The sequence below is a fragment of the Chiloscyllium plagiosum genome, unplaced genomic scaffold (assembly GCF_037043375.1).
Source record: "Chiloscyllium plagiosum isolate Xiang-an unplaced genomic scaffold, Cpla_swu_hap1 HiC_scaffold_12, whole genome shotgun sequence".
Classification (NCBI taxonomy): Eukaryota; Metazoa; Chordata; class Chondrichthyes; order Orectolobiformes; family Hemiscylliidae; genus Chiloscyllium; species Chiloscyllium plagiosum.
In genome coordinates this window covers 52,210,367-53,268,377 of record NW_028270150.1, presented here as the reverse complement: position 1 = coordinate 53,268,377, position 1,058,011 = coordinate 52,210,367, and the positions used below count along the sequence as shown (strand labels likewise).

General features: G+C 42.4%; 5 protein-coding genes, 2 long non-coding RNA genes and 2 pseudogenes across 13 annotated transcripts in view; 3 read left to right on the top strand and 6 right to left on the bottom strand.

Moving 5' to 3' along the window:
• Positions 1-45,557, bottom strand: part of maoa (monoamine oxidase a) — a 170,711-nt gene extending 125,154 nt beyond the window's left edge. The window contains exon 1 of the mRNA XM_043700856.2: positions 45,435-45,557. Within this exon, the coding sequence (XP_043556791.1) occupies positions 45,435-45,483 (49 nt within the window). The 5' untranslated portion in view covers positions 45,484-45,557. The remainder of the gene's footprint in view (positions 1-45,434) is intronic.
• Positions 45,558-94,981: 49,424 nt separating this feature from the next.
• efhc2 (EF-hand domain (C-terminal) containing 2) lies at positions 94,982-216,109 on the bottom strand. The gene is made up of 15 exons (XM_043700858.2): positions 216,062-216,109; positions 208,478-208,666; positions 205,622-205,772; positions 179,521-179,744; positions 175,571-175,819; positions 168,930-169,037; positions 168,683-168,821; positions 131,167-131,332; positions 127,936-128,078; positions 124,582-124,778; positions 116,777-116,910; positions 112,778-112,975; positions 103,061-103,153; positions 102,504-102,606; positions 94,982-95,333 (listed from the first exon to the last, which is right to left on the bottom strand). The coding sequence occupies exons 1-15, from the start codon at positions 216,101-216,103 to the stop codon at positions 95,238-95,240; spliced, it is 2,232 nt and encodes a 743-aa protein (XP_043556793.2). The 5' UTR covers positions 216,104-216,109; the 3' UTR covers positions 94,982-95,237.
• LOC122555466 (microphthalmia-associated transcription factor pseudogene) lies at positions 180,054-188,208 on the top strand (annotated as a pseudogene).
• An 88-nt stretch (positions 216,110-216,197) lies between the features above and the next one.
• On the top strand, positions 216,198-239,025 carry LOC122555147 (uncharacterized). Its single transcript, XR_015758898.1, has 3 exons — positions 216,198-216,235; positions 218,242-218,438; positions 238,888-239,025. It is a non-coding gene; the product is annotated as an uncharacterized LOC122555147 (long non-coding RNA).
• fundc1 (FUN14 domain containing 1) lies at positions 221,480-248,013 on the bottom strand. Of its 3 annotated transcripts, none has more exons than XM_043700862.2 (5): positions 247,870-248,013; positions 236,792-236,948; positions 233,413-233,488; positions 223,453-223,581; positions 221,480-222,096 (listed from the first exon to the last, which is right to left on the bottom strand). In XM_043700862.2, exons 1-5 carry the CDS (start codon positions 247,883-247,885, stop codon positions 222,019-222,021), a joined length of 456 nt encoding a protein of 151 aa, XP_043556797.1. In that variant the 5' UTR covers positions 247,886-248,013; the 3' UTR covers positions 221,480-222,018. The 3 variants fall into 3 exon arrangements, with proteins under 3 accessions (XP_043556797.1, XP_087848941.1, XP_043556796.1); XM_087992815.1 differs by lacking the exon at positions 247,870-248,013 and adding an exon at positions 240,253-240,313; XM_043700861.2 differs by lacking the exon at positions 247,870-248,013 and having other exon boundaries at positions 236,792-237,481.
• An 11,461-nt stretch (positions 248,014-259,474) lies between these two features.
• kdm6a (lysine (K)-specific demethylase 6A) lies at positions 259,475-502,587 on the top strand. Of its 5 annotated transcripts, XR_015758897.1 has the most exons (31): positions 259,491-259,869; positions 259,979-260,042; positions 294,616-294,724; positions 295,890-295,939; positions 325,143-325,201; positions 350,464-350,584; positions 366,316-366,370; positions 393,927-393,961; positions 399,538-399,631; positions 421,402-421,528; positions 425,317-425,415; positions 425,537-425,756; positions 429,479-429,613; positions 430,193-430,342; positions 431,526-431,621; positions 433,767-433,874; positions 435,392-435,802; positions 441,538-442,325; positions 450,327-450,456; positions 450,775-450,880; positions 453,138-453,343; positions 454,399-454,466; positions 454,551-454,625; positions 460,522-460,670; positions 477,544-477,658; positions 486,226-486,413; positions 486,662-486,803; positions 487,785-487,911; positions 495,712-495,882; positions 495,980-496,166; positions 498,201-502,587. XR_015758897.1 is itself a non-coding variant. In XM_043700863.2 (30 exons), the coding sequence occupies exons 1-30, from the start codon at positions 259,742-259,744 to the stop codon at positions 498,228-498,230; spliced, it is 4,356 nt and encodes a 1,451-aa protein (XP_043556798.1). In that variant the 5' UTR covers positions 259,475-259,741; the 3' UTR covers positions 498,231-502,587. The 5 variants fall into 5 exon arrangements, 4 of the variants coding, with proteins under 4 accessions (XP_043556798.1, XP_043556800.1, XP_087848940.1 ...); XM_043700863.2 differs by lacking the exon at positions 495,980-496,166 and having other exon boundaries at positions 259,475-259,869; XM_087992814.1 differs by lacking the exons at positions 495,980-496,166; positions 498,201-502,587 and adding an exon at positions 490,302-490,444 and having other exon boundaries at positions 259,489-259,869; positions 495,712-495,843.
• A 20,833-nt stretch (positions 502,588-523,420) lies between these two features.
• dipk2b (divergent protein kinase domain 2B) lies at positions 523,421-563,586 on the bottom strand. Its single transcript, XM_043700866.2, has 5 exons — positions 563,246-563,586; positions 548,430-548,694; positions 544,714-544,887; positions 541,900-542,188; positions 523,421-523,902 (listed from the first exon to the last, which is right to left on the bottom strand). Exons 1-5 carry the CDS (start codon positions 563,560-563,562, stop codon positions 523,556-523,558), a joined length of 1,392 nt encoding a protein of 463 aa, XP_043556801.2. The 5' UTR covers positions 563,563-563,586; the 3' UTR covers positions 523,421-523,555.
• On the bottom strand, positions 527,026-530,391 carry LOC148148539 (uncharacterized; annotated as a pseudogene).
• Positions 563,587-663,898: 100,312 nt separating the features above from the next.
• LOC122555151 (uncharacterized) lies at positions 663,899-691,058 on the bottom strand. The gene is made up of 3 exons (XR_006313189.2): positions 690,507-691,058; positions 674,793-674,863; positions 663,899-667,836 (listed from the first exon to the last, which is right to left on the bottom strand). It is a non-coding gene; the product is annotated as an uncharacterized LOC122555151 (long non-coding RNA).
• Between the last annotated feature and the right edge of the window lie 366,953 nt (positions 691,059-1,058,011).

The following is a 1,058,011-nucleotide window of genomic DNA, read 5'->3' as shown; positions in this document are numbered from 1 at the left end:
CTTCCGGTGGCTGGGAAATCATCCTCACCAGTGACACGTGCGCCTGTGTCGACATGTAGGGAAAGGGCAGGTGGAAACACTGGTCCCAGCTTAAACCCTACCCTTAAGCCCCGACAGGACAGACTCTCTCCCTTCCCCCCCCCCCCCCCCCCCCCCCCCCCCCCCCCCCCCCACCTTTTGACTTGACTCTAACCGCCCCTCTTTCTCCTTACAGTGCAATGGGTGGACTGGTCCCAGAGAGATCTGCTCCTACACACACTAACCCTACACCTTTGGTAAGGGTGCCTCTCTCCCTCTATTCCCACAGATCATGCTTCACCGGTGCACCGCTCCCCTCTTCGCCCTACGACTAGTGCCTTCCTTCCCAGAAGGATATGGCAACTTCTACCTCCACGGTGTTGCCTTCAACGCGTCCGACGCCATCTGTATTCCTGCAACGGACAAACCCGATGTGATCGATGCGTTCTACAACGCCTGGCTGGAAGTTCTCCCGGGCGTACAGACACTGTTTATTCTGCACATTGGAGTGCTGAGGCGATGAACTTGGGGTGTTGCATGTTCGGGACAACCGGTCTTTGATGCCTTTACTGTACGGGATCTGTCTGTTTGCGGATATTACGAGCCTACTAATGCCGCGGTAGTCTCTTTGTATTTGTGCTTTCCACCACACCGCCCCCGACCACGACTCCCGAGATATTGCCATGCCCCTCTCTGGGACCGGGGGCCCGCGGGGGGACTGGTATTGTGGGATGAGGGAGAGACCCTTTATGACAACGTCCGACACGAGGTCGTGCCTGTGCTGGTCAATATATCGGGCATCCGGGTACCGGACTATTGCACAGCACAGGTACGCAACGAATACGCCATGATGGGGAAGGAGATTATAGAGAGGGCCTTAGGGGGCAACCCACTACCGAAATGACATACATAACACGCACACACAACGACACAGACGGGACATGGTCAATGATGCTCTCACAGGACTCAACAAGGGGACATCCGTAGTAAACTCCCTAGACATCCAGGGCCTTAACGAAAAGGTCAAGCAACTAAAAGGGGTAATGAGGGACCTGCTACAGAGGTCTCTCACAAATTAGGCAGACCAGGCATGCCTGGGGGAAGAGGGAGCGTACACCCAGCTCGACGGCATTGCAGTCCTGGAGACACACGCCCACACCATTAACCGCCTTATAGACCGGGAAAGAGAAAACACGGCCCATATCCACGAGGGGCAGCTGTGCCATGCGTATGGGCTGTGGATGGTAGCCCAGATCCGGCATAATCTTGACCAGGTCCAAAGGGGGGAGGTGCCCGACTGGATTGACAGTGCCAAACTGGCCTCACTCGTGGGGCGCTCCGGGCCGCTCGACAGCCGGACTCTGAAGGGTATGACCAGAGTATACCCAGTGGTTCCCGACTGAGGTCAGTGAGGCGACAGGAGTTGGGATTGTCCTCCTGATCCCAGTGGTCACCCCAGAGTCGGGGCCATTTCCCCTGTTTCACATTGAGAACATCGGAGGCATACAGGAAAACGCCTCCGTCAAATATCGATTAGCTAACCACACAGCCATATCTCGAAATGGCACTGTGTACGGGGTGCCGCTTACAGGCTGCAAGCAGCGGGGGGGCAATTACCATCTGCCCTCACCCCTTACGAAGGAGTGAAACAGCGGACTGCGGGTTCAACCGGACACAGGGCTGCACCCTTGAAATCGAACCCACGGGCCCCCACTTCACTAGGGCGGGGTATGGTGGGGGGGACGATACTGTGTCTCCACTCTTGAAACCTCATTTTGGTATAATGGACTGCAGTGTCCGATTCCCCAGCAAGAGTTCTGCTTCGCCCCCAGGCGCCCAGTCATGGTTGGGCAAGCTCACATCTCAGGGAGGTCCGACGACGGAACCCAGAGTCCATACAAACTACTGATAAATTCAGGGACACCTTCAGGGAATATCAGGAGCCTGAACAAGCCCCCATCCCACATTTGGCTGAGGTCTTACAGGAGCTTAGGACCCGGGTAGGACACTCAGGTGAAATTGTACCACCAGTTGCAGTCGCATGTAAAGGACCTAGAGGAGGACACAGACAGTTCTGCAGTCCCGGGGTGGGCGCAGAGGTTGTGGGATTGGGGCCTGAACGTAAACATCCATCCCTGGATCCGAATCATCTCGCACACCATTGTATGCATACAGTTACTGCTGGCTCTGGCCTGGCTCCTGCTGGCATGTCATTCATGCCGCCAGCACAAAAAACGAAAGGCCAGGAAGACCATGCTCCACGCCATTGACTCCTGGCGGGTGATCAGGCACTGTGAGCTCACAGGGCTCAAGTTAATGTGACCTTCTCCCGGGACTATCCAAAGGCCCCATGACTGCAGCATGACGGCCGGCATAATGTACAGGGCGAGGAGCCGACTTTTAAAATATTGGCATCGGGGGTGTGGACGTGTCCAACCCCTTGCCGAAAGGGGGGACTGCAAGCGGGCATCAGAGCCGCCCTGCTTTTGCCACGGGACTATGCCTACATCAGGAAACTATAAGAATTCATTTTGTGTTTTAAACAGCAGTCGCAGCTTTAAACCCACAGAACTCAGCAGCTGCCGGTCCGCCCACGTGACCGGGAGATAGGAGACAGAGGACAGATCAAATCCACTAGACCAACACTACCCATGACTCATAGACCAAAACTCTGGAATTAATTAATATGGAAACCCATCTCCTAATCACATTAAGAGACTGACTGAAACACACCCATACCCATCGATACGGAACCACCCTGACAGAAAGGACAGGCATCCACCAGACAGGAACGAACAGACTAATACACACCAACACCCCAAGGGAACAAAGGGGGGTGCTAGCCCCTGCCCTCACAGAGAGAGACAAGCAGATAATACCCGGACCAGTTTTACATAAACCAATTTGCACCCTATTGTGCGTGCCCTGCAACTCTCCTGGGAGGGCAGGAAACATACTATTTGCACCTACTCCAGTGATGATGGGGAACTATCATCCCATTCATCCTCAAATTCCACACATCCTGACAACTAAAAGTATATAATATGTAACAGCGCGCGGGAACAGGGGAGAGCAGCCGAGATTCGGACCTCGGTTGGTCTCCGCCGGCGTTACTGTAGCAATAAATGTTACCGATTGTTGAACCGCACTCTGGGCTCGGACTGATATCATTTCATCCGCGCTAATGGAAAGGATAGGAATATTTTAGCACAAGAGGCAATGGTGCCCAACAGTAGACTGGACAACCCTCAGGATGAAACGTGGTGACCATCTGCCCATTCACCATGACAGTCAGTCAATGTGGAAAAAGGGCAAGTAGTTAATGAGGCAAGGAGTCTTGCTAGACCTCACATCGAAAAACCCTCCAAAAATTCTGACACCAGTGGAACTTAGCAAAAACAAAATAAATTGGAGGTGTAGTGGACAGCGAAGAAGGTTACCTCAGATTACAATGCAATCTTGATCAGGTGGGCCAATGGGCCAAGAAGTGGCAGATGGAGTTTAATTTAGATAAATGCGAGGTGCTGCATTTTGGGAAAGCAAATTTTAGCAGGACTTATACACTTAATGGTAAGGTCCTAGGGACTGCTGCTGAACAAAGAGACCTTTGGAGTGCAGGTTTATAGTTCCTTGAAAATGGAGTCACAGGTAGATAGTGAAGGTGGCGTTTGGTATGCTTTCCTTTATTGGTCAGAGTATTGAGTACAGGAATTAGGAGGTCATGTTGCGGCTGTAGGCATTGGTTAGGCCACTGTTGGCATGTGGTGTGCAATTCTGGTCTCCTTCCTATCGGAAAGATGTTGTGAAACTTGAAAGGGTTTAAAAAAGATTTACAAGGATGTTGCCAGGGTTGGAAGATTTGAGCTATAGGGAGAGGCTGAACAGACTGGAACTGTTTTCCCTGGAACGTTGGAGGCTGAGGGGTGACCTTATCGAGATTTACAAAATTATGAGGGACATGGATAGGGTAAATAGATAAAGTCTTTTCCCTAGGGTCGGGGAGTCTAGAACTAGAGGGCATAGGTTTAGGGTGAGAGGGGAAAAATAAAAGAGACCTATCGGGCAGCCTTTTCATGCAGAGGGTGGTACGTGTATGGGATGAGCTGCCAGAAGAAGTGATGGAGGCTGGTACAATTGCAACATTTAAAAGGCATCGGGATGGGTATATGAACAGGAAGGATTTGGAGGGATAAGGGCCAGGTGCTTGTAGGTGGGACTAGATTGGATTGGGATATCTGGTTGGCATGTAGAGTTGGACCGAAGGGTCTGTTTTCATGTTGTACATCTCTATAACTCAGAGTTCAGCTTTTGACTTTCTTGATGCTTTGAATAATAAGGAGGATTTTTAAAATCCAAAAACATTCAGGTCATAATTATGAATCCCACTGAGGTAGTCAATAAAGCTCAAGAACATCCATCTAATTGGGGAATTTTCAAAGCCCCTGAATAATGACGAGTTAGTTTGGAAAATATGACAAGTACTTCTGTCTTGCCTTTTAATGTAAACACAAGTCAGGCAGCTTGATGTGTTTATCAGCAGTGATCAGTCAAGGGGAAAGATTCTGTCTGGGTCAGTGCTCTGTCCTGGACTGAAAAGAATGCGCAACAGTACAGCAAGGTCAATGATTTTCTATGCTGTACCACTGCCATCTTCTCTCTGCTATTTCACACCCACAGGGTCAGCACTCATGCAGCACCACTGATCCAGAGTTAGTAAGAGTACAGCAATTCAGACAGCATCCAACGAGCAGCAAAATCGACGTTTCGGGCAAAAATCCTTCATCAGGAATAAAGGCAGTGAGCCTGAGGCGTGGAGAGATAAGCTAGAGGAGGGTGGGAGTGGGGAGAAAGTAGCATAGAGTACAATAGGTGAGTGGGGGAGGGGATGAAGGTGATAGGTCAGGGAGGAGAGGGTGGAGTGGATAGGTGGAAAAGGAGATAGGCAGGTCGGACAAGTCCGGACAGGTCAAGGGGACAGTGCGGGCTGGAAGTTTGAAACTAGGATGAGGTGGGGGAAGGGGAAGTGAGGAAGCTGTTGAAGTCCACATTGATGCCCTGGGGTTGAAGTGTTCCGAGGCAGAAGATGAGGTGTTCTTCCTCCAGGCGTCTGGTGGTGAGGGAACGGCAGTGAAGGAGGCCCAAGACCTCCATGTCCTCGGCAGAGTGGGAGGGGGAGTTGAAATGTTGGCACCACTCATACTAACTGTCACTGCATGCACTTCTCATCACAGCTCATGGTCCACACCTCATTATTGCATGCAGGATATCTACTCAACAGGTCTCAGCCACCATGTGTTCCCAAACTACCATCCCTTCCCGCTTACTCTCTGGAGACGTGTTGATCATAGGAATCCCTAGTGTGGAAACAGCCCTTCAGTCCAACAAGTCCACACCGACCCTCTGAAGAGTAAACCACCCAGACCCATTCCCCTATATTTACCCCTAACTGTCAGCATGGTGGCACAGTGGTTAGCACTGCTGCCTCACAGCACAGAGACCTGGGTTCAATTCCTGCCTCAGGCAACTGTCTATGTGGAGTTTGCACATTCTCCCAGTGTCTGCGTGGGTTTCCTCCAGGTGCTCCGGTTTCCTCCCACAGTCCAAAGATGTGCAGATTAGGTGAATAGGCCATGCGAAACTGCTCGTAGTGTTAGGTGAAGGGGTAAATGTAGGGGAATGCACATGGATGGGTTACTAGAGGGTCGGCATGGACTTGTTGGGCCTGTTTCCACACTAAGTAATCTAGTCTAATCTAAATCTAATTTACCTAACACTGAGCAATTTAGCATGGCCAATTCATCCAATACACACTTCTTTGGATTGTGGGAGGAAACTGGAGCATCCGGAGGAAACCCATGCAGACCCTGGGAGAATGTGCAAACTCCACACAGTTGCTGGAGGCAGGAATTGAACCCAGGTCTCTGGCACTGTGAGGCAGCAGTGCTAACCACTGTGCCACCGTGTTGCCATCTCACCATCTCTCCTGCTTGTGCCTCACTGTTAACCACTTTATCTACTTAATCCTTCCTTTGTCTCATTGCAGTAAATGCCTCCAGTCTGATACCTTCACAATCTTCTGAACAACAAACACTTAATCCCTGGCCTGGTTCCACTTGATCCGCAGCACTGACCATGGAGCTCCTGGTTCTGGAAGGACGAGACAGACCATGGCCAATTCCATGGAGAGGAATCAGTTGAGCTCCTTGACTGGCTGTTTGGCACCCCCAGACTGACTGCAGACCCCCTTCACCCCACTTAGGACTGGACCTTCAGTCATAGTCATTTAGTTGAAGAACATGCTGTGTTTTCTGCATAAGCCCCTGCCACTTGTTCCAGATGTAATGTGAACGTATCACAGTGCTGTTGAGTAACAGGTACATTCCCTTTGCTGTTCAGTGCCCCCATCATAACAAGCCCCTACTTTTCCCTTGGTACTGAAAAGAAATGCAAGCTACAGAGCTGGCAGCCAGAATCTGAGCACTGAAGACCTTGTTTGTTAAAGAGCAAAACACCATACAAAGGCTGACTGCTCCAAGTCAGGACATAGTGACTGAAAGAGAAGAAAGTACCAGGAGATGCATTCTCTGTATGAGATCCATCTATGATCCTGTGCTCAAGCAACCTGATAGAAGCATGCACTTAGGAATTGTCTGAGCTCCAAAGCTGAAGGGCTGAAGCAGCGTCTGAGTTGGTCAGAGAGCAGGTATGATATTGTGCAGTTGGTGGTTTGCTAATGCTGACTTGTGTGGACAAAGGATCAAAACAGATAGTGTCCATGAAACTGCCAGGAAGATAGCACTGAAGACACTGCTGAATGAAGGTCCAAACGAGCAGTTGGTCAACTGCAGGTCCATGTTCTAATTTAGATGTTGGGAATTTGCACTCTCTCGTTTCTCAGGGAAGGAGACAATTGGAAGTGGTTCATAAATAAGGCAAGTTAGGGTTTTAATGAAACAGAAAATGCAGCAAAAAGATTGGCTATTTGGACCTTCAAGCCTGCTTCATCATTCATTATGATCATGGCTGACCATCCATTTCAGTACCCTGTGCCTGATCTTTCACTACCTATCGTTCCCTTTATCTCCAACAACTATAGCTACAACCGACCCTGTCCTGGAAGCATTCAGGAAGTACGGTGGTCGTTGCCACGTAGCAAGACGTCCATGGGGCATGCATAGGGGTCTATACGCACAGTACAGGGCACACACACACACACAGCCATATTGACCTTTTTAAGAGGGTGTGTGTATGTGTGGAACTACAGGAGATGGGCGAGATACTAAACTAATATTTCGTGTCAGTATTTACAGTAGAGAAGGGAATGTAAGCTACGGAACTTGGAGAAATTAATAGTGCTGTCTTGAAAAGAGTTCACATCACAGAAGAGGAGGTGCTCGAGATCTTAAAATGTATCAAGGTAGATAAATTCCCAAGACCTGATCAGATGTTTCCCAGAGTTTTTGGGAGGCTATGGAAGAGATTGCTGGGGCCCTTGCTGAGATCTTTGTAACATTGACAGCCACGAGTGAGGTGCCAGAAGACTCAAGGGTGGCTAATGTGGTGCTGTTATTCTAAAAAAGGCTGTAAGGAAAAACCAGGGAACTATAGGCAAGTGAGCTTTATGCAAGTTGTTGGAGGAGGTTCTGGGGGATAGGAATTACATGCATTTGGAAAGGCAAGGACATCTTATGCACAAAGCCATATTGACTATGCTTGAGAAATTGTATTTCACTAATGTGATTGAGATTTTAGAAGGAGATGATAAGCAAAATTGATGAAGGCAGAGCAGAGTTGTCTGTAAGGAATTTAGCAAGGCGGTTGACAGAGTTCCTCATGGTAGGCTGGTAAGCAAGGTTAGATCACGTGGGATGCAGAGGAAGCTGGCCAATTGGATACAAACTTGGCTTGATGAAGGAGACGGTGTGGGGGTATTTTCAGAATCGAGGCCTGTGACCAGTGGTGTGTTACAAGATTCGGTGCTGGGTCCACTGCTTTTTGACATTTATATTAATGATTTGAACGTGAATACGGAGGCACGCTTAGTAAGTTTACAGGTGAGACCAAAATAGGGGGTGTAATGGACAGCAAAGATTACCTCAGAGTACAAGGAATTTAATTTAGTTAAATGTGAGGTGGTTTTGGCAAGACATTTCAGGCAGAATTTATACAGTTCATGGTAGCACCCTGGGGATTGTTGCCGAACAAAGAGACTGAGGGGTGAAGGTGCGTAGTTTCTTGAAAGTGGAGTTGCAGGTCGACAGGGTGGTGAAGGCGGCATTTGGCACGCTCGTCTTCATTGGTCAGAACATTATTGGAATTGGGATGTCATGTTGCAGCTGTATAGGTCATTGGTTAGGCCACTTTTAGAATACTGCACACAATTCTGGTTACTCTTCTACAGGAAGGATATTGTTAAACTTGCGAGGATTCAGAAAAGATTTACAAGGATGTTATAGAGTCAGATGTACAGCATGGAAACAGACCGTTCGGTCCAACCCGTCCACGCTGACCAGATATCCTAACCCAATCTAGTCCCACCTGCCAGCACCCGGCCCATATCCCTCCAAACCCTTCCTATTCATATACCCAGCCAAATGCCTTTTAAATGTTGCAATTGTACCAGCCTCCACCACTTCCTGTGGCAACTCATTCCATACATGTACCACCCTCTGCGTGAAAAAGTTGCCCCTTAGGTCTCTTTTATATCTTTCCCCTCTCACCCTAAACCTATGCCCTATAGTTCTGGACTCCCCAACCCCAGGGAAAAGACTTTGACTATTTATCCTATCCATTCCCCTCAATTTGGAAAACCTCCAAGGTCACCCCTCAGCCTCCGACGCTCCAGGGAAAACAGCCCCAGCTTGTTCAGCCTCTCCCTATAGCTCAGATCCTCCAACCCTGGCAACATCTTTGTAAATCTTTTCTGAACCCTTTCAAGTTTCACAACATTTTTCCGATAGGAAGGAGACCAGGAATGCATGCAATATTCCAACAGTAGCCATACCAATGTCCTGTACAGCCGCAGCATGACCTCCCAACTCCTATACTCAATACTCTGACCAATAAAGGATATCATACCAAACACCTTCTTCACTATCCTATCTACCGGTGACTCCACTTTCAAGGAGCTATGAACCTGCACTCCAAGGTCTCTTTGTTCAGCAACACTCCCTAGGACCTTACCATTAAGTGTATAAGCCCTGCTAAGATCTGCTTTCCAAAATGCAGAACCTCAATTTTATCTGAATTAAACTCCATCTGCCACTTCAGCCCATTGGCCCATCTGGTCCAGGTCCTGTTGTAATCGGAGGTATCCCTCTTCGCTGTCCACTACACCTCCAATTTTGGTGTCATCTGCAAACTTACTAACTGTACCTCTTATGTTTGCATCCAAATCATTTAAGTAAGTGACAAAAGGTAGAGGGCCCAGCACCGATCCTTGTGGCACTCCACTGGTCACAGGCCTCCAGTCTGAAAACCAACCCTCCACCACCCTCTGTCTTCTACCTTTGAGCCAATGCCAGGACTGGATGGTTTGAGCTATAGGGAGAGGCTGTATAGGCTGGGACTATGTTCCCTGGGGCATCTGGGGGGAGGGGTTTATAAAATTATGAAGGACATGGACAGAGTGAATAGCCAAGTTCTTTTTCCTTGGGTGGGGGTAGTCCAAACTAGAGGGCAGGGTGAGGGGAAAGATTTACAAAGGCCATGAGGGGTAACTTTTTCATGCAGAGAGTGGTGAGTGTATGGAATGATCTGCCAGAGGAAGTGGTGGAGGCTGGTACAATTACAACATTTGAAAAGGATCTGGATAGGTATATGAAAAGGAAGGGTTTAGAGGGATAGGAGCCAAATGCTGGCAAATAGAACTAGATCAAATTGGAATGTCTGGGAGGCATGGATGAGTTAGACTGAAGGGTCTTTTTCGGTGAGGTGTGACCTGGAGATATTTAAAACTAAAGGGGAAGTTAGAAAAATATTTATCATCAAGAAACTGAATTTTTTCATTCTCCCAATATTTCGCACCTTTCTTGCCATTGTGCAGTCATCAGGGTGGGGATAATTTCACCCACTGTCTAATACAATCAAATGCTATGACATGACGTGAAGGTGCTGGTATTGGACTGCAGCGCACAAAGTCAGAAGTCACACGACACCATGTTATAGTCCAACAGGTTTATTTGAAATCACAAGCTTTCAGAGCACTGCTCCTTTGTCAGGCGAAGGGCCTGTACTGTGCTGTACTGTACTGTACTGTGCTTTGACAATCACTCATTTGCTTTTATTTTAAACACTGTTCTGGGGCCTGGCTGGCGCTGACTGATCCAGCATTTTGTCTGTCCCTACTTGCCCCTGAGAAGGTAGTGGAGAGCTGCCTTTTTGAACCACTGCAATCCATGTGCTGCAGACAGACCCACAATTCCATTAAGGAAGAATTTCCAGGATTTTGACCCACTGACAGTGAAGGAACAGTGATATATTTTCTAAGTCAGGATGGTGAGTGATTTGGAGGGGGAACTTGCAGGTGGTGGTTTTCCCATGTATTTGTTGCTCTTGTCCTTCTTGATAGAAGTGGTTATAGGTACGGAAGGTGCTTTTTGAGGATCTTTTGATTAGGTTACTTAGTGTGGAAACAGGTCCTTCGGCCCAACAAGTCCACACCGCCCTGCCGAAGCGCAACCCACCCCTACCCCTACATTTACCCCTTACCTAACACTACGGGCAATTTAGCAAGGCCAATTCACCTGACCTGCACATCTTTGGACTGTGGGAGGAAACTGGAGCACCCGGAGGAAACCCACGCAGACACGGGGAGAACGTGCAAACTCCACACAGTCAGTTGCCTGAGGCGGGAATTAAACCCAGGTCTCTGGTGCTGTGAGGCAGCAGTGCTAACCACTGTGCCACCATGCCGCCCACTATCTCTGGTGAATTTCTGCAGTACATAGTGGATAGCATGCACTGCTGCTACTAAGCATCAGTGGTGAAGGGAATGAATGCCTGTGGATGTAGTGCCAATCCAGCAGATTGCTTTGTCCTGGATGCTGCCAAACTTCTGGAGTTTTGTTGGAGCTGCACCCATCCAGATGAGTGGGGAGTATTCCACCACATTCCTGACTTGTGCTTTGTGGATGGTGGACAGCCTTTGTGGAGTCAAGAGTTACTTGCTGCAGTATTCTTAGCCTCTGACCTGCTCTTGTGGCCAGTGTTTATGTGTTTAGACCAGTTTCTATCCAACTGTAACCCCCCCAGGATGTGGATAGTGGGAGTTCAGTGATACTAATGTTAAGTGGCAGTGATTAGTTTGTCTCTTACTCAAAAAATTGATTTTGTTTTGTCAGAAAGCTCTCCCATTGTATATTACACTGTTGGAAATAACAGGTCTTTTGATCTGTAGTTTTGTTGAAGATCAGTACACAGATCATGATATAGGACGGCATTTAAACAAAAACCATTTAAATCAGAGGTCACAAATGTACTGGGTCCAGCTGTGGCACTGTTGCATTCTTCATGTGCATTGGAATCTGGGACCCTTTTAAAATTCTATTTCAACAACAGTTTTAAAAAACACTCAAAAGAATATCAAGCCAGATACAAATTTGCTGCATAGTCATTCAGCATTACACATGTTTATATAAACAGTTCCAATTATCAATAATATCGATACCTGAAATGACCAAAGAAAAGAAAAATGCCAAGATGACAAGAAAGACAAAGGCGGAGGACAGGAATGGTAGATGTCAGATTTTTTTTAAAAATGTCATAGAATAATACAGTTTCATCCAGAATGGGCCGAAAAAGCAGAGGGATCAGAGGGTGGTGTGGTGGCTCATTGATTAGCACTGCTGCCTCAGCGCCAGGCACCCAGGTTCGATTCTAGTCTCTGGCGACTGTGTGGAGTTTGCACATTCTCCGTGTCTGCGTGAGTTTCCTCCAGGTGCTCTGGTTTCCTCCCACAATCCAAAGATGTGCAGGTCAGGTGCATTGGCCATGCTAAATTGCCCGTAGTGTTAGGTGCATTAGTCAGGCGTAAATACAGGGTAGGGGAATGGGTCTAGGTGGTTTTCTCTTCGGAGGGTTGGTGTGGACTTGTTGGGCTGACGGGCCTGTTTCCACGGTAGGGAATCTAATCTAACATGTCCACTTTTCATGCAGACATCTAGGTCAGGTTGTGAAAGTGCTTAGTACCCCATATAGACATCCAAGGTTTTTGAAACAAGAAATAATGTTCCGTAGCAAGGGATTTACACTGAGCTTTTATAAGACATTGGTTAAACCTCAACTACAGTATTGTGCACAATTCTGGGTCCATGGAGTGAAGGTGGCAGTAACTGCACAGAATTAACTAAGGGGTGGAAAATAAGAGGTGGCCTTTTCCCAATCCCTGAATGATGTGGTAATGTTGGGAAAATATGATGAAAGTAGAAAAACAAGACTCTGTTTTAAGAAAGGACCAATTCTCCACCCGAGGTGTTAATGGCAAGATAAGGATCTCACTCATGAGCAGCAAGATGTCTAATTGCAAGGAGCTATTTTCCCAGGCAGTAGAGAGAAAGTAGACAACAACAATTCTGACATTAGGTCTGAACAGTTACCTGGCTGTTGCAACTGGTCAGTGGTTTCTTTGGGCCTTCACCTTTGCCAGAATTCCCCAACATTTCAGAGCATGACTCAACGGCAGAGATTACCTGACACTACCCCACCTCCCACTCTCCAGTCTGGTTTGTTGTGCCTGACTGTACACGGCTCTAACATGAGGAAGGGGATGTTCCTCCATCTTTATCCTTGAAGACTGTTGACAATCTCCCCTCCTTGCCAGCTCTGGTTGTCCACAGCACACAAGGGTTATGCAGCACAGACTGGACTGGACTGGACTGTAAGGTCCCACAACAAACAAGACAGGACTTGAATGACCCCACTTCCACCTGACTAATTAACTGTAGTTGTAGTTGCAGGTACAAAACCGAAGAAACAGAGGCCAGTCACCCGTAGCAACACTTCTTTCTCTAATACCCATTGTGGCATACTATTTTGTCACTGCTGAATGTGGGAGAATCGTATGTTGTAAAGCTTTAAATTTGAGCTTCTATTTCCAAAGATGTATGGTAAAGGTGGTGTGTGAAGTTGCAACAGCTTCTGAGTTGCAAGCTTTTCTTGTGGATTTCATGATTGTTATACAGCAAAAGCAGAAAGATTTAACTTTAAATCATTGTGGAACTTTTATAGTCCAAACAAAATGGAAAGAAAAAACCGTGAAGGATGAGAGTTTTTTTTCCCCAAGATGGAGTTTGTGGGAGACGCCTCTGTGTTTGTCGAGTATTGATCTGGAGAGAGATTTTCTTTTTCTGTTTGAGAAGTTTATAGCTTCAAAAACAAACATGAAAACAAAATTTTAAAACTGTGAAGGAGAGAAAGCTTTACACATGGAGACTGTTGGAGAGGTCTGTCCAAATGTTTGTTCGATGACTCTGGAGAGAGATTTTGTCTTCTGCTTATTCAAGATTCGAAAGCTGTCTGATTGAGGACTTGAGAAGGAGGCTATTTTTCAGTTGTTGAGACTTTCAGTTAAGTCCTTAAAATTTTATTTTAAAATTTTAAGTGCTTATTTTTTCTCTTTTGCATGTTTAAGATAAAAATCTATGGGTAAGGAAGAGTAGTTTTTTTTATATACACACGGTGTTTTAAAAAGCTTTTCAGACTTCATGTCACTGACAGCATTCAAGAGACTGTGTGAAGGATAGTAGATTTGGAGAGGTGGTTACACAGCTGGACCTGTCACATGGATGGCTGACTATCAGGAGTGGAAAAGTACACTGTTCTCCGTAACATGCATTTCTTCAACGCAAATTGGCTATAACGCAATTGAAGAATTTCGACCATTATTTGTAAAATGCAAATTTTCCTTAGGTGTACTGGCTATAATGTGATTCTGGTTCCGTTAGTTTAAATGGGGCAGGTATTACATGGTTTTTTATAACGCAAGATTGTGTGGGCATGGAACGATCATGTTATATCAGAACAGAATGGAGTTCAGAAAGCTCCTGTGGCTGTACCTCTCTCAAACAGATTGAGACTTGGGTGCTGTTGAAGGCGATATTCTCAGGAAAATGGGAGTGTCAGTCAGATCTTGGGCACCAAGAATGAATCTTATGTTAAGTGAGGTTTGTCAAGATTTAAAAGAAGAATTGTCAAAGGGGTCTCTCCTGTTATGGACACAGACATGAGATTCTGCAGCAATGAGCGTGAATCTAGGATAATAGGTTGCCTTCCTGGTGCTACGGTCAAGGACATCTCTAAATGGTTGACGATTATTGTCAAAGGGGAGAGTGAGAAGCTAGAGGTTAGAGTACACAATAGCAAGAACAATATAGGTAAGGAAAGGGCTAAGGCTTTGCAGAGTGACTACAGGAGGTTAGGTTAAAAAAAAAAGGACCTCAAAAAAAAAAGGTAGTACTCTGATTTACTCCCAGTGTCACAGTCTAATGAAAGTAGGAATAAAAAAAAAAATAGATAAATTAATGGCTAAAGGATGGTGCAATGTGCAATGATTCAGATTTTTGGATCATTGGGATCTCGTCTGGGCAGAAAAGACCTGTTCAAAAGAGAAGGAAGGATTTCAGGTGAACCTGCAAGGGACCAATATTCTGGCAAAAAAAAAAACTTTTACAAATTCTATTTTGGGATCCTTTAAAAATAGTTTGAGGGGGTGGAGTTTCCTAAGCAGCAGTAAAAATAGAAAAGCAGTTGAGGATGGTTCTGAATCAGAGAAGAACATGTTAATTAGAAAAGGCAGGCAAGAGCAAGTCAGAGAATGAGGTAAATCTGAAGAATTAAGCTGCATTTATTTCAAAGCAAAGCAAAGAGTCTCACAGGTAAGGCTGATGAACTCAGGACATTTATGGAAACATGGGATTGGGATGTCATAATTGTTACAGAAACTTGGCTGAGGGAAGGACAGAACTGGCAGGTCAATATTCTGATTTTAGATACTATAGGAAGAATAGAAAGGAAGGCAAGAGAGAAGAGGGAGTGATTAAGTGTTACTACAGCAATTAGAGGATATTTCTGAGGGATCATTCAATGAAAATATATGGGTAGAAGTTAGAAAGAAGGATGATCACATTAATGGGATTCTATTATAGGCCCCCCAACAGTCAGAGGGAAATTGAGGAGCAAATATGTAGAGATCTCAGATAAGTGTAAGAATAATAGGATTGCAACAGTAGGGGCTTTCATTTTCCAAACATTGACTGGGACTGCCATCGGATGGTGAGGAATTTGTTAAATGCGTTCAATAATTTTTTAAAAATCAATATGTAAAAGTACCTACTAGAGAAGGAACAAAACCTGACCTCTTGGGAAATAAGGCAGGGCAAGTGACTGAAGTGTTAGTAGGAGAACACTTTGGGACAAGTGATTATAATTCTACTAGTTTTAAAATAGTTAGTTATGGAAAAGGATAAGTTTTCCATAAAAGTTAAAGTTCTTAAATTGGAGTAAGGCAAATTGTAAGGGTATGAAATAAGAAATTTCAAAAGTCGATTGGAGTAGATTATTCACAGATAAAAGGATTTCTGACAAGTGGGAGGCTTTCAAAAATGTGATGAGAGTTTGGAGGCATGATGTTAGAGTGAAGGGTAAGACAAGGGTCAGCAACAATGGGCGAATAAAGATAGAGATTCTAGTCAAGAATAAAAAAAACTATATTGATATAGACAACTGGGATCAAATGAATTTCTTGAACAGTATAAAAAGAGTGTAGGGGCATTCGTTTGAGGGAAGTCAGGAGGGCAAAAATGGGAATATGCGATTGGATTGTTCTTAACCTTATCTGCCAAGACAAAGAGATTCAACAAGTGCTTTAAAAGCAAAGCAGCAACTAGAGAGAATATGCTCCCTAAACATCACCTTCGTGTGTTGAACCTCAGGTGATGGGTGAGATAGCAAATGAACATGGTCAGTTTTTACTGTGGAGAAAGAAAATGGAGGCAACAGGAGATAAATACCGATAAATTTGAAAACAGCTCATATTACAGTAGCAGTAGTGCTGGAGATATTAGAAAACAGAAGGTGGATAAATCTCTGGGATACGATCAAGTGTATCTGAGGACATTATGTGAAGCCAGGGAAGAAATTGAAAGGCCCCTAGCAGGTATATTTATATCATCAATAACCACGAATGAGGTGCCAGAGGACTGTTGGGGGGCTAACGTTGTGCCTTTATTTAAGAAAGGCTGGAAGAAGGAACCCGGGAATAAAAGACTTTTGAGCCTGACATCGGTAGTGGGCAAGTTGTTGGTAATTATTCTGAAAGATAGATTTATATGCATTTGAATAGGGCGAGCAATGATTCGGGATAGTCACCGATGATATTGAGCATTGGAGGCATGGTTAGCAAGTTTGCAGATGACACCAAAATTGGTGGTAGAGTGGATGGTGAATCTTTAATCTTCCTTCAAAGAACTCTTGATCAACTGGGTAAATGCAGTGAGGAGTGGCAGATGGAGTTTAATTTGGATAATACAAAGCATTGCATTTTTGGTTAAACAAACAAGGGCAGGACTAATACAATTAATTGTAGGGCCTTGGGTAGTATTGTAGAACAAAGATCTACGGGTTCAGGGATATAATTCTTTGAAATGTGAGTCACAGGTGGACATGGAGGTTAAGAAAAATTGAAAGAACTACAGATGCTGCAAATTGAAAACAAAGACAGAAGTTGCTGGAAAAGCTCAGCAGGTCTGGCAGCGTTCTGAGGAAGGGTCATCAGGCACAAAACATGAACTCGGATTTCCCTTCACAGATGCTGCAAGACCTGCTGAGCTTTTGCAGCAACTTCTGTTTTTGTGATGGCGATTAAAAAGGCAGTTAGCACACTTGCCTTCATTGCTCAAACCTTTGAGTGTAGGAGTTGGGATGTAATGTGGAGGTTGTACAGGACATTGGCGAGGCCGCTTCTGGAGTCCTGTGTACAGTTCTGGTCGCTCTGCTACATAGAGGATATGGTTAAATCGGAGAAAGGTTCAGAAAAGATTTGAGAATATTGCAGGAATGGATGGTTTGATTAATGAAACTAGCTAGATAGGCTGGGACTGTTCTCACTGGAGCGTAGGAGGTTGAGGGACCTTAATGAGGTGCATAAATCATGAATGACATGGTTAAGGTGAATAGTAAGGGTCTTTTCCCCCAGGGTGGGGGAGTTCAAAACTTGGGAGCATATTTTTAAGGTGAGAGGAGAAGGTTTCATAAAGGACATGAGGGGCAACATTTTTACACAAAGAATGCTTCATTTGTGGAATAAGCTGCCAGAGGAAGTTGTGGATGCAGGTACAGTTACAACATTTAAGACATTTGGTGAAGTACATGATAGAAAACATTTTGCAGGGATATGGGCCAAATGCAGGCAAGTGGAACTAGTTTAGTTTGGGAACATGGTCGGCATGGACTATTTGGACTGAAGGGTCTGTGTTTGTGGCTCCTGTATGCTTGAAGATTTTCTTTTTCATTTTCATTCCACAACCTCTGTCTGCCAGGGGTCCAGCTATTCTTTAAACATGCTGTTGGCAATGGGAAACACAGGATCCCTGAAACTGTAAGCAATTCACCACTGGTAAGAGAAAGATATCACAAGAGCAGTGCTACGGTGGGGTGGTGCATACATAATGAGGTGAACGCAGAAAATTGTGTGACATAACTCACTAGAGCTTACAGAGAGAAACCCTCCATGAACCTCCCCAAAACAGTCGTTCAGCTGATTTTGGGGAAAATACAGCCCAGATTTGTGGGAAATGGCTGTTATTTTGGACCGGGAGAAACCAAGTAAAATTTCCCAATCTTCACTTACAGGACCATTGCTATTTTTGAGATTATTCATCGATTTAGTGTGATTGGGCAGCATGCAGACAAGTGGAAATTTGAGGTGAGGACTTAAATGGGAATTGAATTGAAAAGGTATTTGCATTTGCTTATCGTTCCGAGCTTTTCAATGCTGTTTTCAAATTCAGCATATCTTGACTGACTGTTGATTTTTTTTTAAATCTTACTTTTCTCTTCCAAAACTTTGTTGATTCCAGCATAGTGTACAATTTTATGACTGCTGGATAAAATATCAAGATATTGTGCAAGCAAACAGCTCAAAGCCAAGATCTTGAGCAAACAACAGATTACATTTTAGAATTGCATCACTAACAAATTACATTCAGAGTCAGAGTCACGCAGCAAAGAGGACCTTTGGAAGAGTCTACACTAGTCCCACTTTCTAGCACTTAGCCCATAGCCCTGAATGTTGACAATTTAAGAGCTCATTTACATAGTTTTTGAAAGGTTTCCCACCTCAACTGCCCTTCTATGCAGTTCATTCCAGATTCCTATCCTCAAATCCACTCAAATGTCTTGCCCTTCACCTTAGAATTACACCTTTCATTATTGACCTTTCAACTAAGAACAGCTGCTTCCTATCCACACCATCCATGTCCCTCAGCCTTTTCCACCTCAATCAGAATTCCCCCCTTGCTCTAAAGAGAGGATAAGCCTCTCCAGCATCCCTCCATGCTAGACAACATCCTGGTAAATCTCCTCTCCATCCCTCCAACACAATCTATCAATCATTCTCCCTCAGGCCAGTGACCAAAACTGCACAGTGCTCCAGCTGTGCCCTAATGAAAGTCTTGGAGAGTTCCAAAATAACCTCCCTGCTCTTATAACCTGTGCCACAATTGATAAAGGCAAGTGTCCCATATGCCTTCTCCACCATCCTATTAACGGGTTCTGCTACCTTCAGGGATCTGTAAACAAGCACCCCATCATCCCTCTGTTCCTCAGTTTCCAGTAGTCCTGCCATTCATTGTATACTCTCTTGTCTTTTTACTTCTTGCAAAAGTGCATCAACTCACTTTTCAGGTTAAATTCCATCTGACCAATCCATCTAGATTTCCCTGTAACCCAAACTTTTCTTTGAATATTAATCACCCAGCCAATCTTTATGTCAGCCACAAACATACTTACCATTCCCCCATGCGTTCTCATCTACAATGTTTGTGAATATATATAAACGATAACAAACCCAACACTGCACACTGGGGCTCCAGTCACACAAAAACAAAGTCTTCTACCACTAAGTCAGTTTTGGATCCAACTTGCCAAGTTACCCTGGAACCCATGTTCTTTCATTTTCTACATCAGTCTCCCATGTGGAACCTTGTCAAAGACCTTTGTGAAGTCCATATAAACCACATCAACTGCACCATCACCTGCACATCTAGTTACCTTCTTGGAAAAATTCCAAGAAATTTGTTCGGCATGAACTCCCTCTGACAAAACCATACTGACCATCCCTGATCAAACCTAGTCTTTCCACGTGGAAATTAATTCTATCCTTTAGAATTTTCTCTAGTAGTTTCCCTATCACTGATGTGAGACTCATTGGTCCATAATTCACTAGTTTATCTCTGCCACTCTTCTTAAAAAGTGGAACTACGTTAGTGGTCCACCAGTCCTCTGGTACATTCCCTGTGGCCAGACAGGAATTAAAAAATTAGGTCAGAGCTCTTGCCATTTCCTCCTTCGCCTCTCACAGTATCCTTGGACCCAACCCATCCAGACCTGGGGATTTGTCCACTTTTAAGCCTACCATAATCTCCAATACCTCATCGCTCCCTGTGTCAATCTGCCCAAGGACAGTCCTCCCCCCAAATTCTGTACCTACATTCTACTTTGACTGAATATAAAATGGAAGTACTCGTTTAACACCTCACCAATGTTTGGTTCCACAAACAGATTGCGCTTTGGTTACTAATGGGCCCTACTCCTACCCTGGCTATCCTCTCCCTTTTAATATACTTACAGACTCTTGGGATTCTCCCTAACACTATCTGCCAGTGTATTTTTTTAAATTCCCTCTATGATTGCCCCCAAAGCACCCAATTTGCTTTCTTAAGTTCCTTCCTGCACTTTCTATATAATCCTCTAGGACCTCCATTAATTTGCTCCCCTTGTACCTGCTAAAAGCCCGTTTTCCTTCTTATCCAGTCCTAGACATCCAGGAGTCTCTGGGCTTGATGCTCCTATATTCCACCCTAAAAAGGGAACATGTTGGATCTGTCTCTCCCCATTTCCTTTTTGAATGCTCTTCACTGTTGTGCTATAGAATTTGTTTCTACTGAATGTAATAAAATGCCCCACATATTTCACAGATGTATTAACAAACAAACTCTGAACCAAAAGGAGGATACATTCAGAGAGAAGGTCAAACGTTTTGACAAAGATATGAATTATGTAAGACATTGGAGGAAGTGAACAGCCAGAAGTGGATAAGGAGCAAACTTCAGAGTTTCAATGTCTGAAGGCACACAGTTAAGGGAAGGAAGTAGGAATGCTCAAGAGGCCAAAGTAGGAGAAACAAATAGAGAGAGATTGGAGATCTAAGTGCTGGAGGGAATTACAGAGATCAACCCTAATAAGACAGTTTTCTTCAGAAAAGGCACAGGAGTACAAAAGCAACATTGTACCTGCATCTGAAGAACTGTCCGCGAGACGTCACAGCCCAATAATGGGAGAGGAATAAGACTACAGCATTTTTGAACTCAAAATTCAAGACCAATCTCAGGGATAACAGCCTATTGCTGACTTACAACTCCTCTCTGCAAAATGTGGGAACTGAAAACCCACCAGAAGTCAAAACTACAACTTGGAGAGTTTCTGAAGAGGGTTTTCTTGGAATCTACCCCTTTATCTGAAATAAAAGGGATTTCAAACACATACAAGTGTTCCAGTAAGAGACCCCAGTACCAGCAGCTTGTAGGTGCACAAAGTGACTTTTCCATTTGTGATAAATGGAAAAAAAAAAGCTTAACTATTACTGAGCAAAAGTACTTTAAAGTTAACACTGCAGAGAGTTTACAATTTTTTTTTACATCTCCCCAGATTTGTGCGCACATGCTCTTGTGTTTCGGTTTGTGCCAATAACTATAACATCTTGGATTAAGTTTGTTTTGCGAAAACAATTTTTTGTTGAGTAAATACACCTGACAGATTCTTCATACTGAAGCTCTCACATTCGGAGATCTCTGGTCTATAGAACTGTGTTCTGACGAAGGGTCATTGGACTTGAAATATAAACACTGTTTTCTCTCCACAGATGCTACCTGACTTGAGTTTCTCCAGCAATTTCTGTATGTGTTGGATCTCCAGCATCCATAGTTCTTTGTTTTAATTTAGCCCTCTTTAAAAGTTTGCAAACATATTTTAAATATTTTTCAAATCAACTTGCTCAGTTATGTATACTTGGAAATGGAGTATGTGGGACTTCAATGCAGGTTTTCTGGCTCATGGTAAGGGCACCACCAATGCATTACAACAACCCCCATTCTGGGACCTATATTATAGGCCTTATCAACAACTGGTTAAAATGTAATCTTTGTTGTGACCAGTTGAGAGAATGGGACTTAGAAAAGGAAACCTCAGTCATAACAATGTCAAAAGTAAGAATTTAAATGTTGCAGAGAAAGTAAGGGAAGTGCAATGATATAAACCAGTACATGTTGAAACACATCGTATCTGGGCCATAAATCTCTGGTAGGAACTGACTGCAAAAATTGTACAAAACATTGATTAAACTACTGCGGAACGTGAACAAATGTCTGGTCGCCAAACTGTATAATAAAAACATTTTGAGGCATTGGAGAAATGAAGATTTAAAGTGAGTATAGCTATCAAGTGAGACTGAACAGGCTGGGTCATTTCTCTCTTGAAAAAGTAAAACTAAACAAATGATTTTATTTTATAATTATAAAAGATTTTGATAGAACTGACAGCAATATGGTTTCTACTTGTGGGGATGAGCAGAACCCGAGACTGTAAAATAGTCATCAAGAAATCAAATAAGCAATCTAGAAGTAGTCTGTGGAATTCATGAGCACAGGAAATGGCATAACTGAACTAAAAATATGGGAGGTTAGATAGCCATATGAAGGAGAAGGGAATAGAAAGTTATGTTGATGTAATTAAATGAAGAAAAACAAAGATAGGATGCAGCAAAGGGGATTTTAAATGAGTTGAAGTTTGAAGGGGCTGCAAAGGAGAGGGTAAATGTAGCCTATCATTGTGTGCTTGGCAGTGGTGGTGATAAGACTGAAACATGAGCAAGAATCAATGGCACACCCAAATGTGCTGCAAAATGCACTATAATTTATCTTATGGAGAGATAAGCTCGAACTCATACTAATGTGACTGGACAGCAGATCTGATGGGTTGAATAGCCTCTTTCTCTGTTCCTACATTTCATCAGCTCTTCATCTTACAGCAAATCAAAATTCAAGTATGTCTCCAACTTTAAACACATCAAAACCATGTTTCAATACATTTGCAAAATATTGGCATTTTTTCATTTAATCTCAGATTCCTGGGTATTTTGAGTCTGCAGTTTTTCTGAGACTGTCAAATCATGTCAAGTTCTTGAATAATTTCTATGTATCTGAACCATTCAGAAAGGAATGTGCTAATTTGATTCTTGGACACACTTACTGAGGTTGTCTCTAACACAAGCCGCAGAAAAGTGAGGATACCAAGATATATTGACATATACAGGATACTCTTCTCTCTCAATAGAGGATGTTCTACACACAGACCATAGTATTTGGTTGAAGACAATTTCACCATGTCTGGTAATAGTAATTACATTCATAAAAACATGTTCGATTGCAAGCTCGCTGTCATCAGAAGACTAACAGGGTACCCACATCTGTGATACAAGGATGCCTGGAGGCGAGACCTCAAACTGATAGGTTCAAAGTTGATGTTGGATTTCTTGATGATTGGAATGCATAAAATTGAGCATCAAGGAGGGTTTGGAAATGACATACAACAAAAGAAACCACCCACTGGCAGAAGAGGGAGCCTGGCGAATGGAAAAATAAAAATCAGTCAACACAGACCAACTCACCTGGGCTGGCTGCAGAAGGGTCTGCCACTCAAATCAACCTATACAGCCAAAACAAGCAATATTCAATCCACACCTGACAGCTACCTTGATCACAGGCCATTGCATTCTGGGTGGATGTCTACTCACAGCAGCTTTAAAGCCAAGATTTTCAAGAGAGACATCACCACAAAAGGTGTAAATGGTTTAAAACCAATTTAGAATTTCATTTTCGGCTGTATTTCCAAAAGGAACATTACAGCTTTCAACACATACTCCCATAGGAAAGAGATAAATCAATGCAAAAAAAGCTACAAAAATCAAACTGCGAGTTACAAAGCAGGATTGGGAACCTGATGTTGGAGGAGTTCCAGGTCTTGAACCCACATTTCATCTGCCTCAAATCATTTGATGCCAAATGTAAATTCTAATGCCTTCATTGAGCAAGAAGCTAGCTAACCACCCAACCTGAACCAAGAGGTGGGAGCTGGCTGCCTGGTGTCAAGGTAAAGCCAAGAGGCAGCCACGATGGGGCCTGTCAGTGCCTGACTGAAGAGAGCAGACAGATACCGTCATAGACATGTACAGCACGGAAACAGACCCTTCAGTCCAATTTATCCATGCCGACCAGATATCCTAACCTAATCGAGTCCCATTTGCCAGCATTTGGTCTACATTCCTCTTAACCCTTCCTATATACCCATCAAGATGCCTTTCAAAATGTTGTAATTGTACCAGCCTCCACCACTTCCTCTGGTAGCTCATTCCATACACACACCACCCCGGTGTTAAAAAGTCACCCCTTAGGTTCGTTTTATATCTTTCCCCTCTCACCCTAAACCTATGCCCTCTAGTTCTAGACTCCCCATCCCAGGGAAAAGACCTTGTTTATTTAACCTATCCATGCCCCTTATGATTTTATAAGCCTCAATAAAAAAGGTCACCCCTCAGTCTCCAAAGCTCCAGGGAAGACAGCCCCAGCCTATTCATCTTCTCCCTATAGCTCAAATCCTCCAATCCTGGCAGCATCCTTGTAAATCTTTTCTGAACCCTTTCGAGTTTCACAACATCAAGAAGGTGACCAGAACTGCACACAATATTCCAAAAGGTGGCCTAACCAATGTCCTGTACAGCCACAATATGACCATCCAAATCCTATACTCATTGCTCTGACCAATAAAGGAAAGCATACTAAACACCTCCTTCACTATCCTGTCTACCTGGGTCTCTACTTTCAAGGAGTTATAAACCTGCACTCCAAAGTCTCTATTCGGCAATACTCCCGAGGACCTTACAATTAAGTGTATAAGTCCTGACCCGATTTGCTTTTCCAAAATGCAGCTTCTTGCATTTATTTAACTCAAATTCCATTTGCCACTCCTCGGCCCATTGGCTCATCTGATCAAGATCCAGTTGTCCTCAGAGGTAACCTTCTTAGCTGTCCAGTACACCTCTACTTTTGGTGTCATCTGCAAACTTACTAACTATACCTCCTACGTACACATCCAAATCATTTATATAAATGAGGAAAAGAAGTGGACCCAGCACCGATCCTGGTGGTACTCCACTGGTCACAGGCCAGTCTGAAAAACAACCCTCTGTCTTCTACCTGTGAGCCGGTTCTGTATCCAAATGGCTAGTTCTCCCTGTATTCCATGTGATCTCACCTTGCTAACCATTCTGCCATGAGGAACCTTGAACGCCTTACTGATCCTCACTGATGGAAATGTGTTGCTGGAAAAGCGCAGCAGGTCAGGCAGCATCTAGGGAACAGGAGAATCGACGTTTCGGGCATTAGCCCTTCTTCAGGAAGGGCTAATGATCCTCACTGAACCAACAGCATTTTTTTTTGTTTTTGTTCAGTCATGGAATGTGGGCATTGCTGGCCAGGCCAGCATTTGTTGCCCCTCTAATTGCCCAGAGGGCAGTTAAAAGTCAAATGCATTGCTGAGAGTCTGCAGTCACCTGGAGGCCAAACAAGGACAGATATCTAAACCCAAAAAAGGACATGCCTAAACCAGGTGGGTTCAACAATGGCCATCATTCAACTTTTAATTCGAGACTTTTAATTAAATTCAAATTTCAATATCTGCCATGGTGGGATTAAAGCGCTTGTCTCATATTTATCTGGGGTTCCTCACTTCTGCACCCAGTGAAATTACAACCATGCCACCACTTCCCTGAATTCTAATGCCCAAAATAAAGACAATGCACATGTTCTAGCACAGAACAGCCAAAGGTTCAACAATTTTAAACAATTTGCTCTGAATTCCTTAACAATAAGCATTTCTGTAGCTTCTAATAAGAGGCTAATGGGCAATATTATCTTCTATCAATCTATTTCAAGTTTAGTGGCTTTTAGGCTGTTGCACTTAACATAGGAATTTAAAAATATCTTGACCACTCAGCATAGTATCCAGAAAAACAACTTAAATGGTGAATGAACTCCAGTTTATTGCCTTTTGGCCATCAGAAACGAACCTAGAAAAGTTCGGTAAACATGAAAATAAATGAAAACGGAAGATCTAAATTACAACGGAAACAGGACATCTGTTTATTGTGATAAATCTTTGCACTTAACAGAGAATTCATTTGGTTGAACTAGTTTTTAAAGCACTCAAATATAGAGATCAGCTGACGCATACCCCAGTAAACATACACTAAACATATAATACGTGCATCTTATAATCAGCATATCCATGAATTGTAGTACTTTGTGCTTGGAAATAATTCTTGTACCCTGAAGAACTTAATGGGTATTGGTATGGCATGAGCAATGGCAAGGAAAGATCAGAAAAAACGCAGTAAGAACAAAACAAAAGTCTGATGTTCAATGGTAGAAAAGGTTTTCCTGATTTTTCTCCTCGTGCCATAATTATTAAGCAGTGATTAAGTTATTGCATCTCAATAATGACCTTACTTACCACGTTAATAGGCTACTTCCAATTCTCCTTTCCTGCACCAAGAAATTAAATTGCAGAAATTCCTGACATGTTAATCAGAGCAGTACCAGAGGACTACAACTCACCAAATGCTGGTCCCAGCCATCATCCAACTGCTTCTTCAGAACAACATCTGTCTGCTCTGTGGACCTTCAACTCTCGTCCCATGCAAGTTGGCATTGTCAAATCACAAGGCTCATTGCATCATGGCTCCTGCTCTCAGATTCTCAAATATCACTTCAAGCTTCCAAGCCTTTACCTCAGCTCAGGGACACCTATGTCTTGTGTGCTTTTGCTGTGTCACTTTGAGCACAGTGACAGATACCTCTCATTTAGCTCACAAATGACAAATAATAAGCTCATTTGCTTTATCATTTACTTGAAGTTTGCCAGCCTCTGTGTATGTCACATTGCTTACTTAGCACACACTCACTGACTTCAGCACTAACTGCAAGCTGCTGGCCTCTGCATAGTTTGCATTATTTCTTAATGTACAGCCTGCGGTCAGTGGTCTGCACTGGTTTTGAGCAGACTGAGTGGTAGGCAGCTTGTTACAGTGGGGAACACTGAACGGTCAGTATAAAGGGGTGGTTAGACTTCTTGCTGTGCCACACCATGCTATGTCAATCTCACACCTGCAAACAGCAGGGGCTTCAAGCAAATAGCCATGTGAGAAAGGGAGAAAGTCAAAGAGGACCAGTCTTACTCAGGTGAAGGGGTGACAACTCCCAGGGTCACAAATGGGAGTATAAATACTCAGGGATATCAGACTATTCAGAGGGACAGAGAAAGGCAAGGGTGGTGGTGTAGCTCTGATATTCAAGGATGACATTAGGGCGGTATTGAGAGATTATATAGATTCTGTGGAGAATGAATTGAATCAAATTGGGCAGAAATTAGAAATTCTAAGAGAAAAGGTCATTGATAGGCATGGTCTATAGGCCACCCAAATAATATCACATTGGAGCAGACAATAAAGAAATAACTAATGCCTGTAAAAATGATACAGCAATCATGGGGGATTTTAATCTACATGTAGATTGGTTGAACCAGCTCAGTCAGGATAGCCTCAAGGGGTTTGTTGAGTGTATCTGCAATAGTGTTCTTGAACAGCATTTAATGGAACAGACAAGGGAGCAAGCTATCCTAGATCTGGGCCTGTGTAATGGGGCAGGAATAACTAATGACCTCATAGTTAAGGATCCTCTCGGAAGGAGGGATCACAGTATGGTTAAATTTAGAATACAGATGGTGTGTGTGAAAATAGAATCCAATACCAGGGTCCTGTGCTTAAACAAGGGAGACTACAATAGAATGAGGGAGGACTCGGCTAAAGTAGACTGGAAATAAAAATTTTATGGTGAGATAGTTGACAAGCAGTGGAGGACTTTGAAAAATTTCTTTGAAAGTGCTCAGCAAAAGTATATTCCAGTGAAAAGGGGTAATCTGCCTTTGGTGTCAAAGAAAATAAGGGAGGCTATCAAATTGAAAGAGAAGGCAGACAAAATGGCCAAGAACAGCAGGAAACTAGAAGATTGGGAAAACTTTAAAAGGTCAACAGAAAGCCACAAAGAGCTATAAACAAAAAGAAAGATAGAATGAGGAAAAAAAAACGAGCACAGAATATAAAGACAGATAGCAAAAAGTGTCTATAAATATATAAAATTAAGAGGAGAGAATAAATTAAACATTGGTCCTTTTGAGGATAAGGGGCATTTAGTTATGGGATAGGGTGAAATGACCGAGGCATTGAGCAGGTATTTAGTATCAGTCTTCAGTGGACGACACTAATAACAAGCGAGTAATTGACAAAGAGACAAAGGTGGAAATCAAATGAGCAAAAGGGAGGACTGCAGATGCTGGAGACCAGGAGTTTAGATCAGAGTGGTGCTGGAAAAACGCAGGTCAGGCAGCATCCGAGGAGCAGGAAAAAAAAAAACAACATTTCGGGTAAAAGCCCTTCATCAGGAAAAAGTTTTTCCTGATGAAGGGCTTTGCCCAAATGTTGATTTTCCTGCTCCTCAGATGCTGCCTGACCTGCTGTGCTTTACCAGCACCACTCTTGATCTAAACAAAAAAAAAGAGACAAAAGGTGGGTGAGGACCTGGTAACAATCACTTAGTTAATGGAGCTAAGGATAGATAAGTCTCCTGGCCCAGATGGAATGCATCCCAGGGTACTATAAGAGATGACGGGAGAAATAGCAGGTGCACTTGTGGTAATTTTCCAAAATTTACTAGACTCTAGGGCAGTCCCAGCAGATTGGAAAATAGTAAACGTGTTAACCACTGTTTAAAAAGAGAGGTTGACAAAAGAGGGGGGAATTATGGACCTGTTAGCTTAATCTCTAGAGGGGATGATACTGGTGTATATAATTAAGGAAGAAATAGCAAGGCATCTTGATAGAAATTGTCCCGTTGGGCAGACCGCATGGATTCATGAAGTCTGTGTCATGCTTAACCAATCTTTTGGAACTTTATGAAGACATTACAAGGAAGGTGGTCAACGGGAACCCAGTGAATGTGGTGTACCTAGATTTCCAAAAGACCTTCGACAAGGTGCTGTACAAGAGACTGCTGCAAAAGATAAAGATGCATGCCGTAACAGGTAAAATTTTAGCATGGATAGAGAACTGGTTGACTAACAGGAAGCAAAGAGTGGAGATAAATGAGTGCTATTCTGGTTGGCAAAAAGTAACTAGTGGTGTGCATCAGAGATCAGTGTTGGGACCGCAATTGTGTACAGTTTATATGATTTGGAGTTGGGGACCACGTGCAGTGTGTCAAAGTTTGCAGATGACACTAAGATGAGTGGCGGAGCAAAGTATGCAGAGGACTGAAACTTTGCAGAGGAACATAAATACTTTGAGTGAGTGGGCAAAGGTTTGGCAGATGGAATACAATGTTAATAAGTATGAAGTCATCCATTTTGGGAGGAGTAACAGTCAAAATTATTATTGCTTGAATGGTAAAAAATTGCAGCATGCTGCTATGGGGAGGGACCTGGGTGTCCTTGTGCATGAAACAGAGGATTGATCTGCAGGTACAATAGACAATTAGGAAGGCAAATGGAATTTTGTCCTTCATTGCTAAAGGGATTGAGTTTAAGAGCAGGGAGGTTATGTTGCAGCTGTACAAGGTGCTGGCGAGGCCACACCTGGAGCACTGTGTGCAGATTTGGTCTCCTTACTTGAGAAAGGATGTACTGTCACTGGAGGTTCTGTGCACCCTCTGGTTGATTCCAGAGGGGGGGGGGGGGGGGGGGGGGGGGGGGGAGTTGGCTTATGAGGACAGACTGAGTAGACTGGAATTATATTCATTGGAATTCAGAAGAACGAGGGGGGAATCTTACAGAAAGAAAATTATGAAGGGACTAGAGAAGTAGCGAGGATGCTTCCACTGGTGGGTGAAATTAGGTCAAGAGGGCACAGCCTCAAGATTAAAGGGAGCAGATTTAGGACTGAATTGAGAAGGAACCTCTTCACCTAGAGGGTTGTTAATCTATGGGATTCCTTGTCCAGTGAAGTAGTTGACGCTACCTCAGTAAAACATTTTAAAGCGAAGATAGATTTTTTCAAACAATAAAAGGTATTGAGGGTTATGGTGAGAGTGGGGATAAGTGGAGCTGAGGCCATGAATAGGTCAGTCATGATCTTACTGAATGGTGCAGCAGGCTTGAAGGACCAGATAGCCTACTCCTGTTCCTAGTTCTTCTATTCTTATGACAATAGTGAGTTAGGGGTTAGCCACACAGTTAGTCAGTCAGGCAGGCAATCTGTGCTACCAAGATCCAAGGATTCATGTCCTTGCAGTCCATGAACTGGGCCATAGTCAGCTCAAATGCAATGCAATCAGTTCAGGGATTACTGTTCAGTCAGCTGGGCTACAATGGAGAATCTGTCCAGCCTCTGAGCCAATTTGTCCACCAATGAGACAAAAGGGAAAGACTCAGCATGATGGAAGAGCAATTAGTGATAATTGCAGGCAAGGTGGCGAGGTGTCTTCAGTGAGTGAGCAAGAAGTGTACAAGGTAGGACAGGCTAATAGTTTGGGAGGATGAAGTGGGAAGGGAACTGTTGAATAGATATGATGTATGCAATAATAAGAGTTATGATGAAAGAGTCTGTGAAATAAGTGTGCAGTGACAGTTAGAATGAATACTGGCCTGGAGAGTGTGAAGTAGCGGGGAAAAGATGGTGGTACTTACTCTTGCAACAGCTTCAGAACTAGGGAACAACACTGCAATGATATCATGGAGTACAAGTAACAGTGTAGGCAGAATTAGACCACTTAAGATGAGACTGTACATGGGGAGGAGTCGGGAACTCCAGACCAAAAACGAGAATCTTGAACATGAAAAGCACAAAGACGACAAACTGTAACTAGAAGTCAATGCTGGTATATCCACGATTACCACATATGTCAATACATAGCATCAATATTTCATAAGTCACATTACTCTGAAGTCAAAGCCTGATGATCATTCTTGACTGCCTTCTCCTGAACCAACCTGTAAATAGCCCAAACTCAATCGCACAATGAAACAAAAAGGATGTCTGTGTGTCAAGGGCAGTCAGTCTCACCCACACCTCTGGAGTTCAGCTCTTTGTCCATGATTGGGACAAGGTTACAATGAGTGGCCCTTGTGGACCCATATTGTACATCAAAGAGCAGATTATAGCTGACAGGTGTCACTCAACACCAATCAATGACTTCCTTCCATCACTTTGCTGATGACCGAGAGTAGACAGATGGGGCAGTAGCTGACCATGTTGAATTTGTTTTGTGAACAGGAGATACCTGGGTAAGTTTCCACATTTCCAAGTCAGGCAGATGCTGGTCTTGTAGCTGTACTACAGCAACGTGTCCAGGGACATGGTTACTTCTGCAGAACAAGTCTTCAGTACATTTGCAGATGTTGTCAGAGCTCATACCTTGGCAGTATCCAATGCCTTCAGCCACTCTTCATATCACCCAGAGAATCAAATTGGTTAAAGATTGACATCTACAATGCTGGGTATCTCAGGGAGAGGCTGAAAATAGTTGCAAATGTGTCAGACTTTTCTTTTGCATTGATGTGCTAGACTTCCCCAAAAATGGAGGGTGGGGATATTTATGGAGTCTCCTCCTCTAGTTAATTGTTTAATTGTCCATTATCATTCATGACTTGATATAGCAAAACTGCAGAGCTTAGATCTGATCAAACGGTTGTGGGATTGCTTAGCATCTATTTCAGGGTGCTTCCTTCCACTGTTTCACATGCAGGTGTATTGTAGCCAATGCTGTAGCTTAATCAATTCATTTTTAGGTATACTGCTCCTGGCATGCCCACCTATACTCCTCACTGTACAGAGCTGACACCCTGGCTTCATGATCACGGTGGAGAAGGGAAATGCCGGTCCATGAGGTTACAGGTTGTGGTTAAGCATATTTTTATTGCTGATGTCCAGTTTTGAGCTACTACATCATTTAGAAATCCAATTTAGTATGGTGGTAGTCATCATTGAGGTTCTTCCCCTCCCCACCATGTGAAAATAAGGCTTAATTTCCACAACTGTGCAGTGGTCACTCTTACCAACTCCATCATGTGGCTCTGTATTCATCTGCAACAGGTAATTCATAGAGAATGAGGTCATTAGGATTTTATCTTTTGTTGGCTTCCTCACCATTTGCTGTAGACCAAGTCTAGCTTCTAAGTCTTGGACCAATTTTCATCATTTTAGGAATTAAAATCCCTAACCTCAAGAACATTCTTTGAATCTTCTAAGTGGTGTTCATCATGTCGTAATACTCATTCATCAGCTTGTTTTGGAGTGTGGTTAGGTAAGATGGTAATCAGCAGCAAGTTTTCTTGCCCACGTTTAACCTCATACCATCAGACATCATGAGTCTGTCAGTCAATGCTGGGGACTCCCAGCATACTACAGTGCTGACGACTCCGATAGGTCTGTCCTACCGAGGGAAAGAGTACAGATGGTGGCATCTGGGTAATAGTTTGAAAAGTATGATTCATTCAGTTGGCACACCCAAGTCACATTATTACCTGACTAATCTGTGGGACAGCTCTCCCAAACTTGGCACAACCACTGCACCCCGCCCCCCACCTCCTCCAACCGATGTTACTAAGGAGGAACTAGCAATGCAAGAGGGCTGGGTCTGCTGATGTCATTTCCAGTGTCTAGGTGACCAACAGTGGCCAATTGGGTTTAATTCTTTTAAACTTTGTGGTTGATCAGATACAACAGAATGGCATGCCCATTTCTGAGGGCATTTAAGAGTCAGATTGCTGTGGGTTATGAATCAGGTGTAAGTAAGGATGTCAGATTTCCTTTCTTGAAGGACCAGATAGGTTTCCATGACAATCGACAAGCTCATGGCTGCCATTGAGCTCATTTTTAACCCCAGATTTATTAACTAAATTTAAAATTCCACCAGTTGTCATGGCAAAAATCACTTAAACATACCATAATGCAACCCATCTCTTCCGAAGTATGAGATTTGTTGGTCTGTAATTTCCTAGATTATTCCCATGCCCCCTTTCAAAAACAAAAGTAAGAGCTCCTTTTGAACTCTTAGCACTGCCCAATTTCTAAACATCCCAAAAAATATATTGGACAAAATAGGTTTAATTTCATAAGAATTCTTGTCTAAAGTTCTGATTATTCTGCCTTCATTTATCTTGACCAGTAACTGTCTGAAATTTCCATTCTGCATTGTTCATCCGATCCCAGAAGTCTCAGCTTTTGGTGGTGCAGTGGTAGTCTGGCGCACTGATCTCTACATCGCTGAAGCCAAACGTCAACGCGAGGACACCTCTTCCTACTGCCCCCTTGACCATGACCCCACCCCCCCCCCCCCCATCACCAAACCATCATCTCCCAGGCCATACAGAACCTCATCACCTCAGGAGATCTCCCATCCACAGCTTCCAACCTCATAGTCCGGGAACCCCGCACTGCCCTGTTCTACCTCCTTCCCAAAATCCACAAGCCTGACCACCCTGGCCGACCCATTGTCTCAGCATGCTCCTGCCCCACTGAACTCATCTCTACCTACCTCGACACTGTCCTATCCCCTCTAGTCCAGGAACTCCCCATAAACGTTCCAGACACCACCCACGTCCTCCACCTCCAAGACTTCCATTTCCCCAGCCCCCAATGCCTCATCTTCACCATGGATATCCAATCCCTCTACACCTCCATCCGCCATGACCAGGGCCTCCAAGCCCTCAGTTTTTTCCTCTCCAGACGTTCCCAACAGTACCCCTCCACTGACACTCATTTGTTTGGCAGAACTGGTCCTCACCCTTAACAATTTCTCCTTTGAATCCTCCCACTTCCTCCAGACCAAAGGGGTAGCCATGGACACACGTATGGGCCCCAGCTATGCCGGTCTCTTTGTTGGCTACGTAGAACAGTTGATCTTCCGTAATTACACCGGCACCACTCCCCACCTCTTCCTCCGCGACATTGATGACTGCATTGGCGCCACCTCGTGCTCCCGCGAGGAGGTGGAGCAATTCATCAACTTCACCAACACATTCCACCCTGACCTTATATTTACCTGGACCATCTCTGACACCTCCCTCCCCTTCCTGGACCTCTCCATCTCCATCAGTGACGACCGACTTGACACTGACATTTTCTACAAACCCACCGACTCTCACAGCTACCTGGATTACACCTCTTCCCACCCTATGTCTTGCAAAAATGCCATCCCGTATTCCCAATTCCTCCGCCTCTGCCATATCTGCTCCCAGGAGGACCAGTTCCACCATAGAACACACCAGATGGCCTCTTCTTTAGAGACCGCAATTTCCCTTCCCACATGGTTAAAGATGCCCTCCAACGCATCTCGTCCACATCCCGCACCTCCACCCTCAGACCCAACCGCAACAAGGACAGTACGCCCCTGGTGCTCACCTTCCACCCTTCGCATAAACCAAATCATCCGCCGACATTTCCGCCACCTCCAAACAGATCCCACCACCAGGGATATATTTCCCTCCCCACCCCTCTCCACCTTCCGCAAAGACTGCTCCCTCCGTGACTACCTGGTCAGGTCCACGCCCCCCTACGACCCACCCTCCCATCCTGGCACTTTCCCCTGCCACCGCAGGAACTGTAAAACCTGCGTGCACACCTCCTCCCTCACCCCTATCCAAGGCCCTAAAGGAGCCTTCCACATCCATCAAAGTTTTACCTGCACATCCACTAATCTCATTTATTGTATCCGTTGCTCCCGATGCGGTCTCCTCGACATCGGGGAGACTGGGCGCCTCCTAGCAGAGCACTTCAGGGAACATCTCCGAGACACCCGCACCAATCAATCAAACCGCCCCGTGGCCCAACATTTCAACTCCCCCTCCCACTCTGCCGAGGATAAGGAGGTGCTGGGCCTCCTCCACCGCTGCTCCCTCACCACCAGACGCCTGGAGGAAGAACGCCTCATCTTCCGCCTTGGAAGACTTCAGCCCCAGGGCATCAATGTGGACTTCAACAGCTTCCTCATTTCCCCTTCCCCCACCTCATCCTAGTTTCTAACCTCCAGCTCAACACTGTCTCCTTGACTTGTTCGACCTGCCTAGCTCCTTTTCCACCTATCCACTCCACCCTCTCTTCCCTGACCTATCACCTTCATCTCCTCCCCCACGGATCTATTGTACTCTATGCTACTCTCTCCCCACCCCCACCCTCCTCTAGCTTATCTCTCCACGCTTCAGGCTCTCTGCCTTTATTCCTGAAGAAGGGCTTTTGCCCGAAACGTCAAATTTTGCCTGTCCTCGGATGCTGCCTGTCGTCGGAAGCTGCCTGAACTGCTGTGCTCTTCCAGCACCACTGATTGCCTGATACCATGTCACCTCTAGAATCTGTAATGGCTCCACCATTTTGTAAACATTAATGCTGTAAATATATTATTTACTGAAATGTTTGATTTTGTCCACTATCCTAATATTGCTTGTTTTTTATTTTAGTTCCTTACCAATTTCTTGGCCTGCTTCTTGTCTTTTTTTTTTAAATTTATCTTAGATCTTTGTGTTGCCTCTAGCTTCATACTTCATGAATAATCACTTTTCACCCTTACTTCCCACATCATGTCCATTGTTGCTCTCCTAATTCATGCATAATTTAAAGGAATGACCTAAAGGACCTCACTTCTGGCTTGGCAGCATATGCATTCTCCCAAGGATACTGTACTGTATCCACATGCACCTTGCTTTTAAGTCTGCTCCTCACATCTAAAGAACTCATTTGGCAGATTACCAATATCAGAGGAATGGAAAATGACCATGAATGGCTTTAAGTGATACCCAGCTGCAGCAGCAACTTGTCAAGCTGTCAATTGTAGTATTTTCTAGCACAGATCTGCTTTATGCAAGTACAGTTTGTATGCCATGTCAGTGACCCATGTCATAATATTTACATTTACGCAGATTAAAATTCATCACTATCCAGCCAAATTTCTCAGGGTTTGGAAACTCACCCGTAAACTGAATCATTGAATAGAATAGAATGCCCACAATGCAAAAAGAGGCTATTCTGCCCACCAAGTTTGCACGGACCATCTGAAGAGCATCCCACCCAAATCCAGGCCCTCACCTTTTTTTTTGAGATTAGATTAGATTAGTGTGGAAACAGGCCCTTCGGCCCAACAAGTCCACACCGACCCGCCAAAGTGAAACCCACCCATACCCCTACATTTACCCCTTACCTAACACTACAGGCAATTTAGTATGGCCAATTCACCTGACCCTGCACATCTTTGGATGGTGGGAGGAAACCAGAGCACCCGGAGGAAACCCACGCAGACACTGGGAGAACGTGCAAACTCCACACAGTCAGTTGCCTGAGGCGGGAATTGAACCCGGGTCTCTGACGCTGTGAGGCAGCAGTGCTAACCACTGTGCCACCGTGCCGCCCACTATCCCTGTAACCCCATATTTCCCATGACTAATCCACCCAATGTGCACATCCCTGGACACTACAGGGGAATTTAGCATGGTCAATCCATCTAACCTCCACATCTTTGGACTGTAGGAGGAAACCAGAGTAAATGGAGGAAACTTACACACAGTCACAGGGAGAATGTGTAATCTCCACAAGGGCAATTGCCCAAGGCTGGAATCAAATCTGGGTCTCTGGCACTGTGAGCCACCATGGTGCCCAAACTGAAGATGGGAGCTATTAGATTGTGCAGTCCAGTGCTTTTTGTAGCAAAGCTCCTGACTCAGTTGGAGAAGGAAATGTTTACAACAATCCTCAAACAGCTTCTGCTGTCATGACTTCTTGCTGTCATGAAGAAGTCCTCCCAACCCACATCATTTGCCACATCAGGTAATAGAGGTCAAAGAATGGAAACTATATAGTCAAGAGGCCAGGAGGTCACAGGAAAGACAAGTTTGGCAGGCATGAAGGAAGATTACAGAAAATTTCAGAAGAAAAAAGTCAGGGTCAGAATTAAGGACTGTCTTGGAGATAAGCTAAGGGTGACAAAAGTTCCATTGTTTGATTTTTCTGGGTATTTGCTCCAAAGACAGTTTAGTTGCAGAATGGACTCTGGCAGTCTGCAGCTCACAGAAGTTGGCCAAAGCTGATTGGTGTTCCTCTAGTCAGTAGTAGCACAGCGAAAATGCTAGCTTCATTATTCCACATGGAAAGCACATGGGGGCTTGATTCTAAACTGGATTTTGGAATGAAATGGGAGAGTTATGCTAGTTCTTAGCTCGTGAAAGAAATTACAGTTTTCACAGAGCTGTGTAGCAGAGAATGCAATCAGCAAAACAAACAAAACAGCAGTCAGTCAGAGCAAGGAACTAAGGCATCCAGAGTCAAGAGAGAGATTAAACTGAAGTCCATGTTCAAATGCAGCAAAACTTGGACAATATTCAAGTTTGAGATGACAAGTGGCAAGTATATCTATGCCATATAAGTGCTGAGCAATGACCATCTTCAACAAAACAGAATTAAACCATCACATTCCACCATCACCAAATCCCTCATATCAATATGCTTGGGGTTACCAGAAACTGAATTGGACTCGCTGAAAATGTGTTGCTGGAAAAGGGCAGCAGGTCAGACAGCATCCAGGGAACAGGAGAACCGACGTTTCGGGCATAAGCCCTTCTTCAGGAATGAGGAAAGTTTGTCCAGCAGGCAAAGATAAAAGGTAGGAGGAGGGACTAGGGGGAGGGGCGTCGGAAATGCGATAGGTGGAAAGAGGTCAAGGTGAGGGTGATAGGTCAGACTGGGGTGGGGGCGGAGAGGTCAGAAAGAAGATTGCAGGTTAGGAAGGCAGTGCTGAGTTCGATGGATTTGACTGAGACAAGGTGGGGGGAGGGGAAATGAGGAAACTGGTGAAATCCGAGTTCATCACTTGTGGTTGGAGGGTTCTGAGGCGGAAGATGAGGCGCTCTTCCTCCAACTGTCGTGTTGTGGTCTGGCGATGGAGGAGTCCAAAGACTTGCATATCCTTGGTGGAGTGGGAGGGGGAGTTGAAGTGTTGAGCCACAGGGTGGTTGGGTTGGTTGGTCTGGGTGTCCCAGAGGTGTTCTCTGAAACGCTCTGCAAGTAGGTGGCCTGTCTCCCCAATATAGAGGAGGCCACATCGGGTGCAGAGGATGCAATAGATGATGTGTGTGGAGGTGCAGGTGAATCTGTGGCGGATATGGAAGTTTCCTTTGGGGTCTTGGAGGGAGGTGAGGGGGGGGATATGAAAGTTTCCCTCCAAGGCCCCAAAGGAAACTTTCATATCCGCCACAGATTCACCTGCACCTCCACACACATCATCTATTGCATCCTCTGCACCCAATGTGGCCTCCTCTATATTGGGGAGACAGGCCGCCTACTTGCAGAGCGTTTCAGAGAACACCTCTGTGACACCCAGACCAACCAACCCAACCACCCTGTGGCTCAACATTCAACTCCCCCTCCCACTCCACCAAGGATATGCACGTCTTTGGACTCCTCCATCGCCAGACCACAACAACACGACAGTTGGAGGAAGAGCGCCTCATCTTCCGCCTCGGGCGGCACGGTGGCACAGTGGTTAGCACTGCTGCCTCACAGCGCCAGAGACCCGGGTTCAATTCCCGCCTCAGGCGACTGACTGTGTGGAGTTTGCACATTCTCCCAGTGTCTGTGTGGGCTTCCTCTGGGTGCTCCGGTTTCCTCCCACAGTCCAAAGATGTGCAGGTCAGGTGAATTGGCCATGCTAAATTATCCGTAGTGTTAGGTAAGGGGTAAGTGTAGGGGTATGGGTGGGTTGCGATTCGGCAGGTCGGTGTGGACTTGTTGGGCCGAAGGGCCTGTTTCCACACTGTAAAGTAATCTAATTTAAAACCCTCCAACCACATGGGATGAACTCGGATTTCACCAGTTTCCTCATTTCCCCTCCCCCCACCTTGTCTCAGTCAAATCCATCAAACTCAGCACCGCCTTCCTAACCTGCAATCTTCTTCCTGACCTCTCCGCCCCCACCCCAGTCTGACCTATCACCCTCACCTTGACCTCTTTCCACCTATTGGATTTTCGACGTCCCTCCTCCCTACCTTTTATCTTAGCCTGCTGGACAAACTTTCCTCATTCCTGAAGGGCTTATGTCGATTCTCCTGTTCCTTGGATGCTGCCTGACCTGCTGTGCTTTTCCAGCAACACATTTTCAGCTCTGATCTCCAGCATCTGAAGACCTCACTTTCTCCTCACTGAATTGGACTCGCCTTGTAATCACAATGAGTAACATGAACAGGTTAGAGACGAGGAATACTGCATCAAGTAACTTATCTCCTGACTCCCCAAAGTCATCCAACATCTAACATGCATGACACAGGAACACACTCCACTTGTCTGGATGAGTACAGCTCCAACACTCAAGAAGCCTGACACCATCCAGTAGAGCACAGCCCACTTGATGGTTTGTGAATGTAGTGCTATTCAGTTTCTCCACTGTTGATGCTCAGTAGCAGTGTACATTATGCATAAGATGCATTGCAGAAATTCACCAAGCCTCCTTAGACAGCACCTTCCAAACCTGCATGAGTATCATTGAGAAGAACACCACCACTACCTGCAAGCTCCCTCCAAGCCACTCACCATCTTGACTTGAAAATATATTGCCGTTCCTTCAATATTGCTTGGTTAAAATCCAGGAATTCTCTCCCAACTGGCATTGACTGGGGGCTACCTACAGCAAGTGGACTATCAGGTTGTTTGTAACCAACTAATGTATTGTTGCAATAGTAATCCTGCTCAGTAGGAGTGGAACCGCTGATTCAGAAACTTGGAATATGTGCTTGGTAGAGGACCCAATGGTGCAAAGCTACTATCTCTGGGATTATGACTGAACACCCCTAAATCAGAATCCCCTTAAACTTAAAGCTGTTTAAGAAAGCAGCTCATCACCACCTTCTCACAGCAACTGGGAATAGGCGGTAAATGCTGTCCCAGTCAGCGGTACTCCATCCCACTATTTTCTTTCTAAACGAAGCAGCTTATCATGGAGAGAACTAAATTCCTGAAGAATGTGGGATACTTTTGGGTGGTCCAAACATAAGTAAATTACACAAAAGTTGAACTGTTTTTCTTAGCAGGGGCTAGGTATAAGTAAAAGTAAGAAGAAAAATCAAAGAGTCATAACAGTTTAATTTCTTTGGGTTTTTTTTTAAATTAAGAGAAGAGAAACAAGCTGCATGACCAAAGCAGAACACATTAACACAAAGTAAAATGCTGCAGTTGCTGAGAATCTCAAATGAAAACTGAAAATAATGGGAATACAGTACTCAGCAAGTCTGACAGCATGTGTGGAGAGGGAAACTTCATTCAGTTCTGAAAACTAAATCCTTGACCTGAAACTTCAACATTGTTTTTCCTCTCTCCATGGTTGATGTCAGACCTGCTGGTATTTCCAGAGGTGAGTGTACATTACTATTTTTGCCCCAACTTGCTAGCGTGTCTGTTAAAAGTATAGCGGAAAAGCACCAGCACAGATTTCAATGGAACTCAGTACACAGATCAGCATTGCCCAAGGAAGAATGGATTGGTTTCTGGTGAAAAAAACAGATCCAGATCCTGTATCTGCATGTGCTTTTTATTTTAAAAAAGTTTGAATCAATATGAACCTCCTCAGTGAGATGGAAGCTCTTAATAGAATTTTTTTCAGATTTGTAGTTACACAACATTAAACAAACAAGGAAAACAGAGGAAGGAGTCATGCAATTGTAATTGCATTGAGTTAGCATAGCATTGCAATGTATTGGACCAAGTGTCCTAACCACTTGTTTTTGTATTATAATACATTACAGTTCAGGTTATGGGCTAGTCAATCTTCCTGTCATTCTGCTCGCCTTGTCGTCTTGGGCTCCAGCCACTGTGCAAATGGGAACAGCCCAGGAGGTTCTTCATGCAACACCTGTCCTGTCCTTACCTCAACTGGCTCTCTTGAAACTCAGGTTATGCAAATTACAAACTTTCCAAATCTTTATCTAGTATAAAACAGAGTGGTCTGGGATAGTCTATGAATATTAAAAAAGGATCAGACAAGACTGAATCCATGAACATCATTGTGATCAAGATATTCTCCTGTGACACATTAAAAAACATTCTGGGTTAATTTTTATTAATGAAATACTTGTTCTCACTGTACATGCCCTGAAATGTTCCTCCCTCCTAGACCACTGCACAGAAATTCAATCTGGAATAGTCTTAAATTACTCTAAAATAGCACAAATCCTATGGTCACTTGACTAGAGATGGATTCTCAGATACCATCACGACATTGCGCCACAAGGCATTGACCTGTCAGTCCAACTATTCCATGTGGAACATATTTCCAAACAAAACTAGTCCCACCTGCTTGTGTTTGGCTCACATCTCTAAACTTTTTTTATTCGTGCACTTAAAGTGTCTTTTAAATGTTATAGCTGTGCCTGCATCCACCGCTTCCTCTGGCAGTACATTCCACACACTCTGTAAAAAGTGTCTTTTTAAAATCTTTCTCCTCTAACCTTAAAATATGCCGCCTAGTTTTGAATTCACACACCCAAGGGCAAAGATCCTTGCTAATCCACTTATCTACGGTCTTCAAGATTTTATACACCTCTGTCAGGTCACCCCTCAACCTCCTATGCTCCAGTGAAAAAAGTCCCAGCCTATTCTTATAACTCAAATCCTTTATTCCTGGCAACATCCTGGTAATTTTTTTTCTGCACCCTCTCTAATTTAGTTATATTCTTCCTATAACAGAGGGACCAGAACTGCACAAAGTATGCCAGAGGAGGTGTCAACAACATCCTGTACAATCTCAACATGTCCCAACTCCTATACTCAAAGGAACGAGCAATGAAGGCAAGCATGCTTGATGCCTTCTTAACCACCCTGACAGAACTAAATTTTACATGTTTAATCTCCTCCACAAATATTCCAAGAATGCAAACAGTTTACTGGATCAAAACGAATTTACTTAACACAATAAATTGCCTTTTATTCTGCAGCTATTCTATTATTACTTATTGAAGTTCTCTTTGGTCCAGCCCAGTTCCTCATGCAGATTCATGTATCTTGATACCAACTTCTCCTGGTTTTGGGCTGGTCAACTTTCCTGTCATTCTGTCTGGCCTTATGACCTTCGGCTCTAGCCACCATGCAAAGGGAGGATGTTCCTCATGCATTGTCGGTTTCTCACTTCAACTGGCTCTCTTGAAACTCTAAGTGCAAAAAACTTGAAACTTGTCAAATCATTACACAGAGTATAAAGTAGACCCTTTCCATAGGTAAACTGGGTAAAAGTTTCCACAGTAACAATTCCACTTACTAAATGTATTTGTAGATGGAGTTTACATAATGGAATAGATTCATATATCCCATAATAACACTATTAATGAAGTTTCTTTCATCGGATCACATGGAGCATAGGTATTGTGTGATCAACCACCACCATGACTCAACATTCCCAGGGGCGCTCTCAATATTACTTGGATTATTTGCTGTGTTGGGAGTGTAAGGGAATACATCTCCCTTGGAGACAAAATCTTGATGTCCTCCAAGACTCTGACCAAATCTAACAGTATCATCAAGAAATAATTCCCTTAACTGTCATGAGGTGCAGTGCCAATCTGGTAGTTCTGAGAAAACACTTTGCAATTATGCTATTACTACTGTTTCTTCACATTGACACTGCCTTTTCCAAAAAAAATTGCTAGGTGCCCCTATGACTGCCACCCAATCAGCTTTGAACAATTTGGTTTTACATGTCCCTTCTACAGCAAGTAAGACATATGGTTGGTTTCCATCACTGTTTTTCTCTGTACTATAATTTCTAAATGACTGAAACATATTTTCTTAAATCATGCCACCTGTTCATACTGCTTCCCCCCCGCCCCCCCCACCCCACCCCCGAGTCGTTCTTTCCTCCTTCTCTGCTGATGTCATGTTCAAGCATTAATATTTCTTTGTTTAAGAGACTTTTATTTCTTTCTGTTCTTCTAATTCAAGTAATTTCATTTCTTTTCCATTTCAAGCTGCTTCCCTAGCAACCGCATTCTAGCCAAATCAACAAAATTCCTATCTGAACTAATATTTCCATCTCCCAATTCCAACTACTGTGCTATTACCTCAAGTAAAATCAGCTCTCTTAGCCACTACATTTAATTCTAACTCCAAATTTTCTGCTAATGCTATTAGCTTAGCCTTGGTTAATTATTGCAAATTTTTCATGGCTAAATCTTTGCTTTCTTGAAAGTAAACTAACAGCTATTCTTCTTTTTAAGAAGTACAGGAAATTTACTGTAATTTTGCTGTTTTAAGTATACAAGGTTTGGATTTCCAGACACTTTCTAATGAATAAGGCCCCAAGGTTCCATGGTTTTGAACAAACCAAATAAATTTTACTACACAAGTTTATAAAACTAAAACAATTCACAACATGCATTTGAATGTTCAGAATTAACATGACATAGATATGGGTAAACAGACAAGTGTTATTGAATACCCAATAGACTACACCTTAAAATGGTTGTTGCAAGAAAGACAATCCCACATCTTTCTCAGCAGCCCACCTAGATAAGATCACATTCAGTCATACTTTTAAAAATCCTATTTCAGAAATCCAGAAACTGACCCTTCGGTCTAACTTGTCCATGCGAAGCAAGTTTCCCAAACTAAACTAGTCACAACTGCCTGCATTTGGCCCATATCCCTCTAAACCTTTTCTATTCATGTACCTATCAAAATGTCTTCCAGATGTTGTAACTGTGTCTATATTCACCACTTCCTCTGGCAATTCACCCTTTATGTGAAAAAGCTGCCCCTCAGATCCATTTAAATCTTTCACTTCTCATCTTAAAACTATGCCCCCTAGTTTTGAACTCCCCCATCCTACAGAAAGGACCTTTGCTATTCACCTTATACATGTCCCTCATGATTTTATACACCTCTATAAAGTCACCCCTCAACATCTGACCTCCAGTGAAAAAAGTCCAGCCTATCCAAGAACAAAAACAGAAATAAGCTGGAAAAGCTCAGCAGGTCTGGCAGCATCCGAGAAGAAAAATCAGAGTTCACATTTTGGGTCCAGTGACCCTTCCTTCTGACCTGAACAGTTAATTCAGATTTTTCTTCACAGATGCTGCCAGACCTGCAGAGCTTTTCCAGCAATTTCTGTTTTTGCTCCCGATCTTCAGCGTCCATAGTTCTTTCAGTTTTTATCCAGCCTATCCTTATAACTCAAACTTCCCAGTCCTGGTAACATCCTTGTAGATCTTTTCTGTCCCCTCTCCAATTTAATAGTATCCTTCCTATAGCAGGGCAACCATAATTGTACCTAGTAATCCAATGAGGAATATTAAATATTTAATTTCAAAACTGAATTTCCCCAAAAGCTGTTCCAATTCAGACTGTCTCAACAACTATTTGCTTCCTAGTAATTCAGTCAGTTCCCTGAGACGGTGTTCCACTGGATTACTGAAGTTGAAGCTCATTGGTACAAATCTCGCTCATTTGCAGCTGGTAATGGCCACAGGCTCCTGAGCTCCACCAAGCAAATATTGCTTCCTTAAGCTCCACTGTCAGCTACAACAAACAGCCTGATCCCTGAAACTCAGTAGCAAGGAGCTCCAACTACACAGCTATCAACTGGCTTCAAAGACCTCAACAAACCCCAGTTCCTTTGAGCTAATGGCAGCACTTGCAGCTGCGTGGACCACCTTCTCTGACTCACTTTCTCTCATTTATTAGAACAGACCAATCTTGAACTGTTTTGAGTTACTCAATAAAAGCTTGGCAATAAGGCCCACCATTATCTCTTGACTGGATGAAAAGTCACCAGCATTGGAACATCTTGCCTAAAATGTCACAATCTGCCATCTTAGACCAGTCAACTGTGCTTTATCACAATTATCAGAGAGTAGTTACACATCCAGACTAAGCTTGGAAGCTACATTAGTTTGTGCTGTTGAGGGGAGGTCAGGTTGATGTGGTATAATGCCAGTGTCCCTATCTCCAAGCCAGGAAGCTGGAGTTCAAATTCCACTTGCTCCAGAGGCGTGTTATAACTTGGGTTCGTGTGGAACAACGGCAGTGTCTCTACCTCAGGCTCAAGTTCAAATCCTACACCAAATAATTGTGATAAGCCACCTGAACAGGTTGATTAGAAAGCATCTAGTTTATGTGGTTTCGATATCGGGAACTAAACTGCAGGGCAACGGTTCCTTGCTATATTTAAGGCACTCCCACAACTGAAGAGCTTATACTGCTGTGTTTTCACACAACCTGTTGATTGAGAGAGTTGCCTCCAAGTCGCCAGTGAACTCAACATAAACTAGATTAAAAAAATGTAACTCAGCAATCAGCCTATTCGTCCCTATCCGCTCCCTCCTGTGAATACTTATAAAAAAATCAATTCGACAAGGTTAAAACGAAAGAAATTGAATATCGACAGATTATGTTGTGGAATTAAATCTAATCTTGGTCTTACGATTCAGCACAAACCAAATATATAAACTGGCAAACTATAACATATTACTGCACATCTGCTATCCTAAGGCCCGCATTATAAAGGCCAGAGCTAATAAAAATACAAAGCAAATCGGAAATTATAAGGACGAGGTAAGTGAATTCAGAAATGGCTATAGGCGGTATATCACTCACAAGCAAACGTTTGCTTATAACAATGTAATCAGTTTGAATGTTGATTGTTCAGTACATAAAAACACTGGAGTCGGCGAGACCATATTGGTTGGAAAGATTAAAAACAAAACCTGAAATATAAAAGCTGTCCATAGTGATGCAGGAAAACACCGGAGGCGAGGACTGGGGGGTTCTCGGCAAATTTTTACACTTTCCGGCCAAGGCTTTCAGGATGAATATCCATAGCTCAGCACTGACCTTAATCTCAGTGTCCACAGTAAACCCGCAAGAATAGAAAGTCAGTACTGACAATGATTAAAAGGTGAATTAAGGACCATTGCAAACCACTTCATTTCAAATTCATTTTTCATTTCATTTCACAGAGCTCAACTGCATCTATCATTTTTTTCCATCTAATTGTTTTTATACCGAACTTGAGACTGACCTGAGATGCCACCGCCGATAATAATCACATCATAGTTCTCGCTGCTCATGTTGTCGCTCCTGCTGAAGCTCACTCCCCGACTGTCAACACTCACCGAGTAGCTGCGGTCGGGGCTGCGCACGGCTATAAGTGATCCCATTGGTGGAGCTCCACCCCGGGTGGTCATTGGGACGTCAGGATGGAGCTCCGCCTCTGGGCGGGTTCATTGGGTGCGCCTCAGGAGGGAGCTCCGCCTCTGGGTCAGTGACTCCCAGCGTGCAGCTCCTCCCCCTGGACCTTAAGCTGCACTATAAATGTTTACCCCCACCGTCTTGAGTGTGCCATCTTCCTGCAGTCGAGTCCGATACCTCGTTCGGGCCCTCGGCTCTCTTTGATTCTTTCCGAATGCACTTGGTTTTCAGGTGGATCCTCTTTGAAGAGGATTTCTACGCAGAAATCAAAGTTTCCTCACATGTATTTATTGACGGATATTGCAGACCCTGGTTTCCCAGTGTCCAGCTTTTAAATGTCCTGAGGTGTGAGATTCTCCTCCGTATCTTCCATCTGTACTCTACGCCATCCTAACCCTTTTATTTGCAATGGCTGTAACAAAGTACCAATATCAACTCTAACTCTCATTCCTTTCTGGGCACGTTATATTGTATTATGCTTAATCCCCTAACCATTTCATTTGTTCCTCACATTGTCTCTTATGATATCTAACTTTGAATGCTGTTTTTGTGGTGATGCTTTGGAAAGATGGAACTGATTGTGCATCTTCAGAAGGATTGTTCTTCCTTCATTTGTGCAGTTTAAATTCCACAATCCAAGATGCATTCAAGCAGCTGATTGGCAATACAGTCACTGGTTTGTTCATGGGATTTGGGCATCACTGGCTATGCTAGCATTTCTTGCCTTTTCTTCATGAGTTACATGTTGGCCAGACCAGGTAAGAGTGGCAGATTTCAATCTCTAAAGGACATTAGCTAACCAAATGGGGTTTCAGAACATTCAACGGTAGTTGTCTGATCAGAACGAGCGTATCTTTTAGTTCCAGATTTTATTGAATTCAAATTTCTCAATTTTCCTTGTAGGATTCAAACTCACGTCCCCAGCAGATTAGTCCAATGATATTACCAGAATGTGACCATCTCCCACTGTGGGAATAAAAAGCATCAAGTGACAAGAGAATTAGAATGTAAAATACTCAAAATACTACTTCGAACACTGCATGTCCTCCTTGTAGAAATGATGTTAATGTAGTGTTCTTCAGTGAATCAAAGCTCACAATGTTGCTGAACCTTCTATTGAGATCTGCTTCAATTATGCGCTTGTTTCTTGTATACAAAGCCTGCTCTGGGTTGGTATGTGCCCTGTTGAATGGTGTGAAGATCTGTTTGGCACCCTACCACTGAGACTGGACTCCAGAGAGAATTATAAGACCATAAGACCATAAGACATAGGAATGGAAGTAAGGCCATTCGGCCCATCGAGTCCACTCTGCCATTCAATCATGGCTGATGCGCATTTCAGCTCCACTTACCAGCGTTCTCCCCGTAGCCCTTAATTCCTCTAGACAACAAGAATCTATCAATCTCGGCCTTGAAGACATTTAGCGTCCCGGCTTCCACTGCACTCCGTGGCAATGAATTCCACAGGCCCACCACTCTCTGGCTGAAGAAATGTCTCCGCATTTCTGTTCTGAAATGACCCCCTCTAATTCTAAGGCTGTGTCCACGGGTCCTAGTCTCCTCGTTTAACTGAAACAATTTCCTAGCATCCACCTTTTCCAAGCCATGTATTATTTTGTACGTCTCTATTAAGTCTCCCCTTAATCTTCTAAACTCCAACGAATACAATCCCAGTATCCTCAGCCGTTCCTCATATGTTAGACCTGTCATTCCAGGGATCATCCGTGTGAATCTCCGCTGGACACGTTCCAGTGCCAGTATGTCCTTCCTGAGGTGTGGGGACCAAAACTGGACACAGTACTCCAAATGGGGCCTAACCAGAGCTTTATAAAGTCTTAGTAGTACATCTCTGCTTTTATATTCCAACCCTCTTGAGATAAGAGACAACATTGCATTCGCTTTCTTAATCATGGACTCAACCTGCATGTTTACCTTTAGAGAATCCTCGACTAGCACTCCCAGATCCCTTTGTGCTTTGGCTTTATTAATTTTCTCACCATTTAGAAAGTAGTCTATGCTTTTATTCTTTTTGCCAAAGTGCAAGACCTCGCACTTGCTCACGTTAAATTCCATCAGCCATTTCCTGGACCACTCTCCCAACCTGTCGAGATCCTTCTGTAGCCTCCCCACTCCCTCAGTACTACCTGCCTGTCCACCTAACTTCGTATCATCGGCAAACTTCGCTAGAATGCCCCCGGTTCCCTCATCCAAATCATTAATATATAATGCGAACAGCTGTGGCCCCAGCACCGAACCCTGCGGGACATCGCTCGTCACCGGCTGCCATTCTGAAAAAGAACCTTTTATCCCAACTCTCTGCCTTCTGTTAGACAGCCAATCCTCAATCCATCTCAGCAGCTCACCTCGAACACCATGGGCCCTCACCTTGCTCAGCAGCCTCCCGTGTGGCACCTTATCAAAGGCCTTTTGAAAGTCTAGATAGACCACATCCACTGGGTTTCCCTGGTCTAACCTACTTGTTACCTCTTCAAAAAATTCCAACAGGTTTGTCAGGCATGACCTCCCTTTACTAAATCCATGTTGACTTGTTCTAATCAGACTCTGCTCTTCCAGGAATTTAGAAACCTCATCCTTAATGATGGATTCTAGAATTTTACCAACAACCGAGGTTAAGCTGATTGGCCTATAATTTTCCATCTTTTGCCTTGATCCTTTCTTGAACAAGGGGGTTACAACAGCCATCTTCCAATCATCCGGGATCTTTCCTGACTCCAGTGACTCTTGAAAGATCTCAACCAATGCCTCTGCTATTTCCTCAGCCACCTCTCTCAGAACTCTAGGGTGTATCCCATCGGGGCCAGGAGATTTATCAATTTTAAGACTTTTTAACTTTTCTAGCACTATCTCTTTCGTAATGGCAACCATACTCAACTCAGCCCCGTGACACCCTTTAATTTTTGGGATATTACTCATGTCTTCCACTGTGAAGACTGACGCAAATTGGGTGAGCTCATGCAACAAAGGAAGGGAAGAAGGATGGCAAATGGCATGTTTTGGTCTTCATTCCAAGGGAACCTGGTGTACAAGATAAAGGAAGTCTTGCAACAATTGTATGAAGCTTTGGCGAGACTACATCTGGAGTACTGTGTAAAATTTGTTCTCCATATCTAATGAAGGATATTCTTGTCTTGGAGATATTACAGTGAAGATCATTAGATTAGAGTGGTGCTGGAAAAGCACAGCAGTTCAGGCAGCATCCGAGGAGCATAGAATCGACATTTCGGGCAAAAGGCCTTCATCAGGAATACAGGCAGAGTGCCTGAAGGGTGGAAAGATAAATGAGAGGAGGGTGGAGGTGGGGAGAAAGTAGCATAGAGTACAATAGGTGAGTGGGGGATCATTAGATTGGTTGTTAGCATGAAAGGTTGTTTCCTGATGAGAAGCTAAGCTATGCTCTCATTCATAAGAATGAGAGATGATCTCATAGAAACATACGACATAATGAAGGGGATTGACAGGATAGATACAGAGAGATTGTTTCTTTCACGAGATGATCTAGAACAAGAGAACACAGTCACAGGTTAGAGGCTGATCATTTTGAACTGTGATGAGAAATTTCTTCATTCAATCTTTTGAATCTTTGAAATTCTCTACCCCACACAGTCACAGATGCTCCATTGCTGAGTATATTGAAGGTTGAGATAGATAGATTTTAAATTTCTCAGGGATTTGAGGGATCTGAGAAGCAAGTAGAAAAATAGTATTGAGACAGAAGATCAGCTAAAATTTGATTCGTGATGGGGCAGGGTTGATAGATCATTATGTGTTTTGCTTCTATTTATTATATTCATATAGTGTAGTGCTGAGGAGACAGTTCATGTGAAGGTGGTACAGAAAGCTGTCAAATGTAAATTTGGCTGCTTTCAGAAACCTGTTACTGTCATCCAACTACTCCATGAGGACAAGCAAGCCTCACGAATGGAACCACCACAGACACTGTCACACTTAAGTCTAAGGTCAAAGAAGAGGATGTGGTCACACTATCTTCCTCACTCTAACACTATAACTTTTCCAGAAAACTACCCATAGGCATGGAGGTAAATTACATGACAGTAGTGAAATTGGTCAACCTATGCCATCTTCAATTCAAAACCAAAGTCATTCTAACCCCAGTCATTGAGCTGCAGTGTACAGATGGTGTTCATGTGTGCATTCACTCAGAAACAGAAGCTTCGCTTCATTGTTAGCTCCTTCTCTAAAGTTAGCTCCTTCACTAAACACCTAGAAAATAAGGTCTTCTTCCAACTAGCTCCTTTAGTGTAACACGTTTCTCCATTGATTAAAATGAATGGTGAGATCCTGGAAGGTGTGCATGGTTAAAGATATCTTTTGTGCCTCCCCTCAACAAGGGTATAGATATATAATGATGTCCATTATCGCCTGCAGCCTTCAGCTGACTGAGAGAAAAAGGGTAAGGATTCAAACCCAAGACTAGACCTCATCATTTACAAGACAGCAGTGATCTCCATGCTCCCATTTGTTTCAGTGAATTGGACAACACACCAGGCACCCCAAAGCATTGGAGGGATTCCCCCAGTGGTGCATTCACAAGGTCATCCAAAACCAGTGAGAAGCAATGTCTTCTCCTGGGCCAGGTTGCCCAGCCTTGAAGCAATAATCACTCAACACCAGCTCGACTGAGCAGGAACCATCGTTCATATACCAAACACCAGACTCCAGAGCCAATTGTTGTGCTCGGAATATAGATGTGGCAGGACACTGCCAGGAGGACAGCAGAAATGCTTTAGGGATGTTGGGCAGAGCTGCAGATGTGGTCTCTATGGACTTCAGTAAGGCGTTCAATAGACAATAGGTGCAGGAGTGCATTCTGCCCTTCGAGCCTGCACCCCATGGGAGACTGGTTAGCAAGGTTAGATCTCATGGAATACAGGGAGAACTAGCCATTTGGATACAGAACTGGCTCAAAGGTAGAAGACAGAGGGTGGTGGTGGAGGGTTTTTCAGACTGGAGGCCTGTGACCAGTGGCGTGCCACAAGGATCGGTGCTGGGCCCTCTATGTTTTGTCATTTACATAAGTGATTTGGATGCGAGCATAAGAGGTACAGTTAGTAAGTTTGCAAATGACACCAAAATTGGAGGTGTAGTGGACAGCGAAGAGGGTTACCTCAGATTACAACAGGATCTGGACCAGATGGGCCAATGGGCTGAGAAGTGGCAGATGGAGTTTAATTCAGATAAATGCGAGGTGCTGCATTTTGGGAAAGCAAATTTTAGCAGGACTTATACACTTAATGATAAGGTCCTAGAGAGTTTTGCTGAACAAAGAGACCTTGGAGTGCAGGTTCATAGCTCCTTGAAAGTGGAGTCGCAGGTAGATAGGATAGTGAAGAAGGCGTTTGGTATGCTTTCCTTTATTGGTCAGAGTATTGAGTATAGGAGTTGGGAGGTCATGTTGCGGCTGTACAGGACATTGGTTAGGCCACTGTTGAATTATTGCTTGCAATTCTGGTCTCCTTCCTATCGGAAAGATGTTGTGAAACTTGAAAGGGTTCAGAAAAGATTTACAAGGATGTTGCCAGGGTTGGAGGATCTGAGCTACATGGAGAGGCTGAACAGGCTGGAATTGTTTTCCCTGGAGCATCGGAGGCTGAGGAGTGACCTTATAGAAGTTTACAAAATTATGAGGGGCATGAATAGGATAAATAGTCAAAGTCTTTTCTCTGGGGTCAGGGAGACCACAACTAGGGGGTATAGGTTTAGGGTGAGAGGGGAAAGATATAAAAGAGACCTAAGGGGCAACATTTTCATGCAGAGGGTGGTACGTGTATGGAATGAGCTGCCAGAGGAAGTGGTGGAGGCTGGTACAATTACAACATTTAAGAGACATTTGGATGGGTATATGAATAGGAAGGGTTTGGAGGGATATGGGCCAGGTGCTGGCAGGAGGGACTAGATTGGGTTGGGATATCTGGTCGGCATGGACAGGTTGGACTGAAGGGTGTTTCCATGCTGTACATCTCTATGACTCTAAGTCAGACATCACTGCCAACTCTTGTGTGTTTCTGGCTTGTAACTCCAATGCATTTGGAAAGGCACCGAACATATTGAGAGACCTCATCAGGAATGCACAGATGTGTGTAGGGGAATGTGTTCATTAGACTTGTCAGCCATTTCAGAAACCATGTAACTGGAGTAGAAGCAACACACCTTCAACCCTGAGAACTTGCTTAATAAGAAGGTAGAAGGGAATCTTGAGACTAAGTGATAGTAATTGAACTCTTTGTTATTTAAGAAGAAGCTTGTGGAATATCACAAATGATAGAATGGAGACAGGCAATTACAAAGCTGTATCTATTGTTAGTTATTAATTTAGTTATTAAATTTTCTTTCTGCACTACAGCCATGTCCTGGAAATTATGTTTTGTTAAAATTTATTCACAAGTTGTGGGCATCACCCTTCAAGACCAGCATTTATTTCCCAATCCTATGTATAATAATTGATTTGTTTTTGTCAATTCAAACGGCAGTTAAGAGCCAATCACAATGCAGTGAGTCTGATGTCACAATTAGGCGAAACGGGATTTCGATGATGGATTTCCTTCATTCAGAGAAAACAGTGGATGTGATTGATTTTCATGACAATCCAGTAGTTTCATTGTTACCATCATTAATAAGAGCCTTTTCTTCCAGATGTATTTATGAAGTGATGAACATTCTCAACAGTCATGGTAAAGTTTGGAATTGTGTCTCTGACATGCCGGGGATGGGACATTAGATAGAGAGGAGTTTAAACAGACCAGGGATTCCAAAACATTTTGGGCAATTAAAGTTAAAAATCACACAACACCAGGTTATAGTCCAACAGGTTTAATTGGAAGCACTAGCTTTCAGAGCGCCGCTCCTTCATCAGGTGGTTTGAAGGGGCAGTGCTCAGAAAGCTAGTGCTTCCAATTAACCCTGTTGGACTATAACCTGGTGTTGTGTGACTTTTAACTTTATACACCCCAGTCCAACACCGGCATCTCCAAATTGTGGGCAATTAAAGGCTGGGTAAAGGAAAGTGAGCAAATTAGTCATAGGAGAAATGAAATAAAATGATGTTAGACTCTCTTCCCAGTCAACAGAGGAGGGGAAGAAGCAGAAACGGAGTGTTCTAACTTTGGTATATTGTTTAATTGTTTATATTTCAGCACTTGTGTGTTTCATAATTTTAGCATCTGGTCAACTAATTTAAAAGTTGGAGAACCAGAAGATAAAGTGTCCAAGTAGAGTGACTTAAGCCGATGGCAGTATAAGAGGAGTTATTTTCTAGCATCTTCCACAATATGCCCACCTTGTTTCCTCTGCATGGTTTCTGATTAAAGCTTGATCCCTCTAAAAATAACCTTTAAAGTTTGGTTTGCTTTTGTTTAAATAAAAAGAAAAGGCCTCATAATTCATCAAATTATACTCCTGAATTCCCTTTGTTCCTGTAGCTCATTTAGATTTCTATTTCATTTTAAATATGCAACCTCCATGTTTTTTCTGCAACCTCTATTTTTTTTCTTAGTAAAATGTAAACTTCACAGTTAACAATGTCAAAAACCATTTGTTAATCATAGAAAATCATAGAATTTTCACAGCATTGAAAGAGTCTCTTCAGCCCATCATGTCTATGCCAGTCATTGTCGTGAAGAAAATGTAGAGAATCACCAGGAGACGCAGAGAGTTCTTCAAGAGGTAGGTCTTCTATTTGCAAACAAAAACCGTGACACCGAGAAAGTAAATTCTTGAACAGAACCTCAGCATCTGTCGTTTTTTATGTCTTTTTTTATCATGTTTCTGTTAGCTTATCGGCATGTCCAACCAAATTAATCAAAGTACCTCACTCTAGCTACACAATAAACCAGTGATTTTTTTTCCCATTATCTCTTTAGTTGTACATTCTACTTAATGTTATTCTAATGTCACGGTTAGATATTTAGAGCTAACTTTTGCAACAATGATCTTTCATTTCAGACCCTACTTAATATTTTCCTAATGTCATGATTAGATATTTATTATCACCTTTGCTACAGTGATCTTCCATTCCAGACTAACCTGCCATGATTAGATATTTAACTTATCCATCTATTACATTAGTCCCTGTCTCAAGCTGACTCTCCTAACTATTAATTAGATATTTAATGTCATGTCCCAAGTATTTATGGTCCCAATCTTATCATAATGACACTTAACAGGGAAACTACCTCTACCAACTGTTATCTCATCTCGCCATAGTGACCTTTCAGCCTTAACCTTACTCTGCTAATTGGGGTAAGAGCATTCCACTATTCTTATCCCATCCTGCCTTCCATAGACCGAGATTGCCAGTGACCTTCATGCTTTAACCCTTCCCATGCTTTCATGCTCTTTATTTTCCATATCATCAAACATCCATCTAATCTAGTCCCATTTTCCTGGACTTGGCCCGGAACCTTGCATACTATGGCTAATCATTCTGCAAATTTATTACTATCTTTTTGTAACATGGTGCAGTCAACCACAGTATTGTCAACATTTCCCTGATACACCAACTTAATTTCATACACAAATTTAGAGATTATGTTTGATTCCAAATTCTAAGCCATTAAAGTAAATTATGAACAGGACTGATCCTTGTGGGAAAACCACCTACAACCACTCTGAATGACTATTCTGTCCACTACTCCCTGCATACTGTCTTGCAGCTAGCTAGCTTTTCATTGTGTTCTGAGGAAGGGTTACTCCACTTGAATTGTTTACTCTGATTTTCCTACACAGATGCTGTCAAACCTGCTGAGCTTTTCCAGCAATTTCTAATTTTGTCTCTGATTTACAGCTTCGGCAGTTTTTCGGTTTTTAGCTAGTTATCCATTTTGCTACTTGTCCCCAGCAGTGCCTTCTCTGACTTGATTGTGATGTCATACCTTACCAACAGCTATTTGATAACCTTGGTAACTTACTAATTTAACCTTGTCAATCAAGTAAACCAAATATAATTTGGCATCAATAAGTTATGGTAGTTTTCATTTATTTACTTATTTGTTTATTTATTTCACTCTGAAAGTCTGCATACGACATGTCAACAGTGTTACCCTCATTTAATTCTTTCTGTTATATTTTCAAAAGATACCAGCAAGTTATTTAAATTTCATCTTTAGAACTCCATGTTTACTCTTAATTCTATTAGATTTAAAATAGTGATGGAAAAGGATAGACCAGATCTAAAAGTTGAAGTTCTAAATTGGAGAAAGGCCAATTTTGATGGTATCAGGCAAGAACTTTCAAAAGCTGATTGGGGGGCAGATGTTCGCAGCTGGAAAATGGGAAGCCTTCAGAAATGAGATAACGAGAATCCAGAGAAAGTATATTCTTGTTAGGGTGAAAGGAAAGGCTGGTAGGTATCGGGAATGTTGGATGACTAAAGAATTTGAGGGTTTGGTGAAGGTAAAGAAGCATATGTAAGGTATACACAGGATAGATCGAGTGAATTCTTAGAAGAGTATAAAGGCAGTAGGAATATACTTAGAGGAGAAATCAGGAGGGCAAAAAGGGAACATGAAATAGCTTTGGCAAATAGAGTTAAGGAGAATCCAAAGGGCTTTTACAAATACGTTAAGGACAAAAGGGTAACTAGGGAGAGAATAGGGCCCCTCAAAGATCAGCAAGGCGGCCTTTGTATGGAGCCGCAGAAAATGTGAGAGATTCTAAACGAGTATTTTGCATCAGTATTTACTGTGGAAAAGGATATGGAAGATATAGAAAGAAGCAAAATAGATGTTGACACCTTGTAAAATGTCCATATAACAGAGGAGTAAATGCTGGATGTCTTGAAATGCATGAAGGTGGATACATCCCTAGGACCTGATCAGTTGTACCCTAGAACTCTATGGGAAGCTAGAGAAGTGATTGCTGTGCCTTTTGCTAAGATATTTGTAGTCACAGGTGAGGTTCCGGAAGACTGTAGGTTGGCTAACGTGGTGCCACTCTTTAAGAAGGGCGGTAAGGACAAGCCAGGGAACTATAGACCAGTGAGCCTGACCTCGGTGGTGGGCAAGTTGTTGGATCCACTACTGGTGCTGGGTCCACTACTTTTTGTCATTTACATAAATGATTTGGATGTGAGCATAAGAGATACAGTTAGTAAGTTTGCAGATGACACCAAAATTGAAGGTGTAGTGGACAGCAAAGAAGATTACCCCAGATTACAACAGGATCTGGACCAGATGGGCCAATGGGCTGAGAAGTGGCAGATGGAGTTTAATTCAGGTAAATGCGAGGTGATGCATTTTGGGAAAGCAAATCTTAGCAGGACTTATACACTTAATGGTAAGGTCCTAGAGAATGTTGCTGAACAAAGAGACTTTGGAGTGCAGGTTCATAGCTCCTTGAAAGTGGAGTCGCAGGTAAATAGGAACGTGAAAAAGGTGTTTGAAATGTTTTCTTTTATTGGTCAGAGTATTGAGTACTGGAGTTGGAAGGTTATGTTGTGGCTATACAGGACATTGGTCTGGCCACTGTTGGAATATTGCATGCAATTCTGGTCTCCTTACTATCGGAAAGATGTTGTGAAACTTGAAAGGGTTCAGAAAAGATTTACAAGGATGTTGCCAGGGTTGGAAGATTTGAGCTATAGAGAGAGCTGAACAGGCTGGGGCTGTTTTCCCCGGAATGTCGGAGGCTGAGGGGTGACCTTATAGAGGTTTACAAAATTATGAGCGGCATGAATACGATAAATGGACAAAGTCTTTTCCCTGGGGTCGGGGAGTCCAGAACTAGAGGGCTAAGGTTTAGGGTGAGAGGGGAAAGATATAAAAGAGATCTAAGGGGCAACTTTTTCACACAGAGGGTGGTACATGTATGGAATGAGTTGCCACAGGAAGTGGTGGAGGCTGGTACAATTGCAACATTTAAGAGGTATTTGGATGGGTATATGAATAGGAAGGGTTTGGAGGGATATGGGCCGGGTGCTGGCAGGTGGGACTAGAGTAGAATGGGATATCTGGTCAGCATGGATGGGTTGGACCAAAGGGTCTGTTTCCATGCTGTACATCTCTATGACTCTATTACTCTATCCACCTTTTTCCATGTGATTACTAAATCTTTCCTGAATAATTGTTTTTAGAGGTTTCTCAACCACTGAAGTTAAATTAACTATTCTCTAATAGCTGGGATTATTCTTACAAACACTCTTGAACAAGGCCATAATGTTTGCAGTTCTTCCGTCTTCTGGCATCTCCAGTGGGGTCCAGGGAAGACTAAAAGATTATGGCCAGTGCCCGTATAATTTCAATCTACACTTCCTTCAAAATCCTTGGATACATCTCATCCAGTCTCAGTGTCTTGATCACCTTTAAGTAGCAACAGTCTATCCAAGATTTCTTCCTTATTAATTTTCAACCCTTCTAGTGAGAAGGTTTTCTCCTCTGTCACCATGGTCATGGTACCATCCTCCTCTTTTATAAAGACAGATACAAAATATTTGTTTAACCTTTCAGCCATGCCCCCGCCTTCATGTGTAAATCCCTTTTTTGTCCCTGTTTGGCCTTCCGCCTCTTTTAACCACTCATTTACTATTTATACAGCCACAGAATATGTTAGCTGCTAATCTTTTCACGTTAGCTGCTAATCTTTTCTTACACTTCCTCTTTGCTTCTCTTATTTGCTTTTCTACCTCTCCCTAAATCTTCCATATCCATTTGATTCTCGGTTCCATTTTCTACCTTACATCTGTTATCAGCACATCTTTTTCTTTCTAATATTAACTTCTACTTTGTTTATCATCCATGAAGAAAGGTCACTGGGCTGGAAACATTAACTACTTTCTCTTCACAGATGCTGCCTATCCAATGAGTTTCTCAACAATCTGTTTGAATTTGTACTGGATTTATTTGTACCACCTTTTCTATTAGAAGGACTATACTTTGACTGTACTGAAGCCATCTGCTCTTTGAAAGTTGTTCAATTACTGTTTGTCCCATCAACCTCTTATTCTAGTCACTCCTGTTCAGCTCTGTTCTTGCCCAATCAAAGTCAGCTCTCCGCCAATTGATTTAGAACATAGAACATAGAAAGGTACAGCACAGAACAGGCCCTTTGGCCTACGATATTGTGCCAAGATTTAATCCTAATGTAAAATGTAATTTTTTTCTCTTACTCTGGATTGTTGCATCTCATTCTATAATACCATCCTGAACCTTATGATATAATGATCACTGTCTCCTAAATGTTCCCCCACTGTCACTTGATCTACTTAGCCATGTCACTTCCAGTTCCAACGGTGTATTGTTTTGTTATTGGACTGGCCACATGCTGCTGTAAGAAACTCTCCTGAACACAGTCCAGGAACATTTTTCCCTTGCTGTCCCTTACATTACCAGCACCTCAGTCGATATTTAGATAGCTGAAGTCTGCATTGAAACTACTCCATAATGCTGGCATTTCTCTGTAATTTCCCTGCAAATTTGTTCCTCTGCATCTCTCAGATAATTCTCTTTAAAAGCTCCTCCAGAATGCCCCCTATCCCTCCACTACTCCCCTTTGCAACTATCCACTCCTCGAAACATTACATCTGATAAGGACTGGAAGATGTGAGGATCTGTTACTACATCCAAATTTCCCTCAGCAACCTTGAATGTATCCCATCAGACCAAATAATACATCTGTTCTTTGAGTGCTGCTGATTTTTTTTTATACAGCACATGTTTTTAGTTTTTCCTTCTTGCTATAATTTTCAATTTTCTTCAATTACCGTGCGATGGCCAGTATTCCCTTTAGTGATGTTTAGGGGTCTGAGCCATGTTGGTTATGGAAAGATTTCTGATACAATCAGATGAGAAGTCCAGTGAGGCCCATCTCTATGCATCTCACTGTAATCTTTATGCTTTTGCCTATGGCATGTTGGGGTTCGCTCCAGACAACACCGACGTGTCAATTAAAGGGGATTAGAGTCTGTTAACCACCTTATTAATGCCTCATTAATATTCAGTTTCTTATCTTACCAAATTAGCTGAACAAACAAGATATTTAAAATTCTTGGCATTCAAACTGGACCACTATCAAATTCAGCTCTATGCTGGCTGCTCGGCCTGATCCACCAGCCACACACAACCCCTGAGGAGAAAGTGAGGTCTGCAGATGCTGGAGATCAGAGCTGAAAATATGTTGCTGGAAAAGCGCAGCAGGTCAGGCAGCATCCAGGGAACAGGAGAATCGACGTTTCGGGCATAAGCCCTTCTTCAGGAATGAGGAAAGTTTGTCCAGCAGGCTAAGATAAAAGGTAGGGAGGAGGGACTTGGGGGAGGGGCGTCGGAAATGCGATAGGTGGAAAGAAGTCAAGGTGAGGGTGATAGGTCAGACTGGGGTGGGGACGGAGAGGTCAGGAAGAAGATTGCAGGTTAGGGAGGCGGTGCTGAGTTCGATGGATTTGACTGAGACAAGGTAGGGGGAGGGGAAATGAGGAAACTGGTGAAATCCGAGTTCATCCCTTGTGGTTGGAGGGTTCCCAGGCAGAAGATGAGGCGCTCTTCCTCCAACCGTCGTGTTGTTGTGGTCTGGCGATGGAGGAGTCCAAAGACCTGTCTCCCCAATATAGAGGAGACCACATCGGGTACCCCCCACCAACCCAACCTCCACTCCCGGCACCTTCCCCTGCAACCGCAGGAGGTGCAAGACTTGCGCCCACACCTCCCCCCTCACCTCCCTCCAAAGCCCCAAAGGAAACTTCCATATCCGACACAAATTCACCTGCACCTCCACACACATCATCTATTGCATCCTCTGCACCCGATGTGGCCTCCTCTATATTGGGGAGACAGGCCGCCTACTTGCAGAGCGTTTCAGAGAACACCTCTGGGACACTCGGACCAACCAACCCAACCACCCTGTGGCACAACACTTCAACTCCCCCTCCCACTCCACCAAGGATATGCAGGTCTTTGGACTCCTCCATCGCCAGACCACAACAACACGACGGTTGGAGGAAGAGCGCCTCATCTTCCGCCTAGGAACCCTCCAACCACAAGGGATGAACTCGGATTTCACCAGTTTCCTCATTTCCCCTCCCCCCACCTTGTCTCAGTCAAATCCATCAAACTCAGCACCGCCTTCCTAACCTGCAATCTTCTTCCTGACCTCTCCGCCCCCACCCCAGTCTGTCCTATCACCCTCACCTTGACCTCTTTCCACCTATCGCATTTCCGACGCCCCTCCCCCAAGTCCCTCCTCCCTACCTTTTATCTTAGCCTGCTGGACAAACTTTCCTCATTCCTGAAGAAGGGCTTATGCCCGAAATGTCGATTCTCCTGTTTCCTGGATGCTGCCTGACCTGCTGCGCTCTTCCAGCAACACATTTTCAACACACAACCCCTGTCCATGGACAGTGCTGTCCATTACAGGCACCCAGCTCATGGATTGGACCATTGCATTTCAGTGCTCATTATCTGTACTTTTATTGCTCCCTCACTTAGTGCCCACCTCCAGGTTCACACATCCATGTCTTGCCTTGCTGTGTCAGTTGGGGCTGTTACATAACCAGGCAGCACACTTGCTGGTCAAGAGCCCTCAGTCAAGGGGCTGTACATCTTGCTGTACGTCAGTGTACTAGGTCAATCTCACACCGGCACCATGTACCAGAAACTTTAGAAGCAAACACACTGCATTACAGCAAGCAAGCAGCCATGTTTCATAGTGTGGGGGGAATAGTCCTCACCAAAGACCATTGCACCCATCAGTCAGGGGTCCCAACACAGTAAGTCAAGGACAGCATCCATGCCAGTCCAGGGGTTTGGCCATGGTTGGCGTATCCTCAGTCAATGAATCGATGCCTCTCCAGAGCTGGAAGTGGTTCACAATTAATACTGTGGCTCCATAGTCCAGGGAATACAGCTAATGTGGTCAGGCATCAGTCACTTCCCATTCAAGGCTGTCTGGTTAGGGTGGGCCACAGTCAGATCATAAGGCCATCCACAGAAATGTAAGGGAAAGAGGGTTTGGGAGAAGTAAACGATCCCACTGCTGCAGAAAGGAGATTCAGGACTCTATTCTGGTAGGGATAGTAGGGAAGGCATAGGGAGTTAAATTAGCAGTTCAATATTTGAGAGGGTAGCAGAAAGAAATCTTGCATTGCAATTTAATTAAAAGTAGAGATTGTGTAAGAAAATAAATCGCACCAGGTATGATATCTTCTATCTCCCTGGATTTGAATGTTCCTAATCTATTCATTTTGTTCTTTATTCTATATTTTTATTACAGCAAGTGAATTATGAAATATTTCTTAGTGCTCATGCCTTGTGTTATGAGATGATTTAACAGCATTTCACTGTCAGTAATATAGTTTGCTGTGCTAATCCACCATGCTGGTACTGAATTTGTATGTTGTAACTTCCCATCAATTCCATTCTGGACAGCTACGTAATAATATTATTAGCAAGTAATTGTCTGTCTTTTCTATTTGCAGAATGCAATGGCTTTGATGTTTTGGGTTTAAAACATTCAAACCCAAACATTTTAAACCATTAAAACAAAATTGAATGGTTGTATCAGGATTGCACTCAATGAAATAAGGAGAAGGTAATTTTTAAAAATTCTTATAATATCAATGACCTTTAGTTCACAATTGATCTTTGCTGTTTAACCTTTGCACTATTTCCAGAGTTAAACTTAAACTCAAGCAGCAGAAATGACCATGATCAATGCCAGGAATGTTAGAGAAGAGTGACACTTATTCGCACTGCAATATTGCTTTGCCACCAGGTAGCATACATTCCCTGCTTTGTGCTAAGTAACTCAAATGAACCTAAACAAAATAGCAGCCCTGAAGAAAAAAATGGCCTTAAAGTGTGGCACAACCCCCAGGACTAGATGATTTTTTGTTTGAAGTTTTGACTAAAGTAATGAATGGAGGATCATTTATGGATGTTATTTGAATGGACTTCCCGAGAGTATTTTCCTGAGAGTAAAGTCCCTCAAGTTAATTACTGTTGAAACTTATGACATTGATGGCCTGATTAAGAAATTGACTGAAAGTGGGGAGAAATGGACAGCTTATTTAATTTACAAAATGAGATCAGTGGTCATAGTCATAGTGATGTCCCACACAGATTGGTACTATGGACTTAAACAGTTCTCCATATCTCTCATATCAGATCTAATGAGATAGAAAGTCATATAACCAAATTTGCCAATGCAACAAAGATAGGTAAGCAGTATAGATGGGAAGCACAACTTTCCAAAACAGATATTGATAGATTGAGTGAATATGTAAAATTGTGGCAAGTGAATTTTATTATATCCAAATATGAAATCATCCACTCTGCATCAAAAAAGGATAGAGCAGGGTGTAGTCTAAATTTAAAAATTCAAAATAGTGGAGGCCTGAAGAGTGTTCATGAAAATATCATGAAAATAGTCAAAAAGACTAATGAAAGTCTGATCTTTACGTCTAGAGGAATACAATACAAGGTGGTAGAAGCTGTGTTTTAGCTATATAAAGCCCTAGTTAGAACATGCCTGGAGTTAGTGCAAAGAGTCTTGGCCACTGCATCTATCTATTTGCCTTGGACAGTGGGCAATTAATTTATCTAATGAGAGGGGAAAGATTTATAAAGGATCCGAGGAGTAACTTTTTTAATGCAGAGGGTGTTGCGTGTATGGAATCAGCTGCGAGAGGCTGGTACAATTACAACATTTAAAAAGGCATCTGGATGAGTACGTGCATAGGAAGGGTTTAGAGGGATATAAGCCAAATGTTGGCAAATGGGACTAGGTCAGATTGACATGCCTGGTTGGAACGGCCGAGTTGGACTGAAGGGTCTGTTTCTGTACTGTATGACCCTATGATTCTACGAGTTCAGTTCTTGAAGTATGACCACTATTCTTCATACTGGGTAAAAAGCACCATCTGAAGGATATTTATTGACCAGAGTGTACCTCACTGCCTGTCTTCAAATCCCATTGTTTGAGACTCCTTTAATTCTCTGGATTGTTACAATTCCACTAAAAATCACTAAATTTATATGTAACGTTCAGATTATGGACCTGTAACTTTTTAATTCATTTAAAAGTTGGTCAAGGTTTGAGATCTCAGTGACTTACTAAGAATAAAGGCACAAGATTCGATGTTTTTAAACAACAAATAAAACAATTTACTGTATATTTATATAAAAACGTTAAGCTGTAATACTTAAAATTAACAGAATTAATGGGGTAAATAGAAATTAAGAGACACCCCACAGAGCACCTCTAATTAAAGATGTGGTCCAGACAGATTCTATGAATTTCTCTGCAATCCGTCCCAGGTGACATTATAGTCACCAAATCTCATTAAATTATGCCTCCAATATGATGGATTTCAGTTCTTCACATTTGACAGTCTAGCCTTGGAACTCCCTCAAACGTGATACATTTCAGACTGCCTCACAAATGCTCACTCCCCAGCAGTTCAGTTGCTTCTCCTGAGACTATTTATTTTAACTCATGGGACCTGTATGTCACTGACTGGGCCAACATTCATTTTCCTCTTTATAAGGTGAGGTGCTGAGTTATTTTCTTGAACAGTGCAGTCTATTTGGTATAAGTAGATCCACAATAATATTAGGGAAGGAATTCTGGGATTTTAATCCTATGACAGTGAAAGAAAAGCAGTATATTTTCAAGTTCGGATGGTAATTTGCTTGGAGGGGAATTTGCACTTGGCGGTGTTTCCATGTATTTGCTATCCTTGTTGAATGAACAGGTGGAAGTGGTTGTAGGTTTGGAAGATGTTATCTAAGGAACTTTGGTGAATGTCTGCAGTGCATCTTGTAGATGGTACATATGGCTGCTACTGAGCGTCAATGGTGGTTGGATGTGATGTCAAACAAGCTGACGGGTGTCAAACGTCTGGAGCTTTTGGAGCTGCACTCAACCAGGCAGGTCAGGAATATTGCATCCCACACCTGAGTTGTGTCTTGCACATGGTGGACAAGCTCTGGTGAGACAGGTGGTGAGCTACTGTCCGCAGTATTTCTCGACTCTGACTTGTTCCTGTCATTACAATATTTATTTTTGCCAGTCTAGTGTAGTTTCTGGTCAGTGGTATCTCCGGGATATTGGTAGTGTATTCAGCAATGGTAATGCCATTGAATGTTAAGGAACGATGGTTAGATTGTCTCTTGTTGGAAGTGGTTGTTGCCTGGCCTGTGTGAATGTTACTTGCCACTTGTCAGCCCAGACCTGGATGTTATCCAAGTCTTGCTGCATTTGGACATGGATTGCTTCAGTATCTGAGGTGCCATAAATAATGCTGACCACTTAGAAGCCTCAACTAGCAGAAAGGTGGGAAAAGTTATGCCTTCCCGCATGGCCTTAACTCAAATGGAGGCGGGAAGGCAGTAGGGCTCTGGGATGCCACCATGTAATGAAATCGAGTTTCTGCCTCCAGGTGTGGTACCTCTGGGACTGGAAGATACCTTCTGCCTCCCCAACATGTAAATTCATCCAACTAATCCAATCATGTAACAGCATCCAACATATCAGAGTTCCTATGCATCAGGGTCTCTGCCAGCAGTACAGCTTCACAAAATATGCCCATTGAGGCTTTTGTTGTAGTGTCAGACAAGAAGCAAATGCAGAAAATTCTCCAAAGATCACAATTTCTTTCACAATTCTCAGCCTTTCTTTCTCATTATTGCTTGATCCAATGATAGCAAATCAACTGCCAACATTTTTGTGATGCTAGTTTTTATTTTCCATTGACTTGGAAAATATTGCCAAGATTTTTAAGATTGAAAGAAGTAAAAATGACAAAGGTGACTAGTGGGAACTATTATTGTATAAACTTCAGTGGAAAGGAGATCCGATGTGGTGAAAAAGTGGCTGCTGATTCTCTGTAAACACTGGTTGCAAAAGCTGGTATAAACCAATCCTTATGATTGCAATGTTCCATGCTCTTTCAGACATTTGGGTCAATTTTCCTCTCCATGGGGATAGTCACAGTCACAGAGATAACCAAGACCTCCAGGTGCCAGTCAACAATATAAGGTGCCAACTTCCCCTTATTGACCACATCTGGGGCAAATGTCACAAACCGTACAGGACAACTCCATATGGACAGTGCTAGTATAAATGACAATAGCTTTTTAAAGATGAAGCACACACTGGAGGTGCTGGTCAATTCCAGGATAACTCAGCTGTGGCAAGTTCTTCCAGGTAAAGTGAGTGGTTAACTCAGGCTAGCATCAGACAAGAGGGTCACCATAAGGATAGGATAGTGGTTAATAAGGCTAGCTTGGACCAATAGTGCCATGCTTCGTGGAGAGAGACCTTCTGTGAAACTTGACAAAATTGACACTCAGTAAAAAAGAATATAAGATATTGCCCTCACGTTTTTTTGAGTAAATGTTTCAATTAAAACTTTAGCCTGAATGAAATGGTATGACAGTGTAATGTTTACCAACTTGTGAATGGAGTATCAGCCATGGAAGAAATGGATCACAATCTCTGCTGCAAAATACTACAATGTAAATGATCATTATTAGCCATATAACACATTGTCCAGACATATCACACACAAGGTATTAAGTTTAATTTGTAGAGGATTCTTTGAAAATGGCTTGTATGGGAGATATGCCTTACAGTGGGTATATCATGTTTATGTTATTACAAACAGAGCAATTCCTTAATACAAGTAAGGAGCGTCCACCTATAATGTTGAGTTGATAAAATTAGAATAGTGTGTGGGAGATGACAATGTAACAAGTATATGATTTGAGCACGGTGGGAATACTAAGGCAAATTGCAACATTCTAATATTAAAGTTGGACCTTTGTCAAATCAGATAATTCAGAATTGAACAATGGTAAAACCTGAGTTCTTCCTGCTTCATATGGCTTGGTTATATATTGATACACAAAGTATTTTTCAGCAAACCATTAAAAGCAAAAGGTTTTCATGCATATTGCCAACAAATAATTTAAGATGCAAGAGTCAAAGTCAAATGACAGGCTTTTTTTTACTTGAACAAATACAATCTTTTTTAAACTTACTATAATGTTATGGTTTTTTGTAAATGATGTTTTGTCAAAGTAGCATTTTTGGGCAGGATTCTTCCAGGTTAATGGAATATAAAATACACTGGGCTCCTCTATTGTATGGCTTGCAGTTAAAACAACAAAATTGTTTATCTTTTTATTGTGTTTAATGAATAGGGCTGAGAACACAGTTTTGTAGTACGTTGAACCAAGCTATTTATCTTGTTTCATTTAATATTATATTAAAGAGCTGCAATATCAACGATGAAGTGAGAGTGTGTTAGCATATTGGTTACGTTACTAGATTAGAAATCCAGAGGCCTGGACTAGTGATTGAATATATAAAAGTAAGTCTTACCATAGTAATTGAGAAATTTAAGATCAATTAATAAAATAGATCTGGAAAAGATGATTACTATCAGCAATGGTGACGATGAAACTAACTGATAGTTGTTCCAAAGTGCCCATTTGATTTTTAATAATAAATGTGCAGAGGAATTTAGATGTTCTTGTGCATGAATTACAAAAACGTTAATACACAGGTATAGCATGTAATTAAGAAGGTTACTGGGAATCTATCTTTTATTGAATGAGAAACTGAACATAAAACTATGGATGATATACTTCAGTTATACAGAGTATTGGTTAGCCTTATTTCAATATTAAGGAGTGGCATGGTGATTCAGTGATTAGCACTGCTGCCTCACAGTGCCAGCGACCTGGGTTCAATTCCAGCCTTGGGCAACTGTCTGTGTGGAATTTGCACATTCTACCTGTGACTATGTGGGTTTCCTCCCATTGTCCAAAGATGGTAATTGATTATTTTAAGTTTCTAAGCCAATGTTATATTTTAAAAATATAGAAGAATATAAAATTAACTATTTCAAATCTCTAAGACAATGTTATATTTTAAAATAATAGAAGAGTATATTTCCTGGCTGAAGGACAGAGATGGTGAGGAGAGTTGCGTTGGTACTGCACCCCAGTGTATTTCTGCCTGTGGAGGACTATCCCAGGGATGGACTGGGAATAAGTTTAGCTGCCCACATTATGGAGGTAGCCAGCCAATGAAGACTTCATTTTGTATTAGTGCCAGTATTGAACTGACATCAGAAAGGGCCCTCTATTTTATGCAGAAATTACAAGTTCAATTGTGGCACCCCCATAGCAGCGTAGCCCAAGAGGAGAGAAGACACCAGTCTCAAACAAGAGATAGATCTTACATGCTACACGAGAAACCTGTACTTGTTAACCCTTAAATATTAAGGGTTACGCATTACACGAGGAGTGGAAGAGCCTTACTTAGAGAGATCAGGTGCTGGATGTCACATGTTCCCCTTTTGGAAGTGTTTTTCAGTGGGAGGGCTTGTAAAATAGGTCAAGTAGCCAGCCCAGTACCTAACAACCTAACCCCCAGCTCATCCCTATAGTATGAGAATTGGATAGACACTGAAATCAGCAGTCTGTCCACCATATGTAAGTAATTAATGAAGGGTGAATTCAGTTTGTTAAATACTCAATTGATTAATATTGTCCTGCCCATATCACAATATTATTTGTCTGGACAGCAGATTTTTGAAATAATTTCTAAATGGTAAATAGGAAAGAGGCGACTTTCAGGGAGTACATTTTTCCTGTGGGGGTACCCTCTGAGATGGCAATACAGGCTGTACTTTTGTAATTCACCTCAGGACTGGGTTTTGCCATCCAGAGAATTTGCAGGACCATTGGGTGTCACTTGTTAGGGTTTGTACATGAGATTTCAGATTCATTTGTAAAGTGCAGTGAAGCCTGTTGCTCACAAACCTTCTGCATTTTATTATTATGTTCAACACAATGTCGTTGCAGTAAACCATATTTTGAAACAATAAATGTTCCTCAATATGGAAATACAGAACCTGGATAAGGATAAAGTTGTATAAGCACCAACAGCATCCCAGGCATTTCTCATGTGAGGTCGAAGCATTTAATTGTTTATGATTTGGTGTTGGACTGGGGTGTACAAAGTTAAAAATCACACAACACCAGGTTATAGTCCAACAGGTTAATTTGGAAGCACTATCTTTCGGAGCAACGCTCCTTCATCAGGTAGTTGTGGAGTATAAGATCGTAGGACACAGAATTTATAGCAAAAGTTTACAGTGTGATGCAATTGAAAATATAAATTGAAAATGACCTGGATTGTTTGTTAAGTCTCTCGTGTTTTAGAATGATGATGTTGGTCAGAACTGAAACCAACATGGTCATTCTAAAAGATGAGAGACTTAACAACGAATCCAGGTCGTTTTCAATGTATAATTTCAGTTGCATCATACTGTAAATGTTTGCTATAAATTCTGTGTCTTATAATTTTATACTTCACAACTACCTGATGAAGGAGCAGCGCACCGAAAGTTAGTGCTTCCAAATAAATCTGTCGGACTATAATCTGGTGTTGTGTGATTTTTAGCTTTAATTGTTCATGCCTCCTACAACCAGCTGTGAGCAACAAAATAGATCTTTATTACCAAAGGATTCAACAAGTACAACCTGAATTATTTCAGACAGAGAATAAACACTTCACTAAAATTAATGCAAATGCAGACTAGGCATTGGTACACTGTGAGCGCAACCTTGTGACCTAAACTTTAAATAAAGTTTCTGTAGGTGTTTCTGTATTTGATTATGAACTTTGATAAGCAAAACTAGAACCATACGACTAGTAAGCGTGAGGTGCTGCAGTTTGGGAGATCAAATGTTAAAGAAAAGTATACAGTTAATGCCAGGAATCTGTACAATGCTGATATACAGAAGGATCTTGGAGTTCAAGTCCATAGCTCCCTAAAAGTGGTCATGCAAGTAGATAGGGTGATAAAGAAGGTGTCTGGCATGTTTGCCTTTATTGGTTGGGGGATGAGTACAAGAGTCAGGATGTCATGTTGCAGCTTTGTAAGACTTTGGTTAGGTCACACTTAGAATATTGTGTTCAGTTCTAGTCACCAGGAAGGAAGTGGAGGCTTTGGAGAGGGTGCGGAAGAGGTTTACCAGGATGCCGGCTAGATTAGAGTGTATAAGCTGTAAGGAAAGGCTAGAAAAACTCCAGTAATTTTCTTCTGAGTGACAGACGCTGAGGGGAGACTTGATAGAAGTTCAAACAATTATGAGCTGCACAGGTAGGATTGACAGTAAGAATCGTTTTCCTGCAGTTGAAATGTCTAACACTAGGGGGCATGCATTTAAAGGTGAGAGGCGTAAAATTAAAAGGAGATGTGAAGGGCAGGTCTTCTCCACAGAGAGTGGTAGGAGTCTGGAATGCACTGCCATGGGGTGGTAGAGGCAGATACGATAGAGGCATTTCAGAGACTTTTAGATAAGCATGTGAATATGCAAAGAATGGAGGGATGTGGAGAAGGCAGAAGGGATCAGTTTTACTTGATGTCATGTTCAGCACAACATTGTGGGCCGAAGGGTCCCTCCCTGTGCTGTACAGCTCTATGTCCTAGGTTACAGATTCATATTGTAGGCGTTGGACCTGAGAAGTTGCTGAACCAGAGACTGCCAGATTAGGGGGTACAACTGGTACCTCCTTTCTTTCTATTGATACATCAAGGTGGAAAAACAGTCTCTATCCAAAGGCCCTGATTTGTTTGGATCTAGGTCTCATTCGGACTTCTTTTCTGGGTGGTAGATCAACCCGTGACAATGTAAACTTAAGAACTTTTTAAAAATTCATTCACAGGATGTAGTCATCATTAGCCAGACCAGCATTCATTTCCCATCCGGAATTGGCCAAAGAGCAGTTGAGAGTGAACCACATTGCTGTGGATCTGCAGTCACATGTAGGCCAGACCAGATAAGGTTGGCAGTTTCCTTCCTTAAAGTACATAAGTGAACTTTGACAACTTAATGGATTGAAAGAATCAGCAAAAACTCTTTCTGGAATAAACTGTTTCCTGAGGTGAAAAGGATTAGGACAGACTGCTATAAAGGAATTGAAAGCAACTAACCATCACTGGGGAAAAGGGATCAAAAGTGACATAAACATAAAAGTGATAACTTGCTGCCTTGTGATGAACATAGAAGCTAGGTTGAGAGCAGATGGCTTTCACTCCTGGTTAAGAAAGCAAGCTTTTCCTGCTCCTCGGATGCTGCCTGACCTGCTGTGCTTTTCCAGCACCACTCTAATCTAGACCCTGACTTCCAGCATCTGCAGTCCTCACTTTTGCCTAAGAAAGCAAGCTACAGACTTGATGACTCCAAAGTGTAATCAATGTTCTGGATGAACAGATCGAAAGATTTATCAATAACGTCACACCACACACTTAACAAAACAGAAAATCCTTTCAGAATTTAACTTGGTGATTTTTCAGAACTCTAGCAAACCACACTGCACAAGAATCGAACCCTGGACACTCAGGCAGTTGCTGTTGGTTGGAATTGTAGCTAAATTGAATCATGAATCACCTAATAGTCAAGTTGGGTTGTTAGGCTTAGTTTGCTTACTTGAGGGTCTTATTTTGGTTTGTTCAGGCAATAAAGTTTATGTCGTTGTTTCTGCATTTGATTGCCTGTGCGATTTCTTAACAGGTAGTCAAATTAAAGGTAGATTGTGGTGATTTACACACAACATATCTGTGGCTCCAGAGGGTGGAACTGAAGGGGTGGGGTGAGGCAGGGGAGGTGGGCTGGTGTTGGTGGAAATCCTCCTCTACACCAATTTAGCCCTCCGCTGCCATTTTATGGCCTGTTTTCCATCTCTTGGCATGCTGCTGACTTTGCTTCAGGACAGGGAGAGGTTTAAGAGCCGGGGTGAAGTTACCTGACTGCTGCACTCCAGCTCCAAAACATCGAGCAGCAGGAGCGAGCAGCAGGCAGGCAGACTCAAGGACAACATGCCAACACACCCACAGTGTAGTGAGTCAGTGTGTAGGCTGAGAAGGATTGACTTCAAAGCAGAAGATAAAGTACAGAAGCAGCATGGAAAACTACTCCACAGCCAGGGCCTGAAGTTAAAACAGAGTCCAAAAGACACACTTGTAAAGGGAAGACTCTGAAGGCATGTCAAGACCCAAAATCATCTGAGTCTTCTTCTTATCCTACTTTTCCCTTGATGGCAGGGAAAAGACCTGATAGACTTCAATTACAGTGCTACACAAAAATCCCAGAGTGCTGAAAAAAAACAGGAACAGACAAGGTGGGGGTGGGGTGTTGTTGGGTCTATATCTGCAGCTGGTCTATTTGAGGGAGTGTGAAGTAAGTATTGGGTCTTTTTAACAGTTACTCAGGATTTAGACTGTGTATTTACTTGTTTAATATTTCCCAAGTAACTATTTTATATAATTTCATTGGTACCATCCAAGATCTTCAATTGCTATGGAGACTTGGAGAGTTCCAAGTGCAATTTCCTGGGCAGTCCCTTGAGCATCTGCCATGATGGGGAGTCTGCATGAATGTTGGAATAAGGACTGTCTGACCAGCTGAAACCGTGCCTTTCTGTATATTGGATATACTGGATATTGACTCCCCGTGCGCTGTAAACCACCCTGGCTCAAACACTGCTGACCACTTCATTCACATCAACGCCCTTGTACATAGAGGCCAGGGAAAACCCACAGGGGGCAATGCTGTCAGCGTTACCCTGTACTCACCTTGTTCATCTTTCTTCCTTATGCTGCAGCAGGTTGTCAACATAGAGATCATTCAATGGTAGAGCCACTGTGAATGTGAAGTTAGGCAAGATACTGGCACAATTAATCCAGTCAGAGACTGAAACAAACGTATGTTTGCAAAGCCACCAAAATTTATGTAAATGTGCTACTATATATACAATGCTCTGTCACCTTTGCCATTAGATTCTAAGCTATTCTGCACACAAATCGATATGACACCATCATTGTGTGTGCAGCTTATGGCACTCTTCAATATTAACCCTTTCAGACTCATACACAAATAACTTTAAATGTGGGTAAATCCACAGGTCCAGGTGAAATGCATTGAGGGAGGCAAGGGAGGAGATATCAAGGACCATGGCACACAGGTTAGGAGCGAGAGAACCAGAGGACTGCTAACATTGTCCCACTCATAAAATAAGGGAGGATGGAATGGATCAAGAAATTACAGGCCAGTAGGTTTTAACTTGGTGGGGAAGTTATGAGAAAATTCTGAGAGACAGAATATATCCGCAGGTAGAGAGACACTGGTTGTGCTTTTTAGCCTAGATACAAGAGCATGAAGTGCTGTAACTGTATAAAACACTGGTTATGCCACAACAGCAGGATTGTGCACAGTTCTGGTCACCATATTAAAGGAAGGATATGATTATACTTGAGGGAGCTTACCAGAAAGCTTCCCGAGCTCGAGGGTCTGACCCTTAAGGAAAGATTGCACAAGCTGGGGTTGTTCTTCCCGGAACTGGATGAGAGACTGGATCTACTATCTGAAAGGTTGATTGAATCAGAACCTCTTGTAATGTTTAAGCAATTTTTAGAACAACAATTACACTGCCATAGATTCCAGAGCTATGTGGAAAGTGGAACAAGTATAGTCAGATTTTGGTGGACCAACAGAAACAATGGACAGACTGACCTCATTTTGTGCTGGAAGTTTCTGTGAGTCTGTAAACAGGTCCTAATGCAGCAAGTTATATTCATTTTACATTTGAGTTACATTTGTTTGATGGAGGCCGATAGTCTCCAAAGAATGGTGCCTCATGCGCTGCTGGAGATCAGCGATCATTATTGCTTCACTGCTTTCTTTACAACTTGTGTTTCAAACTGCTATCAGCAGAGGGAGCATTAGCAGCCAAACAATTAATTGGAGCTTCCTTACAAAGCTGGCATTTCTCATTGTCTCCATGGGAATGAAAAGGTGCTCTAAAAGCAGGCCAGCACTTGCTAGTATGAACCAGAAACAAATTCAAATAGCAGTTGTTAAAAAAACATTTAACATTTAATATTTTTAATTCCTTTTTAAAGCTGTACAGAATATAATGAGGAAAAAGTGTAAAATTGAATTCCCAAAAGAGATGCATTATTTTCTGAATGGGCAGCATTTGATTGAATTTTACAGCGTTGTGTGTAGAGAGGGGAAACCTGTACTTCTCTAGGATTTCATAGAGCAACAGAACATGAATTTAGGTTAGTATCACTTTATTCACTTATATTTATTCATCTGTTCAGAGCATATTTATCATATTTAAATTGTTCTTATGCTTTTTGAATGTCCTCAGTAAATGTGGGCATTGCTGATATTTTATAGTAATCACGATCAAATGTATGCAATAATGAGTGACAGATTGTCAGCTTTTGATGAAGACTAGTGTTGCACAGTAATAAAATTCAGCTGCATTATTTCAGAATCATTGGAACTCATGTTATCAGTGATTGAAAATGGGGTTTGAAATCTTCGCCTGATTACAATAGAATTCTTAACAGATTAACAGAAAAGAATCATAGGAAAAAGAGCATTTGTAGGCCATTTCCCCATCGAGTCTGCTTCACCATTTACAGAGATCCTGCCTGATCTGATAATCCTCAATTCCACCTTCCTCCCTTTCTCCTGTAATCTTTGATTCCTTTACTGATTAAAAACCTGTTTCAGCCTTGATTGTAGTTAAAAGAAAACAGTCTTGTCAGCTCTGTGCAGTAAAGAATTCCACAGATTCACCATCCCCTGAGAGAAGAAATCCTTCCTCATCTTTGTCTTAGATGTGCAAACCTTTATTCTGAGATTATGCCATCTACCCTGTCAAGCCCCCTAAGAATGGTATATATTTCAACAAGATTGCCATTATTGTTCTAAACCCAATAAGTACAGGCCCAACCTACTCAACCTCTCCTTTTAAGAAAATCTTTCCATACCCAGGATCAACCTGCTGAAACTTCTCAGGACTGCCTCTAATGCCAGTTTACCTTTCCTTAGATAACAGTATCACTGTGGTGGAACTAATGCCTTCTATAGTTTTCATAAGACTTGCCTATTTTTATATTCCATATTCCATTAACTTTGAAATAAAGGTCAATATTCCAATTCCCTTGCTGCTACCTGCTGAACTTGCATGCTGGTTTATTATGATTTATGCATGAGGATACCCAATCCCCTTGTGCTGCAGCTTTCTGCAGTCTTTCTCCATATGGCCCTGTATTCCTCCTACCAAAGCGTATAACCTCAAATCTTCCCACGTTCTGTTCCATCTGCCAGGTGATTGCTGATTCACTGTGTCTCTCTAGATTCTATGGTATTCCACTTATTTTTGTATCATCTGCAAATAAGGTGATAGTGCATTCATGTCCCTCATCAAAGTCATTAATGTATATTTGAAAATAATTGTGACCTCAGCACCAATCCCTGTGGAACTCCACCACTGATATATATTGCCAAAAGATTTTGAAGTTTGTAGTCACATGACACGCTGTTTCCACCACTTCTCGACATGAGCTGAGTAATTAACCTTACAGCCTTGTTTAACTTAGCAGGCAGGGTAGACAGATCAATACAAAGAAAAGAAAGCTCAGAATAAAAACTAAGTTTGGGGCAGCTGAGGTTTTTCTCCTAATATTTAATGAAACTGTCCGTAAATGACACAGCTTCACGAGTAAAAAGTTAGTTGGCTTAAGTGTTCAAATTTTTGTCTATTTGTCAGTGAATTACAAGACGTTAGGATGTCTGAAAACTGAAAAAGTAATCCCCATCATTTTAGATTACAGCCCTCCATCAAAAGCAGCACCTGGTGTTCTGACACAGGATTACATCAACATGATAGCTGGGTTATTTTAGATTCTGTTAGGATTTTGTTTTTAATTAAATCATGGGATGTGGGTTTTGACTAAGGTAGCAGTTATTACCCACCTGTAATTGGCCTTGAAAAAGTAACAGTGAGCTGTCATCTTGAACTACTGCAGTTCACATGCTGTGGGTATACCACAATGCCATTACAGAGGGAGGTTTTGACCAAGTTGTACTGAAGGAACAGCAACATATTTCCAAGTAAGGATGTTGACTGGCTTAGAGGTGAACTTCAAGGTGCTGTGGTCCTATGTTTGCTCTCTTTACCTTCTACATAGTAGTAATTGTAGTTTGGAAGGTGCTGTCGAAGGAGTACTGAAGATATCTTGCTGATAATACATACTGTGTTGCTCCTGCATGTCAGTGATGGAGGGAATGATTGTATGCAGATTGCTTTATCCAGGATGGCATCAAGCTTCATGAATGTTGTTGGTGCTGCATTCATCCAGGCAAGTAGGGAATATTCCATCACACTCCTGACTTGTGCCTTGTAAATGAGGAACAGGCTTTGAGGAGTCAGAGGTGCTGCAGGATTCTTGGCTCTGACTTGCTCTTACAGCCACTGTATTTATATTGCTAGTCCAGTTCAGTTTCTGGTCAATGGTAATCGCAGAATATTAATAGTGGCAAATTTAGTGATGGTGATACCATTGACTAACAAAGGGTGATGTTTGGTTTCTCTATCATTGGAGTTAATCATCGCCTGGCATTTGTATGGCACACAGTTACATGTTGCATTTGGATATTGTCCAGTATGTTTTAGATTAGATTTCCCACAGTGTGTAAATAGGCCATTTGGCCCAACAAGTCCACACCGACCCTCTGAAGAGTAACCCACCCAAACCCATTCCACTACATTTACCCCTGACTAATGCACCAAACACTATGGGCAATTTAGCATGGTCAATTCGTCTGACCTGCACATCTTTGGACTGTGGGAGGAAACCAGAGCACCTGGAGGAACCCAGGCAGACACAGGGAGAATATGCAAACTCCATACAGACAGTCACCCAAGGCGGGAGTTGAACCTAAGTCCCTGGTGCAGTGAGGCAGCAGTGCTAACCGCTGAGCAACTGTGCTGCCCCTGTTGCTTCAGTATCTGAGGAGTTGTGCATGTTGCTGAACATTGTGCAATCATTGGCGAATGTTCTCACTTCTCACCTTATGATGGAGAGAAGGCCATTTTAGATGGTTGGGTCTAAGACACTACCCTGAAGAACTCCTGCAAAGATATCCTGGAGTTGAGATGGCTGACCTCAACAACTACAACCATCTTTTGCTGATGCCAGGTATAATTGCAATGAGTGGAGAGTTTTCCCCATTGACTAGCATTGCTCACTTGACGTCAGAGGTAGTCACGCTCACCTCTGGAATTCCGTTCTTTTGTCTCTGCTTGAACCAAAGCTGTAATAAGATCAGGAGTTGATTGGCCCTGAAAGAAACCAAACTGTACATCAGTGAGCAGGGTTATTGTGATCCTTGATAGCACTATTGATGACCCCTACCATCGCTTTACTGATGATCAAGAGTAGACTGATGGAACAGTAGTTGGGTGTGTGGATTTTGTCTGCTTTTTGTGTACAGGACATAACTGTACACAGGTAACGTTGCATACTCTGGAGTAGATGCCAGTGTTGCATATTGGAACAGCCTGACTAAGAGAGTGGAACACACTTTCTTTACTCAGAGAATAGTAGGGGAGTGGAACACTCTGCCTGCAATAGTAGTAGACTTGCCACATTTAAGGGCATTTAATGGTCCTTGGGTAGTTATATGGATGAGAATGGGAAAGTGTAGGTTAGATGGGCTTCAGATTGGTTTCACAGGTCAGCGCGACATTGAGGACCGAAGGGCCTGGACTGTGCTGTCATGTTCTATGTTCTATGTTCTAGTGGCAAGTTCTGGAACCTTCAGTACAGTTACTGGAATGTTGTTATTCAGATCTGGAATGCACTACCTGGAAATGTATTAGATGCAGGTTCAATTGAGGTATTTGAGTGGGTGTTGGATGATTATTTAAATAGAAGTACAGTGCAAGGATATGGGGAAAAGATAGGGGAATGACCCTGATTAATGAAGCCTATTTGGAAAGCAATACAGATGGACTGAATAGTCTCCTAATGCACAACAACACCTCTGTGATTCTATGAAATCCTTACTGAGGAGTGGAACTAAGTCACAACTAGACTACTCTTTGAAAGAACCAGCACAGGTTTGCTCAGCCATGATGTCCCCTTCTGTGCTGTACTTTCCTGATTCTATGTATATCTTTATTTTCTCCTCCTTTTACTCATCCTTTGTGGATTCTAAAATATATAAATCTGATATAGGGGTAAGGATTTTGCATCAAGATTAGATTCTTCTCCAACCTGCCATCAACAAAAATTAAGTAGGTGTGAGGGCTGTCCCTGAGATGTTCCATTCATCATTCTCTCCAGCAAATTCAAAGCACATCAGTGGTCAGATGGTTCACTTCGGGTGAACCAGCTCAGCTTACAGGTATTACAAACTGACTCAGTTGTTTCATCCAGTAAAATACAAGGACCAAAATCTGTCCAAGCAAGCCCCATTGAGCACTACTACTGTAATTTTAGCCTGTTGTTCAATACTAAGCTTTCCACACCATTGGTTGTAAATGCAGCTAACCAGTGTCTGCCCTCATCCTGTGCTAGGTTTACTCCCACCAGCCACTTTAATTGGAGCAAACTACAGACAACTGCTTTGTCTACTGGGGGTGAGGAATATTGATTACTGGTTGAACTAGAGGAGGCTTTTGTTTTGAAGAAATAGTAATTTATTGTATTTTAGTAGATAGTTATTAGATTAAATTCGATTCCCTACAGTGTGGAAGCAGGCCCTTCGCCCAACAAGTCCACACCGACCTTCCGAAAAGCAACCCACCCAGACCCATTCCCCTACATTCACTAATGCACCTAACACTACGGCAATTTAGCATGGCCAATTCACCTAACCTGCACATCTTTGGACTGTGGGAAGAAACCGGAGCACCCGGAGGAAACCCACGCAGACACGGGGAGAATGTACAAACTCCAGAAAGACAGTTGCCCGAGGCAGGAATTGAACCCGGGTCCCTGACACTATGAGGCAGCAGTGCTAACCACTGATCCACCGTGCCACTCCTAATTATGGACTACATTGAATGGCAGGCATTGTGACAGAGTCTTTGTGGAGGACCTGGCTGTCTGGGCTTCTCCTCCAAGATCTAAGCTGTTCTGTCCATGTGTCGATATGACATCATTGTAATGGGTGGTACCATTTCTACTCCTCAGAATAACCCTGCCAGTCTATTTTAATCCCATATACCTCCCTCCTCCCCCAAGCATTGTTAATATTGTAATTATATATACAAATGTATCACAGCCCACACTGTCACCAAGTTTCTGGCTTTACAAATTCATCCAACTGGACGTTTTAAATTCTACTGAAATGCATTCTTCTCACTCAGTAGTTTCCTGATAGAAGACCATTGTCAGTAAGAGAATCAAAGACAATTTGAGGTCAGTGGGTCTCTTTAAACTGGAGGGCCTTTAATCTCTTGGATTTCTTTTGCGGAGGATGTCTTCCTTGCAGAAGCAGGTAATTGATTCTTTGCAGTATCTTGAAGTTCTGAACGGCAATTTGTTCCTTGCAGGACTTTGAATTATTGATCATCTCTCCTCAATGATGGCTCACGTGGCATTATCTGTACGATATGTTCAATATATATCAGCAGGTTTTATTCTCAGTCTGACTATAGATTTGTGCTGATCCAGGTAGACTCTTTACTTCAACTTGTTGATTAGTTGACACACTCATTCACCCTTTGCAATTACATGACTGGTGAAACAAATAATTTCTTTTCCCCAGTCCTGCTGTTTAAGGGTTGCTTCTGGTTTGGCAGGGTCGCTGTTTTCTTGAACTTGTCTTTTTCTGAATACAAGACTGATGTTCTCATGTAAAAGGGTTGCATTGTCTGCAGTTTGTTCAAGCACAATATTACATAACCCGAGTGATGCAAATCACTTCCTTAGGTTGCATCTTTCCAGACAGAGAGAAAAGTTTGTCTTAAACTTTTCAGAAGGTGGCAGTATTCTTTAACCAACAGCAGTTTCCAGAGCACTGCCAAACTGTGGGCAGCATGGTAGCTCAGTGGTAGGCACTGCTACCTTACAGCACCAAGGACCAAGGGTTGTTTCCAGCGTTGGGTGACTGACTGCGTAGAGTTTGCATGTGTTCCCCATCTCCTGTATGGGTTTCCTCTGGGTGTTCCGGTTTCCTCTCTCGGTCCAAAGGTGTGCAGGTTAGCTGGATTGGTCATACTAAATTGCCCTTAATGTCCAGGAATCTGCATGCTGGATGGATTAGCCATGGTAAATGCAGATGGGATGCTCTTCAGAGGGTTGGTGCAGACTCGATGGGCCAAATGGCCTCTTTCTAAACTGTTAAGATTCTACATGTGGCTTACATCCTCTGGCATAATTTATCATCATCAATGACCTGAATGACTGTCCTCCTTACTTTTCTCCTCTCATTTGAAAACTAACAAATCACTGTTTAATAGTTCATGACCTTATGCTGGAATTTGGATGTGGGATTTTCCACTCTCTCAGGTGGTGAGAATAATGCCAGGTTTGTTGAGTTACTCGTGTGTGAGTCCAAATATCAGATTCTCACTGTCAACATAAACTTTCACAATTAGATTCTTCCTCAGATGCAGTGATCACTTTCTCACCATCAGATGACTTGGAATGAACTTCCCTTTCCCATTTAACTTCCGTTGAAACAAAATATTTGACACTTCAGAAACTTGAGCGCATGAACGAAGCATGTACCCGATAACTTTGCTTTTTGACTTCCAGTCCAGGTGAATACATTGCTTTGACTGTTTTTACTGAAAGCTGGTTCTCACTTTCACAAAATGTTTACAGCAACTGTCTCCATGGGGTCTAACGCAGGATCTTGTTATGACTTGCCTTGGCTCCGATTCTGGTACACTCCACTATCCTACCTGACCTCGTCCTACAATTTTTGATGGTGACCATTCCCCTGGCCACTACAATTAAACCAATTCCCACACTTGAGATGCCCACAGCCTCAAGGACGTCATATACTAACCCTAAAACTCCACCCCCACCCAGCCACATTATCTGGGCTCTACCTGAGACTGACCATGGCTCATCCCTGGACAGACTTTGCAATGACACTCCCAACAGTACGCAGCCATCCCCCAGACAGAATTTGCCAAGCTATCCCAACTAGCAGGACTTTGCTTGATTTCCAGGACTGACCCTGGGCTGCAATAGTGTTGATCCTTGGATTTGTGTTGAACCAACTGTGTCACTGACCATGATGTGGAGGTGCCAGTGTTGGACTGGAGTAGACAAGGTCAGAAGTTACGTGACACCAGGTTATAGTCCGACAGGTTTGTTCAAAATCACAAGCTTTCAGAGCGCAGCCCCTTCATCAGATGAAGTCTCACTAGTCTTGGCTAACCATCCAGACCTTAATTGACTGACTTGAGTCCACCTTTGCCCATGATGCATGCCTCCCCTTTCTCTTTCATGCATCATCATGCGGTATGTTTGCCATGTAAACTGTGGCACATGCAACACTCCGACAGTGATTCAGCGCCATGCAGCAATGTATACTCCCTCTTCGACATTGATGCTTCACTGTTTCCTACACTAATACGCTGCCTGCCTTGCTTTCAGTACTGATGTGCTGTTCTGTCAGAAATGTGTGGGGGGGTGGGAGTGTGTGTTGAGAGTCGGTGGGTCATGTCAAGCTAGAGATATGGGGGAGGGTGATGTGGAGGTGAGTGGGGAGAGGGGTGGGGGGGTGTAATTTGGGTGGTGAGGGTGGTACGGAGGTGCAGTTATGAGGAAGTGGTGTGGGTGTGGTAGGGTTGGGGACTTCTTTGGGAGATTCTGAGGCAGGGACCCTCTCACTGCGTCACTGGGTTCAACACAAGTCTGAGAATCATACCAAGGTCACATTGACTCCAGAATAACTCAGGAGGATGTTCCAGCAGAGTGTAATGAAGATTTACCAGACTGATTCGTGTGTTGGCAGGATTGACGAATGTAGGGAGACTGGATTGATTAAAACTATATTCACTGGAGCCTAGAAGAATGATGGAGGGTCTCATAGAAACCCATAAAATTCTTACAAGAACTAGACAGGGTAAATGTAGAAAGGATGTTCTCGATGACTGGGAGTCCAGAACCAGGAGTTTCAGTCAAAAGATAGGATAGGCCATATAGGACTGACATGAGGAAAAATTTCTTCATCCAGAGAGTGGTGAGCCTATGGAATTTTCTGTCACAGAAAGCAGTTGTAGCCAAAATATTGAATGTTTTCGAGGAGGAGTTAAATATAGTTCTTAGGACTAAAGTGAAGAGAGGATGTGGGGGAGAAAGTGGGAACAGGGTATGAGCTGGATGATTAGCGAGGACCATTAAGACTAGTTGAGCAGGCTCGAAGGACTGAATGGCCTACTGCTGCTCCTGGTTTCTACTTTTCTATGACTGTTTGTTGGACCATCTTACATGAAGTCAAGATGACTCATATCAAAAGGTGTATTGACAGACTCAGCGGTAATCCAGCTACATTAGATCCCTTCATGCACCTGTGATGTTGGTTCACCCTCTCTAGACCAACAGCAATTCAGAATTAGATAGAGCGCGTACAGCATGGGGCACTGGCCAAGTAGAGTCTCATCGCTGTAAGATCATCATCTGAAGCTTCATGGGGAAGGTGTCAGGAATAAAGAGGTCAGACCGTGGACTTGCAGTTACTATTCTTACAGATCGCTGAAGGCAAGAAACAGCATGGCAGAGATAAGTCTTATGATTCTCTTGCGATCGATCATGGTACAGTGAATGAACTCCTGCAGGACAACAATGACAACTGCAGCAACAGCAGCTGCCAGAGGGCGGGAGATGGAGCTGGCCAACAACCACTGTATCAAAGGAGAGTTTTCACCTGAAACCAACACCTGGAATGGACAGTTTCTTTTATGAGGAATGATTGAACAGGTTAGGCTTGTATCCACTGAGGTTTTGAAGGCTATGAAGTTATTTTATTGAACAGGTAAGATCTGAGGGGTCTAAATAGAGTTCCTTCAATTTCTCCCTCTCATGTGTTCCCCAGAATTTTCCCTGTTTCTGATTGTGAGGGATTTGTTTTCATTAATCCTTTTTTCTCTTTGTATACCTTTAGAATCCTTTATGATTAGTTTGTATGTTCCCCGCAAGCTTACTCTTATACTCTATTTTTCCTTCTTATTGAATCCTTTGGTGCTCTTGTGCTGAAATCTAAATTGCTCCCAGTCTTCAGGTCTGCTGGTATTTTTAGATAATTTGAAACCTTCTTCCTTGGATCCAGTACTATCCTTAATGTCCCTTGTTAGCCATGACAGGGCCATCTTTTCCATTTTATTTTATGCCAAACATGAATGAACAGCAGTTCCAGTTCCTCCAAGGGCTTGTTAAATGTTTATTATCCCTTTAAGTTATGTTTCCCAATTTATTGTAGCCTGCTTGTGCCTCATACCATCATATTTTCTTTATTTAGATTTTGGCCCCTAGTCTCAGAATCAACTCTGTCACTCTCCATCTTTATGAAGGGGCCTCAAACAGATAGACTATCAATTATTCTCTTCTCATTACACAATTAACAGTTTGAAATGAAACTTGCCATAGTCCCAGAAGACCTAGGACTGCTCTCTCAATTGAGAGAGAGAGAGAGAGAGAGTTAAAAATCACACAACACCAGGTTATAGTTCAACAGGTTTATTTAAAAGCACAAGCTTTTGGAGTGTTTCTCTTTTGTCATGTAGCTGTGGAGCAGGACCATAAGACACACATGTAACAAAGAGGATTGATGAGGGCTGGTGGATGTGATCTATATGGACTTCAGTAAGGCATTCAACAAGGTTCCTCATGGTAGACTAGTTAGCAAGGTTAAATCTCATGGAATACTGAGAGAACTAGCCATTTGGATACAGAACTGGCTCAAAGGTAGAAGACGGAGAGTGATAGTGGAAGATTGCCTTTCAGACTGGAGGCCTGTGACCAGTGGTGTCCCACAAGGATCGGTGCTGGTTCCACTGTTTTTCATCATTCATATATATGATTTGCAGATGACACCAAATTTGGAGATGTAGTGAATAGTGAAGGTTACCTCAGAGTACAATGGGACCTTGATCAGATGGGTCATTGGGACGAGGACTGGCAGATGAAGTGCTGCATTTTGGAAAGGCAAATCAGAGCAGGACTTATACACTTAATGGTAAGGCCCTGTGGAGTGTTGCTGAATAAAGCAACCTTTGAGTGCAGTTTCATAGTTCCTTGAAAGCGAAGTCGCAGGTAGATAGGATAGTAAAGAAGGTGTATGTTATGCTTGTTTTTATTGTTCAGAGCATCGAGTATAGAAGTTGGGAGGTCATGTTGCGGCTGTACAGGACATTGGTTAGGTCACTTTTGGAATATTGTGTGCAATTCTGGTCTCCTTCCTATTGGAAGGATGTTGTGAAACTTGAAAAGTTTCAGAAAAGATTTACAAAAATGTTGCCAGGGCTGGAGAGCTTGAGCTATAGAGAGATGCTGAACAGGCTGGGGCTGTTTTCACTGGAATATTGGAGGATGAGGGGTGACCTTATAGAGGTTTATAAAATCATAAAGGGCATGGATAGGGTAAATAGATAAGGTATTTTTCCTTGGGTGGGGGAGTCCAGATCGAGAGGTTTAGGTGAGAGGTGAAAAATTTAAAAGGGACCTCAGGGGCAACTTTTTCACGCAAAGGCTGGTGTGTGTATGGAATGAGCTGCCAGAGGAAGTGGTGGAGGCTAGTATAATCACAACATTTAAAAGGCATCTGGATGTCTAGAAACTGATGAAACTGAACCTGGAGCATTGATAGCAAATTTAGTGCCTTGCCTAAGGAAAGGTATGCATGCCAGAGAGTGTATGCAGCAGAGATTCAGCAGGTGGGGCTGTCCTATGAGGAGACATTAAGGAGACTGGAACTGTATTGTCTAGCATTTAGAAGAATGAGAGGCAATTTCATAGAAGCTTGGAAAATTCTTGAAGGGATACATAGATTAGAGGCAGAAAGGAGGTTTCATTTGATTGTGTGATTTAGAATCAGGAGACAATCGCAGAATTTTGGAATAACATATGGAAGAACTTCTTTACTTAGCAGGGTGATAAGTCTTTGGAATCCAACAGCCAAAGGCTGTGGAATCTGAGTCATTAAATAAGTTTAAAGGGAGAAATTAATGGATTTCTAGTTATCAATAACATCAAAAGATATGGGGATATCATAGCAGATAATCAGTCATTACCCAAAATGACAGAACAGACATGAGGGACTGGATGGCCGAAACATGTTCCTGCTCATATGCTGCGAAGAGAGTACCTATGGCCAAGTCTTTTATTTGGAGAAAGTGGATTCAAAAGTAGGTAAACATTATTCAAAACTGACCTCCTGTGCCTGTATTCACCATACTACTGCACAACAAGGAATATTGGTAAGCAGAAGCCAAATCCAAAGGACTATGAAATAATTAATGATTCTTTCCATTTCTGTGACTTTTTGTACATAGGATTGTAAATATTTTCATTGCAGAAACCTCTAATGTAAAAGGGAGATATATCATGTATGTTGGACTGTTACTTTAAGACGTGACATGATGATAACATAATCAATCACTTTAGAGAGAAGCTGCTCAGTCTAGCTTGCTGCCCTGTAAAGTGAACATCTCATATAATAAAGCTCCAGTTATTGTTAAACACTTTGGCCTTCAACCCTTCTTGAAACCAAACATGAACCTTCTCTGGACTGGCAGTAATGCCAAAATATATGCCCTTAGGTCAGAGGCCCAAAAGTGTTCACAATATTCCAGCTGTGGTTTGACTATGCCTTGTATAGATTTAGTGAAACCTGCCTACCTTTATACTTTCTTTTCTTTTGAATTAAAGAACAACATTCCATTTGCCTCCCCATTACCTCCTGAACTTGGATGCTAGTATTTTTTTGTGATTCACGCACAAGGACTTTTAAATCCATAGATGTGATAGGAAAGTGAACACTCTCTGGTGTTTGAGTATTGCAATGTGATGTTGTCAAGTTAGATGGGATTGTATTTTTATTTATATTTTTAATCTCCCCTCCTACCCTCCAAACCTCCCCTGATCTTCTTTTCTGATCGTTCAATTTATACAGGAGTGTTAAATAGAAAAAACTTGGCTATTCTATTTCATCCTCTTTTCTTTCACACAATAATCTTCTGCTTTATTGTGAAAACCAAATCTGCAACATTGTGTGCTTGAGTTTCAGTGTCAGAACACCTTGTTAAATAAAGAAAAAAGTACAACACAGAAATAAAATAGGAGTGAAACATGGGTAATAGTGATCCACACGCATTACACACACTGCCAGAATTGACCTTAAAGAATTTTGAGTATTGCTGAACTAAGACACTGTTTGTCAAAGCTTTTCATCTTGCACTCATCAGGACAATTCACAGAAATACCAAAGTAAAGGGAAAATAACATTTGTACTGGATGAGAGAAAAGTTCTTATTGGTTGGAAAATGAACTCTGACTGGCAAAAGCTATTAATACATTTCTGTTCTTGTGTCTTAGGTTTTGTAACTTGCCTCTTATGTGGTATATTAAACTTGTGGACGCAAGAATCTCCATTTATTCATAATGATGAAATTAATATTACATTAATTCTGCACTACTCAAAGTCTCTTAAACAAATCCCAGTTTACAGAAGTATTGTAGACATAGCAGTATAAATTAGATTACTTACAGTGTGGAAACAGGTCCTTCGGCCCAACAAGTCCACACCGCCCCACCGAAGCACAACCCACCCATACTCCTACATTTACCTCTTACCTAACACTACGGGCAATTTAGCATGGCCAATTCACCTGACCTGCACATCTTCGGATTGTGAGAGGAAACTGGAGCACCCGGAGGAAACCCACGCAGACAACGTGCAAACTCCACACAGTCAGTCGCCCGAGGCGGGAATTGAACCCGGGTCTCTGGCGCTGTGAGGCAGCAGTGCTAACCACTGTGCCACCGTGCCACCCATACTAGAACCTTTCTTTTGTTTGAATAGTTTGAGTTTAGAATGAAAGTATTTTCAGTTATAAATCTGTTAATTATGTGGCAGAATTGGGTGTTCTCTTGGCAATGGGTTTGCAGATGTTGCAAAGTCAGAGGACAGCCTATAAAATGTCTGAGGACTCAACATTCAGATGTGTTATGTCGAACCACTGGGACATTATCATTGCACCTCAAGTGCCCTTTGGTGGGATGGCAAGGCCTAGACCCCAGTTGGGCCCCTAAAGCTATTTCATGAATATCTTTAGAGTGGTTTCCAGCTTCAGCTGCCCTCCTTTCTATTATAGAGTCGTAGAGTTTTACAGCACGGAAACAAATCCTTTCGCCCAAGTCGTCAATGCTAACCAGATACCCTAAATTGATCTCGTCCCATTTGCCAGCATTCGGCACAAATCCCTCTTAAGCCTTCCAATTCATGTACTCAAACAGATACCTTTTAAATGTCGTAATTGTACTAGCCTCGACCAATTCCGCTGGCAGCTCATTCCATATGCGCACCGCTCTCTGCGTGGAAAGGTTGCCTCTCAGGTCCCTTTTAAATCTTTCCCCTCTCACTTTTATCCTATGTCGTCTAGTTTTTGTTGTAAAGTACATTGTCCAAGATCTTGCTCAGTAATTGAATGTTGTAAGTGAAGGCAAAGCCCTGTAGGGAGTCTCCCAACCAAAACCCAGAGATGGACTGACATTTGACAGTATTGTTGCCATCCTTAGGCCATTCATTCCTTTCCTTGACTGACTGTCCATCACCAACCCCAGGCTCCCTTGCCTTTGCTACTTCACTCGTTCACACCAAATGTTGCGCATCACCTTTAACAGGTGCCACAAGATTTCTGCACATCTCTGATTTTATGTTAAAGGTGGAACATAATTAAAATAAGACCAATGTGAATGAGTATCCATGGCATGCAAATGCAATTCAAACAAAACCCACTACAGGACAGCATGAAGCCCAGCACACTGCAAACATGTTGCTAACTCAATCTCTGCATTTAAACTTGGTATTACGAAATACAAATTTTGAATCTCAGTTTTAATTCAGTGACCTGACATGTTACATTTCCCTCTCCAAAAGCTCCATAAAATCCCTCTATTTATTTGGTACTATATAAAATCACAAAGGAAACCATTGTAAGGCAGCAGCATCAATTGGACTATCAGTTAAATCAAAATGAATTTTGGTACCTCTTGGAAGAATTTCATGACACAACACTACTCATGTATATCCACATATTTGAGTACCCAAATAGAAATGTTTATAGTTAAAATCAAAGGTAATTTATTTAAATCAGAATTAGTGTAATGGCAATAATATTGCTCAGTATGCTGTCAGTTGATGTTGTACAGAATTATAGGATAAAGGCAACATACCGAGGATGCAAATTATAGAAGAAGAGTTTATACTGATCTTTTTTTCAAAGAATGGGGTCCTGATCTCAGTTGTATGAATGCAAAGAATATATGAGTTTTTTCATTTTTCTCTACTAATTTTCTCCTCATCTAAAGCTCTCTCAGCATCTCCTTCCCTGGGAAGTGTCTTCCTTGCTAGGCTACAGTTTCATGCGCAATGATCACTCAAGAGTACCTCACACAAGTAACTATTATTCATGAGTGAGCCTTCACTTTGGAAAACAGCATGTCATTGTAATTTTCATGAGTACAAGCCCTTTGCAATTTCCTTTGCTAAACCAGGGACATTGTCGTGCTGCACTTCTCTAACTCAGATTCCCTAACTTTGCAAACTTCCCTAATTTGAGAATCTCATTTAACTTCACCTTCACCAATTGGCCTGTCAAAGGTGCAATGTGTTTACGTCAGTAATGGGAGCAGTGATCACTAAACTATCTTTTTAGAGATGAAGTCCTGTGTTCACACTGATGTTATTCTCCACTATATTATGTGATATTACTAAATGAGATATATTCAGAACAGATACAGTATATACAAACCTGGCATCCATGAGCTGGTGTGGCCAACAGGATTGCATTTGCCCACAATGTAAACCATGGCTCTCATAATCTCGTAACTGGCACATCCCTAATTTATTTGGCAATTTATCATTGCCATCAAGCCAGCGGTTTAACTTAGTTCAATAGAGAGTGTGGGAGAGCATGATAGGCTCAATACCAGACATATCTAAAAATCAGTTGCCAATCTGGTGAATCTACAATAGACTACATTCATGCTAAGGAGTGAAAGCAATGTGTGATATTTAAATGAATCCAACAACTAATAGATCAAATCATTGCTTTATAATTCTGTAAGATTCAGTTATAAATGTTGGGAGACAGTTAAATAAGCAAGTGGAGGGGAAGAAGGCAAAAACTCAATAAACATCCCACTCTCAGTAATGTGGGAGCCCAGCTTTCAGTTCAAAGGGTAATAAAAAATTACACAGCCTCAGCACCAAAGCTGGAACATACTTGATATTTATGGCTTGTATTTATATTTATTTAACACAAGATGCGTAAATGGGTGTAAGGGAGATATGACTTTTCCAATAAACTACCGGGATCTCTGCCTGCGTCAATCTAGTGTGCCTTCTGAAAGTTAACAAAACAGGGTTAGCAGAGACTTAAGACAGTGCGCATTCTTCCTAGTTTGGACTGAAGGAAAGCTGTACAGCTAGGAGGGTTATGAAGAAAAAAATGCTACAGAAGAATTGATTCAAAAGGGTACAAAAACAATAAATTTAAAGAAATGTGGAAGTCAGGGGAGGGGCACATTTCCATCAGGGATTTTTCCAACTTATTGCTCTCACATTGACAGAAGCCATTGTGAAATGGAATCAATGGATTTCTCTGTGGGATCTCAGATGATTTATGATAACAATTCCAGCTGAATGCATTAAATTTATACATCCTGGTGATATATGTCCTTTGTTGATCACAGTCTCCACAAATGTCAGATACTTTAAAAGCCAGTCAAGTCTGGAACGCCAAGTCAGACCATCAGTTTGGAACAGAATTGTCTGCTATTATAGCCATCATCTTTAATGGAAACTTGTATGTCGCTATTTAACACTATTATGTTGCTATTACGACTCTATAATAGAAAGGAGGGCAGCTGAAGCTGGAAACCACTCTAAAGATATTTATGAAACAGCTTTAGGGGCCCAACTGGGGTCTAGGCCTTGCCATCCCACCAAAGGGCACTTGTGGTGCAGCGATAGTGTCCCAGCAGTTTGACATCACACATCTGAATGTTGAGTCCTCAGACATTTTATAAGCTGTGCTCCAACATGGCAACATCTGCAAACCCATTGCCAAGGGAACACCCAATTCTGCCACATAATTAACAGATTTATAACTGAAAATACTTTTCATTCTAAACTCAAACTATTCAAACAAAAGAAAGGTTCTAGTTTATACTGCTATGTCTACAATACTTCTGTAAACTGGGATTTGTTTAAGAGACTTTGAATAGTGCAGAATTAATGTAATATTAATTTCATCATTATAAATAAATGGAGATTCTTGCGTCCACAAGTTTAATATACCACATAAGAGGCAAGTTACAAAACCTAAGACACAGGAACAGAAATGTATTAATAACCTTTGCCAGTCAGAGTTCACTTTCCAACCAATCAGCACTTTTCTCTCATACAGTATACTGTAAATGTTATTTTCCCTTTTTGGTATTTCTGTGAATTGTCCTGAAGAGTGCAAGATGAAAAGCTTGATAACAATGTCTTAGTTCAGCAATACTTAAATTTCTTTTAAGTTCAATTCTGGCAGCATGTGTAATGAGTGTGCATCACTATTACCCATATTTCACTCCTATTTTATTTTTTACTTTTTTCTTTATTTAACAAAAATAATGAGAATTTAATGAGAATTCTTTCTATCTATATCATTCAAAGTAGATTTGGATGGTTATTTGAAAAAAGATTCTTCAAATGGAATAGAACAGATACAGCAACAGCTTAGAGTGGACTGTACCAGTTGGAGAGTTAGCTTTGGCAGAGGAATGGTTGCACAGTAAATTTCCATAATTCCGAGTAACATCCTTTGCCTATGTTTTCTCTGAAACAAGGAATACATTCAGAGCCCCTTTGTGCAACCAACAGCTGTGTTACAACTCCAAAAGCTGTGATCTGCTCTCAGTTTAAAAAGAATCAAGTTCATAATGCCTGTCAATTAAATAACTAATTGTGACAATAATAGGAAGTGAAGAACTGTGGATGCTAGAGATATGAAACAATATGAAGAGTCACCAGGCTTGAAACATTAAATCTGCTTTCTTCCCACAGATGCTACAAGGCCTGCTGAGTTTCTCCATTAATTTTGACAAATTGAAGGAATGAGAAAAAGATGCAAGGTCAATTATGGTTCTATATTTCCATCTTATTAGCTTGAAAATGAAAATATATTTAACTTGTGGATCTGAAAACCATTTGCTTTTGGCAATTTCTTTATCAATAGAAATCAATAGATTTCTGTAACTTTAGAGACTGATGTGGATACTCATGCAAAAAAACTTACAACTCTATTTATATGTTGCACTTCTCCGTATTTCTTTCATGTCCAAGTTTTTGAGAACATTTCTGAGATGAAAGCAAACAGACCATAATGGTTTTCCTGCTGTCTTTGACTCCTCTCTAGTAAGGTTAAAAAAAATGACATGTCCTTAACAAAATGCCTGGAGCTGTTCCCCAACTGTGAGTGAAATATAGTTTTTGGATCATCAGTTGTTTTCTATCTTTGAAATATTGCATTTATTTTTAATCAATCTGTTCAGATGAGTTATGACACATTGCTCAAGTAGGTGAGTCTTGAACCTAAGGACTGCTGGGCAATAACAGGTTTTTGAAAATTTTAAAGCAGATTATTGATCAGTTTCTTGTATTTTATACATTTAGTTTGAAAAGCACTTTGGCCACAATTATTCTGCAGCCAAGGTCATTTCAGCAGGACAGAAGATAGGTGATCTTGCTACGAATGACAAAATGCCAAAATTTCTGTGGTTATGCTTTAGAATTCCAATCAGTATAGTACAATGCAGCAGATTGCACCTACACAGGATATATGACAATAACATTGAACTAAAACCAGCATAATTGGTTAAGTATATTTGACAATCCTGTGAGAGACAATTGTCAGGGATGAGAGAGAGGAATCTAAACTAGTTGTAAAACTTCAGAAAAGTAAGTTCAATAGACAAACATAATGAGTAGAAAATCATGAACTGAGTTTGTGAATCATTGAAGTTTGTAATTTTGAACAAAATGTGAAACCTGGTGCTTAACCCAAGAAAAGTTAATTTTTTAAAAATTAATGCTAATGCTAATCATTTATGCCTATGATATGACATATAAGCTTGACCAACCAGTAAAGCAATATTTTAGATTTTATCTCTGTAATGTTACACTGTCTCAAGAATAAATTTCCTGAACGAGTGAAGAAGAATGCACAGTGATGATTTTCATGCCAGGCTGCAGGGGAAGAGTATAAATGAATAATAGGAGAATGTAGATACTGAACAAAATAATAACTGATTGCTTAGATCATCCTCTGAACATCTCCATTTACTTGTTAGTAAGCTACGTAGAATGCAGATGTTGCAGAAGTGTGCAAGCTTGGGAGCATTTTCATGTCCCTTTCATGTGACATTCTTATGATCATCAAAAAGCTGCAACTGCTGAATACCATGACCTCAATGAACACTGGTTCAGTTAACATTATTTCTCATCCCACGTGTGGAGACGCAGGTCTTCAAATCAGGAAGTAAAATAAGAAGCAGCAAGATCACAAGTGAGTTATGGTTGACCACATTACGGAAGGCAGTTATCATGTGATTTTTGCCAGTTATGGCATTTTATTTAAATACTAATAGTAATTTAATTAATTTAATCTTATCCTGAGGCAAATTGTTCAATTACCTTTTAAATGGATGATGTTGGCTGCACCTTTTAGCTGCCTGCATTTAATTCTAACTTCCCTGGAAAAGAGTGGCTAACATTGTGAAAATTTCTGTAAATGAAGATTTAAAATAGTAGCCCTCAAACTTTCAAAATCGTCCTCTTCCCTGTTTGTCTTGATGATCTCTTTATATGTGACGTGGCATTATCTGCATAGTCTTGTCTTCCTGGACTCCTTTCCAGTGACTGAGCAGTGTCTCCAGGTCTTATTGTAAAGTAAGCTTTCTCCTTTCTCCTTACATTCCTATCAGTCAGTCATTGGTTTCAATTAGTAAAAACTTAAAAACTATAGTATAGCAGAGAGGCAGATTATTTACAAGATATTCCATTCTTCCAAATACAGCCTTGCCTTGTAGCCTATTTGCAAAGACTTGCCGTTACATAGTACCTACTAAGACCACAGGACATTCAAAAGTACTTTTCAGCCAATCAAATACTTTTGAAGTCGAATCATAGTTGTGCAAAATGTGGTAGCCAAGCAGCACAAAGCAAGCTCCCACAAACAGCAATGTGATAATGATCAGTTAATATGCTTCTGTGACATTGATTGAGGGATAAATATTGGCCCTGAGATTCCCTCAGCTGGAACAAGGTATGGATACGTTCCACAGGTTCACCATCCTCTGGCTGAAGAAATTCTTCATTACCTTAGTTCTGAAGGGTCATCCTTTCACTCGAAGGCTGTGCCCTTAGTCCTAGTCCCTCCTGCTAATGGAAACATTTTCTCCACATCCACCTCTATCCAGGCCTCTCAGTATTCTGTAAGTTTCAATCAGATACCCTACCCGTCTCATCCTTCTAAACTCCATTGAGTACAGAGCCAGAGTCCTCAACCACTCCTTGTGGGACAAGCCCTTGTGATCATTCATGTGACAATCCTCTGGGACCTCTCCAAGGCCAGCACATCCTTCCTGAGATACAGATCCCAAAACACACAATATTTTAAATACGGTTTCGCCAGACCTTTATACAGTCTAAGCAGTACATCTCTGCTTTTATATTTTCGTCCTCTTGAAATGAATGATGTCATTGCATTTGCCTTCCTAACTGCCATTTGAACCTGCATGTTTAACCTTAAGAGAACCCTTAAAAAGGATACTGAAGTCCCTTTGTGCTTCAGATTTCCAAAGCCTTTCCCCGTTTAGAAAATATTCCATGTATCTTCTTCCCACCAAAGTGCATAACCTCACGTTTTCACCCTTTGTATTCTATCTGCCACTTCCTTGCCTGCTGTCCTATTCTGTCCAAGTCCTTCTGCAGCCTCCCAGCTTTCTCAACATTACTTGTCCCTCCACCTATCTTGTGTCATCTGTAAATGTAGCAATAGTGCCCTCAGTTTCTTTGTCCAGATCATTAATGTATAATGTGAATAGTTGCAGTCCCAACATGGGCCCCTGCGGAATTCCAGTAGTCACTGGCTGCTTCTTGCACCCCAGCCAGCTCAGATACAGACAATGTTACTGTTGGAAAGTATGGGAGCACAATTTCTGAGCTCCTGTCTGCGACAGTTCTGCAGCTGGCTGAGGAAGATCAGGTCAGGTCACTGACACTCAGAGAAGGGTGAAGATGCGGCACTTGCTCAGCCCAACACAGCAGTGGACCCTGTGGTGTTAATAATCAGAGAGTTCACCCATGTGCACAGGAAGGAAGAGGAGCTGCAGGCAAGGATGTGGGACACAATCGTTCACATGTGCTTCAGCCATCAAGACACAAATGCCCCAGGTAACCTGACCAAACTTCCAGGTGACAGTGCACCATTAAGAAAAGATAATGTTTGTATAATTTTAATCGTTTTGTTCCAATCTGTTTGTTTGAGTCTCTGTGTAGCCTTGGATGCAATTATGCCAGCATGATGCCTATCTTCATAACCATACAGGATGTACCATGGACCAATGTCTATGTTGAGAGCCTGTTGCAACTTGCGGAAGCAAGAGTAAGAGACCAATGAGTCCTGCTGACACCACTGCCCTTCATCTTGTTACTTCACTGGCCTCTTGTTCAAAAGTGTCTGTGTGAATGAAATGGTCAGAGATGCCTGGTGTAGACAGCTATGCAGCATGGAGCCAATGGTGGAGATTAGGGACAGCACAGGTCTGGGTCCTGTCCAGTGCACTGATTGAGTCACTCACCCTTCCCACTCCAGCTGTGCACATAGCCATTTCTTCCTTATTGCGTATCTTTAATTTCCAGAATGGTGGAAGATGAATGTGAGTGTTTCTCAACTGGTGGCTTCCAACCTCTGCCTTTTACATGTTGGTGAAGTCCTGATCATCCAGGTGCTTTTCCTGTGTGCTTTACCCTTCCTGCTAGCCCTTCCATTCTCATGTCCTTACCCAATCCACCTACATGAGCTTGCATCTGCACACCTTTGCCCCAGCTCCTGGCATATGAGCTGATCATGCCTGATTGGTCATACCCTCCTTTCTTTGAAGCCAGACCATGAATGAACCTCCCACCTGCATGACGTCCTTCCCTACCATACTTACAAATAGTGTTGGCCCCCCTTCACAATTGTTATCTCAAATCTAACAATACTGCCCTCCTTATTTTCAACCGCAGTCCATCTTAAAGAACTGTTCTGCCAGGTTAAGCAAACATAATTACAACAATGATAACAAGCTATGAATGTGATCTATCTACATGATGAGATTTAGATGGAGCCTTAAATCAGAGTCATGCTCACTTCCAAAGACATATCATGAGCTCAGAGCTATCTGTTACTGTTTTCAGCAATCCACTGGGAATGTGGTGAAAGATGTCCTTTAGCAAACATGACTTCAGTCTCCTGCTTAATGTTGGCATGAATTGCAAACTGATGCTGCTGATATTTGGAAAAAGTAGAGGCAAAGCTATCCAGGACTATATACTGATTTTGCCATTGCCTCATTGGCCATGGCAACTTCATAGACCCAATTGCATGAGGCAGCATAGGTACAAAGGGGGCCTCCTCCTGAGCTCCTTATGTATAGTTGCTCTGAGAATTGCACGTTTCTCTGAATCTACTATCATATGAAGGAGGATAAGGATTTCCACAATCTGGTGTCAAATTGTCCTTATGCTTGTTGCGGATGCTCCTCCCCTTTACATTAGAATAATTGATCAAAAATGGTTCTCTTAAAAGAGAACTGCCAGTGCTTGTTCTTCACTTTAAACTTCCTGAATTTTGTCTTCTCAATGAAAACAAAGAAAACCCAGCAATTTTGAATCATAATCCAATTGAGAAATATCAGGAAATTACCTTGACAAATATTGTGGAGATATAAATTAAGGTATGTTACACTGTCATTTTAATTGAGAATGCATGAACCAATTACACCACAGGACCCTAATGTAAATATATCGACCAGCCCCCTACCTGTTTCAGCAGGAAGGTTGATCACCAACTTATTGCTGGAGGCCTGCCCCTTGTTCAGGTATTGAATTATGCAAAGTTTCTTTCAGCTGACTCTCACTGCTTGGAACATACCAAGGAAAAGGGAGAGAGAAATCTACCTGAGAGCTCAATCATTTCTCCACGTTATTGCTTTGGTGTGAAAAAAGGTCATCCAGAAAGCTATGTGGAGTTTTAAGTATGCTGATTTATTACCAGTTAATTATTTAATACATCCAAATTACACACAGAAATGCCAATCAGTAAAGCTATTTTAATTTCATCATTTTTAGGCCAATTTCTAACTGGAATTATATTACTAAGCTGCTGAAGGGTATTAATAATTTCTTATCAATGCTAAAATTCTATAATAAAACAACTGCCTTAGTAGAACTTTCAAAAATTTGTTTCTATATATTTTTTTAAAAAGTAAGACCTATACTACGTCACTTCACTCCTGCTTGCCAAATAAATCTTCAATGAAGGCTATATAGTTGATGCTCGTCACTTTCTTAACTGGGAACTCTCCACTCCCAGCTTTGTTAACCTGAAACAGCAAACAGCAGGAAGAAAATATCAGTTCAGATTCTACACAAATATCCAGAAATACAGCCGGAACTTATGCAATCTGTTCTCACCTATCCTGATTTGACTTCTACATTAAATCCTACCAACTTGCTTTCAATTTTAGATATTGGATTTGGATGAATCCACCAAGTCAGTGCAATTGTAGCAGTCTCGAACTCCTCCTCAGTCAGTATGAAGGCTGCTGTAGGTCATCTTCATACCTCGCGGGGATGGTTATTGAAATAATTGGGGCAGGGTGCTCAAATTATCTTCCCTTTGTCTGAGAAACATGTCCATCTGAAGGGCCTCAACAGACAGCACACATGCCCTTAGCTGCTGAGAGTTCCATTAAGCTTTATAAAAGCATAGTGGATTCTTTGTAGCCTTGGAACTTGGACAGAGGGGAGTGGATAACAGACTCTCACTCTCCCTCCTTTCCCTGCTGAAATGTAGTACACACTTAACATTGGGCAAAATCCAGTACACATCAGGCAATCTGCTTACTGTGCACTGTAGAACTTGATAAGTTTGTTTCACAGTCAGTTTGGGGACTACTTTCTTTTGTACAAAGAGAAATGTTATGAGAGGATGTAAAACAAGGGTAATGTCAGTTAACTCACTTGTTTGGGCTACAAAAGTGGGAGTATTTTAAAAATCGTGAAGTGAGGATTCAGGGCCAGCATGTTCCTCTAAGAGTTAAGAGCACGGGGAGCAAATCCAGAGAACTCTGAATGTCAAGGGATATCGAGAGTTTGATGAAGGAAAAGAAGGAAGCATATGTAAGATGTAGCACATTAAAACAGAGGAGACGCTGCAAAAGCTTGAAAAGGAAATTTGGCAATTAGAGATGGGCCACCAAATACCTTTGGCAGATAGGATCGAGAAAAACCCCAAGGCTTTTTATAAGTATATTAAAAGTAAAACGATCACCATGGAAAGAGTGGGACTTATTAGAGACTAAAGGGGCAACTTGCGCATGGAACCAATGAATGTGGGTAACATCTTAAATGAACATTTTTCATCTGTATTCACAGAGGAGAATGACATGTAGCCGGGTATTTCATTTGGGATGGTGAGGTTTTAGAACATGCTAAGATTAATCAGGAGAAAGTATTAGATGTTTTACATGTGCTTATGATGGCACTTCAGATAGACCCTGTCTGCTCTGTTTATTTCTTTTCCATTTTTTTCTCTTTATGGGTCATTTGTGTTTTTTTTCTCTTCTTTCTTCTTGGTGACATCCTGAACGCCCGGGACACAAAGTCCTCCTTTCAGTGTGGACTTGGACTCATGGCTTTGCAAGGACTCAGCGAGGTGGCTTCTCAGCCTGATATGGTGGCATCCCGACCTGGTGTGGTGGTTTCTCAGCCTGGTGTGGTGGCATCCCGACCTGGCGTGGTTATTTCTCAGTCTGGTGTGGTGGCATCCCAACCTGGTGTGGTGGTTTCTCAGCCTGGTGTGACAGTCTCGCAGCCTGGTGTGGCTGTCTTCAGGCATAGCAGGTGCTGGCCTGGTGTGGTGATCCTCCTGCCCACTGTGGTGATCTCCCAGCCCACCATGGTGATCTCTCACTGGTGCAGTATGGCAGTTTCTCAGCGGCATGTGGTAGTCTCCTGGCAAAGCTTGGCGGTCTCTTGGTGGCCCGGAGTCATGGTCTTTTGGCAGCCCATGGCAATCCTTTGGCCTGGCATAACCTCAGCATGGACTTCCAGCCTTGATGTGATTTCAGAGGCCCCTCTCTGCCTTGAGAGCTGAGAGATGAAGCCCAGTGTGGGTTATAGTCAAGGCTCAGTGTGGGCCAGAGGCTAGGTGCCAGTTGGACTGAGTTGGAAGAATTGTTGTTCTTAACTTCTTATTCTTCTATTTTCTAATTTATTTCTACAATCTGTAATGCTAGACTTCTTATTTCTTTATTTTCTATTTTCTTTTCCAAAGAACTTGTACTGAAGAATTTGTACCTCGGTACCTTGTACTGAAGATGGCACCATAAGTGGTGACTTGTAAACTTCTCACTGTACTCAGGTGAGTACATGTGACAATTAAAATAATTAAATTCAATTCATTTCAATAAATCCCCAGGTCTGATGAGATATATCCCAGGTTGCTGCTGGGGCTTTGTGAACATATTGAATATTTCACTGGTTGCTGATGAAGTGCGAGATGACTAGATGATAGCTGATGTGGTTCCTTTGTTCAAGAAGGACCAGAGGTCCGAAGGGAAGGTGAATTTTAAAAGACTTACTTCAGGAGTTCAGCGTTCTTCACCTTTATTCGGCACCAGTTGGAGTGGGAGGAGCAACAGCGAGGACCAGAGGCCCGAAGGGAAGGTGAATTTTAAAAGATATAAAGGTTTACTTTGTGTATTGGCGGAGCGCACACTAAGCAGGAGTAGACACAGGGACTGCTGGGTAAGTGTGGCTTTATATTTGGATGGTTGCTTGACCCGAAACACTACTCGGGTAGTATCTCCCACCCGTCCTCCTCCTTTAACCAAAAGGGTTCTGTGCGCCAATTGGTAAGGTGACTGGTTTCTTTATTTTTTGTTTAGTTTTTCAGTAGTCTTGTTGGGAATTTAGAGTAGTGGGAATGGAGGTTAGGGCAGTTGAATGTTCGTCCTGTGGAATGTGGGAAGGGTCACCAGTAGTGTACCTGCTGACTGCATCTGTGGGAAGTGCACCCAACTCCAGTTCCTCGAAAACCGTGTTAGGGAACTGGATCTGGAACTGGAAGAACTTCGGATCATTTGGGAGGTGGAGGGGGTTATTGAGAGGAGTTACAGGGAGGTAGTCACACCTCAGGTTAAAGAAGAAGGTAGATGGGTTACTGTCAGGGGACGGAAAGGGAACCGGCAGGCAGTGCAGGGATCCCCTGTGGCTGTTCTGCTCAACAACAAGTATACCATTTTCGATACTGTTGGGGGTGACGACTTACCAGGGGTAAGCAATGGGGCACAGGTCTCTGGTACAGAGTCTGTCCCTGCTGCTTAGAATGGAAGGGGGGAAAAGGAGCAGAGCATTAATCATTGAGGACTCCATAGTTAGGAGGACAGATAGGAGGTTCTGTGGGAACGAGAGAGACTCACGATTGGTGTGTCGCCTCCCAGGTGCCAGGGTTCGTGATGTCTCTGATTGTGTTTTCAGGATTCTTGCTGGGGAGGGGGAGCAGCCCAAATCATGGTCCGCATAGGCACCAATGACATAGGTAGGATATGGGGATTTAAAGCAAACTCAGGGAGTGAGAGTGGAAACTTAGAGTTAGAACAAACAGAGTTGTTATCTCTGGTTTGTTGCCTGTGGCAAGTGCTAGCAAAGCGAGGAATAGGAGAAGGAGAGGAGTTGAACACCTGGCTACAGGCATGGTGCAGGAGGGAGGGTTTTGGATTCCTGGATAATTGGGGCTCTTTCTGCAGTAGGTGGGACCTCTACAAACAGGATGGTCTTCACCTGAACCAGAGGGGTACCAATAGCCTGGGGGGGAGGAAATTTGCTAAACTAACTCAGCAGAGGGATGGGAACCGAAATTGTAATTTGAGTATATGGGAGGTTGAGAGTAGTGAAGTCAGAACAAAGATTGCGAGAAGGCACCATCAGGAAGGATATGATTTGAAGTGTGTCTACTTCAACGCCAGGAGCATCCAGAATAAGGTGAGTGAACTTGCAGCATGGATTGGTACCTGGGATTTTTATGTTGTGGCCATTTCGGAGACATGGGTAGAGCAGGGCTAAGAATGGTTATTGCAGGATTTAGATGTTTCAGTAACAACAGAAAAAATGGTACAAGAGGGGCAGTGTGGCACTGTTAGTCAAGGACAGTATTATGGTTACAGAAAGGACATTTGAGGACTCCTCTACTGAGGTAGACTGGCCTGAGGTTAGAAAGAGGAGAAGTTACCCTGTTAGGAGTTTTCTATAGGCCTCTGAATAGTTCCAGAGATGTCGAGGACAGGATAGCAAAGATGATCCTCGATAGGAGCGAGAGTGACAGGGTAGTTGTTATGGGGGCCTTTAACTTTCCAAATAGTGACCAGAAATACTATAGTTCAAGTACTTGAGAGGGTCTGTTTTTGTCCAATGTGTGCAGGAGAATTTCCTGACACAATATGTAGACAGGTCAACAAGGTGCGAGGCCATATTAGATGTGGTGCTGGGTAATGAACCCGGCCAGGTGTTAGATTTGGAGGTAGTTGAGCACTTTGGTGATAATGACCACAATTCAGTTTTGTTTACTTTAGTGATGGAAAGGGATATGTATATACTGCAGGGCAACAGTTATAGCGGGGGGAAAGGCAATTATAATGCTATTAGCCAAGCTTTAGGATGCATAGGATGGGGAAGGAAACTACAGGGATGGGCACAATTGAAATGTGGAGCTTATTCAAGAAACAACCACTGCAGGTCCTTGATAAGTATGTACTTGTCAGGCAGGGACGAAGTTGTCGAGTGCGGGAGCCATGGTTTACTAAAGAAGTTGAATCTCTTGTCAAGAGGAACAAGAAGGCTTATGTTAGGATGAGATATGATGGCTCAGTTAGGATGCTTGAGAGTTGCAAGTTAGCCAGGAAAGACCTAAAGAGAGAGCTAAGAAGAGCCAGGAGGTGACATGAGAAGTCATTGATGGATAGGATCAAGGAAAACCCGTAGGATGTCTATATCAGGAATAAAAACATGACTAGAGTAAGATGAGGGCCAATAAAGTAGTGGGAAGTTGTGCATGGAGTCAGAGGAGATAAGGGAAACACTAAATGAATACTTTTCATCAGTATTCACACTAGAAAAAGACAATTTGTCGAGGAGAGTACTGAGATACAGGCTACTAGACTAGATGGGATTGAGGTGCATAAGGAGGAGGTGTTAGCAATCCTGGAAAGTGTAAAAATAGACCTTAGAATTCTCTGGGAAGCCAGGGAGGAGATTGCTGAGCCTTTGGCTTTGATCGTTATGTCGTCATTGTCTACAGGAATAGTGCCAGAAGACTGGAGGATAGCAAATGTTCCCTTGTTCAAGCAGGGGAGTAGAGACAACCCTGGAAATTATAGACCTGTGAGCCTTACTTTGGTTGTGGGTAAAGAGACATATGATAATCAGAGAGTTGGATAGGTTGGACAGTGAGAGCCTTTTTCCTCTGATGGCGATGGCTAGCATGAGGGGAAATAGCTTTAAATTGAGGGGTGATAGATATAGGACCGATGTCAGAGGTAGTTTCTTTACTCAGAGAGTAGTAGGGGTGGGAACACATTGCCTGCAACAATAGTAGATTTGCCAACTTTAAGGGCATTTAAATGGTCATTGGATAGGCATATGGATGAGAATGGAATAGTGTAGGTTAGATGGGTTTCAGACTGGTTCACAGGTCAGTGCAACATCGAGGACTAAAGGGCCTGTACTGCGCTGTAATGTTCTATGTTCTAAGAAGGGTAACAAGGATAAGCCAAATAATTATAGACCAGTTAGTCTAACATCGGTGTGAGGGAAATTATTGGAAAAACCTATGAAGGAAAATATTAAAAAATACTTGGAAAGGCAGCCATTTAATCAGAAATAGCGCAGATTTGTTAGAGGGAAATCTGACTAATTTAATGGAATTGTTTGAAAAGGTGACTAAATATATTGATGAGGGTAGTGTGGTTGACGTGGTTTACATGGACTTTCGCAAGACCTTTGACAAAGTCCCATGTGGAAGGCTTGTCCAAAATGTAAGAGTCCATGGGATCCAAGGCAAGTTGACAAACTGAATCTAAAATTGACTTGCAAATAAGAGGCAAAATATGGTGGCGGAGGGTTGTTTTTGTAATTGGAAGCTGTGATTTACCACAGGGATCAGTGCTGGGACCCTTGCTGTTTGTTATGTACATGAATGATTTGGATGTGAATGTAGAAGATATAATTAGTAAGTGTGCAGATGACATGAAAATTGGTGGTATTGTTGATAGTGAGGAGGATGGTCTTGGATGACAGTCTGATATTGATCAGCTCGTAAATTGGGCAGAGCAATGGCAAATGAATTTTAATTCTGATAAGTTGAAGGTGATGCATTTTCGGAGGTCTCATGAGGCAAGGATATACACAATGAATGGTAGTTCCCCAAGGAATACTGAGGAACAAAGGGACCTTGGTGTACAAATCCATAGATCCTGGAAGGTATCAGCACAGGTAGACAGGGTGGTGAAGCAGGTATAAGGGATGCTTGGCTTCATTAGCCAGGGTGCAGAATATAGAGCAAGGAAGTGTTGTTATAGTTTTATACAACATTGGTTAAGTCATGGATGGAAAGCTGTGTTGTCATACAATTGGAAGGACATGATTGCACTGGAGAGGGTGCAGAAAAGATTAACCAGGATTTTTCTGAGATTAAAAGTCTCAGGTGTGAGGAGACACTGGATGGGTTGAGTTTGTTTTTCTTGGAGCAGAGGGGTATCCTAATTGAGGTATACAAAATTGTGAGAGCAGATCATGAGAATCTCTTCCCCATAGCAGACATTTCTAAGACCAGAGGGCATATATTTAAGATGAGGAATAAGTGGTTTACAGAAGATCAGAATAATTTTTTTTAGCCCAGAAGGAAGTAGATATATGGAATGTGTTGCCTGAGAGGATGTTGGAGGCAAGTACTCTTGCAACATTTAAGAAGCATCTGGATGACTAATAAAATGCTAGGGTAGAGAAGGCTATGGACCAAGTGCAAATATATGGGAATTGAGTAGTTTGGCGTTTGTTAGTTGGCATGGATGTGCTGGGCTGAAGGATCTGTTTCTATAATGTATGACTCTGAGATTCTAATTTTGTTGGTAAACAAGAGATTCTTTTCTCTTTTTGGATATGATCATTGCCTGGAGCTTGTGTGGTGAAAATGTCACATATTATTTATCAGCCCAAGCCCAAATCCAAGTCTTGCTGCATGAGGACATGGATTGCTTCATTATCTGGGCAGTTAAGAATGGTACTGAATACTCTGTAATCATCTCAAACAACCCCAGTTCGAGTTTCACAAAAGCCTTGCATTAGTAGAATATGTATCCTGACATAATTTTTGAATTTTATTAACACTTAAATATGTATTTTCAAATAAAATTAAAACAGACTAACAATCCAGTAATAACACTGGGCTTCTGAAAAACAACTAAATATAGTATATGTTGTATTATGTGTCCTACCTCCAAAGGGTGTTTTATGTCTACATGGGGTACAGGGTTTTCGCGCCAGTTCATGCCTAAGATAAGGTTCCGGTAAGCCACTTGTCCATCAGCACCTAGAAAACTTTAAAATTGTTTTGAAATAATTGTGGTAAGACAATAAAAACAGTGTTGTATTCTTATAAATTGCTGAAGTAAACTCCCCGGCTTCACATAATCTATTTCCAACATTCTGAGTGACCTCAAAAAAAATCTTTCATTAAATAATGAATGTGAAAGCTGCTTCCAGATTCAGGCAACACTGCAAGGTATTTTCTCAAACCTGCAATGCCTATTATTATTTCTTTGGAAAGCTGTGTTCTAATTTTAATACAGAATTTAAATCATCCAGATGAGGAGCACTATTTCAGTTAGCCTGATTTCTTAATTTGAAGAGGATTAAAAGTTAACTGAACTCTGAGCCACTGACAAGACTCTATTGCTGGTTCTGTGACTGTGAATGCTAAATAAAATAAAATAAAATGAATAAGTACAGTGGATTGCACGTAATAGAATTTTGATTTGATTTATAAACCTACTTTGAAATCATTTCATCAAGAATATCATTTGGTATAGGTAGCTGGAAACCTTTCAGAATATTTCTACTTTCCTGGACTGGCAAAAATCCAGTTCTGTTTGAGAAAAAGAAAGAAAAACAGCATTATATTAAACAGCTCATAACTTACACACAATGGTGAGTATAATGGTTGTCTAGTAATAGTTCAGTTAAACAGAAAAAAATCCATCAAAACGTTTGATGCTGAATTTCCACATTTTCTTCAGAATTTATGTTATTGTGTAATATTTATATGAAAATATGCAATAAATCTGCAATTACTGATGAACACAATTTTCCATGATATTTTTAGCAATGCAAATCTTGCACCTGCCATATTCCCTCAGTGAGAAGCTGCATTGTTCAAGTACACAGGAGCTTCCAAGATTACTGACGCTCCAACAATCAGTGTAATTTTCAAGAAAGGAAATGGCCTAACAACCCCTCCTCTCAAGAATGGTACTTAACAGTGTATACTCTTCTGCTATCATTCCCAGTTCTGATTTTCTTACAAATTTAGGCCTTGCATTAGTAGAATATGTATCCTTTCCATCCTTTTTGAACTTTATTTACTGGTAAATATGTTACAAATGAAACTGAAATGTTACTGATCCGAAGAAAACATCAGCTTTTTAATATGTGTTTGCATCGATTTTATTAACTGACATTTGACTTCATTTTAACATAGAGCTTTCATCTCTCCCATAAATTTTGTTTTAATCATAGAGTCATGGAGCTTGTACAGCATGGAAACAGACCCTTCAGTCCAACTCGTCCATGCTGACCAGATATCCTAAACTAATAGAACATAGAACCTAGAACAGTACAACACAGTATAGGCCCTTCGGCCCTTGATGTTGCGCCAACCTTTAATCTAATCTAAGGTCAAACAGACCTACATACCCTTCATTGTAGTAACTTCCATGTACCTATCCAAGAGTCGCTTAGATGTCCCTAATATACCTGACTCTACTACCACTGCTGGCAGTGCTTTCCATGCACCCACCACTCTCTGTGGAAAGAACTGACCTCTGACCATCTCCCCTAAACCTTCCTCCAATCACCTTAAAATTATGCCCCTTCGTGATAGTCATTTCCACCCTGGGTAAAAGTCTCTGGCTATCCACTCTATCTATGCCTCTCATCATCTTGTATATCTCTATCAAGTCACCTCTCATCCTTCTTCACTCCAATGAGAAAAGCTCTAGCTCCCTCAACCTTTCTTCATAAGATATGCCCTCCACTCCAGGCAGCTTCCTGGTAAATCTCCCTCTGCATCCTCTCTAAGGCTTCCTCAGATGCTGCTTGACCTGGTGCTGTGAGTTTCAAGCATCACACACTTGATTATCAACTTGGAGATCTATGGATGTGAACCCCAAGATCCCTCTGTTCTTCTACACTGCCAAGAATCCTGCCTTTAACCCAGTTATCTGCATTCAAATTCGATCTCCCAAAATATATCACTTCATGGTTTTCCAGGTTGAACTCCATCCACCATTTCTCAGCCCAGTTCTCATCCTGACAATGTCTCAGTGCAACCACCAATAGCCCTCCACACTATTCACAACTCCACCAACCTTCATGTCATTGGCAAACTTACTAACCCACCCTTTCACTTCCTCATCCAAAGAGCACAGGTCCCAGAACAGATCCCTGCAGAACACCACTGGTCACTGAGCTCTAGGCTGAATACTTTCTATCTACTAACATCCTCTGTCTTCTATGGGCTAGCCAATTCTGTATCCAGACAGCCAAATTTCCCTGTATCACATGCCTCCTTACCTTCTGAATGAGCCTACCATGGGGAACCTTATCAAGTGTTTTGCTAAAATATACACCACATCCACTGCTCTACCTTCATCAATGTGTTTTTGTCACATCCTCAAAGAATGCAATAAGGCTTGTGAGGAATGACCTGCCTCTAACAAAGCCATGCTGATTATCTCTAATCAAACTCTGCTTTTCCAAATAATCATAAATCCCATCTCTCAGAATCCTCTCCAATAATTTGCCCACTACCTACATAAGACTGACTGATCTATAATTCCTAAGATTACCCCTATTCCCTTACGTGAACAAGGGAGTAACATTTGCCACCCTCCAATCATCTGGTACTACTCCAGTGGACAGTGAGAATATAAAGATCATCACTAAATGTGCAGCAATCTCTTGCCTTTTTCCCATAGTAACCTTAGGTATATTCCATCTGGCCCATGGGGCTTATCTATCCTCACATGTTTAAAACTTTCCAGTACATCCTCCTTCCTAACATCAACCTGTTTGAGCCGATCACATTGTCCTCAGAAATGTCAAGGTCCCTCTCAGTAATGAATATTGAAGCGAAGTATTCATTAAGGACCTTCCCTATCTCCTCCGACTCCAGGCACAAGTTCCCTCCACTATCCCTGATCAATCCTACCCTCACTCTGGCCATACTCACATAAGTGTAGAACGCCTTGGGGTTTTCCTTAATCCTTGCCATCAAGGCTTTATCATGCCACCTTCTAGCTCTCCTAAGTCCATTCTTCAGTTCCTTCCTGACTACTTTGTATTCCTCTAGAGCCTTGTCTGATCCTTGCCTTTTCAACCTTAAGTAAGCTCCCTTCTTCCTCTTGATTAGATGTTCCACATCTCTTGTCATCCAAGGTTCCTTCACCCTGCCATCCCTTCCTGCCTCAGTGGAATAAACCTATCCAGTACTTGCAGCAAGTGCTCCCTAAACAACCTCCACATTTCTGTTGTGCATTTCCCTGAGAATATCTGTTCCCAATTTATGCTCCACAGTTCTTGCCTAATAGCATTCTGATTTCTCTTAACCTAATTAAATAGTTTCTCATGCCATTTGCTCCTATCCCTCTCCATGACTATAGTAAAGTTCAGGGAGTTATGATCACTATCATCAAAATGTTTTCCCACCAAGAGATTTGACATTTGACCTGGTTCGTTGCCAAGCACCAAATCCCATATGCCTCCCCTCTAGTCAGCTTATCTGCATATTCCTGGACACACCTGACAAATTCTGCTCCATTAAAACTATTTGCACTAAGGAGGTTCCAATCAATATTAGGGAAGTTGAAGTCATCCATGACAACAACCCTGTTACTTCTGCACCTTTCCAAAATCTGCCTCCCAATCTGCTTGTCCGTGTCTCTGTTGGTATTGGAGGGTTTATAGAAAATTCCCAATAAAGTGACTGCTCCTTTCCTGTTTCTGACTTCCACCCATACTGACTCTGTAGACAAACCCCCCTCAATGACATCTCTTTCTGTAGGTGTGATACTATCCCTGATTAGCAATGCCACTCCCCACCTCTTTTACCTCCCTCCCAATTCCTTTTGAAAGATCTAAACCCTGGTACGTCCAACAACCAGTCTTGCCCCTGTGATATCCAAGTCTTCGTAATGGCCATAACATCATAGCTCCAAGTACTAATCCATGCTCTAAGTTTATCACTCTTATTCCTGACACTTCTTGCATTAAAATAGACACACTTCAACCCATCACACTGACTACAACTTTACTCTATCAACTAATCTAGTTCCATTTGCCAGCACTTGGCCCATATTCCTCTAAACTCTTCCTATTCAAATAACTATCTTGATGCCTTTTAAATATTGTAATTGTACCAGCCTCCACCACTTCCTCTGACAGCTCATTCCATACACATACCACCCTCTGTGTGAAAAAGTTGCCCCTTAGGTCCCTTTTAAATTTTTCCCCTCTCACCCTAAACCTATGCCCTCTAGTTCTGGACTTCCCAACCCAGGGAAAAAACCTTGTCTATTTACCCTATCCATGCCTCTCTTGATTTTATAAACCTCTATAAAGTCACCCCTCAGCCTCAGATGCTCCAGAGAAAACAGCCCCAGTCTATTCAGCCTCTCCTGAGAGCTCAAACCCTCCAACGCTGGCAAAACCTTTGTAAACTTTTTCTGAACCCTTTCAAGTTTCACAACGTCCTTCCAATAAGAGGGAGACCAGAATTGCACAGAATATTCCAGAAGTGGCCTAACCAATGTCCTGTACAGCTGCAACATGACCTCCTAACTCCTATACTTGATGTTCTGACCAATAAAGGAAAGCACACCAAATGCCTTCTTCGCTATCCTATTTACCTGTGACTCCACTTTCAAGGAACTATGAAACTGCACTTCAAGGTCTCTTTGTTCAGCAACACTCCCCAGGACCTTACCATTAAGTGTATAAGTTCTGCCCCGATCTGCCTCTTAATCAAAGCAAAATATGCACTCAAATCAAATTAAGATAAGGGAAAATCATACTATTTGATGCATTGTGATGGAGCAGGAGTTACAGCATAAACTAATTCTTCAAAGACCTAAGGAACTGTACATTAATAACAAAAATGATGGGAGTGGGCACTATTAACTTCATCACAAATATTTACACATTACTTTACTGCCTCAAACTGTTCTGCTTGTGCCAACTGAAGTGGCAACAGCACTGCATCCTTCTGGGTAACTAGCAGATGCTGAAAGAGTTTATGGCCTGTCTCCTCTTGTGTTGGGGAAGCTATAACTGGTAAGTTGTTGCCCCTTAGCCATGTCTCTTTCTTGGAATGCTGCTTGAACTTCTCTCCTTTATAATGGTGTCTGGAAAGGATTCCTCAGAATGACAGCAGAATACTGTTGCTGACTTGAAATACTATTTCAACAATATTGTATTTATGTCATATTTCAGATTTTCTTTATTAAATAGGATAGAATGGTTCTTAAATTGTAATGTCTTGAACAAACTAATGCCATAATTGTCAACTTCCATAATAATTTTAAGATGGTTACATAACTCTTGTATTACTGTTGAACCTTATAGCACCGCTGGGTTTAATATGCTTGCATGAATTAACCAACTGACATAGAACATTCATTAGAATGCCAGAAATAATACTTCAGAAGATAATATGCATAAAATTAATTTGTACTGACAATTGGGGTAAAGAGAACATAATTAGTGGAATGCCCATTTCCATTCAGATCAAGATAGCTTAGACACAAAATATACCTATTCACATAATTTACATGAATATTGTGAAAGTTTCTGGAGCTCCAGTGCTGGTCTCCTTTTCACAGTGTTTCTGGTAACTTAAGTACGTGACAGGAGACACCAGGGAGTGTTGGTAAATGCTGTACTGAAAACAACAAATTCTGGAGATCACAGTGGGTCATCCATGGAGAGACAGCAAGCTAATGTTTCAAATCTAGATGATCCTTCATTAGAGCTGGTGAAGTGTGGAGGGGGCAGCATTTATGCTCTTGCTGGAGAGGGATGTGGTGGGGTGTAGAGTGCTGGGGGAGGAAAAGATGTTGATAGTTCAGTTTAAGCGATGGGAATGAGAATGGCAGAACAATGGTGTGTCTAACTGCCAGACTGGAAAGATGCTTCATGCTACCATCAGGACCTTGAAAGATTTGTCCATTTTGCCTCCAATTTCCACCCATCTATAACTTTCACATCATCCCTTCCTTTCCTCGACCTCTCCATCTCCATTTAGGAGAATAAACTATCCACTGCCATCCACTACAAAGCCACTGATTCCCGTAGATACCTTCTTGACAGGTCTTCCTACCCCACATCATGCAAGAACTCTATCCCATTCTCCCAGTTCCTTTGCTTATCTCGTCTCTGTTGTGATGATGTCACCTTCCAAAACAGCGCTGCTAACATGGCTTCCTTCTTTCATAACCGTGGTTTCCTGCCCGCTGTGGTTGACATGGCCCTTAACCGCATTCAACCTATCACTCGTGCTTCCGCCCTTGCCCCTTTTCATCACTAACAACAGTGTGATTGGGTTCCACTTGCCCTCACTTTTCACCCCACCAGCCTCCACAGTCAAAGGACCATTTTCTGTCATTTCAGACAACTCCAGCAGAACGCCACAACCAAACACATCTTCCACAGGGATATGCCAGTCCATGATGTTGCAGATGGAGTTTGAGGATGATTCTGTTGCTGATGGCCCAAAGTGACTCATCAGTGCCCAGTCTTGAGTTTCATGATCTGCTTGAAGTCTATCGCATTTACCATGTGGTAGTTTCACACAACACAATGGAAGATATCCTCAATAAGAAGACAGGACTTTGTCTTCACAAACAGTGTGTGCTGGTCACTCCTACTGATACTGTCATGGACAAATGCATTTGCTGCAAACTGAAGGGTGAGCATGAAGTTATACATGTTTTTTCCACCTGTTGGTTCCTTCACCACCTGTCACAGGCCTGGTCTAGCAGTTATGCCCTTTAGGACTTGACCAGCTCAGTCAGTGACAGTTTTGCCAAGCCACTGTGATAAAGGAGATTGAAAACCCCAACTCAGGGTACATCCTCTGCCATTGCAGCCTCAGAGATGTCTAAGTGATGTTCAGTATTAAAGTGTATGGGGGTGGGATGGTACGTAGTAACCAGCAGGAGATTTCCATCTCCCTTTCTGACCTGATCCTTAAATAGTTCATGGGCCTGGAGTCAGCTAGTACACCTGTATCAATGAAGAATGCTACATGGTTTATATGGTGATATCTGTCTCCCAGGGACACATTGAAGACCTGTGTAATACCACTAAAAGGGAATGAATTACTCACCCAATATTTGTGTAAAATATTAGTTTCTAGTTTTACATTAAGGTTTGCGATTCCTGGAGCATTGGAGCCAGTTGTGCAAAAGGAGCGGCATGCATAAATTGGATGGGTTGCTGACTTCCATCTTGACAGAGCTGGGACAACATCCTTTGGGGGGTGGGGGGGGGGGTTTAAATAGGGTTGTGTGGGTGCGGCTGGGGGCTGGTGGAGGTTGTGGATGTGGTTTTTATTTTGTTTGAATGCAGGTTTGATTTTAAGTGCTAGATGTTTAATATGACTCAGAGCAATACATCTGGATGTTTCATAATTCTTAATAAGTATGCCATGGGGAAATCTATCTTTTGTCTGAAGTTGTTGTGTGTGTATGGTTTTAGGAAGTAGCAGAACGTTTGAGTTGAAAGAGTAAAAAAGCACTTCAGGAAATCAAGTGCAGCAGTTTAAAAGGAAGACAATAGATAAAACAAATTTTCTTGGTAGCATGTACTCAGTAGTTGGTACTTTCTTCAGCTCACAAATGTCTTACTAACATTGATAAAAATTACAGAGAAAACTGCTGACACATTTCTGTGGAGAAATGACAAATCATTTACAGAACAAGTATAACTTCAGGAAACTTCTATATACTTGAACAATGCAAAATTACAAATAATGTAACGATAAACTGGACCAGCCATAGAAAGTGGCCACAACAAGAGCAGGTCAGAGCTAGGAATTCTGTGGCAAGTAAATCACCTCTGCTTCCCCCAAGTTTGTCTAATACAAACAAGGCACAAATCAGGAATGTGATGGAATACTCCCCACTTCCCTGGAATGACTACCGCTCCGACAACACTCCAGAAGCTTGACACTATCCAGGACAAAGCAGCTTGTTTGATTTGCACTCCATTCAGCACCTGAAAGTTCACTCTCTGCACCGCCAATGCAGCAGTGAATATCATTTTCAAGTTACATTGCAGTAACTCATGCAGGTTTCTTTGACTAAATGTCCCAGATAGGCAAAGACTACTACATAGTAGGCCAAGGGCAGAAGTTGCAAGGGAACACCACCATATGCATCCGTCAAGGTACACACCATCCTGACTTTGCCACTGCTTTACTGTTGTCAGGTCAAAATCTTGGAACTCCCTTCTTAACAGTACTATGGATGTACCCACATTGATTCAACAATTTGTCTCACCATTACCTTCACAATGGCAAGTAGGGATTGACAATAAATGGTGGCCTAGCCAGTGATGTCCACATCACGTAAACAAACAAAGAAAAACCCTGACAGACATTGGCAGAAGTGAGATTTGTATCACGAAGAATTGATAGAATTTAAATTTAGCATGAAAGCAGCAAAAATATGTAAATTTCCTGAATCCTTTTAGCACCTTGATGATATAACAATGGTCTATGTACTAAATATAATGAGAAAATTCAGGACCCAATGTTAATAAAAATAAGCAAAACCATATGAATGTTTCTTCAAATTATAACGTTAAAGCTGATTACATATTTTAAATGAAACATTTAAACCATCGATTAATTTGAAAACTCGTGATTTTTAGTAAAGTTTCAACTCATCTGATATTTAAAAATTGTTACTTCAAATGATGTTGGAAATGAAAACCACAGAAAACTGAAAAAATATCTACTGTTGGGTAACCTCATCAACTCATTGATGGAGTGGAGCAGTTCCATGTAAAATGGACACAACTATGGGAAGAGCATATGGGTCACCCTGGATGATCCCTCCTGGGGACCAAACATCATTTTAATCGTAAACGTTTCCAATACAAAAATATTAGAGAAAGCAGAAATATCTGTAACAGTCAGTTCTTCTAAAAATCATGGTTCCGGAATTTTGCAACCCCACATTATAGAAAAATTGCGCTTCAGAAACAGTGCTTAAAATGTTGGCGCGTCTAATCCTGTTACAGCCAACACACATTTTAAAAGTTTGCATTGTAGAAACAGCATCCCCAATTTGTCAATTGTGGTCCAGTGAATTCGCATAAATGAAACACGCATTATAACAGAACAACCTGTATTTAGGTCTTAAGCTGGTCTGTGTTTTCCTAGGTAGCCTGCACATTGGTTTCCGTGGTGTTAGTCTACTAACTCACTTCGCTCTGTCGTACAAAACTGAAATACTACACAAAAGTGTAACAGAGGTATTCTACTGAATGCCCTTTTCACTTCATAATTACATGTCTTCGACTATGGCTAATGCTGGTAAAATTGCCTTTGTTGTCCACTCCTAGCAGCCCAGAGAAGGTGGAATTGGTGTCACAACTAAACTAGACTTGGTTGGCATTGCAAGCTCATTTTCCTAAAAGATCATCTGTGAACCAACTTTTATAGTTAGTTGTCATGTGCTTTGGTGAGGGACAGTAAAATCAGATGAATTTTCCCCTCCTGGTGCTACCCCTGCTCGAAGATACTTGTCTATGATTTGTCCTAATTGCTTTTAGCTGTGGTGCTGTTTATAATCAAACAGCCCAACATACTCATAGGCTAATGGACAAAGTATGGCCATTTGAGAAAAATACCAAATCAATTAGTGCTCATGTACTCTGGCATAGCAGAAGGAAAAAGGGGAAAATAATTGGCAAAATATTGTCCTATCCAGTGTATTTGTAAACGTATCTGAGGCAATAAATTCTCTTCCTTTTCATTTTTCACTGGTTCTGTTTAATTATATACTATTTTAGAATCATTAGTAAATTGTTGAGGAAGAGAAGAAAGATTAGATAATTGATAGATGAATTTCATCTAAAATTGTCTACATTAAAATTGTACTTTGATACCAAAGATCAGAAGCATGTATATGTTGATGCTTTAAGGAGCATTTTGGTATGAGGTGAAATCAAATACTAAAATTCTCATACACCTTCTCAGTTGTGGTTGCCTAAAGATCAATTTGAAAGAAAAACTTATTTCTAGGAATCTAATTAATTGATTTCAGAAACACAGATGTTTAGTGACCAGTATTTTAAAACTGCTGGGCAAAGAGTATAAATTGAAAAACATAGATAAAGTACATAAATACTACCACACAGAATCTCTGGAAGAATACCAGGAATTTACTATGATAACCACTCATAATAATGACATTATGTTTTTTACCTTTGTCGATCCTCATACATGAAAGCCTCAGATATTTTTGTAAAATCCTCAAAAGTGGCCTTTCTCAATGCCTCTTGGACAACATGCAGTATGAGACAAATGTCTGTTTTTTGCTGTTCACGAATGCTATAGTAGCGTCCAATTGTCATGATTTCATGTTCAGTGAGCAGTCCTTCTCCAATCTGAATCACAATATTCCTGTTTATAAACAAAAATTAAATAAATTCTTACAAGTAGTAATAATAATCAAAATTTAAAAATGAAACAAAATTCAAACTTCCAGAGACATTGTAGATGTAGCTGGTACTATTAATGTAATGCTACCTGATAAAAGAAGGCAATATTGTAAGTGTTGTTAATCTGAAATAAAACCACAAATACAGGAGAAACCCAACTCCCAAGAAAAGTCTTTGGACTTGAAATGTTAATTCTGTTTCTCTCTATACAAATGCTGCCAGATCTGCTGAGTTTCTCCAGCAGTTTCTGTTTTTATTTAGGTAAAATAGCAGAAACATTTTCCTTCAAGAAAAATTGCAAGACATAACCCTCAAGACAAGTGGAACCAAACATGGTGGGCGGCACGGTGGCACAGTGGTTAGCACTGCTGCCTCACAGCACCAGAGACCTGGGTTCAATTCCCGACTCAGGCGACTGTGTAGCGTTTGCACATTCTCCCCGTGTCTGCGTGGGTTTCCTCCAGGTGCTCTGGTTTCCTCCCACAGTCCAAAGATGCGCAGGTCAGGTGAATTGGCCATGCTAAATTGCCCGTAGTGTTAGGTAAGGGGTAAATGTAGGGGTATGGGTGTGTTGCGCTTCGGCGGGTCGGTGTGGACTTGTTGGGCTGAAGGGCCTGTTTCCACCCTGTAATGTAATCTAATCTAATCTAAAAAAAACTAATCTAATCTAATCAAACATCAAAATTGCAATTCATAATCAGAGTGTAAAAGAGATGAAATTTCAAAAATTTAAGCAATATCATTAAATGTCAAGAAATATTCACTTAATGTAAATTAGCAGGTAATCAGTCTCAGAATTTAATACGAAAACTTGATAAAAGACAGAGAAATTTTCAGGTGATGGGAATTCTCTTCATTGTGTACTATCACCCCTGCTTTTTGTTCAAAGTTTTTGTGGCTGTTCTGCTGGTTAGCTCAGAAAAATGGGAGAATCCCCAAGGGAACTATTTTCCAAGAATCTGTTTCCAAGAGCTATTTACTAAAAAATAAAACCACATCGCTCACAATTTAAACAAATGAATTATAGTCCACAAAAGAAAAACTAACAATTATACTCTCTTAAATAGTCAATACAATAAAAATGCAATGGACACAATTACTTACTTTAAATTGAATGTCTTAGCTCAATTTTCCTCGTACACCTATTACAGTTGCAGCTATAAATAGTCAAGACTCATCAAAAGTTGAAAGAGTAACCAGCTTGTCTGGTTATTATGTCAATTATTTGTATACAGCCAAAAATTTCTTGAGCCTCTGTTCACTTCCAGTAAGGATGCTTCTTCAAATCTCTTCTAAATATCATATGGTAGCAAACACCCCACAGAATATAGATATCTCCAGCAAGTTAAGCCTAGCCATCTCAAAACAAAACTCTTTTGCTTCTAACATTCTTTAACTATGGAGTTTTATATCTAAATCTCTCTCTCAATCTCTCTCTCTCTCGCTCAGTTTGTCCATATCAGAAACTCAACAACTGCTTGTGAAATCCTTCAATAATCAAGAGCTTAACTCTTTTAGCCAACTGAATTCTGCTGGCAGAAATGTTTCCTTTGCTCCACATGCTCCAGTACAATATCCACTACAAACCCACTGACTCGCACAGTTACCTTGACTATACATCCTCACACCCTATTTCCTGCAAAGACTCAATTCAATTTCTCCCAGTTTTTCCAGTTCCCTTGCATCTGTTCTGATGATATCAGTTTCTACAGGGAGGCCTCCGAAATGGGCACTTTCTTCCTCAACCAAGGATTCCCTACCACCTTGATTGACACAGCCCTCAGCCATGTCCGACCCAACTCCCGCACTTTTGCCCTCACCCATTCTCTTCCACAACACCATTAGGGTTTACCATCCCACCAGCATCCATATCCAAAGAATCACCAGCATCCTGCCACCACCAGCAGGTACATATTCCCCTCCTCTACCTTGTCAGCCTCCTGCAGGGACCATTCCCTCTGGAACACCTTGGTCCACTCCTCCTCCACTCCCAATGCCTTCCCAGACTCCCACAGAAACTTCCCATGCAATCACAAAAGGTGTAGCAGCTGAAATTTACTCTCTCTCCTCACCATCCAAGGCCCCAGACACACCTTCCAGATGAAGCAGCAATTTATGTGCATTTCACTCAATCTAGACAACAGTAGTCACTATTCACAATATGGTCTCTTCTAGATGAAACACGTATTGGGTGACTGCTTTGCAGAATACCTATGTTATGTCCACAGCACTGACCTTGAATTTCCTATTCCCTGCCACTTCAAAATACCACCCTATTTCCTGGCCAACATCTCTGACTCAGGTTTGCTGCCGTGCTCCAGTGAAGAGCTCAATGTTTGGGTGAAGATTTGTAGCTCGGGTGCTCGTTGTTGTGGTTCTGTTCGCCGAGCTGGAAATTTTTGTTGCAAACGTTTCGTCCCCTGTCTAGGTGACATCCTCAGTGCTTGGGAGCCTCCTGTGAAGCGCTTCTGTGGTGTTTCCTCCGGCATTTATAGTGGCCTGTCCCTGCCGCTTCCAGTTGTCAGTTTCAGCTGTCCGCTGTAGTGGCCGATATATTGGGTCCAGGTCGATGTGTTTGTTGATGGAGTTTGTGGATGAGTGCCATTCTTCTAGGAATTCCCTGGCTGTTCTTTGTTTGGCTTGCCCTATAATGGTAGTGTTGTCCCAGTCAAATTCATGTTGCTTGTCGTCTGCATGTGTGGCTACTAAGGACAGCTGGTCGTGGCGTTTCGTGGCTAGTTGATGTTCATGGATGCGGATCGTTAGCTGTCTTCCTGTTTGTCCTATATAGTGTTTTGTGCAGTCCTTGGATGGGATTTTGTACACTACATTAGTTTTGCTCATGCTGGGTATCGGGTCCTTCGTTCTGGTGAGTTGTTGTCTGAGGGTGGCTGTTGGTTTGTGTGCTGTTATAAGTCCTAGTGGTCGCAGTACTCTGGCTGTCAGTTCTGAAATGCTCCTGATGTATGGTAGTGTGGCTAGTCCTTTGGGTTTAATATCAAGTTCAATAATTTTAGGGCCTGAACACCTTCTTCCATGTCCTTCCACAACCCCACATACCAGGCCTTGTCTTCATATGGGCTGCTACCACAATCAACCCATCATCTGCTCCTGATTCTCCCAGGTGACCATTATCCATTCCTTTGTTTTCCCAACTGTTATTATCTCTCTCTGGGTCCCATCTCTACCTATCATTTACTCCTCCCCATCACCCCACCCTATTTTCAGCATATATACCAACCTTCTCCTGTTTATATTCTGCTGAAGGGTCGCTTGACCCGAAACGTTAACTCTGCTTTCTCTGCGCAGATGCTGCCAGGCCTTCTTCAGCAATTTCTGTTTTTGTTTGTAACTTTCAAATTAATTTGCTTGAATAGAAAACTATCATTGTGAACATATTCATTCCTAAAATGAATTTGTTGACCTTCTTTTCTACTGTTCTGCTCTCAGGCAATCTGGAAGGAGATTCCTGATCAAGGGCTCCCGCCCGAAACGTCGATGTTCCTGCTGCTCGGATGCTGCCTGACCTGCTGTGCATTTCTAGCACTACTCTAATCTTGACTCTCAGGCAATCTGGTCAGCTGATCATTTACTAGAACCCAGCTTTTCTTGTTAAATCAGAAATCAAATTCTGGCTATTAAGGATCGATCATCCCCAAGAAATGATACAGGTTTCTCCCCAAAAGCAGGGAGATCGTCACAATATATAAATGAATATTATGAGAAAGCATTATTAGTTAGCTGCGAAACATATCAAACTTACCTGAAATCATCATAATTAATTATACCAGTCCTTTGAGGATCATGTGCTGAAAGCATCCTTTTTATTTCAAGGGAATGTGTTTCACCAGTTGTTTTGAGCTTTGTCAGAATTGTGCAAATATTAGCCTTATGATACTAATACAAGAGATGTTGAATAAAAATAAAGTTGAGATTAGAACATAGACTGAAACAAAACATTAAAAATGCTTTAGACTGAAACAAAACAATAAAAATGCTTTAAACTGAACTGTTGTCAATAACAAAAAATTAAATACATTTTCTTCTGTCCATTAACACAACAAAGCAACAGCTAAAGTAATGATATATTTTATTATATAGTTCTCATTCTTTTTCACTTACTATCACTGTCAATAATTTTGAGACATATCAATATATCCTTGTCATTCCTAACTCCTGTGATTATTATATATACTGTGCAAAAGTCAAGTATCTGAGAAGCAATATTTAGCCAAAAGGGTTGATCAATACATGAATAATATTTTTGGAGGTTGAAATATACGAGGGTGGGTACATCTACCAGAAAATGGGTTCGATTCTGAATAATCACTTTGTATCAGTGTTCACTGAGGAGAGGGACATGATGAATGTTGAGATTAGAGACTGAAGTTTCATTACTCTGGATCACATTGACATAAGTAGGAAAGATGTGTTGGGTAGGCTAGAGGTTATTAAGGTGGACAAATCCCCAGGACCGGATGGGATCTATGCCAGGTTGCTGAGGGAGACAAGAGAGGAAACAGCTGGGGCCCTGACAGATATCTTTGTAGCATCCTTAAATACAGGTGAGGTGTCGGAGGACTGGAGGGGTGATCATGTTGCCCTCATACAAGAAGGGTGGTAGGGATATTCCAGGTAACTACAGACCAGTGAGCCTGATGTCAATGGTGGGAAAGTTGCTGGAGAAGGTACTGAGGGATAAAATCTATTCATATTTGGAAAAGAATGGGCTTATCAGTGATGGTTTTGTGTGGTGAAGATTGTGCCTTACCAACTTAATAGAATTCTTTCAGCAAGGGACCAAATTGATAGATGAAGGAAGGGCTGGAGATGTCATATTCATGGACTTTAGTAAGGCGTTTGATAAGGCTCCCCATGGTAAACTAATAGAGAAAGTGAAGTCACATGATGTTCTAGCTAGGTGGATAAAGAACTAGCTGAGCAACAGGAGACAGAGTAGTAGTTGAAGGGAGTTTATCTTGAAATGGAACAAGGTGACCAGTAGTGTTCCACAGGGATCAGTGCTGGGGCCACTGTTGTTTGTGATATACATAAATAATTCTGGAAGAGGCCTCTGTTGGTATGATTAGCAAGTTTGCAGATAATATGAAGATTGGTGGAGTAGCAGAAAGCATAGAGGACTGTCAAAGAATATAGATAGACTGGAGAGTTGGGCTGAGAAGTAGCAGATGGAGTTCAATCCAGGCAAATGTGAAGTTATGCATTTTGGGAAGTCTAATTCTAGAGTGAATGATACAGTAAAAGGAAGAGCCTTGGGAAAAGTTGATGAGCAGAGATATCTGGGAGTTCAGGTCCATTGTACCCTGAAGGTTGCTGCACAGGTGGATAGAGTGGTCAAGAAGGCATATGGTATGCTTGCCTTCTTCGGACAGGGTATTGAGTATAAGAGCTGGCAGGTCATATTAAAATTGTACAAGACATTGGTTCGGCTGCATTTAGAATACTGTGTACAGTTCTGGTCGCCACATTACCAAAAGGATGTGGACGCTTTGGAGAGGGTGCAGAGAAGGTTTACGAGGATGTTGTCTGGTATGGAAGGTGCTAGCTATGAAGAGAGGTTGAGTAGGTTAGGATTGTTTTCATTAGAAAAAAGGAGATTGAGGTCTACAAAATCATGAAGGGCATAGACAGGATGGATAGAGATAAGCTTTTTCCCAGGGTGAAGAATTCAATAACGAGAGGTCACGTTTTCAAGGTGAGAGGTGAAAAGTTTAAGGGGGATACACCCGGCAAGTATTTTTCACAGAGGGTGGTAGGTGCCTGGAACACGTTGCCAGCAGAGGTAGTAGAGGCAGGCACGGTAGATTCATTTAAGATGCGTCTGGACAAATTCATGAATAGATGGGGAGCAGAGGGATACAGATGCTTAGGAATTGGGCAACTGGTTGAGACAGTGGATTTGGATCGGCTCAGGCTTGGAGGGCCGAAAGGCCTGTTCCTGGGCTGTAAACTTTCTTTGTTCTTTGTTCAATCTCCCAATGTCATGCTTTGTTTGTATTTCAGTAGAATTACCAAGACAGAAAGGTTTTCTTCAAAGCAAGTGCAAAAGCAGCCAAAAAGTATTTTTGTTACTTAATTTTTTTCATAAAAGAAGAATCTCCATTTAATTTGTATACTGCTTGGTGACACTGTGAAATCTGGGCCTTCTATCATTGTACAAAAATTGTTTCTCTTCATAAACCTGGTACACCATCCGGTGTTGACTTTGAAATCTGCAATGACTAATTATTTTAAAGCAAAATACTGTTCATCCTGGAAGTCTGAAACAGTTGCAGAAAATGCTGAAGCAACTCAGCGGGTCTGTGTAGAAAGAAACAGATTTAACAGTGTGAGTCCAGTATGACTCTTCTTCTGAACTTCTGAATTTTTCTTCTGTCAATGTCATTTCATTATCCCAATACCTGGATATATCCAGGTTTAGACTGAAAAATGACAAGTAATATTTGCCCTACACAAATGCCATGCAGTGACCATCTCCAAGAAGAGAGAATCTGAGCACTACCCCTTGACATTCAATGACATTACCATCACTGAATACCCCACTACCAGCATCCTGGGGGGTTACTACTGACAAGAAAATAAACTGGACTAGCAAAATATAAATACAGTGGCTACAAAGCAGGTCAGAGATAAGGAATACTGAAGCAAGTAACTGACTTGCATATTCACCATCTACAAGGCACAAGTGATGGAATACTCCCCACTTGCCTGGATGGCGGCATCTCCAACAACGCTCAAGAAGCTTGACTCCAGCCAGGACACAACAGTCCACATGACTGGCACCACATCCTCAAACATCCACTTCTTCCACCACCAATGCTCAGTAGCAGCAGTGCGTACTATCTACAAGATGATACTTCAGAAATTCACCAAAAAGCTTGAGACAGCACCTTCCAAACCCATGACCAATTCCACCTCGAAGGATAAGGGGAGCAGATTCATGGGTACACCACGTTCTGCTAGTACCCCTCCAAGCCACTCGTCATCCTGACTTGGAGATATTTATTATCGCTCCTTCAGTGTCACTAGGCCAAAATCATGAGATTCCCTCCCTAATGCGATTGTGCATCTAACTTCAACACACAGACTGCTGTGGTTCAAGAAGGCAGCTCAATGCCACCTTCACAAGGAAAAATAGGGATAGGCAATAAATGCTGGCCCAGCCAGCGATACTCCCATGCCACGAGTAGAATTAAAAAAAACACTATGAGCTTGTATTTACTGTGATAACCTTAACAATGCCTTTTGAAAATCGAAGTAAAATACTGATTCCCCTTTATCCACAGTGCGTATTACTTCTACAACGAACTCAAATACAGGGTATATTGGTTAAACATGATTTCACTTTCACATGTTGACTCTGCCTGATTATCTTGCACTTATCTAAACACCCTGCTATAATGTATAATATCTTCCTTTTACTGACGTGTAGCTAACTTGCCTGTAGTTTCCTCATGTCTGATTCACTCCCTTTTTACTGAAGAAATTACATTCACTACTTTCCAATTTTGTTTTTAATTCATTCTGGGATGAGGGCATTGCTGGAACAAAACCAGGAACATTTATTGCCCATCCCTAATTTCTCAGAGGGCAATTAAAAGCCAACCACATTGCTGAAAGCCTAGAGTCACAAGCAGGTGAGGTAAGGATGGCAGCTTCCTTCCCTAAAGGAGATTAGTGAACTGAATGGCTTTTTCTGATAATCAACAATGGATTCATAATCATCATGAGATCCTTCATACCAGATTTTTATTGAATTCAAATTCCACTATCTGCTATGACCGGAGTTGGAACTGCCTCCCCAGAACATCACCTGGTCCTCTAGATTAAGAGTCCAGCAGTAATACCACTAGGTCATCACCTTCCCAATTTAATGGAACCTCACCAGAATCTCAGAAATTTAGGAAAATTAAAACCAACACATCAACTCTCCCACTAACCAATTCTTTTAAGTACCTAAGAATGAATGAATGAATGAAAGAAATAATGAATGATTTACTTATTGTCACATATACTAATGCAGATACAATGAAAATTATTCTGTCATCATAATCTGGCGCCATTTTGAGGTACTGAAGAAAAGAAAGAAAGTACTTAAATTGAGTTTGTGTTCTTTGGCAGGGGTCCCAAATATGTCTCCAGACCTTATGCAAGGTCTCTGCAAGGTCCCTTCTCCAGGCTAACTGCAGCCAGGGGTCCCCACTCCACCAGCACTACAACCGACTCCTCACCACCAATTCCAAGAGTCCATGCATAGGGCCTACAAAACCAGAAGTGCCCACTCCAGTTACCACTCCAACCTCCCTTGTTGGAGTGGGAACAGGAGTTGAAGTGTTTAGCCATGGGGTGGTGTCCCAGAGATGTTGTCTGAAACAATCTGCAAGTAGGCATCCTGTCTCCCCAATGTAGAGGAGACCACATCGGGTGCAATGGATACAGTAGATGACATTGATGGAGGTACAGGTAAATTTCTGTTGGACAGGGAAAGATCCTTTGGGTCCTTGGTGAGTGATGTCACAACTCCCCCTCCCACTCCATCAGGGACATGCAGGTCCTGGGCCTCCTCCATCACCAAACCCTTACCACCTGACGCCTGGGAGGAAGAACGCTTCATATTTCCACCTTGGGACCCTGCAATCACACAGGATCAATGTGGATTTCCCCAGTTTCCTCTGCCCACATTATCCCAGTCCCAAGCCTCTAACTCAGCACTGCCCTCCTGACCTGTCCATCACCTTTCCCATCTATCCGCTCTATCCTCCTCTCTGACCTATCACCTTCATCTACCTATTGCATTCTCAGCTACCTTCCCCCAAACCCCACCCCCCACTTCCGTTTATCTCTCAGGCCCCCCGGCCCACAAGCCTCATTCCTGAAGAAGGGCTTATGCCCAAAACATCAATTCTCCTGCTCCTCAGATGCTGCCTGACTTGCTGTGCTTTTTCAGCACCATACTCTTACCTTTGATTTGACAGTATGCCGTCAAGAAAGAACAGTAGGTATACAGCATTGCTCATGTTCAAGTTGTCAAGACTGCAAAGCAAACAAGTGATTGTATAAAGTCAGAATTCACACAATACCAGGTTATTGTGCTACGGGTTTATTTGAAATCACAAGCTTTCAGAGTGCTGTTCCTTTGTCAGGTGAAGTGGAAGGAAGCACATAGGCACATAATTTATAGGCAGAGAGATAATGGCAAGATATTCCAGGTAACTAAGAGCATCAAAAGATAAGTACAAATGGTGTGAGTGGAATGTCGACAGGCTGAATAACACATCTTTGCAGGTGATCAAAAGTGTTAAACAATGTGATTAAAGTGTCAACAGCTGAATAGCAAGTGAAAGGATGACCTATGATCTGATTTATGAAGGCAGAGAGATAATTACAAAAAAATCAAAAATTAGATGGTGCCAGAGTCAAACCTAATGGCTGGAATAACATGATAGGTATAAGAGTCACATGATGACGGTCCAACCAAGGTAACAAGTAATCCAAAACTGTACAAACTAATTAAGATAGAGAGATAATAAGTTATCCAGGTGATGGTGTCAAAACAGGATACTAAGGAAGATTTCACAAACACAGAAGTGTGGTGAGGTTACATGTAGCATGACATGAACCCAAATTCATGGTGCAGGCTGTCCTCATGTTTACAGAACTTGACTATCAGTTTCTGTTCAGCGATTCTGTGTTGCTGTGTACCTTAAAGGCCACCTTGGAGGGTACTTACCCAAAGATTGGAGGCTGAAGGTCCTTGATCATTGAAGTATTCCCTGACTGGGAGGGAACTCTCCTGCCTGGCGGCAGGGTGGCACAGTGGTTAGCACTGCTGCCTCACAGCGCCAGAGACCCGGGTTCAATTCCCGCCTCAGGCGACTGACTGTGTGGAGTTTGCACATTCTCCCCGTGTCTACGTGGGTTTCCTCCGGGTGCTCCGGTTTCCTCCCACAGTCCAAAAATGTGCAGATCAGGTGAATTGGCCATACTAAATTGCCTGTAGTGTTAGGTGCAGGGGTAAATGTAGGGGAATGGGTCTGGGTGGGTTGTGCTTCAGCGGGTCGGTGTGGACTTGTTGGGCCGAAGGGCCTGTTTCCACACTGTAAGTAATCTAATCTAATCTAATTGTTGTGTGCAGTCCGTTCATTTGTTGTTGAAGTAGAATCTGTGTGGTCTCACTGATATACCATGCTCAAGGCATCCTTTTCTGCAGGGTATGAGGTAGACAACATTGGCCGAGTCGCATGAGTACGTACCGTGTACGTGATGGGTAGTGTTCCTACTTGTGAGGGTGGTGTTCCCTCAGCACATCTGGACCAGTCGAATAGGAGCATTCCTTGTCACAATGGACATTTCCGCACTCTATGACAGCAGCCCTCACAACGATGGCATCCCTCCGACAGCATCAGTACTCAATACCAACAACTGCCAATTCCTGGATGTCATCTTACAACTCATCTGCTTCATCCTTGACCACAATGTCTCCCACCTTCAACAACCAGCTCTTCATCTAGACACACGGAACAGTGCGTCCACTTCTCCTGACAAAGGAGCCGGACTCTGAAAGCATGTGATTTCAAATAAACCCCTAGGAGTATAACCTGGTATCATGTGACTTCTGATTTTATACAATTACTTGTTTGTTTTGCAATCTTGACAACTTTAGTATGAACAATGCTGTATACCTGCTATCCTTTCTTGATGGTACACTGTCATTTCAGAGGGGAGAGTTGATGGGAATGCTGTACACACCAGTAAGGTAGTAACCTTGTTAGTTTGTGTTGACTTCACACTGACACAGGAACTCAATCTCGGATAGTCTACTATTCTATTATTCCGTCAGTGAATAAGTTTGTACCGAAAATAGGTAATAAGTAAATAGAGTTTGGATTTTAGAGTGAAAAATTGAGGGTAAAGTTATATGCATGATACATGAAAAATTAAAATGGTTCATAATTACAACTACTGGACCCTGGCAGAGTGTATCCACTGGTCACATCTCTGGATAACCCAATCAATATTCTGCCCCTAGGTGTTACAAGGCAGCGAGTTGTAGACTTAATATGCGTTGCTTACCTGAGAAAGAATGAGTGAGCTATATTTCCCGCATTAAGAATACCATTAAAGAAGTAGAAGATAAATATGTTTTTTCTCTCTAGGGCACAAGTGTTTAAATTACAAAATAAAAACCAAAAACACTGTGGATGCTGTAAATCGGAAGCAAGAACAGAAGTTGTTGGAAAAGCTCAGCACGTCTGGCAGCATCTGTGAAGAGAAATCAGAGCTAACGTTTCAATCCTTCCTCGGGAACATTAACTCTGATTTCTCTTCACAGATGCTGCCAGAGCTGTTGAACTTTTCCAGCAACTTCTGTTTTTGTTTCTGTTTAAATTACAAAATGTATAGATTTTAACCGTATTCTAAATGATCTGCTTAAACAATTGCACATTACAATATAATTACTTTTAATAAGTTATTTGTGGGCAACTCCATACTATAAAGGTAACAATAAGAAAATAAAAGAAAGAACCAAAATAAGGTATAACCTACTTCATTTGCATTCTTTTCCATGTAATTGAAAGTATACTCGTCAGCATCTACCAGACAAAAATAGTTCCCAAAGAGGCAGAGCCTCGCTCCAATGAACAGATCCTGTTGAGTATAGTACTTAGATGGTTCACTCTTAAAAAGTTCTTGGCCAGGTATTTTCATTTTCATTCTTTCTAAAAATTTACCACCAGGAATACCTGTAGGAATAATACATATATTTAGAACACCACGACTTCAAACATACACAAATTGGCCCAGATTTTCACCATGCTGAAGCCTCTTCTAAGTGACAAGTATTGCAGTGGGATTGGCGTCTGCAACTTGGAGTATAGAGATTAGGCCTACAAAGAAAAATAACATCTTAGTGCAATACCTATGGATAGCCCATCATCCATCTGGAGAGCTGAGGTGCCTCTGAAGCTATTGTTCCAAGACACCTCAGAATTGGGGTCAAAGATCACTTTGAGGAGCTGAAGGTGCTGTCTTTGATTATCAACAGTGGAGAAAATTGTTTATGAAAGCTGTATAACCTCCATTGGACTGTATAATTTGTGAAGATTGGTAACACCTGTCAATTTTGTCTTATGAATCAAGGTTCTTTTCTCAAGAAAGTCCAGTCTGCAGTGGAATCTTAGAATCCTAACAGTGAGGAAGCAGGCCATTTGGCCCATCGCATTCACAGTGACCGTCCGAACAGCATCCCACCCAGTGGGATGTAGAACCTCAAGTAATAAAAAATAATTTGTTCTCCTGTTAGCTTGGGTCCTTATGGATATTAGCTGAGTTGGAATCATAAGTGAAGGGGGATAGGGTGGTGCATGGAAGTAGGCACTGTCGGCATAGGGATTATTAGGGACCATTGAGGACGGGCTTTAGTTTACATGGATTAACATTGATGGAATTTGGGAGTGTGTGGAAGTGAGGGAGAATAAGGGAGCTGTTAGAGCTGAGGACTGGAGGAATATTTCATATTTTAGTATTTTATTTCAATTATTAGTCACAGTGCAGGAGTTCTGAGGCCAGCTTACTACACAGTCTGCCTCAGGAACTGGCAACGTCCTCAGCTCTTCCTGGGTCATTTGGCCTATCTTCCAATACAGCCCACCTCCCATGGACTGCAAATAGGAAGGACAGTGGCTAAGTTCGAGTTTGTGGAGCCAGGATTTCTCCCATCTCTGTATCTGATCCAGGAATGAAAATTGGGGCCAATGTGATAACCTTTTAAATATGTAATATAGATTTGTAATGAATAAATAATCAAGGGATATATTCATAGATATTGTGAACAAATAAATAGGGAATGAAACTGACCGACCACTTGGCGCCAGAAATGACAAAAGGAAATGTTGTCCAGTCGGCCCCGCAAAGTGCTCCTTACTAATGTAGAGTCATACACAGAAGAGGTTCTTTGGCCCATCAGATCTGTGCTGACCTATGAACATTGATCTCACTTTGCAGTACTTGGCCCATAGCCTTGAAAGTTACAGCATTCCAATTGTTCATCCATGTACTTTTTAGAGGTTTCATGCCTCAATTTCCCTCCCAGGGCAGTGCATTCCAGATTCCCATCATTCTCTTGGTGTTTTCACATCTTTCCTCAAATTTCCTCCTGCCTTTCATCCTAAAATTTTGCCCCTCATTATTGACCCTTCAACTAAGGGGAAGAGCTGCTTCCTATCCACCCTGTCTATGCCCCTCATAATTTTATACATCTCAATCAGGTCCTCCCTCAGCCGTAAAGAAAACAACCTGAGCCTATCCAGACCCTCTTCATAGCTAAAATACTCCAACCCACCCTGGTGAATCCCCTCTGCACTCAATCCCATCCCTCCTATAGTGTGGTGATCAGAACTGCACACAGTGCTCCTGCTGAAGCCTAACCAAAGCTTTGTACAGCTGGGGTCTCATGCCAAAATTAGGAAAGCTATCACACAGACTTGTCAAGCAACAATCTGACCATCATATACCCAGAATCATACCTTATTCACAACATCACAGACAATACCATTACCATTCCTGGATATGTCCTGTATGACCAGCAGAATAGAGGTAGCAGAGGTAGCACAACCATGATGTGCACTTAGAAGGTAGCTGCCCTAATAGGCCTCAACATTGACTCCAGAACCCATGAAGTCAGAAGACATCAGGCAAAACATGGGCGAAGAAATCTCTTACTAATTACCATATATCACACCCCTCACCCAGTACCCAAATCAGTACTCCTCCATGTTGAGAAACACTTGGAGGAAGCACTGAAGATGGCAACAGCACACACAATACTGTGGGTGAGGGACTTCAAGGTCCACCACCAAGAGTGGCTCGGTAGTAGCACCAATGAATGAGTTGGTCGAATCCTACAGAACATAGCTGTCAGACAGCACCTATGACAGGATGTGAGGCAACCAACAAGAGGGAAAAACACACTTGACCTCATCCTCACCAATCTGACAGCCACAGATCATCTGTTTATGACAATTTTGGTAAGAGTGACCACTGCCTAAACCTTGTAGAGACAAAGTCCTGCCTTCATTGTGTTATGTGACACTATCATCATGCTAAATGGGACAGACGTTGAAGGTATTTATCAATTCAAGACTGGGCATCCATGAGGCATTTTGGGCCATCAAAGCAGCAAAATTGTACCGCAATACAATCTGCAACTTCATGGGCACATATCCCCCACTCAACTATTACCATCAAGACAAGGAATCAATCCTGGTTCAGTGGTAGAGTGCAGGAAGGCAAGCCAGGAGCAGCACCAGGCATACCTAAAAATGAGATGTCAACCTTAATACAATGCAAATATACTGCATTATAGGAAGGATGGGCTTGCTCTGAAGGAGGTGCCGAGGAGACTCACCAAGATGTTGCCTGGGATGGAGCACTTTAGCCATGAAGAGGGGTTGGATAGACTTGGATTACTTTTTTTGGAGCAGTGAAAGTCGAGGGGGTATCTGGTAGAGGTGTATAATATTATGAGGAAAGAGTTAATAGAAACCAGAAAGGGAATGGGATCATGACTATCTCCAAATGCCTCTCTAACTCGTACACCATTCTTATTTGGAACTATATTGCCATCAATCATTGTCATTAGGTCAAAGTCCTGGAACTGCTCTCTTATAGCACGATGCGAGTATCTATACCACACAAATTGTGGTTATTCAAGAAGGCAGCTAACCACAAGGGAATCTAGTAAAGGACAATAAATGCTGGTCTTGCTAGCACTCTTTGCATTTCATGAATAATGAAGATCAAAGTACAGATAGAGGAAGCGACTCAGATCTGCAACAAGATTTACAGCACTTGAGTGGACTATACAGTCTGACTATAGAATCCTCTGTATTAAAAGTTTACCTGAATTTGGAACAGGAGGTTCAAAAACAGCAATGGTGTCATCACTCAGAAAATATGAAATCACAAATTTCCGTTCACTGTTGATTGGATCATCTGTAATCAGTCTGGCACTGAACCGGAGCACGTTGCTTTCCAATCCCTGTCTAAAAAAAGGAAATTCCCGATCAGACACTGAACGATTCATTATTGATGGTATTTTCTATAACATAAATTATGTTAGATATATAATACAATACACAAGTATTAGCATCAATAAGAATTAAGCAAAAAAAATGCTGGACCGTACATAAAAAAGAAAATTAGTAAAAGGAAACTGTAAAGGATAATTTTTTTTAAAAAAAGGATTGAAACATTTGTAATGAAGAGGGAAATCTATGGATGATGGAATACAACATAAATTTTAAAAACACCTTTGCTGCAGAGTGTGATAGTACAAATGGCAAAAGGAGAAGTGTATCAGTTCTGCAGAATAACTCTAGGTAAGAAAATACTTTGAAAAACTGGTGGAACACCAAGTAGAAAAGGCATTGGATCCTGCTAGCCTGCATCCTGGAACTCATTGGTGTCATAGCGGAATAACATGAAATGCAAAATTTTCTAAATATTTCGGGATATAGAAGTGGTGTAGGAATTAAACATTGTCTATGTAAATACCTCTCTTCAGAAAAAGACAAATCAGCTATCGATATACCACCAAACATAATGTCAGTTGTGAACAAGTTCTGGAAGACCATTACATAGGTTAAAACTAACATTCTCTGAAATAGACATATACTATTTGATGAGAGTCACAATAGGTTTGTCAAAAAGGGAAGTATTGTCTGATAACTTTAATAATTTTGAGGAAGTGAGAGAAGATATTAATTAAGAAAATGCAAAAATTAAGAATTTTTGAAAGTTGCTTGATAAGAAAATGAAACTGTTTTTGATAAAATTAAGGGACAGCACATCAAAGGAGATAGAAAGCTGGTTAATGAATACTAAAAAACAGACTAAGTTGGTGTTTCTGAGAGTAGATAAATATAAACAGATAGATATAGAAGCCTGCCTCATTGGCATAAAGTGGATATATAAGAGTGCAATATGGGGGTGTTTGGGCAAGGGGGCTGGTGGTGAAGGGCAGGCTGAATCTGGATCGTGTTTTTGGAAACTGTACTTTTCATATTGGTAAAGCTTACTCCATAATAATTCCATGTGTCTGCCTGAAACAGACTTACACAAATACAGGGCCTGATGACTATTTTGGATTTCCTTTGTAAATTTTGATTGTGCATAACATCAGCATGTGCTGGGCATCAACACGATGCCTGAAATTTGTCCAAATGTAGCACCTTAATTTTCACAATTAAGTTCATTTCCTAAACATTCTTACTTTTTTTATATACAACTCACATCAGTAATGAATATACAAGACCAGAAAGCAACTGCGGATGCATAAAGTCATTTAATTGGACAAATGCTTATTCCATTCACGTAGAAAACCCTGACAAACCTCCACCACTGCATAAGAAAAATTCAAATGATTCTGGATACTGACATAACTGAAACATAAATGGACCGTTGAAGTGTGCAATAAAATCCATAAAGAAGAACATTAAAAATAAGAAAAATGTGGGAGAAAATTTATTTGCATCAGGCTACTTTATTGATATCATTGAAGAACAGTTTGTGGGCTGTGCAAACAGTGCTCCATGTGCTTGCTGTAGAATTGCTTTGAATACATTTTTCTACCTTGATTTTTAAGATTTATATGATTATGTTGCCAGGGTTGGAACTATAGGGAGAAATTGAATAGGTTTGGGCTGTTTTCCTTGGAGCTTCAGAGGCTGAGGGGTGACCTTATAGAACATAGAACATAGAACAATCCAGCACAGAACAGGCCCTTCGGCCCACGATGTTGTGCCGAACATTTGTCCTAGCTTAAGCACCCATCCATGTACCTATCCAATTGCCACTTAAAGTTCGCCAATGATTCTGACTCTGCCACTCCCACAGGCAGCGCATTCCATGCCCCCACCACTCTCTGGGTAAAGAACCTACCCCTGACATCTCCCCTTATAGAGGTTATAGAGGTTTTAGAGGAATTATAGAGGTTTATAAAATCATGAGGGGAATGGATAGGGTAAATAGACAAGGTGAAAGTGAGGACTGCAGATGCTGGAGATTAGAGTCAAGATTAGAGTGGTGCTGGAAATGCACAGCAGGTGGGGCATCATCCGAAGAGCAGGAAAATCAACGTTTCGGGCAGGAGTCCTTCATCAGGAATGAAGGAATAAAGGAATAAATAGACAAGGTCTTTTCCCTGGTGTGGGGGAGTCCAGAACTAGAGGGCATAGGTTTAGGGTTAGAGGGGAAAGATATAAAAGAGAACTAAGGGGCAACTTTTTCAAGCAGAGGGTAATGCTTGTGTGGAATGGGCTGCCAGAGGAAGTGGTGGAGGCTGGTACAATTGCAACATTTAAATGGCATCTGGATAGGTATAAGAATAAAAAGGGTTTAGAGGGATATGCGCCAAGCGCTAACAGGTGGAACTACATTAGGTTGGGGTAACTTGTTTGGCATGGACGAGTTGAACCGAAGGGTCTGTTTCCGTGCTGTACATCTCTATGACTCTATGAGTTTAATCCATCATCCACAGGAACTCAATATTCTGAGATCTGCCACTATTTGTCTACTGTTCAATGACAGCAAATAAAATACATGTTTGCACAAGCATAAGTTAAAACTTCTCAATTTATTTCATAACAGAAATTAAAAGGATAGAAGCAACAAGCAGTAATTCGGTGTGAGCTCCAAATGATGAAAAAAAACATTTATTGTTCATAAAGTCATTCATTTAGGGGAGGTGATGACCTATTGGTATCATTGCTGGACTATTACTCCACAGACAAAAGTAAAGTTCTGGGGACCTGGGTTCAATAAAAATATGGAATGAAGAGTCTAATGATGACCATGAATCCACTGTTGATTGTTAGAAAAACCAATCTGATACATTTATGTCCTTTACAGAAGGAAACTGCCATCCTTACCTAGCCTGGCCTGCACATGAGTCCAGATCCACAGTAATGGTTGTTGACTCTTAACCTCCCTCTGGGCAATTAGCGATGGACAACAAATGCTGGCCTAGCCGGTGACGCCCTCATTCCATGAATGCATAACAAAGATTCTTCTGACAGACCAATGTACAAATGTCGTAGATCATGCAATTAGTTGTATAGCCTCTTATCTTACCTGTCCTTCTCCATGAATTTTATAATATTACGTTGTGGTGCTTTGGGTACCAGACCCAGGGTTGAATTGAATGAGTCCTCCTCTGATCCAAAGCCATTGTATGGAGGGATTTCTCTTTCAAATGTGGTGGTTGATTTTGACTTGTATTTAACTGGTGTGAAGTCCACTGTTAATTCATAAAACAAAAAAACAATTATTAGAAGTAAAATACTGCAAATGCTGAAAATCTGCAATTTTTCCAGTATTTTCTCTTTTCATTTCAGAAACCCTTGTCTGCCTGATTATTACAATCTGAAAAACAATGATGTAGTTCAGCTAATGATACTAAACATATAAAACCAATATTACGCATTCTTTCAGTAAAACAGATGGTTGAAATTTTATTTAAATTCATGGTATGGTTACTTAAAAAGTATATGGATGATTTATTGACGCTAAATTTTAATTTCCAACAAACTACAACAAACAATTGAGTCTATAGACAGTACATGAAAGGACAATTTCCTCCACATTCAGCTAAAGAATTCATATTGACTTTGAATGTGTCCATTTCTTATTCTTGTAACGTGTACTAATGGACATTACTGTCTTTCTACTGTATTTTTATTTTATCCACTCATGGGAGATGGGTATTGTTGATTGGCCAGCATTTATTATCCACTCTAGTTATCCTGGAAAAGTTGGTCATGAACTGCCTTCTTGAATTGCTGCATTGCATATGTTGCAAGCAGACGGTCAATACTATTAGCGAGGAATGCCAGAATTTTGACCCAGTGGCAGGGAAGGATTGGCAATATATTTTCCAATCAGGATAGTGAGGCGATTGGAGGGGTACTTGCATGTGGTGGTGTTCCAATGTATCTTCTGCCCTTTTCCTTCCAGGTGGAAGTGGCTGTGGGTTTGGAAGGTGCTGTCTAAGGATCTTTGGTGAATTTATGCAGTAGATAGTACACACTGGTGCTACTGAACTTTCATGGTGGAGAGAGTGGATATTTGTTGATATGATACTAACCAAGTGGACTGCTTTGTTCCGGATGGTGTCAAGCTTCTTGAGTGTTGTTGGAGATGCACTCCTCCAGGCAACTGTGGAGTATTCCATCACACTCCTGCCTTGTACCTTGTAAATGGTTTTGGGAAGTCATAAGGTGAGTTACTCACTGCAGTACCCCTAGCCTCTGACCTGATTTTGTAGCCACTGCATTTATATAGTGAGTGAGGCTGAGTTTCTGGTCAGTGGGAACCCCCCTGGGTGTTGGTAGTGGGGAATTCAGTGATGGTAATGCCATTGATAATGAAGGGGTGGAGGTCTGATTGTCTGTTCTTGGAGATGACCATTGGCAGGTATTTGTGTGGGGTGAATGTTACTTGCCACTTTTCAGCCCAAGCCTGGATATTGTCCAGATCTTGTTGCTTTTGAGCATGGACTGCATCAGTGTCTGACCAAAGTAACCAAAACAAAAATGCTGAGTTTTACAATCCAATATGTTTAAAACCATATTTAGCCCCAAATCCCCTGGATTCTGCATAATGGTTGGCTGTGCGATCTGGTATTGATCCCAGCAGTGTTTATGGAATCAGTAGGAGGAAATTCCACTTGAACACATGCATCTTTCAAACTGCTGAAAACTCCTGTATCTACTTGTGTAGGGGCAAGAAGAGGATTAGGAAAATTAATAGAGTGAAGTGAAAAAAGGGTTGTCTATTTGCTTTTCCTGCTCAATGATCGAATTTCCATAGCCCTTGTATGGGTGCATTCTTCAGAATATTGAGAACACCAGTATCTATTTACATAGGAAGAAGACATTAAGGAAGAGTGATCAACTGAGATGACAAAAATGTTGTCTATTTGTCCTTTCAAATGCACATAGAGTCTTATTAGACTCAATCAAGAGAAATCAATATGTCAATATTAAAAAATACTTTTAAAACATTCTTAGCTCTTTGGAAGTCCAGACTGATTGCCTGGCCTACATTTCATCAGTGTGATCCATAGGAACATAGAAAATCCAGTAGGCTATTCAGCCCATCAAGCCTGCTCCACCATTCTCAATAATGGCTAATCATCTTCTCAATGCCATTATCCCATACTATCTCCATATCTCTAATGTTATTAGTCTCCAGAAATCTATTGACTTCTGTTATGAACATGCTCAATGATTGGGTTTACGTAGCCCTATAGGATAGAGAATTCCAAAGATTCAACATTGCTGAGTGAAGAAATTCTTTCTTGTCTCAGTCTTAAATGGCCTACATCTGATCTTGAGATTACGACCCTCCTTGTATAAGCACCAATGAGGGGAAACATCCAATCTGTATCTACCTGATGTCAGACAAGGGGAAAGGGAGGTAAATTTAAATTATGATTGTCTTCCTATTCTTAAGCTTAAGGCAGTAAGATATCGTCTCAGTGGGCTGAGAAGTGTTCCCCAAATGTTTTTTGGAGTTTTTAATCTTAGAAATAAATCCATAGGAAAATCCCTTAAGGAGATATCAAAGATAGGATTTCTTTAATAAAACATTCAAAATACCACAGGATTTCTTTGCTACTTCGTTCACACACACACATGTTCACAAATGGAAGAACAACAGTTACAACTAATACATTTCTTTAAAAATCAGAGGTGTTGGTATTATTTATTTGAATCTAGTGAGCCAATGTCCAATTAGGAGTTTGTCATGTGGTGATCTTTCAGCAGTTCTCCTCCTCAGAGCAGAAATGCAGATGGATTGCATCAACGGTACAGTAATATTCCTTGTATTGAGAGAATTAGTCCAGTTTAGTGGGTCAAGTCCAAAACTCTTTCTACAGAGTAAACGTCTGAGAGGGGAAGAGAGATGGAGAGCAGGCATTCTGGTTGTTCAAGCTTGGAACTGCTCTTTTCAGAATGTTAAAACAACAATCAAGTGATAAGCTATAAATTATATTCTTTAACAATCCAACAAATGCAGGTGTGTCATGTGATCCCATCATTTCTGCTCAGCTATGTATACAGAAACAATGTACTTTGATTGCCCTTACCAATATGGCCATTTTAAGGTGAAGGCACCACCAATGCATCCATTATCTCTGGAGGTACTTTCTTCAACACTCTGGGATGAAGTTAATCTATAGAATTTCCTTAAATGTTAGTCATTGCCTGTGGACTGTCAAATCTTTTTTGTGTACTTTTCCAATCCAACCTGGTCAACTCACCTCGTAGTTTCTTTATGCATACCTAGCTTCAGAATGACCTATTTCACATTAAAATGTCAAGTAAAATTTGATCATATCATGAGCACAATTTCTCAAAGGCTCGTTTACAGCAAAGTTATTAATTAGCTCTTTCTTATTACATCGCACCAAATTCAAAATAGCACAAGCCTTAGCTGGATCCTCAACACACAGTTCCAGAACCCATCTCATACACACTAGTGGAGTTCATCTCAGCATTAATGTTGACTTGTTTAACCAAATCTGTATGCAAATTGAAGTTTTCCTTTATTACTGGATCACCCACATTAGATGAATCAGATTTCCTGGTTTGTAAGGTGGCCAACATTAATTCGACAACTTGGTGTTCAATAAACAATTCCCAACAACGCTTACTGTCCCTTTCTGTTTCTTAGTTTTACCCAAACTGACTCTGTACCATAATCCTTTAACTGAAGATTCTTTTCTTTCTAATGCATTGATGTCATCTCTTATTTAACTGCAACCACATTCCTTCCTTCCCACCCCCCACCCCCTTACTATTTGTCTATCCCTCCCAAATGTAATATACCCTTGGCTGTTCAGTTCCTAATCTCAGTAACCCTGGTGGCAATTAAATCATATCCATTTAACTCAATTCATTCATTCAAAGTCAACCTTTTTGCAAATACTACATCCAACCGTTAATTCAATCATTTTAACATTATTCTCCACTTTGATCCTATTTGACGCTTGTCATAGCTTCATGTGTCTTTGACATTTGCTGATTTCTTTTCAATTCCTTTTTCTTGTTTTGTTCCTCGTGAATCCAAGCTCCTTCTTAGTATTCTAAACCCTTGCCAATCTAGTTTAAAACCTTCCCAACTGCACTAGCAAATCTCCTTGTGGATATATTAGTTCTAATCCGACCAAGTTGTAAACGTCCTTCCTGTACAAGCTCTAACTGCCTCAGAACAAGTCCCACTACCTCAGAAATCTTATGTCCTCTCTCCTACACCAGTTATCCAGCTATGTTCTCAATCACTTAATTCTTCAGTTTCTCCACTCATAATCACATGAGATGAGGAGTAATCCTGAGATAAATGGGGAAAGGCTTTAGAAATTTGAAGTACAAAGGACTTAGGATCCTTTGTTCAGAATTCTCTTAAGGTTAACATGCAGGTTTAGTTATCGGTTGGAGAAGATTTTCAAACAGTAGGAGAGACTAGTTGTCAAGGACACAATTTCAGAGCGAAGGCACAACCCTTTATAACTGAGATGAGGAGAAATTTCTTCAGCCTGAGGATGGCGAATCTGTGGAGCTCATTAGTACAGAAGGCTATGGAGGCCAAGTCATTGAGTGTATTTCAAATGGAGACAGATAGGTTCTTGATTAATAAGGGGATCAGATATTACAGCAGAAGGCAGGAGAATGGAGTTGAGAAACACATCAGACATGATCGAGTGACAGAGGAGACTCAATGGGCCACATGGCCTACTTCGGCTCCTATATCTTATGGTTTTAAAACTACTTTGGGGATCCTCCTTTTCTGTCTGCTTCCAGCTCCCTGAAGTCTGTTTTCAGGACAGCATCCCCTTCCTATCTAAGTTATTCTTACCAACTCATTCCACAAATTGTTGGAATTGTTGAACCAGGAGATATCAACAATATTCTGTGACATGCACGATCTTGGCAGCATGGAGGCAACACTCCACAGTGGAGTCATGTTTATAATTGTAGAAATGCCTATCTGCTCCCCAAACTAAAGAATCCTCTATCATTACTGTTATTGCATTTTTCTTCTCCTTCTGTACAGATGACTAACTCAACGACCGTTGACTTGGATCTGACTGCACTCAGAGGCGCCATCACCATCATCAATACCAAAATCGAAAACTGATTTGCGAGCAATATTTTTTCAGGGGATCTCTGTTTTAGCTGCCTTTTTTCTCTTGAACTGTTTGGTGGTCACCCATCATTCTTTTCTGCCTCCACCTCCCTAAGCACACTATCCACATAGTCTTCTGCCTCGTGGAGACACAACATTGACCCCTTCAAACACACCACTTAAATTCTGAAGTGCGAGAGCTCAAGCTTGTGAGGATGGTGACACTTTCTGCCGTTGTGCTCATCTCAGCTACATGATCCATCTATGACTTCCGACATTTTATGGGCCATAGCCAAACTGCCCTGCTATATTTTGACTGTACTAACTGTCTATTACAAGTAGAATAGCTTACCAGTTATTGTGCAACAGTTCCTTTCACAGAACTAGAGTAAGAGTCAAATCTTGAAATAATAAGGAAAGAAAAACACACAAGTACCTTTGCCCTGCTTTACTTAACTTACCAATAACCGAACACATTTTGCATAAAATCTGCATTCCATCTGCAAGCTGCAAGGATATCTCTGTATTTATCCTCTTTGTAACTGTAGTGAAAGAATTAATCTGTACCAACTTGCTTAACTAAATAATCAGCTGATACAGAGGCAATGACCTGGTGGTATTCTTGCCAGATAGTTAATAGTCTGGGGATCCAGATTCAAATCCTGCCACGGTAGAATTTGAAATCAAAAGAAGTCTGGAATTAAGAGTCTAATGACCATGTGTTGACTGTTGGACAGAAACCCATCTGGTTCACTAATGTCCTTTAGGGATGGAAAGTGCCATCCTTACCTGGCCTACATGTGACTCCAGACACACGGCAATGTAGTTAATTGTTAGCTACATTGAGTTTTTAGGAAACAGAAAGTTATTTTAATCAACTGATTTTATTATACTATGATGCATATCCAGGTCAGGTGGTATTTGAACATGGATATTCTAGCCTGGCAATAGCAACATAATGCCAAAAGACCTTCATTTATACAGTCCAAGAACTAGACTGAATTGGGTTTACCTGAATAATCAGCTGTGCTCTATCAGACATTGATTACTCTGGGTAAGGCTGGGCAAATGGTTAGGTACTAGCTACAGACCCCACTTTTTGAAATATATTGACATATATTTCAAAATGTCACTACTCACCATACTCACTCCTAATTACACCTTGATTCTTCCCCTTAACTGTCATTTGTCTATTAATGGAAAGATATAAGTCCTAACAATTATATAGGTCCCCAAATCCATAGCAATCCCAACTTTCCAACCAACCCCTCCAAAACACGTACCTCTACTCACAGAGAATGGTCTTTAGTAGTATCCATGACTACCTATGCCACGACCCATCATCTTCTATAGCTCATGTCAGTTTAGTAGCAACTAATGAACCCCATTCATTTCCATGATCACACCAACTTTGAATCAACTCTTGTCAAACTATGTTCCCACGTATCCCATAGATGCTGATTTATGGCAATTCATACCAATCCAATCCCTGCCTACTACTCCCTGAACTTACACATTCCATGCCAACTTATGCAGTATCCAGACCATATACAGATCCAAGGAGCCATACTGGGATTAAGTAAAGTAGATTACTGCAGATTATATATGGACAAAAGTCCCATTCATGAAAGACCATTTTCAATGCAGTATAAACATGTCAAGTTGGGGGTCAGTTAGCTCAGTTGGGTGGATGCCTGATCTGTGATGCCGTGTGATACCAATAGCCTGAGTTCAATTTTCACACTAACTGAGGTTACCAAGAAGGACTCACCTTCTCAAGTTCTCTCCATTCCTGAGGTATGGTGACCCTCACATTTAAACCAGCAACAGCTGTCTCTCTCTCTCTCTCCCATCAGGGTGCAGCAATATGGTCTGGTAAGACTGTGGCAACATTTAAATGTGTCATTTGTATTCACAACCTCATATAAAATATCCTTTGAGAATCTCTTGAAGTTGTCAATAAAACTGTGAACTTAGAGCCCTTACTGTGAGAATGAAAAGTTGTGGAAAGCAATCAAGCAATAATAACCGTAATATTTATAGTAATATCAGCTGACATCTGTTGAACCTGCCAGAACACATTCTTTTAACTCTCATAAATACAGGAAAACAGTATTTTTTATTTTAAAAATAGGGGATTTAAATAACTTGACATTGCAACAGTTTTGTATAACTCGTCTGCCCTTCAAAGCCATCTCCACTACAAAGTTGCAGAACATACACTGGGTTTGAGACCATTCCTGGAGCAAAGATCTGGTCTACTTGTCTCAAGCACTGATACTATACCACCCAGCTAATTCATAATTTTCATCTGTGTGCTTTATGCAACACCGCATTTTCCTTACTGTTTAAAATGTATCTGCTAAAAATGGGAGCAAGACCTGCAAATCTGGGAACCATCTGTCATTATTAAAGGTCACTCTGCAAAAATCAGGCCAGCATTTCAGGTCTGTTAAGTTTCCTATTCCTTTGCATTTCCTATTCTTTCAGATTTCTACCATCTATAGTATTTTGCTTCTGTGTCACAATAACTACTGATCTATACTTTATCGTACTGTCTCTGGCCACTCAAAGCACTTAAGGAGCTTTCTGTGGTGTCAGCAAAAGCCTTGGCTGTATAATTAATCGTGCCTGCCAACCCACCTGTTACAGCTTGTCCCAACACTACAGTTATTGTTCAACATGGAGTGCCACTGTTGGAAAGTGAGCTCCCCTATTGGGTAGCTTTCAAAGATTTTATTGACATGAGCCTGATACAAAAGATATCAGGTGTACAGAAGCCTTATTGGAGTCATAATCTTGAACTTGCAGATTTATGACAATAGAAAAACTTCAAATATTGAAATCAGTAGGCAAAACAGACATTACCAGAAGAAACATTTAGCGTTAGTGAAAAGTAGGAATCAGTCAATGTTTCAAGGTTCTGATGGACTAGTAGGACACACTGGGCAGCACGGTGGCACAGTGGTTAGCACTGCTGCCTCAAAGCGCCAGAGACCCCGGTTGAATTCCCGACTCAGGCGACTGACTGTGTGGAGTTTGCACATTCTCCCCGTGTCTGCGTGGGTTTCCTCCGGGTGCTCCGGTTTCCTCCCACAGTCCAAAGATGTGCAGGCCAGGTGAATTGGCCATGCTAAATTGCCCATAGTGTTAGGTAAGGGGTAAATGTAGGGGTATGGGTGGTTTGCGCTTCGGCGGGTCGGTGTGGACTTGTTGGGCCGAAGGGCCTGTTTCCACACTGTAAAGTAATCTAATCTAATCTAAACTAATCTACCAGTGCTAGTCCTTGCACTCTCACAGCAAACGTTCAGAAAAGTGACCCTCTGTGGAACAATCCTGGAGATTATTTAAATAAAGCAAACTATTCAGGAAGTGTCATACAAACATTGGCCAAGTGGAGATTTGAATGCAGAAACTGTCAGAAAAAAAGCTCTCCTGGGAAAATTCACTGACTCTGATTAAACTGATGATTTGATTTCATTTATTGCTGTTACATGTACCTAGGCCCAGTGAAAAGTTTAGTTTGTGAACAGTACAGGCAGATCATAACAAACAAGGACATACAGATCATAGGGTGCTTAGATACAGCAAGGTTATAACTGCACAGGAGATGCACAAAAGCAAGGTCAGTATTAGATTTGAAATTAGAGAAGTCTAGTGCCAGCAGGGAAGAAGCTGTTCTTGAACCTGTTGGTGTGTATGTTCAAGTTTTTGCATCTTCTGCCTGACGGAAGAAGTAGGAAGAGATATTACCAGGGTGGGTGGGAGTCTTTGATGATGCTGGCAACCTTTCTACAGCAATGAGAGATGTAGATGCAGTCCATAGATGGGTGGTTGGCTTCCATGATGGTCTGCGCTGTGCACACAACTTTCTGTAGTCTCTTACGGTCCTGGGCAGAGCAGCTGCCGTACCAGGCTGTTATGTATTCAGATAGAATGCTTTCTATGGTGCATCTGTAGACGTTTGTGAGGGTCCTTATTTTCCTGAGCTACCTGAGGAAGCAGAGGCGTTGTTATGCCTTCTTGACTATCCCATCTATGTGGGAGGTCCAGATTGTTGCTTATCATCACTCATAGGAAATTGACACTCGCGACTCTTTCCACCTCAGCTTCCTTGATGTAGATAGGGGTGTGTCCTCCTCCTTTCTTCCTAAAGTCAATGAGTTATTTTGTTTTGCAGACATTGAGAGATTGTAATCATTGCACCACAATACCAAACACTCTATCTCCTTCCTGTATCGTGATTCATCATTGTTTGATACCCAGCCTACAACTGTGGTGTCATCAGCAAACTTGCAGATGGCATTCATATGAAATTTGGCTACATGGTCGCATGTGTACAGGGAGTACAGTAGAGAGCTGAGTACACATCCTTGCAGGGCACCGGTGGTGAGGATTATTGTGGAGAAGATGCTGTTATCTATCTTCACTGATTGTGGTCTTTGGGTCAGGAAGGTGAGGATCATATTGCAGAGGGTGGAGCCGAGACCCAGGTCTCAGAGTTTTGAGATTAGTTTTGTAGAGATTGTAGTGTTCAAAGCGAAGCTGTAGTCAGTGAGTTGGAGCCTGACAAGGGTGTCCTTGTTATGCAGTTGAGTGTAGAGCTAGGGAAATAGCATCTGCTGTGGACCTGTTTGCTAGTAGCCAAACTGCAGGGGATCAAGGCAGGCTGGGAGGCTCGGTTGAGTGGCCCATGACAAACCTCTCGAAGCACTTCATGATTATGGAGATCAGAGTCACCTATCAGTAGTCACTGAGGTACGTTGTGTGCGTTTCCTTTGGCACTTGAATGATGGTGGTTTTCTTGAAGCAGGTGGAGACTTCAGATTTTAGCAAGGAGAGATAAAAGATGGCAGCGAACACTTCCACCAGCTAGTCTGCACAGGATCTGCACAGCCAGGGATACATCTGGGGCAGTCGTTTTCCTCAGGTTTACTCTCAGGGAGGCTGTAGTGACAGAGGGAACAGGTGCATCCAGGGCTATCGGGGCAGGTGACACCACACCACTGGCATGCTGCTTGAGCTGAGCATAAAAGGCATTGAGCACATCAGAGAGGGATGTGTTTTTGTCCGTTATCTTGCTCTGCTTCATTTTGTATCCCGTTATGTTGTGTAGACCTTACCACAGGCAGAGGGTGTTCATGCTCGTCTAGGTTGTTCGCTGAATTCTTGAATATGGTCAAGTCCACTGATTCCACGCAGAAGAGCTCAGACTAGCACTATACTACTTCCTGTGAAGGGTCCTTTCTATTCAACTTCAGCTTGTAAGCTTGGAGGAGGATCACAGCATTGTGAACTGATGTTCCAAAGTGTGAATGGGGTATGGAAAGGTAGCTGTTTTTGGTAGTTGTGTAGCAGTGGTCAAGGATATTCAGTCCTCTGGTTGGGGAGGAGATGTGTTGGTGGTATTTTGGTACTTGAGGCCGGCTTGGTTAAAGTCGCCAGCCACAATGAATAAGGCCTCAGGGAAGTTTGTCTCCAGAGCATTTGTGACAGTGTAAGTTTCATCCAGAGCATCCTTGACTTCTGCTTGGGATGGTAATGTAGACTGCTGTAAGGATGGCAAAAGTGAACCTGCATTAGCAGGTGGTAGGGTCAGCATTTCACATTACCCATAAAAGTAAATTCCTTTCAACCTTATCCTAAATGTTATTCTAATATGTGAGAATCTTATTAGTAGAATTTCAAATTACTGACTTCCACATTAATTGTAATGTACACATTTTGTAGAAAAGAGAGCTCCTTTACCCTGAACCTTTAAATAAAATATGTGGTATGAGATCAGTCACATATTATACAGGCTACCTATGGAGTTTAGGCAAAAGTGAGGACTGCAGATGCTGGAAACCAGAGTTTAGATCAGAGTGGTGCTGGAAAAGCACAGCAGATCAGGCAGCATCCGAGGAGCAGGAAAATCGACGTTTCGGGCAAAAGCCCTTCATCAGGAATCTCAGTGAGTCTCTCTCTCACTGCAACCCCAAGGTCATCTCCTCTCCCTACGAAGTTTGCAGAGGATACAAAAATAGGTGGGAAGGCACAGAGGAGTTTAGGGTTCTTGTGCAAAAATCACTAAAAGCTAGCAAACAGGTTCAGCATGTAATAGGGAAACCAAATGGAATGTTCATCTTTAGTTCAAAGGGACTGGAATATAAAAATTGGGAAATCTTGCTAAAACTATTCAAAGCACTAGCTGACCACAGCTGGAATACTGTGAGCAGTTTTGGTCCCCTTGTCTAAGGAAAGATACACTGTCATTGAGAATAGAGTGCTGATTGGTGACTTGTCAGACTTCACTTGCCAACAGTTTAAATGTTGTTTTTCCCCTTAAATTGGTATTCTTACAAATTGTCCTGATGAATGCAAGTCTAAAAGCTTTGATGAAATGCATCTTTTTTTCCACCAATAATGTATTTTGTTGCACCAATTACGTTGACAAAAATAGCATAAGAATCTGAAGACTCAAAGAGTCTTTCTTGACTATTTTAAGTGATTTCATTTCATGTAATTTGTTCAAAAAATACAAGGCTACTCATCAACTTTCTATTCAAAGAATTGAGGTAAAACAGCCTAATATCACAGTGGAATGGCAGAATGTGCCCCTGTGCTCACTAACTTCTCTATAATTAGAGCATAATATCATTGAAATCAATGAAAAGTGTTGGGTACCAAGCACTTGGTTCAAATGGAAGGAGATAAATAAGATACCTTCTAATGGTTTGTGGTCGAAATTTGACAGCAGATCAGTTATCTATTTACAGTCTAAGTCAGACAGAAAAAGATGTAAAATAAATTACAGTGAGCAGAATAAACAGAATGAATCTAATGTAAGTTTTCATGTCTTGTTAGTCAAGGTTGTGTGGGGAATTACTTTCTATCAGAATTTTCAACAAGTATTCTCATTCCAAAAGGATGCTCTGTATGTTTCTTCAGTTATCTTTACTACATTCAGTATTATTTACTAATACAAAAGTTATGTTCATTCTGAACACTGGGAAGGTTATCCAACACTCAAATGACCTGCATCTGTCTGTTTCCTGTTCAAGGGGTCCTCTAAGATCAACAGCGCCACCAAGTGACCACATGAATTGGAAAATGTTAAAGATACAAAACTGTACAAACAGGCTTAATTTTGTTTCGATGGTATTATTGGATACCCCTCATCTGTCTACATAAGCTGTCTAGATTGTTTGAAGACAATGCTAATCCATTTCTTTTCAAACAAGTAATCAAATATGAGTTTGTACAAATGTGTGGCTGGGACTTAACCTTGAAGAGAAACAAACCATTTCATCCAATGTTGATCATAGACTCATAGAATAATATAGCGGTCATTCGGCCAGTCAGGACTGTACTGCCAAAACTACATTAAATCTACACTCACCACACTTTCCAGCATTTGGCCCACAACATTGAAATTTATGAAACTCAAAGTGTCCATCCAAGTACTTTTTAAAGGTTATAAGGTTGCATGCTTCTATCACTCTCATGGGTGGTGCATTCCAGACCCGCACTAGACGAAATAAATTTTCCTCAAATTCCCTCTATACCTCTTGTCTTTCACTTTCAAAGTGTGCCCCCTTGTTAAATGATCCTTCAACTAAGAGGAACAACTAAGGATAGAACTCCTTTCTATTTACCATGTCCATGCCCCTCAATCTTATGCACTTTGATCAGGTTCCTCAACAACCTTCTCCAATCCAAACAAAACAATGCAAGCTTATCCAGCCTCTCTTCACAGATAAAGTGCTCCATTCCAGGTAACATCCTTGTGAATTTCCTCTGCACCCCTCCAGTGCTATCTCATGCCACCTATAGAGTAGTGATCAGAAATGCACACAGTGCTCCAGCATTATGTGAATCAATGCCACTCCACCATTAGCTGCCCCTGTTGCAGCAGAGTTTATTTTTCCACTTTTGCTTCAGTAGCCATGACTGCTGCTGTCACACTGCATTGGAATACACCAGTCTCTCTTTGGATGGTGCAAGCAAACAACACAGTAACACAATTTGCTCCACTCACATGACTGGGAAAATAGAAAAATGCAATGCACTTTAACAATACATGGAGATTTTCATTCACCAATGCCAGTGAAATGTTGCTGTAGTTCTGGAGTCACATGTAGACCAGACCAGGCAGTAATAGCAGTTTCTTTAACTAAAGGACATTAGTGAACTAGAGGTTCTTCCTGACAATTAACAATTAATTCCAGAATTTTATTGGATTCAAATTCTACCACCTAACATGGCTGTATTTGAATCCAGGTCCCCAGAACATTACTTGGGTTTCTAGATTAATAGCCTAGCAATTATTCCACCGGGCCATTACCTTGCATTATACTGAAACTTGTTAGGAACATCAAAGCAGCACAATTCCACTGAGACTGGCACATCTGAAGTGCCAAAGAGAAAAAAATGGCAGCTCAAATGCTTGCCATTATTTCTGGTATCCCAGACTGAAAAGGCACAAACCCAGATGAGCCTTGTATGCACAGAAAATATGTAGTGACAGCTGCTATCACATATTTTGCAACTCGAGCCACTCAGGCTCAGTTAACATTCTCTCTTATACACCTCTTATGCCAGGCTTCAACCAAATCTAATCAACCAATGTCAAGTATTAACCGAAGGTACTGGATACTGCAAAGGTTATTTAGCCTGACATTATTCCAACAATAGTACTGAAGACTGGAGCTCCAGAACTAGTTGTGACCCCAGCCAAGCTTTCCAGTAAAACTCTAACATTGCCATCCACCCAGCAGTATGGAAAATTGCTCAGGTTAAATTCAACATGGCAAATCACTGTACCATAAGTCTGTTCTTGATCAGTAAAGTTTTGGGAGAGGTTATAAACAGCGTGATCAAGCAGCATCTGCTATGGAGTAACCCTACTCCTTTACACTTACTTTGGGTTCCATCAGGGTCCAATCAGCTCCTGACCCCATTATAGATTTGATTCAAACATGGACAATAGAGCTAAACTCCAGGGGTGAGGTGAGAGTGACTGCCCTTTCCATAAAGGCAGCGAAGAGCTCGAGCAAAACTAAAGTCATTGGGAATCATGGGAACATTCTTCACTGCATCCATCAAGTGACCAAAATTTCTTAAAGAACTCAACATAGCGCTTCCACAAGATTTGCAAGAACAAAAGCATCTGTAACTTGACAGGTTACCCCTGTGAGTAACATTTTGTGGGGATAAGGAGATTTTTTTTATTCATTACTGGAATGCAGACATCACTGGTTAAGCAAGCATTTATTGCCTATCCCTAATTTCTTCTGGGAAAGCAGTAGTGAGCTGCTTTCCTGAACCATTTTAGTCTATATGGTATAGATACACCACCAAAGCTGTTAGGAAGCAAGCTCCAGAACATTAACCTAGCAGCAGTGAAGGAACAGCAGTTTATTTCTAAGGCAGGATACTATGTACCTTGGATGGGAAATTGCAGTTGGTGGTGTTCCTCTGTGTCCTAAATGTTTGGGGATCCCCTCTTCAGAAGGCATCCATCATCTGTTGCAATCCCAGCCAAGATCGCTAAATTTATGAATGATCTTTTTAGGGATCAATAACATATTTCTGTTTGAAGTTGACAAAGTTTGAACCCCCAGAAAAAAAAGCTATGGGTTTTCATGACTTTGAACAAACAAAATAAACTGTACTATATAAAGTTAGAAAAGTAAAACTATCTAAATGTATATGCAACTTGTACGTTAACATCCAACTGGACTTCTCAAGGCTACATTCCAGCATCTAATAAGTGACACAGTTTCAGCTTTTTAGCTGCTTGGAGCAGAACCTTACTGCCCATAGGTCATCCTTTATCTCAACTAGATGGATCCAACAGCTCTTTAGCAACACAGAGAAATCTTCACTGACCCTCTCACTTATAAACTGAAATATTCCTGATTGTTGCTCATTGATCCTTGAATTGATCTGTGTGAACTATTAAAACCTTGCAACAAGCCCCATGTTGCATCTTGGCAGGCCTAAATCTAACCAGTATCGAACAGCTAGCATTTGAATGTTAAAGTATCCACAGGGCTGCAACACAAATGGATATTTAAAAATGTATTTTTGAAATCAAGCCATGCTCAGCTACTTGAATTCTGATACAAGGTCACAAAGCTTTAAATTTAACTCTAATTATGAAGCATTTCCAGTATTTTCAGCTCTCAGTTCAGATTTCCAATACTTGCAGCATTTTGCTTTTGTCATCACTTCCACTTCATGTAAACCCATCTGTAAAATCCAAATATTCCTTTTTCTCTGATGGATACTTAGATGGTTTAAAAATATTTTGATATTTCAGTTGCCAGTATGTGTGTGGGAGTTTACACATTAGTATAAATTAGATCGACATAATACACAAAGTGAAATAAAGATTGAGAAAGATCGGTGGATTTAAGAAAGGTTGCTGAAAGAGACTTAAAAAAAGAATTAAAATAGATTTAGGACTAATTAGTGTCTGTATGCATGAAACTCTATACTCATGTAAACACCAGTGTTTGTCATTTCCCACACAGTCATAAATATATTTACTTCTAAATACAGAATCCCTAACATTTTTTTAGGTGTCTTTAGCAAAGAACTATTGTGATCCAAGTATGGAATGTTTGTGCCATTTTAACTCAATGCCAAGTTTACTGGCGAGGACTGTTACAGTACACCTTGTACAGAAGCAGAGTACCTCTGATAGCAAGAGTTTAATTGTGCATGTGTAATTTTCAATTTACTCAGTCACAATGGTGAATGTTGCTAGCCTCACTGTTTCTTCTCTGCAATGTTTGACATGTGAAGCCTATATTAGTAAATTTGGGAGGAACAAAGCAGTATATAATTTATCCATAACAAGTATAAAAACGATTTAACTTCAGCTATGAGTGGTTTCAGTGAGTGACTGAGCAGTGAGCTAATGCTTTGAGCTAATTACGATCTTAGACTAAGTCTAAAGAGACTTCGTTCATCTCTTTAACAGTCTTTGAAAGGCTGGGATTAGTAAAACAGCAATTCAATATTAGAGTTTAACAATCTCTTCTAACATTAATGCATACTACGATGATAAGTTTGTGCTTAATTTTACAACTCCCCAGCCAACTGAAATCAGTTTGATTTATTGAATTTATACTAAATCCATTACAGTCTGACTTTTGTTCTTTAGTCTTTCCTTCAACTTAATGTAGTTTGTCAGAAGTAGGACTGCTGCACTGATTGCCAATTTTAGTCCACTTGACTATTTATTGTGTACAAAGACCTACTGACTTGACAATACAAGATAATCCTGGAATTTTATAAGCATACACCTATTAAAGGTTCAGTAATGTTTATAATGTATATGTTCACAAAACATTTCAAAATGAAATGAAGATAATATCCATATCCATGAATTACTTACACACCTAACAGTTCAAATAAAGCATAAGGTATATTGCTGACTAGTTCCAAATCCCTGATCTTTTACAATATAGTTGCTCTCCTATAGTTTTGCTCACAGAAAGAAATGTTCTTCAATGAAAGATATTTATGTTGTGCTTGGGTTCATTTAAATATTCCATCAAAATGCATCTTTATGGGAAAGGTAATATAAAGATAGGTATATGATTTTGTCACTCATGTTGCAAATGTCAAGAGTCAAACAGGGTCTTAAGTGAATTGCTGCAGTGCATCTTGTTGCTTCAGAACACCAGTAGTGGAGTGGATGCTTGTGGATGTGGTGCCAATCAAGTGGGCTGCTTTGTCCTGAACGATGTCATGCTTCTTGAAAGTTGTTACAGCTGCATTCACCCAGGTAAGTGAGAAGTATTCCATCTCAATCCTGACTTGTGCTTTGCATATGGTGAACAGGCTTTGGGGAGTCAGGAGGTGAGTTACTTGCTGCAGTACTCCTGCTTTTGTAGCTACTGAATTTGTAGTGCGTCCAGTTGAATTTTCAATTAATCATAATCCCTATGATATTGATAGTGGGGAATTCAGTGATGGCAATGCCATTGAATGTCAAAGAGTGGTTGGTAGATTGCATCTTAGTGGAGATTATTTGGTATTTGCATGGGACAAATGTTACTTGCCATTTGTCAGCCAAAGTCCAGATAATTGTCTAGGTCTTCTTTGTTTAAACATGGACTACATCAATATCTGAAGAGTCACGAATGATGCTGAACATTGTGCATTCTTCGGCTAACATTCCCACTTTTGACCATATGATGGAGGGCAAGGCATTGATGAAATAGCTGAAGATGGTTGGGCCTAGGTCACTATCCTGAGAAACTCCTGCAGAGATGTCCTGGAGGTGAGTTGGCTGACCTTCAACAACAAAAGCCATCTTCCTATGTGCCAGGTATGACTCCAAGCAGTGGAGAGTTTGCCCACTGATTCCAATTGATAGCTCTTTGATGCCACAATCAGTTGAATTTGGCCTTGATGTCAAGGGCTGTCACTCTTACCTCACCTCTGGAATTCAGCTCTATTGTCTATGTTTGAACAAACACTGTAATGAAGTCAGGAGCAGAGTGACCCAAACTTGGCATTCGTGAGCAGATTATTGCTGGTCAGTTGCTGCTTGATAGCACTGCTGATGACACCTTCGATCATTTAATAATGATTGAGAGTAGACTGATGAAGCAGTAATTGACTGGATTGGATTTGTCATGCCTTTTTTTGTACAGGACATATATGGGTAATCTTTCATTGTCAGGTGGATGCCAGTGTTCTATCTGTACTGGAAGAGCTTGTCTAGGAGTGTGGAAAGTTCTGGAGCACAAGTCTTTCGTACTATTCCTGAAATGTTGTCAGGGCCCGTGGCATTTGTAATATCCAGTGCCGCCAACTATTTCTTGATATCTCATGGAATCAACTGAATTGATTAAAAACTGGTATCGGTCATGTGGGGACCACTGGAGGAAGTCGAGATCAACTCGACACTTTTGGCTGAAGATTGCTGCGAAAACTTTCGCCTTGTCTTTTGCACTGATGTGTTGGGCTCTTCCATCATTGAGGATGGGCATATTTGTGTGGCATTCTCCTCCAGTGAGTTGCTTAATTGTTCACCACCATTCATGACTGGATGTGGCAGGACAGAAAGGCCCAATCTGTGGAATTGGTTGTGGAATTGTTGAGTTCTGTCTATCACTTGGTGCTTATGCTGTGTGGCATGCAAGTAGTTCTGTTTGGTGACTTCACCAGGTTGACACCTCATTATCAGGTATGCCTGGTGCTGCCCCTGGCATGCTCTGCTGAACTCTCCACTGAACCAAGTTTGAACTCCTTAGCGTAATGTTAATGGTTGAGTGGGGGATATACTAGGCTATAACATTCCAGATTGAGCTGGAGTACAATTCTTCTGCAGTTGATAGCCCACACTACCTCACGGATGCCCAGTTTTGAGTTGCTAGATTTGTTCAAAGCCTGTCCCAATTAGCACAGTAATAGTGCCATGCAACATGATGGAGGTTATTCTCAGTGTAAAGGCAGTATGTCATCTCCACAAGGGCTGTGCAGCAGTCACTCTTACTGATACTGTCATAGACACATGCATCTGCAGCTGGCAGATTCATGAGGATGAGGTTAAGTTTGTTTTACCCTCTTATTGGTTCCCTCACCACTTTCCACATACCTAGCCTAGCAGCTAAGTCCTTTAGGACCTAACCAATTTGATCAGTAGTGCTGCTACTGAGTCACTCTTGGTGGTGGATGTTGAAATCCTCCACCCAGAGTACATTTTGCACCCTTGCCACCCTCAGTACTTTCTCTAAGTACTGATTCATCAGCTGAGGGAGGATTGTATGTGGTAATCAGCAGGAGGTTTCCTTGCCCATATTTAACTTGATGCCATGAGACTTCATGGGATCCAGAGTCAAAGCTCAGGACTCCAAGGTAGCTCACTCCTGACTGTATACCACTATGCCACCATCTCTGCTGAGTCGGTCCTGTCAGTGAGACGGACATATCCAGAGATGGTGATGTTGGTGCCTGGATATTGCCTGCAAGGTATGATTCCATGATTATGGCTGTATCAAGCCGTTGCTTTAATAATCTATGAGACAGCTCTACAAATTTTGACATCAGCTCCATAAGACTTAGAGAAACTTTTCATCTCTGGTGCCTAAATTGATGCTGGGTGGCCCTTCTTGGTTCATTTCTTTGTTAAGGCTTTGTAGACATTGATACAAATGAATGGCTTGCTGGGCTATTTAGGGGGTGGTTGAGAATCAACTACATTGCTGTGGCGTTGATAGATTTCCTTCCCTGAAGGACAGTGGTGAACCAGATGGGTTTTTCCAACAATTGACAATGGTTTTATGGTCATTAGATTCTTAATTCTAGATTTCTTTTATATATGTTATTTGAATTCCACCATGTGCTGTGGTGGGATTCAAATCCATGTCCCCAGAATATTAGCTGGATTTCTGGATTAGAATGTCTAGCGATAATATCATTAGGCTATTACTTCCCAAAATCTTTTTTTTATACCTCTGTGAGTTTAGCTTTCAATATCGCATTTATTATGGGCAGAGTCTCTGATAACATTTTGACTGTTGCATCATAAGTGCAGGTATTGCAACACTGGATGACATAGATGTGTATTTTCCTACTTGTTTTCCATTTACTTAGTCTCTACTTAGTCAACTAAAGAGTACTCTGTACTCCTCCCACAATTTCTGTTGATTAGTTCACCAGCAAACTATGAGCAGGAAAAATTGGCAGAGGAAAGAGTATGAATATAAGACCATAACGCCATAAGACATAGGGCAGAAATCAGGCCATTCAGCCAATCAAGTCTGCTCTGGCATTCAATCATGCCTGATAAGATTCTCAATCTCATTCTCCTGCTTTCTCCCCATAACCCTTCATCCTCTCGATAATCAAGAACCTATCTAGCTCAGTCTTAAATATACACAATAACCTGGCCTTCATAGCCTTCTGTGGCAATGAATTCCATAGATTCACCACTCTCTGGCTAAAGACGTTTCTCCTTACCTACATTCTAAAAGACTGTGCTCTTGGGTCCTAGTCTCTCCTACCAAAGGAAACATCTTCCCAACATCCACTCTGTCTAGACCATTCAGTATTCTGTAAGTTTCAATTAGATCCCTCTTCATCCTCCTAAACTCCATTGAGTAGAGACCCAGAGTCCTCAAACATTGTTCATATATTAAACTTTTCATTCCTGGGATCATTCTCATGAACATCCTCTGAACAAGCTCCAGGGCCAGTCCATCCTTCCTGAGATATTGGGCCCAAAACTGCGCTCAATACTTCGAATGTGGTCTGACCAGAACTTTGTAGAGCCTCAGAAGTACATCCCAGCTTTTATATTCAAGCCCTGTCAAAATAAATGCCATCATTGCATTTGTCTTCCTTTATTCAACCTGTAAGTTTATCTTGACAGAATTCTGGACTGGAACTCCCAAGTCTCTTTGCACTTGAGACTTCTGAATTATCTTCCCATTTAGAAAATAGTCCATGCCTCTATTCTTCCTCCCAAAGAGCATGACCTCACACTTTCCCACCTGCGACTTCTTTGCCCACTCTCCTAACCTGTTCAAATCCTTCTGCAGCCTCCCTGCCTCCTCAGTGCTGCCTGTCCCTCTACCTATCTTTGTATTACCTGCAAACTTAGCCAGAATGCCCTCAGCTCCCTCATCTAGATCGTTAATGTATAAAGTGAAAATTTGTGGTCCCAAAAGTAAACGTTGCGGAACACCACTTGTTACCGGCTGCCATCCTGAGAAGGACCCTTTTATCCCCACTGTCTGCTTTCTGCCAGACAGCCAGGTTTCTATCCATGCTTGCATCTTGTCTTTGACACCGTGGACCTTTATCTTAATCATTAGCCTCCTGTGCGGCACCTTGTCAAAGGCCTTCTTGAAGTCCAGGTAGATAACATCCATTGGTTCTTCTTGGTCTAACCTGCTTGTTACTTCCTCAAAGAATTCTAGCAGATTTGTCAAGCATGATCTCCCCTTGTGAAACCATGCTGACTTTGCCTGTTTTACCATATACTTCCAAGTATTCAGAAACCTCATTGTTCTCAACGGATTCCAGAATCATACCCATGACTGAGGTTGGCTAATTGGTCTACAATTTTCCGTCTTTTGCCTTACTCCCTTTTTAAACAGGAGTGTCACATTAATGATTTCTAGTCCTCTGGGACCTTCCCTGATTGTAGTGATTCCTAAAAGATCACCACTAATGCCTCCACTATCTCTTCAGCTACCTCCTTTAGAACTCTGAGGTGTAGTGAAACTTAGTCTCAAGCCTGGACCCACAGCAGTGAGTCGCAGGATGAGGACTGGAAGGCTGCAGATCCCCCAAAATCTGGACACGTGTGATTTAAAGTGGCACATAGTGTACACAGTGCCAGCAAATGTAGCCCATAAGAAAATCTCCAGCTAATGCAAAACATAATCAATAAAAACATAATGAGGGTTAATTTATTACATGAGCTGCTGGTTTCATGCTTGAAAAATTAGCAGCATGTGGGCAAAAATCCAAGGTCTCAGTTGCTTTCTTGATGTCCAAAAACTTTCCTGATGCTATTTACAAGCGCGGCTGCACGTGAGTAAGCATGCGTGCTAGAAACCAACCTCACCACTATGACTGTTGTTATCTCCTTTCTCACTACTGAAGCGTTGTTCTCATCAGTAAAGAAAGGAAAAGACAAAGAAAGAAATAGAAAAATAATCAAATGCATTCAGGGAGCAAAAGAGCAAAGAAGATGCAGTGGAAGCAAAAGGGAGAAAAGCAGATGAGGAAGAAGTCAGAAATGAAGAAGCAGAACAGCACAGAGATAGAAACAATAATATAACAGAGATGTAATTCTGAATGACCATGCATAGCACTACAGGAGATCAATTAATGAGATTAAAAAGAATTCTGCATTTTGGTATTTAAATAAATATTATCTCTAGTAGCAGCAGCTTTTAAATTAAATTACCTTTGCATAATATGTAAAGGAAATCCTTGCCATTTCGTACTGATGTGGAAGTAATGCACTGTCAAATTTTGTCACCTTTGACAATTAATCACAAACACATAGATACAAACATTTCATTTCACTTCCTTCTGGAGTTTCAGTGAACCTTCTCTATTCTAATGACAATGATCCTAATTTTTCCAACCTTTTCAAAATGTTTCATTCCTGATAACATATTGGTGAACCTCCATTGTAATCTTTTGAAGGCAATTGCATCATTACTAAAGTGTGGTGCTGAAAATTGTGTAAAATATTCCAGCTGAGGCCTAATTGGTTAAGTTCAATCATGATTTCTTTGCTTTTATGTTCTATGCCTCTATTTCTAAACCTAAATAACCTTTTTTTAACTAACTCGCCCCAGAGTCCATCACTTCACATTTCTCTTCACTGAACATCAATTGCCATGCTTCTTCCCACTTTACCATCCCATATGTTATTGTGAAGTCTACAACAACCATCATCATGATCTAATATTTTGTTAACATATTTAATGCTGTTGCAGCCAGATCACAATGCAAACTGAAAAATGGCACTCAAAATGTATCTGGAAAACATTATGTGTGATATATATCTAATATAAGTCATAATAATTAAGTCATTAGTCTTTTTTCTGTCTGTTCATGGGATGAGAGCATTACTAATTAAGTCAGCATTTATTCCCCACCCTAATTGTCTGCGAGAAAATGATGCTGAGCTGCTTTCTTGAACCTGTAATCATTGGCATATAGTTCTACCCATAAAGGTGTTAGTGGCGGAGTTCCAGGATTTTGACCTACAATAGTGAGTGATGTAGTTCCAAGTCAAGGTGACATGTGACTTGGAGAGGAATTTGCAGGTGGTTATGTTCCCAGGCATCTTCTGCCCTTGAATGTCTTGTTGCCAAATCAAGCCTGGATGGTATTGATCGTCTTGAATATAGTTGGAGCTGCACACATCCAGGCAAGTGGAGAGTAGTACATTGCATTCCTGACTTATGTCTTGCAGATTCTGCATAGGCACTGGGGTGATAGGAAGAGAATTACTCACCACTGAATTCCTAACATCTGACCTGATCTTGTTGCCATAGTACTTATATGGTTGGTCAAACTCAGTTTCTGGTCAATGGTAACCTCTAGGACGTTATCATGTGGCCGTTGGCAATGGTACCAAGGAGCATCAAGGTAAATGGTTATAGTGACTCTCACACTCGGTACCAGAGGCAATAGCCTTGTGATATTATTGCTATATTGTTAATCCAGAGATCCAGGTAATGCTCTGGGGACCAGGGGTCCTGCCAAGGTAATTTGAAATCAATTAACTCTGGAAGTAAGAGTCTATTTAATGACTATGAATCCATAATCGATTGTTGGAAAAACCCGTCTGGTTCACTGATGCACTAAGGAATCTGTTATTTTTACCCGGTCTGGCCTGCATGTGACTCCAGCAATGTGGTTGACTCTTAACTACCCACTGGGCAATTAGGGATGGGCAATAAATGATGACCAACGATGTCCTCATCCTGGGAATGAATAAAAAAAAGTCATCCAGCAAGTAAGCCAGGCAAAAAGAATCAGACAACAAAAGTACTCCCCCATGAATCAGAGCAACCAAAACTCAATCAACCTGCAAAACTAAGGAGAGTGAAATTGATTGTTCAACTACCTACGTCAACACAAATGGTAACTGAAATAACTCTGCAGAGGCCAGCATCCCATCACCAATCACCCTTTATTTACGAAAACATAGCCTTTGACAATAGCACAGTCTCTCACTGAGTCAGGCATTCAGGAGCTCAATATCTCTGACATTCATCATTTCATGTCAGCTAGGTCTCCTTGATTGGATGAGATTAACAGCCCCAATAAGGAAACACATATTCTATGAGGTTCAGCTGGCTAACCTCGTTATAATCACTACAGTAAAATCCAGTGAAATGGCCACAATGTTCACATATTCTCTCTTCACTAACAAGGCAGAGTTTGATCCATATATCTTTTAAAAAAATCTTTTTGGACTCACCTCATTTCTAATCTGTACTCTGTGCTGTGATACTGATTCTTCTTGGATTTAGCCATTAATAAACTCACTCATTGTTAACAAAAGAAAGCCTAGTTAAGTTGGCATCTTTAAAACATATAGGTCTGGAATAATAATATTCACAAGGGAACGGTTTCATTTTTAAAATGACTTTGTTGCAACCAATCAAAGAGTCGGATGACTGAAGAAGGGGAGCCAGTTCATGCCTGCTCCTCTACAGGCTTAACAATTTAGATATCCTTCCTGGAATGATAAAAAATTGGAGAACCTTGCCCAGAGCCTGGGCTTAACAAAAAAGACCTGTAATTCTAGAATCCTCCTCAATAGGATACATCCTTTCCACATACATTCTGTCAAGATCTCTCAGAGTTAGATATATTTCAATCAAGTCACCTTTTATTAATCGAAGTTGCAGACAGGCTGAGTCAGTCCAATCTTTCTTCATAAGACATTCAGGTATTAGTCTTATTAAGTATCCTTAAACAAGTATCCCAATTATGATTAATGTCCCATATGGTTAAGCACAAATCCTCCAGTTTGTATTCAATCCCCTTGCAATAATTACTTAATTACCTGCATTACCAGTGGTAACTCATGGGATCAATGCTCATTTTGTTAATGCTTTTCTTTTCAAATTATCTATAGAAACTTTTACTACCTATGTTCATACATCTAGCTATCTTTCTCTCATAATCTAATTCTTTATTAATCTTATTGTCATCTTTTGCAGTTTTCTTATATTTCGCCCAATCTTCCAACTTGCTGCTATTAATTTGCTCAATTCTATGCTTTTTCTTTAAGTTTGAATCTATTTCTAACTTTTTAGTATACCACGGATGTTGAGTCCTCCCCTTAGTTGTGCTTACCTGAGGGTGCATTCACAGAGCTTGCACATCCCAGGACACTGTAGGGCAAGTTAGCAAGGTCATCTGACCTGCACACCTTTGGACTGTGGGAGGAAACCGGAGCAGCAGGTGGAAACCCATGCAAACATGGGGAGAATGTACAAACTCTACATAACTAATCACCTAAGGCTGGAATTGAACTTGACTCCTTGGCATTGTGAGGCAGCAGTGTTTACCACTGAGCCACCGCGCTGCCCTTATTATATCCTTTCCTGATCTGTGGTTACTGTTACGGATCATGTACGTTATTACCATATACCATACAGCTACTCAAACAACTCTAACATCCTGATCTCCTAAATTTAGGTCACCTTGCTCTATCGTCATTAATTATTAGACTGCCACATCTAGATTTCCATCCTTCCCAAATGTTTTATATCCTTCAGTATTCAGGTTCCAATCAATGTCATTCTGCAGGCATGTCTCTGTAAGGGCTACCTTATGGCATATATTATTTGTATTTGTGTTGTCAGTTCATCTGTTTTTCAAATGTTACATGTATTCAGATACAAAGTTAAAAATCACACAACACCAGGTTATAGTGCAGCAGGTTTATTTGGAAGCACTAGCTTTCAGAGCGCTGCTCCTTCATCAGATGGTTGTAGAGTATAAGATCGGAAGACACAGAATTTATAGCAAAAGTAAAAGAAAACAAAGTGGTACCCTATGAACAGCTTCTTCAGGAAAGAAGAAAGATTACAAAGCAGCAAAAACTAGATGCCTTTTTTTTTAAGCCAACCCCCAAGAAACAGTCTAAAGGCAATGAACTGCAGCCATCCACTTCTGGACGAAATATTTTCTTTCATCATAACCCTGCACCCAGAACAGCACCTGAAAGTGATACTGCTGATCAAGACCCTCGGCCCCATCTTAATACAGTATTGTAATTCAGCAAACTTGGAAACCCCTTTGTGTTAAATTTATTGTATTACTTAAAATCTATGGTTTTAACATTTATTTAGACTGTGCTATCGTTTGTGTTAGGCTATTATTTTTGCTTGGTGATTTGCCCGAACCCTGTTTTTCCCATAGGCCCCATTACTTCTATTGCATGACTTTCTATAATACAAGGTCGCACGAGAATGCAACTTCTGCATTACAGCACAACAGACTATATAAGTTTCTCTACTTCTCTAGTTGGAGTTTGCCCCAGCTAGGTGCAGGTTCAGACCGTCCCAACAGCACATTTCTCACTTTCCCCAGTACTGATTAGTTGCTCTGTAACAACTTGCATGTGCATCAGTTAATAGTCCAAAGATTATTATTTTTGAGGTTCTGCTTCTCAATTTGGTGCCCAGCATCTCACCCTGAACTCTGGAAAATCTTTTTCTTAAGTCTTGCCCTTGTCATTGGAACCTACATAGAGCAATGGCAGCTGGATCCTTCACCCCTGCTGTAAGATACTCTGCGCTGCTGAGCACTGGGCAGGCATCACAGACTTATTGATTCTCACCATTTCCTGCAGGCAGCATTATCAATCCCCCTCATTACACTATTCTCTACCACCTACCATTCCTTTTTCGTCCTCTCACTTGAGTGACTTCCTGTACCATGGTTCTATAATCAATTTGCTTACCTATCCTACAATCCTCATCCCTATCCAAATAATCACAAATTGGACAATTGCAAAGGCCAAGGTTCCTGTGCTCCTGCTCTCTGGGTCCACTTGTCGACCTCACTTGCAGTCACACCCTTCCTGAGGTAGGGCTTTAGTCTGAAACGTTGATTTTCCTGCTTCTCGGATGCTGTCTGGTCCGTTGTGCTTTTCCAGAACCAAACTCTGGCCTCTTATCGCCAGAACCTGCAGTCTTCTGTTTGCCTTGCCACTTGTCAGCCTAGCCTAGACATCGTACAGATATTGTTGCAGTTTAAAATCAGAAGCCCCTTTCCTATGATGTATGACATCATAAAATGTCCTGGTAACTTTTCAACTTCCTGTTGTGTTGTAGCATTTGCAGTTAGATCTTCAGCTCATAAGTTCTGAACTGAAGCTATTCAAGCTATGAACATGTATTGCAGATATACTTACAGGATCATACTGGCATCCAAGAGCTCCCACATACTACAACAGTTAAGAAGGGAGTTTCAGGATTTCAATTAAGCACGCATCATGGAATTGGGAAGTAATTTCTAATACAGGATGTTGTGTGATTTGGAGGAAACCATACAGGTAGATGGTGACGTTGCCACTGCCCTTGTTCTTCTGTTGATAAAGGTTAGGTCTTGGAAGATGCTGTCAGATTAGCCTTGATGAGGTGCTGGAATGCATCTTACATATGGTACAAACTTCTATCATTGTGCTTATTGTCAAAGGAGTCCATGCTTAAGGTGGTTGGTGACATGTAAATCAAAGGAGTTACTTTGTTCGATATGGGCTTGAGTTTCTTGAGTGTTGAGAGAGATTCTGTACTCCATAAGACCAAAGGACACAGGAGAACAAACAGACTATTCAGTCCATTGAGTCTGTTCCACCATTTGATCATATTTCTCACACCTACTCTTCTGTCACATCTCTGAGATGTTCACAACATCATAACTGCCTATTTCAATCTGTGCTACAAACTCTTTATCTTGTTTCATATACTCATTTAAATACAACATCCTCAGTCCTGTATTGACCATGCCCCTTTCTCAGAGATATCCCATCATCTGCCGTGCTTGAAGTTAGTTTCCTGATCCTTTCATATTCTCTGCCCTATTACTGGTTCTGGAAACTTTAAACCTCGCCTGAGCCCTTTCCCCATTTAACTAGTTTAAAGTCCTTATGGCCACCCTATTTACCCTACCTGCTCAGATCCTGGTCCAAGATCAGTTCAGGAGACCCGTCCCAACAGTTCCCCCTTGTCCATATACTGATGCTTGTGTCCCACGAAATGGAAAGCCTCTTTCCCACACCACTGCTTCAGCCACAAATTTACTTAATTAATCTTGTTATCGTTTTGCCAAGCAAGTAGACAATGTTCCAATACTCTCCAGAGTTGAGCTGCATAGATTTGGCAGGCTTTGAGGAATCGGGGGAAGAATTACATGACAAAGAATTTTCCACCTCTGGCGTGCTCTTATAGCCACATTATTTAAACAGCTGGTCCAGTTCAGTTTCTGGTCAATGGTAACCCTCTGATTATGGTCCTGGGAGATTCAGTGACATTAATAGCATTGGCAGCAATATTGCTATCTGGCCGTTTGTAGCACAAGTGTGAGTTGCTGTATATTGGCAAAGACTACTTCTTCATTATCTGAGAAGTCATGAATGGTACTGAGCACGGACGAACCTTCAGCAAATATCTCTTTTTATGTGAGTCTTATGCTGCATTTTGGGAAAGCAAATCTTGGCAGGACGTTTTTGGACTTACCCACCTGGGAAAAAGACATTAGCTACTCATCCCATATCCATGCCACTCGTAATTTTTATATACCTCTATAAATCACCCCTCAGAGTCTGACGCTCCAGGGAAAATAGCCACATCCTATTCAGGCTCTCCTTATAGCTCAAACCCTCCAACCCTGGAAACATCCTTGCAAATCTTTTCTTAACCCTTTCAAGTTTCACAAAATCCTTCCTATAGTAGGTAGACCAGAACTGAATGCAGTATTTCAAATGTGGCCTAACCACAGCCGCAACATGACCCTCCCAACTCCTATGCTCAATATACTGACCAATAAAGGCAAGCATACAAAATGCCTTCTTCACTATATTTTACTTTCAAGGAACTATGTACCTGCACTCCACTCTCTTTGTTCAGCAACATTCCCCAAGATCTTACCATTAAGTGCATAAGTCCTGCCATGATCTGCCTTTCCAAAATGCAACACCTCATATTTATCTAAATTAAGCTCTGTCTTCCATTCCTCGGTCAGATCAAAGTCCTATTGTACTCTGAGATAACCTTCTTGTTTGTACACTACATCACCAATTTTCATGTCATCTACAAACTTACGAACTATCTCCTATGTTCATATCCAAATGACTTATATGAATTAGACTGAACAAAGGAATCCCATACCAAATGATCAGATCAAAGCTGTGCATTCCTAATGCATCCAGTCATGAATCCTGCTGGGCAATGAAATAAATAACTTGAAGTGAAGATTCTGGAAATATCCTCCTATTCAATGATGGGGAAGTTAGCAAATCATTGCGAAGACATGGTTGAAGAATTTGCAATAATCTTCATCCAGAAATGTAAAATGGATGATCCATCTTGATCTCTTCCTGAATTACCTGCTATCACAGATGCCAGTCTTCAGCTTATTCAATTTACTCTACATATAATCAAAAAATGGCTGAAGGCACTAGATACAGCATGGAATATAGATCCTGACAACATCCTGGCAATAGATCTGTCCTCCTAATTAGCTTGGCCCTGTATTCCATGAGATCTAACCTTGCTAATCAGTGTCCCATGGGGAACCTTGTCAAACGCCTTACTGAAGTCCATATAGATCACATCTACCACTCTGACCTCATCAATCCTCTTTGTTACTTCTTCAAAACACTCAATCAAGTTTGTGAGACATGATTTCCCATGCACAAAGCCAAGATGACTATCCCTAATCAGTCCTTGTCTTTCCAAATACATGTACATCCTGTCCCTCAGGATTCCCTCCAACAACTTGCCCACCACCGAGGTCAGGCTCACCGGTCAACAGTTCCCTGGCTTGTCTTTACCGCCCTTCTTAAACAGTGGCACCAAGTTAGCCAACCTCCAGTCTTCCGGAACCTCATCTATGACTATCGATGATACAAATATCTCAGCAAGTGGCCCAGCAATCACTTCTCTTTGGGAAAGTAAATCTTGGCAGGACTTATATACTTAATGGCAAGGTCCTAGGGAGTGTTGCTGAACAAAGAGACCTTGGAGTGCAGGTTCATAGCTCCTTGAAAGTGGAGTTGCAGGTAGCTGAGATAGTGAAGGCGGCGTTTGGTATGCTTTCCTTTATTGGTCAGAGTATTGAGTACAGGAGTTGGGAGGTCATGTTGCGGCTGTACAGGACATTGGTTAGGCCACTGTTGGAATATTGCGTGCAATTCTGGTCTCCTTCCTATCGGAAAGATGGTGTGAAACTTGAAACGGTTCAGAAAAGAATTACAAGGATGTTGCCAGGGTTGGAGGATTTGAGCTATAGGGAGAGGCTGAACAGGCTGGGGCTGTTTTCCCTGGAGCATCGGAGGCTGAGGGGTGATCTTATAGAGGTTTACAAAATTATGATAGGGTAAATAGGCAAAATCTTTTCCCTGGGGTTGGGGAGTCCAGAACTAGAGGGCATAGGTTTAGGGTGAGAAGGGAAAGATATAAAAGAGACCTAAGGGGCAACGTTTTCACGCGGAGGGAGGTATGTGTATGGAATGAGCTGCCAGAGGAAGTGGTGAAGGCTGGTACAATTGCAACATTTAATAGGCATTTGGATGGGTATATGAATAGGATGGGTTTGGAGGGATATGGACCGGGTGCTGGCAGGTGGGATTAGATTGGGTTGGGATATCTGGTTGGCATGGACAGGTTGGACCGAAGGGTCTGTTTCCATGCTGTACATCTCTATGACTCTAAGTCCAAAACTACAGGGCATAGGTTTAAGGTGAGATGGGAAAAATGTAAAAGGGACTTAAAGGACAACTTTTTCACACAGAGAAAGATGTGTGTGTACAGAATGAGCTGCCAGAGGAAGTGGTGGAGGCTGGGACAATTACAACATTTAAAAGGCATCAGGATGGTTATATGAATAGGAAGGGTTTAGAGGGATATAGGCCAAATGCTGACAAATGGGACGAGATTAATTTAGGATATCTGGTCGGCATGGACGAGTTGGATCAAAGGATCTGTTGCCATATTGTATAGCTCTATGACTTTATGATCTTATGGTGTTTAACATATGTTCAGCTTCAAAATGTTGGCACCTAATTTCCAGGTCCCACCCATCATGTTTTCCTGCACTCTGTATCAAAGAAGGATTGATCATTTATCTTTCCCTTAGCTTGGTGAAATTAAAAACTTATGGGTGACTCGGCAAGATGGCAGCAATTCTGTAGAACTGCCATGGACAGCTCTGCCTAACAGCCAAAGCATACTGGTGTTTTTTGCCATCCCTGGCCAGCTTATGTGGAGGAATTATTAGTTTAAAACCTTACAGAACACATATTTTTAATATTTGGGAGTGAGAAGAATGCCAAAGGGAAAGGGAGCAAGCAAACAGCAGCAGGGAGGACATTCCCCTGCAGCACCAGGCATACCAGAGACTGCAGCAGCCTCTCCTGAATCCTCTGGGGACCTCCCAGGCTCACAAGAATTGGTTGCGGCGATGGAGAGACTTACCATGATGGTTAGGGCTGCGATTGAGGAGATCTGTGAAGAGATTCGTGTCCAGGTCCAACCCATCACGTCCATGCTGCTGAAGCATGAGCGGGAGATCCAGGGCCTCGGGGAAAGGCTGGAGATGGAGGGTCGACCCCAGGCCTCGGAAGCAGCAATGGAGTCTTCATCCAGTTGGATCCAGGTGCTGGAGCGAGAGGTGCGGGCTTTGCGAGACCATATAGATGACCTCGAAAATCGAGGTCGGAGGACGAATCTTTGAATTGTCGGATTCCCAGAGGGTGACCAGCCAGCCAGCTTCTTTGAAAGCTGGCTGCCGGAGTTCCTGGGCCTTCAGATCGAATCCAAGAGGGTGCAGATTGAGTTACAGTGGACAGTTCAGGGCCGGTGCAGCGTCCCCGCCCGGTCCTAGTGCACTTCCATTCATATAAGAACAAGCAAAAAGTAATAGAAGCCTCCAGATTACTGGGAAAAGGTCTGTAGGCATTGCTGTACAAAGGATCAAAAATCATGTTTTTCCAGGATTTCTCGGCAGTTTTAATTCAAAAGAGGAAGTCCTTCGATGGAGTTAAAAAGAGGCTGAGGAACCTGGGTATCCAGTACTCCAAGAGGTACCCTGCAGTGCTCCGTTTCAGCCACGAGGACTCAGTTTATACATGTGACTCAGTGGATAAAGCTAAAAACTTTGTGGATACTTAAAAATAGACGGACTGGTCTGAAAACTACGGTTAACGTACGTCCACTTTCCCTTCTTTCCCCGTGTTTTCCCTTCCTCTTTTCCTTTCTCCCTAATAATTTTGTTCTTAAAAAAAGTCTTGGAATATATTGTTCCTTTTTTTTATAACTGGATTTTCTGATGGGAAATTTTGTGGATGTTCTTTGTTGTCTTCCCCTTTTTTTTGTTTGTTCTGAATCTCTTTTAGTCACAAGTAGGTGACATGAAGCCAGGGATGGGTGGAGTGCTCATCCTGACTTTGTCAAATTTTTGTTGATTTAAGGATCATCTCCTTGTTTTTTTTCTCACCTAAGGCTGGGGCACAGTCCGGGTTTGAAGGAGCTGTGAAGGAGGGGATGGGTAGGATGACTGCCCCCTATGGGCGGGGGGGGAGAGTCTTCCATTCAAGGTTTTATAGTTGGTTTTCTTTGTCGTTGTTTGGTAGTAATAGTTGTTTGTGGTTATGGTAGAGCATTTTTTGTATACACAATTCTTTGACTCTATGAATCTTTATTTACTTGTGCTCAGCACTTTGAAAACAGGGTTCTCCTTCCTAGGAGTTCAAGGGTCTCTGAAAGGGGATATGGCTAAGTGTCTTATTAAATGGTGCATCTGAAATATCAAGGGAGGTCATTCGCCTGTTAAAAGGAGAAAAGTGTTTTCTAGCCTTAAGAGGGAAAGGGTTGATATCGCTTTGTTGCAGGAAACCCATCTTGATGATGGGGAACACCTGAAGCTACAACAGAAAGGATATGACCGGGTATTCTTTTCATCCTTTACTACTAAAAGTAGGGGAGTGGCAGTACTTATCCAGAAAAATCTTCCATTCACATTATGAGAGCAGGTAAAAGATGAGCAGGGGCAGTTTGCGATACCTAAAGCCCTGATACATGGGGAGGAATATGGCATTTTAAGTGTCTACTGTCCTCCGGCGCATCCCCTCAAATTTTTGATTAGTACTTTCTCTAAGTTGAGTACCCTTTGAACACAGCACATTATCATGGGGGGGGGAATTTTAATTGTCTTTTGGATCCAACAGTGGACAGGATGCAGTGGATCCCCAACTATTTCTTCAAAAGCCAAGCAGGTGACTGACTTATGTGAGGAGTTGGGGCTGGTGTTATTTGGAGATGTCTTCACCCTATCGACAGGGACTTCACCTTTTTTTCAAACTCACATAAATGTCACACGAGGATTGATCTCTTTCTGGCTCCCTCGGCTCTTTTGGATTCTATTGCTGTTTGTAAAATTGGGAAAATAGCTATTTTGGATCACGTGGCGGTATATTTGGAGGTAAAGGCCAAGAGTGAGGGGCTAGGTTTGCGGCACTGACGTCTGGACCCTTTTCTCCTTAAGGATTCCAAATTTGTGGAATACTTTTTGAAGGAGTTTCAAGAATTCTTGACTATCAACTCAGGCACAGCTAGTAGTCGGTCCATGCTATGGGAGACTGCTAAGGCCTTTGCTAGGGATTAGCTATTTCCTATTCGCCAGCCGGAAACGACAGAATGGGGAACAGCAGCGCCTACTTGAGACGTGGTTAAAAGCCGCTGAGGCAGCACATTTTGTGCGGCCTTCAGTGACTAAGCTACAGTGGATCACGGCCCACCGGGCTGCCTTGAATTCAATATTTACACAAACCGTAAAGAAAGGACTTGCTTTTGCTAGACAAAGGTGTTCGAATATAGGGGTAGGCCAGGGAAGTATTTAGTGTACCTGACGAGGAAAAAGCGTGCTCCCTAATTCATTACTGCAGTTAGAGACAGAGCCGAGGTCCTTACGTACGATGCTAAAAAGATTAATGAGGTTTTTCGTAGTTTTTACTCTGAATTGTATCAGTCTGAAGGTTGCGAGGACAGGTGGGCTAAAATAGAAGCCTTTTTTAAGAACCTGGATCTCTCAGGAGTAACCTTGGAACAGGCCTCTCTCCTTAATGCCCCCTTGACAGTTCAGGAAATACAGGAGGCAACGAGGCAACTTCAGAGTGGAAAAGCGCCTGGCCCTGATGGTCTCCTGGGTGAGTTTTATAAGGAGTTCATCGGGATTCTGGCAGGGCCGATGTTGGAGATGTACAATCACTCTATATGCATGAATGCTTACCACCATCTTTGAGAGAAGCTAATATTTCCTTAATTCTTAAGAAGGGGAAGGATCCTGAGGAATGTGCCTCATACAGGCCCACCTCTCTATTAAATTCAGGTTTCAAGATTCTGTCTAAGATCCTGGCGCTGAGATTGGAAAAGGTGCTGCCCATATTGTTAAAGAGGACCAGGCAAGTTTTATAAGGGGCTGTAGGTCCTCTAATAATATTAGAAGGTTGCTGAATATGGTCCAAGTTTGTCGGCAACAATCAATTCAGGGTTGGTGATTTCCTTAGATGCAGAGAAAGCATTTGACTGGGTGGAATGGCTGTACCTTTTTTATGTCTTAGAGCGGTTTGGGTGGATGGGGTCTTTGCGAGGTGGGTGGAGGCTTTATATCACCACCCTCTGGCCGCGGTCATCACCAACGGGGTGAAGTCTGGGAACTTTAGGATTAGTAGGGGTCGTCATCAAGGCTGCCCCCTTACACCGTTGGTGTTAGAACCGCTGGCAGAGGCCATTCACAGAACATCCACATAACCACTCCAGAAGTGGGATCTAGGGCACACAAGATTACACTGTATGCAGATGATGACCTTCTGTTTTATTGAACTGATAACCTCCATTACCCCATCTGATACAATGTACCAATTCATTTGGAGCTATTTCAGGATATAAGATCTACTTTGCAAAATCGAGACTAGGCCCTTGGGAAACCTCAAGGATGTACCAGAGGTTGAAAGTGGCCCTCGGTTCCCTTTTAAGTGGTCACGGGTGGGGTTCCAATACCTAGGCATTTTTATTAACTCCAAGTTTGATTGATTATTTTGGACTAACTTTGCTCACTTGCTCGATAATATTAGGCGGGACCTCGAGATATGGGAGGCTCTTCCAATTTCATGGCTGGGCTGAATATCTCTCATTAAGATGAATGTTCTTCTTTGTTTACTTTATCCCATGTGTATGCTCCCTATAATGTGTCCCAGTTCAACGCTGCGAAGACTCATGGGTTGGTTTGATTCCTTTGTCTAGCATCTTGGGCGGCCCCTCATCAAACTTACTAAATTGCAGTTGCCTCAAGGAGGGGGAGGAGTTGATTTCCCAGACAGCAGGGGGTATCAATTGAGTTCCCTCCTGTCCTTTGTCTGTGATTGGGTAGATAACAATCCAAACTCAATATGGCTGGATATCGAGGCCTCCCAGGTAAAGTGCCTTCTTATTAACCTGTTGTTCATGGATAAGATGAGGACAGTTATGGACCACTGCTGGAACCCCATTGTCATTAATATGGTCAGAGTGTGGGTTGCTTATCCAAGACTCACCCCATAGTCGGTTTGCCAGAGTTCCAACCAGGGGTGATGGACTCAGGGTTCAAACTATGGGCAGTGAGAGGAGTTTCCAGTTTGGGAGACTTGTTTGAGGGGGAGGTTATGATGTCTTTCGAGCAACTGAGCTGCAAATACAGGTTGCCCAGCAGAGATCTTTTCCATTTTTTTCAGGTTAGGGATTTCATCCAGAAGAAGACTATGGTTCTCACTAAGCCCTGTAAGCCCGATACAGAGAGGTTGTTGCTACATTTCACAAGCACCCTCTCGGTTAGTGCCCTCTACTGCCTGCTGGGTGACAGGGCCTGGCAGGACATTAATCGGTTTTGTGAGGTTTAGGAGCAAGAGCTAGGAGTGGAGATCTCTTCTGAAACATGGGAGAACAAATGGGAGAACGTGCGAAAGATCTCAATCTGTAATAGGGAGTGTGCAAAGCAGTTAGAAGTTCTGCACAGGGTTCATTTGGCACCATACCGTCTGGCCAAGTTTAAAAAAGGGGCATCTTCAGTGTGCCCCAAATGTAAATTAAGTGTCAGTACTCTTGCCCATTGCTTCTGGACATGCCACAGGCTCAGTGTTTATTGGAACACTGTGATGGGAGAGATAGGGAGGGTATTGAGGACTGACGTTAAAGTAGACTCAATATCTCTCCTCTTCGGTCTACTGAATTTACCATCTTTAGACGGGCATGGGAAGAAACTATTTAATATTCTTACATACTGTGCACGGAAGAATATTCTAATGAACTGGGTGTTTGAGAACCCGCCAGGCTTACTGGGATGGCAGAAATTAATTATGGAGCACATTCCCTTGGATTTGTTTACATACATAGTGCACCACACAACAGACCATTTTTATAAGACATGGCAGCCCTACTTGAGTTATTTGGATATAGATTTGTCGGCTAGATAAACTAGGGCGTTGGTTTAACCAGGACGGTTCAGTTTGTCAAGCCCTGGGCCCTGGAGGGGGGGTCTCCTGAGTTAATACGGGTATATATACAACGCTCCCATTCTTTTGCTTGGGAGCTTTGTGCTGAGCATTGTTATTTTGTATTTTGTGTTTTCTTTTGCTTTTTTTTTTATCTATTAGTCATTTCTTATTTATTGGTGTTGTTTTGCACAGTGTTAGGGCTTGTTTTGTAATTATAGAGTAGGTTAGTAGTTAGTAGACAGTAGTTATATTGTAATTTGTGTTTTTCTTTTTTTCTCTTTCTTATACTAGTATTTGTTATTGGTTGTATTTTTCAATAACTTTATATGTTTGTAAAGTCAAAAAAAAATTTTGTTGCTAATAAATATAATTACAAAACAAAAGACCTCTGGGCTGGGCAGCCCACATGATCACGGAATGTGTTGAATATAATTCTGTTCATGCTGATGGCTCAAAGTACCTCTTGGATGCTCACCTTTGAACTGCTAAATCCTTTCTAAATCTGTCCCATTTAACACAGTGGTAAGGGCACACAACATGATCGTGAGTATTGTTAATGTGAATACAGAATTTTGTTTCCATATGATGGTCACTTTTACCAGTACTCTCCCAAACAATGCAACCACAACAGATAAATGTGAGGTAAATTCAAGTACAATTTTGAAATATTTAAATGCCTCAATAAAGTCTTTCCATGAGCAAGCAAAATTAAAATGTAAAGTGGCTTCAGGAAATATAGATCTGCATGTAAGAAAATTCTTGAAATTTAGAAATATAATAGGTTTAAGAAAAAAATGCTTCCAGATAAGCTGTATCTATTCCATGATTTTCAGGCCATCTTGAGATTTTCAGGTTATTTTCATTTTATTTTGAGCTAGATGTCAAGTGAGAAAATTTATTTCACTCAAAGTGATGAGCCGACTCATCACTTCTTACACCACAATTTTCTAATGTTAATTTTATTACAAACTAATTCTCTATTAAGAAAATCTACTTCACAACACATGGACTTGATAGACTCTTCTGTGCAGTAATGGCTTTCAGACCTTATAATTTCTAAAATCATTATTTTGTAGCTGTAATACATTCTAGATTATAAGACATAATATCATACAACTAGCCTAACTTCCTACCTGTGTCTTTGTAGCAGAAGTAGTACATGACACAGATAATAGAATGACAAACAAAAACAAAGTAAAATTGACTCACCAACGCCATATTTATTCCGGTAGTATTCTTTTGTGAACTCATCACAATCGCAGAGAACTATCTTTCGTCCCCAGGCATTTATCACTGTCCCAATCATTAGATCGCAATCCTTGTAGAACTCCTGGTACACACTTCCAGTCTAGAATATTGCACACTTATTTAATTATAATTGTGTAAATAATTTAGCAAGTCTTTTCAAAAACATATTAACGTGAGAAAGTTTTAAATGCTGATTTTGGTTATGTACCTTAAGGCTGTCAAAGACATAGCGGCTGTCATGCATTGATGGTGCAGTAGTGTTCAGTATTGTGCGATCTGTAATTTCACCAGGATGATATAACCGATCTGGAACATGCTTTCAACAAAAATAGAATATTCAGCAAAAGTTTGGGGAGTAATTATTTATCTTGCTTTCCAAAGTCATGGGCCATTCTAGGTTTTGCAAAAAGAAATGAACAAGAAATAAGGGATCATCTTGGGAACAGTGATCGTAATTTGATGAAATTTATTGTGATGTTTGGGTGGAAGGACAGTGAGTTGCAAAGCTTAAGTAAAGCTGATGAAGAAATGATACATAAACTGCACTACGTGGGGGTGAACTGTTAATAACTGTAAACCTACAAACAGTAAAAAGGTATTCAGAGTATTATTTGATACAAGACAAACATACTCAAAACAGGCAAGCGTTCCACTGGAGTAATTAGGCACCATAATTAACAAATGACTTAAGATATTGTGTAAAGCTAAAAGGCAATTCTTAAAACAAGATCAGGGAAAATCCAGCATGTTGATAAAATCAGAAATGAAATACAAAGAATATTTAAAATCTCCCAAAAGAAAAAAAGAGTAATAATTGCAACGATAATTAAAATTAATAGTGAACATTTTTGTCAAAATATTAAAAGAAAGAGAATGGCTCAGGAAAGCTTGAGCCAATTAAAGACAGTCACAATAGAGTAATCAACAATACGGAAATGGCAACTTATTAAATGAGTATTTTGCATTTGGTGGTACGAAAGTAACAAAAATAAATCCAATTAAGTCTTCATTTTGATTTAAGTAAAAAGGTGACATGGAGAAATTAATGAGACTTAAGATAAACAAATCTCCAAGACCTGATGCTTTCCACCTGACAGCATTAAAAGAAATGCAGAGGAAATTGTAGAAACATTAGTTACTGGCTGCATTTCACCAAATATTGGTTGGGTGTCAATTTGTAAGTTTCATGTAGTGTTTTACTTTGTGAGTTCGAGCAGGTTTTCTCATGCACCGCACCTCTCTGATGCCCTGCTCACACTATTACGTAACCACCAGTGGTATAAGTTTTCACCACGACTGGGACCTGCCCGAATGTCAGGCACAGGTGCTATATTTAAAGCCTAGCTGTGCTTCAGGGTCAGCGCTGTCTGATATACATAGACCTTCATATTAAACATCGTGGGAGGAAAACAAAAATAAAAAACTTCTGAGGGCACATATATGGTAGAGGTGGCACTTCACTGCAAATAGAAGCTCGTTTCCATGAATTCATTGCTATTTCACATCATCATCTGTCTAATCAAGTGTCCTCGAAACTGTAGTTACATTAATCAAGTTATACAGGCTACTGGCCTTAGAACCTTGTTTAAGAGAATACTACACTTTCCCTAACATCCAGCATAGTATAACATTTTGTCACTGTTCAATGTGGGACATGCCATTCACATCACATTCAAATTGTTGAAACATTTCACTTTCATTCAACCAAAACAAAAAAGTGAAGAAAAAGACAAACAAAGAAAACTTGTAATTAAATCTGGAACAAACTACTTCCCTTTTGACAACAACAAATTTACAGACAATGAATAATTACTGCACAGAGATCACATGTACATTTGGTTCTGATATAACACGATAATTCCATTCACGTGTGATTATAAATAAAAATCGCACAATAATCATGCCACTTAAACTAAGCAAAGTTTGTGCTCAACAAATATCAATCCAAATTCTTCAATTGCATTAAAAAGCCAATTCGTGTTGAAGAAACACATGTTATAGCAGAATCAACTGTATTGCAAGATGGTGTTTTTAATTAATTCCTGCTGGCTTGTTATGTCTGACATTGCAACGCTCCATCATGCTGAAAGTGACATTCTTCCTGCTCAATGTCCTTAGCTTCTGCCTTGGAACATTGCTCCTATGCTCCCAGCTCTTCAGGATCCATCACATCCCCTCATTGTCTGCCTCAGTTATGCAGACCACAGCATGTTAATACCTATGTGGCACATTCTCTCTGTAAAGTATTGCAAGACCCCTCCCCTCCCCACTCACCCTCCACCCCAATCCCCACTCCCCCAGACCAATCCAATCATCAGAACCTCATCTTCTGGACAACTATTGTCTGCTTCGCCACAGCTGTGGTGGAACAGTAGGTTACATTGTACCTGCACTTGAGGGTTTAGTCAGAGGGGTTGTATAAAAATATCATTACGAGAAAGTGAGGACTGCATATGCTGGGGATCAGAGCTTAAAAATGTGTTGCTGGAAAAGCGCAGCAGGTCAGACAGCATCAAAGGAGAAGGAGAATCGACGTTTAGGGCATAAGCCCTTCTTCAGAAGGGCTTATGCCTGAAACGTCGATTCTCCTCCTTTGATGCTGCCTGACCTGCTGTGCTTTTCCAGCAACACATTTTTAAGCTAAAAATATCATTAGTCTTGTCTCCCACTAACCATTCTTTGTAAGGCATTCAGCTGCAAAATGAAGCAGAAACATAAGAGTTCGCACAGATATTGGCTTCATGGCAACTCCCACGTTACCTGGTGCGGACTTCTAAGATGTGATCCCAATGATCTCAGATGACTTTATGTCGATGGAATGGAACCCCTTCCCGTTGATTGAGTCTGCTGTGTGATGATATAGTGCTCTCAACACAATGTGCATACAATCTGTCGTGCCTGCACCTGGAACAAACCAGCTGTGTTTACAAAACCTACTGCCCAAATTGCAGCATTCATCTCATTGCGAGGTCATGAGATCTGGTACAAATTGCATCATTAACATCCTTGATATATTCGTGGATTGAGGATCGAGAGATGTCACAAAGGTTCCCAATGGATCCTTGAAAGCAGCTGCTTAGATAAAAAAATTTGTGCAGAATCACCTTGACGGCCACTGGGATACAGTGGCTACCCACCTATGCTCTCTCTAATTTTTCTTGTGCCGTGCAGACCTCTGAAGTCATTGTACAGCAGTGACTTTTAGATCCTGAAGTCAATAGGTCTGCACACCAATTGGCATGTGCTGGCCCTCTGAGCCATGCCATTGCCACTCATCCCACACAGGTTGCAAGTTCTGCTCTAGCTGTTGGCATAGTTCTGTGATGATATCCAATGTAATTGGTAGCCTTTGGTGGTAATGTTCCTTGCTCATGGAGGAAATGGCATTGAGGATGATAGACTCTGGGCTTCTGCATTTCTTCCACATCCTGAAAGGACCCTCAGCTGCAAATTCTTCATGTGGATGCTGTTTAGCTCCCATTAGATGTTGGTGCAAGTCATGGGCTTGGTGACATATCTGTGCCTCAACAATTTCCTTGTGCCTTATGTTGTGATGTGACGATGTATCCAGTTATGACTAGATCCATTAGTTGCAGTTCAAATAATCCTGTGTGGGAAATATCAGAAACAGGTTGCTAGTGATGAAAGCAATCAGCATTCAGATGAAATAAAAATGATGGTTCAACGTGGTTCTCCATACAGTGGGATATGGAGGGCTCCAACAAGGAGGGCCATGGAATACTCGTACATGTACCTTTTACAAAGGGGATCTTATTCCAATGTGTGCAGCACAAGCTATGCTGTACAAATAGAGAGGAGATTGTAAGTGCGGTAAGATTGCTGAAATTTTATCTCACCCTCCCATAGTAACAACATCCAAGTAAGACAGCACTGCATATGAGAGTACATTGGCTAATACTTCCAGGTCAAGGTGAGAGGAAATCAACTTCATTCCCCTGTGCAACCTAGGAGACCTTATAAATTGTAGCCTGCAGGTGACACTTTTAAGATTACCTGTGATTACTTCTTCCTCACAGACATGGGTGATTGTAGGTGGCTTTAACCTTGCTTGTGTAAGTGCCTAATCAATGTAATCATTCACATCTTTCACACTTAGACCACAAGTACTCAGACAGAAAGTAGCTACATAGCTATGTAGATGGTCACTCTGATAGCGGGCACAACCATTTTCCATTTCCATGTGTATTTGTGATTCATACAAAAATAGAAGGCAACACAGGGTGCGCTTGACAAAGTGAGTTGCAGGCTCAGCCTTGTAATTGAAGGTCCTCTTAAAATCTTCATATTTCTTTCTTCCTTCCTGACCCCATCATTGCTGAGCTGCCACATTTTTCCATCTAAATCTTTCACTTAAGTTTTCATCTTGCAACATTACCCCCTTCCCCAGCCTGACAGATTATCCACATCAACCATCATATTGTATTGCCCTCACATCAAATTCAGAGTGGTCATGACTATCAATGACACTTCCCATCATGCAGTAACCCATGTTGTCCAATCCACCACCATATCCCACTCCAAGATGTTGAGTTGCCTCTGATCACTGATGACAACCACGGCAAGCTGCCATGGCACTAAATGGCAAGGCAACACAAAACTACTCAAGTAAGGCAAAATACTGCAGATGTTAGAAATCAGGAACAAACACAAACACAGAGAAACTCAGCAGGTCTGGCAGCATCTGTGGTGAAAGAAAAGATTCTGGCATGACTCTTCTGTACGAGGTATTTCTCCAGCATTCTCTGCACATCAAACACAGAGGTACTGAAAGCCTTTAAGCTCTGAAATAGGAGGCAAGGCAGTGCTAGGCAGAACTGCTGTTTGGATCCAAGTAAGTACAAAGAGAGGGAGTGCTAAGAAAGCAAGTGAAGCACACCAAAGCACATCCTGGTGTTTTACATGAGATGTGTGCTTGTCTCTGCTTGCAAAGAGGCCTGGTAGCAGCATTATAACACAAAGTGTCAGTGCACTCCAAAGGGCAAAAATGAAGTAAAGAAGTCTTCTAAAATGGGTTGCAAATATGCAATAATGATGTGGTGAAGCTGATGGGTGTCCAGCTGGCCTTGGAGCATGCTCCAAGATACTGGGAACTGCTGTCCAAAGCGGAGGCCCAGAGGAACAAGCAATGACATACAGCTGCCAAATAACTGCTCTGGCCTTCATGTCAGAAAATTATTGATGTCCAATTTCTCTCTAATATGTGGAAAAATTGGAAATTACATATCAATGTGTTGAGATTAAGGACTGATGAGATGTTAATGCATGCAAAATTAGCCTCTCACTGCTCATTGGCAAGGATTTGTATCTTGCTGTTCAAACTTTGCCAGGAAAATCAGAATTTTCTTTCTCAACATCGAGCATCCAACCTTTTTGATTTTGCAATATTTTTCCAACTGGCTCACCAGTGCCCATGTGGACAAGAGCAGATGCTGGAGCCAGGTAAGTAGTGGAGATTCTTCAGCGGAGACCATCGGAGATTTCAATCTCTACTGAACTGAACACAGATGCTGCTGTGAGCCATCAATAAATAGCATCTTTGCAGAATAACAGCAGAGAATATGTAACAAACAAAAACAGAAATTGCTGGAGAAACTCAGCAGGTATGGCAGCATCTGAGGAGAGAAAACAGAGTTAAAGTTTTGAATCCAGTGACCCTTCCTCAGAACTGATAGCATCTAGGAAAACATAGTATTTATGCTGAATTTATGCTGAACGTGGAGGAAGGGGATAGGGTTGATGCAGTATGTGAATGGGTGGAAAGAGAGAGAGAGAGAGAGAGAGAGAAGGAAGAAATGGTTGGCAGACAAACGGATTGTTGATGGTAAATCAAGGAAGAAAAGAAGCTAGATAGGTGGGGTCTATGAGTGGGTGAAAATTGGTTGGCTGTGCTGAAATCAGTCCATTTCTTCATAGAATCTGGAATGTTGGGGTGGGTAATAATTATGGAAGGAGCTGTTCACACTCTAAAATTATTAAAGTTGATACGGGGTTCCCTGGGCATGGCAGAATGGAATAGGCAATGGGGGAGGAATGATTGGGTCCGTGAGGAGGATCGCATCTGATCTCTTTCACCTCCTCACCTGATCTTTAAATGGTGAAAATATTTAAAACTATGTATTCAAAAATCTTCACTAATATAACTAAAGTCTGAAGGTGAATTCAAACCAAAATGCTGCAGACATTTGAAGCCTACATTGAAATTGGCACCAACTCTTTGGGCATCCAAAATGCAAAAGGAATTAAAGTATCAAGCCACAGAAAGGTCAGATCATGTTTGTGGTTCCAGCCTTTCTCACAATAGTAACTAGCCTAGTGACAAAGACGGGAAATAAATTCAATAAATTGCATTCTCTGGTGATGGTGTCTCATTAGAGCTGCCTTTTTAAAATTGATTCCTTCCACATTTTAAAATAGCTGCTACAGATCAGCAAATTGACTCTTGCCAGAAACTTCCAGCAATAGTGGAACAAAAGCAAACACACTATTGCCTGAATGTCACACCCTTCGCTATATTTAAGAATTTCAGCCAAGTCAACACAAAGGATTAGAAGCTGTGATGCTTATTCCAGTAACAGTTGAACAAGAAGACCTTTAGAAGCCATTATTGCTTGACTTGGTGCAAATAACTCCACAGTTATTAGGTACCAATGGTTTTGGATGATGGTACATCAAATCCACTTCATTAACTGAAAGTTTCAATCCAAAACCCCAGTCACATGACTAACTACTGATTTGTTGACACTTATTCCTTACATTTTATGTGATATAGTCCAGTGGAACATTTAAGGAAATTTAGAAATAACAATGAAAAATTACAAAAACTCATACCTTTGGTAGCTTGCCTCGATGGAGGAATACAACAGCATCTCTACCTGAATTTGGCTTAAGTACCTCCCTGATTTCAATAGTGTCATCTGCCAAGAAATAGTGCAAGATGAGTTCCCTGAATGCTCCAAACAGAGATTCTGAATCATCCCAGTAACAGTAAAATCGCAGCACATGTGTGTCATGCTCCAGAAACTGCTTAAGTTTGTCAATCTTCTCATAAGGACGAAGGGGCTGCATATTTTTTTCCATCTACAAAGAAATACAAAAGGTACATAAGGATGATGACCATCAAGAAAACCTACTGGTTACACTATAATGGCATTTCTTCCAAACATCCCTCCCTGTCCAAACTTAATATTTTCTAGCTTGCTCGATCAGAATATGGAATGTGAGGAAGATGCAAATGGCTTCAAGAAGATATAGACAAACTTAGAGAGTGGGAAAGTACATGGCAAATGAAATATAACGTGGAAAAATATAAGGTTATCCACTTTTGATAGGAAGCACAAATGTAAAAAGCATTTCTTAAATGGTTAGAGATTAGAAAGTGCAATTGCACAAAGGAACCTGGCTGCCCTTGACAATAAGTCACTGAAGGCTAACATGCAGGTGCAGCAGGCCAGTAGAGAAGCTAAATATCTATTTTAACCTTTACCAAAGGGAATTTGAATATAGAACAATTGAAATCTTACTTCAATTGTTTATGAGTTTGATTCAACATTAGGAAGGATATTATTACCACACAGGGAATGCAAAAGAGATTTACCAGAATTTTTCCTCGATGGCTGGGCCTGTCCTGTGAAGAGAGATTGGCAAATTGGGCCTGTAATCTCTATATTTTTTAAGATTGACAGGTGATCTCATTTTGAAACTTACAAACCACTTAAAGAGATTAGGCAGGATAGATGCAGGTAAGATGGTACTTTACAGAATCTTGAACCCTGGGACAAAATTTCAAAATAAGGCAGATGAAATGCAGAACTGGATTGGGAGAAATATCTTTACACAGATTATCAACCCCAGAGGGAAATGGAAACTTAGTTGTTGAGCATGCTTAAAGTGCAGATTGACAGATTTCTAAACACTAATGAAAATATGCGGGAATAGTTTGGAAAGTAGGCATTGAAGTAGGTGATCAGCCATCATCTGACTGCTCTGCAGTCCTGTCACAAATTGTTGTAAATGGTATTGGAGAATTAAACAACCGACAGCAGAAAGAGGCTCTAGGAGCATTCCCATTCACAAGAATTGGGCGGTCAGCATCTTTGTGCATAAGGTTGGATGCTGCCTGAATTGCTGTGCTCTTCCAGCACCACTGATCCAGAATCTTTGTGCATAAGACAGAGTTGAAGAATTTGCAACTGTTTCCAACCAGAAATGTGCAAACTACCTGGTAAGCTCAGGCATAGTAAATGAAAGATATCCATGATTGTTCCACAGTGAGGGAAAATGGGATTTTACAATAAAAGCAAATCCAAAAATTTGTGTCCTACACATTTGCATTTTCTGCCATTGAATATTTTAAACTCTCAAGTATGGGAAATTGAGTTCATTTTGCTTACAAAAATAATTAATGATAAACTGGATCAATAGCAACTATCCTATATTCTTGGTAATGCTTTTAAAATTAAGTATTAGAGGTTTGTCAATGCAAAATTTAATCCAGTTTCTTCCCTCTAGTTTAAATTCAGCAGTAAAAATTCAATTATTGAAGAGATTCAATGCATAGCATCGACTAAATAAAAGATTAATGCATTGAAAGGCAAAAGTTAATTCTTCGAAATAAAACAAGACAAATTTATTTCATTATAATCTGAAAATATATTTATAAACAGTTTATTTTAATAAGTAAAATTAATTTTCACTAGATTATTCAAAACTATTAATAAAATTATCTTGTTGATTAATACTATTTAATATATTAGTTTCTAAAATTGAGACAGAATTTTAATACAGTAAAGACATCCCTTGAGCACTCATTTTTAAAATAATTGTGTATTCATTTAAAAGTATGCATATATTAAAATCACAAATATAATCAGATTTATAGGAACAAATAATTTTATTTACATTTACTTTTGAACAATTTAAAAGGAATTAGATTGATTAAATATGTGCAAATGTGTTTGTAAAGATGCATAGTAGCCTAAATTTGTCTACATTAGGCATCAAATTTAATAGTAAATTTCATAATTAATTCTGTACATTATTATTTGACTAATTTAACCTTTCATAAATCATTGAAAATTAGGCATGGTTATGTGATGCCTATTACACAGAGGATGGGAAAAAAATTATATGCTCATGGATGATATTTAAGCTCCGACATTCCATAGAATTTCCATTGAACAGACTGGAGGGGAAAACAATCAAGCTTTGTTGGTCAACATAATTTTAATACACTGTGTTATGTAAAAGCAAAAAAGGTCTCATGTACAACATGTCTAACCACCAGAAGGTATCATTTGCATTGATTTCCATTTGCCATTGGTGTTTTTACCACACCAGGAAGCTTTGCTTGGATGGTGTAAATAATAGAGGAGAAAGTGAGGTCTGCAGATGCTGGAGATCAAAGTTGAAACTTTATTGCTGGAACAGCACAGCAGGTCAGGCAGCATCCAGGGAACAGGAGATTCGACGTTTCGGGCACAGGCCCTTCTTCAGAATTCCTGAAGAAGGGCCTGTGCCCGAAACGTCGAATCTCCTGTTCCCTGGATGCTGCCTGACCTGCTGTGCTGTTCCAGCAATAAAGTTTCAACTGGTGTAAATAATACCCATCTGTGGACCAATTCTCCATGACATAGTTCTGTTAGATGAAGTATTAAGTCATTCCATGCATTGTCTTGAAGCTAACCAATATTTCAGATGGTTCAAAGAATATTAGGAGTTTTTTAAATCACTGGCTTGAGTCACAAGAGCTGAAATTCAATTATTTATGCTTATAGTAAAGAGGTTAATTCCCCAAGAGCCATTCTGCACCCTCACCACCAATAAATTACATCTCATTGACTACGATGTCATTCAGAACAAAAAGAATTCGTATTTACATATATTTAACATAGAAAGTTGTTTCCAAGAAATTCATAGAGCTGTTTTCAATAAAAATGGGCTTCAAGTTAAAGAAAGAAAGATTATTTAATTGAAGCTTGATTGAAGAAGCAAGGTTTAAAGACAGTCTTAAATATAAAAAGAATGCTGAACACGCAGAGGAATTTCTGGAACAAGAATAAGTAAGGAAAGGATTGAATCTTAAAATTCGGCAACAGGTGAAACAAATGCAATATTGAAGTCTGGTTGAGATTGTTTGTTAAGTGGCTTTGACTACATAGTATGAGTATAATTTTAAAAGATCAGGCCATTTAACACAGCCATTGTACATAGGCTTTGTGCTATCCTGTATATCTTATTTGTTTAATTTATTTAAATGCACAGAGTTAGTTCAACATCCAAAGTGATATGGATGAGATGAAATGCAAGGATGAGCAGCTACCTTGGATTTCAAGAATCCAAAATATACAAGTTTTTGCATCGTGGATTGCAGTTTCTGTCATATGGAAGATGTACTATCCACTTACAGGAAAAAGGGGCAAGAAGAAAGTCTTCTCGAAATGTTTTAAAGTTGCATCATCCGCCGATGTCAAGTTATAAGAAATACATGTTCTATCACAGAAAGTCTGTTTCTAAATATATGTAAAAAATGAATTGTAAATGTTGTGAATGTAAAACAAAAGCAATCTATAAATCATTTTTATGCTGAAATTCTTGGGTACCTCGCTCACATCAAAACACATACAATAAAACATGAAATTTTTGGTAGCTTACAATACAAACCAGTGGCAATTTGCATTTTGATTTATATGTTTCAGATTAGTACAGAATTTTATTGACTTATCTACCCAGTTAATTTTTCACATATATTTTTCCTTTGAAATAAAAAGAGTCGTTCTTACTTCTTCCCGTTTTGAAGTGTAAGGATCTTCAGGAATGCAGCCAGGTGGGTTCAGTTTAACGCCCATTTTTTGCAGAAAATTTTTTGTAAACAGATCACAGTCTACAATCATAAATGTCTTGGAATAGAAAACAATCTCTTGACAAATGTTGAAGTGACCCACTGTGTAAAATTGATCATCATTTGGAGGCGGAAGTGGAATACGGTGACGATGAATAATAGTTCCTAAAATATAAACAGAAAACGTAGGTTTAAGCGTTTTGTTCTATTCCATGCTATTCCTTTTCAAGTGGCTATGTTTTGACTGTTTTCTATCCTATTTAGTCGACTTTACTTCAGATCCCTTACTTTTACATAAGGTCTAATTCCTGTAATTCAAAGCTAAGCTATCGGTAATGGATAACAATGAAACAAAACATAAATAGGAGTTATCTCTGTCCACATGAAGGGAACAGGACGAGCAATCAATACTGCTGCATTTCTGCTGACAGCATTCAAACCACACAGTCTCTTTTTAGGCATAGGAGGGGTCTCATGAATACATACAAATCAGTGGGTTACCATATATGATTAGGATTCTTCTGCCATTTTAATTCAAAATACATAAGTCTGCTTGCGCTCTCCTTCCTTGAAGTCCTAGCAAGATCGTCTCTGAGTGTCACTGATGTGGTAAAGTAGACTAATATGAAGGAGTAATTACACACAGAAAGTTGTGCACATTGTGTTTTGTGGAGCACAAGAAAAGTTTCCAGCTTCCTCATTTTCTTTCTCACTTTTCTTTTACTATACCTGGGTGCTGTATAGGCAGTTCTTTGTGGACAGAGGTTCGGTTGGAGGAAATAAAAGAACAAAAGCCTTGACATTTATCACTGCCCGGTGAAAGGTTTGCAGCAGAACTGCTCAAAAGAAATAAATTTTTTTTTTTCTCTTTCACTCTCTCTTCACAGAAAGAGCGGGAGCACCAGGGGGAAGTGACGACGACCAGAGGGGCAGCCGGGAAGGAAAGCGGTGAGTATTTATACTCACCCTTCGAAGCCGTCGGTTATTTCCAGTGCGAGCAGCAGCGAAGGTAAGACCGTTTGGTTTTAAAAGTACTTACCGGTAGCGGGCAGCGGTGTTTTTTTTTCTCTTTCACTCTCTCTTCACAGAAAGAGCGGGAGCACCAGGGGGAAGTGACGACGACCAGAGGGGCAGCCGGGAAGGAAAGCGGTGAGTATTTATACTCACCCTTCGAAGCCGTCGGTCATTTCCAGTGCGAGCAGCAGCGAAGGTAAGACCATTTGGTTTTAAAAGTACTTACCGGTAGTGGGCAGCGGTGTTTTTTTTTCTCTTTCACTCTCTCTTCACAGAAAGAGCGGGAGCACCAGGGGGAAGTGACAACGACCAGAGGGGCAGCCGGGAAGGAAAGCGGTGAGTATTTATACTCACCCTTCAAAGCCGTCGGTCATTTCCAGTGCGAGCAGCAGCGAAGGTAAGACCGTTTGGTTTTAAAAGTACTTACCGGTAGCGGGCAGCGGTGTTTTTTTTTCTCTTTCACTCTCTCTTCACAGAAAGAGCGGGAGCACCAGGGGGAAGTGACGACCACCAAAGTGGCAGCCGAGACCCGGAAGCAGTTAGTGTAAGCTTACCTGGGTAGGTTTTTTCCCCCTTTAAAAGCGCGAAGGAGAGGAACCCGAGGCACTACACGGGTAGTGCCTCCCACCCGCCCTCCTCCTCTAACCTAATAATAACATCTGTTGTGGTAAGTAGGTAAGTGCTGAATTTTGCTTGTTGTATTCTTTAGACCCAGTTTTTTCTTAAATAAAAGTTAGCTTTAGAGGGATGGCAGTGAAGGCAGTGCAATGTTCCTCCTGCAACATGTATGAGGTGAGGGATGCCATCGACGTCCCTGCCGATTACACTTGCAGGAAGTGCACCCATCTCCAGCTCCTCCAAGACCGTGTTAGGGAACTGGAGCTGGAGTTGGATGAACTTCGGATCATTCGAGAGGCAGAGGGGGTCATAGATCAGAGTTATAGGGAAGTAGTAACTCCAAAGATGGCAGATAGATGGGTGACAGTGAGGGGGACTGGGAGGAAGTAGCCAGTGCAGGGACCCCCTGCGGCCGTTCCCCTGAAGAACAAGTATACCGTTTTGGATACTTGTGGGGGGGATGACTTACCAGGGGTAAGTAACGGGGCTCAGGTCTCTGGCACGGAGCCTGTCCCCATTACTCAGAAGGGAAGGGTGAAGAAGAGCAGAGCAGTAATAATTGGGGACTCGATAGTTCGGGGCACAGATAGGCGGTTTTGTGGGAACGAGAGAGACTCACATTTGGTATGTTGCCTCCCAGGTGCAAGGGTACGTGATGTCTCTGATCGTGTTTTCCGGGTCCTGGAGGGGGAGGGGGAGCAGCCCGAAGTCGTGGTCCATATTGGCACCAACGACATAGGTAGGAGGAGTGCCGAGGATGTTAGACAGGCTTTCAGGGAGCTAGGTTGGAAGCTCAGAGTTAGAACGAACAGAGTTGTTGTCTCTGGTTTGTTACCCGTGCCACATGAGAGAGATTCGAGGAATAGGGAAAGAGAACACTTAAATGCGTGGCTACAGGGATGGTGCAGGAGGGAGGGATTCCGGTTTTTGGATAACTGGGGTTCTTTCTGGGGACGGTGGGACCTCTATAAACAGGATGGTCTACACCTGAACCTGAGGGGCACCAGTATCCTTGGGGGGAGGTTTGCTAGTGCTCTTGGGGGGGGTTTAAACTAACTCTGCAGGGGCATGGGAACCCAGATTGTAGCTTCAGGGTGCAGGGCCTGGAGTGTAGGGAGGTTAGGAACATGGCATCAATTTCAAAGGAGGGTGCCTGTAAACAGGAAAGTGGCTTGAAGTGTGTATACTTCAATGCAAGAAGTATACGAAATAAGGTAGGTGAACTTGCAGCATGGGTTGGTACCTGGGACTTCGATGTTGTGGCTATTACGGAGACATGGCTAGAACAGGGACAGGATTGGCTGTTGCAGGTTCCAGGATTTAAATGTTTTAGTAGGGTCAGAGGTGGCGGGTAAAAGAGGGGGAGGTGTGGCATTGCTTGTCAAAGATAGTATTACAGTGGTGGAAAGGACGATGGATGAGGACTTGCCATCTGAGGTAGTTTGGGCTGAGGTTAGGAATAGGAAAGGTGAGGTCACCCTGTTAGGAGTCTTTTACAGGCCTCCTAATAGTCCTAGAATCATTGAAGAAAGGATAGGGAAGGTGATTCAGGAGATGAGTGACAGTAATAGGGTGGTTATTATGGGGGACTTTAACTTTCCTGATATTGATTGGGAAAGCTATAGCTCAAGTTCGTTAGATGGGTCAGTGTTTGTTCAATGTGTGCAGGAGAGTTTCCTGACACAATATGTAGATAGGCCAACAAGAGGTGAGGCCATACTGGATTTGGTTCTGGGTAACGAACCAGGCCAGGTGTTAGAATTAGAGGTAGGTGAGCACCATAATTCGGTGATTTTTACTCTCGTGATGGAGAGGGATAAGTGTGTACTACAGGGCAAGGGTTATAGCTGGGGTCAGGGAAATTATGATGCGGTGAGGCATGACTTAGGATGTGTGGCTTGGAAAAGTAGACTCCAAGGCAAGAGTGTAAATGATATGTGGAGCTTGTTCAAGGAGCAACTATTGAGTGTCCTTGATAATTATGTACCTGTCAGGCAGGGAGGAAAGGGTCGTGCGAGGGAGCCGTGGTTTAATAAGGAATTGGAATCCCTTGTTAAATGGAAGAGGGCGGTCTATCTCAAGATGAGACGTGAAGGTTCAATTGGGGCGATTGAGAGTTATAGGGTAGCCAGGAAGGACCTGAAGAGAGAGCTAAGAGCAGCAAGGAGAGGACATGAAAGGTCCTTAGTCAGTAGGATTAGGGAAAACCCTAAGGCTTGCTATAGGTATGTTAGGAATAAAAGAATGACTAGGGTAGGAATAGGTCCAGTCAAGGATAGTAGTGGGAAGTTGCGTGTGGAGGCGGAAGAGATTGGGGAGACACTGAATGAATACTTTTCTTCAGTATTTACTCAGGAACAGGGCATTGTCGTCGATGTGAATACTGAGTCACAAATAAGTAGAATGGATGGCTTTGAGGTATGTAGAGGTGTTGGAAATCCTGGAAAAGGTGAAAATAGATAAGTCCCCTGGGCCTGATGGCATTTATCCTAGGATTCTCTGGGAAGCAAGGGAGGAGATTGCAGAGCCATTGGCCTTGATTTTTATGTCCTCTTTGTCTACAGGAGTAGTGCCAGAAGACTGGAGGATAGCAAATGTGGTTCCCTTGTTCAAAAAGGGGAGTAGGGATAACCCTAGTAACTATAGGCCGGTGAGTCTCACTTCTGTTGTGGGCAAAGTCTTAGAGAGAATTGTAAGGGATAGGATTTATGCACATCTGGATAGGAATAATGTGATCAAGGATAGTCAGCATGGTTTTGTGAAGGGCAGGTCGTGCCTCACAAACCTTATTGAATTCTTTGAAAAGGTGACGAAGGAGGTTGATGAGGGGAAAGCGGTAGATGTGGTATATATGGATTTTAGTAAGGCGTTTGATAAGGTTCCCCATGGTAGGCTACTGCAGAAAATACGGAGATATGGCATTGAGGGTGAGTTGGAGGTTTGGATTAGGAATTGGCTGGATGGAAGAAGACAGAGGGTAGTAGTTGATGGCAAAGTTTCTTCATGGAGTGCCGTCACTAGCGGTGTTCCACAAGGATCTGTTTTGGGACCATTGCTGTTTGTCATTTTTATAAATGACCTGGAAGAGGGGTTAGAAGGTTGGGTGAGCAAGTTTGCGGATGATACGAAAGTCGGAGGAGTTGTTGACAGTGAGGAAGGATGTGGCAGGTTACAGCAGGATATAGAGAAGCTGCAGAGCTGGGCAGAAAGGTGGCAAATGGAATTCAATGTAGCTAAGTGTGAGGTGATTCACTTTGGGAAGAATAACAAAAAGATGGGGTACTGGGCTAATGGTCGGATACTTGGCAGTGTGGATGAGCAGAGGGATCTTGGTGTCCATGTACACAGATCTCTGAAAGTTGCCACCCAGGTAAATAGTGCGGTGAGGAAGGCATATGGCGTACTGGCTTTTATTGGTAGAGGAATTGAGTTCCGGAGTCCTGAGGTCATGATGCAGTTGTATAAGACTCTGGTGCGGCCGCATCTGGAATATTGTGTGCAGTTTTGGTCGCCATACTATAGGAAGGATGTGGAGGCACTGGAACGGGTGCAGAGGAGGTTTACCAGGATGTTGCCTGGTATGGAAGGAAGATCGTATGAGGAAAGACTGAGACACTTGGGGCTGTTTTCATTAGAGAAAAGAAGGTTTAGGGGTGACTTGATTGAGGTGTACAAGATGATTAGGGGGTTAGATAGGGTTGACAGTGTGAACCTTTTCCCGCGTATGGAGTCGGGTATTACAAGGGGGCATAGCTTTAAATTAAGGGGGAGTAGATATAGGACTGAAGTTAGGGGTAGGTTCTTCACTCAGCGAGTCGTAAGTTCATGGAATGCCCTGCCAGTAGCAGTGGTGGACTCTCCCTCTTTATGGGCATTTAAGCGGGCATTGGATAGGTATATGGAGGATAGTGGGTTAGTATAGGTTAGGTGGGCTTGGATCGGCGCAACATCGAGGGCCAAAGGGCCTGTACTGCGCTGTATTCTTCTATGTTCTAAAATTCATTACAATATGTATTAGCCATGAGTTGTTTTTTTGGATTCACCTGAGCAATAGTGAATCAGGAGACTACTCTTCTCCAAACAGGATTCTGCAGACCTCTGTAGTATCCTGCAAAGTGACCAATTGTAGCAATTGTAACAAGGTCAGCCAGGTGGACCCCAAAGAATTCATGTTCCCTGATTGGGGCTGTAAACTTAGTCCAATCAGGGGAGCCCTGGCTAATAGATAAAAACAGGATTGGAGGGAGTGGAGTGCATCATTTCTCCCTCCAATTCTATTTTGATTTAGTCCCTACCCTCCCCTTCACTGTTTTGATCACACAGCACTGCCCTTTGATGTTTAGATTAGATTACTTACAGTGTGGAAACAGGCCCTTCGGCCCAACAAGTCCACACCGATCCGCCGAAGCGCAACCCACTCATACCCCTACATTTACCCCTTACCTAACACTACGGGTAATTTAGCATGGCCAATTCACCTGACCTGCACATCTTTGGACTGTGGGAGGAAACCGGAGCACCCGGAGGAAACCCACGCAGACACGGGGAGAACGTGCAAACTCCACACAGTCAGTCGCCCCAGGCGGGAATTGAACCCGGATCTCTGGCGCTGTGAGGCAGCAGTGCTAACCACTGTGCCACCGTGCCGCCCCCAAATGTGAAGGGCAGTGTTTGTCACTGGCCACCCGGGTGTTTTCCTATCTTCCTGGTGGTGGAAATTGAATAAAGATTGGTGCACTTTGTGTCTTTCACTGTGTCTTACACCTGCACACACACACCATGGGAAAGAAAAAAATAAAAATAAAAACAGGATTGGAGGGAGTGGAGTGCATCATTTCTCCCTCCAACTTTATTTGATTTAGTCCCTACCCTCCCCCCCACTGTTTTGATCACACAGCATTGCCCTTTGATGTGAAGGGCAGTGTTTGTCACTGGCCACCCGGGTGTTTTCCTGTCTTCCTGGTGGTGGAAGTTGAATAAAGATTGGTGCACTTTGTGTCTTTCACTGTGTCTCACACCTGCGCGCACACACCATGGGTGCTGGGGATAAAATAAGCACTACCGCACTTAGGTGGTAGTGTGGGGGTTAAAAGAAAAAAAAGAAAAAGAAAAAAAAAATAACCATATAGTGGTTGCACTTCAGAAAAAAAAATAAAAACAGGATTGTTGGTGGTGGAAATTGAATAAAGATTCGTGCACTTTGTGTCTTCCACTGTGTCTCACACCTGCACACACACACACCATGGGTGCTGGGGGAAAAAAAATAAGCACTACCGCACCTAGGTGGTAGTGTGGGGGTTAAAAAAAGAAAGAAGAGAAGAAAAGAAAAAAAAGAAAAAAAGGGGTGTGTTGCATAGAAGAAAAAAATAAAAAAAAATAAACAGTGCACTGCCTGCCCCTCTTCCGCGGTTACGTTAGAGCCCGGGTGTCCTTGGAGAAGGAGCACGCGGTGTCGACCAACACCCTGGAGTTGTTCAGGGAGAGGTGGGCGCCGCAGGGAGTGGAGTGCATCATTTCTCCCTCCAACTCTATTTTGATTTAGTCCCTACCCTCCCCCTCACTGTTTTTGATCACACAGCACTGTCCTTTGATGTGAAGGGCAGTGTTTGTCACTGGCCACCCGGGTGTTTTCCTATCTTCCTGGTGGTGGAATTTGAATAAAGATTGGTGCACTTTGTGTCTTTCACTGTGTCTCACACCTGCACACACACACCATGGGTGCTGGGGGAAAAAATAAGCACTACCGCACTTAGGTGGTAGTGTGGGGGGTAAATAAAAAAAGAAAGAAAAAAGAAAAAAAGAAAAAAACAACAACAAAAAAAAAACAGGATTGTTACAATAATCCAGGAATGGCAGCTCCTGCCATTACCATCAGCAATTCTTGTCCTGCGAACCTACCGAATATTAAAAGGGAACTAACAGAATCAATGGTTGCAGGCATGGAACTCCATTTTAAAAGTCCCTCTATGAAAATGCATCGTGCTCTTTTACCAGAAGCTGAAGCCAGAGCACTAGCCAAGGAAAGGCAGAAGAAGGACAATCATAACTTGATTGAAAGGAGGAGGAGGTTCAACATTAATGATCGTATAAAGGAATTGGGTACGTTAATCCCAAAGTCCAATGACCCGGACATGCGTTGGAACAAAGGCACTATTCTAAAGGCATCTGTGGATTATATTCGAAAACTTCAAAAAGAGCAACACAGAGCAAAAGACTTTGAAACATGACAGAAGAAACTGGAACATGCCAACAGACACTTAATACTGAGGATACAGGAACTTGAAATGCAAGCCCATGCACATGGATTACCACTGGTTAACCCTTCTGGCCTCTGCTCACTTGATATTACTGGACGGAATATTAAATTAGAGCCAGTAACTGATGAGTGCCACAGCGATAGCTTACAACACCACTCAGGCCTTTCTCGCACTACTGCTGCTACTACGCTGAATCTGTCTGATGGAACTCTCACCTTCAATGATAACCTTGGACATGCTGGCACCTACAGTGCTCCCACAAAAATGGGTTCCAAGCTAGATGATATTCTGATGGACGATACTCTGTCACCTGGGGAAGCAACTGACCCACTCCTCTCATCTGTATCACCTGGTGCTTCAAAGACAAGCAGTCGGCGAAGTAGCATGAGCGTGGAAGATAGTGAAAATGGGTGTTAGCGCGCAAAGTGTTTTTTTAACTCTTCATCTGATACTTCATTTTTCCTTAAAGTTCTCTTTGTGTTTTTTTTAAATTTAGCTTAAAAAGATCTTGTGTTGCAACTGTAGACCGATTTATCAATCCAATAAAGTCAGCAGAGTTAGTAGAAATAAATGGAAGCATTGGAAAAACAAAAACAAAAAAAACAGGATTGTATTTGAGGTTTGTCCTCATCTCCCTGTAAACTGGTTGAACGGTAAGGTTTGGGGCCTAGCTTTGTCGCTCCTCTCCCTTGTAAAATTGCTGTTGTATACACCTGTAAATGTGAACTGTTTTTTGTAAACTGTTTTGGAATTTGTTTAATAAAATATTATAAACAGGAAAAAAAAATAAACGGGGATTCGGGACTTGAGGTTTGTCCTCATCTCTGTGTAAACTGGTTGAACGGTAGGGCTCGGGGTCTGGCTTTGCTGCTCCTCTCCCTTGTAAAATTTCTGTTGAAAAAAAATAAAAACAGGATCGTTCCAACTCTATTTTGATTTAATCCCTGCACTGTTTGATCACACAGTATTCCCCTTTGATGTGAAGGGCACTGCTTGTCACTGGCCACTCAGGTGTTTCCTTTCTTCCTGGTGGTGGAAATTTGAATAAAGATTTGTGCACCTCGTGACTTCCACTGTGTCTCACACCTGCACACACACAGCATGGGTGCTGGGGAAAAAATACGCACTACTGCAGTTGGAAGTAGTGTGGGGGTAGAAAAAAAAATGAATAGGAGTGTCAGAGGTTCTGCTCACTGTGAGAGCTGGCTTGGAGGGAGCTGGGTCAGAAAAAATATTTAAAAAACAGGATCGTTCCAACCCTATTTTGATTTAATCCCTGCACTGTTTGATCACACAGTATTGCCCTTTAATGTGAAGGGCACTGCTTGTCACTGGCCACTCAGGTGTTTCCTTTCTTCCTGGTGGTGGAAATTTGAATAAAGATTCGTGCACCTTGTGTCTCTCACTGTGTGTCACACCTGCACACACACACCATGGGCGCTGGGGAAAAAATAAGCACTACCGCAGTTAGGCGGTAGTGTGGGGGTAATAAAAAAGAAAAAAAAATTTAAAATAAAAACAAGATTGTTCCAACTCTATTTTGATTTAATTCCTTCACTGTTTGATCATGCAGCATTGCACTTTGATGTGAAGGGCACTGCTGGTCACTGGCCTCTCGGGTGTTTTCTTTCTTCCTGGTGGTGGGAATTGAATAAAGATTTGTACACCTTGTGCCTTTCACTGTGTCTCACACCTACGCACACACAACATGGGTGCTGGGGAAAGTATAAGCACTACTGCAGTTAGGTGGTAGTGTGGGGGGAAAATAACTAGAAAAGTCAGAAGTTCTGTAAAAAAAACAGGAGTGTCAGAGGTGCTGTTCACTCTAAGAGCTGCCTCTGAGGGAGCTGGAATCAGTGTGGAGTGAAGAACTCTGCTCTTTTCCCTGTGTTACAATAGGAGAGGAGACTGATTCTGTGTCTTCGCATTAAGGAGGAGTTTATTTTGAAGTTCTTTGTTTTTTCTTTATTGTTTATTACGAGATTGTTTTTTCTGGCTTTTCTTCTCATTTTTACTTATTTGAAACTGTGCTCAGCTGCACAGGCAGCTTATAATATATCACTGTTGCTGCTGCTACAACTTGGGCCTGCTCCCACTATTGGACCCTGAACCTTGCCTGCACCGCTGAAAAAAAATAAAAATAAAAACAGGATTGTCAGACATCCTCACACTCTGAGAGCTGGCTCTGAGGGAGCTGGATCAGTGTCAAGGACTGTCCACATGCAAATAAAGGGTGACTTGCTGATTGGAATGCTGATTCTGTGGATTTATTTCAGTGGCAACAACAGAAAAGCATGCTCCTGAAGAAATTTGTTTCCAACAGTTGTCTTTGAGTTGGGACAAGTATTTCTGGCATCATGCTGTTATTTGGGAAGTTTGACACATTTGATCCTATTATTGAAGACTGGCCGAGTATATGGAAAGAATTCATGATTTTTTTCTGAGAAAAACTATTGGTTTTTCTCAGCAAGTTAAGAACCAGAGGAATCCATATTGGGATTTTTGACTAGGTTACAATGACTGGCAGAGGCATGTGACTCTGCTTAAACTGTTAATGAGATGCTGATTTGTGGGATTCATGATATAACCATGCAAATGTGCCTTTTGGCTGAAGCCCAACTGGACTTCAAACAGGCACTACAACTAGCTTTATCATTAGAAAAATGTGGCAAGTGGAGCACACCGTGTAAAGAAGGTTTGAGTTATAAACATAGGCTGGGACACTTTTCACGGGAGCATAGCAAGTTGTGAAGTGACCTTATAGAAATTTATTAGATAATAAGAGGTATAGATAAAGTCAACAGTAGTTGAATTTTCCCTAGAATGTGGGTTTTCAAGTCTGGGAGCACATTTTTAAGGTGAGAGGAAAGATATTTTAAAAGACATGAGCAGCAATTTTTTTTAGAAGGTGGTTCGTGTGTGGACCGAACTTCCTGAGGAAGTGGTACAATTACAATGTTGAAAAGACATTTGGATAAGTACATGAATAGGAAATGTTTGGAGGGATATGGACTAGGAGCAGGCAGGTAGGACTAGTTTAGCTTGGGAATACATTTGGCATGGACTGGATGGACCAAAGAGTCTGTGTCAGTGCTGTGTGATTCCATGACTCTGAGTTTGCAGGGTGGACACCCTTGCCAGTCTGACTGAACTTTCCTGAACAGACGGACTCTCGGTCAGGGCACAGCAAAACCCTAAAACAAAGCCAAGCCTCAGTCAAATGGTTAAAATGTTCTTCATGATCCAGGCTGACAAGGTGTAGAAGATAGCAACAGTCTCACTAGACATAAATTGAGTAAAATAACTCATAGGCTGGTATCCAGGACAATGCATATCTTGGAACATCTACCCACATGTAGTTTGGAACAGTTAAATTGCTTAGCAAAATCCAATTCATAACCAATCAGAATAAACATCTGGATAAATGGTCACTTGGTTTTAATGGCTAGGCTGTTTCAGTGATTGCTGAACTGGGGGTGCAATTGTTAAATTTATGCAAGACCTCGGCTAGACTGAAAACTATACCAGGGAAACTTTACAGTTTAAGGGTACAAATTCAGTACTAGTCTCTTATGAGAAGCATTTGGTTCAGTAAACTGATTGTAGTAACAGGCTTGGGCCCAAGCTTGCTGGGGTGAAATTGGTTAAAAAATTCACCTGGATTAGATCAACATTTTCAATTAGAAAATGGCTGCCTGAGTGAAGTCCTAAATGAATGTCTGGAAGTTTTTCCAAGAAGGTCTAAGATCTATCAAAGGAGCCAAGGCTACCTTGCATGTTGACCAGGAAGCAATTCCATGATTCTGCAAGGCCCACCCAGTGCAATTAACCTTATGGGCAAAAGTAGAAATCAGAAGGTGATAAAGTGAAGGAATCATTAAATCAGGCCAGTTTGCAGAATGGGCAACACCAATTGTATCGATTGTGAAGCTGGATGGGTTGGTTCGTCTTTGTGGGGATTTTAAACTAATGGTAAACATCTTTTTGCAGCTGGATAAATACTTAATCTGTCACATAAAGAGTACAGAATCTGGCAGAAAAGAACAGTCCAAATTTTTAAGGAGGCTTAAGAAAAGAACCTACACCAGCCTCACTAGATACTAAACTGTCTCGGTTCCTATTTGATTATAGGACGACCTTTCATACAATACCAGGAAAGCTCCTTTAGAGTTAATAATGGAAAGAAGACTCTACACCAGATTAATCTGATCTTCCCAGAACTGGGGGGAGAAGCTAAAATGGCATCAAGAACACCAATGCTGAAGGGAAGACTCTGCTAAATCAGACAGACAGTTTTCCTCAAGGAATTAAGTTTGGTATAGGAACCACGAGAATGGCCCTGCATGGGTAAGAGGCATTGTCGACACGAGGTCAGGTCCAGTGACATATTAAGTTTGGGTAGGAGAACCGGTCTGAATAAGCATATGGACCATATGAAAGCTGCAAACTCACAAGCGGTGCAGGAGCAAAATATACTTGGCTCCTTGGAACAGTTGGAAATGCTGGCAGAACCCATGGGTTCTCCCTCTCCGTCAAGCTTTAAAGAGATCTTGGAATCTGGGATAGACACCTCATCACATTTGCCACCTGAAGAAGAAAATAAATTTCTGCCAAGGTGCTCCAGGAGAAAGAGGCAAGCTACCTTGTCTTACACGCTGCCTATCCTTGGTCTCTTGGACCCCGCCCGGACTTACCTCAGCTGTTGTTGCTTGGGGCCTGCCTCACTGCTGCTGCCTGAGAATTGCCTTGGGGCCCCTCTCAGGACCTCCACCACTGCTGCTGTTACTAGAGGCCCACCTCCACGGCTGCTGCCTGGGACTCAATTTTGGGGCTTCCTGGGACTTGCCTTGGGGACCCTCCCCAACAGGTCTGCCCCCCACCGCTGCGACCGAGGACCTACCTGGGACTCGCCCGAGGCCTGCCTCCAACGCTACTGCTGCTCGAGGCCCACTTCCACCACCGCTGCCTGGGACTCGCCTTGGGGCCCCTCCACCACGACTGCTGCCTGGGACTCAATTTTGGGGCTGCCTGGGACTTGCCTTGGAGACCCTCCCCAACAGGTCTGCCCCCACCGCTGTGACCGAGGGCCTACCTGGGACTCGCCCGAGGCCTGCTTCCACCGCTGCTGTTACCTGAGGCCGGTCTCCACTGTTGCTGACTGGGACTCGCCTTGGGCAACTCCCAGGACTTCTGCTGCTGCCAGAGGCCCACCTCCACCGCTGCTGCCTGGGGCCTACCAATATCCAGCAGCAGAGTATGGCGAGCCCGGATGTCGCGTGGCCCAGCCGCACCTACGCCGGGGTAGCCGCTGCCTTAAGCTTGGCTGTTCCAACCCCGGCCGCAACCGCAACCCCCTTCAGGCACCTGACTAAACGCCTGGGGGTAAAGGCCTATCCCCACCCCAACATGTCCATTGAGGCCTGCAGCAAGGCCATATCTAGTGTAGTCGGCCCACTGGCCATCGTCGCTGCGGCCCAGATGTACGGGAAGTCCGTCTTTTTCCTTAAGACTGAGCAGGCGGTCCACCTGGCCGTGGAGAGGGGGCTCACTGTGGGCGGGACACATTTGCCCGTAGACCCTCTGGAGGTTATGGCCCAGAGGGTCGTGATCTCCAACGTCCCACCCTTCTTTGCCGGTGAGCTCCTTCTCCCCGACCTCACCACCTTGGGGGAGATCCGGTCAGGAGTCCAACCGCTCCTGCTCGGTCTTAAGGACCCCGCCCTCCGACACATCTACTCCTTCCGATGCCAGGTGTTCATTTGCCTGGCCCGGGAGGCGGTCACCGAGGGCTCATTCACCCTCCTCCATGAGGGCGCGGCCTACCGCGCCTTCTGGATGACGGACGGCGTGCCGTGCCACCTGTGCCGCGAGGTGAGGCACGTTAGAAAAAACTGCCCCACCCAGAAGGCTGCCCAGCCCGTGACAACAGCTGATGGTGGTGCCGCCGCACCCACTCCCCCTCCCCCGAAGTCAACACCACAAGCCCCGGCACCGGAGACTTCCGATGCTCCAGCCTCTGGCAGGGAGAGGGGTGAGCATCTGGCTGGCCAGAAGGCGCTGAAGAAGACGCGACACGTCAGGCCCGCCCACGGGGAGACCACCGTTCCCTGACACCTAGCCCACGACCTGCCCCGCCCTGGCACGACAATGCCCCTGCGGCCGTGCCAGCGTCGCCCCGGCGCGGGAACCCTGACCCCCAAACCCCCAAAACCGTACCTGATCCTGGTCCCACTGACCCCACATCCACTTCCTGCCCTGCCCCTGGTTTATCAGGTGAGGGCGGGCAGGGCAGTGGCCAGGTTCCCTCTCCGGGGCCCAGAGACACAGTCGCTGCAGGAGGTGGGACAGCGGTGGTTCCCCCCAGGTTAGTGCCAGGGTGTGGCTGGGTGGGGCGGGCTCGTGCTCAGGGTCCCCCAGGCCAGATGTTGCAGCGCCAGGGGCAGGCGTTGAAGCCCCAGGGGTTTCTCTATCGGGGTGGGGAGTGGATGTGGGGTCACGGCTGACCCTCCCCACCCTGGCCACGCCCCCTGTCTTCCCCCAGCCAATCGTATTCCGGGAAAGGCTGGGGGGAGGGACCTCGGGCCCCATGACCACCAAGGCGAGCGGGGAGGGGAAGGCCCATAAATTCCCCCCTGTCTCTCTTGGAGGGGAGAGACACTCCAGCAGCGCGCCGGCGGCGCTGCCCCTCTCCTGGGGATGAGCCATTGGTGCCTCTTGATTGTCCCGCACCGCGGCCCGACCTACCCAAACCCCCAGGGGCTTCTGCTGCCTCAACTCCTCCGGCCCCTGGGGAGGACTTTAACAACCACGATGGCCGTGGTGCGGGCGACAACGGAGGACTCTCTGCTGGGTCGTCGAGCGGTGGAGGGGAGGAAGGTGTTATCCTCGCTCCTCCCTCCCAGACTGTCTTGTCGGGGGCCTTGGCCCTGGGGGAGGACCATTTCCCCGAGGAGCCGGGCGTCCCAGTGTCGGGAGAGGAGCGGGGCCCCGAGCCTCTGCCGCCCGACGACCCGAACTCGGGGCGTTCCGGGAAGGGGTGCGCTGAGGAAGGTACCGCCGGTGACCCTGGGGGTGGGGTTGCCGGGGGTTTGAGGCCAGTTGGCGGCACCGGACCAGCCCCCATCCTCTCGGTGGGGGAGGGGTCGGTGACCGAGGGCGACCTCACGGAGGAGGGTTCGGGATCGGTGGCGGACACCGGGGACGACGCAGACTCTGTCTGCAGCGATGTTTTCGAATCCCAGGTGCCCCCCACCGATCTCCCCCTCATCCCCCTCGAGGAACTCCGGGAATTTGTCGAGGAAACTCGGAGTCGCTGGGATAGAGCCCAACTGGCACTCGACCGTTGGAGCTCCTTTGAAAGAGTTTACTGGTCGGCCCACGCTGCTCGCCAGGCGCCTGGGTTCGACGTAAATGAGCGAAAGCGAGTCAGGAACTTCCTGGGGGCACTCCTGGTGAGGGCGAGGGACTTCTGTGCCCCTCCCTCGTCCTCCCTGTAAATGTGTATATAGGTTTTTAACTGTACAGGTGGTGGTTGCACAACGCTTCCGACATGGAGACAACTATAGCCAGCCTCAACATCAACGGCAGCAGGGAGTCACAGCGCAGATTCCAGACCCTCTCGGTCCTTCGGGACGGGAGGTATGCGGTGTGTTTCTTGCAAGAGACCCACACTACCCCGGGAGATGAAGCCACTTGGCTCCTGGAGTGGCGAGGGGGGGGGTCTACATGAGTCACCTCACTCGCAGATCTGGCGGGGTGGCTATCCTGTTGGCCCCGCATTTTCAGCCAGGATCTTGGGGGTCAGGGAGCCAGTGCCAGGCCGTTTGCTTCACCTGACGGTTCGGCTGGGGGGCGCGGTGCTTCACTTGGTGAACGTCTACGCTCCCCTGGCCGGGCTGAGACAAGCGAGCTTCTTTGAAGAAGTGTCCACTCATCAAGCTTCCATCGACGAGAATCAGTGCGTTGTCCTCGGGGGAGATTTTAACTGTGTCCTCGAGGGCAGGGACCACGGCGGTGCCCGCGCTGGCTGGGCGTCGGGGAGGAGGTTGGGGGACTTGGTCAAATCCTTTGACCCGGTGGACGTCTGGTGGAATCTCCATCCCGACTCCGTCGCCTTCACCTTCATGAGGCCTGGGGTCGGAGTGTCTAGAATCGACCGCCTGTACGTTTCGCAGGCGTACGCCTCCTGTTTTCCGAAGGCCTCCACGCAGCAGGTGTCGTGCACGGACCATCACCTGGTGTGGGCGGAACTCCTTCCGTTCGGCGCCAGGCTCGGCTCCGCGTACTGGCACTTTAACAACCTGCCGCTGGAGGACGAGTGGTTCTGGGACTCGTTTCGTCGTTTCTGGGCCGGCTGGAGAAGGAAGCGGGGAAGCTTCCCCTCCCTGAGGCTATGGTGGGACGTGGGCAGGGCTCACGTCTGCGTCTTCTGTCAGGAGTACGCGAGGGGGTCGACGAAGAGGCGGAAATCCAGGATCGGGGAGTTGGAGAGGGAGATGCTCAACCTGGAGTCACGCCTCGGTCAGCCTGACGCGGACCCAGCCCTGCGCGGGGTGTACGAAGAGAAGAAGGCCACGCTCCGGGACCTGCAGCTCGTCAGGGCTCTGGGCGCATAAGTGAGGTCGCGGATCCAGCTCCTCCAGGACCTGGACCGCGGCTCCCCCTTCTTCTACTCGCTGGAAAAAAGGCGTGGCACCTGTCAGCAGCTCCTTGTGCTGCTGGCCGACGACGGGTCCCTCGTCTCGGATCGGGAGGGGATTAGGGCCCACATCCGAAACTATTACACGGCTCTGTTCTCTCCGGATCCGTCCAGCAAGGATGCTCGCAGAGTTCTGTGGGAGGACCTGCCGCAGCTCAGCCCGGAGGACGCCGGAAGGCTCGATGCTCCCGTCACTTTAGAGGAGCTGACCGGCGCCCTCGACCGGCTCTCACCTGGGAGAGGACGGGCTGACTGTGGAGTTCTTCAGGGTGTTCTGGGACGTCCTGGGGAGCGACTACGCACAGGTCCTGGGGGAGTGTATAAATGCCGGAGAGCTGCCACTTTCTTGGCGCAGGGCAGTCATCGTCCTGCTGCCAAAGAAGGGGGACCTTCGTTCCTTAAAGAACTGGCGTCCGGTCTCCCTCCTCAGCACGGACTACAAAATCTTCGCCAGGGTGTTGTCTTCTCGCCTGGCTTCCGTGCTGGCCCACATGATTCACCCGGACCAGTCCTACACAGTCCCGGGCCGGAGGATACACGACAATGTTCCACCTGGTCCGGGACCTGATCCATTTCTGTCGACGGGCTGGTCTGCCGAGTGCCTTCCTGTCTCTCAACCAGGAGAAGGCGTTCGACAGGGTCGATCACGAGTACCTGCTCAGGACTCTGCGGGCATTCAGGTTCGGGACGCAGTTCGTCGCCTGGATCCGACTTTTGTACGCCGCCGCAGAGTGTCTGGTTAAAGTTAACGCGCCCCTTCGCTTCGGGAGAGGAGTGCGTCAAGGCTGTCCCGCCCGGCCAGCTGTATTCCCTGTACGTGGAGCCTTTCCTGCGCCTCTTGCAGAGGAGGTTGTCGGGGCTAGTTCTGCGCGGCGCGGGCACAAGGGTGGTCCTCTCGGCCTACGCCGACGTCGTGCTCCTCACTTTCACCGACCCGGCTGACCTGGGGAGGATGCGCGAGTGCCAGGCCGTGTACTCAGCAGCGTCTTCCGTCAGGATCAACTGGGCCAAATGTTCCAGACTACTGGTCGGTCGTGGCGGGTGGACTCTCTGCCGGAGGAGTTATGGGGTTTCAGCTGGAGTACCACCCATCTCTTCTACCTGGGGGTCTACCTCAGCCCGGCTGAGGAATCCTGGCCGGCCAACTGGCAGGAGCTGGAGGCCAAAGACTCGGCTCGCCCAGGCTGCTGGACAGGACTGCTCCGAGTGCTATCTTACAGGAGTCGAGTGCTTGTCATAAACCAGCTGGTGGCCGCCATGCTGTGGTACCGGCTGGTCACTTTGGTCCCTCCTCCTGGCTTTGTCGCTGACATCCAGAGAATGTTGGTCGACTTCTTCTGGGACAAAAAGATGCACTCGGTCGCTGCACAGGTTCTGAGTCTCCCTATTGAGGAGGGCGGTCAGTCGCTGGTGTGCGTCCGCACCCAGGTCGCGACGTTCCGCCTTCAGACCTTGCGGCGATACCTTTACGTCGAGCCTCCTCCTCGGTGGTGTGCCCTGGTGACGTATTTTGTCCACCAGGTGTGTAACCTCAACTACGACACGCAGCTCCTGTTCGTCGACCGTGACGGTTTGGAGGTCGCCCTCAAGACGCTGCCTGTCTTTTACCAGGACCTGATCACTGTCTGGAACATGGTCGAATCGCGCCGCGCCTACCCTCCGGCTGGAGTAGCGGCTGTCATCAGGGAGCCGTTGCTCAGGAATCCGCACCTCCGTACTCGCGGGTTCGAGTGGCTGTCGGAGGGGAGGGCTGTGGCGGCGAGGGTGACCAGGGTCGGGGACGTGCTGGGTGCCGGGGGCCTGGGCTGGACGCTGCCGCAGGACATAGCGAGCAGGGCAGCGGTAGATGTCCGGTACGTGACCACCGCCATCCGGCGCCTTAAAACGGCGGTGCTCGGACCCGACGTAGTGTACCAGTTGGAGGACGCTCAGGTGTGGGGTGGGATCCCGTCCGCGCTCACCCCAGCCTGGACGGAATTTCACATTGGCCCCAAGGTCCCGTACTTCCCGCGGGAGCCTGTGCCCCACAACCTGAGCCGCCTCTGGAATTTTAATTTTGTTCCCTTCCAGGGGTGTAAAAAGGCGGGCCCTATATAGACTGCTGCTGCACACTGTCCACCTCTTCTCCCTCATCCACCGTCTGGACACGCCTTGGCGTGCCCATTTGCCACCGGGCGGTGGGGATCCCCAGTGGAGGGCTCTCTACGCGGGAGTCCTCCACCTTCTCTCGGGGATCTGGGGTGGAGGGTGCTGCACGCGGCAGTCCCCTGCAACCGCAGATTGTGGTGGTTCACGGACTCCCAGCCCAACTGCTTGTTCTGTGGCGCTGTGGAGTCCGTGGACCACGTGTATATTGGGTGTGGGCGTTTGCACTCCCTTTTTGATTTTCTTAAAAACCTCCTCTGCTTTTGGTCGCACTTCAGTCCCATGCTCCTGATCTTCGGGCACCCGGTACGGAGGAGGGAGGGCAGGTCTGAAGACCTCCTTGTGGATCTGCTCCTGGGCCTGGCCAAACTGGCCATCAACAGGTCGAGGCAGCGGGCCGTGGAGGGGGTCGTTAGGGCCGACTGCCTGCCCCTCTTCCGCGGTTATGTTAGGGCCCGGGTGTCCTTGGAGAAGGAGCACGCGGTGTCGACCAACACCCTGGAGTTGTTCAGGGAGAGGTGGGCACCGCAGGGAGTGGAGTGCGTTATTTCCCCCTCCAACTCTATTTTGATTTAGTCACTACCCCCCCCTTCACTGTTTTGATCACACAGCACTGCCCTTTGATGTGAAGGGCAGTGCTTGACACTGGCCACTCGGTTGTTTTCCTGTCTTCCTGGTGGTGGAAATTGAATAAAGATTCGTGCACTTTGTGTCTCTCACTGTGTCTCACACCTGCACACACACACACCATGGGTGCTGGAGAAAAAAATAAGCACTACCGCAGTTAGGTGTTGGTGGAGAAAAAAAACAGAATTGTTCCTGGGTGTCCTTGGAGAAGGAGCACGCGGTGTCCACCAACACCCTGGAGTAGTTCAGGGAGAGGTGGGCACCGCAGGGAGTGGAGTGCATTATTTCCCCCTCCAATTCTATTTTGATTTAATCCCTGCCCTCCCCTTCACTGTTCGATCACATAGCATTGCTCTTTTGTGAAGGGCACTGCTTGTCACTGGCCACTCGGGTGTTTTCCTTTCTTCCTGGTAGTGGAAATTGGATAAAGATTCGTGCACCTTGTGTCTCTCACTGTGTCTCACACCTGCACACACACCCCATGGGTGCTGGGGAAAAAGTAAGCACTACCGCAGTTAGGCGGGAGTGTGGGGGACAAAAAAAGGAACAGGAGTGTCAGAGGTTCTGCTCACTCTGAGAAAAAAAAACAGGATTGTCTCAATGCTCTCACTCCGGGCAGGCTGCCCCAGAGGTGGTCGAAAGGTTCTGAGGGTGGTTAGTGAAGCTGGAAGCTGGGTAGGCCGTCCTGACCGCTGTCACTCCGGGCGGGTACCAGGGCGGGCTGTCCTACAGGTGGTCGAAAGGAGTGTCAGGGTGGACCGAGAACTGGAAGGGGCATGGGGTGGACTGAGAGCCGGAAGGTACGTAGAGGCGGGCTGCCTTCGGGTGGCTGGACGGGGACTTGCTGGATCTGTATTGTATGCACTGGTTTTTATGTAATTGGATTGTCTTTTTATGTATAAATGTCATTGTTGCTGTCTTGTCATGTTTGAATCTGGGATTTGAGGTTTGTCCTCATTTCCCTGTAAACTGGTTAAACGGTAGGGTTTGAGGGCCTGGCTTTGCTGCTCCTTTCCCTTGCAAAATTGCTGTTTCTTTGTATACAGCTGTTAGTGTTAAATGTTTTTTGTAAACTGTTTTGGAATTGTTTAATAAAATTAAAAAAAAAGAATTGTCCTGCACACACACAACACGGGTGCTGGGGAAAAAATAAGCACTACCGCAGTTAGGCGGTATTGTGGGGGAAAAAAAAATTTACAAATGTAAAAAAAAACAGGATTGTGCTGGCCAAACTGGCCATAAACAGGTCCAGGCAGCGGGCTGTGGAGGGGGTTGTTAGGGCTGATTGCCTGCCCCTCTTCTGGGGTTACGTTAGAGCCCGGGTGTCTTTGGAGAAGGAGCATGCGGTGTCCATCAACACCCTTGAGTTGTTCAGGGAGAGGTGGGTACTGCAGGGAGTAGACTGCATTATTTCCCCCACCAACTCTATTTTTATTTAATCCCTGCCCTGCCCTCCCCTTCACTGTTCAGTCATACAGCATTGCCCTTTGATGTGAGGGGCATTGCTTGTCACTGGCCACTTGGGTGTTTCTTTTCTTCCTGGTGGTGGAAATTGAATAAAGATTCGTGCACCTTGTGTCTTTCACTAAACAGAAAAAAGAAAGAATAAAAAAAAACAAAAATAGGATTGTCCTGCACACACACATGAGTGCTGGGGAAAAAATAAGCTGTTAGGCGGTAGTGTGGGGAAAAAAAATGAAATAAAACAGGAGTGCCAGGGGAAAAAACAAAACCAGGATTTGCCTGGCCAAACTGGCCATAAACAGGTCCAGACAGCGGGCCATGGAGGGGGTCGTTAGGGCCGACTGCCTGCCCCTCTTCCGCAGTTACTTTAGAGCCCGGGTGTCTCTGGAGAAGGAGCACACGGTGTCCACCAACACCCTGGAGTTGTTCAGGGAGCGGTGGGCACCGCAGTGAGTGGAGTGCATCATTTCCCCATCCAATTCTATTTTGATTTAATCCCTGCCTTCCCCTTCAATGTTTGATCACACAGCATTGCCCTTTGATGTGAAGGGCACTGCTTGTCACTGGCCACTTGGGGGTTTCCTTTTTTCCTGGTGGTGGAAATTGGATAAAGATTTGTACACCTTGTGTCTTTCACTGTGTCTCACACCTGCACACACACAACATGGGTACGGGGGAAAAATAAGCACTACCGCAGTTAGGCAGTAGTGTGGGAAAAAGAAAGAAAAAAAAACAGGATTGTCAGACATCCTTGCACTCTGAGGGCTGGCTCTGAGGGAGCTGGATCAGTGTTAAGGACTCTCGACATGTAAATAATGGGTGACTTGGTAACAGGATACCAGCCTCTTGTGGAATTATTTCACCAATGGTCTTTCAAATCAGGGTTCCGTACTTTACGAGTTACACTCAAAAGTCAGCACAGACCTTAACACCTTTACCATTGACCCCTTCTTGTATTGTGCAGGAGACATATCAATATTACCCTAAAGTGAACTCTTGCATTATGTGGTCACTTAATGCTTAATTTTCCCATGATTTGGAGATGCCGGTGTTGGACTGGGGTGTACAAAGTTAAAACTCACAACACCAGGTTATAGTCCAGCAGGTTTAATTGGAAGCACACTAGCTTTCGGAGCGTTGCTCCTTCATCAGGTGATAGTGGAGGGCTCAATTCTAACACTGAATTTATAGCAAAAATTTACAGTGTGATGTAACTGAAATTATACATTGAAAAATTGATTGTTAAGTCTTTCATCTGTTCGAATACCATGATAGTTTCACTTCTTTCATATATAAATCACAAATCCTTTTTATAAAAGTTGAATTCTCAGGTTAGCTGTTAACAATGGGTGATAGCTAGACAATATGTTTTCTGTATCCCATGATGTTTAGATTGATTCTAATCTAAAAAGTGAGATAACAGAGTTTTGCATGAATTCATGCAGTTTTTCAGCAAAGTACAATGTAACCCTACAAGTACAAATTCACCCCACAAAATATATGTGTGCATGTGGGTCTTTGTCTGTCAGTCTGTGTGTGTGTGTGTCTGTGTCTGTCTGGGTTGGGAGTTGTGAGTGTGAGAAAGTGTGTGTGTGTGTGTAGTGAGTGTAGAGTGTCTTCAGTATTCAACATATTGTTAGGATTGAGCCCTCCCGCTATCACCTGATGAAGGAGCGATGCTCCAAAAGCTAGTGTGCTTCCAATTAAACCTGTTGGACTATAACCTGGTGTTGTGTGATTTTTAACTTAATTTCCCCAGGCTAACATCACCATTCCCATTGGCCAGACCATCAATTTGCAGCTGTAGCTGGTATCTCTTAAGTCAAAGCACAAAAGCAGAACTGTGCAAGTCTGTAAGGTGTATGGGAGGTTGTAAGAATTAATTTATTCTTTTACCCTCAAGCATCTGTCCAGTATTCACCTCTTCCATTAATGTGATAAGATGGATGCTGGGTGACAAGAGACATTTATACCCACCTGAACCATAACTCTGTTTTGCAGTCCTACTGTACCTGAGTAACATGAGTTTAATCCACAACCAACAGCAGCATTACTAAACAAAGCACAAAGCTGGTGAAACATAAGTTTAGGTATCTGCATACCTCAAGTGAAGGAGCTCTACCGTGTTTACTAGTGTAGCCTCTACACTGACTCTGACCCATGGTAATGTGTTTGAATCTAAACTTCCCTCTGGACAACTATGGATAAATGCTGACCTAGCCTGTGACGATTGCAACCCGTGAAAGTTTTTTTTAATAAAAGAGCAAGAGAGCAACACTAGATTTGTAATTGTTATGGACTAGACCAGAACCCCTCAAAATATTTTAAGAGGGTAGCCTAGACCCTAATTTTTTCTTATTTTAAAGGTACATGTGAAGTGCATGGTCCAGATGGGTGATATGACTGGTCAAATGACTTTAATCAAAACACAATTTATTTAAACACCATAGTTAGAATGCAAACAAAAGAAAGAAGAATTTAGAATAACTTAACTATTGGAAAACTTAACCAAATAATAGATACAGTACTTATTACTAATTAACTGTTCCAATATGATAACATCTCATAAACACAGCCCTTGGCAAAAGGAGAATTCTTACATGCTGTACTTCTATCCAGGAGGAAATAACATCAAGTGAGATATTTTAGAGGAAGTAGCAGCTCGGAACCCTTTACTGAAGCTCCAACCTTTCTAGGACCCAAATAGCTTCTGACTGCCACAGTTTAAAAAAAAATAGAAAGCCTAATCTGTGAGAACTGGCCACTCCCCTTCCAATGTTACAACTGTTTTTTGCAAAACCTAAAGGTCTCCTAAATTGTTGACTTAGGCAGTCTCCAGTAGCCACTTTGGTATCTCTGCCTTTACAACCTCTCCAAAAAATCCAGAACAAAATAACCTTTTTAAATGACAGCATTGTCACAGTCATAAAGAAACACCATCATTTAATCTTACATTTATAGCCATCTGGTCAGATACTGATCCTGCACATGTCTTACAGGGTAACACGGAGTTAAGATGTGCATTTGATGAGTCGTTGGGCATGAATGGGCAACATCTAAGAAAGCACTTGAATGGTGAGGTCACAGATGAGCTTTTCTGCACAGGAATTAGAGGAGGACTTCAATTGAGACAGCATGAAGAACAAATCTAATGGTCATCCAGACCAAGATGCCTGCCATATTGCTATACTGCTATCATTCTTTGTCATTCTCAAAGAACATGGTGGAATTCGCTCCAATTTGGCATAGGACAATTATCAGAGCTTGGAGCCTATCCCTTCCTCCATGGTAATGATTTCCAATGCCAGGACAGCAGTTGTGGATCCTCTTTTGTGATGCAACACAGTGTCTGGACCTCGATTACAGCACAGGCAAAAGTGAGCCAAATGTCTCAGTGCTGCAGTGGAGACTCACTGAAGTATTGAGACTCATATTCTTGTTACGCTTGCTCAGAATGCTACCATCATGGCTTTGGAAACCAGTAGTCTGGGGCATTCATGCTTTCACAATGGTAATTCAATATGTTCTTCAACAGGTTACTAAATGACTGCTGGGGCATCATGCAGGGGAAAGGCCGTAACCACAATTGGCATATTTCTACAATCTGTCTTTCTTAGCCTGACAGCTTTGTTCTCCCATTAATGACATTCTACATTTGTTGCTGTTTCAGACAGCCATCCCACATTGCACCCAAGGTGGCACCGTAGAAGCCCAGCCCTCAGGCACAGAGATCATCCTATAAAACCTGTTTGCAATCTTATCCATTGAAAGTCCTTTACCTTTCACCAGCATAATATTGCCTTTTGAGTAACACTGTGAAGGACCTCTCAGCCAGGTAATGACACTTGCAATGCAGGAACTCAGGAAAGGCACAAGGGTGAATGATTCACTTTTTTATGTCAGTGAATGTACTGTTGGATAAAGTTGTGGATAGTTCTTTTTTTTCCATTACTTATTTTGGGATTTTGTAAATAGAACACTAGGATGGATGTAGCAAATAGATTGAAAAGTCAGGAATTTTTAGTCAACGGTGATGACGGGGTGACATCTTAGATGAAGTGGAGACTTTTCCTGATCTCTTAGTCTCTGTAAATCTGGTGGCCACGGTGTCATACTCATGGTGGTGAGATTGTGGAGATATACCAAATAACCACAAACTTAGACATCTGTTCTCGTGAATATATGAAGTCACTCCCCTGGCCATACAGCCATGAACCAGCGCTTCATGATGCCAATGGTTTAACCCATGATATGCTTGTTGGTTGCAAAGCTCTCGTTGTGGGGCAACTGTGATTTTGGGGTGGCATATTAAAGGAATCTGAATTTTCAAACATGACCAACTTATCCAGAGCAAAGAGGTCCTGGCTAATTCCTCCTTGGCCATCTTTTTTTTTTAACCTTATTATTTTAAGGTAAGTGGATATTGCTGGCCAAGATTTGTTGCCCATCTCTAACTGGCCTTAAATTTAATGGCTTACCATGTCTTTTCAGAGGATAGTTAAATGTCAACTTAATTACAGTAAAAATGGAGTCAGGCCAAACCAGACAAGGATGGCAGATTTGCTTCCCTCAAGGATTAGTGAAGAGGATGTTTGATTACAACAATCAATGATTGTTTCATGATCACCATTAGTGATAAGAGCTTTCAATTCTTGATTTTATTAACTGAATTTAAATTTCACCATCTGCCATGTTGGCATATGCAATACTTCTTTTCTTTGCTGCCTGTATTCCATTTCATACTTGGACTATAGCCCAAAAAGAAACTCTAACTATAGGTCCCATTACTGTAGCATACAGGCTAACCAACTCTTCTAACCTCCTTATCAAGATTCAGCACCATTCTCTGAAAAATTCAAAATCTTTGCAAACATCCTACAATTTCAATCAGGACTGTACTTCCATTAACTCTGCATTAGCAAATGTAAGTCAAAAGCATCTCACTTCAAAATCCAAGAAATGGCTCAATTGCAGGACCAAATTATCAATTTCTGACAATTGGAATACATTACATAAAGTTGATTTTCTGTACATGCACTCGACTTGAATGCTCCACATTTAGGGGAATGTAAAATAAATTCAGTCCAAAGTCTTTCCACCAATCAGATATGCTAAGCCTATTAAAAAAGACTATTGGAATAATAGAATAGTCTAATAATTAGCACAGTAATACAGTAAAAGTAATGATGTGAGCTTTAATTTCTTAACCACTTTTATACCTTGTGTGATGCCACTGTTTTTTACTTCTGGTTCAACAACCTGTATTGTATCATCTTCCAGGTAAAAGTAAATCTTGCACTTTCTTACTCGGTACTGTTCATCTCTTCTTTCTTGAACACTTTCTTGAAAGTAGGCTTTAAAGCAAAGCACCTGTTGGACAATACATATATGTGGGAAGTCTTCTGAATGTAAAACTTCAAAATCACACTTTGGACTACAAAGTAATGTACAAATGTAAATATGTTTTAGTCAGATCCCATTTGAGTATTAAATATAATACTGGGCACCACACCTCAAAGGTTTTAATTATAAATGATAGGTTGTATAAATATGGAATAAAACTGAAAATGTTTTCAGATAAATCATGATCTAATTAAGGGAGGCTGATTAGCCTACTCTTGTATCTATGTTGAGCAAAGAGTTGGGTTTTAAGACGATTGAAGGAATTATAGTCCCATGGAGTTGGCTATAAATCAAATATGTAACTGTCTTGAAGGTTACACCAAGGTCAGGGAACATAAGGAAGAAAATGCATGCCATGACCATTGCACAGTCTGGGTGGAATAAAAACATAATTGAAGGTAATCAAAGAGGATGCATTTGGGTTGGAGTTCTATTATTGTTGGAAATCCTTCAGCATTTTAAACTGAGATGAAAAATGTTAGAATGTGTAATACAGAGCAAGAGAGGACAAACGGGCAACTAGAGAGAGAATAGGGCCCCTCAAAGATTAGCAAGGCAGCCTTTGTGTGGAGCTGCAGAAAATGGGGGAGATACTAAACAAGTATTTTGCATTAGTATTTACTGTGGAAAAGGATATGGAAGATATAGACTATAGGGAAATAGATGGTGACATCTTGCAAAATGTGCATATTACAGAGGAGGAAGTGCTGGATGTTTTGAAACACGTAAAGGTGGATAAATCCCCAGGACCTGATCAGGTGTAGCCTAGAGCTCTGTGGGAAGCTAGAGAAGTGATTACTGGGCCTCTTGCTGAGATATTTGTATCATCAATAGTCACAGGGGAGGTGCCAGAAGACTGGAGGTTGGCTAACGTGGTGCCACTATTTAAGAAGGGTGGTAAGGACAAGCCAGGGAACTATAGACCAGTGAGCTTGACGTCGGTGGTAGGCAAGTTGTTGGAGGGAATCCCAAAGGACAGGATGTACGTGTATTTGGAAAGGCAAGGACTGATTAAGGATAGTCAACATGGCTTTGTGCATGGGAAATCATGTCTCACAAACTTGATTGAATTTTTTGAAGTAACAAAGAGGATTGATGAGGGCAGAGCAGAAGATGTGATCTATATGGACCTCAGTAAGGCATTCGACAAGGTTCCACATGGGAGACTGGTTAGCAAGGTTAGATCTCATGAAATAAAGGGAGAACTAGCCATTTGGATACAGAACTGGTTCAAAGATAGAAGACAGAGGGTGATGGTGGAGGGTTGTTTTTCAGACTGGAGGCCTGTGACCAGTGGAGTGCTACAAGGATCGGTACTGGGTTCTCTACTTTTTGTCATTTACATAAATGATTTGGATGTGAGCATAAGAGGCACAGTTAGTAAGTTTGCAGATGACACCAAAATTGGAGGTGTAGTGGACAGCAAAGAGGGTTACCTCAGATTACAACAGGATCTTGATCAGATGGGCCAATGGGCTGAGAAGTGGCAGATGGAGTTTAATTCAGATAAATGTGAGGTGCTGTGTTTTGGGAAAGCAAATCTTAGCAGGACTTATACACTTAATATTAGGGTCCTAGGGAGTGTTGCTGAACAAAGGGACCTTGGAGTGCAGGTTCATAGCTCCTTGAAAGTGGAGTTGCAGGTAGATAGGATAGTGAAAAAGGTGTTTGATATGTTTTCTTTTATTGGTCAGAGTATTGAGTACAGTAGTTGAGAGATCATGTTGCGGCTGTACAGGACGTTGGTTAGGCCACTGTTGGAATATTGCATGCAATTCTGGTCTCCTTTCTATTGGAAAGAAGTTGTGAAACTTGAAAGGGTTCAGAAAAGATTTACAAGGACGCTGCCAGGGTTGGAAGATTTGAGCTATAGGGAGAGGCTGAACAGGCTGGGGCTGTTTTCCCTGGAGCGTCGAAGGCTGAGGGGTGATCTTATAGAGGTTTACAAAATTATGAGGGGCATGGATAGGGTAAATAAACAAAGTCTTTTCCCTGGAGTCAGGGAATCCAGAACTGGAGGTTTAGGGAGAGAGGGGAAAGATATAAAAGGGACCTAAGGGGCAGCTTTTTCACACAGAGGGTGATATGAGTATGGAATGAGCTGCCAGAGGAAGTGGTGGAGGCTGGTACAATTGCAACATTTAAGAGGCATTTGGATGGGCCTATGAATAGGAAGGGTTTGGAGGGATATGGGCCCGGTGCTGGCAGCTGGGGCTAGATTGGGTTGGGATATCTGGTCGGCATGGACGGGTTGAACTGAAGGGTCTGTTTCCATGCTGTACATCTCTATGACTCTATGACTAAATAATGACTAAATAAACCTGTTGGAATATTCCTGGTGTGGGCAAAAGAGTTGAACAAGCTTTTAAAAATGAGAATACCAAGGCAGCAAGATTTAGGGAAAATAGTTTAATGATATAATGGAGTCGAGTTGAAGACTAATCATTCATGCTGAAATACAGTCCAGTGAGAACTAAAGTTAACTGTAGCAAGAACAGACGGTGAATGTTATTATTGATGAATGGAGAAAATTAATGAATCTCGAAAAGATTTCACAGGTTGAGCTTTGTAATTAAATTTTCTGCTCATTGAAAGTCCACACAAGCATAGTTTCAGCAAGAATCAGTTCATTACAAATGTTTCAAATGGAACAAACATACACAAAAGCATACCTGCTTGTCAAAGACAACCCATGCTGGTGCATCACTGCCATGTCCCTTTGGAAAGATACTGAATTTAGGTTTCAGCTTTTGACCAAGCAATGGTTCACCACCAATGCCAGACTTCTCCTCTCCCACCATTGTTGGGACATCATTTGGAAAGTCAAAATGATGAGATTTATGAAATTTTTCCTTTCCTAACTATTGTGAAGGAAACAAACAACTATTAGCTCAGAAATACATTAGAAAGTAACCTTCACTTACTGGATGGTTTTAATTTTAGAATAAACACTATGGATGAAATGTTAACTCACTGAAAACACACTCAATCAGGAACATATGCAATGATTTTACTGTAAAAATAATGTAGATCCTGGTGCTCATTGTTCTTATAGAAAGAATTGTGCAATCAAAGCTTGTGTATTTTAAATATTGCTCTACATGGACATAATAAATTGTTATAATAAGATATTTTCATAGACTGTTCTTCCCCATCCCACTTAAGTAATAGAATGGTACAAAAATGTAATTTTCGAGCACTATCATTTAAAGTTTGAATTATCCAAGTTATCCACTACGCACACAACTATTATGTGGAGATGTTGGTGTTGGTCTAGGGTTGACAAGGTCAGAAGCCACAAGTTTATAGTTCAAGGGTTTATTTGAAATCAGAGGCTTTCAGAATGGACTTCATCTGACTAAGGAGCAGCAATCTGAAAGCTTGTGATTTCAAATAAACCTGATGGAATATTCCTGGTGTGGTGTGACTTCTGACTTTATCACACGACTGTTCTCATGCATTAGCAGTTTGTTATTCTCATCAGTCTCTGCACATGCATTGCACACAAATTATTTAAATCCACTGCTTTTGTAATGATAGGCACGTGTCTTTGCTGTCTGGCTAAGAGATGTTTATTCCCTGGGGAATGTTGTTCCTGAGTTACATGTTGTTGTTGCAATGCCTGTTGCTGTTCATTTTCCATGGACATCTGAGACTAATAACTGATCTGGTCTGCGCAGATGGAGAGTTCATGCTATCTTGATCGGCAGCCTGCAGCTGAGCAACAGCTTCTCCAGTTGTGTGAATGTAATGTGTCTGCTGTATATCCGGTCATTCACTTCCACTATGTATGATCAAGGTGACAACAGCTCCATACAGAACCATGTGGCGATGCGAACTGATCTTTGTTGAGTGTTGAAGATTTGTACTCTGATTAGCTCTTCAATACCCAACTCTGGCAATGGCTTTGCAATCTTGCTAAAATGAAATGATGCTCTTTTTGTCATTTCAACTTGCTTTTGTCACTCACATGTACTATTACAACTATTACAGGCATTTCTGTGATTGGAAGAGTAGTTTAGATTTGGCATAACAATGAGAAGACTCTTCTGACAGCGTGGATGTGTGCATCCTTAAGGATCTCATAGCATGCAGTGATAATAACCCTACCCCTGATCCAGGAGTCCTGGGTTCAAATCTCACCAGAGGTGTATAATAATATCTCTGAATGGGTTGAATGGAAAATATTTAGACGTTTGTATCCTGATTGACTCTCCAATGCACAAGGCTGGCAATAATTCAGCAGTTTTATCAAAATAAACTTTGACTTTCTGCTGTTTCATCTTGATTTTATCTTTCACATCTTTTACTATTGCCAGCTTCAGTAGCCTTCTTGCTTTTGGAAGAATAGTCTTGATGCAGCATGACCTTTTTTTTCACTGGACTACTTTCTATTCCATTACTAAATGTGCTTCTCAACTTGAGGTTTCTATGCTCCTGTGCTGGATTTGCTCAGTTTCTTTCTGATTATGTTGATGATTTTCACCACGGGGTTCTAGCTGACTGAAAATGATGTGGATATGATACATGGGGTTGAAGTCCCTAATCTTTTATGAACTGGCAGGATGCTTCACTTGTGAACAGAGGGCTAGCATCACTCACCAGAATGTTGAAAATGCCATAAAGGCTGAAGTGTGCTTTCAGGCATTCTACAATCTCAATAGTACTCGTGCATTGTCAGGGATTTCATATGTCATCAGCAGTGCTCAGCTTCATACTCATTACAATCTGCACTGGCTGAGGTGGTCCTTGATTTCATTGCTCATGTTTGGCCAATAAAGCAAATCACTTGCCTTTCTCAGACTTCACTTAATTCCTTGGTGACTTGCATCAGTGTATTTTAGCATCTCTCCTCACAAATCCATAGGGGCAATGACTATTTCCTAAACAGTTGTGACTGCAGGGATGTATCTAATGTATTCTGCTCATCACTGCTTCTTGCAACACTCTGAGCGTTGCAGCTTATTGGGGTGTTTGCTTGATTGAGCTTATTATTTTTATTCGTTCATGAGATGTGGGGATCATTGGCTAGGCTAGCATTTATTGACCATCCCCAAGCTCTGAAAAGCATAATAGTCAGCTACCACCTGAAGCCACTGCAATTCTTGGTGAGTAGGTATACTCACAGTACTGCACGAAGTTAGTTCCAGAATTTTATTCCAGTGACAGTAAAGGAAAAGCAATATGGTTCCAAGTCCAGATGATGTATGGCTTAGAGAGGAACTTGCAGGTGATGGTGTGCCATGCATCATCTACCACCCTTGTCCATTTAAGTGGTACATGTTGTGAGTTTAGAAGGCCTCTCAAGGAATCTTAATGAATTACTACAGTGCATCTTATAAATGGTAGTCATTGAGGCTACTGTACATTTGGTGCTCCAACCACCAACTTTCATGCCTTGCACGACCAATCAAGTGGGTTGCTGTGCTCTGAATAAGTGTCAAGTTTCTTGAATGATGGTGGAACTACATTGATCCAAACAAATGGTGGATATTCCATCACAATCCTAAGCAATTCCTTGACATTGGCAGTAAGGTATTGTGAAACAGAAAGTGAATTACCCACCATAGAATTCTTAGCCTCTGACTTGTTCTTGTTGCCACAGTATTTGTATGGCTGGCCCAGTTCAATTTCTGTTCAATGGTAACCCTCAGATGTTGGTAGTGGGGGATTAAGCAATGATGTCATTTAGCCGTCTGGGACTGATATTATTGGAGATGGTCATTGCCTATCACTCGTGAAGCACAAATGCTACTTGTCACTCATGCAGGTCTTGCTGCACTTGGACATGGACTGCTTCAGTATCTGGTGTGTCCCAAACAGTGTTAAACATTGTGCAATCATCAGCAAGTATCCCCACTTCTAACCTTTTGAAAGAGATAAGGTTATTGATAAAATGGTATTAGATGGTTGGACCTCGGATACTATCCTGAGACTCCTGTCCTAGAACTCAGTTGACTAATCTCCAACAACCACAACCATCTTTATGCCAGGTATAACTCCAAGTAACAGTGAGTTTTTCCCTTGGCTCCAGCTTTGCTGGGGCTTCTGAATGCCATACTTGGTCAAATCCTGCCTTGACATCAGGCAGTCACTCACTTTACCAATGGAGTTGAGTTCTTTGGTCCATGTTTACACTAAGGCTGGAATGAGGTCAGGAGCTAAGTGGTCCTGGCAGAACTCAAACTGAACATCAATGAGCAGGTAGTTGCCAAGCAAGTGTCACAAAGTTGCCAAACAAGTGTCACTGGATAATACTGCCACTGAATCCTCCATTATTTTACTGATATGGAGAGTAGACTGCTAGGGCAGTAATTGGCTGGATTGGATTCTTCCTGCTTTTTGGGCATAAGATATAACTGGGCAATGTTCCATATTTCTGGGTAGATGGCAGTGTTGTTGTTGTACTATTCTGTCACTTCACCAGGTTGAAACGTTATTTTTAGATATGCTTGTTGTGGTAGAGTAGAGGTTACGCCAGGCCATGAGATTACAGATTGTGGTTAATTACAATTCCACTCACTCATGGTGGCCCTGGTTTGAGTTGCTCGATCCTGTTCAAATCCATCCCATTTAACACTGTTAGTGCCTAACAACACAATGGAGGGTACCCTCAATGTGAAGATGGGACTTCGTCCACATGACTTCCTTTTAACTCAATTGAAAATTCTTCTCACTGCTTTGACATGTGCCTTGATGGGCCCATCAGAGTATGCCCAGAGGGGTATGGAGGGAAACTGTAGGCTTATCGTAAAGGGAGACAAGACTGGGATAACAGGTGGAAGATTCTAATTAGATTACATTACAGTGTGGAAACAGGCCCTTCGGCCCAACAAGTCCACACCGACCCGCCGAAGCGAAACCCACCCATACCCCTACATTTACCCCTTACCTAACACTACGGGCAATTTAACATGGCCAATTCACCTGACCCTGCACATCTTTTGGACTGTGGGAGAAAACCGGAGCACCCGGAGGAAACCCACGCAGACACGGGGAGAACGTGCAAACTCCACACAGTCAGTCACCTGAGGCGGGAATTGAACCCAGGTCTCAGGCGCTGTGAGGCAGCAGTGCTAACCACTGTGCCACCGTGCCGCCCATTCCTTATGTGTTGGGTAGTGATTTGGGAAGGCAGATGGCCTGAGAGAGGAAATGAGCAGAGGCATGATAACATAAAAGAAGCATCTAGGAGAAGTAAAGAGAAAAGATATAGGGAGAGGGGGGGAAACAGAAGCAGTTCTGAATCAGCAGCTGAAGTTTTGTAGTCATTTAAAAGTCTTTAAAGTGCTCAATTCCATAGTAGTTAATTCTTCTACAAGCTGTTAAGGCACCACTTTGAAATCACTGAACAAGAATACTAAAGAAACTCCTTCTAAAGATAGGACAAGTATAAGCCTTCAAAGAGAGTGTTTGAATCTAAACTAAAATGCAGTCCAGCAATTTAAACCCAAAATCATCTTCAAATCGGCTCCATATAATTTTGTATATCACTATCAAGTCTACCACAGTATCACCTTTTATACCTCTTTTTTTTCCCCTTTATAATCAAAATACCACTAAGTAAAATTTTAACATTGATGAACTGAAATAATTGGAGGGTGTTAGACATTTGCAGGAAGGCAGTATGAGAGGGTTTTTATCTGAAATTCTACCCTGTCATTCAGATACACCTTTATTAACATAAATTGGTGATTCTTGGACATTGAGACATCAAGGAAAATTTGAATGGGTCAATTAGGAAAAGAACATCAAAAGTTGTTGCACTTTTTTTCTGTTGCTTTAGAAAATTATTTTTACTCAATTCATTCCTAGGGTAAAAGTACCTATAGTATCTCAAGTCACATTTTTAAATCTGTAAGTAATCTGCATTATAAAGGACAGTGCTCTGAAAGTTAGTGCTTCCAAATAAACCTGTTGGACTATGACCTGGTGTTGTGTGATTTTTAACTTTGTGCATTATAAGCGTGAATTTGACCCTTTTTTTTCAAAAACAGATGCAGTTTATGGAGTGTGAGCTAGCAAGGCCAGCATTTGTTGCTCATCCTAGATGCTTTCGTGAAGGTGTTGGTGATCCATATTTTAAACTGCTGAAATCTATCTTGTCTGTACTCACAGTATTGTTAGGAAGGGAGTTCCAAGATTTTGATTCAGTGACAGTGGAGGGGTAGTCATACAGTTCCAAGTCAGACAGGTTTTGGTACAAATGTAAGATTTTAGATTTGTCTTAAACCATCTCTACCAATTTACCTTATATTATAATGCACTGTGTTATGTATTGTGTTTGATAACAAGCCTATGCAGTAACCAGAGGGACAGGATTGCACATGTTAAGACTTACTAAGAGCAAGGTGCAAAATGTTTACACCTAAAAATAAAGGCAGAAGCAACTGGGATAACTGTGGTAAAACTTTCAGTCTCCAAGTTTGAGCTCAAAGAAAAACAGATGTTTCGCAGAGATGTTGCAGTCAGTATGGTCTGCAGAGTAAAGGCTGTGCAAAGCATTAGACAGAAGGGAGGGAGGACTATCCTGAATGCAAGGGAAAAATTTCACAGCAGTCTACGATTAAGTTTAGCACTTCTTAGGCTAGGAGCAGGAATTTCTGCCTTATTGCTGGTGGTCAGTTTTGGGAATTCCCTGTAAAATCTTGGAAGCATCTTTTAACAGTCATTCAATGTTATAACTCAGCAAAACAGGCAGACATGAACCCATTGGAAGTGGGAACTCCAGTGGATGACATATCTTTTGACACAGGTTTTCATGTGTCAAACAGAACACCTAGCCACTCTAGTCTTTCTTCTACTGGGTTTCACGGTGGTTCAACGGTTAGCATTACTACTTCACAGCATTAGGGACCAGGGTTCAATTCACCACCTTGGGTGACTCTGTGTGTGGGTTTCCTTCCACAATCCAATTTGGATGGGTATATGAATAGGAAGGATTTGAAGGGATATGGGCTGGGTGCTGTCAGGTGGGACTAGATTTGGTGGGGATATCTGGTGAGCATGGACAGGTTGGACTGAAGGGTCTGTTTCCATGCTGTACATCTCTATGACTATGTGCAGGCCAGGTGAATTGGCTATGCTAAATTGCCCATGGTGTTAGGTGCATTAGTCAGAGGGAAATGGGTGTGGGTGGGATACTCTTTGGAGGATTAGTGTGGACTTGTTAGGCCAAATGGCCTGTTTCTATTTTTTTTTCTTTCTCTTTTTTATATAATTTAACCCCCAAACTACCACCTAAGTGTGGTAGTGCTTATTTTTTCCCCAGCACCCATGGTGTGTGTGTGCAGGTGTGAGACAGTGAAAGACACAAAGTGCACAAATCTTTATTCAAATTCCACCACCAGGAAGATAGGAAAACACCCGGGTGGCCAGTGACAAACACTGCCCTTCACATCAAAGGGCAGTGCTGTGTGATCAAAAAACAGTGAAGGGGAGGGTAGGGACTAAATCAAAATAGAGTTGGAGAGAGAAATGATGCACTCCACTCCCTGCAGCGCCCACCTCTCTCTGAACAACTCCAGGGTGTTGGTCGACACCGCGTGCTCCTTCTCCAAGGACAAACGGGCTCTAACGTAACCGCGGAAGAGGGGCAGGCAGTCAGCCCTAACGACCCCCTCCACGGCCCGCTGCCTGGACCTGTTGATGGCCAGTTTGGCCAGGCCCAGGAGCAGACCCACGAGGAGATCTTCAGACCTGCCCTCCTTCCTCCATACCGGGTGCCCAAAGATCAGGAGCGTGGGACTGATGTGCAACCAAAAGCAGAGGAGGAGGTTTTTAAGAAAATCAAAGAGGGAGGTGGCCTGTTTCTATACTGGAGGGAATCTAATCTAATCATTATTTCTGCAAGCAGCTAGATAGCTGGGTGTGACAATCATCTAATAAAGAAATCAGTGCAGGTGCAGCACTAAGAAAATTCACTGGAGTATTTTCAAACATTTTCTGTGGAGTGCTTCCCTCTAAATACTAAGGCACTCCTGTGACCAGCCTGACACAACTTCAGACAGTGTTGTACCAACTAGCCAAAACCCTATTAGTAAGCATTTACTATTTGTGCACAGAAAGCAGGAAATAACACTGTAGAATGCTAGCAGTACAGAGACATTTAAAAAATGAGTTACAAACAACCACAAATTTAACCACTGGGATTTCCTCAAAAGTTGGTGTTAAAGTCCATTTTGAAAGTTAAAACAGTTTCTTAAATGTCACGAGTTTTGTTACTTGGAGAGAAGTGGTATGGGTTTATTACTCACATTCCTGTTGAATGTGTTCCCAGGTAAGAGTGGTAAAGTCATGCTGCCTCTATTCCAAGCTCTCCTCGATGGAGCAACTTGTTTGAGTCCCCGTTGCCTCGGTAACAGTAACGTCATCACAGCGGGCCGAACATTTCGCCATTAAAAGGGCTTCAAAAATGATCTTCTTTGTTGGTAGGTTCTTGCGTGGTGAACCCCCTCCGTCCCAATTTCACATTTTTGATTGCACCAACTCCCATGCAGTTCTTTTTGTTTGTTTTTGTTTCATTCGAATGTGTTCTGCGTTCGACAAACACGACGGAAATGGTTCGCCATCTTGAGAAGGTCTTGACGTCTCACTTTATTGTACTCTCCCTCCCCATCAATTGTCGGTAGCTGCATCCTCTTCCAAATTATCCGACTCCTGCTCACAACTCCAGATTCCGCTTTTACTTGACTTGCTGCTGAGGCAGGCAACACATTGCTCCTGTAGTCCCGCCAGCAGCTGTGATTAAAATAAATAAGTGTGGAACAGCAATTAACATTTATATAGCACCTCCAAACCTCAAAAATTGGCCCAAGACTCTAATGTTCATGAAGAATTTCCAGCCAGGAAAGAGAATAGAAGAGATTGAAGGGTGGTTGTTAATAAGGATTTAGGAGGAAGGTGGAAGCATAACAACGTGGGTGTGCTGTATATCTACTAACAAAAACAGAAATTGTTGGTGAAACTCAGCAGGTCTGGCAGCATCTGTGGGGTGGGAGAGTAGAGTTAATGTTTAGAGTCCGTTAATTCTTAATCCGTTCAATACTGGCCACAGTTCTGATGGAGTCACTTGGTGAGTTTCACCAGCAATTTCTGTTTTTGTTTCAGATCTCTACCATTTGCAGCTCTTTGTTTTAGTATTTATATGTTAACACACAGGAGACACAATTTGGATGCAGTTGCTAGAATGCAGAGTTATTGATGGTATGGAAGTGTATCTCTAGTTATAGAACTGGAGAAAGGTGTTGAAGATATTTAAACATGAAGGTGAGAATTTTAAATTAAACACAGAGGACAAAAGTCCAGTGTGTGTTATCAAGAACAGAGTGACTTGTGAGTTGGAACAGTTGTGGGATAGGATATCTGTAACACAGTTTTGAATGAGCCCAATTTCTGGAGGGTGGGAGACTTGCTCGGACAGTAATTGAATGTATTTTAAAGGTACGGTTGAAATGTTTAAACAGCAAAGAAATGAAGACAGGACAAAGGTGGCCAGTATTGAATGTTGCTTAATGCCACATTCAGTTTGTGAAGAAATGTTTATTGATTAGGAATTCTGTTGGGAATTGAATAATATGCAGAAAGTTGCAAACAATGACCTTAGACAATTGTAGAGATGAGAAACATCAGCGGTGAGGTTATAGAGTTGTGACAAAATACATTGGCTTTGGCCTGTCAGATATTCAACTGATGTTTAATTCGACAAGAATAATAGGTATTCAATTCCACAAACCTATTCTGCATTTCTGATGGGTCAAGCTGATGTGTATCAATGTTCCATTTATCTTTCCTCCATATTCCTTGATAGCCTGACCTAAAGATAACTAACTCATCATCGTTTGTGCAAAAAACAAAATCATAAGTGCCAAAATATAAAAGGAGAAAAAAGATATTTTAAAAATGAGTATTTATGTATCATCCTTCATGATCACTAATGCAATGAAAAATAGAAAATAGGAGCAGGATTCAGTATGATCATGGCTGATCATCCACTCAGTACCCAGTTCACACTTTCTCCCCATACTGTTTTGATCGCTTTAGCCCTAAGAACTATATCTAAAACTTTCTTGAAAACATTCAATGTCTTGGCCTCCATAGAATGGTTATTCTCTGGTTGAAGAAATTTCTCCTCATCTCAATCCTATATGGCCTACCCCATACCCTTAGACTGTGACCCTCTGACTCTGGATACCCATCATAGGGAACATCCTTCCTATCTTTGTCTTGTTGGAATGTTAGCGGTTTCTATGAAATTGCCCCTCTTCTTTACTCGAATGAATATATTACAAAGGAAATCTTACCCTAGGAAAGACTATTGAAGTTTAATCATCTTTGTATTGAGGGTAATGTGGCAGCTAACTTGCATGCAGCGAAGTCCCACAAATGATGTTATAGTGACCTGATTAATTGTTTTATCCAATTGCTCCTCCAACAGCACTCAAAAGCTTAATACACATCCAGGACAAAACTTTCTGCTATCAAGAGAGGATCTAACCATCTATGTTTGACATTCAATGACATCACCATCACAAGATTTCCAATATTAACATCCTACCTTTGAGCAGAAACTGACCTGACCAGCCATTTAACTGCTGAGGCTGGAAGAGCGGGTCAGAGGCTAGGAATTCTGTGGCAAGTAAACTCCTATCTTTTCAAAAACCGTCCATTGTCTTTAAGGCTCAAGTCAGAAATGCGATTGAAATTTCTCTACTTGTCTAATATCTAAGACTCAAAAAACCTCAAGCCCATTTCATGATAAAGAAGTCTTCTTGATTGACGTGCTATTCACCACCTTCAACAACTACTGCATTGATCATTGAGGCACAGTGGCAGTAGCTTATGTAATCTAGAAAGTGCAGGCAGCACTCATCCGGGTTAATTTGACAGTACCTACCAAACCACAGTAGAAGTGGGCAATAAATGCTGGCCTTGCCAGTAATACCATAGCATGCAATGATCTTTTTAAAAAAAAACCCTCACCATCACAACCCTGCAATTCTGATTTAGCAGATTTTAAAGGAAATAATTGTAAAATAACATTTCTGCTTTAAAACCTATAACTTGAAAATAAAACTTCTAAGTTAGATTTTAAACAGTCCTTTTAAGGTAGAAGTCAACAAAACCAATCAAATGTTACATTGAGCTGGTTAAAAGATTATTATGTTATTTCAGCATCAGTCACAATGTGAGGCATTCAGAATTGAGTTGGTCCTTAATCAACACAATAGGCCCTCCTATAAAGCAAGTTCAAAGCATTTTGGAGGACAGCAGGTGGAAAGGGACCTCTTGTTATTAACCTCTTTGGCTTATTTGAAATAAACTTAGCTAACATTTTGCTTTAGGGTTACGATAAAGAATGGTACTGGGGAAGAAAGAAAAAATTCGCCCCAAAGTTCAAAGTCAGGAAGCTGTATGACTTGGTGGGGAACTTGCAGGTAATGATGTTCCCATGTGTCTGCTCCCCATGGTTTTTCAGACGCTAAATGTTGGTTCGAAAGATGCAAAGGAACATTAATGAATTGCTACATTTCGTCTTGCTTATAATATACATTTCTGCCACTATGCACAGTAATGGAGGAAATGACTATTTAATACAGTTGTTATGATTCAAACTGATAATACTGGATAGGTCAGATCCCAGAATGAAACCTATTTTGCTGGATCGAAAGTTTAATTTCTGCAGTTGATTACCAAGGTAGTTAGTCACTGAACATATTCACACAAAGCTGCTAATAAAAGAATGCAACTTTATTGCACAAAAGAGAAAAACAAATAAAACCAAATATGACTATTTAGAAAGATCATAATATCAACAGCAAAGCAAAATTTAAAACTTTTTCCCAACAAGTTCCATTACTCAATCCCAGTTAAGTGTCACTCATATTTCAATGCTTTAACTTCTTAACTAATCTTTCCACTTTTGATGACTGAGGGGCTAATTTCCAGTTGCATACAATCAAACAAGGAACAAGAGTAGATCACTCAGTCCTTCTAGTCTGCTCCACCATTTAAGAGATAATTGATCTGATTTTAACCTCATGTACATTCCTGCATACTCCTGATAATATTTAACCTCTGTGGTAATCGAGAATCTATCAGCCTCTGCCTTAAAATATCTAATGTTCTGCTCTTTTGTTCTGATAGTTTGAAAACTTGCAACACAAACAGTCTTATTTTGGAGCCTTTACATAGTAAACCCCTTCTGCTAGGATGAAACTGTTCTGAACTGGAAATTCTGTCTTTCATTTACTTTTTGAAGACTTTTTAACCACTTTTCAAAAAAAACTTCACAGAATTGAAACCACATATCTATTTTATCTGTTCATTAAAATCCAAATTCCCAAATGTTATTATACATCTTTATCAAATGGTGGATAAGGGCAATCTAGTCTACTGCTTTATCCTGGATGTTTTTGGAACAGCACTCAACCAAAAAAGTGGAAAGTGCAGCATCACACTCCTGACGTGTGCCTTGTAAATAGTAGGCAGGCTTTTAGGAATAACAAAAAGTGAGTAATTGCTGTAGAATACCCAGTCTGTTTTTCTAGTCACCATATTTACATGGCATATCCAGTTAGATTTCTGGTCAATGGGAACACCTAGGATGTGATGGATGGGGAATTTGTGGTTATATTTACCTTGTCATTGCTGGCGCTAGAGTGGCATGAACATTACTTACCATTTCACAGCCCAAAGTGTAAACTTTGTCAATACTTGCTAAATGTAGACATGAATTGCTTAATTATTTGAATTGAGGGTTGTAGTGTACATTGCGATCATCATTGAACATTCTCACTAGCATATAAAATATAACAAATTTTATGCATTTCACTGATTAAAGTTTAAAATTATCTTACTGGATAGGAAATGATTTGAAAATTCCTGAGCTTCTGAAATGACTAGTAAAATGCAAGTTGTTTTCTTTCTTCCCTGAAGGACATTAGTAAACGTGGAGTTTTGACAGCAATTTGGTAGCTTCTGTTGGTTCATTTTCTTGTATGAGTCCACAAATTGATCAAGTTGATGCAATTTAGATGTGAAAGTTGAGGAAGCTGGTGGCATAGTGGTAATGTAACTGGACTAATGGTGAGAATCCCAACCTAATGTTCTAGGAACATAGATTTGAATCCCACCTTGGCTAGTAAGTTTTTAAAAAATCTGGAATTTAAAGTAATGGTGACTATGCAACCATTATCCATTGTTGTAAAAATGCATCTGATTTGCCTGTGTCCTTCATGATGGAAATCTGCTATCCTTATGAGGTCTGGCCTACAAGTGACTCCAATCTTACAGCAATGCTGGTGACTGAGCTGCCCCCAGGTAATAAATGCTAGTCTAGCCAGCGATGCCCACATCACATTGCGGGGAGAAAAGATTACTTGGTTGTTATGGCACCCATTACAATAAGGTTTCATTAAGTCATTGATCTGAAATGTTAGATATTTCTGTCTCTACAGATACTGTTTTTATTTTAGAATTTTCAGCATCGCAATATTTTGCTTTTGCCCAAAATGTTATAATTGAACACTAACCAGTTTGTAATATGACAATTGTTAATGAAATTGCTGGTTAGCAACAAAACTCAGCTAGAACTATTCTTTACTTAATGATTTTTCTCAAGTTGGTCTCCCAAGGCATTTATAGTTAATAAATAGAAAGGAAACAAGTGTAAATAAATTACCAAAATTATACCTTTAATTTAAGATCAATGTTCTCTGCTTCAAATTTCATAGTCTTTAATTAATATTCAATCAACTAAATGAATTGCCCAAATGTATATGATTGAGTTTCGGTCCCAAATACAGCTAAACAATACTAACTTCTTTGTACATTAATACATTTTAAATAGTTTGTTTAATAAGTCTGTACAACAGAAAATACAGCATTTACGTGTCTCGCTCTACAATTAAGAGATTTACAGCATAAGTATGAATATAGCAAGAGTAACTTTACAAAACTGTAAAACTGAGGAAATTAGCCTTCCTTGACAATATAAGTTATAATATAAATCGATTCAATGAATCAGTACATGATAAATAGTTGTTTGTTTGTGTCCTTTTAATATTTAAATGGAGCCTTGAACACTCTGATGGGACTCTTAGTGGGTTGTTGATACTGATGTTCTAGTTTTATTCACCGCTTTGGATTTTCAGGACCAAACTGTAGCTTTGTCTTCATGGTTGTCATTGTGTCAGTACGTTGTCAGGAACTTTTAAGAAGCCAGTCCCAATAAAAAGCCTCCAACAAAGCCACTGGCCAGCACGATATTCTTCTTCACAAATTCAGCTGACTGTGAGAAAAAACAGTCACCAGTCAAGTGTTAGTACTTAAAACCTGGATATTTGCTTATAAGTACATATCATTCACAATTTTATGACTTCAAACATATGAACAAGGAACAAGAGTAAACCACTTGAGTCTGTTTCACCATTCATTAAGATTGGGCTGATCTGATTTTAACCTCAAGTCTACATTTCTACGTATCCCTGAGAATCTTTTATCCCTTGGCAATCAAGAATCTAAATATAAAATATTTTGAGGGAGGGAATTCCCTTGCAGAAAAATTGTTTTCTTATCACTGTTCTCAATGTAGCTCAGTTTATAACTGCAAAAGACAAAATACTTTGGTGTGTGTGTAAGAGAAACAGGATATGGATTTACAGTGTTTGAATGGAAAATTTCTAATACACAATTGTGGTAGCTTTCTGCTCGGAGTCTTGTTCAAAATTAAATCAACAATTTCTTTTAAGTGCAATTTTTAGAAAGGGGGTTACCAAGGACTCCTGAATGATTCTGCAGTTTGGTACTAAACCTTACAATTCAAGAAAATACCAGATTTGATTCTTGGTCTGTGTCGAGTTTCAATGAGGAAACTTATATGGGAACTACACTTGGGTTAAGTTATGGGTTCAACCTCATGTCTTTTAAAGTTGGCTTTTCTAATTTCAGAACATACCGAATGAGGGTTGGAGGAACAAATAAACTAGTAAAGTTTACCACTTCTTTCCACTGAAATATTGGTTTGGACCCAGCTGAAATCCTCCCCATGTCAGTGCAGTAGTCCAGCAGCACTAAATACAGTAGCGCCTCGACATATGAACAACCCTGTTCACGAACAAATCGGTTTACGAACAGGATTGTACGTAAAATTTTGCTTCAACGTACGTATGAAATTCAAGGTACGAACGAAGGTACAAACGCAAAAAGCCTGTGCACGACCACGTGGTTTCATTGTTCTGCTTTGCTACGCGCTTGTTGAATGCAAAAGTCTTGGGCCCCGCATGATCTCATTCAGTTCGTCTTTGGCGCGTGCGCTGTGAACAGCGTTCGTTGCTACGTCCAAGCATTCTTATGTCATCCGAAAAATGGATTCAGTTTACGAACTTCTCGTTTCGCGAACTGGGTCCCGGAACGGATTAAGTTCGTAAGTCGAGGCGCTACTGTAGTTGCAGCCAAAGTAGCCTTAGTATGCAGAATGAACGTTAGGACAAGATACTAGAAGGCTGCCAACAACTGTGAAAGTGTACCTTACAGAAGTCTGGAAATTATGAGAAGGTTGGAAGAAAATTCTGTGGGGAAATACTGCTAATCTGTACATAAAATACCACACTTAAAACAGAGAAGATTTTGAGTGCAGTTTTCTCACCTCTTCAATAAAGGTGTTGATTTCAGGAGCAGCTTTATTTGCTTTCTTTCTCAATTGTCGTTTTGCTTTATTCACATCTTTTTCAACTCTTTTCCAATCCACTTTAATATAGCCACTGTGATTTGCAACCTGAGAGAAAAATATGCCTTAATGAGTTGTTCTGCTTTAATGTGCATTTCATTAACACAAATTCGCTACAGCATGATTGACAATTTGGGGACACTGTTTATAAAGCATGAAGTTTTAAAGCATGTATTGGTTATAACTCAATTTCAGCCCCATTAGTTTAAATTATGTTGCTATTACGCGATTTTCTTAACACGGGATTGCACAAGAATGGAACTGTACTATAGCAGAACTGACTGTATGAGATATTCTTTGCAGTATATTGTACTTGTAAGTAAGTTCCACAAATTTTTTCAATTAACACAGACAAATGATTCCCTCAATAGCAATTTCACACCTATGGAACGAGTGAGATATTGAAGCAGCAAATCATACTGTACAAGGAAAATATACAAAACTAGAGAACTTTTATCGAACTTTGGATAATTCAAATTTATCAGCTTCAAATTATACAAAAGTTATGCAGTTGGGACTTGCAAAACAGTTTATTCATAAATGCTTTAGTTTCTAAATAAGTGAAACAAGACACTAAATTTGTGAAACAATTCATGCAATCAATAGTTTTGTTTGTTTAAATGTGACAATAGACAATAGACAATAGGTGCAGGAGTAGGCCATTCAGTCCTTTGAGCCTGCACCGCCATTCAATATGATCATTGCTGATCATTCCTAATCAGTATCCTGTTCCTGCCTTATCTCCATAACCCTTGATTCCACTATCTTTGAGAGCTCTATCCAACTCCTTCTTAAATGAATCCAGAGTGTGGGCCTCCACTGCCCATGTGGTGCTTGTTTGCAGTCCCTTTGACCAACTGGACTACAGAATCAAATCAAGACTTGTCCGCTAACCATATCCGATAATAAATATGGAATTGAGATATAGAAATAAGAGCTCTGACTTTAACACTAAGCTCATTCGTATTCTTTACTGTCTATAGCCTGTTTACTACCAAGATGTATGTTTGGGCTCAGATGTTTCACATTGATATTGCCACCATATGTGACACTTGATGTGCAAGGGAATGCCAGCGCAAGGAACAAGGTAATGGATACCTTCATCTGGAAAGGTAAATGAGAAGAAGTGTCTCCTCCACAGACTTTGTCATTAAAAATTATCTATTTAGCCATCTCGGATACGTCACGTGGGATAAACAAATGACTCGTGCTTGCCCAGAACCAGTAAGCTACAGCATGTCTATTCCAACACTGTTAAAAATCACACAACACCAGGTTATAGTCCAACAGGTTTAATTGGAAGCACACTAGCTTTCGGAGCGACGCTCCTTCATCAGGTGATTGTGGAGGGCTCGATCGTAACAGAATTTATAGCAAACATTTGCAGTGTGATGTAACTGAAATTATACATTGAAGAATTGATTGTCTGTTAAGCCTTTCATCTGTTAGAATACAGTGATAGTTTCACTTCTTTCATGTGTAAATCACAAAACCCTTTTTTTAAAGTTGCATTCTCGGGTTAGCTGTTAACAATGGTGATAGCTAGACAATATGTTGAAGGTGTTAGTCCCCTGTGTTCTCTGTCTATGACCTGATGTTTAGAATCAATTAGCTCCGAAAGCTAATGTGCTTCCAATTAAACCTGTTGGACTATAACCTGGTGTTGTGTGATTTTTAACTTTGTACACCCCAGTCCAACACCGGCATCTCCGAATTATTCCAATACTGGATGCTACAGATGATTCCAAAGAACAATTTTGTGCCAATCTCAAACACACCCTTGCCTGAGTCCCAAAAGGTGACAATCTGATTCTTCTGGGTGACTTCAACACCAGAGTTGGAATGCACGCAGACCACTGGGAAGATGTACCTGGCAAAGAGGGGTTAGGGAAATCCAACAGCCACAAAACCCTGCTCCCGATCAAGTGCTTTATCATAATCAAAATAACATTCTGCCAAAGGTCTTATTGCAACACCCTCACTCCAAGCACTACCATTTACTCGACTACATCATCTGAGTGAGGGACTATAAGAATGTTGTTTTGCCTGCACCATAACAGGTGCCAACAACTGCTGGACAGACCACTGCCTAATTTTCTCTGTCAGCAAAATTAATGTAGCCCCAATGCATTTACAGCAAAAAAGTGCAATGCCTCATGTTTATGCACTAAAAGACCCTGATAAAAGAGTCCAAATCAGCCACCACTTCATTGTCAAACTGACAACTCCCGGTGATGTAAAGATATTGTGTCCACAGTCTGCCTTCAAGGCCTCCATAATCAATATCTGGAAAGAGGTTTTCAGTTTCTCGACCAGGAAAACCAGGAGTTGACAGGCCACAAGTGCAAGGCACTTCTGAATGCAAAATAGCAATCAACTTAAGAACAGGAAACTAGTTGAAGACTGAGATCCTGGAAAAAAACTGGCAACCTAAAGAACAGATGGTGGATAGAGAATGTGTAAGAGATTCAGTGATTAGCCAACAATCATGATATATAAGATTTCTTTAGCACAATCAAGACTAAGGTTCATGCACCCAAGATCCTACTCCAGGATTTGCCAAGGCATGGGGACAGTCTGCACTTACTGGATTGAGCATTTCAATGACTTCCTTAAGAGTCCATCCTCAAAATGAGTATCTAAAGCATGCTACCTAATGCCATCTCAGCACAATCTCAAACTGGTATGAGGTAGAAAAGGCCATTTGTCAGCTAAAGAAACAATGTTAGGAGCAATGGGAATTCTGCTGAAACACTGAAATATGATGGACAATCACTAATGACATTAAGAGATATCAGATTTGACATAATTGTAACTATCTTCATGAAAGATAGTAGGCCTAACTGTAGGGATTATAGAGGAACTTGCTGGCTGTTGGCCACAAGCAAAGTTTTTTATTGCAAGAATTTTCAATTGCCTTCTGCTTGTGGCTGAAGAGCTCTTTCCAGAGTCGCAATGCAAAATCTGCCTTCTGAAGGACACGATGTATGTGAATCACCACTGTCCAGCAACTACAAGAGAAATATAGAGAACAGCACCTTCTACTCTCACTAAGGCTTTTGACACTATCAATCATGAGATATTATGAAGCATCGTCCACTGTGTTGGCTGTTCTCAAAAGTCTGTCACCATCCTCTACTTGTTCCACGAAGACATGGAAGCTGTGATTCTAAGCAACAGATCCACCACAGATCCAAACACTGTCGGACTAGGAACAAGCAATTATCACACTTCTGCTTTTCTCGACTTTGCTTGCTGCAATACTTCATCTTGTCCTCAGCAAGCTCCCTGCAGAACCGGAGCTAATCCACAGAATAAACTCCGCTACCCATACAATCTTTGTGGTAGCACAAACTTAGAGGCTGAGCACCAAGCCATTGAAAATACTCTCACTAAGGCATATGAAAATTGACACCTTATACTGACTATTTGTAAGACAAAGGTCCTCTCCAAACATCCCTTGAAAAATGTAGACCACGTCTCTATCTTTGAAGCCTGCAGTCAACATTGGTAGCTGTTGTTGATAGGGTTCAGCACTGTCTTCAGTGGGTCAGCTCAGCCTTTGCTTGCTTGTGTGTGTGTGTTTTGGAAGTCCAGGATCTCAAACCTGGCAATAAAGCTCATTGTGATATCTACCATCTAATTGGCTCAGAGGTGGACAATGTACAGCAAGCACCTCAAGACTCTGGAGAAGTACCATCAGTACTGCATCAGTAAGATAAAGCTAATCCATTAGCAGGATAGGTGCATGACGATCACTGTTTTTGCTCAGACTGGCATCTGCAACACCAATGCACTAACCACACTCAATCTGCTTCACCATATCATCTTGAAATGTTTTAAGGACACCCTCAAAGTCTACTTGAAAAGTGTAAAATACCCATTTGATATCTGGAAAACCATGGTCAAAAGACTGCTTGAAATGAAAGGGAAACATTTAGGCAGGCTCTGTACACTTTTAGTCAAACCATTGATGGGAAGCTGATGTTAAGTATTGACAGAGAAAGGAGCAGGATCCTGACATCCACCTTCCTATTGATCCAACCACCATCTGCCCTATCTGGAATAGAAATGACAGATCATGCGCTGGGCTCTTCAGTCACCTGAAAATATATTTTTAATGTGGAAACAAGTTACCTCCATCATTAACGACAGAAAAGAGTGAAGGAGGAGGAGATGAAGATGAAGCAATGTAAACTAACAATTGTTATATAAGCAGGCCTATGTAACTTGAAATAAGAACAGAAAATGCTAAAATTACAAAAGTCAAGCAGGATTTATAGAAATAAAATTCATTAATATTTCAAGATAATTACTTTAGAATGAAAACAAATAAAATTTGTGACAGTTTTAAACTTCCCCATGCCTTGGCAAATCTTGGGGAGGAGATGAAAGAAAGAATGAAGTGAAAAGTTTATAATAGAGCGGAAGGAAGAAGAGAACGGACATGGTCAGGAGCCCTGTCAGGTGCAATAGGGTTGGTTGATGAATCCTTGATGGATAGAAGAGGAATCCATGGAATAACTCATGGGAAGAACAGAGAACATTCACAAATTTTTTTGCATTTACTTCAGATTTCTAACATCTGCACCTTTTGCTGAATAAGACTTTCGGCCACGTTTGTATGCAGTTCTGGTTGCCACATTATAGGAAGAATGTGGAGGCTTTGGAGAGGTTGCAAAAGAGATTAATCAGGATGTTGCCTGGACCTTTACCTTTAAGAATGTTGAAAGCTAGCAAGGACTTAAGAGAAGCACAGAAAATCTGGAACAAGGTAACAATGTAACCTTTGGTTGAAACAACTAGCTAAGAGCTGTGTTGCCTGGATACAAAAATAAATTCAAATTCGGCTAATCAGTTTAAATTATGCCCCAAGATACTAAACTCCAGTCAAATTTGAATTTAGTATTTTGACAATATTAAAACCAATGAAATAATCCAACGTTTTGGGTATAAATATCAGATATTTTGAACAGTTACCCCGAGCGGCAAAGAGCACCAACAAAAAACAATATAGAATGCCCACAGAACTGCTCTCTTAAAAGGTACTTTTATCTATCAAAGATCTGTGAAGCAGAATCTCTAAGAAGAAGTAAATAAATTACCTATAAGGAGAGGTTGGACAAACTTGGATTGTTTTCACTAGAACAGAGGCTGAGAGACAACTTGATAGAAGTAGTCAAAATTATGACAGGCAGGGATAGGGTGGATAATTGGAGTCCTTTTTGCAGGGTGGAAATCTTAAATAGAAAGGGGCATAGGTTTAAAGTGATAGGGGACAAGTTTAAAGGAGATGTGTGAGGCAAGTGCCTGGAACATGCTGCCAGGGGAGGTGGTAAGAAGTAGATACGATAGCAAAATTTAAGAAGCATTTAGAGACAAATGAACAGGCAGGGATTGGGGGATTTGGACCATGTACTGACAGATGAGATTAGTTTAGAATGGCATCAAGGCACAGACCTGGTGAGCTGAAATGTCTGTTTTGTGTTATATGGTTCTGTGTTCCATTTTATGTAGGTTACTTGAGTAGGTTACAGACTGAAATCCATCATTCCTATTTCTAATTTTCCTCTTACCCGTTGTCATCATGCCTTTTCAGTTCTTGGCTCAGGTAGTTTGCCTTGGCAAGATAATTCCCCAACTTCTTGGCACTCCTCAACTTTACTACTTTACTGGCATCTTCCTGGGCTCAACTCTTGAAAAGAGATGGACATTTTCTTTCTGTGCCTCCCTAGGCAAGCTCTGAAATGCTCAACAAAGCACTCCTTAGGAGCATAACCTTATCTTAATCTGGCAGTGATCTTCCTATCTTGTGTGCCTGTTGAGGGGGTAATCTTGCCAAATTTTTAAAAATTTACTCATGGGAGTCGGGTGTTGTGCACAATACAGCATTTATTGCCCTTGAGAATGTAGTGATCAAATACCTTCTTGAACTGCTACAGTCCATATGCTGTACATAGATCCACAGTGCCCTTAGGAAGGGAATTCCAGGATATTGATCCAATGATGTTGAAGGAATGGTATTGTTTCCAAATCAGAAAGATGAGTGGCTTGGAAGGGAACGTTTAAGAGGTGGTGTTCTGTTGCATTTGTTCTTCTAGATGGTAGGACGTGTGTGAGGCAAGAGTTATAGGTGCCTAGAACACACTGCCAGTGCAGGTACCTCCTTCGGAGCATGCCTCCTATGGATATTTGGATGATCTTCTCCTTAAACGTGCTCCTCCCGGTGCTGACTCTATTGACTTTGCCAATTAATCAATCATCACTACTTTACATCTCCCTTCAAAATATCATGCCCTTGACTTCCGAGTGCTCCCTGTTGTTATGAAGTTGTTGGTATACTGTACCTTTAAGAGTGTTGAAAGCTAGCAAGGAGTTAAGAGAAGCACAGAAAATCTGGAACAAGATAACAATGTAACCTTTGGTTGAAACAACTAGCGAAGAGCTGTGTTGCCTGGATACAAAAATAAATTCAAATTCGGCCAATCAGTTTAAATTATGCCCCAAAATACCAAACTCCAGTCAAGTTTGAATTTAGTATTTTGACAATATTAAAACCAATGAAATAATTCAATGTTTTGGGTATAAATATCAGATATTTTGAATAGTTACCCAGAGTGGCAAAGAGCACCAACAAAAACAGAACAATACAGGCTGCCCACAGAACTGCTCTCTTAAAAGGTACTTTTATCTATCAAAGATCTGTGAAGCAGAATCTCTAAGAAGAAAAGAAGACAGAGGAAAATCTAGAGGAGGCACTCGGCTAAGCTGCTGGTTTTGAAATGTGATTTTATCTTTGTAAATAGTAATTGGGATTTTTAATCGGACCAGTAGTCTAGAGGGGAAGGTAAAAGATAGGTTTAGAAAAAGGAGTGTAAATAGTTGTTAGTTGATTATTCTCTGTTAGACTTAAAACAAAAGTTGTTAATTTTTACCTTACATAGTGACTTTTGGGATAGTTCTTTGCCTCTTGAATTTTAACAGATTACAGGATGGGGTGAATCTTTTCTGTGTTGCTGGTTTAAATTAGCAGAAGGGTTTACCCTGTGCCATAACACTGTGGATACTTTTTATCAACATCTTGCTTTGAAGGAATCCCTAAATGAAGATGCCCTTGTGACTATGTGTTCCATCACTTAGCATTCCCTGCCCAGACAGTTGGAATGGTGGTGTGGCTTGTAATATCAAATTACATAATCTTGATCAGATTCCTTCTTCTCTGGAACATACTTCTTGTCAGCATCTCATTTTATTCTGCCCTACTGCCACACAGAAAATCCTTATTTGCAATGTTAACTCCGGTACCATTAAAATGTTTCTCACTGAGATATAGTAAAATGTTTTTCCACAAGGTTCTGTATTAAAAAATGGCTTATCCACAGTAATTCAACCTCATTGATCATGCTCTCACTTTTTTAGCTAACTGCCCTCTTATCCTTCTTCAATCACCACCCATCACCACCCCCCATGAACTCCCCAGCTCATATTCAGAGCCTTCATCTTGCCATCGCATGTAGCCATATTATCAATTACAAGACCATCTCTGACTTCCCAGTATCTCTCATGTCCACATCTGCATCTCAACATTACTTCCTTCTGAACCAGTGCCTGGGAATAAACCACTCTCCCAACTCATTTTTAGACTCTCCATTTGTCACAATAATTTTGCAGTTATCGATCTCAATCATATTCTTGATGCCATCATTCACATTAAAATGGTTACTTTCTCAATCCTGGCCATTCTGATACTACAGTTCTCACCTCTGGGAAATGCAGTCTTGAATGTATACGGTGGGCAAAATAATCTTCTCTGGCTAACCTCTCTTCAAGAATGAGGAGCTCAAGCTCACCACTATTACCCACAGACGGCGACAACACTACAACGACTTACCATCTTATTTGCACATTTACAGTTGTTCAAATTACAACTAGACTTGAAAAAAGGCATCTAAATAATTGTATATGGAATCAAAGCAAAATTCTATCCGTAGGATTCCAAAAAGTACAAATTATTTGCTGTTCAGCTCAAATTATATCGGAATATGACAACAGTAGAGTACAGTGAAAAGTAAGAAGTCCAAATAAATATTAATTTGGTCAGTCAAAAAAGATTGTTTTCAAGTGATTAATATCTATATTTTGCATTTGCCTGTGTACTGTGTTTATTACAATATTTAAGCAATTGTTGACATCATCAAGAAATGATTATAAAATTGTGCGGTTGAGGGATGCTATGGTGGAGTGATAGAGTCCCCATGTCTGAGCAAGGAGGCTGAGGTTCAAGCCTCACTTGCTCCAGAGGGGTAGAACAATATTTCTGAACAGATCAATTAGAAAATATCTAAAGCTGTGGGGTTAGAAAAAAGCAAATGCGTCTGAAGTCTGTCTCTTTATGATGCAATTTAATGTTGTTACTACTATTTTGTCAGCATAGGGGCAATTTTGATTCAATTGATGTTACGATACTGGCTGTGTGTCTACTCTTTTCTAAAGATTTGCTTCCTATGTGTGAGTCAACATATTGCTCAATCCCTTCTGAGTTAAGAAGGACCTCTCATTATTTCTTGAACTTACATAAATTGTGCAACACCACTAGTGAAACATATCTCTTGCTTGAGCTGTTGTGTAGTTATATTTCATTGACAAGGCAGTCTACACCACTAAGCTCACAAAGCTGCAACAATATGGACAAAATTACCAATTTACATCAAACCAAAATCACATGAATAAAATAAACCTTTTCAAGTTAACAGTAGCATTTGGAAACATATGACAGACATTTTGTTTTCATTAATGGAATGTGGCCATCACCGGGACAGCCTTTATTACCTATCCCTCGTTACTCACAGAACAATTAGGATTCAACCACATTGCTGTGGATCTGGAGTCAAACCAGTTTCAAGTGTGTTTTTATGACAATCAACAGTGACTACATGGTCACCATTGGCTAGCTTTTAAGTCCAGGTTTTTATTAAATTCAAATTTCACCATGTATCATTGTGGGACTTGAAACCATGTCCACAGAACATTAACCAAGGATTCTGGATTACTAGTCCAGTGACATTATCACTACACCAATGCCTCCAGGTGCAGTGAAGTCTTGCTTCACTTTAAATATATTAGAGCCAGCATGATTCACAGTATTGTGCAAAGTTCAAAAAAAGTTTAGTCTTGTTATAATTTCTTGTAAGGAAGAATTTTGCTTCTACCTAAATTACTGCTGGGAGGTGCAAAGCTTGTTTGTCTCCTTTGTGACTTATTTTTGTCACATACCTAAAGAAATAAGAAACTCGATGTGCATGGAATTTTTTTCTTATTCTTTCAAGGGATGTTGGTGTTGCTGATGAAGCCAGCACTTACTGCCCACCTCTAATTGCCTTTGCAAGTGGTGGTGAGCTGCCTTCATGAGATGCTGCAAACCATGTGGTATAGAGGATCCAGCAATAGTGAAGGAACAGTGATATAGTTTCAGGTCAGGATGCTGTGTGGCTTGGAAAGAAACTTGCAAATGGTGGTATTCCCATATATCAGCTACCTTTGTCCTCCTAGGCAGGACATGTTGCAGGATTGGAATGTATTGTGAAATAGGTTTTGATAAGTTTCCCCATGGGGCTGATTGCTTAAAACTGCAATGACAACTCTGAGTGAAGAAATTTCTTGTCACCTTTTAGAATTTTCTACTCAGCTCCATCACTGATTCCATCTAAAGTTAAGAAAGACAGATATTTTGGTCTCTCATATACTGCTGGCTTTGAGGCTCTTGCACAATTTATTTCATTTTAAATAACACTGCACCCTACTACTGTGAAACCTTTTTGTCAATATTTTTAAAAATTAAAATGTTGACTACTAGAAATATTTAAATTAACATTTATTTACCTGCATCAAAAGGAACCCACCACCAATAGCTGTAGCAGCCAGCTTGCCAATCTTCTGAAACACAAAACCTGCACACCTAAAAATGATGAAAACAGAGTTTATTTTGGTTTTAGTTCAGGTTACTCTTCAAAAGTACTTATTTGGATAAGCAATGTTGCCAATGTTGGGTTTTCTGGTCTCTTTTCATATTCCCAGACCAATAGTAAAATTACATTATTTGTTCAATAATCTGTCAAGCTCACTTTGAGCCAAATGCCAACTTACTTTCATTACCAACAAGAAAGATAGATTGCTAGTTGCAATTGGAATCATACATCTTTTTAAAAGTTTTGCTATTGCGGACTTAAACCAAATATTCACAAAATTAATTAAAACTTTCAGCTCAGAAAGTTTGTTTCATGCCCTTATCTTAAGAAACATAGAAAAGAATAAAAACTTTACTCTTCAGCTTCAAAACCTGGATATAAAAATACATATATGGAATGAGAACCTCCTCTTTGTTGGCTATTAGAAAGTTGAGTATGAGTTTATCTTTTGATTGTATTTTTGATTAACAGTTTATAGAAATCAGAAATATCAATAGAGCACGCTTTTAGACGATTGGATTGGAGATGTATTTGTGGTACAATTAATAGGGAGTTTAAATCTGTATACCAACTTTGAGGGAGTATCTTAGTCAAAAATAAAGCAAGAAAATATTAAATATGCCAAATGGACATCTTTTAGTTTGAGTAAATAATGTATATATTTATAACAAGTGGAAAATTGGAGATTTTAAACATTATCAAAAACAGATCATAAATATATAATACCAGAGCATTAGTTAAGGATTCCCTTAGGCTACTTTGTGATAATGACATTTACAATGAAACAAAGTTTAAAAGTCCCCCTTCCATAGTTATACTGGCACCATCCCTCACTTTTTCCTCCGCTACATTGACTGTATTGGTGCTGCCTCTTGCTCCCACGAAGAGTTTGAACACTTCACTAACTTCACCCACATCTTTGACCCTGACCTCAAATTCGCCTGGAACATCTCTGTTTTCATCTCCGTTAATTGACTGAGCACTGACATCCATTTCAAACCCACCAACTCCCACAGCTACCTCGACTACATCTCCTCTCATCCGCCCTCCTGCAAAAATGTGATCCCATAATCCCAATTCCTCCGCCTCCACCGCATCTGCTCCCAGGATGACAGATTCCACTCCAGGACACACCAAATGTCTTTCTACATCAAGGACTGTAATTTCCCCTCTCTGTGATTAATAATGCCCTCCTCCATTTCCCGCAGCTCTGCCCTTAAACTCCCTTCCCCCAATTACAATAAGTTAGAGTTCCCCTGGTCCTCACATTCCACCCCACCAATCTCCAAATCCAATGTATAATCCTCCGCCATTTTCACCACCTGCAGTCAGACCCCACCACCAAAAAGATATTTCCTTCCCCACCCCTATTTGCCTTCTGTAGGGACTGTTCACTCTGCAACTCCCTTGTCAGTTCCAAATTCCCCACCAACCTCTCCTCCACATCTGGCACCTTACCCTACAGCTGCAGAAAGTGCAACACTTGCCCCCACACCTCCCTTCTCACCTCCGTCCAAGGCCCAAAAACAATCATTCCTAATCTGGCAGAGATTCACCTGTATTTTTTCTAACCTGGTCTACTGCATCTGTTGCTCCCGCTGTGGTCTCCTCTACACCCGAGAGACCAAGCGCAGACTTGGGGACTGGTCCATGGAGCATCTGCGCTCTGTATACTCCAACCTTCTGGTTGCCAGACATTTCAACCCCCCTCCCACTCCCCTGGCAACATATCCATCCTGGGCCTCCTCCACTGTCAAAATGAGGCGACACACAAACTGGAGGAACACCATCTTATATTCCACCTCGGGAGCTTACAGCCCAGTGGCCTCAACATAGAGTTCACCAGCTTCAAACTCTCCCCACCCTTAACCTCATCCCATGTCCAGCCCTCCCTTCACTCTTCACCTCCTTGAAGTGACCTAACTTGTCCATCTTCCCTCTCACCTATCCACTCCACCCTTCCCACTGATCAATCATAGTAACCCCCAACCAGCATCCACTTATCAACATCCCACCTACTGCCCTCTATATATTTCTGTGCTCCCTTCCCCCTCCCCAGTCCTGATGTCAATAATTGACTTTCCTGCTCCTCTGGTGTTGTCTGCCCGTTGTGCCTTTCCACCTCCACATTTTATTGACTTTAAAACTAGGTAACCAGTATGGTACACATAACTAAACTAATGACACAAACCTGGCTCTAATATTCAGAACAGCAGTATGCATTAATGCATTCCACCAATAAGTTAGTGCATTTTTCCATTATCTGTTTTTGAAGCAAAATTGAAAACTAGAAGGTATCAGAACCAGCACTCCTAAAATTGGACACCAAGTTGAACCAGTAATTTTTATTGTGGAATTAGAATAAATTTTAAAAGTAATCACGACTGGTAACACTAATGAAATGATTGCATAAACCTTGCAGAACAATTTTGCCTGTGTTCAGATGCACAAATCAGAACTAATACTATTGAGACAAAGCAAGAAGAAATGTTACTTGAATCAGCCAATATAAATATGAAAATGTACTCCATACTGCACCACTTTATCTTTTTTCTCGACCTGTACCACCAATCAAGTAATCTCAATTGAGGGGACACTTGACTGCAAATTGATACTGAAGTAGAGGTAGTTTTGTGCTCTGTTCCCAGAAACCAAGTTCATATTATCCAAACAAAAACAGAAATTGCTGGGAAAACTCAGCAAGTCTGGCAGCATGTGTGGAGAGAAAACAAAGTTAACGTTTCAGGTCCAGTGCCCCTTCTTCAGGGCCTTCTCCAGTTCTGAGCAAGGGTCCCTGCACCCGAATGTTACCTTTATTTTCTCTCCATAAATGCTGCTAGATCTGCTGAGTTTTCCCAGCAATTTCAGATTTGGTTTCTGATTTACAGTTTCCACAGTTCTTTGGATTTTTTTTGTTTAATATTAGAGAAACTCGTTTCAAGTAGAACCTTAAAACACAGCAGTTTCAGGAGATTTTTATCCTATCAGTCTGGAATTATGTAGCTAAAAGGACAAGAGCATTGATCTACTAGGCAACCTAAGATTCAATAAAATATAACATTTTATTAAAAGTTACATGCCGAGAATGTTTGCATAGTTCGACTATGTTTAATATTTTAAAATCCATGTGATTTTTGACTACATTAAGAAAATGCACTTTAGTCAATTTATATACTCCAAAGTTTTAGAAAGTTCTTAGCTCTTTCTAAATGTGTATAAGTGTTGATGGAAAGAAAGAATAATTGTAAAAGTATATCTAACGTTGACAACATACAATAGACTACAACACTCACCAGCCAGTCACACCACCCATCATTAATTGAGTAGCAACTGAATATTTCTCTGCAACTGGTCCTGAACTCTGTCCAAAAATACGACCCCACCACTCCTGTCGTCCTGAATACTCCAACAGATCTACAAGTTCATAGGAATCATCATCATGGTTTTGCCCTAAGGAAAGTGAACAGTACAAACAATGATTTATTTTTCTAATGTACAACATAAACATTCTTGTGAGAAGTAAGAAGTGTAACAAAGAAGTGTTAAAGGTAGGAATATAATATTTAAGTCAGGTTGATTTGCTCCTTTTACTCAAAATCAAGTTGTGAGATTTCCAGATGGTTAAGTGAATTCACAATGGTTTAATCCTTGTGTATGTTAACTAATCTTAAAAAAAGTGCAAAGATTTATACAGCTAGTCTGTGTTTTTGATTAGTGAAAGTAAGTTTTCAGATTCCTGTTTCTAAAACAATCCATATATATTGTTGATCATGTGCACTAGGAAATGGATCAAGAACACATTCAGATCCGGTAATGTTCCCTAAAGCTGTGATGTTTTCTTCAAACAAGGAGTTAGCACCTTTAAAGAGAAACATAAAATAAAATTAAAAAGAAGATTGGTAAAAACAAGATTAAGCTCGAAAATGTTTTCCATAATCAAACAATCTTCCAACATTCACCATCAATATATAAATAATAGCCAAGTGGACAACATGGTGATGGGCACTAAACATTTACGTAAATATACATTGCAATCAATTCTGGAGTGGGCTAAAAATTGAACAGAATATTTAAAAATATTACGTCCCATACATTTTAGAATTTATTAAGCCAGGCAGGAAGATTAAATCATCTTGTTTATATTGGAAATCATAGTATGTCATAGTTTACAATATATGAATGTACAAGAGAAGTGCAACAAACAAATTAATAACTATCTTTACTTCACTCTGAAAATGACAGACTACACAAGATGATGTGAAAGTAAACACAAAGTGCTAAAGGAACTGAACAGATTTGATACCATCCACAGAGAGACTAAAACAGTTAATATTTTGAGTCCATTTTGACTTCTTCAGCGAGATAATGACTTCTTCTCTGACTTGCTATCAACAATCCCTTTGCCATTCCTTTCTCTCTGTCTCGGCTCCATCTCCACCTATCCGCTCACACTCACCAACACCCTCCCCCCTCCCCCACACACATATCAACATCAATCCCATCTTTTCCTAGCTGAAAAGTTAGGTTAGAACATTTCAGTTCTGAAGGTTCACTAGACTTGAAATGTTAAATCTGTTTTCTTTCCATAGATGCTGCCAGAGTTGCTGACTTGTTTCAGACCTCCAGCATCTGCAGTTCTTTTGTTTTTTATATGTTAAAGTCCTTGGGGATTTTCTTGAGATGTCAAAATTTAGCCTGAGACTGCAGTTGGCTACGGATGTCCTGGATCAATGGCAGCTATGAATAAAACCGATCTCTTTGAGCTCTTAGTGTGTTAAGAATGTTTCTCTACAGTTTGTGTCATCATCAGTATTTCATCTTTCTAAAGACTGAGTGACACAGATTTCTTAAGTTTGTTCCAGTCACAAATCCTCCTCTATTCCAAAGTCTAAATCCCTTGTTTTCAAGCTGGACAATCACAGGCGATTTTTTTTTTAATATCTCCAACATTTGAATTCGACATAGAGGTGCAAATCAAATGGGAGATAGGTCTGTTTGACAGGTTTAAGTCTTGTTTGATAAAATGTTAGTTTTAAGAGTCAGCCATGTTTCTTTGGCTCTGGAGTCACATATAGGTCAGACGAAGTAAGGATGGCAGTTTACTTCTCTAAAGATCAAGAGTTGCTTTTCCTTTTTATAAACCAATTCAGTCCATGGAAATCCCCAGAATTAAACTCAGATGTTGAAAACCAAAAACTGACAGTCTATATTTTACAACTATGACTATCTGATTTTACAGATATTCAACTTTATAAAGCTTTTCCCAGACTGATAAGTTTTGATTTATTTAAATAGTTAATGAAATAATAATTAGAAACCTTGTATTTAAATCAGTAACACTGTAATAAAGATATTAATCTGACTGCAAATATTTTGCTGGTCTCTGCAGGTATACAGCTAACGATGCACTACCTTGATATCACCATTCATCCAAAGGGTTCTGGGAATTAAACTTAGCTCCAATCACAAGTGGGATGTATACGATCTGTAATAAGAAATATTACTGCGCTATTCATAAAGGCTACATAACAAAAAGAATGTTGTCAGTTTCACTTCATTATTGAAGTAAGTCATTTCTTGCATTACAGGTTGTTCTGCGATAACATGCATTTCATTAATGCAAATTCACTATAACATGATTGATGAATTGGGGATACTGCATTTCTAAAGCACGAACTTTTAAAACGCGTATTGGTTATAACGTGATTCTGGTCCTATTAGTTTTGTTATAACACAGGGTTGCATAAAAACAGAACTCCTGCGTTATAGCAGAACTGACTGTATCTGTTGTACATTCCACTAGGCAATGGAGCCTAACTGTACACCTGCATGGCTTTAAACAGTGTGGGTAAGGATCAAGGATCTGATGTTGGTACTGCCTGATCTTTCCAGCTTACCTTTGTCCTTGGGTCACAATAGTCATTGCTGTTCTAAAGAAACAATGACATGAGCGTGCTCTCCACGTAGTTCGTTCTTCTGCATTTTAAGGAATGGGTAGCGGTCCAGAGGTAATGTCAGTTATTAATAATCCGGAGCTCTATATAAATGCTTTGGGAATACAGGTTTGAATTCCATCATGGTAGATATTGAAATTTGAATTATTTTTAAAAATCTGAAATTAAAAACTAGTTTAATGGCAACTGTCATTGTAAAAGCCCAAATGACTTCATAATGTCCTTTCGAGAAGGAAAGCTGCCATCCTTACTTGGTCTGGCCTATATGTAACAACACACCCACAGAAATGTTGCTGACTCTTAACTGCCCTTTGAAATTGGCTTTATGGACAATCGGATGGGCAAAAACTGCTGGACTTGTAGTAACACCCACATTTCATGCAATAAATAGAGAAAGGAAGTGCTACGTTTCCTGAGCTTCAACTTCAAGGAGACTTTGAACACTTTGCGGGTAGTACCCAAGTTTAAGTTGTGTATACAGTTTCAGAATTGTTACAGCAAATAAGAATACCATTTAACTCCATGTCTGCACCAGCTCTTCAAATAAGCATTTCAATCAGCAGCATTCTTCTGTTTTCTCCCTGTAACCCAGTACCTTTCCTCTTTTCAAACAACACTAATTCCTTTTTTGGTGCCTCAATTAACTCTGTTCAACCATATGATGGTACATGCCAGACTCTAAAAGCTCACTGTGTGAAAATATTTTTTTCATAGCAACATAGAAAATAGGAAGAGTAGGCTATTTGCCCTCTGAGCCTCCTCTGCAATTCAATATGATCATTGCTGATCATTCAACTCACTACTTTGTTCTTGTTTCTTCCCATATCCTTTGATCCCTTTAGCCATAAGAAACTTGTCCAACTAAAATAAAGCAAAGAACTGATGCTGAAGATCTGAGACAAAAGCAGAAATTGCTGGAGAAATTCAGGTCTGGCAGCATCTGCAGAGAAAAAGCAGAATTAATATTGCAGGGTTTCTTTGCCAATTACTTTAAATCTATACCCTCTCCTCGATCCTTTCATGAATGATACCAGTTTCTTGCTGTCTATTCTACCCAGATAACTCATGATTTTGAATACCACTATCAGATCTGCTCCAGCCTTCTCTTTGCAAAGGAATACAGTACTTCAACTCATTTTCATACCTGAAATTCTTGATCCCGGAAGCAAATTGTGAAATAACTCCAAGGAGGCTGGTATCCCATCAGAGAGTCACCCTTTATTTACACATGAAAAGTCCTTGACTCTAGCATTGCCTCTTCAGAATCAGCTCTCAGAGTACCAGAATCTCTCACACAATCCACCTTTTATCTGTCAGCCAGTGGTTTGGACAATCAGGGAATTCATATTCTACCAGGTCCAGATTAGAGTGGTGCTGGAAATGCACAGCAGGTCAGGCAGCATCAGAGGAGCAGGAAAATTCCTGATGAAGGGCTCCTGCCCGAAACGTCGATTTTCCTGCTACTTGGCTGCCTGACCTGCTGTGCATTTCCAGCACCACTCTAATCTTGACCCTAATCTCCAGCATCTGCAGTACCCACTTTCTTCTATGAGGTCCAGCTGACCTTCTTACAATAACTACATTTGTCTCTCTCTCTGTGTCCTAGGACAAAGGCTTGGAGAGCTTCCTGGGACATTTTAGCATCAGCTGTGGTTCCTCTGACTCTGCGTCTAATACTGGCGGTGTATAATGTGCAGGAGCTCACTTCTTGTACTATAAGCACCTCAGTGAAATTTCACTTTCTTCTTCAGGCAGTATCTGTCATGTCATCTCTGATTCAGAAGATTCGTTATTGCGTGATGTAAAGGGTGAACTCATGGGTTCAGGCAGCCTTTCCGATTCTTCCAAGGGGCAGGGCACATTTTCTCCTCCACTCTTTACAAATTTGTGGCTTTCATATGGTCTATGTGCTTGCTCAGGACCATTGCACCTACCCGAACTTTATAACTCACTGCTCCTGACCTTATGTCGTCCATGCATGCTACCCATACAGGGCCATTTTTGTGGTTCTTACACCAGACAGACATTGTCCCTGTAACAAACTGTTTCTCTCTTTTTGCAGAGTCTTGGGTCCATCATTTGAGTCTCTGAAGCCAATTCACTCCCTGCTTCAAGAAAACCAGGTTTAACCTGGTGCAGAGTCTTCTATCCATTACCAACTCTGCCGGCGCTATTCCTGTTGTTTCATGTGGGGTGATCCTGTAATCGAATAAGAATTGTAACAGCTTGATATGTAGCAAGGCTGTAGGCTGTTTCTTCAAGCCAGTCTTCAAAGTTTGGACTGTTCATTCTGCCAGGCCTTATATGTCAAATCCCATTCGATTTTAGGAATTACCTAATTTCCTTGCTGATAAACGATGGCCTGTTATCTGTGACCAACACTTCTGGGACTCCGTGAATTGAAAAAATGCACACAATTTTTCTATTGTCATCCTAGTGTTTGACAAATTTATGCACATCCAGTGGGTGTCTACAATGACTAAGAACATTGAGCCCATAAAAGGACCTGCATACTTGATGTTCAATCAGTCCCAGGTTTACCTGGCCATTCCCACGGATGTGGGAGTTGCTTCTGGCAGTAATTTCTGTCCCTATTGGGACTCTGCGCACTGCCTCACCAATGCAGCTAAGTCTGGATCTAAGCCTGGCCACCAGACAATCTCTCACCAATACCTTTATTTTGGAGACCCCTGGTGGGGTTCAGCTAGTATTTGGAAACCACCTTTGCTCAGGACAATCACTCTTGCTCCCCATAACAATATGCCATCCTCTACTGTGAGCTGGTCTCTCCAGGTCCAGAAAGGTTTAAATTCTAGCTGTGATGGCCCTTTCATTTTCCCCATCCTCACCAGTTGTTTCAGTTTTGCCAGGATTGGATCTTTCTGCATCCAAAGTCTGATATTTTCAACTGTCACTGGAAGAGAGTCCAGAAAATTTAATTCCATTACACATTGTTTGGAGTACCACCAGTGGTGTATCTGCCAGCAGGAGGCAGCTAATGCATCCCCATTCGCTGCTTGTCTACCAGACCGTGTTCTAACTTGTAATTCTAAGCACTTGGTATTATAGTCCACTGTTGAATGCTGCCTAAAGCTGTGGGTGGCACTGCCTTGTTCTCTTTAAGCAGAGTAAGGAAGGGTTTTTGGTCCGTTATTATCACATATTTTTCATCTATAAAGGTTTTGGTGGAACTTCCTGATTCCAAATATGACTGCCAATCCTTAGACCTTCTTGGAAGTCTTCTGGGTATTTCATTAGGACTTTACTCAGGCAGCCATTTTCTCTTTGAAAATGTTGAGTCAATCTTGGTGAATCTTTCGCAACCAATTTCGCCCCATCAAGCTTGGCCCATCTTTTACTACAATTGCTGGTAACTGAACCAGCTGCTTTTCATAAGAGACCGGAACCGAAGTTGTACCCTTAATCTGTATAGTTTCCCAGGTATAGGATCTCAGCCTAGCCAAGTCTTGCACACCTTCAAGAGCTGGGGTCCGGAGTGAATACCGGCTGTGCCGGTATTGACCACCATTAGAATCGGATGACCATTTAACCAGATGTTTATTTTGATTGGTTCTGATTTGGATGTTGCTCAGCAATTTACCTGTTTCAAACCAGATTTAGAGGATTTTCCAGGGAAGCGGGATGCACCTCAGCCAGTGAGAATCGAACCTGCACCTTTGGTGTTGCTCTGAACCACATAATTATCCACTACCACGCAGAAAGGCCTGAACAGATGAACAGCTTTTTATTTTAACAAATTCCTTCATAGAATGTAGATGTCATTGGCAAAGCTAATATTAGTTGCCTAGATCCAAAGGTAGTGGTGACCCACCATCTTGAACTGATTACATGGTTGAGGAGAACAAATAAAAAGAAAATGAACATCTTTCACAATTCATTTTTATCCCTTCTAGTTTTTTTGTATATCTGTTACTGACAAACCAGTATTAAGGCCTCAACCAGGAAGACTAGGGCAACTTGGCTTTGTCAGAGAAAGGAATTCTAGACACCACCTTCTAGACACCTAAATTTCTAAATGAGGGGCACGGTGGCTCAGCGGTTAGCACTGCAGCTAGGGACCCAGGTTCAATTCCTGCCTCGGGCAACTGTCTGTGTGGAGTTTGCACATTGTCCCCATGTCTGCGTGGGTTTCCTCCGCGTGCTCCAGTTTCCTCCCCCAGACCAGAGATGTGTAGGTCAGGTGAATTGGCCATGCCAAATTACCCATAGTATTAGGCACATTAGTCAGAGGGAAATGGATCTGGGTGGGTTACTCTTCAGAGGGTTGGTGTGGATTTGTTGGACCAAAGAGCCTGTTTCCACATTATCGGTAATTTAATCATTGTCTGGTGATTATTACATCTGTGCGAGTTTGTTATACACATTTCTTACATTAGAACAGCGACAGCAATTCAAAAGGATTTCACTGATTTCTTTTGGGACTTCCAGTGTTCATGAAAGGTGCTGCAGGAATGAAAAAATATAGAATCTGTGCAAGGAAATATGCAGTGAGGAGGTAGTCTAGTCCCATTTGCCAACATTTGGTTCGTATCTCTCTAAACCCTTTCTATTCACATACCCATCCAGATGCCTTTTAAATGTTATAATTGTACCGGCTTTCACCACTTCCTCTGACAACTCATTCCATACATGCACCACCCTCCTTGTGAAAAAGTTGCTCCTTAGAACTCTTTAAATCTTTCCCCCTCACACTAAACCTATGCCCTCTAGTTCTGGACTTCCCCACCCCAGGAAAAAGACCTTGTCCAATTACCCTATCCCTGCCCCTCATGATTTTATGTACCTCTAAATGGTATATAAAAGGTCTCTGATGCTCCAGGGAAAACAGCCCTAGTTTACTCAGCCTCTCCCTACAACCCAAACCCTCCAATCCTAGCAATACCCTTGTAAATCTTTTCTGAACCCTTTCAAGTTTCACAACGCCCTTCCAATAGGAAGAAGACCAGAATTGCATGCAATATTTCAAAATTGGCCTAACCAATGTTCTGTACAGCTGTTGCATGACTTCTGAACACCTATACTCGATGCTCTAACACAAGCCCAATGACAGGTTCATCCAGCATCAAATGTTTCATGGAACGTAATCAGGAGTAAGAGTTGCGCTCGATTTTTCTTCCTTATCCAACCCAGAAGCAGGATTAATAAACTGTAGCATTTTGGGCAGTGCAGGAATTTTGCCTGAAATCTGTCCACATTTACTACACACACATTATGCTTACTCATCGAGGTAACAGGGTTAATGATCCCCCACTGATAAAAGATTGTCTGTTCTCTCAGCATCTTGGTGAAACATTCAGCACAAAAAGGAATATGAGTTGACTGTGCATGGGTCTAACTTCACACCTGAGGAAGACCATGAACCTCCCCTTAGCAACAATGCAAGTAGATTGTTAAGCACTATCACAATGCTGCATAAATACTGTCACATCAGCAGAATTCTTGAACCAGGTAGTGAAACAGCTTCAGGGACCCCAATGATGGACACAAGACTCCACAAAGAGAGAGAAACAGTTTGTTACAGGGACAATATCTGGTGTAAGAACCACGGAAATGGCCCTGCATGGGTAAGAGGCATGGGCAACATGAGGTCAGGAGCAGTGAGTTATAAAGTTCGGGTAGGTGCAATGGTCCTGAACAAGCACATAGACCATATGAATGCCACAAATTTGTAAAGAGTGCAGGAGAAAACATGGCCTGCCCCTTGGAAGAATCGGAAAGGCAGCCTGAACCCATGTGTTCACCCTTTACATCACACGATAACGAATCTCCTGAATCAGAGATGACACGACAGATACTACCTGAAGAAGAAAGTGAAATTCTACTGAGGTGCTTATGGTGCATGAAGTGAGCTCCTGCACATTATACACCGCCAGTATTAGACGCAGAATCAGAGGAACCAGAGCTGGTGCTAAAATGCCCCAGGAAGCTCTCCAAGCCTTTGTCCTAGGACACAGAGAGAGAGACAAATGTAGTTATTGTAATGAGGTCAGCTAGCTGGACCTCATAGAATATGAATGCTTTTGTGCTCTTCATTGAAAGATAAATATTAAGTCATGGCTGACATACTGTATCACTCCTTTTCTTTGCATAACAACAAGCAGCTATGCTTTCAACATTTGACCCCATCCTTTGGATTTTATCACCCCCAAATATGCCTTCAGGTACTCCCTTTAAAATTAATTTCTGACCAAGGCTTTCCCAGCTAATATCATCCCTTTTTGGTTAAAAATCACACAACACCAGGTTATAGTCCAATGGTTTAATTGGAAGCACTAGCTTTGGAGCGCTACTCCTTCATCAGGTGGTCCCCTGATGAAGGAGCGGCGCTCAGAAAGCTAGTGCTTCTAATTAAACCTGTTGGACTATAACCTGGTGTTTTGTGATTTTTAACTTTATACACCCCAATCCAACACCGACATCTCCAAATCATCCTTTTTTGGGTTAGTGTTAAATTTTATCAAATAATGTTTCCATGAACTGTCACAACTCACTGGGTAATGCACTAGAAATCAAGCCTACTGTTGTCACAAATGTGAAAAGATTTAGTCAAAGTGTCCAAAGTTCACAATTTACCTGCTTAATGAAACAGGGTTAAAAGAAAACACTCACCAGATTTTTGTACCTAGCAAGAAAATGATGGTTTATTACAAATAAATTGTCTTTAATCAATGGCACTTTAACAGGAATTGTGAACTTAGAAGTCTATAACCTAAACTGTATCCAGTGTTAAATTGAAACATGTGTTGCTGGAAAAGTGCAGCAGGTCAGGCAGCATCCAAGGAGCAGGAGAATCAATGTTTGGGCATAAGCCCTTCTTCAGGGCTGTGCTTTTCCAGCAACACATTTTTCAGCTCTGATCTCCAGCGTTAAATTCACCATTTCACAAACAGGCAGTCATATGAAAACATAGACATTAAGGGTGAGTAGAAATAGATCAGGGAGACTCATTTTGATAACATGGTCTTGGACCTCAGGATTCGATCAGTTGCTCTTTTTCTCTTCCTTTTTAATTATTTGCTATTAACATAAATTAATGTTGCTATCATATTCACTGATTTAGAATTCATCCTTTCACTGTAATTAAAGGGTATTTTATTCCTCCTTCAATAGAAAACTTGCAGAGAAAAGTGAGAAGACGACAAATAGCAGTTACTGGAGACTTTCCAGCACCTCGACGCGATAGCGAGATAGACATTTTTTCAATACTTTTGTTGCACTGGCCCCACACAAACAATGCTCACCTGGCCAGAAGCCAATCAGAACGTTGCTGTCAAGGGGATTTTTAAAAATTAAAACCTATCAGATCTGTGGTGTCTTTCGCATATATTACACCTCTCAATATGCTCCAGTAATCAAGATTTGTAAAACTGCAGTCGACTCTTTGGTTTAAAGCGGTGTCTTCCTGTTTTAGTTCTTAGTCCAAAAATTGAGGATATAATGCGTAGTCTTTACAATATTGCTTTGTGATATTTCATTTCAACAATGTTGTCATACTCATGTAACAATCACCAATTTGGCTTAATATAACCTCCGAAACCGCCTTAGAATACATCTCTATAAGTTTAAATGCTTGTAAATTGAGCCATTTATTTTCTTTTCTAAAGTTACTAAATGTCATTTGTTCACATCTATAAAGGATTGTATGACCTATGTGACTTTTTAAAGTTTGAGAATCAAAGATGAACAGCTGTGCAGCAGAAAGGGGAAAAATGACAATATGTTGGGTATCAGCGCATCCAAATTATAGGAAGAAACGACTAGCGTCTCACAGTTTTGGGATCCTGGAAAAACATTAGTTTCGGGGATTGAGAGATAAGTTTCGTGTCAACACGGAAATATATCTTCAGAAGAGAAAGATAAAGGTGTATGGCGTATTTATTAGCACTTGAAGCGAGATGAATTTGATTGCACAGGCTACTCATGCGACGTCCTTCCTTCATTGAACAAACGTCGCATTCTAGCAACAACTTTTGGTGCACCGGTTTTCTACGTCAGACTTATAACCCTCGGGATTTCATGATGGATCATGAATTCATAGCATGTTGAATTACTACCCATTTCTTGACTTTTGTTGCTGTAATACATATCAAATCGTTAGAAACTAGGTGATGTAATTTTACTGATTAATTCCGTGACAATTGAATGACGGGTTCCGAGATATATTTGTTGTACATGCAATGGAAATGTCTTCAGAAAGCATTAAACTGCATGTTTAACGCTTTCTAATTAAAATATCTAGGCAAAGATCAGACAATATTCCTCTAACCATCATAATTAGTCTGGTCAGATTCAGCACCTTCTCCACAAAACAATCCGACCTCGCGTAGCCACTTCACACGTAAACAAATGACTAAATTAAACGGACAGAGGAGCTCGCCACATCCAGACCACCTTACCTCCGCGGCCCGCCATACTGCAGCTGACTTTAATGTTGAGAGATTAATAACCTCAGCTCCTCACCCGGAAACACATCCTTCACGGGGTCAGAATGACGGACTCGGGCACCATGGTGATGGGGCCTGACACAAACCGTACACACTGGCGCCTGGAGCTCCTCAATTCGGATTCGCAAATGCAATCAAAAACTATCTTCCTGCTGGAATACGTGTATAAATGAATACTTCTCAGTCCTCGTTGAGCTACGTCGACACCTGGAGCCAGTGAACAAGTGCCATTTTCGCGTCACTCACTGACCAACTTTGGTTCCGGGTCTGGTAATGCCTCAATTGAAAATAAATGCGCCTTTGTTTTCAAATCGATGGTCCATCACTGCATCTCCACAATCCTCTACATCTCTCCAGTTCTTCACGCTAACCTGTAAATCCCAAATATTAATATCGAGACACCCTAAACCTCACCTCTCCCTAAGATGTTCCTAATAAAATCTAACTCTCTGTTTAATCTTTTGGCCATTTACCTGAATATCTTTATGTGGCCCGACGCCAGCTTTAGTTTGATAATATTCCTGTGATGCGCTATCTCTGGTATAATCTATTGCCTTTAATCATCAAAATTAAAAAAAATCACAGCACCAGGTGATAGTCCAACAGGTTTATTTGGAAGCACTAGCTTTCAGAGTGCTGCTCCTTTATCAGGTAGTTATGGAGAATAAGATTAAGACACAATTTATAGCAAAAGTTTGCAGTGTGATGTAACCGACATTACATTTTGAAAAAGACCTGGATTGTTTGTTAAGCCTCTCATCTACCCATTTCTCTCATTTACCCATCAAGTAATACACAAAAACATAGCTCTATCAATGCAATAGCTTTTCTTTATTTATTCTTTCGTTGGATGCTGACAACGCTAGCAAAGCTAGCATTTTTCTAATGCCCTTGAAACAAGTGGTTTTCAAGGCCATTTCAATAGGCCTAGGAATCTAACCACATTGCTGTGGGGCTGGAGTCAAACGTACACAAAACCAAATTATTATGTTTATGTGCATGTCTATATTTTGCCAGTTTTTAATAAAAATCTTAAAAGAACAAGTATCCACTATTCTATCCTTTCATACTACAATTTTCCATTTTTATGGGAGCAGAGAACTTCCATAGAAATTTCTGTTGAAAATTTTTAAAATGATTTTCTAATTCAAGTGGGTTGACAGTTTGTATGCCTTATCAAACCTTTTTTTTTGTTTTCTTCAATTCAGAATGGTCATGAAGTCAAAATCCCAGAACTCCCTACCTAATGACATCATGGGTTTATCTACAGTACATGGACTTCAGCATTCCAGAAAGCAGATACCACCTTCTTAAGGGAAGCTAGGGATGGGCAATAAATGCTGTCTCAGCCAGCAAAGCCCACGTCTCACGATTGAAGAAAAATTTATTTCTCTTTCAAACAACTGACCGTAATTGAACAAAATGAGAGCGTATCAGAGGATTTTCTGCTTGTAAGTCTTTAATTCTTGGAGATGGGGCTGCAATCAGTCTTGATCAAATCAACACAATGTGCACAGCAACTCAATTGTTTTGAAACTAGATCACAATGTCATTTTGAAAAAGGTTCCTGTTTTGGAGCCTAAATTTGTTTTGACACTACAAAATGAATTTGCACATCCCAGGATACCTAAAACTAGCTGCTAGTAACAATTCTGATAGAAATAAGGTTGATCTAAAATTAAGTTGATCCATAGCTAAGAATTTCCAATATTTCCTGCTTTTTCTAACAGTTTAAAAGTCAAATTCATATGAATTTACAAAATATTTAAGAGTGTAACTGGCTGCAATTCATGCAGAGCAACTCTGAACATGCTTATCTCTGAACCAGAAGCTTTTGGGTTAAAGTCCCACTTCAGAGACTTGACTGCATATTTGATACTTTAATGTAATCAAGGTTCATTTTCAGATGTTTCACCACCATACAGGGTAACATCATCAGTGAGCCTCTGGTGAAGCACTGGTGTTATGACCCACTTTCTATTTGTATGTTTTAAATAATTTATGCGAGCAAACCTACATCCAGAACCTCAACCTGAGCTACAAATCTTCTCCAAAATCGCTAACCAAGAAAGTGCTACCTTTCAAATGAGGCATTAAAAGGAGGCCTTGTTTTTCTTCTGAAATGGACACAAAAGACTCTACAGCCCTGTTTAGCGATTAGCAAGCAAGTTTTCCAATTCAGAGCAATGTTTATCCGAATAAAACTAATAATTTGTTCCAGTGTTGTTTGAAAGAGCTGTCTATGTGTAAATTGCCTAACATGTTTCTCTATATTAAAACAGTGAATACACTCAATTGGTTGTGAAGTGCTTTAGAATATCCTAAGGTCACAAAAAATCCAATATAAACTCAAATCTTTTAGAAATTTTAAATCAGTGAAATGTGGTGGCTTGAGCATCAATGATGCCAGGAACATCCAGAATAAGGTGGGTGAACTTGCAGCATGGGTTGATACCTGGGATTTCGATGTTGTGGCCATTTCGGAGATATGGATAGAGCAAGGACAAGAATGGTTGTTGCAGATTCCTGATTTAGATGTTCCAGTAAGAATAGAGAAAATGGTAAAAGAGGGAGTGGTTTGGCATTATTTGTCAAGTATTACTGCAGAAGGAAGGACATTTTAGGACTCGTCTCCTGAGGTAGTATGGGCTGAGGTTAAAAACAGTAGAGGTCACCCTGTTGTGAGTTTTCTATAGGCCTCTAAATAGTTCCAGAGATGTAGAGGAAAAGATAGCAAAGATTATTCTAGATAGAAGCAAGAGTAAGAGGGTAGTTGTTATGGGGGTCTTTAACTTTTCAAATATTGACTGGAAACACTATACTTTGAGTACTTTAGATAAGTCTGTTTTTGTCCAATGTGTGCAGGATGGTTGCCTGACACAGTATGTAGACAAGCCAACAAGAGGCGAGGCCACCTTGGATTTGGTACTGGGTAATGAACCAGGCCAGGTATTAGTATTGGTAAGCACTTTTGGTTATGTTTATAACCACAATTCGATTATGTTTACTTTAGCGATGGAAAGGGATTGGTATATAATGCAGGGCAAGAGTTATTGCTGGGGGAAAGGCAATTACGATGCCATTAGGCAAGATTTAGGATGAATAAGATGGGGAAGGAAATTGCAGGGGATGGGCACAATTGAAATGTGGAGCTTATTCAAGGTCCAACTAATGCGTGAGCTTGACAAGCATGTACCTGTCAGGCAGGGAGGAAGTGGTCAAGTGAGGGAACCATGGTTTTCTAAAGAAGTTGAATCTCTTGTCAAGAGGAAGAAGAAGGCTTATGTTAGGATGAGATGTGAAGGCTCATTTAGGGTGCTTGAGAGTTACTACTTAGCCAGGAAAGACCTAAAGAGAGAGCTAAGAGCCAGGAGGGGATATGAGAAGTCATTGGTGGATAGGATCAAGGAAAACCCTTAAACTTTCTATATGTATGTCAGAAATAAAACAATGACTAGAGAAAGATTAGGGCCAATCAGGGATATTGGTGGGAAGTTATGCATGGAGCCTGAGGAGATAGGGCAAGTGCTAAATGAATATTTTTCATCAGTATTCACACTGGAAAAAGACAATGTTGTCGAGGAGAATACTGAGATACAGGTTACTAGACTAAATGAGATTGATGTTAGCAAGGAGGAGGTGTTAGCAATTCTGGAAAGTGTAAAAGTAGATAAGTGCCTGGACTGGATGGGATTTATCCTAGGATTCTCTGGGAAGCCAGGGGAAGATTGCAGAGCCTTTGGCTTTGATCTTTATGTCGTCATTGTCTACAGTAATAGTGGCAGAAGTCTGGAGGATAGCAAATGTTGTCCCCTTGTTCAAGGGGAATAGAGATAACCCTGGTAATTATAAACCAGTCAGCCTTACTTCAGTGTGGGTAAAGTGTTCGAAAAGGTTATAAAAGATAGGATTTATAATCATCTAGAAAGGAATAAGCTGATTAAGATAGTCGACATGGTTTTGTGAAAGGCAGATCATGCCTCACAAACCTTATTGAGTTCTTTGAGGTGAACAAACGGGTGAATGAGGGTAAAGCGGTTAATATATATATGGTTTTCAGTAGGGCATTTGATAAGATTTCACACGGTAGGCTATTGCATAAAACACAGAGGCAGGAGATTGAAGGTGTTTTACTGGTTTGGATCAGATGTTGGCTTGCTTAAAGAAGACAGAGGGTGGTGGTTGATGGGAAACGTTCATCCTAGAGTTCAGTTACTAGTGGTCTACCACAAGGATCTATTTTGAGCCCACTGCTGTTTGTCATTTTTATAAATGACCTAGATGAGGGTGTAGAAGAATGGGTTAGTACATTTATGAATGGCACTAAGTTCGGTGGAGTTGTGGATATTGCTGAAGGATGTTGCAGGTTACAGGGGGACGTAGATAAGCTGCAGAACTGGGCTGAGAGGTGGCAAATGGAGTTCAATGCGGTAAAGTGTGAGGTGATTCACTTTGGAAGGTGCAACAGAAATAAAGAATACTGGGCTAATGGTAAGATTCTTGGTAGTGTAGATGAGTAGAAAGATCTTGGTGTCCATGTACATTGATCCCTGAAAGTTGTTAACCAGGTTGTTAGGGTTAAGAAGGCATATGGTGCGTTAGCTTTTATTGGTAGAGGGATTGAGTTTTAGAGCCACGAGATCATGCTGCAGCTGTACAAAACTCTGGTGCGGCCGCACTTTAAGTATTGCGTACAGTTCTGGTTACCGCACTATAGGAAAGACGTGGAAGTTCTGGAAAAGGTTCAGAGGAGATTTACCAGGATGTTACCTGGTATGGAGGGAAGATCTTATTAGGAAAGGCTGAGGGACTCTGTTTTCATTAGAGAGAAGGTTGAGAAGTGACTTAATTGAGACATACAAGATAATCAGATGGTCAGATAGGGTGAATAGTGACAGCCTTTTTCCTCAGATTGTGATGGCTAGCACGAGAGGCCAAAGCTTTAAACTGAGGGGTGATAGATATAGGACAGGTCAGGGGTAGTTTCTTAACTCAGATAGTAGGGGCATGGAATGCACTGCCTGTAACAGTAGTAGACTCGCCAGCTTTAAATAGTCATTGGAGAGACATATGGATGAAAATAGAACTGTTGGATAGATGGGCTTCAAATTGGTTTCACAGGTCAGCACAACATCGAGGGCTGAAGGGCCTGTACTGCACTGTAATGTTCTAAATCCAGAATAGATCTTGAATGTCTCAACTTTGTGTGCTGTTATATGCAACTTGTCTTTGTCACAGTACTGTTGTTTTTGGAGCACTAGTAAGCTACACCATTGCAATTGCAAAAAGATTTGGGGAACTTTTCTCAAATCTCTTGGTGAGAGGTGAAGGCCTAATGGTATTATCGCTGGACTGTTTATCCAGAGACACTTGGAATGTTTTGGGGATCCAAATTCAAATCTTGCCATGGTAGACAGTGGAATTTGAAATCAATAAACATCTGAATGACGAATCTATTGATGATATGAACCTATTGTCCATTATCAGGAAAAACCAATCTGGTTGACTAATGTCCTTCAGGGAAGGAAACTGCCATCCTCACTCGGTCTGGTTTACATGTGATTCCAGACCCAGAGCAAATTGGTTGACACTAAACTGCTTTCTGGGCAATTAGAGACGGACACTAAATGCCCTAATCCTATGAATGAATTAAAGAAAAGTTAGGTTGACCTTGGAAAATCAGAATAGATTTGGCTTGGTTGCATTTTGTTCAAGTGCCGTTGGCAAATGTTTATAAGTACATTTTGTACTAACTCTTGGTTAAACAGGTCCAACTTAAGACTCAAAAGAGAATCTAAACATCCTTAAAAACATTTGGCTTGGTTTTAACGTTGTCTACTTCCGAAACATTACAATTGCTTCATCTATTGTCCAAAAATGTATTCATTGCACCATATATTTTAGCTATCTAAAGCAATGTATTTTGCTGGTAAACCTACCATATTGCCTACTCATGTCACAATTGCACATATCTATAATGTATATAAATTTGATGTGAATAATCATTAAGTAATGTCATCAGGTCTTCAACTAAAATATTTGGTTACTTACTATAGAAATGATTGTACTACTTTTAGTTTTTGTTTCTAATTGGGAAGACAGTGAAGTAACACAAATTAGTGCACTATCAGAAAGATGTCTGATTTTCTTTTGTTCATTCATGGGATGTGGCCACCACTGACTCAACCAGAATTTATTATCCCTAATTGCCGAGAAGAGTCAACCATATTGCTGACAGTTTGGAGTCACATGTAGGCCAGACCAGGTTAAGGATAGCAGTTTCCTTCCCTACAGGGCATTAGTGAACCAGATATATTTGTCCAACAATCAACAATGTTTCATCAAGGATGTGATCAGCATGAGACTCTTAATTACAGATTTTGTTGAATTTAAATTCCACAATCTGCCATGGCTGGAATTGAACCCAGGTCCTCAGAACATTAGCTGGGTCTCTGCATTGGCAATCTAGTGATAATGCCAGTAGATCATTGCCTTCCCATCATACTGATTAGTAGACTCAGTGAGGTGGATAAAAGTTGATGAAAGCAAAAAGCTAAAAAAAATCCACTAATAACAAACAAGTACTACTGAAATTGGAGTGAAACTGGCTTTGACACAGATTATTACAGAAAAGCGGTGGAGAAAGGGCGAAGGTCTGTGAAACAAACAGTAACATTGGCCTAGAGTTGGCCAAAACATTACAAGAGATGTGAGGGAAATGTGTATCAATTATATCTGACAGTGCTCCTTGTTGTTTCTTGGGGTGTTTTACCTCATTAGAAGCCCTATCTAAATGCGAGTTAAAGTTGATCAGAGGGACAGGGTTGAATAATACTAAAGAGAATAAGAATTTAAAAAGGCAAATATTGACTGATTCCTGTGTCGAATAGTAAACATAAACCTGCTCTAGTAAATATATTATAAAGTAAACATTCGTAGTGTTCACATGAAGAATCGTACCAAGCACATAGAAACATGGTCATGGTTGTCAATCATCTCAGCTTCAGGATTTCTCTGCAGAAATTCCTCAAAGTTGTGTCAGGTCTAAGCATCTTTAGCTGCTCATCAATGACTTTCACTCCATTGAAAGGTCAGAAGTGGGGATGTTTGCCGATGATTGCACAATGCTCAGCACAGGTACTAAAGCAGTCCATGTTCAAATGTAACAAGATCTGGACAATATGTAGGCATGAGCTTAAAAGTTGCAAGTAAAATTCATGCCACACAAATGTCAGGCATATAACATCTCCAGTAATAGACAATCTAACCATCACCCCTTGAAATTCAATGATACCATCACTGATTCTCGGGTTAACATTGACCAGAAACTAGACTTCCCATATAGTCACAGAGAAATTGCCAGTGTATATGTTAGGTGGGTTAGCCATGGGAAATGCAGGGTTACATGGTTGGGGGGGGGGGGTTGGGTCTGAGTGGGATGCTCTTCAGGGAATCAATGTGGACTTGTTAGGCCAATGGCCTATTTCCACACGGTAGGTATTCTATGATTGTGCATACAATACGTAAACAGATCCTTTGGTCCAACTTGTCCAGGCTGAAGAGTTATCCTAAATAAATCTAACCCCATTTGCCAGCACTTAGCCCATATCCCTCTAAACCTTCCAAATTCATATACCCATCCAGATGCCTCTTAAATGTTGTAATTGGACCAGTCCTAACCACTTCCTCTGGCAGTTCGTTCCACACATGCATCACCCTCTGCATGAAAATATTGCCCCTTGGATTCTTTTAAATCTTTCCCCTCTCACATTAAACCTATGCCCTCTAGTTTTCGACACCCCCACTCCAGGGAAAAGACCTTGTCTATTTACATGATCCATGCCCCTCATGACTTTATAACCCTCCATGGTCACCCCTCAGCTCCAGGGAAAATAGCCCCAGTCCAAACGGCCTCGATCTATAGCTTAAACCCTCCAACCCTGGAAACATCTCTGTAAATATTTTCTGAACCCCTTTCAAGTTTCACAACATTCTTCCTATAGCAGGGAGACCAGAATTGCATGCAGTATTCCAATAGTGGCCTAACCGATGTCCTGTATAGTCGCAACATGACCTCCCAACTCCTATATACACGATGTCTACAAGAGCAGGTCAGAGGCTAGGAATATTACTACAATTAACTTACCTTTTGATTCTTCACTGCCTGTCCACCAACCTATAGGATTCAAGAAAGGAATGTGATGGAATACTCCCCACTTACCTGGATGAGTGCAGCTCCAACACCACAAGCTTGACACCATTCAGGACAAAACAGCCTGCTTGATTGACACCACATTTACAAGCCATCAAAGTTTTACTCGCACATCCACCAATATCATTTATTGTATCCGTTGCTCCCAATGCGGTTTCCCCTACATTGGGGAGACTGGACGCCTCCTAGCAGAGCGCTTTAGGGAACATCTCCAGGACACCCGCACCAATCAACCACACAGCCCTGTGGCCCCACATTTCAACTCCCCCTCCCACTCTGCCGAGGACATGGAGGTCCTGGGCCTCCTTCACCGCCGCTCCCTCACTACCAGATGCCTGGAGGAAGAACGCCTCATCTTCCGCCTCGGAACACTTCAACCCCAGGGAATCAATGTGGACTTCAATAGTTTAATTTCCCCTTCCCCCACCTCACCCCAGTTCCAAACTTCCAGTTCAGCACTATCCCCATTACTTGTCCTACCTGACTATCCTCTTTTCCAGCTATCCACTCCACCCTCCCCCCCAGACCTATCACCTTCATCCCCTCTCCCACTCACCTATTGTACTCTATGCTACTTTCTCCCCACCCCCACCCTCCTCTCACTTCTCTCTCCACCCTTCAGGCACTCTGCCTGTATTCCTGATGAAGGGCTTTTGCCTGAAACGTCAATTTTACTGCTCCTCGGATGCTGCCTGAACTGCTATGCTCTTCCAGCACCACTAATCCAGAACCACATTTACAAGCATCCACTCCCTCTACCAGCAATGCTCAGAAACATCAGTGTGTATTATCTGCAAGATGCACTGCAAAAATTCACAAAAGATACTTCGACAGTCCCTTCTTAACCCAAAACCACTTCCATATAGAAGGACAAGGGCTGCAGATACATGGGAACACTACCATGTACCACAAACAAATTAAATAAATACTTCACAGCATTCAAATGTTCCTGTTCAAACTATTTCTGATTTCCAAAATCCTGTCCTATCTTTAGCTCCAAACAAGTTCCAATTAAGTGAAACATTGTTCTCTTTTTGAAATACACTAACAAAACTTCAAAAATGAACAGCTAATCAAATTAAGGATTTTTAAATTCTTTTGTAGGATACAGGTACTAGCACTTATTATTCAGTCCCCAATTACCCATGAAAATGTGATGATAGCAGCTTTCAGTCAATGTGGTGTAGGTACATTTCCTGGGTGTTAGGAAAGAAAACCCAGGGTTCTATCCCAATTATAGCAAAAACTATATCCCTATGCCTGTACTAAGGGTGTTGCATGACTTTGAAGGAAATGTGCAGGTTAAACTGTTTCCATAAAACTACTGCTCTAATCCTTCTAGGTGATAGAGCTTGTAGATTTGAAATATGCTACTGAAGGGTGATAATGCACAACAGCTCCCAATTCTCATTGTTAGTGGAAGATCAAGCCTACTAGCAAAGAATCTCTCTCACTGGCAACATCCAAGCAAGATACAACCATATAGATGACAAACAAACCAAGTTAATAACTGCCTGAACCTGCTGATGTTTTAGCGGATGGCTATTGAGATACTTCTTGCCATCTATTACCATTGACTTTTATGTGCAATGATTTTCATATTCCCAGGTATTTAAGAAGGGTTATCTGACCCAATATGTCAAAATTGCTGTCTCTCCACAGATGTTACCAGCCCTTCTGAGTTTGTCCAGTTTGTGTTTTGGGTTTCAGATTTCCAGCACCTGCAGTTCTTTAAATTAGCGAAATAATTTTGAAGTGTTTTAATGAAAAGTGAACTCGAAATGCTGTTTCTTTCCATCATTGGAGGCTGCCTGATCTGAGGAATACTTCCAACCTTTAAAGTTGTTTGAACTACAATTACTATTGTAATGTAAAAAAAACAACTGCCAATACATGCACAAAGTCCTATAAACAGCAGAAGCTTGAATATTTTAGTGGCATGAACTAGTGATATCATCAAATTTCAAATACTGAGGTTTAATACCTTCTACCGAATATGGCCATAAATGTCCATATGCATTGTCGAGGCAATAAGAGTATTTGCACAACTTATCTGAAAAATGGCAGCTAAAACAGTCCACCAGCAACAGTACAGCTTTGCTAGGGTGGTGAGAGCTTTAGAACAGAGGCTTGTTTTGGGCTGTGCCAACTGACTCATTAGAGCACCAGCATACTTTACAAACAACTAAACCAATTAATACAGAACGTTCAAGATCTAGATGCACTTTATGGAGGTAAAGTATTCAAAGCCAGAAGCTTAAGCTTTGCATGATGAAGGTGGTACAAAATAAAAGCAAGAAAACAATAATTAAACTGTACTAATTCCTAACATTGTTAAAAATACAATGGCAAAAATGTTTAACGCCTTTCATGAATTTGCTTTTACATTGATTTGCACTTGAATAGAATGGAACATAAGGCTAAGGCCCATGAAAATAACAAAACAGCAAATCCATCGCGATCCTCCCACGTTAGGGACGAAAGAGGAAGGCAAAACGGCATAAAATTACAGCTTGAAATGTACGTTTGACTTTTCACTTTGCCTGAATTGAAGTTTTTTTTTCAGGTTTATGTAGGTCTTAATAGCAAGCGAGAGGATAACTTTAGCTCGGAATGGAAGACAATGTTTTACGTGAACATTGCCGATTCCCGGGTGCTCCACAGGCTGGGAGCGAAAGGAGGGCGTGGGGTGAGGAGAAACATCAGAAATTCTCCAATTCCACAAGGCGACTCCCCTTGCGGCGGATCCCATTTTGTACAGCACCATCTCTCATGGTTGGTTTAATGTAAACAGTTGAAAGTGCGAATAGTAGAAATTTTGAAAAGTCACCGAACTACACCATTGATTTACTTTTATAAAGCGGGGAAGGGCGGAATCAGATCGCGTCGCTTTTCGCGGCTGCAAATTACTTTGATACCTCGGGGGCCTCCTAAGTTATTGTCAGAAAATGGGAAACGTTTCTGGTACAGCTGCCACCATAATCAAAACAAAAACCTGGCTAACACACCCAAATTACCCACACACCGTACATCCTAACTTCCACCACCCACCTAAAATGGAGCAAAAATAAAGTTATGCGCAGCGCACATTCCTTTTATAGGGCGACGAGCCCGAACCTTGCTGACGTGTTCGGGGGTCTGGATGATTGACAGCTAAGGCTGTCCATTGGAAAGGCGGAGAACGCCGGCGCCCGCTCAAAAGCCGGCGAAGCGTTCGTGTCTGACGGCCAATGGCTGCTCGCGTCAGCCGGAAGGGGCTGATTCACGCGTCCGTTGATCCCGCAGCACGGGCTGACGTAAATCAACACAAAGGCACGTGGGGCGGATTGCCGCTGTCCATTGGTCGGGAGTGGGTTTGCTGTTTGTGCGCTTACGGCGTGGATTCGGTGTGACACAATTACAACTTTCTGCTTTGAAGTTTTTCTCTTTTTTTTCTAATATTATTTCAATGCTGTTTTAATTTTATCTCCCCCAAAAGAAGGACTCCAGTAGGTGCATGTTAGAAAGGAAGCAAGAGCTTGAAGGATGTGAAAAAATAAAAAGTCCACGGCAATAATAAAGAAAAGCAAAAATAAATTGCAAACATTTTTTTTCATCTCTGTCTATAAGCCCATGAAATCCTGTGGAGTATCATTCGGTGATGAGGAAAAGAAAATGGCGGCGGGAAAACCGAGTGAAATTGAGGATGACTTTCCAACTCTGACGCCCCAGGAGAAAGACTCTATTGCAACTCTCGATAGGTTAGAAAATTCTGCAAGTTTTGTCTTGTCTTTTTGATTAAGTTTTAGTGTTTATGCATAAATTAAAACATATTTTAACGTATGTCATCTGTCTGTCGCTATCGCACAGCCGAGTGTTTGGATTTCTGAAGGTTCATGAAGATGGCGCCAGAACGAAGGCCTTGTTAATAAAGGTAAGAGCTGAAAAAAGATCAGTGTGTTTGGTCTGTTCTGTTATGCATTTTAGTACCTTTTATAGTAATGAAGGAGTCATACATTATCTGTCCTCTAACAATAAAGCAAGATTTGTGGAAGCGTTCCGACTTCACGTAGGGTAGGCTTGTCTTAATGAGGTTTTTTTTCTCTATAATATGTGTATACTAACTTGAAAAGCAACGGTGCAAAGAAGTAGAGACACTTGTAAATTATTGATCGTGAAATGTAAAGCACATGTCTTTTCATTTTTGTATGTGGTTTACATTTTTCGCTTGCCCTCTGTGTGCCCAGCCTCACTCAGTAGCCTGCAGCCTCTGTACTGTGGGTTTTGTGTTGTGTATGGGTTGAAGTTTCGCTCCGCGTTAAAAATGGCTGCTTCTCTCCAAGATGGCGGGATAGGGAGGATAGAGAAAAAACAGTGAGTGACTGGTAGAAGGCAACGAAAAAAAAAGAAATTCGGGCCAATTTAGTCAGTAACAGATCTGTAATCAGCACTGTGCAATGTGAAGGAAATGAAGTCCAGAATAAAGGCTTGCTGACGGGGTTGATTATGCGTTTTTAAGAAAAATACACAGTGATTTCGCTCAACCTGTAGCATCAAGCAGTTAAATTTGAAACATTTATGGCTTGTATATCCAGAATTTGTGACATTGCAGTAAACATACATCTTTTAAGTCATATACACACTTATCTGTTTCAATTGCTGTGATGACGGGGACATACTGTATTTCAGAAAAACTTTGTGTATCTATGAATGGATATTTGCAGAAGTCTGATGATCTATACTGTAGGATACATGTCTTCAAAATTAACTTATCGGTTAGTTTTTTATGTACGTAGCGAATCTTAGCAAAGGTATTCAACATTAACATGTCTAGTCTCTCCAGTTTTTAATTGCATACTTGAAATGTTCTTCCCGTTTCGAATTCCGTGTCCGTGTTTTTAATCGGGTGGTCGAAATAAACCCGAGTTTACGTAAGAGTTGTAATACTGTCCAACGTGCTACTGTCGAGTTGTAATGGCTTCCATTAATTCAAATTTTACAGAAACTCTCGTTAATCGATTACGTTTTTGTAATGTCTTGATTTTACTTAGACGTTAGTCATTTATTATATACTTATTTAAAAAGTTGTGACTGGTTTTTCACACTCGAGATTGAGCTTTTGAGTGCCATTTTTAACTGCAACGTGGTATAATATAATTCGTAGCTTTTAGATAATTTTAATTATTCAACACAGTTACTGTTAATCTAAACAACAGTTACTTGCTAATGATAGCTGTAAGTCAAAGTTGGCAGGTTTGTAGATTGGACACCATTTAAGGTCTAGTTGAAAGTATTTGACTTTGAAAACAAATTCTGTTTGGTAGTTTTTTTTGGTTCATTATATTGCACCTACTATTGTCTGGTTTGTTTTCAAGAAGTTAAAGATCTTCCGGTGTGTTGGGATACAGAATTCCCCTAGTTTTGTGTTCTGAATTGGAAAACAGTAGTGACTGTTTGTGTAGTCCCAAATAATGCTCTAATTTTGATCTTGAATTTGTACTAAACATATTGATCATCATAGTTGAGGTGGTATTAGGGGTGTTATGCATATCTTTTAATGAATGATAAAAGTAGTCCTAAATCCAAACCGTCCAGTGACTCCACTTGAAAGTGTGTTCTTTTTAGATATCAGTTGAGGAATGGATAGAAGCTGTAACTGTAATGCTAGTTATGCAGTTGGCAAAGATGCTCCCCTTCAAATCATGTGCCACCTGACTTGGAAACATTCTGCTGTTCCTTCTTTTGTCACCGAGTTAATGTTCTGAAAGTCTTGTCAAAATTGTAGAAGTATCTTCCTTACATTGATTAATTGCAGTAATTCAAGATAATTTACCATGACTTTCTTGAGAATTTAGGAATAAGCAGTAAATGCTAGCTTTGATAGTTACACCTAAGCCTCATGGATGAGTTAAAACAAAATAGTTGCTCAGACTTGCATTTGAGGAATGGTGTCAAAATGATTCCTTGGAATTTCTCTCCCTGATGAGAGTCCATGTCTTAACAGTAGCTGTGAGGAATAATTATTTTAATAAAAAACATTGTTGGAAGTTTTACATAATAAACCTAGCTTCATGTTCAAAATAAATTTATTGCAATTAATAAACTGCTGTTTAGTGATTTCCAAAATGGACTTCTCCAGGTAGTCATCCATCATTAATGAATTGTCCAATATTTGGAACTTAATGATCAATGTGTAATTCTAATCTTTGTAAGTAGCCTCTTGTAACTAACTAACTTTATTATATGTCACTGTTGAGTAGAGCTCTTTAAAATATTGCAATATGCCCATAAGTTTGATTCAAACCATGTGTATACTCATAAGAGATTTTAAAGTTATCATTTTTAATTTTGCAGAGCAATTACACAGATTTCTGAAAAATATCTGGTATTACCATACATACTTTGTATTTTAATTTTGTAAATATTTCCAGTGCTTGTAAAAATTCCTCAATGTACAGTATCATACTGATAGCTTTAGAATATTTAGTGTTTACTCCAAGCAATTCTTTTGCATATTCCTATCTTTGCTTCATTTAAGTATCTCTTGGAATATTTCTATGTGCGTGTATTTCTGAAAAGATTCCTATTCTATTTGCATTTGTCCAAGGGCTTAGTGAGTATTCAACAGAAGCAACTGAAGAATGAAATCCAGTCATTTTAATAGAGATGAATGGAAACTTTTTCTATGTAGTATGTGTTTTTATTTGGAAGGAAACCCTCATAACTCAATACAAAAGCGTCTAGTTTAATTTATAATTTCTTTAACTAATAATCCTGATTTGAAATTCTGCAAGTGGCTAACAAGACTTAGATGATCATGCTCTTGTCTTTTAGATTAGAAGTTTGTGGGTTAATTTCTAGTTCAGTGACTGGAGCATGGAAATCTAAACTGTTGGTTGTTTAGTTGTAGGGGTCTTTTGAATAGTAAGCTGAGACAAAAGACCCATGGTAATGATTTGACCATTAGTATTTATTTCTTAATCAAACCTAAAAATAAAATACCACTCTTGCACAGCTAGTTTTGGGTCTTTAAAATTCTTTTGTGGTGTTGTGGTAGTCTCTACCTCTGAGCTAGGAGGCCTGAGTTCAAGTCCACCTGCTCTCGAGGTATGTCATAATATCCCTGAACAGGTTGATCTTAAAAAAAACACTAACTAGTTTTGTGTCCATGCTTAGTTCATAGTTATTATTACTGATTCCAGTTTTAACGAATCAACTAAATTTATGTGCTCAATTGATTAAATTTCAGTCTTGGGCCTGCTGTCGTGCTCCACCAAAGCTCAGCACAAGAAAAGAATCTTAACTAATCAGACCACTCAATCTTTACACAGGCGCAACAAGGGCAAACCCAATCTTGTCGATGTGGAGAAGTTCTCCTTGCTCACAGTGGAGGGCCTGTGCCAAAACTGGGAGAGCCATGACCTGATGTCTTATTTGCTGAATCAGACCTTACAGACAATGTCTCAGACACCAGCATCCCCTATCACCTGAGTTGGTGGGACACTGGTGTACAGTTGGGAGGGATCAGCCCAGGGAAGGATATATCATTAACTCCAGATTTCATATCTAATGGCATCAAATCAAACATTGGGAAGGAAAAATGCTATTGTTTATCACTCAGCCCCACCTCTGCTGCTAAATTCATACATCTCCATGTGAACACCAGTTGGGAAGAAGTCCTGAGAGTGGGAACCAACCTTTTTTCTAAACTGTGCAGCTGCCAGGCAATGCAACCGCTCCAAAGTTCTGTGCACAGGGATTGGTGTTAGCACGCCAGTTGTGGCATTGACTTCTGGTTCCGCATGTTGCTGCTGTGCACTAGACTCTGAAGCCCCCACTACCAGCTGGCAAGAAAGCTGGTAGTGGGGACTCAGAATGAACTTGCTGGCCAACTTCAATGTTCATCATGTGCCTTCGTAGAACCACTGTTGTCTGAGTTGGCCAAACCTAAAGGACGTAGCTGGTTGGAATTATACCCAGTGTAAAGAAAGATGAGTGTGGTTGTTTCACTCTCAGATGATCACCGCTCAGTACTTTCATAGAATGTTTCAGGCTCAAGCATCTTTAGTACCTTCGTCAGTGTTTCCTCCACCATTTAAAGTCAGAAATGGTGACATTCACTGATGATTGCTTAATGTTCGCCATTTATGCCGCCCCACATACAGAGGAACCTCGACTATCTGAACAAATTCGCAAGTTCCCAACGCTTGGCCACACAGTGTTATCCGGCATTCGATTATCCGAACAAAGTACTCCCTGCTGTGTTGTTCAGATAATCGAGGTTCCCTCTGTGTTGAGGCAGCATGTGCATGTATGCAGCAAGTACTGAACAACATTTTAGATTTGGGCTGATTGTGGCAAATAACATTCGTCACCCAAGTTTTTTTGTATTCACTTGTGGGACATAGGCTGACCAGCATTTATTGCCCGCCCCTAGTCGGCCTTGAAGTTGATGAGCTGTCGTCTTGAAATGCTGCAGTCCATAGTCAAGGGAATACCCATTTCCAACAAGGGCGAATCTGACCATGTCCACTTAACATTGAATAACACTAAATCCTTTGTTAGAACATCCCAGTGGTAGTCCTTGACCAATCATCTAAATACAGTAGATGAGAGGTGAGAGACTAGAAATTCTACAACTAGTCTGCACCACATGTCTGCCAACTGCCTGTCTACCATTTACAAGGTGTTAGTTAGGAATCTGATGGGATATTATGAAGAATTATCTGTTTGGATGTGCGTGCAGTTCCCAGAGCAATTGGAAATCTTTACATCATCCAGGACAAAGCAACTGCTCGATTTGGCAATCTGTTCACCAACTTGATCAATTTTCTTTGCAATGTCAGTAGTAGTGTGTTATCTTCTAGAAAACGCTTTGCAGCAGCTCAGCCAGGTTTGGGACTAGGGCTTTTGTAGATGAATGTCTAACCCTGAGTAACACAAATGTGTGTTGGTGACCGAAGAATGACAAAATTAGGGAACAAAACAGTATTTTGATAATTTAAAATCTCATTTTTTGATTGCAAAGTAACTCTTTAACATTAGGGAATGCATTTATGTGAGTTCTGAATACGGTGAATGTGTGCGAAGGTAAGAAGTAGATCCAGTTACCATGTGCATGTGCTATTTGGTGGGAGATGGTTATGTCTGATACTATCCTCCAAAAATAAGACTTAATTGAAACTTGCCTTTATCTGCATTACTTTCAATACATCAGATGTATAGTTGTACTTGACAAAGATTATTTAATATAGTGCCTGGAAATGCTTTGGGACTTCATGAAGAACTATTTAGGCCATAATATTAACTTCACAGTATACAAGTGATCTATAATGGGAGTTGCATACGTACTCTGGACAACTGATGTTTCTAAATTCCAGAATTCTGATTTGAGAGATTATAAAGGTACATTCTTTGTATCGTGGTTTATATGTTGATTTTTGAGATAGCATAAACCGTCAGACCTGATTTTTTTTTTTATTTTTTCAGAAGGATTTATTAATAGAAGATGTAAAGAAATCCCACAGCCTCATTGCAGGGGCATGTCAGGTCATTTTCCCCTTTCATGCTGTATGGAATGGATAGCTGTTCTAAACTTTTCCTTTCTCCTTTTCTTCAGATACTTCTCCTTCAAATTTTAGTCTTTTTGAATTTTAATTCTCACCCTTGCTCTTTCTTATTCAACTTTCTTCTTAAGAAGTTGGAAAAAAATAAGAGTTGTTTAGGTGTTAGATTTTCTGAAGTTACGTTGTAGAGGAGCAGAGAAGACATTTGAAATCGAGCCAAAGTTGTGAGCTGCATTAAGAAGTTGAAAATCAGCTGTTTTCAAAGATCCCTGTCTGTATTTTACTGATTCCATTTGTTGGGTAATACCTGATTCTGGAACATATACTTTTGTTCTTAAAATTGATTTAGATTACTTTCTCTGTACGCCATTTTGGTTGATAGTTGTATATTGACTTGATATAAGCCAAAAGCGAGAGTTATGTTACTCTGTAATTGAACTGGGACATTTGAGGAATCTTAGGTTGTGCACACGATCTTCATTTTGGAGATCTGACATGTTAAGTGTTGGTTTACTGTGGCATTGCTGCCCATTGATACTGGAGTAAATAATTGCCTTAGAGGTGGATTTATTGCTTGTGAAGTGAGGAGAGAATAGACTGGATATGTTTATGGGCACGGCAAATAATTATTAAAAGTTACTTGTTTTTAAAATTTTTTTGTGTATCTTTTGCAAATTTGGTGGCAAATGGCATGATGCTGCTGTAGACCATGGAAAGATAGATAAGTGTGATCACAAATCTGAAAAGGTTGCATAAATGGTTTGGCCCTGGTTCTAGAATGGGATAAATGTTTATGATTTGATTGAAGAATCATTTGTCATGATCCTGAATTTTGGTTGTAGTGTGCTCATTTTCTAATGTGTAGTGCCCAGTGTGTGCAGTACTTGTCGCTATTTTAAGCTGCTTTTGAATTTGTACCTGATTGAAATCCTTGCTGAGTCCCAGCAGTGATGCTAAGACCTGTTATCCTGTTCAGTACTTGGTCTTTTGCAGGATCTTTCCCTCAGTGCTCTCTTCCTGATTCAGGTCATGCTTCTGAGTTTTCTGGTTCTGCTTCCTGTCCAGGTGACCCACTGACAGACAGTGGCAGCAATGTGTGCCATCCAGAAGATGCCCTTCAGCAACCCACTTGATCCCATCTTCCAAATGATCTTCGCCACCCAGAAGCACAAAGGCAGCATATATATGCAAATGTCATCATCTGCAAGTTTCCTTCCAAGTTACATACCATCGTGACTTGGAACTATGTTACTGGGGACTCAAACTCCCTAGTGACGTTGGGTGTACTTGCGTACCATGGAATGCCCTGGTTCAGGCAGGTGGCCTGCCATTTCCTTCTTGGGTACAGTTAAGGATGGATATTAAATGTTGACCAGTGATATGCCATATGCCGTAAACAAAATATAAAGTGCTCTAGCTTGATGCTGGCCCCAAATCTTGATAATTTTGTCATTTTATTATCCACTGCTATAGTCCCCCTCGGTCATGGTCTACAATCTTATTTTCTCATGAAGGAAGGGGATCTAACCTGGAAAAATATTCTCAGAAACATTGTAAATAAGTTCTAAAATGTAGTACGGGCCCTAATTTACCCCTTCCATTACTTTAAATATTATTTTTGTGACTTTTCCAATTTGTTTCTTGGCTGCAGGTTTTACCGGACTCACTTTTTGAGAGAGTCCAATTCTGCAGGCGCTTCCCACCACCTGCTTTCCTTCCTCCCTCTGGGTTCTCTTTCTGCCCTGCCACTTCCACTTCTGATTGGGAACCTTTTATAATTCCCATGTGGGTACTTTATTTGGCTAAGCTTTGTTTGTTGCATTGTAGTTTCAATATCCAGAGTTCTGCATTTATTGAAACGTGTTGCAATGTGCCAATATTTCTGACAGAAACATTAGTTGACCTCGTCCACAAGCATGAGGTGGAGGAGCAGCACCGAGACAATGATAGTAAATATTATTGAATCTGAACCGTGAAACATTATTCTTGGTAGTTGAGTATCAATTTTCAAGTTCACTTCATGGTTCGTGAGAGAGGTGATTTGGTTGGTGGGTTGCATGCCTGTTAAGTGATATTCATTATGTAAGTTAGGAGTTGAGCCAGTCCAGAGATGGGTCGATAGAAAGAGCTGTGGAGGAGGCCAGTGATGGGATATCTTGTGGAACCCCTGATTGAAAATCCCAGTCTAGGTCTAACACACTGGGCAGTATTTGGTTTTTGCTCAATTTCCATGGGCAGTTTATGAGCCTAATCTATGTAGGTCAGAAATGCTCAAAATGATGTACATCAGTTCTGCTCTTTGCTGTTTATTGTTATTGCATCTTAAAACCTCAAACCTCTTACAAGTCCAATGTCAGAATGCTTTTGTGTTGTCTCCTTTAATAGTAATGCTATCAATTTGCTTAGCGTATGCGGACTGAGCAAATAACTACAGCCATCATAGACCATTGTTGTTACCACTGTTCTGAGTGTTGATAGTTTCCCCAACAGATGTGTCAAAGATGTGGGATGTGATTTATGTCACAATGGCCCCATAAATGAAAATTTGACTTGAAAATAGTTATGTGAAGTGTGCGACTACTTTGTGTTCAGGTAAATCCTTGGTTTGTTTAATTAAAGATTTATGATTTTGGAGGAGCACCTACTATCAAAAGAACACTGGAATGTTGATGACATTGGGTGTCTTTTTAAAAAAAAACAGGACTACTTGTGATATAGAATTAATTTTGATGCATACTCATGTATAGGGATACATTAATACAGTGAAAGATGTACAAAATTACTATTCTCTGGTCCCACCTTGGTTACAAAGCCAGAGCTGTTTTTAAAATAAAAAACAAAAGGTGAGAAAACATCCAAATCTTAAAGTCTGAAGTCTTATCTCTATTAGAGAATGGACACTATAATTGTCACAGACATTATTCACTATTGCTGTAACCATAAGTAAATACCAAGATGTAGAACAGCTACATTGTAAACATGCTTTGCTAAATACTTGCAGTGAATTGTGAACATAATTGTGAGATGAGTGGAAGATAGACATTTGTCAGAATTAGTCAGTTTGATTTAAGATTTTGACTTGCATAGCTGTTTTTGTTGATGATTTTTGAACCAAGTAAACAGGTTGACCATTGCAACAAATCTTTACCACTTGGGCTGCTAGTGAGTTCATGAATAACATTATACATATGCAAAATGGAGGCTGTGATCTTGGTTATGTCGAGTACAATCTATTCAAATGGAGTATTGACTAAAGTAGTAGTGCATTTTCCAGGGAGGGTAAATCACTGACTTGATTGATAAAAACTGTCATCACTGTTGAATTTTAGCCCTTGGTGGGGGGCATTCGTGCATAAGCCAAAAAGGAGTGCTAGAGTTTTTATATAGTATGTATGGCTAGCCATATGTACTCTTAAAATATTGCTCTTCAGTAGTAATTCAACCAAGGTAGTGGCACATTTTATTTTTAGCCTAATTCTCAATTTTCACCAGAAGACCAATATGGCAGATAGTACCAAACTTGAAATTGTTCTGAAAGCCATTTTCAGTGAATATGGTTAGAGTGAGTGCTTGGTCACAAATATTGTGTGCACATATGGGAAATCAGATAGGATTGGGCTCAACATGGCAGTGATTTCTGGATGTACGTAACCTATTGTGTGAGTCTCCAGTAGCAGAGGTTCAAAGCAGATGTCTGGTTTGTTAGTGACCCTCAATCTAAAATGTTTATTGTTAGAACAGGGGACAATCACTGAATCTATTTCTCTTGCCCTTTATTGATTTCCTGCCCCTCCAGCTACTCTTTCTGATTAACAAGAACAGCATGAGTGATCAAATATTGTTGCCAGTCTAATTCCCGGTCGTGACATTGATAGTGGATTCCATTTTAATCGATGCATTATTCATTGATTTGGGATTGGACTTTCCTATTCTAATATACTCTGCACAATCCCACAATAAACTAAGAAATTCATAGCGCGAATCTACAAACTGTGATCATGCTATATGATTTGTGTTAGACAAGCAGGAGGCTGGAAAAAACACAGCAAACCAGGCAACATCAGGATGTGGAGAAGTTGTGTTTCAGGTGTAACCCTTCTTCTGAAGTCAGGGTGGTGTCCAATGCACTATACTTGGACAGCTGCATATTGTGACTTTCTGTCACAAAACATGAAGTTGACTTGTGGTAATTTTGATTGGAGTGTCAGTCGAGGAACTGCATGTGAACTTATTGGTTCTAGCATAGGTTGGAGAAAAAGCAGCGAAGATTCCCTGCTCTTGATTGCAAACTGTTGCATTCATTCTTTCGTGGTTGTGCGAGGTGAGGCAGTTGTTTGGCTGGGCCTTCATATTTAGGTTCTATTCTTGATACATTTGGCCTTTTACTCCTCATGTGAATAGCTGCTTGAGTGATATTCAGGAGGCTTGTTAGCAACAGTGAATTTTCAATCTGCAAGAGGCTTGGAAGAAAATTCGTGAGGGCAATTCAGGCATATTAAATCTATTAGTGACTTCACTTAAATTATAATTACTTGATTCTAATTTTCAAGATATCTTTACTAACCAAAAGTTTTATGCTGTGCCGTAGATGGAGTACAGTTTGTTTGAGTTTCAGGTTTGATTAATTTATACTGAAATGCTGCTGAGAGCAGTCCTGGACAGTCCATGCACCATCTCCAAATGACCGCCCTCCCTTTTTTTTTTCCACACTTTCCCTGGAATTCTACACCGGCGTGTACCCTAAACACCCCTTTCCCAGATAATCTCTCCAACATTGTCCTGTACAGGGCAGAGGTGGAACCTGTCAAAAAGTTGCAGTAAAACATTGTGTGCGCGTGCGCTATTTGGAGACTCATTCCACAAAGGCAGCACCAACAGTCTTAACTGTTGGTGTACAGTCCGGCTGCCTGGTGGGGGGGCAGGGGGCAATCGGGGTGGGGACGGGGGCTCGCATGCAGTGTGCTGCTGCCTAGTCTCCTGAATGGGGAGCAGACCTCACAGAAAACTCCGAGCCCCAAAGGAAGTCAATTAACCAAACAAAATAGTGCCCGCCCAACTCGTTCAGATAATCAAGGTTCCTCTGTATACAGTTTAATCCCATCTTCCAGCTCTTGTTCAGACGCAACGTTTCCTTGAGGAATCTAGGCTAGCTTTTCTGTACCTCTCTAAATGATTTAAACTGTTACACAATGTTTTCCAATGATTTGCTCACTGCTGAGGTTAGAATGACAGGCGTGTAACTGCTCCCTTTTTAAACAATGGTGCAATGTTTGCAATTCTCTGGCATCATCTCTGAAGCTAGAGATGAGTTGGAAAATCATGATCTGATTTTTCACTGTCTCTTTCCTTGCTTCACTTAGCATCTTGGAACTGCTTTATGAAGCTTTAAAGCATTGAAATGTATGTATGTAATTTGATAGGAGGAACAAATGCTTCTAGAATAATTTATAGACTCCTGTTTCTATTGGAAAATCCTTGCGCATGTATATGAATTGCATTTATATTGTGCTTGCAACACAGACTCCCATCAGTGCTTTGTGAAGAAAATTATTGTGAATGAAAGAATTTGAGAGGTGACCAAAAGTTTGGTCAGACAATCTTAGTTTAGAGGCAGAATGATTTAGAGTGTGAATCCCATATATTGAGACAAAAGTATATGTGGGGCCACAATCAAACAGTACATGGTTGAAGGATAGGAAAATGCATAAAAGTTGACATCAGTGGCATAGAGTTTATGTGGATGGCGATCCAACTTCAAGCAGGGTCAATGAGGAACAGAAGCAGTAGTGTGACTCTTTTAATTTGAACACTGAGGAATTGGTGTGACAGTAAAATTTCGAGAGTGGGACATATGTGGGATTGGACATAGTTAATGGTTTTGGATGATTCTGGATGGGCAGTTGATCTAAAAGTTTAGTTGTGATGTAGCAAACAATTATTGAAGATTTCAGCGGCAGGTGGTAGAAGTAAAGATAGAGATGACTGATGTTACAGCGCAAATGCTGGTTGGTGAAGGATATAACTGGAGCTAATTGTTACACACTCTACACATTTTGTTTTAATACAGTTGCTGGTTACAACTCCTGCTCGCAACAGCTCCTAACCCCAATAACCACAGTTTTAGGCAGTGCTCATTCATCTAATTAAAACCTATTATTAAGATTCTTTATTCAATATATGTAATATACAATTAATTACATAACAATATGCATTTAACAAGTTAATATATAATTAACTTCGTAATTCCACCCCAAGCCTGCCCCCCCCATTAAATTAGAGTTCAGATATAACACCCTGCATGGCAGGTAGAACTTGAACCTGAATTTTCTGGCCTAGAAGTATGGGCACCACCAATATGACACAAGACTCTATATAATGTTTCTGCCTGGTTTCGAACTGGAGCCCTTGTTTAAACGACCACACTAGCTTTTACTCTGCAGCAGTATTGCGACAGGCATCATTTCAGAAATTAGTTTGAAAACATCTGTTAGGAATGTCACAAAGAATCTCATCATGTAATGCCTAACAGTTCTATTGTTAAATGTATTGCCTTCTGTAAATCAGACATTTGATAATTAACATTCGTGCATTTAATTTTAGAATTGCTTTCTCTCCTTTATTTGTTCGAAGCCACAAGGTAAGTCTATAGCCTCAACTGATTCTCACTTTTTGTATCATGTATGTTGTTCCACAATGATTGTTTGTTTATATAACATTCAGTGGATCTGCAAATTTCTGTGCTCATTGTACAGTTTCTTACTTAAAATATTTTAACATAATATGCCATAGGCAAGGTACTTTGGTTGCCTAGTAAGGTGGAGAATCCAATAAATCAAGGAGAGATGCATGTAAGGTGAATTTTTTTAAAGTCAAGGTTCGGATCAAATGCAGGAAGCTGAAACAAGACGAGAAAAATAGAGACTGAAGAGAACGTATGAGATGACTGGACTCGGGAGATTACAGCAATTAGAATTGAGAACATTAAGGGATGATCTGATCAAAGTCTTCAAAACTTTTTGATTTATTAAATATGAGTTTCTATACAAGATTAAATGAATATAAGTAAGACTTGCTTTAGGGCTGTAATTCAATGTTACAAATCTGGAGTAAGTCATTTTATAAGTAAAAATGCATTGTCTAGTCAGATATTTATACTGTTCAGAAGTGAAGGAAGCATAAATGAAACTTGACCTGTAGCAAGATCAGGAGGTTAGTTTTGGGAACTCAGTACATTGCAGTTTATCACATCAGGATATCACTATTCCCTGAATTAAACTTGTTTCTCAGTGTTAGGCAAGTCTTAATAAAGACTCAGAATTAAAAAAAAGTCTCAAGCTTCATAGAAAATCTGCCCATTCTACTTATCAAAAGTATCCAAAATATTCAGATGTGGCTGAAAAAGAACATTAGACTAACAGAAATTAGTCAGCATGGAATAGGTATCAAAGGTTCCAGTACATCCTACAATAAGCCTTCTGTTGTCATGTGACATTTTTAAGTCGTCATTGTTTCAAAGTGTATGGAATAAAGAAATATTTTAATTCTATATTTTGTACACCTGGCAACCAGATTTAGTGTTTTCAACTCAAGGATCATACTAAGAATCAAAATATTATGATAGAATCACAATGATTCTGATAGGGACTGGACATGGAAAATCAGCAAAATTTCTGATAATAGAAAGGAATTCAACAATTACAAGTTTGGACTATGAATGCCATGAGTACTGCAGTTGAAAATCCTTTCAGCGATGCTTGAAGTTGGAGATCGGATCCTGCGTCATTTTTAGCTGGTCAACCAGGCCGCAATTTGACAACTGCCTTGGTATGGACAGATCGTGCAAAGAATTCACTTCACATGGTTGAAGGGACAGGTGTGACTCAAACTATTATGCAATGAACTGCCAAGAAATGACAAGAAAACTGAAAAAGGAGGGCGAAGATAATTGAATTGAAAATAACTATATTTCTTAGTTATTATTCATTAGTCTATGGCCAGAATCTTAAATTAGTTTAGGTACTATGCAATACTATTATTATTCTAGAAAATGAGTTTAGTTTTCCTGCACATTTCATTGTGTAACGGCGCAGAAGGTTGCCATTTGTTCCATCATGCCTGCACTGGCTGGTCAAATGAGGTTATGACCTGGTACCAATTTCCTGCTTTTTCCCCTATTCCCTCTACTCTGTTTTTCTCCAAATAATCATCCAATACTCTCTTGAATGCCTGCATTGCTCCTGGCTCTATGAGGTTCTTTTTTTGGAGATTCTTACACACTTGGTGCAACTGTAACATGTCAACTTCATGAGTTACCAAACTTTTAGTAAGCAAGTACAAGCTTTGGAGATCGCTTAACACTCTTTGTAATGCCTGTGAAGCGTGTCAGGCAAAGCTCTCTGAACAAAAGAAACAGTCCTTCCTTTTATACAGTACAAGAGTTTCATACTACAGTCAGCAACACCCACAAGACAACCCTCAGCCATTTTCCCCACAGTCACATGCTACTCAAGACACATTGTAGTGATCACATACATTCCAGAGATAATGCGATTAAATCATCCCTTAATGGCCACATCTGCTGTATATCGTTTTTTTAAACTACAGGATGTGGTCAGAATTTTAATTGCGACATTTTTATTGATTCTGAATAGGGGATGGTGATGCAAATGGCTCTGAATGGTAAGGAATGACCATGTAAATTCTAGGAATAATTAGGAAATGGGCACGCAGATGGCAATGTAAATTCCTTACAATCTACCACTACAACAGAAACATACCACCCTAAGATGGAGGCATACTATCCTACCCCTGGGACATCCAATTTCCTGCAGGTCAGCAGAACAAATTAACCCTTTAATATCTCAGCCCCAACACACTTCCAGGTAGTGCATTCCATATCTAATTTCTAATATTGAAGATTTTTTTCTCACCTCTCATTTCTTCCTTTTACAAATCACATTAAGTCTGAACTCTCCGTTTCTCAATCCTGTACAGGGGGATTGTTTTCTTTCTATTTATTCTATTCATGCCCTTCATTCTGAAAACCTCGCGGATCTCTTCCTAGTTGCCTTCTCACCAAGGAAGATAGTCCCAACTATTTGAAGCTTTGCTCATAACTGACGTTTCTAATCCCTATTACCATTCTAGTAAATATCTTCTGGTCTCTCTCCAGGACATTCACATCCTTCCAATATTTCAGATGTCCTGCATCCGCAGTACTTTTTTTTATTTGCTCATTTATTTACTTAGTTTTATTTGGGCTTGTTAATCATGAAATATTTGTCAGAAGCTGCAGATTTTCCTGAACAAAACAGACATTATTCCACAAAAGGTTTTAAGACAACCTTTCTAAATATAATAGCAAGATTTACATGTATTTGGAAAGGCAAGGACTGATTCCGGATAGACAACATGGCTTTATGCGTGGGAAATCATGTCTCACAAACTTGATTGAGTTTTTTTGAAGAAGTAACAAAGAAGATTGAGAGCAGAGCAGTAGATGTGATCTATATGGACTTCAGTAAGGCGTTCAACAAGGTTCCCCATGGGAGATCGATTAGCAAGGTTAGATCTCATGGAATACAGGGCGAACTAGCCATTTGGATACAGAACTGGCTCAAAGATAGAAGACAGGGTGGTGGTGGAGGGTTGTTTTTCAGACTGGACGCCTGTGACCAGTGGAGTGCTACAAAGATCGGTGCTGGGCCCTCTACTTTTTGTCATTTACACAACTGATTTGGATGCGAGCATAAGAGGCACAGTTAGTAAATTAGCAGATGATACCAAAATTGGAGGTGTAGTGTACAGCGAAGAATGTTACGTCAAATTACAACAGGATCTGGACCAGATGGGCCAATGGGCTGAGAAGTGGCAGATGGAGTTTAATTCAGATAAATGCGAGATGCTGCATTTTGGGAAAGCAAATCTTAGCAGGAGTTATACACTTAATGGTAAGGTCCTAAGGAGTGTAGCTGAACAAAGAGACCTTGGAGTGCAGGTTCATAGCTCCTTGAAAGTAGAGTTGCAGGTAGATAGGATAGTGAAGAAGGCGTTTGGTATGATATCCTTTATTGGTCAGAGTATTGAGTACAGGAGTTGGGAGGTCATGTTGCGGCTGTACAGGACATTAGTTAGGCCACTGTTGGAATATTGCGTGCAATTCTGGTCTTTTTCCTATCAGAAAGATGTTGTGAAACTTGAAAGGGTTCAGAAAAGATTTACAAGGATGTTGCCAGGGTTGGAGGATCTGAGCTACAGGGAGAGGCTGAACAGGCTGGGGCTGTTTTTCCTGGAGCGTCGGAGGCTGAGGGGTGACCTTATAGAGGTTTACAAAATTGAGGGGCATGGATAGGATAAATAGACAAAGCCTTTTCCCTGGGGTTGGGGAGTCCAAAACTAGAGGGCATAGGTTTAGGGTGAGAGGGGAAAGATATAAAAGAGACTTCAGGGGCAACTTTTTCACGCAAGGGTGGTAAGTGTATAGAATAAGCTGCCAGAGGATGTGGTGGAGACTGGTACAATTGCAACATTTAAGAGGCATTTGGATGGGTATATGAATAGGAAGGGTTTGGAGGGATATGGGCCGGGTGCTGGCAGGTGGGACTAGATTGGGTTGGGATATCTGATCAGCGTGGACGGGTTGGACCAAAGGATCTGTTTCCATGCTTCACATCTCTATGACTCTATTTAAAACAATGTTTCAACTTCTTTCCTGACATTGTCTCTTAATGAGACTGAAATTTAGAAAAGTTACTCCCCAGACTCAACTGAGTTTCTACTTAATTGACTTGTTGTTTCTTCGTGGACATGGAGACAATGTGATGAGTCCTTGGAGGTTTTTAGCATGAAGTTTTCATATCCGAATACCAACCTGTATTCGCTGGAATTCAGAAGAATGAATTGAGATCTCATGTAAATGTATAGAATTCTGACAGGGCTGGACACAGTCATGGTGTTTCCCCTGACTGGGATTCCAGATCAAGTGGTTGTAGTGTCGGGATACATGGTCATTTCACACTGACATGAGAAATGTCTTCATTTGGAGATTGTTGAACCTGTGGAGTGCAAGTTACGAAAGCTATTTAAACTTTTCTCTAGGCTAAAAGTGTTGGAGTCTTGGGAGGAGCATGACACAGAGAATCCGCCATGGTCATATTGAATGGTGGAGTAGTCTTCCAGGGCCAAATGGCCTCCTACTTCTATTATGTTACCTCTATTCTGAAAACTAAATTCAAAATTGATAATCAATCAAAATTGATTAAAAAAAATCCCTTTTTCTTCAGAAATTCACCATGGTTCCTTAGCACTTTTCTAAACACAACTACTTCAGTCCACAAGGGCAGCAGGTACAATGTGCAATCTTTATGGACTACATTGGTACCAGAAAAAGCTGTGGGCACGTTTCCAAAGGCTTTATAGGTTTTTAAGAATGTAAGAACAGGAGTAGCCCATTCCAACGTTCAAATCTATCCTTCCATCACTAAGGCATGGCTGACCTAACCCTACATATCCACTTTGTCCCAATCACTAAATTTTGATACAATTTCATCAATCAGTCTCAAAATTTAGAATAGCTTTAATATCTAGCATTAATTTCTAGAACTTTGTGTACTGTTTACAGAAGTTCTAGAGTTCTACTACCCATTTTTGTGCAGAGATTTTCTAATTTTAATTCTGAAAGGCCTATTATTTTTACTGTTACTTAGGCCCAGACTTCTGAATCAGCAGAAATGGTTCTTCAATATTTACAATCAGTCCCCTGTGATAGCATAAACTTTGATCAAATCAAGACATTATCTCTTAGTAACTTAAATTTCAAGGAATATACTTTTATTTTTGGGTAATTCTTGCTTTCCAAGTGTTACTGCAGTAAATATTCTTTTTCTCTCTAAGATCATTATTCTTTCTATGGTGCAGTGCTCAGAATTGCCCACAGTGCTCAAGTGTGATCTAATCAGGCCTTCAGATTGTGGCAGCATGATTTCTACAACTTGTATTCTAATTTTCTTAATATAAAGGTTATTTAGCCTTCTGTTTTCTGCACTTAAGACATTTTAATGATCTACGTACATGTACCCTGCAAGTATCATTAGAATTCTAATTTTCCTTTTTAATATTCCTCTAATATTGTTTTTGACCAGCTGAAAAATATCCCATTTTGCTCTGAGGTCTAAATGATGACCTCACATTTATTTGCATTGAAATAAATTTACCACAGTTTTTTTTCCTATTAACTTGTCTATTAACATTCTTTGTAACTTTAAATGTCTATCTGCACTGCTGGACTATTGCCTATCTTTGAGGAGAAAGTGAGGTCTGCATATGCTGGAGATCAGAGCTGGAAATGTGTCGCTGGAAAAGCGCAGCAGGTCAGGCAGCATCCAGGGAACAGGAGAATCGACGTTTCGGGCATAAGCCCTTCAGGAATGGGGAAAGTTTGTCCAGCAGGCTAAGATAAAAGGTAGGGAGGAGGGACTGGGGGAGGGGCGTCGGAAATGTGATAGGTGGAAAGAGGTCAAGGTGAGGGTGATAGGTCAGACTGGGGTGGGGGCGGAGAGGTCGGGAAGAAGATCTCAGGTTAGGAAGGCGGTGCTGAATCTGATGGATTTGACTGAGACAGGGTGGGGGGAGGGGAAATGAGGAAACTGGTGAAATCCGAGTTCATCCCTTGTGGTTGGAGGGTTCCTAGGCGGAAGATGAGGCGTTCTTCCTCCAACCGTCATTTTGTTGTGGTCTGACGATGGAGGAGTCCAAAGACCTGCATATCCTTGGTGGAGTGGGAGGGGGAATTGAAATGTTGAGCTACAGGGTGGTTGGGCTGGTTGGTCCGGGTGTCCCAGAGGTATTCTCTGAAACGCTCCGCAAGTAGCCGGCCTGTCTCCCCAATATAGAGGAGGCCACATCGGGTGCAGAGGATGCAATAGATGATATGTGTGGAGGTGCAGGTGAATCTGTGGCGGATATGGAAGTTTCCTTTGGGGCCTTGGAGGGAGGTGAGGGGGGAGGTGTGGGCGCAAGTCTTGCACCTCCTGCGGTTGCAGGGGAAGGTGCCGGGAGTGGAGGTTGGGTTGGTGGGGGGTGTGGATCTGACGAGGGAGTCACGGAGGGAGTGGTCTTTACGGAATGCTGATAGGGGAGGGGAGGGAAATATATCCTTGGTGGTGGGGTCCGTTTGGAGGTAGCGGAAATGACGGCGGATGATGCGCTGTACATGGAGATTTGTGGGGTGGTAGGTGAGGACCAGTGGGGTTCTGTCCTGGTGGCGGTTGGAGGGACGGGGTTCAAGGGCGGAGGAGCGGGAAGTGGAAGAGATGCGGTGGAGGGCATCGTCGACCACGTCGGGGGGGAAATTGCGGTCCATGAAGAAGGAGGCCATCTGGGTTGTGTGTTTTTGGAACTGGTCCTCCTGGGAGCAGATGCGGCGGAGTCGAAAGAATTGGGAGAATGGGATGGCATTTTTACAGGGGGCAGGATGGGAGGAGGTGTAGTCCAGGTAGCTGTGGGAGTCGGTCGGTTTGTAGTAGATGTCCGTGTTGATTCGGTCGCCTGAGATGGAAATCCTAACCTGAGATCTTCTTCCCGACCTCTCCGCCCCCACCCCAGTCTGACCTATCACCCTCACCTTGACCTCTTTCCACCTATCACATTTCCGACGCCCCTCCCCCAAGTCCCTCCTCCCTACCTTTTATCTTAGCCTGCTGGACAAACTTTCCCCATTCCTGAAGGGCTTATGCCCGAAATGTCGATTCTCCTGTTCCCTGGATGCTGCCTGACCTGCTGCGCTTTTCCAGCAACACATTTCCAGCTATTGCCTATCTTTGTGTCATTGCCCAATCTAGATATGTGATTCTCTATTCCAACAGCAATATCATTAATAAATACCAACACTGGTAAAATTCAAGAAATGTCAATGAGCAAAAGCAGAAGAAAATATTCAGAAAAATAATCCATGATTACCTACATAGCCCTCAATATCTATGCATACTATGTTTTAAAAAAAGTCTTTTCATGCAATACGAGAATAAATTTCATTTTAAAAAAATTACAAAGACCTTTTCCATTTCACGTTTCCAGCATCTACAGTATTTTTCATTTTTATTTCATGAAGACATAATACAGGAGGCAAATTGCACAAATATGTTAACCTGTAAGCACTACAATATTGCAAGTACTTTAGAGGCCATGCACTAAACTTTACTGAAGTTTTTTTGACCCAACTTTTGTGAAAAATAGAATTTTCAGTCCTAAAGCTATGGATAGTTCTAGCGAATCATCAATGCTATCTGTGGTAACTTTGCATACATTCCCTGGGATATTGTTGTCGGTGGTGTCATGTGTACTAATGTTCCAAAAGAGATTGTGTGCTCCTTGCTCTTGTGCTGTCAGCAAACAGCTTTAAAGTTCTTTTAAGAAGAAAACACAAACACACTCTTTACTTTACTGTTCATTGCCCCAGTGTGCATTGGGCTTTGTGAAAAGAAGGAAAGGCCTTATATAAGGCTTTTTATATCTTCAAATATCACATTTCAAATTTTGCATGCCTGGTAACTAGTTCAGTTGTTTTTAAAAATTGCCACTGTTATGTAAATTACAGTTACTGTGTCATTTAGCTCAATAGTCGGCGTCATCGGGCTGCTATTCTCAAACTCCAGACTAATGTTTTGGTGGCATGGGTTTGAATCCCATCATAGAAGATGGTAAAATTAGAATTTAATAATAATTATTGTAAAAACTAATTTAGTTGACTGATTGCCTTTATGGAAGGAAATCTGCATATGAGTCTGGAGTCACAGCAATGAGATTGACATTTAACTGCCCTCTGGGCACTTAGTGATGAGCAAGAAATGCTAGACTACAAAAAAGCACATGAATTTTTTAAAAATGCACCTAATCCTGGTTTAGCCATGTCATATCAAAATGTGCTTGTCAAAACATTTGTGTAAAATTTCAAGCACTGTTTCACTCATGGGATGCTAGTAAATGCTAAATTCTTAAAACTGAAGTATTTTATTTTTGTGTGTTAGGTTTTGAGGTAGTGAAAATGCTAGGACAAGAATTGAGACTTTACAGTGATAGGAACTGAGTGCAGGATCTGGCTGTGAGATAAAGTGGTACTGGTATTGGTGCCCACACTTGGGTCTACTGAGGTGCCGTGAACGTTGAAAATGTTACAATCTCTGTACAATTAGTCAGTCATTGTCAAAAGTAGCAATGTCATTGGAAACATTTATACAAGATGTAAATTTTGAGCTGTGCTGAACTGTTCATTTTAAACTAGAATTCCATAATTTGAGCATTTCCAACCGAGATGGTAAAATATCAGTTTTAAAATGTAACCTAAAAATACTTTAGATATTGGATTTATATCTTCAAAGTATTGCTTTATGGTAAACTTAATTTATTTTGTAGAATTTGCATGTAGAAACTGGTATGGAACTTTCACTATGGAGAAGTTGCTTAAAGTGACTCATGAGTTCTATATCTTTAGGCGATTTAACAATTTTAATTGCTTCTGCTTTTGTTAGCACTTAAAGGTGACATGCTTTTCTTTCTATCCCGTTCAAATTCACTTTTGTACTTATTTCTCTCTTTCAATTTAATTTTATTGTTGTATTTCAGTCCACTTCGTTTTCCTTCAGAGCTCTTTAACTTGAACTGTAGCTGCTTCAAATGGTTCTTACTGGAAGCCTCCCCATTTATTGTACTTTCATTTAACTGAAATGAGCAAAGTATGAGAATTAATAGCTGAGCTCAGAGCTGTGTTGGATGGAGTAAAAAAGTAAGGAGCTGTTCTGGAGATATAATTTAGAAATGTAGCTGAATTCAAATTTCCTATAATATAAGGGAATAACAACCAGGCTGCTGGCTAGTGCTATTCCAATTCTCTCTTAGAAGTTATTCTCTTGAGGTTTTGTGGTGCATTTGTGATGGTGAATTTCGCAGCTCTAAGTCTGTGAAAACTGTGTGTGCTGGGATGAAGTTTCAATTTGTCTTTAGTGCCTTAGTTAATATTAGGATAATTCAGTAATGAATGAATATTAAAACTAGATCAGACTTAGCCCAGTGAAAAGCTGAGCACTGCATTTTGTTTGTTTTGGGTTGGAAGGAGTGACAAAATGGTGGGAAAAATGCTGTAACCAAGCTTGGCCCTGGCCCTTTATGATTCCAGCTAATGTTATTACTGTACTGTTATTACTGATTGAAATCTGACTAGATGGATCATATTGTTTTATTATTTAACAAGTGATCTTTCACTGAAACACAGATGATGTAATTTCAACAATAAAACAAGCTTATAATTGCCAAAAAGTAAAAATAGAATTAAACAAGCTATCTACATATAAGACAATTTGAAAGATTTCAAAACACAATAAAATACATCTATCCCAGAGGCAAACCTTTTACATTAGTCAAACACCGGAGAGAATTCCCTTCTCTGTCACTTCTATAGGCTTGATTAACAATTGTTGTCCATTCCTGGTCTTGAGTCTGAAAGCTTTTTCCATGAGTATTTATTCATACAACTATTCTTAGATTCTTCTCAGATTTGAATAACCTCTTTAGAATTTTAATGAAACCTCTTTAGAATTTTAATGGTCAGGAAGTTTGAAACTGAATCTTTATACTGCACTTATTTCTAATTTTTTTTCTGAACTAATTCAGTGTTCCAGGAGATTGGTGGTGTTCTTTTGACTTGTGTTCCCTAAAGCAAAACAAAATCAATTCCTGATCCTTCGAACTTGTGTCTACCCATAAACCTCCCCAATACAAACAAATTTCAGTTAGATTTCCAGGGACACTGTCATATTGGTTTTTAAAAAAAGCCCTTCAGAAACACAAACACGTTAATCATTCGACCTACTCATACTCTGACCAAAACCCTAGCAACTAGTTAAAAATCCAAACTCTCAAATAATTGATGTTAAAATGTATATATAAATCATTCACTCTATACATTGTTTGAATGTTGTTTTCATTTTAATTTAGATTCTGTTTAGAATTCCACAATCTGCAAGTGATTGCAGAGGAATTCTTGGGCATAATACTCTTCAATTAAGCTCCTCACATAGTAAGGCTGATGTCTTGCCATAAGTTTTTTTTTAATCTGCTCAGTTATGTTTTCTAACATGCTGTAAGTTATCTTTACTGGATTCTTTGACATAGATTTAATTTTTGCCATTACTTTATCGTTCCTCTTGATCACTCTTGCCATTTCCAATAGCACTGAAATAAGGAGAATGCAAAAATATTTGTGATGTTTTGTAGTGTGGCATGATATGTTTTAAATGAGTAAGACAAATTTATGGGGAGAAGAAAATGCAGGTTTCACAGAACTTTTAGTCAGTTCATCCAAGGCCATCATTCATGAAGATGCTAGGGGCTTCTTCATTGCCATTATTCCAATTGAAACTATCACAGTTGTATTACCTGTAGCTTGATGGCCAGCCAATATTTGGAATGGAGTGGCTCCTCAGTAAAAATACTGACTACTTTAACATGAAGTGAAATATGCAGGCCAGGCAGCATTTCTGGAGAGAGAAAGAGTTGATGTTTAAGATTGATGACCTTCTGTTGGAAGTGGGGAAAAATATAGAATAAACAAGTACAGAGTAATTGCAGGGAGAGCAAAAAAGCAAGAAATGTGAATGATTTGAATGACAAAAGGGACAAGGGTGCATGGCGAAAGAGTAATGAAAAAATAAACAGAATTTGATTCAGAGGATTTATAAATGACAACCAGAAGTTGTTAATACTTGCTGGCTGAGAGAAAGGGAGCAGTGAAAGTATTAAGCTCTAAATTTGAGGTAGCAGATTGAAAGTGGTGCATAAAAAAAATGAGGTACTGCTCTTTAGAATTTAATTACAGTGATGTTGCAGATTCAAATGTGGGAGTTGAATGGATGGCTAAAGCAGCAAAGGATTGAAAGCCAAGCTGTACTTGTGGATGAATGTAGGAAATAGCAGTAGTAGTCCATCTGGCCTTTTGAGTCTGCCGTACCATTTAAATGATCATGACTGATCATCCAATTCAGTATCCTGTTTCTACTTCCTCCCCTTACCCTTTGACCTCTTTAGCCTAAGAACTATATTAATTGCTTAACCAGATTCAGTGTCTTGTTCTGAACCATTTTCTGTGGCAGAGAATTTGATAGGCTGACTGGTGTCTAGATGAAGACATTTTTTCTCCTCCTGAAGAAGTGTTATTATTAAATCCACCCAATCTGTGTTTGGCCACATCTGTAAAGGAGCTTAGATGGTCTATAGTTAATCATTGTCATCAGTCCCTCAAAATATAGGATAAAATTTGTAAAGTTGGATGAATTGTGAGATGACTGAAACTCAATCTTGGGTCCTCAGGTTTTCCCGTAGTGGGGGACACATTTCATCAGATCAGATTCTATTTCTGTATGCAGAGTTTTCTAGACTTGAAATGTTAGCTTGTTCTCTGTCTCCGAATGCTGTGTGACCCACTGATCTCTAGCATTTGTTATTTTCTGCAGCCCTAAGTTGGTTTCCCTTTCTTTCCTCTGATGATGTTCCACCTTGTGGTTGATTCTCTAAACCTCAATATGTCTTGTACTTTGATGGATCAGGAGGCACCATACTTTATGGTTGAAATATTTCTCCTCCCAGCCAATGATGTCAATCCCTCCAAACTGTGGGGTGACATTAAGCTTGTACTTTTACGTTGGCCACCCTTTCAACATTGACCAAGAACTGGGGGAAGACTCTATTGTGAGAGGTGTGTTTTGGGCATCCTGATACAAAGACTGGTCCATTGGACTTGGCTCTTCAGGAGCAGAGCTTTGCTTATGTTGGTATGTTGTCCTTCCAGTTGATCCATGGGATTTGATGAAGGCACCACTGATGGAAGCTCTGAAGGACATTTGTGACATTGGTAGATTGTCCAGGTTTCATTGAAGTCAATACAATAGCCTTGTAGACCAGGACCATTGGCCTCCAGAAGTCCCTATTCTCAAAAAAAAATGTTCAGCTTGAAGGCACCATTGACATAGTTAAGCTGGTGCTGGACATCTTTATTGGTCGTCCCTTTACAGAAGTAGCAAGTACAGTATATTAAGGTGAAAGAAATGCATGTAACTTCTTTTCCTTTTTTTCTCTTCTCTGCCCCTACCAACTTTTGTACTTTGTCTTATAAAGTATTGAATCTATTACCTACTCTCCCATTTCACAGATGCTGCCTGACCTGCATGATATTTTTACTTTTTTCATTGTTCTTGCATGATTTCTCATATTTGCAATATTTGACTTGTGGTGCATGTTGGTTCCTTCCAAACGATCCTAAGTACTATTTGCTGTAGTGAATGTTCTGTAATACACATGAACAACTGTTTCCAAAGTTCTTATTTTTCTTTGATGTAGAGGTGCCGGTGTTAGACTGGGGTGGGCAAAGTTAAAAATCTCACAACACCAGGTTATAAATCCAACACGTTTCTTTGGAAGTACTAGCTTTCAGAGAGCTGCTCTTTGATCAGGTAGCTGAGGAGCAGGGTCATGCAACTGAAACAATATATTGTTTCAAACTTAGATTGCTGTGGAGGTGCTGGTGTTGGACTGGGCTCCTAGAACAATTGCACGACTCTGATCTTTTGCTATAAATTGTGTCTTATGGTCCTGCTCCACATCCACAGTTACCTGATGAAGGAGCAGCTCTCCGAAAACTAGTACTTTCAAACAAACCTGTTGGACTATAACCTGGTGTTGTGATTTTTAACTAAGACACCCTTTTTGTTTAAAAGGAAAACCAGGAGGTACCAACTGGCAGAATGCGAAGCTTTTCAGCAGGTGGCTAGTTCCCTTCTGTGTATGGAGTTGTTGGTACCGTTGCAGATGGCTGTCGTAGTTATGTCATTAAGTATAGTGAAGATCATGACAGGCAGATTTTCAGTCAATAAGGGAATCAAGGCTTGGGGGAAGAGGCAGAGAAATGGAGTTGAGTTATTCGATCATCCATGATCTCATTGGATGATAGAGCAGACTCAGTGGGCTGAATTACTTACTAGTTCTATATCTAATTGTGGGTGTTGGATTAATTTGTGACAATCCTGAATAGAAGATTCACACTTTCTTAATCTGTAAAGTGATATCACAAATATCATTGCGCATTTTGTAGCCAGTTTCTGTCAAATAGACCTTCTTCCATATTCTTGAAAGAGCTAGCAGCAGTAAAAGGAGTGCATTTTGTACCTTGCTGTAGTTGGCAAAATATCTTAGGTTGCATTTCTGCCTTAATCAGAACACATAAAAGTAAGTTAAAACAACTGTTTTTCAAAAGTGAAAATAATAAAACTGGGATTGACATTTCTGCAAGTATTGCTGTTAAATATGGAGAAGTTTATCACTGTCTCTTGCTTAATGATGACCTTATTAGGCTTGTGTTTCTGTACAGATAACCTGTGCACTTTCAGACCAACCTGAGAATGAATGACGAGTGAATCTTCAGTCTTTTTAAAATATTGCTTTAAGATGTCTACTAATTAAACCTTTATTGCTTTGAAGAGTTGTGGAAATTCTGAGATTTTTTTTTGCCTCAGCAGATGCTTTGTGATGTTTAAAAGTATGCAAATAAATTTATTCCAACAGCCCTAACATGTTTATCAATTATTGGAGTTGAATAAAATGTTGCCAACAACCATGTACTATTACACAGGTAAAATAGACACCATTCATTTCTTTCATTAAATTTTAATGCCTTGTTGATTGAAGTAAATCTTGAGATCCTATTTGATATTTTTGATTGATTTACTGTACTTGAAGTGTGTCCTCAATCATCCACATGACTGAAAATTTAAAGTTTTATTAGTGTGATGCTATGAAATTTTGTCAATTATTTGACCATTTCAGTGTGAGTGAGAAAGAGTGCTCTTGAATGAAAATACTTGTTTTACCCTTTCATTTTTCACTTTCTTTCCAGCTATAGCAATTTCTTGGCTTGGCCCTGACCCCATCTCTCTGCTGGCTTTTCTATTCTCTCTGCTTAATGCATCTTCAAAAAAAAATTGTTGGATTTTATTCCCATTAACCAATATCTATTTTTCTGAAGATGTTATCTTTAGTTCTTGCGTATGTAAATTGTTTCCTCCAAAGTAAAGGCGGCAGCTCGGTCTTTGTTCACGATTGCCATTTAATTCCTTGCGTCTCTGCCCCTCAAATGATTTTCCTATATTACTGTCCACCTCTATTCTCCTTCCTATCCCCAATCTCGTCTTCTGCCTCTCCCTAGGAAATAAATATTCCTAAAGACAAGCTCCTATCTATGTAACCCATCATTTGTCCATTTATCTCTACCTTTCTGAAGATATTGATTTGTCTCAAAATGTATCCCCGCTTCCTCTTTGAATGTCCTTTTCCCGATTACATTTCTGCAACTTTTGAGGGGGAGGGTCAGAGAAAGTCATGATTGGTTAGAGTCATATTTAGCACAAAGGAAGATGATTGTCATTGTGCAGGTGACCTGTCTTTCCCCTGGGATGTTGCTGCAAGAATTCAAGGTAGTACCTTCAACCCACGCATTTTCAACTCCTCCTCCGCATCCGTCATAAGTGGCGTTTTCACAGATTATGGTGTTCAGAGCCATTGACCACTCGTGCACTGAAATAGTCTATGCCCATGATTGCCAAGACTTTGGAGAACATTCGCATTGGCTGATGAGTTTGTTTTTTGTGTGTTTTTTATGGCACTCTGCCTGGCTATCATTGTTTCCAATAAAAGAGAATCGAACTATCACCTCATTATATTCAATGGCATCCCCATTGTTGAATCCTTCATCAACTTCATGGGATCACCATTGACCAGAAACTTAATTGGACTGGCCATATACATAGGAGAAAGTGAGGACTGCAGATGCTGGAGGTCAGAGCTGAAAATGTGTTGCTGGAAAAGCGCAGCAGGTCAGGCAGAAGAAGAGCTTATGTCCGAAACATCGATTCTCCTGCTCCTTGGATGCTGCCTGACCTGCGCTTTTCCAGCAACACATTTTCAGCTCTGGCCATATACATACTATGACTTCAAGAGCAGGGCAGAATCTGGGAATTCTTCAGTGAGTAATTCAACTCCTGAATCCCCAAAGCTTGTTCCTGGAAGGTGCATGCCCAGAGTGATGGAATACTGTTCACTTGCCTGAATGAATACTACTTCAACTGTACTTCGGAAGGTTAATACTATTCATGATAAAGCAACCTACTTGAATGGCACCCCATCTATTACCTTAAACATCCATTCCCTCCATCAACACACAGTTGCAGCAGTGCAGATCATCTCCAGTTGTGTGGTTGCAACTTAAGTCCTCTTTAACAGCACCTTCTAAATCTCCTCCTCTTAAAAGGTTGAGGCCTGGAGATGCAAAGAAGCACCGCCATCGCTATGTTCCCACTCAAGCCACACATCGTCTGTTTAAAATGTTATCTCACATTCCTTTGCTGTCAATGGGTCACAGTCGTAGAACTCCTTTTCCCAAGCATGTGTACCTATGCCATATGGCCTGTAGCAGTTGAATATTATTCAACAACACTTTCTCGGCCAATTCAGAACAGGCAGTCAAAATGACTTAACAAAATGAGAGAAGTGATGACCTAATGCTGTTATGACTAGACTATCAATACAGAAACTCTGGTAATGACCTGGGGATCCTGTATTGAATCCTGCCGTGGTGAGTGATGAAATTTGAATTCAGTAAAAATCTGGAATTGAGTCAAATGGTCACAGAAGCCACTATTGCTTATCAGAAAAACCTATCTGATGTCCAGCTGCATGTGATTACAGATGCATAGCAGCGCGATTGACTCTTAACTGCTATCTGGGCAATTTGGGATTGCTCTGGCCAGTGATGCACACACCTTGTAAATGAATTTTAATAAAAAAGCCATCCTGTCTAACTGACAAATTCTTCCTCATGTTACTTTCCAGCAACATCTTTGAACTCAGTAGACCTCCCTTGCCTGGTACCATTTTTTTTTTTCATTTTGACCATCATAACCAGAGAAACACCTGCAATGATGATTTCTAGAATCTTAACAAAAACCAAAAGGACTGCAGATGCTGTAAACCTGAATCAAAAATAGAAATTGCTGGAAAAGCTCAGCAGGTCTGGCAGCATCTGTGAAGAGAAATCGGAATTAACGTTTCGTGTTGAGTGACCCTTCCTTGGAACTGGAAGAATATTGCAACGATTATCCAATTTCTGACAGCTGAAAGTGCAGCCTCTGAGGATGGAGTAATTTTAAATTTGATGCAAAGGAAGTCAGAATTAAATGAATGCCAAGAACGCGAGGCTTTCAGTGCTGGTTGAGGTCATAAAGGGGTGGCAACAAGGCCAGATCATTGGTTCATTTAAAACGGGTATGCGAAACTTTCTTTATATTAAGCTTTTGGTGGGCTGGTCATTTGTATTATGAAGTGATGGATCCTTTTGCTTTACAATTATATGATGTAAATACAGCTTGTGATAATATGTTCTCCACTGCTTATCACTGGTCTGTTTGGGTCAGAGTAATTTCTGGTCAGTGTAAGCCAGAAATGTGCAAAAATTATTTTGGTGCAAGTAAAGGGTCTAAGTCCTTTTTAGTGGGATGGTATGAGCACAGACAAGTAATTTGTTAAAGTGTGCAAGTTACTGTACTTAGAGACATTAGTTGTGTGGAGTACGTTGGTAAGACACCAGGATTGTGTGTGATGTATCTAAGGACACTTGAGGCATGTGAAATGGAATTTACAGAGACCAGCTGTATTGATGTGATTAAATGAAGAAAGATTGAAGGTAACTTGCATAAAACATGGTACAAATTAAATTACTTTGAAGGAATAGCCTGTACCTGTGCAATGGAAGTACTATGAAGGATTAAAATCGTATAAGTGAGCTCTGCCAGAAACCATGGCAGCAGGCTGGCAAGTCACATTAAAGCAGTGTTTGGGTTAGCGGGTGTAAATTGGCGATTGCACTTCTGTTTTGAATTGTAGATTGAATTTACCTGTGTCTAGTTTTCTCCTAATGCTTCTGTTGAAATGACTAGTAAGACAAGTTATCACCACTTTTTTACATTTACTGCAATATTTCTTGTGGAAACAACTGAGTTTTGAATGATATTTGGGTTTAAGATTTAAAAATTGCAGTGCATGCTATCAGAAGAAGATTTAGGGCAGGTTTTCTGTTGTGTGGCATGTTGTATTTGAATAGCACACAATTACCAGATCTTTGCTGTGCCTTTACTCAATGTCTGAACTAATTTGGCATGTCTATTCCAAAAGGTGACTGGACCTGAAGTCTTGAGTCTGCTTTTTTTCCCACAGATGCTGCCAGACCTGAATTTCTCCAGTATTTTTTGTTGTCTTCAGAGTTCTTGTCAGCCAGATCATGGAGATGTCGCAAGTCTTCCTATAATGCATTGTGTGGAAGTGAGTTGCAGGAGCTTAGAGCTGTGGCAAGGCACACACTTGAATGCAGAGGTTTATGCTTAGAGTGGGCATGAACAAAGGGTTCAAGTGTGAAATTTTTAGGAAGGCAATTTTAAAAGGAAATTAGAGAAAGAACTGGTATTTACATCAGCCAGCAAGGAAGATTTTGATTGATAGCCAACTTTGTTAGAATAAAGTCAGGAGTGTTGACATTAATGTCAGTTGAAAACATCAATTGTGTGTGTTGACAAATTAACTTATTGTATGAGGGTGCATTTTGATGGCAGAATTGCATTACCACACCTTTTAGAAATTAAATCTCTAAGGGGTAGTAGAGGAGCAGGGGAAGCTAAGACCACAGCACAAATCACAAAAAACAAGTTATATATGTTCTGAATGTTTTTAAAGAAGTAACAAGTATTAGGTGTCTTTTCTTGACAGCTAGTCTTTAAAAAGCAGAGAAGCTATTTTCAATTTGTGCAAAGCCTTGACTAAAGCACAGGTGGAGTCCAATGAACAGTTCTGATCTCCATTTAATAAAACACAATATGAAGTATTGTAGATGTTATAAAATGGATTCATCAGAATGATACTACAAAGAGATTACAATGGGCAAAACTGAAAATGAGGTTTCCTTTTTTGAAAAGGGATGAGCGGACGGTCTTTAAGATTGTCAATAGGTTTGATAAGAGTAAATGTACGCAACTTGTATTTACATCGCACCATTTGACAACACTGCCCCTGTTTGACATTGGGCCATGTGTGAGATATTAAGACACATAATCAAAAGCTTGGTAATCAGACATAGGTTATGAAGTAGCATCTAAAGGGAGTAAAGAATCCGAAGAGGAGAAACTTGGGGTCTTGTCAGTTGAAGATATGGTCACTAGTGATGGAAGAATTAAAATTGTATTGCTCAGGATACCATCTTCACTTTTGTGGATCACTGGAACTTGGACTTGGGTAAAAGGCAGTGGGCTGAATCAGCTGATTTGGCTGTCAATTTTGTCGAGATGTTTGGAGCGTTTTTCGCAGTGAGTCCTAGTGAGGGCCATACTGTTAGGTTCTTTCCCCGAGGTTTCCTACACAAGATGCAATTCGCATACACCAACTTCTGCAAACAGTGAAAGTTTATTAAAGCTTGTACAAGCTAGGAGACCCCTTTGACCTTCCATGCAGGCGTGTGAAGTTAAATCAAAAGAGACCCCGAAGAAATAAATCACATCCCCTTTTGTACAGGTCAGTTTGGAAAGCTTACAGATACTCTGCCCCCCCCCCCATTCTCAGAGATAATGTAAGTGTAGATGCCCTAATCCTGAGGAATCGTTATGCAAACAATTTTCTGACTGATTCCCCCAAGACAATGTAGGTATGATATGTCCCACCTTCAGGTGATGGCTGTGAAAGCATTTTTGAATGGAAGGGACTGAATGAGAGTTTAATTTGATAATAGCAGGAGAGTAGCAGTAAATGGCTGGCCAAATGGTGTGTGTCATCAACATTCCTGCATGAATGTCTCCCCCACCCAAAGTGCAGTTTAACCCTTTAAAATTATGTTAATGTCCAGAAAGAGAGTACAATTTAATATTTTAACATTACAACTAAATTTGTCTTACTAACTATCTTCCCTGTCCCAGAAGCGCATCTGTGTTATGGACTAGATCAGACTTCCTCAAAATATATTTTAAAGGTAAATATAAAGGCGCTGCATTCCAGACAAGTCAATTGGTCAAACTACTTGATATGTAAAATGCAGTTTATTCATACACTCTGGTTAAAATACAACAAGGAAAGAAGTGGCTTAGCTATAACTCAATTGGAAAACTTAACAGAATAGTATATTAGTAGCTACTAAGTAGTAACTGTTCTAATATAGTAACATTCTATAGAGGCACCCTTGGCAAAAGGAAATTCAGAAAATAAATTGTCTCACGTGCAACCAAGCCGCCTAGGAGGAAAAACATAGAGAACTCGAGAGTAGCTGGGAGAGATGTACTGCAGCAACAGATCCATCCGCAGCTGCTACGACTGAGTATGAAAATTAAAATCCTAGTTCTGTGGGAGCTTGAACACACCCAGGCTGCTCCTATTTTTCCAACTTTGTAAAAACAAAAAGCCAAGGCCTCAACATTTGCCTTGTTTATTGGCTTTCCAGATAGACTCCCCTGTCTTAGAACTCTGCTGTCTTAAATTAAAACCCAGGACAAAATAACCTCATATAGTACGGTCACATTCATCCAAATTTCAGCCTCATCTTAGCAGGTTCCATTCCTGAAAGAACTCGTTACTACTGAGATATCCTGGAATTGATTGGATATAAAAGGTCGCTGTGCACCTTGACAAACATTAGTCTGGAGTTATCCATTTTAAATACTCTGACAATGTTAGAACATGGAAGTAGCTATCGCAAGGATGTTAATATTCACCCAATTTCCTTTATATGAATAAGAAAAAAAGGATAAGCTGTTGGTGTTGTATGAAAATGGTGAGTGTGCTTGTGTGGAATGTGATGACTGGGGTAGAGTTGTTGGGTTAAATGTCTTGTGTGGCTATAAATCTTCAACATGGGCTAAAAATACTTTTTTGTAGGTAGTATCCTCCTGGTAACATTCATTGTATCTGGGAGCTATGCTAATGATGTAGGCTATGGATGTACAAGAATCCCCAATTTGCAAAGGTTGAATTTACAAGCAGTGATTTACCCATGCGGTTCTAAATAGGGTTTAAATTTAAAGATCTGCCAAATGAATGTTTCTTATACTTAGAATTTACTATTTAATATTATCCTGTGCTTTGTCCCAACTTTATGTATGAATCGACTTGCAAGCCGTTTTAAGAACCTGTTTGCAACTCTGGGCCTACCTTTTATTTATTCTGTGGCCCTATCTTTGACTTCAGAAACTAAGTTGATATTTCAGACTGGCTTGGATGTTTATGTGGAGGCATCAGTCTGAAGGAGTCATTAGCTGATAATATAGAAATATTTTGTTGGCTCACAAATACCAATTTAGTTGGCATAGTTAGGGTGAATACCAAGGTTTTTTTTTAGAGGGTGAAGGAAGTCCATAACTAGAGGGCATAGGTTTAGGGTGAGAGGGGAAAGATTTAAAAAGAACCTAAGGGCTAACATTTTTATGCTGAGGGTTATGAGTGTGTGGACCAACTTGCCAGAGGAAGTGGGTATCTAAAAGGCATCTGATGCGTATAGGAATAGAAGGGGTTTAGAGAGAAATGGGGGTAGCTCTGATTGGGATGTCTGGACGGTATAGACGAGTTGGACCTAAAGGTCTCTTTCTCTGCTGTTATGCTGTGTAACTCAATGACTTTGACTCTATGATGCAAGTTAAAAGATCTGTTGGTATGGTGGTAGTGTCCCTGACTCTGGGCCAGAAGGTTTGGATTTAAGTCCCACCTGCTCCAGAGGTGTGCCATAACATAACTGAACAAGTTGATTAATGATATCTACTTTTATGCAGTACAACTGATTTGCAAATACTGATCTGGGCTTTCCTTTAAACTTGATCCTAATATGCCTGTACTTTGCAGCAGTGAAGTAACACCATGGCAATATCTAAAGCATTAGGTCATGAGAGGGAAGGGAGATGAACTCTCAATTGTAAATGAGGATATCTCCCAAAAGGTAGGAGACCTTAGTTCTCCTCTTGAAGCCATTTTGCATTGTCATTTTACAAATCTAGCAGCTATCACACATTATGATGGACCAAAAGGGAAGACATGATTTTTGCAATATTGAAACAAACTGTCATTTGCCAAAAGTAGATTGTGTATATACTGCATATTCTTGATTGATTAAAAATGTACTTTTACAGTATAGCCTCTAAATGTCTCACCTTTTTGTGTCGTGATTTTCTGTGAAGTATTTTCAATTTTGGCATCAACTTTAAACATACTGAACAAGGAATCTTTAAAAAAAAATGTAAAATAGGTAAAATTTCACTGTAACCCCGGTGCACCCCACCTCAGGGTTAGCACTCAATTCTTTTTTACATCGTTTCAATTACTTCAATATGTGAATAAATGTAGGATACAGTTAATTTATACTAGTACTGGCTATAACTCATGATTTTGTATGTCCTGGTAGGTCCAGTTCATTGTCTTATCATTTTGTGCCATTGATGTACAACTTATAAATAGTTTGCTTGCAAAACATACTTAAAAGAAAATCACAAAATTCTTTTAGACTTCCAGCAGAAACGATTGTAATGTAACATATGATTAGGAACTTCTCGACTGGGTAGACATAGACATACAATTAATGTAATTCCTATGAGGGGAAATGTGAGTTAATATCAGAGTATTTTAAATGCTCTATTTATTTGGTCATTAAACATTTTCCATCGTGAAGAGATCCTAAATTCTGGAATGGAATCATCCTCCATAGCTTCTGTACCAATATTAACATTTGTTCTTCACTGTTGACCCATACTCTCTGAAGGCAGAACTAATTCAGTGATGTAACTTAGTGTCTTTCTTAGTTTGCATTCTCATTTTCATTCTTGTTTTGTTTAGGCTATTCACTGCTTTGAATCAGTGATCAAGAAGTGTGAGGGAAAAGTTGACCATGACTTGTTTTGCCAGCTTGGTCATTTCAACCTCTTGTTGGAGGATTATCCAAAAGGTAAGTAGTGCTGTTTCCGCTATTTACATGTCTGCCCATTTATGAAAATAGGCAGTATTCCTTTGGGTTATACATGTTTCAGGATATTAAAGTTATTATAGTCTAAAGACATTGGATAAATTGCCAAATACCATGGTGTTAATGGTAATTTTGAAAATAATATTCACGTCATTGGGAATTTTCCAAAATAAACGGACAGAGGCTGTGTAGTAATTCCATAAATTAACCATTTCTGTCTCCACAGATGCTGCCATACTAGCTGAGATTTTTCCAGTGCTTTCTGTTATTAGTTCAGATCGCCAGCTGTGGTATTTTGGTTTTATTCAAAACTCCATATGTTATGTTTTTCTGTGTGCTTCAGGAACCTGGACAATAGTGAAGATGCATACAATACAATTAAAAGCCTTGAAAATGTAGGTGTTAAATTGCATGCTTAAAGACAGCTCTTCATTGGTCTTCTAGACTGTATGTATGTATCTAAAATTGCAAGAGCCAAAATAACTCCAGTGGCATTGAGAAAAGGAAATTAGATGTATTTTTGTCATTTTATCAGCTGTAATGCCATAGAGATCTCTGCTAGACAACAAAGTGGAGGGCAGTAGAAAGAACAATAGACCTAACTGGAATTCAATGGCAAATGTGATAGTGATTGCAGACAAGCCACAGTGGATGCTTGAGGATGGCAGAAGGCGTTTGGCACACCAAGATAGCTGATCTCCTAGCAGGAATTGCTACAAGCAATAGTAGTAGCATTCTATTTGCCTCTAGCTCACTGACTCTTCCGCAGGACAACTCTGTCCCACTCTCCCCTTTGATGCCTGACTCATTCTTGTTCTCCTTCCTCACTCCAACTGGCTGCTTCTCCAGCTGACAGACTTCCAACGAAGTAGCCTACTGTCCTGAAGTGTGTTAAATTTAAAATGTTGATCTTTGAAAAGATCTATTCCTGGGATATTTTGACATCTGTTGTTTTATTCATTCATGTGATATGGATGTTGCTGGTACTTGCAGCTCATTCCTAATTGCACTGGAGGTGATTTTGGTACAGTCTTGAACAACTGTTTTTCTTCAAGTTCTGTCTGATTTTGTTGAATTGCTTTGGATTGTGTTTTCTGCTATTTTGTTGCTTTGAAAATCCTATGAAAATATTTTTTTTGTCTTTCAGCATTATCTGCATACCAGAGGTACTACAGTGTACAGTCTGATTACTGGAAGGTTTGTACGATTTGAAAGATTTTTATTGAATTTAATCATTGACCTTTTATTCAGCAGTAACTTGTGTTCAGCATTGTCAGTAATAATGCTTATGGCATTTACTTGTTTTTACTTCATTTGTTAAATATAGGGAAATTGCAACATAGGGGACCCCATTTAAGTATTGGAGATTTCTGCGTTATCACCATAGCACATACTTGGCACTTCTGTCTCGTTTGTTATGTGTGGTGAATGCATATGCATTGTGTAAGCAGTTGTAGAATATTTTCTTAATTTTATGACTTGGTCAATAGACAAATGTTTTAGTTGCCAAACATCAAGCGTGTGAGTTAACACAGTCATTCTGCTTTTTAATATTTAGTTGAGACACCCAGTCCTCGTCTCAATCCTGATTAGCTCATAATCGTGAATGGTGTATAAATGTAATTGTTTTAATGACCTTGCTCCATTTTCAACTGTGGTATTGACTGTAGAACTAATCAAGATTACTTCAGTCGAAATAAATTGCTATAGAAGTAAAAACCCGCTGCCAGCTTAATCAAATTCATGAGCCATTCAAGTGGGGGGAGAAAAGAGAAATATCGTTTGTAACTGGGGGTAATCTGGTTAGAAGCATAGACACCATTCTCTCTGACCAGGAACGAGAGTCCCAAAGGGTGTGTTGCCTACCTGGTGCTCAGGTTTGGGAGATCTCATCTGGGCTGCAGAGGAACTTGGAGTGGGAGGGTCAAGATCCAGTAGTTGTGGTCCACATAGAAAACAACAACTTCGATATAACTAGGGCAGAGATTCTGCTAAGGGAGAACTGAAAAGGTGGTAATCTCTGGATTAGAACATAGAACAATATAGCACAGAACAGGCCCTTCGGCCCACGATGTTGTGCCGAACATATGTCCTAGCTTAAGCACCCATCCATGTACCTATCCAATTGCCGCTTAAAGGTCACCAAAGATTCTGACTCTACCACTCCCACAGACAGCGCATTCCATGCCCCCACCACTCTCTGGGTAAAGAACCCACCCCTGTCATCTCCCCTATACCTTCCACCCTTCACCTTAAATTTATGTCCCCTTGTAACACTCTGTTGTACCCGGGGAAAAAGTTTCTGACTGTCTACTCTATCTATTCCTCTGATCATCTTATAAACCTCTATCAAGTCACCCCTCATCCTTCGCCGTTCCAACGAGAAAAGGCCGAGCACTCTCAACCTATCCTCGTACGACCTATTCTCCATTCCAGGCAACATCCTGGTAAATCTTCTCTGCACCCTCTCCAAAGCTTCCACATCTTTCCTAAAGTGAGGCGACCAGAACTGCACACAGTACTCCAAATGTGGCCTAACCAAAGTCCTGTACAGTTGCAACATCACTTCACGACTCTTGAATTCAATCCCTCTGCTAATGAACGCTAATACACCATAGGCCTTCTTACAAGCTCTATCCACCTTAGTGGCAACTTTCAAAGATCTATGAACATAGACCCCAAGATCCCTCTGTTCCTCCACCTCACTAAGACCCCTACCGTTAACCCTGTATTCCACATTCTTATTTGTCTTTCCAAAATGGACAACCTCACACTTGGCAGGGTTGAACTCCATCTGTCACTCCTCAGCCCAGCTCTGCATCATATCTAAGTCCCTTTGCAGCCGACAGCAGCCCTCCTCACTATCCACAACTCCACCAATCTTTGTATCATCTGCAAATTTACTGACCCACCCTTCGACTCCCTCATCCAAGTCATTAATAAAAAATTACGAACAGCAGAGGACCCAGAACTGATCCCTGCGGAACTCCACTTGTAACTGGGCTCCAGGCTGAATATTTACCATCTACCACACTCTCTGACTTCGACCGGTTAGCCAGTTTTCTATCCAATTGGCCAAATTTCCCTCTATCCCATGCCTCCTGACTTTCCGCATAAGCCTACCATGGGGAACCTTATCAAATGCCTTACTAAAATCCATGTATACTACATCCACTGCTCTACCCTCATCCACATGCTTGGTCACCTCCTCAAAGAATTCAATCAGACTTGTAAGGCAAGACCTACCCTTCACAAATCCATGCTGGCTGTCCCTAATCAAGCAGTGTCTTTCCAGAAACTCATAAATCCTATCCCTCAGTACCCTTTCCATTACTTTACCTACCACCGAAGTAAGACTAACTGGCCTGTAATTCCCGGGGTTATCCCTATTCCCTTTTTTGAACAGGGCACAACATTCGCCACTCTCCAGTCCCCTGGTACTACCCCCGTTAACAGTGAAGATGAAAAGATCATTGCCAAAGGTACTGCAATTTCCTCTCTTGCTTCCCACATAATCCTAGGATATAACCCATCCCGGGGGACTTGTCTATCCTCAAGTTGTTCAAAATGTCCAACATATCTTCCTTTCTAACAAGTATCTCCTCTAGCTTACCAGTCCGTTTCATACTCTCCTCTTCAACAATACGGTCCCTCTCATTCGTAAATACTGAAGAAAAGTACTCATTCAAGACCTCTCCTATCTCTTCCGACTCAATACGCAGTCTCCCACTACTGTCCTTGATCGGACCTACCCTCGTTCTCGTCATTCTCATGTTTCTCACATACGCATAAAATGCCTTTGGGTTATCCTTGATCCTATCCGCCAAAGATTTTTCATGCCCTCTCTTAGCTCTCCTAATCCCTTTCTTCAGGTCCGTTCTGGCTATCCTGTATCCCTCCACTGCTCTGTCTGAACCCTGTTTCCTCAACCTTATGTAAGCCTCCTTCTTCCTCTTTACAAGACATTCAACCTCCCTCGTCAACCAAGGTTCCCTCACACGACCATTTCTTTCCTGCCTGACAGGTACATACATATCAAGGACACGTCATATCTGTTCCTTGAAAAAGTTCCACATTTCCACGACATCTTTCCCTGACAGCCTATGCTCCCAACTTATGCTCCTCAGATCCTGTCTTACAGCATTGTAATTACCCTTCCCCTAATTGTAAAACCTACCCTGTTGCACGCACCTATCTCTCTCCATAACCAAGGTGAAAGTCACAGAATTGTGGTCACCATCACCAAAATGTTCACCCACTAACAAGCCCATCACTTGTCCCGGTTCATTACCGAGTACCAAATCCAAAATGGCCTCCCCTCTTGTCGGACAATCTACATACTGAGGCAGAAAAGCTTCCTGGACACACTGCACAAACACCGCCCCATCCAATCTACTTGACCTAAAGAGCTTCCAATCAATACTTGGGAAGTTGAAATCGCCCATGACTACTACCCTGTGGCTTCTGCACCTTTCCAAAATCTGTTTCCCAATCTGTTTCTCCACATCTCTGCTGCTATTGGGGGGCCTATAGTAAACACCCAACAAGGTGACTCCACCTTTCCTATTTCTGACTCCAGCCCATACTACCTCTAAAGGCAGATTTCCCTCGAACTGCCTTTCTGCAGCCGTTATACCATTTCTAATTAGCAACGCCACCCCCCCTCCTTTTTTACCACCCTCCCTAATCCTACTGAAACATCTGTAACCAGGAACCTCGAACAACCGTTCCTGTCCCTCTTCTATCCACGTTTCCGTGATGGCCACAACATCGTATAACCTGATTTATGAGCTAATTGGCACAGGATCATCAAGATTAAGCAGGTAAATGTGTGGTTGAAAGATTAGTGTGGGAGAAATGGGTTTGAAATCATGGGTCGTTGGCACCAGTACTGGGGAAGAAGAGACCTATTCCGATGGGATAGTCTTCATCTGAATCGTACTAGGATTTAGCGAATCGCATAACTAGGGCTATAGACAGGGCATTGAATTAAGTGGGGGGGAAGGGAACAGTTAGAGCGGAAATTAGAAAACCCACATTTAAAGGAGGAGGTAAGAGTGCAGGTTAGCGATGTGGCAGATGGTTACCAGATAATAAAGGTGAGCGACAGAACAGTTGAGAATATTTATGCACCAAGGAATTGTATTAAAAAAAGTTGGGAAATTCACGAGTGGGAAAAATTTAAAAGCTTTGTATCTAAATGCATAAAGCATTTGAAATAAGATGGATGAACAAATCGTGCAGGTCGATGTAACCGGATATGAGAAAATTGGGATTTTGGCAGTAGGGTGACCAGGGATGGGAACTGAATGTCCTCGGGTATTCAGTATTTAGGAAGGACAGGCAAAAAGGAAAAGGTGGTGGAGTGGCATTACTGGTTAAAAAGGAAATTAACATAGTAGTGACAAGATGGAGTCTGCATGAGTTGAATTGAGAAACACCAAGGGGCAAAAAACATTAGTGGGTGTCATATATAGACCCTCCCAAACTGCAGTGCTGATGTTGGAAATGGCATTGACTAGGAAATAAGAGATGCATGTGATAAAGGAATATCAGTGTTCATGGGTGATTTTAATCTACACATAGATTAGGCAAATCAAATTAGTCGTGAGGAAAGTGTGTCCAGCAGGCTAAGATAAAAGGTAGGGAGGAGGGACTTGGGGGAGGGGCTTTGGAAATGCGATAGGTGAAGGGAGGTCAAGGTGAGGGTGATAGGCTGGAATGGGGTGGGGGTGGAGAGGTAAGGAAGAAGATTGCAGGTTAGGAAGGTGGTGCTGAGTTCGAGGGATTTGACTGAGACAAGGTGGGGGAGGGGAAATGAGGAAACTGAGAAATCCGAGTTCATCCCTTGTGGTTGGAGGGTTCCAAGGCAGAAGATGAGGCGCTCTTCCTCCAACCGTTGTGTTGCCATGGTCTGGCGATGGAGGAGTCCAAGGACCTGCATGTCCTTGGTGGAGTGGGAGGGGGAGTTAAAGTGTGGAACACTGCTCTTATTATCTGAATGGTGATAGATTGGGGAAAGGGAAGGCAATAACACTGAATATCCTTGTATATCAGTTACTGAAAGTAGGCATGCAGATGTAGCAGGTGGTGAAGAAAGCAAATGGTATGTTGGCTTTCATAGCAAGAAGATTTGAGTGTATGAGTAGGAATGTCTTGCTGCAAGTATATATGGATGAGACCACACTTGGGGTAATGTATCCAAGTTTTTCTATCCTTACCTGAGAGGAGATGATTTGGCTTTGGAGAGAGTGCAACTGAGGTTTGCCAGACTGATTCCTGAGTGGTGAAACTGATATGCAACTGGATTAGTTAGGGTTATACTCATTGACATTTAGAAGAATGAAGGGGCACTCTCAGGTTCTAACAGGACTGCACAGGGTAAATACAGGAAGATATTCCCAATGATTCTGGAGTTATAGTTTATGGATATGGATTAGGCTATTTAGGACTGAGATGAGAAATTTCTTCATCCAGAGTAGTGAGCCTGTGAAACAGTGCCATGGAAAGTGGTTGAGGCCAAAACATTGAATATTTTTTTAAAAAGTGGTTAGATATACTACTTAAAGCTGAAGGGATCAAAGAGTATGGGGAGAACGTAGCAGCAGATTAGAGTTGGGTGATCAACCATGATTATATTGAATGGCGGAGCAGGGCTGACTGGCTTACTCCTGCTTCTATTGTTTGTGTTTTCAAAGGATGCAAATCTAGTCTGTCTATCCATTTGTCAAATGACAATCCTGTCATGCCAGATCATTGAAAAATATAATTATCTTATTTGCCTCCTATACACTTACATCTTTTGAATAAATAAAAGCTGACCAGTATTATGCACAGTATTCCAGACGTGATTTCACCAGTACTCTGTATAACTGAATGATGACCTCTGTACTCCTTTACCCTCATTAAGAATAATATTCTTTTAGCTTTCTTTTGGCTTGCTGTAATGCATACTAGCCTTTCTTTATTCATGCAGAAGAACCATCTGCATAACAAAGCTTTGCAATCTTTCGTCATGTTGGCAGTTTCTTTTATTAATTTTCATACCAAAAATTTCTTCACATTTCTCCAAATTATACTCTATTTACTGGCTCTTTATCCACTCAGCTGACCTAAATCTTTTCTTAGCCTGCATCTGTCCCCTCGAGAATTTATTTTTCTACCTACCATTTGCAACAGATTTGGCAAACTTCCCACTTCAGTAAATTGTAAATAGTTGAGGTCCCAGCACTGATCCCTGTGGCATATCACTCGTTATATCTTACCAACCGAAAAAGACAATAGGTGCAGGAGTAGGCTATTCTGCCCTTCAAGCGTGCACCACCATTCAATATGAGCATGGCTGATCATCCTTAATCAGTATCCTGTTCCTGCCTTATCTCCATAACCCGTGATTCCACTATCCTTGAGAGCTCTATCCAACTCTTTCTTAAATGAATCCAGAGACTGGGCCTCCACTGCCCTCTGGGCAGAGCATTCCATACAGCCACCACTCTCTGGGTGAAGATTTTTCTCCTCATCTCTGTCCTAAATGGTCCACCCCGTATTTTTAAGCTGTGTCCTCTGGTTCGGCACTCACCCATCAACGGAAACATGTTTCCTGCCTCCAGAGTGTCCAACCCTTGAATAATCTTCTATGTCTCGATCAGATCCCCTCTGTCTTCTAAGCTCAAGGGTATACAAGCCCAGTCGCTCCAGTCTTTCAGTGTAAGGTAGTCCTGCCATTCCAGGAATTGACCTCGTGAACCTACGCTGCACTCCCTCAAAAGCCAGAATGTCTTTCCTCAAATTTGGAGACCAGAACTGCACACAGTACTCCAGGTGTGGTCTCACCAGGGCCCTGTACAGCTGCAGAAGCACCTCTTTGCTTCTATACTCAATCCCTCTTGTTATGAAGGCCAGCATGCTATTAGCCTTCTTCACTACCTGCTGTACCTGCATGCTTACCTTCATTGGTGTACAAAAACACCCAGATCTCTTTGTACTGCCCCTTTACCTAAATTGATTCCATTTAGGTAGTAATCTGCCTTCCTGTTCTTGCCACCAAAATGGATGAACAGACATGGGGTGAATGTATAAACTCCACACAGACAGTTGCCTGAGGTGGGAATTGAACCCGGGTCCCTGGCGCTGTGAGGCAGCAGTGCTAACCACTGAGCCATCGTGCTGCCCCAAAAGCTTGATCGAGCATTTCTGCACAAGTCAAATTAAGATACATGAGCTCATTGGGGCTTTGAACCGACGACCTCTCACGCGTCTGCAAAGTAAACGACCCAGAGTAGGAATCGTACGCCGAGACCAATCAGCCATATGCCGTGCGCCTATTTATGCTCACTCTTAGATTCACTGCCTAACAGGAAGACATTTATCCATGCCAATATGTTGCTATCAAACTGATGAGTTTTTATTTTCTGCAATAACGTTTTGATATGGCACCTCAAGTGCTTTCTGGAAGTCAATGTACAGTACATGCACAAGCTTTCCTTTTCATGCAATGAGCTACATCCCTAAAGAACATCAACAGGTTAGTCAGGCATGATTTCCCTTTGATAAAACTATAGCAATATTTCTGATTACCTTAAACTTAACCAAGTGTCCTATTAATAGTACTTTGATAGTAGCTTCTAATACTTTACCTTTGAGAGATGTTAAAAGCTTCTGTAGTTTCCTTTTTTCTGTACCTCACCTTTCTGAATAAGGGAGTTTCATTCACGATTTTCCAACCAATTGAAATAAAGCAAAGAATGTTTGATTAATTAAAACCAATGCAGCCACTACTTTTTTTTTACTTTTTGTAAATATATTTATTAGCAAAATTTTTTAACTTTACAAATATAAAATTATTGAAAAATACAACCAATAACAAATATCAGTATAAAAAAACACACAAATTACAATACAACTACTGTCTACTAACTACTAACCTACTCTATAATACAAAACAAACCCTAAATTGTGCAAAGCAACACCAATAAATAAGTAAATAACTAATAGATCAAAAAAGAAAGAAAAGCAAAAAAAACAAAAAAAAAACACAAAATACAGAACAGCTTTGCTCAGCACAAAGCTCCCAAACAAAGGAACAGGAGCATTGTATATATACCCTCTTTAACTCAGGAGACCCCCTCCAGGGCCCAGGGCTTGACAAACCTAACCATCCTGGTTAAACAAATGCCCTAGTTAAGATAACTGACAAATCTACATCCAAGTAACTAAAGTAGGGCTGCCATGTCTTATAAAAATGGTCTGTTGTGTGGTGCATCATGCTTGTAAAAAAAGTCCAAGGGAATGTGCTCCATAATTAATTTCTGCCATCCCAGCCAGCCTGGCGGGTTCTCAGACACCCAGCTCATCAGAATATGCTTCTGTGCACAGTATGCAAAAATATTAAATAGTTTCTTCCCATGCCCTTCTAAAATGGTAAATTTGGTAGACCTAAGAGGACAAATATCAGGTCTACTTTAACTTCAGTCCTCAATACCCTCCCTATCTCTACCGCCACAGCGCTCCAATAAACACGGAGCCTGTGACATGTCCAGAAGCAATGGGTAAGAGTACCTACACTTATTTTACATTTGGGGCACACTGAAGATGCCCCTTTTTTTAAATATAGATATTTTTATTAGAAATTTAACATTTTTACAAGTTTATAAAAATAAACAAAACTCTCAGATATAAACATTGATATACAATTAGTTCAAATATACAATAGCCAAAATTTAACAGAAAAAAAGAAAAAAAAACAAACAAAACTCAACTATCTACTAATCTAACCTACAACTAACCAGAGTGTATATTTAAGTCTCTTGCATGCTCGGGATGTGTTGGCATCAGATAAAATAAAACCCGTATTCGTGCGGGATTCCTCCCCCGAGGGGCCCCGGACCAGCCAGGTTTGTAATCTCAATTAAATAAAAGCCCTTGTTAGGATAGCTGAAATATCTGTATTTATGTAATTCAAGAAGGGCTGCCATATTTTATAAAATAATTCGGTCTTTCGGTGCACCATATTTGTAAGGAAGTCAAGGGGAATACATTCCATAATTAGTCTGTGCCAATTTGAAAGTCCAGGGGGGCCCTCAGCCGTCCAGTTCACCAAAATATTTTTCCTTGCACAGAAAGAAAGAATAGAAAATAGTCTCTTCCTGTACGTATCCAGGGAGGGAAAGTTCGAAAAGCCCAAGAGGAGAGATACAGGGTCCACTTTAATTTCCGTTCCTAAAATTTCTGTCAGGGTACATGCTACTTTAGTCCAATATCTATGGATCTTATGGCAGGTCCATAAGCAATGTACAAGAGTGCCCACCTCTATTTTGCATTTAGGACACATTGGAGATGCTCCTGCCTTAAATTTTGCCAATCGAACCGATGCGATATGGGCCCTATGAAGTATCTTCAGCTGGATAGCCTGGGTTCTGTTACAAATAGTAATTCTTCTATCATTTTCCCAAATATCATTCCACGTTTCTGTGGAGATTTCTAGTCCCAGATCCTGATCCCATGTTTTAAGCAGATTATCCATATCTCCCGATACTTCATCATGTAATAAATGATAAATAGTACTGACGGAAGATACCCCCACTGGTCGTAGGACACTACATTCTCTATCGGATTTATAAAAACTATCTAATAACGTAGTCTTCTTCTGTATATAATCTCGAATTTGGAAGTATCGAAAGAGGTCTCCATGAGGTAATCCGAATTTCTGACGCAGCTGTTCGAAAGACATCAGGACCCATCTTTAAATAGATCCCCTAGACATGAGATACCCCTGGATCTCCAGAGTTTAAAAGTGGCATCTGTTAACCCCGGTTGGAATCCCCATGCTCCCACTATCTGTGTATAGGGGAATGTTTTATGTGAATTGCCCTCATTTTGCCGCATTATATTCCAAGCCTTGATTGTATTTAGTATTATAGGGTTTTTATAGTGATCTGTAATGATTTTCCTCTTGTCTGAGAATAAAAGGTTAATAAGTGGGTATTTTACTTGAGAAGCCTCGATGTCCAACCAGATTGATTGTGGATCAGACAAGACCCAATCAGCTATGTAACTTAATAGGGAACTTAACTGATATTTCCTAAAGTCTGGGAAGTCCAATCCACCCCTTGCCTGTGGAAGCTGTAGCTTCTTCAGCTTAATGAGGGGCCGCCTATGATTCCAGACAAAGGAACCCAGCCAGCCATATAATTTACATAAGGCCGTCCTCGGCAGCATCACTGGAAGCATTCTCATAGGATATAGGAGACGGGGCAGGACATTCATTTTGATTAGTGCTATTCTACCCAACCAGGAAATTGGTAGGTCTCCCCAACGCTGGAGGTCCTGCCTTATCCTTTCCAATAAATACACAAAATTAGCCTTATACAACTGACCAAATACTGGAGTAATAAAAATGCCTAAATATAAGAAGCCCTCCAGGGACCAGCGAAAGGGAAAAAGGGATCCGTCCGCTAAGCGGGGTATCATAGCAAGGCCACCCATTGGCAGAGCCTCCGATTTTGAAAAATTAATTTTATAGCCTGAGAATGCACTAAATGTATTAATAACTTGGATTAAGCGAGGTATGGACATCAAAGGGTTACTGAGGAATAGAAGAACATCATCTGCATAAAGGGTAATTTTATGTTTACCTGTACCAATCCTCGGGGCTGTTATATTAGGATCAGCTCGTATAGCTTCTGCTAATGGTTTCAATTATTAGCATGAATAACAATGGCGAGAGGGGACATCCCTGACGGCAGCCCCTACCCACACTGAAGCTATCCGAACCTAATCCATTGGTAACCACAACTGCTTTGGGATCACTATACAATGTTGAGACCCATTTGGTAAACACCTGTCCAACGCCAAACCTTTCCAATGTGTAAAACAAATATGACCATTCGACCCTATCAAATGCCTTTTCCGCGTCTAATGAAACCACTACTCCTCGTATCTTTCCCTGATGACAAGCTTGAATCATATTCAGAGCCCTTCTAACATTATTGGATGATCTACGGCCCTTAATAAACCCCGTCTGATCCTCCTTTATAATATGTGGCAGTATCCTTTCTAGTCTCAGTGCTAACGTTTCAGAGAGGATTTTAAAATCTACATTTAGCAAGGATATTGGTCTATATGACGTACAATCTTCTGGATCCTTTCCTTTTTTAAGGATAAGAGAGATATTTGCCTCTTTCAGCGAAGGCGGGAGACAGCCCTGACTATATGCATAGTTATACATGTCCATAAGTGGACCAGCCAGTATTTCTGTAAATTCTTTATAGAATTCAGCTTGAAAACCATCTGGGCCCGGTGCCTTACCATTTTGAAGTTGCCTAATTGCATCAACTATTTCTTGGGGTGTAAGAGGAGCATTTAGGACCGATACTTGTTCCGGAGTTAGGCCTGGAAAAGTCAAATTTTTTAAAAATGACTGCATCCTCTTCGTCCTATCTTCACAATCCTGTGATTTATATAACTCAGAATAAAATTCTCTAAAGATCGCATTAATCTTTTTGTGATCATGAGTCAAAATACCCGTACTTTCCTTGATAGACGTAATAGTCTGAGGGGCCTTTTTTTTTCTTTGCAAGAAATGCTAAGTATCTACCCGGTTTGTCGCCATATTCATATAACCATTGCTTTGCAAATAATATTTCCCTCTTAGCCGTTTGAGTAAGTGTAGTGTTTAGAGCTGTCCTAAGAACTGTAATCCTTTGCAATTTAATAATAAAGGTCTATCAGTGTATGCTGTTTCAGCGACGCTGTTGTTCTCCCTTTAATTTCTTCTGGGTCGCTGAGTAGGAGATGATCAAGCCTCGCGTGTAAGCTTTGATGGTCTCCCACATCATTGACGGGTTGCTAGCTGTACCTGAATTAATTTCTAAAAAAGTTTTAAATTCTTGAGAGAAGTACTTTACAAATTTACTATCTTTCGTTAGGAAGGGGTCCATACGCCAATGCCGAGGGGATGTCCCATTGTTCCTCGCCTTAGTTTCCATATACACAGCAGCGTGGTCAGAAATTGCTATACTACCTATTTTACAGGATGATATGGAATTTAAAAAAATCGAGGGGGCAAAAAACATATCAATTCTGGTATGACATTTATGTGGATTAGAGTAGAAAGAAAAATCTCTACCCTGTGGATGAAGACATCTCCATACATCTACTAATCCTAATTCTTTGTTCAGATCCATCAATTGTCTAGATCTGGGAGATACTCCTGCAGTACTCTTGAGAATCCTATCTATTTCCGGATCCATAATACGATTAAAGTCTCCCCCTATACTTATATGACGGGCATCAAAAGCCATCAATTTTGAAAAGGCTTCCGTTATAAACTTAAGGGGGTGTGCTGGGGGGCAGTACAAATTTAAAATCCCATATTCCTCTCCATTTATGAGGGCTTTAATCAAGATATATCGTCCAGATTCGTCTTTTATCTGCTTTAGGATTTTGAAAGGGAAATTCTTCCGAACAAGAATAACAACTCCCCTGCTTTTTGAGCTAAAAGAAGAAAAAAAGGCCTAATCAAATCCGCCCTGTCGTAATTTCAAGTGTTCTTTATCTGACAGGTGTGTCTCCTGTAGGAGAGCTATATCAACTCTTTCCTTCTTAAGATTTGATAATATTTTCTTCCTTTTGACTGGCAAATTACTCCCCTTGACATTCCAGGTGCACCACTTAACCGACTGATCAACCATAATCCTCTGGGCCAATCCGAGATCCCTCGGGAGTGGGAACCCTATCCAGAACATCCCGGCGTAGAACATGTAAAATTTACAAAAATAAAGGCTCTTTAATACACCCACAACAATACAGTAAAAAACTATTTCTAAATTAAAAAAATATAAAACGTATCTAAGTGGAGACTTTCCCCCTTGTTCCCAGGGGGCGTCACTTCCTCTCCAAAAGTCCCTCATATCCTCTCCCAACCAATGCCCCACCCTTGACCCAGGCACTCAATAAAATGAGGAGAATTCAAATATAATACAAAGCTAGAGTTAACAGTGAGCACCCTACCCCCACCCATACCAACACCTGGGTATATTTGGTAATGTTAATACCATATATAAACATATAACTATAAAATTACCACCTCAACAAATAATTAAATATAATAATACAAAATAACAAGGGGAAAACAACCCCGCTCCTAGAGACAGAGGTAAAATTGAATAAGGTAACCACCTCCCCCCACCAACATTAACCAAACCCCCCAGCTTTTTTATATATACACACACACACACACACACACACACACACACATCCCTCATATATACATAAAATAATAATAGAAAACAACCCCGGGGGGGGGAGAAAATCAAATCCCTCTCCCCACCCCCCATGATATTATTAAACAGTAAGGTAAGAGAAAAAAAAAAGGGGGGGATATAAACCAAAGCGGAGGGGAAAGGCAGACCAGCATCCATTATGTCTTACAGTTTATCTAAGAGAGTCCAAGAATTCCTTAGCCTTTTCTGGTGATCCAAAGTTATATACGGATCCTTCATGGTTAAAGCGTAACTGAATATTTAAGTCCCTTAAACGCTTCTTCGCCTCGTCGAATGCCTTCCTCTTTCGAACCAGAGCCGGGGAAAAGTCCTGAAATAGCATGATCTTGGATCCTTTGTAGATCATAGCTTGGGAGTCTTTTCCGAGATTTCTAGAGGCTTCTAGGAGTATCTGCCTCTCCTTGTAGCTCTGCAGCCAGAACAGGACCCGGCGTGGGCGCTGGTTCGAGCCGGGCCCGCGTATTGCTACCCGGTAGGCCCATTCTACCCTTACCTGGCCTGATCCAGCTTGCAGATTTAAAAGCTGTGGCAGCCACTGCTCCAGGAATGCTGTAAGCTGGCCTTCCTCTTCCCGTTCGGGAAGGCCCAGCAAACGAATATTTTTTCGGTGACCTCGATTATCGAGGTCGTCAATATGATTTTCCAAGGTCCGGACTCGCTGCTCGAGAGTCCGGACCTGATCCACGGCCGATTGAGCGGTATTTTCGGAGGTCGCGGCCTTTAGCTCTGCCCCTCCGACTCGGCGTTCAATTTCTTGAATCTCTCGGTCGTGCTTCTGCAGCGCGGCCGAGAGTGAGTCCCAACGATTTCTGGATTCTGCAATAAAGGCATCGATCTTCGAGTCAAGCTTGGAAATCATTTCTGCAAAGCTTGTTACTGTTGGTAAGTCCCCCGGGGTGGCTGTGGATGCCTCTGCTGCAGCTGGAGAGGGTGGGGGAGGGGTTCCTGCTTGCTGAGAGCTGCGGGCTCCTTTCCCTTTAGTCATTTTAACTTAGGATTAAATTGTTTAAATGTAATATTACACAGCTAATTAAATTACACAACTATTATAAATGATTTGGTGAGCGTGGTAGGGGTGGGTGACCCACTGTACCCAAGTCTTGGGAGGAGCACTATGGACTCAGTCTTGCTGGGTCGCCGCCATCTTGGATCCCCCAGCCACTACTTTTAAAGCCTGAGGGTGAAGTCCATCAGGATCCAGGCATTTGTCAGCTCACATCTCCAATAATTTACTCAGTACTATTACTCTGGTCATTGTGGTTTTTCTCAGTTTCTTCCATCCTGTTTTGAGATTTATTGCTGCTTGTGGGATATTACTTGTGTCCAGTAAAATGAAGATATTATGTTTGCCTTTTCTTGCCATTTATTAATTCTCTAGTTTCTCTTTCTATAGGACAAGTACTCATTATTGATTTATTTTTTAAATTTTTATGCAAGTTAGAGTCATGGAGATGTCCAGCATGGAAACAGACGAATCTGTCCAACCCGTCCATGTTGACCAGATATCCCAACCCAATCTAGTCACATCTGCCAGCCAGGACCTGGCCCATATCCCTCCAAACTCTTCCTATTCATATACACATCCAGATGCCTTTTAATGTTGCAATTGTACCAGCCTCCCCCACTTCCTTTGGCAGCTCATTCCATACACGTACCACCCTCTGAATGAAAATGTTGCCCCTTGTGTGTCTCTCATATCTTTCCCCTCTCACCCTAAACCTATGCCCTCTAGTCTGGACTCCCCGACCCCAGGGAAAAGATTTTGCCTGTGTATCCTATCCATGCCCCTCATGATTTCATAAATCTCTATAATGTCACCCCTCCGCCTCCGATGCTCCAGGGAAAACAGCCCCAATCTGTTCAGCCTCTCCCTATAGCTCAAATCCTGCAACCCTGGCAACATCCTTGTAAATCTTTTCTGAACCCTTTCAAATTTCACAATAGTTCTTAGTATATTTTATCTCTGGCTGGCTTCTTGTACCTCTGTTACTTCTGTTGGCCACTGTTATTTTCTACATTTAGTCCACCTTCCTCCTTTTGTAAAATTTGTATTATTTTTCTTTTTAGCTTGATACTGTCTTTAAGATTTCTAGTGAAACATGGGTGATGGGTCTGTTCTTTGGATTTTTTCTTATCATTGAAGTGTACCTGTTATGTGTATTCCTTATGGCTTGCACAATGGTTCACAGGTGAGTACTGCTGCCTCAGCGCCAGGAACCCAGGTTCAATTCCACCCTTGGGTGACTGTCTTTCTAGAGTTTGTATGTTCTCCCCATGTCTGCATGGCTTTCCTCTAAGTGCTCCAGTTTCCTCCCACAGTCCAAACTTGTGCAGATTAGGTAGGTTGGCAATGCTAAATCGCCTCAGTGTTCAGGGATGTGCAGGCTAGGTGGATTAGCCATGGGAAATATAGGGTTGCAGTGAAAGGGTAGGGGTAGTGGGGTTGTGTGGGATGCTCTTTGGAGGGTTGGTATAGACTTGATGGATTGATTGGCCTGCTTCCATACTTAGTGATTCTATGATATTAGCCACAGATATTAGTTAGTAATTGCTTGTATTTAACAAATTGATGGCTTGGCTTTCAAAGGAATTGGATACATTTTAAGGGTAAAACATGCAACAATAACAGCAATGGCTCTTCTCACCTTATTCATAGATATGGCCAAGAAGGAAAATTTAAAGATAGAATTAGATCAAAAGATGAGACTCTAGTTGCAATTGTAAGAATAAGTCTGGGAAATATAAGACTTGAGGAAAAAGGGACCAAGAAATTGACTTCGGGATTGGGATATAAATATAAATTAGTAAGAAATGGAGCAGATTTTTAACAGCTTTATAGATATGTAGAAAGGAAAATATTATTAAAGACATGGGGTCATTATAGATAGAGTGTATTTATAATAGGAAGTTGAAAAGTTAAATGTTATGTCTGTCTTCACAGAGGGAGACTCTTTAAATCTTTCTGAAATAAATAAAGATTGAAACTGTCGTGTTACTGTGGAGCTGAAAGAAATTAGTGCAGGTATTGGTGAAAAGTGATTTGGAAAAACTAATGGGACTGAAAGTTGACAAATCCCTTGGACCTGATAACTTTCATCTTCGAGTTTGAAGTGATGGTAGATGCATTTGTGATCATATTTAAGAAAGAAAAGAAGCCGTGAAGTACGGACCAGTTGGCCTGATGTCGATAGCAAAGAAAATACTCTAGTATTATTAAGAATATAATTATTGGAAAATGTAGGGGATGATGGGCTGTCAGGGGAGTGTAGCACCAACCGCTACATTTCTGGTACTGAGACTGGTTCTGTTGTAACAAGGGGTACTTCAGGTTCCAAGTGATCGATTGTGATAGGGGCCTCTGGTCACAGGCACAGACAGATGTTTCTGCATCCACAGCGGGACATCAGAATTGTGTGTTGTCTCCTTGGTGCCAGGCTTAAGGATATCTCCAAGGGGTGTTTAATATTTTCTCAAAGGCAAGATGGACCAGCAGGAGACCTTTGTACACATTGGAACTAACAGCACAAGATGAGAAAAGGACCAAGTTCTGAGGAGAGAATAAATGGTAGGGCATTTTCACTTTCCAAACAGGTTGAGACTGCTATTGTGTTCAGGGTTTGGATGGAGAGGAATTTGTGTACAAGAAAATTTTATGATTCAATATCGAGATGTACCTATCTGAGAAGGAGCAAATCTTCACCTACTCTTGGGAAATAAGGCAGGGCAGGTGACTGAGGGTGTCAGTGGGGGAGCACTCTGGGGCCCATAATCATAATTCTGTTAGTTTCAATATAGTGATTGAAAGGGATAGACTGGATCTCAAAGTTGAAGTTCTAAATTGGAGGCAGGCCAATTTTGACAGTACTAGGCAAAAACTTTCAAAAGTCGATTGAGGGTAGATTTTCGCAGGTAAAGGGATGGCTGGGAAATGGGAAACTTTCAAAAATGAGATCTAGAATCCAAGACACTGTGTTCCTGTTAAGGTGATGGGCAAGGCTGGTAGGTGCAGGGAATGCTGATGACTGACTAGAGAAATTGTGATTTTGGTCAAGAAAAAGAAGGAAGTTTATGTCTGGTATAGACAGCAGGGATTAAGTGAATCCCAAGAAGAGGAGAAAGGCAATAGAAGTATACAGGAGAGGGAAATCAGGAGGGAAAGGGCACGTGAGATAGCTGTGGCTAGTGGGGTTAAGGAGAATCCAGAGTGATTTGAAAAAAAAGCCAAAAGGGTAACGAGGGAGAGAATAGGGCCCCTCAAAGATCAGCAAGGCAATCTTTGTGTGGAAGCACAGGAGATGAGGGAGATACTAAATGCATACAGGTAGTTCTTCTATAATGTAATAGTTGCATTCTTGTGCAATCCTGCATTATAGAAAAGTCACGCTTTAGAAACAACGCTTCGTATTGATATCATTTTACAGCCAACATGTTTTAAAAATTTGCGTTTTTAGAAAGTGTCCCCAATTCGTCAGTTGCATTGCAGCGAATTCTCATTAACAAAGCACATGTTACAGCAGAACGACTTTACGCCTCAGAAGGATATTGAAGCTAGAGAATTTGGAGAAATAAATAGTAACATCTTGAAAAATTTCCATATTACAGAGGAGGTGGTGCTGGGCATCTTAACGTGCAGAAAGGTGGATAACTCCCCTGGACCTGGTCAGGTGTATCCTACAAAGTTGTGGGAAGCTAGGGAAGTGATTGCTGGGCCCCTTGCTTGAGATATTTGTCATCCATAGCCACAGGTGAGGTATAAGAAGACTGGAAGTTGGCTGACATGGTTCCACTATTTAAGGTGGTAAGGAAAAGCCAGGGATCAATAAATTGGTGAGCCTGGCATCAGTGGTGGGCAAGTTGTTGGAGGGATTCCTGACAGACAGGATTTATGTGCATCTGGAAAGGCAAGAACTGATTAGGGATAGCCAGCGTGGCTTTGTGCATGGAAAATCATGTCTCATAAACTTCTGTTTTTTTGAAAAAGTAAGGTGGATGTGGTCTATATGGGCTTCAGTAAGGCATTCAACAAGATTCCGCATGGTTAGCAAGACTAGATCGCACGGCATACAGGGAGAACTAGTCATTTAGATACAGAATTCGCTCAAAGGTAGAAGACAGAGGGTGGTGGTGGAGGGTTGCTTTTCAGACTGGAGCCCTGTGACCAGTGGTGTGCCACAAGGATCTGTACTGGGTCTACTGCTTTTTGTCATTTATATAAATGATCTGGATGTGAACGTAGGAATGATTAGTAAGTTTGCAGATTGCACCAAAATTGGTGCAGTGGACAGCCAAGAGGATTTTCTGAGTCCAACGGGAACTTGATCAGATGGATCAGTGAACCAAGGAGTGGCACATGGAGTTTAATTTAGATAAATGTGAGGTGCTGTATTTTGGAAAGGCAAACGAGAGCAGGACTTATACACCTTTTAATAGTAAGGTCCTGGGGAATTTGCTGAACAAAGAACTTGTTGTGCAGGTTCATAGTTGCTTGAAAGTGGAATCGCAGGTAGATAGGATAGTGAAGAAGTTGTTTGGTATGCTTGCTTTTATTGGTCATTGCATTGAATATAGGAGTTGGGAGGTCATGTTGTGGCTGTACAAGACATTGGTTAGACTGCTTTTGGAATACTGCATGCAGTTCTGGTCTCCATGCTATAAGAAGCATGTTGTGAAACTTGAAAGGGTTCAGAAACGATTTACAAGGATGTTGCCAGAGTTGGAAGTTTGGGCGAGAGGAAAGGCTGAATAGGCTGGGGCTTATTTTCCCTGGAGCATCTGAGGCTGAGGAGTTACCTTATGGAGGTTTATAAAATCATGAAGGGCATGGATAAGGTAAATAGACAGGGTCTTTTCCTTGGGGTATGGAGACCAAAACTACAGGACATAGGTTTAAGGTGATGGGGGAAATATTTAAATGAAACCTAAGGGGCAATTCTTTCACAGATGGGAAATGTATGGAATGAGCTGCCAGAGGAAGCGGCGGAGGCTGGAACAATTACAACATTTTAAAAGGCAGTAGGATGGATGTATGAATCAGAAGGGTTCCAAAGAATATGGGCCAAATGCTGGCAAATAGAACTAGATTGGTTTGGGATATCTGGTTGGCATGGACGAGTTGGACGGAACAGTCTGTTTGCATGCTGTACAGCTCTGACTTTATGACTAATTATCTGATTGTACAGATTCAACATGGATTTATGAAGGAACAGTTGTGTTTCACAAACCTGAGTGTTTTTGAGAAAGTTACTAGTAGAGTTGATAAAGTTGATAGCATTGGATGTGGTGTATTTGTCCTTTTATGGGAAGGTTCTTAATTGGTCAAGTCCTATATAGGAAGATAGTAAACAAAACTACCAATGCATGAGATTGATGATAATACACGAGCATGGTCTGAAGATTGGCGAATAGGTTGAAAGTACAATGTAAGGTGGTTCTCCGATTTAGCTGGCATGTCACTAGAGGGGGATTACAAGGAGCAGTGCTTACAACCAGGTTGTTCACAATTTATGTCAATGACTTAGATGTAGGAGCTAAATGTCATCATGCTTGTAATTGTATTTTTCCACGTTTGCAGATTGACTTTTAAAAAAAATTTTGAACATTACAGTGCAGTACAGGGCCTTTGGCCCTCGATGAAAAGAAGCGAGTTGTGAGGAGGATACAAAAAGGCTTCTTTGTGATTTAGACAGGCTGAGCGAATGGACAAGAGCATGACAGTTGTGATAATGTGCATAAATGTGAGGCTATCTATTTTGGTAGGAGAAATTAAGATGCAGAATATTTATTCAATGATGAAAGGTTGGAAAGTATTGTTATCCAAGGAGAACTGAGTGGCCTCTCTCATGAGCTGCTGAAAGTCCGCATGCAGGTTTAGCAAGCAATTTGGAAGGCAGATGGTATGTTAGTCTTTGTCCTGAGGATTTGAATACAGGAGCAAAAAAATCTTGCTTCAGTCATATAGAATGCTGATGAGATGGAATCTGTAGTATTATGTGCAGTTCTATTCCCTTTGCTTACAGCAAGGATAAAACAATGAGGGGCAAGGCTAGGATAAATAGACCGTCTTTTCCCTGGGGTGGGGGAATCCAGAACTAGAGGGCATTGGTTTAGGGTGAGAGGGGAAAGATATAAAAGGGACCTAAAGGGCAGCTTTTTCATGCAGAGGGTGGTACCTGTATGGAAAGAGCTGCCAAAGGAGGCTTGTTCAATTACAACATTTAAAAGGCAGCTGGACGCGTATATGAAGACGAAGTGTTTAGATGGACATGGGCCAAGTGCTGGCAAATGACAATAGACAGTAGGTGCGGGAGTAGGCCATTCTGCCCTTCGAGCCTGCACCACCATTCAATATGATCATGGCTGATCATCCTTAATCAGTATCCTGTTCCTGCCTTATCTCCATTACCCTTTATTCCACTATCCTTGAGAGCTCTATCCAACTCTTTCTTAAATGAATCCAGAGACTGGGCCTTCACAGCCCTCTGGGGCAGAGCATTCCACACAGCCACCACTCTCTGGGTGAAGACTTTTCTCCTCATCTCTGTCCTAAATGATCCACCCCGTATTTTTAAGTTGTGTCCTCTGGTTCGGCACTCACCCATCAGCAGAAACATGTTTCCTGCCTCCAGAGTGTCCAACCCTTGAATAATCTTATATGTCTTAATCAGATCCCCTCTCAGTCTTCTAAACTCAAGGGTATACAAGCCCAGTCGCTCCAGTCTTTCAGTGTAAGGTAGTCCCGCCATTCCAGGAATTGACCTCGTGAACCTACGCTGCACTCCCTCAATAGCCAGAATGTCTTTCCTCAAATTTGGAGACCAGAACTGCACACAGTACTCCAGGTGTGGTCTCACCAGGGCACTGTACAGCTGCAGAAGCACCTCTTTGCTTCTATACTCAATTCCTCTTGTTATGAAGGCCAGCATGCTATTAGCCTTCTTCACTACCTGCTGTACCTGCATGCTTACCTTCATTGACTGGTGTACAAGAACACCCAGATCTTTTTGTATTGCCCCTTTACCTAAATTGATTCCATTTAGGTAATAATCTGCCTTCCTGTTCTTGCCACCAAAGTGGATAACCATACATTTATCCACATTAAACTGCATCTGCCATGCATCTGACCACTCACCTAACCTGTCCAGGTCACCCTGTAATCTCCTAACATCCTCCTCACATTTCACCCTGCCACCCAGCTTAATATCATTAGTATCATCAAATGGGACTGGATTAGGTTAGGACATTTGGTTGGCATGGACAAATTGGACCGAAGGGTCTGTTTCTGTGCTGTACATCTCTATGACTCTATATACTTAACATTTAGGAAGTTAATTGATTGAATCCTGTGATAGTGGGACTGTCCTCTGAGGAAAGAGCTAGATTGGGCCTGTAAACTCTAGCTTCGAGGAATGTGCAATGATCTTTGAAACTTAAAAATTCTTCATGGGGGACATAACATGGAATCTAGAATTCTGAGTTAGGGGACAGCCTCAGAATAGAAGACAGACTTTTTAGGACTGAGATGAGAAGGAACTTTTTCACTCCAAGTATTGTGGAATTTGGAATTATTTATGGCAGTAGGCTGTGGACGCTCCCTTTATTAAGAAGGTAAAGGGGTTGTTAAGTGGAGATGTTAGTAATGAGATAGAGTTCTGCGAGAGCATGAAATTTGGCATTTGAGTCAGATGATGACCTATGATCAACAATGTTAGACCAGGTTTGAGTTGAATAACCTGTTGTTCTCTTATTCCTGAACTTGATTAAACTTGATGCAAAACATTATTCTTCCACTTCGACCCCAAGCTCCCTAACAGTAATGTTTATTATGGACCTTTTACCACAATTGGCTGCAAAGCACTTTTCTGATGGTAAATCGTGGTTCTGAAAAGTGTCACATGAATACAAAGTCTTGCTTTGCTTTGTTGTTTTTAATTAATTTTCCCATGCCAAATTATAAACTTAAGTTGGCACAGAGTGACGAATTTCCCTGTTTATTTTCCAAACAGTTGCCAAAAAGAGCTGTTATTTCTTTTCTGCCATGTTTTGAAGACCGAACAAAGTCCCTAGTTAATCAACTTGTTCAAACCTGTTAGGACACCCTGTGGAGCTTGTGGAACTTGAACCCAGGCCTTCTGGAGGTACAGACACTATCACTGAGCTACAAGACCTTTTGCCATCACCATCTTAATGCCTTCATTTGATGCTTTCTAGATATTTAGAGATGCTACTATACACCTTTTGGAGCAGGTGGGACTTGAACCTGGTCCTCCTGGTCCACACTACTTCTGCACCACAAGGGCTCATAATCACCACCGCTACCACTTTTTTTTTAAAAAAAGAAACCTAATCTCATAACTAACCAAAGGACTTGAGGGAAACCAGCCCTGTTTTTTTTTTAAAATCCCATCAGTTAATTAACCAATCGCCCTGTTCAGATGTGATACACCTAATTCAAATGAGTATCATTTGTTTTCACGTCTCAAGTTTGACTGAAATTTACTTTTGTTCAGATGGTGAAATGTCTACAGAATAACTGTTGTGCACACTTAATACACGATTAAGAATCTTCCCTCAGTTTAGTTTGACAGAGATCTTTGTGTGACTGGAGAAGTAAAACACCAGATTTGGTTCTCTAATGTCCTTCACGGTAGGAAATAGGCCATCCTTAGCTGGTCTAGCCTAAATATGACTCCAGATCTATAGCAATGTGGTTGATTCTGATGTGGCCTAGCAAGCCACTCTGTATCAATCACTACAAAGCCTCAAAAAAGAAACAAAACTAGGAACTGAGAACAACAAGGGCAAAAACAGCCCTGTCAACCTGCAAACTCTTCCTCACTGACATCTGGTGCCAAAATTGGGAGAGTTGTCTTTCAGACTAGTCAGCCTGACATAGTCATACCCACAGAATCACAGCTTACAGACTTTGTCCCAAAAGCCACCACCATCCCTGGGAATGTCTTGTCCCACCGGCTGGACAAGCTCAGCCAATTTGGTATCACAGTGGTATACAGTCAGAAGTGAGTTGCCCTCAAATCTAAGCTCTGAGTCTTGCCATATCCAGTCATGAATGGTGGTGGGCAATCAAACCACATACTGGAGGAGGTGGCTCCACAAATAACTCCATCCTCAAAATGATGGGAGAGTACAGCACACCAGTGCAAAATATATGCCTGAATCATTTGCACAGACTTCATTCAGAAATACTGAATGGATGATCCATCTTAGTCTCCTCTAGTGAATCCCAGTGTCACAGTTGCAAATCTTAGCTAATTTGATACATTCCATGTGATATCAATAAATGATTGGAGGCACCAAATACTGTAAAGATGATAGGCCCTAACAACATTCCTGCAATGGTGCTGAAGACTTGTGCTCCAGAACTTCTGCCCTAGCCAAGCTTACTTAATCTCCTTGACAATGTGGCAAATTGTTCAGGTATATTTAAGGTAAAATCCAATCCAGACAATTACTGGCTCATCAGTCTATATTCAATCATCAGTAAATTGATGGATGGATGGTGTCATCGATATAGCAACCAACAGCATGTGCTTCACAATTACTTGTTTACTGACATTCAGTTTGGATTGGATCCTGCCAGGGCCTCAGCACCTCAAATTCAGCTCTTTTGTCCATGTTTGAGTCAATACTGAAATGAGGTGAGAAGAAGTGAGTGACAGCCCTTGACCGGAAGGCAACATTTGACAGAGTGGGATCATACAACCTCACAAAACTAGAGTCAATGGGAACTGGAAGGGAGAACTCTAATGATTGGAGTCATACGTGGCACATAGAAAGATGGTTGTGGTTATTGGAGGTCATCATTCAAGCTCCAGGGCATCTCTGCAGGTGTTCAGGGGGTTGGGTACTATTGCCAGAAATTGAACTGGACACTACCTGCAAGACCAGGTCAGAGGATAGGAATTCTGCAGGGTGTAACTCTTCACCTAACTCCCGAAGGCCTGATCACCATCTACAAGGCACAAGCCAGGAGTGTGATGGAATATTCCCCACTTGTCCGGATGAGTGCAGATCTAATAGCATTCAAGCTTTATTCCATCCAGGTTCACAAATGTTCACTCCCTCCACCACTGACATTCTGCAGAAGTATGTACTATCCACAAAATGTACTGCAGAAATTTGCCAAAGATACTTAAACAGCACCTTCTAAACCCATGGCCAATCCTGTCTAGAATGTCTGCTAACACATAAAAACACTGCCTCCGGCAAGTTTCTATCCAAGCCATTCTTCAGTCTGACTTGTAAAAATACATTGTTTCTTCATTGTTGCTTTTTTGTATGCCTTTGAAACCTAAGCAATAAATAAAGATCTGTACAAGAAAGCTGTGGGTTTAAAATTGTGTTTTCCAAGACAATTGTTAAATATTTCACATATAGACCATAGCATAAGTGAAGAGGTGATAATGAGTTCTTTCTGTTCTTGTTATTTCAAAATGATTGCAGTCCTTCTTCAAGAATCGCAATTTCCCCCCCGATGTGGTCGACGATGCCCTCCACCACATCTCTTCCACTTCCCGCTCCTCCGCCCTTGAGCCCCGCCCCTCCAACCGCCACCAGGACAGAACCCCACTGGTCCTCACCTACCACCCGACCAATCTCCACGTACAGCGCATCATCCGCCGTCATTTCCGCTACCTCCAAACGGACCCCACCACCAAGGATATATTTCCCTCCCTTCCCCTATCAGCATTCCGTAAAGACCACTCCCTCCGTGACTCCCTCGTCAGATCCACACCCCCCACCAACCCAACCTCCACTCCCGGCACCTTCCCCTGCAACCGCAGGAGGTGCAAGACTTGCGCCCACACCTCCCCCCTCACCTCCCTCCAAGGCCCCAAAGGAAACTTCCATATCCGCCACAGATTCACCTGCACCTCCACACACATCATCTATTGCATCCTCTGCACCCGATGTGGCCTCCTCTATATTGGGGAGACAGGCCGGCTACTTGCGGAGCGTTTCAGAGAACACCTCTGGGACACCCGGACCAACCAACCCAACCACCCTGTAGCTCAACATTTCAATTCCCCCTCCCACTCCACCAAGGATATGCAGGTCTTTGGACTCCTCCATCGTCAGACCACAACAAAACGACGGTTGGAGGAAGAACGCCTCATCTTCCGCCTAGGAACCCTCCAACCACAAGTGATGAACTCGGATTTCACCAGTTTCCTCATTTCCCCTCCCCCCACCCTGTCTCAGTCAAATCCATCAAATTCAGCACCGCCTTCCTAACCTTCTTCCCGACCTCTCCGCCCCCACCCCAGTCTGACCTATCACCCTCACCTTGACCTCTTTCCACCTATCACATTTCCGACGCCCCTCCCCCTAGTCCCTCCTCCCTACCTTTTATCTTAGCCTGCTGAACAAACTTTCCCCATTCCTGAAGAAGGGCTTATGCCCGAAACGTCGATTCTCCTGTTCCCTGGATGCTGCCTGACCTGCTGCGCTTTTCCAGCAACACATTTCCAGCTCTGATCTCCAGCATCTGCAGACCTCACTTTCTCCATTTCAAAATGATATCCAGAAAGGGAACCGTGTCAGTATCTTGGCTGATTGAATAGAGCTAAAGAGATTTTTTTTTTGTATATGGCAAAGTGGAAGGTGGCAGAAAGGGTTTGACCTCGGTAAAGTTGGATGACAGATATGACTGAGAGGGTACTAATGACCAACAATAGATCTGCAGAGATGATGCAAGACACAAGCATGGTATACAATCAAAGTGAATCTCCTGGTAAGAGTAGCTATTAGCAGCAACAGTCCTTTTGTGACCTTATTACAGTTAATAGTTTTTTCAGCACTCCCCTTGTATGTGCTGTATCATAAATCTATGACCCTCTTTCTACAACTGCATATTTGAGTCATTTCATTGAGTTTATATTATTTAACAAAAATTGACACTGGTACTTAATTTCATCATCTTGCCTGTCTGTGGTCTTGCTTATTATAAGACTGTTAATTTTCAGTTCAATCTGACCACTAAGTGAGCTCCTGACTCTCATAGAGTCATAGACATATCCAGCATGGGAACAGACTCTTCGGTCCAACCTGTCCATGCCGACCAGATAGCCCAACCCAATCTCGTCCCACCTGCCAGCACCCGGCTCATATCCCTCCAAACCCTTCCTATTCATATACTCATCCAAATGCCTCAAATGTTGCAATTGTACCAGCCTCCAGCACTTCCTCTGGAAGCTCATTCCATACACGTACCACCCTCTGCGTGAAAACGTTGCCCCTTAGGTCTCTCTCATATCTTTTCCCCTCTCACCCTAAACCTATGCCTTCTAGTTCTGGACTCCCCGACCCCAGGGAAAAGACTTTGCCTATTTATCCTATCATAATTTTGTAAACCTCTAAGGTCACCCCTCAGCCACCGACGCTCCAGGGAAAACAGCCCCAGCCTGTTCAGCCTCTCCCTATAGCTCAAATCCTCCAACCCTGGCAACATCCTTGTAAATCTTTTCTGAACCCTTTCAAGTTTCACAACATCTTTCTGATAGGAAGGAGACCAGAATTGCACGCAATATTCCAACAGTGGCCTGACCAATATCCTGTACAGCCGCAACATGACCTCTCAACTCCTGTACTCCATACTCTGACCAATAAAAGAGAGCATACCAAATGCCGTCTTCACTGTCCTATGTACCTGTGACTCCACTTTCAAGGAGCTATGAACCTGCACTCCAAGGTCTCTTTGTTCAGCAGCACTCCCTAGGACATTACCATTAAGTGTATACATCCTGCTAAGATTTGCTTTCCCAAAATGGAGCACCTCTCATTTATCTAAATTAAACTCCATCTGCCACTTCCCAGCTCATTGGCCCATCTGATCAAGATGCTGTTGTAATCTGAGGTAACCTTCTCTGTCCACTACACCTCCAGTTTTGGTGTCATCTGAAACTTACTCAGTGTACCTCTTATGCTCGCATCCGAATCATTTATGTAAATGACAAAAAGTAGAGAACCCAGCACTGATCCTTGTGGCACTCCACTGGTCACAGGCCTCCAGTCTGAAAAACAACCCTCCCACCACCACCACCCTCTGTCTTTTCCCTTTGAGCCCTTTCTGTGTGCAAATGGATAGTTCTCCCTTGTATTCCCTGAGATCTGATCTTGCTAACCAGTCTCCCATGGGGAACCTTGTCAAACGCCTCACTGAAGTCCATATAGATCACATCTACTGCTCTGCCCTCATCAATCCTCTTTGTTACTTCTTCAAAAAACTCAATCATGTTTGTGAGACTCTCAATGCTTTCTGCCAGATACTAGCTACGTTGAACTTGTATGCATGTTTCAGCCATCTACCATTAAATTCTCTTCTCTGTGGTTTTGTTGTCCTTCAAACTTGATTAGTCCACGTTCTGTGAAATTCATAGCCTAAATTGATCCCCAGGTTTATTCAAGAGCAAAAACACATTCCTGGAATAAGTCCAGCAGGTCTTTGGACCTGAAACATTAACTCTGGGTTCTTTCACAGATGTTGCCAGACCTGCTGAGTTTTTCCTGCAATTTACTTTTGTCTCTGATTTCCAGCATCGGCTGTGCGCTGTATTTCTATCATCGTGTTCCTCTCATCCATTGTGCGTATCCTGGTTGATGTTGGTTCTTGTTGTACAATTTAACTTTCTGATTTTGTATCAGCTTCTTTTTAGCTTCCTCTATGCAGTCTGCCTCTGCCTCTGAATTATTATTGTCATTCCCTCATTTAGAATCGCATTTTGTGTCTGCCTCATACCCACAACATGTTTTGATAGTTTGGCCAAACATCTTTTCCAAACACCTTCAATATCAGCATTCTGCAGCGATTGTTCCTTCTGTGTTACCCTGATCCACTCCTTTATCACTCCCAAAATTTCCCCATTTCCCCATGCCACCTTCCCATTGCCATCACAAAAGGTAATACTTGCCCATTCACCACCTGTCTCCTCACTGTCTAAAGCCCCAAACATACCCTCCAAGTGAAGTGGCATTCTGTTTCTGCTTTCAATCTTGCCTCCTGTATTCACTGCTCACAATACGGTCTCCTTTATGTCAGAGACCAGAAGGAGACTGGATGACTGCTTTGCAGAACACCTCTGCTCTCTCTGGAGGAATGACCACCATCTTCCAGTTGCTTGCTATTTCAATAAATTATACTTGCACTTGTACTAACATTTCTGTCCAACAAAGCACAATGCAAGCTTGAGAAACAATAACTCCTTTTCTGTTCAGACACCGTACAGTCTCTGGGACTTGATATTGAATTTCACAACATCAGAGCCCGACGAACCGGTTTTAAAAAAAACTACAGATGCTGGAAATCAAACAAAAGCAGAAATTGCTGGAAATTCTCAGCAGGTGTGGCAGCATGTGTGGAGAGAGAATCAGTTAACTTTTCAGGTCCAGTGACCCTTTTTCAGAACAAATTGATGTTCTGTCATTTTTTGCATTTTCTCCTCCTGTTCCCTCCCAAACCGCGTGCAAGCACACAACTTTATCTTATTTGAGTTTCATTGAGCTTGCTCACAGCAGAGAAAACTCATTCTCTCCCTTGCATTTTTTCTCTCTTTCACAATAGTCTCTTATAATTGGCCTCTACACCATTTACTATATTCCCTTTGCCCCTCCAAAGGTTATTTTAAAAATTCCAACTACTTTCAGTTCTGAAATAATTCACATTAATTCTGTTTCTCTCTCCACAGACGATACCACACCAGATGAGTTTCTCCAGCATTTTTTGTTTCTGTTCTCCATCTTTACCATCCTTGACGACCTTTCTTACTTTTTATTAAAGTCGTTTGTTTTTCTATTTCTTTTTCGTCTACTTTTTGTTTTTTGGGTAATTGTGACTGGGTGCAGCACATTATATAGCAGCATTTGTGCAAAAAATAATTTGCAGGTTGGTTTTGAATTTCCAAATGATCTAGTTCATGGTATTGTATCTCCAAGATGCTACGTTTGCGGTTAGTTTGAAATGTACTGATTACTATCTTTTGTAATAATTTTAGGCACCAATTCTACATTGAAGAATTCAGTAATTAAGTTAGTGAGTGTTTGTTCTAACAAAGTGTGTTGACTTTTTTATGTTATTGAATGTTTTAAATATTTTATCTCCACAGAATGCTGCCTTTTTATATGGCCTTGGTCTTGTCTACTTCCATTATAATGCATTTCAGTGGTAAGTAAATTATATATTAGTCTTTAATTGCAATAAGATGGCATCTTCAAATTAGTTAGTTTTACTTGTTTGGAGCAATGCATTTACCAGTTTGTCTTTTTCTGCTAGCCTAGGGTACATGGTTTGTAAAATTGTTTAACTGAAATCTCTTGTCTGTGTAATTCAGGCCGGGAAATGTGGAGTTATTATATTGCTTTTCATCTTTACTTACCCAATTCTGGTTAATTAGACACAGTGTCACTGCTGTAAGCCTGTTTTTAAAAAAAGGGAATCTATATTTGTTGCATCAAATTCCCCATCATCTCTCCGTGAGCCGATCATTACCCCCTTAAATAATAGAGTTAGAAAATCACTGAATTCGAGATGGAGATGGTTTCAAAAGCCCTCCATCTTCTGCCTGTGTGTTTTAGTTTCTTGCCACCATGTGTTCCTTTTCACAACCTCTATTCACATGCTTATTTCACACCTTTTTCTATCTCACCACCTTCTCCTCCTTCCAACATGGCCCACCTTCTAATTCAAATTGAAGTGAACCATGACTCTTTGTCTTGTGGGTGTAACTACAGGAATCAACTAAAAACAAAATAAAGGCTCTGTAATAATTTTTTCAGAATACTTGCTGATTGTGAAATTCAGTCCTTAAGGCAGCAAATATCCTAGGATACTATGAAATAAAAATTCATTTTCAACTAATCTGTCTTTGTAATCGGCTCTGACACAAATGACTTTTAACACAGCCTGTCCTCTAACAATGCTGAGACATGTTACTTTAATAAAAATCATGCAATCCAATTTAAATTGGACAAGTTTTAGGAATTTTATAATATTGCAGAACTTGAAATGATTTAAGATTTTACTCCACCAATTGTAATAGTCTATTCTTTATTGGCTAAAATAGTTGAAACAAGTCGGGTTGTTTGGGGAGGTGGTATTGCGTGGTAATGAAGTTGGAAAGTGATAAAGGACTTCTCATGTTTTGATGTGAAATGAGCTAAAATTTAGTTTCCTTTTAACATACTGCTGAATAAACCAAAGTGTGTTGTGATCATTAAACATGTTGGAAGGGTTAAACTTTTGTGTTGTATTCCGACATGAGGAAATGTCCAATAACAATTGACCACTGAATTACTGCAGCGATATCTCCGTTATCTGCTTTATTTGCAGGGTAACCCCACCACTGGTACATTTTGGACATTCTCAAATCATTGAGATTCTAGTCTGTATGGAATTATTCTTCTCCAACAACTCCTTTTGATGTTGTTCTGTGGGAAGTGAATGTTTTTTTGACATGCAGTGTTTAAAATTTAGCTTGCTACGTTTTACTGCAGACTCAGTTTTAGACTGACTCTTATGTTTTTTCCTTTTGTAAATGTAAATAAAATGTACTTTTCATTCCAAATCAGGAAAGTGCTTTAGTTTCTGTACTTGAGTCAAATTTTGACCGGTTTTAATACTTGTATAATTTACCAATGAGATATCACTTTTGTCAGCATGTAGGCAGTCCAGTAGAGTTTGTGATAAAATAAAATCTTTGCAGCTTCTTTGGGCTTAATTTTCCAGAACTGGTAAGGCTGTGGCATTGGTTTTATTTGGTGTTCTTTTGACGTGAAAGATTTATCATGCACCCAGTTAGTGCCTTTATTTCCATTTTTGTAGAAGGTTTGATCAATGCAGAGGCAGCAAGGACAAATAGAGTAACTAACAAAATTGTGGAGATTTGGACTTAGTTTTGAAAAGCTCCTTCATTTTTAGAAATGACCGCAGCTTAAATTTCTGTTTCAATTATTGACAAGTTGCTTTTTAGAAATTTGCTTGTTTGTATGCATTATAATATGGAATGTTGCAAGTCTTTTTTCCAGACTGGGGTTTTCACTGTAGCTCCATATAACCAGTTTTAGTTGCTATCTCACTAGTTGTAAAGTTAATCTCGATGGGTTATTAAAACAATTAGATGAAAGGTGGCATAGACATTACTTTGTATCAATCTTTGGGGAAGAAAAAGACTTACTGCACTTATTTCTTCTAGATATGCCATACTTGTGAATCTAAAATTTGAAGTGTGGATATTTCATGAGTAATTTGTTGTGTCTTTATTTGAAAACTTAAGCATGAGAAAATCTTTCGCAAATTTTGAGGGATGAGTTGTGATGAAATTATACAACTAATTATACGATTAAATTGTTTTGACAACTGTCAGCCTAAAATCATTTTAGAACCTTTTGGATGACTATTGTTAGTGCTGTGGACATAGCAGGGGTCAATCGAAGTAAACTAAACTTTTGGTTTGCACAATGTTTAAAGTTAAGCTCTTGACTTCTTTGAGAATTGCGTACTGAAGTGATAGATTCAGGAATTATCTCCCATCACTCTTATTTGGAGTCTACCAGATTTAATGACGTGAAAGGTGCTTTCCTTACAGATTCCAGTGGTCCTGCATGAAAAAACTTAAATGCTGCTTGTATTGTATTTTAACTGATCAATGCCACTCAGTCTCTTGTGTGAAACTGTTATTGATGGAGATACATGCCCAACTAATTTTTGTCAGACTTCTTATTGTGGTGACTCACCTGTTAGAGATAGTAGCCTGGATTTTGTTGTGGTTAAAAAAAGTTTTCACCGTTAATTTCTAAAACTGACAACTGAAGAATTCAAGTATGCACAGTTGAACATGGAAAGCTATTAGATTCTACACTATGTTGTGTGCTTTTGAAATGTCTCCAGGTGATAAACAATTCAAAATTGCTGAACTGATTGAAAACTTTCTCTTTATGTTGTAGCCATGATGTTATCTTCATCTGCAAGTGAGCAGGCAGGTTAATTACAGCTGGAATTTTATTATGTACTTAAAGTCATAATGCTGAAGAGCTTGCCAGGTCCTAGAAAACTTATTTTATATTTGCGTAATGTTATTCCTTTTTGTGATTTCATAGGTTTGTAATTTTTTAAAGCTTGCATTATATTTCAGCATCTAATGTGTATACTTCTACCTTTCCTTCCTCTATATAAAGATTTTTAAGAATGTTGTGGTTCTGTTCGCCGAGCTGGAAATTTTTGTTGCAAACGTTTCGTCCCCTGTCCAGGTGACATCCTCAGTGCTTGGGAGCCTCCTGTGAAGCGCTTCTGCGGTGTTTCCTCCGGCATTTATAGTGGCCTGTCCCTGCCGCTTCCGGTTGTCAGTTTCAGCTGTCTGCTGTAGTGGCCGGTATATTGGGTCCAGGTCAATGTGTTTGTTGATGGAGTTTGTGGATGAGTGCCATGCTTCTAGGAATTCCCTGGCTGTTCTTTGTTTGTCTTGCCCTATAATGGTAGTGTTGTCCCAGTCGAATTCATGTTGCTTGTCGTCTGCGTGTGTGGCTACTAAGGATAGCTGGTCGTGGCATTTCGTGGCTAGTTGATGTTCATGGATTCGGATCGTTAGCTGTCTTCGTGTTTGTCCTATATAGTGCGAAGGACTAGCCACACTACCATACACAGGAGCATTTCAGAACCGACAGCCAGACTACTGCGACCACTAGGACTTATAACAGCACACAAACCAACAGCCACCCTCAGACAACAACTCACCGAACGAAGGACCCGATACCCAGCATGAGCAAAGCTAATGTAGTGTAGAAAATCCCATGCAAGGACTGCACAAAACACTATATAGGACAAACAGGAAGACAGCTAACGATCCGCATCCATGAACATCAACTAGCCACGAAACGCCACGACCAGCTATCCTTCGTTGCCACACATGCAGACGACAAGCAACATGAATTTGACTGGGACAACACTACCATTATAGGGCAAGCCAAACAAAGAACAGCCAGGGAATTCCTAGAAGCATGGCACTCATCCACAAACTCCATCAACAAACACATCGACCTGGACCCAATATACCGGCCACTACAGCGGACAGCTGAAACTGACAACCGGAAGCGGCAGGGACAGGCCACTATAAATGCCGGAGGAAACACCACAGAAGCGCTTCACAGGAGGCTCCCAAGCACTGAGGATGTCACCTAGACAGGGGACGAAACGTTTGCAACAAAAATTTCCAGCTCGGCGAACAGAACCACAACAACGAGCACCCGAGCTACAAATCTTCACCCAAACTTTGATTTTTAAGAATATTCTTCAATGTATTTGACTGCTTAAATAGCTTTAGCACATTGCTCCTGGCCATTGGAGAGCACCTCAGAGACCACTATCTTTATGGACAGCATTCTGAGGTCTCTGGTGAAAGTTGTTGCTTTGCCACTCATATTGAAATTTAGCTTGATGGTTGTATCTATAAGCTTTCGTTCTGTTATACCTATATAGCTAGAACCATTAAATAATATAAACACCACCCTTTCAAGTATTTGGAAGTTGCTTATGTGCAGTTCAGCTTAATAGGGCATTGAAACTCATAGACCAGAGATAAGTAACTGCTCTGATTCCATTATGTTTAAAATTTGAAGAGTTTGGTTTTGAAGAATAAATTTCAATACCCTTCATAATGGGGGAAAAAAGTCTCCATTTATAATGAAGAGGAAAATAGCATGAGGTGGTGAGAGTCCAATTCGCCAGAACCTACTTTTCAATATTGCAAGCCACAATGATGATTTTTCAGTCACTGTCGTCTTTGGTTATGTGAGTGTGTTGCAAAAGATCAATTTTTGACTCAGACCAGGGAAACCATTGGAAGCAGCAAGATGAACGTGCTTTTTGCGTGCCTCTTTTTAAACATCTTTTTCTAATCTGAGCTTAGTTTATTCCTATGGAAAACTGACAACATGCCTACTAAGTGCTTTGAAATATTTTGTTATATAAACCCCATTAGCTTGAGGTGGTGTTGACAGTGTGTTGACATGCAGTTCCAGGATTCTCAAATCTGTGCAAATAGTTAGTTCAGCTGAATCTGACCAAAAAAAACTGCAGATGCTAAAAATCTGAAATGAAAACTGTTGGAGAAGCTTGGTTCTGATGAAGTTACTGGACTTGGAACATTAACTTTTTTTTTCTCCACAGATGCTGCTAGACCTGTTGAGTTTCTTTGTTATTTGGCCTTTCAAGTCTGTAGCAGAGAGCATTAACCATATTTCCCAATCCTGAAGTACACCCCTGAATTAATTAGATCATCAGCATCCCCATTACATGATCCCAATTAATCTAAACAGTCACTGTGGGAGAGTGTAGGGATTTGAAGATGTGTTTGGCTTCCCTCGCAGGTAGCAATTGTTGACTTATGGATGTGTCCATTAGGGCACTAGCAAAGCAGCATTTGACAGCACAAAAGGCTGCAAGGTGTCAGTGTTATCATTACACATTTATTCTATGACAATCTATCATCCTGAAAACAAAATTACTGGCCTCAAGAGCTCCAAACTGAATGAGCAGCAGTAGGAAAATTCCACAGATTCAAAAGGGCACAAGTGTATAAAGAGGGAGAAACCATGATGTTGTTGATAAATCCATTTGTGCTCCTGAATGGAAATTGGTAAGTTGGTTATTTCTAAGTAACATGAACATAGAATCGGAAGCTGTTATTAATTACATAGAAATTATACTCCCCCAACAAAGTGTTTTCTGACTAATGGTACACCATGTTGTTCATGCTTCATACACGTCTCCTTCCATCGACTTCACCTTCCCACAGTGGTACATCCTATTATAGTCACTGTCTCCACCACCACCACCGCTCAGCAGCAGTGTGTACCATCTACAAAGATGCACTGCACAAATATACTAAGTTGCCTTAGACAGCACCTTCCAAATTCATGGCCACTTCCATTTAGAAGGGCAAGGGCAGCAGATACATGGGAGCACCACCATCTTCAAGTTCCCTTCCAAGTCACCAACCATCCTGACTTTGGAATATATTGCCGTTCCTCCGGTGTCACTGGGTCAGAATCCTGGAGCTCCTTCTTAGAGTATTTAAATGTCACTATACCTCAAGATGGCAACAATTCAAGAAAAGCTGGTAATGAGTTGCCTTAAAGTACAATTAAGGATGGGCAATAAATGTTGGTCGAGCTAGCACTGGCAACATCACAAGAACAAATCAAAGTTTTGCTTCTCAGTGCATTCAGCTGGAATGACATAGACCTTTCAAATGTGAGGTTTTGAATGTATTGTTGGATTTAAGGGATGCAGTTTTAATAAACACATGGGACTTTGGCATTTTTCTAAAGTACAGCAACTTTCTACCCTTCCTCAAACCTGCAAACAACAGTATTATCAAACACCGTTTTCCACAGGCATGGACTAAGCTGTTAGCCAGGTGATGAAGCTTGACAAATAAGTTTTAAAGCGTTTATGATGGGTGGAAAGAATGTTGAGGAGGTGGAGTTTAATGCAGGAAATTCCAGAGCTAAGGACCTTGCCATCTGGCCATTGATAGTTGAGTGATTACAGTTGAGCTTGCCCAAGATTCCAGAATTGGAAGAGTACAGTTACCTAAGAGAGTTAGGTAATGTGGAACTGCAGGTTCATGGTGGGGAATTAAGAGTGGCATTGCTAATCAGGGATAGTTTCACAGCTGCAGAAAGGGAGTGCATGGAGGAGGGTCTGTCGACAGAGTCAGCATGGGTTGAAGTCAGAAACCGGAAAGGAGCACTCACTTTATTGGGAGTTTTCTATATGCCCCCCAGTAGCATCAGAGACACAGGAGCAGCTTGGGAGGCAGAATTTGGAAAGGTGCAGAAGTAACAGGATTGACTTCAACTTCCCTAATATTGATTGGAACCTCCTTAGTTCAAATAGTTTGGATGGAGCAATTTTTGTCAGGCGTGTCCAGAAAGTGTTCCTGATGGGCTAACTAGAGGGGATGCCATATTGGATTTGGTGCTTGGCAATGAACCATGCCACGTGTCAGATCTCCTGGTGGGAGAGCATTTCGGTGGTAGTGATCACAAATTCCTGATTTTTTGTTATAGTCATGGAGATGGATAGGAGCAGACGATATGGGAAAGTATTTAATTGAGGGAGGGGGAAATTACAATGCTATTAGGCACTAGCTGGGAACTGATGTTCTCAGGGAAATGCATGACTAAAATGTGGAGGTTGTTTAGGAAACACTAGCTGATAGTGCTGGAAAGGTTTGTCCCACTGAGGCAAGGAAGGGGTGATAGGTGACAGACCCTTGGGTGTCAAGGGATGTGGAACATCTAGTCAAGAGGAAGAAGGAAGCTGACTTAAGGTTGAGACAAGGATCAAAACATGGCTTGAGGGTTACAAGGTAGCCAGGAAGGAACTGAAGAATGGACTTTGAAAATATAGAAGGGGGCATGAAAAAGCTTTAGCAGGTGAGATTAAGGAAAATCCCAAGGCGTTCTACACTTATTTGAGGAACAAGAAGCTGACCAGAGTGAGGCTCGGGTCAATTAGGAGTAGTGGAGGGAACTTGTGCCTGGAGTTGGAGGAAGTAGGAAAAGCCCGTAATGAAAACTTTGTTTCAGTATTCACTACTGCGAGGCACTTTGACGTTTCTGGGGACAGCATGAAATAGGCTGCTATGCTAGAACTGGTTGGTGTTAGGAAAAAGGATGTGTTAAAAATTTTGAAGAACATTGGGATGGATAAAAACCTTGGGCCAGATGGGATATACCTAGGTTACTAAATGAAGCGAGGGAAGAGATTGCTGTGCCTTTGGTGATTATCTTTGCGTCTTTACTGGAGTAGTGCCAGATGATCGAAGGGTGGCAAATGCTGTTCCCTTATTCAAGAAAGGGAATAGGGTAATCCTAGGAATTACAGACTAGTCAGTCTTATGTCAGTAGTGGGTAATGTATTGGAGAGGATTCTGAGACAAGATTTATGATTACTTGTAAAACCATAGTTTGATTAATAGTCAGCATGGCTTAGAGAGGGCCAGGTCATGCCTCAGAATCCTTTATTGAATTCTTTTAGGATGTCACAAAACATGTTGATGAAGGTAGAGCAGAAGATGTGGTGGTACATGGATTTTAGCAATGTGTTTGGTAATGTTTCTCATGATAAACTTCTTCAGAAAGTAAGAACATGAACATAGAATAGGGAAATCTGGATGTCTGGTGGTAGTAGATGGAAAGTATTCAGCCTGAAGCTCGGTGACCAGTGGTGTTCAGCAGGGATCAATTTTGAGATCTCTGCTCTTTGTGATTTTTATCAATAACTTGGATAAAGAAGTGGAAGGGTGGGTTAGTAAGTTTGCCAATGGCACAAACATTCGTTGAGTTGTGGATAGTGTGGAAGACTGTTGGAGGTTACAATGGGACATTGCCAGTATGCAGAGATGAGCTGAGAAGTGGCAGATGGAGTTCAACCTTAAATTGTTAACGCCTTCATTTTTGAAGGCTGAATTTGAATGTAGATTGCAGAGTTAAAGGCAGGATTCCTGGCAGTGTGGAGGAGCAGAGGGATCTTGGGGTTCACGTCCATAGATTCCTCAAAGTTGCCACCCAAGTTGTTAAGAAGGTGTATGGTGTGTTGGCTTTCATTAGCAGGAGGATTGATTTTAAAGAGGTGCAAGGTTTTGCTGCAGCTCTATAAAGCCCTGGTTAAGCCGCACTTGGAATGTTGTGTTCAGTTCTGGTCATCTCTTGATAGGAAGGATTTGGCAATTTTAGATAGGGTGCAGAGGAGATTTATCAGGATGCTGCCTGGACTGGAGGGCATGTCTTCTGGCGAAAGATTGAGAAAAGCCATAGCTCCCTCGTTGGGGTGAAGAAACATGAGAGGTGACTCGATAGAGGTGTACAAGATGATGAGAGGCATAGGTAGAGTGAATAGTTTATCACAACTGGGCATAACTTTAAGGTGATTGGTGGAAAGTTTAGGGGAGATGTCAGAAGTAAGTTCTTTACATAGGTGCATGGAATGCACTGCCAGCAGTAGTGGTAGAGTCAGATACATTAGGGACATTTAAGTGACTCTTGGTTAGGCACATGGGTGATAGTAAAAGGAAGGGTATGTAGGTCAGTTTGAACTTTAGAATAGGATAAAAGGTCAGCACAACATAGAGGGCTCAAGGTCCTATACTGTTCTGTACCCTGCTATATGGAGGGGTGAAACACAGCCTTGTTGCTTAGCTGGGAACAGGTCAGCGTGTGTGATAATGGCCAAATGTGACTTGGGTAAGTTAGCATAAGGGTAGCTTTTGTTTTGGGTATGTTTGAATTAAGTTTGTTGCATTGTTTGCTTATCTGAATCCTGTTACATATTCCCTAACTCATAGAGTCATAGTGATGTACAGCATGGAAACAAACCCTTCGGTCCAACCCGTCCATGCTGACTAGATATCCCAACCCAATCTAGTCCCACCTGCCAGCACCCGGCCCATATCCTTCCAAACCCTTCCTATTCATTTACCCATCCAAATGTTGCAATTGTACCAGCCTCCACCACTTCTTCTGGCAGCTCATTCCATGCACGTACAACCCTCTGCGTGAAAAGGTTGCCCCTCAGGTCTCTTTTATATCTTTCCCCTCTCACCCTAAACCTATGCCCTCTAGTTCTGGACTCCCCGACCCCAGGGAAAAGGCTCTGTCTATTTATCCTATCCATGCCTCTCATAATTTTGTACACCTCTATAAGGTCACCCCTCAGCCTCCGATGCTCCAGGGGCAACAGCCCCTGCCTGTTCAGCCTCTCCCTGTAGCTCAGATCCTCCAACCCTGGCAACTCCTTTGCTCTTGAGGCATTAAGGTTAATTTGGTGTATGCAATATGTCATAAAAGTGGTGTGTTTGATTGCTTTATTTCACTCTACGTATTCTCAAAACCAAAGAGTTTCTTCCCTGTCACAACGTGGATTAATGTGATTTTAGAAAGTGTCCACCATTGCCCAATTAACAATAGTTAGAGATGGGCAGTGCACCATCTCCCGAGATCAAATCATTAAACACTGGATCTTGTGCTTGGTAATGAACCAGGCCAGGTGTTTGATTTAGTGGTAGGTGAGCACTTTGGAGAGAGTGACCATAATTCAGTTGATTTAGTTCAGTGATGGAAAGGGCTAGGTACATGCCACAGACTAAGAGTTATAGATGGGGGGAAGGGCAACTATATTGCGATTAGGCAAGACTTGGGAGGCACAGAATGGGGTAGCAAAATGCAGAGGATGGGTCAGTCGAAATATGGAGCTGGTTTAAAGAACAGATTTTGCGTGATCTTGATAGGTATGTGCCTGTCAAGCAGGGAGGAAGTGATAAGGAAGGGGAACCATGATTTACTAAAGAAATTGTATCTCTTGATAGATGGAAGAGGGAGGCTTATGTGATGTTGAGACGAGATGGTTCAGATGAGGCGATGGAGAGTTACAGATTAGCGAGGAAGAATTAAAAGAGAGTGTTAAGAGGAGCACGAAGGGGACATGAGCAATCTTTACTAGGTAGAATAAAGGAGCACCCTAAAGTTTTCTATAAGTATGTGAGGAATAAAAGGATGATTAGGGTAGGAATAGGGCCAGTCAAAGACAGCAGTGGGAAGTTGAGTGTGGACCCTGTGGAGATCAGAGAGGTGCTAAACAAATATTTCCTATCTATTTTCACTCAGGACAAGGAGAATATTGTAGAGGAGAAGACCGATATGGGCTATTGGACTAGAAAGGATTGTGGTTACCAAGGAGGAGGTGTTATCAATTCCTAGAAGGTGCAAAAGTAGATAAGTTCCCCTGGGTCAGATGGGATTTATCAGAGGATTCTTGGGAAGCTAGGGAGGAGATGGTGGAGTCTTTGGCCTTGATCTTTGAGTCGTCATTGTCTACAGGTTTAATACCAGATGACCAGAGGATTGCAAATGTTGTGCCCCTCTTCAAGACGGGCAGTAGAGATGACCCAGGTAATTATAGACCAATGAGCCTTACTTCTGTTATGGGAAGGGTTTTGGAAAGGATTATAAGAGATGGGATTTATAATCATCTCGCAAGCAACAATTTGATTGGAGATAGTCAACATGGTTTTGTCAAAAGCAGGTCGTGTCTCAGAAACCTCATTGAGTTTTTTGAGAAGGTGACCAAGCATGTGGATGAGGAGAAGGCAGTTGATGTGGTGTACATGGACTTCATTAAAGCCTTTGATAAAGTTCCCCATGGTTGGCTTTTGGAAAAAATGCGGAGGCATGGGGTTGAGGGTGATTTAGCAGTTTGGATTAGAAACTGGCTTTCTGAAAGAAAGCAGCGAGTGGTGGTTGATGGAAATATTCAGCCTGGAGTCCGGTTACTATTGGTGTTCCATAGGATCTGTTTTGGGACCACTGCCGTTTGTCATTTTTATAAATGACTTGGGTATAGGTGGATGGATTAGTAAATTTGCAGATGACACTAAAGTCAGTGGAGTGGTGGACAGTTTGGAGCAATGTTGCAGGTTGCAGGGGGATAAACTGCAGAATTGGGCTGAGAGGTAGCAAATGGAGTTCATTGCAGATAAACGTGAGGTGATTCACTTTGGGAAGAATAACAGGAAGGCAGAATGCTGGCTCAGTGGAAAGATTCTTGGTAGTGTGGATGTGCAGAGGGATCTTGGCGTTCATATGCATAGATTCCTGAAAGTTGCCACCAAGGTAGATAGTGCTGTTAAGAAGGCATGTGGTGTGTTAGGCTTTATTGGTAGAGAGAGTGAGTTCCGGAGCTGAGAGTCATCCTGCAACTGTACAAAACACTAATATGGCCTCACTTGAATATTGTGTACAGTTCTGGTCGCCCCATTACAGGAAGGGTGTGGAAGCATTGGAAAAGGTGCAGAGGAGATTTGCCTTGATGTTGCCTGGTCTGGAGGAAAGGTCTTATGAGGAAAGAGGGACTTGGGTCTGTTCTCATTAGTGAGAAGGCTAAGAGGGATTTAATAGAGACATACAAGATGATCAGAGGATTCGATAGGGTGGACAGAGTTTTTTTCCTAGGATGATGTTGGTTTGTACGAGGGAGCTTAGCTGCAAATTGAGGGGTGATAGATTTAAGACAGATGTAAGGCAGGTTCGTTACATGGTGAGATGTAAGGGTGTGGAATGCTCTGCCTGCCAATGTAGTTAACTCAGCCAGATTAGGAGCAATTAAACAGTCCATGGATAAGCATTTGGATGATGATGGGGTAGTGTAGGGGGATGGCCTTAGATTAGTTCACAGGTCGGTGCAACATAGAGAGCAGAAGGGCGTGCTCTGCGCTGTATTGTTCTATATTCAATGCTTTCCTTTTCAGTTGGTCTCATGGTTAAACCCTGGTTTGCTTTTATCTGCATAAATAGTGATTCAAAGCTCTCTCAATTGTTTAAGTGGTTAATTCAGCTATGACTTTGTAAAGCTATAGTACGCAGTTTGCTCCTGCAGGAGAAAGTGAGGACTGCAGATGCTGGGGATCAAAGCTTAAAAATGTGTCATTGGAAAAGCACAGCAGGTCAGGCAGCATCAAAGGAGAAGGAGAATCGACGTTTTGGGCATAAGTCCTGCAGTTGAAAGCAGCAACATCATGGGCGGCACGGTGGCGCAGTGGTTAGCACTGCTGCCTCAGTGCCAGAGACCCGGGTTCAATTCCTGCCTCAAGCAACTGTCTGCGTGGGTTTCCTTCGGGTGCTCCGGTTTCCTTCCACAGTCCAAAAATGTGCAGGTGAGGTGAATTGGCCATGCCAAATTACCTGTAGTGTTAGGTGAAGGGGTAAATGAAGGGGAATGGGTCTGGGTGGGTTGCTCTTCAGAGGGTTGGTGTGGACTTGTTGGGCCGAAGGGCCTGTTTCCACACTGTAAGTAATCTAATCTAATCTGGAACTGAAATAAATTGTATTGTAAGCTTTCGGTGACCCACAACTCGTCACACAACGGTAATTTTAGGCATGTTGCTTCAGATTGTTTTCAAAAGGTCCTGTTTTTTAGATTTAATTGTAAGCCAGAGTTGAATAATTCATATTTCTGCAGAACCAAATGTGCAGCTTTGTAAATATGTACTTCACAGCAACAGTAGTAGTTCTGATTGTAAATTGAATTGGTAACAGGATGGTGAGACCCAAGTTCTGGAATATTGGGCATTCGGCCATATCAACACAAAATACCTACAATGTAGAACTGGCTTTTCAGACTCCTTTCCTGACTTCAGTATACTTATATAGTGGCTTGGCTTCAAGAATCATTTTCAGAATGAAACAATGTCAGATAATTCTGGAAATGCGTAGATTAGTTAATATCTTTAAAGGAAAAGCACTGGCTATCATTTTCAATGTAAATTGTTGAACTAGTAATGGAAAAGATTTATAGTAGAGTTGATGGGGAAGGAACAGCAAATGTTTCAGTTAATGAGGAAATTGATGATCTGGATGGCTTGCAAAGTGCTCAAAGGAAACTTTATAGATGTATAACATTTTTAAAGACAGTAGAAAGTCATTAAATAAAAATTAGAGTGTGAAAATAGCTAATATGCATTTTTTTTAATGGATGCAAGTCCTCAAAGCTAACTGGTAGCTGTTTCCTTTACAGAATCACAGAGGACTACAGCACAGAAAAAGGCCTTCAGCCCATTGAGTCTGCACCAGTCAAAAACATCCATTTTAATCCCATTTTCCAGCATTTAACTGATAACCTTATGTCTTGGCATCACAAATGTGCAGCTAAATATTAAATACGATAATTAGTCTGTCGCATAATTTGTCGGGAGATCACTCCTCAGTAAGGTGCAGCATTGTTTATTATCATCTCAAGTGCACAAGGAGTTTATGCTGCAGCCCTAGCTGCTTAGGGGCCCTAGCTTATCCTATTCCTGTTTAACAAGGGCTACTCAATCTGGTAGTTTGTTGAAAAGCTGGGGTTTGTCACAGGTTGTGGAAAAATTCACAGAATAAAACATTATAAATTAGAGTAAGATCTGCAGATATAGAGGTCTAAAATGATAGTCTGTGAATACACAGCAAATGGTTTCAGTCTTGTCAAGATGAAATAATTGTTTTAGTAATGAATCTTAATAAGCCTCTGTCAAGGAGTTCTTGCATTTAAAAAACAATGATTCTAGTTTGTGTTTATGGGCTGCAGGAGTCTGTTTGGGAGAGCACTTGTGCATTGCACCTGCTGAGTGACACATTGACTAGGTGTGTATCAAAGGAACCCTTAATCTGGACTTTCCTTCCCTTTCTCCTTGAAAATCTAAGGAGTAAACATGACAATGATTAATTTTGTTGCAAAGTACTCAATGCTAGTGTTTCTTTTAAAATAATTTAAGATCATGTATTTAAGACAAATGTCCGTCTACTACATAGAGTCATAAATGTACAGCACAGAAACTGACCCTTCGGTCCAACTTGTCCATGCTGACCAGATATCCCAACCCAATCTAGTCCCACCTACCAGCACCTGACCCATATCCCTCCAAACCCTTCCTATTCATATACCCATACCGGTGCCTTTTAAATGTTGTAATTGTACCAGCCTCCACCACTTTCTCTGGCAGCCCACTCCACACACCCACCACCCTCTGTGTGGAAAAAGTGGCCCCTTCGGTCTCCTCTTTATCTTTCCCTTTCATCCTAAACCTATGCCCTCTAGTTCTGGACTCTCCCACCCCTCAGTCTACGCTCCAGGGAAAACAGCCCTAGCCAATTCAACCTCTCCCTATAGCTTGAATCCTCCAACCCTGGCAACATCCTTGTAAATGTTTTCTGAACCCTTTGGAAACCAGAACTGCATGCAATATTCCAAAAGTGGCCTAACCAATGTCCTGTAGGTCTCTGTGGTCAACAATTAATTGTACCATCTAATTGCAAGCTTTTACTTGATTAACAAAAGCGACTCAGCATTTTTGTCCCCCGAGTGTGAACATGTGATTTTGTCTAAAGAAGGGTGGCCATTTTTCTAAAATTAGTAAACTGCTTGAAATGGAGGGCAGCAACAGCGATTCTTCTTTACTGTTTCACAGAGATGTGCATGTTGCTAGTTCACCCAGCATTTTATTGTCCACACTTAACCACCTTGAAGTCAATGGTGAGTTACCACCTCTCATTCTGTAACTCCAGTGGTTGGGAACACAACATATTCTGGAGGCTTATTTTCTGAAGAAAGGTTGGCCGTGCTAAGCGAGCTGCCTCTGAAGTACTCTTTTAAAGGTAATTGAATATTCTGCATCCAGTGATTGCACTTCAGTATGGCTCATTAAAATGATTCAGGATGTGCTGAAAAAGATGCAAGATATATATGATAAACTTGGTCTGAGCGAGAACGAGTCCAGCTTTCTTTATTCCTTGTGCTGAGTTCAGCGGTTGTGTTGCTACATTAGTTCCTCCTGAGCTTGAACAGAATAAATGTATGTTATCCAAGCCTGTATTGTCAAATCACCTACTGAAAGTCTACATTTTGTTTTTGCAAAGCAAAAGTTGATCAAACCTAACCATTGGTGAATGCTATAGGATATAATCAGAAGTGACTGGTCTTGTTGTCGGCTTCTGAAACGCATTATTGACAATTGTGAGCCAGGAAACTAACTTTTTAGATCTTGTTTGTTTTTTTTTTACCCAGAATTGTATGTGCACAGAAATGAATCTCAGAATTGGCACTAGAATTATCAGCTGAGAAACGCTGACTTTGTTGGAAGCCCAATCCATGCTTTCCCAAAACACTTTGAGCTTGATTTGCAATAACCTCAGCAGATATAAATAGATGTTCAGAAAAAGTTCAGCAGTCTGGGCACAAATCTTTGTCAGTGTATTAGTGTACACATTTCTTTTTTTTAAAGAGGTTTCAGTTGGAAGCCTTCAGAACCTTTCAGTTGAGATAAGAAAACTGATGTGCTGAATGTATAGAATCCTTATAGGACCATCTACATGTTGACATAAAAAGCTCTTTTGTATGCAGTTTCAAGAAATCTGCTCCCTCTAAACCCTTTTTACTACAATTATCCCAATTAATTTTGGGGTAGTTGAAATCCCCAAGTATAATTCCATTTTTTATTATTAGTTTTAAACTCTTGTGAATTGACTACATATCTCTCACCATTTGCCTACTGTCTTTTTGGGCATGGGCTATAGTACATTTCTAACAATGTAACTGCTCCCTGTTTATTCCCAATGCCTACTCTCAACATTTTATCTGAATCGTTTCAAGATGTCATCCCTCCTTTTACAGTAATTCTCTAATAATGCAGCACCACCTCCACTTCTTTTGCACCCTCACCTGTTCTCTCTGAAGATCCTATACCTTTGAATGTTAAGTTGCCAGTCATGTCCCTCCCTTAACCACATCTGTGATGGCAACAATATCAGAGTTCCATGCCTCAATGTACACCCTTAACTCATCTGTCTTCCTCTAGTACTCCTGAAATTTAATGTTGGTCATCCGGTGTCACCTTATTCCTTTGAGACACCACTTGGTTGAACTTGCCCTGCCTTGGTTCCTTTTTAAGTTATGCCATGTTACTATGGAACTAACTCACTGACCCTTACCCATGCTAACTAAACTGGTTTAAAATTCTTTCATGTAGCATTAGCAAGCCCTCCTTCAAGGATATTAGCCTTATTCTAATTTAGGTGCAGACCATCCCAATTATAGAAGTCCCATCTTTCCTAGAAACAGCCTCAGTGATCTCAGAATCTAAAATCCCCTCTTCCTGCACCAATTCCTGAGCCATGCATTCACCTAATCTATTAGAATCATAGAATCCCTAAACTCTGGAAGCAGATTGTTCAGCCCTTCGAATCCATTGAGCATCCTGCCCAGATCCCCTTTCCTACCCTCTCCCTGTAACCCTACATTTCCCACCTAGCCTGCATATCCGTGGATGCCTGGCAATTTAGCACAGTCAAATCCACCTACCTTGCTCATCTTTGAACTGTGGGAGGAAACTGGAGCTCCCGGAGGAAACCCATGCAGACACTGGGAGAATGTGTAAACTCCCCACAGACACTCATCCAAGGGTGAAATCAAACTTGAGTCATTGTGAAGCAGCAGAGCTAACCACTTAGCCAAGATGTTGCCCTGATTAGTACATACCACTGGGAGTAATCTTCGATTACAACCTTTTGAGGTCCTGCTTCTTTAATCTACTGCCTAGCTCCCTGACTTCTTGATACAATACCTCGTCCTTTGTTTTACCTATGTAGTTGGTACCAATGTGTACCACTCCCTCTGACTTATCACCCACCCCCTTCAGGATGTCCAGTAGATGTTCAGTGAAATCCCTGACCCTGGCACTAGTGAGGCAACACAGCAGTCCTATATCTGTGGCTCCAGTGATGCCTATCTGTTCCCCTAACTAATGAACAAGTCCAACTCAGTACTGCACTCCTGACCTGTCCATCACCTTTCCCATCTATCCGCTCCACCCTCCTCTCTGGCCTATCACCTCCCTCACCTTCTTTCTATCGCATTCTCAGCTACCTCCAACCCCACCCCCTCCCATTTATCTCTCAGCCCCTTGGCCCATAAGCCTCATTCCTGATGAAGGGCATATGCCCAAAACGTCAATTCCCCTGCTCCTCGGATGCTGTCTGACTTGCTGTGCTATTCCTGATGAATCCTTACTGGGAATAAGAGCTGGAATTGTTACTTTGATTAACTGTCATCCTTTTTTCCTTGTGTTGTCTATGGTGTACTGTTGTGCACTGCTCAGGTAACCATTTGTTGATTGAGAAACGTTTGGAGTAGGTTATGCAATATGTTTATTTGCAATTTAGGATTTCAATCTGCAGTTGTAGTCCTAATCATGAAGCCATTTCTCTTTAAAGATCGAATGTATTTTAATTTCCTGAGGTGGGATAGATGTTTAAAGGAAAGAGTGATGCAAAAGATCTTAAACGTGAGTGAACTGACACAACTTTAAATTTTATTCATAAAACTAAATGTACAGTGGCTCAATCAAATTGAAAATTGCCTACAATTAAGCAACACATTCGTTTTGAATGTTCTTCAAGACTTTTTTAAATCTTAAAGCATTTGTTGAATAACTGCAAGTGTCTTCAAATGGATACAATGTTTTACTTAATTTATACTCTCTATAGTGCTTCCTAAACATTTTGCAAATGTGACGTACTAATTAGCTCCCTCCTTTCCCCATCCCACATCATCTTACCCAACTGTACTGTGCACAGTCTGTCTTTCTCTGAGTCACTGTAATCAGCTTCAACGTCTTTCCCCCCTGTTGGTGTGGTTGACAGATGTACCTGCAATTCCTAGTTTGTCCCCAGGGAAAGGAAACTGAGGAAACAGACAGGAAGGAACAATAAGTTTGAACAAAGTTTGAAGGAACCATTCACTGTCCAGGCTTAGCCATCTCATCACCTGGCACCAATTCAGTTGGTCCTAGGCTATTTTAATACCAGAAGTGATGCATTTGAGAATTGCAGAGACAACTGCAAACATTCATACCTTGCTTTTCTCGTTGCATGAGAGGCTGTGGTGTCCAAATACACAAGCATGACATTGTCTGGAACCAGGACAATGTTGACAATATGTATCAACCCCTTAAAACATGGAATGGTTGTTATTCCTGGTTCTGATGTCATATGCGATAATATTTGAACTGATTCATTGAAAACTGTTGCTAAATGAAGGTCTCCAGGCATTCTGTCATTTTCAATCTGCTTTTCAACTGGGGTTTTGAAAACACTGTATTTTAGAAGAACTATTGTATATTTGCAAGTAGGTAGAAGTAAGTGGATTGCTGTTTTTCCAGCTGTTTATAAGTATGCAGCCTTATTTTACAACAGTGTTGACTGTGATCATGGCTGAAAGAAACCTGCATAGGTAAGCATCTCATGTTTGAGAAAACTACATTATGGAACAGGGAATTAGTGTAACTTTTTGAAGTCCGAAAATTCTTTTACTGTACTATATGAAATTTGGATTGGATAATTTAATAGTTACCGATCTAGTGCTATTGCTTCTTTTATTTAGAGTCTCCAGTGGTTTTGTTGGAAATTTATTTTGTTTCTCTACTGTGAAGTTTTGACCACATGGTGTCACTAAATCACATGTTTTGTGTGTGTGAATTTGCACTAAAACAACAATATAAAATTAGTTATGTTGTAACCTTTTAAGGCAGTTTCATATTACAAAAAAAAGTGCAAGCTTTAGGCCATCAGCACAATTGATATATTTTGATCAAACAAAAAATATAGACTATAATAATATAAAATGCTCGAAATAACTTGCAAATCTGGAAACAAAAAACCCCCAAAGAACCATGGATGCTGGAAACCAAACAAGAGCAGAAATTGTTGGAAAATCTCAGCAGATCTGCTATGTGTGGGTGGAGAAAGCATTGATGTTTCAAGTTCAGTGACCCTTCAGAACAATCTGGAAACATCTGTGGGGAGAGAGAGTTAAAGTTTCAGGTTGTGACCTTTCATTAGTAATTGCATGAATTCTGATGAAAAGTCATAAATCGTAACATTTGCTATTCCAATTTTCCGAGATGCTGCCAGACTTGCTGAGTGTATATTTATGATTTTGGATCTTTGAATTTTTCCCCATTGTTAATCCCCTTCCAAATCAGAATAAAATTGTGCTTTTGAAAGTAGTTGAATTTGTGCAAAAGTGGGCTAATTGTTTTAAATCTCAAGTTTCGTTCTGCTCAGAGTTATCATACAAGATTCAATAATGTGATTACATAGCAGCAAAAGACATTGGAATAAATTATCTTGTTCGGAACAAAATTGCAATCTTCGGGTGCAGGAGCAGGAGATACATATTTGGCCAATTGATCATGGTTGATCTGTTCCTCAACTCCATTCTCAATTCAGGATGTTGTGTGCCTTGGAGGAGAATTTGCAAGTGCTGGTGTTCCCAAATGCGTGCTGCCCTTTGTCCTTCTATAAATAAGTTGTGGGTTTGGAAGGTGCTGTTGAAACATCTTAGCTAGTAGTTTCAGCATGTTTTGTGTAAGATTCTTTGGAGAAAGCATGTGTTCAAAATGGTGAGCAGCTTAAATAAGCTGCTTTATCAAGGATTGTTTTGAACTCCGAATATCATTGGAACTGCACTCCCTTCTTGATCTGGTGGGAGTATTTTATTTAACGTCTACTTTGTGCAAAAGCTTTGAAGGAGGCAGGTTGCTGAGCACAGCTTACTCACACTTGACCTGTGTTTTATAATCATGATATTTATTTAGCTGTACTAAAGTTCTGATTAGGTGGTGAACCCTAGGAACTTGTGTTTGGGATTCAGCAGTGATGGGTAGGTTTTACCTTGCAGGAGATTGGCTTATCAGACCAATCCTGAATGTTCTCCAGGTCTTACTGCTGGTCATGAATGCTTCAGTATCTGGACAGCAATTTCCTGGGACTGAGGTGATTCATCTCCAACAATAACATCCTCCTTTCTGTTAGCTTTGATCCTGATGAATGGAGAACTTCCCACTCAATCTTCAATGACTTGGATTTTCGATGCCACATTGTGTCAAATGTTGTTTATATACCTAGTGCAGTGTATTGAGCCCAGACTCTTCACACAGCATGCAGGCCTTCCCCAGGTTACGTTCTTGAGTTTGTCAGTTGATTTGGACAGAAGTCTGAATATAGTGCAGGACAATATAAAGTAACCGGTCTTTGTACAGAAAACGTTTGTATGTTGCATCTTTGTAACTACAGCCCTAATTTTGGGATTGTATTCAGAAGTATGAGTACTCGTAAGTTGGATGGTTATAAATGGGAGACTCTCTGTATTCACATTTATGGGGTTATTGATCACAGCTGCAGAAGGGTCGAGAAAATCTGCTGATTTCTAAGAAAATCTTACTGTGGTTGCAGCTTAGCATATACTGCATGACAGAGCAAGATCATTTGATGCATCACTTCATGCGATGATGTATATTGTGACACTTGCATGTCACACTCAGGTGTAACCTCTTAACATAGAGCAACGCAGCACAAACATTTCGGCCCTCGATGTTGTGCCGATCTTTTATCCTACTTTTAAAGTCAAAGTAACCTACATACCCTTTTTACTATCATCCATGTACCTATCCAATAGTTGCTCAAATGTCCCTAATGTATCTGACTCTGCTACCACTGCTGATAGTGTATTCCACGCACCCACCACTCTGAGTAAAGAACTGATCTCTGACATCTCCCCTAAACCTGCCTCCAGTCATCTTAAAATAATGCCCCCTAGTGATAGTCATTTCCGCCCTGGGAAGAAGTCTCTGGCTATCCACTTATCTATGCTTTGCATCATCATGTACATCTCTATCAAGTCACCTCTCATCCTCCTTCGCCCCAATGAGAATATCCCTACCTCCCTCAACCTTTCTTCATAAGACATGCCCTCCAGTCGAGACACCATCCTGGTAAATCTCCTCTGCACCCTCTCTAAAATTTCCACATCCTTCCTATCATGAGGTGACCAGAACTGAAAGCTATATTCCAAGTGTGGTCTAACCAGGGCTTTATAGAGCTGCAGCATAACCTTGTAGCTCTTTATATCAATCCCCCTGCTTATGAAAGCCAACACACCATATGGCTTCATAACAACCTTATCAACTTGGGTGGCAACTTTCAGGGATCTAGGGATGTGATCCCCAAGTTCCCTCTATTCCTCCACATTCCCAAGAATCCTGCCTTTAACCCTATAATCTGCATTCAAATTCAACCTACCACAATGAATCTCAACACTTTTCAAGGTTGAGCTCCATTTGCCACTTCTGAGCCCAGCTCAGCATCCTGTCAATGTCCCAGTTCAATCTACAACAGCACTTCACACTATCCACAACTCCACAAATGTTTGTGTCATTAGCACACCTACTGACCCACCCTTCCACTTCCTCATTCAAGTTATTGATAAAATCACAAAGAGCAGAGGTCCCTGAACTGATCCCTGCGGAACATGACTGGTCACTGAGCTCCATGCTGAATATTTTCCATCTACTACCACCCTCTATCTTCTATGGGTCAGCATATTCTGTATCCAGACAGCTAGATTTCCCTGTGCCTCCTTGCTTTCTGAATGAGCCTATCATGGGGAACCTTATCAAACACCTTGTTAAAATCCATATACACCACATCCACTGTTCTACTTCATCAATGTGTTTTATCACATCCTCAAAGAATTCAATAAGGCTTGAGAGGCTTGAACAACCTCTCTCAAAGCCATACTGACTGTCTCTAATCAAGTTATGCCTTTCTAAATCATAAATCCTGTCTCTCCGAATCCTCTCCAGTACTTGCCCACTACTGACGTAAGACTGACTAGTCTGTAATTCCCAGGTACTAATCCAGTGGACAGTGAAGACTCCAAGATCATCAGTCTCTTCCCTCACTTCTTGTGGTAACCTTGGGTATATCCTGTCTGGCCCAGAGGACCTATCAATCTTCATATTTTTCAAAATTTCCAGAATCCTCCTTCCTAACATCAACCTGTTCAAGCATATCAGCCTATTTCACACTCCTTACAAACAATATTTTTTTTTCGCTAATGAATACTGAAGCAAATTATTCATTAAGGATCTTTCCTATCTTCTCTGACTCAAGGCACAAGTTCCTTTCACCATCCCAGATCGGCCCTACTCTGTTTGGTCAGCCTCCTCTTCTTCACGGAAGTGTAGAACACCCTGGGGTTTTCCTTAATCCTACCCACCAAGGCTTTTTCATGTCCCCTTCTAGCTTTCCTAAGTCCATTCTTCAGTATCTACCTGGCTGCCTTGTAACCCTTAAGTAAGCTTCCTTTTTCATTTGACTAAATGTTCTGCATCTCTTGTCATCCAACGTTCCTTCACTCTGCCATCTGTTCCTTGCCTCAGTGGGACAAACTGATCCAAAACTCGCAGCAAGTTTCCTCCGGGTGCTCCGGTTTCCTCCCACAGTCCAAAGATGTGCGGGTCAGGTGAATTGGCCATGCTAAATTGCCCGTAGTGTTAGGTAAGGGGTAAATGTAGGGGTATGGGTGGGTTGCGCTTCGGCGGGTCGGTGTGGACTTGTTGGGCTGAAGGGCCTGTTTCCACACTGTAATGTAATCTAATCTAATGTAATCTAATCTAAAAAAAGTTCTCCCTAAACGACCTCCACATTTCTGTCGTGCATTTCCCAGCGAATACCTGTTCCCAATTTATGTTTCACATTTCCTGTCTAATAAGTTTGTAATTCCCCCTCTGCCAATTAAATATTTTCCCATACCGTCTGCTCCTATTCCTCTCCATGAGTATAGTAAAGGTCAGGGAGTTGTGATCACTATCACTGAAATGCTCTCTCACCGAGAGAACCTGACCTTGTTCATTCCCAAGCACCAATTCCAATATAGCCTCCCCCAGTCAGCCTACCTATATGTTGAGTCAGGAAGCTTTCCTGGACACCTGACAAAATCTGCTCCATCCACACTATTTGCACAAAGGAGTTTCGATCAATATTGAGGAAGTTGAAGTCACCCATGACAACAGCCCTGTTACTTCTGTAGCTTTCCAAAATCTGCTCCCCAATCTGCTGCTCCATGTCTCTGTGTTGCTATTGGAGGGTATATAGAAAATTCCCAATAAAGTGACTACTCCTTTCCTGTTTGACGTCAACCCAAACTGACTCAGAAGGCACCCTCCTCGACTACCTCCCTTTCTGCAGCTGTGATACTATCCCTGATTAGCAATGCCATTCCCCCACATAATTTACCTCCCTCCCTATTCCTTTTGAAACATCTAAACCATGGAACATCCAACAACCATTCCTGCCCCTGTGATATCCAAGTCTCCGTAGCGTGCACAAAATCTTAGCTCCAAGTACTGATACATGCTCTAAGTTCACTCTTATTCTTGACACTTCTTGCGTTAAAATATACACACTTCAACCCATCACACTGACTACAACTTTGCCTTATCAACAGTTTATCCTTCCTCATGGACTCTGCAAACTTATCTATTTGTTTACCAGCTACCCATCCCCTTATCGGTAGCTCTGGTTCCCATCTCCCTGCCAAACTGGCTTAAACCCTCCTGAAGAGCTCTAGAAAACCTCCCTCTCAGGATATTGGTACCCCTCCAGTTCATGTGCAACCTGTCCTCCTTGTACAGGTCCTGCCTTCCAGAGAAGGTATCTCAATGGTCCACATATCTGAAGCCCTCCTTCCCACACCAGCTCTGCAGCCACGTGTTCAGCTTGCCCTCTGTTCCTCGCTTTGCTATCCCGTGACACCAATCCTGAGATTACTACTCTGCATGTTCTGCCTTTTCTTTAGCTTCCAACCTAAATCCCTATATTCACTTTTCACGTCCTCATCCCTTTTCCTAGCTTTGTCATTGGTATGGATGTGCACCACAACTTCTGACTGTCTTCCTCTGTCTTCTCTCTTCTCTTCTTTCTTCCCCCCCCCCCCCCAAAAAAAAAACTAGTGTAGACTCTGGTGTCCCTGACTCTGGCACCTGGGAGACAACATACCATTTAGGAGTCTCATTCACAACCACAGAAACTATAGTTGGATTTCCGATTAAATAAAAGATAAAGCTTTTGGAGGGAAGAAATATTGGCTGGAGCTAGTGGTGAAGAAGTTGCATGTCAGTATCCAAAATTAAGTTTGGGAGCACTTCAATTTGCATAGTAAGGTGTCACTTTGGTATGTTAGCATATAGGTGAGAAACAAGATCTCTACTCCAAATTCTGCAACATTTAGTAAAGCAGATAAAGAAAGCTTAATGCGTGTGAACAGTCCCAATGACTTATACTGTCTACTACACTGGGCAAAAATGGCTAACCAATACTGCGGACGTTCAGTTGTTTAAATTATATTGACCACTATTTCATGCAATTTATATAGTTACTTCATGTCAAAATCTGCTGAAAGCGGAGCTATGCTTATCTGCTGTGGTGTTAAAGCTGACCAGAATGTTGCATATTTCATCCCTGTTGAGAATATGGTGCTGGAAAAGCACAGCAGGTCAGGCAGCATCGAGGAGCAGGAGAATAGATCTTTCGGGTATAAGCCCTTCATCAGGCATGGTCTTCCTGATCTGAAATTCGGATAATTGATGTTTGGATAATTGAGATTGTTCTGTAATTGCTTTTTGATTTACTGTGGCTGGGAGCAGGAGTATAAAAAAAAGTTTACATTTAATATTCACATATCAGCAAATGTTTGTTTGAGAGTGTCCTTCTAAATGATGTGGCACTGTACATCCAAATACATATTAGGGGTTATATATTAACAAATGCCATTTTAGATGACGACTGTTTCATTTTCAATGTTCAAAGTATTTTTCTGACTTTTTAGAAACACATATATGCTTTAATTAGCTTTAATTATTGTCATAGTGGAGGATATGATGGAGGGCAAAACAAGTCAGTATTTCTGCTTATTATTCATTTGAGTCAAGGCTATGATAAGTGTCTCCTTCAAATACATTTAAGACTAAGAATACTAAGTTACTTATGTTCTATTTTCAGGGCAATTAAAGCATTTCAAGAAGTGCTTTATATTGATCCCAGCTTCTCTCGGGCCAATGAGATTCACTTGCGTCTTGGGTTGATGTTTAAGGTGAACACGGACTATGAATCAAGTCTTAAAGTGAGTAAAGAATACAGAGTGATTACAGAATGTATTGGCAATTAAGGCATTTTTGTTTGCATATCAGAAAACTGAGATGCTGAATGTTATTGACTAAATCTTCAGCTTCCATGTCCCCCCCTCCCTGTTTTGTCAATTTATCATCGCTTCATTCCTCCTCCCCCACCCACCCAAAGAGAGAGTTTGTAGACAATATATTGTAAATAAATTTTCTCTTCTCTAGCACCAGCTGTCTTCATGATTATATAGGTAGTTACATAATATTGCTTATGGTTTAGGAATTATTTAAGACCATAAGATACAGGAGCAGAAATTAGGCCATTCAGCCCATCGAGTCTGCTCCATCGCTAATCATGGCTGATAAGTTTATCAGCCCCATTCTGCTACTTTGTCCCCGTAATTCTTGATCCCCTTGACAATCAAGAACCTACCTCCATCTTAAATATACTTAACCTGGGCTCCACAGCCTTCTGTGGCAGTGAATTCCATTGATTCACCACTCTCTAGCTGAAGATGTTACTCCTTATCTCCGTTCTAAAAGGTCTTCCCTTTACTCTAAGGCTGTGCCCTCTGGTCCTAGTTTCTCCCATCAATGGAAGCATCTTTCCAATAGCCACTCTGTCTAGGCCATTCAATATTCTGTGTAAGTTTCAATTAGATTCCCCCCTCATCCTTCTAAACTCCCATCGAGTGTAGACTTAAATTCCTCGATTTTTTAAGCTTGAGAGAATCCTGGACTAGAACTTTCATGTCTCTTTGCACTTCAGACTTTGGAATTTTCTCCCCATTTAGAAAATAGCCCATACTTCTATTTTTCTTACCAAAGTGTATGACCTCACACTTTCCCACGTTGTACTCCATCTGCCACTTATTTGCCCACTCTCCTAACCTGTCCAAATCCTTCTGCAGCCTCCCCATCTTCTCAAGACTACCTTGTCCCTCTACCTACCTTAGTATCGTATGAAAACCTACCCAGAATGCTATCCATTCCTTCATCTAGATCAAGAATGATGCATTCATCCCTAATGAAGGGCTCTTGCCCAAATGTCGATTCTCCTGCTCCTCGGATGCTGCCTGACCTGCTGTGCTTTTCTAGCACCACACTCTCGACTCTGATCTCCAGCATCTGCAGTCCTCACTTTCTCCTCCTCCATCTAGATCATATACATATAAAGTGAAAAGTTGTCCCAGCAGTGAGCCTTGCAGAACACCACTTGTCACTGGTTGCCATCCTGAAAAGGACTGTTTTATCCCTGCTTTCTGCCAGACAGCCACGCTTCTATCCGTGCTAGCACCTTGCTTATAACACCATGGCTCCTTATCTTACTGAGTTAGTAATTTTCTGTCTTTTGCCTTACTCATTTTTTTAAACAGGGATGCCACGTTAGCAATTTTCCAGTCCTCTGCAACCCTCCCTGATTTTAGTGATTCCAGAAAGATCACGACTAACATGTCCACTGTCTCTTCAGCTATCTCCTTTAGAACTCTGGAGTGTAGTCCATCTGGTCCAAGTGATATATCCATCTTCTAGCCATTCAGTTGTTCTAGCACCTTCTCCTTGGTGATGGCCACCATACTCAGCTCTGCAGAGAAAAGCTGTGCACTTTTTTTGACAGCATGTTGAGGTCATTTCATATTCAGCAAGGACTACAGATTTCTGCTTTGTTTTTGATTATTGACCAACATTTAATTTTAATGTTGAATTCCTGTGTACAGTTCAAAAAAGCTAATGCAAAGTAAAATATTGTATGCTATTGCAATTCTCTGTGGGATCAAGGTGGTGGCTTTATTCTATTAAAGGTTATAACTTGCATTTTCCTGTGGAGGTGAAATGGAATATCAGCATTGAAACCATTACTATTGAACAGGGTTTTTTTTACTATTTATTAATGTTCTCTTGAATTTTTGCAAATAGGCATAATACTGTTTGTACCTTTTGCTTCCTCTTTTGTGTCCCTTTTGATAAGTTACAAGCAGTAACCGTGTAACCATGCGATGATAACTTAGTCCACCGTACATTTTTAAAGAGCAATGCTCATTGAAAGAAAATCTGATTTTTGGAGAGAACAGTATATTGAATGTGAAGATTGTGATATATGTCCTTGTGGTTAGCAATTTCAGGCACTTTAGGATACAAAATCCTGCTTTTTTAAAAATACCTGTGTTAAGAAATATGGTAGTGTGTTTGTTATGTGAGACAAAAATTATTCAAGCTTTCTTCTCTATTCTCGAGCTGATATTCATGAGTAATTTACCAAATGGTGACTTTGAATATTATTTTTAACATCAAATTTGGCTGCTGTTAACATTCTTATTGCATGGCCTTCGCAAAATTCTTAGCTAACTTTTATTATGGCTGAGTGCTCTATTTAAATATCTTGGGGTGAGGAAGCAATTTATTATTATTGACTAGAAACTTAAAGGACCAGTCATGACCACAGAAGCCTAGCAGAAACTAGGTACTTTGTAATTAGTGGTATATCTCCTGAACCCTCAAAACTACTTTGCCAACTACAAGGCCGAAGTCAAGAGTATTATGAAATATTCACTGTTTGCCTGGATGGTTGCAATGCAATAACACTTTTCAGAAGGTCAACATTTTGCAAGATTGTGTTATTTAGTGCACCAACCACTGGTTTCCATATCCACCCTATCATGATTGATGTAGTGTACCTGCAGGATGACTTAAAAGACAGTGCAGCAATAACATTACCCTGGTAACCTCAATAGCACTTATTCTTAACAATCTCTGCATCTGCAGAGGATTAAAAACAACAATGTTATGGATGAGGCCAGACCCCCTCAAGACATTTTATGAAGTAGCCCAGACCATAACTTTGCTTGTTTCAGGCAAAGTGGATATCCCAGGAGTGATGCAGCTGGTCAAGCCACTTGGCTTCAAGTAAATCGATTTATTTACACACCACTGAAGGAAACAAGCAAAAGAAAGGATAATTTAGAATGACAATGATTTGAAAACCTGTCCGACACAATATCCACTGCAACTTTACGAAGGAGCTATCCCAATTTCCTGCAACATCCCCATAAACACACACCTTTGCCAAAAAAAAGGCAAGTTCAAACACCGGTTTTACAGGAGATGTGTGTGTGTGTGTGTGTGTGAAAATCAGCATGGAACCTCTTTTCACTGCAACTGTTTCTCTAGGTCCCCGGCTAAAAACTAAACCAAAACTAGAAAAATCCCTGAACAAGGTGAACTTGCCACTCCCCTTTCACTGTACAACTGTTTTTAAATACAAACCTAAAAGCCTTTTCCCTGATTGTTGCCTTGGGCAGTATTGGGGTTAGCCATTAGCAAAGAACCATAAGGTTATGCTGCAGCTGTACAAAACTCTGGTGCGGTCGCATTTGGAGTATTGTGTACAGTTCTGGTCACCGCATTATAAGAAGGATGTGGAAGCTTTGGAAAGGGTGCAGAGGATGTTGCCTGTATGGAGGGAAGGTCTTATGAGGAAAGGCTGAGGGACTTGAGGCTGTTTTTGTTAGAGAGAAGGTGGTTGAGAGGTGACTTAATAGAAACATATAAGATAATCGGAGGGTTAGATAGGGTGGACAGGGAGAGCCTTTTTCCAAGTATGGTGACAGCGAGCATGAGGGGGTAAGCTTTAAATTGAGGGGTGATAGATATAGGACAGATGTCAGAGGTAGTTTCTTTACTCAGAGTAGTAAGAGTATGGAACGCTTTGCCTGCAATGGTAGTAGATTCACCAACTTTAAGTACATTTAAGTCGTCATTGGACAAGCATATGGACGTACATGGAATAGTGTAGGTTAGATGGGCTTCAGATTGGTATGACAGGTCGGCACGACATCAAGGGCCGAAGGGCCTGTACTGCGCTGTTAATATCGATGTTCTATAAACCAAAACCCAGACAAATCAGAACCTCTGCCTTTTATAACCCCTCTTGGAAAAAAAACAAGAACAACATAACCTTTGTTAAGGGAGCAGCATTATTACAATTACCTCTAGTTCTCTGCAGTTCCGAGTATCTTGCTAAATAATTATAGTCATTGAACTATCCAGTGAAGCTGCCACATTGTCATAGGTGTAGCAATTAAAGATAATTTTACAGGGCTCATCCAGCCTTAATCCTTAGTGTTAAATTGGATAAGAGAGTGAAGGTGCCAAATAGACCCCAAGTCCTCCAGCAAGATAGGGAAAAATCTCCTAATGTTTCACCTATTTCAGATGTGGGGATGGAATGTTTCACCTATTTCAGATGTGGGGATGGAATGAACTCTTGTGATTTTTTTCCTTGTACCATAGAATTGTCTCTAACAATGGGCTGACCTCCAAGGCTTAAAATTTTCATGTGTTCTTGTTTGCAAAGATTGTTGATGAAGATAGAACATAGCACAGTCCAGGCCCTTTGGCTCATGACGTTGTGCCAAGCATTTATCTTAATCTGAGATCAATCTAATCTACACACCCCTCAATTTATTGCTGTCCATGTGCTTGTCCAGCAGATGCTTAAATATCGCTAATGTCTCTGACTTCTATTACCGCTGGCAGTGCATTCTATGCACCCACCGCTCTCTGCGTAAAGACGTTACCTCTGGCACCTCCCTTATACCTTCTTCCATTCACCTTAAAATTATGACCCCTCATGACTGCCATTTCTGCCCTGGGGGAAAAGTCTCTGGTTATCTACTTTATCTATCCCTCTCGTTACTTTGTACACCTCTATCAAGTCACCTCTCTTCCTCCTCCGCTCCAGTGTGAAAAGCCAAAGCTTGTTAAACCTCTCGTGATAAGACAAGCCCACCAATCCAGGCAGCATCCTGATAAATCTCCTCTGTACCCTCTAAAGCATTTGCATTCTTCCTATAATGAGGTGACCAGAACTGGAAACAATATTCTAAGTGTGGTTTAATCAGCGCTTTATAGAGCTGCAGTAAAACCTTGCAGCTCTTAAACTCAATCCCCCATTAATGAAAGTCAAAACACCACCTTAATAACCCTATCAACTTTGAGGGATCTATGTATGTGAATTCTAAAATCCCGCTGTTCCTCCACACTGGCAAGAATCCTGCCTTTAACCCTGTATTCAGCATTCAAATTTGAACATTCCAAAATGAATCACTTTGCATTTATCCAGGTTGAACTCCATCTGCCACTTTTCAGCCCAGCTCTGCATCCTGTCAATGTCATGTTGTAGCCTGCAATAACCCTCAACACTACCTACAACACAACATTGACCTTTGTGTCATCGGCAAACCTACTAACCTACCCTTCCACATCTTCATCCAAGTCATTTATAAAAACTAAAAAGAGCAGAGGCCCAAGAACAGATCCCTGTGTGACACCTGTGGTCACTGACCTCCAGGCAGAATACTTTTACATCCACTACTACTCGCTGTCTTCTTTCAGCCAGCCAATTCTGTATCCAGACAGCCAAATTTCCCTGTATCCCATAACTTCTAACTTTCTGAATGAATACTGTGGGGAACCTTATCAAATGCTTTATGAAACCTATATACACCACATCCATTGGTCGACCTTTGTCAACTTGTCTCGTCAACTTCCTCAAAGAAGTCAGTAAGGCTTTTGAGGCTTGACGTGCCTCTCACAAAGCCATGCTGTCTTATCTTTAATCGAACAAACTATGTTTTTTCAAATTGTCATAAATCCTATCTCTCAGATTCCTTTCCAGTACCTTGCTTATCACAGATCTAAGACTGACTGACTGGCTGTAATTCCTGTGGATTTATCTATTCCCTTTCTTGAACAGAGGAACAACATTCGCTTCCCTCCAATCATCTACTAATACTCCCATGGAGAGTGAGGATGCAAAGATGATTGCCAGAGGCACAGCAATCTCATTCCTTACTTCATGTCGGAATCTTTGATATATCTGATCTGGCCCTGGGGACTTGTGTATCTTGATGCTTCCAAGAACTTCCAGAACATACACTACTTTAATATTAATTTGTTCAAGCTTATTAACCTGGGCCATATTGTTTTCACTCTCAACAAGGTCCCTCCTTTCTAGTGAATACTGAAGCAAATAAACCATTTAAGGCCTCCCCCACCTTCAGACTCCAGGGACAAGTTCCCTTCACTCTCCTTGATCGGCCCTACCCTCTGTTTGATCATTCTCTTATTCCTCACATACGTGTGGAAAGTCTTTGGGTTTTTCCTAATCCTTCCCACCAAGGCTTTTTCATGCCCCCCAGCCCTCCTATGTCTATTTTTAAGTTCTTTCCTAGCTACCCTGGAATCCTGTAAAGCTCTGACAGATCCTAGCCTCCTCAACCTTAAGTGAGCTACCTTCTTTCTTTTGATCAGAAGTTCCTTTCTCTTGTCATCCAAGGCTCTTTCACCTTACCATTCTTTGCCTGTCTGTGGGACAAAGTTATCCAACACTCACAACAAGTGCTGTTTAAACAGCCTCCACATTTCTGTTGTGCTTTTCCCGTGGAACAATTGTTTCCAGTTTATACTCCACAGTGCCTGTCTAATAGCAGTAAAGTTTCCACTCCCCTAATTAAATACCTACCCATACTGTCTACTCCTGTCCCTCTCCACGGCTACGGTAAAGGTGAGGCAGTTATAGTCACTGTCAACGAAATGCAATCCCACCGAGAGATCCGATGCTTGGCTTGTTGCCTAGCACCAAATCCAACATGGCCTCCCCATAGTTGGCCTATCTACATACTGAGTGAAGAATCCCTCCTGGACACACTTGACAAAATCGGCTTCATCCTGACCATCGACACTAAGGAGGTTCCAGTCAATGTTGGGGAAGTTGAAGTCACCATGATAACAACTGTTGCACCTGCTTTTGTCCAAGATCTGCTGTCCAATCTGTTTTTCCATATCTCCATTGCTGTTAGGGGTGTCTGTAGAAACGCCCAATAAAGTGACTGCTCCTTTCCTGTTTCAGACTTCCACTTATACTGACTCAGTAGACAAACCCTCCCCAACAACCACCTTTTCTGCGGCTGTTAAATTATTTGATGACACAATAAAAGTACAAGTTATGTTTTACAGCCCACATGGTACTCATTTCACCAATGGGTGCAAGCAACACATCCCTGTTTTGTCACTGTGCCACTCTGAATAGCGCTGCAATAACTTTGCTTACAATGATAAAGCTACAGTCATTATGAAATTTGTTATTTCTTAAAAAGAAAAATGTTAGAGCAAGCATAATGGCAAATAATTCCTATAAGATCTTTCAGTCTAACAACGTGACAGTTGAACAAATTAACAAATCCTATAAAAATCAGAAAGGGGTACCATTGTCACAAGGATCAATGCAATTTAGTTTTGCATTATGTTGGAATTGTTGAGTAGACCTATTTCTCACTTACGAAGTTGTTAAATTGGGATATGTTAACTAAGTAAAAGGAATAACATACTATGTTTGCATTCCAAGAAAATATTAAATTTGTTGTGGCTTTTTAAGTGCCCTCTCTCTCGCCTCCACCTCCACCTCCACCCCCTCTCCCTCCCCCCACCCCACAACCATGGAACTTTCAGCAATGTGTGTACAAATACCTTTCCATGTCCTGGTTATTTGAACAAAGAGCAGCCTTTAAAGTAGGAATATCACTCTATAACTGAATACGTAGTAATAGCTTTCTCTGGTAACAGCCTCAATTTTTTCTTCCTCCCGTATGGTAAGTTCAGATAAAAATTATGTACCATTCTGATTAGCGCAACATTAACAGAACATTATTTCTAGGCTGATGCATGGGTATTCATACACAAATCTGAACTACATAAATGTGTAGTCAAGTGATCTTTAGAAATTAATTTTTGAATTTGTTTTGTGCTTTTGGCTCAAGGGAAAAATGGTACTTCTGAAAGTGGAGTGACACTTTTTGTATGTTTATTTGTGGATCAGATTATGAATGCACACTATGAATAGCTTTTAACATTTTCCAATTTTTGTTATGCTGTAATTGAAAGTAATTGTCCCTTTTCAGTCATACTTTGTAGCAGAGAAAGTCAGCTTTAGGTAGGATTTGCAGATTTTGAAGATATTTTATGAATGTTAAAAATGCTGCAGTGAGGACTGCTTGGCATACATTTTGGACAATGAAGGGTGTTTAATCAAAATATTTTATATGGTTTGCAAGTGAATTAGAGTGCTTGGACCTCAGGCAGCCTTTTCTTTCTACTTTGTCAGCAGTTTTTTATAAACAGACCTTTTGCGGCTGTGCTGTACAAGTAAAGGCTCCTATGAAGAACGTGTCCTTCATTGAACATTCCATGATAAGAAACACCACACATAATTTGATATTATGCTGGTCATCTATCTCTGCATATTTTTGAGAAATGTCTTTTAAATGTTGTAAATGTACCTGCATCCACCTCGTTCTTTTAGCAGTTCATTCCACACACGAACCATGCTGTGTGTTATATAGCTGGAGGCCATTGGTGAGGCATCTTCTGGAATATTGTGTCCCGTACTGGTTGTCTAGTTATAGAAAGGATTTTACATTTGGTCCTGATAAACGCAGTCATCCGTTCTCATCCGATCTCTCGTTATAAGCAAATTGCGCGTTAGCTATGCCGTTTAGACTAATGGAGCCAGAATCTCATTATGGCCATTATAGGAGGAAAGTTCATGTTTTACAAACAATGGTCTAAATTCTTCAATCACGTTAAAGCCTGTTTATGCTGAAGAAATGTGCATTATAACAGAACTGACTGTATTAAGCTGAAGAGGGTTCTGAAGAGATTAATCAGTATTGTGCCAATATGGAAGGTTTGAGCTCTAAAGAAAGGCTGGAGTGTAGGAGGTTGAGAGATGACCTTATCGAAGTTTATAGAAAATAAAGGGTATAGATAGAGTTGATGGTTGTTGTCATTTTCCTAGGATGAGTGATTTAAAGACTAGGGGGCATATTTTAAAGGTGAAGGAGAGCCCCAAATGTTTGATTCCTTTGTCAGTCATTATAAAAATTGGCATCAAAGCACTGCTTTTCATAGGAATTTTTGCAATTGTTTTCATAAAGATTGACTTCATTTTCTGCAAGTTGATGGGCAGAGACCTTGTGGGTATATAATGCTGGGATAGATTGTTGATCAGTGGGATTACAGGGAAAACACAGGAAGGTGGACGTGAGTAATGTCAAATCAGTCATGATCATATTAAATGATTGAGGTGGCTCAAGGGGCTGAATAGCCTACCTATTCCTAGATATGCTTGTATATATGATCAATAATTAATAAAGAATATTAGTTTTAAAAAGATATAGTTCAGTATGGGGTTCAATACAATGATTCTGAGCTCAAGAGCCCCATTAATTGCTAACCGCGTTAGCTGGGAATTGCTTCTGCAGTCTTTCCAACTCACTTTGGAAGACTGTTACTTAGAATTATTTTTGCCATTTTTATATTTGTGTTCCATTACAAATTTGAATTTATCACCAAAAGTCAAAAATAAGATTTGAGCATTTGCAGCTACACACATGCTGATGCTCTGCCACTGAACGAAAAGCTAATAAGGGCCATTTGTGCATGTGATGTGGCACAGTTCTTGATGCCTTTTCTCATTGGTGGCAGGAGTTACACTTTTCATTCGAATGTTGTTCCTGCAAACCTTTGAAATTGGGGATCCTTTAGAAATGAATTTTTATAGTATTTGTAATGGTGCTGCAGCAGTTCCCTTCCCTGGCAAAAGCAATTCCATGAACAAGGACAAAAGGCAAGTGCTAGAAAGGCTACCAGGCCACTCTGACCTGGTGTCCCAAAATAGTTTGGGTAAAATCAAATGGATCATTCTTGTGAAAACTGACCTGTGATAGGATTAAGAGGTGGTCAAAAGGGATGGTGACAAATTGGATGTTGAGTAATTGTATTCTCATTGGCTATGTTTCAGCTAGAGAACAGAAAACTCCCCTCATGATTTAATGAGATGGGCACACTCTGTGCCCACTGCCTATACATTTAAAAAATAGAAATGGGAGAAAGTCATTCAGCCCTTTTGAGTCTGTTCCACCATTCAATAATATCATGGGTGATCTATGGCCTGCATTTTGTCCACATCCTTTCCTTTTGCTTAACAAAAAATTATCTTTCTCAGATTTAAAACTAAGCATTAACTGCCATTTACACAAGATTGTTCAAAACCATACCGCTTTTTGTGTGTAGAAGTGCTTCTTAAAATCTCTCCTGAAAGGTCTGACCCTAATATTTAGACTATGCCTCCTAGATCTAGAATCTCCAACCAGTGAAAATAGCTTATCTTCATCTATCTTGTCATTTAATGTTAATATCTTGAAGACTTTGATCAGATCGCCACTTAACCTTTTCAATTCTGGAACAGAAAAGCTTAATTTATACATTAATATAAAACCAAGAACTGCAGATGCTGGAAATCTGAAGAAGGGGTCACTGAACTTGAAACATTAACTCTACTGCCAGATCGGCTGAGTTTCTCCAGCAATTTCTAATTTGTGCAATTGCTCCTCAAAACTTAACCCCTGAAGTCCAAATATTATTTTTATAAATCAGCATTGTACTCTCTCCAGGGCCAAACTATCCGTTCTAAGGTGTGGTGCCCAGATATGTTGTTAGTGCTCCAACTGGGCTTTAATCAGAATTTGAGTAGCTGCAGTATAACTTTGTACTCCAGTCATCTAGTTATAAAGGCTTGCATTGCGTTAGCTTTTTTGATTATTTTCTGCAACTGTTCATGACATTTCAGAGAGCTGTACACTTGAAGTCCCAAGGCTCCTTGTACATCCGCGGTGTTTATTTTCATATCATCCAGAAAGTACGTCGATCCATCCTTTATCAGTCTGAAATGGACATGCTAGCCTACATGGAACACCACCTGCCATAGTTATCCCCTTGTAATTTTATCACGTCAATTGCAATGTCTACCTAACTATGTAGTCAGCAAATTTGGATGCATGGCTTTCTAATGGTGATTATTAAATTATACAAATAATTGAGATCTGAGCATCGATTTTTGTGGGACACCACTAGTCATATTCTGCAATTTGAGTACCTAGCCATTATTCATACTTTGTCACTTGCCACAACCAATTTCCAAGCCGTGTCAGTAATTTGTCCTCAATTCTGCAGGCTTCTACCTTAGTTGTTGGAACTTTATCAATTGTTTTCTAGCAGTCCAATTGAACAACATCCATGTCCAGGATATTCGTCTCCTCTTCAAAAAATTCAATCAGATTTGTCAGGCATAACCTACCTGTTGAGCATCCATGCTGGCTCTCCCTGATTTAACAGAAAATCTTTGAGGTGCTCAGTTATCTCGCCTTGATTATAGACACCAAATGTTTTCCCACCACAGATGTTATTCATCCACTGGTATCATTGTACAATCCCTAAGTGTCACAAGTCATTACACTTCTTTGTTTAATTAATTAATGTATCACTTCTAAATTGCTTCTTAAATTACATAAACTGTCTGAAAATTCCTTATGAATGGTTAACCACCTATATTAGGAAACTGTGGTCTCAAACCACTAAAATCTAACACCAAGAAACAAGGTTTTGAGATAAGTGCTGTGAATGTACCTACCAAGGGATGAGTTGAAAATTTTAGGGAGTATATTGGTCACAGCTAGGGATAAGAGGGTACTGATTGATATAGCCGATTCTTTGCTTTTCAGTTTTGTGGACTGACTGGAAGTTAGGTTTTGATTACCTGTGTACTGGCTAGTGTTGACTTTATTCTTGTTGACTATAAATCTACATTGTGAAATTACAAATACTAAATGGCAATGTATGCCTGTGCAAGACCTATTAGTTAATGTAAAAAGGTGTGCATGTCACATGAGCGATGTATTTTCTTTTTGTTTAAAGTATTTTTGAGAGTGGAAAATTGATTTGGGAATAAAGTACAGATAAAGTATGAAAACTCTTTAACCAGGAATAGTTCACAAGTTAATGAGTTCACAAGTCTTGAGTATGGTACATTGCATAAAATAAGCTTTCTCCTGCTCAGAATAGAATCATGCACAGCATGGAAATGGGTACTTTGATTCAACTCTACCATGCTGACCAGATATCCTAAATTAATTATGTCCCACTTGCCAGCATTTGGCCCATATCCCCTCTAAACCCTTCCTATTCATATACCCATCCAGATGCCTTTTTAAACTTTGTAATTGTACCAGATTCTTCTACTTCCTCTGGCAGTTCATTCCATACATGCACCACACTGTGCATGAAAACATTGTCCCTCAGGTCCCTTTTAAGTCTTTCCCCTCTCGCCTTAAACCAATGCTGTCTAGTTTTGGACTCCGCTACTCTGGGAAAAAGACCTTGGCTCTTCACTCCATGATTTCATAAACCCCTCCGGTCAACCCGCAGCCTCCAATGCCCGAGGGAAAATAGCCCCAGTCTATTCAACCTCTCTTTAGAGCTCAAACCCTCCAACCCTGGCAACATCCTTATAAATCTTTTCTGGACCCTTTCAAATTTCACAACGTCCTTCCTGTGGCAGGAAGACCAGAAGTTAACAAGGACAGACATTTGTAACAGACCCCTAGTGAACATAATGTAAGATTGCTTATATAAATGTTCCTACTGACAGACCCATAATGAGATAGCTGTTACATTCTCCCAAAGAGTAAAGTTTACGTTGGAGGAAAGCATTAATTCTATTGTGGAATTAGGAGTAGGAGTGCATCCCTTGATTTTTGCATAAAAACACCAAATTGCTACACCCCCCCCCACCACCTTCACTCAAACTGTCCCACAGTCCTGATTGCCATCTCTTTCTCTCTTTCTCCTGAATGGTGATGCTTATAGGGCTGTATGGTCTTCTACTAGACCTATTTTCTGTGATTCTATCAACTCCTCCCAAGTAGCCACTGCTTGCCACTTTTTATTTCTCTTCTGGCTATCACTTCAACAATGTCATGGTGACCATTTCTTTCATGGTTGGAACCCTGTCATGGCCCCTGCCTCCTTTGATTGCATCCCCTGTTTAGCACTCATCTGCGAATTATACTTGATGATGCAGTAGTCTTGAAGTGAAAACTTCATTGCTGGCCAGCTTTTCGGCAGCGCTCAATAGGTGTTCATTGGTATTGGTCTCATTGGAATAAAATCTGAAGACACCATATCCATAGCACATTTGGACCATGCTGTTCAGAGTGCAACCATTTTCTGTTTTAAATTGGCCAGTCCATTTACCTTGTGCTAGAAAATGGCTTCTGTAGTCTTTTTCAGCATTGCCTATATTCTGAAATGTGAATGATAATTGCCAAGATTAGCAATCAACCAACCCCTTCAAAAAGATTGATTAGATACCCATTATGAAGGAAGAGTCTGACCATAGCACATTTTAAGGTCGATTAAAAGTGAACCTGATGAAGCCTGTGGAGTTGGTATTCCAGTGAGAGCAGTTAAAATGATCTGATTGTTTAAAAGTAACAAGAAATTACTTTAGGTTTGTACAAATATAATACATGGCTAAAAGTAACATTTGAATATAATAGATGAAAATGTATTCATAACCCATAAATGTTTTCTGTTTGTAAATTTGCTTTTATATGGTAAAATAATATCTATGATTTAAAACTGTGTATGCAGAGTTGTCATGTTATAATTTTACAGATGGTTCTTCTATAACCAATCCTACATTATAGAAAAACCGCGCTTAGTATTGGTGAAGTAATCTCGTTACAGTCAACACATTTTAAAAGTTCGCACTTAAGGAACAGTGACCCCAATTCATCAATTGAGTTATAGCAAATTTAGATCAACGAAATGTCCGTTATAGCAGAATGACCTGTATCTGATGTCTAGTTTATAAGTGGGTCATAAGAAATTGAAGCAGGAGTAGACTGTTTGGCAGCTTGACTAAACAGAGTAGATGCAGGGCAGATGTTCCCCATTGCAGGGAGCCCAGAGCCAGGGATCTCGGGCTAAGAATAAGAGATAAACCATTTAGGAATGAATTGAGAAATTTCTTCTCCCAGAGAGTGGTGAGCCTTTGGAATTTGCTACCATATAAAGTAGCCGAGGCCAAAACATTGTATGATTTTAAGAGGGAGTTAGATACAGTGCTTATGGGCTAAAGGAATCAAATGAGGGGGGAACCAGGAACATGTTATTGAATTGAATAATGTAGTTTTCTACTTCAACTATACTCACAAAACATATTGTTAAAAATATTATTTCTAAATTTTTTGAACCTGTTACTAGGCTGACAGAAAATGATGGGCGCAGTCATTTCCTGAAAGCTTTGAGAGATTTATTTGGATTATCTATTTTCAAGAAATTTACATAAGTTAGTTTTAAAATTCTATTTGTATGTGTTATATAATTTAAAATTTGTATTGCCTCTCTCCTGCTCCCCCTCTCTCCATGTCATTCCTTCTATTATGTGTCAACACATGGTTTGTTCATTGGATATTGGGAATTGCTTGTGAAACTAGCAGTTATTACCTAACCCTAATTGCCTTGGACAAATCAGTGAGCTTTGGGCTGGAGGGACACTCAAATGTGCTATTAGGATTGGAGATGCATGATTTTGAAATAAAGTTCCAAGTCAGGATGTTGTGTTGTTTTGTGGGCAACTCGCAATTTGTGATGTTCTCAAGTACCTGCAGTCTTATCCTTTGAGGTGGCTTCTGTCATGGGTTTGGATCCTGCTGTAGGAGGAGTCTTGGGTAAATTGTTCTTTGCATCTTGTAGATTATGTCAGCAGATAGTGGCAATGACTGTGTTATTGTGGAGGGAATGAAGTTTGGTGCCAACCATGTATGGTGTTAAACTGCTTGAGTTTTACAAGATTTGCATTGATTTTGACTTCTCCCATTACCCAATGGCTGTCACCTATTCATAAGATAGGAAAGTTACATGCCACAAAATTCTTCATAGCCACTGTGTTAGCACGGCTGGTCCAGTTCACAGAAACCCTATTGTGTGGAAGCAGGCCATTCAGCCCATTTAGTCCACACTGCTCCTCTGAATAGCATTCCATGCAGACACTCATCCCCTACCCAATTCTTGTAAGTCTGCATTTCATATGGCTAATCCACCTAGCCTATGCGTCCCTGGATACTATGGGCAACTTAGCATAGTCAATCCACCCAACCTGCACATCTTTGGACTGTGGGAGGAAACCTAGCCAAACACAGGGAGAATGTGCAAACTTCACACGTACAGTTGCCCAAGACTGGAATTGAACTCCGGTTCCAGACGCTGTGAGGCATTGTGCTGCCATTTTTAGTTTCTGGTCCGTGGACAACCCCACTTCTGACCTTTATGACAAAGGGAAGACTATTGAAGTAGCTGAAGATGAGTGGGATTTATGATCTGACGAACAACTATTGCGATGTCTTACAATGAGATGAATGGTATTGGTTTAAATTACTTTCTTGCCAATGTACTTTAATAATCGATTTTCTCCCTTTTAGTAGTTTTTTAATCATCCTGTACTCAGTTGGCTTTTTACAATAAAAAGTGATAATTGCCATTGCCACTGTTACTGTAATTAATTTTATATTCTACATTTAGTAATTTAATTTAAATTCCACCAGCTATGGTCTTGGGATTTGAGCCCATGTTTAGCTTGAGATTACTAAATTGCATTATTCTGAGATGTTTTTTAATATAACAATTAAAAGTTGCAGTCATGTAATTTATTTTTCTTTGGCTACAGATATTTTAAAAATTATAGTATCTTTTAGCATTTTTTTCCTACTAACCTTCATCAGTTTAGATCTGCTTGACTTTTTGTACTAACTATGTTTATTTTTTTCATCTGCAGCATTTTCAGTTGGCATTGATTGATTCCAATCCTTGCACTCTGTCCAAAGCAGAAAGTAAGTAATTACATTTTTGACAAACTTGGGTGTGGGATGAATTCTTTGCAAATGCTATGTCCAAAATTAAGGATTTGCTAAATTCCTATTATTACTTCATTTATTCTGCTTAATTGCCAGTTAAATGTAGGCAAAGGTGCGCACATCTTTTTTTTAAAAGTACAGATTTCTAAGTTAACACTATGTTCTTGCACTAGGTTATGCTCAAAACTCCAAACATTCAAGGAGTGGTGCTTAAGATTAATTGCAGGAATTTAGTTGAACTATTTCAGTTTAACTGTGTACTGCACTTTGTATGACAAGTGGCTGCAGTTTATGAAAAAAAAAGAAGCCTTTTGAAATCCTTAAATTTATCTCTATTTTTAAAAAAAACACGTTTAGCATTTAAGGTACATTCAGTTGGTACATAATCGTAATTCTTAATCTTGCACTGATCCATCGGAATAATATAGTCTTCATGCATTCTAAAGTATTAGGTGGGTGTATGACTTGAAACTGTGTTCAGTCTGTGTGGATCTACCGTGTTCCTCTCCACTCTCCATTCGACAATTTTTCTCTGCAATAAAAGAATTCATGTGTAGTCTCCAACAGTGCAGGTGTTGCATTGTTTTTAAGTCCATCTCTTCTCCTCTACTTGAATAACATGATTGATTAGTTTGTTCATTGCTTTGTGCAGCGGTTTTATCTTGGGTAGCTTTTCTAAGGGTTATTGATAATTATTTTATTAACTTAGATGGATGGCATTTACTGATGTGTCAGTTCTGGAAGGATGATGAGAATGTATAGTAATAACCAAAGCAATGCTGTCCCTATCACATTCCTGATCTAATTTACTATTGTAGTGACATACATTTATTTTCAGATGCCCTCCTCTCTGCACCCCTGCAAATATGTTTGTAGATAGAGAAGTCTGCTTTGTGTGCATGTGCGTGCGTGTACGTGTATGTGTATGTATGTATTCACCATACATTTGGGTATCAAACTTTTAATCCCCTTTAATACCAAGCAGTACTGATGGAAATCAGCTGGTGCCTTTTTCTGGTGATGATGCATTTGTAAAGTGTCAGATGTCAACAGATAAGATTCACTTCACACAGTCCATTTTAAAAATTAGTTTTCAATGTGCTCAAAGAAATCTATATGTCATTGAAGTCAGCAGACAGTTCTAATGCACCTGCAGAAAAATATTTCCTTGAGTTTCAAAATACCATGATTGATGTTTTTTTTCTTCTTCTCCCAGCCTGGGATTAAATTTCTCACCCAAATGAAATATTAGTGTCATACAGCATACCAATATTTGGCCCATATCCCCCTTGACCCTTCCTACTCATATACCCAGTCAGATGCCTTTTAAATGTTGTAATTTTATCTCCTTTCACTTTCTCTGGCAGCTCGTTTCACCCTCCATGTGGAAAAAGTCGCACCCTAGGTCCTTTAAGTCTTTCCCCTGTCACATTAAAGCTCACCCTCTAGTTTTGTATGGGGAAAGTTACCAGAATTTTCCGGTTTTCAAAATTGAATGTTTACGAGTCATTATTTTTAAGTGCAGTATTTTATAAAGTCTAATTTAGTAAATGTGAGCATTTTATTGGCAGTACTCATTTTCCCTTTGATACTCCGTTTGCAAAATAAGTATTGGCAGAGAAGTAATATTCCCTGGCAGCCTTGGAAATGGTCTAAACAAGATATTTCAATTAAGCTTGATAATTTCTAAAACTTGTTTCATAGAATATTTGTTGAATGATGGTTTTCTACCCAAAATTATTCTTAGGTAAATGGTAATGATTAATGGCTTGCAAACATATTCTGTATACTTCAATTTACATTTTATTTTATGTTGGCATTGCTGGCGAGAATAGTTTTTTTTTGGCCATTTTCACATGCCCTTGAGAAGGTGGTGGTAAATTACCGCCTTGATTTGCTGCAAGTTTTGGATCATAAATTGAGTCCAAGCATTTTGATACAACAGTAATGAAGGAATGTTAATGCAGTTCCAACACAGAATGGTGTGTAGCTTGAAGGGGAGCTTGCAGTTTGCTGTCATAGAGTCATAGAGATGTACAGCATGGAAACAGACCCTTTAATCCAACTTGTCCGTGCCAACCAGATAGCCTAAATAAATCGATTCCCATTTGCTAGCATTTGGCCCAATCCCTCTAAATCCAGATGTCTTTCAAATGTTATAATTGTACCAGCCTCTTCCAATACTTCTGGCAGTTCATTGCATCCACGCATCACCCTCTGCATGAAAAGGTTGCCCCTTAGGTCCCTTCTGAATCTTTTCCCTGTCATCTTAAACCAATGCCTTCTTGCTTTGGACTCCCCTACCCGGGGGAAAAGACCTTGGCTCTGCTCCCTTAGATTTCTAGGAGATAAAGGTCATTGGTATGTGAGCACTGTCAAAGGTAAGTTGCTGCAGTGCCTCTTGTACTTGGTACACTCCACAACTACCTTCCATCAGTGTCAAATGAGGTGAATGTTGGAGGTGGTAAGTGGGTACCAATCTAGTAGGCTGCTTTTTGAATGGGTGGTGTTAAGCTTTTTGAATGTTATGGGAACCTCATTCATCCAGTGCAGAGTATTGTCACTCCTGATTTTCACCAGCGAGATAGTGGACAAGCCTGAAGGATACCAGGTGAATTAGCTACCACAGAGCTTTCACCCTCTCATGTGCTCTTGTATATTATGTATATTGCTGATTCAGTTCCATTTTTGGAAAATGGCAAATGCCAGAATGATGATGATCAAGGATTTATTGACTGCCAAGGGGTGATGGTTAGATTCTTATCAGAGATGGTCATTACCTGAATTAGTATTTTTGCCTATTATACATTATCCTTGAGAAGGTGGTGGTGAGCTGCCGCCTTGAATTGCTGCAGTCCTTGGGGATGTAAGCAGACAGTGCTGTTTGAGTTTTGAATCATACTTATTGCCCAAGACTGCATGTTGTATATTTCCATCTGCATACAGACCCAGGCTGCTTCAATAACTGATGATTCGTGAATAGTGCTGAATATTGTCCAATCAGCAGCACACGCTTATACTTGTGAACTAATGAAGATTGGAAGGTCATTTGTGAAGTAGCTGAAGACTCCATAGGTGATGAGTGGTTGTCTATAATATCAAGGTAACATTTAATCAGTAATGGAATCAAATAGCAAACCTAGACTCAGTGGGAATGAGGGCAAAAACTCTCCACTAGCTGGAATCGCAGTCCCTGGTTCGATTCCAGCCTCTGGTGACTTTGTTGAGTTTGCAGTTTCTCCCAGTGTCTGTGTGGATTTCCTCCGGGTGCTCCAGTTTCCTTCAACAGACATGTCCTGGAATTGAGATGATTAGCCTCCAGCAACCACATCCTCCTTCCTTTTATGCAGAGTCTGACTCCAGCTAGTGGAGAGTTTTTGCTCTTGTTTGATTCCAAATTTGCTATTCTATTCCATTACTGATCAAATGTTACCTTGATATCAAAGACAGCCAGTCACCACCTATGGAGTTCAGTTATTTTGTGCCTTTTTGGACCAAGAATGTAATGAGATCAGGAGCTGTTTGACCTAAATTGATTATTAGTGGAAGAGTTTTTGCTAAGCAAGTGCAGCATGATAATTCTGTTAATGACCCCTTCCACCACTTGGATAGATTTTTTTTTAGATTAGATTCCCTACAGTATGGCAACAGGCCATTTGGCCTGGGCAGTAATTGGCCAGTTTAGATTATCCGTTTTTGCATGTTGCTAGGTAAATGCCAGTGTTGCAGCTGTATTGGAGCAGCTGGTTTTGGGGCGCAAGTGTTCAGGAATATTGCTGAAATGTCAGAGTCTGTTTGTTATAGTCAACCTACTTGGAACTAGTGAGGCATGGATCTCGGCTTCCTGGCCTGGAGGTAGGGACACTATCACAGTGTACCACAAAGGCCATGTCCCGGTCTTTCTTTTTAAATTTAACCTATTTTTCTAATCAACCTGTTCAGAGATATTACTGCGCACTTCTGGAGCAGGTGGGACTTGAACTCGGGTTTCTTGGTTCATGGGTGGGGACTCTACCTTTTCCACAGGAGGGCCCTGTCAGGGTCTCTATCTTTGCAGCATCCACTGTCTTCAGCTGTTCCTTGATATCATGTGGGTGTAAATTGAATTGGTTTAAAACTGGTATCTGTGGTGCTGGGAACTTTAGAGGCAGCTGAGATGGAGTCATTCACTCCATATTTCTTGCTAGAGATTGTAAAAGATTAGGCAGAAGCATTTTATCATTGATTTGCTATGCTTCCCCTGATGTTAAGGATAGGGATAATTGTCAAACCACCCCTTCTCTTATTTGTTAATTGTCTACCACTATTCATGACTGTGTACCAGGACAGTAAAAACGTAGAACATAGAGCAGTACAGGCCCTTAGGCTCTCAATGTTGTGCCAATCTTTTATCCTACGCTAAGATCAAACTAACCTACATACCATTCATTTAGATGTAGTTTAGATTTGGTCTGGTTATGGCATCTCTTAGTCTTCTCTATCGATGGCAACATCAGCTGCTTGGAATGTAAGTGATTCTGTGTTACTTCAACAGGCTGATTCATCTTTACGTATGCTTAGCGTTGATTCAGTCATGCCCTCCTGTGTTCTTCATTGAAACCAGGGTTATCCCCCAGCATGCCCTAGTTTGATAGAAATGGGTATATATGAAATAACAGATTGTGGTTGAATATGTTTGTGCTGCTGTTGACCAACACTGCATCGTAGATGCCAAGGTGTGAGTGATTTAGTATGGTGGTATTGCCTTGCAAAATAGTGAAGGGTATCCTCAATACAAAGAGATTTACCATTGTTGTTTCCAGTAACTAAGTTGATGTTAGATAGTTGGATGGTTTCATTCCCTTTTTTTTTTGAGACTTTCTAGCAGCTTGATAAAACAGTGTGGTTTGCTAGTGCATTGCAGAGGTCAGATAAGAGTTATGCCCATGCTGGGGGGCCTGGATGGCTTATGCCTGAAATATTGATTCTCCTGCTGCTCAGATGCTGTCTGACCTGCTGTGCTTTTCAAGCACCAAACTCTCGATTCTGATCTCCAGCATCTGCAGACTTCACTTTCTCCTGAAATCTGTCACAGGCTAAACATGGTAAAGATAGCTGATTTCTTTCTCTGAAGAACATTAGTGAGCCAGATGGTTTTTTTTTCAAAAACAACAATCTGGTGTCTGAGTCGCAGTCATTCAGGATGGATACAGACCTTTTGATTCAACCAGTCCACGCTGACCATGTTCCTAAACTTAACTAGTCCCACCTGCCTGCGCTTGGCCCATATCCCTCTAAACCTTTCCTATTCACTACCTTATCCAAATGCCTTTTAAATGTTTGTAGGTGTACCCGCATCCACCACTTTCTCTGGCAGTTGATTCTACACACAAACTGTTGTCTGTGCCAAAAATCAAAAAAAGTTATCCCTCATGTCCTTTCAAATCTTTCTCTTCTCACCTTCAAAATATGCCGCCCAGTTTTGAACTCCCCCCGACTGAGGGAAAAGGTCCTTGTCTATGCTTTTCATGATTTTATAAACCTCAACAAGGTCATCCAGCACCACCTACACTCCAGTGGGGAAAAATGTCCCAAACTATTTTTATAACCCAAATCTTCCATTCACAGGAACATACTGGTAAATCTTTTCTGAACTCTCTCCAGTTCAATAGTATCCTTTCTAAAACAGGGCGAACAGAATTGCGCACAGTACTCCAGAATAGGCCTCACCAATGCCCTGAGCATGAGGGTCCAACTGCTGTACTCACTGGCCTGAGTAACAAAGGCAAACTAAATAGGTCTGGGTGAAATACTGTTCAGGTGGTCGATGTGGACTTGTTGGGTCAAATGGCCTGTTCCCATACTGTAAGGATTCTGATTCTTTTATAAACACTTTTTTGACCACCCTGTCTGCTTGTGATGCAAATTTCAAGGAATTATGAACCTGAACCTCAAGGTGTCTGTCCTCCAACACTATCCAGGGCCCTACCATCAACTGTATAAGTGATTTAATGTTCGCTATTAGATTAGATTTTAATTCCAGGTTTATTATTTGAATTCAAGTTTTATTATTTGCTGTGGTGGAATTCAAACTTGTGTTCTTAGAACATTAGCCTGACCCACTGGGTTATCAGTCTGGATTATGGCTCTCACCTTGATGGAAACTTTCTGAAAAATGTTATCTTTGAATATTCGGAACATTACTTCTTGAGCACTAAAATGTGTGAAACTTTTTGTCCAACTGCCTTTGAACAAGATCACTGGAACAGGAAAAACCAGAGATGTAGCAGAAAGTCAGTGGATATGGTTTTGAAGTGAATAAAGTTAACGTAGCTGTGTAAAACATGCTGAGAAAACATCCTTTAATTACTGATGTGCACCAATAGAATGCAACAAAAATGGAACTCTAAATTAAAGTTGTGATTTAACTTACTGGATAACAGATCTAATAGAAACACTTCTAGATAAAAGAAAAAGCAGCTTGATCTATTGCATACAGTTCTGATTACTTCAGTTTAGAAAGAATGTGATCACACTATTCTGATGTATACAAGTTGTCTCTGGAATCCTTAAGTGCAAAAGATATACATGTAATTAAGACTCAAGCAATCCAAAGATGTGCTGTTCACCTCTGCATGAATAAATCCTTGTTTAAAGACTTGGAACCTGAATCAGTGCATCAAGGAAGGGGCAAAATGTACGCTCATCATGTTCCAGATAGCTTAGAATGGCCTAGTGACAATTGACAGATGAATATCTGTTGCTATCTGACCTGACGAAACACGTTAGTCATTCACCGAGATCACAGAAGTCATTTGTTTCCACGACACTGCAAATGATCTTCTTTCCCAAGCACAAGCAAGTTCTTGGCACAATTTTTTTAACAAGTGCTTGTAGGTCACCTATCATCTGGATTAAGCAACACCCAACAATAATTTGTACTGTTGGTTTTCGTATATTTTGGAAAAGTTTTCAAACTGGCAAATCTCTCACTTCCACAATGGGATTTCACAGGCTGGAATTAGTCCTACTCTCAGCATCCACTGGCCAGCCAGGAAGTCATCTGGAGGGTAAGCAAGGGGTTGGGAGACCTGTGATAGGGTGGAAGGAGAGGGGCACAATTGTCTTATAAAGAACACATGCATTCCCATGCAATTTTACAAGACAGCAATCTGGTTAGCTGGTTAGGCCACATCCTCTATTAAAAGTGGTCTGTGGTGCTCGGCTGAATCTGATAATGTGACAGCAGCTTTGTTGAAGGCAGGTGAGGAAGAAATGCCTCCAGATCATGTGGAAGTGAGTTCTTCTCATATTAGAAAACCCACACTGGCTGGCATCACATTTGGAAAGTAATCGGCCTGCGTTACAGTTGGAAATAGATTTATAAGAACACCCTCCCAAAATTTTAATCCAGCATTAAAAAGATATTCCATAGTCAGCAAAAACATTCTTCCTTTTCTACCCAAGATCATTCAGTCTCATCAACAGGTTCAGCTGAAGTCCTTGAAGTGTCATGGTCCAGTCAGTGTATTTCCATCCCGTGCTTGAAGATGATCAAGGACAGTATATAAGATTCCAGTACTATGACCCCTTTTGCTGTAGACAGCTTCCAGATGTTCTCCACTTAAGATAGTGCTTCGTCAACATTTTCTCATTGTGACCTCATTTTGGTACTTGAAATTATGCCATGACCCTACATTGGTAATAGTGGCAGTGGAAGGTGGAGATCGCGCCAGGATTATTTTGGAGAGGGCGCAACAGCAGTAGAGTTTTTTCAAGAAAAAAGCATGCAGTGGTTTTACAAGATAGCGTTGAGACTTGAAAGTCAGCTAGTCAGACTGCATCCATTACTAAAATAAACTTTAAAGAGGCTATGCAGCTATTATCATGCAGCTGGAGCGCAACCCAAAAATTGCAGCTGGTGATCCCACTGGGTCCCATGACATGGTGTGAATTTTCTGTCCCTCAAGTTTCTGCACAGAAAATATTTCCAATATACTTTTGCCCCAAAAACTCCATCTCCGAGTTGTCCAAAGAGCACTTAGTCAAGAAGCCACATTATTCACTGGGCTTTTCAGAAGTCATGAGAAATATGCATGAGTTTCACAAAATCAGTGAAGCAGTATTAAATAACATTTGTATTCCACTTCTATCCATCTAAGCAGATCAGTGAGCTACTTCTGCTCATGAACAAGTTTCCTGTTTTGATACCTACCACTGCTAACATAATTACTTAGCATTTCTTGCCAGATGTGATACACAGCCTCCTGTGTAATTCTCCATGCTGACTGCAAAAATCCAACTCCTTGGAACTGAAGTTATGATGTGTTTGCAACTAGCAGACAATTCAAAAATACTCCAATCGCAGCACTGTTAGACAAAATAGTTGCACTGCATTGTTACGTTTAGCTTTTATAATGAACCTGCTTCTCCGGAAGTCTGCATATTTATTTTATACTACTCCTCTATTCGTGTGTGAAATATAAATACGTAGAATGTTGTTTCATGTTTACAATTTTTTTGTTATTAGAAACCTTTCAGAATTGTTTAATTCAAATTTTGCCTTTTGGCTGCCTTTATTTCTGACTCTAAATTTGTTGATACTGTGTTTTCATTTAAATACTGTTGCAATTCAAAACTACTTAAACTTAACTTTCATAATTACTTCATGCTCTTCTTTCATCTACAGAAGTTCACAATTTATCCCAGTAAACAATCAGGTAATCCTCAAAATTCAATATTTAGAGCCATGACAGCAAAGATCCATTCAAGGATTTATGGGGAAAGCTTTTTTTTAATTCACTCATGGACTGTGGTGTCATAGGCACGGCCAGCATTTATTAACCAATCCTAGTTGCCCTTGAAGGGCTCTGGTGAGCTCACTTCTTCAACTGCCGCAGTTCAGCAGCTGCAGCATAAAAACAAGGTAGCCAAAGTCCTTGAATCACCTTCACAAAGATAATACTGAAATCAGTAATCATCCAAGCCATTATTTTAACAGGTAAGTGAATAAATCAGTGTTCAAGGAGAATACCTGAACCACCAAGTTTTACCTGCACTCATTAACTCGTTAGCTGGTAAAGTGGTGATCTATATTTCATTTGTCTAATGTTTTTCAGTCACAATAGCATCAAAGTTGAGGCTGTTGTGGTGCAGTGTCTTACCTCTGTGAAAGAGGGCCTAGATTTTAGTCCCACCTCCTCCAGAGCTGTATCGTGACGTGCCTGAATAGGTTAGCTTTTGGAACAACATTGTAGCCAGTTTGGAGCACTAACTTGCGATGCCCTGCTTTTCCTCCATTGAAATCTCAAATTGGTCATCAGTTTCACACCAACTCTTAAGACTACAGTAAGCAGTGTGGTAATGGTGTGTTATAGTTCATTCTGTTCAGAGTTGCTGTGGCAACATGCATTTTTACGTTTGTTGTCTGGAGATGTGGACAATGATGTAGAGAGTCAAACTTACATTCGGTCATATGGCTGACGAGGAGTCTCTTCTGTTATCCCCTGATGTTGGCATATGTTTGAAGGATTTGTAAATTGAAACTTAACTGGTTTGGCTGTATTATGAATACAACTTGGTCATTAGATCTTCGGGTGAGACCTGAACCACCTCTGGTCCAACGGCAGATGTATGGTCCATCTTGGAAAAAGAACTCCAAGTAGTAAGCAGGATGGGTGTAAGTAAATAATTAAATCTGGTACTGCTGTTTAGACATTAGTAGGGTAGATGGAATTGCCATATTTGTGATCTGTGTTGCACACAACAGTCCTGAGACAATACAAGTGACTTTTAGTTTCACATTAATTATAATGGAAAACTAAACCTTGGTGCTACTGTTTTGGTTGTGATGAATTGTTGAAGTATGCCAGGACAAGGTCTCGAACTAAATTCCAAATTTTGATTCCCTGCGTTATGAATAATCTTGGGATTCTTTTTGCTTTTAGCCACAGCCATGTCTAAACTTATCAACAGCATATTTTATGGAATTTGAACTAGAGGCATACCCTGTTTCAGATGTACAAACGAGGTTACAATCACCTGGGACTGGGTACTGAGGAAGTTATTGGAACAAAAAAACTGACAAGTCCCAAGCTCTTGATTGACTTCACCCTAGAGTCTTAAAAGATGCAGTTGTTGAGGTTGATATGTAATTTCAATATTTCAGAATTTGGTAGATTCTGGTAAAGTCCCTTCAGATTAGAAAATAGCAATTGTGCTTCCTGTCCTCAAAAGATGGAGACTGAATATGAGAGACTGGTTGTTCTCCCAGCTGTTACATGAGAAATGCTGGAATCTGGTTTTAAGGTAGCTATAATCGGGTATTAAGAAAATCACAATACTGTACAATTAGGTAGAGTCAGCGTGATTTTGTGAAAGGGAAATCAAGCTTGACTAATTTCTTGGGATTTCTCTGAAGTAGTAACAATCTTGTCAATGGATAATGCAAATCCTGTTGATGTGCAGTACTTTCCAGATTATCAAAAAGAATTTGACCTGGTGCCACAGCAGAATTTACTATGGAAATTAAGAACCCATGATGTCAGTGGTAAACATGACCATGAATAAAGAGTTAGTTGGTTTAAAATTGTTCATTTACAGATTGCGTGCTAGGGCCTTATAATTTATATTAATTACTTAAATGAAGTTGCTAAATTTGCTAATGACAGCATAGGAACATAAGTTGTGAAAAGAACATGGGCCGACAAATGGATGAATATATGTTAAGCAAGTGAGTATAAATTTAGCCAATGGAGTATCCTATGAGTAAATATGAAACAGGAAGAATAGAGAAGTAGCATATTATTTAAATGGAGAGAGACTGCAGACTCTTGGACATAGATCTGTGTGTCCTATTATATAATAAAGCATTAGTATGCAGGTACAACAAGTGATTAAAAAGGCAAATGGAATATTGTTTATTGCTTGAATAGAATGTAAAAGTATTTTGCGAAATTGTGGACACACTGCAGAGTTCACATCTGAATTACTGTATTTATTTGATTGATAACCAAGATTTTGAAGGGTAATCTTGTGAAGAAAGGTTGGATAGGATGGAATATAGTTGAATGAGAAGAGAATTGATTGAAACATTGAGGGAAATTGATATCATGGCCCCTAGTGGTGGGGACCAGAACTGAGGGACTCTTTTAACAATAAGGCATTCCTGTTTAAGAGTGAAATGAGGAGAAATTCTTTGAGAGTTGACTGTCCTTGGAACATTCCTCCCCAGACAATGATGGAAAGAGCGTGTTTGAATATTTTTAAGACCGAGGTTGATACAGTCTTGACTAACAAGGGAGTTGTAGATCATTGGTAATGGACAAGATTGTTGATGACCACAGTCAGATTAGCTAGGATCTTACTGAATGTTGGATAAATCTTGAAAGCCAAATGTTCTCTTCCTGCACCTAATTCATTTGCTTGTATGGTGCTCACAAAATTGAGTTGAGGGAAAAGAGGGCAGTGTAAAAGAATTAGGTTCCCTACAGTGTGGAAACAGACCCTTTGGCCCAACAGGTCCACACCGGACCTCCTAAGAGTAAGCCACCCAGACCCATTTACCTGCCCTATATTTACCCCTGACTAATGCACCTAATCTACACATCCCTGAACGCTATGGGCAATTTAGCTTGGCCAGTTCACCTAACCTGCACATCTTTGGATTGTGGGAGGAAACTGGAGCACCTGAAGGAAACTCATGCATTCCTTATGAGTGGCGTGGTGACTCAGTGGTTAGCACTGCTGCCTCACAGCATCGGGGACCCAGGTTTGATTCCAACCTCTGGCGACCGTCTGTGTGGAGTTTGCACATTCTCCCTGTGTCTGCGTGGGTTTTGTCCGAGTGCTCCGGTTTCCTCCCACAGTCCAAAGCTGTGCAGGCCAGATGAATTGGCCATGCTAAATTGCCCATAGTATGAGGTGCATTAGTCAGAGGGAAATGGTTCTGGGTGGATTACTCTTCAGAGGGTCGGTGTGGACTTGTTGGGCAGAAGGGCCTGTTCCCACACTGTAGGGGATCTAATCTAATCCACACAGACAATCGCCCAAGGCTGGAATTGAACCTGGGTCCCTGGTGCTGTGAGGCAGCAGTGCTAACCACTGAGCCACCATGTAGGGATTCAGCAAATTAGTAACTTGCCTTGGATTGCATAAGCAACAACTTTTTTTTTGTATTTATTACTGTTTGTTCAGTAAGTATTTATTAAGCAGCCAAAAATGGTTCGTCTGAGGGGACGATCTAGAAGCATTTTTAAATTCATTTGTGGGATGTTGGTGTCGCTGGCTGGTCAGTATCTATTTTCCGTCCCTTGGTGCCTTTGAAGGTGGCGGTGAGCTGCCTTCTTGAACTGTTGCAGTCCACTTACTGTGGATTGACCCACAATGCCATTAGGGAGGGAATTCCAGAATATTGACCCAGCGGCAGTGAAGGATCGGAGATCTATTTCTAAGTCAGGATGGTGAGTAGCTGAAGGTGGTGGTGTTCCCATATATCTGCTGTCCTTGTCCTTCTCGATGAAAGTGAATGTGGGTTTGGAAGGTGCTGTCTGAAGATCTTTGGTGAATTTCTGCAGTACATCTTGTAGACAGTACGCATTGCCGCTACTGAGCGTCAGTAGTGGAGGGAGTGGATGCAGTCTGGTAATACACAGCTATAAACCAAATAAGGAATATGTTGAAACTGAATAAATTCATTGCGGAATTGGGTTCTAAAACAAAATATTGCTTTTAATTACAGCCATATGAATTTCAAATTGACCTGTTTCTATTCAAGTATTTTTCTTAAGGAGGAATTGGTAATGCACACCATTGGAACTGTGCCCTTGTGATCATTTCAAACATAGACCTAGATTTGGGTCAGTGATGAAAATCTGTTTTCCATGGTACCTTAGCTTACAGATGAAATGGGCATAGACCTGGTATATATCACAATTCATTTTGCAGACAAAATGTAGACAGCAGCACATGCACTTGGGCTGACTATAGAATTTAGTTATGATGGTTATGAGTCCATCAGCCTAAAATTTGTATCTGATAAATTTTAGAAGCAATAATCTAAGACAAATTAAGTGGCATTTGGAAACATATGTAGCAATAAATGAAAGTCAGTATGGAATTGTTAAAGGGAAATTGTATTTGATAGAGTTTTTTCAGACTTGTGTTGATGAGCGCACTGCAGTTGGTTTTACGTATGTGAATTTTTTCAAAATGTTAGATTAAATATGTAATAGCCTAGTTAACAAAAATTAATTCCATTTAGTTCCTTTAATTTAAAGTCAAATGCAGCCTGGGTCCAAATTTGGAAAAGGGATGGAAAACAGAATTGTGATCAATGGTTGTGTGATTAACTTTTTGCTTTGGGAAAATCCTTCATTTCCTGCATATGTAGGTCCTTTTTAAATAGAGTGAAACCAAGTTCTCTGAAAGGATTCTATAGCCCATGTTAACTGTATTGAATTGCTTCTGAAATGTGCATGTGACTAAGTGAGTAACTGAATGTTGAGTTACAGTTGTCTACTACATCCCAGCAGGAAAAAACATTTTCAAGTTGAATCTCTTCATAGAAGCAGCAATCTCTTTGTGAAGGGCAGTTTAACCTAAGTGGACTGGGCTATATAGTGAAGTTTATTTGCGGTCGGACAAAAGATTCTTGGAAATCTATACTGTCAGAACTGAGGTGACTGGAGGAATAAAGGGTTTGTCATTGTGTGCCTTGCTGGTGATAATATATGATAACTTGAGCAGAGCGATGCAGTTTAAGGCTCTTGGAAGATTCAACTGTGTGCTGAGGAGTGGTGACACTCTGCTGTAGAGCTGGGAGAAACTTTGCAACTGCCCTTGTTGCTATGTGTTCTGATAGCCCTTTGTAGTCATGGTTTAAAGTGGAATTTACTTTTCTTGGGTCTTCAATATTTGAATTATTTTGATTTTCTTAAGGATTTGGGATTGACATATGAGTGGTGAAAGAGAGGGAATCTTGAGATTAATGATTTGGAGTTGGGTGTACAGGGTATAATTTCAGAGTTGGCTGATTGGGCATTATCTGTCATGTAGACCACGAAGGGGGATAGTGTTACTTTTCAATAAACTATAGATCGACTTGTGAGAGGATAGACGTGTGCCAGGTGAAATTTAAGAGAATTGTCAAGAGTTGCATTTTGGTAGGATGAATAGGGAAGGTAATATAAACTGAATTGAATGTTACGGTTTTAAAGGGGCTGGCAGAACAAAGCGATCTGGACATTTACATATACAAATCTTTGATGATAAAGGTAAGATGAGAAGGTAGTTAAATTAACTAAAGGCGGAAGGACAGTGGCACATGATGAGCTGGCTCACGACTGATGGACTCTCTTCAAGCTAGACTTTTTTTCCTTATTCTTAACATTATTCAAAATAGGCCATATTGTGGTGATAAATAACAGCTTTTCACTATTGTATTCTCACTGAAATACACGTGCCAATAAATGAAAAATTTAATATTAAAGTGGAGCCCTTAGTTGAATAATGGAGGATTAGAAGACTAAAGCAGGACACTTCTAAAACTCTACTTAGGCCTCAATTGGAGCATTTTGTGTAATTTATAGAAAATTTATTGCAGAGAAAAGAAGAATCCTTATAGTCTTTCATGTCAGTGTCAGCTCTTTAAAGGAACAATTGTGCTGCGCTTCACATTGTCTTTGTAATTCTGTACGAGCTTCATTCTCAGCTATGTAACCATATCCTTTTTAAAAATGATTTATGGAATTGGTTTCCATTTGCATAGTGTCCTTGGTATGGGCATATAAAACAAAACCGACCTTCCCTCCAGATCTTTCACCAATAATTTTGAAATTATGACCTCTGGTTTCTTGATACGCTTGACAGAGTGGTTATTTTTCCTATATCAGAACCAACTATGTTGAAAAACTCTTAGCTTATTTTTCCTTTTACCAAGTAGCAATCGTAACTCTTCCAATTATTCCTCACGCCTGAAGTCGAGTGTTTCTGGTGTGTCTCCATTATATGCTCTTTTACGGCCTTTATATTATTCTGGAAATATAATTCTTTGAATTGTTCCATGTACAAAATAGGGTTTGTTTTAGCCATTAGTAAGTCCACCACTAACCTCAATAACTAATTAATCAAATTTTACATTTTGAATACTAATTGTGTGATTGTCTTATAAGGTAATGTGGAAAAGTAAGGTAATTTAGAAAAGGCATGTAACAAATGAAACTATACAAGGAGAATGTAAGTAAGACTGTTCAAAGGCAAGGCAAGTTCCTACTTGAGTTGTAAAACTAACTTCTAGGTTGTCAGCTTGTTTCAATGTCTCTGGATCAGAATAGATTTGAGCACATTGTCTAAGTTAAATTTTAAGTCTAAGACTGAACAATTATGTTGTTGAAGGTGTCATCTTCCAGAACAAATATTAAACATTATGACTTTCTCATTTGCCCAAGCAAATGGAAAAAGGTCCTATGGCACTATTTGTGATGTGGGTGAATTAAATGGACATCAGATGTTCAAGAAAGAACCTGTTCAAAAATAATTCAGAATGCTTGATAAATTCTGGCCCTGCTGGCAACACCCAAATTCCACGAAAGGATAAAAAACAGATTTGTCGTAGCATCCTGGGTTAGCATATATACCAGCAGTTTGCCTGATCATTATCACTTAATGTTTGTGGAGCCTTATTCGTGTGCACATTGATTGCCCCATCTGCTTACGTTGCCACAGAAATTTAAATTTTCTGGAAGTAATTCATTTGTGTACTTTTCTTTGTGTAGTGCTCACCTATTAGGAATAAATAATTTATTTTCCAAGACCGTTTGTAACAATATACTAATACTTTGGTTATGAGTTATGTGACTGAGCTGCACATGAATAAACAATTTTGTACAGGTGTAAACTCATTTACTTGCATTACAGTAAAGTATAATAATTTGAAATTTTGGTGCAAAAATATAATTGTCTAATAAGGTCAAATAATTTCTACTTTGTAGTTTAATTAGTTGGACTTTATTTCCTCAGATCTGTATGCATCAGTGTTTTCTGTATATGGAAAAATGGCCATAGTATAGTAGATGTACAATTGCTGTTTTAAATCCTGTTTTGAAATGATTTTTCACAAGATCTGCACACTACTGGTTAGACCAGCATTTGTTGCCATTACTAATTTCCCTGAAGGTGGCGGTGAGCCACCTTTTCAACTACTGCATTTTACATGGTGTAGGTACAAACCACAGTGCTGCTGGGTTAGACGTTCCAGGACTTTGATCCAGTGACCGTGAAGGGATATAAAGTGCAAGTCAGGATGGTGTATGGCTTACAGGGAAATGTGCAGATATACATGTTTGCTTGCACCTCCTGCTCTCTAGACTCCTCCTCTTCCAGAGAGTAATGATTGCGGATTTGGAAGATACTGTTGAAGGAGCTTTGTTGAGTTGCTGTTTATAGTCATTATTTGCAAACTCTGAATAACCTGTGATGACATTCTGTACATTTGGTAATATTGGTATTCTATATTCTGTTATGTCATTTCAGTAACTAGAACCTATGGCAATCGTAGAATAAAGAGACAAGCGCAAACCATATGAATTGCACTGTTCTCAATTTACAATTATTCCCAATAAATGGTACTGTATTTTTTTTTTTGTTTTAATGGCTTAAAAAAGCCTTGGTAATGCCTTCCTCATTTACATCATGTTTGCAGAAGAATGTTCACTTCATTTTAATGTATTTTTGAACATTTTGTAGAGTATAAAGTGTATATTTGAGTTATGTCAGTTGTAGTAGTAAAGCCAACTTTGTTTTTAAAATAAAAATGAACATTGTGAACAAAGAAAACTTTACCTTTTTCAGAACCACTATAAAAATCAATACTTAGGCCATTGCTTAAAAAAAAAATCATCAGTGCTTTTAGTCTTGCATTCATCAGGGCAATTTCAAAAATACTAATTTAAGGAGAAAAATCAGCATTTATACTGTAATGAAAGGAAAGTGCTAATCTGATTAGCGAAGAGGCATTGTCATGGCAAATGTAATCAGTTAATGATGGCTGACAGTTAATTTCCAGGATTTGTTTAAATTTTAAATCTGACTGGTTGACTATGGCAATGGAATTGTCCTGACAACTGAATCACCAAATGGATTTCACCTGTGTTGAGTTGAAACAAGTACATTTTGTGTACATGTTCTTTTTGCCTACAGGGCATAGGCTCCTGTCATGTTGGTTTTCCCCTTAAATTGATTTTCCTGTAGCTCTTCTGATTAGTATAAGACAAAAGGTTTTAACAACGTCATTTTTTTCCAACAGTACTCAAGTACTCTACGACAAAAAAATACTGTTGTAAACTGTTTATTCTGGAACTGCCTTAAGATATTCTTTACTTGCTGAAAGAATTTATTCTACTTTCCACAAAAAGTATTTTGTTTTCTTTTTTTTTAATGCATTGTGAGATAATTTGGGACTTACAGAAAGCTATTTGTATTTTTGATGTCAGTATTTCATATTACTGCAGGACCATTAGCTCAGGTTAACTTCATTTCCTATTTTTTGAATGTAATGAATCTTTGGTCTGGGTGGTACTGAAATCCTGGCTGCCTCACAATTCTCTATATGTAGGGAAGTGCCTGGAACGCTTAAATAAGGAACTGCTGTAGTTCATTTAGTTGCTGAGACCTGTTCTGCCATTCTTCTAGATCATGGTTGATCATCTACCTCAACCCTGTGTTTCCATTGTATACCAATGTCCTTTGATGTTATTTATAATTCTAACTGCCTTTGTCTTGAACATACATAACCTTTCACAGCCTTCTGGGATAGTGAATTTCAATAATTTAGTATCCTCTGCATGAAGATATTCTTTCTTTTATTTAGCCCTAAATAACGTGTTTCTTATTCTAAGTCACTATTGCTTGCTTCTAGACCCCATCCAGTGCATCCCCAACCAGGGGAATACATCCTTTTTGTAATAAGCTTGTCACGCCTATTAAGAATTTTCTAAGCTTCAATGAGACCCCCTTCTATCCTTCTAAACTCCAGAGAAACCCACTGTCCTGAATGTCTCCTCATAGGATAGTCTTATCACAAGAATTAGTCTGTGTGTGGTGCTGAAAAAGCACAGCCGGTCAGGTAGCATCTGAGGAGCAGGAAAGTCAATGTTTCAAGCATAAGCTCTTCAGAAGAGTTTATGCTCGAAATGTTGACTCTCCTCTGCTGCCTGACCGGCTGTGCTTTTCCAGCACCACACTTTGACTCTGATTACCAGCATCTGCAGTCCTCACTTTTTCTCCAAGAATTGTCTGGTGAATCTACATCCATCCATTCTTTAGAAAATTTATCTTTCCTTGGGGAAGGAATTCAAACCCCACACAGTGCTCCACCTGTGTTTTCACCAATTTTCTATGTTTGAAGCAATATTTACTCATGTTTTCATATTTTCCTACACTAAAGCCCAAAACACTTTCCAGCTTCTAAAGGCTTTCAGTGACTTAACAAGGGCACCCAGGTGTCTTGGGCATAAGCAATTAATTTATCAGCATTTAAGAAATATTCTGCATCTCTGTTTCTCCTGCCAGAGTGGATGTCCTCACAATTGGTCATATTTCATCTGCTATCTTCTTGCCCACTCGCTTAGCCTGTCTAAGTCCCCTTCATATCTCTTTGCATCGTCCTTGCAACCATTCCCACCTGTTTTTATGACATCTGAAAATTTGCGACATTTGTTCTCCACTGATATACAGTATAAGAAGCTTGGGTCCAAGTGTTGATCATGGTATTCAACTTGTCACAGTCTGCCAACCTCAGAATGATTCATTTATTCACACTGGTTTCTTTTAATTCATCAAGCCTCATTCTGTTAGTATATTCCCCACAAACCCACGTGTTCTAATTTTGCTTGCTAACTTTCTGTATGTAATCTGCAAGATCATACTACATATAAAGAGAAGTCCATTTAGTCCATTGAGTCTGGCATTCAATGAGATCATGGTTGATCTGACAATCCTCAATTTTATTAGCTTATCAAAAGCATTCTGAAAATCCAACTATACTACATTCACTGATTTTTCTTTTTTTCTTCTTCTTCCCTTAAATTCTGCTAATAACTTCAAGAAAAACTCCCATGAAGTTTAAAACATGAGCTCCCTTTCATAAATTCATATTGGTTCTGCCCAATCAGAAAATTACTTGCATGTCTAGTTATCACAATGAATTCTAATATTTTCCTTACTACTAACACCCGGCTAACAAGTCTTTAGTTCACTTTTTTTCACTTCTTAAACAAAGGTTACATTTGTAGTCTTCCAGTCTGCAGCCACCATTTCAGAATCTACAGAATTTTGAAAGATGTTCACAAATGCATTCTCATTTCGATAGTCACCTCTTTTGACATTCTGGAATCATTGGGCCCTGTGTATTGGTCAACTTTCAGTCCAATTTGTCCATACTAATTTTTTACTAATGTTAATTTCTTTCAGTTCCTCATTCTCACTAATTTCTTTGATTCTATTGTTTCTTAGAAATTTCTTGCAACTTCTAAAGTGATTAGTTTAATTTATATTTCACATTATAAAGTTTCCTGTTTCTGCCTCCATGAATTCTCATTTGTCTTTGATAATCTTCTCTAGGGAGTGGAGTTTAAAAATATGGAGAACTTGCACAGGGTGTTGGTGAGGCTGTACCTAGAATACTGTGTACGGTTTTGTTGACCATATTTAAGAAAGAATGCACTGGTGTTGGAGGGAGTTCAGAAGACATTCACTTGGGTGATTCCTGCAATTAAGAAGATGGCTTGTCACAAATGGCTAAATACATTGAACCTTTTATTCAAGCAAAAACAGAAAATACTGGAGAAACCCAGCAGGTCTGACAGCATCTGTGGAGAGAGAAACAGATTTAACGTTTTGAGTTCAGTGATCCTTCTCCAATTCTGTGGCTGGATGTGAAGACGAGATTTCTGAAAGTATTTAAAGAGGAGGTAGATGGATTTTTGAACTATTGCGGGCTTGAGGGCTATGAGGAGCTAGCACTAAAGAGAAGCTGATGGGTCTGGGACAGATCCGTCATGATCATCATGAATGGCAGGGCAGGCTTAAAAGGATAAATTTCTTACTCGCTATATTTCTCTTGTTTTCCTTTTCATATACCTATGGAAGCTTTCAGTCTTTTTTAAAAGATCTTTCTTGCTAGTTTGCATTCATTTTATTCCTTTGAATTCTGAAATGCTACCAAACAGTATTTTGGCAACTTTATAAGTCTGCCTTCTGATTTAGTGCAATGTTTAACTTTCTTTGTTAACTGCAGTTAATCCTGTTGGGTTTATGTACTTCAGATGAATGTATTTTTATTACAAAACTTATTCATTCTTGAAATACTAACCATTGCCTGGATATAGCCGCCATCTTATACTTTAAAGTTTTATGTTTAGATTTAAGATTGGATTGGATTGAACTACATAGAATTTTCTATTAAGTTTGAAAATCTTCATATTATTGTCACTCTTCCCTCTAGATTTTTTTTACAAGACTATTGAGTCCTTTTTCATTACATTAAACGAGATCTAAAATGACCTACTCCTTATTTGATAGATACGCTAGAGAACCATAATGTACACATTACAGGCCTCCACTCTACAGGTATTCATGCTCATTAGGTTTATTCAGTCTGTGTGGATTGAAGTCAACAATGACAACTGCATTACCATTGTTACTTACATTTCTAATTTCCTGATTTATGCTGTACAGTACACCACCACTATTGCTTGATGGTCTGTAAACAATTCCTAACAGCAGTTGATGCTGCTTGATGTTTGTTAACTTGATCTAAAGTAGACAAATCTGTATATTTTTGGATTTTAAAAAGACGTTTGAATCCCAGAGTGATCGAAGCAAGTCCTTATTCTTGCGTTGGTTAATTCACTTCACACAATCTTATTAGTTACCACAATTTATATTTTATAAATCATGTATAATGCACCTTGCATGGCAGGCAAACAGTGTAGAAATAACTATCCTATTAAACAGCTGTCTCATTTTGCCTCCATTATCCCATTGCACTTCCATGTGGTCTTCCCCCATTGTGCATTGTACTTTGTTTCACTTTGCAGTGACCTTTTCACTTCTCTACACAGTGAAGGCAGTATTTTTAGGCATTTACTATTGTCATTTAAAGTATTTTTAGGCAGATGAGAAAAAAATCTATTTATGATACCGTGGGAATGTAGAGGTGGGTTGTCTGTAAAAATCCATGTTAAGCTAGATGAGCCATTGTTGTTTAAAGCACTGGTATATTTTCAATTAGAAGCAAAGAAAATTTGAGTACAAATAAGCCATTTGGCACATAGACCTCACTCTACATGCAATGTGATCCTCTAATTCAGCACTATACTCCTCTCTCCCTATATATAAGGTATATCAGAGCAGAATTAGTCCATTTAGCCCATCAAGTCTGCTCTGCCATTTGGTCCTGGCTGATATGTTTCTCCACCCCATTCTCCTGCCTCCCCCCCCCAAAACCCTCCATAACCCTTGATCCCCTATCAATCATGAACTTATTCATCTCTATTTTAAATGCACTCAATGACTTGGCCTGCAAACCCCACTATAGCAATGAGTTTCACAGCTTAAACACTGGCTGAAGTAATTCTTCCTTATATCAATTCCAAAAGATAGTCCCTTCATTCTGAGGCTGTGTCTTTGAATGCTAGTCCCTCCTTCTAGTGGAATCTTCCTTACTTCCTTTCCTGGCCCCTCTGTACTCTGAGAGTTTCAATCCAATCCCCCCTCCTCCTTATAAACTTCAAGTACAGACCCAGAGTTGTTGTCATATGACAAACCCATCATCCCTGGGATCATTCTTGTGAGCCTCATTGTGCTCCTTCCAATGCCAGAACATCCATCCTTTGAGATGGGGCCCAAAACTGCTCTCAATATTCCCAATGTAATCCAACCAGAACTTTATACTGCCTCAACAATATATTTTCTTGAAATTAATGTTAACATTGTATTTGCTTTCCTCAGCAAATTCATCCTGCATTTTAACCTTGAGAGAGTAGTGAACGAGGATTCCCAAGTTCTTTTGTGCTTCAGATTTGTGAAGCCTTTCCAATTTAGAAAATGGTCTTTGCCTCTTCTTCCTACCAAAGTCCATAACCACACACTAGCATTCACAGTGGTATTCCATCCACCACTTCTTTACTCACTCTCCTAACCTGTCTTTCTGCAGCCTCCTGTTTCTTCAACACTACCTGCCCCTTCATCAGAAAGTGGGATGGTGGTCCAGTGGTTGGCACTGTTGTCTCTCAGCATCAGGGAGTAAGGTTCAATTTCACCCTTGGATGCACTGCACGTCTGGAGTTGTACGTTCTCTCTGTATTTGTCTGGGTTTCTACTGGATATCACAGTTTCCTTCCACAGTCCAAGGATGTTCAAGTTATTGGCCATGCTAAGTTTTCTGCAGTGACCAGGCTTATGCAGGCTAGGTGGATTAGCCGTAGTAAATGTGGGGTGACGGGGATAGGGTTGGAGTCTAGTTATGGACAGGATGTTCTTCGGGAGGACAGGCGCAGACTTTGAGCCAAATGGTCTCTTTTCACATTGCAGGGATTCTATGCTTCTTTCCATGTGTCTTCTGTAAACTTCCTTAATCCAGATCTCTCACTTCCTTAATTCAGATCAATGTGATTAGCTGTGATTCCAACATGGAGTCCAATTAAATTCCACTAGTCACTGGCTGCCATTCTGGAAAATATCCCTTTTTCCCTACTCTCTGCCTTTTTCCAGTGCGTCAATCCTCCATCTATGCCAGTACCTTGTCCTTTACACCTCGGATTCTCGTTTAGCAGCCTCCTGGGCAGCACTTGGAGGCTTATGGGAAATCCAGATAACTCTTGCAAATTGCGTCTCCTTTGTCTAACTTGTTTTTTAACTCGTCATAGAATTCTAACAGATTTATCAGGCATGACCTCCCCTTACTGAAGCCATGCTGCCCCAGTCCTATCTCAACACTCATGCACTTACAAGTACTTTGCAATTTCATCCCCAACAATGGAATCTGAAAATCTTGCCTCCGACTGAGGTCAGCTAACCAGTCTATAGTTTCCTGTCTTTTGCCATCTGCTCTTCTTAAGCACTGGTGTTACATGAGCCATTTTCCAATTGTCTGGGACCCTGCCTGACTCTATGCCACCAATACCTCTCCAGCTGCTTCCTTCAGAACTTTCAGGTGTAGTGTGGGTGATTTATTTATCCTTCAGACCTGTCAGCTTCCCGAATGCCACCTCCTTAGTGATTGCCAGTGCACTCTCTCTGGTCTCTGATTCTCTTGACTTTATTATGCCTTTGAGGTTTTCCACTGTGAAAACTGATACAAAGTACCTGTGCAGTTCCTCTGATTTTTCTTTGTTCTCCATTTCTAGTTCTCCAGCCTCATTTTCCAGTGGTCCCATGTCCACTTTTGTCCCTTTCTTCTCTTTTGCTTTTATGCTGTCCCTGACTTCCCTTGTCCTCCTGAGTGGATTATTTCTTCCTTGGGATATATTTCTGCTGTCCCTCCCGAATTACAACCTGCCATTGTTGCTTCATTGTCTTCCCTGCTTGGCTCCCCTCCCAATCAACTCTGGCCAGCTCCTCCTTTATATCTTTGTACCTGCACTCCATTTTAATACAATTTCATCTGATTTCAGCTTCTCCCTCTTGTTATTATGGTCACTGTCTCCTCTGGGTTCTTTCATCTTAAGCTCCCTAATCGAGTCAGCCATGTTGCACGTCACCAAATCCCGAATTGGCTGTTCCCCAGTGGGCTCTACTACTAGCTCCCCACAACAACTACTTCTTAGATATTACACAAATTCCTTTTCTTGAGATCCACTGCCAGTCTGATTTGCCAGTCTGATTTTCCAGTCCATCTACACGAGGTCCTCCAAGATTATTGTAATAGGAACTTTCTTACATTCCTTTTCTATCTTCTGATTTATTTTCTTCCCCAATCCCGACTACTGGTAGGAGGCCTGTGCACAACTCAATTGAATTATTTTGTACGTTTGTGATTCTATATTACTTATTACTATTGATTTGACTTAATTCATTTCTTACTAGCAAGACAAGTTCCACCCCCTCTGCCCATCTGCCTGTCCTTTCAATAGGATGTATGTCCTTGGATATTTAATTCCTAACCCTGTTCTCCTTGCAGCCATGTCTCTGTGGTGCTCACAACATCAACTCTCCCAGTTTCAAACTGCACCACAACCACATTTACCTTGTTTTGGTATAGTATGTACATTTAAGTACAGCACCCTCAATTCTGTGTTGATTGCTCCCCCCTTCTCATAAATGTCCCCTCATCGGCTGTGCCTAGATTCATGGTACTTTCTGTACACCATTCTATTTCTTGTTCTGGAAATTTTAATAACTGTGCTGAGCTCTCTCTCCTTTTTTCATATTTTTCCATGTAGCTGAACCAACTCCACCGCTGTTTAGTTTAAAGCTCTATCCACAGCCCTGGTTATGCAATTTGCCAGGACACTGGTCCCAGCATTACTCAGCTGGCACCTGGCCTATCAGAATACCTCCCTCCTTCCCCAGTACTGGTGTCAATGTCCCATGAATTTGAACCCATTTCTCCCACAGTAAATTTTTGCCTTGCATTTACCTCTACAATCTTGTTGACCCTGTACCAATTTGCTTGTCGATCAGTTCGTAATTCAGAGATTATTACCTTTTTAGCTTCTGCTTTTCAATTTAGCCACTAATTGCTTGTATTCTCTCAGCAGAATCGGTTTACTTATATCATTGGTACTCAATACCTTTTTATTTTTTCAATCTGTTTTTCTCTTGAGCAAATTCGACCTTCTGTGGTAGTGAATTCCACCACACTCCATGTTCACCAGCGTCTGAAGAAATTTACCCTCCTCTCAGTCAAGAATGGCAGACCTGTATTCTGAGATTGAGAGCTTTTGTTCTGGATCCTCCAGCTATGGGCAGCATTCTGCATCCAGCATCTCGTCTATTGACCCCATCAGTATTTTATACATTTCAAGGAGATTCTCCCTCATTCTCTTGAGAGTCAGGGTCAATTTTGATCTTGTCTGTCCTCATGACAAAGTTGATGTCCTAGCTTAGAGTCTGGTGACCTTTTGCTGCACAGTGTCTAAAGCATATCTTTTGGTAAGGAGACTAAAACAGCACATACTTGTCCATATGTAGTCTCTTCAAGGCCCTGTACAGTTGCAGTAGGACAATCTTTCTCCTGTACTCAAGTCCCTTAATGCAATGCAGGCCAACGTACCTTTTGCCTTTCTAATTGCTTGCAGTGACAGGTGTGCTCTGGCAAAAAGGAGCTTTGTACATCAATAGTTCATAATTTATTATTCTTTAACTAAAATACTGCAATTGTTTCTCTTAAAGTGGGAAACTTCATACTTATGCATGGCAAATGCAGTGTAATGTGGATTTGTCCATTCTCTTGTCTAAATGCTTTGAGCCCTTTTTACTTTCTCTTCACCACTCTTCTTTCCACTTAAATTTGCTGAAAACACAAAACTAAAACTATTGCATTTTATTCCTAATTCAGATAATTGTGAATAGCTAAAGCCCAACTGCCTTGCACTCCAAAAAGACCCATTTACTATACTCTTAAATTCTGATGTTTGGTTAAGAGGGATGCAACAATCTGTGTCATTATAGTCCCCAATCCCATGTGGCTTCATTTTGCACAATAACCTATGTGGGACTATCAAAGGTTTTTTGAAATAGAAAATGTTATGACTATTGATTGACCTCTGTTGCCACAGTCATTGATCTCACTGCCACTTCACCCTGAATATTATTTCTATATAGGCATTCAGCTATAATATGTTCCATTAACAGGATTTCACGGTAACGTGATTGACTAATTGGGGACACTGCTTCTGAAGTGTGAACTTTTAAAACATGTTGGTTGTAACGCAATTACATCTTCAAGCGCTGTTTCTTAAGCGTGATTTTTCTATAGTGCAAGAATACTAACATTGCATTATAGAAGAACTATCTGTATTCTTTCCATGCTAGCTTCACCAGCTTCTCTGATTTTGCTGAATCGTGGTCACTTTGTTGTTAATGGGTTTTTAATATATTTTGTCAAATTAGTGGCACATGAAAGTACTTGCTTTTGCTGTGAAAATAATACAGTATTGCCTTCAGACTTGCAACCAGTTTCCACATAGCTGAATTTTTTTCCAAGTGACGCTCCTCAGTGCTTTCTGAGTTTCTTTTGTCTTCTTGCTCAACTCCCACAAACCCTTCTAACAGCAATGTCTAACTTTACTCCACTTTAGATGCTTGCAGTATCTCCCTTAACATTTTCTGTTTTGTTAACACAAGCACACAGCCACAATTCAGTGCTTAAATCTGCCATTGAATTAATGCAGAACCAAAAGAATCCATAGCACAGATTTCCACAAAAATGTAAATAGTTTCAGCCAGAATTGTTACCTACTGTTATATCTCACTGAGGAAGCACACTGAAAATCAAGCCCTGTTATTTCTGGAATTGTCACAAAAGCTAAAGCTTTTATTCAGGTATGTGAATTCCCAGTTTGCCTGTCAGTAAACTCTGGGTAACAGCAAACACAGACCAGATTTCTGTACTTACCAAAAATCGTTATTTATTACAGGTAAATAGATTGTAACAATAACTGCGAACTTCTGTTATATAGTTTTGATGGGGTAAACTCCACTGGCCCTCATCCCTCACTTGCCCCATTGATTGAATAAAACAGCAGTGTCAATGTGCCTTAAAATTAACTTTAAAAAAATGTGGCAGTTTTTGGTTTTAAAGCTGTCTTTTTCCATACAATTTACAACCAAAAACAAAATAAAAAATGCAATCTTTACACAGCAGTTGTTTAACAATTTGAAATAGCATTATTAATGAATGGGAATTTTGAAATAAATAGTATTGGTGCAAAATGAGACATCTAGTCAAAGAATGCGAATTCAAGGGGAAAAGCAAAATTTATACTGCACAAGAGAGGGGGTGATAACTGGACTCTGATTAGCAATGTCTCTATCAACCATTGCTACTCACTTGGTAGTGAATAGTACTTTCCTCTCATGCAATATAAATGTTGATTTTTGTCTTGAATACATGGGTATTATGAACTGTCTCAGTGTGAGAAGAAAATCTTTCACAAAATGTCTTTTTCTCGGAAATACTTGGTTATTTCATTTAAATTCCACTAATACTTGATTGCTAACTAATGTAACTTTGCCCACTGGTATTTTCTCTGACACTTTTGTTGCACTCTACCATGAGAAATCCACTGGTACATTTGGAAATCTCACTATTCAAAGTGCTCTATAATTTTTACTGCTTGAATGAGTTATGCTGTCATCTGTAGAAATAATCAATGAACTTTTGTGGCTATTAAATTTTCAGAAATTTTCATATTGGTTATGTACTGTCAACTGAATGTCATGCTAATTAACAGTATAATAAAATTTCTGAAATGCAGAATATAATTGTTCATTTTATGTATAACTGAAAAAAAACGTTTACAATGCATACTATTTCTTTCCCTCCTTGCAGTTCAGTTCCATGTTGCTCACTTGTATGAAATCCAGGTAAGTGATTCAGATATGCATCTCTTTGATCAGTTAAGTTAGATTTAAGTGGTAGAGGCTGTAGAGCAGGGAAGGAATGGGATGGTAAGTGAGTTTGGCTAATAGGAAAAAGAGTAAAAAAGGATGGAAAGACAGATACAGATTGTGGAGACAAAGATATTTTAACACTTTCTTGAATCCTTGTTCAAGGAAAGAATTCTTTGCAAATTAAGTAATATGGCTAGTAGTTTGCACTTTTGGTGAAGTTTCCTAAGATTTTTGCAAAGCTGTGGCATTTTCAGTAACTGAACAAAGTGAATTCTATTTCAAGATACTGGTAATTGACAGGAATATATTTGTCTCAGTTATGTTAGAATGTTATCATTTGCTAATTAATTTAAGGTTTGCTATGTCTGGAAATTTAAATAACTGGTCAGCTGGCAAAACTTAGATATGCACGAATATGTCACAAAAAGCTGACCACTCGAGTTGTTTTCTTTTCAAGCATTACACTCCCTTTTTTTAAAAAAATGCTAAAGTTAGCAAAGTTAATATTTACCATAAAGTAGAAATGTTCTAACTATAACGATTCTTCTCTCAAGCTTTTGAATGGATGTCTTAATTGCAATTTGTAACCAAGTTCACTTTTCTGTGTTTCCTGTTGGCTGAAACTCCATTTTATCAGGAAACAACATTAGCTGGCACCCGTGGGGAAAAGTAGAGGGCCATCATTCAACAGACAGCAACTTCATGGCATTTGCATATCTTCCTCATTACACTGTCTAGCTCTAAGTGCATAATAGTGCTACATCAGGCAATAAAGTCTGGAAATGAGTGTTGACCGGCACTCTTCCTTTGATAATCCAATGACTTCAAAAGGCTTAAGTTTCCAATAGAAACAAAGTAATGGTTGCTGAAAATGAAATCAGCTGTTTTTGAAAATTTAGTTCACTGTTGCATTTGCCTGCATTTTAGTTGATATTTTCTCCTTTTTTAATTAAGGTTATGTCAAGATAAAAGCTTACTTTGAGTGCCTTTACCACGTTTTACAAGATCACACTCAATAAATAGTCATATTAATCTTGAAAAATAATTGGTATATTCCTGCATGTTCATGCCAAAGACATTTCCAGACTTTATTCGCACTTGGAGAAATCTGCTTAATTTTTCAAAACTGTTAATATTTATATATTTGAACATAATCGGAACATGTTTCACATTTCAATGGACTTCATAGTTTCATGTATCGGATAAAACAGTATAGGGTGTAGGTTTGCTCGCTGAGCTGTAGGTTTGATATCCAGACGTTTCATTACCTCACTAGGTAACATCATCAGTGGTGACCTCCTAGTGAAGTGAAGCTGTTGTCTCCTGCTTTCTATTTATATCTTTCTCCTGGATGGGGTTCCTGGGGTTTGTGGTGATGTCATTTCCTGTTTGTTTTCTGAGGGGTTGATAGATGGCATCTAGATCTGTGTGTTTGTTTATGGCGTTGTGGTTGGAGTGCCAGGCCTCTAGGAATTCTCTGGCATGTCTTTGCTTAGCCTGTCCCAGGATAGATGTGGTGTCCCAGTCGAAATGGTGTTTTTTTTTTCATCCGTGTGTAGGGCTACGAGGGAGAGAGGGTCGTGTCTTTTTGTGGCTAGCTGGTGTTCATGTATCCTGGTGGCTAACTTTCTTCCTGTTTGTCCTACGTAGTGTTTATGGCAGTCCTTGCATGGAATTTTGTAGATGACATGGATTTTGTCCATAGGTTGTACTGGGTCTTTTAAGTTTGTTAGTTTTTGTTTGAGAGTGTTGGTGAGTTTGTGTGCTACTAGGATTCTGAGTGGCCCCCGCCTGGCTGTCATTTCTGAAACTTTGATGTATGGTAAGATGTTTAGGGTTTCTGGCTGTGTTTGGCCTGCTTGTTGTCATCTACAAAATTCCTAGAGGCCTGGCACTCCAACCACAACGCCATAAACAAACACACAGATCTAGATGCCATCTATCAACCCCTCAGAAAACAAACAGGAAATGACACCACCACAAACCCCAGGAACCCCTTCCAGGGGAAAGATTTAAACAGAAAGCAGGAGACAACAGCTTCGCTTCACTTGGAGGTCACCACTGATTTTGTTACCTAGCGAGGTAATGAAACGTCTGGATATCAAACCTACAGCTCAGCGAGCAAACCTGCACCCTAAACCTCAACCTGAGCTACAAACCTTGCGATAAAGCAGTATATCTGCATATATATGGCATTATGATCCCAACTGAAGTTATTACCAGACCAGTCAGATCCTGTTCAGGAATCTGATTTGATAAGTCATATTTTGATTTTGGCTTTGTTTTAGTTTGAACAAAGTGGTCTCTTGGCAGTGCTGTAGATTTTACTTTAACAATGTAAGAGAAAGTTATTAACAAAATAACAAGTTCAAATAGAATAGATCAATCCACCTGGTTGTAATACAAATTCATAAAAATGTATTCACACAGTAAATGAGTATTCTCAGTCCAAAATACTCCTTTATAAATTGAATGGAAGCAACTTGTACTTGAGTCCTGTATCAGTCAGTTTAAGTAATTTGCAAATTCAATCTTCAGATTTGAACTGCAGATAGCTTCTTCATAGAATGATTATTCACCTATTTAAATGTACTCCGCTTTAAGTAACTACAATGGGGTTTATCCCAACGTTTCTGTTCTGGGACTAATACTCCAGATTACAGAAAGGTAACCTAATCCATTCTTAGGAGCACTGCTCTATACAGCCGTTCTACTCCCAAGAATTTTACAGGACTAAGCCTCTATGACTGCCCAGAATGTAAAGTATAACCAAAATAATCTCATTCCCTTTAAACTATGAGTATTTCCCTCCAGTGGAAAATTATAAAATCCCTACACTGTGGAAACAGGCCGTTTAGCCCAACAAGTCTACACCAATCCTCCAAAGAGTAAACCCACTCAGACCCATTCCTCTACCCTATAACTCTACATTTACCCTGACTAATGCACCTACCCTGCACATCCCTGAATACTATGGGCAATTTAGCATGGACAATTTACCTAACCTGCGCACATTTGGTTTGTGGGAGGAAATCTGAGCACCCAGTGGAAACCCACGCAGACACTAGGAGAATGTCTGTGTGGAGTTTGCACTGTCACGCGAAGCTGGAATTGGACCTGGGTCCCTGGTGCTGTGAGACAACAGCGCTAACTACTGAGCGAGCAGGCTCTTCAGGCCCTATTATTTAGATGGATTGCAAAACCATCTAAAAGAAGCAAAAGTCCATTAATTGAGCACACAACACCAGGCTCAAAAGCTATTTTTAAAATAAATCACCATGGCTACATAATAAAGTTAAGCATTTAGGACATGCACAAACCCACCAGTTACGGACTTAAGAACAAGACATCCAAACTTGCAATAAATAATATTAAAATGTATATCCCTTATTTTACATTGCAATAATAGAAAAAATCATTCACTGTTTAAAAACGTAAGATTAATTGAGTAAATAACTTATTACAATTTGGAACTGAATGTAAGCAAGATAATGTTGAAAATATTGTTGCATGCTTTGTGCTCGAGAAGACTATTTCTTTTGCTTTTTGTGATTTTCTTCTCTTCCTCTTTAAAAATTGACATCCCCCTAGTGTGCAAGTGCCAGTAGTTTTGCAATAGTTTGGTCACATGGTCATTTTGTGTGCGAATCTAGAACATGAATGACACAGGCTATCTGACCTCGTGGGATAGGCATCAGGCTTTGCCCAATATCTGAGAGTACTTAGAGACATAGAGCTGTACAACATGGAAACAGACCTTTCAGCCCAACTTGTCCATGCTGACCAAATATCCTAAATAAATCTAGTCCTATTTGCCAGCATTTGGCCCATATCCCTCTAAAGCCTTCCTATTCATATATCCCCCCAGCTGCATTTTAAATATTGTAATTGTACCAGCTTCTACCACTTGCATTGGCAGCTCATACTGCACATCCACCACCCCCTGTGTTAAAAAGTTGCCCCATAGGTCCCTTTTAAATCTTAATTCTCTCACCTTAAATCTGTGCGCTATAGTTTTGGACTCTTCCACCCCGAGGAAAAGACCTTTTCTATTCAGCTTATTTGTGCCCGTCATCATTTTATAAACCTCTCTAAGATTGCCCCTCAACCTCTGACACTTCAGGGAAAACAGCCCCAGCCTATTCTGCCTTTCTCTATAGCTGAAACCCTCCAACACTGACAACATCCTTGTAAATCTTTTCTCAATCCTTTCAAGTTTCACAAGATCTTTTCTGTGACAGGGAGACCAGATTGAAGGCAGTATTCCTAAAGTGGCCTGATCAATATCCTCTACACAACCTCCCAATTCCTGTACTCAATAAATTAACCAATAAAGACAAGCCTTCCAAATTACCTTTTCACTACCCTGTCTATCTATGATTGATTTGAAGATTGATTTTGGCATTGTACCATTGTCTTCCTTGGACACCTCGCATTCTGAGCTTCTGTTTATGGTTGACTTCAGGCTTGCTATTTTCCCAATTTTATAATAGGAAATGCATATGAGTTGTAAGTCTATATTAATTTAGGATCCTTTTTAAGCTGCTGTATTGTCGATGGTGCTTGAGATTTATGTTATTGGTTAATAGCCATTGTGGGCACAAAATCTCTCACTTTTTTCTCTTCTCCCCCCCCCCCCCCCGCAACCCAATAAATGCTTTAATTGGCTTCCTCCCATTGCTCTGTGGCAACCAAGATTCCCATGATAAGGTACTGATCTGAAGCTTTCACCATATTTTTGCCCCATGGATCCCAAAGGCTGGGAAAATTCACTTCAAAAGGCGGAGGTGAAATATGTTATCCATTGGTGATTGGTCATAAGCGAATGCTAGTTGCGTGAGATCCATTAAAATGAATTAAAGGCTTGGAAACCAAGGACAGCTATTCATTTATTGCACACACTTGTTTATCTTCAAGGAAGTGTTTAATTGGTGACTTGTGCCTTCATCTTGAAATTGGAGATGTAGTCAGTGATATTGAGCTATCATTTTTATCTCCTCTTTCCTCCTTTTAAAAGATGTTGCCTTTGTCGGGCATTGCTCCATTCCATCACTTCATTGTACATCATATTGGGTGAAAATTATGCTGTTAAATTAGAGGAACTATGGACTTGTTTGTCTCTCAAATGTTTCTGTTTAAAGATCAATTACATGATCAGAAGAGAAACCTGACTATTGCAAACCAGTTTTATTTGGGTAGGAGTTGTATAAATCTATTTTTGTTGTATTTATCTGTTAACTAATGATTCCTATCTTGAGCTACACAGGACAAAGTGGCTTCTAAATATATTGTGAAATCCTGTTTTGCCCACAAGAGTCCCCTCCCCCTTATTCCATGTTTTCAGTTGGACCTGGTTTTCTAGTCTCTGCAATTGTCATTTCCTTGGTCTCTTTGTGACAGCATTGAGAAACCATCTTTCACTCCTGTTTACGTGCAGTTCCTGCTCCAAGAAAAAGACTGTAAAGGTTTTAGTTGCCAAGATTGTTTTAAGGTTGTTTTAGTTAAAACTTTAGACAGTTTTTCTTTTCTCCTCCACCCCTGAACTGTAGAGAAAGTATCGTGCTGCAAAGGAAGCCTATGAACAACTTTTGCAAACAGAGAATCTTTCTGCACAAGTGAAAGCAAATATACTGCAACAGCTTGGTAAGTGTCTCACGTACTTCTGTTATCAAGTCAAGTTTGTAATTACAAATTATTGAATGAGTATCTGTCTTCTAAATGGGAAGATAATTTTGAAACTGTTGCATGTTGACAGTAATATACTTCAGTCGATATGCAAATAATTGGAACTAATTTGATTTGACGTTGAAGATATTTTGCGTATGATTTATTGCAATATATTATATTTTCATCGTGCAATTTTGTTGTTTGAGTTTTGAGTTTTTTGGTTAATGGCTTATTATGTTCATGGCTGATTTTTCGCAAGTTCTGTTAGAATTTCTATTTTCAGGGTTGAGGATATGAACCAAGAAATAGAATCAGTTAAAATTAATGCAATGGGTTATACAGCTTTGTATTTGCCTCTTAAAGAGCTAGATCGTCAGAACCATTTTGTAACCCTTCTCCGGGCCTCTATATGACTATATCTGTCCTGTTTCAAGACCTTAACTTACAATGAAGTGATTTACAACCTCATTCAATGCAACTACACCTCCCAGTTACATATAATTTAGGAGGAAGAAAATAAATTGTTTACTTTTTAGGCACTTAACCTTCCCTTAATTCTAGTGTTTTTGGATATAAACAACTTATTCAACTGCACTATGGAATTCAAGCTTGATAGTTTGAAAAAATTGACTTCTGAAAAGCATACATGCATATGTATTGCATGCTCTTTGTTTGCTGTGATAATCCTTTACATATTATTTTGTCCAGATAATGTAATGAATACATAGTTATATTTTGGACAACTTGCTTTTACAGCATCTATTGTTGAAATTTTTAGTTCATTTTAAATTTATCCATATATTTTCTAACTTTAATTTGCTGTTCAGTATTACTACAATTACTGGGTGGGTCTTCTGTAATGCATGAAAATTTTGAAACCTTTTCCGTTTTGAGAGCAAAGGTGCCTAACCATTCATGCTAAAAGAATACTATCTTTATGCATCCATTTATTAGATATTAAGGACGTGGTCAGCTTGTTATAAGACGGATGGTGATGTAATAACACCAACGTTGGTCTCAACACCCTTATTCACCCTTATTGTTTTAATGTGTTCTGTTCTCTATTTTGCTTGGTTTATAAAATATTTTTATGTTTTGGCCTTTTGTGCTTTGTATGAGCAGGAGCCATGAAATCACTTTTTGTGAAAGGTCAAGAATCTACAACATAATCTCACTAATATTAGTCTTGCAATAAATTGATCAAATGTTCAACTTTCTTTGGCATGTGGCAAAGTTCTACTGTAAAAAGTGTTACTAAATACCCTTGGGCATAATTTGTGGATTAATTGAAGTTTCCATTAGCTGGGAACTCATCACACCAAAGTGGTCTCCTGTAATAAATCTATTCACATTGCTTTTGAGCTGGTTTTGCTGCTCATCACTGCCAAGTTGCTATGGCGATTCCATTGTTGACTTCTAACCACAGGTGCTTAAAATGCTGGCTTCTTATTGAAGCAGTATTTTCCAAAGGAATTTGGGAAGCATTTTATGCCTGTTTTTGTCTCTGTTCTCTACCCACAGTGTTTTTATGTCTCGTTCACAAGTCGGGTTATGTTTAAAATGATCACTTTATTCATTCAAGCCCTTTAAAGTTGAAGGTGCAATCTAAAAATAATCTTACAAACCTCATAACTGTGTAGCACTATCTATCAACCTGCATTTCATTTTCATTCATTATGTCTTACTGATATGGTAAAGAATGGAAAGCAAAAATAAAAGGAAACTACAACTGACTCCAGATGGATTTCATTTTCAATTTATATTATTCCTTTTAAGCAAATCATGGTCTATTTATGTAATATAAGTAATTTTGGATCTTGACATCGTGGACCTTTTGCCTTTTAAAGTATTGAAGATTCTGGCTCTGCTGAAAACCAGTTAGCACAAATCTGGTCCGTGTAGTAAAGTCCATCTTTTCCATATATGAAGGCTGTCTCTCTCATAACTGTAATGAGAAAGTTAGCGATAGCCAGATTTTTTTCTTCTTCGAATGAAGTGACATTTAAAACCTGCATTTGTTTTGTACAAATTTAGTACCCAAGGACTTCTGAACTTTATGGATTATATATATAATTTGAAAACACAAAGCAACTAGCAAATTTTCATGACTGGTTTCTTATTGTTGATGTTGTATTGATGTGATCTATATACATTACTCAGTGAAATAGTGTGATTTTCCTGCTCATACTGTTGATTAAGATAAATAACTATCTTTCTATTTCAAATCCTTTATAGGAGTAGTCTTCACATTTAATTCAAATTCCAAAGAAAAGTTGGATTTCAATTTTGGTCCCAAAATGTATCTGCAGTCATTCTGTCCTTTCCTCTCATCTTAAAATTAATCTCTTGTATTAAACTGTATTGTTAGGCTGCATATTTTAACATACATTGCGCCAGCACGCTTACCTGCTTGCTTGCCCACTTGCTCGCCCATTCATGCCATCTGAGATTCAACCGACTATGGTGGTGTCATCAGCGAACTTAAAAATGGCATTAGTCTGGTATTTGGCGACAGAGTCATGGGTATACAGTGAGTATGGGGCTGAGTATGCACCCCGGGGGGCTCCAGTGCTGAGTGTTCATGAGGATGAAATATTGTCTGGGAGAAAGTTGGGGAGACAGGCCGCCTTCTTGCGGAACGTTTCAGGAAACACCTCTGGGACACCCGCACCAACCAAGCCAACCCATGGCTGAACACTTTAACTCCCTCTCCCACACCGCCAGTGACATGTGCAGGCCCTTGGCCGCCTCCATCGCCAAATCCTTGCCACATGACGCCTGGAAGAAGCGCACCTCATCTTCCGCCTAGGGACCCTCCAACCACACGGGATGAATGTAGATTTCTCCAGTTTCCTCATTTCCCCTCCCCCCCCACCTTATCTCATTCTCAACCCTCTGATCCAGCACCGCCCTCTTGACCTGCAATCTTCTTCCTGACCTCTCCGCCCCCGCCCCCACCCCCTCTCACGCCTATCACCCTCACCCTCACCTCCTTCCACCTATCGTATTCCCAGCGGCCCTCCCCCAAATTCCCTCCTCTCTACCTTTTATCTCAGCCTGCTTGGCACACCAGCCTCATTCCTGAAGAAGGGCTTATGCCCGAAACGTCGATTCTCCTGCTCCTCGGATGCTGCCTGACCTGCTGTGTTTTTCCAGCACCACATTTTTCAACGATGAAATATTGTCCCCAATCTTCACTGTGCCTGAGGGTCAGGAATCTGAGGATCCAGTTGCAGAGAGTGGGGCTTAGTCCGAGAGCACTAAGTTTAGTAATCAGTCTGGAGGGGATAATAGTGTTGAAGGCTGAACTGTAGTTAATGAGTAGGATTCTTATGTAGCTGTTCTTGGTGTCAAGATGCTCTAGGGAGGAGTGGAGAGCAAGTGATAAGGCATCTGATGTGGATCTATTGGTCCGATAGACAAATTGGAGTGTGTTAAGAGTATTGGGGAGGCTGGAGTTGATTAATGCCATGACCAGCCTTTCAAAGCATTTCATGACCACCGAAGTTAGGGCCATTGGGCAGTAGTCATTGAGACATGCTGCATGAGCCTTGTTAGGCACAGGGATGGTGTTGGCCCTCTTGAAACAGGCAGGGAGTGGTTGAAGATGTCCGAGAAGACCTCTGCCAGTTGTACTGCGCATGCTCTGACTGCACGACCTGGTACTCCGTTGCTTTCCTTGGATTCACACGAAGGAAAACTGACCTCTGATGCAATGACTGTTGGGACTGGTTCGTCACAACTTGTCTGAGTAGATGTTATTGCTCCGCCGAAGTTCTGCTCAAAGCGAGCATAGAAGGCATTGAGACGATCAAGGAGGGATGTATCATCGTCTGCTATCTTGCACGGTCTCTGTTTTAAGAACCTGTGATATCGTTCACTCCTTGCCATAGTCGCCGAGTGTCTGGATCTCTAGTTTGGATCTATATTGGTCCTAGGTTGTCTTAATGGCTCTGCGAAGGTCATACTTGGATTTCTTACATTTGAGTGGGTCTGCTGATCTGAAGGCCTCACACCTGGTTTTTATCAGGTTCTGTTATGTCCTGATTCATCCAGGGTTTTCTGTCTGGGAACACCCAGATTAACTTCCTCGTTGTGCAGTCCTCCACGTGCTTGCTGATAAAGTCTGTGATGGTGGTGGCATAATCGTCCAAGGTGCCTGTGGCCTGTTTGAACATGGCCCAGTCAACCGATTCCAGACAGCACCAGAGTTGATCCTCTGCCTCCCCTGACCAGCACTGGACCTGTATCCACATGGGGGTCTCCTGCTTGAGCTTTTGCCTGTAAACCAGGAGAAGAAGCACAGCATTGTGGTCGGAGTGGCTGAAATGAGGGTGGGGGTTGGAGCAGTAGGCATCCTTCACAGTGGCTTAGCAGTGGTTTAAAATGTTCAGGTCCCTGGTGGGCAGGTAATGTTCTGATGGTACTTGGGCAACACTTTCCTTCGATTGGCTTGATTGAAGTCGCCAGTCACAATAAACAGGGCCTCGGGATGTTCCATCTCCATGGTATTGGTGGAGCACTGCACGTCCAGAGCTTCCTCAACCTTTGCTTATGGCGGTATGTACACAGCAATTGGTATAGCAGCAGTAAATTCCTGTAGTAGATGGAAGGGGCGGCATTTGATGGTGAGGAATTCAGGGTTTGGGGAGCCATGGCTGCCCAGGGTTGCAATATCCATGCATCACAGGTGCTTGATTAAAAAGCAAACCCCTCCACCCTTTGTCTTACCTGAGGACGCTGTATGGTCCATATGATGAATAGAAAAACCATCAGCCTGAAGTGCGCAATGTGGAATGGATGAGTTGAGCCAGGTTTCTGTGAAGCAGAGTGCGCAATAGTCCTGCAGTTCACGCTGGAACCTGAGCCGTGATCTGAGTTCATCCATCTTGTTCTCCAGAGATTGTGCATTTGCTAGGAGTGAGTCGGGGGGGGTGGGTTCTTGAAACTGTGTAGTCTCAGTCTTAGTAGCAGACTGGCACGCTTATCCCACTTCCTTGCAGGTTTTTTACATTTGAGTGGTCCGGTGGCATAGATGAAGCTGAGGTTAACCCAGAACATGTGGGACAGCTAATATAAAGCTAAGAACTGTGAATGCTAAAGATCTGAAACAAAATCCGAAATTACTTGTGAAACTCTGGTCTGGCAGCATCTCTGAGGAGAAAGCAGCGTTAACATTTTGAGTCCACTGACTTTTCAGAACTGACGAATAGCTTACCAATTCAAGATATTGCTAAGCTCTCCACTACTAGTCCAGTTAGAATCTGCTTACCTCTCTCCCTTAAGGTAGGAAGGTGTGAAGACTGTCAGTCTGAGTAATGGACAGTTATTCAGATTTCCAGGAGCTACAGTATAATCAGTAATTGTTGTTCCTACAGTAGATATGGTAGTGCTGTCCAAATGGCCGCCTCTGTGTTGTAACCATTCTGTGATTCTAAGTATCATGTAATACTGGAGATCACCATGATTTAAAAAAAACACTGACTCTTGTCTTCCCCAGTGAGTTAAAGTAGTTTCAAACCCATTGATATGGAACCACTTTGACATCAGACAAATGTTGCAAGGCTCATTCTCTCTCGGTATCTCTCATCCCCCTCTAGAAACTTTGTCAATAATTTTCTGCTGTTAATGTCCATCTTTTGATTTGGTGATGCATTTTGTCAGGTTGTGAATTTTTACCATGAGCCTTCAAGTGACTTTGGAGAAAGTGAGGACTGCAGATCAGAGTCGTGTGTGCTGTTGGAAACTTTTAGGAGAAAATGAGGTCTGCAGATGCTGGAGATCAGAGCTGAAAATGTGTTGCTGGAAAAGCACAGCAGGTCAGGCAGCATCCAGGGAACAGGAGAATCGACGTTTCCTTCTTCAGGAAGGGCTTATGCCCGAAACGTCGATTGTGCTGTTGGAAAGACCATTCCACCTTAGAAAATCCCAAACAGATCGTAATTTTCCCTCCCACATGGTTGACGATGTCTCCAGTGTATCTCCTCCACTTCCCGCACCTCCACCTTTGAACCACACTCCTCCAAATGCAACGACGACAGAACCGTCTTGGCCCTTGCCTCCACCCCACCAACCTCCGTATACATCGTATCATCTTCCACCATCTACAAACAGAACCCACTAGCAGGGACATACTTATCTCCCCACCCCTAGCATGTTCCGGAGAGACTGTTCTCTCCATGACTCCCTCATCAGACCCACACCATTCTCCTGACACCTTCCCCTGCCACCACAGGAAGTGCAAAACCTGTGCCCACATCTACCCCTCCCCTCACCTCTGTGCAAAACCCCAAAGGATCTTTCCACATGCAACAAAACTCTCCAATGTAGCCTGCTGTGTCTTTCCAGCAGCACACTCTTGCCTTCATGTGACTTAACAGACCGAATTTTTGACTCTCCCAGCTTTTGACGCATTGTGCAAAACTTCTCATCGGGTATTGTCTCTGGAAAGTACGATTAGTTTCCTCTGCTTCAATATTAAGACACTGTGAATCGAAATCTAATGCAAGGTAAATGTTAGTTATGCAGTTTGTAAGACTGTTTTTGGATAGTATCTTTAACTTTAAAGTAAAATGAAGTGGTTCATGTAACCTGTTCTGCAGTCTTCTAGAGAGCATGTGAAGGTGGTTTGATGGTTTAAAAATTAAGAGGTCTAATTCCTTTTGTTCGGAAAAAGGGATGAAGTATTTACCCTGAGAGGCGATGGCAGCAGACTGTATATTAATACTGGAACTAAGGTTTCAAAGTCCCTTAAGTCCATAAAAAAAATTGGAACAGGGATGTGCTGATGTGCTAATCTGCATTCAGTAGGGTATCAGCATTCCTGATATCCACTTTCCTGTCTTTTCTCCCTGACCCTTGATTCCACTACTGTTCTAGAATTTGTATATTTCAGCCATAAATATATGCAAGGACTCTGTCCCTTTAGCTCTCCAAAGGCGTTCCAAAGGAACTCAGCCGTCTAAGAGAAGAAATTCCTCCTTCTCTCTGTCTTAAATTGGCACCCCTTTATTCCAAGGCTGTGCCCTCTGGTCCTCGACTCTCCTATAAAGGGAAGCATCCAATTAGCGTTTATTAGATTAGATTACATTAGATTACATTACAGTGTAGAAACAGGCCCTTCAGCCCAACAAGTCCACACCGACCCGCCGAAGCGAAACCCACCCATACCCCTACATTTACCCCTTACCTAACACTACGGGCAATTTAGCATGGCCAATTCACCTGACCCGGCACATCTTTTGGACTGTGGGAGGAAACCGGAGCACCCGGAGGAAACCCACGCAGACACGGGGAGAACGTGCAAACTCCACACAGTCAGTCGCCTGAGGCGGGAATTGAACCCGGGTCTCAGGCGCTGTGAGGCAGCAGTGCTAACCACTGTGCCACCACGCCGCCCACGATTAGTTTCCTCTGCTTCAATATTAAGACACTGTGAATTATTGTTTTGAGCCATTTAAGAATCCTATGTTTCAATGTGATCCCTTCATACCAGGGATCATCTTGGTGAACCTTCCCTGGAGTGCTTCCAATGAAATGATATTTTTCCTTAAGGTGACTAAAACTGCTCCAGTACTGCAGATGTGGTCTTACCTGCACTGCACAGTTGCAGCAAGACTTCCTTGCTGTTATACCTCAGCTCCCTTTAAATCAAAGCAAATATGCAAATAGTCTTCCTGATTACCTGCTACACCATTAGTTTGTGCCTAAGTACTGCCAAGTTGCTTTGTGTTGCAGGTTTGTGCAATTTTTCTCCATTTAAATAACATTCTTTTTCACCCTTTCAAAATGAGCAACTTCACATTTTTTTCCACGTTTAACTTTATTTGGCAACTTTTTACCCACTTACCCTAACAATATCTCTAAACTGTTTGTATTCTCTTTACAATTTGCCTTCCCAACCATTTTGTATCATCTGCAAATTTGACTACTGTACCATTGCTTCCTTCCTCTGATTCCTTTATATGTATTGTAAATTGTTGCAGTCTCAACAGTGTGCAACTCAATTGGTTAGAAGTCACCATGATGAAAAAGAACCCCTTATTCAATTCACTGTTTCTTGCCTAGAAGCTATTTCTCTTTCCATGCTAGTAAACTACCTCCAACACCATGGACTGCTATCATAACTGAACTCCTGGAATGTTGGAGGCTATGGGGTGACTTTAGAAGTTCATAAAATCATTTAGGACATTGGAAAGGTAAATAGATAAGGTCTTTTCCCTGGGATGGGGTGGTCCAGAATTAGAGGGCATAGATTTACAGTGAGAGGGGAAAGATATAAAAGGGACATAAGGGGTGGCAACTTCACACAGAGGGTAATGCATGTATGGAATGAGCTGCCAAAAGGAAGAGGAGGCTGGTACAATTACAACATTTGAAAGGCATCTGAATAGGTATATGAATAGGAAGGGTTTAGAGGGATATGGGGCTAGCTGCACCTAAGGGGCTATTTCCATATTGGACATCTGTGACCATATATATCATGTTTCAACTCCCAGAAGGCATTCAATAAGACTCGTGTATTGGTTTCCCCTCTAACCTCTCTGATTTGAGACTTGCACGAAAAATTCCTAACAAGTTTGTCTGACACAATTTCCCTTTCATGAAGTTATGCTTGTTCTACTTGATCAGGTTTTGATTTTCCAAGTGTGCTATTACTTCCTTATTAATTAATTCCAACATTTTTCCAACAATAGGTGCTAGCTAACTTGCCTATAATTACCTGCCTTTGCTTTCCTCTCTTTTTGGATAGGGCATGTCACATTGACTGCTTTCCAGTTCTCTGGCACTTCTCCAGAATCAAGGATTTTTGGAAAATTACATCCAATGCATCCACTATCTCTGTAGTTGCTTCTTTTAAGATCCTCTAATGCAAGTCATTAGGACCAAAGGACTTTTTCTGTCCTGGCTCCATTAGTTTGTCTAATGTTACTTCTCTAGTGATTTTTATAAAAGTTATTCATTCACGAGATGAGAGCATTGCCCATCGCTATTGCTCAGAGGGCACTTAAAGTTGACCACATTCCTGTGGGTCTGGAGTCACATGTCAGCCAGACAGGTAATGATGGACGTTTCCTTCCCTAAAGGACATTAGTGAACCAGGTGTCTCTTTTTGTAACAATCAACAATGGATTCATGGTCATCATCTTAATTCGAGATTTTTATTGAACTCATTTTTCATGATGATGGGATTCTGGCATTGGTTCCCAGAACATCACCTGCGTCTCTGGATTAACAGTCCAGTGATCATACCATTAGGCCATTGCCTCCCTTGGTGATGGTTATGGCCTTGTTACTTTTTTCATAATGATTTCATGAAATGTTGGCTCGCATTTGTTGTCCATAATTAAGTGGCTTGTGTCCCAAATAGAACACACGTAGTTCTCCTATAATTAAACATCATTTGTCTGTAACATGATTTGTGAATTGCCGACCTTTCTTTATAAAGTGAACTCCCGTTCATGTTATGCAGTTCTCATCCCTGGCATTAGATGTCGCGGTGTGCGGAGGCTAGACTTTGCATCGCCATTGTGTGATCAGTTGGTTCATATGCTATCTCATGAAGAGCTTTGTGATAGGTATTGTGAAATGTTAGTGCTAGTGGACTTGTAAAAGCATCGTGAAAATGTCTCTCCAGTCTGAGGACAAGAAACTGAGAACCATCTGTTAATTTAAAAACTTAGGGTTGAGATGAGTGAAATTTCATTGGAATTGACCAACTGTAAAAGGACAGTGTTGAGGAGCAGTTTGAAACTTGGCTTTGCTTGTATTCAGAGCTTTTATTTTTGTTTAAAAGTTATCTTTTAGAAGTTAAGGAATATCACAGACTCATGTGAATCTGTTTCAGTGACTAATCACTATGGTAACCAATTGCAAAACTAAAAACCAGTATACTGGCTTGGACATGCTCAGTCAGCTAGTCAGAGTGGTCAGAGTCAGGAAACTGCACAGAATGTGTGAAAGAAAGAAAGGTGGATGGTACCCTTACTTTTGGTGCATTTGTAGAGATGTCATGATTAGACTATGCAGAAGAGATTCAGGGTCAGATGTTTGCGAGGGTGAGAATGAGTGGGGAAGATGATGCAGGAAATAGTGGGTACAGTAGCAGAGTGAGTGTAAGGTATCAATGAGAAGATGATGGCTCTTTCACTGGCAGAGTGGAGAAGGTCATTGATCATCTTTCTACATTCAATACATTCCTTCAGATGGTTGAGACCGCACTGACTTGGATGGTATTCCTGGTCCAGGTTGGCATGGTTCCAGTAGAATAGTGTCTTTTGGTCTGAGAGAAGAGGACATCTTGCCTCTGCATCACCCCATCCCCATCAGCAGCATCTTCATGTCCCTGCCCACAAAGAGAGGCACCAATTTTCCATTTGTCTGCCATGTCTTGGGCCAATGTCAGGAATCAAGCAGAGCAGCTCCAGAATGACAGCTCTTATCTGGGTGCACAATATATATTTAAAATGGTGCTGCACCAAGGATGTTGGTCAATTCTGGGAGATCTAGGAAGTGATGAGTTATTTTGGAAATGGCACATGGTATGATAGTACTAGAATGTATGAGAGGGGCACCAAAATGTGGGGTAGGTAATAAATCCAGCGGGTTTTGTAAAATAAGGTGGTAGATGATCCTAAGCATCATGATGTGAAACCCTCTGGAAAAACTTGACAAAACTGACATTGAGTGAAAGAAATTAAGATTCAGACCTTGATCTATCAAGGTTTCATTCTGGGATCTGACTTTTTCATTGTTGCCATTGGATGGGATCAGAAGACTGGCTAGAATGAAATGTCGCCAGCAGATGTAGATGCCAATCAAGAGTAGTCAGTTGAAGACTCTGAATTACACGAGAGAGTACCATACAATAAGTCAGTTCCAATAAGTCAAAATTTACTTAGACAGTGCTGTCGTTTGTATTAGGCTAGATATTATTTTTGTTTAGATTTTTACTGGTAGGTTTGGTATTTCGTCCCAATCCTGTTTTTCTCATTGGCCCATTATTTCTATTGCACGGTTTTCAATATCATGGCATTGCATGAGAATGCAACTATGGCATTTATAGGAAAACTACTTATATCTAAAAGGTATTTCCATATTATGAGTCGTTGATGTAAGCAAAACTGTTCATCTCTGCCGGAGCATGCTTAAAATTGCAATTTTAACACTGTGTGCCGAAAGAGATTTGCAGTGTATTATAGCATGTTAAACCATTACAGAGAAACCTTGATTATCCGAACGAGATGGGTGGGCACTATTTTGTTCGGATAATTGGTTATTTGGTTAATCGATTCAATGCCTTTCCTCTGGGCTCGGAGTTTTCTATTAAGTCTGCTCCCTGTTTAGGACATAAGGCAGTAGCACACAGCCCGCGCGAGCCCCTGGCCCCCCACCCTGCCTACCCTCAACACTGCCCCTGCCTGCCACCCCCCCCACGCACCTTTTGGAGGGTGAGTCTACAAATAGTATGCACATAGACAGCCACAGCCCCCCACACAACTTTTTACAGCACCTTTTTGACAGGTTCCACCTTTGCTGTGTACAGGACAATGTTAGAGAGATTATCTGGGGAAGGGGAGTTTAGGGTACACGCCTGTGCAGAACTCCAGGGAAAGTATGGCGGGGGAGGTGGAGGTCATTAATTTAGAGGCGGTGCCTGCCCTCTATCAGTCCAGTACTGTTCTCGGCAGCACTTTTAATCACTGTAAACAAAAGACGCAATCAGTGTTGGATGCACGCCCTTGATGTAACATTTCTGGGACCTCGAGACCTCGTTTTGGTAATCTGATTTTCGAAAAATTGGTGTTCGGATAATCGAGGTTCCTCTACTGGGATGCAATCCTGGAAGTGTGAACTGTGCACTTAAAAAATTTGTTGTATCTTCCTGGAGAATATCATCTCAAAGTAGATGTGCAACACAACATGCAGAGGAAATTTAGAAGGTCTAAATAATGTCTGAAGAGATCTCATTACACTATAACAACCATCAAAGAAAATCTGTCACCACTTACAAAGGTTAAAATCTTCACTACCCTAGATACAAAAGATGGTTATTGTCAAATGAAGCTGTGTGAAGACATTCCCTTTCACTTACATTTTGTTCACATTGGAACCTGTAGATAGTTGCTCTTGCCATTGGCATTTCCACTGCTCCAACACACATGAGATAATTGGTGGTCTTCCACCAGAGTTGCAGCTACAGTGAATGGCTTGCTAGTTTATTGATGTGGAGAGGCAATGGAAGAAGCCGTTGCTGAACATGATCAAAATCTAGTATGATTGCTTGACAGAGCATAAGAAATGAATCTGAAGTTAAACAAGGGGTAAAAAACCTGGAATTGAAAGATGCTTGATGTCACTTAAGTCATGCACTGACAGCAACCAACAGATAAAAGAGAATTGCAGTAATTGTTGGATTTGCTGACTATTTAACAAATCTTCCTGGATTTTTCATGTTACATTTAAAACATTCTGCCAACTCATGACCATGCATTGGAAGTATTAAGGCACAGAACAAGAAACAGCATTCATCAAAATTGTGCAGCTAGTGATGTCAACATCAATGCCAGAATACTATGTTGTATTCTGGACACATCAGGACAACACATCTATCCTGGGACAGGCTAAGCAAAGACATGCCAGAGAATTCATAGAGGCCTGGCACTCCAACCACAACACCATAAACAAACACACAGATCTAGATGCCATCTATTAACCACTCAAAAAACGAACAGGAAATGACATCACCACAAACCCCAGGAACCTCAACCAGGAGAAAGATATAAATAGAAAGCAGGAGACAACAGCTTCGCTTCACTTGGAGGTCGCCACTGATGATGTTACCGAGCCAGGTAATGAAACGTCTGGATATCGAACCTACAGCTCAGCGAGCAAACCTACACCCTAAACCTCAACCTGAGCTACAAACCTTGCAAAAATACTACGTTGTATTTGCATACAGGATATTAATACAAGCGGAAGGATGCTACACTTGGATCACGAAAGTAAATGTTGCACTAAGTCTTTGCTAGTGAGCATTCCATCAGTATCACCTTGGAAGTGATAAAAGTGTCAACCAAGCCTGATTACTGGTCACTTCAAAGCATTTCCTCAAGCCACTTATACCCTCTCCAAAACATCTGCATATACTTTTACCTCAATTAAAGAGGTGCTACCTGAAATGACATACAAGCAAGGGAAACGGGTGTACATTGACATACTGTCGAGAACAGTACTGCCTAGAAGGAAAGTAGAGGATGAAAAAACGTGATGTGATACCTTCCAGATTCGATGAGTAGCAGCAGATTGAAATTCTCTGGAAATCATCAACCTAGTAGTGACCTTGAATATAACAGACAAGTGTCTTTCTCAAGTCAAGCAAGCTACCTAATGAGATGGAGCGCTCCAAATGTTGGAAGTGGTAGTGATGCAAGGATAGTGTGAAGCCTTGAATATTCTTAAAGTCACAAGAATGTAATGCACATCTATAGGTGTGACAGCCCAAGATTACATGCTGCACAACGAAATAAGAGTTACAATCTCTAAGGTATTGAGAATAGCGATGCTAAAGCCCATCCATGCAAGCCATCATGGAACTGACTTAAATTTGAGGGAGGCAAGAGATATGCTCTACTGGCCAACAGTCACCCTGATTGTATGCAGTAGAAGTGAATAACTAGAGAGATATCTTTGTAAGTGCACTTTCATGCTTCCAACTGGAGGCAGGCAGCTGATTAAGATGATGTGAGCTTGCAATCTGCGCAGACTACAGATTAGCCATCAATCCCAAAGGTCCACAGCATACCACCAACAGAAATGGAACAGATTCCATAACAGATATGGTAGATACCAGGAGTATGACATTACTCAGGAAAGGAACATCATCCAGATGAACAAAATTACAATGTGTATATGAAAATGTTAAGAGACTGAGAGTTTAAAGACATGTGCAGAAACTAATGAGAATTACAAAACTGTTGATGCATACAAGCAGCCGTGGGTAACTTGAATAATTCAAAATTCAGGTTTGGTTACTGTGTTGCATTTCTGTCCCAATTATTGTTGTTTTTTGATACAAATGAGCTTCCTGTCCTGCTGTTGTCATGTCATCTAGCAGAAGGTTTTGGGTGGAACATTCATCCTAAAGCAATTTTCATAATGACTGCAATGGGGCTGGGGTTGGGGAGTAGTGGGAGAACAAGCCCAAACAATTTATCACCCATGTAGCCCTGAAGATCACCCAGGATTTTCAGGTACTGATGTGAATAATGAAGACTGATGTGAAGATTGCCAAGATGAGTACAATATTTGAGATCACTAGAGGATGTTAGATGACCCTACCTGAAACACTAACTTCAGGCAAGATGTGTTAAGGCTTTTTAAAAAATCAAATGCATTGTTAATTGCATTAATGAATATAGGTGATGGTGACTCAGTGGTTAGCACTGCAGCTTCACCGCATCAGGACCTGGGTTCAATTCCACCTTTTAGGCGACTGTGCAAAGTTCTCTCAGACATTCTCCTCATGTCGGTATGGGTTTCCTCCGGATGCTCTAATTTCTTCCGACAGTCCAAAGATGTGCAGGTTAGGTGGGTTGGCCATGCTAAATTGCCCATGATCTCCAGGGGTACACCGGTTAGGTTGGTTAGCCATGGGAAATGCAGGATTGTCGAGGTAGGGGAGAGGGGTGGGTTTGGATAGAATGTTGTTTGGAGGTCGGTGTGGTCTTGACTGGCCGCACAGCCTGCTTCTTACTTTAGTTCTGCACGTATCACTGTTTTGAGGCGGTTTCAGTGAGTCTTCTCAATGCAGTAGCAAGTTGCATTTATATGGACATAGAAGTCTCAGATATAAGATTTTGTGGAAATGATAATGAGCTGAAACTCACTGCCAAATGATGGAAGTCTAATGAACTGTGGGTGTTAAGTGGGGTGAAGGGCAAGCCAGCAAAGCTCCAATTTGTGCTGGAAATGATTTTATGGTGCTTCAGCATGGTAAAGTCCAGAAGTGTTGAGAAATGCATTTTGACACCAAGTTACACAAGGAGACATTCAGATGCAGGATCAAGATCGTGGTATCTTAGAACTGTGCATATGTAGTGGATAAAAAAATCAAAATATTAACTAAACAATGGCATAATTTCCAGCCTGTTTACGAATGCTGTGAGGCATTCGTAAGATTATAAAAGCTGTATAAATGTAAGTGTGCTTTCACATATGATATTCTGTAAAATTACATTCTTCGTGAATTGAAATCTAGACTGGTTTATGTTTTCTCACTGAATGTTTGATATGCATGTGATAACCCAAAGAATCACTTCAAAACCCTGCATTTCCTACACCATTTTCAGACTTATTTGGACTCCCATTTTGTGAACTGATGACAATTTTTTTTAATCGGCCTAGAGAAGCATCTGTAGCAAATTTACATCTACTATAAATGATTTCTTGGGTCCAGTAACTTCTGTTGCCCTCATATGTAATCTGAACATAGCTTGTTGTCTTGTTACCCAATGTGATCCAAAGTAATATAGGGGTATAACAGCCTATTCTCCTTGTTATATAAATTTCGCAGACCTGTATGTCCAGCATTTTGTTTTATTTCCCGATCTCATTTGCCTTTGCTGTTGTAATCGTCCTCTCCTGGCCCTCCAGTTGGTTCAAAGTCAGGTCAAATTTTGACACTGTGCAGGATAAAGTCGGAATAAAAATAGTTAATTTACTTTATTTGGTAACAAAAGACAATTGAGTGACTAGTAATATTCCCTCAATTTGTAAATCTTATCTTTATAAATGGTACAAAATAAAAGACCTGCACTTGTTCTTATGTTTTTGATTTATGTTCCTGCATTTCATACCCTTAAACTCCCTGAGGGCTATAACTGGTCTCCTTAACAAACCAAGTTGCTCTCCCTAGATCTGTCTCAAAAAAAAATTTCTTAACCTACATCCCAGTCCCTCTTATAAATTGTGGCTTGCTATATATTATCACAACATGGAACTCAAACACCTCTGTTAATCAAAACCAAATGTCCAGAAATGCTCACCTCTCTTTGTAATCTGCTCACAGTATGAGGGAGTGAAAGAGAACTCCTAATCTCCACTATATACAGAAAAATAACAGTTTTGTTTAGTGTTGTGTTCAGAAAATAAATTATTAACAAATTCAAGCCCCCTTTTCTTAACTAATTACTATCTGACCCCAACTCTCTCAAATGCTGCTCTAATAACGCAATTATTAAACCGTACATTAACTTAATCTCAAGTCCCCACAGTCTGTCTTTTCTATTGTCTTCAGTCTTTGTCTGCTGATCACCCTGGATTGCCATCTTTATTGTTACTGCTTTTAAAACTGTACCTTTTGATAGAGAGTGCCGCCTTATTTTCTTTTGAGAGCAAGATGTTAAATTGGCAGTTAGCTGTCGAGCTCTACAGCAGTTGCTCTGCTGTTTGGATGCAGTTGTTCTGAACAATTCTCAAAATGCCCTGGTTTTATACCCCCCAACATCATACCCTGTCATTGGTCTGATGTTGTCAATACAATAAATTCAAACTCAGTTGGATTTTAGTATCCTGGGCATAAATTTAAATTAATTGGTTAAATTTAATTGTTGTCAAAGTAGCAACCAAAATTCCGGTATCCAATTAACAGCCATTTGCTGCATGTGTCTATTTTGGAACAGCCCATCTCTTAGCTGTTCTGTTTTGCAGCTGTACTTGAAATTTACTTTAAAAATTCAGAAAACACTCTCTATCTTAAAGTGAACATACACTCTTTCATCTTTTTAACAATATTTAACCGTATACCCCTTCCAGGGAACTATGGGGACGGCCTGATTATCATCAGATCAGACCTTATTTATGTGCTGTTTAATTCTCTGACAAATTTTCGTTCTTTAAGCATCTTACTTTATTCCAACCTCTCTCCTCTCATTTACAACCCTTGTTCTTGCCTATTTGCTTCTTTTCAGTCATGGGATGTGGGTGTTATTTGCTAAGCCAGCATTTCTTCCTCATCCCTAATTGTCTGAGATAAGATGATGAGCAATCCTCGAGTTGTAGAAATGCTCACAGTACTGTTGAGAAGTGAATTCAAAGATTTTGACCCAACAGGGAAGGAATGGTAAAGCTGTTTAAACTCTGGATGATGTGCAGCTTGGATGGGACCTTGCAGGTGGTTGTCATCCTCTGCTGCCCTGTACTTCTAGGTGGTGGAGATTGCAGCTTTGAAAGGTGCTGTCAAGAGTCTGAGTGAGTTGTTGCAGTGTATCTCGTAGATGCTGCCACTGAGTGTTAGAGGTTAGGGGAGTGAATGTTAAAGTTGGGTGTGTGCTCGTCAAAGCAGGCTGCGATGTCCTGTGGATATCAATTTTTATTTCCTGAGTTGCTGTCAGGCAGGTGAAGAATGTTCCATCATATTCCTGGCTTATTTTGTAGGTAGTGAGCAGGCATTGGAGAGACACAAGGTAATTACTTGCAAGAATTGCTAGCCTCTGAGCTACTCTTGAAGCCACTGTTATGTGCCGGATTCAGTTTTTAGTTTCTAGTCTTTGATGACCCCTCAAGATGTTGATAGGAGGAGCTGATTCAGTACTGGTAATGCCCTGAAAATCGAGGGAAAATGGTTAGAAGGTGGTCATTGCCTGAAACTTAGATTTTGAAAATATGATTGGTACTTAGCCTAAACCTGGACCTTGTTCAGATCTTGCTGCATGTGGACAAGGACTGCTGCAGTATCTGGGGTGTCACGAATGATGGTGAGCATTGTGCAATCATCAATGAACATTCCTACATCTGATCTTGTGATAGAGGGAAGGTCATTGCAGCAGCTGAGGATGGTTGGATCAACAACATGATCCAAGTAACTCCTGCAATGCTGTCTATGGGCTGCAGCAGTCATAATTGGCTGTGTTAGCTGTGATTCCAACCAGCAGAGTGTTTACTTCCTGATTTTCATTGACTAATTTTGCTAGAGCTGTTGGTAGTTGTACTGTTGAATGTTGCCTTCATATCAAGGACAGTCACACTGCTCTCCTCTCTGGAGTTAGCTCTTGTCCATGTTTAAAACAAGACTATAATGAGATTAGGAGCCAAGCGACTCTGGTGGAATTCAGTGGAGCTGAATGTGCTGTCAAGTGCCACTTGCAAAGGAGCAGTCAACAGTCCCTACTATTCCATCTCTTTTCTGACAATGAAGTGCAAACTGATAGGGTGGTAATTGGCCAAGTTGGATTTGTCCTGCTTTTGTTGGACAGGGCATAGCCAGACAAGTTTTGTTTCATGTTGAGTGAATACTAGTGTTGTAGCTGTACTGGAAGGGCTTAACTAAGGGTGTACCTAGCCCTGGAGCACATGGTTCCATTCAATCACTGGAATGTTGTCTGTCAAAACCTTTTCCATATTCAGCATCTTCAGCCTTTTCTTGCTATCAAATTTACACCAATTGAATTGGTTGAAAACTGGCGGCTGTGATTTTTCTAGGTATCTCATCATGGGACAAAGAAGTATCATCCATTTGACACTTCTTGCTGAAGGTGGTTAGAAGCCTTGTATTTTTTCCGTGTTCTGTTGCCATGTAATTGACATTTGGAGAGCTTTCAACTCCATTTGAGTTGTTTAAATGTCCTGCACTATTCAGGACTTTTTATTCTGTAACAGGATGAGGGCATCGCTGGCTAAGCAGCATTTATTGCCCAGAGGGCAGTTGAGCGCCAACAACTTTGTTGTGTGTCTGGAGTCACATGTAGGCCAGACCAGGTGAGGATGGCTGTTTTCTTCCCTAAAAGGCGTTAGTGAACCAGATGAGTTATTCTGACAATTGGCAATGGATTTCTAGTGATTAGATTCTGAATTCCAGATATTTATTGAATTCAAATTCCACCAACTGCCATGAACCCAGGTCCTCAGAACATTACCTGTGTCTCTGGATTAACAGTCCATTGATAATATCACTAGGCTATCACCTCCACAAAGGTTGTGGCGTGGCTGCAGGATTGGTTGTAGGATTGCTTAGCATGTGTTTCTATTGTCTGACATACAAGTCGTCCTGTGTTGCAACTTCATCAAGTTCACACTTCATTTTGAAGATGTTTCTTGCTGCTCTTAGCATGCCTTCTGTACCTTTTGTTGATCCAATGTTAATCTCCCAGCTTGATAGTAATCATAGAATGCAGGATATATCAAAACACAAGCTTATAGATTGTGATTGATTGCAATTCTACAGCTGCTAATGGCACACACCACCTACTGAAGCCCAGTTTTGAGTTGCCAGATCTATTCGATCTCCATTCAGCAAGTTCATAGTGTCACACAATATGATTGAGGGGTATCCTCAATGTAAAAACAAACGTCATCTCCATGAAGACTGTGCAGTGGTTATTCCAAAGAATATGTAATGGATGGGTCCATCAACATCAGGTAGATTGGTGAGGATGAGGGCAAGTAGTTTTTTCCTCCCTCTTGTTGGTTGCTCCAGCACCTGAGTAGCAATGGATTTTATGACTTGGCCAACTCTGTGCTGATGCTATCCTCTTGGTAATGGACTTTGAATTCCCCACAGAGTTGCCATCAGTGCATCCTCCAAATAGTGATCAATGAAAGGGGTACTGCTTCATCCGCTGCAGGGTGAGGAGGATTTGACCTACTGCAGTGCATTTATAGGTGTTGCAGATGTGGCCAGTTTGTGTCAGTGGTGGAGGGAGTGAATGTTGAAGCTGAGATGCCAATTCTAGTGTGCTTTCTTCTTAGATAGCATTGAGTTTCTTGAGCATTGCTTGAGCTGCAGTCATCCAGGCAAGATTACCTAGACTAATACTGGAACGGGTAGGTTGTCTGGTGAGGAAAGAGTGACACGTTCATCTTGTATTGGCTGGTGTATAAAAGCGTACACCATGACTTGTTTCAAGAATACCAGATCCTCAGGAAGATCTACACGTAATACCTGCAGAAATGATGCACCCTCTTCTGAGCAAATGTAGAATTTAGTGTCACTATTTCAAAGTACGTGGTTGAACCATTTCAAAAATAGGTGGTTGAACCATTTCAGACAGAAAAAAAGATTTTTTTTTCTCAGATCTTGAGTCTGAACTGTTTTTGTAGTAATGTGGTGAAACCAATGTTCTTGCATTCGTTTGAGGTAAAGGTAGACTCTTGATGAGCAGTTGGATGAAAATTCACAGAGGGTTGTGGACTGGTGCTGTAGTGGTGTAGTCATGTCAGCCATGCTCTTAATCCATGTCTGAGATGATGGAGAAGCTGAATGTCATCTTTCTGTTCCAAATGTGTATGTTCAGTAACATAGCTGATGATACTTTTTAAAATTTTTGGAGTATTATATTGTTATTTTTCTTTAATTCACCTGTAGTGGTTGGCTCAAAATTCCCTGCAAAGCAAGCACTGCGTGCTCAGTCTAGAACTGTAATAGAATGTATGCTGTAATGTTGAATTCAGAATCAACTTCTTGGTTAAGATTTATCAAGCTGCTTAAAATTTACATGTTGCTCATTTACAAATTTGATTAACTTTTTTTAACGTACAAGTTTTGCTTTTTGTTTTAATGTTGAACATATTTGTACAACTTTTTAAAAAATTATCCAACTTTCATTTCCGATTTTGTCATGCATTGTGTGATCTTATTCCGAATCTTAGACAACATTGTTTCATATTAGCTGATAGCAAATGTGTGCGGTTACTTAATAAATACAAGTAATAGAGCATCTCAGATCCTGGTCAACATCTGACATTTGTCCAAAGAATGCAAAGTGTGTCAACCTAACGACAGCTAAAGGCAAACTTACCCATTTGAAGATTGTTCAAATGGCTGTTCAGCTCTTTATGTCTGCACATATCAACATGCTGTCAAGATCACTATCTCACTCGGGCATGCTGTGTTCCCACCAATCCCATTCTCTAATGTGGCATTGGCAAGGAATGGTAGATGCATAGCCTCTTCAAACCTAGCCACTGAGATTTAAGAGCAAGCAAGTAATTGGCAACAACCAGAGCACTTAAGACACTGGAGAAGAATATTAGCAGTCAGATGAAGCCTATCATACAGAAGGAGACACTCTATTTTGTGACACTGAATTGCATATCAATCGTGTGCAAGATGAAACAATCCTGGGATAAGATTATATAACCTGAGATTTGTTGCTATAAAATCCAACATATACATTTTAAATTACAGAAGCTAAAATCTGTTATAAGTAAGCATCACTTGCCATATATGATTTAATTTATTTGATCTGACTGGAGTTTCCCATTCGATTTAAGAGCACATGCATGTGAACCATAATTGAAAACCTGTGTATTACAATGCAGGCTGAAGTGTTAAGGGAGGGATGATGCACACTATACTTATGACAATAACATTTCATTGCACAATTAATTGAATTCATTTGAGTTTAAATTTTCATTAATTTACAAAGTTTAGTAGATTAAAATTGCATTTATTGTTGCCCTTATCAAGCAGCATACATTTTTTAAGTTGCGTAGTTCAAATAGTGTAATTTTATTATTGTTTCTTCTATATTCTTTTCAAAATAACATTTCTCCATTCAAGAAAGAAATTGATGCATAAAATAATTTGAGCGATGGTATAACAGTGTTTCAAATTACTAATCACTTCTCATCCACCAGAAAATTGTATTGAAATGAAAGCCGAATGAATACTGTTAAAATGTGTAGCAATTGATGTTATGTTTATAACAGAAGTAGGGATATAGTTAGTTAATGTTCATGTATTGCAGGCTGGATGCATCACACAGTGGAGCCACTAGGAGACAAAACAACTAAGGAAAGTCTTGCTATTCAATGTCTCCAGAAATCTCTCGAGGCAGACCCTAACTCTGGTCAGTCTTGGTACTTCCTTGGCAGGTAAGTATAGAGTTAGTTGATCTAATGTTTAGCTTTGAATCAGTTATTTTAAGAGTCTGGTATCCTCAATCTAATTGCACATTTAAAATAAAACACATCTTAAATCCAGTTCAGATGGAATTTTATAATTTTTCCATTTCAGATCCTCTTTGATCTGTGCATTTTCAATATTTTCTGATTTTTATATTGCTATTTTTTTCTTCTATTTCAAATTCCTTTTTGTTCCTTGAATGAATTCAACCAAGATGTTAAGGTCTATTCCTCCTTGAATTTGTAATTCAAACGGCATTAAGTTCATTTGACTGGCAGAAACCAGCTTATGCCATTCGAGATTCTTAAGTGCAGTACTTAATAGAAATTAGCAATGCGTCTATAGAGTAGAATATAGACTATCCTTTATTGTCACGTGTACTCAGGTATGGAAGTACAGGACTACAGTGAAACGTTTACAATGTCACCCCAAATTTAGATTAGATTCCCTACAGTGTGGAAACAGGCCCTTCAGCCCAATAAGTCCTCACCGACCCTCTGAAGAGCAATCCACCCAGACCCATACCCCTACGTTTACTGCTGACTAATGCATCTAACACTACAGGCAATTTAGCATGGCCAATTCACCTAACCTGCCCATCTTTGGACTGTGGGAGGAAACCCACGCAGACACTGGGAGAATGTGCAGACTCCACACAGTCACCCGAGGCTGGAATCGAACCTGGAACCTTGGTGCTGTCAGGCAGCAGTGCTAACCACTGAACCACTGTTCCATTTTGGGTACAAAGTACCTACATACTGATCTCGGGTACAAAATACAGCGATAAAGGGAAAAAGAAACGGGAAAAATAATTACATTGCTTGCAGTTGTTCATAGTGTAGGTTAGGAAAATGAGAACAAAGTTAAAAAGATAAGCATTACAGTCCTTCACTAGGTCTGTGCAGGAAGCTTGCACATGTGTTTCGCCTGGGCTCACAAATCACTGACCACCCGCACCAGTCCCCGGTCCACCAATGGACCAGTTCCGTTCAGGCCCGCTAGCCATCCAACCCATCCATCCTTCCTCCACTGTCCCTGTTCCCCATGAGCCCAGAACAAAAGGAACAGTACAGTACTGTAATCAATAATACTGTTATACCGCAGTTATAAATTGTTTCAGCTTATCATTCTGCAATGATCCTGGGGTTCCTGTGAAATACCATCATCATTTCCACTCTTTGTGGACATTAAATCCTCTTTGGCCACAGTTGTCACTAATGGGCATACCCTTGATAAACTTTTACAAAACTATCTGCTGACAGCCCAAACTTATGGGATTCTTATTTTTCACCCATGTTTATTAGGATTGCCCAAGACAAATCTTTGACCTTATTCTTATCTGGCCTGATTTAGCCATAGCCTTATATGATGTGATGTGACAAAGCCGAATGATATGCCTCGAAGCTGAACAATCTCCACTCAGACTTCAAATGAAAATGGCAACAAATGAAGTAATTTTGGAAAAGTTTGGGTGGAATTGATACCTGTAAAGAATTTAGTGAAATTCTAAAGATAATCATAAGCCTATTGGTGTGAGCAACAAGGAAATGGTGGAATTATCCAAAAATCAGCAAGGCTATTGTATATTTTATATAAAAGTGTATGAAATATACAGTCCAAAAATAAACCATTCAGCCCAGCCAGACCATGCAAGTATTCATGTGCCTCTTCCTGTCACTCTCTGCATCTTTACCCTATGCTGCAGTATAGTCTTGAATTCTCTTGTTAGATTTATGTATCGCCCTTCACTTGAACAATCCTCACCCTTTTATTTGAGATATAGACCAGTACTTGCTGACTCTTTTCTGCAGCAATTAATGACATTACAATGATCTATGTAACTGGGCCATCAAGTCATAGAATCATTGAGATGTACAACATGGAAACAGACCTTCCATCATTTCATTGGTTAGTGAAAAATTATAAAATTGTTTGATTTTAATATAAACTACTTAAGCTTTGCCTTGTTGTGGGTTGTACTGTACCTCCAAGGATAACCAACTGATAGAAGTTTAAGACGACTAGTTGATGTTGGTGCATGTCAGAAGTGACTTCAATCCTGAATATATTGCTAACTCTGGAACTTATTGTATGATTCATGAGTGATATCTCACCTGCAAATACCTGCCATTGGTTGACAATACACTCATTTTCAACCTGAGTACCTTTCCAGATCAGTTTAAAAATAATTTGGACAATTGGGTAATTTCAATCCGTCAAACAGATTTTCTCCTCAAACTTTCAGTTTTTTTTAAATAGCTAACAAGTTAAAGTATTCCAGGGAAAAGGTCAGGAGCATTTTTCTTCATACTGCTGACATTTCTGAGGTTGCTAGCAGCAGTCTCCTGGACATTTATCTTTAATTTATGGAAACTGCAGGAAAATATTAATTTGGAAGAATTGATGCTGGAAATGAGAAATTGATGGAAGCATTCAGCAGGTCTGGCAGGATCTGTGGATGACAAGTAGAGTTAATGTTTTGGGTCCTGTGACCCTCCTTCAGAAAGTGTTCGATAGTTGGCAACCCGACTCCTGAATTGCATTGAATGATGCTGTTTCTGCTTTTTAATTAAAAGGCTATAAGCTTTAGTTTAACAAGTAAGTAATGTAAGTTCAAGCTCGTTCATCTCGTGTTATGGCCATAATAATTTCAGTATGTAAATACTTGCAAGGCAGCTATACAAAATTATTTCCATGCTTTATATAGTGTCATCAAAGTGTTGATTTGACTTGAGAATTTGTTCTAAATAGAAGCAAACATTGCTCACCTCTGCTTAACTTTTTGTTATGTGAAATTGGAATGGATAAAAATATTAATGTACCCAAGTTTGCTGTTGCCTATTTACATTTTAATCTCTACCTACCAAAGACCCTTTCCTGTCAGTACTTTCAGACTGTGCAAATTGGAGGCTCATTGGGTATTTAATTTTATTATATCTCCACTTGCTGTCTCTTCATTGTTGCTCTTAAGAACTGAGAATTGATTACCGACTCCGTTCAGGCTTACAGATTAGGCCAGGAGAAGAATGATCATTTGAATGAAATAATTCTTAGTTCTCTGACTCCAATTCTCCATTGCCCTTCCCCTACATTGGCTATAGTAGTGTAATGGTGATACTGCTGAACTAATAATATATTTTATCTAAAATACAGTGTCCCTGTCTTAAGTTGTGCAACCAAAATGGTTTGGAAATTTGAGTTCATTTTTTAAATGTCAAAGTAACCATGAATTCATTTTTTGAATGTCGCCCATGGTGTTAAGCAGTGAAATAGTTCAAATTATTACGTAAATATGCACGTAAATGTGAATCTTTCTTACCCTGCCTGACCATGTTGTGATATCAGTCTCTCACCCAATTTAGTTGGCTCTTAACTGAAGAGATCCACCAAGCTATTATTTCATCAAACCATTCCTAGATGAAAATATGAGGCAAGTCAAGATGGGCACTGTTGACTTTATCAACAGTGATCGAATTCCCAAGAAACAGTATTTCTAAGAAAATGTTTCATTAAGTATTTTCATTTGTGGAAACAAAGTAGAGGTCATATCTAAAATGAGCCATGTCTTTGTGCATCTGTTACTCCCTATAGCTTGGGTATTACAATATCTTTTTTGTTTCCTCTGCATGCAAAGCTAATCTTGATTGGATCGAAGTGTTTGAGTAGATTGCAATGCATTGAAAGCTGGAGACTTAAATTTGCAAAATAACATTTGATCGTGTATATGTATTCTGAAATATAGTTATCTTTTTTACAGGTGCTATTCAAGCATTGGCAAAGTTCAGGATGCCTTCTTATCATACAGGCATTCCATTGATAAATCAGAAGCGAGCGCTGATACATGGTGTTCAATAGGGTAAGAAATTGCAGATACTTAAAACTAATTGGCAAGAGATTAAACGGGTGCTCTGGAAATATTACTTTATGACCTTACTGCACCTATTCAATCCTGATTGCCACTTTGTTTACTGTTTTAGGGTGTTGTATCAGCAACAGAACCAGCCAATGGATGCTTTACAGGCCTATATCTGTGCTGTTCAGCTAGACCATGGACATGCTGCAGCCTGGATGGACCTAGGAACACTCTATGAATCCTGCAATCAACCTCAGGATGCAATTAAATGTTACATAAATGCAACCAGGAGCAAAAATTGTAGTAATAGTTCTGCACTCACAGCAAGGATAAAGTACTTGCAGGTACAGTGGTTTGGGGTGTGCTATCTAAATATAGTATTCATTTAAAAAATTCAGTGGGTCATTTCTAACCAATATAAAGGATTTACATCTTTGGAGTAGACAACAATTAAATGGTTTGTTATTAACTAAATATATTGCACATAATTAAAGATATTTTTAAAGCTACAGCATGGTTTACATCAGTTACAGACAGAATTCCAAGGAATATAATTTGAATGGGCAATTTAAGCATTGTAAGTAAATTATAACAGATGACCTCAACTGCCATTTTTAAATAAAAAAAACCTTAAATTTAAATCAAATTAGCTTTATGCAGTACTGCATAGCAGGTTATATGAATTACATTGTTAAAATCATATTCAACCTCAGATGGAGGTCTGAAGAAAGCAGTCAGCTGCTTTCCATTGCTTCAGCTCTTTTTTTTTGAAGGGAAAATTACTGAAAGTGTTGTTTAACATTTTTGCCAAAATTACCTGCTATATGGTATCTTAAGTGCAAAGCTCTTGTGGTTTTCTTTAAGTCCTACCTGCCTACACAGTGTTTTACATAAGCCATTAATGCAAGTGACATTGAACACTTCTGTTAAAGCTGCAGTATCTTTCTTTTTGACTTTCATAATTTGAGGACATTTTCAGATCTATTTGATATAACATCTTCAAATGGCCTACAAAATAAAGTGTATTTGGTATTACTTAAGAAGTTATAGAATCACAGGTGTACAGCACGGAACCAGACCCTTCAGTCCAATTCGTCCATGCCAACCAGATATCCTAAATTAATCTAATCTCATTTGCCAGCACTTGACCCATATCTCTCTTAAACCCTTCCTGTTCATATAGCCATCCAGATACCTTTTAAATGTTGTGATTGTACCAGCCTCCACCACTTCCTATGGCAGCTCATTCCATACAGGCACCACTCTGTGTGAAAAGGTTGCCCCTTTGGTCCCTTTTATATCTTTCCCCTCTCATCCTAAACCTGTGCCCTCTAGCTCTGGACTCCTCCACCCCAGGGAAAAGACTTTGTCTATTTATCCTATCCATGCCCCTTATGATTTTATAAATCTCTACAAGGTTACCCCTCAGTCTCTGACGCTCCATGGAAACCAGCACCAGCCTATTCTGTCTTTCCCCATAGCTCAAATCCTCCAATCTTGGCAACATCCTTATAAATCTTTTCTGAACCCTTTCAAGATTCACAACATCCATCCTATAGCAGGGAGACCAGAATTGCTTGCAGTATTCCAAAAGTGACCTAACCAATGTCCTGTACAGCCGCAACATGACCTCCCAACTCCTATATCTAATGCTCTGACCAATAAAGGAAAGCATACCAGTCGCTGCCTTCACTGTTCTATCTACCTATGACTCCACTTTCAAAGACTTATGAACCTGCACTCCAAGATCTGTTTGTTCAGCAACATTCCCCAGGTCCTTACCATTAAGTGTGTCGGTGCTGCCCTGATTTGTCGTTCCAAAATTGTGTTCTTTTCTGAGATAACTGGTTACAACTGGAATGTTAGCTGGAGCTATCTGCTGAATAGAACAGTTCACTAACCAATATCAGAAATTTGTTGGTTATAAGATGAGGATGAGATTGCTTGGATACAATGACTTCTGAAAACATATTCTAAATCTCATTGATCGAGCTAACTGAGTAGTTTAGCAATTCTTCTGGATGGTTGCTGGCAGTTGCAGAACCAGTTGCATACCCCTACATCAGTCAGTTCCTTCACGAACAGAGTGGAGATTGAGAATAGAAACAATAAAATCATTTTACAATTTGCACTCTGTTAATTGGGTTTCAGTTATTGCTACTACTCAAGCTTCACATGCTGCCACTGATCCAGTCAGCTGCTCAACCTTCTCATCTGGCACAGTGTGACGCCAGAAGAAATATCAGCTAAAAAACCGAAATAATTACAGATCCTGGAGATCAGAAACTAAAGCAAAAATTGCTGGAAAATCTTAAGTCTGGTAACATCTGAGGAGAGAAATCAGAGTTAATGTTTTGGGTCAGAACTGATTAAATTCTGACGACGGGTCACTGGACCCAAATCCCAACCCCCCCTCACCCCCACCCCAAATCTTGCTAGTAAGATACTGTTGTTCCTTCTGAACTGAGCTAACTCTGTACGGAACAAACTTAGGATATTCTATCCTGCATGCCATAGTAAAGCACCAAACAATGCTTTTACCATTAAATCACATTGCACTTAATAGTGATCTGCTGTTCATAATTGTATATCATAATGTATTTGACACTAAATGATTTTGAATTGTGTCATTACAACTTTTTTTCTGAGTAATAGGTGTATCTTAACTGCCTTCAAAAACACAACTGCTAAATATTGTTTATTTTGAATGCGTCAAAGAATAATGGAAAATTTGCAGCATACTGAAAAGCCATTTGACTCACTGTTCGGCAAAATTAATACTTCTATCCTGTTTCTTCCCTATCTTTCTCTGCTTCAAATGTTTTGCTTACATTTTTTTTAAAAAAAGTGAACGTTTTGTTTTAACGATGTTAGTGAATCCTATTCTGTGTGGTTGTGTGTAAATTACTTTTTCCCTAACCCACTCATTCTGTAGCTATTTTAACTTGGAAATTTTCTTTTGTTATCGCCTGAAAATTTTCTCTTTTCTCTCCCTCTCCCGTTAAAAATTGCATCTAGAGTCTTATAACCAGCTTTTTGTCCCTGTATTTTCTACTAAGGTAACGTCCTATTTATAATGTATCAACAAAGGCTACGTTCTCCTGTTAGGTTTAAGCATTTTGATACAAGATATTACTGCTGAGAGTGTAAAATATATTAAGTGTAAATATCCAAGAAAAGCACCTAGTCATAGGCCAGCAGCTCTTTGGAAAAACAAACACTTGCACTTGTTAGTAATTTAATTTTGGCCCTTATTGAAATCATTTTTTGACTCTCTCCACTTTCTTGTACTGTTTTGAATCTATATCCCATGATACTTTTTGTTTTTCAGTTTCTCTTCACTTTTTTTCTCTGCACATTCGCTCAAACTCCTTGAATCTATTCGGTGTTCTTTAGTCTGAGTAGTACAATTTGGATCACTTACTTGACTGCAGTTCAGCTATTGTGATTTCAGCTCTAAAGCGTGAGTAGGATGTGAGAAACATATAATTGGGATTTCTACTCTTGTCAGTGCTTGCTTCACTTTTTTTTTGGTTACATGGAAATGCATTAGGATTTGTTTAGCATTTTAAGTAGATTGGTGTTTTAAAAATATGAAATCTACTTAAGTCAACTAAAAGGAAACTGCAGCTTTGAAAGACTTTTAATTGTACATTTAGTTTAATATTAAATTCAAGTAGAATTGAACAGGAGGATATGACAAAGATACTAATGACACTGTCCATCCCTGGAGGATTTATTCACTATAATGTACCTTTATTACTAGGAGAAAATTGTTGCATTTTAAATTCTAAATCATATTTGTATAAAATATATTGTATAATAGTTAACATTAGTTTTGTTCTGATTTTAACTGATTTATTTTCACTGCACACAATGGAAAATAACAAATTAAACATGAGAAATTTGCTCAGACTTCACACAAATGTGTTCTATCACAAGTTTAACTGCAATTTTAGTATGATCATAAAGCCACAAATGTTACATGATTGTTGAGCAATTAGGTGGTTTGTATGACTGATCAGTTAGCTTTCATTTACATAATCGCATCACATACTTTTTACAGGCCCAGTTGTGCAACCTTCCACAAGGTAGCCTACAAAGTAAAACCAAAATGCTTCCCAGTATTGAGGAGGCATGGAGCCTACCAATCCCAGCAGAACTTACCTCCAGGCAGGGTGCCATGAATTCAGCTCAGCAGGTGAAAATTATTTGTACCTCAATTGTACTTAAGCATTTTAGCTTTATAGTTTTAAAGGTACTTTTTTAGTGGCTAATACATTTACACACATGCACACCAAATAGTAACTACGCAAAACTCATCACTGGTAGGATTTGAAGAAATATGTTCATGGAATTACAACTATTTGGGGCATTGAGATTATCTACCAAAATATTTTAAAAGATCCTCGAGCTGTTGAGATCAAAACTGGTGATTTCTCAAGCTGTTGCAAAGTAAATGTTGAACCATCCAATTTTATGCAATACCTGTACTTTGCACTATTTGTACATAAAGCTGTGTTGATAGTTAACTACTACAACGATTGCCCAGATCTGCTCTGACTTTTTTTTTCCTTGGTACTCAACTCTGACAAAAATGAAAATAAATTTTAGTCAAAATAACACTTAGTCATTGTTCAGCTGGTGAAAAATATATCCTATGATTACTGCTGCACAAATGCACGCCAATGGGGAATCAAAAGCAGAAAGGAAAAAAATTGAAAGTACATGGGTGTGTTTCCTAAATAATTTTATTCCAATGCTCTTCTTTTGTATGTAGGCTTGTAAACTTCACCATCACAGTAATGAACCATTAGTAGGCCTCAGTCAGCAGCCACAGCAGTCCTTACCACTACACATGGTTCCTTCTAACCAAGTAGATGATCTCTCCAGTTCTGCTAAAAGGAAAAGGATGTCCAGTCCTACTAAGGTAGTAATTCGACTTGGTTCTGTTTTAGTCCTTTAAGGACAGCAAGATTCTCTTAGCATTCAAATGAAAGGGGAACTAGAAGAAAATTTGAGCTTTTGAAATAAATGCTTTTGAATAAGTAAATGTTGAGAGATTTAAAACAGCCAATATTACATATATTGAATGTAAAATGTACTCTGAATGTGAAATATGTACCTTTTGTGGATGTTTTTAAGAATAGTTCTGTATGCTACGTGTATTGTGAAAACGTTTTTTTTTACAAGAATTGGCAAAATGGCCTCTATGATGAAAGGATCTTGCACTTCCATTTAAGACAATTTAAAATAATTTGAAAAATTTATGACCTGTTGATATAAAGCACATTTTTTCCTAATGGTAGAGAAAGCAAAGAAAGATGTGGCTTAGGGCTACAGAAGGTAAGGACCTTGGAATCTTTGCTTAGTGGGTGTGGGAAGGGAAGAATGTGTCAGAGATCGCTGAATAGAAAGATTCCGTTATTATGACAGAGCCCATAAGCATCCCAATCACTTATTTTTTGGGTGGTGGAGAGGTGGTGGATTTAAAGGATTGCTTGTAGTGAAGGGATTATTGGGGTTATTTTACATTGCAAGGTGTTGCTGGAATAATGAGCAGAGAAGGATATGGCCTAACTGGTATTTGACGTGGCCTGATCAAGTCTAGACGAAACCAGTTATGTATCAGATGATTGAATTCGTAACCTTTGGATTTGAACAAGTGAAAGCAAAGTGTACCAAGAGGATGAACTAGGGAGGAAGAAAATAAGGGCTTAGATAGTGATAGGGGCAACAAAATGGTGCTGAGGGTGTGATTGAGAAGATACATAGCTGCAAATTTTAACAAGTAGAAGGCCAAAAGTAGGAGTGGTATTTGGAAGTGAGATAAGTCTTCTAATGAATTGTTATAAAATAGTGTCTTGTTTGTTGGCAAATCTATGTAGACAATATATCCAATAATTTATGCAATCTGGCCTTCAAAGTTTGTTCAGGGTTTCCAATATATCTCTTCAGTATAAAATTTTAGACTTGTTGTTGAAAACTCCCTTATTTAGTCCAGTTGTTTTCCGTACTTAGCTTTTATAAGTGCTGTGTTCAATGTTTGGTGCAGAATTGTAACTGCAATTAAATTGGAAATCAGAATTGTTCATTGATTTTTCTATTTTCAGCTAAATGCTCCAGATGTCTGGTCAGGTGGTCACACACCACACCATCCAGTGCAGCAACAGGTTCCATCATGGTACCTGACGTCTCAAAAATTACAGGTAAGTGGCTTTATTATAATATTTTAATTGTATAGTGATTTTAAATGTTTCCATGTTTCCATAAATTTATCAAATAGCATGTACACCAGTGCAGAGACTGATCCTACCATGAACACTCAGCTCCAGATCATCTTATAGACTTAGCTCAGGCACGTTCAGAAAAGCTGATTTCAAAAGTAACTTGATATCAAAGTAATATTTGATTAAGTTTTTAACTATGCTTTCACAGATGCTCTGGGCTTCACTTGTAAGGCCATTCCCAATTGTCATTGAACCAACTTCTTGAGCTCATCCAAGTGGCTTACAAGTTAATCTCAGAGGCCAGATGAGTCGCAACCTTATTGCGAGTCGAGTCACATTTAGGCAATATTATCTTTACTCAGTGATATTAGTGAGCCAGATGGATGTTTATCCTAATCGGGTAGTTTCAACAATGTAAACCCTAAATAAGAATTCTCAGTGACTTAATTGCTTACCTAACTTTGTATCATCTTGATGAACACATTACACTTGGTCTCTTTATTTAAGTCACAGATACAGAATCTAAATAACTGAGGTCCCAGCACTGATCCTTGCAGCATTCCAGCAATAACATCTTTGACCTGATAATGGTGGTCCTATTCCTCCCTGTTTTCTGAAGTATAACAGACTTCTCCCCACTCCACCCCTCTATGCCAAGTGTAAAAACCTTTCATTTAACACTTTATCAAAAGTCTTTTGAAAATTCAAGGATACTGTATCCATTGCTGGCTCAAGTACCTGTTCTCTGTCTCAATGCATTTTATGAACAGAAACATTTTGCTTATTTGACTTATCTAACATGTAGAAATGAAATCTGTAATCCTCTTATTTCTTGATTAATTCTCAAGTCTAACCATAACATGCTGTTGGAAACTTGTGAATCACTCCCACCAGTGATTATTTCTTATCACAGCTTGCGTGATTCTACTTCCTGCTATTCTGAATCTGGATTTTTTTATTTTCTCTTCTGACCTTGAAGCATGTTTTGTTATTGGGGGTCTGTCTTCCATTTTGTATAAAATTTAAAACTTCAGGTGACCTGGAATATTTAGCTCTCAGTGTTGGTCTCTATACAGTCATATTTTTTTTAGTAATGGCAGTTCGTCCCACTTCTATTCACTTGGACCATTTCTCTTTAGTTTGAAGACCAATCTACAATCTAGTTGTAAAATTGTTCCCTGTCCAATTGCAGCGCAACCCATTTGAGACCAAAGCACCACCTTTCCCCTGTGCTGCTGCCATGAATGGAAGCTTGTGTATCCCACACATTCTTTAAACCATACATTTAGTCTTTGACATGTTTGACCTTAAGCCAGTTTGTTTGTGGCACAGGTTGTGAGTTAGATTTGAAAACACAAGGCTTTTGTCAGATCACGTTTGGAATCTGTTTTGGGCCCTGAATCTAAAGAAGGATGTGCTGGCATTGGAGGGGGCTCAGAGGAGGTTAATGAGAATAATCCTAGGGATAAAGAGCTAGTCATGTGGAGCAGTTGAGGACTCTGGATCTGTACTTGATGGCGTCTCAAAGGATGAGGGCAGATCTGATTGATTCTTTCAGAATACTGAGAGGCCTGAATAGAGTGGTATGAAAGTGCTGCTGTTGGACTGGGGTAGACATTGTTAGAAGTTGCATGACATCAGGTTACAGTCCAACAGGTTTATTTGAAATTACAAGCTTTCAGAATGCTACTCCTTCGTCAGACCAAAAGGCTTTTCCCAGAAAGGCAGAGGAAGACCAGTGGAGCTTCTCACTCAGCAGACTTCACCCTAACTGAATGTCAAACATTATCCAAAGCAAAAGCTAGCCCTTAACAACCAAAAACCCAGGCATGTGTTTTCCAGTAAATTAGTCCAAGCATTTAGCTTAAGCGATCAGACTTTCAAGAAGTGTCTTTCAAAATAATGTTCCAATGTGTCCTTTCAGTTGGTCCAGGTATAACCTCAGACTTTTGAAATGAACTCACTATCCGATATCCTTTAAACCTTAAACCTAAAACAAAAGTAATGAAGTTTCTTCACAACAGTATCAATAAATAAATATCAGTAGTTTACTTAGTCAACATAAAACAGAATCATGTTTGAGTCTCGGTCTTCCAGTGTTTCTAAGCACTATAAATTTTCCAGTTTTTGGAACAGTTGCGTGCAAATAGAAAGAACCTGAATCAGCTTCAGCTTCAAATGCTGGAACAGCTTGAGGGACAGTTTGCCTTGATGCGACAGCACCAGCAGCAGGTAAGAGCATATACTACTCTTTGGGAAAGGGATTTATATGATCTTGTGCATAGAACTGTTTTATTAATGCTGGTCAAAAAATGCTTAAATGCTGATCTAGTCAAAAGACCATTTGGATCTCCAAAGTAGGTTTATTATTCTAATGTTAACCTTTGACAAAATTTAAATGAGAGCATCAAGTTTGCTTACTTCCTATTACTTTCATTCTTTGTCATGGTTTTGTGTTTTAACTTTCTTAAAACACCTATTGTAAACGCAAGATAGCAACTTCATGACTGCTGTTAGTACCATGTGCTCGTTAGAATAGAAATAACAGGATCTATCAGATGAGTATGTGCTGAGGTGGTGGTAGGAAAGGGACAGTTTCAGATTTCTGGGTGGTGGGACCAATACAAGCTGGGGGAGGTTGCAGCTGGGCAGGACTGGAACTAACTGGAGTATTTTGAATAAAAGGGCAGGGGGTTATGAAATTGTATAGGGAGACAGAATAGGGGAATCCAGGGCAAAAGCAAAAGAGAAAATGGGAAACGAAAAATGAAAGAAAGAGATTTTGAGAGCAAGAATCAAGCAAGGTCACATTGTAAAATAACAGGGCTAAGAATGTGAAAAAGACCAACCTTAAAGGCCTTGGGTCTTGATGTGTGGTGCATTCACAATAAAGTGGATAAATTAATTGTGTGCAAATGCATTATAAACTGGTATGATATAGTTGGAATTACAGCGACATGGTTGCATAGTGACCAGGGATGGAAACTGAATATCCAGGAATATTCAGTTTTAGGAAGGACAGACAAAGGGCAAGTAGCATTGCTGGTTAAAGAGAAAATTAATGCGAGAAGAATATTAGCTTCACTGAAACAGAATCTGTAGGGTACAGGCATAGACTGTTAAGTTTTTAAAGCTGCCATGGTTATGTCAAAAGTTGGTATTAATAAGAAATGGCCAAAAGTATATGAACTGTTCCCTCTTCTGCTTTTTCACCAGTCTTTTCAGCTTCTAGGTTTTTATTTTGTTACTGAATAATTGTATTTGATATAGGTTAAAAATTCCTCCCATTTTGCCGTAAAAATATGGTTACATTACACAATGGATGTGCTTTAACTAAAAGAATATTGCCAACAGTTCTTGAGAACACGTGCTGAACTAATTTGCGCAGTTCGAGGGACTTAATCCATAGTGCCTAATTACAACTTCTGACTGTTTAGTTTTTCAAAAAGTGCTTTTAATATTCTTAATGTCAATGGTTAATGTGTATTTCTTTTCAAAAAAATGATGTTTGTTCGCTTCCTTCCCATCCTCATTTTTCAGTCCCTAAAAATAATTATCTGTTATTAAGAAATTAAGCCGCACTTTGGATTTTTTGAGTTTGTCACTTCCGGTAACCTTAGAAATTGAGTTTGAAGTGACTAATAGCTAAATATTGCATTGTATTTATGCAAAATATTTTTGTGCAGTGAAGATAACTGTAAAATCTGGAGTTGAAATAATTAACTTTGCTTTTTTTTTTATTTATTCAGATGAGACAGGCAACAGTTGCACAGGTACGGCCTACAGGAATTCCTAATGGGCCAACGCTTGGATCATCACTGCCTACAAACTCTCTTTCTGGTCAGCAGCCTCATGTCACTCTAACCAGAGTGCCTGATCGTGGTGTTCAGTCTGGAATCCGTCCTGTTCCTTCTGGACAGCTAATGGCTAATGGACCTTTTCCTGCTGAACCATCTCGAGGTCCAGTAACATGCAGCACTATGGGAATGCTGGGTAATACAGACACTATCTCTATAGGCAATAATCATGTAACAGGAAATGGAAGCAATGGAAATGTGCCTTACCTGCAGCAAAACGCACTAACTCTACCTCATAACCGCACAAACCTGACCAGCAGCGCAGAGGAGCCGTGGAAAAACCAACTTGTTAACTCCACTCAGGTAAGTAATTGCAGAAGCAGTTTTAAAATTGAATCTTTCTTTGTTTAGTTACTAATTTGAGGTAATCTCACACTCTAAGGCTTGTAACTCAGTTTAATGGTGGTCTAGTTTTGTAAACACTTGACAAAGTTATCAAATTTTTTACAGCTCAAACTAGTTGGATAGATGAAGGGGACCAGACAAAGGATGCCATGCCAAATGTTTATTATGCTGTGCCTGAATATTTGCTGTGTTCGTGGAGTTCATGGTAGTATACAAGCATGAATAGAGCATAATTTAGCAGACTGAATTAAGTCTATATTCTCTCGTATCTAGAAGAATGAGGTAACTTTATTGAAGCATGTGCATTCTGAAGGGCTCGGCAGATACATATTGAGAATTTGGAGTTACAGGGTATTTATCAAATTGGGAAAATGGAACCAGTGGAATGCAGCTAGGATAAGTGCTGAGACCTCGGCTGTTTAGAAAACAACCGAGAGTATTGTGTTCAAGCTTGCTGATGATGCAAACCTAGACAGGGATATAAACTGAGGAGGGTGAAAAGAGGCTTCAAAAGAATATATCCAGATGAAGTGAGTTGACGACAAAATATCAGATGGAAACTAATGTACAGATTTCCAAGGTTACTGATAACAGTAGAAAGGATACAAGCTGAAGTCAGAGGACAGAGTTAATATTCAGCTACAGCAAATAGTTTGGAAGAAAATTATCCTTTGTTACAAGGGTATTACAGAACAAAAGTAAGTTTTGCTATAAAAATATAGAACTCTTGTGACAATGCACCTGAATATTGTAGGAGAAAGTGAGGACTGCAGATGCTGGAGCTCAGAGCTGAAAAATGTGTTGCTGGAAAAGCGCAGCAGGTCAGGCAGCATCCAAGGAGCAGGCAAATCGACGTTTCGGGCATTGATTCCTGAAGAAGGGCTGATGCCCGAAACGTCGATTCTCCTGCTCCTTGGATGCTGCCTGACCTGCTGCGCTTTTCCAGCAACACATTTTTCAGCACCTGAATATTGTGTTCAGTTTTCCTTTCCATCTCAAAAAAAAAGATGTAATTGCTTTTAAAATGGCACAGTGAAGGTTCACTAAATTGATTCCTAAAAGAGTGCTAAAATACTGAGTCAATTTACCTGATATTCTCAAGCATTTAGAAGAATAGGGTGATTTCATTGAAGCTTGTGCATGCTGAAGGGGTTTGACATACAAATAATTTTTTTTTCTGGATCTGGAATCTGGAAAGACTGTTGGAGGTGGTAGAGGCACATTGTTTCAGGGGGAGGAGTCAGTCATTTAATGTAGAGATTAGAAATTTCTTTGCACAAACCCGTTGACAATTTATGAAATTTTCTACTTAAGACGTGGGTGCTCTCTGGTTGAGTCTGTTAAAGACTGAATCAAGCTCTTAGAGATTTGGGAATATGTGGAGTGAACATGAAACGGAGTTGAGTCAGAGAATTAACAGTGACTATCTTGAACAGTGCTACAGGTTCAGTGCTACTTTTATTTTCTTATGTTGATTTGTTATATTTGGATAAAGTAATATTATTGAAGTGCTATGTTTAGTTAACTTTATATTGTAATACATATTAAAACCTATTGTCATGTGGCTAGTGTAATGCTTAGCCTCCGATTTTCTTTGCGGAACAAATTTTCTCTTGAACGGACGAAAGGATTATTTCGTTGTTTACCCAAACCTAATTTTTTTCTTGTGCAGCAGCATGATCATTTTCACTCTTCGAAAGCAAATATTTTAACTTAGACTATTTCAAAAACAGTTTGAAATAGGGCTTAGGAAGTTTTTCAAAAGGGACAGAAGTTCCCTCGATTTGATTATTTTGGACATTTTTATATTTGATTCCAGTCTTCCACTTCACTGGTAGATTCTATTTGTGTCTTTGTTACCAAGAGTTTTATTCTTCTGGATGGCTTTTACTTTCCATTTCCCCATAAACTTGAGCTTATCCAAACCTCTGGTGCCCAAATCCTAATTCATACAATTTCTGTTTATTTATCACCTCACTGTTACCCAGTCCATCAGCATTCAGGTTTTCACCCTTTATTTTCAAATTGCTCACTGCTTCCTATTTCATTGCTTTGCTTTGTAACCTCAACCAACATTGCAACCTTCCGAGTTCTCTGCACTTCTCCAATTCTAACCTCTTGCACACTTTTTATTTTGAAGTGCTGTATGCTTTCAGCTGTCCAGGCTCAAAGTTCCTGAATTTGCTCCCTAAAAATGTCTGTCCCTCTGTCTGTCCCTCTGTCTCTCCCTCTGTCTCTCCCTCTGTCTCTCCCTCTGTCTCTCCCTCTGTCTCTCCCTCTGTCTCTCCCTCTGTCTCTCCCTCTGTCTCTCCCTCTGTCTCTCCCTCTGTCTCTCCCTCTGTCTCTCCCTCTGTCTCTCCCTCTGTCTCTCCCTCTGTCTCTCCCTCTGTCTCTCTGGTCAAACTTTATGTCACCTGTCTAAATATCTCTGTGATTGATGTAATCTTTTGTTTGGTAATGCTGCTGTGCAGTAATTTACAGTGATGTCCATTACTGTCACTTTATGCTTGCAACACAAATGTTTTGTTACCAGAATACACCTTCACATTCCATAGATTTAAAATTTAATTCTTTTAATTTAGCCATCGTTATTTTCTCTTGACGCAATAATGCAGCTTTATTGTATTTAGATATTGAAAATAGCACTGCACTGTGTTTGTAAAAACAGCGGTTACACTTCTGTAATTCTATTGACCTATCAAAGCCACTTTCTTCTTGCTTTGCTGTTTGATAATTTGTGTAACCTGTCCAATTTATTAAATGAACTAGAAAGTAGAAGGTTTATGCATTTATCACCCTCATTTCTGGTTATATGGAAAACTCAGTCCTTTTTATTCTACCACCCCCTTCCCCCAAGCTCCTCTTGTAAGCTAACTTTCTACTGGGTCTTGTGAAAGGTTTCCTCTCCATGGCACTATCTCTGCTTCAAAACATGATATCATCATCACCTTGATCCTTCCATCCTGGCCAAATAGCACCCATCTCCACCCACTTTGTTAAATGTCAATTAAATTGTTCTTTTTTTTAGATTATATTACATTGTGGAAACAGGCCCTTCGGCCCAACAAGTCCACACCGACCCGCTGAAGCGAAACCCACCCATACCCCTACATTTACCCCTTACCTAACACTACGGGCGATTTAGTATGGCCAATTCACCTGACCCTGCACATCTTTGGACTGTGGGAGGAAACCGGAGCACCCGGAGGAAACCCACGCAGACACGGGGAGAACGTGCAAACTCCACACAGTCAGTCGCCTGAGGCAGGAATTGAACCCAGGTCTCAGGCGCTGTGAGGCAGCAGTGCTAACCACTGTGCCACCGTGCCGCCCACTTGTCTCTGTTTTTTTGTGACTACATTTAAATCTCTCCAATCCAGCTTCTTTCATTCAGCATTAAAGTAACTTCAAACAGAAGACACAAATGATCTGTTTGTGATTACGTTGCATCATCCCTTGTCAGCCATAAGAGTTGATTTATTGACAATAGAAGAACTGCAGTGGAACAGGCAATAAATGCTGGCCAGTGATGCCCATTGCCCATGAGCAAACTTTAAAACAGAAGAATTTCTGATAATTTCTACCTGAAAAACCAATGTCAGAGTTGAAATGCTGCACTATACATGTGCAGCACTGTGCATTCCTAGCTCGCAGAGATGTCTTTAAAGAAATTTATGCGACAGGTACAGTACCTGAATTATTGTACCTGAGCAACTGAGCAGTGTTTTTGTTTTAACTAATTACATTCACAATAGTTTTTCAGTTTTGTGCGTGCAAACAGCAGAGAAACTTCAAAAAAAAATTTTAAAATGAAGTTTACTCCAATGACTGAATCACAGAAATCCCTACAGTGCAGAAACAGGCCATTAGGCCCAACAAGTCCACACTGACCCTCTGAAGAGTAACCTACCCTGACCCATTCCCCTACCCTATTATCCTGATGAAGGGCTTATGCCCAGAACGTTGATTCTCCTCCTTGGATGCTGCCTGACCTGCTGCGCTTTTCCAGCACCACGCTCTCGACTCTGATGCTCCACCATCTGCAGGCCTCACATTCCCCTACCCTATTACTCTACATTTGCTCCTGACATATACCCCTTTGCATCCATGAACGCTATGGACAATTTAGCATAGCCAATTCACTTGACCTGCGCATCTTTGGATTGTGGGAGGAAACCGGAGCACCTGGAGGAAACACATGCAGACACAGGGAGAATGTGCAAATTCCGCACAGAGAGTCATCAGAGGCTGGAATTGAACCCGGGTCCCTGGCGCTGTGAGGCAGCAGTGCTAACCATTGAGCTACCATGCCATCTGAGGAGAGAACAGTTTTAAAGATGATGATTTTTGATTGTAGCATGCAGACACAATGGCAGCAACTCTAGAAGTTCACTGAGGGCTCCACTGATGCTATTACACAAGTTGCTTGAGCATATGAGTTATGTGAGATGTGATCAACAAGTAAAGAATCTTAAAGCCAGCGATGGCACTTTTATATCAGGCAAAAGGGCATACAAAAGCAAAAATTTAAAAAAATTTTTTCAAAGGGGAGCATTAAAACAAGGAGTTCATATAATTTTCTCCAAAACTTATCAAATTCCATGGAACTGCTATCATGCTGACCCATTCTCCTACATATCCAAAGGTAATCAGAAAATCACTTTCATTGAAGCTCACAGCCATGCTGTGCCTCTGACACATTAGCTGCAGACATAGGGCCAGTTTCCACATGCCAGCGACACACTATTCTGTCCCTTTACACTGCATTTGTAAAGTATTTCTGTATTATCAGGCAATCATTTCAAATTTCCATCTTGTGATGAATTTTAATTTTGTTTACATTTGACATTAGATAGACTAAAACTATTATCTTCAGCCCACCAAGTCTGTTCTGTTGTCACTCATTCCATTTTCTATTTCCACCCCAGAGCCTATTGAGCTGAACCACTCTTCCTATATAATTTTTCTGGAGTAGATCCCCATGCTCATCATAAACTTGCACATGCCTTCTGATGTTGCAAAGGAACACACGTAATTGAGGGAATCAAATGTAGATCTGTGAAGAAACTCCGGCATGATAGTAGAATCACTCTTAGGATTGAACACCTCTGCTTCATTCCACAGCTGAAAACCTTAAAAATACCACAATCCACTCAATATGGTGTGCCTTTAATGCTTGCTTTATTGACTTCCTATTCTTCACATTTCATAAAATTCACCTTAGTCAGAGTTCTGCTGTTGCATGCATTTTGTCCTACGTAACTATTATTTCAATTGGTAATGACTTCCATTGATCTGTCCTATCCTGTTCCCTCTTTAAATCCGCATCCATGCACTCATTCCTCCCGTCCTTGACTGAATTTTTATTCCTTGACTTTGGGCATCTTTTGTAAGCTGATACTCCTTCCTCACTTTTTCGCTTTCTCTTGTCCTTGCCATTTTAAGCAGTGAATTTAGATTAAAGTGTCTTGCTTTTCTGAGTTATCCTTCTCATATCTCACTACTTTCTGAAAAAAATCGCATTTGTCTACAAATAAGGTTGTCATCACTGTTCGATTCATTGGTGATTTCTTTTTCTGCCTTGAATTTCCACACTCCTGTCTTGAAGTGCTTGGGTTTAGTTTTACATTAGAGACACTTAAAAAGCAGGGAAATTGTTAAGCTTCATTAAATAAGTGCTGCTTTTCTTTCAGGGGCTGAACAAAGGTCAGAGTTCACATTCGGCAGGCCCTAATAGTGAACGACCTCTCTCTTCCACTGGGCATTCCCAGCATTTCCAGGCAGCTGGCACTGGTATTCAGAATCAGGTTGGACATCCTGCCATGCCTAACAATTCACTAACAACACAGGGGGCTGCTCTCAATCACCTCTCCTCTTACACTGCTACCTCAGGTGGACAACAAGGCATTACCTTAACCAAAGAGAGCAAGCCTTCAGAAACTGCATCGACAGTGCCTGAGACGACCAGGCATTCTGGAGGGACATCAAACAGCACTGCCAGCATAGAGGGACTTCCTAATCATGTCCATCAAGCTATAGCAAATGCTGTTTCAAGTTCAAGTCGTGGAGAGTCCAAGTCACCAGGTGTAATTAGTTCAGACAATCCTCAGCTCTCTGCCTTGTTGATGGGAAAACCTAGTAATAATGGGGGTTCTGTGTCTTGTGATAAAATTAACAATATCCATCCAGCTGTTCACACAAAGACAGAGAATTCAGTTGCCTCTTCACCATCTTCAGCTATTTCTACTGCAACTCCATCTCCTAAATCCACTGAACAAACTACTGCTAACAGTGTTACCAGCCTTAACAGCCCTCAGAGTGGACTGGGACATACGGTCAATGGAAAAGGTGTAGGGGAGGACTCTCAAAGTCCCTGTAAAATGGACCCACCATTAACTGCTCACAAACCTAGTCTTCAAGTTGCATCTTCAGCCTCTGTCTCTATATACCCCAGTTCGTCAGAAGTGCTAAAGGCATGCAGGTAATTCTGTTTACTTAAAAAAATACTGTCTTAACTAATGAGGTTTTGTCAGAAAATGTTGAATATTACTGTTACTGCTAAACTGATGATTTAGAGCTATCTAAAATTGTAAGTGGTGCAAGGATCAACTCTGCATTAAGCTGAAACTGAATATTATCTGAAGTGTCGATGGTGTAATTGCCCAATTCAACCTCATGCAGATTTGGTGGATAAATAATTGGAATTACTACAGAGGGTAATTTTAGTAAAGCCACTCCCTTTAAATTACAAATTGCTACAAAAGTATGTCTGACATTTTATGGCTGATGACTTCATTTTTGTTTTCATTGACAAACCTTCCTTAGCAGGTAGAGAAAGCTTGTAGGCTAGTGATAGCAGTAGTTAAACAAAGTGTGTAGTTGCTACCAAATTGGTATGTTTGCTCTAGCTCACAGTTACTGACAGAACTACCTCTTCAGGAGTTTGTCAGTGGCTCACAATATTTTTAGTTGTGTTGTTGCATTTTAGTTCTTTCAAGTCTCCCCAGAAACCTCTTTCTCCACCAAAATTCTTCAATAACTTGAACTGTGTCATTATATCAATGTTATCATTGTAAGTAAAAGTCAAAGGGTTGTGAAAACCTTGGAGAAGTTGTGGAAATTTCCAAGAAAAGGAATATGACTTTTCTGACTTTGAACATAGTTTCAACCTTCTCTGACATCCATTTACCCCACCATGATAGTTTGCTTTGCCTATTTGGAATCCAGTACAGGTTTTGATATTGTCCTGCATGATCCCACCTGTTGCCACCAATGGCATACCAGCAGCAATTGTTGGCCAATAAGCTTTTAATTGGGGATGAGCTGTACGCCAGATTGGCAACAAATAACTCTCAAAGCAACTGCTTTAGTTGACTTAGTAATTGGAGCCAGATTCCCCACTCCTTTTTTTTGTTTGCTTTGTGGGAGCAGAGGAATGTTTGTCGATGTCATTTGTAGATTTGTTTTTGTTGCAGAGGCAGATGAGTAAGCAAGTGATTTCTTCCGAACCAGATTACACTTAACCAGATAAGGTAGAACAGGATCAAGCATCTGGTGGAGGAGATGAAGTGATGCTGCATGTCTTTGGTTGAGATGTATTTACCTATATTTTTTTGAAAATGCCTAAATGTTTTCTTCAACAAAAGCATTTTATTTTACTGAAACTGGCGGAACTGTGAATTAGAGATATTTCACTTTAATGCAGCTAGATTCTTTCCTCCTCCTGACGAACCAAAATGAAACTATTTCATTTAAGCACAAACTTCCCTGCAGTTTCACCCAGGTTGCTCTTCCTTTTCCCTATGCTCTTTGGTTTTACATTTTGTTTTCTTATCAACCTCATCCATTTTTTCATCACAGAAATTGCTGGAAAACCTTAATAGGACTGCCGGCATCTGTGGAGAGAAAGAAGTGCGACGTTTTGACTGCAGTGACATTTCTTCAGAAGACATGCTGTGTTTTTCCAACAATTACTGTTTTTGGTTCTGGTTTCCAGCACCTGCAGTTCTTTATTTTTTCATCATTTTGTTTAATCGTCACTGAGTGCAGAATGTGCTAACTTGACTTTTGGCAGTCTTGTAGAATAGATAGAATCTTGTGCAACTCGAGAAACCTTGGTGTGTATTTTTCTAGTTTTTTTTAATCACTAAAATAACTGAATTAAGAGTGTTGATGTTTTGGTGATATTATTGGCCTAATGTCAAGATTTATAGAAGTAAGATGGTGTAACTCAGGCAACTTTTCTTAAATATGTATTTTCTCTGTACTGGGAGAAAGGAATTCTTGGATTTTTGTCATATGGTAAAGAAAATTTATTGCAGATCTGTTACCTGAAGGGCTTCGAAGTAGTCTGCAGTTTATGTACGTTGTAAAACCCTTATCAAATCAAAAGATAAACAAAGATTTTTTTCTATTGGAAACAGTATATAACATGAGGTAAATGTGAAACAATTCTTCGGTTGCATTTATGTAGAATTTTTCTTCATCGTGCACAATGAATTTTTCTTCATCGTGCAGCTACCAGGAGTTATGTACTGATGCATGTTCGGAATGAAAAATAAGTTCACAGAAATCTGGATAGATAGTTATTTTGAGATTTTACTTGAATCTGATAGTAAGTTAGATGTTTTATGCCTCTTCCTGCAGATGACCAATTCCAGACCACCTCTCTTCCAGTGAAGCTGGGAACTCTCTTTTTGAAAACTTCTGTTTTGAGGAATTCTATATTGGGTTAACCTAGAATTGAAAGCTGTAATTTTCTCTTGTCCAAAAAGCTACAAATTTTTCTTTGTAAAAAGCGATGGATTGCTTGATGATAAAATAGCAGATGTGTACAGTTTTTAAAATTTGTGGTTTTGGCAATGCTGTTTCAAATGTGGAAATTACCACAGCAAATAAAGACCAATTATAGTTCAATTATAATAATCCTTTAAACTGGATTTTTGGCTGTTTGAGAAATATTAAACAGGAAAATGAGACAAATTTATTAATCTGTATCTGGTATTTGTATGAAATAGCAAAAGTTGGACCTTGATACAGGTTACTGTTACATTGGTTGAATCAGTGAATTTTAAAAAAGGTAAGTATTGATTTTTAAGTTGAACAGTTCTGTATTTATACAGTTTGCAATTTCTGTGTTTCAAGTTACTTTTAAAAAAAATAATTGAAGTATAGAAATTGATCGGCTAGCAAATTTAAGGTGGATTTATGCAATCGGAAGTTGAACTGATCATTCAAAGAAATAAAATCTATTTTGCATGTTGTTAATGACCAACTTAAATATATTTTTCAAAAGAATACAATTTGAGACATGATTAATAATTACCTGAAATATTCTTTGAAGTTTAGTAATTGGTATGTTCATTAATAAAATGAAAGCTTGCTGACTTAAATTTGTTTCACACAGTTTATAACTAGTTTTATCCACTTAAATCATATAAGTAAGTTATTCTATTCAAACAATATGTTGAATTTCAAGTTTGGTTCCTTATGAGAATTGACTCTAAGCAATTTGATGTGTTCAATAAGGCTTTTTAAAAGAATCCTATGTTCGTTTTGATTTGCATTGGCTTTCATTGGTATTAGTTCGTCCACTCATTTGTTCATCTTTACCTTAGGACTTGTTCCAGAGTCATTAGGCACTACCTTCCACAGACCATTTTTCAATTGTCAAGTATGTTTTACATACTAAATCTCATATGGTTTCCATTTCAAATGTTTTATTTCCAAGTTAGAACTGTTATATCCACTTGCAATTTTGCCAGCTTCCTAAATGAATGTCCATTAGTTATCTAGGTATTTGTCATTAACTATCAAATGCTGCTGTGATGACAACTTAACTGTATCCAACTGGCTAAGCAATTGTTTAACAAGGTGCCTTCAGTCGAACATCGTATGTAGGGAGAACTTCAGCCAGTTGGACTTGAAGCCAACCATTCCACGTTTAGGAAATGATGGTAAAACTTTGAAGTTTGAAAATATTCCTTTGCAGTAATATCTGTAGTACAGCAGTAATCCACAAGAAACCTTTCTCCTCTTTGTTCCTCTGTTCCCACTGCACATGAAAATTGGACAACAGATTATTTTCACAGTACCTTCTGGTACTGCATTTAAGTTCTTAATGGTCCTGCCTTTGTTTTTTGCTATTTTCTGCTGAGAATTCTCAGCAGTGAAAATTAAATGGATAGTCTGCTAATGCTTTTCATCTATATTGTATCACTGCTTTTAATATTGTTAATTTTATTAAAGACAAGGGAAATTATAGCTGGAAATCATTCATGCTTTCTCTTTGATCTGCAAAAGCAAAATTCCATTTAATTTTGCTGTAAATTTTTCGGTAGAACATTTTATAATTTTGTCTGATGATGCAGAAGGTATGAACATGTAAAATTTAAAAGGTATTCATTGCCCTTTTTGTAACAGTCAAATGGTCTGATTAGCAATATCTTCCCACACTGAAATTACCCATTTGAACGTACACTGGAAGTCCTCTGCTTCATCCTTAACATGATGATGTGGTTAAGGTGGTTTTCTTTTCAATTAGTGTATGATGGCTCAGAACATAGCTGCCTATTTTTCTGGGTTAGAGACACCACAATTCTATTTTAATTGCAGTTTAATTTAACAGTTTTTTTTCATTGTCCGTGGCTTTTGAAGCACTAGGGTGATGGGGAGGCTGTAACTGCTTCTGTTGAACCATAAATTGTATATTTAACTTTTCAGCATTTGTGAAATCCCTGCTGTGGATTTCATGAAAGTTATTAAAAGATATTTGACACATTTGTTTTGTTTGATCAGGAGGTTTTGTTGTTTATTACAGTGCTGCCAAATGCACTTTTTATTAATAAGCTTCAATACAATTTTCATATAATATATTTCTAAATTGGTGAAAAGCATTTACAATTACCCCTGTCAGAGACAGTAATTGATTAAAATTTATATGTAGGTTATTAACCTTACCATTTCGGTTATCAAATTGGGTTTGCAAAGTTTAAATTTGTTTGCTCTTCAAGTTGATGAATGTTCATATTGGGGAATTGCTACTTGCAAATTTAAACTTAAAATTCAGACCTAAAATTCAAGACCATTTCCAAAAGTATGCTAGTGTGACATTTTCTTATTTTTATTCCCAACCATTATCGAGTCATAGAGGTGAACAGCATGGAAACAGACACTTTTTAGTCCAACTTGTCCATACGACCAGATATCCTAAATAAATGTAGTCCCATTTGCCAGCTTTTGACGCACATTCACCCCCCCCCAACCCTTCCTATTCATATACCCATCCAGATGCCTCTTAAATGTTGTATAAGCCTCCATCACTTCCTCTGGCACCTCATTACATACATGAACCACCCTCTGTGTGAAAACGTTACCCCTTACGTCCCTTTTAAATCTTCCCCTCTCGCCTTAAGTCTATGCCCACTAGTTCTGGACACCCCCACCCTGGGGAGAAGTCCTTGTCTATTTACCCTAACCATGCCCTTTGTGACTGTATAAACTTCTAAGGTCATCCCTCAGCCTCTGATGCTCCAGGAAAAACAGCCCCAGCCTCTTCAGCCTTTCCCTACAGTCCGTTCTGCTATAATGTGCATTTCTTCAATGCGAATTGGCTATATCGCGATTGAAGAATTTAGACCATTATTTGTGGAACACAGCCATACCTGTATTGGCTGTGTTGCGATTCCAGTCCCATTGGTTTAAATGTTGCTGCTATTATGTGATTTTCTTGTAACGTGGGATCGCACAGGAGTGGTGCTATCGTGTTATATCAGAACAGACTGTGTAGGTTGAACCCTGCAATCTTAGTAACATCCTTTTAAATCTTTTCTGAACACTTTCAATTTTTGCAACATTCTTCTTATAGCAGTCAGACTAGAACTCAATGCAATATTCAAAATGTGGCCTAACCAGTGTCCTGCACAGTCACAACATGACCTCCCAACCCCTGTCATCAATGCATTGACCAATAAAGGCAAACATTCACCAAACGCCACCTTCACTATCCTGACTACCTACGACTCTGCTTTCAAGGAACTATGAAGCTGTTTGTCCAAGGTCTGTTTGTTCAGCAACGCATCCAGGACCTTTCTATTAAGTGTATATGTCATGCTCTGATTTACCTTTCGAAAATGCAGCACCTCACATTTATCTAAATTAAACTCCATCTGCCACTCCTCGATCCATTGGCCTGTCCAATCAAGATCCCATTGTACTCTTGCGGTAACCTTCTTTGCTGTCCAGCATACCTCTAATTTTGGTGTCATGTACAAATTTTCTCCTCAGTTCACATATAAATTTATGTAAATGATGAAAGAGACTGGAGGTTGGCTACCGTGGTGCCACTATTTAAGAAGGGTGGTAAAGAAAAGCCATGGAGCTATAGACCAGTGAACTTGACATCGGTGTGGGTGAGTTGTTGGAGGGAATCCTGAGAGTCAGAAAGGCAAGGAAAGTTGGAAAGGCAAGGATTGATTAGGGATAGTCAACATGGCTTTGAGTGGGAAATTGTGCCTTACTAAGTTGATTGAGTTTTTAGAAGAAGCACAGCATAGCATGAGTGAGGGCAGAATGGTGGACATAATCGATGTGGACTTCAGTAAGGTGTTCAACAAGGTTCCTCATGGTAGATTAGCTAACAAGGTTAGATGGTATAGAAAACAAGGAGAACTAGCCATTTGGAGAGATCTAACCCAAGTCAATACTGTGGAAAGAGATCAATCTGATACTGATCCACTTTGGAAAAGGAATAAGTCCGTCAGGGCAGCCAGGAACAGCGGAGACTAAGGTAGGAATGATAAGTTAAATGCATTTATTTCAATACAAGAGACCTAACAAGTAAGACAGATGAACTCAGCATAATTGGGAACATGGGACTAGGCTATCATAACAATTTCAGAGACATGGCTCAGGGATAGACAGGACTGGCAGCTTACAAATGCTATAGGAAGGATAGAAAAGTGGGGGGGAAAGAGTGTGGAGTGTCGTATTTGATTAGGGATAATATTACAGGTATACTTAGGGAATACGTCCAGGCAAGTTATTTGGGTGGAACTGAGAAATAGAAAAGGGATGATGACCTTATTGGGATTGTATTATAGGCCCCTCCAATGGTCAGTAGGAAATTGTGAAGCAAGTTTGTAAGGAGATCTCCATTATCTGTAAGAATAATAGGGTGGTTGTCATAGAGGATTTTAACTTTCCAAACGTAGGCTGGGGCTGGCATAATGTTAAAGGCTTGGATGGAGGGAAACTTAAGTGTGTTCAAGAAAATTTTGTGATTCAGTATGTGGATGTACCTAGTAGAAAAGGTGCAAAATGTGACTTTTGGGCAATAAGCTGGGCAGGTAGCTGAGGTGTCATTGGGAGAGCACTTTGGCACCAGTGACCATAATTCTATTAGTTTTAAAGTAGTGATGAAAAGGTATCTAACATCAAAGTTCTAAATTCGGCAAGAAGTTTCAAAAGTTGATTGGGGGCAGATAAAGGAATGGCTGGAAAATGGGAAACCTTCTTAAAAAACAAAAAGGGGTAACATGAGTCCAACGACAGTGTTCCTGTTTGGGTGAAGGGCAAGGCTGGTAGGTGTAGGGAATGCTGGATGACTAGAAAAATTATGGTATTGGTTAAGAAAAAGAAGCAAGCATATGTCGGATATAGACAGAGATCAAGTGAATCCTTAGAGTATAAAGGCAAATGCAGCATACTTAAGAGGGAAATCAGGAGAGCGAAAAGGGGACATGGGATAGATTTGGCGTATAGGGTTAATGAGCATCTAAAGGGGTTCTACAAATACATTAAGGGCAAAAAGGTAACTTAAAAATCAGCAAGGCCACCTATGTGTGAAACCGCAAGATATAGGGGAAATAGTATCCTATGTTTTCTCAGTAAGGTTCAGTTAGTTAGTGTTGCTTGAGTGATTGATCTGTGTTTTGCAGCCATTCTTGCCGGCAATGAACATAGCTGGTATCATGTCACTTTGGATCCTTGCGGTCAGCAAACAGTGAGGCGAATTTAATCCTGTCAGCCTGCAATGAATTTATCCTGGACCTGGAAGTTAAAGAACATTGCAGCACAGTCCCCTCAAACTTTTTGAACAATTCAAGTGCTTGAAGATTATTTGCTGGTTGACCTATGTCTACATTACCTTTCGATAGATCTTGAAAGTTACCTACCACCGTTACTTAAATATTTTTCTGACACAATTGTGTAATTGTGTGCAGTTTTTTTATTGTTTAAAAATTAGATGTGCATAGATATCCTGTACATGTATTAAATCATTTGACTGTAAGATGCTGTTATGAATTATTTGCGTATGTATGCCTTTTTGAGGTTTCTACGTGTATGTTAAGCTCTTTTATTCCATTGAGTCAACATTAAATTGAAGTCTTTTAACAGTTAAATGTAATGCTATAGAGTATGTGCCAAGTACACATGGGTGCAAATTAATGAAAATGTTATAAAAATGATACCTATTTTTCAGAAATCTGGGGAGAAATGGTTTATCTAATAGTAGCATTTTACTCGATAAGTGTCCACCTCCTCGACCACTACCGCCACCATATCCACCGCTGCCAAAGGACAAGCTAAACCCTCCTACGCCTAGTATTTACGTAAGTTGGATGTAACATGCTGCTCCAAATTAGGACTAGTAATTGACGTCTTTGTGCTTTCGTTTTTGTGACAAATCAAAGCAAAATCATCAGATATTTTGTCACCTAAAACCAGTTTACCTAAGTTTGAGATAATGCAATCAATGATTGGTCTACATACTAGATATTGATCCTGTTTAAATTAATTTGGAATGTTAGTTGCAGCTGACTTTTAAAAATATTAACATACTGGTGTCACATTTAACTGAGTGTTGTTTACATTAGTTCAAAGCTTAATTTTTAATTTTAAAGCTGATTGTAAAACATTTTTTTGTGCAGTTGGAGAACAAGCGTGATGCTTTCTTTCCTCCACTTCATCAATTCTGTACAAACCCTAACAACCCTGTTACTGTAATCCGTGGCCTTGCTGGGGCTCTCAAGCTAGGTAGGTGTCTGAATGTAAGCAACATAGTATTATTAATGTTTATTATTGTGACTCTATTTTTCTCACTTTGGGATTGGTTCTTACTGGTGCTGCTTCTTCCTAATGGCATTACGGCTGTTTCTACACCCAAGAGCTGCAATCGTTCAAGAAATTAGCACACCATCACTTTCTTTATTGGAGTTAGAGATAGGCAGTAAATCCTGGCCTAACCAGAGACGCCCTGAATGTATGTTGCGTTTGAAAAATATTCAGTCTGATGTGCTGTGCAGCAAAGAATGAATCTCCTTCACAATTTCATCACACCCTGAGAAGGGGATTGCTATATTTTTGGATCTTACTGTTATGTAACATGACCCAAGCAACAGAAATTAATTAACATGAAATTTAGTCATTGAATGGTAGAAGTAATGGATTGGATCTTTCAGTAAGCACATATTGATAATTTTGTGAACAATAACATACCTTTAAAGCAATTTCTGCAGTATGTAGTTTGAATGGATTCATCTTTATTTTTAAAATTGAGGGAATTGTCAAATTATTCTACACAAAACTGAATAATATATCAATATGAACTGCTCATGTAACCATTCACTGCATTGCATTCTTTGGAATAAAATTATTTTGTGTTCCTGACCAATAGATATTTCTCAATATATTGCTATGTACTCCTATTTTTCCTGACTTTCATATTTCCTAATGTAGTGATTGTGACAAGGTCAGTCAGGTTACCTCACAAAATAGGAGTTCCCTGATTAAGGCTGTTAAAGTGGTAAAATCAGTGAACCATGGATGACTGACATAAACGGGTTCTGTTCACTCAGAGCTGGCTGGAAATAGGCTCAGTTTGAGCTTTAGACTCTGCAGTGCATGCTTTAAATTTTCCCACTGGGAAACTATAGCCAGTTGAAATTCAGGAATGGCAATTCCATCTGATATAGTGGGTGTCTTCAATACTGCAAGGCAAATGGCTGGTTCTGCAGCACTCTATTATCACCAGCCCAAACAGAAAGTTGCATACTGCTGAATTGAAGATGGGGTTTGAGAATTTGAGGGGCAAAAAGAGGCATATTTACTTTTTATTCAAAACGTTGCAGTTAACTGGCCTGGATCTTTAAGCGGCAATTTCTTAGAAGGCAGCCAGTGCTTAGTGTCATGGATCTATGTGGGGTGAAGATGATAGATATATTGGGCAATGCATTCCAACCTCACTTCCTGCTCATCACCACCATCATCACACCTCTCTTCTTCCCCCCTCCCCCCCCCGAGCTATTCAAGTTGCCCACTGTAATCAGTTCAATGCAGGAAAGGGACTTGCGTTCCTCAGTTGACAACTGCTTTTAACCACTGGCAGATTATAATAATCCTGAGCCTCCCACTTTCAAAATGGCTCAGCTGCGATCATGATGGGCAATTGGTATAGTGGCCAACAGTCAAGAGTGCGTACCATTCTAATCTGCACATCTAATCCTTTATATATAAAAAAAAGAAGTTTGGCCAAAGTATCATTCGCACTCATTGCCTGCTATTTGTGCAGAATGCAATGTATGAGATAATACTGTGACATTGCAGAAGAAACTTTATTTCTCACTACAGTTTATTGAAATTTATAAACTAGGCCCGGAAGTAACAAAAGCTTTACTTTGTGCTACAGTAACAATTCCCAGCATTTGCATTGTGTGTAAACCAATGGCCCATACATGTTATAGATCTAATTTTTAAAAAAAAATTCTGAATTCTCGTAGACATGTTCCTGGACTACTACTTGACAATGACAAAACAGGAATTTTCAATCTGAAGAAGTGACAAAGAAACTTGTAGTAGTGTTAAGATACAATTTGGTCTCAACAGTGTTGGAAACTGTGCCCAGGAGAAAGTGAGGACTGCAGATGCTGGAGATCAGAGTCGAGAGTGTAGTGCTGGAAAAGCACAGCCGGTCAGGCAGCATCCGAAGAGCTGCCTGACGTCCATTCTCCTGCTCCTCGAATGCTGCCTGACCTGCTGTGCTTTTCCAGCACCACACTTTCGACCTTGAAACTATGCCCAATTAATACCATCTAAATGTACATTATGGTTAAAATAAGATAAAATCTATCAAGGCTGTAGCAAAATGCCAGTGAAGAGATTTTTTTTTCGTCCTGTTGCTAATGCAATTTCTTTGTCCTTTGGTTTATTTTGAATTTTTAGTTGAGGGTAAATATTTTCTTTCAAAATTTTGATTATGATAATTCATGCGCACATTAATTTTGATCTGTTGCAGATTTAGGTCTTTTTTCCACCAAAACTTTGGTAGAAGCAAATAGTGAACATTTAGTAGAGGTGCGGACACAACTGTTGCAGCCAGCAGATGAAAACTGGGACTCCACTGGAACCAAGAAGATCTGGCGCTGTGAGAGTAGTAGATCTCACACCACAATTGCCAAATATGCACAATATCAGGCCTCCTCATTCCAGGAATCATTGCGGGTTAGTCTTCTACTTTCTAACGCTAAATGTACTCCCATAGCATATTAAAAATGTATTCTAAATTTGCTCGGGGTTTACTTTTATATCTTTGTTTTAAAACATTTGGTATTTTCTCATCCCTTCCATCTGTCACAAGCTTGACTATGCAATCCTTTAGCAAGGGTTACCCCTGTCTTGTCTATGTTTCACCCATGTCGCTGTGATGGTCAAGAAAGTTCAGTAGCACCTTTACTTATTCAGGAAGCTAAGGATATTTGGCTTGTGCACAAAGGCTATGACCAATTTTTATAGATACACCATGGAAAGCATTCTATGTGGATGCATCGCAATGTACTATGGCAACTGCCCTTCCAAAGCCCGCAAGGAACTGCAAGAGACATGAACACAAACCGGCTTTCCATCCATTGACACCATCTATACTTCCCACTGCCTCAAAGACTCCTACCCGGTTATACTCTCTTCCATCCTCTTCTGTCAGGCAGAGATCTGAAAGTTTGAATACATGTCCAAACAATTTCAAGAACGGCTTTTTCCCTGCTGTTATCAGACTTTTGACCCTCACAAGTGTTAATATTGATCTGTCTCACTCAGCACCTTCTCTGTGGTTGTAATACTACTCAGCAATCAGTTCTACTACCCTGATGCACTTTGTACAGTGCGATCTGCCTGTATAGCATGCAAAATAACACTTTTTTTTAACTGTCTCTAGCTACATGTGACAATGAGCCAATTAAAATCCTCTCCAAATATTTTATTGTATTGCTTCTGCAAACACTATACCAACAAAATATAATACTACATATAATTGCACATACTCAGAATTCAACAAAATCTTTTTAATCCACTATATTGCATAGTAGTTACAATTCAATAAATGCAGACATCGGTTCAGTGAAACTGAATATGATGCCATAAATGTTTGCGTCGTTCCCTCCTGTAGGAGTTGCTCAAATGTTAATTACCTGACAAGTGATTAAAATAGCCACTTCAAATATGTTATCTAATTAATTATGTGTATTTTGTTTTGTTACTTTGAAACATTTTTTAACATGTAGGAGGAAAACGAGAAAAAGAACAGTCATCACAAAGACCAGTCAGACAACGAATCCACATCCTCTGATAAGTAAGTTTTTTTTGTCACTGAAGGATACGAAGAATTATGTTTTTAAAAATAGAAAATTCATAATTATCATTTTTATTTTAACAGTGGTAGCAAAAAAAGGAGAGGTCCATTCAAGGCCATAAAATTTGGGACCAACATTGATTTATCAGATGAGAAAAAGTAAGTCTATGCAATTTTCTAGATTAAAATGTTCAACACCTCTGTGTAGTCATTGCAATCGGACATTTGATGATTCATATTAATTGCAAACCGTATTAAAATCATAATGCACAGTATGTGGTTGCAGTGCAAATATTGTGAAATGATGACTAATATGAATGTATCTGTTAATGAAGTGATGGAGAGCCTACTATATACATCATTTGAAGTAGCCTTAAAAGTCAAGGCAATAAATTTGAGACAGAACATATGATTGGAATAAACTGCCTAAAGAAGCATATCTTTTATTTGAAGGGAACTGGTTGCCATAATAAAGACCTTCAGATAAGAATGACACCCGATATGTGTTTGGCTTGTTTTTCTTGCTTCTAATCTGTACATCAACAGTCAAAATTATATTTTGTTCAACATTTTTCACTTTGTAATCATTCTTGAAAAACGGTGTGGATAAAATGCAGTCTTGATTAAAACAAAACTGTTCATCAAAGGGACACTAATACATCTTAAATTCTGTTTTCAATACTTCTCTTAAATCGTCAGTGAAATCCTGAGCTATTGAAAATGACTTAAGTATTCTTTCTAGCTCGATAGATAAAAAGAAAAATACTTTAATTTTATTGCACTGTTTCCCCGTGTTGTACAATGTGACAAATTAAAAATAACACGTGGTATGAATGAATGAGTACCAGGTGCAACAGTTGTCTCCCATATTGTTTCCAGGAGATGTGAGAAAATGGTAAATTTGTATTATTTGCACGGTATTGTTTCAGCTTTGGGCTTGCATGTCAGTGATTTAGAATTGTGACCAAAAAAAAGTGAAAATTTGATGCGAGGATGGATCTTCCTTTTTCAGGATTTCATGCACATGCAGCCACACTTTTGTGCGTTCTTGATGCATCATATATTCAATGTGTTAAAGTAATTGTAAATGTGGCCCTGTGATAAAATCGATCTAATTAATTTGTAAATGTTTTTTCTATGTTAAACTTCCTTTGCATGTAGCTCTGTCCCAAAGTGCCCTCAGCCCAGTTGTTTATAACAAATGTAGCAGATATATTTACTTAATTGTTGCTAAAACAGACAGGAATTTGGCAGTGGCATCTGATTCCACTGGGTCTCCAACCTCATTATCTGTGTTCTAAAATGCACTGAAAATGTCAATCTGCATGCCTTGTAGATTCGATCATAAGAGGCAGAACTAGTGTAATGGCATAATAAATTGCTCGCTGTACTCTCTAACTGAATAACCGCTTGTATGATTCAGGGGTAATTCCTAGAATAAATTGTTACAGTCCAGATTGAAACTATTCACCCTTTCATGTCTATACTTGCTATTTGTAGGAGCAATTTGGCTAATCCCACTCATTAACATTCCCTGTATTGCAAACTATTTCTCTTAAGATGCTAATCCAATTCCCTTTGCAAAACCATGATTGAATCTGTCATTGCCATATTCTCAAGTAATGCATTCCCACTCCTCAGCACACTGTGTTGCATAAGGTTTTTGCTCATTGTCACACCTCATTAGGGTAGTCTGCTAGAAATCAAACCCCACCAGTACTGGAGTTGTCACAAAAATTAGATTTTATAAAAATATGTAAAATTCCTCAATTTATCCATTTCTTTAAGAGCCGGGTTGACAGAAAGCAGGGTTCAGATTTTTGTACTTATGCATTACTGACTTTTTTTTAAAAAAAATTGTTGCAGGTAAACAATTATGAACCATCAGCATTTAACTCTACTAGTTAAAACTCTAACGTCCTGATCAAACTTACTGTACATACAAACGGATATGCAATTACACACAAAAAAGCATTGCTGTGATGGGTGGAAAGGCAAACTGGGAAGTCAGTGAAATAATTCCTGAGCATAGGATTTACAGAGATGATCCTTTTGACTTGCAAGGACTTGATCCCTCTTCGTCAGGTACTTCCCGCTTGCTTGCAAGAGTTATAGAGCAACTGGTTCACAACTAGTAAAATCAGTTAGTAATTAAAAGCCACTGCTGCCAGCAACTGGTGAGAGAAAATAAATACATTTGCTTTAGGCTATAGGTTGGGAAACAGACACCACTGCTCCTTCTGGAACCAGTGCTCCATTGAGGAGTTGATGGGTCATGGATAGCGCCTAAGCCTCTGTGGGTTTCAGAAGGCCTGGGGATCAGGAGTGAGCAGTGGACCCCAGGTCACTTTGGATAAATAGAGGGTGTGAGAGTAGAGGCCAAGTCTCCATGGGCTTTGGGAGGACATAGGGGTGTTGGGAGCATATGGTGGAGACTATTAGGTGAATGAAAAGTTTCTGCTTAAGTGAATATGGAGTGCTTGGTTGAAAGCAAATGAGTTATATAAAATAAAATTAATTACAAAGTACTTTAAAAATGTGCATCATATGAGTCTGAAAATATTATTGTATGTGATGTGTAGATTTCAGTAATTAGAGATGTTACTATCTTGCTTTTATGGTTCTTTTGTTTTTGCTGGCATCACTGGCAGTTCGAATTTCTTCCCTGTGAATTCCCCTGCAGAGAACTTGTTGCCTGTCTCTAATTGCAATTGACAGTGTTAGAGCGATAAATGGAGTCACATTGGAAAATTGGTTGCGAAGCACTTTACCTATATATTTATGTATTATCCAGCAAAGTGATGTGATTTATTAATATGGGATCATGCCGTAACTCTGTTGAATGCTGAAGAAGTAGAATCACTTTGATACATAGACATCGATCCACAATCTTGACAGAGAAGATTAATTGATGAGAAAACAATTTTTCTTTCTCCACATGAAGTCTAATACGCTTAAAGGTAAAGTCCTAGGGAGAGTTGTGGAGCAAAGAGACCTCAGAGTGCAGGTTCATAGCTCCTTGAAAATGGATTTGCAGGTCGATAGGATAGTGAAGAAGGTGTTTGGTATATTTTCCTTTATTGGTCAGTGTATTGAGTACAGGTGTTGGGTGGTCATGTTGCGACTGTACAGGACATTGGTTAGGCCACTGTTGGAATACTGCATGCAGTTCTGGTCTCCTTCCGATTGGAAAGATATTGTGAAACTTGAAAGGGTTCAGAAAAGATTTACAAGGATGTTGCCAGGGTTGGAGGACCTGAGCTACAGGGAGAGGCTGAATAGGCTGGGGCTGTTTTCCCTGGAGGACGGAGGCTGAGGGGTGACCTTATAGAGGTTTACAAAATTATGACGGGCATGGATGGGGTAAATAGACAAAGTCTTTTCCCTGGGGTCGGGGAGTCCAGAACTAGAGGGCATAGGTTTAGGGTGAGAGGGGAAAGATATAAAAGAGACCTAAGGGGCAACTTTTCCATGCAGAGGGTGGTACGTGTATGGAATGAGCTGCCAGAGGAAGTGGTGGAGGCTGGTATAATTGCAACACTTAAGAGGCATTTGGATGGGTATATGAATAGGAAGGGTTTGGAGGGATATGGGTTGGGTGCTGGCAGGTGGGACTAGATTGGGTTGGGATATCTGGTCGGCATGGACGGGTTGGACTGAAGGGTCTGTTTCCATTCTATACATCTCTATGACTCTAATAATTCTCTATTTTAAGTGGTCCAGAAGCAGATTCATTTCCCTACAGATTGTAAATTGTACTATAATTACATTAATCCTTGTCATCAAAATATTTTGCTTTCATCCACACTCAATCCTGTGTTGCTGTCCTCTAGTTCTCAACACTTCTGCCAGTGGGAGCAGTTTCTCTCTAAATATTCTGTCCAGATGCTTATGATTTTGGACAACTACATCAAAAATACTCTCAATTTTTTTTCTATTAAGTGATAAACTCTGGCTTCTCCTGTTTGTCCATGTAAGAAAAATCCTTTCCACTGTAACTGCTCTCGTAAATCTTTTCAATTGCAGAATCAGTGCATGAGTGAAGTGGAACACTAGAAACTGCATTCCCATTTTCAAACTATAAGTTAGTTATTTTTTTCATTTAAATTCTTCAACTAGAACAGTTGCATCCCAGTCTTCTACACAGCAATAGGATTGTAACCATTATCAACATGTGTCTCGCTCCCATATGCATGGACACACAATATCGTCATGCTAAATTATCAATGGTTTAGCACTGTGGCTTCAAGTTAAATTTAGACAATATATATTTAATTTTATATACTAACATACTGAGATTACAGCAACTTTGATCATGAAGCTGCTATCACTTGCGTTTATTGTCGTTTAATGTTGATTTATTTATAACGCTTCAAGCCTTTCTCTTAAACAAGCTTTAGTGATTGTTTTTGCCTTTTAATAATAAAGATGAGAAGTAGTTTCAACATTTAGAATTACCGTGGGCAGTGTGATTAAAAGAATGCAGTACATTACTGAATTTAGTGCAAAATCTTTTATTCATATTGGAGCCAAATTTACTGATGTTAGGAAGGGAGGCAAATACATTGTGAGGAGGGTACAGAGTCTACAAAAGGTTAAGAGTTGAATGGCAAAAAAATGGAAATGGAGTAAAATTTGAGGAAATGAGGGGTTGCCCACTTTGCATAGAATACAGACAGAAGATTTAAATGAAAAGAATGCATAGTGCTGCAGCACAAAGGAATTTGAATGTCCTGATACATGATTCACAAAAAATGACCTTGCAGGTACCTCAAGTAATTAGGAAGACAAATCTAAATTCATTTTAATCTTTTTGATATATTTTAAGTAATTTACTGAGTGGTTGTCACCTTTTCCTTAGAATACCTTTTCTGGATTTTGTTTGTCCTGAGTTTCCTTTGGCATCCTTGTAACGTTATGCTTAAAATTTGGGGTGCAGTAGTTTGTGTAGTTAAGCAGTTGTGTGCCACTTGCTGCTGCCTGTGTGTTAATGCTATGGTATTTCATGGTAGTTGTTGTGGCACTCGAACTTGAGTGTTAATGGTTGCAGAAAAGAAATCAAAAAGCTTAATGCAGAGCTTATGAATTTTGAAACAAGTTGTGGCAAGTTTTTCCCTTTTAATCTTGCCAATTCTTTACATTGGTTATTAAACTCCGATAAATCTGTACCCCTTAACCAACATCACTGTTTAATAACAGATTAGCTGTCATTGTCGTATTCACAATCGAAGAGACCTTGTTTTGAAATATACTGGATCCATAAAAGGTGCCTTTTACTGCTGTGGCAGAGGATGAGGAAATTGTACTTCATAAATGATTATGCTGGATAATGCAGAATGTGAAAGCTGTATGACAATATTGGATTAGTTGTAAGTAATTGAATCTCAGTTTAGAGTGGTAGTAACTATGCTGTAGTTGGTCTCCGTGTTAAATGCAACCCTCTAACCATTCCCGTCCCTTGCTCCCAACCACTTCACTCCTGTTCTTCTTAGCTGTGATTAAGGATCTAGTGGTGATCCTCAGGTTAGGTTTCAGAACATTACAGTTCCCAGTGATACTGCTGGTAGCTCTTGGGGGTTGTGATTTCTGCTCCTGCTTGATGTATGGAGGGGGGTGATGGGGTGTGCACCTCTGGCCCTTGGGGTACTTGAGGTGATATTTAGCGTCTTCCTGTTCTCCATCTGATGCAGGAGCTTCCCCAGTACTAAATTCTAGCAGGTAAAGCAAAGGTTGACTTCTGATTGTAACGATTTAAGTTAAATATAATTATCACATCACCACATAATTCAGTAATATTGCTTGCTGCCAGAGCTTCAACATGAAACTGTCCAGTGAGGTACATAAGAATCTGTTGATACCCATGCAGTAATATTCATATTACCTTAAACAGATTACGATATAGAAAGGTTTCAAATGCTGTTGAGAAAATGATGGCAAAGAACTGGAATATTAATACAGTTTTAAGCTGTAAGATATCTTAAACTGCTCAGATGATTTGGAAACCAACAGCAATATTCTTGGATGTTGCATAAATATTTACTGCTTGTTTCTCCAGGTGGAAATCGCAGCTCCATGAACTAACAAAATTGCCCGCTTTTGTGCGTGTGGTATCGGCAGGGAACCTGTTGAGCCATGTAGGGCACACCATTCTTGGAATGAACACAGTCCAACTGTACATGAAAGTTCCAGGAAGCAGGACTCCAGGTTAGTGCTATAACATACATAAAATGTAATTACATGGTTGGTAGATGCAGTTCCATGTCATGACGGTATGTGGCTTGGAGAAAAATTGGTGTTCCTATGTGTCTGCTGCACTTGCTTTCTAGATGGTAGAGATTGCAGAGTTGGAAGGTGCTAACTAAATACCCTTGCACAGCAAATTGTTTTATGCTGCAGGTGGAATAGAAAGTATTTTACTTATGACAATTTTAACATTACCTGGCCAAATTAACGACAACACTCAATTGTATAATACTGCTCATCTGTTCAAGGGAATATTATGAACCGTCTTAATTCTGAGGAAAATATAAAAAAGAATTCTGCATTGTAATGAAATTGATTTTTTTTTATTATGGAATTCTACCCTTTTAAATGTTTTTCCAGCCACCACCACCACTTCTCAGCAATCATTCGCTTCACTCGAAATACACAGGTACCCCCTATTTAAAGCATGTTCTTTTAGGGCATTGTCATTTCTGGTTACTGAACATGCTCAATCTTTTTTAATAAAAAAAACCCATCATTTGTGACTTTGCTGGCCTTGACTCTCTCTTTTAGCAGCTGGGAACCTTTCTAGTTGTCATCTAGGACACTAGTAGGGTTCCTGACTTCCAACATATGACATGTTATGGATTCCACTTGACTAACCTGAGCTGCCAAGTCTTACAATTACTTGGTCTTACTCATGCCAACTCTTGTCCATATTTGAACCAAGGCTTTAATAAGGTAAGGAGCTGAGTGGCCCTTGCGCATCACAAACTAAGTGTCACTGAGCAGCTTATTACTAAATAAGTGGTACTTCATAGCTCTCTCGATGATCCCTTCCATTACTTTAATGATCATCAAGAGTAGATTGATGAGTTGGTTACTAACCAGTTTAGATTTGTCCTGCATTTTGTGCAAAGCACATACCTGGGCAAATTTCCACATTGTTGAGTAGAGGCCAGTGTTAAAACTGTACTGGAACAGTTTGGCTAGGGAATCAGCAAGTTCTAGTGTAGAAGTCTTCAGTATTCTGGCTGGAATATTATCATGGCCTATATCCTTTTTAGTATTCAGTGTTTCAGCTATTTCTTGATATCATATCATATGCAATGAATTGAATTGACTGAAGACTGGCATCTGTGATACAGGGATCATCTGCAGGATTTGGCTGAAGGTTGTTACAAACATTTCAGTCTGGTGTACTTCGTTCTCCATTTTAGAATGGAGATGTTTGTGGAGCCTCGTCCTCCAATGAGTTGTTCAGTTGTCCACAATCATTCATGGTAGGATGTGGCAAGACTGCAGAGCTTCACTTAGATCAGTTGGCTTAGCCCTGTCTATTTTGGATCCTAATTTCTTTTGCAAAAGACATTGCTGAACAGATTTCCTGCAACAATTTGATTTTGTGTAATATTTAAGTTTGTCTTCCACCCTGAAATTCCTAATTTACAAATGTAGACTTGACTGAGAGAGGAGGAAAGACAGTGGAACAGTAATGGTAGGAGACACGCAGAGATTCATCCTGAGGAAAAAGAAGCATGGTACAGGGAGGATGAAGCAACCATGGCTGACTAGAGAAATCAGGGATAGCATAAAGGCAAAAGAGAAGGCATATAATGTGGTGAAGCAGAGGGAAACTAGGGGATTGGGAACGTTACAAAGTCCAACAGCAGGCAACAAAAAAAAGGGAGAAGATTAAATATGGGGGTAAGTTTGCCAGTAATATAAAGGAAGACTCTAAGAGTTTATTTAGATATATAAAGAGCAAAAGAGAAGCAAATGTGGATGTTGGGGCTGGAAAATGATGCTGGAGAGAGTGTGGTGGGGAACAAGAAAATGGCTGAGGAACTGAATAATTACTTTCAGTCGTTATGGTAGAAGATACAATAGTATTCCAAAAATTTAAGAGTGAGGGGACAGAGCTGAGTATGGTGGCCATCGCCAAGGAGAAGGTGCTAGAAAAACTGAATGGCCTGAAGGTGGATTAATCACCTGGACTAGATGGGCTACACCACAGAGTTCAAAGGGAGGTAGCTGAAGAGATAGTGGAGGTGTTTGTGGTGATCTTTCAGGAATCGCTAGAATCACGGAGGGTCTCAGAGGACTGGAAAATCACTAAAGTGACACCCTTATTTAAAAAGGCAAAAGACAGACTGGTTAGCCTAATCTCGATTTGTGGGTAAGATCCTGGAATCCATTGTGAAGTATGAGATTTCTGAATATTTAGAAGTGTCTGGTAAAATAGGGCAAAATCCACATGGTTTCATCAAGGGGAGATCATGCCTGACATATCTGCTAGAATTCTTTGAGAAAGTAGCAAGCAGGTTCGACCAAGGAGAACCAATGGATATTATCTACCTAGACTTCAAAAAGGCCTTTGACAAGATGCTGCACAGGAGGTTACTGAGTAAGATAAGGGCCCATGGTGTTCGAGGCAAGATGCGAGCATGGATAGAAGCTGGTTCTTTGACAGAAAGCAGAGTGGGGATAAGAAGGTTCTTCTCAAGATGGCAGTCGGTGACAAGTGATGTTTTAAAGGGACAGGTAGCATTGACGAGGCGGAGAGACTGCAGAAAGATTTGGACAGATTAGGAGAGTGGCAACACAGTGACAGTTGGACTACAAGATGGGCAAGTGTGAGGTCATGCACTTTGGTAGGAAGAATAGATGCATGGACTATTTTCTAAATGGGGGGAAAAAAATTCAGAAGTCTGAAGTCCAAAGAGACTTAAGAGTTTTAGTCCAGGAATCTCTCAAGGTAAACTTGCAGATTGAATTGATAGTTAGGAAGGCAAATGCAATGATGGCATTTATCTTGACAGGGCTTGAATATAAAAGCAGGAATGTACTTCTGAGACTCTATATGGCTTTGGTAAGACCACATTTTGAGTACTGTGCACAATTTTGGGCCCCATATCTCAGGAAGGATGCACTGGCAATGGAGCGTATTCAGAGGAGGTTCATGAGAATGGTCCCAGCAATGAAAAGCTTAACATAGAGGGACAGTTGAGGACACTGGGTCTCTGCTCGATGGAGTTTAGAAGGATGAAGGGGGATCCAATTGAAACATGCAGAATATTGAATAGCCTGGGCAGAGTATGTGTTTCCATTGGTAGGAGAGACTAGAATCCAAGGGCGCATGACCTTTAGAGTAAAGGGAAGACCTTTTAGAACAGAGGTAAGGAGAAACTTAATCAGCCAGAAAGTGGTGAATCTATGGAATTCATTGCCACAGAAGGCTGTGGAAACCAGGTCATTGCTTGTTTTAAGACTAGATAGATGGGTTCTTGAGTATCATGGGGATCAAAGGTTACGGGGAGAAAGCTGGAGAATGGGGTTGAGAAACTTAAGCCATAATAGGATGGCAGAGCAGACTCGATGGGCTCAATGGCTTCATAGCTGTTCCTATGTCTTACAATTAAGAATTTTGTTGGTGATCCAAAACCTGAGCCGACCCACTTTTCCATGACTTTGCTGACTGTAGTTCTCCTGTCATTATTGTTTATTGCTGTGGATATGTTAAACCTGGTCACCCTATCATTCTGATGTCTGCTCCCAGAAATTCCCAGGTTAAAGGAACACTTGTAATCAGGTGTGGTGATTTCTTGCAATATTTAATACGTGATCTGTTCTACAAGGGATTCATGTTCTTTATTCATAACATTGACATTTATTAACAGTAACTTTTAAATTTTGTGAAGCAACCTGGGCAAATTATCTATGCAATTTCCATATAATCCTCCTGTTGTCAGCAAGAGATATCTGCAGAGGTCATTTCTTGAACTTGACAAGTTAAATAGTCATTTTATCTCTATTTAAGAAAGGAACTGTTAAAAATGCTCAAAGTATTTTTTTGCATGAGCACTTGGAAAAAGGGACAACCTGAGTAAGAGAGTGATACTAGACATTATGTGCACAAGAAAGCCTCTTGTAGTTTTTTGTTCATAGTTTGTAGGGTACTCATTCAGGGCTCATAGTTTGTAAGGCTATGTGCTTCAGGTTGAACTGAACTGAGAGAAGGAAATCCTAATTTAACAACTGCAGATTCGGGGGATTACTGATTGGAGGAACCAAATCAAAAAACTGACATCACAGGAAAATGTGTTGTTTGGCTCATGCTTTTTGAAAAAAAAGGTTTTTTTTTTGGAAGAACGGATTAGCTGATTAACTGCAGGGTTAAGGGAAAGTCCAGGCCAATATATTGGAATATAAACAAGCAAAGTAATTTAAGGGAAGCAAGTTATCAGTGTTCTGAAGCATAATTTTTGTGTAGTAAAACAAGTGACTCTGGCTCAAAATAAGTCATGGCAGCAAAGCACAGACCTGTGTTACAGTACTCCAATGCTATGTGGCAAATCATGGAAGCTTCAGTTGCCCTTGGTGAACATTAATGCAGAAAGTGTGTCCAGCTGCAGCTACTGGTGAACCGTTCTATGGAGCTGCAGCTGACCTCACTGTGGTGAATGTTGAACAAGTCATGGATAGCATCTTCAGTGAAATGATCATAGGCAGAGTGGAGGAAAGCAGGAAATGCAGGATTATGCTGTGGTCATCCTGCTTACTAACAGATTTTGAATGCTGTTGGGGGAGATAACTGCAGGGGGAAGCAGTGGCAACCAACTTGGCATCTTAGGTGGGTCTGCTGCACAAGGGGAGAAGGATGATGATCAGAGGCTTTTGACCAACATAGAAGCAATGTACTGTAGATATGAGTATAAGCTCCTGCTTTCCAAAACAATACAATAATATCTGGATCCCATGAAATTGCTTTACCTGAACTAAACATTTCATCATTTTTCATGTCTAAATGCATTTTTGCTTTTTTCTCATTGACTATATTTACTCTGTAATAATGGTATATCCCTCCAGATGATATCAAAACTTGTAAAATGATACAGTCCTCCAATTTCACAGGCAGACTCAATTTCTTTAAAGCTGGCAATGAATTATATCCCTGAATTAAAAATGGATTCAGCTTTGTATTCTTTGAACCTGTTTTTACTTTCTTTGTCTAGGGTTTCAAAGTAACAGTTCAGCCTATTTACATCTCACATTATTGAGTACCGCCACAATCTAAGACAGTGCACTTGAATGAATAAGCCACTAAGACAATCATGGGCCAACTTAACTCTTTAGCCACTAGCACAATATTTTGTTGCTGTTTATCTTTATCATATTCACCCACTGAGACATCTATTTCATGAGTTGCTTCAAATACATTACTCCTTGTCTTTGGACAATCTCTGACAGTGATATTTAGAGTCACTAAGATTTCTAGACTGAGTTTATTTGGTCTTACATGTAGCATCTCAAACGTACATTCTTCCATGGTCACATTGTCCATCATCTTCTTAAATTTATCAAATATTGATTACACCTCAGGCTTCCAACACCTCACCATTTTGTAACTGTCCATAAACTGTAATCCCTGCTGTGTAACTGGGTCAGTTGCATCCAGTTCTGAAAATACTTTATTTCTAATTCTAACCATTCCTCGTAATGATATAGCCAAAGCCAGACCTAGGAAAAGCCACCAAGAGTTTACTTTCTGTCAGAGGTAGGAATTGCCTTCTGCTTCCATTATCTTTCCACCTGAAAAGATCAATGCTGATCCTCTGCTATAAAGTTTATCAGTCTGGTATCCATAATGGTGAGTTAGACAGCAAAAGACTTTAAAATTTGCAGAGGTCTCATTGTAGATGTTAGATTATACCAGTTTTCACCTTTCCATTCTTGACCCCTTTCTTGTCCAGAAGCCACCACACCCCACTGAACCCAGCTCTTCATATTTTCTAATCAACCTGTTCAAAAATATTGTTGTACACCCCTGGAGCAGAAGGGACCTTGAGATTATGCTCCCTGGCTCAGAACTAAGGGCCCTCCTAAAGGGAAACCAGTTCAAAGCAACTAGATGTTTTTAATTAACCTGTTTAGATGTTGTGATACATCACTGGAGCAAATGGGAATTGAACCCAACTTCCTGACTCAAAGATAGGGAAAATGCCACTGCACCATAAGAGCCCTTTCAAGAACTCCGCTTTTACAAGAGTCTAGCAAGCATCACCTGCTCTTGATCAATTCTGGAGCTATTCTAGTTGACTCTTAAAAGGACCTGTATTTCTAAAACTGCAACCCCCCCCCCGGCACTCACTCTTGCCACCTCTCTCCCTTTGACCTTCCCCCTCATCTCCTTTCACTGACCCTTCCTCCCCAATGCTCCCTACCCCTCCCACTCACCTTTGACCCTCCTGCTCACAGGACTTTGAGGGTTCTGGTGAGGGCAACAGTGAGTTTGAGATGAGTAGAAAGGGGTTTTGTTTATAACTATTAGCAAAAAGATTGTTTTAGGCCAGTTACATTCAAGACAGTCAGCATGGAAAACTTATAGATTTGGAACATTAAACAACTCCTATTATCTATTTTCTTATGAAAAATTGCTTTCTCATTTCGTACAGCATTTATTTAGTAACACAGTGCCAAGCAGTAATAGTTGCACATATCCAGCAAGAAGGTAATCAGTAAAGATGGACGACTTGTATAAAATACACTGGCTGAATATTGAGGTCAGGTTGGTGATTTGACATGTTTGACCCATAACAGATAATAATAGAATGTGAACAAAAGGAAAAGTAATATGTTTACTTACTTGAATTCTCACAGTTCTACTCTGTTGAAATGATCTTAGCGTATTTGCACTGAAAACAAAAAATGCTGGAAATCAAAGTGGGTTAGGCAACATCCATGGAAAGAGAGAAAGCTAATGTTTCGAGTCTCGATGACTTCATCAGAGCTGCAGATTGTAAATGCTATGATTTTCAGACCTTGCACTGTAGTGATTTTGACATTTTGTACTCTGCTCATTATTTCATGACCCACAACAGTTTTTGACCTTTTTTACTCCTGTTCATGTCTAGAAAAAGTGCATTATTAAAAAGATTTAATGTTTTCCAAAAGCTCATTTCAGATACATATGAGAAAGATGTCAGTTAAAACACTTCAATTTTTCTGGGGAAATGGTCAGTCATTCAAGCAAGTATATTTTGACATTATTGGAAGCTATTGTAGAAGCTCTTCTATCTCAGGTTAATAGGTTTACCTTGCATCAAGATAACATGTTTGAGAGTGGAGGTGAATTCTGATCCACCCAAGGCCTTAAAACATTTTGAAGAAAAGTTAAGATAAAATTACTAACTTAAATATTGCATCTGAGGAACTGTCCAGTGCATAAAGACCAGCAATACATAAATGTCAAAGATAGTGTAGAACTAGCTTCTGTCAAACTTTTGGAATATTAAGCTTCGAGCAGAGTTACTGAAACAGAATATTTATTTTTTTTACAGTAAGTCATTCCATTTTTTGTATATTACATGTGTACCTGGGTTTAGAGGCTAAGTAAAGATCAACTTTGACTTCCTTCTCACCAATGTGGAATGAGATGGTTAACATAAATGAGATGGGTATCACTGCAAAGCTTCTAAATTTGGAACTTGCTCCCTAACTCCCCCTGCCTCTTTTTTTTTTTCCTTTTTCCTTCCTTAAATCCCTCCTTGAAACCGTTTCTCTTCAACCAAACTTTTGATTATTTTCTTTAATGTATCCTTTTTTGTCAGTGTTCTATCCTGTTTGCCAGTTTGCTTAATGACTCTTATTGGGATGATGTTAGAGCTTATTATAAAGGATGTAATAATGGAGTATTGAGAAATGCTTCATATGATCTGGTTATGATTGACAAATTTATTAAAATAATTAGAATATTAGGAGGAAACAAGTAGGATAGATAATGGGTAAGCAGTGAATGTAATATAGTTGAATTTGCACTAGATATTTGGTAAAGTATCACAAATTAGGCTACTTAAGATAAGTGCCCATGGCGTGGATGTAGCATATTAGCATGGGTTAAGGATTGGCTAACAAATAGAAGATAGAGTCGGAATGTTGGGGAAGGGAGAGCATTTTCAGGATGGCAACCTGTAACTAGCGGTATGTGATCTGAATTAGCGCTGGGTTCGTAACTATTTGCTGTATATCTTTGAATGACTTGGATGAACTATACCAAGTTTGTGGGTGATAGAAATATCTGCAGGGGAATATGGGCAGGTTAAGTGAGTGACAAAAATTTTTCAGATGGATATTATGTGGAGAAATAAGATTCTGCACTTTGAGTATTATGTAAATGGACTGAGAAGTGGCAGATGGAGTTTAATTCAGATAAATGCAAGGTGCTGCATTTTGGGAAAGCAAATCTTAGCAGGACTTATAAAATGGTAAGTCCTAGGGAGTGTTGCTGAACAAAGAGACCTTGGAGTGCAGGTTCATAGCTCCTTGAAAGTGGAGTCGCAGGTAGATAGGATAGTGAAAAAGGCGTTTGGTATGCTTTCCTTTATTGGTTAGAGTATTGAGTACAGGAGTTGGGAGGTCATGTTGCGGCTGTACAGGACATTGGTTAGGCCACTGTTGGAATATTGCGTGCAATCCTGGTCTCATTCCTATCAGAAAGATGTTGTGAAACTTGAAAGGGTTCAGAAAAGATTTACAAGGATGTTGCCAGGGTAGGAGGATCTGAGCTACAGGGAGAGGCTGAACAGGCTGGGGCTGTTTTCCCTGGAGCGTCGGAGGTTGAGGGGTGACCTTCTAGAGGTTTACAAAATTGAGGGGCATGAATAGGATAAATAGACAAAGTCTTTTCCCTGGGGTCGGGGAGACCAGAACTAGAGGGCATAGGTTTAGGGTGAGAGGGGAAAGATATTAAAGAGACCTAAGGGGCAACTTCCTCACGCAGAGGGTGGTACGTGTATGGAATGAGCTGCCAGAGGATGTGGTGGAGGCTGGTACAATTGCAATATTTAAGAGGCATTTGGATGCGTATATGAATAGGAAGGGTTTGAAGAGATATGGGCCGGGTGCTGGCAGGTGGGATTAGATTGGGTTGGGATATCTGGTTGGCATGGACGGGTTGGACCGAAGGGTCTTTTTCCATGCTATACGTCTCTATGACTCTAAATGGAAAAGACTACAGTAAACTACAGGACAGAGGGATTTTGGTGTCCTTGTTCGTGAATCGCAAAAGCTAGCATCCAAATTTAGCAGGTAACAGGGAAGCCAAATGGAATGTTAGTTTTTGTTTCAAAGGAAATGATGTATAAAAGTAGGGAGATTGCAGCTTTAGAACAAGTGTGGAGGGACTACCTTTGATCAGAGGTTGAGTAGATTTGAAATATAGAAGACAGAAATTAGCTTTTTGAAATGTACAAGATTCTTAGACTTGACAGGGTATGTGTGAAATGGTTGTTTCCCCTTATGGAAAAGGAGAAGGTGAGGACTGCAGATGCTGGAGATCAGAGCTGAAAATGTGTTGCTGGAAAAGCGCAGCAGGTCAGGCAGCATCCAAGGAGCAGGAGAATTGACGTTTCGGGCATAAGCTCTTCTTCAGGAATGAGGAAAGTGTGTCCAGCAGGCTAAGATAAAAGGTAGGGAGGAGGGACTTGGGGGGAGGGGCGTTCGGAATGCGATAGGTGGAAGGAGGTCAAGATGAGGGTGATAGGCCGGAGTGGGGGTGGGGGCAGAGAGGTCAGGAAGAAGATTGCAGGTTAGGAAGGCGGTGCTGAGTTCGAGGGATTTGACTCAGATTTCTCCGGTTTCCTCATTTCCCCCCCCCCCCCCCCCCCCCCCCACCTTGTCTCAGTCACAACCTCATAGTCCCACAACCCCGCACCGCCAGTTTCTACCTCCTGCCCAAAATCCACAAACCTGACTGCCCCAGCCGACCAATTGTCTCAGCCTGCTCCTGCCCCACCGAACTCATCTCTGCATACCTCGACACAGTCCTGTCCCCCTTAGTCCAAGAACTCCCCATCTACGTTCGGGACACCACCCATGCCCTCCACCTCCTCCATGATTTTCGCTTCCCCGGTCCCCAGCGCCTTATCTTCACCATGGACATCCAGTCCCTGTACACCTCCATCCCCCGCACAAACCAACCCAACCACCCCGTGGCTCAACACTTCAACTCCCCCTCCCACTCCACCAAGGACATGCAGGTCCTTGGACTCCTCCATCACCAGACCATAGCAACACGATGGTTGGAGGAAGAGCGCCTCATCTTCCGCCTAGGAACCCTCCAACCACAAGAGATGAACTCAGATTTCTCCAGTTTCCTCATTTCCCCTCCCCCCACCTTGAATCATTTTAAGACATTTTGCCGTATACATTTAAGCTGTTGATGTATACAAGAGTATAAGGCAAGTCACTGCAGTCTGAAGGCTGTCAGCCTGAGCTGCTCAAAAGGAGATATCATAAACTCCGGGCGTATATTTTAGCCTTCCTAAAGTGAGAATTATGCTGTGGACTGGAGAGTTGCTGATGTAATAATACATTTATTTCCAAAAGGGTGAAGGATAAGCACTATACTATTAATGGCTTATCAAATCTCAAATCATTTAAGGGATGCTTAATCTCGATGCTTAGTCTCAAGCCTCCAACTCAGCACCATTTTCCTAACCTGTCCATCACCTATCCCATCTATCCGCTCCACCCTCCCTGCATTCTCAGCTATCTTCCCTCTAGCTCCACCCCGTCCCATTTATCTCTCAACATCCTCCCCCCCCCCCCCCTCCGCCGTCCCAAAGGTTCATCCCTGATGAAGGGCTTATGCCTGAAACATTGATTCTCCTGCTCCTTGGATGCTGTCTGACCTAGACATTTTCAGCACCACATTCGACTTAGCAGGATATTGACCAAAGCCAGGCAAACGTGGCTCATTCAGTTTAGGAGACCTGGTTGGCATGGACAAATCATGCTGAAGAAACTATTTCTGTGCTGTATGCCACTAGGACTGTATAATTAATAAGATTTAAAAAAACGTAAGTCCAAAGACTTTGCCTTAATGCATGGAATATTTACATTAAGGTCAATACATTTGCTGTGCAAATTGATATAATTGATAGTAATAAAGTTTCAATTACAGAGACAAGGCTGCATGGTGACTAAAGACGTTCGTTATTTAGGAAGGATAACAAAGGTAAGGAGGTGAGGTAGTGTTATTAGTAAAGCAGTTAATTAAATGGTGAGGAATTGGTATTGACTGGAAAATCTTGATGTGAGATCTGTTTGAGTGGAGATTATAATCATCATGTGGTAGAAACCATTGGCGGGGTGTGTTTCTTGGCCCCCAAAAACAGTGGAGCTGTAAGGGAAGGCATTAAGAAAGAAATCAGAGCTTCATGGCAAAAGGGCATAGCTGCAATCGTGGAAGACTTTTTGTAGAATTTAGATTGGACAAACAAAACTAGCAATGGTATTGTGGGAGAGGACTTCCTGGAGTGTGTACTTAATGCTTTTTTAAAGACCAATACAGGAAACAACCAGCACAGACTACTCTGCGCAACACCCAGTCCAATGATAAAGTATTAATTTGTAATCTGTCTAAACCCTTGGGGAAGAGCGACTGTAAAACGATGGAATTCTACATAAAGGTGGAGAGTGACGTAGTTGAATGCAAAATTAGAGTCCTGAATCTAAATAAAGGGAGCTATGAGGTGCGAATTGATAAATTAGAGAACATTGCTAAAGGATTGACGATGGACAAACAATGGTTCATGTAATTCATGTTCATTTTCCTGAAGTAACAATTATTCCTGTCTGATGCAAAACCAAAAGCGTAAAGGTGGGTCAACCCTTGAAAGCATTTAGGGATAGTATTAGATCCAAAATTGCAAGAGAAAGCAACAAACCCGAAGATTGAGAGCAAAAATGTTGATCAAAAGAGGAAGGTCGTGTGAGAATAAAATTGAGAGGAACATAGAAGATTTCATGGCCAGTTTCTATAAATACATTAAGAGTAAAAAATTAATAAAGACAAGTTAGGTCACTAACAGTTAGAAATCAGGGAAATTATAATGAGAATTGGGCAGACAATGCTGGAGAAACTCGGCAGATCTGGCACCATCTGTGGAAGAGAAAAACAGTTAATGTTTCACATCCAGTATGACTACTCTTCAGAACTTGGATACTTTGGTTTTCGCCTCATAAAAGTGGACACGCACACATGTTAGGAATCAGTGGTCTCGTGTGTTTGCAGAATTGAAGGAAATCAGTATTTAAAAGTTAACAGTGCTGAGGAAATTAAAGGTTGATAGATATCAGACCCTGGTGATCTATATCCCAGAGTATAAAAGGAAGTGGCCCTGGAAATATTAGATGCATTCTTCATTTTTCAAAATTCTACAGACTCTGGAAAAGCTCACCCAGATTGGTGGCTGTTGAGGGAAGGGAGCGAATAGAATTGCAGACCAGTTAGCCCAACATTAGAATTATGGGAAAGTGCTAAAACCTATTATAAACAATGTGGTATCAGAATATTTGGAAGCATTAACATGATTGGTCAAGTCAGCATTGGTTTATGAATGGCAAATCATGCTTAGCAAATCTACTGTCATTTCTTGAGGATGTAGCTCAGTAGGTGAGGGAGAAGCAGTAATATGGTATATTTTGATTTTCAGAAGACTTTTTTTAAGAACACTCATAGGAGGTTAGTGGGCAAAGTTAAAACACATACGATGGTTTAATATATTTAGAGACAAAAAAACTGCAGATGATGGAATCCAAGGCAGACGAGCAGGAGGCTGGAAGAACACGGCAAGCCAGGCAGCATCAGGAGGTGGAGAAGTCAACATTTTCGCATGTAAGCCTTCTCCAGGACCGGGGGTGAGTGTAAGGGGAGCTGGACATGGTGTGGAGGGGTGGGGGAGGTTTTGGTGGTGAGGTAAGGATAGGTGAACACAGATAGGGGGTACCACCTGGTTGGTCGATGGGAGGAATGAATTTGATTGGTAGCTGGAAGGAAGGGTCGATCAGAGGAATGTGGAAGGGTGGGGGAGGACCTGGGAAGGGAGTTGGGAGATGGGAGAGAGGTTATTTGAAATTGGAGAACTCAATGTTGTGTCCTTCAGGCTGTAGGCTGCCCAGGCGGAAGATGAGCTGATGTTCCTTCAATTTGCCGTCTGATTCGCTGTGGCATTGGAGGAGGCCAGGGATGGTCACGTCAGAAAAGGAGTGGGAAGGGGAATTAAAATCTGTGGTGACTGGGAGGTCAGGTCAGGTTTAGTATAATGGCATGGATTCAGAATTGGTGGACAGACAGGAAACAAAATGAAGATAAATGGGTCTTTTCTTTTGGGCTGGCAATATTGGGAAGTCATGTTGCGGCTGTACAGGACATTGATTAGGCCCCTGTTGGAATATTGCATCCATTTCTGGTCTCCTTCCTATTGGAAAGATGTTGTGAAACGTGAAAGAATTCAGAAAAGATTTACAAGGATGTTGCCAGGGTTGAAGGATTTGAGCTATAGGGAGAGGCTGAATAGGCTAGGGCTGCTTTCTCTGGAGCATCGGAGGCTGAGGGGTGACCTTACAGAGGTTTATAAAATCATGAAGGGCATGAATAGGATAAATAGACAAAGTCCTTTCCCTGGGTTGTGGGTGTCCAGAACTAGAGGGCATCGGTTTAGGGTGACAGGGGGAAGATATAAAAGAGACCTAAAGGGCAATTTTTTCACACAGACGGTGGTACGTGTATGGAATGAGCTACCAGAGGAGGTGGTGGAGGCTGGTACAATTGCAACATTTAAGAGACATCTGGATGGGTATATGAATAGCAAGCGTTTGGAGGGATATGGGCCAGATTGGGTTGGGATATCTGGTCGGCATGGACGAGTTGGACCGAGAGGTCTTTTTCCATGCTGCACATCTCTGACTGTATGACTAGTAGGTGACTGCAAGGATCATGCTTGAGCCTCATCTATTTACAATATACATAATTAACCATGGTAAGGGAGCCAAGTGCAACATTTATAAGTTTGCTGACTGCACAAAACTCAGTTGGGTTTATGAAGAGGATGCAAGGAGACTTCAAGGTGATTTAAACAAGTTGAGTGGGCAAACACAGAATGCAGTACATTGTGGCTAAATGTGAAGTATACACTGAAAAACAGAAAGCAAGAGTATTAAATAAATCACAATATGTTGGGAAATGTGAATGTACACCAGTCAATGAACTTATGCAGGTGCAGCAAGCAATTGGGTAGGCAAATAATATTTTGTGAGATGATTCAAGTGGACAGGTATGGATGTCTTGTTTATTTAGTGAGACCACGCCTGGGCTACTGAACACAGTCTAGTGTCTCTACCTACGAGAGGATATACTTGCAATAGAGAAGATGCAACAGAGGTCCACTAGGTTGGCAGGACTGCACTATGAGGAGATATTGATTCAATTGGACCTGTATTCACAAAAGTTAAGGATGTGAAGAGGTCTGATACAAAAAATTTTAACAGGGCTGGTTAGACTAGATGCAAGGAGGATGTTTGCCCTGGTAGCGTCATCTAGAAGCAGTGGGAACTGGGGTAGACCATAGGATTGAGAATTGTAAGAACAGAACTAAATAAATGCTAATTAGATGGTCAGAGATTGCTTCCTTTTGGCTAGTTAAGAGTCCTAGTCTCAGCATGTTATTGAACTGGAGAGGATTCAGAAAAAAATTACCAGAATGTTGCTGAGACTGGAGGTTCTGAATGACAAGGAGAAGTAGGATAGGCTGGGACCTCTTTCACTGGAGTTTAGGAGGTTGAGTGGTCACCTTATATACAGGTTTATAAAATCTGGGGCATAGTTAAGGTGAATAGCAAAAGTCTTTTCCCAACGGTGGGGAGAGTTCAAAGCTAGGGTTTTTTATTTTTAATTGAGAGAACAAAGAGTTAAAGGGACCTGGAGGGCAACCTTTTCACACATTCTGACGTGAAATGCGCTGCCAGAGGATGTGGTAATGCAGGTACAGTGACATCATTTAAAAGATATTTGGACAGGTACATAAATAAGAACAGTTTAGCGGGATATGGGCCAAATGCAGGTAAGTGTGGCTAGTTCAATTTGGAAAACTTGTTTGGCATGGACAAGTTGGACTGAAGGATCTGTTTCCATGCTGACTGAAATGAGGACCAACTCAAAGGGAAATGAACCTATGCAAATATCCTCTACGTAAGGCTATGAAGTTCAAGTCAATGAATATTTTCAAGAAAGATTTTTTAAGATTTTAAGACATAAAGGGGGATGGAGAGAAAACCGAAATATGACGTCGAGATAGGATAGTGGCCAATCCCCTATCAAGTGGCAGAGCAGGCTCAGAGCCATTTGGCTTACCCCTGCTCCTAGTTTCTATTACAGAAAAAACTTGCTCTTCAACTTCCATCGCTATAAGGCTTGCCTTACATCCCATTTAAGTAGTCACTACTGTAATGTAGAAATGCAGAGGCCTTTTTTTTTCTCCACAACGAACTCCCATAAACTGAACTGTGACACATTATTAGATTGTTTAGTTTGATGATTTTGGTTGAAGAACAAGGAGGAAATCCAGACTGAAGCCTAAAACAAAGTGTCAAGTTTTGAGAATAAAAATCTGAAAGTGACAATATTCCAGAATTGTTCAGTATGAACACAACGTACTTAGAACATTTCTAGAAAATCTATGGGGAGAGACCTATTGTGACGTTATGTACTTCCTCTTGAAGAAATTCATTAAAATAATACTTGTATCTAAAATGTATTGTGCAAATTGACGACTAAACAATAACAGACATGGACAAGCAAAATAATGTGATCCATAAACCTGTTATTAAATGATTATATATGTGCTACGCTTAGTGAGTTTGGGTTGCAGGGGATTTTCAGCATACCTTTTACTGTCTCCATTTTGGAAGTATCAGAAAAGTAGAGAAATAATTTAACATTTATTTGGTAGCTAAAGCAGTTTTATGCTTTTTTTTTTGTTTTGCATTGAGCACAGAAGAGTGGTACTGAAGCGGATATCTGTGGCTTCTAATCACCCTTCTTCCTTTTGCAGTGTGTTGGCAGTCCAGTTGGTCGTTTGCTCTGCATCTGGCATTAACTCTTGGAACCCAACAGAGGTCAGGTCCTGGGCAGTGATGATACGCAGAGCTTGCCCCCATACAGTGGTTATGTGCAGGTGGTGGCAGACATTGAATTTCACAATGAAATGTTATCAAAATATACAAAGCACTGTGCAGTCCTTTGGGAGTTGATTAGAAAAACTATTACATAATGGCCTAACTGAAAACTCAGGAGGAAGCTATGGTTCTTAGAACCATGCAATTTCTTTGTTTAAAAGCCAGACAAGCAATAGAAAGTAAACAGTAATTTAGTCTCAATTTGAAAAATTAACAAACCACTTGAATTTCACTGATTTTTAAAATCTGGAGTTTTTGCTTTATTTTACTCCCTTGTAATCAACTACTATTTATCAAAAGTTCTAATTGAACTCCCAACTGTTGAAAAAATTAGGAACTTAGGTTTAGAAAACTGTTTAATATTTGACATTATTAGAGTTAAATAACCCCAGTAAGAGCTTTAAGATACTGATAACTGATACCTTCTGAATATTTTTCAGATTCATGTTGTTTTCTTAAGAAAGTAATGCAGCAAGTGATGCATTAATTGGATTAGCAGTGATACTTATCACTTTGTAGGAAATATGGGGGGAACTCGCATGCCAGCGATAATGGATAAGACAGCTGGGTTTTGCACGTATGTAACAGCAATAACTTGGGCCTCTGAGATTAAACAGCATTCAATGAACAATATAGATAATGCAAACTTGTAGGGGTTAATTTTGCCATGAGATGGATACGAATTGAAATGATAGAAGGAACTATACACTAGGGCAAGTTTTTTATTTTTGCTTTGCAATGCTATTTAATTTGACAGATCACAAAATACTGAGCAGAAGTTTGTAAATGGAAACTTGATCAATGCATTTAAATTTTCATTTTTAGCCACTTTTCACTGTTTTGCTTTTACTTACAGGTCATCAAGAAAACAACAATTTCTGCTCTGTTAATATTAATATAGGTCCTGGAGATTGTGAATGGTTTGCTGTACCTGAATCATACTGGGCAGTTATGAATGACTTCTGTGAAAAGTAAGAATGTTTTGCCAGTAAGCATGCTTTTTTTAAGCAGCTCTATTTTAAAATCATTTGAAAAGTATGAGAAAATATGCGAATATGTGACATAAAGCCTAAATATTTTCTCCTTTCCAAAGAGCAATTTAAAATCTTGTGAAGAAGATAGTGTGTGGGGATGCTGAATTTTCCTTGCAGCAATATGGTGGGGATTGATCTCGCACTCAACAACCTACCACAGCTTATCATATCATTTTCACAAATGGTGGAAGATGACAGCAGAGTAGCATCCTCCAGCCCATCTGCTCTGCCCACTTTTTTTTTCTTTTCTTTTTCTTCTATTTTTCTTTCTCTCAGTAATTTTGCTTTTTCCCTTTGGTATTCCTCTTCGACTCCGGCTTCCAGCAAGCAGCAGCTCCTGATAATAGCACGGTGACCTGGTGCAGTGGTCTCCTGACGTGGCATGGCAACCTTCTGGCCCCTTGCAGTGGCCTCCCACCGTGCCATGTCACCGACATGGTGTAGAGGCAAGGCCCACTGCGGACTGGAAGCTAGTTGCTTGCGTGGTCTGCTGAATTGAACTATTATTTCTGTTATGCTGGACATTTTTATTTCATAATTGTGAAGAAACTGCCTTTGTATGTTTGTATCTGAGTCAGTGCTGTAATTGGCGGTGTATAAACCTTCCACTATACTCCATTGAATATATGTGACAAAAGTTATTCTATTCTCCAAAAACCAACCAAATCCATCTTCATTACATTGCCCTTTTCTGCTTTTGTCTCCTGTCATCTGTTGCTGAAAAGCTCGTTCGTGAACTGGTTAAATCCAGATTCATGTTTTCCTTTCATTCAATTCTTGAACTACTCCTATAGACTTGAGCTTAATCAAAACTCTGTCCATGACTTAATCCATACCAGGTCCCATTTAACCCATCACCCCTATGTTCTTTCTCTTGCACAGGCAAGCAAGTTCTTGTGGAAGCATTCAATTCCCTTCATGATCTCTCCCCACTTCCTATCTTTACAACCTTCTATAGCACTACAACCCTCAATACTTCTGCGTTCCTCCAGCTCTGGCTTTTTGTGGTTCCACATCCCCATTGTCTCAGCCTTCAGCTGTCTAGGTTCTAAGATCTGGAATTCTCTCTCCTTCACTTCTCCTCCTATAAGACCTGCTTACAATCTGTCTTTTTGATCAAGCCTGTAGAAAATGAAAGATCTGCATAAATATTTTCAATTTAGCTGGCACTGGATTAATGCACCAACCTTTAATTTCTGGAACCTGTATTTGAATTTAGCCTCAATAATTCAGCAAACGTTTTAGCAACCGGCAGTTATGGGACCAAAAGTCTACTCATTGATAAAATATTCCAGTTGATCAAGAGGCCAACCTTAATCTATGTTAAAATACACACCAAGTAATATAAACATGATGCGTGGGGTATACACACCACTGTTAAACTTTATTTACAGCATAAATCACTTAAATAATAACTTAAATAAAACTTTGTGACGGAGAGCCTTCTCACTCATACACTCAACTGACCGTTTGGTGATGATAGTAATACTCTAAACTCCAATGTTTCATGTATATAATTTTTGCTGTTTATTGAGAGTGCTAGTTCATTAGGTGCCAGTTAGAACAAAGTTTCCTGTAATTTGAAAACTGTAGTCTCAGCTGCCATTTTTTTTTCCCCCAGTGAAGTATGGTTTAGACTTAGTTCTTGAATCAATTAAACATAACTGCCAAAAGTTTGGTAGTTTTTCCCAGACAATTCTTAAGAATGGTTGATTTAGCTAGTTGATTTTGGATTGCTGTTGGTTTTGCACCCTACCAAATAAGCTAGAGCAGAATAGCAAATTTAAATTTCCTGTGACAGGAATTATTAGGTGGAGAGAAAAATAATGTCCATATAGTTTGCTTTCTATTATGATTTTGTAAAATGAGCTTATTTAGCACCTTTTCACCATCTCACATCACCTTATATACTTTACAGTTAATGAAATAGAATAACATTAATGGAATTTCCAACAATGCTGTGGTTTGACTTCTCAGATGACTATGTTTCATGATAAACTTGTTGAAGCTTCCATTTAAAGATGTATCTGAGCTAAGCTCGTTATGTTTGATTAGAACTAATACTTATAAATTTAGGAAGTCCCTAGGTCTAGAAATTAAGCTGTTGTTCAACATTTATGGAGCATCTGTTTTACATAGATAATCAGGCAGTTTCCTTAATAGGAGTATCAAATGTTGGATGCAGATGTGTACTGAGCCAAGGGCGAGGTAACAGACAAGATTTATATTCTGAAACTGTCTGTCTGGAACTCCTGTTGAATGCTCAAAATGCAAAAGTTGCTCACGTTATAGAAATTACATTGCCAGGCAGCTTGTTTAAACGAATAGGCTTTTGTCTGGGGCATGCCGCACAAAGACATCAATTTCCCTCAAATTAATCAGATTTGTCGCTATAATACTCGTAGCTTAAATCCTATTTGCAAATTATTTTTAAAATGTCAGCTATATAGAAGTTATGGTGTTAACATTGTTAAAGGTTTGTATGGTTAATTGCTATGAAGCATATGGAAGACTGGTACTGTAACTAAATATAACTCGGCAAACGGTGATTCAAATTCAAGGCCAATAAAGATAGATCGTTAATTTTTTTTGTGTACGAGCAGCATGGCATGTAATAGAAATGAGATACTTGTAAACTATATAAGCAAATGTATGAACAAGGCCAAAAAAAAAATCTTGTTGACTGTCGGACTCTGAAATGTATATTCATTGTAGATTTGAGAGTTGCTTTCATTCTGTGTTGATAATGCCGCCTTGTTGCCAGATAAAATATAATCTCTTCTTTTCTTATACCTTTGACATAGCAATGCAATCAGTAATCTTATCTTTTAAGCTTAAATCTGTCAATTCAAAACAAAGTGATATGTATTTGCTCTGAAGTTGAATAGTACATCTCAGTTCACTGGTATCGGAGATGGCTGCGTTAGTCAATCTGTGATCGGTAGACTGTGCCTCGTGGAGCAGGTGGTACTTCGAGGGTTAGCTAGATGGGTTGGCTAGAATGAATGCTCCTCCGGATTTCACTTCTCCACATTCTCGGTGAAATGTTTTGCTGTGTTGGTCACTTTCACAATGAATCTTCTCCATTTTGATCAGTTACAAAACAGGGTCTCCATGAGTCAGCATGCCACATAGGGACCATTTATAGACTTTGTGTCTGTCTTTCACATCACCAGTAGTCCCATGTTCCTACTCCTTCTATATTTCATTGTTCCCATTTCCTTCAGCTACCTATCTAATCAATTTGTTGCATGGTCTCTGTATCAGTCATAATTTTAATACATTGCACAGCTACGCAACAATTTTTTAAAATGTTTCTGCTCTACATTAACACAACTCCCTTATGTGCTGTTATCCATGCAACCTTGGTCTAACATAGACACATAGCAAATAGAAAATTCAGAGTTGGAGGAAGCTTTTGGCTAATTGTGTATGTGCTGGCCAAAGCTATCCATCTAATTCCACTTTCCAGTTCTCGAACCATAGTACAGTACTTCAGCAGTATATCCAAGAACATTTTAAATGTGAAGGTTACTGCCTGTACCACTATTTTGGGTAGTGAGTCCCAGACTTTGGCCAGTCTGACTTTTTGTTTCTTGCCATTCAAATTTCCTACCTTTTGGATTCACTGTGATTGAATTAATTTCCTATGTTTTTTAGCCCATATACTTTTTGTATTCTTGCTGTGATCTTCAGAATCTTTAACCAAACTCTCTACAAATTTGGATTCTGCTTCGTCTGATGCTATATCCACATCATTGATATGCAAAAGGGCGGCATGTGGCTCAGTGGTTAGCACTGCTGCCTCACAGCACCAGGGACCCGGGTTCAATTCCACCCTCTGGTGATTGTCTATGTGGAATTTGCACATTCTCCCTGTGTCTGCGTGGGTTTCCTCTGGGTGCTCTGGCTTCCTCCTACAATCCAAAGATGTCACATAGCTCCTTGAAAGTGGAGTCGCAGGTAGATAGGATAGTGAAGAAAGTGTTTGGTATGCTTTCCTTTATTGGTCAGAGTATTGAGTACAGGAGTTGGAAGGTCATGTTGCGGCTGTACAGGACATTGGTTTGGCCACTGTTGGAATATTGCGTGCAATTCTGGTCTCCTTCCTATCGGAAAGATGTTGTGAAACTTGAAAGGGTTCAGAAAAGATTTACAAGGATGTTGCCAGGGTTGGAGGATTTGAGTTCTAGGGAGAGGCTGAACAGGCTGGGGCTGTTTTCCCTGGAGTGTAGGAGGCTGAAGGGTGACCTTACAGAGGTTTACAAAATCATGAGGGGCATGGATGGGTTAACATAGAACATAGAACAGTACAGCACAGAACAGGCCCTTCAGCCCAAGATGTTGTGCCAACCACTGATCCTCATGTATGCACCCTCAAATTTCTGTGACCATATGCATGTCCAATAGTCTCTTAAATGTCCCCAATGACCTTGCATCCACAACTGCTGCTGGCAACACATTCCATGCTCTCTCAACTCTGTGTAAAGAACCCGCCTCTGACATCCCCTCTATACTTTCCTCCAATCAGCTTAAAACTATGACCTCTCGTGTTAGCCATTTCTGCCCTGGGAAATAGTCTCTGGCTATCGACTCTATCCATGCCTCTCATTATCTTGTATACCTCAATTAGGTCCCCTCTCCTCCTCTTTTTCTCCAATGAAAAAAGTCCGAGCTCAGTCAACCTCTCTTCATAAGATAAGCCCTCCAGCCCAGACAGCATCCTGGTAAACCTCCTCTGAACCCTCTCCAAAACATCCACATCTTTCCTATAATAGGGCGACCAGAACTGGATGCAGTATTCCAAGTGCGGCCTAACCAAAGTTTTATAGAGCTGCAACAAGATCTCTCAGCTCTTAAACTCAATCCCCCTGTTAATGAAAGCCAAAACACTATATGCTTTCTTAACAACTCTGTCCACTTGGGTGGCCATTTTAAGGGATCTATGTACCTGCACACCAAGATCCCTCTGTTCCTCCACACTGCCAAGAATCCTATCCTTAATCCTGTACTCAACCTTCAAATTCGACCTTCCAAAATGCATCACCTCGCAGGTTGAACTCCATCTGCCACCTGTCAGCCCATCTCTGCATCCTGTCAATGTCCCGCTGCAGCCTACAACAGCCCTCTATACTGTCAATGACACCCCCAACCTTTGTGTCGTCTGCAAACTTGCTGATCCATCCTTCAATCCCCTATCCAAGTCATTAATAAAAATTACAAACAGTAGAGGCCCAAGGACAGAGCCCTGTGGAACACCACTCACCACTGACTTCCAGGCAGAATATTTTCCTTCTACTACCACTCGCTGTCTTCTGTTGGCCAGCCAATTCTGTATCCAGACAGCTAAGTTCCCCTGTATCCCCTTCCTCCTGACCTTCTGAATGAGCCTACCATGGGGAACCTTATCAAATGCCTTGCTGAAGTCTTTATACACCAGGCAAAGTTTTTTTCCGTGGGTCGGGAGTCCAGAACTAGAGAGCATAGGTTTAGGGTGAGAGAGGAAAGATATAAAAGAGACCTACAGGGCAACATTTTCACACAGAGGGTGGTACGGGTATGGAATGAGCTGCCAGAGGAAATGGTGGAGGCAGGTACAATTGCAACATCTAAGAGATATGAATAGGAAGGGTTTGGAGGGATATGGGCCAACTGCTGGCAGGTGGGACTAGATTGGGTTGGAATATCTGGTCGGCATGGACGGGTTAGACCGAAGGGTCTGTTTCCATGCTGCACATCTCTATGACTCAATGTGCAGGTCAGATGAATCAACCATGCTAAATTGCCCATGGCGTTAGCTGCATTAGTTAGGGATAAATGTTGGGGAATGGGTCTGGATGGGTTACTATCCGGAGAGTCGGTGTAGACTTGTTCGGCCGAATGGCCCCTTTCCAATCTGTAGGGAATCTAATCAAATCAAAATAACCAGAAGCAGTTACAAAAGAGAATCCTTGAAACATTATGATCGATTTCTAAATCACCAAGGAATAGGTTTTAACTTGTGCTCTTTTTTTTTCCTCTTCTAAACTATTTGTCATCTAATTTGCTACAGCCCTTCAACTTCCAGAGTGTCTATTGTCTACTTTTGGGTCTTTGTCAAAGATTTTCTGAAAGTCCATTTATATCTTTACTCATTGCATTGTACCCATCCAGATCAGTCTTTTCTTGAAAGAACCTTATCATGTTTCTGTCCAGTATCATAGAGATGTACAGCATGGAAACAGACCTTTTGGTCCAAGCGGTCCACGCCGACCAGATATCTCAACCCAATCTAGTCCCACTGGCCAGTACCCGGCCCATATCCCTCCAAATCCTTCCTATTCATATACCCATCCAATTGCCTCTTAAATGTTGCAATTGTACCAGCCTCCACCACATCCTCATTCCATATACGTACCACCCTCTGAGTGAAAACATTGCCCCTTGGGTCTCTTTTATATCTTTCCCCTCTCACCCTAAACCTATGCCCTCTAGTTCTGGACTCCCCGATCCCAGGGAAAAGACTGTCTGTTTATCCTATCCGTACACCTCATGATTGTGTAAACCTCTATAAGGTCACCCCTCAGCCTCCGACATTCCAGGGAAAACAGCCCTAGCCTGTTCAGCCTCTCCCTATAGTTCAAATCCTCCAATCCTGGCAACATTCTTGTAAACCTTTTCTGAACCCCTTCAAGTTTCACAACTTTCCGATAGGAAGGAGACCAGAATTGCATGCAATATTCCAACAGGGGCCTATACAATGTCCTGTACAGCCACAACATGGCCTCCCAACTCCTGTACTCAATACTCTGACCAATAAAGGAAAGCATACCAAACGCCACCTTCACTATCCTATCTACCTGCAACTCCACTTTCAAGGAGCTATGAATCTGAACGCCAAGGTCTCTTTGTTCAGCAACACTCCCTAGGACCTTACCATTAAGTGTATAAGTCCTGCTAAGATTCGCTTTCCTAAAATGCAGCAACTCGCATTTATCTAAATTAAACTCCATCTGTTACTTCTCAACCCATCCTAATCAAGATCCCGTTGTAATCTGAGATAACCTTCTTTGCTGTTCACTACACCTCTAATTTTGGTGTCACCTGCAAACTTACTAACTATACCTTTTATGCTCACATCCAAATCATTTATATAAATGATGAAAAGTAGTGGACCCAACACCGATCCTTGTGGCACTCCACTGGTCACAAGCCTTCCAGAAGCCTTCCAGTCTGAAAAACAATCCTCCATCTTCATCCTCTATCTTCTACCTTTGAGCCAGTTCTGTAGCCAAATGGCTAGTTCTCCCTGTATTCCCGTGAGGTCTAACCTTGCTAACCAGTCTCCCATGAGGAACCTTGTCGAATGCCTTACTGAAGTCATATAGATCACATCTATCGCTCTGCCCTCATCAATCCTCTTTGTTACTACTTCAAAAAAACTCAATCAAGTTTGAGAGACATGATTTCCCATGCACAAAGCCATGTTGACTATCCCTCATCAGACCTTGCCTTTCCAAATACACGTACATCCTGTCCCTCAGGATTCCCTCTTAACAACTTACCCACCACCCATCAGGCTCACTGATCTATAGTTCCCTGGCTTGTCCTTAACACCTTTCTTAAACAGTAGCACCATGTTAGCCAACCTCCAGTCTTCCGGCACCTCACCTGTGACTATTGATGGTACAAATATATCAGTAAGAGGCCCAGCAATCACTTCTCAAGCTTCCCACAGAGTTGTAGGGTACACCTGAGCACGTCCCGTGGTCCCATAGTCTGAAGATGTGAAGGCCAGGTGGATTGGCCATGCTAAATTGCCCTGTAGTGACCAGAGATGTTCTGGACTAGGTGGATTAGCCCTGGAAAATACAGGATTATAAGGATAGGGTTGAGGAATGGGTGTGGTTGGGATGCTGTTCCGAGAGTCGGTGCAGACTCAGCAGGCCAAAAGGTGTCTGTCTGTACTACTGGGAAATCATTTTTGGGTGAAATGTGAAAACAATGTGGTCAAACGTATCTCTCATTGATGTCAAAGATACCATGGCACTGTACCGAAGAAAAGGGTTTCCCCCAATGTGTCAGGCAATGTTTATCCCTCGGTCAACATCACAAAACAACTGATGATTATCGCCCTACAACTTGTGAGCGTTTCCTTTATACATAATGGTTGTTGCATTTCCTACTTTATAACAGTGACTGTTGTTCAAAAATGCTTCATTGTCTGTAAAGTGTTTTGAGATGTTCATTGGTCACAAAAAGCGTGATGTAAATGCAGACCTGTCTTTCTTTCAATTACCTCAAATTTACTGTTCCTCCACCAAACACACACACAGCTAGAATGTTTTGCTTAAAGCCCTAGAGAGGAGTGTTTATTTGCTAAATTACTAGCATTTTTGGCTACCTGTTTTAAATTGCAGAAATTAATGCATTTGTAGTTTTCACAAGGATGTTAATTGTAATCAAGCAGTTTTGAGTTTGTGAAAATGTAATGAATATATTTCAACATGTTATTTCTTTATCAGGAACAACATTAATTTTTTGATGGGCTCATGGTGGCCAAACCTAGAGGACCTTTATGAGGCCAATGTGCCAGTGTATCGATTTATTCAGCGCCCTGGAGACTTGGTATGGATAAATGCTGGTACAGTGCATTGGGTTCAGGCCATTGGGTGGTGCAACAACATTGCTTGGAATGTCGGTCCTCTGACAGGTACTGTTCTTGCATTAACCAACTAGTGCATAGCATTCGTGCCTTTACAATGAGAGTTAGATTGTTTAGAGAACAAAACAAATTTGTTAAAGAAAAGCATAATTTGAACCAAAGGAGTTTAGGATAATAATAGGCTTTTTTGCTAGCTTTTTGACAACAATGTTTGGTTCTTTATTGGGTTTGTAAAGCTTTTTCTGCAGCACTTAAAGTTTGACTTTTAAAGTTAAAACTAATGATTTCTTCTGCAGCAAATCAATATAAACTAGCAGTGGAACGATATGAATGGAATAAACTACAGAGCGTGAAGTCTATTGTTCCCATGATCCATCTGTCCTGGAACATGGCACGTAACATCAAGGTGTCTGATCCCAAGCTTTTTGAAATGATCAAGTAAGTGTCAAGTCAACACTGGGAATTTTTGAACCTCTCCCATATTGTAATTTCAAATAATTAAGAATTTTCTAATTTGCGTAATGCTTTCATAAATGGAATGGGATTGGTCATTTTTATCGAATCAAGAGTCATACAGCGTGGAAAGACCCTGACCGTAATCCCAAACTAAACGAGTCCTACCTGCCCACGCTTGGTTCTTATCCCTCCCAACATTTCTTATTCTGTACTTATCCAATGTCTTTCTTACATTGTAACTGTATCCACATCCATGCTTCCTCTGGAAGTTCATTCCACACATGAGCCATTCTTCTTCCTTGTCTGAACTGCGTGAGGAATGTTTAATGCAGTTTTGATTTGGATTAGTCTGGCCTGGAGTTTTCTCCAGGATAGACTTTGACTTTACTTCATATTGATAACACCTAAGCCATAATTGTTTGGATAAGCTGTGAAAATGGCTGGAAATTAGCGATCCAATGTTTCATTCACCTCTGAATCTTGGTTAAAATATACCTTGAGAATCTTTGGATATTTGTCAAGTTGAAAGAGAAGCAGTGTTGAGTATGAAAAGATGAGGAAAGAATTAAGCTACCTTGCAGGTTATTCTTGACATCATTAAATATTAGAAAATATTGTTTCAATAAAATAGAAAAGTTTTTATAATCTAAGTCACCAGTACTGCACCACAAGAGCTCTCAAAGTTTTCACTTGATTGAAGATATGGGGATTAGTGAATTATTGAATCGTTGACTGAACAGAGGGAAGGTGTCAACAAGTGAGAAAAATTTGGCAAGGAATAGGATTAGACATGGAGCTGCACTTCACCTGTTATTAGTTGCCACTGGTTGCTGGAGGCCATAAAGATATTTGTTTGCTGCCTATCCACTGGGATCACCACTCAAAGGGAATGTCAATATAAAAGACAATGGCTATGAAATAGTAGTTTGTTAAAATTAAAAGCCTCTATCTTTCTTTCTTTAGATACTGCTTGCTGAGAACCCTCAAGCAATGTCAGATGTTAAGAGAAACTCTCATTAGCACAGGCAAAGAGATTGTATGGCATGGCCGCACAAAGGAGGAGCCTGCACACTACTGCAGTATTTGTGAGGTCGGTAAAACTTAATGTTCTGTTGAAGATAATGGCAACTTAGGTTGCGAGGCATCTAAATTGTCATTAATTTGCTGTTATTGACCATATTGTGTGATGGTGTTCTATTTTGTCTTGTCCACCTAATTCTCATCAACAGAATTGTAGTGAAAGCTTTGTGAAGCATGGTTTGTATGAAATTCAAAATGTAATCAGTTTTACAGTTTCTGAAATATCCAGTCAAGGGTGGGTTTAATTGGGAAGTTCACTGAAATAGGAGCATGATGACAGAAGCACTGTTCATTGAATTGCGATTCAAATGGCTTATTAGTCATTAATCCTTTTATTAAATTTTGAACTTGGTAGGATCAGTGACGACTGAAAAATTTGTATTCCTTTACAAAGTACTTCAAAAATGTAATTTTTATGATCTTGCCATATACATTAACACCAAGACAACATTAGGTCCTAACTAATTTTAAATTATTCCGATCATTAAATGAGTGAATGTGCTGGATAATGGACCATTTTTTTGTCACTTTTGCTGTGACAGATGTTGAGAGATAGAGTGCATTGATGAAAAATTGATACCTTTTTTTTGGGACAACTTGAATTTTTAATTCTGCAATTACGGTCTTTCAAATCTTTCTGCATCTTCCGTGTTCCACAGAGGTGTATTTCAAATAGATCACCTTTTAAACTTTTTAAAATGATCAAAACATGATACTTGCCTTTTGAATGTGACAACAGAATGAGAACAAGCTAGTGGCGGAGTGAGACGTACGGGTGCGGGGGTCCGCAGCTACACTGGCACCAACCCCCATCTTTTCCTCCGCTACATCGATGACTGTATTGGCGCTACCTCGTGCTCCCACGAGTAGGTTGAACAGTTCATCCACTTTACTGACACCTTCCACCCCGACCTCAAATTTACCTGGACCGTCTCAGACTCCTCCCTCCCCTTCCTAGACCTCTCCATTTCTATCTCGAGTGACCGACTCAACACAGGCATTCACTATAAACCGACCGACTCCCACAGCTACCTAGATTACACCTCCTCCCACCCTGTCCCCTGTAAAAACGCCATCCCATATTCCCAATTCCTTCGCCTCCGCCGCGTCTGCTCCCAGGAGGACCAATTCCAATACTGAACAACCCAGATGGCCGCCTCCTTCAAAGACTGCAATTTCCCTTCAGACGTGGTTGACGATGTTCTCCACCACATCTCCTCCACTTCCCGCTCCTCCATCCTTGAACCCCGCCCCTCCAATCGCCACCAGGACAGAACCCCACCGGTCCTCACCTACCACCCCACCAACCTCCAGATACATCGTATCATCTTTCGTCATTTCCGCCACCTCCAAACAGACCCCACCATCAAAGATATATTTCCCTCCCTCTCCTTTCAGCGTTGCGGAAAGACCACTCCCTCCGCGACTCCCTCATCAGGACCACAACCCCACCAATCCGTCCTCCACTCCCGGCACCTTCCCCTGCAACAGCAAGAAATGCAAAACTTGCGCCCACAACTCCCCCCTCGCTTCCTTCCAAGGCCCCAAGGGATCCTTCCATATCCGTCACAAATTCACCTGCACCTCCACACACATCATTTACTGCATCCGCTGCACCCAATGTGGCCTCCTCTACATTGGCGAGACAGGCCGCCTACTTGCGGAACGTTTCAGGGAACACCTCTGGGACCCCGCACAAACCAACCCAACCGCCCCGTGGCTGAACACTTTAACTCCCCTTCCCACTCCGCCAAAGACATGCAGGTCCTTGGCCGCCTCCATCGCCAGACCATAGCAACACGATGGTTGGAGGAAGAGCGCCTCATCTTCCGCCTAGGTACCCTCCAATCACAAGGGATGAATGCAGATTTCTCCAGCTTTCTCATTTCCCCTCCCCCCACCTTATCTCAGTCCCAACCTCAGACTCAGCACCGCCTTCTTGACCTGCAATCTTCTTCCCGACCTCTCCGCCCCCACCCCTCTCCGGCCTATCACCCTCACCTTAACCTCCTTCCACCTATCGCATTCCCAACGCCTCTCCCCCAAGTCCCTCCACCCTACCTTTTATCTTAGCCTGCTTGGCACACCCTCCTCATTCCTGAAGAAGGGCTTATGCCCGAAACGTCGATTCTCCTGCTCCTTGGATGCTGCCTGACCTGCTGCGCTTTTCCAGCAACACATTTTTCAGCTCTGATCTCCAGATCTGCAGTTCTCACTTTCTCCAATATGACACAGCTACTGTCAAAGAATATCAATATATCTGAAAGTCACAATCCTGTACCTTGGAAGGAACTTCTAAGTTGTGGTGTTTGTTTGCCCAGGTCATTGTAGGTAATAGGGGTAGTGGGATTGAAAGGTGCTGTCAATGAGCTTACCCAGTTAATATAGTACATCTTGTAGATGGTATGCACTCAACCACAGTGGTCTTGTGGTGATGGGAATGAAAATTCGAAGGTTGCAGAGAACTGGATACCAATCGAACAGCTGCTATGTTCTGGATGTTGTGAAACGTTTTGAACACTGTTTGAACTACACTTGTCCAGGCAAGTGGAGAGTTTTGATTTTACACTTGAAGAGTGCCTTTGTCGATGGTAAGGCATTGGGGGGAATTGAGGTAAATTACCTGCTGCAGAATTCCCAGCCTTTGATATGCTCTTGTAGTCACAATACGGAGGCAACTCGGTTATTCAAATACCAATTATCCGAAAATTGGATTATCTGAAGGAGGTCTCGAGGTCCCGATACACATCAAAGAAGTGTATCCAGCAGTGATGCTTTTGTTTAGTGATTAAACAGGCACCGTCTCCAAATGACTGACCTCCTGCCCTCCCTCTCTCCCCACACTTTCCCTGAGTTCTACAGAGGGGTGTACTCTAACCCCCTCTCTTCCCCACACCCCCACCCCCTTCCCAGGAATAATCTCTCCAACATTGTCCTGTACAGGGCAAACATGGGACCTGTCGAATATTTGCAATAAAAAGTTGTCTGTGGCTGTGTGTGTGTGTGTATCTGTGCGCTATTTGGAGACTTACCCCACTAAGACGGCGACAGCAGCAGCAGGCTTGTTGGTGTGCAGTCAGGATGCCTGGGTAAGGGGGTGGGGGGCTCCTGCACTTTGTGTTGGGGGAGCAAGATTGGATGGGGTTCAGGGTTGGGGTTGGATAGGGTTGGGGCGGGGTTGGACAGGGTCAGGGCTGGGAGCTCACGCGTTTATATTGGGGGGTGGGGTTAGGCAGCGAGGGCTCGCATGCTTTGCGCTGGGGAGAGGGGGTGGTGCTGGACCGGGTTGGGGAGCACTGTTGCAGACGGGGTCTCGAGCGCTGTGTGCCGCTGCAGTCTCCTGAATAAGGAGCAGACTTTAAAACTCCGAGCCCCAGAGGAAAGGCATTTAATGATTTTTTCCGAATAATCGATTACCTAAACGAAATAGTGCCCGCCCATCGCGTTTGGATAATATAGTTTCCACTGTATTTATGTAGTTACTCCAAGTTTATTCGGGTCAGTGGTGTGTGTATGATGATAGAGTTTCAGTAATAGTGATGCCATTGACTATCATGGTAGAGATTGTTAATTATTCTCAGTTTTGTGGAATATTCTCTCACTATTGGCAAGGATCGTTGTTACCGAGCATTTGTGTTGTGTGAATATTTCTGAGACTCATCAGCTCGTGACTGCATATTGTCCAGGACCTTCAAGTGATGTTCACCATGGATGCATTCACAGTGGAGACCATTAATGTTTAAATGAAAGTTTGTCCGTGCAGTGATTAACTGAAGTAAATTATACGCCAAGATTTTCTGTTTTTAAAGAAAATCAAACATTATTGTACATAATGAGAAATTATGCAAATAAAGCACCACTAATTTAATTTAACATTTTAATTTGTTAAGAATACTTCACCTGCTTCCGCTCCTTAGCCTAGAGTTGGACTTAAATAGACATTTTTTTTCCCTAGTTTGTTCCCATAACTTCTGTTTAACTCTTTCCAAGCCAAGTGATTAAGCTGGCTGGCTGTCGCAAGACTAGCTGCCTACCTTTCATTGTGAGGCCATTGTAGATTTCTTCCCCCAGCTTTAATTTGGGCAAATCTTCCTCCTCATGAATTCCCAACGATGTATCAAGAATGCAGCAAATGATCTTTTTTCTCCTTCACACACAGACCCAACATGTAGCTCCTTTGGCTTTCCCAACTAATTGATCTGTAGCCTGCACCAAGACAAACTTCTGAGTGAAAAACCTTGCTAAATTAAACAAAACGATCTTCGAGCCCCCTTAGCTGTGCTGTGGTATGATATAGGATGGTTCAGTAAAATAATTTTTACTTTGATTCAGTAGCCGGTATGTAACTTTTGAGTTGCCGCCTGCCAGAATTGCTGGCCCTATTAAACTCTTTTGTTTATCACTGCCTTTTTATCTGGAATGTAAACAATTTAAATCTTTTATCGAAGTAAGGACAGATGTTTTGGCTCCATGTGAATTTAAAGATGGGTTGTGCCTTCATGTGCCAAGTTTGATCTTGTAAGATAAACAAATGTTGGTTGCCCTTTAAAGGAAATTGATGGGAAGACTGGTTTGTATTCAAAAATGGATGCTTATCAGTTGCACAATTGGATGTTTTCATTTATTTCAAATTTAACACTTAATTCCTGAAACTAAAATTTATTGTTGTGGTTCTGTTCGCCGAGCTGGGAATTTGTGTTGCAGACATTTCGTCCCCTGTCTAGGTGATATCCTCAGTACTTGGGAGCCTCCTGTGGTATTGGGTCCTTTGTCCTGGTGAGTTGTTGTCTGAGAGTGGCTGTTGGTTTATGTACTGTTATCAGTCCTAGTGGTCGCAGTAATCTGGCTGTCAGTTCAGAAATGTTTTTGATGTATGGTAGTGTGGCTAGTCCTTTGGGTTGTGGCATGTCCTCATTCCGTTGTCTGTCCCTTAGGCATCTGTTGATGAAATTGCGGGGTTATCAGTTTTTGGCGAATACATTATATTGGTATTCTTCTTCCTCTTTTATCTCTAAAATTTATCTCTAGCCACGAAGCTCGGTGATTATGACACATAACATAGTACTGATATATCTGGGTGAAGGAAAGCAGGAAGTGTTAATCAAGTTTCCTTGTCCAAGTTACATCATAGAAACTAGGAGCAAGTGTATGCCATTCACCCCTTTGAACCTACTGTACCATTTAATATGATCATGGTTGATCCTTTATCTCAGTGTCACATTACCCCTTTCGCACATGCCTATTGATGCCTTTAAAATCTAAAAATGTACTTTAAATATATTCAGTAACTTGGCCTCCACAGCCTTCTGTGGTAGAGAATTCCACAAATTCACTATCTTTTTAGTGAAGGCTATTTTTTTTTTTGGACCAGACCAAACCACCTTCAAATACAACCAGGAGATAGCTTAGACCCCAACTTTTTCTTATTTTTTAAAGACAAGTATAAGGCACTGTGTCCGGGATGCAACTTGATTGGTCAAACTACCAAAACACACTTTATTCTTACTCTTTAGGTAAAATATAAACATAACAAAAGGAATAACTTCACTCTGTTGGAATACTTAACAGGATAACAGATTATATAACTTCTGAACAGCAACTGTTCCCATATTGTAACATTCCATAAAAATACTCTTGGCAAAGGCAAATTCAATAAAATAGATTATCTCTGGTGCAATTCTAGCAGCAGGAACAGAAACCCAAGCTTTTAGCTGTAACGGAGGAATGACCGCTTCCACGTCCCATTTCAAGATCCGAGCAACTACTGAAACGTAAACTAAAATTCTGGTTCTGTGGGAGTTTGAACCCATCCCTTCATGCTACTTCTATTGTTCCAACTTAAAAAAAAGAAACGAGGTCTCTCAAACTACTTATTGGCTAGGAACAACCATTAAGCTTCTCTACCTCAATCTTGTCATTTTAAAAAAAAAGCAAGACAAAATATACCTCTTACAGCCATAGTATTGTCACAAATTTTTCTCATGTTAGACCTAAATTCCCTACCTCATATCCTGAGACAGTGACCCTGCTTGTAGACTCCCTGCATCAGGAATCTGCATTTCATCTGTCCAGCCCTATTTGAATTTTATATATTTCAATCAGACCCTCTCTCATCCTTCTTGACTCCAATTCGGTTGGCCCCTTGTTCATGAATGCCTCCTCATTAGTGCAGTTCTGTCCTCCCTCCTTCAATCTATCAATCAAATCAATCTGGAGAACTTTCACTACACTTCCTCAATGGCAAGTCTATCCTTTCTTGGGTGGAGAGACCAAAACAGCTTGCAATATTCCAGGTGTGATCTCACCAAAGCCCTGTAGAACTGCTATAAGACATCCCTACTTCTGAACTCAAATCCTCGTGCAATGAAGGTCAATTTTACCAAAAGTATCTGATGCCATGAGATTACATGGAGTTAATTTTGAGTCCTCTAAGGTTATTACTTCCTTACTGCAAACCATAATCCTGCTATCTACCACCAATGGAATATGCAGTGAGGAAGTGTTGTGAGGGAAGAGTCCAGAACATTGGTTGAAAACCAAATTGGGCCCTATGGTTCAGAGGGTCAGGTAGTATCAAGTTGTTAATTGGCTAGTCTGTGGGACCGGTCGCAGTTTTAACAAGTCTGTGCGTGCCTTCGCATCCAACATTTAGACTGGCACATGTATAACTGATATTGCACTTCAACTTCATCCTAAAATTTTGACACAACTGTGTGGCGTGATCAGAATAAACCACATTGCAGTTGGTCTGGATTAGTGTTTCAACCAGGTTGGGTAAGAACAGCAGATTTCATCTCTAAAGGGCATTGATGACTAGATTGCTTTTATAACAATGTCTTGGCCACCATCACTGTAACTTTTTATTCCAGATTAATGAAATTAACTGAATTCAAATTCCTGACTGACGTGGTGCGATTTGAGCTTATTTCTTGGGTCCATCTCTGAATTACCAATCCAGTAATGTAACAATGCTGGTATCACAGTGATGCCCTTTACTATTCTGGGCACAATGAATATGTTGTTTTATTCTGTTGTATTAGAATATTAAAATTACAATCCTATAATCTCTTATCCTTCCGTTTTCCAGTGAGAACAACCCCACTATATGGAGTTACCATTCATATTCCAGTTCCATCAGTGCATACATTATTCTATTAGTTCTTTACTTTATCCTTTCAACTGGAATATTCTTTAGTTTTGTAGTGTATTGCATTCTAACTGGATTGCGATTACTCGTGTTCATCATATCAGATTCAGACTGCGTGTGCAAATGAGGAGGACAAGGAATAGGCCATTTGGCACCCAGTCTGCTGCACCTTTAAATGAGATAATAGGAGATCTGACTAACCTCAGATCCACATGCCCACATATCCCTGATAACCTTTCGTCTGCTTGCTAGCCAAGAATCTATCCACCTCTTCCCTAAAAAAAAAATTCAAACATTCTACTTCCACCTTCTGTTCAGGAAGAAAGTTCAAAATATTCAGGAAACCTCAGAGAAACTTAGTCCAAACAGTTCAAGAACTGGGTGGATGTCTAACAGAGACAAAAACACAATATGTTTAACCTGTTAAAGTACTAAATTCCCAAATTGTCTATATTTTGTTGAACACAAGTGACATTGAGAGATTTATAGTGCTTAAGTATGAAGCATTGTAGAAAAGCTTGGTGGGGTGAGTGGGTTGTATTAAGTTAACTTCTGGAAGTGATTAAAATCTGGAAATCATGAAAGAAATTAGGTCAATATTGTTTCTTTGTTGCAGGAGAATTTAGATTGTAATAAAATGTCATATTTATTTCTATATAACAGGTGGAAGTTTTTGATCTGCTTTTTGTCACAAATGAGAGTAACTCAAGGAAAACCTATGTGGTGCATTGCCAGGACTGTGCTCGTAAGGCCAATGGAAATCTTGACAATTTTGTAGTGCTGGAACAGTACAAAATGGAGGACATGATGCAAATCTATGACCAGTTCACATTAGTAAGTTCAATCATTATAGTGGGGATATATTTGGAAAATTTTATTTCTGTTTTGCACAGCTAAAGTACAAGGTTAACTAGTAATTCTGAATTCATAGGCTGAATAAATGGTTCTGACTGAACTATGTAAATCAGAGAGCAACCAGATTCAAACTGCAAACTAAGTTAATTGGTCTCATTGAAAATGGATAGACAAGAAAAAATCAACTGGTATTCTTGCTTCTGATCTCTGTACAATAATCTTTGACATCACTGTTAAGGCGGAGAAAAAAATGCTTGATCAAGGTAATTGAGCTCTTTGGAATTGTACCCAGTGTGAGAGTCAACATTGAAGTAACAGGAAGACTTTTAGAATTCTCTGCTAGAGGAAAAACCTTAGGAACTTTAATGCTAATTAAAATAAATATCCATACTTTTGTTCGAATACTCTGGACAAAAGAACTGAGAACATTATTGCTATGTTTGTAGGTTGTATTGAGAAAGCAGGGAGGCTGCAGAAGGAGTTGGACAGGCTAGGAGAGTGGGCAGAGAAGTGGCAGATGAAATGCAGTGTGGGAAAGTGTGAGGTCATGCACTTTGGTAGGAAGAATAGAGGCATGGACTATTTTCTAAACGAGAAAGGCTTTGGAAATATGAAGCACAATGAGACTTGAGTGTCCTAGTTTATGATTCTCTTAAGGTTAACATGCAGGTTCACTTGGCAGTTTGGAAGGCAAATGCAATGTTGGCATACGTTTCAGAGGGCTAGAATATAAGAGCAGGGATTTACTGCTGAGGCTTTATAATGACCTATTCAGACCGCATTTTTGAGTCATTTATCTAAGGAAGGACATACTGGCCTTGGAGGGCGTCCAGAGGAGGTTTACAGTGATGATCTTGAGGTGGTGGGCTTGTCATGTGAGGGGAGGGTTGAGGACTATAGGGCAGTACTTGGAATTCAGAAGTATGGGGAAAGGATCTCATTGAAACCTACAAAATATTAGTGTTCTGGCATTTAGAATACTGTGTACATAGTGGTCGCCCTTGTGTGGGAAAGTTGTTAAATTTGAGAGGGTGTGGAAAAAGTTTACAAGGATGTTGCTGGGACTGAAAGATTTGAGTTATAAAGAGAAGCTGAATATGCTGAGTCCTTTTCCCCAGAAGAGTTGGGGGTGAGGGGTGACTTGAGAAGAGGTTTATAAAATCATGAGGGGCATGGATAGGGTAAATAGTTAAGATCTTTTCTTTAAGGTGGGGGAGTCCAATTCTAGAGGACTTAGGTTTAAGGTGAGGGAAGAAAGATTTTAAAGACCTTAGGGCTAACTTTTTCACGCAGAAGGTGGTGCGTGTAATGAATGAGCTGCCCGAGGAAGTGGTGGAGAGGGGTGCAATTAAAACATTTAAACTATATCTGATTGGTATATGATTAGGAAGGGTTTAGAAGGCTATGGACCAAATGCTGGCAAATGAGACTAGGTCAGATTTGGATGTCTGGTCAGCATAGACAAATTGGAGAGAAGGGTCTGTTTGCAAGGTGTATGACTCTAAGTGGACATGGAGAAGATGGTTCCAAATAAGAGGGACTGGGATCCATGGTCACAGCCTCAGAGTGAAGGGATGATCCTTAGAACTAAGATAAGGAGGAATTTCTTCAGCCAGAGAGTGATGAGTCTGTGGAGCTCATTGCTGCAGAGTGCTGTGGATACATAGGTTCTTGGTTAGTAAGGGGATCAAGGATTATGGGCGAAAAGGCAGAAGAATGGAGTTGAGAAACATATTAGCCATTATTGACGGGCCGTATAGCCTCATTATGTTCCTCTATCTTATGGTCATTTTTGTAATTGCAGACCAGAAAGTGAAGTGTGTTTTAAATGCACAAAAATGGGGATAATATTCATTCATTATATTTAGTTTCTTGCCAAATATTACCAGTTTTATAATCATAAGGTGGCAGTAATTCTGTGCTTGAAGTATGTTTCTATTGTTACGTTGCTCAAGTCACATTCTGTGTACACAAGTTTGGACTGTATTGTTATAAAAGTAGAACCATGCCTAATCTTATGATTGCCATTTGTTCTTGTGTCCTTTCTGTGAGGATTATGTCCTGCCAATCCTGCCACCTTGTGTGCTGTCGTTGATTTTAAAACCACCAATTCATTCTTTGCTTGAAGACAGTTAACTTCTCAGACTTGCAAATGTTATGTCTGTATTAACTCAAACTGTAGATGATTCTTTAATAATACTTTTTAGATATTAACTGTATTAGATCTGAAAAAAAACATGATTGCCTTATGGATTGCCATGAAATAGGTTGTTCTCATTTCAAGTCTTCTGTTTCAGGCCCCTCCACTGCCTTCATCTTCATCTTGACACTTATTGTTTTATGGACAACTAGTGAAACATCTTTGGTGTTCAGGATGTGACATCAACTTCCACTGTGTTACACCACTGATATTTGGCTATCCCATGTGGCTGCTGACTGAAAACTGTGTGTCTATGCAACCTTCCAAGTGCGGAGTGTCAACAATACTGGATAGGAGTGGAGTTGCTTCTTTTCCAGGATAAATGGATTAATGTAAAGCTGTTTTAGCTGTACCTATAAATAACTTTTCATATTTTGTATATATCAGAGAAAAACTGGCAACATCACACAGACTACTGACTTGAAGACATTCTTTTTTTTTGTATTACTCTGTCTTGGGCTGATGAATTGGTTTCATCATCTTTTTTCATTCAGATTTTTCCCTTTAAAAGTACTAGCTTAGCTGGTCATTTTTGTATGGTAGTTAGGAATTTTATGTCTCTCTTGAGGGCAACATCTATTAAGAAAATTTTGTAATGTGAAAAGTTAGGTGAGAGAGAATTTTTTTTACCGCTTTTATGTTCCTCTGTTTTGTTATTTTGAAACCACGATGTTTAAATTTGTTCTGGTTTCCTAGTTAAACTAAACAGCCAAGTCACAGATAAATGGGTTGCACATAGACTAAGGAATAAACTTCAGATTTGTGATTTTTTTTTTGTTTTGTTTCTAATCTTGATGTAAATTTACACTATTTATAAATGCATATTTATTCCTTGAAAATATTTGTGGATGGAATGCTGTTATTTTTCCCAGAATACCTGCCATTAAAATTTTACGGAGTTCTGTCATTTCAAACACTACTCCTAATACGTTTTCTATGTATGAAATAAAAAAACTGTTGAGCATTGTAATCTTTGAAACATTTAACAATTTATATTCAGGGAAGATTTTTCAGAGTAAATTGTGTATATTAGTTTATGTATCTCAAATCAATATTGCATGACAAAACTCAGGGAGAGCTTTCTTCTATTATAAATATTATGCATTAGCATCTGAATAATATAGTGTGCTTCTCCCTGTATTGCCCACTGCCAGTTCAAACTGTGTGCTTCATTATGGGAGCCATTGTGTTCCAGGTTATAAAATTCCTGTGGTTACAAAGTTATTTCAGAATTTTAAAACAAAACGTAAGGTTTTATTTAATTACAGACCTAGTAATGTAAAGTTTATTTATCTTTAGAGTTGTCCCGGCGCCATGACCATCACGGATCACTGTTACACAGGAGCCTGTTGCCCTGTGCACTAAAGGCTCAAAGTTAACTACAAGTTTATGTTTCTATAATTGAGCTGTATTGGAGGCTGATTTGTGACTTTTGCCCAGTTATAGTGGGAAGTGTTCAAAAATACAGATGTTGCAATTGAGAATTTTTTTTAAAGCTGTGATCACTTTGTCAAAATTTTTATTCACCTGATCAAGTAAGATCTTCTGCATAACAATTGTTTTAATCTTTAAAAGGCACAAATATGCACTAATGTTTTTGTGATTTAACCCTACTAAGAAACTTCGATTTTTGGGAGAAATAAATTGCAAGGCTATTGAATATATAAACACAGATCCCGACTGACACTTGAATGGAATAAAGCCTCCGTATTACCACCACCTTGTTCAGAATTCAACTAACTTCTGGTGTTCCTGCGATTGGTTGAGACTGGAGTGCAATGTTTCTAAATAGCGTCATGCACAAGAAAAGGGAACAAGAGAAACAAATAGTTTGGGATAGGTTCAGAAAAAAAATCTATGGTAACAGAAAAAGGAAAGTAGAAAACACAGACAAAAAGAGAAAAATGCAGTGATTCCTCAGTCAGATGAGTTCAGTTCAGGCTTCTAGATTTAAATCCAGGATGGAATTAAAGTTGCTGTTTCTTACACCGTTGCTACAGGATGGATTGATTTCCAACTTTTGGTACCCCATGCAATTGAGCACAGACGTAAATCTGGCTTCTCTGATAGCCCAAACTCAGCGCCTTTTCTACTTTTAAGGTTTTTCTTTTGATGCACTTTTCAAGCCATCTCTCCTTTATTGCCTTTGTTAGCTTGTTAGTAAATACCATACTGAGAACATTTCTATCCTGAATAGGGACTAGGTTGGATTTTATCAAGCCCATAAATTAAAGGGTATTATCTTTGTAAAGGTTATACGCTTACTCTCATTCAGGCCATTGACCTGGACGTTATTCAAATACTCATTCTTAAACAGCTGAAAAAATACTTAAGATGGGTCCCCGCACAATCAAGGTATCAACCATTCGGAAATGATCTTCAAAAAGTTGACAAGGCTAAATTACCCAGAGGAAAAAAACTAGCCAAGTTATTTTATCCAAGCTATTTATGACCTTTATTTAAATATTTTATTGTTCCAAGTGTTTTGATGTTTTGTCTATTTTTAAGGCAATCTAAATGTATACTATTGATTGTGAATTGAGCAAATCTTTGTGAGAGAAAGTTGATAAAACTAATAAGGTTTTTGAATTACCTGTACCTTTAACTTTGCATACTAATAATGTTAGTTATCACTGTCTTGGTTCTGTTTATGTAAAGCAAGAATGTTAAGTTCAGGAGCTAGTGTAACAGTACAGGAGATGGTGTCCATTTGAAAAAAAAACCCTTTTTTTATAATGACAGGTTGAAAGTGCCTTGAGATTTTTGAAAATATTGATTGCGTTTTTCTGCCAGACTAACTTCTTGAGCAAGGAAACCTGATGTAATGTCCCCTGAATAAACATGTATACCTTTAGCTACTTTGAGTACAGTGAAATATACACAAAGCAAATGCTTGTCAGATACTTTTGGCTGGGCAACACCCAAAATTCCCCGGTTAATTTTACTTTTTTTTAATTTGCTGTTATAACAGTTGTATCTTTTTTTGAGTCATTAGGTTATAGATTTTATGGCTGAAAATCCAATTCTGACGCTTCAAATTTCGAACTTTGCAGATGGCACCAAACTTGGAAATGTTATGAACTGTAAGGTGAATAGGTATAGACTGAGATTTTCAGCTGGTGGGACAACATTGTGTGTAGAGAAGTGTGAAGTAAACAAATTAGGAACAATACATTTTTTTCAAAAAGTGATAAGGGTACAGGAGCAATAAAACAATGTGGGTTTATGGGACTACTTTTTTTAAAGAAGTGGCTAGGTTGAGAGTTGACTAAATAGAGGATAAAATCATGAAGGTTTTGAGCAGAATGGATAATCAGAAATTTCCCATTGGCAGCAAGATGATGTTGTGGCAACGTGAAAACTTTCTTTCAAAGCAACATCGAGTTAGGATCTGGAATGCACTGCTTGAGAATAAAGTGCTGAGAGATTCAATTGTGGCTTCAAAGGGAATTGGATTCTGCTTTTTGTTTTTTTTTAAAAAGCTGTTAGGTATTCTACTTTCACCACTGTTTCAGATAACCACTTTCTGACAATTTTTTTTGAAAAAGAAACAGATCTTTCTCATTTGATTTTAAGTTTATGCGCTCTGGTTAAACACCTGACCAACCAGTATTTAAAGAAATATTTTTTCCAATTTATCTTATCAAAATTATGAAGTTTTTATACATTTCCATCACACCTGCTGTCAATGAATCTTTTGTTTTTACACAATGTTCAAGGTGAATTTGAATGCATTTGAGCATGATATTTAATATCAAGCTAACTGAGAAGCATTAATCATTAATGATTTAATACCAATTAGAATTTCCAAAGTGGATAAATGAATTATTTCAATCTGTCACTTGATTATTTTTATTGTCCAGCGTCTATTTACTGATACATTTATCTGGGTCCCTTGAACTTGGGACCGTAAGTCCTCTGCTGCAACATGTACACAGCAGTAATAACATTTGAAATACAAGCTAACATTACCAATATCACAGCCTTCTACCAATATCTGTATGTATTTTTTCTTAATTTGAGTTGTGGACACATTGGAACATAAGATGCAATCTTCATTTAATTAGATATATATTTACACTTGACATGAGTATGAAACCTGAGAATAAGTTGATTAATTGAAGTAATTGAATCCATTTTAGGTAAAGGGTGATGGAACTGATTTTGCTTTTCTTCAATTGTGATTTGAAAAATGTTTGGTTTGCTTATCTCAGCTTCTGAAGCAGTGACATCTGAATAGCATAAGGCTGCAATTATCAATTTCTGCCTGCATTGACATGATGAAAACTGAACCTTTTTAATGTCCAGACAAGAAGGCAACCTTTGAACTGTCATTAATTAATGTGTTTTGTCACTTTATACATTTGCACATAGTTTTCCAAAAGCTCCCCAGTTCTTTACTTGGGTCTGTATAAATTTTGTTTTGATGCTCACTGAAATGTTTTGGGATGTTTGGTTACATTAAAGGTGCTAAGTAATTGCAAGTTATTATTGAATTTAAACTATTTTGATGCAGATAAAAGAAGTGGTTTGTTTTTGATTTATCCACCTTTTAAAACATGTTTTCCATTCTCAGTTGACTTCTGGAATGAGTTCAAATTAGCTGCTTGCCTGACTGAAATGCTGATCACTGCATTCTGAAATCCTAACTTCAATATACTAATTTTGCTTTCAGCAGTTTTGAGCTATGCCCCTTGCACCAATGTGGATGACAGGTATGATATTGGAGCAATATTTGGATTTGACGTTCCCTCACTTCATAACATTGTGAGTCTACTTGTAGCAAATGGATTGCAGTATTTCAAGACAACAATTCATCACCAACCTCCTTCAGGTCAGTTAGGGATGGGGAAGAAATGATGCCCATGAATGAAAAATAAAAACAAAATTCCATTTTATGTTTTTAAGATTCAGATATTTCCTAATTTCCACCCGTGCCCCCATATTGCCTTTGTGTTGTGATGACAAAACCAAAACCATGATTAAATTTGAGCATGGTTTTATAACTTCCAGTACAGTAACCAATTTAACTTTGTAGAAGAGCAGCATTAACAGTGTGACTGATTAAATGTATGAATTTGTTTAAGGGACATGGATGTCACTGGATGCTGGTGAGCTACCTTCTTGAACCATGGCAACCAGTGTTAGGGAAGGAATTCTGAGAGTTTAACTCATTGAGGAAATGGTTTTGTTTCTAAGTCAGTATATTATGTGGCTTGGGTGTAACCATTTATAAGTGGTGGTTTTCCTTCTACCCCGCCCTTCTAAGTGTAAGAAATTGCAGGCTTTGGAAGGCGCTGTCAAAGCAACCTTGGCCATTTATTGCAAATTGTAGATGGTACAGCCTGCTGCCACCGTATATTGGTGGTGAAGGATTGAGTGTTGACGGTGGTGTGAATGGATACCAATCAAGTGGGCTGCTTTGCATTGTCGTTAGCAATCTGTTTGGCAATCCCGTTGGGTCAGGGATATTTTATCACTCTGACTTGTACCTTTTGTAGATGATGAATGAACATTGGGAGACAGGAAGCAAGGTATTCACTGCAGAATTCCCAGCCTCTGACCTAGGTTTTATAGCCACAATATTTATATGGCTAGTTCAGTTCAATTTGTGCTCAGTGGTAAACCCCTAGTATATTGATCGTGGAGAATTCAGCACTGGTAATGCCATTGATCACTAAGAGCCCATTGTTAGATTCTCCCTTGATGGACGTGGGTCATTGTCTAGTACTTACATGATCTGAGTAGTACTTGCCACTTAGCCGCTTAAGCGGACATTATGGAGCATTTGCTGCAGATTGCTTCACAGTCTGAGGAATTATGAATTGCGCACTCATCAGCGAACATCCCCACTTTTGACTTTATGATGAAGGAAGGTCATTGAGGCAGCTGAAGATGGTTGGGCCTAGGATGCTGCCCTGAGGAACTCTTGCAGAAATGTCCTGGACGCAAAATGATTGATTTCCAATAACCACAGCCATCTTCCATTGTATTAGATAATATGCCAACCACTGAAGATTTTTCCACTGATTTTTACTGACTTCAGTTTTGCCGAGCTTTCCAGTGTCAGTCTCCATTAAATTTTGCTTTGATGTCAAGAGCTGTCACTCACTCCTTCAGCCTGGAGTTCACCCCTTTTGTTCAGGTTTGGACCAAGGCTTAATGTGATCAGGAAATGAGTGCCTCTGGCAGAACCCAAACTCAATGTGAGTGAGCAGGTTACTCCTTTGCTAGGTTGCCTTAATAGTATTGTCAACAATTCCTTCTATTACTTTATAGATGGTTGAGAATGCATAACGGGGTGGTAATTTGGCTGGTTTGGAATTTTGTGGACTCACCTGGTCAATTTTCTATTTTGTCAGGTACCATAGTTGCCAGTGTTATCAATATACAAGAACAACTTGGCAAGTAGTATAGTACAAATCTTCAGTACAGTTACTGGAATGTTATCAGGGCACATTGCTTTTGGCAAAATCCAGTGCCTTCATGATAATATCGGATTGAATTAAATTGGTTGAAGGCTGCATTTGTAATATGGGCAAAAGCCAAGATCCATCAATCTCTTGGTATTTTTGGTGAAAGGTGAATTTCTTTTACTTATTCATTTGGATGTGACCTTCACTGACTAAGCCAGCCCAAATACAGATGGTAGACTTCCTACCCTAAAGGACACTAATAAGGTAATTCCTTTTTAAATACCAGTCAACAGTGGTTACTTAGTGGCCATTAGGGTAGCCTTATATTGAATTTACACTTTTCCATTTCCATGATGGAGACTGAACCATGTACCCTTGGACTGAGTTTATGGATTGCTAGTCTGGTGATTTTACTGCTATGTTACCCACTTCCCCTGTGCAACAGCTTCAGCTTTATCTTTTGCACTAATGTGTTGGGCTCGCTCATTGTGAGCCTTCGCTTCCTCCTGTTGTTTTGATTGTGCATCAACATTCATAACTGGCTGTGGCAAGTTTGCTGATCTAGGTTAGTGTGGAATTGCTTAACCTGGTCTTTACATGCTGTCTCTGCTAATTGGTAACTCTGTTGGGTTGACATCTCATTTTATCAGTAAGCAGGACTGATCTTCCAATTTGATGTTATTGGTAGAGTGGGGAATAAGCAAGGTTGCAATTTGTGTTGACTACATTGTTGCTGCTGATGGTTGACCCTGTCTAATGAATAGAGTTTGGATTGCGAGAACTGTTTAAAGTCTATCCATTTCGGATGGTAAAGTATCCTCAATGAGAAGGATGGAGTTTGTGTCCGTACTGACTGCAGTAGTCTCTCCTGATGCTGTCATGGACAGATGCATCTGTCACAGATGGGTGAGTGTTGGTTCTCTCCTCTGCCTGCTCTGTTTGTAGAGATGCTACCAAACCACTCAATGATGAACATTGAAGTCCTTCAGTTGGAGAAAATCTGTGCCCTTGCCATTTGATGCTTTCTCCAAGTCGTGTTCAAAATGGAGGGGTACTAATTAATCAGCTTGAGGTGAGGGGGCACTGTGACAGGGTTATGACTAATTGGCAGGTTTCCTTGCCCATGTTCAACCTGTGCTATGCAACTTCATGGGGTCTGGGAACAATGTTGTAGACATCTGGCAGGACATAACCAGGGTTGGTGATGGTAGTGGGATATTGTTTGCAAGGAATGGTTCCGTGAGTATAACAATGGTTGTTGCTGGACTAGTGTATGAATCAGATCTCCCAATTTTGACACGAGCTTCCATATGGTAATAAAGATGTGTTTGCAAGGTGGACAGGGTCAGGTTTGCTGTTGTAGTTTCATGGCCCAAAGTAGATGTAAGATGGTTCACCAGACAGTTTTCTTTCTCCGGATTTGGTAATAATTTTATGCAACCGAATACCTTGTTAGGTCATTTTAGAGAACACTTGAAACATGCACATTGTGGTGAATTTAGAGTCATGTGTAGGCCAGACCAGGGGAGGAGGCAATAAATGTATTTTCAAAAAGGACATAAGTAACTCACTTGGGTATTTACAGTGATTGTCTATGGTTTCATGGTCACCATAAGCTATTCTATATTTTAAAAAATTCATAATTTAAAGGAAATTCAGATGAAACTCAGCCCTCTTGTGAAAGAGAAAAAAACGTATTTGTGTTTTAAATGGGTGACACCTTATTTTTAAATTGATTCCTCGTACTCAACTCTCCCACAAGAGGAAACATGCTTTCAACATCCACCTATTAAGGTCGCCTCAGGCTCTGTACATGTCTCAATTAAGTCACCTTTGATTCATCTAAACTCCAGATTATACAAACCAGCCTTTCTTCAAAAGTTAATTACTCATTTCAGATTATTAGTCAAGTAAACCCCTGAACTGTTTCCAATAAATTAGCATCTTGCTTTAAGTACAGTGACCAGTATTGTACACAGTACTCCAGATGTTTCACCAATGCTCGTACAACTAAAGCATAACCTCTCTATTCTGGAATTGAATTTCCCTTGCAATAAACCATAACATTGTAAGCTTTTCCTGATTATTTGCTGTACCTGCATTCTAAGTTTGTGATTCATGCGCTAGGGCATCCAGATCTCCTGAGCTTTACAACATCTCACCATTCAGATAATAACACTTATTCTTTCTGCCAAAATGGACAGTTTCACATGTTTCTACATTTCTGCATGTGCCATTTTTTTTGACTACTCGCTTAACCTAACTGTATTTACTTTTTAAAAAAGATATATCCTTCTCAACTCACTTTCCTGCCATTAGTAAGTTTAACTACTGTAACTTTGATCCATTCATCTGATTCATTGATGTAAGTTGAAGCTGTAGCACCAACCCCTATAGCACACCACTTGTGTCAGCCTGCAAACGATCTTATTTCTACTATTTTCTGTTAGCCAGCCAATCTTCTGTCCATGTCAGTATGTAAAGTTATACCGCCATAAGCATTTATTTTCCACAATAATCTTTGTAGCATCTTACATGCCTTCTGTCCTTCTAAATGCAAAACATCAATTGGTTCCACTTTGTCTACAGCACAAGTTGCTACTTGAAAGTAAGAAGTAAGACCAACACACCTTCACCCTGAAATCACATTCCCATATCTACCTTCATGCATTTGAATGTCAAACAGACTTTTGGGAGAATGGTTAACACGAGACTTTTCTACACGAAATTTTAACTTACCTGTCTTTTAAAAATTGAAATGCTAAATGTTGATGTTGTGCAGAACTATATTTTCAAAGTGAGAAAGTAAAAACAAAGACATTTTGATGCTTTGCCTCTGGATATAGATGGTCATTATTCATACAAACACAGCAAACAGGAGTAGGCCGTTCATCCCTTTGAACCTGTTCTGCCATTCAATATGATCAAGGCTGATCATCCAACTCTGTCCCCTGTTCCCACTTTGTCACCATACCTTTTTATCCCTTTAGCCCTCATGAGAATATAGAAGGCATTATTAGTAAGTTTGTGGCTGACACCGAAGTGGACAATGAAGAATGTTATCTAAGATTACAACAAGATCTTGATCAGTAGTGGCAATGGGCTGAGGAGTAGCAGATGGAGTTTAATTTGGATAAATGCAAGATATTGCATTTTGGTAAAACAAACAAAGGTAGGACTTATACAATTAATGGTAGGATCCTGGGTAGTGATTCAGGTATACAATTCTTGGAAATTTGTGTCACAAGTCGACAGGATAAGATATTTAGAATGCTTGCCTTCAGTGCTCAGACCTTGGGGAATAGGAGTTGGGAAATCATGCTATGGATATATAGGAGATTGGTGAGTCCTCTTCTGGAGTACTCTGTGCAGTTCTGCTCATCCTGTTTTCAGAATGATACTGTAAAATTAGAGAGGGTTCAGAAAGGTTTCCCACGATGTTGCTGGAAGTGGAGGTTTTGAGTTATAAAAATAGGCTGGGACTTTTTTCATTGGAGCATAGGAGGTTGAGGATTGACCTCAGAACTTTAAATAATCATGAGGGGCACAGATAAGGTGAATAACAAAGATATTTTCCCTAAGGTGGGAATGTTCAAAACTAAAGGGCATATTTTTTAAGGTCAGAGAAAAATTTAAAGACGACGTGAGGGCAACCTTTTTACACAGGATGGTTTGTATGTGAAATGAATTGCCAGAGGAAGTGGTGAATGCAGGTACAATTATAACATAACTATCCAAATGTCTTTCAAACATGAATAAGAAAGGTTTGGAGGTATATGGGTCACACAGACAGGTGGGATGAGTTGAGTTTGGGAACATGGTTGGTGTGGACTAATTGGACAGAAGGGTCTATTTCCAGGCTGTATGACTCTGACTGTAATTATATATCTAATTTCTCTTTGAAGACATTTTGAGTCAATTGCTTTGTGTGCAGAGAATTCCACAGGCTCACCACCCACTCTAGGTGAATAAATGTGTCCTTCTCTCAGTCGTAAGTGGCCTAGCCCATATCCTTAAACTGTGACCCCTGGTTCTGGACTCCCTGGTTATCCAGAACGTTCTTCTTGCATTTACCTTATCTAGTCCTGTTATAATTTTACAGATTTCTATGAAATCCCCTTCATTCTTCTGGACTTCAGTGAAAATGGTCCTAACTTATACACTCTGAATATTCTCAGTCCTACTATCCCAGGAATCAGTCTGGTAAGCCTTTGTTGCACTCCCTCCATATTTGGAACATTCTTCTGCACTGGTCTCTGCACAATTGCAGCAAGACATCCCTGTTTGTGTACACACATCCTCCCTGCTATGAAGGCTAACATATAATTTGCTGCTTTCATTGCCTACTGCACCTGCATGCTTGCTTTCAGCAACTGGTGTATAAGGGCACATCAGATTTTGTTGCACCTGCCTCTTTCCCAATCTATTACCATTCACATAATCTGCTTCCTCTCTTTACAAGCTAAGTGGATAACTGCTCATTTATTCACATTATACTTTATTTACCATACATTTACCCACTTAATTTGTCCAAATCATACAGAATCATCTTTGCTGACCTCTGCTCACTCTCACTCAGCTTTGTTGTCTGAAAATTTGGAAATGATGTATCTAGTTCCCTCATCTACATGATAAATATATATTCCAAATAACTAGAGTCCAAACTCTGATTCCTGCAATACCCCACTATTAAATGCCTGCTGCTCAAAAAAGACGCATGTTTATTCCTGTTTGATTTCTGCCTGCTAACTAGCTTTCTATCCACATCAGTACATTACCTCAGTCCCATGTTTTAATTTCACATGCTAATCTCATATGTGGGACTTTATCGAAAGTTTTGTGACAGTCAAAGTAAGCCACATCCACAGGCTCTCTTTATGAACTCTTATTATATTCTTGAAAAATTCCAGTAGATTTATCAAGCATAGTTTCCTTTTTGTAAGTCCATGTTTACTGTCTGAACCTGTCATTCCCCAACTCCACCCCACCCCACCAAGTGTTTTGCTATTAAATCTTGTATAATGGACATTAATGCCACATTAGGCAAAGGCAAACACTTATAAGAGCACATAGATGGATGGCAGTTGTTGTTAATTGCATTAATGGGGTATTTTCTGCTCTTTTGCTGACAGTTTAATTGGTCTCTAATACCCTAATTCTTATTTTTTAAATAGAGGGTTGGCTACTATCCAATCCAAAAAACCTGTTCGAATCTATAAAATCTTGAAAAATGACCATTAATCTACTCGTTGAGAATCACTTCTTTAAGTACGCTGGGATGTAGCATATTGGGCCTTAGGGATTTATCAGCTTTTAATCCCATCAATTTCCCCAAACTATTTACCATATTAAAACTTATTTCCTTTAACTTCACCCCATACTTGCCAACATTTCTGGGATGTTATTTGAGTTGACTTTTGTGAAAACACACCAAAATATGCATTTAATTGCTGTGCCACCTCTTTGTTTCCTTGTATAATTTCTTCTGTTTCTGACTATTAGGGTCGATAAAGTAGAAAAAGCACAGCAGGTCAAGCAGCATCAGAGGAGCAGGAGAGTTAATGTTTTAGGCTGGAACCTTTAAGGTCCTGCACTGGTTTTCACTATTTTTTGTTTGTTTGTGTACTAGGGAAATCTTTTCTATCAGTGTCTTTATTCTCCATAAGCTTATTCTATTCGTCTGTTCTTGCTCCCTGAATCATCCATTTTGACCTCCTTTGCTGAAGTCTAAATTGCTTCCAGTATTCACGTCTGCAGCTTTGCTTAGCCATTTTGTGTGCCTCTTCCTTGAATCTAATGCTATCTCTAATTTGCTTTGTTAGCTATGGTTGGTCAACTTTTGCCATTTTGTTTTTGGTAGTCAGAAATGAACAAATTCCAGTTCATCTATGTGTTCTTTAAATGTTTGTAATTGCCTACCCACCACCATCTCTTCAAGTAACATTCCCAAATTTATCTTAGCCAACTCATGCCATCATAGTTTTCTTTTATTTAGATTTGGGACCCTAGTCTCGGAATCAATATTGACACTGTCCACTAATAAAGAATTCTATAATACTAATCACTTCTCAAAGACTTCTCAACTAGATTGCTGATTATTCCTTTCTTATTACGTAATACCCAGTCTAGGATAGCCTGTTCTATAGCTTTTCCAATATATTGATCCAGAAAGCTATCCCATGCATGCTGCAGAAATTCTTCCTTTACAAATTTATTACTGATTTGCTTTGCCCAATTTAAATGCAGGTTAAAATCACCCAAAATTACATCTGTACTTCATTGCTTGTATCTCAAATTTCCTGTTTAATACCTTCAAATATCACTTCGGTGTCTGTACACTCTTTGTGTCCCACCCCCATTATTGTTTCCTGCACCTGAGTGTTCTAAGCTTTGCAGATTCCAGATTCTACTTCACCAAAGCTAATATTCTCCTTCACTATTGTGTTAGTTTCCTCTGTAACCAACAGTACCAACGCCTTTTGTATTTTGTCTGTCCTTCCTAAAAACTGACTACCCCTGAATATTTAGTTCCCATCCCTGGTCACCTTGCTGTCATGTCTACATAATCCAAACTTTGATTTGTTTATATCTATTTGCATGGTTAATACATTCACTTTATTGTGAATGCTCTGTGCATTAAGGCACAAGATCTTTAGATTTGTCTGTTTAGCATTCTCAGTTCCATTCATGTTACTTTGCATTTTGGCCCCATTTGATTCTTGCACTTGAATTCTGTATCATTTTTCTTGTTTTCCATTCTTTAGTTCCACAGTTCTATTCTTTATTCCCACTTTTACTTACTTTCCAGACTTGGAGAATTCAGATAACAGATTGGTTTGAAGTAAGACAGGGCATAAAGTTTTGGCTTTAGCTGACTTGCTATACCCTTAGTATTTGGAAATCATATAAGAGAGCCAGCAATACAAACATCTTAGTTCTTGTGATCCCACGCCTGTTCTGGCGAGTTTTCCAAAAAAACCATAGCAGCCGCTGAAATGAAATGAGCTGAAAATGAATGGACATGGTAGGTTGGCTAACCTGTAGTTGAACAGCCACCAGGACTTTGGGGGGGTGGAGTAAATCCAAGGATGCTGCACATTCTCAAATAAGAGGCTGGTTCCAGAGGACTGCAAGTTGTTTGGTAATACTTTAAGTATAGTTGGAAAAACGAGATTTTATTGCAGCGTTTTGCGCTCAACAGGGCATTAGGATATCTGGTCAGCATGGACGAGTTGGACTGAAGGGTCTGTTTCCAAGCTGTATATCTTTTTTTATTCTATGAGGGTAACTCACAAGTACCAAAGTAAAAGGAGGACAGCACTTATACATAGTTCAGATTATTTGGCAAGTGGAGCTTGTGGAAATGTTTCAATGGAGAATACACTAGTTGTTGTTGATAGCTGCTTCTTGCTAAACTTTGTTTAAATTTTAAACCAGGCAAGTTGACTGATTTACCAGGCCAAAGCCTTAACTGACACACCAGAGAATTTTCATGTATTTTGGTGAGTTATAACAGCTGCAGTGTGTATATAAATATTCTGTTGCAAAGAATCAGGCCTTATGCATTAATAAATTTAGATTCTAATACATGCAAGTGCACAGCATCCTAAATTGGTTGTTACTGTATTTCTTCACTCAATCAATTATTTTGAATTGGTATCCGATCACAGCTGTTCACAACTAAACAAGTAGGCCATACTTGCAAAGCTGTTCAGTGTCCAATATTAGGGAAGCATCAAAGCACAAAAATATGGGGAGTTTGGAAAGTGAGGGGTAGGGGTTGTTGAGAAGAGGGACATGTATAGGAAAGTGCAGGGGAAAAATGGTCTTCAATAAATCTGTCACTCGGAGACATAAAGGTCTAATGAGCTTTATCTGCATAGAAAACGTAAAAATTTACAAAATTAGTAAATATGAAAATCAATTTTAAATTATGTTGACTAATAACAAAATCACATCCTTGCTTTTTTTTTGCTGTTGGGGCCTTTAGTGACATTGGGGATGATGATATTCCGAGATTTTGTGAAGCTCTCATGGGATGTGGGCATTGCTGACAAGACTGGTTATTGTCTATCACGAATTGTCCTTGAAGGTGACAGTGAACTAAAATATAGTCACATTGGCAAATAGTGTGTAGTACACTGCATTACCTACATATGTGTAGGTAACAAGGTCGTGTTCTGTTGCTATTAAAGACTTCATCTTCTATTACATGAACTGCTTAAGGTCACTGGTGATTTGATACAATTGCATTTGACTACAGTCTTCACAGCATTAACAAGTAAAGCAAAAACTTTCTACCCATTTTGAAGTGGCCTAGAGTGTTTGCATTCAAAGATCGTACAAAATACACTAATGGCGTTATTCTTTGTTGTCTTTATGTCTTTGGCAAGTAGTTTTCACCTATTTGTATTTAACTACCCTTGTCCATGCTCTTTTGTAAATCTCAGTGCAAGCTTAATGCCAAGGAGGCTGCAGATTCCAGTTACATAAAATCACCTGCGTGAAAATGTGCTGTGAATCGAACTGTGCTATAAAGTTCTACACTACTTCCATCTACTGGAGTTCTGTAATAACTGCACCTCTATCTTTTCAATGAATGAACGTTTCACAACAGCACATAACGTACTGCATCGACCAAAGTCTACAAGGCAAATAAAGTCCGCTTCTTGTAAATATCTTTTGCATCGACCCAATGCTTAACATTTTTTTCGTGTGACGGCGTGTGTGCTGACAAGTTGCTGATGAGACTTTGTATTTGAGTCGAAGTTGCTAATTGTTGGCAAGTGAATTGTGGAAGCGATCCCAGCAAACTTAGGTCAAAATCCGGACATGTCGTTTCTCGTTGACATTTGAGATCGGCTGACAGTGTAGACCTGGAATCAACACTCTTCAGTTGTGTGATAGTTATCATGAAATAATGTGTCGATTCAACTTAACAGAAAAAGATTCCAATTTGTTTGTTCAAGAAATGGTGCAACCATCAAATATGTTTTGGACTATAATATGTTTATTTAAGATCACTGTCTTTTTTTTAAAAAAAATTGTATTGCAAAAAGTGCGCAAACCATATTCATTAGGAAAAACAAATCGAGCAATTATATATGATTCTGCGGAAAATGAGGTGTCGAAAGGACGCAACTGACCCCCCTTGCCCCACTTAGGAGTTATGTAACAACGGCACCTTAAAATAGAAATAGCGGCGGTATAAAAGCTGAGATTTTTTGATTATGAAAGAGGTCGCGCAAAATTTTACAACAGATGAAACGTACAGTCATGCACCTAGAAGCTTTGAAGCAAAATAATTTCGTTCATTCTTTTGAGCCCGTTTCTGTTTGCAGTGTCTTTGCATGGCACATCCTGAAAGGGTCAAGTCAGAAAAGTCGAAACACGCTCTTCCGATGCTGTCTGATCTGCTGTGCTTTTTCCAGCGCCACACTCTTTGACTCATGTTCATCATAGAATCCTTACAGTATGGAAGCAGGCCATTCGGCGCACTCACCTTCCAAAGCATATACCACCCACTACCACCTCCTTGACACTCTGCATTTCCCATAGATCATCTACCAATTCTGCATACCTTTCCACTGTGGGCAGAAACGCACATAGACAAGGGGAGAACATGCGAACTCCAGGCAGTCTCCCAAGCGTGGAATCAAATTCTGATCACTTGCACTGTGAGCCACCCTGGCATTCATCTGATGATTGATTTATTGTCATGTGTACATATTACAGTGAAAAGCTTTGTTTACCAGCATTACAAGCAGATCATAGCAAACAAGAATGCACAGATCAAAAAAAGCTTAGAGGCATATAGGTTACGTTGTCCATGGCGTGTGCTAGGCGAGGTCAGCATTAACAAGATCAGCATTATTTGAGGCGAGAGAGTTAATTCATTAGTTTAATAATGGCCAGGAAGATGCTGTCCCTGAATCTACTTGTGTCTGTGCAGGCTTTTGTATCCTCTCCCTGATGGAAGAGGTTGTAGGAGATCATTACTGGGGTGTGATGGATCTTTGATGTTAGCAGCCTTTCTGTGCAGCGAGTTGTGTAAATGGAGTCCATGGATAGAAGGTTAGCTTCCATGATGGTCTGGGCTGTGCACACCACCTTAAAACCTTCTAGGAGGTCCTAGGCCTCCTTCACCGCCGCTCCCTCACCACCAGACGCCTGGAGGAAGAACGCCTCATCTTCCGCCTCGGAACACTTCAACCCCAGGGTATCAATGTGGACTTCAATAGTTTCCTCATTTCCCCTTCCCCCACCTCACCCTAGTTCCAAACTTCCAGCTCAGCACTGTCCCCATGACTTGTCCTACCTGCCTATCTCCTTTTCCACCTATCCACTCCACCCTCTCCTCCCTGACCTATCACCTTCATCCCCTCCCCCACTCACCCATTGTACTCTATGCTACTTTCTCCCCACCCACACCCTCCTCTAGCTTATCTCTCCATGCTTCAGGCTCACTGCCTTTATTCCTGATGAAGGGCTTTTGCCCGAAACGTCGATTTCGAAGTTCCTTGGATGCTGCCTGAACTGCTGTGCTCTTCCAGCACCACTAATCCCGCACCACCTTCTGTCATTTCTTATGGCCCTGGGCAGAGCAGTTGCCACACCAGGCCATTGTGCACCCGGACAGTATGCTGTCAATGGTACATCTGTAGAAATCACTGAGGGTTCTTATGCTCATGCCAAATTTCCTGAGCTGCCTGAAGAAGAGGCATTGTGCTATCTCTATCCGTATGACCGAACAACTAATTGTTTAAGCAAAATTGAGCATAGCTACATCTGTTCATAGTATCGCACAGTGTTAAATAATGTCAAGTCTATTTTTTCAAAAGATGAACACTTTGTCTTTACGATCAATCTAATTCAATTTTACTTCAGAAAAGGTATAACATTCTTTTGCTTTTTAAAGTTTATTCATTCTGTTCTTGTGACGAAAACGGCTAAAAATGGTTTTCCTGTCACAACTTTGCTCAAAAGATTCAGGAGTTAACCTGTAAAGCTTGTGTTTGGATCTATTTGTAAGCAATTGGTGGATATTGCCAAAGCTTCTGTATTTTATGAATTGAATAGAGCACATTTATCCTATTGACGTTTTCATGCTCAGAAATTGTGAGCATGAGTGGCCAAACAAGTTGCTGCTACCAGAGAACAAAAAGCGTTGCATGGTCAGGAAGAAGAGATCACATCCAGAGTGCGACACAGCCCAAGTGAATATATAGTTCAGACAATTTGGAAGCAGTGTGGGAATTCGATGCAGGGAGGAAGAAGTGCTTTTCTGCTGGTCGTCTCATGGATAAATTGAATCCCCCCTCAAGTTAGGGCCTCAGCATAAAAGAGTGACGTAGCAGGTAAACTGTAAATTCATTGGTTGTTGATAGCTACTAATTTGACTATATTTTACATTATTATCAGATTGAAGGTAAATAGGAGAAATATTTACAGGCTACAGACCTTATTCTTTTTGGATGCTCAATTCTGCAAGGGTCCTGAACCCAGAGTCTCAGAGGTAACTAGGAAAGGCATCATCACCCTCATCGACAAGCAGAAGGGGGAGAGGGAGGAACTCAAAAATTGGAGACCAATCTCACTATTGAATGCGGATTACAAAATTCTGTCAAAGGTAATCGCCAACCGGGTCCGAAGGGACTCGCTGTACAAGGATCTGGGCAACGGGGGAAAAAAATACACCCAATGCCACCCTCACCCTGACGTTATCACCTGTCCTTCGTGGGCGCGACTGTCACACACCTCCTTCTGGAATGTGCCTATGCAGAGGAAGTCTGGAGAGGAATGCAGTGGTGTTTGTCGAGGTTCGTCCCGAGCAGCGCCGTGACGCGGGACTCCGTGCTCTACGGCCTGTTCCCTGGGACGCACACCGAGACGAACACTGTGGGCGGCACGGTGGCACAGTGGTTAGCACTGCTGCCTCACAGCGCCAGAGACCCGGGTTCAATTCCCGCCTCAGGCGACTGACTGTGTGGAGTTTGCACGTTCTCCCCGTGTCTGCGTGGGTTTCCTCTGGGTGCTCCGGTTTCCTCCCACAGTCACAAAGATGTGCAGGGTCAGGTGAATTGGTCAAACTAAATTGCCCGCAGTGTTAGATAAGGGGAAATGTAGGGGTATGGGTGGGTTTCGCTTCGGCGGGTCGGTGTGGACTTGTTGGGCCGAAGGGCCTGTTTCCACACTGTAATGTAATCTAATCTAATCTAATCTAAAAAAAAAACTGTGCCTGGAGGATCATCAACTCGGTGAAGGACGCTTTCTGTGTGGTCCGAAACCTGCTGATCTTCCAGCTGAAGGAGTTGACCCCGACTGAGTGTTGCAGACTGGCACATTCCAAGGTCCAGGACTACGTGTTGAGGGATGCGCTGAAGCTTGGGGCAGCTGCCGCCAAAGCGCGGGGGGGAAAGACCACTGTGTAAAGTCTGCCTGCCTAACGAAGAACTGGGGGCCCATGCAGTCATTTGGGCTCTGCTGACGCCTCAGCTAATTATATGGGCATATGATTGAAAAATGTACTGACCTGTATAAAAATGATAAATTCTGATCTCTGTATGTATATGTTTACATATGTATGGCATGACCAACTGTACAGACCATCAAATTATTTTATGAATGAAGTATATTTTTGAAATTAAAAAAAAATCGCCAACCAGGTCAGGTCTGCTCTAGGGTTGGTGATTCACCCTGACCAAACCTGTGCTGTGCCGGGCAGGAAGATCGCTGAGAGTCTCGCGCTTCTCAGGGATACGATCGCCTACGTGCAGGACAGGGGGTTGGACACCTGCCTGCTCAGCCTCGACCAGGAGAAAGCCTTTGCCAGGATATCACACAGGTATATGAGAGATGTTCTCTCCAAAATGGGCTTTGGGGAGGGAATCTGCACCAACATTGTCAGTGCAGTCTCAATCAACGGGTGGGAATCAGATAGCTTCCCAGTCAGATCTGGAGTCAGGCAGGGCTGCCCTCTCTCTCCTGCCTTGTTTGTGTGCTGCATAGAGCCATTTACCGATTCCATCAGGAAGGATGCGAGCCTGAGAGGGGTGACTATTCCTGGCAGCGGGGGCCTGCAGGTTAAGGCCTCCCTGTACATGGATGACGTCGCCATTTTCTGCTCGGATCTGCTGTCTGTGCACAGACTGATGTGCATATGTGACCAGTTCGGATGGGTCTCGGGGGCAAGAGCGAGACCATGCTCTTTGGGAACTGGGCCGACCAATCCTCGATCCCCTTCACCGTCAGGACCGACCACCTGAAGGTGCTGGGTATTTGGTTCGGAGGGGCTGGGGCGTGCGCCAAGTCTTGGGAGGAGCGTATCAGTAAAGTGAGGCAGAAAGTGGGCAGATGGAAGCTACGGTCACTCTCCATCACGTGGAAAAAACCTGGTCATCAGGTGTGAGGCACTGTCATTGCTATTATACGTGGCACAGGTCTGGCCTATTCCCAGAACCTGTGCCGCTGCAGTCACCCAGGCCATCTTCCAGTTTATGTGGAGGTCAAAGATGGACCGGGTCCGAAGGGAATCGCTGTACAAAGATCTGGGAAACGGGGGAAAATATACACCCAATGCCACCCTCCCCCTGATGGCCACCTTTGTGTGTGGCTGTATCAAGCTGTGCGTGGATCCCCGGTACGCAAACACCAAGTGTCACTATGTACTGAGATTCTACCTGTCCCCGGTGTTGCGAAGGATGGGCCTGGCATTGCTGCTGTGGAACGCTCCGAGTAGTTGGACCGTTCCGTATCACCTGTCCTTCGTGGAGAAGTTTATGAAGAAAAACACCTTTGACCACAAGTCCATCAGGAAGTGGTCAGCACCTAGTGTCCTTGAGACCCTTCGGGAAAAGGAGAGGGCGGATCCTAATGAGCGGTTCCCTGAGCAGACTGTCAAAGCCATTAGGCAGAATGCCTCATCGCCAGAACTTTCCAACAAGCACCAAGGCATGGCTTGGCTGGTGGTGAGAAGGGCTCTGCCTGTGAGATCCTTTATGCACGCACGGACTCTCAGCCGCACCGCATGCTGCCCTCGAAGCGGCTGCGGGGGGGCGAGACTGTCACACACCTCCTTCTGGAATGTGCCTGTGCAGAGGAAGTCTGGAGAGGAATGCAGTGGTGTTTGTCGAGGTTCGTCCCGAGCAGCGCCGTGACGCGGGACTCCGTGCTCTACGGCCTGTTCCCCGGGATGCACACTGAGACGAGCATCAACTGTGCCTGGTGGATCATCAACTCGGTGAAGGACGCTCTCTGGGTGGTCCGAAACCTGCTGATCTTCCAGCTGAAGGAGTTGACCCCGACTGAGTGTTGCAGACTGGCACATTCCAAGGTCCAGGACTACATGTTGAGGGACGCGCTGAAGCTTGGGGCAGCTGCCGCCAAAGCGCAGTGGGGAAAGACCACTGTGTAAAGTCTGCCTGCCTAACGAAGAACAGGGGGCCCATGCAGTCATTTGGGCCTGCTGACGCCTCAGCTAAATATATGGGCATATGATTGAAAAATGTACAGATCTGTATAAAAAAATGATAAATTCTGATCTCTGTCTGTACATGTTTACATATGTATGGCATGACCATCTGTACAGACCATCAAATTATTTTATGAATAAAGTATATTTTTGAAATAAAAAAAAACTATGTTACCAGCTAGGCCATGCTGTAGTCTTGACACTGGATGTCAGTTGTGCAGTTTTCAACACTAAATCGTCAGATCATGTCTGTTACTGATTCACTCCCAGCCAATCACTCACAGTAAATTCATTGGTTTGTAATTTCCCTCCTATTCTATTTTTGAAAAATATCTTTTTGGAAAATTGAACATGCCTTCATTCCATTTACATGTATTTTCCAAAGCGATTTCCCCCTTTCCATCTGTTTGCACTTCAAACCACCAGCAGAGTAAGTCATTTGAAACCATATGTTCAGCTTTGGAATTTAGTATTTTATTAATGAACATATGTAATATTGCAATCTTTCAGGTGGATCTGTTTTTATTGTAAGATTGTTTTACAGATTCAAAGCACATAAACCAGCACGTTCCACACATGAGAACCAATAGGCTTTAGGAGAACCCGGTGAGAACTCCAGGATCATAACCAGCCAACAAAGACCACATCCCCACAAGGGGGAGCACTTATACCTAATTTATTGGAAATATCACCCGTTACAGGCAAATGAGGGTCAGTAGGTTACATTGTAATTGAAGTGATTGTCATTTGCTAAATTCACCTCCAATCCCAAACACTGCAATCCTATCAGATGAAATCTTCAATGAGTGAACCCATTTGATTTGATAGATGAAGGACAGAAGGGTCTGTTTCTGTGCTGTACATCTAACAGTATGACTCTAAGTATGCCTTTTTGGAAAATGTAGGAGGCGTCGGACTCTCAGGGGAATGTAGTATGAATAGCCAAGTTTCTGATACCGAGACTGGCTTTAATGAAATGAGGCATACGTCGGGTTCTAAGCAATCAATTATAATAGAGGACTCTCTAGTCAGAGGCACAGACAGACATTTCTGCAGCCGGCAATGAAAAATCAGAATGGGATATCTCGGAGAGAGTGCAGAATTTCTCAAAAAGGAGTGGAACTGGCAGGAGGTTGCTGTGCCCACTGGAACTGACGACATAGGAAGGGAAAATGATAAGACTCTGAAGGGAGAATATAGAGATTTTAGGCAGGAATTTAAAAAGGAGGTCCTCGAGAGTAATAATGCCTGGATTACTCTTGGTGCTACAAATGCGTGAGGGTAGAAATAGAAGGATAGAGCAGATGTATTTGCCCTGAGGAGCTGGTGCAGGGGAGAAGGGTTCGCATTTTTGGATCATTGGAGATTTTTCTGAGGATATGATCCATATAAGAAGTTTGGGTTGCACCTGAATTGGAAGGGGGCTAATATACCGGCAGGGAGATTTGCTGGAGCTGGCTCAGGAGGATTTAAGAGATCACGGAGATAGGAAAGACATCAGTCTGAGACTGGTACAGTTGGGAAAAGTCAGGTCAGGCAGGAAAAAAGCAGCGAACAAGGTAGGATAAGGGATAGCATTACAGCTGTACTGAGTGAGGATATTCCCAGAAATACATCGAGGGAAATTATTTGGGTGGAACTGAGAAATAAGAGAGGGACCAGCACGGTGTACATCTTTTCAAACATCTGAGCAATCCGCAGTTAGAAATGTTCAGTGTGAAAAACTAAATGGTGATTTGTCCAGGCTAAGGGTCCTTGTATATATTTCAAGGTCTTTTGATTTGTGATGTTAATTGAATCCATTATCAAGAGTGTTGACAGAGGCGATTCCATGATCAATATTGAAATTATATTTTTAATTTATATGTCACTGTTTTCAAACCTGTTTTTCAGGCAGTAAGTTACTATTAGGATGCATTGATTGTGTTTTTGCATTGGAAAGGATATCAGCTACAACACACAAAGAGGAATAAATATTGTGATTTTGTTGGTACTGAGACAAGGGAAATGTTGACCAGATCTGTGTTTTTGCTTTAAAGAAAGAGGCCATGTTACAATTTATCTCGAGCAAACAGATTGCAGCTTGGCTTAACATCTAATTCTGAGATGGAGAAATGGCCCAGATATCAGTTGGAGCACTGGAAACTGAGCTCTGTATCAGGACCAGGTGGAATCCCAGATATGGAAAACTGCAAGGAAACTGCCTGGGAAATTGTAGATTCTTATCAGCAACCCCCCTGCATCAGGAATCCCACCACCAAAATTATCTATTAAATGCAGAGCATTCAAAGTATTTCACTTAAGTGTATTTCACTTAAGTGTATTAGTTGGATGGGGAAAGTTAATGAATTAGAAATGTAATGTAATTCCAGAGTAACCATAAACTGACTTCCCTGATTCACCATTCACCCCTAGCTATACCACCTGACTAGCGACCCCCCCCCCAACTTGGCACCTTCCCCACCTGGCACTCAAACCTCCTATACCTGCCTTTTCACAGAAGCTGCAGGGTTGCGGCATATCCTCGTTCTGTTGTCTTTCCCTTAGGCATCTGTTGATGAAATTGCGAGGATATCCGTTTTTTGTGAATACCTCTTCCTCTTTTTGCAGTGCTGGTGTGGAAGAGGAAGAGGAACACCTATACAAGGTATTCGCAAAAAACGCAACCCAAAGGACTAGCCACACTACCATACATCAAGAACATCTCTGAAATGACAGCCAGTCTACTGCGACCACTAGGACTTATAACAGCACACAAACCAACAGCCACACTCAGACAACAACTCACCAAAACGAAGGACCCGATACCCAGCATGAGCAAAACTAATGTAGTGTACAAAATCCCATGCAAGGACTGCACAAAACACTATATAGGACCAACAGGAAGACAGCTAACGATCCGCATGCACGAACATCAACTAGCCACGAAATGACACGACCAGCTATCCCTAGTAGCCACACACGCAGACGACAAGCAACATGAATTTGACTGGGACAACACTACCATTATAGGGTAAGCGAAACAAAGAACAGCCAGGGAATTCCTAGAAGCATGGCACTCATCCACAAACTCCATCAACAAACACATAGACCTGGACCCAATATACCGGCCACTATAGTGGACAGCTGAAACTGACAACCAGAAGCGGCAGGGACAGGCCACTATAAATGATGGAGGAAACACCACAGAAGCGCTTCACAGGAGGCTCCCAAGCACTGAGGATGCCACCTAGACAGGGGACGAAACGTTTGCAACAAAAACTTCCAGCTTGGCGAACAGAACCACAGCAACGAGCACCCGAGCTACAAATCTTCTCACAAACTTGGTAAATCTTAATTGGGGGGTTTTATCAGACTATTATTATAGAAGGGAAAGTAAAAAAAAAGTTAGAGAAGTAGTTGTGAATAGTTGTTAATTATTTTCTGTTAGATTTTTAAAAAAAGTTGTTAATTTTAACTTTAAATGGTGAGCTTTGGGATGGTTCTTAACTTCTTAAATTTTAACATTACCGCACAGGGTAAATCTTTTCTGTGTTGCTGGTTTAAATGAGCTGGGAGGGTTGGTTTAACCCCGTGTCATAACTGCAGGTACTGCAGTGTGTAAGTGGAAGAGGTTTGATGTCCCTTCAGCACTTGTGAGCTAACTTGGATATCAGGTATAATCCACACTCCTGAAGGAACCGGGTGGGAACTGTACATGAGAAATTTGGAGCTCAGTCCCAACGTAAGCAAGTAGAAACAGAGTGGCAATCTGTCTGCAATTGCTGCTCCTTGGAATATCTGGGACAATACTTCTGACTGAGTTGAGCTGACATTTCCTGAACTCAAACTCAGGATATATGCATTGCCAGTAAGAACGGGATCGATCACCTTGAATAAGGCTGACCAGTTTGCTTGCAGTTAAGAATCAAGCCATTGATATGGGACTGGCATTGCAGACAGGCCAAACGTCAGGATGCCATGACTCTGTCTCTATAAAACATTCCTCTGTAACCAACTGAGCTTCACTGATGCCCGAACAACTTCGTGGTCAGTTTTATTGACACATGCTTTTATAACATCAAGCCATTCCACAAACAATACACATTTTCCAACTGGTATGGTGGAAATTGAATTCCATTGATGTTCCCTGGATTATTATTCCAGACTTTTGGATTATCAGTCCAGTAAAGTAACCACAGACACAGTAATTTGTTTAAATGAAATTCATATTGAAACACAATTATAACCAACACCAATCATTTGTTCTAGCTCAAGTAAACCCTTCAGAGCTGAAAATGTGTTGCTGGAAAAGTGCAGCAGGTCAGGCAGCATCCAAGGAACAGGAGAATCGACATTTTGGGCATAAGCCCTTCTTCAGGAATCCTGAAGAAGGGCTTATGCCCGAAACGTCGATTCTCCTGTTCCTTGGATGCTGTCTGACCTGCTGCGCTTTTCCAGCAACACATTTTCAGCTCTGATCTCCAGCATCTGCAGTCCTCACTTTCTCCTCCAAGTAAACCCTTCAACCTATATAGAATCACTCTGACCTGAAGAAACAAAATGCCTATGAAAGCAAATTGTGTCTCAGTAGCCTTTAATGTATTTACATTCTGGATACCTGTATTCAAAATGAGGATCACAGGATTGATGGGATTTTAGTAATTCCATAAGCTGATCAGCTGCCTGCAGGGTAATATTGGCTGAGAGCAACTCATCACTGCAGAGCCTCAGAAATGTGTTGATTTGCTTCTGGAGAGCTGGAGAAGACCTGAATTTGTCTGTCAGTAGGTTCGGGAGTATGTCTTTGCACACCTTGATGAAGTTTTGTGCCTCACTGATCTTCCCACAAGGTGTAAGTTCCATTTCACAGTTGGAAGCCAAACAAGAGAACACATCTTTTTTCCAATTTATTTCATGGACAAATCCTTTATCTGCAGAAACATTGCATAACATGTGAAGAAATCATAATGTTTGATAAAATTTGCAGTAAAATAATTGCCAGTTAAAATCTGTTGAGCTTGTGTTTAATGGTTTGAATGAGCACAGTTTGGAACAAAGTTAGAAACAACTCTTCCATGAGTCAAGAATCTTTAGTTCCACAAAACCAGCATTTCTATGATCACAGATTGTGCATTCACAATGGTTTATAATGTCTGCACAGTATTGCACACAGTTGCTGGGATATTGTCAGAGTCGTGCTGGCCTAACTGCAGCTCAGAAAGGTGAGGATAACTCTGCCTGGACTGTTTGCTGGAACCATCGCTGGATTGCCAACACTTTACAGAGGGAGAGTTCATCTCCAAGATCTGGCAGGCTGGCAGCTCTTCAGTAACCATTGCTGGGGTTGCAACCAGAACAAAACATTGTCACTGGGCCCTCCCTTGGTGAGGTGAGAGCTAGACGCTATCCTCGCCTTGCCACTGGCAAAACCCTGCAGTGGGAACGCACTAAGCACCTGACCGCAAGCCTTATTCCTGACCTTGGAGATCTCACCCACAGGCTCTACCATCCCTGGGCAGTGTGCCAGGAAATAACAGGGGAGCTAGAGGCATTACACAATGGGTGGGACCATCTAAGTTAGGAATTACAGAGACATGGGTGCAGAAAAATAATTGGAACTTGGAATTAAACATTGCAAAGTATAATATGTTTAGAAAATAGAGTAAAAGAGGAGGTGGGAATGCTTTGTTTATTATAAAATCACCGAATGATTATAGAGCAGAAGGAGCCATTCTGCCTCTCATGTTTGCACTGGCTCTCCAAATGAACCTTTCACTTATGGTCGTTCCCCTGCTTTCTTCCCAGAGCTCTGTGCATAATCTCAATTCAATTAATTGTCTAATTCCCTGTCACAGGTCTCAGTTGACCTGCCTCCACCAGCATTCAGAGAATGCATGTTCTGACCTTAACCATTCATTGTGCTGAAATGCTTTTCCTTCTGTCATTTCTGCTCCGTTTGTGAATTACTTTAAGTCTGTGCTCTCTTATTCTTGATTCATCTCCTGGTGGGAACAGTTTCTCCCTTTTGACTGTCTTGGCCTCTCAAGGTTTTGAATATTTCTATAAAATATCCCCTCAGGTTTCTCTGCTCCAAGGAGAACAACTCCAAAGTTTCTAATTAATCTTCGTAACTGAAGTTCCTTATTCTCGTCACTATTTTCCTGTGCTATCTCCAATGCCTGCATGCCTCCCTAAATTGTAGCAGCCAGGTCTGGGCACAATACTCCTGCTGAGGCTGAATTAGTGCTTTATACAAGTTCAACATAAACTGCCTTGCTCTTATCATCTTAGCCCTTAGTGATAAAGTTTGGGTGAAGATTTGTAGCTCGGGTGCTCATTGTTGTGGTTCTGTTCGCCGAGCTGGAAATTTTTGTTGCAAACGTTTCATCCCCTGTCTAGGTGACATCCTCAGTGCTTGGGAGCCTCCTGTGAAGCGCTTCTGTGGTGTTTCCTCCGTCATTTATAGTGGCCTGTCCCTATAAAGCATTCTTCCTACAAAATGAATCACGTCACTTGCATGTATGTGGGAAAATGTGAGATTATGCACTTTGACAGCAAGAATAGAAGAGCTGAATATTATTTAAATTTTAAAGACTAGAAAGCTGTAAAGAAGAGAAATTTGGGAGTCCTCATGTACAAATCACAAAGAGCTGGCAAACAGGTTCAGCAGCTAATAGGGAAGGCAAATAGACTGTTGACTTTTATTTCAAAAGGGATGGAGTATAAAAAAAAGAAATATTGCTGAAACTATATAAAGCACTAGTTAGATAACACCTTGAATATTGTATATAGTTTTGGAGCCCTTATCTCAACAAAGATATCCTGGCATTGGAGGCAGAGAAGGTCAAATGTTGGAGGGATTTTCTGAAGGTGAGGGGTTGAGTAAGTTGAGCCTGTGCTCATTGGAGTTTAGAAAAACCTAGAAGTGACCTAATTGAAACATATAATTTTTTCAGGAGCATGACAGGGGAGATGTGGAGAGGTTGTTTCCCTTGTGTGAGAGTCTACCACCAGAGGAAATAATCTCGGATCATTTAAAACGAGGTGAGGAGGAATTTCTTTTCTCAGAGAATAGTGAATCTGTAGAATTGTTTACTGTGGAAGGTCATGGACTCTCTGTTTATGGGTTTATTCAAGGTTGAGATGACCAGTTTTTTTTTAATTTGTAAAGGGATCAAAGATTCAGGGAAAAGCCAGGGAAGTGCAATTGAGAATGATCAGATCAGCCATGTTCTCATTGAATGCTACAGCAAAGTTGATGGGCTGAAGGGCCTACTACAGCCCCTACATGGTTGATCCTATGGTAAAGGCATAAAGGACAATTGAGGAACAAGGCGAAGATAAGTATATAGACTGTAGAGGAATGCACACTATGAGATAACACAAAGCATTTTGGAGAAAAATCAAAGCAATTTGGGTGCAAAGAGAAATTTAAAAAGGAAGAAATTTATAAATGTTTCAGGCTTTAAGGGACAGACAAGATCGTATAACTGTAATGATGGAGAATCTTTTGTGTTTGCCAGTCAGATCAACTGATATTGAATGATGAGCTGAATATTGAGAAATATATTGAAGATCTTAAGAGGATGTAATGAATAAATGTATCGGATAATAAGAGAACATATTTGGATGAATTGCTGTTATGCATTTTAAAATAATCTAGATAAGAGATTAGAGAAAGGTACAATGTCAGAGGATTGATGGATTAGTCATATAATTCCTATATTTAAGAATGATAAGCACATGTCCAAGGAATTATAAACCATTTTCTGGATGGAGGTTTGCTCGCTGAGCTGAAAGGTTCATTTTCAGACATTTCATTACCATACTAGGTAACACCATCAGTGAGCCTCTGGATGAAGCACTGGTGGTGTAGCCTGATTTACTATTTACGTGTTTGGCTTTCCTTGGGTTGGTAATGTCATTTCCTGTGATGCCATCATTTCCTATGGTGGTGTCATTTTCTGTTCTTTTTCTCAGGGTTGGTAAATGGGATCCAAGTCCATGTGATTGTTGATAGAGTTCCAGTTTGAATGCCAAGATTCTAGGAATTCTCATACAGGTCTCTGTTTGGCTTGTCCTAGAATGGATGGGTTGTCCCAGTCAAAGTGGTGTCCTTCTTCACCCGTATGTGAGGATACTAGTGAGAGTAGGTCATGTCTTTTTATGGCTAGTTGATGTTCATATATGCTGGTGGCTGGTTTTCTGCCTATTTGTCCAATGTAGTGTTTGTTACAATCCTTGCACGGTATTTTGTAAATGACATTAGTTTTGCTTGTTGTCTGTAGAGGGTCTTTCAAGTTCATTAGCTGCTGTTTTAGTGTGTTGGTGGGTTTGTGGGATATCATGATGCCAAGGGGTATGAGTAGTCTGGCAGTCATTTCCAAGATGCCTTTGATGTAGGGGAGAGTGGCTAGGGTTTTTGGATGTGTTTTGTCTGCTTGTTTGGGTTTATTGCTGAGAAATCAGCGAACTGTGTTCATTGGGTACCCATTCTTTTTGAATATACTATATAGGTGATTTTCCATTGCTCTTTATAGTTCCTCTATGCTGCAGTGGGTGGTGGCTCATTGAAATAATGTTTTAATGCAGCTTCATTGGTGGATGTTGGGATGAGTGTTTCTGTAGTTCAGTATTTGGTCCGTATGTGTTGTTTTCCTGTAGACGCTGGTTTGAAGGTCCCCATTGGCTGTTTGCTCTACTGTGACATCTTGGAATGGCAGTTTGTTGTTGTTTTCCTCCTCTTTCATGAATTTTATGCCAGTAAGCGTATTACTGATGGCCTTGAAGGATTCCTGTAATTTGTTTTTAATGATGGCAAAGGTGTCATCCATGTAACGTACCCGAAGTTTGGGTTGGATGGTTGGCAGGGCTATTTGTTAGATTCTCTGCATTACTGCCTCTGATATCAGAGATCCCATGGGTGTTACATTGATTTATCTGCAAGTTTTGTTGTTGAAAGTGAAGTGGGTGGTAAGGCATAGGTCCACTAGCTTGACGACATTGTCCTTGCTAATGAAGTTGGTGGTGTTTGGTGTATGTGTCTTTGGTTCTTTTAATAGTGTAGTCAGTGTTTCCTTGGCCAGTTTGATGTTGATGGATGTGAACAGGGCTGTTACATCAAAGGAGACCATTATTTCATCTTCTTCTATCTTGGTGTCTTTGGTCTTCAGGAATTCTTGGGTGAGTGGATGGAGTAGTGTGAGCCTTCGACTAAGTGTTTTTGTCTTTAGTGTAGCTCCTTGGCCAATCTGTAAGTGGGTGTTCCAGGTAGTGAGACAATGGGTCAAAGGGGGGCTCCTGGTTTGTGGATTTTGGATAATTCATAGAAGCGTGGTGTGTTGGATCCATCTGGTTTCATTTTTTGGAAGTTTGTATTATTTACTACTTCAGATTTCTGAAGTTTTTTGAGTCGGGCTGTGATTCGGTTCTCTAGCTATGGGGTCAGATCTATCGCCACTTGTTGTTAAGTGTTGGTATCTGCAAGTAGTGTGTTCACTTTATCAATGTAGTCTCTTTGATTTAGAATGACTGTCAAGTGTCCTTTGCAGGTAGAATAACAATTTTTAAAAAGTCTTTCTAGCACTTTCCCTTCATGTGTATTGAGTATGTTTCTTGCCTTTTTCCTGCTTGATGTTGGTGTGACTGTCTGATGGTCTGCTGAGTTTCTTCTGTGAGTTGGTTGTCTTTCAGTGTTGTTTCTAATGCTGCTAAGAAATCTTTCTTGTCTGCATCCTGGAAGAAGTAATTTAATCCTCTTGCTAAGATGGCTTTCTCAGTGTCTGTTAAGGATCGGTCAGATAAGTTTTTTTATCCATGCTTCTGTGGTGTCAGCTGTTATTTTGTGTAAGTTTGTCTAGTTTTTTTTCTGCAGGTCTAGTATTTTCATTTTCTGTGTTTGTCGCTGTCTAAAATCTATGGCTTGTTGTACTGTGTCTGTCCATTCACGGTCTGTTGCATTAGTGAGTAATGGCAGTTCGTTGTTTGTTCCTCCTCTTTAGTGAATTTTATGCCAGTAAGAGTATTATTGGTGTTATTGAAGGTTTCCTCTATACTGATGACAAAGGTGTCATTAACATAGCGGACCCAAAGTTTAGGTTGGATGGTTGCAGAGCTGTTTGTTCAAGTCTCTACGTTACTGCCATTCTTAGATGTCACAGTGGAGCCAACAAGCCAATGGGGAACTTCAAACCAGCGTCTATAGGAAAACAACACATACGGACCAAATACTGAACTACAGAAGCACTCATCCCAACATCCACCAACGAAGATGCATTAGAACATTATTTCAATGAGCCAACACACTGCAGCAGAGGAACTACGCAAAGCAGAGGAAAATCACCAACACAGTATATTCAAAAGAATGGGTACCCAGTGAACACAGTTCGCCAATTTCTCAGCAACAAACCCAAAGAAGCAGACAAAGCACGTCCAGAAACCCTAGCCACACTCTCCTACGTCAAAGACATCTCAGAAATGGGCAGCACAGTGGCACAGTGGTTAGCACTGCTGCCTCACAGCGCCAGAGACCCGGGTTCAATTCCCGCCTCAGATGACTGACTGTGTGGAGTTTGCACGTTCTCCCCATGTCTGCGTGGGTTTCCTCCGGGTGCTCCGGTTTCCTCCCACAGTCCAAAGATGTGCAGGTCAGGTGAATTGGCCATGCTAAATTGCCCGTAGTGTTAGGTAAGGGATAAATGTAGGGGTATGGGTGGGTTACGCTTCAACGGGTCGGTGTGGACTTGTTGGGCTGAAGGGCCTGTTTCCACTCTGTAATGTAATCTAAAAAAAATGATGCCAGACTACTCCGACCCCTTGGTATCATGATAGCCCACAAGCCCACCAACAACTAAAATAGCAGCTAATGAACTCGAAGAAACCTATACAGACAACAAACAAAACTAATGTCATTTACAAAATACCTTGCAAGAACCGTAAAAAACACTACATTGGATAAACAGGCAGAAAACTAGCCACCAGGATACATGAACATCAACTAGCCACAAAAAGACGTGACCCTCTCTCACTAGTATCCTTACATACGGATGAAGAAGGACACCACTTTGACTGAGACAACACATCCATCCTAGGACAAGCCAAACAGAGACCTGCACGAGAATTCCTTGAAGCATGGCATTCCAACCAGAACTCTATCAACAAACACATTGACTTGGATCCCATTTACCACCCCCTGAGGAAAAAATAACAGGAATTGGTGTCACCACAGGAAATGACATCACCAGCCGCAGGAAACCCAAACACATAAATAGAAAGCAGGCTACACCACCAGTGCTTCATCCAGAGGCTCACTGAAGATGTTAGCTAGTATGGTGATGAAACACCTGAAAATGAACCTTCCAGCAACCTACCTCCAGAACTTCAACCTGAGCTACAAATCTTCTCAAAACTCGATAAACCATTTTGCTTAACACTGGTGGTAGGAAAATAGTAGAATTCTTCCAACAGCAGAGAACAGAAGGACGTTTAGAAAGTAAACCTAAAATAATGTATAGTCAGCTTGAATTCCAAAAGAGGCAATACTTCCTAACCAATCCTGTTTATTGTTTGAGGTGGTAACAGAGTAGATATTAGTCATATAGTGGATGTATTTTATTTGGCTTTTCAAAGACTTTCAGTACTGTGCTCCAGAATAAATTAATGAATAGGTCAGAAGATGTGAGGTCAGGGGTCAAGCTGAAGAAAGAATTAGAACATAGAACATGTAACAGTACAGGCCCTTCGGCCCTCGATGTTGTGCCGACCTTTTATCCTAGTCTAAGATCAAACTGACCTACATACCCTTCCTTTTACTATCACCCATGTGCCTATCCAAGAGCTCCCTATAACCACTACTGGCAGTGCATTTCATGCACCCACCACTCTCTGTGTAAAGAACTGACCTCTGAAATCTCCCCAAACCTTCCTATGCCCTTAAAATAATGCCCCCCTTGTGATAGCCATTTTTGCCCTGGGAAAAAGTCTCTGTATATTCACTCTCTCTATGCCTCTCATTATCATGTACACCTCTATCAAGTCACCTCTCTTCCTCCTTTGCTCCAATGAGAAAAGCCCTGGGTCCCTCAACTTTTCAACTCAAGCCATGCCCTCAGTACAGGCAGCATTGTGGTAAATCTCCTCTGCACCCTCTCTAAAGCTTCCACATCCTTCCTATAATGAGGCGGCCAGAACTGAACACAATATCCCAAGTGTGGTCTAACCAGGGGTCTACAGAGCTACAACATAACCTCAAGGCTCTTAAACTCATTCCACCTGCTAATGAAAGCCAACACACTATACGCCTTAACAACTTTGAGGGATCTATGGACATGTACCCCAAGATCCCTCCGTTCCTCTACACTGTCAATAATTCTGCCTTTAACTGTGTATTCTGTATTCAAATTCAATCTTCCAAAATTAATCACTTTACACTTTTCCAGGTTGAACTCCATCTGCCACTTAGCCCAATTCTGCATCCTGTCAATTCCCATTGCTACCTTCCATACTATCCACCATTCCACCAATGTTCATGTCATCGGCAAACCTACTAACCCACCTTCCACTTCCTCATCCAAAGCATTTATAAAAATTATGAAAATCCACATACACGACATCCACTGCTCTACCTTCATCAATATGTTTTGTCACATCCTCAAAGACTTCAATAAGGCTTATGGGGCATGATCTGCCCCTCACAAGACCATACTGACTATCTCTAATCAACTATACTTTTTCCAAGTAATCATAAATCCTGTCTCTCAGAATCCTCTCCAATAATTTACTCACCACAGGCATAAGACTGACTGGTCTATAATTCCCAGGGTTGTCCCTATTCCCTTTCGTGAACAAGGGAATAACATTTGCGACCTTCCAGTCATCTAGCACTACTCCAGTGGACAATTACTGGATGGATTCAAGGAAGTAAGCAGAAAGAGGGATAAAGAATGGTTAGGCAGAGTGGATGAAGATGGGAATCAGTCATTTTTGGTCTTAGGGACTTGTAGTCTGAGTACTTGTGTACTTGTTGTGGCTTTTGTAATTCTATACTCAATTGTAGATGGTTCATGGGAATCCTGTGTGTGGGAATGGATTACATGTTTTCGAAGAGAAGAAGGCAACAATAACTGAAAACACATGCAATAGATAGCCCTGTAATTATTGCTTAGCTGGACAAGGGTCAACATTATCGATTACCCTGCTTCAAACACCTTCAATATCCTGTTGGTTTGGGGTCTGATAAGAGAAGAACAAAGATTATGCACCTATCAGAAGGACTTGGATAATAACAGCTGAAGTAGTTTCATTCTAGTCAAAGATTTAACTCTTATGAACCTTGTGAAGACTGGCTTTAGGTGGGAGAAAGTCACAAGATTGCAGGAGGCAGAAGCAAATATAAATACAAGGGGATTGGATAAATCAATATGCCACCATATTTTCTGTCATTCCAAAAGGAATATGACCACTGACCTGAGTGACATGCATCACACCATAATCATCAGGAGTTTGATGGGGTCTGCCCATTATCTGGGAGAGTGGTGTGGTCAGTTATGAAAGTCATGAAAAGGTCTCGTTTGGAAGTTTGACCATGTGAAGATGGGTTCTTATCACATGAAAAGCCTAAATGTCAGCTGAATATACTTATAGTAGCAATATATATATGTATATCTATATATTCTCACTAAAGAAACGGAATTATGCCACTTGCTTGTTCTCTTTGCAGAATAAAACCAGGATCTGGAAGAGGCAATAGTCCAGGTTTGTAATCCTACTCTTTGTGGCACAACTATTAGCAACATTTCAAAACAGCAAACCATGCAGTTGGCATTTATTCTAAATGGTTCGAATTGAGAAACAGGAAAATTATTCTAAACCCATGATGAATCTTGTTTAGACCATACCTAAGGATAACTCGTGGTTATGGTTGTCATATTAATGAAAAGATATAGAATAGTGCAGGGCTGGAGAGAGATTTACAATGAGGTGATTAATCATGTGATCTATGCATCAGGAAAGGATAAACAGTCTGAGTGTTCTTTTCAACTGGAAAAGGTGGCTGAAAGTAACCAAACACAGACGACTTTACCCTTTTGAAAGATTTTGATAGAATTGCTACAGAAATGATGTTTCCTCTTCAGGGGGAAAAACATTACTGGAGATCAGCAATATGAGATAGTCACCAAGAAATCTGACAGGGTATTTAGAAGAAACTTCATTAACCAATAACAAGTGAGAATGTGGATTTCATTACCAAAGGGTGTGGTTGAGACAAATGGTATAGTAGTGTTGAAAGGAAAACTAAACAAGTACAATAAGCAGAAAGAGGGATAAAGAATGGTTAGTCAGAGTGGATGAAGATGGAAAATGGAAAAATGCAGATGTAGCAGGATTGTTGTTATGGGTGACGTCAACTTTCCCAATATTGACTGGAATCTCCTTAGTGTAGATGGTTTGGATGGAACCGCTTTTGTCAATTGTGTTCAGGAGGGTTTCCTTACTCAGTATGTAGAAAGACTGTTGAGGGGAGAGGCCATTTTAGATTTGGTGCTCGGCAATGAGCCAGGACAGGTGTCAGATCTCGCGGTGGGAGAACACTTTGGTGACAGTGACCACAACTGCCTCACATTTACCATAGGAGAATGTGAGGACTGCAGATGCTGGAGATCAGAGCTGAAAAATGTGTTGCTGGAAAAGCGCAGCAGGTCAGGCAGCATCCAAGGAGCAGGAGAATCGACGTTTTGGGCATAAGCCCTTCTTCAGGAATGAGGAGGGTGTGCCAAGCAGGCTAAGATAAAAGGTAGGGAGGAGGGACTTGGGGGAGGGGTATTGGGAATGCGATAGGTGGAAGGAGGTTAAGGTGAGGGTGATAGGCTGGAGAGGGGCTGGGGGGCGGAGAGGTCAGGAAGAAGATTGCAGGTCAAGAGGGCGGTGCTGAGACCGAGAGTTGGGACTGAGATAAGGTGGGAGGAGGGGAAATGAGGAAGCTTGAGAAATCTGCATTCATCCCTTGTGGTTGGAGGGTTCCTAGGCGGAAGATGAGGCGCTCTTCCTCCAGGCATCGTGTTGCCATAGTCTGGCAATGGAGGAGACCAAGGACCTGCATGTCCTTGGCAGAGTGGGAGGGGGAGTTAAAGTGTTCAGCCACGGGGCAGTTGGGTTGGTTGGTGCGGGTGTCCCAGAGGTGTTCCCTGAAACGTTCTCCCTAATGTAGAGGAGGCCACATCGGGTGCAGCGGATGCAGTAAATGTTTCCACACACACCATTTACTGCATCTGCTGCACCCAATGTGGCCTCCTCTACATTGGGGAGACAAGGCCGCCTACTTGCGGAACGTTTCAGAGAACATCTGTGGAACGCCCGCACCAACCAACCCAACCGCCCCGTGGCTGAGCACTTTAACTCCCCCTCCCATTCTGCCAAGGACATGCAGGTCCTTGGCCTCCTCCATCGCCTGACCATGGCAACACGACCCCCGGAGGAAGAGCGCCTCATCTTCCGCCTAGGAACCCTCCAACCACAAGGGATGAACGCAGATTTCTCCACCTTCCTCATTTCCCCTCCCCCATCTTATTTCAGTCCCAAGCCTCGGACTCAGCACTGCCTTCTTGAACTGCAATCTTCTTCCCGACCTCTCTGCCTCCACCCCCTTTCCGGCCTATCACCCTCACCTTAACCTCCTTCCACTTATCGCATTCCCAATGTCCCTCCCCCAAGTCCCTCCTCCCTACCTTTTATCTTAGCCTGCTTGGCACACCCTCCCTATTCCTGATGAAGGGCTCATGCCCGAAACATTGATTCTCCTGCTCCTTGGATACTGCCTCACCTGCGCTTTTCCAGCAACACATGTTTCAGCTCACATTTACCATAGCCTTGGAAAGGGAAAGGAGCAGTTATCAAGGGAAGATATTCAATTGGGGAAAAGGAAATTATGATGCTATCAGACAGGAGTTGGAAAGTACAGACTGGGAGCAATTGTTCCACAGAAAGAGCGCAGCAGACATGTGGAGACTGTTTAAGGAGCAGTTGTTGCGAGTGATGCACAAATTTGTTCCTCTGAGACAGGTAAGAAATGGTAAGAATAAGGTGCCTGGGATGACGAGAACAGAGGAGCTTCTCATCAAAGGGAACAAGGCAGCTTATGTAAGGTGGAGGAAGCAAGGATCGAGCACTGCTTTAGAGGATTACAGGCTTACTAGAAAGGAGCTCAGAAATGGATTGAGGAGAGCCAGGATGGGGCATGAAAAAGGTTTGGGAGGAAGGATTAGGGAGAACACAAAGGCATTTTACTCATACATGAGGAATAAGAGAATGATCAGGGCTAGCGTAGGGAACTTGTGCATGGAGTCTGAGCAGATAAGGGAAGCCCTAAATGAGTTTTTTGCTTTGGTTTTCACTAAGGAAAGGGACCTTGTTGTGAATGAGAACTTTGAGGAGCTGGGAAACCGTCTTGAATAGTTCAAGATTGATGAAGTTGATGTGCTGGAAATTTTGGCATACATTAAGATTGATAAGTCCCCAGGGCCAGACCAGATTTATCCTAGGTTGCTCAGGAAGTGAGAAAGGAGGTTACTAAGCCATTGGCGAAGATCTTTGCTTCCTCACTCTCCACTGGAGTCGTACCAGAGGATTGGAGGGAGGTGAATGTTATTCCTCTTTTCAAGAAGGGGAATAGGGAAATCCCTGGCAATTACAGACCAGTCAGTCTTACATCTGTGGTCAGCAAGGTTCTGGAAAGAATTCTGAGGGATAGGATTTATGACTATTTGAAAAAGCATAGTGTGATTAAAGGCAGTCAGCATGGCTTTGTGAGGAGCAGGTCATGCCCCACAAATCTTATTGAGTTCTTTGAGGAGGTGATGAGGTAGGTTGAGCAGTGGCTGTGGTGTACATGGACTTCAGCAAGGCATTTGATAAGGTTCCCCTGGTAGGCTCATTCATGAGGTCAGGAGGTATGGGATACAGGGAGATTTGGCTGTCTGGATTCAGAATTGGTTGGCTGACAGAAGACAGAGAATGGTTTTAGATGGAAAGTATTCTGCCTGGAGGTCAGTGATGAGTGGGGTCCCGCAGAGCTCCGTACTTGGGCCTCTGCTCTTTGTAGTTTTTATAAATGACTTGGATGAGGAGTTGAGGGGTGGCTTAGTAAATTTGCCGATGGCACAAGGGTTGGAGGTGCCGTTGATCGTATCAAGGGCAATTGCAGACTGCGACGTAGACAGGATGCAGAGCAGGGCTGAGAAATTGGAGATGGAGATCAACCTGGATAAATGCATTTTGGAAGGTCGAACTCGAATGCTGAATAAAGGATTAAAGACAGGATTCTTGGCAGTGTGGAGGAACAGAGGGATCTTGGTGTTCTAGTGCATAGATCCCTCAAAGTTGCCACCCAAGTGGATAGGATTGTTAAGAAAGCATATGGTGTTTTGGCTTTCATTAACAGGGAGATAGAGTTTACGAGCCGTGAGGTTTTGCTGCAGCTCTACAAGACCCTGGTAAGGCCACACTCGGAATATTGTGTCCAGTTCTGATCGCTCTACTATAGGAAAGATACACAGAGGCTTTGGAGAGGGTGCAAAGAAGGTTTACTCGGATGCTGCCTGGACTGGAGGGCTTGTCTTATGAAGAGAGATTGACTAAGCTTGGACTTTTCTCTCTGGAGGGAAGGAGGAAGAGAGGTGACCTGATCGAGGTGTACAAGGTAATGAGAGGCATGCATAGAGTCAGTAGCGAGAGACTTTTCCCCAGGGCAGGATTGACTGGCACAAGGGGTCATAGTTTTAAGATATTAGGAGGAAGGTATAGAGGAGACATCAGAGGAAGGTTCTTCATGCAGAGAGTTGTGAATGCATATTGCCAGCGGTGGTGGTGGAAGCAGAGTCATTGGGGACATTTAAGCGACTGCTGGACATGCACATGGATAGCAGTGAATTGAGGTGTGTGTAGGTTAAGTTATTTTACTTTAGTTTAGGAATAATCCTCGGCACAACATCGTGGGCCGAAGGGCCTGTTCTGTGTTGTACTTTTCTATGTACTGCATGAGAAACAAAAGCAAATACTATGGATGCTGGAGACCTGACATATAAACAGGAAGTGTAGGAGTAACTTAGCAGGTCTGGCAGCATCTGTGGAGAGAAAGCAAAGTTAACATTTCAAGTCTAGTGATGTTTCTTCAGAACAGAGATGTGGAAATGTTGGAAGCTGGAGGGGGGCCAAGAGGTACTGAAGGGAAGGTCCGGGAAAGCTGAATGAATACTGACTCACTTTCCAGTTTGACAGTTTATAGGTCTCTGCTCTCAACTTTGAATTCTATAACTTCAGGCCTGAATGACTTCCACCTGGATATATTGCTCCCCAGTGCCTATTACTTGTTTTCATGGTTTTGTTTTCAGTCAGAGCTGGCCTTTATTTTCTTATTACCACTTATTCTGGACTGATGCCTTTTCTCTTCCCCACCATCATTACCTCTCCCTTTGCCTTTTGTTCCATGACATTTTAGGTCTCTAATCTCCTGGCTCTTGAACCATTCCCCAATCATCCTTCCTTGCTATTCCCTTAGCCTCCACTTGAATAATACAGGAAATGCTGCATTTGGATATAGCAAGTTCCCAAAGCAGCAATATTATAACGATCAGATAATCTGATCTTGAGATGTTGTTTGACTGATGGTTAGACAACTGGGATAACTGCCTTGTCCCTTAAAAATAGTGCCATGGAATTTTTTGCATCCAATTTAAAGAGCAGACAGTGACTCAATTTAACATCTGACCCAAAAGGCAGCACCTGCAAGTGCACAGCACTCCCTCAGTACTGCTCTCTACTGTGCTAGTCTGCCCTGTTGGGCTCAATCTCCTGGTGGGGGATTTGAACCACAGCCTCTTACTCAGATGATAAGACGTAGGAACAGAATTAGGCCATTCAGCTCATTAAATGTGTTCCATTATTCCATCAGGGTTGATATGTTTCTCATCCCATTTTCCTGCCTTCTCGAAGATTGTCCCTTCACTCTGAAGCTGGGCCTGAGACACTCCTATTATTGGAAACATCCTCTCCACATCCACTCTATCCTGTGTTCTATACGACCCACCCTCATCCTTCTAAACTTCATCAACTACAGACCCAAAGTCCTCAACCACTCCTCATATGACAAGCCCTTCATCCCCAGGATCATCCTTGTAAACCTCCTCTGGACCCCTCCAACACAAACACATTCTTTCTTAGATATGTGGCCCAAAACTGCTCTCAATACTCCAAATGCAGTCTGACCAGAATGTTATGCAGCCCCAGCAGTATATCTGTGATCTTGTATTCTAGCCCTCTTGAAATGAATGCTAACATTGCATTTGCCTTCCCAACTGCCAACTGAACCAGTATGTTAACCTTCAGGGAGTTTTGAACTAGGACTCCCAAGTCCCTTTGTGTTTCAGATTTCTGTAGCCTTTACTCATATTCAAAGTAGTCTACACCTCTATTCTTCCTACCAAAGTGCATAACCTCATACTTTCCCAGATTGTATAAGTACTACCATTGAACCACCTAGGGATATGTTTGTTCCCACTGGATATTTGACTTTAGAGAGGAAAATGCTGTTTCTCGTCCAGTTCTATCATATGGTCCCACTACTAATTCTCCTCTACCAGTTTTTATTTGATAGCCAGAAAATAGAGCATGTTGTTATGCTGCTGGGGAATTAATACATCAATTTCTCTGTAAGCCTTAAAGTTTACTGACTTTGATTTAATGGCTTCATTCACATACCTGCCATCATTCCTCAGCAGGCATTTTAATGTTACGGTTTGAGTTACAAGTGGATATCACTGTACATTTGTCTGCTGCATGTGTCATTACCCCCTTTCATTTTAAACTATATATTTATTCAAGTTGACTGTATTTGGATTGATGATCAGGTTCGAAGACATAGGCAAGAAACAGATTAAGATGTAATTTAAAATGTATCTGAATGCTCCAATTAATGTGCAAAAGTCAGGCTTCAAGAAAAGTTAAGACCTTATGCTCATTTTCCAAATATGGAAGAACCTACAGATCATATGGAGTGGGACTTAACAAAGTGACTTTACAAAGAAATAGCTGTAGGAGATAAAGTTACTGAACCACATCAATCAATAGTTTGCTCACAAGTTCTACTTATATCTATATGTTAGTTAGGGAACGACATGCATTATGGGAGCATTTCGATCCATGATTTGGAACTCATAAAGGCTTTAAAAAGTGGTGAATTGCAATAGAATATTTGTATTCCAGAATTTAATGTATCTTGTTGCCCCAACTAAATTATCTGGTTTGAAGCATCAAGTTTCAAATAAGTCTAGGTTTAACCATTATTGAATGATATCACATAAAGCTGGATAGCTAATGAGGTTAGATAATGAATTATCACCTTAAATTGAATTTTATAAATAACATAACTTTCGCCAGACAATATATCTAATAAAAGAGTCATTTAATGTGCAAAGCTGCATTCAAGGAGAAGTAAGGAAATTAAAGAGTGGAAAGCCCCAGGCGGGTGTCGGACAGGGACAAGTTGCAAGACAGTTTCTCCTCCGAGAATGATGAATGGTAAAAGCAACTCATGGAAATGTATTCAAATAATATGGTATATATTAACTACTGTAAGCTGGTTTAAAATCAATTGATATAATAACAATCTGTGGTTTTATGTCATGCTTTTAACATCAAAACATCCAAGGTGCTCCACATTGGCATAATCAGACAAAATACTGAGCCAGATGAGGATATATGATAACAATAATCGCGAGATCACGTCAAAGAGAAACATTTGGAAGGGTATGTTTAAGGAGAAAAGAGAGGTACAGAAGCAAAGAGATTTTGGCCCCAGTGTCTGAAAGTGTGACCATCACAGGCTGGAGGATAGACAATCTGGGATGTGCAATGGTCTAAATGAGAGGATGCTAGGAATCTTCGAGGATGGTAGAGCTGGAACAGATTACAGAGATAGAGAAATAGAGACCATGGAAGGATTTGAGAATAAGAATTAGAATTGGAACGTTGAAACTTGCTTAATTTACCATCAGCAAGCAAATGGATTGTTTGTGAACAGGATTTGATGTGAGGTAGGGGAGAGCTAGCAGAGTTTTTTGGTTGAATTTATAGTGGTTACATTTGAACATCTAAATTAGGAGCAGAGCTCTGACCCCTGATCCTGCTTTGACATTCAATGAAATCATGGCTAATCTAATTGCTCCATATTCCTGCCTATCCCGAATAACTTTTCACCCTCCAGCTACCAACAATCTATACCACCTCTACCTTAAAAAATACTCAAATCCTCTTCTTCCAATGCCTTTAGAGAATCATAGGTTCCAAAGACTTACAACCCTCAGTGCAAAAAAAAATTATCTTTATCTCTTGCCTTAGATGGTCGACCCCTTATTCTTAAACAGTGACCTCTAGTTCTGGATTCTCCAAGACAAAACATCTTGTCCACATCAACCCTGACAAGACCCATATTATGGTTTAAGAAGAACCAGGAACATTTACCAACAGCAGGACGTTTCTGAAGGAGGTGTACCATCTGCAGGCAGCTAAGTCATAGCTGTTTCCTACTCAAAATGGCCAATGACATTGTCATGAAGTTGTTAGGTGCTCGGACTCTTAAAGTGGCTGTCCACTGTACTAACCAAATATATAGCAACCTCTCAGGAACTTACGTCTTTTGATCAAATCTCTTCCTCCTCTTCTAAACTCCAGCCTAGTCTCCCCAACCTTTCCTACTTAGATGACCCAGGTATAAACCTGGTAAACGTACACTCAATTACTTGCAGGACATTCTCATCCTTCCTTCTAGAAGGTGACCAATACTGTACATAATACCCCAGGTACGCTCTCATCAATGCTCTTAACCTTCTTATTTTTGTATTCAATGCCCCTCTCAATAACATTCTATTGGCTTTCCTGATTACCTGCTGGGTCTGCAAACTGACCTCCAATTTCTCTGCATCTCACAGCTCTATAACCTCTCATCCTTTAGATAATATGCTTCTTCTACATGCTTCCTGCCAAAATAGGCATTTTCACATTTCTCCCATTATTAGCCAGATCTTTGTCTATCCATTTAACCTATCTGTGTCCCTTTGTAGCCTCTTTATGCCTTCTTTGCAACTTATCTTCCTGACTATCTTTGTGCCATCAGCAAATGTAGCAACCATTCCTTTGGTGTCTTCATCCAAATCATTTATATCAATTGCATATAGTTGAGAGCCCAACACTGATCCCTGTAGCACACTACTCATCAACCAGAAAATAACCATTTTTATGCCTGTTCTGAGTTTCTTCTTAGCTAACCAATCTTCTATTAATGCTAATGTGTTACTCTTTATACTATGAGTTTTACATTCCACAATAACCCCTGTTACATAACAAATCCCCTCTGGAAATATAAGTACGGAACGTGCACTAGTTCCCTGTTATCCATAGCACAAATTATTTCTTCAAATAACTCCAATACATTGGCTAAACATGATTTTGTTTGCGAAGAAGTTGGAAGACAGGACAGTCTGAGAGTCGGGCCTGATTTAACTAGCACTGCCTATATAAATGTTGGAGTTAGTCTGTAATGCCAACATAACTAAAGCAGAAGAAGAAGTAGACTCAAAATGAAGTCTTTAGATAACAAAGGCACAGACAAGGGTTTCAGCAGTGGTTGCACTGAGAAAGTGCAGTTGTTCAATGTTACACAAGCAGAAGTGAGAGATCTTAGTGTGAATGCTTGGAAGCTCATCTCTTGATCAAATATTGTCCTACCATTACTGACAGGCCAGTTCAATCTCAAAAGTTGCTGGGGAGGGAGATGGGTTAACAGAAGAGAACTACAAAAATCTTACAACGTTTTGACAGCATTAAATGGTATTCTGTGATAATATGAGCTGCTAAATAAAGAAGCCACAACAAATGCCCACCTTCCTGTTTATCGATGATGCCTATAGTGCTGGTGTCTGTAATATAAAGACGTCCATCCTCAAAAGTACCAAACATGTTGTCATGGACACTGGTGTAGTAGAAGAAATAATTCAAGTCATTGTTTTTCATGGAGTGAGTAATTTGCAGAAGCTGGTAGGCTATGTCTACAATGACCTCCAGAGATGCATTATAAAATTCTCTGATGGGATTAGTCCATGGAGTCACAATTACTCGACCACAAGATCCAAAATAGCGCAGAAATGGCCATCCTTCTATTCCTGGAAAAAGCTGAAAGAGAACCTCTGTCAATTTTGTAGGACAGTAATGGATTTTCACAGTTCTAATCAATTTAAAGCATTAGTAAGCGTGTCTGTTCCTTTTGAAGGTAATTATTGAAGGTTGATCATGTAAAGCTGACTGAGGAGGCCGACACAGCCTCTGCCTTGAAAGGAGAATTGAATGTGTTCTTCATTGGATCAGGGATCAGATCATGATGATTGGTTGGGCTGATTTAATCCCTGGAGAAAGAAAATTTCCATTGCTTATTGGTCTGCATTTCTAAGGAGATAACATGATTGTGGATCAGGCAGGGGGAAGGATTTGGTGGAAGTCTCCTACCAATAATTTCATGTGTATTATTTTTATGTAAGGATTGCTTGTGTGACATCTTATTGAATGTCTTCTGTCAATCCAAATATATTACATTGGCAGGTTTCCATTCAACTACCCCATTAGTTGCAACCTCAAAAACCTAATATATCTGTCAACCAGAAATTTCCATTCAAAACATTGTACTGACTCTACCTAATTGTTTTATGATTTTACAAGTGCCCTATTATCACTCCCTTAACATATTCTAACATTATCCCAACTGCTGATGCCAAAATAACTGGCTAATAATTCATTGTTTTACATTTCCTCCTTCTTTTGAACAACAGCGTTATATTTACAGTGTTCCAATGTGGGAATCCATTCTGGAATCAAGGTAATTCATGATGATCATTACCCAATTACATTCAGGATATCGGGAGGGTGTGGGACATACATAAGCATTTAAACAGCAGCATGGCTTCGCAGCAGAAAGAGAGGTAATCAACACAAGAGTGATACAACAACCGAAAACAAGTTGGTCAGTGCACACGTTTACACGTAAACCTTAAACTTAAAATAAGATAAATGAGACGATTAAATTTAAACAAGTTCAGACAATTTATTTTAAAAAAACAAAATAAACTAACTTGATGAAACATAGATTATAATCAAATAAAGCTACGCTAATTAGGGAGACTTATTTCTGATCAAGCTGTTCAGAGATGTTATTATAAATCGCTAATGTGGTGTGGGACTTGTACCTGGGCCTCCTGGCTGAGTGGAAGGGACTTCACCCTATGCATCAAGATGGTTAGGGTGAGCATTTGCAGATGGTGTAGCCTGCAGCATGTAATATTTAATGGGCTGCATTGTAATCCCCACAGGACACACTTACAACTCAAGGAGCTTCCATTCATTGTTGGTGTACTAAATCCTGAGGTGCACATGTTGTGGGGCATCACAGAGGGGCAAATATAACCTGAACACTGATGAAGAATTGATATGGTTCTCGATAGTGCTTTGGAACAAGAGCACGTAAATGAAACTCATTCAGGTAACAGAACGTGGAGCAAAGATAGAGGAGCCTCCACCATTGCCCTTAACCAATGGGTATGAGTTCCTTGCTTCCTGAGTGAGGACACAAACCATTTAAAAAATTTGAAAGCAAGCATGTGAAATGAAAATTGAGATGTTGTTTGACCAGGAGATAACGTTAGCCTGGGAGGAGAGGGATGGTGGGTGAATTGGGGTGGAACTAAGGACAATGAGTAAGAACACTGGCAGCAGAGTTTTAAATCACTTCACGTTTACTGAGAGCAGAATGTGAGGACAGACAGAAAAGTATTAGACTGGTTGAATCTGGAGGCAGTGGAAGCATGGATAAGGATTTTAGCTGCAGAAGAGCTGACACAGGAGATGTTTAATACATCCACTTCCTCTGCAACCAGCTTCTTTAACACCCTAGGATATGAGCCATCAGGTTCAGGCGATTTGTCAACTTCTACTCCTTTTAATTTCATTGATATTTTGCTTTGTGAATGTATTCCCCTTAAGTTGCTCATTCTAATTAGATTCTCAGTTCTCCATTATTCTTTGTTTCATTAAACTCAATTCCAGGGAGCTTTAACATTTTCTTAAGACAGAATGGGCAGCTTTGAATTTCATTATTAAATGCATTCTTAGGTTTACCCAGGAGACATCGCTATGTAAATTCTTGATAGTCCACTTGAATATTTGGTATTATTGAATTTGCTTGATAATTTATATTATTTCTAATTAGGGCGGCACAGTGGCCTCATGGTTAGCACTGCTGCCTCACAGTGCCAGGGACCCGGGTTCGATTCCCACTTTGGGTGACTGTGTGGAGTTTGCATATTCTCCCTGTGTCTGCGTAGGTTTCCTACCACTATCCAAAAATGTGCGGGCCAGGTGAATGGGCAATTTAGCACAGCCAATAGTGTTCAATGCATTAGTTGGGGTAAATATGGGGAATGGGTATGGGTGGGTTACTCTTTGAAGAGTTGGTGTGGACTTGTTGGGCCGAAGGGCCTGTTTCATACTGTAGGGAATCTAATCTGATTCATCTCAAAGACAAAGCACATATCATAAACAAATACTTTAAGTCTTTTTATCATTAGATTTGATTCCAGCATTGAATTTGTAGCTTACTCAGTGAGAGAGGGTTGATATTAAAAGTGACCAGTAGCAGTAAGGAGTTGTACCTGCAGTATGATGGGGTGGGTGTTGACAGATAAGGTGTAGAGCAGACGGAGTTTATCCCGATCAGTGAATTGGCGCATCAGGACACTGCCCGAGTCCCTCACTTCAGCGTAACGCCGAACAATCCGGTCCAACAGCCGTTGGGATGGACATCTCAACAAAGGGCTAGGGAGACTCTGTAGTTCAAAACAATATGTGGCAGTAGAAAAAAAACCCAACAAAGGTTATACACAGGAATTCAGAAATATTAACTAAAACTAGAAGCACTCTGCTGATAGTCAATTATTCTGATTTCAGTGTTGTTCGTGCTCTTCTTTCCTCCTTATCCTGGATAATCCATAGCTGGGTGAATCCTGTCCTGTAATTTGACAGACATCAGATTAGACCGTTTTGGCTCAGATTTATCAGGCAGCAATGAAACGACTTGCTGCATACCTTGAGGAAAGCTGCCGACAAATAGCTATTGATCTCTGCAGCATGGATATCCCAACATTAGACTGAATTAGGCATAAGTCAAATGGATCTCCAGGTATCCAGAAACTATGTGACCATCAAACAGTCTTGAATGTTGAAGTATTCTAATTGACAGCAAACCAAATAAAATATATTCATTTAAATTTATTTAAGTTTTACAAAACTGAAAACAATTTATAACAGGTTCACTGGTCTATAGTTCCCTGGCTTGTCCTTACCACCCTTCTCAAATAGTGGCTCTACGTTAGCCAACCTTCAATCTTCCGGCACCTCACCTGTGACTATCGATGATACAAATATCTCAGCAAGAGGCCCAGCAATCACTTCTCTAGCTTCCCACAGAGTTCTAGGGTACACCTGATCAGGTCCTGGGAATTTATTCATCTTTATGTATTTTAAGACATCCAGCACTTCCTCCTCTGTAATATCGACATTTTTCAAGATGTCACCATCTATTTCCCCACTTTCTATATCTTTCATGTCCTTTTCCACAGTAAACACTGATGCAAAATATTCATTTAGTATCTCCCCCATCTCCTGTGGCTCTACGGGCGGCACGGTGGCACAGCAGTTAGCACTGCTGCCTCACAGTGCCAGAGACCCGGGTTCAATTCCCGCCTCAGGCGACTGACTGTGTGGAGTTTGCACGTTCTCCCCGTGTCTGCATGGGTTTCCTCCGGGTGCTCCGGTTTCCTCCCACAGTCCAAAGATGTGCAGGTCAGGTGAATCGGCCATGCTAAATTGCCCGTAGTGTTAGGTAAGGGGTAAATGTAGGGGTATGGGTGGGTTGCGCTTCGGCGGGGCGGTGTGGACTTGTTGGGCCGAAGGGCCTGTTTCCACACTAAGTAATCTAATCTAATCTAATCTACACAAAGGCCGCCTTGCTGATGTTTGAGGGGCTCTATTCTCTGCCTAGTTACCCTTTTGTCCTTAAGGAGAATCCAAAGGGTTTTTATAACTCTATTTGCCAAAGCTATCTCATTCCCCTTTTTGCCCTCCTGATTTACCTCTTAAGTATACACATATTGTGAGGATTCACTTGATCTCTCCTGCCTATACCTGACAAATGCTTCCTTCTTTTTTTCACAAAAACCTCAATTTCTTTAGTCATCCAGTATTCCCTGCACCTACCAGCCTTGCCTTTCACCCTAACAGGAACATACTGTCTCTGGACTCTCATTATCTCATTTTTGAAGGCTTCTAATTTTCTAGCAATCCGTTTCTAACATCCGTTCTAACATCAACCCCTAATCAACTTTTTGAAAGTTCTTACCTAATGCTGTCAAAATTGGCCTTCCTCCGATTTAGAAATTTAACATTAAGATCTAGTCTATCCTTTTCCATCACTATTTTAAAACAAATAGAACTATGGTCACTAGCCCCAAAGTGCTCCCCCACTGACACCTCAGTTACCTGCCCTGCCCTATTTCCCAAGAATACGTCAAGTTTGCAGATGACACCAGAATTGGAGGTGTAGTGGACAGCGAAGAAGATTACACCAGAGTGCAAGAGGATCTTGATTGGATGAGCCAAAGGGCTGAGGTGTGGCAGATGCAGGTTAATTTAGATAAATGTGAGGTGTTGCAGTTTGGACAGGCAAATCAGGGCAGGACTAATATGCTTAATGGTAAGGTCCTGGGGAGTGTTGCTAAACAAAGAGACCTTGGAGTGCAGGTTCATAGTTCTTTGAAAGTGGCGTCATAGGTAGATAGGATAGTGAAGAAAGCATTTGGTATACTTTCCTTTATTGGTCAGAGTATTGAATACAGGAGTTGGGAGGTCATGTGGCTGTACAGGACATTGGTTAGACCACTTTGGGAATATTATGTACAATTCTGGTCTCCCTCCTATCGGAAAGATTTTGTGAAACTTGAAAGGGTTCGGGAAAGATTTACAAGGATATTGCCAGGGTTGGAGAGTTTGAGAGGTTGAATAGGCTAGTGCTGTTTTCACTGGAGCGTCAGAGGCTGAGGGGTGACCTTAGAGAGATTTATAAAATCATTAGGGGCGTGGATAGAGTAAATAGACAAAGTCTTTTCCCTGGGGTGGGGGAGTCCAGAACTAGAGGATATAAGGTTTAAGGTGAGAGGGGAAAGATAGAAAAGGGACCTAAGGGACAACTTTTTCATGCAGAGGGTGGCATGTGTATGGAAGGAACTGCCAGAGGAAGTGGTGGAGGCTCGGATAATTGCAGCATTTAAATGGCATCTGGATGGGTATATGAATAGGAAGAGTTTAGAGGGATAAGGGCCAAGTGCTGGTAAATGGGACAGGATTGGGTTGGGATATCTGGTCAGCATGGACGAGTTGGACTGAAGGGTCTGATTCCCTGCTGTATATCTCTCTGACTCTGTGACTGTGTAACTGGGACATCTTCCTTGGTTCTGTTTGCTGACCCCGTGCACCAGGATCCTCACCCTCGGTAGGGCATGGAAGCAGATCCTGAACCCAGCCCAGATGGTACAGGAATCAAACCCCATGCTATAGGCACTAATCTAATCCACACCAGGTCTCTGGCCAATTCACCCCAAGGAATCTGTGATAACGGTTACTTTTATGAAGATATTGTAGTTAAGAGCTTTGGATCGGTGATTAGATTAGATTATCTACAGTGTGGAAACAGGCCATTCGGCCCAACAAGTCCACACCAACCTTCTGAAGAGTAACCCACCCAGACCTATTTCCCTTTGACTAATACATTACACTCCAAGCAATTTAGCATGGCCAATTCACCTGGCCTGCACATCTTTGGACTCTGGGAGGAAACCGGAGCACCCGGAGGAAATACACGCAAACACTGGGAGAATGTGCAAACTCCACACAGACAGTCACCGGAGGCAGGAATCGAACCGGGGTCCCTGGTGCTATGAGGCAACAGTGCTAACCAGTGAGCCTGCCGCCTCTCATCATCCAGTGATGAACAGCATCTTCAGGAATGTTTCACTCCTACATGATTTTGTAGGATTCAGCAATGTTCTTACAATGTCTGTACATCTTCCTTCATTGTCTATCCTGTTGTTACCTAACAATTTCATACTGTCCAATGCACACAGTTACAAAACATGGTTGATTTAATTTGATTTTTTTAAGTTGTGGCAGGTCACTTAATCCTTCTACAGCTCTCAAACTTGACTGGTGATTACTTGTTTCTTGCCAGATATAAAACAGACACTTGATCATCTTAGTTTAATATAATTGAATAAATTTGGTCATATATTCCAGACCTACTGATCCAGAAACGTACCTGAACTAAATCAGCAGTCAGCCGATCAGCTGCCAGCCATTTCTGGAATCGTTGAGTGCTTCTCAGAACATTCTCAATGCTGCATGTGGCTTTCTTTGAAGCTGAGGTGCAAATTTTACAATCAGAAAGTTCATCTTGAAACTTGCTTTGTAACCGAGAGATGATGACTGGCTTCCAGTTCTCTGTATCAGCAGTATAATTCGCAAAGTATGTCGTCTTGTGGCTAGGAGGGAGTTTTAAACCTGCAGATAGCCAGTTTTCAAACCTGCAAACAGTCATGTTATTTGTGTTTACAGATATTGAGACGTGAGAGCTGGGTTTATGAATGGAGTAGAACTTTATACCTTACTATTGTATAATTCACGAACATGTTATACATCTTTGTTCTTTCACCATAAATCTGTTTATTTATGACATCAAACAAATTCACAGATCTTGTTGCAGAATTCAATTGGTCATGACAAAAATGAAGTTTAGTTTTTCAATGTATGGCGTTCTTTGAGCTGTTGACAGAAGTCAAATTGACTTTGAATTGAACCGCATTTTGAATTCTTGAAATCAGGCCTCTACCATTACATGAAACAACTCTTGTCAATCTCACAAATGACATCCAATGTGACTTTGACAAAGGTTAGCTAAGCATCCTCATTGTTCTTGACCTCTCTGCAGCATCTGTCACAGGTGGACACACTATCCCTGCCCAATGCCTTTCCACCATTATCCAGTTAGGAGGGACTGCGCTTGGCGTGTTCCATTTTAAAATATCAGTAGTAGCCAAACTATTTTTATATAAGACCATAACATCATAAGACATAGGAGCAGATACCAGGCCATTCAGCCCATTGAGTCTGCTCTACCATTCAATCATCACTGATAAGTTTCTCAACCCCATTCTCCTGCTTTCTCCCTGTAAGCCTTGATCCCCTTGACAATCAAGAACCTATCTATCTCAATCTTAAATATACTCAATAACCTGGCCTCCACAGCCTTCTATGGCAATGAATTTCATGGATTCTCCACTCTCTGCCTGAAGATGTTTCTCCTTATCTCTGTTCTAAAATGTCTTCCCTTTACTCCAAGGCTGTGCCCTCAGGTCCTCGTCTCTCCTACCAATGAAAACATCTTCCCAACATCCACTCTGTCCAGACCATTCAGTATTCTGTAAGTTTCAATTACATCCCCCCTCATCTTTCTGAATTCTATCAAGTATAAACCTAGAGTCCTCAAACGTTCCTCTATGTTAAGCATTTCATTGCTGGGGCTATTCCTGTAAACCTCCTCTGAACACACTCCAGGGCCAGTGCATTCTTCCTGAGATATGGGGCCCAAAACTGTGCACAATATCCAAGTGTTGTCTGACCAAGATTATATAAAGCCTCAGAGGTACATTCCTGCTTTTATATTCAAGTCCTCTCAAAATAAATGCCATTTGATTTACTAACTGCTGCACAACCCGCAAGCTTATCTTGAGCAAATCCTGGACAAGAACTCCCAAGTCTCTTTGCACTTTAGACTTCTGAATTTTCTCCCCATTTAGAAAACAGTCCATGCATCTATTCTTCCTACCAAAGTGCATAGCCTCACATTTTCCTATCTTGTACCCCATCTGTCACTTCTTTCCCAATTCTCCTAATGTGTCCAACTCCTTCTGCAGCCTTCCCGCCTCCTCAAGGCTACCTGCCCCTTTACCTATCTTTGTATCGTCCGCAAACTTATCCAGATTGCCCTCAGTTCCTTCATCTAGATCATTAATGTATAAAGTGAAAAGTTGTGGTCCCAACACTGAGCCTTGCGGAACATCATTTGTCACCGGCTGCTATCTTGAAAAAGACCCTTTTATCCTCACTCTCTGCTTTCTGCCAGACAGCCAGGCTTCTACCCATGTTAGCACCTTGCCTCTTACACCAAGGGCCCTTATTTTACTCAGTAGCCTCCTGTGTGGAACCTTGTCAAAGGCCTTCTTGAAGCCCAGGTAGATAACATCCATTGGCTCTCCTTGGTCAAACCTGCTCATTACTTCCTCAAAGAATTCTAGCAGATTTGTCAGACATGACCTCCCCTTGATGAAACCTATTTTACCATACACTTCCAAGTATTCAGAAATCTCATCCTTTACAATGGATTCCAGAATCAAGATTAGGCTAATCATCCTATAATTTTCCATTTTTGCCTTACTCCCTGTTTACACAGGTGTGTCACATTAGAGATTTTCCAGTCCTCTGGGACCCTCCCTGTATCTAGAAATTCCTGAAAGATCACCACTAACGCTTTCACTCTCTCTTCAGCTACCTCCCTTAGAACTCTGGGGTGTAGTCCATCTGGTCCAGGTGATTTATCCACCTAAAGGCCATTCAGTTTTTCTAGCACTTCTCCTTGGTGATGACCACCTTACTCAGCTCTGCTCCCTCACTCTCTTGATTATTGGGATATTATTTGCATCTTCCACCATGAAGACTGATGAAAGATTCAGCCATTTCCTTGTTCCCCACTACTATCTCTCCATCATCATTTTCCAATGGCCCAATGTCCACTTTTGCCTCTCTTTTGCCTTTTGTATATCTAAAGAATCTCTTACAGTCTTCCTTTATATTACTGACTAGTTTACCCTCCAATTTAATCTCCTCCTTCCTTCTTTATTCTTTTGTTGCCCTCTGATGGTCTTTGTAAGCTTCCGAATCCTCTAGTTTCTCACTGCCTTTTGCCAAATTATATTCTTTCTCTTTTGCTTTTTTGCTATCCCTGACTTCCCTAGTCAGCCAGGGTTGCTTCATCTTCCCTGTACCATGCTTCTTTTTCCTCGGGATGAATCTCTGCGTGTCTCCTGAATTACTCCCAGAAACTCCTGCCCTTACTGTTCCATTGTCTTCCCTGCTAGGCTCCTCTCCCAGTCTATTCTACCCAGCTCCTCCCTCATACTTCTATTGTTGCCTTTATTCAGCTGTAATACAGTTACCTCTGATTCTATCTTCTTCCTCTCAAACTGCAGAGTATATTCGACCATATTGTGGTCACTATCTCTGAAGGGTTCCTTCACCTTCAGCTCCCTTATCAAGTCTGCCTCATTGCACAACACAAAATCCCGTATTGCCTGTTCCCTCGTGGGCTCCACTATAAGTTGTTCCAAAAAGCCATTTCATAGATATTTCACAAATTCCTTTTCTTGCACTCCACTACCAGTCCACCTGTATATTGATATCCCCCATGATAACTTTGCCTTTCCTACACATCTTTTTTAATCCTGGTGTATTCTCCGCCTCAGCTCCTAACTACTATTTGGAGGCCTATATGTAACCCCCAACTATGTTTTTTTTAAACCTTTGCGATTCCTCAATTCTACCCACACAGATTTTACGCCATCTAACCTTACTTTGTTTCTTACTATTTGTGGAATGCTGGCCAATATATATTAGCCTGTCCTAGTTGTCCTTGAGAAGGTGGTGGTGTTCCAGTCCAAGTGTTGTTGGTTGACCCACAATGTGATTAGGGAGGGAATTCCAGTATTTTGATCCTGTGACAGTGAAGGAAACAGCAATATCTTCCCAAGTCAGGGTGGTGAGTGGCTTGGAGGGGAACTTGCAGGTTGTGGTGTTCCCAAGTACCTGCTGCCCTTGTCCTTCTGGATAGAAGTGGTTATGGATTTGGAAAGATCTTTGGTGAATTTCTGCAGTGCACCCTGTAAATAAAACACACTGCTGCTGCTAAGCGTCGATGGTGGAGGGAGTGGATATCTGTGGCAATCTAGAGGGTTGCTTTGTCCTGGATGGTAACATCCAAGCAAGTGGGGAGTATTCCATCACACCCCTGACTTATACCTTGTAGCCATTGTGTTAATGTGGTGAGTCCAGCTGAGTTGCTGGACAATGATAACCGCAAGGATGTTGATAGTGGACGATTCAGTGATGGTAACACCATTGGATGTCAAGGGGCAGAGATTAGATTATCTCTTATTGGAGAAGCTCATTGCCCAGCATTTATATAGCATGAATGTTACTTCACACTTGTCAAACCAAGTCTGGATTTTGTCCAGATCTTGCTACATTTGAACATTGACTACAGCAGTATCTGAGAGACATGAATGTTGCTGAACATTGTATAATCATCAGCAAACGTCCCCACTTCTGACCTTTGATGACCTTCCCTCCATCATGTGAAGCAGCTGAAGATGGTTGGACCAATGACACTACCCTGAGGAACTCCAACCCTCTGCTCTCAAAAGTCTACAGCTGAGCCAGACTGTTTGCAACTCTGATGCCATATTTGAGCTGAGATGAGCTCCAACTAGATATCTACACTATTACTCAGACAGCTAATTCCTGCCTCAGTAATATCACTTCATGCTAGTCCTGCCTCAGTTTGCTGCAATTGAAATGCTCATCTATTCCTGTGTTATCCCTCGATTTGACTATTTCAGTTCACTCTTGCTTTGTCTCCCATGATCTACCCTTCGGGAACTTGAGATTAACCAAAACTCTCTCCTGCTTGTGTTTTTATGCACAGCGAGTTGGAGCTGTGCTGAGTTTGGGGGAAAACAGATATAACAATGACATAACAAAGTCATGATTGGTTGTTGCCCAGCTGCTGCTGTTAGTGATTGGGTTTGGACTCCAGTCATTTTGAAAAACCTAAACTTTTCGATGAATACTGTTGAAGTAAGAATTTCTAGACACTGGAGAAGGAGCTGATTTGTGGTAAGGGTGAGGAATTTTGCAATTTATTTCTAATCTCCAGTTTATAATTAATAGTCCTAGAATAAGGTTAAAGTAAGCGAAAGCAACTAAAGTTAAATTACTTCATTAAAATGTACAAGCTTGAGGTACAGCAGGACAGCTAAGGAGAATGCCAGTCCTTTGGTGTGTGGAGAGAAAGGTGGCATTTCTTATGATCCAGACTAACCCATTTACACCAAGTATAACTGACTGTGAAAGTTTCAGCTCTGGATTTCAGCAGCTAGAGTCATTAAGATGCATCTGTGAGGCAGAGAACAGTCTGAATGGTGTGTTCAGAGATGTGGTTCAACTACAATTTGGGGCAAGCAGACAGAAAGGGAATGGATGACTGCCAGACAGTCTGGGAGAAACAGGCAGGTCATACAAGAGTCTACAGAAATCTCCCTCAGCAGAGTACAGCAAGAACTAAGAACATGGCATAATGGGTGGCTGAGCTGTACAGTAGGAGGAGCAGGACAATGGAAGGGCAGGACTGATGGGGAATTCTTTAGATGGGGAACCAGATAAGAACTTCTCCAGCCATTGATATGATGCCAGAATGGTTTGTTGCCTCCCTGGTGCTTGGTCAAGGGTATCATTGAACAGCTGCAGGAGATTCTTCTTGGGGAGAGAAAACAGTCAGAGTCTGTGGCCCATATTGTACTAACAACATGGGTAGGAATGTGAATGTGGTCCTGCAATCAGAATTTAGAAAGCCAGGTGGAAAATTAGCAAGCAGGATATCTACATCAGTGATCTCTCAATCACTCTCAGTGCCATGTGCAACTGTGTACGGAATTAGGGAGATAAGCCAAATGAATCTGTCTCCAGAAAGATGGTGTATAAAGGTGGGACTGGGCTGCCTCTGGGCTAGATGACACCTGTACAAACCAGATGGTTACATATGAATGGAATGGAACAGAATTGAGTTGCTGGTGGGGCATTTTGCTGGTGCTGCTGGTAAGGGCTTAAACCAGCAGATATCTGAGTCCCAGGAGAGAATATTACAAAGCAATACCAGGTTGCATGAAATGCTGGAAGAGACATATAGAGAAGAGCAAGTTAATAGTGGGATGGGGATAAAGGAGAAAGTAATGAAGTCTAACTTCCAGTTACCCTGCATGTATATGAATAAATGAACATAGTTAAAGAAATTACACAGTTACAGGAACAGACTGCCATGTGGAATTATGATGTTGTTTCTAGATTCTCCCACAAGGGGAAAGAACATCTCCTCATCAACCCTATCAAATTCTTAAAAAACTTGTATGTTTCAATAAAGTTGCCATTCATTAGAGTCATAGACAGTTTACACAACAGCAAAAGGCCCTGTAAACCTCTCTGACTGTAATGAGAGGCAACACTGTCAAACATTCTTCTAGACTGAGTACAGACCCAACTTACTCAACCTCTGCACATAAGTCATCCCTCCATACCCTGGATCAACCTCGTAAACGTTCTCTGGACTATCTCAATGCCAGCGTATCATTCCCCACATAAGCAGGCCAAAACTGTTCACAGCATTCTTGATGTCTTCTAATTAGTGACTGTTATAGTTCTAGCAAGACCTCACACTATCTTTATACAGCATGCCCTTTGAATGAAAGACCAACATTCCATTTTCCTGTCGTATTACCTGCTGCACTTTGATGCTGGCCTTTTGTGCCCAGACTTATTTATGCACAAAAACTCCCAAGTTCTTCTGTGCTGCAGCTTTCTGCAGTATTTCTCCATTAAAAAAACGTACAGTTTCACTGTTCTTTTTGCCAAGTGCACAAATTCATGTTGTCCCACATTATATTCCATTTTCCAAGCTTTTGTCCATTTACTTAACCTATCGATATCCTTCTACAGGCTCTTTATATTGTGATGATGGCTGCCACTTTAACAAGGTTATGTTGTCCTTGGTTTTTTTTTCAAGAGAGGTTGTAAAAGCAGAGGTGCCAATTTGTCTGGAAATTATTACTTTGAACAATGACATTACTTTGAACAATGACAGGGGTGTGGCCAGTTCTCCCAGTCAGGTTTTTTTTTCTAGTTTGGTTTAGTTTTTGCAGGGAGGCAGAAGCTATCTTTAACAGAGAAGCAGCGACAGTAAAAAGAGGTTCCATTCTTCAACAGGAATCTTACCTGAACTTTATCTCTGAAGACTCTCCTGCCTGTAAGAACCTGTGTTTGAATTTACCTTTAGCCAAGGGGTGTGTTTATGGAGTGTTGCAGGATTGGAATAGCTTCATTAAGTTGCAATATGGTGTCAGTTGGGTATCAAATAAGTGAAGTTATTCTAAATTCTGTTTTATTTTGTTTGTTTTTCATCCGTAGTATTAACTATATTCTGTTTTGTTTAAAGCTGAGTGATGCAGCTGCATCACTCCTGGAATATCCACTCTACATCGGCCTAAAAAAAATTTTTAAAAAGGTTCTGAGCTACCTTCTCAAAACGTTGTGAGGGGCTCTGACCTGATCCATAACAATATTATCCTCACCACTTGCATATCGTTTATTTTTTGTGTCATCTCAAATTCGAGTATAATACATTCACTTTCCTTATGCAATTCATTCATAGATATATATTGTAAACAACTATGTTCCCATCACTGATCCTTCTATGACTCCACTAGTTACAGGTTGCCTATCCTGAAAATGCCCTCCTTATCCCAAATCTCTGCTTTCTATTACTTAGCCAATGCTTCATCCGTATTACCCCCAATGCCGTAGGCTCTATTCTTATTAAGTAACCTCACAAATGGTACCTTATCAAATGCTTACTTAAAATGCAAATATATTACATCCATTTCTTCTACTTTATCTATCTGGCTTGTTACCATCAAAGAATTCTATACATTTCTCAGGCATGATTTCCCTCTCAGTAAGCCATGCTGATACTGTTTGGTTATATTATGTATTTCTCAATATTCACCTTTTATAACAGACTCTAACATTTCCCTAATAACAGATGTTAGCCTAACTGGCCTACAGTTATCTATTTTTGTCTTCTTCCCCTGTTGAATAAAAGTGTTACATTGGCAATTTTTCAAACTTCGAGCACTTTTCCAGAATCTAAGGATTATTGGAAGATTATTACCATTATCTCCACAGTTACTTCAGTTCATATCTTTGCATGCATCCCATCAGATTCAGTGGACTTATTGATCTTTAGTTTCCCTCGTTTTTGCTCACTGGTGACAGTTATTTTATCGACCTCAACCCCCATATTCCCCTTTATAATTTTATGTTTTGGAATGTTATTAGCGTCTTCTACCATGAAGACTACTATAAATAATTTAGTTAACACCTCTGCCATTTCCTAGTTCTCATTATTATTTCCCCTAAGGGGATTTACATCTACTTTGGCCTCTCTCCTCCTTTTTATATTTTCAAGAAACTCTTGCTATCTGCCTTGATATTACTTGGAAATTTATCTGTAATTATTTTCTTCTTTATTTGGGTCAATGACCGATCTTTTCCACGTTGTATTTCTTTTTTCTTTCAATTTGATGTTATTCTTAATTTCTCTGCTTAACAATGGTTGGATTGTCTCATCCCTAGAATCCTTGGCTGGCACTGGAATAGTACTTAGTTGTGAGGTATAAACTATTTTCTCAAACGTCTGCCATTGTTGCTCAACCATCTTTGCTGCCAAACTCTTTTCTGAGGCAACTCTACCAGTTTGTCCTCATCCCTTTAAAATTATCCTAATTTGATTTTACATAGCTGTTTCCGAGACAAGTTTCTCTCTCTCAAATGAAATGCTAGATTCCACATGTAATGGTCACTGTTTGACAAGGGATATTTGTCGTAAATCGTTTACTAAACCTGCCTTATTACAAATTACCAGATCCAAAATAGGCTGATCCGTGGTTGGATCCACAACATATTGTTCCCAGAAACTATCCCAGATACACTCTCTGCATTTTTCCTTGTGGTGATATCTGCCGTTCTGACTTTTCCAATCTACATGAAGATTAAAGTCACCCAAGATAAATGTACTACCTTTTGACATGCTCCCATTCTCTCCTGATTTATTGTCTTACCTACCATATAGCTACTATTAGGGGGTCTACACATCATTCCTCCAAAAACCAGGCAACAGTTGTTCAAAACAGACCCCACTGTTGTGTACAAGCATAGAGTCATAGAATCATAGAGATGTACAGCACGGAAACAGACCCTTCGGTCCAACCCGTCCATGCTAGCCAGATATCCCAACACAATCTAGTCCCACCTGCCAGCACCCGGCCCATATCCCTCCAAACCCTTCCTATTCATATACTCATCCAGATGCCTTTTAAATGTTGCAATTGTACCAGCCTCCACCACTTCCTCTGGCAGCTCATTCCATACACGTACCAACCTCTGAGTCAAAACCTTGTCCCTTAGGTCTCTTTTTATATCTTTCCCCTCTCACCCTAAACCTATGTCCTCTAGTTCTGGACTCGCCCACCCCATGGGAATAGACTTTGTCTATTTATCCTATCCATGTCCCTCATGATTTTATAAACCTCTACAAGGTTGCCCCTCAGCCTCCGACATTCCAGGGAAAACAGCCCCAGCCTATTCAACCTCTCCCCATAACTCAAATCCTCCAACCCGGCAACATCCTTGTAAATCTTTTCTGAACCCTTTCGAATTTCACAACATCTTTCTCATAGGAAAGAGACCAGAACTGCACACAATATTCCAACAATGGCCTAACCAATGTCCTGTACAGTCCCAACTCCTCTACTCAATACACTGACCAATAAAGGAAAGCATACCAAATGCCGCCTTCACTATCCTATCTACCTGCAACTCCACTTTCAAGGAGCTATGAACCTGCACTCCAAGGTCTCTTTGTTCAGCAACACTCCCTAGGACCTTACCATTAAGTGTATAAGTCCTGCTTAGATTTGCTTTCCCAAAATGCAGCACCTCACATTTATCTGAATTAAACTCCATCTGCCACTTCTCAGCCCATTGGCCCATCTGGTCAAGATCCTATTGTAATCTGAGGTAAACTTCTCTGCTGTCCACTACACCTCCAATTTTGGTGTCATCTGCAAACTTACTAACTGTACCTCTTATGCTCACACCCAAATCATTTATATAAATGATGAAAAATAGTGGACCCAGCACCGATCCTTGAGGTGCTCCACTGTTCACAGGCCTCCAGTCTGAAAAACAACCCTCCAACACCACTCTCTGTCTTCCACCTTTGAGCCAGTTCTGTATCCAAATGGTAGTTCTCCCTGTATTCCACGAGGTCTAACCTTGCTGATCAGTCTCCCATGGGAAACCTTGTGGAATGCCTTACTGAAGTCCAAATAGATCACATCTACTGCTCTGCCCTCATCAATCCTCTTTGCTACTTCAAAAAACTCAATCAAGTTTGTGACAAATGATTTCCCATGCACAATGCCATGTTGACTATCCCTAATCAGTCCTTGCCTTTCCAAATGCATGTATATCCTGTCCCTCAGGATTTCCTCCAACAACTTGCCTACCACCCACGTCAGGCTCACTGGCCTATAGTTCTCTGGTTTGTCCTTACCACCTTTCTTAAACAGTGGCACCATGTTAGCCAACCTTCAGTCTTCCGGCACCTCACCTGTGACTATCGATGACACAAATATCTCAGCAAGAGGCCCAGCAATCACTTCCCTGGCTTCCAACAGAGTTCTAGCATACACCACATAGAGGTGGCATGGTGGCCCAGTGGTTAGCACAGCTGCCTCATAGCGCCAGGGACCCGGGTTCAATTCGTGCCTCGGGCGACTGTCTGTATGGAGTTTGCACATTCTCCCTGTGTCTACATGGGCTTCCTCCGGATACTCCAGTTTCCTCCCACAGTCCAAAGATGTGCAGGTTAGGTGAATTGGCCATGCTAAATTGCCAGTAGTGTTAGGTGCATTAGTCAGGGGTAATTGTAGGGGAATGGGTCTGGGTGGGTTGCTCTTTGGAGGGTCGGTGTGGACTTGTTGGGCCGAAGAGCCTGTTTCCACACTGTAGGGAATCTAATCTCATCAAAAACCTGATCAAGTCCTGGGGATTTATCCACTTTTATGAGTTTCAACACATCCAGTTCTTCCTCCTCTGTAATATAGACATTTTTCAAGATGTCACCATCTATTTCCCTACATTCTATATCTTCCACGTCTGTCTCCACAGTAAACACTGATATAAAATACTCATTTAGTATCTCCCCCATCTCCTGCAGCTCCACACAAAGGCCACCTTGCTGATCTTTGAGGGCCCCCCTTCCTCATTACCCTTTTGTCCTTAATGTATTTGTAAAAACCCTTTGGATTCTCCTAACTCTATTTGCCAAAGCTATCGCATGTCCCCTTTTTGCCCTCCTGATTTCTCTCTTAAGTATACACCTACTTCCTTTATATTCTTCTAAGGATTCACTCGATCTATCCTGTCTATACCTGACATATGCTTCCTTCTTTTTCTTAACCAAACCCTCAATTTCTTTAATCATCCAGCATTCCCTATACCTACCAGCCTTTCCTTTCACCCTAACAGAAATATACTTTCTCAGCACTCTCTTTATCTCATTTCTGAAGGCTTCCCATTTTCCAGCCGTCCTTTACCTACGAACATTTGCCCCCAGTCAGCTTTTGAAAGGTCTTCCCTAATAAGGTCAAAATTGGCCTTTTTCCAATTTAGAACTTCAACTTTTAGATCTGGTCTATCCTTTTCCATCACTATTTTAAAATGAATAGAATTATGGTCGCTGGCCCCGAAGTGTTTCCTCACAGACACCTCAGTCACCTGCCCTGCCTCATTTCCCAAGAGTAGATCAAGTTTTGCACCTTCTCTACTAGGTACATCCACATACTGAATTAGAAAATTGTCTTGTACGCACTTAAGAAATTCCTCTCCATCTAAACCCTTAACACTATAGCAGTCCCAGTCTATGTTTGGAAAGTTAAATTCCCCTACTATAACCATCCTATTATACTTACAGATAACTGAGATCTCCTTATAAATTTGTTTCTCAATTTCCCTCTGACTATTAGTGGGTCTATAATACAATCCCAATAAGGTGATCATCCCTTTCTTATTTCTCAGTTCCACCCAAATAACTTCTCTGGATGTATTTCCGGGAATATCCTCCCTCAGTACAGTTATAATGCTATCCCTTATCAAAAATGCCACTCCCCCTCCTCTCTTGCCTCCCTTTCTATCCTTCCTGTAGCATTTGTATCCTGGAACATTAAGCTGCCAGTCCTGCCCATCCCTGAGCCATGTTTCTGTAATTGCTATGATATCCCAGTCCCATGTTCCTAATCATACCATGAGTTCATCTGCCTTCCCTGTTAAGCCTCTTGCATTGAAATAAATGCAGTTCAATTTATTAGTCCTATCTCGTCCCTGCCTACCCTGACTGTTTGACTCGCTTCTGTTCTCAACTGTACCAGTCTCGGATTGATCTCTTTCCTCACTATCTCCCTGGGTCCCATCCCCACCACCCCACCACCCCCCCACCTTACTAGTTTAGATCCTCCTGAGCAGCTCGAGCAAATCTCCCTGCCGGTATATTAGTCCCCTTCCAATTTAGGTGCAATCCGTCCTTCTTGTACATATCACTTCTACCCCAGAAGAGATTTCAATGATTCAAAATGGTGAATCCTTCTCCCATACACCAGCTCCTCAGCCATGCATTCATCTGCTCTATCCTCCTATTCCTGCCCTCACTAGCTTGTAGCACCTAGCTTGTAGCTTGTAGCACCGGGAGTAATCCAGATATTACTACTCTCGAGGACCTCCTTCTTAAATTCCTGCTGAACTCTCAGTTATCTCCCTGCAGAATCTCAACCTTTTCCCTTCCTATGACGACTAATATGGACAATGACCTCTTGCTGGCCCCTCTTCCCCTGTGAGAACATTCTGCACCCTCTCTGAGGCATCCTTGATCCTGGCACCAGGAAAACAACACACCATTCTGATTCTTCGTTGCTGTCCACGGACTAAGGAGTCCCCTAACACAATTGATCTCTTGGAAGCCGACGTACCCCTTTGTTGCATTCGAGCCAGTCTCAATACCAGAAACCTGGCTGTTCACTCTACATTCCCCTGAGAATCCATCACCCCCTACTTTTTCCAAAACAGCATACCTGTTTGAGACGGGGATCGCCACAGAAGACCCCTGCACTAACTGCCTACCTTTCCTGGAGTTAACCCATCTATGTGACTGTATCTGTAACTTTTCTCCCTTCCTACAACTGCAATCCATCACATCCCCTTGCTCTTGTAAATTCCTCATTGCCTCTAACTGTCTCTCCAAACGATCCATTTGATCTGATAGGATTCGCAATGAGTCGCATTTACTGCAGATATAATCCTCAGTAACCCATAAACTCTCCCTAAACTCCCACATCCGACAAGAAGAGCATATCACTCTATGAAAGGCCATTTTCGCTTCTTTCAATCTACAGACCCAGAAAATAACACCGTCTTACTCCTCTACAAAACACTGCTCCATGTTAAATTAATCGTTATGGCTTATATTTTAAGTTTAATCAGGAGACATATTTCAATAAATCAAAAAATAACTCATTCTACTCACTACTGCAGATTTATTGTAAGGCCACACTTAAAATATCCACTTATCTGTTTCTGTGCAGTGACCTCTCCCAAACAGGTTCCTCCAAGATCAGTTGTGAATTTCACTGTTTGTTAATTTTCCCAGACGCATTCCAATGTTCAACGATACATGAATTCAAACAGCAAAGGCAATAACTCCACAGGTTCACTGCTCTGTCAGTTAGCACTGTGGGTTTCTCTGTCTGTCTGTCTCTCTCTCTCTCTCTCCTGCACTGACCTCACCATGTGCTGCCTTTCTGTACCTTTCCCTTTTAAAACTGCTGTTGTTTTGACTTTTTTTTCTCTTTAACGTTCCAAAACAATGCAACAGCATATAAAACAGTAATTGCTGCTCCTGGAATTCGTGGAAATCACCTCCAGCACCTAAAATACCTCAAAAAAGGAGCAGCTGTTACAGCCAGAAATTTTTCCCATCCTCCATCTTGGATTACAAATCAATTATCATGGAAACTTTATTTTACGTTAAAATCCTCCAACTGCTCCTGCAATAGATTAGATTCAGTTCGAGAACAGCAGGCAATGAAGGAAACATTCTCTGGGGAGGTTGAAATGGTCAATACCTGCACTGTGAAATGGGTTTGTAGCCAATCAGCAGTTGCTTCACACTGGAAAATATCTGACTCATTTTTGCTGCTGGTATAGACCATTTCACCCCATTTCTTTTGACTAATTATGAGATTTCCAGCAGCATAGTTGGTCTAATCTCATGATTATTGTGGGCTATTGGTCAAGGAACTGTAATCAAGTAAATAGATTGAGGAGGTGTTAAAACAAAAGCACTATTATCCAGAAACAATGCTCATTCTGAGGGGATCCGGGACAAATATTCTGCCACTTACTGAAGGTGTACACCAATCAGGAGAAAATGGATTTTAGGTCATGCTCATATTTTTATGGAATGGTTCTTTTTTTTTTGGATGAATAAATTTTCAGTTTCACTTATTTCCCTTAAATCGGAAAGAGAAACCAGTAGCAGTGAACTGATATCCATCCTTGGAATAGTTTCTGAATAAAGCATTGTTTAAAAGGAGATTTCTGCTTTGCCCTTGGACTTGTCCAGTTCTGTCACCATCACACCTCCAACTCCTGTAACAATTCCCTGCTCTTGAGAAGTTCAGTCCTGAACTGTTGAGCCAGAAAACCCAAAAGGGTGAATTTTCAGTTGTCAATACTGTGATTGTTCAACATTTTACAAAACAAGCGCAACATGAGCTGAAGTCAATGAATGTCAAATTTGTACACTAGGCTGAAACTCTAATGGCAGGATTAAATCAAATTGTAGAGAGCATTGTAGCATTTCCCAATACTTATCCCATACATTATCGCAGAAAAGTCGTGAACATTGCTAGTGTCATACATTTCGTTTTCAATGTGAAAACATAATTTGAAAGGTCCAGGCTTTTTTCTTCAGACAATTTATTGCATTTTACAGTATTTGGAACACAACTAGTTCTCATACCACAAGGAGTTTATAGTCAGTCAGTATCGTTCTGCAATCAGTGTTATCTCTAATCTCACCTGATTTCTTCTTTGAAGAACTTCCTGCACAGCGATGTTCCTATACAGGCATTGCATTTGTCCAAACCCAGAAAGCTCCTGCCAAAGTTGTAGACTGGTTTCAGCTTTGTTACATTAGCACTGGCTTTAGCTCTTGTTTTCAGTCTGAGGGACAAGGGTTCCAGAGATATTAAGATCAAGATGGCACAGCTCCACAAATTTACTAAGCTCTGCACGCACATCTTTTCATACTTCATTAAAACTGCTTCATATCCCTTCACTGTGTGTGCAGCAACAGTTCTCCAGAAAGTTAAGTGCAACTTTTGCGAATGGTTCATGAAGTATTTTTGAGGTAAACACAACAATAGGTGTGACGTTTTGGTCAGTCCATCAGCCTCTAGTTGATTGTTCTTAAAGGAAGTATGGAGCATGCTGATAATTTGGTTGCTATGGTCACACTTCCTATTGACTCCAGTGCAGGAATGTGTTGGGACATGGCATCTGTTTTCCTGCTATCTCTATGCTGCACAATAACTTCAACATACTCATCTCCTCTGCTACACATAATGGTAGGATATCCTGATTTTATCTGGAAGCTTTTCCAACAGGGCAATGATACCTCTCTATAATTATTTCTAAGTTAAGTGCCAATGGATTTCGGGACTCTGGAAGGGAAGGTTCTAATGGTTGACCTTCTGATTGCTGTTTTAGTATTCAACAAAATTTCAGCTTCCTTGTCATAACTAGGAAAATCAAATACTTAATGGATGCTAGCATTTTTCCTTCTCAAGGGAATGAATCAAGAAAATATTGTCTGAGCAATCCTCACCATTGAACACCATGTGTATGAGGCAGACTGTACCATTGCTCACCTTCTGGGAGGTTTACTGTCACCATATACTTTTCAGGAGGGATCAGCAGGGCTGTCTGTGGTACAATGAACTACAAATTACTCTGATGTGATAGACAATGTTATAGAGACTAACAGGAGGGCCTGGCTGGTAGACCCAAGGCTGTGCCTATTGACACCACACACATGCATATTACATACTGTTTCAACTCACACAGGCACGTTTAACCAGCTCTATCTTTAAATTGGTGTGAACTGAGGAGATGGTCTAACTGTGAATAGGAAGGGGCATTTGTGACTGTGAGAGGGGCAAGGGTAAGAGGTTGTGACTATGAAGGGGGAAGGGGAGGGGGAGGGTGTGTAACTATGAATGGGAGAGGGGAATGGGGATGTGGGTAGGCAACTTTAAAATCGGGAGTGGGATGGATATGTGAATCACGGGGTGAATGGGGGAGGCTCAATGGGGGAGGCCGAGGAATGTGTTGGGCAGGAAGTGGTGATTTTTCCATGTAAGATAGCCAGATGTACTCACTACTGCGAGGATTTGCCTGAATTTCCTGTGAAATTCCTGTCTTTGTTACTGGGACTGAGCAGTTTCCCCACCACACGGGGCAGGTTTGGTCTTAGATGCCAAGGTTCCAGATTCTCTCCTCATTGGGCATGAGGAGCCAAACGTCGAACAGCCAACAGCCATCCTGGCCCTTTCTGCCCTATAAGGGACTGGAATGAGAGAAAGGAACAGACGTAGTGCTATGTGGGTGGTGGCATGGCTGTTAGTGCTGCTGGGGCAAAAGGTAGTGATGAGTGAGTGAGCCTGTCTACAGAGTTAGTAATGTGTGGGTTAGAGCGAGAGGGGAAGCTGCTGCAGGCAAAATTCAGTGTAATAGAGCATGAACCTTGGGTGGAGGTGGGTACTGTGGCAATGACTGTGATTGACACTGACTCTGGTGGAACGGTGATGATGATTGACCTTCTTCCTTCACTACTTGGCTGTCCCTTGGGCCCATGGTGCCTGTAGTACTGCCCCCACTCCAGCCTGGCAGGATCGCCATGTTGTGGTCCCTCCTGTTGATCCTGTGAGAGGAGGATATCCCTTCACAGCACCAGCCAGTCCACCAGGAGCATTGATCCCTGTCCACAAAGTAAGGTGAATGAACTATACACCACAGCTAGGGACTGACAGTACTTGGCTGGGTGTATGATGGTCTGTTCAAAACCTGGCCAGCAGCAGGGTTCACTGGAAATTCATGGGTATCCTGGCAGTGGTATGTACGTCCGACCACAGGAAGTGAAAGAACCAGGGTCGCATTGGGGGTGAGGGTCTCCATAGGGGCATGATAATTAGTTAATAAGACAAGTTTAGGATGGTCATGTGAGAAAACTCACTGAGGCTCACAGAGAGAAACCCTTTGTCAAATATGATAAAATGACACTTTAGGAGAAAGTGAGGACTGCAGATGCAGGACATGATATCAAGAGCGTGGTGCTGGAGAAGCACAGCAGGTCAGGCAGCATCTGAGGAGCAGGAGAATTGACGTTCTGGGCATAAGCCATTCATCAGGGGAATGAGAATTGTGAACTGGGGGTTGTAGAGAGATAAATGGGAGGGGTATGGGGCTGGGGGGAAGGTAGTTAGGAATGTGTTAGGAAGATGAAGGTGGGGGGGTAAGGTGATAGGTCAGAGAGGAGGGTGGACCGGATAGATGGGAAGGGTGATGGACAGGTCAAGAGGGTGGTGCCAAATTGGAGGCTTGGGATGGGATTGCATGGGTGGAGGGGAAATGAGAAAACTAGTGAAATCGACATTGACACTTTGTCAAAATATGGTGAGATTCAGCCCATTATTCTGGTCAGCTTTGGTTATCAATTAAGTGTTGAAACAACTTGAAGGATGGGTTATAACTGACAATGGGCCGCACCAAGGCCAATGTATATGTTTGTCATGGGAGGAGATTAGTGGGAGAACAGCAAATGTGGCCAGGCAGTCATTTGGTGAAATCAGGAAGGTCACTGACATTTCTTCTGGTGAAACAAATAGGGACATTTTCCAAATTTTGGGACATTTTTTGAGTGGCATCCAGTGCTCCTTTTACAGACTTCTGTTTAGGCCATTCAATATGTAACTTTTGCATTGTGGGCTGTGGATGTGTGCAGAAGACTCCTTTCATTATTGAAATAGAACCTCTCCTCATCCAGGTTGCTAATAAAAAGACTCTGATAGCATGAACATTAGTGAAGATCAGGAAGAAACATTTGCCTTGCTAACTTAGTTACAATAATGGTCATTGTACATCTGGGACTCAGGCACAACATTAGAGTCATAGAGATGTACAGCATGGAAAAAGACCTTTTGGTCCAATCTGTCCATACCGACCAGAGATCCCAACCCAATCTAGTCTCACCTGCCAGTACCTGGCCCTTATCCCTCCAAACCCTTCCTATTCATATACCCTTCCAGATGCCTTTTAAATGTTGCAATTGTACTAGCCTTCACCACTTCCTCTGGCAGCTCATTCCATACACACATCACGTTCTGTGTGAAAAAGTTGCCCCTTAGATCTCTTTTATATCTTTCCCCTCTCACCCTAAACCTATGCCCTCTGGTTCCAGACTCCCCCACCCCAGGGAAAAGACTTTGTCTATTTATCCTATCCATGACTCTCATGATTTTATAAACCTTTAAAAGGTCACCCCTCAGCCTCCGATGCTCCAGGGAAAACAGCCCCAGCCTATTCAGCCTCTCCCTATAGCTCAAACCATCCACCCTGGCAACATGCTTGTAAATCTTTTCTGAACCCTGTCAAGTTATCTTTGTAACATCTGCAAACTTAGCCAGAATGCTCTCAGTTCCTTGATCTAGATCATTAATGTATAAAGTGAAAGGTTGTGGTCCCAACACTGATCCTTGTGGAACACCACTTATCACCGGCTTCCATCCTGAGAAGGACCCTTTTATCCCCACTCACTGCTTTCTGCCAGACAGCCAACTTCTATCCATTCTAGTACCTTGCCTCTAACACTATGGGTCCTTATCTTACTCAACAGCCTCCTGTGAGGCACCTTGTCAAAGGCCTTCTGGACTTCCAAATAGATAACATCCATTGGCTCTCTTTAGTCTAACCTGCTAATTACCTCCTCAAAGACTGCTTACAGATTTGTCAGGCATGACCTCCTCTTCATGAAACCATGCTGACTTCAGAAATGAGTATTCAGAAATCTCATCCTTCACAATGGACTCAAAATCTTACCAAAAACTGAGGTCAGGCTAATCAGCCTATAATTTCCTGTCATTTGCCTTACTTCCTTCTTAAATGGGGGAGAGGGAGTTGCATTCCTGATTTTCCAGTCTTTGGGACTGTCCCTGAGACCAATAATTCCTGAAATATCACTGCTAACATCTCCACTACCTCCTCAGTGATCTCCTTCAGAACTCTGGAGTGTAGTCCATCTGGTCCAGGTGATTTATCTATCTTCAAACCTTTCAGTTTTTCTAGCACTTTCTCCTAGGTGATGGCCACCTCCGCCTCCCAACTCTCTTGAATTTTTGGGATGTTACGCGAGTCTTCTATCATGAAGACTGATGTAAAGTACTTGTTCAGTTCTTCCACTATTTCTTTGTTCCTGATTACTACTTCTCCAGCGTCATTTTCCGAAGGCTCAATGTCCTCTTTTGCCCTTTCGGTATCTAAAGAAACTCTTGCAATCTCCTTTCACATTGCCGGCTAGCTTACCCTCATATTTAATCTTCTCCCTCCTTATTTCCTTTTTAGTTGTCCTCTGTTGGTCTTTAAGGGCTTCCCAAGACTCTGGCTTCACACTGCCCTTCACTGCATTATATGCTTTCTCTTTTGCTGTCTCCTGAATTACTCCTGGAAACTCCTGCCATTGCTGTTCAACTGTCCTTCCTGCTAGGCTCCTCTCCCAGTCAATTTTGCCCAGCAACTCCCTCATGCTTCTGTTGTTGCCTTTATTCAACAGTAAATACCATTACATCTGATTTCAGCTTATCCCTCTCAAATTGCAGAGTAAATTTAATCATATTATGATCACTGTCTCCTCAGGATTCCTTCACCTTAAGTTCCCTTATCAAGTTTGCTTCACTGCACAATACTAAATCCAGAACTGCCTATTCCCTAGTGGGCTTTAACCACAAGTTGCTCCAAAAAGTCATCTTGTACACATTCCACAAATTCCTTTTCTTACAATCCACTGCCAACCTGATTTTGGTAGTCCACCTGCATATTGAAGTCCCCCATGATCACTGGTAACCTTGTCTTTCTCACGCACCTTTTCTATCTCCTGGTGCATCTTGTGCCCCACATCCTGAGTAATGTTTGGAGGCCTGTACATAACTCCCACGGATTTTTTTACCTTTGCAGTTCCTCAATTCTAGCCACACAGATTCTACATCATCTAACCCCACATCATTTCTTGCTATTGATTTAATTTCATTTCTTACTCATAAGGCAACCCTACCCCCTCTGCCTACCCTTCTTTTCAATAGGATGTATTTCCTTGGCATTAGCTCCCAGTCCTGACCCGCTTGCAGCCACATCTCCGTGATGCCCACCACATCATACCTGCCAATTCCAATCTGCGCCACAAGCTCATTTATCTTATTTTATATAGCGCCTGCATTCAGAATACAACACCTTCAGTCCTGTATTGACCTTTTCTGATTGACATTCCTCTATCTGATGTGCTTGAAGTTAGATTCCTAACCCTTTCCAAACATTCTGTCCTATTTTGTGATCTGGAGACTTTGATAACCTCTCCTGAGTTCTCCTTTCTTTTCATTTTTTTCATAAAAGTTGGCATTGTTGAAATTATGCTCTAATTGATTCCTCTCTGAACAACAATGTGATGATTAAATTATTTATATGGGAATTTGTTACGTTCCAAAGAAAATCCTAGTTTCAGTGATGGAAGAACATTAGTGTTGGAGTGTGTGATTAAAAGTACTCACCTTAAATATTGGAACTATTTTAGCCAAAACACATTTCCGGCTGTTAAATTTGATTGTTTTAAACAATTTATCTACTCAAATAGACCAAGTTCACCTGAATGCTAAATCGAATTGAATTGAATTTATTGTCCCGTGTACTGAGGCACAGTGAAAAGCTTTGTTTTGCGAGCAATACAGGCAGATCACAGAGTTAACTAGCATAGATAGTAAACAATAGGTAAACAGCGGCAAAAACAAAAACACAGGTACAGGCAAATGTTAAGAGTTTGTGAGTCCATTTAGTATTCTAACAATAGTAGGGTAGAAACTGTTTTGAAACCAATTGGTGCATGTTTTCAGGCTTCTGTAACTTCTCCCCAATGGTAGAGGTTGTAGAAAAACATTGGCAGAGTTGGCTGGATCTATGAGACTGCTGGAGGCCTTTCCTTCACAGTGGGCCTAGTACATGGATTCTATAGATGGGAGGTTGGCCTTTGTGATTGTCCGGGCTGAGTTCACCGTCTCCAATCTTGTAACCGTCTCCAATCTTGAATGGTACAGTTGCCATACCAGGTAGCGATACATCCAGACTGAATGCTCTCGACGGCGCACCTATAAACGTTGGCAGGGGTATTCGCCGTCATGCCAAATTTCCTCAGCTGCCTGAGGAAGAAGAGATGTTGTTGGGCCTTTGTAACCAGATGCTAAAGTTTTTGTATGATGACAGACACAATGTAAGTTCCATTTTGCAGATGGGGCTGTAGAGATTTTCTCTTTGTACAATGCATTGCTTTGATTACTAACAGAGTTCTTAATGGCTAAGGATTAATTTGCCAGATATTTTAAGTCTGAGGGTTTAGGCATAGGATCTTTGAATATATTCTGAAAGCATTTTGGATAGCAGCAAGATTTTAGATAAGCTGATTGGCTGCTTATGAGTGTTGGAAATAAACCTCAGAACACTTTAGTGGTAAGCTTGTGAAGCAATGTAAGTAAGAGATAGAGATTTCATTACAATATTTCTGTACATCACATCTGAACAGACCTTCTGCAGTCCAATTGGTGTTGAATCTGAATGGCAAAGTCAATATCAAAGCTCTAAATCTGGGACCACTTGTTTTAATTTATTGGAAAAGTCATTAATGTGCTATGAAGGTCATGATTCTTAATGTAAAGCTGTTATTAATGATGTCTCAGTTACCTGCTGCTATTGTAGATTTAAATAGCACCACAGCAGTCAGATGTCAGTGTGATCTCAAAGCAGGTTCTTGTTTCTGTCTTGCCACATTTCATCAATGAAAGATACCATCGCTAACAAAATCCCAAAATGCCATGTGGTGGGGGACTTCACAAATGTGCGAGTATACCAGCTTTATGCTGGACAACAAGGGCCAAGTCAAAACATGTCGCTGACATCCCAACCAGTTTCCAACATTTCCAGCAGTTTTATTTAAAAAGATCATAGCTGCAAAATCTCTTTTAATAAAACCTTTACCACAATATTTCACAGAAATGCCCATTTAAAATCTCTTTTACAGAACACATATTGTGGGTGGAATTTCCAAGGAGGCTTTTGGGTAGAAGTAAATAGGATGCTGCATAGCATGTGTTAAATAAAACCATGGAACATTGGTTTAGTTATGCTGCCTGATATCTGAAGTGAAGATGACTCACTGTTCTTTAAGGACAGTTCTGTTAGTGTGGAGTTATGGACCCATGATGGACTAGAAATGGTGTAATGGTTCACTCAGTCTGTACTGCATGGTTGTGAGACGTCATGCATCAGAATACACTCCTCATCTCACCAACAGCCATATGATACGAAATCAGAAGTTGCTGGAGATACTCAGCATACCTGCTAGCATCTGTGGAGAGGAAGCATATGATCTCCTGGATGAGGCAAACAAAATTAAAACCCCTGCCCGAATTGAGAAAACAAATCCAGGAAATCTCTCTTTAACATTCTCCGTTGATTTTAATCAGACCCTATTAGTAATTACAATTCAAAGTCTTTCTCAGTGTTATTTTCATTTTCTCTTCTCCAGTTGACCTTGGCTCTGTCATCATGCTCTGAGGTCTGTCCAGATCTACCCTAAGAGGCCTCATTTTTTGCAGTACTTACCAGGAAGTATTGAGTATGACCCCTGATTTTCCTGATGCAACATTAAGTGAACTGAATGGATCCCCAACCCACCAACCTCCAGCAATGTGATGTTTTCAAATTTGATCAACTATGCACTGGATGCTACTGTGTAAGAGTACAGAAGCCCTTCAAGCAAGCTTCCAGTCACACTGCTATACCAGCCCACAGTGACTGAATCACAGGCATGAAGAATTTAACTTGCACTGCATTGTGTTTCTAATACATCTCCCTTTTATTTTACATTTTTAAATTTTGGAGCACCAATATCCCTTGGCAACGCAATCGTTAGCAACAGGATTAAGAGGTTGTTGGGGTGGTTCCATTCATCAAGTGAATTTCTCAAAGTTGGCTCTGAGAATATATAAAACTTTACAATTAGGAAATACATTGTTTTTGGCTAGAACCTAGTGAGGTGTAGAACAGAGTTGGTGACAATGTTTTTTCAACAGGGAACTCCCGATTGAATTTGTGCAATAAGTGAAGACTAGACACAGAGGGAGAATCATAAGGTCATTGAGTTATACAGCATGGAAACAGACCCTTTGGTCCAATCGTCTGCATTGACCACAAATTCTAAAGTAATCTACTCCCATTTGCCACCATTTGCCCCATATCCATCAACCCTTCCTATTCATATACCCATCCAGATGTCTTTTAAATCTTCTAAGTGTACCAGACCCATCATTTCCTTTGGCAGCTCATTCCATACTCATACCATCCTCTGCATGAAACAGTTGCCCTTTATGTCCTTTTTAAACTTTACCCCTCTAATTTTGGACTGCCCTACCCTGGGAAAAAAAGATCTTGGCTATTCACCCTACCCGTGCCCTTCACGATTTTGCAAACTTCTATAAGGTCACCCCCTCGGTCTCAATGCTCCAGGGAAAGAAATCCCGAGCCTATTCAGCTTCTTCCTATAGCTCAAACCCTCCAATCCTGGCAATGCACTTGTAAATCTTTTCTGAACCCTCTCAAGTATAGCAATATCTTTCCTATATTGGGAGCCCAGAATTGAAAGCAGTTCTCCAAGAGGGGTCTAATCAATGTCCTGTACAGTTGGAACATGACATCCCAATTCCTATACACAGAGCACTGACTGATGAATGCTAACACGTCAAATGCCTTCTTCACCTCACTGTACATCTGCAACTCCACTTTCAAGGAGCTATGCACCTGCACCTCGAGGTCTCTTTGTTCAGCAACACTCCCTAGGACATGACCATTAACTATATAAACCCTGCACTGGTTTGCCTTCCCAAAATGCAGCACCTCGCATTTATCTGAATTAAACTCCATCTGCCAGTCCTCAGCCCATTGGCCCATCTAGTCAAGATCCTGTTGTAATCTGAGGTAACCCTCTTTGCTGTCCACTACACCTCCAATTTTGGTGTCATCTGCAAACTTACTAACTGTACTTCCTATGTTCACATCCAAATCATTTATATAAATGATGAAAAGTACTGGACTCAGCACTGATCTTTGTAGCACTTCACCGGTCACAAGCTTTCATTCCGAAAAGCAACCCTCCACCAACACCTTCAAGCCAATTTTATATCCAATTGGCTCGTTCCCCTGGATTCAATGTGGTCTAAAGTTGTTAACCAGTCTACCAAGGGGAACCCTGTTGAACACCTTACTGAAGTTCATTTATACATCATCAACTCCCCTGTCTTCATCAATCTTCTTTGTCACTTCTTCACAAAACTCAATCAAGTTTGTGAGACATGACTGCCCATGCACAAAACCATGTTGACTACCCTTAATCATTCCTTGCCTTTCCAAAAAAAATGTAAATCCTGTCCCTTAGAATTCCCTCCAACAGCTGGCCCACTTCTGATGTCAGACTCATTGGTCTATAGTTCCCTGGCTTTTCCTTATCGCCTTTCTTAAATAGTGGCACCACATTATCCATCTTTCAATATTCCACCACCTTACCTGTGGGTACTGATGATATACATATCTTAACAAGGTGTCCAACAATCTCTTCCATAGTGATATGAAGTTGAAGGCATGTACCTTTTAAGAGAGAGTGAATACTGTTCTGAACAGAGAGATTACAAGCACCTATGTATATGACTAGATGGAAAATGAAAATATGTAACATTTGGCTGTGAAATGGATACCTGAGGTTTGGTTGCTGTTATGACAACTATTCAAATTTAACCAATCAGTTTAAACTCTGCCCCAGAATACAAAACCCAATCAAGTTTGAATTTATTGTTTTGCAAACATCGAACCACTGAGATGATCTGATGTTGGGGGGTGTATAAAATACTGTCATTTTGAAAATTGGTCAGAGAGCAACTGCTGTAGAGAGGGAAACTCATGGAGAGCTAATTGCCCATCTAACATCTTGTTCACAAAGAAATTAAATAACACTCTCTATCAAAGGTACCTTTTCATATGAAACATTTTGGCAGTAAAAAGAAAGAAGATGACCCATGGAGATCCTCAGCTGGAAGAAAAAAGACACAGAAGAAGACAGTGGTTGTGTGATTTTGAAATTAAATGATATAATTTTAATAAGTGTCTTATTGGAACAGCATATTGTTATAGAGTTGGATGCAGCAGTTAAGAGGAAGATGGACTTAGAGTTGAGAATAGTTGTTGTTTAATGTTCACTTTGAGAGTTAAAGAATAAATTGATGTTTTTTCTTTAAATAGTGAAATTTGAGAGTACTCTCTCACTCATGTTTTAACGGATTACGAGGCAAGGTAAGCTTTTCTGGGTGTTTGGTTTAATTAACATAGGGGTTCACCTCCTAGGGGCTCATTCAGGATTTGGACAGATTTAGGTCAATCCAGTCAGGGATTTGGACAGGTTTAGGTCAATCCAGTCAGGAATTTGGACAGAATTGAACTGATTTTTGAGTACAAAAAATCCCAGCAGGTTTAAACACTTGCCAATTGATGTCCTAAATCTTTAAATAAAATGTAGGCGAGACAATTTATATAATTTCAATTACTTGTAGTTGGTTAAGTTAAACATAAGGGAAATGGCTCTTAAGATTTCCAAAAAGGTTCTGAGGTTTGAAGATTCTTCCCAAATTTGCCAAGAAAGTTTAGAAAGACAGAGGAAGGAAATACTTTTAGAATTAGCAAATAGGTTAGAATTGGATTTAACCAGTGACAAAAGGAAAACTGAAATTGTAATGGAGTTGGTCAAGCACTTAGGTGTATAGAAAAACATACATTGCAATTGAGGCAAATGGAGTTAGAAGATAAAGAAAGGGAGAGTAGAGCCATGTTAGAGGAAAAAGAAAGGGAGAGAAGGTTCTTAGCTGAGCAAAGAGAGAGAAGAAAGAGAAAGGGAGAGAGAACTTGAAGTTCAGAAGTTGCAAATTAGTCAGGAAAGTCAAGTTAACAGGATGAAGTTGAAGAGAGAAGGTAATGATGCATACAGTATGTTAAACCATTGCCACATTTTGATGAGAAAGATGTTGAAACCTTCTTTGTTTCATTTGAAAATTTTTCTCAGCACAAAAGAGAACTTTTGGGTAATGCTAGTTCAGACTAAACTAATTAGCAGAGTTAGTGAGGTATTTACACCGCTGTCAGATAAGGGGTCAAGAGGTTATACAGATGTCAAACTCGCTGATTTGAGTGCTTGTGAATTGGTACCAGAAGCGTGAAGACAGTGGTTCAGAAACATAATGAAAGAACCAAGTCAGACTTAGGTTGAGTTCAAAAGATTAACCATAGTAATTTTGATAGATGGGTGCAGATCTTAAAAATAGATAAGACATATGAGGCTCTAAGAGAGATGATTCTGCTGGAGAAGTTTAAAAACTCACTTCCAGAGATGTTAAGAATTAATGTGGATGAACAGAAAGTTCACAAAGTGAGAAGAACAGCAGAAATGACAGATGAAATTGTATTTATGCATAAGGCGAAATTTAGCTTCTGACAGGAATTTTATCCTGTGAAGGCTAGAAATTGGGAGAAAAGGAGATCCTCCATTACAAAATAAAGTGTAGAGCACACTGGTAATAGTTAGTCACAGGTGAAAAAAGAAATCCAAGAGTGTGAAAAGGAGGTGAAAAGCCTCAGGTGTTTCCACTGTGGTAAGGTGGGACATGTAAGGTCACAGTGCTAGTCGTTGAAGAAAGGCACTGTGTGAAAAGATGTGGTAAAAGGGGCTAAGCCAATAGGATTAGTGAAAGAAGTAAAGGAAACCTCAAGAAAGGTCAAGGAGCTGCAGGAGAGTGTGCAGCCTTGGCAGGGGCTGTGCATTGAATTAGTACCCGATCTCTATAAAGATTTCGCCTCTGTGGGTAAAGTTTACTCAGGAATAACAGGGGGAGAAGGGAAAGAAGTTACAATTTTGAGAGACATGGGAGCTAATCCATCTCTAATACTATGAGATGAACTTATTTGCACTCTTTCTGACATTTTACCCAGGAGAGTGGTAATTTGTGGAATAGATGGACAAATATTTAGCGTTCCCCTACATTATGTGTAACATCTGGTTGGCAAGACAAATCAAGACTGGGGAAGTAACAGTGAGAGTGATTGACAGAGTATCAGTTCCAGGAATACAGTTTGTTCTAAGGAATGATTTAACAGGATCCAAGGTGGGAGTAAGACCCCTTTTTGTGGAGAAGCCAAAGGAAGACTAGGGAACTGAGGAGTTAAAAGAGAAATACCCACTGTCATAAGTCACAGCAAGAAGCAAAAACTAAAGAGAAAGATGAAGGAGTTGAGGTTCAGTTAGTGGATACCCTTTTTGATGTAATGGTGCAGGAAAAACCTGAACAGGCAGAGGGTCAGGTGGAAGTGTTTAGTCCTGAAATGCTAATGGACTTACAAAGAAAGACAAAACAATTATATATATATATATATATATATATATATATACTCAGAAAAGGAATCAGAATGTATTCCTGAGGGTTATTGTCTTAAAGATAGAATCCTAAGATGAAAATGGATACCATGATAGATTAGTGCAGAGGAGAAATGAACAAAAGTGCACCAGATGCCGGTAGCATACAGACAGGAGGTACTACAGGTAGCACATGAACTACCAGTAGGAGGTTACCTAGGTTTAGGTAAGACTCAGGCTAATGTACAAAAGTACTGGTATTAGCCTGGACTGTACAAGGATGTGGTTAACTTTTGCCATACATGTCATACACCAAATGGTAGGTAAGCCACAGGCAGTAATAAAACCAGCCCCTTTGTTGCCAATTCCCGCATTCGAAGAACCTTTCACGTGGGTTATGATTGATTGTGTAGGTCCCCTCCCTAAAACTAAAAGTGGGAATCAGTACTTGCTAACCATAATGATTGTGTCCGCCAGATTTCCGGAGGCAATTCCATTACGGAGTATTAATGCAATAAGTGTGGTCGAGGAGTTAGTTGTTTTCTTCACGCAGTTGGACTGCCCAGAGAGATTCAGTCAGGCTGAGGATCTAACTTTACTGCTAGGCTGTTTAAGGATAGCTTAGGTATACAGCATTTTAAACCAAGTGCATATTATCCGGAATCCCAGGGAATTTTGGAAAGGAGACCCCAGACCCTAAAGACCATGTTAAGAGCGTACTGTTAGGATTATCCGAATGATTGAGATAAAGGTATCCTATTCATATTGTTTGCCATTAGAGATAGCCCAAATGAATCGACTCAGCTTACTCACTTTGAGTTAATATTTGAAGTGAAGGGCCTTTGAAATAATTTAAGAAAAATTGAAAGGACTGAAGTCGGAGATCTCACACTTGGATCATGTATCTGAGATGATGGAGAGATTAAATTGGGTAGGTGAGTTAGCTAAACAGCACCTGAAGAGGGCATAACATAGAATGAAACAGGTCACAGATAAAAACTCTAAAACTCAGACATTTTCCCCATTGTAGATGACATATTAGTATTGTAACCAGTGGTAGGAGATCCCTTCAAAGCCAGGTTTAGTCATCCCTATTAAATTGAGAAAAAGTTGAATCAGGTAAACTAACTGGTCAAGATGCCAGATAGAAAAAACCTGTATTGGTTATGTCATGCGAATATGTTGAAAGCTTACTGTAATAGAGTGACAGGGACCTGGAGAAACAGGTGTTAGCACCTCAGAATGAGGAATCAGGGGCAGAATGAGGGGCAGTACAGAGAGATCTGGGTGTTCTTGTACACCAGTCAATGAAGCAAGCATGCAGGTACAGCAGGAAGTGAAGAAGGCTAATAGCATGCTGGCCTTCATAACAAGAGGAATTGAGTATAGAAGCAAAGAGATGCTTCTGCAGCTGTACAGGGCCCTGGTGAGACCACACCTGGAGTACTGTGTGCAGTTCTGGTCTCCAAATTTGAGAAACGACATTCTGGCTATTGAGGGAGTGCAGCGTAGATTTAAGAGGTCAATTCCTGGAATGGCAGGATTACCTTACACTGAAAGACTGAAGCGACTGGGCTTGTATACCCTTGAATTTTGAAGACTGAGAGGGGATCTGATTGAGACGTATAAGATTATGAAAAGATTGGACACTCTGGCAGTAGGAAACATATTTCCACTGATGGGTGAGTGCCAAACCAGAGGACACAGCTTAAAAATACAGGGTGACCATTTAGGACAGAGCTCAGGAGAAACTTCTTCACCCAGAGAGTGGTTGCTGTGTGGAATGCTCTGCCCCAGAGGGCAGTGGAGGCCCACTCTCTGGATTCATTTAAGAAAGAGTTGGATAGAGCTCTCAAAGATAGTGGAATCAAGGGTTGTGGAGATAAGGCAGGAACAGGATACTGATTAGGAATGATCAGCCATGATTATATTGAATGGCGGTGCAGGCTCGAAAGGCTGAATGGCCTACTCCTGCACCTATTGTCTATTGTCTGTCTATTGTCTATTGTCTAAATCAAGATGTTGTGGAGTTTGATGTGCTGAAAGCCACATGAAATAATAAAGAAGTCCTTGAAGAGCAGGATAAGTTAGTGAACTATCTGTCTCAGGAGCAAAGAACCCAGGTGAAAGGTTTGTTGCAGCAGTATGAGGACATATGCAAGAATAAGATGGGGAGGACTAATACTATTGTGCATGAAGTGAAAGTAGGGATTGCTGTTCCGATAAAACAACACCCCTAGAGGCTTAATCCTCTCAAAGCCACACAAGTCCAGAAGGAAGTGGATGTGATGCTCAACAAAAATATCATCAAACTGGATCAGCATGAGTGGAGTTCACCGATTGTGTTAGTTCCCAAACCTGAAAGGACTCAATGATTCTGTGTGGGCTATCAGAAGGTCAATGCCATAACAAAATTGGACTCATACCCAGAACCAAGGTTGGAAGACTATATAGAGAAATTTGGACTTACTGCATGGTCATTGGCAGGTACCTTTATCAGAGGAAGTGAAAGAAGTTTCTGCATTTGTAACCGCAATTATCAATTCAAAGTGATGTCCTTTGAAATGAAGAATGCAAAAGCCACATTCTCATGACTCAAAGACTCATGGTCAGAGTTGTGTCTGGGTTAACAAACTGCGGTTTATCTGGATGATGTAGTGATCTTTAACAAGTCATGGAAAAATCACATGGTACAGTTAGCAGAGGTCTTTGAATGATATGAGAAGCAACACTGGTAATAAACTTTACAAATACATTATTCGCGAAGGCAGAGGTGACTTTCTTAGGACAGAACATCAGTCATAGAATGTTGACCCCGAGAACGCGAAGACGAAGGCCATGACCATCCTCAAAGAAAGAGATGCTTTGATGTTTTGGTACTAAGCGGATTCTACTGGAAGTTTGTTGGCACCACTGACAGATTTACTAAAGAAGAACACAAACTTTCTGTGGACAGAACAATCCCAGGATGCATTTGGGAATTTACAAGTGTATTAACCACCACACCAGTTTTAGCTACACCAAATTTGTTGAAGCACTTCAAAGTTGCAGTCAATGCTAGCGCTATAAGAGATGGAGCTGTACCGCTATAGAAAGATGGTGATGGAATTGCACAGCCAATTGGCTACTTTTCAAAGAAACTCAACACCCACCAGAGAAAATACGCTACCATTGAAAAGAATTATTGAGTCTGATACTGACCTTACAACATGTTAATGTGACAAACAATGTTTCGGAGACTTGTGTACATGGACCACAAATCATCTTCCATTCTTGGAACAATTTAAACACAAAAATATGAGACTATTTCCTTGGAGTCTTATGTTACAGACTTAATTTACAAATTGTACATGTTGCAGGTTGTAAAAATATGACAGAAGGTGCATTATCGCGGATTTAAAGGTAAAAGAATAGATAAGATTTGACCGATTCTCTATAAAAATAATATGTGTGCAGAAACTAATATGAAGAGTATAACTTACATTAATGACCTATATATTTCATAGTAATGGATTTAAGAATTAGAAAAAAAAGAAGCCATCTTTTCACTATGATAGTTCATTTTTTTTCTTAAAGGGAGAGGTGTTATGGAGTTAAAGGAATGTACTGTACCTTTAAGAGAGAGTGAATGCTGTTCTGCACTGAGTGATTACAAGCACCTATGTACGTGACTAGATGGCAGCCCAACAGTGAACTGAAAAAATGAAAATATGTAACTTTTGGCTGTGAAATGGATACCTACCTGAGTTTTGGTTGCTGTTTTGACTACAATTTGAATTTAACCAATCAGTTTAAACTCTGCCCCAGAATTCTAAAACCTAATTGAGTTTGAATTTATGGTTTTGCCAACATCGAACCAATGAGATGATCCAATTTTGGGTGGGGGGGAATTACAATGCTGTCATTTTGAAAATTGGTCAGTGAGCAACTGCCATAGAGAGAGAAACTCATGCAGAGCTAATTGCTCATCTAACATTTTGCTCTCAAAGAAAGTAGGGAACGCTCTCTATCAAAGGTACCTTTTTCATAGGAAACATGCTGGCAGTAAAAAGAAAGAAGATGACTCAGAAAGGTCCTCAGCAGGAAGACGAAAGACATAGAAGAAGGCAGTGAAATTAAGTTGATACAAGTTTAATAAGTGTTTTATTGGAACAGTATATTGTTATAGAGTTGGAGGCAGATAGTAAGTAGTTAAGAGAAAGAGTGGCTTAGAGTTATGAATAGTTATTGTTTAATATTCACTTTTAGAGTGAAAAATAAATTGATGTTATTTTCTTTAAATAGTGGAATTTTGGAGTTCTCTGTCACTCATATTGTAACAGATGTTGGATGCTGTGATGAGTTCCCAGGTTGCCACTAGTTAAAAGCTAACAGTGATTGGATGGTGTCTTTAAGGGGCTTTCCAACCCTGGGCCTGATTGCTGGGGTCACTGCTCCACAGGCACTGACCTAACCACACCTTCTCCACCTCTCAATTCATCAGGGGAGAGCATTGAAATAAATTCCATCCAATGTTTTTGCCAGTTATACGGACCTTAGATTGTTGAGCAAGTTCTTAAGACTTCCATAGAGTCACTCCTATTTTCCATTCCTCTCTCTCTGCGGTGAAAAAGTGATGATTTCTTAAAATTCATCAGGGAAGTTTGGCTGCTGCTCTCAGTGTTTGGCAAAGTGTATAATTGACAATTAATGGAATACTATAAACTAATGGCAGAATTCTAGCAAAGTACGGAAACCTCTTCCAAGGGCAAAATATTGCAGTTGCTGGAAATCTGAAATAAAATCAGAACTGCAATAAGTACTCAGCAGGTCTGACAACATTTATAGAGAGAGAAACAGACTTAATCTTTCAGGCTGATAGGCCAGCCGGTGAAAATTATCTCTTTATTATCTGTTCTAGCTTGCGTTGTGGAAATTGACTCCCTCATTACTTTTATTTATAGTTGTGACTCCACTTCATTGGCTGAGAAGTGCATTGGGACATCTAGAGGCTTTGATTAAGTGCAAGTTTTCTTTCTTGTTAGATTCTTTAAGTCCAGCAATATAAATTTTGTTAACTTATTTATTTAATTCTTCTGCAGCACTTGGGCATCATTTATTGTCCATCTTTAATTGCCTTTGAGCTGGTGGTAGTGAAAGTCAGTTTTGAACCACTGCAGTTCCTGGGGTATAGATATAGCCATAGAGCTATCAGGAAGTGAGTTCCAGGATTTTAATCCAACAACAGTGAAAGAATGGTGATATATTTCCAACTCCAAGTGGAGTGTGGCTTGGAGGGGAACTTTCAGCTGATGGTGTTCCAATGCATCCTCTGCCTTTGTGTTGCCTAGATGGTAGTGAGTTTAGAAGGTTCTGTCAAAGGAGCTTTGATGGGTTACTGCAATAGATTGTACACAATGAGTCACAGACAAGGACACTGCTGCTACTAAGCATTGGTGGTGGAGAGAATGAACAGTTAATATGATGGGTTGGGTGCTAAACAGATGGTCTAGTTTGTCCTGGATGTTGTCAAGCTTCTTGAGTCCAATGGATTTGCATTTAACCAAGAAAATGGAGTGCATTCAATCACACAGCTCTCTGGTGCCAGGTACATGGTGGGCAGGTTTAGGGAAGTCAGAGGATGAGTTACTCACTGCAGAATTTCCAACCTCAGATCTGCTCTTATTGTCACAGTATTTATATGGCTAGTCTAATTCAGTTTCTGTACAAAATAAAATAAAAAATACCAGAGTCTGGTAACAACTGATTATTTTCCAACCCCCTACAGCCCCCTCATGACTTTTTTCAGAAATGATTCTATGTTTTTATTACCTTCACTATCTTACCTGGGAGCTTATTCAATGTATTATTGATCTTTATGTGAAGAAGGAGCCATTGACATTTGCACTATGTTACTATATCACAGTTACCTAGATGAGCCATTGGTGTCTGAACCTGTGTTTAGGTGCAACAGTCAAAAAAGCACAACAATGCCTCTTCTTCCTCAGGCAGCTCAGGAAATTCAGCATGTACGTAAGGATCCTCATCAACTTCTACAGATGCACCATTGAAAGCGTTCTATCTGGATGCACAATGGTCTGGTATGGCAAGTGCTTTGCCCAGGACCATAAGAAACTACAGAAGGTTGCGTGCACAGCCCAGACCATCACAAAAGCCAACCTCCCATCGTGGAATCCATTTGCATTTGTTTCCACGGAAAGGCTGCCAATATCATCCCAGTATTACTCTCTTCTAACCTCGTTCATCAGGCAGAAGGTACAGAAGCTTGAACACGCACCAACAGGTTCAAGAACAGCTTCTTCCCTGCCGTTATTCGACTGCTGAATGCACCTCTCTAACTTCAAACCTAATGTTGACCTTGCTTTTGTGCACCTCATATACAGTCATAACCTTGTATGCCTTGATCTGTCTAAGCAATATATGATCTATATGTCCTTATTTGCTATGATCTGCCTGTACTGCTCGCAAAACAAAAAACATTTCACTGTACTTAGGTACATGTGACAACAATAAATCAAATCAAATATTGAACTCATGAATTTAGCTACTTGCGGAGTGGAGTTTTGTTTCATTGACACCGTCATGTCCCAAACAGATGGTGTTGCTTTGGGATCTAAACTAGGTTCAGCCCGTGCCAAGATCATGGTTACCATGAGAGACATGTCTTTGATGGAATAACCATCCTTGCGTACATCTGATATGTAAGTCGTTGCATTTCTAATATGCGAATCTGTAACTGCATCAAAAAATGTATTTTTCTGCCGTTATAAACTCCATTTGGAGCTCAAATTTGTTATTGAAGTGGAACAATCAAACATGCTCCTTTATTCAACACAGTTGGGTTGCTAGCTGTCTCCCAGGTGGTTATGAAATCTGGTCTGAAGTTTGTCCTTCACTCTGTGGCTGACAGCAATCAGATCTCACTGACGAGAAACCAACTGTGAGAAGTCATCCCATTTTATTGTCTACAGTCAAGCCCTTGACCTACAGGGGCATTGTTCTTTATTTGCTTTTTTTACCCACCCATAATAGCCCTGCAGAGCTGTGTCATTTCCTGTCTGTGTTTGGGATAAGAGGGAATATATTTTAAACCTACATAATAGCTTAGTTGATACCTAGTTTTGCCCATTATAAGAATACATTTTGCCTTTAATAAATCTGTTATTTTAAGTTTATTTGAGAGACCTGGTGAAAATCTCTTTTGTTCTAGATAACAAATAAATTTAAAAAACAAATTGACTACTTTGGTGATTAACAGAGACAACAATAAAAGGCCCTGTTTTATATAGGCCTTTATATTGGCAAAACAAACTTGTGCAGACATTATATCTTTCTTATTGAGAAAGAAAGCGGTTGCAGAGACTGCCAGTCTCTACTGCCTTCCCATGGCAACATCCTGACCAATCAGAATCTGGTTTGAGAAGGAAAATTAACAGTTTGCTGTTCCTGCTGCATCTCTTTTCCATAATGGTGTGACCTATCAGCATCCTGTTCTCATGCTGCATAAATTGGTGTTCTTTTTATCAAGTCTGTTCTTTTTTACATCCTCAACCTGATGAGTGCAAGACAAAAAAAGCTTTGAATTTGTGTCTCTTTTTAGCGATGTTTAAATTCTACACTTCTGCAATTTGGAGATCTGTGTCCTGTTGTTCTCCCAACACTTAGTTGCATTTAAAACAGTATTCCAGTCAGGAATTTCCCTGAGGTTCTCCTAATCAGCTTCTACATTTCTTCCAACCAAATTATACATTTGGGAACATTGCTTTTATGCCTCCTGTCAGAGTACACCTTCCTTTAAGAATTGCTGGCTGCCTTTAAGTGATGTTACAGCAACCAGTTTCCTATACCTCTTGAATTACCGTGTAAATGATAAGTAGCATGCCTAATAATTATATAGAGTTTCATTGAGATTGCAACATTATCACCCACGGTGACTTGTGTGATCATTTGCAGGCAATTTTCTGATAGATCAGGGATTATGTTATAATTGTAACAACTACAGAATTATGTATTTGTTTTAATGAGTTCATATTGCACTTTTCCAAGTGTGAATTTTTTTATTGCAGGACAGAACCTGGAGTAGTGTAACTAGATAGAAAGTACTACAGTATAATAAACCTTAGCTGTTTAACTAAATTGAGGCATTCTTCTATTGAAGTACTCATGTTAGCATCCTCCTTCATTTGATTGCTTTAGACTAACACCAAAAAGAAAGATTCCTAGCAGCAAATCTATGAAAGGCATTCCAGATAGTTTAGCTACACGATATCATAAGTAATGGCAGTGATGAAGATTTTGCCAAATATAATAGGATGTAATCCTGCTACTTCTGTTAGCTGTGATGTGAAATGCTTGGAAAAATAACCTAGATGGCCAGAGAGTATTGCATAAAAAACTAAAACCTAAGCAAAATGTCGTTAATGGGAAAATATTGGGAAAAAATTCTTGAATGTCAAATATCCCATTTTGTAAATGAATCTAAATCATGTAAGGGAGCTGTGAAGCCATCCACCCATATATATGATCCAGGTAAATATGGGAATTAGAACTTTGTCTAGTTTGTGAAATTCAGTTTGACACTTCACATCAATAATGTCTTACTTTGTCTTTTCCTCCTTTTTCTCTTGCAGAAATCTCTCCCAGTAAATCAGACACATGCAATTTGGGGCTTCATCATCAAACGTCAAAAACGCTTTGAAGATTTCTTCCCTTTACAGGTCTCCATCCTTTTAACTCGGTTAGCATGTATTATGAACAATTATATAGATGAGTTTTAAACCAGAGATTGCATCTCACTTTCAAATGCAGTTTGCACTAGTTGACTGACGATATGAAGAAGTAAATGAGCATGCATATGTTAACCGTCTGATTCATATAATCACTGCTTCAAATGCAAAATAATGATCAGTAAAGCTCAAACTAGCCAGTGAAATAAAATAAGCTGTTTATGTACCAAAAACATCTTCCTGACCTCGTTTCTAATAGAACTGCAAAGTTCTTTTTAACCTACAAAATAAACTCTGCTTTTCCAATCACTTTTGTTTAATCATTACTGTGTTACTGTACTGCCCCATCTACAAATCAGAAATATTGTTAAACAGCCAACGTTATTCTATAAAGGGTGGGTCTTTTGAAGTCATCCTGATGGTGCCTAATAAATGTACCTAATATTTGTGTCACTTTCGACTCATTGTTTGAACTCGGAGAAACAGCCCAAACTTGTATGTGTACTGAATCTTCCAGTTTTGCCATCATTGTCCTTGTTAATGCTATTCAGCATTTGCCGAATCGGTGGGAGGAAATCTGATTTACATTGGCCCAAAACATTGCTGATGACACTGTAGCTACAGTCTGGTGCCAGTCTATCTCATACAGCTGTCCACCATTTTGGAGTGCCAAACCATCAGGTAAACCAACAGTTGAAACTGAAAAAACTGCAGATGCTGTAAATCAGAAACAAAAACAGAGGTTACTGGAAGAGCTCAGCAGGTCTGGCAGCATCTGTGGAGAGAAATCAGTGTTAACATTTTGGTTCACATGACCTTTCCTCAGAACCCATCATCTCTCTCAGGTGGATTTACAAATCCCCAGGCACTATTTGATGATGAGAAGTGGAGTTCTGTCAGTGTCCTGACCAATACGTTATTTCTCAACCAACATCACAAAAACAGACTATCTCTTTCCAACATAAAGTATGTGCTAATCATCTTTGAAATGTAATTGGAATTTGGAAATCTAGAACTTTGGTTTGAGGAACAAATACTTTAATTTGGCAGTTACTGCCTTTGCTGTTTTTGAATTCATGTATCGCTGGACATTGGAGTGCATCGGGGAAAATGAACAAACAGTGAAATTCACAACTAATCTTGGAGGAACTGTTGGGCGAAGTTCACAGCACAGAAACAGATAAGTTAATTGTTGTTTTAAGTCTGTCCAATAGAAAGGCTGCAGTAGTGAGTATAGTGGATTCTTTCTTGATTATATGTTTTTGGAGATAAGTCTCTTGATTAAACTTATAATATAAACCATAGCTATTAATTTAACCTGAGGCAGTGTTTTGTAGAGGAATAAGACGGTGTTGTTTTCTGGGTCTGTAGATTGTGAAGGAGCAAAAATGGCCTTTGCAGTGATATGTACTTCTTGTCAGATTTGGGAATTTAAAGATAGTTTAAGGGTTACTGTGGATTATATCTGCCATAAATGCTGTTGGATGTGAATCTTATCAGATCAAAATGGATCGATTGGAGAGACAGTTAGAAGCAATGAGGAATTTGCAACAGCAACAGTATGTGATGGATGGTAATTATAGGAAGGGGGAAAGTCTCAGATACAGGCACATAGATGGGTTAACTCCAGGAAGGGTAAGAGAGGTAGGCACATAGGGCAGGAGTCTTTTGTTGATATACCCATTTCAAACAGGTATGCTGTTTTGGAAAATGTAGAGGGTGATGGATTCTCAGGGGAACGTAGCACGAACAGCCAGGTTTCTGGTATTGAGACTGGCTCTAATGCAACGAGGGGTACGTTGGCTTCCAAGAGATCGATTGTGTTAGGGGATTCTGTAGTCTGAGGAACAGACAGATGTTTCTGTGGCCAGCAGAGAAAAAGCAGAATGGTGTGTTGTTTCCCTGGTGCCAGGATCAAGGATGTCTCAGAGAGGGTGCAGAATGTTCTCACGGGGAAGAGGGGCCAACAGGAGGTCATTGTTCACATTGGAACCAATAACATTGGAAGGGAAAAGGTTGAGATTCTGAAGGGAGATTACAGAGAGTTAGGCAGAAATTTAAAAAGGAGGTCCTCAAAGGTAGTAATATCTGGATTACTCCCAGTGCTACGAGCTAGTGAGGGCAGGGATAGGATAGAGCAGATGAATGCATGGCTGAGGAGCTGGTGTATGGGAGAAGGATTCACATTTTTGGATCATTGGAATCTCTTTTGGGGTAGAAGTGACCTGTACAAGAAAGACGGATTGCACCTAAATTGGAAGGGGACTAATATACTGGCAGGGAAATTTGCTAGAACTGCTTGGGAGGATTTAAACTAGTAAGGTGGGGGGCGGGGGGGAGTGGGGGGGTGGGACCCAAGGAGATAGTGAGGAAAGAGATCAATCTGAGACTGGTACAGTTGAGAACAGAAGTGAGTCAAACAGTCAGGGCAGGCAGGGACAAGTTAGGACTAATAAATTAAACTGCATTTATTTCAATGCAAGGGGCCTAACAGGGAAGGCAGATGAACTCATGGAATGATTAGGAACATGGGATTGGGATATCACAGCAATTACAGAAAGATGGCTCAGGGATGGGCAGGACTGGCAGCTTATTGTTCCAGGATACAAATGCTACAGGAAGGATATAAAAGGGAGGCAAGAGAGGAGGGGGAGTGGCATTTTGATAAGGGATAGCATTACAGCTGTGCTAGGGGAGGATATTCCTGGAAATACATCCAGGGAAGTTATTTGGGTGGAACTGAGAAATAAGAAAGGGATGATCACCTTATTGGGATTGTATTATAGACCCCCTAATAGTCAGAGGGAAATTGAGAAACAAACTTGTAAGGAGATCTCAGCTATCTGTAAGTATAATAGGGTGGTTATGGTTGGGGAATTTAACTTTCCAACATAGACTGGGACTGCCATAGTGTTAAGGGTTTAGATGGAGAGGAATTTCTCAAGTGCGTACAAGACAATTTTCTGATTCAGTATGTGGATGTACCTAGTAGAGAAGGTGCAAAACTTGACCTACTCTTGGGAAATAAGGCAGGGCAGGTGACTGAGGTGTCAGTGAGGGAGCACCTTAGGGCCAGCAACCATAATTCTATTTGTTTTAAAATAGTGATGGAAAAGTATAGACCAGATCTAAAACTTGAAGTTCTAAATTGGAGAAAGGCCAATTTTGACTTGATGAGGCAAGAACTTTCAAAAGCTGATTGGAGGCAGATGTTCGCAGGTAAAGGGACTGCTGGAAAATGGGAAGCCTTCAGAAATGAGATAACAAGGATCCAGATAAAGTATATTCCTGTCAGGGTGAAAGGAAAGGCTGCTAGGTATAGGGAATGCTGGATGACTAAAGAAATTGAGGGTTTGGTTAAGAAAAAGAAGGAAGCATATGTCAGGTATAGACAGGATAGATCGAGTGAATCCTTAGAAGAGTATAAAGGAAGTAGGAGTATATTAAGAGGGAAATCAGGAGGGCAAAACGGGGACATGAGATAGCTTTGGCAAATCGAATTAAGGAGAATCCAAAGGGTTTTCATAAATATATTAAGGACAAAAGGGTAATTAGAGAGAGAATAGGGGCCCCCAATGATCAGCAAGGTGGCCTTTGTGTGGAGCCACAGAAAATGGGGGAGATACTAAATGAATATTTTGCATCAGTATTTACAGTGGAAAAGGATATGGAAGATATATACTGTAGGGAAATAGATGGTGACATCTTGCAAAGTGTCCAGATTACAGAGGAGGAAGTGCTGGATGTCTTGAAATGGGTAAAGGTGGATAAATCCCCAGGACCTGATCAGGTGTACCCGAGAACTCTGTGGGAAGCCAGAGAAGTGATTCCTGGCCTCTTGCTGAGATATTTGTGTCATCGATAGTCACAGGTGATGTGCCAGAAGACTGGAGGTTGGCAAACATGGAGCCACTGTTTAAGAAGGGCGGTAAAGACAAGCCAGGGAACTATAGACCAGTGAGCTTGACTTCAGTGGTGGGCAAGTTGTTGGAGGGAATCCTGAGGGACAGGATGTATATGTATTTGGAAAGGCAAGGACTGATTAGGGATAGTCAACATGGCTTCATGCATGGGAAATCATGTCTCACAAACATGATTGAGTTTTTTGAAGAAGTAACAAAGAGGATTGATGAGGGCAGAGCAGTAGATGTGATCTATATGGACTTCAGTAAGCTGTTCGACAAGGTTCCCCATGGGAGACTGATTAGCAAGGTTAGATCTCATGGAATACAGGGAGAACTAGCCATTTGGATACAGAACTGGCTCAAAGGTAGAAGACAGAGGGTAGTGGTGGGGGGTTGTTTTTCAGACTGGAGGCCTGTGACCAGTGGAGTGCCACAAAGATTGGTGCTGGGTCCTCAACTTTTCGTCATTTATATAAATGATTTGGATGTGAGCATAAGAGGTACAGTTAGTAAGTTTGCAGATGACACCAAAATTGGAGGTGTAGTGGGCAGCGAAGAGGGTTACCTCAGATTACAACAGGATCTGGACCAGATGGGTCAACGGGGTGAGAAGTGGCAGATGGAGTTTAATTCAGATCAATGCAAAGTGCTGCATTTTGGGAAAGCAAATCTTAGCAGGACTTATACACTTAATGGTAAGGTCCTAGGGAGTGTTGCTGAACAAAGAGACCTTGGAGTGCAGGTTCATAGCTCCTTGAAAGTGGAGTCGCAGGTAGATAGGATAGTGAAGAAGGTGTTTGGTATGCTTTCCTTTATTGGTCAGAGTATTGAGTACAGGATTTGGGAGGTCATGTTGCAGCTGTACAGGACATTGGTTAGGCCACTGTTGGAATATTGCATGCAATTCTGGTCTCCTTCCTATCAGAAAGATGTTGTGAAACTTGAAAGGTTTCAGAAAAGATTTACAAGGATGTTGCCAGAGTTGGAGGATTTGAGCTATAGGGAGAGGCTGGGGCTGTTTTCCCTCGAGCGTCGGAGGCTGAGGGCTGACCTTATAGAGTTTTACAATATTATGAGGGGCATGTATAGGATAAATAGGCAAAGTCTTTTCCCTGGGGTTGGGGAGTCCAAAACTAGAGGGCATAGATTTAAGGTGAGAGGGGAAAGATATAAAAGAGACCTAAGGGGCAACTTTTTCACGCAGAGGGTGGTACGTGTATGGAATGAGCTGCCAGAGGAAGTGGTGGAGGCTGGTACAATTGCAACATTTAAGTGGCATTTGGATGGGTATATGAATAGGAAGGGTTTGGAGGGATATGGGCCTGGTGCTGACAGGTGAGACTAGATTGGGTTGGGATATCTGGTCGGCATGGACGGGTTGGACCAAAGGGTTTGTTTCCACGATGTACATCTCTATGACTCGAAGTCAATTTGACCTAAAAGTACCAATTTCAGAGAAATTTGCAAAAAAAAGGCTAAAAAAAGTCTAACATACCCTGCAAGAGCTATCCATGTACAATTACTTGAACATTGAACTTCATCATCTGCAATATACAGCTGACAATGAGAACTTCAAACTTTTCAGTGGATTGAGATTTTTTGATCACAAGTAGTGCTGGTTTCAATCAACCCCTATTTATCTCAAAGAATAACAGAGGAACTCTAACAATGGATTAGTGAAACTATTAAAAATCTGTTGTCCCCATTGTGAGTCAATGGCCAGGATTGACAGATCAGAACACAACTTCTCCTGTAAAGAGCCATTATTAGAAGCTTGTGCAGTTTGTTACAGAAAAGGGTGCATCTACGTTACATCCAGAAAGATCCAGTATTGTCCGGACGAAGGGCATGCTCTCCCCTTGGAACTAATATCCCTAGTTGAGGAAAAGATGTTCAGCGTGAGAGCATATTGACTGTAAACCACAAACTCTTGAAAACATATAACAGTTTCCAGAAGGACAGCCAGCTCAACACAGAATTCCTTTTTATTGAAGAACTGTAAATGTGCCTGTAAATCTACCTATCCTCACCTGCACATTTGTTCTGCTTGTTTGCATATTGTATGTTTATAATGAGGAAGTCAGGATGAGATTTTACTTAATAAATAAGTTTTAAACTTCACTTGAATGAGTTTCAATAAAACTAACTCCTTAATCTCGATTAATGTAAGGAGATTTGTCTGGTGTGGCCCTCTTAGCATTAATGCATGGTTGAATACATATTAAATTGTGAGAAAAGTATATCTGTTTAAAAATTCAATTCCAATCTCAGGATTTCTTCATCCTTCTGAACCTTATTGTAACTATTGTACATGTTGTACTACTTTGTAGTTGGTGTAGTTTGCTGCCACCAAGTGAATCATAATGAGAAAAGGCTTTTGTCTGGAACAAAATGTGGTTTATTGTGTGATATTAATCTGCTACAAGTTACAGTAAAAGAAGCATTGTTATGAAGTTTGTGAGGATATAGGTATTCACTTTACAAATTCCTGAACTGTTCTGCTTTTTCCCCACCCAAGTCCATATGACATCATTAGATTGGAAAGACCTTAATGCTGTAACATTGACCCTTACAAAACCATTACATCTCTCTCCAAGCATTTTCCCAAGTTTACCATTTATACATTCATGTATAAACATAAATCCTCTGTATCTGCAAAATCTTGAATTGCGAATTTGTCTATCCATGCTAAAAAATAAGTAACAACAAAATCAGCATCCCCAGGCAAAAATCTCAATTTTGCGATTTTTAGCCTATTTTTTAACGTGCTCTGCACTCACAAATTTCATCATTTGCAGGGATTGTCAGGAACAGAACACTTGCAGACACGGAGGAATGACTATGATTACACCTATCTCTACAACATCTCTCAAGCCTCTGACTTCACAAAGTCAGGTGGTCTGGGGATTTCTTCCAGAATGCATTTTCTTCAGGCTTGGAAGATTGATAGCTGTTTGGCTTGGGGACTGATGACTCTGATTCTGTTTTTTACCCTGAGAGGTCTGTAACTCATTGTCATCGTGATGCTCCTCACTGAGGTCATCCCAATTAATTATTGGCAAATGAAAGCTCCATAAAGAAACAAGATTGCAATGGTTCTTTACTAGAATTTCCTCAATGATCACTGCTGGTCTGCTGCCTTTTGAATAGCCAATCCTTTCCTGTTATGGTCCTAGTTGCCTCTTACCCAACTTTGTTAGTTCCTTCATAAATATGTTTTTATAGTCCTGGGGACCTAATTGTGGAGTCACTCTCTTGGGCAGGGTAGGGAGTTGTGGCTTTAGTTTTCTGTTGATTTGCAATTCTAACTGCAAGAGCCACATTGGAATGCAGTGGACTAGGAATTTAGTAACATTGTATAAAAGTCAGCAATTTTCTTCAGAAGGGACTTAACTGCCTGGACCCCATGCTTGGCTTCTGCATTTATCTATAAGTATCTCAGTGAGCATGTTCAAACACAAAACAGGCTGCAAGTTGGCTGAAAGGCTCATTAGAAAACTGTAGTTCATTATCTGACACAACTGTATCAGGGGTTCCATATAAGGCAAATGTTTCATTCAAGAGTCTGAACTTGTTGTGGTGGAATATAACATTGATTTTGGAGGAGCTAGTGTTGAACTGTGATGGACAAATTTACAAATCACACAAGACCATTAATGCTAACAGACACGCTAGCCAAATCTCCTTACGTTAATCGAGATTAAAGAGTTAGTTTTATTGAAACTTATTCAAGTGAATTTTAAAACTTATTTATTAAGTAAACTTATAGTCCAACAGGTTTATTTGGAAGTACTAGCCTTCAGAGCACTACTCCTTCATCAGGTGGTTGTGTAGCAGTGCCATATGATACAGAATTTGCTGCAAAAGATTACAGTGTCATGCAAGTAAAAAATATAACATTGCCATCTTTGTCCACCGTAAAAAATGATCAACAGCAATAACGAAAGATCATCCATCAACAGTGAATAGATCTGTTCTCACCCCATGAGAAACTGGAGGGTATCAGTGCCTGTGGGTATCTTGCTGTTATGAGTCTATGAGTTGTGTAGGTTTCTTCATCAGATATGAAGTCTTCAGTCTTCTGTGAGATCCCTCAGCATGCCCCTGATGCCTGATCATTGCATCTCCACTTTCTGATCCCCAAGTGCTCCTGTTGTATTTTTTCTAAGATGGCTTCCCAAAGTGACTGTCTGGAATGAACAACTTTCCATTTAAGGGTAAGTCATCCACAAACAGGAAATAGTGTCAATGTTTGAAATTGTTCACTACGGTCAACCAGTTGAGGCTCTGGTCAGGACAATCTTCATCACAAAACAGACAAATGGCAGCACATTTACAGTCCTTCTTTTGTTTCTGTTGTATTTTAGCCCAACGCAGTCTTGAGAAAGCTCAGTATAGACTTCCGGTACACAAGGAAGCTCAGTATGGACTCCCGGTCATGAGGAAGCTCCATATAGACTCCCGGTCTTGAGGAAGCTCAGCGCAGACTCCCAGCCTTGAGGTGAAGCCCAGGGTGGACTCCTGGCCTCAGGCTGAAGCCCAGCGTGGGCTACCTGCTCTAGTAGGACTGTAATGCTGAACGTTTACCTTTATTTTCCTAATTAATACTTAAGATTTTGTAACTAGATATCTTTGAACCTAGCATAATAAGGACATGCTGAAATTTAAATGTATTTCTTCGTTTTTCTAATTTATACTAAGATTTTGTACATCGGTATCTTCATACCCAAGATAGCACCACAAATGGCAACTTTATACACTTTTCACTGTACTCATGTATTCCTGTACTTCTGTACATGTGACAATAAGTTTGAATAATTCTTATTCTAGTATCCATCAATGTCTGTGGTTTCCCAATGTACATGTTTCGTCTCATTATAAATTGGAGTCGGAATCTCAGTATCTGTGGAAGAATCCCTATATATCTAACTGTGAGTATATTCAGGCCACAAATATATTCTGAAAATCTCTCACACACACGAGTGACCAAGAAAACTTCCTCCTCCTCTACAATTGCATAACTTGTCTGACAATATCCTAGAGGCATGATCCACCGCTTTCCAATACTCATCTGTCTTCTCCTGAAGATGCCAGGAGAAGCATTCCCAGTTGTGATAGTTGGAAAAGATGGTTTGTATGGGGCCAGGATATCTGTGGATGTCAGCATGCCCTTGATATTTTGAAAAATCTCCTCCTTGTACACATTCCAAAAACCATTGTTTTGTTTCCTTGAGGAGCTACCTCAAGCTTTCAGTTGTAATTGCCAAGTGAGCCCGAAAAATCTTCGGAGATGGTGAACCAATTTTGGAACAAGAAACTCCTTAGCCACTTGTGTTTTCTGTGGCTCCTGCATTATTCCATCTTGGTTCAAAAAGGAGTCTAAGGCTCAAAGGGATTTCTTGGAAAATTCACACATCAATATGGGTAAACCCACTGACATGTAGAGGTCTTAAAACTTCATGGACCCTCTGACCGTATCCTGTCATCAATGTGGCCAATGAAATCTTCAAGAGCTTGTGAAATATTGTACATAGTTTATTGAAGAGTCACTGGAGCTGAAGTAATTCCAAATAGGAGTCTGTTGAAGTGATTAAATAAAGACTGGTATCTGTTGCGAGTGCTCCTTTTGAATTTGTAGTCCTCTCAGCTGTTCAGCAGTCAATTTACAATCTCCCCATTGTCGAACAGGGATTTTTAATTGTACTTAGTGTTTCAATACCTTATACTTCCTAGCAGATTGTCTATTTGGGACACTTCCTAGAAATTCTTGCTTCCTGGTGGTACCAGGGGACTGGAAAGTGGCGAATGTTGTGCCCCTGTTCAAAAAAGGGAATAGGGATAACCCCGGGAATTACAGGCCAGTTAGTCTTACTCGGTGGTAGGTAAAGTAATGGAAAGGGTACTGAGGGATAGGATTTATGAGTATCTGGAAAGGCACTGCTTGATTAGGGACAGCCAGCACGGATTTGTGAAGGGTAGGTCTTGCCTTACAAGTCTGATTGAATTCTTTGAGGAGGTGACCAAGCATGTGGATGAGGGTAGAGCAGTGGATGTAGTATACATGGATTTTAGTAAGGCATTTGATAAGGTTCCCCATGGTAGGCTTATGCGGAAAGTCAGGAGGCATGGGATAGTGGGAAATTTGGCCAATTGGATAGAAAACTGGCTAACCGGTCGAAGTCAGAGAGTGGTGGTAGATGGTAAATATTCAGCCTGGAGCCCAGTTACAAGTGGAGTTCCGCAGGGATCAGTTCTGGGTCCTCTGCTGTTCGTAATTTTTATTAATGACTTGGATGAGGGAGTCGAAGGGTGGGTCAGTAAATTTGCAGATGATACGAAGATTGGTGGAGTTGTGGATAGTGAGGAGGGCTCTTGTCTGCTGCAAAGGGACTTGGATATGATGCAGAGCTGGGCTGAGGAGTGGCAGATGGAGTTCAACCCTGCCAAGTGTGAGGTTGTCCATTTTGGAAAGACAAATAAGAATGCGGAATACAGGGTTAACGGTAGGGTTCTTAGTGAGGTGGAGGAACAGAGGGATCTTGGGGTCCATGTTCATAGGTCTTTGAAAGTTGCCACTCAGGTGGATAGAGCTTGTAAGAAGGCCTATGGTGTATTTGCGTTCATTAGCAGAGGGATTGAATTCAAGAGTCGTGAAGTGATGTTGCAACTGTACAGGACTTTGGTTAGGCCACATTTGGAGTACTGTGTGCAGTTCTGGTCGCCTCACTTTAGGAAAGATGTGGAAGCTTTGGAGAGGGTGCAGAGAAGATTTACCAGGATGTTGCCTGGAATGGAGAATAGGTCGTACGAGGATAGTTTGAGAGTGCTAGGCCTTTTCTCATTGGAACGGCGAAGGATGAGGGGTGACTTGATAGTGGTTTATAAGATGATCAGAGGAATAGATAGAGTAGACAGTCAGAAACTTTTTCCCCGGGTACAACAGAGTGTTACAAGGGAACATAAATTTAAGGTGAAGGGTGGAAGGTATAGGGGAGATGTCAGGGGTGGGTTCTTTACCCAGAGAGTGGTGGGGGCATGGAATGCGCTGTCTGTGGGAGTGGTAGAGTCAGAATCTTTGGTGACCTTTAAGCGGCAATTGGATAGGTACATGGATGGGTGCTTAAGCTAGGACAAATGTTCGGCACAACATCGTGGGCCGAAGGGCCTGTTCTGTGCTGTATTGTTCTATGTTCTATGTTCTATGTTCTGACGAAATCCATAGCTACCAGTTGTGACTAGCTTTTCACTCACCCTTGAGCCTGAATTTTATTGAAATCAAATTTCACCATCTTCCACGATGGGATTTGAAAACTATGTTCCCAGAGCAATGGAACTCTGATTTACCGGTTCAATAACATTACCTCTACAGCACTGTCTCCTTACTCTTATTCCTGTGTTTGTTTCCCCAGGTCTGATGGCTTCACCATCACGTGCTGATCAAGTGCTACTTCTCCTTCGTTGCTCTTTCCATAAGTTTGTCTGCAAACGAATTCCCTCTTCAGCTGCTGAGTGTCTGAATAAATAGTTTTTGACACGGTAAGTCTTTGAAGGTTTAAAAGTCCAGTACTGCGCTTGGGTTCAGTGGAATTCTCTGTCATTGTATTTTCATCATTGTTTTTAAATTTTGTTCTTAAAAATCTAATCAAGTCTGTAATTAGCAGAAATTGGAAAGTGCAATGTAAGTATATTACATTTATTTCTTTTTTGCAGTTCAGACAGGGTAAATACACTTTATGAGGGCTGACAGGTAATTAGCTAAATAGTCAGGTAATCTGGTTGAATCTGGTTCCTCTCGGCCCAGTTCAGTTGGCTATAAATACGGGTTCTTAATACAACCAAAGGTGAATGAGTGCAGTTAGGCAAATGGAAAACAGCCTGGAATTTGATGAGTGGGGAGACAGTGAAGTGATGGGTAGGACTGGTGATAACAGTATTGTTTCCTTTCGTTTTTTTCACCCTGCTCCTTCTGGAGGAGTTGGTGTTTGCTCCATTACAGGAAAGGGATTTAGCTGTTTGGTGATTACCCAGTAAGTGATTAAGATCTATTCTGGTCTTAAGTTCAACATAGCTTTCCCAGCTAGTGGCAGAGTTCAGAAACATATGAAAAAAAAATCATAAGCAAATGAATATTATAAATAACTGAACCTCGTTAGGGATGAGTAGACAGATGATGTGGCAAGACTGTAGCATGTGAAAGCTTCTGGATACCATTATGATGCAGCAAATGTCATGAAGCAGCTTTGGCTCAGAGTTTATGAGCTAAAACTGAACTGCAGACGCTGTGATGTATCAGGGAAGTTGTCTGACACCTTTGTATCAGGAGGCAGTTACATTAATCAGGATAGGTCTTCTGATTTTCTCAGTAATAAGGGGCAGGGCACTATGAATGTTAATGAAGCAGGGAGCATAACAGTATAAGTCACTGCAATCATCCAACAGATTTGAGATTCTTGCAGCCTGTTTGGATGAAAATGTAGATGAACAATCTCAAACTCAATTATCTTTATGGCCATAGGAGTAATGGGGCACAGTTCTCTAATGCAGCACCTATGCAGTTTTTAAAACTACTTTACAGACTTTGTTAGAATCATGTGAATATCTTCCCATGATGCAGTTCTTTTGTCAGGATACCAGCTTCTTTGTTGAAATAAAACACTGTCTTGTAGAATTTTACCACAACCAATTTACATTCATCAACAGCAGAGAAAGTAGGGTACGGAAAAGTAGACATGAATAAGTAGCTCAAAGATCGATGTGGAGACCCTGGCACCAGCACTGGGGAAAGTGAGAGCTGTGCCAGACAGTTGGACAATCTGGACCACAATTGGACAATCTACACTGGAACCATGCTGGGACCCCAGTGTTCTTGTGGACTGCACAAATCGGGAAGTAAAGAGGATTTCAAATTAAATAGTGGACATAAAAGATCAGATTTGGAAAAATGTGGTGTTTCAAAGAGTAAAGACAAACTAAGATGGGAAAATATAGGAAATAGTAGTCAAAGAATGGCAGGAAGGGGCAGAGGGAAACAAATCTAGAATTTCTATAATCTAAATAGTGACAACTAAGACTTGATGCTACAAATTTAACAGGTAAAGGCTCCGTATCTAAAAGCATTGAGCATTCATGACAAAATAAACAAGTGATAACATGCATTGAATTGAATAAATATGAGCTGATCCATTGCATTGGCTACAAGATGACCAGGATTAGGTCCTAAATATTTGAGGGTATCTGGCATTCATGAAGAATAAGAAACTGGCAAAGGTGTAAGGGTGCCACTCATAATCAAATTTGATAATGTGGAATAGTTAGTTGGTTCAGGAGACCAGAATATGGAATCTGTTTGAGTGGAGATGAGGAATAGTCAGGGAAAGGAGTCACTAGTGAGATGGTCTATAGTTCCCCTAACAGGAACCACAATTCAAGATGAATTTTACAAGAAGAAATACTCCTTGGTTCTGGGTTCTGATGAAGAGTCACTGGACCTGAAACGTTTGTTTTGATTTCTCTTCACAGATGTTGCCGACCTGCTGAGCTTTTCCGGCAACTTCTGTTTTTGTTTGTGAATAAGAAATAATTGCTGCTGGTGTTAAAGGGGTGGCAGTAATGGATGACTTTAACCTATGTATAAACTGGAAAATTCAGTATGGCAGTATTAGCATGGATGAGAGGTTCATATAACACTTTCTAGAAAGATAGTTTCTTCGAGCAACTCACGCTCGAACTGACCAGAGAGTGGTTTATATTATGGTTAGTATTGTGCGATCTGACAGGACTAATTGAACAGAAGAGGTACCCCTAGGTCACAGAAGCCATGATAAGATTGAATTTTATATTTAGTTTGAAAGGGAGAAGATTGGATCTAAGGCAAGTAATCTAAACTTAAATAAAGGCAATCCAGTGGGCTTGAAAGCTGACTTTGCTGAAATTAATCAGCATACTAGGCTAAAGGACAGATTAAAGAGACACTATAGCAGTAATTTAAGGGGATTTTTCAAAATAACCAGAATAAGTGTATTTCTACAATTAAAAACATTTAAAAGCAGACCCACCACCTGTTGTTAACTTAAGAAGTGAGGGAAAGCCTCAATCCCGAGGGATGTGCCCTGGACATGTGGCAGCTGAATTGATCAGAATTGAAATGATTGATCAGAATACAAAGAACTGCAGAGAATGACTAAAAAAGGTAATCAGGACAAAGAAATTACAGTGTAAGAGGAAGCCAGCTAGGAATACATAAATGGAAAGGAAGAGTTTCTATAGATATAAGAAAATGAAAAGAGGAAGTAAAGTAAGTGTTGGTCTTCTAAATAAGGAAATGATGGATTAAATGAACACATATTTCTCTTCTGCCTTCATTCTAGAGAATATGGAAAACTTTCTAGTAATAGGTATAAATGGGAGGTGAAAGGGAGAGAGGAAATCAGGAAATCAGAGGAAAGTGATGGAGCTACAGATTGGAAAGTCTCTGGTCTTCACCCTTGGACCTATAACAAGGCAACTAAGGAGGTAGCAGATGTGTTTGTGTAAGTTTTCTAACAATCTGTAGATTCAGGAAGGTTCCATAAGGCTGCCCTGTCGTAAATATAACCCCACAATGTGAGAAAGGAAGGAAGCAAAGAACAGTAAAATATAGTCCATCTCTGTTGTGGGGAAGGTGTTGGGTTTGACTATTATAGAGCTTACAGTGCAATTAGAAAAGCTCAAGTTAATCAGAAAGAGGCAGCGTGGCTTCAAAAAGGGGAACTTGTGTTTTGTTCACTACTACATCGGGGAGATGCAATGCAGACAGGATGATCACTTTACAAAACGCCTACATTCTGACTGTACAAATGACCCAGAGCTTTCCATCTGCCAGAGCTGCTGAGTTTCATCAGCAATTTCTGCTTTTATTTCAGATCTCCAGTTCTTTGTTTTATTTCCATGTTCAATCTATTTATTAAATGAGTATTAATGTGCTGTAGATAAAGGGGAGCCTGCAGATGTACTGCCACTGGATTTCTAGAAGGTGTTTGATACGTTACCACTTCAAAGCTTATTGTGCAAAGCTTCATGGTATGGGGGTAACATTTTAGCATGGACAGGAGGCTGGAAAATAGTGTGTGCAATAATGGGTTTTTGTGTGAATGGTGGTCCTGCAGGCGCCTGAGCTGGCTTTTCATTGTTTTACAATTTACATCAATGGCATAGGTGAGTCGGGTGAGGGCATGGTGGTTAGTTCTGCAAATGGCACAAAGAAAGGTGGGAAAATGAGGTGTGAGGAAGATATAAGGTGCTTGTAGATGAAGAAGTGGAAAGAAAACTTGGCAGATTGAGTACAATGTGGGAAAATATGAAGTTATTTACTTTGATAGGAAGGAGGAAGCAACAGAGTAATACTTAAATGGAGATCAATTGCAGAAATTCGAGTTGCAGGGGGAAATTAAGTGTTGCCATGAATGAGTCATTAGAAGTTAGTATGCAACATGTAATCAAGAAGGCTAATGGGATACTATCCTTTTTTGTGGGAGGACTTGATCATAAAAGTAAGGATCCCAAACAAAAATAGAAAGTGCTGGAGAAACTCAGCAGGTCTGACAACTTCTGTGGAGAGAGAAACAGAATTAACTATTTGAGTCCAGTGACTCTCATCAGAATATTATTGTTTAAGTAAGGAGGTTATGCTTGTTAAATCGTGCATTGTTGGCACTGCATGTTGAATACTGTGCCATTTTGCTCTCCTCACTTAAGAAGGATGTAAACGCATTGATGGTGGTTGAGAGGAGGTTTACTGGAATGGGTTGTCTTGTGAGGAAAGGTTGGACAGGCTGGGTTTGTTTTCAGGCAAAAGTGGGTACTGCAGATGCTGGAGATCAGAGTCAAGATTAGAGTGGTGCTGGAAAAGCACAGCAGATTAGGCAGCATCCAAGGAGCAGGGAAATTGATGTTTTGGGCAAAAGCCCTTCATCAGGAACGGAGTTTAGAGAGAGGGGAGCCTTCATTGAAGTGCATAAGATCCTGAATGCTCTTGACAAAGTGGAAATGGCAAGTATGCATCCTCTTGTGGGTCAGTCTAGGAATGGAAGACACTGTTTTCAAATTAAAGTTCATCTTTTTAGGATAGAGATGCAGAGAATTGTTTTTCCAGAATTGTGTGCCTTTAGAACTCTGCCTCAGAAGATGGTGGAGGTCTGATTGCTTAATATTTTTGCAAGACAGAGGTGGATCGATTCTTGTTAGGCATTGGAATTATCGATTATTGATGTAGGTGGGAATGTGAAATTTGAAACATAAAAGATCAGCCATGATCTTATTGAATGGTGGATCTGGCTCAAGTGGTGATATTTTATGTTCATATGTACTTTGTCGTATTAAACTATGATGCCCATTGCTGTTACTATGTTGTATGTGTTGTGATACTAACATTACCAGTCTGTAGTTGTGGTTGTTGCTGTCATCAAGTGAGTTTTAATGACAGGAGGCTCTTGTCATAAACAAAGTGCAGTTTATTGCATGTTAACAATTAGGTGTAAGTTGTATTGATAAGATGAATATTGTTGCTGTGACTGAGTTGACCTTGGATATAAATGTTCATTTGCAACACTTTAGGCTTTTCCACCTTTTCACAACCCCAGTCTTGATGACATCATCACACTGCATGGAACTTAAAGCAGTCTCCAACATTAACTTCTTCAAAACTATTACCTCATAAAACATTACCTCGTAACAACAATCTGATCCTTTTATTCACTGCTGTTTAGTGAGAATTTGTTGTATAATAATTGGCTGCTACATTTTCTACATTATAATAGTGATTGCATTTTGACTGAAGTACTCTCTGGCCTGTAAAATGCATTGTGATATCCTGTAGTTCTGAAAAGTAGGTATTAATTGTAAGTTCTTCCTTTTTAAGTTTTCACAAACTATCAGTAAGGACTTCATGAGATGATGGGATATCAGCTGTTTTCTGACAGGGAGTAAATATAAAGGAATGGTGCTTCGGTTGTACAGATCATTGGATAAGCCCTGAAGAAGGGCCTATGCCCGAAACGTCGATTCTCCTGTTCCCTGGATGCTGCCTGACCTGCTGCGCTTTTCCAGCAACAAAGTTTCAGCTCCGATCTCCAGCATCTGCAGACCTCACTTTCTCCTCAGATCATTGGATAGTTTCTTTTTGGAGAATTTCATTCACTTTTGACACTAAATCTCAGAAAAGCAATGCTGGATTTGGAAGTGGGACATTGCAGGTTCATTAAGACTTAGAATGTTAAATTCTGAAGATAGGTTAGATAAACTTGTTTTGTAATTCCTAGAAGCTTGAGGTCTGCTCTAATGAAGGTACTTATTAGATTAAAGAAAGTTATTTCCTCTGTTAGGGGTGGTAGAACTGGGCTACATACCCTTCAGCTTAAATTGAGACTATTTAGCAGTGAAATCAGGAAGCGTTTTTTTCACATCAGAGTATAGAAATGTAGAGCCATCAGGCAATTGAAATGTCAAGAGTAAGACCAATACGGCATTTGGCAGAAATCCATTCACTATATGTACAGGTCACAATTGTTCTAGTTTCCTTCATATTATGAGCTATAAGTATTGAAGACAAATAGTTAAAGAAAGGGATTTGGATGACATAGCATCTTTCACAAACTCTAAAGGTCCCAAAGTGGGTTTCAGCCAATGAAGTAGTTTTTTTTATAGTCTCTGTTCTATGCAATGACTTTAGCATCAACTGGGCCTTTGTTGGATTTTCATAAAAGGTAACCCAAGCAACGTATATGTTGGGGATGTGAGACAAGAAAGAGAGGTTGTAATAATTAATCACACTAGCACAAAGTATCCCTGATGTGATCAGAGTAAAGTATTTTAATGCATTTCATTAACTTATTCCCATTTCAGTACAAATACTCACAAGACATTCCACACTGGTGTTTCAGTGAAATTTTCTGTACTTCAATGGCAATGTCCTCCTATCTGAAAAACAGACAATGTGAAAGTACAGATCATGATTCAACTTGAGATAAATTCTTCAAAACAGTGAAAATCCAACGGCGATAAACTCTGGTTCTTAGAGCTGTGATCTGCCTTGAAGCGGGAATTTAACATAATTGATAATCTCTATTGCTTCCCACTGTATAATTTTGTGACATCTCTGGCACAGCTGTAGATCGCAAACCTATGATTTAAATTTGAAACACAAAGGCATGTCCTGTGGTACAGACACGTGCAATGTGTCAGAAGTGTGGTTACAGAGAATTTTTGCCAGATGAAAGAACCACTCATTTTTCTAAAATGTTTTGCTGTGGGTTGTTTAAAGTTGCATTCCTCATGAATGAATAGGAGTGAATCACTTTGAAATTAGAGGAAAGGTCAGAGACATAGAATAAGGGAAACTATTCAAAAGGGTACACAGGAACAGAGAGACCTGGCGTGTATGTAAATAAGTCATTAAATGATGCAGGACAGGTACAGAGAGCTGTTAATAAAGCATACTGTATCCTAATCTTTACTAATAGAGCCAGGAGATTATGCTGATCTTACATAGGGCACTGATTCAACTTCAGCTGGAGTATTACTTACAGTTCACCACACTGTAGGAAGGATATTAACACATTGGAGAAAATGAAATAGAGGTTTACAAATAAGGTTCCAGTATGAGAAACTTCAGTTATAGAGTCATAGAGCTGTACAGCATGGAAACAGGTCCTTTGGTTGAACTCATCCATGCCAACAAGATATCTAAATTAATCTTGTCCCATTTGTCAGCATTTGACCCATATCCCTCTAAACCCTTCCTATTCATATACCCATCCAGCTGCCTTTTAAATGTTGTAATTGTAGCAGCCTCCACCACTTCATCTGGCAACTCATTCCATACATGCACCACTGTCTGCATGAAAAAGGTGTTCCTTAGATACCTTTTAAATCTTTTCTGTCTCACCTCAAACCTATACCCTCTACTTTTGGAGTCCTCCATCCCAGGGAAACTCACCCTATCCAGGTCCCTCGTGATTTTATAAACTTCTCCCGTCAGCCTCCAATACTGGAGGGAAAATAACCTCAGCCTATTGAGCCTCTCCCTGTAGCTCAAACCCTCCAACCCTGGCAACATCCTTGTAAATCTTTTCTGAACCCTTCCAAGTTTCACATCACCCTTCCTATAGCAGGGAGACCAGGTATAGAGTGCAGACATTTGGTCAGTTTTCCTTGGAAAGAAAAAAGGTTTGAGAGATTAGGTAGAAGTTTTCAAAATCAGGAGGGGTCTGGACAGAATAGATAAGGAGAAACTGTTCTTGTCTGTAAAAGGTTTAAACCAAAGACTCAGTTTTAAATTGTTTGCAGAAGAAGCAAATACAAAGTGATAAAATTATTTTTCACACGAATGGTTCAGGTCTGGAATGCACTATCCAGAAGTATGGTGCAGATAGATTCAACTGAGGCATTCAAGAAGGTGATTATGTCAATAGAGAAATATGCAGGGTTGCAGGGAAAGGACAGATGATTGGCCATAATTTGTCAGACAAATGGTACAGGCACAGTGGGACAAATGTCCTTCTACTGCACTGGAATAATTCTGCAGTTCTAAGAAGCATGGTGACTTTTCAGTGTATTTGGTCATGTTTCTGTGTTACACATTGAAAGGCGAGTTGAAGTCAGAATGTAACTACCATAAGCTACGTACGAGATGGGAGATTATTTGATTACTCATTTTGATTACTTACTTACAGTGTGGAAACAGGCCTTTCGGCCTAACAAGTCCACACTGACCCTCCGAAGAGCAACCCACCCAGACCCAATCCTCTACACCTAACACTATGGGCAATTTAGCATGGCCAATTCACCTAACCTGCACGTCTTTAGACTGTGGGAGGAAACCGGAGCACCTGGAGGAAATCCACGCAGACTCGGGGAGAATGTGCAAACTCCACACAGACAGTTGCCTGGTATACCATCATCTGAACCAGTACCTTACTTTGCACTTTGTTTTTGCCAAAATCTTTGCAACTCTTGTGGTTAAATTATTGGTAACATACCTGGCGTAAATCCTCATGCTACGACATTTACAGATAAAATGGCTAATGAAAGATAAAAGATAAGATGTGTCTGATTTGGCATCCATTGGACAATAAAGAATGTCTGATCTCTAAGGTTTGATTAGGCTGTGCAGACTGGAAAAGAGGTTAATATCTACGTAACTAGCCAGACTGGTGATATTTCATTGTTGTGTGATTTTATGGGTAGGCCATTAAGATTGGATAGAAGTAATGCCATGCAAATAGGGCCACAACTTCATTTACATGTTGCCATAGATATAAATGACACATGGTGCAATCTGCTCTCTGATTGGCATGAAATTATGTTGCACATTGTCTTTGAACATCTTCAATAAGCTGAAAGGAAGCTTCATGAGGGAACATAGATGATAATGGATCTGTTTTTCATTTCATGATGGTACTGGTTATTGTTATGAATTTTTGTTTGAATTTTATGAAGTATATTTTCAGGTATGTTTTTCTAAAAGAGAAGCATTTGTGTTCAATAGTGGAGCATAAAATAGTTACAAGTTGTCTGCTGGCTTTTCAGAAAACTAATATTAATAAAATAATTTCTAAGACATCAGATACATTAATAAGTAAAATTCATTAAAAGTGAAAGCAATTACTGCAGTCTGTACTATTTATAGTCAGTGTGTTGAGGTCACTGTGCTCTGCCCACTATCTATAGTAAAAGTTACCCTAAAACATGAAGTAATCACCATGCCAATATTAAATCACATATGATTAATGAATTGCCATAGCCAGAAGTGATATCCTTGTACCTACCCCAACTCTAGCTTATTTTTCTAGATTAGGACTCGTTGCAAATGTGCAGTGGGCTTCTGACGCACTGCTGCAATACTCAAAGCACACCTAAAGGGGCAGCATCATCTTGACAATTGTAGTGAGGAAGAGGGAGGGAAGCTGCTGCTCAGACCTTCAGCAGTCTTGAAGTTGCATGAGAGGCTGTTTTAAGGCACTTGTGCATCATTTAAGTTTTACCATTACTTTCTGGGACCTACAAGTTACTTAAGTTTCTCATAAAACACACATGTACTTGTATTATCCTTTTCATTGAAGAGGGGCAGTGACAATGAGTAAGGAATGACGCAGGAAGTTTGGGCAGGAGCTAAGACCTTGAATGTGCACAATTTATGAGCAGTTGGTGGGCTAGAAGGAGGTTGTGACTGTCCAGGAAAGGAGGAAAACTGTAGTCAAGCAGAAATAAGTCTCACTTGTCATGTCTTCCAACATCTTCTACAGCAATCCCACTTAAATTAGAATAGATTTGCAGAAAATACCCCCAGCATACAATACATTACTCCTATACACCATGCTTCATATGCCTGGACCATTCAACTTGCTGCCTGTATTCTGTTCCATAATAATACGTTCCAGGATTCCCCCTTTCCAACCAATCTCATTTGTTCTCATCCCCTGATTTAGTGAAATAAGAATTCCCATCCTTGACTACCATTCCCTCCTAAAACTGACTCCTTCAACCCATACATGGCTTTCTGACTCTGGTCTGCTTTGTAGAAGCTAAACATTTAGCTCTCTTTGCCTTATACTCTTGAACTCTACTACCTGAGTATTTCTTGTGTGTTACCAAGAATTTTGTTTGGTTCGCGCATTCATGATTTGACTCTGCGACTTTTCTTGTGGAGCTGTTTTTGGTCTGGATTTATACGTGGTGAACTTAAGCAGTACTATTTAAACACAAAATGTCATTCTGATCTACTAATATTAATTGAACGCTTTTCACTGGAACTGCATTGCAGCAATAGAATGTAATAGGATTCGTAATAAGGAGATAAGAGTGAACATCTAGTGACAGCATTCCCATCTACATCAGGAGTTGAAGGATTCGAGCTCACTGCGCTCGGCTCCATTGTGTAGAAACTAGGACAGGATTCTGAATAATAACCACAACATTCTAATACAATATTCAACTGTGAACGTGGAAGTAAAAGGATTAACCTATTGCGATATAGTGGAAAGTAAACTGCTAATCAGCAAATGGATGGCAAATGTGCAAGATATAATGACCAAATGATGAGTGATTTATTTACTGTAAATTTTTATATACCAATGGCTGAACTGTTTAAACACTGAATACACATTTTGTTTATTCAGGTGTATTTTTTAATATAAACCATGCTTGTACCTTTATTGTCCATTTTATTTAAGAGGGGAAATGACTTCTGGTTTAGTATGTTGGTGATGTGTTCTAGAAGGAATCTGCAGGACATTGGGTTCTCTCTGTGAATATATTTATTTATTTATACATTAGGATTTGACTGACACCAGCAAGCACAAACAACACATTAGAAGGAGGAAATAGATAAAGATTATATTCAGATGCTAGGAAAGACATAACAAGGGCTAAGAGCAAGAAACAAGTTTGGAAAAATTAAGAAGATGAATACTAAATGCGAAAGGTCGAGTCATCAGGGACAAGCATATAGAGAGAGGCAAAAATGCACAAACACTGTTGATCAACTAGAAATTATTACCAGAAATATCTCAAGTTTATGATCCAGAATAAATCCACAGAGCCCTATGGCACCTCTCCATGGCGGTCAACTGTTTGGGTTTTGTTTTAATGCTCCTTGAGTTCAGTGTTCCTGACCACTTTCGCTAGTGGACCTTACATATCTCAAGAACCAGTCAGCCTTCGGCTGTCGAGAAGTTACATACACAGTAAGATATAGAAACCCCTTGTCACTGCACTCTTAGTTACTGAAATCGAGCAGGTGCTCCTCAGGATCGGTTTGGCTTCAGCAGGTTTCAGTCCTGGTTCAAACTAGAAATCACCTGATAGATTTATCAAAAATTAAACGGTCCAATGAGTATCATTGAATACAACAATAAAAACACATTTCATTCCTATTGTTCATTAGATCATCTGCTAACTCTCAACAGAAAGCAAACTATTGAAACATTTCCCCTATTCCTGTACGTTGAATTGTTTAACTTGCCTTTTGCCTTTGCTGGTTGTTATCTGGTGCTCTCTTTATTCAATACTGCACAAGATCAGCTCCAAATTTTATCGAAAACTTATTCCATGGTACTGGTTTTCACTCATCTGTTCCACTTCAAAACAGTTGCACATAGCAACTGAAGTCCATATTAGTAAGCATGACCTGACCTGACTGTATTTTTGTTTTGAGGTTTTTGCACATATCTGATATTCTCCAAGGTTCGATCTGTACATGGTGGAAGTCTGTATCCAGAATGGGGAATTGAAACCCAGCTGTTGAGCTGTAACAGTTGCTGCTTACAGATCTCTTCTGTTACCCATTAATAACAGCAGGTGGAATGCCTTTAATTTATTTTTGGAGGACAACTTCACGTTGCCCCTTTCTCATTCACCATTCTGATGAGATCAACCTCCTATTTCTTATGACGTCCTTTTCAAATGGGGGCTTTCCTGGAAAACTGGCTCCTGTAAGTCCTTTCACCTCATCCATATGGCCCTGCAACAGGAGCAAGTACACTGTGTCTTCAGAGATGCCCCAACAACCCTGGGGCCGTGTCGTCACCTGTCTCTTGGTATGAGGATGATACCTGTGTATGGTTTTTGCCATGGGTCGTCATATGAATGAACAGGCTGATCCCCAACCCGCTGGACTTTGAGCACATGGACAGAATATTCCAAGAGGTAACGGGATATGGAGGACAGCTCTTTCTTCCTTTGTTTCTTTGTCTGCTGTCAATTTGCCTCATCATTAAGGTATTTGGGTTCAAAGTATGAAGGACTTGTATCAAGCTCCTCTCAGTCATTAGTGTTATTGCTTCTGTACGTGAAGGAAATCTCCAGAGAGTCTTTCAGGTGGTTTTTTTTTGGCCTCCTGGAACACTCACCATTTAAAGGCTGAGAAAGCCGAACCTGGCAGGTGAGATGGTTCTCAATAATTCAGACAATGTTCAGTTCGTTGCGGACGATTTCTCCTGAATGCCTAATGAAAACTCTAGGGCAATGTAAAGGGGAAGAAACTCAAGAATCCTGGGCTCATGAGCATTTTCTTGCAGTGTCTAACTTTAAAACTGGGCAGACGTGAGGGATGCAGCACAGAAGAATCATGTGTGAGGCATCTCCAATAGCTAACCAACTACCCGGACATTAATAGGTGGTCTTTGTTGATAGTTACCGAATAAAAATATAAGGTGGAAAATTGTGTCCTCTCGCCCATCCCCTTGGCAAGTCTGGTGGCAGGGGACATTTTATTGGGGATGGGGTGGGGAATGGGGATTCCACCTCATTCTGACCTCCATCCTGATAAAGTAGTTAATGCCTCCTTAAGGGTCTTATCCCCCATCATTGGAAGTACCGTTCCGGCCTTTATCCCGGCTAGTACCGTTAGAATTTTATAAGTTTTTTTTAATGAGATCCCTCCTTGTTCATTGAAAATGCAATGAACATAGTTATAACTGATCCAGTCTGTCTTCATACATTAGCCCTGCGATCCCAGGATTCAATCTGGTAAACCTTTGTTGTACTCCCTCCGTAGCCACAACATCCTTCCTCAGATAAGGAGAGTAAAACAATATTCCAGATGTGGTCTCACCCAGACCCTGAACAATTACAGTAAGACATCCCTACCCCTATACTTGAATCCTGTCACTATGAAGGCCAATGTACCTTTTATTTTCTTCACCACCTTCTGCAGCTGCATGCTTCCTTTAGGGAGATCTTTATGGGCAGCACGGTGGCACAGTGGTGAGCACTGCTGCCTCATAGCGCCAGAGACCTGCGTTCAATTCCCGCCTCAGGCGACTGACTGTGTGGAGTTTGCACATTCTCCCCGTGTCTGCGTGGGTTTCCTCCGGGTGCTCCAGTTTCCTCTCACAATCCAAAGATGTGCAGGTTAGGTGAATTGGCCATGCTAAATTGCCCGTAGTGTTGAGTGAAGGGGTAAATGTAGGGGAATGGGTCTGGGTGTGTTGCCCTTCAGCGGGTCGGTGTGGACTTGTTGGGCCAATGGGCCTGTTTCCGCACTGTAAGTAATCTAATCTAAAACACTGTTTTGCAGAATACCACACTAGTCATTGCCTGGTATTCAGGATAAAGACCCAATTAGTCCTACTTTTTGTTTCCTGTCTGACTATTAGCCTCCCACCCATGTCAAAACACTACTCCCAATCCCAGGCAGTTTAATTTTATATGCTAATCTTTTATCTGGGACCTTACCAAAAGCCTTCTGAAAATCCAAGTAAACCACATTCACTGGCTCTGTCTTATCAACTCTACTAATTACATCCCTGAAACATTCCAGTAGAATTGTCAAGCATGACTTACCTTTTGTAAATCATTGCTGATTGTCTTATGCTGTCACTGTTTTCCAAGTACAGTGCTATTAAATCTTTTATAATAGATTTTAGCATTGTCCCCACTGCAAATGTCAGGCCAGCCAGTCTATAATTCCCTGTTTTCTATCACTTTTTAAAATAGCAGGGTTACATTAGCTACACTCTAATCCACAGGAACTGTTCCAGAGTCTATAGAATCTTGAAAGGTCACCACCAATATATCCATTGCTTCTAGGGCCATTCTCTTAAGTATTCTGGGATGTGGATTATTGGACACTCGGAATTTATTGGCCTTTAATTCAATTTCTCCAACCCCTTTGCCTACTAATGCTGATTTCCTTTAGCTCGTCCCTCTCCATTCATCTTGTGTTCCCCACATTCTTTGGGGTCTTATTTGTGTCCTCCTGCGAAGGTGAAGATTGAATCATGATATGTATTTAGTTGTTCTGCCTTCTCTTTGTTCTCCATTACAACCTCCCCTGTTTCTGACGGTAAGGGACCTCCATTTTTATTCACAAATTTTCTCTTCACAAACCGAGAGAAGTGATGCAGGACTGGCACTGCAAGTGATGGCCAAGTCCCCTGTTCCCTCCCCAAGATTCTGACCATGGGCCCTGATTTTAACACTGATGGGTGACTGAAGATGATTTGGAAATGCATTTCCCTGACCCCAGATTGAGGAATGGACCTCATTTAAATTCAGCCATCTGTCTGGGGAGAGCTGTCTTGATTACACCCCTCCCCACAATCAGGAAGGTATGGGGCTGAGGAGGGGTGTTGCTGAGGACCCAGCCAAGGATGCCATCTCACCCTTAACAAGCAAATAAGAGAAAACCCATTTGGGGATCTCCTGGCCGGATTCCTCAACTTAGGCTGTGAGTTCAAATTACAGCTAGGGCCTGATAGTATCATCAGACCTGATAACCGTGTGTGAGCAAAGGACTCTGTCAGCAATGGGCCATCCTGGATGTCTGTTTGAAGCAGCAGGTTAGTGTTCATGACAGCAGTTTTCTGATGGCTTTCCAGCAGACAGATAGCCTTGAAGAGGGGAAACTCGGGCTTCCAAAGCAAGATGATATGGCAGCATTACTGAACAGCTATTTGGATAACAATACCCAAAGTGGGACAGGGTGGGAGAGAGGATGCAAACATAGTAAAACAGCAGTAAATATGGTCAGAAAGGAGAACATGGTTAAAAAAAGAGAAAACATTTGCTCTTGACAAGAATACACATAATGTTCAGAAGAAAATATATGTATTAACAGCACAAAAACAGATTCAGGGGAATGATTTTATAATCATTATAGAGACGTGGTTACAACGAAATCAAAGCTAGGAAAAATATTCAGGGATATATGACTTCTGAAAGGAAAGGCTACTAGGACATCTTTGTTGGTACAGGATAGTAAGATAGCAAGTACAATAGCAAGAAATGGTCTTGAAGCAGAGCACATAGAATCCAAATGAGTGGAGGTAAGAAATAAAAAGTTTAAAGAAGAGATTGGTGGGAATGCACTATAAGCCCTCCAACAAAAGCTATATGTTGGGTTAGAGAATAAATCAGGAGCTAATAAGGGCATGCAACAAAAACAATATATTAATCATGCGTGAGTTTATCTTCATGTAGGTTGGGATAGTCAGATTGTCAGAGCTTTGTGAAAAAAAATCATATATTCAAGGCAATTTCCTAGAACAATACCTGGAGATCAAACCAAACCTTTAAGTTTAAATAAACATGGTTTCATACAGGGGACTGCTGAGAAATTGACTAGGGTTTTTTATGAGGTAACCAGCAAGAAGCAGTGACTGTCGTATATTTGGATTTTCAGAAGGCGTTTCATAAAGCTTCATTAGGTCACAATAAGAAAAAGCCCATGTGTTGGAGGTGGTATATTAGCGTAGATAGAGAATTGGCTAAATGATACAAGACAGAGTTGGGCAAAGGAGGGTGTTTTTTGGATGGCAACCTGTAATTAGTGGAGTGCCACAAGGATCAGTGCCGGGGCAGAATTATTTCCAATATACACTAATGATTGGGATGAGGAAAGTGAATGTACTGTGTATAGGTTTGTGAATGACACAATATGAGGTGGGAAGGCAAGTGCTGAGGATGACAGAGTCTGCAGTGGGATACAGACAGGTTCAACATGTGAGCAAAAACCCGGCAGATAGCATATAAGGTGGGAAAATGTCAGGTTATGCAGGAAGAATAGAGAAATGGAATACTGTTTAAGTAGAGAATGACTGTAGAAAGCTACAGAAGAGAAGGAATTCAGGAATTCTCTCAGTTATTGTTTCGGATCTGGTGACCCTTCCTTAGAAGGGTCCTGAGGAAGGGGTCTCTGGACCCGAAGTGTTAACTCTGATTTCTCTTCGCAGACGCTGCCAGACCTGCTGAGCTTTTGCAACAGCTTCTGTTTTTGTGTCTGATTTACAGCATCCACAACTCTTTCAGTTCGTATTCAAGATTTTATGGGACTTGACAAGTGGATTGGGAAAGGTTGTTTCTCCTTGTGGGAGAGTCAACAGCAGGAGAGCACAATCTCGGAATAAGGGATCACGCATTTAAGACAGAAATGAGGAAGAAATTCTTCTCTCAAAGGTGCTGATTCTATGGAATTCTTTGCCACAGAAGGCTGTAGACTAAATTTATTCAAGGCTGAGAGAGACTTTTAGTTTTATAGGGAAAAGGCAGGAGAGTAGAGTTGTGGATTATCAGGTCAGCTATGATCTCATTGAATGGCAGAGCCGAATCTATGGGCTGAGTGGCCGATGTCAGCTACGAAGCAACATTAACTGCCCACCCACACAGATTTCAGAGGGGAGGGAAGGGAAAAATATGAAACCTTCCAGAGTTCCTACAATTAAATAAGGTGGCTTGGACCATCAGCCTTTTCCAAAATTTGGAATGGATTGTTTGATGGAGCATTGTACAAAGTCAGAACAATATCTTTGTATTAATCCTTATATACGTATATTAGCCAATCTGAGTGGTGTATTTCTCACAAGCCAGAGAAATATCCAGTCAACGTGACTTTTAACCCAGAGTATGTTGTTTCCAGCATGAAAAAAGCTAATAAATAATTTTGCTGAAGTTTTTTTTCTCTCCTGGTAATCTTTAATTGTTCATGAGTGGCTGTTAACATTTATTTTAAATGAATCAGTGTTGACTAAATCCTAGTTATCAATATTTATCATGTGCACCCAGAGTGATGTCGCTTCCTAGAAAGTTACAATCTGCAGCCCTTTCCTGTGGTTTTCCATTCTGTTTTAATGGAGCAAATAATTTAAAGGAAGTCCACTTCCTGGAACATTTAAAAACTTCAGATGACGTGGACCTGACTCACTAAAAGTTCAATGAATTTTTTTCCATTCAAAGGACACAAAATAAAACCAGAAGATATTGAATGCATTTTAGTTTACTTTCCATTCTAATGATTTCAAGTTAAAGAAATGCCCCAAAATTGGAAAAATGTTCAAACCAAAGAATGTTTTCCTCAGTGGATAATTAAACCACAGAACTGGCAAAACTCCCAGGTTGATCCCTGATTCTAGATGTGGTATCTGTAACTGTAGACCATGTTGCTTGGCACGTCAAATCGAGAGAGGGTAAGATTAGGCGGAGCTTCCTCACCTGACATTCCCCTGTTCGATAGTGAACATGTAGAATTTGATTGACCTGGGTTGTGCTGCTTGTATGTAAGTTAGTTAAAGAGGTAAAAAAGAGTTGTATTTTCATCGCAATTTCCAGGACAGCTGGCTTTACTAGGACTTCTCTCTGCTCCACCAGGGTGAATCTTCCAGCTGCTTTTTAACCTCAACTTCTGAACAGAACCAAATGGACTTCCAGTAGCAAGGCAACCTCTAGCAACTGCTTAGACTCATTTCCTTGACTAGAGAATCCATCCTCACCAACACTCAATTTGATGATTAACTCAAAAACAATCTTTCTTCTTTTGTTCGCAATAGCAGCATCTATTATGGGTCCACTTCCCCAAATTTCTCTGTTTGTCTGATTCTGAGAGTCTGTTAAATCTAAAGCAATTGTTTCAAATTTCTGTCTCTTTAGAAAACAGGTCACGTGTTCCAGGATGATTTCACATCCTCATCTCCAAACTACCACCACATTTTATCTTAAATTGAAGGACACAGTTTCAAACATATCTGTCAGCTAAAGTTTAGAATTTGTAACACATCAGTGTCACAAAGGTAACAGGCAATTTGTACGCAGGAGGTTTACACAAACAACAATAACCATCAGATGTTTTTTAGTTATTGGAGAGATAAACATTGTTCAGGAAAACTTCCTTGCTCTTCAGATAGTGCTATGGTATCTTTTATCTGAGATGGAAGATGGATTTAAGCTTAATAATTCAACTAAAAGTTGAATTGTGGCAGCACTCCCTCAGTGCCGTACTGGGGTGTCGGCTTGGATTTCAGGTCCCTGCAGTGGGACTTAAATACACAACATTCTGACTCAGAGGTTGGAGTGCTACCACTGAGTCACAGCTGAAACCGATATTCATTGCACAGCCTTGCAGAAATAGAATAGCTGATTGAATCAGACACTGGAGAGCTGCTGGCATCTGCGGACCCTCAGCATGAAGCAATTAAGAACAGAGGGGGAAGTGATGAATTGGGATAGGGTGATGGGTAGGAAGAAAGTAAATTATAAATAAAATCAAAATACTGCAGATGCTGGAGAACAACAGTCATTTCAGACTCAAAATGTTAATTCTGGGCCGAATCTTATGGTTAATGTGGCTGTGTCAGTAGTATCGAGATTTTGAGTTGTTTTTTACTGCAAAGTTTAGTAAGAATTCTCACTGTATCTTACAAAAACACATCTTATTAACTCCCTACCCTGCATCCACTGGAGTTCTGCTCCTCTGATTTTGACCCCATCTTACCACACACAGTTCCTGAAACAACTAGTCACTCGACAGATTTCTGCTGAAAGACCAGCATCTCTGGTGCCTGTACTCATCTTAAAATGCCAATGTGTGCCCAGACAAGCATTGGTAATCTGGTGTTGCACCTCACCGGCAATGTAATGGCACCACAGCAGCAAAGCCACACCCAGCATGGCGGCCACTCCCTTGCACATACAGCCCCCTTCTCTCAATCTCGTTACTGTTTAACAAGGTCAAACAGTTTCCCTGCCCTTACTTACATTCCATCAAAACACCCTCTCCCCGTCATCACTACTCTATTCCAATGCCCACTGTAGACCCACATCTTGTCATTATCCAGCAGGGAAAATTATACACAAACAGGTAATTGAACAATTCTAAACATGAACTTTTATTTACAACTTATAAAAGTGAACATGAACAAAATGAACAGAGACTTTAGTTTGCCCTCACAAGGTATCATGAGCACCAACAATGTAACAATGGCCTGTTGTAGCCAGCTGTCATATACTGGAAGCACATTCAATCAGATCCTGCCTGGCCTGACATAGCTGGGCTTTTTCAGGTACAAGAAAAACTTCCTTCTCTCCATTGTCCTCCTATTCCTGCCTGAACTTCACCTCCAACTGTCCTCCCTGAGGCTTGACATTACAACTTCCTGATGCCCACACAGTGGCTGGGTCCCCGCCTCTGTGTGCAACATGTCCTTGCTGTAGCCTTTCAGTGCTGGTTGCAGTGTGTGCTCCAATGCATGTCTGTGCTTCCTGAGCACATTGCAACCAGATTGGAGAGGTATCATGAGGATCGTGAGGGGTTGGCAAATCTGGATGAGGGGTGCATGTGGCTGTTGCCCATGAATTGTGCCTTGCTGCTTTCTGCAGGATGACATGGAAGCTATTTGCAGTTGTGGTAAACTAAAGGCACCAGGTACCTGGTCTGATTTCATATTGAGAATTTGAAGCATCTAGTTTGTTCAGCACAGTTGGTCAGAAAGGAAGCTGAATATTAATCAAGAGCATTGTGCAGTTAGAAAGTTGACAAGCAACAATCCCTCTTAACTGGTAACTCACCTCACTGTCCGGAAAATGGATAAAAGACACCTCTGTGACTCTATGCAGAGAGTAGCTCCTGATGTCATCATCGGCCTTTTTTTGGAAGCACTAGCTTTCAGATCACTGCTCCTTCATCAGGTAGCCGTGGAGCAGGATCATAAGACACAGAATTTATAGCAAAAGATTACAGTGTCATGCAACTGAAATGATATACTGAACAAACCTAAATTGTTGTAAAGTCTTTCATCTTTTAGAATGGTTGCAGGTTTTGTTTTATTAATTTGTAATTCCCAGAACTTCTTTTAAGTCACATTCTCCAGATAACTTAAGGTTTTATTAAAAAAAGATGACACCTCAGCTCAGACAATGCTTTAAAGGTGTGAGGTTAAAATCTGGCTGTATCCCAATCATGAACCAGACTGGTTCTATTTCCAAAGGGGAATTTATAAAATATTACATGGATTGACTGCCTGCATTGGCTGCCTGATGATTGTGTGCTTTTTGAGCAAAATAGGATGTATCTGCAAATACAATTCTGCTAATGTAAATTCACCCCATAGACCTATATGTGTGTGTGCATGTGAGTGTGCACATGTGGGTGCGTGTGAGACATTGTGTGTTTGCGCGTGTGCGTGCTTGGTAGAGTGTGTGTGTGTGTGTGTGTGAGTGTGATGGAGTGTAAGCCTGTGAGAGAGTGTGTGTGTGGGTGTGAGTGTGTGTGTGTGGTGGGGTCACCTGTAGTGTGACATGAACCCAAGGTCCCAGTTGAGGCCATCCCCATGGGTACCGAACTTGGCTATCAGCCTCTGCTCGGCCACTCTGTGTTGTGTGTCCGAAGCCCACCTTGGAGGATGGTCACCCGAAGGTCTGAAGCCGAATGTCCCTGATCACAACTGACTCCTGAAGGTGCTCAAGGATGACCGCATAAGAACAGGGTGTGATGCTCAACTCATTGATTGCCAGTTTCGACACGCCACAGTGAGAAACCGTAATGACTTCCTCAGGAGACAGATGGGGATGCAACCGATGCAGTACCCTTCGTTGCCCAGTACTTCCCGGGAGCGGAGAAATTACGCCATGTTCTTCGTATGCTGCAACACATTATCAATGAGGATGACCACCTTGCCAAGACCTTCCCTACGCCTCTACTTCTCATCTTTAAACAACTACCAAGCCTGAAACAGACCACCGATCGCAGCAAACTGTCAGCCTTCAGGACAACATTGACCACAACACTAGACAACCCAGTCATGGCATCCACTGCAAGACGTGTCTGTGTCGACATGGATGTCACCATTACACATGGGGACATCTCCCACTGTGTGTGTAGCAGGTACTCATGTGACTCGACCAATGTTATATATCTCATATGCTGCAGGCAAGGATGCATTGAGGCCTGGTACATTGACGAGACCATGCAGACACTACAACAACGGACGAATGGACACTACGCAACAATCGCCAGACAGAGATGTTCCTTCCCAGACAGGGAAAACTTCAGCAATCAGGGAAATTTGGCCTCAGAACTTCAGGTGATCATCCTCCAAGCAACACAGAGTGGCTGAGCAGAGGCTGATAGCCAAGTTCGGTACCCATAAGGATGGCCTCAACCGGGACCTTGGGTTCATGTCACTCAACAGGTGACCCCACTAAACACACACACACACACACACACACACACACACACACACACACACACACACACACACACACACACACACACACACACACACACACACACACACACACACACACACTCTCACAAACTCCCACAGACCCTCTGTCAAACACATGCTCTGTCTCATACACACACACACATATACACCCCCACACGCACACACCCTCTCACAGACTTATACTCTATCACACTAACATACACACTCCACCAAGCACACACGCACGAAAACACACGCTGTCTCATGCACACACTCACACACACGCATGCACGCACACATATATATGTTGATGGGGTGAATTTGCATTTGCAGATTTGTATTCGCAGATACATTCTATTTTGCTCAAAAAGCACACAATCTGCAGGCAGTCAAACCATCTAACATTTTATAAATTCCTACTTTGGAAATAGAACCAGTCTGATTCAAGATTGGGATACAGCCAGGCTCTAACCTCACACCTTTAATGCATTGACTGAGCCGAGGTGTCACCTTTTTTTTATCAAACCTTAAGTTATCTCGGGAATGTGATTTGAAAGAAGTTCTGGGATTTACATATTAATGAACTGAAACCTGAAACCCCACTCTAAAAGATGAAAGACTTTACAACAATCTAGGCTTGTTGAATATATCATTTCAGTTGCATGACACTGTAATCTTTTGCTATAAATTCTGTGTCTTATGATCCTGCTGTACAGCTACCTGATGAAGGAGCAGCACTCTGAAAGCTAGTGCTTCCAAATAAACCTGTTGGGCTATAACTTGGTGTTGTGTGATTTTTAACTTTATCCACCCCAGTCCAACACTGGCACCACCACATCAAAGATAGGTCTTGCCAGATGTCTCATACTATTCTGCCAGAAATCTCACAGTAGTCCATGTCATTGACATCCCTATCAGATTCCATGTCATTGACATCCCTATCTGTTTCTCTCCTCACAGATGCTGCTTAACCTGTTGAGTTTCGCCAATACTTTTTGTTTTGATATCATGAAACAAATGTGTTTATTCTGTTTGAAATTGCTACCGTATGGTAAAAGTGTTCTTTAGTCAATATAATTTAGTTGGTGTTATTTTATCAATGATTGTGTGTGAATCGTTTCAAGTAATAATATTTCCATTGCAATCATTGTCCTCTGAAACTGTAAATATTAATCGGTGAATTCTTCCTTTAATCAATGTTGTTTTCTTCTGAAGTTTCACTCTGTGATATGTTTATCTGCACAAACATTATAACTGGTGGTAAGTAACTTCCAGCACAGCATGAGGTTAAAGCACAGATTGTTGTCCCATATTGCTAGATTTTTTTTACTGGGTAGATTAACACTTGCAGTTAGATATAAAACAGTACCACTTTGGCAGCTTCTCTTGCCTGAAGCACATCAGTGGGCCAGCAAGGTTTTTTTAAACTACTTTTGTTAGAACAGAAAAATGATTTGATAAAGGAATAAAAGTGATGAACTTAGAGCATGGATCAGTACCTGGTGCTATGATGTTGTGGCCATAACAGAGACATGGGTTTCTCAGGGGCAGGAATGGTTGCTGGATATTCCAGGGTTTAGAACATTTAAAAAGAATAGGGAGGGGGGAAAAAAGAGGAGGGGGTGTAGCACTACTAATCAGAGAGGGTATCACAGCTACAGAAGCTTCCATTGCCAAGGAAGATCTGCCTACTGAGTCAGTATGGGTGGAAATTAGGAACAGCAAGGGAGCAGTCACCTCGTTAGGGGTTTACTACAGGCCCCCCCCAATAGCAGCAGTGAGATGGAAGAAAGCATAGGTCGGCAGATTTTGGAAAAGTGTGGAGGTAGTAGGGCTGTTGTAATGGGTGACTTTAACTTTCCCAATATTGATTGGAACCTCCTTCGAGCAGAAGATTTGAATGGAGCTGTTTTTGTAAGGTGTGTTCAGGAGGGTTTCCTAACTCAGTACGTTCACAGGCCGACGAGGGGAGAGGCCATTCTAGACGGTGATCGGAAACGAGCCAGGGCAGGTGTCAGATCTTGTGGTGGGAGAGCATTTTGGTGATAGTGACCACAATTGTCTCACATTCTACATAGCTATGGAGAAGGAGAGGATTAGGCAAAATGGGAGGATATTTAATTGGGGAAGAGGAAACTATGATGCGATTAGATATGAGTTAGGAAGCATAGGCTGGGAGCAATTGTTCCATGGTAAAGGCACTATAGACATGTGAAGACTGTTTAAGGAACAGTTGTTGCGAGTGATGAATAAATATGTCCCTCTAAGACAGGCAAGAAGGGGTAAGATAAAGGAACCTTGGATGACGAAAGTGGTGGAGCTTCTCGTCAAAAGTAAGAAAGTAGCTTACATAAGGTGGAGGAAGCTAGAGTCTTGCTCAGCTCTAGAGGATTACAGGCAGGCGAGGAAGGAGCTCAAAAATGGTCTGAGGAGAGCCAGGAGGGGGCACAAGAAAGGCTTGGCAGAACGGATTAGGGAGAACACAATGGCATTGTACACTTATGTGAGGAATAAGAGAATGGTCAAAGAAAGAGTAGGGCCGATCAGGGATAGCATAGGGAACTTGTGTGTGGAGTCTGAGGAGGTAGGGGAAACCCTAAATGAGTTTTTTGCTTCTGTCTTTACAAAAGAAACAAACTTTGTAGTGAATGAAGCCTTTGAAGAGCAGGTGTGCAAGCTGGAATGGATAGAGATAGAGGAAGCTGATGAGCTGAAAATTTTGACAAACATTAAGATTGACAAGTCGCCAGGCCTGGATCAGATTTGTCCTCGGCTGCTTTGGGAAATGAAAAATGCAATTGCTTCGCCACTTGCAAAGATCTTTGCATCCTCACTCTCCACTGGAGTCGTACCTGAGGACTGGAGAGAGGCAAATGTAATTCCTCTCTTCAAGAAAGGAAATAGGGAAATTTCCAACAATTACAGACCAGTAAGTCTCACGTCTGTTGTCTGCAAGGTTTTAGAAAGGATTCTGAGGGATAGCATTTATGACCATCTGGAAGAGCATGGCTTGATTAAATGCAGTCAACACGGCTTTGTGAGGGGCAGGTCATGCCTCACAAATCTTATCGAGTTCTTTGAGGATGTGACTAGAAAAGTTGATGAGGGTCGAGCTGTGGATGTGGCGTATATGGACTTCAGCAAGGCATTTGATAAGGTTCCCTAGGTAGGCTCATTCAGAAGGTCAGGAGGAAGGGGATACAGGGGAACCTAGCTGTCTGGATACAGAATTGGCTGGCCAACAGAAGACAGCAAGTGGTAGTAGAAGGAAAATATTCTGCCTGGAAGTCTGTAGTGAGTGGTGTTCCACAGGGCTCTGTCCTTGGGCCTCTACTGTTTGTAATTTTTATTAATGACTTTGATGAGGGGATTGAAGTTAGCAAGTTTGCAGAGGACACAAAGGTTCGAGGTGTCGTTGACAGTATAGAGGGCTGTTGTAGGCTGCAACGGGACATTGACAGGATGCAGAGATGGGCTGACAGGTGGCAGATGGAGTTCAACTTGGATAAATGTGAGGTGATGCATTTTGGAAGGTTGAATTTGAAAGCTGAGTACAGGATTAAGGATAGGATTCTTGGCAGTGTGGAGGAACAGAGGGATCTTGGTGTGCAGGTACATAGATCCCTTAAAATGGCCACCCAAGTGGACAGAGTTGTTAAGAAAGCATATAGTGTTTTGGCTTTCATTAACAGGGGGATTGAGTTTAAGAGCTGAGAGATCTTGTTGCAGCTCTATAAAACTTTGGTTAGGCCGCACTTGGAATACTGCATCCAGTTCTGGTCGCCCTATTATAGGAAAGATGTGGATGTTTTGGAGAGGGTTCAGAGGAGGTTTACCAGGATGCTGCCTGGACTGGAGGGCTTATCTTATGAAGAGAGGTTGACTGAGCTCGGACTTTTTTCATTGGAGAAAAGGAGGAGGAGAGGGGACCTAATTGAGGTATACAAGATAATGAGAGGCATGGATAGAGTCGATAGTCAGAGACTATTTCCCAGGGCAGAAATGACACGAGGGGTCATAGTTTTAAGCTGGTCGGAGGAAAGTATAGAGGGGATGTCAGAGGCGGGTTCTTTACACAGAGAGTTGTGAGAGCATGGAATGCGTTGCCAGCAGCAGTTGTGGAGGCAGGGTCATTGGGGACATTTAAGAGACTCCTGGACATGCATATGGTCACAGAAATTTGAGGGTGCATACATGAGGATCAGTGGTCGGCACAACATCGTGGGCTGAAGGGCCTGTTCTGTGCTGTACTGTTCTATGTTCTATGTTCTATGTTCTATATTTAGAATTCTGAAGCATTGGTACAAAATTATTAGAAACTAACTGCTTCCAATAATTAAGAGTTCTTCAATAAGAAAGCCTCATGTAATGAAACATAAGAGAGAAGCCCTTTGATATGCAGAAGTCAGCGGAATGTTTAATGCATTACCAGATATAGTGCTTGAAGCAAAAACTATTGCCCTTTTTAAACTCATCAGGCCATGAGCAATCACTAACAGCCTGAACAGAATGAGGCCCAGAGTTGGACAGAGCTCAAAAATGGTTATCAGTACCAAAACAAGTAAGGAACCCTCATCCATTGCTTCCGATACTGATGACATACGTACTTGGTGCAGCCAATGTCAAGTGGCTATTGAATAGCTGCACACATAAGCAGGAGACTTAACTTAGACAGTGGCAAGTGTCAAGGATGAAGTCATTAAGGGTGATGGTATTCCCATCCCTAATCTTGCTTCTCTCACATAGAACACACTCTTGAGTTAAATGTTACAAATGGTATAACCACCCAGCTCTTGTTTTCCCTCCTCATAATGTACCCTTGTGCCTTTCAGCTTTTAGATCCCCAGGAACTGTTACCTTCTCAAGCTGTGTTGGGCTGGAAGAATTTACGTGACACTATCATTACAAGCTGCACTGCTAAAAAATCCCAGTCTGTGTGTTCTTAAGGGGAAGGGCACTCAATTGGTGGAGTTACTAATATTGGTTGCAAAAGACAGTGTCAGCAGGAGGAAGACAAAATTATGATGCAACAGGGTAGATAGAGGGTCTAAAGATTAACCCTAACATCAATGAGTGTCCATGGTGCACAGGGGTTCAGGAGAACTTCAAGTTGTGGAAATTAATTGGGAGCAGATAGCTGCAACATCAATGCCAGGAGTCAACCCCAAGACTCTATATGCAATGTTACAAAAAGTTCTGTGAGTTTAGGAGGTATAAAGCTCAGTGAATTTATCTTCAAGTCTACCAATTGCCTCTCTATCCACATCCTGGGGATTGTCATTGACTAGAAACTGAACTGGACAAGTCAAAAATATACGGTGATTGCAAGATAGATCAGAGGTTAAGAATACCACAACACGTGACTCACTTCTCAACTTCCTAAAGCCTGTCTACCATCTACAAGGCATGAATCGGGAGTGTAATGAAATACTCTTCAATTGCCCACATGAGTGCAGCTCCAACAACCTTTAAGAAACTTGACAAAGCAGCCTGCTTGATTGGCATCCAACCCATCAACTTGAACACTGTGTGTGTCTGTCTCTCAATAGCACACAATCACTGCAGAGTCTACCATGTACAAAAGCACTGGTGCAACTTCCCACAGCTCATTTCACAGCACGGCCAACAACTTCAACCACTTGCACATAACAGGACAAGAGCAGCAAATGCATGGAACAGTACAACTTGTAAGTTCTCCTCCAAGTCACACACTATTTTGACTGTATTACCTTCTGATGACTGACACTGAGTCTAAATCCGGGAACTCACTTCCTCATAGGACTGTTGGTGCACCTAGACCAAACGGTTCAGGCAAATGGCTCACCATCATCTTCCGAAGGGTAATTAGGGATGGGTAATAAATACTGACGTTCCCTTGGGCTGTGACGTCCACATCCCAAGAACAATTAAGAAACAGGTTGGCACACTGGTCAAAACACAACTCGTTTTCACCCAGATCCAACAATCTCTATCATCCATGACTGATACTTCAGAGCCTTTCTTCACCTTGCTCACAAACACACTACTGCCCTAAACCTCACACTCACATCTCACAATTTGCACACTGTCAGCTATTCAATTCAACAGGCATATCCCCCCAATACACTGTGCTACTCTCATCAGCATATTTCTTCTCTCTTGTTGGACAAGGTGGCACACTGGAAGTAGCAAGTGCTAACTGCTGGGGGTCAGAAAAGGCTGCGTCTTCTTACCCCAAAGGAAAAGATGGTGCTGGTCATGATTAGAGTGACTTTAATTGAGACAATGGCCAGTGAAATTATTGGAGGTGGTGGTATCTTTATTCCTGACCTTTCTTTTCCCACATTCCACAAACTCTTGAGTTCAATTCTATAAATAGTGTATGCACCCGCCTCTTGCTTTCCCTCACCATGATACTACCCTCTGCCTTTCAATGTTTCAGATACTGAAGAACTATAACCTGCGGTAGAACAGAAACAGTAGAAAAAACAGGAATGCAGTGATGATGAAGGAACACTGCACCTTGCAGTGGCTGCACAGCTTGTTCCCACCATCACTCTGGATAGTCTTATTCAAAGCGGATTGCAGGGTGTTGCGATGGTCTACTAATCTATCCTCCAAAACAATGCTAGTGTTTGCTAAAGCATTGCCTTCAGCTTCCCAATGATACAACTCCTTCTATTCAGCCCAGACTCCTACTTCTCATGCCAAAGGACTGGAGTCCAATGCTGGGATTGGTATGACATATGCTGAAGACCTTTGTCCTAATTTCAAAGATTCTGCACTGACCACTTATGGACCTGTTTGAAGTAGCTTGCTTTCTGCACTTTGCCTTCAACACGACAAGGAGAATGAACAGAGGTGACACAGAGCTGCTGGAGGAGAGAGGATCAAGATGGGGAGGAGGGGGGAGAAAGGCACTCAAGAGGACCCCATATCCATGCTGGTTGTGGAAAAAGAAATTCGTCCATTTGAGTCTGAACAGGAATCAAAGTTTCTGAAATGTTCTGGTCACTGTAGAAACTCTCACTGAAGTCTGGAAGCTGCTGCAGCCACAACTGCAACCTCCAAGCAGTAGAAATACTACATTGTTGGTGGCTTTGAAGATGAACACGAGCATAACATTCATGTGGTTCCTACCAGGCTGGAATGTATAATATTTGCAACATCTTGCTGTTTGCCATCCACAGATGCACAAAATAGGTCCCTGATGCTCTATGCTCCAAAGCAGCTGAAGACATTTCATTCTCTAGGCCATAAATAAAATTGAAAGGTGTTTCACACTCATACACAAAACAAGCAGCTCAATGTCAGGTATCTCAGCACAAGTAAGGGCAGACTACATTTGAGCCACCGTGACAAATCAGAGGATGGCTACTGCTGATAAGGTTATCTGTTGATAATATGGCTAAGGAATCCAGTGTGTAACCCATGCACACACTCGCATAATGCCTGTATGTTGCCATATAAATATGATTGAGCAGCCCAATGGGATGCTTCAACAATATCGCTGCTGGAATGTCCCAGAGGAACCTGGTCTGCTGAATGCTGAACAACAATCCAGAAAATTACTAGGACTATTGAAGTTCTGCACCAGATGAAGCATAAATCTCCTGTCCAGTCTATCCAGGTCCCTCTTCACTTTGCGCATTTCATTATGTCTCCCCTTTACAGGGGCATGAACAGGGTGCTGAGCTCAATGATCAGCCATGATCATATTGAATGGCCAACTCCTGCTTCTATCTTCAATGCTTTTGGACTCCTCGGTTCAGAAGCAAACAATATGAGGCTATCCAATCTTTATGCAAAGTTTAAAGTTCTCTAATGCAGAGCTTTCACTGTATTCTCTTAGGTGAAATCACATCTTTTTACTACAGTGTGGTGACCTGAGTTGCATATAATACCCCTGCTTTAGCCTGACAAATGTTTTACACAGTTTCAGTGGAACCTTTTTGCTCTTATACTCTAGTCTTGGCTGAAAGATGCAAGTATCCTGTATACCTTCTTCACTACCTGATCCACCTGTGCAGCCACGTTCATGATCACTGTTCCTCTACACTACTCAATATTCGACTATTTATTGTGTATTACAATGGGGAGAAAGTGAGGTCTGCAGATGCTGGAGATCAGAACTGAAAATGTGTTGCTGGAAAAGCGCAGCAGGTCAGGCAGCATCCAGGGAACGGGAGAATCGACGTTTCGGGCATAAGCCCTTCTTCAGGAATGAATATTACAATGCCTTGTTAACCTTCTACAAATACAGTATTTTGAGGATTATTTAATTTTTTTAGGATTAAAAGACACTTCTTTTACAGATGCTGCATATTTCGTGACCTCAATCCACGGCTGAAATAGACATTTCTTCACACTGTCCTGAAACTCAGCAGAGATTATGCCAGTGCGTGAAGTATAACTCTATATTCCTAATTGCTGGACTTGCATTGCCAACACACACCCTCCGAAATGAAAGGATTTTGAGGTCGATATGTTTAATTGTAAACCACCGTTGAGTTATTTAAAAATCGATAGAAAGTAATTGAATAATGCACAATATTGGATATGTTAGCTTAGAGATCAATTAACAGTTAAGCATGACACTGTCATCAGACCAACTCCATACTAAATCCTGAAAATTAAAGACAAGGATGGAAAGTACCTTTGATCATAGTCTTTAAACATTAATTTTCTTTCTCTCTCCAACAATGCTAATTATTTCCAACATTTTTCCTTTTACTTCAGATCATACATAGTGTGGTCAGTAATGTCCATTTAAGAAGATCTTTTTTTGAGCAAGTACAGTATCTCCTTTGTCTGACAGGCATTATCACTTATATTAGTCACCAAAACGACACACCTGTGAGTTGACTAGTGACATATAAATATGTTAAAGCCTCTAACATTATTAATAAAAAATTATTCTCTGACACAAATGGCATTTGGAACTTCACCAAAGTATACTGTTTAACTTTATCTTACTTTGTAGTGTTATTTATAGAAAAGTATGTAATCTCATTCAATTGTGTACAGATGGGTGTTGCCTCTATGAATTTAGGCAGTCCAGCTTTGATGAGCCTCCACTTAAAGCAACAGCTACCTTGCTTTGTATATTCAAAACAAATGACAATTCTAATTTCAGAGAAATGCAGTTGCTACTGAACATGGATCTATCATCACTAAAGCTCCCTTTTTCCTTTTAATACTTGCTTTTTTGTGTGAAGAAATTAGCTTGATTGAAACAAGCCACAAAAGGAAATACTGTACATACTGTACAATCTAATGGACTGAGATAAATTAATTAGCTCGTGAGAGATAAGGGTAGATTCTATTGGGCAGTTTTCGAGAAAGTGACAGTCAAGGCCTTTGAGCTATTGGTCTGTGTCACCAGTTCGAGGCCTGAGCGATTTTAAAGGCGAGCTCCCAGATGAATTTCTTTGATTAGCCATTCACATTTCTAATGATCACAAATTTATTGCAACCTGGAATTTCCAGCAGATTTGGTGTCATTTTAAAATGTCCTTGCACCATTATAAGATGCCTCAGTCACTGGCTCCTAGATTCAGGAACACAGCAGTATGGAACAGGCAAAGGCCCTCAGGCTAATCCTCTCTCTCTCAGATGGCAAGACAGTGTTAACAACCAGGAGGCAGCAGGCTGACATTGTGAACTTACCAGCCATGTCACGTCAATTGTCACCCCTCTCCCTCTGTTTAGACTCATCTGATGACTTATATGGTGTTCTTGTATAAGGCATTAACCACTTTATGTAATATTGGGCATGTAGTCATGTCTTTGGACTATGCAGTCAATCCCTTTGTGCAACTGACCTATATCAATGTGGATCAGATATTAGATTAGATTAGATTATATTACAGTGTGGAAACAGGCCCTTCGGCCCAACAAGTCCACACCGACCCGCCGAAGCGAAACCCACCCATACCCCTACATTTACCCCTTACCTAACACAACGGGCAATTTAGCATGGCCAATTCACCTGACCCTGCACATCTTTGGACTGTGGGAGGAAACCGGAGCACCCGGAGGAAACCCACGCAGACACGGGGAGAACGTGCAAACTCCACACAATCAGTCGCCTGAGGCAGGAATTGAACCCAGGTCTCAGGCGCTGTGAGGCAGCAGTGCTAACCACTGTGCCACCGTGCCGCCCACGACGTTTGGATGTACTTTATCAGAGGTTAGAAGAAGAGATGATATTTAATTCTGTTAATTATATAGCTGGCAGGGCCTGGATCAGCTGAACTGATTTATTCCTGATGAAGGGCTTTTGCCCGAAACGTCGATTTTACTGCTCCTCGGATGCTGCCTGAACTGCTGTGCTTTTCCAGCACCACTAATCCAGAATCTGGTTTCCGGCATCTGCAGTCATTGTTTTTACCTACCTGAACTGATTAAATGGTTAACCAGTTGTCGCTGAAGTGTTCTCACTGCAGACAATGTAGTCTTCAGTCAGCTTCTGTTTCAGTTCCTTCTTGTTGGAAATTTCCTCATGAAATGGCAGAAGTTTGAAGGTGGAGGCCCAATGTGCATGATAACAATTTGCAGAATGCAGAAGATGACCAGAATCAGTGCTGGTAGGCCCCACTTATGTGCCATAGAGACAAGGCTCAGGGCCTTGCTCACTGATAGCTCTCATGACACACACACAATCACCAGCTTTCATTGGGATGCCAAGGGTTAAATCCCTTTCTATTCAAGCAACCAACCTCTGATTTGCTGTCTTCATTCAAAGAAAGGGAGGATGAGAGACTGCTCCAATCTCCAGGTGTCATGACAACTGTAAAGAAAGTTTATGACTCACTGACAGTGATGACTCAGCAGCTAACATTATTGGAGTGAGTCTTCTCTGAATGAAGAGGTGACTGGCTCATTGGGCGGTGCCCTGATGACTATGTGGGTGCAGTCAATCACAGCCTGATCCTGTGGGTTAGCAGCACACCTCCAGTCCTCTTCTGTGAATTGTTGGCATTCATGCGGAATGATATAAAATGGTCAGTCTTTAGCAGTGAGAGTATTTGACCTGTTTGATTGCAGCATGGCGAACATCTTAACTAGATTAGATTCCCTATAATATGGAAACAGGCTATTTGGCCCAACAAGTCCACACCATCCCTCTGTAGAGTAACCCACCCAGACCCATTCCCCTACCCTACCTTTACCCCTGACTTAATGCACTAACACTATGGGCAATGTAGCATGGCCAATTCACTTGGCTTGCACATCTTTGGATTGTGGGAGGAAACCAGAGCCACCCAGAGGGGACCCACACAGACACAGGGAGAATGTGCAAACTCCACACAGACAGTTGCCGAGTCAGGAATCAAATCCAGGTCCCTGGTGTTGTGAGGCAGTAGTGCTAACCACTGAGCCACCATGTCACTAATATGATAGGTATCATCATCTGGAACCTAGCAAGGCCAAAAGACTGTGTGCCATTCACTCGCATTAGTCCACTGGGCTAGGCAGTTGTAGTTATTGTTTCAGGAGACTGCAGTGTAAGTTGGGTAAATTTTAAACTATAATGGCACAATAGATGGGTTGGGGTCAGGTCAGAGATTAATATTTCAAAAATCTCAAATGTGATCCCAGCTTCCTTCCAAACACTGACTTAAAAGAAGTCGGACCAGGGAGTAGGAGAAGCCAAGAAGCAGGATGGCCTGGTTAATGAGACCTGCTACCTCAGACTTAACATGCTTTACTATTTAACATTGGCCAGCTAGGTTTCTCAGAGAACTGGGTTTAAGCTGAAACACTGTTCGTAGGTTAGGGAATGTTCCCTCTTGGTTCCCAAATTCCCACCATTTAAATATTATTGGAGGTAAGGCTTTGACCCTTCTGTGAGGTTGACTTTTGTGGTGGGAAACCAATCAGAAAGGAAATACTGATATTCTGGAAGCATGTGGAAGACCTGTTTGTCATTGACCACTTCCACCCTCACCTAATCACCTCGCTACTGTTAATCAAGTCCAGCAACCCTGGAGGCACACAATGTCCTTATGCACCGATGTTGGAAACTGAGAGTAAGTTATTCTGAGTTTAGGAGCTTCTGGGTAAGGTAATAGTGCCTGTGAGCTGTTGACCTCTGTGTTTGTGGTCTTTCACAGACCCTTTTACTGCAACTTCTGGTTTCTGAATGTACTGCTACTCTTCTACCTCATCCAAACTTGCAGCTTCTTGCCCCTTTACATTGTGCTTTCAGTTTCTAGTTCTGACCCTGCCTTCTGTTACTGGATGGGTCCAGCCAATGGAACGTCTGCTGTTTCAGATGCAGCCACCATGGTGATCCTATTAATAAAAGACTTTAACATGAATACCTTTCTGAGGTTCTACCTGTTTCTGGGGTTATGCAAAGAGCCCCCAACACAATACTGGTCGACAGGTTGGGAGTGGGATCCAGGTTAATGTTGGCTCAGCTCGTGACAATAAAAAAAATCCCCATGGAATTCACTCAGTGTGCAACTGCACTGGAGCCGTTTTATCATGAGATATTGGAGTTCAAAAAGGTTCAAACTCTTTGCTAATGCTCAGTACCTGTGAATGTAGCTGTAACCATAGTAACCTGCGCCTGGTAACTGCTCGACTTTATAGCATTATTTTCTATCCACTTTGCTTTACAGGGAAAAAAAATCTTACAATTAGAAAGGAAAATGTGTTTTATAGTTCATGAAATGTGAAACAATTAAATATGTGTTGATTTTAGTAGTGACATATTGTAATTATGGGCTTTTCTGAAAAAAAACTTGAGGAACACACTCATGATTTTAGGAAAATTAATCCAGCTAAAGAATGATTGACCAAATGGTTATCAAAAAGACCCGTGACCATGTTAACAGCTCATTGTTCCCCAACCAAGTTTCATCTCTGGCTCATCCTGTCATGCAATCTTTTCTTTAACCACTTGGATCAATTCTGCTAAGCTTGTTTGTTGAACTGTAAGAAAATACTAAAGGTGCTGTAGCAATTGCAGCTCCTCTTAGTGGCCATGGTACTGTGTTGATACTGGTTAAGACTTGTTTCACACATGCAGTAATGTGCTGGAGCTGCATAGGAACTGCTTGTGCTGACTCACCTTCATTTTCCTGTCTGTTCCTACTAGGTGATTTTGGGCATTTCCATTGTCTCATGCTACCTTCACTCCTGACTTGGAGTATGCATTCTGGCTGCCTCAACCACCCTTCAGTATTTTATCCTCATAACCATTCATCATGCAACATTCCAGCGAATGAGAGTCAGAGGGTTAATTGACTGTGGAGGCGTCACAGCCAAGCCTGGCCCTATACTTACAAGTATTCTTTCTGATAGGATTGTTGGATTGTGAGTAACTTGAGAAATAACTCCTGATTTTTGTCTTCCTTAGCTTGGAAATGTAAAAATCAATCACAATGTCTGTGTAGCCATCCTGTGTGGGTTTGGCTCGGACCTTCCTGCTGTATGTAGCTCAGTAACACACTGCACAGTATGTTTACCCACAACCATATTTCAACAATGCCAAATGAACTGATTCATCCGATTCCTCTTTGGCTGGATCCACACCTTAGGTGATATTTATAGAGGTGTGACACATGCTGACTTGCATACTTGGTACATTCCAATAAAACCTCAAGTGGGTGGGTGAGGCTGCATCCTCTTTCCAATGTAAATCCACAAGAAGAGATCGCTGTTTGTACTGTGCAAAAAACAAAGTCCTTTCTTAATGTTCTTCTTCCTGGAATGCAGATACTTGATGCTGCAGATCCTTCTGTGTATGTGCAGATGCAACCTAGCTTTCTTTCATCATTCTCTACATTTGGACTTTTTCCAAACCATTTGTTCCATAGGACACGATTCAATAATCCATCTCATTGTACAGTCTTTTTGTTAAAATATTGTAGCAACAATCTAGGATTGTGAACAAAGAATTAGTCCCCTCATCCATGTCACCTCTGGCTGGGAGGTAATTGCAACATATTGTAGTATAATGCTAACCTGCAGTGCCTTCATATTCATTTTTTGAATCAGGTGTTTAAGTGCTTGAAATTGACTTTCTGTCAGTTTCTTCACATTTGATAATGCACCTCTCCTACACATTGGGGCAGTTTACTGCATCCAGGTGTTAGTTAAATACAAGTTGTTGTTCCTGAGGCATGGAGACTGAACACAAACTGCTAACCTCCTCCCAGCAGTTACAGAGAACATCACTCACATGGTCAGCATGTAGGTCATAACTGGGTCCAGTAGGTAATGATTGGCTTCTGTACGACAGCTGTACCGAAGATGGAAGTGGCGACTTATAAACTTTTCATTGTACTCATTTGAATACATATGACAGTAAAGACAATTCAATTCAATTTAATTCAATTCAATAAGTTATTGCATTATTTTCTCAACGGCTGCTAGCAGCTAGAATAAATTCTGGAACTTGCACCAAGTATTCAGCTGCCTTTGTGTACACGGCACACAATACTGTCCTCTTGGCTATCTGGGCTCCAGGAGATGAACTATCAATGTTCCTGGATAGGAAACTCTGTGCCCTCAGGTGTTTGACAGCTGGTTAAATGTTCCCCTCTGCAACCCTTTCAAGACGCCATTTTAGCTGTTGGCTATCTCCACTGGTTCCCTCTTTTAACCTCCAGGACATTTCAAAGATGTTTCGATGTACAGCTGAAGGCCTGTAGGCTGCAGGGTTACAGGCCAAATGCTGGAAGGTGAGTTACTCATTTCTCAACTGGAGCAAACACAGTCAGCTGTAAACCTTCTATAATTCTATGACTATTATGATGTTATGGGGCTGGTTGGCTTAGTTGGTTGGATACCTTGTATACAATGCCTTAGGTGTAGTGACCCTCAGGTTAAATCACATTACTTATCTCTCTAATAAGAGAGGTAAAAACAATGACTGCAGCTGCTGGAAACCAGATTCTGGATTAGAGGTGCTGGAAAAGCACAGCAGTTCAGGCAGCATCCGAGGAGCAGTAAAACCAACGTTTCAGGCAAAAGCCCTTCATCAGGAATACTTCGGATGCTGCCTGAACCGCTGTGCTTTTCCAGCACCTCTAATCCAGAATCTCTAATAAGAGAGTAAGCCAATGGTCTGGTAGGATAATGGCCATTTTACTTTATATGATACTAATAGAGCAAAACAAGGCCTTCCAATGGAGCAATTGATGAAGATGCAGTGGCTGGAGGTGGTGCCAGTGGTATCTGAGAAGTCATCAAGAGATCTATGCTTCATCAGAAAATAGGGATGGTGTGATTGATTAAATTTAGGGGAAGTGACAGCCGAGTGGTATTATCACTGCGCTGCTAATCCAGAGACCCAGGTGATGGTCTGGGGGTCTGGGTTCTAATCCCGCCACAGCAGATGATGGAATTTGAATTCAATAAAAACATCTAGATTTAAGAGTCTAATGATGACCACGAATCCATTCTCGAATGTTGAAAAACCCATCTGGTCATTAACATCGCTCAGGGAAGGCAACTACCATCATTACCTGGCCTGGCCTGCATGTGACTCCAGCTCCACAACAATGTGGGCAATTAGGGATCAGCAATAAATGACAGCCTGGCCAGCAATGACCTCAGCCTGGGATTGAAAATAAATAAATAAATAAATTGTACCTAAGAACAAAATACTGCAGATGCTGGAAATCTGGAACAAAAAATAGAGAATGCAGGAGAAATTCTGCTAGTCTGGCAACATCTGTGCAGAGAGAAACAGAGTTAATGCTTTGAGTCTGACTATGACACTTCCAGAATTCAGACTCTGAACAGATATCGTGCTGGACTCAAAACATTAATTCTGTTTCTCTCTCCTCAGATGCTGCCATACCTGTGATGCTTTTCCAGCATTTTCTGAAATTGTTGCAGATCCATTGGTAGGCTGCTAGGTTTCTCAACCCTACTCTCATGCCTTCTCTCTTGAACACTTCTTCCCCTTCTAATCAAGAACTTATCTATCTTTGTCTTAAATACAGCCAATGACTTGGCCTCCACAGCCTTCTGCTGAAATGAGTTCCATAGATTCACCGCCCTCCGGCTCAAGACAGTCCCCCTAATTTCAGTTCCACAAAGTTGTTGCACATCAGAGGGAATACTGGTCATTATTGTAATGTAGGAACTGTGGCAATCAATGTGCACACAGCAATGTTTCACAAACAAATATGAGTTGAGGGATAAATATTTCATGGGACATGAAAGCAGGAGGATGTACCTTGTTCATAATAATAATTACAGGGGATCTTTCACATCCACTTGAGAAGGCAGGTTTTAGGATAACGTCACATCAAAAGGGTGGTATCTGTAACAGTTCAGTATTCCCTATACACTGCATTAAATATGCTCTTTAAATCAAACTCTACTTCCCTCTAAGCCAAACAAAGTACCTTTCCTATATCAGGTACTTCACAAAGAAGAGATCGTGAATGGGGACAGATAACATGTGAAATGACAGCTGTATTTAAAGGGACACCACAGGTTGTGCTGAAGAAAATGCTTCTAGTTCCTATGTTATTGTAATCTTTGCTAACTTGAACAAATGTTAGGAATCACTTCTGAATTTGTGCATTTGAGAATCAATTCCCCAGTTAAGATCTAAGTAGAAAGGATACTTGCATCAAAATGTAGTGGGGATATGAAATTTATAATTCCAATCAAAGAATGGACTCTACACCCCTGAATGCAAATTTGGCTTTATTCGCCTTTACAGCTAGCATCCTTGTTTATTCAAAGGTCATTGAACCAGAGCTTATTTCACTTTGGTAGGGTGTGAAGGAGGACTGTAAAACTATCCCAACCTATGCTGTAGGCATTATTCTGAACCACAAACTAGCTGTCTTGTCAACTCAGCTAACTAGAAAAATCGTTCACATCCCAACAATACTATTCTTTTTGCAATCTATATTAATGACTGATGACAGATGTGAATAATATAACAAAGTTTGCAGATGACAAAAAAGGTAGGAAGGCAAGTAGTGAGGACAACACAAAGAGTCTATAGAGGGTATAGACAGATTGAGTGAATGAGCAAAAAAATGTCAGATGGAATATGTTGTGCCAAATGTGAGATTATGTACTTTTTACAGGAAGAGTAGAGGAGTGGAATATTATTCAATTAGGGAATAATTGCAGAAAGCTGCAGCACAGAGGAATTCAGGGGTCCTGGCGTATGAATCAAAAAAAGTTAACATACATGTTCAGTGGGTAATAGGGAAAGCATGTGAAATATTTGCTTTTATTTCAAAGAGACCGCAGTATATAAAAGGGGAGGTCTTGCTAAAACACTAGTCAGACCGCAGCTGAAATACTGTTAACAGTTCTGGTCCCCTGATCTAAACAGATCCGAGCACTGGAGGCAGTCTAGAGAAGGTTTTCTAATCTGACACTGAGTTTGGAGAGATCTTCTTATGAGGAGAGGTAGGGTAAGGAGGGCTTATTTTAAAAAGTTTAGAGTTGGAGAATGGCAGGAGACTTAAGGGCCTTGACAGGAAGCTGTCGATTGGTTATTTCCTTTTGTGAGAGAATCTGGGACCACAGGGCAAAATCTCAGAACATCGGGTTGCACATTTAAGACAGAAATGAGGAGGAATTTCTTTTCTCAGAAAGTAGCGAATCAGCGGAATTCTTTACTTCAAAGAGTGTCAAGGCTGTGTCATTAGATATATTCAAGAATGAGATAGACAGATCCGTAATCACTCAGGTAATCAAGTGTTATGAGGAAAAGACATGTAAGTGTATTGAGAATGATTAGGTCTGTCTTGATTGGGTTGAAAGGTGGAGTGGGCTGAATGGTCTATTTCTGCTCTTACAGCCTATGGTCTAAGCATGTAAGTACAAACTAATATTACTAACTAGGTTATCAAATGAATGTTTGTTATGGATTAGACTAGACCCCCTCAAGTTATTTTAAGAAGGTAGCCTAGACCCTAACCTTTTCTTATTTTAAAGGTCGATGTGAAGTGTGTTCCGGATGTGATGTGACTGGTCAAACTACTCGATGTTAGCAAACCACAATGTATTTAAACACTGTATTTAAAATACAAACCAAAGAAAGAGGAATTTAGAAAATGTTAACTATTGGAAAACTTAACCAAATAATCGATACAGTACCCATTACTAATTAACTGTTTCCATACAGTAACATCCGAAAAAGGTAAATTTAAGCACAGACTCAACATCCAGAGAAATTTCAGAGAAAGTCAGTTAAGAATTATTTACTGAAGCTCACAATCTTTCTAGATTCAAACATCTTGTGACTGCTATAGCTAAAAAAAACAGAGAGAACGTATACCTCCGGAGGTATGTGTCAGCTACTGATCATCATAAAGAAGCACAATTCTACTGTTCACAAAGATTATAAAAATAAAAATAAAGAGCTTCTGAAAAAGGGAGATTTATTTTGAGCTGAAGGAAAGAGTAATGGAGTTATAATCGCTCCCTATTGGTCAGAACTCAAAGAGCAAGAGTTTATTTCACAAGATCATATTTCTTATATAATGAAAATTTCTGGAGAAGCATGCAGTTGACTTTGCTGAGATGTGTTCCACCTGAATGGAAATCTGCATAGGAATACACTCTTCATGATATTAACCTTAGTGTCTGCATCTGAGAGAGTGACTTCACTTTTCTCTTTTCAGATGTTCTGGGCATATTGTATAATTTCAATGTTTCATGCTTTTACTTCAAGTGCTTTTAAGTAATATTAATTTATTTTAAAATTTCTAGTTTATTCAGCTCTTGTTAATGGAAGGATCATAAAATAGGATCATAGATTCTCTATAGTGTGGAAGCAGGCCCTTTCGCCCATCAAGTCCACACTGACTCTCCGAAAAGCATCCCACTTAGACCCACTCCCCAACCAAATCCCTGTAACCCTGCATTTTCCATGGCTAATCCACTTAGCCTGCATGTCTTTGGACTGTGGGAGGTAACTGGAGCACTCGGAGGAAACCCACAGAGACAGAGGGAGAATGTGCAAACTCGACACAGACAGTTGCCCGAGGGTGAAATCAAACACGGGTACTTGCCTGTAAATGCTTTGGACATAATTCTGAGAAGGTTTGCTAAACCAATACCTCGAATAAATTTATTGTTTTGAGGAAAGTTTTGGCAGATTAGGCTTGTATCCATTGGAGTCCAGAGTGTATTGCTGGAAAAGCACATCAGGTCAGGCAGCATCCGAGGAGCAGGGAAATCGACATTTCAGGCAAAAGCCCTTCATCAGGAATCCATTATATTTATTGGAGTTTAGTACAGCGAGAGGTGACTTCATTGAAACATGTAAGATATATACAATATAAAACATATAAGTAGTTTCGACAGGGTAGATGTGATGAGCATTTTTTCTAAGATGGAGGATTCTAGAACTAGGGGAAACTATTCAGAATTAAAGGCTCACCCCTTTTATAAAAGAAATTTGGCAAAATATTTCTCTCAGAGAGTCATGAATCTTTGGAATTTCCTTCCTTAAAAAGCTGATGGAAACAGAGTCTTTACACATATTTATTAAGCTGGGGGTGTGGTGAAAGATTATCAGTTATGGACAAATAAGGTTAAAATCAGATAATTCATGATCTTATTGAATGGTGGAACAGGCTCAAGGAGATGAATGGCTTACTGCTGTTCCTCATTTGTATGCTCATGTGGATGAGATGCTAAAGACCTCAATGAAAGTGATAGAATTATTACTTGGAATGTTCCTCCCACAGTGGCAGAGGTATTTTTAATAGTGGGCTTCATTGCTGTTCAGATTCCCATTCTCCCACCCACCACACAGAAATTAGATGGTGACAATTCCTGACATGGAAGTCAGAGCAGTTACCTGGCAACTCCAACTCACTGCTTGCTTTTCAGCAACCCACATCTCTGTACTCCACAGGAATCGCCACCATCGCACCATCATGGCACATCTTCAAGCTAGAGTCATAGAGTCATAGAGCTGTACAGCACTGAAACAAATCCTTCAGCCCAACTCATCCATGTCAACCAGATAATCTAATCCCATTTGCCAGCATTTGGTCCAAATCCTCTAAACCCTTCCTATTCATATACCCATCCAGGTGCCTTTTAAATGTTGTAATTATACCAACCTCCACTACTTCCTCTGGCAGTTTATTTCATACACACACCACTCTCTGCACAAAAAAAGTTGCCTCTCAGGTCCCTTTTAAATCTTTCCCCTCTATCATTAAACCTATGCCCTCTAGTTTTGGATTCCCCTGGGGAAAAGACCTTGACACTTCACCCTATCCATGCCTCTCATGATTTTATAAACCTCTATAAGGTCACCCCTCAGCCTCCAATGCTCCAGGGAAAATAATCCCAGCCTATTCAGCTTCTCCCTATAGCACAAACCCTTCATGCCCGAAAGCATTTTTGTAAATCTTTTCTGAATCTTTTCAAATTTCAATTTCCATTTCAGATTCCTGAAGAAGGGCTTATGCCCGAAACGTCGATTCTCCTGTTCCCTGGATGCTGCCTGACCTGCTGCGCTTTTCCAGCAACACATTTTCAGCTCTGATCTCCAGCATCTGCAGACCTCACTTTCTTTTCAAATTTCACAAATCCTTCCTATATCAGGGGGACCAGATCTGAGTACAGTATTCCAAAAGTGGCCTAACCAATGTCCTGTACAGCCACAACATGCTCTCTCAACTCCTGTACTCAATGCACTGACCAATAAAGACAAGCATACCAAACACTTTCTTCACCACCCTGTCTACTACTGATTTTCTGCACTTCAGTGCTGCATTATGGAGCAGACTGGCACCTTCCATAGCAAAGCTGCTGCTAAGATATTACGCACAGGGACAGATACCTTACTCATTGTTTGGGCTGGGAACATCTCAGGGAACATCTCGCTCTCTTGGCACACAGACAGTTTGTGCCTGCTTCTATGCCCACAGCATCTCTGCCTCCCCTTGACCCTTTTCCCCCTCAGGTAGAACTAAAGACTCACAGTAATTCCATCTTGCCTTGCTGTTTAACATGGAGGCCAAACCAGAAAGCTTGTCATGCTTACCAGCAGTGATCAGACCATGGGTTTGCCATGTTACTGTCCACCATCATATCATGGCAATTGCACACCAGCTCTACAAGCCTGTGGAATACATATCAAGCATGTTCTTCAGTTAAGGAGTCACATCTCAAGTCTAAGGCAAATAATCCTCAGTCAAGTCAAGGGAATCACCCTTCAGTCAGGGGAGGGGGGATGGGGGGGGTGCGGGGGTTGTGGGAGGCGTCACTTGGCATGGTAAGTCAAGGGTAGCCACCAATGTCAGTCTAGGGCTTGGGTATGGTCAGTTGATTGCTTGAGGTGATCAAATTCAGGCTATCCCCAAATCTCCAGTCTGGGGAGTGGTCCACAAGAAGTCCTGTAGGTAAGGGCAACCAGTCTGGGGAGTTGCTAGAGGTCAGACAGAAAACTGCACAGTGATCAGCCTGAGGTCTGATCACTCACCAGTCAGGACCGTCTGTCTAGGTCAGTCAGTGGGGTGGGTCACAGTCAAGCCGGGAAGTCTGTTGACTTAAAGTCAAAGGGGGTTATCAAGCACCACTGCTGTAAGAGGGAAATATAATTGTGGGGGTTGGAGGCAGAGAGGACAATGGTTGTGAAGGCAGACAATTCAACATAAAAGGGTGGGACAATAGAGCACAGAAGGGAAGGGGGTAACATGGGGTGAGGGTCCAATGACTGTCAGCATTATCCTGGCTTTAATAAGGAACTGTGCATGACTATATCAGGCGTGTTGTCTCGATAAGCCCAGCCGGGCCTGAGGGGATAAAGTGGACAGATAAACAGATAGATGGGTTGGTCAGGAATATGAGGAGTTCAAAGCCAATGGAGTCACCAAGAAGTGTATGTGCATATGTCACGGTTCACCTCAGAAAAGAGGTGGAGCTTCAGATGCACTCTGTGAGGTGCAACCGATGTTTCCCTCCATCACGTGGTAAATAAAAGTGCAGAATGGAGCTGAAAATGTCTGCCATCATGCTGTGAAGGGTCAGGATGGATGGGTCACTCTGTGAGGGGGCAGGATGAACAGGTCACTCTGTGTGGGGGCAGGATGGATGGGTCACTCTGTGAGGGGGCAGGATGAACAGGTCACTCTGTGTGGGGTCAGGATGGATGGGTCACTCTGTGAGGGGGCAGGATGAACAGGTCACTCTGTGTGGGGTCAGGATGGATGGGTCACTCTGTGAGGGGGCAGGATGAACAGGTCACTCTGTGTGGGGGCAGGATGGATGGGTCACTCTGTGAGTGGGCAGGAGGGATGGGTCACTCTGTGTGGGGGCAGGATGGATGGGTCACTCTGTGAGGAGGCTGGATGAACAGGTCACTCTGTGTGGGGTCAGGATGGATGGGTCACTCTGTGAGGGGGCAGGATGAACAGGTCACTCTGTGTGGGGGCAGGATGGATGGGTCACTCTGTGAGGGGGCAGGATGAACAGGTCACTCTGTGTGGGGTCAGGATGGATGGGTCACTCTGTGAGGGGGCAGGATGAACAGGTCACTCTGTGTGGGGGCAGGATGGATGGGTCACTCTGTGAGTGGGCAGGAGGGATAGGTCACTGTGAGTGGGCAGGATGGATGGGTCACTCTGTGAGTGGGCAGGAGGGATGGGTCACTGTGTGGGAGCAGGATGGATGGGTCACTCTGTGAGTGGGCAGGAGGGATGGGTCACTGCGTGGGAGCAGGATGGATGGGTCACTCTGTGTGGGGGCAGGATAGATGGGTCACTCTGTGAGGGGGCAGGATGGATGGGTCACTCTGTGTGGGGGCAGGATAGATAGGTCACTCTGTGAGGAGTCATGGTGGATGGGTCACTCTGTGAGGGGGCAGGATAGATGGGTTACTCTGTGAGGGGGCAGGATGGATGGGTCACTCTGTGTGGGGGCAGGATAGATAGGTCACTCTGTGAGGAGTCATGGTGGATGGGTCACTCTGTGAGGGGGCAGGATAGATGGGTTACTCTGTGAGGGGGCAGGATGGATGGGTTACTCTGTGAGTGGGCAGGAGGGATGGGTCACTGCGTGGGAGCAGGATAGATGGGTCACTCTGTGTGGGGGCAGGATAGATGGGTCACTCTGTGAGGGGGCAGGATGGATGGGTCACTCTGTGAGTGGGCAGGAGAGATGGGTCACTCTGTGAGGGGGCAGGATGGATGGGTCACTCTGTGAGGGGACAGGATGGATTGGTCACTCTGTGTGGGGGCAGGATAGATAGGCCACTCTGTGAGGGATCATGGTGGATGGGTCATTCTGTGAGGGGGCAGGATAGATGGGTCATTCTGTGAGGGGGCAGGATGGATGGGTCACTCTGTGAGGGGACAGGATGGATGGGTCACTCTGTGAGGGGACAGGATGGATTGGTCACTCTGTGTGGGGGCAGGATAGATGGGTCACTCTGTGAGGGGGCAGGAGAGATGGGTCACTCTGAGGGGGCAGGATGGATGGGTCACTCTGTGTGGAGGCAGGATAGATGGGTCACTCTGTGAGGGGACAGGATGGATGGGTCACTCTGTGAGGGGCAGGATGGATGGGTCACTCTGTGAGGGGACAGGATGGATGGGTCACTGTGCGGGGGTAGGATAGATGGGTCACTCTGTGAGGGGACAGGATGGATGGGTCACTCTGTGAGGGGGCAGGAGGGATGGGTCACTCTGTGAGGGGACAGGATAAATGGGTCACTCTGTGAGGAAGTGAATTTTATTTTCAAGCTATATGAGATCCTTCAAAAGCTAATAGCATCAGCCAGCCAGCCACCCACACAGTGTAGGAGAAAGATGCCAGTGAGCTCTACCCATTGAACCATAATGTTTTGATCTGCATTGATCTGCTGTGTGGATTCTAAATTGTGGCCCCTTGCCCTTCTTGTCCCCATCCAACAGCATCAGGAATCATTGCCACCGATGACCATGTGGCATTAACAATGTATTCCGGCCTGGGATGATCTACCCTAATGTATTCCGGCCTGAGATGATCTACCCTAATGTATTCCGGCCTGGGATGATCTACCCTAATGTATTCTGGCCTGGGATGATCTACCCTCATTGCCAAATTTGCAGGAGCCTTCCCATAGCCCGCAGGAGGTGCTCACCTCACACTTTGGATCATAGAATTGTGTGTAATGCTGAGGGTGGCTCTGCTCTGCATTTTCAATGTTCTTGTTGCTGCTGGACAGACATTGAATCACCCAGCTGGTGGTGGAAAGTGAACACAGATTTACAAACTTGGGAATGTATTTCCAACAAAGTTTCACCTGTGCCATCTATGTGCTCTCTTCCTTTCTTCTGACCCTGTCTCAGCACAATCCCAGGGTCCACGGTTGGGGTGGAAGTAGAGGGAGCTGGTCTTATAGAGGAGCCCACTGGCCTTGGAGTCTTGGTCAGATGACCCTGGGATGTTTCTGGCTAGAGGGCCCAGACGTGCTGAGTATGTCCTGTACTGAGGTAAGGGCATTCCCTTGGCTCAAATTCCTACAGCGATGAGGGTGGCAGGATGGTGAAGGTGGAGAGCCTACACACCTCTGCAGTGTGCTGAGAGGACGCCTCCTGGGAGATTCTGCATGTGGTTCCTCCAGCTGGCTGCCTATCTGCACTGCCCTGTATCCTGGTGAGGAAGGACTATTGAGCATCAAATAGACAAACGCTCAACGTGACTGACAATGTGAGAGTGACATCACTTGATGTCAAGCCCTTGATGGAGTCTGGCATCAAGGAATCCTAGCAAAACTGCAATCAATGGGTATCAGGGGGCAAATTCTCTGCTGCTTGGAGTCAAACTTGGTGCAAAGGAAGATGGTCATGGTTGTTGGAGATCAGTCATCTCAGCTCCAGGACATCTCTGCAGGAGTTCCTCATGTTTGTATCCTAGGCCCAACCATCTTCAGCTTCTTCATCAATAACTTTCCCTCCATCATAAGATCAGAAGTGAGGATTTTGTTGATTATTGTGCAATATTCAGCACCATTCACGACTGCTCAGATATTCAAGCGATCCATGTTCAATAGCAACAAGATCTGGATAATACCCAGGCTTAGGTTGACAAGTGGAAAATAACATAGCATACAAACGCCAAGTTATGACTATCTCCAATAAGAGACAATCTAACCACTGCCCCTTGACATTCAATGGGGTCACCATTACTGAAGCCCCCCATCAACATGTTACCATTGACTAGAAACTCAACTGGAGTCGCCACATAAATGTAGTGCCTCCAAGAACACATCAGAGGCTAAGAATACTGTAGTGAGTAAATCCCTCCTGACTTCCCAAAGCCTGTCTATCATCTAAAAGGCTCAAGTCAGAAGTGTGATGGAATACTCCCCACTTGCCTGGATGGGGGCAGCTTCAACACTACTCAAGAAACTCGATATCATCCAAAACAAAGCAGCCCACTTGATTGGTACTATGTCCACAAGCAGCCACTCCCTCCACCACTGATACTCAGTAGCACCATGTGTACTATCCATAAGATGCAGAAATTCACCAACAATCCCTAGAAAGTACCTTCCAAAGCCATGACCACTTCGATCTAGAAAGGCAAGGCCAGCAGATACAAAGGGACATCACCACCTACAAGTCCCCCTCCAAGCCACTCATCATCCTGAATTGAAAGGATTATTGTTCCTTCACTATCACTGGATCAAAATCCTGGCATTCTCTTCCTAATGGCATTGTAGGTCAACGCACAGCATGTGGACTACAGCCATTCCAAAGTCAGCTCACCAACACCTTCTCATCGGCAAATAGGGACAGGCAATAAATGCTGGTCAACCAGCGTTGCCCATGTCCCATGAATGAATAAAAATAATTGGCACTTAGCCAATTTCTGGTAAAATTGAGCTCATGATCTCTAAACGAAATCCATTCTAACCTCCACTTTTGGATATTTTCTTTTCATGCAAGATAACTCCCAAAGTGGTTAAAAATGTATACATATTATGGAGTTCTAATGTACTCTGATCACATAACCTGAGGACCCAAGCATTTCTTTGTTGATGGATATTATTATTTCAAGGGGAGAGTTACTCATGTAGCTCATTGCTTTCTGACAAACTCCCTCAGTAGATTGGCAAGTGTACAATTTCAGTGCATCCAAACTCTCCAGTGATTGTGTGAAAGTGAAGTTCAGTCATAAATGCGTCTGGTTTCAAATTATTTAATCTTGTTGCTGTTTTATAAAATTTTCAGCTTATTCAACAAAACCATTGTCACAAAGAAAGTGTAATTTTGACCAACTTTCATGTGCCATCAAAATACTTTTACTGGAGTTATCTTGATGCTACTGACTAGAAATCAGATGAATTTCTGACAGTGAGGCAGTTTTCTGATATAATGTGTCTGTCGAGGGTGTGTGCCTCTGGATCATGGTGTACATGTCTTTAACTGGTATACATGCTTGTGCATTTCTGTTAATTTAATATTGATATTGTGTGATGGCAAATATGTTCCTCCGTCCATCACCTAGCAATGATAGGGCCAGAAGTGTTTTGTGAGCTGCAAAGTGAAAAAAAAACTGAGTGGGACTGAACATTGGATCATCCCAGATACTGTCCATGACTATAGCCCATCTTGTCCGGTCAGAGACATTTAATTATGTTGGGTGGACAACTACAGTGTTGCTGCAGATAAAGGGTTAGCTATTTCCTATGGCATAATTTTAGCCAAAGTCTCAAATGATAATTTTAAAACAATTTAACGATTGTTCCAGTTTGTAGCAAGATGATTTTCCAAAAGCAATTGAGTACATTAGTAAAACAGGTCATTTAGTACTGAATGCACAACTCTTTGAAATGATTGACAACATCAGGAAGCAGATAAATATACACCTGTGGGTGGATGTATTGCACATTCAAGGTTACTTCTGATGGAAAATGTCAGAAGTTACCTTAGAAAAGGTGGTAAGCTGGAGGAGTTGCTCTCTCCTTGATTTACCTCTCTGAAAGACAAGATATTTGAGGTGACAGTTTTGTAGAATGATGATAGCAATTAGATTTCAAAAGGCTTGCAACGGTATTTAATATACAGAACATTGACCAACATTTCTGGATTGTGTCCAATAGAATCAAACTATTGCCTATGGCTATGCTGACACATTTCACCTGGAGATACACTGGAAACATATTGAAAGGCTGGTGAATTTCAGCTCGAGATCTACTGAAGTCGTGTTTATTTACATTTCATTATGGCTTCGCTTCCTGTTCTTCAGACTTAATTTTATACCATCAGAAATCTGATAGTGCCCTCTGTTATTGAGAAAAATACTAACAAGATTATCCATAGTTAGGGGCGGCACGGTGGCACAGTGGTCAGCACTGCTGCTTCACAGCACCAGAGACCCGGGTTCAATTCCCGACTCAGGCGACTGACTGTGTGGAGTTTGCACATTCTCCCCGTGTCTGCGTGGGTTTCCTCCGGGTGCTCCGGTTTCCTCCCACAGTCCAAAGATGTGCAGGTTAGGTGAATTGGCCATGCTAAATTGCCCGTAGTGTTAGGTAAAAGGGGTAAATTAGGGGAATGGGTGGGTTGCGCTTCGGCGGGTCGGTGTGGACTTGTTGGGCCGAAGGGCCTGTTTCCACACTGTAAGTAATCTAATCTAATCTAATCTAAAAATCACACGACACCAGGTTATAGTCCAACAGGTTTAATTGGAAGCACACTCGCTTTCGGAGCGACACTCCTTCATCAGGTGGAGGGCTCAATCCTAAAACACAGAATTTATAGCAAACATTTACAGTGTGATGTAACTGAAATTATACATTGAAAAATACCTTGAATGTTTGTTGAGCCTTTCATCTGTTTGAATACCATGATAGTTTCACTTCTTTCATGTGTAAATCACAAAACCTTTTTTTAAAAGTTGCATTCTCAGGTTAGCTGTAGCAATGGGTGATAGCTAGACAATATGTTGAAGGTGTTAGCCCCCTGTGTTTTCTGTCTATCCCATGATATTTAGATTGATTCTAATCTAAAAAGTGAAGTAACAGAGTTTTACATGAATTCGTGCAGTTTTTGAGCAAAGTACAATGTAACTCTGAAAGTACAAATTCACCCCACAAAATAAATGTGTGCATGTGGGTCTTTTTCTGTGTGTGTGTGTGAAAATGTCTGGGTTGGGGATTGTGAGTGTGAGAGAGAGTGTATGTGTGTGTGTAGAGAATGTAGATTGTCTTAAGTCTGTGAGGGGGTGCATGTGTGAATGAGGGAGTGTGTGTGCGTGTCTGGGGTGGGGGGTTGTGAGTGTCTTTGAGAGAGAGTGTATATGTGTGTGCATGAGTGTGGGAGTGGTCTAAGTCTCTGAGAGGGTGCCTGTCCGAGTGTGCGAGTGTGTGTGTCTGTAAGGGTGTGTGTGGGTGTCTGTACATATGTGTGTCCGTGTGTATGTGTGGACAGGAGTGTGTGTGTGTGTATGTGCAGGAGTGTCTGTGTGTGTGTGTGTGTGCAGGAGTGTCTGTGTGTGTGTGTATAGTGCAATGGTGGTCACCTGTAATGTGACATGAACCCAAGGTCCAGGTTGAGGCCCTCCCTTATGGGTACCAAACAGCCTCTGGTCGGCCACTTTTCGCTGGTGCCTGTCCACCTTGGAGGATGGTCACCCGAAGGTCCGAGGTCGAATGTCCTGGACCACTGAAGTGTTCCCCAACTGGGAGGGAACATTCCTGTCTATTGATTGTTGTGCGGTGCCCATTGATCCATTGCGTAGCCTTTGTTCGGTTTCCCCAATGTACCATGCCCCTGGGCATCCTTGCCTGCAACGTATAAGATAGACAACATTGGCTGAGTCACATGAGTGTGCACACACACACCCACACTCACACATGCACCCCTCACAAACTTAAGATACTCTGCACTCACTACAGACACACAAACACTCTCTCATTCTCACAACCCCAACCCAGACAGACAGACAGACACACAGACAGACAGACAAAAACTCACATGCACACATATATTTTGTGGGGTGAATTTGTACTTGCAGAGTTACATTGTATTTTGCTCAAAAACTGCATGAATTCATGTAAAACTCTGTTATCTCACTTTTTAGATTAGAATCAATCTAAACATCATGACACAGACAGAGAACACAGGGGGCCAACCTTCAACATATCACCCATTTTTACAGCTAATCCGAGAATGCAACATTTTAAAAAAAAGGTTTTGTGATTTACACATGAAAGAAGTGAAACTATCATGGTATTCAAACAGATGAAAGACTCAACAGACAATCAAGATATTTTTCAATGTATAATTTCAGTTACATCACACTGTAAATGTTTGCTATAAATTCTGTGTTTTAGGATTGAGCCCTCCACCATCACCTCATGAAGGAGCGACGTTCCGAAAGCGAGTGTGCTTCCAATTAAACCTATTGGACTATAACCTGGTGTCGTGTGATTTTTAACTTTGTACACCCCAGTCCAACACCGGCATCTCCGAATCAAGATTATCCATATTTGTTATTCAGCTTGGAAGGAACTAACTTAAAAAGATGTTGCCACCAATAAATCTTACTGATACATTACAAGGCACTTAACTGACTTCCTCGAGAGTTCTGATTCACAAGCAAAAAATGTAATAGACTCTGAATCATGCTTCCTTTTGAAAACAACTACACTTCCTCCCCAAATTGATTCAATTTACTTAATTTTCTTTAGTTTGAGGATATCAGAATGTGTTTTAATTATGTGCTAAATATTTTCCATGGCAGGTTTCAAATATTGACAACTGAGACACCAAAGCACTTATGAGTCAAAGGACAGCAAATGGAATATTGGAAGCAGACAGCAGAGCTGCAGGATCCTCTTTTGAACTACTGGCTCATTTATTTCAGTCAGCTTTCACAACATCAGTCTTCTGCACCCTCAGTGTAACAGACCGTCTTAGTGAAATGCTGCAAGCTCACTAAATAAAACCATCACTGCGTTGAAATGAGACAGAAGTTCATATAGGCTGGATATGTTTGATTGTTAATTTGCTGATGAATCTGTTTGTAATTCTGCAAAATTACTTTTTTTTTCAAAAATTCATTCGCAGCAAACAAACGTTGCGACCAACATCACATTATTGATCACTGTAATTGTACTTCCGGAAGTGTTGGTGATGTGCTTTCTTGTACTGCTAATGTCTAAATGGCACAGATACTCCCAATAGAGGGGTGGTTCTGGGGAATGATGAAGGAACATATGTTGCAGCCTGATGATGTAGATGGTATGTTCCCTTACACCTAACACCTTTGACCTTCTGGGAGGTAGGGGTTGTAGTTTTGGAAGATGCCATTGAAGGAGATTTAGTGAGTTGTTTCAGTGCACTTCATAGATGGTATGCAAGTTCCTTGATGTTCAATGGCATTACCATCACTGAATTCCCCATTATTAATATCTGAGCAGTTACTGTCAACCAGAAATTGAACTGGACCAGCTATTCCAAACACTAAAGCTACAAAAGCATGTCAGAGGCTTCAAGTCCTGAAGTGAATAACTCACCAACTGACTTAACAAAGTCTGTCAACAACTACAAAACTCAAGGGAGGAATTTGATGAAATACTCTCCACTTGCCAGGATGGATGAACCTCTAACAGAGGAACAAAGGAATATAGGAACAGGAGTAGGCCATTCAGCCCCTTGTGCCTGCTCCACTATTCAGTGAGATCATGGTTGATCTATGGCCTAACTCCATATACCCGCCTTTTGCCAATATCTCTTAACAAAAAAAATTATCACTGATTTAAAATTAACAACTAATCCAGCATCCATTGGCGCTAATGGGCAGCATGGTGGCACAGTGGTTAGCACTGCTGCCTCACAGCGCCAGAGACCCGGGTTCAATTCCCGCCGCAGGCAACTGACTGTGTGGGGTTTGCACATTCTCCCTGTGTCTGCGTGGGTTTCCTCCGGGTGCTCCGGTTTCCTCCCACAGTCAAAAAATGTGTAGGCTAGGTGAATTGAAAATGTATCGCTGGAAAAGCGTAGCAGGTCAGGCAGCATCCAAGGAGCAGGAGAATTGATGTTTCGGGCATGAGCCCTTCTTCAGGAATGCCGACCAGATATCCCAACCCAATCTAGTCCCACCTGTCAGCACCCGGCACATAGCCCTCCAAACCTTTCCTATTCATATACCCATCCAAATGCCTCTTAAATGTTGCAATTGTACCGGCCTCCACCACATCCTCTGGCAGCTCATTCCACACACGACCCATCCTCTGCGTGAAAACGCTGCCCCTTAGGTCTCTTTTATATCTTTCCCTTCTCACCCTAAACCTATGCCCTCTAGTTCTGGACCCCCCATCACCCCAAGGAAAAGACTTTGTCTATTTATCCTATCCACGCCCTTCATAATTTTGTAAACCTCTATAAGGTCACCCCTCAGCCTCCGACGCTCCAGGGAAAACAGCCCCAGCCTGATCAGACTCTCCCTATAGCTCATATCCTCCAACCCTGGCAACATCCTTGTAAATCTTTTCTGAACCCTTTCAAGTTTCACAACATCTTTCCAATAGGAAGGAGACCAGAATTGCACACAATATTCCAACAGTGGCCTAACCAATGTCCTGTACAGCCGCAGCATGACTTCCCAACTCCTGTACTCAATACTCTGACCAATAAAGGAAAGCATACCAAACACCTTCTTCACTATCCTATCTATCTTGATAACTTTGATCAGATTACTGATTAACTTTCTAAATTCTAGAGAAAACAGGTCTAATTTGTATAATCTCTTCTGATAACTTAATCCTGAAGTCCAGGTAGTATTCTTGTAACCTATGTATTATCCTCTCCATGGCCAATACATCCTTCCTAATGTGTGATACCCAGATCTGCTCTCAGTACTCCAAGTGGGATCTAACCAGGGTTTGTATAACTGCAAGGTAAAAACAAGAACTGCAGATGCTGGAAACCAGAGTTTAGATTAGAGTGGTGCTGGAAAAGCACAGCAGGTCAGGCAGCATCCGAGGAGCAGGAAAATCGATGTTTTGGGCAAAAGCCCTTCATCAGGAATACAGGCAGAGAGCCTGCAGAGTGGAGAGATAAATGAGAGGAGGGTGGGGGTGGGGAGAAAGTAGCATAGAGTACAATAGGTGAATGGGGGTGGGGATGAAGGTGATAAGTCAGAGAGGAGGGTGGGGGAAGGTAGCAAAGAGTACAATGGGTGAATGGGGTGAGGATGAAGGTGATAGGTCAGAAATGAAGGTGGAGTGGATAGGTGGAAAGGAAGATAGGCATGTAGGACAGGTCATGGGGATGGTGCTGAGCTGGAAGGTTGGAGCTGGGGTGAGGTGGGGGAAGAGGAAATGAGGAAACTGGTGAAATCCACATTGATGCTCTGGGATTGAAGTGTTCCAAGGCATAAGTCCTGCTCCTTGGATGCTGCCTGCTTTGTATAACTGCAGCAAAACTTCTGCATCTTTGCACTCCAGTCCTCTCAATATAAGGGGCAACATTCCATTAGCTTTCTTGATTACTTCCTGTGCCTGTTTGTGTCATTTTACACATCTATGCAGCTGAATCCCTAAGTGTTACTGGATATCCACCAGATGTAACTTTGTACCATCTAGAACATTGAAAGCAGGTGGCAGAGCAGCAGCAAGCTCAATGCCATTCATGCCTGAGTGGCACACATTCGTCACCTTTAACCTTCATTCCTTTTGCTTGTAAAGGACAATAGCAGCAGTTAGTACCATCGGCGAGATGCACTGCAGTAACTCATGAAAGTCACTTCAACAGCACCTACCAAACCCTCGATCTCTACCAACCTGAAGGACAGGGGCAGGAGATCCATGTGAACACCACCAGCTCATTTTTCCCCATTAAAGATACTCTACTAAACCTTCCTCTTTGGTTAATTGTCCTAATATCTCCTTCTGTGACTTGATGTCAAATTGTGTTTTATCCCTGTGCTATTGGGAGGCTTTTTTATGTTAAATGCCTTTATAAATATAAGTTGTTGAATGCAAAAGGGATGGGGATAAATACTGTTTCTTGTTGGAGATGATCATTTCCTGGCACTTACGGAGCATGCATGTTACATGCCACTTATCAGCTGAAGCTGAAAAATGCTCAGGATTTTCTGTAGCAGACACAAACTATGTCATTACTGGAAGGGTTTTAAATGGGGCTGAATATTGTACTCCCAGTTCTGAGGAAGGGTCATTCAACCCAAACATTAACTCTGATTTCTTTGCACTGATGCTGCCAGACCTGCTGAACTTTTCCAGCAATTTCTATTTTGATTCCCACTTTAGAACTTATCATAGAGGGAAGGTTACTCATGAAGCAGTGGAAGGTGGTTGGGCATGGGACATGAACCTAAGGAACTCCTGCACAGAAGCTTAGCCGACTGACTTCCAAAAACCACAACCATCTTCCTCTGTGCAAGGTATGACTCCAATCAGTGGCAAGTTTTCATCAATTCCATTGACTGCAATTTTTCTCAGGTTCCTTGATGCCAATACATTCGGTCAAGTAGTACCTTGATTACAGACACTGTCATCTAACTATTGGAATATTGCTAGTTGACCATAATTTGACCAAATCTGTAGAGATCTGGAGTTGTGTAACCCTCACATGACTCAGGTTGAGCATTAATGAGAAGGTTATACATTGGTGAGTAAGTGCCTTTGATGATGACTGAAAATACAGATGGTACAGTAATTGGCCAGATTGTGTTTAATCTGCTTTTTGTGGATATAACAGACCTGGGCAATTTTCCACCTTGCCAAGTGAATGGCAGTATTGTAGCTGGACCAGCTTGGCTTGGGGCATCACTGGTGTTGAAGGACTGGTCTTCAACAACACAGGGATATGATGAAGGCCTATAGTCTTTGCTATATTCAGTGACATTTCTTGGCATCATCTGGATTGAATCAAATTGGTTACTAATTGGCTGCTATCATATTGGTCCTCAGAAGAATATTGAGGTTGATCATCCACTTGGTACGTCTATCTGAAGATAATTACAAATGCTTCAGTCTTGTAGATTGCACCCAATGAGTTGGACTCTACCATCATTGAGGATGGGGGCTTTTATGGAGCCTCCTCCTTCCTATTGGTTTCTTGATTGCTCACCATCATTCATGATCTGTAGAGCTTTGATTGAGCCTTGAATGTGGGATTGCTTAGTTCTAACTATCACATGCTGCTTTTGTTGTTTAGATGCAAGCGATCCCTATGTTGCATCTTCAAAATGTTACATGTTATCTGCACATTTATCATATTGTCTCAGTGTATGTTCCTACACTCACCATTGAACCAGCATTGATCCCCTGTCTTGCTGGTTATGGTCAAGGTTACAGATTGTAGTGGATTTCATATTCAGGGATGTTTTAGAAGAACAAGTGACATTGAATGAACATCAGTGAGTTGACTAGGTTAGGTTGTTGCTTGCCTTGTCTTTGCAATAACCCACCTCACTGTGGTCCCCAGTCCCAAATGTTAGTGAGCAGGATTTTACAGGGTTAATGAGACAGGGTGACATCCAATCCTAATGGCAGATAGTCCTCCTGTTTTACTAAGAATCAACCATTTCCTGTGGGTGTGGAGTCACATGTAGGCCGGGCTAGATAGGAATGGCAGATTTTCTCACCTACAGAACATTAATGAAATACATGGGTTTTTACATCAATTTGCTACTAGAGGGTTACCATTAGTTGTGCTGCCTTTTAACTTGTTTGAAATTTATTTATAAATTCATAGAGTCTTACAGCATGGAAACAGACCTTTTGGTTCAACTAGTCCATACTGACCATGTTCCCAAACTGAATTAGTCTATAATCGTTGATAGAGTGGGTTCTTTCTTGATTATATGTTTTATTGAGATCTGTCTCTTGATTAAATGTTAAAAATATAAACCATAAGTTTGAAGTTAGCCTGGAGCACTGTTTTTTTTTGAGAAAAAAGACAGTGCTATTTTCTGGGTCTGTAGAGTGTGAAGGAGCAATCTTAATAGAGTGATGTGATCTTCCTGTTGGATGTGGGAGTTGAGGGAGAGTTTCCATGTAACTGATGATTATGTCTGCAGGAAGTGTCTTTGGTTGCAAATCCTATCATTTTGCATGGATCAGTTGGAGTGGCAGTTAGAGACAATGAGGAATTTACAAGAGCTATGGGTTGTAATGGATGGCAGTTATAGGAGGGGAGAAGTAGTTAGGTAGATGAGTTAACTCCAGGAAAAGTAAGAGAGCTAGGCAGGTAGTGTAGGAGTCTTCTGTGGCTATCCCCATTTCAAACAAGTATGTTGTTTTGGAAAATGTAGAGGTGATGAACCCTCAGGGGAATGTAGAACAAACAGCCAAGTTTCTCGTATCAGGACCGGCTCTAATGTAATGAGGGGCACGTTGGTTCCAAACGATCAGTTGTGATAGGGGCCTGCCTAGCCCGAGGCACAGACAGATATTTCTGTGGCCAGCAGCGAAAAATCTTACACTCACCATTAAACCAGAGTTGATCCCCTGTCTTGCTGGTTATGGTCAAGTTTCCAGATTGTAGTGGATTTCATATTCAGGGATGGTTTTGTTGCCTCCCTGGTGCCAGGATCAAGGATGTCTCAGAGAGGATGTAAAATGTTCTCAATGGGAGAGGGGCCAGCAAGAGGTCGTTGTCCACATTGGAAACAACAACATAGGAAGGGAGAAGGATAAGATTCTGAAGGGAGAATATAAAAAGTTAGGCAGGAACTAAAAAAGGCAGTCCTCGAGGGTAGTAATATCTGGATTACTCCTGGTGCTATGACTTAGTGAGGGTAAGAATAAGAGGATAGAGCAGATGAATGCGTGGCTGAGAAGCTGGTGCAGGGGAGAAGGGTTCAAATTTTTGGATCATTGGAATCTCTTCTGGGATAGAAGTGACCTGTACAAGAAAGATGATTGCACCAGAATTGGAAGGGGACTAATGTACTGGCAGGAAGATTTTCTAGAGCTGCTTGGGAGGATTTAAACTAGTAAGGTGAAGAGTGGGGGTACCTAGGGAAATAGTGAGAAAAGAGATCAATCTGAGACTGGTATAGTTGGGAAAAGGAGCGAGTCAAACAATCAGGGTCGGCTGGAACAAAGCAGAGAACAAAGTAGGACTGATAAAACAAACTGCATTTACTTCAATACAAGAGGCCTAACAGGGAAGGCAGATGAATTCAGGGCATGGTTAGAAACATGGGACTGGGATATCATAGCAATTACAGAAACATGGCTCAGGGATGGACAGGACTGGCAGCTTAATGTTCCAGGATACAAATGCTACAGGAAGGACAGAAAGGGGGCAAGAGAGAAGGGGGAGTGACAGTTTTGATAAGGGATAGCATTATTGCTGTACTTAAGGAGAATATTCCTGGGAATATAGATGGAGGTGGGTACTGCAGATGATGGAGATTAGAGTCAAGATTAGACTGGCGCTGGAAAAGCACAACAGGTCAGGCAGCATGAGTCATTCCTGATGAAAGGCTTTTGCCTGAAACATTGATTTTCCTGCTCCTCAGATGCAGCCTGACCTGCAGTGCGTTTCCAGCACCACTAGTAAAATCTATTCTGGGAATATGTCCAGGGAAGCTATTTGTGTGGAACTGAGAAATAAGAAAGAGATGGCCACTTTATTGGGATTGTATTACAGACCTCCTAATAGTCAGAGGGAAATTGAGAAACAAATTTTTAAGGAGATCTCAGTTATCTGTTATGGTAGGGAATTTTAACTTTCCAAACATAGACTAGGACTGCCATAGTGTTAAGGGTTTAGATGGAGTGGAATTTGTTAAGTGTGTACAAGAAAATTTCTAATTCAGTATGTGAATGCACCTACTAGAGAAGGTGCAAAACTTGACCTACTCTTGGGAAATAAGGCAGGGCAGGTAACTGAGGTGCCAGTGGGGGAGCACTTTGGGGCTAGTGACCATAATTCTATTAGTTTTAAAATGATGATGGAAAAGGATAGACCAGATCTAAAAGTTGAAGTTCTAAATTGGAGAAAGGCCAATCTTGACGGTATTAGGCAAGAATTTTCAAAAGCTTAGTGTACAAGATGATTAGGGGGTTAGATAGGGTTGACAGTGTGAGCCTTTTCCCGCGTATGGAGTCGGGTATTACAAGGGGGCATAGCTTTAAATTAAGGGGGGGTAGATATAGGACTGAAGTTAGGGGTAGGTTCTTCACTCAGCGAGTCGTAAGTTCATGGAATGCCCTGCCAGTAGCAGTGGTGGACTCTCCCTCTTTATGGGCATTTAAGCGGGCATTGGATAGGTATATGGAGGATAGTGGGTTAGTATAGGTTAGGTGGGCTTGGATCGGCGCAACATCGAGGGCCAAAGGGCCTGTACTGCGCTGTATTCTTCTATGTTCTATGTTCTATGTTCTAATTGGGGGCAGATGTTCGCAGGTAAAGTGACGGCTAGAAAATGGGAAGACTTCAAAAATGAGATAACGAGAGTCCAGAAACAGTATATTCCTGTTAGGGTGAAAGGAAAAGCTGGTAGGTATAGGGAATGCTGGATGACTAAAGAAATTGAGGGTTTGGTTAAGAAAAAGCAGGAAACATATGTCAGGTATAGGCAGGATAGATCGAGTGAATCCCTTGAAGAGTATAAAGACAGTAGGAGTATACTTAAGAGGGAAATCAGGAGGGCAAAAAAGAGAACATGAGATAGCTTTGTCAAATAGGATTAAGGAGAATCCAAAGGCATTTTATAAATACATTAAGGATAAAAGGGTACCTAGGGAGAAAATAGGACCCCTCAAAGATCAGCAAGGCAGCCTACGTGTGGAACCACAGGAGATGGGGGAAATACTAAACGAGTATTTTGCATCAGTGTTTACTGTGGAAAAGGACATGGAAGTTATAGCATGTGGGGAAATAGATGGTGACATCTTGAAAAATGTCCATATTACAGAGGAGGAAGTGCTAGATGTCTTAAGATGCATAAAAGTGGATAAATCTCCACGACCTGATCAGGTTTTACCTAATCGGTAGACCTTTGTGGGAGGCTAAGGAAGTGATTGCTGGGCCCCTTGCTAAGATATTTGTATCACCAATAGTCACAGGTGAGATGCCGGAAGATTGGAAGTTGGCTAACGTGGTGCCACTGTTTAAGAAAGATGGTCAGGAAAAGCCAGGGAACTATAGACCGGTGAGCCTGACATTGGGGGTGGGCAATTGTTGGAAGGAAACCTGAGGTACAGGATTTATATGTATTTAGAAAGTCAAGGACTGATTAGGGATAGTCAACATGGCTTTGTGCATGGGAAATCATGTCTCACAAACTTGATTGAGTTTTTTGAAGAAGAAACAAAGAAGATTGATGAGGGCAGAGCTGTAGATGTGATCTATATGGACTTCAGTAAGGCGTTCGACAAGGTTCCCCATGGGAGACTGATTAGCAAGGTTATATCTCGTAGAATACAGGGAGAACTAGCCATTTGAATACAGAACTGGCTTGGAGGTATAAGACAGAGGACGGTGGTGGAGGGTTGCTTTGGAGACTGGAGGCCTGTGACCAATGGTGTGCCACAAGGATCGGTGCTGGGTCAACTGCATTTCATCATTTATATAAATGATTTGGATGTGAACATAGTTAGTAAGTTTGCAGATGACACCAAAATTGGAGGTGTTGAGGACAATGAAGAAGGTTACTTTGGAGGACAATGGGATCTTGATCAGATGGGCCATTGGGCTGAGGAGTGGCAGATGGAGTTGAATTTAGATAAATGCGAGATGCTGCATTTTGGAAAAGCAAATCAGAACAGGACTTATGCACTTAATGGTAAAGTCCTGGGGATTGGTAAGGTCCTGGGGAGTGTTGCTGAACAAAGAGACCTTGGAGTGCAGGTTCAGAGTTCCTTGAAAGTAGAGTTGCAGGTAGATAGGATAGTGAAGAAGGCTTTCCTTTATTGGTCAGAGTATTGAGTACAGGATTTGGGAGGACATGTTGCAGCTGTACAGGTCATTGGTTAGGCCAATGTTGGAACATTGCATGCAATTCTGGTCTTCTTCCTACCTGAAGAATGTTGTGAAACTTGAAAGGGTTCAGAAAAGGTTTACAAGGATGTTGCCAGGGTTGGAGGATTTGAGCTATAGGGAGAGGCTGAACAGGCTGGAGCGTCGGAGGCTGAGGGGTGATCTTATAGAGGTTTACAAAATCATGAGGGACATGGATAGGGTAAATAGACAAAGTCTATTCCCATGGGGTGGGGGAGTCCAGAATTAGAGGTCATTGGTTTAGGGTGAGAGGGGAAAGATATAAAAGGGACCTAAGGGGCAACCTTTTCACACAGAGGGTGGTATGTGTATGGAATGAACTGCCAGAGGAAGTGGTGGAGCCTGGTACAATTACAACATTTAAAAGACATCTGGCTGAGTATATGAATAAGACCTGTTTGGAGGGATATGGGCCAAGTGCTGGCAAATGGGACTACATTGGGTTGGGATATCTGGTCAGCACGGGTGAGTTGGACCGAAAGGTCTGTTTCCGTGCTGTACGTCTCTATGACTCTTTGACTCTAGTCCTTCTTGCCTGGGTTTGGCTCATATTCCTACAAACCTTTCCATCTCTTTTAAATGTTGTCACCGTACCTGCATCCACCACTTCCTCTGGCAGTTCATTCCACACACGAACCACTCTCTGTGTAAAAAAATTGCCCTTCATGTCCTTTCTAAAACATTCACCTGTCACCTCAAAAACATTCTTCCTAGTTTTGAACTCTCCGCAGCCTATGGAAAAAAGCCTTGTTATTTGCCTTATCTATGCCCCCCATAATTTTATAAATCTCTTAACTAACTGAATTTAAATTCCACCAGCTGTTCTGGTGGGATTCAACCTCTGGATGATTGGTTCAGTAAATAATCAGGGTGTAATGGAAATTGGAGTGCCTTTAAAATGATTTTTTTCTAGTATTTCCTGAGTAATGCGAGATCTCCTGTTACAGCAGTTACTTGCTTTCCCCAAACTGAAACAATGCCCTAATGAACAAGGACAAAAAGAATGCATAAAAAAGGTGGCAAAGATCACAGGGTAACAATGTTCCTTTAAACTGACGTCAAGGAATAATCTGACACCATACTATCAATGCAGTATTTAGGTAAATAAATGTTTTGTTCTCAAAAAGAATGAAGACTTGCCTACAGATGAAGAAGATAAGGGGGCAATGATTCAGTAGTTGTTATCCTGTGTTCATTGGCTAGAAGAATTCAAGTTGGTGATTGACACAGTGTAAATTGTCAGCCTCTAGGAAGAACGTACATGAACAAGTGCTCAGGGTTAGAGGACAGTGCTGTCAACTGGCAGAGCTTGTCAGGCAGCTGACCCCTTTGGATGCACAATCGATCACATTGGCTAGAGAGCAGGATGCTGCTTTCAAAACAATACTGTCATCTGGACTCAAAACATTAGCTTGCTTTCTCTCCATGGATGCTATCTGACCTGCTGTGATCTCCAGCATTTGTTGTTTTCAGTACCGATTCCGTCATCTGCAGTAACTTGTTCCTATGTTAATGTGATCCACACACACACTGTGTTGGTCCTCTGGTATCAACGAGCCATGGTCAATGGTTATGAGTCATGTACTTTGCTCATTTAGTTATCTGATGTGCTGTCTGTACTGCTGCTTCTTAACAAAATTAATAAGCTATCCGAAAATCATTTATGATTGATTGACTACCTTTAATAATTAACTGTCACCATGAACCTGCAAAATCTAACATAATGTATTGAAAGTAGGTCTTAGCCAACAACAAATCACATCAGTATAGTGTCATTAATGTCGGAGAATGTACCAATGTGTTTCATTGAATGATCATCTGTTAAACATCAAAGAGAGATGAAATGAAAAGGAGGAACAGCCAAAGTATGAGTTCTGAGAGATCTTCTAGAAAAGAATTCTAGAGAAGGTGCCCCAAAGGCTAAAGTCAGGGCCCCCAAAGAATGAGAAAGGGATTGAAGAAAAGCACAAGAAACCAGAGTTGGAGGAATGGAGAAACTGAAGGTGTTAAAAGTTTGAATAGACTATAGAGAATGAAGAAGAGTATAAGGAGGTCTGAGGAGAATTGGAATAGTTGGGAATGTCCAGCATTCTACCCCTATCTGTGCTGCTTAGTTATGCTTTGGAATAAAGTTTCACTGTTGCACAGCTATGGAGCTTTCCAACTTACAATTCAGTTTACAACATTGTTTCCAACATTATAAACTTTGCTTGTAGCATGTGAACAAGAGTTAGAGTCTCCTGTTAAGGCAGTGAAAACATACCTATAAGATTCTCCATCATGATCTGCTAAGCAACAACTCTCAAGCAGACATGTGCCTCAAGTGGCACCTCTTTGCTGTTATTTGGTAAAACTCTAGGGGGGGGGGGTCATTAACCTAAAGCGCAACATTCGTTTTATTACCCACTGACATGGCTTTCTTCAACTGAGCTCTTTCAGAGAGGGATGAATCTGAAAAAAATGGCAGGAGTTTCCTATTCTATCATATGAATTATATGCAGTACTCAAGGGAAATTGAGGGATTGATTTTAGTGGCTGACAAGGTAATATCAATGCCATCTATTTATCGTGAAATTGGCAAAATCCAGCAGCCGTATAACATTGTGTGAAATCTTTACCCAAGATCATGGCTGAGGCTGTCTTCATGGGTACGGAACTTGGCTATCAGTTTCTGTTTGGTGATTCTGTGTCGTTGTGTATCTCAAAGGCTGCCTTGGAGGACACTTACCCAAAGTCGGAGGCTAAATACCCTTGACTGTTGAAGTGTTCCCCAACTGGGAGGGAACATTCCTGTCTGGTGATTGTTGCACAGAGTCCATTCATCTGCCTGAGGCATGGTATATTAGTGAGACCTGAGGCATGGTATATTAGTGAGACCATGCAGACACTATGACAACAGATGAATGAACACTGCAACAATGTTCCCTTGGGTTCATGTTGCGCTACATGTAACCTCACCATACTGTTCTGTATCTGTAAAATCTTCCTTACTGTCCTGTTTTGATGCCATCACCTTGATAAATGGTTATGATCTCTCTAGCTAAATTCGTTTGTACAGTTTTAGATTACTTATTACTTCGGTTAGACCCCCGGCATGCGACTCTTAAACCTATCATGTTATTCCAGCCATTTGGTTTGACCACCTTAGTTTTAACTTTTTGTGATTATCTCTCTGCCTCATTTTATCAGATTACAGTGATGCCTTCACTTGTTATTCAGCTGTTGACATTTTACTCACCGTGTCTGACTCTTTTGGTCATCTGCAGAGGCTTATTATTTGGCCTGTCAACACTCCACTTACACCATTGGAATGATCTTTTGATCTCTTTGCTGGTGTGCTTCTTTGCCTGTGTGCATCTCGTTCACTTCAGCTGATGAAGAGGCAACACTCCGAAAGCTTGTGATTTCAAATAAAACTTGTTGGACTATAACCTGGTGTCAGCTGACTTCTGACCTTGCCCAGCCCAGTCCAGTGCCAGCACCTTCATACCAGGGATCTTTGCTGTGGTGCTAATGTTGACCAATACAATTTGGAAAGTACAACCTGGACAAAAAAGGAGCAACTTTAACTGTCAACGTTAAAACTGAGGGGCAAAAGTGAGGACTGCAGATGCTGGAAACCAGAGTCTAGATTAGAGTGGTGCTGGAAAAGCACAGCAGGTCAGGCAGCATCCGAGGAGCAGGAATATCAATGTTTCGGGCAAAAGCCCTTCATCAGGAATGGAGGCAGGGATCCTCCAGGGTGGAGCGATAAATAAAAATTAAAACTGAGATTCTAAGTATTAAAATGGCAGGGCAGATTAATAAATTAAAAAATGTCATAGTTAAAAGAAATCCAGAATAATTTTTTTAAAAACTCCTTTTCTAAATAGTTTGGCAGAAAAAAGAACTAGGGTATTCTGACTTATTGATGTTTTGAGGCAGCTTAATCCACCACATACATTGGAAATTTGTTTGTTACAAAGCTTAGCTTTGAAAGCTTTCATTAAAACCACACACCACACAAGACTAAATTACCAAAGTGTAATGCTAGTGGGGAGCTTTACTCACTGGCAGCATGAATTCGCAAAGTGACCGCTAATTGTACAGTTATGTGAGAATAGAAAAGAGAACATTATCCTATCAAGGTTTTCAAATTTCAAAAAAAAAAGACAGTGGGTGTGCAGTGGAATGCACTTAAAAACAAAATCTCAATTCAAACATGAAATGAAAGGAAAAGCTAATGTAACCCAGCCCTTACACTGGGAATGCTGGATTCCCAAACATGTTTGTTCTACCTCTCATATGATGTCAATGTTAAGGACAGTTGGAAGTTGAAGATAATATTTAGGAAAAAATTGTTTAAAAGAAACTTAGAAAAAACGTAAAGCTAACGTCTGTCCTTCATCTTATGTAGAAAGTCATTGTATGGAATGGGATGGAGAGTTCATTGTTCCCTTTTCCTTTTGCTCATTCTTTTCCTCTTCCCACTGCATCAAACATCAATAAATTTCATTACTTAACAAGTCAACCCACTGTGAAGAAAAATGATGGAGGATAAGGGTGGCACAGTGGCTCAGTTGTTAATGCTGCTGCCTCACAGCTCCAGGCTTGATCCCACCCTTGGGTGACTGTGTGGAGTTTACACGTTCTCCCTATGTCTACATGGGTGCTCGGGTTTCCTCCCATCTTCCAAACGTGCAGGTTAGGTGGATTCGTTATGCTAAATTATCCATGGGATCTAGAGATGTGCAGGCTGGGTGGGGTTAGCCATGGGAAATGCAGGGTTGCAGGGAAAGTCTAAGTGGGGGGTGAGTCTGGGTGGGTGGTCTTCCGTGGGTCAGTGTGAATTTGATGGGCTAAATGGCCTGCTTCCCCACTTGCTGCACTCTTATGAAATTTGCAGTTGGCAAGTGGATTTGACAATGCTGGGGACTTGGGCTGACATTGAATACCTGCTAAACAGATCTTTCCTATTAAGATGTTTCGACAAAATGTTAATCCAATTTAAATCCAGAATTTAGTACTTACCTCTCCATAATGTTGCTTATGTCATATTGTATAGCATAATATAATAAAATGGAAATAATGTCTGGGCATTTGTAACAATTGAGGTATTGTACTAATAACTCTGTCATACTATGAAGAACTTGACACACTAAAGCAAGGATGGAAACAGTCTGATGCTCAATATAAATGTTCCATTCTTGGCAATATCACTGCAAAATACGTGAAATTATTCATTTTGTGGAATGAAAAGTGCAATCATGACAGTCTTTGTGTTACATTGGCACATAGATACATTGTGTTCACATTACTGTGTTTAAAAATCACATCTGCATTGGGTACATCAAGGTACAGGCATAATTAAATTATTCCACTAGAAAAGCAGAGAAGATTACAGTATTTTTCAAGCTTTGATTTAATGATGGATCAAGTTTAAGGTTGCTTTCTGTGTACTGATTAGTAGTAGTAGTAACAGGTGTCTGGCTTAACTAAGGACATTTAGGGCATTAAGGACATTTTGTCTGTTGGCACACCTACAGTGTTGTGAAATAATGTACATAGGGATATTAATCTATTACTGAAGAAATGGTGTGTGGGATAATTGTGCTGCGAGTAAAGTCCCTATACATGACTCCCTTTGTTTTAGGAATCACCAGCTAGGGTTGTGAAGACTTTGGTGATTATAACAGTTAATCTTACTGATGATTGAATTCAAAGAGTGGGTTGGAGAGGAGCTTCTTGAGATGGTAGATGCTTATTACGATACCAAAACAAAAACAAGCTACTTTTTACCCTGGTTAACATTATACTTCAGGGACTATTTCATCACACTCCTGACTTGCGTGTTATAGATGGTGGAATAGCCAGATAGTGAACTACTTGTGGCAGGATATTCAGTCTGTTCCCTGCATTTTCTTCAGACAGTATTGCAATAGCTAAGTCAGTCAAGGATCTAGTCCACAATTGTGAGCCAAGGTGTCGATAGCAGAAAATATTATAAATGAATGCCTTTGAATATCAAGATAAGTAAATAGAGTCTGTCTTGTTGTAGATGGCCATTGTCTAGCAGTGGTCATGAGTACATCATTGAAATAGTTGAAATCTTGCTGCATCTAGGCAGATTAGTTCATTATTTGCTGCACACTCATTTACAGCTGAGCTGCAAACAATCACTAAACGTCCTTACTTCTTTATCAGAGAGAACTGACAGAGAATGCAGCCAAAAGTGATTGAGCTGGAGATAATACTGAGAAAGGGAGTGTCATGACACAGTAGTAGCATCAGGAGAGCTGGGCTCAAGTGCCTGAAGAAGGGCTTATGCCCGAAACGTCGATTCTCCTGTTCCTTGGAGACCTGCTGCGCTTTTCCAGCAACACATTTTCAGCTCTGATCTCCAGCATCTGCAGCCCTCACTTTCTCTCAAGTGCCACCAGTCCAAAGGTGTGCAATATGTCTCAAAAGGTTGATTAGAAAAAAAAAGTATTATTTTTTCTGAATGTAGATATATCTAGAGGACTAGAGTACAAGGATGAAAGGGTTATGCTGCAGTTATATAAAAACCTGGTTCGGCCCCACTTGGATTAGAGTGCAAAACTGGGAAGCACATCTTAGGAAGGATGTATTGGTCTTGGAGGGACTACAATGTAGGTTTACAATAATGGTGACTGGACTGGAGGAGAAATTATATAAATTAGTCCTGTTTTCTCAAGAATTTACAAGGTGAGGGGTGAGTGGATTGAAGTCCAGATATTAACAAGACAGTTTCTCTTTGTCTTGCCTATTACCACTGGTTGAGGACTCTAAAACTAGGAAAATAGTCTGAGAATTAGACTCAGACAGTTTAGGAAGCACTTCTACACTAAAAGGCTCATGGATATTTGAAACTCTCTTCCACAAAACAACAGTGGATTCAAGATCAGTTGTTAACTTAAAATCTGAAATAGAGATACACTTTTGTTAAACAAAGAAGGTAATAAAGAGATATGGAGTCAGGCTACTGAGCAGCACAATCTCATTGAATGGTGGAACAGACACAGGAGGCTCTACGGCCTACTCTTGTTGTTATATCCTGAGAAAAGGAGATCACAGCACAGTACTAGTGTCCCTACCTCTTAGCAAGGAGGTCAAGTCACACCTGCTCCAGGAGTATGCAATAACAAACATCTGAAGAGTAGGAAATAAATCTGTATGACAGCAACCTATGCAATTTCCTAGCAAGATAGCACGGTGATTAGAATTACCCTGAGATAGGGGAAGGTTGGCTCTCGTAATGCAGTGGTAGCACTCCTATCTCTGAAGGCCTGCGTTCAAATTGCACCTGCCCCAGATGTATGTCATAAGTTGATTAGAAATTACTAACCTGAGAAACCTTTTCAAATTATACAGATTTTGTTCTGAGGTACATCACACAATGAATAGGAAAAGTAGTTAACTGTTTTAATTCTTTTATTAATCAATACCATCATACACATATTTAGACTGTAATACTGGATTATGGATACAACCTGTAAACTAACATTCAATTTAAAGTGGACATCATAAAATAATGGTTGGCTGCTCCATCCCACATATTTTAAAAATTCAATGACAAATGTTCCATTGTGGAACTATATGTACTGCACTTAATTTGGTGAATGAGCAACTTTATGTACTCCACTTATGAATTTAAATGTTGAAGAGTCTGGTCTCAATACCACCACCACTGGAAATTTCAGTACTTCAAAAACAGCTTTTATAGTGAAGCATTTCGAATAATAAGATTTAGAGTGGAGATAAGTTGCTTCCTATGAGTTACCTATGATCAGTGTAGTGATTGTAACAAAGTCAGCCAGGTGGACATCAGAATACATGAGTTCCATGGTTGGACCAGATTAACAGCCACCATCGGGGAGCCCTGGCTGACAGATAAGAACAGGGGTATCAGACAGACATTCTGTTCACTCTGAGCTGACAGAACTCTCCATATTTGAAGTAAGGGGTGACTTGGTGATGGGGTGTAAGCCTCTATGGAGTTATTTCAAATGGAAAGCAAACTCAATAGTTAATTTTCAAAAGGGATTGGATTAGTATTTGAAAAAAGGGAACAAAATGCAAAACCATGGAGTAGGACTAACCGAATGCTTTTTTGTGGGGCTGACACAGGCACAATTGCCTCTTACAATTTATGGCGAAAGTGGGTACTGCCGATGTTGGAGATTAGAGTCAAGACTAGACTCTGATGAAGGGCTTTTGTTCGAAACGTCGATTTTCCTGCTCCTCGAATGCTGTCTGACCTGTTGTGCTTTTCCAGCACTACTCTAATCTGGACTCTTACAATTTATGGTCCCATGGACAGTTTTTGACATTTAGAACTTCCTCATCCATGCATGTCATTTCTCATCTGTCAACTGAAAAGACATGTAAGAGGAGGCAGTCATTATTGATCAGTTATTCAATACAAATATCCAATAGCTTCAGTGGCTGCTTTTAAGACAGGTTAAACAAAACACCTCAGTTTCCCAGGTAACTACAGTTGGGACATTTCACTTGGTTATTATACTTAGCTAAGAAACTGATTCAATGTTTTTCTGGCAGATTGTAGTGATAGGCAGTATTGGAACTGATCCTTAATTCAGAGCAACTAGGCTGTCCAAAACTGGTGACAGATTAGTGTTTGATATAAAACTTACACATACTTACATTTCATTCCAGTTAGCCACGTTGCAATGTTCAAATGATTCTCAATTGTTCCAAGTAGCCTGAAACCCAGCAGACAATGTAGCTGTTGGTATACAAACACAGAATTCTACATTGTATGCCAGGTTCAGGCCCAAACCTGGATAAACATAAGTCCCTGTCATGGACTGCCTTCAGCCTGCTCAAAGTAGCTTGATTTCTCACCAGAATTGGAATTTTTCCCACATTGTACATGACAAGAAAAACCAATCTACTAAAATATTTGGCTGCACTCTCATTGCAATGCAATGGATGTACTGGGATTTCAATGCTTTATAGTGTATCTCTGATTGTAATCACCACCATTACAATGGATTACATTGTATCAGTTTAATGGAGTAAAGTATTCTTCCTTGAAAATTAGATGAAACTGCAAAGATAATGGCATTTCATTGCTGAACTCCTGAGTGACTACGTCTAGGTAGGTGTTGTTTTCACTTGCAAGTCTCTATGCACTTGTCTATAGGGAAAATTGTGCATTTTGAGACAGAATACACTGTGTGGGAAGGTGACAATGAACATGCAAATTGAATTCTGAAACATCTTTGTATGGTTGATGTAACACAAACATTTAAAATACGCCTATAGATGGGAGGCGATCCATCCAAAATGAGGTACTATGTATTCCCAGCACAGATCTTAGGCTTTTCCTTTCCACCACTCCTCCTAGAATGTTTAGTCTTCCTCAGGTCAGTAGTAACTTCACATTTCACCACTCTGAACACACTATGGTCTATTGACCTATATCCAGAAATTCTATTTGAGTTATGTCAGAATATCACAAGAATTGAAAAAGGCTGAGTGGATAGGAAAGATTGCACATGGTTTGAACAAATTAAGAAATTCATAAGGTGAAGTAGTGATATGCAGAGAAATAAAAAAGGAATGATATAGAACTTGATCTTACCACTAGGGGCTGTTACTGATCTTTGCAAATGGTCTGTATTGACGACTTCAAAATTATTAAACATACAGGGAGGGTGACCAGGTTCTTCAAGTCAAAATGCAGGATACATTGAAAAGCCAGGCTCCATAATGACAGATATGTTGGGCAACCAATGAGAGAAGTTGGGAGAAGGGACAGTTAAAGGCAGGAGGGCGTGTGAGAACATTCCCCAGAATGTGGCTGCCTGGAGTTAGCAACCCTAATCTGTAAATACTGTTTTCCTTAATAAAACTATCAGCAGCAATGGAGAAGTCACTGAAAACATTGGTGACAACGCTCTTGAGAGCTCATGGGGAGGAGGATGGATACAGGTTACCTGTATACTGTGCAATACAATGGGAATTGTGTTTTTGCAGGAAAGAACAGAATTTCAGATAGTCGAATGTAAACTGAGACTGGATGAAGACAAACTGTCACTGCGCCCATCATCTTCGGAGTTTGTTGGGACATAGTGAGAAAAATGAAGCATCTGGGCACCTACATATTGGTCATCTGTTCCTTTAACTTTTCAATTGTAGATTTTATGCATGAGAATTAATTTTAACCTGGGTTACTCGTTAATTGTAACATTCTCAATATTAATCACTAAATAGTATATAATCACAATCTTGAGAAATAATAGGATCAAAAGTGTAAACAGTCCTTTGGAATTTCAAAATTTATTGCTGGAAATCTCTGAAGTTACTCATAGTCCAGGTGGGGGAAGGTTGTTATGGGTCCAGCCTAATAAAACTCTGCTTTCCACAGAAACTAAACATTAGTTTTTATTACTGGAATCTTAAGAGTTAAGATTGCGGATCAATCTTATAAACTTCTAACTAGAGAGTAAAATGATTTTCAAAAATAAACACTTGCAAGGTGACTGACCGTGAGCTAGATATACTTTTTATCCACTTAAGCTCTCCAGTAAGACATCAAAGCTCAGCAGGGTAAAGGATGGCGCAGCATTTTAAATGGTTCACAATTTTGGAATCAAATGCGATTGGTGAAAAACAGTTGAGAGGAATCATTTTGACTTGATCGACACCGATACAGTTGAGAAAGGAAGTGGTCTCAGTGCAGTCCGAATGATTTCAACATCTTCCAGTGCAGGTGCTCACAAGGATTGATGTCTAATCATACAGCTTGCAAAGTAACAAATGAAAGCGTGTTTCAGACAGCACAGATAAACAATCCAGAAGAGATGAACATATATTGGTCACATTTCAAAGAATAACTAATTAAGCACAAAAAAGTTAAGTGATACAAGATGAAAGAGCTCAACCAAGAGGAATGCAACAAGATACTGACTGCAGTTGGAGTTATTTAATCTGAAGGTAACAATCCATATTAGAATTGGATGTTGCTTATTAATTGCCTGTTCCCCAACACCCCAAACTTTGTTAAATCTGACACCTTATGGAGTACAGTTACAACTATAAGCCTCCATTACTAAGGACAACAGTAGCATCAGCAGGACTTCAACTCAGTAATTGCAGTGTCCATCTGAACATACTATCTTTCAGTGCATCCACCTTGGACAGGAAGCCACTTGAACCAGAATGTAAATGAACCAGGAACAGAACAGTGTGATACCATCAGAGACCCAGTAGCCAGATGTAGCTGCTGGATGGAGACAGAATCTACACTGACTACTGAGCAAGTGATGGGCACGGAAGCGTTGATTGGAGATTGTCAGTACACAGCTGTCACTGTCACATTAGCCCTGTCAAAACAGAATGTTACACAGTCATCAAAGTTAATTATTTTAAGCCAAAAAAAGGTGTTCAAGTTACTAAAGACAAGCACAAATGTTTCATCTTATTTGCACAGTTCTTTAAAAAATGGTTAAAGGACCAGTCATACAATTGACATGCAACTTCCTTAATGACTCAGAGGGGAATGATTCATGTAGATCAGGAAGAGATTAGGTTGAATGTTTGTCTTGTGCAGTTATGATGATCTTGGCCATGAATGTACCATAACTGCTCTTCATTTTAGGTTGGGAAACAGCACAGATCACCAGATTCCCTCCTCTTAATCTGATTACTGGGGAAGAGAGATGAACAATACTGTGATAACATGGTGAAACAGTTTACTGAAACATTTACAATGGGGTGTACTATTTGTGATTCACTGATGATTAAATCTCAGCTTTGCCAGATAGAAAGCCAAAGTGGACACCTTCCCAATGGGAAGGAGAAAATCATTCAGAAGGACAGGGATATAGGCCAATCAGATGTAGAACTGAGGGATGGATTACTTTACCCAAGGTCTAGAACAATTGCTTGCTTCCTCAAATAGAATGATAGGAATAGCAAGATTGGTTTTGTCCTTAAATCCTTGCAAAAGAGCTATAAGCTCTGTATTTTAGGCTGAGTACATGAACCATTCCTCAGTCAGGTAGTGCAGTTACTTTTCTGATCCAGCTGAATGGAATGCATCACAGAAGCAAATGGAGCTCAGAATGGAACCAACCTGATGCTGTAACAATACAAGTTGACTTGTTTTAAGTTTTGCTTATAACCAGACAGCCTTAAAAGACACTTCCTTTTATTATAAGATGTGGCTAAACTTATTTCAACATTTTCGTTGTGTCAAATTGTAATTTCACCACCTAAAAAAGGTCAAAAATGCCTTCATTGACCTCATGACGCCAAACTAGTCTGATTTCTAAGAATCATGCAATGACCTCCATTTCAAAACCAAGATTATTTCCTTAGCTGACCGTTATCATTTCAGATGAATAAATCAGATCTCTGTTTAATGCAGAGTTAATGCAGAGGTTCTTTTTCCTAAGTTAATATATAGATGGACAGTAATGAGAAATAACTTCAAATCCAGCTAACCACTGCAGATAGAAATCAACAATGTTTCACTATGCAATACGTATCATTCTTTTCAGGCATAACCTTGTATTAAAGAATTGTGTGGTAGAACTAAGAGCCAATTCATCACTTCCAAATCTTCAAGGGCTAATACAAATTACGATGGCATGGTGGCTCAGTGGTTAGCACTGCTGCCTCACAGCACCAGGGACCCAGGTTTGATTCCACCCACAGACAACTGTGTGTGTGGAGTTTGCACATTCTCCGTGTCTGCATGGGTTTTCTCCGGGTGCTCCGGTTTCCTCCCACAATCCAAAGATGTGCAGGTCAGGTGAATTGGCCATGCGAAACTACCCATAGTGTTAGGTAGGTACATTAATCAGAGGGAAATGGGTCTGGGCGGGTTACTCTTTGGAGGGTCAGTGTGGACTTGTTGGGCCAAAAATGGACTGCTTTCATACTGTAGGGAATCTAATCTAATCAAGTAAATATTAGTCAGTTTTATGTTTAAACCCTGCAACATAAAACAGTTAGGTGACCAATGAGACAATGCACGGATTCCATTTCCTTCAAATCACTGCTTTGAAAAATTCAGCTGTAAAAAAAGTGTCAAAGTAATTGATAATTGAAATAAAGCAAAAAATTTAATAAACTTAATTTCACCAAATTCATGCTGTAAGAAAGTTCAAAGACAGAAATTGGGTGGAATGTGGTTAATTCAGAACAGATCAAAGACAAATTACAGGAAGGTTTTAATAAACATGTAGAATGGATGTGCAATTGATCAAGTCTCTGACAGGGATAAATGAAGGTGGTCCATTTGACAGAAAAATCAAGGAGGGTAGACAAAAGAATGAGCTTACAGATATTCAAATTGCTAAAAAAAAACAGACTAATGTGTTAATAAGGCAAACCAAGTAATAGACTTTACTTCAGGACGAATACAAAGCTAAACTAATATTGATCTCCAGATTCTGAGAGGATAATACAGGCATAGAAAGGGAAAAAACTATATCAGAAATGAAAACAGAACTGAGCTCTTTATTGGGATAGAAAAGAGAGGGACTCTTCTTCACAGCTGTTTTTGACACATCCTGCAACATCACAGAAGCTAGACGTTGATAGCATCTTCCAGACTCATCCCTTCTAATCAGTTGTTTCATTGTGAGCATCCTGATGTGATATGACCATGGACCTCCCTATTTCATCACCCCAACACCTCTGGTTTTCTGCTTTCTGACACCAAAGATCACCTGCAGCAGCCTCAGGTGGGTCAGAGAAAAACAACAGCACAGCACTAAAGAAAAGGCCCCTCCACACAATCTGATACTCAGCAGGGAAAGGCCACTCAGTCCATAAAAACTGCTCCTCTACCTCAATGCCAGTTTATCCACATACACACCTCCACTGATCTCATTAGTCAACTGAAGTTCATTAATTTCTGTTTTGCTGTCAATGATCAAACTTCACAGACTCCTGGATACAGAATTCAAGATTGTGCACAGTTTGGAAATGAATAATGTACTCCAACCGTTGCAGCGCTAACAGAAGGCTGTATGGATACATTGGGAGTGTTAAGTGTCTGGCTTGCTGTGCAGCCCTTTATCAGTGGCGATGAGCATATCCTCACCACAGCCTCTGCTCCATTCCTGTAACATACACAAGATGTGACCACTGCTGCCTTCATACTATTGCAGTCTGTGCACGCAATTCACTGACTACTTTGCTGCTGCTTTCATGGTTCAACATGGATTATGCAGGCATTACCAAGTTGGTACTACGTTGGTGGTGGTGGGGTGCGAGGGGCAAAATGGGTAGTGGATTCAGTACTCCATGCTGTGATTACAGACCTGACTCCTTGTCCTTTTTGTGGTGGAGATTGACTGAGTGTCTTTGAGCAACGAACTAAAAACAAAGAAAATATTCCCTTACTTACACACTCCAACTGACTCATGGCTTGCTACTGAAGATAAATTTATTTAATTTACTCAGAACACAGACACATCCAACATATTTCACCATCACTCTAAAAAGTAACATTTAATTGAGCCCCAAATGACCATTACATTGGGACACTGCTGTTCATATACACCACCAGTAGCCAATGATCACTTGACTAGCACTTTGCAATAAAATATTAAACCTCCAGTTTAAAAGTAGAAGGAAACTTGCCAAGTAACTATTTCAAGTAGCGTGGAGCATACTGACAGGAGGAGATTCAAAGATGTATTTTTCTGCAGTTTAAACTGACGTTATAATGAGAATAAACGATTAAACATTTTAGTAAAGGATGATTCAGACTCTCCTACCCCATTAGCACATAATTATATTAGTACCTTCATCTCGCCAGGGTAAAAAGATGAAATTCCATTCCAGTCTTCATCCAACATTCCTTTCTAACATGCAAGAATAGTCACCTTCACTTTTTTTTTCCTCCTTCCCTCCATTCACTCCCCCCAGACCCCATTTGCAATCACTCAAAAGTACAGAACTGATCCCTCAAAAGTGTTTTGGAAAGATTCAATTCATAGTCAGATAGAACACAAATTCCATAGTCTCTCCAGCCATATTCTGGTTGGGGCAGAATGAGGCAAGAATAGGTGCGCAGGATGAGACAGCAGTTGTGTCGTGTCATTAGTTGAAATTTCTGGATCACTAATAATGATGATCTAGAGAGAAGTTCAAATCCCACCATAGCTAATGGGGAATTTAAAATGTAGCCAACTAAATAATATATTAACTTTCTATTTTTCAGATTTAAGTGGATTACTGTTTTAAAAAAAGTACCTAGTTCACTAATGCTCTTTTGTGCAAGTGTGCCATCTGTACCTGGTCTGGATTCAGTGTGGTTGATTCTTAACTGCCCTTAACTGCACCTTCCCTGTGCAATTGCCTAGTAAACTATTCAGCTGAATTAGACAGATCACTACCATCTCAGGAGTAATTTGGGCTGAATAAAAAACTCACCTTTCCTGAATAAATACAAGTAATCACTTGAGAAACTGTATCAGGTTGCAATTAGATAGTCAACCTCAAAGTTTAGCCTCAGCACTTCATAAATAATTGGATCAATTATTTTTGTTTTGTTGAGAGTTGGATACAAAACTAGATCAGCCAATGTATATTAGCTCTAAAAGGAAAGCTAACTGGTACTACAGAACCTTGAGAGGTTAACAAATAGTTCAACCCCTCATGGTTCAGAATTAGAACGTCGAACAGTACAGCACAGGAACAGGCCCTTCAGCCCACCATTTCTGTACCAATCATGACAACATTCTAAACTAATCCCATCTGCCTGCATATGGTCTGTATCCCTGTTGTCTGTGGATCCCACCACCAGGGATATATTTCCCTTCCCACCCGTATCTGCTTTCCGCAAAGACCGTTCCCTCCGTGACTACCTGGTCAGGTCCACGCCCCCCCCCCCCAAACAACTCACCCTCCTGTCCTGGCACCTTCTCCTGCCACCACAGAAATCGCAAAACCTGCACCCACACCTACATCCAAGGCCCAAAAGGAGCCTTCCACAGCCATCAAAGTTTCACCTGCACATCCACAAATGTCATTTGTAGTATTCTTTGCTGCCGATGTGGCCTCCTTTACATTGGGGAGACTGGACGCTTTCTCGCGGAGCGCTTTAGGGAACATCACCAGGACACCAGCACCAATCAACCCCGCTGCCCTGTGGCCCAACATTTCAACTCCCCCTCACACTCTGCTGAGGACATGGAGGTCCTGGGCCTCCACCACCACCACTCCCTCACCACCAGACGCCTGGAGGAAGAACGCCTCATCTTCCGCCTCGGAACACTTCAACCCCAGGACATCAATGTGGACTTCACCAGTTTCCTCATTTCCACTGCCCCCACCTTACCCCAGTTCCAAACTTTCTGCTCAGCACCATCCTCATGACCTGTCCTACCTGGCTATCTTCCTTCTCCCCCCCCCCCCCCCACCGCATCTGCTTCACCCTCCTCTCTGAGCAGTCACCTCATACCCACCTCCATCCACCTATTGCACACTCAGCTACCTTCTTTCTCCGCCAACCCCCCCACCCCCCAATTTCCCTCTCCACCCCAGAGACTCCCAGCCTCATTCCTGATGAAGGGCTCCTGCCAGAAACGTCAAATTTTCCTGCTCCTTGGATGCTGCCTGACCTGCTGTGCTTTCCCAGCACCACTCATCTTCAGCATCTGCAGTCCTCACTTTCACCTGCCTGTTCATGTGTCAGTCTAAATGCCTCTTAAAAAGGTGCTATCATAATCGGCTGCTACCACCTTCCCTGGCAGCATGCTCCAGGTACCTGCTACTCCTTGGGTTTAAAAAGGGTGCCTCACACATCCTTTAAACACTTCCCCACTGACCTTAAACTGATGCACCCTGGTATTTGAAATTTCAACTCCAGGAAAAGCACTTATACTTTCCACCCTTTCTATGCCCCTCAATTTTATAGACTTCTATCAGGTCACCCATCAGTATCTAATGCTCGATTGAAAACAATCCAAGTGCGTCCAACGTATCCTTATAGTCAATACAGTCCAATCCCAGGCAACATCCTAGTAAATTTCTTTTGCACCCTCTCCAAAGCATCCCTACAGTGTGGTGACTAGAACTGTCCACAATACTCCAAACGCAGCCTAAATTTCTACATAGTTACAATGTGACTTGACTTTTCATACTCAATGTCCTGACCTATGAAGGCAAGCATGCCTAAGCCCAGATAGCAAAGGACTTGCACAAGATCTGTACTTCAATGCTCCTAAGGGTCCTGCTATTGACCGTATACTTTCCTCTTGTATTTGACCTCCCAAGACGCATCACATCACACTAAACCAGATTAAACTCAATCTGTCATTTCTTCACTCAACTTTCTAACTGATCTATATCCTACTGCATCCATTGACAAGCTTCCTCATTATCCACAACTCCAATTTTTGTATCATCTGCAAACATAATTAGACCTTAGTTTTCATCCAAATCATTTATATAAATTACAAACTGAGGTCCCAGCACTGATATTTGAGGAACACCAGTGGAATTGGTTGCAACTGTGACAATCACTGCACGAGGTGCTGGAGGGCTAAAGGGGACAAAAGTGAAGGCGACCACTCCTGATTGAAAGAGCCGTGCTGGAAATTTATATACGTGCACTGGGTTAAGACAGGAAGAGAGCTTCATTGAATATCTGCCTACTACATAGCCTGTTGTTATTTTCCAATCAAACAATCACAAATCCATGAATCGAAATAAGAGTCTTCAGCTTTTGAAAATGAATTTTGTATTTGTCAATTAATCCTGAATTTCCACATGCTATTGAATGATGTATACAATCAAAAAGTAAGAAAACCTCTAAATAATAGCAAGCAAGAAAAGCTAGTGAATTATACCCTAAGAGGGCAGCCAAAGTCTCCAGTAAGAAGTCCATATGAAGTTACAAGGAAACGAAGTTTAATTTTTCAGGCAGGAATGGTATTAATGTGAGTAAGGTGCATCTGGGGATGTTCAATGTGCTCTTAGGTAGCCTGGCCTCTTGGTTGAGCAACTGAAAATGAAGGAATGAGTTAGAGGATACCAATTTTGGGAAAATGGGTAATTTAAAATAACTTGTTTGAAACCTTAAGTTTTTAAATATTGATTTGAACATTTTACACATTAAGGTAACAAAGATCCTCTTCACAATTTCCATTGTAGTTATGTTTCAGAACTAGCTGTTTATTTGGATAGTCGACCAGAGCCTGTACTAGAATAGAATTCATGTTGCCTACAGCATTGGTATCTGGACTGATGAGGGACAAGTCTTATGTTCAAGTACACAGTAACTGGTGGAATAGAACAGGTAATAAAAAGTACTTACTTGGAAGGCCAGGAACTGTTGTACTACTATAGCTATTGCTCAGCTGGTAGCCTGAGTTTCAGTTGTAGTATCTATAGCAAATAAAAACAAAAAAAAAAAAAATGTTAGAATGCAACAGCAAAATTCAGACATGCAACAGAGATACGTGCTGTTCACAGATTCACTTACTATAATAGTGGTTAAAGTCATAGCCCTGTCATACCCAAGTCTGACGTCAAATTCACCGTTAAATGCAACTCAACTAAAAGATCCCTGAAGAACAAAGTTTGTGAAACATTGAATTCGTATTAATTTACTGTGATGTGATTGTAATAGGTATTTTCAATGTAACATTATAGCTTCTGCTTATATTTCTTGCCTTATGAATTTTTCACATTCTAATTTCTCAAGTTTAGATATTTTAAAGCAGGAGTCACACACTGGAGCCCATCTAAGTAGAGGAGTGCTTTCATACCATTTATAAAATGGAACACTTCTCAATTGGTTTCTGGTTGCACACTTGCCCCTACTGAATGCTATCACCTCCAGAGTCGACAACTTTAGGACTGATCATTCACCTTTCACAATCCAGGTTTACTCAAAAACTAGAGTTGTAAATATTTTGCAAGTACAGGCTTCTGGTCCCCAATGCATTTTTTTGCCCTGGTTTATCTTCTCATGGCTTTGCACCACCTAATACCAACACCTAAAATCATTTCCAGTTACTAGTGCTCCATTTCTTGGAACTTTAGATTTCAATGCACCTTCCCTCTTTATCACCCCACTATTGGTGGGCAGACTACAGCTGTAGTATAAAGGCAGCAATCATAACATTGATTAAACCAGTAATGCAGATTAGTCTAGTTTTAGTCTTCCAACCTCTAGAGAATAACGCCAGCTAGCACAGAACAGGCCAAGCTGCTCCTGCAAAATATTAGGGTGGGACTTGGTACGTAAAGAGGCAGCACCAATCGATGGCCCTAAATTCAGTGATAATTCCACTTCAGTTGAATGTCTCCATAATTGAGACATTGTAGACTGAATTAAAGTGACATCAGGACTAGTGAAACTGGTACAAAATAAACCACACAAAAGGGTCATTTGCAACTGGACCCAATTCACTTTAGTGACTGGGGGGAGATTCATTTCATTGCAGCAACTTTTAAGAATAAGGGCAATTTAAAAAAAGTATGTAGCAATCAACCTCAGGCCAAAAGTGGGATTAAATTTCAAGAAGGAATGCAGGCAAAATTAAATGGAAATTAAATAGGGAAATGCTAAAAACGCAATAAAATTGCTTATTTTTTTAATTTTAAGCCAATCATGATGATAAATAGGACAAAGTTAAAGAGGGGAAAGTTATGTAAAAGGAAGAAAAAAAAATACAAAGTTTGCTGAAGGACATCAAGAGGTATTAGATATACCAAGAATCTAGAAGATATGGATGGCAAGTGATTGGAGAAATAAAGAAAAAAACCTTAATCAAATAGAGAGGAAGTCAGTTCTCAAAAGCAAAATGTGACAAAATCTTTAATCAGAACACTAAATAAAGACTTCTAAACCCTCAGTCTCAGATGGTGTATGGGAGAGTTACAAAACAAACTGGGGAATGTTGGCTCTCTCTGGCCCTTAAATAGTACTGCGATGGGTGTGGCCTTGCAGAATTGGAAATGAGTAACACAAGAGCTAATGAGTTACAGTCAATCAGTTCTGCTATAACTCGGGAGTCCCATTCTCGTGCAACCTCGAGTTATAAGAAAATGGTGTAATAACAGCACCTTTTAACCTAATGGGGCTGGAATCACATTATAACAAATACACACTTTAAAAGTGTGCGTTTTAGGAAGTGTCCCCAGTTTGTCAATCACATTCTAGTGAATTCACATTAACAACACCATGTGTTACAGCAGAATGACCAAAAGCTCAGAGGAAGTTTGGGTTTAGGTTGTTCTAACTTAACGTTCCACTGGAGTTCCACTGGCAGCAGAATCCTAGAATAACCCCTCCATTCTAAATATTTCAAACAGACAATAATTCTCAGTAACATCACTCGCTCATCCATCTAGAATTAATAACAGCATTTCCCAAGGAGTCTTTACCTATTTGAGGATGTTACCGATAAGTTAGAAAGCCACATGCTCCATGATCCAAGTTTGCTGAAAGTCAAAATTGTAAGTCTCTTGATGTAACAACTCTAACCAAACTGTCACCAGACAGGTGATTAGATTAGAAACTGGCTTTAAAAAGGAGTACCAAAGGGAACTGTAATATTACAATTGATTGGAAGTGTTGAGTGGAACACTGCAGTACTTTTGCTTCTAAACTACATTCATTATTTGGATCCCAACTCAAAAGTGCCTCAATAGATTTTTCCCCAGGAATTGTCAACTCCCCTCCTCATCCTGCCCCCCCACACACACTTTCGGATAATGTAGTAATTTGAAGGCATACAACCTAGATTTTCTTGGAGTTGATTGGAACTTTAAATTGGTGTTAAAAGGGAGAAATGAACTTCAAAAAAGAGGTTTGGTAGAATGAATTTCTGATTAACATCAGCTACTGCTGCCGCTATTGGAAAGATACTGAACAGTTGACTCATTCCACTCAGCCTTCTTTTAGTGTGCAAATTCAGGTCCTTTCTGTACACCATTTCATGCCCATGTGCTGTACACTCACTAATGAGTGAGACTAGAAGATATAGCAACAGAATTAGGCTATTCGGCCTTTCAATTCTGGTCCACCATTCGACCATTACTAATAGGAGAATGAGGTTGAGAAACCTATCTTCTTCCCAAAATCCTTGATCTCATCACAAACAGCCTTGAAAAAAAAAAAATAAGTTATTATTGTTGATAGTAAATAATTCCTGCTTCTCGGGCTATCACCATATAAAAGTGATCTGGGACACTGCATTCACATACACACTTTCCCTCCTCCCCATGAGCAGGACGGACTTGGACTGCCCAACATCGTGAAGGTCTGAATCTGACAAGCTCTATAAAGAGACCAGAACTGAAGAAAGCTAATCAAGACATATACCAATTGCTAGGAAGGCTCAAGCAAAATAGCTAGAAAAAGATTCCACTACTGCAGCAGGCATGTCCAAAAGAGGAGTGAGGTGGAAAAGAAAGGGCTGGAGAATCAACCTCTCCATAGGCTTTCCTCTGCCAAACAAACTCAGGGCTAAGGCATGGATGCATTGTCAAGTTGTCCTTGTGGCTTTTCTCCATTTTATCAGCCAAAAAGAGCTGTACAGCAGGGAAAACTTCCAGTTCTTCGTCTCCAGAGGTTATGTTGTAGCTTTACAATGCACTGTTCAGATAACACTCAGGTACTGTATTAGATTCTGGTCAAGATGCCAGAAAAACCTATACAAGCATAGGGAGGACAGAGAAGATGCAAATGCAGTAAAAGAATGCACAAAGTAATTTAAAAAAGCTTGAATTCTGTAAAGCTTCAAAAACAAAAAGTTGAAGGGAAGTTTATTGTGCATATAACACTAAATAGCACAGATAAATTACTTCAAGTCTAAGAAAATTGGAGCAAGATAAATTGAAATTAGTGGAAGTTAAATATTAAAAAGTCTAATTTCAAAACATGCGCATTTTAATTACGGAGGGCAAGATTTGGTTCAATTGTAATGGCTTCAACAGTGGAAAAAGGTTAGAGTGAAGTGAAGAAAAAAAAATCTTGGAGGGGAAGCAAAGTAGAGTAGTGGATCCTCCCGGCTGAAGTTGCCGCTCACTCCCAAAAAGGATGCATGTGAAGATTGGTCGCTTCAGGGAGGTTACAAAAAGGTTCATCAGTTCAGGGTCTGCAAACCACTAACACCTGCAGGAGAGAAGAGTGGGCAGAGCTTGTGGAAGCAGTTGTTAAGTTAGTCGACCACAATCAAATGAGTGAATGCCAGTTTGGTACAAACAAATCAGAAGGATCAATTTCACTATCCTCTGGGCAATAACCTAGTGGAGTGGATTTCCCCTCAATTGTAAAACCCACAAATTTTCATTCCATTGAAAGCCAATGGGTCAAAAGGCTGGGCAGGTTTTACAACAGTCATGTAACCTACTTATTAGTTTATTTATTTGAATGTTACCTTTTAAAAAAAAACAAAAGCAGAAAAAGGAATTAAAGGAGAAACTGGAAATTAACCAAATTTAGTAGTCTCTTCCCATTTTGAACTTGCTTCTACATGGAAAATAACCACTAGTTGAAAATTTCTAAAATTTTACATCCCCATTTCATTTGCTCTGGAGATTCGGTTTATATCCTTATTAATCAAAAAGCTTAACTAGCAGCAATTTAAAGCAATAAGGCATTAATCTGCAACAGCACAATATTTAGAAATTATACTTAAACAGCAATACAGGTAAAATAATGTAAGCACCAATTGTTTTCAGAACTAGCTGTGTTCTAGTTTATATCCACAATTTCCAATGGCAGATAAATCGAAAAGAAATCAAAATGAAGCCCCAAGCCTAACAAGCAATGCTGGAACTATTATTGGAGATCTGGAGTTCAAAGTTCATTTTTACAGTTGATGTGGCTTTCCTCTGAAATACCTCGATGATGACTAGGCTCACCACATCCACATTCTAATACATTTTGAGCTCTCCTAACCAAATTGTTGTCAGCAGGATCACACCAACAGGAACTGAATCATTCATAATACTCCAATACTGAATAGTCACTTCACTTGTCCTGGAGTTACACCACAGATGCCAAGATGCCCAAAAGTCCCTAATTATTTGTGCTGATTCATTCTACCATGATTACATAGAACATGAACACAGGGAACACACAACAGCCCCACAAGAAACTCACTGGTCAATGAGAAATATCTTTTAAATGTCATTATGACTGACCATCTGGCTGCAATTGCGTGCATCAAATAATTAAGCTACTGTCTGACTCGGAATGAAATGGGTTAGACGCTCCCTACATTGATAAGTTTTAATCGGGTTTCTAGATGGTTCTTTTCAACTGGACTGGGTTCAATTGGACTGATTCAAGTACTAGCTGATTCATTCAGATTTATTTTGAGAATGAGAACCAAGTTACAAATGACTCACTGTGGAATAGCTCACATCCTAAATAAATCAGTGTTCATTAATCCTTATGTAATTACAGAAACTTCTTCAAATTCTAAGCTCCCTTTTCCCAGGCTGTCAAGATAAGTTTCTCTATTATTGCAATGTTATAATCAGCTCTAAGTTTCATTTAGTAACTATGCTGCAATAACCAGTTAGAGATTAACAAGCCTTTGAACAGTCTGGGGCTGGAAGGGTCTCAGAAATGATGTCTAATTTATGTTGTGTTAAGGTTGCTATGATTAGTGTTATAATTGTCCTCTTCCCCAACCTCAGAATGGAAATTTAAAACCACCCAGCTTTTCTGCTTTTGGTACCAATCTAGTAAAATCTGAAGGGGAGTAGATCACATCATCCTGTTATCCCTCAAAGATATTTTCTTCGTTGTAATACTTACCTTGCTCCAACCCTTCTATTTCAAAATCATTGCTGTCAAAACCAAGATTTCTGATACTGTCCCTCCCTTCATCTCTCAGGTTGTGAGAAAGTTAAAGAGTTTGTTTGCGGTATCCACTTTTCCCATTCCTCTGAATTCAAAAAAACAGCTCATCATAATGTTCAATGAAAATTAGGGACAGGCAATGAAATGCTGTTGTTGCTAGCATCTACACCTGGTCACTGAGTAGAAACAAAACCATCACCTTCCCAGGATCTTTGGCCTTCTCTTGACAGAAGTTTGATTTTCCACAGCCACATGTCAAGCTGGTCATCAGCCAAAGTGCTTCTGATCCACTGAGCTTGACAGACAAGGTCAATCACCAAACATTTGCCAGAATCCCTCAGCCTACACTTCCAAGTCAAGCGCTGGAAGCAAATGATTAAAACATCCAACTTCACTTTCAAACTCCTCGTTGCCTAGCCTTTTAGCCTTCCATTCACTCCAATATTTCTACAGATATTTCACTGAACCATTTGCTCCATTCTTGATGTCCCTGTTCCCAGCCAAAGCCTTGCTCTCGACATTTCCCCAGTATGGTTCCTCTGTGCTCTACTTCATCAAGTCAAACAGTTACATACCAAAATGCATTGGTTGCTCATTCATCTTGGAATAGCATCCATCCTCAATCCATTCCCATTAAATTACTGACAATGTACCTTCTTTTTCGATCACCTTGCTAGTTGACAGCACTTCTTTTCACACATTTGCAAGACATCAACACCCAGCTCTACTTAACCAATACCTCTCAATGCTTTCAACCTTGTTAAGGACTGCTATACATCCATACAGGAGGAGAATTATTGGAAAGACTGAAGTTACAATCTTCAGCCTGTACAAACTGTTCAATAGTTCCTGACTCCAACTCTCCTGAGAAAGAGTGATTCACACTGCTCACAATCTTGGTGTCATAAAAGGGAGAGTTTCTAATCATTCAAACCAAAATCCTACTCTGCTTCAACATCAGTTGAAATCCTTATCCAGCAACCTTGTTCACCTTTCACCCATTGCCTGCAATGGCAGCTGGTTAAGAAATGTTCATCCTTGTTGCAAATCCATCCATGGCCATACCCTTGTGTAGCTCTAAGTTCTACACTCTTCAACATATCTGTGCTCAGAAGCTTCTCAATTTTAACTGTTCTATAAATTAGCAACATGCCTTCATATACAATTTGTATTTTCTTCAGTAAATCTCCGCTTCTTTATCCACCTTCAATGTACCAGTTTGGTAAAGATTTTGATTGTCTGTCCTAATATTGCCTTGTGGTTCATTATCAAATCTTATTTATCACATCTGCAAAGTGCCTTGCGACATCTTATGTTGATGGCCTTACATATATATAGGTTCATTTTGTCAAAACTGTAAATATTTCCATTATCCAAGATATTGTCCCTTCCCCTTTGAAATTGCTATAAGTTACCATCTTTACAAGTCCACAAATCAATTTCTATGTCCTTTCAAATTACCAAGCCGTTGCAACTTTCCTTTCTCCTACAAAGTGTTTGAACACAGTGTCCCTTCAAATCTAATCCTACCTGTCCCAGAACTTTATATTTAAATAATCTGTCCAATTATATTTTATTGCTGCCACTGAACCAAATTAAATACTCATGGAGAATTGTGCAGTCTCTCCATGTCTTGACACATTTGAACTAAACATACCAGCCAATTTAAAATAACCCAGTTCAGCAATACTAGGTTTCATTTCAATTATATCCGAAAGGGTCAGCTTTACTTGCTGATTTGCACCCAGCCCACAGGACTTCATCCACAGACAGAAGATCACTTTCAATAGATTGTAAACAGATCATACCAGCTCATTCTGCACCAACTATCTGGAAGTTTTCAATGTCAATCAAGCTTTGGACAGGCCACAATTTCTTCCAGCTAAACACCGGAAAGGCTGAAGTTAACACAAGATTGCAACAAATCCCATGCCAAGCCCAAGAACTGTCCCGGACTGATGCTGATATTTGCAATTGCTATCCTACCCAAGTACATGAAACGGTTGATGTGACATCTTCAATCTCAAATCTGGCCACTTCCTTCTCCAACATCAGGCTGTGTGTGTAGTGGAGCCAGCTGTCTGCTACCTAAGCCATCATTTATTCCATCATTGTTGCCAATTTAGGACATTCCAATCTTGTCCCAGTTAGTCTATCCTCCATGAACTTGGTCATCCAAAATCCTTGTTTCCCTGGTCCCAAATCCTACACCCAGTTCTCACCCACTGATCCCCTCTCTACTTGATCACTAAAATTAGACTTGGCTAGAGAGTGTGTTAAATTCAAGATGTGATGCTCGAATTTTAGTTCTGCTGGCGTCAGCCCCCATTTCAAATCTTTCCTGGCTCATGAATTTCCAAAACCCTTGATCTGTGTATGCTATTCTCACTGCGGTCTGTCACCAGCTTTGCCTTCAGCTGCCTAAGCTGCATTCTCTAGAATTTCCTCCTAACTCTAAAGTAATGCCACATTTCTCCTCCAAAACACTCATTTTCTGATTAGCATCTCATAGGTTTTCTACCTTGGCCCTGCACTTTCTCCTGATGCATGCGGAGACATTGCTTCAGTCAGAGAGTGGTAGGCCTGTGGAATTCATTGCCACAGAGTGCAGTGGAGGCTGGGACGCTAAATGTCTTCAAGGCAAAAATTGATAAATTCTTGATGTCACAAGGAATTAAGGGCTACGGGGAGAATGCGGGTAAGTGGAGTTGAAATGCCCATCAGCCATGATTGAGTGGCGGAGTGGACTCGATGGGCCGAATGGCCTTACTTATGCCATTAAAAAAAAAGGTACTTCATAAGACCATAAGACATAGGAGTGGAAGTAAGTATGTGTGTCTTGTTGGATTGGTAGCAACAGCAAGGTAATTCTGAAACAATAGCCACCATACCTAACCCCACAGTGACCTGATGTGAGGCAGAGCACATCTCGAGTATGGTAACGAAGAGCATTGGCGAGATCATTGGAAATGTATCATAGTAAGAGTCCGCATCTTAAAAGTTGGGAAAATGCTTATAAATGAGTGAATAAACCTTAAATGTATAGGAGGAATAATTTGTGCACAGTTCTATTTTACAGCATTTCGAAAAGCAAATAAGTCACAAGATAGACTTTCAAAAGGAAGACAGTGGGCATGCACTGAATAACAGACTAAGAGGATCTGCAGAAAAACAACATTTTTGCTCCTTCAGAGTAAGTAACATTTAGAATCCACAGGCTTCAGATTAATTAAGGGGTGCATAGTTTGCCATAGAGTGGCACCAACAGCACACATTAGTGCTGTGTCAGTGTAAAAAGTGCAAGCTTTACTCAAATATGTACAGTAGACAGTTCACACAAAAATGTGGTGAACCATTTCAAATTAAATATTTAATTAATAGTGAGTCAGTAACTGTCCTATTACTGGAATTTCTCAGGTATCAACTCAAAGCCAAAAATATCTCTGCAAGTGCCTTCTGTATACAGTACTAGGGACTTTTTTGACCATCTTAAGATAAAATTAAAAAGGGCACTCTTGCACATATTTTCCCTCAGTATTTATTTTCATTAACATTTTTCACCTTGCAGTCTGCTGCCCAGCACACACATTCTTCTGACAGAACAGTGGGACATGCAGACCCCAGACAGAGCTCCAGCCAGTTGATTTCAGCCTGGTTTCAATGTGGGGTTTTCCCCTTGAGAATGAGCAAGAAGAAGTTAAAAGTAGCAAAAATGCCTACTAACAGTTTACACTGGGACAAGATATTTAGCTGTTTAGAAACAACTGTCCACTGTACTCTGACTTATTAACTAACGGGCCTGTTCAGATAGTCCCTGGTCAGCATAAATGTTTCTTCACTGCTGGTTGTTCTTAAAGTGATTTATACCATAAAGGCAATGGATACTGTGTGCAGTCCCTAAAAGGACCACTAGGCTAAGGTGCAGTATTGGCTTAACATTTAAAGGTTGAGAAAGGTGTACACAAATGACAAAGCAATGATTCATACTAAGATGTTGGATGATCAGAATGCGTTAAGTTACAAAACAGTGAAAGTGTTAGCACAGTCAGGCAACAATTTAAGGAGGCAGAATTTTCTGATGTACAAGTAGTTGTGGGCAAAAATTTCCCTTCAGAGCTGGCTTTGCATTCCAGTTAAAGAATCAGTATTAGTAAGTATACACAAGTAAAAATAGTGAGAAGACACTTAGTAATACTACACCTTGTTGTGGTCAAAGTCAGAAAAGCACCCATCTATTCAGGTACTGCTAGTTTACAATGCCTCTGAATACTGGAACAGTCATACATACAGCAACAGTGGAAGAAATAACATTATGGTATAGTAACAGAACATCTGAATTTTATAATTGATTGCAAATAAAAAAAGGTTAGAACACAAAAATTACAAATAAAATCTCAAAATCAATGATGAAAGCAAGTGGTCTGGTACTACATTGCTCTCGGTTACAACATGATAGTTGGATGTTCCAGCTCATGAATGTCCAAGCATCAAATCCAGAACTGGTAACTTATCATTGAATCCCTACAGAGTGGAAGCAGGCCATTAGGGTCACTGAGTCCACATCGACCCTTGAAGGGCATCCCAGCCAGACCCACCCCTACCCTGTAAACCTTTAATTTCCATGGCCAATCCACCTAACTTGCACATCCTTGGACCATAGGAGAAAACAAGAGCATCCAGAGAAAATCCACGTAGACACAGGGAGAATGTGTAAGCTCTCCAGAGACATTCACCCAAGGGTGGAATCAAACCTGGGCCCCGATGCTGTGAGGCAATAGTAACATACTGGGGAAAATCAGGGAACCAATCTTTTATTAAGGGAGGGAAAAATGAAAAAAAACATGTTACCCTGGAATTTATCAAGACTAACCAACTCCAGATTAACACCACTAGCTTGATAAATAGACAACATCCTCCTGGCATGATGTAGTACAGCTGCAGAACTTCCATATTTAAAAAAACAGAACAAATTAGACTTCTGGACAAAAAAAAGTTCTTGACAACTAATGTTTGACTTAAAGATATAAAAGCATGTATCATTTTCAATACATCATGCCATATCCAAATGACAGGCTGTGTTCTGATGTAATATGCATAAATTTGGGTACTAAAATAAATCTGTTAAACAATTTTAAGTGAAACAGTGCCCCTTGAAACTAATGATTCAGTTAAGCACAAGAATATATGACGTGTTTGACAATCTGAATCAGTGATACTGAAGTCAGGCATAACACCACTTATTATACATTGAAAAAATATGCTTTACAAGGATTCCCACAGATGGCAATGATGAACAGAACATTTTTCCATATTGGTCACCTCCACAGAGCAAACACTAACAACTGAAATTCAGCAGGCAAATGTGTTATAATATCCCACCTATCAAGACTGAGCAAATTACTTCAACCACAATTTCATAAAAACATGTCAATTTTCCCTTCACCATTCTCAGTGGAGTGAGTGAGTTTTGGGATGCAGAACAAGAAACAGAGCAGTAGTTGCCATACTTAATACCTAGAGAATAATAAAGTGATCCACAGTGTGCAGAGTTTCAGTTGTTGGTTATCCCTTGACCTGTAGGAGAATGGTTCCTACTGCACCGTTGTTTACACTTGCTAACATTATGAATGAGAAACAGACAGACAGACACACAGACAAAGGGAATCTTCAGATTTGTTTGACCAGAATTCAAACCGAAATTTAGAAACTGGAAAGGATATTTTGCTCATTTTCCAAGTCATCCAGTTTTTACAAGCAAAATATTTTTTGCTCCATGTTAGTGTAAAAACCTTATACAAACTACATCGAGGGGGGTGAAAAAAAAAGAAAATGGTCACTTCCAAAGAGGAACCGATGATGCACCACTCTATAGGGTTTTCAACTCTAGTAATAACGTTGTGGGATGTACCTGAGTGTGCAACATAGTCCTGAAGAGTTAGCAGAACATTCTGACTGAATGTGTGAGATACCCATGCCCATTTTAATGATTGTTGTATTAGGCATCATGAAACAGCTTTACTGTAAATTAGTAAGGTGTTTTGGCTAGAGCTCCCTTTTCCCTCCCCCCCAATAGAAGATGGAAAGCAGGAGATCACCGTTGGAGATTCTGAGAAGCAGGACATCTGTCATTTGCAGCCACAGGCCAGATTGGGGGATATTGTGCTCTTACTTTCTATAAAAGGAGCATAGATGAAAAGGCTAGAATGTGTTTTATGTTTGTAGGTAAATCTCCATCAAAATGTGGAACGTGCTAAGGAGTGAGCCAGAAGATCTCCACAACTCCACACCACAAGTCATTGCAAAATACATTCCTGAAGCTAGCATTATCTCATTATTCCTGTCACATGCAAATGTTGTCACACAAATGGTTTATGACAATTTCAACTGTGATCACTTGAACATGTGATTCATTGCACTGACTGTCACAATAGAAGCAAAAGCTAGAAGTCCAAGCAATCTCATTCTAGCAAGAACCTTAAATTTTTTAAGGTAAGATGGGAAACTAATACAAACTATTACATTCTTTATCTGATATAAAAGGTAATCAAAAGGAAAGAAATACTTTTAAATGATGATTGCATTGAAGAATAGAGCAGGGATATCATGAATGGGACACTCATAGGTTACATACATATCTACTTCTCCCTTCACAATGGAGATAACTGTGCCACAAAAGTCTCATTTTCTGAAGGTGTTGCATGGACTGACTTGCTCAGTATTTTCACTTACATGAAAAGGGATCACAATTCAATTCATAGTGATGTTCATTGAAATTATCCCACATTCATTCTATTGTAGGTGGGCATTCCATCACAACAACTATCTAGAGAACGTTCAAACCAAAAACACTCAAGAGCCCTCAAAGGAATCCTACTTATTGGGCATGAAAATACAAAACAAAAAATGGGCAATTTTATTGTCTAACCACTAACATTAACAAGTTCCGCTTCTCTAAAACTTTGAAATTGAAAAATATCACACCTATATGTATGAAGACATATAGGTCCTCACATTGACTCTATGGTTAAACTCACTGACCCTTACGCTAGCATCAATGCTGATCCTTGTGCCTTTTTTAATAACAAAAATACATGGTATGAGGTGACTGAGTCAGCATGATGATTCTTAACCATTAACTTAGTGAAAGCTTGACTTAAGTATCCAACATGACTTTCAGTAATACTTGGCCTGAACAGGCACCTCTAGGTCGCTGACAGAACTTGCAGAACAATTCAAGAAGCCCTTAAAAACTAATGTGATCTCACATGAACAAGTAGATAAGGTCTCAGCAAAGTTAAGAATTACATCCATTACACAACAAGCGAACACTAGCTGACTTAGCATTCAACATGGCAAGAGAAGAGCCCTTTATTTTCATGACTGAAAACTTCAGTATTGTAGAATTTTAAAGTGACATCATAAACTGTGTACCCTAACTCTGAAAATCTGAGAACCGGGTCTTGGCTACTGTTCTCTCTCATCAGAACTTGAAGAGGGAGTATCTGCTGCTCAGCAGTCCCATGCTGATGGAAATTCCAGCATCAGTTCGCCAACAGACGTGTGGGATGCCAATGCCTCTGCCAGAGTAGAAAAAAAGTGTACTGGACCAATATGTTACTGAGGAACAGTAAAAGGGATGTCTTTGAAATATGGAAGCCAGGAAAATCCTTAGAGACCACAAGACAAATGAGGTGGTAAATGAAATGGCACAAGCAATGCATCCAGAAGAAATAAATCAGAGCTGACAAAAATGAAGGGCATCAGAAATAAGGGTCAAGGTGTAGTGGAACAGTGGACAGCATAGAATGGCTCCAGACAAGCTATAGTGAACTTGAGAACGATGCATGACAGACAAGTGTGGCATACCATGACAGCAGATCTCCTTAGGGAGATACAAGCAGGAGCAGATCATTTTCTGGTCCTGAAGCCTTACTGTGATGCTAGTTTTTTCTGACAAGCAAGCTGTAGATGGAGATTGCAAAATCCCAACGTTCCTCATTCAGCCAAGTAACTCTTGTCATTACATGTTCTCTGTCTATTAGACTTCTAAAGAAAATTATTTTTGTTTGTGACATTCTTGGGTCTATACGTTCTTTAGGCCTTTGCAACTTTCACCTTCATTAAGAGGCATATTCAGTTCAACTGATCATCCAGATGAGTTCTTGCATGCCAAAACAAAACAGAAGCAATTCAACTTTTTAAAAAATGATTGGATACAATAGACAAACTTCAACCTAACCAGTCTTGGACATGTCAGGAAATGTTACAGAAGAGATTTGTCAAGGTGATTCTAGCGCTGAAAAATTTTAGTCAGCACGAGGAACAAGAGAAATTGAAGATTCATTGTTAGAAGAGAATGCAACAAGAAGATGCCAAATAGAGCAACTAAAACTTTTTTAAAACCCCATTTGTCACATTGAAAGTTGGCTTCATTATGATATCTTAAATTCTGCTTTTTAATGATGCCTTCCTTTTTATGGGTGACTAAGAAGCAATATTAATTTATTTGCCTTTAAAACAAAAGCTGTTAGGGATAGACAGCCCTACTGGAAAACGTGGTGGAATAAAATCCATTATAGCTTTTTGTTGCTAAATATTAAAAAAAGATAAATTTGAAAAATAAAGAAACGCTTGGGAAAATGGAGGGCAAGGGAATGAAATGGATAGTCCTTCCAGGCAACCAGCAGGTGTAAACAACCTTAAGTTATAAAATTCTCCAATTCTATGGTTGCTTAGACAACCTCCTGCAAGTAGTTTTGGTAGTTGGTGACAGTGTCAGTGCAACAATAAGTTCATCCCACGACAGACAAGTTCAATTCACTAACTGTACCTGACACACCCACAAACTTATGATCTTTGTGCCACATAAAAATGTTCAACTGAGATACACACTCCTCTATTTATGATGCCTCCAGCTTGCTTTCTTGTGCAACTGAGAATACCAGATTGTGAGTGGGCAGTGAGATGGGTGTCATCAACATTGTGATTAGTGCCCAATTCTCCTGTACCCTTGTACTAATGGGTGGAAGTTGTTTGAGAGATTTTAAACAATCTTCTGTTGGCATAGGTATTTTTATCAAGACAACTTAAACAGGGGAACACTGGCTTTTGGGAGAAGTTTTCTTTCGTTAGTAAAGGGAAATAATTTTCACCAGTAAAAACAAAAGCTCCTTACCACAATTGTAAAGTTAATCTAACTTTCTAAAAATAACCTGACCTCCTTTATATAAAGTCAGAAATGCCAACCAGTATCACATTTACAAATTGTTCTTATAGTTTACATGGGAATGAAAAGAAAACATGTTTAGAACTTGTTTTACCAACATTTCCCACAATTAAAAATCTTAACTGAATGTCAGGTAACTTGGGAATGTTGTCTGGCCTGTTGTCAACTGACATGCATCAACTGTCAACCTGCAAGGCAGCAGCAATTAAACTTTCTCACAAATTGAAACTTCCATGGTATTGGACCACACCTTTAATAAGGGCATAGATAGATTGGCGCCAAGGCTCCATCATTTCTACAAGTGTTGAGAGTCACTCCACCCTTCACCATTACACTTAAGCTTATCTTAAACCAACTTTTATTGCTGCTCCTTTATTATTCTTTTCCTGTTCAACACTTTACTTTAGTGTATCAGGCTGCCTTCAATTCTAGTTTCATTTTGACCCCTGCTCCCCTGTATTTCCTAATCACCCCTCCCTCATTTAAAAAATGTACTACTATTGAGTCAAACATGATTTACAACTATTACACATTAACCTTTCAGACACTGGAGCCTATTAAAGACACACACCTAAGTGCTCATGAAAAACGTGGTAGGCTTTCCCCCCAAGCTCCTGTGACTAACAGTCAGCATAGGTTTCACACAGAACTGGAGATTTGCCTTTGGTTTCCTTTTCAACGGGGGGGGGGGGGGGGGGAGGGAGGAGAAAGGGGGGGAGTGGGAGGAGAAAGGGGGGGAAAGGAGGAGAATGTCACCCAAAAATTATAAACGATAGAGGACAATCTATATGTCACAGAGTGCACGTTTCTTTACCCCAGCCCTGTCAGACAGCTTACACATTGTAATATACACAATTAGCTGTCATTCTCATGCAGTCTAATCTTTAAAAAATCTATTCTATAGAAAACAAATCACTTGGTACATTAACAATTTATTGAAGAAAAAGTACAAGTTACTGATGACTGTTTTAACTCACCCGGTCTGATTAAGTCATCGTGATGGTCAGGCATTCTTTCGACAGTATTTCCTCATGGCAGGCTGCTGGCTGGAAGTCCCCTCCGTTACGCTACTGCGTTTTGTTAATTTTTTTTGGGTTAAAAAAGTTTTCAACAAATTCTGCTACTGGATGTCACTGCTTGCAACTTGCTGTCTTAAGGAAGTCGCTATTTCATCCCTGTTCAATAATAATGTTTTAAAAAAGTAAAAATAAATAAAAGAAAACCTCAGACCACACATGTCGCTGCTGGTGGTTTTAAAGCATTTTGTTTCGTCCCGTGAACTCTCGGTGGGGAAAGAGAAGAGAAGGAAGGATTTTTAAATCGTGGTTTAAAACTGAGCGGCCAGCTGAGTGGCTGAATAATGCGGGGTGAGAGGGGTCTGCAGTAGGTGCGGCTGAGAGGGTTTTCTCTCCCCCCCTCCGGGTGCTGGTATAGAGCTGGCTGCCTGCGCTGCGCTGCGCTGTGTTAGAGCGCCCACCGCTTGCTCGCTGATGCAGACACTGAGTGAATATCTCCGTGTGATTGTAGCGGGGACTCAGCCCCCGAGCACACGCTCCGCTCCTGTTATAGACAAGCGACAGTCAGTGACGGCCAATCGCCGACTCCCCTGCAGCAGCCAGCCTGCCAATCACATGTCCCACCCTTACACATTACACCAAGTTCTCAATCGGGGCTAGGCTGGGGTTAGGAAAAGGGCATCCATTCAAAAAAAAAAATGCCAGAATACGCCCAGACTCTGCCTCCAGCCGCTACCAGCAGGAAACTCCCCTGCCTTTACACACAAGAGGAATGGCCTTCCTCCAAATAAGGGAAATGCCTGGCGGTTCTTTGAACGTTTCCCCTCTCCCCTCCCCATCGCACACTGGGAGTACATCCTGAAGTGGGCCTACAACTTGCAATGCAGTCATTAGACCTTTTTTTTATTTATATTGTCTCTTCCTGCACGTAAACGAGAAGACAATCTGGCAAGATTATTTAACGCTATAGTGACATCGAAATAGTCTGGTTAGTTATACGATGGGATGAGAGATTATCCCACAAATGTGGTTTATGAAGATTTTATTAATGAATAAGAAAACCTGTTTGTATTCCAAATTCCTCCTCCTATTAAGATCACAAAAAATGTAGAAAGGCTAAACTCAAAACTGCAGTTAGACTTAAACCTGAAATTTTACCGTCAGCAACTCCTTTTATACATCAATGATATAGTATCAAAACTGGAATCAGTGGTTTTCTTAATAGCCAGGTTATTAAATACATTTAAATGACTTATTACCTGCACATTAAACCTTTAATACTTTTAACTTGTTGGCTAATAATGGGAATCAGTCTTAAATTTAAACTATATATGGTTAGCTAATCAATTTATTACAATACTTTTCTGTCATTTACTAGCTTTGTCAAAACTATCCTGAATGCTGCAATCAAGTTCGAACACAAAATGGTAACTACATTAAGGACAATGTACAAAAATGCAAAGCTTAAATTAGATATCTACAAATTTCAAATTATACAAAACTTCATTATAATAGTATATGATCCTCTAAAAACAGGCTGCTTGAACAGGTGCTTTTTCCTGACACTTCATTCTGCATTTAATTTTGTCTTCTTTGCCTGTGTGTATGTGAGTGAATCTGTGTATGCGGGAGAAAGATAATTAGGATCAGGCAGGGGTGTGTGGGTTGGAAGCTGTTTGGGTAGGTAAGCAGTGGTTATGGGTCACTGACCTGCTCTAGTTTCAGAAACTCTTCTGGATGGAAAGTATTGGAAATTGATTTTTTTTTAAGTATGAAAAAAATCACTTTTTCTTCCAACAATTGTCATTTTAATCTTGGTGACAGGTACAAATTTATGAAAATTCACAATGTGAATAATTCTTGTGTTTAATGTTCTGATTAGGACAGCAAAGCTCCTTTAAATAAAGGGACAGTGGATCCACTGAAAACGTGACATTTCGATGCAAAAATTTATGAATATCAGAACTCAAACATAACACCAAAGAAATCTGATTACTAATTTCTATTCAAAAACAAAATAAAGGTAATTTCTGGAATTAATATATACATACCAACTCAAATTAAATCCAGTTGTCAATATCATTTAATCTTAAACTTCTTAAATCTTGCTCCTCTCTCTCCAGTAGGCACTGGTGATCTGGTTAGCTTAAACAGAAAGCACTGCAACCACGAGCTTCAAAGCGTGTTGAAGGACTTACTCCTAGGAATGAAGCATAAACAAGAGGGGGCTGCTTCTGGGGGAGGGAGTGGGCAGTGTGTGAATCATGTGTGATGTGTCACAGTTTTTGAGGCAGATGGGAATGCATTTCATGCAGTATTGGTTTGTTTTCTAGTAGGTCAAATTAAGTTAAGATGTCAGAACAGCATGAATCAGTCTAATTACTCCATACAGGGTCGTGCAGTATATTACATACAGCTTCCAAGGTACATAACATCCAGACAGCCAGCAAAGAACAAATAACAGAGGACCGTTATAACTTAATGTGCACTATCTTCATTAAACTCAAGATTTTAAAAAAAAATTCATCAGGCTGCAGTGCTAGAAAAGTCACAAGTCATTTTAACCACCAGAGCATCGTGTGCAAGTAACAAGATGCAATAGAAATGATTTGTCATGTTTATTTACAAAATATAAAGTCTACTCATTCTTTCCTTTAAAACTACTGAGCCATTGTGGCAAAATTATTACAAAATGTATTATACATTTCTCCTCACTTCATCATAGGACGACACTTCAGGACAAAATTTTGTGGAAATTTTTCCCATCATTCAAATTTCTGATTGATATACACCATGAATGGGTTTGCAAGTATGACGACATGTTCTGTCCTAACTTATGCTTCTGTATTGTCCAATCCTTGGATGGCAACACACAACTAGTTGCATTGGTCCTTCCATTTTGTACTTTGTCAAGAACCACATTGGCTGGCTCATTTATTAAATATACTGCCCAACATAATACTGAACCACGTAAAGGAATGTGTCAGGTTTTGTCTCCTATCGAGTTATTTAATTTGAACCAGTGTCATTTCATACGTTGAGTACCAACATGCCAGGGAGAGCATCTCAGACTGATACTGGTCTAACCTAATATCCACATGTGCAGATTTACAGAGAAGGATGGATGAGTGAATAGAGCAAGAATCTTGGGAAACTTTCACTTGTCTCATCTATGCAACCAGTTGTAGCCAGTATCTCCACTGGCTGAAATCAGTTGACTAATCAGATGTGGAAGTTGAACCTAAAGGTTTAGTGATCCAGATAATTCAGCACAAAAATTTATTCACTCACTCAAACAACAGGAACTCCTATTAAAAAAATACTTAAAAGGCATACATCCGAGTTCCAGTGGTGGGGAGATAAACCTTCATTGCAGTTTTGCTTCTGTTAATATCTTTCTGTCCTCAGATTATTTTTAGTCTAACCAAAAAGATTTCTGTTCAATGAAGATGGACAGTGAATTTAAAAATCAACTCAACTGACAAGACTTAATACTTTTTCCTACTTTTAAAACAATAAGAAAAAAACCTGAAAAAACTGTGGGATTAAAATTTGAGAATTTCTTTTTAGTTATCCATACTTTTTCCTTTCGGTTCAGTGATTTAATTTTATTGACTGTGATATGTTCCTGCAAATACTTGCAGCACTCTGGTACTTCAGCCAATTGGCTATTTTTTTATGGTGGGCAGGAATTTCACCAATGAATAGGGTGAAGTGGAATGATCAAAGCTGAAGTCAATTCTGTGCTTCACACTTACTGAGACACATTTGTCAGCAGAGGTAGTTAGAGCATACAGTGCCAAGATCGATGGATGGTCATTCCCAAATAGTCTGCAGGTGTGGAAACCACTTGTCTGAACTCCAATGCCATCTTAATAATTTAGTCAACCCAATTCTTGATCGAACTTGCGATTTTCCTGGTTTGTAGGACTGAGTACCTCCCCAGGCAGGATGCAGTAAATCACTGGATAGTACATAGCAGTACAGCATTATTTATGCCAATTCTTTGGTTCCTGAACAAGCAACTCAAAAAATTAATGCAAATGAAGTGGAATTGCTGTGAAATTAAAGTCTTTTAGGTATTCCAAGTCATTGAATATGTTCAAAATAGATTTTTCTAGCAGCTAAAGGTGTCAAAGCATAGAAGGAGAAAAGTGAGAGCATGGCATTGAGATGGAGCATCAGTCATCCCAATATCAAATGGCTGAGCAGGCATGATGGCCAAATGGGATACTTCCGTTTTCTATGTTTCTATATTCAGTCCTGTTGATCATCTGTATGGAGAAAATGCGGACTGCAAATCATGTCAAAAACTGTGGTGCTGGAAAGGCACGGCCAGTCAGGCAGCATCCAGGGAGCGGGGGAGTCGACATTTTGAGCATAAGCTGTTCTTCATTCCTGATGAAGAACTTATGCTTGAAACATCAACTCTCCTGCTCCTCGGATGCTGCCTGACCGGCTTACTTTTCCAGTGCCACACGTTTTGACTCTGATCATCTGTATCTTTACATCTATACACATTTGATGTAATAGGCATGGAAACCTCGAATAATTATTAAACCTTATCTATAACAATTGGATTGCATAGATTTGATCAAAGCATATTGTAGAAAAGTCATGAATGATGTATCAGAACTCAAAAGGTTACCTGGAATTGGTCAGGACTAACATTTATTTTCAGACTAATTTCAACAAAAAAAAAGCCTGATAAACCTGGCACATAGACCTTGTAAGAGAGTTAAAAAAAAAATAGATGCCCAAACTACCACTTTAAACTGTCCTTAATGCTGGTTAGTCATAGAATAACACTGAAGGTGCTGGGGGAGCAGTCTGGGACCTCTGATTTGCCAACTGCTTTGGGATTAATCAGTTTGCCTTAACCATCTTTCAATGATGATCAAATACAGAGAACCAGACAAATTGATACATTAGATGGGCAAGCAGGAGGCTGGAAGAACACACCAAGCAGGGCAGCATCAGGAGGTGGAGGCGTAGTCAACGATTCGGGTGGAACCCTTCTTCAGTCCTGCCTCATTGCTTAGCAAACCACAGATACCAAACCAGAAAGCCTGTCAGGTTTGTCAGCAGTGCTCATTCAAGTCAAGGGAAGTGGATTTCACTCAGGGGGTCCTAATACACAGTCTGTCAAAGACAGCCTCTGATACCAGTCCTGGAGCTTGGACACAGTCAGCCAGCCACTTGGGACTATCACAATCTGGCTGCTCTCCATATAAAAAGGGTGAGGAGCTGAATATTAGGCAGCTCACCACCTGGCTTGCTCCCTTCTGTCCAATTATGGATTGTTTTCCTCCTGGAATGTGAGGCAGGCATTAAGGGAAATGAAAATGGGTAGCACAACTATTGCTGTTGTTTGAAGTGGGGAGATGCCCCGGGTCAGTGAGTGAGGAGGAAGTGCAGAGGACATGTAGGGCTAGTGGTATTGGGAATTGTGGTGGATAGCAATGATTGAGAAAAGATGTTGCTGTCAGTATTGAGTGGTAGAGCATTAGTCTTTCTGGGAGGTGGGTATAGAAGCAGAGAAAGTGTGATTGTGAGGTATTGGAGAGAAGATGGTGGCACTTTCTCCTTCTGTCTGCCAGTGTTTGACCTTCTTTCTATGTTGCTGTGCATCCTTCAGGTGTCTCTGACTGCACTGAAGTTGGTGGAAACCTCGGACCACTATGGTACTATCTGATGTCTTGGCTCCTCTGCTGGTCCTGGAGGAAGAGGATCTCCTGCCTGTGAACCAACACGACCTCCAGATCCCTGGCTGTGAAGTGGGGTGCCAAGATTCCCCCATCTGTCATGTCAGAGGCAAATGTCAGGAACTGTGCAGAGCAGCTCCAGGCAGAAAGTGCCTGCCAGTGCACAACAGCCTTCAAAGACAGCACTGGTACCAGGAATACCTATCAATTCTGGGATCTCCCAGCAATTGTGAGTTGTTCTAGACACTGTATGATAATATGGAGCTAGAATTGGATGAAAAGGTTGCCAAAGAGGCAGTGTAGGTAGTGAATGAGGCAAGTTTGGTAATATAGAGTGAGAGATTGTTGGAGGTGATTATAAAAGCTAGGATTTATGGACGTTTAGAGAGGCAAAAGTTGATTAGGGACAGTCAGCATGGTTTTGTGCAAGGAAAATAAAGTCTCTCAAATTTGATTGAGTTTTGTCGAGGAAGTTACCAAAAGGATTGATGAGAACAAAGCAGTAGACTTTGTTTATTTGGATTTCAGTAAGGTTTTACATGGCAGACTAATTAGTAAAATTAGGGGTTGCATGGGATTCAGAGTGGAGCTTGCCAACTGGATACATAATTGGCTTAATGGCAGGAGACAGAGTGGTGATGGAGGGTTGCTTTAAAGACTGGAGGCCTGAGACCAGTGGTATTCTACAGGGATTGGTTCTGGGTCCTCTTTTGTTTGTCATTTATATAAATAATTTGGATGAGAATATAGAAGGCATGGTTAGTAAGTTTGTAGATGCCACCAATTTTGGTAGCATAGTTGATGATGAAGGTTTACTAAGACTACAAAGGGCTCTTGATCAAATGGGTCAATGGACTGTAAAATGGCAGACAGAGTTCAATCTGCATAAATACAAGGTATTGAATTTTGGAACAAGGATAGGGCTTGTACAATTAATGTTAGGGCCTTGGGTAGTGTTGTTGAATAGAAGTACCTAGGCTTTAGGTACATAATTCTTTGAAGCTTGTGTCATATACAGGCAGGGTGGTTAGAAAAGCATTTGGCATGCTTGCCTTCATTGCTCAGTCCTTTGCGTATAGGAGTTGGGAAGTCATGATAAGGTCATATAGGGCATTGGTGAAGCTTCTGCTGGAATACTGTGTCCAGTTCTGGTTGCCCAATTTTAGGAGGGATACTATTAAGCTGGAGAGGGTTCTGAAGAGATTTACCAGGATGTTGCCAGGTTTGGAGGGTTTAAGTATAAAGAAAAGCTGGATAGGCTAAGGCTTTTTCCACTGGAGCATAGGAGGTTTATAAAATAATAACAGGTACAGATAGAGTTAGAGTTAATGGCAAGGACAATAGATGCAGGAGGCGGCCATTCTGCCCTTCGAGCCAGCACCACCATTCATTATGATCATGGCTGATCATCCATAATCAGTATTCTGTTCCTGCCTTATCCCCACACCCCTTGATTCCACTATCTTTAAGCGGTCTATCCATCTCTTTCTTGAAAGTATCCAGAAACTTGGCCTCCACTGTCTTTTGGGGCACAGCATTCAAGACACAATTCAAAAGTGAGAGGAGAAAGATTTTAAAAAGACATGGGGGCAATTTTTTTTTTTTTTTAAACACACAGAGGGTGGTTCACATGTGGATTGAACTTCCTGAGGAAGTGGTAGATGTGGGTATAATTGCAAATTTAAGACATTTGGATAAGTACATGGAATAGGAGGGGTTTGGAGGAATATGGGCCAGGAGCAGGCAGGTGGGACTAGTTTAGTTTGGGATTATGTTCAGCATGGACTGGTTGGACTGAAGGATCTGTTTCTGTGCTGTATGACTGACTGTATGACAAGAACCCCTCTGAAAAGTCTAACACCAAAATAAAAATGCAGAAGATTCGCCCTATATTTTTGTGTTCTTTACAATGGTGTAATATACAATTGCAATCATTGTCTCATGTTCTTGTTTATCTGTGTAAGGGTAATGCAATTTCACCATGTGACTTCACTCCTTTAACTGATATGGCTGCAATACATCAGTATTTCTTGTATCATTCAAATCATAAGACCTCATTCTAATCTTTTACCACTCATCGACATCTGTACACATGACTTCTTCCTCTGTTTAATTTGGTTGGTTCATCTCATGATTAACAAGATGTTTGAATTGATTTGAAGCTTAGTAAAATTGACACAGTCCACTTGGAAAAGGAACTGAAGCTTTGACCAAACAGCCCTGAACTGAAATTTTCCAGCAATTTGGTTTCCGATTTCCAGCATCCATTTTTTTGGTATTTTGTGGTCCCTCAACAGTTGAACTTCAGTTTCTCACATGATTTTCTCAAAAAGAAATTACCAAATGGCTGAAATTGGATTATGATCACATTTGTGTTTCCTCAATTGAGTAAGTTGAGGAATATTCCATCAGTTGATTGTGAACTCTTCAGCCTATATCCATTGATCAGTTGACCATATATCAAAATGTAAATGCTCTCATCTAAGCAATAATTTTCTGTTATAATTCAAAATAGCTGCAAGTGTAAAGAAACGAGTATAAGAAATTATTCCCATTTTTATAGCCAACGCTCTAAATCTAATTCAGTACCAGCAATTGCTCAGGGGCCTGGTTGTATGGGTCCCACTAGGCTAGGTTAGCTCATACCTATAGAGAAACAAGAGAAGGCCCCAAAAAGGTCCAAAACTAGCACTGTTTTAAAATTCAAAGTTCAATATTCTTTTTAGTTTTTAATATTTCAGAAAATATTTCTGTTGACACGCAGCACCCACAATTAACAAGAATAACGTGCCATTAAATTTAGACTCTTGGGGCAGAATCTTATAGGGAACTGAGGGACATTGGCAAGATTAGGCGAGGCCTGTTTTGACAGAAACGTCACCTCACTAAATCATTTCTCAAGCAGGGTGGCAAGATTCTTGCTAGGCAGCAGTGAGCACCCAATTCACACTCTAATGATTTTTAAATAACTTCACAGCCCAACTTGCCAAAACAAACAAGCTGACCGGAAACTTGAGTGTCAGAGTCAGACAGCATAGAAACAGACCCTTTGGATCAACTCATCTGCGCTGACCAGATATCCCAAACTGATCCAGTCCCGTTTGCCAGCATTTGGAGTATATCCCTCTCATATTCATGTTCTCATACAGATGCCTTTTAAATGTTGTAATTGTGCCAGCTCCACCACTTCCTCTGGCAGCTCATTCCATACACGTACCACCCACTACATGAAAAAGTTACCTAGTAGGTCCTTTTTAATTCTTTCCTGTCTCACCTTAAATCTATGCCCTCTAGTTTTGGATTCCCCCACCCCAGGGAAAAGACCTTGGCTGTTCACCCTATCCACGTCCCTCATGATTTTATAAACTTCTACAAGGTCACCCCTCAGCCTCTATCAGAGGGAAAAAAGCCCCAGCCTATTCAGCCTGAGTTCTTTTCTGAACTCTTTCAAGTTTAAACATCCTTCCTATACCAGAATTGCCTGCAGTATTCCAAAAGTGGCCTAACCAATGTCCTGTACAGCTGCAACATAACATCCCAAATCCTATACTCAATATTCTGACTAATGAAGGCAAGCGTGCCATATGCCTTCTTCACCACCGAGTACCTGCGCCTCCACTTAAGGAACTGTGCACCTTCACCCCTCGGTCTTTTCATTCAGCAACACTCCCCAGGACCTTACCATTAAGGTATATAAGTCCTGACCTAATTTGCCTTTCCAAAATGCAGCACCTCATAGTTATCTAAATTAAATTCCATCTGCCTCTCCTCAGCCCATTGGCCCAAGTGATTAAGATCCTGTTCTACTCCTCGATAACCTTCTTCACTTCACTGCCAATTTTGGAATCATCTACAAACTTACAGAAACCAGTGTGGGTCCAACCTGCTGCTGGCCCTTCAAGTGGAACATGGCACCCCACATCAATAGACTTTGATATCTAATGTCTGCCAACCTCTGAGAACCCTCATGGCACATGTCCCATCCACTTAAAAAGGAACTTTGGGTCATACACCCAGTTCATGAGCTGGACCAGACTAAATCCTTGAGCTCTTCAATTATTGTTGTCGTGTTCAGTCACTTGGTGCCTACCTGGATGCTCACAGCACCCTGCCTTGTCTTACTTTGTTCACTTTGTCCCCTCAACCAGAGATATCAAGCTCATATAGCTGCGGTCTTGCTTTGCTATTTAGTGCAGGCAGAAAGCTAGGAAGCTTGTCATGGTGGTTAGCAGGCCTCAAAAGGGAGATAAGCCTCCATTCCACGGGTCCCATCACAATATGTCAAGGGTCCTTTACCAGTACACTAAGATTAAGCCTAGAGTGTTTTACAGCACAGAAAGAGGCCATTTGGTTCATTATATCCACACCAGTTATCAAGCACCTATCCACAATAACAAAAACAGAAACTGCTGCACCGATCTATTGTAGTTGCATTTTCCAGTAATTGGTCCATAGCCCTGAATGCGACGATGCTTCAGCTGATCATCTAAATAGTTCTTAAACGTAGTGATGCTTCCCACCTCCACCAGCGTTTCAGGCAGATACTCACTACCCTCTCAGTGAAATATTCTTCCTCAAATCCCCCCTATAGCTGGAGCCCTTTATCTTAAATCTATGCCTCTGGAGAAGGGGAGACATTTCTTCTCATCCACCCTATATACACACACACACCTCAGTCAGGTCACCTCTCAGCCTTCTCTGCTCGAAGGCTCAGGTTGTTTGCCTATCTAGTTTCTTCATAGCTGCAACAAGAACAATCACGATCTGGTGAAGAATAACTTTTTAAAAATTTCCACAAACAGTCATAACACAAAATATTTACTATGTGGAAACAGTAAGTTGTCCCCCACTCCACCCAGAGTTTGGATGATTCAAGTGTATTAGACGGTAGTCTAATTGAAAGGTGGTTTGTAATTTTTTTTAAAGTTTTCACTTTAATACAAGTTGTTCTGTCACAGAAGGGCTCTGCCTCCAGGAATCCAGACAGGCAGTATCTCCAGCTTATGCTAACGGACAGGCAGTCATGGAAAACCTGACTGACAACATATTCAGACATTACTCAAGACTTTTGGATGTTTTAAAAAGGTTTTACGTTTTATACATTACTAACATTCCCTTCCGTTTTAGACAGCAAATATAATATTGCTCGTTGTGGGTATTGGAGTAACTCTGTAAAACAATTCCCCCGAGACCTGTTAATTCAGATCTGTTACAAACGAATTTTAATTTGCAACATTGCATTTTGCTGGAAGGTGAGTTTTTTGGCCATTTCCAGAATGGTGAGAAATGAGGAATTTCATGTCCTCCCTATAGCAGAGAGTATTTTAATATTAGGTAGGGGAGTGGTGGGGAGCTCACAATTGCATCAGCTACATCAGTGACAGGAAGATCTATAAACTTGTTTCTGTTCTCACTATTTCTTTCTTCTGGACAGGTTGATTTTAATCCAGTGAAAAAGGAATTAACATTTCATTTTCTACTCTACTTTCTCCAGTCTCTCACTGTTGGCCCACTCTAAGTAACTCTCGACTGTCTGTCCACAGTACAGACCACAACACCCTGGCTAGTATTGTAGAATCTTACAGGATGAGGAGAACAACATTCTGTAAATCAGTTTTCAAAAGCCTTTTGATTCTAAAGTACAGCTTCTTCCCAGCCTCCACATACCTTACACATGGTTCCCTTCAAGTTCACGTCTAATTGTCTTTTAAAAGTTCCTAAGCTGATTCCATCACCCATGGGTGTTCTGTTTCTCACCAGCACCTTCAAAGACAGCAAGAAGAGAAAGGAGGTCCAACCACCACAAGCTAAGCAGTACCAAATTATTCAACATCCCACGAATGGAATGTTTTAATGTCAATTCTCAACAAGGCAAAGGAACAGAAAATAGTAATAAATAAACCAAGTAGGAGATGAATTTCAGAGCAAGCAGTCGAGATGGACAGCTATTGGAAGGAGGCAAGGCACTAGCTTTAAAAACGCATGGTTGTATAATTTGTAAGTATCTTTTTTTAAAAATTAAGCATTATTAGGATTTGGTGGACCATTGAGGAACCTTGTATTCCTTACAGGCAAGGTTCTGTCAGTTCCTCTGAAGCGATTAGAAAAATGACAAAGGCAATAGGAATTTCAGTTACAGTCAAATTATAATTAAGGTACTCGGCTAGAGTGTTCTGGAATTTAAACAATGGATGTACTAGTTAGAAAGCAAGTTGTAGGCTGTCTCTTTAAAAGGTGTCAGAGGAAAAGCAGCTGAAAGTCTAATCTCCACCCACTGTCGCTTACCACACCAGCCCACGCAATGCAGCACACCCAGCATCCTGCAGGACACAGCCCTGTATTCGGCTATGGAAACTCAGGATATATGACTACAGCAACCTCTGAGAAGCCCCTGGCTAACCTTCCACACACTATTCACTGACCCCAGCCCATTTGGTCATACTTCCCCTTTATATCCTGTGAGTGGGCTGGCAGTGCTCTCATTGCTTCCCACATCCCCACCAGAATGCAGCAGCCACCCTTATCCTGGAAATTACATGTCTGATCTTTTAAACATTCCATTCTACTTCAACACCGACAAGAGCTTCCTGCTGAAACACTCCCTTTTATGACAGACCTTTCACTCCCAGCCACCAACTTCAGCTGTTAAACAACTCAGGAGAAGCATGTGTGATCATAACCTTAACTCTTGAGATGCCAACGACAAGGAAGATTTGAAAAATTCTGTTATGAAGCATAGCAGCAATTTATGTACCGTGACATCAGTACTTTGACTGGCCTAGAAACAATTTTTTTTTCCCCTAGGCTATACAGTTTCCCTCTGTTACCAGATAGGGAAGAAAAGTTTAGCTTAAATTTCTCATTCTAAAGAGTAGGCTTGTCACCAGTTACAAAGACAATGAATGTTTCAGATGGTTCATGGGAAGTGGATAAGGCAACGCTGCTTTGCCCTAGACATTATCAAGCCTCTTGAGTGTTGTTCAGCTACAGGTCATCCAGACAATGGAGGGTTTTCCACTTCAATCCTGACTTGTAACTTACAGATGGTGGATAGGCTTAAGTAGTCAGGGCACAAGCTACTTTGAACAGAGTTCCCAGCCTCCAAGCTGCTTTCATAGCTTAGTATTTATGTGGCTGGTCCAGTTATGTGGTGGGAGATTTAGCAATTGTAAAGTCATTGAATGCCTGAGGAGATGGCCATATTCCCTCTTGTTGTAGTCACTGGCTATTATCCTAGAGGATAATGTTAGTTGCTGTGCACCAGCCCTATTCTGTTCACATGTTGCAGTATACAAACAATGACTGCATTATTGGAATATTGGAAAGTACTGAACACTAATCATCACTTTAGTCTTATGGTAGGAGAAGGTATTTGATAAAGCAGCTGAGAATGATATGGTTCAGGAATCCAGCATCTGCAGTCCTCACTTTCTCTATCTTCCGTGAGGAGCCTATGCAGCAATGTCCTGGGTGCGCAGTGATTGACCTTACACTAGATCAATACTATACACAGAATACCAACTGTAGTTTCATCAAGGTCCTGTACAGCAGCAGTAAAATTTCTTTTTATATTTCAAACCCCTTACAATAAATGTCAATGTTCCATTTGGCCTCAATGACTTGCTGTATGTGTGTACCAACTTTAAGAAATTCATGTATGAGCATACATACATCCTTCTGTACCTCAGAGTCCTCTCTCTCCATTTAGTGTAGTATTTTTGCTATTCTTCTTACCAAAATGGGCAAATTCACATTTTCTAACACCATTCTCTTATTTTTTAAAATCTATTCACTCAACTTATCCATATCCTCTTGCTAGCTCTCTACCTCCTATTGCCAATTTTCAATCCTACCCATCCATTGTGTAATCAGCAAACTGAGGTACCTTACATCCATTCACTGGTACAGATTGTAAGTCATTGTGGCCTCAACATGGATCCCTCTGATATTCCATCAGGTACAGCCTGTCAATCCAAAAAGACCCATTTATCCAATTACTGCTTGCTAGTCAATCCTTTAAATCAATACTAATGTGCCCTTATATCTGTGCTCCAGTCTTGTGCAGCAACCTTTGACTTTATCAAAGGTCTCTTGCAAAGTCAAGTACACAACTTTTAATCATTCTCACTTGTGCACCTTGCATGTTATTTTATCAGAAGATTCTAATAAATCAAAGCACAAATTCCCATTCACTAAACAATGTTGGCTCTGCCTAATAGTTTTGAGTATTCTATAATAACCCCATTAACAATTAAAATAGTTCCCCTGCATCTGATGCTAGACTAACTAGCTTATAATTTTCTGCTCTCTGACCTCCTTTCTTAAAATAAAGATGTTGTGTTAGTTTATTTTTCTATCCATCAGAGGGACTTTGGAAGATTATAACCAATGCATCTGCAGCCATGTCATTTGAGACCCTAAGATGCACACCATTTGGTCCTGGAACTTGTCAGCTATTAGTTTTCCCAACATTTTTTCCATGGTGATTGTTTTAAATTTCTCTTTCATAAATATATTCAAATACTTTCTACATCTATTAACATTAGAACTATTTTTTGCTGGTCCTAAAGTCTGACAATTTTCTGACCTACTACCAACTTTTATGGATTTATAAGTGTTCTTTAATATGATAGAAATAGTTATTTGTTGCCATGGTTTATGCATCTTCTCAAATAATTCACTTTCTTGCTGGTATAATCTTTGCATTATTAAATATTGCCTTAAAGACCTGTCATGCCATTGCTACTGATGTACATTTCAAGCTAGTGTCCAGTTTATTTTAGCTAGCTCTGCCTTCATACTGTTGAAATTACTCTTATTCAGTTTTACAACACTACTGAGATCCACAGTTCTCCACCTCCTCTCCCCCTTCAAACCAATTGTAAAATTCTATCATATCATATCATAATTACTGTCACCCAGAGACATGAGACTTTGAGATTATTGTCTACACTGGACTCATTCCTTATAAACGGGTCTAGAATGCACTGTTAAGAAATCATGATTACATTACTGAGGCAATGCCAATCTGATTTGCTCGATCATGTAAATTGAAAACACTCATGTGTACTGCAGCACCTTCCTTACATGCCCATTTATCTGTTCCTGTAGCCTCTGATCTAGAACTATTACACAGCTTGTAAACTATTTCTATAAGTGACTTTTTACCTTTACCAGTTTCGGTTTAGCTCTACTCAAACTGATTTTATATCTTGCAGTTTCAAGCCAAAATAATCTCTGATTACATGCACAACTGAAAGAACAATCCTGTCATCTTTGTCCCCCCTCCCACAAATCAGCTTATCATCTTTTCAAATTATAAAATATCCTTCAATGCTGAAATCCCAGACTTGCTCAACCTATAACCACAACTCTGTGAAGGCTATAAAAGGTTAGACATGTTAATTTCGTGAACATTTCATTCATTTTGTTACAAACAAATGCCCATTCAAATACAGGATGCTCGAACTGTCTTTTTACATCTTTCAGAATCACGCACTACATATGCTGATACACTGTGACGGTTGTCCCTTCTTAGAGTCAGAGATGTACAGCATCGAAACAGATCCTTCCGTCACACTTATCCACGCCAACCAGATATCCCTATCCAATCTCGTCCAACTTGCCTATATCCCTCCAAACCCTTCCTATTCATATACCCATCTAGATGCTTTTTAAATGTTGCAATTGCACCAACCTCCCCCCACTTCCTCTGGCAACTCATTCCATATACGTACCACCCTCTCCGTGAAAACGTTGCCCCTTAGACCCCTTTTATATCTTTTCCCTCTCATTCTAAACCTATGCTTTCTAGTTCTGGGCTCCCCCACCCCAGGGAAAAAGACTTTGCCTATTTACCTTATCCATGCCCATCATGATTTTATAAACCTCTACGAGGTCACCCTTCAGCCTCCGACACTCCAGGGAAAGCAGCCCTAGCCTATTCAACCTCTCCCTGTAGCTCAAATCTTCTTGTTACCATCTGATTATCATGAGTCAAAGTTAGGGACTATGGTAGCTGATTCACTTTGGATTACCACATTACCTCTCATGATCCATCCTCCATTTATTACCGATCCCACTTTGACCAGCAAGGAAGAGGGGCAGGGCAGGAACCACAGAAATGAAATGCCCAAACTCAGCTGGGCTATTTCAAATCAGAGTCAAGTTCAAATAGATCCCACTTCAGTTTTTCCAAGGTTCAAAACCCAATGTGAGAGAGATTCTCAAATTTATGTTTGAACTTATTTCATCTGAATTTATTTAAATCTGTACCCTTTTAAGATAAATAAAAAGGTATTGTTATCAAATACTGAATTGATTTGATTGACAGACCACGTGATGTAGCTTAGAAAAACAACATTCCTGCAGTTTCAATACATTTCTGTTTACATTTCCCAAGAAATGTTATTATGGCTAATTCCAAATCTGAATACTTTCACAATTTTAAAACTCCAAAAATACTGCTGTAAGCGAGGTTTGGCAAGTTGGTGAAGGGTGGGAGTAGGGGTGCAGACTGACAGATAGGGTTACTTTCTGATTGGCAGGTTTCAGAGGCTATTAAAGATTCTGGTCTTTGAAGCAGTTAAATTATTATTAGCATTTATTTGCTCACTTTTAAAACAGCTTTATCACTTGTGATCATTTAAAGTATTTGAATGGACTTCACAAATAAGTGTTTCCTAATTAAGTGTCTTTGAGCGAGTGCTGTATTAATCAGTTAAAAGTTTCATTTCTTGAATTTTCACATGGCCCATTGACCACCCATTCAGGATATTGGTTGAGTGATTACGGAGGTGACATAGGGGTGTGATGGCACAAAGACATGAGAAGTTTGTGGAATAAGGTTGAGGGCTACAGAATTCAAGAGTTTTTAAAACCAATGGAGTCAAGTCCCAGAGAACTGAATTGGGCCTTCTAACCATCCGGCCTCAGTGCTGACCAACCCAGTGGCTGCAATCAGGGTCACTTGGTGACTGAGCACCATCCTGCAACATAGATTTGACACTAACCACTAGTTCTCATTTCTAGGGCCACACAAAATGTCATCAAGTGAATCATTTGGAAATATACCCATCTTGGATGCACTCTAATAAATCATAATGAAACCATTTTTGGAGAAGGCATGTTACCCAATACAGACATTCAGCAGCAGCGTGTACAGTCTTCATGATGAACTGCAGAAATTCACCAAAAACCCATGACCACTTCCACTTTGAAGGACAAGGGCAGTAGATACATGGCATTACCACCAAGTTCCTCCCCAAACCACTTACCATTCTGGCTTGGAAATAAATTGCCATTCCTTCTGTCACTGGGTCAAAATCCTGGAATTCTCGGTGGCTCAGTGGTTAGCACTGCTGCCTCATAGCACCAGGGTCCCAGGTTTGATTCCAGCCTCGGGTGACTGTCTGTGTGGAGTTTACACATTCTCCCTGTATCTGCGTGGGTTTCCTCCGGGTACTCCGGTTTCCTCCCACAGTCCAAAGATGTGCAGTTCAGGTGAATTGGCCATGCTAAATTGCCCATAGTGTTAGGTGCATTAGTCAGAGGGAAATGGGTCTGGGTTACTCTTCGGAGGTCAGTGTAGACTGATTGGGCTGAAGGGCCTGTTTCCACACTGTCGGGAATCTAATCTAATCTAATCTAATGGCATTGTGGGTCAATCCACAACAGGTGGACTACAGCAGTTCAAGGTGGCACTCACCAACACCACCTTCTCCAGGGCAACTGGAGACAACCAGTGATATCCATGTCCCACAAGTGAGTGTTAACAACTAGTCTGTTTTTTTCCCCCATTTACTAACACATTTAGCCAGTTTAGCAAGACAGATAACTGATGGCAGTGAAGATTAAGACATCCAGAGTGGCAACCATTTCAACATTTCTAAATGAAAGCCAATTATACCATTTCTACTTCGAGTCATAGAGTCCAACCGGTCCATGCTGAACATAATCCCAAACTAAAACTAGTTCCACCTGCCTGCTCCTGGCCCATATCCCTCCAAACCCCTCCTAATCCATGTACTTATCCAAGTGTCTTCTAAATTTTGTAACTGTGCCCATATCTACCACCTCCATAGGAAGTTAATTCCACATGGAAACCACTCTCGATGTAAAAAAAAAACTGCCCCTTTTTGTTTTAAATCGCTTTCCTCTCACCTTAAAAATGTGCCCCCTAGTTTTGAAATCCCCCTTCCTAATGAAAAGACACCTACCATTAACACTACTTCTGCGTTTTATTTCAGTTATGTCAGCAAAAGCTGTAACAAAAGTTACATTATTTTACAGTATGAATTAGAATAATCGATCCAGTTTATTTCTTCAAAGGAATAGAATTGAAGTCTCTCTCATCCAGTATTATTCCCAACCTATCTCCTTGATATTATGGGTAGAAATGACCCTTGATGCCATGCTGGTTCTAAACCAATTTCCTTTTCTGCTTTTAGTCAATACTAGCCTGTTAGAAATAAAAGAGGATGAACACCTCTATTAAGAACATAAATGGTGGGTAGAGAGTTGCAGAGCAGTTATTGTAATCTTCTAGTGGGTGGGAGAGAGCCCCTTTTCAGTAATGCCAATAGGATGGTGCTCTCTCCAAGGCATGTGGCTCATTTGGATTCTAATCAACTGATCTCTTTAGCAGCAGTTTACATTTCTACTTGCCCCAACCTTTATTCACATGAAATGTCTCATTCCAAGATCCACATTTAGGTCTTTTGCTCATTTGCATCCCTTAAAAAGTCAGCACCTAGCTGCCCAAATGTTCATCTATCTAAATGACATCATAAGTTCTCTCACAGATAGTGATATCACCGAAGGACAGTTTTTAAAAAATGCTACAATTTCAATAAGTAAGAGAGCCTGCCTGTATGTGCAGAAGGCAGGGTCTGCCCTAAGACAATAGCTGTACTGTGCACTGGAATTGAAAGTAAAAGTGCGGCTGAAAGAGCGGGCTGCATGGTCTGAACATGTTCTATAGCAATTTCATTTATGAATAAGCAATGCTATAAAACAACAAGCAACTGGGTATTGTGGTCAGTGCTTTCCTCTTACTTTACAGGCATCCAAAATTTGTGTGTTTGCTTTTTTATGATTTAAATTATAAAGATGAACACACATAAGACAACAGCTCTTGATCTTAATCCCAAATCACCTTCAGCTCGGTTGTTGGTTTAGCTGATGAAACAGATTTTTGGACATGCAAATAAAATTAAACATAATTTTAAAACTGAAAAAGCAGCTAGTTTAAGCTTATACTTCATCAAATAAAGCAAATTAATAAACAATTAAATAGATTAGTTCTTATTATACAAGTTATGAAATGGAAGAGTGCCATTCCATGCTCCCACATGTACACTCCTGTCTGCTTTTACAAGTTGGTAAGTAAATTCCAAAAATCTTTCTAGTGAGTTAACCATTACACTCACGTAGAGGAATTAAATGACTGGAATTCCTAAATTCAGAAATACAAGCTAAAGAATAACCAAAAGGAGGTTGGGCAAAGGTAAACTAATGTTGTGTCCTTGCTCGGCAATTTGCTGACCTCCAAATGAAATGGCGATATCCTTACTACCACTCAGAGAACCTGCTCCATCTGGCATTCAGTGGTACGGCTGAAGTCCTTAAAATGGTACCCAGTAAAGATCAAAGCTACATAGTGCAGTCAATAAGCATGCTAATACTATCAAATGTTCAATTACCAGAATACCATGCTCAGGGAGCCCAATGAGTAGCCTAATGTACCTGAAGAGGAACAGCATATACCAAGTACCTTTACAAGAGAGGATAAGCCAGCCTGGTACAGTCTCAGTATAACTAAAGAGCCACTGGGCGTCAAACAGTGATCTTGTAAAGCTTTTGAAAGCCTAACAAGCATCCAGGAGCTTCCGCTAGTACTTAGTAAGCAACCTGGTACTCTACACGCTACCTAGCAACCATTTCTGATCCTACCCTCAATGCCCAGCAACCAGCTGGATCATTTTGTTCACAGTCAGATAGATCCTGCATTAATTTTGTTTTACAAATTTGCACAAAATTGCTGTTGCAAAGCATCACATTGTATTTACTAAATAAGACAAATGGCTTGGAAAGACAGAATTATCTTGGTTTCTTCCAAAGAATACTTTAAATAGAATAGTAGCGGGAGGTTGTCAGAGAAATGTGCCTAAACTGGGCATATTAAAAGTAGTCCAAAATCCATTTTAGCAGGCACCGTAAATGACTAAAAGTCATTAAATGAACATGGTTTCAGCTACATGCTCAGTACCACAAAAAGGTGCACTAAAAATTCACAGGATTCAGTGCTTCAAAGTGGCTGAGAGCAAAATTGAATTTTGCCACAGTAAATTTCTATTCAAGCACATTGTTTAGGTATTTAAATCATTTTTAATTGTACATTGAGGAATTTAATCCCAACATCTTGAACAGCAATTGAAGAGTTTCAGACCTAAAAGGTCAGAATGTCAGCAAATCTGAACTCATCCATCAAGTTCTGCTTTTGTTCCCCCAAAAATGACAAATTACCACCTGCCAGAAGCAGTGTGTTGGGGAGTGGGGAGGTAGGGGGGAGGAGGGAGGAGGATAATGTATGCAGATTTAGTCACTAGCTGCTAACAGAATTTGGAAGGCGTTTGTTCTTTTGGTGTTAAAGAATTGGGAAGTTAGAAATAATGCAAGTCATGCCCAAGTATCTTGATCAATCCACAAGTAAATGCTTCACGTCTAAACCGTACAGAGCCGAAAAATCCCAGAATTAATTCCAAAGCTGCACCATTTTGGGCAGGTCTTTAGTGGACTAATGGGGAAAAAAAAACTCAACAAATGTCAGCTCTTTCAGAAGACTAAACAAGAAAAATGAGGAGCAGGAGAGACCTGGACAGGTAGGTGGTGAGGGCAGGCAGAAAACAACGCTTTTTTAAGGAATAGGCCATGAGCAGAAGGCTAGAATGCAGGGTAATCAGAAAGGCTTCTCTACTGCTGAACGGCTACCATAGAAAGTGGGTGAGGAAAGAAGAATGGGACAGAGAATTTAATTGGTTCTCTGAATCATTAAAGAACACCATAGTTGGACCAGACCATAGCCTGCTCTCAATTTAGAGAGATGCTGATGATGGTTTAACCAGAGGGTCACCATGCCTCAGGCAAGGACTGAGGTTGAGAAGGGGTCCTTGATAATAACCTCAGCCAGTATGGGAATTACACCCACGCTGTTGGCATCACTGTATCACAAATCAGCTGTCCAGTCCACTGAGCAGGCCAAACTCCTGCTCTGAACCACACTGATCAAAAAGATAACTGATTTAATTCTGCTTTATATGGAAATGACTGCTCAGAGTTAGAGTTGAAAAGTGTGGTGCTGGAAAAGCACAGCAGGACAGGCAGCAAAGTCATGTTTCAGGCATAAGCCCTTCATCAGGAAGGTGAGGGAGGGAAAGAAGGTTGAGAGATAAATAGGAGGATGGGGTGGGGTGGGGTGGGGGAAGGCGATTGGTAGATGCAGAGGGGAGGGGGTGATAGTGATAGATCGGAGGGTGGTTGGTACGCCAAGCCACCGCTGGGCCCCCCTTGTCCACTAGTTTAATGGTGAGATTGGGGTTGGAGTGGAGGCAGTGGAGGCCTGTGCTTTGTGTTGGGGATGGAGTTGGAGCTAGGTCACTGTTAGAGAAAATACCACCAGCTTAAATGCTCCCTGGAAAAGAATAAGTATTCAGGACTCAAAGTCCTGGTTGCCACAAAGGTACTCCCTGCTGTGGATAATGTGGGGAATTGCGCTCAACGTAATTAATGTGAAAGTACATATGGATTTATTACCACTGAAGCAAGGTGGAAGAAATCAACATCTATCGAGTCACGTGTCAGTACCTTCAGAGAGAAAAAAAAAGAGAAGAAAGCTACAAAGAAAAAGAAACATCATAATCAATGGGACAAGATTTCACAACAGCACAAGTTAAGCAACAGATCAATTTTACAATTTCCAATGGGGGTAATCATTGCAAAGATGTGTGCTTTGGCTGTGGACCAGAGACTTTAACTCAGCTACTGGTTCAGTCTACTGATCCTACTGAACTTGCCTGAAGCTCCTTCGACACATTCAAATTTAGCTATATTATCTTACTGAGACAAGGAGGGATTTACTAGATCCCCTGTTGCTTTCTGAACACTTTGCAATCGACCCTGATTTCCACCTCTCTTCTTGCATTTACATTGCGCTTTATGTTGTACTTCTCATACTCCTCTAGGGGGCACTAACATGAAGCCCCATACAGGAGTGATTTATTAAAGTAGAGCCCGCACTTAAATTTACTGTATTTGCCAATCCTTCCCAAATCCTAAAATATTCAACTCTCTGGTATCCTACTGACTTTGAATTATACACAAGGGAAATGGGGCCATTTAAAAAAGAAAGCAAATGGTCTAGATTGACAGACGTTACAAGTTTTCAACAGCTTCGTTAGTAACACAGGAGGTGTAGGAAATCAATGATTTTTATTTGGTGATACTAGTTGTTTGTTTTTTTCTTTTCTCAACACTGTTGAACTCTTCTCTCTGGGTTCTCACCTCCTTTAATCTGGCCTCTTTGACCAACCTTTTAGCAACTGCCTAACATTACCATTTGTTACTCAATGCCAAATCCAGCTTCATTACACTCCCGAGAGATGTTTTATTGCTTTATAGATGGATATATAAAAGGCAAGTTATAGCTGCCAGATCTTTGTCTCTGAACATAACCCAACTTTTAATTGAATAGAATGAAAAGCATTGAGACAATTCCTATATTTGAATTCTAGGTGGGTGTAGCCATGGCTCAGAAACTTGTTGATCAGAGTTCCTGCTGACTTGGGTCAAGTTGGTGTGGTGGCAATGAAAGTGCTACAGTTGACTTCAGCATATCCAGGAAGGAAAGAATCGATCTTCAGTGTCACTGTTTCTGACCTGTTAAGCTCCCATTTAAAAAAAGGAGAAAAGAACGTAGGGTGATCCATAGATAGAAAGCCCAGGCAGCTGAAGGTAAGCTACCAATGTTGAAGGAAGGAAAATTGAGGATGCTCAAGTGACAGATTTGGAGGAATGAAGGTTTCAGAGGGTTGAGAAGCCTGAGATGACTACTGGTTTAGGGAAGCATAATACCACAAAAGGCATTGAAAGGAAGGTTTGAAGATGTTAAAAATTGAGACACTGTTTAACAGGGAGCCAATGTAGGTTAGTGGGCACAGGGGTAATGGTTGAACATTGAGACAAAAGGACATGGGCAGTAAGATTACAGTTGAACCCATTTCTACTTCATGCTAATGCAAAAACAAAGTGACAGCTATTCAAAAATCAATGATCCAACTGAAGATTTATTTATTTCAAAATATTAACTTGGACATCAGAAATACTGGGAACTCAGCAATCTCCCATGATGAGTGACCAATTAAAATGAACAAATACTGATTTTGTTAAAATGGTGTATAGGTGCTATCTGTGGCTCAAATGGTAGTCCTTTTACATTAGAGTCAGATGGTAGTGGATTCAGGTCCTCCTCCAGAAATGTGAGCACAGACTCCAGGCTGACAATGAACAGCATCACTGAAATAGTACGGTACTTGTGAAACAGCCACCTTTTAAAGATGTAATAATACCGAGACACCATTTGTCACCCTCAGAAGGGCACAGACAATCTCACGGTACAATTCAAAAAGCAGGAAAAGTTCTCCAAGATAATCTGCTTTCTCATTAAGTACAACCATTATCTTATCACATTGTTGCTTGGGACAATTTGGTACGTGGAAGGGAACTGCTGGGAATCCGATATTACAACAATATACTTCAAAAAGAACACCATTAACTTTAAAGCACTTTAGGATGTCCTGAGGTCATACAAGGCATTATATAACGTAAGCATTTCTTTTTCAACAAAGGATTTGAAAGATCACAGATAAAATCCAAACTGTAAATCCTTTGACAGCTCCCTGGGCAGTACCACTATTTTTAACCAATTTCAAAGCTTTACTGCTGATGCAGATTAAAGCTGGACTGATTCTACACGACACAATCAGATCTGACACCTCTACACAAGTGTTGTTTCACATAAATTACATCAGCAGCTAATTCTCAACAAAATCATCAGTCTCAAGGTTATACTCTGCGTGAGTGACACATCCAGCCAGAGATCATTAGTTTGCAGTCAAAATCTAGAAAAGCCACAGTATACTTCACCCTCACACTTTATGGCACATTAAATGATTAGCAAACTTATTCTTTGACTGAAGAGTTCCTTACAACAATAGGTAATACATAAAGGAAGGCATAATCTTGTCCAAATGCATAGCCAACACCAGCAGTATTACAATTTAAATTAAGAATGATCTCTTCCCTCCTACCTGCAGCCTTCAGGTCTTCACAGTAAGTACTGAATATGATTAGTCAACATCATATGATCACCTGACTAATGCTTGGAATCAGCTGACCACACTTGCTGGCTTGCTTCAGCTAAACAGCTTGTTTCCATAGCACTCCGTCATGTGAGCTGTGACAGCACCAGCTGTCATTTCTAATGAAGAGAAACTGGGCCCCACACTCACTTAGTCTCTTTTTTTCCTCTATCTGTCTGACTGCAGACTAACATACTTCCTGAGAGAAGTCGCACTCTAACCCACGCACCAAAAAAAAAATCACATTTTCAAATTGTTCCTTTGAAAGAAAACTTAGCAACATCCATTTGAAATAATTTACCTCAGTGTGTGATATAGAGAATGAGAGAGTGAGAGTGTGTGTGGGGTGTGGGGGGAACAGAGAGGAAGGAAAGCTCAGCATTCCTGAACACTCACTCAATTCTGCTAGGCTCCAAAACTATTTCCAGTCACAGAATATAAACTGCATTAGTCAAGAGCTCAAGACCACACACTTTGTACCCTTACCATACATACCAGGAGCAGCCTGTACTGAACAACAACAGGAAGAAAAGGATTACAACCACTACTTTTTTTTCTCAAAAACACAAAAAGAAACATCAAAAACTGGGCCTCCCAAAGCTAAATATGAAATAATTCATTAAAGCAGAAATTTTAATGCAGAGCACATGCAATGTTGTCGACAAACTAACATTATGGTTTCTTACATTCCTTTCAGTCAGCTCCCTAAAACAAATTACCTTATTCTGAGACTGAGACATTAATTAAATCAGAACTTCAGTCTCCCTGGTGGTTTAAATTATAGGAACTAAGGGCTCAGAAAAAAAAAGTGAAAGTATTATTATATGATTCAAATTCTCCAAAACCACATTCTACCACTTCTAACCTGTGTTACTCTTGTGGTTCTCTCTTCAATCCAACGATGGAATGTTTCACAATAGCACTCATATCGTTCATTCCCATTGAACAAATCCACAATGGAAACAGTAAATAAAAATGTTAGAACGTTTTAGTACAATCCGCAAAATCTAACTGGTCGTTCATCTGATCAGCACTTCCTGTGCCTTTATCTGCTTGGCAGAGTCTCACTCACAAAAATATTTCTCCACTGTTCTGTAGGAAATGCCTCTGCATCAGACTCTTCCGTTAAAGAGAAGCACGTGTTGCTGCCCATTCACATCGGCATCACACTACATCCTCCAGCACTATCCCTGAAATCCCCACTGTCCACAGGGACTGTCCCTTGTGCAATATGTTGGTGTAGAGTGAAGTGATATTAGAAACCAAACAGTGCACTGTTTTGCACGGGAATTTCTGCTAGGAAAGTCCATACTCTAAATGTGAAAGCCTGATATTATTAAGCACCAGAATGACCTAATCTCAGTTTCATTCTGCCTGTTTTGAAACTTCTTTTTGATCATGTCTTTCATTTTCCCACTGATACTGTCCTACATTTTGCCAACCAAAGACATTTCTTGAAGTGGGGAATCCCATATGAATTGAATACTAATAAGCATTTTTTGCATCACAAGTGACCTGCAGACAATCTAGCCTTAGCTGCCTGCAATCTTTGTATCGCATAGAAATAACATGTATCTATTAGCTAGGAAATAGGAAGCAAAAGTATTAAGCATGTTTGACAAAAAGAAAAGGTGAAAATATGTTAATGAACACAGGAAGGGCTAAAGTGCATAGTAGTTACCAAACATTTGATACTTTGGTTGGAAAATTTCACAAGAACCCACCTGCAATATTAACTCCTTCAGTATATACACTTTTGGCAACCTTACGTAAAGAGGCCTATTGCAAATGTATTAGATTAGATTACTTACAATGTGGAAATTGCGAAGTCGTAATCACAATGAGCTAGATTTTCCCACTCACTCAAAGATATGTGAAAAAGTGGGAAAGCTGTGAAGCTACAAAAGTGAAAAAAAGACTTGGCAGGTTTTGTATGAAGAAAGGCTTTGTTCTTTGAAAGTTGTAGAGATTGTTATTTGGTTGAAAGAAATCATTTTGGATGTGCCTTACTATGCATAGATCACTGACAGGGTATCAGTAAGGAATTCATATTTGCAAATTAATTTTCAAATCTGTATTAATTTTTACAAAATCAAATGCTTGATATTGAAATTAGTTGTTCTATTAAGACAAGACAAGAACAATAATTTGCTTTTAAACAATAATATCAGTATCGTTGCTAATTTAGAATTTGTGCAAAATTCATGTTTAAGGCAGAAAAGTTACAAAATTAAAATATATAGTATATTTGCAAATATGAAGTAAATAGTAAATAAATGATATTATAACTTATTATTTTGTTTGTAACACACTTACCATCATACTTTACAACTTCTGAACAATCAGGAAGGCAAGTTCTGAAATGTACTATGGGCTTTGAAAAGCAAGACCCATAAAACAAAATAATAAAACATTTCACAGACATCAATACAAAGGCTTTGATGGGACAATGATAAATGAATACACAGTATTTTTACAAGTAACAAGAAAAAGATGGCAAAAATATGAAATAATTATTTCACTTATTTACCAAGAAAAATACCACCTTCCATCTTGTATCAATTCAAAAGTCCATTTAAAATAAGGAATGAATTTTGAAAATGCTTTTGACAGGTTGGCCCAAAATAGGTGAATAAGACTGGGATAAGGGGAGGATGAGGCAACTATAACTAATACGGGAAGTCAGGGACAGGATTACAGCAAAAGAAACAAGCATGTAATATGGTGAAGATTAATTGAAAGCCAGAGGATTGGAAAGCCCTTAAAAACAAACAGAAGACAACTAAAAAGCAATAAGTGGGGAGAAGATAACATGTGAGGGTAAGTTAGCTTGTAATATAAAAGAAGTTGAAAGAGAGTTTTTTTAAAGGAATATAAAAAGGTAGGAGAGAGGCAAGAATGGTCATTGGACTAATGTAAAATGAGTCTGGAAATGTAGTAATGGGGAACAAAGAAATGATGGAGGAACTGAAAACATACTTTGCATCAGTCTTCATAGTGGAAGACACCAGGAACATATGAACTTCAGGAGCATCAAGGGGTAGGAGCTGAGCATAATGGCCATCACTGAGGAGAATGTGCTGGGGAAGTGAAAAGTCTGGAGCTGGATAGCTACACCCCAAACTTCTTGTTTTGGAGATTGTAGAGGCATTTAGGTGTTCTTTCAGGAATCATTGGACATGGAGAGGACTGGAAAATAGCTCATGTAACACTCCTGTTTAAGAGAGGGAGGCAGAAGTTACAAAATTACACGCTAGATAGACTGACCTCAGTTGTTAGTAAGATTTTATAATCATTATTAAGGATGAGATTGAGTACTTGGAAGTGCATCGTACTTGGAAGACACAACATGGCTTAATCACCAGAGGCCATGCCTGATAACTCTGTTGGAATTCTTTGAGGAGGTAACGAGAAAGTTAGAGCCAGTGAATGAGCTATTTGGAATTCCAGAAAACCTTTGGTAAGGTACCATATTGGATGCTGTTAAATAAGAGAAAAACCCATGGTGTTAGTGACGAGGTGACGTGGATAGAGAATTGGCTGACTGGCAGAAGGCAGAGAGTAAAGATAAGCGGTCTTTTTCAGGAGGCAAATCAGTAACTATTGGAGATCTGCAGGGGTTACTGTTGGGACTACAACTATTCACAATATACACACGCACAAAGATAATCTGGATGAAGGAACTGAGGGCATTGTTACTAAGTTTACATATGACACAAAGGTAGGTGAAGGGATAGATAGTGTTGAGAAAGTGGGGAGGCTGCAGAAGGACTTGAACTGGCTCAGAGTATGGGCAAGTAGGCCATAGATTATTTTCTAAGCGAGGAAGACTTTGGAACTCTGACACACAAAATGATTTAAGAGTCCTGGTTGAAGATTCTTTTAAGGTTACATGCATGTTCAGTTGGCAGTTAGGAAAGCAGCTGCAATGTTAGCATTCATTTCAATGGGTTAGAACACAGAGCAGGGATGTACTGCTGGGCTGTGGAAGGCTCCAATCAGACTGCATTTGGAATATTGCAAGTAGTTTGGAGCCCCATGTCTACAGGATGGATGTGCTGGCCTTGGAGGAGATCAGAGGAGCTTTACAAGAATGATCCCAGGGAAGAAGGTCTTGTCATATGGCTGAGGACTCTGTGTCTGTACTGGATGGAGTTTAGGAGGATGAGGAGGGATCTCATTGAAACTTGAGAATACTGGGCGGCCTGGATAGAGTGGACATGAAGAGGATGTCTCCACTAGTCAGAGAGACTAGGACCTGAGGTCACAGTTTCAGAGTGAAAGGACGACCCTTTAGAACGGAGAGGAGGAGGAATTTCTCAGCCAGTGAGTGCTGACTTTGTGGAACCCATAGCTTCCATAGCTCTTTTGTGGCAAAGTCATTAAATGTGTTTAAGACTGAGATAGATATGTTCTTGATTAGTAAGGTGATCAAGGGTTATAGGGAGAAGGCAGGAGAATACGTTTGAGAAAATGGTGGAATGGATTTGATGGGTTGCATGGCCTACTTCTGTTTCTGAAGGTTTGTCCTTTATAGGATCATGTCATTCATAATAATGATTTGAACTTTGGAATGAAAAACAATTTCTAAGTTTGCAGGTGACAGTAAATTGGTGTGGTGGGGGAGGTGGGCAGGGTATAGATTATGCCAAAGAGATCTGCAAGAAATTCAAGCAGAATATTTATAAATTTGCAAGTTATGCAAATAGCAAATTAAACTCAACACAGTTAACAGAGCCTACACAATTTATTATGGAGATTAGGGATGTCACTTATTATGTGGAAGGTGTAATTCTGGGTGGGTTAGACAAACAAACAGGATCTGAGTGCAATTACATCAAGTCACTTACACTACAGACTGGCAAGGTCACATGAAACAGCAAACTAAATACAAAGGCTTCAGCACTAGAAGGGTAAAATTGAGAAGTCAGGAAGTAATTAAAAACCTTTTATGATTCCATTGTGAGAATACAGACAAGCTGATATTTATGATCTGGCTTGATGGACAATTAATCATTCTTTTAAAGAACAGAATGCATGGAAGAACCAAGGATAGAAAAAAAAACAAACAACAGTATTCCAGTTTTGAATTGAACCTAAAAACAAAACTTTATTACTTAAAACGGCAACAAAACACTATAGGGAGAGGCTGAACAGGCTGGGACTGTTTTCCCTGGAGTGTTGGTGGCTGAGGGGTGACCTTATAGAGGTTTACAAAATTATGAGAGGCATGGATAGGATAAATAGACAGTCTTTTCCCTGGGTTTGGGGAGTCCAGAACTAGAGGGCATAGGTTTGGGGTGAGAAGGGAAAGATATAAAAAAGACCTACGGGGCAACTTTTTCACGCAGAGGGTGGTACGTTTGTGAAATGAGCTGCCAGAGGAAGTGGTGGAGGCTGGTACAATTGCAACATTTAAGAGGCATTTGGATGGGTATACGAATAGGAAGGGTTTGGAGGGATATGGGCCAGGTGCTGGCAGGTGGGACTAGATTGGGTTGGGATATCTGGTTGGCATGGGCGGATTGGACTGAAGGGTCTGTTTCCATGCTGTACATCTCTATGACTAATAAAGGTTACTGAGCAGGTAAGAGCATGATTCTAAAACTTCAACATACAGGATTAACACAAAACAAAGGAGTTAGCAGATAAACTTTGGTCATACACACCATACACAGTATTTTAACTAGCTGATATGGCCAAAACAGATATCCACCTGGTTGTTTGTGATACTGTAAATCATCAAACCTCATTTAAGTTGTTCCTTTACAAGAGAAACTTCAATTATTTACTTTCAAAAAAAATCTGATTTCAGAATTTCCTCAAACCCCTCTCTAACATGGACTTTAAATAACTATTCACATTTTAGTATTGCAATTTGTCCTCCTGAGACCAGGTTTCCTAGGAACTGCAACTGCTCTAAAGTGCCTAATTGCAGGCACAATTTTAGCTTTATGATTCTGTTCTCGCCTTTCTAATTGTTAACCTCTTAAATCAATATCAACCCCACCTTTTCAGTGTAAGGCTGCCATGTGCTTCAGTTGCATTTTTAAAAGCATTTAAAACTTAAATTCCTAGAAGCTAATTATATATTAAAACTCAAATTGCAATGTAGATACTCACAACACCATACTGAATTTTGGTTAGACCACACTTAAGAGAAATGCATACAGTTCTATTTTTCCTACTATAAGCAGGATACAGAGGCACTGGAAAGGATGGAGAGATGATTTACAATGACGATAACAAATGCATGGATATGTAAATCACAAAAGGATTAATATACCTTGTCCTTCATCTCTTAATAAAAGGTTGAGAGGAGACCTAATATACATTTTTTTTTAATTATGAAAGGTTTTGGTAGAGTGGATATGGCTGAAAATGTTTCCTTTTATGAGGTAGAACATAATCAGGCACCAACAATATAAAATAGTCACCAGGAAATCCAGCTCTGTCTGAGAAAAATCTTATTTATTCAAAACATGATGAGAAATGTTAAACTCGCTATTACAGTGGGTAGTTGAAGTGAGCAGTATAGACAAATTTGAGAGACTAATCAAGCATTAGAAAGGAGGAAATGGGATTTATAATAAGAGGAAAGTTGAGAGGACACTTAAGTGGACAATAAATGTCAGGCATGGAATGGTTGGGTCAAATGGCCCATTTCTCTGCCACATATTCCATGTAATCCTGTGTGTTCTGAAACTGGATAATTTTAAAATGTGCTCAAGTCTTTGGAAACAGAGCTTTTAGCCAAACGTCAAATACTATTATTATTCTTGATGTGCAATATTTTGTTGCTATACAGAATGTATAACAATGAATCTTGTTCTCTCTGCATTCATTGTATAGCTATCTGAAACTAAATTATTTCTGAATAAAGAGATAATATGTCATCAGCCCATTAGATATAATGGTTTTTCAATATACAGACCCACACTAATAGCATACCAAAGGTCTCCAATCAGATCCAATCGCTGAGTAAATATTATGAAGTCCCTGATGAGTTTTCAGTTCATAAGCTGGGTGTCATCATAGCATTAGTATTATAAAATGTATTATTAGACAGAGGGAATTAAATGCAAATGTCAATGAGGTTTAACTATGGGGAGATTGAGTTGAAATGACATTTCTTAAACTGTATTGTTATGATGGAAATCTGTGGGATGGATAAGTTTAGCCCTGCAGGGCAAACAGAATAAATGTAAAAATAACTTCATGATCAGACATTGAATAGATAAAACAAAAATTCTATCAAGAATTTATCAGCATATGTGACTTCATAGTATTTCAGTTCTCTAAACCATTTTAGGTGCTAAACATGCAAAGAAAGGATTGATTTCTAATTAACCTACTCTAATACAAGTCATTTATGACACAGCTGAAGGACAGACAAAATAAAACCTAGTCGTGTTTTGTTGATAACTGTAGGTAGCCTTGTCTATGTTCAAACGCATTTCTTTAATCTAAACTATGACAGTGAGTGTACTGGCATGTATTCAATTGTTCAAAATGTCATAATTGCACTAATTCCTAATGTCATTTCTCATCCACATATGCACTTGGTAGAACAACATCAATGGAACTAATTTGGCTGATTTTTGACATTGGAGAAAGTGAGGACTGTGTATGCTGGAACCCAGAATCAAAAAGTGCGGTGCTGGAAAAGCACAGTTGGACTCTGATTTTTGACATTGTTTTCCATCAGTGGTGATTTGGAATGTTCCAGTGTCACCAAGATTTGCTTAGTAAACAAATACAAATACTTTAGAAGGTAATTTTTTGTGATTTTTATGAAGATTTGTAGCTTAGGTGGTGGTTCAGGTTCGATGACGATGAAAACAACAACAACAACAACAACAGACTCCCTTTCCTAGATGTCACAGTAGAATGAAAAGCCAATGGAGAGCTACAGACCAGCATCTACAAGAAAGCAACACACACACCAGATACTCAACTACTGGGGCAATCATCCCAACACCGACAAATGGAGCTGCTTCAAGACAGTATCTAAACGAGACACAGCACACTGCAGCACCCAAGAACTATGAGTTCTGAAGAAAAATATATACAACGTATTCAGGGACAACGAGCACCCAATCAGAACAATCCACCAATTCCTACACAACAGACCTAAACAAGACAACATAAAACACCCAGAAACTCTCGCCACATTAACATACATAAAAGACATCTCAGAAATGATGACCAGACTACTCCAGCCCCTAGGCATCCTGGTAGCCCACAAACCTACCAACACACAAACAACTCTTGATGAATCTAAAGGACCCTATACCACAACCAGCAGAACGAATGTCATATACAAAATACCCTGCAAGAACTGCAACAAACATTACATCGGACAGACGGGCAGGAACCTAGCCACCAGGATACATGAGCACCAACTAGCCACCAAAAGACATGACCAACTATCACTAGTATCCTTATACACAGACGAAGAGAGACACCAGTTCGACTGGGACTATACATCCATCCTGGGACTGGCTAAACAAAGACATGCATGGGAATTCCTGGGGGCCTGGTATTCAAACCGGAACTCCATTAACAAACACTTCGATTTGGACCCCATTTACCAACCGCTCAGAAAGAACCTGAAGTGATATCACCCACCACAACAGACCCAGACAGATAAATAGCAAGCAGGACAGGACACGAAGCGCTTCACCGGAGGCTCACTGATGATGTTACCTAGTACAGTGATGAAACGTCTGAGAACAAATCTACCAGCTCAGCGAGCAAACTTAGTTATATAGAGAAGTAACATTTATGCACTCATTTGTGCTTTCCTGCACATCATGAATTGCTGTATATATTAACATAATCTTAGTTACATAAAAGCAAATTTTTCAATGTCATTTTAAAGTTATACTAGAACTGATTGTAATAAAATTGTGTCTATCACCATCTTTTCTCATTCACAAAATAATTTCACTTAAATATAGGCTACATCCTATACTTGTGGGTTTCCTTAATTTCTCAGACCACAGGAGTACTTTGCTAATCATTGCTTGCTCAATAAAAAGAAATCTGTCCTGCAGCTTTCTCAACAATGCCTCTAAGCACCCTACTGGTAAAGGTCCTTTGTTGATGGTATTTAATTCTAGTTTTAAAAAAGTACAAAATAAGAAGTTATGAATGTGAGGAATTCATGTACCCCTATAAATATTTCAAGCAAGCATCTCCAGAACAGTTTTATCTCCTTTATCTCACAGACATGTAGAGGTAATAATTTTTCAAGCCTGGTAATTGGTGAGGTTAGTCATACTGTACCTAAGTAGAAAACTTAAGGTACACCTTTTAGAATGTCACTGTAGTCATGGAGAAAGTAAAAACAAATCTTTTATTTTTTAAACAAACACATTGTGCAATGACAAAATTAATTAACCATACTATCTGTTCACCTTCACATAATGATCTCATAAAATGGTTCACAACCTTGGATTTTCTTCTTATCTTCAGACAAAATAGTTGTCAAACATTCTTTACAATATCAATGGTCCTTTAAATCTCATGTAGAGAACCAAGGCAAATGAAGCCTCGCACTGTCATTAGAAATACTTAGCAGTAGATCTTCTGTTGGAACCATCATGCTTGAAGAGATCTCAGCCCTCAAAACATTCATACCTGTGACAGCCAAATCAATTTGTGGTTGAAATGTTAAGCAACAATAGAAGTGCTCAGCTGGGAAAGAGCAGGTTTTAATTTGTCAGCACCAGCCAAGGTGGACTCTGAGACAGAACTCTAACTTACCTTATTCAGCTGCAAAGCACTTCCAACATCAGGTAATCAGACAGACAAAGGGGGCTCTTGTAGTATAATGATAGTGTCCCCACCTTCTTCATTTAGAAGATCTGGGGTCAACTTCCATCTGCACCAGAGGGATGTGATAACATCTCTGAAACAACTTGATTAGAAAATTCAAAATATCAATGGGACAAATAATCACTGATAAAACAGTGAGCCTTTGATGCACCACTGCTGGACAATTGAGAATCAAAGCTAAAAATTAGTTAGCCTTAACTTTCAAATGTCAGGCTCACAATTTCAACCAGATTGAGGTGGGCAACATGCGTACTGGTGAATAAATGTAGTGTTAGACTGAACTGCTCCCCTTTGCTGTTTACCCCCATACTCCAGAGAGCTGGTTTCCTGCTCTGTGCATTGCAGGACAGTATGTTTATGAGTTTCACAGACTATGTGACCAGCTGAAAATATGCTATATATAGAACATAGAACAATACAGTGCAGAACTGGCCCTTCGGCCCTTGATGTCATTCTGACCTGTGAACTAATCTAAGCCCATTCCCCTACACTATTCCATCATCATTCATGTGCTTATCCAAGGATTGTTTAAATCTCCCTAATATGGCTGAGATAACTACATTGGCAGACAGGGCAATCCACACCCTTACCACCCTGAGTAAAGAATGTGTCTCTGTCATCTGTCTTAAATCTATCACCCCTCAATTTGTAGCTATGCCCCTGTGTACAAGCTGACATCATTATCCCAGGAAAAAGGCTTCCACTATCTACCCTATCTAATCCTCTGATCATCTTGTATGTCTCTATCAAATCCCCTGTTAGCCTTCTTCTCTCCAATGAGAACAGACCCAAGTATCTCAACTATATCTGAAAGGAAGCTGCACTCAGCAATGTTGCTGCAATATACATTATTGTAAAGTGAAGACCAGGGCTACGGGGGATCCATTTTTACAGAAACTGTGCTGGAAGCATTACTTTTGCGCCTGGGCAGTGCAGATGCTGTGAATTTAAGAACCTCATCAAGGACCACTCTCAGAAGAAAGTCCACTTTCTGGAGTCTGGACCAAAGGACCTGGCAGCAGTAACTTAAACTTTTAGTCATGTTCAGTGCCTGGTGAAAGTCAGTGAATCCATTTTCAGGACATCTACTTACCCATCACCAATCTCACCGGTCAATTCGCCCCACCCTATTAGCAGTGTAACTTGGCATGCAGCACTCACACCTAACTTCCAGATACTCTCTTCCACCTCACACCACCTTTTTAATATCTTTACATAACTCCAGTGAATCGGTTGTGGCAGGTGCCTCAGGTGCCTCAGCCAAACAGATAAGCACTCCCTGCACCCTCACCCTCTTGCTGCTTTCTAACCTGATGAGCAAGCTGCTGATGGTTACCATGGGCCTCTTGCTTTCCAACTCACCTTCTGCTACCTTCACACAAATCTGCATCATCTGGTTTTGTTTTCAGTTACCAAAAACTACAAATGCCTCGGAACAGCAGCCCCTGGGAGTTGGTGAAAAGAGATCAAAAGCACAGTACTGAGATAAAAGCCCTGTCACGTGATCTGGCATGATACACAAAGAGCTGTAAATGTGCTACGTGATATTGTAATAGGTGGATGTGAGCCCATTCATTGTTTGTGTTGCTTTCTGCATATGCACAGATGAGCCAAAGGTCAACATGTTTAGACCTGATTATAGTCCAACAGGTTTAATTGGAAGCACTACCTTTCAGAGCGCTGTTCCTTCATCAGCTAGTGCTCCCAATTAAACCTGTTGGACAATAACCTGGTGTTGTGTGATTTTTAACTTTGTACACCCCAGTCCAACACCGGCATCTCCAAATCATGTTTAGACCTGATAAGTGTTCAAACCACCTCAAATTACCTTAGCTGTTGTCACAAAATAAGTAATAAGGTAAATTTCGGTGCTGGTGTGAAGCCAGTAACATAGGCCACATGTTATACATGGATCATATCAAACAGCATTTTTTTTGGCTGTTTGTAAGAGGTAGGTTATCAGCTTTGCTCAATGATGCCATACTTATAATACTCGGAACACAATGACAAAAGTAAGATTTGAATCCATGATTGCAAAGAACTTACTGAACAATCCTGAGTGTAGTAAGAATTACATGAAGGATCCGAGTGTGGGTCATTAGAACTTTCTGAAAACTTCATACTTGCATATGTAGAAACCTGTACTCTTCAAGGAAAGAACATAGCAAGATGTTACACCTTTATACAAAGTAAACAATTATGATAGGGATAATACACAACTTGTGCATTTTATACAGTAACATCTCAACAGGAATTAACTTCTTAGAATCCCTCGTGTGGAAGCAGGCCATTCAGCTCATCAAGTCCACACCACCCCTCTGAAGAGCATCCCACCTAGCTCCACCCCCGTAACCCTGCATTTCCCATGGCTAATTCATTTAGCCTACACATCTTTGGATTCTGTGAGGAAACCAGATCATTGAAGGAAACCCACATAGACAGCTGCCCGAGATTGGAATTGAATCTGGGTCCCTGGGGCTGTGTGGCTGCAGTGCTAACCACTGAGCCACCCCATCAATGTCCTTAATCCATGCTGTACAAATTCTTGTTCCCTTTGCATCTGTTGGACGAGTATAAGACAAAACATTTTGACAGTACATTTGTTTACTATTGAACAACATGCATGTTCAATAGTACCAACTGACTGGATGACCATCTGTTCATATGTTTTTTTACCAAAGGCAGATAGATTTTTGTCATGCATCCAGTTATCTATTTCACTGAGTCAACAGATGTCTGGATTTTTAAAATTAATATAAAAATCAAAGTATGGAATGTAATTTCTTTATTTTTACATGTCAAAGAATGCTTTTAGAATGGATAAAGTACTCTAGTGCATCTAAACAAGTAAATGGTCATTTACCTTTCAACAAAGCCTGATTAATTCGTTTATTAAAACATATTTCATTTATCATACATTACATATGAAGTTCTCAACATGTGGAGTTTACCTAACAAAATATTCCTAACTTCAAACTAAGCATCTCCACACCACTACACCCAGTCCCCGGTTCACAGTTCCCAAATTATTATGAATTACATCTCCAGAAACTGGCCCAAATTATCTAACTCAGAAAGCTAGTAGGCACTTGTGGGTTTATTGCATGCCTCTCCATCGTTTCAAAGAACTCCACATTTCTCAAGTGTGTTATGCAGAACAGGGCAACACTAATTGTGACCAAACTAGGGTTTTTTTTAAAACAAGGATTTAGCTTATCTGCCCAATTTTTGTAATTAATGATCATTAGTTATGAAGCCCAGCCCTTTTTACTTCACTCTCTGCTCTCTCAAAATGTCCTATAGTGGCAGAAATACAGAACTGTCCCATGAAAAGAAAATCAGTAGATGCTGACCGGTTTAACTATTTTCAATTAATTGATTTTCCTCATCAATCAATTGATTTTCCTCATCAAGAGCAGTAAAGGATATGAAGCCAAGGAGTTTGGCTGGGTTAGGGTCCATCACCACTGTGCTTTCACAATGGTGGCACAGGTCTGAGGGGACGAATGCCCTGTTTCTATCAAAGTATTCTTATTATTTACATAATTACTGTAAGTGGAAGCACGATTAGAAAAAGCTGTACTGATTTATTCATCCCACCTACGTGGATTTGATAATATTTTTCAAATTAAAGAAAGTAGCATTAAGAATGAAAACATAAGGGAGTTTGCATTTGCTACTAATATAAACCAAAATATGTTCAATACAAACATTTGACAATTTGTGAACCCTTAACAAAATTATATTTTTAAGTATAAATACACAAAATGGGTTCCATTTCTACAAAGATTTTATTAATTCAAAATGGTGCTATTACTGCAGAAGGGGAAGATGGATTTGGCAAGTGGTAAACTTTAGGCCAGTTATGAATAACTATCTTACAGTAGGTGATGGTTAAAATTTCTTATCATGGTTTTATATGAATCACCACAGTTGAGTGGAGGGTGGACTTGACAATAACCATCGTTAAAAGTGGCAGGAAATGATTACCGCTGGGAGTTTACCTCCTTAGCCACAACCTTTCACTAATTTGCAAATTCATGTTATCAAACTTTTCTCAAAACCACTTTCACTGCATTTATTGATGGGAAAAGGGAGGGAAATATAACTTTTATCATTTTCAGCAAGGCGTCAGCTCAATTATTTGCATAAATTTCCCAGACACAACAAAGCAAGTGCAAATCGTTATTTCTGGGGATTTATGGGGTTCTTCAGTCACAGTAATTCATTAGAAATTAAGAATAGGTTTTTTTTAAAAGCCTACTCAAATTCTTTCCTAGAAAATACCTACATTAAAAGGAACAAATAGGTGTGGTAGTGCAAGGGTCATTGAGAAACCGAGACAAAAAAGCCCGAGATGAGAATTGTAATGAGGATGGATCTCCTCTGGACATATTGAACATCTACAAGTGATTGTAGATGTAAAGGAAGCTTCAAAGACATTATCTTAAAAGGGAGAAATGTACTACAAATGGAAATATGATCTACTAGAATTTAACTCAAACTGAACCTGGGGAAGAAAACACAATAGTCAGAGAGAAACTTTTTTTTGTCACTTTTAAGAATATATGAAGACATGGATTAAAAGCCAATTCAACCCTGATCTGTGGGTGCTCGTCAACAAAGGTGTTAATGGGTTTCGAGAAGAGTTGATATACCAGCGATCTGGTACATTACATGAGTGTGGGCTCAAGTGCTAGTGTGCTGTGAGGGTCACACTCAAAGAACCATTCACTGCTTACCCCTACATTTGAATAAAAAGCTCCTTTACCTACAAGTGTTTGAATCAGCTAGACAGTAAGCCAGTCAACAGGAAATAGGTTAAAAGGACTTCAATTAACTTGCAAAGCCAAGAATCCAAAACTCAACTGCCTAACAATCAACGCTTCACTCTCAACTGCTCATAAGCAACCCTTGGAAATTTATCTGTATATTTGTTTAAAACTTATGTGTTTATGGATTTACCTCTCATTTCTAAGCTGTATGAGCAACTTCTTTTTCCTGCATTTAGTAAATGAAACTCACTCCTGTTAACTCAAGAAAGCCTGGTTAACTTGCTCCTTTTAAACCAGTTCATTTGGGTCAGAGAGAAAGGGAATCCCTTGTTGTGACCAATCAAGATGAATAGGTGAATATAAAGAATCCGAGCCTGTTCATCCATCCTCACCGGCTCAGTGATTTCGGGTATCCCAACTGGGTTTGTAATAATTCAGGCAACATCATCCACTGTCTGGTCATATGTTAACTTGAGAATTTGAATTGAATACAGCCTTAAATCTTAACAACCATTTCCCATTTGCTCTTGGAAAACATGCTGATAATGGAGAGCACAGCTACAGAGGAGCCATAGTTTGGTGCATGGGGTGGAAATCCTGGTGTTGCAGTGATTCACAATCCTGGCATTGAATCTGCCTCTTCTTCCATCACATTCCCATGACAGATTTTCTGTACCTCTAACACCTTCTGCTATAACTGGTGTAAGGGTCTGAAAGGGTGAATACTGTAGAGAACTTTAAGCACTACCTCACATAATGATGTCACGTGGACTCAGACAGGACAACAACTTTGAACATGTAAGAACTAACATGGAGATCTCCATCATAGCGTTCGTAACAATATCCATCATGCCGTGGACTTGGACAGATTGCTACATCTTCTGTAAGATGAACCAATGCCGATGATATTACAGCTTACCAAGGCATAAAAGCAGCATGATGAATTAGAATCATAGAGACGTACAGCACGGAAACAGATCCTTCAGTCCAATTCATCTGTGCGGATCAGATATCCTAATCTAATCTATTTGCCAACACCCGGCCCATATCCCTCTAAACCCTTCCTATTCATATACCCATCCAGATGCCTTTTAAATGTTGTAATTGTACCACCCTCTGCGTGAAAAAGTTGTCCCTTAGGTCTCTTTTATATCTTTCCCCTCTCATCCTAAACCTATGCCCCCTAGTTCTGGACTCCCCCCACTCCAGGGAAAAGACTTTGTCTATTTATCCTATCCATGCCCCTCATGATTTTATAAACCTGTATAAGGTCACCCCTCACCCTCCGATGCTCCAGGGAAAACAGCCCCAGCCTGTTCACCCTCTCCCTGTAGCTCAAATCCTCCAACCCTGGCAACACCCTTGTAAATCTTTTCTGAACCCTTTCAAAACATCCTTCCAATAAGAAGATGACCAGAATTGAACACAATATTCCAAAAATGGCCTAACCAATGTCCTGTACAGCTGCAACATGACCTCCCAACTCCTGTACTCAATACTCTGGCCAATAAAGGAAGCTTTGACAATTATTTCAACCTCAAAACAAATATCATTCTTTAAAAAGTAAGATTTAATACAAGAGTTCAGCATCATATTCAGAGATAATTTAATTGATGATCTCAACAGATAATTTGAAAAATGTAACAATGAAGCTTTTACATCAGGATTCAGAAATTTTGTTGGAACTGCTGATGAGTCTGTATCAGATTTCTTATGGTTCAAAGAAAGTCAGGTAGCAAGTGAAGTAGAAATTCAGAAACAATACAGATGAATCTTAAGATCAACCTTTTCACAACAGACTGGCAGAATCCTTGCAATTCTTAAGGTGAAAAAACCCTAATGACATGTATGAAAAACCTGTACAGGGAATAAACCAGACACCGAAGTTCTGAATCATGCTAATCTTTTGGCCACATCTGAGTTCGATCAAGTTCATTGGAGGGTCTTGCAAGGCTTAGTGAATTCTCTCACCAAATCCTAAATCTACATCAGTAATTATTACCTACTTTACTGCATCAGATGTCCAATTTCCATGCAGATAGTGGCTATGTCCATGAGCACTAAGAGAGGAAGTGAACAGCCTTGATATGTGGTCTAGTCCAATCTGGAGATAGGTACCTGTGCCCATGTGCCAAGGTCCCACTGCCATCTTTCAATGTCAGTTGCTGCTATACCCTCCAATGTTTCCAGAGTGCTGTGCCAGTGCACCAGAGAGTTGTCAGGATGGATGCGAGGGGTTGCAGGATGCTTCATGCTCATATTCATGGAGGAAGGGTGCATGTGGCTGATGCCTGCAGATCATGCCCTGAGCTATGGTCTTGTCATTGACAACATAGAGATCATTCAGAGAAGGCAGTGGCCGAATCTACCTGGTACTTGCTCTGGCTTCCATGTTGAACTTTCTTGATGCCTAGCCTGTTATCAGTCTTCTAGGTCTGAAGGCAATAGATTCTAGCAGAATAATAAAACTTCCAGCCTGGCTGGCTTTGAGAAACCAGAGAGTTGGGGAGAGAGAAGAGACAGAGGTAAATGTATTGATGTACACAAATATATGAATATTAAAAACAGGAAAAAGCTCATGGGATATGTTGCTAATGCTGAGGAGTACATTAAACACCACTCCAAATGATGGTATCACATTAACTTGGCTGGAGGAGCAGCTTTGGATCTTAGATTGGTAAGACATATCATCAAGGTCTCTCAGTTTTAGTAAAAATATCTATCATATCAATCTCAGGTTGTTATCATTAAATAGATTACATTGCATCCTGGACTAAGTGATTCACTCCACTGATTCAAAACATCAATGACCTGCCAGGAAAGAGAATAGTGGCAGCAAATCTATCAGATGTATCTTTCACCATGAGGAGGGGTGATGATGACCCATTATACAAGAATCATCATTTTTCATGTTTTGACTCTTTATCATTTCTTCAATCATCATTCCTTTTGTCTATTAATCATTCCTGTTCTCCATCTTAAACATAAACTTTAGCAGTTCATCAAATCCTTGGCTTCGAGTCACCTCTGAATTCTTGCAGTTCTTCGGAGAGTTTCTCTCTCCCCCCAGATGCTGCCTGATTGACTGAATGTCTCCAGCCTTTTCTAGCTTTATTCAACTAAATGTGGTGCCAGTAGAAGTGACGGATTATGGAAGTGTCAGATTGCCAATCACATGGAATGTATCATGAAGGGTTACTCACCTCCTTCGCTCACTTGTCTGTACCCTTAGAAGCACCTCTGTATTGGCTGGCCTTAGAAATAATGATCAAATATCTAGCAGTAAGGTAGAGCAACAGCAATCCAGCAGGCTGTCATTGAAACAAAAGAGGGCATGGGAGATCTGAAAACAGACAATGCAGGAACTACTCAGCAAGACAGGTAGTCTCCATGGAGAGAGAACCAACAACTCAGTCTCTGTACTGAGTAAGTTTCCTGCAAAATGATGCAGGCAATTTGAATAATTGACAACTAAATTAGGGCAATTTTTCCAGGAAGATGTAGTTTTCATAAAAGATAATGGCGCTGATACTAAAGGTTCTGAATGGCTGGTGTGTATTACATTGGCTACTGATTTCTACTGATGTCAGGCACCAGTCAGTGAATGGACATAAGAAATTCTACTCTAGCTTTCAGAAAGAGTAGATGTGTGTGTAACAGCGCCCCAAAGTCCGAATGGTCACTATGCCTGACCAGATGTAGTTGTACTTATTGTTATCATTCAATAAACCTTCTTGTTTCTAAGGACAATGCTTCTTCTGAAGATACTCATGGGGGTGTATCCCCCACTGCTGATCACTAAATAGGCCCCAAGACAAGAAAGTCACTATCAACAATTCACCCCCACCCCCATCCCTACACCATCTTTGCCCCCAGTACCCCCCAGATACTGATAGGAATTGGCAAGTATCAAAAACATGCCAGCATCCTTGGATGAAACGTAATCCTCCCAAACATGATATCAATCCCCCTGACCTTAACCCACAGAGATTTTCAGGCAATAAGACAATCATCAAGTGGTAACGTCAACTGTGTCAAAAGAGTGATAACACTGGGAACTTTTCCTCCAGTGGATGAGCCCACAAAAAGGGAGCATGACCTTAAAATCAGGTGTGATGTCAGAAGTACTTTATTGCATAACAGGATAGCAGAACTTTGGAACTTCTCCCTCCCTTCAAAAAATGCAGTGGAGACTCAGACAATTAAACATTTAAAAACAAAAGCTCACAGATTTCTATCAAACAAGTGCATTAAAAGGGTTCTGGAATGAGGGGGAATAAAGGGAGATGCAATGCAGACTATATTGGGTGAAAAGGTCCAATAAAAGTGATTTATGATCATACTTTAAGGTACTTATACTGAACCTTTATAGATACTTCTACACATGTAGTTGGCATGTGCTCTATTATTTTAGAGACTCTCAATGTAATTGCAACAACAGATCATTCCTTTTTGTGAAGCAAGAGCTCTCCTGACTCCAGTTGAATTACAATTAGTCTCCACCCACAGATCCTGCTCAAATTGCCCCTAGGGTATTCAATTGGGAAGATACTACTTGAAGAATCTTATGAAATTCTAGTTCTCAATGATATTATACCTTTATGCCAATATTTGAGCACCACAGTAGAATGAAAGAAAACTTTAGATTTTTTTGGTTATTAAAAATAATAAAGCAAAACATCAGACATTTCAGGAAATAAAAAGCTGAGTTCTTTGATGCATACAAGTTACTCTACAGCACAGATAAAAGCTGAGTGATGAAATTAAATTAAAAATTGTTGCAGCGTCACTAATGACCAAATATAACCACAAGGTGACAAGATAACAAGGCAGACCACATTTTAAAATGTATACAGAAGATTGGAACAACAGGAAAAAAATGTGTCAAACTAACAAATTAATATTGTATAGATGAAAATGTATTCAAATGTATTTATTAATCTACCTATATTGCAAAAATGAATAATTTCTTTTTATGTTTCTGAGATTGTTGTCTAACTAGAATATTGCTTCTGAAATAAACAAAGATTCACTTTCTTTTAGCTTCATGAGGGAAGTGAATGTTTAGGATGTCCAGACCTCATTCTCTTTCTCACTGGGCTGGTCTACAGGGGAAACTTATTCTAGCTCAGGTGCAGATGGATCCCAATGAAATTATCAAAACTTGACTGTGTAAGTTAAAAAGCATCCATCAGCGTGGGCACTTAGTTATTGTAACCTCATTGCCACCTGGTTTCCACTGGACACACGTTTAAAAACCATCCTGTCCAATCCTGCCAAGTAAAAGATCGAGGTTACCTCAACTCATCGTCCACAGATCCTTAGCTCCAAGGAAAAGCAGAGGAAAAGAAACGTTCATTTGTTTAGTTTGAACAGGATTTGAAATCAGACCCTGGAGGTGAATGACATTGCATTAAACCTTTGCACCAGCCACTCCCATTGGTTGTCTATAAATTATAGGTTGAAATGAAGTTTAAAGTAAAAGGATGGCTATGTTTGCTGGGAAGATGATGATTTATGTGCAGAATGTGAGGTCAATATTTTGGATTGTGTGAACATCCAAAGCACATTTTGAAAGAATTCGTCACCTGAGGATTATCGACAGTGCTGACATGACAAAAGGCCTGACCCTTCTCACTTGGCTCCAAGATGCAAATGCCCAGTCTGTGCAGGCTGAAGTACCTTTTTCAATGTTACGTTTGGGAAAACACACACACTTGAATTGTTAGGTAAAATCTGTAAACCCTATCACCATGGTTATTTGGGGATATACTTGATAACATACCTTTATAATTTTTCTGTCAGCACGAGCATGTTATATCAAAAATACGGTATTAGCTTCTCAGATTCATATGGTAACAGCACAGAAAAAGGCCCTTCAGCCCATCAAGCCTGTGCCAGTCAAAAACAAGCACCCTACTATTCTAATCCCATTTTCCAGCACTTGGCCCATAACCTTGTATGCCTTGGCATTGCAAATGCACATCTTTATACTTCTAAAATGCTTCACTTTTCTATCATTATTTGAGCAAGATATTCAAACCTGCAGTGCAAGATGGAACATTTAAAAGGTAGGACACATTGACACGAGAACTAAAGTGATCAAATCATCTTTAACTGAATTGGAATTTGCTAAACCCTTCCTGGGCTCTCTCCGTGTATAGTTAGGAATTTCTTTAAATAGGAAGAGTTTGGAAGGATATGGGTCAAATGCTGGCAAATAGGACTAGATTAACTTAGGATATCTGGTTGGTATGGATAAGTTGGATCTTTTTCCATGCTGTACATCTCTATGACTCTTACCTGAAACAGATGAGCTATTTTAATTGTATATTGGTGATATGACTGTAACAAAAAAAAATGTCTTTCTGCATTTTTGACCTGTATTAATTTCAATTTGATTTCTCAGATTATGTTTGCAGATCTGGGCTACTCCAGTTGACTACACTATATGCCCTGCCTCAGTAGTATTGAGGTTGAGGGCAGACAAGTTGTACCAGGAAACTCTTCTCTTATGGAAAAAAAAGGTTCCTACCCACCATATTTTCATCTAGGGAAGGGAGGGAAGTGAATAGGCCACACTAGCCCTGAAAGCAGACCCAAGACTACAAAGGCTAACAGAAGGCTATACTGATGGGCTGGAACACAGCATTCTGTCTGGATGTATCACTACCTGGTAAAGCAACTGTACCATTCAAGATCGGAGACGGTTACAGAGAGTGGTGAACTTGGCCCAGACAATCACAAAGGCCAACCTCTCATCTTTAGAATCCATCTACCAGGCCCAATGTCAAGGAAAGGCCTCCAGCATTCTCAAAGATACATCCCACCCTGGCAATGTTTTTCTACAACCTCTACCATCAGGGAGAAGGTACAGAAGTCTGAAAAAAAGCATCAGTTGGTTTCACAACAGGTTTACCCTGCTGTTGTTAGAATACTGAATGGACTCACAAACTCTTAACATTTGCCTGTACCTGCGTTTTTGTTTTTGCCACTGTTTACCTATTATTTACTATCTATGCGACCTAACCATGTGATCTGCCTGAATTGCTCGCAAGACAAAGCTTTTCACTGTGCCTCAGTACACGGGACAATAAATTCAATTCAATTCAATTCCATTCCACTAACTGCAACCTGGGCACAATTATAAATAACGAATGAAAAGGACCTTATTCTTCACCCACCCCTCAACACCCACGTGGACTTTCCATGAACCTCACTCACCTCACAACCTCCATGTCATGTTTACTCTATAACCACACATGACATATCAAAAATCCGGAAGGTATTCAGAGATGAAAATTAAAACTTCTGATAATGTAACAGAATTCTCACAAACACCATTGATGTTGGAAAAAACACACATTCAAAAACAACCCATTAAAAATGTAAATCTCTCACATAGTTAATTTGCTTAAAAAGAAACAGACTGGAAATCCTTTAATAATCTCTTAAAATTATCAAAATGTAAACACATCATATTGCTGAGGTAAGAGGATTGAGCTTTTGAAGCTCAAACAAGCATTCATTACAGGCTCAGCTATGGATTTAAAAAAAGGCACAGAAATCCAAATGATCAAACCTATTGAAACTGAGAAGCAGTTGGGCCTTTTATGACCAACCTGCACCAGCTATCCTGCTGAAACAAACAGTCCAAGGTCAGATAGGGGCTTTCTTTTTCTTCAAGTCAAAGCGGGAGATTTTAACTTAAGAGCCCTGAACATTTAACTGACTTTAGATTAAAGCAAGAGGTTCCAAATAATATTTAATTGAAATGTTCAGAGCACTATCCCAATCCGAAAATGGACCCAATGGGGAAAAGAACCATAATGCATTTCAGCACTCATACAATGCTGATCAATGTCATCATTAAATTCCCTCTGCAGAACAGAGCACTTTAATTGATCACAGCTGTAAAACAAGACATGTCTGACTTATAGGATTGCATTATCTATTGAAACAAATAATTCTTGTTTTGTATTTCAAAGTCAGTGAATGAATTAATTCCAGAAGGAGGTGGCCAACTATTTTGATTCCCCTGTGGCCTGGTATTCCCCTAAGGTTCCCTCCAAGAGTCTACTTAATGAAGACGCCCGAGACTATTAACGTCATGGAGCTGAGAGGGTGGGAGGCTGTGTTTGACCTGATTGTCCTCCCCCATATCCTATGTTGGGGAAATTGGTAGAATGCAGGTGTAAATCCCAGAATTGGGTCACCCCCACCATCATTCTTAAAAAGACTTTTGAGTCAGGATGATTCAATGGAAACCTAGGCCCATGACTCCATGCGTCCATAATGAAAGAGACACCTTAAAACCCGTCTCCTTGACAAAGGTTTTGGTTTCCTATCCCAATGTCTTCTGGTGCATCTCAGTGTCAATTGTTTGTTTGATAATGTTCCTGGGAAATACATTGAGTCCCTTTTCAATGAGAAGGTTGCTATAACAATGCATTGTTGTTGAGAAACATTGCACCTTTTTCAGCTGTGCCATCAGCTTCCTGGACCCTATTTCTGGAATTTTCCTCCTGAATTGAATTCCCCCAATTCCATCTTCCTGCCTCTTCTTTAAAGCCTCCTTGTGACCAAGCTTTTGGTCACCCATTTAAATAAATCCTCACTTGGAATTGAGCATTTGAGAAAACTCAATTAGAGATGAACAATTAAATGGTTAAAAAGCCATTATATGTCACCGTAAATTTAAAACAATTCAAATTGTTATTTTCATATAACTGTCATAATTTGAATGTTTTTAAATAGATTATCTGCAGCTTCCCACTACTCCACGCCATCTTTCCTCTCACCTTCTGTATATATCCTTATCCCAATATTCCCTCCCCCACAGTCACATCATTATTCATACACTCCTTCCCCCATGAAAAGTTCTGACTATCACGCATTGTCTCCTACTGCTGTTTCTTGCTTCCCCCTTCCTCCTACTCTCCTGCCGTACTTACTTTCTCTATACAGCCTCTTACCAGCAGACTTCCTCATTCATTTCAGTCAGGCGAGGTGACAACTTTCAATGGGAAATTACAGGATCAGTTCTGTTACTTCTTGCCTTCCCCACACATCTAATGCCAAGAGGCTCGGAACTGGAGTTAACAAGATCCAGTAACAGCAATTGCAATTCAAAACTTGAAAACTGAGGAAATATTTAGGCAATTCAAATGTAAATTAGTAGAACTGTCAAGCTTTGAAGGTCTCTTCAACATGTCAATGTGGAAATTACAAACATACTAGAACTTCTGTAATAAAACTATGATGCATGAAACAGAGGACTCAATAGTTGTGCCGACTAGAGCTGATTTCCAAAATAAGATTGAAGACGAATATTAATATTTTATCAGAAAACATTAAACAAGCAGATACCAATTTTAAGAATGTGCTGAAATACTGAGCCGTACAAAGACAAAACTCAATCAGTGCTGGGTGGAGTTAGCTACTCCCAGCTGGCCTTACAATTGAACCCAATGCCCTCATTAGGAGGGCAGCTAAATCAGTTTGAGGCCCCACAACTGATTAGTATTGAATGACATTTCCCAGAGAGTGCATTTGTGTGCATGTTGTGTGAGGACAAGATCAAGGTCTATTACCATGTCCACAGTTGAACAGTCTACCAAAATTAGCATTCAAGGCCATCATGTGACAAAAGGCCACAGAACCTTGCTCCGGAATTAATTGTCATTCAAGGACAAAAAATGGGAGAAAATCTCAGGATAAACATGGGCTGTATGTCTTTACTGATGGCAAATGCAATATTTCCTTCAGTGCCACTATACCCAGCTCATAACTGCAGGAGGTAAAATGCAAATGATTTTATATAAAAAGCATTTTAGCACTCCATCAGCAGATAGCAGGGATTGGAGAATCTTCTTTCACAAAACCACAGTATGTTGGGCGCATGAAGATTGGCTCAGCAGGTGCAAATTTCCAATTCATGTCAAAATAATTGAAATGAACTCTTCTCTTTGTTTCTCTGACTGCAATGAAAGGTGATGGAAGCTGGTGTTTCCCTTAGTGGGATTATTTGTGGTGGAATGGAGACATTGCAACAATGTTCTCATGTTCATGTGTGCTACAATCTTTTAAAGGAACAGGCACTCTAAAAGTTCCAAACAATAAAATTCACAAAGACGAGAATAAACCTCTGAAATGATCAGGCTTATTATTGCAATTGTATGAAATCAATCACACTGTGTCATACTGTCGTAGATGTACAGCATGGAAACAGACCCTTCGGTCCAACCTGTCCATGCCGACCAGATATCCCAACCCGATCTAGTCCCACCTGCCAGCACCCGGCCAATATCCCTCCAAACCCTTCCTATTCGTATACCCATCCAAATGCCTCTTAAATGTTGCAATTGTACCAGCCTCCACCACTTCCTCTGACAGCTCATTCCATTCAGAATAAATTTAAATGCAATTTCCACTTAAAGACTTTAGAATGTGATGTGGGTCAGAAGCTGTGAGCTCCATTCTGAATTCTTTAAACCAAATGTCTAAAACAATTATTATCTTGTTAATTAAACCGTACTCCACAGTACCACAAGAACTTTGCTTTCATTACCTTCAAAATGTTCTCTCACAAAATCTTTTGTACATCCACAGAAAACACAGAAATGATTTTAAAATTACCTCTTTAGATCTTAAGTGAAGATGAATCCCATCAGGTACAGAGCTGGGTTGTGCATGCATCCAGGAATTGGCTGATTAGAACAGATTAAATTAATTCAGAATGCTGGGAGACACAATCTTATTTTCAGTTACACCACATTGAAAATCCCTGTGAACGAGTTTTACTCACTTAGCTTTATAAATAACCAGCTTGATCACATCTTACCTGTACTCTAGTGAGTACTGACTTGCCAGTTCAGTAGCAAATGAACAACTTCAGATACTCTGCACCCTGAAGGTCCCTCACTCCAAAATTGGAGTTAGGCTTTTGAATGTCTAATCTCCCTCAACTGAGCGTCTGAGACTGACCACCTGCCGGTAGGCACAGCTAACCTACACAGCAACTCCCACCTCTTTGTCACATGGAAGAATAAATTGCTGCTGCCTACACACTGGCATAGCATAATCCACCCACGCTAGCAACCTGCCTCCCAAATACTGTCACCTGACCATATTCACCCTACAGCCAGCCCACCTGCTTGAGTGTTTTGCACAAAGATCAAGGTACTTTGAGCTGTCGTATTCTCTTCTGGAGTAACTACGTAGGCAGTAATCGTAACCTATCACTCGGCAAATCTAGACACATCCTTTGTCACATATTTTAACCACCTTCAAAAGATTCACATAGTATTTGTGCTATTGCAGCCAAGTTACATGTAATAATTTCTACTCTAATTTCTTGAGGGAGAAAGAACTCCTCAACTTTGTGTTGCAGGTATTTCTGCTAATCTTCATACCGCTGTCTGTAAAGCAAGCCTTGGCACTTCCAATATTTTGTCTTTTTTATTTAGTTTGGATGGTGTGACTAAAGCATGTATTTTACTTGTGGTAACAGTGTGTCAGGAGGGAAGCAATAAAATCTGATTATAAGCACTAAAAATGTTGAATAACTGTTTGCCCTGCATGTTTAAGTAAACAAGGCAGCGTTATGCAAAACTCACATTGAAGCATTGGAATTTTCTCAATCTGGAAACCATCCATATTTTTACCTGATTGCCTACTTTGTGAATAAAACCTAATATCTATTGCACAGTTTAGGCTGGGCAGAGTTACATCAGTTCCTGGTAAGTGAATACCTGGCTGTGAGGGTTTCATGTTAACTCTATACGTACAGCAGGATAACTATGTTCGGGAATAGTAGTTTACAAAACTGCTGTGCTTCAGAATGGGGGTGAGAGATATCAGAAGAAAGGGAAAGCCATTCTAAGCTGCTTAAATAATCATAACTGCTGAAGTGTAATGATTTTCCTCCGAGCACAGACAGATGAAAGGGGGAGAATTACTACCTCTTTGGATTATTTCAGGAAGGTGGCATTTATTTTGCAAAGATATTTTAGAAAGAGTTAATGATGAATAATTCACAAAATCTGAGCTTGTAACATTTCTATATTTGACAACAACTTTAATTTATTTTGTGCCTTTAGCATCGCATAATGCTTCAGGGTTTTTCACAGGAACATAAACAAAAAAATGTACTCAGTCAAATACATTTGGTCAGAGAGGTAGGCTTTAAGGAGCACTCTGAAACAAGAGACGTGAGGTGAACGGGCAGTGATGGAGGATTGCAGGTGGCAGGACCTTGGTGAATGATGGGGTGAAGGAAATTGGGTGGAAGGCATGCTGGGTGGTGTGCAGAAGGGCACTGAGTCAGAGAAATGTAAGATACAGTCAGATACAATCACAAAGACCTGGTGGCTTGGAGGGCTGGAAAGCCTAAGGGCAGGATAGGACAGCCAGAGGTAGAGACCTGCAGTAGTCACCATTCTCAGAGGAAGATGACACCAATGGACAAAGCAAGTGTGTACAGGGACTTCACCAAAATCAAGTAAAATTTTACAACCTTTATCTTTAACTATTACATCAACACTATTTTACCCTGGAATGTTTCCAAATATTAAGTACTAAAAGGGGTTCCTTTTCAAATTCTGGGATGGGACACAATACTAATGGGATAGTCTCCAGCTGAACTGAAATGGGATCCATGAACAAACCGAAGTGCTTTCCGTATAACCAATCTCTCATTGAAGATTAATAAGTTATCAATTACAGCGAGGTGTTGCACTTTTCAAAGTATCAGTATATTATCGGATTGTTAGATACAGAGTCTGGCCTTCCCTCCAAACAATATTTCTGGATTAGAATGCATTCACCATTCCATTCTTGGGTTTACATTTCCTATTATAACTTCTTTTCAGTAGCTGGTAGGGTTTGAGTGCTTGAAGATTGGGACTTCACTTTCCTCGATGAAGTCTTAGTCCTGCCATGCAGTTCTGCTTGATGTATCCTTGAAAGTGCCTCTGCTGTTGTTTGGTGCTTGTCCTGTACATTTTCAGAGACTGAATTTATCTCATGAGTCTAGATCTGGAATGTTGAATTCTGGATCGCATTTTGGTCATTTATTTGCCATTCAGCAGAGTAACGTGATATTGCCAAAGGCCAATGTTCTGAGGACAATACTCCAAATCTCACCATGACAGATGGTGAAATTTTAATTCAATAAAAATCTGAAATAAAAAGCCATTCTAATGGCCTCCATATAACCAATGTCAATTGTCTTATAGAAAGAACCATCTGGCTCACTAATGTCCTTTAGGGAAGGAAATCTGCCATCCTTACCTGGTCTGGCTTACATTTGACTCTAAACCCACAGCAATGTGGTTGACTCTTAACTGCCCTCTGGGATGGGCAATAGTGCTGGATTGAATGAATTTTAAAAATCCACTGTTAATATCCAGTTTGGTGAGTTGGCTGCTCTCGAGGAGTTTTGCTACACTTTCACTCATGAGTTCTTCAGGTGTATCTCAAATTCCACTGATTTGTGCAACTCAATTAAATCTGCACATATTCTTATGGAACTCTTTCGCTTTGAGACTGTTATCACACCTGGACATCACCTCGTTGACATGGTAACTGGTGAGCTAACTTCCTGTTGGTGCTTCAGCTTTAACTTTGTCTAAGAGTGCCTGAGGGACATTCCTTGGTGTGAATAAATAAATCAGTTCAGCATTATTGCACAGGGCAATGTGATATTCAATGCAGTTAATTTCCACAACTGTGAGAACATTTTGGAAACTCACTCCAAAATTCATTTGTGTATTCAATGTTACAATCTCATTAACCTTACAGATCAATGCCAGTGTTAAGCATGCCTTTCCACTTACTAGAGAATGTTCTTGACATGGAGACATACAAGAAATTCTCAGACTTTTAGCTGAACTTCGTCATGGCTGACTTTTTTAATGATGTTCCTCCATGACTTTCTAAGTTGATAAGTAATGATTTTAATTTGGTTCGCTGATGAGAAAATATTGACACAGTGGCTCCTATATTCAATTTAAACTCCACAAAGTGTCCAGCCACTTCTTGTTAAACACTCATGATCATTTTTATTTCCTCAGAAGTATTTGATCTGATCTTCTTCAGCCTCTGAAAAAGGCATGGCTTTAAAGATTTTTCACTTTATTTGGCAGCTGTCTCCATTTTAGAACAACAGATTGCTTTAAAATGACCTATTTTTCCATAGTTGTGGCACTCTGCTCCCTCTGCTGGGTATCTGGGTGTTTGTGTGGCTTGTTCCCGCTGCACTAGTGCCATGTTAAAATGGTGGTTGGTATGCTTTATCCCCTTTTTGTGAGCCAAGGCTCTCGTTTCCTTTGAGCCATACCAACTGAGGCAGCTCACTCAATATTTTTCCATGGGCTATTGCTTTCCCTGCCAAACAAGTACCTGATTCTGTTTCCTAAGTTCTGTTTGCCTCATGAACAAAATTGTTTCTACCAAAGATAAATCATCCAAGCCTGAAAGTCCCAGCCTATCATTAATAGTGATCCCTGCAGTATAAAGTAATGGACTAATCTGTCTCGTGGCCTTCCTTCTCCAAGCCTGAAGTGAATTAGATTAGATTTTTTAGATTACTTACAGTGTGGAAACAGGCCCTTCGGCCCAACAAGTCCACACCGACCCGCCGAAGCGAAACCCACCCATGCCCCTACATTTACCCCTTACCTAACACTACGGGCAATTTAGCATGGCCAATTCACCTCAACTGCACATTTTTGGACTGTGGGAGAAAACCGGAGCACCCGGAGGAAACCCACGCAGACATGGGGAGAACGTGCAAACTCCACACAGTCAGTCGCCTGAGGCGGGAATTGAACCCGGGTCTCTGGCGCTACGAGGCAGCAGTGCTAACCACTCTGCCACCGTGCCGCCCAAAGTGGTTCTGTATTTAGTGAACCTGTTCTTCTACATTTCCCCTTCCTCTCTGTGGAGTGATTCCTTTAATGCCTGGAATATTTCTAGAAAAAGTCGGCCAGTTTCCACGCTTCTTTGGATCCCTGGTACTGTTCTGGCATGTGCTCCTGTATCTATTCCACTGATTGTGGCCTTGAGTCTTTGCTGTCTGCTGTCCATCCTTTGTGTCTGTTGCCCTGCTTGGTGCTGCTCCTCCCATTGTGTTCCAGAAGTCTTGGTGAGTCTTTATAATACAATTTCAGGTTTTTCTTCTGAATATCCTTAACCTTGAAGTTTCCTTCAACCACTGGCTTTGTCGATTCTTTTAATCCTATTCATTGCTGTGGTGTCTTGTTGTTTGTTCTAGGCTTCCAAAAGAATGATGTTTGAGTCATTGAACTAGAACTTTACACACCTCTTCACATGAGGTGAGAGTTTCTGCTCCCTTGTAGATCACCCTACTGACTTGTATGACTCTGACATGATCCTAATATCATCATATTAGATTAGAGAGAAAAAGCATTAACATTAGAGGTCAATTCAGCAGACACAACATTTAGTTCCTCTGGATCCTGGAGTGAGCCTTAATGATTTTGCCAGTTTACAACAAAAGCTGTACTGGTACTGAAAAGTTAAACTGTTAAATCTTTACTGCCCTATTTAGAAATGTCACTTCTATACTTTTAATATAAATTCCAGCAATGGTATAGACCAACTAGAGGTGCAGCAGTGGGGTATACATTCAGGAGAAAGTTGCCCTGGAATTTTGGTTTATTCATTCATGAGGTGTGGACATTACTGGCTAAGCCAGCATTTATTGACCATCCATAGTTGCTGTTGAGAAGGTGGTAGCAAGCTTCCTTCTTGAATCACTGTGGTCCATTTGGAGTAGGTACACCCACAATGCTATCAGTGAGGGAGTTCCAGGATTCTGACCCAGAGGCACTGAAGGAATGATGTTATATTCCCAAGTCAGGATGGTGAGTGGCTTGGAGGGAGACTTGCAGATGATGGTTTTCCCATGGATCTACTGCCCTTATCCTTCTCGATAAAAGTGGTTGTGGGTTTGTCGAAGGATCCTTGATGAATTTCTGCAGTGCATCTTGTGTTTGGTACACAAAGCTGTTACTGAGCATCAGGGGTGGACAGAGTGGATGCTTGTGGAAGTGATTCCCATCAATCAGGCTGCTTTGTCATGAATTGTGTCAAGCTTCTTGGGTGTTATCAGTGCACACATCCAGGCAAGTGGAGGTTACTCCATGACTTTCCTGACTTGTGCCTTCAAGACGGTGGACAAGCTTTGGGGACTCAAGAGATTATTATTTACTGAAGGATTTCTAGCCTCTGACCTGCCTTTGTACCCATTGTACATATTAGGATAATCTAATTCAATTTCTGGTCAATGGTAACCACCAGGATTTTGATAGCGGGGATTCAGTATTGGTGATGGTATTAGAATTAGAGTGAGCTTTATTGTCACATGAGCAAGTCGCCATTATGGTGCCATCTTCGGTACAAGGTACCTAGGTACAGATTCTTAAGTACAAATTCCCAGGGTTAAAAAAAAGGAAACAAAAAAAAGGAAGTCCAGCATTATAGATCGTAGGAATAAATTAGAAAATTACAGAAATAAAACTTCACAGTAATGATTCTTCAAACCTAATTCACGCTGGCACCCACTTCCCAGATCATGCTAGGCTTCACATCAAAGCTGGAGGTCCATGCAGAGACCAAACCAGGCCAGGAGACCACTGTGCCGGGCCCATACACCACCACACCGGGCCAGGAGACCACCACACCGGGCCCGTACACCATCACGCCGGGCCTGTACACTATCACACCGGGCCCATACACCACCACACCAGGTCAGGTGACCACCACACCGGGCCCGTACACCATCACACTGGGCCCATACACCACCACACCGGGCCCATACACCATCACACCGGGCCCATACACCATCACACCGGGCCCGTACACCACCATACCAGACCCGTACACCACCACACCAGGCCCATACACCACCACACCGGGCAAGGAGACCACTACACAGGGCTGGTACACCACCACACCGGGCCCGTACACCACCACACCGGGCCCATACACCACCACAACGGGCCCATACACCACCACACCGGGCCCGTACACCACCACACCGGGCAAGGAGACCACTACACAGGGCCCGTACACCACCACACCGGGCCCGTACACCACCTCACCAGGTCCATACATCACCACACGGGCCCATACATCACCACAACGGGCCCATACACCACCACACCGGGCCCATACACCACCACAACGGGCCCATACACCACCACACCAGGCCCGTACACCACCACACTGGGCCCGTACACCATCACACCGGGCCAGGAGACCAGCACACCAGGCCCATACACCACTACGCCGGGCCAGGAGACCACCACACCAGGCCCATACACCACCACGCCGGGCCAGGAGACCACCACACCAGGCCCGTACCCCACCACAATGGGCCCATACACCACCACACCGGGCCCATACATCACCACATCGGGCCCGTACACCACCACACCAGGCCCGTACACCACCACACCGGGTCAGGAGACCACCACACCGGGCCGATACATCACCACACCAGGCCCATATACCACCACACCAGGCCCGTACACCACCACACCAGGCCCATACACCACCACACCAGGCCCATACACCACCACACCAGGCCCGTACACCACCACGCTGGGCTCGTACACCACCACACCAGGCCCATACACCACCACACCGGGCCCATACACCACCACACCGGGCCCATACACCACCACACCAGGCCCGTACACCACCACACTGGGCTCGTACACCACCAGACAAGGCCCATACACCACCACACCAGGCCCATACACCACCACACCAGGCCCATACACCACCACACCAGGCCCGTACACCACCACACTGGGCTCGTACACCACCAGACCAGGCCCATACACCACCACACCAGGCCCATACACCACCACACCAGGCCCGTACACCACCACACTGGGCCCATACAACATCACACCGGGCCCCTACACCACCACACCGGGCCCATACACCACCACACCAGGCCCATACACCACCACACAGGCCCATACACCACCACACTGGGCCAGGAAACCACCACACCGGGCCGGTACACCACCACACCAGGCCCGTACACCACCACACTGAGCTCGTACACCACTACGACGGGCCCATACCCCACCACACCAGGCCCATACACCACCACACCGGACCCGTACACCACCACACCAGGTCCATACACCACCACGCCGGGCCAGGAGACCACCACACTGGGCCCGTACCCCACCACAATGGGCCCATACACCACCACACCAGGCCCATACATCACGACACGGGGCCAGGAGACCACTACACTGGGCCCGTACACCACCACACCGGGCACGTACACCACCACACCGTGCCCGCACACCACCACACCGGGCCCATACACCACCACACCGGGCACGTACACCACCACACCGTGCCCGCACACCACCACACCGGGCCCATACACCACCACACCGTGCCCGCACACCACCACACCGGGCCCATACACCACCACACCGGGCCCATACACCACCACACCGGGCCCCACACCGGGCCCATACACCACCACACCGGGCCCCTATATCACCACACCGGGCCCGTACACCATCCCACCGGGCTCGTACACCACCACACCGTGCCCGCACACCAAGCCCATACACCACCACACTGTGCCCACACACCACCACACCGGGCCCGTACATCAACACACTCCGGGCCCGTATATCACCACACCGGGCCCATACACCATTCCACCGGGCCGGTACACCAACACACCGGGTCCATACACCACCACACCGGGCCTGTACACCATCACACCGGACCCGTACACCATCATTCCGGGCCCGTATATCACCACACCGGGCTTGTACACCATCACACCGGGCAGGTACAACACCACTCCGGGCCCATACACCACCACACGGACCCATACAGCACCACACCGGGCCCCACACCGGGCCTGTACACCACCACACCAGGCCCATACACCACCACACCGGGCCTGTACACCACCACACCGGGCCCGTACACTACCACACCTGGCCCATACACCACCACACCGGGCTCATACACCACCACACTGGGCCAGGAGACCACTACACCAAGCCCGTACACCACCACACCGGGCCCATACACCACCACACCGGGCCCATACACCACCACACCGGGCCCGTACACCACCACACACCGGGCCCGTATATCACCACACCGGGCTCATACACCACCACACTGGGCCAGGAGACCACTACACCAAGCCCGTACACTACCACACCGGGCCCATACACCACCACACCGGGCCCATACACCACCACACCGGGCCCATACACCACCACACCGGGCCCATACACCACCACACCGGACCGTACACAACCACAGCGGGCCCGTACACCATCACACCGGGCCCGTACACCATCACACCGGGCCCATACACCACCACACCGGGCCCATACACCACCACACCGGGCCCGTGCACCACCATACCGGACCCGTACACAACCACTGCGGGCCCATACACCACCACACCGGGCCCATACACCATCACACTGGGCCCGTACACCACCACACCAGGGCCATACACCACCACACCGGGCTCGTACACGATCACACCGGGCCTGTACACCACCACACCAGGCCTGTACACCATCACACTGGGCCCGTACACCACCACATCGGGCCCGTACACCACCACACCGGGCCCGTACACCATGACACCGGGCCCGTACACCATCACACCGGGCCCATACACCACCACACCGGGCCCGTACACCACCACACCGGGCCCATACACCACCACACCGGGCCCATACACCACCACACCGGGCCCGTGCACCACCACACCGGACCCGTACACAACCACAGCGGGCCCATACACCACCACACCGGGCCCATACACCACCACACCGGGCCCGTGCACCACCACACCGGACCCGTACACAACCACACTGGGCCCGTACACCACCACACCAGGGCCGTACACCACCACACCGGGCTCGTACACGATCACACCGGGCCTGTACACCACCACACCAGGCCTGTACACCATCACACTGGGCCCGTACACCACCACACAGGGCCCGTACACCACCACACCGGGCCCGTACACCATCACACCGGGCCCGTACACCACCACACCGGGCCCGTACACCATCACACCGGGCCCGTACACCACCACACCGGGCCCGTACACCACCACACTGGGCCCATACACCACCACACCGGGCCCATACACCATCACACCGGGCCTGTACACCACCACACCGGGCCAGGAGACCACCACATCGGACTAGGGGGCCACTACACTGGAACTGTACACCACCACACCGGGCTAGAAGACCATCACACCGGGCCCATGCACCATCACACCGGGCCCATACACCACCACACCGGGCTAGAAGACCATCTCACTGGGCCAGGTTCTCTGCTATTAGATCTTTTCTCACCACTGATGTCAAGTTCACTGTTTATAATTTGCTGATTTCTCTCCTCCTTAAATAGTGGGGTTACATTAGCTAGCCTCCAATTCAAGATTGAAGTAAAGTATTCATGAAACTGTCAGATTGCCATTAAAAAAAATCTGGTTAATTCATGTCTTTAAAGATAGAATAGCTGCCTTCCTACCTCACTGCTCCATCCCTGATTCTACATCTATATTGATGATTTTTAAGTGTGATCCACCAAGGTTTGACAGTCACTGTAACGTACAGGATTAAATTGTTGAGAAGGAGGCCCACTAAGTTTTCAGAGCAACTATTGGTCGGCAGGACCTCCCCACAGACATTTGTCAGTGATGCCCCCCTCCTGAATAATTAAAACGAGGAGGGAGGCCTGGCAATTGTTTTGCAGAGGCAATATTGTCTGGAGGTTAAACCGAATGTCTGAAATTCATGGATGAATTTTAAAGGCCAGACCATATACCAGCACATCATAAAATAGGCAATTGAGCAAATGGTGATTGGCTGTTCTGGGAGATATTGTTATGTTTGATAGGAGCAATGAACAGCATGGCTTGAAAGCAAACGGGGGAGAAGCAGTTGAGTTTGCAGTGACATGAAGAGAGGGAGATGGGGAGAGTAGTGACTGAGTGACTCCATCTTTCAGCTTCATCAACAGTTCAGCAACCTGGCAGCATCTCATTGTGGCAAAGAAAAATGTTAAAAAGCAAAATTGTCTACCTTATAAAATTCAGGCATTCTGTGAATTATCAAATTTGATACACAGATTGGCACTATGGCCCCAGATATTTGATATGGCTCTTCCCACTGGTTCAGCCAGGAATTTGCAATTCTTTAGGATTGGCCTGGTTTTCTCAGTGATACTGCCAGCTAATCTTAACTGGCACAATGTCAGCAGAGAGAACAGTTCTGGAGATTCGAGAAGATGGACCTCCAAACAGGTCAAACTGGCTCAGGAAGAATCAATCGCAGCAGCAGTAGTCTTGGCAGCGGAATTGGAAGCGAGAGAAGAGTGGATCAGTGAGACCAGCCGGAGACAGAACTACTCGAGCATCTTATAGAGTGAAAGTCACAGATTACCAAACACACACAGTCAAGAACAAATAAGTGATTTTAAGGTAGTTTATTAAGAAGCAATAATTTAGTGAAACAGACATTAAAAGTATAAGACCCATAATAGGTGAGAATAGTTTCAAAATAATGGTTGGAGAAAGCGGGGCTTGCTGATCTTGCAGACGAACAGTTTCCTGAGAGTGGTTTACATATCCTGGATCATACACACAGATGGATACAGCTTGTCTCCATGGCTGCAAGTGACAGTCTCTAGTCTAGTTTGTTAACAGCAATCTTCTTCTCCCTTTCTTCGATGTTTTCTTGAGTTGATCAGATATCAGTTCATTTCTCATCCCAAAGGTGAGGGGAGCGAGTTACAGTTTCCTTCTGTTTCCTTCAGTCTTCTCGAGCTAATCAAAGTGTTGGGTCTGGGGTCAGCATTGGTTCGCCTCAAAGTTGTCTTTCATCCTTTCCTTCATGAAAGTCCATTGATATAACTTACTTCTCGGAGGCTTATGCCAATCATTTATTCAACTGTCCATTGGTAAGGCACAAATATTCAAGATAATTGCTTCTGTTTCTACCAGAGATCCATTAAATCATCCTGTGACTCATTGCTTCCTGTTGACAGTGTTGAATTGTCAGAAATTACTTTCTGATTGCGCATGACGTCCCTCGTGAAGTCCAATCAGGATAACCAATGGTATGTTTCAATCTGTTTGTGACACACCATTGGCAAAAATGGCAGCCAGTGTTGTCTTTGTGTTTGTCAACTGATTTGAGAGCTTTACCCTCAAGGGGAAAAGAGACAGAAGGGGCTATTTCTATGAGTCACAGGATGACTTAACCGGAAGTTTCAACCAGATCTCCCTCATCTTTCTAAACTCCATTGAGTACACATAGTCCTTAACGTCATATTGCAAGCTCTTCATTCCCGGGATCATTCTTGTAAACTTGATCTGGACCCCCTCCAATATCATCCCACCCTTTCGCAGATACAAGGGCCCAAAACTACTCACAATATTCCAAATGCTGTCTGACCAGAGCCTTACACAGCCTCAGGAGTATATGCCTGCTCTTGTATTCTAGCCCTCTTGAAATGAATGCTAACATTGCATTTGCCTTCCTACCTGCGAACACAGCCTGTATAGAACATAGAACATAGAAATGTACAGCACAGAACAGGCCCTTTGGCCCACGATGTTGTGCTGAGATTTAATCCTAATGTAAAATACAGTAACAACCTACACACCGCTCAACTCACTGCTATCCATGTGCATGTCCAGCAGTTGCTTAAATGTCCCCAATGACTCTGCTTCCACCACCACCGCTGGCAACGCATTCCATGCATTCACAACTCTCTGCGTAAAGAACCCACCTCTGACGTCTCCTTTGTACCTTCCTCCTAATATCTTCAAACTATGACTTCTTGTACCAGTCAATCCTGCCCTGGGGAAAAGCCTCTGGCTATTGACTCTATCTATTCCTCTCATTATTTTGTACACCTCGATCAGGAGTCCTCTCTTCCTCCTTCTCTCCAGAGAGTAAAGCCCGAGCTTATTCACCTTTTCTTCATAAGACAAGCCCTCCAGTCCAGGCAGTATCCTGGTAAACCTTCTTTGTACCCTCTCCAAAGCCTCTGTATCTTTCCTATCGTAGGATAACCAGAACTGGACACAATATTTCAAGTGTGGCCTCACCAGGGTCTTGTAGAGCTGCAGCAAAACCTCATGGCTCTTAAACTCTATCCCCCTGTTAATGAAAGCCAAAACACCATATGCTTTCTTAATAACCCTATCCACTTGGGTGGCAACTTTGAGGGATCTATGCACTAGAACACCAAGATCCCTCTGTTCTTCCACACTGCCAAGAATCCTGTCTTTAAACCTATGTTCAGCATTCAAGTTTGACCTTCCAAAGTGCATCACTTCGCATTATTCCAGGTTGAACTCCATCTGCCATTTCTTAGCCCAGCTCTGCATCCTGTCTATGTCACGCTGCAGCCTGCAGTAGCCCTCTATACTATCGACGACACCTCCAACCTTTGTGTCATCTGCAAATTTACTAACCCACCCCTCAATCTCCTCATCCAAGTCATTTATAAAAACTATGAAGAGCAGAGGCCCAAGAACAGAGCCCTGCAGGACCCCACTCAACACTGTCCTCCTGGCAAAATACTTTCCATCTACAACCACTCTCTGCCTTCTGTCAACCAATCAATTCTGAATCCAGATAGCCAAATCTCCCTGTATCCCATACTTCCTGACTTTATGAATGAGCCTACCATGGGGAACCCTATCAAATGCTTTGCTGAAGTCCATATATACCACATCCACTGCTCAACCTTCGTCGACCTGTCTTGTCACCTCCTCAAAGAACTCAATAAGATTTGTGAAGCATGACTTGCCCCTCACAAAGCCAAGCTGACTGCCTTTAATCACACTATGCTTTGCCAAATAGTCATAAATCCTATCCCTCAGAATTCTTTCCAAAACTTTGCTGACCACAGACGTAAGACTGACTGGTCTGTAATTGCCAGCTGTTTCCCAATTACCCTTCTTGAAAAGAGGAATAACATTCACCTCCCTCCAATCCTCCGGTACGAATCCTGTGGAGAATGAGGAGGCAAATATCCTCGTCAGTGGCTTAGCAACCTCCTTTCTCACTTCCTGGAGCAGCCTAGGATAAATCTGTCTGGCCCTGGGGACTTATCAATCTCAATGTTTTCCAAATTACTAGCACATCAACTTCATCAATCTTGATCTGGTCAAGACTCTGTCCCAGCTTCTCTAAGTTTTCATTTATAACAAGTTCCCTTTCCTTAGAGAAAACCAAAGCAAAAAACTCATTTAGGGCTTCCCCTATCTGTTCAGGCTCCATGCACAAGTTCCCTTCGCTATCCGCGATCGGCTCTACCTTCTCCCTGATCATTCTCTTACTCCTCACGTATGAGTAAAACGCCTTTGGGTTCTCCCTAATCCTTCTTGCCAAGCATTTTTCATGCCCCCTCCTGGCTCTTCTCAGTCCATTTCTGAGTTCATTTCTAGCAAGCCTGTAATCCTCTAAAGCTGTGCTAGATCCTTGCATCCTCCACCTTACATAAGCTGCCTTCTTCCTTTTGATGATAAGTTCCTCTGTTCTCGTCATCCAAGGTTTCTTAATCTTACCATTTCTTACCTGCCTCAGAGGAACAAATTTGTGCATCACTCGCAACAACTGCTCCTTAAACAGTCTCCACGTGTCTGCTGTGCCCTTTCTGTGGAACAATTGCTCCCAGTCTGTACGTCTCAACTCCTGTCTGACAGCGTCAAAACTTCCTTTTCCCCAATTAAATATCTTCCCTCGGTAACTGCTCCTTTCCCTCTCCAAGACTATGGTAAATGTGAGGCAGTTGTGATCACTGTCACCAAAGTGCTCTCCCACCGTGATATCTGACAACTGTCAATAGACAATAGACAATAGGTGCAGGAGTAGGCCATTCTGCCCTTTGAACCAGCACCACTATTCAATATGATCATGGCTGATCATCCTTAATCAGTATCCTGTTCCTGCCTTATCCCCATAACCCTTGATTCCACTATACTTAAGAGCTCTATCCAACTCTTTCTTAAATGAATCCAGAGACTGGGCCTCCACTGCCCTCTGGGGCAGAGCATTCCATCCACCCACCACTCTCGGGTGAAGAAGTTTCTCCTCAACTCTGTTCTAAGTGGCCTACCCCTTATTTTTAAACTGTGTCCTCTGGTTCGGGACTCACCCATCAGCGAAACATGCTTCCTGCCTCCAGAGTGTCCAATCCTTTAATAATCTTATATGTCTCAATCCAGATCCCCTCTCAGTCTTCTAAACTCAAGAATATACAAGCCCAGTCGCTCCGATCTTTCAGAGTAAGATAGTCCCGCCATTCCGGGAATTGACCTTGTGAACCTACACTGCACCCCCTCAATAGCCAGAATGTCTTTCATCAAATTTGGAGACCAAAATTGCGCACAATATTCCAGGTGGAGTCTCACCACGGCCCTGTACAACTGCAGAAGGACCTCTTTGTTCCTATACTCAATTCCTCTTGTTATGAAGGCCGGCATGCTATTAGCTTTCTTCACTGCCTGCTGTACCTGCATGCTTCCCTTCATTGAACGGTGTATAAGAACACCCAGATCTCTTTGTACTGCCCCCTTACCTAACTTGCCCCCATTTAGGTAGTAATCTGCCTTCCTGTCCTTGTCACCAAAGTGGATAACCATACATTTATCCACATTAAACTGCATCTGCCATGCATCCGTCCACTCACCTAGCCTGTCCAGGTCACCCTGTATTCTCCTAACATCCTCCTCATGTTTCACCCTGCCACCCAGCTTTGTGTCATCAGCAAATCTGCTAATATTACTTTTAATACCTTCATCTATATCATTAATGTACATTGTAAAAAGCTGCAGTCCCAGCACTGATCTCTGCGGCACACCACTGGTCACCGCCTGCCATTCCGAAAGGGAGCTGTTTATCACTACTCCTTGTTTCCTGTCAGCCAACCAATTTTCAATCCATGTCAGTATTTTGCCCCAATACAATGTGCCCTAATTTTGCTCACTAACCTCCTATGTGGGACTTTATCAAAGGCTTTCTGAAAGTCCAGGCATACTACAGCCACTTGATCTCCCTTGTCCATCTTCAGAGTTACATCCTCAAAATATTCTAGAAGATTAGTCAAGCATGATTTCCCCTTCATAAATCCATGCTGTCTCTGACCCATCCTGTTACTGCTATCCAGATGTGTTGTAATTTCATCCTTTATAATTGACTCCAGCATTTTTCCCACCACTGAGGTCAGACTAACTGGTCTATAATTCTCTGTTTTCTCTCTCCCACCTTTCTTAAAAAGTGGGACAACATTAGCCACCCTCCAATCCCCAGGAACTGATCCTGAATTTATAGAACATTGGAAAATTATCACCAATGCATCCACGATTTTTAGAGCCACCTCCTTCAGTACCCTGGGATGCAGACCATCAGGCCCCGGGGACTTATCAGCCTTCAGACCTAACAGTCTCTCCAACACCACTTCCTGCCTAATATAAATTCCCTTCAGCCACTATTACATCTGGGAGATTGCTCGAGTCTTCCCCAGTGAAGACAGATCTAAAGTACCAATTCAATTCTTCGGCCATTTCTTTGTTCCCCGTAATAAATTCACCTGTTTCTGTCTTCAAGGGCCCAATTTTAGTCTTAACCATTTTTTTTCTTTTCACATACCTAAAAAGCCTTTACATTTATATTTTATATTTTTGGCCAGTTTACCTTCGTACCTTATTTTTTTCTTTGAGTATTTCCTTTTTAGTTATCCTCTGTTATTCTTTAAAAGCTTCCCAGTCGTCCGGTTTCCCACTCATCTTTGCTATGTTATACTTTTTCCCTCTGTCCTTATATGGTCCTTAACTTCCCTCGTCAGCCATGGCCACCCCTGCCTCCCCTTAGGATCTTTCTTCCTTTTTGGAATGAACTGATCATGCACCTTCTGCATTATATCCAGAAATACCTGCCATTGTTGTTCCACTGCCATCCCTGCTAGGATTGCACCATTGAACTTTGGCCAGCTCCTCCCTCATAGCTCCATAGTTCCCCTTATTCAACTGAAATATTGTCATTTCTGATTCTACCCTCTCCCTTTCAAACTGCAGATTAAAGCTTATTGTATTGTGGTCACTACCTCCTAATGGCTCCTTTACTTCGAGGTCCCTGATCAAATCCGGTTCGTTGCACAACACCAGATCCAGAGTTGATTTCTCCCTGGTAGGCTCCAGCACAAGCTGTTCTAAGAATCCATCTCGGAGGCACTCCACAAATTCCCTTTCTTGGGGTCCAGTACCAACCTGATTCTCCCAGTCTACCTGCATGTTACAATCCCCCATAACAACTGTAGTAATATCTTTGCGACAGGCCAATTTCAGCTCCTTATTCAACTTACACACTACATCCAGGCTACTGTTTGGGGGCATGTAGATAACTCCCATTAGGATCTTTCTATCCTTCGAATTTCTCAGCTCTATCCATACTGACTCTACATCCCCTGATTCTAGGTCCCCCCATGCAAGGGACTGAATATTATTCATTACCAACAGGGCCACCCCCTCTGCCAGTCAGTCTGTCCTTACGACAGCACGTATAGCCTTGAATATTCATTTCCCAGACCCCGTCCACTTGAAGCCACATCTCAGTTATCCCCACAACATCGTAACTGCCAATTTCCAAATAAGCCTCAAGCTCATCCATCTTATTTCTAATGCTTCGTGCATTCATATCTAATATTTTTAATTTGTTACTCCCCTCACCCTTCCTATCAATCTCTATTTCACTTGAACTTACGGCATGATCCTTTTTTGAGTTTTCTTCTGCTCCATTGATTCCATTGTCTTTCTTGACTTCTCTTGTTCTAACTTTCCCTTTAACTTCCTTCTTAAACTTCCAGTTTGTCCCCTCCCCCCGCTATTTAGTTTAAACACAGCTGTGTTGCAGTGGCAATCCTACCTGCCAGAATGCTGGTCCCCCACCTATTAAGGTGCAACCCGTCTCTCTTGTATAATTTATCCTTACCGCTAAACATACCCCAGTGATCCAAGAATTTAAATCCTTGCTTCCTGCACCAGTTCCCCAGCCACACATTCAGGTCCATTATCTCCCTGTTCCTGTCCTCTCCTGCCCAAGGAACAGGAAGCAAACCGGAGATAACTACCCTGGATGTCCTGCTTTTCAGCCTTCTGCCTAGTTCTCCGAAGTCCCACTGTAGAATGTCCTTCCTCTTCTTCCCGATATCATTTGTGCCGACATGCACTACCATGTCTGGCTCTTCACCTTTGCCCTTGAGGATTTCCTGCACTCTGTCTGCGATGTCCTTAATCCTGGCACCAGGAGGCAACACACCATCCTCAAATCCCACCTGTTGCTGCAGAAACCCCTTTCAGTCTCTCTCACTATGGAGTCCCCTATTACCACGACTCTGTGTGATGTCTGACTCCTCGGCTCTGCCTCCATGCCAATTTCTGATTGGCAGACCTAACTGCCTCTTGGACTGGCAGTGATGTCTGTCTCTACGGTTTCCAAGAGATTCAACCTGTTCCTGACAGGTACTTCCCCCGGGGTCTGTTGCACTTGTCTCATCGCTGCCTTCCTCATCGTCTGCTCCCTTCTACTCTCTTCTGGTATGCTCTGGTAATAACCTCGCTGGAGGTCCTATCCAGAAAGATCTCGTTCTCTCGGATGAGCCTGAGGTCATCTGGTTCTTTCTTCAGTGCTGCAATATGTCCTGGCTCGCTGCCGAGCCACCAAATCCAAAATGGCCTCTCCCCTCATCAGTCTGTCCACAAACCCTCCTGAACACACCTGACAAAAACGGCTCCATCCAAACCGTCTGCATTTAGGAGGTTCAATATTGGGAAATTTGAATTCAGCCATAACAACAACCCTGCTACTTTTGCATTTTTCCAGAATCTGCCTGCCTATGAGATCTTCAATCTCTCTACTGCTATTAGGGGATCTGTAGAAAGCCCCCAATGCGGTGGCTGTTCCCTTGCTGTTCCTAACTTCCACATACTGGCTCAGTAGACAAACTTTCCTCAACAACCTTTGTTTCTGTAGCTGTGATACCCTCTCTGACTAGCAATGCTACACCCCCTTCTCATTTTCCACCCTCTCTGTTCTTTTTAAATGTGCTAAACTCTGGAACATCAAGCAACCATTCCTGCCCCTGTGAAACCCACGTCTCCGTTATGGCCACAACATCATAGTCCCAAGTACTGATCCATGCTCTAAGTTCGTCACTCTTATTTCAGACACTCCTTGCATTAAAGCAGACAGACTTTAACCGATCCCTTTGTTTCATTGCGTGAGAAACCATCCTGATAGATTCAACACATCCTGTCACGGTCACGTCTGCAACTGACCCACTCTCAGACATATGGCTCTGATTCCCACCCCCATGCCAAATTAGTTTAAACCCTCCCGAATCACACGAGCACATCTCCCACCCAGGACATTTGTGCCCCTCCAGTTCAGGTGCTACCCGTCCTTCATGTACAGGTCCCACCTTCCCCAGAAGGTATCCCAATGGTCTAGGTATCTGAAGCCCTCCCCCCTGCACCAGCCTCACAGCCATGTGTTAAGCTGCATTCGCTGACTGTTCCTCACCTCACTATCTCGTGGCACCGGTAGCAAACCTGAAATGACTACTCTATTCGTCCTGCTCTTCAGCTTCCAACTTAACTCTCTGTAGTCACTTTTCAGATCCTCACTCCCTTTCCTGGCTATATCATTGGTGCCAATATGTACCACAATTTCTGGCTGCTCCCCCTCCCCCTTCAGAATCTTGTAAACCCAATTGGCGACATCCGGATCCTGGCACCGGGCTGGCAACGTACCTTCCGGGAGTCCCGTTTCTGACCACAAAATCTCCTGTAAATCCATCTAACTATTGAGTCCCATACCACTAGTGCTTTTCTATTTGGCCCCCTTCCCTTCTGAGCCTCAGTGCCAGGCTCAGTGCCAGAGACCTGACAACTGTGGCTTTGCCCTGGTAGGCCATCCCCACCAGCAGTATCCAAAGCAGTATACTTATTGCTGAGGGGAATGGCCACAGGGGATCCCTGCTCTGACTGTAGGTTCCCTTTCCTCCCCCTGACAGTAACCCAGCTGTCCTTAGCCTGTGTCTGGGGAGTGACCACCTCCCTGTACATCCTCTCAATTTCCCCCTCAGCCTCTCGGATGATCCGTAGTTCATCCAGCTCCAGCTCCAATTCCCTAATTCGGTTTTCGAGGAGCTGGAGTTGGGTGCACTTCCCACAGATGTAGTCGGCAGAGATGTGTGAAGTGTCTCTCACCTGCCACAATCTCAAGGAGGAACATGCAACTGCCCTAACATCCATAACCCGTTACTCTGATAGTCTGCACAGGACTAAGCAAAGGAAGAGAAGGAAACACAAAGAAACCTGAAAACTTACCGAGTTTACAGACTCTTAGTAAGGTTAGAGGAGGCCCTATGGTGTAGGGTCTCAGGTTTAGATCTCACCCACTTAAAAACCTTCCCAGAAGTCCTTCACTCCTCCCTCGCACCTCTCGGCAAAAATATTATGTTAGCCTTTAGTGGGAGTTCCAAGTTCCTTTGTGCTTAAGATTTTGGAAGCCTTTCCAAATTAAGAAAATAGTTTCCGTCCTTGTCCTTCTACCAAAGTGCATGATCTCACACTTTCCCACATGATATCACATCTGACTGTTCTTTGCCCACTCTCCTCGCCTCCTTCTGCAGCCTCCCCGGACTCTCAACACGCTCTGTCCTTCCTTCCACCTATCTTTGTGTTATCTGTAAACTCAGCAACAGTTCTTTCAGTTCCGTCGTCCAGATCATTAAATAATTCTGGTCCCAACACTAGACCCTGCAGAACTCCACTACTCGCTGGGTGCCAACATGAAAACGTCCCCCTTCTCCTCACCCACTGCCTTTTGCCAGTTAGTCAATCCAATATTGATGCCAGTACCATGCCCCTAACACCAGGGCCTCTTATCTTATTGAACAGCCTTTTATGTGGCTCCTTGTCAAAGGCCTTTTCTAGAAATCCAAACAGATCATATCCACTGGCTCTACTTTATCTAACTTGCTCATCACCTCCTCTATTGTAATACATTTGTCAGGCATGACCACCCTTTGAGTCAGTCAGAGGGTCATACAGTCATAGAGATGTACAACAAGGAAACAGGCCCTTCGGTCCAACTCATCCATGCCAACCAGATATCTTAAATAAATCTAGTCCCATTTGTCAGCATTTGGCCCATAGCACTCTAAACCTTTCCTATTCACATTACCATCCAGATGCTTTCTGAATGTTGTAATTGTACCAGCCTCTACCACTTCCTCTGGCAGCTCACTCTATACACGCACCACCCTCTGCGTGAAAAAAATGCCCCTGAGGTCCCTTTTAAATCTTTCCCCTCTCACCCTAAAACTATGTCCTCTAGTTCTGGGCTCCTCCACCCCAGGGAAAAGACCTTGTTTATTTACCCTATTCAATGCCACTCATAATTTTATAAATCTCTATAAGATCACCCCTCAGCCTCAGACACTCCACAGAAAATAGTCCCAGCCTATTTAACCTCTTCCCGCAGCTCTCTCCATAACCCTCCAACCCTGGCAACATCCTTGTAAATCTTTTCTGAACTCTTTCAAGTTTCACAACGTCCTTTCTACAGTAGAGAGACCGGAATTACAGACGGTTTTCTAAAAGTGGCCTAACCAATGTCCTGTACAGTTGCAACATGATCTCCCAACTCCTACACTCAATGCACTGACCAATAAAAGCAAGTACACCAAGCACCTTCTTCGTTACCCTATCTGGGGCTACAGTTTCAAGGAGCTATGAACCTGCACTCCAAGGTCACTTTGTTCAGCAACACTCCCTAGGACCTTCCCATTAAGTGTATAAGTCCTGTCTTTCCAAAATGCAGCACCTCACATTTATCTAAATCCAAGTGCCACTCCTCGGCCCATTGGCCCATGTGATCAAGATCCCATTGTAATCTGAGGTAACTTTCTTTGCTGTCCACTGCATCGCCAATTTTGGCGTCATCTGCAAACTTACTAATTATACCTCCTATTTTCACATCCAAATCATTTCTATAAATGATGAAAAGTAGAGGACCCAGCACCGATCCTTGTGGCACTCCACTGGTCATAGGCCTCCAGTCTGAAAAACAACCTTGCACCACCACCCTCTGTCCTCTACCTTTGAGCCAGTCCTGTATCCAAATGGCTAGTTAAGAACATACAACATAGAACATTACAGCACAGTACAGGCCCTTCAGCCCTCAATGTTGCGCCGCATGTATGTCATGTATTCCATGTGATCTAACCTTGCTAACCAGTCTCCCATGAGGAACCTTGTTGAACACCTCACTGAAGTCCGCAAAGATCACTTGCAGTCCTATTTTATCCTGCACTTCCAACTACACTACAATCTCATTCGTAAGAATGGATACAAAAGTTTTTACTGAGTTCAGCCCAACTGGCCTATAGTTTTCTGTCTACTACCTCCCTCCCTTCTTAAGCAGGGGTGTTATTTTAGCCATTTTCTCATCTTCTGGGACCCTCCCTGATTCCAGTGATGCCTGAGAGATCACCACCAATGCCTCCACCAATTCCTCAGTTACCCCCTCCAGAACTCCAGGATGTGGTGCATCTGGTCCGAATGATTTTTCCACCTTCAGATCTTTCAGCTTCCTTAACATCTTTTCCTGAGTGATGGTCATGATATCCATCTCTGTCTCTGATTCTCCTGAAGTTCTGGTATGTTATTGGCATCTTTCACTGATGCAAAGTACCTATTGAGTTCCTCTGCCATTTCTTTCAATATTACAAGCGCGCATACCTTCACAGTTCATCTCTTCCTCCCACTGCTTTTTTAGTTATCCTTCGCTGGTTTTTAAAGGCTTTTTTTTTTGCTTTTATGCTGTCCCACAACTCCCCTGTCAGCCATGATTGTATATTTCTTTTTCCTTGAGATGAATTTCTGCCATGTGTCCCGGATTACCCCCCACAAACTGCTGTCATTGCTGTTCCATAGCCTTTCCAATCAACTCTGGCCAACCCCAACCTCATGTCTTTGGCTTTACCTTTACTCAGTTGTAATACCATTACTTCTGAGTCAGTCTTCTCCTTCTCAAACCGGCTGGGTGAATTCTATCTCTCATGGTCTCTGCCCCACAGGGGTTCCTCCTTCTTAAGCTCCCGAATCCAATCTGCCTCATTAGACATTCCCCAAATCTGGAACTTCCTGTTCCCTAGTGGGCTGTACCACAAGCTGCTCGAAAAGCAAACCTTCTCATAGACATTCCACAGATTCCTTTCCTTGAGACTTGCGACCAGCGTGATGTTACACCTGCATATTGAAGTCCAGCATAAGAATCTCGATCGTGGCTCCAGAGAACAGTGTCTATTTCCCTGAATATACTAACCCTAATGAGAACTGCCCTTCTCTTTTCTCCCTCCTATTGAATGCCCCCCTGTAGCACGGTGCTACGGTCAGTTTGCACATCCTCTCGACAGCCCCTGCTCTCATCCACACAGGGAGCAAAAATCACAAACCTCACGGCTCAATGGCTGAGGTTCCTTCAGCACCAGCTCCTGTTTCCACGACCCACCACCCTCATAGTCACACATTCCTGTTCGTCACCACTGACAAAGTTTGAGGCAGTGAACCACAGGGATGTGACTGCCTCTTGAAACACAGCATCCAGGTTACTCACCTCCCCCACTCCCCGTCCCTGATGTGTAGCAGCATTTGACACTCAGACTCCAGCTCATTAAATACCAACACTTTCGACAGCTGTAGACATGATGAACCAGAATGGGGTCCATCAACTCCCACATCATGCAGTCACACCACATCACCTGGCCCTGCATCTCGTTTGAATTCTTATATTTATTTAAAAGAAATTTATATAGTTCTTTTCGTGTGTGACCTGTAAACAATTCTGTTAATCAACTACATTCTGAAACAGATTAAAATAGAAAGTCGATGAGGAACTATCACCAAGGAAGCTATGGTTTATCTGTCAGGGCAATCTTTGTGCGAAAGCTGATGCTGGGCTTCGATTTATCCTGATAACAAAGCACTGCTTCTCCATTGCAACAAATGCCCATGCTGCCTTTTAACTGCCTGAACTATTGAACTATATAAATCCTCAGGCAGTAAGATCAGTGAGTGAGGGAGCAGTGAGCTCAGACAGTGAAGGAGCAGTGAGCTGAGACAGTGAGGGAGCAGTGAGCTCAGTGAGTGAGGGAGCAGAGAGCTCAGACAGTGAGAGAGCAGTGAGCTCAGTGAGTGAGGGAGCAGTGAGCTCAGTGAGTGAGGGAGCAGTAAGCTCAGACAGTGAGAGAGCAGTGAGCTGAGACAGTGAGGGAGCAGTGAGCTCAGTGAGTGAGGGAGCAGTGAGCTCAGACAGTGAGAGAGCAGTGAGCTGAGACAGTGAGGGAACAGTGAGCTCAGTGAGTGAGGGAGCAGTAAGCCCAGTGAGTGAGGGAGCAGTGAGCTCAGTGAGTGAGGGAGCAGTGAGGTCAGACAGTGAGGGAGCAGTGAGCTCAAAAAGTGAGGGAGCAGTGAGCTCAGAGAGACAGGGAGAAGTGAGCTCAGACAGTGAAGGAGCAGTGAGCACAGACAGTGAGGGAGCAGTGAGGTTAGACAGTGAGGGAGCAGTGAGGTCAGAGATTGAGGGAGCAATGAGCTCAGTGAGTGAGGGAGCAGTGACCTCTGACAGTGAGGGAACGTAGCTCACTTAATGAGGGGGCAGTGAGCTCAGACAGTGAGGGAGCAGTGAGTTCAGACAGTGAGGGAACAGAAAGCTCACTTAATGAGGGAGCAGTGAGCTCTGACAGTGAGGGAGCAGTGAGCTCAGATAGTGAGAGAGCAGTGAGCTCAGACAATGAGGGAGCAGTGAGCTCAGTGAGCGAGGGAGCAGTGAGATCAGACAGTGAGTGAGCAGTGAGATCAGAGACTGAGGGGGCAGTGAACTCAGACAGTGAGGGAGCAGTGAGCTCTGACAGTGAGGGAGCAGTGAGCTCTGACAGTGGTGGACCAGAGAGTTCAGTGAGTGAGGGAGCAGTGAGCTCTGACAGTGAGGGAGATGTGAGCTCGGTGGGAGAGGGAGCAGTGAGCTCAGTGAGTGAGGGAACAGACAGCTCACTTAATGAGGGGGCAGTGAGCTCAGACAGTGAGGGAGCAGTGAGTTCAGACAGTGAGGGAACAGAGAGCTCACTTATTGAGGGAGCAGTGTGCTCATACAGTGAGGGAGATGTGAGCTCGGTGGGAGCGGGAGCAGTGAGCTCAGTGAGTGAGGGAGCAGTGAGCTCAGTGAGTGAGGGAGCAGTGAGCTCAGACAGTGAGTGAGCAGTGAGATCAGAGACTGAGGGGGCAGTGAGCTCAGACAGTGAGGGAGCAGTTAGCTCAGTGAGCGAGGGAGCAGTGAGCTCAGTGAGTGAGAGAGCAGTGATCTCAGACAGTGAGGGAGCAGAGAGCTCAGGGAGTGAGGGAGCAGTGAGCTCAGACAGTGAGTGAGCAGTGAAATCAGAGACTGAGGGGGCAGTGAGCTCAGACAGTGAGGGAACAGTGAGCTCGGTGCGTGAGGGAGCAGTTAGCTCAGTGAGTGAGGGAGCAGTGAGCTCAGTGAGTGAGAGAGCAGTTAGCTCAGTGAGTGAGGGAACAGAGAGCTCACTTAATGAGGGAGCAGTGTGCTCAGACAGTGAGTGAGCAGTGAGCTCAGACATTGATGGGGCAGTGAGCTCAGACAGTGGGGGACCAGTGAGTTCAGTGAGTGAGGGAGCAGTGAGCTCTGACAGTGAGGGAGATGTGAGCTCGGTGGGAGAGAGAGCAGTGAGCTCAGTGAGTGAGGGAGCAGTGAGCTCAGATAGTGAGGGAGGAGTGAGCTCAGACAATTTGGGAGCAGTGAGCTCAGACAGCAAGGGAGCAGTGAGATCAGAAACTGAGGGGGCAGTGAGCTCAGACATTGAGGGAACAGTGAGCTCGGTGCGTGAGGGAGCAGTTAGCTCAGTGAGTGAGGGAGCAGTGAGCTCAGTGAGTGAGGGAGCAGTGAGCTCAGAGAGTGAGGGAACAGAGAGCTCACTTAATGAGGGAGCAGTGTGCTCAGACAGTGAGTGAGATGTGAGCTCAGACATTGATGGAGCAGTGAGCTCAGACAGTGGCGGACCAGTGAGTTCAGTGAGTGAGGGAGCAGTGAGCTCTGACAGTGAGGGAGATGTGAGCTCGGTGCGAGAGGGAGCAGTGAGCTCAGTGAGTGAGGGAGCAGTGAGCTCAGATAGTGAGGGAGGAGTGAGCTCAGACAATTTGGGAGCAGTGAGCTCAGACAGCAAGGGAGCAGTGAGATCAGAAACTGAGGGGGCAGTGAGCTCAGACATTGAGGGAGCAGTGAGCTCTGACAGTGAGGGAGATGTGAGCTCTAACAGTGGGGGACCCAGTGAGTTCAGTGAGTGAGGGAGCAGTGAGCTCTGACAGTGAGGGAGATGTGAGCTTGGTTGGAGAGGGAGCAGTGAGCTCAGTGAGTAAGGGAGCAGTGAGCTCAGATAGTGAGGGAGCAGTGAGCTCAGACAATTAGGGAGCAGTGAGATCAGAGACTGAGGGAGCAGTGAGCTCAGACATTGAGGGTGCAGTGAGCTCTGACAGTGAGGGACCAGTGAGTGAGGGAGCAGTGAGCTCTGACAGTGAGGGAGATGTGAGCTTGGTTGGAGAGGGAGCAGTGAGCTCAGTGAGTAAGGGAGCAATGAGCTCAGATAGTGAGGGAGCAGTGAGCTCAGACAATTATGGAGCAGTGAGCTCAGACAGCAAGGGTGCAGTGAGATCAGAGACTGAGTGGGCAGTGAGCTCAGACAGTGAGAGAGCAGGGATCTCAGACTGCAAGGGAGCAGTGAGCTCAGTGAGTTATCGAGCAGTGTGCTCAGATAGCAAGGGAGCAGTGAGCTCAGTGAGTGAGGGAGCAGTGTGCTCAGACAGCAAGGGAGCAGTGAGCTCAAACTGTGAGGGAGCAGTGAGCTCATGCAGTGAAGGAGCAGTGAGCTCAGACAATGAGGGAGCAGTGAGTTGAGTGAGTGAGGGAGCAGTGAGGTCAGAGATTGAGGGAGCTGTGAGCTCAGACAGAGAGGGAGCAGGGAGCTCGGTGCGTGAGGGAGCAGTTAGCTCAGTGAGTGAGGGAGCAGTGAGCTCAGTGAGTGATAGAGCAGTGATCTCAGACAGTGAGGGAGCAGAGTGCTCAGTGAGTGAGGGAGCAGAGAGCTCAGACAGTGAGTGAGCAGTGAGATCAGAGACTGAGGGGGCAGTGAGCTCAGACAGTGAGGGAGCAGTGAGTTCAGTTAGTGAGGGAACAGAGAGCTCAGAGATTGAGGGAGCAGTGAGCTCAGACAGTGAGGGAACAGTGAGCTCGGTGCGTGAGGGAGCAGTTAGTTCAGTGAGTGAGGGAGCAGTGAGCTCAGTGAGTGAGAGAGCAGTGCTCTCAGACAGTGAGGGGGCAGAGAGCTCAGTGAGCGAGGGAGCAGAGAGCTCAGACAGTGAGGGAGCAGTGAGATCAGAGACTGAGGGGGCAGTGAGCTCAGACAGTGAGGGAACAGTGAGCTCGGTGCGTGAGGGAGCAGTTAGCTCAGTGAGCGAGGGAGCAGTGAGCTCAGTGAGTGAGAGAGCAGTGATCTCAGACAGTGAGGGAGCAGAGAGCTCAGTGAGTTAGGGAGCACTGAGCTCAGACAGTGAGTGAGCAGTGAGATCAGAGACTGAGGGAGCAGTGAGCTCAGACAGTGAGGGAACAGTGAGCTCGGTGCGTGAGGGAGCAGTTAGCTCAGTGAGTGAGGGAACAGAGAGCTCACTTAATGAGGGAGCAGTGTGCTCAGACAGTGAGTGAGCAGTGAGCTCAGACAGTGGGGGACCAGTGAGTTCAGTGAGTGAGGGAGCAGTGAGCTCTGACAGTGAGGGAGATGTGAGCTCGGTGGGAGAGAGAGCAGTGAGCTCAGTGAGTGAGGGAGCAGTGAGCTCAGACAGCAAGGGAGCAGTGAGATCAGAAACTGAGGGGGCAGTGAGCTCAGACATTGAGGGAGCAGTGAGCTCTGACAGTGAGGGAGATGTGAGCTTGATGGGAGAGGGAGCAGTGAGCTCAGTGAGTGAGGGAGCAGTGAGCTCAGACAGTGAGTGAGCAGTGAGATCAGAGACTGAGTGGGCAGTGAGCTCAGACAGTGAGAGAGCAGGGATCTCAGACTGCAAGGGAGCAGTGAGCTCAGTGAGTTATCGAGCAGTGTGCTCAGATAGCAAGGGAGCAGTGAGCTCAGTGAGTGAGGGAGCAGTGTGCTCAGACAGCAAGGGAGCAGTGAGCTCAAACTGTGAGGGAGCAGTGAGCTCATGCAGTGAAGGAGCAGTGAGCTCAGACAATGAGGGAGCAGTGAGTTGAGTGAGTGAGGGAGCAGTGAGGTCAGAGATTGAGGGAGCTGTGAGCTCAGACAGAGAGGGAGCAGTGAGCTCGGTGCGTGAGGGAGCAGTTAGCTCAGTGAGTGAGGGAGCAGTGAGCTCAGTGAGTGATAGAGCAGTGATCTCAGACAGTGAGGGAGCAGAGTGCTCAGTGAGTGAGGGAGCAGAGAGCTCAGACAGTGAGTGAGCAGTGAGATCAGAGACTGAGGGGGCAGTGAGCTCAGACAGTGAGGGAGCAGTGAGTTCAGTTAGTGAGGGAACAGAGAGCTCAGAGATTGAGGGAGCAGTGAGCTCAGACAGTGAGGGAACAGTGAGCTCGGTGCGTGAGGGAGCAGTTAGTTCAGTGAGTGAGGGAGCAGTGAGCTCAGTGAGTGAGAGAGCAGTGCTCTCAGACAGTGAGGGGGCAGAGAGCTCAGTGAGCGAGGGAGCAGAGAGCTCAGACAGTGAGGGAGCAGTGAGATCAGAGACTGAGGGGGCAGTGAGCTCAGACAGTGAGGGAACAGTGAGCTCGGTGCGTGAGGGAGCAGTTAGCTCTGTGAGCGAGGGAGCAGTGAGCTCAGTGAGTGAGAGAGCAGTGATCTCAGACAGTGAGGGAGCAGAGAGCTCAGTGAGTTAGGGAGCACTGAGCTCAGACAGTGAGTGAGCAGTGAGATCAGAGACTGAGGGAGCAGTGAGCTCAGACAGTGAGGGAACAGTGAGCTCGGTGCGTGAGGGAGCAGTTAGCTCAGTGAGTGAGGGAACAGAGAGCTCACTTAATGAGGGAGCAGTGTGCTCAGACAGTGAGTGAGCAGTGAGCTCAGACAGTGGGGGACCAGTGAGTTCAGTGAGTGAGGGAGCAGTGAGCTCTGACAGTGAGGGAGATGTGAGCTCGGTGGGAGAGAGAGCAGTGAGCTCAGTGAGTGAGGGAGCAGTGAGCTCAGACAGCAAGGGAGCAGTGAGATCAGAAACTGAGGGGGCAGTGAGCTCAGACATTGAGGGAGCAGTGAGCTCTGACAGTGAGGGAGATGTGAGCTTGATGGGAGAGGAAGCAGTGAGCTCAGTGAGTGAGGGAGCAGTGAGCTCAGACAGTGAGTGAGCAGTGAGATCAGAGACTGAGTGGGCAGTGAGCTCAGACAGTGAGAGAGCAGGGATCTCAGACTGCAAGGGAGCAGTGAGCTCAGTGAGTTATCGAGCAGTGTGCTCAGATAGCAAGGGAGCAGTGAGCTCAGTGAGTGAGGGAGCAGTGTGCTCAGACAGCAAGGGAGCAGTGAGCTCAAACTGTGAGGGAGCAGTGAGCTCATGCAGTGAAGGAGCAGTGAGCTCAGACAGTGAGGGAGCAGTGAGCTCAGACAATGAGGGAGCAGTGAGTTGAGTGAGTGAGGGAGCAGTGAGGTCAGAGATTGAGGGAGCTGTGAGCTCAGACAGAGAGGGAGCAGTGAGCTCGGTGCGTGAGGGAGCAGTTAGCTCAGTGAGTGAGGGAGCAGTGAGCTCAGTGAGTGATAGAGCAGTGATCTCAGACAGTGAGGGAGCAGAGTGCTCAGTGAGTGAGGGAGCAGAGAGCTCAGACAGTGAGTGAGCAGTGAGATCAGAGACTGAGGGGGCAGTGAGCTCAGACAGTGAGGGAGCAGTGAGTTCAGTTAGTGAGGGAACAGAGAGCTCAGAGATTGAGGGAGCAGTGAGCTCAGACAGTGAGGGAACAGTGAGCTCGGTGCGTGAGGGAGCAGTTAGTTCAGTGAGTGAGGGAGCAGTGAGCTCAGTGAGTGAGAGAGCAGTGCTCTCAGACAGTGAGGGGGCAGAGAGCTCAGTGAGCGAGGGAGCAGAGAGCTCAGACAGTGAGGGAGCAGTGAGATCAGAGACTGAGGGGGCAGTGAGCTCAGACAGTGAGGGAACAGTGAGCTCGGTGCGTGAGGGAGCAGTTAGCTCAGTGAGCGAGGGAGCAGTGAGCTCAGTGAGTGAGAGAGCAGTGATCTCAGACAGTGAGGGAGCAGAGAGCTCAGTGAGTTAGGGAGCACTGAGCTCAGACAGTGAGTGAGCAGTGAGATCAGAGACTGAGGGAGCAGTGAGCTCAGACAGTGAGGGAACAGTGAGCTCGGTGCGTGAGGGAGCAGTTAGCTCAGTGAGTGAGGGAACAGAGAGCTCACTTAATGAGGGAGCAGTGTGCTCAGACAGTGAGTGAGCAGTGAGCTCAGACAGTGGGGGACCAGTGAGTTCAGTGAGTGAGGGAGCAGTGAGCTCTGACAGTGAGGGAGATGTGAGCTCGGTGGGAGAGAGAGCAGTGAGCTCAGTGAGTGAGGGAGCAGTGAGCTCAGACAGCAAGGGAGCAGTGAGATCAGAAACTGAGGGGGCAGTGAGCTCAGACATTGAGGGAGCAGTGAGCTCTGACAGTGAGGGAGATGTGAGCTTGATGGGAGAGGGAGCAGAGAGCTCAGTGAGTGAGGGAGCAGTGAGCTCAGACAGTGAGTGAGCAGTGAGATCAGAGACTGAGGGGGCAGTGAGCTCAGACAGTGAGGGAGCAGTGAGTTCAGACAGTGAGGGAACAGAGAGCTCAGTCAGTGTGGGAGCAGTGAGCACAGACAGTGAGGAAGCAGTGAGCTCAGTGAGTGAGGGAGCAGTGAGCTCAGTGAGTGAGGGAGCAGTAAGCTCAGACAGTGAGAGAGCAGTGAGCTGAGACAGTGAGGGAGCAGTGAGCTCAGTGAGTGAGGGAGCAGTGAGCTCAGACAGTGAGAGAGCAGTGAGCTGAGACAGTGAGGGAGCAGTGAGCTCAGTGAGTGAGGGAGCAGTAAGCTCAGTGAGTGAGGGAGCAGTGAGCTCAGTGAGTGAGGGAGCAGTGAGGTCAGACAGTGAGGGAGCAGTGAGCTCAAAAAGTGAGGGAGCAGTGAGCTCAGAGAGTCAGGGAGAAGTGAGCTCAGACAGTGAAGGAGCAGTGAGAACAGACAGTGAGGGAGCAGTGAGGTTAGACAGTGAGGGAGCAGTGAGATCAGAGATTGAGGGAGCAATGAGCTCAGTGAGTGAGGGAGCAGTGAGCTCTGACAGTGAGGGAAGACAGAGCTCACTTAATGAGGGGGCAGTGAGCTCAGACAGTGAGGGAGCAGTGAGTTCAGACAGTGAGGGAACAGAAAGCTCACTTAATGAGGGAGCAGTGAGCTCTGACAGTGAGGGAGCAGTGCGCTCAGATAGTGAGAGAGCAGTGAGCTCAGACAATGAGGGAGCAGTGAGCTCAGTGAGCGAGGGAGCAGTGAGATCACAGACTGAGGGGGCAGTGAACTCAGACATTGAGGGAGCAGTGAGCTCAGACATTGAGGGAGCAGTGAGCTCTGACAGTGAGGGAGATGCGAGCTCGGTGGGAGAGGGAGCAGTGAGCTCAGTGAGTGAGGGAACAGACAGCTCACTTAATGAGGGGGCAGTGAGCTCAGACAGTGAGGGAGCAGTGAGTTCAGACAGTGAGGGAGATGTGAGCTCGGTGGGAGCGGGAGCAGTGAGCTCAGTGAGTGAGGGAGCAGTGAGCTCAGACAATTTGGGAGCAGTGAGCTCAGACAGTGAGGGAGCAGTGAGCTCTGACAGTGAGGGACCAGTGAGTTCAGTGAGTGAGGGAGCAGTGAGCTTTGACAGTGAGAGAGATGTAAGCTTGGTGGGAGAGGGAGCAGTGAGCTCAGTGAGTGAGGGAGCAGTGAGCACAGATAGTGAGGGAGCAGTGAGCTCAGACAATTAGGGAGCAGTGAGCTCAGACAGTGAGGGAACAGAGAGCTCACTTATTGAGGGAGCAGTGAGCTCTGACAGTGAGGGAGATGTGAGCTCGGTGGGAGCGGGAGCAGTGAGCTCAGTGAGTGAGGGAGCAGTGAGCTCAGACAATTTGGGAGCAGTGAGCTCAGACAGTGAGGGAGCAGTGAGCTCTGACAGTGAGGGACCAGTGTGTTCAGTGAGTGAGGGAGCAGTGAGCTTTGACAGTGAGGGAGATGTAAGCTTGGTGGGAGAGGGAGCAGTGAGCTCAGTGAGTGAGGGAGCAGTGAGCACAGATAGTGAGGGAGCAGTGAGCTCAGACAATTAGGGAGCAGTGAGCTCAGACAGTGAGGGAACAGAGAGCTCACTTAATGAGGGAGCAGTGAGCTCTGACAGTGAGGGAGCAGTGAGCTCTGACAGTGAGAGAGCAGTGAGCTCAGACAATGAGGGAGCAGTGAGCTCAGTGAGTGATGGAGCAGTGAGCTCAGACTGCAAGGGAGCAGTGAGCTCAGTGAGTGATGGAGCAGTGTGCTCAGACAGCAAGGGAACAGTGAGCTCAGTGAGTGAGGGAGCAGTGTGCTCAGACAGTGAGGGAGCAGTGAGCAAAGTGAGTGAGGAAGCAGTGAGCTCAGACAGTGAGGGGGCAGTGATTTCAGTGAGTGATGGAGCAGTGAGCACAGACTGCAAGGGAGCAGTGAGCTCAGTGAGTGATGGAGCAGTGTGCTCAGACAGCAAGGGAGCAGAGAGCTCAGTGAGTGAGGGAGCAGTGTGCTCAGACAGTGAGGGAGCAGTGAGCAAATTGAGTGAGGGAGCAGTGAGCTCAAACAGTGAGGGAGCAGTGAGCTCAGACAGTGAGGGAGCAGTGAGCTCAGACAATGAGGGAGCAGTGAGTTGAGTGAGTGAGGGAGCAGTGAGGTCAGAGATTGAGGGAGCAGTGAGCTCAGACAGTGAGGGAATAGTGAGCACGGTGCGTGAGGGAGCAGTTAGCTCAGTGAGTGAGGGAGCAGTGAGCTCAGTGAGTGAGGGGGCAGTGATCTCAGACAGTGAGGGGGCAGAGAGCTCAGTGAGCGAGGGAGCAGAGAGCTCAGACAGAGAGTGAGCAGTGAGATCAGAGACTGAGGGGGCAGTGAGCTCAGACAGTGAGGGAACAGTGAGCTCGGTGCGTGAGGGAGCAGTTAGTTCAGTGAGTGAGGGAGCAGTGTGCTGAGTGAGTGAGAGAGCAGTGAGCTCAGAGAGTGAGGGAACAGAGAGCTCACTTAATGAGGGAGCAGTGTGCTCAGACAGTGAGTGAGTAGTGAGCTCAGACATTGATGGAGCAGTGAGCTCAGACAGTGGGGGACCAGTGAGTTCAGTGAGTGAGGGAGCAGTGAGCTCAGATAATGAGGGAGGAGTGAGCTCAGACAATTTGGGAGCAGTGAGCTCAGACAGCAAGGGAGCAGTGAGATCAGAAACTGAGGGGCAGTGAGCTCAGACATTGAGGGAGCAGTGAGCTCTGACAGTGAGGGAGATGTGAGCTTGATGGGAGAGGGAGCAGTGAGCTCAGTGAGTGAGGGAGCAGTGAGCTCAGACAGTGAGTGAGCAGTGAGATCAGAGACTGAGGGGGCAGTGAGCTCAGACAGCGAGGAAGCAGAGAGCTCAGTGAGTGAGGGAGCAGTGAGCTCAGACAGTGAGTGAGCAGTGAGATCAGAGACTGAGGGAGCAGTGAGCTCAGACAGTGAGGGAGCAGTGAGTTCAGACAGTGAGGGAACAGAGAGCTCACTTAATGAGGGAGCAGTGTGCTCATACAGAGAGGGAGCAGTGAGTTCAGTGAGTGAGGGAGCAGTGAGCTCAGACACTGAGGGGGCAGTGAGCTCTAACAGTGGGGGACTAGTGAGTTCAGTGAGTGAGGGAGCAGTGAGCTCTGACAGTGAGGGAGATGTGAGCACGGTGCGAGAGGGAGCAGTGAGCTCAGTGAGTGAGGGAGCAGTGTGCTCAGATAGTGTGGGAGCAGTGAGCTCAGACAATTAGGGAGCAGTGAGATCAGAGACTGAGGGAGCAGTGAGCTCAGACATTGAGGGTGCAGTGAGCTCAGACAGTGAGGGAGCAGTGAGCTCTGACAGTGAGGGACCAGTGAGTGAGGGAGCAGTGAGCTCTGACAGTGAGGGAGATGTGAGCTTGGTTGGAGAGGGAGCAGTGAGCTCAGTGAGTAAGGGAGCAGTGAGCTCAGATAGTGAGGGAGCAGTGAGCTCAGACAATTATGGAGCAGTGTGCTCAGACAGCAAGGGTGCAGTGAGATCAGAGACTGAGTGGGCAGTGAGCTCAGACAGTGAGAGAGCAGGGATCTCAGACAGCAAGGGAGCAGTGAGCTCAGTGAATTATCGATCAGTGTGCTCAGATAGCAAGGGAGCAGTGAGCTCAGTGAGTGAGGGAGCAGTGTGCTCAGACAGCAAGGGAGCAGTGAGCTCAAACTGTGAGGGAGCAGTGAGCTCATGCAGTGAAGGAGCAGTGAGCTCAGACAATGAGGGAGCAGTGAGTTGAGTGAGTGAGGGAGCAGTGAGGTCAGAGATTGAGGGAGCTGTGAGCTCAGAGAGGGAGGGAGCAGTGAGCTCGGTGCGTGAGGGAGCAGTTAGCTCAGTGAGTGAGGGAGCAGTGAGCTCAGTGAGTGATAGAGCAGTGATCTCAGACAGTGAGGGAGCAGAGTGCTCAGTGAGTGAGGGAGCAGAGAGCTCAGACAGTGAGTGAGCAGTGAGATCAGAGACTGAGGGGGCAGTGAGCTCAGGCAGTGAGGGAGCAGTGAGTTCAGTTAGTGAGGGAACAGAGAGCTCAGTGATTGAGGGAGCAGTGAGCTCAGACAGTGAGGGAACAGTGAGCTCGGTGCGTGAGGGAGCAGTTAGTTCAGTGAGTGAGGGAGCAGTGAGCTCAGTGAGTGAGAGAGCAGTGCTCTCAGACAGTGAGGGGGCAGAGAGCTCAGTGAGCAAGGGAACAGAGAGCTCAGACAGTGAGTGAGCAGTGAGATCAGAGACTGAGGGGGCAGTGAGCTCAGACAGTGAGGGAACAGTGAGCTCGGTGCGTGAGGGAGCAGTTAGCTCAGTGAGCGAGGGAGCAGTGAGCTCAGTGAGGGAGAGAGCAGTGATCTCAGACAGTGAGGGAGCAGAGAGCTCAGTGAGTGAGGGAGCAGTGAGCTCAGACAGTGAGGGAACAGTGAGCTCGGTGCGTGAGTGAGCAGTTAGCTCAGTGATTGAGGGAACAGAGAGCTCACTTAATGAGAGAGCAGTGTGCTCAGACATTGATGGAGCAGTGTGCTCAGACATTGATGGAGCAGTGAGCTCAGACAGTGGGGGACCAGTGAGTTCAGTGAGTGAGGGAGCAGTGAGCTCTGACAGTGAGGGAGATGTGAGCTTGGTTGGAGAGGGAGCAGTGAGCTCAGTGAGTAAGGGAGCAGTGAGCTCAGATAGTGAGGGAGGAGTGAGCTCAGACAATTTGGTAGCAGTGAGCTCAGACAGCAAGGGAGCAGTGAGATCAGAAACTGAGGGGGCAGTGAGCTCAGACATTGAGGGAGCAGTGAGCTCTGACAGTGAGGGAGATGTGAGCTTGATGGGAGAGGGAGCAGTGAGCTCAGTGAGTGAGGGAGCAGTGAGCTCAGACAGTGAGTGAGCAGTGAGATCAGAGACTGAGGGGGCAGTGAGCTCAGACAGTGAGGGAGCAGTGAGTTCAGACAGTGAGGGAACAGAGAGCTCACTTAATGAGGGAGCAGTGTGCTCAGAGAGTGAGGGAGCAGTGAGCTCAGTGAGTGAGGGAGCAGTGAGCTCAGACAGTAAGGGAGCAGTGAGCTCTAACAGTGGGGGACCCAGTGAGTTCAGTGAGTGAGGGAGCAGTGAGCTCTGACAGTGAGGGAGATGTGAGCACGGTGCGAGAGGGAGCAGTGAGCTCAGTGAGTGAGGGAGCAGTGAGCTCAGACAATTAGGGAGCAGTGAGATCAGAGACTGAGGGAGCAGTGAGCTCAGACATTGAGGGTGCAGTGAGCTCTGACAGTGAGGGACCAGTGTGTGAGGGAGCAGTAAGCTCTGACAGTGAGGGAGATGTGAGCTTGGTTGGAGAGGGAGCAGTGAGCTCAGTGAGTAAGGGAGCAGTGAGCTCAGCGAGTGAGGGAGCAGTGAGCTCTGACAGTGAGGGAGATGTGAGCTTGGTTGGAGAGGGAGCAGTGAGCTCAGTGAGTAAGGGAGCAGTGAGCTCAGATAGTGAGGGAGCAGTGAGCTCAGACAATTATGGAGCAGTGAGCTCGGACAGCAAGGGTGCAGTGAGATCAGAGACTGAGTGGGCAGTGAGCTCAGACAGTGAGAGAGCAGGGATCTCAGACAGCAAGGGAGCAGTGAGCTCAGTGAGTTATCGAGCAGTGTGCTCAGATAGCAAGGGAGCAGTGAGCTCAGTGAGTGAGGGAGCAGTGTGCTCAGACAGCAAGGGAGCAGTGAGCTCAAACTGTGAGGGAGCAGTGAGCTCATGCAGTGAAGGAGCAGTGAGCTCAGACAATGAGGGAGCAGTGAGTTGAGTGAGTGAGGGAGCAGTGAGGTCAGAGATTGAGGGAGCTGAGAGCTCAGACTGGGAGGGAGCAGTGAGCTCGGTGCGTGAGGGAGCAGTTAGCTCAGTGAGTGAGGGGGCAGTGAGCTCAGACAGTGAGGGAGCAGTGAGTTCAGTTAGTGAGGGAACAGAGAGCTCAGTGATTGAGGGAGCAGTGAGCTCAGACAGTGGGGGAACAGTGAGCTCGGTGCGTGAGGGAGCAGTTAGTTCAGTGAGTGAGGGAGCAGTGAGCTCAGTGAGTGAGAGAGCAGTGCTCTCAGACAGTGAGGGGGCAGAGAGCTCAATGAGCGAGGGAGCAGAGAGCTCAGACAGTGAGTGAGCAGTGAGATCAGAGACTGAGGGGGCAGTGTGCTCAGACAGTGAGGGAACAGTGAGCTCGGTGCGTGAGGGAGCAGTTAGCTCAGTGAGCGAGGGAGCAGTGAGCTCAGTGAGTGAGAGAGCAGTGATCTCAGACAGTGAGGGAGCAGAGAGCTCAGTGAGTGAGGAAGCACTGAGCTCAGACAGTGAGTGAGCAGTGAGATCAGAGACTGAGAGAGCAGTGAGCTCAGACAGTGAGGGAACAGTGAGCTCGGTGCGTGAGTGAGCAGTTAGCTCAGTGATTGAGGGAACAGAGAGCTCACTTAATGAGGGAGCAGTGTGCTCAGCCAGTGAGGGAGCAGTGAGTTCAGTGAGTGAGGGAGCAGTGAGCTCTGACAGTGAGGGAGATGTGAGCTCGGTGGGAGAGAGAGCAGTGAGCTCAGTGAGTGAGGGAGCAGTGAGCTCAGATAGTGAGGGAGGAGTGAGCTCAGACAATTTGGGAGCAGTGAGCTCAGACAGCAAGGGAGCAGTGAGATCAGAAACTGAGGGGGCAGTGAGCTCAGACATTGAGGGTGCAGTGAGCTCTGACAGTGAGGGAGATGTGAGCTTGATGGGAGAGGGAGCAGTGAGCTCAGTGAGTGAGGGAGCAGTGAGCTCAGACAGTGAGTGAGCAGTGAGATCAGAGACTGAGGGGGCAGTGAGCTCAGACAGTGAGGGAGCAGTGAGTTCAGACAGTGAGGGAACAGAGAGCTCACTTAATGAGGGAGCAGTGTGCTCATACAGTGAGGGAGCAGTGAGCTCAGTGAGTGAGGGAGCAGTGAACTCTAACAGTGGGGGACCAGTGAGTTCAGTGAGTGAGGGAGCAGTGAGCTCTGACAGTGAGGGAGATGTGAGCTCGGTGCGAGAGGGAGCAGTGAGCTCAGTGAGTGAGGGAGCAGTGTGCTCAGACAGCAAGGGAGCAGTGAGCTCAGTGAGTGAGGGGGCAGTGAGCTCAGACAGTGAGGGAGCAGTGAGTTCAGACAGTGAGGGAGCAGTGAGCTCACTTAATGAGGGAGCAGTGTGCTCATACAGTGAGGGAGCAGTGAGCTCAGTGAGTGAGGGAGCAGTGAGCTCAGACAGTAAGGGAGCAGTGAGCTCTAACAGTGGGGGACCCAGTGAGTTCAGTGAGTGAGGGAGCAGTGAGCTCTGACAGTGAGGGAGATGTGAGCACGGTGCGAGAGGGAGCAGTGAGCTCAGTGAGTGAGGGAGCAGTGAGCTCAGATAGTGAGGGAGCAGTGAGCTCAGACAATTAGGGAGCAGTGAGATCAGAGACTGAGGGAGCAGTGAGCTCAGACATTGAGGGTGCAGTGAGCTCTGACAGTGAGGGACCAGTGAGTGAGGGAGCAGTGAGCTCTGACAGTGAGGGAGATGTGAGCTTGGTTGGAGTGGGAGCAGTGAGCTCAGTGAGTAAGGGAGCAGTGAGCTCAGATAGTGAGGGAGCAGTGAGCTCAGACAATTATGGAGCAGTGAGCTCAGACAGCAAGGGTGCAGTGAGATCAGAGACTGAGTGGGCAGTGAGCTCAGACAGTGAGAGAGCAGGGATCTCAGACAGCAAGGGAGCAGTGAGCTCAGTGAGTTATCGAGCAGTGTGCTCAGATAGCAAGGGAGCAGTGAGCTCAGTGAGTGAGGGAGCAGTGTGCTCAGACAGCAAGGGAGCAGTGAGCTCAAACTGTGAGGGAGCAGTGAGCTCATGCAGTGAAGGAGCAGTGAGCTCAGACAATGAGGGAGCAGTGAGTTGAGTGAGTGAGGGAGCAGTGAGGTCAGAGATTGAGGGAGCTGAGAGCTCAGACTGGGAGGGAGCAGTGAGCTCGGTGCGTGAGGGAGCAGTTAGCTCAGTGAGTGAGGGAGCAGTGAGCTCAGTGAGTGATAGAGCAGTGATCTCAGACAGTGAGGGAACAGAGTGCTCAGTGAGTGAGGGAGCAGAGAGCTCAGACAGTGAGTGAGCAGTGAGATCAGAGACTGAGGGGGCAGTGAGCTCAGACAGTGAGGGAGCAGTGAGTTCAGTTAGTGAGGGAACAGAGAGCTCAGTGATTGAGGGAGCAGTGAGCTCAGACAGTGAGGGAACAGTGAGCTCGGTGCGTGAGGGAGCAGTTAGTTCAGTGAGTGAGGGAGCAGTGAGCTCAGTGAGTGAGAGAGCAGTGCTCTCAGACAGTGAGGGGGCAGAGAGCTCAGTGAGCGAGGGAGCAGAGAGCTCAGACAGTGAGGGAGCAGTGAGATCAGAGACTGAGGGGGCAGTGAGCTCAGACAGTGAGGGAACAGTGAGCTCGGTGCGTGAGGGAGCAGTTAGCTCAGTGAGCGAGGGAGCAGTGAGCTCAGTGAGTGAGAGAGCAGTGATCCCAGACAGTGAGGGAGCAGAGAGCTCAGTGAGTGAGGAAGCACTGAGCTCAGACAGTGAGTGAGCAGTGAGATCAGAGACTGAGGGAGCAGTGAGCTCAGACAGTGAGGGAACAGTGAGCTCGGTGCGTGAGGGAGCAGTTAGCTCAGTGAGTGAGGGAACAGAGAGCTCACTTAATGAGGGAGCAGTGTGCTCAGACAGTGAGTGAGCAGTGAGCTCAGACATTGATGGGGCAGTGAGCTCAGACAGTGGGGGACCAGTGAGTTCAGTGAGTGAGGGAGCAGTGAGCTCTGACAGTGAGGGAGATGTGAGCTCGGTGGGAGAGAGAGCAGTGAGCTCAGTGAGTGAGGGAGCAGTGAGCTCAGATAGTGAGGGAGGAGTGAGCTCAGACAATTTGGGAGCAGTGAGCTCAGACAGCAAGGGAGCAGTGAGATCAGAAACTGAGGGAGCAGTGAGCTCTGACAGTGAGGGAGATGTGAGCTTGATGGGAGAGGGAGCAGTGAGCTCAGTGAGTGAGGGAGCAGTGAGTTCAGACAGTGAGTGAGCAGTGAGATCAGAGACTGAGGGGGCAGTGAGCTCAGTGAGTGAGGGAGCAGTGAGTTCAGACAGTGAGGGAACAGAGAGCTCACTTAATGAGGGAGCAGTGAGCTCTAACAGTGAGGGAGCAGTGAGCTCAGTGAGTGAGGGAGCAGTGAGCTCTGACAGTGAGGGAGATGTGAGCTCGTTGCGAGAGGGAGCAGTGAGCTCAGTGAGTGAGGGAGCAGTGAGCTCAGATAGTGTGGGAGCAGTGAGCTCAGAAACTTAGGGAGCAGTGAGATCAGAGACTGAGGAAGCAGTGAGCTCAGACATTGAAGGTGCAGTGAGCTCAGACAGTGAGGGAGCAGTGAGCTCTGACAGTGAGGGACCAGTGAGTTCAGTGAGTGAGGGAGCAGTGAGCTCTGACAGTGAGGGAGATGTGAGCTTGGTTGGAGAGGGAGCAGTGAGCTCAGTGAGTAAGGGAGCAGTGAGCACAGATAGTGAGGGAGCAGTGAGCTCAGACAATTATGGAGCAGTGAGCTCAGACAGCAAGGGTGCAGTGAGATGAGAGACTGAGTGGGCAGTGAGCTCAGACAGTGAGGGAGCAGGGATCTCAGACAGCAAGGGAGCAGTGAGCTCAGTGAGTTATCGAGCAGTGTGCTCAGATAGCAAGGGAGCAGTGAGCTCAGTGAGTGAGGGAGCAGTGTGCTCAGACAGCAAGGGAGCAGTGAGCTCAAACTGTGAGGGAGCAGTGAGCTCATGCAGTGAGGGAGCATTGAGCTCAGACAATGAGGGAGCAGTGAGTTGAGTGAGTGAGGGAGCAGTGAGGTCAGAGATTGAGGGAGCTGTGAGCTCAGACAGTGAGGGAGCAGTGAGCTCGGTGCGTGAGGGAGCAGTTAGCTCAGTGAGTGAGGGAGCAGTGAGCTCAGTGAGTGATAGAGCAGTGATCTCAGACAGTGAGGGAGCAGTGCTCAGTGAGTGAGGGAGCAGAGAGCTCAGACAGTGAGTGAGCAGTGAGATCAGAGACTGAGGGGGCAGTGAGCTCAGACAGTGAGGGAGCAGTGAGTTCAGTTAGTGAGGGAACAGAGAGCTCAGTGATTGAGGGAGCAGTGAGCTCAGACAGTGAGGGAACAGTGAGCTCGGTGCGTGAGGGAGCAGTTAGTTCAGTGAGTGAGGGAGCAGTGAGCTCAGTGAGTGAGAGAGCAGTGCTCTCAGACAGTGAGGGGGCAGAGAGCTCAGTGAGCGAGGGAGCAGAGAGCACAGACAGTGAGTGAGCAGTGAGATCAGAGACTGAGGGGGCAGTGAGCTCAGACAGTGAGGGAACAGTGAGTTCGGTGCGTGAGGGAGCCGTTAGCTCAGTGAGTGAGGGAGCAGTGAGCTCAGTGAGTGAGAGAGCAGTGCTCTCAGACAGTGAGGGAACAGTGAGCTCGGTGTGTGAGGGAGCAGTTAGCTCAGTGAGCGAGGGAGCAGTGAGCTCAGTGAGTGAGAGAGCAGTGATCTCAGACAGTGAGGGAGCAGAGAGCTCAGTCAGTGAGGAAGCACTGAGCTCAGACAGTGAGTGAGCAGTGAGATCAGAGACTGAGGGAGCAGTGAGCTCAGACAGTGAGGGAACAGTGAGCTCGGTGCGTGAGGGAGCAGTTAGCTCAGTGAGTGAGGGAACAGAGAGCTCACTTAATGAGGGAGCAGTGTGCTCAGAGAGTGAGTGAGCAGTGAGCTCAGACATTGATGGAGCAGTGAGCTCAGACAGTGGGGGACCAGTGAGTTCAGTGAGTGAGGGAGCAGTGTGCTCTGACAGTGAGGGAGATGTGAGCTCGGTGGGAGAGAGAGCAGTGAGCTCAGTGAGTGAGGGAGCAGTGAGCTCAGATAGTGAGGGAGGAGTGAGCTCAGACAATTTGGGAGCAGTGAGCTCAGACAGTGAGGGAGCAGTGAGCTCAGACAGTGAAGGAGCAGTGAGCTCAGACATTGAGGGAGCAGTGAGCTCTGACAGTGAGGGAGATGTGAGCTTGATGGGAGAGGGAGCAGTGAGCTCAGTGAGTGAGGGAGCAGTGAGCTCAGACAGTGAGTGAGCAGTGAGATCAGAGACTGAGGGAGCAGTGAGTTCTGACAGTGAGGGAACAGAGAGCTCACTTAATGAGGGAGAAGTGTGCTCAGACAGTGAGTGAGTAGTGAGCTCAGACATTGATGGAGCAGTGAGCTCAGACAGTGGGGGACCAGTGAGTTCAGTGAGTGAGGGAGCAGTGAGCTCAGATAATGAGGGAGGAGTGAGCTCAGACAATTTGGGAGCAGTGAGCTCAGACAGCAAGGGAGCAGTGAGATCAGAAACTGAGGGGGCAGTGAGCTCAGACATTGAGGGAGCAGTGAGCTCTGACAGTGAGGGAGATGTGAGCTTGATGGGAGAGGGAGCAGTGAGCTCAGTGAGTGAGGGAGCAGTGAGCTCAGACAGTGAGTGAGCAGTGAGATCAGAGACTGAGGGGGCAGTGAGTTCAGACAGTGAGGGAACAGAGAGCTCACTTAATGAGGGAGCAGTGTGCTCATACAGTGAGGGAGCAGTGAGCTCAGTGAGTGAGGGAGCAGTGAACTCTAACAGTGGGGGACCAGTGAGTTCAGTGAGTGAGGGAGCAGTGAGCTCTGACAGTGAGGGAGATGTGAGCTCGGTGCGAGAGGGAGCAGTGAGCTCAGTGAGTGAGGGAGCAGTGTGCTCAGACAGCAAGGGAGCAGTGAGCTCAGTGAGTGAGGGAGCAGTGAGCTCAGACAGTGAGGGAGCAGTGAGATCAGAGACTGAGGGGGCAGTGAGCTCAGACAGTGAGGGAGCAGTGAGTTCAGACAGTGAGGGAGCAGTTAGCTCAGTGAGTGAGGGAGCAGTGAGCTCAGTGAATGAGAGAGCAGTGCTCTCAGACAGTGAGGGAACAGTGAGCTCGGTGCGTGAGGGAGCAGTTAGCTCAGTGAGCAAGGGAGCAGTGAGCTCAGTGAGTGAGAGAGCAGTGATCTCAGACAGTGAGGGAGCAGAGAGCTCAGTGAGTGAGGGAGCAGTGAGCTCAGACAGTGAGTGAGCAGTGAGATCAGAGACTGAGGGAGCAGTGAGCTCAGACAGTGAGGGAACAGTGAGCTCGGTGCGTGAGGGAGCAGTTAGCTCAGTGAGTGAGGGACAGGGAGCTCACTTAATGAGGGAGCAGTGTGCTCAGACAGTGAGTGAGCAGTGAGCTCAGACATTGATGGAGCAGTGAGCTCAGACAGTGGGGGACCAGTGAGTTCAGTGAGTGAGGGAGCAGTGTGCTCTGACAGTGAGGGAGATGTGAGCTCGGTGGGAGAGAGAGCAGTGAGCTCAGTGAGTGAGGGAGCAGTGAGCTCAGATAGTGAGGGAGGAGTGAGCTCAGACAATTTGGGAGCAGTGAGCTCAGACATTGAGGGAGCAGTGAGCTCTGACAGTGAGGGAGATGTGAGCCTGATGGGAGAGGGAGCAGTGAGCTCAGTGAGTGAGGGAGCAGTGAGCTCAGACAGTGAGTGAGCAGTGAGATCAGAGACTGAGGGGGCAGTGAGCTCAGACAGTGAGGGAACAGAGAGCTCACTTAATGAGGGAGCAGTGTGCTCAGACAGTGAGTGAGCAGTGAGCTCAGACATTAAGGGAGCAGTGAGCTCAGACATTAAGGGAGCAGTGAGCTCTGACAGTGGGGGACCAGTGGGTTCAGTGAGTGAGGGCCAGTGAGCTCTGACAGTGAGGGGGATGTGAGCTCGGTGGGAGAGAGAGCAGTGAGCTCAGTGAGTGAGGGAGCAGTGAGCTCAGATAGTGAGGGAGCAATGAGCTCAGACAGTTTGGGAGCAGTGAGCTCAGATAGTGAGGGAGATGTGAGCTCAGACAATTAGGGAGCAGTGATCTCAGACAGCAAGGGAGCAGTGAGATCAGAGACTGAGGGGGCAGGAAGCTCAGACAGTGAGAGAGCAGGGAGCTCAGACAGCAAGGGAGCAGTGAGATCAGAGACTGAGGGGGCAATGAGCTCAGACAGCAAGGGAGCAGTGAGCTCAGTGAGTGAGGGAGCAGTGTGCTCAGACAGCAAGGGAGCAGTGAGCTCATTGAGTGATGGAGCAGTGTGCTCCAACAGCAAGGGAGCAGTGAGCAAAGTGAGTGAGGGAGCAGTGAGCTCAGTGAGTGAGGGAGCAGTGAGCTCAGTGAGTGAGAGAGCAGTGAGCTCGGATAGTGAGGGAGCAGAGACCTCAGTGAGTCAGGGAGCAGTGAGCTCAGACAGTGAGTGAGGAGTGAGATCAGAGACTGAGAGGCAGTGAGCTCAGACAGTGAGGGAGCAGTGAGCTCAGACAGTGAGGGAGCAGTGAACTCTGACAGTGGGGGACCAGTGAGTTCAGTGAGTGAGGGAGCAGTGAGCTCAGACAATTTGGGAGCAGTGAGATCAGAGACTGAGGGAGCAGTGAGCTCAGACATTGAGGGAGCAGTGAGCTCAGACAGTGAGAGAGCAGTGAGCTCTGACAGTGAGGGACCAGTGAGTTCAGTGAGTGAGGGAGCAGTGAGCTCTGACAGTGAGGGAGATGTGAGCTTGGTTGGAGAGGGAGCAGTGAGCTCAGTGAGTGAGGGCGCAGTGAGCTCAGATAGTGAGGGAGCAGTGAGCTCAGACAATTAGGGAGCAGTGAGCTCAGACAGCAAGAGTGCAGTGAGATCAGAGACTGAGGGGGCAGTGAGCTCAGACAGTGAGAGAGCAGGGATCTCAGACAGCAAGGGAGCAGTGAGCTCAGTGAGTGATGGAGCAGTGTGCTCAGATAGCAAGGGAGCAGTGAGCTCAGACAGCAAGGGAGGAGTGAGCAAAGTGAGTGAGGGAGCAGTGAGCTCAGACACTGAGGGAGCAGTGAGCTCAGACAGTGAGGGAGCAGTGAGCTCAGACAATGAGGGAGCAGTGAGTTGAGTGAGTGAGGGAGCAGTGAGGTCAGAGATTGAGGGAGCAGTGAGCTCAGATAGAGAGGGAACAGTGAGCTCGGTGCGTGAGGGAGCAGTTAGCTCAGTGAGTGAGGGAGCAGTGATCTCAGACAGTGAGGGAGCAGAGAGCTCAGTGAGTGAGGGATCAGAGAGCTCAGACTGTGAGTGAGCAGTGAGATCAGAGACTGAGGGGGCAGTGAGCTTAGACAGTGAGGGAGCAGTGAGCTCAGACATTGATGGAGCATTGAGCTCAGACAGTGGGGGACCAGTGAGTTCAGTGAGTGAGGGAGCAGTGTGCTCTGACAGTGAGGGAGATGTGAGCTCGGTGGGAGAGAGAGCAGTGAGCTCAGTGAGTGAGGGAGCAGTGAGCTCAGATAGTGAGGGAGGTGTGAGCTCAGACAATTTGGGAGCAGTGAGCTCAGACAGCAAGGGAGCAGTGAGATCAGAAACTGAGGGGGCAGTGAGCTCAGACATTGAGGGAGCAGTGAGCTCTGACAGTGAGAGAGATATGAGCTTGATGGGAGAGGGAGCAGTGAGCTCAGTGAGTGAGGGAGCAGTGAGCTCAGACAGTGAGTGAGCAGTGAGATCAGAGACTGAGGGGGCAGTGAGCTCAGTGAGTGAGGGAGCAGTGAGCTCAGAGAGTGAGGGGCAGTGAGCTCTGACAGTGAAGGGGCAGTGAACTCAGTGAGTGAGGGATCAGTGACCTCAGACAGTGAGGGAGCAGTGAGCTCAGTGAGTGAGGGAGCTGTGAGCTCAGTGAGTGAGGGAGCAGTGTGCTGAGACAGTGAGGGAGCAGTGAGCTCAGTGAGTGAGGAAGCAGTGAGCTCAGAGAGTGAGCGGCAGTGAGCTATGACAGTGATGGAGCACTGAGCTCAGACAGTGAGGGGATAGTGAGGTCAGTGAGTGAGAGAGCAATGAGCTCAGACAGTGAGGGAGCTGTGAGCTCAGACAATGAAGGGGCAGTGAGACCAGACAGTCAGGGAGCTGTGAGCTCAGTGAGTGAGGGGGCAGTGAGGTCAGTGAGTGAGGTAGCAGTGTGCTCAGACAGTGAGGGAGCAGTGAGCTCAGACAGTGACAGGGCAGGGAGCTCAGTGAGTGAGGGAGCAGTGAGCTTAGACTGTCAGGAGGAAGTGAGCTCAGACAGTGATTGTGTAGTGCGCTCAGACAGTGAGGGAGTAGTGATGTCAGACAGTGAGGGAGCAGTGAGCTCAGACAATGAGGGAGTAGTGAGTCTGACAGTGAGGGAGCTGTGAGCTCTGTGAGTGAGGAAACAGTGATCTCAGTGAGTGAGTCAGCAGTGAGCTCAGACAGTGAGGGAGCAGTGAGCTCACTTAGTGATGGAACAGTGAGCACAGACAGTGAGGGAGCAGTGAGCTCCAACAGTGAGGGAGCAGTAAGCTCAATGAGTGAGGGAGCAGTGAGCTCAGACAGTGAAGGAGCTGTAAGCTCAGACAGTGAGGGAGCAGTGAGCTCCGACAGTGAGGGTGCTGTGAGCTCAGTGAGTGAGGGAGCAGTGAGCTCTAACAGTGAGGGAGCTGTGAGCTCAGACAGTGAGGGAGCAGTCAGCTCAGGCAGTGAGGAGACAGTGAGCTCAGATAGTGAGGGAGCAGTGAGTTCAGACAGTTAGTGAGCAGTGAGCTTAGTGAGTGAGGGAGCAGTGAGTTCAGACAGTGAGAGAGCAGTGAGATCAGACAGTGACAGGGCAGGGAGCTGAGACAGTGAGGGAGCAGTGAGCTTAGACTGTCAGGAGGAAGTGAGCTCAGACAGTGAGTGTGTAGTGCGCTCAGACAGTGAGGGAGTAGTGATGTCAGACAGTGAGGGAGCAGTGATGTCAGACAGTGAGGGAGCAGTGAGCTCAGACAATGAGGGAGTAGTGAGTCTGACAGTGAGGGAGTTGTGAGCTCTGTGAGTGAGGAAACAGTGAGCTCAGAGAGTGAGGGGCAGTGAGCTCTGACAGTGAAGGAGCTGTGAGCTCAGTGAGTGAGTCAGCAGTGAGCTCAGACAGTGAGGGAGCAGTGAGCTCAATGAGTGAGGGAGCAGTGAGCTCAGACAGTGAAGGAGCTGTAAGCTCAGACAGTGAGGGAGCAGTGAGCTCCGACAGTGAGGGTGCTGTGAGCTCAGTGAGTGAGGGAGCAGTGAGCTCTAACAGTGAGGGAGCTGTGAGCTCAGACAGTGAGGGAGCAGTCAGCTCAGGCAGTGAGGAGACAGTGAGCTCAGATAGTGAGGGTGCAGTGAGTTCAGACAGTTAGTGAGCAGTGAGCTTAGTGAGTGAGGGAGCAGTGAGTTCAGACAGTGAGAGAGCAGTGAGATCAGACAGTGTGGGGGCAGTGAGCTGAGACAGTGAGGGAGCAGTGAGTTCAGATAGTGAGGGAGCAGTGAGCTCAGACAGTGAGGGAGCCGTGAGCTCAGTGAGTGAGGGAGCAATGACTTCAGTGAGTGAGGGAGCAGTGAGCTCAGACAGTGAGGGAGCCATGAGCTCATATAGTGAGGGCACAGTGAACTCAGTGAGTAAGGGAGCAGTGAGCTCAGTGAGTGAGGGAGCAGTGAGCTCAGACAGTGAGGGAGCAATGAGCTCAGACAGTGAAGGGGCGGTGAGCTCAGACAGTGAGGGCGCAGTGAGCTCAGTGAGTGAGGGTGCAGTGAGCTCAGACAGTGAAGGAGCTGTAAGCTCAGACAGTGAGGGAGCAGTGAGCTCCGACAGTGAGGGTGCTGTGAGCTCAGTGAGTGAGGGAGCAGTGAGCTCTAACAGTGAGGGAGCTGTGAGCTCAGACAGTGAGGGAGCAGTCAGCTCAGGCAGTGAGGAGACAGTGAGCTCAGATAGTGAGGGAGCAGTGAGCTCAGACTGTCAGGGAGTAGAGAGCTCAGACAGTGAGGGAGCAGCCAGCTCAGTGAGTGAGGGAGCAGTGAGCTCAGACTGTCAGGGAGCAGTGAGCTCAGTGAGGGAGCAGTGAGCTTAGATAGTGACAGGGCAGTGAGCTCAGTGAGTGAGGGAGCAGTGAGCTCAGGCAGTGAGGGAGCAGTGAGCTCAGTGAGTGAGGGAGCAGTCAGCTCAGACATTGAGGGAGCATTGAGCACAGACAGTGATTTAGCAGTGAGCTCAGTGAGTGAGGGAGCAGTGATCTCAGACTGTCAGGGAGCAGTGAGCTCAGACAGTGAGGGAGCAGTGAGCTCAGACAGTGAAGGAGCAGTGAGCTCAGACAGTGAGGGAGCAGTGAGCTCAGACATTGAGGGAGCAGTGAGCTCAGCCAGTGAGGGAGCAATGAGCTCAGAGAGTGAGGGAGCAGTGAGCTCAGACAGTGAGGGAGCAGTCAGCTCAGACAGTGAGGGAGCAGTGAGCTCAGAGAGTGAGGGAGCAGTGAGCTCAGACAGTGAGGGAGCAGTGAGCTCCAACAGTGAGGGAGCAGAGAGCTCAGACAGTGAGGAGGCAGTGAGCTCAGTCAGTGAGGGAGCAGTGATCTCAGTGAGTGAGGGAGCAGTAAGCTCAGACAGTGACAGGAGTGAGCTCAGTGAGTGAGGAAGCAGTGAGCTCAGGCAGTGAGGGAGCAGTGAGCTCAGGCAGTGAGGGAGCAGTGAGCTAAGACAGTGAGGGTGTAGTGAGGTCAGACAGTGAGGGAGTAGTGAGCTCAGACAGTGAGGGAGCAGTGAGCTCAGACAGTGAGGGAGCAGTGAGCTCAGACATTGAGGGAGCAGTGAGCTCAGCCAGTGAGGGAGCAATGAGCTCAGAGAGTGAGGGAGCAGTGAGCTCAGACAGTGAGGGAGCAGTCAGCTCAGACAGTGAGGGAGCAGTGAGCTCAGAGAGTGAGGGAGCAGTGAGCTCAGACAGTGAGGGAGCAGTGAGCTCAGAGAGTGAGGGAGCAGTGAGCTCAGACAGTGAGGGAGCAGTGAGCTCAGACAGTGAGGGAGCAGTGAGCTCCAACAGTGAGGGAGCAGAGAGCTCAGACAGTGAGGAGGCAGTGAGCTCAGTCAGTGAGGGAGCAGTGATCTCAGTGAGTGAGGGAGCAGTGAGCTCAGTGAGTGTGGGAGCAGTGAGCTCAGACTGTCAGGGAATAGTGGGCTCAGACAGTGAGTGTGCAGTGAGCTCAGACAGTGAGGGAGCAGAGAGGTCAGACAGTGAGGGAGCAGAGAGGTCAGACAGTGAGGGAGCAGTGAGCTCAGTGAGTGAGGGAGTAGTGAGCTCAGGCAGTGAGAGAGCAGTGAGCTCAGACTGTCAGGGAGCAGTGAGCTAAGACAGTGAGGGTGTAGTGAGGTCAGACAGTGAGGGAGCAGTAAGCTCAGACAGTGACAGGAGTGAGCTCAGTGAGTGAGGGAGCAGTGAGCTCAGTGAGTGAGAGAGCAGTGAGCTCAGGCAGTGAGAGAGTAGTGAGCTCAGTGAGTGAGGGAGCAGTGAGCTAAGACAGTGAGGGTGTAGTGAGGTCAGACATTGAGGGAGCAGTGAGCTCAGTGAGTGACAGGGCAGTCAGCTCAGACAGTGAGGGAGCAGTGCGCACAGATAGTGTGGGAGCCATGAGCTCAGTGAGTGTGCAGTCAGCTCAGACAGTGAGGGAGTAGTGAGCTCAGTGAGTGAGGGAGCAGTGAGCTCAGACAGTGAGGGAGCAGTGAGCTAAGACAGTGAGGGTGTAGTGAGGTCAGACAGTGAGGGAGCTGTGAGCTCAGACAGTGAGGGAGCAGTGAGCTCAGTGAGTGACGGAGCAGTCAGCTCAGACATTGACGGAGCAGTGAGCTCAGTGAGTGAGGGAGCAGTCAGCTCAGACATTGAGGGAGCAATGAGCTCAGTGAGTGACAGGGCAGTCAGCTCAGACAGTGAGGGAGCAGTGCGCACAGATAGTGTGGGAGCCATGAGCTCAGTGAGTGTGCAGTCAGCTCAGACAGTGAGGGAGTAGTGAGCTCAGTGAGTGAGGGAGCAGTGAGCTCAGACAGTGAGGGAGTAGTGAGCTCAGTGAGTGAGGGAGCAGTGAGCTCAGTCTATGAGGGAGCAGTGAGCTCAGACAGTGAGGGAGCAGTTGCCAGCAGCATACAAAAGAGCCCAGGCAGTTGGCATTGGCCAGGAATCTCATGGAGACTCCTGGCTCCCTGCCTGGGAATGGAAATTCTCACTTTACTGGTTTCAATGGCATTCGTGATGGAAAAGGTGCTGCTGGCATACTGTCACCTGTCTTACCCCATTGCAAACCACCAGCCAGCTCTGCTGTTGTAGATGTTCCCAAAAGCAGCCCATTTCTCGGATGGTGACGCAGTTAAGCCCATGATTCGTCCACGTGTTGAGATCATCACCAACAAATAGCTGATGCAAAACCACCAAAGGAGTCTTTCCTATTCCTAATGTGCATATTCTTGCAGTGCTGCTGATCAAAGTGAACACTGAAGTCTACCGGGTCTTCACACAAGCTGGATGGGATGGTTGCTGCAGAGCCCAGCGGCGGTTACACACGGCCGGTGTAGTTACTCTCTCGTCAAGGATTGTCACCTTAGTGAGCTGGCAGTAACAGTGACGGTAATACCAGAGTGGGTGGAGGGGACAGTGACGGTAATGCCAGAGCAGGTGTAGGGGACAGTGATGGTAATACCAGAGCGGGTGGAGGGGATAGTGACGGTAATGGCAGAGCAGGTGGAGGGTACAGTGATGGTAATAGCAGAGTGGGTGGAGGGGACAGTGATGGTAATGGCAGAGTGGGTGTAGGGGACAGTGACGGTAACACCAGAGCGGGTGGAGGGGACAGTGACGGTAATGCCAGAGCGGGTGTAGGGGACAGTGATGTTAATACCAGAGCAGTTGAAAAGGACAGTGACGGTAATACGAGAGTGGGTGGAGGGGACAATGGCGGTAATGGCAGAGTGGGTGTAGGGGACAGTGACGGTAATACCAGAGCAGGTGTAGGGGACAGTGACGGTAATATGAGAGCGGGTAGAGGGGACAGTGACGGTAATGGCAGAGCGGGTGGAGGGGACAGTGACGGTAACACCAGAGCAGGTGAAAGGGACAGTGACGGTAACATCAGAGTGGGTGAAAGGGACGGTGACGGTAATGGCAGAGCAGGTGTAGGAGACAGTGATGGTAATATCAGAGCAGTGTAGGGGACAGTGACAGTAATGGCAGAGGGGGTGGAGGGGACAGTGACAGTAATGGCAGAGTGGGTGTAGGGGACAGTGACGGTAATGGAAGAGCGGGTGGAGGAGACAGTGACGGTAATACCAGAGCGGTGTAGGGGACAGTGACAGTAATGGCAGAGTGGGTGTAGAGGACAGTGATGGTAATACCAGAGTGGGTGAAAGGGACAGTGACGGTAATGGCAGAGCGGATGGAGGGGACAGTGATGGTAACATCAGAGCGGGTGCAAGGGACAGTGATGGTAATAGCAGAGTGAGTGGAGGGACTGTGATGGTGCTACCAGAGCGGGTGAACGGAACAGTGATGGTAATGGCAGAGCAGATGGAGGCGATAGTGATGGTAATGGCAGAGTGGGTGTAGGGGACAGTGATGGTAATGACAATGCAGAGCGGTTGGAGTGGACAGTGACCTGTAATACCAGAGCGGGTGAAAGGGACAGTGACAGTAATGGCAGAGCGGGTGGAGGGGACAGTGATGGTAATGGCAGAGGGGTGGAGTGGACATGACCTGTAATACCAGAGCGGGTGGAGGGGACAGTGATGGTAATGGCAGAGTGGGTGAGGCGACAGTGATGGTAATACCACAGCGGGTGAGGGGACAGTGATGGTAATACCACAGCGGGTGAGGGGACAGTGATGGTAATACCAGAGTGGGTGTAGGGGACAGTGATGCAGTAGCCGAGTGAGTGGAGGGAACAGTGACGGTAACAACAGAGCGGGTGTAGGGGACAGTGACGCTAATACCAGAGCGGGTGGAGGGGACAGTGACGGTAATGGAGGAGTGTGGGGAGGGGACAGTGACGGTAATAGTAGAGTGGGTGGAGGGGACAGTGACGCTAATACCAGAGCTGGTGGAGGGGACAGTGACAGTAATGGCAGAGCGGGTATAGTGGACAATGATGGTAACACCAGAGCGGGTGTAGGGGTCAGTGACGGTAACACCAGAGCGGCTGGGGGGAAAGTGATGGTAACACCAGAGCGGGTGAAGGGGACAGTGACGGTAATACCAGAGCGGGTGGAGGGGACAGTGACGGTAACACCAGAGCGGGTGTAAGGGACAGTGACGGTAACACCAGAGCGGGTGTAGGGGTCAGTGACGGTAACACCAGAGCGGCTGGGGGGAAAGTGATGGTAACACCAGAGCGGGTGGAGGGGACAGTGACGGTAACACCAGAGCGGGTGAAGGGGACAGTGACGGTAACACCAGAGCGGGTGAAGGGGACAGTGACGGTAATACCAGAGCGGGTGTAAGGGACAGTGACGGTAACCCCAGAGCTGGTGAAGGGGACAGTGACGGTAACACCAGAGCGGGTGTAAGGGACAGTGACGGTAACCCCAGAGCAGGTGTGGGGGACAGTGACGGTCATACCAGAGCGGGTGTAAGGGACAGTGACGGTAACACCAGAGCGGCTGAAGGGGACAGTGACGGTAACACCAGTGCGGTGGAGGAGGCTGTGATGGTAACTCCAGAGTGGGTGGAGAGGGCAGTGACGGTAATGTAGGCGTGTGTGGAGAGGGGAGCAGCGGCCCCAGTGGTAGCTCAGGCTGACGAAGACTGCAATATGGGAATCGCTTCTGTTTTCACGGTTTGCCAGTGTTCTGGATTCAGTTGCCAAATTTGAAGCATGTGGACCTAAGCGGAGCCTGGAGAGTGATGTCCGCTTGTTAAACTACCTGACACAGAGACATCCACCAGACTATTCAGGGTGGAGATGAAGGATTGGCAACAGGGTCAGGTCTGTGCCAGGATTCTGCATACGGTTGGTGGAGACTGGCATCTGTGTAGCCTCAGGGCTGTTGCCTCTGTCGCCCAAACCAAGCAGGGCGACAAGCAGAAATGGTGCCTCAAAATTTGACTCTCCCATCTCACAGATGCAAATTCAGCTTCTCCTCACAATAACTTTTCCCCAGTTCATCAAAACCTGTGGATCAAACATTTGTCCTTCATCCGAACACTTGTGTGAACACTTTAGCTCGGTGTCCTTTAACTTTACTGTTGCTTTGACTGTAATGATTATTTGGCTCCTAAAGGCAGTGGTTTGAACTACCTACACGGTTTCCATTTTATTCACTTTTAAACTTCTGACCAGGTGAGAACATTTTCACGATCCAATTCAATGCCATAAGGCTAACTGAAGTGAACTGAAAAAGCTGGGCATTTGAGCAGGACTGGATTTGATGACTATGCAAGAGGAATATGACATAACAGGAATTCCCTGTGAGCCTGCACACTCCAACAGGCTCAGTGGCTGAAACTCCCAGTAGCCTCTCTACATACACCAAACTGTCTCCCAGTGGACTAGTAGGAGTATGTGGACTTCAAACATGAACATTTGATTCAGTGTTTGTTCTGGTTTACAAATAAGGTGTTGCAAATTTTAAGGGGTTTGATATTGCCTCCCAGAGTTTAAATTCACCAAGTTCCCAAATGTGGAACTATTCCCCCATAAACTATAATTCACACCAACACCAAAGCTAGTGGTACACATATCAATTATTGGTAATTCTTTATTCACTGCTTGTAATTATAACTAATTTACCATTAACATCTTAATCAAGATAATTGGTATTGAGCAATTCTGACAATGGGCATTTTTCATCCCCAGTGATACATGATTATCCATTGTTTCATTCTCGATCAATGAATAATTCTGCAGTTAGGCTTTGAGACAGAGTTCTTGAAATAGAAATATGAATCCCTGTTAGGGGCAATATGACAACAATGAAACAAAATTATTGCTCATCTTTTCTGAAAAGGACAGGGACAGTTGAATTTACAAATCAGTTTTATTTTCGGAATAATCACTTGAATGTCATAACTGTATGAGGGTTTTGTTGGCAGGACGAGTGTTTTGGGGAAATGCCACATAAGTATCACATCTCAAAACAAAATTACTTTCGGGAAAAAAAAGAATAAAACCATTAGTTTCTGGCCAGATTCCTGCTTATTAATAATCCCAGGGATGAAATAGCAGACTTAACATTTTATTTCCCACATTTCACAATGTTATTCACAAAGAGTTTTTTTTTATTTCTCATGGTCGGATGGTTTAAAACAGAATGGAATGTACCTTGTGCACAAGCCGACAAAAGCCTTGAAGCTGGCCCTACTTATTGATTTGGATCTGTAGGATTGGCCAAGCGTTTGACTGGAAATGAGAGAATTACTACATGGTCAAACAAATAGCACCAGATGCTGAAACATGCTTCTCAATGGCATACCTGAGTAATTAAAGAGAAACCTGCTCAACCAATCCAAACCTTAAGGAGCTCGGGGCAAAAAACCATAAAGCTCAAACTCATTCAACCTGACTGTGCTAATGCTACAAACCCATGCAGACAGTTTACACTCTACAACTGATTTGACCAAATTGACTCTATCGCTTTATTTCATGTCATTGTATGGAGAAAAATTAGATGGGAAAACACAATTGAAAATAAAATGCGAGCCTGTACAAAGAGCAAAATCCAGAGCTCCTCCTGATGAAACCTGCACTTCCCCAGGGGAATGCATGGGCACGAAACAGCCAACACATCTAAATTAAACTTTCAGATTCTAAGTTTGTGTGAAGATTTGTAGCTCGGGTGCTCGTTGTTGTGGTTCTGTTCGCCGAGCTGGAAGTTTTTGTTGCAAACGTTTCGTTCCCTGGCTAGGCGACATCATCAGTGCTTGGGAGCCTCCTGCGAAGCGCTTCTTTGATGTTGTCTGAGCGTGGCTGTTGGTTTGTGTGCCGTTATGAGTCCTAGGGGTCACAGTAGTCTGGCTGTCCTACCATACATCAGGAGCATCTCTGAACTGACAGCCAGACTACTGTGACCCCTAGGACTCATAACGGCACACAAACCAACAGCCACCCTCAGACAACAACTCACCAGAACGAAGGACCCGATACCCAACATGAGCAAAACTAATGTAGTGTACAAAATCCCATGCAAGGACTGCACTAATCACTATATAGGACAAACAGGAAGACAGCTAACAATCCGCATACATGAACATCAACTAGCCACGAAACGACACGACCAGCTATCCTTAGTAGCCACACACACAGACAACAAGCAACATGAATTCGACTGGGACAACACTACTATCATAGGGCAAGCCACACAGAGAACAGCCAGGGAATTCCTAGAGGCATGGCATTCATCCACAAACTCCATCAACAAACACATCGACCTGGACCCAATATACCAACCACTACAGCGGACAGCTGAAACTGACAACCGGAAGCGGCAGGGACAGACCACTATAAACACCGGAGGAAACATCAAAGAAGCGCTTCGCAGGAGGCTCCCAAGCACTGATGATGTCGCTTAGCCAGGGGACGAAACATTTGCAACAAAAACTTCCAGCTCGGCGAACAGAACCACAACAGCTAACTTTCAGAGACCATTTCCAAACACCCTTCAGGTTTTCCCACATTGCATTCAGTATCTACTAACAGTTAATTAAAGACCAAATCCAAACTACTGAAGAATTACAACTAAAGAATGTAGTGATTGGCGGCCAAGACAACATCAATTCAATGGAATTGTAAATTTGTTTTGAGATATTAGGTCGGATTTTCAGGCCCTCCTGAAATGACGCGTGGAGCTGGGACATTTATTTTTCTTTATACGCCCTCTCTGTTTGCCTTATGTGTGGTCCTGAATACAATACCATCAATACTCAGTATCAAAGTGATGAGATTGATTAGGGAATATTAACATTGTTTTCGGAAAGAGAAATCTTTGTTTGACAAACCTATTGGAGTTCTTTGAAGTAGTAGGTATAAAGATAAATAAAGGGGAACAAGTGGACATTGTATATTTGGACTTTCATTAGTATTTTAGTATTAAAGGTTGTTTCATGGGAGTAATACATTACTTTGGATAGACCATTGGTTAAAGGACAGTTTCTTTACTCAGAGAGTAATTGGGGTGTGGAACTCACTACCTGCAACAGTAATAGACTCGCCAACTTTAAGGGCATTTAAATGATCATTGTATAAATATATGGATGAAAAGGGAATAGTGTAGGATAAATAGGCTTCAGATTGGTTCCACAGGTCGGCACAACATCGAGGGCTGAAGGGCCTGTACTGCACTGTTGTGTCCGATGTTCTATGTATGTAAAACAGTGAATAGGAAGAAATGAGTCATTTCTAAGTTGGAAGGCTGTTACTAGAGAGTGCTGCAAGGATCAAAACTGAACATCAGATTGTTCCAACCTGTGTGAATGCCTTAGATGGAGGGATCGAGTGCCATGTAGTATCCAGGTTTTCTGAGGGAGCCTGGGATGTGGGAGGGTAGTTTGGGAAAGGATTGCAGTGAGCACTGAAACCGTGGAAGTCAGGCCTACCCTACAGGCTGCAGGGTTTGAATTCCACAGAATCCATCGCTGAATCAACAGGGTTTTGGCTTCCATTTAGGCAGGGACTAGTTCCATAAACAATACTGGACATGATCTTTCCACACCCTGGGATTGGGAAGGTCCTGATACTGAGGCCTGAATGAGAATGAACGAGTCCTGTGGGGTGGGGTGGGCTGGGGTGGGGCGAGGATGGAGAGGGGGTGCAAATCTGAGATAAAGATCAGTGAGAAATCAGAAGGATCAGGGTTCCGGTTCTGCGGAGTAGTCCATGCAGACGCAATGGATCCAGTATGGAGTTTTAAAACACTTTCCTTCTCAATCCAGCAAGCTGAACCTGAGTTTAGTGTTTTAAATTTGAAATGGTGAATATAAGTCTGGCTTGCAAACACATTATACCATTTAAAATGGCAGCCCCCTTTTTAGACTGGGTTAATGTCTGCCCCACTCTCCTAGTTCCTTAAAACTGGAAGTCAAGAGATTGGAGGGAGATTATTGTTGTGATTCAGGTTTTTCATAGTTTAAGTTTCCACTCACTCGAAATGAGCGTTCTTTGTGGAGTTAATATTCCCCTAAAAGAAGGCTATAGGTGGGCTAACAAGAAGCAAGGAGTTTACTGATGAAGGATAACAAGGAGAAATGTGGGATCATTCACTTGAACAGAATTCGGGCTGTGTGAGGTCAAGCAAAATATTCTTTTAAGCAAGAAGCTATTAAATGTTGGTGTGAGAATTATTTCGATATCCTTGTACTGAAGCACAGAAAATGCCCACGTAGGTGTAGCATAGATGAAAAAGGCAGCGGATATGTTGGCCTTTATTGTAAGGTGCGTGGAGTAGCAGAATAAAGACATTTAGCTGCCATTGAATGGAATCTTGATAGGCCAGACCTGGAGTGCTTTGCAAAGTTCTGATTTCTGTCTCTAAGAAAGGGTATACATGAATTAGAGGCAGTACGATAAAGATTGACTAGCTTGATTTCTGGAATGAAAGGGTCTCCTCATGAAAGGAGAATTGAGTAGAATCAGCATATAATGTGGTAAATAAATTAAAACACGTCAGATTGTGAGAACATTTAATAGGTAAATGTTGAGAGATTATTTTCCTGACTAGAAAGCCTGGAAGTAGGGATCTTAGTCACAAGTGGTGCTGGAAAAGCACAGCAGTTCAGGCAGCATCCGAGGAGCAGTAAAATCGACGTTTCGGGCAAAAGCCCTTTATCAGGAATACCAGCGTCTGCAGTCCTTGTTTTTAACCTAGTTGATTTTAACCCTACTGCGAATCCTCTTGCAAGGATGCCTGCCTTGAAGAAGTTTTCCTCCTCTCTCTACAAGAATCTCAAGGAGTCCCTCTCCCACTGCAACTCCCAGGTCATTTCCTCTGCTCTGAAGCTCTTCAACCATGTCCTGAAAGGTATTCCTGATGAAGGGCTTTTGCACGAAATGTCGATTTTACTGCTCCTCAGATGCTGCCTGAACTGCTGTGCTTTTCCAGCACCACTCTAATCTAGACTCTCGCTTCCAGCATCTGCAGTCCTTGTTTTTACCTTAATCACAAGGTAAAGGGCTGGCCATTTAGGACTGCGATGTTGAGAAGGTTCATAGGATCAAAGGACGTGAAGAACCAACGGGAGGCAGAGTCATAGTTTAAGATGGACCATGATCTTATTAAATAGCTGGGTAGATTCGAAGGGACAAATATTTGACTCCTGTTTCTTTCTTTATGTACTTAAGTTCATTTACAATGTTAAAACTGTGGTCCCCTCTTTTGTTCCACTCGGAATATAACTGCAAAAAGAGTTTTCATTTATTAACGCATCAAGGACAAGATTCTTCATGATTTAGCACTTTGTAAATGCTCAGAGCCAGATATAGTTTATTAATAATGAAAGTGATCTTGAAATAATTGGAATAATGTCTTCAAACCAAGATTTACTTATTTTTGGAATAAATTGACACTTGTGGTAGGCTGACTAAATTAAAATATTCTGAAGAGTGGGCAGACTTCTAACTCAGTAGAAGGATGGTTTTCTAACCATCAGCAAAAGGGAGATGCGAGTGATCTCTGATGGGCCTGATTCTGATATCATAGTAAGAGCTCAACAAACACTGGAGCCATTTTCGTAAAATAACATTGCAACTAAAAACTTTAGGAGAATACCTGAGGTAAACTATAAGTAGCAAATGTTGGAAATATGTTGGAAGGTGTGGCAGCCCCAAGGGCATAGAAATAGAGTTAACGGGTTGGAGTTAATAGTCTACCCTTTTGTGAACTTGAAGTCATGGAAAACCTTGTTGTCCATGCCTTAACCCGTCCCAAGGTTCTGTATTCAATAATCTATATTTTCCCCAGTTCAAGCAATGTCTTGATTTTAAAATTCTCATTGTTGTTTGCAGATCCATCGCTCCCAATCTCTGTAAATTCCTCCAGCCCCACAACCAGCTCAAGTATTTAACCCCCTCTAATTTTGGCCTCTGTGTAGCCCCAATTTTCATTGCTCCATCATCAGTGACAATGCCTGCTGTTATCTAGAAATCCTTTCTCTACATTTTTCCATGTTTTAGACTTCTCCTCCAACATCCTCAAAAACTAACTCTTTCACCTAACCTTTGGTAATCTGACCTAATTCTTGCTTGGTGTCATACTTTGCTTTAGATGCACCTGGGGACATTTCATTATATTAAAGAAGCTTCATAAATGTTATTACTGCTGCTGTTGTTCAGAGATACAGCAGATGATAAATGTGTGCACCTTTAACACCTGGGTAACACAATTCTGCTTTGTGTCACCAAACTTGGACTGTGGTACTCAATGAATTCCTGTGCCAATTGTTAAGGTAGATATGGGACATGCTGCTCATCACTAATGGTATTGTTTTGATCATTTATTTTGGCCACACTCTACATTGGACTGCATTTATTTCTGCTGCTGGGATCTTTTAAAATCTGCAACAGTGAAGAAAATAATCAAAAATGGAAGGCGGGAAATGGAGATTCTTCTCACTGAAAGGTTCATTACTAAATTTTACTCACAGATTTTGTAAGAAAAACATTTAAATGAAACAGCACATTAATTTGAAATCTGCACAGGAAGTCAAAACGCTCATAGCGAACTCACTCAAAGGACCAAAATGGCCATAGACTAAACTGGAATGCCAAAGTGTCATTGTCATACTACCAAACGGGTGTGCCGTTGAAGAATTTATACACCATTGGATTTCAATAAGATCATGGCTGATAAATCCTCAATTCCACATTCCTGCCCTTCCCCCATAATTCCCATACTGCCCCAGCAGCTGACATGGTGGGATTTGAACTCAGGTCCCCAAGGCATTTGCCTGGACCTAAGTGGTACGGTACCTCAGTGGTTAGCACTGGTACCTCACAGTGCTAGGGATCTGGGTTCAATTCCACCCTTGGGTGACTGTCTGTGTGGCCAATCCACCTAACATGTACATCTTTGGACTGTGGGACAAAACCCACGCAGGTACATGGAGAATGTGTGAACCCCACACTGAAGAGTGACCTTATAGGCTTATAAAATCATTAGGGTAAATAGCAAAAATTTGGAGGTGCTGGTGTTGGACTGGGGTGTACAAACCAAAACATCACACAACCCCAGGTTCTACCCCAGCAGGTTTATTTGGATGCATTAGCTTTCAGAGTGCTGCTCCTTCATCAGGTGGTTCTGCTGAGGTTGTGCTGAGATTGTACACAACCACCTGATGAAGGAGCAGCACTCTGAAAGCTAGTGCTTCCAAGTAAACCTGCTGGGGTAGAACCTGATGTTGTGTGATTTTTAACTGTGAATACCAAAGGTCTTCTCCCTAAGGTGGATAAGTTCAAAAGTATGGGGCTTATTTTTAAGGCGAGAGGAGAAAGATTTAAAAAGGACACACTGGACAACTTTTTTACATAGAGAGTAGTTTGCATATGGAATGAACTGCTGGAGGAAGTGGTGGATGCAGGTACAGCATTTAAAAGTCGTTTGGATATGTACATGAATAGGAAAGACTTGCAGGGATATGGGCCAAACACAGGCAAGTGGGACTAGTTTAGATTGAGAACTTGATGGGCATGGACTAGTTGGACTGAAGGATCTGTTTCTGTGCTGTATGACTCTATGACTTTATGATTCAATGCAAGTTCTGTCATAAGAAAAGATGTTACACCTACAATTAAACTAAATTCTGTGTGCAAAAATAATATTTCAACCAAAACCAATTACATTTCATTTTGACTGGTGGAGTAGGGGAGCTTGTCAGTGCATTCCTCCAATAGTGGTCATAACACTACCCTTTATACCAAGGTTTTGGTCATTGAGATAATGTGTGCTTATGTGGCATGGTTTCATATTCCAATTTTGAACACTCCTGTGAAATGCTTGGAGACGTTTGTATTATCTCCAAGGTAATATAAATATAATTTATTGTTGAAAGTCTTGTATCTGAATGTATCTGATGTCATGCTGAGAAATGGCCCTTATGATCTGAAATTAGGTCTTGCTAAAATATTCGCTCCTCCACATGTGGAGGTTTCCTTCTAACAACCAGTCTATTTTCAACTCTCCGCAGGAAGACTCTTTCAGAGCTTTAAAGTGTTTATTACATACATTTTCACTGTTCAAAGTTCACAGAATCAGGAGCATAAATATTTTATTTCTGTTCTCATCTTTTATCACAGATAAATACATTTTAAAAACCTTGAAAAGACCTCAACATTTCCCTTTCGTAGTATCACACGAAATAAATTTGTCAGTCAAAATTGGCCAATGGTCCTGACAGCAGTGTTTATGTCACCACTTATTTGCTCCAAACTCCTGAGCAGCATCGTTTCCTCATGTGCATGAAGACTTTAATGTCTGCCAATCTCCGGCAGTCTTGACTCTCTCAGCCTAGTTGTGGCACGTTTTTCATGCAACGAGACTTGATTTTGATTCAGGGGCAGGTGAGGTGGTGAGGTGTTCCCAGAGAATGAGTAGGAAGTGCAGAGAGCAGCAAGGGTTAGTGGTTTAAGAGGATGAGGTGGACAGTAATGAGAGTTACAGTCCATGAGTTTTGGTGAGAGGCAGGTGCAGCGGCAGAGTTGCAGGTAATGCTGAGCCTCTGTGAATGTGAAGGGGCAGGTGATGACAGAATATAATGACACCTTATTGAGCTGAAGAGAGAAATCACTGAGAGAATGACTCTCATTTCAAGAAACACTTAGACTGAAAATGTCAAGCATTTTCCTGAGAGTTACATACAAGGATAAAATTTGCTTTAAATGAAGTGTTTCAAGAGAAAACCTCTGTCAGCAGCAAAATGCAAAGCACAGATGTTCATAATAAAATGTGTATTTGGTGAAAATGCTTGATATCTCATTAGATTAATCCAATTCACTCTGAACTTCAGCATTCTGCAGGCAAAAATGACATTTTTAAAAAAATGATTATAATCAAAATTACAAAACATGTCCATGATAGTCTTGTGTGTTCTCCTGGCACTGATTTGGATTAGTTAGGGGACACTTGCAGGGTGATGAAAAAGCAGAAAAGTAGGGGGCCTTTTGATGGTTTCCCTTTAATGAAAGTGGTCCCTATGCAAGAGTTTGCTGACTGTACAGCTCTGAAGCTCCTCAAACTTATTGTGTCCCAAGATTAACACAATCAAGAGGTGGGTAAAGCCTTCAAAATGTAACTGTCATTCCCAGCGCTTTAAACTCTTTTTCCATCCAGCCCTTCACTACAATACACCATTCCTCATTATGCTCCTCCCGTCCTCAGATGATTACTGTAGTTTTCCCTTCCACAGCCGTTTAGGACTAGATATTTAGCTACTGCTATGTTCAAAGTGGGAGTTGGGCAGAACTAAAAATAACCCTGTCCGTCGTGCTGGTGCCTAGGCTCTATTCCATTCTCAAGCTAGCTCTTATCAAATCAGCTCAATCAAATTATATCAAAGTGCCAGCCCATTAAAGTGGCACTACAGGAATCAAAATTGAAAGTCTGAATTAGCAAAATTAAAATTAAAATTTTTGAAATGAACAACTCATCTCCAAGTTTTGTTTTGCAGAGGTGAGGTTGGAAGCTGACAAGGCCACGTTTTAGCACATGACAGGTCATCTCTCAGGTTCATTATGGCCCTCACTGAGGCTAGTTCTGATTAGAGCTGGTGTGTAAGTTCGGCCAATGATTACCCTGGGTTTTCTCCACCATGACCTTTACCCCTCCCCGCAAAAAAACAGCCCCCACCTTTTGTTAACCACCCCCTCCCCCTTACCACTGTGGTGGCTTGGCTGTACTGAAGGGACAACCTTTTTACACCGCGAGTGGTTTGTGTGCAGAATGAAATGTCAGGAGAATTGATGGAAGCGGCTACAGTTACAACATTGAAAAGACATTGGATTAGTTCATGAATAGGAAAGGTTTGGAGGGATATGGGACAAGCGCAGGCAGGTGGGACTAGTTTAGTTTGGGATTATGGTCAGCATGGACTGGTTGGAGCGAAGGGTCTGTTTCCATGCTGTATGATTGTCCAACTCTATAAGTGTAAGATTTTAAAAAGCTGAAGAAAAGATGTTTCCATTTTGTAGCACTGTCTCCTTGCCGACCTTCCATTACTGTTTCTCTCGAGCAGGAAAGCCTCTGATTACACCACCATCTTTGAGAGCTCACCTGATGTCCTTAAAGCCAGTCAACCTGTGTTTCCCTGATGTTTTGCAGTCTGCTGTGGCAACAATGTTTGTTCTTGCCTCATGCTCCCCATGTCTGCGTGGGTTTCCTCTGGGTGCTCCGGTTTCCTCCCACAGTCCAAAGATGTGCAGGGCAGGTTAATTGTCCATGATAAATTGTTCATAGTGTTAGGTGTATTAGTCAGAGGGGAATGGGTCTGGGTGGGTTACTCTTCAGAGGGTCGGTGTGGACTTGTTGGGCTGAAGGGCCTGTTTCCACACTGTAGGGAATCTAATCTAAAAAATGTGTCAGAAACCTGTCGGTCAGTGACAACAGGCAGCCATTCATCAAACCAGGCAACCATCGTCTTCCTGAAGGTTTCATCTGAAGGTTAATTTCCTATTCTTTCTGAAGTGATTCTTAGGAGCTCTCTTTTTGTTTCATATGCTAGATATGTGGAAAGCCAGTTACTGTTGCTTTAGCAGTTAAATGGAATCTCATGCTATACAATAAATATTGTGGAAATTCAGGTTTAAAGAGATGCCAACTTCTAACAAAAACTCCTAAAGTCAATTAAGCTAATCTCAAGTATTATTAGATAGGATTCGGAATCAGGAACTATCCCATTTGATTTGTGCATGGCTGTCCTAACAAAAGTTGGGTGCTTGAAATTTTCATCCATTGCTGTCAACATTAGGTAAGGAGACAGGATTGATGACATGATACTAATGAGTGGAATTCCTAATAATTTGATGTATGTTGCACCACCGCCCCATACCCAGTCTATTCTATCCCTGTATGATATTTGTCAAAACTGCAACCTATCAAAAGGTGGGTTTGCTGCAGTGAGGAAAGGCAGGTCACCTCAGTCACAAAACACAAGGAAGGTCAGCTCTTCTTGAAAACAAACATGATATGGAAAGGCTTTCCTCTTCATTCTGATTTCACACTAACCTTGCTTACTGGCACATACAAAATATTTAATTACGATTCTGAGGAAGCAGCTCAGCTTTACTGCCAGTGGGGTACAGGCCTGTTCATGGCAATAGTCTTGAGCATGAGAGTTTGACTGGGAAGAAGGGGCACCTGATGTTACTTGATAGAATTCCTGCTCTGCTTTGTCTGTGGAAATGGAGAGGGATATGTAGACTTTGGGGAGCTATAACTTTAAAATGACAATGATATCAAACAATAAATCTAACTGAATGGATCACTCAAAAATCTGGATCCTTAATAAATTTTGAGACGTTTTCTCATCATTCAAAAAGCAGAGTTTTAATATCTTGATCTAATGTCTATATTTGCCTGAGGTTTGTTTATCCAACTGATATACTGAAAAATTGACAAAGCAATCATTCAATGCATAATAGATGCAATCCCTTTTGTTAATAATTTCCAAGTAAACTTTAGTATTGTTACTATTACTTATTGTTTTGAGCCAGTATTGTTAAGCATCATGGAAAGAAACGCAGAGTGCGATACAATAGCATAAAAAAAGACTTTTGCTCTCACCGTTTATTTCAAGCACCCAATTCTATTACTGCAGCACAGTCACTCCCAGTTATTCATTATTTGTTATATGATTGATTAACCAGAGGAAAATAATCTACTGAATAACAGCAGCAATTATGGTACACAACAAAGAGAGCTCTAAGTGTTTCCAGAGTGAGTATTAATTATACTGCACCAGGGAGTAAAGCTAATTTAAACCGAGAAAAGTTCATGTACAGTTTGGCAATATTTTGATTGTCCTTAAGCTTACAAAATCAAAGTCTTGGTTTCATTAAATATCTTGTATCAATTTGTGTTACTTCCAAATATTATATTGGCCACTGTCACATTCTGAACTAAGTTATATAACATTGTTTTCAACAAGATGGTTTTCCCTGGTGTTGCAATCACTGAATGAAATATTAAGCCATCCAGACCGACTATATTGTACATAACATGATTCAAATTTGGGTTTTATGATAATGTAAATAATAGATATTTTAATTACAATTTTTTAGAACTTCACTTGTAGATTTTCGTATCAGGACTTAACAATATTGCAAAGAATGCGCACCAAAGTACTTATTTAATTAATATTTACACTAAAAGCCACATTAGTCATAACTCTGAAGATATAGCCACTTTAAATCCATATTACATGTTTGGACATTTTATCCATCTAAATGTATGGAATTCTCACTCAGATAACATGGCTTTGCCTCCAAATAGAGAAAACTAGAAAATTACTTACTTTTTACACCGTATGCGAAAGACCAAACCGATCTATTGCAGCAATGGGAGTTATTGGAACAATCGTACACATAGAACGTAGACTCAATCAACGTAACTTCCTTCAAGGACAGTATTTTTCTTTAAACTGGATGACGTCGAATCCGGCGATTACAGTCACTGTGTACCCAGTCCTACATCTGCAAAAGCAAGTCGGTAGAAAGCACTGAACGTTTGAAAATTTTGATCAAAGAATTTTATTTATATATACATTAAGAGAAGAAAAGTTGAATTGCATTGTTTTTTGCAATGCTCATTCCAACATAGATTGGTGCACGAGACCTCAGATAATGGCAAAGCATATCTCAGACATTCACATTCACAATTTTCATATTAGTATGCGTCAGAATTTAGGTAAATCCCTGCAGAATCATATCTGGAAAGAAATGACTCGTAACGTAGGCTTATCTGATGCAAAATTCAACTTATTTCTGTTAGTCCAGTGTGTGGGTGTGATGATGCACTGTGCCATAAAATGGCAGATGATGGGCTTAATTTCATAGACTCGGCTCCTGATCTTGCTTAACCCATCTGCAATGGGTACTGATCAGATCTGCCTGGCACTTGCTCAAAGGGGAAATGGAAATGTTAACTACTCTCAAGCATGCCCAGACAGCTGGCTACAGAGTAATATTTGCAGACATGTGGAAGACAATAGACAATAGGTGCAGGAGTAGGCCATTCTGCCCTTCGAGCCTGTACCACCATTCAATATGATCATGGCTGATCATCCTTAATCAGTATCCTGTTCCTGCCTTATCTCCATAACCCTTTATTCCACTATCCTTGAGAGCTCTATCCAACTCTTTCTTAAATGAATCCAGAGACTGGGCCTCCACTACCCTCTGGGGCAGAGCATTCCACACAGCCACCACTCTCTGGGTGAAGAAGTTTCTCCTCATCTCTGTCCTAAATGATCTACTCCGTATTTTTAAGCTGTGTCCTCTGGTTCGGCACTCACCCATCAGCGGAAACATGTTTCCTGCCTTCAGAGTGTCCAATCCTTTAATAATCTTATATGTCTCAATCAGATCCCCTCTCAGTCTTCTAAACTCAAGGGTATACAAGCCCAGTTGCTCCAGTCTTTCAGTGTAAGGTAATCCCGCCATACCAGGAATTGACCTCGTGAACCTACGCTGCACTCCCTCAATAGCCAGAATGTCTTTCCTCAAATTTGGAGACCAGAACTGCACACAGTACTCCAGGTGTGGTCTCACCAGGGCCTTGTACAGCTGCAGAAGAACCTTTTTGCTTCTATACTCAATCCCTCTTGTTATGAAGGCCAGCATGCTATTAGCCTTCTTCACTACCTGCTGTACCTGCATGCTTACCTTCATTGACTGGTGTACAAGAACACCCAGATCTCTCTGTACTGCCCCTTTACCTAAATTGATTCCATTTAAGTAGTAATCTGCCTTCCTGTTCTTGCCACCAAAGTGGATAACCATACATTTATCCACATTAAACTGCATCTGCCATGCATCTGACCACTCACCTAACTTGTCCAGATCACCCTGTAATCTCCTAACATCCTCTCACATTTCACCCTGCCACCCAGCTTAGTATCATCAGCAAATTTGCTAATGTTATTACTAATACCATCTTCTATATCATTAACATATTTTGTAAAAAGCTGCGGTCCCAGTACTGATCTCTGCGGTACCCCACTGGTCACTGCCCGCCATTCCGAAATGGAGCCGTTTATCACTACTCTTTGTTTCCTATCAGCCAACTAACTTTCAATCCAAGTTAGTACTTTACCCCCAATACCATGCGCCCTAATTTTGCTCACTAACCTCCTATGTGGGACTTTATCAAAAGCTTTCTGAAAGTCCAGGTACACTACATCTACTGGATCTCTCTCGTCTATCTTCAGAGTTACATTCTCAAAAAATTCCAGAAGATTAGTCAAGCATAATTTCCCCTTCATAAATCCATGCTAACTCTGACCTATCCTGTTACTACTATCCAGATGTGTCGTAATTTCATCCTTTATAATAGACTCTAGCATCTTTCCCACCACTGAGGTCAGACTAACTGGTCTATAATTTCCTGCTTTCTTTCTCCCACCTTTCTTAAAAAGTGGTACACTATTAGCCACAGGAATTGATCCTGAATCTATTGAACTCTGGAAAATAATCACCAACGCATCCACGATTTCTCGAGCCACCTCCTTCAGTACCCTGGGATGCAGACCATCAGGCCGTGGGGACTTATCAACCTTCAGACCTAACAGTCTCTCCAATACCAATTCCTGGCAAATATAAATTCCCTTCAGTTCAGGTCCTTCAGCCACTGTTACCTCAGGGAGATTGTTTGTGTCTTCCCCAGTGAACACAGATCTGAAGTACCAATTCAATTCTTCTGCCATTTCTTTGTTCCCCATAATATATTCCCCTGTTTCTGTCTTCAAGGACCCAATTTTAATCTTAACCATTTTTTTGCCCTTCACATACCTAAAAAAGCTTTTACTATCCTCCTTTATATTTTTGGCCAGTTTACCTTTGTACCTCATTTTTTTCTCTGCGTATTTCCTTCTTAGTAATCCTCTGTTGTTCTTTAAAAGCTTCCCAATCCTCCGTTTTCCCACTTATCTTTGCTATGTTATTCTTAGGTATATGGAATGATTAGAAAACCAAATATGATGCAAGCCAGAGGAGAAAAGAAAAAGAAACAATTCAGAACTGCTGTAAGGAATGTCAATTTGCTTTAAACAGTTGTTGAATCACACTCAGAGAAGCATGTTTAATAAATTGTCACTAAAGGCTAAAAGTATGGCACAGGGAGTCATAGAATAATAGAGTCATAGAGATGTACAGCATGGAAACAAACCCTTCGTTCCAACCCGTCCATGACGACCAGATATCCCAACCAATCTAGTCCCACCTGCCAGCACCCGGCCCATATCCCTCCAAACCCTTCCTATTCATATACCCATCCAAATGCCTTTTAAATGTTGTAATTGTACCAGCCTCCACCACTTTCTCTGGCAGCTCATTCCATACATGAACCACCCACTGCTTGAAAAAGTTGCCCCTTTGGTCCCTTTTATATCTTTCCCCTCTCACTCTAAACCTATGCCCTCTAGTTCTGAACTTTACCACCCCAGGGAAAAGACTGTGCCTATTTATCCTATCCATGCCCCTCGTGATTTTGTAAACCTCTATAAGGTCTCCCCTCAGCCTCCGACACTCCAGGGAAAGCAGCCCCAGCCTGTTCGGCCTCTCCCCATACCTGATCAATGAATGTCCAACTTATGAACACTCTGACTTACGAATGTGATCCGTGGGGTATAATTTTAAAGATCTGACATACGAATGTTTCCTGTCCTTATAAACAGCCAATTTATATTGTCCTACATTGTGTTCCAAATTGGGTCCAATTGACTTGTGAAAGGACTCAAGAATGAAACCCATTCGCATCCTGGAGACTACCTGCATACTTCAAAATGTAGTTAGTGGTATGGAACTCCTATTGCTTCTGTCATTATCATAATTAACTTCACTTTTGCTTTATGAAAACAAATTGCCCAATTTTTGCTGGCTTTATATTTTTGCAAATTACTGTAAAGCCCAAATCAGTCAGGAAAGTACTGTTACCTCTAATGTGAGAACTAAAGTGCTGCTTTAATGACCAGACCCTGTCAGATATGGCACCATTTTTTCAGTTATACCATCAGATAGGATGAGGTTATGTTCCCATCCCACAATTAGATAAATGATTTCACATTGCTGAAATTTTATAAAGTTACTCAGGAACGGTTCACAACAGTAAGCATTGAAGAAAATCAATTATGGTAAAATAGAACACCTAATAAATATAAACTGACTAAGGAAAGAAACAGTTAGTTGTTATGTCTCAAGAGTGTCATTATATACTTTTTAGAAAGAACAAATTAACGTATTCACTTTTAGTATGTAAACACAGCTGCTCTGATGATCATGTTTGGTTGATGTGTTGCTCATCCAGAATATAATCAATGGATTATTTCATTAAATGGAAAATTATTAGACTTTTTTTTATCTATAAACCTTTTTTCAATATTTGCCTGTTAAATCTATAAAATAAGTAAATGACAAAACGTCTGGCAGCCTATCTTTCTATCCATTATATTTGACAATTCAGAAATGGAGAGAATAGGGCCCCTCAAAGATCAGCAAGGTGGCCTTTGTGTGGAGCCGCAGAAAATGAGGGAGGTACTAAATGAATATTTTGCATCAGTATTTACTGTGGAAAAGGATATGGAAGATATAGACTGTAGGGAAATGGATGGTGACATCTTGCAAAATGTCTAGATTACAGAGGAGGAAGTGCTGGTTGTCTTGAAACGGGTAAAGTTGGATAAATCCCCAGGATCTGATCAAGTGTACCTGAGAACTCTGTGGGAAGCTAGAGAAGTGATTGCTGGGCCTCTTGCTGAGATATTTGTATCATCAATAGTCACAGGTGAGGTGCCGGAAGACTGGAGTTTGGCAACCGTGGTGTCACTGTTTAAGAAGGGCGGTAAGGACAAGCCAGGGAACTATAGACCGGTGAGCCTGACCTCGGTGGCGAACAAGTTGTTGGAGGGAATCCTGAGGGATAGGATATACATGTATTTGGAAAGGCAAGGACTGATTAGGGATAGTCAACATGGCTTTGTGCGTGGGAAATCATGTCTCACAAACTTGATTAAATTTTTTGAAGAAGTAACAAAGAGGATTGATGAGGGCAGAGCAGTAGATGTGATCTATATGGACTTCAGTAAGACGTTTGACAAGGTTCCCCATGATTAGCAAGGTTAGGTTTCACGGAATACAGGGAGAATTAACCATTTGGATAGAGAACTGGCTCAAAGGTAGAAGACAGAGGGTGGTGGTGGAGGGTTGTTTTTCAGACTGTAGGCCTGTGACCAGTGGAGTGCCACAAGGATCGGTGCTGGGTCCTCTACTTTTTGTCATTTACATAAATGATTTGGATGCGAGCTTAAGAGGTACAGTTAGTAAGTTTGCAGATGACACCAACATTGGAGGTGTAGTGGACAGCGAAGAGGGATACCTCAGATTACAACAGGATAGAACATAGAACATAGAACAGTACAGCACAGAACAGGCCCTTCAGCCCACAATGTTGTGCTGACCATTGATCCTCATGTAAGGTAAACCTAATGTACGAACTCTCAAATTTCTGTGACCATATGCATGTCCAGCAGTCTCTTAAGTATCCCCAATGACCTCGCTACCACTGCTGCTGGCAACGCATTCCATGTTCTCACAACTCTCTGCGTAAAGAACCCGCCTCTGACATCCCCTCTATACTTTCCGCCAAACAGCTTAAAACTATGACCCCCCGTGTTAACAATTTCTGGCCTGTGAAAAAGTCTCTGGCTATCAATTCTATTTATGCCTCTCATTATCTTGTACACTTCAATTAGGTCCCCTCTCTTCCTTCCTTTTTTCAATGAAAAATGTCCGAGCTCAGTCAACCTCTCTTCGTAAGATAAGCCCTCCATTCCAGGCAGCTTCCTGGTAAACCTCCTCTGAACCCTCTCCAAAGCATCTACATCTTTCCTATAATAGGGCGACCAGAACTGGATACAGTATTCCAAAGTTTTATAGAGCTGCAACAAGATCTCTTAACTCTTAAACTCAATCCCCTTGTTAATGAAAGCCAAAACACCATATGCTTTCTTAACAACCCTGTCCACTTGGGTGGCCATTTTAAGGGATCTATGTACCTGCACACCAAGATCCCTCTGTTCCTCCACATTGCCAAGAATCCTGTCTTTAATCCTGTACTCAACTTTCAAGTTCGACCTTCCAAAATGCATCACTTCGCATTTATCCAGGTTGAACTCCATCTGCCACCTCTCAGCCCATCTCTGCATCCTGTCAATGTCCCGCTGCAGCCTACAACAGTCCTCTATACTGTCAACGACACCACCAACCTTTGTGTCGTCTGCAAACTTGCTGACCCATCCTTCAATCTCCTCATCCAAGTCATTATTAAAAATTACAAAGAGTAGAGGCCCAAGAACAGAGCCCTGTGGTACACTAGTCACCACTGACCTCCAGGCAAAATACTTTCCTTCCACTACCACTCGCTGTTTTCTGTCGACCAGCCAATTCTGTATCTAGACAGCTAAATCTCCCTGTATCCCATTCCTCCTGACCTTCTGAATGAGCCTATCATGGGGAACCTTATCAAATGCCTTGCTGAAGTCCATATACACCACATCCACTGCTCGACCCTCTTCAACTTGTCTAGTAACATCCTCAAAGAACTCAATAAGATTTGTGAGGCATGACCTGCCCCTCACAAAGCCATGGTGACTGCCTTTAATCAAGCCATGCTCTTCCAGATGGTCATAAATCCTATCCCTCAGAATCCTAGTCTGTAATTGCCAGGGATTTCCCTATTTCCTTTCTTGAAGAGAGGAATTACATTAGCCTCTCTCCAGTCCTCAGGTACGACTCAGGTGGAGAGCGAGGATGCAAAGATCTTCGCAAGCGGTGAAGCAATCACATTTCTCGCTTCCCAAAGCAGCCGAGGACAAATCTGGTCTGGCACTGGTGACTTGTCAACCTTAATGTTTGTCAAAATTTTCAGCACATCAGCTTCCTCAATCTCTATCCATTCCAGCATGCTTACCTGCTCCTTAATGGTTTTTCTTTTGGATTAGATTACTTACAATGTGGAAACAGGCCCTTCAGCCCCACACGTCCACATGGACCCTCCGAAGAGTAACCCACCCAGACCCATTCCCCTACACCTAACACTACGAGCAGTTTAGCATGGCCAATTCACCTAACCTGCACATTTTTTTTGGACTGTGGGAGGAAACCGGAGCACCCAGAGGAAACCCACGCAGACACGGGGAGAATGTGCAAACTCCACACAGACAGTTGCCTGTGGTGGGAATTGAACCCAGGTTTCTGGCGCTGTGAGGCAGCAGTGCTAACCACCGTGCCGCCCATGCCATTTCATTTACTACAAGGTCCTTTTCTTTAGTAAAGACAGAAGCAAAAAACTTGTTTAGGGCTTCCCCTACCTCCTCAGACTCTATACACAAGTTCCCTATGCTATCCCTGATCGGCCCTACTCTTTCTTTGATCATTATCTTATTCCTCATATACGTGTAAAATACCTTTGGATTCTCCCAAATCCTTCCTGCCAAGCCTTTTTCGTGCCATCTTCTGGCTCTCCTCAGTCCATTTTTGAGCTCCTTCCTTGCCTGTCTGTAATCCTCTAGAGCCTAGCAAGACCCTTGCTTCCTCCACCTTACGTAAGCTATATTCTTTCTTTTGACGAGATGCTCCTCCGCTCTCGTCATCCAAGGTTCCTTTATCTTACCCCTTCTTGCCTGTCTCAGAGGAACACATTTATGCATCACTCGCAACAAATGTTCCTTAAACAGTCTCCACATGTCTATAGTGCCCTTTCCATGGAACAATTGCTCCCAGTCCATGCTTCCCAACTCACGTCTAATAGCATCATAGTTTCCTTTTCCCCAATTAAATATCCTCCCATTGTGCCTGCTTCTCTCCTTCTCCATAGCTATGTAGAATGTGAGGCAATTGTGGTCACTATCACCAAAATGCTCTCCCACCACAAGATCTGACATCTGCCCCGGCTCATTGCCAAGCACCAAGTCCAAAATGGCCCCTCCCCTCGTCGGCCTATCAATGTACCGAGTTAGGAAACCCTCCTGAACACACCTTACAGAAACAGCTCCTTCCAAACCATCTGCTCGAAGGAGGTTCCAATCAATATTGGGAAAGTTAAAGTCACCCATTACAACACCCTACTACATTCACACTTTTCCAAAATCTGCCAACCTATGCTTTCTTCAATCTCCCTGCTGCTATTGGGGGGCCTGTAGTAAACCCCTAATGAGGTGACTGCTCCCTTACTGTTCCTAATTTCCAACCATACTGACTCAGTAGGCAGACCCTCCTCGACAATGGTAACTTCTGTCGCTGTGATACCCTCTCTGATTAGTAGTGCTACACCCCCTCCTCTTTTCCCCCCCTCCCTGTTCTTTTTAAATGTTCTAAACCCTGGAACATCCAGCAACCAATCCTGCCCCTGAGAAACCCATGTCTCTGTTATGGCCACAACATCATAGCACCAGGTACTGATCCATGCTCTAAGCTCATCACTATTATTCCTGATACTCCTTGCATTAAAGCAAACACATTTTAACTGATCCCTTGGTTCTTTCCCAGGAAATTCCTTCCCACTGGCTGCGCTACCTCTTGCTATTGCCTCATCTGCATCAACTCTCACCTCCGGTATACAGCTCAGGTTCCCACCCCCTGCCATACTAGTTTAAACCCTCCTGAACAACTCGAGCAAACCTTCCACCCAGGACATTGGTCCCCTTCCAGTTCAGATGCAACCCGTCCTTCTTGTACAGGTCCCACCTTCCCCAGAAGGCATCCCAATTATCTACATATGTGAAGCCCTTCCTCCTACACCAGCTGCGCAGCCATGTGTTAAGCTGCGCCCACTCCCTGTTCCTCGCCTCACTATCTCGTGGCACCGGTAGTAAACCCAAGAACAGATGGGCCAATGGGCTGAGAAGAGGCAGATGGAGTTTAATTCAGATAAATGCGAGGTGCTGCATTTTGGGAAAGCAAATCTTAGCAGGACTTATACACTTAATGGTAAGGTCCTAGGGAGTGTTGTTAAACAAAGAGTCTTTGGAGTGCAGGTTCATAGCTCCTTGAAAGTGGAGTCGCAGGTAGATAGGACAGTGAAGAAGGCATTTGATATGCTTTCCTTTATTGGTCAGAGTATTGAGTACAGGAGTTGGGAGGTCATGTTGCAGCTGTACAGGACATTGGTTAGGCCACTTTTGGAATATTGTGTGCAATTCTGGTCTCCTTCCTATTGGAAAGATGTTGTGAAACTTGAAAGGGTTCAGATTAGATTAGATTACATTAGATTACGTACAGTGTGGAAACAGGCCCTTCGGCCCAACAAGTCCACACCGACCCGCCGAAGCGCAACCCACCCATACCCCTACATTTACCCCTTACCTAACACTACGGGCAATTTAGCAAGGCCAATTCACCTGACTTGCACATTTTTGGACTGTGGGAGGAAATCGGAGCACCCGGAGGAAACCCACGCAGACACGGGGAGAACGTGCAAACTCCACACAGTCAGTCGCCTGAGGCGGGAATTGAACCCGGGTCTCTGGCGCTGTGAGGCAGCAGTGCTAACCACTGGGCCACCGTTCAGAAAAGATTTACAAGGAATTTGCCAGGGTTGGAGGATTTGAGCTACAAGGAGAGGCTGAACAGGCTGGGGCTGTTTTCCCTGGAGTGTCAGAGGCTGAGGGGTGACCTTATAGAGGTTTACAAAATTATGAGGGGCATGGTTAGGGTAAATAGACAAAGTCTTTTCCCTGATGTCGTAGAGTCCAGACCTAGAGGGCATAGGTTTAGGGGGAGAGGGGAAGGACATAAAAGAAACTTATGGGGGAACTTTTTCATGCAGAGGGTGGTACGTGTATGGAATGAGCTGCCAGAGGATGTGGTGTAGGCTGGTACAATTGCAACATTTAAGAGGCATTTGGATGGAAGGGTTTGGAGGGATATGGGCTGGGTGCTGGCAGGTGGGACTAGATTGGATTGGGATATCTGGTCGGCATGGACGGGTTGGACTGAAGGGTCTGTTTCCATACTGTACATCTCTATGACTATGACTTGGGTTTTGAAAATAACTAACAACTACAAAGTGCCTCATTGTATTTATTTTTTCTACTATACATTAAGAGATGAACTTTTAATAAAAAAGACAAAAAGACATGAATTTTAAGGAGATTTTAATGATAGAGAGTGAGATAGAGAATTGCAGAGTGCTGAGTTCAGATGGCTGAAGGCATGATTACTAATAGTAACACATATGAGGTGCTGATCACTTAAACCTCTTCATAAGCTCACTCAGCATGAAGATGGACGTATAGGCAAATTTTGGAGGTGCACTTCTGACTACTGCCATGAGAGAAGGAGGAGGAGGAGGAGTCCTGGAGACACCCTGAGCTGGAAAATCAGTGATCATTTAAAAAGAGCAGGAACAGTGAAAGACCCGAAAAGAACGAGAGCATCTTTTCAGTTTATCCCGATACATGGAATATATGATATTGAAGTAACAGATTCAGCCAGGTACTGGAGGGTGCTGACACTAATTATAGCTCAAAGTTATGATAATTATTTCTGAGGGGCATCAAATAGCTTGTAGGAGTATGAAAATTGCAATGCCCTTAATTAAATTATTTTTTGGCATACAGCTTTTGAGAACTCATTGCAAAAGCAAAACTTGTTAGACTTAGAAATTAAAAATTGAAATTGATCTTTGGACATCTTAGAAAGCAGTAGAGAGCAGCCCACAAATGGAACCTGACCACTTCCAGGCTCTGGTCTGCTTTCAGGTTTAATGATGGCATGGTTCCTCATAACAATATTACCACTTAAATGTACAGGAGATTAACAATGACTTACAGGATTCAAATTAATATCACTCAATTCCTGTGGAATGGCTGATTTGTACTAAACTATCGCTGATGCTTGAAAGACTTTCTCTCCATTGAAATCAGACTGTATTGTGTAAAAAGTGCATTTAGTCAACTGAATTAAAATATCGATATTGATCTAAGTATCTTGGTAATGAAGATAGGCATTAAAAAGACTATATGTTTATCTATCACTGCCTAAGTGTAGATTCATATCGTATATGTATAAGAAGGAATAAATGAAACAGAATGCTATTTAATTCTCACAGTGACTGCTTCATTTTGATTTAGTAATGTCTCCTAGCAAATCTGGGAGCTTCATTACTGTGTAACTTACAATGATCAGCTTTAGTGACAGACAGCTCTCTTATGTTTCCTGAAATCTCCACAATGTGGGTAATTCCTGTAGCTTTGCTGAACATGCCATCTGCTCACTTGTGCACTTGTATTCCACAATAATGTACAGCTCAAGCTATCTTCTGCAGCTTAGCTGCAGCATAACATTCTCTTGGCAAACAGCATATTCCCTGCCGAGTGGGAAGATAAAATTGAGAGCTCCTGAAGAGTAACTATGACCATGTGATGTTCTTGAAATAATAGCTGAACAACTCCTACGCAAACAAAATTTAACTCGGAAAAAGGAAAAGAAAAAATGCAGGTTGCAGCAAATTTAGGAAATCTATACAATGCCATATATAATGCTTTAATTACAACTGTATGTTTCTTTGCATGCAAAGTGATTATTTTGAACCAATCTGATATTGGGAATTTTCCGTTCTTTTAAAGGGAAATACAAATTAGCATGGTGCTTGCTTGGAAACACCTTGGAAGAAGGTTAATTCTGATATATGCAAGACTTAATAGAGCCTTGTACTTATGTTACTTAGCTTTGGTGGCTTTGAAATTCCAAACACAGTTGGGTGACGTGTGACTAAAGCTTAGTGCTCTCCTGAGGGTGTGCACTCCATTGTCCATCAATTCTGACATAGTACACATCCTTGAGATGGATGCTGGCAAGAGCTGTCCCACATTAGAAGCAAGTGAAAGCCTATTATCCTGACATCACATTGTCCTACTGGCTAATATGATGGCAGCTTTTCCAAATTTGGGAGAGGCAGCTCCCTTCAGTTGATTCATTGGCTGTTCACAAACAAAATCAAGCATTTAGCTGCAAGCACAAGTGTTATTTAATGGAGAAGACATTCAACATGCTACTTTATTGCAAAGTGTCTGAAAGTACTCTGAGTGTTTTTGAACATAGAATCCTACAATGTGGAAACAGGCCATTTGGTCTAACAAATCCATACAAACCCTCCAAAGAGTAACCCACCCAGACCCATTTCCGATCTACTACTCTACATTTCCCCTTGACTAATGCACCTAACTTACACATCCCTGAACACAATGGGTAATTTAGCATGGCCAATACATCTGACCTGCACATCTTTGGATTGTGGGAGGAACCGGAGCACCCGGAGGAAATCCATGCAGACATGGGGAGAATGTGCAAACTCCACACAAGCAGTCACCTGAGGCTGGAATCGAACGTGGTCCCTGTTGCTGTGAGGCAGCAGTGCTAACCACTGAGCCACCGTGCTGCCATTTTTGAAGACATTGTGATGAGACCCTATATTCAGTAGGAGGTTTGACTGCATTATTCCAGAAAAGGCAAAAGGGTATGTGACTTGTCATGCAAAGACTGCATAGGGCATAGGGTTACTGCTGCTATAGTTGTAGCACTGCACTATGACAAGGCAATGGAGCAGCAAGTACAGAGTTCTTGATGAAGGGCTTATGCCTAAAATGTTGATTCTCCTGCTCCTCGGATGCAGCCTGACCTGCTGTGCTTTTCCAGCACCACACTCTTGACGCAAGTATGGAGTTACCAAGGTATGCACTATTTTCACTGCCAGTTCTGTAGAGCGGAACTCCTGCATGCTGCTGACAGTAATAGGACAGTAACAGTCTGCTACAACACCCGGAAGTTAGTATGGACGCCCATCAGTGCTTTCTCATATGTGGTCTCTTTGAGATTATCATCTCCCTCTGCTGTAGAAAAACTCATATGTCGACTCGCCTTCTGATGAGTTGGCAAATGAACAAATTATTGACTCAGGCCTGGCTTCAGCCTACTCAAACCCAGTGACTCTTCACATTCAGCTCTTTGTTAGTCTTTAAGGTACAAGAATTAACAGTATCTAATGTCAGGACTGTAAATTTAAATATGACTCCTTTATTCAGAAAGCAAAGGAGAGAAAGTGCAGGAAACTGCAGGCCAGTGGGAAACATTTGTCATTGGGAAAATGCAAGAAGCTATTATTAAAGACAGGGACAGTGTTTTCGCACAGAGGGTGGTGCGAGTATGGAATGAGCTACCAGAGGAAGTGGTGGAGGTTGGTACAGTTACAACATTTAAAGCATCTGGCTGGCTATATGAATGGGAAGGGTTTAGAGGGATATGGGCCAAGTGCTTGCAAATGGGACTAGATTAAGTTGGGATATCTGATCGGCATGGATGAGTTAGACTGAAGGGTTTGTTTCTGTGATGAATGTATCTATGATTCTCTGAATCTATGACATTATGACAGGGCAATTAGATCAATTCAAGATAATCAGAGGCAACATATTTTTTGTGAAAAGGAAATCAGTCTGACTAATTTGCTAGACTCCTTTGAGGATGTAACAAGCTGAGTTGGTAAAAGTGAACCAATGGACAGAATGAACTTAGATTTCCAGAGGCATTTATTAAATGCCACATCAAATGTTATTATGGAATATAAGTGCTGATAGCATAGAAGGTTGATGAGTAGCGCTTTGCTAGGACCTTAACTGTCTGCAATTTATATAAGTGACTTGCGTAGAGGAACAATGGGTTTCATTGTCCAATTTAATGGTGCTACAATAAGTTGTGTGGAGGACGGCAAGAAAATATGAATAAAGTGAGTGATCAAAGATTTGGCAAATGAAGTTCCATTTGGGAAAATGTGAATTGTCTATTTTGGCAGGAAAAATAAAAAAGGGACATTATCTTTAATGAAGAAAGATTGCAGAGTTCTGAGATGCTGAGGAATCTCGTTGTACAGGAGTCACAAAAAGTTAGAACGCAAGTACAGCAAGTAATTAGGAAAGCTAACAGAATGTTACCGTCCATTGTGAGAGGAATTGAATGAAAAAGTATGGAGGTCATGCTTTTCTTATATAGGGCAATGATCCACTGCCATCTAAATACTGTGTATAGTATTGGTCAACTTATTTAAGGAAGGATGTCAATGCATTGGAAGCAATTCAGAGGTGGCTTATCAAACTAATACCTGGAATTATGGACAGTTTTATCAGAGAAGATTGGACAGGGTAGGTATATATCTGCTGGAATTTAGAAGAATAAAATTTTTGCTTATAGGATCTTGAGAGGTTTCGACAGGTAGATGCAGAGAAAATGTTTCCTATTGTGGGAGAATCCAGAACCAGGTGTCACTCTTTATATATCAAAGTCAACCACTTAACTGAGAAGGTTTCTGTCAGGGAGTTGTGCATCCTTGTCTTTCTGCAACAGTGGTGGAAACAGCGTTCTTGAATATTTTTAAGGTAGGGTTAGGTAGATTCTTGTTAAGCAAGGGGATGAAATGTTATTATGGGTAGGCAGGAATGTGGAATTGAGGGAACATCAGATCAGTCATTAACTTATTAAATTGCACAGCAGGCTTGAGGACTGCTTCTACTCCCAATATCTCTGTTTATTTATTATCAGATCAAGTGGTGGAGCCCCTCTAAGTGCTAAGCTGTTGCTCTTCCTTTCTTCGTACTGGGACCCAACAGGCTGGCAGGACACAGTTTTTATGTGCCTGGAAACAGCAACTTGGTAGGGGAAGATAATTGTGAGGGAAGGTTATTATGAGGAGAGGTTATTGTGAGGGGAGAGTATTATGAGGGTAGGGTATTGTGAGGGAAGGTTATTGTGAGGGAATGTTATTGTGAGAGAAGGTTATTGTGAGGGAAGGTTATTGTGAGGGGAGGTTATTGTGAGGAGAGGTTATTGTGAGGGAAGGTTAGTGTGAGGGGACATTATTGTGAGGGGAGATTATTGTGAAGAAAGGTTATTGTGAGGGGAGGTTATTGTGAGGGGAGAGTATTGTGAGGGCAGGGTATTGTGAGGGAAGGTTATTGTGAGGGAAGGTTATTGTGAGGGAAGGTCGTTGTGAGGGAAGGTTGTTGTGAGGGAAAGTTGTTGTGAGGGAAGGTTAGTATGAGGGGACATTATTGTGAGGGGAGATTATTGTGAAGGAAGGTTATTGTGAGGGGAGGTTATTGTGAGGGGAGGTTATTGTGAGGGGAGATTATTGTGAGGGAAGGTTATTGTGAGGGAAGGTCATTGTGAGGGAAGGTTGTTGTGAGGGAAAGTTGTTGTGAGGAAAGGTCGTTGTGAGGGAAGGTCATTGTGAGGGAAGGTCATTGTGAGGGGAGGTTATTGTGAGGGAAGGTCATTGTGAGGGAAGGTCATTGTGAGGAAAGGTCATTGTGTATGAAGATTATTGTGATGGGAGGTTATTGTGAGGGCAGGATATTGTGAGGGAAGGTTATTGTGAGGGAAGGTTAGTGTGAAGGGACATTATTATGAGGGGAGATTATTGTGAAGGAAGGTTAATGTGAGGGGAGGTTATTGTGAGGGGAGAGTATTGTGAGGGCAGGATATTGTGAGGGAAGGTTATTGTGAGGGAAGGTTATTGTGAGGGAAGGTCGTTGTGAGGGAAGGTTATTGTGAGGGAAGGAGTGATAGTCTGAGAAGCAAAAGCCATCAGCAGTTTGCTCATTATGTCGAAGAGCAGGTTGAAGGCTTGCGAAGGAACAGAAAACAGGAAGATATGCCAATTAGAATGTTCTCCGTAGTGCCGGATGTCATGGGCCCCAGCACAGCCAGATGATGTCTGGACCCATCTCCGTTTTAGGAAATGGACTGTTTGTTGCTGTTTCTGCTCTGTTCTCATTAATTGTGTGCCAGGTTGTCCTACAAGGAGGAGGAAGAGTACCTGCAATTACGTATCACTGGGGTTGGGTTATATTCCTAGTGCACACAGCTGGAGATATGTGGATGCTGTGAGCTGGATGTGAAGCTGGTAGCATTGATATGTGTTTGAGTGTGAGGTAGATGTTATATTTCAGTCCTGAGTGCCACACGCTGAGTTGGGGGAGGGGGGACTGTTGGGGTGGGAGTGTGATGAATGTACGAGATATCATGAAGGGATGCATTTGTTGACATTTTTCACTTACTCAAGGGACTGGGCGTCACTGGCTGGCCAGCATTTATTACCTATCCCTAGCACCCCCCCCTTCAGAAGGTGGTGGTGAGTTGTCTTCTTGAACCGCTGCAATCCATGTCCTGTAGGCAGACCCACAATGCCATTGGGGAGGGAATTCCAAGTTATTGATCAAGCAAGAGTGAAGGAACATTAATATATTTTCCAGTAAGGATGGTGAGTAGTTAGGAGGGGAACTTGCAGGTTTTGATGTTCCGATGTATTTGTTGCCCTTGTCCTTCTAGGTGGAAGTCATCATAGGTTTGGAAGGTGCTGTCTGAAAATCTTTGATGAATTTCTACAGTGCATCTTGTAGATAATACACGCTGCTGCTACTGAGCACCGGTGGTGGAGGGAGTGGATGCTTGTGGATGTAGTGCCAATCAAGCGGGCTGCTTTAATCCTGAATGGTGTTAAGCTTCTTGAGTGTTGTTGGAGCTGTACTCATCCAGGCAAGTGGGGAAGCATTCCATCTCACTCCTGACTTGTGCCTTGTAGATGGTGGACAGGTTTTTGGGAGCTTGGAGATGGGTTACTCACCAGTGTAATCCTAGCCTCTGACCTGCTCTTGTAGCCATTGTATTTGTGTGGTGTGTTCAGCTCAGGTTCTGGTCAATGTAGATCACAGAATTTTGATAGTTGGAGATTCAGTGATGGTAACACCATCGAATGTCAAGGGGCAGTGGTTAGATTATCTCTTATTGGAGCTGCTCATTGCCTGTCACTTGTGTGAGGTGAATGTTACTTGCCCCCTTACATGAGATCATTAAACTTCATGAGAATCAAAGAATATTTCCAGCACAGACACAACTTAGCCTCTGTGCTAGACCAATTCATCCAGTCTTGATCCCTTGCTTATTCCCCACTGCCTTAAAAAAAGTCAGTGTTCATGCAATTATTCAATTCTCATTTGAAAGACTCAATTTAACCTATCTCCATCACACTCTCAGCCAGTGCATTCCAGATCCTAACTGTGTCTAGCTGTTGACCTTCATGTTTCTTTTATCAATCATCTTAATTTGAAGTCCTCTTTTTTTACGACCCTTGACCTGCAGATCCTGGGAATGGGCTTTAGGCCTTGGTGGTCCAATTGTTTTTAACGTTGCAGTAAAAGTTGTCAGCAGCAAGCCTGATTCATTCAGTATGGTTTTCTCTCAAGAGACAGATTGTCTTTAAGAATAGAATTTGTGCTTTGAATAAACCAGCTCATCTTCCAGTGGAATTCAGAGGCAGCCAATTGTAGGACAGACTGGGTTTCAGTCAGGTATCTGTAGTGGCAGCAGCAAGTGTATCTGCTTCCTCACTTGACTGGAACCAACGAAGGAGGTCATGAATTGTGACATTGCAATACAACTTTAATAAAACAACGAACTGCAGGTGCTGGAGATCTGAAACAAGAACAGAAATCGTTGGTGAAACTTAGGAGATGGGACAGCATCTCTGCAGAGAAAACAGAGCTACCATTGCGAGTGTGGTAACTCTTCACCAGGATTTATGGCAACCCTGAGACCATCCTGATGGGAGATGAACGTGTAAAGGGATTGTGCGTCTGTGGTGAAGAGGAGGCGGCTGGAGCCTGTGAACTGGAAATTGGGAAACTGATATAAAGCGTCCAAAGAATCACAGATATGAGTGGGAGGGACTGGACAGGGAGAGAAAAAATGGAGTCGAGGTGGGAAGAGGTCAGTTCCGCGGGGCAGGAGCAGGCAGAAATGAGGATCTATCCAGGCAGTCCTGTTTATGGATTTCAGGAAGAAGGTGGAAACAAACTGTATGAGTTGGGAGGCTGTTGCAGAGAGATCCTCGAAGAGATGAGGTTGGTGATAGGCTGTGGACACGATGGCCTGTTGCTCGATGATCGGTTCATGGTCCAGGGGGAGATAGGATGAGGTATTCCAGAGCTGGCACTCAGCTTCCACAATGTAGAGGTCAGAATGCCAGACAAGAACAGCACCACCCTAGCCATCAGATTTAATTACAAAGTCAGGGTTGGATCGCAGAGCACGGAGTGCAGTCAGTTCAGGGGGCAATAAATGGGAGTGGGCAAGGAGGGGGCAGACAATTTGAGGTGACCAATGTCATTAAACAGGTTGATTGCAAAGGGAAGGCTCCAGGTGGAGGGAGAGTGGTAGAGGCAGGTGAAGGGGTCTGTGAGACAGAGAGAAGAGTCTTGTCCAAAGAAATGGGCAATAGAGGTAAAGGCAGTGGGAGAAAGGTTCAATGCCATGTCATGCCTGAAATTCATTGGGGTGAGGACACACAGAGGGATAACTAAGAACTTTACTGAGTACAGAACATTCAGCATCAGACAGTGAAAATCAGAGGGGATAGTAGATATTCAACAAGAGGTGGCCAGAAGAAAGGACAGGGACAGAGGGAAGGGGGTGGGGGAGGAAGGATCCACAGGGATATGCGTATCTCTGAGTTGTTGCAGATTGAGTCTTTAATGCCTGAAAGGAAGCGAACGAGTTTCTTTTTAGAACGTCAAATGAGCCAGAGAATGAAGTGGATCTGGGGTGCAGGACAGCTCTGAGCCAATGTGAGTAAAGCTTTGTCCTAGTTCTTTGACCAGTCAGATGTACCAACATGTTGTGCAAGACCCCAGAACAGAACAATACATTCAGTTCATTCCTATTGTGAACCTTGCTCAATCGCAGCATATTTCCCTGAAAGTTAGAAGCTTGAAGGTTGAGATTTCACTCCTGGAGTATATATTGTAGGATTTGGGAGAATACTGCATTGCCAGAGGTGTTTTTTTTTGGAGTAGATGATAAATAAGGGTTTTGTAATGTCTGACATATAAAGTCTCAATGTGACTATTGCCCATGAATTTCCTGCTAATACTTCCAGATTTGATTATTAACATTAGTGCAAAGAAATCTTTGGCATTTGATTTACAGATTTATGCAAATAAAAACATAGAGGTGCTTCACAATGAAAAGCAATGAGCCACCTTATTTTCAATTATTAATCTTAACCCTTTGCATCAAAGTTACTGAATAAGGAATCGAAGTACTTGAAATATTTATCTGCCCTTCTGAGAAAGATCGAAACACAAAAAGCATTTTTCAGAATTAACTCGATAGGTCAACTTGCACTTTGTAAAACAGCATAAATATGACACTGCAGCTCTCACTTTCCTTCAGAATTTATTTTTGAATGCTGTTTTAATAGTAAACACTCTTTGAAGTTTTGCAGCAGCACAAATGCTGGGCAAAAAAACAATTAAACTTTTAAGTTTTTTAACATTACTTTTCACAAATTTATTTTAAAATGCATCAGTTTTTGCAGAATGGCCTGAAAATTCTGCTGAATGGAACATATTTTAGCTCTGTACCTACACACACCAGCACAAGGTCACCACACATGCCACAATCAGTCACAGCATTCATATCTTCTGGACACTAACCCAGGTCCCTCTGCCTGCTCAACCCTTGATTCAACACATTGAATCTAAGCAACTAATTGGATGTTCAGTGTTAAATTTTCCACCTGCTGATTAAGAATTGGTGGGATCACACCTTTATTGTTTTTGACTTTTGTGTATTATTGCTCTATGCACTAACAGCCCTCTAAAAAAATTCACTGTCAGCTTTAATGTAACTTACACTGTTGGAATATTAGATAACTGTACATTGTAAATTAGTTGAAAACAGAACATTCTCAGCTTTAAATACCTGCTATGTATTGAGTCATCGAATGTCATCTACATTTAGAGTTCTACACAGCCTTCAATGTTCTTAAGCGAGTTGTGGGGGTTGTTGATCCCAATTAGAATGTGAACATGTATAGTTGTGGGGTGGTGGTTGATGGCATAGTGCAATTGTCATTGGACTCATAATCTAGAGGACCAGATAAAGTTTTTGGAAATTGAGTTCAAATCCCATTCAGCAGAGAGTGGAATTTGAATTTAGAAAATCTGGAGTTAATAGTCTATTATTGGAAATAATAATAGAAAATCTACTATCTTGATCTTGTCTGACCTACATGTGATTCCAGACCCACAGCTACATGTTTAACTCTTCAAAATGGCCTAGCAAGCCATTCAGTTATGGAAACAGGCCCTCTGGCCCAACAAGTCCCTTTATTCTGTAGATTTCTGCAGTCTATCTTCATTTAAATCATTTTCGCTCTCCTATTCTTCCTGCAAAACTGCATATTCTCACATTTTCCCAGATTGTCAAGGCTTTGGCCACTCGCTTAACCCGTTTACATCCCTCTACAGGCTGTTTGCATCATCCTCACCACTTGGTTTCCCAGCCATTTTTGTGTCATCTGCAATCCTGTGTATCCATTCACTTGCCTCATCCTAGTCGTGAGTATAGATTGTAAATAACTGTCCTTTAGGGCTTGTCCAGCTGGATCAGTAGGATTGTTGCAGAACCAGTATTGGTGATAAACATCAATTTTCCCCATCTAAAGTACATTCTGCACCTTTGCCCCCTTCAGTGCTCCCTCCGAGTGTGATCAACATAAAGGAGGGCCAAGGGTAATCAGCAGGAGGTTTTCCAGCTTATATTTGACCAGATGCCATAAACTTCCACAGCATACAGAGTCAATGTTGAGGAGTCACAGGCCAATTTCCTTCTGACTGTATCTGACTGGCTTCTGAGGGTTCACTCGATCTATCCTGTCTATACCTGACATACACTTCCTTCTTATTCTTAGCCAAAACCACAATTTCTCTAGTCATCCAACATTCCCTATACCTACCAGCATTGTCCTTCACCCTGACATGAATATACCGTCTCTGGACTCTCTACTCATTTTTGAAGGCCATTTTCCAGCCATCCCTTTACCTGCCAACATCTGTGGATTAGATATTTATAGTGTGTAGTCCTCTTTTAGTAGTACTGCTTTTTCTGACAACATCTGTTGTGTGTGACATTCTGAATCATTCTTTACGATCACGTGCTTTATTTGCCCATCAGTATTTCAGTCAGAACTTAGCCCTGATTGTAGTGCAGCTGTTCTGTATTGCAAGTTCAAGGTAACAAACACCGATATGCCCATAATGGGCTTTGCTTGTAACTATCTAATTGGCTACTTGGGTATTTTACTGGTGATGGTTAGTGTTTAGAAAGGAAAACAAAAAAGAGTTCTGGGGATTTTGGTGGTAGGAAAGTCACTCAGTTGTGTGTGATAGCACTTCTGGGTTCAGATTTAGAACTAATGCTATCATAAACTTTCAACAGGTTTCTTCTATTTAGAGTTTATACTGTTCCATCAGCTGACTGTTAAGGCATTATCAATATGATTCCTTTGTTTGTTTCGAGCTCACTATTTTCCTGATCATTAAGTGACATGAAACATTAACACTGCAGATGTAGAAAAACATCATGAACAGTATTATGGACACTTGTTATGATACTGACGAGCTGCTAAAGCCTCATTTATTTGGCTTGTTCACCAGCACCAAGTACTGTTCTGCATTTTCCTCTTTATACCTATCAGGCAATAAACAAAGTGAAAAAAGTGCTTTTAAGCTCAAATTGTGGCAATAATTCTGAATCTCAACTGCCCTTACAAAAAATGCCATTCCCCAAAAATGCCACCTTAACTGCCACCCTCCCTCTCACCTGGAGTCCAAGTAGGTTCATCCAAATGTGAAAGAATCAAGGTTAACCCCTCCAGCTATTTCTCCAACCACTGAGCCCAAACTCGCTTCCAAATCATTGCTACCATGATACAGCTGGAGCTGCAGGAAAATATTCCTGATGCACAATCATATTGTACACAATCATAAAGTTAATGTTAATTTTCTGCTTGTTAACCTTTTTAATACTTGGTAGATTCATAGAGTCATAGAGATGTACAGCATGGAAACAGACCCTTTGGTCTAACATGTCCGTGCCGACCAGATATCCCAACCCAATCTAGTCCCACCTGCCAGCACCCGGCCCATATCCCTCCAAACTGTGCTTTGAGAACTGAGCTACAGACGTCACCCAACCTCAGCAACATCCCATCTTTGAACCCTGACTGAGGTTGTGTCACTCCTTTCCCCATGCCCGGTGTCACCCAACATCTTCCCATTGTTCAATGTGGGGCCATCACTTTCGAGAGAACCTTCAAATGATTGAAAACCTTCACTTATTTTCAGCAACAGCGAAAGCAAGGAAACAACAAATAAAAGCTGCATTTGCTTCTGGAAACAGACAGAGACTTCTTGTCTTTTGATTAATAACAAATTTACAGTCAGCAAATTGACTGGAGTCAGTCAGCCAGGTGGCATTGCCTGGAGACGAGTGTCCTGTCGGGTTTGTTACACATGTGCTACTTCACTCGATTGTGCTGAAGATGACATTCCCCTTCCTCAATGTTCTCATCTACCTCCTTGGGAGACAGCTACTGCTCTCCCAGCTCTTCAGAGTCTATCAGATCCCGTCTTTGCCAGTTGTACACAGTACAGCACAGCACTAAGGAGTTACTCAGCACACTCTATGTGGATGGTACAGCGAGGCCCCTCCCCAGACCTACCCAAATATCAGAACCTCATCTTCAGGAGGCTTCTCTCCTCCATATGGCTGTACTGGAATGATGACTTGCCTTGTATCTACAGTCAGCTTCTGTCTGGGGCTTATGTCATGGAGTCACTAACCATGGTGGCAGAGGGTAGACTTTGTCTCCCAGTAACCATCTTTGTTCAGCAATCCACCCCTTGGAAGAAATCAGGAAATGGAGAGTTCTGAAGAGTGTAAGCACCATGGCAGCTCCCAGGGTACCTGGGGTGGACGTCTAAGATGTGGTACTGATGGTCACAGGGTGACTTGATGGAATGATGCTTTCCTGTTGATGAAGTCCACTGTGTTTGTATACAGAGTTCACAACCTCATGTGTGTATATCTGTGGTGCCCTGTCCCTGGGGAGCCGGTGAGGTTGCCAAAGCCTCCTGCTCAGGCAGCAGCACCGGCCTCGTCACGGGGAAACAGGAGGAAGAGTGTGATCCAGCAAAAACTGTATCAGTAACAGCCCCGATACATCTGTAGGTCAAGGATTGTGAGGTTCACGCAGCTCCCCAGTTGGTCCTTGGAAACAGCCAGATACATCAACGTTTAGTGTAACATCCGCTGTGACCATCACCAGGATAGGATGATGCTCACTGCTTCATGAATTGTCCTGACTTCAGAACTTGGCATCGTTCTGTGACACTGTCCCAGGACATCTTCAGTCTTCATCAACAATGTCCTCACTCAAACGGAGGAAATGGCATTGAGGACAATTGCCTCTGGTCCTCCTGTACCTCCTCTGTATCTCGAGGCACTTTAGAGCGGGGTCTGCTGTTGGACTGGCTCTGGTGTGGGCAGTCAGACCATGTGCAGAGGCCTTGCACTGAGCTGAGCTGTCTATTTGAAATTTCCTATCTTAATGTTTTCTTATTTTTAACTAATTTTTCAACTCTGTCAGTAATTAACTACTTTTATTCCTCTGCTGCATCGAAGAATTGTCCTTAGGTTCTTGCATGTGAGATGTCAGCAGAAGAAAGCAGACATTGGAGAAGTTTTTCAGTGTACTCCTACAATGGAGTACTCATGACAATAGGAGGATGTTATATGTTGCATATTTCACATTTCCACCATCTTCACGTGGAGGCTGTTTAGCAGCTGCTGGAGGTTGGTGCTGGTCCTGAGCTTGCTATTCTTCCTCCATTTCTCTATGACCATAACCCTGGCTGTGGGTGGACTTTGGCCACACTTACAGTGGCGCTGTGTGGGGAACAGGAGAAAACAAACAGGTTCCCAGTAATCTGAGTAGTCAGCATTCACATCACACACAGTCGTCCATGTAGTGGGTTACAGAGGACCCTACAGGGAGAGCAGCAGAATGTCTCTACATGGACTTATGATGGAGGGACCTTATTCTGATGCATACTGTACAAGCCATGCTGTATTAATCCAGTCAGAGACTGTAAGTGTAGTAGAATTACTGAAAGTTTGTCCCCTCACCTCTCACATCCCCCAAGAAAGTGTTGATGAATATTGAGAAGGAATCATGCCCTTGTGCAGCCTTTGAGATCTTGGATTGTCTTTATGAATTGTGACTCGTAAGTGGCACTACCAAGGTCATCTATGATTACTTCTGTCTCATGGAGATGACTATCAAGATTGCTCAAGACCAGGTTTGAAACTCCCACAGATGGACACTGTATGCATTTCACAGGCCGGATATGATAATTATATGTGACTTCAACCTGTACTGTACAAGTACCTGATTAATACAGTTGCCCCTTGACAGGCCTCACATTGCTCACCGGGAGAACCTGTGAACTCATATAAAACCCTCCTTTCAGGTGGTTCAGCCTGTTTCCCAGTGTGTCTGAGTATAGAAGGCAAAGCATATTGCCCTTGGCACAGTGAGTCACAGAGGTAAAAACAATGACTGCAGATGCTGGAAACCAGATTCTGGATCAGTGGTGCTGGAAGAGCACAGCAGTTCAGGCAGCATCCGAGGACAGGCAAAATCAACGTTTCTGGCAAAAGCCCTTCATCAGGAATAAAGGCAGAGAGCCTGAAGCATGGAGAGATAAGCTAGAGGAGGGTGGGGGTGGGGATAGAGTAGCATAGAGTACAATAGGTCAGTGGGGGAGGAGATGAAGGTGATAGGTCAGGGAAGAGAGGGTGGAGTGGATAGGTGGAAAAGGAGCTGGGCAGGTCGGACAAGTCCGGACAAGTCAAGGGGACAGTGTTGCTGGAGGTTAGAAACTAGGATGAGGTGGGGGAAGGTGAAATGAGGAAGCTGTTGAAGTCCACATTGATGCCCTGGGGTTGAAGTGTTCCAAGGTGGAAGATGAGGCGTTCTTCTTCCATGCATCTGGTGGTGAGGGAGCGGCGGTGGAGGAGGCCCAGCACCTCCATATCCTCGGCAGAGTGGGAGGGGGAGTTGAAATGTTGGGCCACGGGGCGGTTTGGTTGATTGGTGCGGGTGTCTCGGAGATGTTCCCTAAAGCGCTCTGCTAGGAGGCGCCCAGTCTCCCCAATGTAGAGGAGACTGCATTGGGAGCAACGGATACAATAAATGATATAAGTGGATTTGCAGGTAAAACTTTGATGGATGTGGAAGGCTCCTTTAGGGCCTTGGATGGAGGTGAGGGAGGAGATGTGGGCACAGGTTTTACAGTTCTTGCGGTGGCAGGGGAAAGTGCCAGGATGGGAGGGTGGGTCGTAGGGGGCCGTGGACCTGACCAGGTAGTCACGGAGGGAACAGTCTTTGCGGAAGGTGGAGAGGGGTGGGGAGGGAAATATATCCCTGGTGGTGGGGTCTGTTTGGAGGCGGATGATTTGGTTTATGCGAAGGTTGGTAGGGTGATAGGTGAGCACCAGGGGCGTTCTGTCCTTGTTGCGGTTGGAGGGGTTGGGTCTGAGGGCGGAGGTGCGGGATGTGGACAAGGAGGGCATCTTTAACCACGTGGGAAGGGAAATTGCGGTCTCTAAAGAAGGAGGCCATCTGGTGTGTTCTATGGTGGAACTGGTCCTCCTGGGAGCAGATACGGCGGAGGCGGAGGAATTGGGAATACGGGATGGCATTTTTGCAAGAGGTAGGGTGGGAAGAGGTGTAATCCAGGTAGCTGTGGGAGTCCCCTACGACCCACCCTCCCAACCTGGCACTTCAACAGCTTCCTCATTTTCCCTTCCCCCACCTCATCCTAGTTTCTAACCTCCAGCAACACTGTCCCCTTGACTTGTCCGGACTTGTCCGACCTGCCCAGCTCCTTTTCCACCTATCCACTCCACCCTCTCCTCCCTGACCTATCACCTTCATCTCCTCCCCCACTGACCTATTGTACTCTATGCTACTCTATCCCCACCCCCACCCTCCTCTAGCTTATCTCTCCATGCTTCAGGCTCTCTGCCTTTATTCCTGATGAAGGGCTTTTGCCCGAAACGTTGATTTTGCCTGTCCTCGGATGCTGCCTGAACTGCTGTGCTCTTCCAGCACCACTGATCCAGACATTGAGTCACAGGCTCAGAGTGCTAGTAAAACGCACCCACCCCAAAACTCCAGGTTCCTTTCTTCCTCACAGTCCCTGTCAAACCCACCAGGACTGAATTGAACACATTCCCACACATCACTTTGATTTCTAACTTTTTCACCCTCTGAGGCCTGGCCTTACAGCTGACTCACTGATCTCTGTGCAGTTCCCGGACTGACTTAGCACGACTCCTCCTAATTGTTGTGGTGGAGCTGCAAGACTCACCAAGGCTCACCCCTAGCACTGCTGTGACACTGATAGCCCCAAGCAGCCAACTGCCTGTATCCAAGCCTCCTGGCGTGTATTCACTGCCTCTCCTGATCTTTTGCACTCGGATGCTGAATGTTCTGTACTCAGCAAAGGTCTCAGCTTTATCCCTTTGTGTTCCCATCTTCATGAATTTCTGGCACAACATGACTGAGAACTCATTCGTCCGTCGCCTTTATCTCTGTGCCCACAGACCCCTTTGCCCAACTCCAACACACTCCCTCCACCTGGACCCCTCCCTCTGGCCTTTTACCTGCACTGTTTTCCAGCGTGTTAAGGGGATGTTATGGCCTAATGGTATTATCACTGGACTATTAATCCAGAGACGCAGGTAATGTTCTAGGGACCTGGGTTCAAATCCCACTGTGTCAGATGGAGAAATGTGAATTCAATAAATATCTGGAATTCTGAATCTAATGACTATAAATCCATTGCCAATTGTTGGAAAAATCCATCTGGTTCACTAGTGAAACAGATCCTTACCTGGTCTGGCCTACATGTGACTCCAGACACACGACAAAGTGATTGACTCTCAACTGCCCTCTGGTCAATTAGGGGTCACCAACCTATTTCATCTGGCAATCTCGACACGCTTGACTCTCCCTTCTTGCGCCCTACTTCCTATAAAGATGCCATTCTGTTCTCTTGGTTCTTCCATCTCCATTACATTTGTTCCAATGATGCCAACTTCATCAAAGGAGCCTCTGAAATGTCCATATTCTTCCTCAGTCGGGGATTCCCCAGCACCATTGTTGGCAGGATCCTCAGTCGGGTCTGACCCATCTCTTACACTTCGGCCCACACCCACTGTCTTCCCTCCCACAGCAGTGATAGGGCCCCCCTTGTCCTCATCTACCATCCCTCCAGCATTCACATCCAGAGGATCATTAGCCACCATTTCCACCACCTCCAGCAAGATATCACCACCAGACACATATTCCCCTCCCCTCCCTTGTCTGCCTTCAACAGGGACCGTTCCATCCAGGACACCCTGGTCCACCCTTCCTTCACTCCCAACACCACTCCATCCCACCCACAGCCCCATGGCACCTTCTGCTGCCACTATTCTGAAGGGTAACACCTCCCCATTTACCTCCTCCCCCCTCAGTTTCCAAGGGCCCAAACATACCTTCCAGGTGAGGCAGCAATTTACTTGCACTGCCCACAATCTAGTCTACTGCATTCACTGGTCACAATGTGGTCTCCTCCAGGAAGAAGGGCTCATGCCCGAAACGTCGATTCTCCTGCTCCTTGGATGCTGCCTGACCTGCTGCGCTTTTCCAGCAACACATTTTCAGCTCTGATCTCCAGCATCTGCAGTCCTCACTTTCTCCTGGAGCTATCAGGTACTCACTCAGTCTTCCTTGTCAGCAATTGCCATCTAGTTTTGATCTGGTATGAAGGAGAATAGGTAGCTGCATGTCAATAGGGAAAATTAGGTAATTAGATGCAAAGAAGGAAATAACTAAGATGTAGGCCTGGGGCTCAGTAACAGCCTGTACCATATAAAGATTCATTTTAGAAATTCCCCAGAATTCCTTCAACACCACCTTCCAAACCCATGTGCATTTCCACTTCACTGGCCAGGGGCCACAGGTACGTGGGAAGATGACCACTTCTAAGTTTGTCTCCCAGCCACTCACTATCTTGACTTGGAAATATATTGGCGTACCTTCATTTTTACTGAGTCAAAATCCTGAAACTCCTTAGCTAACAGTCTACCTAAGCACATGGGCAGCAGCAGTTCAAGAAGACAGCTCACCTTCACCTTCTCAAGAGCAACAAGGGATGAGTAATAAATGCTGGGTGAGCCAACAATACCCATGTTCCATCAGAAAAATAACAAAATATTGGCATCTGGGCAGAATGATTTGTCTCTGAACTATAGATTAGATTCCCTACCATATGGAAACAGACCATTTGACCCAACAAGTCCACATCAACCCTCTGAAGAGTAACCCGTCCAGACACATTCCCCTACCCTATATTTACACCTGACTAATGCATCTAATACTATGGGCAACTTAGCATGACTAATTCATCTGACCTGCACATCTTTGGATTGTAGGAGGAAACCAGAGCAAACCCGCACAGACACGGGGAGAATGGGCAAATGCCATGCAGGCAGTTGCCCGAGGCAGGAATCGAACCAAGGCCCCTGGCACTGTGAGGCAGCTGTGCTAACCATTGAGCCACCGTGCCACCCTATTGTGTCATGTAATGTAAGAGACAAGAAGCTCTTGGAAAAATGAGGGTTGATACAGTGTGTACAGTTACTAAACCATGCAGAGGAACAAAGAGTAATCAAAAAAGTTCAAAGGATGGTGATCTTTATCTCAATAGTGCTGTAAAAAAGGGGAGGAAGTTCTGTTTTGTTCTACAGAACCTTTGTCAGGCTCTATTCTTGAGTACTGCACTCAGGTTTAAACACTACACATCAGGAAGGTGATGGTGGCCTCAGAAAGGATACAATGCATGTTTACCAAAATGATATCAGTGCCTAAAGATTTAACCTATGAGTTGCAATAACTTGTTTTTCAATCTCCTCAGTTTAGAATACAGTTTGATTTATGTCTCTTTGAGTTGAGAAACAATCTATTGAGCTGCATACTTTGGTAAAAGAGTTTGATAAATTGCACCCTGTGTACTTCTTTGTTCTGGAAAAGATATCTAAAGTTATTAAGGGGCACAGTCATGAAATGAGATCCAGGTATAGTTTAGATTAGATTAGATTACTTTACAGTATGGAAACAGGCCCTTCGGCCCAACAAGTCCACACTGACCCGCCGAAGCGCAACCCACCCATACCCCTACATTTACCCCTATACCTAACACTACGGGCAATTTAGCATGGCCAATTCACCTGACCTGCACATCTTTGGACTGTGGGAGGAAACCGGAGGACCCGGAGGAAACCCACGCAGACACGGGGAGAACGTGCAAACTCCACACAGTCAGTCGCCTGAGTCGGGAATTGAACCCGGGTCTCTGGCACTGCGAGGCAGCAGTGCTAACCACTGTGCCACCGTGCCGCCCACAATATAGTGATTGGAACCAGGTGGACCAACAGAAACAGGAGATTTAGAATCTCCTCAGTTCAGGGGACTGACTCTGAGCTGACTGGCCACAGCCAATATACCGTGCACAAGGAAATAAAGGGTGATTTGGTGATGGCATACCGGCCTCAGTGCAGTTATTTCAGTGGCGACAGGAGAAAACAGGATGTGCCTGAAGAACATTCACTCGGAACAGTCATCTTGAAGTTGGGGCAAGCATTTCCGGCACCATGTCTTTGTTTGGGAAGCTTGACTCATTTTATCCTGCTATTGAAGACTGAGCCCATTGGAAAGAATGTGATATTTTCTCCAGGCAAATGACATTAGGGAAGATGAAAAGTAAAAAGTAATCCTTCTGATTGCGAGTGGACCCATTACATTCTCAGGTATAAGGAGCTTAACTTTCTGCGTTAACCCTGATTGAGATGCTGCGTGACTGTTTGGTGTGTGGGGTCAATGACATCACCAAGTGCCTACTAGCTGAAGCCCAAGTGGACCTCAAACAGGCACTGCAAGTAGCCTTGTCATTAGAAAATGCAACAACTGGAGTGCAGAGCTATAGGGCATCCCAATGGAAATGGCCTGACTCCCCTCTCTGACTGAGCTTGGGGAACACCACTTGAGTGTGGGAAACTGCAGAGCCTCACACAGGGCATATCCTGAGCTGAGTGACCCTCAGCCCGCCCAAAGGAGAACTCCAGAACAAATCTGAGCCTCAGCCAAATGGCTGAAACGTTCTTCAGGATCTAGGCCGGCAAGCCATTATAGTTGCTGTTGTTACGCAGACTCAACAAAGCAAATGAGTCCTACTAGGCCTGACTTGAGTAAGAAAACTCATAGGCTGGTACCCAGGAGAGTGCACACAATGGAAGGTCCCTTATATGTGAGCTGGAACAATTAAATTGCTTAGCGATGTCCAAATCAGAACCGATTAAAATTAATATTTGGCAGAATGGTCACCCAGGTTCCATAGAGATTGATACAGGTGTATCTGTGGTTGCAGAGTCTGTCTTTAGCAAGATTCACTCAGGATTCCAACCCTTATGTTTGTCCAGGACATCAGTCAGACTGAGGACATACACTGGGGAAGCATTGCAGATTAAGGGTACGACTTTAGTTCCAGTCTCCTGTGAGAAGCAGTTGGTATTGTTAACATTGATGGTAGTAAAAGGATGGTAGTTGGGAGGTGGAGGGGCTGTCATTTTATGAAGCTGGACATCAGCTACACCTACCTACAACTGCGACTAGATGAGAAGTCCCAGAAGTACCCTAAATTTGATACTCATAAGGTGCTATATCAATATACAAGACTGCCATTTGGGGTATCATCAGCCTGCCCTGTTTTCCAGCAGACTATTTTCCATGGCTTACTCCAGGATGGCCATTTATCTGGACAAGTGTCGGTTCTAGGTGCCCCAAGTGACTTATTTGGGTTACACAGTCAACAAAGCCATTGGAGGAGAAAGTCAGGGCAACCGAAGGAGTGCTGGCTCCCACATCTGTACCAGAACTTTGGTGTTTCCATGGGTTAGTGAATTATTATGGAAAATACATACATAACATGACCTCCATCTTGGCATCCTTACACCCGCCATTGAAAAAGTGTCAGCCTTGGAAATGGTCGCAAAGCCAAGAAGCAGCTTTAGGGAAGGGAAAAAGCAGCTACCATCATCTAAGGTGTTGGCCCACTATGATCCACAGCGAGATCAGCGAGCTGACAGGTGATGCCTTCCCATACAGTATCGGGGTAGTGTTGGCCCAACAGAGAGGAATTTCAAACTGGCCACAGCCCCTCGAAGCGGGAGAGACAATTTAATTCAGGGGATGAAGTTTGGTGGAAACCATGGAAATGGCTCTGTATGGGTACAAGGTGAGATTGATGTGAGGTCAGGTCCTGTGATGTACAAAGTTAGGGTAGGTGATAAGTCCAGAACAAACATGTAGATTGCCTGAAATCTGTTACCTCACAAATGGAGCAGGAGCAAAACATATCTGGCCTCTTAGAACAGCCAGAAGGCCTGGCAGAAACTGCAGGTGCTGCCCCCTCTGTCTAGTGTGAAGGAAACTTCAGAGTATGAAATGGATGCAGTCTTGATTTTTTTTTATTTCAAACATATACTTTATTCATAAAATAATTTGATGGTCTGTACAGTTGGTCATGCCATACATATGTAAACATTTACATACAGAGATCAAAACTTATCATTTTTATACAGGTCTGTACATTTTTCGATCATATGCCCATATAATTAGCTGAGGCGTCAGCAGAGCCCAAATAACTGCATGGGCCCCCTGTTCTTCTTTAGGCAGGCAGACTTTACACAGTGGTCTTTCCCCACCACGCTTTGGCGGCAGCTGCCCCAAGCTTCAGCGCGTCCCTCAACACGTAGTCCTGGACCATGGAATGTGCCAGTCTGCAACACTCAGTCGGGGTCAACTCCTTCAGCTGGAAGATCAACAGGTTTCGGACCACCCAGAGAGCGTCCTTCACCGAGTTGATGATCCTCCAGGCACAGTTGATGTTCGTCTCGGTGTGCGTCCCGGGGAACAGGCCGTAGAGCACGGAGTCCCGCGTCACGGCGCTGCTCGGGACGAACCTCGACAAACACCACTGCATTCCTCTCCAGACTTCCTCTGCATAGGCACATTCCAGAAGGAGGTGTGTGACAGTCTCGTCCCTCCCGCAGCCGCTTCGAGGGCAGCGTGCGGTGCGGCTGAGAGTCCGGGCGTGCATAAAGGATCTCACAGGCAGAGCCTTTCTCATCACCAGCCAAGCCATGTCTTGGTGCTTGTTGGAAAGTTCTGGCGATGAGGCATTCTGCCAAATGGCTTTGACAGTCTGCTCAGGGAACCGCTCGATAGGATCCGCCCTCTCCTTTTCCCGAAGGGTCTCAAGGACTCTACGTGCTGACCACTTCCTGATGGACTTGTGGTCAAAGGTGTTTTTCTTTATAAACTTTTCCACGAAGGACAGGTGGTACGGAATGGTCCAACTACTCGGAGCGTTCCGTGGCAGCGAGGCCAGGCCCATCCTTCGCAACACCGGGGACAGGTAGAACCTCAGTACGTAGTGACACTTGGTGTTTGCGTACTGGGGATCCACGCACAGCTTGATGCAGCCACACACAAAGGTGGCCATCAGGGTGAGGGTGGCATTGGTTGTATTTTTTCCCCCGTTGCCCAGATCTTTGTACAGTGAGTCCCTTCAGACCCGGTCCATCTTTGACCTCCATATAAACTGGAAGATGGCCCGGGTGACTGCAGCGGCACAGGTTCTGGGAATAGGCCAGATCTGTGCCACGTATAACAGCAATGACAGTGCCTCACACCTGATGAGTAGGTTTTTTCCCGTGATGGAGAGCGACCGTAGCTTCCATCTGCCCAGTTTCTGCCTCACTTTGCTGATACGCTCCTCCCAAGACTTGGTGCATGCCCCAGCCCCTCCGAACCAAATACCCAGCACCTTCAGGTGGTCGGTCCTGACGGTGAAGAGGATCGAGCATTGGTCGGCCCAGTTCCTGAAGAGCATGGCCTCGCTCTTGCCTCGGTTTACCTTGGCCCCCGAGGCCCGTTCGAACTGGTCACATATGCACATGAGTCTGCGCACGGACAGCGGATCCGAGCAGAAAACGGCGACGTCATCCATGTACAGGGAGGCCTTAACCTGCAGGCCCCCGCTGCCAGGAATAGTCACCCCTCTCAGGCTCGCATCCTTCCTGATGGACTCAGCAAATGGCTCTATGCAGCACACAAACAAGGCAGGAGAGAGAGGGCAGCCCTGCCTGACTCCAGATCTGACTGGGAAGCTATCTGATTCCCACCCATTGATTGAGACTGCACTGACAATGTTGGTGTAGAGCAGTCTGATCCAATTGCAGATTCCCTCCCCAAAGCCCATTTTGGAGAGAACATCTCTCATATACCTGTGTGATATCCTGTCAAAGGCTTTCTCCTGGTCCAGGCTGATCAGGCAGGTGTCCAACCCTCTGTCCTGCACGTAGGCGATCATATCCCTGAGGAGTGCGAGACTCTCAGCGATCTTCCTGCCCGGTACAGCACAGGTTTGGTCAGGGTGAATCACCGACCCCAGAGCAGACCTGACCCGGTTGGCGATTACCTTTGACAGAATTTTGTAATCCACATTGAACAGTGAGATTGGCCTCCAATTTTTGAGTTCCTCCCTCTCCCCCTTCCGCTTGTAGACGAGGGTGATGATGCCTTTCCTCATGGATTCACTCATGGTACCTGCCCGAAGCATACTGACATACACCTCCAGCAGGTCCTGGCCAATCAAGTCCCACAGAGTGGAATAGAGCTCGACCGGTAAGCCGTCGCTTCCGGGAGTTTTATTCTTTTCGGAGGACTCGAGGGCCTTGGTCAGCTCGTCCAGAGATAGCGGCTGGTCCAGCCTCTCGCGTGTTCTGTCGTCTAAGACCTCCATGATAGAGGACAGGAACGACTGGGAGGCCGCGCTGTCGGTCGGCTTGGCGTCATACAGACTGGCATAGAAGGATTTACTGATCCTCATGACGTCAGCCTGAGATGACGTTAGCGAGCCATCTTCTTCCTTCAGGCTGCTGAGCACAAAGCTCTCTTTGTGCACCTTCTGGAAGAAGAAATGTGAGCACGTCTCGTCCTGCTCCACCGAGCGGACCCTGGACCGGAAGATTATCTTGGAGGCCTCCGAAGCAAAGAGCGAGGCTTGCTGGCCCTTCACCTCCTTGAGGTCCTCCATGACATCCACCCCCATCGTCTGCAGCAGGAGCAGGTTCTGCATACTTTCCTGGAGCTGGGATAGTTTTCCCTGCTTCTCTCTCACCTCCTGAACACCTTTGAGGATGAAGAACCTTTTGATGTTCCCTTTTACTGTTTCCCACCAGTCCGCTGGGGACTCAAAGAGGGGCTTCACGGTTCTCCAACCTGCGTAGTCCCTCTTGAGCTCCTCAATGTTTCCCGGGGTCAACAGCTTGGTGTTCAGCTTCCACGTTCCCTAACCAGCCCGCTGCTCGTCCTGTAGGTGACAGTCGGCCAGCAGGAGGCAGTTGTCGGAGAAGAACACCGGCTTGACGTCGGTGGATCTGACCGAGAGCGTTCGGGCCACAAACAGGTAATCTATCCTTGAGCGGATAGACCCGTCTGCCCGTGACCAATGGAAGAAGAAGAGGAAACTCTCCCAAGATGCTCTGGACACAAGAGATAGGCAATGGTTCAGAACATGCCACATCACAGTTCGAGTCAGAGTAAAGGGACTTGGGGTGAAAACGTCACAGAAAAAGCTACAAGAGAAAAAGCAGGCCTACATCCCCGGGCATGTGAGGGAAGGGGGATGCAGTGATTGGAACCAAGTGGACATCATTGACTACAAGGTTCTTGACTAGGATTGCTAACCTGGGCCAATCAGGAAAGCCTGGCTGAGCAAGGTCACTGGGAGATTAGATTCTCCTCAGTTCACGTAACTGGCTCCAAGCTGGCTGGCTACAGTCAGTGTGCTGTGCACTAGTAAATAACAGATGACCTGGTGATGGAATATTGGCTACTGCAGTTATTTCACTGGTCTTTCGGGAACGAAATCAGGAAGCACCTTTTCACAGAAGTACAAATAAAAGGATGGAGGGCGGTCTGAAAGAAAGACTCTGGAAGCTGGCCAGTTGAAAATTCAGGCCCAAGTTCCACAGATTCTTTATGGGCCAGAGCATCAAAGGATAAAGATAAAAGTTGGTTAAGTCAACCTGGACCAATTAATTGGCAGGACAGTCTGGAGTGATTCAATGGCTTACCTCTACAACTTTATGAAACAAGTAGAAATTGCACCAAAAAGTAATGAATGAAAGTGTTCAAGGATTTATAATGAAATTACAGCAAAGAACATCTCCTTGGAGAAGGAACGGAACACAAAGTTTGTGATTGGAGCAGACAGCTGCAGGAACAGTAGGAGTATCCTCACCCCAAGGAGGTTCCTTACTAACAGCAGATCACACCAGATATCGACTGATTGCTTCCCAGATTGAATGGATTTCTTTCCTAGTATTAGAGACAAAATGAAGAGCATTGAGGATAGGTCAAGGTCAAGACAAAACAAGCAAATACCTGTTGAATGTGCTTTTGGAGGTAAGGGGATGTAAAATAGAGCAATAGCCTTAGGAGATTTCAACTTCCCCAATATTAACCGGGATAGACAAACCTTAGAGGGTATGGAATTCTCAAAATGTATCCAGGAGAGCTTTTAAAACCAGCACGTAACAAAAAGGGACAGGTTAGGAAACAAAGCCAAGCTCGAGTTAGATGTATCATTGGGGTAGTGTTTTAATGACAATAGCAGTAAAATTTCAGGCAGTTATAGGAAAGGACAAAGACAAACCAGAAATAAAAGTATTGGGGAAAGACTAATTTTTATAGATTTGGTTCTGCTGTAGCATGCATTTCTTCAACGCGATTAATAACACGATTGAAGAATTTAGACCACTATTTGTGGAACACAAACTTTCCTTCCTTATATTAGCTGTAATGCGATTCCACTCCCATTGGTTTAAACGGTGCTGCAATTATGCAATTATAAAGCGGGATTCCACAGGAATACAACTAGCGTGTTATATCAGCACAGACTGTATGGTAAGACAGGATCTGGCCAAAGTTTACTGTGTGCAGCTATTTACAGGAAAACCTACTTCAAATCAGTGGAAATCTTTCAAAAAGGAAATAATGGAAAGGCAGGGTCAACATCTTCCTGAGAAGGTGAAGAATGGAACTAAAAGAAATCTGTGAACATTTAATATTGAGGAATGTATAGAATTGATTAATGAAAAGAAGAGAATTTTATGGTGGATTATGAGGGTTTAGAACAGCAAATATCCTACAGACGTGTAGAAAGTACAGGGGTTGCTTAAAAAATGAAATCAGAAAACAAAAAGAAGGCATGACAAAATGCTACTGTGTAAAATAAAGGTACATTCAAAAACATTTTGTAAGTATGTTAGGGGCAAGAGGATAACCAGGCAAAGAGTGGGGCTCATTAGGAACCTAAATTACAGGCTGTAGGCGCAGCCAGAAGACATAGGTGAGGCTTTAAATGAAAACTTTCCATTTGTATTTATGATAGAGAGGAACAATGTACATTTAGAAATCAGGGAAGAGGACTGCAATATCCTTGAATAAATTAAAATTGAGATGGAGGATGTAGTCACGATTTTAGGATTCAAAGAGATAAGTCCCCAGGTTCAGATAAACTGTATACCAGGCTGCTGTTGAAGGAGGTTAGGAGATTGTAAAGACCCTGACATTAATTTTTAAATTCTTTGTGGACTCAAGAGAGGAGCCAGAGGACTAGAGCACAGCTAATGTGGTACAATTATTCAAAAAGGATGGTTAAGATAAAACAGGGAAGTATAGGCCAGCAAATCTAAAGGAAAACTATTGGTAAAATTCTGAAAGACACAATTAGTCTCCACTTGGAGGGATAATGATTATTCAGGATAGTCAGCATAGTTTTCAGGGCGATATCATGTCTGACAGGTTTGAATAAGTTTGTTTTGAAGAGCAGACTAGGTGCCTGGACAAGAGGAATGCATTGGATTCAATCTACTTGAACTTTGGTAAGGGTTTTGACACGGTCTCACATGGGAGATTGGTCGTGAAGGTAAAGGTCCATGTGGACATGGGCGAGACTCTCGGATGGTTTGTTGCCTCCCGGGTGCCAGGGTCCGAGACGCCTCGGACCGTGTCTTCAGAATCCTTAAGGGGGAGGGTGTGCAGCCAGAAGTCATGGTGCACGTTGGCACCAACAACATAGGTAGGAAGAGGGGTGGGGAGGTCATTCAGGAGCTCAGGGAGTTAGGCTGGAAGCTAAAAGCTAGGACAGACAGAGTAATCATCTCTGGGTTGTTGCCAGTGCCACGTGACAGCAAGGCAAGGAATAGGGAGAGAGTGCAGTTGAACACGCGGCTGCAAGGATGGTGTAGGAGGGAGGGCTTCAGGTATTTGGACAATTGGACTGCATTCTGGGGAAGGTGGGACCTGTACAAGCAGGACGGGTTGCACCTGAACCAGAAGGGTACCAATATCCAGGGAGGTAGGTTTGCTAGCACTCTTCGGGGGGGGGGGGGGGGGTTTAAACTAATTTGGCAGTGGGATGGGATCCAGACTTGTAGTCCAGCAGGTAGGTTAGCTGTTTTTCAGGATGTCCAAGAATGTAGGTAGGCTGTGGAGAAGGTAGCACTGACAGGGAATAGAGATGGGCTCAAGTGTGTATACTTCAACACAAGGAGTATCAGAAACAAGGTGGGTGAACTTAAGGCGTGGATCGGTACTTGGGACTACAATGTTATGGCCATCACGGAAACGTGGATAGAAGAGGGACAGGAATGGTTGCTGGAGGTTCCTGGTTACAGATGTTTCAGTAGGATTAGGGAGGGTGGTAAAAAAGGAGGGGGGGTAGCCTTGCTAATTCGAAATGGTAAAACGGCTGCAGAAAGGCAGTTCGAGGGGGATCTGCCTTTGGAGGTAGTATGGGCTGAAGTCAGAAATAGGAAAGGAACAGTCACCTTGTTGGGTGTTTACTATAGGCCCCCCAATAGCAGCAGAGATGTGGAGAAACAGATTGGAAAACAGATTTTGGAAAGGTGCAGAAACCACAGGGTAGTAGTCATGGGCGATTTCAACTTCCCAAATATTGATTGGAAGCTCTTTAGATCAAGTAGATTGGATGGGGCGGTGTTTGTGCAGTGTGTCCAGGAAGCTTTTCTAACGCAGTATGTAGATTGTCCGACCAGAGGGGAGGCCATATTGGATTTGGTACTCGGTAATGAACCGGGACAAGTGATGGGCTTGTTAGTGGGTGAACATTTTGGTGATGGTGACCACAAGTCTGTGACTTTCACCTTGGTTATGGAGAGAGATAGGTGCGTGAAACAGGGCAGGTTTTACAATTGGGGGAAGGGTAAATACGATGCTGCAAGACAGGATCTAAGGAGCATAAATTGGGAACATAGGCTGTCAGGGAAGGATGTCGTTGAAGTGTGGAACGTTTTCAAGGAACAGATACGACGTGTCCTTGATATGTATGTACCTGTCAGGCAGGAAAGAGATGGTCGTGTGAGGGAACCTTGGTTGACGAGGGAGGTTGAATATCTTGTAAAGAGGAAGGAGGAGGCTTACATAAGGTTGAGGAAACAGGGTTCAGACAGAGCAGTGGAGGGATACAGGATAGCCAGAAGGGAGCTGAAGAAAGGGATTAGGAGAGCTAAGAGAGGGCATAAAAAATCTTTGGCGGGTAGGATCTAGGATAACCCCAAGGCCTTTTATGCGTATGTGAGAAACATGAGAATGACGAGAATGAGGGTAGGTCCGATCAAGGACAGTAGTGGGAGACTGTGTATTCAGTCGGAAGAGATAGGAGAGATCTTGAATGAGTACTTTTCTTCAGTATTTACAAATGAGAGGGACCGTATTGTTAAAGAGGAGAGTATGAAACGGACTGGTAAGCTAGAGGAGATACTTGTTAGGAAGGAAGATGTGTTGGGCATTTTGAAAAACTTGAGGATAGACAAGTCCCCCGGGCCTGACGGGATATATCCTAGGATTATGTGGGAAGCAAGAGAGGAAATTGCAGAACCATTGGCAATGATCTTTTCATCTTCAATGTCAATGGGGGTGTTGCCAGGGGACTGGAGAGTGGCGAATGTTGTGCCCCTGTTCAAAAAAGGGAATAGGGATAACCCCGGGAATTATAAGCCAGTTAGTCTTACTTCTGTGGTAGGCAAAGTAATGGAAAGGGTACTGAGGGATAGGATTTATGAGTATCTGGAAAGACACTGCTTAATTAGGGACAGCCAGCACGGATTTGTGAGGGGTAGGTCTTGCCTTACAAGTCTGATTGAATTCTGTAAGGAGGTGACCAAGCATGTGGATAAGGGTAGAGCAGTGGATGGAGTGTACATGGATTTTAGTAAGGCATTTGATAAGATTCCCCATGGTAGGCTTATGCAGAAAGTCAGAAGGCATGGGATAGTGGGAAATATGGCCAGTTGCATAGAGAACTGGCTAACCGGTCGAAGTCAGAGAGTGGTGGTAGATGGTAAATATTCAGCCTGGAGCCCAGTTACAAGTGGAGTTCCGCAGGGATCAGTTCTGGGTCCTCTGCTGTTTGTAATTTTTATTAATGAATTGGAAGAGGGAGTCGAAGGGTGGGTCAGTAAATTTGCAGATGATACGAAGATTGGTGGAATTGTGGATAGTGAGGAGGGCTGTTGTCGGCTGCAAAGGGACTTAGATATAATGCAGAGCTGGGCTGAGGAGTGGCAGATGGAGTTAAATCCTGTCAAGTGTGAGGTTGTCCATTTTGGAAGGACAAATAAGAATGCGGAATACAGGGTTAACGGTAGGGTTCTTAGTAAGGTGGAGGAGCAGAGGGATCTTGGGGTCTATGTTCATAGGTCTTTGAAAGTTGCCACTCAGGTGGATAGAGCTTGTAAGAAGGCCTATGGTGTATTAGCGTTCATTAGCAGAGGGATTGAATTCAAGAGTCGTGAGGTGATGTTGCAGCTGTATTGGACCTTGGTAAGGCCACATTTGGAGTACTGTGTGTAGTTCTGGTCACCTCATTTTAGGAAAGATATGGAAGCTTTGGAGAGGGTGCAGAGGAGATTTACCAGGATGTTGCCTGGAATGGAGAATAGGTCGTACGAGGATAGGTTGAGAGTGCTAGGCCTTTTCTCATTGGAACGGAGAAGGATTAGGAGTGACTTGATAGAGATTTATAAGATGATCAGGGGAACAGATAGAGTAGACAGTCAGAGACTTTTTCCCCGGGTACAACAGAGTGTTACAAGGGGACATAAATTTAAGGTGAAGGGTGGAAGGTATAGGGGGGATGTCAGGGGTAGGTTCTTTACCCAGAGAGTGGTGGGGGCATGGAATGTGCTGCCTGTGGGAGTGGCAGAGTCAGAATCATTGGTGACCTTTAAGCGGCAATTGGATAGGTACATGGATGGGTGCTTAAGCTAGGACAAATGTTCGGCACAACATCGTGGGCTGAAGGGCCTGTTCTGGGCTGTATTGTTCTATGTTCTATCTATGTTCTATGGGATTTAGGGCAATTTAGCAAAGTGTGTCTAAAATTGGCTTTGAGGCAGGAGACAGTGGCTGATTTTCGAAGGTCGTTTTTGTGACTGGAAACCTATCTCCACTGGTGTATTACCAGTTCTGGCACTGGGTCCTTTGCTGTTTGACACGTACATTAATGTTCTAGACATGATGTTTGCAGATGACATGAAAATTTATGGTGTAGTAATTAGTGAGGAGGAATGCTTTAGACTACAGGGTGATATTGACAGCTGTTCAGTGAGTAAAGCAATAACAAATTGATTAATTTTGAAAGGTATGATGAATGTTCAGTCCCTAGGAAGTATTGCAGATCAGAGGGAGCTTGGTGTCAATGTCTACAGATCCTTGAAGGCCATAGATAAGGTGGTTAAGAAGGCATATGGGAAACTCATCTTCATTAGTTGAGGGATTGAGGATAAGAGCAAGGAAGGTATTTTGGAGCAGAGAAAGGCAGGAGGGCCCTCACTGAAGAATATAAAATTATGAAGAGTATAGATTGGGTAGATACCTTTGCCCATTAGTAGACAAATCAATAACCTTGGGCATAGATTTGAGGTACTGGGCAGGAGCTTTAAGGAATGAATTTAAGAAAGAATTTTTTTCACCCAATGGTGAATATTTGGAACTCAATATCTGAAAGGATGGTAGATGTGGGAGCTATCACTACATCTAAATACGACTTGAAGCACAATATCAGACAAGGATATGGACCAAATCGTGGAAAATGGGACTAGAGTAGATCGGTGCTTGATGACTTATGTGCACACGATAGGCCAAAGCACCTCTTCCAGTGCTGTAAAACTCTGACTGTTTAACACTAAAAGTTATGTAAAAATTAATGAGAATAATTTTGTTGAAACTAAAGTTGGGAATCAACAAAACACTTTTGGCTAAGACTGAAGGATTTCTGGAAAATCCAGTTTTTGGCCTTTTAAGGAATGTGCACCATCTCCAAAAATTGGTCTTTACTTTGAACAAAAGTTGCAATTAACCAGAGGGAGCCCAGAAGTCAGAATTGAGTCAGCAGTTGATTGAGGTAAACTGAGATGTTTGCCACTGAGCAAACACAGGAGAACATAGAAATAGGAGCAGGACTACCCCATATTGCCTGTCAGAGCTGCTCCACCATTCAATATGACCATGGCTGAACCTGGGATCAAGTCCATTTTACCACCTGCTCCCCATATTCCTTGATTCCCTAAGAGACTAAAAATCTCTCTATGCTACCTGAAATGCATCTATTGACAGAGCATCCATAAATCTCTGGGGTAGAGAACTTCAAAGATTTTTGACACTTTGAGTGAAGTAATTTCTCCTCCCCTCAGCCCTAAATGATCAGCCCCTATTGCCAGATTGTGTCTCTGTACTTTAGATTCCCCAACCAGCAGAGACAAGCTTTCAGTGTTTGCCCCTTCCAAACTTTGTACCTTTAAATGAAGCCACCTCTCATTCTTTTAGATTCCAGATAACATTAACCCATTTTTGCTTCAGAAGATTTTTGGAGAGAAATTCATTCACTTAGTGCCATTATACATTGCCATCTCTGTTCCCAGGGAATAATCATTAAAATATACTTTACTGTTAAATGTGTACTTTCATTAACAAGCTCTAACTAAACGTGACACATTTTACCAAGACAAGAACCTCAGACCATTAATAGAGAACAAGAAATTGTTTTCACATGCATCCTTTGGAGTTTTCCATGTAATTGCATTTTTGCTCAGTGGATGTTACTGAACTCTTTTTGCTTAATAGTTGTTAAGATTTACCTCTATTATCATGGCAAACTTGTGTCCAATTGCTAAAGGAACACAATGTATAGATTAACCATACAAGGAAACTTATAATGACATTTATTCAGATCTGCTGCAGCAGGTTGGATGACGCAAGAATGAATAGTCTCAATGAGGTCTGAGACAAAATGATTCTAAATATCAAACCTTAGTAGAAGGATGACAAATTACAAACCTCAAAGCCTGTTAAACAAATTCATGCATGGAAGCCTTCGAAGGTGACATTAGACTGTGAAAGACCAGGAAATGTCAAGAAAATGTTTTCTGTAGAGCTCGCACTTCAGCAAATGATGATGCTGCTAAGTTATTGCTGCTTGTCATTTGTGTACAGAAGGATCGTGATATGGTATAAAAGCTCCTTTCCATAATCTTTCCCTGAAACCATCCCTCAAGGTCAAAGGTGACTTGCCTAACTCTGGTCCAATGCTTTCTGAGATGGCTGATGAGTCCAGTTCACAATCTGCAGATCCTGCTGCATTCTGGGTGCTTGAGTGGTCAGGTAAGAGTTGTTTGGAGCTTTGTGCACTACGTCCAAAGCCTTGACTTCACCTCTATGTTCCCAACAATAGCTTTGAGTATGTTCAGTGCCTTTTCAAATTAATCTACTCCATTTTAGTTGGTCATAAGGGCTCCCATGCTTTAATTGAGATGATCGATCTTTATAGGGATGCTTTGAGACATCTCTAAAGCATCATTATTATCCTCCTGGCAGTCTCCTGCCCTGACTACATTCTGAATAGAGCTGTTGCTTTAGGAATCTAGTGTTAGGCATAAGCCCAGCCTGTCTTTCCCATTGGAGCTAGAATCATAGAATCCATACAGTGTGGAAGCAGGCTATTCAACCAATCAAGTCCACTCTGACTCTCCAAAGAGCATCCCACCCAGACACATCCTATCCAAGTAACCCTGCATTTGCCATGATTAATCCACCTAGACTGCATATCTTTGGACTGTGGAAGGAAACTGGAGCACCCGGAGGAAACCTATGCAGACACGGGGAGAATGTGCAAACTCCACACAGCCAGTTGCCCAGGGATAAAATTGAACCCAGGTACCTGGTGCTGTGAGGTAGCAGTGCTAATGACTGAGTCACCGTACTGCGCTGGCTTTGGATGATGAGTGCCTTACGGATGGGCACGTTGGCTTTGGAGAAGACACTGCTTCTGGACTGCCTTCTCATACAGTACTTTGATGACTGAGGTATCTCAGCCTCAATTTTCTTCAATACATAATAGTGGAAAAGAGATATCCAGCTTCTTTACATATATACAAATCCTGTTGGATTTGAGATGTGAACAAGAAAGGAAGAAGCTAGAACCAAAATTGAAAGTAAGGGATGCTGGAAATGCTATGATTTGGCCTCCTGAATACAGTTGTGGACGTCATTTTGGAAATTCACCTTCTTACATAACGGGTAACTTTAGAATGGGATACACATAGATCATCACAGACCTGAGTTCTCTTCATCATTGTGTCATGAGATTGAACTGACAGAATTTGATTGATAATGTAGTTGCAACATTAGCATGAAACGCGAATTGCAAATGAGTTATCATCTAGAATGGATTGATTAGAGTACCACATATAATTTTATTCCTCTTGACCCCATTTGTCTACTGTAATAACTCCTGCTAGGCCTGAAATAAGCACAAATTGTAGCAATCCTTCAGAATGTGGGTGAATCAATGAGGGATTGAATACAATTGATTCCAATCTCAAAAGTTGCCCAAGGTAACAACAGCTGGAACCCAGAGTTTTGTGGGAACAGACTATTCAGCAATTACTTGTTAAATGTCCTACCGTTAACACTGGGGAAATGATCTGGTGTGAGTGCCCTCTTATCTAACACTAGCCAGGGGAGTGATTTGTGCTGGAGCTGCAGTCATGACCTGGCACACGCTTTTCAGGATCCCTGTTTAGCTTTCTCTGGCTGGTGCGTGAGTCTCTTTTGAGTTAGTGACACATGGCAAAGATGCATTCCAGATTCTCACTCACTCTCACACACAGACACATGCGCACACTCACACACACATGTACACACACACACATACACAAGCACAGACACACACACACATACATATACACACACATACATATACCCACGTACACACACGCACATACACACTTTCTCTCATACACACACAGACACACACACTCACACAGCCATACACATGCACACAAACACACACACTTTTTCTCATACACACACTCTCACACAAACACAGACACATACGCACATACATACACACACACTCCCTCATACACACACATTCTCTGTCTCTCACACATACACACACACTTTCTCTCATACACACACACTCTCACACACAGACACACACACACAAACACAGACACACACACATACATACATACATATACACACATACACACACACACTCCCTCATACACACACACTTTCTCTCATACACACACACTCTCACACACAGACACACACACACACAGACAAACACAGACACACACACACATACATACATATACACACATACACACACACACAATCTCTCCCTCATACACACACACTCTCACACACAGACACACACACACAGACAAACACAGACACACACACACACACACACACACATACATACATATACACACATACACACACACACTCTCTCCCTCATACACACACATTCTCTCACACATACACACACTTTCTCTCATACGCACACTCTCACACACATACACAAACAGGAGGCGGCCATTCAGCCCCTTGAGCCAGATCTGCCATTCAATAATAATGAAACTCTCCTCACTTCCACTTTTGTGCATTTTCCCCATAATCCTTGGTTGCTCCTACTGATCAAGAATCTATCTATCTCAGCCTTAAATACACACAAAGACTCTGCCCCATAACTCTCTATGCCAAGAAATTGCAAAGGTGAAAGTGAAGACTACAGATGCTGGAGATTAGAGTCAAGAGTGTGGTGAGCTGGAAAAGCACAGCAGGTCAGGCAGCATCTGAGGAGCAGGAAAATCAATGTTTTGGGCAAAAGCCCTTCATCAGGAATTGCAAAGACCCACAATCCTCTGAGAGAAGAAATTCCTTCTCATCTCAGTCTTAAATTAGTGCCCCTTAATTCAGAGATAGTACCTTCTGGTTCTAGACTCTCCCATGTGGGAAAACATTCTCTCAACATTTATCATGTTAAGATTCTTAAGAATCCTATGTGTTTCCAAGAGATCATCTCTTCTAAATTCTTCTCTTCCCATTCTAAGCTGTTTAGCCTTTGCTTATAAGAGACAATCCCTCCATACTAGGAGTATCCTAGTGAACGTTCTCTGAACTGCCTCCAAGTAAACGATATCTTTCTTTAAATAAGGGAACCGAAAATGCTCAGAATACTCCAGATGTGGTCTCACCAACACACTGCAGTCAGAATTCTCCACTCTTATTCTCCAACCCCCTTGAAGTAAAGGCCAATATTTCATAAGCCTTCCTGATTATCTGCTATGCCTGGGTGCTAGCTTTCTGTGCCTGATGCAGACGTATCCCCGAGTCCCCTTTGTGTTGCAGCTTTCCCCACCCACTGGTTCCCTTCCATCCACTCTGGTTGAGACTTCCTCAATAACCTCTCATAAATTCAACACAATTTCCCTCTCATGAAGCCATGCTGACTTTGCTTGATTTAGATGACAATTTTCCAAACTTTCTGCTATTACTTCCTTAATAATTCATTCCAATACTTTTCCGACGACAGATGTTAGTCTCATTAGCCTATAATTGCCCTCTTTTTGTCTCCTTCCCTTTTTGAGTAGAGCTGGTACATTAGCTGTTTTCCAGTCCTCTGGTCCATCTCGAGAATCCAATGATTTTTGGAAAATTACAACTCATGCATCCACTATCTCTGTAGCTCCCTCTTTTCAGAATCCGAGGATACAAGCCATCAGCTGACATGCCTTTAGCGCCATTAATTTGTCTAATGGTGTTTGATAGTACTTAACGCCTCCCCTGTTTTTTTTAGTATTGATGAGATGTTTGGAGAATGTTCCACCTTAAAGACTGATGGAAAATATCTGTTTGATTCCTCTGCCATTTCCTTGTTTCTCAAAACCATCTCCCCAGAAACATTTTCTGCAAGACCTGCATCCACTTTGCGCTTTGCCTTCTCATATATCTAACGAAGCTCTTATTGTCAGTTTTTATACTCCTCCTCAGTTTTCCCCTGATGCAAATAGTTCTATACCTCATAGAGAGAGAAGGGAAATCAATGAGTGAAGAGCTGAACCCAGTCAGAATCAGCACCTTGCATAGAAAGGACAACAATGAAGGATTTAAGCTTCCTTCTAATGATAAATAAAATGTCGTAGTTGCGAAGTACAATGTGCTTATTCCTTGATTTTCTGCTACTGTTGCTGTTCCTGCCATGACCATGCAGCATTTAATGTATGAATGTGGTCAGTGCTGAAGGATGATGGATTGCTACTCTTTAGTGTGGAGAATATTGTGCAGCATTGACTTAATATTGGGACTTTTTAAAAAAAACTGTGGCTTCATGTTGTGATTTCTCTGACAATCAAAGGTTTTCCCCTCTCTGTTTGTGAAGGGAATTATAGTAACAATTCTGTCAGGGCATGAGGGGTTAAAGGAGAAAGTGAGGTCTGCAGATGCTGGAGATCAGAGCTGAAAATGTGTTGCTGGAAAAGCGCAGCAGGTCAGGCAGCATCCAAGGAACAGGAGAATCGACGTTTCGGGAATAAGCCCTTCTTCAGGAGGGGCTGAGGGGTTAAAAACCAGCAATGCTGTGCCCTTTGAGACAATAGTTGTAGTCAGGAGCTTATGTGAGGCAGGGTACAGAGAGAGCAGTCAAATATATGGGGAATTGTGGCAGAGTGTAAACATCAGGAGAAGCATAGTTAGAGGCCGGATGCTTAGGTCAAAAGCTGCAAACACAATTCAGTCATCAGTTATACTCTAATTATTGTAACTCCAGTCATTACCTCCTAGGGCTACCAACTGAGCGACAGCAGAAAGTGGGGCATGTATATTTTCTGGCTGTTTGTTTGGTTATAAGTTGAGTGTGAATGTGATGAAGGCTCACAATATATTTTATTATTTGGGAACTTAGCTTCTAAAGTGGAGGAAAAATAGATTTTAGTTTTCAATTCTGTGAAGTTCTGACTTTTTTTATTTTTAAAGGTCAGAAAGTTATTTTGCGTACTGAGTTAAAAACGACATTTCCAAGAAATCATGTTAAGCTAAGCAGCTAGCAAGCCACGTGGGGGGATAATTGCTAAGGGCCTTGCTGACTTGAGTTTACAATCCAGAGGCAAAGTAAGCAGAAACAACTTTGTTCAGAGAGAGGTCCATGAGCTGCTGTTAGTGGCAGCCTCTGAACAGGTAGGTCTGGGGCAAAGTGCTGAGAAATGTAGATGAAAGCTCCAGAGGCTGAAGGCTGTCGAGGGAGAAGAAGACACCTGACAAGGCTGCTGAAGACTGGAGTTTAAGGAACTTATGTTCAGTGGTAACAGTGAGTTGAGTCTAAAGGTCATGGGGAGAGACATATGGAGAGATATTTATTGAAGAATGTCGCATTGTGTGAATGCACAGAAATTTGCCAAAAAGGAAACTGATTACCAGAAGCTTTAGCCTGGAGACGGAGCAACATTTCACTAACATTAGAGTGTTTGTAATATTACTGCTGGGGCGAAAGGCTTGAATCTTTCTTTTGGATATTTCTTTGTAATATAACGTACCTTGTTTTTTTTATATTTGTTTAATAATTTTTTATGTTCTGTTGTTAAAACTACATTGTCAATCTTTTGTGAATTTGTTCAATAACTGACTACCATGGTAATCGAAAAAAAAATGATTATGGTCTATCAGGCCTGGTATCATCCTGGGATCTGACCTTTCTGATATTACCATCAGCTGTGACCAGAACATGGGATATGATGAGTGAAGGTGGTTTCATATAAAATATCTTACCAAATGCACCATCTATCCAATTCCAATGTGGTATAGTGGTCCATAATTTCAGAAATTTAAGATATTACAGTGTGCCAAATATTTCTTATTAATGTTCAAAGGTAATATTAACAACACAGCGAAGCCTTCTATATCTGTTGGAGTTTAATTCTTTTGTGATTTAATTGTTGCTGCTGATTTTCTGCTCTTCTTGACACCTGACTCCCCTGGCACATTTGAAAAGGAAAAGTGTTGAGAAGAGAGAATAATGTAACAGCAAAGTCCAAGTTTTTCTGGATAACTTGAGAAACGTGTACATACATGAAATCATGAAGATTAATTGTTTCTATATTGTTATTCTTAGTGAATTACAGACGTTCATCAAGGCAGTTTGAGCAGACAGGACATGATAGAGTAAAAAGTAGGATAGAGCAGCACTAAACCTCACAGCAACCTACCTCACTGCTGCTACATTAACAATTTAGCAGAAGTTATGAAAGGTGTATTTGAATACAAGCATCCAAATAAGTATCCAAATTGAAGGGTAAATATTACAATATGTTGTGTCACAGGTTCAAGGAACTACCTTATGTCAAAAATTGGTTAAGATCCCAACCTCATGGCACAGGGATCTGCTGTGAAAACAATCATCATATCCACCAACAATCATATCCATGTTAAAAATCAAATTAATACCTTGTTAACTAGAATTATATCTACTGATTTGTGTTTCAATTTAGGTTTAAATTTGCACGTTTAAGCACCATTGAGTTATCATAAATAATTCCAGTTTTCCCATTTCTTCTGCATAGTACAGCCTAGAAATTATTTTAAAGAAAATGGTGAGAATTAACTGCAGAACTGAGAGCAAGCTATCACACATTTCATTATGATACCATAGTGTTTGCTCCTTGCTAAATTAACATGCGCTTGTTTTGTACAGCCCTTTCTCTATTAAGTTCAAGGTGCCCATTTAAAAAAATGCTTAATTTCATTCCTCAGCATAAACATGAATTTAAAACATTTGGTATTGTTCAATTTTTGTAATTCTAGTGTTTTGATCAGCAATGGTATGCTAGTGGTGATCATTGTCCAATTACAAATGAGCTGCACACAACATTATCATAAGTGGAAAACGTTCATTTCAAAATCAGCCATTCTTTGTAGATGAAACGAATAATTTATTATGAGAATTAAAATATTCCAAGAGTCTTCTGCATATAATTTGTATTAAAATTTTTGGACCTGAATATTTATTTTAAAAGACTCAGATTTAAAAATTGCAAACTGATGTTTATTCTATTCTATGCTATCAGCAGGGATCTTCATTTTAGCCAATTATTCTTAACAAACAAGTTATTCTATAGTGGCTCTTTGTTTCTCCATTTGGAATGTTTCTTTATTGGGATTCACTAAGTGATTCAGGCAACATCATGAGATTCACAGTTATTAGTGCAACAATATGCCATGCATTTTTGTTAAGTGCTTGGCAAAATAATTTGTCACAATCTAAAGATAGCAATACTGCAATGCAGCCTCCGTAAATAGGGTATATTCTGCCAGAATCAGTTAACTCTCTGAGAGCTACAGTAGTGACACTAGGGAAAGTAACATATTTATAACAATAATGCTTATTTCAATAAATAAATTTGAAGATTTAATTTGATTTGATTTATTATCATGTGTACCTAACTACAGTGAAAAGCTTTGTTTACAAGCAGTACAGGCAGATCATAGTAAGCAAGGACATACAGATTGTGGTGTGGAAAAATAACTTAGACAGAGTAAGGCATATGGGTTACATTGCATTAGACATGCACTAGGCAAGATCACACTGACGAGATCAGGAATATTTGAAGTTGAGAGTCTATTCATCAATCTAATAACAGCAGGGAATAAGTTGTTCTTGAACCTGTTAGTGCGTGTGTTCAAGCTTCTGCATCTTCTGCCTGATGGAAGACGTTGTAAGAGAGCATTACAGGGGTGTGATGGATCTTTGATGATATTAGGTTAAAAATCACACAAACCAGGTTATGGTTCAACAGGTTTATTTGGAAGCAATAGCTTTCCATGCGCTGCTCCTTCTTCAGGTGGTTGTGATATTGGCAGCCTTTCTACAGCGACGTGTAGTATAATTGGAGCCCATAGATGGGAGCTTGGCTCCTGTGATGGTCTGAGCTGTGCACATCACCTTCTGTAGCTTCTTATAGTCCTGGGCAGGGCAGTTGCTGTACCAGGCTGTTATGCACCTGGACAGTATGCTTTCTATGGTGCATCTGTAAAAGTTGATGAGGGTCCTTTTGGACATGCCAAATTTCCTGAACCACTGAGGAAGAAGAGACTTGTTGTGCCTTCTTGATGCCTTCATGACCATCGCATCTATATGGAAATCCAGGACAGATTGTCGCTTATCATCATTCCTAGGAACTTGGCGCTCAAAAATGTTCTGTCCCTTTGTACACCTCTGCAATGTTTTAAATTGTACAAGACACATCATGGATTGTATGACAGAAATGACATGCATTTGCTGATCTGAATATATTCCTTGTGATTTAGAGATATAAAGGAAATGGTACACATGATTATAGTTTCAGATGCCAAATTCCTTCAAATGTAAATTGGGAATGTATGGTTTAATATGTATCTTATCCACATTTGAAATTATTGCATTTAGCTTCAACATTCCTTTTTTGATAGTAACTTACCAGCAGTTAAACCACATGGATATGTGGTCTACAATTGTATAATTTCAAGGAAACTGATTGTGTTGGCAGTCTCAAAAGACCAAATGCCAGACTCGGTGTATCTATAATAATGCTCATTTAAAAGCTTCTCAAGCAGTTAATGAACCACTTTAGTGGTTATAAGTGTCAAAGTTCATTAATGCAGCTGTGGAGTGCATAATATTTGTGGGCAGTTGGGCTTTCCTGATTTGTGGTTTAGCCAGGGAGGTCCTGTAGATGTTCCTAACGTCTGTTGTGGAGTGTTGTTACTACCCAAAACATGGTCATATGTCAATTAATAAAAGTTTTGTATATTTGGAAATCTGGAAGAACTGGATGAATTTAAGCTGAAGAAATGTAGAGCATAAATATTTATTGTGAAGTCAATGCACAGTACGTTTAAATGCACAAAGGAATTAAAAGTATTTTGAATATATTAAAAATATCTTGTCACAACACAAAAATATTATGAAGCAAGAAGCAAGAGATGAGTTTGGAGTTAAATTATGAAGGTTGATGCATTATGTTAAAAATGGACGAAGGCATCGAAAAATTTCTATAGCCTCAATAACTACAATCCTGGAATGCATGCACACCTTCAGCATATTTCCATGTAAGGAAGCTACAATATATTTATTCAGGGTCATGGAAAAGGGAGACTTGGGCCAGATGTTTATGTGTTTTAGGTAATTTGGAGTTTATGAACGGATAAATCTAGTTTAGATTCTAAACCGCTCATTAAAGCATTGAAGTAACACTAATTAGTAATATCATAGTAAAAGTTCTGTTGGGTCAAGGTGATTATCATATAATTGATTACCATATTAAGTTTGAAAATGATGTGTTCCAGTCCTAAGCAAAAGAAAACGATCTTAAATAAAGCCAATTACATAGGAATGAATGAAGGTCTGGCTAAAATGAATTCGGTAAATAGATTAAAACCTAGTTTTAAACAAGGGGTAGAAAATGTTTAAAGAGGCCATTCAAATTGTTCAACAAAAAATTTCATTAGCTGAGCAAGAAAATTAAATTGATGGCTTACTAAGGAATTTAAAAGAAAAGGCATATAATGTTGCAAAACATAAGTTTAAGACCAAGAATTGGGGCTGTTTAAGAAATCACAAAGAGCCACCAAAATGTTGATAAAAGAGAAGTAGAATATAAGGGTAAAATACCAGGAACATAAAGCAGCTTCTATAAAGCAGAAGTTATCATGGCGACAGTGGAAATGGCACAGACATTGAACAAATATTTTCCTTCTGTCTTCATAGCAAAAGATGCAAATTACATACCAGAAATGGAGTCTAACCGAGGGGCTGGTAACAGCAAGAAACTGAAGGTAATTATTATCAGACAAAAAGTACTGGAGAAACCTCATGTGACTAAAATCCAACTAATCACAAAGACCTGATTACCTGCATCATAATGTTCTATATGAGGAGACTGCACAGGCAGTGGACGTCTTAACAATTTCTAAATAATCCTGAAATTCCTGAATGGTCCCGTAAGATTGGAAGTAAGCAAATGTGGCTTCAAGTGGTCAGGGCCTGGGAAATGAATATTCAAGGCTACACGTGCTGCTATCGTAAGGACAGACGGACAGGCAGAGGAGGTGGGGTGGCCATGTTGGGAAAGGATGATATTCAGTCCCTTGCGCGGGGGGACCTAGAATCAGGGGATGTAGAATCAGTATGGATAGAACTGAGAAATTCTAAGGGTAAAAAGACCCTCTTGGGAGTTATCTACAGGCCCCCAAACAGTAGTCTGGATGTCGGATGTAAGTTGAATCAGGAGCTGAAATTGGCCTGTCGCAAAGATGTTACTACAATTGTTATGGGGGATTTCAACATGCAGGTAGACTGGGAGAATCAGGATGGTATTGGACCTCAAGAAAGAGACTTTGTGGAGTGCCTCCGAGATGGATTCTTAGAACAGCTGGTGCTGGAGCCTATCAGGGAGAAGGCAATTCTGGATCTGGTATTGTGCAATGAACCAGAATTGATCAGGGACCTCGAAGTGAAGGAGCCACTAGGAGGTAGTGACCATAATACAATAAGCTTCAATCTGCAATTTGAGAGAGAGAGGGTACAATCGGAAGTGACAATATTTCTGTTGAATAAAGGGAACTATGGAGCTATGAGGGAGGAGCTGGCCAAAGTTCAATGGTGCAATACCTTAGCAGGGATGACCGTGGAGGAACAATGGCAGATATTTCTGTGTATAATGCAGAAGATGCAGGATCAGTTCATTCCTAAAAGGAAGAAAGATCCTATGAGGAGACAGGGGTGGCCGTGGCTGACGAGGGAAGTTAAGAAACATATAAAGTTAAAAGAGAAAAATTATAACATAGCTTAGATAAGTGGGAAAACGGAGGACTGGGAAGCTTTTAAAATACAACAGAGGATTACTAAGAAGGAAATATGCAGAGAAAAAATGAGGTACGAAGGTAAACTGGCCAAAATTATAAAGGAGGATAGTAAAAGCTTTTTTAGGTATGTGAAAGGCAAAAAAATGGTTAAGACTAAAATTGGGCCCTTGAAAACAGAAACAGGGAAATATATTACGGGGAACAAAGAAATGGCAGAAGAATTGAATTGGTACTTCAGATCTGTGTTCACTGGGGAAGACACAAGCAATCTCCCTGAGGTAACAGTGGCTGAAGGACCTGAACTAAAGGGAATTTATATTTGCCAGGAATTGGTGTTGGAGAGACTGTTAGGTCTGAAGGTTGATAAGTCCCCAGAGCCTGATGGTCTACATCCCAGGGTACTGAAGGAGGTGGCTCGAGAAATCGTGGGTGCGTTGGTGATTATTTTCCAGAGTTTGAAAGATTCGGGATCAGTTCCTGTGGATTGGAGGGTGACTAATGTTGTACCACTTTTTAAGAAAGGTGGGAGAGAGAAAGCAGGAAATTATAGACCAGTTAGTCTGACCTTAGTGATGGGAAAGATGCTGGAGTCTATTATAAAGGATGAAATTATGACACATCTGGATAGTAGTAATAGGATAGGTCAGAGTCAGCATGGATTTATGAAGGAGAAATCATGCTTAACTAATCTTCTGGAATTTTTTGAGGATGTAACTCTGAAGATGGACGAGAGAGATCCAGTAGATGTAGTGTACCTGGACATTCAGAAAGCTTTTGATAAAGTCCCACATAGGAGGTTAGTGAGCAAAATTAGGGCGCATGGTATTGGGGGCAAAGTACTAACTTGGATTGAAAGTTGGTTGGCTGACAGGAAACAAAGAGTAGTGATAAACGGCTCCATTTCGGAATGGCAGGCAGTGACCAGTGGGGTACCGCAGGGATCAGTGCTGCGACCGCAGTTTTTTACAATATATGTTAATGATATAGAAGATGGTATTAGTAATAACATTAGCAAATTTGCTGATGATACTAAGCTGGGTGGCAAGGTGAAATGTGAGGAGGATGTTAGGAGATTACAGGGTGACCTGGACAGGTTAGGTGAGTGGTCAGATGCATGGCAGATGCAGTTTAATGTGGATAAATGTTTTGGTTATCCACTTTGGTGGCAAGAACAGGAAGGCAGATTACTACCTAAATGGAATCAATTTAGGTAAAGGGGCAATACAGAGAGATCTGGGTGTTCTTGTACACCAGTCAATGAAGGTAAGCATGCAGGTACAGCAGGTAGTGAAGAAGGCTAATAGCATGCTGGCCTTCATAACAAGAGGGATTGAGTATAGAAGCAAATGGGTTCTTCTGCAGCTGTACAGGTCCCTGGTGAGACCACACCTGGAGTACTGTGTGCAGTTCTGGTCTCCAAATTTGAGGAAAGACATTCTGGCTATTGAGGGAGTGCAGCGTAGGTTCACGAGGTCAATTCCTGGAATGGCGGGATTACCTTACACTGAAAGACTGGAGCGGCTGGGCTTGTATACCCTTGAGTTTAGAAGACTGAGAGGGGATCTGATTGAGACATATAAGCTTATTAAAGGATTGGACACTCTGGAGGCAGGAAACATGTTTCCGCTGATGGATGAGTTCCGAACCAGAGGACACAGCTTAAAAATACGGGGTAGACCATTTAGGACATAGATGAGGAGAAATGTCTTCACCGAGAGAATGGTGGCTTTGTGGAATGCTCTGCCCCAGAGGGCAGTGGAGGCCCAGTCTCTGGATTCATTTAAGAAAGAGTTGGATAGAGCTCTCAAGGATAGTGGAATAAAGGGTTATGGAGATAAGGCAGGAACAGGATACTGATTAAGGATAATCAGCCATGATCATATTGAAGGTGGTGCAGGCTCGTAGTGCAGAATGGCCTACTCCTGCACCTATTGTCTATTTTCTATTGTAACTCAAGTATTCAAAAAAGAAGGGAGAGAGAAAACAGGCAATTAGGTGCAGGTCAGTGATCCTGATATCAGTCAATGGGAAAATGTTGGAATCTATTATGAAGAAAGTCTTAAGAATATACTTAGAAAATCGTAGCATGATCTGACAAATTCAGTATCCTGTGAAAAGGAAATTGCATTGGATATATTTATTTGAATTTCTTCACTGTGCAGGGTAGTAGACATTTATCTGAACAATCTGGCTTGAGACATCATGATTTGGAAAATGACCTGACCTGGCAGTGAAGCCACTGTGTTCACTTGCTTTATGAAGGCGTAAATGACAGTTTGCCACATTTAACAGATGTCCACTGCACTGTCTGAAAGGATCTCTTCACATAGAAGCTCAGTGACACACTGGCATTTAGAGCTAAGATGACCACTTTGTTTTGAGGTTGTTGTAAATGAGTGTGAAGGAGCCAGCATAACTGGACTGTACTGGAATTACCTATGTATATCTCTCCATGGATGTGCATTAGAGGAGGCATCAATGTATCCTTCATGAATTAGTCAACCTTATCTGCTTCACAGGGCGGACATGTCAATAAGGGATGATTTTCTATTCTTGGACTTTTGGCAGAGAACCTCACCTTCAGAAGTGCATGATTTTCCAACTACTGAAAAGATTTAATTAAAGCAAATAGCCTATATAAATGAAAAGTGTTCAGTTTCCTAGTATATATTTCTGTGTTGAGGTTATTTGTCAGGAGAATGCAGTCTGAACATGATTCCTTTAAAGTGTGATTTTGAAGTGACAACTTCTAGGCCTGTGGTTTTATAATGATCACGTTTTGCAATCCAGCAGGTATATACACACTACCGGGTCCCTATTAAACAACATTTTTCCAGCTGTGTCTAACAAACCTATTTCTATCATGCATGCACAAGCAAGTTCTGATCAGTAGATGCTGGTTTAAAATATTTTCTGGAGCATGTAGTTGTTGACTTTACTAGCACAGAGAGTGAACAATTCACAAATAACAGGATATAGCAATATAACCTGAGGGGGGAAAAGTCCCCTCAGCTTCTTAACATTCTTCACATACCTATCTTTCAGCAGCATGCTTGGGAAATGTTGTGGGCAGAAGAATGAATCTTTTTTGCTAATTGTGATCTCTCATAAGTGAAAAGAAATCGCAACCAATATTATATATTTCAATCATAAATTGTTAACAATCTGTCCACTTTCTCATCATCTTAAAAATAAATAGTCTCCACATACAATTTATTTCATCTGAGACAGAATATGCAGCATGGAAGAGTTGATTACTTGGAATCACTTCTTAAAAAGTGTAAATTGGGTAAATTTCTTAACTGTCTCTGTCCTGAATCTAATATTGACTCACAACTAATAAATCACCAGACAGGAAGTGACAACTTTTGAATTCCCCAATAAGTCATTACACTGAATCACTGAATACTATTCAGATAACCTGCTGGTTAGTACAATATCGGCTTGTGTTTTCAAAGTTAAGCAAATGATCGCACTTGTATTAGCTTTGGGACACTTCACTGACTTAAATCAAAATAAAGTGTGTCAATGAGAACAGTGTCATTGCTTAACTTATTTTCCTTCCTCCTATGCTATCATCCAGTTACAAAATGACAACGCTAACTTCCTTCTTCATTTAACTGATCATACCAACAATTACATTCATCAAGGATGAATGGGTGGCACGGTGGCACAGTGGTTAGCACAGCTGCCTCACAGCGCCAGAGACCCATGTTCAATTCCCACCTCAGGCAATTGTCTGTGTGGAGTTTGCACATTCTCGCTGTGTCTGTGTGGGTTTCCTCCCGGTGCTCCGGTTTCCTCCCACAGTCCAAAAAATGTGCCCATAGTGTTAGCTGTAGGGGAATGGGTCTGGTGGGTTGCTCTTCGGTGGGTCAGTGTGGACTTGTTGGGCTAAAGAGCCTGTTTCCACACTGTAAGTAATCTAAAGAATGGACTGGTGTTAACAAATGCACAGTGAACTTGTGCCCCTTGAGAGGCATCGCAGACATGATCTCTGCCGTGTGGCAAATTTAAGAAAAGTGCACCATATACTAAAAAAGTTCTTTTTCAACATCACAAAACCCTTTGACTGTGTCAATTGCAAAGTGTTTTGGAGCATCATCCTCAAATTTGACTGCCTTCAGAAGTTTGTCATCATCCTGCCCTTCTTCCACCATAATCCTTACTAATGGTACTATCACAAAACCAAAAGACTGGAGGCAATTCTCTTCCCCACTTTCCTCAATGAAACTCTGCAACTCCTCTTCAACAAACTACCCACAGATGAGATAAGCAACATGAAAGACAGGTAATTGTTCAACCCAACACCACTATCCAAAACCTAAATCAGTCCAACCTCAGTCATAGAGCTTCAGCATGCACATAATGCTTGGGTCTACTCATTCAGAAACTGAGCTCCCAGTCATTGTCAATTCCTTCTCTGGACCATTTGAGAAAATGGATCTTTTCATGAAACACCCAGAAAATTAAGGAACTCCTCTAGCCAGCTCTCATAACACAAAACCTCCCCCTGTAGTTTAAGTTCAGTGGTGAGAACTTGAAAAACATGGAGGACTTTCTGTGTTTTAGAAGTTACCTCAGCAAAGAAGGTTACCTCAGAGTACAATAGGACCTTGATCAATTGGGCCAATGGGCCGAGGAGTTGTAGATGGAGTTTAATTTAGGTAAGTGTGAGGTGCTGCATTTTGGAAAGGCAAATCAGAGCTGGACTTACACACTTAATGGTAAGGTCCCAGGGAGTGTTGCTGAACAAAGACACCTTGGAGTGCAGGTTCATAGCTCCTTGAAAGTGAAGTTGCAGGTAGACAGGATAGTGAAGAAGGTGTTTGGTATGCTTTCCTTTATTGATCAGGGTATTGCGTACAGGAGTTGGGAGGTCATGTTGCGGCTATACAGGATATTGGTTATGCCACTTTTGAAATTCTATGTGCAGTTCTACTCTCCTTGCTTTAGGAAGTATGTTATGAAACTTGAAAGGGTTCAGAAAAGATTTACAAGGATGTTGCCAGGGTTGGAGGATGTGTGCTACAGGGAGAGGCTGAGTAGGCTGGGGTTATTTTCCCTGGAGCACTGGAGGTTGAGGGGTGACTTTCTAAAGGTTTATAAAATCATGAAGTGAATGGATAGGGTAAATAGTCAAGGTCTTTTCCCTAGGGTGGGGAAGTCCAAACCTAGAGGGCATAGGTTTAAAATGAGAGGGGAAAGATATAAAAGGGGCATAACGGTCAGCTTTTTCACACAGAGGATGGTGTGTGTATGGAATGAGCTGCCAGAGGATGTTGTGGAAGTTGGGATAATTACAACATTTAAAAGGCATCTGGATGGGCATATGAACAGGAAGGGTTTAGAAGGATAATGGCCAAATGCTAGCATTTAAGATATCTGATCAGCATGAATTAGTTAGCCTGAAAGGTCTGGTTCAGTCCTGTATGTCTCTATGACTGAAAGAATGTCGGCATCGACAGTGAAATTGATCATTAGCTCCACTGTGCCAGCATAGCATTGAGCTGATTGAGGAAAAGGGTATTTGAGGACCAGGATTTCAAACCTGTGTCTAAGGTCATGGTTTACAGGGCAGCAGTGATCCTCTGCTCCTATATGCTTTGGAAACTTAGACACCTACAGTTAGCACCTTAAAGCAATGGAGAAGACCCACCAGCAATCCCTTTGCAATACGGTTCACAAAAGAATGTATAATAGCAGTGTCTTCTCCCAAGCCACTTGTCCAGCACCAAAATACCAGGGAATCAAAACTAGGTCTGCTACATGGAATATGTCACTTGTATGCTTGTTATCAGATACCCGAAGCAGCTGCTTTACACAATATCTGCCGTCTGCAGGAGACTCCCAAAAGGACATTGAAAATGCTAATGTCCTCAAGGCATTTCTAAGGAGATCAAACATCCTTGTAGACTCATCAGAATCCCCAGTTTGTGATCCACCATAATGGAAAATGCTTACATAGGAAGACATAAAACTCATCAGGAGACCTCTTCGGGTATGTGAAGGGACTTTACTCAAATTTCCAATCAACCATCTGTATTGTCCAACTGAACGTACCTTATGGATTCTTTAAGGTCTGATCAAAATTAATAAAAGAAGACATGCATTTCAATACATAGCAAATTTATTAGTTTATATAAACTAATGAGCAAATCTATTAGCTTTGGGAACTTTGGCAGTGGTTGGCACTTGAAGCTCCATCTCAGATTCCTTGGCTCTGGTCTCACAAATCCTACTTCAATGGGGAATGTTCCGATGGTGAAATATCCAAAAAGCTGAGAAAACATTCCAATATTAATACTATTCGGAATCTGAGATTATGTGCTGTATTGCCATTCAGAACACTTTCCCAGCATTCCTCTGTGCTTGATGGTCACAAACAAATCCAGGTATCTCTGCAAAACGGTCAGTTCCCAAGGCAGGACTAGGGTCACAGCCTGTTTTTTATGTATTTTTCTTCAATCGCTTATTGCCATGTTCAATTAACCTTCAACAATTAATCATCTGGTTTGGAGATGCTATTTTTGAGTCTAACACTACCATCTACCTAACCCTTCAAGAATCTAATGTCCTTTTGGGAAGATAATCTTTTGCCCTTATCTGGTCTGACCTACATGTGACTCCAGATCCACAGCAATATGGCTGACTCTTAACTGTCCCCTGAAATGGCCCTAGCAAGCCAATCAATTCATGTGGCAATTAGTAATGGCAATAAACTCAGCCAGTGATGCTCACATCCTGTGAATGTAAAAGCCCCACCTGCACCTTATATGGCAGATGTTGTACCAAATTTAACTCAGCACTTGGTGAACCAGAGCAGACACGGGTCATCTTTGATCATAATGGACTGCATCAGAGAAGAGAGACAGATCCAATATCATTGCATGCCCTGCTCATTGCTGAAGACCACCACATATGCTGTACTTTGCTTTTATGTTCATACACCTTTTCTGTTATTGCTTTCAAGTGGCTGCTACTTGGGATCAGTGCTGCAACCATATTGGGTCCTGCCATGTTGGCCTGTGAATTTCTCAGTTAACGCCTTGAACAAGTGACAACACCTGGAACAGCTGTGAGATCTCATTTTAAAATGGAGTGGATCACTCAAAGAAATTCAGAAGAGGAGCTGTTAGATAAGTTTTGGTTTTTTAGAGTGTGATATTATATTTGCACTTAAAATTATCAAGACAAAACCTAGAAGGCTATATTAAGTAAAATTTGAGAGCACATATTGTAATTTAATTTTTAAATATCATAAATTCAATGAGGTAGCATATTATCTATTAACAGTTCAACAGTTATTTTAGGATGAGAAATCATGGGCCATCCATGTTGTCTTGCAGAATGTTACAAAATAAGTTTAGATTTATTTTTCACATGTAGGTGTCTATATCACCATTTAACAATTATTAAAAACCAATTACTGGATGCAGTGCAGTCACTCATGTAATGAGTTTCAACTAAATGTGAGTTTGTGGGGTGACAGTTTCTCTCGCCATCTTTCCAATTCTGAAAACAAAGATAAATATTTTTATATAATCCTAGTTGAGGTTAATTTTTAAACAATCCTTGCTGGATAAGGATATAGACTTATGACTATGGTAGCATAATGGTTCTTTTGCTAATGTTGAGACCTGAACTAATGATTGAAATGTGCATTCAAAGCTCACTATCACAGGTGAACACCATCTAGTTCACTAATGTTTCCACAAGGGTCTGTAAGTGACTCCAGACCCAAAGCAATATGATTGACTCTTAACCGGCCTCAGAAATGGCCTAGCAAACTACTCAGTTATATCAAGCTACTACTAAGTCTAATAAGAATTGAAGCAGTTGAACTGTATGGCATCAACCATTAGCAAGCCAAAGATACAGTCTGTCCAGCTAATCATGCACTATTGTCCTTCAATGACACCTCAGGATGTGTCAAAATTGGGAGAACTGTCTCAAACTAGACAAGCAACGACTTGACAGAATCTTAATCAAAGAATCATGCCTTTCAGCCAACACCCCATATGTCTCCATTACCATCCCTGGGATGTCTTGTTCCAATGACAGACCCACTAAATGTCACAGCACAACCAGATACAGTCAGGGGAGTGAGTTCCTGAGAGGCCTCAATATTGAACTGAGATCCCATAAAGTCTATGACATGAAATCGATCTGCTGGCCTAACCAGGCCAATGACTCAGTTCTCTTTCACGCTGAAAACTAACTGTATGAAGCATTGAGGATGGCAAGGGTACAAAATGGATGCTGGATGGTGAACATCAACATTTAACTTTAATAACGGGCCAACCCCTGATGAATATAGCTACAGCACTGGGCCAACAGCAAGTGGTGGGAAAACCAATATCAGGGCAAAACTAACATGACCTTGCCCTCTGTAACTCACCTGCATCTGTCCATGATAGTAATGGTAGGAGTCACCATTTTACAGTGCTTGTGGAGACCAAGTCTTAACTTCACACTGAAGTTACCCTCCTCACTTCCTGCTGTGTGGCACTTTGTGCTAATTGGGATTGATACTAATAGGATCTAGCAGCTTAGAACTGGCATCAACGAAGTGCTAGGAACATCAGTAGCAGTAGAATTGAATTCCATCACAACCTGCAGTTTCATGGCAAGGCAAATCCTTTTCTCTGCAATTATTATAACAGGACCATCCCTGCTTCAATGGGGAGTGTTGGAGATCGAGCCAGGTACAGTTTTAGGCAAAACTGGTGAGACTACAGGGCAGGAATAATGCATGCTAGACATCTGAATCAACATACCATAGACAAAACTAAGTGGTCACAACCATCAGATCTGATCAAAGCTCTGCAGTCCTCCCACATCAAGTTGTGAATTATGGGAGAGAATGAAACAATGAACAGGAGATGGAGGATGGTCCATAAACAGCCCCATCATCAATGACAGAACACAATGTCCAAAACACAAGGCTGAACATTTGCAATGATCTTCACCTAGAAGTGTTGAGCAAATAATCCATCTTGACCTCCTCTTCAGGTTTCCCCATTCATCGAGGGAAGTTTTGAACCAATTCAATTAACTCCATAAAACAGCCAAGAAAAATTCGGAAACACGGGATGCAGAAAAGACAATGGGCCCTGACGACATTCCTGTTGGGACATTGATGACATGTGCTTCAGAGCTGTCAGTGTCCTTATCGAAGCTGTTTCAATACAGCTACAGCATTAGCATCTATTGGGTAACGTGGGGAATTTCCACATCAGTGTGTTTTACCAAAGAGTTTACTGAGTGCATCAGGAAGGATATGGATTTAAAGCGATGACAGGCTGAAGCAGTGGAGGCACTCAGGACAAAGTCAAGATGAGAGTGGTGCTGGAAAAGCACAGCAGGTCAGGCAGCATCCAAGGAGCAGGAAAATCGACATTTTAGCCAAAAGCCTTTCCTCAAATGCTGCCTGACCTGCTGTGCGTTTCCAGCCCACTCTAATCTTGGTTCTGATCTCCAGCATCTGCAATACCTACTTCTGTCTAGCACCCAGGACAAAGCCTCACTCTGCATAGATAATGTCATTTGTGCTCAGATTTTCTGTTTGTATACATACTGATGAACATCTGTAACCAGTTTAAACTGGCCACGGGAACCAAGGTAAATTGTTGCAAGAGTAAGGTCATGCTCTTTGGGAAATGGGCCATAATATGAAAGTGCTGAAGATGCTAGGGAATACCAGGGAAAACTGGAAGGAGCATTTGGCATGGTAAAGCAAAACCTGGGGCAACACTCTCTCCTCATTACCTAGTAATTGTGTGGGAGGTGTTCACCGTGTTGCTGTATGTGGTTCATGACTAGTCCATAACCCATTCTGGTGCTGTGACAAACATTGGAACCCCCAACATTATCTGATCATTGAAACTGGATTGTGTCCACAGAGCCATGATGTACATGCCTCTGGATAAAAGGGGAAATCTTTGTACCTATGATGTCCAAATCCTATTGGCCAGCTTGTGTGTAATCCGGGTATGCAAACAACAATGAGCATGATATACTGAGGCTATTTCTGTCCCCATCTTGAAAAGAGTGGCTTTGGCCATGTCAGTGTGGAAGCCACAGTAAAACTGAAGTCAATGGAGATCAGGTGGAAAACATTCCATTGACTGGAGTCTGACCTAGGGTGAAGGAAGACGGTTGTGGTTGCGAGTTGTTCCCGTACCTGTACGTGGTAAGATGGTCTGGGAATCAGACATGAGAGATGCCACACATGGTAGGTATTTACATTTGGCAAGAAATGTTGAACAAACCTCCTTGGCCGCATGGCCACACACAGTCCAAAAAACTCAATGCAATTCAGACATGATTAGATTCCCTACAGTGCGGAAACAGGCCCTTTGGCCCAACACTGATCCTCTAAAGAGCAACCCACCCAGATGCACTCCCCTACACCTAACACTATGGACAATTCACCTGACCTGCATACCTTTAGATTGTGGGAGGAAACTGGAACACTTGGAGGAAACCCACACAGACAATGTGCAAACTCCACACAGACAGTTGCCCGAGGCAGGAATTGAACCCGGGTCTCTAGTGTCATGAGGCAGCAGTGCTAACCACTGTGCCACCGTGCCGCCCTAAGAACAATAGCCAAAAAAAAAACAACCTGCCCAATATTTCTCAATAGGTTCTTAACAAGTAATGAATCATCATTTATTTTCCACGTGCTTGCTTATCTAAATTTTATGCTGGTTTCCACTGAATTTGTATCACCTTCCCCAGATGAGAAAGTTCCTGTATCAAGCATGAATGTGAAAAGTAGTTTTTAGATCTTTGATAGGAGGGGAATGGCCAGGGTATTTTTTTGCCCATTTAGCAGACTCTACGTTAAATGAGGGCTTTGTCCTATCATGCCTGTGCAATAGTGGGCGTTTGGTGACACATTCATTTCACCTTTGTCTCTGATTCTCAAGTTTCCTGCACAAGTTTAGTCTGCCAGGCCTCTCCTAATTAATTATAGTCTAGGACCATTTTAGGCAACATTTACACAATAACATTTTTCCTTGGTTTCTGCCACCACATACACAGTTGAGCAAGAAACTAGCTCCAGTCCAGGTTTATTTAAGTAGAGTTTTTTGAGGAAACCAATGAAACAATAGTTCTTAAAATAATCTTGATTTCATTGTATCAATGATGGATAAGCAGTCAAGGAAGAAGTTGCTTTTCTGTCAATTTATAAGTAATTACAATGAGTTGAGATTTATAAGTGTTGCTGTATATTTTGAATTATCCAGGATCATCTAACCATGTAATACATTCCTGCCAGCTCTAGGCTTATAAGAAGTTCAAATTACCACATTACTGATACATATAAGAGTGAGTCGGAAGAGTAGCACAAATGAGTCTGAATGTCTGAGCTTGTCCTTAATCTTGTCTCAACCCTTTTGCATTGTTTGAGTCATCTTTTGTAAATAGACTGTTAAAACATTCAGAAGGATTACATGTCTCATTAAAGAAGCTGATCAACCATAACTTCAAAAGGTCAACTTGACTGTATCCTTAAGAGAGTTTGTTGCATGGAGCGTCTGATTTTATTTAGAATGAAATTGCCTTAAAATAGGTCTGACTGATGGCATTGCATAAAAACACGATCTTCACTCTAACACTGAAGCCCCCACTTGGCAGCTTTCTCACTGCACTCCTGGCCCTCAGCAGATGCCAGTCAATTTAATTACAGCAGCTGTGAAAAGGGAAAGCAGGGAATGGGAAATTATATCTGAGCCATTGTGATTGGGAAATAAATTGCAAACTCAGTGAAAATCCTAAAACTGCGTGGAAAAGAATCTGACATCTTTTACAAGCTACTATTGAGTGAGTGAGTTCAGGACTGATAAAATATCACCCTGCATTTTTCAGCCTAATTATTGCAACTAAGCAAAGCATGGGGTTTCACCAGCATTCTCATCCAATAATAGACAAGCCCAGCAACATCACTGCAAAAGACCAGGCTGCAACATCTTTCTTCCAGAAGCACTGAGAGGATGGTCCATTTCAGTCACCTCCTGAAGCTACACCATCACAGATGCCAGTGTCCAGTTGATTCATGTGCCTCAAGAGGTGACTGGAGGCACTGCATGCAGCAATGGGCCTTTACAGCACCCTGTTTATTTTGCCGAAGGTACGTCCTCCAGAACAAGCTGTTCACCTAATCGATCTGTTCTTGCACAGCGACTATAACCCTGGAAACTATGCAACAATGTGGAAAAGCTTACAGCTATGTCCTGCTCATTCAAAGCAGGAAAAATCAAACCAAGCCAATTACCATCTCATCAGCCCACTCTCAATCATTGAAAAGTGATGGGAGGTGTCACTTGAAGTGGGATCAGGAAGCTGTCTCTCAACAATAACCTGCTTACCAGGGCTGTTTGTGTTTGGCTGAAGCACTCAGCTTCAGACCCCATGGCCCTTGGTCAAAGAACAGGCAAAAGGAATGAATTATTAAGGTGACCTTGACATCAAGGAATCATTTGACCAAAAGTGACATCAAGGAGCAAAAGGAAAATTGAAGCCAATGGCAGTAAAGCGGAAAGCACTTCACTGGTTGGTGTCATACATAATTAGCTGTGGAGGACTGCATGAGATAACTTACTAGAACTCTCAGAGAGAAACTGTCATGGAGAATGCTGACAGTGACATTCAGCTGAGCTTTTGGAAAATCCAGCCTCTTTGTATCCTTAGATCTCATGCTACGATGCAGTGATGAAATTGTCAGCATGCCTCTTAGAGATATACAAATGTACTAATTATGAACATTACACAACACCAAGGATTGAACATCTCCACAAGACAAAATCTAATTATCTTTTGTTAATGACATTACCATCACTGAATCTCCCATCACTATCAACGTCTTGGTCAATATTATTGACCAGAAGCTGAGTGGATTTACCATATGAATATAATGGCTACAAGAATAGGCATCCACTCAATGGGGTGACTAACTGGAAAAAAAATCAATCACAGTAAACAGGATGAAAGAAAATGGAGCACTACTGCTCCTTCAATCACAGGCTAGATCTCTGCTATACTTGTTACTGGTAGGTTCACTTATGAGCCTATGAGCAGCAAACATGGGACAGGATCAACTGCTGATTGGAAGAATGAGGTGAGTGGCCTAATTCAGCAAGGCCAGAATAAGTGGAGGCAGGAATGGACATTGAGGTTGTTGGGCAGAGGAGCAAGGAGGCTAGGAATGGGTCTGGGAGCCAAGGCTGAGAATCGATGCTGATACCCCAGGAAGTGAGGGTGTGGACTGAGACCCATGTCTTGGACAGTAAGTGGGGCTGCAAAATAGGGAAAGAGGTGTCGCACCTTGGGGGTGATAGAGCTGAATTGGAGGGTGAGGGTCTGCAGAGTGGGCTGAGGGGCTGGAAAGTCTGTAAGGATGAAGGGAATCTGCAAAGGAGAGAAAACAATTTTAAACTTTTTAGCAAAAATATACTCACTTCACTGAATGGAGGGAATGAATTATTTCCAAATTTATAAGCAGCATCTAGAGTAAAGGTGCAGGTATTCCAGAGTGACTGTGAGGAGGGTGGAATATATAATAGTTGTGATTGTCATGAACACTGTAGGTTGTACAATTTAATGTTGAACAGTTTAATTTAATAAAGTTTGACATTTTGTTATCATATTTCAAAGAACTTCACATGGCTTATGTGAGGTGCACTAATAGTGTTGGAGACAAAAATATAACACTCCAGCTGTGACCTCACTGAGTTGCAGAAAATGTGTTTAAGGTGATGGCTTTTTGTGGACAGAAAATTGTCACTAGCCTTTGCCTCTTGTTGTATACTGATTTATTTACCATGATCTCCAGAAAATTAATACTTGTTTACTGTGACTTTAAGAATAATGCTGTGGTAATGAATATTGGGGATATTGATGAATTCTTTAAATTCTGTGTTCCCAAGTGATTGCATCGTCTAGTGAAGGAGTCAGTGAGACTGAGAAAAGGAGCCCTTGTAAACCAAAACGTAACCTCCTGAAAATCAAAAGCTGGTCCTTTTGACATCTCCAAAGAGTCCACAGGTAAAAAAAAACAATTTGAGAGCTAGTATATTCACCATATCAACTGTAACAGTTCAAGAAATCACCACTAGCTGCTCAAGGGTAATTAGGAATGGGCAATAAATGTTGACCTTGCTAGTGATGTTCACATCCCAGGAATGAATACAAATTGTTACATTTCCAACAGAGAGTGTGGAAAATACTGACTATTTGTGTGGGAAAAGAATGGGGTGGGGGGTATGAGATGGTGGAGATTATGGAGACTAATATCTGCTTATTCACTTAGTAAGGTGAAAGAGCTACGTTTCAAGTTTATTGTAACACCTAATTATGAATGAGGCTGTTTCTCTCAAAGAATCACCAACATTAATCTCTCAGCTACATGATAAGATCTTGGGTAGCCAAAAGTTTTGTAATATTGTATTGGCGAGAAATTTATGATTAAACTTTGAAAAGTCACTTTCCATTTGATGGTGTAAAACTCACCTCCCTCCTCCAATAGTAGCATTCCATCAGGATGTAAAAGAATGGATATACAGCACATCAAACCTTGTCACTCATGCAGATCAACTGGTGTCCTCTCATTGACAACAGTTAGAGAAACAGGTTATCGTTTTAATTGAGAGTGAGAGTGAGGGTGAGGGTGATGTGTGAAGGAAATCCCAGAAAGTGACAGAATACTCATTTTAAAATGGATGGAAGGAGATACTTGAAAGAGAATACTGTTGTACGGATATGCATTACTTTTGCAAATTTGTGGAAAATGAAAGCACAAACACATTTACTGACTTTACTCTCCCCTACTTGGTGAAGTAGAACTCTAAGTCAATTCAACTGGGTCTCCTTCAAAAGCATCAGCTTTGGACACATGTAGATTCCTATGTTTGAAAAGGCAACAATTATCAGTAATAATTATTTGTTATATATCTTTTAACCAATATCCACATTCTCTATTCATTGAGTGCACTTATGTTTTGCAAGTTTCAAAAATAATTTGTTGCATCAGCTATTGATAAATAATTGCCTGTAATTGAATACTTGAAAACATTCAATGCTTTTCATTCTGCTTTAGGCAAAATGTCTTGGAAAAAGCATCAAAATAAAAGGTAGAGTAGCAAAATTCATCGACACCGTAAAGTATCTGTGCAGTACCAACAGATGCAGCTACAGTGCAGTGTACATCAGGATGAGCCAGTATGGATTCATGACACGTAGGTCATGCCTAAAAACCTCAGGGAAGTTTTTGAAGGGAAGACTTAGGTAGGGATGATTTAGGGGTGGCATGGTGGCTCAGTGGTTAGCATTGCTGCCTCACAGCACCCAGGGACCCAGATTTGATTCCAACCTCGGGCGACTATCTGTGTAGAGTCTGTATATTCTCCCTGTGTCTGTGTGGGTTTCATCCGGGTGCTCCAGTTTCCTCCCACAATCCAAAGATGTGCAGGTTAGGTGAATTGGCCATGCTAAATTGCCCACAGTGTTCCGGATGTGGAGGTTTGGTGCATTAGTCAGGGGAAATGTAGAGTAATAGGGGAATGGGTCTGGGTGGGTTAGTGTTCGGACGGTCAGTGTGGAGTTGTTGCGCCAAATGGCCTGTTTTCACACTATAGGCATTCTATGATTCTATGGACAGGGGAATGTCTATGGATGTTGTTTTGTGGACTTCCAGAAGGTATTTGATAAGCGATTATTAACTAAGGTAGAAGACCACTGAATTAAGAGCACATTACTGACATGGACAGGAAATTGGTTGAGTGGCAGGCAACAGCAAGTAGGAATAATGAGTAGGTATTCCAATTGGTAGGATATTACCAGTGGTGTCCCACAAGGATCTGTCTTAGGGCAATTATTCATATTTATTTATTAATGACTTGGATATTGCACAGAAACTCATATATCTAAACAAAGTTAGGCTGCACTGTAGACAATATGGATGATAACATAAAATTACAAAGGGCTGTTGATAGATTAAGTGAATTGGCAAAACTATGGCTGGTAATGTTCAAAGTCAGCAAGTGTGAAGTTCTCCATTATAGACTGGAAAAGAATCAATCAAGGCATTTTCTGGATGTATGAAGTTAAATACACTGGATATCTAAAGTCACTGGGGAGTTCAAGTGTATAGATTTGATTGGGATGATTTGATCAAACTCTTCAAGACATTAACAGGGAAAAAAATCAAGGTAGATAAAGCGAAACAATTTCTACTGGTTGGGTATTCTAGAATTAATGAATGAATGATTTTATTGTCATGTGTATTTTACAGTTAGAAAGCTTTTCCGCTGGTGCCAGATTGTGGCACCATTTTGAATAATCTAAGAATAAGAAAAATATAGCCGAAAGAGAATCCATGAATCCTGAGCCAGCACATCAATGACACCTGCGCCAGCACTCCTCCACCAACATCTACACTGGACTCACCAACATCAGAGTTGCATCTCTCGTCACTGGGCCCACCTCATTGATGTGCTGTGTTGCCTTGCTGCATCCGTTTCCCCACCACCAGTGCTGGGCAACTAACTACGAGGCCACCAATCCTCAGGCACCATCTTTTGCCATTGGGCCTACCTCACTGATGTTGTCTCAACCGATGTAGCAGCCGCTGATTCTGGTGCTATCCTCGCCCTGGAGGAGTAAGTGGGGTCTCACTTACTGTTGCTGATACCATCTGAACGAGGGAAACGAGGTAAATAAAGGAAAACAGAAGAAACAAAAAGTGGTTGGAGTGGACATGTGTTTGCTCAGGAGCCCTGCTCTGTTGCTATCTTGATGATGCAGTTCGGGGACACAATCTGAGAATTAAGCAGACCATTCAGGAGAGAGACTGTGAGACATTTCTACATACAAAGGCTGGTAAGATGTTCAGAATGTTTCTTTCAAAAACATCAGTGGATGTGCGATCGTTGTTAATTTTAAATCTGAGATGGACAAAAAGCATTAGGCCACAGATCAGCCATGGTCTCATTGAAAGGCAGATCAGATTCAAAGGGTTAGTTAGCCTACTCCTGTTCCAATGTATCTATGCATACAAGGAATTATCACATTTAAGCTTGCTCTTCATAAACATTGATGTATCTTGTTGAACAGATTAATTTCACTTTCTACTTGGATACCACATTTGAAGAACAGTCATGTCATCATAGAAGGTTATCATAGAATCCCTACAGTGTGGAAACAGGCCCTTTGGCCCAACAAGTCCACGCCGACCCTCCGAAGAGTAACTCACCCAGACTCATTCCCCAACCCTATTATCCTACATTTACTCCTAACTAATGCACCTAATCTACACATCTCTGATCACTACTGGCAATTTAGCATGGCTAATTCACCAGACCTGCACACCTTTGGATTGTGGGAGGGAACCGGAGCACCCGAAGGAAACACACACAGACACGGGGAGAATGTGTAAATTCGACGTAGGCAGTCACCTGAGGCTGGAATCAAACCCAAGTACCTGGCGCTTTGAGGCAGCGGTGCTAACCACTGTGCCACCATGCAGCCCCCTTTCTTATAGAAAGGGTGATGGTCTACAATGTTACGGAGCATTTCATTTTGCTCTGACCCCTTTGGAAATGGGACATAATGACAATGACCTAGATCTTTCAGTCAGAATGCTGCAACCATTGCACTGCCTGGGATGGTTTTTTTGCCCCACTTGATGGAAATGCCCATTTCTTGCAGGATTGTCTATACCTCTCTGAAGTAGAAATGTGCAGAATGAACACAGTAAGGTAAATATAGGTAGATTGAGAGCCTGGGGTGGGGTGTGGGTGGGTGTAAGGGGTGGACCTGTCACATTTTCACAACAGTATCCATTGTATTCAGGTGCACTTTTAAAAGTCCAGATCTCTTCACGAATGAGCGTGGGTTGTTGAATGTGTGGGTGAACAAGATTGGTTGGTGAAGTGAATGGATAATCAGGTCAGGGTAGTCAGGTGGTCAATTGTGGGGGGGGGGGTAGTTGGGTGATTTGGTGGGTCATTAGTTGGCTGGGGAGGGAATGGTCAGGAGATGACTGGGGAGGGAATGGTCAGTTACAATGCTCCATTGAGTTGCTCAGCTGTTAAATGAGATATTACATCGCATACATTTATTTCTCAGTAAGTATCCAGGTCAGTTCCATGTTTTTGTCCTGGAGATACTCATGGAGGGTCTGGGGCAGCAGAGAATATGGCCCTCAGAAGTATAAACTTCCCAAGCAATTATGCATGATTCTGACACATGTCTCCCAATATACGTTCCATCTCCCATGACCTAGAGATAGAAAGACTTAAATCAATAGGTTTCTGTTCAGTCACACCATCTGTACTCCTTCTATTCTCAAAGACCCTGAGAATAGAAGGGTCTTTGACCCATAAAAGATATGGTGGAGATTCTGAGTTGTCATCATCAACCTGAATGGTTAACTCTGTTTCTCTCCACAGAGGCTGGCTGACTTGTTGAGTATTTCCCGCGTCTTGTGTTTTCTTCAAAATTTCTAGCATCCACGGTATTTTGCTTTTACATTAGGGAGAACATTATTTAACATTTCTAGATGTGAATAACCACAAAAGTCTGTACATGTGAGTTAATAATGTTTTGTAAGAACCTTTGAGATTGCTTTACATGATTCAACTTTTGGTAACAATGCATGTTTGAGAAATGAGCATCCTTCACATGATCTATTTAATGGAATCCCCATCTCCATGATAGTAAGCCTTTAAGCCTGCTATTGGGCTTACTCAGATGACAAGCAGCAACACCAGCAAGGGAGAGTCGACAGATTTGCAATTGCTGCAAGAACAGAGAGAAAGGAGAAAGCAGCAGGAGATCTTGCTCTATTTGAATAGAATTAGCTTTATCATCACATACTCATGAGTACAGTGAAAAGTTATAAATCGCCACTTATGGTACCATCTTAGGTACAAGGTACCTCGGCACAGATTCTTCAGTACAAGTTCTTAGGAAAAACATTTGAAAAATAAAAAGTAAGTTCAGCATTACAGGTCCACACTGACCTTCCGAACAGTAACCCACCCAGACCCATTCCTTGAATACTCTACATATACCCCTGACTAATGTATCTAGCCTACACATCCCTGAACACTACAGGCAATTTAGCATAGCCAATTCACCTAACCTGCACATCTTAGTATTGTAGGCAGAAACTGGAGCACCCAGAGGAAACCCACACAGCCACGGGGAGAATGTGCAAACTCCACATAGACAGTCACCCGAGGCTGGAAATTGAACTGGAATCCCTGGCGCTGCGAGGCAGCAGTGCTAACCACTGAGCCACCATATCACCCAAGACAACTTGAAGCTGTTTATTTCTGTTTTTGGCTGGGGCCAGAATTGGGCAGCCAGTCCAAGGAAGTGGATTGGAATGTTAAAAATGAAAAGAAAGTTGCACTTGGCCATTCTATTGTGACACGAGGTTTAAACACATGGAAGGCCCAAAGATCATGAAGCAAGGATTCTTTATCCTGCTGCATCAAGTTATTCCAAAAAGGAAGAGAAATTAAGGATAATTAATTATTTACATTATGTACACACACTGAAGTATTCCTTTGACTCTGCCTTTCTTCCTTCCCATCAGCCCTTTCTCCACCAAAGATACATTTTGTTTTCAGTGAGAATGCATTTGATTGCTCTAGCTGTCCTCCCTCACTGTTGCCACTAACTGGCAGAGGTCCCAGAGAACTGCTCAAGATCCTTGCATAGTACACCCCATCACCATTGCCTCTTGCTGCTGCAGGTCATTTTACACTATTTACCAGTTTAGTTCTGCTCAAGCTGGGTTTCCTTAAGTATCAAGAAACTTGGAAACTGCTTCAAAGTGAGGACTTGATGGATTTAATTAAGAAGTGCCCTCACCCCCACCCTGCTCGATCTGAGTGTCTGCCTGGAAAGGCTTCATGATCAGGTGCATTAAAATTATGTGGACATAAATAGGGTAGATTAAAGGGAGAAACGTTTCCCCTTGATAGAAGAACCATTGACTGGGGCATAGTTTTTAAGGTAAGGGGTACAAGGTTTACAGGGAATGTGAGGAAAGACCTTTTCACCCAGTGCATGATGCGAATCTGGAAGTTACTGCTTGTAAGGGTGGGTAGAGAGGGAAAATCTCATAACATTCAAAATGTTTTTTAGATTTGCAATCATGATGCTTTCGCAACACAAGTTCACAGACAAAGTTCTGGAAAACAGGTTTAGAATAGTTAAATGGTGATTTTTGACTGGCATGGACAGATTGGCTGAAGGGCCTTTTGTTGTACTGTAGATCTCTCTGACCAGCACAACCTTCTCCTTGAGGCTCCTTCTACCCTCCCACTGGGCCTGCAATTCCATACCTTGAGGACACGTCCCACTCCTCCACAGAGCAGCAATCTACCTGATTGAAACCCACCTTTTCCCACTCCCATCCCCACAATGCATCCAGCTGCTCCCACCTCTGGTGGGGAATTACTTGCTGTTCCTACCTTCAGTCACAGGCTCACAACATAACTGAAGGTCCAAACGGTCAACCTCAGCTTCCTGGTGGCTATCTAATCAATACCACCATTGACAGATACACTGTCAAGTTAAAACTCCGCAGAGTGGGTGAGGGGGATAGTTGGTGCAAATCCTGAATTGAGAGATATCTGTGACTTTTTGACCAAACCACTCCCTCGGGGTCAGATCTATGAAATTTCTCTTGGAACCTGACACTTTTGAAACTATGTTTAATCGATGAATCGTCATTAGCTATTTTAGTTCTATGCTGAAAGAAATATTGATCAGTCGCTGAATTCTCATTGCTATTGGATTTGAATGGATGAAAATCCTTTCTCTCTATCAGTTGCAAACTTGCTTGTTGGTTTGAACTCGACAAAACCCTTCCCCAAATCTTTAGGGGATATGTACAAACTTTTGTGATGTTTTAATTATTGAATGATTGTTGGGAATTGGAATACAAAACACCATTTTTAAACAACCCATGACTGTTTGCATTTGTTCCCATTAATGTGTTAATACCAATCATTTCCTTATTAGTTGATTTTTTTTAAAAGGAAACCTATCTACAGGCTATTTATAACCAAAAGGACAGAACTAACTCTGTAACATATCATATAACTTACTTTATTCCAGCAATATCAAGACGGTAACTAAAAATAAGCATTGCAAAGAAATTAGAGAATTTTACTTCGTAATGATAATTGGAGCACTTTTTGGTTCAATACATTTTTAAAGGTTTGTGAAATTTTTCAGAAGCTTCGGAGTTAGAAAGTTAAACCTATATAGATAAGCTATTACATGATATGCAAATAGAATTAGTTCAGAACATAATTTTTTGCTGTGGTCATTCCAAACAATCCATCACTAGAGTGCTTGTTTAGATAAAAATCTGTGCTATGATTACTAATGAGATGATTGATATTATGAAGTGATGAAGCACTTAGAGCCACATTCAATGACAGGTTACATTAATAAAGAAAGCAATGACTGTATATTTCATGGGCTGGGGAGTCTTGCATCATTGTCAGGAGATCTAAAGCAAATGATAAAACTATTTCACATGGTTAAAGATACTTTTGTTCATTAAAATACAGGAAAGCATTCACTCGTATCTAGGCAACAGTACATGAGTAGTAGTTATGCATTTTGATGATATTTTCAGCATTTATCATGCAGAAATTTGAGTGCATTTGAACCTTTTAAATATGAATAAAGTTTCATTAACACAAACACTTATTACATATCTCATCTTAAAAAAGATGATTCTCTCATGGCATTGCATGCAATGTGTTTCATAACAGAAGAGTTGTCTTATAATGTAGAATTATATAATACAATTGATCTCCTGTAAGTTCGTCCTAGATAAAAATGTAACAAATGTCACATTTCTCTGCTACTGTTTTTTATTCTGCTCTCCACAGATTCTACCTTTCTGTAAATTGTCTATTCTTTACATTGCTGTGAATAATAATAGTCTATTCCATTAACTAAATTCAATATTTCTTCATATTTTACCACAATTTTTTATGCTCCTCCTTCTCCTCTGTCCTCCTGCTACCCTGCACTCTATTTTCTTAAGTTCTCATATTTGAAAAGCTATAAGATTTTGTTTTCATTCGTTCATACAATGTGGGCAACACTGACTGGGCTAACATTTAATATCTATCACTAACTACCCTCATGAGCTGCCTCCTCAAACTGCTGCTGTCCTTGGCAGGAGGGGGTGTGAAGGAGTACCCACAATCCTGTTGGGGGAATGCCGTGAGTTGAAGTACCGTGATTTTGACCTAGCCAGAATGAAGGAATGGCGATGTGGTTCCAAGTCAGAGTGGTTTGTGACTTGGAGGGAAACATGCAGATGGTTGTGTTCCAATTTGTCTGCTATTCTTGTCCTTCCAGAGTTTGCAGATTTGAAAGGTGAAGCCATGGTGAGTTGTTGCAGTGCATCTTGGAAGTGGTACACCATGCTGCCACTATGCAGTATAGAGAAGGAGAAATATATCAGGTTGGAGGCGCATTTGGATTATGGAGTTGGAAGAGGAAAGCAGAACATCTTAGAATTTTGAAGAGGGCAGACATATTATTCCAATAATCTTAGTAACTATAACTATCGTATTAATATAACTTTGTACCTGATTTCTATCCTGAAATGAACTGTATCTTGATTCAGACAATAACCCCTTCTTGATTATCCAGCAGTTTTCTTCCACCACTTTTTACTCGTAGTTGGCATTACATGCTCATATAATGTGGTTGGTGGTGGTGCAGCTTGGAGTTCGATTTAGCTGCATGGAATGAATTCCAACCAACCCCCAGAAGAATTTCTGGATACAGCTTTAAGAACAACTTGGGGGTGGGGGGGGTGGTTGGCAAACAGTCAGCAGCACACAAATTCTGGCAAGATTCTAGAAAATAAATTGGACAATTCAGAGAAAAAGCAGTCCAGACCTGGTAAGAGAAGCTCCGAAGAAAATGTGAACTAAAAGCTACGTGGAACTGACACACTAGTCATACCTGGCAGTTAGAGATTGAATTGGCTCCTGTGTTGTTCTGCAGGCCTGATTAGAGTTTGAGTCATAGAGGATCCAGGAATAGAGTTGAAAATCTTTGGTGGATTATGGGAAAGATTATAAAAAGCAAGTAGTGCAGTTCTAGGTTGAAAAAGCTAAAATCAAACAAGGTATGTACAGGTCACTGAGTGATGCTGTCATAACCAGGTAGTCACCACAAGGCACGGCTATGGTAAGGGAAATCAAAGGACATGGATGGAACATATACTAAGATTATGCCACTGGGAATGTTGAGAAACCAGAATTAGTGATAAAGGGGCAATTTGGAAGCTTAAGCAGACAGAATCCAACAGGAGAAGAAAGAAGGGAGGCTATTAAGCCAGGGTTAAAATAGGAAGAATTGATTAAGGCTTCAGAAACTGGTGTCCATTCAGAGAAGACATTGAAGGGAACAGGAATATTTATTAAAATTGTAAGAATTGTAATTATTAAAAGATTTCTGAATACTGTAAATCATCTAGGGAAAGCTATTAAGCAAATGTGATAGTTCTTTAAGGCTGGAGGCAGTAGGATATATTCAGCAAATTCAATGAAGGGAACAAAAATGAGTTATTAAGCTGCGAGTGGTGAGCCACCTCCATATTAGCCACAGAAGATGGGAAACCTCTACTTTGGTTGTAAAAGTGCCGGAAACCCCTCCATTAAGCACCACAATGAAGCAGTGTTGGTATACTACTCAATTAAAAACTTTTAAAACAAGGACAACAACATTACTATACAACAGATTTTAAAAGCTTTTCAAGCAAAAGGAATGAAGTAGCATTAATATGCTGCCACATTAAAAACTTTTTAAAGCAATAAAAGTAAAGGTAGCAATTTTTCATGCAGAATTGTAAAGCTGTGAAGTAAGAAGAATAAACAATCCTATTAGAAGGAATGATCAGAGAAATAATTGTCAGAAAGATTTAATTTCTGAGATGGGCCAAACAGAACACAAATGGACACCTTGGAGAAAATTGTGCTTAAGATACAGAACTGTTTCCAAACTAGGTATCAGCTCCATCACTGAACAAATAAATATACTTTGACATTTTATTGGGAAAATGGTGAAGACGTTATAAATCACAAAGGCATAACAATAATAGATAAAGTTCTATAATTCCTTTATCATTACTTTATCAATAAAATTGTTGAAAGTGTGATATAGAACATAGAACATAGAAGAATACAGCGGAGTACAGGCCCTTCGGCCCTCGATGTTGCGCCAATCCAAGCCCACCTAACCTACACTAGCCCACTATCCTCCATATGCCTATCCAATGCCCGCTTAAATGCCCATAATGAGGCAGAGTCCACCACTGCTACTGGCAGGGCATTCCATGAACTCACGACTCGCTGAGTAAAGAACCTACCCCTAACATCTGTCCTATACCTACCCCCACCTTAAACCCTATCTAAACCCCTAATCATCTTGTACACCTCTATCAAGTCACCCCTAAACCTTCTTTTCTCCAATGAAAACAACCCCAAGTGCCTCAGCCTTTCCTCATACGATCTTTCTACCATACCAGGCAACATCCTGGTAAACCTCCTTTGCACCCGTTCCAGTGCCTCCACATCCTTCCTATAGTATGGCGACCAAAACTGCACACAATACTCCAGATGCGGCCATACCAGAGTCTTATACAACTGCAACATGACCTCAGTACTCCGGAACTCAATTCCTCTACCAATAAATTTAAATGAAGAGCTCTGCATCCAGCAGAATCCTTCAATAATTTCATTAATGAGCTCCACAAAAAAATGATTTTAGAATTTTAATATCAAATTCATAAGAGGCAGAATTAGTATCAGGATTGCTGATGAATCTTTATCAGATTTTTTAATAGTCTAAAGATGTGGCTTTGGAGAAAGCCACACTGGTAGTGGGTAGAAAAGAAGTTTGTGAGATACACAGATCAGTTCGAAAAGGAGCAGATCAGCCTTACAATATGGAATCAGCAGAATCCATTCAACTTATAAGGTGTAAAAGCCTCAAAAAGAAACATGAAAAGCCAATTCAGAGAGTAGGCCTGACAGTAGATATTAAAAGTCAATATTAATGTTGTGGAACAAGGGAACCTCATAGGCAATGTCCAACTATTAAAAAGAATGCTTCATCTGTAAAATAATAGGTTACATTTCAGAAGATGTGCAGAGGTAGGAAATAGTTAAGCAGCGCCAGAAAGTCAAATAGCTACTCACACAAAAATGTCAGTGAGGTAGAGCAAGCTACAATAGGAGAGACATCCAATGTATTCCTAAATTGTCAATCCAACCAATTTATTTTGACAAGAAGTGATTTTATGTTAATGGAAATCTTATAATTTTAAGCTCGATGCTGGAGTGGGTGTCACTATATTATTAGCACCTATATTATGTTTGAAGAAACCAAGATCATAGTCTGCAACAGTGAAACCACATGTTCCAGGAAGCATATCTCTCAAGATTAAACGAAAGTCTAGAAGATGTATATGCACTTCACAAACAAGAATTCTTACTCTTGAACACAAATTGACCGTAATCTTATTCAAATGGTGGAAGAGTTCAGTGAGTTACAATTGGCAGTGAATAGATTAAAAAAAAAAGTTATGCTAACCAGTTCAAAGATGCACCAGCCAGGCAACAATTGGTCAAAAAAACAGTTATTGAACAAACAGTTGTTGGGCAACTGGTCAAGTAACAACCAATAGAACATTTACTTGTTAAAAAATCACACAACACCAGGTTATAATCCAACAGGTTTAATTGGAAGCACTAGATTTCAGAGCGCAGCTCCCTCATCAGGGGGTTGTGCCACCTGATGAAGGAGCAGCGCTCCAAAAGCTAGTGTGCTTCCAATTAAACTTGTTGGACTATAACCTAGTGTTGTCTGATTTTTAACTTTGTACACCCAGTCCAACACCGGCATCTCCAAATCAAGAATCCATTGAGATTGTTTATATCAGCACAACAGAATTGTTTCATATTGCCAAACAGGATGGAAATCTAAGACCACAAAGGCTTGGCAGAAGTATTTTCCATTCCTGTCATCACTGAAGAAAATTCAACTGACAAAAATTATCAAAGTTTGTGCAAGGCCAAATAATGAGAAAGGTAGTAAGCCATATATCCCATTTGAACTTGCTGAAGAAGCTTTAACTGAAGCTGTTAAGACAGTAGCACAGCCTGGTGAGCAAACCATTATGGCAGATTCAAGTTTGATGTCAGATGATGAAGAACATTTTGATTCCAGGAGATTTGAGGTCTACAAGTTGGAAGTATTCAAGAGGATTGGGTTTAGCAAAAGTGGAGATTTCATGCATTAATTTGGGAAGGCTATACAGGAACCATCTGGAAGAACAAGAGAAAAGTCACAGCAAACTAGGCACATAACAGCTGCCAGAACCAGACGATCCAAATGTAATCGATGAGACTTTGCTGCGTTGGAGCCACAGATATAAATTTTACCATGAACAGGCAAACCCTCACTCACATCAAGATCACCAAGAGAACTAGATTCATATATAAGAGAGCAACATCAAAGGTAAGAGAGTGAGGGACCATGAGTTTGTTTATCCTGCTGAAAAATACTGTTTAGGACCAAAGATCAAATTTCAGGCATCGCCAGGGAAACAGGCCTCTGAGGGAAATGTTTATTGATGAATGCCTAATTGGATTTGAATTATTTTAAAGCAGTTATTTAAGTCAAAGCAGGTAACAGTATTTGTGAAACTCTTTGGCTTTTCAATGCATTTATCCTTAACCTTGTCTACGTCTTGTCTTTTAAAGACCAGTTGATCAGAGTTCAGGACCAGCATGTTCCTGAAGTTGAAAGATCAGGATGACAAGAGATGTTGAAAGTTTCGTCAAAAAGCAAAAGGAAGATTTAGGAAACAGAATTCAGACAAGTCCTTTGGGGAACATAAAGGAAGCAGGAAAGAATTTAAACAAAGAATTAGAAGAGTGAAAAGGGGCCATGAAATGTCCTTGGTAAGAAGGATTAAGGAGAATCCAAAGGGTTGGGCGGCACAGTGGCACAGTGGTTAGCACTGCTGCCTCACAGTGCCTGAGACCCGGGTTCAATTCCTGCCTCGGGTGACTGTCTGTGTGGAGTTTGCGCATTCTCCTTGTGTCTGCGTGGGTTTCCTCTGGGTGCACCGGTTTCCTCCCACAGTCCAAAAATGTGCAGGTTAGGTGAATTGACCATGCTAAATTATCCATAGTGTTAGGTGAAGCGGGGAATGGGTTGGGTGCATTGCGCTTCGGAGGGTTAGTGTGGACTTGTTGGGTCTAGGGCCTGTTTCCACACTGTAAGTAATCTAATATAAAAATGTATGTTAGGAGCAAGAGGAAAGCTAGGGAAAGGGTAAGCACATTCAAGACCAAAAGAGATAATTTATGCTTGGAGCCGGAGGACGTGGTTAAGGTCCTTAATGAGTACTTTGAATTAGTATTTATCAAGGAGAAGGACATGGATGATGGTAAGATTAGTGAGGCGTATGTTAATAGTTCAGGGTGCTTTGAAAAGTATTAAGGTAGATAAACTCCCAGGATACTAAGGGAGGTAAGCAAAGAGATTGTTGGGGCCTTGACCGATATCTTTGGTTATTCTCCAGTCTCCTGGGATCTCAGCTGTGGCTAAGGAGGAAACAATGTTGTTGCTCTGTTTTAGGAAGGATAACGAAGAAATTATAGACTGGTGACCTTTATGTCCGCAGTAGGGAAGTTATTGGAGAAGGTTCTTAAGAATTACTCTCTTTTGGAAAAGAGTGACCTCTGTTTGTGATATAATAAATGATTGGATAAAAATGTAGGTAACATGATTAGTAAGTTTGCAAATGACATGAAAATTGATGGAGTTGTGGATAGTGAGGGTTGTCAAAGGATACAGCAGGATATAGATCAGTTGGAATGTTGGAAAGAGAAACGGCATGCGGAGTTTAATCCAGATGAGGTGATGCATTTGAGAGGTCAAGCGCAAGAGGAAAGTATACAGTAAATGGCTGGACTCTTAGGAGGATTGATATATAGACAGATCTTGGAATTCAAGTCCATAATTCCCTAAAAATTGCAGTGCAAGTGGATAAGATGATCAAGAAGACATACAGCATGCTTGCCTTCATAGGTCGAAGCATTGAGTATAAAAGCTGCCACATCATGTTGCAGCTGTATAAAACTTTAGTCAGACCACATTTGGAGTATTGTGTGCATTTTTGATCATCACGCTATAGGAAGGATGGGGGTGCTTTGAAGAGGGTGCACAAACAATTTACAAGGATTGGAGTGAATTAACTATAAGGAAAGGTTGGACAAATTTGGATTGTTTTCTCTTGAGCATTGAAGATTGATGGGCAATCCCTGTATCCGTGGAATCGTTTTCTGTGGTTTCAGTTACCCGCACTTTACCGTGGCCCGAACATGTTATCGGGAACCTTCTGGAACTGGGGTCTGGGGGCTGCCATGAAGGTTAGTTTGCAATTAAAATAAATGGGTTCACACCTATCCACGGTTCCTGGCTTCTGTGGTAGGTCTTGGAACATATCCCTCCGGGTACAAGGATCTACTGGATATAACATTGAGAGGCATGGGTAAGGTGGATGGTTGGACTCTTTTTTTTTCCCCCAGCATAGAGTTTAAGGGGAGATGAGGAAGTTTAAAGGAGATGTGTGAGGCAAGTTTTTTTTCAATGGTGTAAATGCCTAATGCCAGGGGAGGTGGTAGAAACAGATATGATAGCAACATAGAAGAGACATTGAGACACATGAACAGGCTGGAAATAGAGAGATACAGGCCATGTGCAGGCAGATTGGGTTAGTTTAGATTGGCATCATGGGCACCGTAGTGAGCTGAAGAGCCTCAGCCAAGTTGTTGGAGGGAATCCTGAGGGACAAGATGTACATGTACCCAAAAGAGAAAATGTTGGAAAATCTCAGCAGGTCTGGCAGCATCTGTCAGGAGAGAAAAGAGCTGACATTTCGAGTCTAACTGAGCCTTTGTCAAAGATCGATACTGGGTCCACTAATTTTCATTTATATAAGTAATTTGGATGTGAGCATAAGAGGTGTAGTTAGTAAGTTTGCAGATGAATCCAAAATTGGAGAGATAGTGGACGGTGAAGAAGGTTACCTCAGATTACAACGGAATCTTGATCAGATGGACCAATGGGCTGAGGGGTGGCAGGCAGAGTTTAATTTAGATAAATGCGAGGTGGTGCATTTTTAAAAAGCAAATCTTAGCAGGACTTATACACTTAATGGTAAAGTCCTAGGGAGTGTTGCTGAACAAAGAGACCTTGGAGTGCAGGTTCATAACTCCTTGAAAGTAGAGTTGCAGGTAGATAGGATAGTGAAGAAGGTGTTTGGTAGGCTTTCCTTTATTGGTCAGAGTATTGAGTACAGAAGTTGGGAGGTCATGTTGCGCTGTACAGTACATTGCTTCGGCAACTTTTGGAATATTGCATGCAATTTCCAACGGAAAGATGTTGTGAAATTTGAAAGGGTTCAGAAAAGATTTACAAGGATGTGGCCAGGATTATGAGCCATAGGGAGAGGCTGAATAAGCTGGGGCTGTTTTCCCTGGAGCATCGGAGGCTGAAGGGTGACCTTATAGAGGTTTATAAAATCATGAGGGGCATGGATAGGATAAATAGACAAAGTCTTTTCCCTGGCGTGGGGGAGTCCAAAACTACGGGGCATAGGTTTAGGGTGAGAGGGGAAAGATATAAAAGAGACCTAAGGGGCAACTTTTTCATGCAGAGGGTGGTACGTGTGTGGAATGAACTGTCAGAGGAAGTGTGGAGTCTGGGACAATTACAGCATTTTAAAGGCATTTGGATGGGTATATGAATAGGAAGGGTTTGGAGGGATATGGGTTGGGTGCTGGCAGGTGGGACTAGATTGGGTTGGGATATCTGGTCAGCATAGATGGGTTGGACCGAAGGGTCTGTTTCCATGCTGTACATCTCTATGACTCTATGACTATGACTCTATCTGTTCTACGTTCTATCATTAGAAGTGGGCATAATTCTGAAGTGCTGTCCTTGAAGTATTCATGTCTTTCTAAGTATTATGGATATATATTGGCATGAGGCTCTGGACTCTCTCACATTCTTCTTGTCTCCCACTTTAACTCCAATGGCTTTTGAAAGGGATAGCATTACTGGCATTATTTCCTGAGAGATTTTTATGGTCTATGTCAAAATTAATCAAAGAATAGTAAAATCTCTGCAGAATTGTAAGGTCTGAATTTTTAATTATAAGTCAATTTTTCTTAATATTCCTGATTTATAGTACATCACAACGTAATTAATTAAATGTGCCTAATTTTCAATTAGTTAATTTTCTCAGCAAAAGAGAGTCATTAAAATGTAATTTATTGAGGTGCTGTCAAAAATCTGTTCGTGCTTTTGAAGAGTTTGGGATTGAACTCTTCGCCCCTTTTCTGCTTCTCACCAAACTTCCAACTGTATAATTTTAAGTTCTGAAATTAAAATCGGTTTTATCTAAATGTGTTTTTGAGATGTTTCTCCGAAAGACAGTGGTATTACTATGTATTCTGATTCTAAGAAATACTGCATCTGATGCTGATGCCCCCCTCTATCATTGTGGGGTTGTCACACCCACTCACTTCCTCCACTAACTTTCATCTGTCAAACTTTATTCAACAATACAGAGTCTGAGAAGGGAAAATCAGGTTTAATCTCATGATAAATTGGCACTGAGATGCATTGATCTGTTTCTTTTCAATATACATCTCTCTTATTTTTCTACTCTCTTTTCTTAAACACAGTATCTAACTCAAGTTGGGGTATAATTTTGAACAGCTCTGGAAATCCATTCAAATAATAATCCTTTGTATGTGATTGTAGTCTGGAGCACCCACAAGCTGGAGGCATCATCACAGCTGGTCTGATACAGAACCCACACAGTTTAGTAGTAGCTTTACTAACCTCAAACAGGAAAGGGGCCCAGGTTATTTTGAATGGGGGGCCTGCCACACTAATTCCTGGAAATGAAGCAGAACTTTTAATTTTATTGCAATATTTTGATGATTACTGCTGTCCTTTGGTGTCAAGGTTACATAAGCAGAGTAAGGCTGGGCTGTGTTAACTAGCAAACTTAAAGCTGCCTGAGTTCTCACAGGTACCTAACGTGTAATGTCCTGTAATGTCTCCTCCTGCATGCATTTCCAGGAGGAGTCTGAATGGACACTATCCATTTTTTCCTACTTCAGGTCAGAGTATACAGCCATTGTATTCAACACCACTGCAGCAATCCTGCGACCCTTTGGACCCAATACTAACTTAAAGATGTAGTTTGTAAGGGTGGACTCTGATTATTGTGTGTGCAAACGTATTCAACATCTCTGTCTGTGGCCTTTTAATGGAACCACCTCATTATTGCTCTGCTTCTGAGTTTGCCATCCGATCAGTGATAGCATGTGTGAGGAAGATGTGCTTGGCACAATCTCCACTCTCTAATTTGAAAGGACAATCCAAAAATGGAAGTTGGAGAAGTTGGATTTGACAAGAAGAGAAGAGCAAGTCTCACAGTGGGTCCACATGCTCAAGAGCTATGCTGCACCAAATTGATAACTGTGCTGGGGCTTTAGGAAGGAGTTATCTTCCTCTATTCACCAAGGAAGAAGTCTATGGTTTGCAGCAAGAAGCTGTCATTGGAGATAACAATGAAGGCCAGCAGCAAGGCTGTAGGGAGTGATTTAGTAATAGAAAGAGTTCAAGAACAATGAGTAAGTGGTACCTCTATTCAAAACTATGTGCACACGACCCCAACTTTCTCATTTTACCCTCTCACGTTTACTCCATCACATCACTCCATGTGTTCATGCATCTTGACAATATACCCATCTATCTCTGTCAATGTACTGTATCCCTTGTTACCCAGCAGCCCACCCCTTTATTCTATTTATAAGTCAAAGTAACCCAGGATTTTGGACATTTACAGGGGGAAAGCATCAAGCTTAACTGACTTAGAATCCTGGTTGCATCTGCAGGAGGATCTTTTTGTGGCTACAACAAAGCTGCACGTTGATGGAATGAAAACCTTTTCAGTTGACAGATCCTCCTGGTCATTTTGTGCACCTTTCTGTTGAATCCTCTTTTGATCCGCTCTGATCAAAACTCCCAACTGTAGAAAGGCAACTCTCAATGAAAGTGCTGTAAATAAATCCTTTCCTATTTGAAGGTAAGAAAGCAGTTACAGTGAATAATAATAATGTTGATTTAGTTGGCAAGTGGACTCTGATCAAGGTGTTACCATGGAGAGTGACTGTAGCCAATCAGCCTGTACTTGCAAAACTCAATAGTGTCTAACATTTTAAATGATTTGACAACAACTGCTACATAATCCTGAGTGAATGATGAACTATGATGACAACTAATTTTGGATTGTCAGTCAGGCGAGCATTTTTGTGCACTTGCATATACTGGAAGTTATATCTCTGAATACACAGTTCCCTGTTCTTTGCAGATTAAAAGAGCTGTGTCCATGATAGTTTAGCATTTGAAGAGCTTTCTCCTTCACAGTCGCAGGCCACCAACCTGTATTTTAAACAGGGTCCCTTTTCCCAAAATGGGGATGTTCTCTGTTGAAAATCTTGGATTAAAATGAAAGCCATTCAAGAGAAAATAGGAATGAAGCAGAGGGAAAGATAGACTTTTCTCAAAGTAAACTTTGAGTTGACTAGCTAACTCAGAAGTATTGGGGCAATTAAACACTCCATTCTTATATTTAGCAAAAAGACAACAGGAGGATCTTATTAGATTACTGAGGACCTGTGAAGTGATCTGTAGAGAGATAGCGGAATATATTACATTAGCCAGACACAACATGGATGAAGGAAAGTCAGGATGAGTAAAACAACATCCTTTTTTTGATTTGAGGAGAAAGTGAGGACTGCAGATGCTGGAGATCAGAGCTGAAAATGTGTTTCTGGAAAAGCGCAGCAGGTCAGGCAGCATCCAAGGAATAGGAGAATCGACGTTTCGGGCATAAGCCCTTCTTCAGGAAGAAAGTGTGCCCAGCAGGCTAAGATAAAAGGTAGGGAGGAGGGACTTGGGGGAGGGGCTTTGGAAATGCGATAGGTGGAAGGAGGTCAAGGTGAGGGTGATAGGCCGGAGTGGGGTAGGGGCGGAGAGATCAGGAAGAAGATTGCAGGTTAGGAAGGCGGTGCTGAGTTTGAGGGATTTGACTGAGACAAGGTGGGGGGATGGGAAATGAGGAAACTGGAGAAATCTGAGTTCATCCCTTGTGGTTGGAGGGTTCCTAGGCAGAAGATGAGGCGCTCTTCCTCCAACCGTCGTGTTGCTATGGTCTGGTGATGTAGGAGTCCAAGGACCTGCATGTCCTTGGTGGAGTGGGAGGGGGAGTTGAAGTGTTGAACCACAGGGTGGTTGGGTTGGTTGGTCCGGGTGTCCCAGAGGTGTTCTCTGAACCGTTCCGCAAGTAGGCGGCCTGTCTCCCCAATATAGAGGAGGCCACATCGGGTGCAGCGGATGCAATAGATGATGTGTGTGGAGGTGCAGGTGAATTTGTGGCGGATATGGAAGTATCCCTTGGGGCCTTGGAGGGAAGTAAGGGGGGAGGTGTGGGCGCAAGTTTTGCATTTCTTGCGGTTGCAGGGGAAGGTGCCGGGAGTGGAGGTTGGGTTGGTGGGGGGTGACCGACACCCACAGCTACCTAGACTACACCTCCTCCCACCCTGCCCCCTGTAAAAACGCCATTCCATATTCCCAATTCCTTCGTCTCCGCCGCATCTGCTCCCAGGAGAACCAGTTCCAAATCCGTACAACCCAGATGGCCTCCTTCTTCAAGGACCGCAATTTCCCCCCAGACGTGGTCGACGATGCCCTCCACTGCATCTCTTCCACTTCCCGCTCCTCCGCCCTTGAGCCCCGCCCCTCCAACCGCCACCAGGACAGAACCCCACTGGTCCTCACCTACCACCCCACCAATCTCCATGTACAGCGCATCATCCGCCGTCATTTCCACAACCTCCAAACGGACCCCACCACCAGGGATATATTTCCCTCCCCTCCCCTATCAGCGTTCCGATAAGACAACTCCCTCCATGACTCCCTCGTCAGGTCCACACCCCTGACTAAATTGTTGCCAGGGTTGGAGGATCTGAGCTACAGGGAGAGGCTGAACAGGCTGGGGCTGTTTTCCCTGGAGCGTCGGAGGCTGAGGGGTGACCTTATAGTGGTTTACAAAATTATGAGGGGCATGGATAGGAAAAATAGCAAGGTGAATGCAGTTACAAAGACAGAGTCAAACCCAATTCCTCAGTTGGAAGATTGTATTGATAGGATTGGCAGTGCCTTCTTTCTTTCTAAAATCGAGCTATTGAAGAGCGAGAGACCTGGTATATCTAGTTGAGGTGCCGAAATCTCAATAGGGAAGGTAACACAAGGCAGCAGAGGGCACGGTTACTGCAAGCATCCAGGTACACTCTGAGTGAATGAATGCTACATCAACAAGCAAAAAGCTGAGAGCTACAGTTTGGTCCAGTCTGTGAGTTGGCTGTGGCCCCTGAGTGCAATGTGTCCTTGCTGCACCGATGATAGTTGGTGAGCAGACAAACGCACAGCAACTGGAGTATAATATAAATAAATGTGAGGTTGTGAAAACAGGAAGGTAGATTATCAGAATGACAATAGATGGGGAAAGGCAAGTGCAATGGCAAATGGAAGGACAAACATATGAAGAGACACTGGATCAGCTAGACTATATTCACTGGAGATAATGGTGGGGGGAGTGGGGGGAGGTGAGGGGCTCTCCTAGAAACCTATAATATCCTAACAGCACTAAACAGAGAAAATACAGACGTTCTCAATGATTGGGAAGTCCAGAACCAGGGTTTCCCTTGAAGGATACAGGGTAGGCGATTCAGGGCTGAGATGAAGAGAAATTTATTTGCCTAGAGAGTGGAGAGTCTGTGGAATTCTCTGCCACAGGAAGCAGTTGAGGCCAAAAGACAACTGCCTGTTATCAAGAAGGAATTAAATTAAGTGCTCAGAACTAAGTGTACTATCAAGGAAGAAATAGCAGGGCATTGCAAAAGAATTTGTACAGACACAGCATGGGTTCATGCAGGGCAAGTCATACTTCACAAATCTTTTGGAATTCTCTGAAGACTTTTCAAGCAAGGTGGACAATGGGGGCCCAGTGGATGTGGTCTACCTAGATTTCCAAAAGGCCTTTGTCAAGGTGCCACACATTAAGCTGCTGCATAAGATAAGGATGTATGGTGTTAGGGGTAGAGTGTTAGCGTGGATTGGTTGACTAACAGGAAGCAAAGAGTGGGGATAAATGAGTGCTATTCTGATTAGCAATCAGTGATTAGTGGTGTGTCTCAGGGGTTGATGTTGGGATCACAATTATTTACAATTTGTATGGATGATTTGGAGTTGGGGACTACATGTATGGTGTCAAAATTTGCCAAAGACACTAAGATGAGCGGCAGAACAAAGTGTGTGGAGGACTGTGAAACTTTGCAAAGTTGCATAGGTACATTGAGTGAGTGGACAAAAGTCTGGCAGATAGAATACGATGTTAGTAAATGTAAAGTCATACATTCTGGTAGGAATAACAGTAAAATAGATTATTACTTGAATGGTAAAAAGTTGCAGCATGCTGATTTGCAGAGGGAGCTGGGTGTCCTTGTGCATGAATCACAGAAGGTTGGTCTGCAGGTACAACAAGTAATTAGGAAAGCAAATGGAAATCCTTCATTGCTAAAGGGATTGAGTTTAAAAGCAGAGAGGTAATGTTACAGCTGTACAAGGTGCTGGTGAGGCCACACCTGGAACACTGTGTGCAGCTTTGGTCTCCTTACTTGATAAAGGATGTACTGTCACTGGAGGGGGTGCACAGGAGGTTCACTAAGTTGATTCCAGAGGGGAGGGAATTGGTTTATGAGGAGAGACTGAGTAGACTGGGATTATATTCATTGGAATTCAGAAGAATGAAGGGTGAATCTTACAGAAACATATAAAATTATGAAGGGAATCGATAAAATAGAAATAGAGAAGATGTTTCCAGTGGTAGGTGAGACTAGGACAAGAGGGCGTGGCCTCAAGATTAGAGGAAGCAGGTTTAGAACTGAATTGAGAAGGAACTTCTTCATCAGAGGGTTGTTAATCTATGGGATTCCTTGCCCAGGGAAGCAGTTGTGGGCGGCACAGTGGTTAGCACTGCTGCCTCACAGCGCCAGAGATCTGCGTTCAATTCCCGCCTCAGGCGACTGACCGTATGGAGTTTCACATTCTCCTCATGTCTGCGTGGGTTTCCTCCGGGTGCTCCGGTTTCCTCCCACAGTCCAAAAATGTGCAGGTTAGGTGAATTGGCCATGCTAAGTTGCCTGTAGTTTTAGGTGAAGGGGTAAATGTAGGGGAATGGGTCTGGGTGGTGTGCTTGTGGACTTGTTGGGCCGAAGGACCTGTTTCCACACTGTAAGTTATCTATCTAGTTATCTATCTAGTTGATGCTATTTCAGTAATCACTTTTAAAGCTAAGGTAGATACTTTCTTCAAAAATAGAGGAGCTTAAGGGATATGGTGAAAACGCGGGGTAAGTGGAGCTGAGGCCATGAAAAGATCGGCCATGATCTGATTGGGTGGCAGAGCAGGCTTGAGGGGCCGGACGGCCTACTCCTGCTCCTAGTTCTTATGCTCTTATGAACTATATCTATCAGAGGGTGTGGGGAGAAAGCGGGAATAAGGGAAACAGTTGGATGATCAGCCATGATCTTTTTGAATAGCAGAGTAGGCTCAAAGAACCAGCTCGTTTACTCCCACCCTGTGACTGTGTTTCCATATTGCCGGCACAGTGCACAATCATGCATTGAAGTGCAGGTGCATAGTGACAATGATAGACATGTGCCATCAGGTTTGTTATAGGTTGGCATGTCAATCCAATGTCTGTGGATGTGGGCTCCATGTGGCTGGGTATTCATAGACCATGCACTGAGATGTTGATGCTTGGTTTCCAACATGGAGGTCACTTGCTGCAAGTAATGAGCTGAATCTGCCAAAGTCTGCTCTTTGTCTCCTTGTCGAGCTTTCCCAACAACAAGCTTGTTTGACAAGTTTGATAAAGTGGGAAGCTGTTGTGACTTTAACAAGGTATGGAACAGATGTCAACCCCTGTCAAATCACTGCCACTTTGTGAGAATCTCAAAAGCACAAAAGATGGAGAAAGTTGATCTAGATGATGAGATGGTCCGCATTCTGATTGTTGTCTGATTCAGCCATACATCTCCACAGAGCCCATGTCATTCAGATCCCTGCCAGATTCTGCCTAATGCGTGGGTTTTCTGCAAAATATGCCATTGCAAGTTAGAATTTTACTTGGAGGCATGTCTCTGGTTTGTTATACAAATTTTGTTGCACTGTTTCAGAAATAGTCCCTCATATTTTTAGTTGGTTTTGAGATGATACTTAATATTAACTATTCAATGCCCATAGATGGGCATTGTTTCCTTTACATTGAATTCCTATGGAGCAGAAAGAGGCCATTTGCCCCATCAAGTCTGTACTGACCCTCCAAAGAGCACCTCACCCAAACTCAGTCCCAGCCACCCACCCTATCCTCACATTTTCCTTGACTAACCCATCTAGTCTGCATGTTCCCTGGACACTATTGCATGGCTAGTCCACCTAACCTGCACATTTTTGTGCTGTGGGAGGAAACCAGAGTATCCCCATGCAGATACAGGGAGCACATGCAAACTCCATATGGTCACCCAAGCCTTTAATTGAACCAAAGTCAATGGCGCTGTGAGACAGCAGAGCTAACCATTGAGCCACCATGCCGAGCATTCTTATAAACTATGTCTAGTATTAAATATTCCAGAGGTGACATTCTTTTCAAATTACATATTACAAAAAACAAACTTAAGTCTAGCAAAAAAACTAGAGAAGCACATTGGGTAAATAGCAAACTGTGAAGTTATTCAGTCAACACTACAAGGAGGATCAATGACAGTATTTAACCAATATGTTGGTGAGTCAGAATGGTACAATGCGGCCAAAATTTCACAGCAATTCCGGTGCATTCCTTATGTTTTAAATCCTTTTCTCTCATCCAATAAGTAAGCTTTCCTGAGAACTACCATTTAGAGGAAGGAAATGTGACAACCACAGGCTTATTTGGAAACAGAAATCAATGTGCTACCTTTCTGTGACAGAATATTTCATTAGAAGACCAGAACATATATCTTTTTTTTATAGATATTTTTATTAGAAATTTAACATTTTTACAAGTTTACAAAAATAAACAAAACTCTCAGATATAAACATTGATATACAATTAGCTCAAATATACAATAGCCAAAATTTAACAAAAAAACAAAACAAAAAAAAAACGAAAAAAAGAAAAAAAAAACAAACAAAACTCAACTATCTACTAATCTAACCTACAACTAACCAGAGTGTATATTTAAGTCTCTTACATGCTCGGGATGTGTTAGCATCAGATATAATAAAACCCGTATTCGTGCGGGATTCCTCCCCCGAGGGGCCCCGGACCAGCCAGGTTTGTAATCTCAATTAAATAAAAGCCCTTGTTAGGATAGCTGAAATATCTGTATTTATGTAATTCAAAAAGGGCTGCCATATTTTATAAAATAATTCGGTCTTTTGGTGCACCATATTTGTAAGGAAGTCAAGGGGAATACATTCCATAATTAGTCTGTGCCAATTTGAAAGTCCAGGGGGGCCCTCAGCCGCCCAGTTCACCAAAATATTTTTCCTTGCACAGAAAGAAAGAATAGAAAATAGTCTCTTCCCGTATGTGTCCAGGGAAGGAAAGTTCGAAAAGCCCAAGAGGAGAGATACAGGGTCCACTTTAATTTCCGTTCCTAAAATTTCTGTCAGGGTACTTGCTACTTTAGTCCAATATCTACGGATCTTATGACCGGTCCATAAGCAATGTACAAGAGTGCCCACCTCTATTTTGCATTTAGGACACATTGGAAATGCTCCTGCCTTAAATTTTGCCAATCGAACCGGTGCTATATGGGCCCTATGAAGTATCTTCAGCTGGATAGCCTGGGTTCTGTTACAAATAGTAATTCTTCTATCATTTTCCCAAATATCATTCCACGTTTCTGTGGAGATTTCTAGTCCCAGATTCTGATCCCATGTTTTAAGCAGATTATCCATATCTCCCGATACTTCATCATGTAATAAATGATAAATAGTACTGACGGACGATACCCCCACTGGTCGTAGGACATTACATTCTCTATCGGATTTATAAAGACTATCTAATAACGTAGTCTTCTTCTGTACATAATCTCGAATTTGGAAGTATCGAAAGAGGTCTCCATTAGGTAATCCGAATTTCTGACGCAGCTGTTCGAAAGACATCAGGACCCCATCTTTAAATAAATCCCCTAGACATGAGATACCCCTGGATCTCCAGAGTTTAAAAGTGGCATCTGTTAACCCCGGTTGGAATCCCCATGCTCCCACTATTGGTGCATAGGGGGATGTTTCATGTGAATTGCCCTCATTTTGCCGCATTATATTCCAAGCCTTGATTGTATTTAGTATTATAGGGTTTTTATAGTGATCTGTAATGATTTTCCTCTTGTCTGAGAATAAAAGGTTAATAAGTGGGTATTTTACTTGAGAAGCCTCGATGTCCAACCAGATTGATTGTGGATCAGACAAGACCCAATTAGCTATGTAACTTAATAGGGAACTTAACTGATATTTCCTAAAGCCTGGGAAGTCCAATCCTCCCCTTGTCTGTGGAAGCTGTAGCTTCTTCAGCTTAATGAGGGGCCGCCTATGATTCCAGACAAAGGAACCCAGCCAGCCATATAATTTACATAAAGCCGTCTCGGCAGCATCACCGGAAGCATTCTCATAGGATATAGGAGACGGGGCAGGACATTCATTTTGATTAGTGCTATTCTACCCAACCAGGTAATTGGAAGGTCTCCCCATCGCTGGAGGTCCTGCCTTATCCTTTCCAATAAATACACAAAATTAGCCTTATACAACTGACCAAATACTGGAGTAATAAAAATGCCTAAATATAAGAAGCCCTCCAGGGACCAGCGAAAGGGAAAAAGGGATCCGTCCACTAAGTGGGGTGTCATAGCAAGGCCACCCATTGGCATAGCCTCCGATTTTGAAAAATTAATTTTATAGCCTGAGAATGCACTGAATGTATTAATAACTTGGATTAAGCGAGGTATGGACATCAAAGGGTTACTGAGGAATAGAAGAACATCATCTGCATAAAGGGTAATTTTATGTTTACCTGTACCAATCCTTGGGGCCACTATATTAGGATCAGCTCGTATAGCTTCTGCTAGTGGTTCAATTATTAGCGTGAATAACAATGGCGAGAGGGGACATCCCTGACGGCAGCCCCTACCCACACTGAAGCTATCCGAACCTAATCCATTGGTAACCACAACTGCTTTGGGATCACTATACAATGTTGAGACCCATTTGGTAAACACCTGTCCAACGCCAAACCTCTCCAATGTGTAAAACAAATATGACCATTCGACCCTATCAAATGCCTTTTTCGCGTCTAATGAAACCACTACTCCTGGTATCTTTCCCTGATGACAAGCTTGAATCATATTCAGAGCCCTTCTAACATTATTGGATGATCTACGGCCCTTAATAAACCCCGTCTGATCCTCCTTTATAATATGTGGCAGTATCCTTTCTAGTCTCAGTGCTAACGTTTTAGAGAGGATTTTAAAATCTACATTTAGCAAGGATATTGGTCTGTATGATGTACAATCTTCTGGGTCCTTTCCTTTTTTAAGGATAAGAGAGATATTTGCCTCTTTCAGCGAAGGCGGGAGGCAGCCCTGACTATATGCATAGTTATACATGTCCATAAGTGGACCAGCCAGTATTTCTGTAAATTCTTTATAGAATTCAGCTTGAAAACCATCTGGGCCCGGCGCCTTACCATTTTGAAGTTGCCTAATTGCATCAAGTATTTCTTGGAGTGTAAGAGGAGCATTTAGGACCGATACTTGTTCCGGAGTTAGGCCTGGAAAAGTCAAATTTTAAAAAAATGACTGCATCCTCTTCGTCCTATCTTCACAATCCTGTGATTTATATAACTCAGAATAAAATTCTCTAAAGATCGCATTAATCTTTTTGTGATCATGAGTCAAAATACCCGTACTTTCCTTGATAGACGTAATAGTCTGAGGGGGCTTTTTTTTCTTTGCAAGAAATGCTAAGTATCTACCCGGTTTGTCGCCATATTCATATAACCTTTGCTTTGCAAATAATATTTCCCTCTTAGCCGTTTGAGTAAGCGTAGTGTTTAGAGCTGTCCTAAGAGCTGTAATCCTTTGCAATTTAATAATAGAAGGTCTATCAGTGTATGCTGTTCCAGCTGCTTTTAAGCGAGCTTCAAGCAGACGCTGTTGTTCTCCCTTTAATTTCTTCTGGGTCGCTGAGTAGGAGATGATCAAGCCTCGCGTGTAAGCTTTGATGGTCTCACACATCATTGACGGGTTGCTAGCTGTACCTGAATTAATTTCTAAAAAAGTTTTAAATTCTTGAGAGAAGTACTTTACAAATTTACTATCTTTCATTAGGAAGGGGTCCATATGCCAATGCCGAGGGGATGTCCCGTTGTTCCTCGCCTTAGTTTCCATATATACAGCAGCGTGGTCAGAAATTGCTATACTACCTATTTTACAGGATGATATGGAATTTAAAAAAATCGAGGGGGCAAAAAACATATCAATTCTGGTATGACATTTATGTGGATTAGAGTAGAAAGAAAAATCTCTGCCCTGTGGATGAAGACATCTCCATACATCTACTAATCCTAATTCTTTGTTCAGATCCATCAATTGTCTAGATCTGGGAGATACTCCTGCAGTACTCTTGGGAATCCTATCTATTTCCGGATCCATAATACAATTAAAGTCTCCCCCTATAATTATATGACGGGCATCAAAAGCCATCAATTTTGAAAAGGCTTCCGTTATAAATTTAAAGGGGTGTGCCAGGGGGCAGTACAAATTTAAAATCCCATATTCCTCTCCATTTATGAGGGCTTTAATCAAGATATATCGTCCAGATTCATCTTTTATCTGCTTTAGGATTTTGAAAGGGAAATTCTTCCGAACAAGAATAACAACTCCCCTGCTTTTTGAGCTAAAAGAAGAAAAAAAAGCCTGATCAAATCCGCCCTGTCGTAATTTCAAGTGTTCTTTATCTGACAGGTGTGTCTCCTGTAGGAGAGCTATACCAATCCGAGACCCCTCGGGAGTGGGAACCTTATCCAGAACATCCCGAGCGTAGAACATGTAAAATTTACAAAAATAAAACCTCTTCAATACACCCACAACAACACAGTAAAAAACTATTTCTAAATAAAAAAAATATAAAACGTATCTAAGTGGAGACTTTCCCCCTTGTTCCCAGGGGGCGTCACTTCCTCTCCAAAAGTCCCTCATATCCTCTCCCAACCAATGCCCCACCCTTGACCCAGGCACTCCTCAATAAAATCAGGAGAATTCAAATATAATACAAAGCTAGAGTTCACAGTGAGCACCCTACCCCCACCCATACCAACACCTGGGTATATTTGGTAATGTTAATACCATATATAAACATATAACTATAAAATTACCACCTCAACAAATAATAATTAAATATATTAATACAAAATAACAAGGGGAAAACAACCCCGCTCCTAGAGACAGAGGTAAAATTGAATAAGGATCCACCTCCCCACACCAACATTAACCAAACCCCCCAGCTTTTATATATATATATATATATATATACACACACATATACATACATCCCTCATATATACATAAAATAATAACAGAAAACAACCCCAAAGGGGGGAGAAAATCAAATCCCTCTCCCCACCCCCCATGATAATATTAAACAGTAAGGTAAGAGAAAAAAAAAGGGGGGATATAAACCAAAGCGGGGGGAAAGGCAGACCAACATCCATTATGTCTTACAGTTTATCTAAGAGAGTCCAAGAATTCCTTAGCCTTTTCTGGTGATCCAAAGTTATATACGGATCCTTCATGGTTAAAGCGTAACGTCGCTGGGTAGCGAAAGGAGTACTGAATATTTAAGTCCCTTAAACGCTTTTTCGCCTCGTCGAATGCCTTCCTCTTTCGAACCAGAGCCGGGGAAAAGTCCTGAAATAGCATGATCTTGGATCCTTTGTAGATCATAGCTTGGGGGTCTTTTCCGAGATTTCTAGAGGCTTCTAGGAGTATCTACCTCTCCTTGCAGCTCTGCAGCCGGAACAGGACCGGGCGTGGGCGCTTGTTCGAGCCGGGCCCGCGTATTGAGACCCGGTAGGCCCATTCCACCCTTACCTGGCCTGATCCAGCTTGCAGATTTAAAAGCTGTGGCAGCCACTGCTCCAGGAATGCTGTAAGCTGGCCTTCCTCTTCCCGTTCAGGAAGGCCCAGCAAACGAATATTTTTTCGACGACCTCGATTATCGAGCTCGTCAATATGATTTTCCAAGGTCCTGACTCGCTGCTCGAGAGTCCGGACCTGATCCACGGCCGATTGAGCGGTATTTTCAGAGGTCGCGGCCTTTAACTCCGCCCCTCCGACTCGGCGTTCGATTTCTTGAATCTCTCGGTCATGCTTCTGCAGCGCGGCCGAGAGCGAGTCCCAACGATTTCTGGATTCTGCAATAAAGGCATCGATCTTCGAGTTCAGCTTGGAAATCATTTCTGCAAGGCTTGTTACTGTTGGTAAGTCCCCCGGGGCAGCTGTGGACGCCTCTGCTGCAGCTGGAGAGGGTGGGGAAGGGGTTCCTGCTTGCTGACAGCTGTGGGCTCCCTTCCCTTTAGTCATTTTAACTTAGGATTAAATTGGTTAAATGTAATATTACATAACTATTATAAATGATTTGGTGAGCGTGGTAGGGGGTGGGTGACCCACTGTACCCAAGTCTTGGGAGGAGCACTATAGACTCAGTCTTGCTGGGTCGCCGCCATCTTGGATCCCCCAGAACATATATCTTTAGTGTTTTAGGCTATGTTTTGAAGTAGAAGTGCTGTTTTACTAGGAAAAGCCATGTAATTTTATGAGCTAGGAATCAAAGTGCCATGAAATTGCTTAAAAATAGAACTGACATGGATGCTCAAACTTTAGGGATTTGCCGAAAAGGAATAGCCTTTCCTTCTTCGTTATGACTTTATTTTTTTTTAAAAGTGTTATATAACGTAGAGAACAAAACAGAAATGTTCAAATAAATAATTCTGGGCCAATATATTGCAACATCAAAGAACAAAATGCTGTTTGAATCCAATGTGAGGGCCTACTATGTTACTAGAACCAAAATAGATCCCTACTAGGAATCCCCAGACAAGTTAGCAGAGAGGCAGAGTCATGATCTTGGAGGGTTGGGTTGTCAGGAAGGACATGGTCTTAAGCTGGGAACTGGTGACCAAGATGGGACTATCAGGAAAGGGGTCAACCTATCATGTTAACATTCAATGTTTTCTGAAGATTGATAAAATAATTATTGATCATCTAACTATATTTAAAGTTGAATAAAATGATATTGAGCTTAAGCTGGGGGATGGTGGGGTGATGGATTTATGTGAATCAAACCCAGAAACTCAGCTCCTAACCACATTGTACAGAGATGAGAGAGAAATGTCGAACAAAGGCTCATGGCAGCATCCCTGTAAAAAAAGTCAAGAGCATATATGAGTCAATTACAATGAGAAAAATATCAGAAATACAGATGATTGCATGAATTGACCCGGGGGATTACTCCTCTCCCCACTTCTAGCCACTCCTCCGGTCAGAACGCCAGCTCTTAAATGCAACGTTCCTTCGAAGGAGAAGTAGTAAGAATATGCCTGTCCTCACGAGTTCCTTATTTTGATCTATGGCTTTGTTTTGGCTAAGTGCAAGCCTCACTCTGAACAGGATGATTAGTGAGCTCAAATAGAGCCAAAATCTGGCTGAAGGTGGGCCTTGAATTAAATTATGTTCTTTTCATTTATGACAGATCACTACAGTTTGGTTCTATTTTTAAGCAATTTCATTTCACATTTGATTCCTAGATCATAACATTACAAGGCTTTCTCCAGTAAAACAGCACTTTTACTTCAAAATATAACTTAAAACATTAAAGATATATGTTCAGGGCCATCTAATGAAGTATTCTGTAACAGAAAGGTATCTCATTGATTTCTGTTTCCAAATGAGCCTGTGATTGTCACATTTACTTCCTCTAAATGGTGGCCCTTATGAAAGCTTACTTTTTGGATGGGAGAAAAGGATTAAAGGCATCTAAAGAAAGAGCATGAGGGTGTATGTTTGAAATGCCTGTGGTTTGGAGACAGGTGTTGGAAAAACCTGCAACATATATTGCTATGTGCCGCAAAATGTAGTGAATGCAACACTGAGTAATCACAGAAGCCAGGAACATCTCTAATTACAAGTAGTGACTTGCAGCTCAGTTAGAAGGTCAAATAGCTGTCTAATTATCTTGATTCCACAAAGATGAGTTACACACATGTACAGAAAACAGATGTTCTTTTCATTCTTTAAACCTTGTAACCTGTTGAAATTTCACAGGCTATGTGGAAATGTCAATACCCTTCTTGGGTGGTACTCGTGATTAATACAGGTGTTAACCTTGCCTCAGCTCATGGTATTTTTGCCTCTGTCAGCAAGTTGTGAATTCAAGCCCCACTCCATAATGTGACCACATAATCTTGGCTGGCACTTCAGTGCAGCACTGAGGAATTGTTGAGATTTTGTCTTTCACATGAAACATTTATTCGGTCATGTTAGAAGTGACGTCTCCCACAGCAATAGTTAAACAAAGTGGAAGAGTTCACCTGGGTCTTGGCAACTTTGTTCTTGAATGCTGTAGTGTTTTTTTCTGGTGGGAGTCTCTATGTCCAGCAAAAGTCAGTACTCACTGTAAATTAATGCTCAGTGCTTGTTGTGTTTTCATCAACCGGAGCATTCACTGACACCATTCCAAGACAAATTATTAAATTGTTTTACTTCATGCCACCAGAACAAAACTGATCTGGCATAAGTGGCATATCCCACTTTATTTTCATGCTGTGATTTAATCCTAGTGATTTTATTATTTTATTAGTAATGCAAGCATCTTTGATGAAGCGAGCTGTCCTTTCCTGAACATGCAATCCACGTGGTGTAGGTACCACTCAAAGTGTTGTTTGGAAGGGAATCCCAAGTTTTTAACTGATCACAGTGAAGGAATTGTGAAATAGTTCCAAGTCAGGATAATGTCTAAAGTAGCATTCCCACATTGAAAACATAAATGAAGATCTCTGAGGGTTATAACTACTGTTGTGTCAGGATTATTTCCATTCAGAATGTGTAGTCTCCAGCTACCTTCTCTGAGTAGGAGGGCTAGTATTGCAATGTTTAAATTTACAGTCATCCCCTCAGAGATAAGTGGAGTTCATTGGGTATTTGACCTTGAGGGCATTGAGCTGAAATAGTGCTTTTAACCCTCCAGAAACAGTTTTTATCTTGTCTAACTGAAATTTGGAACCAACAGCTTGAAAACATGCATTCGACGATGATGACAACTCACTGCACTCGAGCCAATGGCACTGAATCCCTTTTGTCAGGTTGTGTAATTAATAAGAAACTCAAAGAATATTGATCGGTCTTCTCTATGACTAAAACCAGCCCGATCTATACACAGTAGATTATCAACAGCGCTGACAATTCATGAAAGGGGAGCCATTCAGTTCATATGTACACGATGGTTTCATTGGCATCATGGGCGTCAGAGTAGAGACAAACAAAAATAGAAGTTGCTGGAAAACCTTGGCTGGTCTGGAAAGAACTGCAGATGCTGCATAAATCAGAAACAAAGCCAAGCATTGCTGGCAAAGCTCAGCAGGTCTGGCCGCATCTGTGAAGAGAAATCAGAGTTAACGTTTCAGGTCGATGACCTTACCTCAGAATGGACCCAAAAACTCGGATTTCTCTTCACAGATGCTGCCAGACCCACTGAGCTTTTCCAGCAAATTTTAGGTTTTGTTTCTGATTTATGCAGCATCTGCAGTTCATTTAGTTTTTAGCGAGAGTGGAGAGCTTGGGCTGGTTCATTGGGAGCCTCAGGGTTCCAACATGTGGTAAAAACTCCAGCCCTGAGCCCACACTCGCTGGCAATGGGCCTGACTCAGTGATGTTACCACAGAAGGCTTCCAAATCTGTCATTGGCATCTCTGCCAAACCACTAGGAAGGTGAGAGTCTCTCCATGTTGCCCCGCCAGGTGGATACTGCTGAGGTGGGCAGGAGACTTCAAACCTCTGAGATAAGTTAATAGTAAAAATAAATAAAACCCCAGGGAGCTAAGGATTGAAAAGAACCCCTTCTGGATTGTTGGGGCTGCATTCCCTGCTACCAGCTCTCTCTGTATCAAGCATGGAACCTCTAGTTCTGATTTAAACCATGGGGAGGGGAGCAGATAGCACTTCCACAAAGCAGGCAGCCTGCCACACCACCTCCCCCCAATCAGGCAGTGAGGCTCTGCCCCAATGTTGGCAAAATGCTTGTGGCCCCACACAGTCATCCTTAATAGAGCCTTTAAGTATCCAGATTAGCCATAGTCCCCTTGGAGCAGACAGCTGATCCACCTTACAAACACGGCTGACAAAATACATTCCTGGGACTGGTCCCCAACGTTGTCTAAGATGTCAGGCTCTGAAAGGGTTAATGCTGAGGAGTGCATTAAACACAGCCCAGTATAATGTCATGCACACTTGGCTGACTCTCAGAAGGAGTGAGGTCTCCCTCACAGTGTTCATAACAGTGTCTGTTATACCAATGTCATTGTGGCTGGTTGTATTCCTCCAATAAACTGCATAATGTTTAGGATAACCACCTCATCTTCTTTGACTACAAAGTTATTTTCTTATACCATATTAGATCAGTCAGGTCCTTTTAAACTTCAACCGGAAAGGAGATTGGTGGCAACACATGTACATGAGGTACCTTTCACCAGGTGACTAACTAGACTCGCAAGCGACCACAGTGAGGGCCCAGTTCACATTATCTCTGAGCTTCAGTAAAGTCATTAGTACCTTTTGGTCTGTTTTCCTGATCACAAGTTGCCAAGTTGAGTCAGCCTGCAGTTGCAGTTTATCTGGTGGGTGTGCATTGATGAAACTAAGACAACATTTATATGGATATATTAAAACCAGATTGCCCAATTTACGAAGGGTTTTTGACAGATTTGAAAGTTGGAGGGAAGATATTTGAAATATGCATATCGATCTCCAGAAGCTGTTTGTTAAGATACTGACAAAGGAATTGTTATACAATTCATCCCTATGACACAAAAACAAACCTCACAGACTGGTTAGGACATTGGTCAGGGGTCAGTGAGTAAAGACAGTTAACTTAAATGGATGGTGCTTTGATTCAGAAAGATGGGAAGAGATGTAGCATTGCATGAGTGCTGGGTCCATTTTTGTACTTAAAACAAGTGGCAGATTTTCTTCTGGGCCATAAGAAATATAATCGTGATTGTTACTGACATGAGTGCCAACCATAGTTCAGTTGGTAACCTTTACCACCTTTGGGTCAAAAGATTGTGGATTCAAGTTTCAATTCAGAGACTTGAGCAGAGAAGAAAAACACTCCATTGTAGTGGTAAAGAAATGTTACATTCTTGGAAGTAATGTCCTTTTGGTTTTGACTGTCCTCTAGATGGGTATAATGGATTCTTTCCCACTATTTTGAAGAAGAGGAAGGGTATTATTCCCAGTCTACTGGCTAATATTTATCAGGAAGGAGAAAGTGAGGACTGCAGATGCTGGAGATCAGAGTCGAGAGTGTGGTGCTGGAAAAGCACAGCAGGTCAGGCAGCATCTGAGGAGCAGAAGAGTTGACATTTCTGGCATTAGCCCTTCATCAGGAATGAGGGCTCATTCCTGATGAAGGGCTTATGCCCAAAACATCAATTCTCCTGCTCCTCGGATGCTGCCTGACCTGCTGTGCTTTTCCAGCACCACATACTCATGGCAAATATTTATCTCCCAACTAACTTTTGGAATTTTGTTTGCAATTCTGGTCTCCCTGCTTTAGGAAGGATGTTATGAAACTTGAAAGGGTTCAGAAAATATTTACAAGGATGTTGCCAGAGTTGGAGGATCTGAGCTACAGGGAGAGGCTGAACAGGCTGGGGCTGTTTTCCCTGGAGCGTCGGAGGCTGAGGGGTTGGCTTTATAAAGGTTTACAAAACTATGAGGGGCATGGATACAGTGAACAGCCAAAGTCTTTCCCCTAGGATATGGGAGTCCAAAACTAGAGGGCATAGGTTTAGGGAGAGAGGGGAAAGATATAAAATGGAGCTAAGGGGCAACTTTTTCACGCAGAGGGTGATGTGTGTGGAGCGAACTGCCAGAGGAAGTGGTGGAGGCTGGTACAATTACAACATTTAACAGGCATCTGGATGGGTATATGAAGGGTTTAGAGGGATATGGGTTAAATGCTGGCAAATGGGACTAGATTAATTTAGGATATCTGGTTGGCATGGATGAGTTGAACCAAAGGGTCTGTTTCCATGCTGTACAGCACTATGACTCTATGTAAATCTCTCTAGTGAGTGGCACGAGGCCTATTTGCATTCACTTGCATGTGTGAGCATGCCACTATAATCTAATTTCACCTTACTGGCATGCAGCTTCCTATTCTCCCGCACATTGGATAAAAACCAATGTAGTGATGATTCCTGATTTGAAAGCCTGACTAGATAACTGACCACACCAGCATTGCACATGCTCCTCTGGGCCCCCATTTTGGACAGAAATCTTCAATATCCCAGGGCATGCTGCATTGGCAGTGACCACCTCCAGAGCTGAAAATATGTTGCTGGAAAAGCGCAGCAGGTCAGGCAGCATCCAGGGAACAGGAGAATCGACATTTCGGGCATAAGCCCTTCTTCAGGATCTCCAGCATCTGCAGACCTCACTTTCTCCTCAGTGACCACCTCCACCTTTTGCCCTGTCCACAGAGTTTGGCATCAGCCATATCCCATTCTCACTGTAATGTCAATGTACATCTCTGACTCCCTCACAGCGCAGTTCTGCACTTCAGTTTGGAGCACACTGACACTTTTCATTGTAATGTAACAGACACAACACTTTGCATGCAGGGATCAGTACTCTTTCACTGATTCAAACAGGGTGCATTGTTGTATTCAGTCTCTTTGTACCTGCTTGAATGCTCACAGCATCTCTGCCTCACCTGCCCTGTGCCTTTTCTGCTTCGCTTTAAGACTTTTAGTACTTCAGTCTTGTCTTGCCTTGGGTCTTGCAGACACAAAGCCAGGAACTTTGTCCTGGCTGTCAGTAGACATCAATCAAGAGGATGAACTTGTTTCTGTACAGCACTGGGCTACATCGATCTGACACTCACAGCATGTGCCTGCACTGTACTCAGCAAGCACACTGCTGAGACCAAACAGCAGGTCTCCAAGTCTACGCAGTGTAGTCCTTAATGAGGTTAAGGGAAAAAGTCTCTGGTCAGGGAGTCCCAGCACAGTAGGTCAAGAACATCTTCCAATATTAGATCAGAGAGGCCTGAGCACAATCATTCAATCCTTTATAACATTTCGGATCAGGGGCTTTGTTTAACTACAGCTTGGGGAGTGGGCCACTGTTAGTTTTGCACATCTAGTGTAATCAGTCTGGGGAGCTGCTGTAAGTCAGTCAGTCAAGGAGCTGCACACAGATCAGTCAGAGGCCTAGTCACTCATCAGTTAGAGCTATCCATCCAGGTTAGATGGGGTGGGGATGCATGGTCAGTCCTTGGGTGAGCTGAATGAAAGTCAAAGCAGTTTACCTGGGGCCTCTGCTGTCACAGGGAATTTGGGAAGTCAATTCTGTGGATTGCAAGTGGTATGGAGGGATGCAGAGGGACTGTAGGGAAGTGGAGGTCATCAACAGTCACAACTGCCCTGGCTTTGTCATTGGGAGAAAGTGAGGACTGCAGATGCTGGAGACCAGAGTTGAAAAATGTGGTGCTGGAAAAACACAGCAGGCCAGGCAGCATCCGAGGAGCAGGAGAATCGACGTTTCGGGAATAAGTCCTTTTTCAGGAATGGGCTTATGCTCGAAACGTCGATTCTCCTGCTCCTCGGATGCTGCCTGGCCTGCTGTGTTTTTCCAGCACCACATTTTTGGCTTTGACATTGGGACAGTACAGGGTGATGGTTGGCCCAGCACTCAGGATAATGTTGGGAGATGAAGCTGTAAATCAAAGAGATGTGTAGGGAAGATGGCAGCTGTCCACAGAGGGGAAAGATGAGAACATCATCTTCTGTCTGATAGTGCTGCCACATCAGGTTGAACAGGCCAGAAAAGAGTAAACACTCTGTTCCAATTGATGTGAACTAGGCACATTCATCTTTCAGTTGCTGTAATTTTGCAGTTGCTCAAAACAGAAGCACTTCCAGTCCATTTTCAATTGCTCACATTTGCTGTTGGTGAATAAAAATGAATGACTTCCTGGCAATGCTGGGCATTGGATAACTGATAACTGATAGGACAACAGGGCTGTATTGTAATGTGGTGCATAGCTAATGAGGTGAGTTGCAGAGAAAACTTGCTAGTACTTACTGCTGGCGGCACAGTGGCTCAGTGGTTAGCACTGCTGCCTCACAGCACCAGGGACCCGGGTTCAATTCCTACCTCAGGCAACTGTCTGTGTGGCGTTTACACATTCTCCCAGTGTCTGCGTGGATTTCCTCCAGGTGCTCCGGTTTCCTCCCACAGTCCAAAGATGTGCAGGTTAGGTGAATTGGCCATAGTGTTAGGTGTAGGGGAATTGTGGGTTGCTCTTCGGAGGGTCAGTGTGGATTTGTTGGGCCGAAGGGCCTATTTCCACACTCTAGGGAATCTAATCTAATCTTACAGCGAGAATTGCCATGAAACTCACCACGTTGACACTTAGTTGAGTTTTTTGATAAAGTTCAGCCCTGTATTTTACTGCTGATTTCAGTTCCTCAGTACAAATGGAGAAAATTAGGTCAGTTTCAGAATCAAAATCCGAGGACGTGAAGCATGTTTTGTCCCATCAAACTTCATCAATCAATGTGTTATTGAGGGGGTAAGCTACATTTGTGTTAGCCTCATAAGCTCCTCTCAGCTCAAATCATCTTGTCGCAAATTTTAACTTCACATTATACACTGCTAAACTAACACTGAGTTTTCTCTTAAGAGGTTCTTTACGTCTTTTTGACATGACTTTTTAAAATATTTGTATTGCTTTAATGAGAAAATACTTGCTGAGTTTAGAAACATTATGATCTGTTATTGCAATGAAAACATATTGGACATTTTCTGATCATATCCTAGTGAAATTGGCAACAGTTGAATTACCTCACAAGTCAAAAGGTGCTGTTTGAAATTTTTCTTAGCAGCGCAATCTCCTTTAAAAAGCAAACCCTTTGGGCAGATTGTAGTTTTATAGTGAGTGGAAGGAGTGATATTGAGCTGGCAATCTGCTTTAATAACCAGGAGCAAGGTACAACTGGCTGACCATTCACTATCACCTGGTTTACAGTGTCACACAGAGTCAAGATCTACTCCGGGTAGATCATTCCAGTTGGAAAAAGAGCTAATTATAAACAATACATGAGAATGCTTGGAACATTTTGATTCTCTGGTACAGGTGACACTATTTAATTGTGAGTCTGATAATACCATGCGCCATTTATTTACACAACACGTCAGAGATGCTATCTTATTCCATGTAAATGGAGTAAATAATCTTGTTCCAATGAATTCCCTTAAAGGTGAAAACTGTTCTGTGGATTCTTTCACTGGATTTGAGCGTGACTGGCTGGCCAGCATTTATTGCCCATGCTTAATTGTTCTTGAGATGGTGGGCTGCCTTCTTAAACTGCTGCAGCAATATAATGTAGGTGCACCCAGAATGCTGTTAGGGAGAACACTTCCAAGCGTTTGGCCCAGTGAAAGGATATCAGGATGGTGTGAGGCTTTGAGGGAAACTTGTATGTGGTGAACTTTTAAAAACCTTTTCCCAGACGCATTCCAATATCCAGCCTAGGGAGTGTTGCTGAACAAAGAGACTTTGGGGTGCAGGTTCATAGCTCCTTGAAAGTGGAGTCGCAGGTAGATAGGATAGTGAAGAAGGCGTTTGGTATGCTTTCCTTTATTGGTCAGAGTATTGAGTACAGGAGTTGGGAGGTCATGTTGCGGCTGTACAGGACATTGGTTAGGCCACTGCGTGCAATTCTGGTCTCCTTCACATCGGAAAGATGTTGTGAAACTTGAAAGGGTTCAGAAAAGATTTACAAGGATGTTGCCAGGGTTGGAGGATTTGAGCTACAGAGAAAGGCTGAATTAACTGTTTTCCCTGGAGCGTCAGAGGCTGAGGGGTTGTCTTATAGAGGTTTACAAAATCATGAGGGGCATGGATAGGATAAACAGACAAAGTCTTTTCCCTGGGATCGGGGAGTCCAGAAGCGATTTAATTGCACTTCTGTTTCATAAACTGTACTGTACTTGCAACTTACACTGCAGTGTACTCTGGTATACAACACCTGCATTACAAGCACACCGCTGTACGGCAGTGAAACGTGGACTACGTATACCAGAGAACAAACCAAGATTTGGGTCTGCTTTACAGAACACCTCTGTTCTGTCTGTGAGCATGATTCTGAGGAATTGATAGTCCGTGGCTGCAGCACTGTTCCATTGTGGCTCGAAGTAAACTTTATACAACAGCACTTTTCTAACTCAAACCAACATTGTTTCTTTTCTTACCGTAAAATCTGTCCATCTGATTCTGTTTCTTTTCTTCGTGTTTTCCAGTTTTCCTCTTATTTCTGCTTTCACACAGTACGATGCCTGTTCTAAGCATACTTTTCTTTTTCTTTGCTTCTTTCCTAACTCTATCTCAATTTTCTTTGGCCTGTAAGACTAATTCTCCTGTTATTCAATCCCTGCTATCACCAACCCAACAGACTTTCCTTACCCAAGCCACTCCTTGCTTAAAACCTATTGCACCTCTAACTTTTCCAGTTCTGACAAAGAGTTATCAATCTAAATATTAACTCTGTTTCTCTCTTCAAAGCTTTTACATGACCTGCTGAGCATTACGAATATTTTGCATTTTTATTTTAGATTTCCAACAGCCACAGGAGGGACCGAGAAAGCAGCCTCAACTCTTCCTCACCTTGCAACTCCAGTTGACAGTGAAGACAAAATGTCAGTCTACAACACCTGCGTTACAAGCACACTGCTGTACGGCAGTGAAACATGGACTACATATACCAGACAGGAGAGAAGATGGAACACCTTCCACTTGAGGACTATCTGCCATATCCTGGGCATGTCCTGGCAAGACAGAGTGTCCAACGCAGCGGTCCTATCTCACGCTGGCCTTCCCAGCATGCACACTCTGCTCAGGCAGCGGAGACTGCACTGGCTGGGCCATGTCCACCGCGTGGAGGACAGCCACATCCCAAAGGATATCCTCTATGGAGAACTCTCATCTGGGGAAGAGACCCACTGGGCGTCCCCAGCTGCGCTACAAAGATGTCTGTATGAGGGACATGAAGGTGCTTGATATCATTACAGAGTCCTGGGAAAGGCTTGCAGCTGACTGTACAACTTGGAGAAGCACCCTGAACCAACACCCCAAAACAGGGGAAAAGAAGCTGATGAGTGCTGCAGCAGACAAGAGGGCACCAAGGAAGGAGTGCAGCAGTTCCAGCAGATCAACAACCACATACAGATGTGACCTCTGGGACTGGGACTGTCACTTCAGCACTGGTCTCTTCAGTCACAAGCGATGTTGCTTCAGGGAAGCAGAAAGCCAGAACAATGAGGATGTAACCCATGGTCAGCCTTGACCGAACGGGACCTCACTCCCTCACTCACTCCAGCAGCCACAGTACTTTGTTTTTTAATTACTCTAAGAGCTAAACAAGCTCCAATTTGTCCCTATTACATCAACATGAATTAATGTTCAGGTTTAAAGGGCATATAGAGCACGTCACCCTTTCATTTTGTGCTCCAATGTACACCTTAATACAAAAATCAGCTCTTTTGTTATTCAGTCTAAAATTAGAAACTGCCTTATTTGCTCTGCCATTTGGTGATATTTCTGTTCCGATAATAAATGCACATTCTTGTGAAAAACAACAACATGAACCCATTCTAAAAATGCGAAGAGAGATATATTATATCTTCTCACAGTAATCAGCCTGCAGATCCCATTAAAATATATACTTGCAATCTGAAAGATTGAAAATTGTTAATGCAAGTGTCTCCTATTGTCACCCTTACTGCAAAATGGGAACGTGAAAATGATCAACAACCTTAATTTGTGGATTACAAATGAGTTTCCAACTCACTTCAAAAACTATATTGAAGTTACAGCTTCTCAGACAGAAAGTGCAGTATTAACCTCCCTGAATAATATTAATTGGATTAAGACTGATGTAGTTTCTCGGGTCAAATACTATTACCACTAAACTGTGGTCAGATTGTTGCCCTATATGTTAGCTCATGTAACATTTCTCTGTATAGCTTATCTTGTTGAGACACAAGTCTTGAAGTTTATTAACAACACAAACTATTTGCATTGTTTTAATATCACAGTCTGAGGTCTGTGCTTGCTGAGTTTACTGCACATGGCATACACAAAACTGACTGACTAAACACACTACACTGACTCCATTGCACTAAGGGCCTGACTAAAGGCAAGTTAGGTTCTCTTTTAACAAAACATTAAATATTGTGTGCACTGTAACTGTTTTAAAAATGTAACCTTGACCAGTCTGGAAGCCATACAATTGCACAATAATACTTTTCTTGACAGTGTAGCTAGGTACATTATATGGAAGATTAAATCATTCAAACAGGACTCCACATCAATTTTCACCTTCAGAGCCTGCACCACCTTTGAAATTTAATTAGATTTCTCTTTATACAATAGGCTAGTAAGGACTGGTAACCCATTATTACAACCATTCAAATACACACATTTACCTTTCCATACATAAATTCACCCCTTCCTTTAAGTCAGTTAGTTAGCTGTGGGTCTTTGCAAAGATCCCTCTAGCATTTCTGGAATCTTTAAAGATTCCTCTCCAGATAGAAATCATTTTCATATTCAATGCAATCTGTTAGTTATAGAAATGAAAGGGGAAGGTTGGTTATGAAATAACAGCAGTTGTGAGTAATCTTAGCTAAAGAAGCTGGCAGGAGCTCCTCATCCTGAGTTACATTTGTGATCAATTTGAGTAATGGACCTTTTCAGCCGTCTACTGTCCCAGCCATCTATACCAGTTTGATTGTGTCAGCTGCAAGCATGCGTAGTTTGGCAACTTGTTTTTGGAGGAGAACGATCCCCACTAGTTAAACCTCGAAATACACTGGGAGAAAGTGAGCACTGCAGATGCTGGAGATCAGAGTTGAAGAGTGTAATGCTGGAAAAACACAGCAGGTCAGACAACATCCGAGGAGCAGGTGAGTCGACATTTCAGAGAATAACCCTGGGACACACACAGTAAACAACCCCACCACCCTGCGGCCAAACACTTTAATGCCCCCTCCCACTCCACCAAGGACGTGCAAGTCCTGGGCCTCTTCCACCTCCAAACTACAGTCACCAGACTCCTGGAGGAAGAATGCTTGATCCCCCACCTTGGGACCCTTCAACCACACAGGATCAATGTGGATTTCACCAGTTTCCCCATTTCCCCTCCCCCAACCTTATCCCAGATCCAATCTTCCAACTTGGCACCTCTTGAACTGTCCCACCTGTCCATCTTCTTTCCCATCAATCTGCTCCACCCTCCTCTCTGACCTATCACCCTCCCTCCCCCCCACCTCCATCTACCTACCACATTCCCAGCTACCTTCCCCCCCAGCCCCACCCCCCTCCCATTTATCTCTCAGCCCCCTTGGGCCATGCCCCTACTCCTGATGAAAAGCTTATGCTCTCCACCGCATCTCCTCCACTTCCTGCTTCTCCGCCCTTGAACCCCACCCCTCCAATCGCCACCAGGACAGAACCCCACTGGTCCTCACCTTCCACCCCACCAACCTCCAGATACATCGTATCATCCTTCGTCATTTCCACCACCTCCAAACAGACCCCACCACCAGGGATATATTTCTTTCCCCTCCCCTTTCAGCATTCCGGAAAGACCACTCCCTCCGCGACTCCCTCGTCAGGTCCACACCCTCCACCAACCCAACCTCCACTCCTGACACCTTCCCCTGCAACCGCAAGAAATGCAAAACTTGCGCCCACACCTCCCCCCTCACCTCCCTCCAAGGCTCCAATGGATCCTTCCATATCCGTCGCAAATTCACCTGCACCTCCACACACATCATTTACTGCATCCGCTGCACTCGATGTGGCCTCCTCTACATTGGGGAGGCAGGCTGCCTACTTGTGAAACGTTTCAGAGAACACCTCTGGGACACCCGCACCAACCAACCCAACTGTCCCGTGGCTGAACACTTTAACTCCCCCTCCCACTCCGCCAAGGACATGCAGGTCCTTGGCCTCCTCCATCACCAGACCATGGTAACACAACGCCTGGAGGAAGAGCACCTCATCTTCCGCCTAGGAACCCTCCAACCACAAGGGGTGAATGCAGATTTCTCCAGCTTCCTCATTTCCCCTCCCACCACCTTTTCTCAGTCCCAAGCCTCGGACTCAGCAACGCCTTCTTGACCTGCAATCTTCTTCCCGACCTCTCTGCCCCCACTCCCTCTCCGGCCTATCACCCTCACCTTAACCTCCTTCCACCTATCGCATTCCGAACGCCCCTCCCCCAAGTCCCTCCACCCTACCTTTTATCTTAGCCTGCTCGGCACATCCTCCTCATTCCTGAAGAAGGGCTTATGCCCGAAATTTCGATTCTCCTGCTGCTTGGATGCTGCCTGACCTGCTGCGCTTTTCCAGCAACACATTTTTCAGCTCTGATCTCCAGCATCTGCAGTCCTCACTTTCTCCTACTGTAGACAAAGGTACAGAACAGTGAATGATGAAAGTCACTTGGTACAGTTAACGCATTATTACAAATCTCGAATACTTGAGCATGTTCCTCCCATTTCCTTTGCCCTCACTTACTGTCACCCTCTCCTTCCCCATCTTTACTTGCTCCCCTGCCTCCTATTTTAGTAAGACAAGACCTTTTCCCTGGGGTCAGGGAGTCCAGAACTAGAGAGCATAGGTTTAGGGTGAGAGGGGAAAGATATAAAAGAGACCTAAGGGGCAACTTTTTCCCGCTGAGGGTGGTACGTGTATGAAATGAGCTGCCAGAGGAAGTGGTGGAGGCTGGTACAGCATTTTAAAGGCATCTGGATGGATATATGAACAGGAAAAATTTAGAGGGATATGGGCCAGGTGCTGGCAAATGGGACTAGATTTTCTTAGGATATCTGGTCGGCATGGATGAGTTGGACCAAAGGGTCTGTTTCCGTGCTGTGCATCTCTATGGCTCTATGACTGTAGTCTCTCCTTTTTGACGAAGAAGGATACTATTCTTCAGTCTCCCTTTCCTTGTCACTGTCTCCTCTCTCTGACCCTACTCTCTCACTCATCCCCTATTATTACCCTCACCCCTGGTTCTGTCTCCTTTTCCCTAACCTTTTATTGCTCCTCTCCACCTTTAATCTCAGTCCATCTGCTGTCCAACCTCTGGCTCTGCCCTGGAGAATATTTTGAGGCCTCCATCATATTTAACTGCCAGCAGATATACTTCGAACAGGCTCAATGCTGGAGATGCTAACCTTTGTATTTAAAAAATCTGGTTCTTTATTACAATTTCATTTCCAATCTCTTGAGCTTTAAAACGTCAGCTGCTCTGATTTACACTATAAAGTAAATTCACAAGTGTGAGGGAAACATAAAGGTAGTGCACACACTGTATTCAACAAACTAGTGCTTATGTAACATCATAAGTAGTTTTTCAATAACCATTGAATACCCTTCAGACATTTGGAATTTCAAGAGGTTGGAACAAAAGAACTGGATTAGACTGGATTTGTAACTGATTCAGCACTGATGCCAAGCAAAGCTAAGGCCAAAGTTGGTAAAACAAAATAACCGTGGGCACAGCAAATTGATAAAACATTATTTGAATAACTTTGCATGAGATAAGCTGACCTTTTCTTATGACGCAGCAGATTGTACTGTTTCAAAGTTCATAGATGAAAGGTTTCTGCACATAGATTACCTAACCACAGGTTATTCTGGTCATCAGTCTACAGTTCATTTTCTGTGATCTGTTCTGACTAGATCATGATAAAGTGGACAAAGCCGAGGTAATAAAATTCCAACAATTCTTTCTGGCAACAAATGCCAGGTTGCCTGAAGTGTGCAATCATTATGATTGATCTTGTGAATCCACTTAGGGTAAATATTCCCATTTCTATTTGGAAAACCTATTTAAAGTAGCCTTAGTATAAAACATAGATAAAGTTAAAACTACATCTGAACACAGGTCTCCAGACCTGGGATTTGGCTCTGCTCTTTCTTGATGTTGTTTCAAAAATACAATTTATTAGAATAGCAGGCATTTTAACATTACTACAGTAAACACGATGCTCCCTTCAGATTAATTCCTGTCCAAATAAATGTTCGCAACACAGAACTTCCTGCTGCAATGTGGAACTGAATACTTAGCATATTTGAGATTCATTTTCTACACTTCCAAGGTAGTTTTCACAAATCAAATCTCAGGTCATGGCTTTGATCAGGGCAGGTAGTGGGCACTCAAATGATATGAACTTTTTTTCAGCACAAATCACTTGGGTTGCCAGTTACACCATCAATTCACAGCTCTGAAAGTTCCCATCTCCATGTTAGTTCTGCAAAGTGTTAAAGTGTTAGTATTGTACAAGGTAGGAGTGGGACATGAAAGCAGCTGCAACAGCCCCACCACTATTAACTTGCAACATTCCCAGTGGGGATAAGCTGTAGTGACCAGTCCCCAGGTCAATTTCCCTAATTTCTTACAGTTCCAAAAGGAAAGCCTTAAACCATTAAGCTGCTGGGTGTGGGGATGTAAACTGGCTCTTCTTGGTTCTCCATCTTCCCCTTTCCTTAGTCACAACAAGATTTAATTTTAAGAAGGCTCTCGTCCTTGTGGTCACTTTTTTTGAAGACCTAAATGAGCTTATATTTTAAAAGGAGCTAATTTAAGCAGGCTTTCTTGAATTAACAAAAAGAGTGAGTTTATTAATTACTAAATACAAGAAGAGCAGCACAACAGGCATACACACAGGTTAGAAATAAGAAGCGAGTGCGAAAACATAAACATTTGAACATTGTCTACAGTTCAGTCTCTGAATTATTTAGACAGAATAATAGTTGTTGTAGTGAGTGGTTTTGGAAGTATTGATGTCTATATGGATTGGTAAACTTTTAGATTCTTGACTTTGTAAATTAATTGAAACTCTTTTGTCCTGATTTGTTTGGCTGATTGACAGCACTCAAAGTGAGCAATTATCTTCATCCTTTCTTTTACCTGCTACTGAAGGAGTGTTTAAACAGATGCTCTCAGAGCTGTGACCCTCATAGCACCCGAGATCACACATAACAATACCAGTCCACTAAAGCACAGACCAGGATTAAAGATCACTTTTAACCTCCACCTGAGTATTCTTGAAAGAGGAAAAATGCAAATACAACTCCTCCCAAACTGCTGTCCTTTTCACAATCGTGTTTCTGATCTGAGATACTCCCAGAAAATTACAAGCTCACATTGTAGAATACTTATTTATTCCTTTCGAATGTACTTTGGCCTCTCAATAGATGTGACATTCCAGGCTCCTTGTAGGCAACCAATGAATTTACATTTGCAGTCAGTTTTGCCTTTCTATCTTATCACAGTTCACTATGATAGTGCACTAGAAATCAAGCACCAATATTTCTGCACTTATTACAAATAAGGACAAAGAATAATACGGCACAGGAAAAGGCCCTTTGGCCCTCCAGGCCTATGCCAACACATTTTACTCTTTCATACTAAAACTCTCATAACTTCTGCAATCCTTATCCCTCTATTCCCTTCCTATTCATGCATTTGTCCAGGTGCTTCATGAATGCTGCTGTTGCGGCTGCTTCCACCACCTCCTCTGGCAATGCGTTCCAGGCACGCACCAGCCTTTGGGTGAAAAAGTTGCCTCACCTATCTCTTTTAAACTCCAATCACCATCACCCATCCCCCTTCACCTTTTTGACCAGTCTGCCATGAGGGACCTTGTCAAAGGTTTTACTGAAATTCATGTAGACAACATCAACTGCTTTTACCTCATCAATCATCTTCGTCACCTCCTCAAAAAACTCGATCAAGTTAGTGAGACACGACGTCCCCTGCACAAAACCAGGCTGTCTATCGCTGGTAAGTCCATTTGCTTCTAAATGTGTATAGATCTTGCCCTTGAGAATCCTTTCCAATAATTTCCCTATCGCAGATGTTAGGATCACTGGCCTTTAATTTCCAGAATTATCCCTGCTACCCTTCTCAAACAATGGGACAATGATGGCTGTTCTCCAGTCCTCTGGGACCTCACCGGTGGCCAAAGAGGATACAAAGATGTCTGTCAACGCTCCAGCAATTTGGTCTCTTACCTCCCTCAATATTCTGGGATAGATTACGTCAGGACTCAAGGACTTATCTACCTTAATACTTTTTAAGCCACACAACACTACTTCCTTTTTAATAGCAACTTGGCTTAGAAACTCACCATTCTCTTCCCTGAGATCATCCTCTGCCAATTCCTTCTCTTTGGTGAATACCAACACAAAGTATTCATTTAGGACCTCACCCACCTCTTCTGTCTCCACACATAAATTCTCTCCTTTGTCCTTGTGTGGATGAACCCTTTCCCTGGCTACCCTCTTGTCAGACTACTCAGATCCCTTGGCATCATGGGAGGCCACAAGCCCACCAACACACTAAGACAGCAGCTAATGAACTTGAAAGACCTTATACAGACAACAAGCAAAACTAATGTAATTCACAAAATACCATGCAAGGACTGTAACAAACACTACATTGGACAAACAGGCAGAAAACTTGCCACCAGGATACATGAACATCAACTAGCCACAAAACAACATGATCCACTCTCACTAATATCCTTACATACAGATGACTTTGACTGGGACAACACATCCATCCTAGGACAAGCCAAACAGAGACACACACGAGAATTCCTGGAAGCATGGCATTCCCACCGGAACTCGCTCAATAAACACATTGAGTTAGACCCCATCTACCACCCCCTGAGAAGAAGAACAGGAAATTACATCACCAACCCAAAGAAACCCAAACATGTAAATAGAAAGCAGGAGTTATCAACAATGTTTTGTCCGGAGGCCCACTGAAGGTGTTTCCTAGTAGGGTGACAAAATGTCTGGAAATGAATCTTCCCGCTCAGCGAGCAAACCTACATCCAAAACCTCAACCTGAGCTACAAATCTTCTCAAAACTTGCTCTTGCTTTTTATATATGTATTAAAAGCCTTGGGATTCTCCTTAATCCTGTTTGTTTACAACTTTTCACAACCCTGCTTGGTCCTTCTAATTCCTTGTTTAAGTTCTTTCCTACTTCCTCATTAATTTCAAGGGCTTCATCAGTTCTCATCCTCCTAGTCCTGACGTATGCTTCCTTTTTCTTTTTGATCAAGGTCATGACATCCCTGGTCATCCAAGCTTCACCTAACTTGCCATACTTATCCTTCATTCTCGCAGGAACATGCCACTCCTGAACTCTTACCAACTGCTGCTGGAATACTCCCACATGATCTATGTGGATTTATCCCCACGTAGCCTCCTCTAATCAGGATCCTCCAGTTCCTGCCTAATATTGCTGTAGTTTGCCTTCCCCCAGTTTAACACCATCACCCGACCACTGTTTTTATCCTTATCCATAAGTAACTTAAATCTCACTTTTTTTTAATTTCAAAAATATACTTCATTCATAAAATATTTTGATGATCTGTACAATTGGTCATGCCATACATTCCATTTCTTTGCACACAGAGATCAGAATTAATCATTTGTATACAGGTCTGTACGTTTACCATCCATATATCCATATGTTTAGCTGAGGCGTCAGCATAGCCCACTTACTGCGTGGGTCCCCTCTCCTTAGGCAGGGAGATGTTACATGGTGGTCTTTCCCCACTGCGCCAAACTTCAGCGCGACCCTCAACACATAGTCCTGGACCTTGGAATGTGCCAGTCTGCAACACTCAGTCGGGGTCAACTCTTTCAGCTGGAAGATCAGCAGGTTTCGGAGTTGATGATCCTCCAGGCACAGTTGATGTTCGTCTCGGTGTGCGTCCCGGGGAACAGGCCGTAGAGCACGGAGTCCAGCATCACGGCGCAGCTCGGGACGAACCTCGACAAACACCACTACATTCCTCTCCAGACTTCTGCGTAGGCACATTCCAGAAGGAGGTGTGTGACAGTCTCGTCCCCCCCGCAGCCGCTTCGAGGGCAGCGCGCGGTGCGGCTGAGAGTCCGGGCGTGCATAAAGGATCTCACAGGCAGAGCCCTTCTCGCCACCAGCCAAGCCATGTCTTGGTGCTTGTTGGAAAGTTCTGGCGATGAGGCATTCTGCCAAATGACTTTGACAGTCTGCTCAGGGAACCGCTCGATAGGATCCGCCCTCTCCTTTTCCCGAAGGGTCTCAAGGACACTACGTGCTGACCACTTCCTGATGGACTTGTGGTCAAAGGTGTTTTTCTTCATAAACTTCTCCACGAAGGACAGGTGATACTGAACGATCCAACTACTCGGAGCGTTCCGCAGCAGTGAGGCCAGGCCCATCCTTCGCAACACGGGGACAGGTAGAACCTCAGTACGTAGTGACACTTGGTGTTTGCGTACCGGGGATCCACGCACAGCTTGATGCAGCCACACACAAAGGTGGCCATCAGGGTGAGGGTGGCATTGGGTGTATTTTTTCCCCCGTTGCCCAGATCTTTGTAAAGCGAGTCCCTTCGGACCCGGTCCATCTTTGATCTCCACATAAACTGGAAGATGGCCCGGGTGACTGCAGCGGCACAGGTTCTGGGAATAGGCCAGACCTGTGCCACGTATAATAGCAATGACAGTGCCTCACACCTGATGACCAGGTTTTTTCCCGCGATGGAGAGCGACCGTAGCTTCCATCTGCCAGTTTCTGCCTCAGTTTGCTGATACGCTCCTCCCAAGACTTGGCGCACGAACCAAATACCCAGCACCTTCAGGTGGTCAGTCCTGACGGTGAAGGGGATCGAGGATTGGTCGGCCCAGTTCCCGAACAGCATGGCCTCACTCTTGCCTTGGTTTACCTTGGCCCCCGAGGCCCGTTCGAACTGGTCACAAATGCACATGAGTCTGTGCACGGACAGTGGATCCGAGCAGAAAACGGCGACGTCATCCATGTACAGGGAGGCCTTAACCTGCAAGCCCCCGCTACCAGGAATAGTCACCCCTCTCAGGCTCGCATCCTTCCTGATGGACTCGGCAAATGGCTCTGTGCAGCACACAAACAAGGCAGGAGAGAGAGGGCAGCCCTGCCTGACTCCAGATCTGACTGGGAAGCTATCTGATTCCCACCCATTGATTGAGACTGCACTGACAATGTTGGTGTAGAGCAGCCTGATCCAATTGCAGATTCCCTCCCCAAAGCCCATTTTGGAGAGAACATCTCTCATATACCTGTGTGATATCCTGTCAAAGGCTTTCTCCTGGTCCAGGCTGATGAGGGAGGTGTCCAACCCTCTGTCCTGCACGTAGGCGATCGTATCCCTGAGGAGTGCAAGACTCTCAGGGATCTTCCTGCCTGGCACAGCACAGGTTTGGTCAGGGTGAATCACCGACCCCAGAGCAGACCTGACCCGGTTGGCGATAACCTTTGACAGAATTTTGTAATCTGCATACAACAGTGAGATTGGTCTCCAATTTCTGAGTTCCTCCCTCTCCCCCTTCCGCTTGTAGATGAGGGTGATGATGCCTTTCCTTATGGATTCACTCATGGTACCTGCCCGAAGCATACTGACATACACCTCCAGCAGGTCCTGGCCAATCAAGTCCCACAGAGCGGAATAGAGCTCGACCGGTAAGCCGTCGCTTCCGGGAGTTTTATTCTTTTCGAAGGACTCGAGGGCCTTGGTCAGCTCGTCCAGAGATAGCGGCTGGTCCAGCCTCTCCCGTGTTCTGTTGTCTAAGACCTCCGTGATAGAGGACAGGAACGACTGGGAGGACGCGCTGTCGGTCGGCTTCGCGTCATACAGACAGGCATAGAAGGATTTACTGATCCTCATGACGTCAGCCTGAGATGACGTTATCGAGCCATCTTCTTCCTTCAGGCTGCTGAGCACAGAGCTCTCTTTGTGCACCTTCTGGAATAAGAAACGTGAGCACGTCTCGTCCTGCTCCACCGAGCGGACCCTGGACCGGAAGATTATCTTGGAGGCCTCCGAGGCAAAGAGCGACACTTGCTGGCCCTTCACCTTCTTGAGATCCTCCGTGAGATCGACCCCCATCGTCTGCAGCAGGAGCAGGTTCTGCATACTTTCCTGGAGCTGGGACAGTTTTCCCTGCCTCTCTCTCACCTCCTGAACACCTTTGAGGATGAAGAACCTCTTGATGTTCCCTTTTACTATTTCCCACTAGTCCGCTGGGGACTCAAAGAGGGGCTTCATCCTGCGTAGTCCCTCTTGAGCTCCTCAATGTTTCCCGGGATCAACAGCTTTGTGTTCAGCTTCCACGCTCCCTAACCAGCCCGCTGCTCGTCCTGTAGGTGACAGTCGGCCAGCAGGAGGCAGTGGTCAGAGAAGAACACCGGCTTGACGTCGGTGGATCTGACCGAGAGTGTTCGGGACACAAACAGGTAATCTATCCTTGAGAGGATAGACCCGTCTGTCTGTGACCAGGTATATCTACGCTGCGCTCCATCTGCAGGGGTGCTGAAGACATCGTGCAGCTTGGCATCTTTGACCGTTTCCATCAGGGCTTTGGATGTGGCATCCAGTTTACTGTCCCCCCCCGCCGGATCGTCCATCTGCATCAATGATACAGTTGAAGTCTCCGGCTAGAATGACCAGCCTGGACGTAGCCAGCAACAGTGGAAGCTGCTGCAGGATGGCCAACCGTTCACTCTTACCCACTGGGGCGTACACATTAATCAGCCTCAGGGGAGTGTTCCTGTACAGGATGTTGGTGATGAGGAGGTGCCCGCCCACTACCTCCTTAACCTCGGAGATGGTGAAGTTGCCTCCTTGCAACAGGATACCCAGGCCGCAGGTGCGGCTATCGTTGCCCCCCGACCAAACTGACGACCCATGGGCCCACAAGCTCAACTGGGTGCTCTGGTTTCCTCCCACAGTCCAAAGATGTGCAGGTCAGGTGAATTGGCTATGCTAAATTGCCCGTAGTGTTAGGTAAGGGGTAAATATAGGGGTATGGGTGGGTTGCGCTTCGACGGGGCGGTGTGGACATGTTGGGCCGAAGGGCCTGTTTCCTCACTGTAAGTAATCTAATCTAATCTCCTGTAGCTGCTGAGGTGCGGTATCCCACTTTAACGTTGGCCAGGAAGGCCATCGTAGAAACACATTGTGTAGCCAATTTGATGCTACGCACATTGATGTTGGCAATTTTTATCCCCATTTTAACAGTTTACGAAGTTACCAGTGTCCATTTGCTGCTGGTCTTGCCCCTCTGGGGTAGCTGTGTGCATTCCCGTGGTGACGGCAAACTGCTGGGCCCTCCCAGGGCTGAGGTAGCTGTCCGGCTCCACGCTGGGGCCATTTCCCCGCTCTGGTGTTTTCGGGTCGGGCCCAGAGTCGCACAGTCCAATTCTCCATCTGACAGCGGGGCTGTCATAGGACCGCTGCTCCCAGTTACCTGGAGCTGTGGGCCGGTGGGTACCTCTTGGTTCTCACCGGGTGGGCGGAGGCCTTTACCCATCCCCTCAGAGGGATCGTCTTTTCCTGCTTGGGCGGTACTGCCCTCCTTTTTCCTCACGGCGCTCTGTCTCTTCCTCTGGTGATGACCCTCCTTGCGCCTGTCCTCACCGTCAGAAGAGCTGCCTGTATCCTCGTCGTGTAGATATCGCTTCCCCCTTTGCTGGGTGGCTTTGGGGGCCTTGTAAGGTTTCCTCTTCCTGCTTTTGACAGTAATCCAATCCGCTGCCTCCTTTGTTCCCTCCTCTTCCATCTCCTCCATCTGTCTTGAAGGAGCTTGGATCGACTGCTGCATCTCCCCACTGTCTGCCGTCTGCTCCACTACAGCCTGCCCTTCCTTCCGGCTGCCTCCAGACACCGTTCCCGTGCTGTGTTTTGGTACCTTGCTGGGGTTAGGCGGTCCACGGCTCGTGTTGCCACCTCCAGCCTTCAGTGCATAGGTGGCAGCCCCTCATCTTGCAGCAGTAACTTAAATCTCACTTTTTTTTTTCACATCATTTCAATCATTACTTCGCATTGAAACATCCCTCAGCTGCTTGGACTCATGTCCCAAAACCAGGTGCAGTATAACCCCTTTCCTGGTGAGACTGTTTATGGTGCACATGCACACACTTGGATTTAGGGGTGAAGAAACATCATAATCTCACAACGACAGTTCTGTATCACCAGTTCAAAATCACAAAAGTAAATGGATTGGATCCAGAGTTCTTTTTCTTTCTTTGATACTTCTCAATTATATTTGCATGGTCTTAGTTCATTGGTTGCCTAGTTGGAACCTGACATTTTTCTTGTGGGCTTTAGTAATCTTCCTATCGGCGCCTCTGTATGTTGTTTTTCCCTGTTCTTTCAACACAGACTTGGAGAGGGCAATGAAGAAAATGATGCTTCAGGCATCTGCACTTTTCAGTTTTCATTCCCAACAACAGGTTCTGTGTTAAACTACACCTACTCCAATCAGAAGCTTGTTACTATGTTATGAGTCCCGACTAGACTGATGCTTAACAATCAGGAAGGGTAGACCATTTATCTACAAAACAGAGGGCATTGTACTTGGTCATACACTAGGGAAAGAACAAGGACTGGAAGAATAGGAAGGCCTGTAGATGAAGAAACACACACATACACACACATGCACGCAAATGCATATTTTCAGAATAAGGCCTGAGGAGGAATTTATTCTCTGAAATGACTGTGCATCTTTTTTGGATTTCTTTTTCTGCAGAAGGCTGGAAAGGTCTTGGCTGGTGGTGAGAAGGGCTCTGCCTATGAGATCCTTTATGCACGCCCGGACTCTCTCCTGCACTGCACGCTGCCCTCGAAGCGGCTGTGGGTGGGACGAGACTGTCACACACCTCCTTCTGGAATGTGCCTATGCAGAAGAAGTCTGGAGAGGAATGTAGTGGTGTTTGTCAAGGTTCGTCCCGAGCAGCGCCGTGACGTGGGTCTCCGTGCTCTACGGCCTGTTCCCCGGGACGCACACCGAGACGAACACCAACTGTGCCTGGAGGATCATCAACTCAGTGAAGGACGCTCTCTGGGCGGTCCGAAACCTGTTGATCTTCCAGCTGAAGGAGTTGACCCCGAATGTGCAATGACTGGAACATTCCAAGGTCCAGGACTACGTGTTGAGGGACACGCTGAAGCTTGGGGCAGCTGCCGCCAAGGCGCGGTGGGGAAAGACCACCGTGTACCATCTCCCTGCCTAAAGAAGGACAGGGGGCCCACACAGTCATTTGGGCACTGCTGACGCCTCAGCTAAATATGTAATCGTACAGACCTGTATATATGAACGATTACTCTGTCTCTCTGTATACCAAGTAATGGAATGTTTACGGATGTATGGCATGACCAAATTGTACAGATCATCAAAATATTTTATGAATAAAGTATATTTTTGAAATTAAAAAAAGGCTGGAGAGGTCAGCTCATTAGGAATATTTAAGGCTGAGATTGATAGATGTTTAGACAATAATGGAATCAGCGAGTGTAGAACAGTCTACATAGCATGTTCCAAGCTCCATTTCAAAAATAGACCTTCAAATAAAGAACACTCCATATCTGAAACTTCCACATCCAATTGTGTGGGTAAACACCTTAGAAGAGTTAAGGAGCCAAATACATGGTGTATTGTGGACATTTTAGGGTAATTCTGGCTGGATGAGTGAAGATAGTCTATGTAGCTTCTTATAAAACTTTCTTGCAATTTAATGATATCAGAGGGAATTTCATTATCAACTTTATCAGTGACTTTCTCAAAAAAAAGTTAGTATTGTCAAGGAAGATTTTAACATTCCAAATCCACCCTAGCTGTTTCTGATTAAATCACTTCCTTTATCCTGCTGTTAAGAATAGACTTCATTTTTTTATTTGTTTCTGATGTTACAGTAATAGTTCCACAATGCTAGGGTCAGATTCAATTGTCCTTTCAAATAAATGGCATCCTGTTTGAATCATTACCCAGGGCTTCCTTCATGATGATAACTGGTGACTAAGAGACATTCAGCCTGGTGTCCTTCAGTACACAAGTACATATGATATTTAACTGAGGCAACATGTTTCAGTCCCCTTCCTAATCAAGTACCTCTGTCACATTGCTACCAAGGTTGTCTGAGATATTGGGTTATGCTACAAATAGTAATATTAATGTTAGCCTTTTTTTTTAAACTGAGTTCAATACTTTTGGAAAATAACAATTTTTGAATAATTTTATCTGCAAACTTATAACTTTTTATCCTTTAGAATTTCAACTGTGTTTGGTTTTCACCATTATAAAAGGAAAATAAAATGTCAGTATACTTTCTTATTCTTGTTTTAAGTGTTTTGTTAATTTACTTTGGGGTATGAAGATGCAGTAATGTTACAGCCTTGTTTTTTTATCAGGCTCTAGGTATGGTTTGGTTTGACAACAACAGCTAAATAGCTTCTGCACTTTAGAATCCTTATGTTCTATCTCTAATGAGGAGTTCTTGTTAATGGATCAATTTAAATTTTAATACCCAAATGCAGGAGGAGTACACATACACAGCAAGAAGAGTTAATCACATTGTTTTATCAAAGAAAATCCGTTTCTGTTTCAGAGCGAAAGCCTGATATTGGCTGCAATCTCATTGGGTGGAATCATGTGTTTCTCCCAGGGGCAGGAAGCAAGTCAGGCAGTGACTGAGAAGCCAGCAGGGAAATTTACAATTAAATTCTCTGAACGTTAACGTTGGGTCAAGCTTCCTGACACTTGTCCCTTTGTATGTATTTTTATGTATTTGTATGTCATGCATGCTCATTCAAAGGCCAGCTTCCCTGAGCTAAATTTTCCTTCCCAATTAAATTCTCTTTCAATGAGTAAGACATGCCTTCTGCTTGCCAATTGCATATAAGAGTGTGCAGCATCCAAGCTACTGTGTTTATGGGAATTTGGAGTGAACAGCCATGGGAGGAATGTTTGTCTAAGCCACGCTACGATTAACATTGGGTGTTGGTCGTGTAAACTGCACATAGTAGAGAGGATAGGTGAAGGACGGAGGCTGGAGTGTCCGGGACACCGGGCAAGGAGGCTGGTCATTGGATGGAAGTCTGCTGAGGATGGGACACAGGCTGACTGGGGTGGGGGGTAGTTGGGGAAGGGCCAGAGTGTTTGTGGCAAACATCCACTCCGAGAGGCTGAATGACACTCTTTGACAACAGGAAATGAATGTTTGCCTCACTTATATTTAAATATTAGCACTAGGATCTTTGACCCATAAGGTAACAGCTGATGCTCCGATTTTCTATCTGCTCCTGCACAAGATTTACCACGATCCCTCACCACCCCCCCCAACCTGCCCCCCACCACCCAACATGTATATGCAAGGAGCTAAATATCCAAACATCCTATCAATCAGGCAGATGGACAGAGAGGTGCAGGGTTGACTTATTAATAAGAAATAAAGTTAAATCAAGAACAAAGAGCAATATAGAGTCAGTAGATGTCAAATCTGTGTGGGCGGAGTTGAGGAACCACAAAGGGGAAAAGGCCCTGAAGGAAGTTATATTCAGGCCTTCTAGCAGTATAGTCACAGAGTCATAGAGATGTACAGCATGGAAACAGACCCTTCGGTCCAACTCATCCATGCCGACCAGATATCTCAACCCAATCTAGTCCCACCTGCCAGTACCCGGCCTATATCCCTCTAAACCCTTCCTATTCATATACCCATCCAAATGCCTCTTAAATGTTCCAATTGTACCAGCCTCCACCACTTCCTCTGGCAGCTCATTCCATACACGTACCACCCTCTGCTTAAAAAAGTTGCCCCTTAGGTCTCTTTTTTATATCTTTCCCCTCTCACCCTAAACCTATGCCCTCTAGTTCTGGACTCCCCCACCCCAGGGAAAAAACTTTGTCTATCTATCCTATTCATGCCCCTCATAATTTTGTAAACCTCTATAAGGTCACAGCCTCGGGCGACTGTCTGTGTGGAGTTTATACATTCTCCCCGTGTCTGTGTTGGTTTCCTCTGGGTGCTCCAGTTTCCTCCCACAATCCAAAGATGTGCAGGTCAGGTGAATTGGTCATGTTAAATTGCCCATGGTGTTAGGTGCATTAGTCCGAGGGAAATGGGTCTGGTTGGGTTACTCTTTGGAGGACTGGTTGGGATGAAGGGCCTGTATCCACTCTGTAGGTAATCTAATCTTTCTTCAAATAAGGGCTCAAAATTGTTCATGGGATTCCAGCTGTGGTCTAATTAATGCCTTGTAAAATTTTTGCAAAGCTTCCCCACTTTTACACTTCATTCCAGTTTGTAAATAAAGGCCAATATTCCATTTGTCTCATATTGCCCACTGTACTGGAATGCTATCCTTTTCTGATTGATCCCTCGGTTCTGTAGGTTTCTGCAGTCTTTCTCCATTTAAATAATATTCAACTCCTCTATTCTTCCTGCCAAAGTGCAGCACTTCCCATTTTCCCCCAGTGTATTCCATTTGCCAGATTTTTGCCCATTATTAAACCAGTTGATATCCTTCTGCAGACTCTTTGTGTCTCCTCACCACTCGGCCTCTCAGCTATCTTTGTGTCATCCATAAACCTGGCTGTAGTACATTCACTTCCCTCATCCAGGAGGGAACCAGACTGAATGAGGCTGTGACTGGTAGTTGAACCAGGATTAAAATCAAGTACCTAGCTATTCTGATGGCCAAAGAGCTGTTGGAGCAGAAGAAACTGAAGTTTACATCGAATCCATTCAGAATTCCAGGCACAGCAGACTCCATGGGAACTGCCAGGAAAATATAGACTCTGATGGTAATTCCCCAGTGTCTGGAATCCTCTGAGAAACCCCCCTAACCAGAGAGCTTGGAGGGTTCCATTGTAGTGATGTTACCCAGTAACTGTTAGACAAATAAAACTTTGTATAACTTCTGGGTAAATATAAAACTGATGCCCCATACTCCCCAAAGACTACACCCCCATGGACCCCTTACACTCATTCCTGACAAACACAAAGCACCTCAAACCCCAATCAAACCAATTCCCCAGCACCTAACAGCCAATTCCTGCGGATTGGTGTGAATCCCTAGCTTTAAACACAATCACTCACTGGTCCTAACATCATCCTCACTCCGACTGGACACTTTCTCCCTAGTCCCAAGGAACTCACACTCTCTTGCCCTGACAGTCTCCCCACAACCCCCATCTCACCCAACTCCAGCTCCAGCATGTCCACACCCACTGGCCCCGAAGTTCACCTTTTACTGACCACAACATCCATCCTCACCAGCTCCAGTTCCCACCCTACTGGCCCCAACCCCTCTTCAAGCCAACAGCAACACCCCATCTCAACAGTCCTGAACACATACGTTGTTCATTTCAACCACCATCTAACTCCCCCCAACACACCCTCAACCTAAGGAGCCCATCACTTAGTGGGCACTTCACCCATCTGGCAACTCAGCAACCTACTCACCTGGCACACTATACACCTGGCACCCTAACCCCTTAGCTAGCAGCCACCCTAACCTCTCATTTACTTTAATCTACACATACTTACATTTCCACAGTAGCGTCAAAGTGTCTGGCTATGCTGCTGGACATTTACCTCTCAGAACCTTGCACAGAGAGTGCTACAAAGGGTTTAACTACTGGTGACTACCATACACTACAAAGGAACAATATTGATTCCTGCCAGGCCTTATATGTCTAAACAGCCAGATTGGAATCCTGAGCTGAAATCTGGAGCTTAGGACCAACGTGAAAAATAACGACTGGGTGGTAATCTGACTGTGATTAGCACTCTGGAATATCAGCACCAAATGTTTGAGCTGACACACACCTATGATTTATATGCTTCTGCCCGGTTGTATTGTGTGCAAGGACAGCCTTGTGTCTCATGCTTCTTCACAAGATGCTTTTACGCTGACAAGAACACCCACAAACTATTGCTCTTAGCTTGCTTTCTTAGAGCAGAGGGTCTTTAGTGCTCAGTTAAAGGCTGCCAGCCTTTGAGTTTTAGCTTGCTTTTTAGCACTGAGGTAGACACAGGCAGCTTGTGATTCCTGAGAGCTTCAGTCAGACTGGGGAAGGACATGTCTCTCTATGGCCCTATGCTACTTCAATGTCAGAGCTGCAGCATTTTCCAGAAACGTAGAGATCGAACACACTGCATGGTGTTTCAAGGAAATGGTCAAGAGTGAAAATAAAAGGGGAACAATCTTTACAGGGGTGAAGATGATCTGCCAGGGTACTGCCATAATCAGTCAAGAGGTTTGTCTGATTGCCCTGCAGGGGTTTGCCAGTTAGTCCTGCAGGTCAAGTGAAAGTGATATTGCGATTAGTTACGATGCTGTTGAAACATTGGTCTGAGAAATGGGCAAATTTATCCTGCAATGAGACCAAGGGAGGGTTTGAGTAAAGCTGAAGCAGATGCAAGAACAGTTCGTGATCACAAATGAGCAGTAGAGGTGGTGAAGTGTACCCATTGAGCGAAGGGGAAACCCATGGCTGGAAGGGTTAGTAGGAGGGTAATGCCGACCTAACCGAGGGCTGGAGTTAATGAATCTTAACAAGGTGTACATGCAATGACAGAATTAAAGTGAGCACTAAATCTGAGAGTGTGAGTGACAATGGTGTACACTTGCAGAGCTGCGAAAGATCATTGACCATCTTGCAGCAATGTTCGATGTCTCTATTTACTTGGGTTCCAACTACTGTGCTGAAATTTCCATCCAGGCTGTGGATCTGTTGGCATAGCTTCCTTTGGCAGTTAGCAGGGTCAAGGAGTGCCCTCCTCTCTAGCACCCTCTCCCCAGAGCCCCCAGATCTCTGGGGATAGGGAACTAGTTGGTCCTTCCAGTTAAACACTTTCATGTCGAGCACTGCCGTTTGAGAGGCAGTTCCTGACTTTTGGCATCTGAATTAGTGTGCAACTGCGATTTACAAAAAGTGCCAGAGAAGTAGAAGCTGGAAGGCCACACTACCTTGATAGAACTCCCCAGGGAATGCACCCAGCGTCTCACTCACACAATTAATAGGGCGAAAAGTGGAAGAATGCATGAAATCTTCACTGAGGGCCATGGTAGATGGTCTATGAAATTCACACACTACTACACTTTAACTGAAAGTAGGAAAATATGGTCCATGAAATTTGATACAGAAATGAAATTAGTTTAATCCAGTTTGGTTGATACAATGCATATTCAAATGACATAAGAGGCCACTATTAAATTAAATAGCACTAATTCTGAGGTGCGTATTCAATTTACATCACGAAAAATCTGTCTCAGAGTATTCCTCTTTTATTAGCAATTATTGGCAGTAAAGAAAAAATCTTGTTAGATCTTTGGTGTGAAAATGACGCAGAGAAGTTAACAGAAATGTCTTTTATTGTGCAAGGGTATTATGCAATGCAGTAAAACTTCATCCATTGGCATGAAATACAACACAATAAAATAATATTTATATCTGATTTCTTTGTATTTTCCTCAATTTGAAAATAAGTGTATTTGTACACAACACAAGCAATTTGAACTTGATCTCATTGTTTGTTCAGTTGTGCTCCTCCTGCTGAATTTGATGATTGTGGAGGGTAAAAGGTACTTCTGAAATTTTAGACTCTTCCTGCAGACCATAGGATTAACTCTCGGCACAAAATCGTGGGCCTAAGGGCCTGTTCTGTGCTGTACTTTTCTATGTTCTATGTTCTAAACAATCTGTTATATTTATCAATGTGAAGCTTCAAGCTAATCTTATCTGAAGCATCTTTATTAGCATTTCTGAGATGAGGAAATCAAGGAGTGTGAATGCAGGGTGTGCTTTATCAATAGCCCTATCCTCTGCAGAGAGACATGGAATGTAAAATCACTCTCACAGGTAAAGAATAGAAGTCTGCATGATGACTCATCTGGAAGATTAAACATCTTTTCACAAAGTTCAAGGTGTATCAAAGAATATATCAAGCCAATGTGCATTTGAACATCCCACTTCACTTTAATTGCATAAAATAAAACATAGAACTGCAGAAATTGGAAACAAAAACAGAAGGGCTGGGGAAACTCAGCAGGTCAGGGAGCATCTGTGGAGAGACAAACAGAATTAATGTTTCAAGCCCAGTGACCCTTCATCAGAACTGAAAGCAGCTGGAAAATGGTAGTGTTTATGCTGCTAATGGGGTTTGGAGTTGGAAGGGAGGGGGTGAGTTAAATAGAAAAAGACAGTGCTCAGAGAGAAGGAGAAAGGAAAGGTGAGGCAGACAAAGATAAATTGATAATAAGGCAGGAGAGAGAGAAACACTGAATGGGTGTCAAAGAGTCATAAAGATTTCCAGTATACAAAAGGACCCTCAGGCACATAGTGCCCATGCCAGTTAAAAACACTAAGATGTGCTATGAGAAGTGTGAATAATTGAAAGTGGGTTGACTATGCTGGGAGCAACCCATGCAAGACAGGACTAGGGGCTGTAGGGATGGGTAACAAACATGGAGAAAGGTATTAACATTTAGAGATTGTTCAACTCAATGCTGAGTCTGGAGAACTGTAAGTTACCTACTTGGAAGACAAGGTATTGTTCCGCCAGCTTCAAGTGCAGTTATGCTTCCATCTGATTATTACATAAGAAATCACAATGAAGTATGTCCAATAGAGAAAACAGAATTTACTAGCATGGAGTTGATCCAGTTCAGAATGCCTTTGATAGCATCATTCAGAAAGGCCACACAATGCTGGCATAGGAAATGATAAATTCTCACACTGATCAAACAGGCTGAACAATTATGGCATGTTGCCAGCAAAGAGTAGAGGGAGTTTTTCTCGACATCTTAACCTGTGTTTTACCTAATCTGAAAGCATCTTAAAGACATAGGTGCCAAGGTATAAAAATGTCTTGTTCTCCAGCAGTGAAATTTGATGCCTTGTAAGTACAATATTTGCAAAAAAGGTTTTAAAAATTTAATAAAAAGGGATGCTTTAAGTCCTGTTGATCTCATGCTGCCTGGCTTTAACTGTGTGAAGCAGATCTGAGTTTTTTTTCCCCTGGAGGAGGGATGATGAGTCATCTACATCAATCTCTCAGATCTGGCTTGGTTTGTGACAGCCAAACCAGAAATCTGGAGGCAATGTGCATGCCTTTAATATCAGGTGGTGTGGTTCTCAGGAAGAACATAAAGAACAGGAAAACGAGCCAAGTAAAGATGGAGAAAAAACTGAGACAAAAAGAATGGGGTCATTTTTATAAACAGATAGGATTTCTATTGCAATATGGGAAAAATGGTTTCATTTAATTGCTCATGCCAGAAGTGCACAGCTTTTTAATTAACCACTTATAAATTGGATATCTGGTCTTGTTGGGTTTGCTATTTCAATGGAAGCAAATTATAGGACCAGGCAGGAACTTTCAGGTGTGATTTCATTTTCCTTGTAAATCCCTGGCAGCAATCCTGAGGGTAATCCACCAGGCCCTCATTATTTAGGGGTAGAGGACTCCAAGCCACTCACCATTCAAACATGGAAACAGATCACAGTCTTTAGTTCTGCTGGGCTGGAAGTGGGATCACCCTCTAATGGCATTTTGGATCGACCTCCAGTGCATGGACTCCAGAAGGCAGCTCTCCGCCATCTTCTCAAGTACAACTAAGGATGAGCAATAAATGCTGGCACCAGTCAGCGACACCCACATACCGTGAATGAATAAATGACCCAGAAAGAAAGCTTGTCTACAACAGACATTGCTCATAACCTCACTAAGGCAACTGCTGGGCATGGGCAAATAAGGGGGATGCATCTAAGAAAGATATTATCAAACACAACACAGGTCTAATGAGATGCAATTGCTTAAACGGGTGACTTAGATCAGAGAGCTCAAAATATTACGCATCGTTATCATCTCCTGCTGCAAGAGCCACTTGCATGGAGCAGATATTTTCACAATTAGCCAACCCTCGCGTCAACCGTCTTCACTAAATTTTTCCAAAGCCATCACGGTGGCACAGTGGTTAGCACTGCTGCCTCACAGTGCCAGAGACCCGGGTTCAATTCCTGACTCAGGCGACTGACTGTGTGGAGTTTGCACATTCTCCCCGTGTCTGTGTGGGTTTCCTCCGGGTGCTCCGATATCCTCCCACAGTCCAAAGCTGTGCAGGTTAGGTGAATTGGCCATGCTAAGTTGCTCGTAGTGTTAGGTAAAGGGGTAAATGTAGGGGAATGGGAGGGTTGCGCTTTGACGGGTCGGTGTGGACTTGTTGGGCTGAAGGGCCTGTTTCCACACTGTAAGTAATCTAATCCAATCTAATCTTAAAAAAAGAAATTAAATTTTAGCTTCAGCTTTCGCAGCTTCCACAGAACTAGCAAACATTTTATTTCTTTCACCTCATGATAGAACATTCAATGCAGTACTAATGATATACAGTTTGCATCTGAAAGAATATCTGCATCTGATGGGGCAATGCTTATGTTTTCTCCTCTATCAACAAACACATTGACTTGGATCCCATTTACCACCCCCTGAGAAAAAGAACAGGAAATGACATCACCATAGGAAATGATGTCACCACAGGGAATTATATCACCAACCCAAGGAAACACAGACATATAAATAGAAAGCGGCATTGCCAACAGTGCTTCATCCGGAGGATCACTGAAGCTGTTACCTAGTATGGTGACGAAACATTTGAAAATGAACCTTCCAGCTCAGTGAGCAAACCTACATCCAGAACCTCAAGCTGAGCTGCAATGTTCTCAAAACTCACTGTGTTTTCTCCTATTAGGTAAAAATCTGGACATGGGTAAAGTGGATTGAATGATTCAACAATATGTGCAAATATTACATTTGGAGATATTTCAGTGGGTAAAATTAAACTATTACACAGAATGACACCCTTCTATCAATGTGTCATGCTGCAAGTGACTGCAAGTTAAAATGGAGTTGAGACCTTCATACCCTTAGATCCTATGATACAACCAAGATATCATCAGTACATCTCCATAAGACATACTAACCGTAAGACATCCCGCAACTACTAAGATATAGGACAACCAAATAAATGATCTGTAAGTGTGCTTTGTCAGTATTTGCCCTTCTGTTACTTTGCCTGGGCAATTGACTGCAATTGATGTGCTCTCTATGCAAAGCACTGACTGGCTGCTCTGTATCTAGAGTCGAAAAATGTGATGCTGGAAAAGCACAGCAGATCAGGCAACATCTGAGGAGCAGGAGAATCAATATTTCAGGCTTAAGTCCTTCATCTGCATCTAGAGCAGTTTCCTGAGCTTATGCCTATTTTCTCACACATGTGTAGGCTGAACCACCTTTTGCAGTCATTAGTTAGAGGGGTGACAGTATGGATGTGCAATCATCCTGAGAGTTTGTGGTGACCATTCTTGTCTATCAATCTCACAATTATAGACCACATGGTAATTATATGATTAATAGATTGTCTTGTACTGAAAGTTATGTGACACATTTCCCTGTGGCTGGAGGAGTATTTAATATCCAGAACAACTTATTCTTTTAAAACTGCATATCCAGGATATTCTAACTGCTGTAAAAGGGAGAAAATGAATGAGAATTCCTTCTTTCAGCTCTCCTAACTGGTATGTGCCAGAAAAACCCAGTACCCACACAATGCAGAGAAGTTGTAATTACTGAACAAGTATCATACAAGTATGGAAAGTTGAAGGTTTTATCGTGGGAAACAGCAGTGACTATAGAGAAGGAAGAAATAGCTAATAGGGAGGAATGTTATAGTATACTGTACCCTGATGCATAAAGGGCTATACTGGGAATGTTAGGAAATATGGTCAGACTATGTTGGTGGGAGGTAGTTATCCATGGCAGCATGTTCAACACATGTTTAGTGTGGAGTTGGTGTAGCATCTGCTACCTTGGAATGAATGGTGAGCACAATTAATTTTTTTCGACCTTTTCAGCCAGATTCTTTGAACACTGAGTCCTTTTGGAATAGACATGTGCTGTTACATCCTGCCAAGTTCCTTAATCCAATCATTTCATCACTTTACACTGGCTTATCTGCTACAATAATAAGTCAGTATCCAATCAGAGTATACGAGAATAAAATGTAATAACTGAGCACACTAGAAATAAATTAGATGTGTGGAAATTATGAGGAATGTAGGTTACTTTCTGGGTTATAATACTGGGACATTGTTCCTAGAAATGAGTTTGAATCCTTTGATTTAAAAAGTTCAACAAGACTGGAATAAAATGTGAGCATCATTAATGTTGACAATGCAGCTATTATTGATTGTATTAAAATTGATCTGGTTTTTTCAAGCCCTTAGGGAAGGAAATCTGCCGTCCTTACCTGCTGTGGACAATCAATGAGCCCAATTAGTTGTTTTTTAAAGACCCTTTCAAATAGCAGTTATACAAAGCCATTAAGCCTAATGAGCATATAACTTGAAAAACCACCTGGTATCAACTGAGGGACCAGATACAAAAAAGGTACAAAAAGGTGCTCTTTACAATCACTCGGGGACTTTGGGGAACTGTTATACAGACTAGTCAAACAACAGCCTGACAGAATCATATTTAGTAAATGTCCAATCACAGGACAGAACCACAAGAGGTGGTACCCAATATTCTGTGTAAACTAGACAATAGCACAAAGGTTATCACACAAGCTGCTCGTAAATCAATACTTTTCAGTTATCATTTGTGAAGCTGCATAAATAAAGGGCCTGAGTTTAAATAATTCATCCCTGCAGTTTAATCAACAGTTAATGGAAAGATGGATGGAAGTACAGTGATAGATAGTCAGAAACAGTTAGAATCATAGAATCATAGCGCTGTACAGCATGGAAACAAACCCTTTGGTTCAACTCATCCACGCCAGCCAGATATCCTAAATTATCCAGCAATTGGCCCATATCTCTCTAAATTCTTCCTATACCCATCCAGATGTCTTTTACATTGTGTAATTGTACCAGCCTCCATCATTTCCTCTGGCAACTCATTCCATACAGCACCACAGGAAAGGTCTCAATATTGACTTCAGACACCATGAAGCCTCAAGGTCAAATCTGGACAAGGGAACTTCCTCCTGATTATCACCTACAATTATTGCTCAGCTAATGATAAGTACTCTTTGAACAACCCTGTGGTAGAAGCACTGATGATAGCAAGGACATGAAATCTATTTGGGGTGTGAAACCTCAATGTTCAATACCAAATAGTGCCTCAAAAGCTGACCAAGCTGGAGGACAAGTTACTCGACTGGATTTACACTGGTGGTGGGATAACATGATCTCTTAATTAATCTCATCTTTTTGTTTGTTGTAAATAGATCTATCCACAACAATGTAAATAGGTGTAACCACCACACAGTCCTTGTGGAAAACAAGTCCCTACTTCAGACTGACTATATCCTCCATCCAACTGTGTGATGCTGCCAATATGCAAAATAGGATAGATTGACAGTTGATCGAATAGTTCAAATTGGGCATCGTAAGGCATTGTAAGCCATCAGCAGCAACATAATCGTATTCATCACAATCTATAACATTATGCCAACATTTTTGTCACTCAACCAGCTAAGGAACTAACTGTGGTTTAATGAAGAGTTCAGGACAGCATGCTAGGACCATGCCTAAAAATGGAGTGTTACCCAAATCATGCCGCAACACAGGACTGCTACCATAAATACCAAAACCAGCAAGAAATATGTGATCCCACAATCAATGGATGAAATCCGAGCTGTGTGGTACTGCCATATCCCATTGTGAATAGAGCTCACAATTAAATATTAGTTGAGAGGATCAGTCTACACACACAGCACCATCCCTCAACAATGTTGAAGCCATGTATATTAAAACAAAAACATCTATCTTTAGCCAGAGGTGCCAAGTGAATAATACATCCTGACCTTCTCCTAAGGTTCTCTTCATCACAACTACCTGTCTTCAGCCAATTCAATTACTCACTCCATGTACTGAATTCACAATTAGCATAAAGTCTATGGGTGCTTAGAACATGCTAGTTGCAGTACTAAGGGCTTGTGCTTCAGAATAAAGCAATGCTCCTACTAAAGCCGCAGATACAATACTGGCATTTACCAGAAATTTGAAAATTGTTCAGGTATGTTGACAAAAAGTAGGACAAATCCAATCCAACTAATATCTGCTCACCAGCGTCAGCAATGTGATGGAACATGTCACTGACTGTGTTATTAAATTGTACTTGCTTATCAATAACCCGTTCACCATCGCTCGATTTGGGTTCTGTCAGGACAACGTGGCTCTTGATTTTGTAATAGCCTCGGTCCAAACAAGAACAAAAGGCTGAGTGGTGTGAGTATCTGCCCTTGCTATCAAGGTAGCACTTGGTCAAATATAGCATCAAGGACTCTTAGCAAAATTGAAGTTCATGGCAATTGGGGAGAAATTGGGTAGAACCATACCTATCAGAGAGGAAGGAGAAAGTGAGGACTGCAGATGCTGGAGATCAGAGTCTAAACGTGTGGGCTAGAAAAGCACAGCTGGTCAGGCAGTATCTGAGGGCATAAACCCTTCATCAGGAATGGGGGGTGGGTTAGAAGAAGGCTGAGGGATAAATAGGAGGGTGGCAGTGGGGATAGGGGTTAGGTAGCTGGAAAGGCGAAAGGTAGATGCAGGTGAGAGGTGACGGAGATAGGTCAGAGAGGAGGGTGGAGCGGGGAGGTGGGGAGGAAGATGGATGGGTAGGACAGTTCAAGAGGGCAGTGTCGAGTTGGAGGGTTGGATCTTGGATAAGGTGAGGGCGGTGGGGAGAGGGGAAATGAGGAAATGGTGAAATTGACATTGATGCCATGTGATTGGAAAGTCCCAAGGTGGAAGATGAGGTGTTCTTCCTCCAGGTGTCAGGTGGTGGAACAGGCCCAGGACTTGCATGTCCGTGGTGGAGTGAGACAGGGAGTTGAAGTGGTGGGTCACAGAGGAAGATGATTGAGATTGTTGAAACCCAAATATTTCAACCCTATCGTTGCAGCAATTCTTTCCAGACAGTATCCTGGGATCAACCTGCTTCATCAATTACCTTGCTGCAGTATAAGCCAGAAATGGGAATGTTCACTGATGATTGCACCAGTCTCAGTTTGATTCACAATTCCACAGAGCATTAAAGCTGCCTGTGACCAAACAACGTTTCATCTAGTCAACGTTCAGACTAGAATAATTAGTGGCAACCAATATTTATGCTGTTCTATGTCAGGTAAAATTAATCTCCAACAATATAGCTTCTAACCAACAACAGCTGATATCCACTGCCATTACCATGGGCTGTATCCACCACTATCAACATTCTGCAGATTTCCACGAACCAGAAATGTAACTTGAGCAGCCATATAAGCACTGTGGCCATGAGACTAAGGCAGAGGCTGGGAATTTTATGGCAAGTAGGTCAAATCCTAATTCCCAAAAACATTTCCATGATGTACATTATGCAAGTCAGGAGTGTGATGACTTACTCTCCACTTGCCCACTTGAGTACAACTACAACCACCAAGAAACTCATTTCTATCCAGGACAAAGCTGTCTGCATTGACTCGTACACTATACAACACTTTAGACACTTACGCCCTCCATGACTAACGATCTGTTGTCGAAGTGTACATCGACAAGATGCACTGCAGTAACTCCATAAGATTATGAACACCTTCCAAACCTGTGACTTCTACCACCTGGAAGGACAGCAGATATCTGGGAACACTGCCATCTACAGGTTCCTTCCAAACCAAACGCCATCCTGACAACACCATTGTTCTTCACTGTCACTGGGTTAGCCTGACCTGCTGTGCTTTTCCAGCACCACTCTAATCTAGATGCTGCCTGACCTGCTGTGATTTTCCAGCACCACTCTAATCTAGACTCTGGTTTCCAGCATCTGCAGTCCTTGTTTTTACCATAGATCCTAGAACTCCCTTTTCTAACAGTGTTGTGGTGTTGCTATACCCTCAGGTCTGTGGTGGTTCAAGAGGTGACTCACCGTCACCTTTTTAAGGACGATTAAGGATGGGCATCAAATCCAGACCTTGTCAGCAATTCCTGCTGAATAATGAATAAAAAAAGTTACAACTGGGCAGATATTAGATTTTGTACTGGCCTATTATGAGGGTGACTCAGAAAAAAAACAATCACCTGTGTTTGGGCTATATTTAGTTTAGCATTTAGCAGGAGCCTGTCTTCTGAGATACATTATTATTCTGATTAAACCATGAACTAGTATGGGGCCTTAAATTACTGAAAGCATTTCAGGTCATGCATGTAGTCAGGTAAATGAAATCTTTTAGGGTCTTGCAAAAAGATAATACACATTTGGCAGCACTCATGTTATTTTAATCAGGAGATGATGATGTTCATTTGGGTTTACAGAATACCTGAATGTGTCAGGCATTTATCAAGGAGCCAGATGAGTAACAGCCTTTCTCTATAATTCAACATGAGGTTTTGTGGCAAATGAAAGGAGTTCTGTAACAGAAAGTACCTCAAGACATGAATTATTCAGATATTGTTCTTCGTCAATTATTTGATAATTAAAAGTAAAGGCAACAGCCTAAAACATTTAATTATGCTAGTTTAAATGTAAATGTAGATCTTAAAGACAGAAAAATGTAAACTAATCATTTACCATGTTATATTGTTTTAGCATGTGAAAGAACTTTGAACCTGCCCTGCCCTGAAAATACTGCTTCCATTTCTAATAAACATAGCTATCTGAGGCCTCGAAGGTTTCCCACGGCTGTAACTCACAGGTTAATAATGTGTGGGTGTAGTTTCGATCATTCAGGTAGGCTGGGTTTCTGTTAGCTTGATTGCATACCTTTTCAGCCATATCACCATGTCAGCACTAAACAGTCATCAGTGTAATTCTTCACATTCCTTTCATAGTAACAAAGAAAGCACATCCGCAGCAAACTTCAATAACCCGCTCAGCATTCTGAAGGTTGTACCCTCCTGTACCATTAAATGGAAAAGGTTAATTCCTTCCTGATTAAACAACCACAGCCAATTGTCAGGGTCGTTCACTTTTCTCTTTGCCAGCAAAATTATGAATCAGCCATCGCTCGTGAAAGCCATTCTGCTTATGGACTTCTTTTAAAATCACTTCTGTTTGTCTGGTGTTGGGAAAAATTAACTCTTTATTTCTCATATGAAATACTTGCTAAAAAGCAGCAATGTCAAGTCCATACTAAAACTATTGCTGAAAATAAAACAAATGTCGCTTTGTGAATGTATAAATCATAATTTGGTTGTCTCAAAGTGCTGCTTCTCCTCCTTTTCAAGTGGACACAGTGGCTGAGTGGTTAGCACTGTTGCCTCACAGCACTGGGAACATAGGTTCGATTCCACTTTCTGGTGACTGGGTGGAGTTTGCACATTCTCCTCATGTCTGCAAAGGTTTCTACCACAGACCCCTTTCTCAATTGGTGTCCAGGTACACAGATCCCTGAAAGCTACCACCCAGGTTGACAGGGTTGTTAAGAAGGCATACAGTGTTTTAGCTTTTATTAATAGAGGGATTGAGTTCCGGAAACAGGAGGTTATGCTACAGCTGTACAAAGCTCTGGTACAGCCACACTTGGAGTATTGTGTACAGTTCTGGTCACCGCATTACAAGAAGGCTGTGGAAGCTTTGGAAAGGGTGCGGTGGAGATTTACTAGGATGTTGCCTGGTATGGAAGGAATGTCTTATGAGGAAAGGCTGAGGGACTTGAGGCTGTTCTCGTTAGAGAGAAGAACTTTGAGAGGTAACCTAATAGAGACATATAAGATAATCAGAGGGTCAGATAAGGTGGACAGGGAGAGCCTTTTTCAAAGTATGGGGATGGCAAACACGAGGGAACACAACTTTAAAGTGAGGGGAGATAGGTATAAGACAGATGTCAGAGGTAGTTTCTTTACTCAGAGAGTAGTAAGGGTATGGAATGCTTTGCCTGCAACGGTAGTAGATTCGCCAAGTTTAAGTGCATTTAAGTTGTCATTGGACAGGCATATGGGCGTACATGGAATAGTGTAGGTTAGATGGGCTTCAGATTAGTAGGACAGGGCGGCGCAACATCGAGGGTCGAAGGGCCTGTACTGCGCTGTAATGTTCTATATTCTATGTTCTATGTTCTATGCAGAACATAGATGGATTGGCCATACTTAATTGCCCATAGTGTCCAGGGGTGTGCAGGCTTGGTAGATTAGCCATGGGGAAATGCAGGGTAACAGGGATAAGGGTGGGGGGCTGAGTCTTGGTGGGCATCTTCGGAGAGTCAGTATAGACTTAATGGACCAAATGGCTACTTTCTGCAGTGTAAAGGATTCTACGATTCTGTGCACGACAGCAGATATGGTGGAGATGTGTTCCTACAATGATGTTAAGTAAAGAATTGCAGGTTAATGTACCAGTGATGATGAAAAAGATATGGTCTTTCCCTAAATACACTGTTGGGAGTAGATAGTTAACCTGGTGATGTTTAAGTGAGCTACATGTTTCCAACTGCTTAGGTTTTTCTGTATTCAGATGGATGATGAATGTGCCAAAACATTCAGGTGAGCATTGTGAAGAAGCACTGGGGATTCAGAAGGTAAAAAATTCACCACTGAATACCTTGCCTTCTTTCTGCTCATGTTGCCATGGCATTTGTATGACTTGTTCAGTTAAGCTTACAGCAACACAGAATGCCAAGATTGTAATGTTATGGACCTCAGTGCTGATGGTGCCAATGAAGGTGAAAGGGAGGCAGTTGCACATTGACTTTGAGATTATTACCACCTAGTTCATAACTTACAATTTCGTCCTGCTTTCCTGAAGACAGTGAGGTGTCAGTAATTGTCAATAATTCTCTAATGTTTAGTGCAGATGATCTTTTTTCTCTTAAGCTCAGATACAGAATATAAGCAGTTAGGTAATTTCCATGGTGGGCATCAGAGGCAAGTATTGTCTTGTTCTTGCTCAGCTTAAGAATCTGCGTGGGAGTCCCAGATAATAATCAGGAGAGGGAAACCTGGCTGATTTCCCACTCACCATCTCTGAGCTGATGTGTTTGATAGTAGCACTGCAACTGCATGAATCACTCTGAGTGTTTTCTGCGTGATGTGTGGGGCTATTTCTAGGATTTGTGATCAACCTGTAACCTTGGAACAGTAAGAAACTTGGCAAGAAGCAAGAACTATTTACATTTACAATTTCATCTGAATTTTTTGGCTTATTTAGAAAATACCAAAGTATCTTAAGTGTGTGTAGTGATTGCAATGAGGTCAGCCTGATGGATCTCATAGAAAACAAGTTCCCTGATTGGACCAGGTTAACAGCCTCAATCAGGGAGCCCTGATTGACAGATATAAACAGGAGCTTCAGGGCTTCTGCTCACCCCAGGAGCTGGCTCTGTGCTTCTCATCAGCATCTTGTACTAAGCACGTGTAAATAAAGAGCAACTTGATGACGGGATACTGGCCTTCATGGAGTTATTTCAGTGGCAACAAGAAAGCAACATGCTCCTGAAGAGATTTGCTCGCAACAGTCATATTTGAGTTGGGGTAAGGATTTCTGGTATCATACCAGAGGTTGGTTGGGAAGCTTGACTCATTTGATGCCATTGTCAAAGACTGGGCCCAGAATGTGGAAAGAATGCGTTATCATTTTTAGATGGAATGACATTAGAGTAGACAAAAAGCAACAAGTAATTCCCCTGACAGCTCGTGGGCTCTTTTGGTTATTAGAAGCCTAACTTTCTCTGAGGCACCAGATACAAAATCCTCAAGAGTTGATGAATTTAGCTAAAGAAGATTATGACCCCCAAGTCTTCTCTCATTTTGAGATGCTATCGATTTTACTCAGCAGTTTGAGAGCGAGGGGAATCTGTATCATTTTCTTTTGATGAGGTTAAGATCACTGGCAGTGGCATATGATTTTGGTTTAACCTTTAATGAGATGCTGAGAGACTGTTTGGTGTGTGGGATTAATGATATAACCATGCAAAAGCATCTACTGGCTGAAGCCAAGCTGGACTGCCGGCTGGTAGTGTGGTCGAACGGTCTAAGGCGCTGGGTTAAGGCTCCAGTGTCGACAGAGGTGTGGATTCGTATCCCACCGCTGCCATTTTGTGGGCGACACGGTGGCACAGTGGTTAGCACTGCTGCCTCACAGTGCCAGAGACCCGGGTTCAATTCCCGCCTCAGGCGACTGACTGTGTGGAGTTTGCACGTTCTCCCCGTGTCTGTGTGGGTTTCCTCTGGGTGCTCCGGTTTCCTCCCACAGTCCAAAAGATGTGCAGGTCAGGTGAATTTGGCCATGCTAAATTGCCCGTAGTGTTAGGTAAGGGGTAAATGTACGGGTATGGGTGGGTTGCGCTTCGGCGGGGCGGTGTGGACTTGTTGGGCCGAAGGGCCTGTTTCCACACTGTAATGTAATCTAAACAGGCACCACAACTGGCTTTGTCATTAGAAAATGGGGCAAGTGGAGTTTGAGTTGCAGGATATTCTGATGGAGGTGGGCACCTCTCCAGACCGACTGAGCTTGGGGAAACACCACTTCAGTGAAGACAATTGCAGAGCCTCACTGATACATATCCTGAACAGAGGGACTCCAGGTTAGCCAACAGCAAAGCCCCAAAACAAAGCCAAGCCTCAGCCAAATGATTCAAATTTTCTCAAGGATCAGGGCCGGCAAGGCCACTGTGGTTGCTGCAAGTACGCGGACTCGAGACAGCAAAAAAGTCCCACACGGCCTGAATTCAGTAAGACAACGCACAGGCCGGTATCCATACTCTGGAAAGTCCACATACAATGATTTGGAACAGTTAAATTATTTAGCAACATCCAAATCAGAACCAATCAAAATAAACATCTGGTTAACTGGTCACACATTCCTAATAGAGGTTGATATTGGTGTGGCTGTATTAGTGATTGCAGAACCAGTTTTTATCAAAATTTACTCTGGAACTTCAATGCTTGAGTTCACATTAGACCTCAGCCAGGCTGAGAACCTACACTGAGGAACCCCCTACAGATCAACTTTAGTTCCAGTCTCTCTTAACTTCAAGTCAAATTCAGCAGTGGGCTTCTTATTCTGAATGCAAACAGTTACAAGTTGGAATGCCACCAGGCGGTCAATGTCAAATGGAGGTGCCTGAAGCCATCTCTTGGCAGCTACACCACCAATGGTGTATCACGAGAAGAGAACATTCTGGTTTTAAACTTTTTGGACTCTGGCAGTGTCCCTTGAAGAAAATAGTGAAGATAAATTTCACTACTACACCTTCCCTAGCTCAACATGAATCTATCTATCTTTGCCTTAAAGAACTTTCAATTCTTTTACTTCTAATAGGAAGAGAGTTCAAAAGATTCATGACCTTAGCAAGAAGAACAATTCTCATCTCTGTTTTGAATACATGACTCCTGATGTTTAAAACATGGCCTCCCTTATTCTGGACACTCCCATAAGTGGAAACATCCTCTGCACATTAACCCTGAGGAGTTCGCTCAGGATCTTATACTCTTCAATCAAGTCATGTCTTAGTCTTATCTCCAGCAGATACAAGTCTAGCCTGTCCAACTGTTCATCATAAGGCAACACCTCCACTCCAGATAGTGGTCTAATAAACTTTCTCTGAATTGTCTCCAATGAATCTACATCCTTCCTTAAATTAGGTGACCAATGCACAAAACTCCAATGCCCCATGTACCTGAAACCAAACCTTCCTATTTATATTCAATTCCTCTCACAATAAATAATAACAGGCTATTAGTTTTCTAAACTATTTGCTGCACTGACATTCTATCCTCTTGCGATTCAGGGACATTAGGACCCAGATCCCTCTGCATCTCAGAGCTCTGTAATCTCTCATCATTTCGACAATATGTTTTTTTTATTCTTCCTGCCCAAAAGGAGCTCTTCCCATAAGATTGCCCTTGCTCACAGTTGCTTGCAAAACTGTCAATATTTTTTCACTACCTGCTTTATTGTCATCTACTGTTGATTTTGAGGCCATATCATTGACAATGATGGGCTACAGCTTGAGCAATCTAGAAATTCAAGTGAGTTTAGGTCATCATAGACAGAGCTAACAATCACCTCCTAGCTGCATCCACCTATCGCTAATCCACCTATCTTACCCCCAGGCCTACCCTGACCCCCACTCTTCTATTTATCTCTCAGCCCCCTTCCCCCTCTATGTTGCTGATGAAGGGCTTATAGAGTCAGAGATGTAACAGATCCCTTCAGTCAAACTTTACCATGCTGACCAGATAGCCTAACCTAAGCTTAGCATTTGCCAGCACTTGGCCTATATTCTTCGAAACCCTTCCTATTCACATACCCATCCAGATGCCTTTTATATGTTTTAATTGTACCAGCCTCCACCACTTCCTCTGGCAGCTCATTCCATACATGTCTTTCCATATCTTTCTCCTCTCACCCTAAACTTATGCCCTTTAGTTCTGGACTCCCGCACGCTAGGGAAAAGACCTTCTCTATTTATCCTATCCATTCCCCCCCATGACTTTATAAACCTCTATAAGGTCACCCCTCAGCTTCCGACACTCCAGGGAAAACAGCTCCAGCCTATTCAGCCTCTCCCTATAGCTCAATTACTCCCAACACTGGCAACATCCTTGTAAGTCTTTCCTGAACCCTTTCAGGTTTCACAACATCCTTCCGATAGGAGGGAGACCAGAATTGCACACAATATTCCAAAAGTGGCCTAACCAATGTCCCGTACAGCTGCAACCTGACCTCCCAACTCCTACACTCAATGCTGTGACCAATTAAAGGCAAGTGTATCAACACCTTCTTTGCTGTCCTATCTACCTGTAACTCCACCTTTAAGGAACTATGAACCTGCCCATTGACTCTCCTGCTTCTTGGATGCTGCCTGACCTGTTGTGTTTTTCCAGCGCCCTTTTCAATTCTGATTCTCCAGCATCTGCAGTTCTCACTTTCTCCTAAGTGCAAAATTAGGACAATTAGCTATCTTCTAAGATTAGCAAGGTTACTTCCAAGTATCTATTCTGGCAATCAATGTTTTGTACGTGAACATTATTTTAGCTGACAAAAACTCACTTGAATCATTAATATCCGATAAAAATTGTAAATACAATGCACAGGTATGTAACAACTCATTTGGAGATGTTTAAGGAGTATTAAAGTTCATTGGACAAAAGTTATTGGGCCCAGGATGACAGCTCCTTCCAAGAAACGATAAGGGATTTTTGTTTCTGCATTAGTTATGTCAGAATAATAAACATTTAAGTTTTATTGGCACTTAGACAATCATACTTGTTAAACCAAGCATAACCTGTTGAGTTGGTGATCCTGATAATGAAAACTGTTTTAAATGAGAATAATCTACCTTTGGTCTGGAAGACTTCCACTACAGGATTGTTTTTTTGGGAAGAGCGAGACTGTTGCTATACTGTCTTTGAAACAAATTGCCTTTATAGTTTGGCTGGCTGACTTCCTCACCTTTTATTATTGCAGTAAGGTACCAGCTACTTCTTTCTGACAATTCCCACCATCCAATTTATTTTATGAGACATTTTCCTCCTTCCTATGCTGCAGTAATTCCAATTCCAGATCCCTTATCAAGGATGTGAAACTGATATATTTGACATACAGAATTATACAGAAATGGGCAACACACCTTCAGATTGCTTCACTTCAGTCAAATCTGTCACGGATGCCACATGAATCTTGCACACCCCATAGACCAGGATGGGACAAACAAATGGGGGGGTGACAGTGAGTGAGGGAAGATGTGGCATGTGACAATAAGAGTAGTAGAGCGTGAACTTTGGGTGATGGATGCAGTAGCAGACTTAGAGAGAGTGAGTGCGAGGTCCCAGAGAGATGATATTGGCTCTTACCCTGGGAAAGAGGAGAAGGAGACTGATCTTCTGGGTTCAACGTTAGGCGCACTGACTCAGGTGGCAACCTTGGACCTTGGTGTTTTGGTCTCTATTGCTGGACCTGGGGGTAGAGACCGGCACTCCTCTCCTCAGTCCAATCCACCAGGGCCTCCATGGCCATGTTTACAAAGTGGGACACCAATTTCCCCTTATCTGCTACATCCAGAACAAATGGGCTCTACAAGTAGGAATCCCAGAATGTACATCCACCTTCAGGAATTGGGTGACTTGGGCTAGCATCAAACAAGAGCAAAGCATAGGGATGTGGCATCTAGTTATTGAAGTGGGTTTAGGATGATAGCATGAGAAATATTACTGCATCTTGCAAAGAGAAATCTTTCATGAAACTCGACCAAAATGATATTCGTCTGATTTCTGGTAAGATTCCGTGCAACGAGTGTCTCAGTAAACAATCTTTTTCAAAGTCAACTTAAGCATAATTCCCATTTACAGCAATGTAATTAAGAATTTAGTCTTTTTGATCAAGAGAGATTTGTGCTGGGTGTAACAAAATCACGTTGTAAAAAACTGTGCTTAATGCTAATAGAATCATTGCATATCATAAGTAAAAAATATATTTGGCTTTGTCAGCAGATAAGTCCAAAGTTGTAGCTGTACTATTGTACTGCAACAACTTTTGGAAAGGTTAATAACATTCAATCAGTAAACCAGAAGAGTTTGGAAATATTATTTTCTTAATCTGAAATAACAACCTTCCAATATTTTTGAAATAAGATCCAGCACCATTTAACCCACATCCTCTCACCTACACAAAATCCCCATGAAATTATTAAGATTTGAAATCAGAAGGATTACACTGAATTAATACAGTGATCAATACTTGGTATTAACATAACTTGAAATTTGATAATAATCAGGACTCACAATTTTCCGTTGTGAAATGACTGAATTTACATCTATTGAAAGTGCAGTTAATGATATTTTACTCCAATGATGGTTTGCTGTTGATAATGTACCAGACACATCTAACAATGTGAAGGCATGGAACAGCACCTCCAAAAAAAGCCTTTGGCAAATCTTTCTTTCAGCCTGGAAAATAAGGCAAACAATTAATCATCTTTATTATGATACTGCCGAACGATGTGCATTCAGTGCAATTCTGTGACCAGTTTATTGTGTTTGGAAGAAATCCAAAGAAAATGTGTCAATTAGCTATTTTGTGAAAACTGCATATTTAAGAAGAAACAAAGGAAGTTGTTTCCAAGTAACACTTTGCACATTTTCATAACATCCCAAAGTAGCTTGTTACCAATGAATTAGTTTTGATGTCTAATCACAATTTTTTAGTTGTAAAATCCAGATTTGTCCCCAAATTTCATTAGAATCAGTGCACAATTAATCTATTTCTGTGGTGTTGCTTGAGGGATAACTATTGTTAAGACAGATGAAAGGGAGAATCAGCTCCCCTCTTTTGAAAATGCCTCTTGAAGAGCCACAAGAAATATCTTTATTTCTTTTTAGCATCCAGTTGTCTCACTTCACTTCAAACACAGTTTGCAAAGAATGAAGGACCCAATTACTAATGTTTTCTGAGTGAAGGAAAAGTTTTATTTCTTACTAACCCGAGAAAAAGTGATAGAAAATAATGCAACATCAAACCCACACATCACATGTAAGTTTAATAGGGAGATTATTTGGAACAGATAGGTAAATAGTACAATACAATACAGCACAGGAACAGACCCTTCAGTCCACAAAACCTGCACCAATTCCTCATCCTTATTTGGACATAGAAACAGAAAAACATAGAAAATAGATGCAGGAGTAGGCTATTCGGCCTGCACTACCATGCAATATGAACCTGGACTGATGACGCAATCTCAGTATCCCATTCCTGTCCTTTCCCCATATCCCTTGATCCCTTTAGCCATGTCCAGCTCCCTCTTGAATGTATCTAATGACCCGGCCCAACATCTTCCTGTGGGAGAGAACTCTACAGATTCACAACTCTCTGAGCGAAGAAATTCTTCCTCAGCTCAGTCCTGAATAGCTTACCCCTTATTGTTAGACTGTCACCCTGAGTTCTGGACCTCTCCAACATCGGGAATGTTCTTCCTGAAACTAGTTGTCCAGTCCCATCAGGATTTTATTCATGTCTATGCAATCCACCCCATTCTCCTCAATTCCTGTGAGTACAAGCCCATCCTCATGTGTCAGCCTGGCCATTCTGGGAATCACTCTGGTGAACCATCGCTGGACTCCCTCAATAGCAGGAATGGCCTTCCTCAGACTAGGAGACCAAAACTGCACACAATACTCAAGGTGTGGCCTTACCTAGTCCCAGTATAAATGCAGCAACATATTCTTACTGCGAAACTCAAATCTCTCACTATGAAGGCCAGCATGCCATTAGTTTTCCTCACTCCACCTGCTGCACCTGCATGCCAACCTTCAGTGACTGTTCCACCATGACACCCAGGGTCTCGTTGCACTTCACCCTTTTCCTTAACTACCACCATTCAGATAATAATTTGCCTTCCTGTTTTTGTGACCAAAGTGGATAATGTCACATTTACCCACATTGTATTGCATTTGCCAAGTATTGCCCACTCAGCCAGTCTGACCAAGTAATCCTACAGCCTCTTAACATCCTCCTCACAGTACACACTGCCATTCGTCTTAGTGTCATCTGTAAATTTGGAGATATTGCATTCAATTCCTTTGTCCAAATTGTTGATGCATGCTGTGAACAGCTGGGGTCCCAGCACTGAACCCTGCAGCACCCCACTCCCCAACTGCCTGCCACTCTAAAAAGGACCCGTTTATTCCAACTTTCTGCTTCCTATCTGCCAACCTGTTCTCTAGCCATGTCAATACATTACCATGAGCTTTACCTTTCCTTCCTAATCTCTTGTGTGGAATCTTTTGGAAGTCCAGATACACAACATCTAGTGATCCAGCCTTATCCAGCCACTGGTCCCATCCTCAAAAAATTCCAGAGGATTGGTCAATCATGATTTCCCTTCAGTGAATCCATGCTGACTTTGGCTGATTCTATCACCGCTTAATAATTGACTCCAGCAATTTCCCCATCACTAATATCAGGGTAAGTAGCCTATAATGCCCCATTTTACTTCTCCCTCCTTTTTAAAAGAGTAGGGTTAATTTAGGTACCCTCCAATCCATTGGGACTCTTCTATGAATCCATAGAATCCTGGAAAATGATCACCAATCCATCCGTTATTTCCAGCGCCTCTTCCTTAAGTACTCTGGGATGCAGAGCATCAGGCCCTGGGGGCTTATTGGATTTTAATCCTAACAATTTCCCCAATACCATTTCCTTACTAATAAGGATTTCCTTCAGATCCTCCTTCGTGCTTGACCCTTTGTCCCTTAGCATTTCCTGATTGTACAGCTGTAACATCACTTGCCAACTTTTATACTTTGTTGCCCAGGCCAATGAAGGCAAATGTGTCGAATGCCTTCTTGATGACCTGATCCACCTGAATTGCCACTGTAGACATAGATACCAAAAATCCCTCGATGTCAATGCTCCTAGAGGTTCTGCCATTTATTTTATAAATCACACCTGAATTTGATCTTCCAAAATGCATCACCTTACATTTGTTGTAATTAACCTCCATCTGCCATTTCTCTGCCCAGTCTGCAATCTATCTGTATTCCGCTGTATCCTTTGACAATCCTCCTCACTATCTGCAACTCTGCCAATTTTGGTGTCATCTGCAAAACTACCAACAAGACCACTTATATTTTCCACCAGATGATCCCAGTATATTACAAACAAGAAAGATCCCAGTCAAAGACTATACAGTTACAAAAAATGAGCTTCCTTGAAGTGTTAGATTCTCAACCTGGGACCACAGTTGTTTAATAGTTGGCTTGTATCCTCAGCAGTGGCAGCATCTGTAGCTATCTTTAAGTTTTCAGAGAGTAGTTAATTCCTACTTTGTTTTTACTGGGTGCTGTATTTTGAGATAATAAAGAAAACAGGTAGCTTTGTTTCAACAAATTTATTTTTCCTTTCCTCTGCTCTGCTTTTCAAAAACAGCTGTTGAAATATAATTCAGTGTATATTCCAGAGTCTAACTCCATTGTACTCCAAGGTGATCAAATGACAGGTGATCTTTTCATCTGTGAAATTATTGCACATATGTAAGTTAAATAGGAGATGCAAATCTCTTGATGCTGGTTGCCTGATTAGTTGCCTAGTTTTAATATCCTTAGATGAATTGATCATTTCAGTGCAGATACCATTCTTTATTCCATGTGTGTCTCCCAGAGCTTGCCTCAATCCATGATCAGGTGACAACTGCTGTCACTTTTGATCCACTTTTCTTCCTTTTTAAAAACCATTTCGCTCCATGAAAGAGTCTCAGCTGCTGCAATCAAGTACTGAAACCAACATTTAATTCTTCATATTTAGCATGATTACAACAATATTGATTTGAACATCTAACAAATTACCTTCAATGGAAAACTGCTATGAGACATTTTACACTCACCTGAAGAGACGGATTAGCATTCTGTTTAGTGTCTCATCCAGAACAAATCTGACAATGTAATATTGACAATGTACCAGATTCATTTATGTACCAAATCCCAAAGGAGGCTCGAATCCATAACTAACTGAGAGACAAGAACACGATCAGAGAGTACGATAGATTAGATTCCCTACAGTGTGGGAACAGGCCCTTCGGCCCAACAAGTCCACACCGACCCTCCGAAGAGTAACCTACCCAGATCCATTCCCCTCTGACTAATGCACATAACACTATGGGCAATTTAGCATGGCCAATTCACCTGACCTACACATCTTTTGACTGTGGGAGGAAACTGGAACACTTGGAGGAAACCTACGCAGACACGGGGAGAATGTGCAAACTCCACACAGTCACCCGAGGCAGGAATCAAACCTGAGACCCTGGTGCTGTGAGGCAGCAGTGCTAATCACTGAGCCACCGTGCCACTCCTAATTTATAGTCAATTATAGTTAAATTATAGTTTTATTTCTGAGCTTTTCTTTCTTGAATGAAAATGAAAACTAACTTTGAACTATGTCCTGGGGCTGTCAAGACAAGAACTGCAAGAGGAGATTTAATACTGAACTTATATTGCTAAGATAATAGACTAAAGCATAAGCTGACCACTCAACCCTAATTCATAATTACTCCTTCACATAAACTGCTTGTTACTCTTGACAAACTGTGAAAGTAGAAAAATGCATTCCCTATTCCTTTCATTACTGTCAGCACAATTTGCATCATTTAACATGTATTTACAAGAAAACCAAAGATTTCCCAATTGGATTTTTCAAATGAGGACTGCTGCATTGCAGTAGGGTTTCATTATCCAGGAACGTCACTGAATTAATGAAAGGAATACTTGGAATGGTTCCTCAGCAAGATTGGGCAATCCTAATGATAATTTATTAATCTAATTTATTGATGTAATAGCAAAATTCATAACTAGTTAGTCACAAGTATTAAGAAGTTTTATAAATGAAGCCATTCAATAGGAATGGGAACAAAACACAGAAAGGCAGCACACAAGTGTAGCAGCTTATTGAAGGCTAATGGAATGATGGCCTTATTTCTCGGGGGTTGGAGTATAAGAGTGGGGACATCTTATTGCAACTGTACAAGGTGCGGGTGAGGCCACATCTGGAACACTGAGGGTAGCTTTTGACTCCTTACTTAAGGAAAGATACGATTTTGTTGGAGGCAGTTCAAAAGAAGTTCACTAGGATGATCTCTAGTATGGAGAGATTGTCTTATGGACAATGACTAAACTGGTTGGGACGATACGCAAATTTAGAAGAATGAGAGATGACCTCATTGAAACATAGGATTCTTAAAGGACTTGACAGGGTAAATGCTGAGGACATGTTTCCCCTCATGGGGAGTCTAGGACCAGAGGCCAAAGTCTCAGACTAACTTAACACTGAGATGAGGAGGAATTTCTTTGAGTATTGTGAGTCTTTGACACAAAAACCTGTGGGGGCAGACTGCTTGTGTATATCTAAAGCTGAGATAGATGTATTCTTGATCAGTAGGGTGTCCAGGGTGATGGGGATAAGACAAGAGAGTGGATGTATGGAATATCAAATCATTCATGATCCTATTGAATGGTGAAACCAGCTCAAGGAGCTGAATAGTCTACTGCTGTTGGTATTTATATGCATAGATATGTATATAGAGTCATACAGCATGGAGACAGAGTCTTCTATTTAACTTGCCTGTGCCAAACAAGCTTCCCAAACTAAACTAGTCCCACTTGCCTGCATTTGGCCCATATCCCTGTAAACCATTCCTATTCCTGTACCTGCCCAAATGTCTTTTAAATGTTGTAGCCGTACCTGCATCACCCACTACCTCTAACAGTTCATCCCACACACGACCCACCCTCTGTGTGAAAATGTTGTCCCTCCAGTCCCTTGTCAATCTTTCTCCTCTCACCTTAGCTTTTTAACTCCCCCACCCTCAGGAAAAGATCTTTGCCGTTCACCTTATCTATGTCCCTCATGATTTTATAAACCTCAAAATGGTCTTCTGGAACAAGATGACAATATATTTCAAATTCAGAATTAGATCCTAGTTTTAAGAACTTCGCCAACTTAAAAATTGACTTTCCACAATGTCTTGTAAAATTAAATTCCATCTTTATGAAACCTAATGCTTCTAATTATTATAGTGATTTATATGAATTACCTCGGCATTAGGAAACTTTCCCGAACAGAGTTACATCAGGTTTGCACCTGGAGAGAATATATTGCCCCTCTATAGATAGGGTATATTTTGTTTGGAGAAATTAAAGATTGTGAAAACCCTAGAATTGGATGTTGGTAGCTGAACTGCATGGAAATTTGTGTGGCCTTAAACTGATCAGCCTGCAAATGTCAGGAGTTGACTGGGACAACCAGATTTTTAAAAAGTGTTTATCTTTCTTATGTCATTATCACTGAATGGTTAGATTTGTCATTCTTTTATAACTTGAGTCGTAGAATGCAGGAATTCAGAGCTGCTGAATCTGAGCTTGACCTTTCCACAGAGGGTACTGAGTATTCTGTAACAGTACTGAACAGCTCGGAATCCAGTTTGACAGGGGTCTGTTGGGCTGGTCCTGTCTGAAGCAGCTACAGGTATTTGTAGTCAGAAATCCAAAACCAAACAGCCCAGACTTTTCCAAATGGCCAGATAATCATCTCTGCAGCATAAATGAGAGCTAGTCATGGGGAATTGTTGAAACACATTTTAACCCCATGTATGTTCTGAGGAAGGGTCACTATACCTGAAATGTTTATTTGATTTCTCTCCACAGAGGCTGTCAGACCTGCTGGGCTTTTCCAGCAATGTCTGTTTTTGTTTACCCCATGTATTCCAACCAAAGTCTCCCTCTTTCAGATCTTCTCCACAAAGACAAATACGACAAATTGCAGGATGATCATTTCTCAGACAGTTAAAAAGAATGCGTTGGCATCCACATTTCATATATTTCACTATTTTGATCCTTCCAAGTTTATCATGTTTGTAAGTAGATTTATCCCATTGGGGCAAGTCTATTAAAGAATAACAAGCCGTATGGTAGCTCAGACTGCTTCCTGCAATATGAAAGAGAAACTCTTGCTTTAGATTTTCGGAACACAATCGTTTAATCAGATTCTTATTCCACAAGCATTTCATTCTTCATACCAGGCACAAACTGCTGGAAATAATCTGTTCAAAACCACTCACACATGCACTCCCACGTCTTCACTTTAGACATGAGACATAAGAGCAGAATGAGACCATTCAGCCCATTGAGTCTGCTCTGCTTTGACTTATGAAAGTCCAGAAGGATCATTTTAGAAGTACTGTTCAAAGCAGGCTTCCAAATCAGACTTTCCAAAGCTCTTAGTTGACTTTTAAATCTAGCTGAGAACAAGGAAATCTCTTTAACCTACAAGTGGATATTAGTGATTCTGAGTTAGAAGATAATCTCAACTGATTTTGTATGTTTTGGTCATAGCCAAGCAGAGTAAATTCAGAGCAAGCTACATCAGATGCTGAGCAGCTGCAACAACCAAAAAAGATCATTATGAGGACTCAACACGTTCAGGAACAAACGCATTCTTCAGGCCATTCAGGGATAAAGTAGGACAATCCCAGAAATCCATTGCCTGGAATTATGGTGAAGGATTGTTCAATTGAGACATTCAAGAAGGTATTGGATGATTATTTGAATAGTAACCATGTGCAGGGTGTGGGGAAAAACAAGGAGATTGGCACTAAGTTAAATACCCAGTGCAAGCACAATGGGCTGAAGGGATGTCTGTTACACAGTTCTGTGATACTGCCTGGTGGTTTTGCAAAACTGTAAAGTCCATGGCAGTGAAGTGTAAAACACTTTGTCAAGATTGTTGGATGTCTATCTTACAGCTGCCCATCAAGGAAGTGGCGTACCCTTACTGGCACCTTTCAAGTTTAGAAGACAGATCCACACAGTACATCCTGCTCTTCCTCCTCACTATCCAACCAAATGTGCATGATGCATTTTTGGAGAGAAGGGAGACTATGGTACAAGAGCATGTTTGATGAGTCTGCGGTCTGCTATCCCACCTTGAACCAGCAGAAAGTATAAGAATCGAAGACTGTCATCCAGACACATGGATTCATGAAAGGATGCATGGCATCATGTCCATCCTTGGTCCTGTGAAATTGGAGTGAGAAATTGTCCAGTAGTATGTAGAAATAGGCAACATACCCAAACCACAATATAAATCAAATACTGAAAATTTTATTTGGGTATCACTTGGCTAACTCATTGGTCTGGAGTATGATGCTCATTTAGAGTCTGTAGTGTGAGAACCCAGGTTCAAATCCAAATAAGCCCTGATCTTTGTCATGATTGCAATGAATAGTGAAGCAGATAGATGGACCGAATGGCCTACTTCTGCTCCTATGTCTATGGTCTTGTGACAGTTAGAAATCAATCATAAATGGTACATATCTATCTACAATGACAGCACACACAAAGTGAGGTTTTTGAGGTTATATTACTGAGTCGTGACAGCAGTATGAGGACTAGATCTAGTTGTGTTGTACATCTGCCAAGGTGTTATCTTAATGTGCAGAGATATTATATGTATATACATCTGTGAACATGTTGATGGAAAATGGTTAACATTATTTAAATGAGAAACTGAGGCTGTTGCCTTATTGTATAAATTCCAACCAGGCAGTCAGTGTATCTTAAGACAGATGACACATAACGTGATATTCCAATAGAAAGGTACCTGCATCACCATCACCCTGAGTAGTAGCAGCAGCAGTAACAGAGATAATAGTAACAGCCTACTTGTTACTCTATGTCATCAGTATGAATACAAACCAGATTGTGTGTAAGTCTGAGACTTTGTGAGTCTAAATAGTTTGTGTTGCTAACAAACAGTATGTTTCAAGACATCCACCTTAACAACAATCCAGCCTTTGCAGTGAGTTACAAGAGCTTAACATCGAGAGACACTCAGACAATATTACTCTGTTTGATGTTGAAAGTGCGTCAACATCTATTACAGCCCCCCTGTTGTGAAGAGCAGCTTTAACAGCAGATTGCAGATCTCTGCTGAGCAACCCAGCACCCTCAACATCCTGGATGGCTACCTTCACCTACCTTCCTCTGGACTTAGCATCAGTCCGATGCCAGAGTTTTTTGTGACCAGTGTATTGCCTGGTGTCTGGTACTTCTAGTGGGCTGAGCACATCCCAATGGTAATAAAGGAGTCATTTCACATCATCCCCTTGCACATCACTTTCAGTGCAGCAATTATTAGCTGTCATTGGGTTTGCACCCAATGTCACAAAGCAATTGGTAGGCTACTATCTCATGGAGAGTCACCTTGCCCCTGTCTTTTAGGAACAATGGATGGTAATCATCATGAAAAGCAAATATTCAGCACTGCATCTACCCACTTATTATTAAAATATCCTTTTGCTCATCACTATGGGAAACATGAAGACTCCCACATAGATATCTGTTACTCAGGCACAGCTTATTCATTGGGACTTTAAAAAAGTGATGGTGTTTGTGTTTAGAGAGCAGATACTTAATTATTTAGCAAAGAAGGTCAGTTGTGCATTAATTTATGAATGCATGATAAATATGTTAAAACATTTTAAATGTTGGTGATAATTCTCCTTATAGACGATCAGTATTTCAGACTTCTTTATAAAAAAACAACAGCAGCCTCTGCTGGTGTACATGTGTTGTTAGTTCCCACATGTTAGATAACTGAGAATGTGGGAAAATGTTGATTGACTGTTTCTTGCATAGCATTTGTTTTCTGTCCTTACAATTTTTCTCCACACCTGCCAGAGGGTGCTGGCTCATATGGATACATGGTTCCATGGAGATCAGACCTGCTCTCCATAACTCACTCATTCTTTGTGTATGATTCGATATGGCTAGTGTCAACACATTCTGGATTGTGGCAGGTTTTGCAACCAACTCCGATTCTGTTCTCAAACCAAGTCCACACCCATGTACTATTAACAATGCTGGAGCCAGAATGCTGACTGATACCTTAAAATCTTCCTTAGCTCAGAATTGCTGAAGCGAACAGTAATACCTCAACTGCTTTTGTAGCTGAGCTTGAGTTGTTTCTAATTCCTTCTTTGATGTGAAGCTCGTTGTATTCTTTAAATTCAGAACCTCCAGGGTGGGTGGGATTTGAGCCTGGCTGTTTCGGTCCAGAACCTACAGGCCTACAGAAGTAGGGACACCACAATGACCATTCGGGAAGGAGTATTTGTTTGGTGTAGATCACCATTCCTTCAGTGTCACTGTGTTAAAATCCTGCAGTTCCCTCCATAAGGGCACTGTAGGTCAACCTACAGCACAAGGTCTGCTGTCAAGAAAACAGTTTACCAACATCTTCTCAAGGGCAACTAGGGATACACAATAAATGATGACCTAGCCAGCAACATCCACTTCCATGTGACTTTTTAAAAAAATATGCTTTGTTTGTACATTGTACATAAAAAATTGAAAATACCAGTGTGTTACCCAAGTCAAGAAACAGAATTGACACAAATGCTTGATTGATACGTCAGAAGGGCAGTAGGTTGTCAGTGGAGGGGAGGGTAGAGCCATTATCATGTGAGGAAAGGTTGGACAGGCTGGGCCTGTATCCATGGCAGTTGGGGCAGAGATGATGGGCCAAATGGCCTCCTCTTGCACTGTAAGAATCCTGTGATACTGAGAGGAAACGTACAATATGGTTGACGGATTGGACAGGATAAGGTACTGTAAGGATGTTTCTGCAGTTTGACAGGCTAAACCTAAGGGACATAGTTTAAAAATAAAAAAGGTCGCCCATTTCAAATGAACATGTTGAGGCTTTTTTGCCTCAGAGGCCCATGAGTCTCTGGAACTTCCTTCCCCACAGGGTGGTGAAGGTGGGGTCATTGATTTCTTTTAAGGCAGATATAGATAGGTTCCTGGTTAAAAAAGGAGTCAAAGGTTATTGTGGAGAGGCAGAAAGAGGAGTTGAGACCACAATCGGAACAACCATGATTTTATTGAAGGGTGAAGGATACTCCAAATGGTCAATGAGGGAGCTTGACAGGGTGAATGTTGAGATGGTCCCAGTAGTTAGGGATCTCAGACGAGGGGATACAGTTATAAAATAAGGTGATATTCATTTAAAAGAGAAATTCAAAGGGATGTATTCTCTCAGAGAATGTCTGAAATTCTCTACCTTGAAGAGTTCTAATGGTTAGATCACTGAAACTATTTAAAAAGGAAGTAGATAATTTAAAAAAATCTAATGAGTAATGGTTTTGAGGTAATGGCACAGAATGGCAATTGATTCCTGGAGCAGATCAAACATGATATGATAGAATCTGTAGGAGCAGGCTTGAAGTGTCAAAGTGTCAGAGACGGACTAAATAGCACGCCATCTTAGAGAAAACAATTCTTAAGATACAGAACTGATCCAACATTAAATGCTAAGCCTCAATTTGAAGAAGACTCATTGGACTCAAAATATTAACTAGGTTTCTCTCTCCACAGACACTAGCAAAACAGACAAGTTTCTCCAGCACTTTGTTTCTTTATTTGTGAAAATACACTATTATATTAAATAGAACTCAGCTAATAACATTATATATCAACAAAATGAAAAAGATGGTCCTGCTATTTTTAAATAATTCTAACAAATAAAATTATTGAAAGAATGAGACTTAATAGAAGAGCACTACATCTTGGGAATCCATAGATAATTTAATTAGTAATCTCTATAGGTTAGAAAATATCTATGATAGTAAAGCTTTGACATCAGAATTTAATGAGATAGAACTGTTGTTTGAATTGTTAGTGAGCCTTTGTCAGATTTATTACAGTGCAAAGAGGATTTGGAGAAAACTATTCAAATTGTCCTGGAAGCAGAAATCAGGAAGACTCATGGGTCAATTGTGAGAGGAGAAGGATCAATCTATCGTAAGACAGCAACAGATACAAACACTCTTAGGAAACACGTGACAAACCAATACCCAGAGTAGGCCAAGCAGCAGATGTGAAAAGACAATTTCAGTGTTGTGGAACAAAGTAGCCTCAAAGACACATGCAGTGATTAATGCTGGCGAAAGAATGCTATTTCTGTGAAACTGTAGGACACTTCTGGAAGATGTAGCGAAGTAGGATTCAGTTTTAGAGCAACAAAAAGCTAAATGCTTCCCTATGTAAGGATATTAATATGATAGAACCACCACTGGGAAAGATACCAAAAGCTTTCCTAAGGGAAATTGGTGATTCAATTGCTTCAAATTTGACCGAACTTGTTTATTTCAATGGGCATCTCATTCATTTCAAGCTTGATGCAGGGTCATTGTCCTGTCAGGTCAAATACCATGGCTAAAGAAACCAAAGTTACAGGTCTGTAGAGATGAGATCACATCCTCCAAGAAGATAAGCTATTCAGTGGCAAGCTATGTTACAAGTAACACAAAGTGCATAAGAGAGTTGGAAATATATGCAAGAGTAGCAACACAAGGAGTGCAATTAGCTTCAAAAGGCTAACAAAAGATTTTCTTGGGCTTTCTATATTTATGGCGCAATGCAAAAAGAAGACACAATCTATTGCGATTACCATACCTAAGCAAATTGTTTAATACAGTCATCAGGAAGAAAATAGCACACTTTACAGGAATTATGGAAATATTTTTTACTGAAGACAGATCAGAAGACAAAAAATTAGCAAAGTTTAACAGAGGAAGTAAATAGTAAGAATAAGAATGAGCAATGTAGCCTTCTCAAGATCATTGAGGAATCTTTAAGACCATAAAACTGTTAAATATAGGAGCAAAATTAGATCATTCAGCCCATTGAGTCTGTACTGCTATTCGATCATGGCTGATATGTTTAACTGGAAATGTGTTGCTGGAAAAGCGCAGCAGGTCAGGCAGCATCCAGGGAACAGGAGAATCGACGTTTCGGGCATAAGCCCTTCTTTATGCCCGAAACGTCGATTCTCCTGTTCCCTGGATGCTGCCTGACCTGCTGCGCTTTTCCAGCAACACATTTCCAGCTCTGATCTCCAGCATCTGCAGACCTCACTTTCTCCTCAATGTTTCTTAACTGACACTGTTCAGACACCAAAACATTACTACAAACAAATGCATATAGCAGCGCTGACTTTGCTATTAGATGATGAATGATCACACATTCAAAAGTAATATATCAATCCTTTGTCCTTGAAAAAAAGAACTATCAAAATAAAGACAGAGATAATGCTCAGTAAGTAGCAATCCTTTAGAATCATAACTACGGATAAGAAAGTGATCAATGATCAGTTCAAGGATTGGTGCTTCCTCCCTTACTGTTTCTGGTATATATGTGAACACATTTCATGGTGGGATGATAAGCTTATGGAGAAGAGAAAGATTGGCTTAGTGGTTGATAGTGAGGAAGAAGGTCTTAGGTTAAAGGAGAATATAAATGTGTTGTCACATGGGCAGATCAGTTGCAGATTGAACTTAACCCTGAAAAGGGTGAGGTGATACGCTTTGGAAGAAGTAACAAGACAAAGGAGTACTCCATGAATGGCAGAGCACCAGGAAACTCAGAGGAACAGAGAGGCCTTGGATTGCTTGGCCACAGATCCCTGATGGAGAAAGTGAGGGCCGCAGATGCTGGAGATCAGAGCTGAAAATGTGTTGCTGGTAAAGCGCAGCAGGTCAGGCAGCATCCAAGGAACAGGAGAATCGACGTTTCGGGCATAAGCCCTTCTTCAGTAACCTCCTGAAGAAGGGCTTATGCCCGAAACGTCGATTCTCCTGTTCCTTGGATGCTGCCTGACCTGCTGCACTTTTCTAGCAACACATTTTCAGCACAGATCCCTGATGGCAACAGAAGAGATTAATAAAGTAGTCAATATGTTTTTTTGGGACATTTTCCTTTATTGGTCATGGCATAGATAATAAAGGCGATGCTAGAGCTGCACCGAACTGGAGTACTCTGTGCAGTTCTGGTCACCACACTATAGGACGGACGTGATTGTACTGGAGGGAGTACAGAGCAAATCCACCTGGATGTTGCTTTGGATGGAGCAGACCAACAATGACAAGAGGCTGGGTAGGTTCGGGTTGTTTTCTTTGGAGAAGAGATGGTCGAGAGGGGACCTGATTGAGGTCTAAAAGATTGAGGCATAAACAGAGTGGATAGAAAACTGTTGTTCCTCTTAGTCAAAGAATTAATAACAATGGGTATAATTTTAAGGTGAAAGGCAAGAGGTTTTGAGGGGATTTAAGGAAAGATATTTCACCTGAAGGGTAGTGGGAATTTAGAATGTGCTGTCTAGAAGGGTATTGGATGCAGGAAACCTCTCAAACTTTGAAAGGTATGTAGATGAGCATTGGAAATGTCACAGCATTCAAGGTTATGGGTCAAATGCTGGGAAGTGGGACTCATGTCGAGTTAGTGTGGTTTTGTGTCGGTGCAGACTTATTGGGCCGAAGAACCTCTTTTGTACTGCATGATTCGATGAGTTTGTTCATCAGAAAACCAACCAGAAGCTGAAGGAAATACAAACTGTTCACAAACTGAACTGAAGGACTCACACAATTCAATACAGTTCTAACAGCAAATTGAGAGTAAAAAATTGCTTGAACGTAATGAAGATGATTTGCATTATAGTCCATGGATGACAGACATCGGAGCCAAGACATGGTTACCTGGCATGAAAATCCAACATATTATAAGGAAGAAAGAACTTGCTTCAACAGAGCAGCTCACTTCCATGATGGACATTCATGAGATTAAAGGTGCCCTAGATGATCTTACAGAGTAACTATCTGAGTTGTCAGCGAAGAGTTCCTCTGCTGGAGCTTAAATGTTTTCCAGATAGGAACAACAGCTTCCACAAAAGGGATCCAAGTAATAAAGGATTGCTCAGCAAAGAAATTACTCACAGATGATCAGAATCAAAGTTGATAATCCTCAAGCCAAGGATGTACCAATTTTCCAACAACCAGAGAAAATGATGCCATCATTTTGTATTCTACACATTTTGAGAGAAAGACCACGAGAACAAAACACGATGAGAGAGAAGGTGGAGAGAGCAAGGAAGAGAAGCCTAGAAACCAAAATGTTAAAGCTCTAAGCGAAACCCTTACATCAGAAAGAAAAGGTTGTCAGAGAGGGGATAGTAAGTAGTTTGTGACGACAAGAGTTTTTTTTTCTGAGGGGGTATACTAATGACAACAGGATTAAATGGACATTTAGAAAGATTCCTGTGAAGAAGAACTCATTTGCAATATTACCATGCTGGGTCTGAGACACAGATACATCAGGGCTCAATAACCAGGGGCCTCCAGGGGATCCTGCTTAACTTCGGTTGGGGAAACAAGCCCCATTGTGCTCAGGGGCGTGTAAGTGTTTGAATAGTAATTCAGTATTCGTACTGAAGGGGCTGAAGGAACTCTATTTGGCTCAGGGGCAGGGATAGTTTTCTGAGGTTGGGGATTCAGGAGTCCAGTCCAGGAGCAGCCCCTGGGCACTTGACTTCTCTCCCTGGCTCTGAACATGAGGCCTATGAACAAAGTTTAATGAGAATGAACATGTTCACATTGGGCTACCAATGTACTTTAACTATACAGCATAACTTTATTACACAAAAGTAGATAAGAAAAAAGGTTAAAAACAGAACTGGACTTTCAATTTTCTGGGGTATTGATCATCTTATTGCTGCTGGTATCTAGCAGACAGCTCCCACTACCTGATGTCTTTTAGATCCTTTAATTTAAATGTTTCAGCTCAATGACATCTCATTAGAACATATTCTAGCCCAGCAGTGGTTATGGAGATTTTGGTTAATATGTCGTATTAGATTCAGTATCATACAGAAATCAGCCACAGTCAGATTCCTGAAGGCCAGCAATACCTTCTTCACTTTGTTCCAGTCCCCACTCAAATACAAAAGGAAAAATGTGAGCCTTTTTAATTTACTTTGATCCCAATGTGAAGTGCAATATCCTAATAAAACATAAAACCCCAATGAAGGTGTCATTCTTTGAAAACAATTGAAATTATTTAGTGATTTTAAACATTCCTGACATTGCCCGCTAACCATGGCCTGTTTCCAGTTTGTGCTGGGAGTCCTGCATGACCATGCTTGTTAAGTAAACACCCTAAATTCTCAAGTTCCCATGGTTCACACAACAGTTAGGGTAAAGATTAACTCTTTTTAGTGCTTTTCATGGGGGTGGAAGTGTAGTATTACCTGAATACCTGACTCATTAGATGTTAATTGCGGTGGCTAATTCTTTCCTTTGCTATGACCAGCTCCATTGGTTCCCAAAGGGGAGAGGGTAATCAGAGACAGATAGTAACACCAGTGTTACAACATACTGTGGGTGGGGAACTGAGGCACAATGAGCTGCCCAGTCACTCCAGGCAGAGATATCACCACGGTTTTCAGAAAGAATCCTTACCCCATGGAGAGTTCCTGATTTCAGTTTTGTTGTCAGTGTTTAGCAGAGCTTAGGCACTTATACAATAGGAGGATGACTCATCTCAGCCTGTTCCCGCCTGCCTGCTCATAAACAGTGATCCAGGAACGTGGCAGAAATTTAAGAATCTCTTCTTTTCATTTAAATCTGCATAAAAGGAAAATTGCTGAAAAAAGGCTCATGCTTTGAAAAAGGAAGGCAGAGCGTCACACACCTTATGCAAGACATTCTTTCATCTCAATATAGGAGCTTATTGCTAACAGCACAGACACTCTAAGATGAACCCTTACCAAACTTTGGCCAAGGGTCAATTTCAGGGAGTTTCATGGAAAATCTTTCTCTGGGAGCTCCACTTACTTTTATACTGCTCACCTCCTGATACAGTGCCTCGAAGACAGCTCTCTCATATTATTGTGCCCTCACCAACAATGGAGGGACTTGCACTGCAGAACTTTCTTGGATTCCTACCACTGGAACCCCCATATTTAAAGCTTATCTGTGCACCAGGTTAATCACTGCCAGTGTGAACAGCACATTGCAGTGTACACAGGGCATAGAGGTACACAGGTATCTTTTCCTAGAAAGAGAAGTTTATATTTGTATATATATTGCGACTTTACATATCATTGCAATTGCAGTGACATGGATGAAGCTAACAGAGCTACCAGCCCTCAAGTTCCAACCACGTTTGAATCCTATCTAAGGGAGTGCTACTCCTTTCCTCAAGCCCAGTTCAGCATAACATTTGGTCATTGTTCACTGGCCCATTGCCCCCATACTGACCTAGAAGGACAGCTTTAACTGATGACCAAGCCCCTGAGTGGTATCTGTAAAACTCCCTTATTTCTTAGCATTAGTCCCTTGACTGGTTGCAGTGGATGGTCAGGACTGAGTGTGGCCCACTCCCTGGACTGTAATGAAACAAAAGCTCTGACCTTGAACTCCCTATGTGGCTGACTGACCATGTCCAAGCCCCTGGACTGATATCAGATGATGCCCTTAATTTACAATGGCATTAATTCACTTTAGTATTTGAGGCATGCCCACTTGTTTCAAACACATTCAATGTGTTTCCTGTATGAGCTAAGGCACATGGTACAGATGTAGTTGATGTAACAAGGTGCCATACAGCAACAGATCCATTCCCTGGACTTATCACTGCTGGCAACCCTGAGAGTCTGCCTAGCTTTGTATCTAAAGGTAAGACAAGACAAGACAGAAGTACAGTGAGCCTGTACGTTCTGAACGAAGCAGCAAGGCACAAAGCAAGGAGAAGATCTTGTGAGCATCCAAGTAGATGTGAAATGGAGTCAAGATTGTGATGCTGGAAAGGCGCAGCAGGTCAGGCAGCATCTGAGGAGCCGGAGAATCGACATTTTGGGCATAAGCCCTTCATCGGGAATGGAGTGAAATGGATGTGAAATGCAGTATTACAATAAAAGATGTCAGTGCACTGCAAAGTGAATTGGAAAGCTGTATTCGAAGTGATTCAGAGATGTGCCTTGTATAAGTGGTGAGGCTGGTACGCGTCTGATGCCAATCTCCATGGATGAGGGATGCAGGCAGTTGCTGTGCATGGAACATGCTGTAGGATGTTGGGAAATGTTGGCCAAAATAGAAGCCTAAGGAACAAATGATGAGCTCTAGCCATCAAGTACACGTTCTGACTTTCATTTTGGGAATGTTGCCATCCAATTTCTCTACGCTGAGGGGGAGAAGAAAGAACTGTATTTCAATGAGACAAGAACAGATAATAAGGAGACACTCATTACTGAGACTGAACAGTGAGAATGATCAAATTTTGGGTGGAAAATCAGACTCTTTCTCTCAATGTTAGGAATATTATTGTTCTGATCTCGCCATATTTTCACAATTGCCTGGGTCGATCAGGGCTGGGAAAATCCAACTCCATGTTACAGACTGGGATAGTTGGACTTAATCCGTACCCCAATGTGCTTACTGTGAGACTTTGCCAGAATCTAACTGGTGACAGAAGTGGTGTGGAAAATCTGACACTTCATCCCACCTCAAAGAATTAAAGAATAACTTTTAAGGTGAAAGAAGACATTAGTGCTGGAAGCAGAAATTTCAAAATTAGATTTCATTTCAATAACATCCCATTCTGCACCAAACGTGCACCTCATCCATATCAAAACAATAACAGCAAACATTTTTCTAATTCCATTAGGAGGAAGTTAATTCCAAGATATTTAAATCATCTACTCTCAGATAGAACTTGGAAAAGGTTTTGGAGCCATTTTTCATGTATTGGATGTTTTTTTTTACTATTTGCAAGTTTAATGATTACAAAGTACATTTTGTACCTGGTTCAGATTTTAGGGGTTTGCTAATTTCTGCATTGCCGAAAATAACTTTAACTAGGCAGCTGGTTCCTGCAAACCGGAAATTGCTGCTGAGACCTCTTAATAGGTAAATGTTAGAATAAAAGCATTCAGCTAAAATCGCATTTATTTTCACCACTGCACAGGTCACTGCTACCAGTTTCTACCAGCTTACACTAACACAGAGAGAATGGGGAACAGAGTGCTTCATGAAACAAATGCTATGTCAGGAACTCAGAGCAAGTGGGAACTCAAAAAAATAGACATCCTATTAACTCAGCCAGAAAAATCCACAGCCAACTCAGGAATTCTCGTGTGCTACTACATTAAAGAAAGGGGTTATAATATTGCAAAGAATAGTGGTAAACTTGATCATTGGTGATGGTTCAGAAACCAGCAATGGGCCACCCAAAGATTGATAGATTTGGGAAAAATGAAAACCAACAACTCCAAAGGTAAGAAGAAATTGAAAGACCTTGCACAGATATATAAAGTAAAAACGAGCAGAAAATAAAAAAATGACCTCTCTGAAGAAAATACAGGAGGAGTTATCAGGAGGGAGGAGAGAACTCGAAACAAATTGAACTGTGTCGTGCATCTGCCTTCACAGAAATACAGAACAAACAAGAGGCTATGAAGAGTGAGGAAGTTTAAGTAAATAATATCTGTAAAGATAAGGTCCTGGGAAAATTCAAGGGGCTGAAATCCAACTGATCCTCAGAAGTTTAATAGAGTTTTTGATTTTCCGAAATTTTCTAGGTTCCAGAATGGTCCCAGTGGATTGCAAGTAGGCAACTAAAATACCACTAAGGAAGGACAGAGAAAATGGATGTACGGGCTTGTTATTCTGCAATGATTCATCAGGTTGGGTGGGAGTGTTATCATCTCTTATTAAGTAAATCTTAAAAATGAACTAAGAAAATGAGGAAAAGACCAGCATAGTTTTGTAGAAGGGAACTCAATTTTGTGAAATGTATTTTCAAGGATGTTGAAGGTGATATATGTTGGGTAAATAAAGGGAACGAGTTGATGCAGTATACTTAGATTACCCCTTGGTCCAGTCTAAATGAAGATTGCAGTTCTCCATAACTATTACATGTCTTTGTTACAAGCTTCAATCATTTTTTGTTATTGCTCCTGAGTTGAAACGGAAAACCAACCATGATTGTATTGAATGGCAGAGCGAGGCCAGTATATCGGCCTTATTGCCTATTTCTGAACCTAGTTCTTATGTTCTTATGGATAGTACAAATTAACAGGCTGCCATTACAGCGTACTACCTTTGAACACTTGGATTATCATTTGACATGAAGATTGTGAGATTGTCTCCTGAATCCATGTTGACTGCCATTTATAAATGTATTATATCCAGTCCTCAAGTTGACTTCTGATTGCCAATACCATTTTAATCAATCTTACATGGATGGAGCCAAGGCCGATGTATCTAAAAATAATCTGGATCAATTTTGTTTTCCTTTGTGAATACAGGGAGCATAATAAGCTATTTCATTTCTGCTGAAACTTCCCTTTCATCGACTCATTTCCAGTGATTCTAAGTGCTTCACAAATCTAAGTAGCAGTCCCCTTTCAGTGGAGCACCTGCTGCTCACATCTTCCCTTGTGAATACTTAGAGGAAAGAATCATTCAGAATATTTATTGTTTGTGTTTATTCCTAGTTTTACATATATTTGCATGTTTCTGTGTGTTCAGCTGTTTTGATTGTTGTTTCACTATTTCAATACTGGTCAGAATTATTTTATTAATCTGCATTTTGTCGGATTTGATCTTTTTAGTTGTTGAGTTATACAGCATGGAATAATAAAGATTACATCATTAAGATACCTACCTCCCTCGTAAAATCATCTGAGTTTATCCTTGCCTTTGCTCAATCTGTTGATGTAAATCGTGTAAATGTATTGCAACCTGATTAGAAACTATTCACATTTTAAAATAAATCCAAATACCGTGTTTTAATCAATAGAATTCTTCCATCAGATTTGACATTTTAAACAAAACAAAATTCATTGTATATTAAGAAAATTAAACTAAACAAGCACTACTAATGTAACAGCATGGTTTAACTATGTATGTCAGATACACAGAATTATTGCTTCCCTCCAAAATTCCCCTTCAGAATATACCAATTTTGAAGTTACTTACCTTTTGTTGGAAACACACCCACTGTCCGCTGAAGAATCTTCCTCAGCCCTAGTCAATCCAGGAGTAAAATTTGCATTGACCTTCTCTTGACTGTGGATGCCTCAGTCCTTTGGTCAGATCATTTGAAACTAATTAAAGCTAATTTGCTTTTTTTTAAATCACAAGACTTTGTAGCATACGTTGTAGACTCTGCCACTGGTTTCAAACTCAGAAGTCTTCAAGCTTCTAGTCCCATAAAATTCAAATTGAGATTAAGTTTCATCCACCTTCCATATGGTCAGTGATGATGCTAGTGGTTGTCCTCTGTTTACAGTGCAGGTCTATTTAACTGTCATTTACTCTGGCTATCTTCTGACAGGGAGCTGGAGACCACTTCAGGTCCAAACAGGAATTAAATTTCCTGGCAAAAGCCCCAATATGTTAAATGTAAAGTCCTCTATCTCAATGCACACATAACTTGCTCTATGCTGCTGAAAAAAATCAACCTTTAAGGTAATTGGACCTCATTTACAATTTGTTTACATAAGTCCATATGTTGTTTTATAGTTCTATCTCTTCGATTCTGAACTTTAAATCTCACAATCTAAAAGCTATATTCTCGAAGCTAACATTATTGTCTAAAACCCATGAAAAATGAACTAGGTAATCATAGCAGAGCCGTTTGTCAAGTATTCCCCATTGTAGCGTTGTGCATATCCAAAACTCAACTGCCGGTGTTTTAACTTGCACTGCCACCGGACCATACACCCATCCAACTGCATACACATCTGACCGCTCACCCATCCAACCGCTCATCCATCCGACCACACACCCATCCAACCGCACACCCATCCGACTGCACACCCATCCGACTGCACACCCATCCGACCGCTCACCCATCCGACCGATCACCCATCCGACCGCACACCCATCCGACCACACACCCATCCAACCGCACACCCATCCGACTGCACACCCATCCGACTGCACACCCATCCGACTGCACACCCATCCGACTGCACACCCATCCGAACGCACACCCATCCGACCGCACACCCATCCAACCGCACACCCATCCGACTGCACACCCATCCGACCACACACCCATCTGACTGCACACCCATCCGACCACACACCATCTGACCGCACACCCATCCGACCGCACGCCCTTTCGATGGCACACCCATCCGACCGCACACCCATCCGACCGCACACCCATCCGACCGCTCACCCATCCGACCACACACCCATTCAACCGCACTCCCATCGACCGCTCACCCATCCGACCGCTCACCCATCCAACCGCACACCCATCCGACCACACACCCATTCGACTGCACTCCCATCGACCGCTCACCCATCCGACCGCTCACCCATCCAACCGCACACCCATCCGACCACACACCCATTCGGCCGCACTCCCATCCGACCGCACACCCATCCGACAACTCACCCATTCGACCGCACTCCCATCGACCGCACACCCATCCGATCGCACACCCATCCGACTGCACACCCATCCGACTGCACACCCAACCGACTGCACACCCAACCGACTGCACACACACCCGACCGCACTCCCATCCGACCGCACACCCATCCGACCGCACTCCCATCGACCGCACACCCATCCGATCGCACACCCATCCAACCGCACACCCATCCGACTGCACACCCATCCGACTGCACACCCATCCAATGCACACCCATCCGACTGCACACCCATCCGACTGCACACCCATCCGACTGCACACCCATCCGACTGGAAAACCATCCGACCGCTCTCACAACCGAACGCACACCCATACAACCGCAAACACATCCGAGTGAACACCCATCCGACTGCACACCCATCCGATTGCACACCCATCCGATTGCACACCCATCCAACTGCACACCCATCCGACTGCAGACCCATCCGACTGCACACCCATCTGACTGCACAGCCATCCGACTGCACACCCATCCGACTGCACACCCATCCGACCGGAAAACCATCCGACCACTCTCACAACCGAACGGACACCCATACAACCGCACACCCATCCGACCGCACACCCATCCGACCGCACACCCATCCGACCGCACACCCATCCGACCGCACACCCATCCGACCGCACTCCCATCCGACCGCACACCCATCTGACTGCACACCCATCCGACCGCACACCCATCTGAACACACTCCCATGTGACTGTTCGCACTCATTCGACCGCACTCCCATCCGACCGCACTCGCATCCAATGCACACCCATCCGACTGCACACCCATCCGACTGCACACCCATCCGACTGCACACCCATCCGACTGCACACCCATCCGACTGGAAAACCATCCGACCGCTCTCACAACCGAACGCACACCCATACAACCGCAAACACATCCGAGTGAACACCCATCCGACTGCACACCCATCCGATTGCACACCCATCCGATTGCACACCCATCCAACTGCACACCCATCCGACTGCAGACCCATCCGACTGCACACCCATCTGACTGCACAGCCATCCGACTGCACACCCATCCGAACGCACAGCCCTCCGATCGCACACCCATCCAACCGCTCACCAACCAACCGCAAACTCATCCGACTGCAATCCCATCCAACCGCACACCCATCCGAACGCACACCCATCTGCCCGCACTCCCATCCATCCGCACACACATCCGTCCGCACACCCATCCGTCCGCACACCCATCCGTCCGCACACCCATCCGTCCGCACACCCATCTGCCCGCACTCCCATCCGACTGCACACCCATCCGACTGCACACCCATCCGACTGCACACCCATCCGACTGCACACCCATCTGACCGTACACCCATCCGACCGTACACCTATCCGCCCGCACTCCCATCCGAATGCACACCCATCCGACTGCACACCCATCCGACCGAACACCCATCCGACTGCAATCCCATCTGACCGCACCCGAAACCGACCGCACTCCCATCTAATCGCACAATCATCCAACAGTACTCCCATCCGACCGAACTCCAACCGACTGCACACCCATCTGAACGCACACCCATCCGACTGCACTCCCATCCGACTGCACTCCCATCCGACTGCACTCCCATCCGACCGCACACACATCCGATTGCACACCCATCCGACCGCACTCCCATCCGACCGCACTCCCATCCGACCGCACGCCCATCCGACCGCACACACATCCGACTGCACACACATCCGACTGCACACACATCCGACTGCACTCCCATCCGACCGCACTGCCATCCGACTGCACTCCCATCCGACCGCACTCCCATCCGACTGCACACACATCAGACTGCACACCCATCCGACTGCACACCCATCCGACTGCACACCCATCCGACTGCACACCCATCCGACCGCACTCCCATCCGACCGCACTCCTATCCGACTGCACACCCATCCGACCGCACACCCATCCGACCGCACACCCATCCGACCGCACTCCCATCCGACCGCACACCCATCCGACCACACACCCATCCGACCGCACACCCATCCGACCGCACACCCATCCGACTGCACACCCATCCGACCGCACTCCCATCCGACTGCACTCCCATCCGACTGCACTCCCATCCGACCGCACTCCCATCCGACCGCACTCCCATCCGACCGCACTCCCATCCGACCGCACACACATCCGACTGCACACACATCCGATTGCACACCCATCCGACCGCACTCCCATCCGACCGCACTCCCATCCGACCGCACACACATCCGACTGCACACACATCCGACTGCACACACATCCGACTGCACTCCCATCCGACCGCACTGCCATCCGACTGCACTCCCATCCGACCGCACTCCCATCCGACCGCACACACATCCGACCGCACACACATCCGACTGCACTCCCATCCGACCGCACTGCCATCCGACCGCACTGCCATCCGACTGCACTCCCATCCGACCGCACTCCCATCCGACTGCACACACATCAGACTGCACACCCATCCGACTGCACACCCATCCGACTGCACACCCATCCGACTGCACACCCATCCGACCGCACTCCCATCCGACCGCACTCCCATCCGACCGCACACATCCGACTGCACAGACACCCGACCGCACTCCCATCCGACCGCACTCCCATCCGACTGCACACCCATCCGACCGCACACCCATCCGACCGTACACACATCCGCCCACACCCCCATCTGCCCGCACTCCAATCCGACCGTACACACATCCGCCCACACCCCCATCCGATCGCACTCCCATCCGACCGCACTCCCATCCGACCGCACTCCCATCCGACCGCACTCCCATCCGACCGCACTCCCATCCGACCAAACTCCCATCCGACTGCACTCCCATCCGACCGCACACTCATCCGATGGCACTTCAACTCGATCGCACACTCATCCGACCGCACTCCCATCCGACCGCACTCGCATCCAATGCACACCCATCCGACTGCACACCCATCCGACTGCACACCCATCCGACTGCACACTCATCCGACTGGAAAACCATCCGACCGCTCTCACAACCGAACGCACACCCATACAACCGCAAACACATCCGAGTGAACACCCATCCGACTGCACGCCCATCCGATTGCACACCCATCCAACTGCACACCCATCCGACTGCAGACCCATCCGACTGCACACCCATCTGACTGCACAGCCATCCGACTGCACACCCATCCGACCGCATAACCATCCGAACGCACACCCATCTGACCGTACACCCAACTGAACACACTCCCATGTGACAGTGCACACTCATCCGACCGCACTCCCATCCGACCGCACTCCCATCCGACCGCACTCCCATCCAACTCTACACCCAGCCGACCGCAAACACATCCAACTGCACACACATCCGACTGCACACCCATCCGAACGCACAGCCCTCCGATCGCACACCCATCCAACCGCTCACCAACCAACCGCAAACTCATCCGACTGCAATCCCATCCAACCGCACACCCATCCGAACGCACACCCATCTGCCCGCACTCCCATCCGTCCGCACACACATCCGTCCGCACACCCATCCGTCCGCACACCCATCCGTCCGCACACCCATCTGCCCGCACTCCCATCCGACTGCACACCCATCCGACTGCACACCCATCCGACTGCACACCCATCCGACTGCACACCCATCTGACCGTACACCCATCCGACCGTACACCTATCCGCCCGCACTCCCATCCGAATGCACACCCATCCGACTGCACACCCATCCGACCGAACACCCATCCGACTGCACTCCCATCCGTTCGCACTCGCATCCGACCGCACACTCATCCGACTGCACACCCATGCGACCGAACACCCATCCGACTGCAATCCCATCTGACCGCACCCGAAACCGACCGCACTCCCATCTAATCGCACAATCATCCAACCGTACTCCCATCCGACCGAACTCCAACCGACTGCACACCCATCTGAACGCATACCCATCCGACTGCACTCCCATCCGACTGCACTCCCATCCGACTGCACTCCCATCCGACCGCACACACATCCGACTGCACACACATCCGACTGCACACACTTCCGACTGCACTCCCATCCGACCGCACTGCCATCCGACTGCACTCCCATCCGACCGCACTCCCATCCGACTGCACTCCCATCCGACCGCACACACATCCGACTGCACACACATCCGTCTGCACTCCCATCCGACCGCACTGCCATCCGACTGCACTCCCATCCGACCGCACTCCCATCCGACTGCACACACATCCGACTGCACACCCATCCGACTGCACACCCATCCGACTGCACACCCATCTGACTGCACTCCCATCCGACCGCACTCCCATCCGACCGCACACATCCGACTGCACAGACACCCGACCGCACTCCCATCCGACCGCACACATCCGACTGCACAGACACCCGACCGCACTCCCATCCGACTGCACACCCATCCGACCGCACACCCATCCGACCGTACACACATCCGCCCACACCCCCATCTGCCCGCACTCCAATCCGACCGTACACACATCCGCCCACACCCCCATCCGACCGCACTCCCATCCGACCGCACTCCCATCCGACCGCACTCCCATCCGACCGCACTCCCATCCGACCAAACTCCATCCGACTGCACTCCCATCCGACCGCACACTCATCCGATGGCACTTCCACTCGATCGCACACTCATCCGACCGCACTCCCATCCGACCGCACTCCCATCCGACCGCACTCCCATCCGACCGCACTCCCATCCGACCAAACTCCCATCCCACTTCAGTCCCATCCGACCGCACACTCATCCGATGGAACTTCCACTCGATCACACACTCATCCGACCACACTCCCATCCGACCACACTCCCATCCGACCACACTCCCATCTGACTACACTCCCATCCGACCGCACACCCATCCGACCGCACAACCATCTGACCGCACACCCATCCGAGCACACACCCATCCGACTGCACACCCATCCGACCACACTCCCATCCGACCACACTCCCATCCGACCGCACACCCATCCGACCACACTCCCATCCGACCGCACACCCATCCGACCGCACAACCATCTGACCGCACACCCATCCGAGCACACACCCATCCGACCGCACACCCATCCTACAACTCACCCATTCGACCGCACTCCCATCGACCGCACACCCATCCGATCGCTCACCCATCCGACTGCACACCCATCCGACTGCACACCCATCCGACTGCACACCCATCCGACTGCACACACACCCGACCGCACTCCCATCCGACCGCACACCCATCCGACCGCACTCCCATCGACCGCACACCCATCCGATCGCACACCCATCCAACCGCACACCCATCCGACTGCACACCCATCCGACTGCACACCCATCCGACTGCACACCCATCCGACCGGAAAACCATCCGACCGCTCTCACAACCGAACGCACACCCATACAACCGCACACCCATCCGACCGCACACCCATCCGACCGCACACCCATCCGACCGCACACCCATCCGACCGCACTCCCATCCGACCGCACTCCCATCCGACCGCACACCCATCTGACCGCACACCCATCCGACCACGCACCCATCCGACTGCACACACATCCGACAGCACTCCCATCCGACCGCACACCCATCTGAACACACTCCCATGTGACTGTTCACACTCATTCGACCGCACTCCCATCCGACCGCACTCGCATCCAATGCACACCCATCCGACTGCACACCCATCCGACTGCACACCCATCCGACTGCACACCCATCCGACTGGAAAACCATCCGACCGCTCTCACAACCGAACGCACACCCATACAACCGCAAACACATCCGAGTGAACACCCATCCGACTGCACACCCATCCGATTGCACACCCATCCAACTGCACACCCATCCGACTGCAGACCCATCCGACTGCACACCCATCTGACTGCACAGCCATCCGACTGCACACCCATCCGACCGCATAACCATCCAAACGCACATCCATCTGACCGTACACCCAACTGAACACACTCCCATGTGACAGTGCACACTCATCCGACCGCACTCCCATCCGACCGCACTCCCATCCGACCGCACTCCCATCCAACTCTACATCCAGCCGACCGCAAACACATCCAACTGCACACACATCCGACTGCACACCCATCCGAACGCACAGCCCTCCGTTCGCACACCCATCCAACCGCTCACCAACCAACCGCAAACTCATCCGACTGCAATCCCATCCAACCGCACACCCATCCGAACGCACACCCATCTGCCCGCACTCCCATCTGCCCGCACTCCCATCCGTCCGCACACACATCCGTCCGCACACCCATCCGTCCGCACACCCATGCGTCCGCACACCCATCTGCCCGCACTCCCATCCGACTGCACACCCATCCGACTGCACACCCATCCGACTGCACACCCATCTGACCGTACACCCATCCGACCGTACACCTATCCGCCCGCACTCCCATCCGAATGCACACCCATCCGACTGCACACCCATCCGACTGAACACCCATCCGACTGCACTCCCATCCGTTCGCACTCGCTTCCGACCGCACACTCATCCGACTGCACACCCATGCGACCGAACACCCATCCGACTGCAATCCCATCTGACCGCACCCGAAACCGACCGCACTCCCATCTAATCGCACAATCATCCAACCGTACTCCCATCCGACCGAACTCCAACCGACTGCACACCCATCTGAACGCATACCCATCCGACTGCACTCCCATCCGACTGCACTCCCATCCGACTGCACTCCCATCCGACCGCACACACATCCGACTGCACACACATCCGATTGCACACCCATCCGACCGCACTCCCATCCGACCGCACTCCCATCCGACCGCACACACATCCGACTGCACACACATCCGACTGCACACACTTCCGACTGAACTCCCATCCGACCGCACTGCCATCCGACTGCACTCCCATCCGACCGCACTCCCATCCGACTGCACTCCCATCCGACCGCACACACATCCGACTGCACACACATCCGACTGCACTCCCATCCGACCGCACTGCCATCCGACTGCACTCCCATCCGACCGCACTCCCATCCGACTGCACACACATCAGACTGCACACCCATCCGACTGCACATCCATCCGACTGCACACCCATCCGACTGCACTCCCATCCGACCGCACTCCCATCCGACCAAACTCCATCCGACTGCACTCCCATCCGACCGCACACTCATCCGATGGCACTTCCACTCGATCGCACACTCATCCGACCGCACTCCCATCCGACCGCACTCCCATCCGACCGCACTCCCATCCGACCGCACTCCCATCCGACCAAACTCCCATCCCACTTCAGTCCCATCCGACCGCACACTCATCCGATGGAACTTCCACTCGATCACACACTCATCCGACCACACTCCCATCCGACCACACTCCCATCCGACCACACTCCCATCTGACTACACTCCCATCCGACCGCACACCCATCCGACCGCACAACCATCTGACCGCACACCCATCCGAGCACACACCCATCCGACTGCACACCCATCCGACCACACTCCCATCCGACCACACTCCCATCCGACCGCACACCCATCCGACCACACTCCCATCCGACCGCACACCCATCCGACCGCACAACCTTTTGACCGCACACCCATCCGAGCACACACCCATCCGACCGCACACCCATCCTACAACTCACCCATTCGACCGCACTCCCATCGACCGCACACCCATCCGATCGCTCACCCATCCGACTGCACACCCATCCGACTGCACACCCATCCGACTGCACACCCATCCGACTGCACACACACCCGACCGCACTCCCATCCGACCGCACACCCATCCGACCGCACTCCCATCGACCGCACACCCATCCGATCGCACACCCATCCAACCGCACACCCATCCGACTGCACACCCATCCGACTGCACACCCATCCGACTGCACACCCATCCGACCGGAAAACCATCCGACCGCTCTCACAACCGAACGCACACCCATACAACCGCAAACCCATCCGACCGCACACCCATCCGACCGCACACCCATCCGACCGCACACCCATCCGACCGCACACCCATCCGACCGCACTCCCATCCGACCGCACTCCCATCCGACCGCACACCCATCTGACCGCACACCCATCCGACCACACACCCATCCGACTGCACACACATCCGACAGCACTCCCATCCGACCGCACACCCATCTGAACACACTCCCATGTGACTGTTCACACTCATTCGACCGCACTCCCATCCGACCGCACTCGCATCCAATGCACACCCATCCGACTGCACACCCATCCGACTGCACACCCATCCGACTGCACACCCATCCGACTGGAAAACCATCCGACCGCTCTCACAACCGAACGCACACCCATACAACCGCAAACACATCCGAGTGAACACCCATCCGACTGCACACCCATCCGATTGCACACCCATCCAACTGCACACCCATCCGACTGCAGACCCATCCGACTGCACACCCATCTGACTGCACAGCCATCCGACTGCACACCCATCCGACCGCATAACCATCCAAACGCACATCCATCTGACCGTACACCCAACTGAACACACTCCCATGTGACAGTGCACACTCATCCGACCGCACTCCCATCCGACCGCACTCCCATCCGACCGCACTCCCATCCAACTCTACATCCAGCCGACCGCAAACACATCCAACTGCACACACATCCGACTGCACACCCATCCGAACGCACAGCCCTCCGTTCGCACACCCATCCAACCGCTCACCAACCAACCGCAAACTCATCCGACTGCAATCCCATCCAACCGCACACCCATCCGAACGCACACCCATCTGCCCGCACTCCCATCTGCCCGCACTCCCATCCGTCCGCACACACATCCGTCCGCACACCCATCCGTCCGCACACCCATGCGTCCGCACACCCATCTGCCCGCACTCCCATCCGACTGCACACCCATCCGACTGCACACCCATCCGACTGCACACCCATCTGACCGTACACCCATCCGACCGTACACCTATCCGCCCGCACTCCCATCCGAATGCACACCCATCCGACTGCACACCCATCCGACTGAACACCCATCCGACTGCACTCCCATCCGTTCGCACTCGCTTCCGACCGCACACTCATCCGACTGCACACCCATGCGACCGAACACCCATCCGACTGCAATCCCATCTGACCGCACCCGAAACCGACCGCACTCCCATCTAATCGCACAATCATCCAACCGTACTCCCATCCAACCGAACTCCAACCGACTGCACACCCATCTGAACGCATACCCATCCGACTGCACTCCCATCCGACTGCACTCCCATCCGACTGCACTCCCATCCGACCGCACACACATCCGACTGCACACACATCCGATTGCACACCCATCCGACCGCACTCCCATCCGACCGCACTCCCATCCGACCGCACACACATCCGACTGCACACACATCCGACTGCACACACTTCCGACTGAACTCCCATCCGACCGCACTGCCATCCGACTGCACTCCCATCCGACCGCACTCCCATCCGACTGCACTCCCATCCGACCGCACACACATCCGACTGCACACACATCCGACTGCACTCCCATCCGACCGCACTGCCATTCGACTGCACTCCCATCCGACCGCACTCCCATCCGACTGCACACACATCAGACTGCACACCCATCCGACTGCACACCCATCCGACTGCACACCCATCCGACTGCACTCCAATCCGACCGCACTCCCATCCGACCGCACACATCCGACTGCACAGACACCCGACCGCACTCCCATCCGACCGCACTCCCATCCGACTGCACACCCATCCGACCGCACACCCATCCGACCGTACACACATCCGCCCACACCCCCATCTGCCCGCACTCCAATCCGACCGTACACACATCCGCCCACACCCCCATCCGACCGCACTCCCATCCGACCAAACTCCCATCCGACCGCACTCCCATCCGACCGCACTCCCATCCGACCGCACTCCCATCCGACCCCACTCCCATCCGACCAAACTCCCATCCGACCGCACACTCATCCGATGGCACTTCCACTCGATCGCACACTCATCCGACCGCACTCCCATCCGACCGCACTCCCATCCGACCGCACTCCCATCCGACCAAACTCCCATCCCACTTCAGTCCCATCCGACCGCACACTCATCCGATGGAACTTCCACTCGATCGCCCACTCATCCGACCACACTCCCATCCGACCACACTCCCATCCGACCACACTCCCATCTGACCACACTCCCATCCGACCGCACACCCATCCGACCGCACAACCATCTGACCGCACACCCATCCGAGCACACACCCATCCGACTGCACACCCATCCGACCACACTCCCATCCGACCACACTCCCATCCGACCGCACACCCATCCGACCACACTCCCATCCGACCGCACACCCATCCGACCGCACAACCATCTGACCGCACACCCATCCGAGCACACACCCATCCGACCGCTCACCCATCCGACCACACAACCATTCGACCACACTCCCATCGGATCGTACACCCATCCGACCGTACACCCATCCGACCGTACACCCATCTAAACGCACTCCCATCCGAGTGCACTCCCATCCGACTGCACTCCAATCCGACCGTACACCCATCCGACCGTACACCCATCCGACCGTACACCCATCCGACCGTACACCCAACCGACCGCACACCCATCCGACCGTACACTCATCCGACCGCATACCCATCCGAACTCACACCCATCCGATCGGACACCCATCCGACCGTACACCCATCCAACCGCACTCCCATCCGACTGCACTCCCATCCGACTGCACGCCCATCCAACCACACACCCATCCGACCACACACCCATCCGACCGCACACCCATCCGACCGCACACCCATCCGACCGCACATCCATCCGACCGCACGCCCATTCGATCGCGCTCCAATCCAACCGCACTCCCTTCCGACCACACTCCCATCCGACCGCACACACATCCGACTGCACACACATCCGACTGCACACACTTCCGACTGAACTCCCATCCGACCGCACTGCCATCCGACTGCACTCCCATCCGACCGCACTCCCATCCGACTGCACTCCCATCCGACCGCACACACATCCGACTGCACACACATCCGACTGCACTCCCATCCGACCGCACTGCCATTCGACTGCACTCCCATCCGACCGCACTCCCATCCGACTGCACACACATCAGACTGCACACCCATCCGACTGCACACCCATCCGACTGCACACCCATCCGACTGCACTCCAATCCGACCGCACTCCCATCCGACCGCACACATCCGACTGCACAGACACCCGACCGCACTCCCATCCGACCGCACTCCCATCCGACTGCACACCCATCCGACCGCACACCCATCCGACCGTACACACATCCGCCCACACCCCCATCTGCCCGCACTCCAATCCGACCGTACACACATCCGCCCACACCCCCATCCGACCGCACTCCCATCCGACCAAACTCCCATCCGACCGCACTCCCATCCGACCGCACTCCCATCCGACCGCACTCCCATCCGACCCCACTCCCATCCGACCAAACTCCCATCCGACCGCACACTCATCCGATGGCACTTCCACTCGATCGCACACTCATCCGACCGCACTCCCATCCGACCGCACTCCCATCCGACCGCACTCCCATCCGACCAAACTCCCATCCCACTTCAGTCCCATCCGACCGCACACTCATCCGATGGAACTTCCACTCGATCGCCCACTCATCCGACCACACTCCCATCCGACCACACTCCCATCCGACCACACTCCCATCTGACCACACTCCCATCCGACCGCACACCCATCCGACCGCACAACCATCTGACCGCACACCCATCCGAGCACACACCCATCCGACTGCACACCCATCCGACCACACTCCCATCCGACCACACTCCCATCCGACCGCACACCCATCCGACCACACTCCCATCCGACCGCACACCCATCCGACCGCACAACCATCTGACCGCACACCCATCCGAGCACACACCCATCCGACCGCTCACCCATCCGACCACACAACCATTCGACCACACTCCCATCGGATCGTACACCCATCCGACCGTACACCCATCCGACCGTACACCCATCTAAACGCACTCCCATCCGAGTGCACTCCCATCCGACTGCACTCCAATCCGACCGTACACCCATCCGACCGTACACCCATCCGACCGTACACCCATCCGACCGTACACCCAACCGACCGCACACCCATCCGACCGTACACTCATCCGACCGCATACCCATCCGAACTCACACCCATCCGATCGGACACCCATCCGACCGTACACCCATCCAACCGCACTCCCATCCGACTGCACTCCCATCCGACTGCACGCCCATCCAACCACACACCCATCCGACCACACACCCATCCGACCGCACACCCATCCGACCGCACACCCATCCGACCGCACATCCATCCGACCGCACGCCCATTCGATCGCGCTCCAATCCAACCGCACTCCCTTCCGACCACACACCCATCCGACAGCACATCCATCTGACCACACCCATTCGCCCGCACACCCATCCGATCGCACACCCATCCGACTGCACACACATCTGACCGCACTTCCATCCAACCAAACTCCCATCCGACTGCACGCCCTTCCGATTGCACTCCCACCCGATCGCACACTCATCCGACTGCACACCCATCCGACCACACTCCCATCCGACCACACTCCCATCCGAGCACACACCGATCCGAACACACACCCATCCGACTGCACACCCATCCGAACACACACCCATCCTACCGCACTCCCATCCGACCACACTCCCATCCGAGCACACACCCATCCGAACGCACACCCATCCGACCACACTCCCATCCGACCACACAACCATCCGAGCACACACCCATCCGAACGCACACCCAACCGACCGCACTCCCATCCGACCGCACTCCCATCCGACCGCACTCCCATCCGACCACACTCCCATCCGACCGCACTCCCATCCGACCGCACTCCCATCCGACCACACTCCCATCCGACCGCACTCCCATCCGACCGCACTCCCATCCGAACACACTCCCATCTGACCACACAACCATCCGACCACACTCCCATCCGACCACACTCCCATCCGAGCACACACCCATCCGACGGCACACCCATCCGACCGAACACCCATCCGACCGCACACCCATCCGAACGCACACCCATCCGACCGCACTCCCATCTGACTGCACACCCATCCGACTGCATACCCATCTGGCGCACACCCATCCGAATGGACACCCATCCGACTGTACTCCCATCCGTTCGCACTCGCATCCGACCGCACACACATCCGACTGCAAACCCATACAACCGAACACCCATCCGACTGCAATCCCATCTGACCGCATCAAAACCGACCGCACTCCCATCTAATCGCACAATCATCCAACCGTACTCCCATCCGACCGAACTCCAACCGACCGCACACCCATCTGAACGCACACCCATCCGATGGCACTCCCACCCGATCGCACACTCATCCGACTGCACACCCATCCGACCGCACTCCCACCCGACCGCACTCCCATCCGACCGCACTCCCATCCGACCGCACTCCCATCCGACCGCACTCCCATCCGACCGCACACCCATCCGACCGCACATCCATCCGACCGCACGCACATTCGATCGCGCTCCAATCCAACCGCACTCCCTTCCGACCACACACCCATCCGACAGCACATCCATCTGACCACACACCCATTCGCCCGCACACCCATCCGATTGCACACCCATCCGACTGCACACACATCCAACTGCACTCCCATCCAACTGCACACACATCCGACCGCACTTCCATCCAACCAAACTCCCATCCGACCGCACGCCCATCCGATTGCACTCCCACCCGATCGCACACTCATCCGACTGCACACCCATCCGACCACACTCCCATCCGACCACACTCCCATCCGACCACACTCCCATCCGAGCACACACCGATCCGAGCACACACCCATCCGACTGCACACCCATCCGAACACACACCCATCCTACCGCACTCCCATCCGACCACACTCCCATCCGACCACACTCCCATCCGACCACACTCCCATCCGAGCACACTCCCATCCGAGCACACACCTATCTGACCGCACACCCATCCGAACGCACACCCATCCGACCACACTCCCAACCGACCACACAACCATCCGACCACACTCCCATCCGAGCGCACACCCATCCGAACGCACACCCATCCGACCGCACTCCCATCCGACCGCACTCCCATCCGACCGCACTCCCATCCGACCACACTCCCATCTGACCACACAACCATCCGACCACACTCCCATCCGAGCACACACCCATCCGACGGCAAACCCCTCCGACCGCACACCCATCCGAACGCACACCCATCCGACCGCACTCCCATCTGACTGCACACCCATCCGACTGCACACCCATCTGGCGCACACCCATCCGAACGGACACCCATCCGACTGTACTCCCATCCGTTCGCACTCGCATCCGACCGCACACACATCCGACTGCACACCCATACAACTGAACACCCATCCGACTGCAATCCCATCTGACCGCATCGAAACCGACCGCACTCCCATCTAATCGCACAATCATCCAACCGTACTCCCATCCGACCGAACTCCAACCGACCGCACACCCATCTGAACGCACACCCATCCGATGGCACTCCCACCCGATCGCACACTCATCCGACTGCACACCCATCCGACCGCACTCCCATCTGACCGCACTCGCATCCGACCGCACTCCCATCCGACCGCACTCCCATCCGACCGCACACCCATCCGACAGCACACCCATCCGACCGCACATCCATCCGACCGCACGCCCATTCGATCGCGCTCCAATCCAACCGCACTCCCTTCCGACCACACACCCATCCGACAGCACATCCATCTGACCACACACCCATTCGCCCGCACACCCATCCGATCGCACACCCATCCGACTGCACACACATCCAACTGCACTCCCATCCAACTGCATACACATCCGACCGCACTTCCATCCAACCAAACTCCCATCCGACCCGCACGCCCATCCGATTGCACTCCCACCCGCTCGCACACTCATCCGACTGCACACCCATCCGACCACACTCCCATCCGACCACACTCCCATCCGAGCACACACCGATCCGAGCACACACCCATCCGACTGCACACCCATCCGAACACACACCCATCCTACCGCACTCCCATCCGCCCACACACCCATCTGACCGCACACCCATCCGAACGCACACCCATCCGACCACACTCCCATCCGACCACACAACCATCCGACCACACTCCCATCCGAGCGCACACCCATCCGAACGCACACCCATCCGACCGCACTCCCATCCGACCGCACTCCCATCTGACCGCACTCCCATCCGACCGCACTCCCATCCGACCACACTCCCATCCGACCACACTCCCATCCGAGCACACACCCATCCGACGGCACACCCATCCGACCGCACACCCATCCGACCGCACACCCATCCGACCGCACACCCATCCGACCGCACTCCCATCCGACCGCACACCCATCTGGCGCACACCCATCCGACTGTACTCCCATCCGTTCGCACTCGCATCCGACCGCACACACATCCGACTGCACACCCATACAACCGAACACCCATCCGACTGCAATCCCATCTGACCGCATCGAAACCGACCGCACTCCCATCTAATCGCACAATCATCCAACCGTACTCCCATCCGACCGAACTCCAACCGACCGCACACCCATCTGAACGCACACCCATCCGATGGCACTCCCACCCGATCGCACTCCCATCCGACCGCACTCCCATCCGACCGCACACCCATCCGACCGCACTCCCATCCGACCGCACTCCCATCCGACCGCACTCCCATCCGACCGCACTCCCATCCGACTGCACTCTATTCCGACCGCACTCCCATCCGACTGCACTCTATTCCGTCCGCACTCCCATCCGAACGCACACCAATCCGACCGCACACCCATCCGACCGTACACCCATCCACCCGCACACCCATCCGACTGCACACCCATCCGATCGCACACCCATCTGACTGCACACCCATCCGACCACACACCCATCTGACTGAACACACATCCGCCCGCACTCCCATCCGACCGCTCACCCATCCGACTGCACACACATCCGACCGCACTCCCATCTGACCAAACTCCCATTCAACTTCTGTCCCATCCGACCGCACACCCATCCGATGGCACTCCCACCCGATCGCACAATCATCCGACTGCACTCCCATCCGACCACACTCCCATCCGACCGCACACCCATCCGATGGCACTCCCACCTGATCGCACACTCATCCGACTGCACACCCATCCAACCGCACTCCCATCCAACCGCACACCCATCCGACTGCACACGCATCCGCCCGCACTTCCATCTGACCGCACCCCCATCCGACCGTACTCCCATCTGACTGCACTCCCATCCGACGGCACTCCCAACCGACTGCACACCCATCCGACTTCACTCCCATCCGACTGCACATCCATCCGACCGCACACCCATCCGACCACACACCCATCCGACTGTACGCTCATCCAACCGCACACCCATCCGACCGCACACCCATCCGACTGTACGCTCATCCAACCGCACACACATCCGACCACACACTCATCCGACCGCCCTCCCATCTGACCGCACACCCATCTGACCGTATACCCAACCGACCGCACGCCCATCTGAACGTACACACATCAGACTGCACACCCATCCAACCGTACACCCATCTGACCACACACCCATCCGATCGCACTCTATTCCGACCGCACACCATCCGACCGCACTCCCATCTGACTTCACTCCCATCCAACCGCAGACCCATCCGACCGCACACCCATTCGCCCGCACACCCATCTGTCTGCACACCCATTCGCCCGCACATTCATCCAACCACACACCTATCCGACTGCACACCCATCCGACCGCACACCCATCCGACCGCACACCCATCCGACCACACACACATCTGACTGCACACCCATCCGACCGCACACCCATCTGACCGCACACCCATCCGACCACACACCCATCTGACTGCACACCCATCCGACCACACACCCATCTGACTGCACACCCATCCGACCACACACCCATCTGACCGCACACCCATCCGACCGCACGCCCTTTCGATGGCACACCCATCTGACCGCAATCCCATCTGACCGCACTCCCACCTGACCATACTCCCATCCAACCGCACACTCATCTGACTATGCTCCCAGCCGACCGCACACTCATCCGACCGCACACTCATCCGACCGCACTCCCATCCGACTGCACACACATCCGACCGCACTCCCATCCGACCAAACTCCCATCCGACTTCTGTCCCATCCGACCGCACGCCCATCCGATAGCACACCAATCCGACTGCACTCCCATCCGACCGCACTCCCATCCAAACGCACACCCATCCAGCTTCACTCCCATCCGACTGCACATCCATCCGACCACACTCCCATCCGACCGTACTCCCATCCGACTGCATTCCCATCCAACCGTACACACATCCGACCGCTCACCCATCCGACCGCACACCCATCCGACCGCACACCCATCCGACCGCACACCCATCTGACCGCACACCCATCCGACTGCACACACATCCAACCACACACACACATCCGCCCGCACATCCATCTGAACGCACACCCATCCAACTTCACTCCCATCCGACTGCAAATCCATCCGACCACACTCCCATCCGACCGTACTCCCATCCGACTACATTCCCATCCAACCGCACACCCATCCGACCGCACACCCATCCGACCGCACACCCATCCGACCGCACACCCATCTGACCGTACACACATCAGACTGCACACCCATCTGACCATACACCCATCCGACAGTACACCCATCCGACCACACACTCATCCGACTGCACACCCATCCGACCGTACAACCATCCGACCGCACACCCATCTGACCGCACACCCATCCGACCGCACACACTTCTGACCGTCCACCCATCCGACCGCACACCCATCTGACTGAACACCCATCCGACCGCACATTCATATGACCGCACACCCATCCGACCGCACGCCCATCTGACCACAAATCCATCCGACCGCACACCCATCCGACCGCACACCCATCCGACCGCACACCCATCTGAACGTACACCCATCTGACCGCACACCCATCCGATTGCACACACGTGTCCGACAGTACCCCCATCCAACTGCACACCCATCTGTCTGCACACATCCACCCGACTGCACACCCATCCAACTGCACACACCCATCCGATCGCACACCCATCCGACTGCACACCCAGTCGAATGCACACCCATCCAACCGCACACTCATCTGACCGCACTCCCATCCGACCGCACTCCCATCCGACCGCACTCCCATCCGACCACACTCCCATCCGACCACACTCCCATCCGAGCACACACCCATCCGACGGCACACCCATCCGACCGCACACCCATCCGACCGCACACTCATCCGAACGCACACCCATCCGACCGCACTCCCATCCGACCGCACTCCCATCTGACTGCACACCCATCCGACTGCACACCCATCTGGCGCACACCCATCCGACTGTACTCCCATCCGTTCGCACTCGCATCCGACCGCACACACATCCGACTGCACACCCATACAACCGAACACCCATCCGACTGCAATCCCATCTGACCGCATCGAAACCGACCGCACTCCCATCTAATCGCACAATCATCCAACCGTACTCCCATCCGACCGAACTCCAACCGACCGCACACCCATCTGAACGCACACCCATCCGATGGCACTCCCACCCGATCGCACACTCATCCGACTGCACACCCATCCGACCGCACTCCCATCCGACCGCACACCCATCCGACCGCACTCCCATCCGACCGCACTTCCATCCGACCGCACTCCCATCCGACCGCACTCCCATCCGACTGCACTCTATTCCGACCGCACTCCCATCCGACTGCACTCTATTCCGTCCGCACTCCCATCCGAACGCACACCAATCCGACCGCACACCCATCCGACCGTACACCCATCCACCCGCACACCCATCCGACTGCACACCCATCCGATCGCACACCCATCTGACTGCACACCCATCCGACCACACACCCATCTGACTGAACACACATCCGCCCGCACTCCCATCCGACCGCTCACCCATCCGACTGCACACACATCCGACCGCACTCCTATCTGACCAAACTCCCATCCAACTTCTGTCCCATCTGACCATACACCCATCCGACAGTACACCCATCCGACTGCACACCCATCCGACCGTACAACCATCCGACCGCACACCCATCTGACCGCACACCCATCCGACCGCACACACTTCTGACCGTCCACCCATCCGACCGCACACCCATCTGACTGAACACCCATCCGACCGCACATTCATATGACCGCACACCCATCCGACCGCACGCCCATCCGACCACAAATCCATCCGACCGCACACCCATCCGACCGCACACCCATCCGACCGCACACCCATCTGAACGTACACCCATCTGACCGCACACCCATCCGATTGCACACACGTGTCCGACAGTACCCCCATCCAACTGCACACCCATCTGTCTGCACACATCCACCCGACTGCACACCCATCCAACTGCACACACCCATCCGATCGCACACCCATCCGACTGCACACCCAGTCGAATGCACACCCATCCAACCGCACACTCATCTGACCGCACTCCCATCCGACCGCACTCCCATCCGACCGCACTCCCATCCGACCACACTCCCATCCGACCACACTCCCATCCGAGCACACACCCATCCGACGGCACACCCATCCGACCGCACACCCATCCGACCGCACACCCATCCGAACGCACACCCATCCGACCGCACTCCCATCCGACCGCACTCCCATCTGACTGCACACCCATCCGACTGCACACCCATCTGGCGCACACCCATCCGACTGTACTCCCATCCGTTCGCACTCGCATCCGACCGCACACACATCCGACTGCACACCCATACAACCGAACACCCATCCGACTGCAATCCCATCTGACCGCATCGAAACCGACCGCTCTCCCATCTAATCGCACAATCATCCAACCGTACTCCCATCCGACCGAACTCCAACCGACCGCACACCCATCTGAACGCACACCCATCCGATGGCACTCCCACCCGATCGCACACTCATCCGACTGCACACCCATCCGACCGCACTCCCATCCGACCGCACACCCATCCGACCGCACTCCCATCCGACCGCACTCCCATCCGACCGCACTCCCATCCGACCGCACTCTATTCCGACCGCACTCCCATCCGACTGCACTCTATTCCGTCCGCACTCCCATCCGAACGCACACCAATCCGACCGCACACCCATCCGACCGTACACCCATCCACCCGCACACCCATCCGACTGCACACCCATCCGATCGCACACCCATCTGACTGCACACCCATCCGACCACACACCCATCTGACTGAACACACATCCGCCCGCACTCCCATCCGACCGCTCACCCATCCGACTGCACACACATCCGACCGCACTCCCATCTGACCAAACTCCCATCCAACTTCTGTCCCATCCGACCGCACACCCATCCGATGGCACTCCCACCCGATCGCACAATCATCCGACTGCACTCCCATCCGACCACACTCCCATCCGACCGCACACCCATCCGATCGCACTCCCACCTGATCGCACACTCATCCGACTGCACACCCATCCGACCACACTCCCATCTGACCGCACACCCATCCGATGGCACTCCCACCCAATCGCACACTCATCCGACTGCACACCCATCCGACCGCACTCCCATCCAACCGCACTCCCATCCAACCGCACACCCATCCGACTGCACACGCATCCGCCCGCACTTCCATCTGACCGCACCCCCATCCGACCGTACTCCCATCTGACTGCACTCCCATCCGACGGCACTCCCAACCGACTGCACACCCATCCGACTTCACTCCCATCCGACTGCACATCCATCCGACCGCACACCCATCCGACCACACACCCATCCGACTGTACGCTCATCCAACCGCACACCCATCCGACCGCACACCCATCCGACTGTACGCTCATTCAACCGCACACACATCCGACCACACACTCATCCGACCGCCCTCCCATCTGACCGCACACCCATCTGACCGTATACCCAACCGACCGCACGCCCATCTGAACGTACACACATCAGACTGCACACCCATCCAACCGTACACCCATCTGACCACACACCCATCCGATCGCACTCTATTCCGACCGCACACCATCCGACCGCACTCCCATCTGACTTCACTCCCATCCAACCGCAGACCCATCCGACCGCACACCCATTCGCCCGCACACCCATCTGTCTGCACACCCATTCGCCCGCACATTCATCCAACCACACACCTATCCGACTGCACACCCATCCGACCGCACACCCATCCGACCGCACACCCATCCGACCACACACCCATCTGACTGCACACCCATCCGACCGCACTCCCATCTGACTTCACTCCCATCCAACCGCAGACCCATCCGACCGCACACCCATTCGCCCGCACACCCATCTGTCTGCACACCCATTCGCCCGCACATTCATCCAACCACACACCTATCCGACTGCACACCCATCCGACCGCACACCCATCCGACCGCACACCCATCTGACCGTACACACATCAGACTGCACACCCATCTGACCGCACACCCATCCGACCGCACACACTTCTGACCGTCCACCCATCCGACCGCACACCCATCTGACTGAACACCCATCCGACCGCACATTCATATGACCGCACACCCATCCGACCGCACGCCCATCCGACCACAAATCCATCCGACCGCACACCCATCCGACCGCACACCCATCCGACCGCACACCCATCTGAACGTACACCCATCTGACCGCACACCCATCCGATTGCACACACGTGTCCGACAGTACCCCCATCCAACTGCACACCCATCTGTCTGCACACATCCACCCAACTGCACACCCATCCAACTGCACACACCCATCCGATCGCACACCCATCCGACTGCACACCCAGTCGAATGCACACCCATCCAACCGCACACTCATCTGACCGGACACCCATCCGACTGCACACCCATCCAACCACACACTCATCTGACCGCACACCTATCCGACCGCACACCCATCCGACCGTACATCCATCTGATCGTACAACCATCCGACTGCACACCCATCCGACCACACACCCATCCGACCGCACACACATCCGACCGCACTCCCATCCGCCCGCACACCCATCCGACCGCACACCCATCCGACCGCACTCCCATCCGACCGCACACCCATCCGACCGTACACCCATCCAACCGCAGACTCATCCGACCGCACACCCATCCGACCGCACACACATCCGACCGCACACCCATCCGACCCTACACCCATCCAACCGCATACTCATCTGACCGCACACCCATCCGACTGCACACCCATCCAACCGCACACCCATCCGACCGCACACCCATCCGACTGTACCCCCATCCAACTGCACACCCATCTGTCTGCACACACCCACCCGACCGCACACCCATCCAACTGCAGACACCCGTCCAACTGCACACATATCCGACTTGCACACTCCCATCCGACCATAGAAAAAGTGATGAGGGAGTTGGGGTCTGTATTCTCGTCAGTTTTGAAGAATGACCAGTAGTCTTGTTGAAGTGCATAACACTTAACTCGGGATCCTATAGGCATGAAAGCTGTTTATACTGTCTGCGCAATGTCGATCCAAGGGTCACTGCTTCTGAATACAAAATAGGCCATTTAGGAGGGAGAAGGCGAGGAATTTGTTTCCTCCAAATGTGATGAGTGTTTGGAATTCATCAACTGAGAGTATTATGCAGTTGCAATTGAACTGGATTCCTAAATCTTGTAGATATCTAGAGAAATGGGAATACTGCAGGCAAATGGCATTGATCAGCGATGATCTATTTGTATAGTTAAGTGGGACTCAGGTGCTGAAGACACGTACTTACTTCATTAACTGTGTCCAATTCCATCAACACCATCACACTCTCCAGTCCCATCAGCACCATCACACTCTCCAATTCCATCAACATCATCACACTCTCCAGTCCCATTTAACGCCATCCCACTCTCCAGTCCCATTATTGCCAGCCCACACACCCGTCCCATCAACACCATTCTACTCTCCAATCCCATTAACACCATCCCACTCTCCAATTCCATCAACACCATCCCATTCTCGAGTCCCATTATTGCCAGCCCACACTCCCGTCCCATCAACACCATTCTACTCTCCAATTCCATCAACACCATCACACTCTCCAGACCCATCAAAACCAACCTAATCTCCAGTCCCATTAACGCCATCCCACACTCCAGTCCCATTAAAACCATCCCACTCTCCAATTCCATCAACACCATTCCACTCTCCAGTCCCATTTAATGCCACTCGACTCTCCAGTCCCATTAACACCAGCCCACCTTCCAGTCCCATTAACACCGTCCCACTCTCCAGTCCCATTAACACCCTCCCACTCTCCAATTTCATCAACACCATCCCACTCTCCAGTCCCATTTAACGCCATCCCACTCTCCAGTCCCATTATTGCTAGCCCACACTCCCGTCCCATCAACACCATTCTACTCTCCAGTCCCATTAACACCATCCCACTCTCCAATTCCATCAACACCATCCCACTCTCCAGTCCCATTAACACCATCCCACTCTCCAGTCCCATTAACACCATCCCACTCTCCAGTCCCATTAACACCATCTCACTCTCCAGTCACATTAACACCATCCCACTCTCCAATTCCATCAACACCATCCCACTCTCCAGTCCCATCATCACCAACCCACTCTCCAGTCCCACCAACACCATCCTACTCTCCAGACCAATCAGACCCATCCCACTCTCCAGTCCAATCAGCAGCACCCCACTCTCCAGTCCCATTAACACCACCCCACTCACCATTCCCATCAGCACCATCCCACTCTCCAGTCCCATCAACTCCATCCCACTCTCCAGTTCCATCAACATCACTCCACTCTCCAGTCTCATTAACACCATCCCACTCTCCAGTCCCATTAACACATTCCCAATCTCCAATTGCATAAGAACCATCCCACTCTCCAGTCAAATCAACACCATCCCACTCTCCAGTCCCATCAGCACCATCCCACTCTCCAATTCCATCAACACCATCACACTCTCCAGTCCCATTTAACGCTATCCCACTCTTCAATTCCATCAACATCACCCCAATTCCATTAACACCATCTCACTCTCCAGTCCCATTAACGTCATCCCACTCTCCAATTCCATCAACACCATCCCACTCTCCAGTCCCATTAACATCATCCCAATCTTCAATTCCATCAACATCACCCCAATTCCATTAACACCATCTCACTCTCCAGTCCCATTAACGTCATCCCACTCTCCAATTCCATCAACACCATCCCACTCTCCAGTCCCATTAACACCATCCCACTCTCCAGTCCCATTAACACCATCTCACTCTCCAGTCACATTAACGTCATCCCACTCTCCAATTCCATCAACACCATCCCACTCTCCAGTCCCATCATCACCAACCCACTCTCCAGTCCCACCAACACCATCCTACTCTCCAGACCAATCAGACCCATCCCACTCTCCAGTCCAATCAGCAGCACCCCACTCTCCAGTCCCATTAACACCACCCCACTCACCATTCCCATCAGCACCATCCCACTCTCCAGTCCCATCAACACCATCCCACTCTCCAGTTCCATCAACATCACTCCACTCTCCAGTCTCATTAACACCATCCCACTCTCCAGTCCCATTAACACCATCCCACTCTCCAATTGCATAAGAACCATCCCACTCTCCAGTCAAATCAACACCATCCCACTCTCCAGTCCCATCAGCACCATCCCACTCTCCAATTCCATCAACATCATCACACTCTCCAGTCCCATTTAACGCTATCCCACTCTCCAGTCCCATTATTGCCAGCCCACACACCCGTCCCATCAACACCATTCTACTCTCCAATCCCATTAACACCATCACACTCTCCAATTCCATCAACACCATCCCATTCTCGAGTCCCATTATTGCCAGCCCACACTCCCGTCCCATCAACACCATTCTACTCTCCAATTCCATCAACACCATCACACTCTCCAGACCCATCAAAACCAACCAGTCCCATTAATGCCATTCCACACTCCAGTCCCATTAAAACCATCCCACTCTCCAATTCCATCAACACCATTCCACTCTCCAGTCCCATTTAATGCCACTCGACTCTCCAGTCCCATTAACACCAGCCCACTTTCCAGTCCCATTAACACCGTCCCACTCTCCAGTCCCATTAACACCCTCCCACTCTCCAATTTCATCAACACCATCCCACTCTCCAGTCCCATTTAACGCCATCCCACTCTCCAGTCCCATTATTGCTAGCTCACACTCCCGTCCCATCAACACCATTCCACTCTCCAATCCCATTAACACCATCCCACTCTCCCGTCCCATCAACACTATTCCACTCTCCAATCCCATTAACACCATCCCACTCTCCAGACCCATCAGCACCATCCCATGCGCCAGTCCCATCAGCATCATCCCACTCTCCAGTCCCATTAACACCATCCCACTCTCCAGTCCCATTAACACCATCCCACACTTCAATTCCATTAACACCATTTCACTCTCCAGTCCCATTAACGTCATCCCACTCTCCAATTCCATCAACACCATCCCACTCTCCAGTCCCAATAACATCATCTCACTCTCCAGTCACATTTAGACCATCCCACTCTCCAGTCCCATCATCACCAACCCACTCTCAAGTCCCACCAACACCATCCTACTCTCCAGACCAATCAGCAACACCCCACTCTCCAGTCCCATTAACACCAACCCACTCTCCATTCCCATCAGCAACACCCCACTCTCCATTCCCATCAACACAATCCCACTCTCCATTCCCATCTGCACCATCCCACTCTCTGGTTCCATTAACACCATCCCACTCTCCAGTTCCATTAACCATCCCACCCTCCAGTCCCATTATAACCCATCCCACTCTCCAGTCCCATTAACACCATCCTAATCTTCAATTCCATCAACATCACCCCACTCTCCAGTCCCATTAATGCCGTCCCACTCTGCAGTCCCATCAACACTATCCCACACTCCAGTCCCAATAACACCATCCCATTCTCCAGTCCCATTAATGCCGTCCCACTCTGCAGTCCCATCAACAATATCCCACACCCCAGTCCCAATAACACCATCCCACTTTCCAGTCCCATCAAAACCACCCCACTCTCCAGCCCCATTAACACCACCCCACACTCCAGACCCATCAATACCATCCCACTCACCATTCCCATCAGCACCATCCCACTCTCCAGCCCCATCAACACCATCCCACTCTCCAGTCCCATTAACACCATCCCACTCTCCAATTGCATAAGAACCATCCCACTCTCCAGTCAAATCAACACCATCCCACTCTCCAGTCCCATTTAACGCCATCCCACTCTCCAGTCCCATTATTGCCAGCCCACACTCCCGTCCCATCAACACCATTCTACTCTCCAATCCCATTAACACCATCCCACTCTCCAATTCCATCAACACCATCACATTCTCCAGTCCCATTAATGCCATCCCACTCTCCAGTCCCATTAAAACCATCCCACTCTCCATTCCATCGACACCACTCCACTCTCCAGTCCCATTTAATGCCACTCCACTCTCCAGTCCCATTAACACCACTCCACACTCCAGACCCATCAATACCACCCCACTCTGCAGTCCCATTAACACCATCCCAGTCACCATTCCCATCAGCACCATCCCGCTCTCCAGTCCTATTAACACCATCCCACTCTCCAGTCCCATCAACCCCATACCACTCTCCAGTTCCATTAACACATTCCCAATCTCCAGTCCCATCAATATCACTCCACTCTCCAGTCCCATTAACACCATCCCACTCTCCAATTGCATAAGAACCATCCCATTCTCCAGTCCCATTAACACCATCCCACTCTCCAGTCCCATTAACCCCATCCCAAACTCCAGTCCCATTAACACCATCCCACTCTCCAGTCCCATTAACACCATCCCACTCTCCAATTCCATCAACACCATCCAACACTCTCCAGTGCTGATGGAATTGGAGAGTTGGTTGGTGTAGATGGAATTGGTGATTGGGATGGTGTTAATGGGACTGGAGAGTGGGATGGTGTTTATTGGGACTGCAGAGTGGGATGGTGCTGATTGGACTGGAGAGTGGGAAGGTGTGCTTAAACTGTGAGGTGAATGTTGCTTGTCGGAAATGTGACATCTGCATGGGCTTTTGCTGATAATAGTTATCCTGCTGTCATTCAGACCTTTCTTCCAAAATAACACCCCCTTGCTGTACAGTCGTAGCACAGCTACAGGTCAGGGAGAGAAGCTTTCCTTGACTCTGGCAGAGGTTAGTGCACAATGGCTGGAAAGATTAAATAATCACAGAACTGTGGATGTTGTATCTTTGAAATAAAAACAGAAATAGCTTTGAAAATCAGCAGCAATTAGCATCTGTGGACAGCGACAGTTCTGAAGAAGGGTCACTCGGCTCAAACTCTTGTGGAGTCATAGAGTCATACAGCATGGAAACACACCTTTCAGTCCAATTCGTATACGCTGACCAGATATCCTGAATGGTCCCATTTGCCAGCATTTAATCCATATCCCTCCAAACCCTTCCTATTCATCTACCCATCCAGATGCCTTTTAAATGTTGTAATTGTACCAGCCTCCACCACTTCCTCTGGCAGCTCATTCCATACATGCACCACCGTCTGAGTGAATAATCTGCCCGTTAGGTCTGTTTTATATCTTTCCTCTCTCAATCTAACCCTCTAGTTTTGGATTCCCTTACCCCATGAAAAACACCTTGCCTATTTACCCTATCCATGCCCCTCATGATTTTATAACCCTCTATAAGGTCACCCCCTCAGCCTCCCACACTGCAGGGAAAACAGCCCCAGCCTGTTCAGCCTCTCCCCATACCTCAAGCCCTCTAAACCTGGCAACATCCTCGTAAATCTTTTCTGAACCCTTTCAAATTTCACAACATCTTTCCGATAGGAAGGAGACCAGAATTGAATGCTGCATTTCAAATGTGGCCTAATCAATGTTTTGTGTAGCTGCAACATGACCTCCCAACTCCTGTACTCAGTGCACTGACCAACGAAGGCAAGCAAACCAAACACCTTCATCATTATCCTGTGTACCTGGGACTCCACTACCTTCTCTCCACAGATGCTGCCAGACCTGCCGAATTTCTGTTCTTGTCTGGAAATGTATCTTTGTTGAAGAGAATAGCATTTCCATGACCAACTTACAAGATAATACTTGGCTTGGAAAGGGTGGACACTAGGAAATTGTTTCCATTAGGCAAGGAGACTAGGACCCGTGGACACAGCCTTAGAATTAGAGGGGGTAAATTCAGTACAGAAATGTGGAGACATTTCTTCAGCCAGAGAGTGGTGGGACTGTGGAATTCATTGCCACAGAGCGCAGTGGAGGCTGGGACCCTAAATGTCTTCAAGGCAGAGATTGATAAATTCTTGATGTCACAAGGAATTAGGGCTACGGGGAGAATGCGGGTAAGTGGAGTTGAAATGCCCATCAGCCATGATTGAATGGCAGAGTGGACTCGATGGGCCGAATGGCCTTACTTCCACTCCTATGTCTTATGGTCTTATGGTCTTACGGACTGTATGAAGTCAGCCTTTTGCTTTGTCTGTACCACCATCGCATTGTTGGAAGGAGATGGAGGATAAACAGCCTGGATACAACTTATCTAAACTCTATACAACTCTTCTGAACAAACTCATTGTATGGCTTTTAATCTAGTTAGCTTTTTTTTAAATGGGGGAAAATGAATGATTCACTAAAGCCATTAGCTTTCCACTGTCACAGATGACTAATTTCCAGGAATAGCGATTTAATGTAGTTTACTCATATAACCCAGGCTGGCTGCCAAGGTGGGACATGGGCGCATATATTTTCAAATGCTTGGTCAGCCATGTTTTGAAACATGCTGCTTGGCCATGGATGACTGATCATAACAAGGAAGCATCAGTTAATATTGATTCAGATCAATTATCAATTCACGGCCCAGAAAGCAACATTCCTCATTCAGCCTGGAAGCATTCTCCTCCCTTCTATGCTGAATGATTCATTGGCTGTTATATCAGGAAAGCGACACTCAATATTTTGGATATTGTGTCGAGCTAATGCATTACAATGGAAATTCTTGTGAGAGCCTTAACATGTATTATTATGTAAATAAATCAGTTCAAACACTGTCACTGCTTCCCTGATCTCTATACTACAAAGGCCTTGTGAACATATTCAATTAGAGTTGATCTCAGCATGAAGCAAGGATTCAGCTTCACTTTAACTACAAATCATACATAATCTTGCTGCCAGACATAATGCCCTACATTTTTAAACTTCAACAATTGAAAAGTATGATTTCAGTTGAGAGTGTGGTGCTAGAAAGCGCAGTTGATCAGTCAGCATCTGAGGAGCAGGAGAATCGATGTTCCGGGCATACGCCTTTCATCAGGAATGAGGCTTGTGGTCTAGGGCCGAGAGGTACAATCCAGTGCGATTTTAGCTCATCAGTTTAACAGTGCAGCAGGACTGGGGAAGCTGATCATCAGGACATCTTGAACTATAGTTGGCAGTTACAGAACAAATAGACCCTATCGAGAAAGATGGGTTTAGAATTCCTCCAAATCAAACTGATACAGATGCTAAAAGTCTGAAACAGAAACAGAAAATGCTGCAAGTATTTGGCAGATAAGCAACTTCAGTGAAATGAAGCAGAGCGGTTCAGGTTAATGATCTAACATCAGAGTATTGAATGATCTTTACACAGAAGCCTGAAACAGTGCAAAAGCTGTCAAATACAAGTAATTAGCTGCACCTTAATTAACAGGCCATAACAAAGCCAATGTTATGTTGTGGGGAGAGAGAGAAAACCTCCTTATCTCAGCCCACTTGTACACCAAGGAGGTAACCAATGCTTTCATCGTGAGGGCTGGTGACTACGTACACTACTGTCTGATTCAGGCAGAGATGGCCAGTGTTGAATTCTACTAGGTACACAGTGCGACAGACTGCATACACAGGGCAATTATATCTCCCATTAGTTAGCGTAGCGCAGCCTGAGCAACCATCAAACAGACCAACAGCATTCTGAAGGTAAGGTTCTCATGCCTTGATTAATGTGGTGCCAGAGTCCCAGCAAGACTCTCCCAAACCACACTGCTCTGCTGTTCTCCAGCACCACAGAGCGGTTACACCTCAAATAACAATGCCCAGAATGTGGGCTGCTGAACACGTCACAGGGGACAAGGAAGACCTTGCGGGAGTGCAACGGAAAATGAGAAACATGTAACCAAGGCTCTGGACAATCTCATATCTCCGCATTTCTTGGGATTTTGTTGACCATGCAGAGTCACCTCCTTCATCACATGTTCAGTGCAAACAGGCTTACAGTCTCCATGGAGAAAGCGAAAGAAACATTGCCTATTCTAATACTAACAACCCAGTGAGGGAACACAGCCCAGTGAGGGAACACAGCCTTGTGAGGGAACACACCTAGTGAGGGAACACAGTCCAGTGAGGGAAAACAGCCCAGTGAGGGAACACAGTCCGAAGAGAGAACACAATCTGGTGAAGGTACACAGCCCAGTGAGGGAACACAGCCTAGTGTGGGAACACAGTCCAGTGAGGGAACACAGTCCGAAGAGAGAACACAATCCGGTGAAGGTACACAGTCCAGTGAGGGAACACAGCCCAGTGAGGGAACACAGCCCAGTGAGGGAACACAGTCCGAAGAGAGAACACAATCTGGTGAAGGTACACAGCCCAGTGAGGGAACACAGCCTAGTGTGGGAACACAGTCCAGTGAGGGAACACAGTCCGAAGAGAGAACACAATCCGGTGAAGGTACACAGCCTAGTGAGGGAACACAGCCCAGTGAGGGAACACAGCCCAGTGAGGGAACACAGCCTAGTGTGGGAACACAGCCTAGTGTGGGAACACAGCCTAGTGTGGGAACACAGCCTAGTGAGGGAACACAGTCCAGTGAGGGAACACAGCCCAGTGAGGGAACACAGCCTAGTGTGGGAACACAGCCCAGTGAGGGAACACAGCCTAGTGTGGGAACACAGCCCGGTGAGGGAACACAGCCTGGTGGGGGAACACAGCCCAGTGAGGGAATACAGTCCAAAGAGAGAACACAATCCAGTGAAGGTACACAGCCCAGTGAGGGAACACAACCTAGTGTGGGAACACAGCCCAGTGAGGGAACACAGCCCAGTGAGGGAACACAGCCTAGTGTGGGAACACAGCTCAGTGAGGGAACACAGCCCAGTGAGGGAACACAACCTAGTGTGGGAACACAGCCCAGTGAGGGAACACAGCCTAGTGAGGGAACACAGCCCAGTGAGGGAACACAGCCCAGTGTGGGAACACAGCCCAGTGTGGGAACACAGCCCAGTGAGGGAACACAGCCTAGTGTGGGAACACAGCCTAGTGTGGGAACACAGCCCAGTGTGGGAACACAGCCCAGTGAGGGAACACAGCCTAGTGAGGGAACACAGCCCAGTGAGGGAAAACAGCCCAGTGAGGGAACACAGTCCGAAGAGAGAACACAATCTGGTGAAGGTACACAGCCCAGTGAGGGAACACAGCCTAGTGTGGGAACACAGTCCAGTGAGGGAACACAGTCCGAAGAGAGAACACAATCTGGTGAAGGTACACAGTCCAGTGAGGGAACACAGTCCAGTGAGGGAACACAGCCTAGTGTGGGAACACAGCCCAGTGAGGGAACACAGCCTAGTGAGGGAACACAGCCCAGTGAGGGAACACAGCCCAGTGAGGGAACACAGCCTAGTGTGGGAACACAGCCTAGTGTGGGAACACAGCCTAGTGAGGGAACACAGTCCAGTGAGGGAACACAGCCCAGTGAGGGAACACAGCCTAGTGTGGGAACACAGCCCAGTGAGGGAACACAGCCTAGTGTGGGAACACAGCCCGGTGAGGGAACACAGCCTGGTGGGGGAACACAGCTCAGTGAGGGAACACAGTCCAAAGAGAGAACACAATCCAGTGAAGGTACACAGCCCAGTGAGGGAACACAACCTAGTGTGGGAACACAGCCCAGTGAGGGAACACAGCCCAGTGAGGGAACACAGCCTAGTGTGGGAACACAGCCCAGTGAGGGAACACAGCCCAGTGAGGGAACACAACCTAGTGTGGGAACACAGCCCAGTGAGGGAACACAGCCCAGTGAGGGAACACAGCCCAGTGTGGGAACACAGCCCAGTGAGGGAACACAGCCCAGTGTGGGAACACAGCCCAGTGAGGGAACACAGCCTAGTGTGGGAACACAGCCTAGTGTGGGAACACAGCCCAGTGTGGGAACACAGCCCAGTGAGGGAACACAGCCCAGTGTGGGAACACAGCCTAGTGTGGGAACACAGCCCAGTGAGGGAACACAGTCCGAAGAGAGAACACAATCCAGTGAAGGTACACAGCCCAGTGAGGGAACACAACCTAGTGTGGGAACACAGCCTAGTGAGGGAACACAACCCAGTGAGGGAACACAGCCCAGTGAGGGAACACAACCTAGTGTGGGAACACAGCCCAGTGAGGGAACACAGCCTAGTGAGGGAACACAGCCCAGTGAGGGAACACAGCCTAGTGTGGGAACACAGCCCAGTGTGGGAACACAGCCCAGTGAGGGAACACAGCCCAGTGAGGGAACACAGCCTAGTGAGGGAACACAGCCCAGTGTGGGAACACAGCCCAGTGAGGGAACACAGCCCGGTGAGGGAACACAGCCTAGTGTGGGAACACAGCCCAGTGTGGGAACACGGCCCAGTGAGGGAACACAGCCCAGTGAGGGACACAGCCTAGTGTGGGAACACAGCCTAGTGTGGGAACACAGCCCAGTGTGGGAACACAGCCCAGTGAGGGAACACAGCCCAGTGTGGGAACACAGCCTAGTGAGGGAACACAGCCTAGTGTGGGAACACAGCCTAGTGTGGGAACACAGCCTAGTGAGGGAACACAGCCTAGTGTGGGAACACAGCCCAGTGAGGGAACACAGCCTAGTGTGGGAACACAGCCTAGTGAGGGAACACAGCCTAGTGTGGGAACACAGCCCAGTGTGGGAACACAGCCCAGTGTGGGAACACAGCCCAGTGTGGGAACACAGCCCAGTGAGTGAATACAGCCCAGTGAGTGAATACAGCCCAGTGAGGGAACACAGCCCAGTGTGGGAACACAGCCCAGTGAGTGAATACAGCCTAGTGTGGGAACACAGCCCAGTGAGGGAACACAGCCTAGTGTGGGAACACAGCCTAGTGTGGGAACACAGCCCAGTGAGTGAATACCGCCTAGCACTATTCTATTCTTTGTTTGAAATGAAATGGACAGCTGACTTCAAGCTTTTAATCAACCTTTTTTTCTAATTTTATCCTTGGGTTATCAGTGTCACTGGCAGAGCTAGCATTTATTGGCTGTCCCTTCATGTCCTTGGTAATGTAGCTGGGAGCTGCCTTATTGAACCACAACTGTCATTTGGACCCAGTGTGCTGTTAGGGAGGGAGTTCCAGGATTTTGGTCTGTTTGGATCTGTTTAGTGACAGTGATGGAATGATGGCATAGGTACAAGTCAGAATAGTGTGCGACTTGGAAGTGATCTTGATGATTGTTATTTCCTCATTTGTCTAGTCCTTCTAGGTAGGAGAAGTGCATATTTGGGAGATGTTGTCAGAAAGTCCCTGGTGAGTTGCTGCAATATCTGATAGTGGTACACACTGCTGCAGCTGAGCACTGGTTAATGGTAAGAGGGAACCTTGTGGTGCTGGATTGGGTGCTAAGCAAGTGGCCTGATTTGTGCTGGTTAGTGACTTATATCTGGGATGTTGTAGGTAAATGGAGAGTATTCTGTCATACGCCTTGCTTACCTTTCAAAGACATTAAGAGATATTAGGATAGAGCAAGAGGATGTTGTTGAAGTGGAAGATTAATGATGACCTCAATGAATGGCTCAAGTTACTGAATGATCTGTCCCTGATTCTGCTGTTCTTATTTCTATTTGTACCTTGTAGATTGTTGGCAGGCTTTGGGGAACAGAAGATGAGTTACTCACACAGAATTCTCATTCCTCTGATCTGCTTTTGGTGGCTACTGTCTTTTTGGCTGATCTAGTTTGCTTCTGGTCAATGAAGATTGTCAGGATGTTGTTGGTGAGGGCAGAGTGGCTGCTGGAGGGGTTTGATGATGAGGAGGGCATGCTATGGGGTGGGGTCCAGTGATGATAATGCATTAAGTACCAAGGTAAATGGCTAGAAACCCTCTTGCTGAAGATACTTATTGCCTAGCCACTTCTGTGGCTTGGTTATTAATTGCCAGTTATCATCCCAAGCATGAATGCAGTCCTGGTGTTCTAACAGATCGATGCAGACTGCTTCATTATCTGAGGAGTTGTGAACGGTCCTGAATGTTGTGCAGTAGTCATACATTTCCAAGAGTACGACAGAGGGAAGGTCATTGAAGGAAGCCACTGAAGATGGTTGGGTCTGGGACAGTACCTTGAGGAGCTGCAGGGCTGATGTGCTGCAGTGGTAGTGTTCTCACCTCTGGACAGGGAGGCCCAGGTTAAAGTCCCACCTACTCCAGAGATGTGTGATAACATCTCAGAACAGACGGATTAGAAATTATTTTTAAAATACTATGAGGCACTCCTTTTAAGATTACTGACCTCCAATGATCACAACCATCTTCCTTTGTGCTGGCAATGTCCCAGATATCTACCTTACTCCCACTAACTTCAACGTCACTGGGACTCCTTGGAACATCAATTGGCCAAACGCTGCTTTGATGTCAAGGGCAGTCATTCTCACCTCAGATCCAGAGTTCAGCTCTTTCGTCCACGTTTGTACTAAAGTCTGGATCTGACTCTTCCTGGCAAAATATAAACTGAGCATTAATAAGCTGTTTATTATTAAGCAGCGCTTGATAGCACTGCTGACAATAACTCCATCGCATTGCCATGATTATGAATGGACTGTTGAGGCCGTATTGGAGAGGCTGGATTTATTCTAACGTCTGTGGATCAGATATACCTGAGTAATATTTCACATTGTCAGATGCATTGGAATAGCAGGTTTCTCATGACACCCTGTGGTGGTTGTTAACAATGACATGTTCCATAATACAAAACACTGACCCAAATGTCAAAACGGCAACATTAAATCTTTAACACATTAAAATGAAAGTAGACAACACTAGTGACCTGAAGTATTATTTCGCCAAGTTGACAGCTGATTGGCTACATTTTTTTAAACTTTCTATCCTGTGGAGTGTCTTAGCTGAATCATAAAGCATGTTTAAAATTAGGGAAGCCAAACTGGATACATTAGAAGATATTCATCTTTGTTAACTGCATATTTGCAAGAAAAAAAGATAAGCTCAAAATGATCATGAAGGTGAAAGAGTCATAACTATTGATATGCTTTGCTGGTAAGTAGATTTCAGAGAATTAGAGGTTGGTAGGGAAAATCAGGACAGGATTATACACATTATAAGGTCCTGGGGAATGTTACTGAACAAAACAACCTTGGAGTTCAGGTTCATAATTCCTTGAAAGTGAACTCGCAAGTAGACAGGGTGGTGAAGAAGGCGTCTGATATGCTTGCCTTTATTGGTCAGTGAATTGAGTATAGGAGTTGGGAGGTCATGTTGCAGCTGTACAGGACATTGGTTAGACCACTGTTGGGATATTGCGTGCAATTCTGGTCTCCTTCCTATCGGAAGGATGTTGTGAAACTTGAAAGGGTTCAAAAAAGGTTTATAAGGATGTTGCCAGGGTTGGAGGGTTTGAGCTATAGGGAGAGGTTGAATAGGCTGGGGCTGTTTTCCCTGGAGCGTCAGAGGCTGAGGGGTGACCTCATAGAGGTTTATAAAATCATGAGGGGCATGGATAGGGTGAGTAGCCAAAGTCTTTTTTCCCAGGGTAGGGGAGTCGAAAACTAGAGGGCATAGGTTTAAGGTGACAGGGGAACGATATAAAAGAGACCTACGGGGCAACGTTTTCACACAGAGGGTGGTACGTGTATGGAATGAGCTGCCAGAGGAAGTGGTGGAGGCTTGTACAATTACAACATTTGGATGAGTATATGGATAGGAAGGGTTCAGAGGGATGTGGGCCAAGTGCTGGCAAGTGGGACTGGATTAAGTTTGGATATCTGGTTGGCATGGACGAGTTGAACTGAAGGATATGTTTCTGTGCTGTACATCTCTATGGCTCCATGACTCTAAACCATGACTCTATTCTGAGATAGTTTTGGAAGTAGTTTCTTCCAATTGTTCAGGAAGAGGGCTATAACATGAACAGTGTGGTATGTGTTTGGCCTTTTTAGCTTGTTGTCTGCAGATGCTTCATTCTGAGCTATTTTCTTGACAGCTTTTGTCAGAGATGGTTTGTCATTGCCTTCACTGTACGGGCAAGACAAGGAGGCAGCTGCAAGTCTTAGCTCAAACAAGAATGGGAATTTAACCCAAGCTGTTGACATCATTCTGGACCATATGCTAGCTTTATAAGCTAACTAGCCCATAATACAAATAATGGGGCAATATTATGCACTATCTGTGATTCATTAAGAATATTTATTCAAAAGCTTACAAGATTTTGACCAGTGGCAGCAAAGAAACGGCAAAATAGTTTCAAGTCAGGATGGTGAGGGGCCTAGACGGCACCTTGCAGGAGATGGTATTCCCATCTGTGTGCAGGTCTTGTCCTTTGAGGTGGCAGAGGTCTCAGGTTTGGAAACTGCTCTTGGAGGACCCTAGGGGAGTTCCTGTAGTGCATCTTGTAGATGATGCACATTGCTGCTACTGTGTGTCAGTGATGGAGGGTGTGAAGGTTTAATTTAATGGCTGAGTTCATGTTTAGTCTTTTTCCTCGGAGCTCTTGTAGTGTCTTTGAGACAGAAAGCCCTGGTTCAATGCTTCCAGAGGTATTTTATAACATCCTAATCATCATAAATGACCTACTCCTGCCCCAAACTCCCATGTTCTTGGATGGTGTTGGAGCCACACTCATACAGGTAAGTGGAAGATATTCCATCACACTCCTGGTTTTGCCTTATACATGATGGACAGGCTTTGGGGAGTCAGAAGTTGAGTCACTCACCACATAATTCCCAACTGTTAACTTCCTCAGTATCTGCAATATTTATATAACTAGTTCAGTTCAGTGTCTGGTCAACAATGACCCTCAGGGTGATGATGGTGGGGTGCTCATTGAATATGAATGGGGAGATGGTTTGATTCTCTCTTGTTGGAGATGGTTGCTGCTTAGCACTTGTCGGTTGCAAATGTTACTTGTCGCTTTTTAGTCCAAGCCTTTATGTTATCCGCATCTTGCTGCAAGGCCCACTTCACTACCTGAGGAGTTACAAATACTGCAGGACATTGTACAATCAATAGCAACTGTCACCACTTCTGACCTTATGAAGACTGAAAGATTGTTGATGAAACAGCTGAAGATGGTTGAGCCTGGAGCACTACACTGAGGTGAGATGACCTAGAACTGAGATAATCAACAACCACAACATCCTCCTTTTGCTAGATATGACTGTAACCAGTGGAGCGTTTTCTCCTTTATTTCCATTGACTTTAGTTTCACCAGGGCTACTTGATGCCATATTTAGGTAAATTCTGTGTCAAAGTCAACAGCAGTCACTCTTCAGATCATGTCTTTTGTGCACATTTGCACCAAGGTTATAATAAGGTCCAGCAGAACCCAACTAGAGCAATGGTGAGCAAGGTTTTTTAAATTCACTTGTGGGACATGGACGTGGACGTCACTGGCTGGGCCAACATTTATTGCTCATTCATAGTTGCCCTTGAGAAGGTAGTAATGAGCTGCCTTTTTGAACTGTTGCAGTCCATGTGCTGTAGGTTGACGCCCAATGCCATTAAAGAGGGAATTCCAGGATTTTGACCCAGCAACATAAAAGGAACAGCAATTTTTTTCCAAGTCAGGATGGCAAATGGCTTGGAGGGGAGCCTGCAGGTAGTGGTTTTCCCATGTAATTTGTCCTTCCAGATGGAAGTGGTCGAGGATTTAGAAGGTGCTGTCTAAGGATCTTTGGTGAGTTTCTGCAGTGCATCTTGTAGATATTACACACTGCTGCTACTGAGGTGGTGGAGGGAGTGGATGCCTGTGGATATGATGCCAAGTGAGTTGTGCCTGTGGATATGATCAAGTGAGTTGCGTTCTGTCAAGCTTCTTGAGTGTTGTTGGAACTGCATCCATCACACTCCTGACTTATGTCTTGTATATGGTGGATATTGTCCAGATCTTGTTGCGTTTGAACATGGACTGTTCCAGTATCTGAGGAATTGTGAATGGTGCTGATCATTTTGGAATCATCAGTGAACATCCTCACTTCTGAACTTATGATGGAGGGAAGGTCATTGGTGAAGGTTATTGGTGGAGCACATGAGGATAGTTGGACTTGGGACACAATGTATTACTTTGTAATTTCTGCTGATCGTTCTGTCAGTGATCAAGAATAGACTAATGGAATATTAATTGGCAGGATTAGATTTGTTCTGCTTTTTGTGGACAGGTTTCCACATGGTCAGTTAGATATCAGTGTTTTAGATGTACTGGAATGGCTTGACTAGAGGAGCAGCAGGATCTGGAGCTCAGGCCCTCAGCATTATTGCTGTGACATTTTCATTCTGTATGTATTACCTTCAGCCATCCTTTGATATCACACTGAGTGAATCAAATTGGTATTTGCGATACTGGGGACTTCATAAGGAAACCTAGAGAGATAGACTACTTGACAATATTGGTTGAAGAGAGTTGCAAATGATTCAGCCTTGTTTGTTTTCTCTGATGTACTGGGCTCTTGCATCAATGAGGCTGGAGATATTTGTGGAAGCTTTTCTTCCTGATACTTTACTCATTGAATTATCCATCACTGTTCTCGACTCAACGCTGCAGGACTGCAGATCGGAGATCTGATTTATTATTTGCCGGGTTGCTTAACTCTGTCTATCACATGTTGTTCCTTTTTTTTAGCATGCATGTAGTGCTGTTTTGTAGCTGAATTAAGTTAATACCTCGTTTTTAAGGCATGCCTGGTGTTACATGCCCTTGTCCATGCTTTATTAAACAAAGCCTGATCCTTTATTTTAAGGTTAATGACAAAGTGAGGGTTATGTCAGGATTGTGTTTACAGATTCTGCAGTTCTGTTACAGCCAATGGCCCACAATGCCCTAAGATTGGAATAGAGAGATTCTTGACCAATAGGGAAAAGCAAGAGTTACAGGGAAAATGCAGGAAAGTGGAGATGATGGATGCTGATACAGCCATGATAATGAATGCAGAGCAGGTTCAAGGAACCAAATGGTCTACACCTGTTTCAATTTCATATCATCTTATTATGGTCTCATAGATGCTCAATTCTGAGGCTGCTGGATTGTCAATGGCTAAATCCCACGGGCAAACTTTACTGCTCAGCTGAATACTTTCTGCTCAGACAGGGTTAATACCACCCAAGGTTTCTTTACACAGCACCTTATTTCTTAAACAGAAAATTCTGTTAATATCTGACACTTTCCAATCCAAAGATGGGAAGGTTAGATGGATTGGCCACGTTAAATTGCCCACAGTGTCTGGGGATGTGCAGGCTAGGTGGATTAGCCAATGGGAATGCTGCGTTACAGGGATGGGGTGAGACTCGGTGGATTACTCTTCGGAGGATTGGTTTGGACTTGATGGGCCGAAAGGCCTGCTACCTTACTATATGGATACTATAATTCTATGATCAGTGGGCAGAAAATCCAGCCCCCAACCCAGCCCAAGATCAGGATCATGGTGGTAAGCTAGTTTACTAAACTAGTATGAAATCTTAGGCCCAACTCTGAGTCTGAGTCTGAGCTGCATCTAAAATCCTGCCCTTAGTCTTCACGTAGTTAGTCATTGATGTTCATCTGTGATGCCCAGTAAATGGACTTTTATTTCTGTTATCATAATATTTGGAAGGAGATTTCACTCTGGTTGTTAATTTTCAAATATGCTTAGTATAAATTGGTGAGATTTATCTATTTTCCTATTATTGAGTCTAATAGTTTACAGCTCATGAAAATTAATGGAGAGTGTTTGGTAAAGTGTCAAACTCTGGTTCAATGCTAATAATATTGCAGTTGTGCAGCTTTGTGATTAACTGATGTAAAGAATGTTTTAAAAGATCAGCTCTTGTCCAAGTTCATCATTGATTTTGTCCAACTTCCCTTTGAACTCATCGATTAAATGGATGCATAATTATTTGGGTCCAATCAACAGCTTCAATCTGGACTACAATTTTACCTTTCTTTTATTGGAAATCTGACATATAAATACTGTAGAAGAACTATATAATTAAGGAGCCCTGAAGGTTGGGTCCCTTTGTTAAATGGAGTGAGCTGTTGAACAGAATTATGTATGAAACAGGAGTAAAAGTATAACATACATTCCCTCAAATCTGCTCCAAAATTCAATACTACTGTGGGCCTTAACTCCACTTCCCTCCCTATCCCTTGATCTCTGAGAGGCCAAAGTCTATCCATCTAAGCCTTAAAATGTATTCAGTGGTGATATTTAAAGATTCACAGTCTTTGAATGTAGAATATTCTCTTCATCTAGTGCTAAGTGATCAGCCCCTTAACCTGAGACTATGACCTTATCTTATAGGTTTGCCTGAATTAGAAATGCTCTCAGTGTTTATCCTGCCAGGTTTGTTCAGAATCTTGGATGTTTTAATGAGATCATACTTCATTCTTCTAAATTCCAAAAATCATAGGCTCAATTTATTCAGTTTCTTGTCCGAAGTACCAATCTCGTGAACATTCACTGTGCCACCTCCAATGTAGGTATGTCCTTCCTTAAGTATGGAGACCAAAACTGCACATTATACTACGCACAAGATCTCTCTGAGGGCCAGGCAATCTAAGAAAGGCTTCCTTGTTTTTGTAAATTCAAAGCCAACATGCTATTTTCATTACTCATTGCTTTCTGCACTTCCTGCTAACTTTGTGTTCTTTGTGTAAGTATGCCAAAATCTCTCTAAACATCAACATTTACAGATTTCATACCTTTAAAAAAAAATCCTGTTTTTCCAATCTTGTAACCAACATGAATAATCTCACATTTTTGCAATTTATGTTCCATGTGGCACCTTGTTTTCCATTCACTTAACCTGTCAAAATATTTTTGCAATGTTTGTATCCTCCTTACACCCGAGATTCCCACCTAGCTTTGTCAGTGAATGTCGAGATATATTACTTTTAGCCTTTTTGTCTCAGTCATTAGTATACATTGCAAGTAGTTCTTGCAGCTTTCTTCTCGTCACCACCCGCCAACTTGAAAACGCTCCATTTATTCCTACACACTGCTTCTTGTCTGCTAACCAATTCTCTATCAATGCTAATATATTACCCCCAACTCCATGGTTTTGGTGTGGCACTTCATTGAAAATCTTTCTGAAATTCAAGTATCCTACATCTCCTGGCATCTATACAACCATGATATTCTCAAAATGTCTAAGAAACATTTCAAACACTATTTTATTTTGTCAAACTGTGTCTGATCATATTTGTTCAGAATATTCATCAATTTCCTGACATTTTCTCAATCTCCAAGAAAATTTGTCCTGCGATGGAGAGACCAAAATATACTTTACCTACTTTTTAATATCCTTGTAAAAGCTCTTACAACCTGTTTTTTTTTAAAAAGTTCCTGGTTAATTTATTCTCAGTTGTTCCCATTTTAAATCAATCTTTTGGTAATGGTTTGCTGCTTTCTAAAATGTTTCCAATTCACAGATTTATTGCTATTGTTTGTCACAGAACCTTTTTATTAATTTAAAATGATTCTTTACTTTGTTAGTAAGCCACAGAAGGATCTTTTTTGCTGAAGTTTTGTTTTTAATAGAATGTATTTTTGTTGATCGTTTTGAGTTGTATCTTTAAATGTTTCTCACAGATTTTGTTTTGTTTATTTACCCACCAAATTCAGACATCTCTACTCTCATAGCGATGTGATTGCTTCTAAGATTCTTCTTTGGGACTGGAGCACATCAATTTCTAAAATAATATTAAGTATTATTATTATGAATATGCAGAAACACCATTCACTGTCTGTTGAGTTTGTAATACAGGGAGGTATCATTCAGATGTTGCTTATGGTACAGTCTCCTAGATTTTGTCCTCCTCAAAACACAAAAACACAGAATCTCTAGACAAAAATGTATTGTTTCATTTTACACATTCCTGTTGAACCTTCCACAAGTTTTATGTTCTCTTTTTAAATGCTCAGACACTGCAGCTGCGCCATAGAGCAAGTGACTCCCAGTCAAAACTGTATTGCAGAATTACTCTGTAATGTAATCTTTTACATATCAATGGGGTTCTAATAAAAGGCTCACCCTTTATTGTGACAATGGTTACCAGAGGCAGCAAGTTGATGGGAATAAAGAAAAGCTTAGGATCACTTGGCCATGTTGTTATGGACTAGGCCAGACCACTCAAAACATTCTTGAGCAGGCAACACAGACTTTGCAATTTGTTTTGGTAAATGTACAAGGAAAATTACCCAGAGTAAGTTAGCTAGTTTGACTGCTAGGTTTTAAAACAGACAGAAATGTATTCACAAAATCACACAATGAAACACAAATAACAGAATAAAGAACCCCTACAGAACTCAGTCTATCCAAACTAGACTTAATTATGCTGTTCCAAATACTCAACAGTCCCAATAAGCAAAGCCCCTTAAAAAAGCAGTACAAATGGAACAGATGCTTCCAGGTTGAAGTTTGAAGGGCAGAGAGAGAGAAAGAGAGAGCCTGTTTCCACACAAGCTGAACTCCTGACTAGTTCTGGACTAAACTGCTTAGTTAGAGAGCTGACCACTCCCCTTTCATTATACAGGTCACTTCTAAAACATGACCACTATGGCCTGAAGTCTCATCTGTTTACACATAAATAAAAAGGTCTCTCAATACCCTTTAACCTCTGTACCAAACCAGTCTGATCAGAACTGGAGGGGTTTTGTCACCCCTCTGAAAAAAACAAGGACACAGTATCCTTGAGAAAAGGAACGGCTTTTAGAAAAAAATGGACCAGCTTTGTGACACCACCTCTTTAAAAGAAATGAACCATCAATACCAAAAGATGGCTTCATTTTAAAAACCCTTCAAACTGGTTAGTAGTCTAAAATGTTCAAGAAGGGGAGTAGAGACAACCCTGGTAATTATAGACCAGTGAGCTTTACTTCAGTTGTTGGTAAAGTGTTGGAAAAGGTTATAAGAGATAGGATTTATAATCATCTAGAAAATAATAATTTGATTAGGGATAGCCAGCACGGTTTTGTGAAGGGTAGGTCGTGCCTCACAAACCTTATTGAGTTCTTTGAGAAGGTGACCAAACAGGTAGATGAGAGTAAACTGGTTGATGTGGTGTATATGGATTTCAGCAAGGCGTTCGATAAGGTTCCCCACAGTAGGCTATTATACAAAATGCGGAGGAATGGGATTGTGGGAGATATAGCAGTTTGGATCAGTAATTGGCTTGCTGAAAGAAGACAGAGGGTGGTGGTTGATGGGAAATGTTCATCCTGGAGTCTAGTTACTAGTGGTGTACCACAAGGGTTGGTGTTGGGTCCACTGCTGTTCGTCATTTTTATAAATGACCTGGATGAGGGCGTAGAAGGATGGGTTAGTAAATTTGCAGATGATACTAAGGTCGGTGGAGTTGTGGATAGTGACGAAGGATGTTGTAGGTTACAGAGAGGCATAGATAAGCTGCAGAGCTGAGCTGAGAGGTGGCAAATGGAGTTTAATGCGAACAAGTGTGAGGTGATTCACTTTGGTCAGAGTAACCAGAATGCAAAGTACTGGGCTAATGGTAAGATTCTTGGTAGTGTAGATGAGCAGAGAGATCTCGGTGTCCGGGTACACAGATCCCTGAATGTTGCCACCCGGGTTGACAGGGTTGTTAAGAAGGCACACAGTGTTTTAGCTTTTATTAATAGAGGGATCGAATTCCGGAACCATGAGGTTGTACAAAACAGCTGTACAAAATTCTAGTGCAGCCGCACTTGGAGTATTGTGTACAGTTCTGGTCACTGCATTATAAGAAGGATGTGGAAGCTTAGGAAAGGGTGCAGAGGAGATTTACTAGGATGTTGCCTGATATGGAAGGAAGGTCTTACGAGGAAAGGCTGAGGGACTTGAGGCTGTTTTCGTTGGAGAGAAGAAGGTTGAGAGGTGACTTAATAGAGACTTAAGATAATCAGAGGGTTAGATAGGGTGGACAGGGAGAGCCTTTTTCCAAGTATGGTGATGGTGAGCACGAGGGGGCATAGCTTTAAATTGAGGGGACAGGACAGATGTCAGCGGGTAGTAAGGGTATGGAATGCTTTGCCTGCAACGGTAGTAGATTCGCCAAGTTTAAGTGCATTTATGTCGTCATTGGACAGGCGTATGGACGTACATGGAATAGTGTAGGTTAGATGGGCTTCAGATTGGTATGACAGGTCAGCGCAACATCGAGGGCCGAAGGGCCTGTCCTGCACTGTAATGTTCTATGTTCTATATTCTATGTTAGAACACGCACATACACTACACTAACTATACACATGCAGTCATGCACAACCACAAGCGAATTCAGGCTATGGCACACCCACCACCGAATGCCTCCTTATCTGATTCAAGTCTCGATAATACATCAGCTATCACATTTTTACAACTGGCCACATGCACAATTGTCAGATTGAATGGTTGCATCAACAAGTTCCATCTAAACTGTCTGGCATTTTTGTCCTTAAAGTTTTCCACAAATGTCAATGGGTTATGATCAGTGTATCCAATTGTCTCCGATGCATTGCTGCTAATATAAACACTGAAATGTTGTAATGCCAACACCAAGCTTAAAGTCTCTTTCTCCACCATTGAATATCTCTGTTGATGAAGTTCAACTTCCTGGAAAAATGCCCGATGGGTCTTTCTATTCCCTCGTCATCCTCCTGCAGGAGCACCGCACCAACACCCACATCACTGGCATCGATAGCCACCTTGAAAGGCTTTGTGTAATCCAATGTGGCTAATACTGGGGCAGTGATTAACACAGTCCTTAGGCTGTCAAATGCCCTTTGACAGTCCGCTGTCTGCTGAAACTTCTTGGCCTCTTTTAACAATTCGGGGAGTGGAGCAGCCACACCGCTAAAGTTCGGCACAAACGTTCGGTAAATTCCACACAATCCTGGCAACCATAGTACTGCTTTTCTCATCCACGGTGTGGGAAATTCCCCAATTACTTTCATTTTCGCATCCCGTGGGGCCGTTTGTCCATGTCCAATAACATGGCCCAAGAAGGTGAGTTGGGCTTTGGCAAATTCACTTTTAGCTCGGTTTACCCCCAAGCCTGCCTTCCGAAGGTGATCGAACAAGTCCGATAAATGCTGTAAATGTTCCTTCCATGAGTGACTAAAAATCACCAGATCATCAATGTATGCCACACAGTTGGGTAATCTGGCAATGACCTTATTAGTCAGTCTCTGAAATGTAGCTGGAATGGTTTTCATACCAAATGGCATGACTTTGAACTGATATCGTCCATTTGGCGTTACGAAAGCTGAAATCGCTGTTGCTCTCTCTGACAGAGGTACTTGCCAGTAGCCTCTGAGCAATTCCAACTGAGACATGTAAGTTGCTTGTCCCACTTTTTCAGCATAGGCTTCCAACCGTGGAATTGGATATGCATCAGTCTTTGTAATGGTGTTGACTTTGCGATAGTCCATACATAACCGTTGGGTACCATCTGGCTTTGGCACCATGACTATGGGTGAGCTCCAGTCACTATAATTCACTTCGATAATGCCATCTTGGAGCATGCACTCCATCTCCTTCTGAAACTGTGTCAACCTTAGAGGGTTATGCCTAGAAGGATGTTGCTTAATTGGAATGGCATCTCCTGTCTCTACATCATGCACAATTAGGTTAGAACTTCCCACTTTATTTCCGCATATCTCTCCATGTAACAGTAATAACTCTTTCAGGTCATTTCGATTTTCTTGAGGAAGGTAACTCAATAATTTATCCCAATTTTTGACAATTTCCTCATTGTCCAATTTGATTTGAGGAATGTCCAATTCTGAATCCTCTGAATCTGGTTCTTCCTTCTGTACTGTAATCATTAACACCTTCTCCTCTTGCTTTCCTTCCCTATTAAAATACCTTTTGAGCATATTCACATGACGCACTCTGTGAGATTTCTCCCCATCTGCAGTCCTTATCAAGTAGTTCACCCCACTCAATTTCTTCTCAATTTGACAGTGTTTTTAAAGGCTCACCTGTTACTGGAAGTAACACCAAAACCTTATCCCCAATTGCAAAATTGCAAATTTGTGCTTTCTTATCTGCTTCTTGTTTCATGGTATGCTGTGATAATTTTAAATTCTGACTAACCATTTCTCCAGCTCTCTTTTAATCGTTGTCTAAAATATGACACATAGTCCAAATGGGTGGTCTCTGAATTCTGACTTATTCATTTCTCCTTAATCTGTTTTAATGGTCCTCTTTCTTCATGCCCAAAGATTAATTCAAATGGACTGAATTTGGTTGATTCATTCAGTGCATCTCTGATCGCAACAAGTATAAACGGAATTCCCTTGCCCCAATCATCTGGATAATCCTGATCATAAGCCCTCAACATGGTCTTTAATGTTTGATGCCATCTCTCTAGTCCCCCCTGCAATTCGGGATGGTACGTAGTAGATTTGAATTGCTTTATTCCCAAGTTATTCATAAACCCATTGAATAGTTTGGATGTAGAGTTTGATCCTTGATCTGAGTAGATCTTTATTGGTAGTCTGTATCTAGTAAAAAATGTAAGTCATTCTTCTCCAACCCTTTTAGCTGTGATGTTATGTAATGAGATTGCCTCTGGAAATCTAGTCGACACATCCATTATTATTAATAAATACTTATTCCTACTTTTTGTTTGAGGTAGCGGACCTATGCAATCAATCAAAATTCAGTGAAAGGTTCCTCAAATGCAGGAATAGGTATTAAAGGTGCAGGTTTTATTACTGCCTGTGGCTTTATGATTAGCTGACATGTATGACACATCTGGTGAAATTCAACTACATTCTAGTGCAGTCCAGGCCAGTCAACAATGTCTTTGTATTTTAGCCTGTGGTTTCCTCATTCCCCTAAATAATCTCCAAGTGGTAGCTCATGCGCCACTTGCAGCACCTCCTTTCTCTACCCTACTGGCAAAACAATTTGATGCATCTATGCCCATTTCTCATCTGCTTGAATGTCTGAGGGTCTCCATTTCCTCATTAAAACATCATTAGTTAAATAATAACACATGGGAATGCATTCACTCTCCTTCTCTGTAAATGCCTTTTGATATAACTGTTTTAAATTCTCATCTTTCTGCTGTAACTCAATAAGTGCAGCAGAGCTAAAGATACTGGCATGTTTACCTGGTTGCTCCTGCTCTGTCCCACTTATCTGATCAAAGCAAGTTTTGGATAACTCTGTGTCAGCTTCCTTATTTGTGCCTTTTGATCTGTCCTGCTTCAGCTTGTGCCTCTGTGATCTTGTGATCACACAATCAGGAAAAGTTCCTGGGTAAACATTCTCCATGTCTTCAGTTACCTGCATCTACACTGGCTTTTCAACTAGAATAGGCAGCACACCTACCAGTCAATTAGCTATATCATTTGCAAGGACAAATTGTATTCCTGGAGCTGGGGGTTTGTCCAGTACTCCTGCCACAACTTGTCCACTTTCCTCAGGACTCTCTAGCATCACTTTACATAATTGAGCATTTTTTGTCTCACCATGAATTCCTGTTAGTACGTTTTCTGGCAGTAGTCCCTCTGGAGTGCAAATCTCCTCATCCTTCAGCATTACAGGCTGAGAGGATCCTATGTCCCTTAATATTGTAACCTCCTTACCTACTACTCCTGGCCTATATGAATAAACTTCACCCTTGCATGTATATTTTTTTAAGCAGATCTGGCACTGCCTCCTTAATCAAGCTCTAATCATCTTGTACACTCTGAGGCAGTTGTCTAACTTCCCTTGTGCCTTTTGTTACTAGTGCAACAAAACTTCCAGGCTTGTCTGCTTTTCCTACATCTGGCTTTCTCCTAGCCCACCAACACTGTGATTTTGTGTGGCCCAGTTTATTACAATGAAAACGCCAGAGCTTTTTAACTACTTTGTCCCCCGTCAGCATTTCTTTTTTACCCTGTGGTAAGTTATCCTTAATGATCTTCACTGAGATCTACTTTTCCCTTTCCACGTGAAGATTTCTCTTTGCCCCAATTTCTATCCCTCATGGACTGAAATTGATTCTGGAAGCCAAACCAAATTTTATGGACTAGCTCATAATCATCAGCCACTTCAGCTGCTAACCTTGCTGTTTTAGCTCTCTGCTCTTCCACATGAATTTGCGCTGCATCCTCACTAAGCTTACCTTCAGCCTTTATCTCCAGCCTTTTAAGCTGACTTTCTTTTAAGTATCAGTTTTTGAAGTTTAAAAACTCTCTCTTTTTCCTTCTCTTCGACTGCTCTCTTTGTCCCTCTCTTCTGCTTTTAATCGTAACTCAAACTCTTTCATTTCTGCTGCCTTTTCCTTATCTCTCATCTCTAACTCGAGCTGCTTCATTTGCAATTGAATTATTGCCATCTCTATAGATTGTGATGGCTTGTCCAGCAAGTTTAAATGCTGAGCGACTGCAGGAACTATCTCTCCTTTCCTCACAGAAGCAGATAGTTCCAATTCCAGCTTCCCTGTTCATTCCTGCAGCTTGGTCTTATTCATCTTTTACAAAACTTCCAAAAGAGGTTCCACAGGAAATGACATCACCAACCAAGGAAACCTAGACACATATATAAAAAGTGGGCCCCACCGCCAGTGCTTCACTGATGATGTTACCTAGTATGGTGATGAAACGTCTGAAAATGAACTTTCCAGCTCAGTGAGCAAACCTATATCCAAACTTCCACCTCATCCACTTCCAGAAAACCTCTGGTGACTGAAAGAGCCATTACTATCCCAAGCTTTGTCTACCCAACCAAACCAACACCTGAAATAACGACACTAGCACCTACCACTCACTGTTTAAAATCCTGCAGAGTCCCCAATCTGTTATGGACTAGGCCAGACCACTCAAAACATTGTTGAGCAGGCTGCCCCAGACCATAGATTTGTAAGTTGTTTCGGTAAGTTATCGGAGTAAGTTAGCGAGGTTGACTACAAGGTTTTAAAACAAACAAAAATTTATTCACAAAATTACACAATGCAACACAAAGAATAGAATATAGAACCCCTACAGAACTCAGTCTATCCAAACTAGACTTAATTATACTCTTCCGAATATACACAACAGTCCCAATAAGCAAACCCCCTTAAAAAAACAGTACAAATGGAACAGATGCTTACAGATTGAAGTTAGAAGGACAGAGAAAGAGAGAGCCTGTTTCCGCACAGCTGAACTCCTGACTAGTTCTGGACTAAACTGCTTAGTTAGAGAGCTGACCACTCCCCTTTCATGATACAGGTCACTTCTAAAACATGACCACTTTGGTCTGAAGTCTCATCTGTTTTCATATAAACAAAAAGGCCTCTCAATACCCTTTATTCTCTGTACCAAACCAGTCTAATTGGAACCAGGAGAGTTTTATTACCCCTCTGAAAAAACACCAAGGACACAGTATCCTTGAGAAAAGGAACAGGTTTTTGAAAAAAGGGACCAACTTTGTGACAATGTTCCCTGATTCATTTGCATATAGAGGCATTGTCTGGCATGGATGGATATTCAGTTAAATGTCTCTCTCCAATCTACCTTAAAATGTGCAGTTTTTATTTAAGGAGGGAAGTTTAGACTTTGGCCCTTCAAATTGGCTGAGTTCCATGATCTATTGCCTGAATGCCTAAGTTTAAAAACAAAACACAAAAGTGTTGCATATGTTCCACAAAGTGGTAGAATTCTATCCTTCTTTCATACAAGTCTCAGTCTCCCTTGACAAACTGCAGACAAGCTGCTAACACACATGGGTAAAATCCCGCTCTGTAACACAATATGGATAGATGCATCAGAGAAAGGACACAGAATATTTTGTGGACAAACTCCAGCCAGTTGTATAGCTCAGACTCTGCCTGATATTGATCTAACTGGACATTTGCACTTGAAGACCCAAACACCTAAGCAGAAGTAAATTTGTGAGGCAGACACAAATCCAATCAATAAGTAAACCTGATTTCACCTTGTCACCAATTCTCTTGGCCCCTTCAGTGCTTGCCATGTGCCATTCTGTTTGTCAGCATCCAGCAAAAGCAAAGTTCTACTCCAGCAAATATTTGTGCGAGCAAACCTGGGATCGCATGTCCACAGCCTGGACAGGGCCCAGCTGTATAAGCCTGGCTAAGGTTTGCAGGAATTGTCATTATGTGTGACATTCTTCACAACCTTCTCTTCCGCAGAGCCTGAAAGAGGAAGCTCACCAGAAGAATCAAAACCACAAAGAATTGCAAAAAGGAGAAAAAAGCCAAAGAGGTTTGTGAACCACAAAGATACAGCCTTTGAGCAGACAAATCCTGTCAGAGTGTAGCTGGAAATTTAACCAGATGCATTACCCTGGCTCTGTCATTTCCACTCCAGCTTCCAGGGGCTCTGTTAATGGAGAACTCGAGACCCAACAGGAAATCGCCAAGAAAGATGTTCTTTCAGTGAGGCAATCAATCAGTCAGTAGGATGGCAGGTTTGCTGACTGAAACAAGATGCACCAACCTACCAGCTCACAGGTCCACAACCCACCTGTGTTCTCAGACTGTACCTGTATTTCAAATATTATGATTTTTTTAACTTCTACAAATGGAATAGGAAGGGAACCCTTTTTGGTGAGTGCTGAACATGTGTTCTAGTGAGTGTGGAGACTCCTGAGCTGGTATATTACATCAGATTGTCTCCCTCTAATGTAGCAGACTACAATCAACATTCTCTATCGTGGAGGCAGGTACCGATGCCAGAATGTCACTTGTTGGATTGTAACAAGAGAGTGTTCTGTTCGCTCACCCAACCAGTGATCTCAATCCCCTGCCTAAAAGAATGTGATAGCCTTCAGATGGAGATATTCTCATCATTGTTTAGGGCCTGGATGTTTTGATAAGGCAGGAAAAATTTCCAAATCAAAAATGATGGGACGGTCATGGATAAAAGGATCTTGCACCATCTCAAACAGATCGACACTTTGCCTGTAGGGGGAATGGAGTGGAGTGTGACACATACAGACAAGGAAAACTATTTGAACTCAGTGTTGACCCCAGTCCTGAGACCACATTTTGGCCTTTGACTATGCCTTTATTGCGGAGTAGGACCCTTGGTGATTTCCTCTTGCTTAATGTTCTCAGCTTTATCTTTGGAAGACTATTGCCACTCTCTGGACTCATCAAAGTCCATCATATCTCCTGTTTTCTCGCTGTACAGGTGTTTTCAGCTGTACAGAGCACAGCATTGCTAGGATTCACATTGTGTGAACTGTAGTGCGACCGCATATCCCCAACACACCCTCTCCCCACCCACCTATTCCCCAACCACCTATTCCCCCCAAACCCTGAGCCCAATTCAAACATTAGAATCTCATCTTCAGGAGGCCTGTCAGTCCACATGGCCCTGGTGGAAGAAAAGACTGCTTTGGATTTATGCTCAGCCTGGTCAGTGGGTTTGCCTAATGGAGTAATCTGCCATATTTACAGAGGGTAGGCCTGTGTCTCCCAGTAACCATCGTTGTAAAGCATCCCAACTTTGAAACGAAGACTGAACCTATGAGTTCAGGTTCAGGCATCATGGCAGCTCCCAGCATACCTGGTGCAGACTTTAAACAAAGATCACAGATGATTTGTCCATTGACCGAATGAAGCTCTTATCCGTTGAAGAAATCTGCCACATTATAATATGGTGCTCTCAATGCAACGTGTAGACAGTCTATGGTGCCCTGTACCTCAAAGAAGCCAGTTATAAAGGCAAAACATAGTGCCTGAGCTGTAGCACTGACTACCTCACCGGGAATCAAGATGATATGGTGAAATCACACACAAGTTACATCAGTAATTGCCTCAGTACAATTGCTGGTTCAGCATTAAGATATCCCACATTGGTTCCCAGTGGATCCTTGGAAGCAGCTAGTTCAATAAGAATTTAACATCTTGACACCCTCTAGGATAGGTTGGCCAGCCAACCCTTTGGTTTGCAGGTCGTTTTCCATTTGCTAGCATAGTCCAAGATGGTGTCCCGGAACACCATCGTGGATGGCCCAGTGGCTCAGTGGTTAGCACTGCTGCCCCACAGTGCCAGGGACCCAGGTTCAATTCCAGCCTCAGGTGACTGTCTGTATGGAGTTTGCACATTCTCCCTGTGTCTACATGGGTTTTCTCTGGGTGCTCCGGTTTCCTCCCACAGTCCAAAGCTGTGCAGGTCAGGTGAATTGGCCATGCTAAATTGACCGTAGTGTTAGGTGCATTAGTCAGAGGGAGATGGGTCTGGGTGGGTTATTCTTCGGAGGGTTGGTGTGGACTTGTTGGGCCAAAGGGCCTGTTTCCATACTGTAGGGAATGGAATCTAATCCTTAGTTTGCTGAGGCACTGCACTGTGCTCATCTCTAAGAAGTGGCATCAGGATCACAGACTTCAGGCCTCCTGGACCTCCAGGTGTAACTTCATGTGGAGGCTGTTGAAGCTTGCTAACATGTCTGGTCCTTTTCCATTCCTCTATACTTTTGTTACTTAGCAGTGACTGTGACAATAACCCCTACTGCCGCTGGATCCATTAGTCACTGCCAATATCAGAATATCAGAAACAGCACAGATCACTAGGAATGTGAGCAATTAATATTCACATTATTGAGAAACGACCTCTACACTGTGGGACATGGAGGCCTTCAACCACAAAGATCATAGAATTAGGGACCTTACTCTGGTCTATACAGCACAAGTCATGGCATAAAAATACAGTCAGAGACTCTAAGTACTGGAGTTTTAATGAAACCTTATCTCTGTCTCCCTTTTCTCCAAATCACCCAAAAAAGGCAGCATTATATATAAGGTCATTTTGGGAAATACTGACAGGTTGCAGGATGTGAGGAAATCAGCTCCACTGCCTGTGCAGCCTCTGAGACCACAGCTTGTCTTTGTGAATTGTGCCCCCCCCCCTCCCCCCCCCAGTGACACATTTCAGGTTGCTGTGCTTCACAGGGATGGTAATAATTAATTTATAATGATCAATGATATGGTCAGGATCAGGATTTGTATTGACCACAGTTGGCCACAGTGTGGGTCACATGCAGAATTCTGTGTTTCGAGATGTCTTTAAGCTGTACCAACCAGTGTAATTGTCTCTCGAGGGGTGTCACACTGACCACAAGGCAAGCAGAAGTCCTCAGACAGGGAAAAGCTCCACCCACGCTGGCTGTGGGCGGATAATTTATCATTTTTGTTGCCCTTTTTTGTTTAGACCAGGAGGGAAGGCAACACAAGGTGTGCCTTGTAGATGAGTCACAGGCTCAGCATGTCAATCTATTGACATTCCCAAACCTGACCTTCCTTTCTCCCATGCACTCCCTGTAAAGCCCATTGTGACTGAGCTCCCACACACTCCAATCCAACTCTTTTCTTTAATACTTCATCTCCCAGCATTACCCTCTGAATCCCAGGTCCACGTCTCAGTTATAGCAAACATCGTGATGCACTGTCCCTCCATTGAAGCCAGAGTGCTGGTAACAGTTGATAATCTCTCCCTCCAGCTGTAACCTCCAATGCTTAAACTCCCCCTCCCCCAACTAATATGTTGCATTTTCCCCGTTTCAGAATTACTCCCTTCTTTGCATCCCACCATGTTGCCTCTAATCCCAACAATTGACTTCCCCAAATCGGACAGCACAGCACTGGCTCCTGATAAAACTACTTCACTTTCAGTGAACAGACCATCAAGACTGAACATGGCCCAACCATAACCAATTTGGAATGACAGCTCATAGTGGTGACTAACCAAATTCCTGACAGATCTCTGTTAACTTCCCCAATTAAACTCTTGCTAATTTCTGGACTGGTTGCCTTAGGCCTGCAGGCCTGACTGTGAGTGACCCAGCCCAGACTGCAATGATATGGAACCCCTGATCCAGACTGCACCACAATTGATCATGCCCAAGCTGCTGCACAGAGAGCGGATGATGCCCTTGACTTGACTGAGGACTACTGTCCATTTTGTTGAATTACATTCAGTATTTTTGCTGCTGGCACATGCTGCAGGAGTAACATTGGTACAACATTGAGAGTGCTGATCAGAAACAAAACCACTGCTCAACTGATCACTGCAGAGAGCCAGGTCAAGTTGCACTATTGGTAGGACACAACAGAAGGACTGTGAGGTAGCAATGTGCAAAAAAGGCAGGCCAAGGTAAAGATGCTGTGAGCATCCAAGGAGACACGCAGTGAGTGAGCACTAAGAGAGCAAGCTCAAAGCCCTGATGAACAAGATGATATCTGAACTTGCATGCAAAGCAGTTTAGCAGCAGCATTGCAATGTAAAATATCAGTGCAGTCCAAATTGCAGGTTGGAAGTGGTGATCTATATGCGAAGCAACTTAGTGAAATGCTGCACCTTATTCGAAGGATGCCTATAGAGTGTGCCCTGAGATATTGGGAATGGGCAGGAAGAGCAAGTGGTCTGTTGGAGCCAACAGGTACCCGCTCAGACAGAGCCAATTCTGGGGCAAGGGGAGGGCTGGAGCTGGGCAAAGATGCTCATTACAATCCAGATCTATCAAAACCTGTTAGCCTCAGAGAGATATTTGACAAATGTGAATGCAGAAATTCACCAAAGCCCTTTCGACACAACCAATTCCATCGAGAAAGACATGGGTATGGGAATACCACCACCTGCACATTCCCCTCAAAGTCACTCATCATCCTGACTTGAAAATATATAACCATTCCTTCACTGTCACTGGGTCAAAACCCTAGAAATCCCTCCATTTTGGCATTGTGAGTCATTCTACAGGGCAAGGACTGTAACAGTTTGGGAAGTCAGCTCACTATCATCTTCTCAAAGGCAATGAATGCTGGCAATTGACACCCACATCCCATGAATGAATAAAGAAAGGATTGGACATTGACACCATGGCTATCATAGACATACTCACCCAAAAGAAACATTTGGAAGTACACATGAAAATTAGCATTTCAAAATTCCAAGAATTTCTACGACATTACTGAAGGACAATCTACTTATTCCACTTTTTTTTCTCCATCTCAAAAAAGGTGACCCAGCTTCCATTTGAACAATCCAAAGAGGAGCAGTGTGGAGCTGTGAGCATTCAAAATAAAGATGAAGGTGCAGCGCCCCAAAAGCTAGTGCTTCCAAATAAACCTGTTGGACTATAACCTGGTGTTGAGTGATTTTTAACTTCATTCAAATTAAATACAATATTCATTACCCCATCGACTGCATCCAAGAAACCAATTAAACCAAACATCTTTACTTGAAAACCCTATACTTCAAAGGCAACCAAAGGACTCAAAATGCTTCATTATTTTATCCTGCAATAGATTGGATGCTATTCTCTCTAAAGCTATGTTTATGTACAATACGTGTGTGTGTACTTGTGTATGTATGTGTGTCCAGATGGTTGCAGGAATTCCATATGTTTCACATCACACCTTTTTTTGGTGCAGGGTTCTTCATCGATATTAAATTTATTCTTTAACTCAAAAAAACCCTGTAATTGGTTCATTATTACTTCCTATAAAAGTAATTAAGTCTATTTTAAATGGAGAGAGCTATAGTCTGGTGCTAAAAGTGCTTTGTTGAGACTAACCTAGGAGACAGGAAAGAGGAGAGATAGTCCCTCTTTCTCACCTGGCTGTAAAAGTTCCAAGTCTGAACAGCAAAATCTGTACTAATGTTTTAGAATTTTATTTTATTTTATCACCACTTGGCTCTGGAAATCTGCTTATGACGAACACTGAGTGTGATGACATGAGTTGGCATATAGGATATAAGGAGAAAGTGAGGACTGCAGATGCTGGAGATCAGAGCTGAAAATGTGTTGCTGGAAAAGCGCAGCAGGTCAGGCAACATCCAAGGAGCAGGAGAATCGACTTTTGGGGCATGATTCCTGAAGAAGGGTAATGCCCAAAATGTCGATTCTCCTGCTCCTTGGATGCTGCCTGACCTGCTGCGCTTTTCCAGCAACATATAGGATATAAGGGGCAACAATGTCTTGTATGGGTCATGAGTTGGCATGTGAGCTAGAAATACTATTGGGGTGTTGGGGGATTTGAGTTGACATCATGGCTAGAAGGAGCTAAAGGGGTGAGGAGGTGAGCAGGGGAGGGTGGGGGTTGGGGAGGAGGGGTGGCCATGAGTTGGTTTTGATTTGGTTTATTAATATTACATGTGCCGAGATAGTGAAAAGTATTGTGCTAACCAGACAAATTATACCTTACACAAGTACATCAGGGTAATAGAACAAAAAGCAGAATATAGTGTTACAGCTACAGAGAAGGTGCAAAGATAGATCAACGCTAATATATGAGAGATCCATTCATAACTCTGATAACAACAGGGAAAAAGCTGTTCTTAAATCTGTTAGAGTCATAGAGATGTAAAACACGGAAACAGACCCTTCAGTCCAACCCATCCATGCCGACCAGATACCCTAAACTAATCTAGCTCCATTTGCTAGCACTTGGCCCATATCCCTCCAAACCCTTCCTATTCATATACCCATCCAGCTGCCTTTTAAATGTTATAATTGTACAACCTCCACCAATTCCTCTGGTAACTCATTCCATACACGCGTCACCCTCTGCATGAAAAAGTTGCCCCTTCAGTCCCTTTTATATCTTTGCCCTCTCACTCTAAACCTATGCCCTGTAATTTTTGACTCTCCCCCAAATCATGGAAAAGACCTTGTCTATTTAACCTATCCATGTCCCTCATGATTTTATAAACCTCTATAAGGTCACCCCTCAGCCTCCGATGTTCCAGGGAAAACAACCCCACCCTATTCAGCCTCTCCTTGTAGTTCAAACCCTCCAAATCTGGCAACATCCTTGTAAATTATTTCTGAACCCTTTCAAGTTTCACAACATCCTTCCAATAAGAGGGAGACCAGAACTGCACGCAATATTCCAAAAGTGTCCTAACCAATGTCCTGTACAGCCACAACATGACCTCCCAACTCCTATACTCAGTGCTCTGACCAATAAAGGAAAGCATACCAAATGCCTTCTTTACTATTCTGCCTACCTTAAACACCATTTTCAAGGAACTATGAACCTGCACTCCCAGGTCTCTTTGTTCAGCAACACTCCCCAGGACCTTCCCATTAAGTGTATTAATGCTGCTCTGATTTGCGTTTCAAAAATGTAGCACTTTACATTTATCTGAATTAAACTCCATCTGCCACTTCTCAGCCCATTGGCCCATCTGATAAGATCCTGTTGTACTCTGAGGTAACCTTCTTCACTGTCCACTACACCTCCAATTTTGGTGTCATCTGCAAACTTACTAACTATACCTGTTATGTTCATATCCAAATCATTACTACATGTTTTCAAACTTTTGCATCTTCTGCCCAATGGATGAGGGTAAATGGGAGTAAAATGGAGTGGGAGGGGTCTTTGATTATTTTGGCTGCTTTCTTGAGCGAGTGGAAAGTATAGACGATGCTGATGGAAGAAAGAATTGTTTTTTGATGGACTGGGCTGTGTTCACAACTCTCTGTAGTTTCTTGCAGTCCTGGGCAGAGCAATTACCATACCAAGCTGTGATGCATCTGGATAGGCTGCCTTCTCAGGTGCACCTTTAACAATTGGTAAGGATCATTGTGGACATGCCAAATTTTCTCAGCCTTCTGAGGAAGTAGATGCATTGGTGTGCTTTGTTGACTAGTGTTGACATGGATGGACCAGGATAGATCGTTGCTGACATTTACTCCAAGAAAGTTGAAGTTCTCGACCACCTCTACCACCATCTCAGCACCATTGATAAAAATAGGGTCATGTCCTCCATTCCGCTTCCTGAAGTCGATGACCAGCTCCTTCGTTTTGATGACATTGAGGGAGAGATTGTTGGCTTTACATTATGCTATTTATCTCCTTCCTGCACTCTGCTTCATTGTTTGAGATCCGATCCACTACGGTTGTATCATCAGTAAATTTGCAAATGGAGTTAGAGCTAAATTTGGCCACACAGTCCTGAGTGTGTAAGGAGTATAGTAATGGGCTGAGTATGCAGGCTTGCAGGGCCTAGTTATGAGGATTATTGTGGAGGAGCTGGTGTCACCTATCCTTATTGATGATGGTCTGCTGGTCAGGAAGGTGAAGCTCCAGTTCAAAACAGGGAGCAGAGTCCTAGGTCTCGGTGTTTGGAGATGGGCTTTGGAGATATTGAAGGTGGAGCTGGAGTCAATAAATAGGAATCTGATGTAGGTGTCCTTGTTATCCAGATTTCCCAAGGATGAATATAGCAACAGGGAAATGGCATCTGCCATGGGCCTGTTGCGATGGTGGGCAAATTGTAGCAGATCATGGCAGTCTGGGAGGCTGGAGTAGATATTTACCATTATTAACCTCTCCAAGCACTTCATTATGATGGATGTCAGAGCCACTGGGCATTAATCATTAAGGCATGGTCTTTCTTTGGCATCAGGATGACAATGGTCTTCTTGAAGTAAGTGGGAACCTCACATCATAGAAAGGAGAGGTTAAAGATATCTGCAAATACTCCCATCAGCTGGTCTTCATAGGAACTGAGTGCCTGGCCAGGAACTCCATCTGAGCCAGTTGTTTTCCATAGGTTTATCCTCAAGATAGCTGACCTGACGTCTGTGATAGTGACTGTGGGTACAGGTGTATCTGAGGTTGTCAGGGTAAGTAACAACATTTCACTGACCTTCTGTTCAGAATGAGCACAGAATGCATTGAGCTCACCAGAGAAGGATGCATTGCTGTCAGCAATTCTACCCAACTTCACTTTGTAGCCCGTTATAGTGTGTAAGCCTTGCCCCAGTTGCCATGTGTTTGTGCGGCTGGTCTGGGACTCTAGTTTAATCTGGTATGGTCTCTTGGTGTCCCTGATGACTTTGTGAAGATTTTACCTGGATTTCCCATATTGGTCAAGGTCATCTGATTTGAACACCTCAGACCTGGGATGTTTTTTAGATTAGATTAGATTTCCTACAGTGTGGAAACAGGCCCTTCGGCCCAATAAGTCTACACCAACCCTCTGAACAGAAACCCACCCAAACCCATTTCCCTCTGACTAATGCGCCTCACACTATGAGCAGTTTAGAGTGGCCAATTCACCTGACCTGCATATCTTTGGATTGTGAGATAAAACCGGAGCACCCGGAGAAAATCTAAGAAAGCTTTAAGAGTGAGTGGGTGAGTCAGAATAAGTTGGCATGAACAGTACAAGAGGCCAGAGAATGGATGGAGGAATTCGGACAAGGTAACCTCAAGTGTTATTACACACTGGAACAAAGTCTCAGAGAATCAAGATGGCTTCTAACCAGCCCGCGTCAACACTCGGCCACCCCTGTTACTACTGCCTATGTACTGCTTTGTGGGTCAGGGGTCCCAACATCATGTCACACATTCCCTCCTGAAGTGAACTCTGTAATATTCAGCGACCTTCTTTTCCAAGGCAGTTTCAGGAAATTTCCCAACAAAAGCTATTCACTTCAGTAGTAAACATTAAATCTCTCCAACTGAACAATTTACTGACTCCGGCTCCCAGAGTGACAGCACCCTCAAAACTTGCACTAATGTGAAGTCGCTTTACATAAAATGTCCCCTTTGTTCAGATTGCTCTCCTTGGCAAATTGAAAACTCATTTTGATACCACACTTGACATTTACAAGCCAATCTAAAACACATGATGAGACTTCCTTATAAAGGGAGCTGCACATCACGCTCAGAACTAAGTATGGGCTAAATACACAGCCTCTGAATACTAGCCCAAGAATTATGATCTGAGTCATCTTCAACTGGTACCAGTAGAACATCTGGCCCAGTGTAATAGGAAGGAGATTTCATTGGGCTTTGTAGAATCATGGCAGAACCCAAAAGGAAGAAAGAACCTACTGAGATGATCTATGCTGTCAGAAGAAAATGACCTCATATTGGTCAACAGGAAGGAAACTCCAAATCTTGTGAAAATGGTTTCCATTCCTGTCACCAGTGAAGAAATTCCAGAAGAAAAAAAATTTCCAAAGTTTGGCAGAAGAAATAAAACCTGAAGAGATGAAGAAATGGTACAACCCACATGAGCTCATGGTCAAATGTTTAACTGCAGCCTCTATGGTAATCTAACTTCCTTCTTCTGTGAGAATTTGTCTGCTTATGCTTCTAATCTGCACCAATATCATTTTGTTCTGGCTTCACAATATTTCCAGATCTGTGATCTTATTTTAAATTGTTTCTGTGGCCATGCCTTGTGGAGACCACTTGCTGTGATAACAATGTTCAATCTGGGCTGTAGGTACGTTCTGTGCCTGAGAAGGGCACCTTGTTTTAGTGGGTGTCACTACATCTAAAGGAAGGCCACTGCTTCAAGAAGACCCAGCTCACCACCATCTTCTCCAGGAAGACTAGCAATGAGCAAAAAACTCCTAACTCGCGCAGAAGGCCCAAGGAGCTGAACTGTTGGAATAACATTATTGCACAGAACATAGATTGTACCCGACACACGAGGGGAAATTCAAGGGTCTGAATTCTTCCATGTTGTCAGAATTCGAGTCAGCTCTGTATGGTCTGATATTTTTCCCATTGCCTTACTTTAGCCATCCCAGAATGTATCAAAACTTCATCTGTTTATCACCAGTTCTAGAATAGTTAAATGTTTTTGTCTGACCATAAACACCATCGTGGAATCATTAAAATCTTTAAGCAAATCTGACAGCTAAAGCAAATCCAAATAATGAGGTAGAACTGCAAAGCAAATGCATCGGCCACAGATCTAACTGTAATGAGGAATTCATTACAAAACTTTAACTCCTTGCAGAAGGGAAAGCAATGGATCTTGAAACAATTGAAGTTCTCATGGTTTGAATAAATGTGTCTCAGAGACTGAAGTCATCAGGGTGAAGATTTACAAGGAGCTAGTCATGAAATTATCTTAAGTCAAAATTTGCTTACAAGGAATACTAGGTCACTTCAGCGTAGTTTTTATTTAACTGTAATATAACAGGTCCAGTAAGATTGGAAATGTAGAAATTCAGGTCCACAAAAAAAGCAGATTTTTCGATGAGTTTGCTACTAAAACATTAAGTGCGGTGACAAAAATTAAAGTGAATTTTCAATCAATTGACCCACTTGTAACACAACTAAATTACCATTTTTCTTTTATGGTAAAGTGTTACTTAAGCTCAAATAATCTGTTAAGAAATTAAAAGGCATTACTGGATCTGATATTGACAGCCTATGATCACTATTACAGCCTCACCTTTTCTCTGATTGTTCAGTATTTATGTTCCTTCAAATACATTAGATATAGCTCAAAGTATATTTATGAATAACTTGGAGGAAGTAATAGAGGCTATATCTCTATGTTTGTAGGTGATTCCATGTTGGGAAGTGAATTGTGGGAACATATGAGGTTATTCACTTTGGATCGAAGAAAGAAAAATTGAAATATTTTCTTTATGGTGTGAGTTTAAGAGCTATGGAGGGTGAAGAGGATTTTGGTGAACATAACTCAGTGAGGGATGATGGGCAGGTTCATCCTTTTCAATTTTAAAATGCCTGAAGTAATATGAGTCAGATAGGAGACTTTATTCATTCATACAATCCAAGGTCAAAGCAACCCCAATACCTCCCTAACCAAGACGTTGGCCATGGCAGATAGCAAGAACCTAGCCAAGCCACCAAAGCAGTTTTATAAGATTCAAGCTTTTCCCTTAGCATTTTTTTAGATTGATGTCTTAAGCTTGTGATGGACCAACTTGCATGCAGTTTGCTTAATTTCCCCTGTAACTTTGACAGAAGGTTGATGCGAGCTCTGGAAAATCTGCATACATGGCCACATTTAATCATTAATGCTGTTTCAGTGCTGGAGATTTTGTTGATCTTCTACTGGACAACTCAAGTAAAAATCTAGGATATCCTGTCTAAGAGTTTAACACTATCCCATGTTAACCCTGCCCATCCACTTATATACTTAACATTTGTAAAGATACAAAGTAATCTAAAGAAGATCTTCCATTTTTTCTAATTTCCTACCCAAAATATTCACCAAGATCCTGCCATATCTACCCCGCTCCAATACCTACTTACAAATAGCACTCTACTTACCTAAGGCTCAGTAAGCATGCTGTGGGCTGGCTGACCTCCTGTTGCTTTCTGCCACTGTTTTGATCAGAGGTTGAGCCAGAAGCATGTTAATGAGACCCAGTCCTTAAATACCCAGTGTGCTGTCCTGTTGTCACTTCTGGATGGACCTGATATGCACTGGTGAAGGTCTTTTGCCCGAAAAGTCGATTTTCCTGCTCCTGGGATGCTGTCTGACCTGTTGTGCTTTTCCCACACCACTCTAATCGTGACTCTGATCTCCAGCATCTGCAGTGCTCACGTTCGCCTGATATGCACTTGTCTGCTTTCCTACTCTGGTCTTAACACACACATACACACACACACATACGCACACACCCTCCCCCTTTGGATTCTTATTTCATTTTCTTGTACTTAACCCTGAAGAAGGATGAGTTGGGGAAAATGATGCTCAATGGACCTGATTTGTTATCACAGCAAGGGATTTGATTTACTCTATGTTGGAAAATCTGACTCGTTCACACCTTTTCAGTTTCCTGCTTCCTGTGCCTCTTCCCACTTTCACAAATTGTTTTGTTTTCTCAGTAACAATTGAACCACGTTGTTATTGCAGTATTTCCATCATGAAGCAACAGAAGACCAGGCCCGAAAGAACAGTTGTCCTGATGAAGTGTCACCGAGTTATTAGTCTGACTGGAATTTTCCAGATGTTCATCTCATTTGTATCACCAGACTGAGCAACCATATGATTTAGTCAGCACATAATGACTCATAAAGAGTCTGGTGGCTCATACAGCTAAGTAAGTTTAAATAACAAGCTTATAAAAAAAACATCTGGCCTTTAAACAACTGGTAGCACTCCAGGGATATTGAGAAATATAAAACACAATATCTTTGTTGTACACAGGAAATATTTCAACTCAATTTTGAAAACCACCAGCCAAATCATTTGCTGTTTTAAGTTTGTGTTTAAGAATATTTCATCTGCAAATGAATGATTCAACAATTCATTCAGTCTTCTGTGGTTGTGTAATGCAAGTTTACAATGTTGTTTCATTTCTAAAGGTTACTGTGGCGAAGTGTTGATTTTGTGTTTGTAAATGAAGATTAAGTCAACAGACAAATTAGGCCTGAAATTTTCAACATTCATTATTCCTTGGGGTTTACTTTGGCAAACAGAAGGTAAACAGTTCCTTGTATCATCTGGGTGAAGTGATCTATTGCTCCATTATTGTTAAATATTATCATATGGTTGAGAATTCTGATCTCATTGTAATTTCCCTTGCACTGTTAAAATAACAGCCAATAGATCAAAGGTTAGAGGCAAAGTGTGTTAAATTACAATATGTAGCATTTTTTTAGATTGATGACTTAACTTCGTACTGGGACAATATTCATGTAGTTTGTGTGATTTCCTGCCGTAACTTTGATAGAAGATTGATGGAAGTTCTACATTTAGCCACTAATGCTATTTCAGTTGTGGAGTATTTAAAGAAGACGTAGATAGATTTTTGAAATACTAAGAAGTTGTGGACTATGAAGAGCTGCAAGCAAGAGGAGTGGAAGCTTGGGACAGATCAGTCATGACCTTATTCAATGATAGTGCAGGCTTGAGGGGCTCAATGGCCTACTCCTGTTCCCAGTTCTTATGTTCTCATATGCCCTGAGATGTTGGTGCCAGATATCCAAGATGGAAGTCCAGAGAAGCAAGTGGTGAGCTGGAATTATCAGGCACCCACTCAGACCTTCATATCAGAAATTGTATCCAGCTAGTGGAAGAATGGTAGACTCCATATTAATGAGGAAAAATTAGGTCGTAATGGAGGTGTTAACGAACAAAGATTCATGTCAATAGACCTCTTGCATTCAATCGTGAAAATCTGATCTTGATGATCAGGACCTGGTTGGAAAATGTGACTTTTTACTCTTGATGCCAAGTTGGGCCACACTTGACATTTCAAATGATTTCTCACCATTACCTACATTATTCAGGGTCTGGAAAGATTCCACCCAAGGAATCCAGTTAGTCAAGTTAGATTCTGCATAATTCTGGAAACTAGCTTTGACTGCTACTTCAGGAGCCATTGTTTTCAGGTCTCTCAGCCATAGTGAGCACGATAAATTCATCACATGACCAGGTCGAAAATGTTTCAATAATTTTGGAAAGTCTAATTGGATACATTGGAATAAAATTCCCATGTGAATAGTGTCAATTTTTTTTGAAGTTTCTAGTGAGAGACCCAAACTGGACTCAGGGGTGGGTGCACAGATCTTTGTTGTGATTTGTACAGGGTGTGGTATTGGTGACAGTATTCTTGCCCAGGCATGGGGCACTTGCTGATGGATGCTGAGCTGGAAGGCTGTGATGTTGAACAACATGTCATACTGATACAGCTGAACACTTCAACAGACCAGCTCATGTCATGTCTTCATTGCACATGGCTATATATACAGTCAGCACCTGGAGAGACATCCTGCCAATGTTTTTTTTAAAGGGAGCATGAGCTATATTTATGTTAAATAATGTTTGATTAAGCTGAACATAATATGAAAGCATTTGTTGCAAAAATGTTTGATGATTTCTAGAATTCTTCTGCAGTAATTTGATTTAGCAAAACCCAGACATTTTGTGATTCATGTCCCATTTTGCTGAAATCTTGCTGTTTACTAAAATAGATCTGTGCAAAAGTTAGGTAATTCGATAATTATCGTTCATGAACAGCACATTTAATCACAGTGCCACCCACAGGCATAATTGGCATTGCAGGTTTATGCAAAGACTTTTGTAATGCAGTGAGTCATTATCCTGCAGTGCTTGAATGCTGCATGAGTTTTGAATGCTATAATTCACCCAAACATTTTATATGTCACCATGGCATTGTAAGTGGATGGCCCAGACTGAATTGAATTTTGCAGGTCAAAGAAGGTTAGAGGATAGAAGGTAATGGAGAGGAGAGGAGAGACAGAGGAAGAAAAAGAGGAGGGTGTAAACAGAGTAGGAGGAAGTGAGGGAGTTGAGGGAAAGGAGGTGTGACATAAGGAGTGAGAGGAGATGAGGGAAAGGTTTTGGAGGTGAAAGGGGAATGCTGGAAAAGAACAGAGCAAGGGAAAGGCATTTGGCAGGAGAGTGTAGAGGATAGCAACATTCCAATAGCAGAAGACAGCAGGATTGTAGCATACAGCAGTTTGCCATTGGGAAAGAGAAGAATAGTTAATGGGATCAGCCCAGATGGTGGCTGCAGATGGTAAATACTGTCAGAACATTACAATAAAGGTGGAAATAAAGCATAGGACGGTAATCTATACTGATCATTGGCTAGTGGATGGAGTAAAAGTGGAATTGCAATCAGCAGGCAGAGTAGGGGGAGGAGAGGTTATGGAGTTGAAACTTACTCATTGATTGGTCAAGGAAATCTTTTACCTTGCCAGGTTGTGGATGAAAGGTTGCTGTAAACTGAGGCAGCTGAGGATCACAGGCTGAATATTTTTGATCTCTTTGTTATTTACTAAGAATATTAATACTTTACTAAGCAGTCAAGAGTGTGGTGCTGGAAAAGCTCGACAGGTCAGGCAGCATCCGAGGAGCAGGAGAATCGACGTTTCAGGCAAAAGCCCTTCATCAGGAAACTCTAATCTCCAGCATCTGCAGTACTCACTTTCGCCTACTTTACTAAGCAACTGAGTAATATAATGGATTACAGACCATCCTCTCACCCCAGAAGCTGAGTTCAACATATCAAAATCTGGTAGATACAAGTCCCCAATCATGTCAGCTAAAAGAGTCTTAAGGGAAATTATTTTGACAAATTTCAACCAAATTCATGATGAGCAAAACCTCACACCATAAAACTGCCTTTAATTTTGACATTCAGCATCCTGATGTCTGATTTGGGCATGAAAGGTGGATAAATCCCCAGGACCTGATGAGGTGTACCCTAGAACTCTGTGGGAAGCGAGAGAAGTGATTGCTGGGCCTCTTGCTGAGATATTTGTATCATCGATAGTCACAGGTGAGGTGCCGGAAGACTGGAGGTTGGTTAACGTGGTGCCACTCTTTAAGAAGGGTGGTAAGGACAAGCCAGGGAACTTTAGACCAGTGAGCCTGACATCGGTGGTAGACAAGTTGTTGGAGGGAATCCTAAGGGACAGGATGTACATGTATTTGGAAAGGCAAGGACTGATTCGGGATAGTCAACATGGCTTTGTGCATGGGAAATCATGTCTCACAAACTTGACTGAGTTTTTTGAGGAAGTAACAAAGAAGATTGATGAGGGCAGAGTGGTAGATGTGATCTATATGGACTTTAGTAAGGCATTCAACAAGGTTCCCCTGGGAGACTGGTTAGCAAGGTTAGATCTTACAGAATACAGGGAGAACTAGCCACTTGGATATAGAACTGGCTCAAAGGTAGAAGACAGAAGGTTGTTTTTCAGACTGGAGGCCTGTGACTAGTGGAGTGTCACAAGGATTGGTGCTAGGTCCTCAACTTTTTGTCATTTACATAAATGATTTGGTGGCGAGCATAAGAGGTACAGTTAGTAAGTTTGCAGATGACACCAAAATTGGAGTGGACAGCAAAGAGGGTTACCTCAGATTACAACAGGATCTGGACCAGATGGACCAATGGGCTGAGAAGTGGCAGATGGAGTTTAATTCAGATAAATGTGAGGTGCTGCATTTTGGGAAAGCAAATCTTAGCAGGATTTATACACTTAATGGTAAGGTCCTAGGGAGTGTTGCAGAACAAACAGACCTTGGGGTGCAAGTTCATAGCTCCTTGAAAGTGGAGTCGCAGGTAGATAGGATAGTGTAGAAGACGTTTGGTATGCTTTCCTTTATTGGTCAGAGTATTGAGTACAGGAGTTTGGAGGTCATGCTGCGGCTGTACAGGACATTGGTTAGGCCACTGTTGGAATATTGCATGCAATTCTGGTCTCCTTCCTATCAGAAAGACGTTGTGAAACTTGAAAGGGTTCAGAAAAGATTTACAAGGATGTTGCCAGGGTTGGAGGATTTGAGCTATAGGGAGAGGCTGAACAGATTGGGGCTGTTTTCCCTGGAGCGTCAGAGGCTGAGGGGTGACCTTATAGAGATTTACAAAATTATAAGGGGCATAGAAAGGATAAATAGACAAAGTCTTTTACCTGGAGTCGGGGAGTCCAGAACTAGAGGGCATTAGGTTTAGGGTGAGAGGGGAAAGATATAAAAGAGACCTACGGGGCAACTTTTTCACACAGAGGGTGGTACGTGTATGGAATGAGCTGCCAGAGGATGTGGTGGAGGCTGGTACAATTGCAACATTTAAGAGGCATTTGGATGGGTATATGAATAGGAAGGGTTTGGAGGGATATGGGCCGGGTGCTGGCAAGTTGGACTCGATTGGGTTGGGATATTTAGTCGGCATGGATGGGTTGGACTGAAGGGCCTGTTTCCATGCTGTACATCTCTATGACTCTATGACTCTATAACAAGGTGGTACAGTCGCTCTCTGTGCTTAGAGATGAGATTTGATGTTGAAGCTAAGTGAAGGATCTTCAATTACATCTGAACAAGTTCTTTTACTGATGAGGGTTCTTGATGCTGCCAAAGGTCACACCAAAATGGAAAGCATGCTATGGAATGGATCGGAAATTCCTCAAAATGCACTGGTATTTCTCTTTCCTTCTGCCGTGAAGTAACCAAAAGCTGGCCGGCCAGCTTTCATTGCCCCATCCATTCCTTGGATGCTGCCTGACCTGCTGTGCTTTTCAAGCAACACATTTTCAGCTCTGATCTCCAGCTCTGCAGCCCTCACTTTCTCCTCCATCCATAGTTAACCCTTGAGAAGGTGGTGGTGAGCTGCCTTCTTGAACTGTTGCAGTCCACTTGCTGTAGGTTGACCCACAATGCTTTTAGGGAAGGAGTTCCAGGATATTGATACAGCAACAGTGAAGGAGTGGAGTTATATTTCCAAGTCAGGATGGTGAGTGGCTTAGAGGGGACCTCTCAGTTACTGGTGTTCCCACGTGTCTGCAGCCCTTGTCCTTCTAGATGGAAATGATCATGGTTTGGAAGATACCGTCTAAGAATCTTTGGTGAATTTCTGCAGTGCATCTTGTAGATAGTACACATTGCTGCTACTGGATTTTAGTGGTGGAGGGAGTGGATGTTTTTGGATGTGGTGCAAATCAAGCTGACTACTCTGTCCTGGATGGTGTCAGGATTCTTGAGTGTTGTTGGAGTTGCACACATGCAGGCAAATAGGGAGTATTCCACTACACCCCTGATTTTTGCCTTTTAGATGGTGAATTGGCTTTGGGAAGTCAGGACATGAGTTACTTACTGCAGTATTCCTAGCCTCTGACCCTGCTCTTGTAGCCATTGTGTTTATGTGGTGAGTCCAGTTAAATTTCTGTTCAATGGTAACCGCAAGGATGTTGATTGTGGGGATCCAGTCACTATAATGCCATTGAATGTCAAGGGGCAGTGGTTAGAATGTCTCAATTTGGAGATGGTCATTTCTGTGGCATGAATGTTACTTGCCACCTGTTAAGCCAAGCCTGGATATTGTCCAAATTTTGTTGCATTTGAACATGGACTCTTCAGTATCTGAGGAGTCGCAAATGGTGCAATCATCAGCAAACATCCCCATTCTGACCTTATGAAGGAAGGAAGGTCACTGATGAAGGAGGTGAAGATGATTGAACCTAGGACACTACCCAAAGGAACTCCTGAAGAGATGTCCTGGAGCTAAAATGAATGACCCTGCAACAACCACGAACATCTTCCTATGTGCCAGATATGACTCAAACCAGTGGAAAGTTTGCCCCGATACCCATTGATTCCAGTTTTGCTAAGGCTCCTTGATGCCACACTCGGGTAAATGCCTTTGCACTTTTCAGTGCCTCCAACCATTTCTTGATATTACATGCAGGGAATCAAAATGGCTGATGACTGGTATCTGTGAGATTGGGGATCACTGGAAGAAACCAAGATGGATCATCCATTTGTCACTTCTGGCTGAAGATTGCTTTGAATACTGCAGTCTTATCTTTCGCACTGATGTGTTGGGCTCTTCCATCACTGCGGTTGGGGATGTTTGTGTAACATTCTCCTCCAGTGAGTTGTTTAATTGTCTATCACCATTCACGGCTGGATGCGGCAGGACTGCAGAGCTTAGATGTGTTGTGTTAGTGGGGGGATGTTTCTACTGTTGTCTTTTCTGGTGCCTAGGTCGATATTGGATGGTCAATCCAGTTTGATTTCTTTGTGAGACTTAATAGCAAGTGAGGAGAAAGTGAGGTCTGCAGATGCTGGAGATCAAAGTTGAAACTTTATTGCTGGAACAGCACAGCAGGTCAGGCAGCATCCAGGGAACAGGAGATTCGACGTTTCGGGCACAGGCCCTTCATCTACTACAAACCAACCGACTCCCACAGCGACATCTACTACAAACCAACCGACTCCCACAGCGACATCTACTACAAACCAACCGACTCCCACAGCTACCTGGACTACACCTCCTCCCATCCTGCCCCCTGTAAAAACGCCATCCCATTCTCCAAATTCCTTCGTCTCCGCCGCATCTGCTCCCAGGAGGACCAGTTCAAAATACGTACAACACAGATGGCCTCCTTCTTCAAGGACCGCAATTTCCCCCCCGACGTGGTCGACGGTGCCCACCACCGCATCTCCTCCACTTCCCGCTCCTCCGCCCTTGAGCCCCGCCCCTCCAACCGCCACCAGGACAGAACCCCACTGGTCCTCACCTACCACCCCACCAATCTCCATGTACAGCGCATCATCCGCCGTCACTTCCGCCACCTCCAAACAGACCCCAGCACCAAGGATATATTTCCCTCCCCTCCCCTATCAGCTTTCCGTAGAGACCACTCCCTCCGCGACTCCCTTGTCAGATCCACACCCCCCACCGACCCAACCTCCACTCCCGGCACCTTCCCTTGCAACCGCAGGAGGTGCAACACTTGCGCCCACACCTCCCCCCTCACTTCTCTCCAAGGCCCCAAAGGAAACTTCCATATCCGCCACAGATTCACCTGCACCTCCACCCACATCATCTACTGCATCCGCTGCAGCCGGTGTGGCCTCCTCTATATTGGGGAGACAGGCCGCCTACTTGCGGAGCGATTCAGAGAGCACCTCTGGGCCACCCGGACGAACCAACCCAACCACCCTGTAGCACAGCATTTCAACTCCCCCTCCCATTCCACCGAGGATATGCAGGTCATTGGACTCATCCACCGCCAAACCACAACAACGCGACGGTCGGAGGAGGAGCGTCTTATCTTCCGACTGGGAACCCTCCAACCACAGGGGATGAACTTGGACTTCACCAGTTTCTTCATTCCCCCCTCCCCCCACCTTGTCTCAGCCGAATCCCTCCAGCCCGGCACCGCCTTCCTGACCTGCAGTCTTCTTCTTGACCTCTCCGCCTCCATCCTACTCCGACCTATCACCCTCACCTTGACCTCTTTCCACCTATCACATTTCCAACGCCCCTCCTCCAAGTCCCTCCTCCCTACCTTTTATCTTCTCCTGCTGAACACTCTCTGCTCATTCCTGAAGAAGGGCCTGTGCCCGAAACGTCGAATCTCCTGTTCCCTGGATGCTGCCTGACCTGCTGTGCTGTTCCAGCAATAAAGTTTCAACCTTAATAGCAAGTGATACAACAGAAGGCTTGCTGGGCCATTTTACAGGGCAGTTGGAAGTCAACCATATTGCTGGAGTCTGGAGTCACATGTAGGCCAGACCAGATAAGAGCGGCAGATTTCCTTCTCTGAAAAGCATTAATGAACCTTATGGGTTTTTCTGACAATTGACAATGGTTTCGTGGTTATCAGTAGATTCTTAATTGCAGATTTAAAAAAAATTTGAATTCAGTTTCCACCATCTGCAATGGCAAGGTTTGAACCCAGAATTTGAGAACATTAGTTGAGTTTCTGGATTCATAGTTACCTCCCATTGCTAGTCTCTCCCACAAGAGGCAAAAGGGACACCTCATTCAGTCTGTTAATTGGTGCCATTTCACTGCCTTTCCGCAATACTTCCACGACTCATGCCATCCATTTTTTGTCTATGTCTGTCTGTAAGTGTGTGTGTGTGTGGGGAGGGGGGGGGGTGGGGGGGCGGGGTGGAAGCTTAAGAAGAAGTTAAAGTTTCACCTAGGAGAGTTGTATGCTGATAATTCATAATTAGAATTGATGTTGCTGTAATCAATAATGCTTCGTGTTAAGTACCAAAATCAAAAAGGTTTTCTTTTAACCTGAATCTATCAAACAGGAAAATAGGGACTTTGAGTAATTTGGTTAAATCTTTAACTTTTCTGATGACCTCAGGAGTAAGTTGGGTTTGAGTATCAGCGAAGGGTCCCAAGTGGGTTATGACAATTCCAATATTTATGGGAATATTATGGTGCCAGTTTCACACAGAATCTTACAGTGTACATTTTAGTAAGATGCAGTCTGGCTTCAAATCATTAGAAGCTTACTAATAAACCTCCCATGCTGAGTATTACTGTGTTCCACCCAACAGATGACGATATGTCTGCACATTTCTATTTCTTCATTGACTAGCAATTCTTTGTGTAAGTAAACTTCAAAAATAGACATTTACATACTTGTCCATATTGTTTTCTTTAACATTCTGTCAGTGATGTGTTCTCACATTTTTCATATAAGACTGCATACCACCCTGCTCTGAACTCATATTGTGGTCTTCTAAATCCAGAGTTTAAATTATAGCCTTCAAACTCTATCTGGGTGGGGTACTCAGTGTAAAGTAATATAACGAGACATAACGCTTCTATAAAAGTAGTTGCTTTGATCAGTCCAAGTAAAATGATGGCTTAAGATATACTTACCCTCTCATCTTATGAAAAATGTAATTAAAACTGTCCTTCTTATTTTGTTTCTCTCTATTCCGTAGAGAGCACTCCAAGCTATGATGCTAGAGTGGGATTAGTGCAGGCAGTAGTGTAGGTCTGGTAGTACAGGCTTCATGGGTCAAATAGTCCCTTCTGAACTGTATGATCCTATGATATTAAGCTCTGAACCATTCTAGCTGACACCTGCTTTTAAACCTCAGCCAAACCAACTCTTGCCATGACATCAGTTGGTCTCCAGATGGCAACATTTGCCTGTAACGGAACATTTTGTTTTTTTTTTGTTTTTGTATTCCTATAGTCTGCATCCTCTGTACTGGAATGAGATACAAGTTGCTATCTTTCATTTGCTACAAATTCAGCAATAAGCCACATGAGGGAGACATTGCTTTTTCAAAAAATAATCTGATGTATTTCAATACATATTAAAAACTCTTGATGAGAGCTGAGATACCGTCCCTTTACATCATTTAATCTTGCTGGCTGTTATTTGACCAGGGCTTGTTTGTAAAGTATTGATAGCTCACTATTAGATAAAGTCCAATTATTGGAAAGTTTAGAATAAATCAGTTTCTTCAATTCATTCCATGTAATAATTTCCTTATTATTTGTTTTCATTTTTTATCTACACTCTGGCTGGGTAGACGGAAACAGTTTTCCCAACTAGCCAATGTTCCAGAAGACAAGAAGAAAGCTTCAATGTCCCTCTGAAATTCTCACTGAGGCATAGCACTACTGACACTACTGCCTTGAATGAGCTTGTTATCAATTCTTCAATCAAGCTGTATCACACTTTGAGGTCACAATGGCTCAATGACAAGGCAAAGAGGCAGCAGAGAAAGAAAGTAAAAGAAACAAGCCCTCAGGATCCTGCTACCTTCGTACAGCCTGTTCAGATTCAGGTGACACCTGCAGTGAAGCTGTGGTGCAGAGTGGGAACAGCTCGGAGGAGATTCTCAGCAGAAATAACCTTTCAGAAAGGAAGCCTCTGATGCCATAAAGTGAATACCTTCATTGCCACATGAATTAGAGAAGTTCAGCTGTCACCCTTGGTTCAGCCACAACACTCTTGCCTTTGAGACAACCAATTGTGAAGACCACTTCCATTCCACAGACATGAGTGGGTACCCAAGGCTGACGTGTCACTGCCAAGAGTGGCTACCCACAGCTGACGTGTCAGTGCCATGAGTGGCTACCCACAGCTGACGTGTCAGTGCCATGAGTGGGTACCCAAGGCAGACATGTCAGTGCCATGAGTGGGTACTCAAGGCTGACATGTCAGTGCCATGTGTGGGTACTCAAGGCTGACGTGTCAGTGCCATGAGTGGGTACTCAAGGCTGACATGTCAGTGCCATGTGTGAGTACTCAAGGCTGACGTGTCAGTGCCATGAGTGGGTACTCAAGGCTGACATGTCAGTGCCATTTGTGGGTACTCAAGGCTGGCTTGTCAGTGCCATGAGTGGGTACTCAAGGCTGACATGTCAGTGCCATGATTGGGTACTCAAGGCTGACATGTCAGTGCCATGAGTGGGTACTCAAGGCTGACATGTCAGTGCCATGAGTGGGTACTCAAGGCTGACATGTCAGTGCCATGAGTGGGTACTCAAGGCTGACACGTCAGTGCTATGATTGGGTACTCAAGGCTGACATGTCAGTGCCATGTGTGGGTACTCAAGGCTGACATGTCAGTGCTATGATTGGGTACTCAAGGCTGACGTGTCAGTGCCATGAGTGGGTACTCAAGGCTGACATGTCAGTGCCATGTGTGGGTACTCAAGGCTGACGTGTCAGTGCCATGAGTGGGTACTCAAGGCTGACATGTCAGTGCCATTTGTGGGTACTCAAGGCTGACGTGTCAGTGCCATGAGTGGGTACTCAAGGCTGACATGTCAGTGCCATGATTGGGTACTCAAGGCTGACATGTCAGTGCCATGAGTGGGTACTCAAGGCTGACATGTCAGTGCCATGAGTGGGTACTCAAGGCTGACATGTCAGTGCCATGTGTGGGTACTCAAGGATGACATGTCAGTGCTATGATTGGGTACTCAAGGCTGACATGTCAGTGTCATGAGTGGGTACTCAAGGCTGACATGTCAGTGCCATGAGTGGGTACTCAAGGCTGACATGTCAGTGCCATGAGTAGGTACTCAAGGCTGACATGTCAGTGTCATGAGTGGGTACTCAAGGCTGACATGCCAGTGCCATGAGTGTGTACTAAAGTTGACTTGTCAGTGCCATGAATGGGTACTTAAGGCTGACATGTCAGTGCCATGAGTGGGTACTCAAGGCTGACGTGTCAGTGCCATGTGTGGGTACTCAAGGCTGACATGTCAGTGCCATGAGTGGGTACTCAAGGCTGACGTGTCAGTGCCATGAGTGGGTACTCAAGGCTGACATGTCAGTGCCATGAGTGGGTACTCAAGGCTGATGTGTCAGTGCCATGAGTGGGTACTCAAGGCTGACATGTCAGTGCCATGAGTGGGTACTCAAGGCTGACATGTCAGTGCCATGAGTAGGTACTCAAGGCTGACATGTCAGTGCCATGAGTGGGTACTCAAGGCTGACATGTCAGTGCCATGTGTGGGTACTCAAGGCTGACATGTCAGTGCCATGTGTGGGTACTCAAGGCTGACATGTCAGTGCCATGAGTGGGTACTCAAGGCTGACATGTCAGTACCATGTGTGGGTACTCAAGGCTGACATATCAGTGCCATGCACAGAAAGTTTGTGCCGGATTCTTCCATTCCGTTGACATTGGAGCAGACTCACTGGCAGGCAGTCGAATGCATACAGAAGATGACCATTGCCAAGCATCCGTCTTCTTCTAAAGGCTGGACCCTGGAAACAAAGGTTAAAGGGGTTGTTATTAACACAGTGACTGTAGCATTTATTCAAACATAGCAAGCCAGCAACAGTGAGGTCAAATCGTGGCATTTCGCCAGAAGACTGTCCTTCTCTTTGCCTGCCACAGCTGTGTCTGTGAAATCTGCTTGCCCTGTAATGCTGGTGGTCATTCATGATAATATGAGGGGCAGATCATGCCTGACAGCGAAGAACAGAAATCCGAATCAGGTTCGTCAAGCTTTAGAAACCATTAAGCCCTTCCAATGACTGAATCATGAGCAGTATTGTTGAATTCTCACCCTCCTCCAAGACGGAATTGGGCTGATCCACAATACTCTAAAGTGATTGATAATGAAAAGCGTAGCAACAGGAATTTACTTTCCCGCCAGTCAATACCATAGAATTTCATGCTTTGCTACATACATTAAAAAATTAGAAAGCTGAAGAATACAAAATAAATGGGTTGCCATGCTTTATTGCGAATAATTCTGTCTCAAAAGCCAGAAAGCTTGGTGTTGCTGGCAACGTCAGTAATAAACTCTTTACATCCACATGGAGGAGAAGGTTAGCGGAACATCTGCAGCTGTTTATAACCCAATTTCTAATTAGCTTCAGGTTTTTGTGCGAACCTATTAAATAAATCTGAAAGGAACAGCAGCCAACAAAGATTTCTATCCCCTTGAAAAATATCCTCAACTTTAAAGAACTTTGTTTCATTGTTTATAATTTTGTGGATAGGGGATTAAGTTTGACTGTTTTCCAGCTAAATGTGGGGTATAGGAACTGGGTGATTATGTTACTGGACTGGTATTAGCCTGGTCTCCCCTTTAAAGGAAGGTCTAACTCATCTGGTTCCAGACAGGCACTTGACAGGTCAGCAACAGGCCTTCCCTCAGGGTCAAGGATCCAGAGGGGAGAAGTCACATGACACTTTGATCTTGACGATAGTCAGCATTCTCAATAGCCCACTGGGGAGGCAGACACTTATCCAAGTTCTGGAATTGTTGCTGTATCCCAGGCCACAGGTGAGCAACAGCAGGCTGGACTTTGCAGGGTGGGTTTTAGAAGAAGATGAGGTGGTGATGTTCTGTAGCAAGGACAGGCGAGTGATGCTTCTTGCCGTCGGGTACCTCAAACAGAAACTTCTTGCCTTTGAGTGGGGCCCTGCCCCTGGGAAGCCCACAAGTACCCCAGCTCAGATTGGCTTGTCATGTTCCCCACATGATAAATCCCCTGCCCGTCATATCTATAGCAAGATGAGGGCCTAAAATGGGTGATGTAAAGAGTTTCAATTGGCAGCAGGTGAAAATCCATCAGCTCTCCCTCAAATGGCATTATAGTAGTGGAGTAGGGAGGGTGACATCATTCCCACCTACCACCCTCTAACCTGTTTAAATGCACCCACCCACTCCCACCCCGCACTCAACCTCCTCAACTTGCTGTGGGAGAGAGAGAGAGAAAGACAGAAAGAGAGTGCACTGGCAGAAGGATAGCTGCACTGGCAAAGGGATAACTGCACTGGCAGAGAGATAGCTGCACTGGCAGAGTGATAGCTGCCCTGGCAGGGGGTTAGCTGCACTGGCAGATGGTTAACTGCACTGGCAAAGGGATAACTGCCCTGGCAGGGGTTTAGCTGCACTGGCAGATGGTTAACTGCACTAGCAAAGGTATAACTGCCCTGGAAGGAGGTTAGCTGCGCTGGCAGAAGGATATCTGCAGTGGCAGAGAGATAACTGCATTGACAGAGGGTTAACTGCACTGGCAAAGGGTTAGCTGCACTGGCAGAGGGTTAGCTGCACTGACAGAGTGATAGCTGCACTGGCAGTGTTAGCTGCACTGGCAGACGGATATCTGCACTGGCAGAGGGATAACTACACTGGCCGAGGGGTAGCTGCACTGGCAGAGGGATAGCTGCACTGGCAGAGAGTTAGCTGTATTGGCAGAGGGATAACTGCACTATCAGCGGGATAGCTGCACTGGCAGAGGGATAGCTGCACTGACAGAGGGACAACTGCACTGGCAGAGAGATAACTGCACTGGCAGAGGGATAACTGCACTGGCAGAGGGATAGCTGCACTGGTACAGGGTTAGCTGCACGCAGAGGGATAATTGCACTGGTAGAGGGTTAGCTGCACTGGCAGGGGATTAGCTGCACTGGCAGAGAGATAACTGCACTGTCAGTGGGATAGCTGCACTGACAGAGGGATAACTGCACTGGCAGCAGGATAGCTGCACTGGCAGAGGGATAACTGCACTGGCAGCAGGATAGCTGCACTGGCAGAGGGATAACTGCACTGGCAGAGAGATAACTGCACTGGCAGGGGTTTAACTGCACTGGCAGAGGGATAACTGCACTGGCAGAGAGATAGATGCACTGGCAGAGAGATAGCTGCACTGGCAGGGGGTTAGATGCACTGGCAGAGGGATAACTGCACTGGCAGAGGCATAACTGCACTGGCAGGGGGTTAGCTGCACTGGCAGAGGCATAACTGCACTGGCAGAGAGATAACTGCACTGGCAGAGAGATAGCTGCACTGGCGGGGGGGTTAGCTGAACTGGCAGAGAGACAACTGCACTGGCAGAGGGATAGCTGCACTGGCAGGGGGTTAGCTGCACTGGCAGAGGGTTAGCTGCACTGGCAGAGAGATGTCTTTTGAATGATCCAACAAACTGATGCCATGTCTACACTTTTAGGTGGATATAAAAGGTTCTCTGGGGCTACTCAAATAAGAGAAAGGATATTTTTCTATAGGCTCTGAGACAATATTTATCCCACACTAGCATCACTGAAACAGATTATCTGGTCATTATCACTTTGCTGTCTGCTATTCATCAAATTGGCAGCTGCATTTTCTACAACAATGAGCAATTTGACAAGAACTTCATTGGCTGTGGTTCAGGCATCCATTGTTGGCATCACTGTTAATCCAAGAGAAATTGTACCAAAGCCCTTCTGTTTCTCACACAAATCATCCTGTGACCCTTGATTTTGTTTTTTCTTCATTCTATAGTGAAATGTAGGCATTGCTGGCAATGGCGAGTTTTTGTTGCCAATCACTAATCGCCCTTGAATGGAGTGGCAAGCTTATGGAACTGAAGAGTCAACCACATGGCTGTGGTCTGGAGTCACATGTAGGCCAGACCAGGTAAGGATGGCAGATATGCCACCCTAAAGGGCATCAAGTAAACCAGATGGTTTTTCACAACCAACAATAGTCTGGTAACCGTTACTGAAATCAACTTTATATTCTGGATTTATTCATCGAATTTAAATACCACCGGCTGTCATGGTCCAAAAGTATTAGCCTGGGCTTCAGGACTGCTAGTACAGGATGTTACCACTACACCACTGTCTAACAGTTTCTGGTATAAATTTGTGGTGTGGGAATTGATCATAAATGGAGTACACATAGGCAAGCAGTGGGAAAGTGCTCATCCAAAAAACTCTGCCCAATCTCCATGCAATTAGATTCCACTCCTCTGTACATTTAAAAATGTTTTGTAAACCTTAACAGACAGCACTGAAGTAGGTCGCATAAAACCAGCCAAGTTATTGGTGTGTTACAGTTCACTCAGGGGGTCCGGGTTGCTCTGGTAACATGCACCTTTTACACACTGGTTGTAGTCTGGAGCAATGGATAGTGATAGTCCTTCCTATCTATCACGTGGCAGACCTTCCCCCCCTTACTGCCTGTTACTGATATCCATGGCAAGAGTTGCAGGTGAATACTCAACCTGTCTGGCATTGTTATTAGCACACCTTCCTTAATCAGCAACCGGAGACTCGATTGCAGAAGCACACATGCTGGCTGCTCCTTTACTCTCGATGGCGACAGATGTACATTTGATTTTAGAAATAAAACATGACTGAACCATTTGTGACTACAGTAGGAACTTAGGAACTGGATTAGGCCATTCAGCCCAACAAGCCAGCTTCACCTCTCAATGTAACCCTGCTGATCATCATCTTCTTCAATGTCACTTTCTGCGCCATCTCCAAATCCCTTGATGCCATTAGTCTCTAGAAATCTGTCGAATTCTATCTTGTATTTGCTCAATCAGCTTCCACAGCCACCTACTGTCGATAATTCCAAAGATTCAACATCCTCTGAGTGAAGCAATTGCTTCTGCGGAGCAAGTAGCCCACTCTCACCTTGAAATTTGATTCTGATTTTGGACTCACCAGCCAGGGCAAACATCGTAACTAGATCCACCCAGTCACTTCCTCCAAGAACATTCTACGTTCCAATAGAGTCTTCACACATTCTTTGAATCTTTAAGCAATATAGACCCAGTCGGCTCATAAGTCAATTCCAACATCAAAAGGGTTTTATCTGGTTGTACTCTGTTGTACTCTCTCTATAAGAAATGTAGGGGACCAAACCTGTACACCTTTCTCCAGATGATGTTTCACCATGACTCTATACAACTACAACAAGTTGCCCCTAATCTGTACTTAAATACCCTGAAACAGTCCATTGACCTCCCTAATTACTTGTTGCACCTCCCCATAAACAATGACACAAGGGGTACCTTTGGACACCTACACTTCCCCATCTCTGATATTTCACGAAATATTCTGCCTTTCTGTTTTTTTCTCCAAAAGTGAATAACATTAAATTCATTCACATTCTGTTACATCTGCCATTTACCAGCCAATTCACTTAGCCTGACTGAGGAATCCACCTCACAACTTATGTACTTATGTTTTCACATAGTTTGGAGTCATCAATAAATTTGGAAATATCTTATAAAAACCAAAAGAACTGCGGAAAGAACTGGAAATCAGAAACAAACACAGAAATGGCTGGAAAATCTCAGCAGGTCTGGCAGAAGAGAAATTGGAGTTAAGGTTTTGGGTCCAGTGACCATTCCTCAAGTTGCTTTGTTTTGTGCAGAAGATAGGGTGCGGGGAGGGAGAAAGAAGTAAAGGATAGGTGGGAGATAGAGCCCAAAGAGAGAGAGGAACAGTTGGACAGACAAAGGGGTGGATAACGTCAGCCGAGGAGGATGAATAGCTTCTAATGGGAACAATTAGCGGCTAACAAAAACAGAAGTTTCTGGAAATGCTCAGCAGGTCTGGCAGCATATGTGAAAAGAAATCAGAATTAACTCAGCCCCAAAACGTTGTGTGTTATAGCAGACTATGTGGTAACAAGGCATTTGTGTGGGGTTGAGGTAAGGACATGGGAGATGCTCAAGCCCTAAAGCTGTTGAACTCGGTACTGAGTCCAGAAATGAGAATGAGGGAGGGAAAATACTGCAGGCAATAGTGAGAGTGACAGAGCATGAGCCTTGCTGGGAGCTGGGTAATGTAGCAGAGATAGAGTGAGTGTGAGGTCGCTGAGGGAAGAGTGTGGTACTGCTGACGGTCCCTCTGCACCATGGAGAGTACACTCACCTGGGTGGCAAGCTCAGACCAGGCTGCTAGCACCTGCAGAGGCTGGAATCCAAGGTAGACAAGCAGGAGGCTGGAAGAACACAGCAAGCCAGGCAGCGTCAGGAGGTGAAAAAGTCAACATTTAGGGTGTAACCCTCTTCAGAACTGGGGACGTGTGTCAGGGGAGCTGCAGATAAAGTGGGTGGCGAGGGCAGGGTGTGTACCAGCAGGTTTTACCTCTTTTCCAGCAGCAGGGGAAGGTACCTGGGGGTTTCGGGGAGGGGGGGGGGGGGGGGGGGGGGTTGTGTGGGCGAGTGGTGCAAACCAAGGCATGTCAAGAGGAGGTGCAATGGAGGGCTGTCTGTATTCATTAGAGTTTAGAAGGTAGAGGGGAGATCCAATAGAAACTTACAAGATAATGCATGGCTTAGAAAGGGTGGAGGCTGGGAATTTGTTTCTGTGAGGCGGGGATACTAGGACCCGTGGGCACAGCCTTAGAATTAGAGGGGGGTCAATTTAAAACAGAAATGAGGAGACATTTCTTCAGCCAGAGAGTGGTGGGCCTGTGGAATTCATTGCCGCGGAGTGAAGTGGAGGCCGGCACGTTAAATGTCTTCAAGGTAGAGATTAATAAATTCTTAATCTCGCAAGTAATTAAAGGCTACGGGGAGAGTGCGGGTAAGTGGAGTTGAAATACCCATCAGCCATGATTAAATGGCAGAGTGGACGTGATGGGCCGAATGGCCTTCCTTCCACTCCTATGTCTTAAGGTCTTATGAATGACAGAGAGGGGAAAGCACCTTGCTTGAAATGGGTGGACATCTGGGATGCTTGGGAGTGGAATGTCTCCTTGTTCAAGCAGATGCAGTGGAGGTGGAGGAATTGGGAGAATGGAATGGAGTTCTTGCAGAGTACTGGGTGGGAGGAGGTGTAGTCCAGGTAGTTATGGGAGTCTGTGGGTTTGTAGTAAATGTCCATCTGGAGACTGACATCAGAGATGGAAATGGTGAGGTCAAGGAAGAGGAGGGAGCTGTCCAAGATGGACCAAGTGAATTTGAAGGTGGGGTGGAGGTTGTGGGCACCTGGTGGCATGACCTCCTCTGTCATTCCCCACGATCCCCTCCCAACTCCACCAGGACCTCTAGGTCCCCGTTGGAATGGGCAGTGTCATCTTCCCTTTCTCCTAACCCTTTGCACTGTGTCTGTCAGTGAGCAGGGCAGCTTCAGTCTATGCACAGTCACCTTTTTAACATGGCATCAGCACAAGCAATGCTGCTGTGCTGAGTTATGAGTTGTTCCGGAGCTGGTGCTCAGTAAGATGGCCATAGAATCAGACAAGACAGCCACCATAGTGGCATGGTATGAGGTTAATGAGGGTGGAATATGGTGAGATACAGACAAATCTCACTCAGTGTAGCAGTGAGAATCCCTCCAAAAAATCTCAGTGCTACTTGCACTTAGACAAAAAATTGTAAGATTCATGCCAATGTTTCGGATCAACAACTTTAGATCAGACTGACACCCGATAAAGATGTAAGAGTTTTTAAACATGTGGAAAGGGTGAGAAGGTAGAAGAAACAAAGGGAAAGGTAGAACCAAGCGGGGGTTAAATGCCAAAACATTTAATGATGGCAAAATCAAAAAGACTGGTAATGGATATGGTTAAAAAACAAAAGTTTTGTTCAAATGAGGTGTGAATTGCTGCATAAATTATTTGAACGCATGAAGGCATTGAGAAAGAAACAAAAAGAAGAACAACTCAGCAAAACAGATGGATCAAAAACTCTTAGCTTTCTTGTTTTCTGTGGTTCTGATCAAAGATCATTAATCCGGAACATTACCTCTGTTCCTCTTCACAGATGCTGCCAGGCCTACTGAGCTTTTCCAGTTTTTGTATTCTTATTTCATATATCTGTATATTTTGTTTGTAATCCCTCAATATTGCTTCCAGTCTTCAAAAAGTAAATTGCAACATCAGTCATATAAACAAGGTCAAGCTGTAAATATTAAATGTCTTTAAAAATTAAAGAAAAAAGATTTTAAAATGATGCTGAAGTAAATGTGGATTTTCCTTGCTTGATGGTCTGTGCAGCGGACAATGCATTAGCCCCGACTACACCTAGTCATTCCACTGATTGCTGTAAGCATTGAGGAGGTTCAACACTGTGCGGTGGGTTGTTTCAATGATAAGTACAATCTCAACATTGAAACTTTAAGATTGTTGGAACCAGTTATTATAATGGGTCTCCCCCGAGGAGTTTAGCTAGATGGAATTGGCTATTTTGTGGCATTGAGCATCTCTTAGCTCTTCAGTGATTTGAACAGAATACATATAATACGCTTCACGCTGCCTACTCTGAGAATTCACAAAGTGAGAGGGTAGACTTTTCATCACCACTGCTTCAACTGAAAAAGATACAGCAACCATTTAAAGACAAGTACTATCTTGAGAGAAATAAATTCTACCTGCTACATTCTTTGTCACCATACCTCACTTCATTTCAACTAAACTCCATAACTCTCCCCTTCTGCCTGTCACATTCTTCTCTATAATCATTTAACAGATTCCAAAAGCACTCAGCCATTTCAAAAAATATTTTTCCATTTAAATACAACAAGATGACTCAGCATTTCTGGTTCTGAACTTTACGTAAGACATGTGCTTCACTGGAATATCAAGCACTATGGTTATCATGGTTAATTCATGGTTCATTCCTTTAGATTACCTGAAAATGAATTCGCTTATCTTCACAACCATTATCACTAGCTGTGGATGTGCCATCTGATACATTTCTTCTTTATACTTCACAATCTCATTGTTCCACATGTTTCAATGTACACCCCTCAGCAACCTTTCATCTATGTTCCCAAAACATAAATTTACACTCAAACAGCTTTGTATTTTTAGTTTAAAGTCGGGGTAGAGAGTACAGACTTTGTTTGGCGAGTTACAAAGTGAGAATTGTATGATGATACTGAAGTCTATTACTTTAGCAGCCATCCAGTTGATGACACGGCCTCAAAAGTAACAACCGTGAATATAGATAGGGCCCATTGTCCCAGAGATGTACATCTCCAGTGGCACCTTTACCTGATTCTAATGATGCTGCCAAAAGCAGTTACACAACCAAACAGCAAACATGTTAAGAAGGTCAGGAATGAGAGACAGCCTTTACAAAGGGCAGCCATTCACTCCACCGTGCCAGTTCATTGAAAGAGCTACTCAATTAGTCCAGCTCCCTTATGTGAACACTTTTCTTCTTGAAGAAGAAAGTACATTTATTTCAGTAAGTTTTCTTCCTGTCCCTCCAGAGTATTTGGAATCTGATAGTAATCTTTTGACTTGCCATTTAGTGGACAAACAGATTGAGGAGCCAGTGGAATAGCAGTTATTGGAGTCAACTTGTTTGAAGCAGAAATTTCTCAGGAAATTGACAATGCAGCTATTGACGAGTCAGTTAGGAAAATATGTCAAGATCGCAAAAATTAGGTTCCTGATATCAAGAAAAAAATGTCAGGTTCCACCAGTTTTGAAGGACAAGAAATGAAACTTATTAGTGAGTAGTGTGAAGTGAATTTGCATCTACATGCATGTCATTATTACCTCATCCCATCTCATGGATATGCAGTTTCCCATTCTCCCACACATCAAATAGAAACTAGACAGTGTCAACTCTCAAAGCTCATCACTTGCTCCTCCAGACCTCCACCTTGGACACCAGGTACCGACATCTTAGAGCACACTCTGGGCATAGAAGGTGACAAGGAGCTCTGGAAAGGATGGGGATTAGCGCTGTCATGAGCCACAATCACGCTGGCCTCAACATTAGGAGTGTATCTGACCATCAAGTGCATAGCAACTTGCAAAGCCATGGCCTAAGAGGGTAAATTAGAGTACAACAGCAGTAATATAAAGGGAGTTGAAGAGAACTAGGGGAGACTGAAAGGTCATCGCGGACACTAACACAAAAGGAAACATAAAGGATTATTCAGGCTAAGCTAGCAACTCATGACAAGGTAATGAGTTGAATCCTTGCCATCTTCACACCAAACCCAATTGCACATTAATGAGACAAAATGGCTGCCTCTGTATGCCAAGTGTGTTACTGCTTTTCTCTCCAGGGACAGATTTTAGTTCTTGGCATGTGAGGTCATGCTGGGAACAATTGTATCAATCATGCATCTAGTGATTAAAATACCAGCCATCTGCTATCAAATTGCATTTAATTGAAAGATCATTATTTTGGCAAGAAGCAACAGTACAAATCATAGCCTCAAGAAATCATGACCATTGCATGTTTTGCATAATCAGCCCCTTATCGTGTCAGATTTGTAAAACCATGTAACTGCAATCTTCAACATCTCATTTGACTTTGCTGTTTCCACATCACATTTATACCTGCCACTGGAAAACATTCACACAACTAACAACATTTTCAAAGATATGGATTGTAATGTCCAAGGCTCACATGATTTTAGCAAGAATTGCTACGATGGTGGATAAGTGCCTGAATTCCATATGCCCAATGTAGCATTGGACAAATGGATCTGCAGCATACATCTGGATAAGGTTACATAGCCCAGAGCTCCATATTGGGGCATGACATTGGCCTCATTGTGAAGTGTCCATGTCATATTGTGTCAGGGCTTTATACATTACTCCATTGTGATTGATGTGAGAACTCAGGAGTATCATTACTGATAAGCTTTTTTAGTTCCAAAATTCTTCAAAGATTGCCGAGACACTTATCTAAGATAAAAGCAGCAATTGCAGGATTCCTTATATCCTTGAAGAACATGTGGAGACAACATTGAAGAAGACAAAATTACATCTCAGCATGAACAGCAGCGTCCAGCCACACCGCGTGGCTTCCAGAGGTAAAAGCAGTGAGTGAAGATCCCCCAAGGAAGTGAAGGAGAATGACTCTAAATCTGTTTGCCTCACTGTCATAGTGCACAGCTCTCGGAAATACAATTCAGGAGGAAACAAAGGATTCCCAAGCCATTATCACCAAATAGTGGCATTGGCTGAAGCCAGATTTGCACTTGGAAGGAAGTGGTAGCCGCTCCATCATGGTGTCAAGAATGAACCATTTGGAAGTTATTTGCTTGGACAAAAAGTTTTATGCAGTCTGGAGCTAATAAGAACTACTTTTGGAATATACAATGGATTTCTCAACTTCTGTTGACAAGTTGGATAAAGGTCATATGATACAGCCTTGTTGTGTGAGTGCATGGGGCTGGGCTTCGAGTCACAGAATCAGAGAGCTGTACAACATGGAAACAGACCCTTCAGTCCAACATGTCCATGCTGACCAGATATCCTAAACTAATCTTGTTGTGTTTGCCAGCATTTAGCCCACATCCCTCTAAGCCCTTCCTATTCATATACCCATCCAGATGCCTTCTAAATGCTGTAATTGTACCAGCCTCTACCACTTCCTCTGGCAGCTCATTTCATAAATACACCATCCTTTGCATGAAAACGTTGCCCCTTAGATCCCTTTTAAATCTTTCCCTTCTCAGCTTAAAGTTATGCCCACTAATTTTGAACTCCCCCATCCCAGGGAAAGACCTTGACTAATCATCTTATCCATGCCCC

Coding starts and splice junctions, on each gene's coding strand:
- efhc2 (XM_043700858.2), bottom strand. CDS start 216,103: ATGACTTTACCACTCTTACCTGGGAACACATTCAACAGGAAT. Junction 179,745..205,621: donor AAACAGTGGCATCACACAAG/GTATAAAAGTGG, acceptor TTTATATTTTAG/GAACTATTATTCATCGTCAC. Junction 169,038..175,570: donor ATCGAGGCAAGCTACCAAAG/GTATGAGTTTTT, acceptor TTTTGTTGAAAG/CATGTTCCAGATCGGTTATA.
- fundc1 (XM_043700861.2), bottom strand. CDS start 237,006: ATGTTTATGTTGTACATTAGAAAAATAAATCATTGTTTGTACTGTTCA. Junction 233,489..236,791: donor ATGGGTGGTGTGACTGGCTG/GTGAGTGTTGTA, acceptor CATCATTTTTAG/GTGTGCAGGTTTTGTGTTTC. Junction 222,097..223,452: donor TCAACACCTTTATTGAAGAG/GTGAGAAAACTG, acceptor TTTTTCTCACAG/TCAGCTGAATTTGTGAAGAA.
- kdm6a (XM_043700863.2), top strand. CDS start 259,742: ATGAAATCCTGTGGAGTATCATTCGGTGATGAGGAAAAGAAAATGGCG. Junction 425,416..425,536: donor GATACATGGTGTTCAATAGG/GTAAGAAATTGC, acceptor TTACTGTTTTAG/GGTGTTGTATCAGCAACAGA. Junction 495,883..498,200: donor TCTATGACCAGTTCACATTA/GTAAGTTCAATC, acceptor CTTCTGTTTCAG/GCCCCTCCACTGCCTTCATC.
- dipk2b (XM_043700866.2), bottom strand. CDS start 563,562: ATGAACCATTCGCAAAAGTTGCACTTAACTTTCTGGAGAACTGTTGCT. Junction 548,695..563,245: donor TTCTTCAAAGAAGAAATCAG/GTGAGATTAGAG, acceptor GACTGTTTGCAG/GTTTGAAAACTGGCTATCTG. Junction 523,903..541,899: donor CATCATCGATAAACAGGAAG/GTGGGCATTTGT, acceptor ATGTTTCTGCAG/ATAAAGGATTTGTCCATGAA.